At 42.1% G+C, this 998,750-nt stretch overlaps 9 protein-coding genes and 1 long non-coding RNA gene across 25 annotated transcripts; 4 read left to right on the plus strand and 6 right to left on the minus strand.

Annotated features, from left to right (window-relative positions):
• Positions 1-142,056: 142,056 nt before the first annotated feature.
• Positions 142,057-143,155, minus strand: SMIM38 (small integral membrane protein 38). Its single transcript, XM_033173258.1, has one exon. It carries the CDS (start codon positions 142,804-142,806, stop codon positions 142,675-142,677), a length of 132 nt encoding a protein of 43 aa, XP_033029149.1. The 5' UTR covers positions 142,807-143,155; the 3' UTR covers positions 142,057-142,674.
• Positions 143,156-182,629: 39,474 nt separating this feature from the next.
• On the minus strand, positions 182,630-213,249 carry TPCN2 (two pore segment channel 2). The gene is made up of 25 exons (XM_033157117.1): positions 213,081-213,249; positions 206,165-206,226; positions 205,659-205,735; positions 201,660-201,837; positions 201,226-201,342; positions 198,396-198,502; positions 197,178-197,247; positions 195,654-195,753; positions 194,885-194,950; positions 194,111-194,175; positions 193,350-193,447; positions 193,173-193,254; positions 192,994-193,080; positions 191,075-191,194; positions 190,302-190,361; positions 190,085-190,213; positions 189,559-189,608; positions 188,713-188,812; positions 188,521-188,592; positions 186,642-186,715; positions 186,412-186,496; positions 186,175-186,257; positions 185,072-185,153; positions 183,846-183,931; positions 182,630-183,140 (listed from the first exon to the last, which is right to left on the minus strand). The coding sequence occupies exons 1-25, from the start codon at positions 213,247-213,249 to the stop codon at positions 183,062-183,064; spliced, it is 2,298 nt and encodes a 765-aa protein (XP_033013008.1). The 3' UTR covers positions 182,630-183,061.
• Positions 213,250-223,553: 10,304 nt separating this feature from the next.
• Positions 223,554-251,577, minus strand: NADSYN1 (NAD synthetase 1). Of its 2 annotated transcripts, XM_033150617.1 has the most exons (21): positions 251,390-251,577; positions 249,045-249,105; positions 248,007-248,123; positions 245,541-245,594; positions 245,164-245,253; positions 244,736-244,787; positions 243,405-243,493; positions 241,552-241,669; positions 239,819-239,950; positions 239,317-239,391; positions 239,000-239,124; positions 238,026-238,074; positions 236,162-236,264; positions 233,850-234,018; positions 232,419-232,554; positions 231,645-231,751; positions 230,726-230,857; positions 229,953-230,022; positions 228,735-228,863; positions 227,460-227,636; positions 223,554-223,788 (listed from the first exon to the last, which is right to left on the minus strand). In XM_033150617.1, exons 1-21 carry the CDS (start codon positions 251,472-251,474, stop codon positions 223,735-223,737), a joined length of 2,124 nt encoding a protein of 707 aa, XP_033006508.1. In that variant the 5' UTR covers positions 251,475-251,577; the 3' UTR covers positions 223,554-223,734. The 2 variants fall into 2 exon arrangements, with proteins under 2 accessions (XP_033006508.1, XP_033006518.1); XM_033150627.1 differs by lacking the exon at positions 248,007-248,123.
• Positions 251,578-261,648: 10,071 nt separating this feature from the next.
• DHCR7 (7-dehydrocholesterol reductase) lies at positions 261,649-280,967 on the plus strand. The gene is made up of 8 exons (XM_033150641.1): positions 261,649-261,729; positions 274,534-274,637; positions 275,921-276,143; positions 276,920-277,007; positions 278,366-278,579; positions 278,880-279,084; positions 279,675-279,806; positions 280,345-280,967. Exons 2-8 carry the CDS (start codon positions 274,540-274,542, stop codon positions 280,807-280,809), a joined length of 1,425 nt encoding a protein of 474 aa, XP_033006532.1. The 5' UTR covers positions 261,649-261,729; positions 274,534-274,539; the 3' UTR covers positions 280,810-280,967.
• Positions 280,968-284,290: 3,323 nt separating this feature from the next.
• On the plus strand, positions 284,291-307,660 carry ZDHHC13 (zinc finger DHHC-type palmitoyltransferase 13). Its single transcript, XM_033150651.1, has 17 exons — positions 284,291-284,442; positions 286,981-287,120; positions 287,487-287,609; positions 289,825-289,902; positions 291,610-291,754; positions 292,983-293,047; positions 293,845-294,007; positions 296,312-296,437; positions 297,479-297,612; positions 298,577-298,677; positions 300,496-300,620; positions 301,228-301,290; positions 302,268-302,361; positions 302,893-302,976; positions 303,491-303,648; positions 305,823-305,920; positions 307,019-307,660. Exons 1-17 carry the CDS (start codon positions 284,407-284,409, stop codon positions 307,155-307,157), a joined length of 1,872 nt encoding a protein of 623 aa, XP_033006542.1. The 5' UTR covers positions 284,291-284,406; the 3' UTR covers positions 307,158-307,660.
• A 1,768-nt stretch (positions 307,661-309,428) lies between these two features.
• On the minus strand, positions 309,429-326,219 carry CSRP3 (cysteine and glycine rich protein 3). The gene is made up of 6 exons (XM_033150664.1): positions 326,080-326,219; positions 318,610-318,753; positions 314,651-314,819; positions 313,057-313,189; positions 310,451-310,544; positions 309,429-309,830 (listed from the first exon to the last, which is right to left on the minus strand). The coding sequence occupies exons 2-6, from the start codon at positions 318,719-318,721 to the stop codon at positions 309,760-309,762; spliced, it is 579 nt and encodes a 192-aa protein (XP_033006555.1). The 5' UTR covers positions 318,722-318,753; positions 326,080-326,219; the 3' UTR covers positions 309,429-309,759.
• A 4,759-nt stretch (positions 326,220-330,978) lies between these two features.
• Positions 330,979-348,332, minus strand: E2F8 (E2F transcription factor 8). 4 transcript variants are annotated; one of them, XM_033150688.1, is made up of 14 exons: positions 348,182-348,332; positions 345,884-345,988; positions 344,448-344,708; positions 343,957-344,113; positions 342,411-342,716; positions 341,928-342,089; positions 340,478-340,615; positions 339,883-340,095; positions 339,209-339,287; positions 338,074-338,590; positions 335,267-335,485; positions 333,964-334,096; positions 332,876-333,108; positions 330,979-331,707 (listed from the first exon to the last, which is right to left on the minus strand). In XM_033150688.1, the coding sequence occupies exons 2-14, from the start codon at positions 345,929-345,931 to the stop codon at positions 331,531-331,533; spliced, it is 2,643 nt and encodes an 880-aa protein (XP_033006579.1). In that variant the 5' UTR covers positions 345,932-345,988; positions 348,182-348,332; the 3' UTR covers positions 330,979-331,530. The 4 variants fall into 4 exon arrangements, with proteins under 4 accessions (XP_033006579.1, XP_033006596.1, XP_033006588.1 ...); XM_033150705.1 differs by having other exon boundaries at positions 348,146-348,285; XM_033150697.1 differs by lacking the exon at positions 348,182-348,332 and adding an exon at positions 347,845-347,938 and having other exon boundaries at positions 341,928-342,005.
• Positions 348,333-388,186: 39,854 nt separating this feature from the next.
• NAV2 (neuron navigator 2) lies at positions 388,187-925,643 on the plus strand. Of its 12 annotated transcripts, XM_033150800.1 has the most exons (40): positions 388,187-388,284; positions 395,669-396,288; positions 752,495-752,612; positions 762,508-762,560; positions 777,872-777,944; positions 781,651-781,972; positions 784,298-784,366; positions 788,897-789,051; positions 805,542-806,655; positions 810,624-810,742; positions 813,269-813,377; positions 815,761-816,150; positions 835,380-835,502; positions 870,848-870,986; positions 874,843-875,134; positions 876,758-877,460; positions 878,399-878,866; positions 881,260-881,325; positions 882,753-882,797; positions 885,449-885,609; positions 890,964-891,152; positions 894,967-895,019; positions 895,267-895,290; positions 896,753-896,827; positions 898,087-898,170; positions 899,761-899,872; positions 900,820-900,965; positions 903,869-903,877; positions 904,318-904,490; positions 907,513-907,666; positions 909,606-909,765; positions 910,900-911,000; positions 912,969-913,064; positions 914,271-914,439; positions 916,563-916,798; positions 917,952-918,106; positions 919,075-919,343; positions 919,789-919,907; positions 923,720-923,923; positions 925,177-925,308. In XM_033150800.1, exons 4-40 carry the CDS (start codon positions 762,558-762,560, stop codon positions 925,300-925,302), a joined length of 7,005 nt encoding a protein of 2,334 aa, XP_033006691.1. In that variant the 5' UTR covers positions 388,187-388,284; positions 395,669-396,288; positions 752,495-752,612; positions 762,508-762,557; the 3' UTR covers positions 925,303-925,308. The 12 variants fall into 12 exon arrangements, with proteins under 12 accessions (XP_033006691.1, XP_033006626.1, XP_033006642.1 ...); XM_033150719.1 differs by lacking the exons at positions 388,187-388,284; positions 395,669-396,288 and adding an exon at positions 668,526-668,783 and having other exon boundaries at positions 925,177-925,643; XM_033150791.1 differs by lacking the exons at positions 388,187-388,284; positions 395,669-396,288 and adding an exon at positions 714,377-714,679.
• Positions 925,644-938,112: 12,469 nt separating this feature from the next.
• Positions 938,113-944,988, minus strand: DBX1 (developing brain homeobox 1). The gene is made up of 4 exons (XM_033150829.1): positions 944,143-944,988; positions 943,296-943,397; positions 940,596-940,795; positions 938,113-938,884 (listed from the first exon to the last, which is right to left on the minus strand). Exons 1-4 carry the CDS (start codon positions 944,534-944,536, stop codon positions 938,510-938,512), a joined length of 1,071 nt encoding a protein of 356 aa, XP_033006720.1. The 5' UTR covers positions 944,537-944,988; the 3' UTR covers positions 938,113-938,509.
• Positions 944,989-946,020: 1,032 nt separating this feature from the next.
• LOC117047560 lies at positions 946,021-955,040 on the plus strand. The gene is made up of 3 exons (XR_004426693.1): positions 946,021-946,094; positions 954,443-954,595; positions 954,776-955,040. It is a non-coding gene; the product is annotated as an uncharacterized LOC117047560 (long non-coding RNA).
• The last annotated feature ends 43,710 nt before the right edge of the window (positions 955,041-998,750 follow it).

Genomic DNA, 998,750 nt, shown 5'->3' on the forward strand with positions numbered 1-998,750 from the left:
GCAGACTTTGGCATGTGGACATGAGTTCATCTGATTGTTTGCCATACCCATAATTTCCATGCAACCATTCAAGCCACTTTTTGGCAGCCAGTGCTACCCTTAATACTGGTGGAGACACATCCCGCCAATTCATCAGGTACTGAACTCTAAACTTTGGGCCCACTCAAGCTGCGTTCCTAAAATTGTTGTGCCAGTTGTACATATATGATTCCCCACTGCATATCCACGAAACCAAGTTAAACTCCTCACTGTGATGTAGGTGTTAAGCAAAACAAAAAATATTGTGCAAACTGAGGTTCTTTGTGGGCTCATTCTTGTTTAACAGAGTCTGGGATATATGAGGGGTTTATAGGAGAACAGTAGCAACAGGTGCTTACTTGGACACTCAGAACGGTCTTCTTGAGCAACAAAAGAATCAGGACTAGCAAGTTACAGAACACTAATTATAGCCAAACACTTTTCTTGGAGCTTCTGGCAATAGCTTCCTTCATTTCACAGTCTAATCCCATTACTTACAGATGACAGCAGTCTCTCTCTCTCTCTCTCTCTCTCTCTCTCTCTCTCTCTCTCTCACACACACACACACAGCAGATGCCAAAACCCTTAACAGCACTTCTCCTCTACTTCCTATACCAAAATGTCTAGTAGTTTCCCCTAGGACCCCACACTAGGTATACTAAATTAATTCCAAGGCAGAGCAAACCAGTGCCTCCTCCTTATCAAGCCTCTTTAGGCTGTAGATCGATTCAGTCCACCACCACCATTCATAAGATGGAGTGCGTTTTCCCCCCTGGTGTTTTTAAAGAATCCACTGATGAAATGTCTCACATCATTGTAGGGGAAGCAAGTGATGTAATCGGGCGCAGAGCTTAAAAATAGATGTAGGGAAGCAGCAGCTTTGTTCCTCAAAGGGAAGGAAGATCATGTGTTATTGCTGAAATTCACATGACCTATTTGATAAAGCAGCAGTGTGTCCACATTCCTATAGCAGCAGCGCTCTCTCACACATGGACGGAGGGGGGAGAGAAAAGGCACCAGACAAAACTGTCAGCTCACACAAATTCCAGCTGTCGCTTGCACTCACTGCTTCCTCAAAAGGCTTTTGGTTCTTTCCCTCCTAACATAAACCTGTCAGTTTTCCTTCAAACAAGTTACATTTCCTAAAAGATCAATGAAAAATGTCTCTCTTTCTTGTTACAATTTATACTATAGAGGGACCTGATGGCTCCAGACGGGATTGGAATACTCTTTATGTGGGGTTTGCAGCAGGGTGGGTGTATTACTGAATAATAATAATAATAATACATGAGCATTTCAGCGCTGCTGCTTCCACCTCTTCATGCAGTAAAAGTAAAATAGACCTGTAGAAATAAGCTGTTCTTAAACAACTTTGTGCAGTGCACTTTATTCTTTATTCTCTGGCTGTTTAATCTTTCAAACCAACACAATAGCCCCTTGACTGAATCCAAGTATCTAAGTGTTCAAATGAAAATAGGTGAGGTGCCCATTGCCTTGCTTAGAAAAGCTTCTTACCCTTCAGCGTGTACTGCTCCCAATCTTTCTGAAACCTTCCCATATAGATTTGGGCAAAAAGAAGAAGCCAAGAATAATCTCTTCAGCCTGCACACACCCTCTACTTCAAGAGGGTTAGAATTCATAGACAATATGAATTTTCTCCACTAGTTTCTGCTGCCTATTACACAAGTCACTTTGGAGGTGTTCGGTCATACTTGTATTCCACTCTACAAATATTACATACCTGGTGGTGTGGAAGGTCCATTGCAAAAAAAAAATAAAAATTATGCAACAAAAGGCAATTACCGATCAGTGCTAGAAGGATCCCATCTGAAGGAACCCTTGGCATTCAAAATGGCACAGAAAAGTAATGACAGAGTTTATGGAAACAAGACCATGTGGGAGGAAGAGTAAGCTATGCAATCCAGACTTCTTCCTCCAACAAGAAAGAAACAACACCCCCGTTAAGCTCAAGCCCCAAACTAGATAGTGCAGCTCTGTGGCCATCTTCAGGTCTGACTGGGAGACCTATAAATGTTTGGGTTTCTTACTGGGCAAGGTAAAGATGAATATCGGATTCAGACAGGTCGCCCAAAAAGCAGGATGAAGTAGGGTGCCTCAGAGGGTTTTTCAGCTTGTTACTGGTTGATGAGGATGTGTGACTTGAAATAGGGACTTACAAAGCATTTTGTGGTGCACCCACAATCCAGACATCAAAAAAGAGTCAAGCATCTGCCAAAAGCAAAATAATATCTCTAAGATTACTGGAACACCATAAAACCAAGATGGGGTAATGTGCAAAGGGAGAGCAAACACAAGACTGGGGAGAGTACAGAGGGAGATCTCTATTATGATGACAGCTCAAGCTTGTCATAAGACAGAGTGGGTTTTACCTGGGAAAGTTAATCCACTTTAGCTCTTCCCAGCCCAAAATCATCTTTCAAGATCCTGGACCTACTTGTCTACAATTTGGCAGAGGTTTTTGTTTTTTGTTTTTACCCAGGGACACCTCTCTCGGGTCTGTAGTTTTCAGACAAATTGTGCACAAAATACTAGAGAAGATTGAGTGATCCCTCCCCCAAAAAAAACCCACCTGCAGGGATCAATCTTGCCAGAAAACCACTGCAGTTCTCATTCTGATTCATGCCCTTGAGAAGTTAAGTGATTCCCTTTTTATCCACCCCAAAACTGCAATGGTTGTCCTTGTGGGACAACCACTGCAGCTTTTCTTCTGAAATTTGGTGGATCTATGCCCACAGAAGGGGCATCATCACCAGCAAATTCAATCTTATTTTTGCCCTCTCCCAAATTAAAAGTTATACATAGCTCCTTTTGGGGAGAGTGGAGGGATTCACGTTCAATGAAAACAGTTGAAAATGATCCAAAGTTGGAGTTCCTATATCCCATTGTTTTTTTACTACAGGTGTGTCCTTTTCTGGAAATCAGATCAATACACCACATCAACCGGTATCAGCATAAGCCTGAGTGGACTTTCCAGCTGGACTCCCAAGTATCAGTTGAAGGTAACTTCCACACAGAGGGTCCGAGTTGTGTGTGAGCAAATGAGACCAAGAACATAAGTAACCAGAACTGTAATTTATTTCAGACTGTAATTACTTGCATTTCCTTTTGTAATCTCACAAACCTAAGAAGTGTGCAACCCTGTTATTGGAGCAATTGGATAATTATTATAGTACAAACTGTTAAAAGTAAAAATGCCCTCCATTTTTCTTTGATGTCTAAGGAAGAATAATTAATTCAAAGACATGCAAAAATTAGGGGAATTTAAAGTACAAAACAAATGTAGTCTAGTCTTGTCGAGATACAGCGTGCCTTTTATAGGCATTTCCTAGCTTGCCTGACCACAATGGGGCCCCTGCAGCTTTTCAGATTTACTCTATAGGAGAGTCAGTTTATCCTGAAGTACAGCAGCATAATTGAACTACCCCAATTAAAACAGGTCTGACTTTAAAAGGGTTCGTTTCTGCAGACCTGTGCTCTCTCTGTGAACTGTTTTGCTTCCAGAATATGGAGCTTGAATGCAGTTTATAAAACAGTTTTTACAGAACAGGCTACAGAACAACACCTTGGAGCAGACAATTGAATAGAGTCCACCATTTATTTATTTATTTATTGCATTTCTATCTAACCTTCTTCTCCAAAGAGCTCAAGGCGGCATACATGGTTCTTCTCCTTCCTCATTTAATTCCCACAACAACCCTGTGGGGTAGGATAGGCTGGACTAGGCTGAGCGTGAGTGACTGGACTAAGGTCACCCAGTGAGCTTCAGGGCTGAGTGGATTTGAACTCTTGTCTCCCAGATCTTAGTCCAACACTCTAACCACAACACTACACTGGCTTATATCATGTTAAGGCATCTTTCACATGATTTACACACTCATGCAGATATTGGATTATGCTTTGCTATGAGCTAAAGAATAGCTGCATTTTGGTTTGAGAAGGGCAAATTACACAGGTTCACATTAAAATGAGCTTCTCCGGCATCCTAACAGTCTTGACAGTAGAAGGAAGCTTCTTAGGTTCTTATGTTCCCGATACCAACTTAGTTATCCATTCCATGGATATATTCCAGAGAATTAGAAATGTAGTGTGAGCACCTGAAATTCCAACGTGCCCTCATTCCACAGCCATATTTCTACTCATAAAAAGTGGCTGTTGTTTTGTGGGCATGGAAATACTCTTGTCTAAAGCCCTTGGTAGCTGCTGCCATTGCAGGCAATACTGTGCTTGATGGGCCAATGGTCTGATTCAGCATAAGGCAGCTTCTTAAACTCCTATTGCAGTTGTTTGTAATGAAATGATTCTTGAAATGAATTAAGCCAAATGCTAACAGATTATATCTCTATTGTATGAGTTATGGTGTGCCGTTTGAATTCTGACTGTGATGTTTGGCAAGACCTTCCAGTTGTTTAGTCTAATGGTTGTTTCCTCTTGGCTCACGTTGGGTAAGAATCAATATACATATATCTCAAGTCTGGGCCCACATTTTGTCACACTCTATAATACACTCTATAACAATAGGTTATATGGCTTTTAGTAGGTTAATCTTGAAGTACTTTCTTATAAGGCTTACTAAGTCGATCCAAAGCAATTCTGCTATAGACTATGAATTTTCCTATGAATGTTTTCCTCGTGGTTTTAACTGCATGGATTCTTAGAAAAGTTTTCATTTTCACTTACTATGTGATAGGTAAAGGGACCCCTGACCATTAGGTCCAGTCGTGTCCAACTCTGGGGTTGCGGCGCTCATCTCGCGTTACTGGCCGAGGGAGCGGGCGTGCAGCTTCCGGGTCATGTGGCCAACACGACTAAGCCGCTTCTGGAGAACCAGAACAGCGCACAGAAACATAGTATATAAACACACACACACACGTGATCTAATTGGGGGTCTTTTCTTTTCTTTTCAAATTTCAAACTCAGCAGATTCACTTCAGCACACCATACATTTGGATGTTCTTAAAACCACTAAACAATAATAGATAATTATACAATTTATGACCCTTTTGTTCACATAATTTGTTCACACAATCAGAAAAAATAAAGTAAGAGTAGATCTCCCCCCACCCCTACACACGTTATTCTATAACATGAACTAGTTAAAGCATGCATGTCCATCACTTGATGGCTGCAACATTATGTGGCGACTCAGATATCTGAATGATCCACTACAGTTCAAATATCACAGAGTATTCAAATTGCCTTACATTGCCGTGTGTGTGTGATGCTTTTCATTAGTCATTTGCACCTTCAGTATTGCATCAGCATGGTGTATTATGTGTGTTTATAAAATCCTAAAATAAAATCCTGCTTTAAAATTCAAAATTTCAAAGCAGCTCACAAACATGACTATGGGTGGATGAAGTTTATGTTGTTGTTGTTGTTGTTTATTAAGAGCAGAATCCTACACACACATGGATGTGCAGACACACATACACACCAGTGGTGATTGGCAGTGTTGGATGACACATAGATTTCTCCACTGGTAGAGAGGAGTGTTTGTGGTGGTAGCGGGAATTTGTCATGATAGAGACTGAGCTATGGCCATGCAGATGATAAGCTGTTGCCAGTGGTACAGCAACTAGAGTCATATTAACGTCAGCTAGAATTCCCTGGATCTATCTGTTTTAAAAAACAAAACAAAAAAATTATAACCTTTTAATTTCTGTTTGAACGAACTAAAACATGGTTGATATCTGCTAAGAGTAGACAATTTTGCTAGGGCCATGGGAATTGTATTGCACTTTCTTTCCTACTGAATGATAATTGTGTTCTGTATCTGTTAAAAATGCCATGTTTGAAATCAAAATGCTGCACTAGTCTGTCAGCTTCACTATCCACTTCCCCCAGTCTGCAATATTTGGGTAAGAATGCTTGCTTGCTCTACAGCATGTGTAGGCAAACTAAGGCCCAGGGGCTGGATCCGGCACAATCACCTTCTAAATCCAGCCCGCGGATGGTCCGGGAATCAGCATGTTTTTACATGAGTAGAACATGTCCTTTTATTTAAAATGCATCTCTGGGTTATTTGTGGGGCCTGCCTGGTGTTTTTACATGAGTAGAATTTGTGCTTTTATTTAAAATGCATCTCTGGGTTATTTGTGGGGCATAGGAATTTTTTCATTTTTTCTTCCTCAAAATATATTCCAGCGCCCCACAAGGTCTGAGGGACAGTAGACTAGCCCCCTGCTGAAAATGTTTGTTGACCCCTGCTCTACAGGGTCCCTAGTATTATTGCAGTAGTGAGCACAATTCCATAGGCTTGAAGCACACAAGGACACTGGGCACAATGTTGCCACAATTGTCTTTTAATTTCAAATGCTTAGATTGTACCAAACGAAAAACAGATCTGGTAACATTAGCTGGAGGGTGGTGGGTGCTGAAGTAGGCAGAGAGGGAACCATGTTTAAAAAATACGTGTTGTCTGTGAATGTCAAGAGGTTTGCTGTTGCTGCCCACCATTGGTCAAGTTGGCTGCTGCTCCTGGAAGGATTCCTCTTCTTAATATGAGGAGAGAAATTGCCAGAAGGAGAAGGGCTGAATAACTCCAGTCATTTTCTAAGCCAACTAAAGGAATACATCCTATGTTTTCTCATAATATGTGATAACTTGACCATTTGAGTTCAGCTTTTTAGGATCATTCTTTGACATGAAAAGCCTTTTTAAGGCATTCAGCCCGACTGCACGCACACAGATAAAATCATGTGCAGAAAAGGGATAGGCAAATCTGTCAATTTCAGTTTCTCTCATTTCCCCAATCTTACATTCCGTTTTCTGCATTTCTGCATCAGTTCGCAATTTTTTTTTAAAGTCCTCATGAAAATTCACCATCAGATTTCTCACAAGAGGTACATTTTTATTATATGACTTTGCCCAATATACACATGTTTGCAAAGCAGAATGCATTTTCAGTAATATATGCATTTTATGCACACTTTATATGCAATTCTAGACATAACTTGGCTTTTAGAGTTGAGTTGCAAAATTCAGTGAAGTGTGAATTTCAAAGAATGGCTGTGTTTTGTTTTTTGCAATGTTTCAGAAAGTGTGAATTAGGTAGAATTGCTTTAAAATGTGAACTGAACCCAATTTCTTCCCCATTCCTAGTGGTAGGTGGGTGTGGGGCTGTCTGCTGGTCCTGCCCTATTATCTGCATCAGAACCAGATTTAGGATGGTGTGGGTGGTTCCACTGCACAGGTTCCCATGCCGAGAGGGTGCAGAATAACTACTCCTACTGGTTTCAGTGAGCCTATTGAGAAGATCCATTAAAGAGCAACTGTATCCAAAGGAATTATTGTGAAAAATAATAAATATTTAGTAGGGAAGTGCCACATTTTGTCCTCACTCAGGGTGCCATATTACCAAAGTCCCCTCCTGTCCACATGTTGGGTGAAATGTCTGTATGTTTCTGTGCATGCATAACCTCTACCCATGATTAGGAACTTTTGTGTGACTGACATTCCCAATCAAGGGTGGAATGTTCACCTGAGCACAAGGCTCCCCTTTACAGACGTTATGTCCCACATGTGAATATCAATGGATAAGCTAGTAGGAACATGCCTGCTCTCCCCATCAGTGTCATTCCTATTCATGTTGTTGGAACTTCCTGAGCCAGAGGGAAGCAGAGTGCTGGAGTAGGAGACTCAGATTCAAATACCCACTCAGCCAGGAAGCCCATTGGGTGACTTCAGGCCAGCTACTGTCTCTCAACCTAACCTGCCTCACAGGGTTGTTGTGAGGATAACATGAAGAGGTGGAGAAGTTTGTACTCCATCTTGTGCTCCTTAGAGAAAAGGAAGGAAGGAAGGAAGGAAGGAAGGATGGAAGGAAGGAAGGGCAAAACTTAGAAGGCAACTTTCTGTCTCAAAACTGATTATGTGAATCAGATCTGATTCATGCCCAAACTCCTTGCTTTTTGAGATGACCTCTTTAATTGCTGTTTTAGACTCAATGGGAGTGATGATTTGGCTAAAATAGGAAGGTGTCAGGTGATGAGGCCGCTAAATTTCCTTAAGCGACCCCTCCCTTCATTCAGGCACTGTTGCCCTTGTGTCCAACACCTGTGGTTCCAGAGAACAATTGTTCTCCACCTCTTCTTTCACAATAAAGCAAAGACAATAAACAGTCATTCATATAAATCCATGCATACAGAAACAGGTTAGGGATAATATGCAAAATGTAAAGTGACTGTTAAATGTCGATGTTCAGCTCCCTGAGTTCCACTGAAAGGAAATGAAGTGATGTCACTTAAAACAAAAAGGGAAATGGTATGTTGACATGGCTCTTCTCAAGCTGCTTACTCTGGGGTTAAATGCCCTACAAAAATAAATAAAGCATTCCTACTGATTTCAATGGGGCCAATCCCAATGCAAGTAATTTGAGGCTTGCAGCTTGAGTTCAACAAAATTTATTGCTGCGTCAAAGGGAACAGGAATGTGCTCCCCTTGGTTTTGTTGCTGCATTGATTTGCAATTAAGTTCTGTTGGCCTCCATAAATGAAACAGCATGTCTATAATGGGGGTACATATGATGTATATTACAAATACAAAGAGCGCAGCGAATTTTGCTTCATCTGATGGTGACAAGTTGAGCATTTCAGTCATTTCACACAGGAATTTGTAAGATTCTCTTTGCGTGGCTTTCTCATTTAAATTAAACATCAAATGACAATAAGTAAATTTCTGATGTTTATTGTTCTAGGGAAGCCTTACCCAACCCCTTTCCTCTCCAAATGTTGCTGGACTTCAACTCCCATCATCCCCAGCTAGCATGGCTAATAGTCAGAGATAATAAGAGCTGTTGTCCAAAACTTCTGGAGAGCACCAGGTTGGGTAAGGCTGGTCTACAAGATTGTTTATTGTCTTACTGGTTAGCACTAGAAGTATGCTGAAACCATCACTAGTAATTTTTACTACATAAAGTTCTGTCCAGGTAAGCAGGATAATTTGCAGGAAGCTACACAAACTATTTTGCAAACAAGATAAGGCTCAATGGGATAGGAATATTCTCACTTAGACCTTATAGGTAGCTTAGTCAGTATCCTTAGATCATCAATATGGTTCTGCAAAACCTTAGCTTCAGATTAATTTTGTATCTTATTAATAGAACGGAATGGTATGCGGGTTAGAAGGCTCTATGTTGCTTACTATTCATTCATTTATTTATGATACATGGAGAACTACTGGTCCAGGATACAGCATTTACATAGAAAACTATCACCACCTTGCCGGTCTAAATCATGAGCTGCATCCTAAAACAGTTTGTAATGTTCAGTGTTGTAATAGAACTCAATGGTGAACATTCCAGCACCACAAGCCCTACAACTTGCCACATTGAATGATCCCTCCCTTGCACACTGTTCTATCCCAACTCCCCCCCAAGCCAATTTTGAGGGTACCAGGGAGCACTGGGGTAGGAGGGGAGAAGCCCCATGTACAAGCTTAAGTTCTCATGAAAGGCTTGCATTGATCGGACTCATTAGGTGAATCCAGCCCAGTAAAGGTAAAGGGACCCCTGACCGTTAGGTCCAGTCGCGGACGACTCTGGGGTTGCGGAGATCATCTCGCTTTACTGGCAGAGGGAGCTGGCGTACAGCTTCTGGGTCATGTGGCCAGCATGACTAAGTTGCTTCTGGTGAACCAGAACAGCACACAGAAATGCCATTTACCTTCCCACTGGAGCGGTACCTATTTATCTACTTGCACTTTGACGTGCTTTCGAACTGCTAGGTTGGCAGGAGCAGGGACTGAACAACAGGAGCTCACCCCATCACGGGGATTCGAACCTCCGACCTTCTGATCAGCAAGCCCTAGGCTCTGTGGTTTAGACCACAGCGCCACCCATGTCCCATCCAGCCCAGTAGGTAATATTAAATAGGCTACAATAGTAAAGATAGGTAATGACTTAGTGTGCTAACTAATAAACTTCCTGTTGTCACATACCTCTGTGTTGTGATGTCCACAAAGATTGACATGGACAGCCATCCAGGGTGTCATCCTAGCAAAAGTCAACTCACGCAGAAGATGCACCTGATAAATTCCCTATTGCTCTTGCAGAAAAAAGTAGTTGTGAATTGGTTAGGAACCTCAATTAATGCCTCTTGGTAGCAGCATACCTTCACTACCATGGCTAGAAGACCCATTTGTATGCTACAATGTAACAGGAGAAGGCATAGGCATTCCCCCAAAGAGGAAGCAGAGGAAGTGCAGTTCCTATCAGCCCATCAAGGCATCAGCAACAACTGTTGGGATATCAGAGATGGAAAAACCTCTTGCCATCAACCAAACCTGTTCCTCCACAGTCTTCAGACTCACAATGACCTGTAATTTTTTTTAAAAAAAAATTGTCTTGCAATCCTATGACATCCCCCAACTTTGATCTGGTTTTTTAGCTCTTCTCTCAGGGACCACCTTACGTCCCCACAAATAATATGGCAGAGATTCCATTCAAGGAGTCTGTGTTCTATTGTGCTTACAGAGAACATCTGGTTCTGATTCAATCATTTTCATTGAGAAAAAAAAATGTAGTCTGCAAGCAGTGCTGCAGCAAGAAATTTGGAGGCCCCCTGTGAGAGAATTTATGGGGCCCTTTTCAAGACATCAAACCAATTGAGCAATTTATTTGCAGTGATGTCTATATTTATAATTTAACAATTGTTATATATGATATAATAAACACACATTTCCCAACAGTATTAACTTATTACTGTCGTACATTATGCGTAACAAAATAGGGGTGGTTTTTTTTGTTTTTTTTAAGGGGGCCAAGTGTCCTTAAAGTTGCATTCTCCTGTTGTATTGGTTACAGGAACAAACTCAGTTGGTCTCTAAGGTGCTACTAGAAAGAATTTTCGATCCTGTTGTATTGGTCTTCTTGGTTAATTAGCGATAGGCAAAGCCCATCCCTGTGAGACAGGACTCAGTAAATCTAAGAGAGCAGAAAATTAGTTATAAAGGTTTAAACCTCATTTTGGACTCCCACTGACATCCTCAGGAACACAATGCAATTTCTTCCCATCACCCTCTTCTCTCAACTGGCCTGGCCTGGTGGCAGCTACGGCCATGATAGTGACAATGGAGAAGGAGCTTTGGAAGCCTGAGAGCCCATCACGCTGGTGCCTGGGATACTATCGTTTGAAGGACATGTGGGGAGAAGGTCTCCTCCACCACAGGCAGATCAGAAACTTTCAATTCTTTGCATCCATCTCTTTCATTTATAGAGCTAATTTCAGCTAGTTTCATGTTTGCACTTGCAATTTGGCTAACTACAGTTAGGCTAACCCAAAGACAGCAGACACATTTATAACCATGGTTGCGAGCGGTGGTTTGGCAATAACTATGGGTAGCGAAAGCACAGATGCAGCCATAATGCTAACCATTAATTAGCTGGGAAGCTGAGAGGGAGGGAGGGGGTGCCTGCATGGCAGGGGAGAAATGTGCCATCTGAAAGCTTATTTTCAAGCACAATTATTCAAATGGGCAATTTGACCTGGATCCTTAATCTATCAGGAAAGTGGAGAGGAGCAGTTCCCCAACCCTTAGCTATAGAGAAGCTGGTTCAGTATTTATGTCAAGGAGATAGAACATACATGAATATCCTTTCTTCCAACTGACATTACACCCACAGAGCCACTTGAAAAAGTGCATAGGTGGCAAACACCAAGTATTCCATAATAGCAGTAATTGGCATCAGTCTAAACAATTGTTGAAGCCCCCTGCAGGCATAGTGCTTGCAGGGTGCAATTGTTGCTACAACCATATCTAAAATTGACAAAAACTGCAAAGAAGCATGATGGTGCAACCTCTTTATTCCTAAGGTCCAGTCCTTCCACCAACTTTCAGATTTGGTCCTTCTTGCTTTCTTAAGAAGAGCAAGGGCTGCTGCGCACTGTACTGAGGAAATATGCCTGATCAAAAGCACATTGATATGAGAGGGAGCCATTTAATCATGTTCACTGGGGTTTGGATCAAATTATCAGCAGCTCAGTGTAGACTTTTGAAGAGGCTTTTTGTCTGAACTAGTGAATGCTTGAAGAAACAAAAACTCCCAAATGCAGTATTGATGGAGCACAGTTTAAAATCAGCTATGACTCAAACAGGCAATCTAAGATTCGGTCCGACTTTAGCATGCTTGAATATTTGTGCTACAATGGCTGTACTCAGTCCTTTCACAGAAAGGCAGTTCATGCAGGGTATAGGGCAAAAAATGAAGGCTTGAGGCTCCAAATGGGGAAAGTTAGAGGGGGGGTAGAAAACCCCCAAATAAAAAATAAACCATATGGAATCCACACTCAGATGCCTTTAAAACAACCACAAACATTCTTGCTGCCTCAAGCTGCAAATGTCGTGAAACAATTACTGGGTTGGGGGACTTCAAAGGTTCACTGAGAGCAGCAGATTTATTTTTCAATCAAACACAGGAATGGCCTTTTTTCTCAATGAAACTGCAGCCAGGCTTCCTGATTTCAAAAAACCCTGTTCCGCTTCGCTTGACCACTCCATAACCTTAAGAGAAGCTCAGAAACTTCAAAACAAAAACTGTGAGTCATTTGAAGAGAAAAAGAGACATTCATACATTTCATGAAAGTTTAGAAACTGCCGCATTCTCTGTTTGCAGATTTATAGGAAAGGTCTGCAGCTGCTTACTGCATTAAGAGCATTTCTGGTGCAATTCTAAATTTACAATTTTTAATGAATTGATGTGGCAATTCATTGATGAATAGCAGCATAGCTAGCATACTGGAAGAAGTTCTGCTAACGATACCATTCATCGAAGCACTGTGATGCTCCTAGAGACATAAAATTGTGCTGTTTTATTTTTATTTTAAGGAAAATTGAACTTAGATTTATTTTGGTACAAACACAGGAAGGAGCTTTTGAGAATGAGGGGGCTAGCTTCAAGCCCAAGCAGAAGTCAGTCTCTCCATGGGGACAGAAATTTGCTTGACGAGGAACCTGTCCTCTTTTAGGGAATCAAGGCTTCTTTCCTACTGATGTTGATCATTCATCAGTCAGGAAAGCACAAGCTAGGAGGAAGGGATGGTCCACTCATTCCCAAGGGCCCCTTCTCTTCCTTATAATGAATGCCTAAAAAGGGCTGCTTATTGGAGATGCTGGTCACATTCCAGCTTTTGTTATGGACAACTTGGTCATGTGCAACAGCTCACAGTTCACTAAGGCTTGGGAAACATTGTGGATGGAGAAGGTTGCACAGAGAATCATCTGAAGCATTTTGAAGGTTCTAGGTCTCCTTTGCTGGATTGAGGCAACTCTGTTCAGCATTATGGCATTCAACTCTTTCTTTGCAGCAGGTTGCAGCAGGTTGCAAGGCAAACCCTTACAGGATTCTTTGGCTGTAAAATTTTTCTATTGATGTTGCTGTTATCGTTGTTTGTTATTACCGTATTTAAATTTTTTACAATATCCTGCCCTTGCTCCAAGGAAGCCAGGTTCATGGTTTGCTAGCTTCATGCCCATTTTATCTTGGCAGCGATGACAGGCGACACCACAAAGTAGTCACTGGCTGAAGGTCACACACCAAACTTCACGGAGGATTCCTAGCCTGAAACTCTAACCACTACACTGATCACTTTGCCTAAGGCAGGGATGTCCAAACTTTTTCCAAAGAGGGCCAGATTTGATGTGTTCAGCTTTTTTTTTTTTTTTTGGATTGAAGTTGTTGAGCTTTTTTAGGATTTTACCCCAGGAAATGGACTTTGGACATGCCTGGCCTAAGCAAGGGCTTCAAAGAGAAATTACAGCATATTACTTTATGTGGGGAATGAAATAGGGTATGCAATTCAGAGTTGAATACCACAGAGAAAATTAACAAATGAAATTGCCACTGTACAGTATAAGCAATTGTTAAAAATAAAATAACAAAGTAAGAGTTTGAAGAAATTTTGACTCCAGATTATGAGATCTAGAATGAGTTCTAGATTTCAAACTTCAGCAGGAGGGAACCACATTTTCAAATCCTAAATGCTAACCTTCCTATTTCAAATGCATGAACGCTCTCAAAATTCGGCGTTCCTGCTAATCGCACACACATACTCCCTGCAGATCAGACGGAACTCTTGAAAATGCAAGGCCATATTTGACATAGGCTTTGCAGATGCAGCTTTAAATTAAAAAAAATGCTGCCATTTCTAGGAGACAGGAACTCCACAGCTGGCCATAGCCTTTTCTCTGGATGGATCCCAAGGGGTTAACATTTGCTTTGACCCCTTTGTATAAAGTCAGGCATACAAGAATCATGTTGGAATAACATGCTTCCCCCTTCCCCTCCCCCCCTTGAAGAGAACTGAGTCAGATTGTTAAAAATGAAACTGACTCATTGTACAAGAAGTGGTCACTGGAAAGGCATCCCCACAACTGCTGTTGTAAGAGAGGAAGCAGTCCGACCGCAACTGCCTTTGTGCTTGTTCTAGCTGTTTAGGTTCTAAAAGCCACAAAACCCCATTTGAAATTCCACCATTTAGCTGCATTTGTGTAATGAGGTTACGATTCATAATAGGATCATTGAAAACTGAAAACAGGAGGCATCAGTATATGCGGGCTGCCTTTCCAAAAGGGATAGCAGCAGCAGCAGCAGCAGCTTGATGATGATGTCATTTTTAATTAAAAGTCCACCCCTGCCCCATGCGCATTAATAAATAGGATACAAATTAAGGGACATGCGCTGGTCACCCCTCCTCCGCAGCTGTAGGAAAAGCCTGCTGTCGAGCACTCGCCTATGTCCTCTGCACCTAACCCACAAGGCATATGGCATGGCTTTAGCGGAACAAATTCACAAGGATTCCACTTGTGTCATGCGTGTCAGAATTCTGTTCCCACGCTGAAAAGAAATTAGTCAGAAAAGAAGCTGAGGGATCATCCGGTGACATCTCCTTGATCATGCTTGGTGCAACAAAAAAATGCAGGAACGCAAGAGGAACGAGGGCAGTTGTGCTCTGCAGTTTTCTGGGAGATGCAGTCTGGCACAGTTCCAATAGCTTAAGAGCGATGACACCTACTGAGACCACACGCTGGTCTATGTTTGTTTATATGACTAATTAGACTAATTTGGTTGTCGTTAATTTAACATCTATCTATCTATCTATCTATCTATCTATCTATCTAGAGATTTGCCCTTCCCCCCAAAAAATGTTCACAGGTCGGTTTTAGCCCCTCTCTCCCCTCCCCCAAAAGATAATATACAAAGCACAATCTAGAATAAATGAAAACATTAAAACAATTATATGCATAAACAGCATAATTAACAACACCATAAAACGACAGATCTCAAAAACAACTCACCCCACACTCCGAAGCTGTTCTTCTGATCCCTATCAGGCTGTGCCGCTCAACTTGGCAGGAGTGTTGGGGAGAGATGTATCTCACTGCAGAGGTCATTCCACAGACATGGGGCCACTACAGAAAAACGGTTCTTCCTCTGGCCCCCGCGCTCATCACAGAGGCTTGTGGAAACCATTTTGTCAGAGAGAAAATGCAACAAAACAAGCAAAAAATAATAATATTTTACATTCTGAAACATAATTACATTGGGCACTTGGTTTTCCCCAATGTCTCTAATTAAAGATTGTCCATTTTCTGAGTTTCCCCTTGGCTCAAAATGTGTGTGTGTTATGAGCACCACGAGCTTAAAGATATTTCTCACTCCCACTACCCTAGAATTATAGTTTAGTTCCACCTTCCTCACTAGTGCTGGACTTGGGTCTCTCAAATTTCAGTGGTGCCCTATGCAACGGTAAAATTTGCCGTGCACACACACACGCCCTACCTATCACGCTCCATTCTACATCACTGGTGTGGCATCCCCTGTAATTTGGTGCCCAGTATGGCCCAACCAGTTGTGCTATTCTAAAACCACCTACCTGTATATCCTCACTGAGAGCTAGCTTGCAAAGAATCACCATCCAGAAATCATCCACTGCTCTTGGTTGTCGGGGAGGGGGGAGATGCTATGCCTCCTTCCCCCATGCCATTCCCACCCATATCCTTAAGTAGGGTTTTTTTTTACCCTAATTAAACTTTAGGCCTTCCTCCACCACCACCCCAAACTAATTCGGGACTGGATCTGAGGCAAGGCAGGTGGTTCCCAGCTTGGCCCCTGTTATTGCCAGGCAAAGTAGAAAGCAGTACCACCTGGATTGAGGCAGTTATTTAGGTCCATTGGGAACATGACCTCCAGTCTGGTTCAGATTTTGCATTCCTCTGTTTTTCTATTGGGGTGTTCAGTTCTCTCCAACTTCCCTGACCTTATAGATACTTGCTCTGCTACAGTGACCACTGTGCATACGGTGGCTTTAGTGGGACTGCTCTGGAACAGAGGCATTCGAGACTGCAATTTTCAGGTATTTGTTGCAGGGCTGGGGGCAATGCAAAGAAGGCTTACAGCCTTCAGTGCCATGGGAGAAGAAAAACGAGACAGCAGAAGTGTGTGGTAACACAAAAAGAATGTTATCTTGAAGGAGGGGGAAATATTTTCAAATGTATAATTGCAAACACATACCTTCAGCAGCTAGTCCAAAACCCTTTCAGATTGCAAAGTTAAGAGTCTGGAAAGCATCCAAAGTATCAGTTTTATATGACAGATCAAAGCATGAAAGAAAAGAGAACAAAATCAAATATGATTGATAAAAATGACTTCTCTGCTCAATTGGCTTCTCTTCTCCCTCTCCCCCCTGACCGCCAGTTCCTCCTTCCCAAGTCCCTAGAAGGAATGTCAGATCTGTGCTATGTCTACTAACACATACTTGGATCTTGAGATGTGCCTGTAGAAGAACACCTGTTTAGCGCACATACCTGCTGAAAGGCATCCTAGGTATACAGCTTGCACTCAGTGCAGGTTTCTTGTGATGCAGGTCTCTCAATCCTCTTTGCAACATACCTTTCAGTTACGTTGTGCAATTCATCTTGGCAACTGTCACCTGTACTCACAGGCGAAAATAAGAGCCAGGTGATTCAACACACAATGCAGGTTTTATCATTAGAACCCTAAGGCACACTTCCTGATCAGCATCTTATTATCGGGGATTCTAGAAATGGGCCAAGTGAGCCTTAGGTAAGCAGATCATAAATTGCAGAAGGCATTCCAGGGAGCTGCTGCCGTTGTCTCACCACAGCTTTGACTGCCTGAAGAAGCCACCTCACTATGCCTAATGGTGGGACCAGCTCTTTATAACAGCCTTCTCCAAATTAATGCCCTCCAGATGTTTGGGAGCTCCAGTCCTAGAGAAGCTGACTGAGGCTGATAGGAATGTAGTACAAAACATCTGCAGGGCACCCGGCTGGCAAAAGCTGTTTTGTAGGATGTTACCATGAGACGCGGGTGATGCTTTGGTCTAAACCACAGAGCCTAGGGCTTGCCGATCGGAAGGTTGGCGGTTTGAATCCCCACGATGGGGTGAGCTCCCGTTGCTTGGTCCCAGCTCCTGCCAACCTAGCAGTTCAAAAGCACGTCAAAGTGCAAGTAGATAAATAGGTACCGTTTCCATGCGCTGCTCTGGTTTCGCCAGAAGCAGCTTAGTCATGCTGGCAACATGACCCGGAAAAACTGTCTGCGGACAAACGTTGGCTCCCTCGGCCAGTAAAGTGAGATGAGCGCTGCAACCCCAGAGTCGTTCGCGACTGGACTTAACTGTCAGGGGTCCTTTTCCTTTACCTTACCACGAATGGCATTTAATGAATTCCCACTGAAATGAATAAACCTAAAGCCATCATGTCCATTAATTTGATAGACTTGCTTGGAGTAGGCCTAGCACTGAATACCACTCAAAGCGATTAACCACTTGGCTTTTAAGCCAATGAAATGCTTCCACCTCCAAGAATGCTTTAGACAGGCATACCTCTGATCTCCTGTTTTTTTGTTGTTTGTTGTTTAGTTGTTTAGTCGTGTCCGACTCTTCGTGACCCCATGGACCAGAGCACGCCAGGCACTCCTGTCTTCCACTGCCTCCCGCAGTTTGGTCAGACTCATGTTGGTAGCTTCGAGAACACTGTCCAACCATCTCGTCCTCTGTCGTCCCCTTCTCCTTGTGCTCTCAATCTTTCCCAACACCAGGGTCTTTTCCAGGGAGTCTTCTCTTCTCATGAGGTGGCCAAAGTATTAGAGCCTCAGCTTCAGGATCTGTCCTTCCAGTGAGCACTCAGGGCTGATTTCCTTAAGAATGGATAGGTTTGGTCTTCTTGCAACCCATGGGACTCTCAAGAGTCCCCTCAGCACCTTAATTCAAAAGCATCAATTCTTTGGCGATCAGCCTTCTTTATGTTCCAGCTCTCACTTCCATACATTGCTACTGGGAAAACCATAGCTTTAACTATACAGACCTTTGTCGGCAAGGTGATGTCTCTGCTTTTTAAGATGCTGTCTAGGTTTGTCATTGCTTTTCTCCTAAGAAGCAGGCGTCTTTTAATTTTGTGACTGCTGTCACCATCTGCAGTGATCATGGAGCCCAAGAAAGTAAAATCTCTCACTGCCTCCATTTCTCTCCTGATTTTAACCTCATGTTTAATTGCTCTTTTAACTGTTTTAATGGTTTTTTTAAAAAATATTAATTTTTTTAATTGTGGGCTTATTTCCAGGTTTTGATGAAATTGATTTATTGTGTATTTTAATTATGAATTATTTTTATATAATTGGTTTTACGCTTATAAGCTGCTTAAATTAAGTAGTTAATGATGAGGATGAGGATGTAAGCATTTAGTCGTGAACAATGGTTTGTGAATTATTATTACTACTACTACAACAACAACTACCTGTGTGGCTTTCATCAGTAGCTTCCAGGGCAGGTTATGACAATTAAAGATCCAGTATTAAAAACATAGAGCATGATGAGCGGCGCAACCCCAGAGTCATCCGCGACTGGACCAAACGGTCAGGGGTACCTTTACTTTTACCTTTGAAATAAATTACAGTCAAAGGGATAGGGTGGGTCCTCCAAACTCATATCACGGGTGTCAAAGGCCAGGGTAAAGGGGTGCATCTTCAACATTCGCCAAAATGGCACCTCTGCAGGGAGGGAATTCCGCAATGTAGAGGCTGCTAGAGATAGTATCCTCTGTTGTTCTTAGCACTTGAGAAAGTCTGTAGGGAAGGAGGCGGTCTTTCAGATATTTGGAACCTAAATCATTCAGGGCTTTAAACACTAGTGCGAGCATCTTAAACAGACCCACAAAAATGAACTGATGTCCAATTGAGCTGTGGGAATCATTTTCTCATTGGCATATGGAAGATGTTGGCAGTGGCGGAGGAAGGCTCTGCGCTACCCGGGGCGGCGAAAGGAAATGCCCCGGGGGCGGGGCGTCATGACATCACATTGTGACGTCACGGCAGAGTGTGCCTGCGTGAAATGTCGCGCAGGCGCACTCCATCGGTGGGCCGCCGCCGCTTCCGCAGCCCCCTTTTAAGCCGCAGAGCAAAAAAGCGGCTCGTGGGGCTGCCAAGCGCTAGCGACGCCCCTGGATTTGGAAAGTCTCCAGTGAAGCTTACAGTTTGGCCCACCATGTTGTGTGCAAATGCATACAAAGGCAGATGACCTCTCCTCTTGCTTTTCTTTGCTCCTGATTGATTGTCCCAAATGGAAGCGACTTTCCCTAATCCAAGGCCATCTTTTAATGTATAGTTGGGCCTTAGAAGCTTATCTACAAATAGCATGTAAAATGTGGCAGGGAAACTCAAACCTGCTGGGATTCAAAGGAATAGACCCTAGACTTGCTCATGTAAGGAAGCAATTATCCAGTGACCTAGCACAAAGGATATTCTGTGATGAAAACCCAACCTAGAGGCAAAAAGAATTAGGAAAAATACTGTCAGGAGCTTAAGCATACAGGAGGACACAAGGGCCCAAAGTCAGATGTATTGAAGTTCTGCACCTTGTTAGGTCTCCTGTAGTTGTTAACCGACTTATAGTGATGACACGCTTAAAAAAAAAAGGAATTACAGTACTAGTATATCACCAGAGAGATAAAACAGTAGCACCTGCAGTACAAATTAATGCCTATTTATAGATTTACAACATAGTTTAGTCAGAAAATAAATTGCACATTGTGGTAGCAAATCGGGTCCTCCCTCAAAAAGGGCACATGTTGCTGTGCGACCTGGCAACCAAACACTTGTGTTGTGCGTGGGAATATTTTAATAGTCACAACACCCTATTGGTAGGTCCCTCGATGCTGGGTGTAATCAGACCAATGGGACGCTAGCTAAACGGATCGAGGGACCTACATAAGCCCATGCCCATGTCCCTGAGCTTCCTCTTTGGGCCAGTGCATCGGAACACCCGCCCACCTCTCCCTATATTTAGGGCTTGCGCTTGACCTTGCTATGCCGTCGTGTGTCCCCTGTCATTGGGACAGGGGCACGGCAGGAATTCCCCCACTTGGCTGATTGGCTGTTGCCATTTGGGTTTTGCCTGCTGTGTAGCAAATCGTCACAACTTGTAAGGTTGCGGATAGGCTCTGGTTCAGGTGATAGGGGTGGCAGAACACTCTAGCCATCCCTATGTGAATGGTATTCCATTAAAGGAATCCAGGGACTCAATGGTTTGGTCAGCCCTGAGAGGGGTTGTGCCCGTGCCCGAGTCCAGGGGGACATCTGGGTGGTGGACTAGCCGGGCACCGGCTTTCCGCTGTTCCAGGTGTTTACCCTAGAGTGACCTATGCTGGTGCCCTGGATCAGCACTACCTGCAACGGTGCAGGGAGCTAGTCGAACCAGAGCCTATGCAACCACTCACTTGCTGTAATCAATAAAGTTGTGGCCTAAATTCTGCCAAAAACCAAACCAAAAATTTGAGTCTTGTCTGAAATTTATTTAAGGGGGAGGTTTAAAGGTCTAAACACGCAATTGGAATAAGACAGATCAGAACTGTACCTGTAGTCACTGAATAAGAGTTAACACCTTACTACAATTAGTACCGGTAATTAATTCCAGGCACATATTCTATCATGTTTCACACAGCAAACTGCTTAAGAAAGTGATCGTACAAAAAGATGGTGGCAACATTTTACTTCTTTTATTTATTTATTTATTTATTTATTTATTTATTTATTACTTTTACACCCCACCTTTTCCCTGAGGAACTCAAGCTGGCATGTAAACTGTTGGAATACGCTGAGTTGGCAAAAATAACAGAAAAACTGAGAGGTCACACTGATCAAACATTTATTAGGAAATGGGACATGTACAAAAAATATCTAAAGGATTACTGTAATAACATGGCGTCAATGGCAGGCCTTGGATGACTTCTGTAGTATGATAAGAGAATATAATACTGATGGAAATTAACAACAACAACAACAAAGGAAAAATACTGTGCTAGATAGACTAAGTGGCAGATGCATGGTGGGGTGGCGGGAAGTCATTAGAAATCCAAGAAGAACACAATGTGATGTGATGTAACAAATATTTTTCTTTCTTCTGGTTAATCTCTTTGTTTGTTATTTCGTTTTAATCTCAATAAAGCATTAAAAAAAACACATCCCACCTTTTCTCTGAGGAATTCAAGCTGGCATATATACTTTTTTCCTTCTCAATTTTATCCTCACTAGCCCAAGGTCACTCAGTGGGCTTTATGGCTGAACGGGGATTTGAACCCTGGTCCCCCAGGTCCTAGACAGACACTCTAACTACTACAGTATAACAGCTCTCTTTTAGAGTTGCACCACAATTCTGAGATGAGGGAAAAACCTCTTTTGATGTAGTTCTCTCCAATATGGGCGCAGATGCAAGCCAAGGAAAGGGTCAGGCTAGAACACAGAGAAGTAACTTAATGGACCTCAGCAACTTTTATGTACTGCCCTCAGATCTACGTTTGGAGGGCAGCATACAAATTACTAATAATAATAATAATAATAATAATAATAATAATAATAATAATAATATTTGTATAACAACAACAGCTTGCAGGCTGGTACACTGGAGAGAGAAGCAGAAACTGGATGAGTGTAGTGAAATGTATGGTGACTTCCCAGCCTACTCAATGGTCATTGGACTGCAACACATACATGCCAAAGACCAGCCAGAGAGGGGAAAGCATACATCTCCATTCAGCCACAAAAAAGATTCTTCTTCACAGATTTAGCGGTCAAACATGACAAAGGCATCTTGATTTTATTTTTATATCAGTTGTTCAGCTTCGAGGAGCTTCACTGACAGCAGATGCATTCCTAGTGGAACAAGCTAACCTGGGGAAGAGGAAGAACAAGCAAAAGTATATTGGGGTATTATTATTTAAAACTATTTATATGCCACTTTTTCACAATAATTTCAAAAAAAGTTCACAAGGACTTCCTGCAAAGACCAAATGGAATTTAGTGAACTCCCTACCATAGCTGGATTTCAAGCAGCGTTTCTCAGTGCCTACGGGCAAAAGAAGATCTTCTGAATTCATCTGAACCCTATTGAAGGCAACTTAATCTCCCTCATTTAATGTGCAAATGGGCTGTAATTCTGCTGCCCCTAAAGGCTGCAGGGCTTTCTCTGTGGGGATGGGGAGCAAACAGCATGATCCATCTCCCTCCCTCAAAGGAGACAGAAAATGATCCCCCCCCACAATGTAAAACCATGGCAGTGCATATGTTTTTTAAAATGTTAAAGCAGTGGCCACACTACAGACAATGAATAAGATGCAAGGAGAAAGAAAGAGAGGCTTCTAAAACATGTGCAAGCTAATATGCATGCTCTCTGTCGAAAAATCCTTAGAGCTTGATGGACACTCTTGTCAGAACAATATACGAATTTTGGGGGTATTGGAGAGGAGACAATATAGGGACACCACAATTTCCACTGACTTCCTACATTTACTTCTATGAATTTGATCTTGACAGGACTTGTAACCACTGCTACCAACTCACCACCAAGGGAAGGAGGCCATCCTCATGCATTGATCATAAAAGTCTACCAGTTCCTCACCAAGGAAAGCATCCTCAGATGTGCAAGAGAGATGCTGTATGGGTAGAAGTTGGACCGATTGCTTCCCCTTGCTATCACTTGCTTCCCTCTTTTCCTTATTGCTGTTTTAAAGCCCCCCTTAATCTTTAGCTATTATAGGAAGCTGCCTTATACTGAGTCACACCATTGGTCCATTGGTCCATCGGGCTCAGTATTGTCTTCACCAACTGGCAGAGGTTCTCCAGGGTTCCAGGCAGGAGACATTCCCAGCTCTCTACCTGGATATGCTGTGGATTGAACTTGGGACCTTCTGCATTCAGAGCAGATACTGTACCACGGCTGTTGTCCATTCACAAAGATCTGACCTTGACAATATTTCTAACAGGCTGTGCTACTAAAATCCAACACAATCTTATTTCTTCTGGGATGTGGAGGATGTTATGTGCTTTTCTATTCACATTGCCTCCACCTCTGGTAATGTTTATTATTTATTTATTTAATAAATGTTTATAAAAGTGAGCCTTATTGTGCCCAATAGGGCTTCTCTCCCTATTCCACTCCATCTTTCCACTATTTCCCCCCCCTGAGAACATTGCTTTGTCTACCTCTTTAATTTCCTGGAATGTTAATAGAGACAAGAGTTATCTAATTAGTGTCCTAATTCAAGAGACCCCTGTCCCCAAGACAGACAAAAGACTGAGTATGTGTAGACTGGGTAGGCAAGGTTTATGCCTGTGACCATCTAAAAAGCCAAAGGGATAGCTGTCCTAATTCCCCAAAATTATACTTTGCGAGGAAAGAAGAAAATTAAGGACCCTAAGGTTTTTTACATTATTTTTGTTGACTAAGAAGAGAGATCTAATATTAGCTATCATAAATACTTATGGCCCCAATATAGACTCCCCATTATAACGTATTTTCACGACTGTTTTGACACCTACAGAGCAGTTTCAGTGTTATGCTAGATCCAGTTTTGGGTCATAACAACTATCCTCCTATATCAACATCACAGGCTAAGGAATGCAGATCCTCCACACTTTAAAAACCCCTGTAGTGAAACAATAAGTATCTCTCTTCCGTACACTAAAATTACTTTTAGCTAGATTACATTTTCATATTCAAGTTACTTGCAACATCTGCACTATCGCCCTTTCAGACCATGTACCAGTTTCACTGAACATGCAGTTTGGTATGTCTGTTCCTCCTATGCCAAGATGGTGGCTCAGTTCATCACATTTGAACAGTTAGGGCTTCAGTACTCAAATGTATCCAAAACTGATAAGACTCCCCCCCCCAAAAAAAAAACTAATCGAAGTTGATTAATGAAACCATGATACAGGGTGCTCTTGAGACATATGTGAAGGGAAAGATGCTGCAAATAAAACGAATGGATGCAAGAGTGCCAAATGACTGTATACCCATTATTTAGCTAATAAAAATATTAGTTAAAAGTGTACCATACAACAGCAGCAAGATTGGCATTAACCTGCATGAAGCAAAGTTACTGGGAGTCTAGTGGAGCAGGGAGTCTAGTAAATTGTTCACCTTCTGCCTTCAACACAGAAAATATACAAAATTAATCCAAGCAATTAAAACCACATGCAATAAGCTTCGTATACCCCTAGAAGCAATTGATGAACTTAAAAACATTACCGTATTCCAAATAATATTTAAATGTCAGAGATCAAGCCGTTTCTTCATTCCTGGCACAAACAACTTTCTCACTATTAGATCAATCTCAGGCAGACTTGGTTAGCAGCACCCTTGTAGCTGAAAAAAGCAGAACTAGCAATAAAAGATATGAGTAGATGGCAAATCCCCAGGACCAGATGGTTTTCAAGCTGGTACAAGCAACACCTTGACCCACTTGCCTCTAAGCTACTTGAGCTATCTAATGAGGCCCTGGAGACAGGCGCCTTTCCACTGTCACTCAAGGAAACTTACCGTATATTTCAGTGCTTCACAAAACTAAGAAGGAACCATTTTCATCTGTTAATTATTGGCCTATTTCTTTAATAAATGTAAAATTTCAAAATATTGACAGTTAAGCTAGCCGAACAGCTTTATACACAAGTACTAAGGTGCTAAGGAGGATGGCGACCAAGATGATCAAGGGTCTGGAAACCAAGCCTTATGAGGAACAGTTGAAGGAGCAGGGTATGTTTAGGATAGAAAAGAGAGTGAGAGGAGATATGATAGACATCTGCAAATATCTGAAGGGCTGTCACATGGAAATGGAACAGAGACCCTTTGAAGGTTGTGGACTCTCTTTCGTTGGAGGATTTTAAGCGGAAGTTGGATGTCCACCTGTCCTTGATTATTTAGTTGAGATTCATGCACTGTAGGGGGTTGGACTAGATGACCCTTGGGATTCCCTTCCATCCCTACAATTCTGTGTTTTTAAGTATGGAAATATGCATTCTGATGGGCATTGAATCACAGTGAGTTATTTCCCTTGGGCACAGTGATTTGAGAGAGGGTTTAAAAATGTGGGTTGTACCCAATGATAGTCAAACTCTGTCTAAAGTTGCTGGCATCCATCTTGTCTCTGGAGAAAATGGAAGAGTGCACCTTTGGGGGTAAAGTCAAACTTTTGAAGAATCACAACACCTGCTGTAGCTGTAGAGACAGATACAGGAGAGACATGCTTTATTGCAGGTAGGGCAGATGAAGGCATTCCGTTTTACTACTTCAGCTGTTTACTCTCTCTGTGCTCCTTCCTGTTCTGGTCACAGCTGTGGATATGCAACCTGTCTGTCTTGAGGCAAAGCGATCACCTGCAGGGTTAATGTTGCCAGCCTTCGTATCATGTTTGCAGACATCTTTGTGATGCAGAGTTGACCCACTGAATTTAATGGAAATAACTATATTAACTATATTAGGCCCGTTAATTTCAGTGGGTTGACTCTGTTGGCTACATCAGTGTTTTTCAACCACTGTTCCGCGGCACACTAGTGTGCCGCGAGATGTTGCCTGGTGTGCCGTGGGAAAAATTGAAAAATTCAAGAGAATTACTTTACATATAGTCAATATAGGCACAGAGTTAAATTTTTTAACATTTTCTAATGGTGGTGTGCCTCGTGATTTTTTTCATGAAACAAGTGTGCCTTTGCCCAAAAAAGGTTGAAAAACACTGGGCTACATCTCTGTTTTTGTTTTTCATGGGGACCTATGCCTTTCCCTATGCAAGCAATGAAGAAATATTCATTGTGCTCCCAAAAATTCAGAAGGAAGATAAAACCGCCCCCTCCACCCAACATCAATCATCCTTAGAGTAACAGGATTGAATGCAGCAGCTAGACTGGTGACTGGAAGCGGCCGCCAAGACCACATAACACCGGTCTTGAAAGACCTACTCTGGCTCCCAGTATGTTTCCGAGCACAATTCAAAGTGTTGGTGCTGACCTTTAAAGCCCTAAACGGCCTCGGTCCAGTATACCTGAAGTAGCGTCTCCACCCCCATTGTTCTGCCCGGACACTGAGGTCCAGTGACGAGGGCCTTCTGGTGGTTCCCTCGCTGCGAGAAGCCAAGTTACAGGGAACCAGGCAGAGGGCCTTCTCGGTAGTGGCACCTGCCCTGTGGAACACCTTCCCACCAGATGTCAACGAGAAAAACAACTACCAGACTTTTAGAAGACATCTGAAGGCAGCCCTGTTTAGGGAAGCTTTTAATGTTTAATAGATTGTCGTATTTTAACATTCTGTTGGAAGCCACCCAGAGTAGCTGGTGAAACCCAGCCAGATGGGCGGGGTATGTATAAATAAATAAATAAATAAATAAATAAATTATTATTATTATTATTATTATTATTATTATTATTATTATCTTTCCCAGGAAGTGAAATTTTCCCTACTCATCTTTCCTAGGGACGTATGCTATTTTTCCACCATCCCCTTTCCCTGTTGGATCTCTCTCTCCCAGAAAGAAAAGGCTGCATCTCCAAAAATTTACCAATGGGTCATGTGGGCACTCTGAACAAATGGTGATTCAGCACTGGAAGGAGAAGTCTATTGCCTTCCATACAACAATGGATTACCAGTGTGCACTTCCTGTCCTTATTTGAACTGGCAATGTATTGACATGAGTACAAATAGAAGAAATTTAAGAACATTGGCAACGCAGTTATCAAGACATAATAACCCATGTTCCTCTTTCTTTTTCCTGTATGATGCTTTCATTGTATTCTTTTTAAAAAAATGAAAAATCAGCAAAGAACAGCACAGCAATAATATTCATATAATGGACACAAAAGAAAGCAGCTAATTTTCAAAGGCTACCTGAATTTTTTAAATTGCTCTTTTTCAGATAATTAGCAATGAAGATGTTTTATGAAGCCATAGAATACCATAACACTGGATTTACTCCAAAGAAGGTATAGCTTCTAGTACTGGCTAACCCAGCCCTCTCATTGGATAAAATCCGGAGTAACTCCGTTGAGTTTAGAACTACAAGGACTTAAAAGCATACATAAATTCTGAATCTGCATGCTGAAGTTATAATTCAGATGTTCAAATTTCAGATTAGCACTGGATGTCTAAAGATATTTCTCTATCAAACTCAGTGCTCGTGTTCATTTTGGGGGTGAAATTTTAGCTTTTTTGTGAACATCAGTTCTCAAATTAAGATTTCACAGCAGTTCCATCTGAAAATAAATATATCCCAAAAGGCATGCCTTTCTTATTCACTCTTGGCCAACAGAACAATTTTCTGCTACTGTGCATTTTATTGGTAATATTATTTGCTTGCCAGATTTCGAGGGGAGGACATGAGATGTATGAAATCATCAGGTACATACTGCTTTTTCATTCATGTATTAAGGAAAAGTGTAGAAGATATCTGACCAATGTTAACATTAATAATCTGACCCACAGTATGCTTGTTCTGTAATGGACAGATTAGCCATTTCTTCAATGGCAACTAGGAATTAATTGGTGGACCATAGAGATATCCATTTTTAGTGGACAAAGATAGTATAATGGGAGTGTATTGTACTCTTGTAGAGAGTAGATTGTGATCTGCACACCATTCAAAGTTATTGGAATTTAGCCAGATGGATTGGAGGCACACAATGAATTAAATGGATTGTGGATCATGGCAACTTCTTTACACGTTTGGAGACAGTAATTTCAAAACAGTGTAATGAGTTACATAAATCTAATTGCTGAGGTTTTCAGAGGTTATTGGCAGCACAATTTAAGAAAAATGTATTCACGCTATTTGCTGCTGTTAATAAAAGTTCCAGTTTATCAAAAGACTGATCCAAGTTTGCGGATCAAATTATTCAGGCTTAGCTGGTTTGTTGACTAGGGTACTAATAACTTCCAACAGTTTTTCTTCAATGTTTTGTGTCTTAAGTTTAAGTTATTCTTGCCTACACAATTGCAAATGCTAAATAATAAAGATACTTGTTTTTAAAGTGTTTTTGGTAATAATGCTGTAATATCTTCCCTGTTAATCAGCATTTCTATGCTGAAGTTTAAGTCATGTCATTTTTTTCAAAGAAAAATCTTGCTGAATGCAATTTACCTTGTCTCTCTTTCACTTTTGCTTTCTCAAATCTTTTTGTTTCTTGTTTGTTTACCTGTCGATGCCGTCTGTGAAACTACACCGCACTATATCCTGTACACTGATACCTTTATACCCTCTGATATTTCCGAGTCCCTAAGGATAAAAAGATCCACTGAATCTTTCTTCCTCCTTAATAATTATTTCTCTGGCTGGACTGTTCAAGCTTGCTGTAAAAGACACAATGGCACCACCTAAAGGAAGTACTTTGTACAATTAATGGTGCTTTTGTATCTTGGATCAGTCTTTTGATAAACTGGAACTTTTATTAACAGATTTATGTAACTCATTACACTAGTAATTATTGTTTTACTTTTCATAATTGATATCATATCTGTTATTTCATCATACAACAATATTCATTTTTTCCTACAAAGCTTCTTGTAATCCTACTAACGTATTTACTTGTGTATATTTTCTCAAATAATTAGCAATTTTTTTCCAATCCTCAATAAATTTCTGATCCCGCTGTTCTCTGACTCTCCATGCATTCTATACAACAACAAACAACAGGAATATGGAGAAAAATATATAGCAGAAGGAGAAGGGGATCATATTGGATCACTTCCCTGTAAGTTGTTTATTTTAATTTTTTGTGACTTTTTTGTATTGGGTCAGATTGTTATCATTAATGTTTGATATGTTTTTATATGTGTTGGAAACTGCCCAGAGTGGCTGGGGCAAACCAGCCAGATGGGTGGGGCACAAATAATAAAATTATCATCAAGATCATCATCCATCTCTGAAGACCCATTAGTTATGGTGGAAGTTCAATGTGCGATGCATTGCAACCTTAAGCTGTGCAAAGGTTCCAATGAATTGTTTGGAACTTATACAGGAGTAACTGCCATGGGATTGCAAGCTAAATATATACTTGGAAGGAAGAACACACTGCAGAGCTTCCCAGAAATATCAGCACTAATAGCTTATCCATTTAGTTAAAAATAATGTTGGCATCGGCACAGCCATGGTAAATGTATATTCGTTTGATTTGACCAAATGGTCGACTATCGTGGCAAGCACACTATTTATGCTATAACTAATGGTAGATAACATGGAAGTTGCTATGAGTGTTCCACATCTATTAAAATCAATGGGCAGGGATGCCAGTGGTGTGGATGAAAGAGGGATTCCATCCTGTGTTTTAGTGTTAGAGCATTCATTGGCCTTGGCCCTGTGAATCACTGAACTGGTGAATAGACACATTTCATCTGATACTCTGAAGAAGCAAGTGTACCAACTTAAGTGCATCAGAAACAAAACAGATATATCTGTTTTAATTTAAGCTTTTTGACACAGCTTGCTCTGGATAAAAAACACATCTAGTGCAGTATAAAGAACTGAGGCTCACCACACTATGGAATATCAATGGATTACATTTCACACAAAAGGAAACTGAGCTGTAAGACGGAGCAACTTGTCCAAATTATTAGCCTGTATTAGAGATGCAATAGAAGCCAGGCTTCTTGATGTCTGTCTCTGTGGTTTAACCACAAGAGTGCTAGCAATAGAAGACAATCAAAGAGACAATAATCTTTTTTCATATCAGTCTGAAGTTTTATAATCAAAGCCAGAATGAGAAATTAGCATCCTATCTCTTCCTGCCCTGTGACTGAATAACCCTTGGGAATATTTTACAATACTGTTGACTGTTGTTTCCCAAATGCTGGGCTGAGGACAATTAAGAAATGGTTGGACACTGATGTGCCAGAAGTTGAAACCAAGTGATTAAGGGTGAAAGTCATTTGGTAGAGATTGGGAGTACATAGGGCCATGCATGAAAAACAGCTTGTCCTCCTTCTCAGAGTATACTAATACTTTATTAGTATAAAGACTGGAGAAGAAGACAAGTGTATTCCATGGAAGCATTTTCAACTGGGAACAAAAAGCACTCAGATATCTAGTACTTTATTCATCAGAAACAAAGCAAGATATATTTGTTGATTTGACTCGAAATGTTCCTTTTCATTATTCAAGAGGAAACAACTGAAGAAATAAAGCAGGAACTTTCTGTAAAGAATGACCGTCATTTCAATTAACAATCTCTATGCATATATTGTGATCCTATCAGATCTTTGCACAACGTGTCATCGGTCAATAGCAAACACGGTCCAAAGAAAAACTAAAATGATATTTGACTGGACGTGAGAGAAACTCAAGTGCCAGTAGGGCTAGAAAGGTTTATATGTATAGTCCACTTCTGATAGAACTCAGTGGTGGTGCATTCATGGGTTGCATCTAAAGGTGTCTTTGTTCTAATTGAAGATGCTTCCACTTTCCTAAGGGAGGGTGCCAGTTTTCACTGTCCCCACACCTGAACAAGCCACATTACATGATGCCATGGCACTAGTGGGTGGGGAAGCGTTGACGGAAATTGGTGTATTTCCTTGAACAAGCAGAAGTGCTTGTTGTGAGTGCAAAACCACTATTAGACATTGGCCATTCTAACTGGAGCTGATATTTGGAGTCCAATAAAATCTGGAGGATTCCCTACCCCTGGTTTGTAGTCTAGTCTAGTCTAGTCTAGTCTAGTCTAGTCTAGTCTAGTGTTTTGGATGGGGTAGCACTCTGTCAAATGAGCAGTATGCAGTTTAGAGTATTCCTTGATTCATAGTTGTCATTGGATTCCAAGAGGGCATTGATGGCAAGGAGTCCCTATTTCCAGCTACGTCTGGTTTGCCAGCTATGGCCCACGATTGATACCCCTAGACCAGGATAGCCTGCTTTTGGTAACCCATGAACTAGTGACCTTGCATATGTATTATTGCAACATGATCTACATGGGGCTGCCCTTTGAGAGCAGTCCAAAGCTGAAGCTAGTTGAGAATATAGCTGCCAGTTTATTAACTGGGGCAATGAGATGGGATCAAATAACACCTATCCTAAAAGCTCTGCACTGGCTTCCTGTGTGCTACTGGGCTCCATTCAAGATTAGTGATGGTTTAAAAACCCCTCTATACATACCAAATATCTGCAAAAACAACTCTTTCAATGCCTAACAACTTGATCCTTAAGATCAACCTACTCATATTCCCTGCCAGGATTCAAGATGAGGACATAAGTAGAGCGGCTTTCTTCATGGGAGCCAGTGTGGTGTAGTGGTTAAGAGTGGTAGACTCGTTATCTGGGGAACCGGGTTCGTGTCTCCACTCCTCCACATGCAGCTGCTGGGTGACCTTGGGCTAGTCACACTTCTTTGAAGTCTCTCAGCCCCACTCACCTCACAGAGTGTTTGTTGTGGGGGAGGAAGGGAAAGGAGAATGTTAGCCGCTTTGAGACTCCTTCGGGTAGTGAAAAGCGGGATATCAAATCCAAACTCTTCTTCTTCTTCTTCTTCTTCTTCTTCTTCTTCTTCTTCTTCTTCTTCTTCATAGCAGGGTCGTAATTCTGGAGGTGTATCTGTCTACCATACTGTTAGTTTTCAGATAACAATTTCAGACATCTTTCATTTGCCCAGCCCCTGTATAGTTTGATAAATAAGAGATCAGCAATGTCTGTATTTCTGTTTTAATTGATTTGATGTGTGTGTGTGTGTGTGTGTGTGTGTGTGTGTGTGTTTTAAAATAATGTCATTTTATTGTATTGTGTATATATGCTTGATGCACAACACCCTGAGGAATGGCAATTGGAAAGGAAAGGAAAGGAAAGGAAAGGAAAGGAAAGGAAAGGAAAAAGTCCTAACAATAAAAAAATCTTCAGTAATCTACCAATAACATTTCAGTACAATGTCTAAGGGAGAAAATGCACTGAGTTGGTAAACATAAAATTGACATATTCCTAATCATTATCTATATACACCTTCCCAGCAAGGAATGATTGATAGGATGGGAGATTTCAGAACTAATAGATTCCATGTGAATGTAAAACAAAATGGAATGACAGAGAGGCATGAGAATCACATATGAAGAAAAGAGAAATATGGATAGAGTATAAACTTATTCTAGTGCTGGAAGGGGTCTTTAAAGCTTTATCTTCCCCCCCTAAAATAAAAGCCCAACAACCTCAAAACACCAAGCAGTAAGCTTAGGATCAACTCTAATAAATGCATGGATTTCTTTTACGGGTGTTATGAATCCATTCACCATCAATTTCTGACACCCAAGATAAGATAAATCAACAGTTCTGTCCCAGCTTTTTCACCTGCCATGTGCATTTTGAAGACCAGTGGTGCAATATGTTCTTAATCCATTTGCTTGTTTGCCTGTACCAGCCTACAATAAGAATCTCAGACATAAATAATTACCTAGCACAGTGATCAACACAATGATCACGAAAGAAAATAGTGGTTTAGAATTACATTTCAGAGACGGATAAGGTTTCCTCTTTTGGTTCATTGGGCAAATCACTGTCGGGAAGCTGCTGGCTTCTGTTTCTTTCCTGAAAAGTGTCAATTGGGTCTTGTCCATTTCAAAAACAGTTCCTGCACAGCATCACAATATCAGGGCTAAGTGTTAGCTTGAGAAAACCAATGACACATAAACTACATCTCTGAACAATATCAACAGTCTCTGCTTATCTGCCCTTGTTCTTTCTTCTACCACTGAACAAACCATTAAAGCACTCAAAGCACTTGGAAGGATAATAATGGAAAAGTACATGTGTACAACAGGGTATCTGATGCACTCTGTCAGCTGATGGTCAGAAGCCATTGATTAGAGAGGAGTTAACTCTAAGCAATGAGTTGGTTCCAATCCAATTATCAAATGCACTATGTATTTTATGGGTATGCACTATTTATGTCTGCAGATCATATGTAATCACCGAGATAGTTTTATGCAACCTGTAGCATATGCCTCTAGCCCTCATGGTTTCATCTGTAAGATTTATTTATTCATATTTGTCTCTTAGCTAAGGGACCACCTCGCCCTAGCAGCTGCAGTTCTCAGGTGAAGCACTGCTGAGAGTACCAGGTGCCCCAGAGATGTGCATAGTGTGTACTAGAAAATGAGCTTTTAATGTAGCAGCTCCAGTTCTCTGAAATTAATTGCCAGCTGAAACTAGACAAATGCCTAGCATCCTGATGTTTAGGCACCTACTGAAGATGTTTTTGTTCAAGAAGTCTTTCCCTTCTTAACCAGTAATTTATGGATTATTAATTGTACATCTATAGAAATAGTTCTATTGATTTAGTGTTTTCAGAATTTGTACATTTTGTATTTTATCCCCTTTCTATCTTGTTGTACACCACTTTGATGGACATTTAACATATCATAGTCACTGTTCTGCCTTGTATTATGCAGATATATACTCTTTTTGCAATGATGCATATTTCACGGATAGGGTGACCTAAATCTTACTGCCAAGTCCAACATTTTAGGATCGCACCTTGCAGGTGTGGCACTCTGTTTTTCAGTATCCATGTAGACTAAAGTTTCTGCAGGTTTAAAAGAAAAGAGGAAGGAAAGGAGTAATAAACAAAGAGAGGGATTTCCTTCATTTGCACCAGGGGGATCAGAAAAAAGGAAGGAAAAATAAGAGCCTTGTACATGGTATATTCTTGTGCCACCATGAGGCTGCTGAGATGGTCAGAATATGGTCCCTCCCATTGTCTGGCTTTGGAAAGACTATTGATTCCAAGCAAGGCTGCCTGGCCCATTGAGCTGTACTGTCGGGTAAGGGAAAGTTGAATTAATGGTTCCCACTGGCCCCAGTGAGGCATGGAACTGGAGCTGGAGCTCATGAAAACTCATTACCACATGATATCAGAGAGCACACTTTGTCGCCCCAGGAGCAAATGACTTCAGTCCAGAAGAATACTGCATGGAAAGTCCATAGTTCAATGGCAGAATATATATTTTGCATGCCAGTTCTTGAGAAAGATTCTTAAGTGACTGCTCAGTATACTGTCCAGGTGTTAACTATTGATGGGCAGCTTGAAGGCACCTGCTCTATCTTAAGGTTCTTTATCTCTGAATTGGATATCCCTTTGAATGGAAGATTCCTTCAAATAGAGGACTTTCCTATGACAGCTCTGTCTCCTGAAAAATAAGACACATGACCACCCTAGCCCCGTTCTTGGACCCCTCTTACCAGTTGCCTGTTTCCTCTTCCCTGCCTCGCTACTCCCCTCCCAATCCTCTCAGGATTCATACTATAGAGAACAAAAGGGTATTTTATTACAAAGAGGGAGGGGAGAAGAGAGATTAGGGCAAGTTATCAAATGCTTGATTTAACATATACAAAGTCAAAATTCCCACCTCATAATAGACCTGACTGCAGCTTAGGTAGCAAATGGAGATAATCTTTATCCCTTGCCTGAGCAGGATGCGGCTGGCAACTTATATCTGGATGCTGTGGGGCACTTGCTTCCAAATCTTGAAAAGCCGAACGAGTCCACTCCTTTGAAGCTGCTGACCTGTCCAGACTTCTCCTCTGAGCATCGAGGTCAGGTCTAAAATGGGGTTTCTTCCTAATGGGCTCTTTTCCCTCAGCAGTGTTCCCAACTGTTCCCAGGAGTGTTTCTCCCGGATGACCCAACAGATGTCAGCCTTCCTTGGTTTACTATTCCCAAAGGGTCATTCCCAGAGAGTCTCATTGCCTCCCTTTTCCCCAGGAACTTGTGAGACTTTAACCCTATTTGCCCTGTATATGCCGCTCTATCATCATCATCATCATCATCATCATCAATTGATTAAACAGCTTCTATACAATTGCCTTGAGATAGATTCAGTTATGAGGGAAGTTCTGTCACAAATAAAATGCCCCTGTGAGAGTAATATTGGGATAATCAGGTTTCCTGCTGACATTGAGGGAGTTCTACATGCATACACCTGCACATCTGAGGGGCCGCTTCAGATTAACACTGACTGCACATTGACCAGTTTCAGAATCCCCTTCAGTACTAGAATGCGTGGTTTTTATACTGGTTATTATGATTATGAGCCAATGTGGTGTGGTGGTTAGAGTGTCGACTAGGATCTGGGAGGCCGGGGTTCAAATCCCCACTCAGCTATGAAACCTACTGGGTAACCTTAGGTTAGTCACTCACCCTCAGCCGAACCTACTTCACAGGGTTGCTATGAGGATAAAATGGGGAGAAGGAGAACTGTGCATTTCACCTTGAAGTCCTTGGAGGAGAGGCAAGATGTAATGATAAATCAACAACGATTGGTTAATACCAGTCCCTCATAGACCATTGCTTAGTGGCAGTGCACAGGCTGTGCACACAGAAGTTCACAGAAGTTCTATCTCATGGTGTCTCCAGGCAGGTCTGGAAATGATTCATGTGTGAAACCCTGGAGAGCCACTGCAAGTCAAGACAGTACGGCAAGACAATATTGAACTAGGTGGGCCAGGGGTAAAAAGAGTTTCCTCTGCTCCTCTTTTGTATAGCTTGAAGGCTTTCATTGTGCTGACACTGACATCTTGTTTCACATGACAGCATAAATCACAAGTTTGTAATGTCAATTAAAACATATACCACATTCTTTTCACACACACACCCCATAACGTTTAATCCAGGTATCACAGGTTCGTTTCCTTTGAGGTCGGGGGTATCATCCATTCTCCACTTGCCAAGATCTAGAATGTCTGCATGCAACAATTGTGTTTTATGAGTTTAGCATTATAATTACTGAAGTATCTGTGAGGGTGACAATCAGTTTCTTTGTTTACAGATAGGGATGTCTTTTTTAATGATATAATACAGACATTTCAAAAGGATTTTAATAATCTGCTGGGTCTGGTGCTATATAATTTAACAAAACTGCCAATGGCATTATGTCAGCAAACTTACTCACAGTGAATCTATCTTTTTACTCTGACTCAAGCGATAATTGTGACTTGTATTTTGCAACCCCTGGCTAAAAGAATCTCAATTACTATTTTTTTAATTACAACGTATGGGGAAAACAGTATGTATATACATACAACACAGCCTATGGTACCAAACTGGACACATGGCATAAATTTCCTTAGAGCCCATTTGGTGTGTTTTCTTGGTGGATGGAATCTGCTGCAGCATTTCTCAATCCTTCGCTGCCTGATCCATGTAGGAAGAGGCCATGATGAGACTCCTTCTCCATATGATACAATACTGCCACAACTGTAGTATCAGAATATAGCCTTGCTTACTTACCAGTAGGAATTAACAGATCTGTCGATTTCAGTTCTCTCCATTTCTCATTTCCACCCCCCAATCTTAAATTCCATTTTTCTGCAGCAATTTCTGATATATATATTTTAATCTTCATGAAAATTCATTAGCATTTTGGTGCAAATGTTTTCTAATGAACACAGTTTTGCCTACTGTGCACATTTTTTTGCAAAGCTATTTCCCCTTATATTGCAGTTTTATGCTATTTTTCACTAATAATATGCATTTGCATGCATGTATTTTTTCCTATTAATGTATTTTTGTAGACATTCCTTGGTTGGAGAACTTCATTACAAAATTCACGGAAGTCCAAATTGGAAAGAGTGGTTGTGTTTTGATTTATTTAAAGGCAAGTTTGCATTTAAATATTAACTGAATCAGATTCCCCCCACACACACCTATCCCTACTTAGCAGCTATGCAGATTGCCCTCCATGCTGTTCTTGCACATTTGGAGCAGTGGGGTGGGGGCTATGCCAGATTGCTTTTTGTAGATTTCAGCTCGGCATTTAATACCATTCTACCACGGCGTCTGATGTCTAAATTGGAAGATCTGGGGCTCCCACTATCATTTTGTGGGTGGATATTGGACTTTCTGTCAGATCGTCCCTAGAGGGTTCGGCTGGGCCCTTATACCTCTAATATGCTTAGGACTAACACAGGAACACCACAGGGATGCATGCTTAGTCCGCTCCTTTATACTTTCTACACGTATGATTGTGTCACTGCTCACCCTAGTAATAGGATGTCAAATTTGCAGATAACACAACCGTGATTGGGCTCATCTCTGATAAGGAAGGTGAAACAGACTATAGAGATGAGGTGGAGCAGCTGACAGAGTGGTGCAGAGTTAATAACTTGCTCATAAATACAAAGAAAACAAAGGAGCATGTGGTGGACTTCAGGAGACAGAAGTAACGATGTCCAGCCACTTTTGTTTAACGGAATCTGCGTGGAGAGGGTAACAACGTTCATATTTCTGGGCATTGAGTTACAGGAGGATCTGTCCTGGAGTGTCAACAAAAGGGGCCTGTGAAGAAGGCACAACACATACTGTATTTTTTGAGAATTCTAAGGAAAAACCATCTTCTGCAAAAGCTGCTGCTTGCCTTCTATCACTGTGCCATTGAGAGTGTGCTCACTTATTGTTTATGTGTGTGGTACGGAAGCTATACTTCTCAGCGATAGGACAGGGTTGCACAGAATTATTAAAACAGCAAAGAGCATTATTGGCTGTTCACTCTCCACCTTAGAACAAACCTATACCACCAGGTGCCACAGAAAAGCACTAGACATATCAAGAGATCCATCACATCCTGGTCACCGTTTCTTCGAGCTCCTGCCATCGGGACGGAGATACAGAACAATGAAGGCGAGAACGAGCCGTCTCAAGAACAGTTTCTTCTGTAGAGCAATTTCGGCCTTAAATGGAAAGTCTAGACTTTGAAGTCATCTTATTTTACTTGTTATATTGTATCGTATTGTACTGTTTTAATTAGTGTTTTGTAGTTATTTTAAATTTATGTGGAGTGCCTTATCTGAGTGGATGTAGCAACCGAGCAATTTCGTTGTTCCCGCGGGGGGGGGGGGGGGTACAGGACACAATGACAATAAATATTATCTTATCTTATCTTAAAAGAGATTGTTTGTTTGTTTGTTTGTTTGAGTTCTATCCCACCCTTCCTCCCAATGGAGCCCAGGGCAACAGCAAATCCCTCTCACCGTTAGGAAGAAGAGCATGTTTTCTCCAATCTCGATAACTCTCCAACAAGCTGCGAAGACAACAGGAACGGGAACTCACTAAGTGGGAGTCTTACGAAGCAAAAAGGTACTAGACAGATTTTGACACAACCCTTCCTTTCATGATAAAATGTTACAACATGGTTTGGTAATGTGGAGTCCTTGCATCCACTGTGAATTAGATTGGATCACAGAATACAAGCATGTGAAGTCACCTTGTACTGGGACCTTCTACGTAGTTCAGTATCACCTACTATGATTGGCAGTGTAGTCTTTGAGCTCTGGCAGACACCATTCTCATCCCCATTACCTGTGGTGCTTGGGGAGATAGAGCCTGTGGCTTTCTTCATGCACATCATATGTTCCAGGGACATAAGAAGCTGTCTTCTACTATGCCTGTACTCAGATGGGCTCATCATGTGGTTGTTGTTGTTCAGTCGTTCAGTCGTGTCCGACTCTTCGTGACCCCATGGACCAGAGCACGCCAGGCACGCCTATCCTTCACTGCCTCCCGCAGTTTGGCTCATCACGTTAGTTTTACTGATTTTACTGATTTTAACGCTACTGCTTCTGTCTCCATTTCTGCCATTGCTTTTACACTGGTGTACCTTGTTGTGGTATGGACCTGTGGGGATTTTTTTCACCAATATGCTGCCATGTTGTGTTAAATTTTAAAAGGTAGGAAAGAACTGTCAGCACTAAATTCCCACAATTTTTCGAGTTGTCATGGGCACAAACAGATTTCTTCTGGAAACATTCAATGCAGAAAGGAGCAGTAAAAAGTTAAAATGAACAAGTATGTAAACATCATGAGGATGAAATAAAATGATATCTAAATGCAGCCTACTAACCTATGTTTTTCAGTGATTCCCCAGGGTTTTAAACAGGGGAAATTTCGAGCCCCACCTAGTGATGCTTGAGATTGGACTTTCTACATATGAGGCTAATGCCTTTCTTCTGAGATACTGCTCTTTCTCTGTACATCAGAGGAAAAACCAAAGTGAGATCAATCTTAATTATATGGTTGCCACCAAATTCTACCTACTGCAAAATTTGGGTAATTGATTATTGGCATTTAACATTCTTGCTGACAGTTTGCTTCCAGAAACCGTCCAAAGTGAACAAAGAAATAGGTCAAAGCACTCAACACTCCTTCAGCCTCATCCTTTGATATGTGAACTGAGACTGAAGCTGCAAGCAATCTGTGTCCATCAAATAGGAAAGTGTCTTTTGGTTGTGCAAAGGTACCTATTAAGCTCCTCTTACCTACCTGTTTGCTTTGCACGTCTTATCCTATCCACCCTTATGCAGAGGGAACATTGGGACCCAAGTTCCAACTGTAATAAAGTAGACGAGGTGGGCAGGGAGAATGCCAGGGCCTCCAAAATAGTGTGTGATACCATCAGCCCCACATCTTCAAAAAAAAAAGAGATGTGTGGCAGGGGAAACTTGGGTGCAACAATAGAACAGCAGAAGAACAAGAACAAGGCTATATCCGACAGTGAGGAAGAACAAGCGGAGGAACCAAAAGGAATATCGCAGATGAATATAGAATTTTAGATACGCCTCTAAGCACCAAAGTAGGAGGAGGTGGAGTCCAATAAAGTAGTTTTCCACTGGAGAGCACTTAAGAGTCTCTCAGACCTGTCTCTGGCTGCGCAGTCTGGGCGTGGAATGCAGCTGTAGGCGTCAGTCTCAGTCATTCTTTGGCTACAGAACTGCTGCTGGAGGAACACTGTGTGAGGGCAGAAGGCGGTGGCTACTCTCTGTCTCTTCTACTTGCTTCTCCGGGTGGCTCTTTATACCCACCCCCTCCCTCTCATGTAGCTTCCTTGGTTTCTCTTTCCTCCTTCAACTCTTCCCTTCCAAATGTCTGGGAGTGGGGACCCTCTGAACCTCCTCAGAACTCTTTCCCAGTCTCCTTAGGCAGAACGTTTCCAGGATCTCCTCAAAGAAACATTTCCATCCCAAAAGTGCCCCAAAGGGCTGTGGTCCAGACATTCCCCAGAGGCTACTCTGCAGGGGACTGAACTGCATAGAGTTACACCTATCCTAGAGGGTCACAACCTGATCCAAGGTGAGTTGCAGCAGCAGCACTACCACCAAACAAATATTTGAAACACCCCCCAAGAAACTAGCCTCCTGACTCCACTCACATGCAATAAAGTCGGTGCCATGCAGTGGCCAACTAGTGGCTAAACCAGGGGTCAGCAACCTTTTTCAGCCATGTGGTGGACCGGACTATATTTTGAAAAAGAAAAAATGAATGAATTCCTATGCCCCACGAATAACCCAGAGATGCATTTTAAATAAAAGGGCACATTCTACTCATGTAAAAATACACTGATTCCCGGACCGTCTGTGGGCCGGATTGAGAAGGCGATTGAGCTGCATCCAGCACCCGGGCCTTAGGTTGCCTACATGCAGCATGTATTTATTTCATAAAATTTATACACTGCTTGATTTTTTATTTATTTATTTTAATTTTAATTTTTTTTTTTTAAAAAAAAACCCTCATAGTATAGGGCAGCAGAGCCATGAAGGGGAAGGTGGGGGAGCTGGGTTCCTATTTGTCCCTAGCAGGGATGGACAGACTGTGGCTCGACTGGGCCCTCTTGCACCACTTGAAACACCTGGAAAAATTTAGCCTTCCCCTCCAGCTGGCAGTGTCCTCTCACTGTGTGTGTGTGTGTGTGTGTGTGTGTGTGAAGTAAAGTAAAGTAAAGTAAAAAGAAGAGAGACTCATTCACCATTCCAGTGCCAGATTTACAAATAAACTAAACAAGCTTAGGGCGCCACTTTCTTGGGGGTGCCAAAAAAAAATTAAAGGGGAAAAAACCTGGATGTACATTTCGAAAATTGTACAGTTGTACCTCATGTTGCGTTTGCTGCGGGTTGCGAACGGCGCGGGTTATGAATATGGCAAACCCAGAAGTGTTTACTTCCGGGTTTTGCCACATGCGCACGCGCAGAAGTGCTCTACGCGGTCTGTGCATGCGCAGAAGTGTTATGCATAGGTCGTGCATGCGCGGCCGCAGAAGCGCGATATCACGCTTCCACGCATGCGCGATATTGCCACCTGGGTTGCAGACTTTTTGGGTTGCAAACGGCACCCCGGAACGGATCGTGTCTGCAACCCGAGGTACCACTGTATTTCAGTTCAGCAATTACTTTGATAAAATACATATTTTGTTACGTGCAAATGGCTTTAGATACCTATTAGGTCCATAAATTACCATATAGCATATATTCAACATAAAAAAACAGCGGCAATTTGTTGTTGACAAAGGACAGCTGGATATATAAAGGGCCCCATTACCTTCAGTAGCTTAGGGCCTCATCAAACCTAAATCTGACCCTGCATCATTCAGCCCATCTGTGGACAGCCTCCCTAAATAAATAATTAAGTAAATATAGGGAGCTGCCTTAAAATGAGTTAGATCACCTAGCTAGCTGGCTCATCTACACTGACTGGCAACAGCTCTCAAGGGTTTTAAGGCAGGCACAAGGGACGGAGGGGATGGGGGACGGACCGATACAGGTCCTTGCCAAGGGCGCAAGGGAGCCTCTGCCCCCCCCCCCGCAGTTCTCATTTGTTTGCTTATTTGTGAGATTGACACCCAGTGGGACAACTATCATGTAACTTTTCCATGTACAAATAGATTTCAATATGGGGTACTTTAAAACAAGTATTCTTTCTGATGTCATTGTGAAATGGTTTGATTTCTTGGGACAGTGTACCACAAGTAAGAATTTGTTTTGCACTCAGGATAATTAGGGGGTACTAATTTTGAGCCTGGAATCTCCATCTCAGGGAGATTGTGACAGCGAACTAGTTCATATTTGCAAAACCCTTTGATGTTGCCACCTCTGAGGGAGATTGCTTTCACTCTCATCAAATTTCACCAGAAGGTTTTGCAACAATGAGGAATTAGTGTCAGTACCTGGCAGGTACACACACTTCCCATACGACTTCTGAAGGCATTCACAAAAAACATCCATCCCACTACTGACATTCAGAACAATTATTCAAAGCTAACGTACACGAATTGGAAAAATGGCTTTTTACTGCTTATAAAATCAAGTTAGGTTGCAATCCTAGACACATGATGCTTTGCAGTAAGTTTCACTGAGTTCAATGGGACTTACTCCAGAGTAGACATGTATTGGATTATTCAGTGAGATAGTCCTTGACCAAATATTAAGTTTTTCCCCTCATGTCCTCTTGTTCTTCAGATCCTACTTCCTTCAGTGGCGAGACAATGGTGATCCAAGAAAGGACCTTTTCAATTATGATGCTACGTGTCTGAATACTCCCTGGAGTGACTTGCCTCAGCATCTTTCTCTATGCCTAGGTCTTCTAAGTATTCATGTTTTAGGCTCCTGATTATTTTCTTGGTGTGTCTCTGACATTTTCTTAACTTTCTTTTAACATGTTTTATGCTGCTCTGCTATCAATACAACATTTTAGTATGTTTTAATTTGTTGTTCTCAGTGCTATTTTTCTAGAAAAAGAGGTGCCAGAACTCACCACGAACACCTCCCTCACCCAACTGAGAGGTTCCGGCACTGAGTTCCAGCAAGCTCTGGCAAAAAAAGCCCTGGTTATTCTTATTATTGATAGCTATTTTAGGAATTCCTAGGAATTCCAAAGAGCAGGGCAGGAAGTTTTCTAAATGGATGGATGGATGTGCTCCTGAAAGAATATAACAGGATCAGGCCAATAGTCCCTCTAGTCCAACATCCTGTTCTCACAGTGGCCAACCAGTTGCCCACAGCAAGCCCAAAAGCAGGGCCTGAACACAACAACACACTTCCCACTTGTGTTTCCCAGAAACTGTTGTTCAGAGGGATGCTGCAGGCAGAGCCATAGCTATCATGGCTAGTTGAGTTTGTCTAAGGAGGTAGGAGTGTTGAAAAATAATTTTAAATCAATTCATCTTGAACAAAAGTAATGTATTTGCTTGGTATTCTTAACCTATAAAACACATTTGCTTATCCACTTGAGTGGAATCCTTGAAGAAACATGGTTATGTGCTTTGAAATTCAAATGTATCCCCAAAATGCATGTTTACCTATATTAATAGATAGTAGCAGCCACAAAGGAGCCTCTCTAATCTACATAGTAATATAGATTCTAGGTATGCATGCCAGCAGGCATCCTGAGTTGCATAAATGCTGTACGCTTTCCAGGTGCCAAAGTACATATTCAGACAATTCAACACAAAGTATTACGTGGGCTTCAAATCATGTACAGACTGAATGGCTTTGGCTTGGTGAAACAGGAGTACATTGGGGTGGGGTGAATATTTGGTTTATGCCATCAGCTCCACTGTGAATTAAGCTGGCATTTCAAAAAGCAGATGCAGAATGGCATAGCTACTTATCAAGTACAGTATATACTATAGTTTTTATTGTATTCATAACAGAGGTTAGCTTAACATGTTTTTAACTGAAGCAATAAAAGGCAACAGGGCAAAAGACATCAAGCTGTCCCATTATGTCACACACACACTGTCTTTCCAGCTTTGACCCAACTCAAACACGTAGAAACTCATCAAGAAAACTCTGCAATAACATATTCACATCTCTTAAGCTATTTGTGGCAAGGTGAATTTCCTTTAAGTTGCAGAGTATTCCGAGAACAGAAGGTAAACTAAGCTTTTATGGCAGCTTTTCTGCTCCTTGCAGTGTTTATGTTTCATATGGGAACTATTCCTAAGTAGGGTGTGGTCCTTCCTTTAATAAAATATTTGGTTAATCCCCCCATTGTGCCTCTTGGGCTGCCATGAATCTGTCATTTAAACAACTCATTCTGCTGCAAGAAACTGGTGAGATTTCTATTTATGATGTAAATTTGGTCAGTATAATGACCCATGTATAGATGCTCTCTATAGAAATATATGTCTGTTGGCATGTAGACTCCTCTTCCAAACCAGTGTGAGTGAGAAAGGTAACAAAGCTGAGAAGATAGATATTGGGCTGTGGCTTGGGGAAACTCACACCCTTTCACCTTGGAGACAAAACCAAATATCCCTGCCTCCAATACCTTCCTCAGCAAGCTTGAGTGCCTTAGGAACATCAGTTGCCAATGTACCAAATCACCTCCTTCATCAGTCTCTCCATCAACTGCCATGCAATATTACTGAACTAATTTAAACTGTGCACGACAACCACAGGCAGTATCCCCAGGTGCTCAAGAACAGGCAATATCTACTCTATGTAACAGCTCTGAATGGCCAATGGTTGCTGTTTGTAACAGGAATGGAAAGTCATAATATGGACAGTTGATGACTAACAAAACCAAGCCAAATCTGCCTATAAGCAGATTTGACAGGGAGGTGTGATGTTGACTTCGTAAAGTTCTTATTTGCAGAGCTTTCATTTTCCTCTTTTTGTATTCTAACAGATAAGTCCTCTAACATATGCAAATATGCCAACAAGGAAACCACATAAAGGGGAAAAACACAACAAAATAGGACGAACTGAATACAATAAGCAACCTGTTATAACAATAAGCAAAAGTTATAATATGCTGTCGAACATTCCAATAAAGTGTATCACATTTTCACTCAGTTTCAAACCTATTTGAAGTGCCTGCCCTTCGGTGAAGCCAAATCGATCATTGTAATTTGTCTCTGAACACTAGAACATGTGGGCATTGGTCTCAGGAAAGTGAAAGAAAGCGCTCCTTCACATAGATAAACTGGAATTTGCCATGGTGGCCACCAACTTGAATGGTTTTAAAAGAGGATTGGTCAAATTCATGGAGCACAAGGCTGTCAGTGGCTACTAGCCATAATGGCTACTAGCTCTGCCTCCATGGTTGGGAGCAGTATGTTTCTGAATGCCAGCTGCTTTAAACCTCAGGAGGGGAGAGTTGTGATCAGGTTCTGCTTAAGGGCTTCCCATGGGCCTATGGGTTTGCTACTGCGAGAACAAGATCGTGAATTAGATGGGTCCCTGGCCTGATCCAGCAGGGGTCTTCTTATATTCCTATGTATGATATAGAATCAGGTCTTTAGTGTAGTGGCACCTGCCCTTTGGAATTCCTGCCCAAAACATAGCAGACAGGCACTGTCTCCGTTGCCCTTTTTACGCCTACTGAAGACTTTCTTTCAACAAGTTTTTAAAGTGGAGATCTTTATCCCAGTCTGCATCTGCATCTATACTATATTTAACTGTTTGGGTGGGTGGGTGGGTGGGTGTGGGTGTGTTTTAAGTATTGTTTTTATATATGGAATTGTTCTTAAGAGGTTTATATATGAACTGTTTTTTTAATTGCTTTTGCACTTTTCTTGCTTTGTGGTTGTAAATGTTTTATTTGTTTTATACTTGTATAATTTGTTGTAGTAACCTGCCCTGGGACCTTATGGTAAAGGTTCTAAAGTTTTCATCTAATCCAAAGCTTTCATTTCCCATCTACTTCAAGGCTCAAGCTACCCTTTACATGCCATAGCTATAATGGTAAGAAGACAACACCTTTAAATGAGGAACAGTCCCTTCCAGCGGGAGTGATCAGAAGAGGAGAGGGAGCTGGCAAAGATTATTAATCTTTTCTCCATCTGCAGTTACCTCATCTGGGAAGGTGGTAGCCGATTGGGAGCAATTGGGAGCAGGGAAAAAGCAGGTGTAGAAAGGGTTAAACACCCACTCCTCTGCCCCCTCCCTGATGGCCCCCCTACAGATTGGCTTCTTTTTGTCTGATCTTACCATTATATCTATGTGTGCGTAGTCTGGACCCAAGTCAATGTAACAAAAGACGATAGTGTTATAATGGGGAGGACTCCTTGGAATCCCTTTGAATATGTGTCCAAGTGAAATGACTAATAATAGAGCTAACATCTAATTCCTGAGGGTCAGCAAAGATCAGCGTGAATAAACTTTAGCTACTGCAGTATAGGTGGAGCAATGAACGTGAATGTAAGGCTCCTTGATGACTGGAAACTATTATGTCTAGGTTTCATTTAAACAGCTCCCTGATGGCAAGCAAGAGGCGGTTTCCATATGTGTAGCCTTCATTGGATACAAGGCGGCTGAACTGACCATTTAATGTTCTCTGCCACTTATGACAAAGTACTTCCTCCTGGATACTGGGGAGAGAGGATGTTTGCCAGCTTGCTGCTGGCCCATAGCAGAATTACAAGCTTGCAGGAGACTCCGCTCCTTCCCAACACTACCATGCAACCAGGAATTCTCAGGCAGACTTAACATAAAACTTCTCATGCTTTCTTGGAAAGAAAATAAACAGGGCTGTGATGTCCACCTTGGGACATGATTGCCTGCATTTATGAGTTCTTTTGTTCAGCTCCCATATGTCGGAATTTGGTGGGAGGTAAGAAATGTAATCGCCTGGTACAGCATTAGTTGTAAGGTTTGATTGACCTGCTTAGTTGTATCATGATATGGTATTTTTGTTAGGGTGGTTTTAAATTAGGTCTGAAAACCACTTATATGGTTATAAGTCAAAATATATTCAGATGGATGGGTTGACAAGACAGTCAGTTGGCCCTTACGCTATTTTATTTCACATTTATTTATTATTACATTTACATCTCATCAGTCCTCCAAGGTGGTGTACATAGTTCTCCCCTCTCCATTTTATTCTCAAAGCCCTGTGAGGTAGCTTTGGCTGAAAGACAATGTCTAGCCCAAGGTCACCTGTGAGCTTCACAGTTAAGTGGGAAGTGGAACCCTGGTCTCCCAAGTCCTTGCTCAGCACTCTAACCATCTGAACCTATGTGATTTAATTTGCAATCAGATTGTGCTGGCCCCACTTTTCACCATTATCTGCTGGATCCAGCCCCTTCAAGTCCTTTAACCTCAACCCTGGCCCTACCTAGCAACTTCTAGGTAGAGCTTCCTGTTTTTCACCTCTGCCATGTGGGAGGGTATGCTTTGGGCAACATTTGGCAACATTAAATGAGAGCATGCACAAATGAAAGTGACCTTCAGACAAACATGAAAAGTCACCTTGTGGTGAGCTTTCGATAGTTCCATTGAAATTATTTGACCTCGCTAACAAGAAAATGTGTTTCAGAGCATCACACAAGCTTTCCTTCATGTAAGGTTGCACATTCCCACCACACCTCTCCATGGAAATGATCTGTTCTTCCTGAAATCATTAATACAGAGACTTTGTGTTTTATGTACCAACACCACACCTTTATTGTATTTGCTGCTAGGACATATTTCTCCCCAGACCAACATTCCTGGTGATAAGGAAGTGCAGCAAGAGTGGCTTTATTATTAGCATGCAGCCTACACCCCATAATAATGCCCATGACATCCAGAAGGGTTAACACTTGTCTATCCAGTGCTGCTTTGTATCGTTTTCCAGAAACTCACAAGGGATTATCAACAGTGGTTTCAAATGCACAATAACATCAACAACAATTTCAAAGGCGTAATAAGCAGAGTAATGTTCTAACAAGATACGGTAATATCTATTGCACATATATACACACACAAGCATGCATTATGCGTAACAGTATCATCTCCTGAGCAGATGCTCCTGTGCTTTAAAAAATATGCTAATGCAGATAAAAATCTAGAAAAATATATATGACCAACTGTTCCTTTACACCAGTGTATACCCACCACTTTATTCAGCTGGGAGTAAGCGCCAATGAATTCAGTGGAACTTACTTTAGATTAGACATGTATGGGATTTTGATGTCCGTTAGCTAGGTGCTATTCCTGTTCTGCTCAAAATTCTCTCCTTCCCCAGATTTGTTTTATTATCATTATTATTATTTAAGAAAATACAGTAGCAGCCAGTGTGGTGGGGCCTTCCCAACACCAGCATAAATACAGGTTACTTGAAGAGGGGTGGAGCAGGGCAATAGCAAGGCAAGGGTGCACAACCTGGTGGGACGCCCAGATTGGCTCTGCCAGTCCATCCATGTGTCCCCAACCTTGCGACCACCCTGCCCCATCTGGGTAAGCTGTAGTGATGCAACTGTTGGGAGAGCATTTCCACCCATTCTTGAGAAAATACCAGTCAGGGCTTTGTTATACTCAAAGAGCTTGACTTGAAATTCCTCAGTATGAGTAATGGCTATGAATATCTAGGCTGCCATTTTTCAAGGAGGTAGTGGTCTACTTTGCAAATATTTTTCCAAATCTTTCTTTGTTAGATTTTTACTCAATAGGAAACTTATGGATCCTTGGAATATAATCATAGTTTGTGGTTAGGGATGGGGGAGAAATTTGTTTCAGTTCACATTTAAAGGCAAACTTATGGAATTCTCACTTTCCAAAACAATATCCAGCTACACCTTGAAATTTGCACTTCTCTGAATTCTCCAATTTACTTCTCTGGACAAGTAACTTGTACAAAAATGCACATGCTGCAGAATGTGCCCATAATAATGCATATATTGGTGAAAATAACATACAGAATAGTGTTATATTAGGGGAAATTGATTTGCAAAACTGTATTTTAAGAGAATTTCACCCTAAAGTGCTGGTGCATTTTGAGTTCTTTTTTTAAAAAAGCAAACTGGAAAAATGAGAAACAGAGAAACTGAAATTGTTTGATTTGCCTATCCCTGTTTGTAGTATATTAATGACGTGGATTTTTAGCACATTATGGCTCACATTCCTCAGTGTTTACACTTAAGGAAATAGAAGAACATGGGAGGCTATCCTTAAAGCTACTTTAGAAACTGCAGCTAGCACCAATTTTGGCAACTCATTTTCCACACAGGAGAAAGGTGAAGGAACTATATAAGACCAATTCTCCATCAAACAGCTGGCCAGTTCTTAGCCACAATTTAAGATGAGAAGAAGTCCATTCTTTTATTAACTCCTTTTCCTTTTAAGACAAAGCCCTGTTCTTGAGTCAATTTCTCCAGGAAGTCTGGTCTGTGAAGACATGGAAAAGGGCCTTCTCAGCCATTTCAGCTCAGCACTGGACCTCCCTTATAAAGAAAGCTCACATTCTCCTCCAGCCAAATTGTGGTGTCTGGTTTTGGAGCTGTTCCCCTGAGAACTACATGCTTGACAGCTCTCAGATTTGGCCTGGTTTTACATTGTTAGGCAAAGTATGATCTATAGAATTTGTAGGGAATTTCCTTTTTCAGGTAGGCAGTGTACCTTTTTTGTTTGTTTTGTTTTTTTTAATTCCTGTGTGCTGTGTTTTATATTTCTCCTGGCAAAGATACTAATGGCAAATTTCTTGCTCAGCCTCCAAGCCATTCAACAGCTGGCAGTTTTCCTAACCTGTCATGCCCCAACCATCATTGCTCTGAAGGTGCAAGCATTAACATTTACAAAAGGGAACAAGGAACTATTTCCTTAACCTTTGAAAAGCCACGGATATATATCTGCTTCAATGGGAACATGGCTTTGGCCTTCAGCTTAATTATATTGTCAAAAGCCACTGTCTTCAAACAGTGAATAGGCAAGTCCCATTGATTATTGGCTTACAGCAAGGTTGTCACAGTATATTAGAAACCAAGAAATGTTACTGAACCCATGGTATACTCTCTGTTATCTGTGCTAATCTTACCAATGGCTCACATAATCTAGGTGACCCCAGGGTCGCAGCTGTACCCCAACACTTTTCTCCATAGCAAGCAGGAAGAGGGATGTTTCCAACTTGGCAGGTTCCTCTCTGCCCGCCCCCCAAACATACAAAATAAGAAACCCACAGCATTTTTGTGGCACAAGTGTCATGATACCTTAGCTTAGAAATGGCTCAGAACATGCATAGTGTTTATTTCCATGCAGCACCCCAAAGCATCTCCTTTCTGCCCCCACCCCAAATTGACGTCTAGGGTGAAAGTTGTCCTGAACGGGCTTCACATTTCAGAATGGGAAAGACTCTTGTTACCACTATCGCGATCTCATTATTGAGGATGGAACAGTGGCATGGATGAGGGGCATCAAAATAAATCCAGTGGCATGGATGAGAGGCATCAAAAGTAATAGCGGAACGTGCTTTAACAGAATAGAGGCAAACAGAACCAGGGCCTCATGCTTCAAACCCAAAAGGGAAATGTTAGTCAGAGACAGCTGAAGGCAGGATACTTGGTGGAGTATCCCACATTCTGCATCGGCTCTTCATGCCATTTTCAGTGATTGGTCATGGGGAGATGAACTGGTGCAGATGTACACACTGGAAGAGAACATCATCTGAAAGAAGCAGCATTAATGGGTGAAGTCCAGCTACCATGAAGTGCATGTTCATGTCATTAGCTTCCGAGGGGATAAAGCTGAGCACATGCTTAATGACACTGAGAAGTGCTGAGGTCTGGCTAAATGCACACCAGCCATCAGTTGCAATAAACTTTATGTTCCAGCAGCTGAATCAAATGCACAGTAACTTTAAAAAACATTTGACTTCAACAGAAATGGCTTTCAAGGTTGTGTGGTTAGGACATTGTTTCTTCACAGCCGTGCAACATTCCAATTCCTCTTCTTCCTCTTGTTTCCATTTCATTTCCATTCACTTGATCACAAACCTTCATTCCATTTTTATTTTTATTTTTATTTTAGTGCCTTTAAACTATTAAGAGCTTCAAACAGAATGTCTCCATTGTGAACTGTCACATTGCATAGTGGCATTTTCCCCAGCAGTGCGTGACTGTGCAAGTGTAGTCATGCTTCTTATTCCTCAGCCTGGGCAGACATTTTATAATGCATTAACTAAGGTGTGTCCCTGATATCCCATTTAAGGCCCTGCTTGAATCCACGGGGAAATAAAGAACACTGATATAGCAAATAAGGGAGCCGAACAATCGCCTGGATTGTCAAGAAATCAAGTCTCAGTCCACAGAAGAATGCATTAAAATCTCTGGGCTTTTGTATTAAAGAGATAAAGTGACTGCTAACTATTCTTCATAAACAAAGGTTTTGGCAAATGCTAGTCATGTCTTTACACTATGCTTTACATACCTTGCATTTATTGACTGGCTTCCAAAAACGAAGCTTTCCCATGGGAAGACAAAGAAACAATGGCAATTTCTTCTGAATGAAACACTCTTTACAGGTGAAGGGTAAACACACAGTGTACAGCCTGAGAATTTGCTTTTGGTTGCTGAAGTGGCCAATTACATAACTATTCAAAATAGCTTTGAAGTGAATTCCACGTGGGAAAGTGGGGGAGGAGAATACATCAAAAAGGGAAAGTGCCAGGTAGGCACATTGGCCCCTGTATAAAGAACCACCTTTCAAAACTGAAAGTATAAGGCTTTGGAATCTATATGGATCGGCACACGATTGCCAGAGGTGCACATGTGCTTGACATGCAACTTTCCAGCACAAGACGATGATAATGAAGATGATTTATTTATACCCTGCCCATCTGGCTGGGTTTCCCTAGCCACTCTGGGCAGCTTCCAACAAAATATTAAAAATACAATAATGACCTCTCTCCCCATCAACCGCAGGGCGCCCTTTGCATGGTCATGCGCAGCGCCCCCGATCCTCCAAGACTCCCAGCAGAATCCTCCTAGTCCACCTGCCCACGTCACAGCCCTTGAGGTTCCCACCAAACCTCACTTCAGAATGAACCAATCGTGACCGGCTGGGGACTGGGAGGGATAAACGCCCAATGCCTAAGCCAAGGTCTTCCTACATCTGAAAGATTAAATTGTGGCCAATTTTAGTTCCATTACACGTTGTCATGCATCATTCATTTCACTCGGGTGACTCCTGGGGTCAGGGGGGTCTCCACCTGGCCACACAAAACATCAGACATTAAACACGTCCCTAAACAGGGCTGCCTTCAGATGTCTTCTAAAAGTCAGGTAGTTGTTTATTTCCTTGACATCTGATGGGAAGGCGTTCCATAGGGCGGGTGCCACTACTGAAAAGGCCCTCTGCCTGGTTCCCTGTAACTTCGCTTCTCGCAATGAGGGAACTGCCAGAAGGTCCTCGGTGCTGGACCTCAGTGTCCTGGCTGAATGATGGGGGTGGAGACGCTCCTTCAGGTATACTGGGCCGAGGCCATTCAGGGCTTTAAAGGTCAGCAACAACACTTTGAATTATGCTCGAAACATACTGGGAGCCAATGTAGGTCTTTCAAGACCAGTATTATGTGGTCTCAGCTGTTTGAAGATACTTTCAATAGAGTCTTCTCTCAATCTGATCAATTGGGAACTCTTGCAGTGTTTTGGTAGAGCCCTTAAGAACAAAGGGTTAGAAGAAAAATCCAGGAAATATTTCAGGGCAGAACTTGGGCAAATGCTAGAGCATAGAAATGGGGCAAAAGAAGATGAACAAGAAGCTAACAGTACACTAAAGCACAGCTAATATGTTCCTATTATGTTTCACTGTGCACTTTAAAATAAAGTTTTGAAATTGTACAGGGATTTAAAAGAAACTAATATCCAAGATTTAATATCAATTGGGATTGAGTTCCATTACCTGTTTTCAAGGACAAGGTTCAGCCTTGGCATACCGGTTAAATTAAATACTTGTAAAAGAAATTATTTTAAAATTAACCATTGTTCCTCTGTTGAATATGGCAGAGTACTCTGTGCCTTTGGCTGAGAACAAGGTACAGTGCCTACTCTAAAGGAGAATCAAATCTCTGTTTAGCATGGAACATGATTGCAACATGACCAAGACATCCTGGATCTCACTCAGTATAGTCTCCTGGCTCCAAAAGTACCCCCCCCACCAGCCAACAGTGGGAAGCTCACCAACAAGGCCTACTGAAGACAGATATCTTCTGCTGTTCTCCACCCCAGCCCATTGCTTAATTATGTAGCAAAAGTAAAGGTAAAGGTAAAGGACCCCTAACAGTTAAGTCCAGTCGTGAGCGGTGTTTGTCCGCAGACAGTGTTTCTGGGTCATGTGGCCAGCACCCGGAAACACCGTTTACCTTCCCACCAGAGCGGTACCTATTTATCTACTTGCACTTTGACGTGCTTTCGAACTGCTAGGTTGGTAGGAGCTGGGGCCGAGGAATGGGAGCTCGCCCCATTGCAGGGATTCAAACCACCGACCTTCCTTCGGCAAGCCCTAGACTCAGTGGTTTAGACCCGTGTCCCATGTAGCAAAAGTAAACTCCACTCAGTACTGACAGTCATAGCTAAGATCCTGCTTAATGCCTGACAAAAATCCAGCCTTAACAAAAAAATAATATTTGGCTCTATATCCAGAACATGATTGGGTTCAGGTTTTGGTCAGTTTGGGGTAAAGAAAGTTAATTTAGGCCCCACATAGGCACCCTCTCTATGTGTTTCCATGGTGCAAGGTTGGTACACAAATGGTCCATCAAGAAAATGTTCTTGATCTCAAATGCTGCAATGAGAGATGAGCAGGAGGCAGGGAACAGAAGGTCCAAGAGTTTAGGATTTCCCCTCATACATTTGCCTGGAGTGCTTTGTTAGTTTTTCTCCAGGTTTAATAGAACAAAATCAGTGCTTGAAGAATTGTGCCCACAAAGTGCTGGAATACATCCAAGTTGCTAGAACATGGATGTAACATGCTAGGTAGGTCATGGCATTATGCACCAGCTAACGTTTCCATATGCTTGGTAGCCTGCACTCATATTCAGTCACAGTGGCGTGATTAACGTTATCTTGCAAATGTATATTGACTTACAATCTAGCTATCAGGAGTGGTGCATTCGAATGGGGCAAATGGCAGTGGTGTCTTCCTGGCACTGGTGGTATCATCACCAGGACAATTATGGGATGGGATGAGGAGAAGTGAACCAGCAGGAAGGTCAGGAGAGCTCTGGGTTAGTGGTGGTGTCTCACAGGTGCTCCACCAATGAACTCTTCCACCAACGTTGGCTTTAAAAAAGCAATGTGATGAAAATTACACTATCCCTTTCTAGGCATCAGCAGATATCATTCTGACAAAAATAATGGGAGATATTTAAATTAAGCCAGTGTGTTTTCAACCTTGGTTCCACAGCTATTGTTGGACTACAACTCCCATCATCCCCAGCCAGTTTAGCCAATGGTTGTCGATGATGGGAGATGTAGTCCAACAACACTGGGGGTCTAAGGTTGAAGAACACTGGAGTAAGCCTTCAGGTCACAGAATGTAGTTTGAAGAAAGGCTTGTTCCACACTCGCTCTCTTTTTGGAAATTAAATAATGATAGATAGACAGACAGACAGACAGACAGACAGACAGACAACAATTATGAATGGAAACTTTCTAAGGCCTTTTCCATCTTCTCAATGGATAACTTTCATTTCCTTCTGACTTTTTGCGAGATCCCCAGAAGTGTTAAAGTATTTCTCAAGGTCTTCCCAATAAAATCAGCTATGACAAGGTCTTTATTATTTCTCCCACATGCCATATATGCAAATCTCTGAACTGTAGGTTAACTACCAGACATTACATATATTAAGATATGCTAATTTCAGGCCCTGGTGGGTTTATTTTTAAAAAATCTTTTGAGAGAAAGATACAGTTGTCAGGCAACTTATAGCTCCAAATATGCAGAAGATCAGAGCTTTTGATGGATATTTGCCCTTTTTAGTAATGAAAGGACTTACTTATAGCATCTTGAAATGACTGTCCTTGAAGATATCAAATTGAAGGAGGGGAGTGAAGGAAGGAGGAATGGATTAAAAAGCTGCTACACAGAATAGACATATTACACCCAAGAACAACTTATAACACCAGATAATTAGGAACAATGATAACAAAATTAGCTTAATGCAGGGTTGTTTTGCATACATTACAGGATTAATAAAATTAATACGCTTCAAATGCTCTGTTCAGACCAACAGAGAAAGGTCATATATCTGTGAAGCTAAAGAAGTTCTTTGTGTTTTGTTTCTCTAAACCACAATGGCAAAGATTCAATAAAAAAAATCATTAAAATAAAATAAAACTTCTCCAAATATTAACTGTTTGGGAAGATTAAGTCACTATCAACTATTCTTAGGTTTTTGTTTTCCAAAAGCACTCTGTTCATATTTATAGACTGGTTGGTTCTTAAGTGACCTGAAAACACTTTTCAAGAAAAAGGTGTGATACTCTTAGACACTGGCCAGAGTTTAAGAAATGGATTTATCCATACAATTACAGAGTGTCTTTACTTTACATTAGTTGAAGTAAAGGGCTTCATACTGATTGTCCTTTATACACTACCCTCTCCCTTCTTCTTCTAGCTTCAAAGGACATCGCCCTGACTAGTCCACTGCCCCAGACACATGAGATGTCCACATGAGACACCCATTGAGGCACTTTTCATGTCTGGGGCTGTTCTCATGGTCCTGCCTATCCTCCTTGCGTAGGGAACCTCCAACCAGGGCACTTGAGGTGAAATGTAATGTGCTGCCTCTTGGTGCTGTGGCTGCCCCAACACCACCAAAGTGAGCTATGGCTGCTCTCTGCAGCAGCTCCAGGCTGTGAAGTGCAAAATCTCTTCCTTCCTCTTTGCCTTTGTTCCTGGCTTGTTCTGCTTAAGATTTCAGGCGGGGTATCTCATGGCTCTTTGGGGAAAAGATAATTGAGTCTACAAGGAAAATTAATATATCACTAAAAAGGTAGACTATAATATTGTCAATGATACCTAGCTTTCTGTGTGCAAAGGAATATATACCCTTAGAATCATAGAGTTGGAAGAGACCACAAGGGCCATCCAGTCCAACCCCCTGCCAAGCAGGAAACAATCCTTAAATGTTTGCCACCTCACCTGTTTGTGAAAATGAGATGCTTTCAATCCATCTAACTGTTAAATTGGGACCTATAATGATCACAGGACTATTATCAGTGTTTTTTTTATTTAAGAGAAAGATTTCAGTACTTACCATAAAGTTGCTACAGTAAGTGACACACTTTTAACATGGGGGGGAGGGAAGGTACCAGTACTGTGTACCCTTGAGTACCCCCAGAAAAGAAGCACTGACTATTATTTATATGACTATTGCCATATGTCAATAATAATAATAATAATAATAATAATAATAATAATAATAATAATAATTTATACCCCGCCCATCTGACTAGGTTTCCCCAGCCACTCTGGGTGGCTTCCAACAAAATATTAAAATACAGTAGTCCATCAAACATTAAAAGCTTCCCTAAACAGGGCTGCCTTCAGATGTCTTCTAAAAGTTGGTAGTTGTTGTTCTCTTTGACATCTGGTGGGAGGGCATTCCTCGGGGCGGGTGCCACTACCGAGAAGGCCCTCTGACTGGTTCCCTGTGACTTGGCTTCTCGCAATGAGGGAACCAGCAGAAGGCTCTCGGCGCTGGACCTCAGTGTCTGGGTAGAACGATAGGGGTGGAGGCGCTCCTTCAGGTATACTGGACCAAGGCCGTTTAGGGCTTTAAAGGTCAGCACCAACAATTTGAATTGTGCTCGGAAATGTACTGGGAGCCAGTGTAGGTCTTTCAAGACTGGTGTTATGTGGTCTCGGCGGCCGCTCCCAATCACCAGTCTAGCTGCCGCATTCTGGATTAATTGTAGTTTCCAGGTCACCTTCAAATGTAGCCCCACATAGAGTGCATTGTAGTAGTCCAAGTGAGAGATAACCAAAGCATGCACCACTCTGGCGACACAGTCCGCGGGCAGGTAGGTTCTCAGCCTGCGTACCAGATGGAGCTGGTAAACAGCTGCCCTGGACACAGAATTGACCTGCGCCTCCATGGACAGCTGCGAGTCCAAAATGATTCCCAGGCTGTGCACCTGGTCCTTCAGGGGCACAGTTACTCCATTCAGGACCAGGGAGTCCTCCACACCTGCCCGCCTCCTGTTCCCCAAAAACAGTACTTTTGTCTTGTCAGGATTTAACCTCAATCTGTTAGCCACCATCCATCCTCCAACCGCCTCCAGACAGGACCTTCACCGCCTTCACTGGTTCTGATTTGAAAGAGAGGTACAGCTTGGTATCATCCGCATATTGATGATCACTCATTCCAACCCCCCTGATGATCTCTCCCAGCAGCTGCATGTAGATGTTAAAAAGCATGGGGGAGAGGACAGAACCCTGAGGCACCCCACAAGTGAGAGCCCAGGGGTCTGAACACTCATCCCCCACCACCACTTTCTGAACACAGCCCAGGAGGAAGGAGTGGAACCACTGAAAACAGTGACTCCAGCTCCCAGCCCCTCCAGCCGGTCCAGAAGGATTTATGGTTGATGGTATCAAAAGCCGCTGAGAGATCCAGAAGAAGTAGGAAACAGCTCTCACCTTTGTCCCTAACCCACCAGAGATCATGACCAATGTGACCAAGGCAGTTTCAGTCCCATGATGAGGCCTGAATCCCGACTGGAAGGGATCCAAATGGTCCACTTCTTCCAGGCATGCCTGGAGTTGTTCAGCAATCACTCACTCAATCACCTTGCCCAAGAATGGAAGATTTGAGACTGGGTGATAGTTGGCCATATTGGCTGTGTCTTAAGATGGTTTTTAAAGAAGCGGTTTGATAACCGCCTCTTTCAGCGGGTCTGGGAAGGCTCCTTCACAGAGAGAAGCATTCACCACCCCGTGAAGCCCATCGCCCAGCCCTTCCCAGGTAGCTTTTATAAGCCAGGATGGGCAAGGATCAAGGAGACAAGTGGCTGGTTTCACTCGTCCAAGCAGCCTGTCCACATCCTCGAAGGTAGCAGATTGGAATTGACCCCACACAACTTAACTAGACAGGACTCTAGCACGCTCCCACCCCAGCCCTGTTCCCATGGCAGAGTCTACCTCTGCCTGAATCTGAGTGACTTTATCTGCAAAAAAAACTTTGCAAAATCATTGCAGGAGATCATGTTGCCCATACTGAGCCCCAATGGAGTAGGTGGTTCCGCTAAATTACGAATCACCTGAAAGAGTCTCCTGCTGTTGTTTTCTGAAGATGCAATAGAGATGGTGAAGAAGTTCTTCTTCGCCGTCGCTATTGCCACTTGGTAGGCTCGACATTGAGCTCTAACCCGTGTCCGGTCAGATTCAGAATGAGTTGTCCGCCACCGGATATTGACATTTGTGAGGCATTACTCAGGATTGGACAACAAAACAGGTGGTCAATGGGAATGCTGCATCTTGTACAAATGCAATTAAGGGCTAGGGGGGAAGCTAGGGAGACACAATGTGAACAACTACTAAAAGGCAAAAGGATGGAACAAGGGCAGGGATGGTTAGGCAAAGAAGACAAAGAGAAATACTAGGAAATTTTCCCTGTGTTGGTTATTGTCCCAGTATGCATTTGTTTGTTGCCACCTGAATAAACAGCTTTATCCCTCAATTCTTTTTGGTTTAGCCTAAAGCAGCCTCTACAGCTATTAAGTACAGTTCCTTTATTTGGCTGAGAAGTTCAGTCATGCCTATCTGTACTGTGTGTCTCCAAAGATTGTTCTGAGACAGGGTGTTGGGGCACTTTAGTTCTTTACCCATCGCCGGCCCTGGACATTTTACCACTATAAGCAAAATGGAAAATGCCACTCCTGCTAGCCTCCTCTGTTGCACACCTATGCACCCACTGCCAGGGTCACCAAGAGAGGGTTCAGGTCCTGATGAAAGTATTTTTTTTCCCAACCCCCTCTTGTCAGTCCTGGAATTCGATGGTGCGTCCACTTAGCTATGACAGAAAGGCCATGCTTTGGGCAGGTACATGGGACCTCAAGCCCCACTTGCCTGGGTTTTAACAATACTCACTTAGCAGGAAGTGAAGCTCACTGATGAGTAAACATGTATGGGCACTTCCATTTCGGAAGGAGGGGTGGATTTCCCCCTATGGATTCAGAATTTCTGTCATTTTGCAAATCTACTGAAAAACAGAAATGAACTATATGCCAAGCAGCAGAGCGCAGCATATTATAATAATCATAATAAACTCTACCTTTACTAACTCTGTGGTTCAAGAGACCCTAACAGACTTTGCCTTCATTATTATACCCTAATAATATCATTACCTAAAACCTGTTTTAACCAGCATGATATGTAAGTTAATTGTTAACTGATTCTATGTTATGCTTTCAGAAAAGACGGTTGAGAGGGGTTTTATTCCTTTCTGTCATGAACACAAGAACCTTGCTGGATCTGGCCAAAGGTCCATCTAGCCCAGCAACCTGCAATTTCCAACAGGGGCTACTCATGTGCCTATAAGAAGTTGGACATGAAGTGAAGATGCTTCCCCATCGTTGCTACTCAACAACTGGTACTCCAAACCTGGAGGTTCCATATAGCTGCTATCATAACTAGTCATCAATGGTGTCTATTTTTTGGTAATCCTCCTCCAAAGCTATCTAATATTGTGGCAGCAAATGCTCCAATGTCCTCTGGACACACCTGACCTTTCTAGCTGGTTAAAGCTAGCTGAGGTGGGGTGGATTCCAAGGCCTTGTGATGGCTTGATGCAGAGGTGCCACCTGCCCTTAAAGAGGTGGTGGGGCATAACCACTCCTTACAAAGCCCACCCTGGGCCAACAGTGTATAACAGCTACCAGCTAGTTGCCAGTACCCTTTTCTTGGGGAAGACCCTGGAGAAAGTGGAGGCGAAGCAACAGCAGATGTTTTTGGATAGCACAGGTTATCTGGATCATCATCAATATGGGTTTGGGCCTGGTTTGGGCAGTGAAACCTGAAGGCAACTTTCTTGGTAATCTCAAGGTTAGATTACTGCAATGCATTATACGTAGGGCTGCTTCTGAAGATGGTTTGGAAACTTCAGTTAGTGCAGAATTCAGCGGCCAGGTTGCTCACCGGAGCAAGACGGTTTGAACATATTACACTGATCCTGGTCCGACTGCAGTTTCCAGGCCCAATTCAAAGTGCTGGTTTTTGACCTGTAAAGCCTTAAACGGCTCAAGACCACAATACCTCAAGGACCTCCTCTTTCCATATGAATTTACCCAGACCCTGAGACCATATTCTGAGGCCTTTCTTTGTTTGCCTCCTCCTCGTGATGTCCAGAGGGTGGCAACACAAGAACGGGCCTTCTCTGCAGTGGCTCCCCGTCTGTGCAATGCTCTCCCCAGGGAAGTTTGTCTGGCACCTTCATTATACACCTTTAGGCACCAGGCAAAAACATTCCTTTTTAACCAGGCCCAGGTTGATCTAATTGACTTCCTATGTCCTTTTAAAATATGGCTCTTTTGGGTGGGGTTATTGGGTTGTTGTTTGTATTGTGGTTTTTATGTTGATCTTTTCTGGGAACCGCCCTGAGACCTCCAGGTATAGGGCGGTATATAAATTCAATAAATAATAATAATTATAGACCTTTATCTTTAAATCCAGACTTAGATCGCTTTAAGGTAGGAAACATGGCAATTACAATCTAGTTATCTATATGCTTATTCCTATAATTTTCTTATCTAATTACTCCACACATTGGTATTGCCACTTGAATAATGCTTGTAATGAAATTCAGTTCCCTTTCTTTTCCACAAAGCATTGTTCACCTTCCAGGTAGACTTACGCACCATAATAGATACCCTCCAGGCCTTAATCCATCCTAACCGAAGTGATATTGAATTAACAAAACAAGCTGATGAACCTACATGGGCAAATGGAATCTAGAAATTACCCATGCAAATTACTGAAGCAAGATATTAAACATGTCCTCAAGAACGCTGTAATTAATTTTCCCAGTGTGTGCTGCAATCTCATGCAGAATTGGGATGCTTAAATTCCACTGCATGTAGTTGGACTTCAGAAGCCTATACAATGTTTTTATCTTTGAGAATGTTTTCTTCCTTCATTCCATACTTTTTATCCCTTTGCCCTTTAGATTTTTTTGAGCACTGGAGATGCTTGAATAAAGAATACTTTCTTTGCTAAAAGGAAATGTCCAGATGCATAATGCTAATGTTGTCCTTTTGTCGTAGATAATACATTCCAAGCATTTCTTTTTCTTTTAAGAAATGTCAAAATATCCTACCATGACAGAATGACCAATTCTGTACAATGGTTTCCTATGATGGTAATGGACACAGCAGAAAGCAGTAAAACGATAAAAAGAAAAAGAAAAATGAGAACCACAGTATATTCTTTTTTCCAGCAGTGCAGCTTAGCATCCTCATAACTGCTTTAAAAAGAAGTTCACATTCTTTGGGTCCAGCATGTTTTCAGATATTGGTACAACTTTGAATGCACCTTAGGCAACCTTAATCTTTGCTAGGTTCTGAACCAATAGAAGAAAGATACAGCAAAATAAGACCTTACCACCTCACTCAACTGGAAATTAAAGAGTATGAGGAAGGGAAAGTTTTACTATGTGAAAGTTCTCAAATATTGTTATTGCTATGACTGCATGCAGAATCCAAATGCTTTGACTTAAAAAAAGAAAAAGAAAAAGCAAGAAGACGACATTTCTGGGTCTTGTGGCCATAACATCACACTGGAAAGTGAATAGCCAAAGACTGGTAAAATATAAACATCAGTGAAACCAGTGCTTTTTTTTTAAGGGTACGCAGGGGTACGCATACCCCTAAACATTTTGTGAATCTAAGTTTGACCTCTCTGAGGGGCAGTATTTCAATATGAGTAGGAAAATGAGAGAACCCCTAAGCATTTTTTTAAGAAAAAAAGCACTGGGTGAAATTACCAAACAGGTTTCTTACACAGGATCTACCAAGCAGAAGTCTTACACAGGATCTACAAAAAAAAAAAAAAAACACCAAAACATAAGAGGAACCTTGCTGGATCAGACCAAAGCATCCTGTTCTCAAAGAGATGCCTATGGGGAACCTAAAAGCAAGACCAGAGTGTAACCACACTTTCTCCAGTTGTGCTCCCCAGCAACTGGTATTCAGAGACATACCACCTTTGATACTGGAGGCATAACACAGTCATCATGGGTAGTAGCCACTGAAAGCCATATCTTCTAGGAAAGGGTGTGCAATCACATTTGTATTGAAAGAAACATTTGTTTCACTTCCTGCTATTAAAAACAACAACAGCATTTTAAGTTATCATTTGTTACTGTAGGGGGCAGAGTGTAAGTCATATAATTGCTCAGAACGGATGCTGAGCCATTTCAGCTGCCATCTGCTACTAGCCGTCAGAATAGGTCAAATGGACATAAAAAAAAAGGTAAAGGACCCCTTGACGGTTAAGTCCAGTCAAAGGCGACTATGGGGTGCGGCGCTCATCTTGCTTTCATGCCGAGGGAGCTGGAGTTTGTCCACAGACAGCTTTCCAGGTCATGTGGCCAGCATGACTTAACCGCTTCTGGCACAATGGGACACCGTGATGGAAGCCAGAGTGCACGGAAATGCCATTTACCTTCCCCGCCACAGCGGTACCTACAGGTATTTATCTACCGGAACTTGCACTAGTGTGCTTTCGAACTGCTGGGTTGGCAGGAGCTGGGACAGAGCAACAGGAGCTCACCCCGTCGAGGGGATTTGAACTGCCGACCTTCTGATCAGCAAGCCCAAGAGGCTCAGTGGTTTAGACCACAGTGCCACCTTGTTTATTTAAGCCAAGTGGTTTAGACCACGGGACACCTTGCTTATTTAAGACAAGCATGCGCAAACTCCAGGTGGTGGGCCAAATTATTTCATTTCCCCCAAGCCATACCCCTATGAAATCTTGTGATGTCATATGTGTAAAGCAGATGCAGAAACAGCTGCAAAAGGAACAAACCTTAAAGTGCACTGCTGGTGCTTTCTTAACATCCAGCGCCTTTTAAATTTGGCTATGAAATCTATGATAGCTTCCTAGATTAGAATTTAGCTTCAAATCCTGATTTATGCTGTGAAGTTCTTCCAGCAACACTGCCTGTGAAGTGCTGCTTGGGCTACCAGAATACAGATGCAAAATCATTTATTGAATGTCATAGCAGGATTTTTCATGTGCAGTCAGAATGCAGAAAATCTAGGAAGTCAGTCGGAGAAACCACATATGGATTACACATTGAATCCAGAGATCCATGCCATTTTCCAAATGAAGGCAACACTCATGACCTCATGGTGTTGGTTCTACAAAACATTTTATATACAGTGGAACCTCAGTTCCCAAACGCCTCCTTTGTTGTATGTTTCAGTTCTCGAACACTGAAAACCCGGAAGTAAATGCTTCCATTTCAAACATTTTTTGGAACCCGAATGTGTGACACATCTTCTGCTGAGTGCAAGAAGCTCTTGCTACCAATGGGAAGCGACGCCTCAGTTTTCGAACGTTTTGGAAGCCGAATGGGCGTCCAGAACAGATTTCGTTCGAGAACCAAGGTACCGTGTTATATATTTGATATTAACCTATTATCTACGTAAAGAAAAATGGCAGGCTTGAACTGGTATGAGAAAGTGTCTTTTCATGGGTGGCAAGAGGTAGATCATCTGCTATTTGGACTCTGCATACAGGCATATTTGCATAAGGAGTTACTTAGGAGGATTTCAGTAGCACTGATGCAACCAATGAACACACCCCACCTAGCTTTACTGTCCCTACATCTTCCTCCCTCTGTGTGCCATTGTTGGTTTTGTTCCTTGTTTTCTCTGTGTAACTTTGTCAAATGGGGGGGGATGCTTAAAACCAAATTAAAAGTATTACTGTTTTTTAAAGAAATCTATGAAAAGCTGCAAAGCAATTTTGCTAGAATTGACTTGCTTTTTTAACTGGCGATTTTTTGTTTTATGGTGACTGCTTAAGGACGCAGAAAAAATCTACCAATGAGAAAGGGGCTCAAATATCACGAGGCATTAAAACAAACAGAACAAAAAAATGCCAGGGAAAAAAACCTTACAAACAAATAGATGTGCACAAGAGCATAGCCATGTTGCAAGGAGATTCTTATACACTTTTATCCAAGGATAGCCTAGAAATTCTTTTATATGGCATTAAAAACCCTGGCACAGTCCTTTGTTTGCTTAAAGGCACCAGGTGTATGCATAAGCTGCTAAGAAGCAACATTAAATATTTGTATGTATCTACTGCTTCCTTTTGCTATCTTAATCTGCACACTGGTGACTCATCCATTCATAAACTTTTCTTCTTTGAAAAAGTAGGAGGTAATTGGTGCGTGTACTACCGCAGAAAACAATGTTAACAGCAGTTTTATGAATTAAATGCCACATCATTTGATAGAGCCACCCAGGTGTTCAGGGTGTTAACTACAACAAACTCATTCACTGGGCCATAAAAGAAGGCAGACTAGTATGCACATAATGGAGGAATATAACTGAAGTCCACTGCTGAATAACCTGCACACACACCAAAAAAAAAAAAATTAAATATGGATGACTAAACACATTTTTCCAAGCAACTTTTAAAGACCTATTTAAATTCAAACAAAACACGGCAGATACTTTGAACTAAAGGAAGCAGATGCCTTTACTGCTGTGACATGCATTTCCACCCAGCAGTTATATGGGCTGAAATCCGGTTATATCGGGTCATTAATGAGACCAAGAGAAGCCAGCAATAATAAGACTTTCACATACAGTTTGCCTGATAGAAGGAAGTCACATGTTTCAGCTATTTCATCTTTTATTTCTCTTAAGATGTGCTGCTGAACATTACATGGATGGACCAATGGACTGATTTGGCTTCATATGAAACTACAGTGGTACCTCGACTTACGAATTTAATCCGTTCCGAATGCACATTCGTAGGTCGAAAAATTCGTAAGTTGGAAAAAGCGGTTTTCCCATAGGAATGCATTGGAAACGAAAAATTCAGAAAAATTTGTAAGTCGAGTAAACAGCATCTAAAATTCATAAGTCGAGTAAACCCCATCTAAAACCGCCAACGGATGTCCTTTGGATGTCGAAAAATTCGTAGGCATGCGGGCACTTTTTTCATTCATAAGTCGAAAAATTCGTATGTCAAGTAATTCGTTAATTCGTAAGTCGAGGTACCACTGTAATGTTGAACCCATAGGGATCCTAATGGAAGTTAAAGACATACATTTTTGGATTATGGCTTAGGGTCGTAATCATAACTATAAATATACATATCTCTGTTCAAAGACCAAGGCTGCAATCCTATACACATTTTCCTGAGCTCTGTTAAACTCAGAGGCAACTACTTCTGTGCAGGCAGGCACAGGATTGCACTATAAACATGTACATTTTGTCAGGAAAAGATGGCCAGTATACTGAGGAACAGTTTTCATCCTAGGCAAGGGACCTGGGCAAAAGTGACTTACTAGGCAGGAAAGAACAGCAGCCCCAATCCTAGTAGAGACAGGATGCAGGGTCTAGCTGACATTTAAATGTTCACAGTGTAATATCATTCATGCCATTGTCACAAATTAAAATGACAATACCTAGTGGTCAGTGGTGGTGCGTGCCAGCATGCTATGATCTAGGCAGCTGCTCAAAGATGCTACATTTTGAGTAGCCCCGCTACCGCCATTGGTTTGCCAATGTTCACCCACTATTTTATCCACTGCTGTCTAAGGTAGTCGTTCACAATGTGAAACAGGACACGCTACTCATAAAGATGCTTAATTAAGATATGGAATTCACTTCCATGCAATGTGGTGGTGCCCATCAGTTTAGATTAGGCAAATTCCTGGAGGATAGGTCAACCAGCAGCTACAGGTAAAAGGAATTCCTTGAAAAGATGCGGCACCATCCTTAACTTTGTATTACAGGAGGTAAGAGACCTGTGGCCCAGCATGTGTTACTGAACGACAACTCCCATCATCCTTGACCACTGGCTGTCCTGGCTGAGATTACTGGGCCAGCTGTAAGTCCACCCACCCATGATTCAGGGATAGCCAACATGGCACCTTCCAGACATCATTGGACTACTGGCCATCATCTCTGACTACTGGCTGTGCTGATAGAGGTTGATGAGATTTGTAGTCCAACAACATCTGGAACGCACCATCGGCTATGCCTATACTGGATACTGGGGACAAGCAAAAGAGGGTTGCCATCTTAATCTCGTGGCATGTGAGATCCTCAAGACACCTGACTTGCTACAATTAGAGACACAATGCTGGACTTGGTGTGATCCGGCAAGGCAATTCTTCCTTACTTCTGTTTTTAATTGCAATGGCAAATACATTCCCCTGTTCCTTAATCTTGTAATAATCATATCTCTATGTTCTGAGCATTTACATTAGGACTGCATACTGCAAAGTAAGGTTGGCTTTTGCTCTGTGGTGATATTCAGCAAACAGTAGTCCTTTATTAAGGAAACTTTAAGGGGGAAATGAAAGGCACATTCAATGAAATTTAATGTGATATAGAGAGAAGGGAGATTAAGAACACCACACATTGGAATCCCTTGTTACTTAATTTGCATGTAAGCTCTGGTTTCATAACCAAGGTCTAAAGGAAGGAAAAGCCCACTACATATTTTTATTTTTCTTAAGAACTGGATAGGTCAAGATAGTGGGCCAGGATTAATTAATATTTGCAAAGAGGCCTTAAACCAAAAGCCACAATAAATCAATCTCTCTGGATTTATAAATCTCTCAAATTATTCTGCCTCTATCCAAACATCTTCAGCAAATGGGTCCTTTAAAAGGACCTTTTCATCATTTTCTTGACTTTTACAATATACTCAGTGTTGCTGCAATCAATTAGGGCTTAATTTATGAGCAAGAAGCCACATTTGTTGCTCCTGTGGATCTATCAAACCGGAAAGATTAAAGTTTATTAATGCAAACGCAGACACACAACAATGTCACAGGGGTTCATGGTCAGGGTTAAGATAACTGTGGGGTTGCCACTAATGCTGAGGCACAGAGCTAGCTGGAGCTAATGCACAAGGGCCTCTAGCCAAAAGGGAACAGAGCACATTAAGACTGAATTTCCATAAGCAGGCCTACAGTCTCCTTCCTGAATCAAAATAAAGGAGGCCAACTCCAAGATGGAAAATACGTGGGATGGAGTGCCAAAAGGAGAAACATTTTAAAAATGTAAAACCCACCAGAATTTTGCAGGAGGTATCCATAAGCAGGGATGTAAGAATACATCAATTTCCACCCCATCCCATCTTCTTGTACACTGCATTGTTTCCCTTCCACTGCAGCTTAGTTTCTGACAAAAACATTATTTGCCTCATTGTCCACTATGTTGAAATTTTACCTTACTAATTATGTTATTCCACATCACTCATCACAAAGCAAAGGAAACTCAACGCAAATTGGGAGAAGTCATCAATTATGTATTCTTACATATTTGCAGACTGAAAACAACAAGCTGCCCACCTCTAGCAAGGTGGAGTTGGATTGGTCTGCCATTTGAGTAAACTTGTTTAGGGTTGCACAATTATATACATTATAAAACTTATCCAGTGTATCAGTTGCAAAGACTACAGTGTAGAGTTGGTAACAGGCAACTTTATACTGAGAGATTTTTTTAAAGTTTAGAAGCCATCAAAGCAAGGACACTTCCACTTAACAATTCATTGAATGCTACTGCCTTACTATATTTGCATTTTGGTTAGAGTGAAGATTTTGAAAATCAAGAATAACAATCCTACCACCATTCACAAAAATTGAATGTCTGAATTCCCATCTCACCAATCAGTTTTTAAAACTGCTCCTCCTCGCTTCCCTGCCCCCAAAAAGTCACCCTGGCAACATATAAGTTGACCAATAAACATTAACAGCATCTCATTTCCTATAACTATACTGTATTTGCACTCACATTTTAAACACGGAAGGGTGTGTGCCTTTTTCCAGTCTTATCAGTTAACTATACTGAAGTGAGAACCAGTTGGTAGGTGTATAAAAGTAAGGACAAAGTAGTGCATAATTAGAAATAGCTCTGCTTTGTAACCTAAAATGACCCCCCCTAAAAAAATTGAAAAATGATAAAGAAAACTAAGCATCAATTGAAGATTGTTTTCTACTAATACGAAACAGATTCCATGAATGTGATTTTTACCAATTCAGTGGAGTCTATGCTTACATAATGTGCTGAGGATCAAGACTTCACTTCCGTAACACTGAGTGCAATGCAATCTAAGTAAAATGCATTGAATGGGAAACATGCAGGACTTTCGCTTGGCATTTGAAACACAGGCAGTGATCTTGCCCAAGTTCTTGAAGTTCTGTTCATTTCAATGAGAAAGATTTGAGCACATTTTAATTCTTCCATTGAAATTAAGGGCAGCAAACTCCTTGGAGGCAGAAGAAACATATAGAGAGAGCAAAGCACTAATGAGGAGGAACAGGCGCAGGTAAAAAGAGAAATCTTGTCTATCCTTGTACTTAAGGATAACTATGGTTGAGTTCAGAGAAGAGCCAGAGTACATACTTAGGAGCCACACTTCTCTTTAAAAACATTACCAGCATCCAGATGATGAAGGGCGCAGAAAATGCCAGTTATAATCACTAATAGCAGGCTGTTGTTTCTCCTTTGCCAGGCTGGCTCCCATTCCCAACCTCACAATGCAATTGGTGGTGGGGCTTTGCCATTTCTTTTGAATTACCCAATGAAGGGGGTTCAGTCTCTGCAGGACTATATAAGCCAAATCTGCTTCCTCTCCTACTTCCTGGCTATGGACCCACCATCCTTCCCTTGTAGTCCGGAAGGCTATTGCTGGCCACTGTTAGGGGACTAAGTAGGATTCCAATACACACATATATTTTGGATATTAGAGGGAGGGCTACTGTACACCGCATAATAATATTAATCGGCTGAAGTTAATTGCAAATGCCTTGGGGCCAGTTGCCCTACCCAAACCTTAATATCATGTTCAGAGTCCCTCTCCAGTGGTGCAGTGGTGGCTACTAGGAAGGGAGCTTCCTGGCTTTGGAATATTCTCCCCAGTGAGGCTCACCTACCCTGAACTTTGGTCTTTTCAGTACCATTCAAATACTCCCCCCCCCCCACTAAGGTTTCTTAGCCCTTTCCGTGTTAACATATTTTATAACAAATTCTGGAAGTTTTTAGATCCACAAGAACTGCAGTGGGGCTGTCAATTTTCATTACAATGACTTGGCTTCCCCTAAAGAATCATGGAAACCCTAATTTGTTTAAGGGTGTTGAGAGCTGTTGAGAGACCCCTCGCAGAGCTACAATCCCCAGCATCCTTAACAAATTACAGTTCCCAGGATTCTTTGGGGGAGGCCATGACAGTTAAATTGGTATAAGGATTCTATGAATGGATAGTGCGGATGTAACCACAGGCTGCAAAACCTCCCCACCCCGAATTCAGCCAGAAAAGTTGTGGCCCTCTGATTCCCCAAGATCTGAGTTTCCTCTCCAAATTGTCCACGCACAATGACCAACATAATATTTGAATGAAGAGAAACAGTTCCAGTTCACTAGGTGTTTGCTTTACTCTGCATGCATTCCCTTGTTCTCTGAAACCAATCGTCTTAGTCTGGTATAAAAAGAGAGGAGCACATTGCATACTGGGAGTTGCCCACGAGTAAAGACGTCTTGAGGAAAAACTTGTATATTATATAACCTCCAGCAATGGAAAAATCCTTGCAGGAGTTTCGTCATGTTGAATGCCAGATATAAAAGAAAAGATATACTCATTAAACAATAGATAAAGTCAGCTCCTTACATCATCACAATTGAGCGGATGCCTTTGAAGCAGCCCTGCTTTGATCCAAACAGGTGATAAATGTATCCCGATTTAAATGGGTCATATACATCATGTTAAACTCCCTGACAGGTTTGAGCCAGTGAGGTCCCAGGGTGACAAACAGCAGTCAAGTGGAAGGTTCAGATTTATTCCATCCTGTGCAAAGGAGAACAAGACTGTCTGGAGATTTCTGTGTTAATGGCTGGAGAGAGAGAGAATGTGCCTAGCAAAACTGACAGATTAGGCTTCTGAAAAAGCACTGTGAGCCTTCAGTCTTGTTGGGAATGAAATATGCAGTTCTAAAGTAAATATACTGAAGTAAAATCACTGAAAATATGACCCAAATGTCAAGTTGTAGAAGAAAGTCTGGTATGTGGCAGACTCTAAATAGTCCCTGGAAGAAGGCAAGGGGAGATTTCCTGCGTAGTGGATGATTAGGGATGAATGAATCTGTCAATGTTGGTTTCTCCCAAGTTCCTCAATTTTCCAATCTTAAATTCAGTTTACCCCATTTTTGCAACAGTTTGCAAGAGAGGAAGAAAACGCACAAGCATTTTTATGACCATTTCTCCTGTTCACCATTTTTGTATGCAATTTCCCCTAATATATGCATTTTACAAGCTATTTTACTTAATATCATGCATTTTTGTATGCTGTTTTCACTCATATACATCCTAACATACTTTCCCCCCTAATATACTCTTTTCTTGTCTTTTCTTTTTGGTATGCATCTTTGTTTGGAAAACTATATCACAAAAGGATAGCAGCATTTCAGTTCGTTTATTGGTTCAGAATGTTGAAATTAAGATGGGGGTGAAATAAAATGTGAACCAAACTAATTTCACAAGCCAGCCCTAGTGGAGGAAGCATCTGTTTTCTGTTTTTGTGCTGTTATCTGCACTGGTCCTATAACAACATAGGAACATAAAAAGCCTGTTGCATCAAGTAATGGTCCATCTAGTACAGAATTCTATTCTCACAGTGGCCAATCAGATGCTTGTGAGAAGCTAGAGTGCAAGATCCCCCAGCAACTGGTATTCAGAAGCACACGGCTTCCAACCATCTGTGGACCTATCTGTCCTATATATTAAAAGTGGGATCTTACCACTTTAACAGTCATACCTTCCTAAGCCTGATCAGAGGAGTTTGCCCCATCACTACTAGCCCCCTGTCTGACTCCCAATAGTGGAGATGCCAACAGCAGGACCTCAGCTGAAGATCTCTAGTTCTGAGTGAAAACTGAACCTGAGCCCCAAACTGTTCCCACAACAATGCAGGACTATCCACAAACCACTTCCCACCACCAACCCCGCCAGCCCTTTGAATTCCAGACAACAGTGTGCTATAGTAAGAGAGCTTGGGCCTTGGAGAAAGGTGCCAGCAAGACAAAGGACCCAAGCGAGTTAGCTATGCATTGCAGGGGTGAAAAGGTCGCTAGAAAGGCGATTCATATACATCTTCAGGAAAATGGCATTGTAGGGGCATGACTGTGAGATTACAGTGTAAGTGAGTGAGTCAATGTTTTTATCAACCTTTGCAGACCATTGAAGAGTCCAGCTGCTTAATGGGCATGGTATTCTGATTTTGCTTCTCTTTGCAGGGAGAGAGAGTTTTCAGGCATGAAAAAGCGAATGCAAAATGCTCTGTCTTTTTACTGTCTTCTTCACCGCAAAATGGTACGTTGCTGAGACACTGCAATCTAACAGACAATCACAACCTAATGTACTTTCAGTTTTGCGTTACTGCTTTTATATGGCACATTCTGGTAGCTTATGCCCCAGTAAATATAACTCTCCCCCCCCCTGTTTTTTTTTTATCTCCTACACCTACCAATCAAAGGGCCGACTCTGTGAACTGTTTCATAGTGCAAGTACAATCTCAGTAACATTCTCCACACCTTACAAAGGGCAAGTAGGCTGTAAAGGAGTGAGAATGGACATTCCTGAATATGAAAAAGCTTCTTGCAGTTACAGTCTGAAGTCACATGAGTGTTCCCAAGTTAACGATGCTATTCAAGAGCCATCCAAGAACAAAAGACAGGACATTGATTATTGATAAGCTAAGGAACAAAGTCATGTGCAGAGAACTATGGGAATGTGAACTTCGGTAACCTGATGCTGAAGTGCATGCCTAGATACTAAGGGTGTGTTCATACAAATGTAAGAAAACAGTTACAGGTAGGTAGCTGTGTTGGTCTGCCATAATCAAAACAAAATAAAAAATAAAAAAAATTCCTTGCAGTAGCACCTTAGAGACCAACTAAGTTTGTTCTTGGTATGGAAAGCTCATACCAAGAACAAACTTAGTTGGTCTCTATGGGTGCGATTGGAAGGAATTTTTATTATTTTTTATTTTGTAAGAAAACAATATTAAGGAAGCAAAGGGAAGATAAAGTACAGAAGATTAAAGAAATTTGTTATTTAATGGTAACTTGCCAATGCCAGGATGCCTATACTATCAGCAACTGTTTTCTGTGAATGACCACTATTGATATAATTAATTATATTATATTAATATAATTAATTGCATTATATTAATATATTAATATATTAATATAATTAATTAAAATATAAAATATTAATTAGACAATTGATTTTAATATAATAAAATACAGCACTAATTATATCAATATAATTATATATCGATATTAAAATTAATTATATAAAATAATATAGTAGTATTATAATTAATATTAATTCTCCTTGCCTTCATTGTTTCTGCATGTCATTTTCCACTGACCTCGCTGTTTATAATTCCCTTCCCATCCACATGTATATATGCCTGCATTTCAGGATAACACTTCACATACCTGATGAAGTGAACACCTGGTGAGGTGAGGTGAGCATGCATCTCATGTAGTCCAAAAATGTTTGTGCCATATTTTGTCCAGCTTTAACACACTACAAGACTCTTTTGTGGTTTTTGCTGCAACATACTAAGATGTCTACATAAGAAGAGCCTGCTGGATAAGGCCACTGGCCCATATAGTCCCAGCATCTTGTGTTCGCAGTGCCCAACCAGATGCCTGTACGAAACCTGCAAGCAGGATTCGAGCACAAGAGCTCTCTTCCCTCCTGCGGTTTCCAGCTATGTTTATTCAGAAGCATTCCTGCATCTGATCATCGAGGCAGAGAACAGCCATCATGGTGATTAAACCATTGATAGCCTTACCCTCCATAAAGCTGTCTGATCCTCTTTGAAAGCCTTCCAAGTTCATGGTTCCTGTGGGAGTGAGTTCCACAGTTTAACTATGTACAGTGTGAAGTACTTTCTTTTGTTTGTCCCGAGTCTTCCAACATTCAGTTTCATTGTTTTTCCAAGAGTTCCGGTGTTATAAAAGAGGGAGAAAAACTTTGCTCTATCCGTTTTCTCCGGAAATTGTTACCTGGGTACTGTTCACCACACTTTTTAAGAACAGGGAAACATGTTGTTTTCCTCTTAGGAAAAGCACATTCCCATCATACGAGGGCATCCTGGAATTATTCTTGGCCTTGATTCTTTTAGGGCAAGCAGCCATGCTGTCTTTGGGGTACAGAACTACCCCGAGAAGGCAGAGTGGGTCTTACACCGCAATCATATACATGCATCCTCAGACATAAACCACAATAAGTTCAGTGGGACTTACTCTGGGGACTGCATGTACAGGATTGCATCTATAAGAGGTCCATGAACACATGCTTCAGGAATTAGGATCTTCTTTGAAAAAGGAACCCAGACACCATGAAAGTTTAATTTTCTCTAATGTTGCTTTTCTCACTGTCTGGGAGTAAAATGTCTTTACAAGTGGAACCTGTTGGAAACTGAAAACCAAATTCAGCTGAAATGACTTGTCTTTTCTTTTCCCACAGCAGATAGGCTTGGTAGACTGTGCCTAAACGGATCTATAAATATTACTTCTTATGGCATTGTATTACTGGATTGATTTCTTTCCAAGCTCTGCAGAGCTAGTAAGAAAGGATAAAATAGAGTTCAATCATATTACAGCCACAGCTGTTCAAGCAAAGATGGTGAATCAAGTGCATCTCTGGGAAATGAGGAGGAAGCTGGAAAAGATTATACATTATATTAATATGTAGCTATTTGTTGTTACAAACCATGGTCAGCTCTTTGATCTTTGGCAGCAAGAGGAACACAGTAATCACTGCGTGGTTCACGGCTTTAAGCCAATTAATGAAATATTCTCTTCTTGTGTATCCAGAATAGTATGTAAGAGATGAAACACAATGTGATCTTCTTCCACTGTCATAAGGCATCTGTGCTTTGCTTGCAAGAGCTTTATTCCAAGCCTAAGGCAGCTCATATGGTTTCCTGATCGTATAATGCAATTATGACTACACTTGTAGCACTTCTTTGTCCCCCTGCCCTGCACTGTAGTAAAGATGCTCTCCCTGGTCATCACCCACCTAGCCTCAGAAGGCAGGGACACCTGGGCAAGGGCACCCAAAGATGATCGTAATTGAGGTTCAGGGTTATATATAACCAGTGTTCCTCAATGGGCCACAGGAGCAGTGCAAACTGGGGCTGTTACTGGTTGCCACTTAAAATAGACCCTTGCCTCCCTGTTCGCTTCTACATTGAGAATGCTCAATCCACAGCTACTTACAGTAAAAAGTCATGCAGCTCACTGTGGTCAGATGAGTTCACCTCCAGGCAAGTGCGCATAGGATTGCAGCAGCAGCCCCTAATCATTTCTACCCTGCTGCAGTGAAAAAGACAAATGGAATGCTAGGAATGATTAAGGAAAGGATCTAAAATAAAACAGCAAGTGCCATTAGATTGGTCTTTGATGTGTCCACATCGTTGGCATAATGAGCGTAGTTCTAGGCAGGCCACTTCAAAACACTGGGGAAGGTAAAAATAGAGGCAATTAAAGTGGTCTGGGGAGTATATCGCTTCAATTAAAACACTGGACTTTGGTAGGTAGGTGGCATTTTTTTAATACCAGGAGTTGAAGAGATGGTTTTGAGTAGAATTGCACTGCCCTAAAGGAACAGGCTAATTGTTTCTTTAGGCCTGTAGAAATCACTGATGATCTAATTTGCTGCTAGATTCTTTCTGAATTCTGTTTTTTTTCCTGTTTCATACATTTTGTCAGTTTCGTGATATTTGTGTTGCAGATATTTTACTATTTTTATGCACTGACCTTGGAGCCTTTGGCTCAAAGGGCAGGATACAAATTAATAATAAATAAATAAATGGTTAAAGAACTAAGGCTGCAATCCTTGACACAATCTGGGAGCAAATAGTGAATTCAACAGGACTTACTTCTGAGCAGACATATGCAGGACTGCATTGTAAATTACATTTCAAAATACATCTTCTGAACTAGAATTTAAGAGATTAATGACCTTGCTGAGGTCACAAGAGGAACACTCCTTTCTTAACCCTTTGTATTCAAAGGATACAATAGGTTTTTAAAAAAAATTACAGTCAACAAGGTGTGTGACTGGACACATGAGAAGCTGCTTTGTGAATGTGCTCTTTCAACTAAAATAATAATAATGCCAAAATGAAGAGAGAGAAATCTTGCACCAACATAGGCTCCTATTTTGGGGTAGAAGTGCCTATGGGCATCCTCAGACAGAGGAGTGTTGACAAATTGCAAAGGGGAAGGTATAGAGTGCAGAACAGAGCTAGCCCCCTGCCCAACACTCATTCATTGAATTTGTGCAATCCATCCAGAATGCCTGAAATGGGCTCTAGTTGTAAAAACAAAGTGGTCAGGGCTGTTAAGGTGCTCCAAACAAGCTCAAAAGAAAGAGGCGTTTGGGAACTCTTGAGAAACATGTTACCCCCCCTCCCTTTCCCCTCCCAGCCCCTTTTTGTGATAATAATAATAAAAAGTTTGGCTGAACATGCAGTACAAGCCGCTAAACACGTCCATTATTTAACATATAGACAATATAGGCAACAAAGTTTAAATTTTCCGGCTAGGGAAGGTGACAGGTTATACTAACAATTCCTTATTGAAAATAAGCAGAGAGCTTTGCAGAATCTCCTTGAAGACTCTAACCCACGGCGGACATTCTTAAATCTTCCTTTCTTGGAAAGGTATTCACTAAAGTAGTTGTAGCGCTATAATATACGCACTGTGGAGATAAATGAATTGGTTCCTGGGAACTTTGGTTCACATTGTCTCTGAATAGCTTATAGGGAGAAAATGCATCTGAGGCCTCTATACAACTATTTTAGATGACCCTCTGCTTATGCCAGGAACTGGGGACCAGATTCAGCTCAGCTGTTGTGCCAGTAGAAGCTAGTAGAATGAGTCCCCCTAGTGGAATGGGACTTTCCCCCCACTCCCCCAGTGTTCTCCCCAGACCTGCTTGGAAGGGTCAGGAAAGCCTCCAGAACAGCAGGCAAGGGGAGTAGAGGTGAGATGGTTCTGTCTGTCAAGCAAAGATACTTGTGCTGATGAAACGATCCCCGGAGTAATGGTGGCTCATGGGTAGAACCCAAAATACAACACACCTTCAAAACTATCATAGGAACATAGGAAGCTGAATCAGACCCTTGGTCCATGTCACTCAACACTCAACACCAGTGTTTTCCAAACTTGGGTCTCCAGCTGTTTTTGGACTACAACTCCCATCATCCCTAGTTAGCAAGACCAGTGGTTAAGGATGATGGGAATTGTAGTCCAAAAACACCTGGAGACCCAAGTTTGGGAAACACTGGTCTATATGGTGTAGCAGTGCCTGGTTTTCCAGGGTTTCAGGCAGACACTCTACATAGAGATACCAGGGATTAAATGTAGGATCTTCTGCACACAAGGCATATGCTCTCCTGCTGAACAGTGCTTATACAAGGCCTCTGCACATCATTATATATTGAATGGCTTGCAGTGGCTCATCACTATCATCACAAGAGAGGACTTCAACAACTTGGGACAGGATTTCTGTGAATATCTGTGACCTAAATCTGGACTCATTCAGGTTTCTGATGAATTTCTCCAAAGGGTTTTCCCTCTGCTTACTTAGAAAGGAATTTAATAAAAACAGCTTTTAAAGTCACACTTGCAAGCAGTGCTGGAAATGGAGAGCTCTCTAGCATCCATAACCAGCTTCACACTGTGCAAAACCTTGAGCACCTTTAGAGCAGATGCCTGGCAGGGGGAAAAGAGAGCACCTAAGCAAAGTTCACTATCCTCCAACAAAAGACATAAAGGGTTTAGTGAATGCAGTAGCAGGTATGCTGACACTGCTGCATTTACTGACCTCAACCAGGACCAGAATAACTACACAGAATTGTGGCTGCTACAGGCAGAGATTCTTCAACCAATCCAGTTGGTGTGTTTTGTTGATATTCCTGATGGCTAGAGATATGGGCAGTGGGCAAACTAATGACACATGGGATCAGATGTAATGATGTAATGATTTCAGTCTGATAAAGCATGCTTTATTGGACTAAGAACAAGCATTGCACCTATACACTCCTTCTTTCCCTTCTCTCCTGCCTTCCCTCTGTGCCTGAATTAAATTCTTCAGAGGTTTCCAAAACCATAGACTGCAACCCATCGTCCATCAGACGAAGGTCACTATGGCCTAGTTCGTACATACAGTAACATTAAGCCAAGTTATGGTTCAGCACGTTGTCTGAACCCAGGCTCATGGTTTGTATTGCTCCAGGGAAACCATGAACAGTCGCCAAGGTTTGTTCCATGGTACTCATGGTTTGTCTGGAGGAGACAAACCTCAAGCCTGCATTCAGATGACACGCTAAGAGATACTCTCAGACTTAGCTAACAGTGGCACAGTAGCAACACAAACCAAAGCAGAGCCCAAACAGTCATACATTCACATCAAGCCATGGTTTGCATGTTTAGACCTCTTAACCATCCCCCGAAACAAATTCACACATGACTCAGATATTTGGTTTGGTTTTTGGCAGAATTTAGGCCACAACTTTATTGATTACAATCAAGTGAGTGGTTACATAGGCTCTGGTTTGACTAGCTCCCTGCACCCTTGCAGGCAGCGCTGACCCAGAGCTCTATCGTAGGTCAGCCAAGGGTGAACACCAGGGACAGCGGAAAGCGGGAACCCCGCTAGTCAGCCCCCCTGATGTCCCCCGGACTCGGGCACAGGCACAACCCCTCTCAGGGTTGACCAAACCATTGAGTACTGGAATACCCTTTACTGGAATACCCTTTGCATAGGGATGGCAAGACCCTTCTGCCACCCCTATCACTTGAACCAGAGCCTATCCGCAACCTTACAAGTTGTGACAATTTGCTACACAGCAGGCAAAACCCAAGTGGCAACAGCCAATCAGCCAAGTGGGGAAAATTCCTGCTGTGCCCCTGTCCCAACGACAGGTGACACATGACGGCACAGCAAGGTCAAGCACAAGCCCCAAAGAGGAAGCTCAGGTGCACGTCCATGGGCTTAAATAGGTTCCTTGATGCCCTTTACTTGCATCCCATTGGCCTGATTGCTCCCAGCATCGATGGACCTACCAATTGGGTGTTGTGGCTATCCAAACGGTCCCACCCACAACAAAGGGTCTGGTTGCCAGGTCGCACCGCAACACGTGCCCTCTTTGAGGGAGGACCCGATTTAGCATATTGTTACAAGTGAACTGGGCCAATGTCTGAACCATGCTATTGATTTCATTTTGCAAGTAGCAAGTTTTACCACTGTGGAATTTAGTACCTTGTGCCTTTTGTAATGCATTTTTGTCAGACTCACTTCAGAGGAGTGGAGCAAATAGGTCCAAAAATATTAGAAGAGGGGTGATGAACAGACAGTAACCCACAGAAAATGATGTCAGAATGGGTAAAGATTGAACAGCGTCATTAATGATGCCTATCTCAGGAAAGAAGCGGGGAGGGAAAGGTTGTGCCCTCCTGCCTTCTAGCTGTGCTTGTATAATTCCACTATGTTCATTCAGCATGAGCAAAGTAGCACTAACCTAGGCAGTTTTTTAAAAAGTTTCTTTTTTAAAGGAGAGGGAAATCCTGCTGGGCTTTTGAGTTGTGATTAATAGTAGATCTCTAGACACAGGCCAACTCGGCTGTTTGACAGCTTCCCCTTCGAAAACACTGAAAAGTAATTGTCCATCTCACTTTGTGAAATTTGGGTTTAAACTCTGCAATAATCTCTCTTGCACACATGCTCACTCCCCTTACGTCCTGCCCCCTGCTCCCCCCTCCCATCTCCTCTGGATGCCCTCCTAGTTCAAAACCAGCAAGGAGGTTTTGTATGAAGATGCCATTATATAACCTACATTCTCTTACTGTCTCTAGCAAATATTTGGACCGCAATTATATAATTTGGACTAGTAAATCCCCTAGGTTTTGTACCGTGCAAACACAGTACACATTTTTCCCCACTACAGTAGCTGCTTGGTATAAATAAGGCAGACATTTACTTGTTGTTTTCCCTTTGGATTCCCCCTTTGCACGATGCTCACTAAATGGATTTACAACCAACATTTATGTATGCTTACGCAAAAACACTATTCAGTTATTTTCATCCAAGAAAGTGTACATCAAATTAGACCCGTAATGTGTTTAGGTTTTCAGATCTGGCCTTGGAAGATTTGGCACAAATACATGATTCATTTCCGATCTTGAAGATTTTGAAAAGATTAACACTTTCCCTATGACTCACACAGCACACAAAACAATAAAACAGAGCCCTTTTCTGAAGACGTTGTTTGACACAGATGAAGAGCCTATTAATAATATATATAGATCTATATTAATGTTGCTCTTTAACAATGTTATTCCTATTATTAGCTACAAAGAGTTGGTGTTTCCATCCTTTCAAAAGGAAATAAATGACTAATTCTAAGGTTGCTGTTCCAATGAAGCAAACACCAAAAATAACGAGAACACTGTAGACTATATATAGGATGAGGAGCTGGCTCGGAACTATGAGAACATATGTGAATTCTATGGCTAAATTGGAGCAGGGGAACAACTGACCCGTCTTTTCGGCACGAAGCAAGAACAGGCCTGTGGCGACAATGATCTGCCAAGTCAAATGCAACAGACCATCCCTGTATAGAAGACAAGGTTAGGCTGCCTAGTTCAGGGCAAAGATGGGAGAAGCACAGAGTCTCCAAAGATTGTAAGCTAACCCAGGCTAGCCTAAAGGCTCACCATTCTTGAGAAAGGTGCCTAGAAAGCTGAAAGCTGCATAGGGCATGGATTTCTGCATTTTGCTGCTAACATCAAACTCAGAAGTGGAGTAGCCAGAACCATGAGTGGTGCCAAATGTCAGGTGCCATTAAAACAACAACAGATTTTTATTCTGGATATAAATTGAAAAAATAAATAAAAACAAAGATAGCTGGATGTTCATTTATTATTTACTCTTCTTCCTTTGAAGGTGTTTGTTGAGGCCTTGTCTAGGACTCATAAATTGGCCAGCAGTGGCGGCAGTGGTGCTCAGTGGAAAGCTGAAAAAAAACCTCCCCTCTCGAATGCATGCAGGGCACTGAACAGCCCGCCACCACATGGCATCAGCCGTGGCTGCCTCATACAGTAATGAAAAGATCCACGCCCCATTTATTCGTCCTCTCCAAATAGCCCAGCCTCTCCAAGCTGTTGCTTGTTTTCCAGCTTTTGTCCAGTGTTCAATGAATTTTGCAAGCAGTACATAATAGTGTTTCTCGTGACAGATGAGGGATTCTTAAATGACTTTACCCAATTTCTGTGAATTGTTTCATAAGCCATCTGTTTTTAAATTGTGCCTATTTTTTTTTCTTTCTCCCAAGGAGAAAAGAGACTATGAGGCTTTGTCCTTATGCAAATAACGAGCTCAGCAGCCTGTTGGTATTTGCATCGCGGAGCTCGCTTTTCACTTTTATCGGTGTTCCTTAAAACTCAGCACGGAAAATTGAGCTGGTGCTGTCCGGCCAAGTTTTAGCACCCTTCTGTCAGAAAGAGTTGGAAAAGCCGGAAACGCTTCTCAGGGTGGAAATGTGAAGTTTGTTCTTTCTATTTAACATTGAACTTTGGTGCTCATAAAAAAGCACACGGCTGATAAGCAGCAGCTGAAGTCGGCCAGGTGTCCTGGCAGCAGGTGCCGTTACCCAGGCTTTCCCCAGGCAGCTTTTGCAAGGTGGAAAAGGCAAGGCTTTTGGCATGACTTTGGGTTATCAGGTACAGGGAAGGAAAGCAATGTAAGTGCACTACAATGGCTATGGACACACCTAGGATGAACTGTGGCAACTCCATTCCCATTCATAAAAGAGCTAAATGCTAATGCAGTGATGCTATTCTCCCTGCTTCCCATTCCATTTGGTCTATACGCCTCTCCTACTAAGCCCCTTCCCCAGCCAGTCCCTATCATGTACAGTACACATATGGACACCTTATGTCTTCAGCACCATATCTGTGCAAGAAAGGCAGCCTATATCCTCACTCCCCTCTCCCCCCCTTTGCTGACTGTTCATGTCACTAGCAAGAAGCTCAGAAGGGACTCAAATGTTGAGTTGAGATTCCTGCATTGCAGGGGGTTGGACCAGATGACCCTTAGGCTCTAAAATTCCAGCTCTAAAATTCTATGATTCTATTATGGGTTTGGTTTTATTGTTGTTTTATTTTTCTGGCGGATGCAGGGGTACGCATACCCCTAAATATTTTGTGAATCTAAGTTTGGCCTCATTGAGGGGCAGGATTTCAATATAAGTAGGATAATGAGAGTACCCCTAAACATTTTTTTAGGAAAAGAAAAGCACTGATTGTACCCCACCATAGGCTTGTTGTCAAGGAAGGATGAACTAAAAAGTATTCTCAAATAAATAATTAATATTTGTATGAAGTTCTGTGATGTCATCACTTTATTTAACGTCTTCCAAATATCTCAACTCTTTATCCAACCATCACTGAGCAATTGTATGTTTACTACTATAGTGGCTATATTAAGAAATGCAGAGTTTAAGAGAACAATGCACATTGGGGAATCTGTCCATTTCTGTTTCTCTCGGCTTCTCGTTTCCTCAAATTTAAGATTGTTTCTTCACATCGGTTTGTGATTTAAGTCCCTATGAAAATTCCCCTACATTTCAGTGCAAATTTCTCCTTAAAAACACATTTATGTATGCATTTTTCATACTATACACATTTTTGCAAGCAAATTTCCCTATTATAACACATTTTTGTATGTTATCAATACATGCATTTCTAATGCTCATTTTAACCTAGGAACTACAGTTATGTACACATACTTGGCATGATAACTGCACTGCAAAATTCAGGAAACAATGAATTTTGAAAGATGACTGTGTTTCAGTTCACATCTTGTTCCAGGAAGGGCATATGACCTATGCTCACCTTTAAACCCCAAATGAACCAGATTTCTCCCCCAGTCCTACATCTATGGAATCAATGGTTTCACTATTTCCAAAATGAGTTTCTTCTAGATAAATTTACACAAAGGGTTTAATTTCACATCCCTGTGCAATCCTAAACTTTTGCATTTCTGTTTGCCTATCTAACCAGCTCTAGGTCTCCCCTACCATCAGCATGGCCCTTGTGTTTTGTTTTTCTCCTGCGGGTTACCTGACAAACCTGGATGCTGCCGTCACTGGCAACATGCCTCTCTCTGACTTGTTAAATGCGCACACCCTTTCTGGATACTTGAGTAACTAGACCCACATTCTCAATTCTTGCAGCTGGACCTCTTGCCCTCCCTTCCCTTTCTCTGCTCACTTTCTTCCTCATCCATCTTAGAAATCCACGGTTACACCTCTCCACCCACACAGCTGCCAGGCCTTTGTCCATTTCTTCTGAGAAGCTAATGACTTTCATATGCCATGCTTTTGTTTTCTATCTGCAGACACTTTCCTCCTGGGCTCTTTATAGCTAGATTTACTGGACAGATTGCCGGGATAGCCTACTGGACGTCGGTGGGTCCAATGTGGCAATTTTAGTTGGGGTGCAGTAAAGATCTTGGAAACGATCCAGTCAAAAAGTTTACATCTAAGGGTTGCATACAACTAAATTTTACTCGGGGTAGATGCACTGAAACTAATGGTCACGATTAATTTAGGTTCATTAATTTCAGTGTGTCTGCTCTGAGTAAGCTAGTGGAATGCAACCCTAAGTTCCCACTGATTTCACTTGCGGAGATTTGAGCATGGCCTTATCTCTACGTGGCATTATTTCTTTTAAAGCAGTAGTCTAGCATCCTGTCCAAACAGGGGCCAACCAGATGCATGTGGGAAGCCCACAAGCAGAATCTGAATGCAACAGCACTTTCCCCTACTGGTGCTTCCTGCAACCGGCATTCGGACGCATACTACTTGTGACAGCAGAGTTAGGGCACAGCCATCAGGGTTAGAAGCCATTGCTAATCTTTTTTTTAAAGCCATCCAAGTTAGCGGCCATCACTGCCCCTTGAGGGAGCAAATTCCGAAGTTTAATCATCTTCCAACAGGTTTTTAACTGCTCTTGATAGCTAATGGAACACATATGCGTGTTTTAACTACCGTTGTGACTTTTACTGTACTTCATTGGACGAGTGCTTTATCCTTTCCATGCCTGTCTCCTTGTGAGGACTTTGCTCTAAATGGCAACCTAGAAGCAATAAATTAAACTGCTCACCATCACAGAACCAAAGTGGCGAGAGAACTTGCACATTGACGTTTTCCTTTAAAAAGCAAGAATAAAAAACAACGGGATCATTAACACACAGTGGCTGACTCCAGGCATGGTCATCCTTAGAGAACATTCATTGACATCAGTAGGAATTAAGGCGGTCATAATACCAAGATCTATTGATGTGAATGGGTCTATTCTAAGCATGATGGAAGTCTGGATCCACTTTCAACATCTGAGTTCCCTGGGCATCTTTGGCCTGCTCATATTTCTTCCCATCCAGAGATACTTTGCAAACAAGGAAAGGTGGAAACCATTCTGAAATGAGTTCCTAATTTGATTGTGTTGTCCAAGTGCGTTTGTTAATGTTCCGCAGTCTCTGCTTCTTGTCAGAGAAAGGGGAGGGGTGAAAAAAAGGAAAGGCAAGTTTCCCTTGATTCCTGGATGTCTGTTGTACTTGAAGCAAGAAACAGGATAGCTGTAGCAGTGGAATGCAGGAAATGTTGTGATGTATTTTCACTGCAGCCACTTGAAAGCTGACTCAGTTGATCTAGTGGGGAGGGGGAGATGAGAAGCCAGAAATTCTCGGCCAACAGGGATATTAAACTGCATCTGCTCTCAGCACTGATGTAATGTAGAGTTGAGCCACAGATTACTCTGAATTTAAAGCACAAAAGTTCAATATAAGATAACCCCCTTTTGCTGAAATTTTGGATTGACTCAGTAAAGAGGGGGAGCAGCACCACCACTAGACAGAAGCTGATAGATGAACTACACATTGTTCTGCATGTTCTCAGGCGTGCATCACATTGGCTCAGGGCCTAAGTTCCTGTGGGCAGAAGTCTGCTCATGGGATACTCTCACTGGTGGAAGTGGGAGGAAGTGAACCCCCTGCAGCCCAGCCTTCTGAGAAAATTTTCTCTGGAGAGTTATGAAGCCCTCCAGAACAGCATTAAGTGACATTGGGGTCTGCAGAGTGAATGAAAAACTCTGTTTTCCTTCCCTTTTGACTGACGGAAGCTCCACTGAATCGGAGGAGTCCTCGTCCCTCACATTCACCAAAGAGGGCTACTCAGGATCCAAGACAATTAGTTCAGTTGTACTTACTCCCAGGTAACCGTGTATACAGCCCAAGGGCTGGGACCATGGAACCATGTAAATCCACAGGGTTTAGGTGACAAGGAATCAGTTTTGAGTTCTCTCCATTCCACATTTTTCCAATCTTAAATTCAGATTTGCACAATTCCTCATCAGATTTCCCCTTCCCTTAAAAGTCTCAATGAATATTCAACATCATTTTTGTGTGAATGTATCCTAATATATACTGTTTTGCAAAGCAATTTTTCATAATATAGTGCATTGCTGTGTGTTATTTCCATACATTGCAGGCACACTTTACCCTAGTACTTCCTTTTTGTACAGATTACTTGGCTAGAGAACTGCACTGAAAATTTCAGATCTTGAAGAATGGGTTGTGTTTCTGTTTGTGAATTGTTTGGATAAGGGTAAGTGACATAGGTTTGCCTTTAAATGTGAACTGAATTAAAATTCTCCTTCATGCCTAGTGACAGAGAATACATCACTTCCCTTACCTCTGGAAAGTTGGTAGCAGGGACCATCTTGTTAGTGCAGGGTAAATATAATCCCTTAGTCCAGCAGTCTGCTTCCAGCTTTGGAAACAGCTCAGTTTACCTGGCCTCCATTTCTTTCCCCTTCCTCTGTCCCCCCCATATCACATTTTAGATTGTGATCTCCACAAGGCAGAGATCTGTTCTCTTGTACTTTGTGAAACACCATGCATGCTAATGGTGCAACATAAATAAAAATGGTTACAGCTGTGCCCTGTTGTTTATCCACAGTGTCCAATACTCAGGGGTACACTGTAGTTGAACATGGAGGTTCTGTTTAGATACTGTGGCAAAAAGCATAGAACAGGCCTGTCTTCCATGTACAGGCTGCTAACGGAGGAGTCACCAATTTGCTGCAAAGATGAAAGGGGAGGACAGTAAAGCAGATTTCTAAAACCCAAAAAATGTGAATGTGATGGTTCCTTAACTTGAATCAGATTCCCATTTTCAAAATGGAAGATATAGCAGAGTGGTCATCTCTGGACCCCGTTTTAACAATTTCCTGGCTTGCTGAGAATGGAAAGAAAATGGTGACAAAGGCAAAGGAACAAAGACCTGTGATTAAATGCAGACTAGCCACACATATAAGAGTGAGGGAGCAGAAGAGTGAGAAACAAGTGAAGAAAGGGAAAAGTGTCTCAAGGCCAGATGGAATCAGTGTGACTTATTGGTATTTCTCCATCTGTAATTTCCATGATTCGATGGAAAACAGAAAAAACATGAGTATATAGGGGCAAGCATTAACAGATGTAACTTTAAAATTAGGGAAATTGGGAACACAAAGTGAGTTTAGACAGAGCAGCTTGACACAGAGGATATCCAACATGTGGAGTAAGTTACTAAGAGGAAATACTGCAATAAAGAGTATCCGTGAGCTCAAGAGAAGAGAATATTGTGCATTTCTAATCTAAGAGAGGATCGGGGAGACACCCCCCCCAAAAAAAAATTAATGAAAACCAAATACCAAGAAGCGAAGGATAATGCTTCCAAGCTCTTACATTTTTCCTAGAGATTCCTGGTGATTCATGTGCTGCATCTGAAAAAGAAAGAAAGAAGGTGGGAGGCTCTTTTCGTGGTTGTAAATCTCTCTTCGTTCCTTCGTCCTGCTGCTACCATTATCTCATATACAGTACTTACCCTCCGGTACAGAATAAGGTATCCAAGACTGCAATCCTTCACCATAAGCCTACAGAAGTCTCACTGAAATCAATAGGATTTATGTAAACACAACAAATGTGCTGGAATTGCAACCCTGATAATAAGACCTATGAAAAGAGCACGGGGCGCTCTGGGGTTCTGCTTCTTCTCCGCTAAATAAATCTCATAACTTGCATTCTTTGTTTGCACAACTGGCTAGCTAATCAAAATCTCAAAATGGATGGAAGAAAAGAAATGAGTCCCTGAATAAATAGGGACTGTTTACACCTGCGCTTTTTTCTGGGGGGATTCAGGGGGACGCATACCCCTAAACATTTTGTGAATCTAAGTTTGGCCTCATTAAGGTGCAGTATTTCAATATGAGTAGGAAAATGAGAGTACCCTTAAACATATATTTTTTTAGAAAAAAGCACTGGTTTACACCAATTCTAATTAAATATATCAGTCATCGATTTGTTGCCAACCACAGTTTAAAGTGCAGATATGAAGTCCAAAGTGACCCAGGACAAGGTCACCTAGGACCTCTGCCCACATGAACTTGCCTGAGCCTTAAGATCATATCAGTGGCACTGGTTTTCTGCTCGTTGTAATAAAACATTCATAGGGAAGGGAGGGCAGTCCAGGAACAAGGCCTTTTCAGTGGTGGCACAATAGCTGCAAAAAAAGCTGAAAACTTTCTTATTTTTAAGATAGGCATGGGGTAAAAAATTATTATGGAATCATTTTCTGCTTGTTCCTTGAATAATTTGCTTCCGGGGTGGAGTTGGAATAGATGACCCATTGGGTCGCTTCCAGCTCTACAATCCTATGACTTGATGTTGCTATGTTTTATATTATATATCTGTTAGCAATTTGAAAAGCAGGAACATTAACCTCCTTTTTGCCTTTCTCTTGCATTGCTTCTGAAGAGGAAAAGGAGGTCTGGATTATATGGGGGATATGCAAGGCGGCCCCAGCTTAGTTTGGGCCCCAATTTGGAGATCCTGATTGGGCCTCCATTCAGGCCAGATCACTCTGGACCTCCAACTGAATTGGGGGACTTGCACAGCCCTAGGGTCAGGCAGTAAAGAGAGGGGAAGAAGGAGATGATGCAAGGAGAGAGTCTTGCCTGCATCGTCTCCTTTTCTCTCCTCGCCCATCTCCTCGCCACCTGCATGTTTTAATATCTTCCTTCTTCCATTGACAGCCCCAGATCACTCTGGGTGGTCCTGACTTGAACCAGGGCAGCTTTTCCCAACCTGGCTTCCTCCAGATGTTGCTGGACTCCCGTGTCCCACCAACTTTAGATAGCACGGCCAATGGTCAGGATGATGGGAATTGTAGTCCCAAATACCTGGAGGGCACCAAGTCGAGAAAGGTTGCCAGTCTCTTTCTTCTCTAAGCAACTTTCCTTTAGCAGGAGAATCCCTGTTCATATAAGCAACTAGGATGAGAAGAGAAGACTCCCTAGAAAAGACCCTGATATTGGGAAAGATGGAGGGCACAAGGAGAAGGGGACAACAGAGGATGAGATGGTTGGACAGTGTTCTCGAAGCGACTGGCATGAGTTTGGCCAAACTGCGGGAGGCAGTGAAAGATATGTGTGCCTGGCGTGCTCTGGTCCATGGGGTCACGAAGAGTTGGACACGACTGAACGACTGAACAACAACAACAGGATGGGGGGAAAGTATGTAGGTTTTCAAGGCATTGAAACAAGAAGTCATTCAGGTGAGTATGGCTGATGCTCTTAATAGCATGTGTCCTGTCCCTTTTATAGAGCTTACCTTTGCTAAACCTTCTATAATTTCTATTTCCCATTTCAGCAATGTGAAAAAACAATGGGGAAGATTTCAGTGTTTGACCAAAATGTGCTCCACTTTGTCTAGAGCAAACATTGACTCCAAACTTCACTCTGGGCACTGAAAACGGGACATAATTCTTCAGCTGTCAGGCACAATTAATTCTGGCAATGCTTACACATAATGCCCATACCTGTAACCTTTCCCCAGCTCCTATGTGAATTAAAACCCACCTGATATTGTTCTTCACCTGTAGTATTACTCATGGTTCAGGAACCATATTGGATAAGGGGGCAGGAAACCCTACAAGAGCAGACCTACGCATTTACACTTTATGTTTCTATAAATGAATACATGTATACTATATGGCCAGTTCCAGATTGAAATGACAAAAATGGAAAGTTGTATACTGTTTGCTAGTTGTTTGACAATGGCAACATTTTATTTGCACACATGCACAGTCAGTTAATTTCTGTTTTCTGTTAGCAGTTCTCCTGCCTTTGGACTAGGCAGAGAATTTTCATTACTTTCACACGATCATTCTTGAACCTTAAAGATGTAGCAGATTGCAGAGAAATAAACTAAATTCTGTCCAATGACATCTATCTCCAAATACCATTTTTAATCCAATCGTTTGTAAAGTAAAAATAAACACAAACTCACACTTTCTATATCCTAAAGACCTTATTTTTCTATTGCCTGCCCATTCCCGGAATCCCATTTTAGTAACTGTAGAAGCAATGTGCTTGCAAGAATCAAGTTTATTGGGGATATCCTTTGAAGCATTTTACAATGCCACCCTGCATATCCTTGAGTTGATTTCTTATCTGTGCGATAAACAGCTTACTGGGACCAAGTTCCGTAGCTTCAAAGAAAAGCATGGCAAAAGTTTATGGAAAATCATTTTTTATAACAGTAGTTATACATTTAATGACCGAGATTTCAGAGCAAGGTTCTTCAGTATCTGCTATGGGTGGTTCATAAAAGAACAATCACTTATATACATGGCTAGTTTCAGACTCAAAAGTGGGCCGACTAAATATTGTGTGGGGTCAGGTTCTTCTTTGTTCCTCAAATGGGGTGCAAATTGTACACTCTGCTTTTCACATACCCTAAAATATTATAAGCATAATTACAGAAGTGTTGTGAAGAAGCCTGGAGTTTATTCTCCTGTGTTTCCAGAGTCTGTAACTGAGGTTAAAACCAAGATGGTGTAGCCTGTTTGTGAGGGTCCAGAGCACAAATATAGTCTAGTCAAGAAGCCCCAAAGCTTACCCTGAGATATGTCAGATGCTGTATATCTGCTCAACTTGAGGTATGATGTCCAGGTGTTTTGTGGATCTTCTTTAGACTTCTATTTTGAATTGCATTTAGCAGGATATGCCCTGATGAATAGACCTTGGGTGTTGTGGCTTGTCCCATGGATGATGCGTGTCAATCTGTTTTCCAGAATGGTTCAAACTATGTCCAGCTCACAAGAAGAAGTCCTCAGAATGTTGGACTATCCACAACATTGGACTATCCACAATAGGAACAAATGCACAGCAAAAAAGTCACCTTCCTATTGACCAATACATAACATATGACTGTGTGAATCCAACTTCAAAATAAATTGAACAGGTAGAATTTTCTAGACTCATACGACTATTAAATCAAATATGGCTTCTATCTGGAAATTGTATGCATATCTGACACGCCATTTAATGAGGTGATCTACCAAGAATAAATCAAGTCTGAATTTGTCTATATTCTATGTACCGTACTTTCTCCCTGTGTATAGCACACTTGCAGGGATCTGAGGCCACAAACAGTGAAGTAACTGAGCAAAAAGGATACATGAGGGGCAAAGTGCAGTAAGGCCACAATCCCCAACTCACTTATGCTGAAGATGTTATTTGTATTATGTACGAAGAAAGAAGTGTGACTTGTCCATTGGTTATTACAGAATTAGAACAAATGATCTCTGCTATGTTGGCACCCAAAGCCCAGAAAAAAGAGGCTAGATATGTGTGATGGATAAACTAAGGTCCACCCCTTAAGAGCCTTTTCTGTGATGGCTCCTCCATTTTGTAATGCCCGTCCCCCAGGAGGCCTGCCTAGAGGCATCATTACTATCATTTAGGTGACAGGCAAAAACACTGCTGTTTCCCCAGACTTTTAAGAACTGTTTGATGACCATCTATATACATTGGTTTTCACTGTTTTAGTATGCTGTTTTAATGGGTGCACGATTTGTACTCCTTGTTGCTTACTACTCTATCTGCCACTCTGGCAACATAAATCTATGTCGAAGTTGCAGGACAGAAACTGCAAATAAATACATTTATGTGCAGGCTACTGTGAACACAGGAGTAGCCTTGCTACTCTCTCCATACCTGTGTCTTAAAGGTAAGCTTAACCCTGCACTGAGCTCAAGCAGGATATGGTCCTGGCCTGCCACCTTTTGGCTGAGGGAAACCCCCCTGACATGCAATTTCCTTAAGCCCCAACACCTTAGGTACATGCTCTGGGTGAGTCCAATTCCCCATCCCTGAGCCCCACATCCCTTAGCATAAAATACTAGGAATCCCTCTATCACCATAAAGGTGCCTCCTTTTTTTCTTTCCCCCAAATCAAATCACCGCCATGTGATCCACCTATTTAACCTGGCTCCGTCTCAATCAAGCTCAATCAGGCTAACTGAGGGAGACAGGAATTCTACTCAGCCCCAGAGAGCCAAGTAACACCTACAATGCCTCTTCCAGAATGGGAGCCACAAAGACCTGGCAGAAGTCTGACATGAAGATCTGCCCTAAGACCAGCTGATGTACACACACAACTTCACTTCACTCTGGGAGTGACCCAATGATTCTTCCCCCACCCTATTACTTCAGTCAGACTTGGGGAATGGGAGCTCTCATAGTACTAAGCCTATACCAGAGATATATTGGTGGACATCCCTTATCACCCATAAACATGAGTGGTCTTGGGTAAGTCATTGCGTGCTGGCCTCACCTCACTGACTAAAAGATGAGACTATTAGGGGTGTAACTACAGCTGAATCTGATGGTGTGTTTGCTTTGTGTACAGAAGATCCCAGGTTCAAACCCTGACATCCTCAGATAGGGCTGGGAAGGATCCCGGTCTGACACCATAGAGACCCACTATCGCTCAGTGCAGACAATACTGAGGCTCATCCACACTTCCACGTGTCTTGCTGCTTTCCCTCAGGGGGAAAGTGCTCTTTAGTGCTCAATCAGAGCAATCAGCAATTTGGGTTTTCTCCAGACTGCCATTTGCTTCGTTTTAGCACTTAAGGAGTGGGTTTTCTCTGGTAAGGAATGGGGCAGGAGAAAAATCACTCAGACCTGTGCCAACGAAGTGTGGGTCAAAAAGGGAACTGCTCAGACCCATGCTTTCTAGGTGCAGGACAAGCTCTGAACTTGATGATCTGACTCACCATAAGACACCATAAGAACAATTCTGCTGGATCAGGCCAGTGGCCCATCTAGTCTGGCATCCTGTTCTCACCGTGGACAACCAGATGTCCATTGGAAACAGGACTTGAGCACAATAACATTCCTGTCCTGCAATTAGTATTCAGAAGCACATTGCCTCCATCCATGGAAGCAGAGCAGAGCCATTGTGGCCAGAAGCTTCCTAATATGAAAACCTTGGTGTGGTTCTGGACAACTTGTTCCCTGCCTGCAGTCCTGTCCCATATCCAGCCCCATTCACAAAGACCTTCTGACTCCCATGAGTAAATTTGGAGGGGACATAAAAGGATGAAGGGGAAGAGAAGGGAAGCCCTATTCCATGAAAATGGAAGGAAAGCTGGGGTCCATACCACATCTCAGGGTTTGTTTGTTTGTTTAATAATAATAATAATAATAATAATAATAATAATATACCACACAAAATTCATAATCAAAATAAAAACTCAATAACACCCCCCCCCAATAATCAGAGAGCGAAAATATAATTTAAAACACACAATATTAGTAATAAAACATATGAAAATAAGCTCCCATCAGGTATCGTCAAGGAGTAGATTAAAAGATCAATTTAACTGTCTTTCAAATCAAAACATGTTAGCCATTGGGTCCTTCCCCCCCCCCCCCAATTGCAAACATTCATAGAAGCTCTTTGATCCAGTGGAGGTTTCCATGAAGGGACACTGGGAGGCATTTTTCTATTTATTCCCCCTTCCTTCTGCAGCCCTTGCCCCCATCCCCAAATCTGGGACAGCATCTGTTGGGAGCAGGGGAGGTAGCATTGAGGGCTGCACCTTGTGCCCTGCTCTTTCCAAGCAGAGGTCTGTGGTTTAATGCTCAGTCTCTGAGCGCTGTTGCTTTTGCCCCGAGCTTTCCTTGTGGAAACCCGTTCTTTAAATCTGAATCAGACCAAACATCCATTTGGGTTTTCCATGGATTGGTGTCTCCTCTGATTGAGTTTTAAAAGTGGGTTTTCACAGGGAAAGCTGTGGAGCAAAAAAAAAGAAGGGGGCACTCAGACATGGAGCTATAAATCATGGACCATGCCTGGATAAGCCCTTGGAGGGATTTTTTTTTTTTTTTTTTTTTTTTTTTGGAGAACTACTGACTGTGATAAAGTTACTGTGTTATTATTGCTATAATACTTGTTAATGTGCAACATGTGTTGTAATGTACACGTTGTATATTAACAAGTATTATAGCAATTATAAGGCTTAATTGCTTTTATACACTGCTTGTTATCTTAAAGAGGGTGCAGGGCAATGGACCCTCTTGAGGAAGCCTGAATATAACTTCTGCATGGATTCTCAAGCCCAAATCTCTATGCAGTTTATGTAGTCCATACTTTTTTTCACTTCCATAAAGCTATTTTACATTAACAATAACAACAACAAAATATAAAAATGCCATTGAAAAAAGTGCTGAAAGGATCTGTCTGATATGTAATTGAAGGGAGCGTCAAAGGGTAGGTGTCACCAAACTAAAAAGTTGTTTCCTATATCCAAAGAGCAGAGCTCCTGATGTGATAGTATCTGCAGGAGACCCTCTCTTTCAAAGTGCACTGACTGATTGGGTGTATAACAAGCGAGACAATTCTACGTTAATGGCTGTCAGTGGCTACTAGCCATGGGGGCTGTGTTCTGCCTCGACAGTTGGATGCAGCAATGCTTCTGAATACCAGTTGCTGGAAACCACAGGAGCAGATAATGCTCTGGTGCTCAAATCCTACTTAAGGGTTTCCCGCAGGTTGGCCACTGTTAGAACAGAGTGCTGGACTTGATGGGCCATTGGCCAAATCCAGCAGGCTTTCCTTGTGCTCTTAAGTTTTGTTGCACCTTCATTGTCAGAGGCGGCTATACGCCTTTGGACACCAGTTGCTAGAGATGGCAGGTGAGAAGAATGCTTCTGCACTTCGGTTCTGCTTAGAAGCTTCCCATGGGCATCTGCTTGACCACTGTGAGAACAGAATGCTGGACTAGATGGGTCCTTGCAGAGCTTTTCTTATATTCTTAGGTATGCTGACAACAAGCTGTGTGAGGCTTCATACACCTGTACCAGGCCCTTAAACACAGTCTGGTGGTTTATATCCCAGTTACCTCCAAGGAGCTCAAGGCAACGTACTTGCTTCTCCAACCCTGGTGTCCTCACAGCATCCCTGTTGGGCTAAACCAAGGTTAGATGGAGAGTATGTGTGACTGCCCATGGTCACCCAGTGATCTTCAACGGTGGGAAAGGATTTCAGCTAGTCTTTCTAGGCCTACTCTGCCATTCTAGCTGGCTCTGCACTGGTTCTTTCTAAAACCTTCTCTCCTTTCTGGGGGTGTTTTGGGGCTTCCTTAATGAATGTGCTTTAAGTGTGCTGTGAGATCATCTAGTGATCTACAGAAATCCAAAGTCTGATTATTTTCCCAAAAGGAGTATTCTTAATTAGATGGGTGTGTGTGTGTGTGTGGTTCTTTGAATTGAATAACGGGCTGAAGTTTTCTGTGGAACAGATTATCTGTTCCTTGGCTATGAACAATGTGAAGTTAGGCCCCTTTCTTCCCACATTTCAAGTCATTGAATTTTCTTGAAAAGGGGTGGTGGAAATCCCTACAATCGTAGGAACTCCCCATTTTGAAGGACCCACAGGCTAGAGAGGAATTTGCATTAAAACTTACTCCAGATGAAAACATACTGCACGAATTCATCAAACAAGAAATCTCCCCCTGAGAATAATGCCATGATTAGAGAATGAATAATGGGAGAGGCAGGCCTATAAGCCTTTCAAGACAATGTACGTGACCCTGGAAGCAACTCTCAAACCATCCGCCCAGGGGCTGAAGTGATTATACAGTCATCCATATCTTTCATGAGCTTCACATGTATGGCATGCTCTGCATTTTTCTGAGGAGGCTATAGGATGGGAGGGGGGGAGGCAGGCAAAGACCCACAAATGGTTTCTTCATTCAAAATTAAAAGCATTTCCTCGCCTACTTTAACAAGAGAGGAACCTCACAGCCCTTGGAAGTTCCATTTGGATAAGACTCTATGAACATCACATCTTCTAAGCAAAGACCACCTGGCTCTGGAGAATTAGGATGGAAATCTCATGACAACGGGGAGTTGAGGGAAGGAGAGCATATCCAAGGATTTTCTATTCTAAAACCAGAATAATAAGCTTTTTCAGACTTAAAAGTGTTAAATTAATGCTATAGAAACATATGAAAGAAATCAAGTATGTATTCACTTCTGTATTAAAGGAAATTATCAAACCCCAAAGCAGACTGCGACTCCCCCCCCCCCAATTTCTTAGGGCTTTTCATATTTGTGTGATTATTGCTTGATTTCTCTATATTTGATTGCTCAGCACTTTAGCCTGTGAAGGAAGTAGAAGGGGATTATACTTCCAACGCCATCAAACTGTAAAGGTCTGGAGAATCTTTATATACCGGTACCCCACACAGCTCCCCAAATGAGTAAAGTCTGACTTGCCAATTTTCCTGCAAAATATACATAAATTCTGCAGCAAGAAAAGCTGAAGTTGCATACATTGGAGGATATGTTCTTCTTATAGGCAGAATGTAGCGCTGTAACGAGAAATGTAATATACTTGGCTTGCAATTGCCAACTCATGACTTGAAATTCTTCTCTCTCTCACACACACAGAGACACATAGCGGGATGGAAATTTGTACACTTTTTAAAATGAAAGCTGAGCTTCTCCAGATACTGGATACATGAAATCCAGGAACACCTTTGGACAATTTAAAAGGGCAAGATCAGCCCAGAGACTTGTGAGCAGTATGAGGTCCATCCAACAGTAAACAAATATAATGTCACTCAAAATTTAGGGCATGGCCCATTGTGACCTGCTGTGACTCCCTCCTGGGCCCCATCAGCCTTAGAAAACCCTACATATAACTGGGGTCAAGATGCCGTATGACCCACAGGCCATGCAGCAGCACCTGACACCACTGTGACCAATGGCAGAGGTCACCATATTGAATTGCCAAATGCCTAAAGCTCCAGGTTGCTCCATACCTGGCACAGAGCATTTGCTAATGCTCCAGCCAATCACATCAGTTCCGCCACTTGTTGCAGAGAGATGGGGCAAACAGAGGGATGGATCAACTGCTTTTGTGGGTAGCATCAGTGCAGTGGCACTATTTAAGGATCCTACCCTTTGACGTCAGGATCACACCCACCCAGCCACCCACCCCAAGTATTTCAGAGTACTGACAAAAATGTTTTGTGTGTGTGAAGAACGAAAATAAAAAATATGTACGTATAACTGAGCGCTTCTGTATAATCTTTCCAAAGGGCAAGAAGAGGGGTGTGAAGACTGCAATTGTACTCTGAACACCTGTCCCTAAGGATTTCAAAGATCTTTTAGCATATCATCCATTGGGATTGAACCATAGCCCTCCAGATGGGGCCCAACCAATACCACATTGAGTAATAATATATCTTTCTTTTGGCTGTTATTCTATCCCTCTGCTTATGCCGTTTAAGTTGCTTCTTTGGGGCTTAGCCATTCACTAGACAGAAGGTTTGCAAAGATAAAAGACCCGCGAAATGCCTTATACACATAAATATAGATTTACTTCATCACACATCTTTTCCAGTTGTGATGTTGTTTAAAGAAAGCTGAGCAAAACTATCTAGGAACAGGGAGAAATACAAAACAAATTGAAGTTCAACAAGTGTGATTTTTTTATATCCCTTTAAAAAAAACCTTCCTACTTAAAAATTATGGCCTCAGATTTCAGCACAGCAGCAGAAAATAAGAGGTTTCAGGCTTTCAGCCTATGATATTAAATACCAAGCAATGCAGACGGCTGACAAAGCCTGTAAATGCATCTGTGAATCAGAGCCCTAATGGAAATGCACTAATGAATGATCTGTAACACAAGTAATTTGTAGGAAAGGTTGTGTAGGCTTCTGTTTTTTTCAAAGCAGAATATGATATGCAAAATGAAATAAAAAGTTTACCACTGTTATATGTTGTGTCTGATACATCAAGCTATTTCAATGGGCGAGAGTTGAACAGACACTTCATTTTCCCATTGGAAATCAATGGGACATCAGTTTGGCAGGATCTTGTCAGTCATTGGCACTGTATTAAATACACATTTCCAACTTATTTCATTGGGGGGGGGGAGTGTGGTATTTTATTTACTTACAGCACATGAACAACAATACCAGCGGAGCAACAAAAAGGATATACATATTATGTTATGTATTGTGGAAAATCTGTTTTGTGTGCATTTCATCAAAACAAATTATCATAGCTATCCTATCCATGATTATTACTACAGCTACTATTGCTGTTTTCAGTGATCCAAAATTAATACACAGAAACAAAATTGGCAAAAATAAATTGAGGGGCCACAGAGCCTAGGACTTGCCGATCAGAAGGTCGGCGGTTCAAATCCCCCCATCGGGGTGAGCTCCCATTGCTTGGTCCCTGCTCCTGCTCACCTAGCAGTTCGAAAGCATGTCAAAGTGCAAGTAGATAAATAGGTACCACTCTGGTGGGAAGGTAAGCGGCATTTCTGTGCACTGCTCTGGTTCGCCAGAAGCAGCATACTCATGCTGGCCACATGACCCGGAAGCTGTCTGGGGACAAACGTCAGCTCCCTCGGCCAGTAAAGTGAGATGAGCGGCGCAACCCCAGAGTCGTCCGCAACTGGACCTAACGGTCAGGGGTCCCTTTACCTTTAAATCAAACGTAACAGAACAAAGAAAAACATGGCTTCTCTCTGTGTCTTTCTTCCTCGGAGAGAAAACTACAAAAGCAATAGCTATGCAGAGCGGAAACACCGTATCTCCCTTTCCGCTCACAAGACTCCAACAATCAGTGCTGGAATGTAAACAGACATGTGGCATGTAACAATCCCACACATCTGCAGCACGGGAGGAATGGCATTCAGCAACATCAGGAGAGCTAAAGGTTTCCCACACCTGATGTAAAATAACCCAACACACACCCCTGGTTTGGCCATTAATCAGTCATTTGGGGCAACTTCTAATCATTAGTGCACATAATAAAAATTCCTTTTATTCTAATAATAACTTGTTAATAATGTTTATATTAATTTGCAAACCTCAAAAGGATAACTATATTAACAGATTATTTGAATGATATTAAGAGGCAAACGTTTAATCAGCTGGGGGGGGGGGGGAATTATCAGTTAACAAATGTAAGTGGTTACATTTTTACCTAAGTTTAGGTGATACTATGGCCAAGATTGCCCAGGTTTTAAAGCAAGCTTTTACTCCCGAGACTGAAGAATTTTACCTATAGTTTGTCATGATACTAAATGTCACCTTGAAATTGTTTCAAAGAAAAGTGAAACCAGCATCACAGGATATGAAGGAGATTAGGATCATATTGTGATGAGTAGAGCACCTTGAAATTCCACCTATAATTAAGCATTATAAATTGATCACTGCCAGCATATCTCAGAGGGTTTGGGGATAGCTTTCTTCTTGGCTGATATATTCCTTCAAGCTAGGCTTTATCCAAGTGATAATGAATGAATGGATATGAAAGTAAAAGTCAGTGCTAAAATGCAGCCATATATATATATATATATATATATATATATATATATAGAAATGAAGCAAAATGTTTCTATTAGGATCTATTCTGAAATTTGTAGAAATAATCATGATGTTTTGAATCTTGTTAACTACAGATTAATTTAGCTCCCAAACTCAACGGCCACAATTCAACACACATTCCAGCAATCTTAAGCCTACTGATTTCAATGGCAGCCAAAAATGTTCCCCTCATGCACTATACACAGAAATCGTCCATGATGAATCTTTATTAATAGAATCATTTGGTCTTTTTAGATTGCCCGCACCTGCCCGATCCATTATCTTAACCACCTCACAGCTCTGCTCCCCCTTTAGTGAAACTGACAAGATGTCTGTGGCTGGGGCATTGCCAATTTCACCATCTTTTTTTAAAAAAATTAATCATTACTGTGTGCTCCAAAATTGATGTGCATGTATATTCTTGTGCACGAGAGAGAAAAGAACCTCATGGAGCAGCAGCAGCAGTGGGCAAGGGAATGGTGCAGACAGCTGCTGGGGCAGGAGGAAGGTAGTGGCAGAAAGTGGACCAACATATAAGAATGGTCAGAGCACATGAGCATGACCATTCACACTTTGATATATGGTGGAGAGAATGACTTAATTCAGGTAGGTAGCTGTGTTGGTCTGACACAGTTGTAATATATATTACAAAATAAAATAAAAAATAAAAAAATTGTCCAATAGCACCTTAGAGACCAACTAAGTTTGTTCTTGGTATGAGCTTTCGTGTGCATGCACACTTCTTCAGATACACTGAAACAGAAGTTACCCAACCCTTATGTATAGTGGGAGGGTGGGGTGGGGTTTTTTTCAGGAGGGTAGTTGGAGATGGGTGATTGACTCAATGGGTATGGTAAACCTGTTGATGACTGTTAACAGCTCCAATTAGTCCTACAGGAAAAAGCAATGGCTTGAAGGTTTCTCTCCTGCCCTTCCATGAACCTATAACCAAATGAGAAGGAAGGAAGGAAGGAAGGAAGGAAGGAAGGAAGGAAGGAAGGAAGGAAGGAAGGAAGGAACTGCCATTAGTATAGCACTAATACAAAGTTAGGGACATGGATGGCGCTGTGGTCTAAACCACTGAGCCTAGGGCTTGCTGATTGGAAGGTCGGCGGTTCGAATCCCCGTGACAGGGTGAGCTCCTATTGCTCAGTCCCAGCTCCTGCCAACCTAGCAGATTGAAAGCATGTCAAAGTGCAAGTAGATAAATAGGTACCGCTCCGGCGGGAACGTAAACGGCGTTTCCGTGCACTGCTCTGGTTTCGCCAGAAACGGCTTAGTCATGCTGGCCACATGACCTGGAAAAACTGTCTGCAAACAAACGTCAGCTCAGAGTCGTTCGCGACTGGACTTAACTGTCAGGGGTCCTTTACCTTTTTAATACAAAGTTAACCAAAATAATTATTCTTGTTGTTACTGGCTGGAGCACCCCCCCTCTCTCTCATACACACACACACACACAGAGAGAGAGAGAGAGAGAGAGAGAGAGAGAGAGAGAGAGAGAGAGAGAGAGTTTTCTAAATACCTCCTATTGAAAGAAGGGTGTTCTAGGAACTACACAAATTAATAAATAAATATGCATGATTTTTACTAGTTCGGTTATGTTTGTTTGTTCTCTTGGGATTTGCATTTCCGATCCCACTATTCCTCCCCGCTGTTTGTTGAAGGGGAACACATTGTAATGTTTTGTCTAAGTAAATAAATCTACATGAACTTTTAGTCCTCTGAATTGTCTTTTTAAAGGGGGGAGGTGGCTGGCCGGGTGCAGCATGCAAAGCTTATGCAAAGTTCTATATCCTTCGAATTCCTCTGTGGAGCATGAGTCATCACAAGGTTGATTGCAGAGAGCCTTTAATGACTAGTTCATACTGCCATCTAGTTTCCAGTTCTTTGTTTCTAACCACCTAGATGGTGCCGTTTCCCCAACTCCAGGAAGATATATTGCTATAGCTAGGAGAAGCTAATTTTAGCCACATACCATATACATTCTGTAACATGTATAAACAGAACAAGCATGTGCCATCATAAGCCCTTTTAAAGGATAATGCTTGACATAATAAAGCAGCTATAGGACATAGCTAACTTGGGAGCCAACTGGGGGAAGCACAACTGAGTGCAGCTTTTACACAAAAGGGAGGCAAAATGAACATCGGAGATGTGGAAATTCTAACTATTTGGGACAATCCAGATCCAGCTTGTAAGCTGGCAGATGTTCAGAACCTTTGCATTCTCATGTTTTGTTTCCACAGGCATGGCTGGTGGTCTGGGAGGCAAGCAGGTACTTCCCAGTAGGTAGCAATGTTAGGAAACTGCATAGCTTTAAGCTGATCAGCAGAAAGACTGTGAGCATCTCAGGTCAAGGAGCTGCTCAGAGTCAAGAGCCATGGAGGACCAAGTGAAATATCATTAGCCTGTTCTATGGCTGGACCCCTGCGAAATAGTGGCAATACCATCCTCTGCTGGGCCCCAGTGGTGGTATTTAAACTGAAAACATGCCAGCAGCTCCTTTGTCTGGTGAAGCCTACAGTGGCTATGTCATCATCCAAACTGGCTTCCATTACTGCATCTATTGAATTCCCTGTGCATGCTTTTGTAAGACTTCACCTCTGTCTTTCTTACTTGCTACTAACCTCCAAATGCTTCTCTACTGTTTGGGGGCATGAAGGAGCATGTTTTCATGGTGGCAGGAGTCCAAACCTCTTTCAGGGTAACTGTGAGAAGGTGCCTTGGATCCCATCCCATCTGCAGGATATGCAGGCACAAGCATGGAAATGATGATGTGCCTAACCACGTGGAGTATTGCTGTCAAGACTCAAACGCCACTGCTTGGCGTTGTATTGTGTATTTTTAAATGCCCGATTGCATGGTTTCTTTCTGAACCGTGAGACGCCACGGGAGCATGTAGCATGCTTAAAATGAATTAAACCAGTTAATTAAATAAAAATGAACAATAAAGAAAACATTGCAGAACCATTAACATCTTCAAAAACAAGTGGGCTGGGTGTTTTTTGTTTTGTTTTGTTTTGTTTTCTAAGAGCTCATACTGTCTTGCAACTGTGATTTCCTAGTCAAGAGAAAGGTTTCCATGCTATACACAAATAAAAAGTCAAAGAGTACAATAAATACCATTTTGCATATAATTTCAGTCTCCAAAGGAAAGGCTCTGAGAAGAATGGCATCAGAAACTCTTGCTGCACTTCGCTCTCTGAAACTGCACAGGTTCGGTCCTCCACAATTCCTCACTTCAGTGACTGTTACCAATACTGTGCTTAAATCCGCCCTCCAATTTGTCAAAAGGCTACTTGGTAAAGGTAAAGGTACCCCTGACCGTTAGGTCCAGTCACAGACGGCTCTGGGGTTGTGGTGCTCATCTCACTCTATAGGCCAAGGGAGCAGGCGTTTGTCCACAGGCAGCTTCTGGGTCATGTGGCCAGCATGACAAAACCGTTTCTGGTGAACCACAGCAGCACACGGAAACTCCATTTACCTTCCCGCTGGAGCAGTACCTATTTATCTACAGTACTTGCACCTTGATGTGCTTTTGAACTGCTAGGTGGGCAGGAGCTGGGACCGAACAACAGGAGCTCACCCCGTCCCGGGGATTCAAACCGCCAACCTTCTGATCAGCAAGCCCAAGACTCAGTGGTTTAGACAGAGGCATAGGAAGGTCAGGTGGTAACCGGTGCAGAAAATTTCTTGTCACCCCCTCCCCATTGATTCCCCCCTTGCAAAAATGGTTTTACGTTATTTCATATTTTCTTACAAAGGAATAATAACAATTAATAATAATAAAAAAAACTTTTATTTATATCCCACCCTCCCCAGCCGAAGTCGGGCTCAGGGTGGCTAACATCAGATACATAACATTGGCATAAAATCAAACAATAATTAAATTACCTCCTAAAAACATCTCAAAATCAAATTAAAGTCTAATTAGATGGCTTTCCACAGGGTTAGGGTTGGGAACAGTAAGTGCTCCACTGAACTGAAATTTCAGCCTTCACGACATAGGAAAACAGCCAAGTAAACAGCTATTTTGGTGGAGGAGGGTCAAGATATTAACCGATATGCATGAAATTTCATATATAGCTATATAAACCCTAGTATAGTAAGATAAGACCTCTGGAGCAGGCATTTTTTTAAAAAAAGTTTTTTATGATCCGCCCTAGTAGAGCAGTAATTGTTCCTTGATAATTTGTCACCCCCTCCATTATGGAACCTGGGGCGATCCGCCCCTGGGTTTAGACCACAACGCCACCCGCTACTTACTCCACCAAAATAGGTTTCCATTTTTCTGCCTCATTGTGAGGGCACTTTTGAATTTCAGTCAGTATGGGATTCTGAGCTTAACTTATTGTGAAGCAGCCTAGGGTGGTAATGTGTCTTGCTTGTGATTATTTCTCTGCAGCCTGATCTTGGGGACGGGGGTCATGGGTGAAGTTAGTTACCACATGATATCTTCCTTTGGGTTTTAGTTGAAGCATGGGCACCTGGGAAGGCTGCAGAGTGCAAGCCACTGAGCAGATGGTTTACCGAATGGAAGAAACAACACTTGCAAATATTCCTCATTCACTTCAGAAGCAAGGTCAAAGCAACAAAGGAATTGCACCCCAGTGCAATTTTGGTGAAAATTTCTCTCTACTTTGATCATTTTCAGATGCAATTTCTTTTCTCATCTATTGCTGGAGAATAATAATAATAATAATAATAATAATAATAATAATAATAATTTATTTATACTCTGCCCATCTTGCTGCGTTTCCCCAGCCACTCTGGGCAGCTCCCAACAGAATAAAAAAGCAATAAAATATCAAATATTAAAAACTTCCCTAAACTTCAGATGTCTTCTAAATGTCAGATAGTTGTTTATTTTGTTGACATCTGATGGGAGGGCGTTCCTGGACTTCTGGTGTAAGCGCCATTCCCAGCAGTTGGGAACTGTCTTGGCTCCAAGACATCTCCGGTTTCCTCGGGGGTAGGAGCACCGCAACCGCGCTGCGGACTCCGGTAAACCACGGGAAGAGAGTCCCGTGGTGCAGGGTTTCTAGCGGGCTCCATGGTGCTGACCCGTTCTCAGGCTTCCCTTGTAAAAGGGAGGCTTGAGTGAACGGGCTCCAGCACGGGGCTGTAGAAGCCATCTCCAACCGGGGAAACGAAGCGGCGGCCGGCTGCTGGATTATGAGCGCTCCGCTTTTCCTCAATCTGGACTTTAAAAAAGAAACCTGTAAGTACAGAACTTAATTTGGACTTAAAGTATCGCAATTAGGCTTACGGAGAGAGATTTAAAATGAGGAAGTCCGTCTCTCTCTGACAGCGGCAAGATTAAAGTAACACTAAATTTAGCTGTAGCTATTTAAGACTGGCTTGAAAGTTTCATGCTGATTCTGGATACTTAAGAAACCCCGGTTTGGGGCAAGACTGAGAATTTTGATTTATTTCTTCCTATGGATTGTGAATTAAAGAGAGAGAAAGTTAACCCTCTGACTAAGGGGGAAATGGAGGCTGGGATCTGGTCAGTGAAGATGGAAAAGTACTGAAACTTTGTTATTTCCTGCCTACTCCTGCCTGTTTGGTTCCCACGGTCTCTCCAGACCCAACAATGATTCCAGTGCAGGGGAAAATATTGTTGGAATTACAACTTTTGCAACAGAATGTCATTGATAAGTTTACTCAGATTCAAAGTACTTGGAAGAATTGTACTGATGACCTACTCCAAGAAATAGTTGGAGCAAATTATATTCCAGAGATTTTATCTGAAGAAGAAGAGGCACAAGTACAAGAAGAAGAGAAGTTTCCAGGACGTGAGAGGTCGGAAGCTGGCAACCGGGACAGTATAGCGGGTTTCTGGGGTGGCAGCTCAGAGACTTTGGAACAACAATTCTGGGAAATACAATTTGAATTGGAGAGTGGAGAAAAGATACTTTTTTACAATGTTTTGGCTTGCATGTACCAAGGAAAATGTGACATTCAGGAAGAAGAAGGAAATTGTATCATTCTGGGAGAAGAAGAACCTGGACTGGGAAAATGTTGGGGGGGAGCCTGGTGGGAGGTGGAAATGGGAGGGGGAGGATGGTGAGGAGGAGGTGGGGTAAATGGACTTAAGAGATCTATTATGAATGCTGATCATGGTACTCCGACTTCAGAGGGGGAAAAGGATTTTGAGAATGGAAGAAATACCTAGGTTTTTGTTAAAATGTGTTGATTTATATATATATATATTTGAAGTTGGAATCAGAAGTAACAAAGCAACAGCTTTACTAAGTAAAGAGAAGAAAGGATATAAGAAGCTAAGATTTGAAATTTGATGTTTTATTTGATAAGAATAAGTTGTATGATTTAAGATATGTTGATTATAATTGTAAGATTAAGATTTGATGTAAGAAACTAGATTTTACAATGTTACAAAGTTACTGAAGAAGATTAGAAATGAACGCATAAGAGAGGTCGTGAGGAAGTCCCAAGTTTAGGATTTTAAAGAAGTGAAGGATTTTTAATTAATTGTGTTGTTTTGTGTATATTGGGTGTATTGTGTTGTTTTGTATGCATGGTGTGTATTTGTAATTTGTTTAATCTGGAAAATCCAATAAATTCCTATTTTTAAAAAAAGACATCTGATGGGAGGGCGTTCCACAGGGTGGGTGCCACTACCGAGAAGGCCCTCTGCCTGGTTCCCTGTAAACTCACTTCTCACAGTGAGGGAACTGCCAAAGGTCCTCAGCGCTGGACCTCAGTGTCTGGGCTGAACGATGGGGGTGGAGACGCTCCTTCAGGTATACTGGGTAGAATGGTTAACACACACAGAGAAAAAAAAATTCTGGCACAGCAAGCTTTGTGTGCAAAGCTCAGAGTTCCTCAAAGGATGGGTGGGAGACAAGTGTTCTGCCTGCCAAAATGAATTGGTGGAGAGGCTACAGGACCAAGCACTTGTTTTCAAAACTCCTTTAGTAACAAACATCAAAATGCTGACCAGTTATAATTAATACACACACACACACGCACACACACACACACACACACACACATATATATATATATATATGCAAAATGATGGTGTGAGCTGGTCTTATGACTAGAAACATGAGAAATGGAAATCAACAGAATTGCCCATCCCTGTTCTGAGCTGCTCAGGTACTTCATGCAAAAAGTGAGAGCCGACCGCGCTGGTGGGGAATTGGGGACAGTACGGCATGAAGGCAACCCTGGCTGAACTGGGGCTGATGGGCTTCAACCGCCATTGACATCTTCACCAGCAGAGTCAGTCTACTGAGCAGGATTGCTGTAACCATCCCTGCAGATGTGTGTGTGTGTGTGTGTGTGTGTGAGAGAGAGAGAGAGAGAGAGAGAGAGAGAGAGAGAGAGAGAGAGAGCTTTTGAAAAAGTGGGGAGGGAACGGGGAAGCTCATGAGCTAAAAAGGTCAATTGGGGCACAATCCAGAAATAAGTGGATAAATTAAACCCAAAATGAAACAGCCCGCATTGTGGCAGGTTGATGGGTCACAGATGGTCTGCAACATCCCCCCCCCCCGCCACTGCTTCCCCCTTGCTTTTGTTTTAATTGTTACTGAAAGACGAGATTCCATTTGAGCTCCAGTGCTAGGCCCCTGAGCTTAAGAAACATATTGTGCGCCCCCCACAGTGCCCAGGTTAAGTTCATTCAAACTGTGCTATGTTGCGACTGTAAGGATCAAACTTTGCTTCTCGCCCCCCCATCCTCCCCAACAGGTTTGTTTCTGGTCATAAATTCTTAATCAGTGAGCAATCTAGGTTGTACAAGTTAGTAAATGGTGTACTTAAAACATGTTTGAAGCCAGAAGAAAAAAAGGGCCTTACAATGGAGCGTTGTCGTTGGTTGTTGTTTTTTTCCAGCTCTGAAGTGCACCTTCTTTGATTCCCTAACCTTGCTGCACTTTCGTATGAAATTGCCCCTTTTCTGTACATCGGGCCTGCATTTAAAGTGCTTCATTAGCATCTCTTGCAGTATCGGCAGCGATTCGGCAAACCCCAACATTCATTTTAGTCAAGGCACCGTGCTTTTCTCTCTCTGTTTAACATCTAAACCTTCTTGACAAAGTCCTTTCTCAAAATTTACTTCTTTTGTTTCGCCTCGGTTTCTCTAAAAAGCTCTTTAAACTTCGATGTACTCCAGGATGACTCCTGAACAAAAATCATGTCTGGCTCAGCTAGTAAATCTAGTCCCCATTCAATGGGATTAAATAAGTGCTTCACGTCTATTGTAAAAGGCTCTTAAAAGATCCTGCATCTTTAAGAGTTTCCTACAATAAATTAAATGCATCTCACCCATTGTGAAACAAAACAAAAATCTAGCATAGGAGAGCTGGTGTAGGTCTATAGAAGAAGCACTGTGCTTCTAATTCCATGAAGGACTCAATGATAAGGGAGCCTATGTTAATCACAATCAAAGGGCACAGGAATTTAATTCCGTGTGCATTTAATTCATGTCAAGAAAACAGCATTCCGTTCACTAGACCATCCACAAGGATTTGCATATGCTTTGACTGGCACTGATTGCAAGTCAACAGTTGGGTGTAGGTCAGCATTTCCTAATCTGCAATTTTTCCATCTTGAGATTTTAAAAAAAATTATGTTTGCTTCTTTGTTTAACTGCTGGATTGATATCCCATACCTACAGATCCTAGATCACTCAGGATAGAAAACTATATACACATGGTATTTTAACAGCAAAACATACTAAAAAAAAAAACACCTAATCAAGGGAGCATGTCATCTCAGAAGTAAGTTCTATTAAGTTCAATGGGGCTTACTCCTAATGGGATTGCAGCAGGGGAGCCACAGTGCAACTGCAATGGCTCACATGCTTTTTCCAAAAATAAAATAAAATCGGAGGTTACTAAAAGATTCATCGACACCTCAACTAGACCTAAAAGTAGTGTTGAAGAGGGGTGCTTGTATCTCAAAATACAAAGAAAAAGAATAATACCTGAATAGTACCTCCTCTGCACACATTCCAGCTTGTCAATATCCTCCTTAAACTGTGCCACCCTGAACTGGATACAGGCATTGTCTGACCAAGGCAGAACAGAGCAGTAAGCCTACTATTACTTCCCTTGTAAGCTCCTTATGCAGCCACACTGGTTTCTATATATGTCTCCCACGTTTTCTTCCTGTTGGAATTGTCTGCATTTGTCACCTTGAAGAATCTCCCTTCCATCTTGGACTCTCTTCTTTTTAAGAATTTCTGATCATGGGATCTCACCCAGTAGCTCCTTTAGCTTTTTGAAATCAGCCTTCTTTAAGTCAAGAGTGCATGTCCGACTACACTCAGCTTTCCCTTGCCTCTGTGTGTTGAAACCCAAGAGGACATGATCACTTCCTCCCAGGGTCCCCAGTAGCCCACTTCCTGTTCATCAATCGGTTCTACTCTCTTGGTGAGGGCCAGGTCTCAGATAGATCATCCCCTAGCTGAACGAATGGGCCTTTTAGCTATGAAATCATTTCAGATGGTTTAAGCCCTCCTCACGCATTGCTTGAGCGTGAAGGGGAAGTGTGTTGAAGGGGGCTTTGGAGCTGGGATTTAGTCCCACCTGCAAAGTCACATTTGGTCCTCCTAACTTTACTGCTGTGGAATAATTTCTGTAGTGGGGAACCTTCTTTATACATGAAGGCTCTCTCTATGATTAAAGCACAGGTTGCCCATGATTCTAAATGGCTCGTTTTGCGCTTCCCTGCATAAAAAGGCTTCCCACTGAATGTGTTATTCTCAGCCCAACAACCACAGTGGGGTCAAGAGGAGCAGCATGACTTTGGGGATAGGGCTAACTTGATTTACCTCTACAGATCAGTAACATACAAAAAGGGATTTGATGAGGTGTACAAGTACTTTTACTCTAGGCTATGACAATTGCAGCGGCAAGATTTTCTATTTCTGTAAATTTAGTAGTTGCTTCCAAGCAAAAAACAGCCTTTCCAAATTTCCAAATACGTAAGAACTCTAAAACTACAGGAAATAACTAGCCAAACGAGGAAGAATTGTGGAATTCTAAAAACTAAGAAGTGTTTCCCCCCAACACACTTATTCTTGTTTTTAATCTACAGTGCATCTATGGATTTGAAACACAGCCGAGCACTTCACTTATAGCCTAATATTCTTCAGTGGTGTTTCCACCCTAGTGACTGCTTCTTGAGAGTGCCAAATGTAAATATAAACTCAGTCCCCCAGATACCTTTCGGATTTTCCATGGTGTCATTGTTTTGTTCTGCACTGTTAAATGGAAAGCCCAAAATTAGCAATTTATCATGCTGACCAGGGCCGGGGGGGGGGGGAGGTTAATGTGACTATACAATGAGAGGGTTCCACTGCTCTTGCCAAATTGTTTATATCTGAAATAATGTTTTCGGTCTATGTATAGGTGTGTGTGTAGAGCTTTGCAGAATCTGAAAGCTACGAGAGAATATCAAAAGCTGATATCCAAATGCTTCTGTTTATTGCTATAATTTTCATGGCTATTCAAGGCTTGCTTGCTTTATTAAAACTATTTCTATACCGCTAATTCATAAAGAAAATATCAATGCAGTTCACAACAACCGTACATAAGATTATACAATTAAAATTTGATAACAATTATGAAAAAATAGGTTCTTAATTGCCTGCATGGGCCTGGTGAAATAGAAAAGTTTTAAGTCGACATTTGAAAGTTGAAATAGAAGGAGCCTGCTGGATTAGTAGAGTATTCCACAGGATGAGGCCAATGAAATGAAATACTTGGGACTCAACTACATTAGTAAAGAAAAAGTGCTTTACAGTGGACCCTCAGGTTACGTTACCTTCGGGTAACGGAACTTTTGGGTTGCGAATGTGGCAAAGTGTACACTTCCAGGCTTTGCCGTGTGCAGAAGCGCTCTATCACGCTGCACATGTCCGGAGAAGCGGCACCTCATGTTGTGGACTTTTCGGGGTACGTACAGACCCCCAGAACGAATTAAGTTCGTATCCGGAGGGTCCATAGAATCATAGAGTTGGAAGAGACCACAAGGGCCATCCAGTCCAACCCCCTGCCAAGCAGGAAACACCATCAAAGCATTCCTGACAGATGGCTGTCAAGCCTCTGCTTAAAGACTTCCAAAGAAGGAGACTCCACCACACTCCTTGGCAGCAAATTCCACTGCAAATTCCACTGTCCACTGTATATGCGTTAAACACTGTGGCACCTGATGGCGCTGTGGAGTCCCGTCTTTCGCCAACATGTTTTCCCCTTTATGAAGTTTACAGTGCGTATTCCTGAAACACATTTTTGATGTGTCTAGAGCCAGCCTTGGTTTTTTTGTTGTTGTCAAATGAGCCCTGCCGACCCGGGGAATGACCAACGACACTCCTGTAGGTGATCTCAGTGATCGAGTTGTAATATATGGGTTCAGACAGTACCCCGGACCTAATTTGTTCGGAGCTTTGTAAATTAATACAAGGACTTTGAACCTGGCTCAGTAGTAGATGGGCAGCTGGTGCAGCTGCTTTAACAATGGTGTCACATGCTGTGAGCCAGATTCCCCCATCAGCAATCTGGCCACTGCATCACTTGCTGGAGCATCTGAACCAGACCCAAGGGCAGCCCCACATAGAGCACATTACAGTAATCCAGCCTTCAGGTTACCAGTGCACAAACTACAGTGGCTTCCTGTTATACTGTGTGGACCTCTCCAAGCTGCGTACTGTTAGTTCGGATTTCTATCTGTCTTGTTAGGTGGGGTACACACCAAGCTGAAGGACGCCCTTAATATATGCTTCTGCCCAAACATACACAGCCTACTGGAAACTAAAGGGCATTCCTATATCACCTAGAATTAATTTGTGCCACTGCTGAAGCATCTGGTGAGCTGTGATGGGGAACAAAACTCTGGATTGGAGAAACTTTGGTCTGGTCCCACAAAACAATTCTTCTGGGCTGGACCTCAAGTTGCTCCTCCATTCAAATAAGGAGGAAGCAATTTCCTTCCATCTGTAGCCTCCCCACACATTGTATCCCACAATACTCACAAAGATCCCCCAGCCCCCAGGAGCAGCACATTTGCCGGGTGCAAGGTGTTGCAGAGGAAACGGGGAGGCAGGAAAGATGTCCATAAATGCAAAGTCCGTTTTTCTGTTCCTCTGCACATTTCCCTAGTGGCTGGGGAGACCCGGCCAGATGGGCGGGGTATAAATAATAAATTATTATTATTATTATTATTATTATTATTATTATTATTATTATTATTATTATTATTATAGTTGCCCACCAGCAGCAGCCCAGTCGAACATTTATTTTAAACCTTAAGGATAAAAAGGCTGAAATGAAGGCTATTAGTCAGTTGAGCAAATGTGGATCAAGTTTGGTCCTTGCCTATTGTGACTGCAACAAGATTTATTAAAGCCCAGCATGTGTTCACTTCTTCACATCCAAAAATAGACAGAAAAACAGGTTACATATGTCCCAGCAAGAGAAAGAAAAGTTTGCTTATTTGGCAAACGCCTTTTAAAATCTGTTTCTTCCAAAAGTTTGTTTGCCACTGCCATTTGTTTGCTGTTTTGTTTGTTTGTCCCCAATTCTCCCATCTGTTGATTTCGCTTTATCACCTGATTCTCCATTTACTTTGCCAAAAATAAATAAATGTATACAGCTGGGGGGGGGGTCCTGCTCCAATTCGTCTGTGACTTACAAAGTTCTCTTGTAATCCAGAAGGTGCTTCTGTTCCATTTGTTCATTGGTATAGACTTTAAAGCAACTACTCTATTCCAAACTTTAAAATGGAAAACGTAATGCTGGTGGTCAACAAAAGAGGCTTAAAGACTCTCTCAAGGCAAATCTTTAAAATGTAGTATAAACACCGACAACTGGGAAACACCGGCCTGCGAGTGCTCCAATTGGAGAACAGCCTTTACCAAAAGGTGTCATGGATTTTGAAAATGCTCCAACTCAGAATGAAAGGGAGAAATGTGCTAAGAGGAAGGCACGCTTGGCAAACCCTCACCATGATCAACTCCTACCAAGAAACCTATGTCCCCACTGTGGAATGACATGTGGATCCAGAATTGGTCTCCACAATCACTCACGGACTCACTGTTAAAACCAGTTTATGGAAGACAATCTTACTTGGCTACGAGTGATCGCAGAAGAAGAAGAAGAAGAAGAAGAAGAAGAAGAAGAAGAAGAAGAAGAAGAAGAAGAAGAAGAAGAAGAAGAAGAAGACACTACAGAGTACCAAATTTGTGTGGAAACAATGAATGGGTTTTATTTAAGAAGTTTATTGAGAGCCAGTGTGGTGTAGTGGCTAAAGTGTTGGGCTAGGACATGGGAGAGCAAGGTTCAAACTCCCCACTCAGCCATAAAGCTCACTGCCAGTCACTATCTCACAGCCTAACCTATCTCACAAGCTTGTTGTGTGGATTAAATGAGGAGGGGGAGAAACATGTACACCACCAGCAGCTCCTTGGAGAAGAAGGTGGAATATAAATGCAATTCACAAATAAATGATACGTGAAAAGCCAGAAAGAAACTAGAAGTCCAGATACCTTTTGCAAAACAGCATCCTATTAACTATATGATAGAGTAACGTTCTCCCTCTCATCTCAAAGGAAGACACAAGACCCCACAGCTGGCCCCACTGCACTGAGACGCATTTACCAGGACTCCAATGAATGTACTGCAACCACTGCTGCAATTCCCACAATGCCCTATAGTGATGCTACACTGATCGAGACCACTTGGGCAATTACAATGACATTTGCCTTCCCCTTCCCCTCCTCCATTTGGCCCTGCCCACACACCCTTCATGTCTAGTAACAATAAATTTAAGTGGGCAGTAGCAGCCAGCATGGCGGGGCAGCAATGCTCGCCTGACCTCAAGCCAGTCGGTTGCACTGCTGCAGCTTACCAGGAGGTGGGGAATGAGGCACGGTGCAAACATGAGCAGAGCCAATCCAGTGTTCCCTGTGATGTGTTTACACTACGCTGACCTGGGCACCTCCTTGCCCCATCCATTCTATCTCCCATAAAGGTAAGGTAAAGGTAAATAACCCCTGGGCAGATTAAGTTCAGTCAAAGGTGTCTATGAGGTGCGGCACTCATCTTGCTTCGGGCCAAGGGAGCCAGCATTTGTCCTCAGACAGCTTTCTGGGTCATGTGGCCAGCATGACTAAACAGCTTCTGGCACAACAGAACACCGCGACAGAAACCAGAGCACACAGAAATGCCATTGACTTTCCTGCCACAGCAGTACCTATTTATCTACTTGCAATGGTGTGCTTTTGAATTGCTAGGTTGGCAGGAGCCCAAGAGGCTCAGTGGTTTAGACCACAGCACCACCTGCTTCCCAACCTCCCATAAAGCAGCAGCATAACCCACAAAAGGTCAAGTGAGTGTCGCTGCCGCCCTGTCATGTTATCTATGCTCTTAGGTAGACAAAACACACACACACAAAAGAAAAGTGTCTGCAGGCTTGAGGTAACACCAACGATTTTCAGAAGTACAAAACAAAACTTTAGAGGGTGGGAATCCAAAGGAGAAAGAAAACCAGAACAGCTCAAGGAGGACTGAGAATACTCACTGGTCACAGAATGCTGATAGACTGAGGGCCAGGCAAGAAAAGATGGGGTGGACAACAGAAGGTTGCAACTGGAAACCTGAATGAGAGCACTCCATGCTGCAACATTTTGTTGCAGATCTCATGTGTTAAACAATGATCGGCTATATCATTTGCCCTTGTAAAAGTAGCAACACTGTTTTCAGTATATTAACATTAAATATGCTGGACAGTTACAAGCCCTTCTCCTACCACTGGACGATAACATCCCTAGACTGTTTATAACCTGTTCTAGAAGTTAAGGATTAGGTTGTGCCAGCCTGATGAATAAATGATAATAAAATAATGGGCTGCCATGAATATAATGAGGTCACTGACGCAATCACCCAGGGTGAACCACCCCACAGGGAAGTTAAGACGCTTCACATTAGTGGCACCCAGAGAGTCGTTAAGGCAGTTGAGTGGATTGATGACCTTTTGTTATTCACTTATAGCTCTGAAACGCTTTTGTGTTGCAAAGATGGAGGAGGTGAACAGGTGGCCGCAGAGGAGTAGTCTTGGACTAGAGAAAAGGCATAAGGACACACACACAAAAAGCTGGCGAAAAGCTGCTCTGTGTTTAGCTGAGCATTTGTTTTTGCATCAGGTATGATGGTTACAGGGAAGGAGAAAGTGAGGATTATCCAACCGCATTCTAGCCTTTTGGTCATAGCTCCACAACCCCCAAATAGCATCATAGATACAGTTCACATGCAATGGATGGGGAGATTGGTTTCTTAGAGGTGTGTCAGCTATACAGGTTTTTGTCTCATTTGCAGGGAGGGAGCCGGTGTAGATGGGCTCTCCAGCACTACTGAGGGGAAGGGATTAGCTTTCAAAGAAATAAATTAAATACAAACAAAGGCAACGTTCATGAGAATGTGATGCACTATGAAAGGTAAGAAAGTTTGTCACTATATGAGCATTCTCTCTCTCTCTCTCTTTCTCTCTCTCTATGTTCATTTTGTAACTCAGTTAATCATTTCATTATTTTTAAAGACTTGTTCATTTCATCGCTCTTGCTTCAATTGCCATCTGTTTAATTCCTCATGTTCCTTTTTTCTTCTTTTTTCTTTTGTAATGGGGAAATAGGAAAAAGAAAAGTGGGGGGGATTAATGGCTTTTCCTCCCCTTGGAATGCCCCCAAACAATGCAATATTCAAGGCACTATGGAAGAGGGGAAGAAATGAAAGCCACCATATCAGCTTACAAAGATGAATACTAAGAAGACATCCCCTGCCCTCAGGCTCTGAAAGACACGACACAAAAGGAAAAGGGGTTGGGAGGGAGGAGGAAAAGACCAGCACAGGGAATAGTTCTTAGCTACAAAGTGTGGAAGCTAAGCAATTAATATAAATGTTGCCTTTGTTCATTCGGTTAGTTTTCTACACACACACCTCTCTACTCTTCATCCAGGCAAGCAAGAGTCATTATCAGAGTTCAAGGGCCCATTCCAGCCAGGCAAGGACACTCAAGCAGGATGTGAAACAAGGCAACAAGAGATATGCCCCGGGCAAAGAGCATCTGACTGGAGATGGGGTGTGGCTTAGGGAGAGTCCCAAGCATCAGGCAGAAAGGTGTACAGGGCAACATTTGGCCCCTAAGACTGAGGTTCCCATCCTCTTGTTTTACTAGAAGGAAGGACAGGAGGAAAAATTGTATGCAGTTCTAAGAGGATTTGTCTGGTATTTGTTACAATGCTAGCTCCAGGTTTGGGAGAGCCCTTAAGAATATAAGGTCCACAAAGCCCAGCACAAAATTCACAAAAAGAACATGAGCGCAACAGCACTTTCTCTTCCTATGTTTCCCAGCTACTGCTTCTGATAGCGGAGGCAGAACCTATTTGTTGTTGCAAGCAGCCACGGATAGCCTTATTCTCCATGATTTTGTCTGACCCTCTTTCAAAGCCACCCCCCCAAGTGGGGGGCCATCACTGACTCTTGAGGGAGCCAGTTCCCTAGATCAGCTATGCACTGTGTGAAGAAGAAGTGCTTTGTTTTGTCTCTCCTGAAACTTCCAGCATTCAGCTTCATTGGATGTTCCAGAGTTTGTTTGTCATGAGCACCTATTGTTGATCTGAAAAAAAGTAATTGTTCCCAGCTATTTCAAAAAGACATCAAACATGCTCAAAGCAACATCTGTGTTTTCTGATTTTTATTAAAGCGTTTTATCGTCGCTGCACAGAAATCACAAAGGTGCCCGTCCCTTCCCATCAGCATTCATGAGCCTCCCTTCTTATTCAAAACCCTCTGAAAGAAAAATTCCCTTGGGGGAGAAAAAAAAAATACTTTCTTCATAGATATTTAGATATATATATATATATATATATATAAACAGATTGTGAGACAGATGATTGCATTGTTTCATCCAATTTCCATCTGAAAACTCTCCCCTTCGCTGTAGATTTGGCTCAACCCCTGAGACACGAGCTCAGAAAGGCACGTGGAAGCCGAGAGCAGAAACTCCTCCATGTTATTATCTCCCCTGAGCTTTTCAATTGGCACATGAAAAAGAAACTGGGGGACAAAAGTACTGGACATAAATTAAGCCCCTGCTTTTTTAAAAAGTTCAAACTGAATTTTCTTTATTTTTCTACAGCTGTCAGATCAGCAGAGGGGAGCCACCAATGCATGTTTAATGTGCAAAAACTCATAATGTTCAGTAGTACGACCTCCTTTGGAGATATTAGTTCAGGCCAGTGAACTCGGAGCAAGCCAAGTGTGGAAATGTGGAACTGGGCCAGTGACCCCCACCAGTGCCTGTCATATCTGCTGAAAGCAAACTTGTCAAATATAGATGGGGCAGAAGGAGGACAAGAGTATCCTTAAACTGGGGAGCAGCAACAAAGCAACGATGCCCACCATTTATTCACTTTTGTCTGTTGTTCAGTAATGGTCCCGGTCGTTTCAGGAACAAAAAGTCTGGTTATGGGCAACCTTTTCACCCTGTCCAGTCTGTGGCTCTTCTCATTTATGAAATCCCTCTCCAATCCCCAAAATTAGCAAGCATCTAGTGTTTCTAAACACATTTTGAAACTTTGCTTTCTGCATTGCAGATGATAACCTTTTCATATGCTCTTCTCTGTTTTCAGTTCATGCCTCTGCCGTGCAGGCTTATTTGCACTGTCTAGAATATATATTTGTTGTTTAGTCGTTTAGTTGTGTCTGACTCTTCGTGACCCCATGGACCAGAGCACGCCAGGCACTCCTGTCTTCCACTGCCTCCCGCAGTTTGGTCAGACTCGTGTCGGTACCTTCAAGAACACTGTCCAACCATCTCATCCTCTGTTGTCCCCTTCTCCTTGTGCCCTCCATCTTTCCCAACATCAGGGTCTTTTCCATGGGGTCTTTTCTTCTCATGAGGTAGCCAAAGTATTGGAGCCAAGGCTTCAGGATCTGTCCTTCCAGTGAGCACTCAGGGCTGATTTCCTTCAGAATGGATAGGCTCGATCTTCTTGAGTCCCAGCCAATACTTAATATTCATAGGTTTCACTCTACTGGTGAAATGAATTGGCAGCATGATCAATCCAGCCAAACCACTTATCAAGCTAGATTTTAGTGTCATTGGCTTCCCAGGCCAACTTCATGCATGCAGCTGCAAGCCACATGGGTGGGCACTCAGCATGGGTTCACATATGCATCCCTTGATTTCTGCCCAGAGGGAATTTGTAGAAACCCAAAGATAATGTGATTTTTAAATGGGATGTGTGATTTGTTTGTTTCACATTTCGGTCTGCCATCTTGATTCAGAATAGTACCTCAGGAAACTTCTAGTGGTGGAACCTGTGAGAGGTACTGTACTGGTGCCCATGCCAAAATATGGATGAAGTCGTGCCAAAGTCCCATTTAGATCTGCCATATTGAATTAAAATGGTGGCCAATGTCCAAACATCAGCAATGACCCCAGCTCAGAAAACCGTATGCCAAGTTTGGTGATGATATCTCGAGAGGAGGCTAAACCTATGGAGAGCAGAAAGACAAAATAGACAAACAAACCACTTTCCAACATATATAGTTGGTTTTTATTGTACACAAACAGACATTTCAACAGTTTTTAAGCTGCACCAGAAGCCATGAATGCAGTGGGGATTTGAAAATGTTATTGGCTAGACTTACAGAAATTGCTAAGATGGCTCCTCCGTGCTCCAAATTTCTAAGAATCATCTAGTTTCCAGCATTTGAATAATCCTAAAGTGGAGAACAGTAATTCTTGAGATGAGATCCTACTGAAATATAACAATATGCCGAGAAGATTTAGCATATCTTTGGGAAATCCCAGTAGTTCAGATGTAGAACATCTGCACTGCATGTAGAAGATCTTCAGTCCTAGCTTTAGCTAGGCAAGATCTCTCTGAAACCTTGAAGAGTCACTGCCATTCAGTGTAGACAGTATTGAACTAGATGAATTGATTGGCTGGTTCAATATAAGGCAGCTGTACCTATATTCCTTCGTATGAAAACTATCACAGGATGATTGTACAGAATAAAAGCTACATCACCATCATCATTCAAACTTACTGGTCACATTAAAAAAAGGTGACTCAAAGTGACTTCAAACAAACAAACAAACAAACACATACAATAAAACCAGCATAAAGCAAAACAGATAAAAATGTAAAAGAAAATAATGTTTTTTTAAACACAAAATTAAAACATCCCACCCACAAAAAATTAAAAGTCAATGGCCTGGCAGAAAATAAATGTTTCGACTGGTGCCTAAAGATATAGAATGACTTTACAGCCAACATATACAATTGTGATGTTGCTAATAAGCTAATATATATAGGCCAGGTTGGTCAACTGTCCTCATCATGAACACGTCCAGGAAAGAACTGGCATGGACTATCTAGCCACAGCACTCCCAGAAAGCAGTTACCCTCAACTTTCAGTCCCTCAGCTTTCCATCCCAACTTTATTCCTCCTGTTCCTCTTACCTCTTGATGTTCATCCACACTGGCTTTCAGCGTAGTAGGTAATGGGTCGATACAGCTTGCCTCCTCCCTTCCTTTCCTCTACCTAAAACATTTGGTTACAATCCTTGAAAAGTAGTATATCAGATTCGCAGTGGACCCCATTAACCTGCTGAGAACTGGAACAACTGGATTAGCAGCATTTCATTCCCATCTATAAAAAGAAGGTTATGGCTGGAAGTCTGCTCTTTGGATAAGGCCAGATGCCCATGATCACAGATGTTCAGATCCTGTAGCTCACAAAGCACCACCATGGCCTTTGCCTTTGTGGTCCATTTTGAACACTCTGGATGGGTCAGAGCCCTACCAGGTGCTCATAGACTTATTTCTCAAATGAGCAATCCAAGCATATTTCCATGTGTATGGGATTAAAACAACCCTTAACCATGTACCTTAATTGTCCACTTATTGGGTGAGGGCGATTGCCATTGAATTTCTCTTTATTTTTTGATGTGACAGGTACTAATTACCCAAGTATATATTATAATTAAATGCATTGGAAACATGGAGTTTAAAAAAAAATATCCCCCCAAACTCTCTTTACAGTTCATTGGCTATGGCTAATACTTCTGTATCTCCAATTACAGATGATACCGTTTTTCGGCACTGATGTAAGAGCATTCTCCTATGCAATTATTGTAATTTTGGAGGAAAGGAAGAAGAAGAAGAAGAAAAACCTCCTCGGTTGCATTTGTCAAATCCAGCTGCATTTGGAAGACTTTAATAGTCATTAAACTATAATACCCCTTAATCAGTTTTCAGTCTCTCCTCTTCTTTAATCTTCTTATATGTTTCAGATATTTGGGGATTTTCCTCCCTTTTCTAAAGCCCAGTTCCCTCGATCCCCATAGCTGCAGCAATAGAAAAGTTGGCTTGCGCTATCACAGCTAAGCTACAGTGGCAATTTATGTCTGCCAAGCAAGACAAAGCCAACTGACTGAACCTCCTGCCAATGCAAATACACACAACCTCCAAAACATTCTATCGGAAAAGCTGGGCACCAAATCACAACTGTTTAACCTGCCTTCGCTGTGCCTGACATGTCCTTCTATGAATGCTGCACAAAGAGACATAGTTGATGCTTGAAGATGTAGTGATGGCCACCGACTTGGATGGCTTTGAAAGAGGATTAGGCAAATTCACGGAGGAGAGAGCTACCAGCCACAACGCTATGTTCTGCCTCCTCCTCTGTCAGATGCGTACGTTTCTGAATAGCAATTGCTGGAAATCACAAGTGGAGGCAATGCTGTTATGTCCAATTCTGACTTCCAGGCTTCCCGTGGTTGACCACTTGCAGAAAGCATCAGTGAAAGCAGCCGTGCATCTGATCCAGCACACAGCTTTGATGCTTCCAGGACTCCAAAGACTGGGCCACAAGGCTGCAGTTCTGAGCACACTGCATGGATCAGGGACTCCAACACACAAGCAGTTTCCCTATTCACTTCTGCCAGGAAGGTTACATTGGCAGGAACTGTGATGTACACATGGGAGTATGGCTTGAGCTGTGTCCCTGTTATTAAGTTATTATAATCATCACATTGCTGCTGCCATGATAATGAGCTGCATTTTGTCCCTGTGGTGCAACGGGTGAGTGTATCTGGCTATTAACCAGAAGGTTGGTGGTTCATGCCGACCAAGGAATGGCTGTGGGCAGGATTCCTGCATTGCAGGGGGTTAGACCAGATGACCCTTAAGGTCTCTTCCAACTCTACAATTCTATGATTCTATGATTCTGCACTACCAATTTAATCTACTTTGATTAATCCTGCAAACTGTAATACTATGATGGGGCTAGGGAACCCTGGTGTGTGTGTGTGTGTGTGTGTGTGTGTGTGTACTTCTTCCAACTAGTAATATAGATGTGCTCTAAGACACAACTTTCCTTGAAGAAGTACAGTTTAAATAGTAATTATCTTTCAATGCTTTTCATTTTCATTGGATTACGTTCACTTTCCTGCTGAAAATGGCCAGTGTCCATATGAAAGCGCAGTTTAAATTCCTCATGATGTATTAACTACACAAAACAAAATGATTGTTTACAAAAAAGGATTCTTGGTTTTGTTCAGAGGAAGGCAAGTGTCTACAGAATGAAAAGTGGAACAAAACAATGAGTAAAACAGAAGCAGATGTATTGTGGCATGACCTTATGCGCTCCCATAACAGAAGCAGCACTGGGCAAAGCCAGTACATTAACAAATAGTGTTCACTGGGCTTGAATTGTTTTTTCAAACAAAATCTTTCATGTTATTTTGACAATACTGATTTTTATTTTTTATTTTTTTTACAATAAAGGACTGTAGCAAAACTTGTTAGACTTGCTGCATTCAGAAAGAGCTCTCTGTTCAAAAGCAGTAATCCCTAGTGTTGTTGTTGTTTTTAATAAAAAACAGTAGTGTAATTAATTAATAAGCATTATATCAATAAACTCAAGTAGGTTTTTGAATGGCATTTTAAAGGCGTAATGTCAGGATCACTGGCGGCTGTCAAGCCCATATTAGCAGAGTAAACATTAACTTATTATGTTCCCTTCAGAAAGTATAAAAGTTACTTTAGCTTGGAGCCATATGGCTTAGCAGAACATTGACATATCTTAGTAATAGAGGCAGGGAGGGTTATGTTACAGAAGAGGCTATGCTGCGGATATCGGAAAGGCTAAGTTGGACACTTGACCAGTGTCACATCACAGAACTTCCATGCAGAAAGAATCTGAATGAAATGACATCAGCTCATCTGTGACCACTGTCTATGAGCGGGGGGGGGGGGGGGTTTAACAATGGGAGCACCTGCCAGAGCGCCGTCCTGTTCCTCAGTAAGGGCCACCAGCAGCCCTCCCTGTCCTGTCATGTGTCTGGCACAAGGCCCCTATTGTTACAACCCACTCTCACTGCAATAATTTCTCCTCGAAATGACACTGCAACATCACAGGTCAATTCAAGGGGACTGGAAAAGAATTTTATTTATTTTTTTGCATCTTTTTTTTTGTAGGCACCAAAGAGGAGAAGAAGGGAGGGAAGGGGTGGGGTGGGGGCGGGGTGGGCAAAACCCTTGGGTAGCTGGCAAATGGTAACCACAAAACGTCTCTATTGTTTGCGCCTGAACAAACAAGCACCCTGCATGAGAGTTCGTATTGTCTTCAAGGCAATCTGCCACCGATGCTCCTCTTCGCTCATATGCTACAAAGCAGGTGGAGTGGGGGGTGGCCAGGCAACTTACCACAATGATGATAGTTAGGAAACATTAGTGGGAGTTTAATGACCTGCTACTCACTAATGGATGGCAAGCAGCATATGGCACCGCATGTGCCCTTCACATATTGATTAAAATCACCCGCAATGTAAAGGTAAGTTTGTTTAAAAAAAGGTCGCTTTCAAAAAGTCTCTTTCTGGACTTGCGGGGGAGAGCCTTTAATTTAACACACACACACACACACACACACACACACACGGAAAAAGGGATTCCAAAATCATTCTCATGTTATATTTGTTAGCCTGTGGCATCATTTCAAAATTAATGTATACCAATTATGAAGCTTCTTTCATAACTTGAGAAGTGTATCTGCTACATGTAATTTTGGGGTGCTTCCATATTTTATTTTATTTTATTTTATTTTTATTTTGACAAAGTAATAATAATAAACAAATAAAAACGTGCACCCCACCACTGAGACCATTCCATTGTAACCATCCAACCTCCCAAAATTTCAACACCTCTTGCGATGGTTTGACATTATTATTATTATTATTATTATTATTATTATTATTAACAACATAATAATAAACAAATAAGAAGGAAAATGGCTTCCGTATTTTAGATTATAACTACTGTAAATAATATTGGTGGCTCAACATCAATGAAACGTACAACAGAATAAGGATTTGCAGGATCATACTTGTATGTTCCCAGAGAAAGTTGTCCTTGGATCCATTGCCTTGAAAGAAATTCAGACCAGTTTCCACTCTTTCTGATTTAGGTAAGTTGACGTGGATCACATTGTCACAAAAAAGGGGTTCTTGGATTATAATTATTTAGAGAGTTTTCAGTCTGGCTTTATATCTGGTTTGTGGGTTGAAAATGCCTTAGCTGTTCTGGTAGACGACCTGATTCTGTCCTGAGCTGTCAACCAGGGCAACCTTCTAGAATCTAGACCACCTTGAAATTATTGGGTGTTGTTTTGTAGTGGTTTAAATTCACCATAGAGGGCAAATTCTGAAAGGCACTGTTATGATGAGACTCCTGCTCTGTTCTGCAGCTTTTGGTCCAGATGAGTCCACAAGGTCCTATCCTGTCTCCTCTGCTGCTGAACATCTTCATGAAACCTCTGGGTGAGGTCTCCCAGAGACTTGAGCTACACTGTCGTAAGGTAAGAAACAATGTAACAATGTTTACAGTAAATGCTAGTAAGGGAAGAGAGCAATGGTGGCCTGGATGAAGGCAAACAAACTAGAACTCACTCCAGATAAGTAGTACTGGTGTTTGGATTAGTGTCAGAGTGCAAGGAGAGCCTCTGTCAGGTTGGGGTGAACTCCCACTTGAAGCTTGGGCGTTATGAAATTAATTGCATGAATGCAACCAACATGCATATATTTAGTCAGTAAATAGCAGCAAGAAATCCTGATTCAGAATGCAGCTGATGGTAGGGATATAAAACAGCAGAGAACTGCAGGCCCCGTGTCTGGGAAGAATTACGTAGGCAGTGACACAAGCAAACATGCTAACAGACACAAACCAATCATCAATTTCTCCCCCCCCCCTCCCCCCGGTTCTTCTTCTTCTGAATGCAAAACTGAAGGGAGTCAAGACCACAATCTGAAAGTCTGGATCGAAAGTGAGATTTGGAACACAAAATGAGATGTGTGCCCTGGAAAGTCAGGAAGCTGGTGAGAGTATGCTGTGGCCTTTGTGGGCAAGACACTTTCCCTCAGAAGTCTCTCTTCTTCTCTAGTTTAGATGGCAAAGTATTTGGCTGTCCCCCAAGAACAGCCTTTCGTACACCAGAAACCAAAAAGAGACAAGGAATCCTGTACACTCAGGCATTGCAGTGAAGAGACACAGCAAGATGGGGCTAATTGACAATGATGAACACAGGGTGTTTTCAGATAGCCCCTTTAGGCTGCAATTCTATGCCCATTTATCAGCAATTAGGGGCTCGTCCACACATTCGCTTGACCCTGTGGAGTGGTCAGGAGAAGCCCTAAAGCAGTGCATGGGGTAGGAGAGGAGGATCATTCTTCTGGAAAGATGCAATGCTTGTACTGATGGGACATTCACTGTAGTGTGACCATGTGTCAGCCCTTTTCTCAGCTCCACGTCAGGCTGCAATCCCATTCAAACTCACCCAGGAGCAAAAGACCAACTGAGTTCATTTCCAGATAAGCATTTAGGTTGCACATCTGTCAAGCTGCCCATCAGAAGAATCTAGATGTGGTGAAAAAGTTACCCACTTTTGTGCAGGTACTTTTATCCAAAGTTACTTAGACTCATTGAAATTAATGGGTGTGGCTAATTTAGGACTATTAATTCCAATGGTTCTACTCTGAGTAGAACCATTCTATTTAATTTTTTATTATTTGTTAAATTTCTTCATCCGAGGATCACAGGGTGGTTTAAGTATAAAAACACAAAAATACATAACATTTTAACAAACAGATGCATACACCCCAACATTTACCCGATGAAAATAGGAATGTCCTAGTCAATTATTATTATTATTATTATTATTATTATTATTATTAATACATAGCACATAGTTAAAAACATAATAAAACTATACAGGGCTGCCTTCAGATGTCTTCTAAAGGTTGTATAGTTGCTTATGTCCTTGGCTTTGGGGTCGCATAACTCCATACCTCCAACATTCTCTGATAATTGCTTTTTCACATGCATAGAACAATCAGTTCAGGGATATCACACATCAAAATGATGGGTGCTCATGCTTGAGCGACATCTGTGTCTATAGGCTAGTGTCAAACTGAAGCTTCTCTGCAGCATCCTCTGTGATCCTTGCAACCTCCATTGAAGGCATCTGGGCACCACTCTGGGCCCAGATGGGCCACTTTGCAGAAACTGCATAAGTCAGGAAAGAGTTACTTTCATCTTTCATCTCCCAAAAAATAAATAAATGTATGTGGACTGAAATCCCATGAATCAAACCTCACATTTGGCCCTTGGCCCTTCTCTACAACTCTCCTGGGTCAGCCTCATCCCAGGAGAGGCCCAACACAGCAGTATTCATGGACATAAGGAAGGAAGAAAAAATGAGCAGAGGACAGGCAGTACAATTGAAATGGGCTCTTAGCAAAGCACTGTGTACCAAAAACGACACAAACCAGCCCAGGGATTTCCTGTAATGCAAATATGCCCTTGCTATAACCTCATTGCATCAGTGCATTTTATCTGAGAAAGAATTTCCACAAGAGAAACATTCCTGCAAAAGGCACAATCGCTTGGGAATACTTTGCTGCATTTGACTTCCATCTATCTTTTTCTCGATGCTCCCCTACTTTATTAGGCCTAGTCAGACAAATTAGCCTGGGAACAGAATATGCTTTTCAGAAATTTCCCACAGATGACAAGCAGGTGGCTCTTGCTCTCTCTCGGTCTCTCTCAGTCATTCCCTCGCTGTGGAAAGCTGATTTGTCGAGCTTGCCATCATAGCAACCGTGCCAAGCACCATGGGAAATGCAGGCCTAGGCGAATAAATTGCAGCGGCGAATGACACTGTATCATTGAAGCCTGGCATTCTCCCATTATGACAGGGGCTTTCTCACACAATATGTCATGGAATGTTTCGTTCTTCATGAGATGTGAGGAAAAGAGATACCATATATGAAGCTGTAGACTCCAGAGTAGGGAGACATAACCTCCAAGGGTCCTGATTTTCCAGTGACAGTCTCAGAATTGCAAAAGCCATTCTGGATTCTGGTTTAATCCCAGAATCCCCTGTTCCCCTGCCAGTGCTGCCGCCTCTGAGCTCAGATAAGAGGATGAGCCGTCATTTGTCCCTAGCAGTGGTGGCAACAATGGAGCATCCTGTTGCCTCTCCGGGGCTGCTGCAGCTGCTGCTGCTGCTGCTGCTGCTGCAGCCAGCCTCCTCCCTGTCAGGATGTCCTACACATGAGTAGGACCTTGGCAGAGACACATGCCCGACTGGCATGTTCTCTCCCTCCAGGCCGATCGTTCGGGAGCTTCAAAAGCATTCCTTAGCCCAAACATCACAGCGACTGATGCCAGAAGACATTAGCACACTTAGGGATCCGCAGAGGTTTGTGCAGTTGCCTAACAGAACTCAGCAACTCAGCATCTTGGCTAATCTACTTTATTTACATATAAATACACACGGAGCACTGTAACATGGCTCCCTTTCTCTCTGGCATCAGTCAGCAAAGAGAAAGAACAAAGGACATTAGTCCCACTTCAGGGAAACACAGTAATACAAACATCCTGTATTCGTCACATCCCATTCCTGCGGAATCAAAACACACACCCAGTCATGTGATACTGCACATGGGGAATGAATCTGCAACACTCCCTTGAGCAGCTCCTAGCAGCTGCTGGAGAGTGGACAAGGAGGAAGAGAAGCTGATGTCACTGAAGTCCAGCCCCACATAATGCACCAGCTCTGAGGGGCAGGCAGAGGGCAAGGCCACCCTGGATGGGAAGAACGGGGGAGCAGAGCAGAGTGCAAGGAGTCTTGGTTTTAAAAATAATAATACTTTGTGCATCCACATCTAATCTTGCCCCTTTCTAAAATTTACTTACTGGTGTGTGTTTTTCTTTTTATAAATCTACCAAAGAATAAAATAAGATAACATTGGTATTTGCTCAGGGTGGTGGAAGCAGGGAGGGTGTGCTGTGTCCCTTTGGTGATGTGGTGGTGGCACTGGTCTTTCTTCTGATAGGTGGGGGACAAAAAATGGGGGGGTCAAGGAAGGTAAATTGGGGGAGTGAGAATTGTCCCTATTTTCATCTGAGATATGTTGGAGGGTATGGGGAGGGTATGGGGAGGGTATGGGGAGGGGACCCTCCCACCTGCCACCACTAAATGGTACTGCTTTTTGTACTGTACCAGCCAAATGGCCATGAATTCAGACCAGCTTTCTCCCACCCCAGGGGCCAAAATGTGAATGAGGGGCTTTCAGTGTCTTGCAGGACAGCCCTCGCTTGGCCCAGGGAGAGCTGATCATCTCACACCGCCCTCTGCCATATCTAGAACTTCTTCTTTCAGGGATCCCTTACGGTCATGAAAGGCCTTTTTCATCCTCCGCTTTTATGGGATGTCAAGTGGTGGGCTGTTGACCTGAACTTTGCTATCTCTCCTGGTGATCTGATTAACATATGGACACACTCTGCCTCGCTCAAAACAGGAAATCAATTTGAAAGGCAAGACAAATATTATTTGCTCTCTTCCCATCTGCTGTGATATGGGAACATGCCTGCTTTCAGCAGCGATAGAGCCTTATTGATTGAGGGTATTTATAGAGCAGTCACCACTATCAGCAGAGCTATCAGAGGACCAAAGGAAGCAGCGTTTGACCCTACGGGCTGTTTAAATGTGTCGCTGCTTCCAAAAATGTTGGCTTTTCTCATTCAAGGTGACAGCCGTACTATTTCATGTTGCGCCTAAAGATACATTTCCTGTTTGTCATCTACTTAGGGGCTGATTGCTGCTAAATTAAGTGTAATTCTAAGAGGTCTCTCCTGCCTGCGCAGTGACCCTGGTCTACTTCCGAGCTACTGCTTTGACCTTCCGTGTCCACAGGCAGCTTTTATCAATAACAGGGCCAGATCACAAGAGGGGATATTGCCTCTCTCAAGGCTTCTGCTCATTACGGGATTGTACCGCCTGGCCTTACTTTCTAAAAGCAAAAGGTGCAGGGGCTCAGCCCTTCCTTGAGTGTCATGCCCTCTGCCCTGAAAGACTGCCCTCTAAGCAAAGATGTGGAGGGGGTGTGAGTGTCACACAGGGAGGGTGGGGGAGCAGCCTTCCCTCAGGAGAGGCATCTCCTTAGCTAGTATGAGTCATTGAAAGTGAGAAACCATACCTAACAATGCCTACTCAGAAGTAAGTCCTATTGAATTCAGTGGTGGTTGCTCCTAAGTATGTGGGTTTAGGATTGCAGCCTGGCCCCAACAAATGATTCCCCCCCCCCCACTCCCCGCAAAAAAAAACATTGCTTCGTTCACCCAATTTAATATATCTCGGGGCAGGACTTTTCAGACTTACTGTGAATCTCCCCGTTTCTTCCAATGACGCAAAGGGAAAAACTCTGTGTGTTCTTATCCACTCGTTTTCATGATAAGCCTCCCCATCTTCTCAGTAAATAAAATAAACAAGGTTCTCCCACCATTCAACCCTGAAATGGTGCTGCTGTTATCTTAAGGGCAAGATGTTAGGGTAAGTCTAGGCAAGAGAGCTTGGAGATGCTCTGTGATAAGGACATAAGGAGAGCCTGCCAACTCCCATCTAGCCCAGCATCCTGTTCTCACAGTGGCCAACCAGATGCCTGTGGAAACCAGCAAGCAGGATCGCCATTGATAGCCTTTACCTCCATGGATTTATGTAAGCTCCTTTTAGGACCCTCCAAGTTGGTGGCCATCACTGCCTCTTGTGGGAGAAAATTCCATAGTTCAACTATGCACTGCATGCAGAAGTGTTTTCTTTTATCTGTCCTGACGATCAGGTCTCTGTCGCTATTTTAAAAGGGTGATTTCAAACTGCAGGGAACTTTGTTTGAGATGAAGGTACCTGGGGCACCAGGTGAATAAAGTTGGTTCTCCCCCCCAAAAAAATAATAATTCTCCTGTACCTTTTAGAAAATGCTTTCTAGATCTGCTGCATTGCTGTTTCCTCTGCCACTGGATCGTATTCTGTTTTAGATTGTGCTATTTTGCTGTTTCAGAGTTCATGTGCATTTATTATCTTATAATCTTGGTTTGTTTGTTTTTATCGCAACTTCAGTTATCGGGCCACATAGAAATGAAAGAAAAAGTGGTAAATCGTTTCCCCTCATGCCAACTCTCCAATTCAAATTTCACACACACACACACACACACACACACACAAATAACCCACCTATATGTGTCCCATAGAAAAACATGAATGGAATCTGGGCCAGTCACTGTCTTTCAGCCTAACCTACCTCCCAGTGGTGTTGTGATGATAAAATGGGGAGGGGAGAACCATGTAGCCTGACTGAAGGAAAAGGTGACATGTGTGTGCGTGTTTAAATAAATAATTAATGTTGGGCACACAGACAATTTGAAACAGCGGGGCTAAGAGGGATGTGGCAGACTCAAGCAGACAACAGTGCTTGCTGTTGAATCCTTATGGGATGCAGGGGTTAGAGCAGGGGTCAGCAAACTTACTAAGCCTTGGGCTGGTGTCTCCAGTGCCAATCGTGCGGCAGGCCGGAGGGCGGGGAGCGCGCGCCCGTATGTGTGCACACACACTATTTCCAGAGCACTTCTGGGTCAGAGGAGCACCGGAAATAGCTTGTGCGCATGTGCATGGGCCTCCTCCAACCCGGATGTGCACTGGAAATAATGCTTGCTCGTGCGCACAAGCTATTTCCAGTGCTCCTCCGACCTGGAAGTGGGCAGCCGCGCAGCACCGGTAAGAGCGGGCGGCAGCCGTGGGCGGAGGGGGTCGCCGCGGGCGGAATAAACAAGTCCCTCGGGTCTTATTTGGCCCACGGGCCTTAGTTTGGAGACCCCGGGTTAGAGTGTTGGACCAGGACTGATGAGACCTGGGTTTAGATCCTCAGTCAGACCAGTCACCAATTCTCTGCATAACTTACCTCAGAGGAGGAAGAGAAGAAGAAGAAGAAGAAGAAGAAGAAGAAGAAGAAGAAGAAGAAGAAGAAGAATAGTAGTAGTAGTAGTAGTTTGGATTTGATATCCCGCTTTTCACTACCCGAAGGAGTCTCAAAGCAGCTAACATTCTCCTTTCCCTTCCTCCCCCACAACAAACACTCTGTGAGGTGAGTGCGGCTGAGAGAATTCAAAGAAGTATGACTAGCCCAAGGTCACTGCATGTGGAGCTACATGTGGAGGAGCGGAGACACGAACCCGGTTCCCCAGATTACGAGTCTACCACTCTTAACCACTACACCACACTGGCTATTGAGTTATTGTGAAAATAAAATGAGGGAAGGACACTGTTAGCCACCGTGATCTCCTTAAAAGAAAGGCAGGATATAAAGGTAACATAATAAATAAATAAATTGGCAGGCAGAGTAAGACACTGACCTCTCCCTTGTCCATAATTTCCTTCCTATAAACTTTTGAGGAAGAGGGGTGAGAGGTGCATAATGGTACCCAAAGGCCAAAAATCACCCTTGCCAAGAGACAAACTGGTTTTTAAGGCAGCTCAAGGTGGGAAAACACAGACCTGTGAGTGTGGGAAGTATTATACCCCTCTGCCCTGTCTTGCTTTGCTTTAACCTCCACCCTTGCCCACTCACTTTATAGGCAATTGGCTGGTCCTGCTGCTGTCCTGTCTAGTTGCACCCTCGTAAGACTTTGGACGGGTGCAGTGCAAAAGATCTGGGTGTTTCTTGGCTTCATTTTTAAAAGCATCCAGGGCTATGGGAAGCCTCTCTTTCCTTCCTCCTTCCCCCACATATACACAGAACAGGAATTAGGCCGTAATTGGAAATCCTAACATCTGGAAGAGTGAGCATCTGGAAATCATCACTCTGCCTGAAATGCTTGCAAGTTGACTAAAGGTCCTTATCAGACTTCCGTTCTCCAGATTCCTTTCAACTGCCTCGTTTTATGACCCCCCATCTTTACAAGGTGTGTCCACCTCTACTCTATTTTATACTCCGTAGCAACAGGCATTACAAGTCACTTTTGCCCAGTGAAATTTTACAGTCGTCTTTGGAAACAGTGTTGAAGCGAGCATGACTGACTGGGTTGTTGGTACACAACAGGGCCCTGTATCAGCAATAAACTTTGGGAAGCTAAACCTGAAATCATAAATATATAAAGCTGCCTTATGCAGAGTCATATCATTGGCCTTTCATCCTGGTAATTGTCTACTTGGTTCCAGGTTACAATCTGGACGCACATGAGGGCACCAACTTGCTGAAGCTAAGCAGGTCTGGCTCTGCCTGGGATATGTAGCTGCTTCTTCCTAAAACTACTTTCAAGTTGTTCATAAAGTGATCAGCACTCTGTCACAAAATAGCAAGCAGCAATAAACGAAAACCAAGTAAGTCTTCTGCAGGACCATTATTGAACATCTCCAGAGTTGATGAGGCTCATCTGTTACCACCAAAAAGCTGAGCCTTTGGTGTCATTGGCCCGAGCACCTTCTGTTTTAACCCTTACATGTCCGCTGTAAACTTTTTGATACTGCCAAGTTTATGCAGGCAATTAAGAAAATATCTGTAATAGTGGATGACTTCAAAACTTATGTGGTTTTTATTGTATAGATGTATGGCTGTAAACCAGTTTGATTTATTTATTTTTAGTAGAGGTATCAAAAAATTAATAAACAAATAAGAGTAACTTTTAAAGTCTTTCTCTTTTGGAACATCTCTCCCAGCGAGCAAGGAATTCCTTTCCTTCACTCCATCAAAGTATTTTCCATAGAGATGAGAAACGGCCATGGCTCAGTGATAGAGCATTTGCATTGCATTTGAGAGGTCCCTGGTTCAATCCCCAGCATCTTCAGTTAGGGTTGGGAATGTCCCCAGTCTAAAATTCTGGATTGCTGCTGCCAGTCAGTGTAGAGAATACTAAGCTAGATAGACCAATGGCCTGGCTTGGTATGAGTCAGCTTCCTATAGTCTTCTTCACTCTCATACTCTGATGATTGTAAGCTGAGCAAGTTCAGAGAAAAGAAGGCATGGAATACAGAGGTGAACTGTACGGGTTTCTTTTAAGCTTTTTGACCCACTGCTGCCAAAAGGATTGTAATAATGATCTCAGTATAATTATACAACATTGATTGGTGCAATCAGCCCTGGACTTGTGACTCTGTAATCCCATGTAATTCTCTCCACAAATTACCTTTTGAGCATCAGAGCCTTGAAGTTCCAAGAAATGCCAGGCATGCTTTCCTTAGCTCAATGTGTGTTCCTTGTTCAGACAGAGAGCATTTCACAGGAGTCAGTGGAACAGAAATATAAACAAACCTCTGTGCCCTGAGTAGGCCTCTGGAATGCCAAATACCTCCCCCTGCTCCCTGTCACTGATACCTGCAGCCCCATGGGCCACCACTGGTGGCTACAGTTTTGAAAAATTGCACGCTGGGTTTCTCTCCGGTGATTTATCACCCTTTAATAGTTTTTCTGTTGAGGATTCCCAGTTAGCTGCTTAACCTTCCTAGTGAAATGCAGCCCTGGGAGAAAAGCAAAAGGGAAAATTTCAGCCATGTGGAAAGCAAAAAGAGGAATTAATGCTGTCTGAAGAAAAATATCTGTCATTGACAAGAGTTTTTCAGCAAATAATTAGTGGGACCATAAATGTCTGAAGGGATTATTAAAGGGTTGGAAAGTTCAAATATTTGAAGACCGGTCTAATATTCTAAACAGTGAACCCTTTTAGCTATCATTTTCTGCACTGGGCATTAAAAAAAAAACAACACAGAGTGACTCAGTACATTCTATCTTAGAGTGCGTCCCACTAAGGTGCCATTTTGAGGGAAGAGTCAAGTTACTTCTGGGCAATGCAATGGGTTTTCTTTCCAGTTAGTAGAGAGGAGCTCTTTTTCCAAGGGCAAGTTTGGTCTCCTTAAAACAACATGAAAGAACCCTTTGACAGTGATTTCAGTGGGGCCAGGATTTTACACATGATAAAGCAAACTTACTGAAGACACACACTTTCCTTCACCTTAACATTCTTCAGTAGTAAAAATTGTTATCCCTAATGTTTCAACAGGGAAATGTGGGGACTTATTTGCTTATTGCCACACTATTAAGTATCAACTGTTGTTTCACACTATTAAGTATCAACTGTTGTTCAACTTATTTGCTTATTGCCACACTATTAAGTATCAACTGTTGTACTGCAATTGCACCTAAAGCGAAAATCAGATTGCTACAAAATGTGCACATTTTTGGACACTTGTTTCCCAAGCTGGACGAAAATATGCACAGAATTAGCTGGGGCTGGAGAATAATTTTTGCACTCACTGAATCCTGTTGTTATAAGTGCCTGGTGGTCAACGATACAGGACCTTCCATAGGTGAAATGCTATGAAGGCAGCTCCTGTCCAAAGTGATTCTTGATACTAGGCTTATATACATTCTGCCATGATGAACCATTTGAACAAAAACCCAACCTGGCTCTGAGCATTTCATTGAATTTTGTTTCCAGTCAGTGAAAAGGAGCTTTCACTTATCTTGTTCCCCACCGCTGTCCGCACAACAGAATAGTGTTTTTACCCAACCAGCTGTCTGCAGTTCATCACCCAACCAGAAAGCTATAATGGTGCCAGGTTTAGAATCAAGAGGCCTTGGCCCACATTTTTATGTTCAGAGCCATTTCTTTACATATATAATGCTTCTGTTTACAGACAACAAAGAGGAGATACATGTTCTGGTGGATGAGGGGTGCTTTTCTTGGCTGCTTTGTATCCTCACCCCACCGCTATCTATCTGCTCAGTTTCTCTTGGCTAAAGAGGGAGCAGAGCTATCAGAATAACAACTAGTACACAGTTCAAACTGATGCAGAAGACCATTTGTCTAAGTTTGCTTTTGCCTTCTCCATCAATTACTATAAAATCAGAGGTGGCCTTTAGAACAGCTTGCAGACCACACCAGTTCAAAATGTCAGTGGTAGAGATGACTGCATACAGGAAAACCAGGTGAACTATTGCTAGCTTGTGATGTGTGATAGGTGTCTATTACACATTTCTTCCATCTTTGTTAATGCTGAACAACAGCTAGCAGGCTTAGCAGCAATTCTCAGTGAAGCTACTCTTTTCCTATAGATTTTTTTAACTAGAAGTACAGACATGTAAGGCATGACAGATAATAATAATAATAATGATGACAACAACAATAATAATAATGGAATAAATATAATACTATCTACCCCTTCCTTCCAAATGAACCCAGGAAGTTGAACCCATCAGTGATAAAACAATAGAAAAAAATGAAAACATCTTAAAACATGCAGTCCTATGCATATTGCTGCTGCTGCTGCTGAATTTCAGCCAAAAAGAGTTGCAAGACCCAGAATGTATTTGGGAATAATTCCTATAGAACTGAATAAGACTTCGATGTGGGGTTTATTGCCTTAATGTTACTGTGTATAATGCTAATGCTTCTGTCCTGGTTTCTAATCTTCCTTTTAGCCTGCAGTCCTGCTGCATCATGGAACGGTGCCTTTTTTATCGATATACCCGCCATGTCACACTAAATTCTCAACAGCGGCAAAGAACTGCACACCAGGACATTACACCAGGACATTGTGTCAAGTGAGTGGCGGCGGCATGATCATGAAAACCGTGTGGAAATCGCAACACAAAACTCCTGCGGTTTTCTGAGTTAATGGTGTTGCAAGTGGATTTTTTTTTCCTGGGGAAATTTAGCATGGAAATGAGAGCTAAACTTTTTCTAGATTTCCAGAAGCAGCTTTTACATCATATGAAAGATTGAATAAATTGTGGAAATTATCAGGTAAGGAAAAATTGGAAAGATGGAATAAAGTCTGAATGGAGCCTAACTAAAAGTCAATGGGCTATTGGTTTATTGTTTGTTGTTTGTTGTTTTTTTAAAAGCCAACGCAAATAAGTGGAAATCTTCAACCAAAAGGATTTGGGCCAATACCGGTATATGATGCAATCTGTGGGCAAGGGACCCGGAGGGAAGAGGAATGAAGACCAAGTTGCCCATGGAACAGCATGCTTCAGCTATACCCAAAGATGCATGGGAAACCTTTTCAATATGGTATTTAGTCAAAGCTATAAAGCTTTAACCAAGCCACAATTAGAATGCAGGAATTCTTGGTTCACAGCCTTATGTTCAGTGTTACTATTTCACACATGTAATCAATCAGCAAGTCTCCAAACGTAATAATCATGGCTTAGATGTGCATATATTACCAGCGATATTTCAGGGTTAAGGCCTCACGCAGTAACAGGTGCTGAATGAATGCAGCCTATGCATAAGGGTGCAGCCTGAGCCTGACAAAGCGAATGGGCATATTCTTTGCAGATTTACTGCTCTCCCTAGGATGAGATGGAAGTGCTAAAAGCTTAAGCTGATACACAGGAGGCTTGTTTATTGCATTGTACAGACCAGAGAGGAATTTCCTGCACATAGTGCCAAAGACAGAGCGCACAAAAATGCCTCTGAAGTCTGTGGATAGCATTGAACAGGCTCCCTTCTGTATTAGCTTTACTCCTCATATATCTGGGTTTCAAATTTTAACACAGCTGTATAGGAGGGGCAACCCTAATGCCAGTCTAGAGCCCGGCCAATTGTGAGCCGGAGTTTGAGAAAGAAGGGAATCGATTGGACAGCAAAATGGCTGGAGGGGGGGGGAGCTCGTCTACTGCGGGTCTGTAATGACATCATTCCCTGCGCTGTCTCCATCACAATTTTCTAGAACAGGATTAAAGTGCTGACAGATTCCATTCCAAAACTCCCAGGCAGCTCTTTACATAGCTGTTAGCAGAACAAAAGCATTACACGAGATTTCCTCTCTCCCTCCAACAGCATTTGATGCTCTCTAATCCTCACCTTGGGAAAAAGCACGGGAGAGCCAAATGCACTTGCTGACATCACACAGGATGTCTTGTCTCTCCGCTGGAATAAATGGATTGGGGGAGCCATGGGGGGTGCAGAAAAGGGAGGCTGTGTCTTCCAATCAATCGTTTTGGGTCCGAGCGGGAAGGTCATGTCCACAATCCAAGAGCTAACGTCTGTAGTTAGAAGATTCTGTTTGACAGACCACACGTGCAACTTTTACAGGAGCTCTGCACAGAGCGAATAAAAACAATGGCCACATCATGTGTTTTCCCACCAACAGCTGGACAAAGTGAAAGGAGCATGCTCATTAAAACAGCACCACTGCAATTAACACCAAATTGGACATGATATACTGGTAATCCTCTTTCTTTCCATACTTCCCCACTGCTGTTTCTTCTGCAGGCCGCAAGCCTGACTGTTGACGTTTTGAGTAAGCACCACTGGATGCAACAGGATATCCTTCCAAGTCATCATGTATTGGATGTGTCATTAGTCTATCCGTGACACACCAGGGCATCTGTGACATGCTGGTGGCATATCTGGACTTGCTAAAAAGGAATCCCTGCGTGTAGAAAAATTGGCTTGAAAATGAACAGAAGTACACTGGTGCTCTTCTCATTATTGAACAATTCAAAGTGTTGGTGCTGACCTTTAAAGCCCTAAACAGCTTCAGCCCTGTATACCTGAAGGAGCATCTCCACCCCCATCGTTCAGCCTGGACACTGAGGTCCAGCTCCGAGGGTCTTCTGGCGGTTCCCTCACTGCAGAAAGTGAGGTTACAGGGAACCAGGCAGAGGGCCTTCTCGGTAGTGGCGCCCGCCCTGTGGAACACCCTCCCATGAGATGTCAAAGAAATAAACAACTATCTGATGTTTAGAAGACACCTGAAGGCAGCCCTGTTTAAGGAAGTTTTTAATGACTGATGTTTTAATGTTTTAATCTTTTGTTGGAACACACCCAGAGTGGCTGGGGAAACTCAGCCAGATGGGCGGGGTATAAATAATAAATAAATAAATAAATAAATAAATTATTATTATTATTATTATTATTAATGCAACACTGTGGCATTAAAATTTAGCTATTTTTTAAATGGCTTGAAAAAATAAATTTCAAGCTATCTGCCATGAATGATCGCATTCAAAATAAAGCTTTTGTGGACTCTTCTCTTGATGGACCATGATGAACATTATGGCAACAAATGAACTTGTGGTTTCATTTCAGGCACCAAGGGAATAATGGACTGGAAGCCGCAAAGAAGCAGAGGGAAGAATGGAGAGATCTAATGAATGTTTTCCCCTCTTTGAAAACTGATCTCTGTAGCTGAGATTTAGACTTGCCACACAGCTAATGGATGTTACAAATGGTTATAGATAAGACAGATAGCATCAAGATTGATGGTTTGCTGTTGTTGGGCCTAGCGCTTTAAGCTGTGCTCTTGCTGGAATGCAGAGTTCCCAGCAACAACCCAATTATAAGAGGATATAAAGAAGAGCAAGAGAGAGAACACTGTGGTATTTGCCTATTTTTCAGACATCCCAGGAAGGGAGGACTTGCAGTCACATGGCATCTTACCCCATTTATTTATCGTTTAGATGCACAGTGTCTTGGAAGTAACATGTTTCCTCACCCTGAAGAGGATTCTCCAATACATTGTTTTACTCTCTCATTGATCCTGTAAAGTTGGGGACTTCATTATTTTCAAGGACTCTGCTCCCACTAGATAGGAGAGAGAAATTCAACACAGTTCGCATTCAAAGGCAAACCTACCTAATTCACATTTTCTGAAACCATACAGGAACTATAACACACCCATCCTTTGAAAATTGCGTGTCTCTGAGTTTTACAATGCAGTTCTCCAGCCAAATGAGGTGTACAACATGCATGTGCTAGCATAAAGTGTGCATTAAAATTCATATATTTGTCAAAGTAATGAACCAAATAGCATTAATTGAAGGGAAACGGCTCTCCAAATATGTGTATATGAGACAAAATGGCATACAAAAGTGTGTACATTAGGAGAAAGTCACAGTAAAATGCTGGTGAATTTTCATGAGGGCTTATTTATTTATTTATTTAAAAATGCAAACTATGTGGAAATGTGGAGAACGGAACTTAAAATTGGAAAAAATTGTAAACGAGGGAGAAACCAAAACTGACAATCCCTTGTACCACTCAAACACACAACAGTTGAATGTACAGGAGAGTTTATCTTCCCCACATAAGATAAACAGGAAATCCAGCTGGTCTACAGAGGCCCAGCAGAACAATGTATCTGCTTCATTACTTAGCTATATATAGAAATTGATATTCTTTAGCCTATTGCATCCTATTAAAACACAGCAAGAGCTGGGAAGGGGTTATTGGTTTGTTTTGCTTTTGTTTTATTATGTATTTTGTGTTTTCATTTTGTATTTTTATGTTGTGAACCGTCCTGTGAACTTTGGATGAAGGACAGTATACAAATTTAATTAACAACAACAACAACAACAACAACAACAACAACAACAACAACACCCAAACTTGTTTGGGCTGTTACTAAGGTGATGACACTCGTACTTTAGGATTCTGTGGTTATTGTGTATCCCTGTTTAATAACTTCACCCCTCTGTTGGTACTCCGGTTTCAGAAACTGGGTCTCTTGCATCACTGGAGAAAAACCCTTCTTTATTAAACGTTTCTTTCATGTCTTTATAAATGAAATTGGGGATCATCCCGACATCCTTACATAAGGAAAACCCATTAGCAAATATAGAAGCAGTACTGAGAACTCTTCACGGTCCGTTGGATTTTACCACATTCCTCTGTAACCCCCTTCATCCATAGCTAGCCAGATGATAAACAAAGAGCTCTCTAAGAAGCTTTTGAGAAAAATAAGGTTCAGAATGTTACACTAGTCCTAGCGATTCCACAGGTGATTGTTAAAGAATACAGAGTTCGTGCTTTAAAAATAAAAATAAAAAACAGTCCATAGAAGAAGAAGAAAAGAATATGTGAATGTAGGGCAGGTTAGTAATTTTCAATTATTCAGACATTTTAATGATTATTTTGTGTCATTTTTGTAGTATTTTATGTTTTCTTGTACCTGCATATGTGAGGAAGAACCTAATCACTTTGGCTAGTTGCCAGTGATACCCTTATCCTAGCAGTTTGTCTAATCCATGGGTAGGCAAACTAAGGCCTGGGGGCCGGATCTGGCCCAATCACCTTCTAAATCCAGCCCGCGGATGGTCCGGGAATCAGCGTGCTTTTACATGAGTAGAATGTGCCCTCTTATTTAAAATGCATCTCTGGGTTATTTGTGGGGCCTGCCTGGTGCTTTTGCATGAGTAGAATGTGTGCTTTTATTTAAAATGCATCTCTGAGTTACTTGTGGGGCATAGGAATTCATTCATATTTTTTTTTCTAAAATATGGTCCGGCCCCCCACAAGGTCTGATGGACAGTGGACCAGCCCCCTGCTGAAAAGGTTTGCTGACCCCTGGTCTAATCCTCTTTTAATGCTATTGAAACTGGTGGCCACTACTGCCTCTTGCAGAAGCAAATTTCATAGTTTATGCACTGTGTGAAGAAGTGCTTCATTTTGTCTGTCCTGAATCTTCCAACAGTCAGTTTCACTTGATAACCCTGAGTTCTAGGTTTGCAGGAGAATAAAATATTTTCTCTATTGACTTTTTCCATGTGCAACCTTATGCACCTCTATGGTGTCCCTCCTTAGTAAGTCCTTGCTGACCTTTTCCTTCTAAACTAACAATCTCCTGATGTTGTAACCTTTGCTTGGGGGAGTTGCTCAAGCCCCGTGATCATTTTAGTTACCATATTCTGAAACCTTTTCACCTCTACCGTATCATTTTCGAAGTGAGGCAGCCAGAACTGGACACAGTGTTCCAAGTGCAGTCGCTCCATTGAGTTGTGTAATAGACTTATGGTATTTGAGATTTTATATTCAATCCTTTCCCTAATGATTCCTTATCTTGAATTCACCCTTTTGACTGCTTCTGCATGTCTTCTGGAGAGTGAATTCATTCATTTACGTGCTTCCAAAGTTCACAATACGTTTGGTTATAATCCACAGTAATTTTTGTTGTCGTTACTTGCATTATAAATTGAGATTTTACTGGAAATGTGGCTACTGTGAACCAGAAAGCAATTGCCTCAATCAAAAGCAAATTTGCACATTATGTGTAAGCATTGAAAGGATTGAATTGTTGCATTTATGTTTTTCACACGTTACCATGCATTAAACCTGGGATACCTGATTTGTAGTACCTCACCCGATACTGCTGGACTACATATCCCATCATCCTTGCCAAATTGCCATGCTGACTGGGGCTAATGGGAGATGTAGTCCATCAACATCTGGAGGGTACAGTCAGTGTGAGAGAGCCAGTGTGGTGTAGTGGTTAAGATCGGTAGACTCGTAATCTGGTGAACCGGGTTCGATTCCCCGCTCCTCCACATGCAGCTGCTGGGTGACCTTGGGCTAGTCACACTTCTCTGAAGTCTCTCCGCCCCACTCACCTCACAGAGTGTTTGTTGTGGGGGAGGAAGGGAACGGAGAATGTTGGCCGCTTTGAGACTCCTTCAGGTAGTGATAAAGCGGGATATCAAATCCAAACTCTTCTTCTTATTCTTCTTCTTCTTCTTGGCTACATCTGCCTACGTAAGCCTATTGAAATCAATGCACTTAAGATGGAAAATAGCACTTTTAAATATTTCAAAAAAGAACAAATTGTATTCCCCACTAAGTGCACGTTACTAGATATTTTATCCCATAAGGGAGTAATAGCAAAGCCGCTTCAGAGAATGTGGATCTAGACTGGACTTAGAGACACCATACATCCATAAAGATCCCAATGCCTTCACAACTGCTTCAGAATTGGAATAAAATAAGAACACATTCCTTAAAATATAAAGTGTGTGTGTGTGTGTGAGAGAGAGAGAGAGAGAGAACAATTATGTCTCTATATTTAAAAAAATAGATATAAAAAAAATTAAAAAGAAGAAACATTGCAGACAATAGTCTTTCTTTGGTTGGGTAACAGCATCTACTTCTCTGCTCCAAGTTTCTGAGACAATATCCAAATGAACAGCACTTCTCATATATGTTAGCAGCTCTTGTCAGTTACAGCATTTTCCCTTAAGCTCTCATTTGTGATGGGGAGTTTATTGTGTGCAGTTGGCAGACAAGACACTAGGCCCCCAGCTGTTCAGATTCCTTCTATGAGTCAACATAATTGCACCCCCCACTCTAATATCTTCAGCCTCTCTTTGCTGTTGGTTGGTTGTAATGGACATACCTAAAGTAATTGAGCCACCTGTTGCATCGCCAGTTCTGTTTATGGAAGCCCCGCTGAACACTCAGTAACTTGGTTTGACACTAATTGTTTAAGAGCATGCCATTGTAATGGCATTGTAAATAAAGTTGTAGATTTCTTTTAATCAATAATAACAACTTGCTCACTAGAGTATAAGTTTATGGCTTTGTTACCCTTTACCTTAGGCGCTGATACAAATTTTAAGCCCGTTATACAATCTGTACATTTGAAAATAAGTTTATTTTTACAATAATGTACTCTTCCAGCTCGCATTTTTCAGAGTCTTAGAGCAAATGTCAAAACAGAAATATCTACAATGAGATTCATATTTCTACATGGTTTGAGCTAATTGTTTGCTGTTCATTAGGGGATATATGGCAAGTTAAATGATATCAGCACAATCCTTAGTAGAGAAGAATAAATGGTGAAGGGGTGGGAGGAAACAAAGATTGTGTCTTGGTTCACCATCGCTGCCATTGGGTCACCATCCAGAGGTTGGGCAGATGGGAATGCTACCAGTTGATGGAAACAACAAGAGGGGAAAGTGCTCTTGTGCTCGAATCCTGCTAGCTGGTTTCTTATAGGCAACTGTTCAGCCATTATGAGAACAGGATGCTGGACGAGATGGTCCATTGGCCTGATCCAGCAGGCTCTTGTTATGCTCTTAAATAGTTAGTTAGATTATGGTACGTCTGTACTAATGGCACAGGTAAATGACCTTACACCAACCATAACATACCATAGAGACAATGGTCTGCTCACAATGAACTCTCACTGGATTCAAGGCATTCCTCCTAAATCAAAGACACCAATGGATGGGGCTGGTGTCAGCTCCCGATGGTAAACTTTTGGAAGTTTTCACAGGACCTTTATTAGGCATTTAAAGTATTTGGGAAATGGATATGCAGATGGATGTAACTGAAAAGAGGTGGCATAAACTATGGTTATCTAGACTGTATTGGTCAGTTTCAGCATACAGAAGGGAGTGTACATTCAAAGTCACCCATAGGGGACACTGCACAGTGGTGCAACTTTCCCAAATGACATCAGGGACTCTCACCAAATTGCTGATGCTGATGTGGAGGTAAAGGTACCTTCCACCATTTATGGTGGGAATGCCCAAATGCTGGTCGGATGTCTATAAAGAAATATCTAATGTCTGTAAAACTGATTGCTGTGTTGTATTTATGGGATGGGCTTGCAGGGACTCCATTCACGAAGGATTTAGTAACACAGATGCTGACTGAAACTTGTATTTCAATTGCGTGAAAATGGAAAGACATAAAGGATTAGCAAATCACGCTCTGGTATAAGAATGTGTGGACAACAATAAATAAATACACACACACACACACACACACATCATTCAAAAGTTTCCACTGGCACAGAAAACCTAGAACACTTTTAAGCTATCTGGTGGGACATCATGCACAAACTGGGCCCAGTGCACAAACTCACCTGTCTGCATCAATGGGAGAAATTTGGGTGTCTTAATCAATCTATGTATCAATACCTTTGGCCTATCAAAGGTTGTTATCTGCACTGCTCCTGTAATTGTCTGACACTGGATAACAGTTTCTGATTATGATCTTGGGGTATGGTTAGGCACCATTTGGTACTGAGATAGGACTTTATAGGTCAAGACCAGTACCATGAATTGAACCCAGAAATGAATTGCAAGCCAGTTCGGGTTGAGAAACTTATAATGTCACATATTTTGGTTTCAAAAATCATCCATGAATGGTTCGATATCCAAACCTTGCTTAGAATCCCTTTCCCAATGTCTGGCACAGAAGATATTCTGTCTGATTTGTAGCTGTTGTCTCTGACCTTGATTTTCTGGCAGAGAAGCATATGTACTTGCATTAAAAAATACCATTCAGATAAGAAAATGAACAATAGAGCTCCATGAAATTTCCTAATCGCAGACTATGGTGTTACATAACAGAGTAGCAAGGCATGCAGGACTCATCCTGAGCCATGGCAGCAAATTCCCACATTGGCAAAACAAATATTTGATATGCCATAAATCTCATGGAATGCGGTTTGTGTGACAAATGGCCCTAGGGTTTAGTTATCTACTGTTTTTTATTTTAAAAAAATAAAAAAACTAAGTCCCGTTGAGCTCAATAGATTGTATCTAATGCTAGCTCCACCCAGAGTAAACCCATTAAAATAGATATGACTAACTTGGATCCATTAATTTCAATGGAGCCGCTCTGAGCAGAACTGAGTTGGGCACATTAGCACTAATAAGAAACTAACACTGTATATACAAAGCTGACAAATACTTCTTCTTTTTGTGCCTTTCAATATTTTAAAAATCATTTTAACATCTTTTTTTGTCCCAGACTTTAGCACCGGCGTATCAAAGGATCACCCTAGCACAATCCTAACCATGTCTACTCAGAAAGAAGCCTTTTTGAATTCAATGCATCTGATTTCCAGAGATTGATATTTTAGTTTTAGTTAGTAGAACTGGGCAAGACCTTTGCCCTGAAGACTTAGGGAGCCATTGCCGGTCAGAATAAACAGTCCTGGGCTGGTCTAACTCAGACCAAGATTGGTATTGTACCACTTAGTCAACTTCTGAATCCCTGCAAATGAGGAAGGAAAAGAAGTATATACAGCAAGCCATGCCATTTATTCAGTCACTACTGAGGTTCATTCTAATTAAACCATTTTCGAGTGCCATGTCTTCAAAGCCCAGATCCATTTAGAATGTTGAGATCTAAACAATCACTTCCAAACATGTCCATCTTGGGGTTTGTTTTTTTAAGAAACAACTATATACAGGTACATCAGTGCTTCAGAGGGATGCTGATCTTCCTGGCTCAAGTTGATATGGGTGAGTCTTTGCATATAGGCAGCTGTTGTAGACTCAGGCAGCAGGTCAGCAACTTGTGCAACAGGAAGGAAGGAAGTCATCTCACTTTGTCAAGACAGTGGAATTGTCCAATTGGCTGCCTGGACTCAATAAGATTGCATTCAGCCTATCCAAATACTTAGGTAGCAAATGGCTACAGGTCTGTTCCAGCAACAACTTCATGAACACCAGTTGACTGGACTACTTTGCAATTCGCTGCTTATTATAATCTAGGCCTATTTAAACAAATGGACCCTAAACTCAGTTGACCCTATGAAGAAAAGAATCATTAACTAGCCCCTTTGAAAAGTTAAAAAAAGAGTGTCCTGTTCTATGACATTGTCCAGTAAGGCACCATTTGTTCATTGAAAATGCTTATGAGCTCTTTCAAGAGTCCTTCCTCTTTTCAGGAAACCTACGGGACAGTTTGTAATCTAAATAAGCGCTGAAACAGGACCATAAAATGAATCGCGTTAATATAATTACAACCACTAAAATCATCAAAGGGCCTGATCCCATATTTAAGCTACAATAATGAGGTAACGGGTAGGGGGGGCGATACTAATCCCACTACTATCACTACTCTGGGAGATCTAATTATATAATGTCGTATTCAGGGCTGTGTGGCGGATGGAGCCATTCCTGTAACATTCCAATCAAAGTGATCTCACTAGCATGTGAAGGAAGAGTCCAGCTGACAGATTTGGGACATGCACTATTTAGTCAAGAGGCCCCATGTACTATTCATAAAGAATTAACAACTCTTATATTGACAATGACATTATTGTCAGAAGATCTTTGGAAGGGGAAGAAGGGGGGCGAACCTCCATAAACTCTCTCTCACACACCCTGTGAAGTTAGACTCTCACTCTCTCTCTCTCTCTCTCTCTCTCTCTCTCTCTCTCTCTCTCTCTCTTTCTCTCTCTCTCTCCAGCCTCTTTTCCCCCAATGCTGATGTAATCTCCAAACATCTCCAACAGCAGCTGCTTAGCGAAACTGGGCACCTTCTCCCTAGTCCTTTTCAGAAGCACACGCGGCACTTTCCAGCCCCCTCAAGACAATTGGGGCCTTTCTTTTGCCAATTAGCTATCACTTCAAGAGCCCCCGCGCTGTCCAACGGGCTCTTAAGAACAGTCTTTGCAGGAAACAACACTGGAGGGGCTTTTTCTTTTCCTTTCCTAGACAAATTAAAAAGGAAAAAGAAGGGAGGGAGAAGAAGGGGGAAAGCAAATCAGAGCACAGAAACTTCCCAAAATGCATTGCTCATCAATTAGTCCAGGGCCGCATGCAAAAGCACCCATGAGAGTCAATCTCATAGCTAGGAAGAAGGCGGTCGGTGGTGGTGGTGGGGGAAATGCTCACTTTCTCTTTGGGAGACTGTTTCGGTCAGTATGTTAAGCAGATGTGACAGAAAAGACTGTTTGTTATAGCAAAGCTCAGAGTTACAAAAACTGTACAAGAAAAGGAGTTCTTGGAAGGCTGATCTTTGTTTCTCTGTGTTAGGTGCATTGTTATTTGTAGCAAAGTGAAATAGGAAAACGAAGCTTTGTTGGGCTTGATTTTGCTAACTATTGGTGGAGATAAATAGGAGGGGGACTTTGCTAAAAGCCCTACTGTAGACCAGTGCAAATGAGACTCAGCTACTGTGCTTTCAAGAAAATAAAACAGGTTAGGTTCATGGGAAACTACCGTAGTTATTGCCTCAGTTGGTCTGCCATGGTAGGGTATGATACAGCTACTTGGCCCAATTGAAGTTTCAATTCCTTGAAAGCAATAGAGCTGAGGGATACAACTTTGGTTTATTGTAGTACTTTCCTCCAAACAAGGTGCCTTTTGGTCCCTGTCAGGACCAAAGGTCACTAGTTATTGTTAAAGCTAGTACTTTTATAAAACAAACTAGTTAGGTTCAAGTTCATCCAAATGAACTTTTTAGTTCATGAAAGATTAATTCTCTGGAGGTGGGGAATCAGCATTCAGAATATGATAAGCTGAAGTATAGGGTCCAAAAGTAAATCAGGGGCTACACACAAGTAAAAATATTTCTAAAAGACAGAACTGTCTTTCCCCATAATTCTATTTCTATCTTGGAAAAGGCTTACCTGTTTAATTTCTGCCTGCTACACAGCAGGCACAAGACGGCATTCACTTTGTTATTTTACCTGTACCTCACACTGCAAGCTCCACCTGTTGGAAGAAAATGAATCTCTTCAGCAGAGAAGATACTGGAAATGCCTCATATTCCTTCTTTCTTTGCTCAGCAACAGTGATTTTGGTGACCATAGCAACAGCAATAGCTCCATATCTGCCTAATAAGACACATCATAATGTTGCCTCCATGTTTTGTTTTCTAACTTTCTGTATAGATGTCCAACTGACACTTCTTAAAAAATAATAATGAAAGCTTCCAGGCCTCCTCCTAAAGGCAAGAGGTGGAAAAGGGGAATGAACATGAAGATTAACTAGAAACCATTCAAAGTTCTACCCCAAAATAACTTTAATTCACCTTTAACTCATCCAGCAATAATGGGAACTATTTTCAGGTGTAGTTCAGAGATTTTTGAACTAGTTCAGTGAACTTCATTAAACCAAACAGGTTTATTCCAACCACTGCACTTTAGTCTATATCTAGAATGAGGGTACTTAAGCCAACAGAGTTATGCAAATTTAATTCTGGATTGGATTTAAGCCTCTGTTTTGTGTGGCTAGTGGCCCAGTTGAGGGGAAGGGGATCCCTAGATGCAATAAACACAACAAACACATTGTGCTTAATGGGGATCAGATGAGAATTGTATTAGTTCTCTATTTCTGTGTCAGGATAAATTCTTCTTATAACATATCAGTGTTGATCTCATTATTCATAATTATCCTGGGGGGGATTATAAAAGACATCATTTTATAGTAATGGATCAAGTTACTTTTCAGGGGATAGTCTATGGCTTTTGCACCACAATCCCATGCATGTCTACTCAGAAGAAAATCTCATTAAGTACAATGGATTTCCTCCCAAGTGTATAGGGTTGCAACCTTAATGTCCAGCATTGACTTTTGCCTCACACCTCCCTCTTCTGGAATTGAAAATCCTTCCTCTGCTTCACCCTAAGAAAGAAATATTCCCAATACACTATGGTAATTTTAGCTCCATGTATGAGATGGGAAATGCACACACTGAGAGATTCATGGGGTGGGAAGCCCCATGCTGTACATCTTTGTCCAGCTCCAGTAAGGCAGATCCATGTGCACAGCTGATTTGAATGTGTATCTTCATCTGGATAGACTGTGAACATTATTATGCTTATCCTATTGAACTGGCTGAGTGCATCTTTTGATGCAAATGGGGCTGCATGTCACTCCCATTCCAGACCACCAGTTGTTATGTATAACTAGATCTCCTTGACTACAATGGGACTGTGGTCAATGTATGTCATATACACCTCTGTGAAAAACGGTGATATACTCATAACTAGTATCTCGATTATATGCCTTTTAAAAAAAACCCCACCATATTCTGTATTTTGGATCTTCATGTGAATTAAAAACCTCGCAATCAGGAGGAAGATACTTGAACAACTAATCAGAAAAATAATAATTACATTTTAGGTGACCTCCAATTTGCAAACAAAAATTACTGATATTCAATATCAACAGTAAAGGATTATGTTCGGTATCAACTGCAATGGGTTCTAGTCCATAAAATTGTGTGTGTGTGTGTGTGTGTGTGTGTGTGTGTTACAAATTTATTTTATTTCTTTGTATTTAAATATTTACGTTCTGCCTTTCCACCTCATTTAAATTACCTTCAAGGTGCTTATAGCTTATAAGAAAATGACAATTAAAACATCCTAACCATCACCACAAGCTAACCACTATAGGAAATAAATAATGTATGAAGCTGGTGAAAATTATATCTTAACACAATATTAAAAGAATAAGGAAATAGGATACTTAACTTACTCTTATTAGTCATATATTCAGAGAAGATGGAAAAGGCAGCAACACAAACCTAGCAAGGGTCTTTTGACTAATACAGAGGTCTCGGAGTTTTCTTATAAAGATTTTTTAAATTTAAAAAAAACCTAGAGATCGCCAATGCTTATCCCTTAGCATCACAGGTTTTCTACATTTATCAGACTGAAAAGGTAAAGGCATCTCTTTTCAATGTATTTACCTAAGGTCCCACAATTCCCTGTACAATGAAGTGAAAACAATGCAGCCTTTTAGAGGAGCCCTGTTAAAAGCCAAATCAAGGAGTTTTATCTTTAAAGGGCAAAATCTGAAATGTTGACAAAGTCAACAACTGTTTCAAGACCTTGTGATTATATGCATGCTCCAAGTTCTTTCAATGTTACATTGTGCCTAGAAGGACACAAACCACATGCCTCTTACTTACTCTTCGGCAACGAAAAATGTCACAAAAGTACTGAGAGAACAGGCAAGCATTGATAGAAGGAGAAACTATGCAAGAGTAGCTTCCCCCTCAACCCCAGTTTAAAAAAAGAGTTCATTTTAATATCGTCCTGCATTTTTAATCAAATTTGCATCATATTGTGTGGGAGCGCTGATCAAACCTATGACATCAATTCTGAGCTGGTGTGGTGGCAAGGACTGTTCAATTGCTTCAGGAGTGCATCAGCCTTCATCCCATTTATTTCTGTGAGGGAAGGGAATGCTGTCAAGATGGCTGGGATTAAAGTCCCCCAGTGACGGAGGCTGAGGACTGAGAGGTGGTCCCAGGATGAAGAAAAGCTAAGGGACAGGAAACCTAGAATTAAGGAGGTCGAAGGGAGATTACAGAGCAGGCAAAGGACTTAGAGGGACATGAAGGAATAGTAGCTTGCTTGAGAGAAAAGACAGCAGGAACCGGAAATGAAAAATGGGACTAATCAGAGAGGGAGTCACAGCATTCAGTTTCAAAGCATTTAAGGTTGAGGGAGCTATATGCTGTGATGGGAAAAGAAAGGCATACTAGGAAGGTTGGTCAAGATATAGAGTGACTAATTGCTACATCCAGACTATGCCAAGGGATTCTTCTAATTGTGGGTTGGCCAGTATAACTGTCAAAAAGCAGGGGGGGGAGGCAAATATTATTTGAACTAATCAGCCAATTCTCTCACGGTAGACTTCTAGCACTTATTTGACTGTGGAATAAAACATTTTAATAGAATGCCCAGGTGCCATGTACTAGAATTCCAAAAACTAATGGAACCAGTTCTGAGTTTGAAGAGGTATTACTAGGCCTCAGACCCACAGTTGGTTTTCAACATGACAGGCACCAGAAGGTAGTCCACCTGGCTGTTGGCCCACAGAGGTAGGAGTGGCGACAGGGGAGAAGAGACCTCAGATGCAGCTCTTTGCCCTCATACCTACAGGGTGAAAAGGGGAGCATTGTAAGGGGGAGGAGGAAGGGGAAACCATTTTGGGAAGGGAACAATCTGAGAGTCAAAATGGGAAAGGGCTGCATTCTTCAGTAGCTGCAACTTCTGAAACCAATGTAAGGGGTGCCCTGCATAGAACACATTGCAATGATCCACATTACAAGGTGACCAAGGCATGGGGCACTGTAGCAAAGTTATCTCTATCCAGCAACAGTCAGAGCTGGCACAGCAGCCAAAGCCAATAAAAACCAATCCAGTGGCAATGATAGATGAAGGCGTACTCCCAGCCTATATACCTGTTTCTTCAGAGGAGTGCAACCCCATCCAGTGTGGGAGATTATTGTGAAATCCAACAGTGCATTTTCTTGCTTTTTAAATATGTTTAGGTGCTAATCACCACAGAGCTATATTGCAGTTGGCAGAGACTCAGACCATAGAAATGTAATTGATAGAGAGGGTTCTATGTGATATCATTTCCCCTAGTCTCTTGAGCGGGAAGAATCAAAGAAGTATTTCCTGTCGTCGTCGTCCCCCGACCAGAAATGGGGGCCGACATGCCCTCCGCTTGCTCCATCTCAGGCTCATGCCTAAGACTGTTTTGACTTGTAAAGTAGACTTCAATTGATCCAAAATGCTGCAACCAAATTACTGGCTGGAGTTCCATTTATTTCACATCTAACCCCCATTTTAAAACAGCTGCACTGGTTGACAGCTCATTTCCAAGCCCAGTTCAAGGCATTTAAAGCCCTAAGCAACACAGGCCCTAAATACATGAAAGACAACCTCCGTCCCTACATGTCCTCTTGGGAGTTGAAGTCAGTCATGTTGGTAGTTCCACCACCCTCAGAAGTTTGGGGGGTGGGGTGGGAGATGCTGTTCTCTGTGACAATCCCTAAGTTGTGAAACACCTCCCCTGTATACTTTCAGGACCATCCTTGTAATTGCTTTTTTCTCTAATTGTAAGTTTTTAAAACTGCTTTTAATGTTGTGGTTTAAATTGTTGTAACCTACCCTGGGACCTTAGTGTGAAGGTTGGGGGTAACAATAATAATAATAATATCCTTTAAGGAATTAATGCAGCACCCATTTCTGTATTAATGGTCTATCTAGGTTATGTTTACGATCTCTTTGAACATGGAAAGGAGGGCAGAGAGGAAGGAAAGAAAGTCCATTTCAGCAAGCTCCACTGAAAACTGATATGTAACTTTGTTCTGGCTGATCAAGCTGTTAACCAGGAATGCTGTCAGGAAGCAGGAAGCATGTTCTGTTGCATTTTTTGGAAAAACAGTATACCTGAATGATTTTTCCTCATTCCCTTTGAGAACATACAAAATCAGTCAAGTAGGTGAAAAGTAACTGTATCGCCTTACAGACAAAAGCAACTTTCTGATTGCAGCTATTTCAGATACTTGGCAGTCGAAAGAAAGAAAGAAAGAAAGAAAGAAAGAAAGAAAGAAAGAAAGAAAGAAAGAAAGAAAGAAAGAAAGAAAGAAACTCAGACTGCATTCACAGGTTTACATGGTGACAAACACACTTTTGTAAAAATTAAGAAGGCAAGGTTTGTACTAGCCATAGCCTATGAATAAGACTACCTTAAACTGATTAGAAGTCTGAAGAGAAGCGTTTACAGCAGGATGATGTATTTGGATTGTAAAGAGGCCAAAATAAGCATTTTGAAAATAATCTCTGACTATGGGAGATTTTATTTTTCATAAGAAGGAAAGAGCTGTTGCTGCAAGAGGAAGAAAAGAATTACTCTTTTATTTAAGCATTTTCTTTTTTTCTTTTTAAAGACAATTTTGTAAAGGAAGGAAGTGATCATCAGGCCATAATCTTAACAAAAAATGCCCGCATGCTGAAACACCATACAAAACAAGGATTCTACAGAGAAAATGAGGAGATGACCTAATGATTCAGAGAGACAGAGAAAACACTGATCAAAGATATAGCCAGCTCTCTGCAGTTCCTCCTCCCTCTGTTTTAAGTGAGAGTAGTGAAGCAAGATTCAAGAGATGGTATTATGGGAGGAGGAAAGGATGTGATCACACAGATCCAGTTACAAATACCCCACTCCTCCCTTAATTCAGTCTTTAGTATTGACAAGTTTAATATTATTGTGACAAGCCAATAAATAAATAAATGAAAGAAGACAATGCTGAAATTCCAAATGTGTGCGTGTGTGCGTACACAAGCACACTTACACACACACACACACACACACACAGAGAGAGAGAGAGAGAGAGACAAAGGATACCTGAAGGATATCCATTCTAGAGAAGCACAAAAATCCATCCACTTAACATTCCTCTCTCTAGGGTTAAATATATTATGCATGTTGCATGAATTTCACACTGCAAAAGAACAAGAGTCTCCTTATATTGCTTTCTATTACATGTCTCATTTTGAAACCAAACAGCCACATTCAACATTTTCTTTCACTTAATTATCAGAGCATTGCCCATAGCCGATTAGGTATTTAGGTCCAACTCTTCTGAAGATTCATTAGGGAAGACTTGCCTGTGGGGGAGAATGAAATCATTTCCTTCCCCTTCCTCTGTTATCTCCCTTGTGCATATGTCTAGATTGTAAGCCCCTTGGGGCAGGGAGCAGTCTTTCATTCATGGAAAAGTGCCATGTCATGTACATGGGGCTATATACATAATAAATAATGACAACATGAAGGAAGTGAGGCTCGGCTACAACAGCAGTCAGGACTGTCAATGACCAAACCTCTGGATGGCCCAGGAAGTATCCAGCCTGACGTTTTAAGAAGCTGGTAACAGTGCTAGCCAAGAATAACAAAGTTACTGCAGCATATTTACACAGCTAAGGTAAAGGTAAGCCTTTTTACCACTTACCTTGGAGTAAGAGCCACTGAAATCAATGGGACTTGTTTCTGAGTTGGTGTGCATAGGGTTGTGTTGTAATATGTCTCCTCGGGAGCAAACCCCACTGTGTTAAACAGGACTTGCAGGTAGGCGTGAACAGAATTGCAGCCTAATGGCAAAAACAGGATAGAGCTTTGAGGACTGTAGATGTATCCTGATGGCCCAGCAGCCCACAACCATGGTGTCTTAGGTAAGTTTGTAGCATCACAACTCACTGCTTTCCAGAAACACCTAGTTCTACTCTGAGGGCACTTGCAGAGAAAAAGCAGCACAATCCTAACCTTGTCATAAGTAGATCCTATTGAATTCCGTAGGGCTAATTCATAGAATTGTAGAGTTGGAAGGGACACCAAGGATCATCTAGTCCAACCCCCTGCAATGCAGGAATCTCAGCTACAGCATGCAGGACAGATGACCAAATTCCAGGTAATTGGGGTTGGGATTGCCACCTAATTCTCACTGAGTTCAGTACAGAATGCTCACAACAAATTTTGGTCGAACTAGAAAGAAGGGGGCAGTAATACGGTAATGAAAACTGCTTACAGCCTTAAGCATGCATAATGTTGTAATACCACACGTCTAAACAGTCAGACAAATGCTCGTGAAAGTGACAAACACTTTGAAAAAAGCACTCTTCATGTCTGAAGCACTATAACACAGTGTGATTCCTGAGAGTCTCCCTCTACCGTGAAGGAAATAGCAAACAGAATGACTGATCCTCTAGTATCCTATAAAAAAACATAAGCCACAAATGCAATCAGCACTATCTTGAGAAATAGGTCCTCTGCATGTTTTGAGTTTTGCTCTGCATCACGGATAGAAGCAATGAAATAGGCAAGGCTTATTGCAGAATTTCCAATGAATTTTTTAAACAGACTTAAGAAATGGATACTGTATAATTTACCTCATTTCTGTTACTAAATGTGGAGTGCTTTCTTTGCAATTGGTCATTTTACAGATTTTACCCAGAATGTATTCAATGGGTTGGGTTTAGTCTAAGTTAGTCACAAGTTAATTCCATGTGGATCACTGGATCCAGTTAGTAATGTCGAACCGCAATCCCATTGCTTTTAATGGAACCCCAATGTGAGTAGTCTGGACCCAACTCTAATTAATGCAATTAGGATTGTTTATGTTTTGCAAATCTATTATTAGAACCAGAGAAGCAGTGTGATATAGTGGTTAGAGTGTTGGACTAGGACCTGGGAGACCAGGGTTCAAATCCCTACTTGGCCATGAAGCTTACCCTGGGCCAGTCATGGCCTTTCAGCCCAACCTACCTCATGAGGTTGTTGTGGGGATTAAATAAGGAGGCGGAGAACCACATACATCTCCTTTTATTCCTCCAGAAGAACCTGCTGGATCAGGCAAATGGCCCATTTAGTCCAGCATTCTGTTATCACAGTGGCCAAGCAGGTGCCTGTGGGAAACCAGGGAGCAGAATTCAAGCACAATAGCACTCTCCTCTCTTGTTGTTTCCAGCAACTGCTATTCAGAAGCTTGACTGACTTTGACTGTGAAGGTAGATAGAGCACAGCCATTGTGGCTAACAGTCATTGGTAGCCCTCTAAATCCATTCAACTGCCTCCTGTAGGTGCAAGTTCCATAGTTTAACTACGTGCTACATGGAGAAGCACTGTCTTTTATCTGTCCTGAATCTTCAAACGTTCAGCTTCATTGGATGTCCATGAGTTCTGTGTTATGTGAGAGAGAAACGTTTATGCATCCTAGTAGCCCGCCCTGTGGAACACCCTCCCACCAGATGTCAAAGGAAAAAACAACTACCAAACTTTTAGGAGACATCTGAAGGCAGCCCTGTTTAGGGAAGCTTTTCATATCTGAAGGACTATTGTATTTTAATATTTTGTTGGAAGCTGCCCCAGAGTGGCTGGGGAAAATAATAATAATAATAATAATAATAATAATAATAATAATAATAATAATAATTAGAGAGATGCATATAACTGTGATGAAGATATAAGGTTACCTTAATTGTTAAGCCTATTCTGAAAGGGGGAGGGGTTGTTCCAGGTTTCAAGCTTTTAAAGTGAGGTTTTATCAGCCTTTTTGAGACATAGGCTGCATCTCTAGGCACATGAAAGAAGTATTTCAGTTAAACGCGTTTTAAACTTTGTATGAGAAATTGCATTGGCAAAAATGGAACTCCACAGCACCATCTGGTGTCACGGTGTTATAATGCATATACAACTCATATAAAACGCTTTTTCTTTACCAATCTAGCTGAGTCCCTAGTAGTACAACCCGGACAAACCAGAGCTTAAATATGGGGAATCAGGTTCGGCTTCAAATAATTATGCACCTATAAGTTTACTGATCTCAGGCAGCCAAGCCTACCTCATAGGGTTGTTGTGACAGGAAACTGCCTCTGTCAGCAAAAATGGAAGGAGAAAGGGATGCAGATGGGTGTTTTTGATGCTATGATGTCTATACATATCAACAATCCCCTTCCATCTTCATGTGAGGATGTGGCCATCATGTGAAAAGGACCGCCACATTTTAAAGAGTCAAAAGTGACTGTTGCTGAGTAAAACTTCCTTTAAAATTAACACGCTGACTTTCCTACATCAGATGAAAAGAAATGTGTGAATCAGATACAAGTCACTTAAATTACAAATGATGCAGCCTGTTAATCAACTCGGACATGTGGTCCGATTAATGTTTGTGCCAGTTTCCTGTAGGGATGTCTTGCTGTTAGTTATTGCATCTGTCAGTACAGCTTATCTTCATCCTTGGCCCAAAAACTCCATAAAGTCCAGAGAACAGCAGCCTTCCTTGAGGGAAATGAAAAGACAATCGCATAATTAACTTATATGGGTAAAATATGAAATAGGCAGAGGGAATCCTTTAGGAATGTTTATTTCCTTCCCTTGGAAGAGCGAGAAATTTGCTTCTACTACGTGCAAGCTGTGAGGAAGGGGCAGGGAGGTGGGGGGGAGAGAGAGGGGGGTAAAAAAGAGAGAGAAGAATTTGGACTTCTCCAAGTTGTGGATCACAGCCCTGAGTTAGCAGCGAGTCTAAACAAGGCCGACGTTAGCATTCAGAGCACACGTTGCCGCAGAGTATGGGAAAAGGACAGAACAGCCCAAAGAGCTGGCGCCACTAACTGACGAGCAGAGCGCAAGTGATCAAGATTTACTGCAAGAGAGGAGGAAACAGTCCGCTGGCCCGATTAGAGCTGTGAATACCGAGTTGTTCAGGGAGGATTTTGCAGCTGACTGATCACAGGCTGGCGGAGCAGGCCTCGGACAACAGCTGCAAGGCTTGCTGGGCTGTGAAAACAAAGAGCGCCTAGCACAGCGCAAAGAAAGAGCTGACAGGTTGTTGTTAGCAGTGGCAAATGTGTGAGGTATGGCGCTGTGTGTGAGACACGGTGGGTTGCTGTAAAGGAAGGAAGGAAGGAAGGAAGGAAGGAAGGAAGGAAGGAAGGAAGGGGAAAATAGAGAGGAGGCAGACCTCGGGGAACAGGGACAGGAAGCAGAAGAAGGCAGGGAAAGGGAGAGAAGGTCAAACATGCTCCTAAAACTAGGTCCATTTGCTGCTGCTGCTGCTGCTGCTGCTGCTGCGATGAATTAGCCCATCATCGTCTCATTGATAAGAAAAAAAATCCAGTGGCACCCACTGCACAAGTATCTACTTAGTCATTTAAAGTGACCAATTACAACCCATTTGAATTCAGGCACAGTTTTTCTCCTTTGGCAAGCAGAACCGTAGGGGCCTGGTTGCAGGCAGCTTTCCCTCTTCGTTGCTGAGGGCAGAAGAATGAACTAACCTGTGCAAGTACAGTACTGCTCTTGCTGGCTGATACAATGATTGCTTTAGGAGTTTGTTCTCCAACCTAAGCCTGGTCCCACTTCTCCAGCATTAAAAGTGAGCTCCCTCCCTCTCTTTTAGGTGTGTACACACAGAGAGAGTTTTTCCTGCAGACGAACACATAACATGCTGGGAAAAGCTTCATCTGCTTAATTGCTTCATGTAAACTGCCATTGTGGGACACGGGTGGCACTGTGGTCTAAACCACTGAGCCTAGGGCTTGCTGACCAGAAGGTCGGCGGTTCGAATCCCCACAACGGGGTGAGCTCCTGTTGCTCAGTCACAGCTCCTGCCTACCTAGCAGTTTGAAAGCCTACCTAGCAGTTTGTGGAGCGGGGGGGGCGGGGCACAAGGAGAGGGAGGGGGTTCCATTGCATCCTGGCACATTCCATGGAAAAGGCCTGCTCTCTCTCTTGACCTCCTCAGAGGTGACATGCAGAGAAGAGTTTCAAATGATGACACTGAGGTCCATGTTTAGCCAAAACACAAGCACAGTGTTCTTGAAATGATAGAAATGACATGTTTAAATGGAGGTTGTGGCCCTCGTGCATATTACACCTAAGTAGGAATCATTTTAGCTAAAGTGTGTTGCCCATCTCTTCTGCCTCCAGCGTCACATCCAGAGAGGGTCCCTGAACATTTTACACCATGCTGAGAAAACCATGAGCTACCTAAACCTTTGAAACTGATGCAGAACACTGTGAGAGAGCTATCCTAGGCATGTGAAAAGCTGAAGTGTGGAAGTGCACCTCAGTGTTCAGTGTCATGTTGCAATATAGCCAAGCTGAAAGGATATTCTCATGTCTTTCTGACTTCTTTCAACATGTTGTGGTGAGGAGCACAGATGGAAAAGGATCAAAGAAGCCTGTGTTAAGATTGCAGAGCAGAGATTTGGGAGGTTAGCAAGGGCTAGGATATGGGGAAGGAGGATGAAGCTAGAGTTCTTCATCGCGTGACCATTCCATCTATCTATCTATCCATCCATCTATCTATCTATCTATCTATCTATCTATCTATCTATCTATCTATCTACAGTGGTGCCCCGCTAGACGAAAATAATTTGTTCTACGAGTGTCTTCGTAGAGCAAATTTTTCGTCTAGCGAAGCAGCAATGCAGCGCGGAGGTTTTCGCGCCGAAATTTTTTTTTTTCCGTCTTGTGGGGCAGCCTTCCGCTAGCGAATGCCATTCATCTAGCGAGTTTTTCGTCTAGCGAGGCATTCGTCTAGCGGGGCACCACTGTATCTGAATGAATAAGGGCTAGATTGTCTGGACTGCAATATGAAGTTTCCTATTTACTTTTCTATCTGATGACAAAGAAAACAGCTTCTAAAAAGTGACAGCCTCCTGTTGGAATGTAAATAAGAGATATTATGATGCAGTCGGATAACAAAATCCAGCTCTCCTCCATGAAGGATTGTTTTAATTCAGAAATATCAGCATTATGCCACGTAAGCAATAAACAGCAATCATTTCAAGGAGTATGTCGCTTACCAAATAATGGAACTAGATTGATCAACCAGTTCATCTCAGATCAAAGCTATGCTTTCTTTTTTCCAAGTTGCTGAAGTGTGTTTAAAAAAAAAAAAAGAATAATTCTAAAATAAGGGAGTTTCAGACAAGAAACATCACGAGGCTTCTAAACACATCACTGTCTATGTTCTCCCAAAATGTCAAAAATTCCAATGTGCAGATTACTCCATCTAGGGGCAGAAATTTCATCTTCTTCCCCCTTCCCACCCCAAGCCTTGCTTTGAGTTGTGGCACAGTTTCAGGAAGCCAGGCGAGACCTCTCTAGGCTCACAATTTTCCTTGAAAGTCAGCTAAGTTAAGTCAATATACAGTGTTACATTCCACCTCCAGCACTATGCTTTCTGTGTATAAACTTGCTCTTCTTGGGTTCGCGCGAACACCTAACCATGGATATGTTTCATTCATGTTAATTTTTCCAGAAGTGAATATCCATCCTGGTGCCTAAGCTGCATCCTTCTCAGAAATTCACCCAGCTGTTTTTCTTAAAGGATTTTTTCCCTCTCAGTTTTTATTTCTCCTTTTTTGTCATCTTTACGTACAGTATATATTTTTATTCTGTATTGCAATGTTTTTTTTTCATTCCATTTGTAAAATGCCCTGGCAGCTGTTGTTGAAGAGCAATATAGAACTAAATAAATCTGAAAACTTTTTTTTAAAATGATGTACTACTTTGTGGGGGGGACGGGGACGCAAGGGTTTGGAATCCATGTTGTCATGTGCTAAAAGAAACCAACAATTGCACTTGACTGTGATCCCAAGCCGCTTTACCAGAGACAACTGAGGGTTGGAGGAAGGGAAAGAGAAATGCAGGAAGACATCAGAAGAAATGATGTCTCTTTCATGCCAACTTCAGGTGGCACAGTTCAGGCTGGGAGACATTTGCAACCCCCTGTCTTTCGAGCCAAGCACAACTTCAGCACCTTGGGCATAATTCCATGACATATTCATCTGCGTATAATATTGGCATCTCATACCTATTTGCATTTTCTCCCTTTTGAGGAGGCGAATAGGCCAATGGCATTAAAACCTCTCTCTCTCTCTCTCGTTATTTTTTCCCCTTCTTTTTTTAAAAAAGCTTGCCATGTTTGCATTGCTGGACCATGGCAGTGTGGAAGCCAGTTAATTCCTCATGCAAGCAGTAAGATCACAGCTTTCCGGCATACTGTATTTTGGTCCTTTGTCTCTCGCATCTGCCAGCATAGTCAAGTGGATTCAGAAGCGGCATTATAATATTCTGGAAGGCAACCAAATGACTTCTTTTAAAAATGCCCCTCTTCTCCATCCTCCTCCGAGGAGTCGGGCGTCGTGCACAGCTTATTTTCTGCCTACTCTGCCATTTCAACTGCAAAAACTTTTTTTTTTACACAAAACGCAAAAGGCTCCAGAGACCGTGTTAATTTTTCAAATAGCAATCCAATTACTGAGCAAATTGGCACAGGTGCCTAGTTACATAGTGACTTGGCACTGGCTCCGTTCTCTCTCTCTTCTCTCTCACTCCTGGCAGTGATGAATGAGCTCGCCTTCGCCCTCCTCCTCTGTCTGCTCTTGCCTCGGAGCCAACACCAGTGACCACATAAGGAGAGTGCCTGGCAGCTGCAAGTCCTGGGTGCCAAGAGGCAGATTGTATTCGGTGGCAGCAGGATCAGGCACTGCGACTGGCTTCCTGGCTAGCCTTTTGTCAAGGCCCTCTCCCCCCCTGAGCCTCTTTGCTGGCTCCAAAGTATAAAATGCCTGAGCGGGGCCAGTGCGGAAGCAGAGGATTTGCTTTCCAAAAATGAGAGGGGTTTTAAGTTGTGTCACACACACACACACCCACACACACACCCTTCAACAACAACTACTGGGCTCAGGGTGCATGACAGCAATGCACCAAATGCATCACTGTCCTTTGAGGCTAGAGTTGGGCGATCATTTTTGAGAGACCTGTGTGCTGCCCACAGTGTCCGCACGTGTTTCTTTTGTCCTAGGGGCGCCTCTGATCCAACAGATTATGTAGGCTTTTGAAACACTACAAAACCCTGCAAAACCTAATTAACCCGTGGTGAAATTGGGCTAAGTGTGCTCACCAAAAGCAGCCAGCATTCATTCAAACGGCTTTCAGCTCTCTGAGAAACTGATTACCTGCCTCCAGCCTTTGCATCAGTCACTCTCCACACACTTGGGGGTACACTTTTGGTTCCTGAAGGGTACAGTAGAACTGAGGTGACAGAAAGAGCAGCTGCCCTTCAATAAGGAATGTGTTAGAGTGAAATTACCTGCATTTCTTTGAGTTGCCTGCACATACAGCATTGCAAGTTTGAAGCTGCTCAAGTTGTGCTGAGTACTGGCCTTAGGCATACAGCTCCCATAGAAGCACAGGAGAAGAGAGCAGGGAAATGGGATTTTAGGATTGTCAAGAAGGGGGGGAGGGACTTTCCAAGAATAAAACTGTCCGGACTATCATGCACATAACAAGGATCACACAGGTGGCTTCATTTGCTTCGTCATTCATTGATTTATTCATTTAAAGCATTTACACACCATATTCTTTAGCCAGAAAAATCCCAGAGTGACTTGCAAATCAATAAAAAATATCACTCTTTCTGCTTCTGGGCTTACATTCTAAACAGACATGATACCAAAGGATAAGGGGATGGGGGAAGAGGAATACAAGCAAAATCAGGCACCAAATGCTTAACACTATGAAGTTGTTGTTTTTAAATAACCACCTTGGATGGAAATGATCCACTCACATTTCACAAAGCAGGACTTGGTAGCTCCTTTAAAAAATAACCTAACAGACATATCTACACAGATATGCACTCTATGACATCAAAATATATAAGATGTAATGTTAATTTTTAAGTCACTCTCATTTTTGGCTTAGAGATGTCTTTTGAGCCCGACATATAAAAAAAAGAGGGGTGGACTGGGTCAGACCTTTTTCAGAAACACAGCTCCTGGCATACCTAGAAGCCAATGAAGAGAATCCTAGTCATCTGACTGGCTGCTCTCAGCTGTGGACGTCAATCTTGAAAACATCTGACTGGACTCTGAACTGCACATGCTAGGATATTAATGCACAAGTCACTTGCTTGGACTTTACCTGCAAATCCAGCTGTTACCAGCGGAATTTTGCATAAAGTTGTTGACCGATAAGGAGGTAGCTCACAAACAGGTGGGGGCGGGGAAAATTCTGATTGGAGCCATGGCAGCTGTAAAGGGTTAAAGCATCCCTCCCCACCACAACATCGTCTGAAACAGGCTCGATTCCTCCTTTTGCCAGCTATCTTTTCTTTTTTTAATGAACAGTTCACAGTACTTCCTATCAGAATTTTTAGATAGGGTGCAATAGGACCTGTTGAAATCAATGAAAAAAAAATCTGGCAGCAGTATTCGTCTTTATCATTACATCTTCTTGGGCTTAGTACCTTCACGTGTTTTCTCTGGGTTTTACATGTTCATGCTTAATGATATCTGTCAGAAAACAATTTAATCAATTTAATCTCCTTTGGGATTGAATTGTTGCTAACAAGTATAATTAACATACAAGTAACAAACATGAGAGCCTCGCTTTGGAAGTTCTTGGTAGTCTTTTTCAATCTTGTGACAAACAGAAGTAACTAAATTAAAATTGTCTCAAATGGTAACGATCATTACAAAACCATATCACTGACTATGAAATGGGTTATTCTAAATTAACTTTTTCATTGTTGGTGGTCAAATGGTGAAATAATTCTTTTTAGAATAGGTATGCTGAACCTCCAGCCCACAGGTCAGATTTGGCCTACCTGAGGGTTCAAAATGGCCCATGAGTAGGGGGCCAGGGTTCAATTTGCTCTCCAATAATCTTTGCAATCAGAGGCTCATTCCACTGCAGCTTCTCCTGCTCTCCCATCACACATCAGCATATGAATGCAGAATAAACTACAGGGCCTTTCAATATTGCAAACAGCTTTCCTAGAGGGGAGAAGCCACTGGAAGATTCTGTTTTGTTTTGTTTTGTTTTGTTTTGTTTGTTTTGTTTTGTTTGTTTGTTTTGTTTTGTTTGTTTGTTTTGTTTAAACTTTCTGTGATTCTATGCATTTGCTGAGACAACATCTTCCAAAGGTAGATAGTAGGACCCACTGGGAGCTGCCCAGGGTCCTGATTTGTCTGGTCAACACCCTGGTTTTCATCACAGCCTCTGCTGCAGGTCTCTGCAGAACAGAATTGAGGCTAGGGAAGAGCTGAGGGAGCAGGAGGCAGGCAGGCAGGCTGGTTCTTGCCTGCTCAGTTTCTAGCTCACAAACAAATACGGCAATGCCAAAAACCCATGAGTTGCAATCCAGTTGTCATGGAAAATTTAGAGGCCACACCAGTCAGGAAGTGAGATAAGAAATTATTGTCTCTCTCCAAAAAGAACAGAACAGAAAACTCCTGACTACGCACAGATTCAACTAGGTCTAGTGATCTCGTTACATCATGAATCACTTGGAACCTCCCAGCCATACAGATACAACTATCCTAGCACTGGCTTAATTTGAACCAGAGAGGACAGCTTTGGAATATCTTCTGAGTGCCCCACTCATTAAAGGTTGCATCTGAAAGACCAACTCAGGTGTTAAGATGGCAAAAGGGGTCCTCTTGGTAGTTCAACCAACCTCAGAAGTTTGGGGCAGTGGCCCAGAAGAGGGTAGTCTCTGTGGCAGCCTATAAACCGTGGAATTCCCGTCCCACAGAGGTGTGTCTGGCAACTTCATTATGTAGATTTAAAACATAAGAACAGCCCTCCTGGGTCACACAAAGGGCCCATCTAATCCAGCATCCCCTTTTCACAGTGACCAACCAGCTGCCTCTGATTACTAGCAACTGGTATTCAGAGATATACTGCTGTAGGGGTAGAACATAGCCACCATCAGAGGCTAGTAGTGATTGATAGCCTTATTCTCCATGAATTTGTATAACAACAACAACACAACAACAACAACAACAACAACAACAACAGTAATAGTAATAGAATTCCCCGAGTCCCTGAGAAGAGGGATTTACCATTAAACCATACTTGCAATAGAAGCTCTGGGAGGGGATAGTAAGGTAAAGGTAAAGGGACCCCTGACTGTTAGGTCCAGTCACGAACAACTCTGGGGTTGCGGTGCTCATCTCGCTTTACTGACCGAGGGAGCGGCGTACAGCTTCTGGGTCATGTGGCCAGCATGACTAGGCCGCTTCTGGTGAACCAGAGCAGCGCATGGAGGGGAATAGGGGTCTCCTAATAACTCTCAGTGCTCTTAAAAAACTACAGCTCCCAGAATTCTTTGGAGGAAGCCACAACTTGTTTAAAGTGGTATCATGCTTTAAAGGTATGGTGTGGTAGTGGTGGTATGGTGGACTACAGTGGTACCTCTGGTTACGTACTTAACTCATTCCGGAGGTCCGTTCTTAACCTGAAACTGTTCTTAACCTGAAGCACCACTTTAGCTAATGGGGCCTCCCGCTGCCTCTGCGCTGCCAGAGCACGATTTCTGTTCTTATCCTGAAGCAAAGTTCTTAACCTGAAGCGTTATTTCTGGGTTAGTGGAGTATGTAACCTGAAGCATATGTAACCCGAGGTACCACTGTATATGCCTTCCTCCAAACAGCGGCAGCTAACAGGGCTCAAATAATGAAGGGAATGTTAGGGGCCTAGTCCTCTAGTCCCCTCCCCAGCTCCCCTGTAGTTCCCAATGCTGGCTGTAAGCTGTGGAGGGGAGAGATTGTCTGTATTGTTCCCTTTCAACAGCTTTGGTACAGTGGCATAGATTAGGGAACATTGGAAGCTGCCTTTGTCCATCTAGCTCAGAATTGTCTACACTGACAGGAAGCAGCTGTCCTGGTTTTCAGGAAGGGGTCTCTCTCAGCCCTAACCTGCTGATGCCAAGAACTGAACCCAGGATCTTCTGAGCTACAAACCCCCCCCCCTCTAGAAAAATAACAAGCGGGTGCGGTTTAAAGCCCGCTCCTTCAGCCATGCTGCTCTGATCACATTCAGTGCTCCCTACAGCCAGGAGAAGAATTAAAGACCCCAGGAGACCCAGTCACTGATCGCCTCTGGAAAATGCAGATTGGTCCTCAGGTTTCACAGTGCAGTCATAGGTTTAACACCTCATCTGCTGTTTGTGAAGCCTAGGCCAGAGGCACATGAGCAGTTTGCTGCAGTGGGGTGTCTCTCCAGCCCACAGCACAGCCACTGCAAGTCCATTGCAAATGCCAACTTGCAAAATGCCTAACTTGGCGTTTTAAATTCCCCATGTAAATCATCATCTTGCTTGAGGAGACGCATTAAGGCAGCACGCTTGTTTTTCCATTCCTGCTAGCGTGTAAAAGCAGCCCTCTGCCAGGCAGCAGTCACATGGCTTCGAGGGTGCTAAGCTGGCAGAGAGGTTCACCTGGTATTTGGCATCTCACCTTCTTGGCAACCAGCTCAGCAGTTTGCTGACAGCCTGTGGATCTGTCAGGCAGTCAGATTCCCCTGATAGCCTATCAGATGCTGTGTCCTTGGGATACTGTTTTCACTGGAATTATCTTCCAAGCAAGAAAGGAGGAAAGGAGGCAAGGAAGAAGGTGATTGTTGCAAGAGCAAAGTGTCCCACAAAAGTCAAAATATGTGTTCCATTCATTAACATTGCATTAGAAAATGGCTTTGGAGAGCAAAATCCATACAGAAAGAAAGAAAGAAAAGAAAGAAAGAAAGAAAGAAAGACGAAGAAGAAAACGAAGAAAAGAAACTTCCACTGAATTCATCCATAAATTCAGTGATTTATCCTGATCTACGGAAAAGCCAAGGAGTGGCAATAATCAGGTGGATTATCAGCTCTAGTCTAAGACATCTTGTATTCTTGAAGAACTTCTCAAGCAATGTGACTCCCAAAGCTATAGCCAGCATGTTATTAAAGAAGGCAAGCAGTCCTGTCTTTTGCTTGCACAAAGGAGCATTCTTTCATTTAGATGTTTGGGGAAATTTGCTAAAATTATATTTCCATGAGATCTTTCAAGTGGGCAAAACTGATAAGCATCAGTGCCTTTTTGATGTTACGGCATCTCTAGGAGAAATTCAGTGAAATGGTCCTTCCAATTCCTCTCTCTGCAAATAGAGTGGGAACATTTGACGAAGCCATTTGCACAGAGCCCTAATGTGAGTGATACTGAGCTAGATGGACCAATGGTATCACTCAGCATAAGACAGCTTCCCATTTTACATCTGTGCCAAATATAAAATCATGGAAAAGGAAAGAGAGTTAGACTACCAGAGCTTAATTAAAAAATGGGAGAAAATGCATTTAAGAACATGAATATTTTTTTAAAGCAAACTATTTATGCTTTTGAATAGGAGTACTCTCAACAGATTTAAAAGCCAGAAACTGACTTTTTTCAACCCTGTGACATCACACTGCTTAACACACTGTGTTGTGTTTGTAGTGAGCTTAAGACTTAGAAGTTAATAGAGTCCCCAGCATTTTACATGCCTATTTCAATATTCACACAGAGCAATGACAGGATAAAAGGATGGGAAAGCTAATAAACTCCCCCATTAATTAGAAATACAAATAAATAAAAAACAGCAATGTGCCATAATGCAGAACTTAAAACGATGTTTTGGAATGGCAGCTACCTCTGGCCCATTATATGCTGATTTTTGAACTGCTTCTTCCTACATCAGGTAAAGAGCTGAGGAATGTTCCAAAGGTCTGGATCCAACTCATTATTAACAGATTGGTTAGATCTGCATTAGTACTAGCTACTGGTTTTAACACCATGTGACCTTTACTCCCTGCACCACAATAAATTGATTTTACTTCTGTGTTTCTAGCTCACTGAGAATATGTAGATGGTTCTGGTTTATGAGACCTGCTCCTGACATTCTTTTATATTTTAGTAAAATTAAATTATATACTTAGGGAATCTATCACTGAGGACATTTCAAGGCAGGCAATTCTGGCTAATTTGAAGAAGAAACAGCAAAGGTCATAATATATGTTAAGTTATGAAATTTTCCCATTTCGGTGAAGGGGTCAAGCTGCATCAGCTTGAGTAACCCCTCAGTGCGCTGTGCGTGACTTGGTGCATATGGCCTCCACACATTTTTTCACACTGCATGTGCCAGAAACTGAAATCTTGGGCTTTCAAGAGTGTAAACACTTGGCCTTTGATATCTGTGACATTGTCTACTCCTTGATTTGAACCCTCAGAATGTTCACATTGCCTTAGATAATCTGAGGTTGTGTCCGTTCCGAGTACATATACATTCTTGGATGAACCAGATTATCTATCTGGGACCATTTCAAGCCATCTTCAATCAGATTTTCAGGATTGAGACAGCTTTGGCTTCCTTGGGAAATGATCTCCACAAGGAACTAGACAAAGTCCCCTGTTGGTTCTGCTGAACCTCTCAGCAATATTTATTCCCATCAATGTCTGGACATTATGACAGGAATGGTCTTGAGGGTTGGTTCCAGGACGGTGGCGTTGGAAGATTCCTGCTCAGAACATTGACCATTGGTTTGCAGCACTCCAGCACATTCAGTGTTGTCCCCCATGGAACTGCTGGGAGAGATCATCTGAGGATTGGGCACACTTTGCACCAATGTGTGGATGACACATATTTATCCTTTTCCATCTAATACCAAGGAAGCTTGGTGTTTTGAATTGGTTTCTGCAGAAACACAATGGGTTTGTTGTGGGCTAGCAAATGGAGGCTTAATCCTAAAGAGCTCCTGGATGGAAAGGAGAGGGTCTTTGGAGTGGAGATTTGTGGATGAGTTGGTGCTTCCCTGAAGTATCAGGTTTGCAGGTCATTTTCAATGGGGCCAAGCAATTGCCATTGCCACTTGCCATTGCCACTTTCTAGAGCTTTCCATGGAGACTGCAGTGAAGTGGTGTCTCCAACATCCAGTCCTCAAAAGCACTCCTGGGGACACCATGGTCAATGCTATCGAATGCTGCTGAGAGGTCAAAGAGAATTAACAGGGTTGCATTCCTCCTATCTCTTTCCCAACAGAAGTCTTTAATCAGGGAGATCAAGGCAGTTTGCATTTCCCAAACCAATACGCAGAGGAAAATGCAGTTAGTCTTCAGCTTTCACACTTCTCTGAATTTTGTAGTACAGTTTGCAGCTAAACAAAAAAGTACTAAAATGTGTATATAAATGCACATTCTTTGGGCTAGAGGCAAATTCATAAATAATGGAAATTTTCATGACGTATAAGAAAGAGAGAGAGAGAGAGAGAGAGAGAGAGAGAGAGAGAGAGATATCACACATTGATGTGGGAACAGGACATAACAGACATCACAACAGACTTGTGGACTCAAGCAAAACTGACACAGACCAGAAATCATCCATCCATCCATCCCTATGTTGTTCAGTCATGTCCGACTCTTCGTGACCCCATGGACCAGAGCACGCCAGGCACGCCTATCCTTCACTGCCTCTCGCAGTTTGGCCAAACTCATGTTAGTAGCTTCGAGAACACTGTCCAACCATCTCATCCTCTGTCGTCCCCTTCTCCTTGTGCCCTCCATCTTTCCCAACATCAGGGTCTTTTCTAGGGAGTCTTCTCTTCTCATGAGGTGGCCAAAGTACTGGAGCCTCAACTTCAGGATCTGTCCTTCTAGTGAGCACTCAGGGCTGATTTCTTTGAGAATGGATAGGTTTGATCTTCTTGCAGTCCATCCCTATACACTGGGATATTTATCAATACTCAACTGGGCCCAAAATATTAAGTTTGGGAAATTTAAGAAGGTTTACAACATCATTTACATGAACACATGCATCTGGAGAAAATACGAACTAATGAAGGCTTACCAGGAAGGATGAGCCTGGCTAATGCTGAAGCAAAATATGAGCTTTTGGCCTACATATGGTTTATGGAGAAATGTATCAGAATCCATATAGCCCCAAATCTAGTTGAATTAATGTAATACTGTTACTAGCTTTTCTCTGCAGGTACCTTTGTCACATGGGGTGTTTCCTGTGGGGAGTACATAATGAAAAGCAGAGGCAAGCATCTCCAAAGCTGTGACAGGCGCATGCTAGGGAACCCCAACCTTTGCTGCTTCCTGGGTGCATGTCTACTGTCTGTTCCCAAATGTTTAGAGGTACACAAGTGCCCTTTATGAGAAACACTGGTGTAAAGAGAGAGGTAACAGCGGGTTGTATCTAATGTTAGTCACATTCAGTGTAGACCCATTGAAATTAATGGACATGGCCAGTTTAGGTCAATTAATTTAATTGGTCTACTCTTGAGTAAACCTGGGTTGGCTGCAACTCAATGTGCATTACCTTATATTGTGTTGGACAAAGCAGCATTTGGCAGTAAAATCTGGGCAACAGCTAAAATCACAAGCGAGTCAAACACGCCTTCGTATGCATTAGATACTTCAGTCAAATGAATCCTGATAATGATCTATGATGGTAAGTTGGCAGCCAGATGATGGAAAACCTCCAAACATTACCTCCACACTGCAGAAATGAAGAGGATATGTGCAAATGCAATGTTTGGCAAGGAAAGGCATATTGTTTTGAGTGCTGTGGGAAAAAATACTTAATGCTCAAACATTTCCTTAAAATGAGATTATAATGAAACATTAGAGGCAACGTTATTAAAGTTAATCAACTCTGCTGGCTAGATGAAGAAGAAAAAAAGAAATCATTCTAAGCCTATGTCCTGTCCTCAGCCTACAAAATAAATCCAGTGTTTCCTACCATCATGTTTATCTGAATGCTAGACAGGAGACATTTACCTAGAGAATGAGCTCTTGTGTGCCTTGACTCTTGAAATTCAAGCATGTTCCTGAATTACCTGAGGTTTCCAAATGAATGAAGAAGTGATTAGCTAAACCGTGAAAGGGTCTGGCTATGTAACACCAGTAATCTAACCTTACTTTGGCTGAGCAGATCCTGTTTATAGAAATTTCTCCAGAAAATTTGCAGTTATAAACAGAAGAGCCCTGTCATCTCAGCTCCCTCACATGCACATGTGTGCACCCATACACCCCTGGGTTGAGGGCACCCTGTAGCTCAGTACCAGTGGAATATCATTTCACAGTCCATATTTACTGGTGGCTTTTCAGCATCAATTACTGCAGGCATGAAGTGAGTATTGAGTCAAGTAAATAGCATGTTGGCCAAATTCTAGGAGCTACCCATCCTTTTGAGGTCCATTATTCAGTTATATTCTGACCTGAAGGAGTGTCTCCACCTACATCATTCAGCCTGGACACCAAGGTCCAGCTCCGAGGGCCTTCCGGTGGTTCCCTCACTGCAAGAAGTGAGGTTACAAGGAACCAGGCAGAGGGCCTTCTCGGTAGTGGCGCCCGCCCTGTGGAACGCCCTCCCATCAGATGTCAAGGAAATAAACAACTTAGAAGACATCTGAAGGCAACCCTGTTTAGGGAAGTCTTTAATGTTTGATGTTTTATTGTGTTTTTAATATTCTGTTGGGAGCCGCCCAGAGTGACTGGGGAAACCCAGCCAGATGGGTGGGGTATAAATAAATAAATTATCATCATCATCATCATCATCATCATCACTATTATGTCCAACATCAGAAAATACCAATGTACTTGGAAACTTTGGGTTATTTCGTGACTGAAAAAGAGAAATCCATTAAAAAGACCACTGATCAGTAAACAGTCTGGGCGTATGATATTTTGCTACTTGGGAGTCTGGCCAATTGGAATATGGGGAGAGAAAGATCCACAATTTTATGCCATTTTATGCATGGAATAATCTTTCCCCCCACACACTGCCAGGCTGTGCCTGAGTTAATACAACCCCTTCAATCAAAGAGCTGCCTGGAAAGAAGAACCTTCACAGATGAAGCTGTGGAAATTTCCGCCAGCTTCCTTTTGCCAAAGCCCAAACCAGGGGCATTCAGTGCCAAATTGCAATAACCAATTTGTTTTTCATAGCTTTCTCTGAGCAAGCAGGTAGGATTTTTAAGTTGCTACATGGGTTGACACCCTCCTATGGGGCAGAATCAAGCTCTTATTGTTCATAGCATTTTGAATACCTTTTAATTGCAATAGTTGTCAGGGAATAGGCACATACTTGTTTGGGATTACGGCTTAAACATATACAGAAATGAAATAATACTCATATCCTTCCTTATCTAAACTGTTCCATGTTTAATCTTGCTCTTTTTCATTTGTAAGCTCCTCAGGGCAGGGTTTGCCTGTGTCTCTGCTTGCAAGTAAATGCACAGCATTATATAATGTTGAGAAATGTGCCTGTTAATATGCCGTGCTATGTTTTAGTCACCCATAAAATCTTTTTCCTCTGAGAACTCTTCTTGTCCCATCTTTTTATGCCATTGGCTAACCTGCTCTGATGTCACAGCAAGTCAGGGCAAACAAAGGATTCACTTCCTGCCTCTGACTCCTGTTGGATTAGAGGCTTTTAATATCTTATAATTTAAATGCTACAGGGTCATGGAAAATTTTGGTAAATTAAAATTGCCCTTTTGCAGCATTTGCAATTGGGAACACTTTGTAGATTTCAATCATCTGAATAGTTTAAACCCTCTTGAAAAGCCCAATCAATGCTTGACATTTACAGGTATACAAGTGATGCCTCATTTGTACACAGAATTGCAGGTGTGGTTTTGGGTTTCTCTGGCTATTCCTTTTATCTGTTGCCTGGTATGCCTGACTGGGAGCATTACCAACCACATTGTTCCTTACTAATCTACTCCATAGATTTCAATTTATCCAGCGGCCAATTTATCTGGCGGGAGTCTTGTATGTGACACACAGAAATTCAACAGCCTGGGCAGCCCTGACAGCTACTGGAGATACAGTAACCTTCTTTGGTGACGGAGGTGGTGACTTTCAGAGATAGAGGACCCTAAACAGTTGGCTAACAGAGGCTTGTTATGACAATGTTTTGAGAATGGCTCATTCAAAACTCTTTCTGTTGTATGTCAGAGTTTTGAGCCAGCTTAGGAGTTTGGGTCCACAGTCTCCAGCTCGCTGACTGACAGTCGCTGGAACGTCACCATGTGGTACTTGGATGTGCCAGGTGTTTAAGTGCCAAATGCTTTGCTGCCATCCAATGACGTTTCTTGGTATTGCCCCATCTCTGAAGCCTCCCACACACTGGTCAGGTGGAAATCTATCCAGTTTAATTAAAAGATAACACTCACAGCTGGAAGGACTTTGCATACCTGGCAGTGGCTTGGACTACAGCCTTGCCTCACCTGTATGCAAATACTCTGTTTTCATCCGCTTGCCAAGAGAAGCAGAGCTTTATCTGAATTCCTAAGTCACAAAAACAGCATTGTGCTCTGGCAGTTAATTTTTACCGGTTTACAATGTACTTTCCTTTGCAAAAGAGATAATGCCAGGTAACCACACAAACCTTCTCAACACAGCTGTTATTCTTTATAGCTGATCAAAGCATTGATTATTTATTTTTTTTACCCCTTTTCTTTTTTGCAGGTTGTGTCTATGCCAGACACAGATATTCCCTCATTGCTTTCATTTAAGAATGGTTCTGTTTTCTCACAAAGGCCAACCTGTTTGTGGTGAAGCTGGCAATGGTATATTTAAGTACAAGCAACATCTTGTAGGCTGAAATGACAAAAGGGCATTCCGAAAAGAAAGTGACAACAGTGGAAACAATTCCAGCTCTGAACCCACCAACCACAACAATAAAGTGGACGAGATGTTGCTGCTGGGTCTGGTGTCTTGAGAGTCAGGATCTCAGACCCACTGGGGGCCAAAACTACCCATGACTTCAGAGATGTGGGCATGCATCCCCCCCTTGGTAGCTGGTGTTTGCATGTGTGTTTACACACATGCACACAATTTGCATCATACTGTGGCACATGAAATGGAGTGGGCTATCCCTTCCCCACCACATCACCAAACTGCCAACCAAAGTTTGGAAACATACAGGCAGAATAATGTCAGCTCCATGGGATAAGTGACCTGGGTCACAGATGCAGCATGGAAGAAAGGATCGACCTTCCATCATGCCACACCCTCAAATTGGAGGGAAGGTTAAAGAATTTGAAAGATAGGAAGCTGCCCTACACCAAATCAGTGCACAGGTCCAAGTGCTAAGTATTATCCACACTGGTTAGCATCAGCTGTCCAGAGTTTCAGATAGGAGACTTTCTTAACCCTACCTGGAAATGCTGGAGATTGAACTTGTGACCTTATGTATATAAAGTATGTCCTCTACTCCTGCAGCCCTTCCACCAATGGGAAGCTGTATTTCTACCACCACCACCACCTGGACTGGTGTTTTATCACAGGGGTGTTCTGCAACACATTCTTGACATAATAATAGCATCAGTGCTGTAGTTCATAGAATCATAGAACTGTAGAGTTGGAAGGGATCCCGAGGATCATCTAGTCCAAACCTGTACAATGCAGAAATCTCAGCTACAGCATCCATGACAGATGGCTCTGCTTAAAAGCCTCCAAGGATGGAAAGTCCCCAACCTCCTGAAGGAGGCCATTCCACTGTCAAACAGCTCTTTCCATCAGAAAGTTACTCTTGATTTTTAGTCAGAACCTCTTTTATTGAATCCATTGGTTTTGAGTCCTACACTCCAGAGCAGGAAAAACAAGCCTGCTCCATTTTCCAATGTGACAGCCATTAGATATTTGAATATGTCTATCAGATCTCCTTGCAGTCTCCTCTCATCCAGGCTAAACATGCCCACCTCCCTCAACTGTTCCTCATAAGGCTTGGTTTCCAGATCTTTGATCATCATGTCAACACACCTTTGAGCTTGTCAATATCCTTCTTAAATTGTGATGCCCAGAACTGTTGACTCCTGTTAAGCTTGTGGTCCACTAAGACTCCTAGATCCTTTTTGCATGTATTACTGGCAAGCCATCTTATATTTATGCAGCCGGTTATTCCTGCCTAACTGTAGAACCTGGCATTTCTTCCTACTGAAATCCATTCTGTTTATTTGGGCCCACTTCTCCAATCCGTTAAGGCCATCCTGAATCCCAATTCTGTCTTCTGCAGCATTAGCTACCCCTCCCAGTTTGGTGTAATCTGCAAATTTGATGAGCATCCCCTCAATTCCTTCGTCCAAGTCATATATAAAGATGTTGAACAACAATGGGCCCAGGACAGAACCCCATGGCTGAACCCACTTGTCACTTTTTTCCAGGCTGATGAGGAACCATTACTGATCACTCTTTGGGTTCAGTCAGTCAACCAGCTACAAATCCACCTAACAGTTACCTTGTCCAGCCCACATTCCACAAGAATATCATAGGAGACTTTGTGAAAAGCCTTACTGAAATCAAGATAGACTACATCCGCAGCATCCCCCTGCTGTTCTGTGATGCTTGCCCAATGCTACCAGATTACTGCTGTCCAGAGAGTCTATAGTGCAACGGACTAAAATAAAGCAGAACTTTACTGGTTTTCAGCAAGAAGTTTCGGGATGTCCACTGATTGGAAATGAAGCCTTTTCTGACATTTAGATATCTGGGAACAACTGTGGCATATCAGTACAATCCATAAGTCCAAAAGAATGTCCAGGCAATTAGCTTTTCCAGGGGCAGTTCTCATGTCTGTAGCTGCATGCTATAGTTTCCAACCAGAAGCACAGGTAAGTAACCAAACTGATTTTGCTTTCAGAAAGAAGTAGAACATGCACAGAATCAACCAAGTGAGTGCACAATTGCATGATAGAATTTAAACTGCCATGCTTCCAAATTGATGTGCCAGCTCCGTGAAAATGTCCTAGATAAGAGGCCCAAAGGATTGCACCATGGAAAGCTCCAAGAAACCAATATGTCCCAACAATTTCTAAGGTTGCATCCATTCAAAACACATTTAAAGTACATGACAACAAGCCCTGGGAACTGTAGTTTGTTAAGGACATGGGAATTGCAAACTATGATTCCCAGGATTCTGTGGGGGGGGGGAGTTGTTTTTGCTGCCCCACTGGAGTACATTTCTCTGGGAGTGCAGGCTTGGAAGGTATGGACTCTGAAGGTTCCTATTCAGGGTTCTCTGCATCCAGGTCTCCCCTCCCCGATCTGCTGATCAGCTTCAGATCTGGAACTCATGGTGGTGAGTTCTGAGTCAAAGCCCAAACTGCTGCTCAGGCTGGGGGACCCAACAGACACAGGCAATATCTACAGATCTTTGGTTATGTGGCCAGCCAACCCCCAAAATTGGTTTGGCACAAATACAACTCCACCCTCTTTACTACTCAGTGAGCACTCATGATAAGTGAAAATGCTTTGATGTAAAGAACAGCACAAGCCCTTCATGGCGGCAATGCAGAATGCCAATTACATGAATCAAACCCACATTTCTCAATATTCTTTCTGGTAAATGCCCCGTGGGCAGAAATACTTGAGTTGCAAAGGCGTTTTTATTTTGTTGCATGGAAGCACTGCAATTACTTTTTGATTTGCACAGCACTTTAAATGTATTTAAAAGAGATAGTAATTAGGGATCTGTCTGTGCCAACAACATATTGGCATTCCGCAGGATCTTGGCTAAACACAGAACCAACTTTACTTGGTATCCTAAGGTGACATCTCCCAAACTGCATGTGACCCTTTCACTTCAGTGGCACTTTTGGGCTACAGGAAGGCACCACCTGCTGTGTCATATTGTGATATAATATGAACTAGGTTACCCTAAGGAAATATGCAGGGTATCTTCTATAACACGGAGCGCTTTCTGATAATTGTATTTGCACAGTAACATTATGGCAACCATTCAAAACAGAGGGGAAAATAATAACCCCATGCGGCAAAGTACAAAGCAAGTGGCAGGGAGAACTCTGGCTTCCAGAAACCTATCTCAGCAGAGCCTCAGGTCTACAAATCTAGACATATGATGTTCTTCCCTGGATATGAGGTACCTGACCTTAAAACCAGAATAAAGGTGGTAGTTAAGAGAGTGACCATAAAGAGAGCTGGACCATAAAGAAGGCTGATCGCCGTAGAATTGATGCTTTTGAATTATGGTGCTGGAGGAGACTCTTGAGAGTCCCGTGGACTGCAAGAAGATCAAACCTATCCATTCTCAAAGAAATCAGCCCTGAGTACTCACTAGAAGGACAGATCCTGAAGTTGAGGCTCCAGTACTTTGGCCACCTCATGAGAAGAGAAGAATCCCTAGAAAAGACCCTGATGTTGGGAAAGATGGAGGGCACAAGGAGAAGGGGACGACAGAGGATGAGATGGTTGGACAGTGTTCTTGAAGCTACTAACATGAGTTTGGCCAAACTGCGAGAGGCAGTGAAGGATAGGTGTGCCTGGCGTGCTCTGGTCCATGGGGTCACGAAGAGTCGGACACGACTGAACGACTGAACAACAACAACAAGAGAGTGAGGTCTGAGCCAAGATATTCCCTGGTTCAACTGAGTTGAACCAATGGGTGGAGTTAAACCACAGTATTTCCACCTTACCCTGTTCCCTGCAGTGGCACCACAAGGGCCAGACTGCAAGACCCTGGTCTGGGGCCTTGCAGTCCAGAGGACCCCCAAAGGCAGCAGTCGCCTCAACATCTTTCCTTTATTTTCTTTGTTTTGCTTTTTACATAGCAAGTACCTTGCTCCAGGCTGGGGGTCTAGAGACGTCTGTGCCTCTGGGAAAATGACAGTGGCAACCACAACTGTCTAAAATGTCAGCCTGGGCCAGCTCATCCACTTCTGTAAAAAGTGGAAGAAAGAGAAGAAGGTGTTCTGCAGATTTCTGCCACTGCCCTGGTGGAGTGAGAAGGGATGGGCCAAGGGGCAGGAAGGTGGCAAGAGGGTCCCTTTCTCTTTCTTCAAAACTTTTTACAGAGGATGTCAGGCACATTAGAGTCAGCACACTCACTGGACATCCTCAGTAAAAAGATTTGAAAAAGGGGACCAGATCCTTCCCTTCTTGCCTGGTATGCAAGAGACGGGAGAGGAAAGGAGCCCCTCTTCTATCTTTTTGAAAAAGGGAACCCTTTGTGTCCATCCCCTTATCAGGCAGTGGGGTGAAACAAATGGGTTATTTTCCTGTTGCCTGATAAGTGGGGTGTCACATAAGCGGTGCCCTCCATGCATGCCAGATTCCAGGGTATGATCTCAAGGCCCATGAGGCCACCACTTTGCGAATGCTAAGCAATTCTGGGTCTGGTCAGTTCCTCCACATTCATGCTAATTTGGGTGTGAAATGAATGTCGGAAAGATAAAATAAATTGCATCCAATGTGTGGAGAGGTGAGCGAGTTTCGTGGTGAGTCCCACTTCAAAATGTTTGAAAAACACAGGCCTAGGGCCTTCCTTCCTCCAACACCAATGTAAGCCTGAAGACTTGGATGCCAGCATTCAGGAGCCTTCTTCATGTAATCCTTATGGCATGCAAGATCCACAAACTGCCCCAGCATCAAAACAGAACAAGGAGAAAAAGGCAGCTACCATGAGCATGAGCCATCAAGTTGTCCCATTCGTGCAGAAACATGTGCTTGCACAATCAAATTTCTCCTCCTTCTCCTCCCCCAGAATAGATTGGGGGAGTGCATGGGAGGAGAGGAAGTTCAACTGCACAAGCAGAAGTCCCTGCTCAAACAGGATGACTCTGCAGGATATAAGCATAAAGATTTATTTTTGTGCCGAGAGTTTCAGCAGATTAAAAGCCTTTGCAGATTTATTGTCACATAAGCTTCCATGGACTGAACTCCACTTCATCAGATGCAGGAAGTATTATCTTTGCTTGGCTATATATACATCGTGGCTACAGCAGAGTGTGAGAGAGAGAGGCTGCAGGGGGGGGGTACTAAATGGCAATGAAGGGGTGGATAAGTATGTGAGTCTGGTGACTTCTGTTTCAGTGTATCTGAAGAAGTGTGCATGCACACGAAAGCTCATACCAAGAACTAACTTAGTTGGTCTCTAAGGTGCTACTGGAAGGAATTTTTTATTTTATTTTGTTTTGACCAACATGGCTACCTACCTGTAACTGGACCTATGTTGGGTTAGGGAATAAACGAGTAAGTCTCTTTCCAGTCTGTGTTATCTTTGGATGTATTCAGTCATTATCTGTTCCATCCCTTTTTCTAAAATTGCAGAAAATTCGCATTTTTATTATACTCACTTCCCCTAAACTTGACCACTAATATGCATTCTTGTATAACTTCCTCCTCAACCATGCATTTCCCTTAAACGTTTCTTTGAGCTGAGAACTACATGACACAATCTGAAGAACAACTGTATTCCAGTCCGCATAATAGATCAGGATGTTTGAATTAGTTGGTTCGCTCTGAATGGCAGATTCAACCTTCCATATTTAGCAATGAGGTAGGAATTGTATTCAGTAACTATTGATACAGAAATGAGTCTGATAAAATATTCAGGCTTTCTCCAGCCAAGCTACTGGTAAGTACATTTGCCTGGCATCGAATTGCCCAAACCTCAGTAGTTGTAGTTGAGAATGTCTCGTAGATAAAGCTGTGCCCTACAGAGCAGCCATCGTGCTTGAAATACACTGAATAGGGACAGTGACAATTGCATAAATAAAAACAAAATCGAAAATTCTTTCTAGTAGCACCTTAGAGACCAACTGAGTTTGTTCCTGGTATGAGCTTTCGTGTGCATGCACACTTCTTCAGATGATTGCATAAATTGCATAAATGACAGACAAACAGAAGCATTTATGGAAACAAAAAGGATTTCCACCAGTAGTCTTTGTATTAGAGGTGAGCCTATCAATGAAGTAATAATAATGTGGGGGGGCATTGTGTGTGCATTTTAAATATCTGTTCTGTTTTCTTGCAGGCAGTCCTCAAATATCATTTTGCTGACCCTGGTCAAATGCATAACAGGATCTGAACTAATAAGGGTAGTATTCAATTGTCGGCTGGGATGGCTCAGTCGGTAGAGCATGAGATTCTTAATCGCAAGGTCATGGGTTCGGAGCCCCACATTGGGCAAAAGATTCCTGCATTGCAGGGGGTTGGACTAGATGACCATTGTGGTCCCTTCCAACAGTTCTACGATTCTACGAGTTAGGTCCATTAATTTCAGTGGGTCTACTAGGAGTAGGAGGAGGCAGAATCTGGGAACCAGGCCCAAAATAAAACGAGACTTGTACTGGAGAATATCCTCTATATGATACATCATGCCCAGAATAATTCCAGTTCTATCCCCCCCCCCCCATTTGAGCAAGTTTATGGCCATACCAAAAAAAAAAAAAAAAAATTATCAACATTTATGGTATTGTTCTATTCAACTCTGCTGTAACCGACACAGCTGGAAGGATGAACGTCCTTCACAGCAAAGTTACAGAATCCAAAACCTGCCTGATATGAACTGGGTTAACAGCACACTTGGGCAACAGGTGTTGTTGCTGCCCCCGCAAGCTGGGGTAGTGGATTAGCCAACCCCCATCAGGCCAGGAGGGTCTGTAGCCCAAAATCTAAAGAACAAAGCAGGTGCTCTCCTTGTCGATCCAGCCAGCGGCCCGATTGAATTACGTTTCGAAAGAATGGCTTTGCCTCTTTCATGAAATTCAATTACGAAAAGAGAGAGGTGGCACCTTCTGTGATGTGATGGAGTCGAAAGGACAATCTGCTCTTCTTGTGGCCTCCTTCTGTTGGCTACTTTGATCTGAGTTTTATTGTTTGGGTTTAACACCTTCACCTTTAATTCCAAACAGAGAAGGTCTTTAGAGCCGTTTTTCTATAGCAAGGATTGTTCGGGCCTTTTTAATAGGAACCCTCAATTATCCAGGAAGCCAGAAACTAAATACACATAGGTTTGGTGAAATATAAGATTATTCTCACCAGTATTAAAACAGGTAGGAGAGGCCACATTAAAGACTCGGGTTTTACTTTCTAAGACCATTGCTTAATAAAAAGCGCACTGGCAACAGCTCAGCGGCACATTAGGGCTGGAACCGGTTCAACCCAAAATGCAGAAAGGAGATGTAACTGAGTACAATAATACAGGTTAGACAGGCTCTCCTGCTCACCTCAATGAGATCTTTATTGTAAAGAGCTACCACCATATTGACATGACCCAAGGCCGTGGCAGTTCAACACTATAGTGTTACAGATTTGCATCACAAATCTCCGTGGAACAAAACCACACTCCTCTGCTGGATAGAAATGCAACCCAAGCTGCCAGGACCCAATCCTGCACTACAGTTCTCACGTACATTTCGGGACCAGAAAGGGAACGGCCATCGAGCCAAGCTTCCACGCTGACAAAGGGAAAAAAAGAGGGGGCAATTCCACTTGTTCATTCTTTCACTAGGCAAAATATGTCTCTTTTAGGAATTCAACTTGTCTGTCTTCTAGAGTGTAACAATTTAACACATTTTCTTTCTTATTCCAACTTTCAGCTGACGCTAGCCTCTTGAGGTTTCACAAGTAAGATTGTTGCCATCCCCATATGTTTTCTAGCCATTTCTGTTTTAGCTGTAAGCCGCCATGAGTCCCTGTCAGGGGAAAAGGCAGGATATACAGTATGTTCTGGCGTATAAGACTACTTTTTAACCCAGGAAAATCTTCTCAAAAGTCGGGGGTCATCTTATACGCCGGGTGGAAAAATCTGCGGTCGAGTATATCTCAAACTCTATATTTTAAGTGGAAAAGTTGGGGGTCGTCTTATACGCCCAGTCGTCTTATACGCCGGAATATACGGTAAATAATATTTAAATAAATAAGTAACATTCCTAGGTTCCTTACTTTGGCCATACCTGATTGCTGGTTCACTAGTTTCCTATTTTCTAGTAGTTGGGAGTCCAAGATGATGAAAGAGAAAATTGAAATTGAATTGTGATTAACAGGTCTACTTTTGCAGAATTATAGATATCTGTCTTGCAGTCAATTTCAGATGTGGCGTCATCTTGGGAAATGCATGGATGCCTGTATGACTGCTATGAATTGGGATCTTTGGTATAGTAAGAAAAACAGAAAATGCAGAAACACTACTCACGACTGGCATGTCAGCCTGCCATACACACAGGTTGGAGATGTCATCTTTTGCACTAGATTCTATTCCCATGGTTGAACTTGTTCTTTTCTACCAGATGACAATGGGTTAGACAGTGAAAAGAGCAATGTTGGTACAAGATGATACCTATGCGCATTTACTTTGGAGCCAGCATAACTGAGCTTAATCGCCCTTGTTTCTGAGTAGATGAGAAGCCAAATAAAATAAAATAAAATCTTTATTACGGTCATAGACCAGCATAAGTAGATGGGGAGATTATAGTAAAAACTGAGAATGATTTTCAAGGCTTTTTCTACAGGGCATGAGGATGGATCATGTTGAATAAACAAGGTGAGAAGTGTCTACACTGGAGGGGCTCACAACATTAACACCCCAGAAGGCCTTGTTTCTCCCATAGCCACAGCCTTGGATTCAAACAGAAATCAAACATCTCTTTTTTTCTCTCTCCAGATTGTTGCTCTTCTTCATTCTTTTCAATGTGTCTACTTTGTGACTACGACTTATAACACCTGCATGCAGATTGCATACAAAACTATAAAACCATCTTGTTTCCTTCGGTAGCAATATTGTGCCCATTACAACGAAGGAGACATACTTTCAAGTATACATAGCTGACAAAGGCAGGGGGTTCTCTCTGAAAACGACATTTTGTTTTGTTATCTGCAAATCTAACATTAACATGAATCTTTTCAAGGCCTTGAACTGTCATTTCTTGTACCGTTCATCAGTTCCTTCCCAGTAAAAGTAACACAACACTCATCCTCGTTGGACTCTGTTGTGTTGAGTAGTTTTCTGTGCATTAGATATACAGTAAATAATTGCACTGGTCTGACATTATCAAAGTCAATCCTCCATGAGAGCCCATGTGATGTAGTGGATAGAGTCTCAGACTAGGACACAGGAAGCTGCCTTATACCAAGTCAGCGTATTGGTCCATCTAGCTCAGTACTGTCTGTACTGATTGGCTATGGCTCTCCAGGGTTTCAGGTAGCATGCATTTTCAGCTCTGACTAGAGGCATTGAACCTGGGATCTTTCAGATGCAAAGCAGGAGCTCAACCAGTGAGCTATGCCCTTCACCAAACTGGGAAGGCCTTGCTTCCATTCCCTGATCAGCGATAAAACTCACTGAGTGACTCTCTCTCAGCCTGATTTACCTCAAAGGATGTTTTAAGGATATAGTTGATTTGGCAAGCAGGAGCAGAGATGGCACCCTGAATTCCATGGAGGAGGCATGGGATAAAAACTGGATGAACAAATATTACTGTCAGTTGCTCGCTTGTGTAATCTGACTCATAAGGCAGGAAGTTAAGCAAAAATATGGCAACACCAACTGAGCTAAACAACGCACAAATAAGAGGTTGGCAGTAACACCTCAGATAAAACAGCCCCACAAAATCTAGGTGCTCAAAATGTTCAGAAAACCAGAGGACAGCTTAAGATTTCGGACACCCCAATTTCAAACAAGCAGACACACAAAACAAATGGGAGGATTCCAGTTGTTTCAAAAATATTTTACTATATTAACAAGTAATTACATTCAAATTCTTGTGCTATCAGTAATGGACTTGCATTGATACACTTAATTTTATTGCATTTTTTAAAATCACAAAATACACAATTCTAGTGGTTTTTCTATAAAAGATCCCAGAGAATGAGTAAAAGTTATGTTGCACTGATATATTGGGCACAATGTACTGGTCAAATGGCACTATTTTTAATTTTTTAAAAAAATGAAAGTTGCATAAGAGGAACTTTTTGGGAGCCCCAACTGGTGTTAAGAGTATAGAAAAATGCTCATTTTACTTGTAATTTGAAAAGGCGAAAAATTACAGAGACATACTGTTCACAGCTAATAAAATTGAAAGTTAAGACATGCCCTAGCCATTATTAGATGGAGGAACATAAAAAAAACAGTCCCAAAGTTCCCATGAGTTTATTATAAATGAAGAACCAGGTACATAAATCTGGCATGTCACAAAGAAAGCTATGGTATGTTCATTATTCCCTATGTGCTAGCCTTGTACACACAGGCATATTTTTATTTATTTTTGTATGAGGGGAGCATTCAGACCTGCAATCCTTTATGTGCCGTCTGAAGAGGTGCAGTGCTGGAAGCAGTGCCAGATTTACATATAAGCTAAACAAGCTATAGCTTAGGGCCCCACTCTCTTGGGGGCGCCCCAAAAATGTAAAGGGAAAATAAACTGGATGTACTGGATCAAAAACTTTGATAAAATACATTTGTTATGTGCAAATTGCTTTAGATACCGTACCTATTAGGTCCATAAATTACCAAATAGCTTATATTCAAAACAAAAAACAGTGACAATTTATTGTTGAGAAAGGACAGCTGGACATATAAGGGCCCCATTATCTTCAGTAGCTTAGGGCCTCATCAAACCTAAATCCAGCCCTGGCTGGAAGTATTCTACCATGTGACTGTACTGAACATGTATGTTGCCCTGAAAGAGCTGGAATAATGGAGGGCTGGAATAATGGAGCATACATGTGAAATTGCTACAAAGTGATCACTACTCATTGCTTCTTTTTACAATTCAATTTATCTTTGCTCGTCAACTGCAAAGATTGGAACTGTTTTCCTGAGGAATGAACGTGGCGTGCCAGTTTCCCTAATTTGTGCGGCAGGTTACTCAATACATTCTGATGTCCTTGTTTGATTTTCTGTACAATTTCTCCCGCTCCCCCCCCCCCAGGTTGTCCTTTGGGGGACAAATGGCACCTCTCAGGAGTCTGGCACGGGACCTCCAAGTTACTAAACCCTCAAAACTATGCACAGCATGTCTAAAGAGGAAAAGGGATCCCAGCAGACAGTTTAAAGAAATTAAAAATTCAGGGTTGCAATGGCCAAGAGGTTACTTGGTTTAAAACTGCTTACGGACCTAGAATCTACTGTACTTGCTAAGACTGTAGATGAAGTTCACAAGGAGACTGGGGGAAAAGGGGGGAAGAGGATGCCTTATGATGAAAATAACAGAAAGGGGCTATTTAATAGCTCTTGCTGACTAAATGAATCACAGGAATGGATATCAGAAGCGATGTGTCACAACACAGATCTCCTAACCAAGGCAGGGATAGTCTCCATAACATCTGCTGTCTGTGTAATGAGCTACTTTTACTTCCAAAACTGTATTTTTAGGACTCTTTCAAGGACTCGCATCCCAAGGTATTGCACACATGCTGTGATGGAACCACAGCTCGTTCCTGCACAAGAGAATTTTGTCTAAATGCCCAAGACAAATATTTAGACTACTACTACTACTACAATGAAAAGCACTGAGATTTTCCTACTGTAATTCTATTTTTTGTTTTTAAAAATTTGATGGCACAACAGCCTCGAATTCTCATTTTACTAATATAAAATGGATGTTGGTTTCACCTTTGTCTAATGGGATTCAACAGCAACGCAATAGTCCAAATACCAAAGGCTATCTAGAAGTTTTATTTCACACTGCCAATAACTTCAGAGTCTAAACGTGAAACATGGTTTTAAGCACCGGTCTTCATAAGCATGGCAATGTATGGAAGCATGGCAACCTCAAGATCCCATATGCAACTTTCGAGCAAAAAACAAACCCCTGAGAGACAAAAGATGATAATGGTAATAGCCAGAACTCTGGCAGCGTAGTACAATCAGGAATGAAACATGCGCTCAGCAGTGTAACAATTTTATGAATGTGTAGAAGCAAAACTCCTTAGAGCAAAGGAGTGCTCCCTCTCATCTTCTACTTCCCATGTAAAAACCATAGTGCAGTGTTTTTCAACCTTTTTTGGGCAAAGGCACACTTGTTTCATGAAAAAAATCACAAGGCACACCACCATTAGAAAATGTTAAAAAAATTAACTCTGTGCCTATATTGACTAATATAAAGTAATTCTCTTGAATTTTTCAATTTTTCCCACGGCACACCAGGCAACATCTCGCGGCACACTAGTGTGCCACGGAACAGTGGTTGAAAAACACTGCCATAGTGGTCCTAATCCAGATGCAGTCATGTTCCACAAGGCATTTTGCATGATCAGATAGTGGCCTAAGATAGCGAATGAGGCTGTGCGTTCTCCTCCACGCTGCAAGAAAGAGGTGGCTCCTCACAGAAATCTGATGAGCGTCAAATCTGCCCACAGGTTTCCCAAACCAAGACATGGCATATGTGCACAGAAGTCTGCTTCAATATCCCTTATTGCAACAAGGCATATAAATACATATATATCTGCATATCGACAACATCAAGGAGGCACAATCCATCAAGCTCAGCTATTGTGAAACTGCCAATCCATTTAATAAGGCATGTGTGGGAATTTAAAACAGGGAGAGCAGGCCTGCGGTTCTCAAACCCCTTCAGTGTAAACCCAGAAACAGGCACAAATGAGTGCAATTGCTATGAAGATGCTGTACTGGCACTGCATTATTCTTCATTCTAAGCTAGGCTGCATATACACTTTACCATTAAAGCGCATTCAAAGTATTTTTCTCTCAAAGAATTCTGGGCGCTATAGTTCATTAATCGATTATAGGAATTGCAGTTCTCGAAGGGGTAAACTACAGCACCTAGAATTTTGGAGAAGACTGTTTTTTGATGTGCATATACACAGCCATAGATTTGCCACTTTGGAGCAGTTGAGATCGGAAAAGAATTCCCAGGATAATGGCATCTTGTTTCAATCCTCACGCTTTTGCATTAAATATTTTACTTTTTAAAAAGAAAAAAAAAAGATGCTATTTTCCAAGAACTTTCCCCGTTATCAAGGCATTGTCTGTGGCACATCACACACAAAAATAACAGAAAAAGGTAAGTCCACCTACAGAGTTTATGTTTTCAAATGCTAGCAACAAGCCAACGTAGTAGTTCTATACATCTTCCACAGTTTCCATTCTAAAGTGCAGTGTCATTAATGCATTTCCCTTCTTTAAAAGACTTAATTGCTCTGTCACATTATTTCCCAGATTTTTAAAGTCCCGTATTTTTAATGTGACAGTGCCATGAGCTTATAAAAGTCAACTTAAAATAAAGTCAAATTAGGATTTTTTAAAAAAAATGTTTTAAATGAACCATTTAAAACGAACCTTTAAAGACCATGTACTACAGGCACCATTCAAAAATAAAATCAAAAGATATGGAGTACTTCTTTCAGAAAGATTCCCGATATCTTTCCTTCTGCTTATAAAACCTGCATGCAGGCATGACTAGGACAAACTGCTGCTTCCACCTGTGTCATCTACATAGATGCATATGTGGGTGCTGGTGAAGTTTTTCAATCAGCTCTTCCTCTGTAGGTTCTTCCAAAACATCCCTAGAAGGACAAAACAGGAGCCATCAGAAGTCAACAGAGCTAATGTCTCAGCGCAGATTTGCACACCTTTATGTACTCTAGATGCAACTTGAAAATTAATAACATGTGTGGTGGCACACACTTTCTAAGTTGGTCTTCAAGGTACAGTTCACCCACAAAATGTTTTACGGTTATCCCATATGACCTTGCAGAGAATATAAAAGAATCCAACATCAAAAGGGGATTCGCTCTCTTTCAATCAGGGAAAATAATACATCTTTCTAAAATCTGGTACCACACTGTGTCTATAAGGCACATATTCTGATCTTCCAACAGAGTTAAAGAAACAATCACTCGTGCAACACAAATTTTGCAGCCCTTGGGGGGCAATTCTAGTGTAAACAGCCATTCAACTAGCAGGGGTCAGCAAACTTATTCAGCAGGGGGCCGGTGCACTGTCCCTCAGACCTTGTAGGGGGCCGGACTATTTTTTGGGCAGGGAAATGAACAAATTCCTATGCCCCACAATAACCCAGAGATGCATTTAAATAAAAGCACACATTCTACTCATGTAAAAACACGCTGATTCCCGGACCATCTGCGGGCCGGATTTAGAAGGCAATTGGGCCAGATCCAGCCCCCAGGCCTTAGTTTGCCTACCCATGAATTAATCCCTAAAATGTGTTGTTTTAAATCAGGAAATAAGATTAAGAAATCCATACTCACCGGAACATGAGTTCCATTGTCATCTGGTATTCAACTTCTGAGAGAGATGGCCGATGGCAGAGACGGTCCCATTTATGGATAAAATTCTGCCAGTCAAGAGAAAGAATGGGAAGAGGGCTATTTCAGGTGGTCTTTCTGAGAGGTGCTCACCTCCACACCCACCAGGCAAGCATGAGTCTACTCATGGAAGCAACCATTCACAGAGGCCTCAGCTGCAGGCCCATAAAAGTGAGGTGCACCAGGAGCAGTGGAAATTTGCTCTCCCGGATTTCATGGAAGTTGGTGGTGAAACTTCCATGACTTGCCTGCCCCTAATCACCACAGCAGCCTTTCTGTGCTTAGTAAAAGACAGGCAATTTGAACCAGCTCTAAGTCCCAGGATGTAAGGTGGCCCAGGCAAGGACAAGGCTTCTGAAATCAGTCTAAATATTGTTTGGGAGAGATACTGTAGGGCTAGACAGATGTGTCTAAATGGCTATCAGCAAAACAAAACAAAAAAAGACTTTTTCATTGTGTGTGGGTGTCAAGTCATTTAAGGCTTTGTACACTGGTTCTGACACTTCAGGCTGATAGTTCATGTGCAGGCAATGCAGTTCCCTGAGGAAAGGGGTGGTATATCTCTTGCCACATTGTACAGCAAGTGGGCAGCAGTGTTCTGCACTAATTGCAGCTCTGGGCCATCTTCAATAGTAGTCCCATGTAGAAGGAATGGCAGTAATCCATCCAGGAACATGGGTCACTGAGGCCCACTGTGAGGCCTCTTGGTCTAGGAATAACCACAGCCAGTGAAACAGCTGTATCTGGGTATATGTGACATTCCTTGCCTCCAACAACTGCTTAGAATTGAGGAGTAGCCCCAAGCAACATATCTGCTTTCTCAGGTGATTTGCCACCCTGTCCAGAACAAGCTGACAGCCCTGTGCCTGAACCTGGGCCCTAAGGACCAACAGGGCCTCCTTCTTGTCAGACTCCAGTTTCAGTTTACTGACCCTCACCCAGCCCGTTGCTGCCTTTGGACACCGGTTCAGCAACTGAACAGCCCTTTCTGATTCAGGTGGAATGGAGAGAAAGAGCTGGGCGTCATCCGCATACTGACAACATTATGTTCCAAATACTGCCTGTACGACAGCATAGCTTGCCTATTCCATTTATCCATCAGAGGGTTTGCTACTTCAAGAAGAACAAAAAATGAATTCTCTTGTGATAATTAAGCCCGTCGACATTACCTCCAGAAGCAAAGCAATGAACAGATTGACCCAGATGACAGAGGAAATCAGCCACCAGGAGACAAAGTATAATTTTGACCATCTAGGGAGGGAAACAGATATTTAAAGATAATCAAATAGCACCTATTATTCCAAATGAATGGGTTGGATCCAGACTTAATCATGCTTAGGCTAAGGCCATTGAAATAAATGGGATTTAAGTTAGTCAGGCATGATCCACTCTAGATTCAACCCAATGTGTACTGCTCATGCAGGTGGACAGGCGGCCCACACATACTGGCAGACCTTCAGAGGTCATTCAAAAAACACCGCATTGCAAATTCCACAATCAGGACATACTCCAATCCCAGCTCTCCACAGTCATGAAAGATGAAACACAGCATTCCAAGAATTCTTCCTTCCAGTATGTATGCCTGTGTGAATAGACATGAGCTTCAAAACATAAAAACCAGCCCTGGTAAGTGACATGAAGCAGATTCGAGCTCTTTTTTGTCTAGCAGAAAGGTCACCTTTAAGGCTATCCCATTTCTCTTTATTTATGCTCTGGACTTCACAAGGGATCCGTGTGTTCTACTGGGAATACAGGTAGGTCTCCTAGCTTACACGTTTTCAAAAAAATTAAATAATAACCATGGTCCCCATAACCCTGGATGCAGCCTGGTCTCCATTAGGGGATTATCCTACACTGTTTCTTAAGACTGCAGATTTTAGAGCTTTCTTATCATGCCCTGATATGTGCCTCTTTCTCCCCCCCTCTCGCCCGCCCACCAAGCAGTACAATTTGTATCATTCTGCTGTTCTTATTTGTTTCATTTATCATCCATAAAAGTTTTTTTTAAAAAAAAAGAACAAAATGTTCTAGAGAACTTTAAGAAATCTCACTCACTTGGTTGGTCCTGATGAAGGTACTATCTACCGGTTGCTTTGGGGCTATTTCTAAAGGGCCTACAAAATGCATCTCTCAGTGCTGAGTTTCTGAAGCAGCAGCACATGGCACTCTCCATACTGCAGCAGCAGACCAAACCTCTCCCCCCCCCCCCATGCAAACATCTTTTTGACTTTGGAGAAATCTGCCAAATGTACAGCTTCCGCCCATTACTTACGGAGATGAGTATCTGGAATATGCATCCAAGAAAACCTGCCAGTTGTTTACAACCATCACATCCCACAAAGTCACCAGGGATGCCTGATGGACAAGAACGGAAAAAAAATGAGCCGTAATGGAGATTATTCTAATTTGAGATTTAGCAGCAACAGCAAAGAGAGGAAACTGGTAGGCCTCAAACAAGCCAACGGGTAAATGTTGAAAATGACAAGCAATCCCTAACGAAAACACTCACCGCAAAGTCATCAAAGTTGTTTGGCCAATACTGCAGCTGCTCAAAGGTGCCACACTGCAAAGTGGCATTTGTTGCATTGACACCGCTATAAATGAAAAATAAGTGTAAAGTTGTTTCATTATCGCATACAATGCATCACAGGACCTAGATGCTGCTCCGCAGCTGGCTATGTTTGCATATGGAAATTACCACAACTTCTGCCTCAAACCCACATTTTAAGTGAGACTTACCTGATGTTGCCCGGGGGAGTAATGGCACCCCTAAACAGCTCCATCCCTGCTATAGCAAATGCATAGAAAACCACCTGGAGGAGAACAAGTTGGGCATCAGTTATTTTCTATTGCTAAGCTAACAGTGCAAAGACACTGGCAAGATGGGATTCATTTTATAGGTAAGCTCAACGTTTTCCAGAGCACGCTAATCTTTGCTCACTTTTGAATTTTAATATAAGCAGTTTGGAACAGAAGCAAAGACAGCAAAAACTCAAAGCACCTGCTCTATAGTAATCTCACTGAAGCAAAATACAAGCCCTAGGAGCAGATTCAGATGCGGAGGGATGGCTTGCGCCAGGATCTTGATGCATGTGCCTTCAGGGCTTATTCAGAGGACAGCATCATGTGCCCTTTCGGAATGCCTGCATTGCTTTTCTGGCTTTGAGGATTGTGGCCAAACTTTGTAAAAGCCCTAATTGCACCCACTGGCGCATACAGACACATAAAGAGGAAGGTTGTGCTTCTCTGCAGCACATAGCTTATGGTTCGCGGAACAATCATTTGCCACATTAAGATTCTCAGTGTCCTGACGCCCACTATTGCTTTGCTCAATTTTAAATAAATAAATCATAGGAACATTTCCAACAGCTATCTGTGTTCAGATCAGATATGACAGGCCACTTTCCTAAGGGATTTGGCATCTAAAATAGGCACATTGAAACACGAGAGGAAGACAGGAAACAGAGGCACAGGTAGTTGGAGAAAAGTGGCTATTTAAAACAAAAACAACAAACTTTTGCTTCTGGCCTTACTGGGATATTTATCTGTTCCTATGCTTCCATGATAGAAAACTCCCACAAATTGTCTGACAAGCTATTTGAGAGATTTATCTTCACCTTGCAATTCCTAAATCTGTCAACAGATGGCACTTCACCCTTTAGGACAGAGCTTTCCAAACTGTGTGTCGCAACACATTCCCTTGTTGGATGCAGCAGTGTGTAAGTGCATCTCCCAGGGCTGGAAAAGGGTTAGTTTAACCTCCGGTTTGCTAGTAAAACTGAATTGCAGTGTCGTGAAATGATGCATGTCTAAAAAGTGTGCCACCAACGTGAAAAGTTTGGAAAGCTCTGCTTTAGGACAACTCTTAAAAGGTTAAGGGACCCCTGACCATTAGGTCCAGTCGCAGACGAATCTGGGGTTGCGATGCTCATCTCGCTTTATTGGCCGAGGGAGCTGGCGTACAGCTTCTGGGTCATGGGGCCAGCATGACTAAGCCGCTTCTGGCAAACCAGAGCAGCGCACGGAAATGCCATTTGGAGCAGTACCTATTTATCTACTTGCACTTTGACGTGCTTTCGAACTGCTAGGTTGGCAGGAGAGGACAACTCTTATTTGTAGTCAATTAAGTTTTACTCTGATTACCCAATGGGTTTGATCATTTCAGTGGATTTACTATGAGTAAAATTTAGATGACTACCACCCTTTACTTTTATATAAGCATCTTATATACAGTGGAACCTTGGGTTACAAACACCTCGGGTTACAAACACTTCGGGTTACAGAGTCCGCTAACCCAGAAATAGTACCTCAGGTTAAGAACTTTGCTTCAGGATGAGAACAGAAATCGTGCAGCAGCGGCAGAGCAGCAACAGGAGGCCCCATTAGCTAAAGTGGTACCTCAGGTTAAGAACAGTTTCAGGTTAAGAACGGACCTCCAAAACAAATTCAGTTCGTAACCAGAGGTACCACTGTTTTTTTTTAAAAAAAAACCAAAATGATGCCATACAGTATATAGATAATGCTGTGTAACAGTGACCATACTGATCCCACCCGGGTGACCAAAGTTTGCTTGCATATATTCCATTGCCAAATATTGTTTTATAAATCTTTCACTTACCACCAAGATCCCTGCAAAAGATCTTATGTTTTTCACAAGGTCCAACAGTGTACTGGCAACTAAGGACATGAACTGGAAAGAGATAGAATCATTAGGATTTTTTATTTTATTTTAAAAAATTGTTATTAATACTTATGAGAACAGAGACTATAACCAAATTCAGATAAAAGCAACACAATGAAGCAGAAGTACCTTTATGTTAGGGATGATCCGCAGAAATCGGAACACAATCAACATGTTTGCCAGGCGAACCATGTCCCACAGAGAGAGCAAGCCCAACATTTCAGGTCTCCTAGAATTAAGATACAAACAAACAAACCTGGGAGAACGAACCAACACTATAAACAACACCTGCTTTTCTAAGCCAACTAAAAGTGTGGTCTTACTCAAGCAAGATGTTCATGCCAGCATTGGAAAAAGGAACTCAATGCCACACAGTCTTAAATTAACACCTTTGCCTTAAGAGTTATAAGCTGATAATGGCACGGTCATTTCCCCATCCTCAGATCACACTGAGGTGACTATTTCAAGTGTTATTATGGCAGTGGGGAGGGTGCAGCAAGGAAAATCATGCCTATTTGCTATCCTTTCCAAGCTGCAATGTTCCAACTGGCCTGCAACCCTCTTATCACACTCCATTTTAAAGGGGCTTGAGACTGAAGAGAAATACAACATTTTGGCTATGATCATACAAAGCCCCATGGCTGTAAGCCTGCTCTTTCCTCTAAATCTGTCCATTGCAGATACTTTCAGATCCTCATATAATACAGATTATAAACCACTATGTCCCTCCTTACAGTGCCACAACATCATCATCATCATTATATTCCTACAAATAAAGAGATACCAGAATCAACCACTATCAGGAAAAAAAACCAGCTGATTTTTAGAGCTGAATGTGAGGCAGCTGCTGGCCAGGAGTTTCTAGGCCCACTTTTCCCCAGCAAGAATTCTAGCAAGAAGCAAAGTGGGTGTTGGTTAAAGCATCAAAAGTCGCTGGTTTCTGGAAAGCTGAGATTGCTTACAAAGAGCACATACCAGCCTCGATGAGGAAATCCATAGACAGCAAATGTCGACACCTCCAAAACCTTTGAGAAGAAGGAGCAGAGCAAAGCTATAGCAATTTCAAACGCTATTCAATAACTGAAATTTAAGTACCGGTAGTAGAAAATATCTATTAGAAACAAATGTCCTATTAACATGCTGGGGAGGGATCTTTATTACAAGCAAGGTCCTAGATGGTTTTCTTTCTTTCTTTCTTTCTTTCTTTCTTCTTTCTTTCTTTCTTTCTTTTTCTTTCTTTCTTTCTTTCTCTGCATCCAACAAAGTAGTTTTCACCCATGAAGGAAATATAACCAGCACAGTCATATTTTTAAACTCTTACAAACAGGAAGTTATTTTCTGATTTGGCTGTGCAAAACACACACACACACAAAAGGGCTGGGTGAAGTCACATGTACATTCTCTTTTCCTATCCTATCCTCCAGCCAACAATTTGTGGTCAGTGGTCATCTTTACAGTAAAAAACAAAAAAACAGAATGGAAGTTGCGTAGCAATACTCACCATCAGAACTACAGTCAGAAGGCCATCAAATATGTTGCTTGGATAAGATATGTATCTTTTTAATCCCAGTGCTAGAATTTTCAATGACATTTCCAGGAGGTAGTAGAAAATGAAGACACAGTTTATGACCTTGAAAATTTAGAATTGAGATGCACATTAAGAATTGAGCATTTGGAGGAGCAACTCCTACAAAGAAAGCCAGAGAAAGCGGCCTTACCCCTAAAAAAAAGTCATCCCGTGCAGCAGGCTGCTTATCTGCATCAAGTACCATGACCACCTTAAGGGGAAGAGAAACGGATACTGATCAGTTGGCACCAAACTTTTAAACTACAACATAATGAAGTGTCCAGAGCAAAGTTGTTCTGAACTGACGCCTAGCACATAAAGCAAGATAGAAAAAGGACCAGACCGTAACCATGTTATAAAGGCTGCATTCTTGCCCACTGACCATTACAGCAGTCAAATATTTCTAGAATCATCAACAGTTAGGACATACCTAACAGCATACCCATGCATCTCTCATTCCCTCCCTGCAATGGATTCAGGCATCCCCAATAGGAAGACAAGAAATCTCTAAAAGTAAAAGCCACAGCAAGAACAGCAGCTATCTGATTTGCTTTGTTTTGTTTTGTTGTAATTGGCATGGAGATACTGTTGGACTCCCACCAACCTCAGCCAGCATGGCCAATGGTCAAGGCTGCTGGAAGTTGCAGTGTGGCAACATCTGGAGGGCCAATGGTTCCCCACCACGACATTATCAGTTACCGGGGAGAAACAACAGGAAAGGGCTATCGCTGTGCTTCCTAAGAATATCTGCCTGGCTGCATGTGGAATCTGGGTGCTTCCTGGAGTCTTGGTCTGATCCAGCAGGGCTTTTCTTATGAGAACAATTGCCTTGCAGAAAATGACAAGAGAACTGGGCTACTAAACTGCCCTGCTGAAACTTGCCTTAATGTAAAATCACTACTATCTGACACATGTTATACTTACGCACACAGAGAAAACGTTTGCTACAGCAACAGCGTTCCCTAAATACCCAAAGTAACGGTGACCAAAGACGATTTGGATTCTCTGTAGAAAAGGTGACTGATAATCTGGCCTGGGAGGACGCTGAAAGGAAGAAGAAGAAGAAGAAGAAGAAGAAAGAAGAAGAAGAAGAAGAAGAAGAAAAGAAGAAGAAGAGTTTGGATTTGATATCCTGCTTTATCACTACCCGAAGGAATCTCAAAGCGGCTAACGTTCTCCTTTCCCTCCCCCCCCCCAACAAACACTCTGTGAGGTGAGTGGGGCTGAGAGACTTCAAAGAAGTGTGACTAGCCCAAGGTCACCCAGCAGCTGCATGTGGAGGAGCAGAGACGCGAACCTGGTTCACCAGATTATGAGTCTACCGCTCTTAACCACTACACCGCACTGGCTCTCAGGAAAGGATATGAGAGTCTTGTCAACATGACCTGTTGTTTCTTCAATAATGCATGGCCTTGAGGAGGCATCTCTTTTGACTTAGGATATGTATCGCTGAGGCCTGCTGTGACAGCTCCACATGCATGCAGCCCCTCTTTAGAGACCAATAAGAAAGGGTGACAGGGAAGCAATCCCCACCCACAAGTCTCTGAGTGGAACAAGATTAATTCCCTGGCACAACACAATACTCGCTAGCCCAGTTAATCATTTATTTGCTTAAAACTTAAAAAAACACCAAAAAATGCAACAAAAGGTCCAGTTATCAGCACTTATCATCAATCAAAGGGGTACAGTTAGTAGAAGATAGTCTCGCTCAAATGACAGACTGTACAAATCTCTTGCATCAGTTATGGCATATTTGTGCCAATCAGTCAACAAAAAACCATTCTTACCACATTAAGCCAGCTCAACATTACTACTAATCAGAATCTTTATAAGTCGTTCCCTGGGAACCTTATATAACTGGCGGAAAGGTGTATTCTGAACAGTTTTCATATGCATAGGGCAGCGTTTCCCAAACTTGGGTCTCCAGCTGTTTTTGGACTACAAATCCCATCACCCCTGACCACTGATTCTGCTGGTTAGGGATGATGGGAGCTGTAGTCCAAAAACAGCAGGAGAAACAGCTTGGCAGGGGGTTGGACTGGATGGCCCTTGTGGTCTCTTCCAACTCTATGATTCTATGACCCAAGTCTTGGAACCTCTGGCATAGGGCATCTTTGTCTTATATCTTAATTTTTAATTTTCTGCACACTTTTTGGAGCAGTCAGACCCTATTCAGAAAGCAGGGATTCATATCTCACTGACCAGCTATAATATATTCTGTTCAGCTTTGCTTTCTTTTATTGATAGGGGAGCAGCGATTTTCCAAATATGCTTTGAGATTTAGGAAACACAGGAGCCCTATGCATCCATGAGCCATATGTAGAACACTCCTGGGTAGCAGCAGGAGTGGGGCCACACATCTATTCCCATCGCTGATGTTATGCCCTTGCCGTTAAAATGCCCCCACCCTTCACATGTTGAGCACAGAGGTCTGAAAAGGGACCCCTCTGCAGAAGAGCAGCCCACGAACAGAGGCTCTACACAAGCAGGACACCCATGCCATTTGGTGTCCCAGTTGTATGGAGCTTAGATGTGTTTAGAGCTGCTTGCCCGAAGGGCCCGTTGAAGCAGACACAGTGATGCCCCATTAAAGGAGGGGCTTGAAATGCAGCCCCACTCCTACTGAGGTATGGGAATGCCCTACACTCAAGTAGACACATCGTTAGAGCTAAGAGGAAACAGAAATTGAAAGAACAAAATAAAAAATAAAAATAATCCTTCCAGTAGCACCTTAGAGACCAACTAAGTTTGTTCTTGCTATGAGCTTTCGTGTGCATGCACACTTCTTCAGATACACTGAAGGGAACCTGGAAAGCTGGCATAAATGAAAGCCAGGTCCATACCTCTTTAACTTTGTGTTTGTCCAGTTCATCAAAGAGTAACTGAAACTGAGCAGCGGTCAGACCTCCTGGGGGACACAACTCAAGGTTCTGCATATACAAGAGAAACTGGAAGTTAACACACCAAGGACATTTTTTGAATGAAATCCAACTTCTCATTAAATAAAAAAGGTGATTCCTACCCTAATGATTGCTTCCTTGCAGTCAGGATCCATTTTTACTCTATGAAGAACTTGAGCTAGAGTCTCCGACTGGACGCGCAAGCTGCATAAACAAAGTTACAAAGTGTGAGAAGGAATCATTAACCTTCTGTTCCTCGTCTCTACCCACCCTATGTGTGCAAGATGCCTTTCACTCACATGTTCTTATTGAGAGAAGTCTCCTTCAGAGAACAAAGAACTTCAAACGCAGCCCGGATTCCTAAGCGCCTTCGGAAAAGTGAGGATTGAACCGATTTCTGAAACGGAAAGAAACAATATATCCGCCAACACATAGGAGAAAGTTACAGGCACGAAGAACACAAAGAACTAGAGAAGATTCGCTCTGTTTTGAAAGTGTCACATGGAGCAGAACACAAATTAAAGGCACAGGTGCAAGACAAAAAGTCACTGCAAAAAACTCCATCATGAGCTCCTGGCCTTCAGAACATCTTCATTGGCTGAACTGATTTTCTCACTCCTGCAGGTGAGGTGGCCAGGTAAGCATCTCCTTGGGAAATGTTTGCTCACAATTTTGGTTTCTGAAATGTTAAAGAATACGATTCTATCTCCATCACAGAAGACAGCTGCAATGTGTACATAAAAATCACAACCATGTATATGTGGAAGGGAGTGAATCGTGTGGATTTTACCCACTCTGCAATCTCCCTCCTACAGTGGCAATCACATGCGAAAGACCCTAACCACCCACTCATGTGGTTGCAGCAGCAGCCACACATACAACACAAGCACATGAGATCCGATTGTATTCGTCCATACCATAGCCAAAATCTTCTACCAAAGACTCCCTAAAACCCAGATTCCTGAAGGCTGCTGAAATACCCCAACAGCAGGAACTTCCTGTGCAGTAGCACGTGCTAGGTTTCATCATTTCAACAATATGTCATTTAGGCTTTACTCACCAGAAGATAGCCACGAAACTGATTGTATATTATTGCTGTCAGCAAGTTCATCAGAAATAAGTTTCCTTAAGAAAAGAAAAGAAAAATATTTACTTTAAAAAAAGGAAGAAGCTGTGCTGTGTTTGTTCAACTGTAAACTGAACAGAGAACCATCTGAATGCCCTAGGAATTTGCATCAAAACTGCAACAATAAGCAGAATTCCCAAGGTTAGCTGGTAAAATGGGAATTTGGTAAAATTATTTTACCACAAGTATGAACGCCACATTTTAAAACCTGTTCGTTCTAGTACACTCTTTCCAAAGAAAAGAAGGAAGAAGGTACCTTGTTTTTTAAAGACTGGCTTAGATAACTTTACAATGTATGAAAGTATAATGAATTTTAATCAGGTGTATTTTAAGTGTCAATAGTGTATGGGAGGTAATTTCTTCTGTCCCTAAATGTTATTTTATTTTCCCAGAGAAAGCCACAATACAGGGGAGGATGGGGAGTATAGTTAGGGTGCTTCCAAACAGAGGCTTAATTTGCAAAATGTGTGTGTGTGTGTGTGTGTCAGATTCCACCCCCACCGGTCAAAAAATGTAAATCTGAGTTAAAAAGGGGAGGGATTTTTAATGCCAATGATGTCCTATGGATGCTGGGGGGGGGGGGAATGCATGAATAAGGAGTACCAATCCCACAGAAGTCTGGAAACACCCTTATATAGAGACAAATAAAACAAAGGTCACACTGAATGACTTGCATAGAGATCTTATTCAAATGAAGTGGCAGCTTACCTATTACAGTGAAGAATATGAAGAAGACGGAATATGCTCGATTCTTAGAGTAGGCAGGAATCATCACTGTACAACAATTTTTAAGAAGGTTAGAAAGTAATAATGAATATATAAAATGCTGAAAAAGAGAAGAACACACATTGCTTCTGATGGGCCAATGAAGAAGTGCGCTCATTAAAACATATGTATATAATTATTTTTCAGATAATGCTCAGGGTGAACCTCTACTTCTGAGGGGGGTTTTTTTGCTAGAAGCCAGATTTGCACTATACTAAATGGCCAGCCCTAATGCCAGTCACAAAGCCAGCTTCTTCTTCTCTCCAAATGAGGTTTAAAAAATCAAGGCAAACACCAAGGAACACCTGACAAATCAGAGAAACATGCTGGGTGTCTGAAGACACAAAAGAAGCAGTTAGTCGGAATGAAACATGGGGAAGAGAGGCAAACTGGAAAAGGCAATCAGAATTCAATTCATACTGGGGTAGATAAGAGCTTACTCTACAGGTCAAAACCCACTATGCACTCCAATCCGTAAGTAAACAAGTTTAAAGATAAACTGGAGTGAGGGGGGGGGGTCTTCTGTATTTCTATGGTAGTCAAATCAGGCCTGAGACACAGTGAAACTGAAGTAATTTGCGCTCACATTCCTAGCCATATGTCTCAAAGTTTGCACCACCATGAAAAACATGAATTTTCTCAAGTCTTAATTCTCTTAACATTAGAAAGTAAGAGAGGGAGAGAGAGAATACATTTAGAAAGTTATGCTTACCATCTGGATTATTTGCAGTTGTCAGCAGTACCAGCAGGGAAGTTAATGAATCTGGCAAGTTGTGAAAATATCCTTGCCATTCCTTGTCCTGCTGAGCATCCTAGTCACAGAGAGCCAAGCCATTAGCAAAGCAATGCCAAGAGTCTGCCACAGCCATTTAAGAAGCATGCACAAGCCCTGGGATCACACTGTCTGACCCAAGTGCATGATGTCACACACACACACACACACACACACACACACACACAACTAGCTTATCAGGCAGAATAGGACTGTGGAAGATCGGGGCCACACAACACAATGTTACAATCAATCCAGTTACTTCTGGCTTCAGACAGACAGGTGAGTACTTCAGAAAAATACAATGTAAAACATGATATTCATTAAATCTCCACAAGACATACAACTAGTCTCTACTTGCACATAACAACATCATATATGAGCATCTTCCCAAAGTGGTCTTGTCTGAGCTAGTGTATGAATACTAAAATGACTAGAATTAAGCTAGAATCTCAAAAAAAAGAATATTCTTGATATAATATTGCATTTTAATATCTATATAATTCTTTAACATTTTATCATTTTTGTATCGTTATCATAAACTGGCAGGTTTGCAAACTATAACCCAAGTTAACCAATGGACTTTTGTTTTTTTCCCAGTTTTGTATTTAGAAAGCAAACACATTTTTAAAAACCTGAGGGAAGGAAAGCAACTGGGGGGGGCACCTAGAATAGAAAATATTCAAGCAGCAAAAGGGTTAAGTATCCACTTCTGCTTGAGAACTGGAGCTGTGTTTCAGAGATTTGTTCCTTACACGCAGATGCAGTCAGCTTCTAAGTGAATATGCTGGAAGAGAATTGGTACTAAATATATATTGCTACACATGGGACTGTGTGTGTTCGCACATACACACACATATACCCACGAGGGGAAAGCACAGCAAAGTTCAGAGTGCAAAGATTCAAGAAAGACATAGTGAAATGAAGACATCCGTCTTCTACACAGGCATTTATTTTGGAGTTTGTGGTGGTTTGCACGTGGTAACTATCACCTCAGTTTTTCTTAGAGGGAACAGTTTGTGGGGAAAGCTATCATGGCTGAAGCGTTTCATATGTGTAATTTCTCTTATATGATTGGTCACGATATAGCATGGGGGGTTACCCTTGGAAAGTGCAAAGAGCTGAGGGAGGGAACTGAAAAGAGGAAACTGGAGGAGTGATACCCTTTCCCACTTTTTTCAGCTCTATCTGCTTTTCAGGCTAATTCTGCTCGATCCACCTTTAAAAAGATCCTCTGGGAAAGCAAAGTGTGTACACACAAGCTTTATTTCCTTCTGATAAAGGGGGGGGGGAAATAATCCAGACCTATCATAACACTATGTCTGAAACACAGAAAAGATAGTAGACATTTCAGAAAGGAGCAATATTTCCCCCCAAAAAAGACTTGCTACATTTGCCAACATTTCTGGCAATGCTCTCAAGACAACCAACCCCTACATGAAATGAATCGTTCACATTAGTTACCTTCGTTCGAGCAAACAGCAGCATGCCAAACATGGTAAGAGAACAGGTGAACACTAATAGCAGCATAACACTATTAGGAGAAGCACAAATGCCAAATTAGTTCTTTCATTAAAAATATAAGGGGGATGCAAATGGAGAGATGTTCAGACCACAACATTCAAATAACCAGAATACAGCATTAGAAGACGAAGAAGATAAAGAAAAGAAGAAGAAAACGAAGAAGAAGAAGAAGAAGAGAAGAAAAGAAGAGTTGCCCTCTAGTCAGGAAATAATTTCTTTGGCTGAGGCATTTAAGTTCTAGTAAATTTTGACAAAACCTGGGAAGAATAGCACTGACGTATATCTTCCTATCGTAATGTAGAACTTTTCCTTGACAGATCCCTCTCAACAAGTTTCCACTATACTCCAAAGACCCCAAAATTCACCCTCAACTTGCAAATGTTGTGCCAGAAGATTATCATCAAGATGGTTTTCCTGGCTCCTCTCCACTTTCAACTGATTCCCAATCAGTCATTCCTTCGGGCAGTGTGATGACCCAAGTCATACTTCATGGTAAATCATAGTTTACTGCCTTCCAGATACAGGTGGGTAGCCGTGTTGGGTCTGCCATAGTCGAAACAAAATAGAAAGAATTCTTTCCAATAGCACCTTAGAGACCAACTGAGTTTGTTCTTGGTATGAGCTTTCGTGTGCATGGTATCTGAAGAAGTGTGCATACACAAGAAAGCTCATACCAAGAACAAACTCAGTTGGTCTCTAAGGTGCTACTGGAAAGAATTTCCTATTTTGTTTTGCCTTCCAGATGTTGCATGGCTTATGGCCAAGGATGATGAGAGATGTAGTCAAACAACATCTGGAGGGCCACAGGCTCCCCACCCCAGGTTTACCATGAACACAACGATCTGGGTTGTTTTCTCACTTCCCACTAGTTCATAGAAGACACAAACATGGTCCCTGGCTTAGTGTTATGTCTGAAGTGGGGACCATGGTTTGTTTTGCACATACAAACCATAATCATCATTCCAAAAACAAATTGGACATAAAACGTGGGTTGTTTTATCCACACGCTACAGGCAGGAGTAAAACATCCGAGATTGACATGTCACGGTAAACAACTGTGGTGCGCAAACTGGGCCACTATGGGGAAGTAAAGCCTACAGTATTTCTTGATTTCTTATCTGCAGGCTGGAAGATAGTTGCTCTATTACTCCTTATTACCTTGTAATTTCTGGCAATGTCCTCTTGATGCTTTTTAGTGTCTTTTTCATCATTGAAGAGTTCTGAAGGAGGAAGAAAGGACGGAGGATTCGCCTTATTCTCAGACTCTAAGATTGAAGGGGATAAATTTTGCACTTGTTAATGACAAAACAAGAAGCCAGCATCCAAATCAGAGAACGAGTTTGCTTTTTAATGCAATGTCCACATAGGCTAGTCAAGCTGAACAGTAAAGTTCAGTTTTGCAAAATATAATGCAAGCACAAAAGGGAATAATTTCTTTCTTTCTTTTTTAACTGGAAGTCTGGTAATGAGACAAACAGGCAACATTTGATCACCCACATGATGTAATGACTACCAGTGTATAAATGGATGACAAGAAAGAAAACAAGGTTTGAACAAATTAACTGGGGGGGGGAGCATTAACGATTAACCAAGGTGAAGGCTCATTTTGGGGCCATCTCAGTGATGGTGTTCCTTGTGGAATTCCCCCATCAGACATATCTAACAGGCAGCAGTTCGAAAGCACGTCAAAGTGCAAGTAGATAAATAGGTACCACTCCGGCGGGAAGGTAAACGGTGTTTCTGTGCGCTGCAACGATGCTATCATTTAAGGGCCATGCAAAAACATTTGTGTTATTTCAGGTGTTTAATGTATTTTTCTTTTTAACAGATTGCTGCGGAAGTAGAAACACCACTGAAATGAACATACTCTCCAAAGAAAGCAAACTTCAAACACTCGTACCTGGCTCAGCTGTTATAGATAAATTGAACTGGCTGTCAACCGCATATTAGTGATGCCTTGTTCCAACCTTGAATCTTCTGCATGCAAAGAAGAAATTCTGAGCTATGGCCTCTCCTTGTGGGGTTTAAAAGATAAAAGTAAAGGGACCCCTGACCATTAGGTCCAGTTGCGGACAACTCTGGGGTTGCGGCATTCATCTCACTTTATTGGCTGAGGGAGCTGGCGTACAGCTTCCAGGTCATGTGACCAGCATGACTCAGCTGCTTCTGGCGAACCAGAGCAGCACACGGAAACACCGTTTACCTTCCCGCCGGAGTGGTACCTATTTATCAACTTGCACTTTGATGTGCTTTCGAACTGCTAGGTTGGCAGGAGCAGGGACCGAGCAACAGGGACCGTTGCGGGGATTTGAACCGCTGACCTTCTGATCGGCAAGCCCTAGGCTCTGTGGTTTAACCCACAGTGCCACTCACATGGGATTTACTGGCTTGTACCATAATTCACAGCTTGGTTATAATGTATTATTGTTTACAGCGGTTTGAATGTCATTGTGTTGTAATTATGTGCATTTTGTTGTACTGTGTTTATATATTGTGAACTGCTCCAGCATCATGTCAATGAAAAGCAGTATAGAGATATTTAAAATATAATAAAATTATAAAGTTAAACATTATAAAGTTACCCAGTGGGCTTCAGGGCTGAATGGAGATTTGAACTTTCAGTTGAGACGCCAGTATGGTATGAAGGCTAGAGTGTCGGAATACACTTCGTGGATCCGTTAAAAATCCGCGGTTATTTGTTTATTTTAATGGTTATTAAGAACTACTTTTCGTATCCTTACACTTAAAAGTGAAAGTGAAAGTAAGAATGAAGTCACTTTGCTATTAGGATTATTCCGCCTTTAACTTGTAGTCCCGGTAATGTTTCAAAGTTATCAATGAACGTTTATCCTGCTTCCCGCCTTTTTGGAGGGCAGCAACAGTGGTTTTATTGCTTGAATTATTTGTTGTGATGTCATACCTGTTCCTAAATAAAAGGCTGAGGCTCCCCGCTTAGGCACGTTCTTCTTTAGTTCTTTCAGTTCAGTCAAGTTTAGTTTAAGGGGTTTTTGGGAGCGGGCTGGACGGGCTGGATGGGTTTCTTTTAGTTAGGTTTAGTTTGCGGAAGATCTTTCGGTGAGGTTTTAGTTAGGCTTTTAGGTTTAGCCTAGGGCTAGATTTGCGGAAGATATTTCGGTTTAGTTTTATTTAGTTAGCATCGTGGAAGAATTGGCGCGCAGGGACTGAGAGCTCAGGGAAACTTAGCTTAGGGCCAGAAGACGAGCCTATGCGGGTTTTGCCAAAGCCACTAAAGATATATTCGGTGTCTGTCGTCAATTTGGGGAAAAGGGAAAAGGTTTTAGGATTTTTTAATTTCTGCCAGAGAAATCTCATGCTTAAATAACATCCTTGGTTTGGTTTTCCGTCTTCTTCAAACGATAGTGCAGGAGGTTACAAGTAGTTCCAATTCAGATTCGAGGCATCCATTAGTTTTCGAGGCATCTATTTTATTTTGAGGCATTCATTCACTCACGCACCTTCGGAGTCATTTTCCGTCTTACTCAGCTACCTTCGGATTGTGAGACTTGGCCGGCGCCCGTGCTCATAAGCACGCGGAACGCTGGCCGCTTTTCCCCCGCAACTGGTACCTCGTGCGTGGGCAGCTTAAGCTCACGCACGGGGAGCTCCAGCACCGAACCCCGGCACTAGAGTGTTAAAATGAAATGAGGGAGACCTAGATTCAAGTCACTGGGTGATTCTGGGCCTAACCTGCCACACAGGGTTGTCATGAGGATAACATGGAGGAGGAGAAGGTTGAGAGGAGGACAGGATAAGAAGGCAATGACAGCAACTTCACAGCAAGAGTGGGGCTTTGAACTGTGCTTGCTCCAATTTGTAAGTATATAAGCAGAGGATGCTCTCCAATTACAAGTTTTGCAAAAGTGAAAATGGTTTTGTTGCCTGCTCAACTGCGAAGTGCTACTTGCTCCATCTGACCCTCCTTCCCTGTAGCCCCTGCCTCAGTGACATACACACATATAATCCTTACCTCACCACAGGAAGAACTCAGTGAAACAGTCCAGTCTGCAAGGGAGACTACTAGCACCAGGATATATGCCATCAACCACTTGGTTTTCCGAAACTCTTCCCATCCTATTAAGTAACTCTGATGAAGCAATACAATACATGTTTAAACAGTCGTTAGATCATTGTAACATTTTCTTTCGCAGAAAGGTTTACACATCTAAAGTGCGACTAATTTTGATATACCCTTTCTAAAAATGGCTGGGCCAGTCATCGTGAAAATGAAGCCTTCACCGACGGGGAAGCTTTTCAAAAGAACCATTTCCTAATTTTCCCATTTCTGAAGCAAAGAGCCCAGAATCATGTTGGAATCCATTCCATATATTCCACATAGGGAAGTGTGGGCAATTCAAATGCACCTCATGAACCTGGAGTGGCATTAAATGTGTCATCGCTCACCTTTACAGAGACATCTGCTATAAAGACAAGGAAGCAAAGCAGTTCGATGCTCTCCGTCAAGCCACAAGGAGGCTCCCAGGGTTCCAAGCGGTATCGTATGTCCGACGTGACAGTAAGTGAAGAAGGCGTTTCGATGAAAGCAAGGGCCAGGATTAGTGTAATGGTGGCAATCAAAATCCTTTAAGAGCAAAGAAAGATCAATGTGGTTACTGAATGAAAAACATACCGTCCTAAAAGCTACTTGGCCAAAAAGAACTGCAATATACAGCCATACAATCGCTTAATATCAGGAGCAGTCAAAATGTATGGTATCTGGGACTGAGCCTAACTGGACAACTGAAAGCATTTTTATAGCACGATGGTGTGTGATAGTTACCTCCCTGCAAAGTGATAGTACAGCAAAAAGAGAACAAGTCCTTCATTTCAATCTCTTTGGATGGAAAGCTGGCCAAGCCATTCAGGCATCACCTAGTGTGGTGTAGTGGTTAAGAGTGGTAGACTCGAAATCTGGGGAACTGGGTTCGTGTCTCCGCTCCTCCACATGCAGCTGCTGGGTGACCTTGGGCTAGTCACACTTCTCTGAAGTCTCTCAGCCCCACTCACCTCACAGAGTGTTTGTTGTGGGGGAGGAAGGGAAAGGAGAATGTGAGCTGCTTTGAGACTCTTTTGGGTAGTGAAAAGCGGGATATCAAATCCAAACCCTTCTTCTTCTCTTCTAGTACATTCAATGACATGCTTTTAGTTCAGAAATCCAAAAACAAATAAAAATGGCTTCAACTCACAGGATCAGCTCAAACAAGCTTTTGCTCCACATCCAAAATAGTGCTAACTGTTCTCTAAACACGTGCACATGAGGACCAGAGGGGCATATGAATGAGGAGAGCAGAAAATTCAGCCAGCTGCAGCACCATTTCTTTTCCAGCTATTGCTGGCTGTTATATCTGCAATACCTTGGTTCACATATTAACACTATTAAGTGAATGCATATCTTAGGTTGGTAAGGATAGCTTGCCCTTGGAAGAGGGTGCATGTTTTGTGTGGACTGATACATAATGAAGCCACTGTATCTACAACAGAGTGAATAGCTGATACGATGACTATTAATAGTAAAAACCATTTTTTAAAAATTAGTTTTTATTTGAGGTTTTTTCTGTTACAAAACAAACGAACAGAGGAAAGTACATATAGCGTCTCTACTTTAGAATATTTTTCACAGTTCATTTACATTCAGTATGAGACACTATTGTCAGAGACACTGTGCTGTTGGGGGAGAGAGAGGAGGGAGGAGAGGGGGGATAATGAACTTTTATTCTATTGCATAGCATTTGTGCAGGGTTTTTGGGTCAGCATCACCTGAGTAGGTGTTTTATTTATATATGGGTTCATTTTTATTGGCATTGCGAGAGATTGGGAGGGGGATGTTCCAGAGCTTGGTTGGTTGTGTTTGGTTGGTTGCAGCATCATTTGTTTACATGTGTTAGAGGGGAGAGTGTTGGGTCTTATTAGCCATATTGATTTGTATGCTGTGGGGTTTTTTTGGGGGGGGGAGGAGGAGGGGATAGGCAACCACCCTACTAGAAAAGTTAACCAACAAACTTAAACTAGCATGGGCACAAACAAAGGAGGACACCTTCACCCCAGTGTGGCTCCCCTTTATCAAATATTCAACACAACAAGACAATGACCTAATGGTAGTACCATTGTCACTGCTGCAGTGGTCACAGAGAGGCCTTTAATTATTATTATTATTATTATTATTATTAATACCCCGCCCATCTGGCTGAGTTTCCCCAGCCACTCTGGGTGGCTCCCAATAGAGTGTTAAAAACAATACAGCATTAAATATTAAAAACTTCCCTAAACATGTGGTTGATAAAACCAAGCCCTTTTTTGCAATAGCAAACACTACGCATCAGGCATGGGGAATCTCTGGCCCTCTAAATGTTGCTCATCCACAATTCCCATCAACACCAGCAAGTGCTGCCAATGGCAACGGCTGGTGGAAGTTGTAGTTCAGCAACATCTGGAGGGACAAAGATTTCCCACACTTGCTATAGATAATGCACATATTTCAGTGATATTCCTCATTTTCAAGCCTTAAGGATTTAAATGATCACTGACACATTTTGGCATTCCTGCCATTTGCAACTAAGCTTGTGATAGTAAGAATCTGGAAATGTAACATTTTCCTAGCTTAGGAGATGAAGCTTGGCAAAGTCAGGAACTGGTGCTGAACTATGACAGGTTCTTTTCAGTAGGAACCCATGACCTTTGGGGCGCGGGGGGCGGGATTGGCCTACGTTATTAATGTTTAGGTAGGATTTTAAAACATTCCTGTTCGCTCACGCATTTGGTGGCTGAAAAATATATTTCTGGAAGCTTTCAAATGATTAGTTGTCAGGGTATTTGGCTTGTTTCTAAACATGTAAATTGTTTTGTTGTTTGCCACTCTGGGGTACTTTGGGAAGAAGGGCAGAATAAAGGATGATTAATAACATGGAATGTATCGCAACTTAAAACAGAGTGGAGGGTAAATCCACATTTATTTATTTTTGTAATCCTGGGAATTTTTCATAAGGATTTCTTTTTAAAAATGAATTGACGATAAACACTCGCAACCTGTGAACGGAATGCTTAGTGGCAGACTTTGCTTGGATAAATATGATAATGTTTGGAAGGACTACAAGAAAGAAGATTCCACCTAAACATTACGAAGAACTTCCTGACAGTAAGAGCTGTTCGACAGTGGAATTTGCTGCCAAGGAGTGTGGTGGAGTCTCCTTCTTTGGAGGTCTTTAAGCGGAGGCTTGACAGCCATCTGTCATGAATGCTTTGATGGTGTTTCCTGCTTGGCAGGGGGTTGGACTGGATGGCCCTTGTGGTCTCTTCCAACTCTATGATTCTATGACTTTATACAAAATGTAGTACGCTATTAACATTTACGTAAGTATTAAGGATAATAACACTATACCAATTTATGTAAGAACGTATGAAAATATAATATATTGCATTTTTGCATATCTATCTATTTATCTAGCTATCCTTTTCATATGTGTCTTTGTTGTTCTTTCCCCCTTACTTTCCCTTCTTTTTTCTGTATCACTTTGTTTCTTTTAATTGAAATAACTTCAAAAAAATACAAATAACCAAAAAAATAAAAAGGAAGAAATAAGAATGGTAGGTGGTATTCACTTAAAACAGGATAAACACCAGCATAATGGGATTGCCCCCTCCTCCCCCACACTATCCCCAAATCTACTCTGGAGGGTTGGGGGATCCCCCAGAAGAGATGTAGGGGGGCACAGGGGAGGAGAGGGGGGTTATTGTGCCAACAAAACATTCTGCCTAACATTATGCTGAATTCAACCCGTGGGTTGCAATCCTATATATACTTTCCCAGGAGTAAGTCCTCTTAAACTCAGTGGGTTGTATTTCTGAGTAGACATGCATAGGATTGTGCTGTTGGTCTTAACTATTCAACCATTTCTGGTTTCCCATAACTCTGCTTTTATCCAGTGGGGTGTTATGCTATCACAAGAGCAGACAAAAGTGCAAATTCCGTTTCATCTTATAAACATCATTTTAAATAAAGAAACACTCTAATAAAGCCTCTGACTAAAGGTTGGTGGGGAACAGCAGCTGCTGCACTCACATTCTGTTTGTGAGTTTTCCACAGGCATCTGGTTGTACAGGGGCGGTTTTATATCTGTGATGACCAACAATATTTGTAGCAATGTCACATTGTTTAGCAAAAGGTCTCTTTCTCCAGCCTACCAACTTGGGAGTGATAGAGAGGGGCATCATGGTTATTGCTGCAAAATGAAAGTGCCCAACATAGCTGCTGACTTGCAGAAGCCAGATAGGAAATCCCAAGAGGGATAGTTAGGAAAATACAAAAATGCCTTGGATTGACAGAGGAACCAATGATTTGTGGAGTCAGAGAGTGACAGAGGCTCTAAGCATCAGAGATAAGCAAGAGAAAAGAGGCCAGTTTCTCACCATTGGCAAACTTCTGAGTAATACCGCCGATAAAGCCACAAGGAGTAAGAATCCACACGGTGATTTATGGAACGATACTAGAGAGGTGAAAGGCAAGAGAGATCACTCAAGCATCACAATTGCTCTGTTATTCAAAGTCAAGCCATATCAATTTATACAGGCAAGCACTATTCAAGGCAACATCCACTAACCTTTAAACAAACTGATTTCCCAACATGGAATGGCTCTTACAAGTGTCATGAGCAATAATTATGCAATCCTGGTTGTCCAAAGAGATGAAAACACAAATATGCAGAAATCAAGCTTCCCTAAAATTATTTAGGGCAGTCACTTACTGCACAGCTGGTAAGACTGGACTGCAGAGTCTAACATTAATTTAACTGTGTGCCATAAACTGGCAGCTCATCAGGAAAACAGAATATTCAAGTCCTATGCAATAGTTTTTTTCGCTGGGCACTAATCAGTTATCTCCACTTTGGCCATAGCCTGGAAGATGAGACATTTACCTGAATTGCATCTTCAATGAACACTACTGCTTGGTTCAAGTAGGGATTTTGGTCATCGGCAACTGCAAAGACACAACAGTCATTTCTGTGATCGCAACAAAGCTAATAGCTAGTTTCATAAATCATGAAGATCCCACACAAAGTGTTGGTATTGCTTAATTTAGCCTTTTTGCTGCTGAGGATGTCAGACTATGTGTCATCACATCTCAAGCATCTTTTCGGTGAATACAATAGGAGAAGGAAGGAGGAAAGGAAGCTGAGAGATCTTCTACTGACCTACCATCAGGATTAAGACAAGGCTCTGTGAATCCAAGCACTGGATTTTAGGTTATCTAAACCAATATAACAGCAGTAATGCCATGAACATTCATGTCTTAACCTTGTACCTATCTCTGCTGTGCTGAGCTTGTATATATTAGGAAGGAAGACTGAAGATGCCACCAGTGCCAAGTTTGTGCTAAAACAAACAAACAAAAATCAGTTGAGGAGAAATCTGTAATGTTCCCCTTAAAGCAGAGGTGGAGAACCTTCAGCCTTTGGGCAAATCATGGTCCGGCAGGGGTTCCAATATGGCACACAAGACCATTTTTCTTAAACCATGGCCACCTGACAATTGGGTAACATCATCCTAATGGGTGGGTGACATTGCCTTAATGGCAGGACACCATATTGCTTGGTTAGTTTCCTTTAGAAATGGTCCAGAGTTTATTGCTAATGTGCCCCAAAAGTCCTCTTTTTCTAAAGAGCCAGAATCCTATATCGTCATATTTCAGGAACTTTGGCAGCAAGAAAAAAAGTATTTTTGAATTACTTCAGCTATTTTTGTATGGTTGAACCTTCAAAAATTAATGTTAATTGAGTGGTCCGGAAGGAATATGAAGGGCCATTCACAATTACTCCTTTGATCATGATTTCAGTCATTTTGGACAGTTTCCTGGTTAACAGGATGCGACAAGAATGTTCTGGCTCCCACCTATTTCCTTTCTGATTTCCAGCTGCGGTCACATCTACATGCTAAAGCATGTCCAATGAGAAATTTCACGTGCAGTGCAATGCTCTGCATATTTGCTCTGAAGTACCGGTAATTCTCACTGTGCTCCTCAGAGCTTCCTCCCTGATATGTCTTCTTAGACTTGCAACCTAAGACACTCTTGATTTACTTCAAAACTGCCTCACACATGAGGTAATTTTCACATTGTTTACCACTTCCCTCTTGTTTAAGATGAAAGGGTTTAACTCAAGGAAACAGCAGCAATTGTAAATAGAGAATTGCAGCAGATTACCCCTCAATTAGTGCTGTCCTTACATTCACTCATCTCCAGCAAGGGCATACAGGCAAGTAAATTAGCAGAGGGAGTACTGACAAATCAGCATGGTGAAAGCAATTACAGGAAAGCAGCAAGAAGCCATTCCTGTAACAAGCAAGTCTGAGACTGTCCACCTTTTGAATACAAAGTTGCACCCAAAATAGGCAGTGAGCCAACAAGCAAGATCACATATCAGGCTCTATGGGATAAGAAGCTCTAGAAGCAAACATGCATGTTAAGAGAACAGCTATGCTCTTGCATCACTCCCATCCATTGTAATGAGGCTTTTGAAGAAGTTCTTGGTGGACTGGGGTCCAAATCCTAAAAGTGGACACCAGGGAATGCAACAGAAACACTCGAGAGACAAGTGTATATTTATGCATTACCCTTCTAAAGCCGGAATAGCTCCGGAGAAGGAACCTCCATCCCAGACAAAGCCAACTTGGTACCCTTCAGATGTTTTGGACTGCAACTTGCATCATCAATGGTCAATGGTTAGGGATAATGGAAGTTGTGATCCACACCTGCAGGGCACATTGACTTCCCATGTTCTAGCTCAGTGATGGCGAACCCGTGGCACGCGTGCCACAGCTGGCACGCAGAGCTCTCTCTGCTGGCACGCCAGGGGCGGGGAAATGGCGCCGCTGCGCTGCTCTGCTCATGCGTCCTGCCAGCGCAGGCGCAGCAGCAGACAGCAGCAATTTCCCTCCTTGGCGCCTGTCCCAGTGGTGTTTGGCTGCTGCTGCTGCTGCTGGCTGCTGCGGAGGATTCGCCGCGAGGCTACGACGACGACGAGGTAACAGCAGCGGGGGCTGGGCCAGGGGCGGCGGGCGGCGGGTGAGGGGGAAGCCCTCCTTTTGAGCGCTGCGGGGGGGGGGAGCCGCGTGGCTTCGCTCTTCCCTCTCGCGCCTCCCTGCCTCCCTCCATCCATGCGCACCCGGCCGTCTCTCTCGCTCGGGCACCTTCGCCCCTTCTCGCCCTTTTTCTCTCCCCTCACTACTCATATTCCCTTCCTTTTGCGCTGCTGGTCTCCTTCAGCCTCCTCCTGATTCTCGTTCGCTTTCTGTCCCTTTCCTTTCCTCCTTTCCTGCTCCTCTTTGCGTCCTTTCCATTTCTTCCACCCCAGCCCCAGATATATTTCCTTCAGCCTTCTCCACTCCACTTTTCTTTTCTTTTCTCCCCTCCGCATTGCATATTCTCCTGATGGGATGTGGGTTTGCATTGTAAAAACATCTCTTCTTGCTGGGGGCAAAAAGGATATTTATGAAGGACACAGCAGGCATGGAGAGGCAATTTAACCATTTCCTCCCATGCTGCAGCCCTAAGGACTGTTGCTCTTCTGAGGTCAATTCCTAATTTGCTTTGGAGAGAGCCTCCCGTGTTAACATTTGCATTTCCTACCAATGCAAATAGCAATTTCAAAGGGGTGGTTTTCATAAGGACCACAACAGGTGTGGAAAGGGTTGAACTCTCCATCTGCTGTGGCCCTGATTATTATCAACTGCCCCAATTGATGCTATTTGCATTTAAAACAATAACAGCAAGCCAGCACACTGGATGCAAAGACACATTTAACATCACATCTTGCTTGCCCTTAGAAATGCTTGTAAGGAAAAAGAAAAAGAAAACCTTTTGGAGCAGCACTATAATCTCTATCTGTTACTGCTATTCAGAGACTGTGCATAAGATGAGTTATTTCCACTATGCTAACACATATATCTGCCTGACCAGCAGCTTAATTTTAGCACATATTCTGTTAAAGTGATCCATTTATTTATTCGATATAAAAATTCTGTCAATGTTCTACTTCTGCCTGTGTCTCCATCTGTTCACGAAGATCCACAAATACCATTTGGACACAATTTCAGATGCAGTGTTCAGAACTGGGCTCTATCAGTACTTGACATCCTGATCATATGCATATTGTTTCAGTCTGAATCAAAGTTGAAATAGTAACAAACTATCTAAATATCACCTCCTGGCAAATAGAAGGGGAAGAAATGGAGGCAATGAGAGATTTTACTTTCTTGGGCTCCATGATCACTGCAGATGGTGACAGCAGTCACGAAATTAAAAGACGCCTGCTTCTTGGGAGAAAAGCAATGACAAACCTAGATAGCATCTTAAAAAGCAGAGACATCACCTTGCCGACAAAGGTCCGTATACTTAAAGCTATAGTTTTCCCAGTAGTGATGTATGGAAGGGGGAGCTGGACCATAAAGAAGGCTGATCGCCAAAGAATTGATGCTTTTGAATTATGGTGCTGGAGGAGACTCTTGAGAGTCCCATGGACTGCAAGAAGATCAAACCTATCCATTCTCAAAGAAATCAGCCCTGAGTGCTCACTAGAAGGACAGATCCTGATGTTGAGGCTCCAGTACTTTGGCCACCTCATGAGAAGAGAAGACTCCCTAGAAAAGACCCTGATGTTGGGAAAGATGGAGGGCACAAGGAGAAGGGGACGACAGAGGATGAGATGGTTGGACAGTGTTCTCGAAGCTACTAACATGAGTTTGGCCAAACTGCGGGAGGCAGTGAAGGATAGGCGTGCCTGGCGTGCTCTGGTCCATGGGGTCACGAAGAGTCGGACACAACTGAACGACTGAACAACAACAACAAGGCTTGTTCCATACAATGTCAGTCTGGCATATAATCATTATTACAAGTTGAGTATCCCTTTGTCTAAAATACATGCACATGTAGAGTTTATGGGGTTTTTTCAATAAAAAACTGTAACATTGAAAACTTTGTTATTGTGTTTTACTTTTACTTTTAAGACTGCAAATGTTTGGACAACTGTAGGAGTTTTTTTCTAACTAAAAACCTCGATATTCAGGTTTAATTGCAGTGTTGGCACTTTGAAATAAAAAGGTTGGTTTTCCGCTGCAGTTTGGGCACTCGGGCTCAAAAAGGTTCGCCATCACTGTTCTAGCTCCTTGTCTGCAGGAGACAAAAATTTGGATACCCAGTGAGCTTCCCTCCCTTCCAGTTTTGCAACTTAAGTGACAGCTATATATACCAGGAAACAAATACTAATGCTGCCATGATGGGTCTTGTCCCTATGCTGCTTTGCACAGGCTGCCCAACATTTTAAAAGGCGCCATTTGCATGTTAACCTATTCATTCATTGCCCAATTAATATTTTTTAAAGGAAACGTTTTTAAGTGCAAAATTGCCCTGAAGATGGAGAAGGGGAAATTGGGGGCTAGACTATGGCCATCAGTCAATCAGTCTCATGCAAACAAACTTCTGCTGCAAACTTGCAGAACTACTCCCACCACCACACAAAGTTCCACATTACAAGGAATGGTGCATCTGAACTGAACACAGTGGTGTACCTTCAGTGTCGAAGGTGGTATGCCTCCAGTGTTAGAAACTGGGATAGAAAAGCTAGGAGCCAAATGACTCCTGGGACCTGAGTTGCGGGTGCCAAAACAGAATGTCTAGTCGCCATGGGGGGGTTGGCAACACTTTTTATTTATTACTTTGATAATATGCCATTCACGTAAGTGACACATTGTTAATACTACATTTTTAACAGAAATTGTTAATATGTGTTTAATTTGGTGTTTACAATAAAAAAAAATTGGTACCATACTTCAGTTTTCAAAACTCTACTCTTTATTGTTAAACTCCTTAACATATTGTCTATCCTTAACATATACTTTGAAGCTTCAAAGCATGTATATTTCAGTAAACCTTGAGTGTCAGTCAAGTGCAAAAAATGGCACCCAGGTGCAAATAAAAGGCACCCAGGCTTTTTTAGGTGCTCACAAATGGAGAATCTTTAGGTGCAAAATGTACCTGGCACCCTGCTAATTTCAAACCCTGTATGCCTCTGAATACCAGTCACTGGGGATGCATATAGGGAGAGTGCTGCTGCACTCATGCCCTTCTAGTGAATTTCCCGTAGGCATTTGGTTGGCCACTGATGCTAGACTTTTGGAACGATCCAGCAAGGGCTCTCTATATGTTCTTAGATGCTTCAAACGCAGCCACCCTGTTCTAAAAATGTTGTGCCCTTCTTTTAAGCCAAGTATTCACATTGTCCAGGAAAGTATGAACAAATGATTTCCAAATGTTATGGTGGGTGGAACTTGGGTGTGCCCTAGAGATTATAGGGAGAGCGACTTCTCAAGATGTGGAACTGAATGACTAATCACCAACACAGATGAATCGTCTCAGTTAAAAGCTTGGATGTAACTGGTGCCAGTCACTACGCTGACATTTATCATAGCACTGTGCATCTATGGCACTTTATAGAGTTCAAATAATTCAGGAGAAAGGCACGAAAGTCTGAGCTAGACTTAGCTATTGCAACTGCAAATGACCGGTGGGAGTGCATGGAATCCTTGCTGAAACAATATGTAAACATGTGCTATGAAAATTGATTGCTTTCCTACTGTTACTGTTCTGCATTTATTGGGAGGGTATCACTTCACAGCCCAGCATCCCTGGCGATGTGGCACTGGACCTGCAACATTCTAGGCCATGGCCCATGGAATCGTTTGTATGATTTAATATGGATGGATTAGTAATTGGCTCTGTAATCTAGAAGTGCAGACAGTCGATTAGCAGATCTGCTGTACCACTTCCATCACAGAAGTTGACACAAGAAGTATGCATCCAATGTTGACGTTTCATTGTACCATCTAAAGTACAATTGTCCTTTACATTTTTACATTTACATTTACAGCATGTAGGTAATTGTCCTACATGCTGTAAATGTAATTCTCTCTCTCTCCCTGCTCTTTCTCGTAACTCCAGCCTACCCAACAATATTTAAGCAGGCAAGTAAAACAGAAGGAACACTGCCACACCTACCCAGGAGAGACCGTCATAAACAGGAGGCTAAGGTTATGGCACACCAAACGGTGGGGCAAAAACCTGTAACAGCGATTAATTTCTAATCCTGAGAAAGTTGCATTTGCTGCTCTGAAAATGCCTCACAAGATCTCTGAGGTGCTGGTAGGGGACCTTGAGTCCTCCTGTCTGCACATGTTCAGGGGCATTTTAGAACTGCTTCCCTCAACCCATGCAGGCCTTACTGACCAAGGGCGCCCATTTTTAGCTCAAGGGCTCCATGAGCAGGAACAAACTATTCCGTTGTGAAAGCTGCACAATCCCACACCTACTTACCTGGGAGAGGAAACCCTATTGAGAGAAAGCATGCAGGGATGGATGTGATAATGGAATATGGAATGCTTTAGTTTTTGTAAAATATGCAGGAATTTATGATATGAAGAATGAGCCATGGAAAGAGAAGAAGGAAAGTCACTGGTATTCTAAGGATGTTTAAATGAGTAAAAGAGAAAACTGAATAAAAATTAGAGAGAGGGGGGAGCATGCGGAGGCTTGTGCTGCAGGCGCCTCACCCCCACCCCGTCCAATCAGTCCCGTGCAGGTGAGGATGAAGGCAAGGCTCTTGGGCATCACAGGATAGAACCCCGAGGCTTGGCTCAAGCCCGGGCACCTCCAGGGTCAGAACTCGAGCCCTGCAGTGGACTCGCTTTTGCCCCACCAGCCCAGCCCGGCCCGTGTCCCTGGCTTCAGGATCCAGCAGTCGACGGGCCGCCCCGTTTCCCCACCGACGCCCCCCATGGGCTCACCGTTCCCGCCCGGGGAAGACCAGGAGGCCTCGCCGTATCCTCCGTCGCCCGGGGCGGCGCTGTCCCCGCCCGAGTAGAGGCGACCACGCAGCCCTCGGGGCCCTCCGGGAGCCGCCGTCGGCGGCGTCGCCAGCAGAGGCTCTCTTTCGGGGTTGGCTGCCTCCTCCATGGCGAGCGGAAGCGGCTCCCGAAGCTGGAGGAGGAGGAGGAGGAGGAGGAGGCAGCCGGGCGAGCCCAGGGGGCGGGACTCTCGCGCTGAGCCCGGGGCGCTCCGTCCGCGCCGCGCGGTGGGAGGGGCCGCTTTCCCCACAGGGCAGGCGGTCGCAGCTGCTCCGCTCCGACTGTGGCGCCCAATAGTCAGAGGCGGGGCGGGGCTTCCTGGGGGGGGCGGAGTTCGCGCGGATCTCAGCGCTGCTCAGCCGCGGGCGCTCTTCTTCTGCACGGCCGTCCAGCTGCCGTACGATTCTGGTCCTGCTGAGAGGGGTACTAAAGGGCCAGACCCACGAGAGCTTCCCTGATCCGAAGAAAGAATAGGGTCTTCGGTCGATAGAGCATGTGACTTAATCTCAGGGTTGTTGTGGGTTCAAGCCCCACTTTGGGCAAAAAAAGATCACTACATTGCAGGGGGTTGGACTAGATGACCCTCGGGGTCCCTTCCAACTCTACCGTTCAATTCTGTGATTCAAAGAGAGGAGTGGGTGTAACTTCCCAGATCATGCTTCCAGGCGGGCTGTGCTGGGAGGTGCTTTCTGTTCATGCTCAGAGGAACTCGTGTGACCAAAGGCAGAAAGCAGATTCGCTTTGAAGTCCCGCACAGCTGTGTACCCCCACCCTGTCAGTGGTGAATTCAACGGGGTGTGTTAACCTCCGTATAGGTATCTGCTCCATCCTATGCAGGTACCCACCCACTCATCCGCCGCCCGACTTAATTCAATAGGATAGATATCATTGCCCCAGTGATGTGCTGCCGAAGCCACGCATTAACAGCAGCGCCCGCCATCCCAAACATGTCTGCAGTAGTAAATTCCACTGTGTTCAATGGGACTTACCCCTTTGTGCAAGTGTCTGGGATTGCAGCAGTTCTAGGAGTGCTTTCTTAGGAGTAAGTAAACCCCATTGAACACTCTAGGACTTACTACTCTAAGCAAGCATGCATCGGATCCTGCTGCTAGAGGAGCAACTGTATACTAAATGGGAATGAATAGAGACGAGTTATGTGCTCATTAAAGATAGTTGTGTCTCTGAGCAGGTCTACACCATTCATTTCAAGCACATGACTTCCCCCAAAGACCCCTGATAACTGGTTGGTTTAGGGGTGCTGGAAATGGTAGCTCTGGGAGGGTTCTTCAGGGGAAGATGTGTTCTAAACATGCACTGGATGTCATTTATGTGTGTGTAACTGAAGAAGTTTGCTGCTGACTTATTACCAAAGGCGGTGAATACAATACTAGATGTCAGTAACTTTTCCATTAATTGAATTTTAGCAATAATGTATTTCATTTTCACACATCATCCTTAGTGGGCATAAAATTGTGGTGGTTTCCCAGGACACTTTACCAAACTCTTTAAGGCTAGGGCAGAATAAATTACTCTAAATTTCACACATTATCCCTTTTACTGCTGTTTTCTTGAGAACGCTCTCAATTTCTGCTGAAATTTCCTGTCAAAGGTATGGGATCCCTGGCAATCATTTCTCACTGGTCACATTTGTCCTTGCATGCAAAATGGTTTTGTTCAACATTATTATATAGGATTTTAATTAATTCGAAAGCTTCCTTCTTTCAAAATGGATCATTTTTGGTTGCCAGTGAATCAGTGAGTAGTTTTTCCATGTTCAGCTTTTCAGGTTTGTTCAGCTGCCAGCATTTTCGTTGCCTAAGCATTTAGGATGATAAAAGCATTCCATGCACGAAGGTGAAGTCATCCAAATAAAGATGATCTCATTCAGATTTTTATCCTATGTCCACAGATAAAATTCTAAATGCCAGCCTTTTGTTGTTGTTGTTGTTGCTTATGCTGGGCAGCATTGTAAAGCATTACTATGCAGTTACCTCCTACAAGCCAGCATAAGTAGAAGAAATTCTCCAAGCCATAGAAGTCAGCAACAAAAGGATAAAAACTCGGTTTAATGCATAGATCAGGCAAAAAGTGTAAAAACACAAATGCAAGGAAATACAACAACTGCAAAATGTTATATGGCCACAGTAGAAACAAAATAGAACAAATTATTACCTCCATAACCAGCATCATGGTGCCCACAAACAAATGAGCATTAAACCACACAATCTGTCACATATTTCCATGTTTTTAGCATGCTAATAAAGGTGATCAAGCTAACTCAGGCAAGAGAGTCCATCCTGGAGTATTTTGATGATCTGTGTATGTTCCCACTATTTAAACTATATTTTTGAAGTGTCAGGAACCAATTATAATTTGCAAGCTAATATTTCTGAATGATCTATGTTCATACTTTATTTTCAGCTGGTTCAAACTCTAGTATCCCATTTTTCATTTCACCATACTTAACCATTTCCCACTGCCTATCGATAAATTATCATGACAGGAAATCTGGCACACCTCTTTGACGCATAACTCAAAGTGAAAATGCTACTATGTCTCTATCCATCACCCTTGCATAGAAAATGTTGACTCTGGGTTGTATCCAAATAAGCCCTACTCAGTGTAAACACACTGAAAATGAAATTAAGGGGCCTAATTTAGTCATATCAATTAATTTAATGAGTCGACTCAGAGTAGGGCTATTTGGATACAACCCATTGTCTTAAACCGTTTATCCCTCATCTAAGTACAGTGGTACCTCGGGTTAAGAACTTAATTCGTTCCGGAGGTCTGTTCTTAACCTGAAACTGTTCTTAACCTGAAGCACCACTTTAGCTAATGGGGCCTCCCGCTGCCACTGCACCGCCAGAGCACGATTTCTGTTCTTATCCTGAAGCAAAGTTCTTAACCTGAAGTGTTATTTCTGGACAAAATAAAATAAAATAATTCCTTCCAGTAGCACCTTAGATACCAACTAAGTTTGTTCTTGTTATGAGCTTTCGTGTAGCCTGAAGCATATGTAACCTGAAGCGTATGTAACCCGAGGTACCACTGTAGAATGCTGATTCCATAAGAAATGCAACTTTGAAAAGAATGGAACTGTAATATTAAATAATATAAAAGGAATTGGAAAAAGAAAAACAACTTTTGCAATAAGAAAAATGAATAGCTTCATTTTAAAATTGGTATTAAGCACCTGGTTGGAGCAGAGTGATGAGTTCTTTGCCTCTTATCCATCTAGAAAACTGGAAATATGATCCATTTTGTAGGGATCTTTTGAAAATTAGTGGAACAAAAATGGTAAAGCATGTGTTACCACAAATTTTAAACAATAATGCTCTCAAGATGGAGGATTTAAAAAAATAATTGTGAGTGGCTAAACAATCTGGTAATATATCTTAATGCCTATATTGCAAAGGAAAAAAAACCTTTACCTTTCAGAACTTTCACTGAGATCTTGTGTGACCTTTAGCTAACAATATGTTTATATCAAACTAGTAAAGCCTCATTTTGCTTTCTAAACATCTGTTATCATTGATGTCCGAATTAGTTTAAGTAACTATAAATGATTTTTCTTATTTAAATCTGATCCAACAAAAAGCAAAATGGACCCATTCAGTGAAACAAATAAGGACCATTAATTTCAAATGTTTCAGGTTAGTATTTCTTACCACTGTAATAAAATTTGAGTAAGTTTAAGACATGGTGAGAAACTCTTAGGGTTTCCTTTCTGGCATTTTAAATTCATTTTTTTTCTTATATAATAGCCAAAATCCCATTAGTAATTGGGCCTATAGTGATTTTATTCCATGCAATAATCATAGTTTGGCTATTGGTTTATAAATGATGACATCATTGTTCCCATGATAACTTGCACAATAATTAGGAGGAGTTAAAAAAAAAATACTGCTGGCCATAGGTTATATTGTAGGAGTTAGTTGAGGAGTTTTCTTCTGTTCATTATGAAATAAGTTATAAGGAGAAGTTACTGAGGAAGAGTTCAGCTACGGGTCAGATTAGGTAATGATTTTTATTTTTTTTAACCCACACAAGAGTAAAAATACTCTTACACTGGTGGCCTGATAACCAGTCAATATTTCATCAATGAGAAGTGGTTCTCTTGATAGTTGGGGATCTCTGTCCAGTATTTAGAATGTAATCTGACTTTGAAAGGTAACAATGTTCAGTTACTGAGAGGGGACAGAGTACTGTTTTGAAGCAATCACAAGAGGTAAAGAGAGCTTGGGAGTTTGGTGAAGTCAGAATCTGATGCAAGATTTAGTGGCTGTGCTGTCAGCTGCTGGAGTACCGGTACCTGTTTGCTTCAAATATGCGCATGTTGTACATTTAAAAATAAATATTACAAAGACACTGAAAGGAGGGGGAATAAAAGAAATGGGATGAGGCATTGTTACATATGCATTTTTATGTCAACATGGGCTTAAAGAGACCAACATTATATTTGATGATTTGGCATGTGTAAGGTGACATTAATTTTCAGTAAAGGAAGAAACAGTGGGATTTCTAACACTGTTTGGGAGTGGTTGGCAGAAGCAGGTGTTGGGAGGTTTGTGAAAAATCATGTCCTTTAACAGTGATTATACGTATCTCCCAGTAGGGCAGTCAGGTTAATCTGCTGCAGCAAAGCCAACAAAGGTTTGTGGTATTTTAAAGACTTAACAGCTTTACATGTATCTTTATTGGGCCACCCTCATAAAATACATTTGTTGACTGAAAAAAATAGCCTTTGTTAAACAATTATTGCCTCATCTGAGACCAGGAGAACAGACCAGCTATCACCTTAGCTGATAGGAAGGATAAACTGCTCTCTAGTACAAAAGCAGTAGCAAGCAACTAATTGGACTGCCCAAAAATAGATTATCAGGAGAACTTTAAGTCCCTTCTTTATCTTGAAGACACACAGTGAGGACATTAACAAAACACTAAACTTCTGTCTCTGAATTCTTCTGATAGTGTATGTCTATAGAAGCCTTTGCCAGAGAACAAAAAAGGGAGACAGACAGAGAGAGACTATCTAAGTCAGGTGGGGAACCTGTGGCCCTGTGTTGTTGAACTCCAATTCCCATCTCCTCCAGCCAGCTTGGCCAGGGGTCAGGGATGATGGGAGTTGTAGTTTAGCAACTTCTGGAGGGCCACAGGTTTGCCAGCCGCAAGGCTGGCACAAGACTTCAGGTGGTCCTTGGTATGGCACTTCCCATGAAATGAGTGGGCCATACTTCAGGGAAAGCCTTCTTTAGTAGCAGGTAAAGTTAAGCCCCATGCTTTTTCACTTTTGCAAACCTCTAGTTACACGAAGCAGCTCTCAAGCTGCAGGATCATTAAAAAGAAAAAAAGAAAAAGATCAGGTTCAGAGGCTGGTTCTTAATTGCTGACCCTTCAAAGGGGATAAGTAAAATCTTATTTACTCATTCCTAATCCTTTGTGTCTGAAAACAATTAGAATTAAAGTAAGAGCCAAGTGCACATAAGGATATTGTTGCCCTCCCGCAGCTCCACACAGCAAGCCATTCAGGGAACGGATTAGGCAGAAGATTTTGCCTACACCACCAGAATAAACTCTCTTTCACTTATGGTCTGGGACAGAATCCTTCCATCTACATTGCAAACTGCTGCGTGCAAATAGGTTGCTGCTGCTGCAGCTGCTGCTGGTGCAAAGAACTAGGCACTAGTGGGAGCGATTTACAATGTCTTCTGTGGCCTATACTGTACACACTTACCCGAGTCAAGTCTATGGCACTTTTGAGGAGAAACGCACAGGATTTCATTGATAGTGGTCATTTTGTGTGACCGCTAGATCTATGGGTAACAGTATCACAGCTATGGGTACCTGCAAGATATAAATTCCGGTATGCATTGCTCTGGCCCTCATCAGACAATTCCTCACACAGCGCATAGTTAAACTATGGAATTCCCTCCCACAGGAGGCACTGGATGGCTTTAAAAGAGGATTATACAAATTCATGGAGGTCAGGGCTATAAATGGCTACTACCCATGATGGCTATGCTCTGCCTCCACAGTTGGAGGCAGCAATGCTTCTGAATATCAGTTGCTGGAAACCACAGTCAGGTTTCCCACAGACATCTGGTCAACCACTGTGAGAACAGAATGACATACCTTCCAACATTTCTCTGATGAAAATAGGGACGTCCCATTCCAAAATGATAATTTTACTATATATACCCCACACGTCTTACTGGGTTGCCCCATCCACTCTAGGCAGCTTTCAACACATATAAAAACATAGCAAAACATTAAACATTTAAAAAAAAATACCTTCCCGGTACAGGATTGCCTTCAGACGGCTCGGGGGTCGGATAACTCCATACCCTCCAACATTTCTCCAATGAAAATAGGGACATCCTAAGGAAAAGTGGGATATTCCAGGTTCGAATCAGAAACCAGGACGGCTTCTCTACATTAGGGGCATCCTTGGAAAATAGGGACACTTGGAGGGTCTGGAATGCTAAATTAGATGAGTCGTTGGCCTGACCCAGCAAGCTCTCCTTATGTTCTAATCCTTTTCTTCTAGAAGACATAAGATTATTCTTAAGATGTTTATCATATATTACATTTTTTAAGCCTCTCAGGATCTCTCACTATTTCTGTTCAGCAACCATATCTCTCAAACACATTGCTCCCACCCCCAAAATTGTGGTTTGCCATTTCATGAGGGCATTGAACTCTTATAATCTAGCACTGCAGCATACATCACCCTAATCTAAAATACACAAACACTTGCAGTGAGACTGTCTCAGCTATTACATGAGGATGGAACAGTGCGGTGTTCACACCACATCACGGCTAGCACAGGTGCCACATTAATGGGAAATGTGTTTGTTTCAGTGTTCACTAGCTGATATATTAAGGCCTAGATCCAGCCCCTCTCTAAATTCTCTCTCTCACCCTCTGCATAGCTCCTACCTAAGCCCATGCCCCCATTATGTACACCAGCCACTTCCTCCTGAGCAGAGACAAAGGCAGAATGCGCTTAAATCCTTTCTCCTACCACTGCAGGAACAGATAAAGTCATCTCTTTACCCAAAAGGCTATTTTTCCAGTCAACAAACTTGTGAGATGAGCAAACCAAAACAGCCTTTCAAGTTGCCACAAGGCTTATTGTTTTTAGTTCAGCCAAAAACTCTTTTGCTCATGCCAAGACATAAGAAAATGGCAGTGAGGCACTGAAGTAAACGAAGTCAGTGCCTCTGTTTCTGTTCACAATGGGGGGAAAGTGGGTTAATGAGCTTTTTGCCTATGTCTCAGCTCATACATATGGGCCAACATTGCTGGCTATTCTACCCTTATTCAACTAAAAAATATAGCCCTCGTTAAAAATTATTTGGCCTCCAGGCCCCTAAAAAAAAAAATCAAGAGAGACTATTTCATTCCCCTTTTCCTATAATTTTGGCCACACACTTGGAAGACACAGATGACACTGTGAACCTTAGTGCAAGTAAGCTAAAAACAGCGAGGGAGAGCCAAGAGGAGAGACTTATGGAACTTTTAAAAGAATCTAGCTTTATATGAATCATAAGTGTCTCAGAATCAACGTATTTTTTAAAAAATGTAATGAGGTCAATTCCAGGAAGACAGCATAGCCAAACAATGGTGTCATGTGACCGCCTTATGACTTACAGTCTGTGTAAGTGACCGTGGAAATTTTGGTGGGAATACTTGGTCACATTCTCCTGAAGCAAACATTTCACACATCTGGGCTATTCTTAAGCATAAAAGACCCATTTCATATATTTTTTTTCTTCATAGTTCTGGCACATCACCTCTTAAACATTTTTGACAAGTTTTTTATTTGATGAAGACCAAAAAGCAAATGAATATGAATGACTGCTTCCATATCCCAGCTCTCTAGGCATTAAATATGGAAGAAGCAGAGACAAAAGCCCTTGCCAGGTATGTGTGCCACATACAAGGGTGCCTGGCTGACTGCAGAGGTTTCAGTTTAAACGCAATCAACATGGGGATGTAGACATGTGGAGTAGGTGTGCAGGTGAGAAGCAAGGACCAATTTGAGCATTACAGGCTCTGCACAGTGGTTGCTAAAATCTGCTTCCCTGTGGCAGGTCTGGCATTTAAAGCCCTGTTACACCTCTGTAACATCAGTCCCCAAGAATTTGAAAATGCCCTTCTCATGTGTTGGCCTAATACACGCATGGACCAATGTCACTCACTACATTAAGTGTAGCCCTGGGGAGAAGCTTTTTGGAAACCATCCCAATAAGGCCTGCAGCATTTTAATGGGCCAACTTATAAGAGTTGATATATGGAGTTACTTAAAGCACGGGAGGGAAGGTATTATGGGATACAGGAACCACAAAGCTTTTCAGACATTCCAAACCTGTTTCCTCCTGTCAAAGTAACTCCAGTGTCTTAAAAAAAAAAAGTGTGGCAAATAGGCAAGTATGGAGCGTGATGGTTTGGAAGCCACAGATTAGTTTCTACACAGTTCTACAAGGGACAAGTGGACCATTCAGGCCAAGAATGGGCAACCTTGAAAAGCCGGAGTTTAGTTTAAATGGGAGCATTGTTATTCATCATCTCTTTCCTGTTTATGAACATATTATGAACAAACAGACAAACTATACCATGATCTCTCAGTGGGTTTTGAAATGCTTTTCGAGTCTCCAAGCTCCCCACTCCTACTGTGAGAACTTGGCTCTTTTCTAAATCTTCAGTTGTTCCACACTCTTGCCCTGTTTCCTGTGTGTGGGGAGACTTGCACAACCATATTCTGCCGACACAGAAGTTTACTTAAGCACAAAGACTCTTACCGGATCTCCCCCCGCCCCCCAAAGCCTATTGGTAAGCAAAACCTTCTACATAAATTCTCTGGAAAACTCCAGTAACAAATTGTTTTTCTTCAGAATCTGGTTGTCCAGTCTACAGTCCCTGGTGTTCATTCATAAATAAGGGCATAAACCGAATCCATACCCACTGTGGAGAGACTTTCCTTTTGTCTCCAAAGCATATGATGCTTTCTTGCACGCTATATGGTGTTCTAAAGCCTAGTTCTTACAGAGGTGAGTCTGGGCTGAACCAATTTTTAGTGGAAATGGAAAGCTAAGGGACAGAATAGGGTAGGCAGATGGTTGGAGTAGGTGGGGAAGAGAGATGTGGCTGTGCTGGCAGCCAGAGATGAAGCATCTGGGACCCAATCAAGCCACCAGACCTGACACTAAAAGGCAGTAACTTCTATGGTAGCCTCTAAGTACTACTTAAAATTCATCAGAGATAAGCACTATAACATAAAAATGGAGGCAGATGGGAACTACCCTAGGTAGCAATGCAAAAATGAAATGCAAGGGCAAGCTCTCAAGAGTTTTAATGTTTAACTAAATTATTAAATATCAAAAGTGCCAAGCAAAGAACCCAGAAGTCCCTGTTTAGGCCATTCTGACGTCAGCAGGATTATACCCGTGTTTAAAGTTAATCACATACTCCACTACCAGGCTTAATCAGGGCCTCTATTTGCTGTCCTAGCCACCAGACCAGAGCAGTTAAACCTATGTAAATAACAAAAAAATATGAAAAATAAAAACAGAGCCAATTAGATTCATTAAAATGTGAATTTATTGCACAGTAAAATGAAAAAAAAATCATTTTTCACGTCCACATGTGCCAGTGACTGTAAAATTTTATGATTTCAGTTCAACAAGTTAAAAGAGAAAAATCATATGCAGACTGTTCATTAGAGGAGCAAATATTTTCCCAAACTAAAGATTGAGTTGCTATGACTGGTGTTGCTCATATTAATTATTTCCATATATTCCAATGGTTTCCAAGTATTGAAGATTTTATGTTTCATCCAAAACCTCAGACACAGCTACTACTCGTGTTCTAAAAGTTGCCACCCCAGCCAGAACACTGCAATAAATCCAGGCAACTTAAATGGCCAAATCATATTATATGACCCATAAGTAACCAAAGTTTTGGAACAGTCATCCAAGATGTTGTTTATCCATCTTAAATCTTTAATGTATACAAAAAGTGCAACTGAATTATTACTCTGTTGGTCTTAATTCTGCACATGTTACTGATTATAGTGAAGAGTCTGACCAACTTTAGAATTCGTAAGCTTGGCGCTTCTATAATCTCACAGGTTCATGACAGTAAGAGCAATTTCTTTAAAAAAAATCAACTGATTCAATTCAATTGTGCAATTTAATTCTACATCAGTGCTTTTTCTTTTTTTCTGTTTAAACATTTAGTTTAATTTATTTTTGGTGATTGTTGATTTTTCTAAAAATAAATAAATAAAAGCTATTGATTTAAAAACAGCTGAGACTGTCTCATGTCAAACTGTGGAGAGGGATAATTCAAAACAAGGACTAAAATGTCCTTCATAAAGAGACAATCAGAAACCAAGAAAACATACTAAACTGTGCACTTGGAACAATTTTATAATCATAATCATACTTTATGTGTTCAGTTTGAATTGTTTACTACTGTTGATATTACAGTAACATAAATCAGTAACATAATCAAATATACTAATGATAATAATTCAGGGAACCTGCAGAACTTCTAACCTTCATAATATCAACAAGAGTGAGAGGAATCAAGCCACATCTTCAAGCTTGGAGTTCACTTCCTTAGATTCTACTTTTGAAACCTGTAAATCAGAAGTTCAAGCAACCATTTAATCTTTCATCAAGATCCAGGCAGGACAAAACTCCAATTAAGAGCTGAACTATATGTTATGCACAAATAACTGCATCAACTCCCCAACCCTTGTGGCATTTTCTTCCAAGAAAAAGCGGAACAGAATCAGCAGGTGGGGTTCTTAGCCCTTCCAGCCCATGATTTCTCTACATTGTCTCCTGAAAGCTTGTCACCTAACACACTTTGCTTGGAAGACAAACATATCTCAACCTTCGGTTTAAAGCAGGGAACCTGGAATATCTCCCAACAAACAGATCTGCTTGTGGGTAAAATATCACAACCAGTATTCCAAGCAGCAGGGCAACAAATTGAGAAGCACAGAAATGACTTTGTGAGTCAATGGACCCAGTATGTCGTTTCAAATGGCAAACTGGGGTGCTTCCTTGTGAGCAGAACTACTGGTAGAGAATCAATTAGAAAGGTTGCAAGGAGTCAGGCCAGGACGGCAATAAACAATGGTTTCCTCTATTTTTGTTGTTTAAAGTATGAAACAAATTCCAGTTGCAATGATTTTTAACTCCAGGACAAGGCCCTGTTTCGTTTATTCTTCATCAGCTGTCGTTTCTTAGTTTTATGGTCAAAGTGTACCGAGTGTACTGACCTTTAAAGCCCTAAACAGCCTCAACCCTGTATACCTGAAGGAGTGTCTCCACCTCCATGGTTCAGCCCGGAGACTGAGGTCAAGCTCCGAGGGCCTTCTGGTGGTTCCCTCCCTGCAAGAAGTGAGGTTACAGGGAACCAGGCAGAGGGCCTTCTCGGTAGTGGCACCCAACCTGTGGAACGCCCTCCCAGCAGATGTCAAGGCAATAAGCAACTATCTTACTTTTAGAAGACATCTGAAGGCAGCCCTGTTTAGGTAAGTTTTTAATGTTTGATGTTTTATGGTGTTTTTAATATTCTATTGGGAGCTGCCCATGTCTTCCAGATGTTAAACTCTTTAGATTTCCTTTAAATAAATTCCTGAAGATATCAAGTAAGTTCACTGTGGTTTCCAAAAGCGTGAGGTGTTGATGATATTACAAACCGGCGTTTATAAAGATGTACATAAAGATTAAGAGACAGGGTGCCGGCGTTTTTCACCTGTTTTGCCCAGGCATTCCTGTAGTTTAGGAGGCCATTATTCGCCCCCAATTGAGCCCTTTGATTGGGGCTTGCAGATAGCACACTCCCATGAAAGATTACGGGTTTCTTCAGTGGTTCTCAAGACTTGGATACATATACAAATTCATGAAGAAAACTTTTTCTTGGCTTAAGCTGAAGAACTAGGTTTGCTTAAAACACATTGTAATTAGATATCAACAGTCTGTTTTCAGATTTGTCAGGTTATAAGTCCTTGTGGCTTTTGTTTAAGACTTTATATATTCTTCTCAGAACTTTGATGACTAATATATGATAAAGAATGTATAATTGACTTGGAGATTATTGTGCGCCGCCAACGTGTTGCATATATTATACTGGATTACTACGTGTATCAGCAGCACAGGTACATTTTTTCAGTTAAAAGGGACACTGGCAGGGAAGTAGCCGGGAGTCAAAAGGGAAATACCAAGAGTTGCAGGGGTCTGCAAACGCATGAAATGTGGCTTTAGCTTTAGCCCCAGAAACTAGCTGAGTGAGTGAGTGGGGCAGGGAATGGGAAGAGGTTTCTGGGCCTGCAACACAAATCATTCTGGTGTTCTGTCATGGGTGCTTTAGCTGAGATTTTTGCATTGCAGGGGGCCGGACTAGATGACCCTTGGGATCCCTTCCTACTCTACAATTCTAGCGTCCTGAATACAGTACATGAGATATTAGGAATGTCATCCTTCCTGACAATTCAAACTGCTTAAGTTAAGCAGTCCGGCTGCCAGCATAACACTTGTGCAGAGTCCAAGCTCCACATAAGGCTGCAAGACCTGGCAATATTGCCTAGGCATCTGGCAAAGGCTAATGACTACAGCAATATACCGGGTAATTAGATACTTAAGCCCCGATTAATCATGCCCATAAATTATTACAGGCACAGAAAGATTTTAAAAATATGACCCCGCAATAACATCCAAACGAGCTCTCGCTGAAGCTAGTAAGGTTCCCCCCCCCCCTTTTGACTTCAATGAGACTGGGTCAGGTCTACGTTGTGGAAAAAATGATGGAAAAACAATACAATGCTTAAAAAGAAAAGAAAAGAAGCAGGGACCACATGGCATCTTTTATCTTGCGTTTCCAGGAAGTCAGATACTATTACAGCATGTCTGGCATTTCAGGGAGGTGGGAATTAGCATTTTATTGCATGCATAAACATACTATTAAAGGCAACCAAGGTGTAAAAATCTTTGGCAGGGAGAATGTGAAGGTGTTAACATTCCTCTGTCCAGCAAAAGAAAATACATTAAAATAATGTTACGGCTGTGACTGAAGACCACAAGCAAGTCATAATTATGATGCCTGCTTGATCTTTTCCATACCTTCCAGTACCTTGTCTTGGAACAGAACCATATCCAGGTCTAAAACTCCACTGATCAGGCTGAATGCTGCTGCAAAGCAGGACTTCAGCTACGAACCTAATGAACCTTGCTTTGGGCAAGAAAGCCAGTTCAAGCCCCACAAAAGCTTATTATTATTATTATTATTATTATTATTATTATTATTATTTAAATAACTGCCTTGGCTGGGGTAAGCTCACATTTATCCAGGTGTGAGAAATAGTATTACAAAAGACAGAGGCAAAAAGGGAGCATGGCCATGAATGCCCACCACATTCATTACAGGTAAATTCAGGAGGGAGCCTAAGCTTTGCAAGACACATGTCTTCTCCCCACTCCTGTAACCAAAATTGAAGGCTACATAAAGCTATCCATTCCGCCTGTACTGGAGGGGATGGACAATGGCTCAGAAGCTTCCTCACCCAATGGTCCCCACAAAAGAAAAGCAAGTTAGGAAATGGGTTTGAGACCCCTTGAAAGAGGTAGTTTTGACATCCACAGACATCAACCTTTGCTCTGAAAGCTAGATGGTTGTAAACAAATCCCATTACTAGTGTAGGCTTGAACAGGACTGAGGAATCTGGACTACAACCCCCCCCCCCCTTTATCCCTGGCCACGCTGTCTGGGGCTGATGGGAGCTGGAGGGCCAAATGTTTTCCACCTCTGAGTTAAACTGTTGTGCTTGGACCCAATAAACCCAGATTCCAATCCCTGCTTGGCTATGAAGTTTGATGACAACCTCTGCCATGCTGACCAACCTCAAGAGAAAGGGTGCCTATAGATGTACAAAAGAATAGCTCATACATTAAATGAACTTCTGCATGCTTATAAGGGTCTCCATAACACTTAACTACTTCAATATTTTGACACCTATTTCTTTAAAGTATTTTAGCTCCTTGTAATGGCCATTGTTTTCTCTCTACTGGATATGTACATTACTAACCACACTTCCATTATACATATACTGAGTATATTATGCATCATCATGATGTCAACAACTATGGAAAGCCTTTTGCCCTCCAGATGTTGTTGAGCTACAACTCCCATCATCCTTAGCTATGGACTAGGCCTAGGGGGCGATGAAAGTTGCAGTTCAGCAACATCTGGAGGGTCAAATGTTCCCCGCACTTGGGCTGTGACATTAAATAAAGAACTTACCTGTTCATCTATGCACCTGAATTGCCAGGACCAGGTGGTATTATAAAGAAAGGGCCTCAGATCAAATCGGTTGTCATCAGTGCTATAGTCTGCAGCATGGTAGGATGGGGTGAGAATTGTCATTTTGTGCCGATTGATAGAATACATTCGGAAGAAATGCTTAACCTTGGACGCCACCTGGTGTACAACACACAGAATTTCAGAATAAAACAACCTGAAGGTGCTTCACAACCACAATCAGAATCCCAGATGAGAAAAGGGCTCTTAAAAGACGGATCTTTTTAGTATAACATGCCATACTAGATGCAGCAAGAAAATGAGAATACACATCAGAATATGTATCAGAACGTACTGATACCAAGCTTCCTCAATCCTGACTTAGCAAGATGTCTGGATTAAGCCACTGCATCTATCAGGGTTGAATTGATATTTCACCTTATATATTCTTGGTCAATTTTTAACAATCTATTAAGTTCTTAAGCCTCAGTATCAGTGTTGAAGGACCTGCCAATGACATGTGCATAAAAAATGGACTCTGGCCAAAATGGTGGCAAAATTCTGTCTGGCACACACAGAAAAAGAGAAAGTCTCCAACTCACTCCCAAATTCCCACAATGCATCAGTCTTGGGCCAATTAATTGATAAAATTGTCTTCCTCCAAATACTCATCAACCTCCTTTCTTCTGAATATATATAGCACTCAAATAGCGATGGACACACCAGTCTATTTCCAGCCTGTGTCAATTTCACATATATATTTATAAATCAGTTCTATTCTGTTTCCATAATTGTTATTTTTTTTTAAAAAAAATTTTTTACAAAGAATGTATTTAAATATGCAATAAAATGCAACTTTAACATACACATTTTAAAATACAATTCATCATAAAATATGCATTTTTAAATGCATTGTGGTATGTTTGAGCTTAGAACAGTATCATAAAATTTGGAGAAATACAACATGTGAAGGATAATTATATTCTAATCAATGTATTAGTCTGGGAGGTGAGAATTACCGGTAGTTCCTGCATTTGCTTAAAAATGCAGACCAAATGCTCTACACTCAAAAGAAAAGAAAACGACAACCTTAAGTCCTTCTGCCATTAAGCTTTTCCTGCAGCTGACAATTTCATTGCTGCAGCCTTTGAACAGCATGCCCAACATTAGCACCCTGCCTGCAAAATATCATGCCACTCATCTCTGCAGCACCCCAACTCCCAAATCTCACCTCCCAACATGTCTGTGTTTGCACCATGGGGCAAGGGTTCTCATTACCTCTCTTGGAGTGCAAATCTCTTTCCACATTGTGATTAGCTTGCAAAACATGGTGTACGGTCCAGACTTGGCTATTTTCCTTAGTTTGCCATATACAGAGAGTTCAGCATATGTCATCCCCATGTCTTCCTGAAATCACATAGATTAAGATAAAAACCGTGAATTCCTAAGGAGCCACCATCAACCAAATCAGACCCATGGTACAGGTAGCAAAGTTATCATCTGTTCTGAGGCTCGGAAAAGAGACTTTTCTTTATACACAGCAGAATAAAAAGCAAACTGAATGCTCCTTCACGTATAGAAGCAACTCTTTTCAACTTTTAAAAAAACTAGCAAAGGAGAAAGAATTATTCTCATCCAGCCAACATTTGGCTTCACTGGATGTCAACGAGTTTCTGAGGGAGAAAACCACTTTCTCCATAGCATGCCTAATATTCTTATCACATCACCTCTTGCTCAACTTTTCTCTAAACTAAAAATTCCCCAATTCTGCAACTTTCCCTCATAGGGGAGTCGCTCCATCCCTTTGATCATTTTGGTTGCCTTCTTCCGAACCTTTTCCAACCCTACAATATCCTTTTTGAGGTGAGGCGAGCAGATTTGTATGTGGTATTCCTGAAGGAGCTGTGCTGTAAATTTGTATGATGGCACTGTGATATTGGCAGTTTTCTTTTCAACTCCTTTTCTATTGATCCAGAGCATGGAATTTCCCTTTTTCACAGCTGCCACAAACTAACTCAGGGTGGTCCGAGCTGTCAGACCAAGCCTTCTCGGCTGCGCAGAAGCTTCCCTCACTGACATTATGTCCAATACAAGATATTATAATTGAGATGCCTTATTGGTTTGCTGGAGAAATCATTGCAGGAAAAGATGTGATGTTTACACATTTGCATTGATTTGTTTGTGCTGCATAAGTCACAAAACCAACACAGAGTATCAGGAACATTAAACAAACAAACAAACAAACAGCAACACATCAGGCTTCCAAGGGGTTTTTGTAGTCGCTGTCCTTTACAATCAGAGGTCAAGGGAATAAACAACTACCTGACATTCAGAAAATACCTGAAGGCAGCCCTGTTTAGGAAAGTTTTAAATCTGTGATATTTTAAATGTATTTTAATATTTGATGGAAGCCGCCCAGAGTGGCTGGGGAGACCCAGTCAGACAGGCAGGGTACAAATAATAAATTATTGTTGTTGTTGTTGTTGTTGTTGTTACCTCATCTAATTGAGTGATCTCTCCTTTTTTCAGGGGCTCCAACTCTGCTGTTGGTGGTGCACACACAACACTGAAAAAGAAGAAGAATCCAGCCGGATTAGTTTTTTGGTCTCCTTTAAAGAGTTAGCTCTTCTTGCAAGGGGGAAGATCTGTGTTCCCCTTTCCCCAGAACAATTATCAAGGGGGAAACATGACTTTCCAAGGATAGGTTTAAGTGTGAAGTTAATGAAGATCTTAAATCTTCTGTAAGGACTGTTGGTTTGAAACAAAGTGCCGTGCCTTTCAAAAGTAACCACTAAGCTATAACCCCCTTCAAGTGTAAACAAATAAAGTTCTAGTTTTGTTGTAAAAGTGCCTCAATCTTACTTAGGTCCTCTGAGTTACATGAAAATGTCTGCTGTGGGAATACACAAAGGGATTTATCCAATAAAACATGTTACCCAGTGTGGGTGTCTGTCACATGCAGTTCCCACTATTATCTCCTTTGCAGTGTTGTTTCTACTGAATGGCAATCAATGTCAAGATGGTGGAATACAGTTGACCTCAGGAAACTGTTTCCCATTGGTCAAGTAAGTTGTCGAATACAATCGTACTTTAGGGTAAGCAATGCTGTTTCTTGCTGGCATTCAAAAACGGATTGAAATTTAGTCAAAAGTCCTAATTGGGGTCAGACTTCAATCATACTAACATGCAACTATCATAGGAGAGGATGTGGTGTCAAGAGTGTAGTCCAGTTTAAAGGAAAGCCTAAGCTTCATCACTGCACGTCTTACCTTCTGAGCGACGTTAGGTGAAAGTTATCAATGCAATACTGGATAAAGCTGATCAAGTCTGTCTTCCTAATTCCACCAATAGGGTTGATATCACCACTGGAACAGTCATACTTTGTGAAATATCCACGAAGGCTGACAGACAGAACACAAGTATTTTTACTTTGCATTTAATCCAGAAAGGAAGAGAGAGAGAAAGGTCCAGATTCTTACACACAGTCATGCAACAGTATAAACATTTTAATGGTTGTGTTCAACTAATGTTTATCCAGAGTAGACCACTGAAATTCATGAACATGACTGTGTGAACAACTCCTTTCTTTGAAATTTCCCCAGAAGGAGAATCTACTACAGTATTAGTTGCTTCAGACAAAACATGAGAAACCTCAGTATTCCTGGAATGACCCACTTCCCACTTCTGGTCAGCCCTGAACAGCTGGATGTTGTGCCATCATGGTGAGTAATAGTTGACAAATATTACATAACTGAATTAATGGACTCTACTTGTTCAGTATAGTTTGCCACCCATTTTTAATCACATACATTAAGCAAACTGAGAAAGTAAAAGGTGTGTACTACACACACAACTTTCTCAATCCACTTCCTATATCCAATTAAACGGTTATGTATATTTTTTCAGTAACTGTTTAACCGATGTTAACGAAAGTGGAACAAAAGATAATGAGAAAGCAGAAACAAAACCTACAAGCTAATTGTAGAAAACCAAAATACTGAACAGGTAAACTAAATGATTGCTGAGGCACCAAACTGGAATACAGAAGAAAACTGGACAGGTTTTTTGTGATTAGCATTCTGTTTTGTAACAAAACCCAAACCCATCATTGATATTTTTGTCTCTACCAGCATTTTAGTTATCTACTGTTATTTAGGGAGCTTCATTCCTAACCCCTAAGATGCACACCTTTCATCCACATTAGATGTTCCAAGCACTAGCAGTCCACCAGGCATTCCGCGACTCCATAGGCACAGCTGTGCAAACAGGTAGGCAAGTACCATTCTTATCCTGGCCTAGAAGTCAAATATAGAAAACCAGGTTTTAAGGAAGAAGGAATTCTCAAGTGGCAGGTCATGGCAGGTCGATCAGTCTCAGCAAGAGGATATTAAGAACCGTATGAATTACATAGAGCCTGCGGGCCACATTTCCTTCTGGGGAACCTTCTGGGGGCCACATGCCTGTGGTGGGCAGAGGCCAAAGTGGGTGGAGCAATGAATATCAGTAGGCTGCAGCTTACGCAGAAATTCATGCACCCATTTTTATCCTCTATCCAGGCAAGCAAGAGGTACTATCAGAGTTCAAGGACACATTCCAGCCAGGCAAAAACTCACAAGGACATGCCTAGGGAGGATGTGTGGCCTGGGGAGAGTATCAAGGGTCAGACAGAGAGGCCTGAAAGGCCATATTCAGCTCCCAGGCCTGAGGTTCCTGACCTAACAAAACAAGTGGGAGCAAGGTCAATTATTGGAATGTTTAGTAAATTATTCTGTATTGTAAGAAGTGCAAAAGAGCCAACTCCTCTTCCTAAGGATGGTGGGCAATAGATATTGCTAGCGAAGAAAGGGAACTAAAACTGCAAGAAAGAGAAATTATCTGAATTCAGCAGCTAACTTACCATAGTCAGAAGAATCACCAAATCCCCAGTAAATCAGTAGAAAAAATATATATAGATAAAATTACCTGCACATTTTGTAGGGCCATATTTTCCCTGGCACTTCCTCCATGTACTTTATACTGGGGCAATCGTCCTGTTACTGCATTGAAAATGCTCCAAACAGCCTTTACAGCTCCATCTATGTTAATGTTTATATGATAACTGAGAGAAGAAACAAATACTTACCACCAAAGAAAAGCATTCTCTACCTCATCAAGACAAAATTCATAAGTTTGCTTTAACAAGGATTAAAGGCCTGGAGCCAAATATAAGTTAACCTAAGGAAGTTCACAGAAGGAAAGCTTCTTGTCTCCTCATCTAACCTGCAGAGGCCCCTAAGAATCACGAAATGTGGGACGGGGCACCAGAGGCTTCTGGGCATAGCTGTCAACTTTTCCCTTTTCTTGCGAGGAATCCTATTCGGAATAAGGGAATTTCCCTTTAAAAAGGGGGAAAGTTGACAGCTATGCTTCGGGGGAGGGGGAGAGATTCCTGTGCAAAACTAGGTTTGGTCCCAAGATGGCTTATTGAAATTCACAGAAGGAACACTTTCCATCCCCATCTCCCATAACAATACCCTCCCTCCTTCTACAATCTTCAAGACAACCCCCCCCAAACCTCCAGAGAGATTTTGGGGGGCTCAGGCAACAGCTATAGGGGGGAAGGCAACAATAAACTTTCATTTCGTGAACTTCCTTAAATTAACTTAGCTCAGGAAACAAGCCAAAGTTTGTCAAGTGTTTAACTCACTGAAGATGGACAAGTTAGAACTGAATGTCACAGAAGACACTTTAGATTTCTGATTAAACTACCAAGTTCTCTAGCCTTGCCGACCTTTACAAAAGTTAATGTGCTTTTCCCCCTGCCCAGTTCTTACTATTTACACTTACTAAGTATTTGAGGCATAGCTGTCAACTTTCCCTTTTTTTGCGGGAAATTCCCTTATTCCAGCGCCGTTTCCTACTGCAAAAAAGGGAAGGTTGACAGCTATGATTCGAGGCAGTCTAGTAACCAACCCCAAAGTGACTTGGATTTCTAAAATACACAAAGACAAAATAAAATAAAATATTGAAAAACCAACAATACATAAAAAATACAAGCCAGAAGATGAAAATAAAAGCCAGAAATAATCTAGCAACAACTTTGACTTTACATCAATGATTTGTGGACAAATGCATCTTGACTGATGCCTGAAGACAGCTAATGTTGGGGCAACTATCTCCACGTGGAGAAAATCCCATACCCACACAAGGATTGGCTCTTCCCTCCTGTGATTTCCAGCAACTGGTATTCAGCATTGCTGTCTCCAACTGTGGAGACAGAGCATACTCATCATGGCTAGTAGCTAATGCAGATGCGTATCTGAATGTAATGCCCCTGTCCAATAGTACTGCTAGATCTGTATGAAGGTTTTTAATCACAACCTACAGTTTATCAAACATTTATCATTCATATACCTGCCTATCTCTTCAGCCAAACATTTGGCTCTATTGCATGTTTCCTGAGAGGAGTTTTCACTAGCCATGTAACAAGTTGTTAAGACACGTCCACAAAGTTCCCGAGGCTCCTTTGGTGTGTAGGCCTCATCGTTTACTATTTTGCGCACATCGTCCAGCACACTCTGATCTGAAAACGGTAAGAAAGGAGGGAGGCAGGAAATGAGAGATGAACTGAGTGTATCAGAACTAATAGCAGCTGCATCATTTCATAAAGTAACATAATTCTGTGTTGGTAAGTATTCTGGATACAGTTTACTGTTGCTGGTAAGCTTACTTTAAACTGAAGAGCAAATATTTAATTTAAAGATGAAAATGCATACTTTGGTGACAGTTATTTGAAGTAAGCATTTCTCCCTTTTTGGGGAAATGTTTGGACAATTTACCACTCCTTGGTAGCAGAACGGAACTTCTTAAGTGTGATTACATTTGTTTCAAACAATGTAAATGATATGAAATTAAACCTGACGGTGACAAGGCTGAAAATCAGGTGGAGGTATTAATGTATATGCAGCTAATTAAGATGTACAAAGAACTGTCATGGGATGCTGGGTGGGGAGTCCAAAAGAATTATTGAACAAGAATGTAAAATGATAAGAGCATATAACTGAAAATCTATAAATAAAAGAAAGAAATTAATCCTGAGAGAAATAAAATAAACAGTCTTTGTTCCATAAAATAGGAGCTCAATTTGCTTTCGGTTCTAACATACCAACAACACAGTCCTATCCATGTTTAGTTGGACATAAATCCCACTGTGTTCAATGAGACCTACTTCCTTAGTTGAGTATGTTTTAAGATTTCAGTCTTAAGCAATTTGGGAGTATGATCTAGCTAAAGTTAAGCAATTCTAAGCTGTGCTGAATACAGAGTAACACACTATGTGACTCAAAAGGTCAAAAAGAATTGTTTCCATTATTTTGAACACTACAAAGGGGCTAGGCCAAATTAAATGTATTGACTCACTCTTGTTCCAGAGTCTTGGAATCTAGTTCCCTCTCTGTAAAACAGATCCCTTTATCTATAGCATAGACTCTAAGTGCAGGACATACTTTGAAAGACATTTTCTAAACTGTTTTGCTTAGAACGCAGAGGTTTCTTGAAAGCTCCTCAGGAGCATCTCCGTAAGAAGACCACTAACACGGGACTACTTTCTCTGAAAGACAACATGCTCAGATTACTGAACTTCCTCTGCAACATACAACTTCAGGGGAATATTAAGAGTACACCCTCAGTGCTTGCCATATGCTCTAAATGAGCTGTATGTACGACCTAAGATAAGCCACATGATCCTCTGTAACATGCACAGGTTCTGGGCCAGCTGCTCAGAAAGGTTGCAGCTCAATAGTAAAGCACATGATTCGCATGCAGAGGATTCTTAGCATCCTCTGAGAAAGTCCCCTCTTTGCCCAAGACTCTGAAGATTGGCTGTCTGTCAATGTTGACAATACTACTGACCTAGACAGATCAGTGGTCTGACTCAATCTAAGTCAGCTTCATACATTCAGCAGACTGATTGGAACTGGAAAGAGTTCCTGGAAAGTTTGAAAACCAATTCTTTGTAAAAACATCCCCAGCATCTACAGCAGGGATGGGGAAGCTGTGGCCCTCCAGATGTTGGTGGACTACAACTCCCATCATCCCTCACTAGCTATGCTGGCTAGGGCTCATGGATGCTGGAGTCTAACAACAACCAGAGGATCACATCCCTGATCTATAGCTAAGGAGGAGGAGGAGAGTTTGGACTTGATATCCCGCCTTTCACTACCCTTAAGGAGTCTCAAAGCAGCTCACAATCTCCTTTCCCTTCCTCCCTACTACAAACACTCTGTGAGGTGAGTGAAGCTGAGAGACTTCAGAGAAGTGTGACTAGCCCAAGGTCACCCAGCAGCTGCATGTGGAGGAACGGAGACGCGAACCCGGTTTACCAGGTCCAGAGAAGTGGACACGGAGCAATGGATTCAAACTACAAGAAAGATTCCACCTAAACATTAAGAAGAAATTCTTGACAGTAAGAACTGTTCGACAGTGAAATTTGCTGCCAAGGAGTATGGTGGAGTCTCCTTCTTTGGAGGTCTTTAAGCAGAGGCTTGACAGCCATCTGTCAGGAATGCTTTGATGGTGTTTCCTGCTTGGCAGGGGGTTGGACTGGATGGCCCTTGTGGTCTCTTCCAACTCTATGATTCTATGATTTACCAGATTACGAGTCCACCACTCTTAACCACTACACCACGCTGGCCCTCCAGTCATCACAGCTATTCAAGTGCACTTACTTCCATTCTGTACTGCATAACAAACCTGAAGACACATGGAGTACACAATGCAGGCTGCAGAAGAACTGTCCACGCCACCACTAAGTGGCAAAAGAAATCCTCCCTTAACGAATTGCAACAGAAAGGGGAAAGAAAGAAAACAGAACATTGTTGGCAACTGTGTATCTGACTGTTTAGCCCACTGCTGCACAAACTATACAGCCATCCTAATCTTATTCACTTCTGGCCAGCTGTGGTCCCAAGCCTCCCTTCTCAGATCAGAATTAAAATGCATACCTTTTCTCATATCATTTTGGAAAGTGCAAGGGAAGAGGTGACAAAACAAGGCCCCTTCCGTCAACTTGCCTGAGACCAATTCCTATTTGACTCTACCCTTCTCAGAATTTATTTCTGCTGTGGTCCTTCCAGATAATAATATTGTTACATAATGACTATCATAATCAATTTATCATTCATCTTCTAAGCAACCACCTCAAGGTGATGTACACGCAAGATAATTAAAAGCACAAAAATATCCAATACAATTATGAACAGTATGAAATAGTTGGTATCAGAATGCACTTATCTGCCTTCCCTATTCCTTTTCCCCTATGTATCATGTCTCTTATACTGTAAGGCTGTAATCCTAACCCTAATAAAACTTACTTCTAAGTAGATATGGGTAGAATTGCACTGTAGGCCCTTTTTAAAATTTGTTTCCGGCTGATTTACTTGGAAGGAGCCATATTACCAGAAATATAGTGAACATGGAGTGTAGTGAACATGTGGTTCTGAAGCAGGGGTGGGAAACTGGCACAATGACTTAGTTGAATACCACCCATAGACTCCATATTCATTATCAAGCAATTCAAGGTGCTGGTGCTTTCCTTTAAAAACCAATACCAACTCAGGTCCCAAGTATCAGAAGAGGCACCTCCACCCACACCAAGTTCCCAGTTGCCTATTCACTACGATAGTCCAAGTTGGTCCTTCTCTGTGTTCCATCTTTAGGAAAAGTACACCATGTATATGCAAGAGAGATGGCTTTGTCCATGGTGGCAACACAACCATGTAACGCCCTCCTGGGGCAGATGTGCATGGCACCAACAATGTATTCTTTGTGGCGCCAGATTAAAATCTTTTTACTTTTCCAGGCATTTTTAATTTTATTTTTGTCTGGTTAAGTGTTTTTATTCCTCTTCAGTTTTGTTGTTGGTTTGTATTTTTGTAATTGGGTGCTTTAAAAAAAAAAAAGTGTGCACTGCCCTGAAATCCATTTTTCGACAAAGGGCAATTCATTGATTTTTAAGATAGAGTAATTATATAATAAAGCTGCCTGCATATGAATATAATTAAAAAAATAAAAGAAGTGTGTCAGCACAGCAAATCCCTATTCATGACAAGCAAAACTGTGTCCTGCTTCCAAGGCAATTCACTAAGCTTATCTTTACTGATTTTCCCCAGCTGTCTCCTTAACTTTAAGACATATGGGGCTGTGGAATACTATGGATGTGGGGTGGGGGTGGGGAATCAGGCAGATCAAATTAAGTCAAAACATCTTTAAACAGTAAAAAAAAAAAACACTCCATAAATACCAGTTTTGCTACCTATTTCAGAAAGAAACAAGAATGGGCAACTTGCAATTCTAAGTTAGAAGTATCTTCATCTCAAAATCCATGCAGACTCTCCATTAACATTTTTTTAAATTTTAAAAGAACCAGCCTTCCCCAACCCGGTGCCCCCGATATACTTTGAACTATGAACTCTGATCAGTTCAAGTCAGCACAGCTAATAGTCATGGATGATGAGTTGTAGTCCACATTTTTTGAAGGGTATCAGATTGGGGAAGGCTAATTTAGGTGCATGAGGGAGTAGAAGTATTTACCTGTTTACTGCGCCGTAAATAGTCCCAAAGCCAACATGCAGGGCCGAGGCTGAAAGCAAAAGAGCACATGTTTCCAGATGACTAGGAAACAAAGGCATATTCTCACAAAATCATTGGAGCTTCTCCTGGGATTGTACCTTGGCAGCACCTATATTTTATTATGAATTTCATGGTCTCTATTTACATTGTGCACACACACACAACTGACAGCACAATCCTATGCATATTTACTCAGAAATAAGCTCCAATGAAATCAAAGTGACTTATTTCCAGGTGTCACAGGGTTACAGAGCAAGTTACTTAAACCGGTCAATGGTATTGAGAAGAATGAAGAGGACTAGGAGAATGAGCGAGGTCACACTCCATCAACAAATATCTTCAACCTGGGTGACCAAGGCAGTTTCAGTGTCGTGACAGGGATATGAATTCAGAATGAAATGGATCCAGGCATTTCATATCAGTTATGAAGGGCACATTTAGATATAAACCACAGCTTTGCTCTTTCAAAAAGATATACCAGCAGAAAGTGAGATGGGCTGGGGAAACTGTTCCTTTTTCAGAACTGAGCAATGACTGCATCCTATCTGTACCTTAGTGCTAAAATCATGGAAAAAGAGTCCTGCACATGCTTATTTTATTTTTTCTTTTATTTGTATCCCACCCGTACAGCCGCCGCATGCGAGTGGCAGCCCATATGGATGGCGCATGTGCGGCGTCCCGTACAGACTGCGCAAGCGCGGGATGCCGCACATGCACAGTCCATATGGGCTGCGCCGCCCCGGGTGCCAGAGGGTTCCTCCGCCACTGCATGGCTGATCTAGTAAAGGGGGTTGGGGAGTCCAGGGGTACAAACTAAGGCTTTTGGGAATGATCATAGAGGGGGAAAGTGGAGTGGTGCGGTCCAACTCTGCTCTGTTTGCATCAGACAGGGAGATGCTATACAAGGAGACAGGCTTCTTCCTGATTTTGCCTACCTGATCTCTTCCTCAGGACTATGGTACCTCCATTGGATAGGCTCACTCACAGGTGTACATACGTCATCGAAACATGAGAGGGCAAAATTTACTTTTATTCTATGGTAAGGAGTCACTCTGCTTCCCTGCTCAAGTAAAAAGGAAAAAGAGAAGGTTCAGAAAACGAGAGGCATTTTACCTGAGGAAAAGCAGGCTGTTTTCTTATGTTCTGAAATACAGTATCTGTCTGGATGCTTCAGTTTTAGCTCGCATTGGCTGTAGTTTCTTACCTAACAAACACCTTGTGGGGAGGGGAATCACATATAAGGAATTCTTACTGCTAGGTTTCGAGAAGATATTTCCGCCCTGTAACTTCTGACATCTTCTAAGTCCAGTGTGGCAGTCAATACTTCCTAAAAAATGACAGCGATATCAACCTGTAATAAGGTACTGAGTTTACAAAACCATTTTTGATGTGTTTTCTCACACATGCTAAAGGCATAAGAATTTCTAACATACTTGTACTTTGAATGTAGTAAATAAAGCTCCCATTTTGCACTCACACTAACACACAGGAGTGTCCTTGTAAGAATATTTTGCAACACTCTCAAGCACAATTCCTACAAGTGGGCACCTTCTGTGCCAGCATTTAAACACCCACTGAAAACTTTTGTAGTCCACCAGGCCTATGCAGGCAATTAAGAGTACATCTTCCACAACTGTTTGTTATTAACTTGTTTCTTTATGATTTGTTTTGTTTTATACTGCTGTAAACCACTGAGAGATATTTCTATGATACATTAGTATATTAATATTTTTATGAATAAATGAATGCATTACCACATCATCCAGAGAAAACTGAAGTCCTTGAGCAACAGTGTCTCCATTCATAGAGATCATAGCACAGCCATCATAATACAGACGATCGCCATCACAGCCTTTCTGGTTAGCCATGACATATATCCCGCCATTCTAAAAAAGCATGCACAAACATATTATTTAAAATTCAATTCAGCCCCTACGTCACTAACTGCAATTATAACATTTACCTTTTAAATAACATATCATTCTACCTTTAGAGAGCTGCTGTGAGCAACTTATGGGAAGCCACATTTTTGTCCATCAACAGAACCAAGTTTTACCCAAGTGCATGGTGTGGAAAACACAAGTCATGTGTTCATTTTATATAGTGCATTTATATACCACGCCTCATCAACAGGTGCCTTCAAAGCCATTTCCATAACAGCAAACAAAGCCATATTATTAAAAATTCGCAGAACACAATTAAAACATCAACATTAAAGCATCAATAGCAAAACCACACACACACATCCATCAGTGGTATAATACCAGGCATACTCAAGGCTTGCTCAAAACAATCTAACCACAGCTCCAGAAGCTAGAGAAAACAAGCAAGTCTTCACCAAGTAGTGCGATCCTAACAATGTTGTGGCTACCTATGCCTCTAAGGGCAGGGAGCTACACTACAGAGAAGGACCTACTCTAAGGTCCCTGCACAGCAAGCTAAATGTACTGGTGAGATCGCCCCATATCTCGGAGTTTGGGCTGGCTGATATGGGGAGAAGTGCTCTGTCAAATACCGAGGCCCGGAGTCATTCAGAGCTCTATGCATTAAGAGTTAACACCCTGAACTGGGCCTGGTAACACAGAGGCAGCCAGCACATATTGCACGAAGTAGATGTTCTATGAAATTGCACAGAAGTGCCTGTCAGTACTCTGGTGGCTGCATTCTATACTAGCATCTTCAGACTGTCTTTAAGGGTAGTTCTGCCTAGTCTAGTAGTTTAGCTCCAATATGTTTAATAGGAGCATCAGCGTAAAGACAAGGCAGTTCTCAACAAGTCCTTACAAACAAGTGGGACCACCCATGTCACAGCAAGTTAACAAGCAGTGGGAAGTTCTTTCACAATACCAGCTCTGCAAATATAAAAGTAAAAAGGCCTAGTATTTTGCTTTCACCCACACAACTCAGCCACATACAGTACTTCTCCCCACACAATCTGCTCTTGGTTACAGAATTATGTAAAGAATTTGGGGAGGTTGTGGGAGCCAGACATCATATGCAGATACTTTTCAGAGAACCATAGCTCATTTCCATGATCAAGAGGGAAACTTTGCCAAATTGCTGCGATCAGAAAAATAACTTCTGGCCACTGCAGAGTATATCAGTTTACAAGATAATCCATACCAGAGGAAGATATTAAGTAATCAGTTTTCTTGTGAAAATTTATCCTGTGTTTCCTTATCAGGGCTCCAAAAACTGATCATCTTCTTAAAGGTAACTACCATGGCCAGGGATTTCTTTCTTTTCACAAGCGCTAAAATCAAGTCCCATGTTATAAAAAATAATACAACATGACTACGCTATTACAGACTATGATCTGAAGATAAATGACGAAGCAGCCTTGCTGACCCTAAGGAAGCCTAATTCTGGGAACAGAGACTTTCGGGCAACACTGCATTTGCCACCTTGAATTGTATTGACGAGATATCAATGTCACACACACCATTTAATAAAAAAATCAAGTAAAATGTGGGGATATTAGACCTACCTTTGCTGTTGCAAAATTTACCAATTCCACTCGGGTATTAGCTTTTCGCAATACATGGTGACTCGCTGAAGAATTTGTGAAGATCTCCACTCCATCAATTCCCATTTCAATGTGAGGACTATGAAATTGAGGAACCACAAATTAAGTGAAAAGCTTGCAGCTGTGTGCTATCCAAAATTTGCATTGTGCTACTGGATCAAAATTTAGCGCAGCAACAGCTTGCTGTTTGACTGCCTGGAAAATGCAGTTTCACTGCCACCAAAGTGCTATTCTAGGGAACAGCTGTTCGGATAAAACTGATATACCCATACAGAAAACACCACTTACACCATTACTGCATGAGTAGAGTATGCAGCAAGGCGGATGAAGTCTTCATTTGGAAACCCTCATCTATGTGAGTGTTGCCAACTCTTTGGTAAGAGTGCCTCTTGTCAAGTCCAATGTATGAGATAGTGCCACCAATCTAGAGCGCTACAGCCAGTGTGCAACATCCACATGCCTTGTAGCTTTACACTGAATCAAATGTTTATGGATGACTGAGCTCCATATACTGACATTAGAAAAGTCAATTTGCGAATGCCAAGCCCATGCTTATGTTATAAAGTAATTAAGAAAAACTATTGTGCAAATATGAAATGTAAACTGCAGCTCTGGTAAAAACATGGGTATAGTCTATGAGCACCTTAAGCTGCATGAATCATAGATACCCTCTGATTTAATGATTTACTGATGCTTGTCATCAGATTTCTTTTTATGCATACAGAGTTATTGTTACTACCATCATTCTTTCTATTATTATTGTCAGGGAACTGTCCCTGGCGCAGCGCAAGGTGGTGGAAGGGCTCTCGGGATGCTACAGAGAGCCCCGGTCCCACCTGACCAGCAGCACCTCCTTCGGCAGCAGAGGGAGCAGCGAGGCTTCCAGCGGGGAGGGGCATGCGTCTCAGGGGATGGAGGGTCGAGGCTCTGAGGATGCTGGAGAGACCCTGCATTCCCTTAGCCTTAGGGGAGATGAAGGAGGCATGCAATTTCCGTCGTCCCAAAGGCGTCGAGGGGTGAAACGAAAGGATGGGAGGCAGGGTTTCCGTATACGGAAGCTCTTTTGTTGGGGTCAGAACCGGAAGGGGCCATTCCCGGATTCTGACGATGCTTGATACAGACCTGAACTTATTAGCTCTGCATAGTTTGCACAATAAAACTCTTAAAGGAAACTCAAGAGTTTTGCCTGCTTACTCATGAGCAACGAACAGAGGACCTTACAATTATGGTTTAAGTTTGGTATTTATGATCAGTGACATTGGATTTGATCATTTATTTCCTCAAATTAGAAAAGCTCAACCGCCCCCACCCCCGCATGCAATTACTAAATACAGTGGTACCTCGGTTTAAGAACAGCTCTGTTTACGAACTATTTGGTTTACGAACTCCGCAAAACCAGAGGTAGTGTCCCAGTTTGTGAACTTTATCTCAGTCTAAGAATGGAATCCAAATGGTGGAAGGGAACCAGCAGCGGGAAGCCTCATTAGGGAAAGCACGCCTTGGTTTAAGAACGGTTTTGGTTTCAGAATGGACTTCCGGAACGGATTAAGTTTGAAAACCGAGGTACCACTGTATTCAGTGTATAAAACAAGCAATAAACAATTTAAGGACATCTGTGGATACAGAAATATCTACAATGAAAGCTTAAGTTCTCCCTATTGTCATCTTATTGATTAACCTGACTTGTTCTCTAGAATGTTCCACATATATAGAGGGGGGGAGGGGTCTTCAATGTTAACTGCAAAATTGATTTGGATTTGATTTATTTTAGCAGTTTTGGGAATCCTCTCCAAACCTTAATTCACCTCTCTTACCTGACTGATGTCCACAGTTCTTCACAGATTTCACTTCCTATGCAGGTATCTAAAGTTGCCAGAACTGCATCACCAAATGGGACACTTTCCTAAGATAAGCAAGGAGTGAGGATGGGCCATTGGAATTGGAAAAAAATAATCCACGACCCAGTGATTGGCCAACATACAAAATTATCTGTCTAAAGCTGTGATAAAGGCATTTATCATATGCAATTTGATTCACAATACCCTAATAAAAACACCTCTCAGAAAGGTTATGAAACTAGAGTTTACATCATTTATATTTTTTAATTTGAACATACTGTACCATAGCACAGGGATTGCCAATTATAATCCAAGTCACAAGATGTAATATTGGACACAGTAGCTCTCAGCTACAAAACATATCAGGAAATTAAGCTGTGGAAACTGCACTTCTGAAAGGCATGTTTCTGATTCCTTAACCAAGATAAAAGGAATCACAGGTGGGCTATGGGTTTCACAATTCCTCCTCACAGGGTCTCCTGCCCTTCTCCCTAATCAGTCCAGCATTAACTTTTAATGTTAAGCAAGGTTTTAGTTTAAATCAGATAATTTAAACTTGCTTCAAACCCTGGTTTGAAAGTGAATCCAGATGAGCAACAGCTATGGTTAAGGGTTATGCTAACACAACCGTAGTTTTAATGGAATTAAATGAGAGTTGCCAACATGACAACCACAGAGGCCTTCGCTGTTACCCTCAGGGTTCCCTCTTCCTGCAGAATCTAGCCAGAAGAATACGATATGGTGTGGCACCCACAACATTTCACCTGATTTGCAAATGTGCCCATGGTCCCCAAAAGGTCCTATGGCTTGTTTTAGATTATCTTTAATTTTAAATTTGTACATTGCAGAAACTGCCTTTTTGGCAAGAGAATACAGTGTATAAATACTGAGGTAACATTTAATCAGGAAAATCTGAAGTGCAAGGCTATGCATGTCCCATTAACAATACTAATACGTGATTTTTCAATCAACTTCCCTCTTAGTTTTAAAATTTATTTATATTTCAAATATAAGAACATAGAAAGGAGAACCAACATCACCAGTTAGCACCTGTAACACCAAATCGCTAGTATCTAAACCATGGGACTCAGCAACATTTGTAAAGGTAAACCACTTTATATGTGTTATAAACCCAAATGGCGCTATGGAGTCCCATGCCAACAGAACTTCCCTGTATGAAGTTTACAGTACGTTGTAAACTGAATCGCTTTTTTGATGTGACTAGATCCAGCCATGGTCAACAGTCAAAGGTGATGGATTTTTTTATTATTATACTGCTTTCCCCCATATGTATCAAAGCATTGTACCTGAACTGTTATCTCTTGTATCATCCTGGGAGGAAAATACTCTTCCACATGCCTAAAGGAGGGGAAAGGGGGGAAATTATGCTACAAATAAGCACTTAAACACGCTTTCCAATATACTAAATTTTAACACACTGCCAAACCTCTTCAGCTAAAACTCTGAAGCCAGTTTCATCATAAACCAGGCCTGCACAACTTGCAACCTACCAAGTCTGAGATCGATGGGTAGCATGGCTAGCATGCCACATGGTCTCATGACAAAGTATTATACCATGATGCAATGTCAGCATGGGTGCGATTCTGGCAAAGATTTCTTTAAAATGTTGAAGACAAGCCACACAACAAAGCCTCCTGAAGGATCTTCTAATAGAGGTTTGGCATGATATACGTCAAGGAGCAACCCAATTCTCTAGTATAGTATAGGAACTTGCCGCGATCTACTCCAAGGAGTGAACCATCGCATCTCCCGGTAATTTCCTGTATTTGCCAACGCCATCTTTGGTCGTATCAGAAGTATTTTCCTTGAATAAAACAAATAAAGCTACCATGAGGACATGCAGTGCAACAAAATGAAAATAAGGCCCTTGAGAAATGTTACTTTTACTGCAATCCTGCCAAAGTTAAGTATTTTGAAATATGCTTATTTCAACAGAGAACAGTCAAACATATGCTTAGGCCTAAGCATTAGTTTTTACGCTTAGAAAATGGGGCTTAAATGTACACCTAAACACAAGCACACACAGTATTCCAGAGAGGCACATTCTAAAAAAGAAAGGAAGAGTACATTGATTAGAAAGTAGTCACGTACTTGTTTAAGAAGATCACTCTGCAATTGTAGCGAACGTTCCGGTGCATAACAGGCCTGCAGAAATAATAAAAATCAGTATACTCAAGAGATTCTTTACTACACATGACATTCACATATATATGTATATGAGAGGACCTAAACAAAATAATGGAATCTTGAGTATCTTTCACACACCTAGACTCTGATGCACTCAAAACGTCTCAGTTCTAGCATGCACCAGAAATATTTCTCACTGTTGTCACTCTTCCTATTATAACCCCACCTTGCCAGAAACAGCCTATTCAATGCTGCAGACGTCTCCATTGCATGCCCATCCTCTAGGGAAGGAAAAACTAGACTCTAGCCTTCTGCAGATCCCACTTCATTTATATATGACTGAGTTTGTACAAATGTGCTCAATACTGGAAAAGTGGAATCTCTGTTAATCATTTTACCTTTTTTAAAACAAAAAAAAACTTTAAAAAAACCCAAATGGCTTCACCTTTCCTCATAGGAGAGTTTGCTCCAGCCGCTTCATCATTTTGGCTATCCTGTTCTGTACCTTTTCCAGCTCTACAACATCTCTGCTGAGGTGTAGTGACCAGAAGTGTACACAATGGGCATATCTAGCTAACTGCACTAGGGGAAGCCAGCCCAAGGATTCCTACTAACATGATGGGAATTCCCTGATTCCCATCCATAAATCCACTCTGGAGGATTGGGGGAACCCCCGGAACAGATTTTTAGGGTGTGCAGCAGGAGGATAGGGGAAGTTCGGCCACAGAAGGACAATCCTTACATTGACAGAACCATACCCTCAGCACTACATTGAATGCAACCCAGTATTTCAAATGAGGGTCATGTTGTTATGAAACAAACGTATGAAATAATGGAATGAAATATGGCACAGATGGGTGAACATGTATTTTTTCCCTTTAACAAGGCTAATGGGGTGAGTAGTACTACCAAAAACTGCTGGAGTTGTCAGAAAACCAGCCGGAACAGGAAGACCAGGAGATAAGAACAGTGTGTACTTTGAAGGAAACAGCTGCAAAAAGAGAATGGAATGTAGAAACAAGGTCATGAAAAATAAAAAAAGTCTAAAGAGCTATGAGAAGCCTGCATCCAGTGAAGAACAGAACCAGTTTAAATAAGTTGCAGTACACTGCCAAGACTCCCCCCTTTTAATCAAGACTAGTTGGTGCAGGAGGAGACTCTTGAGAGTCCCACGGACTGCAAGAAGATCAAACCTATCTGTTCTTAAGGAAATCAGCCCTGAGTGCTCACTGGAAGGACAGATCCTGAAGCTGAGGCTCCAATACTTTGGCTACCCCATGAGAAGAGAAGACTCCATGGAAAAGACCCTGATGTTGGGAAAGATTGAGGGCACAAGGAGAAGGGATGACAGAGATGGTTGGACAGTGTTCTCAAAGCTACCAACATGAGTCTGACCAAACTGCGGGAGGCAGTGGAAGACAGGAGTGCCTGACATGCTCTGGTCCATGGGGTCACCAAGAGTTGGACACGACTAAACCACTACAACAAGTTGTGCAAGTGCTGCCCCCTCCATGTGCTTGCAAGAGTATGAATGAAATGAAAATAACATCATGTACTACTAGGTTGTTAAGAGTTAATAATAACAAGTCAAAATTGTCCTGAGTTTTCTTCTCTACAAGACCCACGTGCTTTCAAGGCAGTGGTTTCATCACCCACTGAGATAAAATTGGCCACAATATCATGCTTTCATATAAAAGCATAATCGAGTTGCTAGTTTCATTCCCAATCCCTTTGCTAGTGATGCCTAGCACATAATTTGTTTGTTCCCCCCCCTCCAGGGGCAGCAAAGCAGGTCAACATTTTCACTGAGCTATCTACTGTTAGCAGGAGCGTCCTACTCTCGTGTAGGACCCTGGCAGAGACACATGCCCGGCTGGCTTTCTTCTGCCCGAACATCACAGCAACTGATACCAAAAAGCATCAGCACACTCAGGGATCCAGAGTCTTCGCAGCATGCGTAACAGACCCCAGCAACTCAGCGTTTTGGCTAATCTACTTTATTTACGTATAAACACACACAGAGCACTGCAACATGGCTCCCTCTCTCTCTAGCATCAGACAGCAAAGAGAAAGAACAAAGGACAATAGTCCCACTTCACGGAACACAGTAACACAAACATCCAGTCTCCGTCACTTCCCACTCTGTGGAATGAAAACATACACCATCATGTGATAGATAACAATCCCATGACTGCAGACACGGGGAATGAATCTCCAACAGCCAGATGGTTGGGGTGTAAATAAAATAATAATAATAATAATAATAATAATAATAATAATAATATATTTTCCTGTTTTAGAATCCTTTTTTAAAAACAAAATGTGGATGTGTTTGCAACCCTGGACTACTTCAGGAGGAAGGATAGGGTATAAAGTCAATAAATAAATAAACCATGGATGATATACGTACATTATTACAAGGTAACTTACATGCCAACATCACAGATTATGTCTTGAGTAACAGGAGATTCCAAAAGTTTGGCCAGAACTTGAAATGAATGTAGGAGTGTATCAGACTCATAGTAGTGATCAGAGCAGCCATATCCACTGCATGGAAACAAGAATCATGTCGACAAACACATATTTTTATACCAAGAAGGAAATTCTGAGCTTTCACAAGAGAAATTACCTAAAACAGAACCACTATATCATAGGCAATTGTACATACCTCACATAACTAATTAATGTGAAGCAACCACTTGCACCAAGAGTATATTATTAACTACATTTATATTACTCCAGTGGTGACTGGCATTAAAGAAATAAGCATTCAGGATACAGAATTATTTCCTTTTTGTACTAAAATCTCTATCCCATCCTTCTGCTGCCCACAATCAAATTTGCTACTGGTTATGCTACTGGCATGAATGAGATGGCTCTCTTTCCCTTCCAACTACAATCCCCCCTTTGCACCACAAATGGCCAGAAACAAGTTTGCACATTATTTCAGAAGGTAGAAGCAAAGTGTTGAGGACAATTAATCTCTTAAGGATAAATATTTCAAACATTACTTACCCCAACTCAAAAACCAGTAAGCATGGCAGTGTGTGTTAACACTGTCACCTTTAAAAGTGCTGATCACCTGTTTGAAGAGGTGAGCAGACAACAACTGGCTTTCCCTTATCCCATATAAAGACAGCAACAAGAGGGTGGGATGTGATTCTGGTGACTAGTCGACTGCTCTGGATGCCACCCCTGCTAAGTTTGCACAGCATTGTATCTGAACAATTTTCAGAAGCAATACAAAATAATATTTTACTTAAGCATGATTACAATAGTGATAGCTATGTACAGAAACATTACAGTTACATTTACTTTGACTTATATTTCTAACATACTTAATATCCTTACTTCCCAAGGTTATGGAGGATTAGGAAGATCATATTTCCCTTTTTCCCTCCAAAAGGACTACATGTTTTTTCAGCATGGAGGGTAATAAAATATATGAAACTGTTAAGAAATTCTCACCAAATTTCAAGTTCTGGCCCAAGCCGGTATTTTGCTCCCTTCTGTTTAGCAATTTCAATACCTAGAATATCAAATTAGAATTATTAATGTTTGACAATCTCCTGGAGGGGAAGAATCCTACATCTTCAAGTATAGCAACATGAATGCTACAACTCAGTTTTTAAAAGCAAATTCCCAGCCCTTATGATTGTACAAAAAGTGCTTGAAAATATGTGAGCACTCCATTTTGAAATCTCAAAAACCAGAGACCATCAAGGCATTCAATAACTGAGACGACATGCTACATGCAAATTGTCATCAGCGTCAGTTTTTCTTGGTACAAAATATTTTCTTTTTCCATTAGGGTACTTAGTGCCCTATGTACAACTCAGATTCACAGAACTGTTTTAACTGCAATCAGCGGAGAACAGAGGTGCATGAAATGGCTATCACAGAGCAATAACTATGCACAGAGCTCTCTTATAGCTTACACAGAACATACAAGCTTTACAAATTATAAGAAATGCCCTGCTGGATCAGACCAAAGGATTAGCTAGTCCAGCATCCTGTTCCCCAGTCACCAACCAAATGCCTGCAAGAAGCCTACAAACAGAACTTGACCACAACAGCCTTTTCCTGCTGTTGTTTCCCAGCAACATTATCACTTAAAACCAGGGCTTTTTTCAGCTGGAACTCACTGGAACTCAGTTCCAGCACCTCTCAGGTGGGTGCCATTGCTATTATAAGAAAACAAGGGAGGTGTCCATGGTGAGTTCCAGCATCTCTTTTTCTAGAAAAATAGCACTGCTTAGAACCGCCACTTGAACCAGTCAGTGCTGGGCTGGCCAGCTGGAGATCAAAGTAGTCCTGCCTCTGTGGCCCGCCTGATGTCAGTCACCCTCCACCTTGTGGGGGAACAAACATTAACCAATTCTGCCATAACTGGAATTTGCAAACAAAAAACAGCAGTGTTTCAATTAAAAAAAAAATCCAGCTGAGCCAATCAAATATGCAGGGCCCAATTAGACAACATGATGAAGAATCATCACTAGGTATCCCATCTCTTTGACATTTAAAGAGGCAGGAAATTGAATCGCAGGTCTCAATCTCAGCTATTGAAGACTCATACCAGCTTCACGCCTTACAGAGCCACTGTAAGCCGTGTAACAAAGCAAGCTTGGTAAGTCCTGAGCAGGATTTGAGCTATGAGCAACAGAAGTAATTCATTATAATATTGTGATTTTGATTTAATGGATAGAAGATAGGGTGCAGCAGATGGGGAGAAACAACAGCTCCATGGAAAACTGGGTGGGAGAAAAGATGAAAATGTGTTTTGATTGTATATACTAAAAATCTTGAAACTTAATAAAATATAATTGAAAAAGAGAAAAGAAACAGAATCCTGGAAAGGTGCAAATCTGCATGGCACCCTGAACAAGAGCACCCGTGTCTGAAACATCTCATTGCATAATTTATTATTTCATTGCATTTGTTATTTCATCTTGTTGCATAATTTATTATAATTTATTACCACTTGCATAATTTATTATTCTGCTGCTGGGGGGTGCAGCTAACTCCACCACGACCACGAATGCCAGCCTTTCATAGAGTTAGGTATTCATTGCAGAGTTGGAAGGCACCCGAAGGGTCATCTGGTCTCTAAACCCCTTTGGAGCATCTTTCTCCTCCTCCTCTTTTTCAGCATATATAATATAATATTATATATGCTAAAAGAGGAAGATAAAGATATAAAATTAATAAATTATATTGTACTACAGTATAATCTCTCTCTTCTCTTCTTCTTTGGCAACCACTCATAGCTGAGTAAGATTGTCTTTCATAAACACAGTTTTAACAATGAGTCCGTAAGTGACTGTGGAGGCCAATTCTGGATCCACACGTCCTTCCACAGTGGGGACATTGGTTTCCAGGCGGGAGTTGATCACTGAGTGGATTTGCCAAGCGTGCCTTCCTCTTAGCACGTTTCTCCCTTGCGTCCTGAATTCGAGTGTGTTCAAAGCCCAGGACACCTTTGGTAAAGGCTGTTCTCCAACTGGAGCGCTCACAGGCCAGTTTTTCCCAATTGTTGGTGTTTATACTACGTTTTTTTAAAAAAAATTGCCTTGAGACAGTCTTTGAACCTCTTTTGTTGATCACCAGCATTTCGCTTTCCATTTTTAAGTTTGGAATAGAGTAGTTGCTTTGGAAGACGATAATCAGGCATCCGCACAACATGACCAGTCCAATGAAGTTGATGTTGAAGAATCATTGCTATATATAGATATACACATACATACACAACACACTCCCCCAAATACGCCCCCCCTCGCCCACAAGAAACACCAGCGCTCTTTGCTTCGCCTTACTTCTCAATATCCTTTCTAGGTTGCCATCAAAATCCAGCGCCCATTGATTCAAGGCGCAGGTGGCCACAGTCACCTTCCTGCCCATGGTGCTTCCGTGCCTGAAGCTTCGCTTCTCCCGGGAGCCCTTCGGCGACACTAGGTCGGCTGTAAACAAACACACAGCGGCAGCCCCAGCCCAAAGCAAAAGCGGACCCTTTCGCTTCCGGGGTGGGGGTGAGGGCGAGAGAATCCACACATAAGCCCCGCAGGACACTTCCGGGATAAATCATAGAGGTAGGAAGGGATGTGAAAATGGAACTAAACCTCCCACTCTCGTTAGCCCAGCGCCAAGCATAGAGCTTTCACCACAGAGATGAGAGAGGGTAGAGCGACGCGACGCCCTTAGTAACGCGTTCGCGCGCCCCCTGGCTTCCTTTGGTATTTCTCCCTGCACGTCCAGAAATGGTTGAGAACGGTACTTGTAATGTGGTTTCCGTGTAAATAAATGAACGGAGTCGGAGATGTTCAGCTGGACTCACGTCTGTATCCTGTAGAGCGCTAGGTTGGTGGGTCGGGGTGGAGAGAAGGTTTACGGGGTTGATGGAGGGGGTCATTTAAACCAGATTGGCTTTTTTGCTGCGATTTCAGGTCTAGCTGGGTTTGTTTTGGCTCCCCCCCCCGGGTCTCTTTTGGCATCTGTACTGTTTTAAGCGTGATTGTGTTTGTGCGAGATTTCGATTCATTTAAATGCACTTAGAAAAATGAGTGTGCTTGAAATATCTGCATATCCTATGTACTGACTGTAGTTGTTTTGTTGCATCATGGTTGTTTGGCGCTCGTCTGGCTTGATCTTGGAAAACAATTTCACCAATCAAGATTGAGCAAGTCACAGTTATAAAGCCATCATTAGAAAGTTGTAAGGCGTTTAACAACCACAGCATGTATCTGAAATATGGGAAATATAATATAACATAGCTGCATTCCCCTGGAGGGCTGTTATTATTCTTAATTACTGCTCTTCAACCTAAGGTCCCAAAGCAGGTTTATAGCACTAAAACACAATATTAAAACAGTGCAATCCTACTTTTACATGGAAGTAATGGACCTGTGTCCATTGAGGCTTGCTCCCTAAACATAGTGGGGAAGATCGGTTTCTGGAACCCGAAGCGAAATGGGATATTAGAGTGAATCGAGGTCTCGGTAGTGAAGCAAGCAGAAAATAAAGAGTTTTGCATGCTATTAATAAAGCAGCGCCCGCCTTGGGTAGTTTTCTGGCTTTAATTCCATTTTATTTTCTTACCGTTGCATCCTACCAATGTAGTGTTGTTGTTTGGGGGGGAATTGTATAGTTGAAGCATTTGTGCTGTCTGCTCTTTAAAAAAAAAGAAAGACCTTGTTTGTTTGCCAAGCCAGAGTACATAACAGCTTGGTATAACTAAACAGAGCCTCCCCTTCCCACTGCCCCATCATCTTTTGAACGGAGTTCGAAGTGTTCAGCATCTGACTGGTTGATGACCTGTGCCGAGATAACCGTGCTGACTGTGCATATCGTGCAGATTGCTTAACGTCCTTGTAGATGAAACAGACCTCAAATATGTTCACCGTTGTAGTCCTGGGAAGGGAGGCAGGGCAACATTCTGCTTGAGGGGCAGCTTCTGAGGCAGGCGAAAAAGCTATTGTTATACTTGCATCTACATAGCTTTCACCCCCATGCAGTTTAAAATTATGAACTGCTGCTGTAGGGGTGAGGCTTACTCTCAAGCAAGTTTTGGACCATGGCCCTGGTTCAAGAATCCACCCTGTACTTAAATTTCACCTGGCATCCTTGGGCTCGTCATGCTCACAGGGTTGTTGTATAGATAAAGCTGAATAAACGTACTAAACTCTTTGGAAGAAGTGTGGGAACGAAATCCTCCTATTATGCAACAGTAATTTCCTCAAGGTGTATTGAAAGAAAACTAGCTAAACATATGTTTTGGATTGCAGCCTCTGTCCATCTGACCCCTGTGCAACTTTTTCTCCTGCATGGATGTTCCTTTGTAGTTCTTAGAATCATAGAATCATAGAGTTGGAAGAGACCACAAGGGCCATCCAGTCCAACCCCCTGCCAAGCAGGAAACACCATCAAAGCATTCCTGACAGATGGCTGTCAAGCCTCTGCTTAAAGACCTCCAAAGAAGGAGACTCCACCACACTCCTTGGTAGCAAATTCCACTGCCGAACAGCTCTCACTGTCAGGAAGTTCTTCCTAATGTTTAGGTGGAATCTTCTTTCTTGTAGTTTGAATCCATTGCTCCGTGTCCGCTTCTCTGGAGCAGCAGAAAATAACCTTTCACCCTCCTCTATATGACATCCTTTTATATATTTGAACATGGCTATCATATCACCCCTTAACCTTCTCTTCTCCAGGCTAAACATACCCAGCTCCCTAAGCCGTTCCTCATAAGGCATTGTTTCCAGGCCTTTGACCATTTTGGTTGCCCTCTTCTGGACACGTCCCACCTTGTCAGTATCCTTCTTGAACTGTGGTGCCCAGAACTGGACACAGTATTTCAGGTGAGGTCTGACCAGAGCAGAATATAGTGGTACTATTACTTCCCTTGATCTACACGCTATACTCCTATTGATGCAGCCCAGAATTGCATTGGCTTTTTTAGCTGCTGCATCACACTGTTGACTCATGTCAAGTTTGTGGTCTACCAAGACTCCTAGATCCTTTTCACATGTGCTGCTCTCAAGCCTGGTGTCACCCATCCTGTATTTGTGCCTTTCATTTTTTTGCCCAAGTGTAGTACTTTACATTTCTCCTTGTTAAAATTCATCTTGGTTGCTTTGGCCCAGTTGTCTAATCTGTTAAGGTCATTTTGAAGTGTGATCCTGTCCTCTGGGGTATTAGCCACCCCTCCCAATTTGGTGTCATCTGCAAACTTGATCAGGATGCCCTCAAGCCCATCATCCAAGTCATTGATGAAGATGTTGAATAAGACTGGGCACAAGACAGAACCCTGTGGCACCCCACTAGTCACTTCTCTCCAGGATGAAGAGGAGCCATTGATGAGCACCCTTTGGGTTCAGTCAGTCAGCCCAGTTACAAATCCACAGAATGGTAGCATTGTCTAGCCCACATTTTACCAGCTTCTTTACAAGAATATCATGGGGCACCTTGTCAAAGGCCTTGCTGAAATCAAGATAGGCTATATCCACAGCATTCCCTTCATCTACAGTGGTGCCCCGCTAGACAAATGCCTCGCTAGACGAAAAACTCGCTAGACGAAGACCTTGTGTGTTTGCCAAGCCAGAGTACATAACAGCTTGGTATAACTAAACGGAACCTCCCCTTCCACCCTCCATCCCATTTTGAACGGAGTTCGAAGTGTTCAACATCTGACTGGTTGATGACCTGTGCCGAGATAACCGTGTTGACTGTGCATATCGTGCAGATTGCTTAACGTCCTTGTAGATGAAACAGACCTCAAATATGTTCACCATTGTAGTCCTGGGAAGGGAGGCAGGGCGACATTCTGCTTGAGGGGCAGCTTCTGAGGCAGGTGAAAAAGCTATTGTTATACTTGCATCTACATAGCTTTCACCATGTCCAATTGTCATAACCAGTGTCCATGTCCAATTGTCATAACCATAATAAAATACAATTTTATTTTAAATTCAAATATTTTACCCTATACCCTCCCTTTCAAAAAACCCGCCCCATGAGTCAAAAATGGCAGAGTCCTGTAACTGTCCATCTAGCCGCAGACCTGTAGTCTTTTCACAATCTAATGGCAGCTGGATCCAGTCTTTAACATTGTCACGATGTTCTTGTATAAGAACTCCATTTGGTGCATCCTGTTCCAATTCCTCTTTTTCATCATTGTCAGTACTCCCTTCTTCCTTTTCCTTCTGTTCTGGTATAAAATTCTCCAAATTATTCTCAGTCTCAATCTCCAATTCTTTATGTGAAGTTGACTTCAGTCCTTCTGCCAATTGCCCAATGCTGTTGATTCCCACGGCTACTTGCTGCAAAAGTTCCAAAGCTTGTTTTACAAACTGCGAGGACCGTTTTCCCTTTGTCATCTCAAGGTCGAGTTTCAACTTGCTAGTCACAACAATTTATTTCTTGCTGCGTAGATCCTTACTGCGTTAGTACGCCATTTAAAAAATAATAATTTATAGTATCCACTCCATCTGGACCTCCGGGAAGCAGGAAAATACATCCAATCCACTTTTAAAACTAAAAACACCCATACAGAAAGTTTCTTTGTTTCAATCACATTGAGAATAGCTTCAGCTACAAAGTCGCACTGTCTCTTAACCTTCAGCGGAGAGGGATTGAGTTCCGTTTTTAGAATCCCCTCCGAAGCCAAATCAAGTCAAATTACTCACAGTTTTATATTCAGATTTGTCCATTTGTCCATTTTTTCCTTTACTTGGAAGAATTGAAATGCTGTAGCCCCTCAGTACCGCAGCTTCGCGCAGGCAGGGAAAGTGGTATGTCCGATGCACCGGGGCTCCACTCCCTCGCTCTCGGGGGCTCAAAACAGAGCCTTACCGGGGAGGGAGGAGCACCCTTCTGGCACCCGCCGGACGACCAAGCCCCCCAAACTCTCGATTTGGGGTTCTTTGGGGGTCTTCTGCACTGTAGAAGACACCCCGTCCCTGCCGCGCTCAGGTTTGCTCAGCCGAGCAAAACCTGCGACTGATGGCGGCTCCGCGCTCAACCGGAAGTCAATCTCCCCCATATTTTCTTCTATAGATGTAGAACAGCTGCTTCCAGAGCTGGCGTTATGCCGTCTCACACTGAAGGACAATGAAAAAGCAAAAATTAACCTGTTGAATTTATGTTTGTGATGTAGAAGGGGAAAAGACCCAGTTAACATGCAAGTCAAGACATGAGCTCAGCAGCCCAACTTGTGAATCACAGCAATTATACTGCTTCTCATGGGTGTAGCCAAGATTTTTGTTAGTGGGGGTAGGCCTTTTGTAAGGGGGGGGGGCAGAACCTTAGCTAGCTATGTATTTTTATTGACATTTATTGATTTGGGGAGGCAACTGCCCCTCCCTGCCCCCCCCATGGCTACCCCCATGCTGCCTCTCATCTTGGAAGTAACATGCAGCCATTGTTATCCACATGCATTTGTCTAACTTACTTAGAAAGCCATTCGAGCTGGTTGCCACCACAGACTGTGGGAGAGATTTCTGAGGTTTAGCTGTGCACTGCATGAAGATGTGCTTTGTCTGGGAAGGAGGTTATTAGCTTGTTGGTGGGAGTGGTAATGTATGTACTGTACAGTAATTTGTGTCCTCATGTTGATCATTTATGTTGTGAACTGCCCTGTGATCTTAGGATGAATGCCAGTATATATATAAATTTAATAAACAAACAAATAATACTTTATTTGGTCGGCCCGGTATCATCCAACATTCAGCTTCATCAGACGTTCTCGTGTCCTAACATTTAGAAAGAAGCCTGTTCACCTTTACTGTCCTGTCTTACTTGTTTCCTGCGCCCTGCTTTTCTAAGCGCCAGATATTGCAACCTTTTTTTCCTCCTATGGGAATTTCTCCTGTCCCTTGACCATTTCAGCTGTCCCTTTCCTGAAACTTTTCGGGATTGCAAGCCTTTTTAACATTCCTAGAAAATGCCACACCAAGAAGCATGTTTTTCTTAGTGATTTGCAACACGTGCAAGGAGGCTTCCGTTGGATTTCCCACACTCGTTTTTTTTGCACACCACGGCCAAGCCGCTCGCTCTCTCGCTCGCGCTCTTTATCAACAAAGCGTTTCTTCCTCCGCTTCGCAATATTCATCAGGCGGCTGCTGCCATGGTGACTGGCATCGGCTCAGCTGATGGCTTGAGGCAGATGCACCAATCCAGCAGTGAAGCACGGGATGATGCTGAACAAACCCAGCAGGTGATTGGGCGGTGGGCGGTGGGTGCTATTTTTAGGGGGCGTGGCAAAGATAGGAGGGTGAAGGAGGTGGGAGGCGAAGAGTGAACCTCGAAAGACCTTGTGCGTTTGCCAAGCCAGAGTACATAATAGCTTGGTATAACTAAACAGAGCCTCCCCTTCCCCCCCATCTTTTTTTGAACGGAGTTCGAAGTGTTCAACATCTGACTGGTTGATGACCTGTGCCGAGATAACCGTGCTGACTGTGCATATCGTGGCTATCATATCACCCCTTAACCTTCTCTTCTCCAGGCTAAACATACCCAGCTCCCTAAGCCGTTCCTCATAAGGCATTGTTTCCAGGCCTTTGACCATTTTGGTTGCCCTCTTCTGGACACGTTCCAGCTTGTCAGTATCCTTCTTGAATTGTGGTGCCCAGAACTGGACACAGTATTCCAGGTGAGGTCTGACCAGAGCAGAATATAGTGGTACTACCAAACCCTACTCATATCAAGTAAAAAAGAAACACAGTCACCCCACCCCACCTACCTCCCCATCCCACCCACTTCTTCCCCCCTTCCCCCCTTTCTTTTCTAATGTCTCACCAACACTGACTTATAAAAATGTTATATGGAAAAATTCGAGAGAGACATTGTACTACCTTTGAAAATCTTTAATAAAAATATTTTTTAAAAAAAGAATATAGTGGTACTATTACTTCCCTTGATCTAGACGCTATACTCATATTGATGCAGCCCAGAATTGCATTGGCTTTTTTAGCTGCTGCATCACACTGTTGACTCATGTCAAGTTTGTGGTCTACCAAGACTCCTAGATCCTTTTCACATGTGCTGTTCTCAAGCCTGGTGTCACCCATCCTGTATTAGTGCCTTTCAATTTTTTTGCCCAAGTGTAGTACTTTACATTTCTCCTTGTTAAAATTCGTTGTGGGAATAGCCAGCGCCTCCCGTGTATTGCCTCACACAGGGCACCAGTTGTGGGAAGCCTGCGGACGGGATGGCCGGTAATTCCGGAGCCTGCTCCCACCGCGCCGTGAAATGAAAGTCCGCTGGCTTGAGTTTGAAGGTTGGATCTGTGACTTAGAATGCCTCAATAATCCTCTGCAAGCGTCTGTCCATAAGAAGATGTTCCACAAAATAAAGACTAATAGGTGGCCAAAACTGGTAGCCAAATAAAATACTAAGAAGTAAAACGAACGAAAATGAAATAAAAGACAAGAGAGATCGCGATCTGGTGGAAGAGCGTACTGCTGCCCTGAGTGGGTAGTTTTGGTTTCGCTTCTGGGCTTTCTCCACCAACTAACCTAACTAACTCCAAGCAGGGAGCGGCAGCCTTTTATTGAGAAGAGTACGCAACGTCATCATCAATACATCAACCAATAACAACTCTGTTGCTGCCCTAAAAAGAGCGGGAAGCAGATTAACTGAAATTCAAAGTTGGAGCCTTTTTGCCCCGCGGATTGATCCAGACAGTAAATTGCCTGCTGGACCTTACTTTCACTTTCCCTTCCAGAGTGGAAGGATACAGTAAACACAAGCATAAATAATCCTAAATAAAACATATTCCCAAACATATTCCCACAATTCATCTTGTTTGCTTTGGCCCAGTTGTCCAATCTGTTAAGGTCATTTTGAAGTGTGATCCTGTCCTCTGGGGTATTAGCCACCCCTCCCAATTTGGTGTCATCTGCAAACTTGATCAGGATGCCCTCAAGCCCATCATCCAAGTCATTGATGAAGATGTTGAATAAGACTGGGCACAAGACAGAACCCTGTGGCACCCCACTAGTCACTTCTCTCCAGGATGAAGAGGAGCCATTGATGAGCACCCTTTGGGTTCGGTCAGTCAGCCAGTTACAAATCCACTGAATGGTAGCATTGTCTAGCCCACATTTTACCAGCTTCTTTACAAGAATATCATGGGGCACCTTGTAAAAGGCCTTGCTAAAATCAAGATAGGCTATATCCACAGCATTCCCTTCATCTACAGTGGTGCCCCGCTAGACGAATTCCTCGCTAGACGAAAAACTCGCTAGACGAAGACCTTGTGTGTTTGCCAAGCCAGAGTACATAACAGCTTGGTATAACTAAACAGAGCCTCCCCTTCCCCCCCATCTTCTTTTGAACGGAGTTGGAGGTGTTCAACATCTGACTGTTGATGACCTGTGCCGAGATAACCGTGCTGACTGTGCATATCGTGCAGATTGCTTAACGTCCTTGTATGAAACAGACCTTAAATATGTTCACCGTTGTAGTCCTGGGAAGGGAGGCAGGGCGACATTCTGCTTGAGGGGCAGCTTCTGAGGCAGGCGAAAAAGCTATTGTTATACTTGCATCTACATAGCTTTCACCCCCATGCAGTTTAAAATTATGAACTGCTGCTGTGGGGGTGAGGCTTACTCTCAAGCAAGACGAATGCCTCGCTAGACGAAAAACTCACCAGACGAAGGCATTCGTCTAGCGGAAGGCTGCCCCGTAAGACGAATTTGTCTATGGGGCTGCCTCACAAGACGCTTTTTTTTTCGTCTAGCGAAAACCGCGGTTTGCATTGGTGCTTCGCTAGACGAAAAAATCGCTAGACGAAAATACTCACAGAACGAATTATTTTCGTCTAGCGAGGCACCACTGTACCAGGCTTGTAATTCTGTCAAAAAATGAGATCAGGTTAGTCTGACGTGACTTATTTTTCAGAAACCCATGCTGACTTTTAGTTATCACAGCGTTCCTTTCTAGGTGCTCGCAGACCGTTTGCTTAATGATCTGCTCTAGAATCTTTCCTGGTATTGATGTCAGGCTGACTGGGCGGTAATTGTTTGGGTCCTCTCTTTCCCCCTTTTTGAAAATAGGGACAACATTTGCCCTCCTCCAGTCTGCTGGCACTTCGCCTGTTCTCCAGGAATTCTCATAGATTACTGCCAGTGGTTCTGAAAGCAATTTTCTATAATTTATATGTTCTGGGGCTGCTTTGATGGTGCAAAAATAGTAAGATATGTTCTCCTTTACTAAAAATCCTCCATTTTATGTGGCCTTTTTTCTTGTGACTGACAGCAGTTTTGGGATGACCATGACCCAAGTTAACCCTAGCCCAAATCCCCCAGACTGCTATGATCATCTCCCCCATGTTTTCTTCTATAGATGTAGAACAGCTGCTTCCAGAGCTGGCGTTATGCCGTCTCACACTGAAGGACAACGAAAGAGCAAAAATTAACCTGTTGAATTTATGTTTGTGATGTAGAAGGGGAAAAGACCCAGTTAACATGCAAGTCAAGACATGAGCTCAGCAGCCCAACTTGTGAATCACACCAATTATACTGCTTCTCATGGGTTTAGCCAAGATTTTTGTTAGTGGGGGTAGGCCTTTTGTAAGGGGGGGGGCAGAACCTTAGCTAGCTATGTATTTTTATTGACATTTATTGATTTGGGGAGGCAACTGCCCCTCCCTGCCCCCCCCCATGGCTACCCCCATGCTGCCTCTCATCTTGGAAGTAACATGCAGCCATTGTTATCCACATGCATTTGTCTAACTTACTTAGAAAGCCATTCGAGCTGGTTGCCACCACAGACTGTGGGAGAGATTTCTGAGGTTTAGCTGTGCACTGCATGAAGATGTGCTTTGTCTGGGAAGGAGGTTATTAGCTTGTTGGTGGGAGTGGTACTCTATGTACTGTACAGTAATTTGTGTCCTCATGTTGATCATTTATGTTGTGAACTGCCCTGTGATCTTAGGATGAATGCCAGTACATATATAAATTTAATAAACAAACAAATAATACTTTATTTGGTCGGCCCGGTATCATCCAACATTCAGCTTCATCAGACGTTCTCGTGTCCTAATATTTACCAGTAGAAAGAAGCCTGTTCACCTTTCCTGTCCTGTCTTACTTGTTTCCTGCGCCCTGCTTTTCTAAGCGCCAGATATTGCAACCTTTTTTTCCTCCTATGGGAATTTCTCCTGTCCCTTGACCATTTCAGCTGCCCCTTTCCTGAAACTTTTCGGGATTGCAAGCCTTTTTAACATTCCTAGAAAATGCCACACCAAGAAGCATGTTTTTCTTAGTGATTTGCAACACGTGCAAGGAGGCTTCCGTTGGAATTCCCACACTCGGGTTTTTTGCACACCACGGCCAAGTCGCTCGCTCTCTCGCTCGCGCTCTTTATCAACAAAGCATTTCTTCCTCCGCTTCGCAATATTCATCAGGCGGCTGCTGCCATGGTGACTGGCATCGGCTCAGCTGATGGCTTGAGGCAGATGCACCAATCCAGCGGTGAAGCACGGGATGATGCTGAACAAACCCGGCAGGTGATTGGGCGGTGGGCGCTGGGTGCTATTTTAAGGGGGCGTGGCAAAGATAGGAGGGTGAAGGAGGCGGGAGGGGAAGAGTGAAACTGGAGCCCTCGGCGCTGGAGCGAACAAAAGCGTCCCTTGTTCGCGGGCGGCGGCACAGCATTGGCGCAGGTAAGTGGGGAAGATCGGTTTCTGGAACCCGAAGCGAAATGGGATATTAGAGTGAATCGAGGTCTCGGTAATGAAGCAAGCAGAAAATAAAGAGTTTTGCATGCTATTAATAAAGCGGCGCCCGCCTTGGGTAGATTTCTGGCGATGAGAAGGTATACGTCGCGGTCGTTGCGAGTTAAAAAGAGTGGACAACAGGTTTCATAAACTCTAGTTATAAAACAAAGCGGAAATTGAATATGTTTCCTATAACGTCCCCCCGTTTTAACACTGGCACTAGCTATGAAGGGGGTCGTTTTCGGTTCCTGTTAACGGTGGACAGTTCTATCTCTAGGCTGCAATGGCTTTAATTCCATTTTATTTTCTTAACTTTGCATCCTACCAATATAGTGTTGTTGTTTGGGGGGGAATTGTATAGTTGAAGCATTTATGCCGTCTGCTCTTTATAAAAAAGAAAGACCTTGTGTGTTTGCCAAGCCTGAGTACATACTGTAACAGCTTGGTATAACTAAACAGAGCCTCCCTCCCCCCCCCCCCAATATCTTCTTTTGAACGGAGTTCGAAGTGTTCAGCATCTGACTGTTGATGACCTGTGCCGAGATAACCGTGCTGACTGTGCATATCGTGCAGATTGCTTAACGTCCTTGTAGATGAAACAGACCTCAAATATGTTCACCATTGTAGTCCTGGGAAGGGAGGCAGGGCGACATTCTGCTTGAGGGGCAGCTTCTGAGGCAGGCGAAAAAGCTATTGTTATACTTGCATTTACATAGCTTTCACCCCCATGCAGTTTAAAATTATGAACTGCTGCTGTGGGGGTGAGGCTTACTCTCAAGCAAGTTTTGGACCATGGCCCTGGTTCAAGAATCCACCCTGTACTTAAATTTCACCTGGCATCCTTGGGCTCGTCATGCTCCCAGGGTTGTATAGCTAAAGGTGAATAAACGTACTAAACTCTTTGGAAGAAGTGTGTGAACAAAATCCTCCTATTATGCAACAGTAATTCCCTGAAGGTGTATTGAAAGAAAACTAGCTAAATGGAAACTTACTCTCCTTTCCCCTCCCAATAAGTGAACAAGATTTCCTTGAGATAGGTAGAGTGTTTGGGAATATATATATATATATATATATTTAGTGCGACTTTTCTCTGCATGTCCCTGGTCTGCAACTTACTGGATTTGGGGCACGTTTTGAAGTAGAATGTCAGCAGCATTGACTCTACCTGTTCATTTACATCAGTACCAGTAAAGGTTCCCAAGGAGGAAGGTGTCTTTTGAATAGTGGCTCTTTCTTAATCTCAGATGCTCCTTGTGGAGGAGAAGGGAAGAGAATGGGTAATTTTAGGGAACATTTTTGTCTTGAGAGTGACTTAGGAGCCTAACAGTAGGAAAGGTCACACTAGTGCTGCTCACACTAAGAAGAAGGGACTGTAAAAGCCAGTAAAAGTCTTGAGTGTGTAATAAATGTGTGTCCTTGAGAACATATCTATGCTGGAAGCCCCGAGGCTCAGATAAAACTCCAAGGTTGCTAGTTGGCATTCTCCACTGTATGTTAAAGATTAGACAAAAAGAAAGATGAGATGTTCCTAACAATTGTACATTGGAGGTAGGCAATCTCATAATTTGTTTTTCAATGATGGCAGATCACTGGCCACTATTCTTATATCTATATATATATAATCGTAAAAGGTGGGTGTTTGTGCTGTACCATCTTTCTCCATAACCGCTTGACCGATTTACTTCAAATTTGGACACAACGTTCCATGGGCATATGGGAAGGATCTTGCATAGTTAGATTGCAAAAATAATATACCTAACCCAGGTAATAATTGGATTTTGTGCAAAAAGCCCACAGCGCCCTCCAGTGGATGGAACGCAGCATAACTCATTAAAAACGTCTCAAACCCCTCCTCCTCCTGTTACTACGTCACTACCCCCAGCCAATAGAGGAGCACGCCGCTCACAAACGCCGCTGCTGTCTCCGGTGGCAGCTGTAGACCCATGCAGGCAGGAACAACCGTTTGTGCGGTTGGCGGCCATGGCTCCATCGGGTGGGGAGGAAAAGCAAGACGAAACGTCGCTTCCGTCATCTGCGGTGCTACCTCAGGCACCTACAGAGCCAGGACGGGCAGAAACGGCACTCTCAAACCTTTCAATTTTCCGACGCCGCCTCCACTTACAAAACAGCCAGGGCTGACGGAAACGAAACTTACCGTCATTGGCGGCGGCGGCAGTAGCGGCTGTAGAGCCAGCTGGATAAGAAGCAGTTTCCGACAATGCCTCTACTAACAAGACGGTCGTTGCGCCTGCGGAGTCTGCCGCAAAAAAAAACTTTGCTCATTTCCGGGACTCCGTCTCCACTGAGAGGAGAGTCTGGACGCCCGGAAACAAAATGACCGCCATTTATGGCGGCGCCTAAAGCATCTGCAGAGCCGGTAAGGAAACCACACATCCTCAACTTCAGCAAGAAAAAGTTTCGGTAAGCATACACTTCCACTTTTGCACTGCACCTCCCTTTCCCATTTCACCAAATCAGTCACAGCAACGTGTGGCCAGGCCAGCTAGTTCTTCTATATAATAATAGGCCTACTACCTAGAGCTTAGCAATAAATTACTTTTTTACACTACTTTAAAATATTTTTTGCCATATGCATTAATACTTGCTCAATTTATATGGTTAAGTAACAATACATTGGTTTATGCAGTAGGGTGTTTCCTTTTCTTTACTCTCAGGGCTTGTCTGAGCTCACCTTTTGAACTGTTCAAACCACACAAGTAAAAGAACATAATCTACATCTGTAAAAACAACCTACTTTTGATATAGCTATACTAAGTTGCCAGTTTCTTTCTTCTATGGTTCCTGAGCCTTTAGGAATTAAGCAGTAATAATGACAACAACAACAACAATTTTTTTATTTATACCCTGCCCTTCCAGGTTTAAAAACCGGGCTCAGGGCGGCTAACAGCAAATTTAAAGCATTGATTAAAATGCGACTTAAAAACAGCATAAAATACAACATAAAATGCAGCATCAATATCAATAAAATACAAAAATTCAGGTGTCATTTTTTTTGGGGGGGGGGGAGAAAAGAAAAGAAAAACCCAGTCAGTAGACATCAAATGATCACCAAGGCTAACTGGCCAAGTTGGTCCTACTAGGGCCAGCAAGGAGACCAGGGAAGAATTTAAATGTAGGGTCCCAAAAAGGGTTTATTCATAAAGGGGGAAAGGAAAATAGAGGATCAGGCTAATTCAAATTGAAGGCCAGGCAGAATAGCTCTGTCTTACAGGCCCTGCGGAAGGAGATAAAGTCCTGCAGGGCCCTAGTCTTGTGGGACAGAGCATTCCACCAGGTTGGAGCCATCTCTGAAAAAGCTCTGGCTCTGGTGGAGGATAGTCTGGCTTCCTTAGGGCCCAGGACCTTTAAGCTATTATTATTCATGGACCTTAGGATCCTCTGCGGGACATACCAGGAGAGGCAGTCCCGTAAATAGGAGGGTCCTAGGCCACATAGGGCTAGGCAAGCATTCAGCAGATACTCAGATCTAGAGAAGAAAATATTGTGCCTATGGATTTTCTGCCTATCATAGGCTCAAGATTTTATTGGTTTAATTCTGGTGCAAGTGAATTAGGTAAGTTAGCAATATAAAAACCTAGTCTAATACATGGTGTGTGTGCAGGGGCCCAGATGCTTGCTGATACAGCAGATGGAATTGGTTGTTGGAGAGAAGTAGAGATGGGTTATCAGTTTTCTTTTTTGCTGTCTATATGAGGATAAAGATGATTTGGGAGAGGAGCAGCAGGTAATCTGCTTTATCCAGGGAGATTGCTTGTGTGTTTGATTGTACACTACAAATCAGGAGCATTAGTAGCTACCACTTTTGCCTCCTCCTGAGAGGGCATCACATTGGCTTAAGAGAGAGTACAGAAGGATGTCGAAATGGAAGTAGTTAGGCACTTCTTGTTGGGATTGGAAAAGCAGGAGGCTATTGATTGCTGCAGTATTGGTGACTCTGGCAATTTGGAGTTGTATCCATCTATTTGGAATAGAACAATTGAGATTAATGGTCTTAATTTAAGTCCACCATGGTATGACTAACACCTTCAAATGCCAAGTCCTCAGGGTAGATGAATTGCTAAGTGCTCCAAGCTCAATCCTCTGTATGCTAGTACTGTTGGAGATTCATTCCCCGTATTTGCAGTCATGGGATTGTTATCTGTCACATTACGGTATATGTTTTCATTCCACAGAGTGGGAAGTGGGAAGACAGGATGTTTGTGTTACTGTGTTCCTTGAAGTGGGACTATTGTCCTTTGTTCTTTCTCTCTGCTGTTTGATGCTAGAGAAGCGAGGGAGCCATGTTGCAGTGCTCCATGTGTGTTTATATGTAAATAAAGTAGATTAGCCAAAATCCTGAGTTGCTGAGGTCTGTTTACGTATGCTGCGAAGACTCTGTGGATCCCTAAGTGTGCTGATGCTTCTTGGTATCATTCGCTGTGATGTTCAGGCAGAAGAAAGCTTTTGAAGCTCCTGAATGACTGACCAGGAGGGAGAGAACATGCCAGCTAGGCATGTGTCTCTGCCAGGGTCCTACACGAGAGTAGGACGCTCCTGCTAACAAGTAATTCCTTGGAGTTACTTGCAAGTAAGGGTACTTATTTGCAAGCAAGGCAACAACAATTCAATGCTATGTGCTCTAATGTCTGGCCAATGGAGTTTTTCTTGGGATTAATATCTTATTCTTATTGCTGATCAATAAATTTTCAGAATCACTATTATTACAGATATGGAAAGCTTTAAAAGAGAATTAGGCAAGAATGGAGTTACTTATTTAAAGTGTTATAATAATTCAATATGGGTGCAGAATCCACCAGTTGGATTCAACTTTTGTACCAATACTCTGAAGCTCAAGTAATGGCAAATTGGAGTATTGCCAGAAACATTCAGTTTATGTAGAAGAACCAGACAGGGATATTCTTTATCCCCTCTGCTCCTTGCCATTGTTATTGAACCTTTGGCTATAGATAATGTGCACATCCATGAGATCCAGTATAGCTATTTGGATACTAAGATAATGCTTTATGCAGATGATGTGTTTCTTAAGATTTAGTGTCAGGAATAACGTAGTCCTGGACACAGCAGAGTTAACCGCAGGTTTTCTGGAAGCTTCTGGCTGTTGAGCATTAACTGGACAGCACAACGCAGGAACTCAGCAACTCACTTGGATAACTATATACATTATTTATTGAAGCAACTAGTATCCATAGGTTACTATGTACAGACTTTACAAATAAAAGAAACAAAACATAAAATCTCTCCTCTCTGTCTCTCTCTCAACCTTTAGTACACCACTAACAACCAACCCCACAGCTCTCACACAGAGCTCATTCTTTAGGAACTCATTGACCAATCACAGGTCGTTGCTAAGGGTCTGGAGAGAGACCAGATCTTGGCTTTCTGCCAACTGGTAATTGCTACAGAGGTGATAAGCTGACTTTCTGTACGTAGGCACTTTGAAATCTCTAACAGTGTTGCTCTCTTTGACCCACCCCAATAATTTTTTTTTAATAAAGAAGTCTTAAGGTTTTTATTTAGTTACAGTGAAATATCAGGTTCTAAAATAAATTATGACAAATCAGAGTGGCTGGTACAAGCATTTCAAATGAAACTTTAAAAGATCTTGAACAAATAACCAAAATACCATGAAGAAATGAACATATAATTAGATATATGGCAGTAATGCTTCTGAATAGCTAGAAAGAGCAGGAGAGTAAGAGTGCTCTTGTGCTCAGGGTCTGCTTGCTGGTTTCCCACATGCATCTACTTGGCCACTGTGAAAACAGGATGCTGGACTAGATGGGTTACTGCCCTGGTTCAGCCGGCTCTTCTGATGTTTTTATATGTAAACAGCAGGATTATGACTGTAAACTGTAATGTGCATATAGAGGAGGTTCCCCCCTCACCCCGTTGGACTTCCATGTCATTCTTCAGTATCCTTTCACCCAGCCTCAGATGTTCTTCTGTCACAGAAAATAGTTTCTGCATGGGACATAATAATCATTCTGAGAGTCAAGTTTCACAATGCTATCCTGTCAAAGATCACAAAGCAGAACTACTATAAAAGTGTCAATTTACTGATCAGTTGCTCCATCCTTAGTTATTTTGAAGAAGAGTTTGGATTTGATATCCCGCTTTTCACTACCCGAAGGAGCCTCAAAGCGGCTAACATTCTCCTTTCCCTTCCTCCCCCACAACAAACACTCTGTGAGGTGAGTGGGGCTGAGAGACTTCAGAGAAGTGTGACTAGCCCAAGGTCACCCAGCAGCTGCATGTGGAGGAGTGGAGACACGAACCCGGTTCCCCAGATAACGAGTCTACCGCTCTTAACCACTACACCACATTTTGATGCACTTTAGGCACCAGGATCAGCTTCATGGGCCCAATTTGGCAGCTGAGTGGGGCCACTCATCTGTCAATCACATGATGGCACCGTGAGGCACTCTGGTCCAAGATGCTGCAAACTGAGCAGGATTTAACCCCAATTTAACCTGATTAGCTGGGAGTTACACTCAAGTCAATTTTTATTGTATACAGCCAAAGGCATTTACAGTGGACGACAGAAAATAAACGGAAAACTTTCCTCTAAGATCATACAGTATAGCCTGTAGCAGTTTACAACATAAAATTAAATTTACAACATCACTGTACATTTTAAAATTGGAGTGCATTCACATAGTTGGAGGGGAGCTTCTTGGCTGCCGGCACAAATTTGGCTACCTAGTGTGTAATATATAGATGTTTATCTGCTAGGAGTTCAACAGTCACTTCCTGTGCAGATCAACCTAGAAGCCAATTAAGAATTGGCAATATAATTTTTCCACTGGGCGTTGTATACAGGGGGCGAATCAGCAGATTGCATCCGTATATACATTTGCAATCCATATGGGAAATTCTGTGATATCTCACCTCTAAATATGCTGAGGGTATCTGTTGGAATCTTAGTTCTACAAAGGTCCTGCGTGGTTGTGGGAAGGTCAGAGTCTCAAGGTAATGGGGCCTTGAGTGACTGGTCTTAATTTGGGGGTACCAAGTAGAGTAACGGGTGACAATGATGGATGTTCTGTCTTGGTTGGCATCCTGATCAAAAATCCAATTTCTAAGGTCACTAAGGACTAAGTAGTTCTCAATTTGAAGATTATAAGCTCTAAATTTATCTTGGCACTTTTGTGGCCAACCCCCTATCCTTAGTTGTTGTAACCAGCAGAATTTAGTAGGAGTATGATCCCCGAAAGAAGAGAGCGCAAAATATGGTCTGAAGCTCAACATCAAAAAAACTAAGATCATGGCCACTGGTCCCATCACCCCCTGGCAAATAGAAGGGGAAGAAATGGAGGCAGTGAGAGATTTCACTTTCTTGGGTTCCATGATCACTGCAGATGGTGACAGCAGTCACGAAATTAGAAGACGCCTGCTTCTTGGGAGAAAAGCAATGACAAACCTAGACAGCATCTTAAAAAGCAAAGACATCACCTTGCCGTCAAAGGTCCGTATAGTTAAAGCTATGGTTTTCCCAGTAGTAATGTATGGAAGTGAGAGCTGGACCATAAAGAAGGCTGATCGCCGTAGAATTGATGCTTTTGAATTATGGTGCTGGAGGAGACTCTTGAGAGTCCCATGGACTGCAAGAAGATCAAACCTATCCATTCTCAAAGAAATCAGCCCTGAGTACTCACTAGAAGGACAGATCCTGAAGTTGAGGCTCCAGTACTTTGGCCACCTCATGAGAAGAGAAGACTCCCTAGAAAAGTCCCTGATGTTGGGAAAGATGGAGGGCACAAGGAGAAGGGGACGACAGAGGATGAGATGGTTGGACAGTGTTCTCGAAGCTACTAACATGAGTTTGGCCAAACTGCGAGAGGCAGTGAAGGATAGGCGTGCCTGGCGTGCTCTCGTCCATGAGGTCACAAAGAGTCAGACACGACTGAACGACTGAACAACAACAACAACATGATCCCCGAAGGCATTTAGCCTGTGCCAGCATCTCAGATTGGCTGCTAGTGAGGGAAGGCCCAACTCAGCTCTGTGGTGGGCTGCCGGTGTGCCGCCGGGAAGCCCTAAAAATCAGCCTCATAAATTTATTTTGTAGGACCTCTATTTCGGATCTAACACCAATTCCCAAAATCTCAGCCCGGTAGAGCATTTGGGCAATGATTTAGAGACAGTGATCTTAATAGCTGGGTTGATTAACTGCCCACCCTTTGAATGGAAGAACCTATATAGCTGCCCAGTAGAACAACCAGATATTAGCTGAATTGCTTCCAGATGGTGTTTCCATTATGATTTTCCATCAATAAGTAGAATGAACCCCCTCTGCTTTAGGGCATGGACAAGTAACCTGTATCTGAAGTGATATAGAATTCAACCAGAATTCTAATACTTTATTCTGCAAAATGTGTAGAAGGACTCCAGAGCAAGTCTAGAGGAAGCTGAGATTGTTGAAGCAGACTTCGAACTAGTAGCAGTCAGCTGTGAGCCAGAAAGTCACTGTATTTGCTATAGCAATGAATTATTTGGGGTAGTTTCATGCAAGCCACTCTCTCTTGACATCAAACACTGCTAAACACTATGTAGAGGCTAAATATTTATTAGTCATAAGGTTTTAATATTTCACAACTTCTTTGCTGACTAATAATTAGTTTGGCAGTTTACAAAACATAACTATCTATCGGGGTTGTTTCTACTCTGTAATAATGTACCATGCGGAAACATGCATTTCCATGTTTGATCTTATATCATTTGTTTTGTAACCTAAAAAAATGGACAAAGAAAGAGGAAGTGAAGAGCAGGCACTGTTGCTTATATTTTTAGACTTGTTTAAATGGGTCACACGAGATAGTTAAGCTGGTTAGGGTGTGGTGCTGCTAAACACCAAGGTTGCAGGTTCAATCCAACTGCATATTCCTGCAGTGCAGGCAGTTGGACTAGATGATCCTCAGGGTCCCGTCTCAGAGGCATAGGAAGGTCAGGTGGTACCCAGTGAGGAAAATTTCTTGTCACACACACACATTGATTTATTTTATTTTATTTTATTTTATTTTGCCTACAAAAGTGGTTTTACGTTATTTCATATTTTCTTACAAAGGAATATGGATTCTGGGCCTCTGATAACAAGTAGGCGACTATGGACAGATACTTACTGGTAAATCTACAGGATGGATTGTGTTTTGGCTTGTGTTATTTTATTTATATTTGTTGTTTATTTATTTAATAAACGGACCTTCGTGGGAAGGGCGTTCTGAATGCCTTGCTGTTCAAAACATGCAACATAGATATTAAGAAAACACTCAGTTAACGATGGTGCTGGATGTTCCAGAATAAAGGGTGTGGTTTTAAAGGTGTGTTGATTCATAATTATGAAGAGCTTTGTAGATTTAAATCCAATGCCTTAATCTTCCCTGTAAACAATTGGGAGCCAGTGCAGATTTTGGAGCCCTGGTTTAATACACTGTGTACCATCCCAGCAAGGCAATGTTGTGCCTGTGCTAACTGAAGCTTTGGAACCTGGGAAGACCCTCTAGCACCACATCACCTATCCTGTATTCTTTTAAAAATGACCTCAGCTTGGGTTTATTTTGCTTGGAGACCACCTGATCTCAAAACAGTAGTTTATTAACTGTATTCAGTTTTGGCATTAAGACTTCTTTTTGTAAGGATGTTTTTGGTCAGTTGGGTCAACTCTTAATTCATAAGCTGTTGTCTTGCTTTGCCTTAATAAATACGTAAAGAAAAGAAGAAGTAAGGACATAAAGTGTCTACAAACCCGCATGCACCATTATTTTCTTTGAAAATTTCCTTCTTTAACTGCTATCAGCTGTAGCCAACAACCCACAGATAGAGGAAGATTGATCTGAAGATGGAAGACGGATCTGAAGATGTGTGCATAATCCATTTTGGGTTGTAGCAATTGGCCTAGTGGGAAACTGTAGGTAAAGGTAAAGGGACCCCTGACCATTCGGTCCAGTCACGGACGTCTCTGGGGTTGTGGTGCTCATCTCGCTTTATTGGCCGAGGGAGCTGGCGTACAGCTTCTGGGTCATGTGGCCAGCACAACTAAGCCGCTTCTGGTGAACCAAAGCAGCCCACATAAATGCCGTTTACCTTTCCACCGGAGAGGTACCTATTTATCTACTTGCACTTCGTGCTTTTGAACTGCTAGATTGGCAGGAGCAGGGACCAAGCAACGGGAGCTCACTCTGTCGCGGGGATTTGAACCGCCAACCTTCTGATCTGCCAGCCCTAGGCTCTGGTTTAACCCACAGCGCCACCCGCGTCTCTGTGGGAAACTGTAGGGTACTTTTATTTCCTTGGGCAAATTTATTGTGATTTATTTGCATTCATATCCCATCTTTTTCTTCAAGGTACTCAAGGTGGTGTACATGGTTCTCCCCCCCCCTTTATTCACCACAAACTTGTGAGGCTGAGAGGCGGTGACTTGCTCAAGGTCACCCAATGAGTGTCTTGGCTGAGTGGAGATTCAAACCCTGGCATAATCTGACACTCCAATCACTACACCACACTGGTGGAAACCTGGCATTTTCACTTTCATATGTTGAAGTCTTTTTTAAGAGCAAAGACTGCAGAATTGTTCATGGTGAGTTCCAGCATCTCTATTTTTAGAAAAATAGCACTGCTTGGAACTATATTGTGTCGGGCAGGTTATGGTTTGTTTAGCAATGACAGCCTCAATAAACCATTAAATGTCAGACTTGGAAATATGTTGTATACAATGGTACAATGTAGTACAAGCTTGGGCTTGTTTATCTGTACTTTAGAGCTTTGTTTTCTGCATTTCTGTGCGAGGACCTTTCTGTTAAAAGGTCACTGGTTTTGTTAAAGGCAAAGGGAGCCTTGCATTTTGTAGCTGTCAAAACTGTATGATGCAGCAGTGAGCCAGAACAATGCAAACATAGTGGCCTAATCCTGAGTATTGTAAAAGCTGTTTGGAATGACAGCAGTGGATTTAGTAGGCCTCTGCAAGACAGCTGTGGGCTAGGCCCAGGGCTTCCAAAACAATTAGTGGCAGAAGAACTGCAGGGACTCTCCAGGCTGCTGTTTGGGTCTGATTTTTGGTTCCACGTTTATGATCTCTGGCACACATACAAATGCAGGAAGCTGTGACCTCTTGGTAATGCTGTTCCACAGTACCTTGTCTAGGACAGTGTTTTTCAACCACTGTTCCGTGGCACACTAGTGTGCCGCGAGATGTTGCCTGGTGTGCCGTGGGAAAATTACTTTATATATAGTCAATATAGGCACAGAGTTAATTTTTTTTAACATTTTCTAATGGTGGTGTGCCTTGTGATTTTTTTCATGAAACAAGTGTGCCTTTGCCCAAAAAAGGTTGAAAAACACTGGTCTAGGAGATCCCCTGCAACTTGGTGCTGTGTTCTTCTGGTCTCTTTCATGTTGACCAAATTTTGCCTATTCCTCTCCCCCACCCTCCACAGCTCTCCACATCCCCTCCTTCGCAATGTTTGAGATTTTCAGGGAGTTCTGAGGGCTTCAGTGGGGAACAGTATGTGGGCAGTGACGTAGCAAGATGGGGGGGGCGCCCCAGGTTCCAGGGGAGGGGGGGTGACACTTGGTGTGCCCGCCCCGCCCAAGCTGAGCCCTACCGGCAGGCCCCGAGCAAGCCGCGGAGTGAGGCAGCCTTACCCGCAGTCTGCTCACAAACCTGCTTGGCGGCCTGCAAGCAAGCCGTGGAGCAAGGCCGCCCTGCCCCGCAGCCTGCCCGGGGCCTGCCCGCCGGCGCCGCTATGGACCTGCGCAGCATGCATGCTCTGCACATCGTACGCAGTGATGCATGTCACACGCACGACGCATGCGTGCCACGCCGCTCCATAGCAGCGCCAGCAGGCGGGGCGGAGTGGCCTCACTCCGCGGCTTCCTCGCAGGCCGCCAAGCAGGTTTGCGAGCAGGCTGCAGGGCAAGGCTGCCTCGCTCCACGGCTTGCTTGGGGCCCGCCTGCCGGCACCGCTATGCGTTGTGTGCTATACACAGTGGCACACCGTGCGTGGTACGCATGACGCAGTGACACTGCGCATGTGCCTCGCAGAGCGGCGCGCCCCACCACCGAGCCCCCAGGTTTGCCACCCCAGGTGACCGAGCGGCTTCCTCCGCCACTGTATGTGAGGAAGGCCTGTCGTGCAAGCAGAACTCTACTCAGGCTTCTCTGAATCCTAAACATGGCAGTGTGTAGGATATTCTCATAGACGTGTCTTTTAAGAAATTCCATATGGGCATGAGGAGAGCCTAGCCCAGGGGTGCAGAACTTTGTAGGCTCCATGGAACAGATCCTGATCAGGGGGCCACCCACCTGTCAAAATCCCTTTCACTCTGGAGTGAGATCGGGCTGAAGGGGGAGAGAAGTCTTAAGCCCGGACTTGCTGTGATTTTAAAGAAGGAGCAGGAGACTTGCAAAGGACTTTGCTAGCCTTTTGGAGACCCACCCCACCCCATATTTAAGATTACCAGCACCTAATGTTGTGGGAAGTGCCAGGAAAAGGCCTGCAAAAAATGCTAGTGCTTGGGAACTCGGCTGCCTTATTTATGTTGTATTGATATAACACAAAATTCATGCTTTGTAGACAAATGCAAACTATTATTTCCCCTGCAAATAAGATAGCAAACTCTGATTTGCCACAGCCAAGCGTAAGAAGTTAGTGCAAGTCACAGAATTTCAGGCAGGGGTGTGTTATTTGTTTCGCACTCAACAGTTTATGAATTTCCTATCTTCTCCCCTTGTAGGTTCCAATGACTGCCTGTCGGCAAACACAGTTTTCTGAGGGAGGAAAAAGTAAATCCGTAATGAATGGAGCTGAAACCTCTCAAGGACAATGGGGGAGGGCCTGGTAAGAGAATCCTGCCCTAACATAGTTTTAGGTGCTGTATAAAAATTGCTTCCAGTACTGCAACATGAAGAAGTGTCAGATTATAAGGCTGGAAGGCTGTGTTTTAGAGGTGATGTAGGTCCAACCCATTCTCCAGAGCAAATTACGGCTCCACTTCAGATTGTCTTCATTTCCTTTTAGATTCATTATTTTATGCGTATCAAAGTTATCTGTGTACCAAAGAAAGTAAAAAAAGACTCAAAAGACTCTTTTGGAAACCTGCCGGGAGACATCCTCTCTAACTGGTATAGTTTGAGACAGTCTGGAAGCTGAGAATACAATTAAAATTTTCTGAAGTTGCCACAGTTGAGGCAATGTTGCATGTATCAATGCAATCCTCATGATTAAGGCATCCAACAGAATATTGATCTTCCTGTCCTGGAAGTTTTTAGAACATGGATGGGCAACCTTTTTGTATGCGGGGGACACATTCCCTCAGGGATAATTGTGTGTGGGGGGGGGTGTCAATATGCCAGCAGTGACCAGGGCCAGAATGGGAGGGCAGAGCCCAAATTGGACACAGCAGGGACACCCCCATCTCTCTTTTCCTCCTCATGCAGAAGGATTGTGGGGAGAGAAGCAGATTCCTCTTTCCAGATGCCTGAACTCATTGCTTGCAGAGGGCTTTTGGACCTTATGCTGAGGGCTGCATGTGACCTTAGGTTACCTAGGCCTGTGTTAGAGGGGTTATCTATTGTATGAGTTGGATCCAGAGCAGGAAGGTGAAGGAGGTGTCTTGTGCTAAGTTAGGTTCATTGATTTCAGCAGGTCTACTCTTGGTTGGGCTACTGTGAATTGTAATTAACCCACATGTGGTAATATGCAGATGTTTATGAACAAGAAACAGAAAGGTACCCCTAGTAGGGTCATTTGGAGTCGCAGATCTGGGATCAATGCTAAAATAAATATGGTGGCAGCAGGCCCATTTCTAGAAGTAAAGAGAAGATAGATGCGGGATGCTGAACCTTTCCCCAAATATGTCGCTTACCTCCTTGAACTTTGTCCCTTGCTATGGCTTTTCAGGGGGTGCAAATGCTGGAAGTGAGCCTAGGTGAAATAAGTTGATATGGCAGGAAGAAGGGTGTATGTTGGTTGGTTGGTTGCTTTTGCAAATTCTACTGTCATCCTTGAGACCCCGAACACTGCACAATAAACAAATTATTTATCTCTGTGTCTAAAACAGGCCATAACCAAAGCAGCAGCATCTTGCAACTATTCGGTTTCTTGTGTCTCTTACATTTCAGGAAAGTCGACTGGTATTCCTTGGCGTGCGTCACCTTTCTCCTCCTATTTGCACCCTTCATTGTTTATTATTTCATAATGTCATGCGACCAGTACAGTTGTTCTCTAACTAAGCCAGCCATTGACTTGGTCACAGGGAAAGCCAGTCTCTTGGATATCTGGCACAAGACACCACCATTGACTTGGAAAGCTGCAACCCTCTATGCTTCTTGGGTAATCTTCCAGGTATGTGCCTTGAGGCTTCTCTGTTGGAATCCAATAGGGCATAAGTAAGGCAGTCTCAGGTATGTGATCAAAACTGAGCTTTTCTGATTACGAAACAGTATTTTATTGGTAGAATCAAAGCTCGCACATGAAACTAGAGAATATAGGCTGTCCATTATTATCCAAGTGCACTTTCACTATGAATGCTATTGGCAACAACCCAAGACTCTGGGATTCAACATTCTGTCACCACCCGATTTGCATCAGCTGTTAAGACCCCTGGCTATCTGGACCCGTGTGTGGTCATTCTACTGCTGACCCTTTTTCATTTGTATTGCTGTTTCCAGTACTCTGTCCTCCCACTAATGTTCTACATACATACACACACCTAATACAGTGACTGAGTCATTAGAAAGACTGTAGGTACATAAGAATACAGGAAAAGTTGCAGCAGGGGCTGCCTGTGAATTACACTTTACTCTGCAGTCAGACACTTATTTTTACACAGGCAGAAGAAATGTAGATAACATAGAATAATGCCTAAAACTGCAGGGAGTAGAAATGATCAAGGTGGGATTTGGAAGGGGGAAAAAACAACTTTGAGAAATAAGAGCATTGAGAACATGAGCCAAAATTACCCATCCTTCATAACTACCTGGCAGTTCAGAAATCATTTAACATTTTTATAACAAAGATTCCTGCATTGTAGGGGGTTGACTGGATGACCCTCATGGTCCCTTCTGACTCTACAATTCTATGATTCTAAGATGCTTCTCACAAATTAATTTTTATTACAGGCATTTTTGTACATGCTTCCTGATTTTTGTCACAAATTTCTTCCTTATTTTCGAGGAGGAGTGCAAGAAGGGGCTTTGACACCCGCTGGTAAGCTCATTTTTGCCAATACTTTTTCTTCACAAGGCTTTTTAGCATCGCCAAGAAATAAGGGTTGGGGAACAATGATGGCATGGGCTACTTTTGTCGTTCCATGTGCAGAGACCTAAAAAGGCAAACTCAAGCCTATAAGTGTGTTGCTTTTGTGATGCAGGAGAAAAGGCATTGCTTACAACTGCACCCCAAAGGAATTCTTATAATGTGGGATCTGTGTCTTTCAGCTGCTTAGATTTTGTGCCACAGAGGGTTGTATGAAGTCAGTATGGAGTAGTGGTTAGAGTTGTTGTGAGGATAAAAGGCCTGGGGGGGGGGGCAAGGACCATGTCTGTCACCTTGAGCTCCTTGCAGGAAAGTTGGGATATAAATGCAATAAATAAAATTATACAATGAAGAGTATACATGCTTAGGCAAGCTGCATTGTACTGTAGAAACCCTTTTGACTCTGCAAAAATGATTCACATGCAACATGCCTCCAGCCCAATGCCAATTGATCCCAGGAAGCTTGACAGCAGAAAATCTACAAAGTGCTAAAGAAGAGGCAGGGAGCCTGAGGTCTACATTGCCTTGAGGGCAACATTCAAGAGGCCACATGCCAGTGATGGGTAGGGCCAGAAGCAAAACGTGGGTGGGGTCATAGGCAAAATGTGGTCGGAGCAATAGGTGTCGCTTACCTTTGTGCAGAAGGCTACATTCCAACCACACAAAAATGTGATGTTGCTACACAAACACACCCTCTGTTCACATACATCCTATATCCAGGCAAGCAAGAGGCAGTATCATAGTTCAAAGGCATGCTCCAGACAGGAAGGATTGTGGTCTAGGGTGACCCATGGGCCAGATGCAGAGACCAGAGGACCACGTTTGACCCCTGGGTTTGAGGTCTGTGTCAAAAGCTCAATTACAAGGTCCCCAGTAAAAATGCAGGTAGCATTCCACAAAGCTAACAAGACATCCATCACTCGGGAAACGTTTTCTCTTCATCAAGGACCAAGATCATCCTAATATTTGCTGAATTTCTGAGAGCATCCTAATGTCAAATTAAGGATTGAGAACTAAACCAATACATATCACAGGCAAGGAATCTCTGCTGGATACATCCAATCCAGCATCCTGTTTGCAAAAACAGCCAGGCACAAGTTTCCAGGAAGTTCACAAACGGGACATGAGAACCACACATGAGCTGGTTCCTCCCTGCTCCAAAACTCTACGCTATGAAGAATTGCATCACACTTTATGAAAACAGGGTACAGAACTGCAAAGTTCACAACCACTTGATATCACACTGACTTCCCTACCTCTTTGTCAAGTGCCATCACTAAACTGGACCATGCAACTCTCTTCCCTTTCAGGCACAGTACTCAAATATGAGATCAATGGACTTCAAGCCTGGCTTATCACGCACATACTCTGGTTTGCAAATGTTTACCACTTCCACTGGTTCTCACCCACCATCATTTTTGACAACTGGATTCCTTTCTTGTGGTGTGCAAATATCATGGGCTATTCCGTTTCCATATTTGTAATGATAAAAGCCTACTATTTCCCCTCGAATGCAGAAGATCGGTATGTTGACATTGCATATATTACTACATCTATGATGTTTGCATTTTTGATGAGCATTTTTCATTCTGATGAATAAAACAAATCAATCCAGTAGAGCCCTACTTTTGCTTCCCCACTTGAGATCCTAGATGCAGGAATCTTAATATTTGTCCATTATAGCATACAACCATGTAAACTCATTAGACTAGTCAGTAAGTCATTACGTGCCTTTTAAAAGATTTTTCTCAATATCATGTTTTGAAATTGATTCTATATTAATTTTTTCAATTTTTTTTTTGTTTTTGTTTTAAACAATTTTAGCAAATTCACTGGTAACTTCTTCTACGACTTCATGATGGGGATTGAATTTAATCCTCGTTTAGGAAAGTGGTTTGATTTCAAACTGTTCTTCAATGGCCGCCCAGGCATTGTAGCATGGACTCTGATCAACCTCTCTTATGCAGCGAAACAACAAGAATTATATGGACAAGTAACTAACTCGATGATACTTGTCAACGTCCTTCAGGTAAACCAAGACCTTATTAAATGCCAAGTGCATCTAAATGCTCTGAATATATAAGTTGATGGAGTTTAGGATCTAATAGATGCTGCATTTATCTCGCTTCATCCCCTTGCCCCTGCTTAGATTTATATCCCAACTTTCTTCCATCATGGAACTCAAGTTGGCGTACATGTGATTCCCAGACAGTCACTCATCCAGGTGCTGAACAGAACAAGATCTGCTTTGCTTCAGCAAAGTGGTAGCCTCATGTGCCTTCAGACTAAAACATGCAGCCCATAATCGGGATAAGTTAGTGAGTTCTGATCTTAGTGTGGTAAAGGATTATGGCTCACATAAGTGCATGTGTGTGCCCATCAAGTTTAGGGGCTAGCTATACTTTCAAATATTGGAAGTTTGATTCTCTGAAGTGTAGAGTGCCTAGAACTGCTGCTTAATTTTTGTCAGAAACTTTTATCCCATCTCAAATGAGAGAAATTTTGTGAGACGAGGCTCAGCAGAAGCAATCAAAAGAAGCCTGATGTGACTATACTGCCAAAATCTAGTGATTTAAGCCTAGGACTAGCCCTAGTGATCTCCGTTGTGTTCTTTTTCAGGGTATATATGTTGTGGATTTTTTCTGGAATGAAGCTTGGTATTTGAAAACGATGGACATTTGTCACGATCATTTTGGATGGTACCTGGGCTGGGGAGACGCTGTTTGGCTTCCTTATCTCTATACACTTCAGGTATTTTCATATATTCATGATGTGAAATTCATTAATCCCTAGAAACAGTAGTAACAACAGTGGCATTATTTAGCTGCTACAGTAAAGGTCCTGTTCAATTTTATTGACTGCTTTGGACACATACAAATACATTTATATCCTGCTTTTTCCCCCTAAGAAGCAGGATACAAGTAGTCTCCTTCCACCCCATTTTATCCTTGCAGCAGCCTGAGGAGGATTTTGCTGAGAGGTAGTGATTGATCCAAACTCACCCAGGAAGTTGATGACTGAGTGGAGATTTGAACCCAGATCTCCCCAGTCCTCATCCAGCAGTCTGAGCACTACACCATATTGGCTCTCATTATGGCAAAGTGAGTGACTCTGCAGGGTCACCTGTGGCTTATCTCTCTGTGTTATAGGGTATTTATCATAAGAGCAGTTTCCCCCCTCTCTGGGAGGCAACAGCTTCAGTCTCTAGTATGGGCTCCTCTAACAAAAGCAGACAGGCACCAATTCTGTATAAACGTTTGCTTATGGGGTATGCTTCTCTCTCCTTTAGGGATTATACTTGGTCTACCACCCTGTTCATCTGGCTACAAGCAGTGCAGTTGGGATTCTACTATTAGGTTTAGTGAGCTACTTTATCTTTAGAATGAGCAATCATCAGAAAGATCTCTTTCGTCGTACAAATGGCAACTGTAAAATCTGGGGCAGGAAGCCCAAGTACATCGAATGCTCCTATATATCAACGGATGGGATCAAACACCACAGCAAGTTGTTGACATCTGGCTTCTGGGGAGTGGCACGCCATTTTAACTATACAGTCGACTTGATGGGCTCCCTGGCATACTGTCTATGTTGTGGTTTTGAACACATTCTGCCTTACTTCTACATAATTTATATGACCATTCTTCTGGTTCACCGTTGCATCCGGGATGAAGATCGATGCTCCAGCAAGTATGGCAACAATTGGAAGAAGTATACCGACGAAGTACCTTACCGGCTAATTCCTGGGCTCTTTTAAATGCTCGACTTCTCGACTTCAAAAGGTTTATGAACAGTATCTTTTTAGTGCAGCAAGTTTTGAGGATCTAAAAAGCAGCACCTTTTTGGTGCACCTGATGAGACACGATTCTAATATCTGTTAAGGTCATTGTGCCATTAAAAACGGTCTTAACTTTTTTAAAGGGGTGGATTTTGTTTTATTTTTTAAAAGTTGCCTGCCCTTGACCAACTCAGCTTCGGATTAAAAAGTTGAATCTTGAGGTGCGTTCAGATTTACACCTTGGACACACAGACATTCCAAAGTGTGTACAGGGATAGGAATACACACAAGCCATGCCCCCAGTGTCCTCACGGATCTTCCCCCTGCCTGTCCTACCTGTCCTCATGTTGTCTGAGGAAGGTCTTGCATCTGCTTGACAGTGCCTAATTGCACATGATGGAAGATGTTTCTTCTCAACTTCACAGAAGTAGAAGCCGCCTGCAGACTTCCATTGGGCAACACAAGGGAGGTCCGGAATTGGGGTGGTGGGCAAGATGCTTGTGAGAACTTTGGGGACAAGGTTTGCTTGTGTGCTGGCCACAAGGATGATAGGGGGAGGGATTGAATGCACACCCCTGCTTCCATCTACACTTGGAACATTCGTTTGTGAACATGCCTTTGGTTGTAATTGAATCTACAATGTTACAGTACTTCACTCTGGGGCACAACCCACAGGCAAATGACTGGCCCTTTAAAACTTCTATTCTTTCCCCTGTGGTTTGAACAGTGGTGATTCTTGATAGCTTCAGTCTGAGTTTGATTGTTCAGGTCAGCTATAAATGAACAGAGCTCCAGTTACAGTATCATCTGATGATCTGGTCGTCAGATAGGTTTGTTGTAACTACACCAGAGATTCTGGAGCAGTAGTTAAGCTCTAAATACACACTGGATAACGAAGGGACACGGTTCTAAAACATGACAGCTGGGTTGGTAGAAGGTCTCTTATCAGTTCTGTTAATTGTGATAAAAATCGCATTCTAGAAATGTGTCAGAATACTGCCCTCACTAATTATCATAGATGTTTTCTGCACCCTCTTTTATGGGAATGCATATATTTTAAGTGGGAATAGCAACACTTCTTCTGTCTACCTTTTTCAAAATTGCATACTAGATGCAGATAGTTTACCACTTTGAGAACTAAGTTCCTGTTTGACAAGGAACCACCTAGCCTAAACTTCTTATGCAGTCTTTCCAGTGACACCTCTTGTGTATACAGCTTAATGTTAGGGTGAGGGAGACTAGCTGGTGATGGACATCAAGGCTTTACCCTATAGTTAAATGCAAAACTCCCTTGCCTGGCCCTAGATGGCTTTGATGCTTTCTATTTACTGTGAAAACAGTGTTGGAATAGTGTCTTCACAAAATCAAATTCAAAGGTGAAGAAAGAAGGCAGAGTATTCTTCCCATTCATGCATTGTTAAGTGACATAATGTAAAAATAAAGTACAGTGTTTTCTTCTGTCCTGTCTTCTTAAATCTGTTCCCACCCAGATATAGTGCCATGGAATTAAAGTTGCTTTATTTGCTTGCTTATCACATTTTTCACATGCAAGAATATATTTTTCATATATAATTTCATATATAATTTACATGTACATACACATTATAACAACAGTGGCTCACCAAGCCCACTGACTTGTTCTTGGACAGATGGGAAACCATCGGTCTGTTATGTAGAAATCAAGCATGTTTTTAATAAAACGATCACCATCTTCCAAAATGTTATCTTTTCCAGAACAGAGTATCTTTGTTGTTATAAATACAATACACTTCCCTGTGATAGATGAATAGTCTAAGCCCCAAGCGCATTCAACTGATTTGTGTTGGGATATTGGGTTGGATTCAGAATGCCCTTCCACAAGCATAAGGCCTCCTTTTCCCTATATGCATAGACTTCTCTGAATTTAGTGCCAGTAAGTTTATGTAAGCACAGAAAATGGAAATCCAGCAGTTTGCTTATATAGGTAGAAGCAAGGCATTGTGCAGTATCTTACACAAGGTCTTACATAAATTATCATGATGAATGCTGATATCATTTATCCCCAGACGTTTATGAGTGTTTTTTATGAAATGAAAGAAGGAATGATGTGGAAACCAGATTTTTCATGCCACATGCTTTGAAGCACACAAAAGTACCATGCGTTATTCACAGTATTGTAGGTGCAGCCAGTGGCGCTCACAAGATGTTGTCATACTACAACACCCATCATCCATAACTGGTAGCTGGGGCTGATGAGAGTTGTAGTCCAATAATTGGGGGGCACCAGGTTGGCTATTCCTAGTATTGGTGGTGGTGCTAAGAAAATATCGCCTTAAGAAATTGTAATGGAAAAATTATGGATCACCATAATTACTGGTTTTACTTTTGTTTATTATGTATTTTATGTTTCCATTTGTATTTTTATGTTGTGACCTGCCCTGTCATCTTTGGATGGTGGGTAGCATACAAATTTAATGAATAATAAATAATAATAATGTGATCAACTGAATTTTCTAAAACTACGTTACAAGGTGCATCTTCCCCACCTTTTGAATACTTGCTCCGTTTTATCTTGATCTGAACATCTGCAAACATCTTTATAGCTCAGTTCCATACATAAAGAAGCCAGAGGGGCTTCAGCCATTAAGACTGTTGAATTTTGATCTGGAAGACCTGGGTTCTAATTCTCAGTCAGTTTCTTTCTCGACTCATCAACCTCACAGGATTGTTGTGTAGAGAAAATAATGTATGCTGATCTGACCTCCTTATATACATGATTACTAAGAAGGTAGGGTATTCCCATTGCGCCCTGCGCAGGATTGCAGCCTTAGCAGCTGAGTTTTAAGATTTCCCTTTCAGCTCTACAGCCGAAATGAAAAGGAACAAATTAGTCAAAACGGAAGCCCCCCCCCATTGGTTTCAGTGGAACTTTCACACCAACTAGTTGCCTTGTTTTACTCGGGGAGTAAGAGCTGCCCCACGATAAGCGTTTGCTTCTCAGCTAACAGACAGACTCAGACTGGGGAAACACAGCCGGATAGGCGGGGTGTAAGTAATATACTGTATTGTTATTTTCAGGCTGCGACGCTGCTCCATGGGGCTTCCTCCTCCCAAAGACAGCGTGCAGCGTTGCAGCTTTCGAGCTGCATTGGCCAGGAGCAAATGAGAACAGTACTGTAATAAGAGGACATGTCACTGCACGAGCCCTGTCCTCCGTGTCTATATGTGCATACAACCACGCACCCACCCCGGCCTCCTTACCCACACAACACAACCGTATGCACAGGTGAAGACCCATGCACAACGGGGACTCCTCCCAGGTAAGCGCGAGTGTAGGAGGGCAAAGTGGCGGCTTTAACTCGCGTGCGATACAACTGGGGAGCGGAGGCAGAGGCGCTTTGCCCCCTCGGGAGCGTTGCAGGCTGCCTCCCCGCCGCCAGGGGCCAGGGAGGCCCGCCGCTCTTCTGCCTCCATCAGCAGCAGCTCCTCCTCCTGGGCCAGAGCGGCGGGGAAGGTGCGCGTCGGTAACCAGGAAGCGGCGCCAAGAAGCGACTCTAGTCAGGCGAGCGGGGCTGGGCCTGGTCTTGGCGGCCTGGCATGGAGGGCGGCGGCGGAGGCTGCGGAGGGCGTGAGGTGAGCACCGGGGTCGTGGAAGGGGAGGGCCGGAAAGAAGTGGAGGCCTGTAGCGGGGGGGGGGGGTTTGCTAATCGAGGGCCGGGGAGGGAGAGGCCTAGAAGCGGAGCGGTAAGGCCGAGAGAAAGCGAGGAGGAGGAGATGGCGTCCCTTAGCCCTCCTTCCCACAGCCGCCTTGTGTCCTTCCAAAGAAGAAGAAGAAGAAAGGAAAGCGGGGGGGGGAGTTGTTTCCCGAGGGGGCGGATCCTGCTCCTTCCCACCGCCCAACGATCAGAAGCAAAACCCCAAGGGGAAGGCATGGAGGATACTCCATCTGATCCCATGGCGAGGTTGATTGGGGGCCGAGGCAGCAGCCGGTATAGGAGAGCCCGCGGCTGCTATCCTTTCACAGTGTGTGAAACTGCAGGTATCATCTAGAGGTAATTAATTAATATTGGGCCCGGGGGGGGGGGGTTGCAGGTAAGCCCCGCCCCACACGATCGATCACAATATGTGGCGCCAATTGAATGGCAATGCCTGTCAACTTTGGAAGGGCAGCCCCTCAAGTGTTTTATGGTGGGGCGGGCAGGCTGAAGGAATCTTGGCCCCTAGGAGTTGGCTCGTATGGCAGTATTGGGCTGGTTGATGGGAGCAGGATCCCAGTTTCCTCACTCTCCTCCGCTGAACTGTGGGCGGACCTGACTCAAGCCTCCTTTTGGTAACAAGAGCTAAAATCACCCTGCTCCACGAAAGGTGTTGCATTTACAGACGTTTCCCCCCATCCCCAAATAAAGATTGTTCGGCATAACTGACCTGTGTGTGGACAATCCAAAGCTGGCAGCAGGGCTTATGTGGATGCAAGATTCAGACAACAGAGAATGATGGAGAGAACTTGGAAGAGGCATATAACCAGAAATGAATGTGAGATGCTGTATAAAGGAAGATTATGATCTGTTGTTAAATGATCCTGATCAAAGATTCTTGCTGATAATGGGGAGAGGTGCTGTTCTGAGACACACCAGCCCTACTCAGTAGAAAAGCTCATAAGTGGAAAAGGTGTATTAGTGGAGCTGCACCGATTAGCAGCTACCCTGACATCCTACACCAGGGGTCAGCAAACTTTTTCAGCAGGGGGCCGGTCCACTGTCCCTCAGACCTTGTGGGGGCTGGACTATATTTTGGAGGGGGGGGGGGGAGAACGAATTCCTATGCCCCTCAAATAACCCAGAGATGCATTTTAAATAAAAGGACACATTCTACTCATGTAAAAACACCAGGCAGGCCCCACAAATAACCCAGAGATGCAATTTAAATAAAAGGACACATTCTACTCATGTAAAAACACGCTGATTCCCGGACCATCCGTGGGCCGGATTGAGAAGGCAGTTGGCCGGATATGGCCCCCGGGCCTTAGTTTGCCTACCCATATCCTACACCCTTTGCAGTGTGCTCTCTTAGCAACTGCAGGGAGGAAGCTTTTGCAAATACCGCTATTCTCCCAGAAGTATCCATGTTGTTCTAGGAACTTGTATGGCAATGCTCTAGATTGCTTGGGTGTCCTTATGTGTAGACTAATTTTGGGAAAGTTCCCTCCAGCAAGCATCTTACACTGATGTCAATGTACATTCCCTGGGAAACAGCTCCATCTGAATTCTGATTGGTCAGAGACTCTTGGTCACCTGCAGGTTTCTGAAGGGAAATTGTATTGTAATCCTTGCTATTAGTTCCTGTCATTAAATGGCTCATCCATCCATCTCTGTCGTCAATGATATCCTATTTTAGAGCCAACGCCTTCCAGGGACTTCCTATTACTTTAAAATTTCCTATTACTTTTAAAAGAAGACTACTCCCTTTTAAATCGCTGTCAGAAACTGTTCTCAGCTGTGACTGTACACTTGTGACTGAACTTGTTTCTCTGTTGTCTTCTTTCCTTGGGACACTTAATAGTGTTTCATTCATCCAAGACAGAACGGATGCCAATCAACCAATTCCTACCCTTCATTTCCTTAGTCCAGTTGTCTCTCTCACTCCTTGTGTTAGTTCAAACCTCAGTCATTTGCGCTCAAGCTTCCCCGCCCCCCGCATTTTAAGCCTGTACTGCATTCTGCCTGATTCCCTAGTGGCAACCTTCATTCCATATAAGACAAGCTCTACTTAGCTCTGTGTAATAGGAAGAGACACAGGATAATAGGATAAGACACAGGTTCATGTGTACTTTTGCATAGATGCATAAGTTGATATGTTTGACCATGAACTAGGATGTGGGATTATGTGCTCCCTCATTGCTGTTTATTTATTTTTGCCCTAATTCCCATCATGTTCACACTAACATGGGTAGGAAAAATGACTGTCTATCCTTAACTATGGTCAATGCAAATTACTCAGAGGCTTGGATTAAACACTCCCATTACTGTTTTTAGTTTTTTTGTACAGTATATGGCAGATGGTTTATAACAGGAATACATATTGTAAATTGTAAGTAAGCAACAGCCTCTCTTAAGAATACAATGTTTTTGGGTAAAATATTTCTTATGAAATATGTTAATTGTTCATTAACAGTGTAAAAGTCATAGCCACGGTCCCCTTGGCCATCATGGGCATAGCTGGTCTAACATGTATGAAGGAAAAGATCTACCAAAAGAAGATGTGCTTCCTTTTGCAGAAGACTACAGTAATTTTGATATTGTCAAAGCAACTCAGTAAGTTTCTTGAATAATCCACTTGTTATAAAGTAATGCAATGAATTTCAACTACAGTATGTTGTATATGTGAGTGAGGTACTAGTAACTAGCATTTAAATATGTAGTGTGTGTGTGTTAGCCTAGCTATTTCTCTCCCTGTTGCTCAAAAATGACTTGTTTCTCATAGGAAAGTCTTCCCCTCCCCTGCTAGATTGTGTTTCTTATGCTTTCTTGGAATAAACGTTGCATTCCAGAGACTCTGTGTTGGTGCATGTAATATATTGTATTGTCCACTCTTACTGTCAGATTTAGAAATAATGATGACTTAGAGTAAAGCTATACAGTAACTCTTTGCCATTCAAACTTATCTTACTCTGATTTCAGATATGGCCTGTTGGATCGGTGTCAGGAATTGGTAGAAGCAGGGTATGATGTAAGACAGCCAGACAAAGAAAATGTTACTCTTCTTCACTGGGCAGCAATCAATAATAGGCTTGATCTTGTAAAGTAAGTGTTGTCAGTGATTGCATGTGTAAGGACTTTGGACTGTATATAAATGAAATAGATAAAAAATTGTTTGGCTTTTTGTGGTGTGTTAAATTATCTACTTGAATATTATATTAGAATCCTAATAAATTCTAATGATTAAGTGACCTACAAACACCTTAAATAAATAAAATATGTTGCTTAGTTTTAGAAATACCTGTCCATATTGTGCATTAGTTACACCTGTGACACTTCATTTTATTACTATTCACATTTGTTAGTGTGACCTTTGTGAGGCTTCCGAGTCTTAAGATCAAATATAATTGAAATAATGGTTACAGATAATATCAAAAATGTTAGTTTTCAGTAACTGCATTTTTATTATATGCCTTATATCAGGGTACTGCCCTCGCCTCAGCGCAGAGTGGTGTCGGGGCTTTCTGGGTATCGCGAGCCCCCGCCCCACCTAAGCAATTCTTCTTCTAGTGGGGAAGGCAGCGGTCCCTCTAGTGGGGAGGGAGAGCCTGACCAGGGAAGTGCGGACCAGGGCTCTGCCAGGGTAGGAGAGCCATTGCACCGAGCAGGCACAGGGGGAGACGCACCTCTTCCGTCTCCCCACTTGCGCAGAGGGGCTAGGCGCAGGGATGGTAGGTGGGGGTTCCGCATCCCGCGGCTTTTATGCTTGGCAAAGAACCAGAAGGAGTCATTCCCGGACTCTGGCTAAGGAGGAGACAGACATGAACCTTTATGCTCTGCACTGTAAATATCTGCACAATAAAGAATTGAGAAAAGAAGCAACGGAGTCCGCTCGGTTACTCATGAGCAACAACCTTACATCTTACTTTGAATTGTGAGCGGAATCCAAATAGCCATTTGCATGAGTCAGATATTTAAGTTGATATTCTGCACAAGGCAAGAATCTGACTGTTTCATAATCAAGACACTGTTTCTTATACTGTAACACAACCCCTGAAATATTGTGACACTGCACTGCAGAAAGCTGCCTGTAAACTCTTGTGTAAGGGCTAGTGCATTGTTCAGTTATTTTTCTTCCACTGATTATTCTTGGATCAAGCCTATGTGTTCTGCCTTCCACTAAACTACTTCATAGAAAATATGGCTCATTAAAATTTTCAAAACTTTTTGCAAAATGCTTTGTGATGGAGATGATCAGTTAGCATCATTTTGAACGTTCAGAGCAGTCCAGGTTCAGTCAGGGCAAAGACAACATACTATTATATTTTAAGATCAGCTGACCAGTAAAAGCAGTGCTAAATCTTTTAGCCTGCCTGGCTGGTGCTTCTTCTTCCAGATGCCGCCTTTGAGTATCCACAGATGCCAAACAATACCATGATATTTGTAAATTAGTCACGTGTCTTTTTACAAGCGTATGTATTTATTTTTATATGTTTGTACTCTGCTGTGTCATATAATAATGGAAAACTAGGCATAAACTAACTCTAATACAAACCAACCAAAACAGATTAAGAACCAAACGCTCAAAATACATTGACAAAAGGACCCAAAGGCCTATTGTAATAAAAATGCCTGTCTAAAGATGAGCCTATACTGACCTTTCTTGGGAGGATATTCCTGACTCTCACTGTCATTACAGGAAATGTCCTGACTCTTTTCCCTGTCTGCTGCATCTTTGAGGGTGAAAGTACATGGAACACAGGGACTCTGATATCAACTTAGTGTTTGTGCTGGTTCATTTGGGAGAACAACCTTGCAATTACCGCCAGGAAAGGGTTTTGTCACTTCTTCCAAGTTTAAGGAGACCAGTGGCTTATCTAGTCAGGCCTCCTGTTTCCCAGAATGTCCAGCCAGGTTCCTATGGGAAGCCCACAAACAGGACTTAAGGACAATAGCACTCTCTGCTGTTGTTCCCCAACAACTGGTATTCAGAGCCATTTATGTTAGTATCTCAGACATATATTAAAATATTTGCCAGAACTTGTTCCTTCTCAGACCTGAAGTGGTATACTTCTAGCTATTAAAACTGCCATGATAACCACTGAATGGTTATTTTTCAAAATGCATTTTGGGTGACTGAAGAAAAAGTCATCATTTTGACAGTGTTTAAATTTCTGTTTTTTATAAGACTGTATTGCTAATTCTTGAATGATTTTATTTCTAAAATCTACTGTGGGCAAATGTTCAGTGAACAATCCACTTTTAGAACAAGCATTCTGATTTATTTATGCATTGACGTTTTGTTTGTTTGTTACCACAGGTTCTTCATTTCCAAAGGTGCAGTGGTGGATCAACTAGGAGGTGATTTAAATTCCACTCCACTTCACTGGGCTGTTAGGTATGGAATTAATGAAGAGCGAATCATGCTTTAGACTTCTTGAGTGTATGCATGTTACATGTGATGCAAGAGGGAAACATAGTTTTGCTTTTGTGAAAATTAGGTTGCTAAAAAGGTGTAGTTTTCACTCTCGTTATCTCCCCTGACCCATGTATAACTACTAATTTTATATAACTACTAATTTGTTTCTCTCTCATCTCGTTTGTTTCTCTATTCTTTCCTTTCACCTCAGTTGTTGGCAAAAAATCAGCTGACCATAAAAATAAGAAACATGAACAAAAGGCAAAGTTGTCGCCCAGGTTTAATGGTTCATTCAGTTTCAGGATTTTAATGCAATTTTCCAAATAAGCACATTATTTATTTATTTAGAATGCCAGTCTTCATCTGAAGATCACAGGGTGGTTCACAACATAAAAATACATAATGAGAACACAAAATCTCTTAGAAGAAAAAAACTAATAGCCCCCCCCCCAAAAAAAAACCATTTAAAAGGCCATAGAAAGTTAATCACCAAAGGTCTGATTGAAGAGAAACATTTTCACCTGACACCTAAAGATGTGTAATGAAGGTGCCAGGGAAGCCTTCCTGGGAAGAGTATCCCACAAACAAGGAGCCACCCCAGAAAAGGTCCATTCTCATGTTGGCACCCTCCAAATCTCCAGGTTGGTTCATATGGGGAGAGGCAGTCCTTGAGCTATTGTGGTCCTGAGCCATTTAAGGTTTTATAAGTCAAAAACAGCACTTTGAATAGGGCCCGGAAACTAATTGACAGCCAGTGCAATTGGGCCCTATTAGGTTAGGCTGAGAGTTGGTGACTGGCCCAAGGTAAGCTACATGAATAAATGTGAATTTGCACCTGGTTTACTATGTACTAGTCACACACTTCTACTGCTACACCTCTCTGGCTCCTCAATATAAAGGTAAAGGGACCCCTGACCATCAGGTCCAGTCGTGTCCGACTCTGGGGTTGCGGCGCTCATCTCGCTCTATAGAAAAAAAGGAAGCTAGCCAAGCTCACAGAATTAACATTCTCATTTGAAACCAAATTATTGCTAATATGTCCTTTCAGAAATTCCATAAATAAATGGAAGTCTGTGGGTAGAATTCAACATAGCACAATCATTCCATCTGGGAATAATAATAATAATAATAATAATAATTGTACCCCGCCCATCTGCCTGGGTCTCCCCAGCCACTCTGGGTGGCTTCCAACAAATATTAAAATACATTAGAACTGCAGTGCTTGCCAGATGAAACCATTCCTGCTCTCCTACCCCAGGGGCATGTTCAGGGGGCTCTCCTGATGCCTCCAAGCCAATTTCGGGGGGGCGGGGCGGCACGGGACAGGGTGAAAAAGTCACATTGTACAAGTGGAAATCCTTTTGCAGGGCTCCTGCTGATGGGGCTGGTTAGGCGAATCCAGCCCAATTTTCCATCTTCGTTTCTTATTCTAATCTGATTAGTGCTTCATCAGTTACTGTACCTCACACAGTCACTTAGCAATAGGAATATCTCTCTTCTTCCATTTGCTAGTGACTAATAGTGTGGCTGCTATCAGTAATTTTTGTGCTAATAATGTAATTCCAAATTACAGTTTTAAAGCCAACAGTTGGCAGTATCAGCGTTTCTCTTTTCCATAAGAAATGATGCATTATATTTTCTATATCAGGTAGTGTTCTAAAACTAAACACTTCTGTCTCTTTCCAGACAAGGGCATTTGTCTATGGTCATACTGTTGTTAAAATGTGGAGCAGACCCAACTCTAATTGATGGTGAAGGATATAGCAGCTTGCATTTAGCTGTGCTTTTTCAGCACATGCCTGTCATAGCTTACCTCATATCAAAGGGTCAGGTATGTTCTTAGTATGATAAACTTAATATTACACCGGGCACTTGCTTTGTGTGGGTGCTATTATGAGATGAAACCTTACATATGACTTGGATCCTAATAGTGATGCTGTTATGAAATCCCATTTCATAGCTGCACAGATAAAAGTAAATCACTACATCCTGCCACAGATGTTTACTTCCTTTTGCAACAGCCTTTTGGATGAGTCTATTTAATTTTCCAGTTTCGTTTAGAGCAGTGTTTTTCAACCTTTTTTGGGCAAAGGCACACTTGTTTCATGAAAAAAATCACGAGGCACACCACCATTAGAAAATGTTAAAAAAAATTAACTCTGTGCCTATATTGACTATATATAAAGTAATTTTTCAATTTTTCCCACGGCACACCAGGCAACATCTTGCGGCACACTAGTGTGCCGCGGAACAGTGGTTGAAAAACACTGGTTTAGAGATCCAACTGCACAAACTGCTGTTATTCTAGCTTGATAACCAGAGGAGTCTGGTACTGCTTCTCAACCTCTTAGCCTTTGTTTCAGTCCTTAACATGTCGATTTGAAGATTTCTTTATCTGTCAGCCCAATTCATACTTAGTCGGTTTAAAAGTGAATTAAAATGCATGTTTTTTCTCAGATCCCATACATATAAATTTCTTCCCATTTTCATCACAGATAATATTGCAAAATGCAGCTGCTGAAGTAGGATCTTGAACCACTGATTGAATTTGTTTTAAAGAATTGCCAGCTTGGGGCAGGCCTGAAAAATGTTCCTAGTAATATTAGTGGTTTTTTAGATGCACCAAACTGCTTCTGGCTAGCACATCTTATTTTCATTTAATATAATTTATTATTTTAATACTTCATGCTGTAATACTTAAGAGTCTAACAAAAAATGACCGTTGAAAGTAAGCCATTTAGATATATCCTTTTTCTATTAATGTCTCTGATTTGGTGTGTATATTTATAGAAAGTAATGTTGCCAGAGTGTGCTGTGCTGCTTTTTAGTGGTACCAGTTCAAGAACTCCCAGTTGGTGAGAACAATTGATACATACCATATATACCAGAGTAAGAAAGGCAGTGCCTGTGGGCCATAGGAAAATGTTATTCAGCTGTAAATGTTCAATGAAATAAGTAGCTTAATTTAATTTGATGCACGATTGTCAATTTATGGCTCTGTTTGTACATCTAGCTTAGGCTTTCATTTCCTGAAATGGTAATTATCTTTTCATTTTTAGAGTGTAGATACAACAGATCACAATGGACAAACACCTCTTATGCTGTCAGCGCACAAAGTAATTGGGTAAGTAATGATTATAATTAAGGTGCTGTACAATCGTAAAATGTTTATTTTGAAGTGAGTTGCACTGATTTCACTGAGACCTCCTCCTGAATAAGTATGCATAGGATTGCAGCATTTAACCTATATTATTTCAAAACAGCTCAACAAATATTTCAGGAAGAAATACCGAGTGACATATTCATTACCAAAGCAATTGTTCAGAGTTTATTTTATAATGGAAAATATGATGAGTTCCCATAAGTGTAACTGTCATGAAATCAATACATCCATGTTGAACACTTATTTCTCTCCTGCAGGCAAAACCTTTTTGACAGATAATATCATAATCCTAAGTATTTCTGTCTCTTCTGCTTTCTGTAATTTTGCTATTTCTCGTAAGCTGCTTATAATTTTTTCTACCATGTACAAATTCTTCTTTAAATAGGCAAGCATCCTGCCCAGCTCAACGATGCCCCTTCTCTGCTCCTGAAATGCTTTCCTCTGTCTGTCAAAAACACAGAAAAATGATTGCAGTCATAAATCTTCTATATCCTGCCCTGAATATTTTACTTCAGATGTTTAGATGTCCTTATTTCAAAGTGACTCAAAAAAAGAGTCATGTGGTACTTTAAAGATTAACAGATTGATTATGCCAAATTTATTAAGACTTTTTAAATTTTAAATGAGTACATCTCTAGAATTTATTCCTAGGTAACAGCATACCAGAGTTACTATTAATAAAATAAATTATTAAAATATATACATTTTAAAGGTGATGTGTGTTTTCTCTTCGCTGACTTGTATATATTTTCATCTAGGACGGAACCTACTCGTTTTCTGTTAAAGTTTAATCCTTCCCTCAAAGCTGTAGACAACATAGAGAAAAACACTGCATTGCACTGGGCTGTTGAATCAGGAAACGTTAGTGCTGTAGACGTATTGCTAGAAGCTGGGTCGAGTCTGGACATCAAAAATATCAAGGTATGAGTTTGTTTTCATCAATAAAGAGCCTCCTGGCTATTAAAATCACAATACAGTTTTCAAAGCACAGCTTCGGGGCTACAGCCTCTTTCCATCAAAAGCAAAAATATATTTATTTCTGTTTCAAAGCAAAGAGCAATGCGAGCCACAAGAGTTATATTGTTCTGTTCTGTTCTGCTCTGCTCTGTTTCCTGAAATCACAGATAATATTACTCCCCATGGTGGTCAGAAGTTCTATATATGTGCATCTAGATGCCTCACCTGTACATAAGCATAGTTAGCACTGTTGTTGCTATCTGTATTTATATAAGCCATCCAACAACATCGGTTACCTGGGCAGCTCACAAGAAATAAAAGAAAAGAATAATATTGAACTATTAATTTATTTGCTTGCTTGCTTGCTAGCTATAGTATAGTGGCTTGGAGTGTGAGTCAGGAAGTCCCTGGTTCATCTTAAACTCACAAAATGGCTTTATCTCCCTGCTTCAGTGTCCATCTACAGTATGGGGATAATGAAAACTTTACATTACAGGGTTGTAAAGATTACTGCAATCGTGTATTGTAAAGTACTTTGTAGTGTTTGGAATGCAGAAGAAATGTTAGGTGAGATCCAAAGGACTCCGTGACTGTGCACCCAAGAGGGCTTGGGGCTTGTGTTTCTTGGAACAGCGGCCACACTCTCCATGCCATGTGGATAACCACTTTTGAATCTCTTGGTGCCTTCAAAAGTAGGTTGTGATATGGCAGGGTAGTCTGCTCTTCAGAGGAAAAAGTCAATTCCATGGATCATGCGCAAGCCCTTGCGCACATCTCTACACTACACCAGCAGGATTCCATGGGCACAGTGGGACTTCCATTTCCTCTCCTCCCATGCCCCTCCCCCCGCTCCAGAGCGTCCCCCAACCCTTAGGAGCTTATTTTGAGGGCATGTGGGAAACGAGTGGAAAGGAGAGGCCGAGGCAGTTCAGTGGCATGCAGGGAAGTTGCGTGAGTGGAGCTGCTGTGTTGGATATGGTCCTTTGGATACCAGCTGTTAATATTACTATTATTACTTTAAGAAATACTTGTAGAGGAAGACACCACATTCACCTGTATGTATCTGAAGAAGTGTGCATGCACACGAAAGCTCATACCAAGAACAAACTTAGTTGGTCTCCCAAGGTGCTACTGGAAGGATTTTTTTATTTTTTATTTTGTTTTGACCTTTATGGCTGTTCTGCTTGAAAAAAATGGAGCAGCGTAGCTTCATACTTATTTGTGAGGGAAATAAATTTGAGTAAATTTTTCTAAAGAGAATAAGTGGTCATCTTTTGTGGAGTGCGGGGAGAGGGATAGCTTATTATTAGAACAGGTAGAACACCTGGTCTCTGAAAACACCTTTTCTCTTTATGGCATTCTTTGACAACCTGGTGCCCTCCAGATGTTTTTGCACTACAACTCCCATTGCCCTAACCAGCAGAGTTGTATGTGAATTGTGGTTTTAAATGGGGAAGCTGAATAAATACGAGATTTTGACAGTAATTCAACCATACACATAAACCAAAGTATAATATGGTAGATCTCAAGGCAATTGAGTGTAGCATTACAATACATGATAAGGCATTAAATCTGTGCTTTTGTTGCTCCTATTTTGCAGAATACTTAAAAGCATTCTCCTGTTTTGAGTATCCTGGTATATCTCTTGGGATTTTAGCACTACTTAATTCTAACTTTGTTTGGAGCTAGGACTGCATGACGTATAGAGAGGATTGCTATTAAAAAAACCATCTATTTGTAGTGCTGATGTTACAATAGTTCACTTATTTCTCATAATTGGGTTCATTTGCACAAAGCTAATATATCCATTAATCTCCTCACACCCTTTTAAGTTTTAAACATTTCCATCAGTTTCTCTTCTTACAAGGTAAACTTAAGAGTTTGTTTTGTCAAGCTTCTTTAGAGCTAAGGTTGCCAACATGGTGCCCACAAGCTCACATGTAGCCACAGAGGCATTCCCTGACACCTGCAGGGTTGTTGACATTAGGCCTGAAATAAGCATTCTATTGTAACCAATAGAAGATGATGTGCTATGTGCTTGCTTGCAGTGTGTCTGTGTGTGCTGCCCACAACAGTTTCTTCAGTTTGCAAATGGACCATGAGCCCAAAAAGTTTGGCAAGCCCTTCTCTAGAATAACCCCAGTCTAAATAGAACACTTAGGACTGTCAGATAGTTGGAATGTTAAACTGAAGTAGCTGCATAACCATTTTGATTTTTTTCTTCCTCTTACATGGTTTTTAAAGAACTTTAAAACTTTTTATTTTAAGGGAGAGAGGCCGCTTGACCTTGCACATAAAACTAAAAATCGCTTACTTGTTCATCTGCTTTGTGAAGAAGAAAGACTGAGAGCCAGAAAAAATTCCAGGTTTCTGAGGATTCTGGGAAAGTATGAGGTATTGTACAGTGATACACATCTTGGCATGCAGCAGTGCACTTTTAAAGAAAACCTATTTGAGTTAGGAATGCTTGCAGATTCCCACTTACTGCTTAGGCTGGAATTGAACCAGGACTTGATAGAATTTGCTGGTTGGTCAACATCAAAGAATGAATGGTGGAGGCAAAAAGTTGATGAAAGCAAGGAGAAAGTGTAGCTGGGAGAGAAACCTCGTGATAGGTTTAGGAAAAGTAAGATCTTGTGTATTGTTGGTAGAAAGAAAGTGGACAACTAGCTGGCGCAAGGAATGCAGGGTTGTTGGTTCAGGCCATTGGATGCTTCCTTTAAATTTAAAAGAAGGGAAAATTGCTCCCGATACGCTTTCTCTAACACAGTTGCTCTGTCATGGGGAAAGTCAAATAAGGCAAAGTCTCCCATTCTTTGACAGTCACAAGAGTCTTCTTAGGGTCTGAACCTTGCAACTGTAGGTGAGTATTAAGGTCAAAGAGACAAACAAGGTAGTGGGTGTACAATCACATACTTATTTAAACACACCCGCAAAATACTCAGCTATGGTTCTCTAATTGTAAAGTTGTTGGGGTTTTTTTTTTAAAAAAAATGCATCTCTTGAGCTTCAATATTTTGCACGATTTAAAAAAAAACTTTAAATGATTATTATCTGGCTGAGGAAGAGGGAAATTGTACTTCTGGGATCTTGCTCCCCATTGAGAGAGGCAGAACTCAAGTGAAGAGATGTACACAGTGCTTTTTTCCTTAGAAAAATAGATGCCGGTACTCACCATGAAGTTGTTACAGCAAGTGCCACACTTGCAACAACAACGTGGTGCCGGTACTTGAGTACTGGAAGCACTGGATGTACCTGAAAGATGCCAGATAGGCTCTACTTTCTAGCTGATAAGCAACGCAACTTCAAGCATTTCTGAGTTGTGAGATACAATTTTTCTCTCCCCTTCCTATTCTTCAGCTGTTTTCAAACTTTCACATGTTGTTCTCTCCATAACATGTTGTTAGAAACTGATACTATTTTATTTTATTGTAGTTCTTACTCTTGCTAGTGTCATCATTGACGTTGATATGGGCTATAGGATATGTAGCGGACTTAAATTCAGATTCGTGGCTGTTGAAAGGAAGCTTGCTAGTCTTCATATTTGTTATCACGTCCCTGATTGCAAGGTAGGTGCCCCTAGTTCCCTTGTGGTTATTTCTACCCTGCAAAGAGTTTTGCTTTGTGTTCCTGGAAGATCAACAAGGAACTTGTTTTAAGTTAAAGGGAAAACACATGCTTATACATGGCCTGGTTAAGATGATCACCTCCTAAACTATGAGCCACAACAAGCATTGCCCTCTTTCATGAATAAGATTGTAGTCTTTCAGTAATATTAATTGTGGCACTTGGAGTATTGACTGGAGAGATGACACTGAATAGAATAGAAAAAAGTTCTGCTTGACACATTATGGCTTTCTTACACAGAAATTACTTTCATAGTGAAAAATGTGTCAGATTGCTACATGCAGCAGTAATTGACTGCAACTTCCCACAATATGTGGGTGTGCAAGGCATGTCATATCTGCAGGACTGCTTACAAGTGATTACATATATTTTGAAAACTTCTATTGTGTACAAAAAAAATTGTAATGTGTGAAGCAGCCTTGAAACATTACTCAAATCTACATCAGCATAAACAGTGTATTTTAAGTCTCTCTCTCTCTCTCTCTCTCTCTCTCTCTCTCTCTCTCTCTGTGTGTGTGTGTGTGTGTGTGTGTGTGTTTCTGTTTCTCTTTCTTTCTTTCTTTGTTTTGGGATGGGGGATTTAGGAAGGCTCAGTTGAGACATCACAGGAAACTGGTTTCCCGCCTTGTAGATAAGCTGCATGAGCTTTGGGACTCTCCATTCCCTGCCTTCATGGAAGAGGGAAATAATGAAAGCTTCTAATTCATTTTACATATAAACTCAGAACTGTGGTTTGTTGTAACCCTTTCAAACAAACCAAAAATATTTTTTATATTTTTATATTTTTTAAAAATAAATTCGCTGAAGTTTTTAAAATATTATTTTGAATGCTTGTATGTCAGGTGTTATTTTGAATGTTTAAATGTTGTATACTTCATGGAAATATTTTTCAAATTTCCTTTTCAGGCAGTTTGTAGGAATCAACAAACTACAATATTTCCCATTAGCATTCTTGCTTGGTTCTGTCTTCTGGATATCTTGGACCTGTTTCATCTTGTTCCTGCCTGATATCCTTTGTGTTTTATTGCATAGAAGAAACACTGGTCTTGTTCTTGCAGATATTAAAATGCTTTCATTCTCTAGAAATCTTAAGGAATTCTGATTTTTAACATTTTATAGGAAGCTGCTATAAGACATTTGTTGAGATGGAAACATAAAATACAGTTTGCAATGTACTGACAGCTTGGGGCAATAGGTCAGCTTTTTCTTATCAAGGAAGAGTCATGTTCCTGCAACATGTACCACCACCCATCTGTCAGGACTGTTGGCCTCTGACATCACTGATGTCTGGCTATGCAGTCAAAGGAAAGGAAAGCAGATACCGGCAATGAATCCAGTAGTTTTCCCTTGTCTTTAACTGGAATACAGTCCGCACCGCCTCCTCCTCAATGGCATCCTTTCCCCCATATGTTGAGTAGATATAATACAGGTAATTTATTCCTACTGGGTTTGGGTGAATACCAGCAAAGCATTCCCAAAACTCAATGAGGGAATGGTGCAAGCAGCCAGATATGTTGATAAACTATGCTAACGGTGCAAAAGATTAGCCATGTTTGGGTAAAGAACAGCTAGGTTGCAGCATAGCAAACATCTCTGTCTCCACATTGCCTTTAAGTTTGTCCTAGTACAACAGTATGTTATCGCTTGCAGCTGCTGTATTTCACATAGCATTGCTAATTAACACAGCTGCATTGTGCGAGTGACATGATTCTGATATTCAAATATTGTCTTTTCAGTCCTCTGTTTTGCTTAGCTTCTTCACATGGGGCTTTATTTTTTAATGAAAAGGGATAACAGAGATTCGGCAGCAAAAATAATTACTGTTTTAAGCCATCTTTAATCTGTTCTAGTACTAGATAGCGTTTCAGTGTTAATTACTTCATCTGTGAAGTGGTATTTTCTTTTTGCATGGTTTCTAATGAGATTTCATTAATACAATTATCTGGATTAATTCCTGTGAACTGCTTGGGCATGTTCTAGCTAAAATGCATGCATATATTTGCTTGGCTTCCAAGAGAGATACTTTATAGCAGTGGGGCTACTGCTACTTCAGTGTTACGATGTTGCGGCTTTATTTACATTTTTTTTTCTAAATGATGTTATTGTACCATGCTTTGCAGACATTAAAGCATCCATTCAACTTTGAAGTGTAGCTTGGGCTGGATCTAGACACATCAAAGAAGCGTTTCAGTTTAAAGCGGCGTAAATTTAAACGGAAAACAGGTAGAGAAAAATGGGTCTTCACTTTGCCATCTTGTGGTACAATGTTATATTGCTTATAAAGGTAAAGGGACCCCTGACCGTTGGGTTCAGTCGCGAACGACTCTGGGGTTGCAGCACTCATCTCGCTTTACTGGCCGAGGGAGCCGGCATACAGCTTCCGGGCCATGTGGCCAGCATGACAAAGCCACTTCTGGTGAACCAGAGCACGGAAACGCCGTTTACCTTCCCGCTGGAACAGTACCTATTTATCTGCTTGCACTTTGACGTGCTTTTGAACTGCTAGGTTGGCAGGAGCTGGGACTGAGCAACGGGAGCTCATCCCGTCGCAGGGATTCGAACCGCCGACCTTCTGATCAGCAAGCCCTAGGCTCTGTGGTTTAGACCACAGCACCACCCGCGTCCCTGAGATATTGTATATTGCTTATACAACGCATATAAATCACTTTTTCTTTACCAGTCTAGCTTAGTCCTTGGAGAGGGATGCTTAATATGCAGCAATACGTAAATTTGGGAAGTACAGTATAAAAAGAGCCTTCCTGGATCAGAACAAACGCTCATCTAATCCAGCACCTTCTTCGACATATTCCTTAACTGGAGCTTACATTTTTCAGGCACGATTTCTCAGCTTCCCTTCTTTCTTGGTATGGTGGGTCTTTTCTATTATTTATACAAAACTATCAGAACTGATCCTGGATACATTAAGACTACAGAAGAAGAGAATAAAAAGGTATTTTTTGCTTACATCAAATGTATGCCATGGTTTCCGATAATACATTGTATTTTTTATACATTTGTCACCTTAGAACAATGCATTTTGGAGATACTTTACTTAGCACATTCCTCGTAATGTAAATAATCACCACTAGTGATAGCAACTTGGGGGAAATTGTGAGAGTATAGCAAGGAAACCTGTCAGCACTTCAACAAAATAGGAACTTGTGTCAGATATACAAGTAAGTAAAAGGACTCTCCGGGGCCATAATAATGTTGGGGATACCTCCTAATTTCAGAAACACTGCTCCAGCAACATACTTCTTTGCCAGCAACATCCTTCCACTCTTTTGTTACACACACAGAGCACTAAGATACTGTAAACTTTTAAGGCTCTGGTCATTTAAAGCTGAAAGGATCCAGGAAGAGGTGGGAGAAGTTTCTGATACTAATCAGGCAGTGATAAACTACTTTAGATAGGGATGTCAGGCTGCCTTGAAAGGGATGAAAATCCCACTCCCAGCACCCATATAAAGGTGAACGTAGGATCTCTCAATGTTGGTGCCATTATGAGGATTCACAAAAACAATAGATAAAATGATTGCAAAATATCTGTCTTTCAGAATATTATTAATCTTGGAGAATCTGGCTCCTTGGATTTCAGAACCTTTTGCACATCATGTCTTGTAAGTCATGCTTTGTTCTAGCCATATTGATTATTATTATTTTATTCCACAGGTATATCTTTAATTTGGTATATAAGAAATTACACAAACAGCTTTTTATGTACTGGGATTAGAAAAGCGTTTCTACACAGGTGTGCATTCATAGCTATTCTAGAATGACCCCAGAAGCATGGGTGCTCCTCCCTCTATTCTTCAGCTGGTCAGCAAGCATCTAAGCACAAGTGCCAAGTGTTAGCTGAGGCCTTCTTGCCCAGTTCCTTCCTGCTTGCTCTTGAGACTAGAACCAAAGAGCCCAGTCCTATGGCAGGAGTTCTAAGTGTTCTAAGAGCCCAGATGGATCAGATCAAAGGCCTATCCAGTCCAGCATCCTGTTTCTCACAGTAGCCAGCCAGGCGCCCACCAGAAGTTTGCAAGCAACAGCACTTGCAGATCAGCAGTTTTGTTTTTGTAGCGTCTGATTTCAGGTTGACCACATCCCAGAGGATGTGTGAAATGTGCATACATACCCCATTCAATATATATAATAAGTGATACTTTTTTTGCAGCCCAGTCCTGCAAGCTGCTGTGCTGTCTTAACAGCTCGTGAAATATGGGTTACAAGACCTAGTAGGATTGCCAACAAAAGTGGCCCATCAGTGGCAACAAACAGCTGTTGCAGCTTGCTTGTTGGCCTTGGCCTGCATTCAGATTTAAAACTCTTTCCTCAAAGGTAGTGGGCGCTTTCAGAATGGTATCCTTTATGTTAGATGAATGGAAACTTCCCTCTTTCCTGCTCCCACTCATACTTTGCATGTGCACACAGGCTTCTCTGAATCCAACCAAGCCACAATCTTGGCCACCCAAAGTGGTGGCTCATATTGTTGGGTTTTGTGTGGTTTTTTAAGTAAGCAAGGACGAAGATTTAAAGCTAAGCAGGACATCTGTGAATATATTTTCTGAATCTCGAGTTAATTACTTTCCCCTGCATTCTTCGCCAGGTGAAAAAACCATTGAGATCCATGCACTGCCACACTTGCAACTCATGCGTAGCTAGATATGACCAACATTGCATCTGGATTGGACGATGCATAGGTGAGCTTATTTTAGCAGAACTTTAAGTCCATTGTTAGTGCCAGGAATGTTTCTGGAGACTTCAAAGCAGAGCCCTTAATAGATCATGTAGAGAAACTCTAGTAGTTGAGTGCTATGGGATGGGATGTTGACAAGCTGCACAGGGAACCACAACCAGTTAGAATGTAAGAGTAGTTTCATATGCGCATTGCACAGTTTGGGTATTGTTAAGAAGCTTGGCTTGAAGTACTTAAGATACCTTTTATGTTTCGTTATGAAATTAACTGTAGTTTTAGGCTGAAATCCTATACGTATAAAAGTAAGCCTTACTGAGCTTTTCAGAGTAAACATGCACATTTCTGTTCTGTTAACACTGCCGTGATTTGGGTGGGATCTCATGGCCAACTCCTGAATTCTTATAGTGGAAAACATGTAGAACTTTAGTTATTAATTTAGTTATTAGTTATTAATTTTTGATGATTGGGGATATGGTGTGGAAGAATTGCCTTGTGACTGTGATATAAACAAATCCTACCAACTTTTCTAATCTAGGTGTTGGCAACCATTCTTATTTTGTCCTGTTTCTCGTTTTCCTGACAATGGTGAATATCTGGGCACTATATGGGACAATTCTGCGTATGTATTCCCCACACTTATTTCACTAATTAGATTGCCACAAACTGCTATATATTGATACCTAGCCTTGTATTGAGTAGCACTTCAGAAAATTCTGTTTCGTGTTCTAGCTAAAATGATTTTTTTTAAAAACCCGGAGTCCTAATCTGGAATATGAAAGGTTGAGATCAGGAGAAATTACCATGTGAGCAGTTCTACTTGCAAAATGCACAGCTTCTGGCACACACAATATTTTTTTTTATGTAAACGGCAATGGAACAAATGGAGATTACCTTTTGTTAGTGAAGCTTGTGCACATTGAGCAATATCTCTCCGTAAAGCTTTTGTTTTCAATTCATAGAGTTCTGCTACAAATAGATATTTGACCCTGGCTGCACTGAGAGAATGGCACTCCCTATTTATCTTTACATTCAGCTAGTCCTGTGGGTTGTTAAATATGTGAACAATACTTTTGTAGTAAATGTACAGATTTGATCTTCTGGGTAGAACTGAAAATAAAAATTCCTTGTCCTAGATTGGTCAGAACACTGCACAACAACATACTGGGAAGATGGAGCATGGACTTCCTTCACGCAGATTGTGTCTTGTTCACCATGGGTGTTGTACATTTTCACACTAATATCTTTTCACACGTCATGGGCTATGTTGTTGCTAATCCTTCAGCTCTATCAGGTACTGTTTGACTTTATCTAAGGTGTATTCCTAAAGGTTTTTCAGTTGTAATACTACTTCAGCAACCTACACTTGCATCCCTATAATTAATATCTCAATACTGAACCTCAGTTTTGTGTGTAGCTCTAACCCAGGGGTCCCCAAACTAAGGCCTGGGGGCCAGATGCGGCTCAATCGCCTTCTAAATCCAGCCCAGGGACAGTCCAGGAATCAGCGTGTTTTTACATGAGTAGAATATGTCCTTTTATTTAAAATGCATCTCTGGGTTATTTGTGGGGCCTGCCCGGTGTTTTTACATGAGTAGAATGTGTGCTTTTATTTAAAATGCATCTCTGGGTTATTTGTGGGGCATAGGAATTCGTTCATTTTTTCCCCTTCAAAATATATTCCGCCGCCCCCCCACAAGGTCTGAGGGACAGCGGACCGGCCCCCTGCTGAAAAAGTTTGCTGACCCCTGATCTAACCACATCTCAAGCCAGTAGGTGCCAATCAAGAGTGTTTCTGTGAATCGGTACACCTGCAGCAAAATGTTAGTGCGGAGTGCTTCTGTTCTGTTAGTCAACCATACCTTCCTTCGTGATATTTCACTCTGGTTTCCCTCCCAAAACAATTCTGTGGCTACTGAAATTGGGCTGTTTTGGAGGGCTCCGTTCCTTGTCCATTTCTCCCCCCAAAAAGACTTTTTGTACTTCTCCAGGCCTTGGAGTTCCTCCAGGCCTCCAGATACCCTTCTTCTTATGTGTTTTGGCTACATAAAGATCCACACTCGCCTCTGAAGTTTGGATATAGATGGAATGATGATCCAGTAATGTAAGTTACTATGGAAATGCAGCAGCTCAGAGGATTGGATAGTAACTTCAGCACAGGCATAAGGGACAAACTGGTGTCCCAGTGCCAGAGATGGGAATGGTTCCAACTCTAATGCCAGCACACCAGCAGCCAATACTGCACAAGTCCTCCACTTAATGTGACTGTACAACAGAGTTGCTCTCATTTTCAGGCTCTCTGGGCAGCCTATGAAAGGGTTAAAGCCTCACATCCTCTGCCCTGGTGTGTAGCATGCCCGGTTTGCTCTTAATTGCCCTACTTCCAGATTTGGGATCTTGCTTTAGCTGCAGGATCACAAACTGCAGCAAGTAAACTAGACCTTTAAAGTTGGGGTGTTAGTTTAAGGTTCATGTGTAGCAAATGCTTGTTGAGAATGTTGTGTTCAGATGGAAGGACATGAGAGAAAAATTGTCCTGTTGCCAGTTTCTAAAAATATGGTATGAATAATTGATCCTGCCCAGTGGAGTGGCTAGTGCTGAACTGAAAACTGCCGGGCAGTTCAGCTGTGCATCATTATTCCATGCTAAACCCTTTATGACCTTTGAAGATAGCTGCCTGGGAGCGTTAAGTCACCTTTTCCTCTTCTTTATTTTTGTGTCATTACAAATCAAGGATGCCAGCTTGGCTGCATATGTAGCCACTTGTGAGCTCATTTTCAGCCAAGGGACGAGCATTGAAAAGTGTATTAGTAACAATTACATAAGTTGGTCATCTTAGCTCATTTTCTTTAAGCTGTGATCAAACAGAATGTGCTGAACATCATGAGCACATTCAACCTAAGGAGGAGGGAATTCTGTAGCCCCCCCCCCCTCCCACTGGCAGTTATTTCTGGCATGAGTCTGAGATCTACCCTTCTCTTCTCCTGATTTTGACTCTTTTGAACTGTGCATATGGGGCGGTTATTGGAGATGTGTTGAGCTATTAAAACTGCACAGGGGGAAAAATATATGATCTTAAGTAAGAATGCCTGCTTACAGAATTTAGTTAAGATTGATACTGTTCTGGACTTCGTATCTTGTGCCCAATAATAAGTTGCTGAATAATTAATAGCATTACACAGAAAGTGATTCAAGCACACAGTTCTAACAGCTTGATATTGAGACCTCTGTCAATAGTTTAGGATGGTGAACCCAGCATTAATTGTTAGTGTTACCTCTCCCACAGTTTTTCCACTGTTAGTGTGCTTTTAACTGAAAGGGGCCCTGTTTTTTATGGCTTCATTAAAATGCAAGAAAATACTATCTTTTGGGTACCTGTGACATTTCATGTAGAGCTTCATTTCTTTCCATATTCTTCCTGAATTGCATGTAATAGGCAATTTCCATTTCTTGTTTGTTTCTTTCAAGATTACCTTTCTTGGATTGACCTCACATGAGAGGAGTGCCCTCTGGAAGCAGAGTAAGCGTTCAAAGCATCCCGTTTCACTCAGGAAGACTCCATATAAGTAAGTAACTTTTGGCCCCATCATCCCAAGCCAATATGCCTTCAATTTCTAGAGACCACAAGATTAGGGAAGACTTGCCTGGAGAGTTTCTGTTTCATGTCTGCATCACTCGCATGATGTAGAGGGGACTTCCACCTAACCTTGCTGCATAAGAACCATGTTGCTTTGCAGCAAATGCAGTGACCTTGAGAAACAAAACTGTTATTCATTCCCTCCACCACCACCCCTCAAACTGGGATGTTAAAGGATGTACAGCCTTTACCAAAGGTGTCATGGACTTTGAAGACACTCAGGCTCAGGACCAAAGGGAGAAACATGCTAAGAGGAAGGCACGTTTGGCAAACCCTCACCATGATCAACTCCTGCCTGGAAACCTATGTCTCTACTGTGGAAGGACGTGTGGATCCAGAATTGGTCTCCACAGTCACTTATGGGCTCACTGTTAAGACCGTGTTCATGGAAGACAATCTTACTCGGCTATCAGTGATCACAGAAGAAGAAGAATGCAGAAGAAGAAGAAGAAAGAAGAAGACAACATTCTTGAGCTGGATCCCTTCATCTATGGCAAGGACTTGCAGACAGAAAAAGACCACAAGCTTGCATTCCTTTCCTGGATACAGTTGATAGTTTGTCTATGTTTTCATAGATTTCCACAAGAGTCCAATGCCTTTATTAGAACCAACCAATATGTCCCAAAACTTGTCAGAAACCTTTTACAGATGGGGGGACATTGTTTAGTTTTAATGTTGTTTGTGTGTTGTAAAAGTTTGTCACATATAGCTAAATCTGACCAATTTCTTTTAGCATATAAATGCATTACTTATGTCCATTTTCAATACCTTGGAAGTATGTAAAGGCCTGTGTGGAAGTGCCGTATATACAAACCAGTATCTCTCTATGGGGCATATATGACTAGAGCCATATGTTGAGAAACTAGTTCTCACAAACAGCCCCTTCACAGGAGTGCTGCTCAGCAGTCCCCTTCTCCTCCCAGGGCATTTCCCTGGGGCCATCATAAATGTTTCAAACACTTTGTTTATTAGCAAAACAAGGGAAAATATTTCCACTCTCATTGTGTTGTTCTCTTCCCCTTCCTAGCTATGGCTGCCTTCAGAACCTAGCAGACTTCTTCCAGTGTAAATGCTTTGGAATGTTCAAGCCCAACATCATTGACTGGACTAAGCAGTACACGCTAACGTTTCGTTCACTGAAGGATAGAAATGTTCACGCCGTGTGAAAATAACCTACATCAGGTCCTTGGGATTCAGCTGGAAGCTGAAATAAATACGGATATTTGGTATACATTTTACAGTTTGCAACTTATTTCAGAATTTCCTTTGCTATATTTGTATCGCTGTTATTTTGGGAAAGGTTGTTTTACGTGAACAAAATGAAGCAAAGTGGATAATGCAATGGGACAACTGTAGTTCATATATAAAATCTTCCAATAGGTTGGAAGTAAGTACAACTGTGAAATGTCACTTTTCAAATTGCTAAAGAAAGGCCTTTTTTATATATAAAGCAGCCTGGAAATCCTAGCCATTGTTGTTCTTATGTGTCCATTAAAATTTGCACTTGATAATAAAGGGTAGGGAGAGATGCTTTGAATTTCAAAATATTTTAGTATATGAAAACTGATTTGTAACTTGAACTGTCTCTTTGATCTGTAAATCTGTATATAAGGGCTGTTTAGATTTAATATATTCATGCTCACATTTATTAAAATAGGACTTTTTTGTATTTACAAGTGTAATTACTGGCTGTTCAACTAATCAAGGGAAAACATTTATAAATGAAAAATAACCGTGGCTAAGGCCCTAATACACTGAATAATGAGGAATAATGGCTGAAATACTTCTCTCAGTTGTGCTAATGCATTTAGAAGCAGGTAGCAGCTTCAATACAAGTTCGCAAAATTCTCATGACATTTGAAGGGCTTGTTTCAGTCTACAGGTTTGTGGTTCACCTTTCTTAAAGTTTAAGAGGGGTGTGCAGCTCTTAAATACCACAAATCATACGTCTCAGTGGACTTGACACACAGCAAGAGTCCTGTGTATCCTGAGATTCATACTAGAGTAAAAAAAAAGTCAAACTGAAGAAAGCAGATCAAAATTAATAATCATTAATCTTAAGCATATATTGTTTAAGATTATAGTATAGTCCAAGCTTGTTGGTCTTGAGGTACGATTCTTGCTTTGGATATGAGGCTTAGTTCCCATACTGGCACAACGTTTGAGGGCTGGGTGAAAAATGAGATCTTGTATAGAGTAGCAGTTAAAATGTCAGAACTGATGTGACCTGGATTTACCTCTGACACTCAGTCACAATGGGTGACTTTTGGCCGTCCACTGTCTCTTAGTCTTACCTACCTCCAGGGTTGTTGTTGTTTTAAAAAAAAAGATTTATTTTTTTCTGAAAGTTTTCAACATAGAATACAGCAAAAACCAATCTAATATACCTCCAGTGGTTGTTGAAGTTGAAATAGGGTAGGAAGAACCAGCTACACTTCCCTGAGCTTGGAGGAGATGCAGAATATAAATGTAATAGTAGAAATAATGAAATTACGGTGAGAGACTTGCTTGTAGCTGAGTTCTACATAGTAATGGACTTATTTGTGCTAGTACACAATGTGCCATTTTAGAAGACACCATGGCATTAAAAGCAGCATGTGGTGTATTACAACTTAAGGAAGCAGCACCATGATTTGATTTTAATACTGTTTTCACTCTTATTCCTGTCAAGTTTTTTTCTTGATGAAAGATGGTGGTATCAAACTGGGCTTCTGTTGCTAAAATTACAAGTGCTGTCCATTTTTAGGAGGGTTATAGAGTTCAGAGTCAGGATTGTGAAATTACGTTACAGGCTCTGTTGGACACTCAGAAGAAGTTGACGAATGATCACTTGTAATCCAACGGGTAAATATAACATACTTTTTTTCAGCACCCTCACTTGTAAAGCATATTTTTATTTTAAATCAGGCTGCCAATAAGCAAGCGGTTCTACATTCAGTGCTGTCCTTGTAATATCTGTTTGGAGATGAGATAATACCATCCCAAGTTTTTTCCAAGGAGAGATGGCATGGTTTTGAGAGGTTCAAAGTGAAAAAAAAAAATGAGATAATACTCATAAATGAACTTGGTAGGAACTGGAACAGTGCTTTTTTAAAAAAAACATTATTATTGTGGCTGCTTACAGTCAAATATCTTTATTTCATGACATACCAACAACACATCTTCAAAAGTGCTATTTTGGCACTTAAAAGCAACAGAATGTAAAATAGGAAGAAGAAGAAGAAGAAGAAGAAGGAGTTTGGATTTGATATCCCGCTTCATCACTACCTGAAGGAGTCTCAAAGCGGCTAACATTCTCCTTCCCCTTCCTCTCCCACAACAAACACTCTGTGAGGTGAATGGGGCTGAGAGACTTCAGAGAAGTGTGACTAGCCCAAGGTCACCCAGCAGCTGCATGTGGAGGAGCAGAGACACGAACCCGGTTCCCCAGATTACGAGTCTACCGCTCTTAACCACTACACCATGCTGGCTCTGTTTATTTAACATTGATGTAAAAACAATAGTCTTTATAGTGGTATCCTATACACAGTTATCCAGTGCTGCTATTATTTAAAATAGGTAGTAATTCTGAAATTATTTGTGAACAGTCCATAAATTAAGATACTCAACAGTAGTTGTTAAGAAAGTAAATGTTTTTTCTACACTACCTCTCACATCAAGCTTTCCTGCACCATTCTACAAAACTTGTGGAAGAAAGGAGAGTACTTCTTCAGATGAAAAAAAGTGTTCTTAATATGTTCTTGATCATGTGTTACTATTCGGACAAGCCTAAGCCTGTTCAACTTGAGTGAGGCCACCAAATCCAATTCCTTTAGGACCAAAATTCTTTGCATAGCAAACTGGAAAAGAAAGACATTATGTTTGAGCTGTTTTCATATGGCACTCAACACAAAACATATACCATACTTCCTTCAAAGCCGTCCATGAAACTCAGCTTCTCCAAAGGAAGCCTTTGGAACAACCAATAACATATTGTAACTAAGCCAAAGTATGTGTAACTTAAATGAGATTGGGAGGAATTCAGTATAGCACTACAACAGGAAAGATGCCAGGGGAAGAGGGTATCCTGCATTTCCTTGCCTTAGCATCACTGGCAGGTTGGGGTGGGAATATTCAGAATAGTGTGGTGTCAAGATATGGGGGTATCTCATACTTGAGGGAGGAGCTCGATATATTTTCTCACATGTTTAGTTTAGCCCAGCCCTGAGAAGACAATTTGATCCTGTGAAAATTTGCACCTAGAATTCATAAAAGCTAGCATTCCCATCCTGACCCCCTCCCCTTTCGTTTAATAATATTTCCAGTTTCTGGTAGGAACCCAGTGCTATTGCAGCCCAAATGTGAGCAGTAGAGGCAGCCTCTTTAAGGACCTTTCAGAAAACCAAGTAGCAGGGGAGTTTCACCACAAGAGGCACCTTAATTTATCTAAATTAGGTTTGAGGCATACAACTACACTTGCCTTTACAGTAAATCTCTCCATCTTTATCTGTGACATTTGTAGACTCTAGACTCTTCCCACAGAAAGCACATCGGAAGCATGTCTTGTGCCATGGCTGAAATGGAAAGCCAAAGAGTATTAAGGAAATCATAGACATTGCAGGTTTACCTTTTCAAGATTTATGCATTGGTAAATAAAAAGAGATTAACTCCCTTTACACAGACACCCACACACCTCTCCCCAGATTTAACATTTTCTACAGCTCAGGTGGAAATCTATTACCAGGCTGACTGGAAGAGATGGAATCTATTATTCTCCTGTAGGGAGGGAATGTGATCCTTGATATGGGTTGTCTCTGTCTATCTCACAACTGACAGTAAGTTAAACTTTTGAGGAAGACATCAGGGGCAGGACCACCCCCTAACTCCAGATCTACTCCCTGCCTTTGCCACATGAGGAAGGCTTCCGGCCCTGCTCTAGGCACAGCAAAAGAAAAAGGCGGGAACGCCATCTAGGAAAGGATTTCAAGAATATAGTGAATTGCTTTGCTATATTATTGGATGTTAGCTTTATTTACAAATGGGGCTGGTGGACACCCAAAAGAAATGATGCCTCATTCTCTGAAAGGGACTGTTACCTCAGTGCTCTATTGGGTTGCTTTCCTCTTTTGTACATTTGTCATGCAGCCACTTGGCAATCCCAACACACATTCCAAGATTGACTCATCTTCCTCAGGTGATCTATCCTTTGGAAGGAAGGTTCTCCAGACAGTAGCCTAGCTGTTTGTCAGACAAAGTCTTCCTGGGTTTATGGATACTGCTATATTATATTCTACTCAAATAATGGCCTCCAACCCCATCTGGTAAAAATGGAAAGTGAATTTCAATTTACAGATAAGGAATTCTGCCCACCTCTCCTTCCTCTGAGACCACCTCTGGTGTGGGCTGGGTTTTAGGGCTTCTGCATGCATCATACATACCATGTTTAGTGCTTGTGTTTGTTTTGTTCCATCCAATTGTTGATCTACTTTCTAAGTTTCTATGTTTTATATGGTTCCTGTGCATTTTTGTTTTTTTGGGGGGGGGGGCTGAGGAATAATAGGACTGGGGAGTTGTAAGGATCCCAAGAGACCAACCCCCTGCAATGCGGGAATCTCAACACATGAGTTGTTCCTCCTTTGACAGCTTGGACTGGAGGGCAAGACAATTCTCCCTGGAAGAGGAGGCAAAAGACTTGGAAGGGCCTACCTGTCATGATTACAGGGAGACATCTTTTGACCCAAAGAATGTCCTCCAGTTCCATCTGTAATGACCATTCCCCACATCAAATGGGGGGCGACGTTTGCATGGTCACGCACAGCTCCCTGGACTCCAGTACGACTCCTGATAGTTCGGGCTGGCATTGCCTTCCCCCAGGCAGGGATACCTGGGGTCTCCGCCTACCTCAGTTAACCGCCCAATCCTACCTGGGGAGGCGTTGCCAGGGGATTGGCCAGGTAAAGGGGAGGGACCGCCCAGCCCACACAATAGAAGGTTTAGCCTACCTGGGAGTCCACGCAAATAGAAATTCACACCAAGTACCAATTTCCATTTCCTGATATTGGAGAACACTATAACGAACATGGGAGGAATTTGACATCACGCTTTTACAAACACGCTGTTAGCGCAGGCAGTTCTGCTTGCCTGACAGAATGATCTCCCCTCTCCTCCCCCCCACTCACCATTCTGGGGGTTCTCAAAGAACCCCTCCCCATAGCAAATGGGAGGCATGTGGCAGGAGCAGGGAGATGGGAAAGCCCCATTGCACTGGCGTCCTTCTGTGGGGCAGCAGAAATATTGGGGAGAGGAATAAACATTAAGCTTTCTATTACAAGAAACTAATCAGTATTTGACTGGGAAGGCAGCCTCTTCTGCAATTAAAGCCCTCCAGCCTCAGGAAAATACATTTAGAATCCATTTCAGACAACTAAGGTAGAAATCTTGAGTTTTAAGGATATAAACTCAATTACCAGCTGAAATTAGACAAGAGCATTCGTGTCATGATGCTTGCATGCCTACTGAAGACATTTTTGTTCAATAAGTTTTTCCCTGGGGTTTGACCCAGTCATTTGTGGAATATTAATTGCATTTTTTTAAAAAAAGAATTTTTGAAGATGGCTGTAGAGTTTGTTGTTTTTAGAGCTGTGTTTTATTCTATTTTTATCTTGTACCCCCACCTTCAATGGCTTCAGCTTAGAATGGTTTTTACATTTGTTAAATAATAATTTTTAGTTGCCTTAATAAAAGCAAAGCTGTTTCAGTAAAATTAGTAAAATTCTGTTGTATGTGTTTTTATGTGAAGTCTTAAAACATTTTATTTCAATATGGAATTTAAATGCAGCTTATTTTGTTTTCTTTTAATCTGGTCTATTGACTTACCTATTCCAACAGGGAAGTTGATTGTTGGAATTAAACGTAGAACAGAAACATGCCTTTACAAGTCAACCCTGAGTGTGTCTTTTCAGAAGCAACACCAAGCAGTTAGCACTCTCATGCGCTTTCCATTCTCTTTGATTAAAATTTCAATTTTGGCAGCTGCCCCTCTGCTATAATACAATGGCACTTCACCTGCTTAAGCTTGTTTCTTACCTTTCCTCCTCCAATTATCTTCTCTGCAGCATACACTGACTTCCCACAACGAGGGCATTTATCAACATCGCCAATTTTTTTGGCAAACTTTGAAGGGTTGGTAGGAGTGGAAGGACGAGCTGGCTTTGGTGAGCTGATGACAAGAATGTTCAGTGCACATTAAGCTTTTTATCTTGGAGCAGCTAAATTAAGCACTACAAGCAGAAGACGTGTGTCGTGGCATCCACAACGAAACAATCACATTGGTTGAAGAATACAAATACTTTATACAAAAAGAGGGGGCATTCTGTGGAGGCAGAAAGTAGCCACCATGCCTACTACCCTTCAATAACCCTCTCCTCCATGAGATGTAACGTGCAGTGGTACCCCTTTTTTCGAACGTAATCCATTCCAGAAGACTGTTCGAAAACCAAAAACTCAATAGCCAACAGCTAGGCCTCAGGATCTTGCACTCAGCGGAAGCTTCCAAGGTGTGTCCGAAAACCAAAGCATTTACTTCCAGGTTAACGGCATTCGAAAACCAAAATGTTCATCAATGGAGACATTAAAAAACTGAGGTACCACTGTACTTGGAAGTAAATCCTATCAATTTTCAAATAAGTTTGCTTAAAGTTACAGCTTTGGGAAATAATATTCTGATTCTACAAGTGATGAAAATCTTTATGGAATTAACATATTCATGCCACCACACATCTTGTAATGCTCCCTTTCTTATTCTTAAAAGGGCAAAGGTAAAGGGAACGCTGACCATTAGGTCCAGTCATGTCCGACTCTGGGGTTGCGGCGCTCATCTTGCGTTACTGGCCGAGGGAGCCGGCGTACAGCTTCCGGGTCATGTGGCCAGCATGACTAAGCCGCTTCTGGCGAACCAGAGCAGTGCACAGAAACGCCGTTTACCTTCCCGCTGGAGCGGTACCTATTTATCTACTTGCACTTTTGATGTGCTTTCGAACTGCTAGGTGGGCAGGAGCTTGGACCGAGCAACGGGAGCTCACTCCATTGCAGGGATTCGAACCGCCGACCTTCTGATCAGCAAGCCCTAGACTCTGTGGTTTAACCCACCGCGCCACCCAAGTCCGAGTCTTATTCTTACTGTGTTGCAATTGTAACCTTTCATTCCATGTCTTTATGAACATAGAATTCTGCAAATGAAACAGGCCCCCCTCCAATATAAAATACCCACAGTCATTTTTCTGCCCGCCTTCCTTAGACAATACAGATTGCATTGTGGCTATTCCAAGTATTAATAACATCTCAGTACAACGCAAAAAAATAATTACACCATTGTACTGAGAACCCATCCCTTTGATTGTACTGCACTTAATGAGTCACAATTGCGGTGAATAGTAAAGACTGTGACAATATGTAAAGCAAGGGCTCTTTCTGTAGCGTAATTGCCCACTGGCATGGGAAATCTTTTTCAACTAATATTCTGCAGGGACAGAACATCATTAAAATGGATAAAAATTATAGATCTATTGAAGAAAAGTCTGTGCTACAGCTTCCCCTGCGTGTTGTTATGGAAACTAATGGAGTGACTTGATGCAACAGAGGCTATAATAATTATTATTTTAAAACCAAGGATTCCACTCACTGCTGTAGATCCAGCCCAAGATGCTCTCCGGTGTCTGTGCTGAGGCAGCCTGCACCTTGTCCAAAGCCAATCCCTTTCGGCCCATATTTTCTCCCATAACAAGTTTTGCAGTAGATTTCAGATTCGTGGGCTGCTACTGTCGTACTGTCCAGAGCTTTTCGGCAGGCCACTGGAAAGGAAGCAAATGCACTGAAACATCCACCTGCAGTTTGCTATAGGTTTGGGGGAGTTGGACAGAAGAAGGTTCCTGGAGCCTAAAGGTCTACTAAAAGCTACTTAATAATCAGTGGCAAAGTATGCTACTCACCATAGCTGTCAACTTTCCCTTTTGGGGGGGGGGGGAACTTCCCTTATTCCAGCGCAATTTCCCATTGCAAAAAAGGGAAAGTTGACAGCTATGGCTGTTTCCCAATGCAAAAAAAGGGAAGGCTGACAGCTCTGCTACTCACATCTGGGGTGTTAGTAAAATTACAGGTACAGGTAAATGGCCTGGAAAAGTTAGGAGAGCAAATACTAAATGGTAGAGGTCTTTGTTTCAAATCTCTACTCAACCACAAACTCTTTAAGTTGTTTCAGGCAAACCACGAACAGTCCTGCCCTCTCCACAACAGGACTAACAGGACTGGCGTACCTTACAGGGCTGTTGTAAAGATTACTAAGAAGATCTATGTGAAGTGCTTTGGATATTCAAAAATGCTGCATATATTTTTAAAAGTCTGGTCTTATTAAGACTTGCTTGTGTCTCATAAATGTGCATTACATCTAAGCCACCACTTAGGAAAGTAATTGCTTTCTTATTCTAAAAGTGATTACGGTATTACCTCTACACATGTTAACAGAACTTAGTAAAGCCATCACCAGAATTGTAACCTGCTCCAATTCTTATTCATACTTTGCTTCAGTTGTGGAAAATGCCATATTCTCTTCAGACATAAAACATCCTGATCTAATGAGTGGTATAAACTGGAAGAAATGCCACTGTAGATATTTAATTTTCTAACACTGGATTTTGGATCCAGTCCAAAATAGTGAAGAAATAGGAGAGTTGGGGAAAGAGCGAAACCAAAATTGCAATTGTATATGTGCCTATTCAAAAGTAAACCTATAGAGTTCAATGGGATTTACTCTTAGATGAGTGATGTATAAGATTACATTGTTGTCCCAAAATTAAGACCAGTAAAGCAAGACGTTTCTGGCACTGTGTGAAGCTGATCTGTCCCTTTTCTGCATTCTTCTCTGTGAAAAAATGATTTTGTGTGTCTGTGTGTGTAAGGGGAGTGATGCAGATAAAGTGCTTCTATTTCTGGCCCCTTTGGGACAGAGTATCTGTTTGCTGGAACAGATTGAGTCAAAGCCCTTGAAGTGCTATTGTTGAAACAGCTCCGAGATATTCGTCAATCTGCTGGCAGAGGCAGCACAACCGCCATGAATTAGTTTTAGGCTTACAAATTGTGATCATGCCACATGTCCACCACAGATGTGCTTTAAGTAAAAGTCAGCTGGGAAGCAAAGTAAGTAAATAGCAAGCCACACATGAAAGAGTATCTTTCAAGTCAGTCACAGGGCTGCAGATAATAGATGGGCATTTAATTTTAAAAAAAGAAATGGAGGAAGGGTGCTTTTCTGGCTGCATTATACTCTAGAAATAGGAAGATTTTGTGCATTTGGTGGCACATTATGAGCTGCTTTTACATCTCTAGTTTTTGATGGATTTTTTATTTAATCTCTGATTGAATCTTTGCTGTAGCTGATTTTGTTGCTTTTATGGACAGGTGTGGTTTTAGTGTTTTACCAGGGGAATCAAGATTCTTGTTGCTTTGCTTTAAGTTATTATTATTGCTATCATAATCAATATATTAATTTATTAACTATGTCCCCAGCGTATTGTACAGCATGAGCGTAAGATCATACACTATATACAGATACAGTGGAATCTCGGTTTTCGAATGTAATGCATTCCAGAAGACCGAGAAAACCGAAAAGCAATGGGTGGTCGGTAAGTTCAATGGAGAAAATGGAAAAACATGCCACTGAACCATTCGACTTCTAAGGCGTGTTCAAAAATGGAAGCAATTACTTCTGGGTTTTTGGCATTCGGGTTCTGAATCGTTCAGCTTCCGAGACGCTCAAAAACCGAGGTTCCACAGTATATAAAACTAACAAAGTTTCAAAAAGCAATACAAAAGAATGTATAACCTAAACCATACCAACAGCAGCACAGCTAGAAGATATTACACATTCACAATACAAAGTAAAGGCATGTTCACTCAGAAATAATTCCTGCTTAGTTCAATGGGACTAATTTCTAAGTAAGCATGTATGGGACTGCAGCCCAAAACTGACAGCAATAAACCTAGATTTACATCTTTACACCCTTCAAACAAAGGGTGTCTGCAATTTCTGGCAATACTCACCTGCTGACTGTGCCAACAGGGCATGAAGCTCAAGATGGACAGTATTGGTGCACTTTATAACAGAAAATGTATATCCAATAACATAAAAAGTGTGTTGACATCTTCAACCTGTTAGAATGTATTTAATGACAGTAGCATGTGCTTCACAAATGCTCCTGTTCATTCCAATAAAACAGGATTTTGATATCAGTTTATGTGGTTTACTGTTGGTAGAGGACATCTTTGGGCTTTCCCCCCTTTTTATACTTTCAGGAAGAGAAATGCCATCACCTGCTGAGGCAGAGTACTGCCTGCCTCCCTAGGAGAGGCAGAAACTATGTAGAGAGAAACTGAATTGTGAATAGCCCACTTAAAGTGTGGGTAGACCTGCCCTGAACCATTCACTGTCAGTCTGTCATTCAGAGAGCCAGGAAGAAAAATAATTAACTGATCAGGGTTGTAGAGGCAGGAAGTCCTTTCTAAAGTTTAACCATAACTCAGCTTTCCTGTATTTTAAAACCATCACTCTTTATCTTATCTTCAATGGATGTCAGTTTAAATTACAGGAAAGTAAATGAGGGTTGGACATTAGAGGAGAATGTCTTACCAATCAGGGACATTCAGTAAGGAAAGCAAGCTGCTGTCTGCCAGCCATCAATCCTTCTCTGTCCATGCCTTGCTAAGCAATTTCTTTTTTAAACCTTGTCCTCTCCCGCTTAACTTTATCTGATGCTCGTATTGTTTGATTTGAAACACCTGGTTTTATTGTTTTTAAATATTTTGTTGGGAGTCACCCAGAGTAGCTGGGGCAGCCCTGTCAGATGGGTGGCATATAAATAATAAAGTTTTTGTTGTTGTTGTTGTTGTTGAGTTAAACTGAGTGTAATTTCTTCCCTATTCTTCACTGAATACAGTGAAGAGACAGTGGTGTGTGCCTCCAGTCAAACCACTCCGTTAGCAGCACCAAAGTGACCTCCCCAGGGCACAAGCCTGGGCAGTGTGTATGGAGGTCCTGGGCTGCCCAGGCAACAAGACCCCACTCTTGACCTAGCTGATGTGGTCCCAAGGAAAGCAGAGTAATATGTTGGGCACCAGGTTGGCTGCAGGTATTGCTGGAAGGAAGCAAGCATGCAAGATGCCATCCAACCATCTTTGGGGCTCCACTCTGAATTTGTGCAGGGGTTACTGCTTTGCTTTCCATTCCACAAGGCAGCAGGGGTTTAGGACAGGCATAGGCAAACTCGGCCCTCAAGATGTTTTGGGACTACAACTCCCATCATCCCTAGCTAACAGGAACAGTGGTCAGGAATGATGGGAGTTGTAGTCCCAAAACGTCTGGAGGGCCAAGTTTGCCTATGCCTGGTTTAGGATTAGAGTTTTCCTTCTCCTAGATGGGCTACCTTCCCAGGTTGACAACCCCATCTACCCCTGAGATAATAACTATTCCACCATAAACCTTCATTTTGCACATGTTCCTTTCTGTTTAGGTGAGTTGGGTTAGTGCCACAATCAATTGTAGTACATTGTGGATTCTCTGGTGAAATAAAATAGCATAGATCCACTTACTGCAATGGAAGCACGTCTTATGAAAACTACGGCCATTACACTGGATTTCTTCAGCATGGTAGACAGTCTTGTCACACGCACCACATTTGGCTCCACCTCCCCAGTTTGGCATCCTTGAAACTTTCAGCTGGTTTGCAATGACACCTTTAAACCAAAAGACAAATGAGCCAGGATGAGAACTAATTAGTAACCTAGTTTGCTCTCTCCCACCTCTCTCTTTAGTGGTCACCCTTCTGGCAGCCCCTCAGAATGCCTCCTAGAATGAAGCTACATCATGATGTGGCATCATTCTAGAGCATTCGGGAGAAGAAATGGTGGGCTCCTGGAGGGTGACCACTCAGAGGAGCTCCACCACCTCTGGTGGCAGTGGCAGAAAAGAAAGGGAAGCAGAGGTTGCTACCGCTACTGTGAAACTGATATGCCTTCCTGAGACTTTGGGGACTTCCAGATGGGTGTTTATTAAGTGCTCCTCTTGCATCAAATCTCCTTTTGGCATCAAAAGGCCAGACCATATCCCCCACCCCCACCCCAATCTGAATTTTACCTCTGTGGGAAAATCTAACAAAACAATCTTCTTCTTTGGCGATCACTCGTAGCCAAGTAAGATTGTCTTCCATAAACATGGTTTTAACAATGAGTCCTTAGGTGACTGTGGAGGCCAATTCTGGATCTACACGTCCTTCCACAGTGGGGACATAGGTTTCCGGGTGGGAGTTGATGGTGAGGGTTTGCCAAGCATGCCTTCCTCTTAGCGCATTTCTCCCTTTCGTCCTGAGTTTGAGCGTCTTCAAAGCCCATGTCACCTTTGGTAAAGGCTGTTCTCCAATTAGAGCACTCACAGGCCAGCGTTCCCCAATTGTTGGTGTTTATACTACATGTTTTAAAGATTTGCCTAGAGAGAGTCTTTAAGCCTCTTTTGTTGACCACCAGCATTATGCTTTCCATTTTTAAGTTTGGAATAGAGTAGTTGCTTTGGAAGACAATAATCAGGCATCTGCACAACATGACCAGTCTAATGAAGTTGATGTTGAAGAATCATTGCTTCGACACTGGTGATCTTTCCAGTACACTGGCATTAGTTTGCCTGTATTCCCAAGTGATGTGTAAAATTTTTTGAAGATACCATTGATTGAATCTTTCAAGGAGTTGGAGATGGCATTTATAAATGGTCCATGTTTCACAAGCATACAATAAGGTTGGTAGTATAATAGCTTTGTAAACAAGCATTTTGGTTTCCCTGCGAATGTCCCAGTCCTCAAACACACTGCACTTCAACCGGGAGAAAACTGCACTCACAGAGCTCAGGCAATGCTGGATTTTGGCAACAATGTTGGCCCTTGTGGAAAATCTAACAACTAGAATACCCCACTCCCAATAATCTCAGTGACCTGTTGTAAACTTCATATAGGATAGGGACTTAATTTGCAAAGCTCCCCAAATTTTCCTGCCAATTTTGCACAGACATTTAAAGCTGAATTTAATTTTCAGCTCTGCCTTTTTAAAAAAGATGCACTCCAAGAAATGTTGCCTTCTGTGCAGCTTTTAATGGTACAGAAATCCCCTCCAGTTCTGAACCAGGTACACAGCTGACAACTCTTGCTGCTCCAATTACCGTTTCATCAAAGCCTGTGATGTGTTCACACCTGCCTTCTCAAACTGCAGTTTGTTCTTTCCAAGTATTTCACTTTTACTCTACTTGCATGCAATTGCCTCAGAGATTAAGGCGCTACTGAACTTTTTGGACTCATCTCCACATTGAGAATAAAGTAAAGGCTCTGCCACATTATAGTGGGAATATGCTGTGCCTATTAAGGGGATGAGAAGGATTCTGCCTTTGAAAAGGAAATGTTGCCTAACTACTCAGCCCCAGGAGGAGGAGGGAGAGGAGATAGAGATGCACTCCTAAAGCATTTGTACTGACTCTTGCAATGATACATTGGGGGTACTCCTGACCATGTATATTCATCAGGAATAAGGGTATACCTGGCAGTCCAGTCCCTAGTAAACTGCTAGGGAAAATATGTCATTGTAATGGTATAGGATAACTCTATTGACTTAAAACAGGGGTGGGAAAACTTTCAGCCTCTTCTGGACCACCTGGCAGTGGTGGGTGGAGTCAGAGGCAAAAGTGATTGTAATAACAAATACATTTTTTACCCTTTCTATCATCCATCTAGGCAAGCAAGAGTTCGAAGACAAAGTCCAGCCAGGCAAACACACTTGGGAAGCAAAACCAGTAATTGGTGTGGCCTGGGCCTGACAAAGAGGTCTGGAGAGCTACATTTGGACCCTAGGGTGGCTGTGCGTCATATTTTAAAGAGGACAGACTTCTGTTTGAGGAGCCATTGGAAGAAAGCCCTCTGTCTGAAATCTGTCCAGTCCAAATCTGGTTTAAAGATTAAAAATAAGAATGTGAAGGGAGCTTGAATCTGCCCATCAACAGCACTTGGACAGCACATTGAGCAGCCACACAGCTCAGCTGGTCAGAGTCTTTCCCACCATGGTGCGATGAATCACATTTCTATTCCATTTTTTGCCTCCTAAATTTTCAACTACACATCAAAACCACCCTATGCACATCAGTATCCTCTTTTGCCTATCCTATCCCGTAGGCAGCATTGGGCTATATTCTCTGCCACCTCATGTTTCCAGCTGAGCTCCTTTTCTTTCTTTAGCTCAGTCTTCTCACTTATTCCCCCCTGAGCAGATGCTATTTTATCACAGCTTGCTATGTGGTGTTGCTCAGCGACGGAAGTTAAAAGGAATTCTTTCCCGCGGGCAGCGTGTCTCTGATATGATATGGTTGGTTATGAAGGCAGACTGCAGAATGAATTCCCACATGCTGGATTTTACAGCACAGTGATGCACACGTCTGTGCAGAGCATTTGAAAGGGTATCGGCTCAAAAAGGATATTGTAGGATTGGAAAAGGAGCGGAAAAGGAAAAACCCAGAATTATCAAGCAGCTGGAGCAAATCTCCTATGAGGAAAGGTTAAAACATTTACCGGTAGGTGTTTCTAGTTTAGAAAAAAATGGGGAGGGAAGACACATTACAGAGGTTTATTGGATTATGCATGGTGTGGAGAAAACAAATAGAGAAGAGTTGTCCTCTCCTTTGCATAATCCTAGAGCCCAGGGCCAGTCTCACTGCCTGTTCAGTTGTCCTCTCTGAGCAGGTAAGCAGTGAAAAGAGTGAAATAATGGAGCAGTTTCTTTCTGTTGTGTCTCTTTGAGGTTTGTCCAGCAATGAAATCTCTTTAAATAGTGAGTTGTTAGGAATGACAGCCCATATTGGCAGTGCTGATTTTTTGGCAAGTCCCCCACCACCACCACAAAAGGCAAAAACTTCATGGGGGGGTGATTTTTCAAAAAATGACCAAACAACTTCCCCCACAAATGCTCAACAATTTTTGTGCTCAGATTTTCACTTTTTGAAATACGCCAACCCTATTTTAACCTCTTATTCCTGTGCCACAGGAGTGGCTGTGGCCCTCCAAATCTCATTTGACTCCACCTGCCATCGGCTCCAGCCAGCATGGCTGATGGTGAAGGGAGAACCACAGGGTAGCCACCCCTGTTGTAATAGCCCTTAAATTGTCAGCTCCTTCTTAACCCCCTGGGTAGCTATCTACTTCTTGGCTTCCTTTTTCTTTTTCTATCTCTTACAGAAAAGTTCCAGTTTCTCTCCTGGAAACTACAGTCCTGCAGGAGTACAGTGGTACCTTGGGTTAAGTACTTAATTCTTTCTGGAGGTCCGTTCTTAACCTGAAACTGTTCTTAACCTGAAGCACCACTTTAGCTAATGGGGCCTCCCGCTGCTGCTGCGCCGCCAGAGCACAATTTCTGTTCTTATCCTGAAGCAAAGTTCTTAACCTGAAGCGTTATTTCTGGGTTAGCAGAGTTTGTAACCAGAAGCGTATGTAACCTGAGGTACCACTGTATTCATAAATAAACAACAACTATACTACCTTTCCCCTTTCCCTCTTTTTTTAAAGATTAAAATGAACAATAATAGATTTGAGTGACACTTCTAACATTAAAAAGCTTACCACAGATTTACACACATTTTCTAAAATGTGTACTTATATAAATGCCTCAAAATCCTACATAAACATGTCTTTAAATCTGGATGGTCTCTGGATAACTTGATCACTCCTAGTAGTCTTGTTTTGAGTAGGTTCAACAGCCACTATCTCTACCATGGGAGTAACAAAGTGGGGGCAGGGGGGCACCTGCTCCCCCAAGTCAATACAAATCAATACAGTACAAATCTGAGGTTCTGCCCCCCCCAACAAAAGCCTGCCTCCCCCTAACAAAAATCCTGGCTACGCCCATTATTACTACTGTTCCATTGCTGCTGTTATTACCAGATTCTTCAACATGTTGCAGTCATGAGAGGTCTCTGCATCATTGCACGCAAGCTGTGGCAGGACCTTTTACAGATGTTTGACATTCTTAATTACAGTTATCTAATTATCAGTGCTAACAAGCTCAAAATAAGTAGCTGATCTGCTCCAAAGAGTTACATAGCATGCATGTCTATATACTGGTTGATGCTTATCACCTGTGCTATTGCTAGCAACGCAGGCCAAGTCTCCAACTCTGAAGTGTTGTTTCGCAGCACCAGCACATTCAGAACCTAATAAGGAGGCCTTGCTGGGCCAGGCAAAAGGCCCATCTACTCCAGCATCCTGTTCTCACAGTAGCCAACCAGATGCCTATGAGAAGCTCACAAGCAGGGCATGAGCCCTGCAGTCTCCCCACTTGTGATGCCCAGGAGTTGGTATTCAAAGGCATGTTGCCTCCCACACTATTGTTTCACCTTCTCCTGAAATGGTTGGTGAATGTCTTTGAGGCTGTATCTGCAGTATACATTTAAAGCAGTATGATACCTCTTTAAACAGTCATGACTTCCCGCAAATAACTATGGGAGCTGCAGTTTGTTCAAGTGTGCTGAGAGTCGTTTGAAGACCTCAATTCCCCTCACAGAGCTGCAGTTCTCAGTGTGGCTTAACGATCAATCCCTGTTTCCAGAGAACTCTGGAAATTGTAGCTCTGTGAGGGAAATACAGGCCTCCTAATAACTCCCAGCTCTTACTAACTATAGTTCCCAGGATTCTTTGGGGGAAGCCGAATGTTTAAGCTGATGTGATGCTGCTTTAATTGTATGGTGCAAGCAAGGCCTAATAGAAAGATCATTTGCCTCACCTTGATTGTAGGGCCCAGGTGCAAATGTCACATAGCAAAAGCAATCTAGCAGGTGTCTCTGTTAAAGTCCTGAGCAGAGGAACTTTGCTCATTAGGAGATTGATGAAAGTATCTTGTATAGAGAGGCTCCTTGAAACCTGGACTTGGCAGTGTGTTTAGTTATGCTAACCTTTGTATTTAATAGGTCAAAATGAAATTAACCCGGAACCACACATCATGCTGCAAGCTTTTACAGTACCAATCACCTCTTAGGTTTGGTAATGGCTGGAAGAGAGAAAAGGGGTCTAGAGCAGGGGTTGTCAACCTGGTCCCTACTGCCCACTAGTGACAAGAGTTTGGATTTGATATCCCACTTTTCACTACCCGAAGGAGTCTCAAAGCGGCTAACATTCTCCTTTCCCTTCCTCCCCCACAACAAACACTCTGTGAGGTGAGTGGGGCTGAGAGACTTCAGAGAAGTGTGACTAGCCCAAGGTTACCCAGCAGCTGCATGTGGAGAAGCGGAGACACGAACCCGGTTCCCCAGATTACGAGTCCACCGCTCTTAACCACTACACCACACTGGCTCTTAACCAGTGGGCATTTCAGGATTCTAGGTGGGCAGTAGGGGGTTCTACGGCACAAGCTGAATCCTCCTTCCATTGAACACTGGTGGCTGGTAAGGAAATTTTACCATCAAGAAAGATGCATTAGTGGGTGGTTTGACTACTCCTGGTCTAGACACTTCCTTCATCTTAGGTGACTGGCATTGTCATTAAGCTCAGAGAGAAAAGGGGAAATGAATACTTTGGCCATATTCTATGAACATGGAGAAGTGATATGATCACAGGTGCTTGGCTAGTGGCAAAAACGTCAGCACAATGTCCTCTTCATTGACTCATGTTTCAGATGTACCACAGAATTAGTAGGTGGTGAGTTGCTTTGCTCATGGCGCTTTCTTGGTGTCTCTGAGTCATATTTTCTCGGATGATCAAATGCTAGCTTGACATTAGAACATCACATCAACAAGTTGTACTTGGCCCAGTCCTTGCCAGGAGAGTTGTTTTCTTATTATAGCAACCTCACCCCCCAAAATAAAAGTCGTGCTGAGTTTCTCTCAGCGGTGCAAGACAAAACCACAACTGAGGTATTCGTAACTGAGTCAAAGGATTTCGAATAGTGAAAGATTAATCAAGTTCTATCCTTCCTTCATAAAAATGATCCTCTAAATGTCAAAAATATGGGGCAGATTTTGTGTTGATATATTACAAAAAAAGGAGTTGCTTTGATTATTTCTCAGCTTAAAGCATAAAAAACCCACCCCAAAATAATCTGAGCTGATATGAGTTATAAAGAAAACATAATACTGGGAAACCTATAGAAGAACTGCTGTGGACTATCAATACTGCCATTTCTAAGATTGTACTGCCATTACACTAAACCTGTTCTCTCACATAAATGTTGAATGCATTTGATGATACTGGATACTGTACTGAATATTTCAAGTTTAAGGAAATACTGACTTAGGGACACTACTGTCACAGAGTCTTTTAAAAAACAAATAGACTTCAATAAGCTTATATTATCTTTATGTCTTTATGAAGAAAAACACATAAATATAACTTCACTCTTAAACAATTTCGGCTAGAGTGAAACAACTGAGTTACTATTTCTTGTGACATAAGATGGCTAAGATAATTAGATGCCTAGTGCACCCACAATTCTCTATCAGGAAACTTAAGGCCTGATTCCAGTTTAAAACAACACCATCTAATAATAAAAACTGAAGATCTGGCTGTCGTAAGTTATAACTGTTTCCAAATTACTACTAGTGCTAGTATCAGGAGCAGCAAATGTTTCATTCAGTATTGGAGGTTTGACACTGCACAGCACATAATGTTCATCTTTCTAAGGATATTTTTAAAACCTATCATTCAGGGTTTTTGGATAACAAGATGCCAACCGCCACCTCTTAACATAATTTTTGCCAGCATTGCATTTTTAGTTGTGCTGTACATAAATAGACTTTCATTTATTGGAAGGAAAATTCAGAGAACCACAACACATTTGGAAGCAGCCAGAAAAAGATGTCAATAATCAACATGTCGGGAATATTCACATAAAGCATCATGCCCCCCGCAAACTTAAAATACAGAACACTACCTTGGCTTGTAAATTAAATGAGTTATAGGAAAAACATTCTCTCAATGAAAAGGAAAATGCTCAACGTGCACCTCATTAAACATAAATGGAGCCTTTTGACACTTTATCATCATGACTTACCAGGATGAGTTGTATCCCCTTGCCTCCTGTGTCTTTTTGAATAGCTTAAGCTAGGATCTGGAAGTCTTTAAATACTTCCAAGTAGTTACAAGCTTTGGCTAGGAAAGGGTGAGGGGAGAAGAAGTGTGTGTGTGTGTATACGATGGGGCACAGGAGAAAGAGTACGTGAGCAATGCTACTGCTATCAGGTGGCTTAAAATAACTTGTGACAAAGCCTTGGATTGAGCTCCAATTATGAGCAAGTTGCAGAACAATGCAGGGCCCTCCGATTAAAGCCAGATGCCCTTTCCAAGTGCAGCTGCCTAGATATAAAGAAATTAAATAAATCAATGTGTCACACAGGGCATGTGCTAGGTGAGGGGTCAATTATGTTTGACTCTCTAAAAATAAAATTAAAGGCAGAAACACTGCTCAACAATGTAGGCAGCAATAGGACGGTGCCCACAGCCACAATGAATGGCCATTATGGAAAAACCATACATGAATACTAAGCATAGCTGTCAACTTTTCCCTTTTCTTGCGAGGAATCCTATTCGGAATAAGGGAATTTCCCTTAAAAAAGGTAAAAGTTGACAGCTATGATACTAAGTCGCATAAAGAAAATAATATGATAATTGAGTTGCTACAACCTAAAGACAATAACAGTCGAGCCAGTTGGTCAGGTATCAACCATGAAATTGGCACTCACCACTACTTTGTCAAGCTGCAGCTCTTCTGACAAAGCCTTACAGAGTGCTCTGTTCACTTTTTGTGAAGAAACAGGGCTTTCAGACATTTTGTTCTGGGTTTCAATGGTTGCTTTTTTGCTTCAAGGGCACCTCCTGCTTAGGAGAGTCCAAAGTTCAGAGGAAGGTGTTCACAGAAGAGTAAGAAATCTAAGAGGTAGTGTTTTGCTTACAACATTTTGCACAGGGAGGGTCAAAGTTTCATTCTAGGCACCTGGAAATTAAGGGAAAATAGAAAATTAACCCAGACTTTCCTTTCCTCCTGATTGGGTAAAAGGGAGGTGGGTTAGTAAAAACAGCAACTGTATATAGGTCGTGTTTAACAACAGATCAATTAGTTAGATGGTTGTGAAGTCTTGAAACTGCAAGAGAGTTAGATGGTTGTGAAGGCTGCAAGAGAGTTAGATGGTTGTGAAGGCTTGAAACTGCAAGAGAGAAAAAGGGAATGAAACAGTTTAAAAGACCTGGAACCCTGGAAGATGTTGGTGGGCACAGTTAGGCATTGCAAGAGTAAGGAGAGGACTGTGAAGAAGCTTAGAAGTGGAATGAAACCTTCACAATCCTTTAAATCTAGTTCAACATTACAAGAAGAATAAAGTATTAAAGTGGCTTGTGCTTACAAGAGTCCAGACTAATTCAAAGAAAATAACAATCATGGCTGAGAGACAAGAAGATACTGTAGTTGCTGTTCAGTCATTCAGTTGTGTCCGACTTTTCATGACCCCATGTACCAGAGCACGCCAGGCACGCCTATCTTTCGCTGCCTCCCGCAGTTTGGCCAAACTCATGCTAGTTGCTTCGAGAACACAGTCCAACCATCTCATCCTCTGTCATCCCCTTCTCCTTGTGCCCTCCATCTTTCCCAACATCAGGGTCTTTTCAAGGGAGTCTTCTCTTCTCATGAGGTGGCCAAAGTACTGAGCCTCAACTTCAGGATCTGTCCTTCCAGTGAGCACTCAGGGCTAATTTATTTAAGGATGGATAAGTTTGATCTTTTTGCAGTCCATGGGACTCTCAAGAGTCTCCTCCAGCACCATAATTCAAAAGCATCAATTCTTCAGCGATCAGTCTTCTTTATGGTCCAGCTCTCACTTCCATACATTACTACTGGGAAAACCATAGCTTTAACTATACGGACCTTTGTTGGCAAGGTGATGTCTCTGCTTTTTAAGATGCTGTCTAGGTTTGTCATTGCTTTCCTCCCGAGAAGCAGGCGCCTTCTAATTTCATGACTGCTGTCACCATCTGCAGTGATCATGGAGCCCAAGAAAGTAAAGTCTCTCACTGCCTCCATTTCTTCCCCTTCTATTTGCCAGGAGGTGATGGGACCAGTGGCCATGATCTTAGTTTTTTTTTTTTTTTTTGATGTTGAGCTTCAGACCATATTTTGCACTCTCCTCTTTCACCCTTGTTAAAAGGTTCTTTAATAGTAGAGGCAAACATAAAGGGATTGAGCTAGAATGAAGACATTTTGCTCCTGCAGGCATCCAGTGGTTGGAGAAGGCTTGAAGAGAGATGTAGAGTGACCAAGTGAGTGTTAAACCTGTAAGGCTAAACTATTTAGGAATCTGAACTACTTAGTATTGTAATAGGAAAGACATTTCCTGAAGGGTTTTAGCTCTAGTTCAGAGGTAGATTAATGATAGCGCTAGAGAGAACGGGACATTATTTGCTAGTTAATGCATTTATGGAGTGGTTATGAGGGATATCCTTGTAGGTTTCCTGCCACAAAGAAGCAAGGAGGTCATAAGGGACATTTGACCAATTAGTATTCAGAGTCAGGTGACCAAAGTGCCCCTTGTGGAGAAATGTGATGTTTCTCCGAAAATGCAAATTTAGATTTAGTTCAATTACCAATGGAGGATTCTTTTACTGACGTCAGGGTCAGTAAGAGTATATACTTGCTTTAGATATAGCAAAATTGCCAGGGGCTGACTCAGCTTGTAATTGTTTACAATTTTGCCACTCTAGCACATGTGTGTATACAGCAATAACTCAGGACACGAGCACATGGAAGCTATAATAATTTTGTTAGTCTTCAAAGGAACCACAAGTGTCTCTTTTTGTCCATAGATTCTATTTATTTCAATCTAAGTGGAAATGCAGGTTTGTTATTCATCAAATGAATCACAGCAGCTGCTTCAATTTTTATTTCAATCACTAGAAGTGCAAGATGCAGTTATTTGGGCTGACGGAATATGTGCAGCGTCTACGAACGCCGTTCAAATGTTTGAGAGCTGCACATCAAGAACACCAAGATCAAAGAGTTTCCCAAGGCAGGCAAGTGAATGAGGTAATCAGGTCATATTTTAAGTCAGGCTGGCGGAAAAGCACAGCAAGTCTGATAAGCAGATCACTGATGGTATTAAGAGATACAAATAGGAAAGAAATAACAGAAAGGTTGTCATGTTGTAAACGTGAACCAGAGAACCTCCAAGAAATTAAATAGAAGAAACAAAAGAACAAGTTTTAGAGAAGTTATTATTATTTCAGAAGCAGAGCCAGGATGCCTTGATACAGAAGAGTATTGAATTCTTTTCCCTAAACAAAACATAAATTTGTGTAGTTCATTCTTCTAAGCCATTCCTTCATACAAAAAAATGACTCAAAAGAGAACCTGCAGGAGTTAAGAAGTGAGTAGAGGGCAAGATAAAAATGCAGTCTTCAAATGAATAAAACAATGGAGACTCTGTAGACAAAATATTTGACAGACTAATGATCTGTAGGGTGGAAGGCAATAAGGTTAGATGGCTAATTTGGTTGGCATAATTATTGCCTCATCATCATTATTAATTCAATTTCTTACCTGCCCTTAAGGTCCCAGGACCTTAGAACTAAGTACTAATCAGAGTAGGCTTGAGATGGCTTTTAGCCGGAGATCATTCTTTAATTCTGAAAGAATGGTGAGGTTTTTCAACAATCAGCTGCAAAAATACAAACTGATAAGCCAATCTTTTATTGAACACTGAGTGTACGTGGTGATAAAGTACAGGAAGATTATGATTTTGTCCCAGGCCTTTGTCACCTCGACTCACCATTGATTTTGTTCAGATATTAATTATTCTTTTCAAAATCTAGCTTTTTTCTGGTTTAATGTTATAAATACTGGAAAATGATAATAAATGTGATTTGATACAAGGCCCGTTGTAGTACTTCCATTCATATTTTTGTAGTGCTTTATATCAAGTCTGATACAATGACCTTAAACAAACGTGTTTACAAATAGCAATACAGCTTCTTTTTTCTAGATGACTAACTTTAGGATTGGGGTGTAAGATGCTCACACTAATAGTATGCATAAAAATTATAGTAAAAAGTACTTAGGTCAAAGTGATTTCAAACACGATAGCTTTCTATATTGAAAAATCTCAGCTGCTGGGGTGAAGAGATTTCAGTATCTCGCATCTGTGCCATAGATTCCATTTGCTTTTATTAGATGCAATCTATTACTCAATTTATATATTAAGACAACATTCAATAGATGGGGGGAAAGGGCATGAGCTATGTGCTCGAGAAGCTAGTAAAAACCAAGTTGTTCTGGCTACAACCCAAACAGACAGGTGGCAGCAGGTCTTTGCAGCCATTTCCAAATGACATCCACATATCAGGTTGCATGGTTTGAACCTTGGCAAAGGTTTAGTCAGATTTAGGGGCACAATCTTAACCTTTTACACACACACACACACACACACACACAGGCTTTGCTGCATCTACAGCCATGACATAAAGTAGGGGATGAACAATCGGGCTTCATCACTGTGACAACTCCAGGGGAGGACAGTAATTGGACCCAATGCCATCATATGAAAACTGTGGGCAGTTTGAAGTCCAGTGGGTCCTGGCCTGGCTCAGTCCTACCCTCTGAACACCATTTTGAGGTTTTCTGCTGACCCCTGTAAGCATGGATACAACCATGTTTAGCAGGAGAAAGGATTGGTTGGTGACTCTTTAGACACTCCATTGACAGCACCTGGTGGGAGACCAACTCAGCTGGAGAGCCTGGAGAAAAGGACCCTTTGGTCTAATCCTCACACACTCCAGTCCATTTTAAGGCATTATGCAACATTTTATCCTTATCCATACTTTTTCTGATATACATATGACACGTTCTTGTGCACGCTCTTTCTGTGCATGTTCATTTTGTTTCAATGCCAAGAAATAACCCACAAGTATAAAAGTTAGAAAACTGACACAAAATTTAATTTGAAGAAATTGATTAATCCCTTAAATAAACATTAAAATTTACACAGACGTGATTAAGATTTTAAAACTTTGCAACAGTATTAAAGAACACACAAAATTAAAATGTTATGTAAACTTAAAGTAACAAGTGCCCCCTTATAGTTTTGTTTCGTTTTAAAAAAAATACAATATATTACATGCTTGGTACTTGCAATGTGCCGGTACATATTTAGTATGTTTCTATACAAATAATGAACAAGAGCTTTCTTATTCCACACAACTATGAAGTCAGACATTTAATGGAATTGTTCCAAATTGCTTCTTTAAGTGGTGTTTTTACAGACAATGGTGTGTGTCCTTACTTTTTTATTATAAAAAAGATATAAAGTTGATCAAGTAGAACTGTAACTAAAAAGATATTCAAGCATGAAGAATTCATTATTATGATCAAATATTATTTCCAGAGTACACATTTATAATACCAGAAATAAGTGTTTCAATCATATCTGTTTGGGGGAAGAGTCCAACAATATTTTACACCAACTCAAAATTTATCTTCTGTTGAAACATCATGTTCTCTTTGTGGAACTGCCAATGTTGCTTGAGATATTCTATCTGATTCATGAAAGGATGAACAAAACTCAGGAACTACAGCTGACTCACATGATGCTTGGAAGGCATGGTCATTATCCAGAATGCTGGATGTAACAGGAACAGTGGCCTGAATGGAAGAGAAAACTTAAATTATTTGCAAGTGATGAGACTGAAACAACTAAAATGCTTTGACATCAATGGCCAGAAGGATGCACATATGACTAAATTCAAGAAGTATTTTGGAACCCTGTTTAGGGATTTCTAATACTGTAACTAAGCAGAAGAAACAGGAACAACGGAGATGGAAATAAGAAGCAGGTGAAAAGGACACTGTTGGTAAAGGTAAAGGACCCCTGACAGTTAAGTCCAGTTGCGAACAACTCTGGGGTTGCGGTGCTCATCTCGCTTTACTGGCCGAGGGAGCCAACATTTGTCCCCAGAGTTTTTTCCGGGTCATGTGGCCAGCATGACTAAGCCGCTTCTGGCTAACCAGAACAGCGCACGGAAACACCGTTTACCTTCCCACCGGAGTGGTACCTATTTATCTACTTGCACTTTGACGTGCTTTTGAACTGCTAGGTGGGCAGGAGCAGGGACTGAGCAACAGGAGCTCACCCCATCGCGGGGATTCGAACTGCCGACCTTCTGATCAGCAAGCCCTAGGCTCTGTGTTAACTCCGTGTCCCTGTTGGCAAGTCTTACTAATTATCCTCTCTCAGCATGCTCTATTAATGGTTTTGGTCCACAGCCAATTTCACAATGTTGTATTAGGTATCCTTCTGTAATTTTCTAGCCCTTTCCTACAAGTGTACTGCTCTTTTAGCAGTCTGCATTTTTAACAGTTTTAACCAAGTAAATTTCTACAAGCACTGGTATGCAAAGATAAAACATCATATTATACTGAAAATTTTATTGCTACTGAAAACCCACTTTTCCAACATCTGTATCCAAAGCTGTTCATGTCTTGCAGATCCTGTTGTTGCTAATAGTTAACTCCAAATTGCTGGGTGTGGTTTCCTGCTGGATTGCTCCTGTTACCAAATCATGTAAAATGCCCCATTACTTATCAGCGACTGTACACTCTGGCAAGTATATGTGTTAATAACCCACCAGTCTTATTTGAAACAGACTATTATTTAAAAGCTCTCTTATCGGCTGAAACTGATTTACCATTTAACTCATCACTGTACAGTGGCAAAACATTCTGTAGTGCTTTCTCCTGTTTGAAACCTACATTTTTTTGAAATCAAACTAGCAGGTCCTGCTCCTTGACAAACTGGGGCAGATCTAAGTACCTGATTTGCAGACATTTGTAGAGTGCCTGGAATCAGTCCCAAGTGTTGTAGTGTAAAGTTCATAACTGAAGTGCTTGGGGCTTGGATCGAGTCAGCCTGGTATGAAGCCATAGCAGTGCCATTCACCACAGGGATAGTAGCTAGAGAAGATGCAGGTAGCTTTAGGTTCACAGGTGCTATATGAAGCGCAGGGAAATTAACGGTAGCAAATTCAGAGGTCACTGGAATACCACCTATGAGAAGAAGAAAGAAAAAAAAACTGTCACAAATGACAATCCCTGTACTTCTGCGTCAAGGAGCAGAGGTCAATGTTTGGCAGGCATGAACACAAAGTCCAACCAAACACCAGAAGCTTGGTCACAGGAGGGTTCAGATGAATGCAATTAAGCCTTGGCATAGAATATTAATACACAAACTATCGCATTATAAGAAACTCTGAAAAGGTCCTGCAACAACAAAATGACTCACCTAGAACATTGGTTTAAATACATTCAATAACTGAAAAAACAACCACCCCTTAAGATCAGAACATGGAACATGTGTAGAATGTGGATGTTTGTTTTAATTTGTTTCTTCCTTTATTGTTGATTTTATGTTTCGAATGATTTACTGCGTTGTTTTTATGGATCGTTACTGGTGATTTTATTTTTTTATTCGCTTTGTGAACCGCTTTGAGGTTTTTTTTCAAAACCACAATCCAGCAGCATATCAATTTTATGAAACAAACAAAAAGAAGTGCTTGAAGGAAATGAGAATTATAGGAGGCAATAAGAACATTTATTTAATGAATTGTTAAATGGATAACAAAAATGTTAGCTTTTATTTGTAGTTTGGTAAGCCCTCTGTAAATGAGTTCCAAACTGTTAATACATACTTTATTGAACTGATTAAATCCATCTTCTTCAGATCACAGAAAGTGGAACCATGTGGGACAAGCCACCATTGCAAAAGCTGAATGAGGAGGGCACAGGCTTTAGGCATACAATAGCTGTAATATCCCACCTAAAGTCCTTTATCATTAGCTGACAGCAGTCATCAGATATAAACAAGTCTGGAATGTTTTAGAGGCACAGTTAATGAATACACACCAGCAACAGGAGAACTATAAGACTTCTGTTCTGCTGCACACATCTCAGCTTTCTCCTTGTTAGAAAAAATGGTCTCATTACCAAGCTTGGTACAGTGAGGAAGAGGTATAAGGTATCCTGAAGGAAACAAAGTCTAAAGAACAAGGGGAAATGTGCTGTTTATATTCACAACAATAATCAACACAAATTTCATAGATTTAGCCCAGGTACTGCACTGTTCCTAAACAAGAAAGGGCCAAAATAGATATGACATGGCAGAAGAATGACTGGATCTCTTGCTGTCTTATTTAACAATTAAAGAAACCACTGGGACTGAAGGAAAACATTAAGAGAACTTAACCATGCCATTTCCAAGATGGAAAATTACCCCTCTCCGCAAAGCAACTGTTACCCATGGGTGGGTGGGGGGTTCCTATATTGTAATGTTCTTCAACACTGGATCCCCAAATGATGAGGTTGGACTACAATTCCCATCGTCCCGGATCATTTGCTGGCTAAGATGGGAGTTGTAGCCCAATATTTGGAACCCAAGTTTGATATTGCATTTGTCCAATATTGCAGTGGATAATAACTTTGTAGGAGGGAGATGATCGCAACCACCCCTGATGCAATTTTGGACCATCTCACGCTCAGTTCATGCCACACTTCTCTGTTTTCCTTCTTCCTCTTTTTCCACGCCACATTAAAAATGAAGACCTCATGTATATGAAGCAAAAGGCATCCATAAATAATGACGATAATTAAACCTATTTGGGGTGGGTGGAGATAAATACAACAATCTACTTTTAAGAAAAATGCAACTATGTGTTTGTGCTCTACAAGCATGCAGAATGCATGATTCTTTTTCATTCTGATCTCTTAAAATATATATTTTTTAATGATAAAATATTTTAAAAGACCATTACTTTTCATCCTGGAGTCTTATAGATAAAGGATAATTTTAATATGGGCACCTTATTGATATATTATCAGTGTTGCTAGACAGTACCACATGTCCATTATTGCATTCTACAATTCTGCCCACGGATCACACAAAACATGTGTTTTGTCCAAATAGCGAGGGTCTGTATGAAATGCAATACAGTAAATTCCAGCAGCAGTCCTCAATTAAAATATAAAAGGAAAGGGGGGGAAATGTCCATGGGCTAAAGCTACCTATCAGATACTACATTGGTCCTGAATGTGTTCTAATTTTCTTTCTTTTTTTTGTAAAGATGGAGCATAAAATGCCTACTTTAAGACATTCAGTGCTCCTTTCAGAAGAGCAAAGATATAGGACGAATGTGCTTAAGGGGAAGTATACCTTGTGTGTAGCGATTGCAAATGTTGCGGGCATCTCCTGCATTGTGGTGATGGTGTCGGGTTCCAAAAATTCCCCATGCCTCTGCTGCTTAGGTTGACCCTCCAAGTGTTGATCTGTTTTTTCATATTTACTTTGTTTCACAGCTGATGAAGTTAAGGTTTCCTGGTCAAGACGCGAAGCTATGGGACATCGGGATTTTTTGCTCTCAACAGATACTCCCTGGGATGGGGTGGGGTGGGGTGAAATGCAAAATAACCAAAGGCTAATTTAGAGGAGATACACACACATATGGATATTATTTATTTATTTCAATAATTTATATACTGCTTAATTACAATAGTCTCTAAGCAGTTTACAAGTAACTCAGTACAAAAACAACAAACCAGTTAAAAGTATAATATCAGAATTCAGTTAAAATGCCTTTTGGAATAAACAAAATTTTCAGTAGGTGATGAAAGTTCAACCAAAGGGCAGACAATGTTTGACCTCAACTGGAAGAGAGTCCCATAAAATTGGGCCCACAATGCTGTGTGTGCAACTCCTGGTGGAAACAAACCATGGGAGACCACTAACAACTTCAGACCTCAGTGATTGGTTCTTGAGATTCAAGTTGTTAAGGGCCTTGCAAGTTAAAACAAGAATCTGGAGCTTGGCCTCGGAGCATGCAGGCAGCCAGTCTACTGGAGTTATGTGATAGTGATAGTCTCTCCCCAATGGCACTACAGTCAGAGTGTTCTGTAATGGGTGAAGCCTCCAGACTAGGCCCAAGTGCAGCCCTACATAAAACACATTGCAACAACTGAATCTTGAGGCTAAAGGTAAAGGTAAATGGACCCGACCATTAGGTTCAGTTGTGTCCGACTCTGGGGTTGCGGCGCTCATCTCGCGTTAATGGCCGAGGGAGCCAGCGTACAGCTTCCGGGTCATGTGGCCAGCATGACTAAGCCACTTCTGGTGAACCAGAGCAGCGCACGGAAACGCCGTTTACCTTCCTGTGGGAGCGGTACCTATTCATCTACTTGCACTTTGATGTGCTTTCGAACTGCTAGGTGGGCAGGAGCTGGGACCAAGCAACAGGAGCTCACCCCGTCGCGGGGATTCGAACCACCAACCTACTGATCAGCAAGCCCTAGGCCACCACCCGCATCCTACTAATCTTGAGGCACTATGGCAAAACTATTCCTGTCCAAGAATCATTGTCATTGGCATATTGGCTGTACATGGTAATAGGTACCCCTCCCCAATGAGGCTACCTAAGCTTTCAGTGACAAAGTTGGATTGGGGAGCAGCCTCAAATCTATTCTTTCAGAGTGAGTGAAACCCCATCCAGAATAGGCAGGCGCACACACATGGACACACAGAAAGCATATATCTGAATGAGTAATATTAAAGGTGCCTTCTCCCTTCTTGTTCTCCTTCTATATTCTGCATGTCAACTCCATCCTCCAACACAATTCCTATTTTTCCCTTCTCCTAAGTTGAGGCTGGACTTTCCCTACCCTCTATTGCACTCCTGGAAAAGCAGCTCAAAGCACAACGGAGAGATATCCAGTTCCCAGAATTCTGTATCTATATAAAACCAAATTCTTTGAAACAAGCAACTGGCTGTCATCACCCAGAAAAACGGGAATACAGCACAGAGTAAAAAATAAATAAAAGGGGAAACAAGGTGCCTTGAAAACATAGCTATAAAAAGCAACTGATTGGGGCTATTGAAATTCCCAGATCTCTACACACATGAGACACTAGTCAGATTCAAAATATTCTTCACTTTAGCAAAGCTGGTGAAATGTGCCTCCCCCAGCAGAAGATGCAACATCATATTAGTGTGTGCGGCAGTTCTGGATATACCTGCCAGTTGGAAGGAGGCAGGGCCACAGGCAGTGCTCTTTTTCTATAAAAAGAGGTGCTCACCACAAACGTCTCCCTTGTTCTCTTTGAATGGCAATGGCACCCACCTGAGAGGTACCAGAACTGAGTTCTGGTGAGTTCCTGCTGAAAGAAGCCCAGCCCAGAGCTGTAACTCATCCAAAAACACAAGACACCTTCTTCTGAGGCTGAGTAACTGCTGTCCTTCTATATGGGGAGTAACTGAATGCTCCAATACCACACAAAAGCAAAGCTGCCTGGAAGTTAAAAGGGAATCTGAGCAGATAGCCTCCTCCATAAAGTTAGGATTGCCATATTTCAAAAAGTGAAAATCTGGACACAAAAGTTGTTGGGCCAAGATTGTTGAGTTTTTCCTTAGATTTGCCAAAGGTTGTTAAGCTTTTTTGGCGAAAGTGCAAAAAAGGAGTTTTTGAGCTATTTTCAAGGGAAATCGCCAAAAACAACGCTGCCAACATGGGTTGCCAAATGTCCGGACACTGCTTCTGACTGCAGTATTCCAGGTATGTCCAGATGTATGGCAACCCTACATTAGGTGGGCTTGCAATAGGGATGAATGGGTAGGAGGAAATGAATTTGGCACCTTGGGTGTTGGGTGGAACTTTTTCAGCTGTTGTTATTTTAAAAAATAAAACTCTTTCCTTTCTCTGCTAAGGCTTTGTGTAGAAAGAGAGTAGAGCTCATGCAGCCAGAAGGGGAGCTCTACTGATAGTGTGGGTACCTGTGGCACAGCTGAGATTTGAAAAAGCTGCTGCTGCCACTGCTAAATATAGGCCCTGTGTGTGAACCTGACTCACAGGAACTCTTAACTATTGAATTGATTTTCCACAGCGACCAATCAGAGAGCCCTATCCCATGCATTTCGTGCCTCAGCCACCCATTTAGTATTTGGAAAGAGTGTGCACTTTAATACAGCTTACCAGTAGCACATCATGCAGCGCCACTTCTTCACTCGCACATTTTTTCATTGGACTACCCTCCATTCTACGTCTCTTAAAACGTCTCTCAGGCACCATGTCATCTTTTGTACCGTCTTGCTCCTTCGCCAGCCAGAGGTCCTGGCCTTTAGCACAGGAAGCACTTCCTTCTCCATTGCTGCCATTGTCTTCAATAAATATTTTACAGGGGGCTACTTGGGAACTGGACTCCGTGGGAGACTTACTTCCAACCACATTAGCACAGTGGACAGGCCGCACCGTGAAACTTGGATTGTATGCCGTCACTAGCTGTGTTTGGGAAGGGTGCAGATATAATGCATAGGGCACATTGGGATGGAGAGGTAGCATTGCTGGAGGTACCGAGTTTTGGATCAGAGGTAGGATCTCAGCCTGAGAAGGTAACAAGAAGGGTTTAGGCTTCAAACGGGTTTTAGGTGGTGGACCTAGAGGGGATGGCAAAGTAGAATGTTCCAATTTCATTTTTCTCTTCTTGAATTCCCTAAGAAAAAAAATCCACAGCATTAAAATCCTTGCATCCAAAATGGCTCCGCCAAAGCAATACAGTAGAATTGGCTCCGCTTATTTAGAAAAGAAGGGACGCGGGTGGCACTGTGGTCTAAGCCACAGAGCCTAGGGCTTGCCGATCAGAAGGTCGGCGGTTCGAATCCCCACAATGGGGTGAGCTCCCATTGTTCGGTCCCAGCTCCTGCCAACTTAGGTTACCTAGCAGTTCAAAAGCACGTCAAAGTGCAAGTAGATAAAAGTTACTGCTCCAGCGGAAAGTTAAACAGCGTTTCCGTGCGCTGCTCTGGTTAGCCAGATGACCCAGAAACTGTACACCGGCTCCCTTGGCCAGTAAAGCGAGATGAGTGCCGCAACCCCAGAGTCGTCTGCGACTGGACCTAATGGTCAGGGGTCCCTTTACCTTTACCTTTATTTGGAAAAGAAAGCATTGCCAAACATTAAGTCATGCTCTTCTTGCACCAAATAGGTTAATTTAAGTCCTGTTGTTGAGGAGTAGTGTTAGTAAGTGTGATATGCTACTGGAGGATGCACCTAGCTGGGAAATTTTGCTTTCAATAGGCAGGCTTTGTATGCATCTCTTTTATGAACATACCTTGACTGTTCATCCAGCTGCTGTTTGCATATTGTTGCAAGTTGAGCCATCTTGCTTGGAAAACTTGGTGGAATTTGACCTTTGGGAGAAGAGATAAATAAAGAGATTTCACTAAAACAGTACTGTTTGCATAGCTTGAGGATGAGCAGTTCATGGCCTTCCAGAGTCCGTCACTGGAAGGACAACACCTTATGGTACTGCTCATAAGGTGTTGTATACGGTTAGTCTTGTGGTCTGGATTTGGCCACCCACACAGCCATTGCCACAGTGGGACAAGACCATAGGATTACATGAAGCTGTCATATTAAGAGCATTTTGATCCGACACAGCATCTCCAAAGGCTCAAGGTTTTTCACTGCCTTGCTACTCAAAGTCATCAGCTGGAAATGCCATGGATGGAGCCTACTACACTTCAAAGCTTCAAAATGAAACCTGTGACTGCACCTAACACCATTACCCATTAGTATTTTCAACCTGAGTATAGCGCATACCTTCCACTTTTTATAAGTCTAGCCAAACTTAGTAAGGCTGCTCAGGAGCAGACAACTCAAGAGATTGCAAGATATACTGGGGTTTGTTTGTTTTTCTGCGCTAAGGCATTAAGCAGAACCATTCAACATTTCAATAGCATCTCCGGAATGACACTGAATAGAATTAATATTTCAACTACATACTTGCATTTTTCTTGACGGGGCTGCTTGGAGCAGATCTAATTTTCCTCTGACTGCTTTGCACACCCTTTGCCAATTTCATTAAAGATGGGTGCCGTATGAAGCCTTGCTTGCTTCTCGTAGGGAAGAGGTTCTTGGAACAATGCTCTTTGGAAGACTTCCCTTCCGCAGGATGAGATGAAGCAATCGAAGTGGGTGTAGATACAGGCTGCACAGCTATAAATCAATCGCACAAAATTGTTATTAAGCCTTTGTTTTGGCAGAACTATTGGGAAATGATCACATCTACATATAAGTGAAGAATGCCTTTCACAAAAAGCCTTCTTTGGTTGGTAGCAGCAAGGAGCAGTGGATAAGGAAGCTTCACCATTACAATGACAGGCGGCAACCATTTTAGGCGAGTCCAATTGACATGCAACCACTGACATGTAACCACCAATATGCGGGTCCTTTCGGACCCTGGAAGAGGGAGGAATAGTGGCATAATGGGGCACACTTATGCACATCCTGCCAATGCATGCTTTGACCTGGAACGAAACCCCTGCGGAGACGGGGAATTGCCTGCAATTCTAGAGTACAGAAGTAATAGTCCACCTACCCAGAATCTCTGAAAAAACATCTGGTCCTGTCCATTTAAATGCTGGTTTGCGACCCTTCTCTTCTGTAACGTGAACCTTCCTAATGAGTTCAAGGCTACTGAGAACATTAGCAATATCATACAGCCTTCGAATTTTAGCTGAAATAAGTTAAAAAGACGAATGAAAATGCAGTACTACTACATCACCATTAAGCAGAGGTTCAGTACTATGAAAACATCACCCTCCTTCTCCTATTCGTCCAAATGGTGCTTTAAACATACGAAACAAAAGCAACAGGGTCATTTATGTTCCAAGGATCCACAGAGTACACAAATAGGTTAGTTAAATTTTGGTCCCTTGGTCAAGTCATATGCTCAATATTTTTAAATAAGCTTCTGTGTGGATGACAAAAGGGTGGGGTTTAGGAAACTGTGGAAAATTTAATTTGGTAGGAGCCCAAAGAACTGTGTCCCCACTGAAGAACATGCTCAACAGACACCTTGCTTTGTTCGATGGAAACTGGATGAGAAAAGAGTAATCTTTCCCACATTCACAAGCTTTACCTTAGCTGCAGCTTGCTATCTCATTTGAACACAGAACTGTAGCTACAGTTAAACTGCTGCAGGCCATTGGCTTGTTTCAAACAAGAGATGAGGAACCTGTGGCCCTCCAATGTTGGACAACTCTTTATCCCTGACCATTTGCCATTGTTACACATTCCTGTTTCAAACTAACTATAGTTGATATAAGTCACCGCTTGATCAGTTTGTATAACACAACAAACTGCAGTAAACTGAGCGGAAGTGAAGGCTCCCAAATTCTTCCTGGCTGTGCAGGAGGATAGGAGCAGGTAGAGGAGGCTGGGCTCATTCATGACTTGCTTAGCCAGTTAAGCAATGACATCTGAAACAGCCACTGGGAAGGCCTGTCCACGAATTATGAGGAGGCCAACATCATATACTGGTCTGGTTCAGGAGTCACTATCTAGGTCCAATCAGCCAGTTTACCGGACCGAAAGAAGTTGTGTGCTTGTGCATTCAATCCTGCTTTTGTGTGCCTGGCTTGTTAGATACCCTGGTTCTTAAACCACAGCCTCCCAGTTTAGACACCATAGGAAACTGTGATTTAAGAAATCATAATATCTTCAAAGATGAGCAAAAGGGAGGAGTGAGGAGGGAACATGGGGGCATGTTATTTGAGTTTATTCTAATATATCAGTTTCATGGGACAACACTGGGCCAAACATGGCCATTAAGAGCTAACGTCTAAACCCACCTGGGAACATTTGTACTAAGGGCATACCGTACTAAGTTGCAAAACACCTACATTCTCAGTATGCTATCTTAATTTTTTCCTGTTTTTAGTCTTGTATTGATGGGTTACAGGAAAAAAGTGTTTAAATAAAAATTAAGACACTTAGGCCAAGCACAGTATAGAGAACATATGCAAATAGCCATTTCTGCCACTTACTTTTAAACTTGCTTTTATCCAAATATTCAACATGGTCTTCGCCAATCAAAATTTTAGCAGCGACTTCAAGATTCACAACTTGGGGGGTTGAAACAAGAAACAGCATCACAAATTTCTGACTCATCACCCGTAGAGACTTGTCTTTACGACTGTTTACTGAAGCTGTACGGAGAGATAACCATGGCAGAATGTAATCCAAGTCATGAGAGCTTTGAAATCATTGTTCCTAACTCGCCTAGGCTTCAGGTCCACCCCCTCCCCCCAATAAATGCTTCCATGCAGATTCCATTTATTTATTTAAAGGATTTATATGCTGTCTTTCTAAAGAAAAAATGGTACTATACAAGCCAATCATAAGGAGAGTTAAAAACAAATTAATCCAACTAATTAATTAAACGTTGCCCCAGATGCAAGCATTTGGAACCAACCAAATTCAAATTGTAGAAGATACTGGCATACCAAAACTAGAAAGCAAAGATGTACCTGCTCGAAACTCCATCCCAGGAAGTTCCACAAAGCAGATGTCTGTATGGTCATTTGGCCTAACATGCTTTGCTGCCGACTGAATCTTCTGGTCATCCCCTTCAGGCTCTTCTTCATATTGTCTTCTTTTAATCAGCTCAATTTGCTGACTATAGTTGTTCTCCTCAGCCACTTTTTTCAAAATCTGTAGTGTTTTCTTAAGATTATGACGCCCATGCCAAGAATACCTGTTTTTGGCAAGTCGGCTCACCATGTGAAGACTTTCTAGTACGTTCATTATGTCGTAGATGCGCCTGCGTTCAACATCTGTAAGAAGGGTGATTTTTAAAAAGTTATTTTCCACCTGCTTTTTAATCCTGTCACTTTCTGGAAGATGGGTAGACCCTCATGATGATATCTTCATTCTACGTGAAACCTGGAAGACTGGAAAACTGAAGACTATACTCTTTCCACATAGTCTGCCTCGTTATAACATGCCCCTGTTCCAAATTCCTGGTTGCTGTAAGGAGCTGATTAGTTACCTGTATGATGACCTTCAGCTGGCAGCCCAGCTGCCTCCATATCTGGACAGGGAGAGCCTAATTTCTGTTGTCTATGCCCTTGTAACCTCTAGGTTAGATTACTGCAATATATGGGGCTGCCTCTGAAGACTGTTTGGAAACTTCAGTCAGTGCAGCATTCAACAGCCAGGTTGCTCACTGGGGCAAGATGGTTTGAGCATGTAACACCAGCCCGGTAAAGGTAAAGGGACCCCTGACCATTAGATCCAGCTGTGTCCGACTCTGGGGTTGCGGCGCTCATCTCACTTTACTGGCCAAGGGAGCCGGCGTTTGTCCACAGACAGCTTCCGGGTCATGTGGCCAGCATGACTAAGCCGCTTCTGGTGAACCAGAGCAGTGCACGGAAACGCCGTAACCCCAGCCCTGTACTGACTGCCAATTACTTTCCAGGCCCAATTCAAAGTGTTGGTTTTGACCTATAAAGCCTTGAATGGCTCAGGACCGCAATACCTCAAGGACTGCCTTTGTCCATATGAACCAACACAGACCCTGCAATCATCATCCGAGGCCCTTCTCCGTATGCCCCCTCCATGAGAGGTCCAGAGGGAAGCAACACAAGAATGGGCCTTTTCTGTAGTGGCTCCCCAGTTGTGGAATGCTTTCCAATGGGAGGCTTGCCTGGCACCTTCATTGCGTATCTTTAGGCGCCAGACAAATACATTTTCCTTCTCCCAGGCCTTGGGCTGCTTAAAAAATCTGTGGCTTTAAAAATGTGTATGTGTTTTGTCAAAATACAGTATAAAATCTGCTCTTTGATCTTTGGATGAAGGACAGTATATAAATTTAGTAAAAAAATAAAAATAGCAGTTATTAATGTAATAACCTATTAGTATCAGCTACAGTGAGGGTATAAGGATACTGAACCACATTATAAAGTTGTTTATAAGAATTACCAAGACTCTAATCTATCGCTTATCATTTTGAACAGCGTGAACTGAGTTTTGCTTTTTCCAGTAATAAACACTGGATCTTAGCCCCAGACTTACTAAGCTCTTCTGCTACTTCATCAAGGCAAATTTCATTGTTCTTAGAGATGTCGGGATAACTAGGATAGCGAGCTAAAAATTTGTGACACAGCAATCCTAGACTTTTCTCTTTACGGCTGGGTTGAGATTTTTCATATTCGTCTCCTGACAAATGGTCCTGCGGAAAGAAAACAATGCAGAAACACCAATTGGTAATGCCTTACACGAAAAAATATTAAGATTTGACAGATTTAGTAACAGCATTTCTGGCCAATGTGCAATGCCAAGTGCCTTCTTGGTGACAGCTGGTGAGCCTCAAAATAATAGAGTTACCCTGAAGCGTCTGCTATGCACACACTATGATCTCTAAAAATAACTAACACGCCAGATTTGAGGTCTAGCACAAAATACTGAAACAAACCAAAGCTAAGCTACTTTTCAAGTGCATACTTAAGCTTTGAGTACAGTGCTCAATAATATTTATAGCGATAAGAAGAAGAAAAATGTTTTACCTCAGGGATTTCATTTCTGCTGTCTGACAATCTTTTTTCCTGTTCTCGATTTCTAATCTCAGGACTAGCTGCGCTGATTAGCATTTTCAAGTTAGCCGTCGGTGTCCATGGGTCTCCAGGAGAGATTTCATTAGGCTTGGGTGGCGTTGTCAGATGGCCAGAAGCAGGAGGCAGCATCTCTGCCAAAAGCCAATTGGAGGTCGCTGCCTGTTTCAGAGGAGTTTTCAATGTGTTTTCATGTGGTTCAAAAGACCTATTTTCCTGAGCCAAAAAGAAATGAAACTGTGTGACTCGAGATCAGCAATGCTAGGCATAAAAGCAATATAAAAACAAAGCTGTTTTTAATCAATAAACCAAGCAATGTCATGTTGAAATCAATCAAGTGCCTGTTGTCAAAACAGTAGTCTGCAATGTTTTCAGACTTGGGGCCCACCTTTAGCCCAAACATGTAAGGAATACATTCCTTTACATTTTGCCATGTATTTTTTATGGTGGTAGCTGTGACCCATTTTACATCAGGCTGCAGTATATCACCAGTTGAAAACCAATGTGTCAGAACTTTCACCTGTTCTGACAGGTGAAATCCTAGGGGATTTTATCAGACTCCCTATGCATTTCAGTCAGTCTTGATCATTTTGCTTTAGGGCAGAAATACATGCTGCAGTAAAAGAAGGCTGCAGCCAAACCCTTACCCCGCATAATGTGTACAATTTACTTGTGTTTTGATATACAACATCATGCATTTCTACATGACTGAATGTTGAAGACAAAAAAATGGATGGCATCAAAACACAAATAGGTTTTGTTGTCTATTTTATATTTGCTAACAAAGCAAAAAGTGTAAACAAGTTCCTGATAAAGGGAGAAAAAATAGCTGAAGAACCTAACAGCAGGCCTGTGGATAAAATCAAGCACCTATCTAAACCAGCATTCTCTTCTCACAGTGGCTTTTTTCCAGGAGACTCATTGAACTAATGAACATGAAAATTATATGAAGAAAACTTAAGTTAGGAATAACATTTTTGGTCACTAATTTCAAAGTCAAAGGAGTGGCCATTTTTAATGCTGATAAAATGCAATGAGTTAAATTGATGGGGTTTTGTTTCTACCCATTGCTGGGTCTGGAACTTCCTTTGACAATAGCTTCACAAGTGACTTGTCTCCATACAGATGCAGAGAACAAAATGACTGAATGTTAGTGAAGGTAACTATTCTTCTGGTCCAGTTCTTTATCAAGACTGAAGTAAAACCAGATTGTTAAACCAAACAACAAACAGAAGATGTCAAACATAGCAATGGCTGTTTATATGTAATTTGCAATTCTTTAACTGTTTGTTTTAGAGCTGTGTCAACTGCACCCCAATGAGCAGCAACCTCTAGCCAATACTTGCTATGCAGTAGATAAAGTGGGAGTTTGAACATCTCAGATAGGTTACCTTGTCTTCAGCACTCATTTTGCCACTGCAAGCTTTTCTCTTATTCATATTCGTTTGAATTAAATAGAATAAGGGCTTTGTTGGTTGGGCAACCTTTACAGCATTCTTTGAGAAGAAGAAAAAAGGAAAATTAGTTTATGTATATGCACTTAACAAACCAAAAAACAGAATAGATGGAAGTCTGTGATGGTACAGTGACCAGTGTTGGATTTAGGATTTAGAAAACAAGAGTTCAAGTCCACACTGAGCCAGTTAGCTTTCTAGGTGACCTCAGGACACTCTCTAAGCCTAGTCTACCCCACAGGGTTGTTGTGGTGATAAAATGGGGAGGGGGCGAGCCATGTATGTCACCTTAATCTCCATGGAGGAAAGGTGGGGTGATGATGACATCATTTTAGTAGAAATGCTGAAACAAATTTGATGTGGGAATACTGGTGCAAGACCTCTAGAATGAGAACTTTGGTCATTCATTCAGATGACAAATGTGCCACACAGCAGTAAGCACATGTATTCAGAAGGCCAACTGAGTTTAGGTGGACTTATTCCTTAGGCAGCATGTTTAGGATTGCAGGATTATGAAAAGATTTCCCAACTCCATTGTTAAGAATGTGCCTATGAGTCTTATTCTCACATATTGCTAAGTTTGTCTTCCTACGGTCACATGTCTTTACACGAAGGGGACTGATGCAATTTTTTCAGGTTTCTAGCTTCAGTCAAGTTTGTGATTGTGAAGTTGCCAAATCAGCATTATAACATAAAAACAATAAAGAAAAATAATAAAGGCTGACGGATGGGACACTGATCAGAAACTGCAGCATGAGACTTCTGTCCAAACTGGTTGTAGGAAGGTCTGTACCAACCTTCACCAATCTGGTGCACCCTAGATGTTTTGGACTACAACTTCCACCAGCTCCCGCTGGCATGCAGACAGCAGATAGGCAGGCGTTGTAGCCCAAAACATCTGGATTGGCAAACGCTGGTCAATATCTGTTTAAGAAGGCGCTGCTGGCTGTTCCCACTATTTACTGGCAGAATGGATAACCACAGATTACACAACATGGTAGGCAGCACATCACCACCTTCTTGCAGCCACAGCAGATTGACTCCAAGGCTGCCAGTATGCACATATCTTTAGAGTTTTGATGACTGCAGTGTATGTCATCCAGAATACAACCCTCCTAGTAATCCCGTCCAAAGGTGAGCATTCCTTCTCTGGAAAATGCCACTTGTTTATCAAGCTGAGTGGCTTTCTTTTCCCTGTGCCAGCAGTTCCCAGACATTTTTTAAAGTACTGTGGAGCAAAGGTACATGTTTTGTGGGGCACCTGTGTTGTGAAATACATAATTATATATGATATTTTTAAAACTTGCAGGCCTATGATATTATGAAGCAACGCACCAGTACTTTAAAAGAAACAGCATTGGATAGTTGTGTCTGTTGAAAGGGAAAACGACACCATTTCACTTTCTCTGAAATATATATATATATATATACACACACACACACACACACACACACATAATCAGCATATTTATGCAGCAATGATATTCTCCCCAGTGGAACAGCAGCTATCATGGTTGTTGGAGGAACTGAATCTGGCCAGTGTGCCCTGTGCTACCTCCAAGGTCCAATTCATTGCTATTTGTTCCAAATCACAGAAGCAGAAGCCAGCTGTAGCAAAAACGAAGCAAAGAGCCCCAAGATACCATAAAAATGTACAAAGCTTATAACACACACTTTCACAGGATAGAGGCTCCTTAATCAGATACAACCAAAAGAATGGTGTATCTGTCAAAGTACAACTCAATCAGATTTGAGCTTAATATCGTTAAGGTTATTGATTTCAGCAAACACGGTTTAACCATTAAGCAGCACTTTTCAAAATAAATAAAAAGGATCCCGCTGCTGAAACCCAAACCTTATTGTCAACACCCCCCAAAACGCCCACCATTTAAAATCACCTTTTTGCGGGCTAGTTTCTCAAGCACGCCCCCCAAGTCTCCTCTGCCTTCTGCTACAGTTCCTTCTCTACCAGTCACTCACCCCCCTTCTTCCTCCTCCACTTCAACCTTCCCCTCCTTCCAGCCCCGGGATTCCACCCGCGCTCTTTCGTTCGGGATAAGCTCCTCCCACCCTTCGGGCGCATGGCGCCTCTGATTGGCTCTCGATGGGAGCGGGGCGGACACTTCCCCTGATCCAGTTTAAATCGTTTGGCGCCACCAACCCCGCGAGCTGAATAACCCCCGCCCCGCCCTCACCTACCTTTTTTGTGTGTGTGTGTGAGTTTCCCCCCCTCACCTTCCGTCCCCGCTTAGGAGGAATCTCGGGCGCGGCGCGGCGGTCGCCGTTCAGACGAAACGCGCGCCATCCCCTCCCTTCGCTAGGCTGAAAGCTGCTCGTCCGCCCGTGTCAGCGATTTGAATTTGGCCCGCGGAGGGCGGAGAAGGTGGGCGTGGAAAGGAGCGCGGAGGAGGCGAGCCCCCTCAGCCAATTGGAGCGCGGAGGCTCCTGCGCCCCAGCCAATCGGCGATGTTCCTTGGTTAGGGAAAGCGGGTGGGGGCTCACTCAGAGGAGTTTGGCGCGAGCGCCGGGCGCGAGAAGTGAGGGGAGCCGGAGGCTGGGGGTCTGCGCGGCGCCAAGCGCGGCTTTCTCTAACTTAGCCCTCAGGGTCCCCTGGAGACCCCTAAATTTAGGGAGGTGGGGGCTCAGTCCTGAGGCTCAGGCCTGTGAAATAATGTCATTGTCTCTCTGAGCATGTGCAGAGTACCACCTTTCCCCTCATCTTTAGGATGAAGGAGCTGGTCTTTCCGCAGCACGGCTCTCGGCATCTCCTTGGTAGGGTCCTCTGGGGCGGGCGGGAACGCCTCAGTTGCATTTCAGGCAGATGCTCAGCAGGTAAAGCTTTCCCTTTTGTCCTCGCTGTATTTCCAAAGCGGGTAAGCTGCATTTGTTTAATATAAGGTTGGTGTAATTATTCATGCAGCTTTGGAAGGAACTTTGCAAGTGGAGAGAAACAAGAGATGGCAACTACTGCAAAGAGATCTCTGAACAAAGTATGCAAACTAATCAGCCTTGTGCCCTTTCAGGCCTTTGTTTACACGGTGTAGTTGAACAGAATGTCTGGATCAGACAAGGGACGCTTACACTTTGTTTTGAATCCCTAACCTTGGGCTAATCATCACGTTCTATAAACCTATCTCAGCTTTCTTAGGGGGAGAAATTGAGTTAACCATCTTGCCCTCTGGCCTCATCTCTGGAGGATGACATACAGAGGTGGAGAGGAAAAGGGTGTATAGGTGGGTGGCTGCCTGCCTATTAACTCAAACTTTTTCTGGTCCCCCATCTTGCATGGTGGAGTCACTTTGATATAAAACAAAAACTGTCCATATTGTCTGGGAAATTTGTAATAAATGCACTGTGTTTATTGGGAAAAAATCAAAGCAGCGGCAAAACTTTGTGCAGATACTGTAGCAGAAAGAAAACACATTTTATAACATGAAACCACATAAATATTAATACAAAGTGATAAATCTGTATTGTGATGGCTTAATTTCTCTCTCCATATGTTTTCAGAAGAGGAAGCAAACAATGAGAAAGGTACTGGAATACAGTTCCTTTTTTCACAGATTTGAAAAACAAGTTGAGCCGCAGTCATAACTTTCAAATTGTTGTGACGCTGACCTCTATGAGAGTGAAACAGAGAACTACCCTACCCAAAAAGTTTTAGCAGCCAGGAATAAACTGCAAAGCTTTAGGAGATTACAGTGTACTTTCTGGTTCCAGATGTACAACTGAGTCACTCTAGATAGATCCTTGCATATTGCAGATTTCAATACATTCTTGAATTTTTAAACCACCACAGTCCAAAAATCTTAAATTTGTAGGCAGGACCAGCCCAATACATTTTGCTGTCTGAGACAGAGGACAAGATGGCACCCCCAGCCATTTTATGTATAGAAACCAGCTGGACTGGTAGCTGCATCTTAGTTCAACACTGCCGATGGGACATCACTGCTCCCTCAGCATTTACTGCCTGAGGCAGCTACCTCACACTGCCCAACAGTACAGCTGACCCAGCTATCAGGATTTCCTGCTATACATACTGTAATAGTATTAACTGGCCTCCATCATTTTGGAGAAAACGGTGTTGACTATAGACATGACATCATTTTAAGTTATATTTCTTGGAAATTAATGCTAGCTGTAAGACAAATTGGATTTATATGCAGAAGATTCTAGGTTCAACCTGTGATATTCCCACATATAGGACTGGACAAAATTCCTGTCTGGAACCATGAGAAAGACTGCCAGTAAATGTGCGTAGAGTTGCAGCCTAACTCCCCCATTGTGTTCAATAGAGCTTATTACCACACTGTATATACAATGACTATGAATAGCTGCAATCTTCAGTTTCTGAAGTATTCCTAGTTTTGTGCTGGTGGCGCTGTGGTCTAAACCACAGAGCCTAGGGCTTGCCGATCAGAAGGTTGGCGGTTCAAATCCCCGTGACAGGGTGAGCTCCCATTGTTCGGTCCCAGCTCCTGCCCACCTAGCAGTTCAAAAGCACGTCAAAGTGCAAGTAGATAAATAGGTACCGCTCTGGTGGGAAGGTAAACAGCATTTCCGTGCGCTGCTCTGGTTAGCCAGAGGTGGCTTAGTCATGCTGGCCACATGACCCAGAAGCTGTCTGCAGACAAATGCTCCATCAGCATATAGAGCGAGATGAGCACCGCAACCCCAGAGTCGTCCGTGACTGGACCTAATGGTCAGGGGTACCTTTACCTTTTATCCTGGGAATCACAACTGGTCAAACAAATCTTGCAAACACATTTATTATTTCCACAGAGTTTGCTGCCAAGCTTTGTATCAGTCTTGATATTTGTGTCCTATTCCTAAAGATACATGTAGGTAAAAAAAATCTTTCCGCTGAAAAGATTTCCTCCCTGAAACAGGTTGGCTTACCCACAGGCAAAACAGTTACTGGAAATCTTCACCAAGAAACCTGTTCATCTTGAATAAACTAACCTTTTTTTTAAGGTGGACTTTGCCAAGATAGACATTTTACCTCTCCCTTGGAGGCTCTCATTGTCCTTTGGAAAGTTTTTAGCATTTTACCAACTGGGTGCTTTTATTGTCAGGTGTGGCAATAATTCTTTACTTAAAATTTTGTGCTCTTTTTGGAGATAATTATTGTTTCGTGTAGAGATAGATTGATTATGCACAATTAAGAAACTGAACATTTCTGCGATACTTTAAACTTAATAAAACTTTTGTTGTAGTATAGAAATACAATAAACCATGCAATCTGCTGCCCTTGAGTTTAAATTGTGACAATCTGTGTGGTGTGTAGTGTGATCCTGTGAATTACAGCCTTAAAGACAGAGAGGTATGGTAGGAGCAGACTTTTAAATTGCCTGTTCTAGCTTTTAGAAATTTTTGTGTATTTCGTGCAAAAGACCAATATTAAAATTGCCATTACACCATTAAACAGTACTCAGATATATGAATTATGTACAGGAGTGGACATTTGACACATCTGTTTTGATTTGATCTACTGCCAAGGCAGTGGATCAGCATTGCTATGCAGGGTTCAGCTTGGATCGTGAGCTCGCTGTGTGAACAGGGCTCCCCTGTTGGTGTTACAGTATGTGTTATTGTGTGCATCTGTGTTTAATGTATTATGTGACCGGTGTGTGCGTGTGAAGCCTGGCTTCACCTGCTACTGAAATGCCGCCCCCAAGAATTTTCCAATCCAGGTAATCAGGCTCTCAGACTCATAAAAGTTCTCTGCTCCTGCATTATGGGAAGAGAAGGCATGACAGGTGCAGGCTTGGGGAGTGACTCACTATGTGTCAGTTTATAAGATGCTGAGATATCACTGAGTCAACTGGTTTGTTGCAAACCAACACACCTTATGTTTGGTATTAAACAGACTTGTTTGTACCTGGCATGTTGCATTACAGGACAGATCTCTCCTACTCACCTAGCTCAGGATATCTTTTCCCTTTTAGGGCATCTCCCCCTTTAAAAAATGGTCTCCCTTCCCCCTCTCCACAGGTTTTTGTAGAACGAGGTTCAGTGTGTGTCTTAGTGACATATTTTTTTTAATGCTGCTACAGGGCCATCTGAATAATTTTGTGTGGGTGACACCATTTTTACAAGGTTCTAAGGCAGGCATAGGCAAACTCAGCTCTCCAGATGTTTTGGGACTACAACTCCCATCATCCCTAGCTAACAGGACCAGTGGTCAGGGATGATGGGAATTGTAGTCTCAAAACATCTGGAGGGCCGGGATTGCCTATGCCTGGTCTAAGGCAAAGTTTTTTGTTGGACTACAGTTCCCATTATCCCTGGCCAATGGCCATATTGGCAGGAGTTGATGGGAGTTGGAGTTGAACAACATTTGGAGTGTCACAGGTTCCCCATCCCTGAACTGTTGTACTTTGTCACTTATTATTATTATTATTATTATTATTATTATTATTAAATACATTTCATATGAACTCCTTCTTCAGCTAGAAGTTTGACCTCAGTAACTACAGGAATTGTTGCTGCAACCTTCATTTATCTCTGAATGCTTCATACTTTCCCCAGCACTATATTATTGACACTCATTGTTTCATCTCAGCTCAGATTATAATGTTTGCAGTTAAGAGGGTCTTGTTTTAGCTCCTTGTCCTGGGAAAACAAGTTCTAACATGCTTCGAGGTACTTCAGTAATGATAAGTAAATAGTGATTAATGGCACTGAACATCTCAAAGGGTAGATAAGTACAAAAGCAAACATTGGAGAAATTACCAGCCAGCAGGCGGCGCTGTATGATGCACAAGGCAACTTATACTTCATTCAGTCAAAGGCTGGGGAAGAATCTCATGTTTTATTCACTAGCACAAAAAAAATTAAATCAGAAGTCGTATTGTCGTAAGGGCGGATTTCAATTTTCTTTTAATTTCATTTATTTGCTTTAATTGTTACATGATCCTGTAAGGGGGGAAAAGAAACCCCAGTCAAATCAATTTGTCTCAGAGCTTTGCTTATGCAAGAAGGGTGGAGGTATAGAGGAGGGAGAGATAGATCCTGGCAATCCTGATTCCTAAACAAATTAACACCTCCAGTGGTTAATAATAGGATTCTTGCTTTGTTTGAGGGAATGCTAATTAAAAGTTAATGCATACAGCTGGAAAGACGCTGAGAGAATGCTAAGAAGGCGGCACAAACAAAAGCGAGAAGATGTGTACTAACAGCCACTTCCGTGCTGCAGTCTGTACAATGGAAGTGACTGAACTGGTCTCACTGGGATCAGACAATAATAGCTAGAGTTATAGTGTATCTTTTGTCACCAGGGTGCCATGAGATTTAATATTTTCAGTACAGTATCTGAAGCTCTATAAGCCCTGAAGATAGAGAGATCACCTTTTCTTATAGTGATCTGAATTATTTCTTTTGTGTTGTTTTGTGCTGCTCATTCCTCGAATTAAAAGAGAAAGAATATTGGAGATTTTGGATTTTTGGATTTGTTTGTTTACAAATACACAGGCTCAGCTGAAAAGAAAAAGGACTTAAGTAGTGCTAGTCCTAAAGCTGCAGCATTCTTCAAAAGAAAAGAAAAGAAAAACACCCCAAAAAGCAATAGCAGCACTCCTGAACTCTGCATGCATCAGAAGGGAAGGTTATAAAGCATTTTCACAAATGTGAAACATTGTGTTTTGTGTGCTCAGAAAATGCAATATTTCTAAGAACTGAGAGAAAATATGAGCATTGGGCATAGAAAAAAATAGAATCAAGTGAACATTTATAGCACAACATACAGAACTCTGCAAAAAGGTTGTAAGAGTTGTGCTATGGAATTGCTCCCTTTGTTTCTTTAGGTATTTATACCCAGCTTTTCAAGGCAAAATGTCTTCACAAAGTGGATTCCGATAGAGCTGAGCTAGTTCAAATTTTAGCTGTCCCAAATATCTCACTTTTTCAGGACTAGTTGTTCCCCATAAAGGTCTGGAGGCATTTTTGTCACCCACATTTGGGTGTGGGGTGGCAAAAAACAAAAAAGGGGGTGCCTCCTCGCCGTTTTGAAAAGAGGTGCTAGAGCAGACATGGAGAACCTGCAGCCTGCAGGCCAGATGAAGCCCATCAAGGGTCCTAATGTGGTCCATGGAACCATTATTCCCAAGCAACGGCCACACCTTACCTGGAACATGCAATCCTTTCACAAGTGTGGTCTGCAGTCAGTGTCGATCGGACTGCAAGCTTCGCTTTCTGCATGAATCTTTTTTCTTTTTTTGCAGCCTGGCTTGAATCCAAGCTGGTTAAGAAAGGAAGGAAGAAAAGAATGGATAGTGAGCTTAATAGTGTGCTCCCAATTATTTCCTTGGAAGTTGGATTGCTTGATGTCATGGTGACATCAGGTGAGTGGCAGATGGGTAAAGCTGGTAGCCTTCAAAGTGGCCCGTGGGGGAACTGAGGATCCAGCCTGCTGGCAGGATCATCTTCTCCACCAGAGCATTCTGCCCATTTTTCATTTTTACTCCCAAAAAAGTTTTGCTGGCACTTCAAGTGGTTGCAGAGCTGCAAACGGGCAGTTTGCAAGCAGGATGATTTTATGTCATGATCAAGTGTCCACGTTCTTGGTTTGGTGCTTTTCTATCCAGGGGTGGCCAACTCCCAAGAGACTGCGATCTACTCACAGAGTTAAAAACTGGCAGTGATCTACCCCCCTTTTTGGGGGGTTCATGTCAAAATTGGTGAGCTTTTTTTAGGAAGGAAAGCCCTTTTTTGGGGGTTCATGTACAAGTTGTTGAGCTTCTTTAGGGAGGAGGAAAGCGACATTGAGCTTGTGTTAGGAAGGATAGCCCTGTTTTTGGTGGGTTGGGTCATTTTAGGGGTGGAGGGCAAAGATGTTGAGTTTTTTTAGGGGAGCCAAAGTTTTTTAGCTTCTTTGGGGGGAGCCACTGATCTACCAGTGATCTACCACAGACGTCCAGTGATCTACCAGTAGATCACGATCTACCTGTTGGACATGCCTGTATTATACTAAAAGTGCAAGAAGGATTCTGTCCTCTCTCTCTCTCCCCCTCCCCCCCGTTTTGGTACCATATTATGGCTCCCACACCTTTTCTGGACAATTCAGTTTCTGCTGGCCCGGTGCTTATCTCAGTTTCTGCTGGGGGTGTGGAGAAAGGTGGCTGCTAGTCCTTGTAGGTTCATGGATTTGTACATTCATCTTCAAATTTGCTATGAGGATTACACCCAAAGTAGCAGAATCAGAAAAAAGAACAATGTCTTTAAGTGGAATCTAATCTGGAAGCTTTTGTGCAGGCTGTCAGGCTGGCCAATAAAGCCTTAAGAATGTGCAATCCTCTTCTTTGCATCTGTAACAGACTCATCCATATTTTAATAACCACTTCTAACACAAGCTACCCTCGACCAATAATTGTGAAAAAGTCACTGCTGGCATTAGAAGCATGATTACAAAACCTCAATTGTTATAAACGGATTAACAAAACAAGTGCCTAAGAACTGAGGTGAACACGACTGAGGATTTTAAAAAATATCATTATTCTCTGAACTTGGAATTTATTAGCAATATTAATGGCTGAGGTCCAGGTTGGATTCATCCTTCTCTTGATTTATAGTGAATAATGCTGCTTGCTGCCATGCAAATGACCATTTAATCCTTCATGTATCTCATCTGGTGTTTGAGGAATTGCAGAACCAAATTATGAACACAGGAAATGCATTTTTCTGGAAGGCATTTCTTATGGCACAAATCTATACACGTCTACTTTGATGTAAGTCCCAATGAGTTCAGTGAGAGTTACCCTACATGCATATAGGATTGCAGCCTCGGTGTGCAATTACAATAGTGTTAAAATACTATCAGATTATTTTCTTCTGGCTTTGCTCTCTCTTACCACTTGTTATTTTTGAGAAGCTGACTTTTTTTTTTGCTTTGTTCTTAGCATCTCATGCTTTATACATTTTGACCAGATTCTCCTTTTTATCTATTTAACTGTCCTTTCATCTTCTGTATCTGTTCTGTTTCCTCCTCCCCGAGTTCTTTTCTCTCTAATGTCTGACAATTCATTTGTTTCGCACACATTCTTTTAAATCCTGTTCTCAAAATAATACTCTCATGAGTGGCTTCTTTCTTTTTTAGAAGTGCATGTGTAGAATTAGAACAAGACCCTCAGTAATAGGTTCAGGCTTGCAGCCCACTTTGTAAGTAGGAGTAACTGGGGTTGCTGGGTTCATATTCAGGGTCTGTACAAATTGCGTTACTTAGTAAAGACCTGCCATTGCATAATGGAGGAAATTGTTATTTTTATTTTTTTTTAAAGAATTTATTAGATTTTCCAATTAAAATGTCAATTAAAGCCAATACAATACAATACATGGTTAAACATTCCAAACTCCCCCCTCTCCCACCGAGGGGAGCATCAGACACCAAACCCCCCTCTCACAGAGGTAGCCAAAAATAATTTAACATTTAACCACATATTTTCCAAATCGCAACAGGTAACTGACCCTCCTCCCAGGCCAGTCAATTAAATTCCAATCTTTACTTCTTACAATGACTTCCTCAATCCCCCCCTAACTGATTTCCAAATTATAACATAGTTCCAGATTTTTTTTGCTTTAACTCTAATTTAAAATCCAACTCATCATTTTTTCTATTTTACATTTCTCTACCTCCGCCTCAAAATACTTCTGTATTTTCTCATTATCTTAACCAAATTTTCTATATTACTCTTACACCTCCCTCCCTTATGGTCCCAGAGTCTAACTTTCAAAGCATTGTCCATTATCGCAGTGTCCATATCCGATTGTCATAACCATAATAAAATACCATTTCATTTTAAGTTCTAATCTTTTACCCAATACCTTTCCTTTCAAAAGACCCGACCCATGAATCATAAAAAACCAAGTCCAGTAACTGTCCATCTAGTCGCAGACCAGTAGTCTTCTCACCGTCCAGTGGCAACTGAAAGCAATCTTTAACATTCTCACGATCTTCTTGCATAAGAACTCCATTTGGTATATCCTGTTCCAATTCTTCTTTTTCGGCATTGTCCATACTCCCTTCTTCATATTCCTTCTGTTCCGATATAAAGTCCTCCAAATTATTCTCAATCTCAATCTCCAAATCTTTATGTGCCAATTGTGCAAGGCTGTTAATTCCCACGGCTACTTGCTGCAAGAGTTCCAAAGCTTGCTTTACAAACTGCGAGGACAGTTTTCCCTTTGCCATCTCAAGGTCAAATTTCAACTTGCTAGTCACAACAATTTATTTCTTACTGCGTAGATCCATTACTGCGTTAATCCGCCATCTTTGCACTTATTTTTGTCTATGTATTATAATATCCACTCCCTCTGGACCTCCGGGAGAGAGGAAAATAGATCCAGTCCACTTTTAAAACTAAGAACACTCATACAAAAAGTTTCTTTGTTTCAGTCACATTGAAACAGCTTCAGCTACAAAGTCACTCTGTCTCTTAATCTCAGAAGAGAGGGATTGACTTCCGTTTTTAGAATCCCCTCCGAAGCCAAATTAAATCAAATTACTTACAGTTTTCTCTCCAGATTTGTTCTTTTATCCATTTTTTCTTATTTACTTGGAAGAATTGAAACGCTGTAGCCCCTCAGTATCGCAGCTTCGTGCAGGCAGGGAAAGCGGTATGTCCGATGTGCCGGAGCTCCACTCCCTTGCTCTCGGGGGCTCAAAACAGAGCCTTACCGGGGAGGGAGGAGCACCCTTCTAGCACCCGCCGGACGACCATGCCCCCAAAACTCTCGATTTGGGGTTCCTTGGGGTTCTTCTGCGCTGTAGAAGACACCCCGTCCCTGCCGCACTCAGGTTTGCTCAGCCGAGCAAAACCTGCGACTGATGGCGGCTCCGCGCTCAACCGGAAGCCGGAAATTGTTATTTTTTAGGATCTTCCAATGTTAGAAACTGAGATATGAAAGCTAGGAGCTAAATGGCACTTTAAACCTAGGTTATGGGTGCAACAACAGAATGTCTAGGTGTGCTTTTTAAATAACAAGAATACAAAGCTGAAATTGCAGATGAATGAACTGCAGATAAAATATATTCATTTTTCACATGGTCTAGTCCTTTCCCTGCCCACCCTCCTAATATTCTTAAGAGGGTCTCTTCTCCAGTCTTCAGAGAGTAGCTAGAAGTGGGGAGGCAGAAAAAGGCCCTCCTTTCCTTCCACTCTGCAGTTTTAATCTGGAATCTTAGGCGCAGTACTGCACCCAGAGCTCAGAAACTGCTTGCGCTTTTGAAATTTCCTGTCGCAAAATGCGCCTAGAACAATGGGAGTTTCAAACACTGGACTCTTCCAAGAATTATTGGCAATTGCACTGTCTTCCTGCCAAGGGCAAGAAGAATGTTGTGTGCTGCAACATACTTCAATTTGGATCTAAATTCATGGCTGGATGCTCCATTCAGAAAGTTTTGGGTGAGAAATTCACTATTTGATCCTTTGATTAATTTTTACAGCGCCTAATATAAATACATTTCAAACACCTAAAAAAATGCAAGACTTCAGCATAATTACTACTGTTCATCACTGAGGCATATTGTGGAAAGGGGACAAAATGATAATGCTGCTTTGTAGCTCAAAGGGTGGGATTGTTGTGTGAATGGAACGAAGGCTGCTCATGCCACAGAACCTCCCCCTGCAACCCCTAAATCTGCTCTGGAGAGTTGGTGGAAACCCCAGAACCTGTTTGGGGGGCACATGGGTGGAAGGGGGGAAGCCATGTTGTGTGAACAGACCTCTTTCCCCACATGCATGCTTCACTTAGTGCTATGTTGAATTCTACCCTATGTTTCAGGAGCATAATCAATAGCTCCATCATACCCTGTGAACTTTGATGTACCACATTGCAGAGTGGCTAGTAAGCTTGCCACCTGGGAACCATGCCTTGAAGAAAGTAATATTAATAATAATACCAGGCAGAGGGCCTTCTTGGTAGTGGCGCCCGCCCTGTGGAACGCCCTCCCATCACAGGTCAAGGAAATAAACAACTACCTGACATTCAGAAAATACTTGAAGGCAGCCCTTTTTAGGGAAGTTTTTAATGTATTTGATTTAATGTATTTGATTTCTGTTGGAAGCCGCCCAGAGTGGCTGGGGAGATCCAGCCAGATGGGCGGGGTACAAATAATAATAATAATAATAATAATAATAATAATAATAATAATTATTATTATTATTATTATTATTATTATTATTATTATTATTATTTCTTTTATTTGTACACCACCCATCTGACTGGGTTGCCACACACATAAGAAATGTGTGGGAAATGTCTTGTTCTGGTCCTGCAGAATGGCAGCAAGGCAGGTAGGTTGTCACAGCACCATGGAGAGCTCCAAGTGAGCAACTTGCTCCTAAAAGGGTTGGAAGTGAACTGAGGGCTTTTGAGCCTCTGCCTCTAGTCTACCTCTTCAAGGCCCCTCAAGGGAGCTTTGGAGAATTAAAATCACTTAAGAGGCCAACTCTGAAGACTGGTACTTCTTCATCCCATGGCCTTTTGCCTAGAGCTTTCCTTGCACTGTTGGACTGGTTAGGTACTGTGGGAGGCATTTGGTGGCTCAAGAGAAGGTGTCCTTAAAGGTTCTATGGGGCCCAGTGCTTTGGGATGAATGAGTTCCCGATTGGCAGTATTAGGCTCAGATCAAGAAAACCATTTTGACATCTTATCCAAGGCTCTTGGGATGGTGTCCTGATCACTGCTTAACTTTGGGGTCATGACAGCAAGCCCAGGAGCTGGGGATTATTAAGGGATGCCTCTGACAGATGGGGGAACAAAACACCCATGCAGAAGGTATCCTTTCCAAACTGCAGGTTGTGGTATCAATATGTAGGTTAAAGTAGCTGGTCCTAGAGTGATGGTTCTGGTGGAACAATGTTCAAGTTTGAAGGGTACCACAGTCCCAAGGAAAAAAATCTGTACAGTCTTCATTTCAGTCATCTTCAGAGTACAGCTTGATCCGCTGGCAGATTTAATTCCATATAGAGATGACACATTTCACCACAGCCCCTCCCCCTTGAGATTGAGAAAGAACCAGAGCTTTTATTTTAAAAAAATTGAAGTGTTTTTTTATTAAAGATTTCTTGATTTACAAAAGTATGTGCAATGTCTCTCTCTCATATTTTTTACATTATCATTTTTACAAATCAGTTCCATTTGTTGAAACATTGGGAAGAAAAAGGGGGAAAGAGGTGGACAGGGGTGGGAGGATGGGTGGGGGTGGGATCGGGTGACGATGTTTCTATTTTACTTAATATATGTAGGGTTTGATGTCAGCGTTGCTTGTGCAGGTTCTCTTTTGTTCACTTGTGTTCCTTTGGTGGTGAGAGAGGTTGGGGTTGGCCTAGGGTGTGGCTGTTCATTTGTGATTGGCTGTGGTGGGCTTTGTTTTCATGTGTGAGTGGGGTGGGTGGGTGGGTGTTTTGGATCAGTTTAGTAGCCATATTGATTTGTATGCTGTTGGTAGATTTTTGTCATTGTCTTGTTTGGCTGCAGAGCTTTTATAATTAAGCTGCTGTAGTTCCCAGGGAAGAACAGTTTGCTTATACAAACCTGCAAGAAGGATGCTACACACTAGGTAGCATCAAAATCCAGGATGTAGCCTTTAACCTGCATAATAACTGGGAATATGTAACAAACTGCAGTCATGAACCATGTTACACATGCCATGAGGGCTTGATCTTCAAACTCAGTTTATTATTGCAAGCAACAGAGCTAACTTGCAGAGTTAAGAAAGAGCTCTTCTGTTCCCAAGACTGAGTAAACAAGTCTTGTAGAAGTCTTAAGCAAAGCCCAGTTATTAGTTCTGAAGTCCTGCTTTGTTTTCATCTATGTTCCTATGAGCAAGCTTGACAGTTTCAGTTTACAGTATCAAACACCTCCTGACCAAACTACATTCTTATCTCTGCCTCCAACCCATATGTCAGTGCTGCCACCTATTGCCATCTTCAGTCTGTAACTATAGGTTTTGCCAGTTCCACCTTACGTCAACCAATGAAAAGATCAAGCTTGAAATTATGCCTTGTAGCATATCTGCAGTGTAGAATGTGTTGGTTCCAGGAAAAATAATATATAGAAGGAGCATTCCCTGGATGCCAAGATCCAGGTTGGGAGTGAGTACTCTTTGGTGAGAGAACCCCAGCACAGATTTAAAATAAAAAATGCAGGAAAGCAAAGGGTGGAAATATAGGCTGTTAGACCTTTAAAATTTGCTCTTCCAAGTTCCTTCTAAAGTTTCCCTCTTCCCCCAGGACAGAAAAAAACCCACATGTTTGGCAAGTTAAAAATGGTTTACTTGCAAACTCTTCAAAAGTCAGATTCACGTGCTTCACAAAGTTGGACAGGCAGTGAAACCTAGCTTAGATACAAAGTGCTAAAAGTTCCTAGATTATTTGGGGCTTCTGATAGCCATGTGGCAACCCCAAGCTTTTTAGGGCTTTGTTGTTGTTTGGTCGTTCAGTCGTGTCCGACTCTTCGTGACCCCATGGACCAGAGCATGCCAGGCACCCTCCACTGCCTCGCACAGTTTGGCCAAACTCATGCCAGTCCCTTCGAGAACACTGCCCAACCATCTCATCCTCTGTTGTCCCCTTCTTGTGCCCTCCATCTTTCCCAACATCAGGGTCTTTTCTAGGGAGTCTTCTCTTCTCATGAGGTGGCCAAAGTACTGGAGCCTCAACTTCAGGACCTGTCCTTCCAGTGAGCACTTGGGGCTGATTTCTTTAAGGATGGATAAGTTTGATCTTTAGGGCTTTCTTTACAAGTAAGAAATAGCACCTTGATTTTGACCTGAAATTCATTGGGAGGCAGTGCAACTAATAAATATGCATATATGATCAGGCTGTTGTCAGCAGCCTTAATGCCACATTTTGTACATTTTTGGGCACTCTTCAAGGGTTGACCCACACAGAATGCTAGAGATAGTGTAGCTGTGAAACATTTATCCAGGAACCCATTCATGTGGTAGAGGTATGTCTTCCAGTAACGTCCTGCTTTTGAGAGGATGCTTGCATTCATCTCTGCACTGTAAGAGAACAATGATGCTGCTACTCACAGTGATTATATACGAGCCCATCAAGATGAACTGCTTTGTGTTTATAACTACAGTAGTTTTGCCCAAGAACAATAGATTTCTTGAGGATATTGTCATGCTGCAACACAATAAAAAAGGAGATTAATGTTTCTGTAGTATCTGTTTCCTTGCCATCCAAAATCACCTTTCCTTGTAAAGTCATATTTGCAGAGTAAAAATCTGCATCTACTGAAAATTATGGTTGTATGTCTTCCTTTCAGATATAAATTTATGCCTAGCTCCCAACCTCACGGATCCCTCCCTGTCAGTCAGGTGCACATCATTCCGAAAAGATTGCTGCAGTTCCCCCTAAAGGCACTGACATTTGTTTAGCCACAATAGAGAGTTGTCCATTAAAATGACAGGGGGTGGAGAGAGACTCGCCATACCAGGCTCACAATATGAGGTATAATAGATAGTGCTAACAATCATCCTGGCACCTTTTCAAGGGCCATTTGTTCTGAGAACAGCTCACTGTGTCCTTTCAAGTAAAAAGCAGCTTTTCATTGTGAAGCTAAAAAACCAGAATGTATCACCTCCATGTATTGCCATATCTAAAGGAAAGGGTTGGGGTGTAAATCTTCAATCACTGTCAGAACGGAGAGTGGTTGAATTTGATATTGGTGTGCCAATTTCAACTTGGATTGGGTAGTAATTCAATACATTTTCCACAATACACACAAGATTAGTTTTGTACTCTGTGGGCCGGTTCACACATGAAGGTCTATCACAGCAGTGACTTACTTATTATTTTCTGGAGTGAGGGCACTGTGTGTAGCCAAGGATGCAGTGCTTCCAAATCTCCATATTATTGCACTGATGGCTATGTGAGTGCTTTTAGACACGTGCCTATTGCTGGAATTGGTGCTCCTCATCCATACAAGTTTTTCTTTTCTTTTTTTGCAGTATCCACAAGATTTTGGCATCAACATAGCACCAGCCCATAGTCTGCACACACCCATTTAATCATTCCAAGTAAAAACACAACACCCTGTCCCTTGCAACCTGTCTGTAGTATCTCAATGACCCATTTGCAAAGTAAGCCTCCATGTGAAGAACATAACTATAAAGTGCGCTTTGTTTTTTAGTTTATATTTTTTGTCTCACTCGCCATCAAAAAAGGGGGAGGGAGAGCGAAAGGCCCTACTTACCAATTCAAAGACAAGGCACACAAGACAAGGGGGTGGAAGGCGATGAGTTTAGCAATGCCAGAACTAAGTGGTGAGATGTTAACTGGTATTTATATCCAGTTGTAACCAGGCTGATACTCCTTACCTGCTGGTGATCTTTCTGGGATAGAGCTGCTGCAAGTGACCCAGCAGCTCTTGTTCCCTGGGCCAATGGCAGAGGCAAAAGTGTCCAACTGAATGGGAAAGGAAAGGAAGGTGTCCTCTGCTGGAAACAGGGAGTATAGCTGGAGCTATACTCCCTGTTTCCAGCAGAGAACACCTTCCTTTCCTTTTATCTCTGCTACATGCTTTTCTCCTCTACTAAGGTCCTTGGTTTTTTCCTACTTCCCTTTAGCATGGAAATGCACATCAGAGGAAGTTCCATCAGGATAGAACACACTGTGCTACACATTACTGGGGGGTGGGGTGGGGTGGGGGAGGAAGAGAAATTGACACAGACCAGACATATTTAGCAGTAGCTCTGTTTTTTATGTGTAGTTTTGTCCTGAATTAGTTTTGGAGGCCTGTGCATAGCTATTGTGTTCATCATTAAATAAGGGAGGAGATAGGGTTTCCAAATACCAAATTTTAATCAAGAGTCCTACACTGCCACTGGTGCTGATCTTTGGGGATAAGTATTGTTAAGTTTAGCTACCTGGGAATATTCTTCCCCAGCCCAGTCCTGGTGTCAAGCCTTATACAAGAAAAAGTACTGTACAAGTTTAGATTTAAAGAGCAGGCCCCATTGGGGAAAAGAACTGAATGCCAGATGGAATTGTTAAGTTTTATTGCCCCAGGTATGGATAAAAGATGCTGAAAAAAACTGGATTAGATATGTTTGCATGTTCTGGCTAGCTCTTTTTCAAGAGATAGCCAGATATTAAACATTTCCCTGAAATCCAGATCTGGAATGTAGCAGCTTTTTCTAGCACATATAAAATCTGGCCTGGTCTTATCCTTATAAATAACTCATTTGTTTTACAAACCAGCCCAACAGATCTTGTATGAGCATGAAATGACTTCAAACAATATGTTAATCACTGAGCTTTTCACTGTCCCAACCACCCTTGGGAAATTTGAGAGCATGTCCCACTAATATGCTTAGTTGTCATGACTGTCAGTTGCCTACGTCTACTCAAATTATTGTCTTGAACTTGAGAGAAGCAAAACCAGGATGGGTGGTTTTTTATGTCTTGTTAATCAAAATCTAGGCTGATCTGAGAGCTTTTTTTCTTTTTGTCACTAGCTTGCTAAAATCAGGGAATGGAAAAGGGGAAAGCACAAATCCTTTATGTTTCAAGCTTAACCATTCTTAATAGATAACATTTTACCTTGCACTCATTTCTGTGGTAACCCAGGACACTATTTTAGCAACTCATTGCAGTCTGACTCCATGCCAGGGTCATCTGCACAGCTTTCAAAAGCTCTTTGAACAGCAGAACAAGCTACCAGATCCTGAATACAAGGGGGTCAGACCACATATCACCCAAAGGGGAAAAATAGAAGACAAAAAAAATGAAGCTATTTCACACTATGCCTTTATGTTCTCATCAAGTTTGCTGGCAAGTTTTATGATAGGGTACAATAACTCTGTTAAATGCTGGATTGTTGAATCAACATCTGCTTTTACCTGGTAGCTCTCCCCGGTCCTGAAACTGAGTCTGTCATTTCTTCCATTAGCCAGCTCCAGTTATTAGCCTTTATTTCTGAACTTGTTACCTGGAATAGGGAGAGCCCTCTTCCAAGTAACTTTGACATAGCATAGTCAAAGTTATCACCTATGCAACTCCCTTCCAGGTGAAGCCAGGTTGTTACCCACTCTAGCTATCCCTTTTGCAACTCATAGGAGCTAGAGGAGTGGGAGAATGATTTGGCTTGGGGCCGTGGTATAGAGTCAAAGGTTTAAAATTCACTTTCTTCTGACACTGTAGTTCCAAACCAAATAGCCCCTGCTGCACAGCTACAGTTTCAGAAAGAAAATGATGTGGGCAGCTTTAAAAATGCAGCCCCCACATTGCAATTAGTTTGACCCTAACATTCAGTAGCACATAAGCACTTGCAAGGGAGTACTTACCTTTACCTTTACTTACAATCTTAGATTAATTTTTTGGTAAATGTCTGACAACAGAGATACACTGGTCAATGCTGACAGTCACCTAATTGTGATTGTCAGTATTCACTGAATACTGAGAGGGAAATAAGTGTGTGTGTGTGTTTATCCACCCACCCACAGCTTCAGGCATTCACAAAATTAATTTGGAATTGTCACTATTCACATGTTAATGGTCATGGTTTCACCTAATTTCTGGCATCCACTACAATGTGTAAAAAATAGGCTTCTGCTTGCCACTAAATTGAAACTCAAGCAACAGGATCGTGCCCATCTTATTGGGAGGGAGGGAGTACTTATTTAAACAGGATACACCAAAGTGTTGCAATTTATGAATTAATATTAGAAAGTCAACATAGTTAAGAACGGGCAAAGATTTGTGAATATGTTTAAATGAGACAAAGGTGCTTTACAATGAGGGCCTACAGTTGTTGATTAATGAGTTACTGTTGGCACTTATTTCAATAAAAATGGATTGTGATTGGAAATGGTTTTCATGAAGATCAGATATGTTTGAAAGGACTTCTGTCCTTTTTTCTGCATTATTGAGGCTGCAGACAAAGCTGAGGGGAAGAAATGTGATGATAAATTAAAACTGGGCTGTTTTACTAGATGATTGGCAGCCTATCAGTTAGGAGATAATCACTGCTTGTGCAATGTTTACAGAGAGTCCTCATGCTCTTTCCAAATCATTTAGTCTAGTAATCAGTGAGCCATGGAGCAAGATAAACACTTGTACAGAGTCAATAATAACCCTAATTCTTACTTCTATAATTAAAGAGGAAGAACCACCTGATTTTCTACATGGCATCAGTAATATAATTCCAACAGCAAAAGAAGCAAAGTATAGGGCCACTTTTTCAATTAATTAGAATTTTGTTGCCAAGGAATTAATCTGTTTTCCTGTCTCTTCCAGAGAGAAAAAATTCTGCTTTCAAAATGAGTTTCTCAGCAGGATTAATTATAGAAAATGTAGAGTGAATTTCATTGGCCTGGAAAGACATTCAGCATTTTGCTTTCCTTTGGATTAAGGTGCATGTGTGTGCGTGAAAGAGAGAGAGAGAGAGAGAGAAGTGGGGGAGGAAATGACTGAATTCTTAGCACAAGCAAACGTAGGTATTGTAGACAAAGAATCTATAACCTTCTGGCCTGCAATTATGATCCATCCTGGGTGAAATGGAGAAAGCTGTTCCTCCAGATTGTAGGTAACCATGTTCGAGTCAGTAATGGGTGGCTTCAGCTCTGAATTTCTTTGCAATTTTCTGCTGCTGTAATACTGATGGGTTACTGCTGCCAGAGTACACAGGGCTGCATTTCCTTTTATTATTCCTTTGGCTTGCTCATATTATAAAAATTACTCTGGCTGAATTTACAGATTGAAGAGGTAAAATGGTTTGATAAAACACAACCCAGTGTCTTCTGTGCTGAACAGCTATATGTAGCTTACAAGTGAAGAACCACAAGATGTTGAAGAAATACTGGGGAGAGGGTGTCCCTGGCAAGAGCTAGAGAGCTTCTTCTTGGGGAGTCCAGTCATCCACCCTTGGTTGCATTCTCTTTCCTTCTGTCTCACAGTGTCACAGTTCTGTTTCAACTGCTTCTGCTAGGAAACAATGTGAGTTTGGGCAACGAGGTACAGCACAAATACCAGCCTCATCACTTTCAGGATGGTGGGTGTGCCACACAGATGGTTGGGTTTAAATATTACTGAAGTCACCCTGTCTGCTTTGAGAGCTGCTGAACATCAAGGGTGGTTCTTTGCTATTCATGGATCATTTCTATATTATAATTTAGGTAGATAAAGCTTAGATTAGGGATGGGGAACCTGTATTCCTCCAACTATTGTTGGAGGCTCACCTGGCACGGGACAGAACATTGAAATCCTGGAAAGCCTCTGCCAGTCAGTGTAGACAACACTGAGCTACAGGTAGATGAACCATTGATCTGAATCGGTATAAGGCAGTTTCTCATCTTCCTGTGCTCCTACATTGATGGGAATTGTATTCCAAAAACATCTGGAGGGCTACAGGTTTACGATCCTTGGCTTAAATGAAGTGTCTTGGGCACTTTATGTATGGCATATGGCTGCTGATGCTATGAAAGCCTTCTCCATATGATTGGGATCTAAGTGTCAGCATAACACGCAAGCACAGCTCTTAGCAGTTTCCCAATTAGTGGAGTTATTTCCCATGCCAGAATGTGTCTTCACTGGGAGATGAAGCTACAGTTGTGTTCAAGTGTCAATTGGTAATCAGCGCAGAACTAAATGTTGGAACCGGAGGAGTGGTACAGCTCATATCTGAAAGTCAACAAGGATTGTGAAAGCCAATGACTGTTATGGGCTTACATGACTGAGTAAAAGGATGGTCCACTTTTGTGATTATGACTATAGAACTAAAGGTGGTAGTTATTCCATGTTAATTAAGCTAGAGTGAAAATAATTAACAATTCCATATTAATTAAGCTAGAATGAAAATTCTATGTGGACTATTCCAAGTTAGCAAATAAGGGCAATAGTAGTCACATAGTTCTGTGATCAGAGCTCTCAGAAACTGAAGACAGTGGAGTAAGTACTGAGTAAAGGAATATGGATAGCTGCTCTAATATGAGTACTATGAATGGACTTTAAGAGACACACAATTAACTTGTACATAAAAGTCAGCAGTCTGATGAAAGGGGGAGGCAGAACCAACACTGTATGCAGCTTTTTGTATTTATGCAGAATTAGAAGTCATGAATTGGCAGGAGCTTTTCAGACAAATAAAACAATTCCTCCCAAGCAGTAATTAATTCCAAACCCATGGTTCTCTCACAATGGGCTGAATATCTCTTTACAATGCAAATCATTGTCCATAAAGGTACAAGTTCCTCCCTAGTTCCTCCCAGCACAATGTTTGTGCAGAAATAGGGAGCAGCATGCTAACCATCCCTCCAGTGAGAGCCAGTGTGGTGTAGTGGTTAAGAGCGGCAGACTCGTAATCTGGTGAACCGGGTTCGTGTCTCCGCTCCTCCACATGTAGCTGCTGGGTGACCTTGGGCTAGTCACACTTCTCTGAAGTCTCTCAGCCCCACTCACCTCACAGAGTGTTTGTTGTGGGGGAGGAAGGGAAAGGAGAATGTTAGCCGCTTTGAGACTCCTTCGGGTAGTGATAAAGCGGGATATCAAATCCAAACTCTCTTCTTCCATCTCTATTAGCCAACACAACATGCCTGATTATGTGAGTGGTTGTTGCCTTTGTGCTGATTGATGCTACTTTGGGCAAGTGGACTATATTTCTTTTTTCATTAGACTTCCACAAGAATCTTGAATCACACTACTGCCTTTTTCCTTAATTTGCCTTATGCCAGATAAGGATGGTTGGTTGACTAGATGAGCAATGGAAGCCATGTTGATTCTTGGCAGACTACTAGGCCAGGCCGGGCTCAATATTCTATCATTTAATAGGGCTTGCCCCATCTACTGGCAAAATAAGGTGGCTGTTTCAGGTGGCTGGTTTTTGGGTGTCATGAAAGAGCAGCTGATAGTTTATTAAATATATTCACCCTTTTTTTTTAATCAAGGGAGTGGGAGAGGTGCCAGTGGGATTTTCTGCTTTGGGTGGCAAAATAATTTCTCAGGCATTGGGTACTATGTTGTTTTGTGCATGTGGGTGCTCTGCTTCAGATAGCAACATGGCTTGGGCTGGCCTTGGGTCCAAGGAGCCAAAATGCTGAAGGCTAACTCTGGCGAGAATTACCAGCCACATTGTCTGTTCTGAGCAGACTCAAGTAACTGGGTGTCCTCAAATAGTAAACTTTCTATAACACAGTTTGAGGCAGCCAGATACTAAACTAAAGGAGCTGAAACACAAGCGACCAGTACTCTCTCAATAATTGTCATTGTAGGACCTCCATCTAACCTTCCTTTATGGCACTGAAACTGCCATTTCTGATGGGAAAAAGCACTCCTAGTCTATTAGCAAGAGTGTCAAAGTGAGATTTCATTTCACAGTCCATCTCCTTAAAAGGCTGTCAAAGCAGCAATAAATGGAGGATCAGTTGAAATCAGTGACAAAAACTTCCATTGTTTGTTACACTTCTACATATCATAAGATGAGCAATTTCCACTCCAGTGACGATTCTTGCATTACACCTTCCCACCTGACACTTAGCACTTCAATAATAGTCAGAACACAGGAAAAAAGAAGATTATAGCTTTATGTTAGTGACACTGGAGTTATGTATGAAGAGGCACTTCTGTTCAAATCATCTGTTTCATGCACTTACAGCTATCTGAATATATTAACCTTTGGGTTCATTTTTGTGTGTGTTTTTTGTGTGTTTTCCATGCACACACACTATTAAGCTACTGACATTTTCAAGTTATTTGACCATATAAAGATTGTTGGAAATGTCCAGATTTTTAACACATAGTTTGATTTGAATTCAAACATTCTTTAGAAAATGTACTATTTATTTGATTTGATTTGCTGTATATTTTTATAAACCGCCGACCATTTCACAATACCAGAGTGGTATACAAGGTTAAAGTCATAAAACAAAGATAAACCTTACTTGTAACAACCATTGTTAGCACTAACTCTACATTCTGTAGTACTGTGGGGAAGATAGCTTAAACATTGAATACTCAGTGTAGTCATGTATAAGAAGAGTTTATTCACCAGTGTGGTGTGGTGGTTAAGAGTGGTAGACTAGTGAACCGGGTTCACGTCTCCACTGCTCCACATGTAGCGGCTGGGTGACCTTGGGCTAGTCACACTTCTTTGAAGTCTCTCAGCCCCACTCACCTCACAGAGTATTTGTTGTGGGGGAGGAAAGGAAAGGAGAATGTTAGCTGCTTTGAGACTCCTTTGGGTAGTGATAAAGCAGGATATCAAATCCAAACTCCTCCTCCTTCTCCTCCTCTTCTTCCTGTAATTTCATGTTGCTCTTCTGCATGTATATGTACCAAAATGAACACTATGCCTTTCCTGAAGTTGGATTCAGCTGCACCTACCGTATATAGATAACTCTATAGGAATTCGCCATAGGTTTCCTACCCAACTGCCCCTTATTTTGGAACTTCCTCATATGTTAAATTTACACATGAGAAGAGAGAGCAGGAATGGGTGCACTGAGCATCATAACCCTATTGCCCTCCAATTCACAGAGGGTGAAGGTGGGAATCTGGGAGCCTGTTCTATCCACATACCTTCCTCATACAATATAGAACCCCAGTTATGCAGGGTCCTAAATCTTACAGGGAGCCTCCTTGCTTAGGGTCTTCGCCCTCCATGAATTCGAAGTCAGTGAGGATGGCAACAGAGCCCAGTACCCTGGCTATGCTTTGCTCCCTTGCATGTAAGTTTGATGCACAAGCAGAATGGGGTTGAAATACACCCTGGGGTCACATTTCACTGCAGAACTGACACTAAAGTAGCCCTTCTAGGATGCAGTCCCTGCACAATTGTTGAAAACAAAGTCCCCAAATTTCCATCCATTTCCAATTTGTGTTCTGTAAGCAAAAGACACCAGGGCAAAACACATCTCATGGTTGTTGTTACTGTATCTTGCTCCAGTCAATGTTCACATATTGGGGTAAAAGAAAGATCCCATGCAGTTTTTCAAGTGGAAGCTGATCCAGAAACGATTAGTGTTCTTGTGACATACCACACACAGCTTCATTTCTGGGATGTATGACCAATCTGACACACGTTTGGCTAGGAGTGGAGAAAAAAACCTCCTCAACCAGCTTATGCCCATTTCTGAGTTTCTGTTCAAGACTTTTTTTTAATTAATTTTTATTAAACAACAAAATCATACACACATACACAGAACTCAACAGAATACACAATAATTTGAAAGCACACATAAAGAAAAAGATACAACCCGCACAAGGTTTGACGGTATTTAAAAAAGAGGACTAATCCTAAAAGGGGGGTCAGAGGACAAACGGAAAAAGGATAGAAAGGAAATAGAAAAAGGGGGAGGGGAAGGAAAAATTGGGAAAAGGAAAAAAGAAAAAGAAAAAAGTAAAAAGTCTAGATTAAGGTTACAACTTACAACATTATTACAATACAATACGCAATTACATAAACTTGACTTCCGTTTACACTCTTTGTTTCTTTATCTTAACCCTTTTTCTCACACAGGTCTTGTTACATCCAATTTGGTCTTCTATTACTTTCTAATAATATGTTGATACATAGGTTTCACCTTCCTATTGCCAGGAAATTTTGATGTTATTGTACTGGTTTAAGTAGTCAATAAAACCTTCCCATTCCTTTTGTGTCTTTTGATTGAATTGACCTCTCATTCTTCCCGTCATTACCGCTAACTGCATATATTCTGTCATTAAAGCTTGCCAATCATATATTGTGGGGTTATTCTCGTTCTTCCAATTTCTTGCTAAGAGAATTCTGGCCGCTGTAAGGGCATACATTGTTAACATTCTTTTCTCTGATTTAATTTCTGGAGGTAGTATTCCCAGGAGGAAGGTTTCTGGCTTCTTCTTAATAGAGATTTTCAAAAGTTTTTTTAATTCATTATGAACCTTTCTCCAATATTCCTTGACTATGTCACATTCCCACCACATGTGGAAGTACGTTCCCAAACCACTTTTGCATTTCCAACACAAGGGTGACTGGTTTTTAAACATTTTAGATAGTTTAATTGGGCTATAGTGCCATCTATATGCCATTTTCAAGACTTAAAGTACTGGGGAGGGGGAATGTCCCATATGGTTTTCAAGCAAAAGCTGATTCCTAGAAGCAGATTAAAGTATTCTTCTCTTGCTTCAGCACGTGTGGCCTTGTCTGAGACATTCTACAACCTGAAGATAAATCGGAAGTCACCTTGAGGTAGAAAACTACTGCATAAAACTGTCTGTGTTCATTTTGGGAAGGGTTATACCTTGCCTACATAGCAGGAACAAGTGTTCTCGCTGTATCATGGTGAGCTAAAAAATGCTCTGCTCTTAGGTAGTTCATCTTATAGAGCCTGGGAAGGGTGTGCGTGCACGTGCAACGCTCACATTTATGAATGCCTTTTCCAGGATAACTGCAAAAAAAGGAAAGATCAGAGGAATTATTAATGTTAGCATTAAAGGAAAGCTCTGCTTTGTTTTTTCCTTACCTCCCCTCCACACCTTCCTTGAAACACACATACACACACACACACACACACACACAGTTTAGTCAATGTCGTTTTCTTGCTCTATTGATTTTAAAAAGGATTCTCTACTCCCTGCTGTTAGATTATTTCCAGGAGACTGTCTCAGGTCAATAGGCACAATAGTCTTCCTCAGCTAACTCACTCATCATACCCTTGCACATTCTCTCATACACGGCGCAGCAGGCAAAAGGGTGCAGCCTATCAATCTAAACTAAAGTGAAAGCAATGAATCTCATGCCTTTTGCTTTATTGTACACGTTATGCCATTTTAGGTATTAAGTGACTTCTGTGGGGATTTTCAGCCAGGACTCCCTAGGGCTATGTCCAGGAATCTGTTACAAATGCCAGGGCTCCATTGCAGTAGATGTAGAACAATAACAGGATGTCCCTGAAAATGTTTGGAGTGCATTTCCCTCACCAATGACTAAACATATCTGGGATTATAGACTAGAAAGATTTCAGAATAGAAATCGTGATTTCCAGAAAATTGTGGTTTCTGCTTTCATTACAGAGGTTAGCCATGGCTTTGTTATGCTTTGTTTTGGAATAAAATTCACAAGGGAGAGGGGAGGAAAAACAAAATTCAGATTTCAGTTATTTCGAAATCAGAATTTGTAACTCATGTGCTATGCTGCCTACTTAAGCATATGAGCACATGATTTACTGTTTTTGGAGAAAAAATACACAACAGCCAGATTTCCAATAAAATGATCAAAAGGTTGATTTTCCATCTTTATCAAGCTTTAATATCAGATCAGTGTTCTATGAAGAGGATTATAACCACACAGACCCCTCCTAATGTTTTAATATTTTGTAAAGTTAAAATCATTCACAAGATTTTGGGATATAACTGCTTGCTGACAGCTCCATGCAGATGTTTCAAAGTGATAAGACATTTCAAAATGAATATATACTTACCAGTATATAAAAATCAACTGCATAGATGATAACAGGATTATTTTAATTATAGGTCTTGTATTAGCAGAAACAAAAATCATACCGCAGTTCAGCTGATTCACTATATCCCAGTGCAAAATCCAGTGTAATTCAATAAACATTGTTTCCATGGACTTGGATAACAAATTTGCAGGATGTTGCCCTACAGTTGCAACAGCATTCGGGAATGGAAAAGGTCACAGAGGCTAATTTGAAAACAGCACGGATTGATGGAAGCTGTTAGGTGAATACAATGTTTGTCAGGTCATGGTGGCTTGAGTTTTGAGAATAAATATTTTATTGTGTTTTCCATTTTGATCTTGCAAACCCAGTCAAAACCTAGTCAAAACATTCTTATGCATGTTGACTTCAGGTCTCTGATGCCTTGGTTCCCAAATCACTTAGGAGGAAACATTTTCTGATGTACATGGGTGAAATTGAGAATCTGAGGGACTGGTCCATTTCAGAGGACCAGAAAACAGAGCTGTCAACCTTCCTTTTTTTTTTCCTTTTTTTTTTTTGCATTGGGAAACGGCCATAGCTGTCAACTTTCCCTTTTGTTGCAATGGGAAACAGCGCTGGAATAAGGGAATTTCCCGCAAAAAAAGGGAAAGTTGACAGCTATGCCAGAAAACCGGGAGATTTTCCATGCATGCTCTGTAAAGCTTTTGTTCTTAGACTATACTGTAGTACAAGTATGCAGTTGAGTCAATGGTACTGATGTGCTGGCACATGTGAGAAAATAAGAAGAGACTGTGGCCAACCAGATGCTTGTGGGAAACCCACAAACAGGATTTGTGGTTTCCAGAAACTGGTATTCAGAAGCATTGCTGCTTTCAACTGTGGATGCAGAGCACAGCCATCATGGCTAGTAGCTACTGATCCTCCCTGAAATTGTCTAATCCTCTTTTAAAGCCATCTATGGGTTCTATAGTTTAACTCTGTTCTGCATGAAGAAGTAGTTTCTTTTGTCTGTCTTGAGTCTTTCAACATTCATATGACCAAATATAATGAAACAAAATAGAAAATTCTTTTCAGTAGCACCTTAGAGACCAACTGTGTTTGTTCTTGGTATGAGCTTTCGTGTGCATGCACACTTCTTCAGATACACTGAAACAGAAGTCACCAGATCCTTAAATATAGTGAGGGAGTGGGGAGGGGTATTACTCAGAAGGGTGGTGGGAATGGGTGATCAGCTGATAGGTGTGGAACACGGCTACCCACCTGTAACTGCAAATATAATGACTTCAACTCGGTCAAAAGGAGGCAACTTGTGTCCTTGGCCCAATGTTTTGGGCCTCGCCATTTCTGCCATTATTAGTGCAGTGGCTGTCACAGTTACCCCAGCATTCCAAACCAGAAGCCTCTTTTTCATGGTGGAGAATAGAGCTGGATAGGAGTGGAAAGGGAGGCAGAACTGCCACCAAAATGCCACATCTCTTTGGATCAGCTGCATGGGTCCCATTATACCCCTGACTTTTGCTTCTGCAAAGACTGAACAGGGATTGTGCCGCTGTGATGACTATATGCCTATATTTCACAAGAAGAGCAACATATCTTGAGGAAACTTTTTTTTTAAAATGTCAGCTGTCGTGAGATAAAAATTCTAAAATGCAGAAAAATATATGCTTATGAAATCCATAAGAAATTATAGCGTTAAGGATTATTCATTCCATGGATGCATACAGTACACAACCTTTGTCCAATCACAGGGAGGACAATGGGGGAAGGAACAAAGCAGAAAGTGACTAATTGCATGGTGGGTTCAGATGTTTCTCATCTCTCTGTTTGAGGGCACATGCAGACTGTTGCTATTTTTGGGTGGGATTCAGTCACATCCTGGCAAATTCAGGTTGTGCAACAAAGCTAAAAGATCAGACTTTCTGCACTTTCAAGGAAAGTGATGAGCAAATGTACAGGTATCCGGTAAGTGTGGGGTAATTATTCATTTGATGCCACATCCTCTAACCCCCCTGCAAACAAATCAGAATAAATGCTAAATAAAGAGGCCTACAGGAAGCACCCTCAGTCTCAAGAGTTTGTACTTCAGTCAGGGTGGACAATAATGGATAAACCAAGAAAGAGATGAAATATATCCTAGCCTCCCTCTTAAAGGAACCTCAAGCAACGAGTCTTTAATGTTTCCCATTTCAATTTTATAGACCTGGGTCTTTGAAAAAACTGGATTTTCAGCTTAGCCCTTACTTTATTCTCCTAGTTCTAAATAACCAAAATAGCTCACTTGTTCCAGGCATGAAAGACTGCCATGCATTATCTGAAGTGTCAGAAAAACATCCATGAATACAAAGCCACAAAGGCCAAAAGCCCTAATAGCAAAAATATATGTCAGATACTGGAAGTGTTGACAACAATTTCCTACAGCAGGATACAATATTTGACAATCAATGCATCAGCTAAATGGCAGTATGGCGATAAAGGACCTTGACTATAATTGTGTGTTCAAAAGTAAGAGAGACAGCATCAAGCCCACAAGCTTAATTTATTTGAGCCTAATGTGATAAATTGTGCCAATTTAGGGAATTGCACTTTTGAACTTTAAATATCGGTGGAATAACTCACTCCAAGCCTTTTTCCAACATGCAAATAATTAATTAAATTATTTTCTGCTTTACCCGAATTCCTGGGCCACATTATCATGGGTTGATCAGTCCTACTCCCTTGCCACAGGTGACATTAGTGGGAGCTGTTGTCTGGCAACAACTTTCAAAGGAAGTCTACTTTATGATGGAATGGGGTGGCTAAATTAAACTTTAATTTATCCTTTAGGAAGTTGAAAGCAACTCCAGTTTCTGAGTTGAGTACTTTGTGGATTGTTTCATATTTCCAGACACTAACAAAGCAATCCACCCCCTGCTCATGCTAGGCTTGGGTAGAGGTGGATTTAGTGGAGATGTCCTTCCATCTAGCTTTCCTGGCTAAGCTGCCTTCCCTCTGGCTGCTGGATGTGTGTGGGGGTAATAGGCAGGATCTCCACTGGTGGCACAAGCAGAAAGCTCCAAAATGGGGCATTCCAAGAGTAGGGAGGAGCTGAGCCAGCTGGGGGTCAATGGGTTTCACTGCATTCATGCAACAGCATTGGGCCTGATCTGAACCTGATCTCTGAGCCAATCTGCTTGACCTTTGCCCCATCTGCCATGCAGTGGCCTGGTCACTACAATCAGCCCTTCTGTGTGAAAGAGAGAGGAAGAGGGTAGGGTTGAATTGTGCCCTAAATCTACTTCCAAGGCTGGATTTTGGTGTCATTTCCCCACAATATGTGAGGTTATTGCAACATCTAATGTAGTATTTTAGTTCTCTCTTCCACCACCACCCCGGTCTATTATGTTTTATCTACTATAAGAGGTTTATTCCAACTCAAAATGTATTCTCAAGAATGTTCAGGACTATATTTGTAATAAGAATTAATGTGTTGGTGCAGAAAATCCAGTTGGCAGTGAATGGTCTTACCACCTTAACTGTGCCTGCCAAGTTATTCTGCAGTGGACATTTATTTGAATAATAATAATCTCAAGATAACTTGTTATTATTACATTGTGTCTCAGAAGTGAGGCAAGTTGCCTTTTATCTGGGCTCAGAAAAACAGGTACTGTATGAGCCAAGCTCCTCTTTTTTCCTTGACGGTTAGCAGCATGAATATTTTCTTTGAATTTCCATTTGTCACAGATTCACTCTCTCCTCCATGCATGTTTGTACTTCCCTGTGAAATTCAGAACTGAGACAGAAGCTGCTCTTGTATCTCAGATGGGCCATGTACATTGTGCCCATGTAATGCCTCTCTTGAAGTGCAGTTTTTGTTCAATAGCAGAGTCCAAATGCATGTAAAGTGCATGTAATTCCTTTGCTCTGAGGCTTCTGCTGTTCCCCCTTTCCCAAACCAAACTGCAAAATTATATTTTAATCAATTATTCATAGCTTAAACTCAGAGCTAGTGAAACCAGGCCCAATGGAATTACAAGTACTAAGTTGTTTCTGAAGTTTTTTCAGGTTGCCCACCAAAGAGCTGCATAGCTATTCCCATCTAAGAATCCACAGATACTGTCACCAGGTTGCAAGTTAATTGTTATGCCCAGATCACAGAATAGGAGCACAATTGTTTTTGGGACAAATACAAAAGTCAACATCAGTGAAGGTGTCTTCCATAATGAAAGCTTGGTGGCACTGCTTTGGCATTGTGTTGAGAAAGGAGGAAATGATACTGGACAGTGGGCTTTTAGCTGCACTTCTTGAGTTCCATCTTGACCCCCATGCTATTTCACATATTGATGAAGCTTCTGCAAGAGGTCATCTCAGGATTTAGAGTTAGGTGTCACCAGCATCCTGGTGGCAGTCAGCTTTATTTCTCCATGGTGGATTTGTAGAAAATCAGGTGCAGTTGTAGAAAATCTGGAACATTGTCTGAGCTTGATAAAGGGCTGGATGAGGGTCAGTAAACTGAAACAGATGTACTATTGGTGAATGGCTCTCCAGTCTTGGAAGGGGGAAGGAATTCATCCTTTGTGGGATGGGATTGAACCCTGTCTGAAAGATCAGGTTTGCCACCTGGGAATACTTCTTGATCCAGTTTTGTTGATTGAGGTTTAGGTGTCCTCAGTAGCACAGGGTGCTTTCTACCAGTTTAGACTGGGATTCCAACTGGGACCTCTACTAGACAGGGGTAGTTTGGCAACAGCGATCCACACTCTGGTGACAGCCCTTTTAGACTACTGCAATGTGCTAGACATTGCGCTTCCCTTGAAGACAGTTCAGAAGCTTAAAATACTGCAATTTGCCTGAGACTGTTTGCTGGTGTCATGTGCCCTAGTTTTGACACACACCGAAGCACAAAGGAGGACTGCTCCAAGTTCCTCCAGGTCAGAGGAACTTGCTTCTTGAAGTCCCAGGGTAGCCCCGTCACTTCCATGAAGCAGGAGGCAACTGCTCTAGAGCAAGGCAGTGACCTTTTAAGGGCATAGACCTCAAGAGGGTAAGGCCAACAGTGGGAATACACTGGATAGCCTTCAGAAGGCTTCCAAGGGCCTGTGCACCTCACTGATGCAACAACTCTTCCATGTGTGAAAATACTCCAGCCAGCTTTCTTACAATGCTCTGTCCAAGGTCCTGACTACTGATGCCTTGCCCAAGAGAGACTCTGCCTTACCTTCCTTGACCTGACCTTACCAGATGTAACTCTGCTTGGCCTGACCCTATTGGAAATGAGTCTGTCTTACTTGCTATTATGCTGCCCCACCAGCAGATCATGTTGTTGCAGTCTACTTTGCCTGGAAGCTGAGAGTCTGGCCAGAATAGGACAGCTGGGAACACATCGTGACAGTTTTGAGACATTTACAATTATTGTTGGTTCATTTGGAGGATGGATGGTGGCTAACAGATTGAGGTTGAATCCTGACAAGACAGAAGTACTGTTTTGGGGGGACAGGGAGCGGGTGGGTGTGGGGGACTCCCTGGTCCTGAATGGGACAACTGTGCCCCTGAAGGAGCAGGTGTGCAGCCTGGGAGTCATTTCGGACTCACAGCTGTCCATGGAGGTGCAGGTTAATTCTGTGTCCAGGGCAGCTGTCTACCAGCTCCATCTGCTACGCAGGCTGAGACTCTACCTGCCTGCAGACTGTCTCGCCAGAGTGGTGCATGCTCTAGTTATCTCCCGCTTGGACTACTGCAACACGCTCTACATGGGGCTACCTTTAAAGGTGACCCAGTGTGCTGGTCCCAAGGGTAATCCAAGAAGCGAGGTCCAGGTCTGGTCTGGGGTCCAAAGAGTCAGCGAGGAGTCAGTCTGGCAAAGCCAAGGCAGGATACAGGGCAGGAAACCAGGCAAGATCAGGAACAGGATCACAGGCAGAATTTGGCAAACAGCAATGTTGCTCCCGCAACTTGGGGGCAGGGTCCGATAGCCTTTTATCTCTAATGAGGTAATGGCCAGTCCCGATCCCCCGATGACTCACCACCCTGTCTCACCCGAAGGTGAGCACTCCTCCTGCAAGTACTCAGGTCTCTCCTCCTCTCAGACCTGAGTCTCTGCAGCTCGGGAGACGCCGGTGGGTTACTAGACCCAGGGGCCGCCTCAGCCTCTCCTGACCCAGCCGGTAGTGAAACAGATGTCAGTGATGACCCAGCTGATGGCAACGAGGTATTCCCCACATCTGGAGCCAGGACAGGCTCAGGCCCCTGACTCGGCCCAGCTGGTGCTTGTTGCAGGGGAACCTGTGCAGACTGGGGCTCTTCAGGATCAGATGATGTCTGAGGCAGAGGATCTGGTGCAGACTGAGACTCCTCTGGTTCTGAGTCAGATCCCGAGTACCAGGCTATCACACCCAGAAACTGCAACTAATCCAGAATGTAGCAGCTAGACTGGTGACTGGGAGTGGCCGCCGAGACCATATAACACTGGTCCTGAAAGATCTACATTGGCTCCTAGTACGTTTCCGAGCACAATTCAAAGTGTTGGTGCTGACCTAAATGACCTCAGCCCAGTATACCTGAAGGAATGGGCCTTCAGGCAGTTGCGAGAAGTGAGGTTACAGGGAACCAGGTAGAGGGCCTTCTTGGTAGTGGCGCCCGCCCTGTGGAACGCCCTCCCATCAGACGTCAAGGAAATAAAAAACTATCCGATTTTTAGAAGACATCTGAAGGCAGCCCTGTTTAGGGAAGTTTTTAATGTTTGAAGTTTTATTCTGTTTTTAATGTTCTATTGAAAGCCATCCAGAGTGGCTGGGGAAACCCAGCCAGATGGGCGGGGTAGAAATAATAAAGTATTATTATTATTATATTGTAATTATATCCAAGGCCAATTCAAAGTGTTGGTAAATACATTTTATTATTTCGGGTATTTTTTTATCAATTTGGCTTTTAAAATAGCATAGAGAGGATGCTATATTATAAAACACTGGATTTTTTTTAAAATGTTGCTTTTTAACATTCAAATTCACAGGTGTGTATTGTGCTAGTGATTGTTTTATTACCTCCAACTTATAGATTGTAGGTGTTGCTGCTTTGTTTTAAACCACATTGTTAATAAGCCCGAGACATGAAGGTTAGCAACATCAACCCTGCTGTTGCAGACAACCACTGTGCCTGGAGACATACAGGTTGTGCATCCATAGTGGAGACCAGAGGAGGAATGACCATTGGGAGGAGAGCAGAGAGAAGAAACGCCATGGTGCACCTGCAGCAGCACAAGTGGACCCCTTCATCTTCTTCAGCTGCAACAAAACATGTCTCTCCTGTATCAGTTTCGACACCCACAGCAGACTCTGTAACTTTCCAACAAAGGCACACTCCTCCATTGTCTCCCGAGACAGACGGATGCCAACAACAAATAAGCCCAGGATCAATATTAGGAAGAGTTTTGTACTGTTCAGAGCAATCCTACTGGGCAGGGGAGAGAGGCGTAGTGGTGTATAAACGGCCAAATCCAAGGCCTTGCTAGGTATGGTTTTTTTAAATCGCCGTCATTGAGAGGGTGCCTCAGGGGCAATGGACTATCTCTCCTCCTCCAAGGGCATGCCAAATGAATTAGGATGGTGGCATTCGGGGTCCACCGTTACCCAGTTTGCCCTGGCCACAAACCCCAGGGCACTCCTCTTTGCCCCATGACAGTTCACCTTCACTGTAGAAGCAGCAAGCAGACTTTTCCTCTGCTGCTGCAAAGACGATTCCTTGATCAGACCTTCCTTCTCCATCAGAAAACGCCATCCTTTGACCCTTTTAAGGGTAGGATTGCAATTTTAATAAAAAATAAAAGAATTGCTGAACAAGATGCTAAGAGATGAAAGCTTTTTGGATACCCTCATTTCTTTTTCTTTCAGCAAGATGAGGCTGGCCAAGCAAAAACTTCCAAGCATTCTTCTAGTGTTGACTGTCTGGAGGGCGCCTTCAGTGCTCTCAAGAAACGGAGCCTGGCTACTTTACAACTTGTAGTCAGGTCTTTAATCAAAGGCCAAGCAATACAAAGAGTGCTAAAGTGCTTTCTAATACACATCTCATACTAGCTGAGCCTGGAAACCATAACCTTTTGATCTAACACAATTTTAGTAGGCATTATGGAAACTCTGCCAAAACGGTCAGAGTCTGGCTAATGCAATAATATATATGTGTCTGTATCCTTGTCACATTCTTTTAGTTCATAACGTTTGTACATTGCATGGCCTTAGTAAGAGATCATTTCCCCCAGACATATCTAGGAAACAATGAACCCTCAGATTGACCTGAAAGTCTCTGTAAACCCCTCAGGAAATGCTGGCTTGCAGGATCTGAAGATCAAAGCAGAAAATGTCCAATGTTAAATGATTAACATTCTTTGGATGATGGATTGCATGGGGTTCCTAAATGATTTTTGTTTTCTAATTAAGGCTTTTGTTTAATACCTGGTCTCCTATTAAATAACAATACCCTGAGCACTAGCCATGCAGTTGCTGCTAACACCACGTTAATTAGATTTTGATTTATATGCTAATTTTATCTATCTTCATATATAGGCTTTACATGCAAACGATCAGGTTCTGATTTAGTAATAATGATGGTATCTTCACCAAACTGTTTGCATGACAAAGAAATCCCTCAACTGTATGTACACAGCCTAGCTAAAACACAGTCTTTTAAGCACCCCCAACTTTCTCTAGTTGTTGTGTAGTGGCAGTTGGCAGGGGGGGGGGAGAAAATAAAACTTATCATGGTCTTGAGTCTTCAAAGTGCTTCATGTTATTGGCTTGCTTTGTTTTTATTCTTGTTTTTATTATGCATTTTGTGCTTTTATATTGTATTTTTCTGCTGTGTGCTGCCCTGAGATCTTTGGATGAAGGGTGGTATACAAATTCAATGAACAATAATAATTATAATAATAATTCTGATTGCAACATCTTTATAAGAGAGACATCATTAACCCCATTATGGCCAGTTGTGTGTGTGTGTGTGAGAGAGAGAGAGAGACTTGCCTAAGGCCATCCACTTAGCACACTGCAGAAGTAAGATTTGGAACAACGTATTTCCTGGTCCATATCTGTAATTTACAGCCAAGTGTGACTTACTCCAGCATAACAGGGCTATATTCCTAGGTATGCTCACCTGGCAGTAAGCCCCACTGAACACAGCAAGAGTCACTTCCAAGTAAGCATGCATTGGACAATTCTGTCTGGAACACTATATTAGCATATCTTTTTGGTGGAACACTAAATTTGTAGTTTCGTGTTCTACTTTTACAGGCTCTAAAGTTTATAGGAGCTAGGAAACTGGAAAAGATTAACAGTAAATCTTATTACTGTATGTGTATATCCTATTATGTATATCCTTTATCAGTCAGAACACCTACAAGACAACTCAATGTTGAAATAAAAGGGGAAATCTTCATTCAGACTGAGTGAACAAGTAGTATGGCACTTTCAAACATTATATTATCAAGCGTCGCAACTGGTTGAATTATTTAAATTTTCTCAAGGAGCCCAAACGAGCCGATATTCCACTACTATTTTAGTCAAGCAAGTTGATATCTCAATACCATTCTAAGCTCTTGTTTGATTAGGCGAGAGAGATTATACTTCATAAATTAAACCTAATTCAATAATTACTTCAATTCGAGATAATTAGGATTCATTAAAGAATTGATTAAATCCTCCGGGGTCACCATTAATTCCAATTTTCTATAATAAAATGTTCTATCAATGATGGAGTCTACAAGTATTGCACTTGCAGCCTGAAGATTCAAGGATTGTATTGTTCTTGGAGATTATGGTAAGAATTAATTTTATTTTTACACAAATGTTCTGTGAAAAATGGGTGGAAAGTGTGTTTGGATTTCTATTTTAAACCTTAGGGAGCTGCTGCAATAATGAGCTGGATAAACCAATGGTTTGATTTGCTATAAGGCACCTTCCTGTGTTGCTATGTAGATATATCACATCTGCATCTGCACTTGCACAGAAATGCAAGAAGACAGGAACATCTCCAGTCCTGCCTGGAGAGACCAGGTATTGGAAGCTTTAACATGCAAAATATCCTCTATTGCTGAGCTATGATCCTTCCCCAAAGGGCCCATTTAGTATGGCTGTGCATCAGCTTTGAACGTTGGCCTCCCAGGTCCTTGTCCAGCACTGTAAACACTACACCTATGCTCTGCTTCCTGTTCCTTAACTAGTTACTGATCCATAAAAGGACCTGATTTATCCTATGTCTGCTAAGCTAAATTTGATTGGGTTTTTTTCTCTCTGTGTCTTTCTTAAGGGACTGTGGGCAAAATAGAGAATCTGGGATGTTATTCTCAGTGCTGATTCATGTTCACTGGCTATAGGAAAACATTGCAAGAAAAGAGAAGGGTCTATCTAAACCCCCAAAATCTCAAATGCCCACTTTTGTTCCCTCCCATTTTGAATCCCCTCAATTTGTAGGTCACACACTGCTGAGCTGTATAACAGCAATCAAGAATCATCAAATTGATCTTCCATCTTCTGGGCTCAGTCTAGAGATTGTTTCTTATGCTCTCATTCATTTGAAATTACTAACACCTAACTCCCATTGTTTCAGATGTATTTTCATTGTATTTCTAACTTACGTCTGTTTCAAATTCTGCTTGTGTTTGCTGCTAGATACTGCCTTTATTAATTAACACTATGCATAGCTTTTGCACATTAAAACCACTAAAGGGATGATTCACAGATCACTTAGGACTGGAACAGTCCCACAGAAGACAATGGGACTACATCAATGTAAGTGGTCTGTAAATCGCACCGTAAGCATCATTATTGTTTTAACAGATGCTCATACAAATGCCCATGATTGTTCTCATGATTTACATTTACCAATAAAGCACTATAAAAGCCTCTTAGAACAGTGTACTTGAGAAAAACTAAGTACAGTTGCTCTGCTGGCAGTGGGATTGGCTGCTCAATCCTCAGTGTTGTTTTCTTTTATTTAAGACACTGAGAAATATCTATGAATCTTCAGACATTGCTGCGTGTGTGAGACATGTGCATGGATGCAGCTTGCTTTTGCGCACAGGCACCCTTTCTTTTCCCCACCTCCCACCTAGGGAGATCTTCCCTTCCCTGCCTCTCTCACAGGGTTGTGCACCTTTTTGAATGCCTCCTACTAACAAAGGCATTTTTTTAGCGTGCTCTTCCTCCAAGAGGCTCATTGTACCATATAAGGTGTTCCCACTTCTATTTTGTTCTTTTTAACTACCCTTGGAGGTAGGATAGGCTGCAAATTAGACAGTAGCTGATGGCATGGTGAAGTGGTTGTGCCCACTTGATCTCCTGACGGATGAGTTGTTGCTGCTAACTGGGAAGGGAAGGGGTAAGGCAGTGGGGAGATGGCTGCCCCTCCCCTTCCCAGTGAGAAGCAGTGACTCAGCTGTTGGGAGGTCAGGTGAGCACTGATATTGACATATGGCCAAATAGGGTCCCACTTCTAGTCCAGCACCCTATTCAAGCCACAAAATGGGAGCAGCCTATTTCATGGAGAACAAAATGTTCAACTCCCCAGTTCAGCACTGAACTAATTTTCAGCTGCTATCAATGCTGCTGCTGTGGCTATTACAGGATTTTAAATTGAATTTTGCAGGTTTTTTTAGAAGGTCATTTTAATAGATTTTGCATGAGCCACTTTGTACCTTCGAAATCAGATGGCAATATAGGGATGGCAGGCACAGAGTATAGAGCAGAAATGAAGATAAAGCAAGAAGCTTGACTGCTCTGACAGTGGGAGAAGGGGGGGAAGCAGATAAAAAAGTACATACATAGAAGACATTGAAGTGATGCACCTGTTGGAAATTATACAAATTAGGTATGCTAATATATTGCAAATGATATGTATAATTAGCAGTTTGATTGGCATCATATGCAAATTGTTACTTGGCTTTTGGAGCCTGGAATATGCCAATATTAGCTACTGGAGAATTCAGAGTAAAATTCTTCCAGACTGAGGACCCTGGAGGACTTCCCTCTTCCCTCGCAGTGGGATCTTTTAAGCACAGGCGTATACACTGTGGACCTGTTCCCTGGAGGTGGGAAATGACTGTATCTCCTTTTCTATGTGGGTAAAAGAAAATAATGTCATTTTTTGCTTGAGCCCCATTATCGCATTAACTGTGTTATCATCATCAATATTATTATTAAAGTATTACTTGCCCTTTGTCAGCAGGTCCCAGGGCAGATGACAACTTAAAATTCAGTATTAAAAACAGTTAAATTACAGTCACAGGAATAGGGTGGGTGCTGAAAGCACTCATCTCAGGTGACAATGACCAGGATAAAGAGGTGTGCCATCAGCTCGTCAAGATCTGTATAGTGTATAGGGCACTTCTGTGATATTTGGGGCCCAAGTTATTTAGAACTTTAAACACTAGTGCAGGCACCTTAGACTGGGCCCAGAAGCTAACTGACAACTACTTGGGGCTGTTTCAGTTCTAAAGGCAACCCAAGTCTGGATTCTGACAGCTGCACTTTGGTCCAGTTAAAGTTTCTGAGTCGTCTTCAAGGGCAGCCCCACACAAAGTGCATAGCAATAAGCCGATCTGGAGTACTGTTGCTGTCATCTCTGTCTAAATAGGGCTGTAGCTGGTGGGCCAGCCAGTGCTGGAAGCAGGTACTCCTAGTCCTAGCCACTGTGGTTACCTGGGCGTCGAGTAACAATACTGGATCCAGGAGTATCCACAAGCTACGAACCCACTTCATCCAAGAAAGTGCAACCCATTCAGAATGGGCAATCTTCTCATCTCCTAGACTCAATAACCTGGAAAACACAACAGCTCTGTCTTTCCAGGATTCAACTTCAATTTGTTGGACCATATCCATATCCAGCTCACCACTGCCTTCAAACTCCTGTCTAGCACCGCAGCCATATCTCCTGCTTCAGAAGCAACAGAGAGATAGACCTGTGTGTCATTTGCATATTGTGAACACTTCACTCCAAGACTCCTGGTGACAGCTCTGAAATACTTCATGGAGTTGTTTTACAGCATGCCCCTTACCCAGTGGCGGAGCTAGGCTCCGCGGCACCCGGGGCGGCAAAGGAAACGCCCCAGGGGCGGGGCGTCGTGATGTCACATTGTGACGTCACAATGCCCGGCCCCCGGGTGTTTCCGGGAGTGCCGCCGCCGCTTCTGCAGCCCGCTTTTAAGCCTAAGAGCCCGCTTTTAAGCTCTGCGGCTCAAAAGGAGGCTGTGGAAGCGGCGGTCTGACTCTGCTGCTCCCGGGGCAACTGAGCGAGCGGCAGCGCGTGGGGGTGACAAGCGCCGGCCCCTCCTGCCACTCCCCACGCTGCCGGTCACCCTGGGAGCAGCAGCGCTGCACGGACGGGGTGCTCCTCGGCCGTGCGCTGTTGCTCCTGGGGTGACGGAGGGAGCGGCAGCACTTGGGAATGGCGGGAGGGGCTGCCGCTTGTCACCCCCACCCGCCGCTTGTCACACCTGCCACTCGGGGCGTACCGCCCCCACCGCACCCCCCTAGCGACGCCCCTGCCCTTACCAAAAAGAACCTTGGAGGACACCATAGGAAAGTTTCCATAGCACTGAAGAGTATCCCCCCTTGCTCCATAACAACTTTCTGGAAATGACTGGAACCACTGAAGTACAGTGCCCCCAACCTCACCTCCTGAAGCCACTCCAGAAAAATACTGTGTTCAGTGGTATCTGGACAACTACTATCACCCCTGAGCTTTGGCTATGTTGGCTGGGCTGATGTGAACCGGAGTCCAACAAATTTGTGCACACCACCCCATCAACAGAATCCTTTCTGGTGTCTCTCTCTGTCCTTCCATATCAGACTTGTCAGCTCCAGTGATCAAACTATTTGGCTAGACCTCATACCTACTGAAGAAAACTTAACAACTCTCCCTCCTGGAAGCATTCATAGGTTCATTCAGTGGGACACAGCTGTATGTATTCAAGCGAAAAGCAGGCAAGCCCAGCCAAACAATTACTCCAAGGCCAGGGCAACAACCAGAAATTAGGAGAGGGAAGCTGTGGTTGCATTGCCCGCTTAAGCCCACAGAAGGGCGCTGTAGCCTCGCGTGGCTCGCCGTTGCCAGGAAATGATCTTTGATCTGGAGTTGCCCCCCAGGTTTCCCCTTAAATTAAAATCAGAATAAGCTTTCTGTCCCTCCCCAGTCTGTGCTGGTTCGAAAGAGTGACTCCTGCCAAGTAAGCGGCTGCGCCGTAGTTGATCGGGTGCGTAAAAACTCATTACTTCTTTTCCTTATACAGTACTGTACTGTACCTCGATCGGTACACCTTTCCGACGTCTACGCGCTGCCCAGTAGCTCCTCCTCAAACCCTAAGCAAAAATAAGCTACCAATAAAATTACAGTAAAAGAAAAACAAATCCTTCCTTAATTTGGTTGCCGCACCTGGGAGCCACACCCTCCTCGAGTTCCTTATTCCTGCAGCGCGATCCCCGCGCGTATTACTGAGGGAAGCAAGTTACGCAGAGTTCGGCGGGACTTACTCCTGAGGATACCGGCCTTTAGCTGAGAGTAACTTATTTCCTCCCTTGGAGAAAGCAACTTATTTCCCTACATGCGCCATCACCCATCCCAGCCACGCAGCAGCGCCCTCAACTCCCATCCTCCACCGGCGCGCGTGCTTCCCAAATCCTCCTCCTCCTCCGACTTGAAAGTGGCTCTTCAATTACTAGAGTGCGCCCCGTTCCCCCGCCATTGGCCGCCGTGCGCGCACGTGCGCACCCAGAGGGTTGGGCTGGTTGGCTAGCTGGTTGCTAAGGTAACCGGGAAGAGTAAGGAGCGACCCCCCCCCCCCGCCGCCGGCAGCCTCGGCTCTAAAAGAGCGCCCCCGCTCCCCGCGGAAGGATCCTCGTCACCCCGGGGGTTATGGAGGCTCCAGGGGCGCAGCGGCGGGGCAAAGAGAGGGTGGCCGAGGGAACATCTCTGGAGGAACGCGAGCCCGGAGACGCAGGTGAGGCTCGGCTTCTAATCCCCGTAGAGGCTCTCTTTGCCGGCTCTTGCGGAAGAATGCGAAAGTTTTAAGCCGAGGCTTGAGAGGGAAAGCGGTGGGTGGGTCACTTCCCAGCAGGGGCTGCGAGCGAGACGGGCAGCCTGCGCGCGCGGTTTGCTGGCGGTCTCTGGCAAAGCAACCTGCTGGCGGTCCCATCTGTAGCCTGCTGCCCCGCTTCCCAGTTAAGGGATACTACTACTACTAGTACTACTGTTAGTATTATTCCTATTATTAATAAAATAATAACTACCCGAACAGCCCAGGGAACTAGGCTCCGGCTGCGCTCGTGAGCTGTGGAAGTCGCGGGGCATCCTCCCCGAGTGCCCAGAAGCGCCGTCCTCGGCCGCTCCCCGTCAGGCGCGAAGAGGAGGTGGCGGGAAGAAGAGGAGGCGGGGCGCAGGGACAGGCGTAGCTCCTGGCTGCCGGCGCTTCCTCAGCTGGGGCTGCTGCTCCCTGCGTGAAAAGGGCAACAACAGCCGCCGCCTCGCCGGGGAGAAGGAGCTGAGCGGGGCTTCCGAAGGAGCCAGCCAGGCAGCCAAGCAGTCGTCAGCGGCGCCGGCGAGGTAGATGGTGCGTGCGGTAGCTCGGGAGGCGCCGGGTGCTTGGAGGCAGCGGCAGTAGCTGCTCGGCTTGTAACATCTCCATTCCTGCCCGCCGCGGAGCTGGTGGCGCTTCTTTCCCTCCCTCTGCCCTGTCTTCGCCTTGCAGGCAAAGGTGAGGGGAGAACTGGTACACTTTTGCCTTCCTCCTCCCTTGGCACAAGAAGGTAAGTGAGTGTTAACGGGAAGGCTGGTTCATCGATGTTTCTGAAGCTCTCTTAACCACGTCGGTAGCTCCTGTATGCCAGTCCTGGTTTCTTTTAGCCAGGTTGGTTATTAGTTTTGTGTATTTGTGAAAAGAGCATCCGGCCAATTAAGCATGATCTCTGAATCCTATAAGGCCTGCGTTGTTTATTTGCTTTTATGAGGTTAGTCAGAGAGAAGGCCTGGATAATTGTTTCCTAGATACCTTCCCAAAGTATTGTTTAGCAGGCAAGATTGCTATATCAAGGTTTGGCAGGAGGTGAATTGTGGTGGTTCTTTGGTACACTACTGGGCTATTTCTGCTGGACCAGCCAGTGCCTGCTGGTGGTTGGGATTCTTGTAAAGAATGCTGGACTAATGCAAGAGCGCATTCTCAAGTTCACCTAACACAGGTTAGTAAAAACATCCTGTCTGAACTCTTGCTTTGCACATAAAGGCATATTAATGAACGATGGGGATTAGTGGTTTGGGTGGGAGAAGGGAGGGAGTGAGAATGCACTGCCCATAGTTGGCTACTGTTTGAGGCATCTATGCTAAAAGAGGCTCATTTGTAACCTAAAGCAAGATGATTTATCTTGGTTATTGTTTCTTTGTTGTATTTAATGTTATACTGATTCTTGATTCTACAGCATTTTAAGAAGGTTTATGATAGAAGGGCATACTAGTACATTTCCTCTCTTTTCTAGTTGCTAATCATCCGAACATTATATTTCTAGACTGAAATCTTTGAAAGGTTATTCTAACTTGAAATAGACATGGTTACCGTATTTTAATTCTTTTTGCTTCAGGGGGTAGACTGTATTGTTTGACTGTTAGGATTCTAGGCCACAGAGAATATGAGAGAGAGAAAGAGGTCATGTGGTCCTCTGTGTACTTGGAAAGTTCATGGATGTACCAGGTAGCCTCTGCCAATGTGATTTCTGATTTCTGACCCTATAGCACTCTATTAGTGTATGGCACAAAAACTGTCTGTGTTCCTGGAGTGGTATGCTGTCAGCCCAAAATTTTTTGGGAGCCTTCTAAGGGAAAACGGCATATGCCTTTTATCCTTGGCAAGCTACAGCTTTCTACCAAATGTATGGAGTCTGCTGTGACCAGCTGCTATGTACTAGCAGGGTTTGAATGACCTGGTATTGATGGCTGGTGGGAATCAGAAGTGTGCTATGATTTGCACCCAGCCTCTGAAATGCAAATATATTCTAAGTATAGCATTTAATTGGGAACCAGAAAAGTTCCTACATGGACCAGTCTTGTTCAACTTGTAGAGCATCTGGTGCTTCACTTGTACACATTTGCAGGGTTTTATTATCTAGCCTCAATATTTTTCTGTGAGATAGCCAATGTTGCAGATTTGTATTTAGTGCTAATGTGACATAGTGGATAGATTTCTTGACTAGGGAAACCTTAGTTCAACTAGTTGTTCTTGGGCCAATCAGTTTCTCAGTTTAACATACCCCTCATAATTACGGCATAGGGATAAAATGGAGGAAAACTCCTTTGACCATCACAAATGAGAGCTCTAGTAAGTTGATGACATAAAAATTTAGCGGTGATGTGACATCAGATTGTTGCTTTAGATGGAGATATAAAGGTGGTTTACTTGAAATAGCCAAAATTTAGTTGAAGTGCCATTAATTTCTCTTTGACTTTCTTCTTCATCAATCTTCACCACACCAAACTAACCCCTTACAGCATTAACAAAACAAGCATTGTTTCCTGGGAAGATAAAACAAATCACTGGTTATATTGCAAATATTTGGGGTCTTTGAAAAACTATTTAGCTATGAATCTCTCTCTCTCCCAGTCCCAGTTGGTAGTAAAAGGTTTTTGTTTTTGTTTTTTTAAAAAGTTTTTCAACTCCATAGATTTATTTTTTGTACAAAGGGCTGTGAGCATCACCCTAAGGCTTCCCTGCAAACTCCCAATTTCTACTCATGTATGTCCTGAGATTAATCTGAAGGGTGTAGAAGTAATAAAAAAAAATTCTGGAAATTTTAATACAAAGGGACATTGAGGGAGAGACTGCACTTTTTCTGCTTCAGAGGATCATTCACACTGTCCTTACTTGCACTGGTTATGTCATGCTATTGCAGGATGGTATAACGTGATGTGACTGATGCAGTCTCGTGTGCCACATCATGGTGAAATCACTGAAGGGCGAAAAAAAGTTTCTTTCCATTGTTTTAGTAATTTTCCCACAAAGTAGCTTGTGCCTGTAACGATGCAGTTAAGATAAAGCAATACGCTGCCATCTTGCTACATGTATATATCGCTGCCAGAGAACCTTGTTATGGGAAATGTTGATTTTGCACCACCACTTTTTTTTTTTAAAGAAAGCATTTAGTGTGGAAATAAAATATGTGTGCATATGTGTGTAGACACATCTGGGGAAACGGGGGCAGCCACTCACACATTTATTTCCATGCGTGATGCATTGGCTGTAGTAGACACTGGTGTGGTGCCACTGGCGGAGGAGTGGGGGGAGCGCACCGCCCCCGGCACCATTGGGGAGGGGGGTACCATCGTTGCCACCCCCTGGACACATGCCGTGCACCCCCCCTACTGCGCCAGGTGCCGCGCCCCTGGGACACACACCACGCCCCCACCTGCTCTCCGCCCCCAGTGCCAGAGCATGCAGCTTTGCCACTGTGTGGTGCTGGTATTTCCCACAACGATCCTAACATATAGCTCCTTTCCCGATAGCGTGACAAATGGGTTGTGTCCAATGTTGGCTTTGTACTAGTGGAAAGTGCTTGCAATCTCAGAAGGCAAGATGCCTGATATTCACCAGTCCTCCCTACTCCAGTCTTCCATACCATATTGATACTGTCCCAGAGGGTCATCTAACTTTCAGGGGCAGCTTTCAGTAGCCATGGGGAGGCTGCCATGGTTAGGAAGTCATTGGCAAAAATTGGTTGCCCTGCTTTGCATGAGTGGAGGTTCAGAGTCACAATTGGATGAAGCCCACTGCTTCTATAAACATTTGCTAGTTGAGTAGAAGGGGTTTCAATTAGGTATGGTGAGTGGAGCAAATCCTATCACTCAATCTGATGTGCTGGGGGAGAGAGCCGAATCAGGATGAGAGGTTTACATCCACTCAGCTCCACCAGGATCTGACCGTGGGAGGTCTGCCACCATGCAGGTCACCACTATGCTCTCCAAAAGCACAGGTAGAAGCTACTACCATCAGTTTACTCGGCAGCAGTAACTGGCACAAACCTCTCAAGTGCTGTGTTTCGGGGCAGAGCTGGGCTGGCCACAGGTTCTACCAGTGATGGTTCCAATCCAGGCCTTTCCACTGTGCCAGCCTGAAGATAGTGCAGCCAAAGCTCAGCAGTTTCACTGAGCCCCTTCCAGTGTGGTTGATGGGCAGGGTGTGTGGCAGGGCTTCAGATTTATCGGTGCATCTGCTGGTTCATTCAGCCCTGCTGCTCCTGGTCAGCAATAAGCCAGCATGCAATAGTGCTTCTGGGAGCAAAAAGCTGCACATGCCATCATTTGCCCCCCCTTTTTATATACATTTGAGTTTTAGTGGGTCTTTGAAAAACATTTTTTAAATTTTTTTCCATGGAAACCTTCCCCCCCCCCCCCATGATAACATATGAATGAAATATGCAAAGTAGCATTGCACAAGCATGTCACTTATCCTTTATATCATGATAGAATAAATAGTTACAATATTTAAAATAAAGAGGAGGTGATATCAGCAGTGTGATATTTAATCATAAATAGAAATTTGTCTCACCAACAGTATGTTGGCACTAGAACTATCTCCATATTAAATACTGATTTATATAACATACTCTTACCATGCCAGTGTTTTACAAAAAGGCTCTGTAAGTATGTCCCATACTTTCAGACACCAATAATCTGAAGACGGTGGGTTATTTCTAACATAACTTCTAAAGCATGGAAACCTTTAAAACTTATGTTAGAAGTCAAAAGGGGTTCTAGTCCTGTTGCGCCTAACCATTGTTCACACATCACTCTGGGTAAGCTGATTTCACCCTATGGGAGGAGGGGGTGGTATGGGGGCAGCATTCTTGCATTGAGCTGGCTGTGTGAATAGCTCAATGTAAATACAAATGAATTATCTGCATTCAGGACCAAGGAACCTGAAAAGCAGGGTCCAGATACACATGGACAAGCCTACAAGCTTGCTGTTTTGGAAACACATTTGGTCTGTTTATATGAGCAACAATTTGCACGACTCTGGTCTTTCTGCCACAGTCTCTTTCCAGCTGAGTGTATTCAATCAGATGCATGAACAGTGCTGTAGTAACTAGTGCTACCTGTAACTAGTGCTGTAGTAGTCTACAGGTGAAACTCGAAAATTAGAATATCGTGGAAAGGTTAATTTCTTTCCGTAATTCAACTTAAAGGTAAAACTAATATATGAGATAGACTCATGACATGCAAAGCGAGATATGTCAAACCCAAAGTTGAGATTGTGAATTTGGGGTTCTCATCAGCTGTACGCCATAATCATCACAATATAACAAATAAAGGCTTGACATATCTCGCTTTGCATGTCATGAGTCTATCTCATATATGAAACTCCAGTAGCTAATGAAAACAATTGCTTACATAAATGACTTTTCCACGATATTCTAATTTTTCGAGTTTCACCTGTATATACAGTGGTACCTCGAGTTACAAACACATCAGGTTACAAACACTTCAGGTTACAACTCCGCTAACCTGGAAGAGTTACCCTCGAGTTGAGAACTTTGCCCCAGGTTGAAAACGGAAATCGTGTGCTGGTGGCGCAGCGGCAGCAAGAGGCCCCATTACCGAAAGCACACCTCTAGTTAAGAACAGTTTCAGGTTAAGAATGGACCTCCAGAACAAATTAAATTTGTAACTAGAGGTACCACTGTAGTTGCTTGCTAGAACTAGATACATTCAACAAATGACAGCCCTAAGGGAAGAGCTCATAATGCTTAGGCAAGGTTACCCATGTTGTTCTGTTGCCTTCATTATGTGTTTTCGCTAACCCTACCTGATTGCCAGTAGTGAGGATGGGGAAACAAGGTAAGTATGACCAGCGATATAGGGATAAGTTGTAGTCCTGTGCTATGTAGACTGAGAAGAGTGAATGAACCATACAGAATAAATCATCGACTCATAAAGAGCAGTTCCTTCAGAGTAAATACAGACAAACCTGTATGTGTATCCAAGAGCTGGGGAGAGTTTTACTTGATTACTGCTTCCTTGGAGATTTCTGAAGAGATGCAGAAGACTGGTAAAATTATGACAACCCCTTGGTAGAAAGGGGTGGGGAACTGAATCTGTCTGGTGGGCAGGCAGATTGCCCCTTATTTCCCCTGCAGACAAAGTTTTGACAGGTGGACAGTGACAGGTAGAGTTGAATTGTAATTGTATGGCAAAAAAGGAGACTGTTGTTCTAGTATCTGTGTTGCTCTTTACCTAGACTTCTTTGTAATAATTCCTTATGGCAGCCAGTTTTCATTTTTGTGTTTAGATAAAGACCAATTAGACAACAAGGCACCCCACCTAATAAATATTACAATTTGGCCTTTCAAATTTTCCTTTGAGGTGACACGTGATTATATACTGCAGGGTCTCAACTAATCACTTTTTTAAAAATTAGAGTAGGGAATGAGTTGTTTAAAATAGTTTTTAGATGATAGTAACTTTGTTTTTCTTTCACTGAGTAACAATAGTTCATTTGGTTTACGGACAATGTGTTTGTGTCTTACTTGGACTTCTTTGTTTCAGAGGTAGAGCCAGGAACTGTCCAGTCTTGAACATTAACTTACCTGGTGATTATTACACAAAATATGATATTGCTCTCCGTGTGCCTTTCACATATGGCTATATTTGGCTAAAACAGAGAAAGAACATTAGATGACAGTAAAAGTATATAGAAGGAATGTTGGAGCACATTAAACTACTCTTGTAAAGCAACATTAATTTCATTTCTGTTAAATTAATGCCAAAATACTGTATATTCTGGCGTATAAGACTACTTTTTAATCCTGGAAAATCTTCTCAAAAGTCGGGGGTCGTCTTATACGCCAGGTGGAGAATCTGCGGTCGAGTATATCTCAAACTCTATATTTTAACTGGAAAGTTGGGGGTCGTCTTATACGCCCAGTTGTCTTATACGCTGGAAAATACGGTAAGGAGGACCTACATATTGGGAGACATCCAGTGGTATATGTATGTGAGGAGAATTGACTTTTACTCATGCAGTGGGACTTCTCCTTACTCTCTTTCCCCCCTGCAGTCCCCTATGTACAACCCCCCCAAACTGCTTCTGAGAGTTGGGCATACTTTGGAGCAGATTTTACGGTGAATTTCAGAGGAGAGGAGAGGAAAGGGATGTCCTGTAGCACAAGTCAGCTCATGTGATACTACATTTTACCCATTATTTTAGCAACAGTGTATTCTTAACCATGTGCATAAGAAGTGTTATACGTGCAAAACTATGATTTTATCACACATTTTAGCTGCTAATGTAATAAAGATCCTTTCATGTGTCAAACAGATAAAATATGTGTTTCTCCCCCTTTTAGGCCTTTGCTTGTGTGGAAGAAGACGATGACGACGACACTGTTGCATGGATGATTTTATGTAATTTACACTTGCTAGATTTGCAAAAGGCAATTATCATTGTGAAGTGTTTACACTGATTATGGAGGAAGGTGGCCTAGGAGAGGGATGCCGATAATATCAACACAGTGGATTAAATGCACATTTACACCTTTATTGACACATATATTATCCATGCCAAGAATGCTGGTGGAGCAACAAGGAAGATGCTGGTGAAGCAATGATGTGGCACAGACTGTTAAATATGGATTCAGCTCTGCCAACTCCCTATAACGCACATCAATGGATTTCTACATCTGAGCTAAAATAGGGAATAAAGGGCTTACAGTGCTAGTCTGTTAAGATAATTAGCAGAGATGGCAAACCAGAGATCTGAAAGGATTATAAAAAACAAGGAAGAGATTTGAAGGTCCTCTCTATTTTTTGTTTCACATTAATGTTTTCTTATTCATACTGTGGATTTTGAGGGAAAAGCTTCAGGAGACACGCAGGATATTTGTTACTGGGAAATGGAATCTGGATCAGAGTCTAGCCAGCATCAGAAAAGAAAGCCTGTGACACATGGACTGGAAGATCAAAAAGAGTAAGTGACAAGGCTTCAACCACGGGCATTTTGTGCTTAAATTGCTGAGCATGATTCAGGGAGTTCAAATGCCACTTACAATTTTGTATTCAGTGCAGCTTTCAGTGTTGTAGCTGGTGGTGGTGAGCTTTCTTAGGCTGAACATTGAACATTGATCTAGTTTAATTGGCTGGCACTGAGTGGTAAGGGAGCAGCGAAGAACTGGGAAGCATTTAGTTGTTTTTGAAAGAGCATAGGAAAATAAGAAACAGGAAGAATTATTGGTTATTTTGAGTCTGCTGTCACGTGGTGACACTAGTGAGGGAGATAAAGCTAACTTACTATTTCATTTGTTGGTGGGTGCTGGGTTTTGTTTTGTTTTTAAATAAAAATCCATAAAGGACTGTTTTCTATGCAAGATCTTAAAAGAATAGTCATGCAGTGCAATCCTATGCATGTTACATAGAAGTAAGTTCTTCTGTCTTCAGTAGGATTTACTCCCAGGTAAGTGAGTGTTGGATTGCAACCTTAATGTAATATTTGGTACCCGTGGATTTGCCAGATGCTCTCGATATGTTTCCTGGTGTCTCATGTGTTTGACAAAAAGTGAGAGTATATTTAAATAATTGTATGCTTTTCAATGGCCAGCAAGAGTTTTATGAAAACTATGCCTTGGTTTTTCCATGGGTGTATATTGACATGTGACTCTATATCCAATGTAGTGTTGTCATTCATTAGTAGTAATTGAAAGTAGTGAGCAACTGAATTTTAAACTTATTTTACTGGTTCGAATTGTGATGTGTTATTGCTATATAAGTCCACAGGGATTAGTTGGTGGTACACTAATGTATTCTGGTTCCTCTGGAGATCCCCCTTTTTTCATTGTGACTTAAAATGCATCGCTTTGAGAAAATTGTTGAAATATGCCTGAGCTGTAAATTGAGCATCAAGCTTTACTTTTCCATTTCAATAATGCCAGCGATACAGTGAAACAAGGATTATATGTCTTGATTTTCTTTTGCTGAGTTTGTTGAAGAATAAAACTTACTTTTCTCTGGAAATAAAACCAGCTTGGATAGCTCTCTCCTCTCTCTCTCGTCTCTCTCTCTCTCCAAGATGAAAATGCAGTTGTTTGCTTAGGGAGCCTCTCTCCCTCTCTCCTGTTTGCTATATCAGCTGAAGGCGACAAGGACCCCCTCATTCGCCTATTTTCACAACCCTATTTGAGGTGGAAATAACAATCAATAGACACTGAAAGAAAATTCCTCTTATCGACTTAATTTCTAGAGGCCTTTCATATATTTTAAAGCCCTCCTGTATACAAGGCTTGTGCTCTATGAGACAAACATTTGGTGCGTAGCTGTCAACTCCCCCCCCCCTTTTAAGGGAAATTCCCTTATTCTGAATAGGATTCCTCGCAAGAAAAGGGAAAAGTTGATAGGTATGATTTGGTGTCCTTGACACTAAGATACTGTAGAGCTGGGTTTACTAATATTAATTTGCGGTTTTGACTGAAACTCTGATAAGTAGGGAGGCCTACATCTTCCATCTGCTCTTGGCTCTGGGTGTTTGGTGCACATGTAAAATGGGGGCTCTGAAAGTATAATATAACCCCAAGTGAGGCTCGTGGGCAGCTGGGATAACATCATGGTCATGCTTAGCTGACATTCATTTTAACTTGAACTCTACTAGCCGTCATGGAGATTATTAAATTTATAATGATATATGTAGATCTATTTTAATGACTCTTCATGCTTGGGTGATCTCTCTCTTACTTGTGTTTGCAAAGCAACACAGGGAATTGGGTATTATTACATTTCTTTCCTGGCTGAATTTCCCAGGGAAAAGGATGCAGGTTGAAAACTTCAGTGAAACACATTTAGGATTATAGAAAGAAGCACTTTGGACCACAATCCTTGGGCTGAATGTGTGCTACTTGCCTGCCTCTTTGCAAGATACTCATCCAGAGATGTGTATTTGGCGGCTGTCTAACATTAATAATTAATTATTGGAACAGATTTGTTCATTGGAATAAATTGGTCTCCTACATGAATAAATAAGAAAGAAATTGTGTTAAATTAGCACATGCGCCTGTTTTCTGCCTGTAAGAAACACTGTGCTAGGAGACTGTGAAGGTTTAGCCACCTTTATAAGAGGGAAAGAAAAGAATGTGCCCATGTTCTTTGTGGTTTCTTTTCTGTAACATACATTACCTGTGCAAATTGGAATGGAAAGAGGAACACTACCCCATGAATATGTTTGCGGCTCGGCCCTTAATAATGCTTTTTTCATAACCACATTTTGTGGGTGTTGAATTTAATTAGTATTCTTAGCCCTGATCTCCAGCTTGATCTCATCTAGCTTTGTTGTTATAGATTGGCCTTCAGAAAGCTGTAGAAAATTGGGGTCTGCTCCTGCCCCCACCCCTGAGTCGTAGTGGTAGAAAGGAAGCTTTTCACTGATTTATTAGTTTCCAGACAGAATTAAAATGGGATTGACACTAATCATGTTCACAGTTGAACTGGATTTAGCCATACAATTTTAATGGCTTTGGTGTGAATTACATGGCTAATCCTGGTTAACTTTTCATTTTGAAGTTAAAAATTATAACCTAAATACCATATGAATAGATCTGCTAGAATCAGTAGAATTATTTTATGGCAAAGAAATAAGTTTTTGCTTCTGATAACATTACATATTTTGGGGGCTTGTATGTTACTGATTTCAGGGAGGAGCCATAAATTAACTGTGCAATCCTATGCGTGGTTAATCAAAAGTAGTTCTACTATAATCAATAGGGGTTTTCTTCCAGTAAGCACGTGTTAGGGCTAGTGCATCATAGTTGTTGTTCTATTTAACTGAAAAAAAATTCCTGGAAGCCACAATGAACCACGTAAAAATTGCCAGAAGAACAGGCAGCATTGTTTGGTTCAGTAAGAATCTGTTTAACCAGTGTAGATGCGAGACGTCAATTTTCTGTGACACAATATTATTGATGTCTCTTGGATTGATTCCTTCCTTGTTAAGTTTCTTATTCAGAATTTCATAGACATGCATTGATTTGAAAACAGTGCCGGGGGGGGGGATATTGTCAAAATGTTTCTTTTTGCTATTAATAAATGTTACGTGGTTCACATTTTGAGGTGAACTATTGTTTGTTTTAAAATTTAAGCATAAATTTGCCCAATAGTGTTGATATGCCTGGTTATGCCATTAGGTTCATTGAGTTAGTACACACTCACTTAAGGCAGAACTGACTTAAGAGTGTATTCTTTTAAAGCAGCTTCAGGCTAGGGATTTCAGAGAAGTCTTGACTGAAATGGTAGCAGAGATTGCTGGTGTACACTTAATTCATCCCATGTCTGGAGAGGAAATCAATCCAGCGGCTGGTACATATGACTGGTCTTTGCTGTTGCTTTCAGTCTGCAAATGATAAATATTGATGTTCCCTTCCCCCAATTTGCATTGTTTCCTTCGCACTGAAATTAATGGTATTTATATTGAAATGAATGTATAATTACTTACATAAAATTCAGCAACAGTGAACAGCAAGCACAATAATGTAGCATTTGTTGGAAGCTGACTGCAGCAGAATGGAAACAACAGCATTGGTTGGAGCAGAAATTGATGCCTTCTTACTCCAGATTTTTTTTTTTTTTTTTGCAAAATTCCCTTGACCTCCCTCACCTTTTTCCTTTCTTCCGGATTTCTACTGAATTTGAACAGGAGTGAAAAAACAACAACATTTAATTAGTTTAAGTGCATTAAACGGCATTTTAAAGTTTTTTCATGATTTAATCTAATTGATGCATAGGGGCTTTTCTTTTTTCCTAGTAACACCATTGATTTATGTGATTTTTGGGTACCCCTTCTTTGAGTGGTTACTGGTACGTCTGTATCATCAAGTAGATTGGAGGTACCTTACCACTTTCTCACCATCAGTCAAAGCAAATTTCATAGATTAAGTGGTCCAAGAAGTACTAACTAGAATGTTTAGTTCTCATGATTCTTAAGGTAAGATTAGATTGGCTGAATTAATGTTGTAAGAGTAGACACTTAATAAATTATGGGGTTTTTGTCCTCATAATAAAAGCCCAGCTGGATGAGACCAAAGGCCTATGGAGTCTACCATTCCTTTTTCACAGTGGCCATCCAGGTGTCTATGAGAGGCCCACAAGCATGACGTGAGTGCAATAGCACATTGAGTTCTATCTATCTGTGCCTATTTTAACAGTGCAACAGAAATATTTTTCGATTATTTCTCCAAATAGCACGAGCTTTTGCATGTTCCACCAGGTTAAGAGTCTCAAAAGATAATCTGTGTAGTTTGTGTGGCCAGTGAGGTACTGTGGTCAGTTTGCCTCTTCAATTAATTTGAGATTAAGGACAGTGGCCAGGGAACATACTATGCTAGAACAGATGGAGCACAGTTCCATCTTACTGTCTCCTGCAGAGAGTGTGCCCATATTGACTGAGCCATCTCTGCAGCATAGAAATGCAACGCATGACTAGGCTGTGGGAATTAAACACTCTTCTAAATTCAAATCTGCCCCTAACATGCAAAGAATAAGCTAGCAATTATGAAGCATGTATGCTACAGGCCTGCTGTGAGCAGAAAACTCTTGTTGTGAGTCATTCTAATACTCAGCTATCAAACTCTTGTAAGTGCTAGAAGTGATTTAAATGTGTTGAAATAATGGGTCTTGCTTAAGGCTTGTGTAAATCAACATGACTTGATGAAGCCTTGCAGATTTACTCTTATTCAATATCTTGTCCTATTCAGTGTGTGTGTGTGGTGTGTGTGTGTGTGTGTGTGAGAGAGAGAGAGAGAGGAGAGAGAGAGGGAGGAGCTGATCATTGACTGGGTTAAATTCAAATGGAATTCTGACAGTTTAATAGTGCCCTTTTGTAGTAATTACCTATATCATTGGAAGAGCTCAGCTTTTATATTTGAGATTTCTCTTTTTCTTCTTTTAGGTTTCAGATTTACCATCTTGCTGTAAAGTTAATAAGCTGCTTGTACATATTTAAAGGTTGTTTAAATGTGTTAAGGTGAAAGCTTAATATTCAGGTTTTTATGAGCAAAAAGCTTGCGCCTCTCACTGTAAGGAACTCATTATCTTCACATTATTTCTTTTTCAAGAGCCAACAAACCGTACAATGGCTTGTGGATAATAATCTGCATTTTAGTTGCACAATGTGCTTGGAAACTCAAAAATGAATAGGTTTATTTATATTGCTGCTTGGAGTATTCTATCCTTCTGGTTTCTTGTCTCCCTTCCTTACTTCTTTTGTTACAAAATGTTAGACTTAATCTCCAAGTTCACTCCCATTGCTGCCACAGTGTTTCAAGCGTATACTACTCTTGCTGCAACACTGTGATGAAGAACTTCAGAACACTGGAATTAAGCCTCTGAAGAAGGCTTAATTTTGTTAGTTCCTGAACAGAGTTTATATTGCCAGTGTTCAGTTTCCAAGTTCAGACATACCTCAATGTTTGTTTCTCTGGACTTTTGCCAGTTTGCCTTTGGAGCTGCATGCAGAACTTGCTGTTACTTTGGGCTGATAATGGATGCCTCAGATGGATTGTAGTTATAAGAAACTCAAGAATCTGCTTGGAAAGCAGGGACAATGTTCGTCTGAAACCTGTCTTGGACTTTTTCATTTTTATTGCAATAACTTGCATTGTAGGCTGAAACCATTGCTTGCAGTTGCTAGAAGAGATGGTGAAAAGGGCATACCGTTTCTTAACATTGCAATAAGTTGATCTGTTTGAATGTGTATAAGTGGGGGTGGGGGAAAGAGTTAGATGTGATTTTGCTCATTCCGTTTATACACTCGCTACCTGCAGACCCTTAATTAAGATTCACATTGAGTCCTCTCTTGAGAGGCTCCATATGGGTAGGGAGGGAATGGAATGGAGACTAAACAATTTCCACTTATGCCACACTGAAAATATATATATTTTTAATGAAATCTACCAAATTTTGCTCAAGCTATAATGAAAACAAATTTTAGAACTGGAACAAACATTTTTGCATATGTGGCAACCAAAATATTTTTTTATGGGAACTAGCATTAAAAATAAAAGCATTTCTCCAAATGTAACCTTGGGTGTTAATGTGAATGGGCTGGGCAACCCAATGAAAAGGAGAAGGGTATGGAATGAGTTAAAAATGGAAATCCCTTATTGTCTTGCCTGTAACCCATTTGAAAAAGCAATTACAGTCAAACCCACCAATCAGCATGTCCAAAGGACTTGGCACTCAGCTGCTGGTAACTCCAAAGCTAGGGGGGGTCAGCATCTGGCATGGGTGTGGGTTCTCCTCAACTTTGGGAGTGCTCAATTGTGTGTGCACACATCATATTAAGTACTTGGGAATACAAAATCTTGGACACAACTTTATAATTTTTGTCACTAATAAAAATATCAGAACTTGGTCTAAGGCATTTTTGTCATGGATGGGTAGAGTTGCATCAGTTAAGATATGGTACTTCCAAAGTTTTTATTTCTGTTTCAGACTTTACCTATATGTATTTCAGTGGAAACCCTTAAGAAATGGCAAAAATTGCAAATGCAAAATTAGACTTGACAAATTTAGACCCCCAAATCGGCTCAATCTGTATCACCATTAATACCTTTGTATAGCACCCTTCCTTCTACGTGCCTGACAGAAATTGAGTTGGCAAGAAATAGAAAGAAAAAGGCTTATATATATATAGGCTAATTTTTATGAAAATGACAGCTCCCTCACAGCAGAACAAATTGTAGAAAAGATGAGAGGATGCAATGTGAATTGGCTACTTATTCATCAAATTGTACATTTTATTTCAAGCTTAGCAGTTAAGTCTCAAGCCCTTTGGTCATTGACGCCCTTTGAAAATTTAATTTTGAATACGATTGAACATTCTAAAAAGATCCTGTCAATTTTGTACAAAATATTTGTGACCTTCCTGTTGGACAATGTTCAGCAACCAAACAATTACAGGGAAATAGACCTAGATATCAAAACAGAAGAGACTGACTGGAACAACTTGGGGAAAAAAACCATTTAAGATCCATTTCAACCTGCATAAGATAATTCTTTTAAGTTAATTTATAGATGGCATTTAGCACCTTTCAGATACAGTTGCATAAACAAAGTATCTTAAGCAATGTATTGGAGAGGATGCAAGGCAGTTGGTACGACATTCCATATGTGACAGTCATATGAACTTGTGCAGCCATTCTTTGAAAGAGTTTTTGTGGAAATAAGCAATGTTACAAATCTTCATGCATAATGTAATCTAACTCTGTTTATTAACAATATTTAAAGAAGATCAGTTCAATTTAATTTATAAGGAACTCAACACTTTTTTTTCCTGGTGGCAGCATGGCACTATGACCATTTCTCTATGCTGAGCCTTGTCTAAAGGTGACATATGCTCCTCTCTGATATTCGGGTACTAAAAGTGGGGGAGGGCAGGGAAATACTATGAAAAAGTTCAGTCTGGGCTCCTCTGATCATGGAGCTGTGATCTCGTTCTTTTTCTTTCCTTTTGGAGATTAACACTATATTGATAAGATTTGACAGAGCAGATGAGACCAGTGGTCCATCTGGTTTGGTATTCCTCCTGCGGCAGAGATCAATATCTTATGCTTTAGAGAAAAAAGTGCACATTAACTCCTACATAAATATGCCAAGTCAGTCATGCAGTGCTGAATATGGGAAAGAAATAGCTTCCTTCCTTTCTTTACACCCTGGAGATGAGATGATTACAGTATTCTTATTTTAGTTTGCATAGTTCAGTATAATAATGGTCACAACATTATCTGTTCATCAGATTTCGCATTAATATATGCTTTTTGTAAAACTAAGCCCAAAAATTCCACACTTGCGCTGTGTTGTGTAGGGAGTTTTGCCTTTTCTTGGTTGTTCCCATTTGTTGCTCAAAAGTTAGCTTCAGCAATAATGCGAAAGGGCTTTGATTAGAATCTGAGGTGTGTTGCATTTGCTGCCTCTGGTTTCTCTTAATTCGTTTTTTATTAGGATGCTCACAGACGTAAGGCAAAGACACTGCACAAGAGCTTTGCAATTATAAAAATTATATCAGAATAATAACAAAAAGCAAACATTTAAGAACCAGCTCTGTTATTCCACCTGCCTCCATTGTGCACGTGCAGTTTTCAACCCTTCTTGCTAAATTCTGAGATACTTGTTCCTGTGTTTGCTGAAAGCTCAAGAATATGCTGCTTTGCATAAAAATAGCACCATGTACAGAACTGGCACCTGCATTCAGTAAACATCTCTTAAATGCTCTTTTTCTCCTTGCAGCTATTTAGGTTAATTTGGATTACTCAGTGTATTGTGTGAGGACACTATCAATTTAAGTGGGTTCTGCTTTAGTGAATCAGATGAGCCTCCGGGTAGGAAGATGATTCAGAAATAGAGAAGCTATGGCTTCCTTTAACAGAGACTCCTTGTTCTGTAAATAGTTAATAAAGTTTATCTTAAGTTTATGGACATCCTGGATTCTGCAAGTCATTAATATGAGAACAACACAAATTGCTCCCATATTCTTGTTCCAAACCTAAGCAGATTCCTTTATTGGGATCTATAGAGCTTTGTATGCACCTAAGACATTTCCTTGCATTCATAATTTCTCTTTCCAGATCAATGTTGTGCCACATTGAATACTGCTCCAGAGGCCTCAATCCTCAGGAATGGCTTAATGGAAGGTGGGTGTTGATTATAGGAACCAACACAGATATCTCTGGCATGGTTTCTTGGTTGCTGTTGATTTTATTTACATGTGAATAACAACAACAACAACAACAACAACAACAACAAGAAATTTTATTATTTATACCCTGCCCATCTGGTTGCTTATTTGATTTTTTAAAGTTTTTAACATTTTAGTGTTGTGATTTTATTCTGTAGACTGCTTTAGGGTCCTTGGATATAGAAAGCAGTCCATAAATTTTAATAATAGCAACAATAACACAAACAGTATCGCTGTGGTTATGGTGGAGCCTCATGTATGACTTGTTTTTATTCTGGTGTTAACTTCGGAGATACACTTACAGAAATAATTCCGCTGATTTTCTGCTGCTGCTCTTCAAGTTTGCCTGGAGCAGTTTAGAACAAGACAGTTCCCGGCCATTCACCTCCTATATTCTCCAACATTTGCCGTATTAGAGGATGGAAGATGTGAAGTTTTATGAGAGGCTGATAGGTGTAGCACAGGAATCCTAAGGGGAGAGAGCTCACATTTTAAAACCTGATTTGAAAATATTTTTTTCAAACTGGGCTTGAAATTTGGGGAAGCGTGACTGAATGAATTCTGTGAATAATTTTGGTGCAAATAAATAAATTATTAGGGGTGTGCGAATGAGTCTCTGCCATTAGAGGTGTAATGAGGTGCAGTAAGATAGGGCACTGGACCCAGACTCTGGCAGCTGTTCTCATTTAAAGTTGTCATTGCTGAGACTACTTTTATGACTAGAGATAGCACTATTGGAGCAAATACCGGTATGTATGCACTGGGTGTTTTTCTTTTAATTACTAGCATCTTTATTCGGTCCCCTAACTAGGCATCTGCTGTAAAGATTTCTTTCTTTGTGTAGCCTGGTTGTACTTCTTAGATGTCATACAGCAAAATTCACCAGTTTGTTGGCTTCCCGTAGCATTTTCAAGTGAATAAGTCAGTACCATGCAAAAAGGTGCTGCGATGCTCCAAGAAAACTTTACATGCTGTATGGTATAACATAACACACCACAATATTACATCCTAGGATGTGTATGGCTATAGAGCTCTATAGTAACTGTTCCCTGAAATCTGTGGGAAACTGAAGATGCCCTATACCTGTTTTGATAATCATACTGTGAGGTCAGGGAAAAGTCACTCAGCTGTTAAGACACCCTGTGTGGCTCATCTTCCTTCAGGGCTTTGTTGGAAGTAGGGGACAAAAGAGACTACCGGTAGTGTGTGGAGGTTATACATCTCTGCTTGATGCATACTTAATTTTTAAGGGTCTTGCTTCTTGGTGATTTCTGAGCTATTCTTATTGCTTAATTCAGGTTGCTGCATTTCTTCTTGTTTTTATTCTTAAGTTCCCTGCTCAAATATTTGGCAGTTTTAGCATGTGGTACATTTTACAGTAATGCATGGTGTCCATTGCTGCTGCTGAGTCAGAAGGCAGGAGAGTTAATAGTAGGCAGAGCCAGGGGGTAATGACTAGCAAATCCAGGACAGGTAGAAATGATTTAGTTCTTAAGGTATCATTTTTATTACCTTAGCTTGTTTTTACAGCCAGGTGCTTAGCTTAGAAAGAGGCATCTGGTATGAATAGTATGGAAGCGACTGGTTCAGCCACAGCACATGAGCAGAATGCAGATCCCACACAAACACATCTAGGGAATTTTCTCATGCCTGTATTTGTTGTGTCTAAAGGCTTGTGACTTAACACAATAAGGCTGCAATCCTATGCACCTGTATAATCACAACATTATATGAAAGGCATTCTTTCATAGTAAAATCCCTATAGAGCTTTCATCTGAAAGGATAGGGAATACAGCCTAAGGCCCTGCTCCTCAAATTCATTATCATTCACTACTACTAGTTTTAGATGGGAAGCTGTTTCTATGCTAATAACAAGAGACATAAGGCTGCAATCCTGTGTGGACTTATCTGGGAGGTACATTCCGCTCAATGCAGTTATGCACAGGATTTCACTGTGTGTCCTTTAGACATTAAATAAAGGAGATCTGGCAGATTTTTAGGATTTACCAGTCTAGAATTAGATTGTCACAAGGACAATCCTCACTCTCGTAATACAATAGCGCTTTATTCCCCAAGCTGCTTCCTATATATATGAATCTTGGAAAGCATAATCTGGCCCAGACAATAGCCTGAAATGATGACATTAAATGTCATTGTTCTGGAGCCTAGGGTTTTTGTTTTTTTTTTTTGAGTTGATACCTGAATGTTAACTACTCCTTTGTCGGCTGAGCTTAGGCTGATTGTGATAACTATGTATTATGATTTGTATGGCTTAGAATTTTTTCAGCATTTCCCCGTTTAAAGCAAGGACTGAATTCAGAAGGAGAAAGCCTCCTTCTGAAGTATCAGAGAATAATAGATTTCAGAGTGTTTGACATGCCTGAGAAATGTATTCATTTTACATTTTGCATGCAGAGGCACAGTGTGGAAAAACTGTTGCAAGCATTTACTTTGTTCTAGGTTCATCTGAATATACCGTACCCTGTGATGACAATGGGGGCAGTCAGAACTTTAATAAAGGGTGTGCCTGCCTTAGGGAAGCAATGCAGTTTCATGTTTCTCACTTAAGAATTTGAATAGAGTTGCTCCCTTTCTCTTCTATTATTATTATTATTATTAAAAAGCTGTAAAGCTAAAAGCATTTGTGACTTTCCTAGGTTTACACTTTGAGAGGAATACTCAAACTATCAGGGGAATAGTGATAAGTGTTTACTTTGCTTAGCTTTAGCTAAGTATCTGAGTTTTTTATTTTATATTTTATGATTTCAAGGGAAGGATCTAAATACTTACCAGTAACTCTCTAGGAGCAGTTTCTGATTCCCTAACACTAGTGACACTCCCCATTACTGGCATATCTTATGAAAACTTTTGGTGAAAAATGGGTTAGGTGATTAAAAGTTTTATTTAGGCTTTTGTCTTAGCCTTAGGATTTGCTGTTTTGAAAAGTAAAATATACAGCAGCAGTTCTAGTTAAAAACCAGAAAATTCTGAAAAGATTTAAGATTAAAAATGCTCAATATTGGCTTGATACCAGGGGCTGAAACTCAGCTCGGTGGGAAGGCCATATCACATGCTTCTCATCAGGCTTTCAGGGACACTGTCCCATGGAGCATATGAAAAGGAAGCTCCTTAATAAGGGACCAGCATGATCAATATCTGCATCTGTGTTCATATTTGGCACACAGTGGGAAGAGGAAGCTCTTGTCTGAATGTAGAGGTTGTAGTTTGTTAGGTGAGATGGGCACAAGTTTCCTAAGGGCTTCACAACGCAATAGTACCACTTGGAAATGTTCACAGACAAAGCACCAAAGCATGTGCTCCCAGTGGTGGATCTCAGCTAGGAAGCAGGCTACCTTCATCTATAGCAGCTGTGCAGAACTTTAAACTGTGCCTTTTCACTGTGTCTAACTGCATCTTTAGATGCAGCAGGTTAAGTGCTATTTGTTTCAGACCATTAGTTTTCTGAATTCCAAACAAAATGCAAGGCATCCAAACGCCTGTGGCCTCTGGTGTGATGCTCAGGTTCAATATACACCCATGACATGTGATGAGGGCTGTAGTGGAGAATAGATAGTTAGCCCCCATGCTAACCTATTTTGTTCTTTTTGTCCTTGAGTGATATTGGGGAAAGCTGCATAGCTGTAGAAAGCCTCGGAGACCCACCTGTGCAATTTCCCACCCCGTCTTTCTTTCCTGGAAGGCGGTAAGGAGGGATGTATCCATTTGCTTCTCTCTGTATCACTGTTGGTTCAATAAATGTTTTAATTCATCTCAATTTCCCAGAATAATTTATAATACTGTACTAGCAACTCAGAGATTGGTGCTGGCTTTCAGACAAAGCTTGGCTGTGATGGGCACTGAGACACAGAAGCAGGTCCCCGATGAAAGGACCACCACATGTGCTCATTGTGTACCCCCAAGGTTCCCAAGGAACTAAAAAAATAAATGAGTGTACAAGATAGACTGGGAAGAGGGAAGCTTGCTGCATTGCCCAGAACTCAGTCCTCACAGCTTATAAAGAAAGGGCCCAAAAGCCACCACATCATCCTGACTAGTGGAGCAGTGTATTTGTCTGTCTCTTGGTTCATTCAAATACTTAGTGTCGGATCTACAATTTTTGCTGTATGGGGCAAAGCCTGCACTTCTGCTCCCTCTCCTGCAGGTTTGTGCCATCAGAATCTGTGCCAGGATTCCTTCTCTTGGGCACAGCAACACCAGCAAGGGCAGGGGGCAAAAAGTCTTTCTGCCCTTTGTGTCCCATGCAGGCTTCCTTCTCTTGGTGGCAGTGGGACAGCGACAAAGGGAGAAAGTATTTCTCCCATTCGCCTCCCATGCTACTGCCACTGCCACCACCAAAAGAAGGAAGTCTGCAAACTCATGCCCTGTCTTGCAGCTTCATGCATTCCTCTTCCTGCGGGAGTGGGCAAGGAGCAGGCAGAACGTTCTATGGCCACCCATCTCTGCTTTTTAAAATAGTGGAAGCCAGCTGGAACATCTAGGAGGAAGAGTCAGGCTCTGATGACAACATGGCATGGGAAAGTTGGGAGAGGCACAGCACAGCTGCAGCATACTTTCAGTGGCTCCTTACATTCCAGCTGGGTTGAGCTTCCTACTAGAAGAGATGGGTGGACGATGACCCCCCCCACCTCTTCTAATATGTGGAACTTGGCCGGAACGTAAAGAGTCGCTGTGTGCTGCAGCAGTGCTCCTACCTCCTACGCTGCCATTTTGCCACTCCCTAACCTGCCTCCTGGGACATGTGCCCTCTTTAGCCCTCCTCAGTCTGGGCCTGTGCTTAGAGGCAGAATAATGAAAGAACGTTGAGGAATGTCATGTTATGCTTGAAGATCACGGGCTGCTTCTTGAACCTTGGGGGCCACTGCTACTTGATAAAGCTGCTTATGGGCCAGGCTCTTCTTATATTGTCAGGGAAAAGAGGTTCAGTTTTCTCAGCCATTGCTTCATATGAATCATCAATAGCAGGCACACAGTAATTCTTCTCTACAAACTTTGAAAAATAAGCTGTATCATAGTGCCATTAGCACTCATCTATAGAGTGCCAGGTGTGATAAATTTTTCTAAAGTCCTAGGCTATATGAGAAATCATCAGACAATCTGGCACCTTAATAAGATGAAGTTAAAATAATGCTGCAACAATACTTTTATACATTGGTATACATATGAGCCACACCAAATTTTTTGTTTATTACTTTGAAGTTGCTGTGTTGGGTTTGGAGAAATAGATTGTAGCCAGGTATTGGCTATTGTAGTCAATGAACATGGATATGCCTATTTAAAAGAGGCAACACAAAGGCTGCTGCTCAGCGTCCTTGGAGGTTACAACAGGATGCAATTAGATTTCTTTCAAAAAGCTTACATATGAACCCACCCCCTCCCACCGTTTGCAAATCTATCAGAGGCCTGAATGTTCAGGCTATATACTTCTGTGAGTCTGCAGTGTCTAATTTTCTTCTGTGAGATTATAGCCCATTTAAATTGCCCATCGCAAATCAATTCCTACAGTGCAATTTAATGAAACCTTTTGCTGGCAATTAAGATTACAAATCTAGAAATGCTTTCTACATAACTGTCACTGTTAAGCTGGGTTACCTTGTTATCTTTTAAGGGGGGGGAGTGCAATGCGTATTCTAATGGTGTGCTTAAAAAAACTTGAATCCAATTTTAATGTTTAATCTAGGAAAATGTTTGCTGTAAAATATTTATTTTGTTTAAAAAATTTAATTGAAATACATTTTCCAATATTAATATTAAAATTAACCAGCTTTGAAAACGTTTCCTGTAGAAATTCTGAAGGCAAAGGCTCAATTCCAGAGATCCTTTTTATACAAAAGTGAGATGGATGCTGTCCTCAGTGACTATGGGTCACATATTTGGGAGGTGAGAGTTAGAGTGTCTGAATTAATCCCATCTCCCAGTTAGCATTTAATGAGAGAGATCCTAGAGCACATCTCATTCCGGATGAGGACTTCTTGGTACCTGCCAAACCTACCCTCCCCTCAGCTTTGCCCCAACACCTTTTTGTACTTATATGACCTGATTCAGAAGGAAGATTCAGGTTTCTACCATGCAGATTGTCTTTGTTAGATACAGATAATTTGGGTATTTTCCATTTAAAGCTCATGAAAGCTTTAGCTCATTATTAGGGCTCCCTCCCCCCGCCCACACCTTCACCAGCAGTTATATGTGCAGTTGTTGGGGGGGGTATGTCTGTTTTTCCTCTGGATCGGTTCATACATACTCAGAGTAGCTTTTCATGGTGGGACAGTCCAGGGAATTAGAAATATTGGAAACTGCCTTTATTTATTTTTGTAGAATTACGTGCATTTAATTAGCACAGGCATTTTAAAAGGAAAATGATCAGAAGCAGTGACAGAAAACACAGACCTTTCCCTTTTGTCATCTCTGTCCTGTTCTTCCAGAAGTTTGATAACTGCTTGCATGCTGGCCTTGTGAGACTTAACAGGCATGAGAAGTCGGACTTATCTCTCCGCCCAGATTTGGTAATTTGTTCAGCCATGGCAATCTGACAACTCATATGCCTCGAAGCCAATGACAACTGTTGGGATGTTTTCCACATTGACAGAGTTTCTGAATCATTATTTTCCATTTGATACTTAAAAGCATCTCTCAGCCAGATATGTCCTGCGCATTAGGCTTTGACAAACTAAGTGACAGTTTAAACAAAAACAACAACAACAAAATCCTTCCAGTAGCACCTTTGAGACCAACTAAGTTTGTTCTTGGTATGAGCTTTTATTTTTTATTTTGTTTTGACTATGGCAGACCAACACGGCTACCTACCTGTAAGTGACAGTTTGCTTTTGAAGTGGTGGCTGTTTGTGAGCTTGGACTGAAGTGACCTCTGGTTCACATGCCTGGCTGTCCTCTTGGTGCTGGGCACACACTTTTTCCTGAGTGTTGGGTTCTTTGTTTTCAGTGGCACTTTACTGTTGTTGTCTTGCATGTTCCCCATCCCCCTTCTTTTTGGCTCCAGAGGATTGTTTGACCACAAGACATGAAGCTTCGGTCAAAGGTTGTGATCTCTTTACAGGAGACTCCTCGCACAATATGAAAGTCAAAGTAATAGTCTCTATTTGAGGCAGACCTTTTTCTTTATGCAGACCTGCACTATGCCCCTCATTAGCATTCATTACTACTATATTGGTTACAGACCTTTGACTAAATCAATAGATAGTTCCTTGAGAGAAGCATCCTAGATTCTGGCAGGTGAGCCAGCCCAAGATCTAATAATAATATGACAAGGAGAAGCATTTTCTACATTATGCGGATGGTCTGTTTTTGGTGCTGGAGATTTTGGGGAATCTGTTAAGAAGATGACTCAGCATCCTCTCCATTTGGCAACTTGCTGAGCATTCAGCCTTACAGGGTTCACCATCTTCCACATGGCTTGACCTCCATGCACAGAAATGCTGCACTTCATAGGAGCCAACTCCTAGGGGTCAAATTCCCTTTGGCCCATGGAATAAAACATTTGAGCCTCTCATTCCCAGTTAATGGGCATTGCCATTCAAGTGATGTGTATGCACTGCATCTTGTGATGCTACAGGGAACCAGGCAGAGGGCCTTCTCAGTAGTGGCGCCCTCCCTGTGGAACGCCCTCCCATCTCATGTCAAAGAGATAAACAACTACCTTACATTCAGAAGACATCTGAAGGCAGCCCTGTTCAGGGAAGTTTTTAATCTTTGATATTTTAATGTATCCTAATATCTGTTGGAAGCCACCCGGAGTGGCTGGGGAAACCCAGCCAGATTGGCGGGGTACAAATAAAAAATTATTATTATTACTATATTATTATTATTGTGATTGATTGGGCAGGGTGGGGCTTACCTGCCTCCTGAAATGTTTTATTCAAGTTGGCACCCTTGCTGCACTCCCCGCACACTTTCTCCAGTGTGAAATGGAAATTCAGAATGAAACAGTAGCCTAACCCAGAGGGAGGAAGTGAGCTCATGCATGTGACTTGCCAATCCTTCTCCTGATACCTCCTTTTCCACGCTCCTCCATATGGCATGCACAATGACATCTCAGAAAGCTGCCTTTTTGTTGAATCAGTTGATTGGCTCATCCAGTTCGGTATTATCTACCCTGGTTGGCAGATGCTCTCCCGGGTTTTATATAGAAATCTTTCTTAGCTCTTTCCGGGAATGCCAATGATCAATCCTGGTACTTCCCTGCTTAGAATGTGTCTTGCCACTGAGCGACATCCTTTCCTAGTGGAGCTTCTCTTGATGCCAGCCTCTGAGGAATTTAGTAGTGACCCTCAAGAAGGTGTGTTAGGTGCCATACTGGGCTGTCTTGGTTGATCCCTACTCTGAGCACGCCAGATTTCCCCCTCCTGGTTTAAGATCTCTGACTCCCAGAATCCATCTTCTCCAGTAGATCTCATGGGAAGTCAGAAGTTCTAACCATCAAAGCCACCCCCCCCCACTTTAAGTAAATGAAAGCTTTTATGAAGCAGAAGTAATAGTGTGTCAAATGTTTTCACTGTTGAACTTTGCTAGCCAAGAAACTATTCATAATGTCTGCTAATAATTTAATATCCATTGATCCTTTGTTTCTCTTTTGCTGGCTGGCTGCCCAGATTCTGTAATGATGAGTAGCTGTCTATGTGACCTTTTTCATTATTGAATGCATGGTAATGTGCCATGCACGTTCTTCCCATTGCATCAAACACCAATCTTTAGGTAATGGGGAAAAGAATATCTAATTAGGGAAGCACCTTAACTTATTCTACAGCACTGGAGATTTTAGCTCGGTTTCTTTTGTATGAGGTGTTGAAACTGTGCCTTGATTCTAAACTGTCTTCTTGCTGGGTTGGGGAAGCAATCATTTCTGTTAACGTGCAGATGATATCCCATGCATAAATTTTCACATTCAAGAATCACGCAAATGTTTTAAAAACAGAGCTTCATGATTGGAAAATTATAGGTGGGTATTATGTGGGTGTAATTTATGCAAAATGATCTGCAATGATAAGCTTCAGGCTCAGGTAGAACATGTTTATATCCCCCCCCCCCGGTTTATGTGAAAATAAAGAGACTTTTTGAAGCCATCAGAATTAAAAATTCAGCTGATCAGTTCCCATCAACTGATGAGTTCCCATGACCTAATTTCCGTGCAGGGGCAGGGCAATCTGATACACTTTACTACTTTTGAAGGGATGTCTGCAAATACAAACTGAGGTTGGGATCCAAAGGTCAGGCACATAGGTATGGGAGAGAAGTATACCTATAGCTGGAGCTTTGTTTGCTGCTATGATTGATTTATTGCCTTTCTGTGCCGCTTTCCATCCAGGTGAATCCCAACGTGGCTTGCAAACAATAAATAACAATAATATCACAAGCACAGGCTTTTGAAACAATTGCACTCTTGAAGAGACCTGCAGTTGTTGAGTTTGAAAAGCACCGTGTCACTCTGGCAATGAGAAATCCTGCATCAGACAATAGCAAACAAATGTTCTGTGCTATGTAGAGACATGTGGCACTGAAGTTGGTGCAGATTTGCTATTTTCATACCCCCCCTGCATTTCTATGTGCCTCCCCCCACCAAAAGAAAAAAAGGGTGACAGCTGCATTTACTTTTGCTTCAGTTGCCAAAATGTCCATGGCTACCCCTGGTACCCTATATTGGGCCAGCTGACAGCCTGTGAGGCACGGAGCAATACTTGAATGGAGCCCAGAATTGGAAGGTGTCATTCAGCAACTGCCTGCCAGTAGATATTTGATGATAGCTAATCTGTTTCCAGAGAAACAGATGGATGCGGGTGGCACTATGGTCTAAACCACTGTGCCTCTTGGGCTTGCTAATCAGATGGTTGGTGGTTCGAATCCCTACAACGGGGTGAGCTCCTGTTGCTTGGTCCCAGCTTCTGGGGTGAGCCAGTGTGGTGTAGTGGTTAAGAGCGGTAGACTCGTAATCTGGGGAACCGGGTTCGTGTCTCCACTCCTCCACATGCAGCTGCTGGGTGACCTTGGGCTAGTCACACTTCTCTGAAGTCTCTCAGCCCCACTCACCTCACAGAGTGTTTGTTGTGGGGGAGGAAGGGAAAGGAGAATGTTAGCCGCTTTGAGACTCCTTCGGGTAGTGAAAAGCAGGATATCAAATCCAAACTCTTCTTCTTCTTCTGCCAACCTAGCAGTTCGAAAGCACACCAAAAAGTGCAAGTAGATAAATAGGTACTGCTCCAGCGGGAAGGTAAACGGCATTTCCGTGCGCTGCTCTGGTTTCGCCAGAAGCTGCTTAGTCATGCTGGCCACATGACCCGGAAAAACTGTCTGCAGACAAACACTGGCTCCCTCGGCCTGTAAAGTAAGATGAGCGCTGCAACCCCAGAGTCATCTGCGCCTGGACTTAACTGTCAGGGGTCCTTTACCTTTACCTTTAATCTGTTTCCAGAGAACAAGGGAAGGTTGAGTTCTGTAGGACATGGAGAACTCTTGATTGACAACAGCATGGCAAGACTGGAGCTTGCTTTGTAGTCAATTGAGAGCATAAATCACACAGCATTTCTATTGACTGCCAAGCCCCACAGTATGCTACCTTGGCACTGGGAAATTAGGAGTTCCTCAGCTTTTCTTCTCTGCTGACAGCTTACAAGGGTGAATGAAGATTTTTTTACTGGTGGAACTGTGGGTTCCTGTTCCTCACTTAAGGAGGCTTATCCCCAAACCTTATGGCAGACTAAGGCATTAATGCTTTTTGCTGCGGGGGGCATGCAGATTGGTTTTGCCTTGAATTGGCCACCAGGGGGGTTGAAGGAACATGAACAAGCTGTTGCTTTGTAATCCATGTACGCTGGCTGTCTAGGGGATCACTAGTCTTTACTGTTCATGCAATCCCAGGGAGCTAGCAGAAAATGGAGGCAGCCAACATTGGACCACCGTAAATGGATAATGAGCTGGATTTGGCTTAGGGCACCATAGATTGAGCTTCCGGGGGGGCAGAGATCATGCACAAAGTACACAACAGCACATGGAGCCTTTCTTCTCTTGGATCTTTACCCAGAACAAGGATGAGTGTTGTGTGTTTTGCTACCTTTTGATAGATGGCCAAACAAACTAAGGGTGATTTTTCAGAGTCAAATAAGAGATTTTCATTGTTCTTTGTATAAAAAAATGAAAAAGCAGTATTTTTTGTTTTGTGTTCAGATTTTTTTAAATTGCAGTATTCTTCAAAAAATAATATGTCATTTCTATTCGTACTGCAGTTGAAACTACCATTTCAATTCCATTTATATACTGTGGACAGATAATAATCAGCACAGCATGCTTACAATTACACCCAAATGAATGGAAACTGTGGTCCTTGTTGTGACAGAAATGATATTCTTGCATAATATCTTACATGATATTCACAGAGGTGAATTGTTTGCAGGAATGCTCATAATTTCAGCATGGAAATAATACTATCGTACCCATTTTTTTGTGGAGGGGGCGGGCAGGGTGTGTATGGAGAATCAGTCCTTGATAAGTAATCTGTCCTCTGTTCTCCTGGGCACTCCTCCGGAATGAAAATAGGCCAGGGATTTTAGAGTTCTTACCACGTATCTTAAGTCTAGTTGAATTGTGACCCTCTCTTACTTATGCCTCTTTAGACCTCTGGCTACATTTACTCTTCCCCTGCTGCCTCCTATTAAATAAGTTAAAACAAATATTCATCAGATTGACTATCGTAGCCTTAAAATATTTTTGCTTCTATATAACCTTGCTTATTTGGACTCCCCATGATCTTAGATCACATATACTACTGTCAAAGCAGGTGTCACCCATCCTTTATTTGTGAATCTCTTTTCCCCAACCTAAAGGCAGAGCCCGGCACTAGTGAATGGTTGAGAAATTACATCTTGATCATGGATGCTTTTTTCTATCTCCAAAGGTATTTGCTGCTTCTTCCATTTCTTTGTTCAAGTCATGTATGCAGGTGTTAAACTGTAGTGGGCCCAGGACAGAGCCCCATAGCTAAGAAACTAGGTGACCCATGGCTGTGCAAGGAGGTTCAGAGCTAAGTAGGGATTTGGATCTGAGGTCCCTACACCCAGAGCCAACAGTGTATGTGTGTCGCTCCAGTGTGGAATAGTATGTGTGAGGCATGCACACATTGGGGCAAAACCTAGCTCCATATTTTAATTTTAACAGATAACTGTCCTAGATGAGTACTGTACTGTGAGATGCTTCGTTTCTTCACTGTTTCTTGATCTGTCTGCCATTTCTTTTGAATGCTGATCATACTTGAAAATGATACCCATTTTATATTACATTGTCATATCATAACCAGGATAGGCAATGCCAAGGCAGGTGAGAAGAATTAAGATGAGCTTCTTGCTACTGATGAGAGTGTGAAGAGGGGGAAAAACCAATCAGATTATGATCTGTGGAGAAGACAGGGCTTGCAGCATTTTAATAAGGCTGTAATTGCCCAGAATTCTTAGATTTCACCATGGACGTTTCACTTGCTGACCAACATTTATTTTATAGTTCATCTGTTCTGGGCAATTTGGTTTTCATTTTTAGAATTGCAAAAGTTAACATCTTTGTGTCCATGAATATGTGGGATGCAGCATCAGACTTCTAATGCCTATATCTTAAATTGAAATAAATGAGGCTTACCTTCAGATAATGAGTTTAGGATAAATATGCTGAAGTTGGTCTCAGTCCAGGGCCCATCTTCTCTTTCCTTAAAAACAACTCAATATGGCAGTATTCCATCATACTTTCTCTCTCTATCCTTGAAGGGATTTTTCTGCCTGCTTTGTCAGTTTTGGGGCTGCCTTTCATTTTCCCCATAGTCATTAGTCATGCCACTTTAGATGGCTTAGTAAGCAACTCTCTTAACATAAAATGTTTTAGACTTGTATCAGGATAATGCTACAGAAACTGCTAAATATTCTGTTCCTGTCCAAAAATGTTCCCATGAGTTATTGCCAGTGAAACATGCGGCTCCTACAAAGCAATTGTTTGGTTGTTTTCCTACTTTGTTGCTTGTCAAAATAGGGCTGTGTATATGTCTTATCAGTTCAGCCACAGACATATGACAACAACAAGGTGTGAAAGCCATGAATTTTTTGATACGCATTGCAAGCACGATGTGTTTGCTAAGGTAATAGAAAACCCAGCGTTTGTATTTGCTGTGATGCTGGCATAGTGATAAGAGAGCTTCATTAAGATTTGATTACTTGCAACTGCAGTGGTATAGCCATCCTCTGCCTTGCTAATCCTCCAAGTTCTACTTGAGGGATCCCTTCATTTGACATGGATTTTTTTTTTTGGGGGGGGGACAACCTATGAAATTGGTTTCTGATTTGGAGCCCCATTTATGCCCTTCTCATGATTTGATTCTGTGATAATCATTTCATTGACTTTGACTGTAAAAATCAAAAGGATAGTCGGAAACATACATATGTGTATCTCCTAAATTTTCATTGCATACTTCAAATACTGTTCTTTTGAGCACCAGTGGATTGCTGCTGATAGTTCCAAGTTACGTAAATGTTCATGGTCTTTTCCAATCACAAATATATATTGGTATATTTTGACAATACTGAATGATAGCAGTGAACCTTTTGTTATTTAATGACTTTTAAATTTCCCTGGACATTTGGCTTAATACATAGGCTTGAATCTTAACTAGCTATCCTTGAATGGAAAACCATGCCTCTGTTCATGGAGGAAACTGGGAATTGATGGGGCTTCTGCAGGAGTACAAGGGTGGGACAACTCTTTGTCCCAATCTCCCCTTCTCCCTGCAGCTGCTTGCTCTGTTTCTCATCCTTCTCTGGAGGATCCCCCAACCCTTTCTCACTTCCATTGTTGGGAATGTCATGTGTGAGGAACCCTACTGATGTTTCTAACCAGAAACTTAGTTAAGAGCTTAGCACCAGAGCTAAAGGTTTCCAATTGCCTCATGTCAAAAGCCCTCTGCATAGGAAGAAAGGAAACCTTCCCGTCTTTCAACTTGAATTTGTCATTAGTTGCTAAATGGACGAAGAACAGGGAGAGATATGAAGGACAACGAAACCCTTTATGCTGTGGACAGTGCTAAAAATTCACCAGCTGCCAGGCACATTTTGCACCTGGTTATTGGCCACTTGTGACCAAGTGAAGGTGCCAGGATGGCACCTGACATCTCCACCATCTGAAGGTGCATGCCTGGGGATCCTTGGGTCTTGCCTGTTTTCACACACTAACATATTTTCACACACTGACACAACCTGTTGAATTCTATCTGTGATATTTTATTTGCACACAATCAGAATGAATTTCAGGAACCAAAAATTTTGGGCTGTCTGGCCCAAAAATGGCAACCAGGCATTCCGTTTTGGCAACACTAGTTTAATAAGCTATTTGGCGTCTAGCTTGAATATCTGAATTTCTAGCACTGGCTGTGGAGAATACCTATTTTGTGAGAAATATTAAAATAAGCAAAACATGGAAACAACAAATACTTTCTCATATTGTCAACTCTATTGTTCTTTTGGTGTTCATGTTTAGGCAGCATTCATTTTTTTTTAAAAAAAATATTTATAGTTTTCATTTGTATAAATTTCAATAATTTTACAAAAATTATAACATTTCAAACAATTTGACTACCTGATCACTCTTTTAAGTTTAAAGGAAGAAAGAGTGAAATGTAACAAGCTTTGCCATATATAAGCTATATAAAATTGTGGCTGGTAAATGTCTATAGTGCTGCTATATAGTGGACATTTAGTCCTGGAGGCCATCTGGCTGAAGATATTTCTACCTCTCCAACCATTCTTAAACCCATGAAAAATCATTGTATTGTCATGTGCTAGATAAGCTGACATATGCTTCTGGTGCTATGCTGGTTTTTGAAGCACAGTGGTCATTCTAAAAGTAAGTGCCCAAAGGTTATATGTGTTGATAATAGACAGAACAGAATCTGAGAGGAGGAGCAGCAAATCTTAATTTTTCCTGATGAATGAAGCCTGAAAAAAACCCTGAGGATGTAGCTTAGTTCACAGTTCATGTCTTTCCCCCTTTACTAGAATCAACATTAAAAGAGAATTAGGGGAGGGTGGAGAGGCATGTAAGTCGAGATCAATATATAATTTCTCAACCATTCAGTAGTGGTGGGGTCTGGTGGTCTTGGTGCAACAACAGGAAGCGTGTATCCTAGAGTTCTGATATCAAGTGGTATGTAAAATTACTATGACTGTTTGTTTTGACCTGGCTCCTGTAAAGTCAGGGAACCAAAGCAGGAAACAGCAGCAAGCGAAGTCTTTTCGTTGCTTGGTGCAAAAGGGCAAATCTGACTCATTTAGACTTTATCATACTGCATGTTCTGCCTGGCCCATTGATGATCAATAGGTGATTTTGCTGTTCTGGTTGGTTATTGTTGGTGATGTTGCTGGAATTTATATGAATTTGTGCAGCTCATTCATGCTCAGTTGCCTCATGAATTTAGCATCATTTCCTTCAAGTTCTGCTTTAGCTCAGAATGTAAATAAGATTCTGATCAGGAGACGAGAAAAAGAAAGTCAGCTTATGCATATAAGCTGCATATACAGTATACATATACATATATGTATATGTATATTGTATATGTTGAAGTTATTTATTATTAACCCTTTATTCTCAAAGGAGAGTGATGTTGATTGTTGTTGATATTTTTGTATCTGATTATATTTTTGTATCTGATTTTTGTTGGAAGCCGCCCAGAGTGGCTGGGGAAATCCAGCCAGATGGGCGGGGTACAAATAATAAATATTATTATTATTATTATATTGTGAAAACACATGAACTACAAAGCCAGCTGCTTTTTAAAGGGCATACACAGACTTTTTTTTTTTAAAAAAGTTAAATCACTTACTCATAATGAAACGTTCATTAATTGCTGTGATCTATATGACTAATTTGGTGTTTTATCTGTTTGAAAGGTCATTTGTAGAGTTATTTTTCACTAGAGCTTGGTAGCGGTGTACAACTGAACCCAAATTCAGTTTCCCTGCAACCCTGTAGGCTTAAATCATGCCCATATGCAGAATACATGTAGAGATTTGATTAGAAACCACCCCCATTCTTAAGGCCATGTGTAAAAGTCAACACCACAGGTTTATACCATTGTATATTTTAAAAAGTCTGCTTGCCCCCCTTTTAGGGAGTGCGGCGGTGTTGGGGGGTGGCCAGCCCCCCCCCAATGCCAGAGAGCTGGGTGCTGGGGCTATTGCGACCAGAGCGTGAGTTTCCCTCGCATTTCCTACTTGGGACTAGCCTTTACGTCAACCTGCCCAATTGACCAGTGGCTAGCTGGCGCGAAGGGCATTCCGGGGGGTAGGCCTGGGTTGAACAATAAGGCTTCCCTCAGGTCCTCTCAGGGTGTGTGTGTTTTAAAGCCACCCTCACTGGCCCTGGCACCCACACACATTTGATCTACTTATTTATTTAAGGATTTTTTTCCACTACCTTTTGGAACAAAATAATCTCAAGGCAGCTTAAAATCAATATAGTGGAAAATAATAATCAATATAATAAAAATATTTTATCCCATCTGTAAAACAGACCCATAATCCAAATAAGACAGTTTAAATATTACAAATTGAAACAGAAAATAATGGCAGTTTTAAAATGAGTCTTTTATTTTAACTAAAGGCAGATTGAAAGTAGGAACATAGAAAGCTGCCTTATATCAAGTATGTTGGCCCATCTAGCTCAGTATTTATTCTACTGACTGGCTCTATGGGTGTGTGTGTGTGTGTGTGTGTGTGTGTGTGTGTGTCAAACAAAGAGTCTCTTCCAGCCTGGGCATGTGGTGGATTGAACCTGGGACCCTTTGCATGCAAATCGGATCCTCTGCCTCTGAGTCATGAACTTCCCCAAAGGAAGGAGCTAAAGCAGGGTGGTCCAACACGCAGCCTGAGGTGGGAGGGCTCTGACAAGGTCCTAGAGTCCTTGCACCTCCTTCCCAAAGCTTAGCACCTCATTTAGCTGGTTTTGGGAAGGCAGCACTGGGGTGTGTATAATTTTGAGTTTGCCCCCCACCCCAATGCGTCAAGCCAGTGTGCGGCCTGCAGGTTCCATGTCAAAGTACCGGTACTCTTGTGGCCCACTTGGTATGAAAATTTGACACACACACCCCCAAGCTAAGAGGATGGCGCCGTATCCATGCCTTCACACTGGCAGGGTATGGCAGCTAACCCTGATTTCTAGTCTTCCAGTTCTCCCTTATGAATCAGCATAAATTTTTTTTCTATATTATATTATCTAATTACTGGATCTGCATATATACTTTCAGGGAGAGAGTGAGCGGAGAATGATAAAAAGCTTTCTCTATATTTTTTTTAATGTTTGCCTAAGCTTACTGTTTTGACTTAAGGTTCTAATATACTATAGAAGATAAATTCTTAGCCCTTGGCAGAGCTTGCCAGGTTATTACTTTTGCCAGCTGTTCCCAATACTAGGGGAAACTGTGAAGCTTAAATGCAACAATTGCAGCTTGCTACTTCCCTTTCATGTGTCAGTAGAGAGTAACAATCTGAAGATCCCCCCCCCTAGTTAGCTGGCTAATTTTTTTTTTTAAAGGGATTTAATTGTAGAAATAATGAAATACATTTATCAGCTCATATCTGCTGAATTAAATGCAAACACTGCCTTTTGTTTTCTTGGGGAAAAATGCAAATAATGCCACTGATAATTTAAACTTTCCATATACCGGTATGCAGCAAGATTGAATTTTTAAAATAAAAACTTGGTGAAACACCCCCTTCTCAACAAAATGCATCTGTAGAAAATCAGTATCAACTGCTTGCCAAGAATACAACACTCTACAATTTTATTTATTTTTGTTTATTGAATTTATATACCACTCTATACCTGGAGATCTCAAGGCCGTTCAGAGGTACTGGGGTGCAGCTCTTTGTCGTAATTGTATATATGTTCAGTAACTGAGACTTCTAAACACACCAGCTGGACAGAGGAATAGAGGGCCTTATCTCTGGTTTAGTATCAGAGTTTTCCTTCTCCTAGATGGGCTACCTTCGCAGGTTGGTGAGCTCCCATCTTTCCCCTATTGCATGTTGACAGCTTCTAGGAGCCATAGTTGAGAGCTGAGTGCAGGGTGGGGAACCAAAGGTGCACAAACTGTCCCAGGAGGTGCATGACATGTCCCCCAGCAGAGGTACTACCCCTCCCTAACACCCCACACACCCCACTAATGATGTATTTTACATGGTTAAGATTTAAAACAAGATTAAAATCAATTTAAAATTGGCCATTACCCATGTACAATTGTGTAAAGGTTGCTTATGGATTTTAATTGCTTGGAATGCAAACTTTGTGACTGGTTCAGTTCCAGAAGAATGCCACTTACTGTACAGACCTTTGTGGGAGGTGGCAAAGGACAAACCAGCCTGGTTCTTTCATCTCAATACAAGTAGGATCATAGTGCCCAAAGCTGGGATGTGAGAGGAGAGGGGAGAAGAGGGGCAAGAAGAGGAGGGCTTGGCCCTGACACTCTTTCCTAGCTTCATAAACCATAATATTCTGAAGCAGGGCAGTCTGTCTCTGTATGTGGGAGATTCCGTTTAGTCTATAATTACCAAACTGCTCCCCTGAATAGATGATATTGTGTTAAATGATGCAAGATTTTGCTTGGGTAACAGACACTTTCTCACTTTTCTTTCTTTTTTTATTGGAATGAGGATACTTTTAGTCAGATTTTTTTAAAAATAAATAAATACTGAAACTTCTTGTCCCAAGTGGATTTCCAAATTGATGTGACAAGGAGTTCAAAACAATGGATCTTTTGTCTTTCATTATAATTGGTACATGAAAATTTTATGGGTGAAGCAATTCATATAAGAACAGTAGCAGTGATTTTACAAAACTATGTTGTCAACAGCATATTGTAATTTTCTTTTTTTAAAAAAAATATGTCAGAATATTATAATGAAATGTATTTATTATGAATTATGTAAACATTTCTTTTAGATTCCAGTATTTCTTTCATTTGTCAAAAGTGTCCCTCAGGAGAAGTGTACCTTGAAATGTTCAGATGCTGGATCGTTAAACTTTGACAAATTTATAATGTTGGGGTTTGTTTTTTTATAACCATTCACTGGTTCCCTGCCCCCTTTCTGCAATCTTTCTTAAAGCCATCTACCCACCTCACATTCTGAGCATGTTAGGATTCTGATTCTGGCACGCCACCTATTAACACAGTAAGTAAAATCTTTATTACGGTCAAGGACCAGAAAGCAATTTATAAAACCACATATTGGTGTAAGTTGTGTTATGCCACAAACAAAAACAGGAATGCGGGCCAATTCATAAAACCGACGCCCACACCCAAGCCAAATTTCAGCCTTTTAGTGTTTAAAATTTAAATTCATTAACACACATTCTGCTTGCTGGTAGATGGCCTCACTGCCAAATGTTGAAATCCCTGGGTGAGAGGGACCAGAATTTCACCCTGAAATAGCACATGGCACCCCAAAGGCACAGAAAGCATTCTTTGTTCATGATATACACCCCTTTGCAATAACGAAGGCAGTGTTGTATTCCAAGGTACCTAAAACACAAATTGAAGAGGCTCCTTTAGCTCCAGCGTCACAAACAAGCTTAATAGGGTCCCACCCTACAAAGCTGTCAAAAATCATATGCCAGGTGTTAAGTATTGAAGTTCTCACCCTTGGCCACTAGGGGTGTTGTGTATATAGTTTCACTCTGCCTACCGTGGCTCAGGTCCACACATGCAAATGAAGGATTGAGATTACAGCTCAAGGATTGAGATTACAGCTCACGGATTGGGTAGCTAGAGAGAGAGTTGCTACTGTTGCATGTTACTGAATACTATATAAGCAGGCTGGCTCAGCCCTTCAGTTCAGTTCTGTTCCAGCCTGAGAATAAAGAGAGCTGCTTGAAAATCACTGTATCGCCTGCTATGTCCACCCACTACTTAATACCAAACATGTAGGGACTTACCCTGTTGCTTAAGGACTGCTGTTCAAATGCATGTCTGGGAGCAGTGGTGCAGCAGTATCAATGGGTGCTTCTGTATCAGGGCCGGGACTAGAATGAAATGCATGCATCTTTCTGATGTTTCCTCAGTTGTGTCTTAATTGCTCTTAACACTCCAAACCATGTTTTAGTGTGGCAGGTGAGTACAGCACAAAGGATTTGCCAGCCATTTTATAAGCTCAACTTTCTCCAGTACTCCTATACCCCAGGGATGCTTGAGCAGTGGTTCTGGGAAGCTGCTGATCTAGAAGGAATCTTCCCTTGTCCTGGGCAAGTGGCTTAAGAAGTACTTGTGCTTGATTGTATGAGGTGGTCTGCCGCCGAAACTCTCAGTGGCTCAGCCCACAAAACTGAAATGTCTGTCTCTTTCTTCAGGGATCGGTGTATTAGGCTAACTGCTTGATCCTGCGTAATCTTTCTCAGAGTTATTCCTTGATAAATATTTCATGAACAAGTTTCTTCAACTTTTCCTCAGTTAACAGATAACACACAGTACTCTTTTCCAGAGGAATTTCATTTCAGTTGAGCTTATTTTAAAATGTTAATGCTCACAGCTGGAGAGTTTTCTGTGGCATATGGAAGTCTTAATATGCATATACCTAAAATATACATAACCTTTTTTTTTTTTTTTTTAGGTCAGCTTGTCCGTTATTTACTCCAGTTGATGCCAGACTATTTTGTACAGGTTTAATGCTTGCTGTGAGCTCTTCTGGCAGTTTTAGAATATTTGTCCAATGATATTTTTCTTTGATGTTTAGAGCTTTTAGCTAAGCATATAACGGAATAGGTAAAAGGGGATTATTCAGTTCTAGAAAGTAGGCTGTGTTTTATATGATGGGTTTTGCTGCCTGCAACTTGTTTTTAAAGTAAAAGTATTAGATTCAAAATTGCAGACTTGAGATTTCTAAATTGGAACAAGCTCTGGAAATTAGTATTTACAGGGTATCCTCTGAAACCGCCTGTGTATTTTGGGCATGTTTATTTATAAACATCATTTCACTAATGCAACATTTTTGCCAAGTAATTTTAGGATGCTTGAGAACCCTGTAGAATGCCTCAGAAACTTTTCGTACTTGTGAAACTTTGCATAATATGTGTGTATAGGCCCCATCCCAGCTGGAGAAAGAGGTGTATCAGTTATAGTTTCCCCTATTACAGCGTAAGGCATATATTTAGTTAAAGCCTGCTATAGTACAAGTTTATATCTTTTATATACTTTGTATAATTCTTACTGCAAGCTGGCCAGTACTGCTAAAAGGGGGGGTCTCTCCATCTATCTCTTTTCCCTCACAAAAGGGGCTTCTTGCATTCCATTCTAAATGCAGCTAAGAGAGAAGCCTGGCATTTTAAGGAGATGCCTTTCTGAAGAGGTTTTGCGTTCCACCTTCACCTAGAGGCCCCTGACCCTATTAGTGTTCTCTGAGTGTCTTGCTCTGCTCAGCACTTGAGATAATAAGGAAGGCCTAGAGAGTTGTCAAAACACAGGAAGGTAAAGCAGGATAGATAGCTAGCGAAGAAGGCAGACGACCCTGAAAGAGACCCCTTATCGCAGAGTGATGTATTAGGCAGCTAAAATCCAGCTAAAAGCATAGACAAAATATAGGGGTTGGAGAGGGGTTGGAGAGGCCCTCTCAAGGATTTTAAAACATCGTACCATGGTAGGAGATTACCCGTGTCAGCAAGGTATAGACAATACGTGTATGATGGGCTGCAGACCAAGGTCTCTAGACAGCGTGACTCTGATGAACACCAGACCAAGGGTCCCCCTCTATTCCTGTATACGATAACCCCTGACCCCACTTACGTGCACCCACTTTTGGGGTGGGATTCCAAAGGTGGGGAGATGAGTTGGAAAACTGTATAAGAACTGCTGGAAAACTGTCTAAGCTTTGTACTTGCTTGGGTGTCTGAACACCACAAGTGCCTTCTGCATGCAGAATAAATCTTTCTCCCTCTGAAGCCAGTAGCCTCGTGTCTCTTGACTACTTCCATCATTTCTCAACCGGGCGCAACTCAAGGTACCCTGGGGGAGCAAATAAGGCTCCATTTCGTGGGGGCTCGTCCGGGATCCCTTCATCGTTCCCCGGGACTGAGAAAAACAGGAAGTCGAGGCGTCGCCGCACAGCGAAAGAAGCTCTCCGGTCCAGGCGTCCGCTGGCCCCAAAGCGCGCTTCCTGCCTCTTCGTGGGAAGGGACTGGCTCACCCCGGCTGGGGAGCCGACCGCACCGCGGCGACGGGAGAAACAGACAGCGGCCGCAGGGGAAGGGAAGTGTGATCTGCAGAAGACAGGTGAGAATAGCTCCGCAGGGGGAGCAGCTTCCCAGGGAAAGGGGGAGCGCAGGATGCGATCGATCCTGCAGCGGCAGTGTGTCGTAGAGGACCGCCGCTAAAATCCGGTAGTGTGCAATAGAGTTGCCACCGGAGCCTGGCAGTGTGCAATAGAGTTGCCGCCAGAAGCCTGGCCGTGAGCCGTGGAGGGCCGCCAGGAAGGGGGAAAGGAAGGGGGGTGCCCTCTCTGAGGAGAGCGAAGGGGGTTAGGAATTTTTTTGTGATTTTTATTCTGTGTATGGGAATGCTGTATGTGGACACTCCAGTGAATGGTGTTGAGTGAATGAGACGCGGGGGTTCAGAACCCCTAAGCGAAGCGACGTGTGGCCCTTTTGATGCAGTTCTTAGCGAGGCGACTCCGTCTAAGTCATCAACTGGGTGCGAAGAAAGGTGTGTGAACGTGTAACCGTGAGGTGGAAGGAGTGTCCAGGGATAATGGGGGGGGAAGTCAGCAAGCCGACTCCATTGCAGTGCTTTTTGGACAATTGGAAAGAAGCCACGAAGGGGGAAGATTGGGGTTTCCAGTTGAAAAAGGAGAGACTCCGCACTTTGTGCGAAGATGAGTGGCCAAACCAGAAGACAGGGTGGCCCAGCAGGGGATCCCTAGAAGAGGAGCTAGTCAACCTTTTGTGGCGCAATATCGTCAATAATAGCACCCTCACAGATCAGCTACCATACATTTCTATCTGGAAGACTAACGTAGATAAAAATCCCCCATGGCTTAAAAGGCACAGAGAAATACCTTCTCAGGCTAAGCTGTGCACAGTACGTAAACAAGCGGCTAAGCCAGCCAAGCCTCCGGTTTTACAAGACCCAGAAGAAGAGGAGGGAATATTTTGGCCCCCTCCACCCTCCTATGTGCCAACCGCGCCGCCAATTCCGGGACCGAGGGGAGGAGCAGGGGGAGGCATACTCCCGTCCCAAGCCCAGCCTGCCCCAATACCAGGAAAGGGAGCGGGGGGAGGACGCCCGTCATCCCCAGCTAAGGAAGAGGAATCGGAGGAGGAGGATGATGTTGGTCTTGATAATAAAGAATTTAGAAACAAATTAGACAGGGAAGAGCAATGGACGGAGGAGCGTTTGCGAGCAGTGACCCGGTGTATAGAGCCATATAAGGACAAAGTAGACGTGTCTGCCTGGACTTTGAGGGTGGCGGAGTGTAAGGATGGGCAGTGGAAGAAAAAACAGAAGTATTTGAGGTCAGCATTTGACGCTGCAGCCAGGCATCGGGAGGTGGATCATTATCGGGAGCTGGAATTAGGAAAGGCAGCCCCTGCATCGCCTGGGTCTCAAGCCAACTTACTAGCCCCCCTCCGCCAGGTGTATGATCCACCGGGTCCGCCCAACCAGGATGGTGTTGTGGTGCGTACGTTTACTATGCAACACGTGCCGTTCACCAGCACTGATGTGTGTAATTGGAAAAATCAGAATCCTTCTTTTGAAGAAGACCCAGCTAAGATAATTAAGCTGTTTGAGGGGATATTTAAAACCTATCAGCCAACTTATGACGATGTGCGCCACCTTATGGATGCAATGCTGTCCACTGAGGAGATACGGAAAGTACATAAGGGAGCAAGAGAATTTTTAGGGAAAGTACGCCACCTAGATGAAGCAGCAACCGAAGCAGCCTACCCTAAGGAAACCCCCAATTGGAATTATAATAGTGAGACTGACCGGAAGAAGTTAAAAGAATATCAAGAGGCCGTATTAGAGGGTATGAAGAAAGCAGTTAAAAAGCAAATCAACTATTCCAAAATTGCAGAAGTAGTCCAGAAGGCTGATGAACCGCCTGGTGTATTTCTGGATAGACTGAAAGATGCATACCGCAGGCACACCACCGTAAATCCTGATGATGCTGCCCAGCAGATAGTTGTTAGATCGGCATTTGTTGCGCAGGCAGCCCCTGACATAAGGAGAAAGATTCAAAAAAGGGAAAGCTTTCTTGGACACACTCTGGAGTGGATGTTGAACCTTGCACAGACGGCCTATAATCAACGGGATGAAGAAGCCCAGAAACAGAAGGAAAAATATCAGACCAAGAAATTGATGGCGCTTAGGGCTAGCTACCAGCAAGAAGGAGTAAAACAGCAAGAAGAAAAGAGGGGAAACCCTGGGCCTAATGCAGGAGCCCATGGAAGAGGCAGGGGACGTGGTGGCCTAGGACGTAATCAGTGCGCGTTGTGCCTGAGGGAGGGCCACTGGAGACGGGATTGTCCGGAGGCCGTGCCTCATGCCCCAGCCCCGAATGATCAACGTGGCCCACCATGGGGACCGACGCTCCGGCCACAAGCTCAGCCATGGGTTCCAGGGAATCAAGGAAGAGGACGAGGACGTGGCCAGGGACCTGCCTGGACCCCACCCCAGCAGCCCGAGGCCTACGGAGCCATGGCCCTGAGAGGAGAAGAAGATAGTTATTAGGATGGACCGGGCCCATCAAAATTAGGTTCCCGTGAGCCCTTGGTCAGAGTAAAAACAGGGAACCAAGTAATTCCTTTTATGGTAGACACGGGAGCAGCTTTTTCAGTGGTGCCGGACCCCGTTGCCAAGCCAACCAATGAATCTGTCAGCATTGTTGGGGCTACTGGACAAACACAACGGGTGCCGGTTCTGAACCCCGTAATATGCAAATTAGGGGGAACCGTGGTGCAGCATAAATTTATTTATGTACCCGATTGCCCCATCCCATTAATGGGTAGAGACTTATTGGCTAAATTACAGGCGCAAATTACCTTCCAACCAACAGGAGAAGTCACTATGGCAACCAACGCGCAAACAGGAAAGCCATCTGGAGAACTGATAGTTGAAACCCCTTTAAGGGAACACTGGCGCCTCATGGTGGTGGAGGAGAAAACAGACCCTGTTCCTGAATATATCCTGGACAATGTAAATCCTGAAATATGGGCCGAAGACAACCCACCAGGAATGGCTAAAAACATCCCTCCAATTATTGTGAAGCCCAAGCCTTTTGCCAATCCGGTTTCTGCTAGACAGTACCCTATTCCTCGACAAGCTGCAGAGGGAGTATGGGTCCATCTTAAGAGGCTGATCCAATATGGGATCCTGAAACCCTGCCAATCGCAATGGAACAGCCCGTTACTCCCAGTTAAGAAGGAACAGGGAGGGTACCGTCCTGTACAAGACCTCAGACTTTTGAACCAGGCCATAGAGACTCTTTTCCCAAATGTGCCCAACCCTTATACCCTCCTAAGTTTAATCCCACCTGGAGCAACTTGTTTCACCGTGCTGGACTTGAAAGATGCCTTCTTTTGCTGCAGGTTAGCCCCTGAGAGCCAGCATCTATTTGCATTTCAGTGGACAGACCCTGATACAGGCACTAAAACACAGTACACATGGACAAGACTTCCACAGGGATTTAAAAATTCGCCAACACTTTTCGGGGTAGCCCTAGCCACTGACCTAGCCAGCTTTCCCACGTCACCAGAACGCGTGTTACTGTTGATTTAAGCCAGGATCTATCCAGGTCTTGTGCCCCACTTCGTGCCCCGACTGGGCCAGGCGATAAGACTGGAACACCTACAGCTCAATCATAAATATCTGGACTCAAGACTGTCTGTCATGAGCACCCTCACTTCCTCAGAGGTCGAATAAAGCGCTGGCTATTTTAACTTGAAACAGTTCTTCTTTATTTTTCTACAAGCTACAATATATACATAACTATACAGCCTGTGTGGCTAGGTTTTCTTCCACACATCTTATCCACAGAACGAACCCTGTCTAACACACACAGTGAAGGTCACATTCTGTCTGGCAGAGAGAAGTTAATTAAGAGATCAAAGACTCAGTTCCCTCCCCCTTCTCTCAGACCATAAGTCACTCGATTCTCACAAAGGGAGGGGGTGAAATACTAACATACTCCCCCATTTCATCCCAAGGTTTGGGAGAATCTAACATAACTGTAACTGTTTAACATATATACCAAGTTGTTCCTTGTTCACAGCCTTAGTCAACACATCAGCAGGAATTTCCTTCCCTGGTACATATGAAACCTTCACAACATTTTTCTGAATACATTCTCTGGCGCGTTGTAATTTTATCTGCAAATGCTTTGTTCTTTGCTTGCAACCTTCAGAATGTATCAGTGCTATGCAAGATTTACTGTCCTGGTATACATTAACTGGACAAGTAACTTTCAGTCTAATGTCTTGGCATAGCTGCAGTAACCACTCAATATCCATAAGTGAGTGAGTTAATGCATTGAGCTCTGCTTCGCATGAACTCAAACTTACAGTCGCTTGCTTTTTACATGCCCAATCAAAAACACATTGGTTGTACATATAACAGATACCTGAAGTGCTTTTTCCATCAACTGCGTCACTTCCAAAACTGGCATCCGTGTAAATTTCTAAACCACCTGACTTCTGGCTAGAAAGACGCAAGCGATAGTGCATAGTACCTTTAAGGTAGTTCACAATGCGTTTGAGCGCCTTAAAGTCTTGTACTGTGGGATTGTTTGAATATCTGCTGAGCAGATTTACACTAATGGCAATATCAGGCCTGGTACATCTAGCTATGAAACTTAGCTTGCCCAATATGCTCCGAAACAATGTGACATCAGGAAACATTGTAGCAGTTGTGTCATGTTGGTACCCTGTGACCATGGGAGTGTCCACTGCATTTGACTCAGTGAGTCTCAATTTCTGGACCAAATCATTAATTTTGCATGTCTGGTGTAACAGAACATCACCTTTGTCATTCCTTTCAACTTCTAATGACAAGTAATTAGTCACATCTCCCAGATCTTTCATATCAAAATGTTTCTGCAACTTCGTGAGTGTGTCTTTGTAAATATTTACATTTTTCCAGAAAAATAAGAGGTCGTCAACATAAAAGATGCAATACAACTTCTGTTGCTTGTGCTCTTTTACAAAAACACAGGAATCGGCCTTTCCTTGTTCAAAACCTAAGGAAAACAGTATTTCAGTAAGTTTTGTATACCAACAGCGAGAACTTTGTTTGAGGCCGTACAAAGACTTTTTTAACTTGCACACCATTCCTTGCTTTACTTGTACACCATCTGGTGGTTGCATATAAATGTTTTCATCTAGAACACCGTATAAAAATGCGGTATTCACATCGTGGTGTGAAATTGTCATGCCTTCCTCAGCAGCAAGTTTCATCAACAGTCTGACACTTTCAAACCTAACTGTTGGTGAATATGTCTCGTGGTAGTCTTGATCAGGAATTTGAGAAAAACCACGAGCTACTAGTCTAGCTTTGTGTCTGACCACTTTACCATGTTTGTCAGTTTTGGCTTTGAAAATCCACCTGCTATCTACCAATTTCATACCTGGTTCTTGTGGAACCAATTCCCACGTTTCATTTTGCTTGAGGGAATTCAATTCAGATTTCATGGCATTAAGCCAAGGTTCTGCGTCTTTGGCTGACATGTTTTGAACCTCTTTGTAACTGGTTGGTTCAAACACAGAATCTGAATTACTGGCAGTAACAGCAGTTTTGGCAAACTCAAGAGAAAAACGCTTTGGTGGTTTTCCCTTGGTGGTTCTTTCGGACCTTCTTACAGTCTCCTGATCATCTGGATCCACTTCCTCTTTAGGGGAATGAGGATCTATTGTGAACAAAGGTTGTTCATCTGCACCAGCCTCTGGCTCATCTTTAACTGAGGCTTGGGCACTGTGAAGGTCTGTATCTGGATCAGACTCTCCACCATCACTAGAATCAGCATCATCAGACTTAACCTTTTTCTTTTCTGGTTTTGGTTTTACATTTCCATCATCAGACAGTGGGTAACATTGGAAAATACCAACTGTGTCCCATTTGGGATTGCAGTCTATGCTCCTGGTCAACCTTATTGCTTTTGTGTCTGTCATCAGAACACGATAAGAACCTTTCTCATATCCTAGAAAGATACCATGTTGACCACACTTACTCAATTTGTCATTTTTCACAGTGTGTACCCAGACTTCTGAACCAAAAATTTTCAAATGTTTTACAAATGGTTTCTTCTGAAACAGCATCTCATACGGAGTACTCTTAATACTTGAGTGAAATCTCCTGTTATAGACATAAGTGAAGCAAGACAGAGCTTCCCCCCAAAAGGGGTTAGAGAGGCCTGAATCATGCAACAGAGTTCTTATCCCTTGTTGCAACGTTTGGTTCATTCTCTCACACAGGCCATTTTGCCATGGTGACCTGGGTGTGGCGGTCAAGTGTTCAATTCCCTGTTCAGAGAGGAAACTTTCAAATTCTTCTGAACAAAACTCACCACCTCGGTCAGTAAAAAAACAGCGTACATGTTCATTGTGCACATTCTTAAGCCATGCACAGAATTGCTTAAATCTCTGAAAAGCCTCTGATTTCTTTTGCAACACATAAACCCAGACATATCTGGAAAATGAATCAATCAGAACTAGAAAATACCGTGAATTTCCTCTAGAGGGCGCTAGAGGTCCCACCAAATCAGCATGAATTACTTCATAAGGTTTTGTAACCTCCCTTCCTGATTCTGCACCTTTGGAGGCCTGTTTGATTTTGTTCTCTGCACAAGAGATACATTTCATGTGGTAAGGACACTTCTTAACCTTCATACCATCAACCAAATCTTGCATTTTTGTTAAAGCCTGAAAATGAAGATGGCCAAACAAGCGATGATAATCATGAATACAATGGTTATGCAACTTCTCATTCTTATCAATTGATATGTTGCAGTGGGCCTGTTTAGTTTTCTTAGCTGTACCAGCTGTTGCACCTGTAACAAAAGGCAATACATATAAACCATTAACACATTTGGCATAAAGAATGAGTTTGTTGTCTCTAATAATGTCACATCGGGACTTTGTGAACACCAGCTTGAGACCTTGAGAAGTAAGTTGAGAAACACTCAACAAATTGTCCTGCAAATGAGGTGCATACATAACATTCTTAACTGTTGCATTAAGATTCTGCAGAGAAATCGTTCCCTGGCCAGGAGACTTTATCTCTGACCCATCGGCCTGTTGAATTCGGCCTTCTTGTTGCTGCAAATTAATGAAAATGCTTTTATCATTAGAAACATGGCGCGTGGCCCCAGAATCTACAACAAAAACAGAGTATGCGTCCTTATCAGTACAACGAGAGATCAAAGCCTTTTGTGCAGCTGGCCCTTGAGGTCTGCGTCGTCCTCCACCACCTTTGAAGTTGCCCTTCTTCTTTGAAGCTTTCTTGCAATTACTCCGATAATGACCTAGCTCTCCGCAGCCATGGCAACGTACTGACTTCAGTGCCTTTGCAGTAGTTTCACTTTCTCCTGCTGAAGGCTTAGAAACATTTTCAACAGCTTTGCCCCGGCTTTCTTTAACAGTCTGTCTGCGGTCAAACTCATTTAAGAGCACGCCAGATACATGATCCGGTGTTAAAAGATCATTAGGCAATGCTGATAACTGAGAAGCAATAGCATCATACGACTCATCCAGGCTATTAATCATTAGCATAGAAAAAACAGCATCAGAAAAAGTCAAGTCTCTTTGAATGAGGTCTTGTCTAAGACGTTGTAATTGGGACAGATGGCTGGGCAAATCGCCATCTTTCTGCAACTCCAGTCTACACAATTTCTTGAAAAAAAGAATACTGCTCCCTGCTCCCTGCCTAAGATGCAAATTACGAAGTTTGTCCCAAACAGCCCTTGCCGTTTCAGCATCTTCTAAACTAACCAACAGGGTATCACAAACGCCCAGAACAATAGTCCCTCTGGCTCTTTGATCAGCTTCATGCCAGGCAGGCCATTCATCATCATCTTCCTGTGGGGGATCATCCTCAATGGTATGAAAAAGCCTTTCCCTTTGTAAAAGCGCTTTCATTCTAACTTGCCAGGTAGGGTATGTCTCTGGCGTAAGAGGAGGAAAAGAGAGAGATATCTGGCCAAACTGTGCAGAAGACATGCTTGCGTTTTTAACTGTAGCAAACACCACTTCTTCATGCAATCAAATAAGCCTTAACTCCCTTTAACTTCACTCCCCCAAACTGAGCGCAATTAGCAAGAATCTGGAAAAGCGTCTCTGCTATCTGTTCTGGCAGCTAAACAGCATACCATTGTAAATCAATTCTGTAGCTTGAAAACAGCTCCGAAATGAAGCAGCCGAACTGTCTCACCAAATGCAGCAGCAGCACGTCTTAGCAGCCTTCATCTGCAGAGGAACGAAAACCAGCCGCTCTGCAACACAGGAGGAACGCCAACCAGCCGCTTGCCACCATAGGAGGAACGAAGCCATCCGCCTCTGCTACCATATGTTGATTTAAGCCAGGATCTATCCAGGTCTTGTGCCCCACTTCGTGCCCCGACTGGGCCAGGCGATAAGACTGGAACACCTACAGCTCAATCATAAATATCTGGACTCAAGACTGTCTGTCATGAGCACCCTCACTTCCTCAGAGGTCGAATAAAGCGCTGGCTATTTTAACTTGAAACAGTTCTTCTTTATTTTTCTACAAGCTACAATATATACATAACTATACAGCCTGTGTGGCTAGGTTTTCTTCCACACATCTTATCCACAGAACGAACCCTGTCTAACACACACAGTGAAGGTCACATTCTGTCTGGCAGAGAGAAGTTAATTAAGAGATCAAAGACTCAGTTCCCTCCCCCTTCTCTCAGACCATAAGTCACTCGATTCTCACAAAGGGAGGGGGTGAAATACTAACAGTTACTACAGTATGTGGATGACCTTCTCCTAGGATGTGTGGACGAAGACACGTGTCTACAAGCGACCATAGAGCTTCTAAATCATCTGGCAGCAGCAGGCTATAGGGTATCAAAGGCTAAAGCCCAAATTTGCCAGCCAGTTGTAAAGTACCTCGGATTCGACATATCACATCAACGGCGTTCCCTGCGGGATGAACGGAAGCAAGCTATTATTCAGATTCCGGAACCAAGGAATAGGAAGGAATTGCGTGGGTTTTTGGGCTCAGCCGGGTATTGCAGGGTGTGGATACCAAATTATAGCGCCATTGCCCAGCCATTGCACAACTCCACCCGTGGAACAGAGAAGGATCCTTTTGTGTGGGGACCTGAACAACAGCAAGCGTTCTTGAAGCTTAAAGAGGCTTTGCTACAAGCCCCAGCGTTAGGAATACCTAACCCAGAGAAACCATTTACCCTGTATGTGGATGAAGAACAAGGCACAGCTAAAGGAGTCCTATGTCAGAAGCTGGGTAGCTGGCAACAACCTATAGCCTACTTATCTGAAAGGCTGACTGCTTCAGAGCAAGGACTGCCCCCGTGCATGCGAGCTGTAGTAGCTGTGGCCACCATACTTACGAAGGCTGATAAGTTCACCTTTGGGCAGGAAACCACGTGTGTTACACCCCATGCTGTACCTGCCCTTTTGGACATGAAAGGGACTTACTTTTTGTCCCAAGCCAAGATGCGGAAGTGCCAAGCACTGCTGATGCACCCCCGATTGCAGTTCCGAGTCACGGAAGCACTTAACCCAGCCACCTTGCTGCCGGTGGGAGAAGGTACAACTCCATCACATGACTGTATACAAGTAATGGATGAAGTGTACTCCAGCAGACCTGACCTGAAGGATGAAGCGGACCCCAGGTGGCCATCCTGGTTTGTGGATGGTAGCAGCTTCGTGGAGGATGGACAACGGAAGGCAGGATATGCCATAGTGGCATTGGAAGAAGAAACCATTGAAGCTCTGCCACTCCCACCTGGTACATCAGCTCAATTAGCTGAAATAATAGCCCTGACTCGTGCTCTGCAGCTGGCTGAAGGCATGGACATCAATATCTATACGGATTCGAAGTATGCTTTTCTCGCTTTGCATGCTCACGGGATCCTCTGGAAAGAGCGAGGCATGCTTACGTCGAGAGGCAGTCAGGTGCAGCACCCCCAGGCCTTATTGGACCTATTGTATGCTGTGTGGGCACCCAGGCAGTTAGCTGTCATACACTGCTATGGGCATCGGACTGGCCCCGGTGATACAGCAAGGGGCAATCGCCTAGCAGACAAAATAGCCAAGCAAGCAGCGAGACAGCTAGCACCCGTGTTCTTCATGGAACCCCTAATACCAGAGAATATCGTGGATACCAGCCTCAAGCCACCTTATGCGATTCAGGAACCTTATGCGATTCAGGAGCCTTGAGTCCTGGGGTGCCTGGGGAAGGGAGATTTGAACACAAATCTGGTCTTTTCTCACTTAAGAATCTGCTGCCACCAGATAAAGTGGATCTTTTTTTTTTAAGCTGCCCTTTATCAATCCTCTTAAAATCTTTCCTAGCACCTCCCTGAAGCCTCTTAAAAAGGTAAAGGTAAAGGGACCCCTGACAGTTAAGTCTAGTAACAAATGACTCTGGGGTTGCAGTGCTCATCTCGCTTTACTGGCCAAGGGAGCTGACATTCGTCCGCAGACAGTTTTTCCAGGTCATGTGGCCAGTTTCTTATTAAAATAGAAATATTGGTCCTCTGTTGGTGATTACCACAAAGCCAATTACATTCTGGTTAGGGATCTTTATTTGTGCGTGTTCCAAGAGAGCTCTTAAACACACCCATGAGGGTTCCACCATGCCTTCCCTCTTCCACTACCTGAAGGGAATGGTTACAATCTAATAGATGAAGAGAAAGGCAGCGGCACCACTGGGTGTTCACAGCCTCCAGCAGAGAGTGCCTTTCCCACCAAAGATGGAGGCTGGACCTATAAAGAGGAAAGTGGAATTGTATGTGTTCCACCCAGTCTTCAGCTGGAAAAGACCATTTTTTCCTGTGACCTGAGAGCATCTTCACTATGGCATTTCACAACTTTATTTTCTAATGTTCACCTTCAAACAGTGGGAAGGTGGAAACTGGTTGCAGGACTGAGCACCAACCTTCCTTGTGAGTGTTTGAAGACAGGTCTTCAGCTTTATGAGCACCTGTCCTCAAATGCTTGTATTGTCTCTCGTTTTGCTATCTGCAGTCTGCTTGAAACATATAATGTTGGAAGAAGGGATAGAAAACTTGCATATAGGAAATGGCCATAGCAAATTGAGCGGGTGTCAGAGAATGTTGGAAGCTGCTCAGAGTGGCTGGGGCAACCCAGTCAGATGGGTGGGGGTACAAATAACAGAATTATTGTTATTGCTATGTCATAGGGAGGGTGTGTTGTTCCAGCAGCCAAGCACATCAAAACGAAAATGCCTTTCCAGTTCTATCAAGAAAAAACAACAGTGTGTGATTAAGATCCAATTATTTGTTCTATTGATATGTAAGTGTGACTAAGTAAGTCCAAAACATAAAGTAGGTTGCTAGTAACAGAAAACTCATAACTGTAATTAGTGAATGTGGGAGCATGCCAACAGTAACCTGGCTTTCACTCACTTAGTGGCAGAAATGAAATCTTGGTTGGCCACAACAAAACATCTTTAGCAGTTAATATGTATTGGATAGCAGCATGATTATACATGCATCAGGCAAAGGCTATAAAGCAAATTTCATATGTCTGTTGGATTCATGGAGCCAAGGGAATTGGGAGCACAGCTGTCATCATTTGACTTTTTTGCTGCTGATGGTGGTCGCTTCCAACTCGTATGCAATTAATACATATGGCAGCCAACTGGCTATACTGAAGCATCTTTCCAATTTCTTAGACAGCCCCGAGGCTCTATTATCTGTCTATTCCATGGAAGCAATTTTTTAAAAAAATAAAAAGAAATATTGCCTTAAGGATTTTTTTTTTGAGCTGCCATTCATTTGCCTCTACTCTAAGGATTATTCAGTGTCTCTCTCCTCTGGGTTTTTGCATTTCCCATTCAGAACCTTGGCATTCTCAGAAATCCATGTGTCCTGCATTGATGGAGAGAAACCCTGTGAGCAATTCTACCTACTCTAGAATTTGAGCAATCAATTCAAAAGATGGCAGCAGAAATGACTCATGGCATTTTTAATGAATTGTAATCCAGTGGGCATATTGAGCCAGATATCTGTCTGTCTGTCTGTCTGCCTGCCTGCCTGCCTGCCTGCCTGCCTCTATTCCCCAAATGTTTATAAATCCCTTGGATTTGCTGCTCTTTATACAGTCTAGCACCAGCTTCCAAAAACACTGCTGCTCTGAACAGAAGGCTGCCTCCCTACTTGCATTCAGCGCAGTGAAATTATTCACTAAACACCTCAAATTTACATCTGTTATTCAATAGAAATTCAAATAGCAAGACAGCCCGGCTGCACTGGAATCTTGCCTTCTCTTCCTCTTCTCCCCAGTATCATAAACATTCCCTTTGTCCACTTTACCTGGCACAGTGTCCTTTGGTTCAAGAGAAATGCATGAACCACCATTCCAGTTACATCAGCCACTTCTTCATACAAAAAATGTGGTTCTCTTTGTTCCCTTTCTTTTCATTTCTTTCCAGCTGATTAGTTTGCCCCACAGTTGCCGAGATCCGGCTTCTGATAACATCTATTAAATCTGTCTAAAGAGTTAGCTGCCTGAATTAATAGACCATTTAAGATTGTAATTTTATGGCTTTGTATTATAGCTCTACCTACATCTGATTGGAAAATGCCATGTATTGTGAATACTGCCCCCCTCCCGAACAGTTGCCCTTTCATCAGGTGCAGCAAAATGCCATGTCCTTTCCCGCCTCTGATTGCCTACAAGGAGATGAAATGAAAGACCCTGGTTTGAGCTTAGATGCTTCTGCAAATTGAACAGAATTTGAGGAGTTAATTCCTTTGACAGTTTAATACTACGGTGAGCACAGATGGGCCTGCTCCTTCTGCAAGACCTTCACCATCTTGCCTACAGGGCAGGGGCCAGGCCCTCACACTCCCAACTATAAAGACTCCTGCTGCAGTGAGGGCTGGACCATCAGCTGTGGTGAGGACTGAAGGGCCTGCTCCCTTTGCAAGGCCATCACCAGCTGGCCTGGGGGTGGGGGCAGACTCACTGGAACGAACTCTTGGGGCAGTGCTGGGGAGGGGGAATGTTCTGCTATTGTTTCACTACTCCAAGTTTCTAATGTGTTTTAAAATGTTTTTAAGCAGCCTTTAATCTGTAGGGTTTCAAATTTTACCTGTCTTGTTTTGTTTTAGTTAGGTTGGGGTTGTTTTCAATGCTTAGATGGGGGTGGCAGTTACAGTATATTCTGACGTATAAGACTACTTTTTAATCCAGGAAAATCTTCTCAAAAGTCGGGGGTCGTCTTATACACCGGGTGGAAAATCTGTGGTCAAGTATATCTCAAACTCTATATTTTAACTGGAAAAGTTGGGGGTCGTCTTATACGCCCAGTCGTCTTATACGCCGGAATATACGGTATTTTTATCATATCTGTAATTGAAAAATGTATTTTGAGTTTCTTTAAATTTTCAATTGGTTTACTGGTTTGTTTTGTTGTTGCCTTAAAAGAACTTGTTTTTAAGGGATAGGTTCAGGGCTGCCCTGGGGGTGGGCCCTAGCCAATAGGATGGCTGCAGCAGGTTCCACTGTGGGCAAGATGCATTGGGACACCCGATCTCAGTGATCATGGGTAGGAGGACTTACGCTAGGACCAGTCCATGTCATTACCGAGGATGCAGGTTTAGTCGTTGTTAGAAGACTATCCCTGCATCCTTGTCGGGTCCTGACCAGAAGGATACCAGAATCCACAAGGCTGCCCCCAGTGCTTTTTTCTTTAGGGGTACTCATTTTGACTCAAGAAAACCACCATTTTACAGTTCAAATTGGGAAAAATAAATACAGTAAATGGACAAAAGTACAAAGATTCACAAAATGCGTCCCCCCAGAAAAAGTACTGAGTGTCCCACATTACCTTAAAGGGCTACTGTGCAATGCTAGGTCAATGGTTCACAAGACCGCTGCCAACCATTAATTAATCAACCGTGGATGGAGGAATTCACATGGCATGTGTAATAGAGACTTGCTTGGATGAGGCAGATGGACCTGTTCTTGCCGCTGCTTGTCCACCAGATTTCTCTTACGCACAGCAACCCAGGTCATGTGGGCAGGGAGAGGTGGTTGCAGTGATCCTTAGGAAGGCAGAACCATACATTTGTCCCTATTGAAATTCATTTTATTAAGGTCTTCTGGAATTCTTACTCTGTTTTCAGCAGCATTGACTACCCCTTAGTATCTTCATCCAAGTTATTTATAAAGATGTTGAACAATAATGGGCCCAGGACAGAACCCTGCAGCACACAACTTGTCACTATTTTCCAAGATGAGATGACAAGGAACCATTAGTGAGCCCTGTTTGGGTTTGGTCTGTCAACCAGCTACAAATGCAGACATTCCCAGAGCATTCATTCCCTAGGCCCCTGCTTCCTGCAGTACTCTTCTGTTATGTATTGGTGCTTATATAACAACACTTGGAGATAAATATCAATGGTGCAATTGGAAAACCTGGTTCCAGATATTCAGTTGGTTTATAACTTTTGTAAAATGTCTCTTTTTTCTCATTTAACAACTAACATTCAAACTATCCTAAGCTTTTTAGTGTTACCTTCCAGCTCCGCCACCTAAAAAGTGGATTCCAAAACAGGGATTTTCTCTAAAGAAGGTAGGACCTTCAGGCTATTTTTACGTAGAATCTTTTGCAAATGTAGAATCTCCCGTGTCTGACCTTTCCCATACATTGCATATGGCCTCTTCCAACGTACTGTATTTTCTCTTTTAGTTTTAGAGTTTCAGTCTTCCTTCTGTTCTCATCTCAAACATTCTGATGACAGGCTGAATAACTCGGTAGGCTTCTCTGGAGACTAGAGGAAAAAAGAACCTCATTTCTTTGAGTTGAAAAGGTCACTTGCCAGTCCTAACCTGTGGAGGGTTCAGTGCAAGGAAAGTGTCCAGTAAGAACTGAATCTTCACATTTCTGCACAAAGAAGAAAAACATGATAATGGAAGAAAAAACAATTGACCCTGCAAAGCAAGGTTTTTTTGTGGGTTGGGTTGGGACAAATTTATAGTTTTAAAGTCACAGCATGCAAACTCCTTGAGTTGCTATAGGTGCTTGAAATATTAAGAGAGCCAGATTTAATACAGCCAAACAGGGGATTTGGGAATACATTTCCAACTTAACTTCTCTTAAGATACCTTATAATATGTTCTAATTATCTTACATGGGAAATGGGGAAAATAGCACTTCTAAGGTTACTTTTGTCCTTTTAAGTGTTGCACATGCAGTTCCTTCTTTTCCACTCTGTGTTCATCTTAATGACATCATAACCACCTCACAATCTGGACCACACACCCCTAGTGATTATGGCCCATGAATTTCATGGGTGGAGTTGCAGGAGCTCTTGTTGTTGTTTAGTCGTTTAGTCGTGTCCAACTCTTTGTGACCCCATGGACCAGAGCACGCCAGGCACTCCTGTCTTCTACTGGCTCCCGCAGTTTGGTCAGACTCATGTTGGTAGCTTCAAGAACACTGTCCAACTATCTCGTCCTCTGTCGCTCCCTTTTCCTTGTGCCCTCAATCTTTCCCAACATCACAGTCTTTTCCAGGGAGTCTTCTCTTCTCATGAGGTGGCCAAAGTATTAGAGCCTCAGCTTCAGGATCTGTCCTTCTAGTGAGCACTCAGGGCTGATTTTCTTAAGAATGGATAGGTTTGATCTTCTTGCAGTCCATGGGACTCTCGAGTCTCCTCCAGCACCATAATTCAAAAGCATCAATTCTTTGGTGACCAGCCTTCTTTATGTTCCAGCTCTCACTTCCATACATCACTACTGGGAAAACCATAGCTTTAACTATACGGACCTTTGTTGGCAAGGTGATGTCTCTGCTTTTTAAGATGCTGTCTAGGTTTGTCATTGCTTTTATTTGATCTACCTTTATCCTTTGCAGACCGATTCCTTTCCTAGAACTCTTCCTTTCCCCCTTTCCTTACACCTTGCAATTCTGCTTTCCCACCCCCCTCATGGCCTGTGAGTGCCTACCAATCCTTTCCTCCTGTGCCAAGTCTTTTTCCTTACAAAATTTAAGGCACTGCAAGAGGCAGTGTGCAGAGCCCCCCCCCTCTACAATGCAGTGGAATTTGAAGCAAGAGCAGCAGGGTATTTTTTTGCATCTGTTATGAATGTTTAGGTTGAACTATTCATAAAGGTCTTATGAATCGCTGTACTATGGATCACTTTTTTTGAAACTAGATTTATGAATAAAAGTATCTGTTTCAGTCCAGTTCATGGAAGTTGTTATAGTGATCCCCTGTTCTGCCCTCTCAAGCAATTCTGCGTACGTACTTTGCCGCCTACGATAAATAAATAATTTAGATTGAGCAGCCACCTTCAAATAATGAGACATTTGTGAAACAAACAAATGGATCACATCAGTGGGTTAGTATTTCATCATCAGCTATTAAGACATTGTTTTGATCTTGTTCAATGGTAAAAACAACACACTTCTGGCTTCTTCAGCACTCCAAACCTCAGTTGTACTAAATGAGCACAACAAATGCAATAGAATGAAAGCATTATTACTGTCTGCCTGGCAATTCTGATGTCAGCTTTTCAGATAGACTTCTTCGGCACATTTCTCTGTAGGCTGCATTTCTCCTCCCTTCTCTTTGCTAGTTTTGTTTCTGGAATGCAGTGCTCATTACAGTTTCCAGTATGACAGTTCTGAAATCCTCTAACAGGCTTCAGCGGTGAAGGCTTTATCATTCTGCTTCCTAAATATTGGCTGTTAAGCGCTCTGTGTGAATCAGAATGGCTGAACTCTCTTTCTCCAGGACAAGTGGGCTACTTAGATGTCAAAAATTTCATTGCCCTGTGCTGGTACCGGCTGAGGCAGGTGGGACTTGAGGTGAGGCCCAAGCAATGGTGTCAGAGCAGAAAGCGCACAGTACAAAGATAAGAATATTGATGGGCCCCATCCAGTGTGGCCAGTAGTTAGGGATGACAGGAGTTATAATGGACATGGATTCCAAATCCCTGACGTAGCAGGTAACAAAAGCCGGCAATAAGTACCAGGCTGATGTTGGGTCTGCAGGACCTAGGATAGCACCCAGGTTGTAAAGAGCCCATACTCCTCCTCTTGACTGCAAGCTAGGAGGTTCTTTAAGGGAACGAGTCCTTGCAATTTGGTTTTGGAGCAATACTTTTAAGCTAGTACATGCATCTGTAGAAAATAACAAAGATATCTCTCCCCACCCCTGCCGGTATTCTATCCTCAACTGAACTCTCTTTCCACAAAGTGATTTTTGTATTTTTGAGACCCTTGCAATGTGATAATTGCAGTTTCCAGTAGGCAAGCATCTTGTTGTTTTTGAGTGAAGAATGTTATGGCCGCAACTCCAAGTAAAATAAACAAAAGTATTCCATACCGTTGATTTAAATGGAAGATGTTTAACTGTTAAGTCTCCCATGGAAATCAATGAGACTTCAAAGTGCTGAATTTTGGTCGGACTGCACCCCATGTGTATTAAAACCTTTAATTACACTTTCAAAGTCACTTGTGAAATTTCATCTTTCAGACTAACAGATTGTGGTCTTGGACATAGGTTGGGTTCTTTTAGAAGATAAATTATGAGCAAAAGCAGCTATTTTCCCTTGTGCATATATAGATAATTTGTGATAATTCAGGAAAGCTGCACCCCTGCATGAGATCACATAATTTGCTTTGAAGTGCTGAGTTCACTTTTATTTATTTTTTAAAGAATGATTCAATGGGGTACTCTCTTTACAAGGTCTTCCTTTTGTGATATTTTTAAAGATCATTGTTAAATGTGTAGCCTCGTAGAATAATAACCAGGTGATCCTTTCCCTGATTTTAGGGTTTTGAAGTGTGTGTCATCAATCACTCTGCAAATGTGTTTGGAACATGTATTGTGTTATGATAAATGACGCTGTTCTAGGGGAACAGAAGATCAAGGAAGGCTTGTAACCTGGTTTCTATTTTGTGAAATTGCAAACAAAAATGATAGGGTGACTACCCTGTTTTCTAGGCTTGCAAGCACACCACTTGCTTTTATATTATATGTTTTTAGCAGAATCACAAAGTACTTAGTGTGGTGTAGTCCCAAAAATGTGAGTGAAAATACACCAGCGTAAGCAATCTGTGAATCATTTGAATTCCCTTAGTTGATTGGGGTGTAATAATTAAGCTGCTTTATTGATCTTCGCTTATAGTGCTTCACGGCCCATCCTATTTATATCTAGCCATAAATAGACCTAATATATACATACATTTTGCCCCATTCCTGCATTGCTTTTTCCACTCTGCCATAATAATACATTAAGTTAAAAGCAGCAACCCTAATCTTTATTTCTGAAAATGCATTTAAATAGCTCCCAAGAGAGAAATATCAATCTCTCTATCTTCAAAATTTCTAGGGAATTTACACCTAAACTTTAGAGCATGATTTTGAGGCTGACTATAACAAAGTTCTGAATGTGTTTACTAGGCACCTGAGATGGCTTATAAGACCAAATCTTCCATGATCATGATTTCACGCTACACTTTTCTTTTCCTGTTGGTAGTTTTTTTCTTTGTAGGGCAATTTTTGCTAATGTTAAGGGTCTGTTGCACTTATAACAAACCACCAGGAGTTCTTCCAGATATTTTTTAACAACAGTACTGTTACCGTCACATTACCTCAGAAAACATAGCAGGAAGTATCACAAGCAGAGGTTTAGAGCAGGAGTTGTGGGCTGGATCTTTGCTTCCCCCACTCTCCCTATAGGCTAATTTTGACAGGTGGGTGGGGCTGACACCTGTCAATCACTTGATGTCATTATGAGGTCAGATGATAACTAACCATTTGTATTTGCACAAACTTTTACATTCACAGATGAGGCTGAGTGATTCAACTGCTCAGGAGGACTGGGCAATATGCTCATACTCTTAATTGTTTTTCATTTCTGGGTTACTGTGAATGGTATGTTCACAATTATTTATAGAACCAGTCATGAAGATCAGGTTGGCTCTAATAGTATTACCATTAATGCTAATAATGCTATAGGATGATCAGTGAATTACATGTTAAATTAATGAATAATATTCATGTATTATTATTGTAGTTTCAGCCACGGTATGGAGTTTCCACCCCTGATGATGGTTTTTTTAATTTTTGCCTTGTATTTTCTCACAAACATGGGTACTTTTGATGTCTTTTGATGTCATTTGGAAGAGTAGGGGTGGTTCCTGTTTGATTGGTATTTGCCTTAGTGTTTTCTTGTTCTGCCTGCCCTAGGTTTTTTTCAATTTATATTTGGGCAGGGGAGCAACAAGTGATAAGCTAGGAAGGCTATTTTTGCTGCCTTGCTTTATTCTGTTGCCTGAAGTCTAGTAGTCTAAGTCTTGTACTAGTTTCCCCCTTGTCCCAGGAAAAGGCAACAGTATTAGCCTGTGTTGATAATACTACCCTCCTCTCCCTTGAGCAGGTGGTTTGTGAACCATAGAGTGGAGACTCCTGGGACATGGAAGGCCAAAAAGGGATGAGTATCTCTTCTGTGATTGACAGCATATGCCTCTTAATGAACTGGATCCCTTGGTTTGCTGTGGCTGGATGGGCGTTAAAGATGTAGAGCAAAGGAGAAGGAAGAATAAAAGATAAAACCAAGGCACTTATCTATTACATAACCAGTGTGTATAACCATTGGATTCTTTCTTATTATTTTTTACATGTGAGCTTCCGTCATGAAAATTGCGATAATTAGATTTTATTGTCTCAGAACCAACAGCATCCAAAATAACATCAAAATGCTCTTCCTGAGCCACCCTGCAGACTGTCTCCAGCTATTTTAGATCAACGTAACCTCTAATGGATATAGGAAGTAATCAATACTCTTTTAAAGACATTTAGATTAGAGCACATAAAATATTTATTCCTGCATTTGTCATTTTAAATATATATTTTATATTCTTTATGCATTATTGAAAAGTGCTTATCTTATTAAATTAGTTAAGATGTTGATTTTTATATTACTCTGAGATAAAACTTAAAATTAATTTGTCCAAATATTGTGTAATATTGTTGCTGTAATGTGAAAGAGGAAATCTGATCCATTAGGTTCCAGCAAGCTGATGACTTACTGAGTGCTTTATACAGTAACATATTTTATACAGAACTGCCAGCCAGTTTCAGGAGGGAAGTGCTGTTTATAAGCATGCTTACAAATTAGCCAAACGTTAGCAGATTCCATTGCTTGTCTCAAGGATTGAGGATGATCCACCAAAGCAGGTTTGTGGTAAGAGTGACGGTCTGGTGTTTTTTTTAAATTCTCCCAACCTTCTGCAGTAGATTTTGTGATGGCCTCTGGGGCTGAAGTTGGGGGTGGAGAGGAGGGAGAAGTCCCATAGTGTAAGCAAAAGTCTGTTCTGCTAGTGGATGGGCACAACTGGGTGGCACTATTCTTCAATGACACTGGAGGGGGAGCACTCCAAACAAACTGATGCTTTCTTAAAATCCCAATAGAAGGTACAGAAGTAGGTAAAGAGGTGTCCTCCAGATGTTGCCGAACTCCGACTTCAGTCAGCCCCAGCAGGCATGGTGCATAGCCAAGAATGATGGGAATTGAAGTCCCACAGCACCTGAAGGGCATCATGTTGCCAACCCCTAACACAGGGGATTTAGGTTTCAGTCTCGGGCAAAAATAATAATAATTAGATGTGAATCCCTATGAAATTTATTACCATCAGTCAGCATTTACCACAGTGGTTATGACAGATAAATTATTTTCTAACCTCTGTGCCTAGTGAAGATTCACTATACTAAATGTTACAAATACAGACATTTGCATGGAGGATGAATAATTTAAATAAAATAAAATAAATAAAGGCACACTTGTGCGGAAATTCATGAAGCTTTTTCATATTATTGTGTTATACTGCAGCTTGCATTGTTACACTGCAGCAAACATGAAGAGAAAGTGGACAGATTATCTGAATAGTTGATCCAGAATGCAGTCAGTTGAGTAAGCATTGCAATAACACAAAACTGACTTCTAAAACAATTACACATATTTCAAGAACTGTTTAAATTTTGCTTCTTACCTATTCCCTATTGTCATGAGAATAATGTTTCAGTGCAATTGTCTGCCCCCCATGCAGAATCTCAGCTATCTGCCTCCAGCTTCTGATACCATTATGCAAGCATTAATGCTACAGGCAAGATAGTGGCACTCATGGAGATTCAGAATCCCATTAAAGGGCTGCATACCATGAACCATGAAATATCAGGACAGAGGTTGAGAAAATCTGTTCACCTTAACTCTTTTTATTTATTTTTTAGCTAAAGATTACCCTTCTGGTTAAATAAAAGGAGGAAAGTGGCCTTTATGATGTTCAGGATGAAAATAACTCAAATTCAATAAAATTCCAGGTCTTTTCCAGTTAATGGCTCTTTTTCTGTAATTATGATTTTTTTCGGGGTGGGGGGTGGGGAGAGAGAATCAGAATCAGAATAGCTTTCTTTCTGTTTTAGTGTCATCTCACCCCAAGCTACAGAGATCTATGCATACGTAATTGGAGCTGGAACTGCAAATATAAATTAGAATGCTATTCCTGCATTGTTTTCAATGGGCTGTGCAATGAAGCACATGTATTAACTGTACATCCCCATCCACATTCTGGGGTAATTAATAATCATGCTTACATTACCTTTTAAAAGTTAAACTAGAGCTGGCTCAAGCATCTGCTTTTATTTTCTCTCTCCACATGTTTTCATTCTTAGTCAATTATTTCTGTCATTCCTAATTCAATTAGCAGATGCTGTTTGCCTTTAGCTGTGATAAGAAACTGCAACAACTTGTAATTGTTGGGAATACTATATCTCCATTCAGTGCTTTCTTGGGAGCTTCTGGGCTGCCAGTTCCTGCTAGGAACAGAATTTTGTCCGTTTCCTCTTAAAGTGTTGTGTGCTTTCAAGAGTCATTTTCCTTTGGTTACAACTGAATATATCTTTGCTAAGGAATATCGCAGTACTCCAAGGGTTTAGGTTAATTGACCTCTCTATCTTTTGTGAAATTTACTACCAGTTCTCTGCAGTTTGGTACATTTCAGATTCACTTCTCTTTCCTCACCACCTGCCCACCCCAGCTCCCCACCCCACTGTATACTTTTCCTGTGAACATACTCAGCCACTTGCTTGTCTGTCAGATTTCTCTCTCATCTGCATGAGAAACTGCAGGCAGAATCTTCCTCCAGGATCAATCTCTGCTTTCATGAATAAGCCTTGACGTAAATCTTGTCACAGAGAAAATAATGAAAAAGTGATAGAAGCCTTCAGACTGGTTGCCAGTAAGCCTTAGCATTTCTCCCCCTAGCCAAGGCAGTAATTTTTCCACATTAGTTTGAACGTAAGGAGAAAACCAGAGTTAAGGATGGATTTGAAAATAAAGAACACAAGTTGCCAAGTGCCTTAATGTCAGTATTTCAATAAGAACATAAGAGGAGCCTGCTGGATCTAGCCAGTGGTCCACCTAGTTCAGTATTCTGTTCTTACAGTGGCCAACCAGAAGCCTGTGGGAAGCCTGCAAGTGGGACCTGAGCATAAGAATTCTCTCCCTACCCCATGATTTATAGCAACTGGTATCCAGAAGCATTACTCTCAATTACCCTCCAATCGTAGAGGCAGAGCATGGCTGTCATGGCCAGAACCCATTGATTGTCTTGTCTTCTGTGAATTTATCCAATCCTCTTTTAAAGACATCCAAATTGGTGGCCACCACTGCCTCCTGTGGGAGCAAGTTCCATAGTTTAATCATGGTACGCAGCAGTACATGTTGCTGATAAGCCTTCTTATTAGAAAATGTATGTTAAATTACTAGTTGAATTACCATTTTATCTCAACTTTCAGAAGACCAGTGAACAACTAAATAATAATACTTTTTAAAAAATAATTTATTATTATTTATACCCCAAACATCTGGCTGGGTATCCATAGCCACTTTGGGCGGCTTACAGCATATATAGTAAAATATGCTGCAAAAACATGACCTGCCACCCAAAATGGTAGCATGCTTAGTGCTTTTGGTGCTAATGCATGGTCTGTGGGCTCCTTTACTGGGTTCTGACTCAATTAGTGATAACAGCAGGCAGCATGAACTCTGCCACCTCTTAAAATTTCTCACAGTGCTCCAGAGCAACACTGTTGGTGCATTGTGGGTAGTTTAAATTGCAGCTGGCTGACAACTTCCTGTGCCGAATCCACTGATGTCAAAAGGGTTCTACCTGATGACATTTTGTCAGGGCCCATTTCACTGTCCTTGTGTTTCTTGATACTCTGCTCCTTATCACTGGCTGCTGTGAGTGGGAATGCTGAAATGGACAACATAATGACATCTGAACACGGAGTATGTTGCATAGCATATATTGGAGAACTGTGGAACTTTAGCATAGGGTTGCTGTTTGTGGTGATAGCCCATGTTATTTATGTTTTATTCATTTGACAGTTTTATGTCTTGCCTTTCCTCAAACCACATAACTTCAATAAAGCCACAAAACTGCAATAAACAACTGTGATGAAAGTTTATAAAACCACAACACCAAACCAACAAAATCCATGTTCTGAATGCCTGGGCAGACCGGAATGTATCAAGCCTTTGCTTGGGGATGTCAGCTGTGGGGAAGACCAAATGTCACCTAGGTAGGAGTTCCATAGACCAGGGACTGAGAATGCCCCGTCTCGTGTCACAATTCTTCTTGCTTCTGATGCGAGTGAGATAATGAGTAGGGCATCTTCTGCCATTTGTAATGTCTGTAGAGAGGACTACTTGTTGAGCCCAAGTTGTTTAAGGCAGGGATGTGAAACCAGTGGCCCTCCAGATGATGTTGGACTCCAACTCCCATCAGTCCTATTCAGTATAGTCAGTGATGGCAGATAATGGGAGTCGCAATCCAGCAACTTCCGGTGGGCCACAGGTTCTCCATCCCTGGATTAGTACTTTATGTGCTAATAGCACCCTCAGTTTCTGTTTAGCCAGTGGGCCAAACTTTTCTTAAAATGCCAATATAGAGTTGGCAACAGAAGCTACTGCTGTTTGGCACTTATACAGATTTCTGATGTATAATGATGTACTTTCTAGCTTTCAGGAAGCATAATTTGAAGCCAACACGACAAAAATCTCTGGAGGTACAACTAACAGACCCCCTTGGAAACAAGACTTCTTGCTTCATTTCCTCTCTACTACAAATTGAACAGAACACAAGTGCAGCACGCCATTTTTGTCTGTCATGTTGGAGAACATTTCTTCCACTGTCTGATTTTGTTTTTATCCCTCCTGCCTAGAATTGTTTCATGGGAAGGGAAAACAGGTTTCTGCTCTTAAATGTCAAAAGCCACCCTGACAGAAAGGTTAAACTTAGGAATTAGAGAAAGGGAAAGAGATGTGATGTTTCTTTTTTATTCATTGATTTTGATTTGTAGACTCAGACATCCCAAAGGCTTAGGGTGCACAACAACATGCTAAAGCAATAAAAGTCATTGCAATTATTAAGCATTTCCCTCCATTTTCAGACTTCAAACACCATTTAAATTACAGCCTCTTAGCTTTTGGGGATTCTCAGGCACAGATGAAGAAGGCAATTGCTGAGAGCCTATTTTAGTCCTAACACTACACCGAGACTAGTCTTGAGAGTGTTCCCATTTGATCATAGAGGTCATGATGGAACTTCATGGTGGATGCAACTGCTTCTTCTGAGCCTGCTGCAACTGCCCACCTCCCCACCTTAATTTTTGGAAGTAGAGGAGGACTGTGTTTGTGTTTTTCCTCCACTTAGTCTGTTGCCTCTACTAGGGAGCTGTAGATTGCTCTATCTCAGGGAAGGGAACCTGCAGCCTTTCAGATGTTGCTGGACTCCAACTCCCATCAACCCCCAGCCAGTAGTAAGGTTAATGGAGCCATAGTTATAAATGGATGACTTTAGCTTCCTCATCTGTGCTCCATCTGCTCAATAGTCTGGATATAGTAGCATTAAAGTAGTATACTGCCCTCCTGAACATCACAGGGTGGTTCAAAACATAAAAATACAAAATGAGAACACAAAACAGTAAAACAAAAACAAACCAATACCACCCCCACTTTCCAAAAACACATTTGAAACCCATAGGGTCTGCTTATAGGCAAATGTTTTTGCCTGGCACCTAAAGATATGTAATGAATGTGTCAGACGAGCCTCTGATGACATGCAGCTCTTTTTCTCTGTAACATCTGAATCAGGAGATGTTGTGAAAGTTCTGGATCAAGATCTGAATGCAGTAGTAGACTGAACGCAGTCTGATTGAATTCTGGGAAGATGGAGATATTTGCTATGGAATGAAAGTAGTTGAATTGCTGAATGTGGGAGGAGGTGAGTCTTACATAGTAAATATTAATTGTTTAAAGGAAAGCACTGGATGTTTTAATACTTCAAACTCACAAATCTGATCTAAGAAAGTAAAATTTTGGGGGGGACAGGACAAAATATGTGGTCTAAGGTTTCCATTTTGCTACAGCTAGCGAGAAGCTGAAGGTTTTCCTGGTTTCTCTGCATTCTTTGTGTATTTTAAGGAGTCTATGATCTTGAACTAGAAGAAATATGGTTTTCTAGATTTAAGCGCTACAACATTCAAAAGAGGCGAGAACTTAAAAATTAACCCAGGTTCAGATGACACACTAAGCCAAACCTTGGTTTAGTTCAGTGCAGTATGGGAGTAAAACAGGCCAGGAAGGAGTAGAGTGACTGCCAGCGGCTCTCTGGAAAGACCCCACATTTTTATGGTCCTGGTAAGCAATTATTTGGTTTATCATTTTTTGTGAGCCCAGGGCCATTGTAAACTTTGATTAGTCCTTTAAAAAGTATTATTTCACTGACTTGTATGATTTTTATTTTTATCCAGACACTTTCTTCAGGCATAGAATGAAGTTGTCTTTGCAAAGGATATTTGCAGCCTGTCACTTCTTCATTTTACTTGGCACATACCGGTAAGCTGAAATGAACACTAGCTGACAGGCAACTGATCTGTGCTGCAAAGTGAAAATGACAAAGGCAGAAATCCTCTGCCCAGTTAGCACTTCCCTGTTCCTTTTGAAATCAGCAGGATAGAGTAAATAATGTTGGGTGAACCAAGATGCTATCCTATTTCAATATATATTATATATGGATTAATTTTTCTCACAGCAGATTTTACATTGGGAAGAATTCACAGGAATTATGTTTTAGGTATATTGATTTGCTCTTATTGTGTTGGGAAAGATCCATTTCCTATATCAGTGGTGGAATTAAAACATATAAGGATTTCAAAGATCATGGCAACATTTTCTAAGAGTCTTGGTGGATGTGGCTCAAGTCTTCTGGGACAGACATTTGGCAAACTGGTGGCTTTCACAAGTTAGTTAAATCTTCTCTGTCTTTCTCCATCAGACAGGCTCTGATGTCTACTTAATGCCATGTTTTATCATATTTAATTGAACCCTTATACTTTTTTTGCAGTAACAACAGCCATGTACATCTTTTATTGTGGGGGAGGAATTCAGAGGGGGTGGTTATGAGTATTACGCCATGGGCATTATCAGTGACACCATAATATTCCACAATAAACAGTGTACGTCACACTTTGGGGAGCTAATTTTGGCTTTCCACGCGTACTGTTTGAAGCATTGCAAGGACAGTTTGCCCTGAGACCATCACAACATAACAGGAAAAAGTGAAAATGTGTTCAATGACTGTGTCAAGGTCCCTGAGAAGTTAATGTGTGCACACCTCATCTGAAGTCCATTTTGAATTAGCCTTAATTTTGTTCCAGGTTATGCCCACAGTTTTTAATGCAAAGGCAATATTAATGTAACACTTTAAATTTAAAATAAAACCCTGAAAAACGTTGAGGCTGCAACTATGTGTCCAGTTCCTTTTTACTTAGGAACATATCACTGGCTGCAGAATTGCAACTTTGGGGTGCTGTTCAATAGGATTCCTTCTGCATTACAAAATAACGTTAAACCACCATAAGACCCATGAGCTCCAAGATGGAAATCTGGAAATGGTGGAGGTACTGGCAGTTTTGATAGAGACCCTTTTCTACTTTTGCTCTAGAATTGGGGAACCCTTCAGTGTACATTTCTGGGGTTGTGTGGTGGGGGCCTCAGAAGTGGAAGCTGAATTATGCATGTGGAACATTGTATGCAACCCTCCATCTCTGTCTATCTTCTCAGTCTGGATAAATTCTAAACTTACGCTTTGTGTTATCTCACCAAGTTAATCCCTGCCATTCCATTACGTTACAAATGTATGAATAATGCAATTGCTAAAAAGCTTTATGAATTCAGTTTTTTCCAATTCCCCAATGGTTTAGCCTCTATTATGCTATTGAAAGGCCTATCAACTTACCTGTAACAAATTCTTCATCTTGGAAAATACGTTATCCTATCCTTCCTAGTGCCTTTTGGACCTTGCTAACTTTTCATGTTTAGCATCATTTAAAATGCAAAATCCGGGCCCAATTCAAAGTGATGGTTTTGACCTATAAAGCCTTAAAGGGCTCAATACTGCAATACCTCAAGGATTGCCTCCTCCCATATCAGGCTTCCTCAACCTCGGCTCTCCAGATGCTTTGAGACTACAATTCCCATCATCCCTACTGGTCCTGGTAGCTAGGAATCATGGGAGTTGTAGGCCAAAAACATCTGGAGGGCCGAGGTTGAGGAAGCCTGACCCATATGAACCTACTTGGACCCTGAGATCACCTTCTGAGGCCCTTCTTTGTGTGCTTCCTCCACGAGAACAGCCCTTTTTTGCAGTGGCTCACCATTTGTGGAATGCTCTCCCCAAGGAGGTTCGCCTGGCACCTTCATTATATAACTTTAGGCGCCAGGCAAAAACGTTCCTCTTTAACCAGGCCTTTGGTTGACTGACATTCAATGCCCTTTTAAAATGTGTGGGGTTTTTTTTTGGGGGGGTTTAATTGGCTGTTCTTGTTTTGATTTTGATTATGTATTCTGTGTTTTTATATTGTGATTTTATCTTGTGAACTGCCCTGAGACCTGTGGGTATAGGGCAGTATACAAATAAAAATAAAAATAAAAAAAATAAAATCTTTGCTACTTACTGATCAAGTCTCCCATGCATGGTGAATTAGATTGTGCCCCTTCCCACCTCTGCTCCACTTCCCAGGAAAGCAGCAGTAGCAGGTCCATAATTTGGACAACACATATATGTCTATTATATCTATTATGCATAGTGTGGCCCCTAGGTGGCTTGGTCAGCATCTTGATGCTGCTGCCTTTCAGGGCTGCCACAGGGGGTTGTAAGGCTCCTGGCAGACCACAATTGTATAATGTGTTCAGCTTCATGGATCACAAGTGGCACAGGCCTGGTCTAGTATTTTCTTAATGATTTCTTTCAGTACTCTCTTAATAGCTTTGCCGTTGACCTCTGGAAAGCCTTATGTGTTGTACGTGGCTTTTTGGCTTAAGTTTTCCTGCCACCGTAAGAGGGGCAGTCATTTGTGGTTCTGCTGCATGCTAACTGATAGTTTTCGATGAAGAGTGGGCTGAGATCATCAGGGCTGTCTTGTTCCAGGCAGATGTGACTCTTCATATCCCCCAGGGGATAACAGGCTAATGGTTTGCCCATAAAGCCATGCAGCTTTTAATAGTCCTCTCTAAAAATGAACAGAGCAGCAGTAGAATCATATGCTGCATTGTGATAACATAATGCTCTTACAAAGCTATTCATTATACAAGCCGCTTTGGTGGACAAATTAGACATGCGGAATTTTCAGGTTTTGCCTTATTCAGAGTTTAATTAATTTAGTGTAATAAGCTGTAAGCGCATTAATATCAACAAAATACTTTGTACTGTTATCTGTAATACTCAGATGAAAAGCCATAGGCATTGTTGTTTCTTTTTAAAATAAGAAAGGCTTAGTAGTGTTTATAAATAACGTCTTCTAATTTATTGCAATTTATGCATGGAAGGGAGGAAAATATGTTCTTTTCTGTGGCTGGCAAACCAATGTGGCAATGCAAATCTTTACAAGGAAATCTTTATTAGTGTTTTTTAAAACACTCATTCATTTGCATGCATAGTTGATCTTGAGATTTGAGAAAGCAACGTTTCTGCTCATGTGCATTAATACATTGTAACTTTTCCAGTTACCACATTTGCAACTGCTTATATCTGACCATACAGAGAAGGATAGTAAAGTGATTCTAACTATGGATGTTGCAAAATGTGTATTTGCAATGAGAATTGTAGTGTTGGAACACAGACATCAAATGTACATTATTCAAATCATCTACTGCATGGGTAGGCAAACTAAGGCCTGTGGGCCGGATCAGGCCCAATTGCCTTCTGGACCTGCGGATGGTCCAGGAATCACCGTGTGGATTGCCAGTGCACATGTTCTTTCCCTCTCCCTCCCTCTTATGGCAGTGCCGGCGCCTCCTCCCTCCTGGCTTCTCCTTGCCCTGCCTAGAGGAGGAAGGGGGCTGGGCTTTGTTGGTGCCAGCAGCAGCAGCACTTGAGCAGCCGCCATTTTAAGCAGTCCCTCTCTGGAGCCCTTTCATGCACCGCTCACCGTCTCTCCGCCACTGCCACTGCCGCCACCGCCAGTCCCTGCTGCTCACAAGACACAGGTAAGCAGCCACTGGGGCGCGTGGTGCTCTTGCATCACCCCCCCAAAAAATAGTCCAGCCCCCCACAAGGTCTGAGAGACAGTGGACCGTCCCCCTGCTGAAAAAGTTTCATGACCCCTGTCTGAAGCAGGGACAGCTGCATGCCTGATCTCCATGGATAAATTTGTGTAGTCCAGACCATAGTGATCATAAGCAGAGAGCAGTCAGATTTCAGGCAGGTGTCTATTGCTATGGATAAAGTGTAGGTGGGTGTCAGAGGGAAGTCCGGCACTAGGAGCCAGGAGCCAGGTGGAGCTTCCCGGCAAAAAGAAAGCAAATAGCTTCATATAACTCATACAGCACAGTGTTGTTAATTTCTTAACACAAAGGTTGTGTCATCAGAAAACATGACAGCATGAAACAGTGAGGGTTTGGGGTCATCCTAATGGGTTCCCATGATTTGTAGATAGCCTCCAAGAACCACTTTATTATTTTAGCCATTTTCATGTTATGACCTAGTTTGCATGAAACACTAAAACAAACCATGACTTAGTGCTGATGAGCTAATATGCAGGTTTCTTGAACAAAGACTGTGGCTGCTGCACTTCTCCCCCAGCCCTGCTACAGTTGGGCTACTGGGGCTAAGCTATGGTTTAGCTTAGCATTATATCCAAACCTGGACTTGTGGGTTGCCTCACTCCAGACGAATCACTAGCAGTAACCAAGGTTTTGTTCTTGGTTCAGTCTTGTGGTTTGTCCAGGAGAAACAGCCCATGAACCTGGACATAAAGCTAAGCCCAAAGCATGACTTAGCCTTTGGCAACCCAGCAGCAGGAGGACCAGGGGAAGAGTAAAATGGCCACAGTCTTTATTGTGTGAAATATTGATTGTGCTAAGCCATGGTTTGGTTTAGTGTTATAGGCAAACTGGGGCAGTGAACATATGCATGAGTGGGTGGGGTGGGGTGGGGGGAGCAAGATTGCAGCAATAGGTCTGGTCTCTGAATCACACACATTCATTTGAAGGTCAGGACACGGCCTCTATCCCTACAATTGCACAGGTTCAGGGCTCTCTCCATGCTTTTTCTGTTTTCCATTGTATGGAGAGAGGCCTGTGTTCCAACCTTCAAATGAATTTACAACGAGAGGACAGCATACAATGTTCAACCCAATCCCATTACCCTCTCCTTCTTCAAGAGGCATTCATTTGTCATCTGAAAGGGGCTTTGGCCTTTCACCTTTTTCTATTCTTGTACAGAGAATCTCAGTACAGTTCCTTACGCTTTGCAGAAATTCTGCCTTTCAAGTTGGAATTATGATTCTCTTAATTCTGTCTTACACTTATTGTCCAGGCTGTGGAAAAGACCAATTAGTATGTCATCTCTGGAGAAATGTCTTCAGAATATATAATACCAGGAATGCACTTTCTTTCTAGTGGAGACTTAAATTGCATTGATCCATCAGAATATGTGTGGAATGCAAAGCGGTTTTTATTTATTTTAACTAATTAGCCAGCCGTAAAAGTTCACACTGTGCTCTGAGAGTCAAGCTGGGATCTTTCATCTCACAAAAACCATCCATTCTTACAGTGATTCTTTAGGAAAAACTTCGTAAATGCTCCCCATGCAATCAGATTATCTTCGAATTATATCCAGAGTGACGATATATGACTTGTGCAAAAGTCACTGTAAAGGAGTAATTCAAAAACCAAGCAACTTGTGCCCTGTATGCTTTTCTCTTTAGAAAATATCCAAGTGATGTAGCAACTCTTGGTGAATAGTGACTGGTTTTCAGTCTGTGTCAAAGGGACAGACACTCTGCTGAATCTATACCAGGCATAGGCAAACTCGGCCCTCCAGATGTTTTGGGACTACAACTCCCATGATCCCTAGCTAGCAGGACCAATGTTCAGGGATGATGGGAATTGTAGTCCCAAAACATCTGGAGGGCTGATCTATGCCTGATCTATACCAAGGTAGAAATTCTTCCAGTAGCACCTTAGAGACCAACTAAGTTTGTTCTTGGTATGAGCTTTCGTGTGCATGCACACTTCTTCAGATACACTGAAGAAATTAACTGCCTTTAGCATCCTTCCACTTAGAATCTTAGATCATATCACTGAAGCAGAGTAATTTGCTTAAGGGCAAACCTGGCTTGGTTAAAGAAACACTTTGTCCAGAATGTAAAATTTTGGTGTGTCCCTGTCCCTCCACCTCCGTGATGCTCAGTAATCATTGTTGCTTCACAAAATTTATAAACAGATAATTGGAGCACATTGTTCAGCTCTGCTGCCCTTCAACTGGGCATTTATGCAGTTAAACCAGGCATGCCACCAATATAATTTTTCATCTCTCCCATTGATCTTGTACAACATAATATATATCTTTGCAAGGTTGTTGCAGATCAGCTGTCAAAAACTTAAATAGTCTGGTGTCTAAAGTATATACAATTGAAAGTGAAAATAGTCCGGCTGCTGTCCTTTCTTTCCGTTGTTGATGATCCTTGCAGTTAATCTTATTGTGAGCAGGGTGCTGTTTGTATACATCCTGGGTTATCTTCCCAATCATTTCTGGATATCAGGAATGTTTCATAGGATTCTGCATGAATGAAGAGGGGTGTATATGTGTGTCCGAAAGTAACATATTTCAAACATGCTATCTACTTATCTGTTATCTAACATGTTATCTATTTATTTAATAATTCATGCAGTTTATGGAAGCAATTTACAATGCTTACTACACTAAAAGAAAAATGAAACAGATAACATGTTGTAATAGTTCTCTCAAAGAGTTCATGGGGAATTCGATTTCTGTGAATTCAGATGTGACCTTACCTGATTCTTAAAAACTAATATAAAGATCAGAATTGATTATTCTTGTTATTTTGCACATTTTCAAATTTTATGGTAAAGTTCTTGGCTGAAAAAAGAAAGATACAAAATGCATTAAAAAGGCACATTTTAAGATAGGATGTACTTACTAGCTTGTATGTTGAGATAAAATTTATATTTAAATACGTGTTTTGTGATAGAATATGTATTTAAATATGAACGTTAGTGTAGATTTTATAAAACCTTCAGATCAATGAAGAAATAGAATGGAACAGGTTAATAAATAAGCACATGTGAAATTGACTTGGGCCCAGTGTATTCGTGTATCTGAAGAAGTGTGCATGCACACGAAAGCTCATACCAAGAACAAACTTAGTTGGTCTCTGAGGTGCTATTGGAAGGAATTTTTTTATTTTTTATTTTGATTTGAACCTTTATTGTCCTGAATTGGAACTGAACCAGATTGCCATCAGTCACAACTGAACCCAAACACAAGCCACAAAAACCAGAACTTTTGGATTTTGATTATCTGGATCTAATAAAGGTGGCTTTGTGGGTGGGGAGGATTTATTTACCATGTTGAGTGAACTTAAGACATGCCCTTTCTAACAGCCATGAAGTCTTAACTGGTTATGCTAGAATGATCTAATAGTGAAAGAACACTTTGTAGCAAAAAGAGTACACATTTGTTCTCTTTGTAGAGTTTTTGAATCTTTCCCCTCACTTTGCTTGTAGTATGTCGTGCTACTTAAGTTTTGGTTCAGCTGCACCAGTTTTTATAAACACACAATTTGTTTTCTTGTATTGATGCCAGGCATTGTTTTTCAAGCTTCCAGACCATGACCAGAACTCTGAATACAAAGTACACATTTATTTTTTGCTTGGTTGAAGAGCACTTGCCTAGGAGCAGAAGGTGCTTTTGACAGCTATATTAATGAGACAAGATGAACATAAAATGTCTATTTGGTACAAACCCATTGTGTACAGAAAGCAGTTTTTATTAAGCCTTTAAAGTATTGTTGTGTATTTTAGAAAAGATATTTAAATAAGAATAAAAAACAAGCCAACTCTTTTAACAGCTGACCTATTGGTTGAATTGACATGATCTAGAGCAGTCACTAAAGGAATTTCTAGGGTGTGTGGGTGTGTGTGTGTGAAAAACTCAAGAAAATTCCTATAACTTTTCAAGGCACTTGTATATGCCTTCCTATTACCACAGTTCCTGGGCTTCTTTTATGCCAAATTATATTGAGCTACAATGCTGTTGTTGTTATTTATTATTATTATTAATGCTCCCAAACTTTTTTCTTATCTCATCTGTTACACTATTAATGAGTTCTTTTAAATTAATTGTTTTTCCAGTTCTGTGATATGCCAGCATGCTCTTTTGGTGGTAAAAGTCATGATAATCTTAATATGCTGCAAATCACTTAGTGGATGAAATGAAAATTCTTCATCTACATGGCGCTTGATTTTTTTTTCTATTTAAACGCTTTGAAATGCTAAATTGAGAATTACGTTGCTGTGCGCATGTACCTCCCTTATCTGAAATGAGATTAACAGGAACAGGACTGTTCCTTTGGCACTCACATTTCAGAATACCCATCTCTTGGCAAATCTCTCAATAAATATTTCCGTCTCCCCTTCTCATTTTGTTGCTTTCTACTGGTGTTGCTGCTTACTGAGCAATCATATTATATATTGTTTGCTTGTTCTTATTGTATTTTATGGGTCACCTTGAGAGATATCTTGGGATGTTTCCTGTTTTCACAAGAGGAAGACAAATCATCATGTTGCCAGTGTTCAAATCCAGTGTTCTATAGCCCAATCCATGCATGTCTCCCATGCATAGGGCTAATGTGGGGAGGCTGGAACATGGCCATGCCTGCAGGCCACTTACCCTCCATCTTCTTACATATGAGCAGCTGCTAGTGAATTGGTGCTCTGGGTACACATACCTTACTGTTGCTTCTGATCATCCCAAAGCTGATAAGGACTCCACTTCCCACACAGAGGTTAATCCTTGGATTAATAGAATTGCATTTCATATGAGCCCATTCACTAATTGGGGTCAAGACGGTGGGCACCCCTGTCTGTGCCATCTATTTGACACATTCAAACAGCTGCAGATAGAGGTCAAGCCTCTCCCCAATGGCTCCCCAAACTGTGGAACCTCCTTCCAGAACGAGTCTGGAAAGCTTTGTCAATGGTCTTTGGCAAGGTTTATAAAACTTGTGTATTCCATCAAGCTTTTTGAGTAAAACTGTTTTTGTTACGTGTCTTTAACAGTAGTTTAAATATTGTTCTATTTTTGTTTCAGCTGTACACCACTTCAGTGGTATCAACATATTGTAATAAACTTCATCAATGAAGAAATTGATTTATGGGATTGTTTTATTTATTTAAAGCATTTCTATTCTTCTCTTGTTGTTTTAAGGAATTGCAGAAACTGAGATATAAGGAAGGCCCAGTTAAATCTGCTTCCGACAGTTGTTTTAAAGGAAGGCTCAGAAATATGCCACATTCTGAATACAGCTGACTTTATGCAGAGTTGAACACCTTGTACATATTATTACATATTGTTCCTTATATGAAGTGCTCAGGGAGCAACACTTGGGATAAATTTTTGGAGAGATGTGCAGAGGTCTGACCATGGGGTTGTAATTTATCTACACGGCCAGCAAGTTAAGTATTCAACTTCCTAATATATCTTCATCAAACTATTGACTATGGATCCAATATGTCATTCCTGTCCAGTTATCACCAGTGAGAAGATCCCATGTGAAGTTAAGATTTTTTGCATGGACGTGCATAACTTCTTCATATTGAATTGCAATTGTCATTTTACTGCTTGTTCACTCAATTTGGAGATATCCTTTTGACACATAAGTTCTGAAAAACAAATTAAATGATGTACTTTCTTTTTTTATATATTAAAAAGTACATTTTCTATAGATGGCACACAGCTGAGCTTTTCCTGGTTCAAGTTACACTGGCGCACATTTTTTTGATATATATTTTTAAAGGCTAGAGTTCACAGTGCTAGGTGAAGATATGTAATACCCATTCAATAGTTGCCAGTCTGACGTGTAGGAAAATACCTTCCCAAACACAGCATTCACCTAAAACAGCCTTCTCCAAAATGGTGCCCTCCAGATGTTTTGGACTACAACTCCCATCATCCCCATCCAGCATTGTTAACAATTAGGGATGATGGGAGTTGCAGTCCAAAAAGTCTGGAGAGCAAAAGGTTGAGGAAGGCTGACCTCAGCTCATGATGGGCAGTCCTAAACTCGTGTGTACTATTGAGCTCAATAAGTTTTACTTCCTAGTAAGTATGTTTAGGATTACATACTGAGAGCCTACTTTAACTTAATTTAGATTGAATTCCTTTATGAATGAACTGGAAGAACTCCAATGAATGGATTCCTTTAGGCACATGAGAAAATACCGTATTTTTTGCTCCATAAGACGCACTTTTTTCCTCCTAAAAAGTAAGGGGAAATACCTGTGCGTCTTATGGAGCGAATGGTGGTCCCTGGAGCTGAATTGCCCAGGGGCCAAAAGCAGATTGTGCTTTTTATTTTACAAAGAGAAAAGGGAGTGTTGAAAGGACCCCGCTCAGCAGCTGATCAGCAGGAGATCGGGAGAGAGATAAGAGTCCCCGGCTCCCTTTCAGCCCCGCCCTCCTTTGTTGAATGTGCTGCAGAGGGAGGTTGTTTGTTTCCCTAGGACATGTGACTGGCTGATTAGATTATCTGTCTGAAAACAGTAGAAATGGCTCCCTTTCCTTAAGATTTTTCAGAAATGTGAGTTAAATCCCATAAAAATGGGGCTTTTCCTCTTTGCTTTTCCCCCTTTGCAAAAGGAGCTTTGCTTTTCCCCCTTTGCAAAAAAAGGCTGCAAAACCTTTAGCTGATCCTCAAAACAAAAACAAAAACAAAAAAAACCCTAGGGCTTTTCCCTTTGCAAAAAAAGCTGCAAAACTTTTAGCTGATTCTCAAAAAAGGCCTTTTGCCTTTGCAAAAACAGCAGCAAAACCTTTAGCTGATCCTCCAAAAAAAAAACCCCAAACCCCAGGGCTTTTCCCTTTGCAAAAAAAGCTGCAAAACTTTTAGCTGATCCTCAAAAACAAAACAAAAAACAAAACAAAACAGGGCTTTTAGAGGAGGAAAACCAGAAAAATATTTTTTTTTTCTTGTTTCCTCCTCTAAAAATGAGGTGCGCCCTATGGTCCGGAGCGTCCTATGGAGCGAAAAATACGGTAGTCTGCTTCAAGAAGGCATGGCAGGATTAGCATTTTTTTCAGCTATAGCTTGAGGGGATTAAATAATAGGGGGAAGTATTATTATATTTGTGAGGAAATCTAACTTGGTAGACATTAGCAACCAGTTGAAGCAGTGATGGTTTCATAATGTGCATTTATCTTGGAGCATGAGATGAATAACTACTAGACTCCCTGTTTTATAGAATCAAAAGGTATCTCTGTCTCTGAAGCAAGATGAAAATGATTTCAGAAAATTGTGGTTGTTTGTGGTTAGAAACATATGGCAGTAAGCTGGGGGGGGGGTGTTTCAAAAACCAAAACATGAAACAGGTGATCAGTTTTAAGCTAACATCTTGAATCTGTTCTGGGAATGCAAGGAAAACAATTATTTCGGTTCATTTGTATCTTTTGTGCTTGTCAGAAGTGGAAATGATTTTAGCTGTAATAACTTTGGAATAAGAAATAAAAGAGCATTGCCCCAAATATCTCTTATGAAGAAGATGACTCTGATCCCAAGGTAGCAGCAGATGTTATCCATGTGTGCTGGTGGGTTTTTTTTACTGCTGTTTCTCTGAACTAAAACAGTTAATAGGCTTGCTTATTCATTGATCCGAAACAGTTAACAAGCCCATACTATATAAGTCAGGAGAGGGCAGACTTCTGATTCCTTGGATTTACTTTGTATTTTTTCTAGAATCTCAAGGTCAGAGCTAAGTGCAAAAGATAGTTACAATCTGGGGCGGAACAAGGGGGCGGGGGCGGGCCGCCCCGGGTTCCAGGGGAGGGGGGTGACACTTTGGCCGCCCCCTTACCCCACCCCACTGGGCGGGCCCCGAATGGACACATGCCGCCTTTCCAGCGGCTTTTTTCTGTGCTAGGGACGGGCCAGCGAGGAGAGGGTGTCACGCTTGTCACTGGCATGACGCCCCCTCGTCGCTGGCCCGTCCCTCACGCAGAGAAAAGCCTGCTCTGCTTCCCTTTCCCCCCCTCCCAGCAGCTTTTTTCTGCGCGAGGGGTGGGCCAGCGAGGAGGGGGCGTCATGCCAGCAACAAGCGTGATGCTCCCTCCTCGCTGGCCTGCCCCTCGCCCCGAAGGAAGCGGCCGAAAGGGAAAAGGGAGGAAGCAAAGCGGGTGAGTTAAAGCGCCCGCTATGCTTCCAATTTTTTTTCCTGCGGAGGCACGAGCAGCTGCAGCACAAAGGGGGGCCAGGCGGCGGCTTCGGGAGTCTCTGCAGCCTGCAGAGACTCCCGAAGTCGCCATCCGGCATCCCCAGGGGCGGGGGCAGGGGGCGCACTGTGCACGTGCGTCATGACACACGCACACACCGCGATGCCCCGCCCCCAGGGGTGCCTCTTGGCTTTCCGCCCCGGACAGCCAAGGGGCTAGAAACGCCCCTGGTTACAATTCATATAAAATAACAGAGTGGCTCGAAGCACATGCCCTGAATCTTGGGATTTGTTTGCAGTACACATAACTGAACTGAAACCACAGTTGCTTTACATGAAACTTCAGTTTTGATTAGCTTTCTTAATTTCAACAGCGTGAATTAGGTAAAAAAAAATGTTACAATTGGGAATCAGAAATCCACACCACTGGGAATCAGAAACTGACACCAATTTCCTGCAGATCACCCATAGATTTACCAGTAGATCCCAATCTACCTCCTACTTACCTGTGCAATAAGCTGTATAGTAGACTTGCAAAGGCTGAGAAATGTCAGGTTATCCACAGACCCACTGCATGGCTTCTGGCACTTTACTAGTAGGATTAACTTCTCAGTACTATGTGTGAAATTGAATACGAACAAAAAGTACGTCCATCCCAAAATAGCATAATAATATTAGCTGGTGATGAGAGATGGAAAGAGAGTTAACTGGTTAAACTATTCTAAAAGCAATGCTTGATCGGAAGCTGTTCTGTGGTGCCAGAATAATATATTAGGTATTGCGCAGAAGATAAATGGCATAAATTACAGCACAAATGTTATGTAGGGACAATCAATATGGTGCTGATGTTCCTGTGGTTGTGTGCTGCTGTGATGTTTATCAGAAATCTTTATAGAAATGGCTTAGCAGAAAGGTATATATTTGTCCTGGCTCAGTGATGATTGTGAAAAAGAGACTGCATACAAGAAGTGTCATGGGTCTCTGATGAAATGATAGCGGTCTGCAAGATTAATAGTCTCTTGCAATTCACTTGCCTCCATATGCGGGTAGTGCTTAGGGCGTTTGCTGCCACAAGGTGTCCACTGGCTTAGATGACTTTGTCCATCAGTGCTTGTTTGAGCCCTGATAGTTCCATATTGGGATGCAGTATGTCTCTAGCAGGGGATGCGGGTGGGGCTGAGAGCCTAGGGCTTGCTGATCAGAAGGTTGGCGATACGAATCACCGTGATGGGGTGAGCTCCCATTGCTCAGTCCCAGCTCCTGCCAACCTAGCAGTTTGAAAGCACGTCAAAGTGCAAGTAGATAAATAGGTACTGCTCTGGTGGGAAGGTAAATGGCATTTCCGTGCGTTGCTCTGGTTCGCCAGAAGCGGCTTAGTCATGCTGGCCACATGACCCGGAAGCTGTATGCCGGCGCCCTTGGCCAGTAAAGCGAAATGAGCGCTGCAACCTCAGAGTTGTCCACGACTGGACCTAATAATGGTCAGGGGTCCCTTTACCTTTATGTCTCTAGTAATGGATGACTTTGTCAACTTTGGTTTCTCTTAGTTGCTCAATTTTTCTAATCTTAAATTCAGTTCACCCCTTGGCTTTTTCTTTTTAATGCATGTAATTTGTATGCATTTCTGGTGGATTTCTCCTAACATTCACATGTTTGCATGCAATTTTACTTAATACACACATTTTTACAAGCAATATAATGTGTTTTTCTCTATCCTTATTTTCAGTAATATGCTATGCATTTTTTTTGTTTGCAGTATTTGCTTGGAGAACTACATCACTAAATTCAGTGATATTCAAAGAACAGCTGTGTTTCGGTTTGTGTATTTGTCAGAAAGTGCAGCTTAGCTGGGCGTGAACCAAACAAATGTCTCACCCATCCCTATCTCTGTATATTCGAAATTGTAATCTTAAGGCTGTTATTATTATTATTATTATTATTTACTGTTGCGGTTAATTTGGTATTATTTACTCTGCTTGCTGACAGCAAGAAATTTCATGCAGCAATTTGTTTTGGGTTATTGTATTTTACATAATTGTATTTTAATCTTTTATATTTTATGAGCTGAAAAACATTGCATTTGGCTGGCTTATGTAAATAAAAGTAATTAATGATGCTATTAAGAAGCACAAGTGTATACTGCAAGAGTGGGTAAAAATCCAGATCCCATCTTAAACTCTATTTAGAAGTCCATCTTTGGGGTTTGGGGGCTAATGAGGGCACTGAAGCAGCAAGTGAGCAGGTCAGAAAGCAGGCTTGCCGAAGGGCCTCCTCAGAGTTGACAGTGCGTCTGTGAGGCTTTTGGAATTTATTTTTCTATCACCTCTGCAAACATTGAGAAGCAGGGGGAAAGGAGCATGGCATACAGTGGCAATGCAGCAATGGATTTGGAGGCTTGGTGTCATCTATATGCAGTTTCTGTTCTTGTCCCCATCTAATCCAGCACTCTGCTTTCAACACAGTGCCCAGTCAAAAATGCCTGTGTCTCCTATAGTTAGTACTCAGTGATGTACTACAACAGTACATAGTATGAGGCCTGGGTGCCCTATCCTGGCTAATAGGAGTGGTTTCCATGGATGGAACTGGAATGGGGGAGGTGGGAGGAAACTTTGGATGAATAGAGCTGTGAGAAGTGTCTTGCCCAAATGCCCAGTGCAGAGAGAAATTAAGCTCCTCACTGCAAGGGTTGTTTGTATCCAGTGCTATTCTGATAGCATAGCAGATTTTTGCTTGTGCAACAGAAATTTTGCCTCCTTCTCCTCACCTCCGTAGCAGCTTGTGCATTCTCAAAATATGCTGCAGAGGGTTGGAGGAGCATTCTGAGGACACACAAGGGAAGGGAAGGGAAGGGAAGGGAGATCCTGCTGCATGCATTGAAGTCTGTGTGCACAGTGTTGAATACAAGCTTAAACGTACAAGTTGGTCATGATGGCATGATTTTATGCAAGGTTTGGGGCAGAACTAGGTTACAAGCCAGTCTGCATTTTTTTCATAGATGACTAGTAGCCTTTGCGTCTTTATTTTAGAATCTATCAACTGATATCCATAGCATCTGGGGGGTGGTGGTGGGACTTGTTCAGCCTGCAATCTCTATTTTAGAACTGGGTCTAAAAGGTAGTTTTTGTTTTTTCTTCTTCACCCCATCACTTTCCATAGTATCTCGTCTGATGTAAAGTTCCAAGAACTCAAAAGTTTGTCACACTCTTCTAACATCTTGGTTGGTTCCCATAAATGTATTGCCCAACTGTGGATTATTGATTTCAGCAGGATCTGAGTTCAGCTAACTACTGAGTTCAACCCACAATCTGTAACAGTCACGTACAAAAAGCCTGTCATAGAGCACTAAGCTACATTGAACGATGTTGGGATCAAAGCCTTAGTTTTCATCCTGTTATATAATCCATGTGCTTGAATCCAAGCCAGTTTTCTGATTTCTTTTTTTGCTCTTCCACTTAGAAGGAAAGAAGAGATACCACTCTTCATTGAACCCAAACTTATTTATTGCATCAGTTGTGTTTCTATCATCACTGAATATTTTAATGATTAGATCAAAGCAGTGATGTTGGGCATATCTGTGTCTGGAGCATCAGTAATCACAGGCTTTATTCTGCGTAAGAAACAGAGTAACCTAGGGAGCTAGTTTGTCTTCTGACCACTTCTCTTATTCATCTGTCAAAGTTGACTGGATCACAGACCTTCTCTTGTCTGGGATTCATCTTGTATAGTCATTTGGAGCTTGGCTAATGGTTTGTTTTTGTTTTTTAATACTCTGCTTGGTTTAGCACTGTCAAATTATTGTACTCTGTATAAGCAACTTTGAAATTTCCCCATGCCTGTTAACTTGCTCAGGAAGCACTGAATGCCAGGCATCTCCTGGATCACGGCTGAACCTTTGATTGCTGCCTTACACGTTTTCAGACAAACAATGGTCATTGTTAAAGTGGTTGTTTTGAGATTTGTTCTTCTGGACGCACATTCTCTTATTCAGGAACATCTGTACAAATGTTGGCCCATCTAGATACAGTGTTGGACAACCCCCCTGCTTTTGCAAGCAGATGGTAAAGCGACAAGAGGTCCATTGAGCTGCTTGTGGGTTGCCATTCATGGCTGTCAGGCTATGTTCAGCTTGCTGTGTTATAAGTTGTTTAGCCCTTGTTGAAGTAAGTTTCTCTATCCTCTTTTGATGCAGCTTTTTTGTGGGGGTGTCTTCTTCCATACGTTTTAGACTTTTTTTTTTTTGTTGCTTGCCTAGCCTGAGTCTGCCATTCAACACAGACTGGGAATATTGCCATGGTTCTGACTTGCTCCATGCCCTTTGGGTTGTCTGGCTTTGCTGGCAGCTTTCACACCCATCTTGTGTTTACAAGCAGAAGCACACTCAGCTTGTTCTCACGCATATTTTCTTTCTGCTGTACCTTTGGAAATTTCCCAAAGTCTGTCCTGATTTGTCTATTTAGAACTAATCTGTATGAAACCTTATTATCTCTTCAAGAGCTGCTTCCTGTGGAGTGCAATTTCAGTTCAGATATATTTTTAATCTCCCCTTATTTCTCCTAATTAATAGTGGAAACAGAATCCCTCTATGTGGCATCAGGTGGGTAAGCACACTTCGTTTCCTTGTGGCTGCAATCCTGTATTCACTTACCTGAGAGTAAGCATCATGTAAACCAGTGGGATTTACCTAAAAGTAGACATGTGTTAGGTTTGCACTGTAGGTTTGCATCTATATTTACAGTGGAATCTTGTGCATGTATGCTTGAAAGGAAGTCCCACAGAATTCAACGAGGCTTTCTCTTTAGAAAGTGGAAATATCCCTGTGTGAATAATGTGCTTAGTTCTTTATCTGACATTTCAAAATAGCCTGGAGTTGGCAGGTTGTTGCTATGGGTCTTTGTACGGCCCTCGCTCTGTAATTACTTCAGCTGCTGTTTACAATCAAGATGATTTTGTCCCAGATTTAAGGAGTGTTTGATGTTGGAAACAAGTGAAATGAATCTTATGGGATTTTTTCTGTCAGAACAGTTGGCATCTAAAAAACCATGTCCAAAAAGCATATTTGTAATGAACTCTCTATGTAAAATTTAAAAGGTTAATGTGATTGCATAGGGTTTTTTTTAAGGGTAGTGCAGTGCTGGAGATTTATGAGGCAGTAGACATAGTGACCGGCTACACATGACTCTCTTAACCTTTCTGTTGCATCAGGAGCAGCATTGATACATTTCCTGTCTGGGCTGCTGCAGTTGTTCAGGAGCAGCCTGAATGGATTTCTATCACTATGCCTCAGTTAGGGATGCAAAGCCCTGAGTACAGTTGCTGGGAAACAGAAATCTTCATTCCAGAAAGTGTGACGATTATGCATGTTGGGGATGGCAGTTATGTTTGTATCACTAGTGCCTACTGAATGTGTCAGGACTTGGTAACCAACAGTTGTTTCTAGCAGCCAACAGGAATATAGTAAAAGCAGCCCTGAGCCACATACAGAGTGTCTTTCCATTTCCACTGAGCAAGTTCACAACCTGCTGCTCCTGCAGCTGTGCTATCCTATGAATAATTAGGCACACTCTGCATGGGGCTGGACTTTAAGCCATCACAACACACAGTCTTCTTGTCTTTTTACCAGGATGAAAAAAAAAATCCCTGTTGGTGAGTGGCAGCACCCTTGACATTACTGTAGGATCATCACAAGGCCTTCTCCTGCCTAACCGTGCAGTAGGCCCAGTTTCAAAACATTTTAAATAAATATTTTCTTTAAAGCCATCATTTTCCATGCAGTATACATCTACAGCTGTGCAAAAAAGGGGGGAAACTTATCTTCCTCCTTCTCATAAGGCTATTCCCCTGGAAGCAAGGGAATAACACATTCTGTTAAAGGAGGGATGAATTTTATGTGTCTGATTTTGTGATCTCTCCTATTTAGTCCTTTGCTTTTTATGTCTGCTGTTTATTATAGTTGGTTTTCTTTTTTTTAAAGCTGTGAGGATGACAAGAACAAAAATTGGCATCATCCAGGTCTTGTGGAACTTGGCCGTTAGAAACTACAGCTATCTATGCTGTTTATGCCACCTCTCACGCTGTTTCAAAGGGTAACTCAACACTCTGGAGCAGATTGGGGGGGGGCGTTATTCCTGTTTTGCTGATCCAATGAATCAAAGAGCCTTCCATCTGTGGAGGGATGCCATTTGGAAACAACCCATTATGTCCGTGAAATGTTTCAATGAGCAAAGTATGCTACAGTTCTCCAATGTTAGAAACTGAGATATGAAAGCTAGGAGCTAAATGGCACCTTAAACCCAGGTTATGGGTGCAACAATGGAATGTCTGGACATGCTGCTTTTATAATAAGAGCACAAAACTGAAAATGAATGAACTGCAGCTAAAATATTATGTTCATTTTTCAAATAATGGACTAGTCCTTTCCCTGCCCACCCCCCGAATATTCTTAAGCGGGACTCTTCTCCAGTCTTCAGAGAATAGCTGGAAGTGGGGAGGCAGCAAAAGGTCCTCCTTTCCTTCCACTCCACAGCTTTAATCTGAAATCTTAGGTGCAGTACTGTGCCCAGAGCTCAGAAACTGCTTGTGCTAATGATATTCCATGTTGCAAAATGCACCTAGAACAATAGAAGTTTTGAACATTGCAATTCTCATCTAATCATTCAATCAATCAATCAATCAATCAATCAACCAATCAATCTAAAAAAAACACCTGCTCAACTCCACTGTTTTAGACTCCTGGCTGGATGAGGATTTCAGCTGGAATCTCTCACTCCCAGTTCCTCACTCTAGCCATTGTTTTCCAATGTATTTTTATATTGCAGTTGCCTTAGCCTCATGATTTCAGCCATAAAACAGTGTCTCTAAGAGCTGTGAATTTTTCTCTTTGCCTTCCTCATGTTGCCTGACAGCATGATGCGGGAGATGAAATCCTTAATATTTTACAGCACAATATTTGCAATAGAAGTAATACACATCTCAGCATGGGAATGGTTTGGGAGGAAATCTCACTTTAGCAAAGCATTTAATGATACTAAATTGATCCAAGTTGTTATAATTTGTATCTTCCCTTTGGGAACTGTGCAGAGAAGTAGAAACTGTAAATGGATAGATGCACGAGATTAAATGAAATATCCTCTTTCCAGTAATGGACTTAGATCTACGGAGCCATGACCCATGGTTTCCAGATCCAGAAGGCAGTGGAAATGTTCACATAATGCCAGTGGACTCAGGCCCCATCACATACACATCAAGGGAGCTTGTCTTACTCAGTGATATCCCAGATGACTGCTGTGTGTGTGTGTGTGGGGGGGGGATACTGCAGAAATGCAAGTGGGTCTTTACTACATGCCTGACACTCTTCCAAAGAGTGGCAAAGACTAACATGATCAGCCCAACCAAAGTGGTTTTTGGCATTCACGTACACATCACTCTCTAGAAACACTCTCTCAGCATCTGGAAGTAGCTCCCATGCTGTTCAGTGCACACTTGAAGGAGGGCTTGGAACAAGCCAGAAAGAGGGTAAACCTGGCCAACATTAAATGAAGTGCAGGCATGAAATGTATTATGCACGACTACTTGGGATTCTTCAGCAGCTAATATTCCTCTATAGCGCCAGGGTGATTGGCTTGCTTATCAGAGAGTCCTTTGCAATCAGAACTCAAGAATGCCTCATAGTCAGCGGTTCAGCAGTACCTTCCATACTCTCAATCCTCCTAGCAGAAACCCATCCTTTTCTTTAGATTTTTCTCTTGTTATCTTCCTCTTGCAGGAGAAGTTATTTAATACGAAAGAGCTCTTTAGCTTAGTGGACAATTCTCTAGCGGCTGGAAGTTTGCACTTTGATGAGCTGAAACTGGCAGTAGAGCACATAACATTTCAACAGTGAGGAAAAGTCACCTATCAAGGTTCAATCAATGAAGTTGTCAAGTTTTCTCTGTTACTCAGAAGAATTAAATCAGAATTAGTTCCCGGCCTCTTGTTCCATATTAGAAGTTGTGGTTTGTGCTACGCACGAGATCTGACTTGATTCCCTTAAAGTTCCTTTTTTAATTTCAAATAGATTAATCATCAGTTTCCCCAAGCCAGTAGAGAAAAGCTTTTATTACAATAGCTTGCCTTGCATTTCCTTTTTAAAGTTTTTTTTTAAAATAAAAGTCTCTCTGCAGTTAGTGCTGTACTTACATGTTTTATTCCTCCTAACAATTGTATGCATAACATGTTGGTACCATACAGTGATTAGTAGGGATGGGTGACTCACTTTCGGTCTCAGTTTTTCCTTTTTCCACTTGTAAATTCACCTTTCCACATTTCCATATCAGTGGGATATCCGGTCACAATTTGTCTTGTTATTAATTACAAATGGAGCTAGAATTACACAGTGAAAGTTCCTGACTGTAAAAGCAAGTACTACATGGAGTGAAAAGTCACAATGCAAACCTGTAAATAACATCCACATCACCAATAACATATCAATTTGAGAATCTAGAAATAGGTTTTGAATTTCTTAATGAGTGGGCTATAACAACTTTAGCACTACAGCCTGAACTCAGAAGATCCGGTGTTTACGGATTTCATTTACTTTTGGAGTTGAGAAATGATCTATGCCGGGGGTTCCAAATTGTGGTCTGCGGACCACCAGTGGTTCATGAGCTTCATTCAGGTGGTCCACAGCACTTTCCTACAGACAAAATACAGCTATGTTAATTTGTTTAATTAGTTTTTGTAACAATTTCTGCTGGCTATTACTGCTTTTAAATAGTTGTTAATGCTGCTGCTTTCATTTTAGATCAGTGCTTCTAAGGCTTTCTGATTTGGTGTACTGGCAAATCCTGCCCCCACAACAGGCCAGGGACCTCTGTTAAATGGCCATTGTAGTAATTATGAAAAATGTGATCCATAGGGGGCAGATAATAATGCCCCCTGCAGATTACCTGGAAATTGTCATTATGCCCAAAGGAATAATGTAGTGTGTTTCCCCTCCCCCTTGTTTGAAGAAAGTGTTCTATTTACCAGAGATATTTATTTGACTCCTGAATCCTTCTAATATGCGTGTATGGTTATCTTTTGTCCCCCACCCCCCAGCCCGGGTTAACCTTTCCTGATGCAGAAACACCCCACCTCAATCTATTAGTTTATTCTTTATCCCCTCCCCACCTTCCTCAATCAGGTAACAACGCTGACATTTTCCTAGTATGCACAGCAGCTACCGTAAGCTTTCCCTCTGAATCTCATTATTCAAGTTCACGGAGCAGAAGAGCAACACAGATCATCCATCTTGCTGGCTCGTTGCCCAGGGCTGGTGTCCAAAGATGGGCTTCATTATTTGAGAACACATGGAACAAGAACGCTTTTTTCCCTTTAGCCTCACACAGGAGTGCCAGCAGTGTGAGTAACAGCCAGCGTCACTGGCAGAGACCAGAGTACCAGTTACAGGCACGGACTGGAATAGTGTCTTGAGATACTAGATCCAGAGTAGTTTATATCACTATCATCTACATACGCTGGTCTAATGATTTTCAAGTGGAAGAAATGGCAAGATGGCAAGAATGCCCCTAGGTGGGAGAGGCTATATTTGCCTTTATCCTTACAGGCATACGCGTCGGTTGTGAAAGAGAAAAGCAGAGCCAAGAAAGTGTGCCAAAAAATTTCATCTCAGCGGCACTACATGGCCATATATAGAAATCAGTGGGCTGATCTATAATGCAAAGAGCAGGAATTTCTTCATGTATTGACTGAGGCAGTTGTCTGCCTCATAATGCCCCTGGCAGTTCAAAAGATCTGGTTCTGGGCCTAGCAGGTTCTCTGTTTGAATGTGCAATCTCAGCCAAGTTACTTAGGGTCGGATTCTTCCTAGTCTTTTGTAGCACAGAAGTAACGGGGAGGCTGAGCTCAGTGCTTCGTGATAATGCTGACACAGCTGCTTCCAGCTGGCACTTAATGATAGGTTTCGAAAGAGGTGGTGGGGGTGAAATAGCATGTTTTTTCTTTCAGATCTCAAACTGTTCGATACAGTCCTTCCAATGTAGATGCTTTTAAAAAATATCTTCTCTGGGGAATTATTGTAAAAAAAAATACACATGTGAGGCAGATAGTGGTATTTACGTGAAAATTTTGACCAAGTTGATAGCATTATTCCCCATTGGAAATGTTCAGTGAAAGGAACACTTGGATCTGAACCACTTTACCCAGTCATTTGAAAAAGAACAAAACAGTGGGCATAATCCAGTCAAAGGCCTATTTATTAGCTTCAGGAGAAAGGAGTGAGGCTTATGTTTCATTCTTGAGCTGAAATTAATCATAGAATCATGGAACTGCAGAGTTGGAATTAGTCATCAGTTTGGCTGGCCCATGCCCAGTGTTCGTAGCTACCTCTGAAAATGTAAATTGATTATATAAACCGGTGTAATGATGCACACCAAAACCTGCATGTAGCTGATAGCAAAAACTGCCCCATTTATTTCTGTCTTCAACAGTGCTGTTTCTCTTTATCCTCATCCTTTTTTATGCCTGGACACACCCACAGTTGGGCAGTGCATAGTATATAGTGCAATGCTGTATTTCAACTTGAAATGACTGTATGGTTGTGGAATGGGCATTATAAATACGTTTCCCTAAGGGAACCATTAAGGGGATGCGGATGGCGCTGTGGGTTAAACTACAGAGCCTAGCGCTTGCTGATCAGAAGGTCGGCGGTTCAAATCCCCGCAACAGGGTGAGCTCCCGTTGCTTGGTCCCTGCTCCTGCCAACCAAGCAATTTGAAAACGCGTTAAAATGCAAGTAGATAAATAGGTACCACTCCGGCGGGAAGGTAAACAGCGTTTCCTTGCACTGCTCTGGTTCGCCAGAAGTGGCTTAGTCATGCTGGCCACATGACCCAGAAGCTGTACGCCATCTCCCTCGGCCAGTTAAGTGAGATGAGCGTCGCAACCCCAGAGTCGTCTGCGACTGGACCTAATGGTCAGGGGTCCCTTTACCTTTACCTTTTAAGGGAACCATTAAAAAGAGGGTCATACACTCCCCATGACATAATTGATCTCTCTCTCTCTCTCTCTCTCTCTCTCTCTCTGTGTGTGTGTGTGTGTGTGTGAAACTTTATGACAATTGTGAAAACACTTTATTTCATACCTTCCAACTGTCAGTATTTAACCATGGCATTTCCAAAAATAAAGAAGCCATTGTGGCTTCTGATTTGTTCCAGGAATGTCTTAGAAATGGAGCAGGCCCAGGCTGCCTGGGTAGAGGTAGGGTCGCAGGGAGGATCCAAGAGTCCTCCTGTGCCTCCTTCCCAAAGCCAGACCAGGGCTTACTGGGCTCTGGGAATGAGATGGAAGAGTCTGCTTTTCTCTATTTTCATCTGCCACAATTTTCTTCTGGCAAATGTTGGAGGGAATGCTAATTTTATTTCATTTATTGCTGTGATGAAAATTATCTAAATAAATATTATCTTATACTAAAGAATCAAAGCAAGTATAATATTTCCAAGATTAATTGCAGTGACTTACAACCCTACATAAGGCCTGCCCTCCTGGGTCTTTAGCCCAGTTGATAATCCAGTTACATTAAAAATTAATAATTTAGGATGGTTTAGATTTTTAGATTGCTTAATTTCACCTCCAAATTCACATCGAGGCCTTTAGGCAAAATTTGGTGACAGCTCTTGCCCTAGCTTTCACCAACTTTGCCAATAGTATGCAGTGGCCTGGACTCCCAGCAGGACATGCATTGCTGATGGACATCCACAGCATGGCTTGACCAACAGCCTGGCTTCACATCTTGTATGTGCAGGCTTAAAACTCATGGAAGGGCCATAGCTCAGTGGTAAAGCACATGTTCTGCATCCAGGTTCAGTCCTTGGTTGTTCCAGCTAAAAAGGTAACAAGTGATTTAAAATGCCTCTTGAGATTGGAGAGCTGCTGGCAGTCAACATACACAGTACTGAGCTAGAAAAACCAGCGGTCTGGCTCAGTATAAGGCAGCTTCCTACGTCCCCCTGAGCATTTCTCAGATATTTTATGCAGGCATGACCATCCAAAGCCTTCAGCACTCCCTTCAGTGTTTTATTTTAACATCAAGCCTCTTATACCTTTTAATACATGGAAGTTTGGCACATTTTAATCAGAGGCAGGACATGTTGCACAGCATATTATCTTGATTTTCAAAATATTATATGGAAGTAAAATGTCAGGACAAAGAAAGGCTGGCAAGTTAATTACTGCACTGTTGATCATCCCGGTCTTCCCAAATGATATTGGCTGTGTCAGTTGTCAACTCATGCAGAGAATTAAGAGGTGGTGTTATTAGCTTTTGTATTGTTCTATATGACAGTAATCTGGGTCCCTCAGGATAAACTGCAAGGGTGGATTATTGTCAAAGAAAAACAAACACCAGACGCTACTATTGCTAACTTTGTTTTTCTGCAGGTTATTGAAATTGCCAGTGAAATAATGCCTTGCGCTGGTTGGAGGTAAAGAAGAGCCGAGGGCAAGGATGTGTGCTTGCTCCAACCTTGCTTGCATTAGATAACAGTGACCTCCATAGTTATCCCTTACGTATTTAATGTGTTACTCTACCTGAGTAGAGCATTGGCATATGGGAGCAATGAAATGAATGAAAGCAATCAACTGTGCCAACTCCTGGAAATCTAAAAGCAAATGAAAATAAAAGGAGCAATGAAGTTAAGGGGAGTGAGGGAATATGCATTTGCCATATTAGTATTTTATCAAGTTCATCAATATTTCTTATTTTTGTTTAATGTAGATAGGTATTTTGTTTGAGTATGTACACTTAATTTGTTTTGTTTTTTTCTTGCATGCACTTCCCTTCCTTGTTAAATTGGTTTATTGTGCAGGATAGTTCATTATTTTGTTTGGGTGAAATGTGAAAGCTCACGTTAAATAGCAGAGCTTGTGGGGGGGGGGGCGATGAGAGGACTGTTCCAACACATTTTTTTCTAGAAAGAAAACTGCTGACTACCACCCTCGTGAGCTGCAGCCAGCATGGCCAATGAGACATTCCTTCCTGCTCTTGGTGACCCTCTCTGCCCAATGGCACTCCTGGCTGGAGTTGATGGGAATTGTAATCTGCAACATCTGGAGGGCATGAGGTAGGGGCAGGGCTAACCTTGTGATCGATTGGGAAGGTTACTAGAGCATAGAGCCAACCACTAACCTGTGATGAAGCCAAATTTTGAAGTGAGTTTTGAGGATTCTGCTCTGGTATATTTGGAATTTGGAGAGAGGTTGAAGAAGATTGATGGGGGAATTCCTGTAAAATAGTTTAGAAGATAATTCTATATGTGCTGTACATGACATCTTTAGCCTGAGGGCTGTATTCGGTGAGATACTTGTTATGCAGTTTGTCCTAGCATGTCTGATTTAAAAGTAAACAAATAATGAGCAAAAGGGGGGGGGGGTGTGCTGAGCTGGAATAAGATTATGGCACAGGAATTCACCCCCCTCAACTGCTATTTGCAATATGAGGAAAGCTCACACTGATCATTAGCGAACCGTTAGTCTCCAGTTCTGTGATTCTATGAATTTCCAGAGTTCATTACTGCAAAGTGAGTAAATGGAAATGTCTGCATACATTCTTGAGGAGCACATCCAATATACTGATATTTTCAGCATTCTTTGTATAGCTTTGTGTAAATGGGTGTTTCTAAATTGCTGTTGGTAGTTCTACTTCTTTTTAATATAATGTCACTGTTTTATATGGTGCTTTACTGAATAATTTAAGGGGGGAAACAGGTCCAGGAGGGGCTTTCCCCTTTTCAGCGGCTTTTTTCACTGCTGCGCTCCCTGAGCCAGCGGGGAAAGGAGAGGGGCGGGCCAGCGAGGGGGTGTCACCCCCCTCGCTGGCCCAACCCCTCTCCTTTCCCCGGGGCCAGCTCCGCTTGGGGAATGCAGCGGTAAATAGCCGCTGGGCTCCCTGAGCCTGTATCCCCAGGGGCGGGCATCGCGGCGTGTGCGTGCGTGATGACATCATGACGCACGCACACGCCGCAATGCCCCGCCCCCAGGGGTGCCTCTTGGCTGCCCGCCCTGGGCAACCAAGGGGCTAGAAACGCCCCTGCTCTGCGCGATTGCTTTTTGAAGAGTCAGATTACCTTTGTATTATAATAGCTTTACAGGACAACAAAAGTATCCCAAGAACTGTACTTTTAGTACTATGGATTGCTGATAACTGGATTTTATGTAGTCAATTGGATTAAGACCTCTTACAAAATATGTGAAAAAGTACAGTGTCAGATTCCGGTTACATGGTTCCTTTCCATGGTGATAAAATAGCAAAGGAGTCTGTTGGAACTTAATCTTAAAACAAAGCCCCTTTCCGTGTGTGTGTGTGTGTGTGTGTCTGTGTCTGTGTGTCTTTTAAACCAAATACACAGGTAACGGTTTATGCTGTGATCTCACTGCCAAAAATCCATTCTCTGCTGTGAGTAATCCCTTGTTTCCTCTGTGCCAAATGGCACTGTTGTGCGTGTCAGAAGGCAGCTAATGCCAGTTAAACACACTGAAACAGTGAAGTGCTTTATCACAGCTATCATTTCAAGCTTAGCAGCTTGCAATGTTATCTGTTTCAAGAGCACAGGGTTGCCATTCCCCCCCCCCCTTCCAAAAAGGGACTTTTGATAATACAGATATAAAGGTAAGGTTCTGTGGAGGTGCCGTGGCCAGTTTCATGCCAAGAGCAGATGGCCCCTTTCTTGGAGACGGTCCCATAAGATGGATTACTCCTCTGATGCAGAATGATACACCGGAAAATTGCAGATCCACCATGACCACACTTTTAACTTCCTTAATGCTTTTATTCTCCCCCTACTTTTCTTTTAGGCTTACACACACACACACACACACACACACACACACACACTGTGCTTTGTGCTGCTTGGAAAGCCTTTGATAGACAGAGTACAAGCTAGCACAGCAGGACAGATTTATCATTAAACATACAAACACACATACACACTGCAGTGTCTCTGAAATACTCAGGTAGCATTTGTTGGGTTAGTAGTACCACAACACATTTAGTTTTCCATTCAGGAGAAGCCAGTGAAATATTGATTTCTGAGTAAGGGCAAGGATTTCCAAATGTCTGCAATCAGGTGACAGAACGTAATGGTAGGTGGCTGTTTTTTGTTTTTTTAAATTCCTCTGTGGATGGAATTATTTCCTGGAGAGACAACCACAAAATTGGTTGTGTTTTGTCTTGAAAATTCACCCATGGCCATGAATTAAATGTTAAGCCTTGTGGGAATGAAACAAGGAAACGTAATTATGGGCTTGGAAGGGTAGTCCTGGTGGTTTATTTCCTCTTGCCCATCACTTTGACTCGCATCTTCTGTTATCTGTATCCCCCTCACCCCGGTGTCTCTCTGAGAAGAGTATGTATTCAGCAATTGGTTTCAAGCAGGCTCCTAGATATAAAGTTCCTCTTGCTAGCTGCTTGCAGGTATAAACTAGAGCAATCCAGAGTCATAGTTGGTCCATGGAAATATTGCATTCTGGATGATTTCAGCCTCCACTGCCTCAGGAGAGCAGGGATCCTGACATAAGCCGGGTGCTTTGTGCTGCTAATGAAGCTGTACGGCCAGAGGTGGAAAAGGTGCCTTTCCCCCTGGAACTCTAGACTTTACTGTTATTCTGATTACATCACTGAGGCCACAGACATCTGCTGTTTAAAGGCCCTCTGTGACATGGGTCTGTCATCCAGCCATAGCAAAGGGCAGCAGGGATGGCATGAAAGCAAGCCAGCATCACTGAACTGAAATGTTTGTTTTGTGACAGAGCTGAAATACCTGCAGGTTAGGCTTTAGACAGATGCAGAATTTGTATTATATGTGCAGAGGAGCAAGGGTACTGTTTAAGGCTGCTGGACCATTGACTAAAAGGCAGTAGAACAAAGAAAACAGTTGCCATCACTGATGTCAGCATTGTACTGCCATAGAACTGTAGTTTATCATTGTAGGTATAACTTTCACTTCAAAGGTCTTTCTGTGATTTCTGAGCTGACATGTGGCCACCATATGATCAGGGTAGATTAGAAGTAGGGTTTGTCATGCCTTTCGGGTCACATAAACAGTTCCCATGGAACTGTTGCTAATGCCACTCCTCCCCACCCTGGCTTTCGTTTTTGCCCCAGCTTCTTCTCTATCACATTTTCGAAGGCACATGAAAGATCCAGCTCAAGATGCCTTGTTTCATTGTTCATAAAGAGGATTCTAAACTTTGCTGCTCTTGCTTCACTTGACATAGCTGTTCTTTCATTTTATAAATTACCTGTATAGCATTTTACAGCATTTTATAAATTACCTGTATAGCATTTTATAAGACATGGGGTGTTTCAGCTAGCTTGCAGTGAAGGAAGAGAGGTCATGTAAGTATTGACACATTCATATATGTTGTATCTACACCTGCTTGCAGGTATAAAGCAGAGCAATCCAGAGTCACAGCTGGCCCATGGAACTTTTTCTTCTGGGTGATTTCTACCTCCACTGCCCCAGGAGAGCAGCTGTATCATCGACATCCCCCCAAGTTTTAATTTTGCTCTGTAATTTTATTACAGAGAAGCATTGACACTAATAAGGTTGCAATGACACTTTGTTTCCAACCGACACCCACAAGGTAAACAGGGTCTTTCCTCAAGGGTCACAAACTGCACGCAGGAGTGCTAGCGAAAACAGCAACTATCTTTGACTTATTCCCAATATTGTTTTCCTGTTTTTATGCCACAATAATTGCATTACGTAGGAAGTATTTGCCAAGTGCTTTGCGATTGTGACATGATTTGGCCCTTTCTGTGCTCAAATGTCCAGCATTTTCAATTCACAGGCTTGTGTTAAGCATTATCTTGAAAAATAAATATGCAAGTAACAGGGAAGCTTCGGTCAAGAAAATGTAAAACTCAACAGACCAGAAAGACTATTGAAAGTGTGAAATGTAAATACCAAGATGCCTCAGTCTATTTATAAACCAGGCTGCTGAATTAAATTATCATGTTCTGTAACTAAATATAAAGGCTCTGGATTTGCAAGCAAGAGGTTGAGAGATTTTGGGCACCAGGAATAATAACCACAGCAGTATATTTTTGGGATTATAGTCATCTCAAAAATCACATTAGCTCAAACCTTGCAATATTTATCAAGAAACTCCATTGTTTGTAGTACCGTTTGCAAAGGTTTATTTCCCTGGGGAACTATCGAGAGGAAATCAGTAAAGCAAAACCTTCTTTTCTCTCAGCTAGGCAATGCATTGACTGCTTGATATATAAACTGTTCAGTGCCTAGCTACATTGACACAAGCTTTGTGCATGTCCTTGGATTTCTTATCTCCCCTTGCTTAAACCCCAAAGATCCCCCCTTTCATGCTAGAGTGAAAGAGCTTGTGAGAGAGGAGCCACAGCACAGTTTGTAAAGAAAAATGTAATAGGACATAGAATCATAGAAGGGTAGAGTTGGATAACTCTCAGTCCTCCACATGAAGAATGATTGCCATTTTTCCTTACGCTCTGTTTGGTACAGATATAACGAGCAGTGGCTACCACCTCTTTGTGACTGCAGCTCCTTCACTTCACCATTCGATCTACTTTTGTCAGGTTGAGTGTAGTTTGCCTTGTGGGAGCATTACTGCCTTCTCTTGCTCAGGGAAGGTAGGGTTGCTGTACATCCAGAATTTCCCGGACATACCCAGAAGACTGCGGTCAGAAGCAGTGTCCGAGAAGAAATTGGGCAAATGTCCGGGAAAATCTGAGCGTATGGCAACCCATGTCAGCAGTGTTGTTTTTGCTGATTTTCCATAAAAATAGCTCAGAAACATCAAGTTTAGCGCTCAGGCCATCCTCCCCCCCCCGACTCCTCTTCCCCTACCACAGCCTCTGCTTCCTCATGGGACTTCTCCTGCCTGTAACACAGCTAGTGGCTCTGCTGCTGCCGCCGCTGCCACCAGTGGTGGTGGTTCACTCCCCACAGGGGAGTCAACAGCCTAGCCTTCATGCTCAGCAACTGAGAAGGCGTCACTGACAACCAAAAGAGACTGAGGTTTGGTCAGCCACGGAGGCAGATCCAGGTTTCAGCTTAACAACCACCTCCTCCGTTTGGGGGATGTGAAAGGCTGGATAAGAGGGAGGAAGAGAGAAAGGGAGGAAGGGAAAGAAGGCGCGTGGGGAAAGGGGTGCATGGAGCTCCTCACAATGGCTTCCTTCTGTACCTGAGGTGCTGCAAGGGAGGGTGGCAGCCTTAAATAGGCAGGAGGTAAAGTACTAGCATGGTAATTGTGCCACCAGGATATTATCTGAGTTAGCCCACAAGTTTGTTTCGAAGTGAATCAAGCGGTAGTGTATGGTAGGTGGAATTGCATATGAACAGGCATGTGGAAACTTGCTTTATTCTTATATGAAATTTATACGTCACCTTATTGTCCTGCAGGACAGCTTACAATGTGTAACAAAATACAATAAAATACATCAAAACCCCCATGAATTACGATACCTAAAAGATTCCTGCACAGCATTGGATATCTCTCCAAGAATAGCAGGAGTAGAATAAATGATCTAAAATAAGCAAACATATGCAGAGTGACTTAATTTGCACATGTAAAACAGGTAGTAGAATTTAGTTACCCTTGGTACAGATTTTAAGAAGCACCCCCCCCAAAAAAAACCCATTAAAGCACACAGCCCACGATTTGACATGGGTATGGGAAGGAAGTCATGTTCCAGAGTTCATGACCCTACTGCTACTTCTAATAGTTTATTTCTTATGCCCTGTCCATCTGACTGGGTTGCCCCAGCAACCATGGGTGGCTTCCAACACTAATACTGCATAAAACATTAAAAACTTCCTGAAACAAGGCTGCCTTCAGACATCTACAGGAGGTTGTATAATTGTTTATGTCTTTGACATATGACAGAGTGGGCACCACTGCTGAGAAGGTCCTCTGTCTGTTTCTGTGTAATTTCACTTCAGTTCAGTGAGGGAACTGCCAGAAGGATGTCAGAACTGGACCTCAGTGTCCGGGCTGAACAATGGGGTTCAGATGCTCTATCAGGTATACAGGGCCAAAGCCGTGTAGTCCTTATGCGCTTATTTGAAAGGAGGCTCCCAGGATCCATGCCACCACAAACACTTGTGTGGGTACAGAGAGTTGGTGGACGAAGACAAGAGACAGGCAGGCACACACTACAAATTCTTTGCACACCATCAACATAAGAGGAATGACGCCTAAAAGGTAAAGGTACCCCTGAGCGTTGGGTCCAGTCGTGGACGACTCTGGGGTTGTGGCACTCATCTCGCTTTACTGGCCCAGGGAGCCAGCATACAGCTTCCAGGTCATGTGGCCAGCATGACTATGCCGCTTCTGGCGAACCAGAGCAGTGCACAGAAACACCGTTTACCTTCCTGCAGGAGCGGTACCTATTTATCTACTTGCACTTTGACGTGCTTTCGAACTGCTAGGTTGGCAGGAGCAGGGACCGAGCAATGGGAGCTCACCCCGTTGCGGGGATTCGAACCGCCAACCTTCTGATCAGCAAGCCCTAGGCTCAGTGGTTTAGACCACAGTGCCACCCACATCCCAGGATAATTGTTTCATTTATTTAAAACACTTTTACTCCACTCTTCATTAAAAATCCCAAGATGGTCTGCAACATATAAATACCAATTAAAATCCAATATGTACAGTAAATACAACCACTACGGTAGCCAGACAATTCTCAGTGGCTTTGTTTCGACGACTGCATTCAGTAAAAGCAGTGAAGAGAGCAGTCAGCTTATCCAACACTGCAGTACCTATACTGCAACTGTAGCATGGTATTATATAACTATGAGTGCCATTTCAACAAGGAGAGAAGTCAATGTTAAAGGGCTCGTTCTCAGGACTGCTAGGAATCTTTAGCAAGTTCTGATGCCTAAAACTATTCCGATATGCTTATCTTCGCACCTAAGCATCATAGCAGGCACTTGCTCTCTTTCCAGGCACAGCTGCACACAAAATGATTCCCAACAGCTTCTTGGCCCCCAGTCCCTAGAGACAGCATTATCAGCACATTACCAGGCAGGAAGGTGAAAACAAGGGAATGGAACTAGTCTGAGGAGGGAAGGGGAAACTAAATGAAAAATACACAGCAGCTGGTCAGTGAGACTTGATTTTCAACTCTAATCTCAGCTTGCACAGTCAATGGGGGAGAAATACCACAATTTGCATGACAAGAGCCAAGTGAATTGAATGGTAGCAAATCAATTCTGCAGGAGGAGATAAAGCCAGAATATAGCTAATGTATTAGCAGAAAGGTAGAAATTCAATTCCCATAATGTCAGATGATATTGATTAAAACTGACACTTTTTTTTATTCTCCTGCCACTTGGGCTCCTGGAACAAGTTAGACTTATAAAGACACAGTTGTCCTACATGTATGTAAATACACTTTGGTGTTAAGGAGAATAATGTAAACTGCACCTTTTTAAAAAGACAGTGCTTGGGGCTTAGAAAGGTTGATCCAGCTAATCACTTATAAAAGAAGAAGGGGCAGGAGTTAGGGACAGGATACCACCTATCAGTAAGAGAGTGTAAAGACAAAAATACAACCTTGGAGGTATGACAGACTCTTATAGTTTCAACCTTACAAAATCTGCAACCATCCCAGGCAAGACAAAGTCCAAATTGTGTTCCTAATCATGCAACAGTCCACTGATTGCAGCCATAAGCCATTTCACTCCAATCATTAGCAATGCAAAGGGTCATCTATGGTTATATTTTACTGCCTCCTCATAACTACTTTTGACCTCCAGCCTCTGACTATTTAGTATTGTAATGGAATGATGTGCATTTAAAGAACAGCTCTATTCTGTTCTCCATCCATAGATATTCCCTTTAGTTTCTCTATGTTTCGGCTCTGCTTCAATGCTGCATCTCAATTTAATAAGCTCCACCATCAACACTGAATTTAATAAGCCATAAGATATTCTAAAAATGTGCACCTGTTTTCTGTAATTAAAAGCAATCCTTTTCATCTCACTATTCTACCTCCCCCAATTTAATTATCTCATTAAATGGCAAGTCGGGTTTTTCTTAATGGAAGATATTACATCCATATCAGATTTGCTGATTTGACAAAGTAGGCTTGTTCAGGGTTTTTAAAAAAGCTTCAGTTGATAGGGAAGCTTACAAAGAAGGAAGAGAGAAGAAAAAAGACAATCTGGTCATGCCTGCACAGTAATGGAAGATTTGCAAAGTTGAGACTTCCAATAACGATCCTGAATAAAATTTGTATCTGGAAAATAATCCATTTTGACATTTTGACTATGTAACTGATGGGCAGGATGTGCGCGTGAAATCCTGAACACTGTGGAGAGGTCTGGGGAAGATGCATGTTGGCTCCTTTCATGGGTTGCTAAACTTCCACTTGCTGTTGTGCTCTAGTCCTCCTTGTGGGTTTCTCACAGACGTGTGATTGGCCACTGTGAGAACAGGATGCTGGACAGGATCCAGCAGGGACCTTCTTATGCCCCCACCACAAATACATCACATTTTCCAAAAGTATATGACCACCAGCGGTTCACTTACATAGGAGAGACCTTGCTTTTATTTAGGTTTGAGGAGCCTTTGGCCCTCCAGATATTGCCAAACTACATCTCTCATCACCTCTGGCCATTGGCCTTTCTTGGTAGAGCTGATGGGAATTGTAGTCCTGCAACCTCTGGAGGACCAAAGGGTCTCCACACTTGTCTTAATTCCTTCTGTTCTTACCAAGAGGTGAGTATACAAACGTTTCTCCAGGGTCATCATTAGTCTGAAGTCTAAACATGCCTCTGTTGTTGTTGTTGTTCAGTTGTTCAGTCGTGTCTGACTCTTCGTGACCCCATGGACCACGCCAGGCACGCCTATCCCCCACTGCCTCCTGCAGTTTGGCCAAACTCATGCCAGTCGCTTCGAGAACACTGTCCAACCATCTCGTCCTCAGTCGCCCCCTTCTCCTTGTGCCCTCCATCTTCCCCAACACCAGGGTCTTTTCCAGGGAGTCTTTTCTTCTCATGAGGTGGCCAAAGTACTGGAGCCTCAGCTTCAGGATCTGCCCTTCCAGTGAGCACTCAGGGCTGATTTCTTTAAGGATGGATAAGTTTGATCTTTTTGCAGTCCATGGGACTCTCAAGAGTCTCCTCCAGCAACATGCCTCTATTGATCCGCAAATCTGGAGAAAGTGTCGTCGTCCCCCATCTATTATGTCCCATGTTGCAGGCTGTTGTGTCCCAGTGAGAGTCATTGAGAACTGGGCTGACCCTGTTCTCCATTGTGCTGGTGGCTTATCCAAAAGTTTATACCTATATTCAGCCTCACCTTCTTGCCAACCCATTCTTGCTTTTATCATCTAAACATTTTAGCATCTAAACATTTCTGACCTCTCTGGATGCACACCAGATTATCTGGACTTGGTTCATATTTTATAAATAAACAGAAAAAAATCAATTCAGCAGGAACATTTGGGAGGCTGGATTGCAGAATCTAGAACTCTGAACAGAATATGTTTGTGTGTGTGTATAGTTAGTTCATATATCTTCTTTTTAAGCACCCTGAAAAGTTATTCTCAGAGGTGTATTTTCTTCATCGGGATAGTTTCGATCTTGGTGCTACTAATATTTTCTTCAGTATTAATCTGCCAATATGACAGAGATATAAACTGGCTGGCTTGTCATTTTTTTGTGTCCTATAGTTTAACTGCTATAATGAAATTACAGGTGTATTATTTAGCCACATTTCCAAGCATTGTACAATAAGGATACAAGAGATGATTCAAAAGGGGATACAGCATAAACTCAGTTAAATTTAACCATAAAAATCAGGAAACCTTGCCTAAAATGCCTACTGAAATGGAAAGAAGTTTTCAACAAAGAGAGCCCGGTGCTAATAGTATTTTATTTATGTTAACATTGCACCTCAATTTTTACTTCTCTGGGTCTCAACGTGGTTTTATAGTTATATCTGTTACACCACTTGCATCATTCCTAGTTTTCTCCCCAAACTTTCTTAATTAGAGAAGTCTAATTTAGGAAAACAACAACTTTTAGCTGTTGCTATTGTTAGAAAACTGACAGTCAGAAACCCTTGCAGATCTACTGCAGATCACCCTGAGAGCTACCAGTAGATCCCTATCTACTATTTGTCCAGCCCTATGCTATAGCGGTTATATCCTTTGCCTTATTTTTGCTCCTCTCCACAGCTATACAGTGAGGACAGTTAGGATGGAGAGCAGTCTCTTCCAAAGGCTATCCACCATCTGAATTCTTATCACTATCCAACACTGGCAAGGAGAATGCCTCACTGTAGGCTCCTTGTATGGAAGTGAGGCCTTTGATTAGGCAAGATGTCTTCTTTTGCTATAGAAACAATTCATTCCTTGGTTTAACATTCTGTATTACGGGATCAGAAGGATTTGCATATTTGGCTTTAAATCGTGTTGTTGTTGTTTTTGGCCCAGTACCCCTGAGGATGAGCGAAGACCCTCCTGCAAGTGGCAGAAGGAGAGCAGCTGGCAACAAGCCCGTATCCTAGTTGTGGTTCGGGGTTACAGAATCAACAGGCCTGAAGTTCCATCTTGCGAGATGATAATCAGGTTTCTAGGCAACCAAGCCTATTTTCACTTCCCTCCCATTGAGAGAAATGCCTCTTTGCGCAGTAAGGCAAGAAAGAGTGACAGATTTCGGCAGCGTCTAATTTGAGCTGAAAATAAAACTTAGCCCCTGAAATCTGAGGGCAAGGCAGTGTAAAAATGCAGCACTGGGAGCAATAAGAAGTAAATTGTTCCCACTAATTAAACGAAGCTACATCGGAGTCGTGCTGATGGAAGCCTATCTCAGGTGTGCACAGAAACATGCTCTTCTCCATTGCATCCATCACCCCTGCTGCGTGCTCAGTCATGCCTTACTCCAATTATCAAGGCAACATTTCAAGTGTGGTGGGGGGCAGTTTGCAATTTTTAATGTCCAGAGTTAATTTAGTGCACAATCTATCAAGAGTGTTTCCTATGTAAGGAATAACGAATGTTCAAGAGCACTGTGGTGTAATGCACACCGCCATTCATTGGTGGGGCCTGTATGATGTAGAAGTTATGCTTCTGCTTAAATATACTGTTTTCCCTTTTATTCTTGTTAATTTTGTTTTCCCTTTGTTGCTTCAGGCCCAGCTCTATTCCTTGTGCTGCTCTTACTAGGCTAAGGTAGGCTAAGTTAGTTTAAGGCAGACTTCCTTAGCTCTGAAAATGTTCTGGCCCTGCTAAACTTTGCTGAGCCCTTCTCTGTTCCTCACACAACCACAGCTGTGACAGCTACAACATTTCAGGTGGAAAACAGCAGGGGAATGGGAATGGTGGTACAGTGGCACTACAAAGCGAAAGGCAAAGGGGGCAGCTCCAATGGTAGCAGGAGGGCATGGGCAGCAGTGTGGGGAGGTGGTATTGGCAAGACCATGCCAATGGTTCCCTGATGTCTGGCACTGTCCCTAAACATATAGTCCATAGACCACTGGCCACATTCATTTCATCAAAGTTTTTCCTGTGGAAAACTGATCTCCACATAAGCTTTTAGTGGTTCAGGAGACCTTCGCAATACAGGACAGCAATATAATTGAATGTATTTCGTTACATTCTGGGCAGAAACAACTTCAGCTTCCTCTCCTCTGCACTGCAGCCTTCCATGTGCTCCCCTCACCTGCTCCAGAAAGTCACTCAACTTTCTGAAACAGATTTTGAGGGTGTATGGTGGGTTTGGGAGGAAGGTTAAGTCCTGTTGTGCAAGTGGAAGTTCATTCCACTTGTGCGTGAACAGCGCTAGATACAACACACTGCCCTCTGGTCAAAATTCCACTGCGTTTACATTCTTAATAGTGTACATGCCTTACAAATCTACATCTTTCTTTCTAAAGCAGCTGGGAAATGTCTGGGAACAAATCATTTTAAAGGGGGAAAGTTGTGAATTTTTATTTGTGTACATCCTTCACTGATGCTGTGTACATGGATCTTCCACTTGGATATTGGTGTTTGAGTACAAAATATAACACAAAAAGCCACTTTAAGAGTTAATTCCAAGTTAACAGCAGCTTCCCAGCTTCCACTGGCCATGGTCTTTAACCAAAATATGAGGAGAAAAATCTATTAAGATTCTTGTTATGAAACTTTATTCATTTTTTCCTCCACCGGTACTTGTTCCACTTAAGTGTGATTGAGGGAGTTCGGTAGGAAGGAGACATACGGCATGTGAGAAAATTAAAAATTGGTACAGGCAGACTCTTGTAAATATTAAATAAATAAAGGGAGCTTTAAAAAAACCAGTAGCTGCAAATATTTAGTTAGCACTCTGCATATTTTGTAAATCCCTCTTAACAGGGAATTATATTGTTCATGCCAAGTGGTGTACAATACAGCTGCGGTTATGACAGATACTGGCTTGGTGCTAGCAGACCAATTTTTAAAGAGCTGTGACCTGCCGGGCCACTATATACAGGGAGCAGATGAGCAGGCTGCCGCAGGTGCTTGAGTGTTCTCACTGATTTAACTCTTTACAGGCCGATTTAGCCTGCAAAGGCAATAATTTTCATTCTTTAGAGTCCCCTTGTATGATCCAAGAAGCAAATCAGCACTATTACTAGGGGAAAGGTTTTGTCATTAAATTTGCCTTTGTGATTATCCTAGTTTATTGACTTATTGGCGTTCATTTAATGTCTTACAGGCTCTAAATTGAGGGCAGGAGGTTAAATGTTATCACAGATTGTTACTGTGTTCCAGAATTCATCACCTTAAAGGGATTCCCCACACCCCATCCTACTCAAGGGTTTTTGTGTTTTTCTTTACTGATAATTCTTTATCAGAATATTTGTGTCTTATTTTATATAGTCATACCTCTGGTTACGTTCGCTGCGGGGTGTGTTCATCACAGGATACGAACGCGCCGAACCTGGAAGTACCGGAACGGGTTACTTCCGGGTTTGGCGCTTCACACATGCGTAGAAGCGCTAAATCGCACTTTGCGCATGTGCAGAAGCACCGAATCGCTCCGCACACATGCGCAGACGCGGCGCTTCATATTGCGTTCTGCTCATGTTGTGAACAGGACTCCGGAACGGATCCCGTTCACAACCAGAGGTACAACTGTACTTGCTTTCTTTTATTTGTTATTTGAGCAGTTGCCAAATGTTAAGTATTAATTTTCTAAAGCAGGGAACAAAAATTGGCTGTGATTTGTAAAAAAAAATATGGGTTGTGATTTGTATTGCCACTATTTTATCTTTAATAAAAATGTATCTTAGTGAATCTAAGACTAAAAAGTTTCAGCTTCCATCCTCATATGTATCTACAGCTAAATGGCCCAATTCAATCATATATCAAACATTTCCACATTTTCTTATTGACTAGGGATTTTTTTTGGCTCAAATAAGCGAAGCCTTGAGATACCCAACATCTTTCACATCTTTTATGACTTTAATTGAGGGCTGGATGACACATTTCCCCTGACACAAGTAAGATAATTTGATGAAAGTCACCTCCTTTTTGGGAAACTGGCCAGTTGCCTGTTTCTGCTGATGCCTTGCTCATAAATATGAAGCATTAAGAATGCATTACAACAGAAATGCCTATAATACACATGCTTTTGCAAAAGAGGATAGCCAGCTAGCTAGACCTGTAGAAAACGCCAGTTGGATTCTCAAACAAGAAAGAAAGGAAAATGTCATAATGGGAAGCAGAGTCTATCTTTCAATAATTATCAATGAAGTATATATGTTATACATTCTGTAAAACCACAGATGATGTGGAGTAATTTGCATTTTGTGTGTGTTCTCTATATCCCCAAGTGGTAAGAGGTTCTAGGGACAGTACTTACCGTATTTTTCGCTCCATAGAACGCACCGGACCATAGGGCGCACCTCATTTTTAGAGGAGGAAACAAGGGGAAAAAAATATTTTTCTGATTTTCCTCCTCTAAAAGCCCATGTGTGTGTGTTTGAGGATCAGCTAAAAGTTTTGCAGCTTTTTTTGCAAAGGGAAAAGCCCTGGCTTTTTTGAGGATCAGCTAAAAGTTTTGCAGCTGTTTTTGCAAAGGCAAAAGGCTTTTTTTTAGGATCAGCTAAAGGTTTTGCAGCTTTTTTTGCAAAGGGAAAAGCCCTGGGTTTTTTTTTCGAGGATCAGCTAAAGGTTTTGCAGCTTTTTTTGCAAAGGGGGAAAAGCAAAGCTCCTTTTGCAAAGGGGGAAAAGCAAAGAGGAAAAGCCCCATTTTTATGAGGTTTAACTCACATTTCTGAAAAATCTTATGGAAAGGGAGCCATTTCTACAGTTTCCAGACAGATAATCTAATCAGCCAGTCACATGTCCTGGGGAAACAAACAACCTCCCTCTGCAGCACATTCAACAAAGGAGGGCGGGGCTGAAAGGGAGCCGGGACTCTTATCTCTCTCCCGATCTCTTGCTGATCAGCTGCTGAGCGGGGTCCTTTCAACACTCCCTTTTCCTTTGTAAAATAAAAAGCATGATCCTCTTTTGGCCCCTGGGCAATTCAGCTCCAGGGACCACCATTCGCTCCATAAGACGCACAGGCATTTCCCCTTACTTTTTAGGAGGAAAAAAGTGCGTCTTATGGAGCAAAAAATACGGTACATGGGATTGGTTACCTCTGGGAGGAGAGATAACCAGAGGAAACTTAAGGTGTTTCTCTAGAATTTGAGTTCAACTGCAAATATGTAAGTAGAGGACATGTGGGGCTGCCCCCATATCAGATCTCCAGAGACAACCCAGCATCCCAAGATGATACTTGTTTTCTTTCCCTCTGAGGTCAACCCTATCTTTTCTGTCTCCCTTGATTCAAAGTGCAGTTGCTCCAGTACCCATGTACACCATGTTTTGTCCAGGAGAAAAAAAATTGCAGGATGGCCAATGATTTTCCCTATTCAGAACACTCAAGGATGATCCTGCAGTTTACTGGTTATTGGCTCCCATTAAGAGACATTTAAAAAGGGACCCCTGAACCATTAAGTCCAGTCATGTCTGAATCTGGGGTTGTGGCGCTCATCTCACGTTACTGGCCGAGGGAGCCGGCGTACAGCTTCCGGGTCATGTGGCCAGCATGACTATGCCGCTTCTGGTGAACCAGAGCAGCATACAGAAACACCGTTTACCTTCCCGCCGGAGTGGTACCTATTTATCTACTTGCACTTGACATGCTTTCAAACTGCTAGGGTGGCAGGAGCAGGGACCAAGTAGCGGGAGCTCACCCCGTCACAAGGATTTGAACTGCCGACCTTCTGATCAGCAAGCCCTAGGCTCTGCGGTTTAACCCACAGTGCCACCCGGGTCCCTAAAGAGATTTAGCATTTAGCAGGTCACTAAATCATATCCCTAAACTAAAGAAGGCATGAGCTGACTTGACTGGTAGATTTGACCACCATTCATATCATCATATTGAAAGAGAATAACTTCTGTTATTCTGTTGTTTTTTCCAGTCTTCTACCATAACAACTCCAGGACAACATTTTGTAGTCACTGAGTGTACTGAGTGGGATGAGAAGGATACACCACATTCTGGGCAGGCAAGCTATCACTGCAAGCAAAACAGTCATGTGGATCATTCCATTCACCCCTGCAGTTTGTAGCACTAGGGAAATTCAGCTTTTGGGGTGGGTTACTTTGTTAAATGCACATTGGTAAAAACATAGCCTGTTCTACTGTGACCACATGTGCAAAGTCATCCTAAGACTTAACTATAGTTAAGTGTGTGCAAGCCTTCTGTGATGGAATATAGCAGTGTTTTTCAACCTTTTTTGGGCAAAGGCACACTTGTTTCATGAAAAAAATCACGAGGCACACCACCATTAGAAAATGTTAAAAAATTTAACTCTGTGCCTATATTGACTATATATAAAGTAATTCTCTTGAATAGGAATCAAATAATAAACACAAAGAAAGTATTTTATAATTACTTTATTATGAAATAGTAAGTAAACAGAAATATGAAAAATTATAACATACTTTATTCAGTGCGCAACCAGGGCCTGTTTGGCTGAACACAAAGCTGATATTAACTAGATAAGAGTCCCTTCTAAATAAAATACATAGGATTGCACTACGTAATATTAACTTATTAATGTACTGCTTTTCAGTCAGGATTGGCTCTCACACCAGGTTCCAGTTAAAACCCACAAAAAGGTACAATATAATTAAGGATATATTTGGCATATGTCAGGAAGTCTCTTCTGGTTCTTGGCAGCTAGCGATACAGTCCAGGCTCTTCCCTTTGAATCAAGACGGACAGAGCAGAAGGTGCTACCGGTATATAGAGAGACTGTGAATCCACTGACTGGCCAGCATATTGCCAGTGAGACAAAATTTAACCCGAATGAAATGTAACTTGGCATATGAGGCTTTAACTTATTAAAAAAAAAGAGCCAGAAGAGACGTGCTTACACTATGTACTCACCAACAACTTAATACATAGCCTACATAGGCATATCAGAAGGAGCTGCACAGCTCTTCCCTGAGCCTGGCTGCCTTTTCCCTTTTCGACTGTTCAGCTCCCCAAGAACAGCAACCGCGCTGCTGCTTCTCCCTCAGAATCCAGCGCAACCCAACTATTTTTAAACTAGCCCCGCCTCCGCTGCCTCAGTCCCTGACTGTTAAGCGCGTGCACCCTCCCCTAGGAGTGGGTGTGACTTTTCACTCGAGTTCCCTCCCACCTCCTCGTGGCAATGCGTGGGGGTGGGGGGAAGAGGACGAGGGCGAGCAACGGGTTGGCGCAGTGCGCCTGCGCACGCAGCGCGAGAAACTACCCGGCAGGTTGCAGTTGGTGGTTCCGCCGTAAGAACCCGCCTGGGCTCTGCCGGCTGCCGTTGTTTCCAAGCTGAGGGGGGAAAGGAAAGGCTCGGCGGTTGCTCGGTGGGTGGGGCTGCTGGCGCCGCAAGCTCCATTTCGGCTGTTGGCCGCGCGGCGAAAATTTGACTTTTTTTTTTTTTAAATCTTTTTAATTTTTTAATTTTTCCCACGGCACACCAGGCAACATCTCGCGGCACACTAGTGTGCCGCGGAACAGTGGTTGAAAAACACTGGAATATAGGACATGCTCTAGTTGCAGGGAAATGTATTGCCTGAACATAATTTATATGGCTCTTTTAAAAAGTATGCGCAAATGCCGTGGCAGTGTGTTCAGCCACTATTTATGAACTCTGGATTGTTTTGTTTTCAGTTGGCAGACTGTGTTTGTAATTTGCTTAAAAATTGGAAAATTAATGTGCTGGAACAGTTTCTGAAAGGCTCATAAATAAAGAATTGAGGACCAAAAGCTTGAAATGTATCTGAGGTTCTGTTAATTATGATTAATTGCTACTCCTAAAGGTTTTTTTTAATAGGAGCCTCTTAGCAACCATGAACCATAATTATTGCCCATCAATGAAGGCACGAGAGACTGGCTCCATTCAGCATTTCTTCCACAGGATGATGATGTTTTCCTTCATCCTTATGCCTTAAACGTACAGGTATTGGCAGTAATACAAATGAAACGTGAAGGTCCAATCTTAGGGAAAAGTGGAGATAATGTTTCCTTTAATACTACTGATGCCTTCTGGCTTGAAAGCTAGCGAAGTTGTTTTAATGTTTCTTCCTTGTCACCAGTTATATGAAGGTCAGTAAGGTGACTGGATTTACTTCATGATTGACTCCCTGCTTGTGGAACCATCCTCTTGGGATTCACATCTCAGGTAGCTTGTGGGGCACCAGCACAAAGTGCAGCATCTTGTTCCAAGATGTTTCATGTATTTCCCCCCTCATTATGCAGTTTTAGTCACCAGCCAAGTAAATTAGCCAGAGGCTGAGACTGATAGCATTTTAAAATTGTTCATAATTTAACACTATCAAAAGATTATAATTGTATCATTTTTGCAGACAAGCATACAGACATCGGTTCAGGATTGCTAATACATTTTGAGGTCACTTTATTTGATTTTGTCAGATTGCTGTAATTACAGCTTTTATACCACACAGAATGACTTGAAGGCCTTTTAAACATGACCAGGGATGTACAAAGGAAGCTTTATTGTAACTAAGAATCCAGCCCTAAGCTTTTGTATTTGGACAGACTAAGCTGCAATTCTGGGTTCTGTTACCTCAACATGTTTCATTTAGTAAAACAAAAGCTGATGCCAGTTATGGCAAACAAGAGATGCTTATTTTGCTGCAACAATTTAAAACCATTTGCACAGTTGAATGAGATTATGCATGAACAGATACTTTCACTTGAGTACTTCCCCCCCTCCCCATTCATGTAAAAATCACTTTTTGATAGCTGCAGAGAATTCCATTTCAAACCAGCAACAACAGATGAGCTCAGAGCATTATCTATGTACAGATCACTTACTCACCTCTCTTTGCTTTAAGCAGCGAAATACTCTAGGAAATATAGGTTTATATGATGGCTGAGAGAGGTAGGGGGAAAATTGCTTAATGCAAATGAAGACAGAAAATGTGACTTCATGAATAAGAAATAAGCAAAATCTGAAACTTCCCATAGGCAGTATTGTGTGCTTTGAAATTAATTGCACAATGCACTGCAGTACCCATGCCTCTTTCTTAGAAATGCCATGCATAAATATACAAATTTTTCCTAGCTCATTTAGGGTGGATGAGAATAAGAAAAGTCTCATTTTGGGGGGTAAATGCTACATTTTAAAAAGTAAAAATATGTGTATTTAAATATCAGCCTGACATGCAAATATTTTGTATTCTTCAGGATGCAAAAACATAGTATTAAGATTACCGAGTCTGCATACAAAGCTGGAGAAAAATGCAGAAAAATAAAAATAGATTAACAGTAGCATAGCAATATGGAAATTATAATAGAAAGACAATTCAGTTATCATATCTAATCTAAGCTATGGAACAGAAGATGACACCTTTATACTTCTTGGCATTATATGGTAACTTTAAGATGTGTGCAAGCAGAAGCCATTTACCATCTCCATTCCTCAAATTCTCACCTGGAAATAAATGTGTGAATAAATGAATGTATACAGATGACCAGTAGTCAATTGGCAATTTTACACAGTGGACATGCAACCACTTATCTATTGGTTGTTGCATTGCCTTACCAATTTTGCAGAGAATTTTACTGTTTTGCATTTGGTTACATGCACACTGTGGTGAGTTGCCAATGGGCAAATAGTCATGTATTTATCCCCTGTTAGCTTGAGCCTTTCTTTGTGCTTACCAGAGAATGCACTATTACTGAAGCTAGAATCCTAGCACCCTTACTGAAGAGCAGGCCCAACTGAACCCGAACTTACTTACGGTCATTAAACAAATGCTGTGAGTAGGTTAACTGCATTATCATTTTGCTACTGCTTTTTTCAATTTATTCTGCTTCCCATTCTGGTTCACAGAAGCCCAAGATTTTATTGAAAAATACTATATACTTTTCCAGGTGGTGGCAAATGTTTTTTGTCCACTTGCATTTTCCTTATGCATTGATAAGGTAAATCCAAAATTTTAGCTTGGTTTTTATTCATAATTACTCTTATGAAAATAATAATAATAAAAAATAAAAAATCCTGGAGGTGTTCCTAGCTTGTGGGGAATGTGTTGCAAGTGTGGTGTAGTGGTTAGAGTGATGAACTAGACCCTGGGAGACAGGAGTTTGAATCACCATTCTGTCATGCTAAATGGCTCAGGACCCCAATACCTCAAGGACTGCCTCTTTCTATATGATTCTACCCAGACCCTGAGATCATCTTCTGAGGCCCTTCCTCATGTGCCTCCATGCTCTCCCCAGGGAAGTTCACCTGAGAGCCAGTGTGGTGTAGTGGTTAAGAGTGGTAGACTCATAATCTGGGGAACCGGGTTCGCGTCTCCACTCCTCCACATGCAGCTGCTGGGTGACCTTGGGCTAGTCACACTTCTTTGAAGTCTCTCAGCCCCACTCGCCTCACAGAGTGTTTGTTGTGGGGGAGGAAGGGAAAGGAGAATGTAAGCCGCTTTGAGACTCCTTCGGGTAATGATAAAGCGGGATATCAAATCCAAACTCTTCTTCTTTTTCTTCTTCTTCTGGTGCCTTCATCATACACCTTTAGGCACCAGGCAAAAATGTTCCTTTTTAACCAGGCCTTTGGTTAATTTGATTGACACCCTATGCTCTTTTAAAATTGGGGGGGGGGGTTGGGGATTTTTTTGGGGTTATTGCTTTTATTTTGATTATGTAGTTTGTGATTTTATATTTTGAATTTATTATGTGAACTGCCCTGAGACCTCCGGGTATAGGGCGGTATATTATTATTATTATTATTATTATTATTATTATTATTAATAATAATAATTGCAAAGGATATAAAATGGCTCACTTGGTATTCTTGGCTCTTCGTGAATTAATAACTGCACTAGCAGTACTACTATGTGTTTGGCAGTTGTACTATTACCTGCCCCCAAATGCCTTGTGCTATATTGTCAGACTCTAAAGGGAAAGATAGTGGGAAGGCATATTTTGACAGATGATGGAGAGAGCGAGAGGAGAATTTCTGTGCTAACAGAATTTCCTTTGCTAACTTATAGCAGATTGCACTGTGCTTCAGTGTATAGAGATTATTTGATTTTTCCATAGCAACATCACTCACTGCACTTCTAGGCTTGAGGACGTTAGTTTGAACGGAAACAGGAAAGGAGTTGGAAAGATGGGGGGGAGGGGAGCAGACAGGAGATATGGTGGCCTGAATGAAAATCCCTTACACTGTGTTGCAAATCTACTATAAGCAGCTTGTGTGTGTATGTTTCCTTGCTGACCAAATCCAGTGTGGTTACAGAAGTGTTGCTATGGTGACTGTAAGTGACAGCTGTTATGTTGTGTTCCCCAGAGTAATGTATGGTAATGATGGTCATCCTTCTCATGGGAACAGCTGGCATTAAAACTTTAAAATAAATGAACAGGTAATGTGTTTTTTAAGAAAATCATTATCATGTGCAGTAATCAACGACATCTCCTGTATTCCAAAACGTGAGTTTATTGTAGAAGTACTGTTTACCCAAGTGGATGTATTAACATGGTGGAGAATATGCACTTTTATTCCATAGGTCTATGTGAGACATGAAAGTAAGTGTGTTGAGCTGCAACCCTTTGGCTTTATGTGATCAAGCTTTTCTCAGCTTTTAGTAAGATAGCTGAAGGATTTTGTTTGTTTATGTTTTAAATGTAGACGTTATGCTAAATACTTGTGAGTATGCTACTTACAGATTTGAGTGTATAACCTCAACTTTGCTGCTTATAGCACCCAAATATGAATCCGAAGCTTTTGGTAAACTTTAAAGTAACCAAATCCCCCTTCTCAGGGGGATCCACATGCTTAATCAGCTTTTAGAGAGGAGTGGGATTGGAACTACTAGCTGCACCCTTAAATTATGTGCAGCCACTGGCCCCATTGTCTAGCCTCCTTGCATTGGGCAAAACATAAGAACAGGCTCTAAAGGTTTGCATGTTCACATGTAAGGTATATGCACATGTTCAGAAAGCACAGCTGCACCAGAATTTGTGGCTGCAAATGCAGCCACTATGCATGGGGTATCTGCATGGGGTGAGCATTGTTACCGTATATACTCGAGTATAAGCCGAGATTTTCAGCACATTTTTTGTGCTGAAAAAGCCGCCCTCGGCTTGTACTTGAGTGAGGCAGGCGGCGGCGGGGGGGGGGGGAGGAGCAGCCCGTTTCGGGTCACTGATCCCACCACCGCCGCCTGCCTCTCTCGCAAGGGCAGGCATTGGAGCCACAGTTGGGAGGGGTGCTGCACATGGAGACGGAGCAGCGGAGGCAGAGAAGCAGCAGCAGAAGAACCGGGGGGGGGGGGAAGCTGTGGAGAGGAGCGAGCGTGGCTCCCGCTTCCCCTTTCCACCCTCCATGCCTTCCTTGCTGCTGCTGCTGCTGTGCAGCTGCTGTGCAGCTAGTAATAAGGCACCAGAGCCTCCTGAGCATGCTTTTTTTATAGAAAGAAGGAAGGGGGTTTGAAAGGAAGCCGCTCAGCAGCTGACTGCAAGAAATTGGAGGGAGATACGAGACGATAGCAATAAAGGAGGCTGCCTGGGAGGGGGGAGTTAAAAGCACATGGATCCTCAGGATTTTTGCATTGGTTCACCCTAAATTCACCATCACAACACATAGCATGTCCATGGCTACAGCCTGCACCAAAAAAATCACGCAGCCACTGTTTTGTGGGGCCGCAATGGCAGAGAAACGTTGTATATTAATTTGTCTAATCTCATTTCGGGCTGCTCCTTTCTCCTCCACCGCCTTTGCCGCTGTTGGCATTTCCCACCCTCGGCTTATACTCGAGTCAATAAGTTTTCCCAGTTTTTTGTGATAAAATTAGGTGCCTCGACTTATATTCGGGTTGGCTTATACTTGAGTATATACATGTTCCATTCAATCAGTGGAAGTCGGGGGCAGAGCTATCCATCATGATTTCACATTCCCTACATGAGTTGACTGAACTCTGATCTCTGAGGGGGGTCATGAGCAGTGGGGTTAGAGAAGCATATCTCATTATGAACTCTGAACCATGGAACAGGAGTCAATATAATTTTTTTCTGATAAGAAGCTTATGACAGACTAAGGACCAAACAAGACATGATGTCATTCATGTAATTAAGAATCGCATAAATGGCTTTAAAAAAAAAGTAAATTGCAGGCACAGGGAGGGTGGTGGGCTCCCTACCCCTCATGCTAGAGTCCTGATCTGGCTCTGGATCAAGTTCCCTTGCACTTAACCCTTAAAAAGCCATTCATGCTAACTGTCTGCATGGCAACTTTTCCAGGTTGGCCCTAACATATGTGTCCTTTTTATGAGGCTTTCCTTAGGGACAGGGAACTGGCTATAATGACTCTCATTAACCCCCCCCCCCAATCCTGTGGATTGCTCTCTGACTAAGGATGGACAAATGTGTCAATTTTGGTTTCTCTCTCTTTCTTTCTCTCTCTCTCTCCCTCTTCCCCCCCCCCCCATCTTGAATTATGTTCTCCACATTTCTGCATCAGTTAGCAGTTTTTAAAAGGCATCTTGGAAATTCAACAATGTTTTACTGCAGATCTCTTCCAATATACACATTTGCATATACCTTTTTGAAAAAACAATTTCCCCTAATACAATGCATTTTGTATGTTATTTTCACTTCTGTTTGCATTTGTATGCACACTTTGCCACAGTATATGCTTTTCTGTGTACACATTACTTTGCTGGAGAACTGCCTTGCAAAATTCGAGGGAAGGGTGAATTTTAAATGACAGCTGTGCTTCGGTTTAAGCAGTTTTGGATAGTGCCAATTAGATAGGTTCACCTTTAAATGTGCACTGACTTGAATTTATCAGACATCTGTAGTTCTTACTGAGATGCATGACAAGGTAAAGGTTCTGTAGAGGCTTTTGTTGTTGATCACACCTGAAAAGAAGGGGTTTAAGAGCCTTACTGAATGTGTTTTTAACCGAGTCCTTTAGAGAGTCCATAAACCTATTCACAGAAAGGCTGTTCCATCAAAGGACTTTGGTGCTTCCTCTTGGATTTTCTTTCCTGAAAAGGGCATGCCAGAGCTCAGTTCCATATGCTGTGACTCCATTGGGGTTCAAATGCTGTCCCTCCATCATTGAGACACAAGGTTGGCAATGATTTCAGGACATCTGCTTATAGACTCCTTACTGCTCTCTGGCATCTATTTTTCCTTCTGGCCCTTTTGTTCCACATCATGGATTGCCAGTTTCACTGGGTTTGTGATGTGGTGCCCTTTGTTTGGACAGTTATGGAAAATCTCTTAAACGCATTCCTTTTCTTCCAGAGGCAAAATTAAATGGAGTGCTATCTTTCTTTAGTTTTCATGGAGTCTGTTGACATAGTGTTCTTTATTGGGGTAGACCTTTTCTTCCATTTGTTTTTGCGAAAGGAGTGAGAAGAATGGATCATATCAACTGGAGTAGAGAACTTTCATAAATAGTTCCCACGTTTGTTCAAGGACCATTGCCTTTTTGTGAACCCTGGGTGTTGAAACATGGAATTTATAAGCCCTCTTCTCAAGCAGTTTATAGAGGGCACCTGCCTCTCCTACAAGCTCCATGTGTTCTGAGATGTCAATGTTTTAGGCATAAAATAAGTGCAGCCACCGTACCCCCTTGTGTGTACAAGAGAAGATCATAGCTGATTTGCTCCTCCTTGGACATAAGCTAAACCTTGGTTTGGCTTAGCATGTTATCTGAACCCAAGCTCTTGGCTTACTCTTTCAAAACAAACCATGAGCTGTAACCAAAATCTGTCCTATGGTTTACAACTTGTGGTTTGTCTGGGAGAGGTAAGCCATGACTCTGAGGTTAGATGACATGCTAAGACAAATATTGGCTTAACACAACACAACACAACACAACACAACACAACACAACACAACACAGCAATCAAAGGACTGGGGAGAAGCAAAGTGGCTGCAACCTCCTCTCTGAATTTGCTCTAAGCGATTATTGGGCTTAGCATGATGAGCAAACAAGGGCACTGCCTTCTACTTTACTCTGCAGGTTGCTCCATGTATTTCAAAATGTACCTAGCAAATTTATGTTCACTGACCTCTGACCTAGTGACATCACTCTGTATTTTTCTCATTTTTCCATTGTTGGCCACTTTCAGTCTCTCTCTCAACCATATGTACCTTCTTCTATTTTCCTGCCAAACAGTTATCATTTTTCATTAGTGGTTACTGAAGCCTGCATTGTGAATTTCCACGTTTTAAGAAACTGTTGGTGATGATTTAATTACCTGGAAAGCATGTTGCCAAGTGCTCTTGGGTATAATTCCAAGCCAAGTGGGAATTACATAAAGAGGTGCAAAGTGTACAGTAATCATCAGTGACAACAACTTCTAAAGGATATGATTACTGAGAATGGCTGATGACTAGATAATGGTTCAGCTTGACAACAATCAAACTACTACTGTAAACATAAAAAGACACCAAGAAGCCAGGATAGTAACCTAATGACCATTATTTCAAACCATTGTTTCACCTAGTTTCTGGGGAATTTTCAAGAGCGATTTTAGAGATTCAGATTAGCTGATAACCAAAGCCTTAGTAAGGTACTTACATATATGTGCTTAGGACAGTGGGCAGTGTGATGTAAAGACACTTACCTGACCTCCTGACAGGTGAATCACTGCTGATTACCAAGACTGACAGGCAGAGGGGAGAGACAGTAGAGAAAGCTGAGTGGTACCAATGCCCTGGCAGGAGCTCCAGACTGGGTTGGTATTTGCACCATGCCAGCCTTGTCATTGCCTTCTCCCTTCCCTTCTCAGTAACTAGAGACTCACCCCACCATGTTGTCCATTATTTTGTAGGATCTCAGACTTTCTAAATAGTTATTCGTCCTATTAAAGAGTGCTCAGACTGTAAGAACGTTAATACTGTGGCCCTGGTTATGCATTACATCTTTCTTAAATGAATTGGATTGAATACAAAGGTTCCATTTCTGAAAGAAGAAGAAGAGGAGGAGGAGGAGGAGGAGGAGGAGGAGTTTGGATTTGATATCCTGCTTTATCACTACCTGAAGGAGTCTCAAAGCAGCTAACATTCTCCTTTCCCTTCCTCCCCCACAACAAACACTCTGTGAGGTAAGTGGGGCTGAGATACTTCAGAAAAGTGTGACTAGCCCAAGGTCACCCAGCAGCTGCATGTGGAGGAGCGGAGACGCGAACTTGGTTCACCAGATTACGAGTCTACCGCTCTTAACCACTACACCACGCTGGCATTGGAAGAGTCTTCCATCAAAGGATACTGATTCTGTTGAAGGAAGACAACCTTTGGATACAACCTATTTACTCTCTGTTGTTGTACCAGAAATTCAGAACTGAAATCTATTAGAGATCAATAAAGCACTAAAAGAGATTGATGAACCAATGTGTAGTACACATTCTACTGGTATGTAACATATATATAAACAGCAAATGACCCCCCCCCCCATCCTGCAAACACCTATATGCCACACAGCAGTAGTCACAGGACTTCCAGGAACAGAACCACAGGACAAGGAACAACATTTTGCCATGTTATACTTTAATCAGCCACAGATATATTTAAAATTTAAAAGAAATTGACCGGTAGAACTCAGCAGAAGGCCCAGGGACTGGGGGCATGGAATAATTAATGATCCATATAACTCTAGCAGCCGGGGTGTTGACTGGCTTGAGAATCAAGGCTACTACAGTCTGTCACTACTGTTTCATCACTCATCTGCTAATTGTGGTAAATAGCACTTTTATGGATCCCATGGTGCTCGTTTCTGTGTAGTACCAGCACCACAAGGAAAAATTAAAGTCCCCCATCCTCCTTTTGTACCAGTGATTGGGTTAAAATGCAAAAGTGGGGGGGGGAATGAAAGAAAGAGGTATCTGTTGGGATTAATTGGAGGAAATGAGAGTAAGTAAAAATATATTTTTTTCTGTTTCATTAAATGAGAAAAAAACACCCCATGTCCATAAATAAATAACAAAACAAGCTTCTTGCTTTCTGATTGCAGATATTGCCCATGGGCAACACAACAATTTAATAACAGCACAATCCTTTGCATGTTTACTCTTAAGTTAGTCCCATTGTGTTAAAGGGGCTTGATCCCAGATAATTTCAGGATTGCATCTTATGCCAGGTTGCACTTCAAAGACCACAATCTATTCTTAATTTTGCTGCTCTAAATGCAAATAATAATTTTGGTAGCCTGGAGATTACTGGATTTTTTTAAAGGATCATTTTGATAGCACATTACATAAGTTCTGAAGGTGCAAGCACTGCTCTACATCATTCCTTTTCAACGAAAAGAAAACACTGAGAGTTGCTGTGTATCTAACAAAGCATGATGGGCAGAAAGAAAGTGCAACTTCTCTTGACATAGTGATGGGGAAGACTCCACCTGTTAAATTTCAATCCATCATGCAGCTGTGGGGTATACGGGGTGTTGCATTCAGCTCACACCTGTGGCTCCTATGGGCTGTCAACATGCAACGGCAGACACCCCCTGGGAAATTGCTTCCACTGGCCTGCTAAACCAGGTAAAAGGAGCCAATGGCGAATCAGGGACTTCCCCTCCATGTGAATGCAGGCTCTTGGTGAATCAGGGACTTCCCCTCCATGTGAATGCAGGCTCTGGCAGATTGAGTGGATGGGACCAATAGTGGGTCCAGTGGTCAAGAATCCAGTTTCTGCATGTGCTGTAGAGGGAAGTGAGGGGCAGATGGGGCTTGTCAACCTGGAAAAGTAACCCATCTATGAGAAGGAAAGCTTTAATCCTAAACCTCCACTGTCTTGTGGGATATCTTTGGAAGAAGGAAAGGGTAAAGAGTAAGTAAACCCTACATGAATCAGGAGTGGATTCCCTAAGACAGTTGGATGGCGCCTTGTATGCCTCTCTCCAGTAACTCCTGAAGCCAAACTGGTACCAAAAGTATTGTTCTCCTTTCCTTTGGACCACATCACCAAAACTGAGAGTGGGGTCTTGTCATCTGAGCAGCCCAGGAGACAGGACCTCCATACACACTGCCCATGATTGCATCCTGGTGATGTCATTTTGGTATTGCTGATGCAGTGGTTTGACTTCACCCCCGAGGGCACACTCCACTGTCTCTTGATACAGATGCCAACAACAACATGTAGCTGTTAAAGGCTACTAGGTTATAGTATTGTGTAACCAAGTATAAGGAGTGAAGGAGACAGTGGGTGGGATTCACCTAATGAACCCTGTCAGCAGAAGCGCTGCCCAAGGGGTTCCACAAACACAACTGGGCTTTCCCTCTGCACCTTACAAAATTGCCCTTGGGTAGTCAGGAGAAACCCCAGAACAGTGCTTGGGAGGAGAAGGGTGATCATTCTATCTGGCAATCTGATATTCTTGTGAAGCCGAAATGTTTGCCACAGCACAACCTTGAATTCCACCCAGTTTGACTCTCTTAGCCTGGGTATTCTAAGGCTGCAGTTCCATACCACTTGCCTGGGAGTAAGCCCCATTGAACTCAGTGGAACTTACTTCTACAATGCATATATAGGCTTTGTCTGATAAGTTTAAATTCCTTACTGGGTGGGCCTGCCAGCCTAACCTTCTTGACAGGCTTGGTGTAAGGCTACAGTGAGATTATCACTGTGTTCTGTTAGCAGATATCCTAGAATTATTAAATAAATAGGAATTATTAAAATAAATTATACAAAATAATATGAATTGAATTTTGTGTACCCAATACAGATGGCAGAAGCTAATATATGCTAATGATTGTCAGCTTCCAGAGAAAATATTTGCATTTGTTTCTTGAATGGATAACAGTATGTTTGCATTATATCTTTACTGGAACAATTATAACAAATAAAGACATATGTGAGTTATGCAAAAAATATTATTATTCATAAAATATTGCATTTATATTATTTGTTAAAAATACCCTGTCATGGCTAAAATGTTTTAAAATATAATTTTGTTGTTGTCATATAAACTGATCATTTTTCAGACACTTTACATCTTTGCAATTGTGATAATCTTAAAACCTGCCAAACACTGATCCATTGGTTACAGTCTAATTAATATCTCAATTTAATGTACCAGCAATGATTCGTTTTAGGGGATATTTTGGCTTCCATTCCATGATTAAATGGATGTATTTGCTTGGTACAGATTGGCTGACAGTTATAATACGAAACAGTTCTGGCAATTAACTGCACATAAAAAAACGCTGCTCACATAATGCTTGAAATTCAAATTCTGTTCATAATTGTTTGAGATTAATATGGTCATGATGGAAAAGACTATGAAGGGCCATTTTGTTTTCAAAGCACCTTGCACCAAGGAATGGGGGCAAAGAGGCTGATGAGGCATTGCATAGAAAAATAAAAAATAAAAGCACATACCGGTATGTCAAAATTTTGATTGGGGAAAAAACTGGGGAAGGAGGTACTTAACTCTCCCCCTCCACACTATGTCTCCATTCTGCCACTCCCAAACACCTTATGGAAAATACATGCAAATATATGAAGCTTTCCTAATATTGAACTAACTATTGGTCCATCTAGCTGAGTATTGTCTGTACTGAGTGGCAACAACATTCCCAGCTCTGGATATGCCACTGAGCCATGGCCCAAGCCACTGGCAAAAAGCTACTGGAGCAAATGCACAACAGGCAGGGGGGAAATTATGTTCCCCATCTCTACAGTAGTTTGCTGCTCAAAGTCTTGCCCCAACCATAGGGTTAGTGCTGGAGTGGGTGGTGCCCTTCCATTATAACAGGGACATACAGAGATGAGCATATAGAGTGGGAAGCATTGCTGAGTAATAGTACTAGACTGAGGGAGGCAGGGAATGTGGTCTCGAAGGACAGAAGAAAATGGGGGCCAAAGGAAAGAAAGTGTGAGCAAAGCATGCTGGGAAGGGAGGTTGAAGCTTGCAGCAAACTACTCATACAGCTACAGCCACCTTTATGGCCACATGTCCTTGCCCATTCCTACCATTTGATAGACATCTTACTAGTTATTTATATAGAACTTGGAAATATTCTGGGCACATCACAAAAACCTAACTAAAGTCAATAACTTTCGAGTACTAAAGATACAACAACAATATCTCCACATAAAATGACTTACAGGTGAAGCGGGCAGGGGGTGAGGGAATAGATCTTTGTCACTAAGACAGCAGAAGAGTACTCCGAAACAGTTAATAAATATGGAATATAGCAAAGAATATAGCAAATAGGTGACAAAACAAACTTGTCAAAATACTTAGAATTAATTTCCAGCGGCTTGGACCCAACAGTGCCCAGTGTGAGTTGAATGGCATTTCCAGTCATGCCATGATTGGGTCACTGGTTTCTGTCAGTTTTCCCCAGCTTCATGCCCCCCCCATCAAGTGCTGTTCTAGAATGCCCCTTGATGCTCACGACCAGGGCTTTGAAATGGATGATAGCAGGAAAGCCATGTTTTAAGATCATAAGTCTATTCATGATTTGTATTAGTATTATTTATTTGTTTATTTATTTATTTATCTGGTGAATTTATCTACCAGTTTATATTTAAACAGGACTCTAAGTAGTTTACAACAGTGTTTTTCAACCTTTTTTGGGCAAAGGCACACTTGTTTCATGAAAAAAATCACGAGGCACACCACCATTAGAAAATGTTAAAAAATTTAACTCTGTGCCTATATTGACTATATATAAAGTAATTCTCTTGAATTTTTCAATTTTTCCCACGGCACACCAGGCAACATCTCGCGGCACACTAGTGTGCCGCGGAACAGTGGTTGAAAAACACTGGTTTACAATAATTAATTAAAACATCTGAAATAAACAGCAAACACACACACACACCATGTACTGTAATTTCTGCATTCTATAAAGCACAATTAATAACTAAGTAAAACATCTTCTTTAGTATCAAAATACAAACACTGAACATGAAAGGCAGTCATTTTTTACTCTTCCAGGAATCTCTCTTAGAGGGAGCATTCTGGATAAAGCCGTCAGAAGCAGCTAGCAATTATTATGTATGGTATTTTCCTTGACAAATCCCTGATCCTCGTTCAGTGTGTCTCAACAATAAACAATATTTGTCAGAAAAGCAGGATAAAAAATATAGTAAAGAAATGTTTTAAGAAAAGGAACTCAACACTGCCAATAAAATGCTTTAAGAATAAGTTAGGGTAGTATTCAACTACTTTCCCCCCCTCAAAGCAGGCCCACTGAAATTAATGGACCTAACTTAGTGATGTTCTTTACTTTCAAAAGGTCTACTCTTGAGTAAAGCTTAATTAAAAATGGCCCACATAGATTTGTTCCCAATGTGAATTTTCTAATTGATTTAACTGCTAGCTATGTCTGCTTCACAATTTCTTGCAGTAAGTTGAATTTCCCAGCATGAAGATAAATAGTAAAACAAATTCCTTAAGGAAGCTGTAACAGATTCCAGATACAGAAATAGGAAAATGTGAATTTATGACATGTTGTATGCAATGTTTTCATTATGTTCACTGTTACATTAGCACTAAATCCTGATTTGTATTTATTTTTTGCTAAAGGTACGATATATTAAAATCTGCTCAGCTCGTATGTTGAATTCTATGTTTTAGATGTTACAAAATCACCTTCCATTCTCTCTAAAATAATGCAGAAAATGGAATCTATCTTTCTTAATGCAGTTATGCTAATTGAAGGTGAATCCTTCACTAAGCTGGGTCAAGGGTAAGAATTACAGCTCCTCTAGACGTAGGAGCTAGGATTCTTTGGCAAGAATGAAATATTATGAGGTTACAGTGTTGACAGGAAGAGCTGACATGATGCTACAGAGGTTGATTGGATTATAAAGGGATTAAGTAGTAATGGGATAGGAAGATACTCCTGGAGTGAAAAGACACCACAGATGATTGTGAAGGCTAAGTTTCTGGGGTCATTCCAGTTCAATGCTATGGTCGAAGGTTTTCGTTAAATATCAAAAGGCGGGACAAAGAGCTGGTGGTGCTCACTAGAGCACTTACAGTGCAAGTCTAGGCATGTCTACTCTGAAGCAAGTCTCACTGAGTTCAGTGGGGTTTACTCCCAGGTAAGTGTGTTTAGGATTGCACTCTCTGATTTTTTAAATTTATGATAGCCACTCATTAAAATCAACATCAAAATTGTGCCTAGCAGTTTTCCAAATGCTTTTAGTAATCACTCACAGATTATTTTTCCTTTTGATTAAGCAAGAAATGATCATTTGGAATCATATCAGCAGCACCTTATTTAGCCATTATTATAGTTATTGTGCTGTTGCCTAGGGCACCTTGACACCATACAGATGCCAAGCCAAGCCAAAGTGCGTGGCACAAGGTGCTTCTAGTTTAACAAACCATGGGTATATAAGGGTCTGGTGACTTCTATTTCAGTGTATCTGAAGAAGTGTGCATGCACACGAAAGCTCATACCAAGAACAAACTTGGTTGGTCTCTAAGGTGCTACTGGAAGGAATTTTTTTTATTTTTATTTTTACTATGGCAGACCAACACGGCTACCTACTTGTAACATGGATTTCCTGTTTGCACACTTTGGGTTAGCTGTCATGTTAGATTTCAATCCTAGAATTCTGTAATATAATTTAGGCTGCAATATTAAGAGACAAGGACTTGGAACCACTTTATCAGTATTGAGGCTGCCACATAGATGCTCGTCTGTGGAGACTGCCATTCTTTGGAGAGCAGCTGGAGTGCTCCAGATTCCTGTGTGGTTTTGCGGACTTTGTTTCTCTTCTCTTCTCTTTTTTTTAAAGAAGGTTTATAAGTATTCAGGCAATCCACATGGGAAGCCAATGCTCACAAATGGCTTAAAGAAACATTCCCTCCTGTGGCGGGCCATATTGTGTGCATGGACTGAAATATGGGTTGAGATTTGGACACTTCAGGAACAACACCAAGTCCTGCTTTGTCCACTTGAGACTGAATTTGATTACACCACCCTCAAAAGTGATGTGATGTTGTAGTTCAGTGTCAACTTAATCCAGGTGTGTATGAATTATTTCTCCAATAATTTTCTCAGTCCACATTTTGCAATTTCTCTCGTTGTGACCATGCTTGCAAAGAAATGTGTTTGGGGTTGGTTGTTGTTAGCGGGGTGGAGAAATTCATTTCAGTTTGTATTTTAATGCTAGCCTACCTATTTTCCTCTTTCATAAACAATATATGAACCCTGAAACACAATTCACAATTCTCTGAATTTTTGACAGAGTTCTCCAGTCAAATGATATAAACAAGAATGTGCATACTAGTGGAAAGTATGCACTAAAATGCATATATTAGCAAATTTATATTATTATTATATTATGTTATATTATATTTGCCATACCTGTGGCTGCATTCGCTTCATGTTGCGGATTTTCGGGTTGCGAACGCAGCAAACCTGGAAGTTTTCACAGAGCATTCACAGAGGCGATCTGCGCGCTTTGCGCATGCGCAGTGGCGATCTGCACGCTTCGCACATGCGCAGAAGCGGCACTTTACTTACGAACTTTTTGGGGGTGCGAAGGGCACCACGAAATGGATCGCGTTCGTAAATAGAGGTACCACTGTATTGTATTGTATTGTATTGTATTGTATTGTATTGTATTATTAGTACATTATATTCGGGGAAATTGCTTGCATAAATGTGCATATCATGTAAAACTGTGTACAGAATAAGGTATATTAGGAGAAATTTGGACTAAAGTACTGACAATTTTATAAGCATTTTTAAAAACACAAAGTTGCAAACTAATGCAGATTTTTAAAAGTGAAAAACAGGAAATGGTGGGAAGCCAAAAATGATAATTTGTCCATCCCTAGTTGTGCTGAGCACAACCAATGCAAGTGATTCATCTGTCACTTGGATTTCATGGATATTGATGAATGCGAACTCATACTTCCAGAACCACCACATCCCATAATTTCCTTCACTTTCTTTTTGTACACTTTCTGTAGCATCTGTTCTTTCTACTCTATCCTCCATCTATCAGGAACAAAAGAAGCTGGGAAAAATCTCTGGAAACTCTACTGTTTCCAATACTAATAAGATAATTTTACTTTACTTAGCACTGAATGGTGGGACTATAGCACTCTATGGGAAGACAGAACAGAGTGTCATGTCTCCAAAAATGACGTACCCTGCAGTGGAGGGCTATATATTTTATTTAGGTATATTTTAATCTATGAATGAATATTTGCTGCTGCTTCCTTTTTTCCCTTTTCTTTTTCAAGATTGATGCATGCTTAATGTAACCTTTAAGATGACAGCATGAATGTATAATAAGACTGGATTATTCAAAAACCGTTAAATATTGGTTTCATGGTAATGATAACATGCCCTCCTGTACTCATCTTCCAGAGCCTTTTTGCTGTTTTGAACTTTAAAAATGCAACATAAAACCGAGCATATAAAGCAATTTTACACAAAATGAATTATGCATATGTTGTTGCCATTGCTTTTTTGGTGCTTACTAATTTCTTCACAGGAATGTCCCCATCTTTAGAAACATGAGAGCATTGCAGGAATGTGCTTTCCTACCTCAAATAGTAGTACCACCTGAGACTGCATAGGTGAAAAATGGATGCTGTGAAGGTGACTTGCTCACTTTCTAAAATTTCTTGCCCTCCCCAAAGTTAGTTGCTCCTTTCTAAAAAGAAAGTCCTGAAGCTGTGCTCTCCTCTGCTACCACCTGGTTCCTGTTCCATTCTACTCCACACCACTCATTATGCATTTATTTACAGAATTTATTTACATATTCGCTAAGCAATGGAAGACATTTCAAAACATTTCAAAATTATTACATTTCAAGACTTATGAGAGATACAGTGGTACCTCGGTTTATGAACTTAATCCGTTCTGGAAGTCCGTTCTTAAACCGACACCATTCTTAATCCGAGGCGCACTTTCCCTAATGAGGCCTCCCGCAGCCGGTGCCCTTCCACCATTCGGATTCCGTTCTTAGACTGAGGTAAAGTTCTCAAACTATTTCCGATTTTGCGGAGTTTGTAAACCAAATCGTTCTTAAACCAGACTGTTCTTAAACCGAGGTACCACTGTACAGTCTTCCTTTAAGGTTGTAATTTCTGGTTTACCTCATTTGAAAATCAGCTGTTCAAAAGGGTGGAAATATGTAACGTAGCCAAAATCTTTGAATTCCCCCTCAAATTTGCAAAGGACACTAAAGTTAATAATAATAATTTATTATTTATACCCCACCCATTTGGCTGGGGTTCCCCAGCCACTCCTTTTGATATACAGTATAAAACAAGGGGGCGACAGAGGATGAGATGGTTGGACAGTGTTCTCGAAGCTACTAACATGAGTTTGGCCAAACTGCGAGAGGCAGTGAAGGATAGGTGTGCCTGGCGTGCTCTGGTCCATGGGGTCACGAAGAGTCGGACACGACTGAACGACTGAACAACAACAACACCATAAAACAATCATCATCCATGCAATAGTAAGGTATAATGAAAAGTACACTTGACCTAAGAAAAAGACCACTGTATTGCATGCAAAATAGTTTCCTGGGCAGAGCCTTCCTTAATCTGTCCCACAGGCATCCCAGTATGCTACATTGCCACTACATAATGACCAAACCATAGTGGTTGAGATCCCTTGGGGGAAAGTTATCTGATCTCTATGCTGAGTCACTGCACTCTGGAAAGGAAGGCCCAGGAAGGCTGTGGTAGTAAGCTCTGTAACTAGTGTGTCAAGGGGAATCCCTATGAGTCAAAAGATGGTGGCGGCGGCAGCAGCGGGTCAAAGTAAGTAGTGGCAGCAGGAAGAGAGGCAAGAATGGACTAAAAGTGATGCCACTCAGACTTAGAATAGTGGGTACAAAAGGGACAAAAGTGGTATTTTGTACATTGGTTGAAGAGAAGGCAAGCCCTTATTTGGAGTATCATTGGAGGTGACAGTCCTGACTTATGCTTCTGAGCCAGCAAGATGCCACACAAGATAAGTCTTGTTATAGGTACATAGCAGTGTTGGTCTGCCATAGTCGAAACAAAATAATAATAATAATAATCCTTCCAGTAGCACCTTAGAGACCAACTAAGTTTGTTATTGGTATGAGCTTTCGTGTGCATGCACACTTCTTCAGATACATCTTGTGAGTTAAGTCTTGTGAGACACGACACCTGCAGCCACATCCAGTATCTTAAATTCAAAAGGACTACACAAATACATGAAACAAAACAGACCCCTTTATGCAGTAATAACACAAAGGGGACAACACCTGATTACTAGTCTGCCTCCTGGCATTGGACATATTGCTGCCCCCTCTCCCAGGGAAGTTCTGATTGCTTGGAAGCCAGCCTATGCATGAGCAACTGCATTTGAGGAGGCTTTCCCTGTGTGGATAGCTCACACCAACATGTGGACATCTGGCAGACATGGCCTGGTTCCACTCCCTGTAATTGTGTGGTGCTTCCTTCATGCAATTCACACATGGCAGGGGAAATATAAATGGATATTAGGCAGGACACAGCCTCACATTCCTAAATGCTAATCTCCTCTACCCTGATACTGTCATGCTGTCTCCTAAAGCACCCAAAACTGAACCCTGTCAGGAAATACTGGGATAAACAGGTAATTGGAGCACCGTAATAGGATCATATTCTGAGTTTTCTGTTAACTCATCAGAAAATTAGGCACAATCATTTGAAATTAAATGCTTCAGACTAATGGTGATTAATTTTAAGTATGGAATTGTTCCTTTGGTTGGGGAAATTCTTCAGGACAGACTAAGACTTGCAGTTGTTGCAGCTGTTAATACTGATCAGCCATTACAGCTGCATACTTGACTTCATTTATAATGAAAACAAACCTGGCCAGATTTTATTCCATATGATGACGACGACGACAACAACAACAATAACAACAAACAACAACATTATAAATCATACCTACAGATATTGAACAGCTAGGAGGAGGTCTTTTAAAGCTTTTGTTTATGTTTCCCATTAACCACAGTTTAACATTTCATATGAACCCTAAACTGTCGCTTTTTAGTTATGTTTTGTCAACAAGCCAACTCATAACCAACGATTTGAAGTTGGCATATTTTAAACAAAGTTATGTTTAATCAGATTTTTGTTCAGACAGTGTGACGAACCACACTTAAGCAAAAATAGAAGTGAAAGATTTCAAATTTGTGGCCTGCTGGATGTTATTGGACTACAACTTCCATCATCTTTGATTGTTGACCATGCTGGCTGGGGTTGATGGGAACTGGAGTCCAACAGTATCTGAAGGGCTGTAGGATCCCAGTGTTTAACGTGAGATATAAACATAACAATGGCTTATATGGCATTAGTTTCAATAGTGATTGCACTGATATAACACTTATAGTGCTAGATTACTTCTATCTCCATAACAAATGGAAATATGGCCATTTGTCAAAATGTATCTATTTAATAGGTACATATCCATTTGTTAGTCATGTAGGTGTTTTCATTAGGGATTCACAAATCAGGCCTGTTGTGTCACTTTTGCATATGTTCACTGATATGTCCATTCCACCCAGTTTCCAAATGGATTAATGTTTTCCAACACCTGCATATTAGTGTAGTAGGTGTGAATCAGATCAGAGATTACCTACCAGTTTTGATGGCAAAATAATGTTTGCCCTGCAACTATGTTTTTAGTGTACACTTTATCTTGTATTTTATTATTTTTAGATTGATACGTTTCATATATAAATAGCCGAGAAATTTTTAGTTTGTAGTCTTTAACAAATTATTTGGCAAGACATAACACCAGTCTTCCATGAAGTGATTTATTTATTCATAACTGTTTCCAAATGGCTCTATGAATCTCAGGGTGGTGGGTTTGAGCCCCACATTAGGCAAAAGATTCCTGCACTGCAGGGGGTTGGACTAGATGACCCTGGTGGTCCTTTCCAACTCTACAATTCTATGATTCTGTTATTCTACTTTGTTCACATACATGTCAGCTAAGTATTCAATATGTTAATTAACTAAGGGGCAGATTATTTCAGGCACCAAATAAAATACAGTGGTACCTCGGGTTACAGACTCCGCTAACCCAGAAATAACGCTTCAGGTTAAGAACTTTGCTTCAGGATAAGAACAGAACTCGTGCTCTGGTGGCGCAGCAGCAGTGGGAGGTCCCATTAGCTAAAGTGGTACCTCAGGTTAAGAACAGTTTCAGGTTAAGAACTGACCTCCAGAACGAATTAAGTTCTTAACCCAAGGTACCACTGTAAATTTAAAATTGGGTCATATCTTTTCTGTATTTATTCCAGCGATAGATAATTCTTTGCCCGAGGGCCTATTTACAAAATCAGCCACCCCAAAAATACCCATAATGTATTAATTTAATTCAAAGTGCGATCTGTCTGCATGTACCAGGAATAAATAAAAACTGGTTGTTGTTTTTAAAGAAAATGTGGAACACATGCATAACAATACAACAAGATCACTAATTAAGAGAAAAAGGAAACTCACTGGATACAGTCCTTAGTATAACATGGATACGCTTATGGGACAAAAGGAGTAAAACTTCCGAAGGTGAATATTGACAGAATTTGGATGTATAAATTGCGTAGCCAAGTTATAGTCTGAAAAAAACTAGAATCATAGAACTGTAGAGTTGGAAGGGACCCTGAGGATCATCTAGTCCAACCACCTGCAATGCAGGAATGTATTGTTTTTCCATACAGGGATCCAATCTGCGACCTTGGCATTATCAGCACCACGCTCTAGTCTAACCAGCTGAGCTATTGGTACTATGTACCAATGTACCTATGTACTAGATTTGAATTTGGTCAGAAGCTTGTAAAATAGCCCCCACCACAGATATCTTCTGTCAGTCTCCCTGATTTGATTTGAAATGTGTTCTTTGAGCCCCTGCCTTGTGCTTCGGGTTCATCACTTTCTCCTCAGTGCTGCAAGGAACTTAAGCTGCCCTTGAGTCGGAGGGGTAGATGAATGTGTTGTAGCTGCTGGGTGCTTCCAGTGCCAGAAACTGTTATCCTTCGAAGGCGTGTGAAGGGAAGCAAAACTGAGCTTCAAACTCTGCCAAGAGATCCTGTCCATCCTTCTCCTTGCCTTGGGCTGAGCCATGTATTTCCTCTGCCCGTTCCCTCTGCCTCCTTTCATGGCCCAGCCAGGAGCAAATTTCACTGAGTTGCAGCTCCAAAGTACAGGGGCCCTTGTGCTATCCCTTCCCTCCCTTGCACATGCACTCTCTCTGTGTATGTATACTCTTCCTACTCTCCCCAAAGGGATGGAAGGAAAGAGTGATATGACTGTAGATCTTCTAGGGCTTCTCAGCCTGGCTTGCTTTAGCTCTTCCAAGTCAGACTCAAAGCACGGTCGTCTTCTTAAGCTCTGCACTGTGTTGTTGCCCCCTCTACTTCCTGCTCCTAGTGATAAAGACATAAACAATAATGAGCATTTTAAAGTGTGTTGAGATTCCGATGTCCTTCCTTTTTTGTTATATGCATATTTATTGATCACATGTGGAGATTCCAGCTTCCTGGGATCTGTTTGCTGGTCCTCTTAGTTCTTCCATTATCCAGTGAGATAAACAGAAGTTAATTATTGTTCCGAGCAGCACACCCAGCCCCAATGAAGACAAGCATTTGGAAGTTTAGTTCTTTATTGGCAAAGCATTTAATTATATCAGCTCCTTACATGCAAGGGATATATGCACCACTCTTGCAAATTCACTAGCTAGGCATCTCCTTCTTTTGACTTGTGCTCTGGCCCAGACAGCTGGAGTAAGAGCGCGACCATACTCCTTTCAGCACACTTAAACCCCCTCTTCTGATGTAGTGGGTTCAAGCAGCTGGCGACTTCTCCTGTGCAGCAACTCCAGCTGCTCCTGTTGCTTTAAGCCCCTCCTGGAGACAGTGGGCGAGGGGACAAAGGAGATTCTAAACACCCAACTCTCTGGGACTGTCACCTTTGTGCCTCCCCTGCCTCTTTCCCTGCCTCAGTTTCTCCCATCTGACTGCTCAGACTCTTCCTCTTCCCATAGCTGTCAACTTTTCCCTTTTTTAAAAGGGAAATTCCCTTATTCCGAATAGGATTCCTCGCAAGAAAAGAGAAAAGTTGACAGCTATGCCTCTTCCCCCTGCCTTACAGGTGGCACAGAACCCCACAAATCACTGGGCCTTTTCTCTTGCTTATCCTCTTTGTCCCCCTTCCTTCTCTGCCCATGCCTTGGATTCATGCCTGCCCCTGACAAACATGCTTCATATCTTACAGACTGCAGCCACCCCACATTGCAAATGCACAACAGTAGGAAAAATGAAATTCCTGCAACAAATTATTTTGCAAAAAAAGAAAAATGTTTGGAAGGAAGGAAGATATTTACAATAGATGAAAATGCTTTCTGATTAGCTGAGCCTCAATTAGTATTCCTTATGTGTGATCCTGAATTTAACCCCTGCCTTCAGAAATGTCTAATCTGCAATCTGAGCATTGTACTCTTAGCTCTAGCACTACCTGTCTCATAGGGGGCTAGTAAGTCAAGGATGTGGGCGGGTCAGGACTTAAAATGTTAACCATATTGAGGTTGGTTAACATGTATATGTGTTCTTAATTATAATTATAATCATCTGAACATCACTTAAAATTTTACTTTGGGAATTTCTCCAATGCAAATCCCTCTTTATAATTAGTTTATTTGCATTCTCTTTATCCCTTATTAATAAATCACATTTCAGCAGTTGCAGCCACCTCCTTTGATCACAGTGTCTTGTAATTTACAAACTTGGTTTCATTCCCTGTTGACATTTAAAATGCAGTGATGCAAGCGAGCAGAGCTTACCATGGTCTGAAGAATTTAGCTTCTTCTTCTTTTTACTTATTGCAAATCAGTAATGAATTCCTCTGTTTTGCTTACATTTGAGTCTCCATACCCACACACGAACCACATTAAGTGAGGTCACTGGTTCATCTGTCCCTTGTGACCTAACCTCAAGAAAGAGCTCTGAGAAAGTGTATATGTGCTCTATAGCTGCTGTCACCATTTATTTCAAACCAAATAAAAGAGACCTAAACCAAGAGCGATATAAACATTTCAGTGGTTTGCCGCTGGCAAGCGTAATGTTAAGCAAACACTTCTCTAATGAGGGTAAGAATAAAGAGAGAAACGGCAGATGATATTATAGAGGAAGTCTTTAAAGAATCTAATGCAAGGGCGGGGTGTGTGGTGGGCTTTGGCCACAACAAAAATGATACTCTCTTCTTTGTTGTTGCCCAGACATTCAAAACTTGAGGTGGACCTGGTGTTTAAACCCATACCGTGCTGGTCTAAGGGAGAAGGCAGACATAATATATTAAGCTTGCAGAGCCTTCACATAATTCTGATTCTGATCCTCTCAGATAAGTATATAAGCAAATGGAATGTGGATTAATTCCCATCAATCTTGCACATCTCCGTGCTTGCCCTTCCTGCGGCACTGCTGCTTCCTCTGCTGCTGCCTTCTCCTGCACCAGGTGCGGAAAAACCACAGCGTTTTGTTAGCTGCCTTCAGCTGGGGCAGTAGGAGGTGGCAACAAGGGAGGGAGAGGTTGGGAAGGGGCAAGATTTAAAGTTCCACTGTGCTTTTGATTTGCTGGTACGCTCACCTATCAGCTCTGATGTGAAGGCAGACAAAAAGTACAGCCAAGAATATGACTGGAGCCTTCCCTTTAAATGAGATACGTCTCCTCCTTTGATGTGACTGGCTTTGGGAACTCAGTTTGGCAGGTGGGCTGGATCCAAAAGTTGGCAGCCTTCCACAGGCCACTTTGACAGGTGTAGTGGGGTGGGGGGCACCCACCTGCCAATTATGTCTTCAATAGACTTAAACTTCAAACAAGGAGCCTGGAGCATACTTCCTTCAAACTTCCGAGGAAAAATTGGCAGCACCCCTCCCTGGGGCACTGGTTTCAAAAGTGATCAGGAGTTCCCAAGTGTATCTGATCACTACCAAAACCAGCATGACAGGGTAAGGAATCAAATTCAGAGGGCATGTAATTCAGCCTGTGGCTGCAAAGTAAAGTTCCTTTGCACCTGTGCTGTGAATTCAGTGCCATTTGAAGCCACAGCATTACCTATCCTGTTTGTGATTTCAGATGATAGGCAGATGGGCAGAGCTTGTCCTAATAGCCTGGTAGCCTAATGAAGGCATACTGCAGGTTTCCCTCTGCTGATCTAGACCTTGTTGACATTTAACATGCTACTAAATTTACCTTTGTCTGTTGTCTTTGTCCATGGAGTTTTCTTGGCAGGGATACTGGAGTGGCTTGCCAGTTCCTTCTCCAGGTGGATCACATGAGTTTGGCCAAACTGCGGGAGGCAGTGGAGGATAGGGGTGCCTGGCGTGCTCTGGTCCATGGGGTCACAAAGAGTCGGCCACGACTGAACGACTGAACAACAACAAAAATTACCTTACTCCTTTAGAGCCCAGTGACAATCCTAATTACATAATTGAAAATGTGGCTTTTACAGAGGTCATGTATATATAGTTGATGTAAAACTCCTATTGTTGCTCTGTCTGAAACTGCAGAAGCAAGGGTTGTCACAAGCACCCAACACCAGTGGCAAGCGGACTGTGCTGAGCTTGGTGAGTCAGAAGTTCTTCCAGGTCTAGAAGGACTCTGAGGGGGAGCATTTTAGCTGTTCATGGGATTCTAGCTCTTATGCTCAATACTTATTTCTGTATTTGGAGTCAGCTTCATATCATCTGCATCAGTCCTGGGTCTCACTGCTAGATGAAGAACTCAAAACTCCTAGCTCAGTTTCAGCCAAGGACTTCAATGCTTAAATCAGAGCAGAGAACATGGTTATGAGGTACAGCAGGTATGCAAGAGAATTAGATACATGGCTAGGTACAAGTGGCATGCCCTCTGCACTTTCATTTTGAAGGACGGGGTGGGCACAGCACTTAGTGTGACAATAAAGTGGAGTCCTGGGACTGGGTGAGCAAGCAGGCACCCCTTTGAGTGGGTTGGGCTTTTGAAGTCCATTAGTGCCACAGCTGGTGTCTTTGTGTTCTTGGAGAGGGAGAGGGAGTTGGTGCCAGCAGAGTGTCTGATTTGCTGTCCATAGCTTTCTTCTCCAGAGGAGGCTCTCCACTGGCATGAGATGCCAGGGTAGGCCCACACCAAGAGGGGTCTGCCTAGGAGTGTCTGGTGGCACAGGAGCAGAACGCTCCTCTGACAATCTGCTTGGTCCTTCCCCTTGATTCTGCTCTACATCCTGCTATTGGCCCCTTCCCTGGGCTCTGACACTTATTGGAGTCTCACAGACACTTCCCCCCCCCACCTGGTTAGGACCCTGCCCAAGGAAATCCAATTATCTGAGCTGCTTCGATACTTCCTCAGGATCTGACCTCTCCCTCCATGACACCTCTGTGGGACTCAGGGCAGCATCTAGTCTTTCATTACAGATAGATAATTCATGAGAAGAATTGGGTCATATAAGGAAAAAGACCAAGATGGAGTATTACTCGTCATCATATTAATGACAGCTCCTTGGAAATCTCCACATGATCTCATCCACCTGCTTTGAATAGAAGAAACAACAAGATAGAATCCAGACACGCCCAGCCTCCTAACCAGATGCATATACAGTATTTCAGAACTATCAATAATGTTATGGGGGGGGGGTAGTCAATGAACATTTTACAAAAACAACAACATGGAAAGTCATATTGAGAAGTTTTTTTTTTTTTTTTTTTTTTTTACCAACAGAGAATAGGACATGTGTTTGTGTGTGCAAATCTGTTTCAGCTGATTATTTTTTTATTCAGACTAGGAGTAAAGCTACCGGGTACTTTGTGCTCCTAGATATGTTATGCATGATAATCATTAATATTTAAGTGACATGAAACTCCAGGATGGAAGATGCCTGAGAAGTATAAATTATTATTATGATTTGGGCTCTTTGTTTCTTTCTCTTTTCTGTAAGTGCTTGAGTCAAGACCCAAGTGTAAAAAAAAAACCAACCAACCACGAGGTTGCATTAAATTTTATTTGGTAAATATTCAGTTCCTTATATCCTGAATCTAAGAGAAGAAAGCTAAATAGTGCTGCATATATTGACTAGTTTGCATTTTCTAGCAAGATTGTATATTTGATGCAATTCTTCAACAGCTCCAGGACAGCAGTGTGTGTGTGTGTGTGTGTGTGTGTGTGTGTGTGTGTGTGTAACACAATACCATTTATGCTGAGGTTATTCCTGCAATTACATGAGACAATCATATGCAATTGTGGGAATGAAAGTTAATGTAACATGCAACTACTGCATTTTTTTTGTATTCACATTTTATTTTAAGTTTCATATCATTTGCAAAGTGACAATAATGGGGAGGAGTTTTTGTCAGGCAAATGACATAGCACATAGTCTCAGATGCTTTCACATTCAGAGGCTTTCCAGATGATTGGAGGTTTATTGCACTATAAATGAGCAGTTGTAATACAGTTGTTGCAGAGAATCAAGGTACCTTCTCCCCCTCCCAAGTAAAACACATTTTCTCTGTAATCACAAAGCAATCTTTTGCTGCTGGTAAAATGCAGATCTTGCTCTCCGCCCAGCTAGTGCTCTGCTACAATAGTTTGGAGGTGTGTGGTGCAATCAATTATGTCATTTATAATTTCATGGTTTTGCATTTAATTTAATTTTTCTGGTGGTGAGGGATATGACAGTGAGTGCTCTTTACTGCCCACAAAAGAACAAGAAAAGGCACATTGACAATTTCTGCAGAGTTGCAGTACTACTCTTCTTGATATGAAGAGGAACAAAACCAGCCTATCTCTTCTACCTGTACTGCATTAGTGGGTAAGACAAACCTCAGAGGTAATAACATGGCAACAAGATGGAGACAGCCATAAAAGTAGAAGACATGGGACTGAAAGGTCAGATTGAAGATAAAACCAACCAATTCCTTCCACTCCCTCAAGACCTCTGGCTGGTATTACACCTACAGTAGATGCTTGAAGCCTTCCCTGAAACCTGTCAGTTTCCTAAGTATAGAGAGCTCTTGACATGTAAGACTTTTAAAAACAAGTGATTTCTATGGCCTGAGATGGCACCCACTGTCCTTACACATTTCTGATGGCTCTAAATTTGTTACTTTGAAACATGAAAATATAAACATGGCTTTTGCAAAATTGTGATCTGCGACTGACAACTTGAAAGACTCCACATGAATCTGAGCGTCCTTCAGTTTGCCCTCTTTTCTTTTCTTTTTAGTCCTTTGGTAATTTTATTATATTATCTTATTCTCTTGGTCACATCAATGCCTGCCACCCTACGGTATAGATATGTACCTCTTTGGAAACAGCATGCAGCCTACAAATGGTATTCTGCCCACCTTTCCCCATTTATTTCCAATAATTACAAAAGACCAGTAAAGTGTCATATGAAAATAACCTATGGAGCACATAATGTTGCTAGTCAGCTACCGCAAGGGAGTGAAGAGGCTCATCCTTCCCGTGTGTCATGCGCTTACACATGGGGTTCTGTAGGTGCTTACCTCAGGAAAAAAAATCATCCGTTTAATGCACGCCTGAGATGACAGGTCTGTGGCTCTGGAAACAATCAGAAGGGCTTAGAATGCAGAACATGCCAGAAGAAGAGAGATGTCTCTGGGATTTGTACTGCCCATGGGAGCCATTTCTTCCAGTGGGTCATTTTATTTTGTTACAATTGGACACCATTATTGATCTGAGCTGCATGCCACCTGGTGTCCTAGCTGCACGCACTGTAGTAGAGCCTGATCTGCACATAATGTTTTAGCTCACAAATGATCTCACAATAGCAAGCAAAATAACATTTGTCATCACTGTATGTATCCCCTGTGCTTAAATGCTGCTGTTTGTTTATAATGCTTCCCTGTTCTAATATGTGCATTTCTATAAAGGCATGATGCATTCTCACTCCTCAGATTAAAAAAATATATATTCATGTTTTAAAGAGAAAAATGAAACAGCATGTTCCTACTAACCCTACTAATATCAGAAGCCACCGTTCTCTCCTACATATGTGAATCCTTCCTTTGGATTATGCCCTCGCTTTCCTTGTTCTTGCAGTGAATCTCTCCACCTACATTTTCATAGTCTTTTACCCCTTTCCCTCCCATTCCTTCAGTGTGTCTGTATATATTTTAGAATGCTTGAAAAGTTATGCACTGGGCTATTTGAAACCCAGTAGAATCAGCTTGTTTCTGTAATTTCCTTTATTTACTTGTTTTTGAGAATGCAGAATGTGTGTGCTTTAGTGTTGATTTTGAAGTGCCTTTTGGACCATTACCAGGACCAATGAAATGTTAATGAAATCCAGATGGATATGAAAAGAAATGTAAGCATCAGCTTAATTTAACACATTATATTTAATCCTCAGACCAGAACCTATGCAGGTCATCTTGAAAGATTTCTTATGGTTGAGCTTACTACTTTTCATTCCTTTCATATCTTCCTTCCCTGTCTGAAACTACCAGGTTTCTGGCAATTTTTGAATTAATGGTTACGTATTAATATTCAAACCTACATATTATTTCTTATTTAATTGAAAATACGAAATGTAATTGAAATGCCAAATCCAGCACTGCTCCCTGGCTCTACATTCTATGCCAGTAATTTAAAATGACAATCCATTTGGAGAATCACAAATCAAGAAGAAGGCTCTCTATTCAAAAGCGACTTATCTTACAGTACAGTAAGTATAGGCAGCAGTCTAAGCAGTAGCCACAACCTTTATGCCAAGCCACTGGTAAAGAGAAGGTGAAATAGCCACTCCAAATCTGCAGAGAGTGACGTTCTGAAACTTGCATATTGCACCAGTGATTTGTATGTGTACAGGTGCAAGAGTGAAATTGCAGGTTTAGTATTATTTTTAACATCCCACAATCTGAAGAGGAAGATATAACATTTAGGAAAGTGCTGTTGATTATTGCAAGTGGATTCACCTGCGTGGCGGATGAAGGCCTCTTGTCTCAGCCCTGTTTTACAGAAGAAAACAAAACCAGCCAAGCACACTTTTGTGTAGTTAAATTTCATTCAATTACAGTTAGAACAGTTCATGACATTTCCTCAAGATTACTGTGCTGATTAAAAGCATCCTGGATGTAATTGCCATCCATTTAAAGACAAGATGGGGGAAATGAATGGCAAAGAGATGGTTTGTTTTTATTATTCAATGCCCCTTTTATTGTCTGCTTTTGTGATGGCTGCACTTGACAGTCATGCCTTTCCTTGGGGAGCCACTGACAAACTCTTGCCAGTGTTGAGTATTGACACTGGTCAATGTAAGGGTTAAGCCAGCCATGTATATGGGAACAGAAATCCAAAGAACAAAAGCAGGGCAGGTGGGAATACAACTGACACTAGAAATAACTATTAACTAAACATTTCAATAAATATAAATATTTAAATAATAAAAAGCAAATAGATAGCTTTCTGCACCAGACTCTACCTCCAGACTTTCCCCTAAGTGCCATGCTCTAGCTTTGTTTGGCCCCACCAAAACAGCTGGGCTCCAGACTTGCACACACCCCAGAAAACCCAGACTCTGCCTACGCTAGCCGTGCTCTGCGCAGTATCTCAAAAACCCTTCCCAGATAGCAGAAGTCAAGAGCTTATAACCCTATTTACTTTGCCATGTGGATAGCTCATTTGCAAATGCAATGAAAAGAAGACCTTCTCCACTGCCACCACTATGAGAACAGCCCTTTCCAAAAGACTTAATAGGGAAGTTAGCTATGGCACAAATTGAATGCCAATTTCCCTCTAGTCAATCCCCTGCCATTTCTTGGTCTTCTGCTTATTTGCACACTTTGAGTGCATTGGTTCACTATTGATTCATCAGGCAGAATACCCTTTAGATAATAAGAAGCAATGATGGCACAAGTTCTCACTAGATAAAGCAGTCACTTTCAAATTCAAACCCAAGCACCACATGTATGACCCGAGAGGACTACCAGTTCTGTTCTGCTGGCTATGTTCAAAAGTTTCACTTACCGGTAAACCTCTAGAGAAGAATGTGGGAGTGTTTTTTCCCCTCCCAGTTTTTGCTCTGTCATCTCTGAAAGCAAACTGCAAACTAATGTTCTCCAAGCTCATACATGCCTTTTAAAAAATTTAGAAACCAGTAAAAATAGTAATTAGAGAGCACTAATTGCTTTGAAACAGATGCCATGTCAAAACAGCATTGCAATGCAGAAGCCTGTGTGAACATCTTTTACATTTTAAATTCCAACCATTAAAGGCATTCAGAGCAGTAAATTATATTATAGCAATTTGCTTCACAAAATAGATATTGTAAATCTAGCTTTCACTGACAGCTGTGACAAGCTGTGCTCCTAAATATATGTCTGATCCAGGCTTGATTGCTAGGCTGGATTCCCTGATCTATAGTAGCAATTAAACATTTCTTATCTGTCACTAATTTTTTATTTATTTGATCATTCATTCTGTTTTGCTGGTCTGGATTCATAAATGCTGTATTCTGTCTGCTCTCGCAGCATTAGAAAAAATCTTTTTAGTGCCAAGGCAGTCATATTAAGAGACTTTTCTTTCTCTGCAAAAGAAGGAAGAGAGCATGAATGGCACTGGTTCCTGTGGGGTCTTGCCGGGGTGGGGGGTGGGGGAGAGGGATTTGTCTGTTGTATTCAGCTAGTAAATAATTAATGGAAGCTGCTAAATGGAAGCCACATGGTCAGCCAAGGCTGGAGGTGCTGCCTTTAGAAGACACCAAGGAGCCTTAGGCAGTGAGTTGATGCACAATGTTGGGTTGGGGGAGGCACTCAGATAAGCAGCTTGCAGATTTGCTGGAGTTATTTTTCCGTCTCAGATCCTTCCACCAGCAAGAACCTGGATTGCAGAGGAACACTATCCTGCTACTCGCCTTCATTTCCATGGCTTGGATGAAACAAATGCTGGGTTCTCGTGCCTGTTATTTGGGGCTATCTTTTTTGCTAGTACTTTTTTCCTAGTTCATAATCATCACCATCATCAAGGCAATATTTTGAATGCTAGTTTAGTTGAGTTACCATGTAGCAAAAAGAGCAGGGGAGAGAAATGGCTGCACATTTAATGTTCACACAATGCTCTGTCAGTTAGGCAATTTATGACGCTGGTGCTTAATGGTCTTTTTAGGATTCATGAGGCAAAGCAGAGATAGGGCTCTTTCTACACAAGATAGATACCAGGAACCTTTGGCAAAAGCCTCAATTTGCTCATTTGCTGCAAAACCCTTGAGGAAGTTTTTATATCCACTAAAAACAGCTGAAGCAAATTATGACATATTCTGTGTTTTCCTCACTCCCCCCTTTTTTTCTTAGAGAAAGAAGGGGGGAAGAGAGAAGAAAAATAAATGAATATGCTAACCAGATTATTCAGTGCTGAAGATCCTGCTTTTTAAAATTCATACAGGATAAATACCTCTTCAGGAAGAAACTAGAATTCACCAACACTTAGAGGATTTCAATTTCTTTCTTTTTAAGAAAGCTTAGTTCCAGCTATAAATTACCAGGATTGTAAAAATGAATATTTAAAACACTTCTTTCTCTTGCAGTTTTCTCTGTGGTAAAAAAGTAGTGCTAATTGTAGGCTTATTTGTATGTATAGTACAAAGCTGCCAGGAGGAAGTCTCAGTTGTGAAATGTTTTATAGTCCTTGATGCCACAGGATCAAATCCCAGGAGAACCGATGTGGTTCTTGGTCCTCCTGGAAACCAAGTACCATGCCTTTCTGCTGTGAAGAGTTGTTCTACATTTCATTTGTACCTCAATATTTTGCTGACTTATTTGATAAAAAAGAGCCTGCTGGATCAGGCCTAGAGCCCATTTAGTCCATCATCTTGTTCTCACAATGGTCAACCAGATAAAAGCAGGTGATTTTATGTTCGAGATATCTTACATCTACAGTCTGAGGAATAAAGGATACATACAAAAAATGCAAATACCGTTTTTGACATGCAGATTCATGTTCATCAAAGAGAAGATCATTGAAGCTGCTGACGGTCCCAGTCTCTCAACAGGGCCCACTACTGACTCAAAATGGCAGTTACAGCCACCTAGGCCCACCATTTCCTGCAGGGCCAGGTGGCCACCATTTCTCATTTAACCATTCTAGATTCCAGACAGCTGAAGCCACCATTTTAATCCCCGCACAATGCCTCATGGTCCTGACTTAGCATCAGTTCCAGTGGTGCTATGGGGAATAAATATTGTAGGCAGCAGCAAAAGCTAGTGCTTGCCATTTAAGCATTTTTTTATATATATAATAATTTTTATTAGTTTTCAATTACAGTCCAATAATAGCCTCACTATATCAATACCAGTTTATAAAAATTATTAATACCAATCGTTCAAATACTGAATTATATAATTTAGTTAAAGTGGTCCACTGCATGCTAGACTTGATGATTTGATGGTTTTCTTTATTTCTGTGTTCCAAAATCTTATTAGTTTCAATTACATTCCGGTCATAATAATAATCCCTTATACAACAACTGCAATATTAATAACTTCTATTCGTGTTGACACATTAAATGATTTTAATGATATAAAACTTCAAGTGAGGAACTCAAACTATATCCTTGTTCTTCCTGTGTGTGGCAATTATTCTGTCCATGTTGTTTCTTCCTGTCCTTGTAAGATGTTATGTCTTTCTTTCCGCCGATGGTTGCCTTGGGTGGAGATGATATCCCATTGCTGTTCCAGAAATTTCTCCATTGCTCTGTCCCATGCTTCCAAACCTCAAAGTCCTTGCAGCTGGTTTGTTCTGCAGTTTGTGATCTCATCTCTTCTAGCGTGCACCTATACTTTAGTCCAGGGGTGGACAACTCCCAAGAGACTGCGATGTACTCACACAGTTAAAAACTGTCAGTGATCTACTGGCAGTTGAGTTTTTTCAGAGAGGAGGTAAAATGTTGAGCTTTTTTTAGGGGAGCCACAGTTGTGCAGCTTCTTGGGGGGGAGCCAATGATCTACCACAGACGTTCAGTGATCTACCAGTAGATCACGATCTACCTGTTGGACATGCCTGCTTTAGTCAAATTAAGCTCTAGTTAACAGGAGAACCTCTGCTTCTTAAGATTGACATTGTAGAGTTTTCACCAGGTAAGATGCTTTTGCACTCTGTGCCCCCCTGACCCCCACATTCCATGCCAAGAGCCAGATGAACATGAACTGCGAGTGAAGCCTGTTCCCCCTGTCGGGGGGGGGGATTTTCAAGGATGATTTAGCCTTAATCACCCTTGTTTTTCCTTCGCCTACATTCTCCTGCTGTCATGGGGGCTGCCTCCATTAAGGCAGAGTGGAACTGGAAGCTGCCATTTAAGCATTTCTTAACACTTTGCCCTCATTTCCATAGTGGCAAAAATAATAAGGCTGGACTACACACCATCAGACACCATGACCACAGGAGGGGAAGACTATGCAGTGGTTTCTGCTGAGAGCCCTGCCAGACGTGCAGGTGGCTATGTTGAGGAGGTGAACCAAACCAAACTGAGAAAACACATTGTTCCACACACACAAAATGGAGGTTCCCTGACCTGAGGGAATGTATGCCTGTGTCTTTATTACAGTTTCCAAGCTGGGTTCCAGCCATGGAAGACCTGGGAACTATAGTTGTATTAGAAAAGGCAAGTGGCCTCTAATACAATTTCCAGATTCCCCACAGAATTGCACCACCCAGAGATTTTTTAACTTGTAATGTGTTGCAGATGTTTCACAGATATGGATAAATGTCATAAATTGGCCTACCTCCAGTGAATTTTGTGGCATATGCCAGATTTTGTGGCATATGCCAGATTAAATTGCCTTTGTTTGTGGATGCAGGTACATTGTTTTGGGTTGAGGTGCTACTATTCCCTAACTGAATGGCTTTGTAAAGGTATTTGCATACATCGGTGAAGTTGTTCTGGCAACCAGATCTGATCAAACACAGTTTTATTTATCTTCAGGTCATGAAGTTCTTGTCATAAGTCATTCCCCCACCCCACCCCGATATTTGGAATAGACCAAATTGTCAGACAGATTCTGCCTGATAAATTTTACACTGTTCCTGGCAATCCACAATGAACTGTATTAAGCTGTATATCAGCAGGACTTCACTTTACCTAAGATACTGGCTTCACTTTACCTAAGATAACAAAGGAATGAAATTGTCTAGCAAATATTTTTAAATAACATTTATTTTATTTAGAATATTGTTGTTTTTTGTTTAGCCATTTTATATACTGCCCTTTGCCAACAAAGCCCCAGAAGAATTTACATAAATAAAAACCTAAAAAATACAATACAGTGCATATCAATTACAATAAAAAACAGTTCCACAACTCCAACAAACATAAAAAGGCAGCATTTTACTTCCATTCCTAATGTATATTCAACAATATTTCTATCAGATATCAATGTTGCATGTGTTTCAAGTGCATAACTGAGACTCTTTTTTTACCAAAAAGGATTTGTAACCTTGTTATGAAGGTAAAGAACAGATGTTACCTATTATCTACAGAAATGCTCCCAAGATCTTGTTGGCAAGAATATCTTCATGTTGAATAACAGAACAGGTTATTGATAAAATAAGGGTAGATACATTTTGTTCATTCATTTCCTCATGTACTGCATATGAGATCATAAAGTGCCCTCTACTGGTTTCTTACATGAAATGCAAACTTTGGCCAATTGAAAAAAATTATAGTGATGAATAACTAGCAAACTGAAATATGATTTGCAAAACTTTTCTGACAATTGACTGAATCTAAAGGCAACACTCTTCTAAACTTTTATCTTGAGACTTCCCCCTGTCTAGTTATGAAAGTGAGTACTTGCAATGTACAAGTACAGAGAGTATCAGAAAAAAAACATTCAGGAGCACTACCAAAGCATTTCCCCAGGGGCACATAGTGTTGGCACATAGCTGCTGCTACATTCATTAAAGGCTGGCAGGAGAGAGATCTTGAATATTATTATTTAGTTATTTCAACAATTTGGCTACTGCTTAATTATAGTCATCTCGAGCAGTATACAGGAGACCCAAAACAATTACTCTTGCATCACAGCGAGTAACCCAAACATGGGGTAAGAAAATGAATAAATCTAAAGTATAGATTATAACACAATAGGACTTGCCAATAAACATACAATCTACCTTCATCGATCATTTCGTTTGTCCTGACTCTGTTATGGTCGTTCCCTTGATCTAACTATTGAGAAGAAAATGGACTGTTCTGATTCAACTTGGCCTCATTCTCACACCCAGAATTATTCCCACCTTTTTGCCAGGTGGATGGTGATATGGGTGCTTCCAGACAACCTGTTTGTTGAACTTTCATCCTGATTTACTTGCAGGAATATTAGATGGTGTTTGCTACTTAATGAGTACTGTATTCACATTGATTTGTTTGCAGGGAGGTTAGATGATGTTGCGTCAAAGCAAGTGTTATACTTAATTATACTCGCTTACTTAATTCATGGAGAGTAATGGCTCTAAGCCACCTTCTCTATACCCTGCCTCTGTGCTGGGAGGCAATATCCTTCTGAATACCAGTCACTGGAAACTGCAGGAGGGAAGAGTGTTCTTGTGCTCAGGTCCTGTTGCGGGTTTGCCACAGGCATTTGATTGTTCACTGTGAGAGCAGGATGCTGAACTAGATGGGTCTTTGACCTGATCCAACATGTTCCTGTTAGGTTCATACTTTCCAGTGCCGTTTCCCATCACTTTCATTGTCACAATATATTCTGATCTTGAAAGGAAAGCAGGTTTGTTGCGCAAGAGCTCCAAATCTGCTTTGTGCAGCCTGAATTTGCCAGTAGGTGATTGAATCTCACAATAAAGTAATGATAGTCTGGAAGCACCATATATTTCTTCCACACCTTCCTAAATGGCACATGAAACCTCAGCAACATTTTTCGCATCAAAGTACTAAACAATATTGGGAAATGGACTGTTATTCAAACCAACCTTGCAAACAGGTTCTTAAAGCTTACCAGTCAGTAACAAAAGTTTTGCTAGATCCCACACTAGCATTTGCAAATGTTACCTACTTTTGACAATACTGTATTCTTCCTAAAATATTTTTTTAGCATGTATTTCTGCAAATTTTAGGGCTCTCACAAGTCTGCTGATACCTCATGTATGTTGATAGTAGCATTTTACCTGAATAAGAACTGGCACTCAGAGAAATGAGTTTATCATCACTATTAGTATAGTATATGAACATCCATCTTTTGATTACATGAATGCTGTGTCAAGCCATTTAGTAAAAAATTTATACGTAAAGTGTCTGTGTCCCTGATTATGAAAGAATTGTAATTTAAATGCAGACAAATCTATTTTGTTTAGCTTTCGTTCTGCATCTCCTGTGGTTACAGTTGTAGCCAAAATCCATTTTCTTGCTCAGAAGATACCCTTGGCCTCCCCTCACTTACTTTAACATAATGAGCTTTTGGGGGAGGATTTAAGAAACAGAGACAAGATTTAGGAGAATGCCAAGCCTACAAGTATAGTTTAATTGTCCTGAGGCAAAAAGGAATGCTTTCCTGATGAATCATGCACATACTCATAATCCAATCTCTCTTTTTTATATTATTTCTTGTGTTACCAGATTTATGTATGATGTGGCCTGCAGGTGGCAGTAAATAACATCCTGCAACCTTAGAGAATGACCTGCGGGGACTCTTCTATGCTACATGTTCAGTATTGTCTACTGAGCTACAGATGTTTCCTTCATGTGAGCCCTTTGCTTTCCCCTAGGACTATTATTTCCGGAGACTCAGTGTTTATAATCGACATTAATTAGATGCCAGGTCTTCCCTAACCCCTCCATTAGCCAGGAGTAGAATAACTTTGACAGCACTATCAGGAGAAAGAAAGACCCACTTTTATTCACTTTGACCTCCCGGGATGAATCAGAGCATAGCAGAATTAACATGCTTGAGTTCTGCAGAATTCCGCTTGTGGTCAGGACCCCTTACATTATAATCAACAAGAGTTACATCTGCTCTGGTTGTCTCTCTTTTTCACAGTTGAATTAATCAAGCATATTTTATGAAAGCTTCTTGTTATTTGTCTCTTCTGCATATGCTCATGCAGTCAGTTTAAATGGCAGTTTAGCTGCCTGTTTTATCCGATTAGGGGGACAGGAGAGATATGAGTTTGTCAGAAAATAACAATGATTTCTCCTTTACTCACTGGTAGCTTGTTGCAATTTCTCTTGAAACTTTTTGATAGGCTTTAAAATAAAATAAAAAATATGGTTGGCTTATATATTCAGCATGGCAGATGGGGCTCATCATGCTGAGAAGGTAGCCCATCTAGGAAAAAGGAAAACTCTGATCCTAAACCTTCTTTGTGAGGTCCTTCTTTGTGCGCCACCTCAGAGGGAGGTCTGTAGGGTAGTGATAAAAGAGAATGTGCATTTTCCATGGTATCTCCCTGTCTAGGGAATGCTCTCCACAAGGACGACTGCCTGATGCCAACTTTGTCATCATTTCCATGCCAGTCAAAGAGCGACAACACTACCATATGTTTTTAGTCTTCTATTTCTAACATGATGTGTATTATTATTATTATATTAATATTATTATATTATATTCTTGCTGTAAATTGCTGTAGGACTTTTTTGTGGGGAGCAATTCATTCAGTAAACCTAAACCTAGGAGTTCTTAGTGGACTGTATGTGTCCTGCAGCACATCTGTGAAGATGCTGCAGACTGTGAATATTAATGTTCATACTTCACCAAGCTTAGTATTAGAGGTTAGAATATGGGGAATATATGATAGATTATTCTGGAATATAAGGAGATGGCTGCTTCCTCCTTCTTTTTTGCAAATCCAAATACCGGTATTAAATAGACAGCCAAGTATTGCAAGTTGCTGTTTCTTTCTACTCCTCCAACTTGGCTGCTCAGGGCAGCAACTTCTATTTATTCAAATGGTGCAACTAAATGAAAGAAGCACTGCCTGGCCTTTCACACTGGAGTGAAAACCTTAGAACAGAGACTGTTTTGTATTAGGACTTTGCATGCTTTATCCTTATGCGAGGGGAGATTTTTAAGGCAACAAATAGATGGACAATCTTCCAAGAAGATTCTGGCAAGACCTTAAGGCTGAATTGCTCTTTACAAAACCTTTTGCTTCCCCCCCCCCCCAGATGATCTCAGATGATCACTGAATTGGGAGCTGCTTAATGGCTTCATCTGGATGTGGTCCTCTGTATACCATTGCCCACTCTCCTAAGTGCAGTTAATTGATCGTGTCACTTTGAAATTTCACAGCCGTGGCAATCTTTTCACCTGTACTGTATCTTAAAACATGTCGGCCAATTGCCTTGTTGCAAATGAGCTTCTGCATTTCATTGTGCACTTTTACATTATTCTTAACCTTTTTCACTTCAAGAGAGGAAAAGCATTTTCTGCATTCGATGTCTCCTGCTGTGACTCGACATGAGCAAGACCCTTTGGGCTAAGATATAGCTGAAATAGCCTGTTGCATTCTGTTAAATTCTGTATGCCTTTAGAGGAGGTGAGTGGAAGGACCTTAGCTCATTAGAAGAGTACATGCCTGCATGCATAAAGTCCCAGTATTGATTCCTGGCGTCTCCAGGTGAAATGGTCAGTTCAAATAGCAGGTAATGTGAAAGATGCCTTCATGAGACCCAGGAGAGCCACAGCTAGAGTAGACAACCTTGAGGTAGATGGACAGATATACTGGCCTGGTATAAGGCAGCTTTTGATGCTGTACCCCAGATCTGTGGCCTCTCAGACGGTGACCTACCATAGAGCCCTGCAGCACCCAAATCACTTGAGACAAATTCCTGAGAACAAGCTTCTGAAGACTTCTCTATGAAGGACAGGTCATCAACTGATAAACCTGGGACTGATAGCTCTAACTTCATGCAAATGAAGGATTGTGATATGGCACTACAAATTCTCCTATGGGGGCTGCATGATGGCAGCCTTACATATAGGAAGGATTTGTTAAAATTCTTGTAATTGATTTGCAGCTTCCTAGTTATGGTTTATATCTATGTTTGGATACCCATCTGCCTGTCTATTGCCACCTTGTCAGTTTCTATATGACTGCATCCTGTGCTCACTTACCTGGGTGCAAACCACTTGCACAAAATGGGAATAATTTCTAAGTAATCACTTATAGGATTGAGCTGCATATTAAGCAAGTCTTGCTCATCCATAACTGCCCAGAGCGATTCTTTGACAAAAACAATGAATGCTCCTTCACTCTGCAGAGTATCATTGCTTTCAAAAAGCAAGACCTAGTTCTGTGGCTGGGACCACGGGGCTTGCTGTCATTTTCCAGTAGCTTCCTTCTTTCCCTGTGGGCATTTTTTTCTCATGACTCCATGGCTGAATTATTGGTGATAACTTCTTTCTGACATTTACATTTTGCTCCCTGCTGAACTTCCTACTTTTGATTTGCTTTTATAATTGCTTTCACATTTTCCCACCCTTGGCCTTTTCAAAACCTTACAGCTCTATGTTAGAGTTGTGTGTAATAAAAGAACACAGCGGGTGGGAGGGGAGAGTCTCTGCTTAATGCAGGTTCATGCAGATGGCACTCAGCATTGAAGCTGCTGGCTGCACACTGCAGTGTGCATCCATTTCAGTGGCATGAGTTTGTCTCTAAGTTATATTCCAAATAATGGACCTAATTTCCCCCCTCCAGTTGTTGCTGGACTACAGCTGCCATCATCCCTGACAAATGGTAATGCTGGCTGTGGCTCATGGGAGTTGAAGTCCTCCACATTGGGGAGAGGGCATAAATCAGTCACCCTTGAAATAGAGCAAACCACAAGAACATACATATAAAGTGTCGGTGAAGGTCTGAAATCAGGGCCTCCAACTGCTTTTCATTATTGCATTCTGTTATAGCTGGTGTAGATGGCAAATAACAGTAGTTTTGGGAATGAGTGGCAACACATTTTGCAGTGCTGTATTGGCTCTGTTTTGTATCCCAGGAGTGATGTTGGCACAAGGACTCTACGATGCTGTAGTGGGTGACTGCATCCCACTCTGGGTACTTATTTGCTCATGCACTGTTGCATGGATTCTGGGAAATTTGTAGTTGTGTAGAAATAAGGAGAAGACCGGAATAGAGGTTTTTAAAAAATGAAAAACAAATATCCAATATATGGATAGAATATGGACAAGCATGTTGTTACTGTCCAGCAATATTTTGCTTTATTTTTATTTCATTCTGCATTTTTTAAACTTCTGTGCTTTAGATTAACTTGCACCGTTCAGTTTAAGGTCCACATGTGTTAGAACTGATGATTTTATGTTATTCACATGCAATTTTTAGAATGGTGCACCACCTTGTGAGGACTCCCCTACTTTTTAGTAAACAAATACTTTCAATAAAGAGCAAATATTTTTGGAAGTGTTTTATTACAGAAAGTGTGAATTAGGGAGATTTGCCTATGAATGCATACTGAATTGAATTTCTCCCCATCCTTTACCGATGGCCCATGGTATCAAAACCCACTCAACCCAACCGCTTCCTGTTCACCCGCCATCATCTTGTCTCTTATAGTTCAATTCTAAGAGAGTTGAATTGACTAAAAAGCAATCTGTGAAGTGTTAACTAAAACAGTGGCAGTAGCAGAAACAAATTATACTTAGTGAACTCCTACCCCCACCCTGCATGCTTAATTTTCCTGGAAGGCTACACATAACTATCATTTCTAGTAGCATTTATTACTAGCATCTAAATAAATAATCCCAAAACTGATTTGAACAAAGGGATAGATGATAGATAGATAGATGACAGACAGACAGACAGACAGACAGACAGACAGATAGACAGACAGATGATAGATAGAAAACACGTTACAGCATTTTTGATCCTGGGAGATGTTCATCTTTAATGCTGATAGAGAATGAATTTCATGGACACCCATACACAACTGCTATTTACATCAGAGGCTAATGCAATCAGAGGGAGTTCTTGGTTAGGGACTGACCATGTTTTATAATGAAGGGATGATACATATATTGCATTCAGATGTGCATAATGAAGTAATCTCCTGATATGGGCCATCTTTTGTTTCAAAACACTTATTGGTATTGATGTCACCGGGTGCCTGATGTTTGCCCATTGCTGCAGGATATAATTTGTAAATTGCTGGCAACAGGGGGCAGGCTGGGTTTAGGTTTTAAAGGGAAACCCTCACTGCGGTAGAAGATGCATTGATCTGTTCACGCGCATTTCCCTTTCTTTTTCTGCATGCAAAATAGAGACCGCCTTTTAGCTTCACTCTTTCTTGTCTTAAGTGCAGAGTTGTAAGTGTGGAGGACTTCAATTGCTATGGCAGATCCCCTTTTCATAAAGCAGATAGATTGCAAGTTTGTATTCATCTTGGTTGACTTAAAATCTTTTTATTAACTGTTTATTTAATTTTAGCCACCCAGTATGGCTCTGGCATGCTCTCAGCATACTTTTGGCTGCCTTGCCTGTCTAAAGAGACTTTTGGCAGAGCCCTTGGTCTGGGATTTGCACGCTTTTTCCATCCTAACAAGCATGCTTCAGGCGCCTAACCATACTTAGAAAATAAAAAAGGAGCAAGCTTCACTTAACCATGAAAGGAGTAAAAAGGGATTCTGTTGCTTCGATTAATACCTTTTGTGAGCCTCGCTCTGATTTGAATTCTGATACCAAGCAAGAAAAAGAACTACTACTCCAAATATACACAACACAGTGCAAAGTATAAATCTGACTTTAAAGCCCAGAATACCTGCATTCTCATGATGCTGAGCTATGAAACAATATAGGCCAGGATTTTCAGAGCTATGGTAGACCCCCAAGCCCATGCATTGATAATGTTGAGTCTGGATTGCTGTAATGCACACTGTGTGGGGCTTCATTGAGATTGGTCAGGAAGCTGCAGCTGGTACAGAATGTGGCTGCTAGCTTGACAACTGAGGCAGCATATAGTGAGCACATTATGCATCTGGTTAGGGGGCTGCACTGCATGCCAAGGAGCTATCAGCACACCATGCTGTTATTGATGATAAAGCCTTTAAAACATTGGTGCCAAGTTACCTGAGAGAATGGCTTCCCCTCAAAATGCCTGCCTGTCTCTCCACTGAGATCTGCAGGTAAGGGCATTCTGGTTGTTCTGCTGCCTGCACAGGTACATCCAGTAGCAACCCAAGGGATGGCCTTGTTGCAGTTTGGTTTTTCTTGTTGTTTTGTCATGGTGCCTAGCCTGTGGAATCATAACCTCACCCACAAGGTAAGATACCGTATTTTTCGCTCCATAAGACACACCTTTTTCCTCCTAAAAAGTAAGGGGAAATATCTGTGCGTCTTATGGAGCAAATGGTGGTCCCTGGAGCTGAATTGCCCAGGGGCCAAAAGAGGATCGTGCTTTTTACAAAGAGAAAGGGGGGTGTTGAAAGGACCCCGCTCAGCAGCTCATCAGCAAGAGATTGGGAGAGAGATAAGAGTCCCTGGCTCCCTTTCGGCCCCGCCCCCTTGCCCAGGCCTCCATTGTTGAATGTGCTGCAGAGGGAGGTTGTTTGTTTCCCCAGCGACATGTGACTGGCTGATTAGATTATCTGTCTGGAAACTGTAGAAACGGCTCCCTTTCCTTAAGAAGCTGTAGAAATGTGAGTTGAACCCCATAAAAATGGGGCTTTTCCTCTTAGCTTTTCCCACTTTGCAAAAGAAGCTTTGCTTTTCCCCCTTTGCAAAAAAGCTGCACAAATCTGAGCTGATCCTCAAAAAACAGGGCTTTTTCCTTTGCAAAAAAGCTGCAAAACTTTGAGCTGATCCTCAAAAAAGGGCTTTTCCCTTTGCAAAAAAGCTGCAAAACTTTGAGCTGCTCCTCAAAAAAACAGGGCTTTTCCCTTTGCAAAAAAGCTGCACAAAAAAACCAGGGCTTTTAGAGGAGGAAAACCAGAAAAATATTTTTTTTTCTTGTTTCCTCCTCTAAAAACTAGGTGTGCCCTATGGTCCGGTGCGCCCTATGGAACGAAAAATACGGTAGGTGCCACTATTCTGGTGTTTGTTAAAGGGCCAACTGATTTTTACTGCCAAACTTTTGGTGATGGATTTTATTGTGGCGTATTGTTACTGTTATATGTATTTTTATTCTAATACATTTTGTACACCACCATGTGATTCTCTCTCTCTCTCTCTCTCTCTCTGTGTGTATGTGTGTGTGTTACATTAAGACTTTTAATTAATATGGGCATAATTAATAAGGCACACATACATGAGAAAGTCATTGTGTGGCAAGGCTCTTGCATCAATATAGCAGCAGCATTAACAAAAAATAACCAAGGAGAAAGTCTATAATATTTCTTCATTTACAGCTAGCAGTGTGTGTAATCCATTAATTCAGGCAATTCCTGCTCTGTTTCCAAGTCCTGCAAGTTAACTAGGGTTGCCAGCTTGTGGTGCTCAAAGCTGCACTGAAATGGGAGCCTTTTTGTAAACTCATCCTCTGTAGAGAGAGTCCTGTTTTTCAGGTGGGGACTAGAAAAGTGTCTGGTAGTGTTTGGCCATTGTGAATGGGCGGTCATTGCTCCTATGGGAATGGTTCTCAAGTGGGAGATGAAGTCACAGAACTGTGGCCCAGCAGGTGAGGAAATCACCTGTAAAATCTACCTTAACAAAGCTGTTGAAAAATGTATCAGTGATAAGTTGGAACCTGACGTATGCTCCAAAAGCCACAGGAAGTAGGCTCAGAAACACATTTTGTGTTACGTGTGATTCATTCTTCAAGCTGTCTTCAAGGGATAGTTTCCCCACAGGGTGCATTTTGGTAGTCACGTTTTGAAAAGTTGAAGGCATGAATGATGATTCCAAGACCTGAATCTGTAAGAAGAGGTTGCCTTTTAAGTAGTTGTTTAGGCTCTGCTTCCAAATATTTCTAATCACAGTTATGGTATATATCGTTGTTTCGTTTTACTTAAAAGCTAACAGCCTCCAGTATAGTGACATATTCTTTCTGGCTGTAAGGTGAAACTGTCTATAGAATGAGAATGAGAAAATATACACTTTATATGGAAATGTTTATTCATTCTAAACATTGGCTTACTGCTTCCACCGTTCTTCCTCACACCAGAAAATAGGCACAGGCTGAACTCCTGTGTTTGCTTATGCACACTTCATTCCTGCTTGGAAGCATTTCTGTGCATGGGGAGTATCTCTCCTTTCAATCTCTTTCATGTTTGACTGTTGCTGATGTGGAGTAGAAAGCAGAGGAGAGGTGTCTCCTATCTGAATGAGTGCTTTTGTCATAATAAGTTTTATGGTAAATAAGACAAAAAAGAAGAAAAATTATAAGTGTCACGTGCAAATTCTCCCTTAAGTGTATGCACTTGTAATTGGGGACAGAATTTTGGCCATATCTACTTAGAAGTAAACCCCAATGATTTCACTGGAATTTCTACATTAGTGTGCATATGACTGAAGTTAACTGCTACAAACTCATAAGGAACATAAGTAATTTTCTCCCACTTTTAGGGTCGTCTCTGTAGCAGACTCAGCATAAACTCTGATGCTTAGCTCCTATTTATTAAAGCATTGTCATGTCGTCCTTGCCAAATGGATAAGTGATCAGCAGTAAATCTATAATTTATAGGTTGGACCAGATCAGCTATTGCTTGGCCATTTACAATGAATAATTGTTGTTGCTGCTGCTAACACTCTAAGATTATCAGTTGCTAATAATGGCCTGGTTCACACATCAGATTAAACCATAGTTTTAAAAAATGTGGTTTATTGTGAACTAGAAGAGAGTACCTGGTACTGTTTTAGAAACAAAAAAATACTATGATTTTTAAATGGATGGTGTGATTTGTGAGTTTAGATCAGTCATATCAAAAATCAGCTGAGGTTATGCTGTCATGAACTGGCAGGACAACAGGGAGGAGGAAGGGGATCCCGGCGAGAGGTGTAGCTAGGGCTGGGACACACTGGGACAAGCAGGGGATGGGGGTCAGCACACAGAAATTAGAGCAGCAGGACCCATCACCAGAGCCTGAGGAGCCCCTGTCTCCATGAACATGGCAGGCTTTGAGGCATAGGCAGTAGAGGGATGGGTGCTCTAGGAGGCTGAGGCAAGCAAAGGCCCATAGCTCAGCTCCCTAGCTGGCCAGGTGGGGCTCACTAGCTCTGGGAGAATGTATGTGATTCTTCAGCTGGAGTAGGCCCAGAACAGATGAGGATCACATCAAGCCCAGATGCTGCAATCAGCATGCAAAACACAAAAGGGAAGCAGAGCTGAGGTGCTTTGTCTGCTCAACTGCCCATGTAGATGGCCCTTGACTTGGATGCACCTGGACCTCTAGGGGACTGTGTTTCGAGTTTGACTCACTTGTGTGGACTGAATTCTGGACTTTGGATTTGGCATACTGACTTGCTGCCAGTTGGTGTGCCAAAGTCACATTGTGGCCCACCCTCTTTATTCAAATTGGTGCCTGGCATCCAAATGTTAGCGAAATCCTGCACTTACACTCATGCTGAGTTTGGCAACAACATCTCAAGAGACGAATGAGTGTATTGGGGGGGGGGAAAGGGGGGGGCAAAGTCATGCCAAAGTCACACCTGATTCAAAATGTCCCCCAGCATCCAAACAGTAATGAAGACTGCTACCCCTACCTCAGGAATCCTTTTGCTGCGTTTGGCAACAACATCTCAAGACGCACCAAACCTTTGTTGAAAAAGTCACTTTTCAGTATGCCATATTGATTCAAAATGGTGCCCAGCATTCCAACAGTGAAAAAGTCCACTACCTCCCCACCCCACCCCGGGAACGCTCATCCCGAGCTTGGAGTCAATATCTAAATAGGTGGCTGAAAAGCTATGCCAAAAAAGGGCCAGGTCACATCAAAGTCACATTTTGATCCACCATCTTGATTCAAAATGGCAGCTGACATCCAACCATTGATGAAGAGTGCTGCTCACACCTTGGAAACCCTCGTGTGATGGGAACCCTTTGGTGATGATCTCTCAGGTAAGCCACTTTCTAAAATACATAATAGATGTGCAGCATGGAAGTGCATGCTCGCTCCACCCCCACCCTCTTGCCATGGCTGCACTGCCAGGAAACAAGCCAGAGTTTGACTTGTTGTTCCATCTCTCCAAACAAGCCATGAATGATAACCAAAGTTTATTTTCGGCATAGTGCCTGTGGTACATTTTGGATAACATTCCAAGCAGCCTGGGGAAGGAGTGAAGCAATATTTCCTCAACAGCTGGCAGCAGTTTGCCACACCTTACATCAAACCACTGTCTGTTTTTAAGTACGGTTTAATGTGATATGTGAACCAAGCCAGAGAATGACAGTCAGATACTTTTAGGGGGAAGAATCTTGCTAATGGACAGTTAGTATGCCAAGCTCACACTCTTGAATGTGTAAAATCAAGACACTAGTCTTTGAGGATGGGCAAAGCTATTTCAAGAATGATTCCCCAAGCGAGTTTGTAAACACTTCTAAAAACACCACTGGGATATGCAACATCTGTGGTAAAACATACGTATTTAGCAAGATGCAATGATAATGAAAGTCAGTCTTCATTGTTTTTTGAATGGGGTGTACCGTACTGGAACAAAACACCATTGGCCAAGATTTAAAGCAGCATGCAAATAGGGGCTTTGTATTATGCTTTACTGATCAGCAGCCACCCCATGCCCTGCACAGCAACCTGCTTTTAAAATTGGGCAAGGTTTAAAAGCAAGCTGTGCTGATACTGCAAACCAAATCCTACAGAGTGCACAAAAGTCCTTGGCTGTTCCTAAATTAGACACTGGTCCATGACTTTACACACTTTGCTGCCTTGAGTTCTCAGTTGTTGGCATCTGTCCGTCTCAAGAGACAATGGAATAGTGCACCATGGGGGAGAGGGAATAAAGTCAAACTGTTGGAGAGTTACTGTGCCTGCTGTGGCTGTGGAGACCAATATGGGGGGACACATGTTTCATTGCAGATGAAGGCGTCTATTTTCCTGTTACATATGCAGCATGGCATTTCTTCTCTCTGTGCTCCTCCCACCTGGCATTTCTCCTCTGGTCACTAGGAGTAACTTTAAATTATATTCATTACATTTTGGATCCAATGTTCAATTTTTCTCTGTTGGTAGTGCAACAGCCAAGATCATTCCATGTGTAATGTAAGTGTTAACCCTGTTATTGTTTAAAGTAAACTAGCCAATAGAAGCAGTGAGAGCTGTGGGAGGCAGTGGAAGACAAAAGTGCCTGGCGTGCTCTGGTCTATGGGGTCACAAAGAGTTGGACACAACTAAACGACTAAACAAGCCAGTAGAAGGGCAGGCGAAGGTGTTGCTTAGAAACCAAGCAAAGTGGCATGGTCTTCACTGAGGAAACGTGCCCTTAGTCATTGTAATATATGACTAGAGCTGGATAAGGAAAAATCCTTGCCATGCATTGCTGCTCCCAGGTTAAGACTGCACAGGATTGTGATCTTGCATAGCTGCAAGATAATGTGGCATCTTAAACTGGATTGCCCAGTTAACTCTTGACTAGAGGGGAAAACAGGGATGGGCCAGGGAGCAGATAGATCCTGGGACACAGTTTAAGCATCTCTTGGTGTGTATCCTGCTATATACACACTGCTCCTTATATTAGCAGGGGAAGATAACATTGGAAAGCACATTAAACATGGCGCCAACCCACCCAAATTTAAAGCAGTTCTTTTTGTTTAAATGCTTCACACATATGCTACCAATCCTATGTTTATTTTTATTTACTAAAATGATGAGCAGTAGTGCCACAAAATACTTGATACTTGATAAATACTTAGTTAAATGTATTTCTTGTAACTGCCTTGTCTTCTGAATATTTTCTTAGCTACTGGAATGCCACAATTTGCAATGTATTAATGCGTTAAATATACATGCCTTAATACTGTCCTGACATTTTCTATTACCGCACAGTGGAGGCTTTGATGGATCATGTTTTACAAAATATGTCTCTATTATAATTGGCACTTAGTGACAGATAACAGTAGCGGGATGAATACTGCTATTGAGGGGCCCCACTTCATAGTATAATGTGCTATTCAGAAAATCTCAGCAGGTGGGCGGGGGTCAAGTCTCTGTCTCTTTCTATTGATCCTTCCCTTATGTAAGCAAGCACTGCTCAAGCGAAACAAAGACTCTGCTGGGCTTGCATTAATAAAGTTGCTCCATTGTGTTTTTTTCTTTGTTTCATGTAACTGAGCACATTGCTTAAGAAGTTTAAAAAATATAGGGCCCACTCCACATTAGCATGCTCTGGTCTAGCAACCATTTGTTTTTATGGTGCCTTCCTGGTGAATAGACTATGGCTTCATGAGTAGTCCTGCTTTCTTTGCTAAGGGTGTGTTCTGCATACCTATTCAGATGGGAAAGGTACTATTAGGGACTCTACCACCAGGTCTAAGGACAGCCACTTAAATCAGATTATGAGAGTTTCATACTTAGAGTCCAAAGGTCAAGAGATGGCAGTTGCTATGGAGATTTTATCTCAAACCATTATACCGGTAGTTGGAAGTAGGACCATAGGCAATGTGCAGAAGACTCCCCTCAGGTATTTTATATAAATAGAAAACTGAAACCTGTCTGTGCTATTATCACTTGGAGTTTTCATTCTGAAATTTTCTACAATGATATAAAATGTATGGATAGAATTCAGATGCACACCTAGAAGTGGATGTCATGGGCCCATTCTGCATACCATTGCTTTCAGTGGAATATGCACAGGCATCCTCAATCATGTGTATTATTGGATAAGAGCCCGTGTATGTCTCAGCCATGGGGATGCATTCCGCTGACAAGCTGGAAATATTTCATGAAGGGATGCAAGAAATCACCAAAATCCCTGCTTTTCACAGGGAAGCACAAACATGTCTTTTTTTTTTTTACATTGTGTGTGTATGTGGCGGAGAGAGAGAGAGAGAGAGAGAGAGAGGAATAAACTGCATTAATGCTACTCCTCATTCAGAAAGTCAATAATGGTACATTGCCAGTTCAACACAGAATAAGAGAATGTGTCCACTGTTCTGAAGAAGCTGCTTTCTGGGGAACAATATTGCTCCCTGTAATATTGATTCAGGTGGTAAGTGCCAACAAGACTGAAGCCAAAATAGGGCCACTAAGAAGGAAGAGGAAGGCATTTGCCCTGGGGATAACCTGAGGGAGGTTTGCAGACATACAGATGAAAAGAAAACAACAACAACAAAGAGATCAGCTGCTTCCCCTAAAAGAAAAAAGCCCTGAAGTGGACTGAGCATGCTTAGTATCAATGGAATGTTAAGCATCAATTGAAAAATAAAAGTCAGAGGTGGTATTGGAATGGAGTGTCCTAGAGGAGGGTGTGGTGACTGTCTGGAAATATGAAAAGAACACTCCTGAGGATATGCAACAATGTTTGTCCTGGTTCTTTGTTTCTAGTACTGTACTGAAATTCTGGGATTCTACATCCCCTCTGAACCCAATTTAAATTAAAAAGCAGAAACCTTGCCAGCTCATTAACAAGTATTGATCAGGGAGGGGGGAGTCCTTTACCCTTGGGGCCCAAACTCAGAAAGAAATTACATACCTTTAAAAAAAGCAATCAGCATTCAGCTTTTGGATTTAAAGCCAACTGCATGAAATATGACTAGAAGACACACAATGAACATCTGGTCAGAAAAAGAAAACAACATAGCAAGTTTAAGAAGTGACTGGGTGCCCAGAAATTACATAAAAATGCAAAGTTAGAAAGTCGCCAGTGTAATAAATCTCCTTCTCTTCTACTAATAAAATCTAATTTTATGAAAATAATAATAAATAATAATCAGACACCCACCACCTGCTTTCGGGCAGGAAAAGTGTGTTAACCAATAATACACATTCTTTAAAATCAGCAGTTAATTGCTAAAGTGTAATTTATTGATCTAATATAAATATCAGGATTGAGGATCATTGTTATTTTACCGGTATATACCACTCTTGATAAACAGGACTAGGGACATCAAGAGGAGATTCTGAATAAACATTAGGAAGAATTTCCTGATGGTAAAAGCTGTTTGGCAGTGGAATGGTCTCCCTTCGGAGGTGGTGGGCTCTCCTTCCTTGGAGGCTTTTAAGCAGAGGTCGGATGGCCATCTGTCATGGATCCCTTAGTTGAGATTTCTGCATTGCAGGGGATTGGACTAGATGACCCTTGGGGTCCCTTCCAAATGTGATTGTGATTCAGTGCAAGCACATTTAGGGCTCATCCACACATCTATTTTCCCCACTGTTTCTCCCCCCCCCCCATCACCAGGAAAATGCTCTGCGGCGCTCCAACTGACGGATGGGCTCTTCCCCGGACTCAACTCTCAGGCCCCGGACTCTCGGCCTGGGGGCCCTGAGAGCCCCTAGTGCCTGTGGGTAAGACGGCCCTGCTTAGATGCACTTGCATACTGCATTTGGTCACACAGTAAGCACAATATGCACTTTCCAATATGCCAAGTAAACAGTATATTGTAATATATGAAACACAATTAAAGCATTGACAATGTAACTCATAGCAAGAATAAAATAATTGCTACTGCAGTATAAAACAACCCCAAAACTCGGAGCTGCCAAGGTAAAACATTCAAAAGCTCAGGAGAACAGATAAGCTTTCACCATGTGACGGAACCGCAGCAGTGTTGTGGCCATCAGTTCATCCAAGGGAGGGGATTCCACTTGGTGTTATTGACCCAATCAGAGTCAAAACAGCTTTGCATGTTTCTAGTTTGTTTCCAGGCACAATTCCATGTGCTGCTTTTGATCTGTAAAACCCTAAACAGCCTGGGATCTGGATATCTGAAGAACCAGCTCTCACAGCATAATCCTGCCCTGCATTAAGATCAGCCTAATAAAGTTGTCTCCTGGTTGCAACATTAGATGGGTGGCCACCAGGACAGAGCCTTTCAGTTGTGGCACCCCAGATATGGAATGCCCTCCCCACACATGCCTAGCACTTTCTTTAACCATTTACAAATATGCCCCAGGAAGACAGAGACCATTCCATCTAGTGTGCATTACTGTGTTTTATGGAGGGGGGTGGGAATCCATATCCAAGTAGCTGATCCTAGTGTAGGTCATTATGACTGAATATCTATCTATCTATCTATCTATCTATCTATTTATTTATTTATTCATCCATTCCACTTTCTTTAGTAGGTCAGTTCACAGTTGCTCTCCTATTCATGCCTTATGCCTCTGCCTTGGTTGCTGCCTCCCTCTTGCCTCTAGTACATAGGTTTGACAAATTAAAGTATTTGGATTTTTAATTGCATTGCCATCCATTTCCCCACCCAGGGCTTCCTTCCCCTTCCCCTTGTTTCACCACAAGCATTTGGGCAGGGTCCGTTCTCCTGATAAAATAATGATGAGAGACCCTTGAGAAAACAAAGCAAAAGCTCCTTTACAAAGGTCTTTGGGCACCCTGGGAAGAATGACTTTACATCTTGGGTTCTAAAATGCTACGTGTGTGTGTGTGTGTGTGTGTTGGAGTGGGAGGTGTGCAGAGTGCCCCCCCCCCACTGCTGAAGCTGTTCTCTTGAAGCAGCCACTGCTCTCCCTTCACACACATGCAAGGCACCTACTGTGCCACAATGTGTTTTCCCTGTTCTGAACATCAGTATGCTCCAGCAGCAATGCCAGGAAACTATTCACTGGAGGAAATAACTGTGATAAGAGGCTAAAAATAGCCGGGCTGGGGGTGGGGTGGGGAGAAGGATGGAACACATTTTGTTGAAAGGTGTGTTGAAAGGAAAGGAAATGAAGCTGTTAAATAGATAGCATGTGAAGCGACACACACATAAAACATACAGAGGAAACATGTTCCCTTGGTTAGAACAGGGCTAAGGATCCTGTGGTCCTCCAGATGGGACTGGACTTCAACTTCTATCTTTTTTTTTTTTATCAGAATTTATTGACATTTTCACAAAATAACACAAACCCAACCCCCACACCTACAAATATCAAAACAAATACAAATACACATAATGTCAGGATTCTTCTTCTTATCTATATACCTTATTAAAAAAAAAATTTCTAGTTCCAAATCTTGACGTTTGACTTCCCCCGCCTATACACCTTCGGTTTTAAAACAATACACTATTTCCTTAACAACTTTTCTCTATGAAAATTTAACTTTACTTAAAAAAAAACAAACACACCTTTGTCTTATTCTTTGCATTATAACCTAAAACTTAACCAAATATTCTTACAGCTAAACTTATTTCTTCTATCATTTATCATGCTGCTTTTAACTTAAACTCAATATCTCCTTACTTATTTAACATAGACTTGTAATTAACAAACTTCACACTCCGATTTCGGATACCATGGCAGACCATCTATATTATACATTAATTAGTTCAACCCACTCCCCTTCTGTCCATTATCTTCTCCTGTCCTTCACCAGAACCAGATCTCCAATGATATTCTTCTAAATGTCCACAGATCCAGGTTGCAACCACAACAAACCCTGCATCGAGCTCCCAGATGTTCGTCCTCTCCATTCTGAGTTTCTCCGTGCCTTTGTGCCATGCTTCTTCTTCTTGTAGAAATCTTAATTCTATGTCCCTCGACCCCGAGCTGCCACCTCGGAGTCTGGATATTAAAAATCTTTCCGTTCCAGGGCTACTGCCACCCCCTGAAATCGGTCCCTGTTCCATTCGGATTTGCTCAGCCATCTCCAACCATCCTTCCAACGCAGCTTCCAACTCTTTGCAGAAGTCTGTTTCCATTGAATAAAACTTTCGAAAAGCCTCCTCTGTGGAAAACAAATTCTTTCCATTTATAATCGCACTCAAGGCTCTTAGTTTTCGATCAAGCAGTTCCAGTTGAAAGACAGTAAGTTTTTCCTCCTCCTCCCAATCCTTCAATGCCAACATAAGCGCAAAGTCCAACATCTTCGGGGGGGGGGAGGTGGGTATCAAGTTACATTTCCTGTCTTTTCCTTCCTTTGTCTCAATTTTTTCCTACGCAAGTCCAAATCGCCGCCATTTCTTCCGATCCCGGAGTATAAAGACCAAAACTTCAAATGGAGATATTTTTTCCTCAGTTAACCCCCAAAAGGAGATCTCAACAGACTCAGTTCTCAAATTCCAAATGCTTTCTATTGATTGTTGTAGCAGCAGTCACTTAAAGAGTTAATTTCTTTCACCACCCGAAGGGAGAGAGGCGGGCTGCCTTTCTTCTTAATCCCAGAGCTTTCCCGGAATACAAAGAGTCAGTTAATTACTCACAGCTTCTGGTTTCTTAGCAACTCCTTAATGACAGGTAGAACAGAGACGCTCATCACGGACTTTGCCGCTGCATGTAAACATCCCGGTTGGGGCATTTCCCCTAAAGCCCGGCTCCGTGGTCCCTTCACCCCCACTCCCCCTTTACAGGGGGAGCGGGGGAAGGGTTCGGAGCACAACGGGCACAGCCGGGGAGCCCAGGGCACGGGACGCTCTTCCCGTGCCCCCACCGAAGCCCCGCTATGCGGCTGCAGGGCTCCTAACCCCCGGAATGAACTGGGTGCTTCGCAGCCGAAGCAACCCACGACCGTCCATAATGGCGCCAGCCGCCGGAAGCCTGGACTTCAACTTCTATCATCCCAGGCAATTGGCCACTGGAGTTGGAATCCAACAACGGTAGAGCCACAGGTTCTGTGGAAGTTGTGGTAAAATCAATGCAAGGTTTCCTGTTGAGATTTTGCCCCCCCCCCTACTTAGATGAACATTTGGGTTCAAAGCTGATAAAACCACTAAGCATGTTGGCTGAATGACAAAGAGAGGGAAGGTTACTTTTGGGGATTTTTCATTAGAAAATGATGACATTGACAACATGGTACAATTTGTGCCTCAAGGTCACTGCCGTCCTTCCTACTTTCCAGAGATTAGATGGGGAAATAACTTTTTACAGCTAAAAACATTAGATCTAGTGGACTCCTACAGATTGCTTACCTTGATTCAGTTGCTAGTTAAAATAGCCTGATCAGCAATTTATTTTAATTTAAGTCTAGATGCTTTTCTCTTAAAATTAACATTTATATTGATAAAAACAAATGATTATATTAATTACACTTACATCCTGCCCTTCCTCCAAGGATATCAGAACAGTGTACATGGTTTTTCCTTCCTGTCGTATTCTCACAACAACCCTGTGAAGTAGGTTAAGCTAAGAGATGGTGACCAGGGGTGCCATCTCACCCTCAGGATTGTGGGTGCCTGCCAACAAAATGCAGACGTGCAATGTCACATGCACACACGCCTGCAGCAGCGACTCCTCTTCCTCTCGGTCTCTGTTCTTCTGAGTCTGAGCCCCCACCCTCCCCGGAAAAGCATGCTTTGCTGGCTGGCTGTGAAGGATGGAGCTGAACTGCTTCTTTCTCAGAGGCAGCACCACTGCCGCCTGCTAGCTTTTCTCATTGACTTTGTGGGTTCCTGGTGCCCACAATTATACTATTGTGGGTGCCCAAGTACCCAGGGTCCCCTGGAGTTTGCTCCTATGATGATGACTGACTCAAGGTCATCCTTTATGACCGAGTGAGAATTTGAACCTGGGCCTCCAAAATAATAATCTGGCACTCTAACCAACAAGAATTTCCTAATAGGCTGAAACCATTGGCTATGGGAATTTCCTGAGGGACTTACCTTTTATTTCAAGAACAAGAGATTTAAGATTAAGAGTCTACAAGAATTAAAGAAATTCACCAGAAGATATCCGAAAGAATTGGGGCTGGAAGAGGACAAGAAGGGAAAGAAGGCGAGAGAAGCAGTAGAAGGTGTGACGGAGGAAGGTGCAATAGGAGGAGTAGAGGAAGAGGAGGAGGAAGAGGAGGAAGAAGGAGAAGGAAGTGATCAAGAAAGTGTAGAGGGAGAAGAGGAAGAAAAACAGGAGAAGGAAGACCCAGAAAATAACAACACTTAAGAAGTCTAGATAAAAAGATTTATAGGACAAGAGAACCAGAAAGGAGACATGATTTTAAAGCTTCAGTCATGGAATATAAATGGCTTAAACAATAAATGTAAAAGAAATAAAGTTGAACATGTTTTGTATAAACAAAAGTTGGATGTCATATGTTTACAAGAGACTCACATTTCCAAAAAACATAAAAGAATTCTGATAAATAAAAAATTGGGCTTGGATTTTGTAACAGCTGATAAAAAGAAGAAACGAGGGGTGGTTTTTTATGTAAAACAAAGGTTGGAACCCAAACTAATCTATAAAGATGAAGAAGGGAGAGTGATAATTGTGCAAATAATATGGCAGGGCGAAAAAATACAGCTAGTAGGAGTATACGCCCCAAATAATAGAAAAGCCAAATTCTACAAAAAACTGGAAGAAATAATGTTGGAATACGCTGATCAAAAACAAATCCTAATGGGAGATTTAAATGGGGTAGTGACCCCAATGATGGATAGAACATCAAGAAGTTCGGGTTCAGAGGGCAAATTACCAAAGACCTTTTTTACGTTAACAAATAATCTAAGCCTGATAGACATTTGGAGAGTAAAAAACCCAACAACAAAACAATATACATATTTCTCACAACCCAACCAAAGCTCAGGAAGAATAGATTACATCTGGGTCACGAAGGGAGTGATGCCAAAAGTCCAGAAAATAGAGATTCACCCGAGAACTGTATCAGATCATAATGCCATTTATATGGAGTTAAGGGGAGAAGGTGCCAAAGGTAGATGGAGAATGAACGAGAGTTTATTTAATGATGAAAAAGTAGTAGAGAAAGCAAAGAAGGTGATAAACGAGTATTTTGAAGTAAATGCAAACAAAGGTACTGATTCGAACATAGTTTGGGATGCCAGCAAGGCCGTGATAAGGGGCTTTATGATTGCACAAGATATTGGAAAAAGGAAGGACAGAGAAAAGAAGAAGGAAGAAATTCTGAAAGAGTTAGAAGTCAAAGAAAGGCAATTAATTGTGAAACCACAAGATAAGGAATTGAAACAGAGTATCAAAGACTTAAAAAATCAATTTGATATTTTGATTAACTATGAGATTGAATGGAAGTTAAAATGGCTGCGACAAAAAAATTTTGAATATGCAAACAAATCAGGAAAATTATTAGCATGGCAGCTAAAAAGAAGACAAGAACAAAATATAATAAATAAAATTAAAAAAGAAGAAGTTGTGATAGAGAATCCAAAAGAGATTAAAAATGTTTTTCAGGAGTTCTATAAGAATTTGTACCAGAGAGAACAGGAGAAGGAAGAAGAAATGGATTTGTATCTAGAGGAGAACAAACCAAGGAAAATCTCAGAAGAAGATCAAAAACAATTAAATGCTCCAATAACAGAGGAAGAATTGAACTGTGCAATACAAAAACTAAAAGGGGGGAAAGCACCAGGTCCCGACGGCCTTTCGGCTAAATACTATAAAGATCTGGCACCGCAATTAATACCGAGATTGTTGGAAGTAATGAATAAGATCTTAATCAGTGGAAGGATTCCGGACTCGTGGAAAGAGGCATTCGTAACGTTAATCCCAAAACAAGGCACAGATTTACTGAATGTGAAAAATTACCGGCCGATTTCCTTATTGAACTTAGATTATAAATTATTCACTGACATATTGGCAGGAAGGTTGAAAAAAGTTTTAAACACAATAATACATAAAGATCAAATGGGGTTCCTCCCCGGGCGTCAAATGAAAAACAATACAAGAATAATCGTTGATTTAATTGAATATTTGGATTTAAAAATAGATAAGAAAGCAGCCTTAATCTTTATCGATGCCGAAAAGGCATTTGACAATGTATCATGGCAATTTATGACAAAGATTTTAAGAAAGATGGAGGTGGGAAGGGAATTTATGAATGGGATATCGGCGATTTATAAAGAACAAACGGCAAAATTAGTGATTAACAGCTCATTGACAGATAAATTCGGAATAACAAAAGGTACAAGACAGGGGTGTCCGATATCCCCGCTTTTATTCATTATTGTCTTAGAAATTTTAATAAAAAAGATAAGAGATATGGAAAATATTAAAGGAATTAAGATTGGCAAAAGAGAATTTAAAGTGAAGGCATTTGCAGATGATATGGTTATGACGCTGGAGGAACCTATGCAAAGTTTGGGGAAAGCGCTGGAAGTGATAGAGGAGTTCGGAAAGTTGGCAGGGTTTAAGTTAAATAAAGGGAAAACAAAGATACTGGTTAAAAATTTAGAAAAGAAGGAAATGGAAGAATTACAAGAAAAATATGGCATTATGATTGTTAAAAAGGTAAAATATCTAGGAATATGGCTCACTCCAAAAAATATAAATTTATTTAGCGATAATTACGAGCCAATGTGGAAGGAGATTAAAAGGGATTTAGAAATCTGGAACAAATTAAGTCTATCGATGTGGGGTAGAATAGCGAGTGTCAAAATGATGGTCCTACCAAGACTCCTATTTCTTTTTCAAACGATACCGGTAATCAAGGGTACAAGTCAGCTGAAGGATTGGCAGAGAAATTTGTCAAAATTCATTTGGCAGGGCAAACGCCCAAGAATTAAACACAAATTACTGATAGATAAAAAAGAGAGAGGAGGATTTGGATTGCCGGATCTCAAAATTTATTATGAATCATCATGCATGATTTGGTTAAAAGAATGGATGATATTGAAAGATAAGGAGCTGTTAGACCTTGAGGGTTTTAACAACAGGTATGGATGGCATGCCTACCTCTGGCAGGACAAAGTAAGAGTACACAAAGAATTTTTGACACATGTATTTAGAAAACCACTTTATGAGGTGTGGCAGAGGTATAAGGACTTGGTAGAAAGAAGAACACCGAGATGGTTGTCACCCACAGAGATACTGACAATTAAAAAAATATATACAGAAGAGGAAAACTGGATAACGTACGAGAATTTATTGATTGAAACAGAAAAAGGATGGGGAATTAAACCATATGATCAGGTGGCGGATAATTTGACAGGATGGATCCAGTATCATCAGATATTTAATCTATTCAATGAAGATAAAAGAAAATGTAATTTCGATAATAAAAAATCAAAGTTCCAGATAGAAATATTAGAGGGAAAAGAGAAATTACTTTCAAAGATGTATAATTATCTTCTAGATTGGTATACAAAAGATGAAGAAGTGAAGGAGGTAATGGTGAAATGGGCTATGGATGTGGGTCATAATATACAATTTGAAATGTGGGAAAAACTTTGGAAGGAACATATGAAATTCACAGCCTGTATAATATTGAAAGAAAACATCATGAAAATGATGTATCGCTGGTACTTAACGCCAGTAAAACTAGCGAAAATGTTTAGAAAATATGACAAAAAATGCTGGAAATGTGAGATCAAAGACGGAGAGTTCTATCATATGTGGTGGACATGTGAAAAAGTGAAAAACTTCTGGGAAGCAGTCTATAATGAATTAAAGAAAATATTTAGATACACATTCGTCAAAAAACCAGAAGCCTTCCTGATTGGCCTAGTAGGGGAGGAGATTAAAAAAGAAGACCAAAAATTCTTTCTATATGCCACCACAGCGGCAAGAATATTGCTGGCGAAAAATTGGAAAGTAAAAGAAGTACCAACGATAGAGGATTGGAAAAAGAAATTATTAGAATATGCAGAATTGGCGAAATTAACAGGAAAAATTAGAGAACAAAGAGATCAAAGGTTTCAATTGGAGTGGAGTAAATTTATAAACTATATGAAAGAATAGAAAATCTGAAATCACTTACAGGTGTGATAGTAATCTTGTAACAGAACAAAACATGGAAAGAAAAATGTTTACAGATAGTAATTGAAATAAGTACAAAAGAAGGTAAAGCGAAGGAATGATGTAAATTTAGAAAACCAAAGTAAGGAAGGAAGGAAGTCCAAAAACTCGGCGGAGTTTATGTATTACTGTAATTGCTTGTATGAGGATTTGTGAGTGTTTCTTTTTTGTTTGCTTTTTTGGATGAAAATAAAAAGAAGTTTGCAAAAAAAAAAAAAAAAGAAACCATTGGCTATAGAGTCCCTGTGAATGTGTGGCTTCTTACCACTTGATGCTGTAGCCTACATATATGTTGCCTACGTGTATGTTAATAACAGATACCACAGGCAGAAAACAAATTGAGAGCCTTGAAGCATCTTCTCCCCCTTTAAACTCCTAGCAGCCAGTTTCAGCATTCATGTTTTCCATGCAATAGTGCATTCTCAAACTGTACCATGCACACAAGTTTTTTTGAAGACTGTGCTATGAATTTGAATTGCTGGGTAGATCTAGTTCGCAGGGTCATCTTTGAATGAAGTATTTTCAGATGTGTTGTGTAGCCACAGGGATTGTTCCCTAAAGCTTCCAGCAAGTAGATGCAAAACATTATGCTGGAACTAGACCTTATGCCGAAACAGTTCAGCATAAGTTAAATGGTCATTTGAACCAATACACTTTTGGTATCTGAGGCAGACCTCAAAATGGTGCCCCCTCCCACTTGGGGCCTCATAGGTGGGTTGGCCCTGATTTGAACAGTCAGTCATACAAACTCCTGTCCATGAGAGCCTTTCAGCACCTTCTACCACTGTACACTCCTCCTTCCCATGAATGTGGCTGAAGAAGAAGAAGAAGAAGAAGAAGAAGAAGAAGAAGAAGAGTTTGGATTTGATATCCTGCTTTTCACTACCTGAAGGAGTCTCAAAGCGGCTAACATTCTCCTTTCCCTTCCTCCCCCACAACAAACACTCTGTGAGGTGAGTGGGGCTGAGAGACTTCAAAGAAGTGTGACTAGCCCAAGGTCACCCAGCAGCTGCATGTGGAGGAGCGGAGATGCAAACCTGGTTCCCCAGGTTACGAGTCTACCACTCTTAACCACTACACCACAAAGAGCAGTGGCATGCTAGTTTGATATGAGTAATGCTTTCAAATGAGCAACCCTCCATTTGCCTCCAGAGCCTGATGCACTCCTATGCAGGACTGTCTCGTTGGCAGCTCTGAATGTTGCATCCATTCTCTACAGAAGTCCTCCATGTGCTCTTGAACCTGGGTTGGTTCTAATTGGATTGATCAACAAATGATCTGGGAAAGATATGTCGCACCAATTGCTGAGGCAGCACTATCTGGGACCCAAATGCACTCATATTTAGATAGCACTCTTTGACAATATCTGGCAACATCAGTGCCTTGAATACCTTCTATCATATGTATTTAGAAAAAAGCACTCCAAAGGCATAACTTATCAGAAATTGCTTTTAATCCTGTTAGCTTTTCAGTTTCAAAAGAGGTTTCTCCTGCATCATGAGGTTGTTAGCATCTGTCTGTCTCAGGAGACAATGGAGGAGAGCGCCTTTGGGAGTGAAGTCAAACCATTGGAGAATTACGGCGCCTGCTGTGGTTGTAGAGCTCATACGGGAGAGACATGTTAGGTTGCAGCTGGGGCAGATGAACGTGTCTGGTTGTGCTGATGCAGATGCACCATGGCATTTCTTCTCTCTCTGCTCCTCTCAGTGGTCATCATGAGGAAGTCTTCAAGAAATAACAAATCCGAACTACTTGTGTATCTCACTGGATCCAGGCCAATATCTGGCAATCCCCCCCCCCCAAAAAAAAACACAGTCACAGATCCTGTTGATCATAACACAGTCTTCTTTCCTCAGGAAAACAACAGATTCACCAATCTAAAGCAAACCATATGTATTTGAGTTAAATTGCATTTTTCTGATTTGGGGAAGAAGAAGAAGAAATGGAATTCGTTGTCCTTCTTCCTGATTTATAGAATCTAGAATATGGATGACAAAACTGCATAATCTATTATAACTTTCACTCTAGCTTTGTGTTCTGGTGTGCACTGAATCAGTGCCAAATTCAGTCTTCAGTAAACAATGCTGCGCTGCTAAAGCAGCATCTGCAAAGTAATTTTTTGTGTGTGTGTGTGTGGCACTGCTGCAAGAAATAACCCAGAGGCAATTAACCTCTGTTGCTTCCAGAAAATCAAATAGAAAACTGACATCACATCAACATGATGGATCCAGCAAATGTAAGGAAATACACACTAAAGGCTGCTACTCAGTCCATCGTTCAGACACTTATATTTAAAAGATGCATTCTAACCACAGAACTGTCCTGCATGTACGTGCACATCACTTGAAAAGGTTGCTCTCTTGACATTCTCTTAAACTGGGAATTTTGTGTCTGTTGTAGTTTTCTTATAGCAGAGTCCCAATTACAATAATCTAGGTCTTGCAAATGAACACATGGACAGGCTAGCACCAATACAGTAATGCCTTTCAGACACTCCATCCTGAATGGAGAGCACAAAGTAGAATCAAATCTGTTCCTTTGAAACTGCATAGAAAACAGATGCTTTTTTGGCACAGTGTATCAAAAGAGAATATCATAAACTGTAATTGATGTCATTCGTGATACTAGTCCAATATGGGAGGAAATTTAAAAGACCCTACTGGGGCATTTTTGATCAATGTAACTCTCATCTGTTCCTAGTGGGTTTCTTGCAGTCATGTGTCTTCCCCCCCCCCCCATGTGTTCTTTTCCAATATGGAAAAGTCGGTGCTAATCACATTACTTGGTGTTAAAAATGGAAATATATACTCCCCCCCATAAGATCCCTATATTTCTCTGTTATTCTGTAATCAATGAAACCTCCTCATTATTTCTCTTGCAACTGTGTTCCAAGTGCCCATTCATTCTACTTACAGTATGGTTAAAAATAGTTCAAATTTATTAATAAAGTTTAATCGGTACAAAATATATCATTCAGATGTGATCCTTCCTGGGGGACTTTGATGTCAAACCCTGAGAGAGGGGTAATAGTCTTTGATTCTCCGTCCTGTAGAATTCAAAGGCAACCCCGCGCCCCCTGTTTTGAATAACGACAGCTTATACCAAAATAATTAGGCATGGAAACATTAATAAACTGGAAGCAACTACTTCAATCATACAGATGAAATGATGCATCCACAGAATAACTTGCAAACACTTTCGTGTGCAACCACAGAACCTGAGCAAAAACAATTCAACAATCCAGGTTGACATTTGGAGTTTGTTTTAGTTCTCTGCTGCTTAATACCTGGAAACATCTTTTCATGAATGTGTTCTTTAGCAAGCAGGGAGAATTACAGTGGTAGAAGCTTGAAGGGCTTTCAGCATAACTGCTCTTACACGCTAGGAAGCAAGGTTGTGCTATTCAATATCCCAGCAAGGGGACAAAAATACACAACCCTCTGATGTCATGGCATTCAGCTACTTTTGCCTCTATGGGACACCTGCAAAGTGGAGATCCAGTGGGAAAATGGCAGATTTAAGCATTCAGTCATGTCACCATGAATTAGGCAGCAGCTCATCACTTCCCAAGTTAATGTGACAATACACATGTTTTAGCCCTACCTGCTGTATGCAAACACAGATGTAGCAGTGCATGCTCTTAGACCAGACAAATGTAATTAGCAGCAAGCAATCTCAAACCATGGGATAATCCATTTTCAGTGTTACTCTGGCTCCATTATGATTTTTTATTATTTCTTTTATTGGTTCATGTAAACAGCAATCTGGGTGGTTGCCTAATTCCATGATTCTAGCTCATAACAGTCACAGCTGAGCTGTTGAGAATTATTTTCTCTTAGCAGCAATTTCTGCCTATTAATTAAATGCGTTCTGCCAGTCCATTGGAACAGAGAATGCATAATGAAGAGCAATACATCTAAGAAAAAAGAAGGCAGCTAGCATCTTCCAGCAGTTTTTAATGTGCTCATTCTCAAAAAGGGAGCCTTTGGGAGGAAAGGGGAAATTCCCTGCTGTTCAACAAGACAAGCTCTTTACTTACCTAACATCCCTTTCCCCTTTCCCCTTTGCTGAGCAATTCATAAAGGGCAGACACTGAGCAAGAGCAATTCCACCCTGATAGATCATGACTGGGGGGGGGGGAGGCTCTGTTGGGTTGAGAGGAGGCAGGCATTGGCAGGAAAGTGGATCCATGGTTCAAAAGTTCTCTCAAGCAACCTATATCAAACTTCCCCTTTCTTATTTGTTAGTCAATGGGAACATTTGATGCAAATGTGCTCTCAATGGCCATAATGTTTTGGTATGGGAACTCTAAAGTAAGATTAGCCTTCTTTGGTCTTTCTCTTCAGAATGCTTAGAATTGTAGTGCCACATTGTTGCTGGGATCTCTTGGCAAGAAATTCCCAGGGAATTTTCCCTGTTTAGTGCACATATGCCCAAGGTACATCCAATCAAGCATGCATTTTTCAGGTGCTGGGGAGAAATCTCTATTTGCCTTGCCATTCTTATGTTTTCTTTTTCCTTTGTGGGAATCTTCAAGAGACAAGTGTGTCTGTGATCCATTCTTGCAGACAATGGAAATGTGTAATATCAGAGCTGGAGGCATCAGATAATATTTACAGTGCTACATTTTGAACCTTTATTTGAGTAATTCCCCAACACTTTCCTAATACAAACAGTCCGTTGTTATATTTTTAAAAGTGGCTCTGTTGCACTGGAGCAATAAGGTAAAGGTAAAGGGACCCCTGACGTTTGGGTCCAGTTGTGGACGACTCTGGGGTTGCGGCGCTCATCTCGCTTTACAGGCTGAGGGAGCTGGCGTACAGCTTCTGGGTCATGTGACCAGCATGACTAAGCCGCTTCTGGCAAACCAGAGCAGTGAACGGAAACGCCCTTTACCTTCCTGCCGGAGCGGTACCTATTTATCTACTTGAACTTTGACGTGCTTTCAAACTGCTAGGTGGGCAGGAGCAGGGACCGAACAACGGGAGCTCACCCCATCGTGGGGATTCGAACCACCGACCTTCTGATCGGCAAGCCCTAGGCTCTGTGGTTTAGAGTTGTTGTTATATATTAAAAAGTGGCTCTGTTGCACTGGAGCAATAGAATGCTTTAATGCGCTTTAATTGCACAAACTTAATTTCTCAGTATGTACTTGACCCACTCCTGCAAAATATTTTTTATTACAGTAATTTCCAATATAACAATAATAATATAAAGAGAGAGAAAATACCCTTCTACAAAATATGGATACTCTGGAGGCATTCAAAGTTTGGAGTCATTGTGAAGCTTTTGGTCTAATATGGATTCTGGTTTTGTTTGTGTGATTAAATCCAAGTTGACCAGATGCAACAGAAGGCAGGGCTCCTGCCACTTAGCTGTGTAGATATGGGGTTTTTGTCAAGTGTAGCATATCATGAAAGCTACACCTGCTAAAATTCCTTCTTCTATAGTACTATTTAAAGTGAAGGAGTTCCTGCTCTTTTTTTGTATCCGGCCACCATAATTAAGCAGAGTAAGAACATGATTCAACACTTTTAAGGAGCAGATCTTAATGGTGCTTTCCGAGGAGGGTGTCAAGACTGGATTCTCAACTTTCATCATGTTTAAAAACAACCTTCATCTCCATTGCAAATGAAATGCCTCTTGTCTAAATAAGGAAATGGAGATTCACTTTGAACACTTGTAAATCGAGATTGTTTGCCATGGAAGCCTTGGAGATGCATAAAAATAATGTGTGATATTTAGCATAGTGAGCTTTATAGTGCTTAATCTGCGATATTAACATTTTAAGTATTCCCCCCCCCTCGGTTTAATTAGCTATTACATCGTAATTAAAAGGCAAACTAGAATTAATTCTGTAAGCTAGCTGTAGAGAAAATAGTGAAGTTAATTAAAAACCAAACTGTATTTTAGAAGGATAAAACTGTTTACGGTGCCCTAAATGTGAGCTAATGGTCCTATATCTGACTCTAATGATCACTTTGCTGACTTTGGAAAACATCTCATATGAAATGTGATGCTAAGGGTATATCCAGGATAGCATTTCTGTTTGATATTATTCACTGATATTCGCTTGAGGAGCTGCTGCACTCCATACTTCATGCTCACATCTGTCCTTGAATGCCTGTTTACTAGGCTTCTTGATAGCGTGTGTGTTGTTTTTTTTACCACTTCCCAGGCATTCTCCCAACCATTTATTGGAGGTCCCCCCCCCAATGCTTTTAGGGCAAGCTATTCTCTCAATATTCACAACGGGTGGCCACAGAACCTAGAAGGTCGGCGGTTCGAATCCCCGTGACGGGGTGAGCTGCCGTTGCTCGGTCCCAGCTCCTGCCCACCTAGCAGTTCAAAAGCATGTCAAAAGTGCAAGTAGATAAATAGGTACTGCTCTGGCGGGAAGGTAAATGGCGTTTCCGTGCGCTGCTCTGGTTCACCCGGAAGCTGTACGCCGGCTCCCTCGGCCAGTAACGCGAGATGAGCATCGCAACCCCAGAGTCGGACATGACTGGACCTAATGGTCAGGGGTCCCTTTACCTTTATTCTCTCAATAATGACACCAATAGGGACTTTACACATTGTCACCAAGAACATAATAGGAGACCTACTGGGTGAGACCAAAAGGCCAGACTAGTCCAACATGCTATATCCTACAGTAACCAAGCGGAGACCTGCAGCAGAAGATACCTATGGGAAGTCCACAAGCATGGCATGACGGCAAGGGCTCTCTGCAGTAACTGGTCTTCAGGTGGATATTTCCTCTGATCCTGGAGGTATACAGCCATTACTTCCCCCCCTTTCCCCCATGGTTCTTACTTTGTACAATCTTATCTCATAAATGCTCTCTTGTGCAATAGTGGCACCCGCCCTGTGGAACACCCTCCCATCAGATGTCAAGGAAATAAGCAGTTATCCTATTTTTAAAAGACATCTGAAGGTAGCCCTGTTTAGGGAAGTTTTTAATATTTAATGCTGTATTGTTTTAACACTTGATTGGGAGCCGCCCAGAGTGGCTGGGGAAACTCAGCCAGATGGGCAGGGCATAAATAAATTATTACTATTATTATTATTATTATTATTATTAGGAAGCTCTTAATTTGGTTATTCTTCACATTTATATCCTACCTCTCCCTCCAAAACAATGCTCTTGAAGTGGCTTACAAGTTAAGGGTGTGTGTCTTATGCATCTTGAGAGGTGGGGGGGCAGACCATAGTTTAAATGCAGATTAGTTTACATTGGGTTTATGGACACACTGCAAAGCAGAGTGCCAGAGAGACCTCGAACACCTGCCTGCCCTCTTAACTTGGCCAGAGGCTGCTTTGTGTCATGGGCTTCTGTCCCAAGACTTCTAAGTACCTAGGGATGGTGCTAGGTTCAGTTCACTTGTCCAGCCCATTACAGGTACTCTGATTGGAAATGGACCAAATATGTCAAGAAAATTACTCCTAATTTTTGTGAATCCAGACCCTTTATGGTCAGTTCAGGTTACCTGCAGTGAAAAGGATCCTGCTTTACTGGCAGGCGTTCCTGCTTCCAGACTTGAAATGACAGTTCTTGTATGCTCTATATTGTATGCTCTATATTGTCATTTTCCTGCCAAATCAAGGGACTTGTAGTTTTCCCTGCCCATGAAAAGGTAAAAGGCTCCTTGTGCGCAGCAGGAAATGACAGTTCTGAGGATGCTCAGAACCATCGTTTCAAGTTCTGCATCTGCCCAGCAAGCTTGCTTGTCTGGTACTGAGTCAGGCTCTCTCCCGCTGTGGTTATCCTCTTTCACAATGGTAAGGATTTATTTTTTTCCCCTTTTGCAAAAGGGGTGGGAGGAGAGCCTAGCAATATGCCATCTCAGGTTTCATCAGCATTCTTTGCGAGTAGTCACAAAACCCCTTGAGGATTTTTGAGTGCCACAAAGGAGTACTCATAAAAGCCACAATGGTTTGTGATCTCCCCTCAGTCCCTGGGTGCAATAGTACAAATGAAGTCTAGAATTTCAGAAGAGAAAAGCTCATAAATACAATAAGTTTGTTATATTTAATACTGAGAGAACAAGGGGCAACAAAGGGGGGGGTTACACCCCGTGAGTGTCTGCCGCGCTGTCAATCTTCTTACATTTATTCCATTTATTCTTGCCTTCAGTCGTAAGATCAGAAAAAGAGGCTTTATCAATAGCTTGGGTCTCACAAATCAATATACAGTGCAGGAAGGAGGAGTTGTTCTATGTTTTTCTTTAAAGCATCCTGTTTTATGCATCAACAAAATCTCTAGATATCTCATTAGATTCCCCAGTATAGTTTCCTTCTCAGAGGCAAATGTAGTATGTAGTGAAATCTAGAAATTAAAACCCATGTTCCCCTTACGTTCACACAACACTTGTTGCTACTGATTTTACCAAGCATTTGGTGCAGAAGCATTGTCCCCAAGTTTAGCAATGGAGACAATACATAAGAGGAGCGCTCTGGGGGGTGATCCCCCCCTCGTTGTGTTCGACAAGTATAAACTTTATTTAACAGGGCAATACTAATTATATTCACTCAGAAGTAAGCCCCATTGAGCTAAATAGGACTTACCGGTACTCTCAGATAAATGGATATAGATTGCAGTCTGAGAGGGGTTCACGTCCCAACACCTATTTGCAAATGCTTTAACAGTGATTTCAGGTCTCCAGTGATGTGAAACTGATCAATGCCCATTTCCGCCCCAAAAGCCTTTACCATGAATAAAATGAGTGGCATTCAAGGTTGTGCTGTTACAAACATACCACCTGCACAAGCATATCGGCTCCCCCTCCCCCCATGTCTAGGGGCTTTCCTGACCCCCTCCCCATGAGCCAGTTTTGGGGATCACAGTGGGAGGAGTGGAGATGAGGAAAATGGAACTAGTGCACAGTCTCAAAGCAGGCCCCCGGAATTCATTCATTCATTCATTCATTCATTCATTCATAAGATCTCTTACCCACCCTTTACCATAAAGCTCCCTGGGCAGGTTACAACAATGGAATGAACCATTATAGAAGCCATTGCAATTATACAATAAGTAAACTGTTCCACATGGTACACAACAGTATAAATCCAGAGGTGAGGCCCACAAAACAAAACAAAAACCTTAATCATCAATAGGGCAGTGAAAAGCATAAAAGGACAAAATGACCAAAGAGTAGATAAAGATGCTTAAAAAGTAAAGAATAAAGCTTGGCTTCTTTTTATTATGTCTTATATGAAAATACTTTCTAATACATGTATATATTTCCCTATTAAAATAAACATTTTCATGTGCATTACAATTATGAATGTCATTATGCTAGTTTAGATTATTTTTAAATAATAGGTAATACAGGGAGAATTACCATTGTTGGACATAGGGGTCACCAATATGAAGAAAACAACTTTGTCAGGGTAGCGCTAGATGTTACCAGGAAAGTGTGACTCTCTTTTCCCTGCCTCCTAGAGCAAATGTAGCAGGACGGGGACATTTGCAGGTAAAATACAGATTGGTGGTAGCCATTGCTGAAACTTCCTCCCATGATTCTCCCCTGAAAACGTGCCCTTTGTCTTTTTAATAAGATATCCCTATCCCAACCCCAAGCTTGGCTCTGAAACCAGAATCTTAACTGGATAAAAACAAGGAACTGCAACCACAGAGCCTAGGGCTTGCTGATCAGAAGGTTGGCAGTTCGAATCCCTGTGGCGGGGTGAGCTCCTGTTGCTCAGTCCCAGCTCCTGCCAACCTAGCAGTTCGAAAGCACGTCAAAGTGCAAGTAGATAAATAGGTACCGCTCCGGCGGGAAGGTAAACGGCGTTTCCGTGCGCTGCTCTGCTTTGCCAGAAGTGGCTTAGTCATGCTGGCCACATGACCTGGAAGCTGTACTGCCGGCTCCCTCGGCCAGTAACACGAGATGAGCGCTGCAACCCCAGAGTTGGACACGACTGGACCTAATGGTCAGGGGTCCCTTTACCTTTATCGGTGGATGAGGGAAGGGTTAAGCATCAACTATCAATGGCAAGTATCCCTTGCCATAACATTCATACCATTTCACTCAATACTAACAAATTGGGACTTTTGATTCTGAATTGATCTGTTGTTCCACCATCCTTTGAGCCACTGTTTCTCAGCCACAAAGCAGGACCCTCATAGTACTAGATTCTCACATCTAAGCTTTGCACCAGGCCTATTGCAGTGGCATTGTAGAATGAATGAATGAATGAATTTATTTTTACGGTCACAGACTACTCTCAGGGGCTCTACACCAGCAGATCACCGAAATCCAGCCCTTGACACTCATGTAGTTCTTTCCATATGATTGCAACCTTTCCCAGATGATTTCAATACCAGAGTGGCATTGGGATGGAACCACAGACCACCACACTGCTCCTGTAATATAAGAATTGGACATGCATTCTATTTACATGTCAGATAGACTTTCGTGTAATTTACTACTATATAATTAACCTAATCCAGCTGCACACAGGACTCTCGTATGTTTCTTATGCATAATCCCATTGCATATGTGGGTGTTTTTTGATGCTGAAGACCAAGAATCCGGTGCAGATCTCCGTATGCTTATCTCCTGCCGCCAGTAGGTCGCAGACAGAGTGCTTAAAACTGGTATGAGATGAAAAGCAAATTAAGGCATCTTCAAATGCAAACAGCAGGAAAATGACTTGTGTGGTACATGAGAATACCGGTAAATGTGAGTGTATACAGTATAATGAAACGTGGCTTTCTAAATGCAGTTCTGAAAGCATTTACATCTTAAGGGGCCACAAGTACAAAGCAACCCACTGTACTGTACATGCAACAGTAAACAGTCTGGAGAAATTCACAGTTTATGTGTAAAAGTTTCATCCAATTATGATGGCTTGCACACACTATTGATTTCAGCTGGGCTGCTTCATAGCAAGAGGATTGCGGATTGTGCCTTGGAGCCTGAAGCAGAACTCCCATTGATTCCTTCGAGTGTGCCTGTAATTGTGATTTCATATAGCCAAGATTAATAAACTAAGAACCCCTAAGGAAATAAATGTGAAAAGCGGGCTTCTTCTAAGAGGTGCCCTTTTCATGGTCAATACATGCAGAAAAGTTTATTCTGCTCCAAAGCTCCAGGGAGAACTTTGGTGCATTTGAAAATAATCCCAGAACTGTCATTTGAGCTGGGCTCCTATCACTGAATAAACCAGTCTCATATGCTTAATTATTTGTGTGCTTATGAAGGATTCCTCAGAAGCAGACAAGTTTTAAAAAGAGTAAGTTTTCCAATAATGGCAGCTTTAGCCATTTGCTGTTGGAGTTACGATATCAAACCAACTTCATATAGATTTATTTATAGCCAAGAGCACATTTCAATTTATGAAGGATTTTTATGAAGGTATAAACTTAAGAGGAAGAGTTTTTTTTAATATTTAAGGCCTCAGAGACTTATATTTTTGATATTGGTTTAAAATTTAGTTTCATGTTCCAAGAAAGCAACTTCCATATGTACATGAGTGCCATTGTTCTGAATTTCTGAATAACTATAATATTTGGATGGTTACCTATTTACCCACACAGAAACAAATCCCAAATCCTTTGCAGCTGGAGAGCTTAGAGCAACTGTACGTTGGAAATTACTGCTTTCTATCAAATATAATAACACTTAGCATTTAGAGATCTCTTTTTCACAATGTTTGGCATGAAATATATTAAGTCAGTAAATCCTTACAGCTATGCTGTGACCTTACAGTGGTATAATCAAGTTCGTATTTGCAGTGCTTGGTCTGAGAATGTGAACACTGGAAGAGCTGGTGTGAATTTATAGTTGTTATTATTATGTGTACTTATTAGTCTTTTTTTTAAAGACAAGGAAACTCAAGGTAACTTACAATATAGTACTGATAATATCCTTCACAGAGATCTCATGGCTGCTGTCTAAAAACTCGACAGCACTCCAAAAATTGTCACAGGAAAATCCTTGGTAACAGAAAGCAACATGCACATGAAGTCACTAGGGCTTAAACAACCAGCTAGATTATTTTGGGTAGGTTTGGTGACCCCCTGTACTCCAGTCTTGAATCAGTTGTGGATTTAGGATGGATTCAATTGTATGCTTCCCATCCTCTAAACACAAGATAGCATTGGATGCATGAAGCTCTGTATCCTTAGATACAGAGGGATGTGCAGCTTTCCACAACCTTGTGATGTGGTGCCCTTCAGATGTTGCTGGACTACAACTCCCGTTAACCTCAACCAGCATGGCCAAGAAGTGATGATGAATGTTATAAGTTCTACAACTTGGACTACAACTCCTTTCATCCCTAGCTAGCAGGACCAGTGGTCAGGGATGATGGGAATTGTAGTCCAAAACAGATGGAGACCCAAAGTTTCATAAACCCTTTCACTATGACTTAATCTGGGTGATAGGAAACTAATTCTTCTCTAGTCAGCCACACACCCTTTGTGAGTTCATTTGGACACCATATTGAAGGTATGAGGAGAGAGGGTTGAAGCAACCCATTGATTTCATGGCTCAATCGATTTTCAACCAGAGTGGGTTTAGCTCAAAGCCCTTGCTTCTGATTACTTCTCTGCTCCAAACAGTGTCTGTGTCTTCCTTTCAATCATGCTTGCAAACATCCAGTGTTGATATGTAATATGCAGAACCTGGTTCCATTTGAACCATCTCCTAAGTCCAGTTCCAGATGTGGCATGATAGTGATATGGTTCCATGTGTGTATGGACTAGGAAAGAGAGGTTGATTGCATTAAGATTTTCTACTTTATGCATGACACTTCTACACCAGAATGTGCAGTTCAGAGGAAAGCATGTAGGATATATATCCCGTTATGTTTTCCTAGTAGCCAGAAATTGATCTGTGAATCACAGCTTGTTTTTAGTAGGTCCAGAACAGGGCAGGGGGGAATGTGTATAGTAACTCAAGATCTGCTACATTCAAATAGAAACTGTAATAGTGGAAAACACTTGTGTGTGGACTCAGCTCTGCAGTTCTATTACAAGAATGTCTTGAATAATGTATGAGTGACTTAAACAGAAATCTCAAACGTGACAAATATCTTCGGATAACTATAAAGAAGCCCTGTATAATCTCAGACGTTAGAGCCCTAGATGTAGAATTACAGGCAGTCACTTGCTTACAAGCTAAGGATGAGAATGTTGCCAACTACATTTTTCACCGCTGCCTGAAGAAAGGTTTCTTTCTGTTAACTGTAAGTCTCAATTTGTTTCATATTAGTTCAAAAATAATTGCAGATGCTGGTCTGTAGTATTTAGCTTTCAGTTCTGTATGTTGCAGAGATGCTTGTGGTCATACTTGACATTTTCTGCATTTCAAGTTAGCATGCGACTAAATGTTATTTTTATGGTATTTTGTGTAATATACAGTATTTGCCAGTACTGAATACGATGTCTTTCTTTCTTTCTTTCTTCTTTCTTTCTTTCTTTCTTTCTTTCTTCTTTCTTTTCTTTCTTTCTTTCTTTCTTTCTTTCTTTCTTCTTCCTTCCTTCCTTTCCTTTCCTTTCCTTTCCTTTCCTTTCCTTTCCTTTTTTTTTAAAATCCCCTTCTAAGATCTTCCAAACAAGCATATAATTCCACCAATTATTCCTGCATTTGGGTCCAGCCATCCAGCTAAAACTTGAGGTTAGAGATCTAACAACTTAACCCTGTAATTCATGGCAGGCAATGATGGCTGGCAGCACATGGAACTAATGGTCATCTATTAGAAGAGGTTTTCTACCTTGATACAGTTTGCGCTTCTCTGCTCCATTGGAAACCATTACTAATACTATCCCACCTGATGCTCTAAATTTATTTTGTCTTCTCTATATTCCTAGTTCTCTTCTGTTTTAAAAACATTTTTTTAAAAGGGGGGGCTGGTTTTCAAGTCTAAGAGTTTCTATCAGGGGTCAGCAATGCAGTATAAACACCAACAACTGGGAAACACTGGCCTGCAAGTGCTCCAATTGGAGAACAGCCTTTACCAAAGATATCATGGGCTTTGAAGACATTCAAACTTAGGACGAAAGGGAGAAACGAGTAAGAGGAAGGCACGTTTGGCAAACCCTCACCATGATCAACTCCCACCAAGAAACCTATGTCCCCACTGTGGAAGGACGTGTGTATCCAGAATTGGCCTCCACAGTCACTTATAGATTCACTACAAAATAAAAAATAAAAAATAAAAATCCTTCCAGTAGCACCTTAGAGACCAACTAAGTTTATTCTTGGTATGAGCTTTCGTGTGCATGCACACTTCCTCAGATACACTGAAACAGAAGTCACCAGACCCTTATATATAGTGAGAGAGTGGGGAGGGGTATTACTCAGAAGGGTGGTGGGAATGGGTGATTGGTTGATAGGTGTGGAAAACCTGTTGACGACTGTTAACAACTGCAGTTGGTCTTACCGGAAAAGGCAAGGGGTGAGGTGGCTAAAGATAGCTTTGTCATGTATAATGAGATAAGAATCCAATGTCTTTGTTCAGACCAGATCTCTCCATGGTTTTAAGTTTGGTAATTAGTTGCAATTCAGCAACTTCTCTTTCCAGTCTATTTTTGAAATTCCTTTGTATTAAGACAGCTACTTTGAGATCTTGTATAGAATGTCCTGGGAGATTGAAGTGTTCTCCTACTGGTTTCTCTGTCTTATGATTCCTGATATCAGATTTATGTCCATTTATCCTTTGGTGTAGGGTTTGGCCTGTTGGTCCAATATAGATTGCTGAAGGGCACTGTTGGCATTTGAGGGCATACACAATGTTAGAAGATGAGCAATTAAATAGTCCTGAGATTGTATGTTTGATGTTGTTGGGGCCAGTGATGGTGTTGTCCGGGTGTATGTGGCAGCAAAGTTGGCATCTGGGTTTATTGCAGGCTCTGGTACCAGTGTCCATGTTAAGTCTTGTTGTTGTATTATTGTGGGTGAGGAATTGTTTAAGATTGGGTGGCTGTCTGTAGGTGATGAAAGGTCTTCCTCCCAGAGCTTGAGAAAGAGAACTGTCATTGTCTAGGCGAGGTTGTAGATCTCTGATGATGCATTGTACTGTTTATCTTGGGAGCTGTATGTGATTATAGTAGTGTTCTGTTATTTTCTTTTTTGTGTCTGTCTTGTACCCATTGTTCAGCCTGGACACTGATATCCAGCACCGAGGGCCTTCTGGCTGTTCCCTCACTGCGAGAAGTGAAGCTACAGGGAACCGAGCAGAGGGCCTTCTCGGTAGTGGTGCCCACCCTGTGGAATGCCCTCCCACCAGATGTTAAGGAGATGAATAATTATATAACGTTTAGGAAACATATGAAGGTAGCCCTGTATAGGGAAGCTTTTTAAGGTTTAATTTTTTAAAGAAATGATTTTATACATGTTGCAAGCCGCCCAGAGTTGCTAGGGCAACCCAGTCAGATAGGCGGTGTACTACTACTAGTACTACTACTACTAATTTACTTTTAAAATTCTACTTAAATGTAATACCAAAGTAACTAAGATGCTAATTCATCTTTGGAAAGTTGGAACATGGGTAGCAGTGATTGTCAAGACTCTGAACCTGCTTAGCAGGGCTCATATTTCCCAGTAGCAGACACTTTCAACATGTTACGTATTTTTAAAGAGAATTCTGCCCATAGGAGCATTTCAACAAGCTCCAAACATGGGGTTGGCAAAGTTGACACTCAGTGGGTAGAGCCTAGATTGAAAACCCGTTACCATGGGAGAAGAATTAGAGCAATATTGAAGATCATGCTTGATTATATTTTATCAAGATGGGTGGGGTATAAATAATAAATAATATTATTAAATTATTATTTCTATGTATCTAAGTCATATAAGATTGTGTGCAAATTGTTGGAGCCAATCAGAAGTACTGTTGGAATAGATTGAACAAGCAACATCGCTGAGACAGAGATAATTATACAGGGAATTTTAGAACTTGTAGTTTGAGTGACAGTGTAGGATCCTATGTGATATGCTCTCTCAAGGACAATATGTCCCAGAGTTCCTTCATTTCCTCAAGCATTTTCTGTGCACAAACTGGGGAGGCCATCGGGGCATGCTAGGAGGGTTGGACAAGCACCATAATACCCAGACTATTTGGATGCTAATTAATTGCATCTGTGGAAGGGATGCAGGGCTTCCACCACTCCCTCTACCTGGAGTGTCCTGTGTTGAGGCATGCAGTTGGCTGAATGTAATCAGTACTCCTTCCTGCTACCAGGGTTCTTGATTGCTGGGGTGGGGGAACCTAATGTGCTTACAATCTCCCTTCAAACCTACCTCCCTGCTTAGTGCTGGAAGGTTGGAATGCAAGGGGCAGGGCTGGTGCCCAAAGCTCATCTATGGATACTATTGAGATTTACCAACCTAAGAATATATTTGAGCAAATGACCTCCAGTTTCTAGAATGCATAGAAGAGCTGATCCTGCATTTCAGGGACAGGGAACCCCATCTAATAGGCATTTCTTACCAAGGATAAGGTAAGAATTTCTTACCAAGGATTAAGGGCGCGGGTGGTGCTGTGGTCTAAACCACTGAGCCTCTTGAGCTTGCCGATCAGAAGGTCAGCGGTTCGAATCCCCGCGACGGGGCGAGCTCCCGTTGCTCGGTCCCTGCTCTTGCTCACCTAACAGTTCGAAAGGACGTCAGAGTGCAAGTACGGTAGATAAATAGGTACTGCTCCAGCGGGAAGGTAAACAGTGTTTCCGTGCACTGCTCTGGTTCGCCAGAAGCAGCTTAGTCATGCTGCCCACATGACCCAGAAGCTGTACGCTGGCTCCCTTGACCAATAAAGCGAGATGAGCACCGCAACCCCAGAGTCGGACACGACTGGACCTAACAGTCAGGGGTACCTTTACCTTTACCAAGGATAATTAATATACATACATGCCATTATCAAATATCTGGCTATAAATACAGATCAGGCAGCAAGGAATGTAAGGAGCTCAAACAAACAAGAAAAAATAGAAGACACTCTTTAATTGTTCAAAACACACAAAGCCTTTCATGGAGTGGCAAGGGGCCCATGTTACAAGTTTGTTAAAAAAAAAAATCCCAGATGGGCCCAGAGAAATGATGCTTGTATCCTACATTCCAATATCACATAGTTAATTGAAGGAAGCAGTTCCCACAATGGCTAGCATTGTTGAGATTCACATCGCACACTTGAGGCAATGCTTTAGACTGGATTCAAGCACCAATGTGGTTCCTGCCCTAAACCTGTCCCTGCATGGTTGGAGTTCTATGCTGAAGCATTATTAGCTCCGCCTCCAACCACATGGAAGTACGGTAAATTTTAGAGGAAAACTATGTTGCTTAGTAACACAGACACCAGACTAAAAAGACTGCTATATAAAGACCAATTAGTCTTAAATACATAAATGAAGAGGGTGGTTAAAGCATGTTAAGAATGGAACTGTCCACTCTTTTCGGTGTTAAATGTTCGCCTCACATTTTGTGACACCTGTATACAGTGGATGATGAGATCACACCATAGGAGTGACCCAGAAACAGATCTCAGCAGGCTAAATAATAAGGCAGGGATGTCATGCAGAAGATGTAGCTTTCTCATCAATCTGACGGAAGTATATGACAGTTAGTTACAAATATCAGCAAATTAAAGTAAATACGATTTCCAGGGTGTTGCAAGTGGATATGCTTTTTGCTGTAAAACCATGAAGGGATAAAGCCCTTGGGATTTCTCCTGAATGTTTTCAAGCACTTTCTTTGCTTTATCATTGCTACATGATAAGAAGTCATTACATGGCTTAGGATTTTTACAGAGAAAAAATTGAAGGCTGGTTTTTGTGAAGGGTTAACAGACTAATTTCATAGCTGACTTGCTCTATTTCCCCCTGCTATATTTGATAAGATGATTTCTTCTTTTAGAGAACACACACACACACACACACACAAAATCTTGTGCTGATGTCAGTGTTTCCAGCACAAGCAATTCAAAGGCCTATTTGAAAAATCAAATTAGGAGGAAACAGACCTGCAGGGAGGCAATGCTCCATTTATCATTATTACTGCCTTGATTTCTCCCCTCCCTCCAAACTATTAAAATGTTTGCATTTTCACTACAACTTGCAAATTAAAAAGAAATCATGAAACCAAACCATGGAAATGGTTTACTTAAGAGGGTTTATTTACTCCACTTTCCCAAGAAGAATTTCCAGCCTGTTGATATCTTGCATTGTAATACAGCATGCTTTAAAGTCATGCTGCCAGCTCACCCTAATGGAGAAGCTGCTTGACTAGTGGATTGAAACAGGAAGCATACGTAATGCTTGCACATGTCCCCTTGATTGGATTTCTTTGCAATAAATGGTTGGCAGCCATCATGAATGCTCTAAATCTATTAAAGCAGGCTGTGCTGATGTAGGCTTATGGTCAAATTAAATTTCACATGGAAACCAAGAAGTGGTCACTTAGTGGCGGGGGGGGGAGAGAGAGAGAGCGCAGGTGTTCAACTCTGTAGGTTTAAGCGCTTTGAGCAGGTGTAGAAATAAATGGATTATACATTATGGTTATTAGACTCATAAACTCTGACAAGAGTCACACTTCCCAAGCCACCAACCTGGCTGAGATGGCTGGGGCTAATGGGACTTGTTCCAAACAGCTGGAGGGCACCAGGTTGAGGAAGGCTGTGTTCAATCCCTTTCTCTCTGTATCGACTGGCCCAGAGGACAGTTTTAATTCTTCAGATGTGCTGGTATAATTCTTGAAAGATGGCCCATCTGCCAGACAAATGTTGTCAAGATTCAGTTTGTAACACCAAGGAAACAGCATCTCTATTCTTCAGGTTCAGCTTTTTTGCAATTAGTTTATTGAAGCTGAACACAACCCCTTATATTCCTGAATATATTTACAGCTTTCATCAAATTATAATATGCAGGAGTTATTATGATTCTCTTGGGCTCTCTGTACACTCCATTCATCAAATTTCAGGCTGAGTGCCACTAAGAGCAGCTTTCATACTGGTTGAGAGCAGAGAGCAGCTTAAAAAAATATATATGCAATAGCATCTGCCAGAAAGGAAGGTCACTTCTCTGGTAGCTGCTTAGTTATGTAAAACTCCATGAATGAGCATTTTAAGTGATATATTTCCTACTATAAAATGGTTAACACACCCCAATCTCTTGTGTGGGAGGAGATCCCAAGGGTCTAAGCAGATGTAATGGGATTGGTTTCCTTGGTCCAAAACACAACTAATCCCAGGTTTATTGTTCTCTTGTTCTTATTGATTAGTCATAGAACAATAAACCTCCAGCCAGGGAATTGAGGGAGGCCTGCTCATTTTAGGTCATCTTCTGGGAGCAGCTCAGGTGTTTAGTTTCTATGGCAATACACCTGCATGTGGCCAACTATTTAGTTATGCAAAGAGATGCTTAAAGTAGATCCCATAAGTCTGAAGTCTGCCCACTTCCAACATACAGGTGAAACTCGTAAAATTAGAATATTGTGGAAAGGTTCATTTCTTTCAGTAATTCAACTTAAAAGGTGAAACTAATATATGAGATAGACTCGTGACATGCAAAGTGAGATATGTCAAGCCTTTATTTGTTAGAATTGTGATGATTATGGCGTACAGCTGATGAGAACCCCAAATTAACAATTTCAACTTTTGGGTTTTCATCAGTTGTACGCCATAATCATCACAATTATAACAAATAAAGGCTTGACATATCTCACTTTGCATGTCATGAGTCTATCTCATATATTAAACTCCAGTAGCTAATGAAAACAATTGCGTACATAAATGGACTTTTTAACAATATTCTAATTTTTCAAGTTTCACCTGTAGGTTTCATGCCCAGTGGCTGTCTTGTCAGGGTAGAGTAGCTGGAGGCAGGCTGGTGCTCAGCAGACCTTCTGCCAGCTAAGGTGTGGGAAAGGGTGGACAGTGTAGCTTTTCTGGTGGGGAATTGACCACTCTGGACCCCTTGCACTACATGAATGTAATCAAGTATAACAACAAATAACTTGTGTTCATGATTGGGGCTGCAATCCTAAATAATTGTATTTGGGTAAATTCATTGAACAAGTAAACGTGTTTAGGATTGATCAGTAAGATGGCAATTTGCATTATATATAATTGTATGTAAAAATTTTTTTTAAAAAAAGCTGCTTCTTAGAATGCTTTCATCTTCTTTGAAGTCTTCAGAATTTTTACAGTCTGTTTCCCTTGTTAAGACAAATGCAACGGCAATGTGTTTCTTCAGAATTCCATCAGTGTTTTCCAATCAAAAGAATATTTTTATTAACTATTCATGTGTTTTTGTTTTGCCAATGGCTATCTTTCACAGCAGAAACCTATTCTAGGCAAAGACAAATATCTCAATTAAGCAATTTCTTATTGCAAGGCACAAGCTATAGGGAGCATTCACATTTGAACAATGGTTGTTTAATTAACTGTGTTAGCTGCTTGGAGTTTAATGGCACAGAATAAGGGGAGAAATGAAATATGGAATTACTAGATTGCACACTATAAGGAGATGCTACTCTGAGTTGACATGCCATGCCTGATAGTCATTCCCTTACAATCAACATGTAAGTGCTGCTAGTGACATAATTTTTCTTTTGCAATTGAGTAGAACCCAGACAAAGTGTTCTTCCCCTTAATGTATGCCATGCCACAAATAACAGATGAGCTGGTATGCTGGCTTGAATCTTCTGCTCTGGTAATTCTGTGAGGGGTTCGGTCCCACCTCTGTGAGGGGTTTGGTCCCAGCTCCTGCCAACCTAGCAGTTTGAAAGTGCATCAAAGTGCAAGTAGATAAATAGGTACAGCTCCACTCTGGCGGGAAGGTAAACAGTGTTTCCATGCGCTGCTCTGGTTTTACCAGCAGCGGCTTAGTCATGCTGGCCACATGACCCGGAAAAACTGTCTGCGGACAAACGTCGGCTCCCTTGGCCAGTAAAGCGAGATGAGCACCACAACCCCAGAGTCGTTCGCAACTGGACTTAACTGTCAGGGGTCCTTTACCTTTACCTTTTACAAACACTTTGAATTGTGCCTGGAAATGTACAGGGAGCCAATGTAGATCTCTCAGGACCGATGTTATGTGATCTCGGCAGCCACTCCCAGTCACCAGTCTAGCTGCTACATTCTGGATTAATTGCAGTTTCCGGATCACCTTTAAAGGTAGCCCCACGCAGAGCGCATTGCAGAAGTCCAAGAAGGAGATAATCAGAGCATGCACCACTCTGTCAAGACAGTCCATGGGCAGGTAGGGCCTCAGCCTATGTACCAGATGGAGCTGGTAGACTACCCTGGACACAGAATTGATCTGCACCTCCATGGACAGCTGTGAGTCCAAAATGATTCCCAGGCTGTGCACCTGCTCCTTCAGCGGCACAGTTGCCCCATTCAGGACCAGGAAGTCCCCCACCCCCACCCTGTCCCCTGAAAACAGTACTCCTGTCTTGTCAGGATTCAACCTCAATCTGTTAGCCACCATCCACCCCTAGCCCTGAGAACAGCATTTTCCACAGAAAAGGCCTGTTCTCATGTTGCTGCCCTCCAGACCTCTCACGGAGGAGGCACACAAAGAAGGGCCTCAGATGATGATTGCAGGGTTCAGGTTGGTTCATATGGCGAGAAGCGGTCCTTGACATATTGCGGTCCTGAGCATAGGCTTGCATTTGAGCTCTTTCCACACCTTCCATTCCTGCTAAATTCAAGATCACGAACTAACTTGAAGTTCAAGTACTACTAAGCAGGCATGTGTTTATTACTGATTATCTGCAACCAATATTGGTCTTTTATTTAACATTGTGTGAAGGCTGCAACATTGTAGCCTCTGATCAATTTGTTTGGAAAACGGATACAAACAGTGAAAACTCCTTCTTGATTATTTTGGCTTTTCTTACTTTCAAGATACAGTACTTCTTTACTTTTCATTGGTGGGGAGGTTACCATGTTTCCTTCCCTGGTTAGTTGTTTAGACCTATTTGTTTCATCGTGGCTTGTTCTAGGGACTGAGTCCTCTGTTAATTAAACAAGTACACTCTGCATAAAATGCCCATCCTCAGGCTAGCAAGTGTAAAAAGCAAACTAAAATAAAAAAACAAAGATTGCATCTAGAAGGGTTTGTATTACAGTGATCCACTGGACATGATTCATTAATGGGAGTGATAACCTTGTAGATGAATTCATTTTGCTGTCACAACCAAAACAGCACAATCACTACTGGAAAACACAACAGCACTGAATCTCATTGAGTGTAAGGGATGGAGGGAGAATTTGGTCCACTTTTTACAGCAGGCCTTCCCAATCAATGTTTCCAAACTTGCTTGTAGATTGGAATGCAACTATTAGTTGGATAATGCACTTCTCCATGTTTTGGCATGTGGTTTTAGTCCCATATGCAAAAATAATTTCACATACAAACTTCATATTTTAGGGGACCCATCATCTCTCTCTTGGCAAAGGACACCCCACAGATTGACCCAGGCAGCTTTTCCCCCCACATCAAAAAAGAAAAAAAGACGGTGAAAGGGAAGGGAAAAGCTTTTCATGCTTGATGAAAGCACCAGCAGATGCATCTTCTCCCTTTCAGCTTAGCCCTACAAATTGCTAAACTGAGCTGTATGCGGACAAGTTAAAAATAGCATGGTAAAGTGCATGCAGTACCGCTGGTATATTGATGGAGAGGTTCCCCCCCTTCCTATCACTATTGTTTTCCAAACGCCTTCCTCTTCTAACCCCTAATTATTACTTGGGATGGCTGAAACTTCAATAAGAACACAGTGCATGGCGAACAATAGGCTGAAACACACGTTGAAAAGCAACCAGATAGTGTAAAATGATTACAGCCTCCATAATCACAGGTTTTCAGACAAGAAAGGTTTAAATCCGTGCTACTTTTTTAAAGTCAGCAAACCATTTGACATTAAAAAAAGTTTTAGACTGCTACAAGAATATTATCCTCATACAGCAAAAGTATTTTCTTCAAATTTGAGTCTTGCCCTTCTGAACCCCACTCTAACTTAAATCTTTTTGTCGGGTGTCATCCAACACACTTCGGTGCATATGACAGGACTTCCCATTCTCTTCCTTCATCCTGCTGTCCACCCACCCACCCCCGGGCAGTATCAAGGGACAAATTTGAGCAAGCAAAAGTGGCTTGCCTAGAGCTGCAACATTGCTCTCCCAGTGACACCACTGCTGCTTACCAAGAGGGGTGAGATGGTGGAGAGGTTGGAGCTGTGCAGGTGCACCAGCAGAACCAGTCCAGTGCTCCTGCCAGTGCACCCACACAGCTCTGACCTCACTGCCAGCTGGCCCCACCCCCTTCCAGTAAGCGGCAGTGACACTGCTGCATGGAAACTAGCATTGTGTTGTTGTTCAGTCGTTCAGTCATGTCCGACTCTTCGTGACCCCATGGACCAGAGCACGCCAGGCACGCCTATCCTTCACTGCCTCTCGCAGTTTGGCCAAACTCATGTTAGTAGCTTCGAGAACACTGTCCAACCATCTCATCCTCTGTTGTCCCCTTCTCCTTGTGCCCTCCATCTTTCCCAACATCAGGGTCTTTTCTAGGGAGTCTTCTCTTCTCATGAGGTGGCCAAAGTACTGGAGCCTCAACTTCAGGATCTGTCCTTCTAGTGAGCACTCAGGGCTGATTTCTTTGAGAATGGATAGGTTTGATCTTCTTGCAGTCCATGGGACTCTCAAGAGTCTCCTCCAGCACCATAATTCAAAAGCATCAATTCTTCGGCGATCAGCCTTCTTGATGGTCCAGCTCTCACATAAAGAAGGCTGATCGCCGAAGAATTGATGCTTTTGAATTATGGTGCTGGAGGAGACTCTTGAGAGTCCCATGGACTGCAAGAAGATCAAACCTATCCATTCTCAAAGAAATCAGCCCTAGCATTGTGCTTCCACCCTATTAGGGGAGTTGCTTTTATGAGTAAGTGACAATTAATGAATTTGGGTTTTATTGCACTGGGAAGATTATGATTTAGCCTTTATTTCAGTTCAGCATTGGACTTTATTAAGAATGTACTAAACACGTCATCTTTCCAGTCCTAAATTCAGCTCACCCCATTTCTACACCAGTTTGCAAACTGCAACTGGACTTAACTGTCAGGGGTCCTTTACCTTTTTACCTTTTAGTTCTTAAAAAGGAAAAAAAAAGCTAGCATAAAAAATTCTACACATATTTGTATGTTGTTTTCCCTAATATGTGTGATTTTGTATACACTTTTCCATATTGATATGTGCTTTTAAAATACATTTTTGGGGGTGGAGAGATACATCACAAATTCGTAGAAGTGCGAATTTTGAAGGCTAGCTGTGTTTCATTCCATGCATTGGTCTGGGGAAAGTAAATTAGGTAGGTTCACATTCAAAGGCCAGTTGAACAGATTTCTTCCCCACCCCTAGAGGCAGTGCCATTTTTCTAGAAAAACAGGTACCGGTACTGTACTCACCATGAAGTTGTTACAGTAAGTGTCACGCTTTTTAACAAGAAGAAGAGGAGGAGGAGGTGGTGCTGGTACTGCATACCCTTGAGTACCCAGGGGGGACGCTGCCCAGAGGCAGGACAAGTGCAGATGCATTTGTGTAATGGTTGAGGAAGAGGGCTGGTTCACATGTAAAAGTTTGAGGCGGTTGAGTTAAAGCATATTTATGTCTGTCTACATATGTTGTGGCTGGGAAGAAAAATAAATAAATCATAAATTTGTTTGGATTTTTCATCTTCCTTTAATACGATTACTAGATAAACTTTGGGCCATCTATAGTGATGAACAAAGATACCACTGAGAGGTAACTTTGTGCCACACAGCAGCTGAGTCTTTCCTGGATTTCTAGGCCTTATACAGATTCTATCGAGTGGCTAACAACAGTCCTCTGCTTTGCCCAATATTGTTGTAGTTCCTGACCAGCATAAATCCCCCCACCCCCCAATCTCTTTCTCTCTCCATACCACATGCATATATGAAAAAGTTAAAATGAAAATGTTTTGTTAATCATGGTAATAAATGTATTATTTTAGTGATTAACTGCACCCTACCAGGATTCACAGCAAATTGTGTTGCATTAAGTTTTAAAAATCATCTATATGTATTCATGTAGACTCATTTCAATCTGGCTTCAAGACAGGAAACAGCCAGGATACAGAAATTGCCTTGGTCACCCTGGTTGATGACCTTTGCCAGAAGAGGGGCAGTGGGGGTGCAACTTGCCCTCTTTGTGGCTTTTGCCCATGATATCCTCCTGGATGGTTTTGAGGATTAGGGATTGATGGCACTATGTGCCAGTCCTCCTTCCAAGGCTGATTTCAGAAAGAAGAAATAGGGGACTATGGCTCTGCATCTTGGGAGCTAACTTGCAGGGTTTTCCAGGAGCTGCCCTTGTCCCCTGTGCTCACTTACATTTGTATTGGGGCAGGCAACCTTTTTGGCTACACAGGTCACATACATACCAGGATGTAGCCTGTGGGCCAAATTTGACAGGTGGGCAGAAAGAGATGCACGTGCTCCTTAAAGCCAGCAGTACAGTACAGTGCAGTGCATTGGGGAGAGCATAGAGAGAGGGGGGGTGCTACTGTATTGTGTCAGTGGAAGTGTGGGTAAAATAATCTTGAAGCAAAATGTCTTCTGGAAGCTTATAAAGATTTTTTTTTTATTCAAACTGACATGTGGTACCTAGGAATAGCCAAACTTTATGGGTGGGACAAACCAGGAGTCCAATACATACCTGAAAATGAGAGTCTAAACATAAATTGTGGGTAGATGCTACAATTGTATCTGGGATTTCAGTGACAGTAGCTTTAAGGCACAGTATCTGTATAGTTCAGGTGCTTTAAAAAAGTTTTTTCCCCCTTCACCTTTAGGTGTCCATATGCACTTGCCCCAATTGGGTATCACCTTTCATTGCTTCCTATAATTAAATCAAGCCATTTTGTAAATTGGTTTTTGTATATAATCATAAGCAGATGGTTCTGTGGTCCTTACATTAAATGAGTACTTAAAGAAAATAATGTGCAGCAGAGCTCTTGTATAATTTTTGGTTTCAGTGCATCCTTTCAGTCTGGTGCTGATTCCAAAATTGTCTTCCTGTAGCATCTTTTCAGTTCCATATTGGATGTCCTGTTCAACTTCCTCAAGGAAAGTGATTAATTTTTTTTAAGACATTGTGGAGAGAACATCATGGTTTCATAATCTATGGTTCTTTCCCCTCCACTAACATTGTCATCTTTAAGAAACAGATTTTAAACCTTGTGGGCCACCCACACCACCAGTACAGGAGACTTCAAGAAGGAGATGGGAATGTTTATTTTTCTGGCTTGGAAAATGTAATGCTCCACAAAATGCCTCACATATAAATTGACTGTGTTCATTTAAACTAGGCTCTGGTATTTACTAGCCTCCCCTCTCTTCTCAAATGAGAATTAGATTTGCCAGATGTTGCTGATCATAAAGAATATTCTTTTCTTCCCCCTGTAATGGAAATGTTCCTTGTTATTTCAGAACAGAGAAGCGGCATAGAACTCCACAGACCAAACCACAGCCCCATAATATAACTTTACCCTTATTTTTGAAATTCAGTGTTAACAGTGCCATGTGGACAACATTTTCTTTTAATGCTGTATTAGCATTCCTGCTTAGGTTCATTTTTCTTGATCAAAGGCTTCGTTTTTATTAAAATGCTGACATCTTCTTTTCCATACTCTCGAAAGGGAAGAAGATGTGATACAGCGGGTTTCCATGACTGGAAATTGCAGCTACAATCATGACACAAGCTTTACAAGTAGGCATCTTTGTGCAGCAAGAGGAAGCCTAAATGGGTGCATGAAATAGATCCTAATTGCATAACTCGCAATTACAGCCTTGACTGAACATTTAGAAGTGCTACTATTAATTGTGGTCCAAAACACTTGTTGCTTTCACAGGAATGGGAATGTTTCTTCATCACTGTTTTATCCCAGTCTCCCCTCCAAGGGTGGAATTTCTCTTCACAACAATCGTATGAGCTAGGATAGGCAAAGTGGCCATGATCTGCCCAGTGGCTGACTGGACATTTAAATCCAGGTCTTCCTGATCCAAGCCCAGCACACTGTCCATTATATCACATTCCATCTCACGTGGGATGTTAACAGGTTCTGCACTTGGGTTCACTTTACACTTTGCTCTACTACCAGAAGCCCTACCTGTTAGCTATATTCACATGCCACTGTGAGGGATCGTGGAGGACTAGCTCCAATTTATTTTATGTGCTAAGACATTCATAAACCACCTTTCATATGAAATAACAAGGTGATTTACAGGATAAAATCAATACAATAAAAGAGGAAATACCACCAATATCCAATAGAAGTGGTGCTAAAAACAGGGTTTGGGAATGCCATTGCAAGAAGATTAATCCATGTTTTAATCAATTGGTGGAATATCTTTAGTGGAGATGCCTGCTGTATCTGTAAGCAGTGAGTAGGCACTGCAGAGGAGTGCCCTTGAGTAGTAACCAGATGATCTCAGTGAACTGGCTGGATTGTACAAAACAAGACACTCACTTAACCTGATCCTAAGCAGTTTAGGACCTTAGAAGACCTTAAATTCACCTTGCTAGTGAACAGTTACTCAGTGCAATTCCTTTAGCACAGGTGTCATATGTGCACAGTAAGATGCACCATTGAGCATCTTAGCACATTTTGCATTAACCACAACTTCTGAAGGGCATCTTCACATAAAGCACATTCTCTCTGTTCCTTATCAACACTGCTCTGACTGTTTGTTGTCTGGCTCCTTGCTAAAAAAATTGGCCCGTTCCAATTCCCGGACAAGAAATCAGTATGCAGGCAAGTGGCACCTGTAACAAGATGTTGCAGTTTATCCTCACCTCCTAGCAGTAATGCTTTTGTTTCAGAGTTCCAGCCAACCAGCCAGTGCTGCCCTCCTTGGGATGTTATGTTATATAAGCTGTAGTGGGTTAACCAGAAGAATGTCTGAGATGAAAGAGTTTATTAATTTAGGCACATGGCACAGATAACAGTGGACGAGGGTTAGGGGTGTTATATGTTAAGACCTCACAAAGACCAAAGTTGGGCGGGGGGGGGGGTGGTAAGCTGAGGGCTCAGACCTTCAGGAGAGTCTCCTCGGCAATGTCATAGCCCTCTCTACAGCTGTTCAAGATTTCAAATATTGGTTTAGCTGAATGTCATTTTCCCCAGCAGCTGAATGTTATGGCCAGCATGATGTTGCGCTGGGGCTTTAAAACCCATTTAGTCAAAGAAACAAGACACCAGAGTAGCAGCCAAAACCACCAGAGCTGTCAAAGGCTAAATTCTCTCTCTGTTGTTTTACACCATGTAGCCAGCTCTGATGTGAATTGTGAAGACAGGTGTCATGTCACATTAATTATAGAGCAACTGGGTTGCCTTCTAAAAATACGATTGTAATGCTGAATAGATGTTTGCAGAGATTCAGGGGTGATTGTAGCAAGGGAGAGTGAGGTCTGGGGTCAGTTGCAAGTTCAGTCTTTAAGCAACCTGGGCAGTTTTGTACAGACCTTGGAGAACTGGCTGTGTGTTTTGTTTTGTTTGACATTTCTTTTGCTTATTCATTTAAAAATATTTCTGTGCCACCTTTCCTCCAAAATTTCACACCAGTATCCAGTAGTAGCAGCAGCACTAACAGTATGCAGAAGTGATGGGGCCTACCGATCCATCATATTTTTGTTCACCCTGAGGAGAATATAATAATTGATTCTCTTCCTGCTTGACCCTTTAGGCCTGCTTTCAGATAGCGATCTGGCCCTTAGATATTGATGTGCAATCTGCTTTTTATGGTTTCTAGCTGTACTGCTCTTTGTTACATCATGCCTTAATTTTCTGTGGCTGTTATTTTCAGCACCATTGAATGCCCAGAATCAATTATCTCACTTTGAAAGAGAGAAAATGAACATAAGTTTTCTATTCTTCTAGCTCTCAGGAACACAAATTAGATAAGAACTTTACAAAGAACAGGAGTCAAATATTTTATTTTATTTTTTCACCACAAGACTATGATGAGATTTTTCTGATACTGTTCAACTGATTCCTACAGATGCCCATGAATTTATTAGGAAACTTTCACTGGCCAGGCACATGCCTGAGGGAAGCCTAAAAGCAGGACATGATGAGCGCAATGTAATTCTTCTGTCTTTCCGCAGCAACTTATATTCCGAACCACTTTGCCTTTGATTCGGGAGTGAATCTACTGCCGTCATGACTAATAGCCATGGTTTGCCTTAGCCATCATGAATTTGGTTAAGCCCCTTTTAAGGCCACCTGAGTAAGTCGCCATCACCACATATCATGGGAAGCTACTCATTTGTCATTTCTTACGCATTGAGGAGAACACATCTACACCAGAGACAACAGAAGCGGTGAAATTTGTACCACATGGGATGATACTTCACACGTGGTTTGTGAGCTCCCTAAATTATATCTTTTTATTGCCAAAACATCTTGAGCATGTGTTGATTGTACATGATGTAGGCGTTTTGCTGAAGTAAAGCTCATTTGGGCCCAAATATGGTAAACCTATTTATGTCTGTGTCTTTTGGCCTTTTGACTAATTAAACAATCTATAGCCTCTTAAATTGAGATGGGGTAGGTATTGTTTTTGTTTGTTACTACATTTTTGTGTTTTGATATGTATTGTAAACTGCCTGTAAGCCTTAGATAAAGGGTGGTATAGAAATAATAATAATGATGATAATAATAATAATAATAATAGGCAGGAGGAAGGGCAGGATAGAAATGGTTTTTGTATTTTTTTCAAATTAAGACTAAAATTAGTTATTTCACAGAAGACGACAGGGTCATAATCTGAACAGCCTAAGTTTCTGTTCAGTGAAACAAAGCAGTAGTGTTTCCATTTCACAATACAGTAATATCGTTTTGGAAGTATACTGTTTTTGTTAAGCCATGCGCTCAGATCACAATAAATACAGGTCTCATGGATGTGAGAAATGTGAGTGAAAGGAAGGAGAGAAAAACTTTATTTAAACTGACACCGTGTCTTCAGTGGTGTCACATGGAATTTCAGGAGGCAACATGTTGTGTTTCCTTGGAGAGCTGTAACAACGAATTGGCAAGGGTAAAGATACCTCCACTGTGGAACAGAAACAGATTACGGTACTTTGAATCAAAGCGAAGAGAAATTGATGGATATTCCAGCCACCCAAAAGGTATATCTTACAGGCTCTTTCTATTTTTATACCATCTGGTAGGATCATTGCTGCTTGATATTAACAAAGCTTTCTCTCTGTGTTATGACGGTTCAAAGCATATACCGCCTTGTCAATATATATCTTGCATAGCCCTGCAGAGACAGATATCAAATTTATCTGCTTTAGGAATTTCCACTTCATAAGCAGAAAAGTTGTATGAATAGAAAGCAAACCCACTACTTTTTGAGAGTAAATTGGACTAATAGTGTTTCAGCATATAAATGAACAGTATTGTAATTTGCCTGTGTTCTGAGATAATATATTGGGATAATAATTGTTTAAATGCAGAAACAAGTGCTTTCTATTTATTTCTTTATTTTGATAGCATTTACCAAACTGCAAAGTCATATCAAGACACTTCAAAATAAAGTAAATCAGCCTCTAGACATGCTTAATAGAAGTAAAAAGGTAAAGGGACCCCTGACCATTAGGTCCAGTTGTGTCCGACTCTGGGGTTGCAGCACTCATCTCATGTTACTGGCCGAGGGGCCCGGTGTACAGTTTCCAGGTCATGTGGCCAGCATGACTAAGCTGCTTCTGGTGAACCAGAGCAGTGCACGGAAACGCCGTTTTGCTTCCCGCCGGGGCGGTACCTATTTATCTACTTGTACTTTGACGTGCTTTCAAACTGCTAGGTGGGCAGGAGCAGGGACCCAACTGCTAGGTGGGCAGGAGCTGGGAAGTAGAAACCTGCATATATTCATTGATACGGATGATGTGTATAACACCTTCTCTATCACACGTCTACTCACCCTGTTCACGACACTATACACATTTGTATACATTGCTTATATGTCACATTCACCCCAGTCTTCTATACATGCAACATTCATGCTTGGACCTATGCTTTCTAGGCATGGGGCAAGCAGAAACGTGGATGAGTCCTCAGTCAAAAGCTCAGAAGCATTAAAATATACAGTGGTACCTCAGTTTACAAACTTAATCCATTCCGGAAGGCTGTTCTTAAACCAAAACCCTTTTCTAAACCGAGACGCGCTTTCCCTATTGAGGCCTCCCACTGCCAGTGCCCTTCCACCGTTCGGATTCCATTCTAGACCGAGGTAAAGTTCTCAAACCAATACGCTATTTCTGGTTTTGCGGAGTTTGTAAACCAAATTGTTCTTAAACCGGACTGTTCTTAAACCGAGGTGCCACTGTAGTAGCCCGTGTTTACCTCAACATTTGTTTGTTTGTTTGTTTTTAAACAGTTTTCTTTTTTTAGGAGATGGGGGAATATCAGGTCAGCATAACTGCTACTTTCTGTGTTTTAGGTTGATATCTTTTTTGTCTCTCTACATACCTGGCAAGCACCCTGAAGGCTAGGTGATAGGCATTCCAGTGCATACTCAAGTTGCAAAGAAAGGACTTCCCATGTGAACTGAGACTGACTTGTTTCAAGATAATGTCTGGAGGTGCCTTTTGTCAGTTTCACTGCAATGGGATTGCAGCTTCCAAAGCCTCGAGGCAGTCTGAATTCCTTGGGATTTGTGTGTGTGCTGAAACTTACAAATGGCTTCTTCAGAATTTGTCTCAAGACTATACCATTCTTCATGTGCTACTATGAATGTACACAGAGGAGGCAGTGGGACTGTGTCCATTATCGTTGCTCCTGAATCATACATGTATATAACATAACTTCTGAAACAGCTATGCACATTCAAAGTAAAGGAACATAGACTATTTGCCTGCAGTTGGGAACCCTGCTATCTGTATGTTCCTAAGATCATTCAGAATTTACCAGTATATGTAGGATGTGAAAGTAAGGACAGCAGATGCAAAATCATGGTTCCCTCAGTACACATTTATTGTAATGTAGAAAGAAAGTGTATGTTCACCTGAATGGGCCTGCTCAATTTAAGGCTAAAGGCCCACCTGGCATTCACCAGCACAATCCTGAATGCCACAGGCAGATCACCATTCTATGGTACTTGTGGCAGGTCACCACCAGTGATAGACTTTTCTAGTGGTAGCTGCCATTTTGCCTCCCTCCTTGAATACCCAGATGTTGCCTCATTTCAGGGAATTATTGGGGCAGCCACTATTGGTGGAACCTCACCCCTCCCCCCATTCCCAGAATGATGCTATTTCTGGGAGAAATGGTGCCACTGTTAGATGCTCTGCTGCTGTCACACCAGTGAATCCCTTCCACTTCCTCAATTGCCAACTGTCCCTCACTTCTGTGGTTTGTTTCAGTCTGGTGTTTCAGTCTGTATGGTGATCTCCTTGTGTTCATCGTCTTCAGAGGCACTCATCTGGAGAGAGGAGGCGAGCGGTGAGAGGGGTGATGTCTTTCTTGTATGTGGTATCCCCCCCCCCAGAAGCTCAACTGCTGCCAACTATGATCTCTTTTCTGTGCCAGGCAATTCAGCAATGTGTTATATAGCATGTTGGTGGTGTTTGTTATGGCTTGGTGGATTTTATGGATTTGCTGGTTTTACTGGTACTTGGCTGTTGCTTTGTGATTAGTATTGATTTTATATGGTGTTTTACTGTATTGCTTTTATTGGACACTGCCCTGGGGGTCTTGGACTGAAGGCTGGCCTGTGCATTTATCAAATAAACGAATGTTTAAATGCAGAGTTTTTGCTTCTCTTTTAAAAAAAATATTTATGCATTTTACATATCTTAGTACCTCAATTACACAATTGTCATTGTTTATCTTATACTCTACCTTCCACACACATCTGTCTGTGGGGTCTTATTTAAGCAGCATCTCCTTAATTACCACCAATCTTCTGCTTATTTTAAACTGCTGCTCATATATCTAACCCCAAAGTATTCCCACTCTTCTTTTATATCCGACTCATCCTGATTTCTTACCTTTGCAGTCAACATTCCTAGCTCCACATATTCTGTTAGCTTCTTCTGCCAGTCTACTTTTGCAGGACCATTTTTGTCCTTCCACCTTTGGGCATAAATTATTACGGCCGCTGTTATTGCGTAAAGTACTTTCTTGGGTATTTTCCCCTTTAATATACTCATTAAGAACATCTCTTGTTTCTTTAAACCCAAATGGCTGACTAAGTTTTAGGGTGGTGGTGTTTTTTAACTGAATCATTGAGAACATCTTCTTTAGGTTCATTACCAGCTCATGCATCACACTGAAGAACAGGCTGAGTATTCAGCAAACACATGAGTCTGTTATTGCCCACTTTCCTTGGCTCGGTGTCAGTCATCGCTGTAAGAAAGTTTCACTGGTCCAAAGAATGTGTAAAATGGCTTGGAAAGTTGCCCGCTTATATCTTTCCCTCCCCCTTCCTCTCCCCTTCACCCACCCTTCCCCCTTTTGAGCTTGGCATTCAAAATTGCAAGCTTTGCTCTCTTTCTCTTAGCTCTGAAAAGCAAGGCCTTATTGCTGAGACCTTGTCTCTCACATTGTGTTCCCCTGTTAATGGTGATTTTATTAGCCCCTCTTCTTTCTTTCCATCTCTGGCAGCACACAAAATGACATAGCATCCAGGGCACCTTTCCAGGCTCTGAAGTTTTACAAGCAATACACAGTGGAAACATTTACAAATCTTTTCCAAAGCACATACACTACATGGGGGTGGGGGGCTCCGTTATTCAATACTGATAGCTGTTATTTGGATTAGCTTTTCAGTTTATTGAACTTCTAAGGTGCAGATGAAAATTTTGTGAGTCTTCATGGTTTTTTTGAAGAAACTGAAGTAACCCAGAGACTGCAACAATAGTGGAATCCGTGTATTTCAACCTGCTTAATATTAGCAATGTAAGGTCCTCGGTTAGTTGCTCATGAGTAAGCAGGCAAAACCCCGAGTTTTCCTTTAAGAGTTTTATTGTGCATACTATGTACAGTGCAGAGCTAACAAGTTCATGTCTGTATCAAGCGTCGGCAGAATCCGGGAATGGCCCCTTCCGGTTCTGACCCCAACAAAAGAGTTTCGGAATCCGAAAACCCCGCCTTCCATCCTTTCGTTTCACCCCTCGACACCTTTGGGGCAACGGAAATTGCGTACTTCCTTCACCGCCCTTTGGGCTAGGGGAGTGCAGGGTCTCTCCGGCATCCTCAGAGCCTCGACCCTCCATCCCCTGAGACCCATGCCCCTCCCTGCTGGAAGCCTTGCTGCTCCCTCCGCTGCCAGAGGAGGTGCTGCTGGTCAGGTGGGGCCGGGGCTCTCTGTAGCATCCTGAGAGCCCTTCCACCACCTTGCGCTGCACTGGGGACAGTTCCCTGACAAGCAAGGTAAGAGTTTTCAATGTGATCAGGTTCCTTCCATTGTTGGTTTGCCCTGTCTGGTGGCTGAATTGTTAAAATCACTGGATCCCTTGAGTTTATGATGCTGGCTGGGATCTCAACTTGTTTAATCTCTTAATCGTTTGCACTGGTAAATCACAGCTTTTTGGGGGAGAGCATACCCTTCATATATTCTGTGTTCAGCAAACACAGTATCATTTTCAGACTATACACACCTGAATGGTGCCTGTAAACAGAATTGCCAGTCTTTACTCATCTTGAAGGGCCAAGTATATGTTTCTGCTTTTTACATGTGGTTAATGTATATTAATAGCTCAAAAAGATGGTTTTATGACTTTTTTCAATATGGTTTTTAAAAACTGTATTTAAACTGTTGACCTGAACTTGGGCTGATCTGATTGTTTTTGTAATAGTTAAGAGTGTGGTCAGAACTATTTTAATGTTCATATATTTTATAGTGGTGTGTTTTATGACACTAATCATAGGGTTTCCATACCTTGGAAAAGAAAAAGAAAATAGAAAGGATTTTATTCCTTCTTCTAAATTATGGGTCAAAAAGTTTGCTGAGTCAAAAAGTTTGTACCTAGAAGTATCTAATCTCTGGTTAGGCAGATTTCTGGCTTGGATATATTTCTTATGTTAATTAATTAGTTCCTGTGTACAAAATCTCTTCTTACCAGAATACTCTTTAAAAATCTGGCGTTTTCGATATCTGCCCAAGTGCCAGCGACCACCATGTTATTTTTCATTCTGAGTACTATAATTAGAGACTCCTTAGAGTTCCATTTATTGAATGGCAATGCACACAGAAGAGCAACATTCCAAAATAGCAGTCTTTTAAACAACATTTGCCTAGAGCTAATATGTATCCACCATTAATAAAGCTTCCAATGCAACAGAATTTCAATCACTCTCTCTGTCTCATTGTCAGAATGTAGAAATTCAGATCAATTCAGTCTTTTGCAATAATTCATCCTCTGCTGCTCTGCTGCAAAAACTGGATTTTATGTCCTCAAGACAGGAGACTTAAATTATTGGCAATATGAAGAATCTTTGACATGTATGCCATGTTAGATGTATGAATCTGTGAGGCAAAAAGGTCATGTGTGGCTGTAGTTGAAAGAGGGGGGTTGCATTCATCCTTGCCCTTTTCCTACCAGAATCGCTAGCAATTGACTGTGGGAGATTGTGGCCGTCCTCTTTGGTCTCTCTACTTGATCTTCACTTTCCCCACTGTTCTCATCCACTGCCTATGACCTATAAAGCCCCATAAATAAAAATACATACATACATACATACATACATACATACATACATACAGTTTAGGCCCAGGCTATCTGAAAGGCTGTATTCTCCCATACAAACCTGCCCATGCTCTGAGATATTCAGAGATGGCAGTCCCACCACCTTCACCAGCATATTTGTTAGGGACAAGGGAGAGGGCCTTCCTGGTGGCTGCTCACAGACTTTGGAACCCCCTTTCTAGAGAAACTAAACTGGTTCCCACCTTGTTGTTCTTCAGCTATCAAGTAAAGAGTGTTTTATTGCAACAGGCATCAGGGAACTGACGGTTTTGTAAAGAAACTGCTTTGAATAGTGCTGTGCTATTTTTACTCTCTGCATTTTAACAAATTTGTTTAAATATTATTTTAATTCTGTTACAGTTTAAATGTTTAACTATCACATTTTATTTGTTTTTAGCTTTCTGTCTGTGTTTTTTTAATTTATGTAAGCTGTCTTGAGTTCTGATCTGGAGGAAAGGCAGTGTATAAATAATGATAATGATAATGATAATGAAGTAGTAGTAGTAGTAGTAGTAGTAATATAATTCATGGTACTTTGTTGACATTGCAGTTTGATTCAGGGTCAGGTAAAATAACCCCAAATTACCTCTATTGCCCTGTTATTTGGGACCCAGCACAGGAATCAAATAGGGGACACCAACCATCTGCTCATTCCCTAAGACAGTGACAATTCCATGCATTTTAACATGGAATCGCCCCAGTCTGTAGAAATAAAGAGTTAAGGTCCGATTTTAACAGCAAAAAGTGTGCACAAATGAGAGGAGGTGAGCCCTTTCCTTCCAGAAGCTTCTCTGTCCAAATGCTGGGAGAATATAGCTTTAGAAGAGGGGTTAGCTTTGGGAGGAGGGTAGAGGTGCCATCAAGCAGAGCTCAGGGCTAGAAGCCTAATGCCCAGAATCTAAAACTTTAGAACTGCACCACTGGAGGAGGGACTGTTCGATACTCTGCATTCACACAAGCAATTTACCTTTAAAATTGAAACCCCACCTCTTTGTTCATGATTGGGGCAGTTCCATGTCTAAGTACAGGGAACTAGTGGCATTGCTTCTGGTTTGACACATATAAGGACAGTGGTCAAATAGGTGGTACAAATCTACAGGATACAGAAAAAGGGCCAGCAGACATTGTATGGAATCCCCTACCCAAATATTGACTATTGATTTGCATATGCATTTGGAGGTGGGGGATATTATGGGTTAGTACAGCTCCAAGGGAGCTGAGCTATGGGAGATCATTTTAAATGCATATCTGGATCAGCCCACCAAACAACATAATCAAATAGAAGTTGTCTGGTCTCTATTGTTCACGCTAGCCTCTACATTCTGCAGGCAGTCCAAGTGGCATTCACCAAGAAAGCAATTACCCAGTTTGGCACCCGTCTGTACATTTTGCTGCAGCAAAACTGCTTTACATGCCAAATATTTAGATGGGAAGGAAAATAAAACATGTTTAATTAAAGCTGCTATTGTATTTTGTATTCTCTGTTGTGCCTGAATTTTGGAATACACCCTTCAGTACAATTACTCAAAAGACCGATTCCCATATGTGCTGAGAGACTTTTAATTAGACAGAGTATTCCAATATGCGGCAGTTTGGCAAAATGTTTCTTATTTCCACTACATCCATCTGCAAATAAGTGCCACAAAAATCACATCTCTTTGTCACTGTGATGTGCTTGGATTGGAGGGATGGCAGCACCCTCACTTTCTTTTGCAGTAAGTGCATGTACTTATTTACAAGGAAAGAGCACAAAGACAAGGAAATAATTGAAACTGATGCTGCTACACAGGAAATATTTAAGCAAGTGCTTTATGAAAGCAGGGAGAGAGAGAGAGTCACTGTTGTTTTGGAAACTCGGGAGTCAGATTACACAGAGAATGAGAGATTCCTAAAACACTCAGATATTAATCATGCTCATACTTCTTCCATTATTACATGGAGCTAGGGATCACACTTTATTCTCAACACAACCCAGTAGGGTAGACTAAGCTCAGAGACAGTGGTTTGCTCAAGGCTTCAGCTTCACAGCCAAGCAGGAATTTGAACTCTGATTTCTCCAGTGCATAACACCACACCTCATTATTGGATACCTCATTATTTAGAAACAGGTTCACATAAATTAGCTGGGCAAAAGTAGACCACACTTTGCTGTTGCGGATAAATATTGTTATGCCTTGGCTGAACACTGTGCCTTTTCAACAAAGCCACTAGGTTTTATCTGCCTAAGCTTTTTCATACAAAGTAATTTTGTTGTTTTATTACTGTTTGTTTTACTGGCCCTGGTTTTTATTGTTTTTACTGCATCTCCTATTGTTTTATTTGTTTTCTGTTGTTTATTGGCTATAATGTTGTTTTTATTGTTTATTTGAATATTATGGTACACCACATTATAAATTTTTAATTGAAAGGCAGGGTAAATGAGTTTAAAAATGAATAAATAAGTGTGTCTGCTTTGTGGATTAGCAAAGCAACAACAAAAGAATACTGTGAAATCTTAAAGACTGATTTAGTGGGCAAGATTTTATCATTTATCAGATGTAGATTAGGTAGTATTCGAGTGGAAAGCTCTGCAATACACACACACACACACACACACACACACACACTGTATCTGCTGATCACGTGCAAATGGAGAGTTGCCTGTACCACATAATATACTAATGTTTTCACATGCTAATCTGGAACTACAAAGGCTATATATATTTTTCCTAGTTGTAATGCACAGGATCCTTAGGCAGCATATCCTAGTATGTCCTTCCACAGTAGGGACATAGGTTTCCGGGTGGGAGTTGATCACAGTGAGGGTTTGCCAAATGTCGTCCTGAGTTTGAGTGTCTTCAAAGTCCATGGCATCTTTGGTAAAGGCTGTTCTCCAATTGGAACGCTCACAGGCCAGTGTTTCCCAATTGTTGGTGTTTATACTACATTTTTTTAGATTTGCCTTGAGAGCATCTTTAAACCTCTCTTGTTGAACACCAGCATTACACTTCTTATTTTTTAGTTCGAAATAGAGTACAGTAGTTGCTTTGAAAGACGATAATCAGGCATCTGAACAATATGACCAGTCCAACAAAGTGGATGTTGAAGAATCATTGCTTCGACACTGGTGATCTTTGCTTCTTCCAGTACACTGGCATTAGTTCGCCTGTCTTCCAAGTGATGTGTAAAAATTTTTTTTGAGACACCATTGATGGAATCTTTCATGGAGTTGCAGATGGCATTTATAAGTGGTCCATGTAGAGGTTTGGAGCTTTTAGAGTTAACAAGCTCAACCGGTTGTCCCACCCACAGGAGGAAGAGCGTCACCGGATGCTCTGTGTACTGTTGTACTTTGTAATGTGATACTTTCTTTTTCTTTGTCCGGAGAACGGAGAGAAGGGAGAAGCCACCAACATGGCTTGCGACTCTCCCGGAATGTAATGATTTATGCCTTGTAAAATAAAGCTTCTAGATTAGAAAGAAGCCGGACTCTGTTGTCTGTAATATGCTGGCATGCACACACCCCGTTGCGTGAGAGAAGATAAGAGAAGATAACTCTGCTGAATAGCACAGGAGACGGCATCAAGGAAAAGCGCTTCAGTCAGGTACTCGCAGGGGAAACGTGCCGGGCTCCAAGAAGTGCAGAAGTTGGTTTGAAGCGTTTCCAACAATCAAAAAACACTTCAGGTTATGGTTGTCCCATATTTGCGCTTGTTTATGATTCTGGACTGGTTTGGGAGCAGTTCTGAAGAGTTCCAGAACGTGTGTGCCAAGCTCAGAAGTGCCTCCCTGGTTTGGACTGTGATGGAGCATCCAGGGAAGTTTGCTTTGCCAGCAGGAGCATTCAGCAGTCTGCTGAATGGCTCAGGAGCCTAAAACCTGCTGCCAGAGGTTGGAAGGCAGCAGGGAAGCCCAGATTGAGGTGTGCCCAAGCAGTGTACCCTCTCTGGTGAAACCCCATCTGTGGAGCCGGGTGAGAAGCTACAGATTCGTAAGTACGCTACCCCTGGGCAAGATGGAGGGAGCCATAGCATTCCCAGCAAGGAGGAGGGAAGCTTTTGTTTGCAAGCACCTCCAGCCTCACAGCTTCAATGCAGAGGGCTGTTCCCTGAGAGCGTTGATGTTCTGGCCAACGCCTGTGAGGAGGAAGGTCTGGCCAGTGCTTGCGAAGCCTGAAAGAAGACCCTAGCCCAGTTTCCTGGGGCTGAGGGACTGGCTGAAGTGGCTTTGGAAAGCTCGCCCCCAGCTCGGCTTATGGCTGTTGTGCAGCAACAGTGCCATGGAAAGCAGGAGGGGGGCCAGATCGCCGTGGGCTTTGCTCCCAGAAAGGGAGGGGCTGTTTCCAAGTCTGAAGCCAGTGTAAAGGCATTGACTGTGGATCTGTGTTTTGGCACGTAGCCTGCACCTGGTCTTTTGTTGACGTGCATGGCTGAAGATAAGGGCAAGGCCGTTTCTCACAGCCATCAGGTCACGTGCCCAACTGAGTGAGAAGGACGGAGCCGAGATAAGCCCTACTGTTGTGATGCAGTCACCGAGGCAACGCTGAGAGAGGCCAACCCTGGTGGGCTGCGTGTGATGGTTGCCGTCGTCGTCGTCGTCATCGTTCCTCCTGGTGGACTTGTGAGGAACTGCGAGTCTCCTTCTACAGAGCAGTTCAACATACTGACTGCTGCAGTCGAGAGGCAGTTTGTGACTGTTGGAGGCAAGAAAAGGCTTGACTTTTTGCTAACAGTCAAGGGACAGATCCAAGGGACAGAACTGGCGTTTTCTTTGGTTGCTGACGTGGCTGTGTATCTGTTTATGTCAAACCTTCTGTCCAATGTTTTTGCTGTTTGCTTTGTGATTATCACCTGTTCTGCTTGCAGGGGCCAGAAGATGCTTCTACGCATGGAATGCAGCCAGGACGGGCTGTTTGCTGTCGAGGGGCCTCAAGCAAGAACAGCGGAAGGTGGTAGCGCTGCTGCAGTGCTTGCTCAGTGCACCAATGTGCCCGTGCACCACTTATGTTTGTGTCAGTGGTACCAAAGGCTGGCAAGTCGCCACTGGGACAGTGTGCTGAAGCAGCCTGAGTTCTCTGAAGGGTGCAAGTTAAGGGCATGTAACAGCTTTCTTGATTGCAGGGTTTGCAAGGTCGAGGAGTCGACATCCAGCTACCCCAAGTCTGAAAGGGAAACCACGCGTCCCTTTTCCCTGGTTCATGTGGCTGTTTCTGAAGGGATGCCAGAAGCTAACCGGGGGGGAGCGTGTTGTTCTGAGTGTTTGGCTGGTGCTTTCTCTCACCACATGTGGTCTGCGTTGCTCAAGGAGGCAACTGAGGCAGCACCACTGGTTGCAGTGGAACAGCAGGTTTCTACTGGAGTAGGCTGTTCCCAGGTCCTCAGTGAGAGGGGGAGTAAGCACAGTGTGACTAACCTGCTTTCTTCACAGGTATGTGGTCTTGCAGAGAGGCAGCAAAGGATGCTGCATGCTGCCACTGAAGACATGCTCTTGGATGCAGAGCTTCCACAAGGGTTCCAGGTGGAACTGGGTGATACCAAGGTTCTGAAAGTGTCTTTCTGTGGGTGCGAACCCAGCTTGCATAGCTGGAGGTTAGTTAACACAGATAGTGACCAGACCCAGGTTCTAGTCAGCAGGAGTGCTGAATTTTGTGAGCAGAATGGATTGGAACACATCCCTAGAAGCCCTGATGTTCTGGATGGTCCTGTCAGTGCTGGACAGGATGCGCCACCTGCTGGTGGCAGTGGTCCAGGTGGACCAGCCCCAAGAGGGGGTATTGCTGTGGTTTTAGCACCTGCTGGTGGCTCGGGCCGAGTTCCCGGCCATCACCAGGGTGCAGCGCAGCTAGGGGCAACTCCAAGGCAGCAGCCTGGGAGTGCACCCGCATCTCCTATGTCAAGGACTAGGAGGCAGGCCACGCATGGCGACTCTTTGTGTGGCAACTCTTCTCCAGGAGAGCCTGGCGCAGGTCTCATCCCGGAGCAAGAGCAGGGTTCTTTGGCAGTGAAGCAGGAGCCCAAAGGCGCGCCAACGTCATCCTTGGGTGGTTCAGTTAGGATGCACAGGCGCAGCAGGTCTGTAGGTGAGATGCCTGACGTCAAGGATGTGCAGGTGGAGTCCAGTGCAACTGGAGCAGAGGGAGAATCTGAAGTGGTATCACAGCAGTATGCACGATCCACTGAAGGGATTCTGCCCGAAAGGTTCACGGCCACTAGCGTGAGTGCTTGTTTGGTTCAGTGTGAACCGGAAAGCCTTGTGAAGGTTCAATGGGTATCTCAAGGTGAGGCCCAGAAATGGCAGGATGCCATGGTAGAGCAGGTAAGCTCAATGAGGTCTTTGGGTGTGTGCACAACCACGACGCTGTCAGAAGGTCGTTGGGTGTGCAGACTCAAGACGGCAGCAACTGGCGAGTTGCAGTGCAAGGCTAGGTCAGTAGCCAGAGGTTTCACTCAGGAGGAGGGGGTCCATTGTTCCGAGGTACTGGACGCGCCCTCTCTCAGAAGCGAAACCACGCGCATGCTGTTAGCGGTCGCAACTCAAAGCAGCTTTGAGGCAAGCCACTTTGGTTTGGATGCCTGTTTGGATTCCGACCTGGATGAGGAGAGGTACGAGGTACCTCCGCCAGGGTTCGAGGACAACGGACCAAATCAGGTGTGGAGTTTGCACGAGGCAATCACTGGCTTGAAGGAGTCAGCCAGAGATTGGTCCTCAGGCATGCAAGAAGCTTTGAGTAAGCTAGGTGTCAGCCAGAGTTGTGCTGATAGCTGCCTGTTTCTGGCAGGAGTAAGCCCAGAGCAGGGTCTAGTTCTGCAGTCCAGTGCGGACATGCTTTACCTGGTGGAGACCAGGGGACAGGTGCAACGGTTCGCAGAGGAGTTTGGTCAGTCTTTCCAGCTCAGGAACCTAAGCCCTGTTGGTGTTTACCTAGGTGTGCAGGTAGACAGAGCCGAAGACGGTAGTGTCTTGCTCAATCAGACTGGCAAGGTAGTGCAGTTGTTGAAGAAGTTCAGAGTGTCTGAATGTGCTAGTGTCAGAACACCCATGGAGACGTGTCTAGGTGAGGACAGTCAGACCGGGGAACGCTCTGAGTTCGAGAGCCCCGAGGTGTTTAGGTCAGCTCCTGGGAGGCTGTTGTTTCCTTCATGGTTGAGCAAAACTGACATAGCAGTTGCTGTGGATCTGTTCAGCGAGGTGGCTGCAAATCCCAGCATGCATGCCTGGAATGGCATGGAGAGAGTGCTCCAGAGTTTGCAGGAGACTAAGGAGTTTTGCCTGGAGTTGTCAGCTACCGGTGAGCCCCAGCTCACGCGCTGGTGCGACGGCGGTTGGGCAAATTCCGAGGACAGGAAATCTGTGTCTGAAATGGTTGTACAGTGTGGAGGAGCTCTAGGCGGGCTGAAGTCCCGGTGCCAGAGCCTCATTGCTCGTTCTCATGCAGAAGCCAGGTACAGTGCGTTGTCAGTGCTTTGCAGGGAACTGGAGTTCTATAGGTGTTTGGTCCAAGAGATCTGCGTTCAGAGTTGCCTGCCCGTGATGGTTTGGGAGGACAACCAACTCTGTTTGTTGGTGGCAGAGTCTGGACAAGTCAAGGCCAGACCCAAACACCTAGACGTTCTCTTTCGAGACGTGTGTGTTCAGACCGGCTTGGAGAAGCTGAAGTACTGTCCTGATCAGGTGAACCAGAGGGTTGGGTTCACGAAGCCCCTGAGCTTCCAACGTCATGGGGAGTTCTGTGAGGATTTGTGAGGTAAGCTGCAAGCTTACAACGCCCCTGTGTGCGGGACAAGAGGGGGTGTAGAGGTTTGGAGCTTTTAGAGTTAACAAGCTCAACCGGTTGTCCCACCCACAGGAGGAAGAGCGTCACCGGATGCTCTGTGTACTGTTGTACTTTGTAATGTGATACTTTCTTTTTCTTTGTCCGGAGAACGGAGAGAAGGGAGAAGCCACCAACATGGCTTGCGACTCTCCCGGAATGTAATGATTTATGCCTTGTAAAATAAAGCTTCTAGATTAGAAAGAAGCCGGACTCTGTTGTCTGTAATATGCTGGCATGCACACACCCCGTTGCGTGAGAGAAGATAAGAGAAGATAACTCTGCTGAATAGCACAGGAGACGGCATCAAGGAAAAGCGCTTCAGTCAGGTACTCGCAGGGGAAACGTGCCGGGCTCCAAGAAGTGCAGAAGTTGGTTTGAAGCGTTTCCAACAATCAAAAAACACTTCAGTCCATGTTTCACAAGCATACAGTAAGGTTGGTAGTACAATAGCTTTGTAAACAAGCATTTTGGCTTCCCTGGAAATGTCCTTGTCCTCAAACACTCTGCACTTCAATTGGGAGAAAGCTGCACTCACAAAGCTCAGGCGATGCTGGATTTTGGCATCAATGTTGGCCCTTGTGGAAAGATAACTGCCCAGGTAAGAGAAGTGATCAACACTTTCCAACATTATACCACTCAGTTGCATTCGTGGTGCTGCAGAGGGGTTGTTTTGTGCTTGTTGGTGAAGTACTTTGGTTTTTTGGATGTTGAGTGATATAGCTAGTATACACACTTATTTGGGAGCAAGCTGCCTTGAACTCAGTGGAGCTTGCTTCTGAGTAGACATGTATAGGATTGTGCTGGAAGGGTTGTATTTGACAAAGCCCTGCTCAGACTCATTGAAATCAATGGACCCTAATTAGTAATGACTAATTTAAGTCTATTGATTTCATTGGGTCTACTCTGAGCATAACTTAGTCAGATGCAGTCCTAATTGTTGTGATTACCACTTCTTTGTTGTCCATCTTGATGATTTGTAAGAACTGTGCCCCTAAAGGCAGCCTATAAGTAAGAATACAAATTGAATTAAAAATGTGTTATATTCTTGTTTTGTTAAATAGGTTTTTAGTATGCAAAAACTGACAATGTAAAAAGGCCTTTTTTGGTCTACAATCTCAACCAAGCCAAAATGTGTGTCCAGTTTAGATTTTGCCTATTAACTTGAAGTCTGCTCTTTACCCTAAACTGCATTTTTGTTGCTGAGGTGACTGGTGACCGGAATTGATGCTAGGGGCTAATTGTCTGGCTTGTTGGATAATTCCTTTCAGGGCAAAGAAAGTAGGTCACCAGTGTTCTGAATTTAGGATTTGGGCAATTCAAGCATTTGTGGAGACTTTCTAACACATTGTGCTGCCAAAAAGCATAAGGTTTCATAGCAAAAATCAACTAAATTTCCAAATTAGCTTGAAAACTTAGTGTTTTTCTTCTTCTTCACTGCCCCATGAAAGTGATGATAATGTATAATCAAACTGCAGTGAACCAAAAAGGAACTCTTTTAAAAACTAGCCATAGCTGTGATGTAACGACAATATAGTTTCCTGGCACATAATTTGCAGAAGTCCAGTCACTTAAAACCAAGAGAAATAGTACCTTAAGAACCTTAATCAATCTTACTCTGTCAGCATGACAGACTTGCACACTTTCCTTAACAAATAATGGGGAGAAAGCCCTGTAGTCGATGCATACCTTTCAAGGTTCACCTCATTAAGTGTTAAGTTCACATTAGTTGCTTGATTTTAATGTTGATGATGAATTGACTAGGACAGATTATTTTAAGAATGTAGTATAAGAAAAGCTCTGCTAGATAAGATCAAACCCCATTTCAATTGGGGTTTAGTCCCAGTTTTTGCACAGAAACTGCATTGGTCATCCTATATTATGACCTGTTGGGAGAGAGAGAGAGAGGAAATATGTTCCTATTAATTCTCCTTGACCTCAGCAACATTTGATACCATCAACACTGGTATCTTTCTGGAGCAGAGGAAGTGGCGGGAGGGGTGACACTGCTTTATAGTAGTTCTGGTCCTACTTGGATGGACATTTCCAGAGGGTAATCCTTGGGGAGTGTTTTTCAGCCCTGTGGGGCCTTCAGTTTGGGATTCTGTAGGTCCAGTTACAGGTGGGTAGCCGTGCTGGTCTGCCATAGTCGAAACAAAATAGAAAATTCTTTCCAGTAGCACCTTAGAGACCAACTGAGTTTGTTCTTGGTATGAGATATCTGAAGAAGTGTGCATGCACACGAAAGCTCATACCAAGAACAAACTCAGTTGGTCTCTAAGGTGCTACTGGAAAGAATTTTCTATTTGGATTCTGTAGGGTTCAGTTTTATCTTCTATGCTGTTTAACATCTACATGAAACCACTGAGTGGGGTTATCCAGAGGTTTGGAGTATGTTGTCAGCAATATGCTGATGACACACAGCTCTACTTCTTCTTTACATCTGCAGATGTGGCAGAGAATATGCTGGACCATTGTCTGTAATGGACTGGATGAGAGCCAACAAACTGAAGCTCAATCCAGATAAGACTGAGACACTGTTAGTGGATGGTTTCCTAGACTAGATGGATGGGAGGTGGTCTGCTTATGGTGGGGTTACACTCCCTACGAAGGAGCGGGTATGCAGCTGGATCCATTGCTGTTGCTTGAGGCTCAGGTGGTCTGCATGGTGCAGAGTTCCTTCCATCAGCTTTGGACCCTGACCCTGCAATAATCATCTAAGGTCCTTCTTCATGTGCCCCCTCCATGAGAGGTCTGGAGGGCGGCAACACGAGAATGGGCATTTTCTGCAGTGGCTCCCTGTTTGTGGAATGCTCACCTGGCACCTTCATTACATATCTGTGGCAATATCTGTGGCATATCATATTTTCCATGATCATATAGACATAGGTCACCTCATCACAATCTTCCCCATCAAGCGTGGAAAAAGCAGTATATTTCCATAGAAATGATCAACAATTGTGCATCTATCCCTACAAATTAACATATGCACATTCTGTGCAAATATGTAACTTCTTTTTGGTGATGCATCTCTTCAGGCACTAGGATTGCAACACTGGTTGCTTGCAAATGTAGCTGTGCAATGGGAATGAAATGGTTTCCTGGATCCACCACCACCTTTTGGCCATTCACACACAACAAATGTACATGCCACTCTTTCATTGTCCTAGAAAAAGAACCATATATGAATTTGTATTGTTAGGAGAAAGAAATTTCAAAAATGTAACCTTGAAAGAAACTTCCAAAAGTCCTCAGTCACTGTTTACTTGTGTGATTGGGAAAGTGATTTAATGCTAACATTTCTGCCCAAATCAATATTATCTGGAGTTCATCATATATATTTTCTTTAAATACTTCTTTCCTCCCTCTAACACAATATGATTCTGTAATGGACAAAAATATTATGGAAGAGAAGACTATGTAGACCACTTGGGAACATTTTCTTTCTAAATATTTTTATTTTAAGTTGAAACAATGCCATCATATAAACAAATCATAGCCACGAACTATCTTAAAATATGCAGCAGAGTGGAAGAATAGTTCACATAGCATGTCCCCTACACATCTCTGATGTAATGAACTGTTTTGTTTTGTTTGCAAAGCATTGATAATAAATGTTTACCACCCATTAACATACAAAATGATTAATGGGTAGAGCTTGAACTATGGTCACAAAAAAGTTCAAACAAAGTAGGAACAGAGACTTAAACTGGAAAAGAAGTGAAGTATAAAGGAGTACTGGAGAAAGCAATATTACTTTCAAGTAGTAAAGGCAGAGAGGCACAGGTATAATTTTATGGGGGGACGGATGGACACAGAGGTATTGGCATAGTCCTGTGAATGTTTACTTGGGAGTAAGTTCCACTGTGTTCAGTGGAACTTACTTCCTTGTAAATGCATTTAGGACTGCAGCCAAAATGTTGCTCTCACTGAACTACTCACAAGAGAAATAAATCTACCTGACATCGAAGGCAGCATGAGAGCAGTGCTTTTCCTGTAAGGACCAAAAGCTTAAACAGACAGCAAGCAAGATATATTAAACAACAAATGATTCAAAGGGATAAACTATTTATATTGAATTTCATTTTCTGAAAACCCGCATAACTCTGTGGAATTATAAATGGCATAAAATGCAGATTTGAGAGATCTGTAATCTTGGAAAAAGTGCTCGGTTCAAGCTTTTTCTTGTTGCAAGTTGTTGGTTTTTTTCTTCAATTTTTCATCTGCTGTTTGTGGACCATTGCAGGGCCATTTTAAGGATTACTAAAAATGTATTTGTGAATTGCTTTAGAAACCCTTAAGTGGCTCGATTTCTTTAACAACTTACCTTGCTAACATTGGAAACATTGGTAGAGGTATGAAATCTTTAGTTAGATTAGGGATGGGGAGCTCTCCCCCACATTGATGGAACAAAGCTCCCATCATCCTTAACCATTAGTCATGCTGGCTGTACAGTACAACTGGAGAATAACAGGTTCTCCATCCCTGACTTAGGTGCTTTGATACTCAAGAGGAGTTATTGGTCAGTAGAAAGAAGTTGACTTTGATAGATAGAAGCTGAACATCCACAGTTGCATCTTATGTATCTATGATCTCAGCTATAGCACATATACAACACAACCATTTTTTGTGTTGTATATGTGATATAACACTGTGCCACCAGATGGTGCTGTGGAGTCTCGTTTTTCCCTACCGGATTTCCCTGTTTAAATTTACAACACGTTTAACTGAAACACATTTTTGATGTGTCTAGATCCAGCCTGTGTTAGAGAAACTGGTAATCACCTGGTAAATTCAGAACAATTCATAAAAGACAGCAATCATCTTATTTTGGAAGCTAGTACTTTTTTCACTCACAAAACATACAAGCGTTGTGCTTTAGGAAAAACAACAACTTGTAAGCTTTATAGTCACAGATGTCTTATTGCTGCAGTGCTACTACCTCTGCTGCTAGGTTTTTTTTGGCAGGGAGGGGAGGGAGAAACTCCCCTTTCACAGCAAGCTGCTGCTGCTAAGTACAGAATTCAAAAGGCCTATCATCAATCTTGATACTCCCCATAAAAATGCCAGGATGATTTGCTTGTATGAGACCACATGAGATGAAACCTACAGCTTTCAGAATGCGTGTGCAAACAAATGATGAGGGATGACATGCCATCACCCCCCAGTGTAGATGTGTGCTGTCATTTGCTTCCTATAGTGGCAACAGCATGACTATGCAAACAAGCAATGGAGTAAAACCTATAGTGAGCTGTGTGCCTACACTGGAAATCACAGGTCTGCTGTGATTATGGTTATCATTGCTAAGAAGGGGGCAAGCCTGGGATGAAGGAAGGTGTGCAGTGTGAGACATATCTGCATCTATTAGAGATTATATGAAGCAAGGAGGTCTTACAAGAGACACTGATTCTAACCTGTAGAATCTAAGCTGGTCAGGGTGAGGTGGTGACATGTGATTTTCCAGGTGTCGCTGAACAACATTTCCTAACCTTTGGCCATTCTGGTTGGTGTTGATGGGAGTTAGAGTCCAACTACATCTGGAAGGCCACAGGTTTCCCACCACTGATCAAAACTATTGTCTCTTGCTATTTTTGCACTGCCAGATGTTTGTGCTGCAGCTGTCTCCAACCACGGCACGTTGTCCCATGGTGACTTCTCAAGATGAAACTTCAAAGTTTCACATTTTACTTCATGTTCTATCAAAATAGCTGGCAAAGAAACACACGTACACACAAGGACAGCAAAGAATGGCGACTTGACGGATGTGACCACGTGCTCCTATGACAAATTGCAGGACTGTTTCAGGCTACAAGTGGAGAGCTGAACGTTTAATAACTTCTCGTGTTAAAAAGACCTTGCACATTCAAAACTATGTATCAAGAAAACTCTTAGACTAGAACATTTTTACATTACATGTTCATGCAGGGATTTCTTTAAAAAAATGTGAGGGGCTATTTATTTATTTCATGAAATTAAATACCACTTGATTGTTTTTTTGAAAAAAGCCTCAGGCTGTCTTGTGTTTGATATATGGGATAAGAGTAAGCACATGGCTTTCTCATAAATCCCCTTGAAAGGGAATGTAAAACACATATTTAGTCTACGTTGACTTTCTCCTACCTCTCTTTTTGGCTTGAAGATAAGCATAAGCACTTTGAGAAAGGGTACAATTTTTTATTATCATTTGCAGTTTGGGTGGTTCAAACATATGAGAAAGCTTGGACACCTCTTTTTAATGAGTTTAATGTCTGATTGGTTTCAATCAGTAGCTCATGGATATATGTTCTGAAGACAGAACTGACTTCCACACAAGAATTTAAGAAATTTTTATTGGATTGTCTGTTCATGATATCGCTGAGGAATTTTGCTTCTACAAATTCCACTCTAGTAAAGCCACACATTCTAGCAAAGATAATCTTCTTGTTGCATGACGTAGTAGAAAGGAGAAACTAAGAGAGGGATTTATATTTATAGCACAAGTCTACACATGTCTACTTAGAAGTAAGTGCCATGGAGTTCACTGGGTCTACTTCACAACAATGGACATACACACACTTTATCCCCTCTGGTTATAGCTGGACGGTGTGGATAAACCTGCCACAGAAAAACATATGAACACGCCAGGCAACTGAGATCATAATCCAAGGTCATTCTCTGAATGCTTTGTCTTTGGATGGTTGGGAGGTGGCTAATGTGTAGAGGCACTGAGATTATGGAATCCTTTGCCCACTGAGGTTAGTCTGGCATCATCTGCAGTGTGGTTTACATGGCAGCTCAGAACTTGGTTGTTCCAGCAAGTCTTTTCTTGAAAGTGACCCATACTGTATTTCTGTGAAATTTTCATTCATTCATTCATTCATTCATTCATTCATTGTTTTATTCTTTTTGCAAACCATGTTGAGGTTTCATTAAGCAGTATATACATGTTGTGATTTTCTTTTTTCTTTTTTCTTTAGTTTACAAATGTATAAACCACTTCACAGCCTGAAGTTATCAAAGTGGTGTGTAATATTAAAATGAGATAAAATAGAAGATGATGAGGAGGAGGAGTTTGGATTTGATATCCCTCTTTATCTCTACCCTAAGGAGTCTCAAAGCCACTAACAATCTCCTTTCCCTTCCTTCCCCACAACAAACACTCTGTGAGGTGAGTGAGGCTGAGAGACTTCAGACAAGTGTGACTAGCCCAAGGTCACCCAGCAGCTGCATGTGGAGGAGCAGAGACCCGAGCACGGTTCACCAGATTACAAGTCTACCACTCTTAACCCACTACACCACATTGTCTCTCTAAGAACTCTTACAAGCTCTAAGAACAGTTTAAATCCTTTCTATAAACCCTAAAAACTGAAAAAAATTCTGTAGACATACTCTTAGTATTCCATAAATGACGAATACTCAGGAAAAGCCTTCTCAAGCAAATGTCTTCATCAGGCTCCTAAAATATAGGAGGCTCCTCACTAGAGATATTGCCCTCAATGTTGGTGACAGGGCTAAAGGGATGGTCCTACAGTATTTGCTAGTCTGTGTAGGTCTCAGTTGATGGCCTAAAGCACAAACACAGAGGAGAAAGATCTCGTAACATTAAAGTTTGATTAAACGTATTTTGAATTCTTTAGAGTCCTCAATGACATGAAATATGCCTGTATTTTACATAATTTTGTTTTGGTCTTTTATATACGTAACAAGAAGTACTTTTATTAATTGTGCATAAATAATTCTTTTTTAAAAAAACACAAGGCAGAGTTTCTAGACCAATTAAATTATTCTTTGTGAATATAATTCAGTAGAAATGAAAAGCTCCAGTCATAATCCCCCTTCTAAGGAATTTGGGTTCTGATGCATAAATTAATATTCACATATTGAAAACTGTTCAAGTGAACAAAAGCATTTTAGAAGAGCACAAGGCTGCAATCTGTGTTCCATTTGAAAAGGCAGAAGATCAATTATGGAAGGTTTTCCCCTGCAGTTTGACAATGCTCTGTAGTACAGAAAAGGCTAAGGATGACAGAACACCCACATGAGAGTATCAACATCAGCACAAAATAATGGTCTATAGTCCCAAACAACACTGAATTCAGCTCTGTTCTCTTGGCTAAGGGTTATGAAGCGAACCACAGGCAGCTCCAGGGTCTTGTGGATGAAACTGATTATATTCTTTAGCAAACTGACTTTGGGCCTGGAATTTGGAACAGATCCTCATCAGCCTGCTGCATGACTACACTGTGAGGCTATTTATTCTGACAGCCTTCATATCCTTCTGGGTTGCCAAGCTGTGAGGGAAGATGCAGGAAGGTAAAAGACACCTTATTTCACTGTAACTGTCGGATGGATCCTAGAGAAGGTTGATGCTAGAGGGCTGCTTCTCTGCCCCATTGAATACGTTCTATGAGATAAAGCACTGTTCCTTCTTGTACACAGTAGGCCTAAACCATAATTTTTAACATCTGCATGAAGCCATTGGAAGAGGTTGTCTGAAGTACAGTGACATATGTAGATGACACCCAGCTTTATTGTTCCTTTTTAAGGATTCTGGGAGATATGGTGGAAATGATCAGTGAGTGCTGGGTATGGGTCAGCAATGAACATGAAGACCCTCAGTACAGTCAAGTCTAACTTGTCAATGCTGGGGTGGCTAATTGCTCTGAGCAGTGACTCATGAGGAGAGGGAAGAAGCAGTGATGTCCTCCCAGCAATTGCACTGCACTTGTTGGAAGGACAAGGTGGCGGCGGCAGGGTCATAGTGGCCCTGCAGGGCTAGATGCACCTATGGGACAACCACCACCAAGCCAAAGCTCCCCAGTCTGGCCAGAACCACCTTTCCATGTTCCATCCCAATCCCAGTGAGCATGGTGCCACCAACAAGAGGATACCATTGCTTCCATCTTCTCTCATGAACCACCACTGCCTTCTCCAGCTGAGATCAGGTTGTCAAGGACAAGGAGTAGTACTGTTAACTGTCTCTTTAGTACTTCCTTCCCAGGGGAAGCACTAGACCCAACCCCTTTCCATCTGCCACATATTAGCACTAGACAATTCAATTTTGTGAGATATTTAGACACTGAAACAGCTCTTATTTTAATCTGACTTTTTCAGGTTGGAAGTTTATGTTTTTGCTGCTTGGTTGTGTTTTATAGCTCAGCTGAGATATTTTTGGTTGATTTTTTGTAATGGGTAAGTTATCTTACTGGAGAATTTAAATAGGGCTGAGATAGTTTATTAAACATTTTAGTTGCTATGGCTTTTATTTAGCTGCTTGAAGGAACTATTTTGAGCAGGTAGCATGGTAGCATGATAGAAAATAAGAGAGCTTTCAATTTCTCCGTAAAATGAAGTGTTTGGTTCTGATATTTATTTCTGCTAATATTTCTGTGCTGCCTTTGGTTCCAAAAGGAGCCCCAGAGTTTCAAAATTATAAAAGCATGCAACCATTTTAAAACAAAATAAAAAGTAGTATTAAATCTAACATCAGTTACTGCAAACAGCACAACTTTATGCTAAAAGGAAAGTGCATTTAGCTTGCTGGTCTATCTTTAACATTAGGTCAGAGGGGGGCAACCTGTCGACCTGCAAATATTGTTGGAATTGCAGCTCTCGTCATCCCTACCAATTGGCCATGCTGACTGAGGCTGATGGGAATTGGAAACATAGCAGCATAGAAGGCTGCCTTATACCAAGTTAGACTATTGGGGTGACTGTAAATAGGTCTTTGGGCTTCTTCTGTTCCTTGAATAACAGCCCTCCTCCTCCTCCTCTGTGGTGCATAACAAATGTGGTGTTGTTGTTTTTTAGTCCACTGTTTGTGGATCCGTCATTGCAACCAAGAGGGAATAAATTCCAGTGGTCTTAAAAGCCTTTGAACACACCTCAAAAGTCCTATTGGATCATGCTAAGTGTGAGTATTTTTTGAGAACAAAGGGCAATGAAGCAAGCATGCAAAACCACTGGCTTGCTTTCCCCACCCCTTTCATTTAACGTTATCGTGAGAAGAGAGACCTACCTTTACATTTCCCCCTGCTGTTATCTCACAATAGGCAGAAAACATTAATAACTAGTTTATGGGTACTGATAGCACTTTAATGATTTTGCACACTATCTCCTATCCCAGCATTTCCAATTCTGGCTGCACGCTGCTGTCTCTCCCCGTTAAATAACTAATGTAATATACTTGGCAATTCCTTCCGTCATGCCTTGGTTCAGAATATGTACACACCCAGAGAGAAATCCTGCGGGAATGTGAAAATAAAAAAGGAAACAAAGACAATGAAACAGCCATTAAAATTAGTCAGTTTTGTGCTTTTTTCTCTCCTGTTGCACAGAATTAAGTGGGTCAGAACACAGCTTAAATCCCAGCAGTATGTAAGGATTTCACAAATGATCTGCAGGTTTAAGTAATCACAACTCTCTGTGTAGTACTTTAGACAATTAAAAGAATGAGAAATTCTCTCAGGTACATTTACAGCAGCTTTTTATTTCACAGAATTCGGAGCTGCTGAATAATTATAGGCAGGTAGATTGTAAGAAATTCTCACAGTTCTCGGTTTCTAATGTTTTTAAAATTCATCTAGAGCTTTAACCAGGAGCAACTAGCATGGTGGGACAGGTTCAAGGAGCCACCCTCCCAACATGGGTGGTGCTGCCACTAACTGGGATGGTGGGGAGGATGGGGCTGTTGCAGATGCACTGGTGGGAACATTGGATTAGCTCCCACAGTGTGCCTATGTAGCCCCAACCTCACCACCCTGCCCTGCCTCCACACTATCCCAGTATGTAACTGAGATAACACAATTGGGAGGGTGGTTCCGTGGCACCAACCCACTACACCAGCCACTCCTGATCTTTACAGAATACAGCACTGAGATCGAAGCTGAACCTCAGCTTTGTTAGATTTGGTGTTTGGCTAAATCTCTTCCCCTTCTTTCCAGTAGGAAACAAGATGGAATTGCAGTTGCATTAAAAGATTAATATTTTAGGGTCAACATACATGTAATGGTTTCACTTAACTGTAGTGCCGTCCCCACCCCACCCCAACAAATAACAGGGCAGCCTGAACCACTACCTTCAAATCTGGATCTAGACAAAATAAAGCCCCCCCCTCCCCCGGTTTGGTTTAACTTGAACAAAATGCAAGAAAAACTAATATTTAACTGCCTGAATAAACACTTGTTGATCTGGAGAATCTACATTCAGGTTTTTGCATGCTTGCACCATATGTGTATAGTCCCGGGAGTGTTTTAATTATCTTATAAAGAATTTATGTGAAGTCATATGGCTGAAACATGCACACTTTGCTTCCTCGCAGTAGGTTGTTTGGCCCTGGAAAGTCCTGTGCCTACTGCAAATTTCACTTAAATCAAATCAGGTGTGGGCCCAAGGGAGATGTTTCAAGGATTGCAGCTTAAGGCTGTGATAGCAACCCTCTCTCACAGTAATTTGTATCAAGGGTGCAACAGCGGTTTTCCTTATATAGCTACATTAAACACCATATCCTGCTTAGCTAAGGGATTTTAGTACTATTCTTCTTACTATTCACAATACTTACCCAGAGGTGTAGCATTTTTATTGCTTTTAGAGTGTAACGTGTATCACCTGAATATCATTTGTATTTTGCTTGTGAAGACCAGATTTTTGAGGCAAACAGAACGCCTTTGGGATGCTGAAGGTAGTGTGTGTGTTTCAAATATATCAGAAAGAAAGAAAGAAAGAAAAAAAGAAAGAAGAAAGGAAATTATGCATACAGCTTCAATTAAGGGATTCAGTATAAGATTCCTTCAAGTGACGACTTCAGAGTGCTTCCCACCTGGCACCCTGTAAAAGGGACTTTATTCAGTTTCTGCACTGTTCCTAAATGTCATGCAATTAGCAAAAACCTTTCAGCTTAGCATATTGTGTTCAGGGCTTCTCATGTTCCCTTAAGCTGCAAAATGCCACAAAATTGCAACAATTAAAGATCACGCCATTAACAGATGCATTGTTTAGGAAATGTTTATATAGTAAGGTATCCTGTAGTTAGTTCCAGCCCCACTGCTGCCTTGGAGCTGGATAGCCGCCTGTGGCAGAGTAGTGGAGCTAAGTCCTAGATTTGACTGCTCAGGAGAGCAGGCGCATGGAATCTATGCAACTGAAGACACCAGTCCTCATTATAAGTGCCCAGCTGGCAACCAATACCACCCATTGCCTCCGACAGAGCAGGAAGTGGGGGCTTGACTTTATCCCTCTCACCCTCCCCCCCTTTAGTGCAGTGGGAAGGAATTAATTACATCAGCCCTATTTATGTGGGCATTACATGGAACCATAAGGGGCTTTGTACATGACATAGTAGCCATACCCACCACACCCCATTTCTCATTACTCCATTAACAGAACAGCATCAGAGGAATTTCTAAGCTGCTGGAGATTTCTGCTACCATGTGGATGCATTTCTGGCAGCCTAAGTCTTGGCCTACCAGTATATCTCCATCTCCGCCAGCAGAATATGACTTATGCCACTTCCTGTTTCCCTTCAACTTTCAGCTTTGCAATGGGACTTGGATTGCACCTGTTATCCTCTTTCCCCCTAAATTGGTCCTTTTGCTTTGACTTGGACTTTAACAATCCTGATTTCATGTGTCCTTATATCCCCAATCCAAGGCATCTCCTCAGCACAGTAGCAAATAAATGACCGTGATGGAGGCTGTGTCCCAGCACCACCACAGGAGGCAGTAATACTTCTGAATACCTCCTTGCTGGAAACTGCAGGAGGGAAATAGTTCTCTTGTGATCAAGTTCTGCTTATAGGTTTTCCACAGGCATCTGGTTGGCCACTTTGAGAACAGGTTGCTGGATTGGATGGGCAGCTGGCTTGATAAACTGTTCTTATGATGAGAAAGATCATTGACAAGAAAGAATAGGCAATACTGACCTAATGCTGGGACAAATGGTTTGGCCTGTTTTTGATGGACATTTGGACTGATAATATTATTTCACAAGCAACACTTGTTTATTGGGTAGCAACCCCTCTTATATCAGTGCAGCTACCCCTCCCCCCCAAGCAGATTTTGTTTCGATGTCACACAGTAGAGTATTGTCCTCAAGTCTGTTTCTTTGCCCTGGACTATACTGGCTCATTTATTTGAGTCTTCATCATACCATCCACACAGATTTATCCACACAGCCTCACTCCCTCAACAGTTTGCTGATTAAGTGTCAGTTTCATTGAGTATGTTGTTAAAGATATTAAGGGATAAAACCATGGTCAGTATTTTTCATTTTATTGAATAAGCATGAGATAGATTGCATTTATATCAGTGTGCTGACAGAAGATGGGTTTTCATCCAATAAATTACCTTTGGTCAGTAAAGACTTCAGGGCTTTTTTGATAGTGTCATTGTTAAATGACATAGTTACCCCATATATGTCCATCAAAAACAGGATGGAGGGGTGGTAATCGACAGCATTTCAGCTAATTGAAAATCACAGTATGTTAAATGGTTAATTCATATTGAGTGATAGCATCTTATAAAGTTAACATCTGACAAAGAATCTCCATAGCAACATAAGGAAATGAACCTATTTTGGTTTAATGTGTCCATAAGAAAAAGCTGACCAAGAAGCAAATAAAAGATGCATTTAGGTGCATTAACATTAACAGTTAACAGTTACCATTTGTAAGTGGAGTCACAGTCTCCTTTTTAGGGGGTCCTAATGACACAGACTTATGTCACTTGCTAATAACCACATGTGAAAATAAATCACTTTTTTCTCTCTGTGTGGGATAATTATTAATTATCACTTGGTTGCTCCTCAGCCTCATTGAGAGGGATGCATTTTGATGGAGTGAAGGTTCTGCCTCCCGCCTCCTTTCTGCTGCTTTAAGTGTGCGGCAAACACAGCTTGTCTCCTAGCAGCAGGATTTATGTCACCGCCGTCTCTGCAGGGTTGCTTATTCAAAGAGTCATTACAAATTCTCAAATTAAACTGCTTAGCTGTTTGCCGCTTTCCTTGTGTCTCGCTCCTCCTTGGAGTCTCGCTGCTTTTCCACACCAAGGAAATCAACGGCCATCTTACACAGGCTAACAGCTGAACAATAGTCATCAGTTCTGTCCCAGTTCTTAGCCATTTACACATGCAACATACAAAGAATAAAACCAGAAAAACATTATAGATGAAAACACCATTAAAACATCAATAAATACTGATAGGTTAAACATTGACAGATTGCAAAGGCCTGTCTAAACAATATCATTTTCTAAAGACATCTAGAAGAAGGGAGAGATGGTTCCTGTTGAACTTCTACTGAGCAGGGCCTCCCTCACTAAAGGATCTGTCTCTAGTGAAAACGAACCAAACCTCAGGGGTACAGTTCGACCTTGTTCCTTTGGTTTTGGTCAAAGGAAGCCATTCCAGAGCTTCCTCAGTAGATCTCCCCTCCCAAGGGAACATATGTTGTTCTGTACTAAGGGAGTTATAGGCATGACCTCTAATGCCAGTGCAAATCAGTTCATGAATGATATGAATGAACTTCATGTGCCTGCACACAGCTGCTTTGCTTCTCCCTTCACATGAGTAGGGAAACAAGCCAAGAAGCTGCAATGAACTGTGTATTTCCTTTACTTCTGAACCAAGAAACAATAGTCTGGGTAGTTTGGAAGCCAGTATTAAACCATGGCTTCATATTCCTAGGTTAGAAATAACAGGAATCTATGCAGCTTCCTGGCTTGTTTCCTCATTTATGCAAAGAAAGCAGCTAAGCACCTGTGTGTGAGTGCATGAAAAAGCTTATTAAAGTGAGATTTGATTGTCCTAACATGGCCATAGTTTGGCCTGGCCCCAGATATATTGCTGCCTGAGGCAAAGGAACAAGATGGTGCCTCACTGAAGACAAGCAGATTCACTGATAGGGGAAAATATCCTCTGATGCACCTGAGGGAAGCAGGCTGTCTTAGGGGGGACGGACATAAACCAGGCCATCCCGCATGCTTACAGCTGTGTCCTCTAGCACTCCTCCAGTATCCACCAGCACCTGAAGCAGCTGCCTCAGAACCAGCCTGGGCCATTGTGTATGAGCAAAGATGGCCAGGAGGCAGAAACCTTCACTTTGTCAAATGCAGCCTTCTCCAGGGGACTAGGGAATTACCATGTGATAATTGATAATTATACCATGCAAAGGAAACAGAAGTGATTTATTGTCCACATGCGGCTGTTATTAGCAAATGACACAATGCTGTGATTTTTTTGTTTGTCTGAGGTATCTTTAACTCAGTGTTTTTCAACCACTGTTCCGCGGCACACTAGTGTGCCGCGAGATGTTGCCTGGTGTGCCGTGGGAAAAATTGAAAAATTCAAGAGAATTACTTTATATATAGTCAATATAGGCACAGAGTTAAATTTTTTAACATTTTCTAATGGTGGTGTGCCTCGTGATTTTTTTCATGAAACAAGTGTGCCTTTGCCCAAAAAAGGTTGAAAAACACTGCTTTAACTGATCTCAGAAGTCTGTGAGTGGCACTATTACAAACCACACAGGGCAGACCTTGAAACAAAGAATGGCATGCGAAAGTCCTCTTTTCTCAAAGAGAATCAGAAGCCCTGTAGTTAAATTCCTGCTTCTATGGTAATATCAAATCGGAAGGCTCAGGCAGCTGAGTGCAGGAGGAGCCTGACTGACTGTCAGCTTTAGTTTATCATTCATAGGATATTTCTGCATTCGTGTCATAAAGGCCACAGTGTCTGGAACTCGGGGGGGGGGGCTTACTTTAAATCAGTCTGGGTGTTCATGACAGTTTGTTGAGGTGGGGAGAACCACGGTGGCATTTGTGAGAAGGCTTTTTCTTACCCTGTAATGTGTGCCAATCGACAAAACGAAATCACACCTAATATACCTCCAAGAGGGCTGCAGAGCCAAACGCTGTAGTGTCTCTTTGACAGAGCAGGCGGTCCTTGTTTGGCTTTTATTCAAAGATGTGTATTAGTAATATTTGTGAATAAAAGGTCACTGTGTAGCTCCTGAAATAATACATTCCATCCTTCCTTCTTCTAAGAGATGCAGATCCAGCTATCGATTTTTGGGGAGCCTAGGCTGCTTACCCACAGTGAGCATACCTTAGTGTCCCATCCAGCTCCTGTTGCCACTTTGGGGCCCTGGTGGTGCACCTGGCAGTCTCCTGCTCCCTATCACTAAGCACAAGCTAAGACATTCACACAAAAAGCAATGCCCACCCCCACCCCTGCACCTTCCTTTTGAAGTATGGGACAAGCACCACTACTTGTAGGGCAAGTGTCCCAAGTGCCTGCAGGCCTGTTTGCACAGGTGCTGATGCCAAACTCTTGGTGATGGGGGCCTGGGGGATGGAGACAGAGCCAGCTTGACACCAGACCTGATCTCGGCTGTCTCCCTAGAAGAGAGGTAGCTCCACAGCAGGAGGCATCAGGCTGAGAGTCTCCAGTGTCTTGAGGGCAAGATGCCCCTGCAACAGCCTGCTAGGCCCTTCACTGGGATCCAGATCTCCACCTCTCATGCTGCTCCTCAGAATTAGACACATCCAGCGGCCTTGATCTTCTCCTCCAGCCCACTTGGACCCTGTGCGGGGTCTTCTAACTCCTCAACCTCTCTTCATTGCTTTTCAGCATCCAGTCATCCTCTCCATTACATCTCCACAGGACTCAAGACAGCCCCCTCCCCAAATGGCAGTAGGCACTGGGGGGCTGTGGACCTCTCCCAAGTGTCCCAGCATGTTGGGTTCTGACCCAGGCTTGAGCTTCAGTTGGTAATACATGGTTCTCTCTCTCCCCCCCCCACCACCACCAGTGTTATCTTTGCAATAAGGCTGAGAGATAATTGACAAACTTTCATGACCTCGGAAGCATCACTTACAGTGTAATTATATACACATCTACTCAAAAGCAAGACAACTGGGGCTTCCTCCCAGGTAAGTTAGTTGCACTTTTAAGTGGTATCTATTTGTTACACTAGCTAATGCTGCATCTCTCACACACATACACCTACTTTGAAACATAAAAATTGCTTCTGAGCAATGTTTTACTTACAGCTGACTATGTTTTGCTACCCTAATCTTCCCGCATGAATACTTACAGCTCAGATACTCACAGCCGAAGAGATATGCATTTCACCATGCAAAATCTGGATCTGAACCATGTAAATTCATGGCTGTCATCTAATGCATTTCAGCTCTAGATATGTTCATCTGATTTCTTAGCTGTAATACAGCTTCCTGACAGAGGCTGAGCCAGAAGCTGGAAAACAATATGCAAAGAACACAACTTGGAGAAAGTTAGATTTGCTTTGCTTCGGTTGAAATAAATGAGATATAAGTTCTTAATGTGTGCTTAAACCCTTTGGATTGAAATGAGGCTTAAGCATGTCTGGCCTTCCCTGGAGTATACCCACAATTTCAAGTGACTATTTCACACCCCCTGGAAAAACTGCAACTTTTCCAACACTTGTTAGCTAAGATGAAAATGTGTGTGTGTGTGTGTGGAGGAGGAGGAGGAAGAAGAAGGAGGAGGAGGAGGAGGAAGGAGGAGGAGGAGGAGGAGAAGGACCAGTATTGGCTAATCTCTGTGTGGGTTTAGGCTGCTGGTGGAAGAGACACAGATATTACGCATTCACAATGTGCTGAATCCAAAGCTATAGCTTGCAGTGGGCAGGGTGGGGGTGGAAATCCATGAAAACCTGATGGGGAGCCAAGATTTGTTGGAGCGTTAGTGCTGTGAGCCCTTCCATCCTGTGCTTAGGTTGTATAAAGGTTTAAATAAAACTGTATGACCTAAAGACACCTTCATTCCAAGGAAAGCAACCCTTGTGTAAGCGCTGGAAACCTTGGAGTCTCTCGCTGCTTGGAGATTGGGTTGCACACAATAATATGAGGGCAAAACCCCAGGAATCCTGTAGCTCAGGGAACAGAAACTCTCAGGAAGTTGTCATGTTCTTTGACTACTTCAGTAGAGTGCTTTGCAGCCAATTTGGTTTTTGAAATGAACAGTTATTAGGGCTTGCATTTCTGGAAACAGATACAGATGTTGCTACATATCAGTCGTATGAGTTGTGTCTATTACAGTATATGATTACAGTATTAGAATCCCAGCGCAGCCATTGCTGTTAGTGATTACTATCCCTCTTGTCCTTGAGGCACATTAAGCACCTCTAGGTTAAGTACCAAGAACACCTAATTGTCTCTAACCCTTACACCCTCCTGAAATGATTTATTCTAAAGGCAATGTGCTTTTGGGCTCCCGTGACAATTTGAAGGATGAATTCTATTACCCAAGCTTTTCCTGAGTGCATAAGTCATATGGTATCTTTATTGGAGAATGCAACAGAGATCAAATATGTCAAATTTTGGACAGAATTGCTCTGTGCTCCACACACACACACACACCTTAAAGTAGTTTTGTTTGCTAAGGAAGCAAATGTAGAAGTTCTATATGGTAATGAAATAGAAAATATTTCAGGTAATATCAGGTATTCCCAGTGATAACCAGTGAACATATTTCAACAGATTAATCCATATTTATTTTCTTGACAGCTAAATGATCTGTTTATTTGCTACTAAGAAGTTCATGACAGGTTGCATTTAACAAATATTCTTTGTAACTTGCTGCTTGAACTGTAATTTAATTCAAACAGTAGTCAGACACATCAATCTGAATGAATCCTTTGGAAATAAAATGCTGTCAGTTTCCCTTACAAAACCAGTGTCTTCTACTATTGTCTATATTTCATATACTGAAAAAATAAAACAGTATATTAATAACCACTGATCATAATGTCAAGGGAGTCAGCTGACTTGTGGACCAGCTTTTCATTATACCCTTGAAAATGTCCCTCAGAACTAATCTCTAGCAACGTCAGATGTGTTAGCATGTTACAATGTCTAGATGTACTGAAAAGATTAAGGCACACTTGATTTCCTAGCCATGGTTAAAAGATTGAGAGTGCCCCCACATGCTCCTCCCTCTGCCTACTGCTTGTAGAGTCCCTTTCTCCTTCCCCTTCTCAAAGACAATCATGGTTCAGTGTCCCTATCTGATGCTATTGCTAATGAGATACTGGCAGAGTTTGCAGATAATGAGGTTGTGACACATTTTTCCACTGCTTGTAATATTTGTTTTTGTAATGAGCCTGACACCCTTCTCCTGAAACACTGTTCATAATGAAGACAAACGGATGTCCCATTTTTGCACCTTGGTGCTCAGCAGTGCTCAGGCCAGCCAGAAGGGTTGAGAGCTGCTGTTGGCATAGGCTAAGATCTGGATTAGCCTCTTAGTCTGGTTGACAGCTCATCCACACTTCTGCTTGCCCCATGCCTAAAAATCTTGGGCCTGAACGGCTTTCTGCTTTTCCCATGTTTTCTAGGCACAAGCCAGAGCAGTTTTGTGTTTGCTTTCCCATGGAATCTGCACAAACAGCAAACTGCAGAAAACCCAATTGCCTTTTGTTTCAATTAAGTTTTAGTATTTCCACTGCTGGGGGAAGGAAGAGTGGCTTCCCAATAGTGAAATGGGATATAAATGCAAGTATTAAAATGTGATGAGTTCCCCCCCCCCTTTAACCAGTTCCACTAAAAATACAAATAATTCTTGCAAATTATACACATCTACAATAAACAGATACATACAAGAATGTATATAACTCTCTCTCTCTGTGTACAAACACACATACTTAATGCTTATAAAATTATTCTTCAGACACATAGTACATAGCACATAATGTATTTTTTACATAATTCTGCATATAATTGGTTGACCTTTTTAAAATAATAATAATAATAATAATAATAATAATAATAAACCAAAACCAGCAACCCACAAGCAACTCGGACATAAGTAGGCACTTGATTCAAGAGGTGGTCCAATGTAGGCAAAGATTGATTAGGTTAGAACCAGAAATTTCCATGTATAAACCCATTTAAAATTGATTACTCTTCCATCCCCATCACAAACAACTTTTTCAGCTGATTTCAGCATGGTGCTTGTAACATACATCCTCACTCACCTGACAACTGACTGAAGATGAGCCTTGTAATACTGGCTTGCCCTGTGCCATGAGTAGTATGCTTCATGGTGGCCTTGGGGGGGGATTCTTTCTTTCTTTTAAAAATCATGTGTAGGTGGGCTTTTTTCTTTTTCTTTTAGTCTAACCTCTTCATCTTAGAAAGATGCTTTTAGAAGATTAGTTGTAAAATTAGACATTGATTTCTCAGAGTTAAGGATGGGGAAGGCAGCATCAATCCAGCTGCATTAACTATGAAAATGATTGTGCTGATAAACGCATGATTCTGGTTTCCTGCTTTGCTTCATTATTTGAAGAACTTCTTCTTCACTGATGCCATTAAGAAAATTATAGCCGTATCATGTACATCACAGGCAAAACTCCTATTGTTAGCACTCAGCAGGGAACAAACGCCCTGTAACTAGGATAATGCAGCATCCTTAGCAGAACAAGCAATATCCATTGTCTCTGCAATCTGCCAAAATTTGCAAGGGCTTTCGCCTTTCTGTCACCTGCTAAACTTGCATTCTATCTGGGAAGGGAAGTTGGACCAAACTTCATTTCTGACTTTGGTTCTCAAAAGCACAGATTAGAGATAGCCATTTTGAACAAAACAGGTATTTGAAAAGTGTTGGGTAATTAGCATCATCTGCATAATTAGCTCCATTGAAAAGCTATCTCCATGCATCAGTATTAGAGCTATGTCAAGCAAGTAGAACTAGCTGCAGATTATTTTGACAGCAATTAAAATTCAATTGCCTCTTATATATGTTATGAAGGTGGTATCTCAAGGTGGTATAGATAGAGAAGTACATGTCATAGTATGCCAGTGTTGTTGCATTGTTTTGCACCAGGTAATGCTTGACTAGGTCTGTGTTGATGCCAGTTTTGTGCTCTTCTATTTGTAATTAATTGTGCCTTATGGTCTGGTCTGGTCTGGTCTGGTATGGTATGCTATTTGTGTTTATTTTGGCTATGTGTGTATATATGTTTCTCTCTTTGGGTGTGTATACATGTTTGTTACCAGGTCTGGAATTGTGATCCGCAGTGAAAAGAGGGATAGACTGCATTATTACATCCTTAAATGCTTTAGATAAATAAAATAACCAGGTGTTGCTGGCACAGATCAATGGAATGACATGCTTTTCAAAGAGAAGTGCACATATAATTTACATTGCTGCAGGTGTCTGCTCTACAACATATGTAGCATGATGGTAGATTGCAATTTCTAACATTAATAAGAGTTAACTCCACGAGTCTGAGAAACAATCATAATTAAAACTTTGCTTGAGGGGGCAAGCCCACCTTGGAATTTATTTGAAATTATCTGAATTCAAATGAGCTGAAGTCCATGCAGCTCTTAACTCACACAGCACACACTTGCAGGGTGTCGTAACATACACACCAAATAAACATGCCTGAGGCATTGCCATGCAATGCTTCTTCCCCAGCTGAGCAGGACTGATTCAACCAATCAGGTAGAATAGATAGATGCCTTGAGCCATTTAATTAAAGGTATGTTCTTCATACCAGAAGCAGGGTCCCAGCTGAAGTACCATGCTGCATTTAGCATAGCTGGCTACCCTTGCAAAGTGAGTGCATTCCCAAATGTCAAATGTGATCCCAATTTTTGTGTGGAGGCCCTTGGGTGGTCTTAGAGATGGGCAGCCTTTATATCAAGCACTGTGCTGTTTGCATGGAAGTGCTCTAGGGAAGAATCACTTGCCCCTTTCCATCTTTGCCTGGGTAGCTGCCATGGATGCATGCCATACTGCCATCCTGTTAAAATTTAGTAGTATTGCCGTGGATTAAGCAGCAGTCTCATTTATTCAACATCCAAAGAGAAAGATCACTCCCTCCAATAGCAAACTTAAGTAGTGATTGCTAACAGGATTGCAACCAAAATGGGGCCATTTGAAAAACCTCAATGCTTGGGAAGAGCCCGAAGGTTGCAGACAAGCAACAGCAATAATATTTTCTAATAACTTTAAGATAGAGACTCCTGCGACAGCTTGATGCAGAGTGAGCATGTTCAGTAGTCATTGCATGTTGGAAAAAGGAAACTGAAAAAGGGGCAGTGGAATGCCCTGCTTGAGCCTCTGACAACATAACCTGGAGGAGGGCATGGTGGTTGGCTGGAACCCTGAATGGAAGCACTCCTGCTAGTGTTGGAAGCAGTGGGATGCAATTCAGCTTGTTCTGAAGACTGATGTGTCTATATGGGAAGGAGTAGATAGACAGAAGAAGCTCCAAGTTTCACAGACTGTCCTTTCTGACCTAACCTCAACTTCTGATGAGCAGCTTAATTCCAAATACCAGTAGCTAGGAGGTGAGGTTACATGGTAATATTTTGCTGCAGATCTCTCTTGTACTCATCAATCCATATCTTTATTGAAGAGTGATGAGCTGTTGTAATACTTGGAAATGTACAAGATAGGGGAAAGTAGAGGTGTGAGGTAGAAAAGGTGTGGACCTAAATTTTTCATCAGAATACCTGCTGAGTCTTCAGAATTCTAAGCCCCGTTTTAACTTTGGAACATCCTGGATTTAATTTGGAACAGGTCTAGATATGCAGCATCCACAAGTAAGTGAGAGAAGATGGATGCTGATAACTTTTCTCCAATACAGTAGACTTTGCTGGCTATGTGCAGCAGCCCTACTGTATCCATGAAGTCTCCAGAATGAGGGTGAAATTGCACCATATTCCAGTAGGTTCCCAGCCAGAAACATAGATTTGTTTCCAAATTCTGCATGTAGCATTTTTAATCAGAACTCATAGTAGAAGCAGAGCAGTTTGCTGCTCCTTATTGATACCAGATTATGCCTTTTCACTGACAACATTTAGAGTTGTTTATAACTATTCCTTAATAAGCAGTCTCATAAGGCATAACCTAGTTTTCAGTGAGCAATTGCCTTTATTATTTGACAGGTTAATTTTCTGCTGCTGCCTTAAAAGAGCATTCCTTCTATTGCACCACCTTTTGATCTCTGCTGCAGTGAACAGAAGAGGCACATACATAATTGAGCAACAGCAACCACCACTATTTGGGAGTTTCTGCTTCATCCCTGTGAACTGTATGAAGGGGGGAGCTATTAAACTAGAGTCGCCACTGGTGTTACCTCAGATCCCAGCACCAGGCAGTTGTCTTTGGTAGTGCTGCAAGAGCCCTCTCCCCCTGCTCCACCCCTTGTGCCAGAGTCTGTGGTGAGCTGTGAAAGCAGATCAGCAACATCCGCAACTGAAAGTACGTGAGTTGGGGTGCATGACCTGTGGCTTTGGGCTACATGTGGCATGCATCCTAATTTCATGTGGCTCTAGGGGAGTGAATATCACACACACTACCCCACACTATTTCTCCCTCTCCCTCTCTTGTATATGGGGTAGCTCTGTTCCCTCCCAACGCCAGCATGTGCTCCAGAGAGATTAGTTCCAAGGGACTGCAGCCCTCAATGTGACAGTGGGGGAAAAGTTGTCCAGCCCTGTGATACAGAGTTTCTGAGAAGCGTTCTGGCTAGTTTTGCTCTGCTTACCAGGAAGACTTTACTGAGATAACATGAGAAAGTCCCTCCTTGTATGTCTTTCTTTCTAGGTTTCATGTCATGCAGAGGAGAATAATAAGCAGAGCATCACTTCATTTATTTTCTTCCTTATTCCTTTGTATGTTGACATAGACCTAAGAAGACCCTTAACCGGTTCTGAGGATGCCTTCTGTCTGAGCATGTGTGGGATTCAGCAGAGTTTGTGGTTCCTGTCCATTGTATAAATGTCCCAAGATACCTCAGCCAAACATTACAGATGATCATTATTTCAAGCCGGCGGCCTATTTCCATACAGACCTACTTCTTTTATAAAACATGAAGTGCGCCGCTCTTGACCTGAGTCAAGAAGGATTCCCAGGGAACAGCTCAGTATACACAAAGCAGTGTTACAAGTTTAAAGTAGCAGTGTGCCAGTGAACACAATGAATGGAAGGTTTTCAATTTTTAATAGCCCAAGTTCAAATTATGCCTGCAGCCATAACAACAAGGGGCTTTGTTCTTGTCAGATCTAGCAAGCTGAAGAGAATCAAGTTGGCTTAGTGGGTGAATCAGAAATCTCAAAGAAACATTCAGGTTGCAGAAGAAGTGATATGCATCATTTGATGGGTGCCACTCTTCCCTTTTGAGCCCAGTCAGTGCCACCACACTTGTTCACAGCCAAGGGGTTCCTTGTTGCTAAAGCTGCTGAATGAATGAATGAATGAATAAAGGGTTTGCATTGTTGTTAAAGACATAGTATCATTCCAGAGAACAATTCAGAGCTGCATGCAATTAAAAGTGGGAGAGTGGCAGGGAAGTGTTAGTGCCTCACCTGTGTTTGCTTGTCCATATTGCTTCCTCCACTTTAAGCTTCAGACACATGTTTGCAAGTATAAACACAGATCTTCATGCTCATAGGGAAAGTGTGTATGTGTGTGTGTGTTTTCAACAAAAAAGCAGTGGAGGGAGGAATGGAAGCACCATTTCTCTTTACCACTGCTCTGCTTCTAACTGTGCTTCCAGAAATGGCTTTTCTCTTAAAAACAGCTGCTACAGTTTTGTTACATGCATTCATGGGTAATACGTAGCATCAATCTAATAATATCTTGGCTGGACTCCAAATGTAATAGATGCGCTCTAATATATATTTTTTATTCTGCCTAACTTCAAATCTCTTTCTGCTTTGATTATTCATGACCCATCCCTATAGGCTTTTGAACAGTTGCATACTCTTATATGCAAGGCTCCCCTTAAAAAAAAGTAGAGTGGTAAATCTGCATTTAAAGTAAAGAAACCTCTGTCATCCATCTCATTTATTTCTCCCACCTTTCCACCTACATAGGATCCTCAGGATAGAAAACCTTAAAGAATACCATTGCTGTGACACCAGGTACTTACTTAACCATCACAATACCAAAGGCTATTTCCTGGGCTATATTTGGATAAAAATAAATCTAAAAATTCATGTAAATATGGTAGAATTTAGATTATGAATTCAGCCAGTTTTTTTCTAGCACTTTTAAAGAAAGTGGTTCTTGAGCTGGATTTGCAAGAAGAGACCATTCAGCCACTGGGCAGAAAGCTTAAATAATACATAAACAAATCCAAGACCTGCATTTATTATACCCTTCCCCCAATCCCAACACACAGTAGATTTTTCTGAAGATGTATCTATTAAGATGAAGGGAAAGGAATCAATTTCTTCCTAAGGCTAAAAAAGCAGGTCAGCAGTAGGCTGACTTGCCATGGCGATCTGTCAAGGTCTTGCTGTTTCCTCACCTATAACCCAAGGCTACAGACAGTGAGTTGTAAGCTTTCTTCTGCTCCAAGACAGATGTCTCACTTGTCCATCAAGCAGATTTCCTGAAAATGTGAATAGAGACAGACTGTCATTAGGATACAGGTCAGTAAATCAGTGAGCAGTTTGCTGGAATAGACAACAGAGGCATGGCAGGAAAGGAGGACTGTCAGGCAAATTTTTGTTAGTCTGCAGTTTATTTGTTCCAAAGCAGGAAAGAGATTAGGACACATTCCCTAGATATTTATTTTCTTTTATTTACAGCTTTTGCCAAATACAGCCTAAGAATGAAACAGCAGAAGTAGACATAATTATATAAATGCTGCACAGTGTGCCCTGAACCTCTGTGGGTGTGTGGTTCATAAAGTCTATGTGCAATGGGGGATCAAGGGGTAAGTTTTTTGCTTAAATCATTGAGGCTGGGAGTAGGCTGGCCAGTAGTTAGATTGGAAAAGACCTCTCTACCTGAGACTCTGGGGAACAACCGCTAGGCAGACTTAGATAATAATACTGACCTATAAAGATCAGTGGTCTTATCTAGTACATGTCAACTTCACATGGAAGTCCCAGTTCCAGGGACTGTCCATCCTACTTTACAGAGGGGAGTCCATATTTGAAGGGCACTCAGGGGAAAGCCCTCTTATGAAGATGTTCTCTATTTGATTTACAGCATAGAAATCCACATGTTGCACATTTCTTACAGAACTTTGTCCTCAATTCTGGTGATGAGGTTCCTCCTTTTTTTTTTGGCAATGCATAACTGACCACTATACTCCTAGTTTCAGGACTGAAGTTTTTTTATCGCATTCAAATGCCAGGTGGCCTTTTGTCAGCATTTCAGTGTTTCTCATATTAGCATGAGCTTCCAGTGGGTGTAAATTTTGGTTACATGGTCTTAATCTGGGCAGGTGATCACAGACATGTGAGTCACATATGAGCCACTTTTGCCTACTAGGCAACAGCGACACATGTTTCAGTGTATCTGAAGAAGTGTGCATGCACACGAAAGCTCATACCAAGAACAAACTTAGTTGGTCTCTAAGGTGCTACTGGAAGGATTTTTTTATTATTATTTTTTTTTGACAGTAGCTTAAGTCAGTCTGCCATTTTTTGTGTGAGAAACTGCTGGTTTTTCCAGACTGGATTTCACATGTGGCTCAGACTACATTGAGCCATTAATAATCTACATAGTTAGAAGCAAACGACGCAGCAGCCTATATGTCTGAGAAGGATGACAGCAGAAAATCCACATGGCTGGAACAGTTATTGGAGTGTGCTATGGTTGTAAATATATACTCTACACCCTGCAGATCTACAGGAGACTAATTTGGGATAGCCACAACTGCCTCTTCCCAGAAGGGAAACACATTGTCATCTATCACTCTGCAAGTCTGTGATTCTGTATGCACACTAAGGTCCTTCTAAGTGGGTACTAGTAAATCCAGCTTTGTGTCTGGAGACCCAGATAGCCTCTGTGGCCTTACATTAGCTTAGGCTAGTATGCTATCTGCAGCCTGTCCTGTTTTTCCTCCACTTTCCTCAAAGGTGAATTGTTCCAACCCCTTAATTATTTGGGTTGCCCTTTTCTGATTCTACCACAGGGGATTGAGCCAATGCTATCTGCAGTACTTTGCTCAATGGACCATGTGCCTATATTACCTATAGAAGAGTGCTCTCCTCAACTCCTTTAGGAGTTGGTGGTTTATTAGAACTACATCAGCTGAAATGTTTCCTGATCTGGCAGCCATACAGTCCAGGCACTGCTGCAGAAAGGAGAAACAGGGATATATATCCCAGCCAGCCATCACAAGCCTCCATGTGCATTCTTATTGGGAAAGAATGTTAATATTTTTATTGTAACATTATTGTGTAAGTCTTTTTGAGGAATTGGCTCTGGGTTGTTTACTTCTCAGTGACTACAGTACTACTCACAGCTAATATCCCTTCCACTTTAAAAAGGGAGGGGGATTCTACAGATTAACTGGAGTTGTTTTCTGATTTGACAACAGAATTTTGGATATGGCTACCAAGACTTTACTGAGAATGTATATGTTTCTGGCTGCTAAATGCATTGAAAGCAATTGTGTTGAAGTATGAGCAAAGTCCATTATAAAATATATAGCAAAAAAATAAAAAGTGAACTTGTAGCAACAAGTTTCACACACATAATTTTACTGTGTTTTGTGTTGTTGGCCCTTTGAGAAATCTGCTGTCAACACTGGCCATTAATAGATGCAACATAAATGATGTGATCATAATTTAGGCGCATTTTATTGAGGACTCTATGTAAGTCAGTCATGGGGAACCAGATGCTGTTGGAGCACAGCTCCCATCTTTCTTAAATATTGGCCATGCTGGAAGTAGGGCTGACATCAATTGGTTATACAACAGTTCCTCTAGAGCCACAGGTTCCCTGTGGCTGACATACAACAAGCAAGAGATAACTTTGCCAGGATTATTCAGTAGTGATGTTTTCTTCCTCTGGTCATTTATGTATTTCATTTAGTTTCCCTCCAAATAGCAAGACTAATATGCAGAAGAAAGAAGTCTGGTGCATTCCCTCTAAAGGCCTACAGCTCCAGCAACATATTCCTATAGTGCTCTACTACAGAGGATACTCCACTAGCTGAGTTTACTTTCCTCAACTTTCCCATTCAGCTTCCCACCTCAACCCCTCCTCTGAGATCCAGTGTAATATAGCGGTTTGTTGGACATAGACCGGAGAGTCCCAGGTTGAAAACCTCTCAATCTAAGCCTTGAGGGGGGCGGGGGTTAAGGATTGCCGTTATTCCCCATGAATGAGGATTTGCCACTAATTGCTGGTTACATTTGTATCGCATGGTGCAGCACCTTCAATATTAGAAGAAATGCTGCAATTGACAGGTACTACATACCTACATACATACACAGTGGGTGGCGCTGTGGTCTAAACCACAGAGCCTAGGAGTCGCCGATCAGAAGGCAGACGGTTTGAATCCCTACAACTGGGTGAGCTCCCGTTGCTCGGTCCCTGCTCCTGCCAACATAGCTGTTCGAAAGCACGTCAAAGTGCAAGTAGATAAATAGGTACCGCTCCAGCGGGAAGGTAAGCAGCGTTTCCGTGCGCTGCTCTGGTTCACCAGAAGCAGCTTAGTCATGCTGGCCACATGACCTGGAAGCTGTCTGCGGACAAACACCGGCTCCCTCGGCCAGTAAAGCAAGATGAGCGCGCAACCCCAGAGTTGTCCGCGACTGGACTTTACTGTCAGGGGTCCCTTTACATAAATAAAGACCTCGTTAAAAATATTTATAAATGTATGGCTCACCTCCACAGTGTTCAAGAAGATAGCACAATACACCATACCTGAAATACTGAGCATAAACAATGACTGATCTGAGCCACCAAGGTCTGCTTGCTATAGTCCAAAGTTGCTATGTTTCTCTGCCTCTTTCTTTGGACATGCTTAGAGCAGAGCTGACCCCTTTTGTCTGACATGGTTAATCCTGAAAAATTGTGTTGATTTCAAGTATGTCTGCTGGCAAAATATGCTAAATCACTGCCCGGGCCAACTCTCTCTACTCAAGGGAGTTATAACATCTAACTTTAATAAGGGACATCTTAATAATAGAAAAGTGCACAGTCCTAGAGTCATGATTCACAAGCGAGAACTGGGCATTACCCAATTGTTTTCACATGAGGTGACAGAAGGTCTGGTCTCACTATTTCTGGATCCATTTATTAGCTGAGTCACCCACATCTCTCCATCGCCAAATGTACGTATAATTTATAGCAATGCAGTCTGGAGAAAACTTGTCTGGCTTGTAAAACATCATCACAGATCACTGCAGTGAACAGTAGCAGCTAATGCTGTAGATCAGGGCCTCGATGAGGTTTACATATCTGAGATTATTATTATTAATAATAATAATAATAATAATAATAATAATAATACCCCACCCATCTGGCTGGGTTTCCCCAGCCACTCTGGGTGGCTTCCAACAAAAGATTTAAAAGACATTAAAACACCAGTCATTAAAAACTTCCCTAAACAGGGCTGCCTTCAGATGACTTCTAAATGTGAAATAGTTGTTTATTTCTTTGACATCTGATGGGAGGGTGTTCCACAGGGTGGGCGCCACAACCAAGAAGGCCCTCTGTTTGGTTCCCTGTAACTTTGCTTCTTGCAGTGAGGGAACAGCCAGAAGGCCCTCGGTGGCGGCGCTGGACCTCGGTGTCTGGGTTGAACAATGGGGGTGGAAACGTTCCTTCAGGTATACTGGGCCGAGGCTGTTTAGCTATTAGGGCAGCAGAGAATCAACCTGCATCAGTTTGCCTTGAGGGAAGTTATGTTCTCTAGGGTGGCCATGGCTAATTTCTGGCCTTCCAGACAAAGACCTGTGTGCTCATCAACAATTAGCACAGGGAATGACTTAGGTTTTGAGCTTTGTTTGGTCACTGTTTTTACTTCTGGATGATACAACAGGTCATTTCCTTGATTATTGCTGCCTCACCTCTTTCCTGGATTCTGCCTAGACTCTTGCTTTCTTTCCTGATCTTGTGACTCCGGTTTTGCACTAACCAATCATTCCAGTCTTAATCTTTGCAGATCCACAACCTACCCTGAAGGACAGATTTCCCTGGTTTTGACACACTTAGAGCAGAATACATTCCATATTCTCCTCCCGCCCCCTTTTGCTTGGGCTTAACATATTCTGATTTTTTTCCCGGACTGTCACTTGGAATTAGTATGTGTACGTGTACATATTGGCTACCATGTATAGTTCCCATATCAGTTGCTGCAGGCTGACCACATCCTGATTCTTTACCATCAGTGGTTAAGAGTGTAAACAGCCATAGCACAATGGTACCACATGCTTTCTAGGCAGAAGGTTCCAGAGTCAGTCCCTGTCACATCTAGTTAAAGGGTCAGAAGCAGTAGGTCTAGTATAGACCTCATCCTCAGATCCTGAATAAAGGAATAGGGTCACCAAGTGTACTTGCTTTGTATAGAATTCAGTCTTCTGTATGAAGAGCTTTCTGTCCAAGGTCAATTTAAAGATAAGCAACAATAGGAAGGAAGATGAAAGATCTTGAAGTTGGTCATCAGTGGTTAGTACCTGGAAAGCAAACTGAGCTGGCAAACAGGTACCCTGGTCACAACCTTCCCTAGTATGGGAAGATATATTATTTCTGTTTAGAAAGGAGCAGCTTGGGGCAGAGTTGCAGCAATAGCTTCTCAGAAGGGGAGTCACTGTATCAGGAGGAGCAAGGCAGCAGTGAGGTCAGGGCTACATGGGCACACTTTTGGAGTCATTCTAGCACTCTCGGTGTTCCTGTGCAGCCCTAACTTTCCTACCACCTTGCCTTCTCCTCCTAGTATGCGACAGTGACACTGCTGCCAGGAAGCTGTTACTGCGGTTCTTATTCCTCACCGGGCAAGACACATTACGTATAAATTAGCATATGCAAATTGGATCATGCAAATCTGTGCCCTTAAAAAAAACCTCTTCTTACTCATTTTAAGCAATGACTGGCCAGGCTATAGAGCAGGGGTGGGGAACTGGATTCAGCTGGTGAGCTGAAACTTTATCTCCCACTCCCCTCTATGGTCCAAGCCCACACACTTGTTGGTCACCTGTCAATTATGCCAGGTAACTCATTTTTGCCTGCACAATTTGAAATTAAATTGCATGGGATTTGAAGCCCTGACAATCCATTCATTGTTGCTGCTTCTAAGTGCTGTGTAGGGTTCTGTGCAAATACCAAATGACCAGTCGGTCGGTCCTTGGTGCTTTAATAGAGCCCTGCAGGACATTTTAAAGCCCTGACGATCAGCTGATAGTGTAGCACAGAGCAATTAATGGTCTGACTCAATATAAGGCAATTTCATTGATACATTTATATGACCTCCCCTAGCTTCGATTGGTATGTTAACAAAGTTTTATCAGTCTGCAAATGAACATTTCTTCCTACAAATCCTCGCCGTTTATCCTTGCGAATAATTTAGCTCCCTGCGTAATGTTTCCATAACTCTTGTCCTCCCACCCACAGAGAAGCTCTGCCTAAGAGGAAGTAGCTAGATGGGCATATGCCACAACGGCTGCTTGGGAAAGCTGGAATCGCTTCAGCTGAGACAAGCGGAAAGACGACAAGGTGCTTACTGAAGTGCAGCCTTTCCGGAATCACCACAGCCTAATCTCTTGTGCACCGTCTGCTATCAGTTAATCCTTCCTTACCTTATGCTCTCACTTTATGTTTTCTCCATCTGACATGGGTTGTAAGTGTTCTCGTTAGAATAAACCATGATTTCAACATGTTGTAGAGCAGACTTCCCTCACCAGATGTTTGCAACTTACATCATCACTGACTATTGGCCATGCTGGCAGGAGCTGATGGGAGTCTTAGTCCAAAACATCTGGAGGTTGAGGAAAGCTATTGCAGAGCATACAACTGCATGCCGTTGAGTCTACATTAATGGTGTGTTGCTATGGCTATAGTAACAGCGGCAGATCGCTGTAGATCATTGATGTAGAATCTGTAGCATGCGTGCTAAAAGTGTCACAAATAGTAGGTGTTGGTGGCAGCATTGCATTAAGACTGTACACCTATCTGCTTCTCCTACACTGTGCAGCTGCTCAATGAACATACAGGCAAAACCAGACAAAGATACAGAGGGGGAAGTAGATGTACACTCAAGTGACTTTATCTCAGCTGTAAACTTGACTTGTTGCCCATTTTTCAGCACTCTGTGCTGAAAGTCAAAGTGGTGCCTTCCTGATGTTGGACTATAACTCTCATCAGCCCTGGTCAACTCAGCCATTGCTTAGGTGTAATGGGAGCTATAGACCAACCATACCTGGAGAATATCACCATCAGCTACCAGTGTCCTGGACCACTGGCAACCCTGGCTCGTTACAGAGTGTCTTGAATGATTTTTTTTAGTGAATTTGTCGGTGTCACGTTCACACTTCATTTTTTTTATATAAAAAAAAACAAGACAGAAATGTAATATGTGAATCATAGAATCAAAGAATTGCAGAGTTGGAAGGGACTCCAAGGGTCATATAGTGCAGTCCCCTGCTGTGCAGGAATCTCAGCTAAATCATAGAAGCCAGATGGCCATCCAACTTCTGCTTTAAAACATCCAAGGAAGGAGAGTCTAACCACCATCTCTTGTGGGAGTCTGTTCCACTGCTGAACAGCTCTTACTGTCAGAAAGTTCTTCCTGATGTTTAGTCGGAATCACCTTTCTTGTAACTTGAAGCCATTGGTTCATGTCCTACCCACTACAGCAGGAGAAAACAAGCTTGCTCCATCCTCCAAGTGACAGTCCTTTAGATATCTGAAGATGGCTATCATATCTCCTCTCAGTCTCCTCTTTACCAGGCTAAACATACCCAATTCCTTCAACTGTTCCTTATTAGGCTTGGTTTCCTTACTCTTTATCATCTTGGTCACCCTGCTCTGCATACCTTCTGGCCTGTCAGTATCCTTAAATTGTGGCTCCCAGAACTGGACACAGTACTGGACCACAGGTGTGGTCAGACCAAGGCAGAACAGAGCGGGACCCCCTACTTCTGCAGCCTAGAATAGGATTAGCTTGCTTTTTTTTTTTTGGCTGCTGCTGCTGTTGCTGCTGCAGCAGCAAATGTACCTGGTGAGCCAGGTGTCCCCCATTTTCTATCTGTGCACCTTGTTATTCTTGCCTAAGTGTAGAACCTTACATTTGTCCTGATTGAATTTCATTCTGTTTGTTTGGGCCCAGTTCTCCAATCTGTTAAGGTCTTCTTCTTCTTCTTCTTCTTCTTCTTCTTCTTCTTCTTCTTCGTTTAAATTTTTTTTTAAAGATTTTCTTGATTTACAAAGGTAGTGCAATGTCTTTCTCGTATTTTTCCGTATAACATTTTTACAAATCAGTTTTTGTTGTTGAGCCAAAGGAGCAGAAGCGAACAACAGCGAACCTGCACAAACAATGCTGACACCAAACCCTACTCATATTAAGTAAAATAGAAACATCGTCACCCCACCCCACCTATCTCCCCATCCCACCCACCTCTCTCCCCCTTTTCTTCCTAATGTTAAGGTCTTCTTGAATCCTGATTCTGTCTTCAGTGGCATGGCTACCCCTTCCACTTTGCTTTCATCTGCAAATCTGATGAGCATCTCTTCAATAACCTTCATCCGTCATTTATAAATATGCTGAACAACAACTGGCCCAGGAAAGAACCCTGCAGCACCCCCCTTGTCACTTTTTTCCTGGATGAGGAGGAAGGGGCCCTCAGCTGTCAACTTCCAGAAAGACTTCTGAATGTGTAGCAGGAAACCCTCCATCTGAATAGATACCCTTTCATCATTGGAGCCAGAATTAGATCCTTGTAGGGGTAAAGTCATCACTTTCGTGATGATTATTCCATTTCCCAGAATGGGAAGGGTTCTCATTAGCTCAGACTTGGGGACAACCCAGAATTACCCTTGAAGTGTTACTAAATATTACTGTTATTACTGTACTTGTCAGATCTGGCTGCTCGTCACATCAGCCTTAATTCCTTTGAACATCAAACATCGGATCATTTTCCCTAATGCAGTATTACCAAATTTTTGCATTTCATAAAAGATAAAAATTAAAGAATCCTTTGCCCAGCAGTACAGTGACTCATCTGAAAGTCAGAGGATTTACAGTTTAAACTGACTAATGTTAAGTGCCTGTTTTCTCAGATGTTTCTGGCATACTTTAGCTTAAGCAGCCTTCCTGGATATTTTGTTTTTATTCAAATTATAGAATTGTCAGAAAATATACTGTAGCCTCCCAAAAGTAATTGAGGGTAATAGAGTCATTGGGCACCAACCAAACATATGTAATATGATTACACTTTGAAGCCACTTCTGTGGTCTTATTTTTTCCATGTTATTTATGGCTGTGTAGCATTATTATTAATATTTAATTACTAAGATCAGTGCTTTAGAAATGTGCTGAACTTGACAGTTCCAGAGACTGAAGGAATAAGTGGAAACAAAATAGAAAATTCTTTCCAGTAGCACCTTAGAGACCAACTGAGTTTGTTCTTGGTATGAGCTTTCGTGTGCATGCACACTTCTTCAGATACTGGTATCTGAAGAAGTGTGCATGCACACGAAAGCTCATACCAAGAACAAACTCAGTTGGTCTCTAAGGTGCTACTGGAAAGAATTTTCTATTTTGTTTCGACTATGGCAGACCAGCACGGCTACCCACCTGTAACTGAAGGAATAAGTGTAGCTGTGGATACATGCAAACATGGTTGTGAAGGTGGAGCTATGTATTCCATGGCCAACATTGAGTTCCAAAACTCATGGGGGCTACATAACATAATGTGGGAAATTCTGAAAGATAATTACACGAGGGAAATGCTTAATTATTCTCCTACTCATTAATTCTCCCGCTAGAACCACCCCTGCTAGAACCTGAGGTGAGAACTGTATCTACAGGAAAGGGTTTCCATTCCCACTTGCCAATTCTACTCTGTAAAAAAATATTTTTATTTTTACAAAATGAGCAGCTTGGGAAATGTCTTCTCAGCGTACAGTTCTGTCCTGAGCATCCATCTGTCAAATTGTTGCTCTCAACATTCTTCAGACTTTCCAAGCCCAGAAAACACCTTTTAATCCCAACATGTAACAAGAGGTTGTTGTTATTGTTGTTGTTTTATTTATACCCCACCCATCTGGCTGGGTTTTCCCAGCCACTCTGGGTGGCTTACAGCACATAAAAAATTGTAAAACATTAGACATTAAAAACTTCCCAAAACAGGGCTGCCTTCAGATGACTTCTAAATGTCAGGTAGTTGTTTATTTCATTGACATCTGATGAGAGGGTGTTCCACAGGGTGGGCGCCACTACCGAGAAGGCCCTCTGCCTTCTTCCCTGTAACTTCACTTTTCGCAGTGAGGAAACCACCAAAAGGCCCTCGGAGCTGGACCTACGTAGTGATTACATAGTGGAGTAATCACACTTTTTAACCCCACTGCTATGTCACAGATGTTATGTGCGCTCCTAGGATTCAGTCCTTCCATCTCTCCATGAATTGAACAAAACTGGGCGGAGAACTGTTGAGCTGCTCAGGCTAGCCACCCCACTGCAACTGTGCCCAGGAGCACACTTCCTGCTCTCTGCATAATCAGGATGGACTCAACTGATGGACTTTGGTATGGAAAAGTTCTGTGTGCATGCATTGGTATTCACAGAGTGGCCCTTTTCAAATATGCTAAATGTGCAGACTGTGGGATTTATTGCCCCAGCTGTGTTGTTGTGAGCAGGGCAAGCCCCTACAGCACCACAGCCTGCATCATGCATTATTTCATGAAACCCGGAGTGGTGGTGGTGGGATTATGCCCCAGTGGACCACCCTCCATTGACTACGCAATGAGGTTCAGGACTTTATTGGGACAGAAGCATAGTTTTCACAAATAGCAAATAAGATGGTAAATCTGTGCCTGGGCTGTGCCACTTCATATAGCTCAATTCCCCTCATACAAAAATTGCTTCCACATAGGAAATCATAGATGTCAGGAAGATACCTCTTGCCTGGTCTTATCCCTGAGAGTTTTGCACTTTCACATAGATATTCTCCACTAAAATATCATGTTATAATTTCATAGTTGTTCCTAATCAAAACTGTTTCCTAATCTTTAACATGAGCTTGTTCGATGTTGGGGGGGGGGGGATTGCAGGCGCTGTGAACTCCAATTCTTAACAGATGTCTTTCTCTCAGTATAATGCCAGATTTCCAACCATCTGCAGCTCTCTATTGAAGGCAGGGTGGATTCCAGTTTTCTTGGCCTTTTCTTGTTTGTATCAAATACTAACAACGGGAATGTGGGGAATGCAAATATACTTCCCAACTGGAATAGAAATGTGTTGCTTCTTTTCTTTCCAGATACCAACATTCAGACACCAAATGTGTGCCTTTTTAAGATTCCGCATGTTACATCATACCTTTGGTTTCACATAGTGCATAATATTTAGAATATAGGTGTTTGGATATATGGCATAGAAAAGTATTGCTCTAAAGGTTTACTTTAAGTTTAACAATTCGGGGTGGGATTTCACTGTTCATTGAACTCAGGTTAATAACATTTGCAGAACTGCCAATTAAAGAGAAAGCTTGCTTTTAAACCACCTTTCAGTATAGGTGGCCTATAGAGGTTAGTGCGAAATATAAATTTATGGTGAATTGGCACAAGCTATTCTCCTTCGATCTGGGTTTATGGGATTTCTTTTGGCCTCTGTAGATTTTATTTTTTTGCGTATGTGCTTTCTCGGTTTTTTTTTTATCGTGGACTGAAAGTCCAGGACCATATTACTAAAGTAGCATTATTCATCAAATGATATTTGCCCATTTGCATACATAGGTAAAAAGGTAAAAGACCCCAGGATGGTTAAATCCAGTTGAATTCGACGATGGGGTGTGGAGCTCATCTCCACTTTCAGGCCAAGGGAGCCAGCGTTTGTCCGCAGACAGCTTTCCGGGTCATGTGGCCAGCATGACTAAACTGCTTCTGGTGCAATGGGAAATTGTGATGGAAGCCAGAGCACACACAAACGCCATCTACCTTCCCACCGCAGGGGTGCCTATTTATCTACTTGCACTGGTGTGCTTTTGAACTGTTAGGTTGGCAGCAGCTGGGACAGAGCAACAAGAGCTCACTCCATTGCATGGATTCGAACTGCCATCCTTGCGATTGGCAAGAGGCTCGGTGGTTTAGACCACAGTGCCACTTGTGTTCCACATGCATAACATATTTAGCAATAGAGGAGCAAATAAGTAACAACAAATGCTGTTTTCACAATCCAAGAGCAGTGGAGTAATGATAAATTCTGAAGTGCATGGTGGCCCTATAGCCACAGCCCCAATGAGTGTCCAAACATACAGGCAACTGTGTTTGTTGGACAATGCATACACACCCCACTCCTCAAACAGCAGCAGTACACCACATAATGCTCAATTTTAAAGGATTAGCTGGTAGTCATAGAATAATGAGCTGGCAAAGGGTGACAAAGTGCAACCCTATGGATAGTTATCTGACAATAAGCTTCATTGAATTCAGTGGTGCTTACCTTTTGGCTACATAAATTCAACTTTTAAAACACATGGAACTTTAACAAAAGGTCTTCAGCCAGCTGAAATGCAACCTTGAGCTTCTAATTAGATCAGCAAACAATCTTTCATGGAAGCATTTACTCTTTAAAATGCTAGTATGAACTGGGAACCCTCCCAAGACAAGCACCCAGCCTGTGTTTTATTACTTCCCACATTTTTTGACTTTCTGTGTGCTAATCTGTCACAGACAATGGTAAAACCTGAAAGCTTTGTTATCACCCCATTCACTTAGCAGAGTGGAGAGGACAGCATTATTCCTACTCTGCAAAAAGGTCCTGGAGCTGCCCTTCCCCGCATTCTTGCTCCTTACACATTGCAATGTTGGGATTGCACACATTAAGAAGAAATAAAATTGCACAACTGGTACAGTCCCCAAATGAGCCTGTAATGTTAAACAACAGCAACAGCAACAACACCACATAACATGTCTACATGCATTGCCATACAAGTGTCTCTGGAGCTGAAGTCCTCACCTGTAAAAGCTACTGCTTTAGTATCTCCAGATTCACCAGCACTGCCTTTTGCCATCTGATAGAAACTGGTAGAGGGAATCTCTGGACCCATTTTCCTTCTGAAGGGGACTGCCACCATTTCTGTCTTAGGGTTAAAAGTCAAGTCTTGGTAGGGTGATTTCTTTGGATACAACCATTTTACGATGTACAATAATCTTGTGGCCTTTCCTTTAAAATAGAATGTCCGAGGATGATTTTTCAGTTTTCTTTCTGAAATATTTTTCCTGTGCTTTTTAGGATTTACTGCTACTATCTTCAGGCTCATCCTCTCTTTCCATTATGTATGCAGTATTTTAGCAGTGGTGCTCAATTACGCAGCAGGGCGCGTATTTAATGGCACAGGCTATTTTAAAGAATTTACAGCTGGACTGGCTGCTGCTTGCAAAGCACTGAGGAAGAGTTTAGGCTAATACAAGCTTTAGAGGGAGCCATTTGTGGGCAAATTGCCTAGATAGTTGGAATATAAAGCTAAAAATATTTGTTATAGCCCATCCATATGTGATCGTATAAAGCAATTATACAGTTAATAAAAAATCTTTTGGAATTGGTATGGCTGTCTTGCCAAAATACTAACTGATAGCAGGTTTTATTTTAAGATAGCCTATTTCTTTTTTGCTAACTCATCTTCTAACAGGCAGACATATACACTTATCTTTAGCCTGTTTGTTCAGAATGTTGGACCAGGACTAGGAGACCAGGGTTCAAATCCCTCCTTGGCCATGAAGCTTACAGGGTGACCTTGGGCCAGTCACCCCCTTTCAGCCTAACCTACCTCATAATACTGCTTTGGGGATTAGATGAGGAAGGGGAAAACCAGGTAGCTTCTAGGAGGGAAGGTGGTATATAAATGTAATCTATCAATCAATTCAGCTAGAATTTATAGACTTCTAAAGAAAAGCAGGAATGTTCTGAGAAAGAGGTTGAAAAATGACAGTCTCTTTCACAGGGGAAGAAAACTTCTGAGCAATTTGAAGGGCAAATTTAATCACAGCACTGCTTAAAAGAGTTTTAACCCAATTACATCTGCTCCCTCTTCCTATGTACCATATTAAGATAAAGAGCAAAGCAGGCTTAACAGGTTGGATCCAAACTAATTCAGTAATGTTTTAGTTCCATTGATATCAACAAGTCATGTTAGTCATGACTAACAAGTCCCCCTTATTTAAGTGAGGTTAAAGTATGACTAACCCATCTGGGTCTAACTATGGCTTTTACACCAGCCTAACTACCTACCACTCTTTGCATATAGCCTGATAAAAAGTTCTGGAGAATTCAGAAACTTGTTCACCATTCTGTAACTTTTTGCTGAAGATATTGCCCTACTATGGATTTTGGTTCAAGGTGCAAAGGAGCCATATGAGAAAAGTTGTTGATGTCCCTTCAGGGACCTATGTCCAATAAATGATTCCAGTTATTGTAAGTTGCTTTGATGCTGTCAAGATAAAAACCATTTTGATAACAGAAAACTGGTATAATTTAGATGAAAGTGCTGATGCTGTTTAATATTGTCCTCACTGAAACCTGTCTTAACATCTACTTCTGATATCAGTTAAGTGGGAATTTTGGGGCAGTGTTAGGATTTTAGTGTTTAATAAAATCCTTCTATCCAGTGGATTGCAGTAAAATTTTGTTCTCGTGCTCAACTGTAAGTTTATGCTTTAATATTTGGACTTTGTTGTGATAGTCCATTTGAGGAAATATTACGAAAAGAGTTATCCATGAAAATGAAGCTCTACCCTTCAAATGAAGAATATATGTTAGTAAGAGCCGAGATTTAACTTTGTCTTTTTCATGCTTGGGTTGCTTTAATAAAGCTTGAGTGCTTCAAATCATTATTTCATTTTGAATATTAATCTGGGAAAATAAAGGTTATTTAAAAACCAAATACATATTGCCCTTGGCTTTTCATGTTTTCATGGTCCAATTATCACTGCCACTTATATGCTGCTTCCCTTAAATGTAAAAGTAAAGGGACCCCTGACCATTAGGTCCAGTCGCGGAAAATTCTGGGGTTGCGGCACTCATCTTGCTTTATTGGCCGAGGGAGCCGGCATACAGCTTCCGGGTCATGTGGCCAGCATGACTAAGCCACTTCCCTTAGGATAACACAATTCCCCCTTTTTCTTTTATGCATAACCTTGAAGATCAAGGATGCTGCAGGCCAGAACATTATTATCAGCTAGTATTAGTGGTTGTTGTTTTAAACAGAAAATATTAGTGGTCCCTGGTGTCCTCAATGAACAGAAGATAGGGGTGTGGTCCCTTTCTGTCCAGAGAAGGCATACAGGCAGCAAATGATGTAGGTGAACCATTGCATGTTGACCTGTCATAGAGAGATCAATGGCTATACATGGATACTCCTTATAATAACAAAACTGTAGGGCAGGAGGGAATAAGATTTCAAGGAGCCATCTTACAATCAATACTCTCAGGTCAGTGAAGTTGGGTTGCCTTGAGGCTTTTATACACCTTCCTATCCTTGTCTCTGATCTCCTGAACCACTGTCAAACCAAGACAAGAGACAAGGAAGCAAAATAAATAGGCCAATGTTATCATCCCAGCCTACAAATTCCTTTATTGATGCCTTGTCACCTGCTAGTGCAGCACATTTTTGTGATGCAGAAGATTCTCCTCTGATTACCTAAATTTAAAGGTAAAGGGACCCCTGAGTGTTAGGTCCAGTCGCAGCCGACTCTGGGGTAGCGGCGCTCATCTCACTTTATTGGCCGAAGGAGCCGGCATACAGCTTCCGGGTCATGTGGCCAGCATGACAAAGCCGCTTCTGGCGAACCAGAGCAGCACATGGAAACGCTGTTTGCCTTCCCACTGGAGCGGTACCTATTTATCTACTTGCACTTTGATGTGCTTTCGAACTGCTAGGTTGGCAGGAGCAGGGACTGAGCAGACTGAGCAACGGAGCGCACCGCATCACATGGATTCGAACCGCCGACCTTCCAATCGGCAAGCCCTAGGCTCAGTGGTTTAGACCACAGCACCACCCACATCCCTTTAGCTAAATTTGCTTGACAGCAAATCCAGGTGGAGAGAGCTTCAGTTTTAAATCTGATGTCATTACTTTCCTAGAGAAATTAACATGTGAGAGAGACTTGAATTCATTTTAAGGAGGCAATTAAATATACCTTTTGGCCTACAAACAAAACTACTTACAGTTCTTGATGCATTGCATGACTAGTCATTGTCAAAGAGCTGCTAAGGAGTGGGTTGCATCTTGCAGAAAGATTAGGATGTGTGATGTAACTAATGCATTTTCCACAGATTCTCCTCTGTTGGCGTAGATACATATAATCTGAGCAGATCTGCACTTAAATTGTTTTGGGAAACACTTTGAAATAATGAAGGGCTGTGGCAGAACATTTAAACCATGCTCTGTGCAAATGTGCATACATTATTGGTTGGCACTGCAGCCAAACTAATCAGGAACAGAAACATTCCTTTCAACAAAGAGAAATAGTTACTTATTTTATGTTAAGGCAGAGGTTGTCTACCCTTTTGGGCCAGTGGTCATATTTTGAATTTTGAGAAAGTGCTGTAAGGACCCGTCACAGAATGACGGCTTTAGGGGCATGGCACAACACAAAACTAGACGAAGTACAGTCATTGTCAGCTATGTCCTGCTGGTCCTGATTGTGAAGTTCACACAATATTGATTCTGCTAGACATACGCAAAACTTGATGCTGTTACAACCTAATGACAACAGGGAGCATTCTCCAATATCGGTTAAAATATAAAAGGTGGCTTTACTGCACACACACTCTCTTGCACTGACAGCACAAAAACACATTCGCCACACACATAGAGGCCACAGACATACATGCATCTCTCCCACTCCCAGATTCTCATGTGCATCATGTATACACAGCCACACACACATCTCTTCCTCCCTCTCACCCAGACCACACACACACACACACACACACACACAGAGAGACCACACATTCATTCATCCTTTGGCCCTCTGTCTCTCTCAAACACACCACACATAAATACATGTGTGCATTTTGTACATTAATATGCACTTTGAACACTTAAATCCTAAAATGTATAGATTTTCCAAAATGCTTGAAAAATTGTGAAGTCTAGTGAAGTCTGATCAGTAACATCCTGCCTGATGAACAGATGTGTATGTCTGGTAAGCTTCAATATAGTTGCACATCTGGTAGTCACTAGCAAACTGCATATCAAGCTGGGAAATACTGTGCTGTATACAGCTTTCAAGTTATTCAAGTGCAGCTGCTAGGAAGTGCAAGACAGAGACAGTTCATGAGCTTTCAGTGGTATGGTAGAAATCCTATTCTTACATTATGTGAGAGTTTCTTACATTCTATGTCTTTTGCTGCATTATCTTGAGTGGTTCTTGCATTATATATTAAAATATATTAAATATATTTTTTAAATTGTTTTGACCTTTAAAGCCTTATGCAGCTCAGGATCCTAATACCTCAAGGGCCACCTCTCCCCATATGAATGAACCCAGACCCTGCAGTTGTCAACTGGCACCCTCCTTTCTGTGCCCCCTCCTCAGGAAATCTGGTGGGTGGCAACACAACAATGGGCCTTTTCAGTGGTGGCTCCCTGCTTGTGGAATGCTCTCTCTGGGGAGGCTCACCTGGCACCATCATTACATAGCTTTTAGGTGTCAGGCAGAAACATTTCTTTTTCGCCAGGCCTTTGGCTTTTAACTATCTGTGGCATCCTTGAGTGGATGGGATGTTTTGATCCTGCCTTTTAAAAACAGGGTTGCTTTGTTTGGTTTTCTGCTGGTTTTAAAGTAAATGTGTGTGTGTTTGGTAAAAAAAACAAAAACCAGCCAATCAATCAATCAATCAATCAATGTATGTGCCTATGATATGGTTGTCATTATTATTTAATTACATTTCTATCTCACCTTTCCTCGCAAAGAAACACAGCGAATAGCAAAACAGCAAAAGGAACACACACACACACACACACACACACACACACACACACACACAATGTTACTCTTCATAAAAGATGGCCAAGGAAGGGTGGTGGTGCTGTCCTCCTACAGTGACATTGCTGCCACTTATCAGGATGGTACCCACACAGCATAGGGTCAGAGTAGCAGTGCAGTTGAAGCTGAGTGGGTGCACCAGTGGAACCAACCTGCCCCTCCCACCAGTGCACACATGCAGCCATGACGTAACCCTTTCCAGCACTGTCTTGATACCATGCAGTACCAACACCACTAGCAGAAAAGTGGTAACACAGAACCATCTTACTGAACCAGCTGCTCCTGCTCCCCACCCCCCATCATCATGAATGGGCAAGGATGCAGCACACAGAATTATTATTATATGCCCATCATGATCTCACATTTGAAGTATTTCTGTAGTGATGTGCAACACAACCATTCCAGAATAGCACCACCCTACTAAAACATTCTAAGATTGGGCCATTTTGGAGCTTGTTATGCGCAAGTGTGTGAAATAGTACCAAAACAGGAAATGCCACTTCATGAAATGTGACAAGGACAGAGAAATGAAAGAGGGAGAAGAGAAGGTCCTTACCCTTTCCAAAATATCTTCTTCTGAAGCAGTTTTCTTTATATTTTGAGTGTTGCTCTTGAGTTGCTATAAAATGTGTTGCATGGAGTTTGACCCTGATGATTATGGAGCTTCTTCCCTCTAAGACTAGGCTCAGGAAGAAATGTGTTTTTGTTAGTGTCTTATGTTTTAGTCAGTAGGTGGCACTGGACTTAGTTATAGCTGGGTAGAATTAGGAGTTTCCTCTTTGTGCTTTATTATTATGCAGAGACAATAAAATTCTTGCCTGGCTACTTGATTTGTATGTCCTTCTTATGGCTGAGTGAGCTGCATGAAGCTAGAACGACAGTATGAGAAACAGCCCTGTGGATTAGTGATGAATTCTATGGAGAGAGGGACTGTTGGGGAGAAGGTGGTGGAAATGATCTGCTGTTCTTGGTCATGTCAAGATTTTGTTATATTGCGCTTTTTCTTTTTCTTTTGCTCATGAGCATTATCCATACTTGCTTTCTTTTGGATACCTGTGCTATGCTTTTGATGTGGGAACTTTTATTATCCTTCTTCCAACATAATCTTTGGACGGTATTAAATGGTTGCTTAAGATCTCAAAGAAGATATTCAATTACCCTTGCTTTATTCTGGTGATTGATACTTATGCAGTATTAATTATCTAGTTAAAAGTTCAAGCCAAAGCTCATTAACTAGGAAATAAGTTCCACTGAATGCATTTGGACTTAGGAGTTGACACACATGTGATTCTGTTTCTCAGTTTAGCCATCAGTTCAATCTTGTGCGTGCAAACAAGAATCATCATTGTTAAGCCATTGTTAATCCTATTTAAAACCACAAGATATCACTAGTATCTGTGTAATTATCCAGATTCATTTCCATATTCTTTGCCACTTCAAAACAGCCCCTACTTGCTGCAGAGAGGAATTTGGAATAAGATACTGATGGTGTTGGTTGGAGGGAAGAATCTTCAGATTTAATATGTGTACATTTAACTTGCATAACTCTCCACATGTTTTACTGAGACCAATTAGTTCAACTTTATCCATTCTCAAATCCTTGTGATCCCTTTTAAGATACTTATATACACAAGAAGATCTCCCCTGTAGCGTCTTCATCTTCATACTGTATAGTCTTAAGATCATTATTGTGGTTCCCATTAACACAGCAAAGTCCTTCTACATGCCGGTTCAATCCTGAAGCTCTTCCCATTTCCTCCTCTTAAGCTTGTGCTGCGAAGGAAAGAGCCTCAAAGTGGACTCGAAATGCCAGTTAAGTCCTTCAAGTTGGCTTTTTACCATGACATAATCATTCCTTCCGTCTTGTTCTTAAAATGTAGCTTTGACTGCACTGCTGGAAGGCGGTCGGTTTCTCTTGGCATGGCAGCCATGTGCTCTGAACCCTTTACCTTTGGCACGAATTCTGGCAAATAAACTCCATCTGCATTGCAGTCAGATTGCAGGCATTTGAGACCCGTAAAAACTGGTTCAGCCCACTTGCAGTGTAAAATCCAGCAGCAATTGCAGCTAATTAGGCCAAGTAAGGAAAAGAGCTGTTTTAACAAAAAAAAAATGTAAGGCTCTGATTGATTGACTGATTTTTGAAAAAATTAGCAGGATTTCAGTAAAAACTCAATGGGAAGTGTAAGGTTGTGCAGTACTTGGAGCATTTTTATATAGTCATGACCTAGTGGCATCAATTGTACATGCCAAGCTCTACAGGTGAAACTCAAAAAATTAGAATATTGTGGAAAGGTTCATTTCTTTCAGTAATTCAACTTAAAAGGTGAAACTAACATATGCGATAGACTCATGACATGCAAAGCGGGATATGTCAAGCCTTTATTTGTTATAATTGTGATGATTATAGTGTACAGCTGATGAGAACCCCAAATTAACAATTTCAACTTTGGGGTTTTCATCAGCTGCACGCCATAATCATCACTATTATAACAAACAAAGGCTTGACATATCTCGCTTTGCATGTCATGAGTCTATCTCATATATTAAACTCCAGTAGCTAATGAAAATAATTGCTTACATAATGGACTTTTCCACGATATTCTAATTTTTCAAGTTTCACCTACATGTCTCAAGCTCAATGTCCCTTTCACATTGTGGGGCATAACTGTGATATTGTTATATTTAACGCAACAGAGAGGGGAGAGAGAACCCAGATGGGTATATTTTATATTAACTGTTATTCTTCAAAGGTTGGTGAAAGCCATTACTTTGTTGATGCCCCTCCCAGTTTCAGTCCATAGAACTATGCTTTAAAACTATTTTCAGATCATCAACAATAATCTAGTTTCAGCTGGCAACAGCTTCAAAGGTACTTCATGACACTGAAACTAAACCTTTGGCATCAATAATTCCAGTATGCATCGTCCTGGCTTTTACTACTTAGTCAGCTGTTCTACTTATGTCCTGCCTGGCAGCCAGAGTCAGGTCTTTATTTTAAGTTTCTTGCTCCTCTGATGCCCTTCAGTTATAATAGCTTAAAATTTGGCTCCTACTGAATCTCCACAGTGATGAGATTCATGATTTCCAGGTGACATCTGTTGAGAGCTATGAGGTCCATTTCAACACCTTACTTCAAAAGTGAGAGGCACTCATGCTTCTGGAAACTATACAAAGGAAGTAATGTATGAACCACCTATATGTAATTTTAAATGGACAAAGAAGTAAATGTTAACGCGGGATGGAAAAGGCCCTGAAATTCTTCAAAGAGCATCTTCAGATGTTACATTCCTGTGCAGGAACAGCATGGCAATTTTCCACACTTTCTGTTCCTCCACAACAATGTCACATCTGAAATAGAGTTTTGCATATCCCAAGGAAATCTGCAGGCACTCCTGCAGGTATGGGAGAAGCAAAGGCTCTGTTTGGATGGCACATTGTATTGGAAGAACAGGAAGCATGGGGAACTGTTCAAGCAGTTTCTATACAGCAGGGACGAGGAACCTATAGCCCTCCAGATGTTGCTGTACTCCAACTACTCCCACCAATCCCAGCCAGCTTAGTCAATAGTCAGGGATGATAGTAACTGTGGATCAAGAACATCTGGAGAACCACAGTTCCCAACCCCTACTTTACAGCAAAGTATCATTTGAAGCGGACCCAGGTGGCACTGTGGGTTAAACCACAGAGCCTAGGGCTTGCTGATCAGAAGGTCTGCGGTTCGAATCCCTGCCACGGGGTGAGCTCCCGTTGCTCAGTCCCAGCTCCTGCCAACCTAGCAGTTCGAAAGCATGTCAAAGTGCAAGTAGATAAATAGGGACCGCTCCAGCGGGAAGGTAAACGGTGTTTCCGTGCGCTGCCCTGGTTCGCCAGAAGCGGCTTAGTCATGCTGGCCACATGACCCGGAAGCTGTCTGCGGACAAACGCCGGCTCCCTCAGCCTATAGAGCGAGATGAGCGCCACAACCCCAGAGTCGGACACGACTGGACCTGATGGTCAGGGGTCCCTTTACCTTTACCCTTTATCATTTGAAGCTACTCTTAGCATTCAGTACTTTAAAAGGGAGTGAGCGAGAGACAGAGATTGTTTGGGGTCATATGTCTGGAAACAGCATACACCAGCCTAGAATACTTTCCCCTACTTGGTGAATCCTTAATTCACCGGTGTGGCAGATGCACTCTGAACATTTTTGGGGCACTTTTATCTAATCTTTATGTTCCTGGAATTAGATAACTGGAGTCCCAAGAGCCATGCTGATTTACATTGCTTACACCACACAGACTTTTGTTCCTGCATTCAAAGGAAATCATGCTTCCCTATGTGTTGAGTTATTGTGGCGACAAATGCATGTTCACTAGAATGGGTGTGCTTTTACCAAGCCGGGGTGGGGTAGGGTGGAATCAGCCCTTTCCATTCTTATCAACTCTCTTTTTCTTACCCAAATGGTCCCCAATGCTCTTTCTTTCTCACCTGTCTGCTGAGTTGGATGTTCATGGATAGGCTGGTGGTAGGGTAGAGTGATCCCATCCACGTTTATTTTCCCCGTGTTTTCTTGGGAAATGTTTGGCCAAAGCCCATGTTTGTTCTGGTGATATTCTGAGAAAGCTCTGGAGAACTGTATGCTTTGCTTGCCTAGCATTGACCCTTCCCATGCTAAAGGTTAGAATGATGAGAATCAAATACGGTGGGTCCTTGTCAAAGCACCTCTCTCTCCTCCCTCAAAACATGACCAGCTGGAAGAATCCGGATATATTTATTGGCATTACTTTGAAATAGCTGACTGCCCCAGAACAAAAATCATAGTGCATATAGAAATAATAATTATTAAATGCTATAGTGGCTGGAACCTTTTAAGGCTTAACTACTACTGCTGCTCAACACGAATATTTGAGGAGGAGTGTTAGGAGTCCTGGGTGGGGTTTCAAGGCACGCGTACTCTGAACCTCAACTCCAACGCTGATGTTTCAGTACATCTCTGACAAAACATATAAATCCTTTGAACTTTTCTCCCTTGTCCCTGTAAAACTGAGGGACTGCTTTGTTTCATACAGTGATGAGAGCTTGGGGTATTTTTTAAAATTATGCTTTGAAGTGAAAGGTCTTTACAATTACACATTCAATATATATAACACTACACACACCCAGCATTGTGATAATAAAATCCTCTCGTCAACTGAAAATATCCTGCCTGAAGTATAATAACAGTGATTAGGAAATGGCTGTGTTAGAGCCTTTGAATTTTCATTCTTAATTTATAGCACTTACTGCTGATGTGGTAACCTCATGCTTGGCACTCAGCTGTTTCTAGGAACTTACAGATATTATTCTTTCATTTCTATACTTGTTGTAGGATATTTAAGATCCAGCCGGAGATGTAAGCATTTAATGGAGACTTAACTTACTGAAGTTCCTTTGCCTCATAAGTCCATCGTCACTTCTTTTCCAGTTATACATTATCCTCGTATGAATTCTGTGCTGTCAGCTTTTCCGATGTTCTCAGGTTGGGGAACTCAATTGTTCATATGCTGGAGTTTGGTTAACTAATTAGAAGAACATTCTGTCAAGAGCTCCTAATTCAATCAGACAAAATTTGCTCAGAGTTGCTTGCCCTAGGCTATGAAGCAGTACAGTACTCTACATAGTTATACTTGCATATGTAACAATGATGCAGGATATGTGTGGGCCAGGTAGGGTGATGGGCAATCCATATACACATAGAAATGTCCCCAATAATTGAAATAGTTGTCAAATCAAATACTGTGTAGCATTGCATGTTATCTATTCAATGCTGACATACTATAGACCAGTGCATGTCACTGTGAAATAATGTTGCATAGAATACCTAGTATCAGACTTGGCCTGGGACACTTCAGTTCAACAATAAGCTTACCGGTAGTTGTGAAACTCACTAGTGACCTTCGGCAGTCACTTTCTCTCAGCCTTACCTACCTCAGAAAGTTGTTGTGAGCATATAATTAAAACACCTGATACTTTATTCATTCAGCCATATTGTTGTTGGTTGTAGCCAATAGCAGTTACAAAATACCCAGTATACCCTGAGCTCTTTGAAGTAACAACAGAAGACAAATGTGCCAGATAGAAATCAGACGAACACAATTGCATGTATTCCATTGAATTAAAACTATTCCATTGCATGATTCTGTGGTTTTGTGAAGTTTTAGGATGCATTCTGATACACACACCAGAAAGGTGTGATTACTAAATGATCCCTTTTATGTTTACTCAGAAGAAAGTCTCACTGTATTTAGTGGTGTTTGCTCCCAGGCACTCTCAGTGCATAGGACTGCAGCCTTAATGCTGTAAAAACTCTTTTGAGATCTATTGATGAAAGGTGTAGTGCAAGAACAAAGTATTATTCCTGCAGCGATCATATTCACTACTGGCTCTGAACTCTTGATGCCCATTTTATCTGTTCATGTATTGACAGGGGAAGCTGACTGGCGTCCTAATAATTGCCTCTAATCTTCTTTTTGTGTATTTATAGTATACAACACTTTCCCTCAAGTGGTCCCTCTTGCTAGTGTCTCTCTGCCCACAGTGGAATGACTGTTTTGCAGTGGCAACTTTATGAAGCCTGTACTCTTATCACACTTGCTTTGGGAGGTGTTGCCATCCCCAAACTAGGTTTGTATTAAGTTGCTCATCAGGTTGGGTCTCAGAGCTCTCTTGGTTACACTTTAATCAAACACTATGGAGTCTTGTTTGGACCCTTGAGAACATAAAGCATCACAAACTCTACATCAGGTTGGAAATCAAAGCAGAATGCCTCTCTGGGATACTGTGCAATGCTTAATATAGGCCTTCCTGGAGCTGGCTTTCCTGTGCTCATTGTTCTATTACTTAGCTTCTGCTAGCAGGAAAGATAGCTTTGACGCCTGGTGGAATCCTTGTTTCCCCGGGACTGGTTTTTCACTAATCAACCATTGCCCTTTGCTGCCACATTTGCCTTCTTGCTCATTATAGTCCCAGATTATTATTATTTTTGTTTCCTTCAGTTATCTGCTCCTGCACACAGGAGCTTCAGACATCATTTGAAAGGGCCGTCCTCAGTTTGACTGATACCTGTTGGTGTGTTGAGAGAGGAGGAGAGGGAGAGGGAGGGAGAGTGCATATATTCATTAAACCTTGTTTTGAAGCAGGCGACTGGGTGGATTGCCTGATGACATTTCAAACTTGACCTTTCCTGTTGCCCTGTTTTTTGAGGCAGGGACCGAAAATACAAAGGGGTTAAAGGAAAAACAAACAACAATTTCCATTTGTTTTTCCGTGGCTTCACAAGTGCTACTTTTATGATGTTTTCTCCGTTTTCATTTCCCCCACCCCCACCCCCTGTTTGCCTGTGACTCCTTTAAACATGAAGCACCCCATCAAGGCATATTTCCACATGAAAAGAGGCAGCTGTTAAAGCTGTTTTATATAGCTTTTATACATTTGTTTTTACTTTTTATTGGCTATAGCACCCTGTCAGAAGCTGGGCCATATTTTTTCTCCCTAATGACTTCGGTCTCTTTCCACTTGGCAGGCTTCAGTTCTCCACCCCTTTTTTCCTGCTCTGTGTTTGTGTGGATTAGATATATTAATAGGGTTGTTTGCATAACTGCCACCACCTCATTTTGCATAGCAGCCTTTGGGGGTATCCAGTTGCCTTTGTTTATACACCAGCTCTGAGGATTTATCAGGACCAATGCACAAGCCTCTCTGCTGATACACAGATTTGTGGTGATCATATACAAATATTACCTTATTTGGTTCCAGTATTATTGTTAATTTTTTTTTTACTCCAGAATGCTTTCAAGTGAGAGCACACCATGCAGAACATGATATGACACAAGCTGCATAGAATTTCCCTGGCTTCCCTTAGTATATAGGAAGGGACTGTAGTTTGGTGATAGAGCACATGCTTTTAAAGCAGAAGACCCCAAGTTCAATCTCTAGCACCTTGATGCCAATCTGTGTTGTAGACAACACTAAGTGAGATAGATGAGTGTTCTGACTTGGCATAAGGTGGCTGCATTTGAATAATCCGTTGGCAGACAAAAATATCGTGCAGTCTTTATGACCCATGTGCTATTTGAAAATCAACAGCAATACTTGGGACTCAATTCTGGAGCACAGTAGCTCATTAGGATAGGCTGGCCTTAGATTCTGTCCCCATTTGCATTGTACATTTAAAGGAATATCGAATCACTTTAAACAGTCATAGCTTCCCCCAAAGAATCCTGGGAACTGACGTTTGATAAAGTTTTGAGAGTTAAGAGCTCTCCCCACAGACCTACAGTTCCCATAGTGGTTTAACAAACAATTACTCTTCCCAGGGAATTCTGTGAATTGGGCCTCCTTTGTGTTTCTCACTCTGTAGGTAAATGGCCCTCTGAATAGCTGCACCCCTGGATAAATGCACCCCAATTCTTGAATTCCTTCCTCCTTGACGCATGGATGGCTACATATTTAATGGGCTTCTATCACCTTCTATCACCTGCTTAAAACATATATATTCTCCCAGGCTTTTGAGGGATCTGGCTAAGACTGCTCTGGAGGTCAGGAGTGTTTGTATTCTGCTGCTGCTGCTGTCTATTGATTTTACTTGGATTCTGGTTTTTAAAATTGTTGTGCTGGTTTTACGGTGTTGGAAACCACCTGGACACCACATTATGGAGAAAAGTAGCTTATAAATTGTGTAAAAGGCATACAATTAATAAGACAAACAAACAAACCTTTTCCCCAGACTATGCTATTTAAATGCTGCCCATGTTACAATATGTGTTCATGCTGAAAACTTGCTTGAGAGGAAGAAGTGTTTAGCCTAGCCTCAAACGTCCAAGGCCTGCTGTATATCCCAGCTTTTGTCTGATGAATAAAACAAAATCCGGGTTAAATCTAGAAAATGCTTAGAAATCATAGCTCTTCTTTGCAGAAACACACATAATTAATTTTTGAAATGCCACCATTCCTAAAGCTATAGTGAGGTTATTTTTAGGATGCTATACTGAGGATTAGCTACAGAGCCCTTGAAGCAGCTTGAACAACTTTGTTGTTTGTATCATCTTGAGCTCATGAAGATGAAAATTACTGCACAGGGCATGACCAGAGAAGTGTGACATCTCTCTGACCCTTCCTTGCCTGCCAGACATACTTAAGTAAGGGGATTCCCTCCTTACTGACCACGCAGGTCAGCATGGCATGGGGAGGATTAGTGTCAGTTTGAAGAAAATGAGCTCAAGCCTTTAACTATGTTGATATTTGTCCCTTAAAAAAAAGAAGGCTCCAGTGATCTGGAACTACATTCTAGGACGTTGATTTGACAGGTGTTAAAAGAAAGGCTTAGTGTTTTTGCTGCTTTGATAAACTGTATAGCTAGATGAATATCCTTTGTCAACCTGAGTTGTTTTTTTTAGGGGGAGCGGGGGTGGGGAGGAAACAGGACAGGCAGGTTCTTGTAGGAGGAACCACCAGTTACTGTAAAAGGTAGATGCAGGGCGAGGCGTATTTTTCTGTCTTTGTTTGGGGTAATAACAAACGCTAACCCCAGGAAGCGTTTATACTTACTTGCTTTAAGTGCATGATGCCATGCCCATTCACTGAAATGCTCTCATGCGGCTACTTTTTGTTCCATAAACTAGTATAACAACAATTCCCTGGTCGACTCCACTTTGCGTTTCCATACCTGTCTATCTACCTATCCCTGTTCCCATTTAAAATATACAGTATTGAGCATGCCCAGCACTTTTCTACAAGATATTAACTAAACAATAAATTAGTAAGACAGCTAAAACAGGTTCTTAGCTGTCTTTGATTTTTTAAAACTGAAAGGATTTATTGGGGGGGCAGGCTTTATGTTAGTTAAATATTTTGTATTGATTTACTTGATTTGGTGGGGGTAGCTGCCCCTCGCCCCTGGCTATGCCAGTGTGTGTGTGTGTGTGTTTGTGTGTGTGTGACTCCCAGCGTATGCTCAGATGTTTGTATCTCTTGTCACTGAACAGCCCCCTCCCTGGCCAATATTTAACAGTGAATGCAAGGGAGAAAGGGCTGTGACTTGAATGACATGGAAGGATCCTTGTCAGTAACCAGAACTCACATTACAGTACTTAGTACAAGATAAAACCTAGCTATACAATGTAAGGATTTCAAAAAAATGTTTTTGATGGGTTAGGCAAGGGCATATCAAAACAGCTGTTAATCTGGCTTTCCCAAAAACTTCACTTCTTAGTTGTACTTCCCAGGTAGTGGTTGTGCCACCAGGAATCATATGCTGTTGTGTGCTATCTTCCATGTACTGCTTCATACTCACTCTCCAATCCCCCAAAACATTCTGTGAAGATGATTAGATCTCTAAGCCCTCACAGATCAGTGAGGAACTTTGAGCTGCAAGGCTTGGCCTACTGTACACCCCGTTCCAGTTAATCCAGCTTTTCAAGAAAGATCACCTCTTCCTATTAAGTCCCAGGTTTCAATGTTCACCCCTGAGTCTGGCTCAGAACAAATGACAACAGAGCTGAGGTAGAGTTCCTTTTCCAGAGATGAAGTACCTTCTTGACCTAACAGGATCTGACCGTTGTTGCATCCATCAAGACGAGATGAGCTTTTACACATCAGATCAACCCAAAAGGGAACAAAGGAAGTCTGGGCTGGTAGATTTCCCTGAAGTATAAGTAGGCTTAGTTAGTATGGCTAGAAAGTACAGTGGTACCTCGGGTTACAGATGCTTCAGGTTACAGACTCCGCAAACCCAGAAATAGTACCTCGGGTTAAGAACTTTGCTTCGGGATGAGAACAGAAATCATGTGGCGGCAGCAGGAGGCCCCATTAGCTAAAGTGGTACCTCAGGTTAAGAACATTTTCAGGTTAAGAACGGACCTCCAGAAGGAATTAAGTTCTTAACCCGAGGTACCACTGTATTTTGCTGGTGCAAAAGTTCAGTTGTCAAGCTCCCACGTGTCCAATACCCTTTTGCCTTCAGGATGTGCTTTTCAGGACTCCACCAGAGTCTACAAAACATGCCACACAAAATTCGCTCCCTTAGTTCCCAATACAATAGAACAGCAAGTGGGCTTAAAGTCCTGTTTTCACAATGATCTTTACTAACACAAGGTTAAAGCTTTGGTATTTGCCAGCGCTCTAATTTTTCTACAGAATGTTAACTACTCTTTTGATTTGGAAACGCTTGCTCAGCACAGTGAAAGAGAAAGCTGAAGAGACATTGTGATGGCTGTGCCCTGTGCGTTGTCTCCAACTTTCCCCCCTTTATTGCTGTTCTCGTTTTTCTTAGCCATAACTCTGTTTTAAAGAGAACACAAATGCAACGAAGGCAAACGTACAACTCGACACATTTACCATTTCACTCTAACTGTATAAAACTATGAATAAGAAAACCTGTTTCTTCCTGCGTTGTGTTCGAGGTAGGCGGTTTGTCAGTCGGACTTTTCAGTACAGTGGTGCCCCGCTAGACGAAAATATTTCGTTCTGCGAAAATTTTCGTCTAGCGGGTTTTTCGTCTTGCGGAGCAGCAATGACAGCCGCGCTCCGCAAAACGGAAAAAAAGACGAAAATTTTTCGTCTTGCGAGGCAGCCCCATAGACTTTTTCGTCTAGCGGGGCAGCCTTCCGCTAGACGAATGCCTTCGTCTAGCGAGTTTTTCGTCTAGCGAGGCATTTGTCTAGCGGGGCACCACTGTATAAACTAAAGGTATAGTCAGATGAACTGCTTATCTGCTGATGAGCTTGTGGGGAGAATTAACACAAGGAGATTAAAATGGTCATGTGATAATGTTATAATTGACTACATAGTGAAAAATAACCATCCATTCTTATATGGATAGAAAGAAGCCAAAACTCCTTCATTATCTTCCAGAAATGCTTTATGTGCAGTCATCAATGCAGGAGGAGGTGGGGGGGGGGAACAAACATTACCATCTATGTTGCTCCTGTTCATGGTGCACTTCAACATTAATGGAGCTGAAATTTCTCAGAATGCAGTTTTCTGACAATTTCCTCACTTTTGTCCCCAGTTTATTGAGAATTCTGCCTTCCCCTCTAAGAATATTTGACAAAATACCCTTTCCAATTTCACTTCCTGCATCTAGGGTGGAGAGTTTTGGGAAGCTGTTTTCACTTACCCTAAATCCAGGATAGAGAGTCTCAGGCATGGGGACCAAATGGATCCCCCCAGGCCTATCTGGTCCATGGAAGGTGGGAGATGAAAGGTCTGAATCCTGCATTCACTCTAGTGAGCCCGAGCCCAACTCCCTCCCAAGTTGAGATTGGATAGGCACTCAAGCACTGCCTTGCTGAACTTCAGGGGCATGATCTTGACCATTGCTATCTCTGAAGCACCAAACTAAGAGAGAAGCTGAGAAAATCCCTAAAAATAATAACGGAGAATGATGATGAGTAGCATTAGGCAAAGCACTACACTCCAGCCTCAACCCCCCATCTCAGCGAGTAGAAGAAGCAGAAGCTACATTTTATCTAAGGGTTTCCAGGGCTCAAGCAATTGGCTCATTATCATCGTCACTTGGGGTCGCCGGTGTTTTCTAAATGTTTTCTAAATGTTCCCTGTTTAGGGAAGTTTTCAATGTTTGATGTCTCATCATGTTTTTAATATTATGTTGGTAGCCGCCCAGAGTGGGCGGGGTATGAATAAATGAATAAATAAATATTATTTGGTTTTCTAGAGAATTCAGCAATGGGCAAATTCATGTAAAATGCTAAATACAGTGTAAACTAAGCCTGCAAGTGTGGCATTTGGCAACACCATGGTCTATGATGCAGGTTATATTAATGGCTAAGTTTGCTCCCCTTTAGAAATGAAGGCTTGCTTTTTAGAAAAAAGAATAGTGAAATGCCACACTCTCCCCCCCCCCAATGCCACACTGCAGGATATACAGTATTCCGTATAGTGGGTAGTCTGGTTTACTGAAGGAACTTGGCAGGCCATTTGGAGTGTCAGTTACCTATTTCATCTCAGGAATACAGTGCTGGATAAGTGGCCAGGTGCTGAGCAATATTTTTGTCTCCTCAACCTTGGGAATGTCATTTCTTTATTTCTCTTTATCCAGGCCATGTGTAGTATAGGTATCACTGGTTTGGTACAGATGCAACAGGCAGCGGGGTAGAACCTTTTGCAGTCTGAGGGCTGAATTCTGCTCTGAGGGCCACATGCCAGTGGTGGGCAGGACCAGAGGAAAATGTGAGTAGAGCAAGGAATGTTAGTTGTACCTTTGTAGAGTAGGCTATTTTCTGTGAATACTCTCACACCCCTATCTGACCTCCATCCCTGCAAACAAGAAGTGTTATCAGACATACTCCAGCCCGGCACAAACACTTGGAGTGTAGCCTGGGAGTAGTTCATAAAACTGGATAGAAAGACCTGGAGGGCCACATTTGGCCCTCGGGCTGAGATTTCTCACCTCTGCTCTAAGAAAATGAAGCTTTAAGAAGTTTTGTGTGGTGTCCCCCCACAACCCACTCCTCTTATCATTTCCTGTTTCAAGATATTTAAGAATCCTTTCAAGATTCCCAATCACAGAGAAGACTGCAGCCACATTCAGACCTTCTCACTCAACCCATGAAGTTCAGTAATAGTACATCCCCTGCACAAGTAGAATTGAATAATACATGACCTGAACAGGCCCATAGCTTGCCATCACATCCAAACCAGCAAACTATACTTTGCACTTTCCCCACAAACTAAGCATAGAAAGCAGGATCAGACTGTTGTTTACAGTCCTGGTTTTCAGGACAAACACATACAAAGTGGCAAACTATAGTTTGCCTCTAATGAGGAAAGCTTGGAGGGAAGAGGAAATACTCAAGCCTCAGGTTCCCTGCAGGATGTTTCTCACAGTGCCAGTAAATAGTTGAGGGGACCTCTGCTGAAATAAAATCTTAGCCAGAGTTGCTGAGTGGCATTGTGCCAGGCCCTATCATTCAGCCTTGGTTTGCCATCTGCTGAAGAAATAGAAATCATTCTGAAATATCTCATTAGAAGCTGTGAGAATGAGAGGGCATAAAGAACCTGGTACACAGTCCTGGATAACTCATTGGCAGCATGATTACAAAAACCCCTCAAAACAAGAAATGAGTGAAATATCAGAAATTGCCCTCTAGGTTTACCTCATTTTACCCACTAGGAGACTAACGCCATATGCTAGTAAAAGGCCTGGAGGTCTGACAGAGATTCTGGACAAGTGCAGATGGGCACCACTCTCAAGCCAGCTGGCAGGACCATTTTGGGTTTGCTTCCAGGAAGACAAGGCAGTGGATCTTTTCCAGATGTACCAGAGTGTAGGTAAAAGGTCAGTCTACTCCTAATTGTAAAATGGGGGGTGGTTTTCTTTTATATATTAAAAAAACACCCTCACATGTCTCCGTACATTGTGTGCTTTTTATTAGTCAGACTTTGATTGTTTTCCCTTCCTTGTGTTTTGAATGGAGCTGAAATCAACACAGCTGTTTCTGTTTAATAACTTCCTATTAAAGAGCATCTTGTGCCTAAAACAAGCTGTCACCAGCCTCACTGATTGCTCTCCACACGGTTCTGGGAATGGCTCGTCTCAGATAACCAGCAGTGCACACAAAACAGAGGTACCAGCAATAACTTCATTATGGTTTCTGCAAATGTTCTGGCTCCATTGAGAAAAATGAATGCAGTTTGTGTACCGTTAGGGAAAGGGATAAACCTCCGTGCTTGGGCATCTTCCTTGCATGCAAAAGGTCCCAGGTTCAATGTCTCCAGGTTGGGCTGGAAAAGACCCCTGCCTGAGACCCTGGGGAGCTGCTTCTAGTCCATATTGACAATAACAAGCTGGATGGACCCAACTTGGCATAAGGCAGCTTCCTATTTTGAACATGCTTGGCTTGACCTTTGCAAATCCCACATCCTGTAGTAGTACTAAGTAAGTGGTTCTTCCACTGCTTGAAAACAGCAGTCATGAGATTGCTTCTGGAAAAAAGTTTGGATCGTTCCAACTATTGGCCCATTGCAATAGTTATACCCCTTTTTGGCAATCAGCCTAAGAAGCTGGTTGTTATATAGCCCCATGTACTCTTGGGTGATACTATTTAAATCAGGGATAGCCAATACAGTGCTCTGCAGGTGTTGCTGTACTCCATCCACCCCAGCCACCATCAGGGACTATGGGAGCTATAGTCCAGCAACATCAGGAGGACATAACATTGGTTTCCTCGATATAAATCCATTTCATTTTGTTTTTTGACTTGGTTTTGGCACAGGAACTGCTTTGCTTATAGTAGATGGATGGCATATGCCAGGAAAAGGACAGGAGGAATCGTAGAATCATAAAATCATAGAATTGTAGAGTTGGGAGGGACCACAAGGGTCATTTAGTCCAACCCCCTGCAATGCAGGAATCTCAGCTAAAGCATCCATGACAGATGGCCATCCAACCTCTGCTTAAAAATCTCCAAAGAAGGAGAGTCCCCAACCTCCTGAGGGAGACTGTTCCACTGTTGAACAGCTCTTACTGAGTGTCACCCTGCTAATTCTCTTGGAACTCACAGCAGTTTTCAGTGCCATCAGCCATGGTATCCTTTCAGAGTGGCTTTTCAAAGGGGGAACTGGGTGCACTTTGCTCCATTAGTTCTGCTCCTGCTTGGACAGCTGTTTCCAGAAAGTGGTGTTGGAACACAGCTGCCCATGGCAGTGCGATCCATGGCAATGCCAGTGGGCCCTACTCTGTTCTCCATGCTTCTCAGAACCTATGGCAAACTGCTGAGTGATGTCACTTAGGCTGTAGATTCCGATGACACCCAACTGTCTTTCTCCTTTTCATGTAATTCAGGCAAAGCAAGGGATGTGTTAAACCAGTGTCTGGGGTTGTTAATGGACTGGACTTAATGAGGACAAATGAAACTAAAACCTGCTAAGTTGAAGATGTGGTTGATAAATGGTCCATCTGTGCTGGGAGGTGTGTTTCGCTTGTCAGGAAAGGATTTTACTTCCCTCAAAGAATCCATTTTGGAGTCTGGGGACTACTAGATTCTGTTCTTTTGAGAACGAACCTAGTAACTTTAGCAGCATGAAGCAACTTTCACAGCCTGGCCACAGTCATTTATGCTCTGGTTACATCCCAATGGTCTTTCTGCAGTGTACTATGGCATATAGGCTTTCTTTGATGAACATTTCAAAAGTGGCATAGCTGTCAATTTTTCCCTTTTCTTGCAAGGAATCATAGAATCATAGAGCTGGAAGAGACCACAAGGGCCATCCAGTCCAACCCCCTGCCAAGCAGGAAACACCATCAAAGCATTCCTGACAGATGGCTGTCAAGCCTCCGCTTAAAGACCTCCAAAGAAGGAGAATCCTATTCAGAATAAGGGAATTTCCCTTAAAAAATGGGAAAAGTTGACAGCTATGAAGTGGAGGTAGCACAGAATGCAGCAGCTACATTACTGACAGAGACAGAAATAAGGATACATCTTCCTGGATGTAACAACATTTTTACTGGGTCCTGGTTTATTTCCAGGCTAAATCCAGGGTGCTTGTTTTAAAATTTACGCTATTTAAAATCCAGCCATTTCTGAAGATGAGCCAAAATGAGACTCAACATGAACAAGAGACTAGCATCTATTTGGATTTCTGCTCTAGTTTCAGAGTAAATTGGGAAGATCCCCACCCCCCACAATTATTCTGCTCTGACTAATTTCATCAAGGGAATCAGTCATAAGGAATCCAGGTTGAATAGTGTTGTGTGCTTTTTTAAAACAAAAGCAAAAAAAAAATCCTACAGAGAGGTGTGCGTATCATTCCTTTTTGATAAGTGCTACAGCTCAGATTACATATTGCATGCTTATAAGTACGCTACGACAGAGGTATCTGTTCATGCTCAGTAGACTCATTTTCATTATTACTTTGCATGCTACACAACTGAGTCCTAAAAGAAGTTTGTGTATTCACACCTGGTGAGCCCTGGTACAGATTAATAACTCAGTCCTAGGCATGTCTACCCAAGAGTAAGCCCAACTGAGTTCAATGGGACTAACATCCAGGTTACTACATGTGTCCAGTCAGGGCTATAGCTTTAAGCATCATTGAGGCAATCTAGTGGTGTGGGCAGTGTGAATTGCATGTGCTTTTGAAGGTTTTAGTAATGGCACTTCATTTAATCTTACAGTCCAGATCTAGAACTGCAATGCTTTTTAATTAGGTTTCTGCTTTGTGGTCGTAATAGGTGTCCTTTGCACTTATTGTTCCATGCATATGACTTGGAGACTTGTCATTGCAATGTGAACTAGACCAGTATACAGTTGTGCCATTGTGGCAATGACAAAGTGACTATTTTTAGGCAGCAAGAAATTGCTGAAAAATGGAGCAAGACAGATCAAATATTGATGGCAGCTTAGAAACCAGGGGCAGCCGGGGTGGTGGTTGAGGTGCGGGGGGGGGGGGGAGAGCAAAGTAAAGCTACTCTTATATTAACCAAAGTGTTGAAAGCAGATTTGCCATCACAGTGTCCTTTCTCCTTGACAAATAGCAGCAGCCACCGACTCTGGTAATAAAATAAAGTAAGCAAAACCACTTAACTTAAAGTAGTTATGTACCACGTCTGCTGTAAGAGGTGAAGCTAATTATTAAAGCTTAAACTACAAGTGAAATGCTATGCTGGATCCTTTTAAAAGGAATTTAATCTTCTCTCATCCTATAAAAAGGAAACACATGGGGAGACAAGGAGAGTGTGCAGACTACAAGTGTCTGGTGAAGCTAATTCCCTTTGGGAAGTCTGGGATACAGAGGCACTTGACCATGTTGTCTCTTTGGAAGTACGTAAGCAGAAGGGCAGGGGAGGTGCCTAAGGGTATATGGCAGTTTTCTCCAGTAACTGAATGGTCAGCAAGAATCATGGCTTATATTAGCTGCCATTTGGACTCCCAAGACATAGTTTGTCTCTCATTAAGTTCAGAAGAAAAGCAGCAGATGTTAATGGTCAGACTGCTGCATCTGGCTGCAAGGAGGTGTGTATCTGTTCTATTCCTGGGGGCTTTCTGGAATTCCTCCTGGGAAACTGATTCAAAGGATACTACTACTCTTGATTGCCTTCTTGATATATTCTGCTACAGCTAGGCTGAATTTTTCAGGAGGGCATATTGTCTATTTCAAGACTCCCCTGAAGTGTTGGAAAGTTTCAGCCCACCCATCCCTGGAGAATATTCAGCAATATTTCACCACCTACAAATAGGACATAGAATTTCAGACATAACTGTGGAGATATATTTGGAAATCATTACTGAAGGAAGCAATGAGTTCACCCTATACTCCTCTCAGTCTTCCTCTCTAAGTACACGGCTCCCTTCATCAGAGGCACCAGCTTGTGAGGGCAATTGGGGGAGCCACCAACATGTGCATGATCAATGTCCTGACATCGGGAGGAGCCGGGGGCAGAGCCAAACACAGCTTCAATGGCCAGAGGCTCCTCCTTTTCCTGGCACTGCCACCAGGGTGGGGGGAGGCTGCTTCAACCCCTTTGTGGCAGAGGAGGAGGAGCTGGCCACTGGAGCTGCACTGTGCTCAGCTCTGTGCTTCACCTCCATGCTCTTTGGACATTGGGGAGGCCCGCCGGCCCCCACCCCAAACATATTTGGGCAAGGAAAGGGCTCAGCCCCCAGGAGCTGGCACCCTTCACTAACCAGTATCAACAACAAAGTATCTGAAGTGTGCATGTACAGGAAGGCCCATACCAAGAACAAACTTAGTTGGTCTCTAAGGTGCTACTGAAAGGAATTTTTTAATTTTGTTTCAACAACAAAGTTGTTTCATTTCAGCTACATACATATTACTGCCTTAAAACAGAGCAAGGTCGTTTCCTCCCAGTGTGTTTCAAGTCATGTTTGCCTGTTGCTGTGCACACCAGAGAGGGGGCAAGGGATGCAGTCACCTGATGTGTACCACCTGATTTCCTTCCCTTTGCCTGCAACCCCTGGAGCCCCTATTCAATGAAGCTGTTGTCTGCACATGCAGTATCATCTGTGCATTGGCAAGAGCTGTCTCAAATGTACACACCTCATCTTAACCGTGGCTTAAGTTTTCAAATTAGCTGGTTTGAGGGAAAATGCATCAAGCAGATATGTGTATGTGGCTTCAAACACCAATGGTAGGGGCGCACTGGGAAATTTTCAGACAATTTTCTTCCCCCAGCAAGAATATTTGGTGAAATGATTCTCTTCCAAGTCTCCGCTCCTCCACATGCAGCTGCTGGGTGACCTTGGGCTAGTCACACTTCTTTGAAGTCTCTCAGCCCCACTTACCTCACAGAGTGTTTGTTGTGGGGGAGGAAGGGAAAGGAGAATGTTAGCCGCTTTGAGACTCCTTTGGATAGTGAAAAGCGGGGTATCAAATCCAAACTCTTCTTCTTCTTCTTCTTCTTCTTCTTCTTCTTCTTCTTCTTCTTCTTCTTCTTCTTCTTCTTCTTCCTGCGAATAGAGTTGAGTATTTTAGCATACTATTTTCACTCAGCCCTAAATTTTGGGCACAACAATGGATGGCAGAAAGTGGGCCGTTTTCTTGTGTTTTGCCCTCACCATTGTCTAACAATGCTTTCAAGAAATGAGCCTAGGAGGGGGATAATTTTAACTTTTCATGAAATATTGATACATATGGCTTATGAATCTTGCCCATGGGTTTCCCACAGGCATTTGGTTGGCCACTGTTAGAACAGGATGCTGGATGGGATGGGCCATTGGCATGATCCAGGAGGCTCTTCTTAAGTTCATTATAGGAATTAAATACTAAGTTGACCCAACCGAAAATGGTTGGTGCAATTTTAAGAATCTGATCGACAGTGAAGCAGAAAGACCGTGTGTCAGAAGTTTTTAGAAATGAAACTTTTAATGCTGTGTTACACTGAACACAGCCGGGCTTCAGTTAATCATGAATTATAATTATGACAATTTAAAATAGACCCCTTGGATGGGGTTTGTGTGCGGTGGTCTTCCTGTAACAAACAGACTTTCCCCTAGGGATGAGGGTTAGTAATCTGCCTAATCAGAAGAAAATGCCTACAATATCTCGCTTGTTTCTGAAAGAAGTTACACAGACAAGGTTGCAACATCAGTCTAGTGAAGCCTCTCTGCTAGTGTATATATACAGAAAGTTTGGAGCTGCATTTTGTATTTAATAGTGTGTATGTGTGTGCATGTGTTCCATGCACATAGAAAACTAGATATCAGGGTTACAGGTAGGTAGCCGTGTTGGTCTGCCGTAGTTGAAACAAAATAATTTCCTCCCCTTCCAGTAGCACCTTAGAGACCAACTAGGTTTGTTATTGGTATGAGCTTTCGTGTACATGCACACTTCTTCAGATACCAGGGAAAAGACTAAACGGGAGCCTTTTGTCCTTCTGACCTACCAGCTTTCTATGTGGAGAGATTTCATTTTACTGGAGGAGCTTATAGTAATCTAAGCCTAAGGTTCCAACATCCAGTGGTGTGGCAAGGTCAGGTGGTACCCGGTACAGAAAAATTCTTGTCAACCCCCCCCCCATTGAATATTTTTTTATTTTGCCTGCAAAAATGGTTTGACTTTATTTCATATTTTGGGGGGCAGCCAGAGTTGTTAAGCAGTCTGCCTGCCACCCTACAGCTGAGGGGGATCCGGCGGGTGGACCGTTTTGGCAGCGGGAAGCCTGCGTGCGCCAAAGCCACAGCGACTCTCACAGGCATTGAGTGCCACACAGCATTTTGTCACCCCCCTTGGAGGTGACACCTGGGTCGGACCGCACCCACCTTGCTCCGCCCCTGCCAACAGCAGTAGTACAACTTAGACACAGGTTTGCAACCCCAATGATAACTGTGTCAATGTCATTAGGTGTCCCCCACCCTTTGAGGTAAACTGTAGAGGCTCACTTGCATGTGGGAGAGAGCCTTCTCTGTAGTGGTGACAACACTGTGCCCCAAGATTTCCATCGGGTTCCTACTTCACTCTCTTTTTGCCACTTTATTAAGACCCATTCATCTAGGCAGGCTGATTTTTAAACTTGTTTTATCTGCTGCCTTCGTCTCATCCTTAATACTTATGCTTTGGTCATGTGACGCTGTCTTAGGTTGTTTGGACGGTTTTAATTTGTTTGGATGGCTTTAATTTGTTCCATATCCCGACCTATTTTCTGAGTGTGATCCTGCATTGATTTGGAGTTTTCAGGTTGTGCAAGAGGAAGAAAACAATCACTCAGGTTGTTCCATCCCTATGCTTTCACATTTAAGCGACAGAAACTTTGTATCAGCTGTCATGTGGCCAGAGCCGTCTCATTCATAGGGGCAGGTGGCGCGGTGCACCAGGGCGCCAGGCCCCCCAGGGGCGCCCCCGCGAGCCCGCCGGCATACCGGCCGCCCCCTCACCAACCTGCCCCCGCCCCTATGGGGCGGGGGATGAGGGGCCTGGCACTGCAAGCCAGCCACCCTCCGGAGCCCCAGCTGGAGCGCTGGGAAGGGCGCGCAAAGCCCCGCGCTGCTCCAGCGCCACGTCCATCATCCCCCGAGGGGCGGCCAGCGCGGGAGGGAGGTGGGCGAGTGGGGGATGAGGGGCGTGGCGCTGCAAGCCGGCCACCCTCCGGAGCCCCAGCTGGAGTGCTGGGAAGGGCGCGCAAAGCTCCGCGCCGCTCCAGCGCCACGCCCCTCATCCCCCGCTCGCCCGCCTCCCTCCCGCGCTGGCCGCCCCTCGGGGGATGATGGACGTGGCGTTGGAGCAGCGCGGGGCTTTGCGCGCCCTTTCCAGCGCTCCAGCTGGGGCTCCGGAGGGTGGCCGGCTTGCAGCGCCACGCCCCTCATCCCCCGCTCGCCCACCTCACTCCCGCGCTGGCCGCCCCTCGGGGGATGATGGACGTGGCGCTGGAGCAGCGCGGGGCTTTGCGCGCCCTTCCCAGCGCTCCAGCTGGGGCGCCGGAGGGTGGCCGGCTTGCAGCGCCACGCCCCCATCCCCCACTCGCCCACCCCCCCCTCCCGAGGGGCGGCCAGCGCGGGAGGGAGGTGGGCGGAGAGGCGGCCCACCGGGGGCGCCGAGGGATCGTCGCGCCAGGGCGCACGATCCCTTTGAGACGGCCCTGCATGTGGCCAATATGTACTTTAGCTTCAATTCTCACTCATTAGCAACAGTTTCCACTGTTTACATTATCATATCATGTCTCCTTTATGTGACGATCACCAAACCATCCTATAATTTCACACTAGAATTAGCACAAATGTCATCAGGCACTTATTCCTACAGATACGCAGTCCCTTGAATTCCTGCAAAATTATGTAAACCAAGTGTCAGTAAATTGACAGCTGTGGGATTAAAAACTAACCTTGCATTGGAATTGTGTTTTCTGTAGATCCCTATGGCGTTTTCTTTTTTAAAATCGATGTTTTTTAAAAAGTATCGGAACAAATGGAAATAGTGCAGTAACTCTTAACACATGTCTCGGTTCCCACCACAACCTCTCTTTTCATCTGGCAAAATCTGACACTGGCTTGTCAGGTTTATTAAAGCTTTGAAATCTTTGTTCACAATCATTTTCAGCTCAAAGCTGTGCTTCACGCTGTGGCAAGAGAGAAAACATTGGAAGGTTTGCCTGAATGAGATGGAAGAACAGAGATGAGCGCTTTGTAATCTGAGATTAGTGGATAAAGGAGACTAGAGGAAAAACACATTTCCTGTTTAAAAAAATTACCCACTTAGCGTTAATGCAAGGCAACCCACTGCGTGAGCATGGAAACTGGGATTAGAAACCAGGGGCATGTCAAATGAACAGAAAGTATATGTCTTGGCTCTCAAGAACCTTCAGGTGTTTTTTGCTGTTTCTCTCAAGATGGACAGTAGAAAGCTGAAAATGGTATGATAGAAGCACTGTTTTCCCTTGTAAACACATTTATTACTTTTGTCCTGCTAAAACAGGTTTTGTAGGCTTTTCAGATGAGTATAAAGACCACCAACAATGCTACAACAAACCCTTCATAAAAGATACCATAAAATAACACCTGCCATATAAAAAAGCAATGTCCGTATAAAGGGAAAACTATGTAAGTCATTCTGTAACTAAGGACTATTTTCAGAATTTCTACTGCTAGTTGAAGGTGTACTCTGTGTTGCAGGCCAGGCCTGTCAATCTACTATAGTTCCCTATGGAAATATATAAGATAAGCAGCAAGTTCCCTGATCACAGAGATAATTTATAACCCTCGAGAGATCATGTACAGGTGTTGGTTGAATATGTGAGGGCCCAATGCCTGAAGAGGTATAATATATCATTAAGTGTTATCAGTATGCTCATTAAACCCAGCTCCATTTCTCCATTACATGAGTCAGGAAAGGCCTGGACCAGTGCCTGGATGCAGTGTTGGGCTGGATGTGTGCCAGAAAATTGAGCTGGAATCCTAGAAAGATGGAAGCATATCCAGAAGATAGGTCAATTGCCTGTTCTGGATGGGATTGCACTCTCTCTGAAGGAGCAGGTTCATGGCTTGGGGGTACTATTTGATTCACCTTTGTCAGTAGAGGCCCCAGTGACATCTATTGCTAGAAATGCCTTCTACCATGTTCTGCTAGAATGCCAGCTGCAACCATTCCTGGACTAGGATAGTCTGACCACGGTGGTCCATGCATTGGTAACCTCTGGACTTTATGTGGGACATCCGTTGTATTTGGTCCAGAAGCTGCTGCCAGTACAGAATAGAGCGGCCAGCCTGCTCACAGAAGCAGGCTTCTGGCAACATGTTACTCTGCTGCTGAAAGAGCTGCACAGGTTCCCAATTTGCTAGGAGGCGTACAAGGTGCCATCCAACTGTCTTGGGGAGTTCACTCTGGATTTGTGTAGTGTTTACTCCTTAAATACTACTTCGGGATACCTCCTGAAGATAACCTGCAAAGCATCAGAGGTTTAGCACCAGAGTTTTCCTTCTCCTAGATGGGCTACCTTTTCAGGTTGACAAGCCCCATCTGCCCCTCACTTTACTCTACAGCATGTGCAAAAACTGCCTTCCTGACCGTTGGACCCACTGTTGGGCTCATCCATTCAATCCACCAGAGCCTGTCTTCACATTCAGGTGGAAGTCCTTAAATCATTGAGGGTTTGAGACCCATCAACTAACCTCACCTGGTTTAGCTGGCCAGTTGAAGACGTTTTGCAGGGTGTAGCCGCTGTAGCATGCTGACAGCTTTTGGGAGCCACAGGTGAGAACTGAGTGCAGGGTGGGGACCAAAGGTGGACGAACTACCCCAGAAGCAACATAATGTGTCCCCCCACCAGAGGTACTACCCCTCTCCTAACACCCCATACAGGTTGCATACCGTCTTGTGATATTTCATATGAAAGGGTGGGGTGTGTGTGTGTGTGTATGTGTGTATATATATATATATATATATATATATATATATAGATATATAGATATATATCAACACCTGCCTGGCAGGGAGAGTCAATGCAGCCTTGGTTTCTCCTGGCCTGCTTTGCCCTCAATCCCTTTATCCTCCCTACTCACTTGCTGAAGAAAGTAGAATGCCATTCCACAGCAAAGGAGAGAGGGAGCATGGGAAGACTGGTTGGGAGAAATCTTAGGCAGTAGTGCTTCTGAATACCAGTTGCTGGAAACCACAGGAGGGGTGAGTGTTTTTGTGCTTGAATTCTGCTTGTAGGTTTCCCATAGGCATTTGGGTGACCGCTGTGAGAAAAGGATGCTGGTTCTTGTGGGCCATTGGACTGATCCAGTGGGATCTGCTTGCATCCATTGCTTTTCCCACTCTTGCCTCTGTGCCCACCCACCACTGGCATGCAGCCCCTGGTAAGCAAGGGGACATGGTCTGCAGGCTGGAAAAGTATCCCCAACCCTCTTTTAAATAATGAAAAAGCCACAGCAATTCTGAAATGTGTATGTGGGGGTTTGGGGGAGAGGCTATACCATTCATTGGCATGCACGTTTATCTTGATTATTTTTAATGCTGCTTTATACTTTTATTACTGTTTGCTTAGTGCAGTGGTTCTCAAACTTTCTTCTCTGGGCCACACATTTGCTTGCACCACACCAATTTTTTATTGACAAGAAATACATTGAAAAACAAAAAGAAACAGCTCCTAGCAGTGCTTGATTTATAACATACAACACAACTACTTTATAATGTGATCATGGGACATCCAGAAAGTATAAAACAATGCAGCTACATAGGAACACAAATTACTCCCCAAATATAATTATATACGAGTCTTCTCCAACATGCTTTTTGAACAGCAATTCTGGATCACAACTAGGATTGTTCTAGATGATGCTCTTGCTCTCGTTTTGAAAAGATATCTATCCATATTCTGCAAATAAAAAGAAATCTTTTGACACAGTACTACACTACACTACACTACACTACACTACACTACACTACACTACACTACACTGAAATGTTTAGATGTTAATTTGATTGTCCTTGAATGTTCCCGCCGCATTTGCCATCCCCTCCTGCCACACCAGTGTGGCATGCCACACCCTTTAAGAACCACTGGCTTAGTGTACACACACACACACACACACACACAATTTCTTGTGTCCCATCCTAAGAAGTCTGTTATAGGATAGCCAGTAAATACTGTTAAGTAATAAGGAAAGAAACGAATGAATACTTTCCCCTGATCTCTATTTCACCCTGGGATAAGTAGGTCACAAAAATAACAGCAGGGTGACTATGCCTTATGGTGTTCCAAAAATTAACCCATGAGAGCCAACAGGGGAGTGTCGTGTGCTTTAAAAACAAACAAACATTGTTATCACAAAACTAGTCCAGAACATTATTTGGACATTGTCTTTAAGTGACCCCATTGGTTTTCACTCCTTTCTGCAGCTGCCAGGTGAACTTTGGCATTAAAGTCATTTAGGTCACATATTAAGAGGTCAAAAATACTTATTGGGTCAGACCAAAGTCCAGCTACGCAAATGTGATGTTTTCAGCAACAATGAGTTTGCATGAGGTTGGCAGCTATCTCCCTTCCCCAGCACCTGGCATCCTGCCTTTGTTGCTAGACAGCTATTCCTCATTAATTGGTCTAACCCTGAACACATTGCACAGCTGTGTACAGGTGAGCTGTGCCCAATCCTTGCCCCCATTAGATGTAGCTGTAAAGCACATGCAGTTTTGCTGATGTGTTTGTTACTTGTGTAATTATTATGCAGCTAAGCACATGTGTGTGGAATGGTTTAAAGGCACACATCAGAAGTGTAATGTGCAAATAAGCTTTTTGCTCACGAGGAACACTGGTTCCTCTGGGGAGAAGGGGGAGGGGAGAGAGAGATAGAACAGGTTAGATGGTCTGCAACCACCTGTGCAAAGCCCCTGCGCATTCCCAGCTCCGACTTGATTGGGTTAAATAACTCAGCCTTTATTCACCCACATTTTTGTTGGCATTTTCAGTGGGAGTTTCCCTGAATGAGTAGTCAGTAAAAACGGAATTGTGATTCACCCTCATGTGTTTTTCTTTGAAAGGGCCTTCCATTAAAAAACAAAAAAACAAAACACAAAACAGCAGCATAGATGGTTAGGAATTTTCGCCTCGCCTCCCCCCCCCCCCGCGCCTTCCCCGCTCCTCCTGTGCATCCTTTACATTTAGCCCAGAGACCCACCGTGTTGCCGCAGAGCTGCTACAGAATGTGCTTTGTACTAGAGTGGAGGGGAAAGAGTTTCCTGCCAGTCACTTGAGTTGAAGCCACTCCTCTTTTGCAGAGATATTTTGTTTCTGATTTGAGTTGGGAGGACCAATCAGGAGGCTCGCACTGTTTTTACTGTACTGTCAGATTGCAACCTTCTCCCGCTCTTGCTAATCTGGGTAGCCTTCTTTGGCGTAGTCCACAGCAGGCTGCCTTTACTCACACACATCCGCGCTCGCTCTCTCACTCTTTCACACCATCGCTCAGCCTCTTCTTAGCCATTCAGCTCTGAAACCTGTTTCACTGCGGAGGTTTAAAAATGAGGTGGAAGCTGCTTTTCTCGCAGCTTTGACAGGGGAAATTCTCCTTCTAGGCATGCAGCAGCAGCAGCGGCAGCACTGAGAAATCGCTTTGCCACCAGCCGTCTTATGATTTAAATGTCATCCATGGACGTTTCTCCCTCTGCTCCGGCATCGTTGGTCCTGTTCACAGATATTAAGATTAAAGAGCTTGGATTCTCTAAGGCTGGTATCCAAGGGCATCGGCTGTTAACATACTGAACTACATCTGCTTCTTGGCTAAGACTGAAGAAAGACATCTTAAGCCTGGAAATCCTTCCTGTGCTTGTTCTCTAGCGTGGTCACACACACACACACACACACACACACACACACGGCAGGCAGCCCAAGAAGCATATGCTGCAGCAGGTTTTTTTCTTCTTCTTTCTTTAATTCCAAAAGACTGCTTCACTTTCCCATCTCCAGTGAAAAGATAATGAAATAAAAGCCTCTCGTCTACAAGAAAGAAAATTACAGGAATCAGCTACCGAGGAGGAATCAGCAAGTTAAACAGCAACAGAAGAGGACAAGGCAGAAGGAGGACATTGGTTGAGAATAAAGATCAACAGCAAAAAGAAAAAGGGAAAAAGAGCAAACAGGTGGAAGACACCTGTCAGAGCTTGTTCGGGCTTTAAAGTGGGGAAACCCCCCCTTTATTACCCCCACTTTCTGCTCATTTTGTGTGCGTGTGTGTGTGTGTGATTCAGCATCACCAGCTTGCAAAATCTGCCTCTAACCTTGTTCCCTGGCTGCTGCTTGTTGCTGGTCCTGTTGCTGTTACTGACAGAAACGTGTTAACAAAGCCGAAAGAGGAAAAATGCCAGCCATCCTGGTAGCCTCCAAAATGAAATCCGGACTACCTAAACCTGTCCACAGTGCTACTCCTATTGTTCATGTTCCAGCAGCAAGGACCATCCCACAACCCTGCTACCTGAAGTTTGGGAGCAAGGTGGAGGTGAACAAGTCATCCTATTCCAGCCAGATCCCTCTCAAGTCACACAATGGTCATGAGAATGCAGGAGATGGCTTCCTACCCAAGAAGAGCAGCTCCATGGAAAATGGCTTTGACACACAGGTCAGCAAAAATGGTGTCAGTGTGGTAACAGCATGGGTGTGTGTGTGCTGTGTTTTATGGAAATCTGTTGAGCAGATTGTGTTGTGATGCTGATGGGATGTATGTGTATTATATTCCTGGTGGTTGCATATATTGGGGAGGAAATCATATTTTTGCAGATATATTATAGTGAAAAGGGGGTTTGGAAGTTCATAGATATTCTTATAATGTTTCTTAGTTGTGGTGGGTAGCTTCTTACTTGTGGTAGCCTGAATATTTCACTAAAGCAGGGCTGTCAGTAGTGGAGTGTGTGCTTTGTTTGCGATGCCAATCTATACGATTCTAGTTTGTTGTGGTACAGGTTGCAGTGGGTGTGTTTGTGCACCATACTGGTAACATTGCGGAGGTTTCCTGTTGTGATTGAACTGCTGTGTGTAGCTGAGCATCATTCTGCTTTATGTAGCTGAGCTTGTGGGAGTGGTGTGTGTGTGTGTGTGTGTGTGTAGCAGTCATGTGTAAAATGATGGTGAAGCATGATCTATATTATGGTATGCATGAAATATACTGATGTTTAAACATACCATGCATTTAGATTCAGTGAGTGTGTGTGAGATATAGTAACATTGTCCATGCCTTGGATGCTTGGGGGGAAAATAGGCTAATTGGAATTTCCTCTCCAGTATATATTCCTGTCATCCTGGATATAACCATCTTCAAATGTGGTTTGAATCCATTTTTGGATGCCTCTTTAAATGCTGCTGCTTTATATGGTGAGAGGCTGCAACTGTCTGTGTAATTATGACTTGCTTTATTTTTGTGAGTGTATTAGTATTTTCAGCATGGATCAGATTGCTTCTGCATCACCAGTGCCTTAATGTGCTCAATAACAGTGTAAGCAGATAGTAAACGCTCACACACTACTGAGTGAGCAAAGCAGATGGTCTGCTGCCACAAATGGGACTAATTAACATTAGCTAGATAGAGATTGCCGTGTGGCCAGATCATGAATTCTCAAAACGGCTTTGCATGCTACAAGCCTCTTCTGCAGACGTTTGTGCCTGGTAGCAAATGGTGCAGCCATGTTGGGGTGGGAAGTTAGATGCTTTAGAAAGAATGCTATTGGTTTGTTTCCCCACCACTGGGGAATACTAGGTCACCCCTGCAAATCTAGGTTTTGCAGTCTGTGGCCTCGTAACCTATTCTGCTAAGAAATAGCATGGCTGCTGACGGAGTTTGGCCTCCTGCCCTGCATTTTAAGGGATGCTGCACTCTCTTGTCCTGGCAGGCAGAGTGACATATCCGGCACGACTCATGCAACACTACCAGTTCCTGAGGGCTTGAGAACCAGAAGGGAGACATGATAGTACTGATGTCAGGGTAGTGGCAGCAGACAGACTGACCTTTGCATCACATCACACTCCAGAGAGAGCCACAAATGTTCTTTCGATTTTCTATATTTCATTTTCAAAGCATTGGCAAAACCTCAACTTTTGCAGACCAAAAAAAAGGGGGGGGGGATAATCTGGTGCTTGAAAGAGTGATTGATAAGAATATGATATGGTATGGGTGATGGAGTGGGTGAGTTGATTTTATAACTCTTAGGGCTTTAGAAGTCTAGCATGCACCTATCTGTGGCACATTAAATTCTGAGAACTGAATCACTGAATGGTGTATGTGTTAGGAACTCGAAATTGAATCAATTGGTGCTAATTGGGTTTTGCTTTGGGGGAGGAATGATAACTCGCACGCCCAATCTATAGCTCAAAGCCCGAGGAAGTGTTTCACATTTACAAATCTCAATAGTTGTAACAGAACATAAGGCTCAGTGAGAGTTCAGCATGTAGCCTTACTAGTCTGAACGTAGCCTCAATGATGGTAATAATGGTCATTTGGTTATAGCATTTATGCCTAGTATACTGCTCGGTTTCTGCTTTTTTTCAATCCTACCCACCTTCAGCAGATTGTTCTCAAGACAATCACAGCCTCACCTGTTTTAGATGCTTCCAGTTAATCTTTCCTTATGCTTTTCATCTCAAAATATATGCTCCTCCATTGTCTGTGTTAAATCAAGAGCAAGGCTTCTGGGAAGCTGCTGCATAACCTCTGTGTTCTGTTGGCACCAAATGAATGCTCAAGAGTTCTAGTATTGTCATGGGTCTGGTAATATCCATTGAAACTCAGGGAGGGGGAGATTTTGCCTGCCAAAACAGTCACACTGTGCATATAGTTGTGATTTTTCAACCAGTTACTTCATTTACTTTTTGCTGCTAGTGGAGGATCACATTGTGACAGACCAGAGTTCTCCATGGTTGTGTCCTCCAGATCCTTCAGCTGTAACCAGCATGGCCAGTGGTCAGGGATTATGGGAACTGTAGTCCAATAATATCTGGAGGGCACCAGGTTGGAGATGGCTGTGCTAGTTTGACCCTCAAACCATGTCAGTTCTGCATCTGGTATTCTTCTTCGGCCATCACTCATAGCCAAGTAAGATTGTCTTACATAAACACAGTTTTAACAATAAGTCCATAAGTGAGCAGAAACCCAAAACTATATGACAGCACTAGCCTGTCTGGGGCCCTGCAGATGTTGTTGGACTCCCATTTCTGACCATTGACCATGCTGGTTGGGGCTGATGAGAGTTGGAGTCCAATGACACCTGGAGGCTGTCCATGCTTAAAGCTCCCTCTTGTCCTCTGGAGTGTACTTTGAAGAATACAGATCCCCGAGTCAGAGTTCAGCTCTGGATTGTAAGAGCCTTGGGAGAGGAGTGTTAGCCAACAGGCTATGGGGCGATGTTAGGACTCTGCTTAGCCTAGGGAACAAATGTTTAGGCCAAATGACAAGTATGTTATTGGCAAGGATAATGTTCTGTTGGTGAGTCCCTTGGATACCATAAGAGGTCTTCTCCACAGCCACTTCTGTATGTTCCAATTTAGTTTGCATTGTAGCAACTGAAGTACTTGACCTTGATAAATGGGGTAGAAATTTCCATTCCCACCACACCATGCCGTTTCAAATAATGTATGGCTCTCTGGCTGCATAGTGTAATGGCTCTTGGGCGAGATGAATATGGTGGGAACCTACCTGCTCAGTTTACAGTCCACATCTAGGCTTTGCTTACCAGGAAATGCCCCAAGACTTGGGTACCTCCACAAAAGGCCTATTTATTGCTATCAAACATGAACATGTACTAACGTCTCGAAGCGACTAGCATGAGTTTGGCCAAACTGCGGGAGGCAGTGGAGGATAGGGGTGCCTGGCGTGCCCTGGTCCATGGGGTCACGAAGAGTCGGACGCGACTGAACAACTGAACAACTATTAGGGCCAACCCACCCATGGCACAAGGTGAGGCAACCGCCTCAGGAGGCAGGATCCACAGGGGCGGCAGATCCAGCCTCCAAGGAGTGCACGCCTGGGTAAAGCTGATTTAATTCCTCCCCATGTTCTTGATATAGATCTTCACTCACCCCTTCTTCCTTGGAGGGAAGCATGGCTTTTTGTGATTCACCTTAGGTGCCAAAATGTCTTGGGCCAGCCCCGATTGCAGTTGTGATGGTGGGGCTGCTTACTTAGCCAGCAGGTCTTTATGTTGTAGGTGTGTCTTACTAAGTTCTGGGATCTGTCAATTGCAAGGGGACATAGGAAGGTGTTTTTATACCAGGTCAGATTACTCATCCATCTAGCCCATTATTGTCTCCTCTAACTAAGTGGTTTCTGGAGTCACCAATGAGGATCCTTTCGATCACCTGCTACCTAACCTTTTGAACAAACCTTCCGTATCTGAAGAAGTGTGCATGCACACGAAAGCTCATACCAAGAACAAACTCAGTTGGTCTCTAAGGTGCTACTGGAAAGAATTTTCTATTTTGTTTTGACTTTTGAACAAAAGATGTCATGGATTGAACCTGGGATTTTTTGCATGTGTTAGGAATGGGGTAGAAATTTGTTCAGTTTGCATTTTAATGTGAACATATCTAAATTTTTCAGTTCTGAACAGATAAGAGAACCAAAACACAGTAGCCTTTGAAGGTTGCACTTCTCCAGATTTGCACAAAACATGCACGAAAATGTATATATTGGTAAAAATAATGTACAACACAACATTGCTTTGATTGAAAAACGCACTTACCAGTAGTTGGCAAAAATGTGTACAAAAATGTGTATATTAGGAGAAATACATGTGAAAATAAACACGATTTTTCATGTAGACTTTTAAAATAAGATAAACCACAAACAGAAATCATGTGAGCTTAACTCAAGGTTGGGAAAATAAGAAGCAGAGAAACTGAAATTGACATGTTCACCTGTCCCAACACTGAGCTTCAGTCCCCCTCATGATCAGTCAGCTCAGTGAGACCCTTAAAACATTATTGTACTGACTAAAAGCCCTCCACTAGACTTTCCATGTGTTTTCCCCTCCTTTATAACAGTAAGCTACAGGTATATGTTGAGTTCTACAGTGGCCATGTTTGGCCACTGCTTTCCTTGTTTTGACAAATCATTAAGGTAATTCTTGCATCATTAGCCATTCTATCTTATTTCATTGGATGTGGGGTTGCGACAGTGAGGAAATAAAGTAAGGATTTATGCCATGGAGGTCACATTGGTAGTGAGGCTTAGTTAGGATTGAGGATGGTCTGCTATTGCTAAAACTGTCAAGTTCTCATATTCAGCATGGACTTGTAGCCTAGACATTTGCATTAGCATCAAAACCAGAATTTCCTTTTCAGAATTTTGGCCTTTACTCCTCTCTTATTGTAGGCTATCTATAAATGGATGTGATAACTGCAGTGTAGTACAGTACTGACACTTTTTAAAGCATTAAATGATCAATGTTTGGAAGGGTTGAGACTGCAGGTTGCCGTCTAGTGTGAAAGTGGCATTAAAAAAATTGTAAACTGAGGAAGCATATGATGGCAGAGGGGAGGAGCCAGAACTAGATGTAACATACCTTTGTTTTAGAAAGTACCGGTATATGACTCATCATGCCAACAGTAGAGAGGCAATTTGCAGAACAATCCTAAACTTGTGTACTGAGAAGTAAGACTCATTGAGTTGAATGAACCTTACTCCCAAGTAAGTGAGTATGGGATTACAGCCTTAAAGAAGTAGATAAAAATACAGTGCTGAATTCCTGCTGTACCCATAAAGGTAAAGGTAAAGGAACCCCGACCATTAGGTCCAGTCGCGGACGACTCTGGGGTTGCAGCGCTCATCTCGTTTTACTGGCCAAGGGAGCCGGCGTACAGCTTCCGTGTCATGTGACCAGCATGACTAAGCCACTTCTGGTGAACCAGAGCAGCGCATGGAAACGCCGTTTACCTTCCCACCGGAGCGGTACCTATTTATCTACTTGCTTTCGAACTGCTAGGTTGGCAGGAGCAGGGACCGAGCAACAGGAGCTCACCCCATCACGAGGATTTGAACCGCTGACCTTTTGATCGGCAATCCCTAGGCTCTGTGGTTTAACCCACAGCTCCAAACTGTCCCCTGATCAACTGTCTCAGTAGATTTTACTTCCAGTCTTTTGTCCCAGCCATATGAAAAGCAGATAGGGGAACAGGTTTCAGAGAAAAGTGCAGGAGACGAAGGATCCTAGCTCTCCCCTCCTCTTGCCTGTACTTCTTCCACATGAAGTTGCCAACTTCTCCATTGTATTTGTTCAGTTGTAACCATTATAAAACACAGGCTATTAGCCTGTCCAGTTATAGTAACGTGTGCCTGCCTTTCATGACTCACAATAGCTTCCTCCTCGTTAACTGATTTGTTGATGTTTAAATGGTCAGTTTTACAAACATACAGAAATAAATTATACTGTGATGTGGACAGAATTGTTTTGGAAATATTTAACTCGTTTCCACAGAAACCTCCATTCAGTAGATTGCAAAGCAGGGATCTGAATACGCAGGTTGGGATTCACTAATTATTTTGTGTTAGTTCTTTCAGGAATCACTGTTGACTTTGTTCTCTAGGTGTTCCTGGAGCATGGTTTATAATCAGAAATTGGAAGCAAATACAGTGGTACCTCAGGTTAAGAACTTAATTCGTTTTGGAGGTCCGTTCTTAACCTGAAACCATTCTTAACCTGAGGTACCACTTTATCTAATGGGACCTCCCACTGCTGCCGCGCCGCCACCACACAATTTCTGTTCTCATCCTGAAGCAAAGTTCTTAACCTGAGGTACTATTTCTGGGTTAGCGGAGTCTGTAACCTGAAGCGTCTGTAACCTGAAGCGCCTGTAACCCGAGGTACCACTGTAACTCCAAGACTACAATTTGTCACAATGTTATGCTGCTGCGTTAAATAGCAAGATAATGCCTTGGAAGTGAGTTCAACATGAATGGAAGCTGTAGGGGGTTTCTGAGTATTGTAAACATCAGTGGCTACTAGATGGCTACATGCTGCCTCCTGTATCAGAGGCAACCTGTCACTGTGGAAGAGGGCCATTGCTCTTATGTATGATCTCCATATTGGCTTCTGGTTGGACTAGATGGGCATTGGTCTGGACTAAAACAGGCATAGGCAAACTCGGCCCTCCAGATGTTTTGGGACTGCAACTCCCATCATCCCTAACTAATAGGACCAGTGGTCAGGGATAATGGAAATTGTAGTCCCAAAACATCTGGAGGGCCAAGTTTGCCTATGCCTGGACTAGAAGGATGGATGAGATGGGCCTTGGGTTCCATCCAGCAGGGCTCCTCTCATGTTCTTAACTCTTGGAATACATAAATCTAGTATCTGGGCAGAGCCCCAAGGCAAGGACTGTTGATAAAAAAAGTAGAGCTCAGCATTAATCTTATGGCCCCATGTGGTATTGTTGGAGCTAGTGAACTATGGTGTCTAATGAAGTATTAAAGGACTTGCCGAGAGACAAAACTGAAAGGTCAGTTGAAAAATACTGAAGTTGCGGCAGGACTAGCAGTGGGAGGTAGACTTGAATCTTAGACCTTCCAGGACCAGAGCTAGAATCTGGTCTCATGTGGCTAAGTTCCATTGCTGGCCTTAATGAAATTCAGGGACCGGAAGATCCTGCTTTTCCATCAGGCCCGTGCCTTTCCCTATATCGGCTTCCTATTTGTGGGAATTCCTTGTCTGTGTGACAAGCCTTGGTATGCAGCTTGTAAAATGCTGTTTGTCCTTCCTGCACTTACCTGCTTTCACTTCTCTTCTTGTCCCTGCCACAGAAGGGCCATAGCTGAGTGGTAGAGCACATACTTCATAGGTCTTAGGTTCAGCCAAGACTCATGTTAATTATGGGCAACTTTTATACCATTTAGTTTGCAGTACACCTGTCTGCATGTTGCAGGGCCAGCCTTGCCCTGCAGCAGGATAAAGCAACATGCTACAGGAGAAGCAACATGGGGGGAGGGATTGGCATCTGATGGTGCAGTTTAACCTTTTAGGCCTATGAGGAGGCAGAACCATTTGGTCCCTGCTTCAGGCAGCAAAAGGTCTTGGACTGGTCCTGGCACTGCCTGGAAGTAGACTGGGAAAAGCCTGGAGGTTAAGCAATAAAATCATGTGTGCATGCGTGCACACACAGAGAGACAGTCTCAGTTCTTAGATTATACATGTTTGAAACTTTGAACCCTGTCAAGTAGTGCTGACCTGATTCTTTTTAATTTCTATTTCTGCAAGCTGAATGTGTTAAGCTACATTCTGCTTTGTGACCTTTGTCAACCCCGCACCAGTACTGAATAACATCTGTAATGCGGATTTCCCAGGGAAATGCCACTAATTCAGCTCATTCAATGACATTGATGGAGTTAGTGTCAGCAGCACTGGGCTGTAAGTAGCCAAGCATGTGGGAGCTGAAATGAAAGACCTGACAGTTTTAGGACCAAAGATGAATGGGAAGATGGGGCAGGTGCACAAGGAGGGTCAGTCCAGAGAAAGGAGAGGGAAGTAAGCAGGTAGGCACACCCAGAGCAAGCATAGGGAAACACACAAATGAGGCAACAAACCACACCTGACCCAAAGCATTAATGCAAAGGAACCAACATAATCTACGTATGCTAGGAACTGAGGCATCAATGTTGTCCCCTTTTTATCTTCTCCAGACTTTGCCAAATTGGTGCCCTCCTGATGTTTTGGACTACTACTCCCATCAATCCTAGACGACATGGCCATGCTGGCTGGGGCTGATGGGAGTTTTACTCCAAGGCATCTGATTGGTGGAGGCTGATCTACTCTGGAGTCTGAAGAGACCTACCACTAGAGGAAACACAGCATAGACCAGAAAATTCTCCAATTGAGTCCTGGCTGAATTTTCATTTCTGTATCTCTGTGCAAAACACCGCCTTTCAAATTCCATTCTGTGAGCTGAACCGTAGAAGAAACCAGTCTAACTCAGACTTATTTACCTTGCTAAAAATATACAGGTTTCAGTTTTAAAAATAAAAAAGAAACATTTATATATCAAGCTTATAAATTGCCAGTGTCAGTGTGTATTATTAGGCATGGGCTGTTGGTACATTTTGTAACAGGAAGCTGCTGGTTTTCCATTCACCAAGAACTGGAACATAGTCAAACACTTGTCACTTCACTGGCAAGCTTCTAATATTATCTGGAAATTCATTCCTTCAGAATAAGTTTGTGCACTTTAGATTATTTGGGACAGGAATATCAAACTGAACCTAGGCTCTGTTTTCCTGTATTGTGCAGTTCCCGTTGCCATATCATCACAGCAGCATTTATTAAGAGTAATTTATTATTGTGAACTATAAGGTCCATGACTTGTTTTTGAGAAACCAATGCTGGGGCTCAGTAATCACACCATCCTTTTCTAAGTGCTCACAGACCAACTGTTTAATTACCTATTCTAGGACCTTTCCTCGTATTGATGTCAAGCTGAAAGGTTGGTAGTTACTGGTGTCTTTCCCCTCCCCGCCTCCAGTCCACATTCTCTGAGATTACATCCACAAGCTCCTTTAGTACCCTTGGATGCAGCTCATCAGGCCCTGGAGATTTGAATTCATTTAAAGCTAGGTGTTCCCTTACCACCTCTTTTTGTTATCTTGGGCCAAAGCTCTCTCCTTGCACCATTTATTCTGTTATCACCAGGTTGGGCTTTTCTTTTCTTTTGGGTGAAGACAGAAGCAAAGTAAGTGCTAAGCAGTTCTGCCCCATGGTTAAAGTGATATCTGAACCACATTATTCCTGGATCGGCCAATATCCTACATCTCATTTTAAGACAAGTTACAGTTCTCTAGCAGTATAAATGTATTGCTATTGTCCTCTATTAGAACGTGCAAGGCTTAATTTCAACAATTTCCATTATGGCATTGTCAAGAAATATGTGATTTAGCACGCCTAAGAGAATTTGGTTTTTAGGAAATCAATCCACATTTAATTCAGTGGAGCATGTGTCCATATAACTGTGTGAGTACTGAATTTTAGCCTAGAAAAGCAACTTGAGAATTTTAAAACTGATTTAGTACAAACAGTTCTATTAAATTCAGTAATGATCATCTTGTATGCTATTCCTGTACTGAAAAACCAGGGGAGTAATTGTCTCAGAGACTCTGTCTTTCATCAGTATAAATTAGAAGTTACTCTTACATGTTTTATTGCCTCTTCTAATTCTCATTAATCATCGTAATGTCTCCAGTTAACCTGGTGTTGATTTAATATTAATCTACATTGTTTATCACCAGGACCCACTCCAGAGGGTGGTAAGGCCTGGGTATTTGCCAGGGCCCCAAGTCTAGTGAAGGGTCCAGTGTATTATTACCGGTAGTACTAGCATTTCCACATTCCTAGAAGAATGCTCAGTTTACCTGTCCTGTCCACTTCCAGGTTAGGGAGCTCTGCTGAAGGTGCCATACCATAGAAGTGAGCCACATTTCCTAATACTGTACCAGCTAAATTTGGGGTTCTTTTAAGACACTCAAGGGCCCATGAAGACTCTCCAGCAGACTCAGTGAACACAAGATGGAGAGAGAGAAAAAAATTATTAATAAACACATACAGTATAAAACAGCATTCCAGATAAATAGAGCACATGCATGGCTCAGTGAGTTAGATCTGGAGGAATCTGAAGATGGGCCCAGCTGGGTGGGGGGTAGTAGATTCGAAACTCCAGTTGTCTGATCCCAGTAGGCTATAGGGTGAATATCCATGTACTCCCCCCTCCTTGAAGGCTCAGACAAACTGTCAAAGGTGCCTCCTCTTACTGCCCATCCTTAACTTCTCTAGCTGAGGAGCCACCTCCAGCACTTCCCCTTGCTACACAGGAGCTTCTCCTTTCAGGGAAGGCGGCTGAGAGTAAATCTGGTACCTAGCTGGCATCCACTTCATCCCTGTTGCCTAGGAAACACAAACTTCCCCTATCCATCCCACTAGAAGGAGCCACTAGGACACTGAGAGAAGCTGGTGTTGTATCAGGTGCCCCTGCTTTGCTTCCTGATCGTCCTGGGAATGACCTGACTAACGTTGCACAATCCATGCGTTTCTTGGGAATAGAAGCCGCTTGTGTTTTCCTCACCTTATTGTCAGCAGCACTGCCAGAGGACCATGGCCATCCTAGGCTCTGTGGCACAGCCCTCTGGAGATCCCTTGCCAATCCTCACAGGTGAGGAGGAGAAACTCCCAACTCAATATGTGGCTTTTGGGGATGTGTTCTGCAAGAAGAAGGCAGGACAGTTAGCACCTCAATGTTCCTACAATGTGCCCTTGAGCTGATCCCAGGAGCCCCGATCACCTTTACTCCCTGTCAGAACTGAAGTTGGCTGTGCTGCAGGAATTCATTGACACAAACCTCAAAAGAAGTTTTATTATGTTTATAAAGAAGAAATCTGGCAAAAATGATCCTGCACAGCAGTCAGGGTCTTGTTCTTTAAAAAATCACGAAACTATACTAAGGGGCCCCCAAATCCTAGAGCTAGCACTGCATATCCCAGAAGCGAGAAACATTATAAAGTCATTTTATCTTTTGATATTTCAGCAGACTTCCTACATGCGCTTCGGAAAGCAAGCATAGTTCTAGTAACATTAAACATTAAAAATACTTACCTATGTTATCTGTATCTTTCCCTTTCCTGTGTCTGCCTGCATTAACATTAAAGATGTCAGTAGTAAGGAAATCATATTCAATCTAACTCTCTTTGAAAAAAAGATCCAGGCCAGAGAAGTCATAATAATTCTCATATCCCATCTGTCAAAATTGCACATTCCTGCAATGCGGATGATATGGACAAAAGTTACTTTTCCTACTGAAGCTTCATTATTTGTTTAGATTTAAAGATGCCTATCCAAAGTTAGGGATGCGGGTGGCGCTGTGGGTTAAATCACAGATCCTAGGACTTGCTGATCAGAAGGTTGGCGGATCGAATCCCCGCGACGGGGTGAGCTCCCGTTGCTCGGTCCCTGCTCCTGCCCACCTATCAGTTCGAAAGCACATCAAAGTGCACGTAGATAAATAGGTACCACTCCATCGGGAAGGTAAATGGCGTTTCTGTTCACTGCTGTGCTTCTCCAGAAGCGGCTTAGTCATGCTGGCCACATGACCCGTAAGCTGTACGCCGGCTCCCTCGGCCAGTAATGCGAGATGATCGCTGCAACCCCAGAGTCGGACACGACTGGACCTAAGGGTCAGGGGTCCCTTTACCTTTACCTATCCAATGTTAAGAAGGCTGGGGACAGGCTTATGAGATTTATTTGTAAATTTGGATGAGTTCCCAGTTCATTATTGAGTAAAAGTAAAATCTGATGATGCTGTAAACTACTTATTGATGTGATCTATGTAAACTGCAATTATGAGTTCTGAAATTAAAGGATTCCAAAGTTTGTTTTTTAAAAAACACCTTATTAGGCAACATAAAGAATACAGCATTAACAAACACAAAGATATCTTCATTTTATTCTGCATATCAAGCAATTATTTCTACATATGTTTACTTCTAAATCTGAATTTCAGTGTTGAGATGATGAGAAATAGACATGGAGGTTCCATTTTGGCCCATGTGGTATGTAGCTCTACCTTAACTTTGTCATCCCCATGACCACCACTGGCATGTCCCAACTTTCTTAACACTTGATAAGTCAATTTTTAAAAGTTGCTTCATCTCCAATATAATATATAGTTCTAACTTGATGCACAATGTGTTGGAAGTTCACATCCCCTTCTCCTTTTAGCACTTTTAGAGCAGCTTGCAATCCCAACAGAAAGAAGCACGTATTGACATGACACTCGCAAAGAGCAGAAAAGAGACAAAACATAGCAAAGCAAAACATGAAGAACTTCCGCAGAGGGACACTGGTGCAGACAAAACCAAAGCAACCAATGCGGCCATATGCTTCCACTTAGCGCGTCCAGAATTGACTACTATTAGAGGCAAGACACTAGATTGTTGACATGACCCTGTGAAGTTCTTTTTACTAACAATGAACAGGCCTATTTAGATTCAAAGCCAGGAGTCATTTCTTACAGGCTTTACTTTGTCTTGTTAGTTTGGTGCATTTTGACACCCATTCATAGGTCTGCTCCTTCCACCAGTATACCTCCCCACGGAGCATTGGGAATAGCTTACCAGTAGTTTGGAATATAATGGAAAAACCTGAAGGATACAGGAAACTCAGCATTTTGATTTCGGGTGGCCAGGTGCAATAAGGACAGTGCTCCTGTGCCCTTAGTAGCAGTTTACTGACAAGGGGATTTTGATGGGGAGAGCTTATCATTTCTAGGCTGCAGAAATACGCTGAAGTTTCCCTGCACCAACTATGAAAGCCAAAGGAAGACTCTCCTGCTGTGAATGGGACACATTCCCACAGAGACACTGCATAAATAACAAAGGAGTTTTGGTTAACAGGAGGAGTCCAGTTTGTTCCTGTGTAGATAGAAGATCAGGGCATGTTATTCAGATTTTGTCCTTACAGAATGAAGCACCCACTATCTGTAAACCTGGAAAGATTCTAAGGCTTGCTTGCCAAAGATAATGCTTCCACGGCAGCTTTGATTCTGGCTCATGACCAGGAACACTTGGCAAGCTGCAATGTGCTTAGTCATTTCTTTTTAGGGGAGCAGAGTGGGATGAGATGTGCAAGTAGTTTTTACTTTTTAGCACCCTCTGCTGGTCTGTGCATGTGCCTGCGGTACTGCAATTCCAAATCTCTCTTGAGAAAATGTGGTGGGGTTTTATATCTTTAAAACCACAAGGGGAAAGGTCAGTCTTATCAACAATTTACATTACAGAAAACCCAATTCGCCTGGTGAAGTAGTTCGTGTTCACCTCTTGCATCTTGTTGGTGTTACTGTAAATGCAGGCTTAGGGGGAAAATGCTTCCATTATCCTTGAAGACCTGTGTGTTCAGTGAGCAGTATTGTACCTTTGGCTCCACGAACATGCTAACATACCACAGGGCTGCCATATGTCTGGGATTCCAAAAGCAGAAGTGACATTCTGGGGGAAATTTCCAGAAGGTGTTTGGGGGTGTTTTGGGGTTTTTCCCCCCAAAAAAGAGGAAAAAAAGAAGCTCAACAATTTTGGGGGTGTCCAAACTCTTTAGTTTGACAAGAGCTTTTTGTGTGGGTGAGTGGACTACTAGCATAATGCTACTGCCACAGCCATCTGTTGATTAGCAGCTGGGAAGGTAACTTGCTACAACTTATTCCCTGCATCAAGGATGTCCCCCTCCCTGTTGAAATGTTGCAGGAATGAAGAGTTAACGGGTCAAAGAATTCGCTTTCTGCCCTGGATGATTAGCATAAACTCATCAGTGACAGGATAGTGGGAGTATAATCTTTTAATACCTGCCTTCTTATAAACTCACCATATTACAAGCAGGCAGTGCTTCTTGGGGGGGCAGCTGTGGCCAGCGTGTCATATGGGAAGCCCTGCAAAATGTATGTTGGTGCTCGTGGGTGCACCCCTGCTTGCCCTGCTCACCAACCCCTTTGCCATTCCTCCACCACATTAACCCACTAGAACTTCCCCTTCCCACCCCATACCTTTTCACCTACCCAGCCCCATTTCTGAAGCCACTTCTTACTTCTTTTCACCCCCCCATTTTCACTTTCACCCCATGTCCGTGCCTCCCCCTCCTTTTGTGCAACCCCCTTTGCACACAAAACATCCCCCATGGTAACCTCCTGCATCTTTCTTCTCCTATGCATTGCAACTACTAAGCACCCTTTTCAGCTTATGAGGCCACCACCCGCTCCTGTTCTTTAGACCCTTTCATGTCCCTGCTTTCATCTTCAAACCCATTCTGATGCCTTCCGCTACCTCCTTTTTTGCAACCCTCTTTGCACCCCCCCTCTCCTTCAATCTCTTTCTTCCTTCACCTACCCCTCTAGTGCTCCAATCTGCCTTTTTTAAAAAAAGACAGTAGGATATCTTAACATGGCCTTTTTCACTAATTTGCCCAATAGAGGGCAGTCTGAATCTAACCAGGACATCCAAACTATTGTCATTATTGTGGGAAGGAAGGAGTATGTGCAGATTTGTTCATACTTTCACCTTTGGTGGGAGTTCTGGAACATAGCTGCGGATTACTGCCAGGAATTCCTCCACATTAGACTGCAGGTGGCTACTGAATCAGCAGTGGGGAATCTTTGGTTTCCAGATGCTACTGAACTCCCGTTAGCCCTAGCAATTGTGGCCAGTGGCCAGGGATGATAGGATTTGTAGTTCAGCAACATCTAAGAGGTCTAAAGTTCCCTACATCTGTCCTAAATCTATGTTTCTTCATCATTTGGAGCCTCATGATGGCTTCACAAAGACTGTCTTAAGCAATTGGCAGAATTGGGTACAACACAATTAGAATAATAGAATCATAGATTTGTAGAGTTGGAAGGGACCGCAAAGTCATCTAGTCCAACCCCCTGCAATGCAGGAAACTTTCTCCCAACGTGGGGCTCAAATCCATGACCCTGAAAGATTAAGAGTCTCAGCAGTAGTCAGATACAATTTGGGAAACCCTGATTTTGTATACACTACCTTAGCAAGGGAACAATTCTCTTGTTTCTTATTCTTAAAAATGTTGTTATGGCCCCATGGTTTCTATTTATCTTCTATGTGAAATGCTTTCCTATCACAACATAAAGTGGTATAGAAATGAAATGAATAAAAATAGTAACATTCCAAACAAATAAAACCTGTCATTTCAACCACTTTTCTGGGACCCTCGGTGGTCATGATAAAATGATTATTTTTGTAGCATGTTTTTAATGTTGAAATTGCACTACCATGTTCCTACTCAATGTGAATTATTATTTTTGCAAAGCCTGGCAACTGGGTGCTGATCCTGAGAGTAAAACTTCTAAAGAGATTATGGAGGGGGATTCCCTTGTGAGTGGCACTAAGATAAATTGAACTTCATGGATGAGACAGACTGTCATTTAAATCTTACCTTGCCCATGCATGAATAAATTACCTCGTGGAGTTATTAGTGTTCATACCCATGGCAGGTCTGCAATTAATGAAACTAATGTCTATTGCCAAATGATTAAATTATTTAGAGTTAAGGGGAAACCAGGTGCAAAATAACTCAATTAAAGTTGTATAGATTTCCTGGTTTGTATCGTGTCCTTTCTTATTTGCTTCATTCCAAAGCTGAGTGCCGTATCATACATGGAAGATGAGGACATTGTTAGCTGTGTGGATGACACCTTTATCCTTCAGGCTGCTTCAGTCTGAGGTTGGTACATCTTCTGATGAGAGAGGAAAGGAGGGGCCTTCCGTTCCATTCCCATTTCACACTAACAGTCCACAAGAACAAAATTCATTGCAAAGTTTCCAATTCTTCTAAAAAGGAAATGGCAAAGACTTAAAAAAAAAATTTACTTAAAGTAATGTATGGATTCTAATCAACCCTACCTGATTCATTTCTGAGTCCAATTGTCAAGGACCGTGCTGAGGAGGGCTGCTCTGAGGAGAAATGGTGGGAGCCACCCCCCACCCCCCGCTCCTGATCCAGATCCAGATCCTGAATCTTCCCAGGAGCAGGAGGACAGTATAGATTTGGAACAGTGGTTTGCAGAGGGACATAGTTCAGAAGGCAGAAGCTGGGAAATACTGGATGGCGAACAGTTGGGGGGGGGGAACACTGGGAGAGAGAGAGGATTAACAGATTCACTGTCTCTGGAAAGCATTCCTCCGCTCTCCCCAAGATCAAGAAGAGCTCAGAAAGTGGCAGAACAGAAAGCACACAAAGCACAGAGGGTACAAGCTCAGATTACAAGACATAGAAGTGGCGTAGATATAGCGACGTAAGGGAGTGGGATTCTTAATTGCAGCTCTCCTGGTAATAGACGATGTCTGCAGTCATGACTACAACTGATGGACAGGTTCATATGGAGGAGGCGGTCCTTCAGTTACCCTGGTCTCACTCCTTATATAACCAGCTCCTTGAATTGGTGTCAGGCTTCAGGGAATCAGCTTCCTATCCCCATGGCAGTAGATATGCAGAACAAAGGAAAAAGGAGTCTTCTTATTAGTTAGAAACTTTAATAAATCACAGTGAGAGAACAAAGAACCCATCTCCTAGGAATGGTGGTGCTCCCAATTAAGAATCCCACTCCCTTACGTCGCTATATCTACGCCACTTCTATGTCTTGTAATCTGAGCTTGTACCCTCTGTGCTTTGTGTGCTTTCTGTTCTGCCACTTTCTGAGCTCTTCTTGATCTTGGGGAGAGCAGAAGAATGCTTTCCAGAGACAGTGAATCTGTTAATCCTCTCTCTCCCAGTGTTTCTTCTCCTAGCTGTTCCCCATCCAGTATTTCCCAGGAGAGCTGCAATTGAAGGGGGATACATGGGAACATGGGAAGATACTGAGTCAGACCATTGATCCACCTAGCTCAGTGTTGTCTATCCAGACTGGCAGGGGCTCTCAAGGGTTTCAGGTAGAGGCCTTTCCCAGCCCTACCTGGAGATGCCCAGACTTCCTGCATGCCAAGCAGATGCTTTACTACTGAGCTATGGCCCTTCCCAGGACAAGCAAGGCCTTTATCATACCAACAGCCCAATTGTGGAATTCCTTCCTAAGAAAAATTAGGTTTGCCCTTTCATTGGTATCATTGAGGTGGATGACGAAGACTTTTTATTCAACAAAGGTATATTAATCTTGCAGGTTATGAGTTTTTCTGGGTTGTTTTTTTTTAAAAATTCTGGCTTTAATATTATCCCGGGGAGGTGGGTTCTTTGCGTTGAAGGGTGGGGTTTTTTGTGTGTGTATGTAACTGCTATCAGGTTTATTTTCAGGGCTCAAAGGCAGTATATATATATATATATTTTGTAAAAACCTACCTACTTCAAGTCACTTAATCTGCTGAAAGGGAAGATTTTTGCAGGCGCTTAGAAATAACAAGGCATTGTTATTTTGGTCCCTCTTGCGGAAAAGCAGCACCGCATGCATCTTTTAATTCTAAAAATATTATAAAGCAAAAAGATAAGAATTAAAAAGGGCCTGTGCACAGAATCTGAAACAGTAACGAGAAGCTTGTGGGCTGCGGGTTACCATCTGTACTGCACTTTGATGCCATCTGCCCACAAGCAGAATATCACCATAGGGGAAAATAGCAGGACGTCCTGCAATTATCAAGTCACATAACCACCGGTTAGACATGGAGACTTTTCAGGATTTGTAGTGAAATCCAAATCTTTGATACTATCTCTCTGCAAAAAAGGGAGGGAGGTGGGAAGCAGCGGGGCATTGGAATGGGGGGGGGGCGATCTTTGAAATTATTCTGTGGTAGATGGAGGTTAGGTTCCAGAAACTGCCAGATGAATTCCTTGGTTGGCCACATGAAAGGAAGGGAAAGTGCATGTTGCCGGCCATTAATTCATACCATATCATGCTGTAAACCGAAAACTGTTAGTGAAGGCTGAAATTATGGTAATTTTATGCAGTTCCCACTGCTGCAAGTGTTTAAAAATAGCTTCCTTCCTGGCAAAGTGGCAGTGCTACCGCACATATCTGTACTCTGCAGGTTGTGTAGCTTTTGAAAATGCTAAACGTAAGTGAGCACTAAGTAAAGCCCCAATTATGTGAGCCTTTTTTTTACACACAGGGCCAACCAAGTAGTGTGGGGCTGCACAGGTTTTTCACTCAAGAGGCTGAAGGAATACGGGTGGCCAGGTAGCACACAGGCCTGCTCCTGGTTCCAGAGCCCAGTCATGCAGGTTCAAGGAGAACTATTGGCTAGGTTAAGAGAGAAGAAGGAGAATAGGCTTTTCCTAGGTTCAGATTCAGTTTAATAGCGTTAGAAGAAATCATAGAATTGTAGAGTAGGAAAGGGACCATGAGGATCATCTAGACCAACCCCCTTGCAATGGAATATGTAGCTGACCCATATGGGGATAGAACCTGCAACCTTGGTGTTATCAGCACCATGCTCTAACCAACTTAAGCTCTCTCATGCCCTTAATGGACATTAGACATATCTTTGGCCACATCGACACAATCATTCTTATAGCTCTGGTTGGAGGTATGTAGATGGGAAAGGAACATGTAATTGATCAAAATAAATTTTAGCTTTTTTCTGCTATTTCATTAGAATATTTATAAACTGCCAACTAGGGGTGTGTGTGTGTGTGTGTAGTGGTTGTATACTATAAAACCAGGGACATCACTCCTTCTTGTAATGAGACGTTCACTATAGTCTGAACCAACACAGTCAAACCTCTCTGACTAGTTTTGATCAGTCAAGATGGGCAAGGGTTGAGAGCGCATGTGCATAGATGCGTACTAGGAAGCACCTTGGCCACATCCTCTGGCTCCATCAACTGAAACTGATCCCCCAAAAAATCGATTAAATGGAATATTGGGGTCTCATAAGCCCATGCTATAGTAATAGCATCCAGGTCATTGTGAAGTTGAGCCATTTTACCCTCAAAATGTATTGCACGGAGGTCACAGTTTATAAGTATAAATTATCTAAGTAATAGTCAGTATAAGATGTGGGATCAGTATTTAAATTAAAATAATATTTTTCAACATTTTGGCAGGGGAAAGTAAGAATACTCTCTCTCTCTTCACACATAGCTCGTATAAATGTCTATGTACAGTAATAACTAATTCACGCTAGCATCATGGTGGATCAAACTGTGTCGCGTGAACACTCCCCATGCTTCTCCCGGGACTGGAAAGGGGTTAGTTGAACCTCCGGTTTGCTTCTAAAACTGAATTACTGTGTCACGAAAAGATGCATGTCTTAAAAGGGTGTCACCAACATGAAAAGTTTGGAAAGCTTGCGGTAGATTGCTGGGTGACCTTGGGCTAGTCACACTTCTTTGAAGTCTCTCAGCCGCACTCACCTCACAGAGTGTTTGTTGTGGAGGAGGAAGGGAAAGGAGAATGTGAGCCACTTTGAGACTCCTTTGGGTAGTGATAAAGCAGGATATCAAATCCAAACTCTTTTTCTACAGAAAGAATTAGGTGTAAGATCACTCCACGAGCCACATAAACACCTCAATCCACCTAGAATGATCTGCACACAGAAGTAAACTTCCATGTTTGAAATACCTCAAAACACAGCAACTCTGGGTGTCTTTTATTTAGCTGGACCAGGATGATGTGCCTAGAGCCCTGAGCAGTAGTGGTCAGCAGGGCAGGAGCAACTTACCTGATCTCCCACAACTGGTAGTGGGTAGTGCAGAGGCAGCTATGAGGTCAGTGTGGGGCAAATGTACTGGCAGAAGAGAAAATTGGCTCTGCCAGTGCATTTGCACCATGCCTGCATCACCACCTCCTTGCCGCTCTTCCCTCTCACTTAGCTGCAGCGACACTGGTGATCTCGGGTAAGTGCTGCCAACCCACCAACCACTACTAGTGCCAAGAAGACAGTTGCCAAATTTAACCCTGTTTGAGTGACAAACAAGCTAGGTTTCTTTTTTCCTGCTTCAACAGGTGATCAGCACTGTCAAAGCTGACACTGCTGGTTATTCAAGGAGTGTGTTCCTGCAGATCTCTGAATCTGGCCATCCCATGAACCTAGACATTGTATTTACGGCACAGGTACAGTTGGAAGTCATACTAAAAAAAAAAACAATGTGGCAAATGGTTGTCAATCCCATTGCCCCTTTGCCACAATCCAGTTACATTGGCACAGGACAGGATGTGGTTGCACATTCAGAAGTGGGCAAAATCAGGCTGGGATGTGCATCTCACTGGAGGTATAGCTATTCAGATGACTTAATAGCATCTGGATATACAGGATGTATGTCACAATGCATGTGTCACCCATCTGCAGTGCCTTACTTTCTCCTTTTTTGTCCTTTTGTTATAATGCATTCTCATCAGAACAGGAAAAGGAAAGTAATCTACTACAAAGAAGATGGCTAAAGATTGTCGTTATGTTTCCAATTCTAATCATGAACAAATGAAAACAGTTTTCCATACATCGGTTTGTTGTTGTCCTCTGATAGCTATGCATTATTTTCAATGGCATGCACATCTGAATGGTCATCCTCATTTACATTCTTTCCCAGTTGGTCATGATGTCCTGAAAATAGCTGCTGGGTCTGGGTAGCAGTCTTACATCTCTCCCACTCTTCCCTATTCCACTGACAGCAGACGGTGGGAGAACAAGAGTTACATGTGGGAAATGTGCAAAAGAGGGTATTTTTCATGTACAGTTTTGCATACACACACACGCATATCAGCACTTTAGATGAAAATTGAACCTCACAAAAATTGAGCATTGAACACAGAGGGCTGCTTCGTGCAAACTTTTGTTGTAGGATCTCTGCACTAAATCCTCTGGGGCTTTATTAGATGTAAAGGCAAATCTGCCCAGTGTGGCCTTCCTGCTTCCGACACTTAGCTGATCAGCAGCAAGACAGCAGCAGTCACTGTTTGTTTGTTTATTTATTTATTTATTTATTGCATTTATACTCCACATTTTTCTCCAATAAGCTCCAGGTGGTGTGCATAGTTCCCCCCTGCTGCCCCTTATTTAATCCTCACAACAACCCTGTGCAGTAGGTTAGGCTGAGAAGCAGTGACTGACCCAGGGTCACCCAGTGAGGGGCCAAGTGGGGATTTGAACCCTGGTCTTCCAAGTCCTAGTCCAACACACTAACCACTACGCCACGCTGAGTGGTGGGCATGCACCTCTCCCCTTCACTATGCACACAAAATAGCACGTGCCACAGGGGCTTCACACAGAAGCACTTACGTGTCAAAGCTTTTCCTCCTCCTCTTCAAGAGGGAAGAATTGCTTCTCCATCGTGTGAAGACTGTTGCCTCCATGTAAGTGTCCAAAACTTGTTAAAGTGCCCTGTCGTCCAGTTAACAGCTGAAATTGCATCCAGATGTTGCACAGTAGCGTGTTGCTGCAGCCAAATAATAGTCCTGTGGGGTATGTGGAAGTTTTTGTTACCAACAGAGTCGAGAAGACTGATTGGCTCTAGGCAGGATATGAAGACATGGATGGGCATTATAAAGCAAGTCCTAGAATCTGTCCAGATCTCTTGTGCCTAAATGCCTTCTAAGAGGATGTGCCTTCCTGAAGGTGGAGTACAGAACTCAAAGCATTTGGTCAAAATGATGTAGACTTTAGCTAATCTTCTCTCCAGACTTCCATTCATTCAGGTCTTATCAAGAACTATCATCCTTTGAATAGAGGATAAAATTAGTATAGTCTAGCTTTTTTATGCAGCATATAGGCTGGCATGCAAATTGCATTTTGCATACTTTTTATGAATGTTGTGCTTCATTGAATTTGTCAGCTGCTCTCAGATTACCTCTCTACTGAATCTCTATTTTTCTAGGTATGTAATAAAAAAGTGCCACCTACAGGCACAGAAATATAGGTGGCAGCACACTGTTTTCATATTATGCTCAATAATAACTCTATGTATTGCCGTGACAATTCCTGCGGGCAGTTCCTAAATTGCATTCTTATCAAATGTTGTGGTTTCTTTATAGTGCTGGAGAAGCATAATTTTGTTAAATTGGATCCTTTCCTACATTCTTGAGAACCTCAGCTGCCAGAGTAGCTTTATGTTTCTATCCTTCATTAGCAAATGTTCACAGACTGACGGGTATGGATATGCTTTAAAGTATAGAATTTAATTTTAGAAATCCAATTACTTGATGGGCATGGGAATTTGAAAAAAAATATGTTTATTTTTATTTTTGCATCTCGGAAATTGGCAGCGTCGCTGTTTGGCTGGATTTAGTGCCCCTGCAAATTAGAACCAAAGTCACACGTGAAAGAAGTCAAATATCATGTTAATGTGCATGTCAGAAAACAGCCAACACAATTGCCTTTTCTCCCCTTTTAAAAATCCAGGGCATTGAGAGGTGTTCTAGACCTGGACCTGGTCCAAGGTACATAATTATTTTTCGAACTGGGCACTGTATTTCAAAGATAATTGCATTCGGAGAGGATGTATTTGCTGTACCCTAACATCACTGGAACCCCAAGTGCTGAGAAAACCGCCATATGGTTTCCTTTTTTACACATGATTAGGCTGACAGGGAATTTAACTGCTAGAAAATTAAACTGAGCCTTATCCTGTGTATTTAGGAAGATAAAGGATAAGGACGGGAGTTCCCCGGTTAATTTGGTTGCTACCGCCACCTGGTGGGATTAGGGGGGAAATGAAGGCACTATTCTGCAACGTTTCCTTCCGAGTGGATTTGACACTTCTTGCAAAGATTGTAGAATAATGTTTTGTTCCTGAGCACACACCTGGTCATCATTATATATTCTAAAATAAAACCTGTCTCTGCATGAAGCCCTGGCCTCTGCTGACATTCCCAAGGCTGTCTGCGATCCATGTGCCTTGGTTGCCTTCTACGTTCTCCTTTAAGACAATAATTTTAATACTTAGCATGCACTTGCCCATTTGTTTTTCATAATGGTGGGTGTTTATTTGTTGTGCAATTTGTACTTATTTGCCATGGGTTTGTTTAGTGAAGGACAAGCAGGAGAAATACACTCTGGTTTTTTTTTGGGGGGGGGGGGACATAGAATGTCATAGTTGGAAGGGACTTTGGAGATTATCAAGGCCAACTTGCATTGCACCATTGCAGGATGCAACTGCAGCATCCCTCCGGGAAAAGAGCCCACTGACTTCTGTTGCACTGCCAAACCATTAGGATGCACGAGGAGCTACATCTCTGAAATGGAGAGAGAGAGAAAGAGAAATTACAGGACAGAGGTGGGGGGCTCTCCAGCCCACAGACCTAATCAGGCCCACCAGACCTCCTCATTTGGCTCATGAGGCCATTTTCACCAGGCCACACCCACCTCTGCCCTACACTTGACATGTATATGACACCATCTGATCACCAATGGCTGCAATGTGCTGTGCACAGAGCTTTGTATCTACGCCTAAATATATTTACAAAATTCCCAGGAAGGGGATTTGCAATACCCTGTGGTGAAAAAAGGTCACTCAATGACATTATGGTGTTAGGTGATTGACATGTGCATGGTCCTGCCTACCTGTCAAACCTGGCCCTTGCAGGGTGGGGGAGATAATGATCTGGCCTGCTTGTCAGATCAAATTCCTTACCCCTGTTATAGGTAAAGACGGGGAAAATAAGGAGTGAGACTCTAGAAAGGAGCAATATGGGATGGCTAAGGAAAGCCTGTGACCTCACTTACTGAAGCTTCCCACCTCAACATCCCCAAGGTTTTTAATAGAAAGCTCCCATATGTTTAACTTTTTATTATGTCTTTTTTTTTGAAGATGCAGCCCTTGTTCTTCAGGGGTAAAGAAAAATGCCCTGAAAGGAAGATTTTTTTAAAAAGATTCCTATAAAGCTTTCAGATGTTGTGCTGTATCAGACCACCCACATTTCTGTTTCCCCCATGTGTATTCAAGACTCACACCTGGAAAGCTTTCTGGGTGGGGAGGTTTAAAATCAGAGCAAAAGCGTTGTGGTAGAAAATGCTAGGGAGGGTATAAAAGTTGAATTTCAGTTAAGTGTTAACAACAACAACAACAACAACAAACACACACACACACACACACACACACACACACAGCAGCAGCAGCAGCATTTCAACAATTTTAGTAATGGGGGTGAATACTTGCCTGGACTGGAAATAAGCTCTTCTCCACCCCTCCATGAACTGGAACTGGCCTCAGTCAAGAGCCTTTATATAATATAATGTTGTGATCAAGTGCTGGATTTGGGCCAAGAAGATCGTGATTCATGTCCCCATTAGGACATGAAACTACTGTGTGGCCCTGGAGAAGTCAATGTCTCTCAGCTTAAGTTAGCCCTAGGCCTCTGGGAAGGTAAAAAAGAAGATCTGTTCTATCCAATCAACCAAATTCCAGGGTACAACCCACTTTTGCTTTGTTCCCAAAATGAACCCAAATTTTGATCCCTGCCCAAAGGTTCCCAGTACAGGTAACAGCTATTTTGTGCACAACCAAAACACTCACAACTGCCAAGGCACACGCCGCTTTTGGCCCTGGAAGGTGGCAGGATGGGGTGGAATGGGCTTACACACGGCCACTAATACCATAGCTGAAAAAGTGCTTTTTTGAGGGGGGGGCTGTGGCATGTTGACCCCTTGCCTTTCATTGACCAAAGGTATTTGGTGAGCAATTAAATATGTCCATACATCCTCGGGAGTTCTCCCCCCCCCTGCAATCTTTGTATTTGGGATCTAGAATAGCAATTATAATGAAAACCCCTCTCACTGCGCAAAATAGTTGAAATTCTCATTCGTCCACACAAGTCCTTGTGTTTGATTAGGTTCCATCTTGGGCTGCCAGTCATGATTCCCAAAGATAGATCCAGGAGCCTTCATCTCTGCCCCACTGACCTATAGATGGAAGAACTGTAGCTAATGAACCTCTGCCCTCTGGGGCCAGGGCAAGAAACACTGACTACTGAAAAACCATTCATTTCATTTCATTTACCGGTAATTGTTTGCTTACTGCTTTTGTACTTCTTCCACCTTCTTTGCATGGCTGCTCCCACCGCCCCCACTTCTTCCCTTTTGATAAACCGTAAGATGCCCCTGAAATATCTCCAAAAGGAGCAACTACTACTGGAATACCCGTTTCCGTGAATAATTTTTTTTTGCTACAAGCCTTCTCTCATTGCCAAAACTAGCAATTGTATTATGGGGTGTTTTGTTTTTTTTAACCCAAGAGACTATTTTGACCAGACAGTATATAGTCATTTCAGGCCTTGTGGTTACTAATAGCTTATCGGAACGAAGCGCATGGTCATACCAGCAGGAAAGAGAGCAGCCAGGTGTGTGCAAGTGCCACTTGAATTAGTAATATTTCCTGAAATGAAAGCCAGCACCATTTTCTCCTCTCTGACCCTCCTCCCTTACTTCCAGCTTCACTTTGTTTGTTCACTGCAGCACTCGAAAATTAATGGAACGGCAGTAGTACAAGCCAGTCTCACGTAACAGTGTACATTTTAGAGCGGACCAAAACAAACATGCTGGACTCAATACCCGTTTATCTCAGCAGAAGGCTGTGGTTTGGGATGAATGTTCCCTTCTCTTTTATGGGGCACAGCAAGTTCAGTGCAAGTGACAAGAGGAGTTGGCAAGGGGGCTGAAGGAACTGCAAAAGGTTACGTTTCTCAGAGCCTCGTTCTGTGTACCAATTGTGCAAACTTGCCACGGTCAGAGCAACTCTTCTTGGAGACAAATGGTTACTGTCATGATCAAAGGCTTCTTATGTGAATAAATGTTCACTGGGTAGCAGCCGAAGATGTGAAATGTTGTCACAGTAACAACTGCTCATCTTAAATCCAGCAACCCTAATGAGTGGCCTCATTTAACCCTAAGCCTTCTCTCTCTCTCTCTCTCTCTCACACACACACACACACACACACACACACACCTACCTCTCTTATTCAGTATATTGGACTATCTCCTCCTAGGATATAATAGTCAAAAGGTGGAGCTATAGCCATCATGCCATCCCCAGTGGGCAACGAAGCTGCTCCTTAGATGAACCAGATGCCAGCTTAGACCAGTGTATTGGAGACCACAAGCTATTCAGGAGGGAGAACTGCACAAGTGACATTCTCATCACAGAGGATGAAAGCCTGAGATGAAGTACTTAGCTGAGCTATGTGCATGTCACAGGTAAAAGTAGACTTTAATAAACTTAATATAAGCATATATTCTATTCTACCTGCTCCTTGGCTTTCAAGCTGCTTGATGTAATCATCTTAAGAGAACAATGTCTGACCTGAATGTTTCAGATGCAGACTGTGGTTAGCGTGTTGGCAAGCTTGCATCTTAACACTTGCGCAGCTTTTTCTGCATGTTACAAACTTTTAAACAAAGGGAGACAGAACTTTGTGCTGAAATTCTAAAGCAAGAATATCACTTATGCTAATCATACAAGCACTATTTTCAATCATTTTGTGTTGTACTTGTTCATTCATCCTCATGCCAAGCTGTTAACTTTTCTAAATTACTCTCTCTCGCTCTCTCTCTCTCTCTCTCGCTCTCTCTCTCTCTCTCTCTCTCTCTCTCACACACACACACACACACACGTCTGCAAAAATCTTTTCATGTGTTATGGTGCTGTTTGAAGGAATGTTTTTATGTAGCCGTGGCTTTGAGGGAATCATGTTATATCCTGTCAGAGATGTTCTCTGTGAATTGCTGAAGCAATAATAAGCCAGCAGAGATATATTTATCAAGGACTATACATCTTTAGGATAAATTAAGTTGGGCTGGGTGTTCATCCGTATGCAGATGATACCCAGCTCTACCTCTCTTTTAAATCAGAACCAGTGAAGGCAGTGAAGGTCCTGTGTGGGTGCCTGGAGGCAGTTGGAGGATGGATGGGGGCTAATAGATTGAGGTTGAATCCCAACAAGACAGAAGTACTGTTTTGGAGAGACAGGGGGTGGGCGGGGGCGGGGGACTCCCTGGTGATGAATGGGGCAACTGTGCCCCTGAAGGAGCAGGTGCGCAGCCTGGGAGTCATTTTGGACTTACAGCTGTCCATGGAGGCGCAGGTCAATTCTGTGTCCAGGGCAGCTGTCTACCAGCTCCATCTGGTACGCAGGCTGAGACCCTATCTGCCCGCAGACTGTCTCGCCAGAGTGGTGCATGCTCTGGTTATCTCCTGCTTGGACTACTCTAACGTGCTCTATGTGGGGCTACCTTTGAAGGTGACCCAGAAACTGCAACTAATCAAGAATGTGACAGCTAGACTGTTGGCTGGGAGTGGCCGCTGAGACCATATATGGTCCTGAAAGACCTACATTGGCTCTCAGTATGTTTCCAAGCACAATTCAAAGTGTTAGTGTTGACCTTTCAAGCCCTAAATGGCCTCAGTCTAGTATACCTGAAGGTGCGTCTCCATCCTCATCGTTCAGCTTGGAAACTGAGGTTTTTATCCTAATAGCTTTGGACTTCCATTTAAGCCTGAACATCTACTTTGAGTTAAAGTTAGCTAGTTAATTACCTAGTTAACATTCATGTATATGCCTCTTTTGGGGCATGAAGGTAAAGGGACCTCTGACCATTAGGTCCAGTTGCAGATGACTCTGGGGTTGCGGCGCTCATCTCGCTTTATTGGCCAAAGGAGCCGGCCTACAGCTTCCGGGTCATGTGGCCAGCATGACTAAGCCGCTTCTGGCGAACCAAAGCAGCACACAGAAACTCCATTTGCTTTCCTGCCGGAGCGGTACCTATTTACCGTATCTACTTGCACTTTGACGTGCTTTCAAACTGCTAGGTTGGCAGGAGCTGGGACTGAGCAATGGGAGCTCACCCTGTCATGGGGATTCGAACCGCTGACCTTCTGATCGGCAAGCTCCCGAGGCTCTGTGGTTTAACCCACAGCGCCACCCACGTCCCACCTTTTTGGGCATATGCATATATAAAACAGAAAGACAAATGATTGCAATCAAACTGCAATATGTGAATTGGTAACATAACAGCTGGTGGGACAAAACTGAGAGGCACAGCAACATTCTGAAATGAATAGAAAAAAAGGGACGCTCTCTGAATTAAAGGCTGGAATCCATAAGAAGTAAAACCCTGTGCCCTAAGTTATAGACACCATCGAGTTGCCAGTTCTGTCCAGTTCTGGGATTAATACAGGATTGGGGACCCTGTGGCCCTTCAGATGTAGTTGGACTCCAACTCTCATCAAACACTGGTAGTGTATCCAGTGGGCAAAGATAATGAGAGTTGTAGTCCAACAACAACTGGAAGGCCAAATGTTCCCCACCCCTTGCTTAAGACATACTTAGTGAATACTTAACATATGAATATGGAAAGCCACATTGCAGTTCTGCACAAAGTTAGGCTGCTCCAATCCCACTGAAATCATTAGGAAACTATGCAGTCTAACTATGCAAGGGATTGCAGCCTTAGTCCCTTAGAAGAAATTATCACTGCATTCAGGTAGCTAAAGCACATTGTTCCTTTTCCACCTCCCTCTGCATTAGGCCACCCAGGGTGCAGTGCCATTATGACCATTTCAAATAAGGCCCTCTTGCACACAAAGACATCATTACTTCTGCTATATAACACTTGAATTGGCAGAAGTCTTTCCACCACCACTGTTTTAGAAGCCTTTGTCTACAATAGAAACGAGTGGTTGAAATACAAGGAAATAACATCAGAACCTGCAAAATCCAGTTGGTATTGACTGAAAATTGAATAGAAACCATTATTTTCCCCCAGAGCTTTTCCTATTGGACCACAATTGTGCCTCATGAGACCATAATCTTACTTTTTGCTCAATAGAAATATATTCACTTGTATGGCACAACAAGAGGTGACAGCTGGGGAGTGTCATCACTGCATGTTGAGATGTTGAGATACCTTTTAGGTAGCATTTCATGCTGAAGGTACCGGTAACCCTTTTTGTATTAAAGGTGCTTCAATACATTCTGGTATTCATAGATAAGCTTCTGAATTATGTACAGTGGACCCTCTGGATACATAACTTTCAGGTTATGAACGCGGTATACTTCCGGGTTTTGCCACATGCGCAGAAGCGGCACCTCTGCCTACAGACTTTTTGGGTTGTGAACGGACCCCCGGAATGAATTTAATTTGTATCCGGAGGGTCCACTGTAATGGCAGTATATGGCATAATAACAGAATGCAGGGTTGAACCCAGTGCTGGCTGAGAAAAGTACAAACATCGTTAGAAAACAGAGAGATGGCACTACTGTATAATGCTAACACTATCAAATTAATACCTAAATAATAACTGACCTCTTGAATCCTGAGTAGGAATCCTTGTAGGAATGTTTGAATGACTAACTTAAGACTCAGCATAGCTGGGGCAGAAATGGAACTGCATCTACAAGAAGAGGAAGTGCTTACATCCAGAAAGAAAAATGTTTTCTCTCTCTTCAAGTTTGTAGAGCTAGACAACACACACCTGGTGGTGCTCTAGTGCTGTCGCCCCCCCCCCCAAAATCCTTCAGGTGAGTGCCATATTAGTCCCATATTCATGTTTGAAGTTGTGTTTTATTTATAAGTTTCCTCTTCTTGATAGATCCAGAAAATATTTATTAACACAATGTGTTTGCCTAAACAGCAGACGTTATACATAAATCCTTTCTTCAAACGTGATGGAACTCCCAAAATGAATCTAAAACCCTAGCTATGTGGGTTTTGTGCTGGATTCTACAAAACTGATTTCATTTAATGGATTTGTTTTCTACCAAGCAGATTTATCTATCTCATATACCTGCAATTCTGTCTTATACGTTCAAGATTAGCTGGACATGGGGCCTTCGCTTTTCCTCATTGCAATTTAAATTAGACGTTTATGCCTGCTTTGTAATGGAAAAAAAGACACTGATAATAGGGCAAATTAATCCTTTCCAGCTGGAAAGCTTAGGAAAGGGGGGGGGGAATCCAGTGTGTTGCTACAATACATCAGTCAGATACACATTTGTTTTGAAGCTCAGGGCACCAAAATTCATAGGCTTGCTTTAGCAACAAAACCACTGTGGCCTTTTGACTTTGATGCTTCGCCAGATTGTTAAACTGACTCCATAAGTTAACTAATTTTGAAAAAGATGGTTTTTCCAGTGTAAACCTTTGCAGACATGATTTTACACACAGGCCAAGCCTATAAGATGATAATTCTAGGGTTTTCATCTTTAAGGTCTTTATTAAAATCTTGAGTAAATGTTAAAAGTATGAAGACAAACTACAGCAAATGCCTAGGTTAATAAAAGCAAGGTCTGAGCCTCTTTACTGATAACTGATTGGCAAATGAGTGTTTTAAATAATTTACTGAGATACCAATAATTATGCATATACTATATCTGAGATTCCTGTATCTGTTAAAGTTTATCTTTTTAATGAAGTGTTGCTGTCCTTCTGAACTGCCATCCTAGGGATGGGCCTGTATGTTGACTGTTGTCCATTAAATGGCTGCATATGAATGTACTAATAGACTATGTTTTATCATTACATGAACAAGACTTGGGTATATCAGCTCCCAGCTCCTTTCTCCTCTAGCCCAGCCACGAGCCATTTGATGTTTTTGCTTGTAGGTTTAACTAATTGCAGTTTAGCATTATTATCCAGACCTAGAAAATATGTGGTTAGCCTTAAACCATGGTTTACTGAAACAAACAAGCTTCAAACCATGGTTTAGGAAATTGGCATGTTTCAATAAACCATACCACAGTTTAGTGCAGTGTTGGGAATATGTAGCCCTCAGAATGTTCTTGAATGCCAACTCCCACAAGATGACACTCCCATTAGCCAGCATGGCCAATGGCTAGAGAGATGATGTGAAGTGTTGCTCAGCCACACCCGGAGGGCCACAGACTCCCCTTTCCTGGTTTAGAGTTGGTATATAACAATGAACTTACTGCTTTTTAATTCAACAATTTAATTATATTTAAGGCATTTGTAGCTCAGTTCATTAAAAAATAATGAAAAGTGGGTTTGATATTCGTTCTGTTTCTCCACCACCAACAAACCGCTGGAGGATCTTTAGAGTGCCAATATATTTCAGAATTTACTGGGTGGGGGCCATTGCTATAAGAGTGCAGGATCCCTTTTTATCACAGGACTCCCCTGGCCTTGTCCTTTAGCCTGCTTTCAACCCCTGCTTTCCTTATATTATTCCCCCAATCTTTTTGCCCCAGACTCTGTCTCCAATATCTCAATTGCTTGTGGCCTTCTTATTTGTTGTGCCCTCCAAATCCCATTTCTCCTTACATCTTTCTTCAGGTGGTGCTTTAAAGGGCTCCACCTTCTCCTGTCAGCTCCCACAAACTGCTGGCTCTGCAAGTGGAATGGAAGAATCCTCTCTCCTTCTGCCCACTCCCCTGCTTCACTCTTTCTGATTCCTTATCCAGCTGGTCCCTCCCCTTCAGCATTTTTTGCTTTATCTCTGCACACTGAGAAGAGAGACCTGACCTTCAGCCTAACCCAATTTATTGCTGGAGGTGGGGGCTTCCCACAAATATTTATACAGGCACAGCAGCACTTCTGCTTCCTCCTCACAGCAAAATATAATCCAGAATAAACCAATATATTATATAAACCAATCATAACATTATAACTCAGCAGCAAATATAATGAATTGAGAAGTCCAATGAGGAGATGCTGTCCCCCTCCACAACCTATTTAACCCAAGGCCAATATGAAACCCATCAGAGTTGCTGCCCATCAAATTGGTGAGATGGAGGCATTCCACAGTCAGAGTGTCACAACTGAGAACACGCTCTGATCGCTTCCTTCTAGCTTCTGATCTCCTTGCAGCCACTTCGAAGGAGGAGATGGGAAGGGAAAGAGCCTGAGCCCGAGGCTCAGGAATAAGAAACCAATAGTTCATCATTGCATCCAAATGCAGTCAGTCAACAAGGTTGTGTAGGCATGTGCAATACAAGCCCATGCGTGTTGTTTACTCAGAAGTAAGTCCTGCTGCGTTCAGTGGGGCTTGTTCCCTATCCAAGTGTTCTGGATTGCACTCTCAAAAGCACTATTATGGATTTATTAAAAAGAACGTTTACTCATTTCTTTTTGCTGAGTTGCTTTTATCACGATCATCAAGGATAAAGTCATTTCCTCCCAATTTGTATTTTGGATGAAAAAAATGAGTGGTTGCAGGCTCTACTTTTTTGTGACTGAAGCAAAAAGAGCTGCATGTGCTTCCAGCCAAACCTTGTAAAAGCCATTTATCTCAATTTTGTATCTTTGTTGAATTTTCTTGTTTTATTACAAGGAATGCACCACCTTGCAATCTTTGCTCTACCAGGAGGTACCTCCTGGGGCTCTTAAACCATCTTTTGACCTTTTGTGTGCCTTTTCTTTTATATTCCAGGGCAGCCTGAAATAGCCCTTTCCCTTCCTAACAGATGTTTGCATCTAGTTTATATTTCAACCTCCCTTGAGCTTTAAGCATTGTGATCAATGGGTCTGGCCACAAGCAAAATCCAGAGTGCACCAGGTTAATGGAGGAGTGGGGAACTCACCAAGATTTTATTTGAGACAGAGAAATTTTAGAGATGGAAAAAGAAGGGGGGAAAGTTCTGTTCATGCATAATTGGAATTAGAACAGTTATTAAAATGTGTTAGGAGTACATTCGATATTATAAGAAACACATCTGTTGTAGCAATTGCAAAACAAACATTTGCAGTAGAGGCTGCTGACAGATGTTATAGTCAAAGAAATATGGGGATCAAATGTTGTAACATTTTAGTAGTAGTAGTAGTAGTAGAAGAAGTAGTAGTAGTTTCCCTAGCCACTTTGGGCAGCTTAAAGCATATATAAAGAATTGTAACACATCAGACATTAAATATTTCCCGATACAGGGCTGCCTTCAAGTCTCTTCTAAAAATAGTTTATTTCCTTTACATCTGATGGGAGGATGTTCCACAGGGGAGGCGCCACTTCCAAGAAGGCCCTCTGCCTGGTTCCCTCTAACCTCACTTCTCGCAGTGAGGGAACTGCCAGAAGGCCCTCGGCGCTGAACCTCAGTGTGTGGGCTGAATGATGGGGGTGGAGACCCCCACCAGGCATCTGAATTCATTGACATTCTCAAGTATCAGTGAATAGCCCCACCACCACCTACATTCAATTAAAGTCCCTAGATCATGATTGTAGTACATACCTTTAAGAACTGCAGGAAAATTCTGCCCATTCTGTCATTTCCTACCAGAGTGCTGCTTTGGAGATTTTTGCAAGGAATTTTCTTTTCGGTCCAGTCTTAGATCTACACTCTCCCATGCTGGAACTACCTTGTAGAAGCTTACCTTAACCAGTGGCAGGGATCCAAAGCATAGCTGTCAACCTTTCCCCTTTTTGTGGGAAATTCCCTTATTGGGAAACAGCAGGGAGGGTTGACAGCTATGATCCAAAGTGTTCTCTTTCTACACTTTGGCAGCTTTGTGTGCACAACAGAGATTACCCAACATCCTACTCAAAGTGGAGCTACTTCACATAAAGTCCCCTATAGGTTCCCAACTAACTCTTCATGCAGCAAGGGGATGTTGCAGTCAGAAGAGAACCCCCAAAGTTCTACTGTAATGTATTCCCAGAAAAAGGGCAGTGTTCTTAAAGATCAGTTAGGTGAGAAGATCTGCCTACCAAAATTCTCCACCCTATGCAAGCATTAAAGGCACATAGGAAATCCAGCCTGCATGTACCAGCTTTATATAATCCTTTCTGGGGCTACTTACTTTAGACTACTAAATATTAAAAGTTAAAATAAGTTCAAGACTCGATATACAGACAATGTGCAGTGTGCCCTTGCTATAAAACAGGCATGTCCAACAGGTAGATCATGTTCTACTGGTAGATCACTGGACGTCTACAGTAGATCACCGGTAGATCATTGTCTCCTTGTCTCCCCTCAAAGAAGCTGAACAACTGTGGCTCCCCTAAAAAAGCTCAACATCTTACCTCCCCCCTGAAAAAACTCAACAACTTTGACCCTAACCCCGAAAAAGGGGGTAGATCACTAGATCACTGCCATTTTTTAACTCGGTGAGTAGATCACAGTCTATTGGGAGTTGGCCACCCCTGGTCTAAAAGATAAGCTATTTCAGTTTTGCTTGCTGTTTTTGGATGGAAACTATGCCATGCTTAGTTCTTCGCTCTGCAACTTATGTCTCCAGTGCAATGATCTTTGAGCAGGTTTGTGTTGGCTGCCCTGCTTGACCACACCTCACTTTGCCTGTTGAAAACATTCCTATCATTTTTCCTGTTAGTTTCATTCTAAATCATTATTTCAGAGGTAGGCTTCTATGTGTAAAGTTTCTTCTAGGAAGGTCATGGGCAGCTTATACAGATTGAAACTGCTTTAACACTGTAACATAAAACCTCTCCAGTCTTGCCAGGACTTAATTGCTTCACCATGCCAGAATATAATCAAAGTAAAGGAAAATGCAGAGGAGGTGATAATCGGGTAATTGAACAAATTGTTTCAGAAAGGGGAAAGTGATATTGCTTTCAGGATGGTTGTTGGGTTTTTGGTTTTTTTAAATCAGGCTAATGAGGTTGCAACCAGTTTTCAGAATTAAATGATGGTCTAACCTGAGCAGAAATGGGAATAAGCAGAGTTCATTGCACTGTCTCTCTCTCTCCATAGAGGTCTGTCAGCAACACTTGGAGGAAGGCATCTCTAAAAGCTCTGTATCCAACAAACTAATATTTCATTTCATCAAATGTAAGCAGGAAGTTGCAATGCTGACTTCTGAAAGAATCCTGATCAAAGTTGTGTGTAAATAAAGCAAATCCCCCCAACAGGTAAATCATAATAATCCTTTCTAAAACTGTCTAGATCATAATAAGAAAAAGAGAGAGAGAGAGAGAGAGAGAGAGAGAGAGAGAGAGAGAGATTATTTTGCTTAATTACTTTGGCTCGAATTCATCGAGAAACAGGTGAATTTCTGGCCCTGCATCTTCATGTGCCCAAACTGAAAAGCAGCTCCTGTTATTCAGGACACTGTCCAAAATGGTGGGGGAAGTAGCACACAGAGAGGGACTCCCACTAGACAAGGAAAACAGTGGAATCAGTTACTCACCATTATACAAGCAGGAAGTGTCTTCCACTCATGCAGGAAACTCTTTGGATCATAGCCATAGAATACAAAACTTTTTTTTTCTTTTAAAGCATTTTTCACTTTGTTAATTATATCAAGGGCTTTATGCAATAAGGTCCAAATCCAGAGAAAGATAGTTGCACTTAAATCACATTGTAATAAATGAGGCTATAAATCATGAAATAATTGTCAAAAAGATATGAATGATATGGCCTCCACCCAACATATACAGCCAGAGACTTTTACTTCTAAATAAGAGAGAGATATTATTTCAGGCAAGTAACAGTACAGACTCAGCAGCAGGCACAGTGCACAGGAGTCACACTTCAGAAGTTCAGGAGTAGGGCAAGAAGTTAATAACTGGATAGAGGTAGTGAAGATGTCCCAATGAGTTTCTCCATCCCTCCAATCAAGCTTTTAAAGACAAGGCATGGCATACTCCTTCATAAGACCCTCTCATTTTGTGGGAACATGGGCATAGTCAGGATTTTTGTTAGGGGGGTAGCCAAAGGTTTCTGCTAGGGGGACAGAACCTCAGTTATTTGAGTACTTTCAATGCTTTTCAAAAAAAATTGTGGATTGGGGGGAGCTGCCCCCCCCCCCCGGCTACACTCATGTGTAGGAATTGAGATTGCACGCACATTCTTTGTTGGGTTGGGTGGATGCGGTTCTAGGTGACAGGACTGCACCCTCCTGCTCAGTCACTGCCATCTCCTGCTCAGCCTCCTCCTCAGCTGATCAAATCCCTCCCCAGCCTCCATTGAGGTTCTCTGCTCTGCAGGAAGGTCAAAGGGGATAGCTGGCATCCCTGTTTCCGCTTCCAAACGAAGTTGGGATGGAAAGTGGAGGCCCGCCCTTCTCCAATCCAGGTTCCCACAATTCAGCCCTCTTCTGCTTCTTCCACCTCCTCCTCCATCAGAGCTTGCTGACCCAAACCATATCCTGACAGTGCCGCAAAGCTGCAAGACAATTAGATGGTATGCCACCCTCCCCCCATTCTTCAGTTTGGCACTTAAACTTCTCATGTGCCAACTAAAATCTCAGTCCCATTTATATTCTCCGCACACCCAAGTATTTTGAGGCAGCTGCTTTATTAGAATGTGCGTAGATTTAATCTCTCCTAACCAGAACTTTTTGGGCTTCTCTTGGAGTCTTAGCCTCATTATGATTTGGGGCGGGAAAATATGAAGCTCCACGAAGAGCTGCTCCAAACTATAGAGAAAACTATGTGAATAATACACTGTAATTTATCAGATACTCTGAGTAATCTCTCTGAGCATGGGAGGTGGTGGGAGAAGAGCAAGGGAGAAAATCTTTGAAGTGTGTGGAACTGTCCAGCTTTGGGGATGCTGATGTCATCCCAGGGATCATTGAATGATAAGCCTCAGTAAATCTGGTGAGTCACTGCTGCATAATAAGAAGGGCAGGGGAACCCTGAATGCTTCCAAAGATAATGCTGTAATAAACAGCCAAAAATAAATGGATAGGGCTGTAAATCCATCAAAGCAACACAATCTGATGCAGTCATGATGGAACATAAAAGCAAATGTGGAATACTGTTGACTCATTAGAACTGGCCTTTGTTTTTCAAGGGCTGATGAAGCAGCCACAGATGCTTTGTCAATATACAAGGGCATCCATTTCCACAGCTGCTTTCTTGTCACTGCTTACGTTCACTACAAAATTTGCACTCAAACTTTCCAAGATTTCAGACAATCTCATATCTTACTTAGTTATACAAGGGATGTATGTTAGATTCTTGGCCTGTAAAAAAAAGAGTTGGACTTTCATTTCATTTTATCCACCCTACTTCTTGCTTCAAAACATCCTGCAAATTAATATTCATTGTTACAGTTTAAAATGTTGTTCAAAGACATTTCCTAATGCTTCTGCAAATGATAAATAATTTGATAAATAATTTATTTGCATTGATCTCAATTTTATTGCGTGTATAATCCATCCTCAGATGTGTTCCTGTGTGTGCCTCTAAAGCAGGTGGCAAGTCCTACTTACCCACACCTCAAAATCAACATGATCAATTATATCTTCTTCAGCCATTGCTTCTGGGCATATTGATCCAGGAAGCACTATTAGGGAAACCAAGAGAGATTTTTCAACTTCCTGAAAAGGATTAGCAAGCTCCACTTGTCCTCTTCTGCAAGAGAAACAAAGAATGCATGTCATCAGTTAAGCTTTCTTCTCTATCATACAAATTTTATTGGGGGTCATGTGCTGTGTTGTTTCATTTTATTTCAAGACTGCCTTTTCTGCCCTGGGTACTTAGGCTGGTATACAGCACAATCACACAAAATGCAAGCAGTTAATGAAAATCAAAACATGTAGAAACTAAATATCATAAATATATGTCCAAACCATTTCCATCATGCAATCTGAGGGTCTTTATCATTTTTATCACCCCAAAACCTGAGCAAACAGGTATGTCTTCAGTTGATGCCGGAAAGTCGTTGGAGGGACCAAATGTAGTTTCATAGGGAGGGAATTTCACGAATGAGGTGCTGCTGCAGAGAAGACCCTGTCTCATCTCATTGAATGACAGCACAGATAATAATATAAATATTTTTTAAAACAACAACAACAACTTGGTGGAATTGGGCTAAGTTTTTATTTTTATTTATTTACTCAATTGATATACTAAGTTGTTGCGTGCAGGGAAAGATGTCCACTTGCACAATGGGACTTCCCCCCTCCTCACCCTTCATCCCCTGCACTCCCTAAATCTGTTCTGGAGGGTTGGAATGAACTCCATAACAGAATTAGGGGGTGTACAGGGTGACGAGGAATGGCCAGTCACATGAGCACACCTTGTTCTATGTATGCATTTGGACTACATTGAATTCTGCCCATTGTTGTTATTGTTATTAACTTAAAGAAATACCAAGATGTTTCACAAACAACAAATAGCAACCAACAGAAAAAAAAAACAAGAATAAAAGTGGCCCATTGGCTTAATATGCATGTAGTGCATTAAAATACAAAAAAATAATATCTTAAGCACTGCATCTGTAAGAACTCAGTGGTTTAGTGTGATAGCACTGATACTTTGGAACTCCTTGCCTATTGATCTCAGGTGGGCACCTTCACTGTATTATTTTCGGTGGAGGCTGAAAACCTTATTTAGACAAGTCTACCCAGGTGTTTGTATGAAGTTTAATTTGTTTCAGCTAATTCTGTTGCAGTTTTAACTTTCCGTATGTTTTAAATTGTGGTTGTAAATTTCTTAGTGATACCTTTATTGTTTTATCTTTTTTTGTAAACGGCTTTGAAGTTTTCCCCTTATAGTCAAGTGACAAAATGAAATAAATAAATAGATTTGCATTTTCTCTCCAAGGGGTATGGATCCATGGGAGGTCCAGAGGGTGGCAACATGTAAAAGGGCCTTTTCTGCGGTGGCTCCCCATTTATGGAACGCTCTCTCTCCAGGGAGGCCTTCCTGTTGCCATTGTTAAATATCTTCAGCTGCCAGGCAAAAACTTCCCTCTAAAACTAGACCTTTGGCCTTTAACTATCTGTGGTGTTTTGGAAATAGGCAGGAAACTGTGGGAGGCAGTGGTAGATAGGAGTGCCTGGCGTGCTCTGGTCCATGAAGAGTCGGACACGACTAAACGACTAAACAACAACAACAACCCCCCCAGGTTCTAATGTTTTTTCTGTCTGTTTAATTGGTTGTAAGTTGCTTTAGGCTGCCCTGGGAAGGATAAAGCAACTAACAAGTTCTATGAATAGATAAAATAAAAATACAATTCAGCATATACAGTAAATCGGAAATCCTGATGGAAACATCTTTATTTTGAAAAGATTCGGCCATAGATTCTGCTGTAGCTAGGGAAGAGTTTTATATTTTCAATCGCACCAATAATTGTCACTCTGATCTTGTTCATTATTCTCCAGAAATCTTCATCAGAAAATCCCATGCAAAAACATTTTGCTTTATAGGCAGTAGCTTTCGTAACCAGGCATTTATCTGCATCTGATGACACAGGCTGTTGTCTACAAAGGCTCATACCACAATAAAATTGCAGTTACAAGACTCAGAAAACATGTGTGAAGTCACTCCAGAACAAAGTCCAGATGTGTAGCTGTTGCAGTAAAATCAACAAAAATCCTTATGGCACTTTAAACACTAACAAACTCGGAGAAAAAGATTACCAGGGCTTATTTCTGAGTTGGCTTGGTTAGGCCTGATGTTTTAACAGCATTAACTCAAGAAAACAGCAAGTGTGAATGGCAAAGTGTTCTATTAGTAGGCTTCATGCATTAATTAACGAATAGTTGTAACTGAGTTAGAGAACTCAGCAATAAAAAGCCAAGGTAATTGTAATGAATCTAATATGACAGAGGAGAAGCTTAAATGCTAGCTAGCCAGTTGTTGTGATGCATATTTTTTCATGGCAACACAATGGGTAAGTAGTTAATGGGTTTTTCTTTCCCTCTAGCAATGTATTGACAATGTTTATGTGTTCTGAATTCGTTCATAATTTCCCCAACATCTGTTTCCTCTTTGTTTTCCCAACAGTATCCTTTGTGTCCTGGGAGCTAGAATTATATTCATTAGGGGGCTGAATACAGGACTCATACCTGTTTTCTGTGTCATTGAAGAACCATCAATGAATAACAAGAACATTATTTTGCACATTAATTGGGATGCTTAAGTGCCCATTAACATCCCATTAGGGCTGCTAACAAGCTTTTTAGCCTGACATGCATTTCATGTACTGGTAAAAAGCTCCTTGGCCACCCCCACCTCCATCCTTCCTTGCTAAATGTCAGTAGTTTCAAGAAAAGGGTTTGTGAAATCCTGATAAATGTTATTTTTTAAAGGAATTGTATGGATGTGCCCTTGCCACCCTTCCCTTTTAAATTAAGGCAGAATGTGTGAGCAGCATGTCTCTGTGGAGTCAACAAACAGCACTGGAGGATGAGCTGTCTAAAGGTTGCTTGTGGGAGGAGGGAAAAGGTCATAGCAAGGATTTTGCCAACTCCACTTCCAATCTTATCTCTTCCATTTTGTTCAAGGAGCTCCTTATTAGGGAAGTTCTGCAAGAGGATGAAAGGAACTCCAAAGCCTTACTGCTTTTTTATTTTTTAAAAAGGAAAGAAGCAAGTGTCAATTACACCTGGCAATGCTATCAGGGTTTCTTCTGGAGGCAAAATACATCTTGAGTTCAAAAAAGCTCAATTAAATGAATGTGTCCAAAATGGGCTGTATTTTAGAAAATGATGGGAACAAAATAGGATTTCTGGTTTATTTATTTATTTCTAGCAACACTGCATTCTGTTGTGTTTCTAAGCTGATGAAAGTCCCTGTGTTTTCTATCATACTCAGGAAGTTCTGGCATACTTTGTATATCTTGTATACTTTGTATATTTTACAGCACAATAGTCACAATCTGTTACTGTAGGGGCATTCTTAGAGTTTGCCATGTAGAAGTTACGGAATGGCTCATCCATGCATGAACAGATTACCCAATATTTGGTGACTTGTAGCTGAATTTGTGAATTGAATCTCTGGAAAATCATTGTAGAAAAAGTACTACTTTGAAGGAATGGTGAAAATGATTGTAGAAGTGATAAAGCGGTTAATCTACCATGAGCCCCAAATAACTTTTTGGCCTTTCGCATATTCATTTAATTGTTTACTCCATTTATATCTCACATTTCTTTAAGGTGCTCAAAGCAGTGTACATAGTTATCCCTCACCCTCCATTTTATGGTCTCAACAACCCTGCAAGGTAGGTTAGACTGAGAGATAGTGTCTGGCCCAAGGTCACCCAGTGAAAGTAAAAAAAGAAAGAAAGAGTAAAGGACCCAGTGAACTTCATAGCTGAGTGGGGATTTTGAACAGGCTCCAAGAAATTCAAGTTGATATAGCAGACAAAATCACCAGAAGTAGAAAATGCTCCAAAGGTAGTTGGCAAAGATTTTATGTTAGGACTGTCTGAGATTGTGGGGCGGGTTGATATCAGGTGTTCATAACAGGCCTCCGTAATAATGTCAAGAAACTGTAATGCTAAGTAATAACACTGTTAAGGGAGGCAGGGGCAGCAGCACAATCATTGCAAAGGAAGGAGTGACATGGGTCAGAGAGGACAGAGCATGAATTTGTGGAAGATGAGGCTGTTGATGACTACAAGCCATGATGGTTATGATCTGCCTCCACAGTTGGGCACAGTAATCCCTCTGAATACCAGTTGATGGAAACCACAAGAAGGGAGAGAGTGCTCTTGTGGTCAGATCCTGCTTGCAGGCTTCCCATGAGCAGGCATGGCCAAACTTGGCCCTCTAGCTGTTTTGGGACTACAATTCCCATCATCCCTGACTACTGGTCCTGTTAGCTAGGGATGGTGGGAGTTATAGTCCCAAAACAGCCATGCCTGCTTTAGGGCATCTGGTGAGTCACTGTGATGACAGGATGCTGGACAAGATGGGCCATTGGCCTGGTCCAGCAATCTCTTACTATGCTCCTACGTTCTAAAGGCTGTGGAGGGGGAACAGCAGTCATTGCAGGGGTTTGGGGGAAAAGGGTATTGGGGCTATCAGAAGTAGGGGGCAGTAAGGAAAACAAAATACAACAGGAGGGAGGTGTGTAAGGAATCATGTGATTGAAAACAAGAGAGCAAGCAAGCTATATGAATGGATGGTGAAATAATTGAGGAAATAAGAACTGCTTATTGGTTTGTTGTCGATCAGCCAGCTGGGCCCTATTGCATCTTAATTGGCTTCTGTTTAGGAGGCCATTCTAATTCTTCCCCTCAGTCAGAGCAACCCTGGGTCACATCCACTTAGTTCAAGGAGCTGCTGAAAACCACAGGAAAGCACTGAAAATACAGATGTGGCCCAGAGCCTTCTTCCATAGCCTTCCCTGAGCTGCACGTTCTGGCCTGAACCTCCTTGAGGCACAGTTGGGAAGCTGGGTGACAACATCCTAAGTGGCAGGCTGTACCACTGGGTCAGCAGCAGCACGGAAGGGACAAATTAAATTCAGTTAAAAGGAAAGCTCTGATGGGCCTGGCAGTTTGCGTGAGCACTGTGCTTAAGAAGACTTATGTAATTCCCTTAGAAATCCCTTTGGCCTCACATCCAAGGTTCTCTCCCCCTTTCCTCATATTCATTTATCTTTTCATTTATCATTGGCTCGTTGTAGCTGCCTTTGACCCTCCTGCAAATCGTGCATCTAATTCCCAAAGCCCGCCAACAGGCTGCGACCCTCTCCCTCAGATTTCCAACCTCCTGGAGGTGACCTTTCAGCGGGGCTCTCACTCCGGCTAGTTCAGAAGGTTTTGCAGTGCAAGGTATTTTGCTGCCACAAAAGCAAATGAAGAAGAGTCCTTCATACCTTTGAGAAAGAAATAAAAGCTCGTTCTATAATGGCCAAGTGAACCTGATGAATTTAAATGTTGATATAACTGCTTTCAAACTGTAGCTCAGGGAAACCTTTTGACTTCTTTGTTGGTCTCTGAGGCTGGCAAAAGTTTTGCTTGCCAAGCAGATCAGCAAATCCTTTCAAGAGTACAATAGCATGTTATAGGATAAGAAAGAGAATGTGCTTTGCGTGCTCCTGGATTAGTGCTGGGCTAAAGCATAGAACGTTTTCTATGTGTTTGTGTGCACTGCTGTGGTTCGCCAGAAGCGGCTTAGTCATGCTGGCCACATGACCCAGAAGCTGTACGCCGGCTCTCTCAACCAATAAAGCGAGATGAGCGGCGCAACCCCAGAGTTGTCCGTGACTGGACCTAATGGTCAGGGGTCCCTTTACTTTTCAAACCATATAAACCTGCTAGCTGGAAATATCCTTAATTTCCTTAGACTCCATTGATTGGATATCTGATGTGGTGACCTTAGACTGCATACAGCACTACCATCAGCCTAGGAGAATCCATATTAAATATAAAAAAGAAACCCACCCCAAACTCCTCAAAACCAAGGGTGGCTGTGTTGGTCCATAGGGAGGGAAAACCCCTCTGAATTCCAAAGTTGGGCAATATCTTTATCTTTAGTAGATATAGCAGCTTCTGAACAGATTCTAGTTGTGAGCAGTGGATAGTGGCCCTGAATAGGCACGGATATCCAGACAATTCACCATCAAAATGTGTACCCAGTGAATTCAGTGGAGCCCGGTTCAGCGTTGCAACGACAATGCATATAGGTGTGTACCTACAATGGCTGCACATACACAGAAGCCAGTTGCAGATATTGGCAGATATTTCAACAAGTGAGTGTGGGTGGCTGTACAAGACTGGTTTCTGTCCTGAACCCAGCTGCCTAATCCACAAGGCAGATGTGCATGTGGAAGGTGGATTCCCTTCCAGCATCTGATGTGGATGTGCATCCTCATCTGCACAGACATGCTTGGTCACAGCTTATTGAACTGGCCAGAAGACTGTTTGACAAGAATTGGGATGTGTGCATCTTCCTGGGGCAGGAGTGACTGACCCATGGGCCATACATGGCCCGCTGCTTATTTTCAGTGCATATATGGGTGGGGAGGATAACAGAAGGGGAAAGGGGGGAGGAATGGGAAAAGCCCTAACTGTTGGAGCAGTGGAAGGAGGAAGAAGAAAAGCCCATTGCAAGCAATCAGTTCTGGCAAGAACAACTTGTCCATACAGCTGCAGCCTGTTGGGTGGGGTGGAAGAGAGAGGGAGATGCAAGTATCAGAAAGAGAGAGGAAAAGGTGGTGGAAGGAAGGTATAGAGAAAGCGGGTGTCCCACCCACTGCTGGGCTTGGTTCAACCCACCACTGGCATACAGCTGCTGGCATTTTCCCAAGGATATGTGGCCCTTAACAGATGAAAGCAGTGCATGCCGCTTGACCATTTGTTGTGGTGTAACTTTAACTGGCTCAGTGGCAGCATCCTTCAGGCTGTCTTACACTGTTTGATGATCTTGCAGTCCATGGGTCTCTCAAGAGTCTCCTCCAGCTTTTGAATTATGGTGCTGGAGCAGACTCTTGAGAGTTCCATGGACTGCAAGAAGATCAAACCTATCCATTCTGAAGGAAATCAGCCCTGAGTGCTCACTGGAAGGACAGATCCTGAAGCTGAGGCTCCAGTACTTTGGCCACCTCATAAGAAGAGAAGACTCCCTGGAAAAGACCCTGATGTTGGGAAAGATTGAGGACGCAAGGAGAAGGGGACAACAGAGGACGAGATGGTTGGACAGTGTTCTCAAAGCTACCAACATGAGTCTGACCAAACTGCGGGAGGCAGTGGAAGACAGGAGTACCTGGCATGCTCTGGTCCATGGGGTCACGAAGAGTCGGACACGACTAAATGACTAAACAACAACAACACTGTGTGAAGGCAGGTGGGAAGAAATATTGCCTGAAAGAATATACCGGTAAGCAAATTATCTCAGAACTTCTGTTATTACTACAAAGGCTGCTTGTGAGAAAAAAAAAGGCAGAGGGGGTTGTGCTATCACCGCCAGGAGAACCACCAGCAATAGCTCAGTCAGTAGAGCATGAGACTCTTAATTTCATGGTCATAGGTTCGAGCTCCATGTTCGGCAAAGGATTTCTGCATTACAGGGGTTGGACTAGATGACCCTCGTGGTCCCTTCCAACTCTACAATTCTATTCTTCCCACTGCAAGGACACTCTCCTTCCCCCAGCAGTTCCTGGCCAGGAGACACCCATCCTCAGGTCCGTGCAGAGCTTATCTGAGGCCCGGTGTGGGAGTCTTGTTAGAATAAAGAACAAAAAAAGCAGCTGGTCCCTGCTTAGCCCTCCAAGAGTTGGGGCAAGTGTACCTGGTTGCTGCCAACTCTGCCTGTGCTCCATCCTAGGAAAAGCCCAGCCATCCCTGTGGGTTGGGGTGCGCTGGCAGTCTGCTTCACAATGTGTAAGCCTGCTCTGCTGCATTTAAGGGTCCTTTTGCTTGTCCTGCTGAGCGGGCCCAAACTTCTGCCCCAAACTGATATCCCTGATGGCACTCCTAGAAAACCATTGCCAGAGAGAGCATGCTGCATAGATCAATGTCTGATAGCATCCAGTAGCTTTATACCATTCCAAGGATGCTGGAACTACTGATTCCCTGCGTAGGTAGAGGGCTGGACTTCGAGCTCCCTTTCCACCTCTGTGATTTGATTGAGAAAGGATTCCTCTTGCAGTTTTGTAAAAGAGAAAATGTCATCCAGTGCCGCTCCCCCTGGATGTATACCTGCCCAAATTTGAAAGGAAAATAAAAGTCCCATTGCACCAGGTCACCCTAGAGCACGTGCTACCTTTCCGGCTGATAGCTTGTGCCATCCTAGTTTCTTCTTCTTCTTTAATCAAACACAAAGCCTCAAGATTTGCTCTTGAAAAATCGCCACCTCCGTTTCCAAAATCGGCTGAAGCAGGAAACAAGCAATACTGGGCGTTTTAACTCCCTGCCTGCCCTGCCCTCGCTGCCTCCTCGCATGCGGGCCCGTTGTTCTGCGCGCTGCTCCCATTCTTCCCTGGTTCACGGATCAAACTCTCGCCCCGAAGGGGTTAAACGGGATTCTCTTCAGAAACGATGAACGGCCCATTGAACCAGGAATGCCCAATCTGCGAAGTGCTTGTGGTTGCCGGGGGGGGGGGGAGAGAGAGCGGGGAGGGAGACTTCCTTGTCCTTCTTTCACTCCTGCAGCCCCAGCTGCCTCCTCCAGCTCATTTGAGGAGTTGTTTGATTTGGCTTGAGAGAGAGAAAGAGAGGAGTTGATGCATCATGGTCTTAGCTCTGCTCCGTGCACCAGAGAGCTAAGTTTGCAGAGAACACCGTCAAGATGAGAGAGGCTTTCCTTAACCCAACAGAGGGGAATGAAGCTCTCTGTAGCGGCTGGATGTTAAGGTACTGGAAGCACGCGTGAGATGGACGCGTAGCCTGGCTGGGTACTGGCTCCTCTGGGCAGGTGCTTCTGGCTGGGTGCGCTGGCCAAGGAAAATGAGTGTGATGCTATGGCGCTGGGAACAGAACAACATGACCATGAAGTTGGTAAGGATTTCCGATTGCACGCTGGTGATAACTGGGAAGAGGAAGTCTGCTGGAGACCCTCTCGCCATGTGCCTTGGGCATTTCGTTTGGATGGCATTTTTGTGTGTGCTGTTTTCTGGGCATCATTGCTGGAGTTTGGCTCCAAGCGGCGTAGCGTTCAGAATAAAGCTGTTAAGCAAAGCAAGAGTGCAGAAGCAGAAGCCGATCTCCTAACGGATCCTCTCTCTCTCTCTCTCTCTCTCTCTCTTTCTCTCTCTCTCTCTCAACGCATGGCTGCGCCTGTAGTTTGATCTTTCCTAGCTTAAGCTTCTTTCAAAGCAGAAAAATAGAAATCGATGGTGCTTGTACTTTGTTCCTCAGCTTCCTCTTCCTCTTCCTCCTCCTCCTCCTTCTTCTTCTCTCTCTCTCTCTCTCTCTCTCTCTCCCTCCCTCCCTCCCTCCCTCCCTCCCTGCTCCTCTGGATTGCCTCAGTGCCCTTTGCTGTAATAAGGATTCCTCAAGCGCAGGCATTTGGGCGCTGAGTTTGCTGATCGCTTCGTGTTTTTTAAAAAAACCTCCCCGTTAATTTCCCCAAGAGAGTTAAAAAGAAACCGCAGCTCCTTGTTTGTAAAGAGAAAGTTTGTGGGTTTCCCATTTCCCCCAGCGCAAATGAGATCAGGAAACCCAAACGTCTGCCTGTCTTCTCCAATTACTCCCCGTGCCAAGATTGGAACTGTAGGTTAAAAAACTTAGGGAGTCTGCACATTAGCGGCTTTTGGAAATCTACTTCCAAACCTGTGCCAGCAACTGCTCTTTTTAAAGAGTGTTATTCTTTATCCATCTATTGGATTATATTAAACAATGGAAATTGCACTCCTGTGCACATTTCACTTTAAATATGTTTCCTATGAAGTTTAGAATTCAATACCAAGGGTTTGTTCCAAGTGTCAAGGGGCCCCAAACCAGTGTATGCCTGGGAAATTGGTACTGTAGTGGAGAAAGTGCCTTAAGAGCATCACTCGCATGGAGCATTTAATTGAAACCCATTTCTATATGGCTGTCATTCAGAATTACTTCTCATCTTTTTAAAAATTATTTACATTTGAAGGACTGTTTGGGCAGTCATAATCAGTTTATGGATGATCAATCTTGCTGGATACAAAAGCCATTCTTGCTTGGGAGATCAGGATGGTTTCCGATTTGGCATGCATGAGTGCCTCTTAGAAAAATTGAATTATTATTGTTTTTGAATTGGCAGGAAAGGGTGCATGTTAAGCACAGGGGTTGCCCAAGCATGGCTTGAGCTGCTGCCAGGCATGCTGAGATGAGAGGTGGCTCCTGTTCCAGCAGCCTGCCTTTTTATGCTCCGGAAATCAGGAAGCTAAGAGAATGGGCTACGCAGGTGTAGCAAAAGCCCTTTCCGCAAACATAAACATCTGAGCCACTTTGGAGTGGGCCTCTCAAACAAAGAGGAGGAACTAAATGCATGGGGAAACTGAGCCAGCTTTAAAAAGTAAAGAGGGGAAAGAAGCTTTAAAAATGCAAGGCGGGGTAAGTATGCCAGCAATTTTAGCACTTGGTATTTTGCCAAATAGCCGAGAACACTTGGTTCAACAAGCAGGTCGATGAGATCATATCTCATGGGGTCACAGAGGTAAAATTAAGATATAAAGTCTAGAATAACTGATACGTTTGTATTTATGATATAAATAGATCTAAAGCAAATTGAGACAAGCAAGAAAATTCCCTCTCTCCATTTTTGGCTCCTTTTCATTTACCAGATAGATAGACACAAACTACTTCAGGTGATTCAGTGATTATGTTTCTGACTTTAAAAAAAGGGTTCTGTCAGGACAGACAGCAAGGCGCAGTGCTGTGCTTACAAATTACCTATGAATGCTGAGGATATCTGACAAACACTGACTCTCTCTGGCCTTTATATGGGCTTTTGAGAATCCAGTAGGTACAATGGGCTCCTCTGTGGGTTTTAGTGATAATCAGATACAACTAATGCTGTTTAATATTTATTTAGCTCAATGATGTGCTAAGCTCTGGCAGTGAAAGCATACAGCTACACATAATAGGCTAAAGGCCCAATGCCCAGAAAGTGCAAAGGAGGTAACATGGACCTGGGCAGGGTTCCATATCCCACATCAGCTCATGGTTGTGACATCTGTGCCTTTCACAGGTCAGACCTTTATGCCCACCAGACTTGTCTCATGTCCACTAGAGGGAGCTTGCTGGACCTACCTTTCTCTTTCCATTGTTGGTTGGTTGGTTGTTTCTTCCCTGCCTGTTGGAATTCACTGCCTCTTAGCTTTGCATATCCATGTCTTGAAAGAGCTTCTATATGCACTGCATAGAAAATATAATTTTACATATTGTGGCTTTTTTTTTTAATTGTCATTTTGATAGAATGAAGGGAGAACCTGTATCTGCTAGGATTTCCCCTCAAAAAGTAGAGGAGCCCTTCATGGGATGGATCTAGTGGCTCTTGTCCACGAATCTCCCTGGCACTCCTACCAATCTGCTTTTCTTCCATGGGCTAAGAGGTACAGAGGGACTACATGGAAAGGATTAAGAGCGCTCTTCCCCATCACCATTCCTCTAGACTGATGGCAGTCTCTGAAATCTTATTTTCACATTAGGAAAAGGTGGAAGAAAGCTACATCCACACAGCTGTCAAGTTTCGGATTTGAAAATAAGGGATCAGCAGTCTCACCTATCCCGGGGACAGTCACATGTCAGTGGTGGGCGGAGCCAGAAGCAAAAGTGGGTGGACCAGCAATGTAAACTCCAAGTGGGCTCGGGGCGGAGCAAAGAGGAGGGCAGCCAGCAAAGAGGAAGGCAGCCATGTGCTCCGCGCGATGGAGCCCCATCGTCTTCTTGTCTGATCCCATCAAAACAGGACAGGAAGCAGCAGCTGCTCAAAGGCAGCCAGGCTCCGCCCGCCACTAACCCTATTGGCCAGCTGAGGGGCTTGGCGGCAACGGATAGGGGCTGATGCAGGGGGAGGAATACACCCCCCTGTAAGCACAGGAAACGGCTCCCACTTGCTTTGAGGGCTGAGGCTTTTCTCTCCAAGTAGGCGAGGTCTTCCCACCCAGTCCCTGGCCAGCAGGGGAGGAGCTGCTTCCATTAAAAACGGGAAATTTAAGGGAAATAAAAAATAAGGGAGAGCAGCAGGAAACTGCTTGAAATAAGGGAGAATCCCGGGGAAAACGGGATACTTGACAGCACTGTACATCCATCTGTGTGCAATGTCCAGTTTGACTCCAAAATGACAAAGTTTGTCGATGTAGCATGACATATCAGCCCAATAAGCATCGGTGACAATCCTAAAACCAGCTAGTGAGGACTGGCAGTTCACTTTAGAAAGCAGCAGCAGCATTGTAGTTCTGGTTCATGGATCAAATAGTGCTCAGAAGTTTCTTCTGAGTGGCTTTACAGCCACTCCTGCCTTGTGTAGACAAATCTGCCTGCTTGTCACGGTTTTATTGGACTCTGTGAAACCTAATTGCTTCCTTCTCTCCTCTTTCATGGTGGCAGTGCTCTATATATGTTGTAAACACTTTTCTCTTGCTTTATTACAGATAGCACAGAATGTAGAAGAGCACTGAAATGCTTTCTACACTTGGTTGCACCTGGTGTGCATGTCATGGTGTTCCTCTTGGGTGATTTACTATATGTCTTAAATATTTTAGTGGCTGTCCTTGGCTGTCCTCAGGGAATTTCTTCTCCCCGGTATCCATTTTTTGTAGTCATTTTGGCCAGGGAATAAGGCTAAAGCTATGTGGAATGTCTCTGTTTCTGCTGTAACAGATGAGCTGCCTGCTTTATTGAAAACAAGAAGTTTGGATGTTATGTCTCAAATGCGGATGACAAATCAATGGAGGCTGGTCCGTCAGGGGCAAGTGGGATGCTGCCTCACCAACCTTAGTCTTCCCTCGGCCAGCCCCCACCTGCCTGCCTGCTTATTTATAACCAACCCAAGAGGTAGCAGCTTTCTCCTCAATCTCATTATCACCACTGTGGAACTCTGCAGAGGAAGATGGGGGCAAAACTACCAAGGCATGGAACCAACAATAGGTGGAGCCAGAGTCAATGAGAGGCAGTCAAAGTAAACTATTTCTAGTTTTAACCTCATCCTCCATGCTTGGTTCTGCAAGGGCAAAACTGAGATTGAGGAAGCTGGCAGGGCAACCTCATGGGCTAGGCAGGCAAGAAGGGGCTGGCTGAAGACAGAATGAGATTGGTGAGGCAGCACTCAATTTGACCTAATGGATCCACCTCCATTGGAGATGGCCTAGTTCTCCTATAATGCTAGCTAAACTATGGTTTAGCATTGCATGTGCAAGCCATAGTATATGTGTGTTTTCCCCAACCCCTCTTATCCTCTAGCAGATGAGAAGCTTGTGCTTCTATAATAGGCTTGATTCTCTTTCATGGCCCATGCTGATCCACGCTGCTATAGAGAGAAAAGCAAAGGTTAACACTTTGTAGATATTCCATTCTGAGCCAAACAGATGCTGAAATTATTTATTGTGCTGATGGCTGTTTTTAATTGCAAGGTTCCAATTAGATGATATTTAGTTGTCGCTTCATTCTACTCTAAGGACTGTGAGGACAGGAGTTTTACAAGGTATATAAATATATGTGTAGATGATTATATCAGTCTTTCAACAGCTGGAGATTGCCCATTGCAAGAATGGTTTCCAGGTGCTAACAAGTACATCATCAACTATGACTTGATCTTTCTGAATGGCTACAGGGCTAAAAATGGAATGAGTTATTGAATCAAAATCAAGACTTGGTCAGGTTCATCACAACTTCCTCCCCACTAAGCACTGATGGGGAGATAAAAATCACTGTCTCTACTCTCTTAACAGCAATCTTTGAAGCAAAGAAAGAATAATTTCCCTCTCCCTCACATCTATTTTCAATCTTCCTCCTGTGTGTATGAATGTTCATCTTTATGCACCCATGTGGGTGGGTGTGCGTGCATGTGATGTGTACCTGAATGTATGTCTGTTTTTGTGTGGAGGAGAGAGTGAGTGTAAATGCAGAGTGTGTATGTGTGGTCTGCAAGTGTGACCTGTGTACTTCTGTGTGCACATTCATTTATTTACTTAAAACATTTATAAATGGCTTAACATTTCAAAAATAAACAATATCATTAAAAGAAAAAGATGACATAAAACCAGAAAAACAATAGTATAAAAGCATATATAAGTAGGAATTCATGGTGGGCAGAGGGGAGTTTTGTGGTCATGACTGTTTTGGCCATAAGTAGCACTGACTCACAGCCCTTGAAGGATTGGCCAACCCTGAATGACTCTCTTTGATCCAAAAGGCTAGCTGCCCTGCTCAAAGCAATAGTAAAGGGTTGGAGCATGAGCCCCTCTCACTGTCTTTGCATAGCATGGAAACCCAATAAAAGAAGTGGTGGTGGGTATTAAAACAAAACCCAAAGAGTCCCATGTGAGGCTCCATATGGCAAATGGCACTGTTTAGATTGTGTTGTTGACTCTGCTAGGGCACCAGTGCAATGTGCACTTATCCATGCATAGGAAACTGTAACTCAGTTTCTGAAGCATGAGGATGGCCATGTGGAACTCCCCCCCCCCCTAGTTTTTTACATGCACTGTTAGATTGGGCTCTAGCAGCTTCCAGAAAATAGACCACGCTTTTGCACGAGCTGTGATTGCTTACAACTGCATAGCCAGATCTCTCCCAGCATTGCTTCCCAAAAGCTAGTATTCAGGGGCATAATGCCTGTGAATGCAATGCTTGCATATATTGCCATCATGACTAATAGCCATTGATGGGCTTATCCTCTAAGATTTTGCCTGCCCCCTTTTCAAGCTTTGTTAGCCCCGCCCTCTCTCCACCTCCCACTTTCATAACTCTTACTTATTTTACATGCGTGCCATTTCTTTCTCATTCTCAGCTTGTTCTTGTGTATCATGCCCTCTTTTTTGACTCTGGCTACTATATAAGATTGGCGTGCTCTGGTCCATGGGGTCACGAAGAGTCAGACACGACGGAACGACTGAACAACAACAACTATATAAGCTGCTTCCTAGCAGCTTTAGTGATTTCTGCTTCTGAAATATATATTGTTACATATTAATATTGTAAATCTTTCTTCTCCTCCCCCCCTTTTTTTTTAAAAAAAGTGCAATTAAAGCAAATATCAGACCATTAAAATACAGAAGTGATTAATCCAATTCCTTTATAGAGAAACCATGCTTCCTTTGAAACATGATCAAGGTTTATGTTACCATCTGCTATCAGTTTACATGTAGGAAGATAAGCCCTGCATGGAAAAAAATGTTTATGTGAAATTCTAGACAAGGCAAACATAATGATCTTTTTATGCCTTTAAAAGGGGACCTGACCTTTAATCATACTGATAACCTGTTATTTTCCGAGAAAGTACCGCATTTATGTTTCCCTCTGAAACGCAATTACTGCTTGCATTTGCTTCCCAACTGCTAATAGCACCGCATGCTCCACAGAGTATGATGGGAATATGTGCAAACCGACCCACTATTTTGCCATTGAAACCTCGCTCTGGCAAAGATCAAGGCAGCGGCAGAAGTGAGAGACCCCCACTTTCTGTTTGTTCCCAAGACTCTGCTAGCTGTGAGCTGAAGAAAAAGCACTCTTCTTTTATTGACATGCAAATAAGCACGGCAAGCTTTCCTCTTCATGTCTAGAATCTCCTTATGTAACACTGGCATAAACCCTAGAATTCTATAGGGTTGCTGTTGGGAATTCGGAGGCAGGCAGGAACTGAACAGGTGGCTTACCTCTGAACTGCTTCTGTTGCAGAAGTACCACTTCAATGTTAACACACACACACCCTCCATCAGTTGTGTACTCTGTTGCACTTTCGCTGTAGAGTTTTGCTTGCTCCCTTCCCCCTACCCCCCCCCCCCTGCAACTGTGGGAATGTTTTGCTGTGTCTCAACAAGGGAATACTTGTTTCTAATTCCAGTCTACTACTAATTCCAGCCTAGTAAGGTGCACTTTTGTAGGGATGATCAATGGCTAACATGGCTGAATGCATCGAACATGGAATGAAACACCACAGCTGTTAATACAATAGCAATAATAGCTTTATTTATTAAGCGTATTTTTACCCCACCTTCATTTTACAATCTCAGAGCAGGTTACAATTGAACTGAAATATAAACAATCCAGCAAAGTAACAGAGCAGATGAAAACATTCCTGAAAACAACTGCAAGATCAGCCACAAAACATCCTGTGGAGGCAACACAGCACCTCATAACAACACAACTAATATTGATGTGCGTATCACATATTTGCAGGCTATTCCATGGAAATGTTTTCCGTTGGTTTCAGTGGGCTTTTGACTTCAGCTTTACTGTTGACAACCACATGGTACACAGGAGTAACAACCTGTAAGCAGTTGCATAGATTGAAACACACTCTTATGTTAGAAGATTGTTGAGTGGAATGTTTTTCACATTCTCAAAACCACATACCATGCTCATGGAAGGACCATGTAATAGTTCCCAGGTAGATCTCAAAGTGACAAATGCCTGGGATCTCTCAGCAAAAAGCCAAACTGGCAAAAGTGTGGTTTGAGAATTGGAAGGTTGGTGGCCATCTGCATCTTTCGCTAATTGAGCATTGTATCTGTGTGGCAAAAGTACCGGTACTTTCTTTTGTCTTGAACTTTCCAACATTCTACTTCCTTGGGTGCCTCTCAGTTCTAGAATTATGATAGAAGGAGGGTGCAGGGAGGAAGCTTTCTTAAAATCTCAACAGGAAAGTCTGTTTTCCAAAGAAGACTTATTGCTTGTTTTTGAAGCTAAAGTGTAACTGGAGAAATCCCTTTTATGGATTTGTGTGGACTCAGAATGGGTTGATTTGCATGCAGCATCACTTGCGTGTGGTGTCTGTGTCTGAGATCAATGTAACAGAAAGCATCTCTGTGACTCATTCAGTTTTCGGAAGCCAAGCAGTACCATGGAAAGAACAAAGATCAAAGGCAAGTGAGTGTGTTAACATTAATCAAAATTAGTGAGAAAACAAGTTTGATTTGTATTTATTTATTGCCTGTTTAAAGTTCTTCAGGCTACTGTTTGGAGTGTTAGCACATCTAATGTGATTTGCCCCCATCTCATTCACTTGCAGCTAGGAGAAGAATGAGGGAGGGCAGCACTGATCCAAAACTGTATGTCTGACCTTCCACTAAGAGGCCCAGGATATTGTGGGGGTTTTTAGCCACAGGAATGTTCTAAGAAAAAATGTTTGAAAGGAGAAAAAAGGGCAGAATGACTCTGAATATACTTGTGCTTGGATGCAGTTATTTTAAGTAGTTCTCTAAGCAACAAGAGAATAATAAGTCGAATAAATAGTATCTAAAGTTTGACATGACTTATGCAATATTCCTCTCCTACCAGCACTGCTGTGCAATCTATGCTAGCAATGAACAGGTTTGCTAGATGAAGGGAAGCTGCTATTTGGCTAGGCATGAGACAAAAAGTAACATGTGGGTTGACTGGCATGTGGAGTGGTAACTTCTTCTTATGGCAATAGATTTAGACATTGCATACATTTGCCACAAATATAGATTGTCACAAGCGCTGAGGGGAGACGGGGTCAACTGACCGTGCGGGGAGTGGCTATGATAATTCTTTCCTCATCCAGATACAGCAAGTTCTTAAAAGCAACGGTGCCTGTAGTACAGTGTTTTTCAACCTTTTTTGGGCAAAGGCACACTTGTTTCATGAAAAAAATCACGAGGCACACCACCATTAGAAAATGTTTAAAAAAATTAACTCTGTGCCTATATTAACTATATATAAAGTAATTTTTCAATTTTTCCCACGGCACACCAGGCAACATCTCGCGGCACACTAGTGTGCCGCGGAACAGTGGTTGAAAAACACTGCTGTAGTATTTCGATAAAGGCCGTGATATGGAAGCCAAAAGCGATACACACACACACATATACTTTTTATATATTGTTATGGGCTACCCCAATCTTTGCCAAGTGGTGCATGAGATTCCAGGGGGGTCTTGGCACCTAACCAGGGTTTGTGTTTCTCTCAGAAATGAGGCACAGTGGAGGCTGTAGTGTCTTTGTGAAATATGGTTTATTTACACATATTTATACCTGAGTCTACTGGAGTTCCCAGCATTCACATCTCAAGAGGGGCTTGCTTCCTGCAGGAGTGTAGCATTGGATTCAAAGGCACCCTGAGTGCCATCTCTGTGTCTCTCCCTCAACTTGCCAGCCTGCCCAAAGTTCTTCCCCTGCCCTCCATTTTCAAACCTTTTTTTTTTTAACGCCGCAATTTTTCCTCCAGCCTACATCCCCGCCTGCTGCCCACCTGGAACTTACCCTCCCAGCTTATATAATCAAACACTGAAATCTAAACCTGGCCTCTGATCACCATCCCCTCATGGGAGGAGGGGCTCACACTTCTCTACTGCTCAGCACAGGGTAACTGTTTGTGTCAATCGCCATGCAGTTCCTGGTCAGGAAGCTGATTCAGCCTGCATTTTTACACTGCTAAGCTGTCTCGCACCCAGGTGAAGACTTCAAGCATTTAGTAATCTCCTACATTTACTAAGTCTAGAAATTAGGGGGTTGGAATCTGGTACCCAGGACTTTCAGGATAATTTGCCACCCTTCCCCCCCCCACACCTCCACAAACTTGTAGTAATATTGTAAGTGCTTTGTGGATCTAGCACAAAGGCAGAATAGAAATTTATTCATTCAAGAAATGTTGCAATGCATCAGCACAAGTATCTGACATTGACATAAATGTGACCTGTGCAAACAACCTAAAAGGAAATAGAAGACGAGCGTCGCAACTATACTTAAAAGATGGTGCAATTTTTCCTGGACCTTTCCTGTTGGTAATGCTGTGCTTGCCACAATAGTCCTCTCTTCTGTGACCACCCTAAGGCTGACATTGTAATTTTTACACTCAACCACAATGCTGTTGCACAAACAGCCTGCATAATAGATTTCATTGAGATGTAATCTCTTGCTGGAGGATTGCCAGCCCAGGATTGCATTTTCATGCTCCCATTTCCCTCACAATAGCCTGTTTATGCAGGTGTCAGAACACAGACCTGACCCTACAATGTGTGCTTGGAAGGCTGTCTTAGCACCATGGTGTAAACTCCCCAGCTCCTTACGGCTATTGAAAGCAATGCCATCAACCTACATTTTTGACAACCCCAAATCTGACACTTCTCCCCCTCCATCAGAAACTCCATGTAGGCTGCATGTCTCTTAGCAACACCTTCTGTTTTTATCATAACCACAGCAAGGTTACTATGACCTCTTTGCTACTGCCTGCTTTGTATATTTGCAGAGAATGACGGGCTGTTCAGGTGTTGTTGTTTTTACGGCTCTGAATGCAAGATACTGCCGCAAATAACTTTTGATCTGAATTCTCTTGACACAAGGATTTTAACACTCCTTGCGGCCGGCTTAGTATGTGAATGAAACCCGAGATCCACCCTGCTCCTTTTTAGATTAACCTTTAGCCATTACATCAGTAAAAGAATAATGACTAATGTAACTGGATATAATAGGCATCAGATAACCCTTCCTGCTTTGTTTTTCTAATCTGTTTGAATCTGCAAAGGAAAGGCCAAGTGAAGAAACTGAGAACATTTCAAGAAGGAAGCAGGGCAATCCTAAACACATTTGCATAATTGTAAGCAGCATTTTCACTCAGCAACTTCTTTCAGACTCTGGACCTCCTTACCAAAGGACAAAGGTTTATCCCCATTTCTGATTACCTGCAGGCAGGCAAAAGACATTTTTTATTTAGAGAGTTTTATATAGGCTGACTTAGAGATATGTTGAAAGTATTTTTTTCAATTGGTTGTCTCTACTATGTTATTGCTTGATTTGTTCTTAAGTTTATTATTTCAGTTTCTTACTGACCCTTTGCCACAAGGTCTCAGGGCAGGTTACAGCAATTTAAAATACAACAGTTTACAATAAATGTAATAAGATTGGTCTATACGTGTGGGGGGGGGGGAGGGAGAGAATGAGAATGAATCCAACATAAATAAGGTCATGTGGCAGAAACTACATAATGAGGGCACCAGATGCACCTCTGTGAGGAGGGAGTTTCACAAGTTAGGGCCTGCCAGAGAGAATGCCCTCTCCAGGGTCATGACGAACCCAAGCTTTTGAGGGTGGAGAAACTACCCTCTGCTGATCTTCACACAGAGTTTGTAGGGAAGGAAGCAGTATTTCAGATACTTGGAGCTTGAGATGTTTAGGGCTTTAAACACTAGTGTGAGCCCCTTGAATGGGGCCCAGGAATGAACTAGAAACCAATTGCAATTTTCATTACATATTTTTATTGAGTTGATGAGCCCTGTTAGCTGAAGCCTTGCACAATGACTTCTGCTTACCCCACAGGACTTTCCTTTCCTCCTCCTGTGCCACCCAATATTGGCTTGGGGTCGGGGAAGCCCTGGAACAGCATGGGGGAGAGGGAAGGGATTGTCTTATCTGGCAAACCCAAATGTTTGCCCTGATGGAATGATTGCCTTAGTGCAATGTTGATTTCCTCCAATTATATTTGTGTTTTATTGTTATTTAACTTGAGCATCATTTGGTGGAAAGACAGTACAGTCATACCTCTTGTTATGAATGCTTCAGGATGCATACAACACGGGTTACGAACACGTCAAACCCAGAAATAACGGAACGTGTTACTTCCGGGTTCGGTGGTTCACTCATGTGCAGATGCGTCAAATGACGTCATGCGCAGAAGCGCCAAATCACGTCGCACACATGCACAGACATGGCGCTTCAGGTTACGCATGTCATGGGTTATGGACGGGGCTCTGGAACAGATCCCGTTTGTAACCAGAGGTACCACTGTATACAATAACATAAAGAAATAGAACTCTGGGGCCCACAACACCAACAACATGGAAGCAGCTCCTTATGAGTTTGTCTCCTAGAAAGGTCATGGGAAAGGGAGACTGAGACCAAAATGGGCCAAGGGAGAGGAAAGGACTCCCTCTGTCTGCTGATGTCCTCTTGCTTCTTGCTTCTCCGGGAAAGAGGAGAGTGATAGCTGTCTTTGCCAAGAATACATCAGGCTTCCTTGAGCCCCCACATTTTGGATGGTCCGCCAATAAAAATAGTTGCCAACCAACAAGGAAATAATGTGTTTGATGTTGATCTACAGTATATTCTTTTCAAGGAAAGGTTGAAACTTGTTTAGCTGTGAACATTCTTGGCACAAAATTGGATTCTTATCATTGCAGCAAGGATATCCTTGCAAACACGGACATATTTTTAAGAACAGTTGTGAGATGAAAACATATATGCCCTGGTCATATTTTTCTTTTTGGGATTTCTGTTTGTTTTTGTGGAAGGACTCACTCACTTCTGTCCTGTACAAACAGAATCTCTGAGGCTGTTGACTCACAGGCTGCTGAAATACTAGCAGTAGAGAATTGAACTTTGTCTATCTTTTATTCTTTACCCTACAACTACATGGCTGGGTGAGGCTGGTGGGAGTTGCAGTCTAGAACATATGGCTGGCCAAGGCTAATTTCGGAACATAAATGGTCACAAGCATGTGTCATTACCCCCCATTCTGTCCCTAGCATGCATTACATACCCTTGTTACGAGGGACTATGTGAAATGTACAGGTGATTGTTAGCAGCAGGTTCTACTCCCCACCATCACCAGTGGCGTAGGATGGGCGGGGCGTAGGGGGCGCTCTGCCCCCAGTTCCAGGGGAGGAAGTGACACTCCCAGCCCCTCCCCCGCCACCTGGCACCCCATCCGTGCTTCTTTACTGACGGGGCTGCCGAACCCGCCGCTGGCTCACCGGCTCACAGCAGCGCCGGCCGGATGCATCTAGCCGGTGCTGCTGCTCCTGCGGCGAGCGGATGAGCGAGCGGCGGGTTGTGGGGCTGCCCAACCCGCCACTCGCTCTCTGGCTCACAGCAGCACCGGCCGGATCCACTACACATGCCCGGAAATTCCAGGCATGTGCAGTGCATCCGACGCGTCGTGGCCTCCGCACCACTGCCCTGGGCGGCAAAGAGGCTTCCTCCGCCACTGCTTGCCACAATTGGGAACCCCGAGAAAGCAAAGCTGCAGATCCTGTAGTTCCCCACAGCTATGTATATGCACCAAAGCACACTGCAAATCTACATTGCAGTTCACATACAGCAGCAGGTGGAACCTGCCACTATCACCCCAACTCAGGTACTCAGAGATTAACCTTAATATCCGAGCAGGGCCCTTACAGTACCTGGCAGGCTGGGATGTATGTAGGTGTGAAGTAGAGTTTTGGATGTGAGTGATAACATTTTGTTGGGAGAAGCCAAGTGAGTATAACCTATTTCCCTCTCTCTCTTCCTCTGTGACAATTCTGTTCTTGTAACAGCATGGGCCATAAAATAAAAATGCTAGATCTGGACCTAGGAAAATTGGGTTCAAATCTCTACTCATCTACATTTTCACCATGTGGCCTTCTGCGCTTTACTGTCTCAGTCTTGTTTACATACAGGGGTGCCAACTTGAATAAAATATTGGGGACGCCAGGTAAGCCCTGCCCTGCATAATCAATCACTAGACGTGTGCATGCACACCATTTGAATGGCAATGCCCATCAACTTTGCCCCCCCCCACACCCCCTCAAATATTTTAATTGGGGGCCAAAGGAACCTCAGCCCCTAGGAGCTGGCTCCTATGTATACCTATCTGTAATGGGAATCCAGATAGATAACTATAGAATGAAACAGGTCATTACTTTTGAAGTGATAAAACGCCATTAGACATGACTGGCACATTGTAATGTAGTGATAGCCAATCATTGCTTGTGGAGTAACTTTGTGCACTGGAAAATTTATGGACATTGTGGTGTGACCCATAACCCACAGCAATCCCCCCCATGGTTCTTTCTCTCATCATAATAAATAAATAAATAAATAAATGCTGGCACATTAGTGCCTGTAAAAACTTTCCACATCTGTTGTGAACCTTCCAAACAAAGCTGCATACATGAGTACTGGCAACAGGACCCAGAAAATTCCCTGAAATATTTGGACAATGAGAATCACTCATATAGCATTGACTTCCTGGCTGCAAGGGGGAGACGTGTGACTCAGGCCAACAGTTTTAGTAGAAATGTAGATGGTGCAACAAGGGCACAGAGTTTCCTTTGACTGAAAAAAAAGAATAGGAAGCAGATAGTGCAGACTTTACCCTGCTACAGCCAACCTGATGTATTTCATTTGTAATTTCTACTTGTTCTAGTTGGTTCTGATTTATATTCTAGCATATACCGGTAGGTGATCATTGTGTCAATTTTCTGGCCTTGTGATTGGGTGTTTAGTAATGTGGTATTGAGAGGTGAGAGGAAGAACCGTTAAAAAAAAAACTGGGTTACACAGCTTTCTTTTGTGTTTGATTGCAGCGTTTATATGCCATCCGACAAGAGAAGTTCTCTTTGTGACTTAGAATTAAAGTTGAAGACAATCAAATTCTTGGATAAAACCATAACACATGAACTCCCCCCTTCAAATCTTGAAACTGGGAGGGAAATAGTAAGCACTAAAAGAATGAAAGGTCTGGGGAAATAATGGGTCATCTACCACAAACTGTGTGCAGAGAATGACTGGGAAATTAGCTTTGTAAATCCATTATGGGCTTGTTCAGACAGGCATATCCAGTACTCAGTCTGCATCATCAAGTGATGACTTCCTTGAATGAGTGGGCCATTGAGTATATTAACCAGCATTTCCCAACATCACCTTTAGTGGTTTTGGTGGAATCATGCCATATATTGCTCTGCCAGCCATCAAATGTAGAAAAATCAAGAAAGGTAAGGGCATACCATATATTAAATCAGTCCTGAATTGGTCACACAATTTTGTACTGAAAAGGATCAGCATTCTCATAGTGGGATGCAGGTACAGTACATCTTATTTAAGCCTCAGGGCACTTCAACCAAGGCATTTTTATATTCCCATAATACAAAGTACAGGTGTGATTATGGGTGTGATTCCCATAATACAAAGTACAGGCCTAAAATCTAATTTTGAGATGTGCTCGTGGGTATATTTATCTCCAGTCCAACAGCTATTTGGAAAGAATTAGACCCTTACAAATGTGTATTTCTCAAGAGGCAAGCAGCTGCAAGTGTGTGTGTGTAGTTCAGATTGAAGCATGCAATGTGTATCTTTTGTACCTAGAAATAACTACCCCCTCCAAAAAACTTTCATTTGAACTAACCCCGAATCTCTAGACTGCCTTTTAGCAGTGAATTTTGGCTTGTGTTTCAAAAAGTTTTAAGTTCTGCTCATGTAAATTTTGAACTAATTTAGAATGCTCCCTCTGAAGAGTGCAAGAAGGTTTATATCACTGAGGCTAGGATATCTGTTCTACATGATTTCACTTTCTGCTCAAAATACGTCTTTAATGCTCTTATCACTATGTGCCTTCTGGGTTCTTGAGGAGAATTTGCCAAAGACGGAATGCTTATTTAGGGATAGTAATTACATTTGGAAAGACTCTTGCATTGCTGAAGTTTAAAACTGCAAGGGAGGAACTGATTCAAGAGGATAAGAGATTATGGAGTTTGGAGAATTAGGATTTGATCAACCAATTTTTCTCCAGCAGAGTCCTCCGCCTGACATACATTTGTTAGCTATTTTAACACCTATTGTACTTCACTCACACACATATGTGCAAACTATAGCTGCAATTTTAAGAAATAATATTACGGTCTCAAAAGTTTTTTCTTTCTCTGTATGATAGAACAAAACTATTCAATAGAATCAGATTTCATTAAAACTGTTTCATTAGAATAAGAACGGCCATAGGCTCTGTGGTAGAGCATCCACTTTTCATTAAGGTGTCACGTTCAAGGCTTTTTTTTTCAGCCAGAACTCTCTGGAAGTCATTTCTGGCACCTCTCAGGTGGGGTTCATTTCCATTCTAAGTGAGTGAGTGAGGTGTTCATGGTGAGTTCTGGCACCTCTTTTTCTAGAAAAATAGCACTGGTCAGGTTCAATCCTTGGCACCTCTAGTTTGGGTTGGGAATGTCCCATCTGAAACCTTGGAGAGCAACTTCCAGTAAGTCAGATAAATGGCACAATGATCTCACTAGGTAGAGTATAGCTTCCCATGCATGTTATTAAACTTAATTACATTTATATTCTACCATTTCTATAAGGAGCTCAGTGTGGTAGGCTCATTTGTTCTCTTCCTCCGCTTTTTAAACTCTCAGCAACCCTGTGAAGTAGGTTAGGCTGAGGAGACAGTGGCTGGCTCAAGGTCATCCAGCTAGCTTCATGGTCCAACACTCTAACCACAACCCCAAACTGGTGTCAGTCAGTCACAATATGAATCATCAACCTGTTCGGATCCCCCATCCTATTGCAATGAGTTTGGGAGATGAAATCATCTGCAGGAAATATCAGAAATTTTTTTTCCAGTTGTAGTCTCAGGATTCTGGAATGACTGTTCTTAGTAGGGCACAATTTAGGCATTAAGATCCATTAAAGAGGTTAGGACTATATTTTATTTTATAGTCTCTTACGAGAGGCAGAGGGCATCATTACTGGTGTTGCAATAAGGCTTTTGGGTGGAATTAAAGGCAGTGCTGAAGCAAAAGTTTCATCAGCACAAGGACAATGGAATGTTCCTTGTACAATGGAATCCTTTCTCCCCTTCCGTGTCCCCCAGATTTGTTCTAGGGGTTCCTCCAATCCTCTGGAACAGATTTGGACACATCGCAGGGTACACACAGGGCAAAAGGGAAATCCCATTTCTCAAGTGGAAATCATTTGACTCGAGCAATTGCTTAGTTGAATACCGCCCTTCGTCTTTATTTTATTCTGGTTTTAATATAGTGCAATTGAACTTTAGGAAAGTTCTAGAAATGTTTTCAATCAATATTAGCTAGTGCTGTTACTAGTAGGGAGTTAAATAAATACACTTTGCTGAACTTAGAACAGTTTGCCGGAAAAAGATACATTGCTTGTGTCAAAGAGTTTTCCTCTGAAGATAAATATGCAAGTTTATGTCCTGTAATATGGTTTTGCCTTATTTGTCTGTCATGCTTCATGCTCTTAGTCTGATTTGCTCCTATTTTATGACAAATCACTCTTGGCCTGAATTGCAAGAAGATAATTTGCTGTCTTCCTTATTGTGCTACACTAATGTTGCTGCCAATGATAATAGCCATAATCACCTTTGTAAATAGCTTTTTTGAGTGATTACTTCAAAACCCAAAGAAAACTGAGCTGATTCTCCTTTACTGCCAAGACAAAATGGGTGCATGCCCTTGAAATATGCACAAGAGAACAGAAGTGTGGCCCAACAACTACAAGCTATTTTGAAAAACTTTGCTGCTGTGCCATATACTGGTACTCCTTCTGTTCATTTATTTAAAACATTTTTAGGTCACCTTTGAGAGTAAAACTCGAGATGTCCTCCATAACTGAACACAGTGAAATACAGTACAATATAATACAATACCATTAAAATTTCCAGACTTCAGTAAAACTGGCAATGATAAAACAACCAAGCAGCCCCAAACTTAAATAAATATTTGTCAGGATCTTCCCAAGTGTTGCTCATGAGTAACGACCAAGCCTTCAGTATCTAAGACTATTTATTGTGCATTACTATTTACAGTGTAGAGCTCGTTCAAAACATGACTGCTCAGTCACTTGCAGAATCCGGAAGTGCCCTTCTCCTGTTTGCTGCCCAACACAAAGTCTCGGCACCCTGAAACGATGTCTGCGGTGCCCCCTGACCCACCCCCCCCCCCGATGCTGTGCTGGCGCCTTGCCCAGAGTCTCCAAGCCTTCGCAGCTCCCCCTCCCTTGGAGAATGCTCAGGCGAAAGGCTAGAAGAGGAGGAGGAGTCTGTCGACAGAAGCGGCTGGGGTTCCCTGTAACATAGAGAGTCCCCCTCTCGTGAAGAGCTGCTCTCCCAGTCCTCCTCTCAAGCAGGACCTCCAACCAGCCCCTCCTCTCGAGTAGTCCTCCTGTCCCTTTCTTCCTCAAGAGGAGAACCTCTCTCCCCTTGCTCCTCCCAAGGAAAACCCTTGCCCCGGCTCTGCTCCCGAGTAGTGCCTCCTCTCTCCCTCTCCTCGTGAGGAGCCGGGCAATCCCTGACAATATTGTATAACTTTAACAAGTTATGTCTATATCTATAACTAGTTCCTGAGACTCACATGTGAAGAGAGCACTCTTGGGCTCAGGTTCTGCTTGTGTGTATCCAATAGGCATCTGGTTGGCCACTGTGAAACGTGTGTCTGGAGTAGATGGGCCTGTGCTCTGATCCAGCAGGGCTCTCCTGAAGTTCTTAAGAAAAATCGTGTCCTCCATCATGGAGAGCACGTGTTGCGGTGAGATCACCTAAACTGCCTTACTGTTGTGGGGTGGGACCATTTGGATAGCCACAACTCCCCATTGGTTGCCCCACAGTTGCTGGAGCAGAAATTTAGCCTGTTGGGTCGTCTATTGGCTACCGAGGGGCTATTTAAGCTGCTGCATGTCGTTGGGAGCTTTCTCTTTCCTGCGACATACATCGGATCACCTGCCCTCCCACCCTATATTTAGGGCTGTTCTTTGGTCTTGCTATGCCCGTCTAGGGGTCGTCTGTTTTGGAGCAGGTGCCTAGTAGGAATTTTGCCATTTGGCTGATTGGCTGTTGCCATTTGGTTTTTGCCTACCGTGTAGCAAATCGTCGCAACTTTGTAAGGTTGGCGGTTAGGCATTGGTTCAATGTTTTGCGGAGGGGAAGTGGTTGGCTGTGCCTGCCCCTCCATTGCTGCTGCTAGGGAATTCCATTAAAGGAATCCAGGGACTCTCCTTGCTTTTGTCCCCTTTCAGGGGTTAGGGCCACACCATAGTCCCTGGGAACATATGGGGTTAATTGGAGCCTGCACTCAACTCCGTGCTCCCCCAGTATGTTTTCCCTTACTGACCTCTGGTGGAGTACAGGGGTGGACTTTGGTAATCTTTCATAATATGGTGCCCTGTGCAAGGCCAAAATGTTGTGCCTCCAAATGGATCTTCTCAGTTATGGATCTTCTCAATGTTGCACCCCTGCACCACCCTAAGTGCAGCGCTGCTTGAAGTGTTGTGTCTTGGAGAAGGTCAGTTAGTTGCGTGTTTCAGAGCTGCAAGGCATTACATGCTGTTTTTCTTGTCTCTGCCAACTTAACTGTTCTTGGAAAAGGGCTTCCATTGCTGGTCTTTCAGGTAACTCAGACCCAATTCATTTAAGGCTTTGAAGGTCAAAACAGCACTTTAAATTGAGCTCAGTAATGCACCAGCAACTTCACCAACTCTTCAGAAGCCTCAGCTGGTTTGTCATGTGGTCCCGCAAGGTATTGGGGAGGCTGGGTCAAGTTCCTGTGCAACAGTGCTGGAGCCTGCAATCAGAATGGCTGGGGAGAAGACACACAGACAGTCACGCAGCTCCACTGTAGAACAATTCATGCCATAGCAAGCTGCCTTAGTTTAACACTGACCATTGTGCTTCCTGCTCTGTCCTGTGGCTTCAGCCCAAGACAGTTTTTTTAGAGGAAGATCATCCCCTAGAGTGGAAGAATTACCTGATCATAATAACTAATTCTGTGTCTCTGTATAGTTTCTTCAGCTTACTTGCAATGGTAACTATGTGAGGCAGGAGAGATGGGCCATGCCTGCTCGTCCTGCACTGCCAGCACCCCTGCCAGCCCCTCAAACACAGCCCTCACCTTTGGCTCCATATGAATAGGTTGCTTCTGTGAAGTGGAACCCTGAGCTCTCCAGGTTCCAACTCATGGGGACGGCCTACACATACACTCAGTGGACTGCGCTGCTGGAGATCTGTTTTCAAATGAATGGGCAATGCTGTGAATGGACCAACATGGGGCACTACAGTGGAGACAGTGCCTAAAGATACCCCAGATTTAACAGTCTTAATGCCTTTGTTGCTCGTGGCCATCTAGGAAAAGAGAAACATCAGCATTCATCAATGCACAGATTTATACCCTTTACAACAGATCCAAATCCAGCTCCCAATGTTGTGAAAAGTCAGCAATCTGGCCCCTGAGTGAACATCTCTTGGCCCACAAGTTACTAATCATGTAGGGGAAAAGGAGGGAATGGGAAAAGGAAAAGGTGTTGCTGGTTAGTGATTTGGTGTTGGGAGGGAAGAACGATTGACAGGGGCACCTCTTAATTCCCCAATCAAAGTGTTGTTCAAAGAACATGAGTGAGGATCAAGGTTTTTAAAACGAGGGCAGAGTGTCCTTCCTTGCTTTCAGTACAGATTTTTCTGAGAAAACAGAACTCTTTCCTCCCCCCCCCCCCGTGAAACTGAATTGGTTATTCAAAGTGGAAGTCACGGCTGCTCCCAGTGTCACTTACTTTCTTTCTGAAGGCATGAGCCCTGCCTGTTACATCTTTGTTAAATACACACATATAAAATATTTGCATTAATTCTGTAGATATGATACTTATATTAATAGCCTCTTAAATCCTCGTCACAGAATGCCGCCTTTGTAGCTTTAGACCATATAAATAGTTATAAATACTGGGCTGACTTTCACTTCTTCAGGATAATCTTATGATATCCTTAATACTGAATGGTGGCTGCAGATATTTCCGCTAAGCCCTTTTAAGACCTAAATTGGGGTCACTTTGAAGGGGGGCACTGTGGGGGCTTGTCTCCTTGCATTTAATAGCAGTGTGAGTGAGACCATGAATTTGTGCCCATTTCTTAAATTTGTTCTTGTTGTTAAATTTGGTTAATATAACATTCACTGGAGGATGTTATGAAAGTCTCTTTCATTGCTGACAAGACGTCTTGGGCAATGTGGCTGATTGGAAAATGAGGAATTCTCAAGACGAACCCCCAAACAATTAGTGTTTTGTTCACTAAGTGTTAGGAAGAAGAGGCTGGGCCGTTTGCCACTGTGAAATTGGTGGTTGTCAGACAGCTGTCTTACCCATTTAGAAACAACTAATGCTAATTGTGCATAATCCTCTCATAAGGAATCAGTTGGCCCAACTGCCAATAAGCACTGTTTATGAAGCCTGTAAGTCATAGTTGGATGCACAGCAGTAGCAGCTTCCATTAATCTGGTCATTTATTTTCTCTCTGGAGACTGCAGAACTCAATGAAGTAATTGGGTCTTTCCAAGTTCCCTATAACAGAAATGTTTAAAATATAGCCTAGAAAAGAATTATTGTAACATTTTTACCTAGCTCTTCACTTGAAAAGTTCCCAGAGTGGCTTTCTGATTAATAAAAACAAGAGAGTCCTGTCATCGGGGTCTCAGTCTACAAGACATAAAAGGAAAAAAAGGAAGGAAGGAAGGAAGGGGAGAAAGACAAATGTAGGTCTTAGTTCTTAAAGCTACAGTTCTTCAAATGATAATCCGGAATAGAAACAGTTCAGCTTTGCTCTCTGAGGGCTAGGAAAAAATCCTGAAAAATCTCTGTTTCAGACCATGGAGAGAAAAAGCCAAGGAGAGCAGACAGTACTGGGCCAGAAGGATCAATGATCTGATTAAAATATAAGGCAGATTTTAATCAGGCATAATGGATGGGGGGATGGGCAGACAGAAGTTGGGTGAAGGTGTTGTTTTTTTAAACAGCCTTGTTCAAAAACTCAGCTGTTGGGCAGAGGGACAACTGATGGTTTGATGGGGCCTCTAGTCAGGGCCGTCTCGTCATAGGGGCTGGGTGGCGCGGCACGGCAGGGTGCCGGGCCCTCCAGGGGCACCCCCGCGAGCATACCGGGTGCCCCCTCCCCAACCCGCCCCCGCCCCCATGGGCGGGCGGGCGCTCGCACGCCGGCGGGTGAGCTGCAAGCCGCCCGCCCTCCAGAGCCCCAGCTGGAGCGCTGGGAAGGGCGCGCAAAGCCCCACACCGCTCCAGCGCCATGCCCCTCATCCCCCGCTCGCCCACCTCCCTCCCGAGGGGCAGCCAGCGCGGGAGGGAGGTGGGCGGAGAGGCGGCACACTGGGGGCGCCGAGGGATCGTCGTGCCATGGCGGCCGATCCCTTTAAGATGGCCCTTCCTCTAGTGTTGTTTCTTTTACCCAGAGAGTCCCCAATTAACCCCAGTGGACTTAACTGGCTGTAAGTCAGGACAGACATACAAATTTCCTGCACCTTGAGAGCAATGCTATATTGGGAGGGGGGGACAGCTTCTCTTCTCAGTACTTTGGCCACCTCATGAGAAGAGAAGACTCCCTGGAAAAGACCCTGATGTTGGGAAAGATGGAGGGCACAAGGAGAAGGGGACGACAGAGGATGAGATGGTTGGACAGTGTTCTCAAAGCGACTAGCATGAGTTTGGCCAAACTGCAGGAGACAGTTTAGGATAGGGGTGCCTGCTGTGCTCTGGTCCATGGGGTCATGAAGAGTCGGACACGACTGAACAACTGAACAACAACAACAAGCTTTTGAACACTGTCAGAAATGTAAATAGCATCTCTAAGCTGCCCCACTGCTCAGCAGAGCACAGGAAAGGGGTGAGGTTGGTGATAGGCCCTACTGGTGCATTGGGATCCTGGCAACTGCCCAAGGGATGCTGAAGCCAGTTCTGGCTGGGTGGCAAAAGATGAAATGCCTCTTCCAATATGCATGGTGGGTTAGGTTGGAGGATCGTAAAGAGTACTGTAACTCTTGGTGCGGCTACCAGATCATTTGCCTTCTCCAGTTGGATCTTTTGTTATGCCTAAATATTTTTCAAATTTTTCCCCTGTCCAGACAAACTAGATTTTGTGCCCCTTTGAAACATAAATCAATTTATTTGTCTTGTCCCTGTATTTAATATTAAAGGCTAAATCTTCATTACCTGCCCTGATCCCTTGGGCATAGATAGGCCTGGAGTCCACATAAATAATAACATCCGAAGTAGGCTTCACAGAATATATAGAGAAATATATTTATAGAGCATACAAAGGGTGACTTTGCCAAAGGTTCTGCTTTTGATCCTACTGGTGTAGTCTTATCATATATAAGCTTCCATTGCACACAAGCAAAAAAAAACAAAAAAAAAACCACCCATATCTTTCTTTCTAATGGCTTCTGTTAGCTTTGAAACTGGTTTCAGTTAAATATGTTATCTCAATTTTATGTGAAAATTGACCATTTAATTATATTTCTGTTGAGATAATCATGGTTTTGCTGTCATCATCCCTAACAGATTTTATTTTGGAGAAACCATCTGATATCAATCTAAAAGTTGAAAGGAGAGGTGGTTCAAAAGATTTTCAGCTTTGATCACTGCTGTGTGCCATTCAAAAGGAACTTGCCATACCACAGGCAAGAAGACAAACATTTCAGCTCCTTATGCACAACCAACACAGGGTGTTCTACAGTAGGGGTTGTTGCAAACCTACTAATTCTCTATATCCTTTTTTCCAGTTATAAAAAAACTCCAGATATGTCACACATGACTTGATTTCATGTCTCTCTGTTTAATCTGACCAGGTTGCCAGATTATCTATGTCAACTAGGAGAAATTATGAACTATAGCAATTTGGACTTCAAGACAGTATTATCTTCCTTTACCCATTTCTTGTTATTCTGTCATGCTTCCATGAGGCATCTAATCACATAAAAAACCATTGCCTATCAATAACATTTGCTTGATTGACCCTTTTAAATAAAAAAACAACTGGACACTGTGCTGATAAAACTCTTTGAATCAAACTAAAGTGTTAATGCTGCAGGGAAAAGTCCTGGTGTATTGACTGGAATCATGCTCTGCTGTGTTGAAAGGTGAAGTTCAGCACTGAACCGTAGGTTAATGTGGCTAACTAGAAATTTTGCGGGGGGAGAGAACCTAGACTTTATCCAAATAAACTACCTTTTATTGTAAATTTAAACTGTGTGTGTGTGTGTGTGTGTGTGTGTTAAAAGAGAGAGAGAGAGAGAGAGAGAGAAGCTAAGTGATTATTAGTACGGTACACTGTTTTTATAAATGATAGAGTGTGCCATACAACAGCTAGGACTGCATACACACCCCACACACTAAAAAACATTCTCCCCGCCCTCAGATAATCCTTAGAACTGTCATTCATCCCTCACATAACTATAATTCCCAGTAGCCTTAACAAACTACAGCTCCCAGGAAACCAATATTTACATATGCTACACTTTTAATGAAATGAATGCAAGGCTTCATTTGAGTTCATGCACCTGTCATTTTATGAATTAAGCAGTGGAGACACGAAACACAAATAATGGAATAGGATGGGTTTCTTCATGCTTATGCCAACTGTATTACTCCATGTCTGGCTCCAAGCCATTGTTATATATGCAGTTTACTTATAACCATGTCAATCTCAAGCATCATTTAATGCACAAAGAGTCCTGTTCATTCAAAGCGAATTACACCTCAGTACAAAGTGCCAGCAAAAAGCCCTTAAGTGTTGAGATCAGTACAGGCTCTTAAATGCTTAATGGGCTGAGTGCTTGTTTTCTATACTTGTATGGATTTCACATTCAAATGGTTCCTTTTAGCTTCTTTTTTAAATCCTGCATAGCATTTTAGTTATGTGCATTTTAATTCTTGGTTCCTTATACTTTAGAACAATTATTCAACAGCAACATCAGTTTTAATTGCTGGAGCAATCCAAACATCATTTATTTGTCATCTTCTGCTTCCATCTGGTTAAAAACATTACTGGTTTGTCTGTGGCAATGGGAGTGTGAAACTAATACATAATACCTTTGGATGTACTTTTGGAAATCAAGAGACTTAAGTTGACTCAATCAATCATTGGCAGAGCAATTGGCTAACATGAAACCTGCTGGTCTTGCTGCCAAGGTGGATGTGTGTGTGTGTGTGTGTGTGTGTGTGTGTGTGGTGGGCAACCAGCTGGAATGAAATGGAGTATGCCATCTCAGGGGCATGTTAGGTGAATGGGAGGACTTTGGATCCAACCCCAATGTGGCCCCTCCTCTCTGCCCCTGGGGTACTGGTGACAGCCTCAGCTCAACCGTGAACTCATCAGGTAGCTTTAGTCAAGCCACTGTCACTTTCAGCTCCTTTCCCCATGCCTGCAATTTAGGGATAGTAATACTGTAAACAGCAACTTAAAAAGCAGAGAACCACCTTGCTGACAAAGGTCTGTATAGTTAAAGCTATGGTTTTCCCAGTAGTGATGTATGGAAGTGAGAGCTGGACCATAAAGAAGGCTGATCACTGAAGAATTGATGCTTTTGAACTATGGTGCTGGAGGAGATTTTTGAGAGTCCCATGGACTGCAAGAAGATCAAACCTATCCATTCTGAAGCAAATCAGCCCTGAGTGCTCACTGGAAGGACAGATCCTTAAGCTGAGGCTCCAATACTTTGGCCACCTCATGAGAAGAGAAGACTCCCTGGAAAACACCCTGATGCTGGGAAAGATTGAGGGCACAAGAAGAAGGGGACGACAGAGGATGAGGTGGTTGGACAGTGTTATAGAAGCTACCAACATGATTTTTATGAAACTCCAGGAGGCAGTGGAAGACAGGAGTGCCTGGCGTTCTCTGGTCCATGGGGTCACGAAGAATCGGACACGACTAAATGACTAAACAACAACAACACTGTGTGAAAGCAGGTGGGAAGAAATATTGCCTGAAAGAAAGAACATGGGGTCACAAAGAGTCAGTCATGACTGAATGACTAAACAACAACAACAATACTGTAAAATTAATTGTAGTGCTCTGAACACCTTTAATCACTAGGGAAGTTTGAAACCTTATTCTTTATCTTCTCCATTGTCAGTCTCTCTCTCTCTCTCTCTCTCTCTCTCTCTCTCTCTCTTTCTCTCTCTTTCAGTATGCCTTCTAAATAATACGTTGCCAGTATGGGCTAAGCCATTAATGAATGAAATTACTGAATGAAGACAGAAGTAATTACTCTTCGAAAGCTTTTTCCCATTTCCCACTGGGAAAATGTGGAAATCTGGCAAATTTAAAAACTTGATACCCTCCTCACCTTCCTCATGGCTCTAGTTTTGTTTTTCAGCAACGATCTAGACAGTTTAAAGAGTGTCAATTTGTAATGACAAAATGTATTTTGACCCAGAAACCTCTCAATAGAAGTTAGAGCAACCAAGCTGACAGCAGGTTCACAGCACACAATTTAGAAAGTTATCAGTCAGTAGAAAATTTGCTTTTGTTTACATCTGTGAAACAGATGGCCAATACAAGATTATTTGATTAGATCTTCTATGCCTGTTTGAAATTAATTCAGCACCATATTATTTGAAAAAACTTGTGTGATATACTTAACACAATCTAACTAAGGAGATTTATGGCAGCAACACTGTTCTTCGATGTGAAATTGGGAAACTCCCAGAACATATCAAATTATGCATCTGGTGACTGCCAAGTATATGAGGTGTGACGATACACCAATATAAATGCTGCCATCTATTGATGTATGGTAGCTACTGTTTTTTCAACCATTATCTTATTTTACTCTAATCTGTCATTACAAAGCACTTGCAACAATTACTTGCTCCTCATTGAAATACTCAAGACCAAACTCTCCAATATAACCTCTCTGTGTGTTTCTATTTTGAGTTGTTGACTCTTATTCTGCCAAGATCTACTAGTTACTTTTCTGCTGACCACATAGAACATTTGGCTCATCCTTAAAATGCAGTCCATAACTGAAAAGTTCTAACTGCACTGCAGTTCATGGGGTAGACCATGCACATTTTCTTATTCCAATTTATGTTATCCTTTAAACAATCAATTTAATGGTGAGGAGGGTATCTATGGGTGCATCAACAGAAAGTCTTGCACAAGCCCATTGGAACACATGAAACTTGCTCAGACACAGTTCCTGGCTCCATTTGAAACATGGAGAGAGGCTCGGTGGTTTAGACCACAGAGCCACCCACATCCCGTTATGGAGAGACACTACCTTCTTGTAACCCAAGCTTGCTTGAATTTCATACCTAAATGATACACACATGGCAACAGTCTCTCCTCTTTGCTTTCCAAAGTAAAGGATAGCAGCATGACAGTTTGGCTGTTTATTTTATGAAGGAACTCAGTAACGCTTTACAGCTGTTTTAACTGCTTCATGAAAAGTAAATAACTTGATCTGCCCACATGAGTCTGAATTAATTCCCTCTTTAGAAACGTTCTAGAGGCTTTCGCCCAACTTCCTAAATGGGTGAGGAATATGTTACAAAAATAATGCATTTTGCAGAGGACACAATGTACTCTGGCTATCAAGAACTGAAGTGGCTACTTTCTTTACTGTTAAGTAGCATCGTTTTGCTGTCACTGGGAAATATCTGATTCTAAGCAAGAAAGTTCTGCTGATAGTTACAAGTATTTGAGAGGTTAGAGTAGAATAAGGTGGTTTATATTTTGGAAAAGAGGACAAAAACAATCTGATTATGCAGCATTTACAAAATATATGAACTTCTAGAGCTAGAAGGCCCAACCAGTCCTGTCTTTTGCACTAAAGCAAAATGATTTCTCTACTATATATACTATTTATACCTTAAGGCTAGACCAGCTCAGTTGAAAGCACTGGCAGCAAATTTCACCAGGATCAGAACCAGATACCAGCTCAGGGGGTTATAAATACTCAACTCCTTTTTGAGGAACTCATTAAGGAGACCCTGAATTCTTCTTTGGATTGGATTCAAATCTGAGCTGGAAAAGAATTCCTGATTTACTATCCCATCTAACCTTCCAATCCCAAAATGGAGAATGAGAAGGAAGGAAGTGGGTTGCGGGGTACAACTTTCTGAAGTTGTATTGACTTGTCTATTTCCAACCTGGTACATTTTCTGAGACAATGGAACACAAATCCCAGGGGAATTTTCCCATTTTCCTTTGATACAGATCCCCCAGGACTTGAGTTGGCAAATCCTGATGCCACAGGTCAGTGAGTCTCATTGGGGGATGGAGTTGAACCAGACTTCAATCCTTCATGAGCCTCACTGCCTGCTAAGACCTCTGCTTTAACAGGATAACTTTGATTTTGAAATGCTTTTGTGCTCCCAATTCTTTGAAGCTACAGTCTAAACAGGTAAAGACAGATAGAAATAAATGTGGTGGATGGTTTTATTGGACTGTCTTGAAGTTGTTGTTGTTCAGTTGTTCAGTTGTGTCCGACTCTTCGTGACCCCATGGACCAGAGCACGCCAGGCACGCCTATCTTTCACTGCCTCCTGCAGTTTGGTCAGACTCATGTTGGTAGCCTCGAGAACACCGTCCAACCATCTCGTCCTCTGTTGTTCCCTTCTCCTTGTGCCCTCAATCTTTCCCAGCATCAGGGTCTTTTCCAGGGAGTCTTCTCTTCTCACAAGGTGGCCAAAGTCTTGAAGTACAGGGTACTAATTTCAGATTGAAACATTTCTTCAGGTATAACGTTGCCTCCCCATTTCTTTTCTTCTTCGAAACATGCATTCCTCAGGGAGCAAGGGGGCTGTGTGAGGGAGTTAGATTGTGCACCAGACTGTGATTGCTGAGGCAGAAGGGATCCATCCTGATTAAGAGGGAAATTCCTGTCTCTTTAAAGGACAGCTATAAAGGACTTTGCCACTGAGAAGGGGGAGTAATACAACTATAGAAGAGAAAAATGAGGATGAAGTATTATAGAAAGGGTGGGTGAAAACAGGTGGGAGGGTAGCCATATCAACTGACAGTCTGTTGCAATATCAAATACCTCTTATTTAGCAGCAGGCATTAAGCTGGAAATATTTGATAGCAGTATGAACTTGAGTTGGTGGGATTTCAAATGCAATTCCTGTCCTCACTGTATTGCAATGTAAGATTGATAAATGGAGGACTACATACCCAAAACAAAGGACACCTGCTTACAAATTGTGTAGTAGAGCAATGCAAAACTAATATATGTATGTTATTTAATGGAGCTCAAAGCCATACAATCACACTGTCTTGGGAGAAAATGAAAATTCCTATTATATTTTTAAACATTTACATTATTTAAACACTGTGAGCTGTAGTAGTTTGGTACCATTACAGGGGCCTATCTTTTGCTGCCTTGTTTCCAAGTACAGAGTAGCGTCTGTGAATGGGTATTGCAAACTTTTGAATTTCTTTTCATATCTCAACAGTACATTCTGTAGAATTCATCTCCAGTTTCCTCCAGTTCAGTCAAACTTGTGTTGCACAACATGATAAAATTTCCTCTGCTGTGCTCCTATTAGAATACAGTATCTGAGAGACTCTGCAATGAATTGAGCTTCATTAAGTTCAGCTACAAGGGACGCAGGTGGCGCTGTGGGTTAAACCACAGAGCCTAGGGCTTGCCGATCAGAAGGTTGGCGGTTCGAATCCCTGCGACTGGGTGAGCTCCCGTTGCTCAGTTCCTGCTCCTGCCAACCTAGCAGTTTGAAAGCACATCAAAGTGCAAGTAGATAAATAGCTACTGCTCCAGTGGGAAGGTAAACAGCATTTCCGTGCACTGCTCTGGTTTGCTAGACATGGCTTAGTCATGCTGGCCACATGACCCAGAACCTGTACACTGGCTCCCCCGGCCTATACAGCGAGATGAGCACTACAACCCCAGAGTCATCCACAACTGGACCTAATGATCAGGGAGAAGTTCACCACTGTGATGTTGAATATCACCCAAGATGTTAGAGAACGAGTTACGACTTGAAGATGGCAATATGCATTTTTGGTAATACAACATAGGCACATCCCCAGATCAAAGTTCTACAGATATATACATTTTTTTTGTCTGCTCACAGTTAGATGAACATTTCAGAAATAAGGGACTTTTGGTGTTTGGTTTTAATACTTTTGTTGTCATTTTCTGAAAAAATGGCCTACTCTGGTCCATCTTCACATAATTAGTAGGATTTGTAACTCCCACTTGGGTGGGGCTAGTGAGAAGAAGGGACAGTTGTCTTAAATTGTGCAAAAGCTGAATTATTGCCTTTAAGGACATAGGTACTTATGTTGTTTAAATGCAAAACAATTGCGAGCTGTGCTAGTTTAATATATCTAATCTGTGCATTCCACCACCCCATTAAAATCAAAGGCAAATAACTGATCATTGGCACACTATTGGATATAACAACTTCATGTACTTCTTAATGTAATATCTTGGGGGTGGCATGTGCTGTGCTGTTTCACAGCTATGAAATATTTACCGGCTTGGATATTTTCTTCTCAAAACAGTAGGTGTTTCGTGTATTGTTTTGGTGCCTGTTGAAGACATTCTTATGTACTGTGGATAAGCCTATCCAGGTGCTTAAATTGTTTGTACAAGCTATCATTTGTTTAGGTCTATTCTATTGCGGTTTTAACCTTTTGGATGTTTTAAATTATGGTTGTATTTTTTTAGTGAATGTTTTTATTGTTTTAGCTTTTTTGTAAATGGCTTTGAGGTTTTTCCCTACGATCAAGCAGTATATAAATGTTATGAAATGATAGAATAATGATATTTTAAAAGGTGCTCAGGATTATGCAGAAGAAGACTGAAAAGAAAAGGAGGCAGTGACAGGGTTATGGGGGCTGAGAGACATGCATGAACTGTGTCAGGGTGGGTGTGCTAATGCAGCAAACATTCCTGTGTAAGAATATCTGATCAGGGTGCATTCATGACCTCCACTAAAATTAACTACTGAGGCTTCACATGCCAGCATATATTTCACCCTCCACTGTACATCCCTTGACAAAGAAGAGCAGGCTGCATTGTAAATGGATATTCTACCTTCATTTTAAATATTATGCCAATAAGTATGAATTTCCGGGTCCCAGCTTGTGAGCGAAGTAAATTTTCCTATGATCACTATAAAAGAGTAAGCAGTTCATAACTTGGTTTTGTTCTCATTACTGTGGTGTTACCCTGAGGTTGATGTTGTCTGTTTGAGATGCTGAAATTCGGTTTCCATGTTTATTGTGACTTCCTGTCTGTGACCTTTTTCAGATAAGTCATTTGTTTGTTTGTTTTAAAGGAGTAATACCTGAGGACTCTAAAGCCAGCTTACTGCATGCAAGCTGTATTGAAAGGGAATTATGTGAGAAGAGGCTTCCAGGGCCAGCCCTACCATTAGGCAGAGTGGGGCAGCTGCTTCAGCCAGCTGATTTGGGGCATTGAGAAATGTAGTATATTGTTAGTTATTTAATTTGTGGTGGTTGTATCTTTACAGCGGGAGTGGCATTTGTGGGATTTTCTGCCTCAGATGTCAAAATAACTTGGCTGGCTTTGATTATTTCCATGCACCTTGATGTAAAGAGAAGCACTATTTATTTTGCCCCAGGCTGTTAAATGCCTTGGACTGGCCCTGAGGTCAGAAAAAAAATATATCATTTTCTGAAGGCAGAAAAACATTCTTCAGACAGTTAAAAGTATCGCTGCTACTTACCCAAGGCATGTGTTCCATCGATACAGACAAGTTTTTACTTCTGACACCCTTTAAAAATAAAAATTAAAGATGATTGCATGCACATACACCCAGAAGTGCTTATTCTGATAGTAAAGGTTGCTACATATGTTTGGGTTGCACTTTTTCTATAACAAGTACAACCAGCATATAGCAAGAATAAGTTCACTGTTAAATATCATAAAGTTTCAAAGGAACTCAAATTCCTAGGAGCAAAAAAAAAAAAAAGATATTAAAAAAATGAGTAAGATTTGAAAAGGGGTAGCTGCTGTTTCTTTATACTAACACTCCTGCTTCAGAAGCCTGTGCAAGGAAGGCAATTGCAGAGTCAAATGAATCAATGAGGTATATGGCAGGCATAAAGTACCTAGTTTGTGGGGAGAAGAGGATGCCCAGGCAGTAGTCTTGAGTATTAAGAATAATGGAAATACATATGAGAGTCCTATTTTGTTGAGGACATAAGTTAAGACCCAAGATGCATTGCAGTAAGGAAATTCACATTTCTGAACTGTGTTAAAGTCTTTGGAATAATTTTTTGTTTCATAAGCACACATCTGAACAGAAGTTTGAAATTAGATCAGAGGTGCATCTAATACCTTCAACATGTGTTGGGTTCCCCCCCCCCAAGTACCTAGAAATGTTATGCTGACCTCTGGGAGTGGCTTTGGGGGTAACACAACCAGTGCAATTCTATCATAAGTTTTTGCCAGTGTTTCTGTATGACAAAAACTGTTAGACTGTAAATTACGCAAGCCTATATCGTTTTTTGAAGCACGGCAATACTTTCCCCACCCCCAACAAGTTTAATTAAAAACGTGTATGTTAAGTAAGTTTAAATAAATGTTAAAAATTAAGAACTAATTCAAAAATTGTAGCACGGTTATTTGTCCTATTGTTATTCCATCCTTCCTCAACGGTTGTCTTGTTTGCTCAAGTGGGAGAGGACACTTAGCATGGGGAATTTCAGATGACTTGTCCTTTTTGTGAGAGAGGAACAAGCTCTGGCAGGGGGTTAAGAGGGATCCTGGATTGTGCTCCTAGCCCAGGAGAAGACAACTTTCCCTCACAGAAGGTGTCCTCTCAAGTAGAACAAACACACTCAAAAGGACAGAATTCCCACCTCTCCCCTTCCTGTTTTTCTTCACAGGAACACTGTGAAGCAGGTTAGGCTGCAAGGTAGTGACTGGCCCAAGATCACTCCATGAACTTCATCATGCCTGAGTGAGGATTTTATATACCATCCAACACTGGCATACCACATCCTAATCCAACACTTTAAGCACTACATTACTCAACTAAGAGGCCAGCTGAGAGAACATGGACATTAAAATATGATTCAGCAGCAAGGTATTCAAAAGCAAAAGTACCAGTTGACAATACTTTAAAATAGGAGTCAAGTAACTGGAAGTTCCTAAGCCATGTTCAGCCCCTTGAGGATTATTTAGCGCCAACTGAGAGTGGAAAGAGTTGAGACAAGCGTGGCATCTTGTAGCTTCAGAATTTGATGGCAACAGGGAGTGGGAGTTTAAGGCAGAGGCATCTTCTCTCGCTCCCAATTTAAAATTGCCCTTTAGGTAAATTAAGTTTTGACCAGGGCTGTGTTTTACACTTTATTTTGCACTTTGGATTGTGACAAGCAGGAAATGTGAATGTTCCTGTGAGGATCACTTCAGAGTGCTGATGCTAAGTTTAAGCATAGTGTGAATCTCAACAGTCCCTTGTGGTTTTAGATAGCACCATGAGAGGCACTGCATTTTAACACATGCTTTTTTTTGCGGGGCTTTTTTCTGTGACTAACCTTGTCAGCCATCAAGGAGCGGAGCACACTCTTTAGTCAGTTCTAATTATGGTATTTGCTATCAAAAATACAGTGCTCAGCTGTTACTGTGGTATCTCCTTGAGTCATACTCATGAGTGTCTGATTCACACACATCTCTTCAAAGGAAAATGTTCAGAGGGACAGCAGAGGAAAATGCATTTCGTTGTTAGTAACTGGCAATCAGAAGCAAAGTGAGGAACACAGGCATTTTGTTAGAGAAAGTAGTTGTGTGTGACAAATAAAAATTTCCAAGGGAGCTTCCAAATGCACATTTGCTCTGCACTTATGTGTGTATAAATCATTCTTATTTGTTCTTGATTTATTTTTTAATTAAAAATATTTACAACCCAGCCCTCATCTGTATGGACAAAGACAAAAGAATAGATTGCTGGATGAGACCAAAGGCCTGTCTAGTTCAACATCCTGTTCTCACAGTGGCCAACTAGATGCTTGTGACAAGTTTGCAAGCAGGACCTGAGAACTCTCCCCATCTGTGCTTTCCAGCAACAGCTATTCAGGTGCATAATAGCCTGAAAGTGGAGGCAGAGCATAGCCATCATGGCTTGTAGCTATTGATAGCTTTACCCTCCATCAGTTTGTCTAATCCTCTTTTAAAGCTACCCACACTGGTGGCCATCACTACCTCTCATAGAAGTAGAATCCATAGTTTAACCATGCACTCTGTGAAGAAATACTTTCTTGTGTCTGCTCTGAGTCTTCCAACATTTAGCTTCACTGAATGTCCACAAGTTCTAGAAAGACTGATAAAAGCTTCTATCTATCCCCTGCCTCCTTACCTGTATTGTTTTCATACATTTCTGTCATCCTGCCTCTTACTCACCTTTTCTCTAAAATGAAAAGTCCCAGTGACTAGGATCCCATTGGAGATTTACTCAAGTGAAACCATGGTTTGGTAGGTTTATTTCCCCACCCCACCCCTTCTCCCGTCAAGTAAAGCACATTTCTTGAGCGGGCCTCTTGCTCATTTATCATGTCACTCTTTTAAGCTTTTAAGAAAATGAAGTTTAGCTCAGTGCTTGATTAATGAGTTTGTCAGCTTGATGAAACTAAGGGTAAATAAATCTGCTTAGTTTTTAACAAAATTTCCATGGGAACTTTTGTGCACATGATAGAAGAGTCCTTTGTCTACCGAATAAATCCAGTTCACCTGTCATAACCAGTTCATTGTTCTGGGCGCTCCAAAAGTTGTGGGTGTGTGACAGTCAAAGCATTTGACAAGGCCACATGTTTGACAGCCACCCTTACATATTTTACCCAACTTGTGCCTTTGAGCTTACACATTTTAGAATATAGTTGTTTCCTTAGGTCTTACTCTTGTTTTCTTACAGGCAGTGTCCTGTTTATATTGACTTTATGAGGTCATCTGTCAGAACTTTGATCGCTCTGTCTTTAGTCTTTCAGCAGTGAACTGAAAAATGCTGGGTTATATTTGGAAAAACAATATTGACCTGGCACATCCCTAATTCAAACCCAGAGTATGAAAAGGGTGTGTGTGGAACTCTTTTTCACATATAGCTCTTTCATGTGTTAGAGGCAACTGTTGTGGTTTAAATAGCAGGTTTTTAAAATCCATGAATACATGTTTTTAGCATGATTTTAAAAAATATCCAGGGAACAGAAGGTCCATATTGGATGGCAGCAGTCATGCAGAATGTGAGGCACAGGGTTCAATTATTAACAGCCAGAATTGGAGCATAAGTAAGCTATTGTCCTTTCTGGCTGATTATAGCTCCTCTCCCCATGTGCTTCTCCATCCCTATCTGCGCCCTGGTCAGTGGCCATGCTTGCTGGGTGTGATAGAAGTTATAGTTCAGCAACATCTAGCTCTCCAGCATTTCAGACAGGAGTCTACCCTAGCCTTACCTAAATATTCCAGGGATTAAATCTGGAAAGCATGGAACAGCAAACACAGGTGCTCTATCAATAAGCTACAGCCCTACCTGAAAGCTTGACTGGGATGGAGGAAAGCACTTGAGGTGGCAGACAGAAATTATGGGAAGAATAAGCTAGAGGTGGAAACTGCCACTCTCAAATCTTGCTTGACCATTGCTGGCAAGGCACTTGCTTTGCCTGCAGAAAGCCACAATTTTAATTTCTTGCATATCCAGTTAAAAGAATCTCTGGTAGAAGAATTGGAGAAAGTCTGGGCTTGAGACTTTGGACTGCACTGCCAGTCATGAGTGACCAGTTCCAGGGTTGATGAACTCATTGTTTGATTCATTATAACACTCTTTCAGAACTCTGTGCAATGCTTCAGAGTTTTTGCCTAGATTCAGTTACTTAATGTCTTGTTAAAAATTGATACATAGATTGTTATTGTTATAAACAGTCATTTAAGCATAATCTTCCCAGTTCTCTCACTGTGTCTATCTATTTGTTGATCTTTTCAGCCACTTGAACTAGTCAATTGCAATGGAGATTTTGACTGGTTTATCAATGGGCAATGTGGAAATGCTGGGAATCACATTATGCTATCTTCTGCAGTAACTGAGCTAGGGCTAGATTGGTGAAATTCCTAGGGTCTTGCAAAACTGGAGGAAGCTGCAAACTCAAGCAATCTCTTGCCTGTATTCTGCAGTGCTTCCATAATTAGTTTAATGTGTGCAAGAAGACCTTGCGATTCATGTAAAGTCAGGTGTTGCTTAAAATGAGCAATGCCCTTTGTAATTTAGCATTCATAGAATTGTGCGGTAAAGCAAAAACACAGGCAACATCTCTTCCTTCCACTACAAATAATTCTATTAGATTCAAATATGCATATGGTCGAATAATTTTGTCTTCAGCAGATGGATGATATTAATAACAATTCTCATTTTCAAATGTGTCAAGATGTAGCTCCCCCCCTGTCCTTTTCTAGACTGTATCAGCTCATATCTAAACTATTTTCTTTTTGGCTAATATGAGCATTCTGTGTCTATTTGAGTTTGTAACTAAATAACAAAGTTGTTCATTGTAATTCTATCACCTGCTTTATTAATAGCAGTTTTTTTGGTATTGTGTTTACCGGTAGTTAATCTTTCCAGTGCATTAAAGAACTAGGTTTCCAAGAGTTATGTAAAAGTGATATGACAAGAGGATGGTTTGCATGAAGGGGGGGGGGCTTTGATTAAAATTATGAAAATCATAGCAGTGACAAAATGAAATGACCTGCTAAACATCATTCATCCTGTCTGCCTAGATCTGATGAATTACTGTTATTTGGACAGCATTTTCCAATGAATTCTTCAATGTCATTTTAAGTGTTCCAAAGCACATTTTACCATTACATGCCAGTGTATCCATGCAACACTGGATTTAGGGTGGTGCTGGTGGTTCCCCCCCCCCACAGGGTGCCAAGACAAGGGGGTGCAGAATGGAAGGCAAGAGGAAGGAGGGCATGAAAATAAGAAATATTGGGTGGCACCAAATTTTGCAACACTCAGGGTGCCATATAATCACAGTCTGCCCCCTGCCACATGGTTCTTTCTGGGTTGCGAAGATGGCTGACTTTTTCTTTGAAGAATTGTGTTTTAACACAATTTTCTTTCTTGACTAAAAGAGCCTGTTCCCTAAGAATGTTTTTGCAACATGCAATACAACTCTGCAACGATCAGATTATCTCGTCTCTGGTCTATATGTGCTTTTGCATTCTTAAAAATAATGCAAGCAAATGTCTTATATTTTATGTGCAGGATAGAATTACCATACAAAGGTCATTCAGGTTATGTCACCAATTAGCACAGTACTGTCAGCCATTTAAAAAATGGTTATATCTTTAATACATAGGATTTTTTTTTAAAAAAAATGGAATATAACTTGGATATGAATATTATCAAAGTAGGAACTTTTCCAATTTCTTTCTGAAGTCCTTACATAGAAAGATCGCAAAGTATATTCAGGACTAATATATAAATCCTTTAGAAACAATATTAGACATTACCAGTGAAGATATTCATAGACATATACGGATATTTTAGGATGAATGGGATATATGTTTCACAAATCTAATTTGGGATACCAGCTTTGGAACTGTGAGCTGGTAATGTGTAAGGAGAATGTTTCAGATGTAAAGTGAATAGCAATATCATTTAGGTTTCTTGCTGTCTGCATCCAAAAAGAATTTACCAATTTAAATAAACCTAATTGATTTAAAATTACTGTGGATCATTCACAGAATTTTTTTAAATGTAAAAATGTCTAACGTTTGCTGCAAAAAATATGCTCCAGCTTTTTCAGTACTAGGACATTGAATTCTTTAGCATAAATAGAGAAATTCAGCCCAGTCTCTCTTGCAGACTGTTTAGTTCCATGTCTGATAACCCATTCAGGCTTTAGCATGTTTAGAAGCTTTCTTTAGTTTCCTCCAGCTCTGATGTCAAATTTCTCTATACAAGAAAGACCTGCTATAATAAGCTGAATACTTGATTAGCACAATGCCTTGAATTTTAATGTTGCTAACTTTGTTTCAATCAGCTCAGGGAAAAAGAAGAGAAAACGTTATAGTCCAGGGATTGCAAACCTTGGTGGTTGGCTTTAGCTAGTTTGCTTGATAAAATTATGATTTAAAAAGCCAATTAGACGATGTGATTAATACGTATCTTTTAATCCCCTCTCTGCTTTTTACAGATTTATACAGACTGGGCCAATCACTATCTAGCAAAATCTGGTCATAAACGTTTGATAAAAGATCTGCAACAAGATGTGACTGACGGAGTTTTACTGGCTGAAATCATCCAGGTAGTAGGTAAGTAACTTTGCCTTTTGTTGTATCACAGCCACAATTGTCTCATCAGGAGCATTTTTTCTGTGAAAAAGAAAATATGTTTAATGAAATATTTTTATGCTGCTTTGCAGCCCTTTAAAGGCAATGTGCACATAAAATCATAGTACAATAGCTTAGAAAGTCAGATATAGTTCATAATAATAATTATCTGAAAAAAAATATTTCTAAACTCATATAGATATAGATAGTGCTATGGGCATGCATGCTGTAATTATTAGTTGGATTTTTAAAAAAAATCATGGGAATGGTTTGTGGTAATTATTTGTTGCTGAAAAGATCTGTCAAAGCAGTATATCATGCACACAACTAAAGCCAAAAAGAAGCTGATGATAAACTTTATAATAGTCACATTGGATTTTAAATAACTGCTACTGAGCAATCCATTTTTTATTATTTTCTTTTTGATTAATGTTGAAATAATTGATGAGTTAGCTAGCTGTCTGCTAGGTATTAGATGGTTGTTTTTATGTACAGAATTCTTAACATTTCTATTCTGGATTGTGAAATTGCTTTGAGATGCTTCATAAGAAGCAATTCATAAATGAAATTATTATTATTATTATTATTATTATTATTATTATTATTATTATTATTATTGTTGTTATTATTATTTCAGTTTTACAAAAAAGAAACTTAAATCTGAGAGGTTATATGAATCAAAGCAGAGATCTAAGTGCAAGAATTAGCAGGTCCTTGAAAATACTGTAAGTTTCTAATGCTACAATCCTATACAGTTGCCTGGGGATGTCCCATTGAATTCAGTGGCACAACTGAGCAGACATGGATAGGATTGCACTCTTAAGTTCTGGTTCACAAGTTCAAATTCATCACTTGGTAATTACACCTTCAATCACAGAATCAATATAAGATAGAAATTTCATATACAAAGTTTTTTTCCTCATAGAGTCAGGGCCAAAGTAGCTGTTATACTTGATGCTATGTTTCTTCTTTTTCTTAAATTAATTGCAACAATGGTGATTGTTTGTTTGGTTTTGAGATTGCAGCATGCAGGGAGTGGAGGTTTATCCTTTGTCTCCCTTGCTTTCCCTCCCAAAAATGAAATCCCCCCTTTCCAGCTATGAGTTTTAGTAAAAGATGAAGAAGTAGTTCTTATTAACAGTAATGGGAACTAATGGATCACCGCAGTGCTCTCTATGTTGGGCTTCCCTTGCATTTGACCCAAAAACTGGTGTTAGTGCAGAATGCTGCAGCACAGCTGTAGACAGGAGTGAGACCTTGTCAGCATATAATTCCTGTACTCAGAAATCTGCACTGTTTGCTGATTGGTCACTAGGTCAAGTTGAAGGTGTTAATACTAGTATTTAAACTCCTTAACAGTTTGGGACTAGTTTCCCTGCAAGATCACCTTACTCCATATTTTCAGACTCAAGCACTCTGATCTGCAGATCTGGAATGTTACAGGTACCACATAATACTCATTCTGTATTTGTAAGAAATCAGCCTTTTAGCATGGCAGCACCAAAACTTTGGAACTCTCTGCCTGTTGACACCAGGAAGACACATCAGCTCTTGTCAGTGCCTGTCAACAACATTTTTATTTAAGCAAGCCTATGCAGACTTGGGACACGGGTGGCGCTGTGGTGTAAACCACTGAGCCTTGGGCTTGCCGATCGGAAAGTCAGCAGTTTGAATCCCTGCGATGGGGTGAGCTCCCATTGTTTGGTCCCAGCTCCTGCCCACCTAGCAGTTCAAAAGCACGGCAAAAGTGCAAGTAGATAAATAGGTACCGCTCTGCCGGGAAGATAAACGGCATTTCCATGCGCTGCTCTGGTTCGCCAGAAGCGGCTTAGTCATGCTGGCCACATGACCCGAAAAAACTGTCTGCGGACAAACGTCTCCCTCGGCCATTAAAGTGGGATGAGCACCGCAACCCCAGAGTCATTCGCGACTGGACTTAACTGTCAGGGGTCCCTTTCCCTTTCCCTTTTAAATGCAGACATGCAGAATGTTGACATGATCAGGTTTTTTTGGCTCATTATTGATTGTCAATATTTCTGAAGGTTTAAAATTGTTAGTTTTAACTGTTTTTACTGATAATTTCGTTGTTTTATTCTTTTTCAAACCATTTTGAGGTTTTTTAAAACAATCAAGTAGTATATAATTTTAATGAAATAAATAAAACTTCTTTTTACTATAACTCATAGCTGCCCAGAGTAGAATTTCTTGGGGAACTGGGGGGAGATAAACCTCCTCTCTGTGGATGCTGTGATCTTGATAACAATCAGGGATTCTCTATGGCTGTAATTAATTTAAGAAAAACAAGACGCTTAACTGCTTGCTATGCACTCAGCATACTGTGATGTTTTTGAGCTTCAGTTCGTACATGCAGCTTCCAGTCGGCTTATATGAGGAGCACAGTGAGCAACTCTAGAGAAATCGAATGATGTACTTGGTTGCATATACCAGTCCTCAGTTGTTTGTTAAATAGCATGGGCCTCGTTAACCTTTAAGATTATTGCAACTGAATAAGCTGGGTATATTTATTTTCTCAGTACTGTAGTGATAAAAGCTCCATATGTTGCTGGCACCATCAGCTCAGGTTGCGATCTACAGAAACTAGGGATGCACTGCAGCTCACAGCACTGGAGTGTTTCCTGCTCTTCTTCCACTTTTGCCAGTTTGTCAAGTTAATTATTTCCTTTAGTGATCCATCCATATGGTCTTGTCGCCCACATGGATGAAATAGCAGTGAGCTGAACACTCAAGAAGTCCATTAGCACAAATTAGAATGAACAAGAGAAGAACTTTGACATTTGACATTTTCTGCCAAAAGCACTAAAAGAGACATAGTGGGTCTTCACTAGTGAGAGGCTTCAGGGGTGGTCCATCTTTGACCTCATTCACTTCTTTTCTCTCACATTGTCTGGACATGGGTGACATATATGCAATTTCATCAACATCCAACGTTCATTAGCTAGTCTGTTCCTTTCACCAACATCTTTTCAATCTATTAATATCTGATTAATTTACACATTCCTAACCCAATTTTAAAAGTTAACCCCAAAATTTAAGCACACACAAAAATACAGATACACTTTAAAATGAGAATCTCAGCAGTCTTCGTTTTCTGGTTTTTAACTTCCTCCTAAATGATCTAGAGTCAGGGATGATCAATGAAGCGGCCAGAACCCCAAAAATGGGGTTCTGACGAACAGCAAATGCTCTTGTCATACTAAATGAATGAGCATTAAAATGGCAACTGTAATTCAATGCAGGCAAGAGTAAAGTGATGCATATTGGAGAAGGGGGGAATCCTAACTTCACAAATAGGTTATTGGAGTCTAAACTGATGGTGACTAACCAGGAATGAGACATTGGGCTCATAGTGCATAGCTTGATGAAGATGACAACCCAGCTGTGGCAGCTGTGAAAAAGGTGAATCCCAGGTTAGTGATAATTAGGAAAGGAACTGAAAATAAAAATGCTAAGGTCGGCAGTTTGAATCCGTGCAGCAGAGTAAGCTCCCGTTGCTTTGTCCCAGCTCCCGCCAACCTAGCAGTTTGAAGGCATCCCAGCACAGTAGATAAATAGGGACTGCTGCGGTGGGAAGGTAAACTCTGGCACTCTTCACAGTGTTTGGTGCACTGGCCACATGAAAAGCTGTCTGCCTGAAAATGGACCTAATAGTCGAATTTGACTGGACTTAACCGTCCAGGAGTCCTTTACCATAACCTGCTGTTATACAAATCTATGGCATGACTAAACTTAGAACACGGTGTATAATTCTTGTTTCCTAACTTCAACAAGAATATTGCACTGCCTGCAGAGGACTCTGTTTCAGCTAATGCATCAGTTCCCAAACTCAACTAGCAGGGTCTACAGGGAGCTGCCCAGGGTCCTGATTTGCTTTGCCTTCCACCAAACCTGACCTGGAATGGAAGAGGCTCTGGTATTCATTACCATGTATCCCCAAGGGCCCCAGTCCCAGCAGAACAGGATAGAATGTAGAAGGAATTTACCACTTACTGTTAAATGAACATAAAGCAAAAGCACAACCTTGCATGGGTTTTCATTCATCATAATTCCATAACCCCTGCACCTATCTTTCTGAAATTTTGGAAGTTACTAACCTAGGGGCACCTGTGCTATGTATGCCATTTTCATAAAAAGTGCTACCAAAATCATAGATGGGTTAGGTATGAAAATCCACTTCCCCAAGACTTTTGCATAAAAACTCTTTTGCCTGAAATTTAGCAAGCTTCATCCCTTCAGAAGGGGTTGCTATGTATGCAAATTCCATCCAGTTCTTCCTATAGCTTTTCCGTTATAAGTTTCACTTTAAAAACAAACCCTCAAACTGTAAATTTTGACACCAAAAAACCTCCTGCACATATTTATATGCAATTTGGCAGCCTCATTAACTCAGAAAGTGTTCCTGTTCCTGAAAAGTTCATCTAGTTCTGAATTTTTTTAAAAAAGGTTCCCCTGTGTATTTCTTCATGTTAGTCAATGCGCATACATCTGAAACCTTTGATTTTCTAAAGCAAGGCTTCAGACCCAAGGCAGAGCAAGCGGTACTCAAAGCTGTCTGAGGTGTTTGTGAACTGGCCGATTTTCCAAAACAGGATGCAAACCAAAGCTTGCCTTCCGTGCAGACCAATAGTTTTTACCCATGAAAAATATAATAAAGACAGGAAAGAAAGTTGTATATTTTCAAGAGTAGGAACACTTGACTTGATTTTCTTTTTCCATTTCCTCTTCCCATTGCTTTAATACATTTGGGTTCAATTGTTTAAGAACACTGAATTGTTAAAACGTAAGATTCCACCCCCACCCATTTCCATTAAAAAGAAAACTCATCTTTAAGCACACCTGCTCCTATTTTAATCTCTCAATTTGACACTAAAAATTTGTAGTCATTTGCATCCCATATACTAGCTGTAGGCAAAGTGAATATCATTGTCACATCTGAGGTGATAATATGCACCTATAGTGATTGTGATCACAGTTTTAGTATAGCTCATGAAATGGAAGCTACAACATCACAACTGATCCAGAAAGGTAACCCCAGAGCTTCAACTCTAGATATTTTGGTCTGGATTGGAAAGATAGTGGGAGAGAGAGCTGGAGAGCAGGGTGAAATAGGGATTTAGAGGCTTTTTAGAGGCTGCTCTCCTCTTTATGCAATTTCACTTATGCATGTCGGGGCCCAGAACATAACCCCCACCTGTGTATATGAACATGACCTAAAATACCCTGGGTTACTTAGTGGTGGTGGTGTGTGTGTTTGTGTGTGTTGCCTTTTTTCTTGCTACAGACAAACATGGTTTGTCTTGAATTTGTTCAGGAGTCCTGGTGAAGGTACTTGGCAATACTTAACCCATTGTTTTTAAGGCAATCTGAAGAGGGAAAATATACTTGTTTGCTGCCAGTTTTGTTATGAATGGAAAGAAGAGTGAACAGCTTACTTCTTGTTCAAGTTTCTTGGTGAGGAGGGGGTATTACCCTGTCTCTAGTATTGTTATTCTTTTTAAAAAAGACAATCAGAACTGTTTTGTTTTTCTTGGACAATTCTACGATGACTAGAGACGTGCAAGGATTGAACTGGCAGGGGCAGCACGAACATAAACTTTCAGTATGTCTTCATATTTTCCAAGATTTTGAGAACGCTGCTATTGACTCACTACTGTATGCTCCATGTTCACCAGCATCCTTAGTACTGCTGCACTTCATACCAGTCAAAATCACTTCTTAACTTTTCCACACATGACCCTAAAGTCATATTTTAGCTCTTCTGTAAAAGAATGTTGTTAATAGGCAATGGAAAGACTCAGTCCACAATAAAACCTGGATTGGAACATCTCCAGATTCTGATATACTAGATTCTGATATACTTAAAATGTGAAGTGGATTTTTAATCAGTACAGAAAAGATCCACTTTCATACAGACTGCATATTGGGGGGAAATAAGAAAAAAAAACTATAAAGCAAATTTACTTTTAATGTAAATTGAACATATAATGCAGCTCTTTATGAATAAGTGCAATTTATAAAGAAGCAAAATGACCTCCAGAAGAATATAAGAGCTGTGTAGATGGATCAGAACAGCATGACTAACCTCTTGCTCAAGTTATATCTCCCAAGTCAGCAGGCAGTTTATGCAAGTGTGTGTTTGTGTGTGCGTGCGCGCGCGCGCGCACACACACACACACACACACACACACACTTCCAGGACTTGCCAGAGTCATAATAATTTTGGAATAAATTCACTGGAATGAGCGTTTTTTTTAAAAAAAGACCCTAACACACCCTATTAGTATGATTAGCATTTTGAATGGTGAACACCCAAAAGACAGCTTTCAGCTGCTACCACATCTCAAAGCCATCAGCATGTGTTATCATCAAGCTTTGCTGAGACCAGCAGGGGAGCATTAATCATGGCTCATATGCAACAGTACCTCTTGTGTGAGTTTCCAGGTCCTACATTGCACAGCTCATGTCCGCCCCCCCCCTTTATTTTTGTGAAAGGAGAGCTATGGTTTTCACTGGCTGGTCTTAGTGCTTTCACTACTTGTACTCCATCCTCTTACTCCTTTGGATTCCACCCCTGAATCCTACATGGGAAAGGAACAGATTGAACACGGCATGTTTGAAAGCCCCTCCTTTTCATGGCAGATGGTTGTATTTTATGATTTTAGGGAAGGGGAGAGCATAGCACTCTGATAGATCTTTCTGCTGACTATGGATAGACACCCTCCTACATGTACTTATCCTGAATATGGTATGATCCATGAATATGGTATGATCCATGCAAAAGCAGAACCAAGCAAGGTTCATCATACCTACAGACAGCCTGCAAAATGCTGCTGGCAGATGTAAGGGATTTTGTTTGCTGGTCACTTTTCATTTCTATATATAAGTTTGGAGAAACTAGCAGCTGCCCAGCAAAGCTATTTCAGGAATACTTCGCTGTCGCTTATAGCATAGAGGATATGTTGCCATATACATTAAATGTTCTGCATCTCCATGTAGAAGCTAGTAGTCTTGGAATGTGCCTGTCACCAAAGAGTTGAAGAAAAGCATTCCTTTAGGCTGCCTTCCAGTTTTTGATCCGCTCAGTGTACAAGAAGCGAAAGTTAGGCCAATCCATAGTCTGCTTTAATGTGGAGTTAAGCCATTTAATTTGCTCTTTTGACATGGAGAAGAAAGAAGCCATAATTCAACTCCTGAGAATGTATGGAATGAGTACTTAAAAAGACCATTATTTTTGTTAAGACATGTTTTCACCCAGTTGCCATATTTATGTATGTGTAGCATGTAGTATAGTGGGAGAAAACAGAAATAAAGAAAGGTAAAGGGACCCCTGGCCGTTAGGTCCAGTTGCAGACGACTCTGGGGTTGCGGCACTCATCTCACTTTATTGGCCGAGGGAGCCGGCATACAGCTTCTGGGTCATGTGGCCAGCATGACAAAGCCGCTTCTGGCGAACCAGGGCAGTGCACGGAAATGCCGTTTACCTTCCCGCTGGAGTGGTACCTATTTATCTACTTGCACTTTGACGTGCTTTCGAACTGCTAGGTTGGCAGGAGCAGGGACAGAAATAGTGTTTGCAAAAGTAGGTATTTCAGCCATGCAATTATTTTGTTCTTGTTATGCTAGAGAACTGATGCATAGAGGTCTGTTTAATATCTGTATAGTGTACTATGCTGCTTAAACTGGTAGTTTTTGCCCTAAAAGTAGGGGACTAGTGTGTTCTGCTGGATGATATGCTGTACTTGTGTCTGAAAGACTGCAGTTAAAATCCAAACCTATACCTATAATGTAAATCACTGGTCTTCAACTGGTGGATCATGTGCCCTGATGCAAGGTGGGTCACAGAAGGAGGACTACCTCCATACAGCTATGGTAAAAGATTGAGAAATGGGTCCCAAATGCATGTTTGGGTTAAATGTGGGTCCTGGGTCTGAAAAGGTTGAAGATACCTGGTTTAGATGAAGTTGTTTGAGCAAGATATATCTCTCGAGCCATCTTCTCCTTCTGGAATATTAAAAGAATTGTCTACCACTCTTGCTATTTCTTTCTCTGCTTTCTCTCCCTCTTTGAAGACAATGGCCAGGGGTCAGCAACCTTTTCCAGCTGCGGGCCAGTCCACCATCCCTCAGGCCATGTGGTGGGCTGGACTATATTTTGAAAAAAATGATCGAATTCCTATGCCCCACAAATAACCCAGAGATGCATTTTAAATAAAAGCACACATTCTACTCATGTAAAAACACGCTGATTCCTGGACCGTCTGCAGGCCAGGTTGAGAAGGCGATTGGGCCACATCCGGCCCCCGGGCCTTAGGTTGCCTACCCCTGCCATTGGCTAACCTACTGCCCCTCTTTCCTTGTAACAGTAAACCATGGCTAGAAATAACCTGTGGCTTACCACAAATTAGTGGAGTGCTGGTGCATGGTGCCGAATCATGCTTGCTTTGGTCTACTCTGACCGGAGCCAGAAAACAAATAATACAATGTTTGGCTTACCATTACATGTGCACCCACACAACACCAAGCCAAGAGCAAACTTTGACTTCAAGAGAAACAAGCCTCAAGTGCTGGTTCACACAGAACAGTAAGCCAGCCACTCCACAGTTTGTTTTTGAGCTGTGGCTGGAGAGGAGCAAAGTGGCCATGGTTGACCAGCGTGCACATCACATTGTGGTAAACCATAGTTTTTCTTAGACTGTGGCTTACTATGATGTGTGAATGAAGCCAATGTGTTGTCACTAATGGCCTGTGTGAAACTTGTGAGTTGAGTCACTGGATGTTCATGTGAGTGGGAGTGTGCCCACTGGCCACAACTCCTGATGCCAGTGTGTTCTCTGGGCTCTCAGTGGCTGCACATCTGGCAGTAATGGCAGAGGGCCCTTTTGCATGTACAACCCCGCATGCTAGGGGTTACAACTTTCTGGGAAACTAGATTGGATGTGCAGGCCAGAGTTATGGAGGAGCCATATGCCACACATATGGAAGGCCACTTTCTCACTAAAATCAGATATGTAGCCACCTGGAGCCATGTTCTGGTGGACATCAGCATCTGGGGTGTAGCCAGTAGGAGCAATCCTGATTTATTTTAACATGTTAACTTAACACCCCTTCAGTTACCAGCCCACAGCCTTTTTATTCCTTATGAGAATGCATAGGATCAACTGGGTAGGCCCCAGAATCTTGGCCTCCCAACTGCCTTTAATTCAGATGATATGCTGCCGCTGTCCCAGCAACTATGATGGCACAAAATACTTTGAAAGAATTAGGAGAGAAAGATGATTGAGTTGAGGAAGTGTGGAATCCTGTGAATCAGAATACTGAGTATCATCAACACCTCTGGACTAAATTGCACAGTACCGGAATATATTTGCACCATGTGTATTTACACTATGTAGGTTCAGGTTAGTTGCTAGATCTTGGGAATGTGTCATCAACAACAGACTTCACCCATTGCTTGTAAAGTAAATGAGAATTTTTTTAAAAAAAAGTATTTTATTTACATCTGACTTGTACATCTGCATGGCTTATTAAGCAAACCAGCCATGCACTCATGCATAAAGAGTGATGTGGCTTCCAGATTTGAAACAATCGGTCTGGCAAAGATTACCCATCACTTTAAGAATTGCTGTCAGCCCAGTTGTCTCTTTTTGAAATGGCGGTGACCTTCTCCAGCTGTCTCTAGAGGAATGGCTCAGGAGAAGAATTTCACCGGGTGGCTCTGGGTGTTTCACACATTTGTTTTGATTGGGCAACCATAGCTCTAGGCTGTTTGATTTAGTTGCAACAAGTGCTCTGGGAATAACTGCACCAGGTGTCTTTACAATAGGTTTTGTTTTGAAATAATTCTGTCTGTTCATTTTTAGCAAATGAGAAAATTGAAGACATCAATGGCTGTCCAAAGAATAGATCTCAAATGGTAAGTGGAAAATTAAATGTGTTTTGTCTTCACTGTGTTTTCCTCTAGGCGTACTTAAGAGGAAGTGAGTTTCTTTGAGCTTGGTGGGACTTACTTCTGAAGAAACCTGTTTGGGATTTAGCTGCAGACATGATGGCATATTTAACATTTAATCAATCAACCAATATTTCTTTATTGCACAGCCATACAATATATCAAATCAGACCACATGGAAATCATTAAATTAATTACAATAATTGTGTCTTTTGTTTATTAACTTGTTATTCACACATTGTAAGGGGCGTAGCAAGGGGGGCGTAGGGGGCGGGCTTCCCCAAATTCCATAATGGAGGGGGTGACAAATTATCAAGGAACAATTACTGCCCTACTAGGGTGGTTCATAAAAAACTTTTTTTAAAAAAATGCCTGCTCCAAAGGTCTTATCTTACTATACTAGGGATTATATAGCTTTATATGAAATTTCATGCATATCGGTTAATATCTTGACCCTCCTCCACCAAAATAGTTGTTTACTTGGCTGTTTTCCTATGTCGTGAAGGCTGAAATTTCAGTTCAGCGGAGCACTTACTGTTCCCAACCCTAACCCTGTGGAAAGCCATCTAACTAGACTTTTTGTAAGAAAATATGAAACAACGTAAAACCATTTTTGCGGGGGGGGGGGGAATCAGTGGGGCGGGGGTGACAAGAAATTTTCCTCACCGGGTACCACCTGACCTTCTTACGCCTCTGCACATTGTGATTGAATCTTATCTGCAACCCCTACTGTATAGGCTTGTTTAGCAGCACAATTTAGAATATTAGTGCAAGTGTATTGGACGTAGAGTTTTTAATTCATTTTATAGAGTATTTAAAAATAGTATGGGGAAAGTATGCAAACATTTAATATATATCAATGTAATGCATTTATTACATTGATTTTCGTTGTGTGAACCGTTCACTTAAAAGTTAAACATTTTTCCTATGCCATATGCTTGCACAATGGAGCTTCCCCCCTCTCCTTCCCCTGTGTGCACCCCCCCATTCCCTCTGAAGTAGACTTGGGGGGGGGGGATAACTCAAAATACAGCACATGGGGGGAGGGAAAGGGGAATCATTCCGCCTGGCAAGCTTATATCCTTATGCAAATGGAATGCTTGTAATACTGTGATGTTGAATTCCACCCAGGGCTGGGAAGGTTTCACTGATGAACTAAAGTCACATTACTATATGACATGGTACAGCTGGCAGAGCCATCAAAAACATAACATTAATAACCTCCTTTATCTTAAAGGCTGATTCAAAAAGTTTTTTTTTATTCTATCCCTTGTATGTTCAATGAAGGCCCTATCTTTAGTTAATGGCATTAAAGTTAACTTGTTCTGCACCCAAAGGACATCTGTTATTTGGCAACCAGAGACAAGGATTACTCTGCAATTGCACCCTGATTATGGAATGCCCCCCACAAAGGTATATGACTGGTGCCAACTCTGAGTAGTTTCATGTGTCAGTTGAACAGCATATTATTCCAGTGGGCTTTTATGGTGATAAAAAAAATATTGACCAGTTTTGTTGTTTTGTGTTAACTTTTCTGCTACTGCCAATCTGGTTATGATTTTATCTGGTCCCTTTATCTTTGTGCATGCTGATTGTATGTTTGATTTTTAAATGATTGCACCCCATCCTATTATTATGTACAGTGGTACCTCCGTTTATGAACAGGATCCGTTCCGGAGGCCCAGCCGTATCCCAAAGATTTCGTAACCGGAGGACTGCTTTTGCGCATATGCGTGGTGCTGCAAAGCACTTCTGCGCACACATGAGCAGCAAACCCATTTCCAGGTTTGCCACATTTGCAGCCCGAAGATTACGTTACCTGAAGGTAACGTAACCCGAGGGTCCACTGTATTGATAAAGGCTGGATTAAAACTATTTCAAATAAATGAACTATGTGTTCAATATTTGGAGCTAGGACTTTAGGGTTTGTGGTTTTTATGATGGTTTTGAGTTCTGCTAATAAAATGAAAGGTTGTTTTTTTTTATAAAAATAATAATATTAAGTTCTGAAAAAGATGCAGGTACCATTTCTAAAAGGCTAACACAGTCAGAAAGCATTGGGTGTAATGCTTAATCCTAGGAAAGTGAAGCTGGTTGAGGTGGTCGCAGGCATGATGCTGAAGAACCTCAGGACAGTTGTCTTGTGGAAATTCAACATTCACACTGAGACTGCCTTTAATGACCCAGCTCAAGACTTCATGGCCTTCACGACAACCATGGGACTTTCTCACCTGCCCTTAGTCTTTGACTCATCCGATATGAATGTGATGGTGTGGAGATAGGAAGAGTTGAGATAATCCCATGGTCCTAGTCAGACAATTTCCTGGTCAACAATGGCAGTTCCTCCACTAAGTTGTGGCTCCATTAAGATGGTCCACCTCTGGAGACATATGAAACCTGCTGGATTCCTAAATACTCTAGGAAATTTTTTGACAGATAGAAGTGGCATTTAAGTGGTAAATACGTGAACAAATAATCTGTTGAGGTTCTAATGTCACAGTGGAATGGTGAGATGTGATAGGCCATTGACACAATCGTTCCACAGTGCCCCCTCTTGTGCTTAGGACCTGTGTTGTTCCTTGGTACTCTGAGAAGTTGCAGGTGATAAAACAGGTTGAATGGCACCTAGAGTGAAAATGATGTAAAACTTGCTTATAAAGGTGACAGAACATTCATTAGAGCACATAGTTTAACACCACTTCTGTATCAGGCCAGTATGAAAGATGGAGAAAAGCAGAACAATTGAACCAAAAGATAGGAAAGATAGTTGTAGCTAGAGGAAAGTGAAAGAAGCTGTGGAACATCCAAGCAGTAATATCAGACAGGCAGAAAGAAATGCAGCCTTGACAAAGAAACCACAAATTTATCTTATAATAAGAACAGGAAATAACTGTGGTGACTGTGTGGTGCTTGTGGTAAAGTGGTGAATCTAAAGTGTGCAGAGCTGAGCCTAGATGTTCATAGAGAGGCTGCCTTTGGCTTCTCTGTGGCTGTACATTCTCACCAATTTTTGTTTCATTTAATCTTAATTTGGGATTACTGAAATATCACACCCTAAAGACTTCAAGAGACAGTTGGAATGAATGTAGCCAGCTGTACTAACTATTACAATGAAACCCTCCCAGGAGAATTTTAAGACTGAGAATAAAATTCATCTTCCTAACACCAAGGGTTTAGCTGGCTTTGAAAACTGTTACAGGGGAATCACAGAGGAGGCAACAAAAAGTTCAAAAGCATCAGAGACATTTTTTTTTGCCCTGCAAATTCCAGACAGGAATGTATTTAGAAGCATTAGAAATAGTATAGCTGTATTACCCTGGGCAATATATTTAAAACTTTGTCATTTACTTCATATATATTTGCAAATGTATATTTATATGCTGACTTTCACCCCAGCATGTCCTCTCAAAGCAGTTTGTAAATATAAGAAAACAATAACAGTAACTTCAGTTTTTAAAACAAGCAACACTGCAGCATCATAAATAAAACTCTGGTTCTCAAACAGCACAAAAAAGCATGACTGAACAAGACTGTTTTCCCGATCTTCTTGATGGCTGGGAGGGCAAGTGCTAAATGAGCCTTCTGAGGAGTGAGATCTAGAGTATAGCCACCACCACTGAGAAGACTCTGTCCCAATGAATGCACTAATCATATCTCAGATAGGAGAAAGATGAGAGCATAGTCTCCACATGTGGGAGAGTCATGTGGGAGAAGGTAGTCTTTCAAATATCCCAGACTGAAACTATATAGAATATTAAAAGTAACAGCCATCACTTTGAATTGAGCACACCAAAAGCAAATACAGATTAAATAGCAGTGGAGTCACATACTCCAAATAACTAGCCCCTGTCAAGAGACAGTCAGTAGTATTCTGAACCAAGCAGCTGTTGTAAAATTGCAACCTATACAAACTTACTTGGAAATAAGCCATATTTAACTCAGTGGGACTTGCTTTTGGGGCTCCAAGTTTTTAGTATGGCCGTAGCATCTTTAGCTACAGTAGGGACATTAAAATACTCTTCGAAAGTACATCTATATACTGTTTGAAAGGAGAAGCGGCACTCTGAATATTACAAGAATATACCTTATAAGCTACCTGAGTTACACCTAGACCTGCTTCAAACATAATTCAGATGACACAGTTGCTGCTAAGTGACTGAAGTCACATTTACACCATACTTTAAAGCACTATTACACCACTTTCACCTCATGGAGAATCAGGGAACTGTAGCTTGTTAAGGGTGCTGGGAACCGTAGGTCTGTGATTTAATCCCTGTTTTAAAAGGCCCCATCTGCACTATACATTTAAAGCAATATCATACCACTTTAAATATCATGGCTTCTCCCAAAGAACGCTGGGAAGTGTAGTTTATTATGGGTACTGTTCCCCTCACAGGCTTATAATATTCAGCATCAATCCCTCTTCCCAGGATCTTGGGAATTGTAGCTCTGCGAGAGAAATAGGGGTCTCCTAGCAACTCCTACAGCCTTAGAGGTGGGATTCCACTAAATTGTGGCATTCATGGAATGTGGTCCACTCACAGAATGAGACATTCCTCCTTCTGTTCTCTCTGCACCCCTTAAATCTTCTCTGGAGATTTGCGGAACAGCTATAAGGACATTTGGGGAGGGCAGCGAGGGAAGTCCCACCGTGTGAGCAGACCTTGCTCCTCATAAGTATTCCCTGTGGGAATTAGATTCTAGTTCCTATTTACAGAGCTATGTGAAAGGAAGAGACTGAGTTGTTTAACCCTTTAATTAGTTCCCCTTTCCCTCCCTAAAAAATACACAATAAACTCTCTTTTAAAATTCAAATAACAAATAACTTTTACTCAGTGTACTTGCACTTGTTGGATTAAAGATACAAGACAGGCAGGTGTTACTTATGTTACTAATACATATTACATAGAGTGGTATCTAAGACAAAAACTGTTGCAGACTGACTAACTCTGAAGCAGGCAGCAGCACAACAGAACAGACCTACTGTCCAGCTGCTCAAAAAGACCGTTAATAACTGCCATAACTGTACCAACTGCCATAACTGTCTCTGGCAGAAAGTGTATTGACATCACAGAGTATTGTATTGGAATGCTATAACCCTTAGCATTTGGGATGCTTTCATGCCACACACCCCACTTGGTGCTATGTTGAATTCCATCCATTGTTTGTGTGGAAAGGAAAGTGTTATCCCTGCACACAGCATTTCCCGAGTAAAAATGTGGAGGCTACAGTTCTTTGTAATGTAGACGGAGCTATAATGCTTATGCTTGCATAGTCCAAATTGCCTTTTTCTAATTCCAAATGTGTGATTCTGGATTATATTAATAGAACCCTATTATTTCTATAGTCTGTTAAACAATATACAGCAAGGCAGCCTGCAATTCTTCATGCCACATCAGAATGTGAGGGGGGGGGGGAATCTTGACAGGGATTTAATTTAATGGTAGAACTCTTTATACAACTGCTTCCACCTAGGCTGCTCTGACTATTTAAATGTGCCTCTATTTATAGAGTACCTACTACTGAGGTTTTCACACTTGCATATCAAAAGTGAGTCATACCTGAAATTGGCATTCTATCGAAGGCAGAAATAATATCCTTCCTCTCTCTCTCTCTCCAAACTTCTAAATCCTCTGAATGGAAGGAGTCTTCTTAACTACTACTTTGCAATTTACTTTTAACACTTTTGGCCACATTTTAGTAGCATTGTCCTGTTCTGTTGCTGTGCTGAGAAATAGAGATCTCCTCAGCTTTGCAGTAAGGGTCTTTGTAAAAAATTTAGAATGGTTCAGAATTTTGCATATATCCAAGGCTGCCATCCTATGCACACTAATGCTCCTTAGAAGACCAGTAATGTACACAAGTGTAGGATTCCTCTGCATGTCACAAACTTTCTGAGCTACATTCTAAATTTGAACTGCTTCACACTTTATTTGGTATTCAAGATACATCAAGCATTTGGACAAGTCTATCTTAGCTTGCAAAACCAAGATATGCATATACATAAGCAGTTTTCCTGCCCTTGTGGCCCCTTCACATGAGCTGTAGTAAAATCAGGAAGCTTCTAAATAACCTTAGTTCCCCTTTCATTCAAAACAGGAAACTATGGTTACCAGTTTCAGAACAAACCAGGATATTAAACCACAGTTTGAAGGTCTGTGCTGATATGAACTACGATAGTCTGAACTGGCTCCAAGTGTTACACTAGTGTGTGTTGCAGTAAATGCCTGTGGTCTGGCAGGGAAATGTGTTTGCAACTCCTTGGGAGGCATGTGGCTCTCTTGCATGATTGCACAAATGGTTCACATTTGTTATGACAACTCAGTGGGAGGGCACAAGCTTTGTGTACTCAGTGTCCTGGCTCAAACCGTTGAAAGGACCAGGCAGTGGGTGATGGAAAAGACCTGTGCTGAGATCTTGAAGAGCTTCTTCAACTCAGAGTAGATAATTATGGACTTGAGGGTCCATGGTCTAACACAGCATAAGGCAGTATATAGGTTCCTGTCTGTTTTAGCTTCTGACTTTGCTTTTACCTTTCAACTCCATAACTCTACATGCTATAGCTTATGAAGGGCTAAAGCAGGGGTCAGCAAACTTTTTCAGCAGGGGGCTGTTCCACTGTCCCTCAGACCTTGTGGGGATCCAGACTATATTTTGAAGGGGTGTGAACGAATTCCTATGCCCCACAAATAACCCAGAGATGCATTTTAAATAAAAGCACACATTCTAAAAACGCACTGATTCCTGGACCGTCCGCAGGCTGGATTTAGAAGGTGATTGGGTCAGATCCGGCCCCCAAGCCTTAGTTTGCCTACCCATGGGCTAAAGAGTCAAATTTCCCCCCTTTCTTGTATAAGCCTGAGTGTGTTTCCATTGTCTTTCTAACACAGCAGGTTTGTCAGTTGTGTGGCCAACAAAATCCTGTGGGGGTGGTTTTTGTACAAAATCTTAGAAGTGCATAGCAGGGAGTATAAAAATCAAAACCAAGACAGAAACTTCTTCCAAGTTGTAGTGGAATGGACACAGATGGGAATTGGAAGAAAATCATACATGGGATGCATGTATATAGCTGAAAGATCTGAACCCAGTGATTCCAGCACATTCAGCCAGACTTTTCCATGCTCTGTTTGGTATTTTTCATATTCATTTCTAGTGATGATTCTGGTATTGCATATAAATTCAGCTCACATTTGAAAAATGTAAGATGCTGGTATTCTCATTTTAAATATAATTTTAAATAGTTTCTCTACTTTTTTAAAGGATACTTTTTATTAGATTTTCCTTGTTTACAAAAGCACATGCACTGTCTCTATTTTCAGGTTGTGTTTTCTACAGATCAGTTACATTTGTTGTGAGACAATCATTTCTCAACTTTAAACAGATATGGGAAATGGATCCCGGTAGAGAGCAAAAGGGGGTTCACAAAAGGGAGTGAAGAAAGGTTGCTTCTTTTCCCCAGGGTGGAGTGTATAAACACAAAATGAACTGGAATAAATCTGGCTGGGATGGATCTCAGTAACTGGTCCGCCTTTCTGAGCTTTCTTCCTCTTTACTGGTTAGTAAAGAAAACGTTTTATAAAGAGGGTAAGGGCCTGTGCACAAACCCACTGGAACATGTAAGAGCATAACATTAGCCTGTTGGCCACCACTTAGTCCAGCATCCGGTTCTCACAGTGACCAACCAGATGCCTGTGGGAAGCCTTCAAGCTGGACATGGGCACAACAGCACATCTGGGGATAGCCATTCATTTGCTGTGCCTGCTCTGGTGTGCACAGAGATAGGGTTTTAGCTTTGTGTTGTAAGCTAGTCAGAATGCAGGTGATAAGTTCAACTTGCATATATCAGGTTCCTTCACTGTATAGACCAGAAGCCTCACTGTATGGACTAACAGCAACATGTAAAGGTAAAGGTACCCCTGACCATTAGGTCCAGTCGCAGACGACTCTGGGGTTGCGGCGCTCATCTTGCTCTACAGGCTGAGGGAGCCGGCATTTGTCCACAGAAAGCTTCCTGATCCCACACAGCAACATGTAGGCTAGGGCAATTCTGCTGGCTCACTGAGACTACATCAGGTCTGGGGAAACTGTGGTTTCCAGATGCTGCTGGCCTTCAACTTGCATCAGCTGCAGCCACCCTGACCAGTTTTCAGAAATAATGGGACTCAGAGGGTGAGATTCAATGTCACACTATGTTGAGCATTCCATTAGCACAGGCATAGGCAACCTTCGGCTCTCCAGATGTTTTGGCCTACAACTCCCATGATCCCTAGCTAACAGGACCAGTGGTCAGGGATGATGGGAATTGTAGTCCGAAACATCTGGAGAGCCGAAGGTTGCCTATGCCTGCATTAGCACAAGCTTTTCAGCTTGTCAGTTGAAATAATTTCAATTATTATTATTATTATTATTATTTATTTATACCCCGTCCATCTGGTTGGGTTTCCCTTGCATGCTGTTTTAGAGTTTCCTGACCCCCAACTATCCCCCTGCAGGAGGTGCATGGGGAGAAGACAGGGGGAAAGCTCAAGTGGAAGACCTTGCCCAAGGCTTCCACTAACAGGATTCATTAACAATATCTGGGGTGCTACAGGTTCACCATCTCAGTTCTTACCACATACCAGATTTGCCATGAAGTATTTCATTTTTGCTATTACAGCCATCATGCTTCTCCAGACAGACATGCTGGGTAAAAGGAAAACTGCACATTAACCGGCATCAGCATCATTTATATGCCACCCATCTGACTGGAAACCACCAGGTGCTGTGCAGAAATACCAGCAAAGATTAATCCACATTACAATGTGAATGTTAAAGATAATAAGAACTGTCTTTTTTGGCTGGCATTTGGTGGCTTACTTTGCAAGTTAGGAGTGATGTAGAGTAGAGCTCAGAGTAGACCAAGTGAAGTCAATGGACAAGCCGACAGGTCAAATCAGAATATGAGCTCATGCAAATAAATAGCAAAGCTCTTCAAGCAATGTTGCAGAATCTTAAGAAGAAATATAATAGCACCCAGACACCATGTTCTTGTGATTTATCTTGAGGTATTTTGAACTGTTTACAGATGTGCATCTTTACAGTTGTGCAGTATGCTGATTAATGCTGTGGTGGGGTTCAAAGCAACATGGTTCTGGATGTGCCATTTTTCAATCCCCCCCCCCAATTCTCTGATGCTGATTCTGTCCATGTGTTTAGAAAGAGAGATTTCCAGCACTCATCTTTACCTCTTTTTCTTTGTTGTACTATAAAGTGGCCCTCAAAATGAGGAGGAGGTACAGGACTGTTGAAAATCAGAACTGGCAGCCAGATTTGTTCAAAGAGTAAAAGAAAACACAGAATCTCATTTTGGCAAATCAACAGACTTTATTGTGTTTGTTTTGGATAGTGTGCTGCCTTGGCCTAGGGCAGAAAACTTAAGAAATGAAAGGTTTAAATATAGGCCAGGGGTAGGCAATCTAAGGCCCAGGGGCCAGATGCGGCCCAATCACCTTCTCAATCCGGCCTGCGGACAGTCCGGGAATCAGTGTGTTTTTACATGAGTAGAATGTGTCCTTTTATTTAAAATGCATCTCTGGGTTATTTGTGAGGCTTGCCTGGTGTTTTTACGTGAGTAGAATGTGTGCTTTTATTTAAAATGCGTCTCTGGGCTATTTGTGGGGCATAGGAATTCATTCATTCCCTCCCCCCCCCAAAAAAAAATATAGTACAGCCCACCACATGGTCTGAGAGATGGTGGACCAGCCCACGGCTGAAAAAGGTTGCCGTAATCCTCCCCACTCAGGTGATCTGCTTGCCTATGTGTGTGTGCATGCACAAGTATGAGGTGGCCACACCTGCAACTGGCATGCAGAATGTGGAGTGTTGTTGAAGGGTAAATAAGGCAAACCCTTGGGCCAAAAAGTTCACTCTATGAATGGTTCCCACACCTGCACAAGCTGCATCCCTGCAGGGACTTCTTTGCACAGCCAAGGAACTCTTTGAGGTTGCCTAGATGTACCGTACATACAATCTTGCATGGGTACAGTTTGTGTGGACATAGGGACCATACAGAATACCCATAGGTTGAAAGGTTTGGCTTTACAATCCTGCAAAGTTGTTAGGAACTTCAGTTCTGCTTGAAGTCCTTTCACTGTGGAGGCCTTTTTTTTTGAGTGTCGCTGCCATGAAGTTGTGGCAGAGAATTTGGCCTACTCCATAATGGTACCTTCTCTGTAGAATCCAGTCCAAAAGGAGCTTGCCAGACCAGCTTTTACCCAGGTGTAAAATTGCATATTTGTTTCAGCAAATCTGAGTTGTGTTCTTTGTTGTACCTTAAAGTGGCACTCAGGTTTTAAAAAAGTTGTATCAACAACGTTTTAAGAAGTGATTGGTAAAGAACTTGCTAATGGATGATCTGTTTAATGCTTTTTGTTGGTTTTATTGGTAAAAAGGAAAGGTGTCCAAAGAAAACTTAATATTCCAGGCACCTGCACTTTAGTGCTGCTGTTATGATTGCAGTCTTTTTTATATACTGTACTTTTCATTTCCATTGTTGTACCTGAAATGCTAGGTGTAGCTTGAGACAATGGTATGGCTCTCTCTCTCTCTCCAGGTCCCATCCCGCTAGCATGGATAATTTACATGAAGTTGTTGTGTTAAGTATTCCTAGGAAAATGATACCATGACAACTGCCACAACAGATGGTATTTTTCCTGTCTCTAAGATACGGAACAAACATTCAGTGATGTCCTGCCCTTTTGTGATTTGTAAAATATTTTGGGGCTCCACTCAAATGTTATGAATCAAAACAGATTTCCTGGAAGAAACATGCTGGTGGCAGTCAGGAACTAGCATTCAAGTTGTATTAATAAAGGGGCATCAAAATAGAATAATGTAGGAGGACAATGAGTCTTGTGGGCCTTATTTAAAGTCTAAAATTCCACTTAACATCAATAAACTTTTAACCTCAATACTTTTGTTTTTAACTGAAATATAAGAAATATCTGCACTGTCAAGATGCTTGCCTTAGTAAATAACCCACCTGAATTTTTAGTGCTTCATTTTGCCTTCCAATCAAGTTGAATGACGTTGTTTAAAGTTTAGGGTTTTGTATTTTTTAATGTTAAGATATTTCATATATATCATGGGGCAAACTCTTTCACCCACATTTTAAAAGTATGATTTCCCCAATTCATCAAAGGCTACATCTCTCTGGGTTCCTTTATCTCCAGTAGGATATACTGTATATTTGGGGTGTTCTTTGTTGTATTCCTGCCCAAATATCTACAACTGCAAGCATGTTCATCTTTTGGATTGGTGAAACATGCACAGTACTGTGTTCAGCAATGGTAGAACCAATCATATATTTGAAGAGGGTAAAAGGGATGGATTCTTTCCTTTCTTCTATGGGTGCTGGCTTATTTTCTGTCTGATCTGACATCAAGTCTTTAATAAATGGCTACTGGCAGGGTTTGTGAACTAGCTCTAATTGCTTTCTGAAATGAGTACAAAAAGTTCTTTTTTAAAAAAAAAAAACTTAGGGTCAGAGGACCAACTGCACATGATGGTGTCCTGTTGGGTTAGTATCTCTCTCTCTCTCTCTCTCTCTCTCTCTCTCTCTCTCTCACACACACACACACACACACACACACACCTTTTCTTTGTATGCAGCCTTTCCATAGTTCAAACCATGCTCAACATGAAAAATATATGATTGAAAATATAACAAAAATAGTCATAAACAATAAAAACAATGCATCAAAAGGTACACAACCAAATCAACAATTTCCACACTAAACCATAATAAGATCTAAAAATAAATATACCAAAAATTATTATCAATAACAGCAACAACCCTTCTTTCAATGGAAACTCCTTAAACAATACCCCAACCCAAGTATGTACCTGTTCAACAGCCACAGTTTTCGCAGCTGAAGTCAGTCAAGGTCCCCGCTCTCTCAGGCCGGGTGGAAAAGGCCTGAAAGGCAGGGAGCCAGGTCTTCCAGGACTCACACCCGAGATGGTCCACAGTGTCCTACATCATTTTTAAAGGGCAGGGGTCCCCAAACTAAGGCTTGGGAGCCAGATGCGGCCCAATTGCCTTCTCAATCCGGCCCGTGGACGTCCCGGGAATCAGCATGTTTTTACATGAGTACAATGTGTCCTTTTATTTAAAATGCATCTCTGGGTTATTTGTGGGGCCTGCCTGGTGTTTTTACATGAGTAGAATGTGTGCTTTTATTTAAAATGCATCTCTGGGTTATTTGTGGGGCCTGCCTAGTGTTTTTACATGAGTAGAATGTGTGCTTTTATTTAAAATGCATCTCTGGGTTATTTGTGGGGCATAGGAATTCGTTCATATTTTTTTTCACAAAAATACAGTCCGCCCCCCCCCACACGGTCTGAGGGACTGTGGACTGGCCCCCAGCTGAAAAAGTTTGCCCACCCCTGGTTAAGGGTATGCAACTTACTAGATTTCATGCTGGGCACTTGGAAGCTAGAGGATTGGACTTAGTGGATTTTGGGTCTTAACAACAATTGTGATGCCCTGAAATCAGCTGTGACTGTGCAAGGAAAAAGGGCGTGCCTATTTGCATTTCTTGACTCCCACGTGGATACTTTGTTTAATGCCCATTTCTTGAAACAAATGCAGCCTTCTGCACACTCTCTCTTCCTGGTTTCTTCACTTTTCATATTTGTCAGACTTAGACTATGGTAACTGAGGTGAAAGAATAGATTGAACAGTGTATCTTAACTCTAGATGTGCTAACTGATGACCAAGAAAAGGCTACACAAACCATTTTTTAAGTCTTCCCTCTGCTGCGATTAGTGACATTTACCAGACATGCTTACTAAGCTAGAAAGATTTTACTACTTATGCTTTTTCCAGCTCAGATCTTTATTGGCTGCTGTTTAAGCCTACATTATGTGTACTTTGCAGCATGGCAGGTTGGCTATTAAACGATATGTGACCAAATATAGTTTTAGTTGTAGCTAAAACACACACGCGCACACACACACACACACACACAGAGAGAGAGCTTTTTTCTAAAAAAAAAAAAAAAGTTTACTCTCATTTTCCTATTCATATTGAAATACTGTCCTTCAATGAGGCCAAACTTAGATTCACAAAATGTTTAGGGGTGTTTATACCCCTGTGTCACCCCCAGAGAAAAAGCACTGCGTACAGTAAAACATCAAGCCCTGTATAGTAAAATTGAAAGTGTGTGTTTTAGTATGAATGTGCAGAATAAATGATGGACTACAGATGTATGGTGTTTGTCATTGAAGATTTGTATGAAGACTGTCACATAGCAAGGCAAAGGCTGAGTCACATTACATGCTTAAAATGCAGATCAGACATTCCTTTTCTTAATTTGAATCAAAGCTGGTTTTGGGGGAAATTCGTCAATATGCAGTGTTTCACAGGTAAAAAACAAGATAGATATGGATTGTGGCTAATGTTGTGTGTACACTGCTTCCGAATCCAGAAGTAGTAGCATTCAGGATGCGGAGTAAACTGAAGTGTGTACATAGCCAATAACTCTTGTGTGTGTTAAACAAGAACATTTACATGAAACTTCACACTCCACCCAGATATAACTCCAGTACCACCTACTGATTAAACTATATGATACTATCCATATTGTGGTTATATACTAAAATGTTTTATAATGTTGGGGTAAACATTTTTTATTGTGTGTGCTATTTTACTATACGCAATGAGCTTTTTATATGGGGGATTAGTTTCAAAACCGGTTCCCCTACTTGCAGTTAGAAGTGGTAGAAGTTTCTCCTGCAAAATATAGGCCTGGTTTACACACGCAGCATAATGAGGTAAGAATAAGGTAGTAGAATTCTCACCTGGTAGAATGGATTATACCAACTGCAGGTAGGCAATCACATTTCTGAATGGTCCCGTGTGTTAAGAAAACAAAAACCTCATGCAAAAAGAAATCCAGCACATAGGAACAGGCTAGGTTAAAAACATTAATCATAGGGTCTTGGGATTTGCTCTGGGGGGTTGTTGGTTTCCATGCAGGAGCGTAAAAAATGGTGCTCCCCTTCTTCAGCCTGAAGTGGCATAGCTCACTTTATCACCTCAGGATTCTACTATTTCCTTCTTCTGCGTGTCTTGACCAGGCCATATAAATTAGAAAACCCAGAGATATTTGGGGGAGAAGAGAGGAGAGGGGGGGATAGCTCTTCTTTAGTCTCAAAAGCAATACTCTCAGTTTGTGTTTAGATACCTGGTGGTAATTTAACTTGAAGCTGGAGTGCCTTTAAATAAGAGGACATTGAGAAATCATTTTACATTAGGATTGCTGGGGAAGGGAATGTTACCCCCACAATGATTTTTCTGGCCAAATGAAGTATATAGCAATAATACTCCCATGTTCTAGTCACAGTGAAAAAAATTCTGAATCTCTGCATAGCCCATATTGTAGTTCTCTTCATTTTAAATGAAGAAGAGTCTCACCATGAGAAACAGCAGTCGCCTTCAGTAATCAGCTGCTATTCATACCATCTAGAGAATGATGTGAGTAAACATGCTCTGGATTCCAGTTGAGGTCTCTAGTTTCCTTTTTTTTTTTGAATTCTACTGCCTCCATGACTGGAAATTTCTGCCAGCTGTCCCACTTAAGAGTAAATGAGAAACTTTCCTCACATCCAACAAATATGGTGCCCCATGTTTATTTTCAGCAGACAGTGACAAGAAACATTGGAAAAGTTACTCTTGGGACCCATTTGTATATTGTGCTGGTAGCGTGGCACAGCTGGGAACAAACTGGCTCTGAATCAGTTGGCAGGCGTGTGTGTGTCTGAGAGAGAGATCCCTATTTGGTTGAGGCAGTCTTAACTGTGTCATAAAAACGTTCCCCCAAATAAAGATTTTGTTACCTGAACCACCCGAACCACATATGGAACTGTGTCACACAAACCACTTCCCATGGGGCTTATTCTCCCTGTGGTATCTAATACAAGGTAAGGGCAGGTGTGCGTTGTCTTTCTATTATATGAGTGATAAGAGCATAAGGTAATGTGGTCTGCACAAAGACGAGCAATTCACTATGGCCTGCTCAGAAGGTGTCATGTTGGTGTAGCTCCTTGGAGAAAAGGAGGGTTATAATTGTAATAAATAACAATGTAAAGTATTAAGCAGAAGATTTTGATGTGAACTTCTGCCTGACAAGTTCACTATTCACATGAATAGTAGAACGAAGTCAAAAAGGTGCAGCAATGCATTTTCATTTATCTCTCATTCCCTCTCTCTTTCTCCCTCTTTTTCTCCTTTTAAGATTGAAAATATAGATGCGTGCCTGAGTTTTTTGGCTGCCAAAGGAATAAACATACAGGGACTGTCTGCAGAAGGTGAGTCCGCATTTGTAGTATTTATATAGCAACAAGATTAGTGGAGCTGCAGGACAGTCTTATAGATTATGATGATGACAAAAAATAAATACGTAATAACCACAATATTTTATATCGCAACCTGTTTCAAGTCTATTGGAGTTCAAGATAGCAGTGTATCTGTTTCGCCTAATACTAGATGTAAAGTATAAATAGAAGTTAGCTTGTTTATCCTTGTAAGGGTGACACAATTTTGGCTTTGACTGATTTGTGTGCACGTGAGTTGGCCAAACCAGATTCAGGCAATGAATTGTGCTATGTGGTTAATTTATCCATAGAGGTCTTATGTCTAAAAGGTACTGATATAAAATAATCCAATTCTCAGACCGTAATTGTTTAAACTCCTTCATGGCATAATCATGAATTAGGTATGTTTCATACCTGCTTAATTAAAAAACAAGCTGTATGTTGTCTGGCTCTTATCCAAGCTCTGTGGGCACTCCTGATATTCACTTGGGATAGACACATTGAGCTGTTCCTGGTGCTGTGAGGTCAATAGGGAAACTCTTGTTTGCATCAGAGTCATTGTGCACACAAAAGGTGATCCTTGATTGGGCTGCGTGGAGAAGCTATTTGTATGTTCATCTCAGCTCTGAGTTGCTATTTTACTTTCACTTGCATGTTTGCAAGCGGAAGCAGGAGCTAGCCACTTCAACAAATGGCAGTTAAATCTGCCGCTGAACGCTTTCTCTTACCCCTCCTCACTATTCTCGAAATTAGCAGTTGGATTTGCAAATACAGGTGAGCCTGTTTTATTCTTGGTCATTTATGTGAAGGACAGATTGTGTGAGTTTTGTATGCATTTTTACTTGCGGATAAGGTTTACCTTGACAGCAAAAGCTGCCACAGTTTCCTTGCGTTCACACTGCTGCTTTGGGAGCACATTTATACATGTCAGCTGCCAGAATGCTTAAATGGAAGATCAACAGATCAACTCTCATCTGACACGGGAAAGATTCCCTCATTCCCTTGGTAGGAGAATCCCGGTTGCCAGCAAATGGAATCTCCTGGCTCTAAACAAGAACACTAAGCACGGAGGGAATCCCAGCTGCTTATGCCAATGGGATAATTATACCGTTTCTTTCTGTCTTCCACTCTCAGGCTGAATTATATTTATGTTTAAAGTGAGAGCATTAAGTGGCAGACAAGTACATACAAAATATCACTTTCAAATCCAGAACAAGGGGAGCACAGAAATTCAGCAAGTCATTTTTTTTGTTTTTCCCTGTACAAGGACATGATAGCTTTCCAGTTTTTCAGGAAAGGGTTTCTTTCTTCCAGCTAAGGGCTGGTTCACACATGCCTTTACATCATCAAAATTTGTTGAATTGCAGCTGAGTGACTCCATTGAAAAGCATTATGTTTGAAGTTGTTATGAAGTTATGTGAAAGTCCTGCCCGGAAAGTACATTTTCACATGCAGGTTTGTTCCTCCATGCTGCTGCTGCTACTTCTTCTCTTCCTCCTCCTCCTCCTCCTCCTCCTCCTCCCTTAGTACTGAGCCTCTTCAGCTAACTTTCTGCATGGCTTCTTTTGCTCCCAGTTGTGATTTGAGTGGTTTGTGTCACAAGATAAAAAGAAGAAGAGAAATAATATTAAAAACTGAAGTAAAGGAGATCAAGGCATCCAAGACAACAGAAACCTCACAGCATGGAAGCTTCCAAACACCAGACTGAAAAAAGAAACCCTCCCTGCCCGTAAAAAAAAAAACGGGGGAAAAACCCAGAACATCTGGCAGTATTTTGTTTTCAGTTTTTAAAAATACCCTTTTTTGTGGCCAAAATGGAAATGACTGGCCTACATACTCACACTGACAAAACCTATGTGTATATATTTAAACAGACACACAGGACAGAAGAGAGCAGCAAGAGGAAGTAATTCAGACTGTACTAGTCGGCAAAAAACAAAGAGGTTGATGTGCTCTCTATGTGCAAAGTCCAGTGGCATAGCGCCAGGTGAATTACCTCAGTCCATCTCCTGAGATAACTGAACAGGAAATGCATCTGTAGCGATTATTTGAAACCTAGTTTATGGCTTACTTTTAAACCAGCAGTCTACAAAGTCCAGTAATGTTTTGCTATGCCATTCGTTGGGCTTGGGCTTAATTTTTAGGGTGTGTTACCTGTATCGCTATCTGAATATGCATGTTACTGGGACATGAATTGTATTAGAACTTAATTGGCACTCATCTAGTTATTCTGGCCACAACGTCGTAGGGTGGGTTCACATGAACTTCCTCACTGAAAGCACATGAGAGGGTGTGTGGAATCCCACCAGCTAGCCCTGTGTATGCTAAACCAATAGGATGATCTTGCCTCTCTCACCAGCCAAGTGTTTGGTGGCTATGTGAATTATACAGTCTTCTCTCATGCAAATTAGGAATCCTGATTGACCCTGTGGCAAGGAAAGGCCACTTCACATGGCCAGACGCTATATGTACTGCTGCCATGGGCATTGATAGGTCATCTGCAAGGGATTCCCACAAGGCATGATTAATGTTGTCAGTCTTCATGGCATGTTTGCAGACATCTTTGTAACACAGAGTTGGTCTGCCAAAGGGCCTGGTGCCTGAAGCCAGCTCCCTGCAGAGCCCAGCCTTGGGGACCCTGACATCTTCCATTCTATGGGCATGATAAGCCTGCATAGACATTGCTGAGACTTAAGTACAAACATGCTGGGAATGTGGACTTGGGAGAGCACATCTTTGTGTGAGACTCCGTCCTGCCATAGGATGCCCAAATTATTCATGGCGCAGCACATAAGAAAGGTATTGAGGTATAACTCCTGGTAGGTGTAAATTGCCCACGTCTCACTTCCATAAAGCAGCGAGCTCAACATGCAAGCCTGGTAGACCTTCATCCTTGGTATTGGTTATTAGCATTGCATTCTCGACTCCACTCCATTTTCACTATTGTTCTGGAAGTGGCTTTTGCATCAGGTGAAAGCTCAATATAATGTGAAAATTAAGAGTTGGCAAAACGTTATGAAAATGGAGTAAACTGCCGTGTGAATGCAGCCTAACAGTATATTCTTCTTGGTTTTTCTGTAATTGAGAAGTGTTTGCCATGATCCTGAAGTGTGCTTGCATGGAGATTGACATGTCTTCAGAAGGAGCCAAGGAAAGTGAAATATATATCTTCCCCCCCCCTCCCCTGCAGTAGGTCATATTGTGCTTAGAGGCCTGGGAATCTTAGAAATAAGAACCTGGACTCAGACTATGCTTGCTAGATGAAGAGGTTTATTTCAGAGTTCTTTTCTTATGGTTACATGCAAACTACGATTCTTCCTTAGAAAAGTCTCTGGAAGTCCTGGAAGGAAGTAGACTATGCTTAGCCCAGAGCATTCTGGAATCCTGGTCTGGATTAAGGAATGGATCTGCCATAGGCATGACAGGTTCCATTGTGCACTTCAGTGCTGATGGATGCCTAGCTCACTAAATCTTCTCTGCCATAGTACCAAGCTCCCTGTCTGCATTTAGTTTCTGCAGGGGAGAAATAACTAATTTGCTCAGTGGATGATGCCCAGTTTTAATCAATCGTGACAGCAATTAGGTTTGCAGGGAGCTGTCAGTAGTACTATGAATAGTGTTAAGGCTTAAACAAGCAGCTCTGCTGAATGTATAAAGTGCATTGGATGCGGATATAAATGACTTGTGATTTGTCTTGCAGAAATCAGGAATGGGAATTTAAAGGCTATCTTAGGCCTTTTCTTCAGTCTGTCACGATATAAGCAGCAGCAACAGCAGCCCCCTAAACAATATTCACAGCCCCACCCATCCCAGCAACCTCCCACATCACCCCAGCAAGTAAGGCCTCCATCCCAGTGCCAATTTGGGCTGCAAGAACAGCAAATCCAACAAGAACAGCAGCAGCAGCAGCAGCAGCAACCACCACCACCACAATCTGTGCCAGCATCACCCCAGTCTCAGTGCCAACAACCCCAGCAAGCACCACATCCTCAGTTAAAAGCACAACCAGAAATGCAGTCCAGGTGGGTGTTCCTTTTCAAAATCTTCTTTTTGTTTTAAAATGTCACATGTTTCACGGATGCTAAAATAGCATCCTACTTTGAAATCTTTGCACCTGGAAATAACTATAGCTAACATGAAGTAGCTCTATTTCTTTTTCACCCGGTTTAATAGATTTGGAATGTCTGTCAATTTTTTAAAATGCATGTATCAGATAGAGGTGGAGCAAAAGAAAACATCCTAAAAATAGAAGTTAGAAAGGCCAGTGTACACTGCTGTTGAGTGCTTCGGTGTGGATGTGGGAACAGGCGTTGCTCAGTCAAGTCCCTGCACTCCTCCTCTTAAACAGCTGGCTGTGCAATTCCTGTTTTATTAAAGCCCTCTCCAGGCGTTCAGAGTGAACATGTGAGGACAGTGGGCTTGCTGTCTTCCAGTGTCACAACAGGAGACCTTCATGCATCAAATAGGAATGTATGTAGGAGCTTCTAAATATGCTCAGCTGACTATGGTTAGAAGCCTCCACACAACAGGCAGGCCTGAATAATCAGGGCTCCTGGCTACAGGGAGGCTGCTAAAAATGTTCAGCTGAGTATCCTTAGAAGTTCCCCTCAGACTTTCCCTCAGTGTAGCAGGGCAGGGCAGCACATGTTGGGTGGCCATGTTGGGGTGGGCCCACTGCACGTTCCCATCTCCTGCATGCCTTGATAGGTATTGACTGGGTTCCACATGTGGAGCCTGGCACCTGGATTGTACGGGAAGGAATTGTGTCTGCTGCAGCCCTGTCCACACAGCTTTCCTCATTCCTTGGGATACAGGTGGCGAATCCTGCTTCCAGAACCACATGATCCCCAGCTGGATTGGATTGGCTGTGTGTAAATTCTATGTGGTTGCAGGCTAATGATTGGTTGGAGAGTTCATATTATGATTCTTCAGTCTCCATTCAGCTACATGTGCTATACTCCCATTTGTGGTGCTTAAGGTGTACCAATGTACTTGCAGACCCAAAATACATTTGATGTGGGAAGTGGATCTCCTTTAAAGCATAAAAGCAGCACAGGGGCAAATTGGCTCAAGGGAGGAACGGTTTAATCTTTCCCCTACATGCCATCTCCTAGCTGAAATCCTCCCCCTGCCCTCCCCACTCCTGTTAGCTTTACTGTTTAGGAGACACAAGCACAATACAAGCACCTGTCTTTTAATAGCATCTCTGGCAAGGTGGATCTTTGGGGGGAAAAATGATACTGGTCAAATCCTTCCCTTGAGCCAATTCATGCGCACCCCCCCCCCCAAAAGCTGCTCTTAAATAGATGCCCTCTGCTGTCTCTCTTTTGTTTTTTCTTGTGATCCAGTACAGAGATTGTGGTTAAATCAGATCCAGACCTCAGTTCTTTTGATCAGCCCTAATGAATTGGGGGATATAATATTTTCTAGTTTATTTGAAATAGCCTCTCTGCAGAATAACCCTCCATAATACCTTCAAAGCATATGTTCATATAGAAATCTTAATATATCCATACATGACACATAGTTTGCATATTTTTCAATATAACAGTATATATGATCTCTGTCGAATTTTAAACTGAGCTATAAAACCCTTTTATAGCCCTTACAAATTATTTGCAGACTTAAATTCAACCCAATTATATAGCTGAATCAAAAATGAAAACTTTTTAAATAGTTACTTTTTCATTTTGTAACAAAATTGCCATCACTGAATCTTGGCTGGTTCGAATCTTGTTTTCCTCAGAATTAAAACCCAGATGATAAATATTTTATATACATTTTGAACGTGGAGATCATAAATGTTGAACTATAAATATACCATTTAAGCCTAAGTCTTGCATTACTTTTTGTATCTTTTTCATGGTGTTTGAAAATAAATAATTTCATTCCTTTTACAAGGTGAAAGCTTTCATTGGAACACACCCTCATGTGGTGAAATATGGTATTTATCACCACAACAAAAACTAAACTAAAGGAAAGTCTGCTTGAACAAAATGTGCTCTTCGACACGGTGAACATCAGATCATACCATAGATATTTTTCAACTTCAGAAATGTGCATATAGACAGCATTTGCTTAGGAAAGTTCATTCACATGACCCTGAAGTAAATTTGCTTGCATGCATACTGTTGCCTCTCTTACTATTGCTGCTTTGATAAATCCAAAGGTACTACACCTGGATGTTTTATTTGGCTGAGAGGGGTTGTTTTCCCCTTCTGAAACACTTGGATTAATCTCATTCCAAACAAAACACCCCACGCCTTTGTCAGCCCACTGGGTTCATGTGCGAATGTATCTTCTTTACTCACTCACATCTTCCACTTTTTTTCTTTCTTGTTGTGCAGTGCATCACCCAGGGACTCATCTCAAAGCAAAATCATCCGATTCACTCTCGGTCAGAAAAAGGCTTCTAGGTTAGCGTTTCTTCCTCTACTGCAAAGCATGGATAACCCTCCTTGCAAGAACCCCAGTTTGCATGTCTTAAGGCTCACCTTACCAATGCTTACCTTTTGGTTTCAAACCAAACATTTAAGAAAAAACCAAAGCAAAGAGAGCTATTTTATTCTGTATTATACCCCTCCCTGTCTTTGGGGCTGAGGATGGGTTTGTTTGTTTGTTTTTAACAACAATGTCATCAGTATATGTCCTGAAACGACTCGCAATTAAAACCTGTAATTCATATTACTAGTTTGGGGGATAGGTGGTAGAGGTGACCTGGAATAAGATTTGGAACCATTCGTTATAGTAGCATAATATTCCCCTTCATAGGTGAATCACATGATGAGCACATCAAGTGATCATCATTCTGAGCTGCACAGTGCTGCTCCTCTCCCTGGATGACTGAGCTGACAAAGCCTATGCACGAGCAACTATTTGTTTGGAGGCTTCCATGTGATCTGAGTGCTGAACACCAGGAAGTTAATGCATGAGCACTGGCAGTTCAGTTGTCCACGCGTACATTGACATCTTAGGTTGGGGCAACAATGTAGTGCGTTCCGTGGTTAACTGCATTATATTCCCTTCTGGCCATTCACGTGTGAAGGGGGCTCAATTCCTGTGAATTTTCCATCTTGGAAAAATAAATACATGAATGTGTTTGGACACTCTCCCCTTCCCCTTGCTCTAACTAACTTGTTAATTTCTGTTTACAGTGGTGCCCCGCAAGACGAATGTCTCGCTAGACGAAAAACTCGCTAGATGAAGGCATTCGTCTAGCGGAAGGCTGCCCCGCAAGACGAATTTGTCCATGGGGCTGCCTTGCAAGATGATTTTTTTTTTCCGTCTAGCGAAAACCATGGTTTGCATTGGTGTTTCGCTAGATGAAAAAACCGCTAGACGAAAATACTCGCAGAACGAATTATTTTCGTCTAGCGGGGCACCACTGTATAGATTATGCTTGTAAGGTCCAACTTATTTTCTCATGGGTGAAAAAGAGTAATGAGTATGACTACTGTCAGATGATATAACACAGCAGCGTAGATAGGTGTGTCATTTCTATTCTGGATTCCTCAGTGTCCTGTACTGGGGAACATCTAATCTCTCTGAGAATGAATAATAGGTGTTTCAGCCCATTTGTTTTCCTCTAAGCCACAGCTTGACATGCATTCTGACTCCTACGAGCATCTCACTGCAGCACTTCAAAAATGCAGCTCTAATCTTTATGAATACCTGTGATGTTCATCATAGGTTTTCTTGAGATGAATGCTACTTTTACCATGCTGTGCTGCATTAGAAATACCCCCTAACAGCTCTCTCTATATAAGGCACCACGGTTTATCCTGTTTTGTGCACAAACTATACTATATTATTTTTACTTTGTGATTTAGATTCCTTTATTCTAAATCAATCTTTGTTCCATCATTTTTCTTTGGTACTAGTATAGGAGCCCCTCTCCTTCATTGATTTTTAATCTTCTTTCATCTCAATTATTTACCAATTCATGCTTTTTCACCTATTTCAGCATTTCAATCAACAACTTCTTTCACAGTTTTAGAGAGAAAATGGACAAGACGTGAGTCCATGCAGGAGTAACCTGCTGACTTATTTTAAGACTGAGATAGAGAAGCAGAAGTGATGAGAGGCAAATTTTACTGATGCTCTGCACTTAACTCCTTGTGCAGTCTATTTTTTTCTGATCAAATGGACCTCTCCGAGCTTTTTTTCTCCTTGCAAAGGAGATATACAGGTTTCTTTTACTGATTATTTTATTTTATTGAGAATCCACAGGGATATATCTGCGACTTCCTATAGTCCCTCCACTTTGAAACATTGAATGATGGGTTACTTAGAGATGTCACAAAAAGCGAGATGTTCAAAAAGCAAAACAAAACTATCCTTACCAGGTGAATATTTGAGAATTGTCAACACTTCCACTCTACTTTGATTGACATCTCAGTTCTCCAGCATTGCTGAAGTCAAATGTTATCTCTTCTTTTGCTTGTAATTCCTACACATTTACCAAGTTTGGCCACATACTTAATTACTTAATACTTACTTAATACTCAATTGCCTATCTGCACATAGTCAGACAGCCATCAGAGACTGTCCATGTTTGGGTTCTCCTAGTGGGAGAACACTATACACACACACACATACACACACACACACACACACACATGTATGTATATGTGTGTGTGTGTGTGTGTGTGTGTGTGTGTGTGTGTGTGTGTATAGACAAACAAATATCCTAGAAGCCATGGGGGGAGATAAAGACTAGGGGGAAATGTCCTTTTTGTGTAAACAGATTATGCTTCAACACTTTTTCTCTATACCTTTCAACCAGTATGAGCTCTGCATGAATGTCATTGCTATGTCAATGTCAGATCTCACACAAAAGCATGGAAAGTGAAAAAGAACCTTACGTATTTTTCCCTAGCCTTTTACACTGGGTTCCTCTGTGCCTTCCTCTGTAGCCTTTCTGTGGGCTGCTTCTGTATCCGGGGTTGGTTGGTTGTGTCTTTGTGACGACTGCTATGTGAAACTTTCTAGCATTCCTCTTGCTTTGGTTTCCTAGGTTTATTTCACATGCACTTGAGAGCAGAAGAGTCTGCCTTTGGGAAAGCAAGGAAGCAAACTTTACACAGTTCTATGTTTTAGTGGTCTGTGGTGATGTGGAACTAAATTGGTTGTGTGCAAACTTGCCAACTTTAAGCTTTGAAAGCATGTGCATGCATCTGCTGAGACTTCTGTGCTTCTGTCCTTCTCCCCATCTATCCTCTTTCTGATCAATCTTATGAATTTGTTGGGAAGAAATCACTAATCCTCTTTTTTCCCAGCTCTAAAAGTGCCATTCAAGTACCAAAGGTTTGTAATGTTGCTAATCAGATGGGAATTCTGCCTTCAGGAAACTGTGTACGAATCAATGCTGCAATTGGTTTTAGCCTATTGGTTTTATGGTTTACTTCAAGCATTTTTTTTTAGTTCTGTATCGAGCAAGTAAAGGAAAAAAGTAAGCTATTGAATAATATTATAATTCATGAAAACACTGGGGTAAATAATTTGCTACTATAAATTAAAGCCATTGGCCACTGAGAACCTCTGCACAAGCCATTATGATTAAAAACCTGTATGATGGGCTGATGCAGGGTGGGGGGAAATCTAGGCAGATTGTACCAAAGTGAGCTATTTTTGTTTTTAAAGCCTTAGAATGAAAAGGACCACCACACAGTATTATGTTCAAAAAATTCTGCAACATTCCATCTAGTGCACTGTTCTTCATTTTGCGTTTTACTGCACTGTATAGATTTGATCCAATGACCACTTCAAAAATAAGGCAGAAATTCTAAGCATACTGATTTCTGAACTGAGAGGTTTCGGATTATGTTGCATGGCTACAAATCTGGGGCCCTGCATTGAAACTCTGTGCTCTGGACCTTTGGGATGGGATACATATTGCTAGCTAAAAGAACTTTGCTAGTTCGTGTTTCATGCACATACTTGTCAATGGGCTTATGCAAGGATTTGATTCTCTGAATTGTAGCCTAGGGCTGTAATCCGGCACATATAGTAGAAATCAATGGGTTATATCCAATGTTGTACAAGCTGGTTTCCCCTTCCTCTCCTTCCTCCTGCAGCCTCCACATTTCCCCAAATATGGCCCAGAGGATCTCCTAACCCTCTCAAACAGAATTGGTGGGTGCAGACTCTGAGAGACTTTTGGGGATAGGATAGGAAGGGACATGTCACTGCATGAGCAAAAGTCTGCTCAACTAGCAGTGGGCACAACTGGATATGACCCAATGTGATTTAAGGCAATGCAACCATGTGCAGTGTTACAGCCAGTGTATCCAGACCCACATAGGCTAACAGTTTATTTTGACATCTCAGAGTTTGTGAAATTCAGCTAAGAAAAAATGTTTCCCAACTAATGTATCAAGCATCTCCATAAGTAGATGATCTCTGCAACATTCAGTTAGGCACACTATCCAGGTTCCAATTGGGAAACACCAAGTCTAAGATGGTGACCTTTCGGGGGGCATTAAAATCAACTAGGCAGTGGGCGTGAAGATCAACTGGAAATTGACTGGCACCTGAATCCACTAAGATAACGGAATCCACTGAGGCAACCTTATAGCATAACTTTTCAAAAATTATTTGCAGTTAGTCAAGCTTCCAAAATGACATAGATTGGATACCTAGTCATTCTGGGCTACATTTTAGTGGAAGCTCCAATACTTAAGAGCTCAAGTTCCATTGACTCAATACTCAAGTTCCATGGACAGATTATTTGCATGCACAGAACTGCTCTCTCCACTAAAGTAACCAGGAAAGTCCTTTCATTGGAGCTCCATGTAAACAAAAGGGAACACACGGAGCTCTTCACTGGGCAAGTTGTCTTTTATGGGAGGTAAACATTCCTCCAATTTGACTGTGTTTAACTTGAATTCATTCATGTGCTTTAGGGAAACATTTGCTTCTTCTTCTTCTTTTTACCTCGAAAACAGACTTCCAGGTCCTACGAGAGTTTCAGCTGCAGGCAGCGAAGCAAAAACTCGTGGTTCAGTTAATGCCAACAACCGGCGCAGCCAGAGCTTTAACAACTACGACAAATCCAAACCCACAAGCCCACCATCCCTTCTATCAAATAGCAATGAGAAAGGTATGTGAATTGAAGTATATGTTATTCTGATCTGTATTGTACTCTCAAAAGTAGAATATCTATCTAGCTTTTAAAATGTTAGAAATACAGGGCATGATGTAATCAAAAGTAAGCATTTAAAACATGTGCATTTGTCTTATTGAAATCAATGCAACTTCAAACGTGCTTAACTTTGACTGGAGTGTTCTCACAGACTCTCCCATAATACAATTCTTAGTCTAATGAATCTCCACAGAAATTACATGGAATTTACTTTAACTTTGTATGTGTTTCTGGATCTAGCAGAGTTCAGATGGTCTTCTGGTCTCGTTTGTTTCCTGCTTAGAAAATTTTATAAATTTTCATATGTCAGCAAATGACACAAAATAACACTATGCATAACATTTAGGAAGTGAGCTTGGATTGAATATTTGACAGTGATATTTTTATATTTGTTGCCATGTGGTAGGAGGGAACAGCTATGGCTCCACAAATACTTGGAGGTCAGGAAATGTGTCTTCAATAAACAGGAAATCTTGACCCCAAAATCAGAGGAAGTTGATGGTTGGATTTGGCTATCTATTCAAGTTGTTTGCTGTATCAGAGACTGGGAAGGAATTTCAGCTTAGTTGTCCTCCCTTCCCCTCTTGAAGCTTGTCATCTATTTTGTGGGCACTTTGAAACAGTGCGCTATGCTTGTGTCTGCTTTCTGCTTGCGATCCATTATAGCACTTCTCCACTCCAAATAATTTCTTCCAAGAACCTCCCAGCACCACAGCAGATTTCCAAAGGAACATTTGCAGGGATAAATACATGTTCCAGCATGGATATGGAGCAGAAACATGCTGGTTGGGGAGAGGATTAAGCACACCCTCATCCACCCACTGCTGCTTTTCTGTTTCATATTGTCCCTCTGCTGTCAGAAAACAGCCGTGCTGCATGCTTAATCTCTAGTTCTTGTGCTGAAAGGAGGAGGAAGGTCACTCTTCAATTATTAGAATGATCTTTGTAGATGACATTCAAGCACCTGCAAATGAATCTCTCCTACTCTTACTCCTGCTGACTATCTGAACCCTGTTCTGTACCATAGTTCTCCTTAGCTGCTAGAGAAAAAGATAAATTGAATGGTATGTGTATAGCATTTACCATTTAAAACCAGCTGGCGGCTGCAGCCACAAAGTGTATATATTTGTGGTTCAGCATAATTGAAGTAAATCTCCTTATGGTTAAACAACCTTCCTCATCAGCATATATGTGCCTGCAAATCATGCCAATGAATCCTATTGCCCTGTGATTTTTGCTTTTTTTTAAAAAGTGGAGGCAAATGGGAAGTAAAAAAATAAATTACTATATATATAGATATATATGATTAACAGGAATAGAAAAATGACCTGTGGAGACATCCTCAGACTTTTTCTATGACAAATAAGCCTGTTGCCTCCCACCTTCTCCTCTCCTCCACTTTCTACAGCAAGGGTAAAGAGTACCAAATGTACATGATTTAAATTTAATTTCAAGGATCATTGGATACAGGCTAGATAGTTGAAGTTGTGCTATAGCTTTATAAATGTTACAGAGAAATGAGGCAGCTCATCATGAATGCCAAATACAGTGTTTTCCTAAGAGAATATGGTCACACACCCACAAATGGTTGTTTCACCAAAATTGAATAACTTGATAAGATATTCGGAACCTGACCTGGTGTCTTACAGTACAGCACTAGCCCTCAGTCTGGGGGTTTATGAACAGAAAAAGGTATTCCTTTGGCCCTGTGGAGGCTTCCTCTGCTCTTGGTGAAAGCCAGGCAGCCTGGAGCAAGTACAGCAATAAAGATAAAGTAACCTCCTCCTCCTACCACCACTACCATCTGCCTGGCTGTTACCCGGTTTCGAATGAATCTGATTCAGCAGTGAATCTGCCACCCCATTCCACCCAATGGCTCCTGGCTGGGGATTTGGATTGCTGTGCCTGGATCTGTAGTATAATAGTATTTTAAAAGTGCACCCAAAGTGTGTGGTTGTCTTAATTTGCAATATTCATAGGCCACCGAATAAAAAAATATATATCTCAGGTCCACTTACACAAAAAGGCAAACTGGTAAACAACAACAACAACAGTAAAAGAGTAGTATAATAATTACGGTTCTGCAATTATCTGGCTGTTTGTATTTGGCATGCTTTGTCTTGTAATCCTTGGAGGAGCTTCAAATCATCAGCAGCACATGAGTACCAATGAGATGTGGTGGGCAGAGTATCTGACATACATGGACGTAGCCAAGGGGGGAGGCAGCTGCCCGCCAGTGACGGAGCTTCATGCTCCTGCACGGGGGGGGGGGGGGTGGAGAACAGGCAGGGGTGGGGCTGGCACGCATCCCGGGGGTGTGGCGTGCCACCTGCGGGGGTGTGGTGCCCAGCGCAGGTGGGGGTGACAACCCGATGGCACCCCACCAGGATCGCGCTGTTGAAGGCGGTGCGCTCCTCCCGCACTCCTCTTCCTCTGCCAGTGCTGCCCTCCCCCATCAATAAACATCAATACAAATCAATACAGATCTGAGGTTCTGCCCACCCCTAGCAAAAGCCTCCCCCCCCCACAAAAATTCTGGCTACGCCCATGCTGACATCCTACTGAATTCAGTGGGGCCTACTCACATAGGGTTAAAGCATTAGGCTAATGCCTGCTCAGCCATGAAACTCCCTTGGTGACTTTGGCCTAATCAAGATCTGGAAGCTTAACTTACATTCTAGGCATGTTGTGAGGATAAAAATCCCCATGTGAACTGCCGTGAGCAACGTGGAATACTATGATGTGACTGGCCAGCAGGCAAATGTCTCTTTCATCTCCTCATGTACTTTTTAAAAAAGTGGTTAGATAAAGAGTTGTTGACTGCTCTTCTGTCACTGGATGCTTAGCAAGAATCAGCTACTGCCTCCATCTGGTGGCCATATGTAGAAAACATGGTGTAGAAGAAAGTGAAAAAACATACCTGTCTGAAATTTTGCTGCCCCCTAGTGAGAGAGACTGATATAACTTCTCCAGGGTCTAAAATATACATTTGATACTTTAGCTCAGGAATGTGGAAGCCGAGACCCTCCAAACATTTTTTGGACTGCAAGTCCCATCATCCTTGACCATTGGCCATGATGGCTAGCACTGATGGAAGTTGGAGTTGAACAACACTTGGAGGGCCACAGGTTCCCCACTCTTTCAGTATGCCAATACTGTGTATGTATCATGGTTGGTTTTATTTAAGACACAGCTGCAGTTTTCATGTAATTGCATATCATAAGTAACTTTTACCATATGGTGTGTTTTCTCTCTGTACATCATTATATTTTCAAAATGTTTACCAGACCTTGTATTTTCAAGCAACTTCACAGAATGAGGCTGCACATTCACATAGGATCAGCAAAAGCTTGTTAGTCATATTTGCCTGCCGAAAAAGCAGGTAAGGAGCGATATAGTCCATAGCAGGTTACCATTAACAGTAATTTATCTCATGAGCGAATCCATCCAAAAAATACACCTGAGAGGCTGGGGGCCATGGCACATTGCCACTGAAGTTAACATATGCAGTAAACGGAAACCATATTTCAGAAAGCGTGTCCTCTTCGCCTCTAGCCATCCTTCAGCTCCAAGTTAGGTTCTCTGCCAAAGCCACATGCCATATTCAGTAATGCCTCCTTCCTCTTGTTTTCTAGAAGTGGTCAGTTTCATATGAGCCCTTACAAACTACCGCACAACATTTTCAAGACGCTGATAAAAGTGTAACAATCACAAATATAGCTGTGTGAAGTAGCCAACCACAGTCTCCAAGTCTTTCCATTCCCCCCCCTCCCCACACACAGTAATACCATATTTCATAAGAAGTAATGATAAAATAAAAGTTATAAATACTAGGAAGTTGGAGAAGAAACAAAGCACAAAGTAAGAACTCCGCTACACTCTGAATACAGTATATATAAGGTGCATGTAATCAGTGGAAGTTTCTACACTTATACTATTGGGGCACAGCCCTCCGAAGGAGAATGGCAAGCATAGGTTGAATGCTCCATCAGCCCAAGCATTTTTTAAAGGTACAAATAACCTAAAATTGTGCAAGTAAATTGAAAAGACTATACTGTATCTCAAGCCCCTTTATGATACTTAAGGACATCTATTTAAACATGGTAATACCAGCAGCTTTGATAACACCGCATCGCTAACATTTATCAGAAATTGAAATCCACCTAGATAGAAGAAAAGCTGCACTGGTGTCCTGTGTGCTCCACATGTTATATCATAACTCTATGAATAGAAATTGAAAGTGAAAATTCCTTACACAGCATAATTATGCCATAACCTTTCTTAGTTTAACTTTTTCCGTTCATGTTCACTGCGCTCAATAGCATTTTAATTAGCAATCCACAGTTTAGACACTGCATTTTGATGTGAATTGTTGCACTACTTGGCCTGGTGAAGGGCTGGGTTTGTTTGTTTTTTAATGGTCAAGCAGCTGAGCAGAGCTGTAATTATAACTTAGGGTTACAAAGAAACTGATGAAGCATTCAAGGTTGTGATTTCTGATGTCACCCACTCACTTCTGTGTAATTAAAACCTTGTAATTCACATCTGAATTGTCACTGTCACTTACCCGTTGCTTATCCAAATGTACCCCCTGTCTGGTTTTTCTCTTTTACAAGACAGACTGTGAATAAACTACAGCATAAGAAACATATGCCCTCTGGACAAGGTCATTGTTGGATTCTTCTTAATTACTTGAGACATTTCTGTGCAGTCTAAACAAACATGCACTATCTATGCACAAACCTTTTCATTCATCAGTCTGCGCTTTGTCCCTTGAGGTCCATATATTTCTGAGTCACTTTGCATTTCATATCTCTATAGATATTTCTCATTATATATTGTCATTTAAATAACAGCACAGTTGTTCCAATCCATGTTCAGTATCCAGAGGTATAGTCCCATTAAAAATGGATGTTTCTTTTATAGTTTGAATTGCAAGAAACAGCTAAGAAAAACAGCAGTGCTCATATGTCTTGTTCAAACTTCAGTGCTTTGAGCTTGTTCTGACTGGTCGATGCACTTGCTTAACTGCATTGTTTGGTTGTCTTGGTTGTGCCCCAACCTTTACTTGACCACAAAGCTATGCTATGTAAATCTGTCTTAACAAGCCTGTGCAGTGCTCTATAACAAAGGGACACTATTTTTTTTTTAAAAAAAATGCTTCATTTTGTTAAAAAATACTGACTCGAAAATAATCCTGCAGGTGGCAGCAGAAATGCAGATGAAACCAAAAATCATTTTCATTTCAGTAAGAATTAAATGTTAATGTAGGATGTATGGTATATTTAATAAAAACAGAGGTGACCATTATTCTGTTACATACTAAAAATGTTCTCTCACTTATGAGTACAGTATTAATTAAATTTCAGTAAAAAAGAAGTAATTGTTTCTGTGAGGTTCTATTAAAAGTGCATTTGAATATCGGATAGAATACCTGGGTTTCCTGGCATTTGATGATGGCACCCGTGTACAGATAGAATTCATTAAAAATAATTTCAGTGACTTGTTCACAACAGTGAAACTTTACCATGCAGGCTAGCCAAAACTCTGTGGAACACCCTCCCATCAGATGTCAAGGAAATAATCTGACTTTTAGAAGACATCTGAAGGCAGCCCTGTTTAGGGAAGCTTTTAATGTTTGATGTTTTATTGTATTTTTAATATTTTGTTGGAAGCTGTCCAGAGTGGCTGGGGAAACCCAGCCAGATGGGGTGGAGTATATAATTATTATTATTATTATTATTATTATTATTATTATTATTATTTGACAATCTTCTGGATGTATTTATTTAAAGTTTCTTTAATCAATAATAACAGTAGACCACCATCAGTTCACACTGGAGATACAGTGTTATTATTAGTACTTTTGTATATTATTATATTGGGAGGGGCTTCTCATATGTCTCTTTCTTAATTTTAATTATTTTCTCCCCCCTTATTAAATTTGTGAATGAAAACTTTGATTTTATTTGCTTCATCATCAGTATTTGTTTCGTCAATATTTCTTAGCTAATCTGTATATTCATTGGAGAAAGTACTATTAACCAGCTTCATTATATCCAGAATTTTTGGTGTTCTTAACCACTATAAATAAATTTGCATCTGATATATGACAGAAAAGTTTAACTGTGGAAACAGATATCTCTGCTGGTCTCTCTTGTGAACTGTACGCATTATTGTCATTTGCCACTGAGAACTCTGAGGTACTTTAATTGATCTTGAAAAGCCAGTGACCCTTTCTGGACAACTGCCAGATCATCAGTGAAATTGATTTTGGGCTGTGCCAAATTCCCTGTAGCATTGAATCCAAGTGTGTTAGCTGGACAAGGGAGGAGGGGTGAGAGGGGAACGATGATAAATTTTCAGAAACTGAACAGGATTAACAGCAGTTTGCTCAGTTGTCAAAACTAAGTAGAGGTTTTTAGGTCAAGATCCTTTTAGTTGTTGGTGAATGCTGCATTGGTGCATGCAGAGGGAAACTAGCAGCAGCAAATATAGAGTGAAATAGTTTGACTCAAACACTCGAAAGCAGTAAGTTAAATATGTTTAGCTTCCTTCATGATAAAAGGATGAATGCTTTACTATTTCATACACTTGGAAAACGGTGGGCGATTTACTTTGATATTTCTCGGTGTTTACTTCCTAAAGTGCTGTGGTAAGTTTTTCATCTTATTATAAAAAATTCATCATGCTTTCTGTTTTTAATGGGATTCTGCTTCCTACATGCTTGCTTTTAGTATTAATATTTTTGCATTTTATTTATAAGGTTTTGCACCCACAGAAACACATGTTTAGTACCACAAAGCACTAAAAACTCAAGCTGATAAATAATGCCAGCTAAACGGAAACTGAAAACCTCTCCTGCATTTTCAGCCAAGAACATGGAGTTTGAAACTATGGCGCAGCTTGGTTTCTGTCTAGTAAAACTGTGCAGCAGCACCAGTGTGCATATCAGAGCTGCAGACTTGCTTTTATGTGTCCATGTGCTGAATAACTGTCTAAAGTGCTATATCTCAGTTGGGTGCTAAGCAAGCATTACATTATCATAGTTAGAAGTCGATATCAATGCAGCCCAATAACTGCTGAAGCTCTGGCTCTAAAAAAGTGAACAGTATAGTAAATACAGCATAGTGAATAGGTCATAGCAATTTATAGAAAAATGGTTCCAGACGCTTCAGGTTCCAGAAATAATGCTTCAGGTTAAGAACTTTGCTTCAGGATAAGAACAGAAATCGTGCTCTGGCGGCACAGCGGCAGCGGGAGGCCCCATTAGCTAAAGTGGTGCTTCAGGTTAAGAACAGTTTCAGGTTAAGAACGGACCTCCAGAACGAATTAAGTTCTTAACCAGAGTTACCACTGTATTTATAAACTAAGTGCATTCAGCTCCTCTCCTCATTATGAAGCACACATTGGGATTCTTTTTTGTAATCATTACATTCCCAGTTTCAGTCCCATTTAGCCCAACTGAGCATAAAACACAGGCTGCAGAACAACTGCAGTAAGATAAATTCTGTTTGGGAAACTGCAACAAGCCCCTCTTACGGAATTGTAGAATTGGAAGGGATCCCAGGGGTCATCTAGCCCAACCCCCCCCCTCCGCTGTGCAGGAATCTCAGCTAGATCAGTGTTTTTCAACCACTGTTCCGCGGCACACTAGTGTGCCACGAGATGTTGCCTGGTGTGCCGTGGGAAAAATTGTGTTTATTTGATTCCTATTCAAGAGAATTACTTTATATATAGTCAATATAGGCACAGGGTTAAATTTTTTAACATTTTCTAATGGTGGTGTGCCTCGTGATTTTTTTCATAAAACAAGTGTGCCCTTGCCCAAAAAAGGTTGAAAAACACTGAGCTAGATAATACATGACAGATGACCATCCAACCTCTTCTTAAAAACCTCCAAGGAAGGAAAATCCACCACCTTTGGAGGGAGCCTGTTCCACTGTTGAACAGCGCTTGCCATCAGAAAGTTCTTCCTGACGTTTAGTCGGAATCTTCTTTCTTGTAACTTGATGAAACTGGTTTGCGTCCTAGCCTGTTCCATCTTCCATGTCACAGACCTTTAGATATTTGAAGATGGCTGTCTTGTGACTGGTCTTTTGGATGCTGCCCTTTAAAAGCTTGTCTCAGTAAGGACACCCTAGTATTTAAGATGGTATTTAGATGGGAGGGTGGACAGTTTTTGAAAAACTGTGATGAAATTGATGTTCAGTGCTTTAGCTGAGATTCCTGCATTGCAGGGGGTTGGACTAGATGACCCTTTGGGTCCCTTCCAGCTTTACAATTCTATAAAATATTTATTAGATGGGAGAGGCTGGTTAATGTTCTCCTTCCTCCATTATAGTCACTAGAATCAAGCAGTTGAGACAGGAATGTGAATTTTGCCCTTTTTGTTCAATTGTTTCTATTGATACTTCAGTTTTCTTACAGGCGTTATACTGTTATTATTTGATGTGACTTATTAACGTTATCTTAAGAATACAACTGGCTTGTCTGAGTCAGTCTTGACAGCTTGTTTATATTGGAGATGTGCCATGGGGCACAGTAAATCCAAGGCCCGATGAAGTTAGAGGACAAGATACAAGCAGGCCGTAAATCATGCTGTTTAATCTTATGTCTCTTTTAACAGGCTAAGTTTGGCCCTTTTTTGGCATTTTGAAACATACCCAGTTCTTTTACTTAAACATAAAGAGGCTAAAGTTTCAATAGCAGCTGAAATAGTGAAAGCTTTGCCATACTTGGTATAAACTTGTTGAAATATTTGAATAAAATAAAACTATATTTAAATACACTTCAACAAACTGACAAGAGCCAAGGAATATAGTTGGTGCAGGTTTCTTAACTCCCACCCTTTTTAAAAGGCCACAAAGCAGATTTAAAACTAAACCTTCAGAATGGGACCCCACCTATGGGCTTTTTTAAAGGTCTAAGAGTAAGGAGAATTCTGCTGGATCAGGAGCCCATCTAGTCCATTATTCTGTTTTCACAGTGGCCAACCAGATGCCTGTGGAAACCTCACAAGCAGGACCTGAGAGCAACAGCCCTCTCACCATTTGTGATCCCTGACAGCTAGTATTCAGAAGCTGATTCTGACATGCTGCTTCAAACAGTCAAGGTAGCATATAGCCATTATGGCTTATTTATAGGCATTTGTAGCTTCCACGAATTTGTCAAATCTTTGTTTAAAGCTATCCAAGTTAGTGAAAAGCATGGTGGAATCCATGTAGGAAGCCTTGAAGAGTTCTTTATGGTGGCATCTTTACAGAGGGGCAGGAATTGGCCATCACTTTATTGTTCCCTGGAGTATTTCGTCTCTAGCAATCCAATCCTGAAGTGACCAACTGGTGTGGAATAGGGATCTGGTCAGTGTTCTCCAGGAAAGGGCAGCAGAAGGCAAGTCAGTCATACTGTCACTTCCAGATCAGTAGTGGTCAGGTGACCCAAGGAACTATGAAGCTGCTGACTCTATGACTCTATGAAGCAGAAATGGCACTCAAAACTTTATGTGCTACAGTGTGAGATACTTGAAAGAAGGTATGTTTGCGTCCATGAGGGCAGAGAGGGATGTTGTAGAAGGAAACAACGGGAAGAAGAAGCTAGCTGAAGAATACTAAAAATAGAGGCCAACACAGATGAATGTGGATGGAGAGATGTAATAAGGATATGTGTGGTTGAACACAGCAAAGAATGCAGGTGTAGGAACTGACAGAAAAGCAAAGTGTGGGTATCTGCTGGGTTGGTTGTATCTAGGAATAAAAGCTTTGTTAAACCCCTGCTGTTTTTAATATTTCAATGCCATTTGAAGCAAACATTTTGATTACTCTTTTCTCTTTTTTCATCTGGATTATTATAGCATGCTTTCGTTTCCTGGTTATTCTTCAGTGACAAAAATGTTGTCTAACTTGATGTCCATGACTGACAGGTTCCCATGATTGTTTCAAGTCTTTCTAGTGCCTTATAGATTGTGTGCCAGACCTCTCTCTGTGGAGTTTCATTAAAACATTCAGTCAGGGTCCAAGGAGAATCAGCCTTCCAAGGGCTCTTTGGAGGGCTCTGTCATCTCAAACCTGTCAGTGTTTGTTATTGCAAATGACTTAAATCCTGAAAGACTACATGGAGGGGCAAGTCTTGTTCAGTTTTTAAAAGCACCTCACATCTTCTGTTGTTGCATAATGGGATGATGGGAGTGCCTCTAGCATTTCAAGTACTTATACAGTGTTTAAACAAAGACAATAAGAAATTGTAGTCACTTAAGGCCAGACAAGGAAATAAATATGTCTGTATTGTAGCATTGTGGGGTTCCCTCCTCACCTTTCAAAGTTAATTCTCACAGCCAGAAGCCCCTTTCTTCTTTGTGTAATCACAGTTCCATTTTATTTATTGCATTTAGATTCCCCCACCACACCCATCCTCTTGGAAGCTCAGGGCTGCATACTCCCCTCATTTTATTCTGTCAACAGTATTGTGAGGAAGGTTCAGCTATCACTGTGAGGCACTGAGTGGCCCATGGTCCCTGCAGAGAAGGGAGTTGACATCTGCTCTCCATGGTTCAAATCCCATCTTCAGCACCACACTGTCTCTTAAGGGTATAGACAATATCGTAGGACTAAAAACCCATCGTAGGACTAAAAACTAAGATCATGGCCACTGTTCCCATCACCTCCTGGCAAATAGAAGGGGGAGAAATGGAGGCAGTGAGAGATTTTACTTTCTTGGGCTCCGTGATCACTACAGATGGTGACAGCAGTCACAAAATTAAAAGACGCCTGCTTCTTGGGAGGAAAGCAATGACAAACCTAGACAGCATCTTAAAAAGCAGAGACATCACCTTGCCGACAAAGGTCCATATAGTTAAAGCTATGGTTTTCCCAGTAGTAATGTATGGAAGTGAGAGCTGGACCATAAAGAAGACTGATCGCCAAAGAATTTATGCTTTTGAAATATGGTGCTGGAGGAGACTCTTGAGAGTCCCATGGACTGCAAAAAGATCAAATTTATCCACCCTTAAAGAAATCAGCCCTGAGTGCTCACTGGAAGGACAGATCCTAAAGTTGAGGCTCCAGTACTTTGGCCACCTCATGAGAAGAGAAGACTCCCTAGAAAAGATGGAGGGCACAAGGAGAAGGGGACGACAGAGGATGATATGGTTGGACAGTGTTCTCGAAGCAACTAGCATGAGTTTGGCCAAACTGAGGGAGGCAGTGAAAGATAGGCGTGCCTGGTGTGCTCTGGTCCATGGGGTTACGAAGAGCCGGACACTGAACAACAACAACAACAAAAACCCTGTTACTACTCAAGGTCTTAAGCAAGCAAGCTACAGTAAGAGAGCACAGGTTTAAGAGGGGATGGGAAATATATTCTGTACAGTGGCAGTTCACATTTTTTCAATTTGGCATATCTTTTGGAAGCACCATGGGGTGGACATATTTACTGATACACAATATGAGTTTCTGCCTGTGATAATATATAGAGGGCCAGAATTATGTGTAGAAACAAGATGCTTTTCAGTGGTGGAAACAGTCTGGTGGAACAATGAAACATTAATGAAATAATTTAGCAAAGCTTAGTTAAAGCTTGCTTATTTATTTGTCAATTTAAAGTGTTTTTACCCTGCTTTTCAGCCAAAAAGATTTCCAAAGTGAATAAAACGAATGAATAAAAACAAGGGAGTCTCTTTTTCTACAGGCTTGCAGTGGAAAAGAAATCGCAGAGAAGCAAAAAAAAGGGGGGGTGAGGAGGAAAGAGGGAAACAAGTAGGCCCAATGGCCAATTTTTAACATATTAGTTCTTGATTCTCAGCTGGAATGGAAACAGTTGAGGGACAAAAGAAGCCAAATTAAGCTGTTCTCACAGCAGAGGTGATGGAACAGCCTTGCTTCACATTGTTCCCTGATGGAATGGCGACTATCAAGTGTTAGTTAGTTTGGTGTAGTTTTGCTTTAGATCCAAGAGGGAAATGTGCTTCTTTATAGGGATTTTTGACTTTGGGTTTCATTTTCAGAACTGAACTATCAAAATAAATTAGATCATAGATCCTTGAATAAATGTGTCCATCATTTACTGCCTTTTAAAAGTCTGTTTTTGTCATTTAAACCTGTGATTCCGATTGTCATTTTTGCTGTATTTTTGTTTAATTATTGTGCATTGTTTTTGGTTCTTACTGTAAGCCAACCAACTGCCTTGAGCAATGGAACAAAAGTCAGGGTGAAAACGTTGGGTGGCTATCCTTCCATCTACCTATCCAAATGTCCTTCAGTAAGTTGGAACCTCATGATTGATCCAACTAACTCAATATTCCCTTCTGCAGTAGCATTCGAAGTATGACTTTGACATAGTGGCTACAGGGAGATCCTGAGGGAAGGTGGTCATGCATCTCATTATGGTTCATCTAGGATCTTCATATTAAACACTGCAGCCAAGTCCAGGGGGCTGTGGGTGCTTTGGCGCCCACAATACTATATATGTGTGGGCTGCCCACCCCCCCAAAAAAAAATCAATGGGCAAAGTTGAAGCCCTTCCCCGTTGTCCCCATCTCTTCAACATGAGAGAGGAGGGGCTGCTGTGTCTGGCTCTGCTGGTTCCTCCTCCTCTTCTTCCTCCTCCTCCTGGTCGGTGAGGGAGGAGGAAGAAGAGGAGCTGCCACTGCTGATTGGTCGGTGTGTGTGACATCACACGTACTACATGCAGGATGTGTGTGTGACATCATACATCTGCGTTATGTTGTGGGCACCCACAATCTTCAGTGCGAGATGGCACCTATGTTATTAAATGTTACTGCAGATGTCGCTAATCAGAAGCATGAATCAGTCATGCTTCTGTTTCCCCCTGGCTCATCCAGATCTCTGCTGAAATACACTGCTTTTTTCTCTGAATTAGTAACATGACTACTGTATTTCCATCTCTGGGTATATTTATTTTTGTAGACTAAAATGTAAAGTTGTTGCTGAATATTCCCTTTATGTGTTTTAACTAAAACCTGAACTATGTCATATGGTGTCTGGCTTCACACAATCTGCTGTGGTGTGTGAATGAAATTGGCTCAGGTTATTTTACTTGCACAACCCAGCATGCTCTGAGTGGTGTTTGGCAAATAGACCAGATAGTCATATGCATTAAAACATTGTTAAACTAATCTAATTTTATTTTCTGCTGTATTTTCTTTACTTTGTGCTTTCTTGTGTTGATAAATTCCAGCCACCATTTAACTATATTTGCTTTATGAAAATCTCTTATATTTATGTTTCTTTTTGGGTACTTACTGTGAGTCTGCCTAGAACTATGTTTGGTAATATTTGGAGGTATTTTTGGTTACTTCTAGCAAAGTTACACAGATAGTGACAGAGCAGCTTGTGTTTGACAAATGATGGGAAATTGCATATATTTTCTATGGCATTTATTATAGTGCAAGATCTCTAGCATTTCACAGAACAATTCAAACCATATGCATCTTCTCATTGCAAATGGTTAGGCTTGCGTTTGCAGTCAAGACATTACAGGAACAGATGAAATCCAACCTAGCTGTACTGCAGTGTATATTGGCATTCAAACAAGACCACCATCATCTGTGTAACAGAAACACTTGGAATTAAATAAACTCCAGGCACAGCACTTGTCTATGAAAGAGGCAAAGTGAATGGTTGTTTAGCCTAGCTGTATTTTGAATTTGAAGACATTTCATTTGTTGTCGATAAAATGGTTCTTGCAAAAAGAATACAGCTTCACAAAAGAAGACAAATGGGATTTTAACTCATCATAAAATCAGTTGAGTGTTCAGCAGGACAAAGCCAGAGCTAGTTGAAATGAAAATTTCTTTAGGAAGTGAAGTTTTTTTATGATGTACTGATCAAGAGATGGAGACAGGCATGTGTTAAAGTCCTCAGGCAAGTGCATCTTCTTCCAGAAACTCCATGTTGGGAGCTAAGGATGAACAAGACTGAGTTACTTCCAAAGTTACAGTGTCTGTCCATAACAAAGTTGCGGCTTAAAGTTTCCCATATTTAGCTCTCTAACCACTAGAAGTTTCTTCAGAGAATAAAATATAATGTATACATAAAAGTAATCCCCATTAGAAGGTTTTATGATGAGGTGATACAATCCTAGAGTTCAGATATTACATGATTAAGGATGAGGGCACTGTTTATTTTTAACTGGGAAGGCAATGTGTGATGGCTGCAGTTTATAGTTGTGAGGGAAAGGAAGAATAGAGAGATAAAATAAGGGTGGTAGATGGGAGAAGAGGATAAGAATTGAGAGTAAGTAGTGAGAGAGAAAATGAGGATCAGGAGACAATAAGTTGCAGGTGGGATGGATGAAGAATAGCTTTGCACAATTCAGGGCTGCTTAATAAATTACAAAAAAGTTTCCAAAAACCTCTCCTTTAAACACCACAGCAGCTTTTGCAAATGAATTTACAAATTTACAAGTGAACAGGAACTTCTCCTAGCCTGCTGCTCATTCATTGCTAGATGTTGAGAGGACCTAAAAGCATATACCTACCTAGATTTGATTCTTCCTTATCAGAGGCAACTAGACTAGTGGCTATACTCAGTCCTGCATTGCAGAAACACATGAAAAACATAGTAAGAATGCATCTTTTACTGAAACATATCAATAAATCCTTAGTGGCTTAAAGGCTTAACTGACACTTCGGCATTAAGACAGATCTGAGGTCTGTGCACATACTACATTGGTTTACAGTCAATGGTACCCTTGAGCTGTGCCTTTTAAGGTGCATTTAGCATAACTTGTGAAAGAGCCCATATGGGTTGACTATGCACCAATTTAATGTGTGTGCTAATTAATCCACGAAAAGCTCTTCTCCCTGCATCTGGGTCTGTTAATAAAATTTCTCCTTCACCATGCCTTTCTGTGGCTCCTGGCATAACACTTTCTGGGGAGGAAACTGCAGCAGAGACCATCCAGTTTTAACGGGTTGTGGTTAATAATCCAACACATTGGAAATCTTCCCACATCCTAGCAATGCCTTCTTTCTATAAAACAAGCATACACATCTGCTCTTCTAGTTAGGACGTAACAGTGTGAAATGACCATGGGCTTATTACGAGAGGGTTCTCCTGGAAATTCACATCCCTGCTACGTAAGGAAGATGGGTGTGCTTGGAAATGTGAGGTGGTCTGGTATGGATCATGCGAGGGAGGTTAACAGAGCTTTATCTTCAGTGAGCAGCCAAAAGTGAAGCAAAACAGCCTCTGTGTGGCTGCAGCAGCTAGTGATTCACAGAACAGCATTCACAGTTTCCCCTCCTCAAACTGCTGCAAACATTCGCTCTCAGCCGTTGTTTATTTTTAAGTTCAAATTTTTTCTTTTTTCTTTTTTCAAAAAAAAAAAAACCAGCTTGAGAAGCTCTATATGCCGTTTATTGCTAGAGGATCTGGGACGGCAGGTAAAAGCCGTTAATCCCCGGCAAGCTCCTGGGCAGACTAACAGTCAGAGATGACAAAAGTTAATTGGAAACATGAGCAGCATAACAGAAGACATATTTGCAGTAATTGGGATGTAATGTCTCCAGAAGAGAGCGTTTGCAAAGAGTAACTTTAGAAAAGAAGTGGCTCTCAAGAGGTGGGTAAGCAAGTGTGGTTCTTATGCTCTCTTATTCATTGAATGAGACGCTTTCAAACGGACAGAATCAATGAGAGATTTGGACTTGCCAAGGAAGCATTTTCAGCTAGCTCTTTTTACTCCAGCTGGTTTCAATTGTGAGATAAAGATGTATCGTTTATTGTTTCTGCGTGAATAAGGATATGATGAGTTTCAGTTTTGTGGATTTGGGTTTGATTCAGTGTTTTACTGGACTAGAAACTGAACTTGCAGTTATCAGAAGGATCTTCTGATAGAGTGTGCATGTGTGTGTTGTGCTGTTTGATTCGTGTTACAGTTGGATTTTTGCCAAGTAGCAAACTTCAGCAGAGCTAATTTTGCTCAGTATAAAGCAGACAGTTTGAGTTATAAAGTTTTTATTTATTTTTTTAATTTTCTAATAGTACGCTGTTAGTGTCTGAGTAGGATACTCACTGACCACATACATTTATTTGAATGTAGTTGCTGTTAGGTAACATCTAAAATGCATTATGCTCTATTATTTGGTAAGCAACTAAAAGTAGACTAGGTAATTCATAGCAATAAGAAACAGAAGGTTCCCTGCCAGCAGGCTTTTTAAAAACCTAACAATTTTAATCGTCGGTGATTTGATCGTGCTATTACTTTACTCCCCCCACCCCACCCCACCCCACACGCCACAACAAAAATAAAACAGATTTTGTTTTGAATGACATAGATAGTGTTGTGTTTAGGTCATATAAAACGTTATCTTAGTATTTCTTAGCTGCTGTTAGATGTCAGCATTTTGTGAAAGCAAGCTGTGTTCACCTGAAGACTTTCCAAAAACAAAGGCATCATGATTTTCTTTTCTTTTTGTTCTCTGTCTCCAGAGCCAGCAGACAATTTAGCCTCTCAGCACACAGGAATGAATGAAAATGCACCACCTTCAACCCAAAGCAGCAGTAGCAACAACATTGCCGGTTGCAATAACTCCTCAGCCATCCCCCAGCCCAACTCTGCCGTTAAGCCCTGGCGCAGCAAGTCACTCAGTGCCAAGCACACCGCTACGTCTTCCATATTATCAGTAAAACAGCAGGTCCAGGAACCTCCGAAATCCTCTCCAGAGATGGTCAAACCAACTCCCAACGGTCAGAAATCCATGCTGGAAAAGCTGAAGCTTTTTAATACAAAAGGAGGCTCCAAAGCAGGAGGGTCATCCCTTGAATGCCCGGGGTCTCGAGACACTAGTTGTGAAAGACTAGAGGCCCTCCCTAGCTTTGAGGAAAGTGAAGAGATTGAAGCTGCAAATCGGAACGCAAACAACCCCACATCAAACAGTCCCAAAATTGCACTCAAGGGAATTGCACAAAGAACGTTCAGTCGGGCACTGACCAATAAGAAGAGTTCCCCAAAGGGCAATGAGAAAGAAAAAGAGAAGCAAAAGGATAAAGAAAAGGAAAAGGGCAAAGACGTTGCCAAGAGAATATCTGTAACCGAGAAAGCAGACGTGAAAGAGGAGCCGAAAGAAGAACAGATCCCACCAGCTACAACCGAGATGCCAAAAAAATCCTCCAAGATCGCAAGCTTTATCCCTAAAGGAGGAAAGCTAAACAGTGCCAAGAAGGAGGCACCTGCCCCTTCGCACAGTGGAATACCAAAACCAGGGTTGAAAACTGCCACAGGGAAATCCTCAAGTGCCCCAAGCTGTTCGGCAAAGGATGGTGAGAGAAGCCGCGGAGGGAAGGCTGCCTCAGGCCTCTCTCATCAGAAGCCCCAGCTGGACGGCAGGAATTCCAGTTCCACATCAAGTTTGGCCTCCTCTGAAGGGAGAGGCATTGGAGGGGTGCCTGCTCTGAGTACTAGTAGCAGTACCCAGGCTGTCAATGGGCCCACAGGCAGTACCACACAGACCACAGGAAGCAATACTGTGAGTGTTCAGCTACCTCATCCACAACAGCAATACAGCCACCCGAATACTGCCACAGTAGCACCATTCATGTACAGGTAGGAGTAACTTTTTAAGCAGGGTGTGTCAAGTCTGACTCGCGTAGCGTAGTCTGCTTCTTCTGTTATATACTTTCTCTAGATGTAGGAAAAAACCTACAATAACAACTTGAGTTTGGTTTCCACCCCAAACGAGTGTTCCAGATCCTAATAAGCAGCAGACTCGTGGTGTGCATAGGGCAGAGCTTCTTTTTATTTGTGTCTCAAGTTAACTGTGAAAGCGACACAAAAGAAGAAATACAACTGTATGTTTCTAGGCTAATAATAATAATAATAATAATAATGGTAAGGTTACATTTTGTGCCAAACCTTAATAACATGGGGCTGCTCAAGGTACAAAATGAAAAATCCCTCGCCACAACTATATAGTGATTATGGAGATGTTTGGAAATTGGCAGAAGTGTTTAAAGCAGATTTCTGACTCCAGGTAAGACAGAGATGCTGTTAGTGGTAGGTTTCTCAGCCTAGATGAGTAGACTACATCCTGTTCTGGATGGAATGACACTCCCCTTGAAGGAGCAGCAGTGTAACTTTGGGACACTCTTGGATCTGGCATTGTCATTAGAGGCAACAGTGGTCTCAGTGGTATGAAGTGCCTTCTACCAGCTTTGGCTGGAAGCCCAACTGCAATCCTATCTGAACAAGGATAATAATAATAATAATAATAATAATAATAATAATAATAATAATAATACTTTATAATAATTTATTATTTGTACCCCGCCCATCTGGCTGAGCTTCCCCAGCCACTCTGGGCGGCTCCCAAACGAATGTTAAAACAATACAGCATTAAATATTAAAAACATCCCTAAAGAGGGCTGCCTTCAGGTGTCTCTTAAAAATAGGATAGCTGCTTATTTCCTTGACATCTGATGGAAGGGTGTTCCACAGGGTGGGCGCCACTACCAAAAAGGCACTCTGTCCCTCTCACAATGAGGGAACCGCCAGAAGGCCCTCAGTGCTGGATCTCAGTGTCCAGGCTGAACGATGGGGGTGGAGACGCTCCTTCAGGTATACAGGACTGAGGCCGTTTAGGGCTTTAAAGGTCAACACCAACACTTTGAATTGTGCTCGGAAACTTACTGGGAGCCAATGTAGATCTCTCAGGACCGGTGTTATGTGGTCCCAGCAGCCACTCCCAGTCACCAGTCTAGCTGCCGGATTCTGGATTAGTTGTAGTTTCCGGGTCACTTTCAAAAGTAGCCCCATGTAGAGCGCATTGCAGTAGTCCAAGCGGGAGATAACCAGAGCATGCACCACTCTGCTGAGACAGTCCGTGGGCAGGTAGGGTCTCAGCCTGCGTACCAGATGGAGCTGGTAAACAGCCGCCCTGGACACAGAATTAACCTGCACTTCCATGGACAGCTGTGAGTCCAAAATTACTCCCAGGCTGCACATCTGGTCCTTCAGGGGCACAGTTACCCCATTCAGGACCAGGGAGTCCCCCACATCCACTCACCCCCTGTCCCCCCAAAACAGTACTTCTGTCTTGTCAGGATTAACCTCAATCTGTTAGCCACCATCCATCCTCCAACCGCCTCCAGGCACTCACACGGGACCTTCACCGCCTTCACTGGTTCTGATTTAAACGAGAGGTAGAGCTGGGTGTCATCTGCATACTGATGGACACCCAGCCCAAACCCTCTGATGATCTCTCCCAGTGGCTTCATATAGATATTAAAAAGCACGGGGGAGAGGACGGAACCCTGAGGCACCCCACAGAACCTGAGATCCTCATGTGAGACCTTTCTCTGTGTGGCACCTTCAGGGGAGGTTTGGAGAGTGACAATGAAAGAGCAGACCTTTCCTGTAGGAGCTCCTCATCTATGGAATGCTCTCCCCAGGACAGCTTGGTGTCAACTTGTCATTGTTTTGGTACCAGGCAAAGACCCCCCCCCCCGGGCATTTTCTCTTATTATATTTTTAATAGGTTTATATATTTTCTACTGTATTGCTGTAGCAATTCATAAAGTTAATCAGCTGACTCTGGCTGAAATACTTTTTAAAATACATAAACATTTAATTCAAGGTTAACAGACTAATCAGTTAATGGCTACATTCCAATAAGATGATAAACTACACATATAGCATCCCCCAGGCTTGTACACTCCCCTGCCCCTCTTCACTGTTGGAGGCAGCAATGCTCCTGAATGCCAGTTGAGGGAAACCATAGGAGGAGTTTGTGCTCTTGGGTTTGGGTCACACTTGTGGGTTTCCCACAGGCATCTGGTTGGACACTGTGACAACAACAGTGTGCTGGACTAGATGGTCATTGGCCTGATCCAGCAGGTTCTTCCAATCCAACTATGATGAGGCTCTCAGAAGCTTTCACTGCATCTTATCAGGTTGTCTGAACCCACCAAACTGTGATTTGTTTAAAACATGCCAATTTCAAACTGTGTTTTATGAAGATAGCTTGCTTCAACAACCTATAGTTAAGGTTAACTACAATTTTGTGGTTAGCTGCAATCAGAAGTTAAAGCTTCCGAACTCCACCTTGTGGCTTCACTAGAGGAGGAGAGCAGACCAGGGAGTGCACAAACTTAAGGGAAATTAGCTGGTTGCTGTCATGAGAAAATTTAGTTTATTGTGATGTCTGGACGTTGCTGATGACTTTAAATTTCTTTTTGCAGTATTGGGAACATCTTTGATTTATTTATGAGGACTCTGACAAAGTGTGTAATGTACTTAGAGGGTCATGAATGAAGCAATATCTAGACTGGATTTTCTGATACTTTGCGTTCATTTGAGAACATAAGATATATATTAGGTCCAGTCGCAGAAAACTCTGGGGTTGCTCATCTCGCTCTATAGGCCAAGGGAGCTGGCGTTTGTCCACAGACAGCTTCTGGGTCATGTGGCTAGCATGACTAAGCTGCTTCTGGCAAACCAGAGCAGCATACGGAAACGCCGTTTACCTTCCCGCCGGAGCGGTACCTATTTATCTACTTGCACTTTGAGGTGCTTTCGAACTGCTAGGTGGGCAGGAGCAGGGACCGAACAATAAGAATAAATAGGAATGCTCATAATAAGAATACTCCTTCCCAGTATATGTCATTCTGTAGTTAATGAGCCCATGGAAATAAGCCATCTGCTTAACCTTGCATCAAAAGGATTCCTATCTGTTTTGGCATCTCTCACATGGCAGTGGGATATGTAAAGAAAGGCACCTTCTGTATAGTTCCAACATGAAAGTCAGCATAGATTGACATGTGCTGACTGTTAGTCAAGAGTAAACTATTCACACATTGTGGCTCATACCCAACCCAGCCGAGGAGTTGATTTCTTCTTCTATACCAACCTTGCACAGGCGTTAAGAAAATCATCCAAACCACATGCTGAGCCACTTCACACAAAGAGTGAACCATGTTATAGCAGCTGTCATGTGGTCACCATCAAAAGTAAACCAGCCCCTAAATTCTAGAATAAAAATTAACAGAGATTAAAAAAAACAACACTAGGAAGTCATATGCTGCTTTAATATGATGGATCTAAAACACTATGCCTCTTGGTGGAAAGGTTGTATACAAATGGAACAAATACTTTAAATAAAAAAAGAAACTGACACAAACAGCCTGCATCACATTGGCTAAAATAGTCTCTGTTGTCATCAGTGATGGCTGGATCATAAAACAGCAATATAGGTTGTTGACCAGGCTGAACGTTTAATTTAAAAATGTGAAGGTATTTGTATAGCCAGTCTGTGGGACTGCAAAGCCTGTATTTGACAGTGAATATTTGATTTATTTTTTACAGTTCAGTGCTTGTTTCCATTTCTAGGACATAGCTCAACATGGGACTAATGAATTATGTAAAGTCAGTCTGCTAGTATATCCTGGGGAGAGGACACAATGCGAGATGGCAAGTGTACTTGTATTGGTGCTGGAATTCTTCTTTTGCCATATGAATGACTACATCTCTCTCTCTCTCTCTCTCTCTCTCTCTCTCTCTCTCATTTTGAACTTAAGATCCCAGACAGACAATGAAGGGAATGTAACGGCTGAGCCCAGCACTGGAGGGATGGGCACGAGCATGGATTCTGCTCCTTACACTAAAACTGCACAGCCTATTTTAGAAGATCTTTCTGGTAAGACTTACGTGTGTTGACTTTATTAATACAGAGGTATAAAGGATTGGACTAAATTAAATCATTAGCTACCACTATCTCCCTTCTGTGATGGGAAGGAAATTAGTGTGCATTTTTATTCTCATTCTGGGTGAAAAGGCCCTGCCTAACCTTCCCAGTCCTGTTCTTTGGCTGCAAATGTGGGGACCACTTTTCCAGAATGGGCTGGATAAATCCTTAAAATTTAGGGGCTGGGAGATTCACATTGCATGACCAGTAGAGGACATTCTCTGTCTTCATTAAATTTATTATTTTATTACTTCTTTTTGCCACCATGGCCAGCAGTGGGAGTCCTGTTTATTCAATATATTTGTTTGTTGATGTAAAAATAAATCTCTATATGGTTTACATAAAATATAACCATGAAGGTATTATTATAAAAGTAGAATAACAATATGCAAATAAGACTTTTTGAAAGTGAAATATAAGCAGAGCAATACTATATACCATATATAAAACTTAGCAGTGCGTAGAGCCCTGGAAAGCTTGAGTAAACATACATAACAAGAGGTGATTAAGGCTGGTTAGTTAGCTCTGCTACTTGAACTAAGTGAAGGGCATGCCAAGGGGTGAAACTTATCACCAAGAAAGCCCACCTCTGTGCTGGAACCAAGTGATAGTATGTTGGTTGAGAAATTGCCAGCAGAACTTTAGTACAAGATTTCAAGGCTCATCTTGGTCTATGCTGGAAGAAGTAGTCTGCTGTTATTATTTATTATTTTATATACCGCTTACTTGCCAATATGGCTTCTAAGCAATTGTTCAGGGTCTTAAATATCAACAACAAAGCATTGAACCTGGCTCAGTAGCCAGGATCTTTCAACAACAGTGTAATTGTGCAAAGCTGGGTGTCCCACTTTGTACTAGATTACTCTGGTGAATTAGGCAGAAGGGTAGCCCCACTGCACATTACAGTAATCTAGAGAGGGTTGCAACTGCATGGCCAACTGTGGCGAGGCTGTTCTTGTCTGGGAGTGGTCATAGCTGTTGAACCAACTGAAATGACAATGGGCAAGCCAAGCCACTGTAGCCATCTGGGCCTCTAGTGAGAGTTAGGCTACCTAAGATATATAGAAACACATATCAGCACAACCAGTAAGGAAAGATATCCATTTCCCATGTAGTGGTGCCTCGGGAAATCTTCCAGACCTGAGTTACACATCTACAAAAAGCAAATAATAGCTAACTTGTATGGGTCCTTGTCATCAAAACTGGAAATGTTTTATTTTAGCACACTGTAACTTTTGATCGAACACCATGGGAAGTGGGATAACAGTTTCACAAAGACAGATGGTTAGTGGCATTCAGCAGATAGTCTTATAAATTGTAGGCTGCTAGCAAGATAAATTAGGGTGAGGAAGAAGCAGTATAGAGATGAAGAATGAATGAGCTTCTGAATCTGTATAGTTAATAAAAACCACATTAGGACAAGCTTTCTCATTTCTTCCTACGGTACCCTCATCAGATCAAATAAGTTATGTATTAAAAACTCGGGCTTCACATAGGTTAATGAACACATGAAAATGATTTTTCACTTTGAATCTGTGATTCATTCCATTAATTAACAGAGTTCTCCTTTCAGTTTTGCAAGACAAGCATTTGCTGTGCAAAATATCATTGTTAAACATTGCTCAAATATTATGCAACTTCCACATTTTCCTACAAAATTCAAAATGTGAGGAAAGTATGCCAAGAAGATGTCTACTTTAATTTCTTGCACAAGAAATCGTATTATAAAAAGAGAATAAGAGTTTTGCAAGACTGAGGAGTCCTTGTAGTGTCTTTAATACACACACACCCAAAAAACCTGGATCACTAAAACTTACATGATTGCAAAAGCTACTCTGTAGTTCATTTTTTAAATCAAGACTCATAAAAGTAGATTTTTGGAATATGATCCTTTGTTGCAGTCCTCATAATGATGAGGGTTTAGTTGTTTCCATCTCAGTCAGCCAGCATGATAACTGATACGATGCAAGGATGTGTTGAGCGAGAAAATTCATAATTTTTCAAGCTAAAGAACTGTTTGGTCAACTAAGTCTGTTCAGGCTCCTATGAGCAGCATTCAAAAAAGGAAGAAGGTAAGCATCTTATGTTCAAAAGGGACCGAAGTATTCCAGTTATCAGCGCTTTCAAACTACAACCTTTATCATGCCATATTATATTCTTCTGAAATGCACTGAGTATTTGCTTTAACAATTAAATGATCAATAATATGGCTTAGGAAAAAGACCTTGTCAGTAGCAAGAGTAATATTTTAGTATATTAAGCATTTGATACTGGTAGTTGTGGAAGGGATCCTCCTAATGTCATTAATGTGCTATTTTACATCAACAGTAGGTACCCATTCCATAAAAAACAGAAGCCAGTGTGCATTAACTGTAAAAGAAGGAAACTACATTTGGGTTGGAACCATAAAAAGATGGCAATTTCTGTTGGTAATAAAATCAAGTTGTTTTCCCCTCTAACAATTATATTTTTTCATAGGGGAAGATCCAGAAGCTCGACGATTGCGAACCGTCAAGAATATCGCTGATCTTCGACAAAACTTGGAGGAGACCATGTCAAGCTTACGAGGGACCCAGGTTTCTCACAGGTGGGAGGCATGAATTGCTTCTCTGTTCAAACAGAAGAACTGTGGGGGCCTCTTTTTCCTGTCCTTGACTCAGTTTTTGCCCCGTGAAACGATTTAAGACTGGTAATGACAAGCATTCACTGAACTAAGCATGTATTGTGCTTTATTCTTTTTTTAAAACTGAAAGCCCAGATTCTAAACTGTCTTAAGATGATGGAGTAAATTTTGGTAGTGGAGAAAACCAGACTGTATATGGAAGCCTAACCCTGAATAAATGCTTGTTACATACTTTAGGTTATGTTTGAATAAAAATGTGCAAAGGTTACTACTTAAAATGTTACTTGCGAGAGACTTCAATGCATTTTTACCAGATTTACAATATTGTGTTTAAACAAGCAGCTGAACTTTAAGTGACCTGTTTGATAAGGTGCATAGCTTGAATTCCTACCTGCTCTTTGGTCAAACAAAGCCTTAATTTTTTAAAAAAAGTGATGTACATGTATATGATTTTTAAGAGAAAAGCAACTTTTAGGACTCTCCGGTAACATTTCAGAGATAAAACAAAATGTCTGTTGTTAAGCCAATACTCAGTTAGATTGCCAACTTAAGTTTTTAACAAAAGGTTTTGGAAGGAACATGACGTGCAAAGACATTCAAGAGCTAGTTTAATTTGACTGTTAAGCGGTTGGATACCTCTTAGCATAAGATCTCAAATGAATTCACCATTTGAAAGTTTGCCTGGAAAATTCAATTAATTTAGTTCCTGCACTTAGGAACTTCCAGCACACCAGTTTTCCTTTTGAAGTTTAAATTAATACAGTGGCTCAGTGTGATTAATGACAATTACTATGGAGTCATTAGACTTGCTCAGAACCCTGTAGCATACTTATTGTTCTGACAGATAGTCTGAATGGAGGCATTTTGCATGTTTCAGTGCCTGTTCTTATAGTATACATTATGAAACTAGGAAATAAAATCAGCCACAAAAGAAATAATGAAGACCCATATAGTTCAGTAGTAGAGCAAATGCTTTTCATGCAAAATGCCCCTCAATATCTCTAGGTAGGGCTGGGAAAGACTCCTGCCTGAAATCCTGGACAGCTGGCACCATTAGATAACACGGAGTTTGATGGATCAGTGGTTTGACATGGTATAACTCAGATTCCCATGTTCCTCTTTTCAAGCAGTAACTGTAGAAAATGATAGAAGAATAAGTTAAATGACAGAAGAATAGTGTACAATGTTTCTTGTTAATCAAAGAAAGGCTGCTCCCAGTAGACATCCACAAACAAATATAAAATGTGGAAGAATACTTGGATCTTACTGCAAGAAACCTTAAAACACTGGCTTGGTACCAGAGTGGGCCTTCCATTTTTAAAAGGGCTAGCAATATAGTGAAGGCAATTTCCTCCCATTCTTTTTCTGCATCTTCTAGGATCACCTACCACACAGGTCTGGAGGGTCCTTCAATGTTCCAGCACAGATTTTCAGGGGACATAGGGCACTGCAGATGGAGAAATGAAATCAAACATAAAATTCACTCGCAATATCACTGAATCCAGGCCATTGTATACACTTAATCCAATTTTTTGATGATCAAATTAGCATTTCAGCTAACTGTTAAAGGAAGCTAATAAAACCACAAGAATGTGACATTCTGTGATTTGCAGCTGTTAAATCGCCCAGCACACAATATTATAACATTAGGAATCCAAGCTCTCTCTTTTTGACCTCCCAGGAAAAAATGCAATAGCCTAAATTGTATTTTAAAAGTATTTCTTGTCTTGAGAGGTGTAAAGCTTTCACTTAGTCACAGTGTTGAAGCATGTGTTGCTCAAATACATGTAGAGTTCCTTCAGCAAGGATGAAGATTTTTAATTAAGTGCCTACCTCCATATTCACAGTACATGCAAATATATTTCTGTTCTTTCAGTGTTGTAGGTTATAGAGGTCTTAACACAAAGCAAGGCTGCAGGTTAAAATTGGAATGAGGGAGACCAGAATAGAGAAAAGTTTTTTGTTTTTTAGAGTTAGGCTAGAGTTCAATGTATCTAAGCATAATTTCAGCAGAAGGGGTTTGAAATGAATCCAGTATTTTTAAAATACAATTTTGTTTCTATTAAATCCCTTTATAACAGGAGTGGGAAACCTCCTTCCCAAAGGCCTAATTAGGTCTTCCAAGCCTCCCCATTTGGCCAAAGGGGGGGGGTTTGCATGACATTTTGGAGTCCTGACCTGATAGGGTCTTCAAAGTGTAGCACAAGACTCATTGCAAGTACAAACAGTCAGCTGTATTTGTAACAATGGGGGGGACCCTTGTTATTCACTACAAATGTAATGTAATTTGATTAAAAGTTTCCCAGTTTTAATTTCTTTCCCAATTTTGATGTCTTATTCTTTCAAGCACCTTGGAGACCACCTTTGATACCAATGTCACCACTGAAATAAGCGGACGCAGTATTCTCAGTATGACGGGAAGGCCGACACCCTTATCATGGAGACTTGGGCAATCTAGTCCCCGCCTTCAGGCAGGTGATGCTCCATCAGTGGGCAATGGATATCCTCCAAGAGCCAATGCCAGCCGGTTCATCAATGCAGAATCAGGGCGTTATATGTATTCAGCTCCCTTAAGAAGACAGCTAGCATCGCGGGGCAGTAACGTTTGTCATGTGGATATCACCGACAAAGGAGGCGACGAAATAGATCTTGAAGGAATCAACATGGATGCCACAGGTTACATGAGTGACGGAGATGTTCTGGGGAAAAATATAAGGACTGATGATATTACAAGTGGGTGAGTACATTCAAGTTTGATATAATAATGATAATAATGATAATGATAATGATAATAATAATAATAATAATAATAATAAATGTATACTTTTCCTTTGAGCCAGAATTGGCTCCCAGAGCATTTTATAACCATTTATGAAAATACATAGTATTAAAGATACATGGATGTGTGTGTTTATGGTAGCTTCAACTGGTTCCCTGAAGTTGATGATCCAAGTCTAGATTTTAGGCTCTTCCCTACAGGAGAAGGGAGGAGCAAGAAGAGATGCAGGTGGCCATAAAGACCATGTGTCAGGACTAATAAATTATCAGATGTACTTCTGATTTAAGCAAACTCTTTGGTTGACACAGGATGCAGATGTTCAAGCACTTCCATAAAAATGTAGATTTTGTTCGTGTTAGCATGCCTGATGCAGACACTTTTATAGCGAAATGTCTCCTAAGAACACTACAATCTATTACAAGGATCTGTAAAGCAGTTGGTTGAGTTATTTAGTTTTTTCAGGGTAATGGGACACCCCACAGCTAACACCTCCCTCCTCCCTAGTATCTTGTGGCTTGGTAGGACACTGAAGCAGCATGTTGAATTATTGACTACTATAAAGTTTAAAATTCTTGGGGGGGGTATGTTTTCCTGCTACCATTCTTCAGAAAATTTGTACAAATAGTCTGTGTTTTATAAACATTTTACAATGCTCACAGCCTATAATGGTAGAATTAAATTTAACACCCCTGCCTTAACTATATAGTCAAACCTCGGTTGTCAAACGTAATCCATTCTGGAAGCCTGTTTGGCTTCCGAAATGTTTGGCAACTGAGGCGCGGTTCCGATTGGTTGCAAGAGCTTCCTGGACTCAAGCAGATTATAGTGAAGGGGTGTGTTGTGTTTTAGTAGGTGTCTAAAAGAGAATTGCTGCACCATTCCCTGTTACCACAAGGGGGTGCATATTTCTACTCTTAGTTCAAGAACTTTTTCAGAACTACTAAAAATCTAGATGGTGTCAAGTTAATACAGGAGATTATCATTACATGGAAAATTATGCTTGTTATGCAACATATACTGCTTGTAGGTGAAGATTTTGAGTAAATTTGATGGGCCTTCAGTGAAATGGTTTATCAGAAAACATTAATAATATGGAAGTATTCCTACAGAAAAGGAAGGAAGGAAGGAAACATTGATCAGAAAATGATCGCTTTTAGTATGGTATACATGGTATACAAATCAGTTTTCTGAACACCAAATAATGTTATTTATTTAAACACACACCTTTATAGGAAAATATATTACTTCAAGAAAACAGAATTTAAAATGCTGGTGCTTTTTTAAAAGGTATGTCCGACCAGGAGAACCTTTAAAAAACTTCAGTTACAAAATCTGGGCTCTCCACATGTTGAACATTATGGACCCCATCCTTATTTGTCTCTCCTTCCTTGCCCTCCCAAATACAGAAGAACCTGTCGCAATCTGATGTCATTAAGTAGAGAGCAGGTGCAAATGGAAATGTGTGTTTGATTCAAGAAATAGTTTATAACAGTTTTGATGGATCAAATTAATCGGCCAAGATAAAAAAAGAAGCAGAGATTCCTTAGGATCTCTTACCAGATTTAAGGGACATAAAATTCCCGCCAAGTACCACCTGTTTGCCAATTGGCTGGTCTCAGTATATGGTACAAACCACATACACTAGGATCACAATTTGGCTGGTGCCTACATGGAAGTGACTTTTGTGTTGAAATTACTGTCTTGTCCATGGGTTTTATGTGTGTTTTCCCATATAAATGTAAACTGTTGCAGGTACACCAAGGTAAACAGTGGAGGGGAATGGATTCAGTGCCCTTGTCCAGCATTGGCTCCCTGATCAAATCATCCCTCTGACTGTTTTGATATAAAATAAAAAACTTCAAGTACATAGGAAATGTAATCTTGGATCTCCTGGCATCTCGTCTAGTTTGGTCCTTATCTGAAACATCTTGAATTTGAGGCTGCTGATTTTTACTCTGACAGTTTCAAAAGCACATTGTAACAAACACACACACACACACACAAATTCTATTCTGCAAAAGGTTTAGGAAATTATTACGAAAAGAACCCTTTAGCAACCAGTGGTCTAGCAAACACACGGCTTGCCCATCCCATGTTTCTGCAAATAAAGTAGTGCAAGACTTTGCTTTTCAATGTTTCTTGTGCTAATATTTGCAAAGCAAATGACCTTCACCTGAAACTGCATTTGGAATGCATTTTATTTCCAAGAGGGTTTATTTTAAATGATTTTGAATCCTTTCATCAAAGGAATGTCTTCGGTCAATAAAATATATGCATATGCACGTTCAATTGAATTGGGGATGAATTGGGGAAAATTATAGGCTTCCTATAGATGGTTGTCTGATTTGTTAGGGTAGCTTTGCACATGCACTTGCAGAGACAGATGCCTGTGCTTTGTACAAGTGTTGCTTTTTTTTGTTTGTTTGTAGCTCCATCTAGTGGTGGATGATTTTGTTAATATATTTGCATTTGCCTGTGAAACTCAAGTGTTGACTGTCAGGTAGCATTGCAGTTTCCTATCCTTGAACCTGGAACCCTCAGGACTGTTTTCCTAACTTGTGGCTTGCCTGCAGAGCATAATTATAACTAGTAAATCCAACATAGCAAATTCTGACTGCAATTACTGAACTGTAGCTACTACCACTTAAAATGTTTGCATTTTTCTACTGTTTGTTTCATATATTGTAGTTCTTATTAGCTATTTTAATTGCTGTAAGCTGCTGTGAATGCAGTAAAAGGACAGAATATAAATCTCTGAGTAAATAAACAGAAGTATCTAGCGTGAACAATGTGTTATGCACTTTATTGGACAGAAATAAAACCAACATAGTGTGAAAAAATGGAAAAGAGGTCAGTTGATCTTGGTTTTTCCAAACAGCACCCATAAGTATCTGTTTGACACCCTAGCTAATAATACTACCGGTACTCTATATGTGCATCCTTATGTGACTGAAATAACACATATTATTGTATTTCATTTTGTGGGCTTTGTTTTTGTAAACAATTCCAGTGTTAAGTAGACGGTATATGTTTCAGCAATTATCTTGGTGCTCATGAAAGAGTTTCTGGGTTAAACATTAACAGATGCAGAGAAATAATTATACTCCACAATTGCATTGGTTTCCTGGATTGGGCCAAAGGTCTGTATAGTCCAATACTCCTTCTGTACCAGCAGCCAGCCAAGCTAGACTCCTTCTCTCTGGCTCTGTGCCTAATAAAATGACAGATTGATAGTTACTCATATCCATTGGCAAGCCCCCTTGGACTGTTAGATTAATGACTGAAAATGAGCTTGTTGTTGTTTGGGGGATAAGCAAATGTCATATTTGCTTAGAAGCAATTGAAATCAAGATATTGTAGCGGTGGGACAGGGAAACTCAATCCCAGCGGTGTTGATTTTGGATTTTTTAATTTGATCTATAAGCTCATATTCATGTTTGCCCCAGAGGAAAGCAGCATTCCAGTGCTGTGTTGCAATGACGCAATTGGATAACATCTCAAAAACTGTTATGGGACATAAACTCTTCCGCCTCTAGGGGAAGGGTGTTACCTTAGCGAACAATGCAGGCACCTAATACTGCTGGAGGAGGGTTGTCTGCAGTCCAAGCAGATGTTTCTGTAGCATCAGTTTCATGAGACATGGCTTTTGGACGTCTGCAACAGACGGCAAGAGAAAACGAGGAAGCCATATTTCTCACTGCGAGAGAAATAATATTGCTGTGCACATCTGCACAATTAGATGTGCCCCAGGAAACAAATCCTGGGTGTTTCACTCAGGTGTATTTTCAACATACCCATCATGTGGCTTGCAGGGGGAAAGCATGCAGTAGCAGCTATCGTGGTTGGGTAGCACTGCATAGCATCACTGCAGCTTGGACGGTCCTGGGTGGAACAGGATGGCAGCAAGGTCAGGGCTGTAGCTGTGCAGATGCACGTACAGGTGGGAGTGCCTCTAGGTTGGTTCTGCTGGCATATCCACCACCCTACTCCACCCCAGCACTGTCTGGGTAAGCTGCAAGAATACTGGTAAAGAGGACAGCTCTGCCCTATCACACAACCTTCTCCCCATGCCAGGTAGCTTTGGTTTTCATCTGTTGAAAACAGCATGTCTCAGAGTACTAGATGCTGGGGACAATTTGTTTCATGCCCTCTTTAAGAGTACCCAGAAGAGATGGCTGGCCGCTGAGGAAAACATAGTCCACATTCACACCCTACACTGAAAGCACCACTATACAAATTGAACAGTCATTGCTTCCTCCCAAGAATTCTGGGAGTTGTGGTTTGTTAAGGTTGCTGAGAGTTGTTAGGAGACCCCTATTCCCCTCATAGAACTACAGTTTACAGAGCGGTTTAACAATCAACCCTTCTCCACAAGGAACTCTGAGAATTCAGAGTTTTGAATTGCTTCCTTGCTCTGCAAGGAAGTGGTCTGCTAACAACTCTCAGCAACTTTAACGAACTACTGTTCCCAGAGTTCGGGGGTGTGTGTGTTATGATTGTTTAAAGTGGTATCATAGCACTTTAAATGTATGGAGTGAATATGTGGCGATAATAGTAAACTAGCTAGACTTTTGTTTATTGGGCCAGGTATTTTCAGTAGTGGTTCCTAAAGCATGTCAGTTGCACATCTCTCATTTGTTTCCAGGTATATTCTCCACTTCTGAGCATCGCTCATGGTGTCTATGCTGAAAGTGCCTCTACTCCACAAAATGTGGAGCAGCACTTCTTTGAAAAAAGAGCAATGATGAGGCTTGCCATTAATTCATTGATACAAATATTGCAACACCCTCATTCTACTCATGTAACCCCTTTAACTGTCATTTCTTGCTTGGCCGCTGCTCACTTTCTGAAATGGGAGAAAAAAATCGTGGTTGTCTTTTGCAAGAAATCTTGTGAAACGAGAGGATGAAGCAAAAATCACTGATAAATCAGGCAGACAGAAGGGGTTGCACACTAGCCTTGGTTAATTTGCAGAAGCATGTTGCCCTGATTTAAACTGAGGAGTAAAGAACAGTTGCTTCCAGGATTAATTAAGTAGGTTTCGAAAAAGGTTTCTTCCTCCCCACAAGGGCACCTAAAAGTGAGAGTGAGAAGAGGTGCTAGTATGAAAACAGCTTGAGAGAAGCAGAAGAACAAATGTGTACAAATTCTTTGCTGTGTCTTGGTGTACAGATAATAACAGGAGGCTTGGAAAAAAATTACAGTACGAATGCCCTTTTGTCAGCTGGTATGTGCTCCACTGTCATTCTCAGAATGGCAAGTATCTGTGTTTTTACTGGCAACTAGATAGGAAAGAGAGCCAAAATATTTGTTACAGCCAAAACAAACCCAGTGGCCAAGATAAACCATTGCAGCCACATGTTCTCAGATCCCTCGCTGATCTATCTTGGGTCATGGGAAATTTTGTGAGGCCTCACTTACAGGTCTGTCCAAGCAAAGTTCTGGCAGGCAGCAGTTTTGGTATCTTGAGGTTAGAACGAATTGAATTCTTGGTTTGTAAATATCTGAAGATATCTATGACCTTGTATGCCTCTGCAAACCTTAGGAGGCCACAGGTGCTTGTTGTGAAACTGATTGACCCACCCTGGGGAGTTGCCTTGCCATAGATACCAGAAATCAACACAGCCAAGCAATGTAGAGAGGGGATATAAACAAGATCCTTGTGTATCTCCATCTTCTCTTTAGAGTATGCCAAATCCAGTCCTACTCATGTGTAACACAAGCTGTAAACGTGCAACTAGTGATGCATTTTTAAAAAATGGATTGGGATGTACATTTGAATGCACATCAGAAAGCGCATCCCATTCGCACAGTGTCATTCAGACCACATCTTCCCTTGGATGTGCAATGTATGACTAGTTCCTAAGCCCGGCACATGATAACATGCATGTGAAACCTGCATACCTGCACAGGGTACATACGGGGCACCCGACTTTTCACAGCAGTGCTAATTTCTGTTTTATACAAATGTAATCACATCAATTTTACAGCCAGTTCAACTCTGTCTCCACCTAAGTATGTGTGTGAACATCTGATGATTCACAGGACATTGGAAAATATGTATGAAGTCCTTAATTATACCCTGGGCCAGAGGGTACAGGTTTCTGGATGTAAACAATAAGAGGTGCTTCCCAATTGCTTGCATCTGCAAGAGAACTTTAAAGGAGCAACAGTCACCCAGCTATCAGTTGATGTCCCTTCCCCCTTAAAAATTCAAGGATTTGTGAGCAAGGCCAAGCGTATAATGAGGTGTGCATCTTGGCAAATTGCGCTTTCCATCTGCTGTCTGCGAAGCTGCCTGTTGTTGTCACCAGCATGGTTGGCTGGCAGGCCACTTTTCTGCCTACCGTGATTAATGTTGCGGTGGCAGCAGTGGTGGCAGCAACTGCCACTCGCCCTCATTCACCCTAGAGTCTTTCTACTGTAAATGGAAAGCAGCTGGCAGTGCTGCTCTTCAGACCACCACAAGTGGGGGGCCCTCCTCAGAATAAGGCATTGCGGGTAAGCTGGCCCCAGAGAATGCCTCTGCCACTGCTGCATTGCATCAATGGTGGTAACTGCTATTCAGCAGTCTCTGTTAAATTTATAATATAAACTGTTAAGCATTAAGCAGCATTTGCCACTGTTGAAGCAGTGGCACAAGCAATCTCTGGGGCCACCACACCCACAGTGTACTCCCCATCCCTATTCCCTCCCACTCAAACCATGTGGTAGAGGTGATTCCACTTCCTCTTTTCTCCCCACCCATGCGATTTCTGTGACCACTCCTTCCCTCATCCGTACACCTGATCTCCAGTTTCAGACATCGTGATATATAGGACTATTGCAATGTTTAGCTGCTGAAATATCACAATGCTGAAAAATAGATTTTGCTCAGCCCTAGTCTGTTTTTTAGTATACCTAAAATCAATTGCTTATTAGGGGCTATTCCACATTTTGTTTTTTTTTAATAAATGCTTTGCAGAGGTAACTACCATAGAGTTATCAAAAATTTAAAAAGTAGGGAGTCTGTGACTTCACTTTTGAAAAATAGGGGGTCCTCAGTAATTAGCTAATTGGGAACCACTGATCTAGAGGATGAAAAGCCCATACTGAATATATGGTTGTTGAAGTAGGTCACAAGTTGAGTATGAATATGTTAGATTTGTTTGGGTGGAGATAAGAATGTAGCAGTGCTTGTGAAGCAAGATAGAGTGTGGATTTGCTTGAGTGTTGAGTAACATGAGCAAGATTCTGATGTGTGTCTGGTGCCCCTTGTGATGGATGTTTCATATCAGTCTCATTCTTCATGTCAATATTGTCTGGAAAGCATCAGTTGTACATTTCCTACCTGCCATTTTAGATTGAGAGTTTATTTAATCTTTCCTTAGGGTGAATGCCTTTTATATTCATCTCTATACATTGACTCATCATGCTCTTTTCCCCTTGTACATTGACTCATCATGCTGTAAATGTTGAGTAGCTGAAGCTTATGGGTTTTTAAAAGGGGAGGAATATAAATAATAATGATACCATACCACCTATCTGTCCATGAATGTATATGGCATTCTATAGAGTTTAGTAAGCCAAAAAAAAAATAAGTGCCTAACCCAATGGTATTTAACAACTACAATCTGATCACATATACCCCCCTTTCAGGCACGATACTCAAAAAGCCATGGCGATGCAGCCGCAGACATTCCTGAATGAAAATGATTATATAGGCCAATTTCACTCTGGGCTCAGGAGTGAATCTGACTTGCTTGCCCTGATGAATGAACTGTTATCAGAAGAGGTATGTGGGGAGTGTGATCCTGTTGCTCTTCCTAGACATCTCTTTGGTCTTTGTTACCGTCTACCATGGCTCCAGAAGGTAGCATTGGCTGAGTATTTCTCAGCCTCCTCCCTTGAGCTAACCTTCTAATATTGGCTTTAAAGGAAGATTAAACAGATTCATAGAGACAGCTATCAATGGCTACTAACCACGATGACTATGCTTTGCCCCCACATTTGGAGGCAGAAATGCTTCTGGATACAGTGCTGGAAACCACAGCAGGGGAGAGCGCTCCTGTGCTTGAATACTGCTTGCTGGTTTTCCACAGTGAGAACAGGATGCTGGACTAGATGGGCCATTGGCCTGAGCCAGCAAGCTCTCTTTATCTTCTTACAGGGTGTCACACAGCACTACTCTTTCAAGTGCTATTTAACATCTGCATGGAGCTGTTGTGGGTGGTCATCTGGAGCGAGGTATCATTGGTATGCCAATGATACCCAACTCTATTTCTCTGTAACATCTGAACTGGGAATGACAGAGATGGCTCAGGTCTGGATGCAGTGGTAGGCTGGATGAGGGCTAATAAGCTGAATCCTGGCAAGATGGAGCCTTTGTGGGTGAGTGGTGTCTGGGTTTAGGAAGTAGTTAACTTGCCTGCCCTGGATGGGGTCACACTCTCACTGAAGGTGTGAGTGTATTGTTTGGGGGTGCTCCTAGATTCAGATCTGTCATTGGAGGCACAGGTGCCTCAACATCAATTGGGAAGAAAGCTGCGACCAAGATAGTTTGACCACAATTGCTATGCATTGATAACCCCAAGATTGGATTACTGCAATGTGTTTTATATGTGGAGCTACCATTGAGGATGATGCAGAGACTGCAGCTGGTGTACAACAGATTATTTGTAGTGGCAAACTACCACTGGCATGGAACACCTTGCTTGTGGATCTGCTAAGGGCCAAGTTCAAGGTTTTGGCACCAATATATAAGGTCCTATGTCACTGAAGACCAGGTTACTTGAGAGACTGCCGTATCCCTTATATATCCAGTAGTTCACTGTGATCTGCAGGAGAGCTTCTCCTGCAAGTTCCAAAGATCTCTGCACTTTCTGTAATCAAGTGAAGATATATTTGTTCTGACGAGCTTTCTGAGCTGGATGAATAGGTCTCTGCCACGGGTGTCTACTAGGTATTTCTTTTACATTTTATCTGCTGTTTTCTGTGGGTTTGTTTTATTGCATTTTATCTGTTGCCTTGAGACGTGTGCGGAAGATTTTCATGGTCCAAAACTCTGAAGCAATTGGCTTAGATCCTAATGCTAACAAATCTCACTTGGTGAAGGCTGAACTGCAGTGTAATCAAACTCAAGTGCAATTTGAACTTTGTAACCTTTCCGGCATTTCATACCGGGGCCCCTCAACAGTGTTAAAAATAAATTAGCACGACTCGGTCAGTTCAAAAGGCACAGTAACATTACACAGCTTGGCTTAGAGGAACAGTACTTGATCTCGCTGACTAATGAAGAGAGCTGAAAACTCTACTTATATACCGTATATGGCTATATGATTTCAACGTGATTAATAATCATTACAATGTCATTTACGTTATCTTTTCTGAATGTGGTGTTTGTTTGAATTGCTTTCTGTTGGAGCAGGCTTCTTGCTGATTTTGTTAAATATTGAAGCATTGCAACTAAATACACAGTGGGACAGAAAGGCTGGCTTTGGGGGTTTCTGCTAACTCGTCTCCAGAATGTCAGTGCACATTCTTCCCTTCTCACCTCCATACACTCCATTACAGTATATTGCGTCAGCTCTGAGGGTTAGGGTTTGAGACAGCTCTTGAGATACTGGTGCTGTTGCAATATCAGAGCTAGATCTGCATTTGTGATAAGCAGGAGATTGTTCTCATTGCTCCGCATAAATAGTCTGGGGTGTGTGTGTGTCAGCTTGTGTAATGAAAAGTGAGATAAATATATAGGCAATAAATTATCTTTATGCTGCTGCCATTTCAGTGAAAAGCTTGTTGCATGCTACAATACTGTGCATTGGATCTGTCCACTAGAGGGAAATGTGATCAAGAACAGCAAGCCAGTGGAATTCAACGGACTGCATATTTTGTTTGAGATTTTCCATTGTTTGATTCCTCAAGGTAGTAAAACCAATATTGTCTCTTCAGTACTTGTTTTCTGGCTAAGCATGAAAAAGGATAACAGAAAAACAGGCCGGTTATTTCATTTTTAGCATACCTGAGCTTTCGATTTTAATTCAAATCTCTCCCTACCGCGAGGTCATTGGAAGTTTATTTGCCCCTGGCCATACAGAAAAATGGGTGGGTGCAGTTTCACCTCTGTTCATTTCAAACAAGCTGGGAGATACTAGGCCTGAAAACCGACTCTGGGCAAAAGTCACTTTGTTCTTAACCTTCCTCAGCTGCATATGTTTTTAAAGGGTGTGAGTGCAGGTGGGCAACACATTATAACCTCATTATTATGGAGATAAATTTTGAAGCTCTGTTTGACCTAAGATATGTCTCATTCAATCCCAATGGCATCTTATCGTTATGCAATCCAGTGAACATATATTTTAACAAGCACCAAGTTCTTAAAGTTTGTTATGTTTGGATATCCTCCGTATTGAAATTCCTACCTAGAAACCACCGGCCAACATAGCACTAATGGATAATAGGTATCATGTGGTTTTAGGACCCTGGGTTTTTTAAATTAGGTTTTTTAGGTATATACATACACAAACACACACATTGTAGTAGTATTATTTCTTATAACAATAACAGTAATAACTTTTGTATGGCATTCATTTATGGGGGGGGGCATGTATACCACCACCTTGACCTCCTTGGAGAAAAGGTGCAATAGAAATCTAATAAACAAATGAAATGAAAGTGGCATTATACTTTGTTATGTTTCATACTCACTATCCCATTTCCTATTCCAGCAATGTGAGAGACATGGGTTCTTTCAGGCCAGTTGTCACCATCCATCTTAACAGGATGCTGACTGGGTGGGATAAACCCCACCATCATGATTGTTAATATTCACACACTTTCTCCATCTGTGGGGGATCATGTCACAGTGAAACAGCTCCCACACAGCTGGGTGTGCTTGTGAAGCGGAGCTCAAAGAGCAATGGGACATGAATGTCTCAACGTTCCTCCAAAGGAGATATTCCTTCATTCAAGTACTAGGCATGTGATGGTGCCTCCTGAAGATTTGGGAGTCAGTGATCTTTTCTGTAGGGGCTCTGCCAGGACAAGGGACTGTTCAACATCCATGTCATAATATTCAGTGACCTCTGTTTGTCTCAGTTGTTTTCCTCATAGGTCTTCCCTCCCTATAAGCTTATTTTTCAGACTATGCCGCTTACAAAACAATTTCTTATGCAGTTAAAAGCTAATACTTGGAGTATGTTGAGTGGATATGTATTCAAAGAAGGTCTTTGGGGTTGACTAAACACTGTGGCCTTGTGACAACAAAGCCATGGACAAGTTCATGACCAAACTACACTCTGCCTGACTTCATCATCAGTTCAAGTTTTGTAGACTGAAACTTGAAGTGACCCTAGCCAGCTGGCTATATATTTCTTGGTTTTCACATTGACAAAGCTTGTGGGCAGACTTCACATACTACTCTTTGTCCAGAAAGATCAAGTTGAAAGGAGATGGTGGTCAGTTAAGACTGATGGGTTGACAGACTAAAGGAATAAAAATATGGTTTGGCACAGAAATTTAGCTAAGAAAAAAAGAAAGAAAAAGAAAACTATTCTGTACTGATGTGTCAGGTTTCCAGTAGTTCTAGGGAAATTATGGGGCTTTGCGCTCTCGTTTTTTGAGTGCTGCCGCCCATCTTCAACACAGCGATCCTTGTGGGCCAGCATAGGTTCTTACTTTAAAGTTACCACATGGACTTCCAAATCCAACTCCTGCTGCATTCCAGTTGGGAAGCCAATTGTGATTTAATGGATAACCCACGCAAAATCACAGCATATTAAATAAGCGTCCCTGCTTGCAAAGGAACAATTAGGAGCTCACTCTAAGCTCCCAGTTTTTTCCTTTCTAGCTGTGTTTGTACCTCACCTCACCTGACACCACATATGACAGCAGGTGGGCGCCATCAGGACTTTGGTCTTTCCAATTTCAGTGGCACCCTGTAGGAGGCCAAAAATCAAAGAAGGGCATAAGAGAAAGGGGAATCTTTTCTATTCTTTTGTGTGCACTCCCCTGTCCTCCTCCAAACTTTGGCTCAGAGTTTTCCTATTAGTATTTAAAGCCCATACCAGCTTGGGACCAGTTTGTCTGAAGGATTGCCTTGCTCCATACTTGCCTACTTGACCACTTCAAGCTGTGGAACTTGCACTTTTACAAGTTCCATATAATGTTCATTCCACAGCTGTTAGAAGTCGTATCTTTTCATGTGGTGGGCACCCTTGCTATACTGTGTTAGACGTCTGCTGAAGAAAAAAATATTATTTCAGCAATCCTACTCAGACATATAATTTAGTTACATATACTTGTTTTTAAAAATTTGCTGATTTTATCTGTGGTGTCATTATTTTATATATGCTGCTTAGCTTTTCTTTAAAAGAGAGAGAGAGCAGTATATAAATTTTGCTGAGTAAAAAATCCATGTAGATAAATGTCCTGGGCTTGGAGGACCCTCCACAACAGCATGAAAGGTAGCACTGCAGAGGGAAGGTGAATTCACAGAAAACCAACTCAATTTTTTTTTTGTTAACCAACGTCTGTGCTGGATCAAAAGCCATTCTTCAAGCAGCATGTTAGCACTGGATTTAACCCAGGCAGACTAGAACAAAGTAAACATGGGCTCAAACATTCAACTTTCTTTGTTCACCTTAATAGGAATTATATTTATAAATAGAAGAAAATAACTTAAAACACAAGTCAAACATAAAACCACCAGAGGAGGAGGGGACAGGAGAGAAGTGATGACAAAATGGTAATAAAAACTTAGGCTGTGTACACATTGCCAGTTATTCCAGCTCCAGCACACTCCCAATGCTGGTGTCTGAAGCTGTGTACACATGACCTTAGCCACAATCTGTATCTATCCTGCAGTTATTTGGAGAACTGCTGCTGTTTGATGCACTTTCCCTCAAACTATCTTCCATCCCATCTGAAAGCGTAAGCCATCATTTATACAACTCCCCCAAAAGCTCATCCCAGAATGTTGGCTCCATAACAGAGAAGGTCTAGTCAATTCCTCCAGCTGTTGTCATCTCTTTGTAAAATGTTTTCAACAGGTTTGATTCTGCATTAGATAATGTCGGGTGCTCCTGTAAATTGGCAACTGAAAAGCAGGCAAGAATTAGATTGCTAAAGTGAAACCCACTGTACCTGATCTCGTTCAGTGAATGCAAGTAGGAGTGAAAAGCATTACTTAGGGCATCTTTTTTTAAAACAAACAAACAAACAAACAATGACTTGGAATGACTTTGCTGTACCAAACAAAATGCTTGAGGTGCAAGCAGCTGGCAAAAGGAGAGAAAAGTTCAAGAGTTTAAGTTGCCAAGGGAACTCAGAAGCAGTTGGTTTATGCCAGTAAATTGGGAACAGAGGAGGGGGAAGGCATTCTCCCCCCCCCTTTTTTTGCCTAGAAAAGCATATATATATGTATGAGGTTGAATTTCCATTTGCGGTAAGTCCTTTTAATGCTCTATTAATAACAGTTGGATAAATAAAGGTTGTACACTGAATGTGACTGTAGAAAATGAATTTTATGACCCATTCCTAGTTGTAGAATAGCACTGGCATTGAGAAAAACCCTGAGATAATCAGGGAAATGAATCAGATATTTTTTTGATAGTTTACACTTAATTAATTAATTAATTTCTGTTTGGTTCTAGAAATGGCAGTCATCCCCATCTGCCATTTTTAGGCTATGCTAAACTACACTCTTTAGATGGTTTGAGAAAGTGGTGAAATTTAATAATTTGCGCAGAAATCACAAAAGTTTAAGGGCTTCTCTGAGTTAACTCCCCAAATGCAATAAAACAAAATGCCTCAGTGTGTCATTTGCACTTTCCATTATTCAAATGGGTTTAGGCAGTGTGTGTTGAGTTATTTTAAGAACCCAAAAGCCATCAGATCAAAGGTCCATCTAGCCCATCACCCTGTTCTTACAGTGGTCAATCAGATGCCTATGGAAACCCTGCAAGCAGGATCTTAGTACAGCAGCACTCTTCCTCACTTGCATCTGCAAGCTAATGGTATGCAGAGACATATTGCTTCTGACACTGGAAGTAGAATATAGCCATCATGCTTTATCTTCAGAGGAACCCTGTGAGGTAGGTTAGGTTGAGTGGCCTAAATTCACCCAGTGAGCTTGACAGCTGAGCAGGATTTTAATCCATACTTCTCCAGTCCAATCCTAAAGCTGTCAACATTTCAATCTACATTGGCCTAATTTGCACTTTATGCTAAGGAAAACCATGGCTTAGCCTAAATGAGCACATGGGCTCGGGAAGAGGAGATTGTAGCCACTTTGCACCTCTGCTGCTGTTGCTGCTATACTGTGCTGAGGTAAGCCATGGTTTGGCTTAATGTACTCTCTGAACTCTGGCTCATGGTTTAGTTCTCTCCAGAGTCTTACTAACCCAAGATTTGTGCTGTAGAGTTTACAAGTTTGGGCTTTGTCTGGAAGAGCTAAGCCATGACCCTGTGCTCAGTGTAGCAGCAAAATGACCGGGAAGGAACAAAGTGAATTGGCTTAGCATGACTGTGGGAACCCGGCCTCTGTAGACATTATTTTAACTGCAGCTTCCTATGTAACCATCTACAAGTGATAATCTTTTTCTACACTTTTTAAAAAGAAGGCACCTATTCTTGCATGCTGCTGCTGCTGTTAAAGACACAGTTACTGAGGCTGACTGAAAAACTGGCACATTTTGTTCATTATATTACACTGGTTCTCTAGGGTGGTTTTTGATTGATAGTGTTGTTGTTGTTGTTTAGTTGTGTCCAACTCTTCGTGACCCCATGGACCAGAGCACGCCAGGCACTCCTGTCTTCCACTGCCTCCCGCAGTTTGGTCAAACTCATGTTAGTAGCTTCGAGAACACTGTCCAACCATCTTGTCCTCTGTCGTCCCCTTCTCCTTGTGCTAGTGGAAGAAGTTCTAAAACAAAGGCATCTTAGCATCACAGACTACTTAATGACTACCTCTTTCTTGCAATGTTATGGTAATGTTATGTTTTTAATAATAATAATAATAATAATAATAATAATAATAATTTATTTATACCCCACCCATTTGGCTGGGTTTCCATATTAGTGTTTTTGCACTAGAAGAGTGAGATTTTTTTACCAGGTAGCAATCATTAAATATGTCCACAATCTATTTTCATCTACTTGTGGTTTGTATTCATGATATTATGAGGATTCCACAGATGAGTTCAATAAATATCCCAGTGCAATACATTTTGGACAACCAATCATTCGAATCTGTGTTGATATCTCCAATACATATTGCAACTTGCTGTTGTGCTAGAGGGTCACAGACTTTGTCGTAACGTGCCTGCCAAAGTTAAGTAAACTTCCCCCTGAAAAACTGTGCTTCTGTTGAGCAATTATTCAGCAGAGTAAATGGAGGAACTTCTTACTTACAATTCCTATGGCACACTGGCCCTAACCCCAAATCAATAGCTTCTTCATTTATGACAACCTTAAGGAGAGCTTTATTGCAGTGTTTTTCAACCACTGTTCCGCGGCACACTGGTGTGCCGCGAGATGTTGCCTGGTGTGCCGTGGGAAATTACTTTATATATAGTCAATATAGGCACAGAGTTAAATTTTTTAACATTTTCTAATGGTGGTGTGCCTCGTGATTTTTTTCATGAAACAAGTGTGCCTTTGCCCAAAAAAGGTTGAAAAACACTGCTTTATTGGGTATGAGAAGCCCATTTGCTCTTTTCCCAATAGTTTTGCTAATGGCAAAATCTAAGATACCTACACACAAATGCACACAATGTATCTTGGTGAGGGGGGTGTTATTGTTGAAGGAAGCAGAACAGCACATTATTTATAGCTATTCACATTGTTATTTTCAATCAAATATTTGGCTACAAAATATGTCCTGATAGTGAAGAATGGTGGCTGCTGCTGTTTTCAGACAAGCAGAAAGATTAGACCATAAACATGCATACATTTGGAAAGCCATTTTTCTTATTCATGTGCTCTGTCTGTGTAGGTCTGCCAAAAGAGGCACAAGTGTTTCATTTAAAATAATGAAAACTAAAAGGATGGTTTCTTTCTGCCCCCCCCCCCTTATGCAGATATTCCACTGATTTGAACCTCCTTAAGCTACGCTCATGAGGTTCTGTTTCCTTTCCTGTTCCAACATGTATGTCCAGAAAGGTTGTGATAATTAGGCACCAAATACCCAAAGGGGGGTGGGGGGTGGGGATGGAATGCCCTGTCATTGTGACATGTGGGAAAGTCAAAGTTCATTCAGTGTTTTGCTTTTTTCCCAATGCAATGTAGTGCCGTAGCAAACGTTGCTGTTGCAGGAAAAAGGGTTGTGGTTATATTAGTGTTTTAAAATGGTTGTAAGTGAATAGGAACTGGAAGGATAAGATGGAAATATCTACAAACAAGAAAGGATCTGCCTATTAGGCAGGAGAAGCTACTGGTAACTCTGTTGAGGGGAGGGGTAAGCAGCAGCTGGAATAACAGAAATTGAGTTCACTCATGCTTTTGTTTATTTCTAAAATGTTTATCAACTGATTGGACAAAGTCTAGCCTCATAGATTGTTGGCCAAAATCCGATTGATCTCAGTGGAGAGAGATTTAAGCTTGTGCTTGCCTGCCCCACTGAAATCAGCAGGGTTTCACCATTCTCAAATTTGGTTGACTTGTCTAGTACACATTTTGTATGTGCACCTGAGAGATTTTAAAACTGTATACATCTAAATACATTAAGTTTGAACGCAACAAAAAGGTGTTTTGATGTGCATGGAAAGAAGACATTGGTCAGACCATTAGGATGGCTGCAGTATTCTGTTAAATACTGCCTTGGCGGCAAACCTGCTAGTTACTGTGGAATATATGTGTGTATTTGTTTATATTTGTGTATATGTTCTCTGTGGCACTTACTCCATGTTGAATGAAATGTCCTTAAATACTAGCACTTTTAACTCTGTCTGTTACATAACTGCTGAGTTTTCTTCTTCCACTTTTAAGGTTGATTTTTGTAAGCTTCTGACAAATAAATGAATGGAGGACTAGTGGCAAGCTAACTTCTGTTAGTGCCATTGAAACTGGACTCCTTGTTTATGCAGTTGAGAAGAGAGTATTGTGTCTTGTCCCCACGGACAAAGCAGAGCTGAGAATAGCCCTGTCCCTAGTTTAACTAGCTTAGCAACCTCTTTGTGAAACCCCAGAGGGGCAATTGTCTATTGTTCTTGAACCCAGTAGAGACTCACAAAGCTAACTTACATCCATTGCACTTTTTTTCTTGCCTTCCTGTTGCATGAGAAGTTTAATAATTGAGTTAGGCAGCACAGTCAGGTTTTGTCTCTTAATGTTGACAGTATAACACTAGAGTTTCAAAAAATGGGTTAGTGCTTCTGTGGACTAAGGGTTGTTTTCTGTTAGTCATTGCAAGATTATCAACTTTAACAGCATTTGGACTGGCCGTGTGATGGGGAAAGGCTTCTTTTTCTCTTTCTCACGGGCAAGGATAAGTCTCTAGAAGAAAAATCAGTGAGTGGCAATGAAGTTTGCAAAACTAAAGGACGCCTTCAGCCTCTTCAGATAATTTGGTCACTGTTTCCAGAACTGCATTGGAAGGAAATAGCTCTTCAGGTTACAGTTTAGTCAAGTATGTTATTTTATTGACTTTATTGAAAGTTTACCAAAGCTTATCAGTTTGTTTGTATTCTTCTTGTTTATTTGATGTACATTTGGATTGGATTGTCAATTTGGAAACAATCTAGAAGAAGGGGAGAGGTGCACATATATCATGCATTTAGAGTTTTTTCTCCAGTGTTCATAAGCTTAGTCATTCATATTCCTGTTTGCAAAAAACAACAACAATACTGTATAAATGCTTCAGGGCATGCATCAATCTCTATCTTATAGCCAAGCATATTTTACATGTGTATTGTGTTTGGACGAATTATTTGCATTTATTTTACTTTTAATATATTCCGCTTAATAGATATATTTTAATTTCAGCTGGACTGGTTTGGTATAGATATTTATCCTTTAGGGGTAAAGGATGGTAATAACACTTACTTTATCATTTTAAAGCATTTTTTATGTTGTTTGTCAGAGATGCTCCTTTTATTTCAATGTCAGTGTTTTTTCCTAAGAGATAAACTACATTCATAACTTGTTTTAAGTTGTTAAGTGTGACAAATTTACACTCTGTTAAACTCCATGAAATGAACATAGTGATGCTATAGCCAGCCAATAGACTGAAGAGTTCATGTGTGAGTGTGGTTGCATACTGCAGACATAGAAGTGGGTGTTTTAATGACAGAAAATATATGCAGTAGTGGTTCCAACATTTTCAAGCAAGAGCCTCTCAATTCCAAAATGTTAAGCAAGCTGTATGACACTTACCCAGTGGGAATGAGAGGTCTGTTGCTGATATTGCCAGCCCCTGCTACCACTGGAAGAATTTCCTTTTTACCCTGTATCCTCAATTACATGAAGATACTGGAAGGATAATCCTGCCTGAAAAATAAGTTTTCTTACCCATTTACTTATGAACATAACCTCTCAATATTACCAGTCCATTCCTAGTTGGGAGACATTATTACTCAATCAATTAATAACATCGATATCCTACCCCTCCTTCCAAAGGAGCCCAGGGCAGCAAACAAGAAGTGTCAAAACAATAAAAACAACTTAAAAGCAATTCCCGTATACATGCAAACTGAGAACGATATGGGAAAGTCTACAGTAGGCACCAAAAAGACAGCAGAGATATTCAAAAGAAGGGAATTCTGAAGGGTAGATGTTAAAATACTAAATGGTTGGGTCCTATATTGTGCAGAATGAACCTCCTGCTAAGATGGTATTTGCAAGAGGCCCTCACCTGCAGAGCTCAGTACATGTGCCCTCGATTACACTCCACTCTCATATTCCATTGGTAAAATAATTAAGAAGCATTGGCATTTGATACAACAGTACATCAAGGTAGCAAGATCTTTGCCATGCTTCTAACATGCCACATTTCCCCTAAAACTGACTTTTAACAGAAATCATGGTAAATGTGATCCAACTTTACATCTCTTGGTGTTTAATTTAGTGATTATATGATGTGTTATGCATTTTTTTAATCATATTGCTATCCTTTGACTTTTTTGGTGAAGGATAATATAAAAATGAATAGCTAGCTAGATTGACTGATCTTGTAAACCTGCAACACAAATGTATTTCTGGTGTTTTCAAAGGTACATGACAGATGGTGGATTGGGCCTTTACACTCGAAGGCTAAACAGACTTCCGGATGGGATGGCTGCTGTACGGGAAACTCTGCAACGCAATACCTCGCTGGGCCTGGGCGATGCAGACAGGTAGGCCTGCACCTGCCATTCTTTATTTTTACATTCTGTATTTTTACACTCTTATGAACTGTGTTCCACCGCAAACACAAAAGAGAACTAGTGCCTTTTGAATAGCCTGTGAATATATTGCAAGGAAGTGGAATTTGGCCGTTGTGATTTTGAGTGGGATCTTCTGAGGATACTTGAGTTAAGATATTTAAGTGGAGTGGAAATTAGGCACATTTTCTATGACAGCACATCTGAACAGTTATTTCGATGGTCAATTGGTAATAGAATAAAACTGAAGCTCAAAATGTAATTTCTTGTGCCCCGGAAACGTTTGTGTGGATACTTATGGCACCATCTGCAGCAGCAACTCTGATGGAAATACTGGTACCATGCTGCCATTAGATTTACTTGTTAATATTTGGATTAGGGTTTAGAACAGATATGGCTGGTTTGAATCCTAACTGGGCATCTGCAAATGGAAGGACAACTTTCATTCATATTCCAACAGAGTATACTGTTGGCAGAAGTGTGGGAGACAGTCCCCCCTCCCAATTCCACCCATAGCTCCTTGTACCACCAACCATACTGGTTCAGGGAAACTTCCAACACTTGGGCGGGGGGCAGCAGCGGAACAAAGGGTTGAAGGAGGAGGGGAGAACTGGAGAACATTGCTCAAGAAACACTTGCCAGCAGAAGCCAAGCTAGTATTAAAATCATAATTATTATATTGCCATCAGTTTGTGGATCACTTCACAAGTTGATAGGTTCCTGACGGAAGGAATTTACTACCTGAAATTAGGGAAAATAACAGAGAAGGCTTGGCAACAGATTTACTAGCCATGGCATGGGACCTAGGGGTTGTGCTAAAGACTTTTTGGAAAACAGTGGTTTAGAAGAAGGATATGAAGGTGGCAAGACAGGCACACAGGTGTTCTGGGAGGTAGTTCCAATCATATAAGACAGCGGGGGGGGGGGGAGAGAGACTTGTTTGAGGATGTGGGACATCCATAGCTGTCAAGTTTCAGATTTGAAAATAAGGGATCAGCAGTCCCACCTATCCCGGGGACAGTCACATGTCAGTGGTGGGCGGAGCCAGAAGCAAAAGTGGGCAGAGCAGCAATGTAAACTCCAAGCGGGCTCGGGCTCAGAGCGGAGCAAAGAGGAGGGCAGCCATGTGCTCCACGCGATGGAGCTCCATCGTATTCTTGTCTGATCCCATCAAAACAGGACAGGAAGCAGCAGCTGCTCAAAGGCAGCCAGGCTCCGCCCGCCAGCTAACCCTATTGGCCGGCTGAGGGGCTCGGTGGCAATACACCCCCCTGTAAGCACGGGAAACGGCTACCACTTGCTTTGAGGGCTGAGACTTTTCTCTCCAAGTAGGCGAGATCTTCCCACCCAGTCCCTGGCCAGCAGGGGAGGAGCTGCTTCTATTAAAAACGGGAAATTTAAGGGAAATAAAAAATAAGGGAGAGCAGCGGGAAACTACTTGAAATAAGGGAGAATCCCGGGGAAAACGGGATACTTGACAGCACTGGGGACATCTTCACCTGGCAGTGGCTGCTGGATCCTGAGGAGCAATGGCCACAGGTAAAGATATATATTGTGGAGTGGAACTATGTGCACTCCACAATGCTGGGTAAAAATCGTGAATCAAGGTTACATTGGCTTTTTCTTCCTTATATAAAGGATATAAGAGTGTGAAAACTGGAGGAAGGGAGGAGAGCCATGGAAGTTATCCTACCCATTAATTTCCATCACCCAGATGACATTGCTAATAAATGTAATTTTTAAAGCATTCATATATAATACATTATAATGCTCAAGTGATTGTACACATATGGCCTTTGTACTTTCAACAATTCTGTAAGTAGGTAAGCATTATTATTCACTTAGTGCAGATGGAGACTGAGAGACAGTAGCTTGTTGAAGACCACCTGGTGAGTTTGTGGCAGAGGTGAGATTTTATCTACCCTGTTTCCCCTGCACCGTATGACCTCAGAATGCAATAAATAAATATAGTGGTACCTCGGGTTAAGAACTTAATTCGTTCTGGAAGTCCGTTCTTAACCTGAAACTGTTCTTAACCTGAAGCACCACTTTAGCTAATGGGGCCTCCCACTGCTGCTGCGCCGCCAAAGCACGATTTCTGTTCTTATCCTGAATCAAAGTTCTTAACCTGAAGCGTTATTTCTGGGTTAGCGGAGTGTGTAACCTGAAGCGTCTGTAACCTGAGGTACCACTGTAAATGGTGCAGTGTAGGGATGTTTGACTGAAAACAAAGCCATATGGCTGAACCAAGTGAAGAAGGCCATGCAGGTTCTCACCGTGCCCCAGAGTCTTCAGTCAAACTGTGGGAACGTATTTTTCTGAGCTCATGCCAGTCCATAAGACATGGAGACCAAAAATAAAACTATTTCCCCAAGCCACACCAAGAGATAACTTGCTTATTATTCAAAGTCAGCTCTATCCCTCCCAATACCCAAAGTCAACCTATGATAGGTTTGCCATACGTCTGGAATTTCCTGGACATAGCCGGGATTTGGCCATCGGAAAAAGTGCCTGGGTGGAAACAGCTTAAATGTCTGAGAAAATCAGGACATATGGCAACCCATGTCAGAAGTGTAGATTTTGGCTCAACAACTTTTGTGTCCGGATTGATTTTCACTTGTGATGTAAACAGATTTTTAAAGCGTAGAAAAAGCACACTTTACTCTGTCTGCCACCATATTCTCCCCATCTCAACCCCTCTAATGATGCTAGTGGTGTTATGCTGGCTTATTCAGTAAGGCATTTGAGAGAGAAATGGTGGCAACTGGCCACATCACAGTAGTGGCAAGTGGCACTTTTGCTAGACTTTCAAACGTAAAGGGTGGAGAGGGTGCGACGAACCTCCACTTCAGACTCTCCCCTTGTTACTAAGTGAATTTTTAATCAGGTGTTCTGGGTCAAATTCCAATGCACCCCACCTGTCCCTCTGAGGTCCGTCTGTTATTGCCCTTCCCTTTGATTAATAATCTGGGGATTTCTTAGTAACGGGAGTTTTCCTGTCCAGCGGCCGTGGCCGGTTATATCCTCTGCTCTGGGCTTCAGGGGTTAACCTCTCCTTTGCCTACAGTTCGGGGTCTCTCTTTATTAGATCCCCTCACTATATCAGTTGGCTAAGCCCTCTTAGCAACTCTGTGGCAATACCAGGGTTTCTGCCCGCTAGCCCCTCCTGAGGGAACTCCAAGACACAAACTATCGCCTTTCAGGTTAGTGTTGTCCTTTCCCTGAGTTCCCCTCCTCAAGAGCCTATATAACTCGCTGGACCAAAAGAACGATGATATTTTCTTAGCTCAACAACAAGAGATCTTTATTTCTTACAGAACATAACGGTTTCAGTAATGGTTCATAAGCTTAGTTTCTTAACAGTGTAAATTCTTCCTTTCAGCAACATATACACATCTTCAACAATCCTAACCTAACCTAAACCTAACCTGGCCCCACACCCTCCTTCTTCCAGTCACCACTCTCCTCACACTAATGGCTGCTCCCTCCTTTTTAAAGAGCGGAATGTCCCGCCTCCCAAGGGGTATCTGCCACTCAAACTGGGGAGCCCATTAACTCCTAAAACACCGTGGGTCTCTGAACAGCCCCTAACTTAGATCTGATTCATTACAGGGGGGTAACAGGAGACAGCATATTCAGCATTACTGTTAAATAGATGAGGGGAGGGGAAAGGAAGCAGCATCCCCTGAAAAATAATTTGTAATACTTAATCCCAACCCCGAAAACTACCAAAATTGCCATTCCAGTTCACATAATTTGTGAACAGGGGTGGCAAATTTGTTGGAGAGGCATTTCCACTCAGCCCTAACTATAATTAAAACATTATTAAGTTGCTCTTAAACATGATTCATGAAAGAATATTCTAGAGACTGGATTTATATCCCTTTGAAACTGTACAAAGCTGAATGTCCCAAGACTGAGCCAATCCAACACTGGACTTGAATGTCACAGTAAAATGGCTTGTTGTTAAGATATCCCCAGTGGAGCTCTTTCGTTTCCAGCTGCTCAGCTTGCTTGTGCTATCTCATTAGTTGTAGATAGAATGAAGATTTCTCCATATTAACTGTATTAGCATCAAACATGGCCCTTACAAGATACATATCCCCCTGCAGCAGACCAGCAGATCTGGATGTGGAAAATTAATTTAATGCCTGATTGCTAGGTTAATGGGGATTACCTTAATAACAGCTGAGCTTACCAGTTTATTTGTATTTTTGTGTGCACAGGCATACACGCCACTCACAATGAATAGCATCTGAAAGCCCCCTTTAATTTAGATTTGTTTTGTTTATTTTAAAAGGATGTAAAACAGACAAAAATAGTTTCAGCTTTTCTATATTTACTGTGTTGGGTTTACCCACCTGGTTGTGGGAATTATTACCGTAATTAATTTCAACATCTGTGCAAGCCAAAGACTTCTCTCCTTTTTTTGTCACAGAATGGTAAAAGAGACTAGAGATACCAGGTCTGGCCCTCCCAAGAGATAGAGAGAAGCCACTGCCTTAGGCGACAGCAACCCACCCCATCACTACTAGAGAAATAGCAGCAACAGCAGCACCAATATCCAGCAAAATCTCACTGGAAATTGGTGATATTTGGCCAGAAACCAGTGTTGGTCGCCAGAGGCTGTGGAGCAGGGCAGCACTTCCCCTTTTTGCCTCAAGTTGCAAAACGGGATACATCACCCCTGAGACATAGGTGTAGGTACAGAGTTCTAGGAATTAAAGTCTGTTTTCCAAATCTAGATGGTAAGGCCTGTGTTCATTACAAAAAGAGAATGCGCAAGACGGTTGGAAAAATACCAGCTGCCAGATAGATATGCACATCTCCCAGGTGCCACCCTTTAACAGGGAAAGGTTGTCAGGATAGGAAGAAATTCCGAATCTTCGCTGTTTTCTTCCTTATTCTTCTGTCTTCTTCTGATGGAATTTTCTGCCCACTGAGGATCTCCAGGCTTCATCTCTTTCTTCTTTTAGGAGGCTAGTAAAACATGCTTATTTTAAAAGGCCTTTTATCTTTTTGGGTTTTTTTTTATAGCTGCATTGTTGTTGATAAACCTTCTTCAATAAGAACCCAGCCCCACGCATATATATGGTCAAACACAAATTGATCGTGCATAAGTGGGGGGAAAGGCTGTCCAAAATTTTGATAAAATAAATACTCTTCTGAAATGTACAGTTGAAATAGGAAGGAGGAAAGGCCTGTAGCCAGTTAGAAAGAGGAAGGCATGCAGGACATCATGCACTAGAGCAGGGCAAATGAGTTCTGCACAGCAACAGCTTTAATTAGTATTTACATTGCAACAACATGAGGCCAGGCAGACAGACAATCCACAACCTGAATCCCTGTAGGTGACAACAGGATTCAGACAAAGGAATGGAACATACTGAGTTCAAACTAGTCAGACTAACTGCTTTGCTAGCATTGTTAACTTCTACAGTAGAGTTTCCACTTTTTTGTAAAATGGAAACTGGCCAGACCTGAGAAACCATGGCAATTATAGGCCTATATCATGACAGGGAGTGTTTATAATTCATTATGCTAACTGCTGGGCTATAATTTAATTTAACCTTTAAAGTTGTCCAGGCTTTTATAAGCTTAGAGGATACATGGGCAGCTGCTTTCAAAGTCAATGTGTGGGAAAATTTATTTTAGTAGTATATCTTTAACTCTAAATATATGTGTGGCATGTAGGGTCCACTTACACAACTCTCATTCATGCCCCCATATTTTAATCCACCATCTCTTAACACATGTTTCTGAATGTTCTTGTGAAAAGTAGTATTTCTTGTAGCTGACAAATGTGTGATATCTTGTAAGTGCACCTAAAGAAATCAAGCATTGTTTCCTGCAAAGTACAAACATGTCAAACAGTTGATGGGACTAGTGGATATATCTTGCAGAAAAACATGATATGTAACTAATAGGGCTATTATTTATTATTCCCTCTAGGGCATTATGCCCAATCTTTGATAAAAGAGAGGTATACTTTTGTTATATCCCAGACACCCTCATAAAAGACTTGTGGGTCCTTTAAAAGTAACACAAGTCTAGATCTGAGCTAGGGGGAAGGTGCAGAAGCAAGAGTGTTCCCTTCTTGTTTACAGCTTCTCCACTGCAAATAGCACTTTCCTGGCTTTCAATTCACAAAAGAAGCCACTGTGGTTTGAGTGCCAAATTAGGACCAAATAAGACACGAATTCAACTCTCCGCTCTGTATGAGCCAGCTATTCCATCGTTCTTTCAGCCTAACCTACTTCACAGGGATGTTGTGATGGTAAAATGAGACCAGAGGAGGACCATGTCCATTGACCTGAGCTGTTTTGGTGAAGGGCATTATCAAATGTAACAAAGAATATTTTCGTTCAGGTGCATGATCTTAGGGAAAGTGATGCAGTCTCTTGCTAAAGCTAAGTGGGTCATAGTGTGATCAGTGCCTGGATGGGAGACTGCCAGGGAACATTACTTATGCTGCCTTGAGTTTCATGATGAAGGAATACAGGATATAAATCAGAAATGGGGAACCTGTGGCCCTCCAGATAGTGTTGTACCAAAACACCCATCATCCCTGACCAGGATGGCTGGGGCTGATGGGAACTGAACTCCAACAATACCTGGAAGGACATAGGTGCCCCATCACTGATTCATTACTGAAACAAGTATACTGAACACATCAAATAAGCAGCCACAAAGTTAAGCCAGAACATGTTGGGATATATACTTTTAGTAGTGTGTTTATCTCACTGAATTCAACAAGACTGAAGGATATTGGATTACGTCTGAGCTCATAAGAACACAAAAGCCAGGCAGGTAAAACTAAAGTTGTTTTACCGTAGATCATAGCCTGTTTCAGCTGCTGCATTATGAGATGGCAAGGCAGAATAGCCTATGTATTTTTGCTACTACAGACTACAGAGCAGCAGCATTACTCTTCTCTGGCTTTCATCTCTGGGTATTTGTTGACACCCTGGCTCTTGGAAGTGATCACGTATCCCAGTTTAGCCACCTAAACTGTAATACTGTATATGAATATTTATAGCTGCTGTAACAGAGAAATCAAAGGACCACTTAAACCTTCAACCCAGAAAACCCCACTCCTCATGTAGCTGTCTGGTTTGGTTTTTATCAGCTGGCTCAAAACAACCCTGTTCTCAAAGTAAAGTTATACTTGAGTGCATGGAGAGATAATCACCCTCTGCCTTAGAAAGACAACTTTTATCTTGCAAATCAGATGCAAAAAAGAAGAACAAAGGGAATTCCCATCAAGAGTTCTTTTGAACTCTTGCATTCTAGAAAGTTGATTGTCTGGTTACAATAACTAGCAATAATAATAGAAAAGGCCTTCATTTTATAGGTGATATTTTTGGTATGCCTTAACTCAGTATGCCCACCCCAGAGTTACCCTTTGATGAGCATGATGAATCCCAGCATCCCTCCCAAACCCAGAACTACAGAAGGGGCCAGGGATCATCCTCATAACTGGACAGTGATTCCCTGACCCCCTTCAACTTCAAGATTTGGAGGAAGAGCTGTTTGGATGCAGGGGTGCTCCAAACTCCCCGCCAACCTTTTCTGGTTCTAAACTGGTGAAGGGCTAGGATCCTGACAACCACAATGTTTGGATTAGATGCCAAAATTTTGGACCCGTGTTCCCTCCTTTAGAGCCCAACAAGGTGGAATGGATAGCACTATTCTGTTGAGCATAAAGGTTTAATTAAGTGCAGCCTTGTCAAAAGCCTTAACCTTTGTGTCAAAAATTTGAGTTGAAATTTACGGTATGCACATTTGCAAAGGCACAATATTCCAATACTACCTTTTTTTGTAAGGAGCATTGAAATTAGGCTGTTACAAAGACATTTCTAGTACAGCTATATTTGCCTTCCATCCAACTACGGCCATCCTGTTCTATGTATCCTACTTGAAAACAGGAAAAAAGCACTATGATTCCATCTGACTGCCCCATTAAAAAATTCTGGGAGTCGCATTCTACACTAATTAAAGCCTATGAGTCATTTTCAAGGACAGCACTATGCATTACCAGATCACTGCAAATATTAACATATAGTGGCTTTTCTAACTCAGCAGAGCAAGTGGGCAAAGTAGGTTTGCTATCCAAAATTAAGTAGAGTAGGCAGGTCCTTTGTGCTTTGCAAGACAAGCTGAAGGATGCAAAATGTTTTGGTTTTTTTGACACAGAGCAGAAACTGTTATTTGGCTTTTCACATCTAATGGCAACAACATCAACAAAAGTCTCCAGACAGCTGCTTCAGTAACCTCTGATCTTGGGATTTCCCCGTTGTTGAGGTTATCTGTTCAGCTTCCAAAGTGCAAACACAGTTTTCATACATTTGGAGCCTTACTTGGGTATCTTGTGAGGCAATAAGGTCAAATGTAAAGGCAATCAAACAACAAGCCAGTGCACTTTTGAGCATTCAAGCAAATATATGATAAATCACTGGGGAAGGGTGTGCCTAATTTTCAACCCTTATGAACTCTTACTTTTGTGGATGAAGGCATGCAATATAATTAGTTGTCAGTGAATTGTGCTCTCTTGAGTAACAGTGAGAAGCTAAGGCTGCATAACTACAACTGGCTGGAAGTTAAGATGCAGTAGATATAGTGAGAATTATTATGTAGCACCAGTGGGACTTACAAATAAACATGTATTGGACTAATCTGTACAGTCTTACCCCAAGGACTGTCCCTACGTCAGTTTTTCATGTTGTTTTGACAATATGCATCATTGTTGACCTCGGCGGGTGATGTGCTGAGTTCTCGGATCCACTGATAGAAACTGCAAGAAAAGCAAGTATGGTGATGTTTTCGAAAGGGATATCACTTCTCATGTGACTGATGTACGTGCTTTGGGAACTAAGACCTACTGACCTTCTGGAAATTATCACATTGCTGAAGGTTGCACTGATGTATATCAGGATGTGGACAGTCAATGAATAGCTTGAAATGGTGACAAGTGAGCACTTGAGTATATCTGAGTAAAGATTTAAGCTTTAAATTATTTCGGTCAACACTTTAAAAATCTCTAATGGATCAGGTGGGGCGTTCAGCTCAATGTGTTGTCACTTCACACTGTTGCCTACCTTTTATTTTCTTAGTTTAACTGTTCATGCATACATCATTTTATGTCCATAGTTCACCAATGCTCAAGCCCACTTGCAACATGAAAAAAATACAAAATTACAACACAACAAAAGTAGTCATAAACAATAAATAAAACTTTAAAAAATGTACAACCAAATGAAACAATTTCCACATAAATCATAGCAAGATCTAAAATAAAGATTAGTATCAATAACAGCAGCAACAACCCCAAACAAAAAGTCCTAAACAATACTCCAGCCCAAGAGTCTGTTCAGCAGCCTCAGCTTTTGTAGCTATAGTCAGCCAGTCATCAGTCACGGGGTACCACTGTACCTCCCTTTAATCCTGTAGAGGGAGCAGTGTTGGAAACACAATTCATTACAGGAAATGGCAGGCCTAGGAGCACAGGAAAGGTAGGAACCTTTCTGGAATAATCCTGGGTCTATTACAGAGCAGAACCACAAATTTGAATGATACCAGAATTCCTCTAACATAGGTACAGTGTCATGTATGTATAATGTGATATTTCTAAAGATTCTAAAGATTTCTAAAGATTACACGAGACTGGCCTGCCTGTGATTTTCACTTAAGCAGATAGCTGCTAATATGGAGTCTGTAATAATCTCCTCTTTGCCCTGGTTATTTATCATAATACTGCCAATAGCAGGGTTGTTAGGCTTTTGTAGAAGCAGTGCAACTTCCTCACTTGTGTGAAGAATCATGGCCTGCTCATAGCAGGCAATCAAAAGAGTTGGCATAGCTGGACTTCCTGTTGTAGAGGCCTTATTACAACTACTTTATTCAGTACAAAGGAAGGTGCAGTCGTGCAGTAGAAACTGCCATTTTCACACTAAAAATATATAATCTCCCACTGAACCTCAGAGTTGCCTTACTGAATCATTACTATATCAAATAGCTATCTAGCATTTGAGATGTCTCCAGAATATAACACACAAAGTTATGTTCATGGTGGTTCTTCTACAGTATCTGGTATTCCAAGGTATACTACCTTAGAAGATGGAGCTAATAGTCATTTTTAGAACTTGATTTATTTCTATGTAACCTTGTCTGCTTAAATATTTACTGGAGTTTTCATTCCCAGATAGTATCTTGCTTCCAATGACTAAGTTGGTGACACTCATTAAAAGCTTGAGTGAACAATTTTAATGAGGGGTAAGAGGAAGAGTTTCTTACAGACGGACGTTTGTCTTACGGCGATCCAAAGTAAATATTTAACTCCGTTTATAAGGTACATAATGGAGACATTTACTTTATAGGCAGCTAAAAGAAAATAGTTTTGCAGATCATTGTCAGATGACATTACATGAATCATGTTAACAAATCTAGATCTCTGATCAGATGCTGGTGAAGTGATATTGTAAATAAAAAATAAAAAATGTGAATAAGCAGAAAGGTTAAATACATGAAGCCAAAGGTATTAGTTGGGCCAATACAAATAATTATAGTTCATGTTACCAACAAACTAGTAGCTTTTCTTCTTACAGTGTTTCTGCTACCTATAACCATGCACTCTTCAGTAAAGAAAAAATGACTACCTTAATAACTTTATTTGTTGAACCCTTTTCTCCATATCGAACTAGAGCTGTCAGTCTGATAATAGTGACAGAGATGCACTCTTTCTATTGCTAGGGAGCACTCATGGTAAAGTTTGTCATCTCCTGAAGCAACTCTATATCTGCATTACCACTCAGTGCATTACCACTCAGTAAATCGGCCTTGATTAAGTTACTTTGCACCTCAGAAGTCATCAATGTGCTTGAGTGCAATAAATTTTACATACAGAGCTTTGTTACATAGATGGTGTATTGCATTGAGACTGGAAGGCAACTGTCATTGCACATCCAGAATACACAGTTAGGTCCCTGACAAGCTTCTGAATCTATTCTATTAATTTTCTAATACCAGTGTACCAGCTAAAATCTTACTTAGCGGTAAGCCCTCTTCATTTCAGTAAATACACAAGAAGGCACCAGGGATGAGATCTCTAGCTCTGCTTGCCATATTTGTAAGAGGGCAGCCATCTGAGGTGGAGGGCTATATTCCTATACTCCTGGAGATTCCATGTACCAGTAAGTTTATAAACAGAGTTCTAAAATGTACAGGGAGCTGCCAGAAGTTCATGAGGCTCTCCACTTCAGTGAACCTATTACTATGAAAGATAGAGTTAGCACACTTGTCCCTGCTTTCCCCACCCCCTCATATATTTACTAAACACCTTAACATAATACCTGAAGAGTGCTGAAGTCACTTGCAGAAAGGCAAATACAGTAGCACAAAAATAGGAATAGAAAAATAGAACCAGTAGGAATTTGACGGTAGTGAGTCAAGTGATACCGTACTTTGCACACTTAAAAGTTCTAGAAGGCTGACAATCTCAGAAAATGTTTATGTGTTACATAGAATATGGGATAATTTGGAAAAATGAAAGCCTTATTGGTAGCTTTTGCATAATTTACCATTAGGTAGCATTCCCCCAGTTATATGTACAGCAAACATAGGCGCCAAAAGAGGGCTTCTCAAGAATTGAGAGGAGGCATTAATTCTCAGTGTAAAGCTATCAATAAAGAGCTTACTGACTGTGAAGTGAAAATTTGAGCCATTTGATCCTTGCATTTTTTTGTGGGATGTGGTTTCTTTCCAATAAAACTCATTGAAGCTGATACGCTTAGTCATACCTTGCCTTGTAAGACTGTTAATATTCTCAAATAACAGAAAGGGCTTGACCAGATATTTTATTACACAATAGTTCTCTGTAACAGTTCGTTAATGTGTAAGTGGTCGTGTAAGGCTGAATAGATTTCATTTAGGGCATATTTCAATTCAGCGGCTTGAATTCTTGTGGAATTTTCAAAGCTGTACTTAGCTTAGGAAGCTTAGGAATCTCTTAATGCTTCATTATAAGGATGTATGTCATCTAGATGGGGACAGGCATGGAATTGTTATACTGTATTCATTAATAAAAAAAATACAAATAGCGTACTGGATCAGTACTGGCCTGTCTAGTCCTGCTTCCTGTTCTCACAGTGGACAATGTATGGGAAGCGCATGAGCAGGACCTGCATGCAACAGCACTCTCCCCACTAGTGAGTCTTAGTAGCTGGCATCCAGGGGCATGCTGCCTCCAACAATGGAGGAATAAGAAAGCCTTCATGAATTTGTTTAATCCTCTTAAAGCCATCCAAGTTGGTGAGCATCACTACCTCTTGAGGAAGTGAATTCCATAGTTTTAACTATGCTCTGTGTGAAGAAGTACTTTCTTTTGTCTGTCCTGAATCTTCTAACGTTCAGATTCATTGGATGTCCCCGAGTTTTAGTGTTATGAGCTAAAGCTCCAACAATGACAGTCTGAAAAGGGGTTCCATTTTCAAATGTGTTCACTTGTGAGACAACTACCGTTGGGAAGAAATAATGCTTGTCAGGTTTCTGATAAGTTATTCTTTCACTGAGAATGAGAGGAAAACATCAAGCTCATGTATGGGCATGATGGAATTTTGCAAGACAGAGGAAATGAACTTATCCAAAGTCTTAAGTAACATATGTACAGTATTGAAGTTCCACTGCATAGAATCATAGAATTGCAGAGTTGGAAGGAACCCTGAGGGTCAACTAGTACATTGTAGGTATGAAACCTGTTGCATGGAAAGACTTAAAAGGGGAAGAATATACAAGCTCCCAAGATAGTTTGTAATCACCCACCTTGCGTGAACAAAAATTCCTGCCTGAGATTTATATGTGAATAGAAAACGATTCCATTGTTAAATATCATGCGTGACAAGAAAGTGTGAGGAGTTGCAGGATCATGCTCACATGATTTCGTGTCATCACAATATGCGCTGTCTAGAACTCCCATCAGGTGGTCATTTGGCAGCCATTTGAATGAACCCTACATGTATGCACATCACCCGTGGGGGCAATGGACTGCACAAACATTGGCAGCGGCGGGCAGGGCTATTATGCAGCCTAACTCCACAATCTCCTTGGTGCTGTGGTCTAAACCACTGAGCCTCTTGTGCTTGCTGATCAGAAGGTTGGCAGTTCGAACCCCTGTGACAGGGTGAGCTCCCGTTGCTGTGTCCCAGCTCCTGCCAACCTAGCAGTTCGAAAGCATGCCAGTGCTAGTCGATAAATAGGTGCCACTGTGGCAGGAAGGTAAACAGTGTTTCCATGCACTCTGGTTTCTGTCTCAGTGTTCCATTGAACCAGAAGCAGTTTAGTCATGCTGGCCACATGACATGGAAAGCTGTCTGTCGACAAACGTTGACTCCCTCGGCTTGAAAGCGAGATGAGCGCCGCAACCCCATAGTTGCCTTTGACTGGACTTAGCCATCCAGGGGTCCTTTATCTTTACCTTTTCATAATTTATTATTTGAGCCCATGAAGGGATATAAATCAGTAAAAAAACACCTTGGAGAGACAGAAAAGAAACCAGGAATCATGTCATGTCCAAGCAGGACCTTTGTCAGATTCAGTAATAAATGGTGCACTGATACTTCATGCATCATGACTTGAATATTTAAACCCCTATTAGATCTGCCATTATTTCCTTCTGTGATGCACATGTACACGTATAAGAAAAGAAAGCTGCCTTATACTGAGTCAGACCATTGGCCCATCTAGCTCAGTACTGTCTGCATTGACTGGCAGTTGGGTTTCAGACAAGAGTCTGTCTTAGCCTAATCTGGAGATATCAGGAATTGATCCTGTAATTGTAGCCACAAGGCCTTTTCCTATTGTGATTGGATGCACTGAGGACTGTCCAATTCTAAAAAAGAGGACTGTCCAATTCTAAAAGAAAGCCCTGGATAGAAGAACCCATTGGCTCCAACACATCTTGTTGAATAGTGTTAGGCTCAGAAATGCTTTAGGACTGTTCTCTAGCCAATTTCTTTTGTAATTCAGAGCTTTAATTAACCAGACTGAATCCCAAACACTAACAATCACAATTGATTACTCAGATTCAGGTGGATTGTTTATTTAAATACTATTCTATACCATATTAATCATAGTTCCTCATACTTTTCTACTATTGAAACTAGGGCAGTAGGGAGGGGGAGAGAATTGAGTTGTTTTGATAGCCCTTTTTGTAGTCCAGAGGACCTAGTCAAATATTAACAGCTGCAAAAGACAAGGGGTATTGTAGGATAAGAAAGCAAAGTAATATTCTGGTCTGTTGCATTAACCTAAAAGAATGGAATTTTCTTCCTTAACCAAGGAAATTAATCTGGAAGGTTATCCATCACAGTTTACATTGTGTAATGCTATAGAAACCGAATTTAGGTTAAAATCAAAGTTAGATGGAAAAATCCATTTTAGGTGGAACAAATTACAATAAAAGACATACCGGTAATTTGGAAAGAGAGGGCATAACTCTCTCTCAACCTAACCTTTATTTAGTTGTTCTGAGGATGAAATGGTGGAAGGCAAAGAACCTTGAGCTCTTTGGAGAAAAGGTGAGATATGAATGTAATAAATGAAAATAAATATTAGGGGTGCAATCTTCCGGATGATATTTATTTATTTAAAGTACTTGTGTCCTTCCCTTCAGTTTAAAGCCTCCCCGAGGTGGCTTACACATGGTAACTAAAACAATTATTTTAAAAACCAAATAAACAAATTTTAAAAGTTCACCCTATATGATTACCTATGTCAGGAGAGAGACAGAGGGTATGTGTCCTTGCTAATTCTCCTCCACCTCAGCAGCGTTTGATACCGTCAACATTGGTATCATTCTGGAGCAGCTGTCCAAATTAAGGGTTGGTGGCACTGCTTTGCAATTGTTTCAGACCTACTTGGATGTCATTTCCGAAGGGGTGATGCTCGTGGCATGCTCTTCAGCCCTGTGGAGCTATCAGTGTGGGGTTCTTCAGGGTTCAGTCTTATTCCACATGCTGTTTAACACATGAAACTGCTGAATGGGTCACCTGGAGTTTTGGAGTATGATGTCAGCAATATGCTGACACACAGCTCTACTCCTTTACATCTGCAGGTGAGGCAGTGGATGTGCTGGACCAGTGTCTTGCCTTGGTAATGGACTGGATGAGAGCCAAGAAACTGAGGCTCAATCCAGATAATACAGAGGCACTGTTAGTGGGTGGTTCCCTAGACTGGATGGGTGGGAAGTGGCCTGCTCTTGATGGGGTTACACTCTCTCTGAAGTAGTGGGTACACAGCTTGGGGGGGGGGGACTTCTGGATTCATTACTGTCACTTGAGGCTCAAGTGTCCGTGCCCGTGTCCGTGCCGAGTGTCTTCTATCAACTTTGGCTGGTGGTCCTGCTTGCACCCCTATCTGGACAGGGATAGCCTAACTTCAGTCATCAAACATTCCACTTCTCCCAAGCCTCTAGCTACAGTAATTAAACAATCTGTGGCCTTTTAAACTGGGAGTGGGGTTATTGTTTTTGTTAATAACTATTTTATGCATTTTTGTGTTAATGCATTAAACCTCCCTGTGATCCTTGGATGAAGGGTAGTATAGAAACTTAAATATTTTTTTAAAAAAATACACAGCTTTTTGAGGTGTTCCTTCACAAAGCCGCACATTTCAAACAGAATCACATGTAAGTAAAGGAACCACATGCAAGTAACCACAATAAAATAAAACGAGCCTGAGAACAGCAGCAACTTAATCATGTTCCAGTAAGCAGCCTTCACCTATTACATATTAATAAAAGCTTTAGAGAAGGGACAAGATTTTAAAGTCTTTTTCAGAAAGTGAGAGTTCCATAAGCTACACATAAAACAATCCAGTAACGAAAGCTAAAAACTGAACTCACTACACTTTAACAGAATCCAGGCCAAAGCAAATAAGTTATTGAGGTCTGCCCCCCAAAACAAGAAATATTAGGCCATACCATTGCTTGGGATATGGGGCCACAACTAAAATGTTTTTCTTTGGTGCCCATCTGTCTGATGCAGGCATAGGCAAACTCCGGCCCTCCAGATGTTTGGGGACTACAATTCCCATCGTCCCTGACCACTGATCCTGTTAGCTAGGGTTGATGGGAATTGTAGTCCCAAACATCTGTAGGGCCAGAGTTTGCCTATGCCTGGTCTGATGGATCTTGAAAGTGTGGCTGTGAGCAGAGAGTTGAACTTAAGGGTGCAGGCAGTCCTTGAAATAACGTGGTTCCAAAGGGTGATATTCAACTAATTTTTACTCAGAGTAGACCCATTGAAATAAATGGGCCTAAATTAGTCATGTGCAGCTGGTACTGACTGATATTACATGATCTGGATACTTATTGTTACAAGCATCCTGACAGCTGTATTCTTTACCACACAAAGTTTCTGAACCCAATTTAAAGGCAGCCCCATTTGGAGCTTGTTACAGTAGTTTATTTTGGATGTAGCCAGGGTGTAATAGGAGGCAAAACCTGTTTTTTCTAGAAAGGGTTGCAAGAGGTAAATGAGAGTGAGCTGGGAAAAGGCACACCAATCACCTATTTTAAGATGAATTAAGCTGTATATACAGTGTTATGTCTAATAACACCACATATACTTTTAACTGTTTTCTTAATTTTCTTTATGTGCTTTATAGAAAAAAACACCCAACAAATACATTTATAAATAAATTTAATGATATTTAGTATGGTCATATTCTGAATCAGTCCAAGGGAATGATAAAGTCAAGCTGGATAATTTAAAACAAGATATGGCAGGAAGTATATATAACAAATTTAAAATAAATGTGTGTTAAGTCTCTCTCTTGCTCTCTGAGGAAGGATTTCCAACTTCATGTGGGTTCAATATGGACACCAAACTTTTGCACTTCAAGACAGGAAATAAAAGTATTAAGTTGACTTTTTACATTACTGTGGTAATGTGGCGCTATCCCCTTTCAGTGCAGGCTGGATCCAGTTCCCATTAATTTATAAAGGAGCTGAACACATGCTTAGGCAGGAGGCTTAAACCCTAAACCAGTGATTCTTTGGCTTATTTGTCTGTGGTTTCATTACACTGGGCATGTATGACACAATGCAATGTGTTTTCTAACAGCTGCTCTTTAGGTAAATTAATACCTGGGGCCTCTTTACTTCTATCCACAATTTTAACTACTGGAACAGACCTTTAATGTAAAACTTATCTCACCAGATTGCTATTTGGATATTTTTTTTAATTATAATTTTCAAACACACTTGTTATAAACCAAATCCTTATAAACTGAATCACAACTAATCTCACACAGGTTATTAAGTAAAATAAATACATATTCATTCTCCATGCACTGAATAAATGCAGCAAATTTATCTGACTTCAGAGGAGCTCAAGAAAATTAAAACTCATTGAAGCTCACGGGCTATGCTTTTGTTTGGAGACTTCATGGACTAGGACAAATCAGGCAGTGCAGTTGTTTTTATTAAGCAAGATGCTGTTTTTCGTTTGCCTTGTCACTGGAAGGAGCCAATGAGTTTCCAGTTGTACAGACTGCACTATAGTTAGAACATGCTATTGTTGGTACTGTGATTCAGTGTATATGGAATATGAGTGGAGAGTTTTGACCAGTCTCAACTTTTTTTGAATAATAATAATAATATCAAGATTAAATTTTTTCTAGTTCTCACGGGTTTGAGACTTTTCAGGCATACTCCAGGATTTCAAAGTATAGTTGTACCTTGGAAGTCGAACAGAATCCGTTCCGGAAGTCCATTCGACTTCCAAAACGTTCGGAAATCAAAGTGCAGCTTCTGATTGGCTGTAGGAACCTCCTGCAGCCAATTGGAAGCTGTGGAAACCCCATAGGACGTTCGGGTTCCAAAGGACGTTCGCAAACTGGAACCAGGGCCGTCTCGTCCATTGGGGCTGGTGGAGCGCTGCGCCAGGGCGCAATGGCCTGGAGGGCGCCTCCGCCCTCCAGCCCCGCTGGCAGTGCCCACCGGCAGCGCCCGCCAGCTGCCCGGCGGAGCACCCAAACCGGGCTGGGAAGCGGAAAGTCCCCAGAGGACGACAAACTCTCAGCTCCATAAAATTAGCAGGTCGTTAAGAAGAGGAGACTTCGGGGGCGGAGGACTCAGGGGACCTGGCGAGGCTCCGCTTCCCGCTCTTGTGTGCGCGCCCGGGGCGCGGGCGGAGAGGGGAAGCGGGTCTTTCCTCGGCAGGGCAAGAGAGTCAGCTCCGCACTCTCCAACCCTCCCGTCTCTCGATTCTGCGAGAGCCCCACGCCGCTCCAGCGCCATGCCCCTCATCCCCCGCTCGCCAACCCCCCCCCCCTCCCGAGGGGCGGCAAGCGCGGGAGGGAGGGGGCGGAGAGGCGGCACGCCGGGGGCGCCGGAGGGATCGCCACGCCAGGGCGGCAGATCTCCTTAAGATGGCCCTGAGTGGAACACTCACTTCTAGGTTTGCGGCGTTCAGGAGCCAAAACGTCCAAGTACCAAGGCGTTCGGGATCCAAGGCTCGACTGTACCTCTGTACATAAACTGATTAATATTTTGGAATTTCCTTCATGAAGTTCAGTCTCAGTGACTGTGGGGTCAGCTTTGAAGATGAAGAATGGTAGTCCAAAGCTCCCCCTACCTCCAGCCAGCACTCCTCTTTTCACAGATTTCTCTTGCATCTAGTTTGATAGCTGGACAGAGAGGGAAGCAGATGTCATCCCTCAGCAAGCAGGAATTGACCCTGGACTTTCATTTGCTGGGATGTCACAGCCAAAACATGGTTGTTGTTGTTTTGTTTTACTTTGCTGCCGGAGGTATACTGATCAGGCAACCAACATAGGCAGTGGCTGCCCAGTTTGTATAATCTGGGGAGAAAAAAAATTCTAGTGTCACACTTCAGAGGTTACACCAAACATTACTTTTCTTGCACAGAGAGATCAATCTCGGTGGTAGAAGCTCCCTTGTATGAAGGAGCAGCTATTTCATTCAGTTCACAGTCTGCCTTTGATATCTACTCATCTAGCATCCACCCAGCTAAGACAGTCTCTAGCTCTGTCATTATACAAATATGTGGCGAGAGACTAGAGCGCTCCTGTCTTTTTATATTCATAGCTAATCTAGTTTAATACGATAATGGTCCAGCTGCAGGAAGGAATTTCATTAACACTCTTTCTTTTCATCCTAAAAACACAATCATATGGGTTTTTTAAATTAGGCTTTTCTGAACGGCTGTGATTTTTTTTTTTGTTTATTTTAAAATAGCAAATTGTCACATGCAACATCTAAATAAGCAGTCTTTCATGTTGCCATAGCGACACAATAGCCACTAAACCATAGACGGAGAAAAGAAGAAGCAAGTGCAGGCATATATATTAAATTAGTTTTGCAGTTCTTTGTTTCCTGAAGTTGGTATTTTTATAACTCTTTGGAGAGCATACAATTTTAACCCATTAAAACAGTGAAAGTCTCTAGGATTCATTAGGTTGTATGTTTTACATCATGGCAAACTACGTAGCCTGGAAACAATTAACCTTTTAGGTGTGATTTAAGTGCATTGCACACATTACACAGAGGTGAACTTGATAAGTGTATAATCAACTGGAAACGACAACTGCCACCGTTTTATTATTATTATTATTATTATTATTATAATATTGAGGGGGGTGCATGGGAGCAGCCAGTGCCCCTGGGAATTGCTTTACGTAATGATGCAGTGTCATTCCTGTTGACACAATCTGTTTTTTGAATTAGGAAGGCTACTATCAGCATTGCCAGTGGGAGCAAATTAAGTGTGTGTGTGTGTGTGTGTGTGTGTGTGTGTGAAACAAAATAAAAAATTGTCAGGCACCTCATCCACAGTGTCTCTCCAATTATAAGAATTCAAACGCAACCTCCCTCCTGAACTATTAGAATTCACCATTATTTGCCCCAACTGCCAAATTCCCCCTATCCTTTTTTGCAGGGGGATGGGGAATTCTTGCTCCTGTGCTAGCAAGTAAGCTAATGACTCTATCAAAACTTGTATTTGGCTTGGAAATATTAAGCTTGCAAGCTTGTACTGTATTCCTCAGATATTAGGTAATCATTATGACCCTCTGCATTATTGTACAGGTTTGATTTTAATTAAATTTCCCCCTTTCAACTTGAACCACTCCACCCCCCAAGGCCCTATTGTCTTCCTTACCCCACTTATTTTTGGACAGCAGAAGGAAAGGGAGGGAGATCTGTCCCCCTTTCACACTGGACAATATAGGTACCTGGGGGAAACTACATTTTCCAGAGGCTGTTTGTATCTGTGGTATTAAAAAACAGATGCCAGAGGGGGGGAGATGGCTTCCTTTCCTACTGCTTGTTGCTTCTTGCCACTGCAAAGTAAGTGGAGTCAAGGAAAGGTGACAGAAGTTTGGAGAACTGGTAGATGGAGGGGGTAGAAGTGACTGTGTCCCTGGCAAAGGTGGGCAAAAACACAATTCAGATCACTTGGGGAATAAACCAAGCTATTTCTCAGTCTTCAGAGAAATAGTTCTGAGACAAGCAAACCTAGGAAAAGAACCAGCCATCACTGCCTAAGTATGGAAATCAAACTGAGAATTGTGAAGTGCTTTTAATTACCTGTGTTCTCTATTTTTTGTTTTCTAAAGGTTACGGGTTTTGATTTATTCTCTACCAATTTTCACTTAGAAACCAAATGTTACAAAAAAAGGATGCAAAACACCCCAAAATCTGTGTATTAATAAGCTTCGCATACCTCAGGTGTATTCATCTCAGGTTCAACATGTTGACTAAGTCAGGCCTTGCAACCTGACAAGCCAAACAAAACTCACCAATTGCATATGGCAGCCACAGGGAGGTTTTCAAGCACATCAACACCATAATTACAAGTCTGGTCGGCTGCAGTCAGGCTGCTGTGTCACAAGTGGTTCATGCCTGCTTTTGGCTATTTGTAAAAAGGAATTAATGGTAATTCTGATGAACAGCACAGTGTTTAACAATCTGCACTTCAAATGCCTCAATTATGATTATGATAAAGAACTTTGTCATGAATGTGCTCACTTGACTTTCACCCCAGTGTCTCAGTTTTCAAGGAAAATTGTTAAATGTGTTGCAGTCAATAACAGAGGAGTTCAAATCAATACTCTCATGCAAGGGTCACACTTCTTCCACTTGTTGGGTGACCATGAAAGAGATATGTATTGAGTTTCTTCATGTAAGGAAGGATCCTCTACATCAGTCAGGACAATTCTAGAGAACATCAACAGATGTACACACACAGGGCCCATTCTTATTGTGGCCGAACCTGTGGCTAGCGGGGTCTGTGGCCCGCAAAAGAACTGGCAAGCAGAATGTCAAACTAGCAAATTAAACCAGGGACCTTGCTTGTGTGAGCTAATAATAATAATAATACGTATTCTGACTCAGATCAAGCCAATACTTCAACCTTGTGGTTTTTCCAGTACGGTTTATATCGCTTACTCAAATTATAGCAATCAAGTATGTATTCTGTGTGCGTTGTGTCCATAAAAGGCCAAATGTATGGTATTGTGCAAGGCAACTGGGCAACATATCAGTTATGTTCTAACAAATGAAAATATTAAAGGAATTTAGTGTATTCAAATGCAAGTGTTTGTACAGTGATTTCAGTGTTTGAGAGGGCCAGTTCTGATTGTATTGTTTGCCCTTCACAGAAGATCCATGCTGTAGAAGGCAAGAATCTCTGCTTTTGAGACCTTTTCTTCAAAACCCAAAATAATGTTTCTCTCCAGCTTTTTCTCTGCGGAGAAAAAACAAAAAAGAAACATTGGGCGCTGTCTGATAAAATCCACTGGAAATGTTGAGAAGTGTATCAGACCTGCTTTAAATCAGACTAGGTTAGGATTATGTGGTCTGGTTTGTTTGTTCTCTGCAGACTGAGGTCTGTTAGTTGTGATCAGATTGTGCTGCCCACATGAGGGTAACAGAGTTACTGTATCTGATCTGAAGGCTTTGCACAACCTTGTCTGCCTCTTGAAAGCCAGGCGTGTCGAAACTCTCCCGCAGCTGAGCTAGTACCGGGGAAATGGCTCGGTCTCATTCTCCCCCAGCATTTCAGAGGTTAATTTCACAGAGGGATCAGATTACTTTCTAGGGCCGTTTATAGTGTTCACCTTCTAGCTAGCTTGCTTCTTTCCCAGCCTCGTGCGGTGCCACTGTATGTGCTCTTGAGAGAAGCAGCCTTGTTTTCTCCTGTGTGTCACTGGGCATCCCAAGATCCTAAACTCTTTTTTTTACACCTTTCTGCTGGAGTGTTTTGATGGCAGCCAAATGAAGGTGTCAACCTGTAAAATAAATCTGGCCCCTTTCTCTAGAGTTCTTCATGGGCAGCAAAGTGGAGAAATGCTTTGGCCTAGGGACCTGGCAAGGTAGGAATATTCTTCTTCTTTTGCACTTCAAATAAGCATGGTCTTGATGTGGTGGGTAAAGGGAAAGTAGCAAAGGAGAAATGTTGAGATTTTTATTTGAGTAGGTGACTGAATCTTTGCAGCACTGGCGTATGAATTCTCCTTGCCAAAATGCCATAAGCTACGGCGCCGAACTGAAGTTGGAACAATGAATGAAATCTGACTTTTATTACTTAGATTTTCAATGTAATAACACATTTTAGGGCATGGATGTGTGCAGTTGACAGATGGCAGTACTGGTTGGCAAAACTGCCAGGTTTTCAGTTTATTGAGTGTTCTTACGGACTGCCTAGTATAGGTTGTTGTTGTTTTTGGTGGGGGAGTATTTCTGTACTGTGAATACACCTTTTATACTAAGTCACTGTCATCTTTTATTTTATGCCAATGAAAATTGCTCTCCATGTACATCTCATGAAATTGTCCCTGGCATTTTAACAGTTCTGTTATAATGCTGCTTTGTTACAGCGTTTTGGTGTAGTTATTTTTATCGATCAACTGTATTTTTCTATGTTGGAAACAACCTGGGGGGTCCTTAGGAAGAATGTCAGTATATAAATGAAATAATCTACATACACAATTAAAATTGCTGTCTACTGTGGCAATAGAGAGTAAGAGTGGTTTTTTTTAAATGTCTTTCCTTCTGCAACTTACTACAAGTATATTGATTTCTTAGTCAAAACATATAACAATAAGGATATTTTGAACATAGTAAGGTTTTTAAAACATCTCCCCCCCCCCCGCCCATATGTATGTGTGTGTAACAACAGAGTTATTGTTCAGTGACTGTAAATTGGGACTGGTTTCAAACCCACATTGCTGTGTGTTCTGCAGCAAGTATTGCGTACAAAAACGGAAACAGTAACTATCTCAGAGGGATTGTTGTGATGGCAAACACAGCAAATACTTTGCAAGTCAAAGAATAATGTTCCAGCAATTCCAGACTTCTTTTGCTTGATGTTCCAAGTGCTTTTCCTTCCCTATCCTGCAGGTGGAGACTTCCTTTGAAGTCTCTCTGCCCATGCTCCTGTTCCCTAGGATAAAAACCCTGCAGTCTCCTCTACAGTTTGCTCTGTCTACCTGGCTGAAATCTGCTCAGATTCTCCAGTTTCCCATAGCAAATACAATCACATTGTGTCCCAGTCCAGGTGCTTGCAACAGGACTTGTGATGATTTCAGGCTGCTAGGCAGATCAGTCTTGTATCCATACTGGTATCCCCTATGAGGTCAGGCCACCAGGAATGCCTGACATTGTAAAATTAGCGATGTACCTTATTCCTGTATGTAAATCTAGATGGAAATGTGCCCAAGTGGAGACTGGCTATTGTGGCATACTGAATAATATTGCACTACTGTTGATGCATTGATACCATAGTAAAGGGATTGGGAACATCATAACAACAACAACAACAACAACAACAACTTATTATTATTTATACCCTGCCCATCTGGCTGGGTTTCCTCAGCCACTCTGGGTGGCTTCCAACAAAAGAGTAAAAATACATTGAAGCATCAATCATTAAAAACTCCCCTAAACAGGGCTGCCTTCAGATGTCTTCTAAACGTCAGATAGTTGTTTATTTATTTGACATCTGGTGGGAGAGCCTTCCACAGGGCGGGCACCACTACCGAGAAGGCCCTCTGCCTGGTTCCCTGTAACTTCGCTTCTCGCAGTGAGGGAACCCCTGCGCTGGACCTCAATGTCTGGGCTGAACAATGGGGGTGGAGATGCTCCTTCAGGTAAACTGGGCCGAGAAAGAGTAGCAGTTGGGAGAGGTTTAAGGGTCCATCATTGTTTTATAGAAAGTTGTTGATGCTGTTGTATGTTTGTTTGTTACATTTCTATTCTCCCTTTCTCCCCAAAGATGCCAGGGAGGCAGACCACAAAACATTTTGAAAAGCTTTTAAAATCGTTATATACTTGGAATCCCCAAGTATGTGCCTTTTATTCTTGCTATTTTGCTGTTTGCTTTTATTTGCTTGTGAACCACCTTGGCATTCTCAAAATGAAAGGCAGTATCTAAATTCTTTTATTTAAAATGATGGTAATGGTGATAAGACATCTCACAAAATGGGTATCCTGTTGTTAGGCGGCTTTCTGCTGGACTCTGTGCCTGGCTTGTACCCAATCTACAGGTGAAGCACATTGCCTTTTGTTTTGCTTGTTGCTGTTTTGAGTGCAAGAGTCGAGTTACCTTTCAGTGGCAGCAGGTCTTGTAAATTTGATGCAAGAAAGACACCATCCCAACATATGATAGACCAGTTGAACTGCATTGTTTCATTCATAGTAGACTCTTGGCCATAAAAATGCAAACTTGTGCTAAACCAGACTCAGATGAATATATAAACTAGTATTAAGTTTTCAGGTGGTCAGAAAACAACCTACAGGTGCCACATTATACCCATTCCACATTTGTAAGAACTCAGTTGTTTACTGTGGCAACAGCTGCACACTGGAACTCCCTGCCTATTGAGATCAAGCAAGCACCTTCACTGTACTCCTTTTGACACCTGCTAAAATCATTCATGTTTAGACAAGTCTACCCAGATGTTTAGAAAGTCGAGGTAATTTTAATCCATTTTTGTATTTAAACTTTTGTACATCTTAAAGTATTATTGTGGTTTCCTCACCCCACCCCCTTGATTTTCTTCTTTTGCCGCGTTGAGGTTTTTTTTTTTTTTTTTTTTTTACAATCAAGTGCTGTAGAAATGTTATTAAATGAATAAATAACCTGGGTGGCCCTGCCAGTGGTGGACAACGTGAGCAGCCATGCTACAAAAATCTCGAGATCTGTCCCCTACCTCTTCGTTCCCTCTCTCATCTTGATGTAATTCTTACCTTCCTTGATGGACAGTCACAGAGTTTCTGCATACTGCTTCAGGGTATACTCAGATAGGCCTGACTGACTGAGACCAATTTGATCGCAATTCCAGAAACTGTCTGGATGTATGTATGGGCTTTGGATCCCAGCTGCTGCCTACTAGCAGCTTCATAATGACTCCTGGCTCACACTCTGTCACAGCTGCGACACTTCAATCTTCCATATAAATTATGAGTGCATTTGGTGTTGGTCTCTATGTGGCTGATAACAAACTGGCTGGGTGGTACTGTATAATGCAGGTTCAGTGCATTTTAAAAGAAAACTCTGCAATAAGTGCAGGAGGCAGTGGCAGGCATCTGCTATGTACTGGCTACACATCTAGGAACAGCTGGGTGGGGGAATTGTGCAGCAATAACTTTCCCAAACCAACCATTTGCTTCCAAGCAACCCCAGGATAATGATTTGAGCTGTGTGTTTGCATTGCTTTGGGTGTGCTTGTTATCATGTAGAGAAATGTGTGAGACAGTCACTACTTTGATATAGCCAGCAAATAGCTCTCAAATCATATGGCAGTTGTTTGTTCTTGTACAGTTGTTTGTTTGGATTTTTTAAAAAGAACAACAAGCAACATCAAGACAAAATAAGAAGTAAAGGTAAAGGGACCCCTGACCATTAGGTCCAGTTGCAGATGACTCTGGGGTTGGGGCGCTCATCTCGCTTTATTGGCCAAGGGAGCCTGCGTACAGCTTCCAGGTCATGTGGCCAGCATGACTAAGCCGCTTCTGGCGAACCAGAGCAGTGCACGGAAATGCCGTTTACCTTCCTGCTGGAGCGGTACCTATTTATCTACTTGCACTTTGACGTGCTTTCGAACTGCTAGGTGGGCAGGAGCAGGGACCGAGCAACGGGAGCTCACCCTGTCGCAGGGATTTGAACCGCCGACCTTCTGATCGACAAGCCCTAAGCTCTGTGGTTTAACCCACAGTGCCACCCGTAATGTAATTTTTAACAGATGATGATGATGACGTTTAACATTTCCCCCCTCTTCAGATGTAGGTAGCCTTAAACCTAAGATCAATTGGCAACTTGACAGTTTTCTATATACTTCATCATGATGTTGCTGTTTTATAGAATCTAGAATCATAGAATTGGAAGGGATCCCAAGGGGCATCTAGCCCAACCTCCTGCAATGCAGGAATCTCAGCTAGAGCATCCATGACAGATGGCCATCCAACCTCTGGTTAAAAACCTCCAAGAAAAGAGAGTCCACCACCTCTCATGGGAGTCTGTTCCACTGCTGAACAGCTCTAACTGTCAGAAACTTTTTCCGAATGTTTAGTCAGAATCTCCTTTCTTGCATCTTGAAGCCATTGGAGTCCTACCCTCAAGAGCAGGAGAAAACTAGCATGCTCCCTCCTCCATGTAAAAGTCCTTAAGATTTTTGAAGATAGCCATCATATCTTTTTTCAGTGTCCCTTTTTCCAGGCTAAATGTCAAACTCACCTGGGTTTGTACATCAGTGTCCCTTTTTTCCAGGTATCAATGTCAAACTCACCTGGGTCTTCCTCCCCCCCCCCTTTTTAAGATGGGGACAGCATTTGCCCATCTCCAGTCTGTAGGGACTTTACCTGTTCTCCAAGAATTCTCAAAGATATATCAGAGGCTCTGAAATAACATGCACAAGCTCCTTTAGTACCCTTGGATGCAGCTCACTAGGCCCTGAAGCTTTGAATGCATTTAAAGTAGCTAGGTGTTCCCTTACTACCTCTTTTCCTATCTTGGGCTGATGTAGCCCATTTTACATAATCTGAGGAAAGCCTCTGATAAATGTATATGAAACAAAACCATTCCACACTATAAATACATCAAATATTTGCTTTTAGATCATGTTGTGATCATGGAAATCACTGCTGGCTATGGTCATGCACCTTCCATTTCATCATTTCTACATCCATGTAAAAAAAAAAAGTCAATATGGTTCATGAGTGGAGTGTGTGTGTGTGTGTGATCCAACTTTTACTATTCTTTGTTTTATGAGTTATTGCAAACTACTTTGAAAAAATTTGAACTGAAGCATGGTGCAGAAATGACTTCCAATAATTAATAGCCTTATCTTTTGATTTATATTAAACCAGCAGAAATCCAGCCTAGCAAACATCTTGGCAGGGCTTTATTACAGCGAGGGAAGCTCAGGAATTCTTAAGTATTCTGGCATTTTTTTCACACTGTAATGTAATTGCTGATATAGTCCTGCAGTCTTTCTCTTTTCTTTATAAAATGCTCTTTTTGGTGATTTCTTCCATTCCTAACAACTCCCAACAGACCAGGCTCTTGTGTTTTTATCTCTGAAATATTTTCTCTCTGGGATGTTGCTTAGGTTATAGGTAGGCTGGAAGCTTACAGCTGCCTCCCCCACTATTGTTAAGAAGTAATTGTGCACTTGAGCCCAGAGTTATAAATGATGCCTTAAGGCAAATCTGGTACCCTTTCTCTGTGTGTTGGGGAAAACTGACTATGGAAATAACATATTCAAGGTCTGCTCTAAGGAGAAGCATCATGGGAGGCTTGGTGGAATGGAAATAGGACATTGCCTGATAAAACACTTCAATATGCCATTTATTTTAAGCAGACAATTGAGGATGTCATCCTTTGTCTCCTAGGAGGCTGAGGGTCAGTATATAAAAATTAATAAGTTTTGTGTGCTCTTTTACTTAGTTCTTATATTTTAATGTTGGAGTCTTCATTCATGACACATTAGAAGCATAGGGCTACTTCGAGATGGTCTGTTCCATGGATGGAAAGTCCTCTTCCATTTACGCAGAGATCCAGGAGAGGAAGCACATTTGAGAAAGGGAGCAGGAGGCAATCTTTGCCAAGTCCCCCTTCAGCCCATATGCACTGCCTCTCAGCAGCCACCCCAGGGTAGGGTGTGAACTGCATACATTATGGATATACATTATTTCTCTCTCTCTCTCTCTCTCTCTCTCTCTCTCTCTCTCTCTCTCTCTGTGTGTGTGTGTACACACACACCACTTAATTCTAAAAATATATGCATGTTGCATATCATATGATAAACTAGTCATTTAAAAATAGCAATAAAACCAGACCTTAAAAACAGTAGACATAATACATCTATCACAATAATTGACAGTACATATATTAACTAAAAAATAAGTGACTAAAAGCCACCACAGCAGTGATTTTGCATGGCAAAAATGAACATGAGAACTGGACCTCTCATAAAGGGGAGGGAGGTAATTTTGTGAAGAGAAAATCTAAAAAGGCCAGGCCACTGAAAAGAATTTGCAGTCCCCTGCTGTATATAGTATAAAATGGGAGCAGTCTTGGCAGTAATAAACTGAGCTATTTATGTCCCATACTTCTGTACAACTTTAAAATTGTTCAGTCTGTAGCGGCAAGACTTTCAGTTGTCTGTGATGCTCAGCACTTTCTGCCCTGAGATTTAGGAATGGACCAGATGTACATAGTCTTGAACCAACTGAATGGTAAGCACTTTTAAAGGCCAACAGTTTCAGTGAGACCCTTTCACGGTTTCAGTGAATCCTTGGTGTTCATTCCAGTCAAGAGACTCACACAAATATTTAGAATTAAAACATGAATTCAGCACAGCTACCCATGAGAGTAATATGTCTGAATGAAATCTTTGCATAGTACTCTGATCTCTTTTCTGTAGGTTAGTGTTCATCCTACCCTTGGGTTTGACACTTTACTACTTCCTGATTTATCTCCTGCCCCTTAAGGCATTTTGGAAAGCTTTGTGTTGAATGATTCCCAGAAAACAAGTTCCACTAGTTACGAATTATTCTCCAAGCATAAGTGCAAGCTGAAGAGAAAAAGCTTATCCTATTACACCGAGTTTTCATTTTCAACTTGACAAATATCCCTATCTCTCTAAAAAATGCACTTCTATTATTCTCTATTGTGATCTTTGGATAGTCGAGTTTATAACTTAAATCAGCTGATAGTAATGTTGGTGGCTAACAGCATAGTGAAGATTGAAAAGAGCAGAAGAGGGAGGAGGGGCAGTGTATTTAAGAACCAATAAATGAGCTGTGATAAGGGAGGCAGAGAGCCTGTTTCTGCCCAGCATTTTCAGTTCTTGAGCAATGCCTTCGCCTAAAAAAAAACTTATAATTTGCCAAATCTTCTTTTAACATGTATTTTAATTTCTTTGAAGTATTCTGTTATGCTGTTAGTTGCTTAGTGAATTCTTAATCAAATCTGTACACTGTTGGTCTTGGAATAATATCAGTATTAGGTTTTAGTAGCAAAAAAGGTTCCACAGTTCAGTACAGAAGCATCCTTAACCCAGCTGAAACTAACCTTAGGCTGATGCTGCATGTGAAAACTCATGCCACAATCAACTTGTTAAGTATCTTCTTCATCACATGCTGAGAAAGCAGTAGGTATGAAAGTATTTAGGCTGAAAACCATATGGGTGTTGCCAACTAGGAATGTTCCCCCCCCCCGCCCCTCCCAGTGTGTTCCTCTGCATACCTGATAGTGTATATAGGGGAGGAACTGGTGCAGACTCGCATGTCCGCAAGATGAGAATGGGCAGAGCTGTCTGAATGGGCCTGGGACAACTGAAACAGCAGATCCACTGTATCCAACCCCCCTCTGGCTACTGTCAACCAGGAGAGAAAAGGGTGCGTGAGCCCATTTTTGTTGCATCAAATCAAGGGTCGTTGCAGATTAGGAACCAAGGATCCCACTCCAACCCTGCCCCAAAATGACCCACTTTGGGGCTTCTTGCTGTACTCTGCCAGCGGGAAGGCTGCTTACGGCTAGCTTGGGGAGAGGTTGTACCTACACTGCAGGAAATCCTGACTGAGAGAAGCCCCTCACCCTTTTTCAAACGCCCTCCCTTGTGGAGCCTCCTCTCTTCTCCCCCCTCCATGGGAGTGCTCTGGCCAGCTACAGCTGCCTCCCCTGGTCTCTGAGCTGCCCCCCAAAGAGACCAGGTGCCCCCTCCCACTGCCCCACAGGGGCCTGGGAATCACCCCCTGGCCAGCACCAGATACACCATTCACCCGGGGAGCTTGTAGCCAGGGCTGCTGCAACAAACAGCTGTGCAAGCCTTTGGGAGGCAGAGACGCCAGAGGGCATCAGAGGAGGGAGGGAAGGAAAGAGGGAAAGAGACCACTGTTGCCCATTACACCCCTGACCATTAGCAGTGTATGGATAACAGAAAAAAAATCATGATTACTGGAGTGGTAAACCATGTACCTATTACATAGTCAAATTGGGATACAGCTTCCAACAACCATAATGTTTGTGTAACATGTCAGGGTTTATATCAGGGCTTTGGGCTCCCCTATTAAACCCTGACATGTTCACATTTTGCCTTCTATTTATGAACGTTTCCATTTGAGTTGGCTTTGATAATCATATTCACACACACACACACCCCAAGTTCTGCCATGCGTATGTGTTTGTGTATTCATTCTGTGCAACTGTTTTAGAGCTAAAATCATCCCAATCCTAACTTTTAGTTTCATCATGCAGTAACATGCCATCATTTATTCTGCAGACTGATGATACAACATTTTGATATAAACCCCATGCAGTCATTGTTATCGTTCCTAGAATTCCTCATGCCATGATGTCAGCATCTGATGCGTGTCCCAAAGGAAAACAATGGAAACAGCTATTCTCACTTTGTTTTATAGTACAGTTTAAGACGCTTTGTGGTTTTTCTTTTCTCAGAAGAATTTCTCTTTTAGGCCGTGATGTCTTGTATCTGTCATTGAACAAATGAATAGTTAATGTTTTAGGAAGAACGGGGTAATCACCAAGTTTCCAGTTGAAATGCCACATGCCCACGTAGTGTAAAATAGTCTTCTTTTGGTGCTAATGGGAGAATTCCATATTAAACTTGGACTATTCATATATGACTTGGTTGGTGATACACATGTAAATATGTCACACCTTTCTCCAGGTCAGTAAACATCCAAAAAGCACCTGTATATTACTCTTATTCCTCTTGCTTGAAATAGAAGAGACATGGATGATTTCTGTTTGTGGGAGAATAAATACACCTTCATGTTCCCAGTAGACAAGCCATGCAAACAAAAGAAAGGTAGTAATTACGCATCATGGTAAAATGATGATGGACTGTGCCATATTAAACTTACCTTTTTCAGTTGTGTGTACACATGTGGTTTTGGTATTTGCAGAGCTTTGAATAGTTTGTCTGTTGGGAATCAGGTTTGTTTCTTCCACAAACGGGTCTTTAAAAGGATCCGATTTGTTACATTCCTTTTCTGAAGAGGCTGGATTCCTGCGGTTGGCTGCAGTGAGCATGCAGAATCTAGCAAAGTTTGTAAACAGCCAGTTTGGCATGGGAGGAATATGATAGTATGAGCAGAATACAGCGGTGCACTTGCCAGCACTGCACAAGAACCTTTAACTGAGGTCAGATGTTCAGTTGAGCATTACTTCTGAGCATGTCACCAAAAATATGCAATTTGCATATGGTACTTCTTTATGGCAAATGCTATGGACTTTAACCATTGCGTATGCGACATTGCCCTATGTATGGCCAATGAAGAGCTACTCTTTGTTGTAAACTGAAACTTGGGGAAAGTAAAAGCTAATGGCTCAGAGCCTCAGAGAAGCTACCACCTCTACAGATTTAAGCTTTCTGGTTGTAATGTTTACAGTGTTGAGTTTGACTGTGGGATCCTAGGTTCAAAACCTCACTAACTGGATAGCTTTTGAAAATCACAGTTTTTCAGGTACACCTAATTTACAGTCAAAACAAAATAAAATAAAATAAAAATCCTTCCAGTAGCACCTTAGACACCAACTAAGTTTGTTCTTGGTAAGAGCTTTCGTGTGCATGCACACTTCTTCAGATACACAGTGTGCATGCACACGAAAGCTCATACCAAGAACAAACTTAGTTGGTCTCTAAGGTGCTACTGGAAGGAATTTTTTATTTTTTATTTTGTTTTGACTATGGCAGACCAACACTGCTACCTACCTATAACTGGACCTAAGTTACAGGATTTCAATGAGGATAAATGACTCAGCCTACTATTGAAAGAAGTATGGACTTGAGACTTGATTAATACACAAATGTAAAGAATCAATTATGATGTTGGAGTCCCAAATAATTTTAAGTGTCTTAGAGGCAAGGCAGGCAGAAGAGTCACTTGGCTAAAGGCTTCTGGTTAATGATGTACTAGCCAGTGATAGTGCTTTTAACTTTTGATTGCTATGTTAATCTGCATGTTTAACATGTCTTTTATCCTTCTGGTAATGTTCTTCTCATTTTTTGTGGCTGCGTGTTGTGTGCTAGGAATCTGGCAGTGAAATGTTTGTTAAGGACCAGCTGAGATTGTTTTTGGGGGGCTCCCAAAGTTCACAGGAAACTCTAGTACTGTATTTTGGCTGAAACAGAACAGATTATTGGTTAATATTTGAGGTCTTAAACAGTTTTGGTTTAGATTTGGATATTTAGACAAGTGTCCCCTCCCTTCTGGGATTGAGCCCATGCTATTTGTCAGAATCTTTCATTCTTCACTTGGCACCTGCAAATTTTATTTAATTGTAGGCTGGAGTAGGGAAGATTTGCGTTCTTAAACAAGTTTAGTCCTATAGGAGGACTTACCTCAGTCATCTTATGACGCTTCATTTCTTCTCTTTCAAATTGTAATGTCTTACCTGTAAGATTGAATTTCAGCTTTATTTTCAGTTTTAAAATGGCTTTCCACAACAGGAAGGAAAATGACTATGTCTCTCAGCACTCACATAATTTTCCATCATTGAAAGTAGATTTCATTTGATTGATCAAGTGGCTAAAAGGAAATAAGACAGGGTCTCAAGTTATGGCTGAGTGGACTTTTGTTGGCATCAGAAGTTATTGATTGCCCCAGCTAAATTACAAAGATCTTATCATTGTTCACCAAGCATAGAATGCTGTAATTAGGAGAGCTGTTACATTTCCCTTCTTTTCCATTCGCGTTTGAGAAACTGAGAAACTGAAGCATGGGACAAAATTTTAAAACAATATGTGTAACAAAGTGGTCTAAAATTGGTATAAAACTACATTCTGGAGTTGGTTTCTACTGAGGAAAAGAGTGCTTGTGTGCATTCTTAGATCTATCAAACATTTTGCTGTCCATAATTGTCATGAGCTTGCTCTTCTATTGGTTAGATTATATTCTGTTTGCAGTTCATTAGGAAGACTATGTTTGCTGAAAGGAAATGAATATTAATGGTGTAATAAGACAGAAATATTATGAAGCAACTACTGTGTACTACCGGGTATGTTTATACCTTTCTCCAGTTCTGCAGCAGCTAATATGTTCATTGGCTGCTAAGTAAAAAGTAAAGAACACTGTCAGTTCTTTCACCATGATTAAGGACGTGAACCATGGAAGAAGAGTCCTTTTCCTCCAGTCCTTTCCCCCCTTGCATGCAGAATTCACTGATGGTTTTAACTATGGTTAGTTGTTAATCCCTCTCCCTCTCCAAATTGTGTGTCTGTGTCTGTCCGTCTGTTCAGGAGATAGTGACCCTATTATTTATTGCTGACTGACACAGTTTAGCTCAATGCAAGGTTGATAACAAAAATAAACATGGTTGACGCTAATCAGGGGCCCAGTTTTTGCATTCACTGTGAACCAGAACTGAAATAACATGTTGGAAGAGTGGCTAAAGCAAACTGGAAGGTAGGGGGGCATTTTTGTGAGAGAAACGAGGAGCCTGCAAGACAGCAGCTCATACCCCATTTCCAAGCCATAATTTGGAGATACAGTAAAAGATACAGTATCAGAACCAGACCTTAGTCTGGCGCAATTTCCATTGAAATTGGTGAAACTTAACCCCAGGGGGATGAGTTTAGAGTGTGCCTATCCCAGCTGTCCTTTATGCGATATGTCCCAAAACATATTGCAAACAGCTGGGCCACTGCCTAATAATTCTCTAGGGACTTCTCTAAAGACTTTTTAAATATTATATTCCTGTTTACAAATCTCTCCACTAGTAGTTCATATTTAAATCAGTTCATGTTCTATTAGTTACAGCTTTTGCATATGTGCTTTTATTCTATGTTGCACTCCATGCTCGGAGGGTTTAAAAAAACACACCCTATTGTCTCTTGCTTGAAGAGGCAAGTCTTACATAGTAAGTCTTTGTTTTTGCGCATGGTGTAACTTTAGAAACTGAATCCAGCTGGCAGCTCCTGAATGAATTTCTGCTTCATCTCCGCCTCCCCCCCCCCCGTCAACCCCAACTGAGTTTAGAAGTGATACTGCATGTCTAGCTCTTGAGAGGTTGATGAAAGGGCATATCATCCTGTCAGGTACACTTAATAAGAGCACCCGGTGGCTTGCACAGAGAGGCCTTCTGTATGAGATCACATTTGTCTTTGAACTGGTAAAGATTTGCTTCATGTGTTACTCTTTCCAGAAGCTCTTCCTGAGGGCTATGTAGGACGTGGCCTCACACAGAGTCAGGCCATTGGTCCACCTCAGTTGTGTGGTCAGGAGCAAGCCCCTAGCTCTTTCCCGCTTCTGTAACTTGTAACTAGTAATTGCCTGCCTCACAGGATTTTGGTGATATCAAACATAATAAACCACTGTAAATCACTCCGAAAAATGATAAAAATAACTGGTAGGTAATAGAAGTAAGTCTATGCCAGAACATTGTAGAGAAATACCAAGCTCCAAGTGGTTCATTTCACTTAAGCAAAAATCCAGAATGAAGTTCATTGCCCACCTTCCTCCAAATTGCCGTCTTTTCTCTTACTTCCTGCGTAAATTTTCCATATTAAGCTAGCATGATTTTGTGTTGTGTAAAAGTAAGAAAGCTACAACAGCAATAATGTCAGCATTCTTTAAAAAAAAGCACTTAGGGAAGTTGCCTGAATTAACATTTGATTCTGTTTGAAACTGTTTCTAGTGGCCTAAATCAATAATTGTTGTGAGACCCTGAGATGTTTTAAAGCTCCCTTGTGTGTCACCTGGCCTCTTGGTGTAGCTGTGGCTATTGTTTATTTGAGTTATGAAGCTTTTGTGGCTTTTTTCTTCCCCTCAGCTGGGATGACAGCAGTTCTGTCAGCAGTGGGATCAGTGACACCATAGATAACCTCAGCACCGATGACATTAACACAAGCTCCTCCATCAGCTCCTATGCCAACACACCTGCGTCCTCTCGTAAGAATATAGATTCCCAGGTAAGGTTTCCTTTCTATATCAGACATGTTTTAATAGTGTTGGAGGTATTCATTACCTTCAGTGCCTCATGAGCCTGTGTATATTGTTGCTTTACCAAAAGAGAATTAAGGACTTATTTCATTTGAAGCTTCTGTATTTCAAGGCTGCCGTCCTAAAGAGTATACCCCATTCCATACAATGGGACCTGCTTCTAAGAAAACATAGATAGGTTTTCAGATTCTGCTCCTAGAGATCAGAGCAGAGACATGACCAGACTAGAATAATGAATTGTTGATGCCCCAATATGTTTTGGTGATTGTCATGTGCTTTTGAAAATTGATACAATATTTTATGTTTGCTTATTTTATATGTTGCCCATGTTGCTCTACATTAGGTGGCTTTCAGTAATATTTGATCGGCAGATTCTTCTATTCCTTTCCTTGGATGATCTTGCATTGGTCTGGATAAATGAAAGAATTGCCTTAAACTGTGTGGTTAAGAGAGCATTGACTGTTGACCAAACTGTTGACCAAACATATGCCTACCTCTGCCCCCAAACCCATGTGTTACGGTATCTACACATATACAACTGAACATGCCAAAGGTCCGTGTTAGAAACTTTTCTTTTCTTTTCATGGAGAATTCACTCACACATACCAAGTGTGAAATATACACAGACCTCCTTTTCTCACGTCACAAACAGAGGTTACATGCAGGGCCAACTATTTTAAAATAAAAACACACTTCACCTATAGCAGTCTGTCTCAAGGCAGCGTCCCAGCATTGAGAGTTGAAAGACACAGCAACCTTTGTCTGTGCTGAGCATCGGTGCTTTTCAGCTTCCATAGAAATGTAACAATTAGGTACTGAACTTAAAAAAAAGAGTAAGACCACACACATCTAACAAATAGTTCTTTTTCTTTCTTTGACACTGAAATGGTATAATCTACTATTAATTAAGGAATAGATTTTTAATTTAGTTCAAATAAAAGTGTAAAGATGATTACACTTTTTAGCGGAAATGTAAACGTGTCTACTTAATGAAATGCACTATTATTTTCTAAGGTTGCATGTTGTTACTAGCCATCCAGTCTCTTGGCAGCTTTTCACAAGAAATTTATATTTAATGTCTGTAGGTGGCATTCTAGGAGCTTCCAGTGTTCCTAGCCAACAGATCCAAAAACAGTAAAGAATTTTGCATCAGTATGCAATTTGGAAGTTTTCTGTAGCTTTCTGTCCCCAAGATGTGCTGTAAGAATTTGCACTCTCTTTTGCTTTCCTTTGCTTTCCAAAGTGGATACAACCTGATTACACCTAAAACTTCTTTGAAGAATGCAATAATTTAGGGGTTTTCACAAGTCAAAGGCCATTTGTCCATGCTTTCTAACTGTTGCTGTTTCGTAAATATTTCTGTGCAGCTATTATTTCACTTCCTTCTTTTCTTTTCTTTTAATTGAAACGGGAAAATATTTTAATAGCAGTTTTTAATGTAACAGTGCAGTTGCCATGAAGTGTTACTCTTTGTTCTCTTGCCATGAAGTGCATAGCTGTGGCTGCGTTAAAGAGTTTTGCCTCTAGTTGTGCATCAGAGTTTTCATGTGTGTTTTAAATTGGTGGTGCCTAGTTGCCCCCACACCCCAGAAGAACTGAGACACTGCAAGTTGAGGAAGTGTAACAGTAAGAAGAGGAGTCCCAGATCAGGGGCTCCCCGCAAAATTCCTATGCAGTTCCTCGAGAAAAGCAGCTAGCACAAGCCCAGGCTGTAAAAAAGAGGGGGGCAGGGCACTCACCATGAAGATAAAGGAGAGCTAGTGTGGTGTAATGGTTAGAACATTGGACTATGACCCGGAAGACCAGGGTTTGAATCCTCACTCAGCCGTGAAGCTCACTGGGTAACCTTGGACCAGCCACTGCCTCTCAGCTTAACATACCTCACAGGGATTTTTGTGAAGATGAAAAGGGAAGAAGGGGAACCATGTACAGCACCTTGAAATCCTTAAGTGGCATATAAAGGTTACTTAATTAATTAAGAAGGGAGAAGAATGACATCGAATCCAGTCAGTCTTCCCCTTCCTAACTGAGCATTCCAGCCTAGGTGAGCTAGCAACCCTTAACCCCAGGAGAGAACAAATCACGTCTCTTCCTAGGTGAGGGGTGGGGGGGGGCAAACCCATGCCTGCTAAAGGCAGAAGCACCATTGCCCCCACACCCCAAAACAAGCCACAGCATGGCAGGGCAAGGTCATGTTTATTAAAATACAACAGTTTGAAGATTTCCAGAATAAATACCAACCCAAAGGAGTAAGGGCTGCTGAAGTAAACTAAGTGTCTGGAGGAAAGCCTCTCACCTCACCTCAGGGCATGCATGTGCACCTTCACTCAGTTTGCCAAATTTGTATGATTACACTGTGAGGTTTAGCATCAGTGGGACTGTGGGTTGAATCTAGCATTTTCATTATATTTTCAAGAATTGCACTCTACTGAACGAGTCCTTCTGTGAGCGCAGCTTCTTTTCCTTGAATGGAAATGGCTGCTGTTCACTGGGCAAAAGAGGGTCACCTTGTATATTTCCCCTCACCAGTGCACTCAGAACAATTATACGCCACGATGTCCTGTTTTCAGGTGATACATTGCAGGGATGCACCTCAGAGGCTGTTTGGAGGAGTGTAGCTGCTGTGGCAGAATTATTTTACAAAATTGTTTTATTTAAAAAAAGGGAAATAAAGAAGCCTCTGTCATTGCACCCCTCTGAAAATGTGGCAGTTGCTCTCCTTCCATATCTGAAAATGGCAGAAAAGGCTCCCCCACCCATGAGTCCAGGTCACCTTTAGTTTGTAAGATCATGCCTCATGTCTGAAGAAAAATGTTGCCTATTTTGCACTTGGAAATGTTTTACTTATGTAAACAGGGCAGGAAATAAAAGGACCCACCCAGCAGGATAAGAAATAAATAGAGTGCCCAAAGACACAGATTCCCCCAGCGCCTGCAATTTTGGGTTCCCATATGTGTAGCAGGTTCACAGCTTTTTCAGCTATTTTGGCATTTGTGGATGTCAGTCTCCATGTGTGGGATTTGAATTGCAAATCATTTTGGATGGATGGTGAAGCCAGTGCAAGTGAAACAAAAGAGTGCAGATAAAGAATACACCCCAGAAAAGGGTCCCTTCCCTTGGTCACCATACGGAAGAAAAAATAATAATATTGTACTTAAGGGTCCTAACTTGTGGCGTACGTTTGGAGGAAAAGGGGAGGAATTTAATTGTGAGGAATAAATAAACCTGGCTTTTAGGAGATTCTAGGTAATCACAAATTTAAATTTAGTCATCAGATGTGAAGCATTGCCACTTCGGAAAATTTCTCACCTCAGTTGATGATAAAGTTAGAGTGAGGCTGTGGGTGGGGGGGAAGCACACATTTCAGTCTTGCAAAAAGCTGCCTCTTCATACTCCACAGATCACATTGCCAGTAAGGAGACAGGAAAGCAGAACAAAGGAAAAAGCTCACAACACAGATTTGAAGTGGGTTCATGTCTTGCAGTAAAAGATACTGTGTTGAATGTAATAATGAGGAAGCTCAGGATGAATCAGTTGATTTATCACCTTTATAAATCTTGTTCTTATGTCTTTTATTTAGTGACTTTTTTGCTTAAATGCATTAGAAATGAATTTACAGGAAATGTGATTCAGCTTAATTATTGTTTGTATTTAGAATTGATTGATTTTTTTTAAAAAAAAAAAATCTTGTAAAGGAGACAAAAATATCTAACTAAAAAGTCCTTAGTGAGGTCTTTAAATAATTAGTGAAGTTTTCAAGGATTAGATTTTTGATGCTGGGGAAAGAAAAAGTTTACAAGTTTATGATTTCCTTTTTCTCTTCAGACTGATGCTGAAAAGCATTCCCAAGTGGAGCGGAATTCCTTGTGGTCTGGCGACGAAATCAAGAAATCCGATGGTGGCTCAGACAGTGGTGTGAAGATGGAGCCTGGGTCTAAATGGAGAAGGAATCCCTCTGATGTGTCTGATGAATCTGATAAAAGCAATTCTGGGAGGAAGAACACAGTCATTTCGCAGACGGGTTCCTGGAGACGGGGCATGTCAGCTCAGGTTGGCATTACCACACCAAGGACAAAAGCGGCAGCCACCTCAGGAACTTTGAAGACACCTGGAACAGGTGAGGAATGCACAGCCAACAGACAAGCAATGCAGGCCAAGAATTTGTGCAGTTATAAGAAAATTTCCTCTGTCGGGATTTCAACTGCAATTTGATCTATGCTTGTCTTTGATGGAGAACTGTGCAATAAATCTCTGCCCTTGTGTACCAGTGCCAAACTGAAGAGGTCCTGCCAACAATGATGTCGACTCAATAGTGTCTTGTAACTGGGGTGAAATTTGCCTCTTGAATGGATGATGTATGTGCTATGCAGTAGAACGCATGTGTTTTCTTGAAAGTGTAAAATAAATCTGAAGGCACCTTTGAATGCTTAGTTAAGATCACCTTGTTCTTTTTTAAAATCACCATCTACTTAATTAGAAAATGTGTCTAAGTTGCATATGCAACCTATCGCCTTGTAAGCAGCATATCCAGCTGTGATAACTAATTGTCCCTGCAAGTTTCTTAACACTGTATCCTATTGCAAATGAAATAGAGCAGGAGAAACTGAGTGTGTAGGCACCTTTAGCCTAGTGTATAGGTACCCTTAATTTTAAAGTAACTTTGAGCTTCTAAACCAGCGGTTGGCAAACTTTTCCACCTGCGGGCCAGAGCGCGCACGCCTTCTGCTCTTTCCCCGCTGGCTTTTGGAGCCATGGCAAGAGAGGAGGTAGCATCTGTGGCTTCCTATTGGCTGCAGAAGCTTCCTGTGGCCGATAGGAAGCTGTGACTGTGTCCCGGAAGTCAGTCCCCTTGCGGAGCTAAACTGGCGCGCTGCACTGGTTTAGCTCCACGTAGCGACTGACCGAGCGGGCAGCAAGGGCTGGGGGCTGGTTTAACGTAGTTTGCCTACCCCTGTTCTAAACTAAGTGCATTTTTTTTTTCTAACTACCACTGTGAAACAGTAGCAGCACAGGCCCTCTGTGACCCACATCACCCAGAATGCCTTGCACTTAGGATGCACCCCCTCTTCAGAGCAAGGGAGAGTGAGAGCACCAGGGCTGCTGGCATGTTAGTATGGACAGAACAACTTTAAACTAGGGGATGGGGGTGAGGAGAGGAGGGGCATGGCTGGTGGGGACCTCTGTGGTTTATGCACTGCCTTGCCTCAGCCTTCACAACCACCTCCAGTTGCCCCAATTTTGTATACCCTAGGGCAGAGCTTTTTTTCACCTGGAACTCAGTGGTACTCAGTTCTGGCACCTCTCAGGTGGAGGTATTCATGGTTAGTTCCAGCACCTCATTTTCTAGAAAAATAGCACTGCCCTAGGGTAAGTGTGGGGAACCTTTGGACTACCATTCCTATCATCCCTGGCCATTGGTTGTACTTGCTGGGGCCAATGGGAGTTGTAGTTCAGCAACACCTGAGAGCCAAATTTTGCCATATCTGCCCTAACGATACCCTGCTCACTTGGTTTGAATCATCGTGCCCATGTGCTCAAATTTCACTTTTAAAAACAGCAGTTATATTATCCTGTCATTTCTGTGCAAAGTGCTATTGATTTCTAGAAATTAAGCAAAACTAGAATGCTTCCACATACTCTTGTGTTTCATGTGTTTTAAGCTTTTTCATCACTTCTTTGCACTAATGAGCATAGTGTTTGATGCCATGCAATATTTGAAGTTACTTTCTTTTTTTCCTAGGAAAAACTGATGATGCCAAGGTATCGGAAAAGGGTAGAATCTCTCCCAAATCCGGACACATTAAACGTTCCCCATCAGATGCTGGACGGAGCAGTGGTGATGAATCAAAGAAACCTTCTGCAAATAACTCTAGAACAGCTGCTGCTAACACAAATGCATTTGGATTTAAGAAACAGAGTGGGTCAGCTGTAGGCATGACCATAATAACAGCTAGTGGGGCAACTATCACTAGTAGATCAGCTACTCTGGGCAAAATCCCCAAGTCATCTGGTCTTATGGGAAGGTCTACTGGTCGGAAGACTAGTGTTGATGGCTCACAGAATCAGGACGATGGTTACTTAGCCATTAGTACTCGAAGCAATCTTCAGTACCGGAGTTTACCCAGGCCCAGCAAATCCAGCAGCAGAAGCGGAGCTGGCAATAGATCTAGCACCAGCAGCATAGATTCCAACATAAGTAGCAAGTCAGCAGGCTTGCCTGTTCCTAAAATGAGAGAGCCAGCCAAAGTTGCCCTTGGGAGCTCTCTGCCAGGTTTAGTCAACCAAACAGATAAAGAGAAAGGGATCTCATCAGACAACGAAAGTGTAATCTCTTGTAATTCTGTTAAAATGAACCCAGCATCTCAGCCGGCTTCAAGTGCATCCCAGAGTGCTCACCAGCAAGGAGTCAAGTACCCAGATGTAGCCTCTCCTACCTTGCGCAGGTATGTAGAGCTTATTCAATTGTGCAGTGCCTGAAAGGAGTTCAGAAGCTTTGGGGGGTTATATTCTGACTTTGACATTCTTGAAACAGAAATTGATGATGATGATGTTGTTGTTGTTGTTAAAATGTATAGACAGCTTCATGGCATAAAGCCATAAAAGCAGTGTACAAAGTAGAAGTAGAATGAAACACTGAATGAAATATTCTCTGGGAACGACTTTAGCCACAATAAATCCTCTATTACAGTGCCATTCTGGATGAAATCCAAAAGATCACCTCTTTTGAAAATGAAACTTTCCTTTCCTTTTCTAAGAAGAATGCACGTTTTGCATGCCAGATTTGCTAAAACACCGTCCGTCATTGCAGACCTGTTCATAACTAGAAACACTTATTCTGGTGATCCTAGCCAAGATTGCATATACTTCATAGATGTGCTTGGTGCCCATTTCCTTCACCCTTGCCCCCCCCCCCATATTAAGCTTGCCAAACATGAATCTAGGAGAAAGTACATGATACACATCCTGAAAAGTATGATAATATGAATACTTAGGTATTTACACAATGGCAAAATAATGAGAGGTATGCGTGGGCAGCGAAATCCTAGAATGACCTTATTTGATCCAGTATTTAGTGACAGATGAACATAGAGGAAAGAGGGAAGCTATCACACTTCATTTAGATCCAAGTCAGCATTATTATGTCTCACTCATTGGTGCACTGACACCAATTTGTCTCTTCTGAGTGCAGGCTATACTGGGTGGGTGTGCATCTATATACAGTATAGATCAGAACGAAATAATCTCTAATGTATCCCATTAATCTGACAAATAAGGATTTTCCCCAAATATGTTTAAGCCAAGCAAAACATGGAAAAAATGTTTAAACTCAAAGGTTCTTGGTATATTTCCTGATTTTCTTTCCTTTTCTTCCCTTCCTCAGACTTTTTGGTGGAAAGCCAAGTAAACAAGCTCCCATCACAACTGCAGAAAGCATGAAAAATTCAGTGGTCATCTCCAACCCACATGCAACCATGAACCAACAGGGGAACCTGGATTCTCCTTCTGGCAGTGGCATATTGAGCAGTGGTGGTAGTAGTCCCCTTTATAGCAAGAATGCAGACATGAACCAGTCTCCATTAGCTTCTAGTCCCAGTTCAGCTCATTCGGCTCCTTCCAACAGCTTAACCTGGGGCACAAATGCCAGTAGTTCTTCTGCTGTTAGCAAGGATGGGATTGGATACCACTCTGTTAGCAGCCTGCACACCAGTTGTGAATCCATTGATATTTCACTCAGCAGCGGAGGCGGCCTGAGCCACAACTCGTCCAGTGGCTTGATTGCAGCTTCTAAAGATGACTCGCTGACTCCCTTTGTTAGAACCAACAGTGTAAAGACAACATTGTCAGAGAGGTGAGATTCCCCCCCCCCCCCGAAGACCTTTGTGATACATCCTATGGGTATTCATATGTGGTTTATGTAATCAGTAGCTTGATCATGACATGTTTCACTGAATTATTCCCACTGAGTTCAAGTGTCATTCAGGATAACTCATTTTTGTTCAGTTTGACATTCCGGTGAGATAAATAAGGATTGATGGAGAAGTTGTTGTGCAAGCATGAATTAATCTAGATTGTGCCTGTCATCCTTTAGAAAATCTCTGTTAACTGTGGGCGTTTCCAAACATATATGGTGAAAAGTGCCTAGATTTTCAGACAGGTGAATAACAAACCACCTCATATATGAACTGGATTGTCACAAGTCTGATTTCACCAGTGAGAACTATAGCCATGAATGAGAGGCTTGGCATACACCTTGACATAATGTGGCAACTATGAAGAACATGCTTTATTTCCTGTCAAACCATACTTGAAAAGAGCAGCATGCCTTGTCGTGTCCATCCATTCGATGGGCATCCTCTTTCTGCCATTTAGATCTCAGCTAGGATCACATCAGTACATAACTTTTCAGTACTGTATTGGGCCAATTAGTGTAGGTTATAATTTCATAGATCAAGGCATAAGAACTCACCATAAAGCATAGTGCCTGAGACATAGGGAGAGGTGTGAGTTGGGAAGGATTTAGTTCAAAACTCACCTCAGCCACAAATTTGCTAGATAATCTTAGGCAAGCCATTATCAATCCGCTTCATTCTTCACTTTTTAACATGTGGACAGTAATACTGGCCTATTGGTAATTACTGAGATAATGAATGTTAAGTACTTTGAAATACTAGGGGCCAAACTACATATGACATTCAATGTGCCATTAAAATAAATGCAAATTGCATTATCTGGTTTAAGTAACAAATAATTAACTGGACCAGGACAGACAGACCAGAATATGGATTTTAAGGCTCTGCTGCAGTCCTGAGAAAAATCCTTCCTGTGATGCTGGTATTTGACATGGAGGAAACTATTCCACTAATGCCCATGGAGATTTTCCCCAAAGCAAATACCAACTTCAGAAGAGAGATTTTCTTTAGGATTGCAGAAGATGACTTAAATCCCCTCTACTCTGTTCCCATTAATTATCAATATGATGTAATTTGTATTTTTAGAAACCTGCACATTGGCTGCAAAGATGCATTTAATGATGTTCTTAACCTCACATGTAGTTTGGCCCTAAGGTTTAGTATCTGTTGTTCCTTTCTGGACATATCCATCACAGTTACGATGACTAAGTAACTCAATTAAATTTTGTCACCCTATATTTATTTTGATTGCAAAAGTGAACTATTTTCATTGATCATACTTCCTACCACAATTTTGATCTGATGAGTAAGGGCAAGTTAGATGGTAGGCACCAGGAGCTAAACAAAGACAAAATTTATATATCACTTTTTCTTGTATAATTAATGATAGTATGAGCTGTAGCTATATTACTACATTTACCTTTTCTTGCAAAAGAAATGTGATCAGCCTTCTACAGAACATAGGAATGATACGATTCCTACCCACTTTGGGCTATGGCAGCTGGGGAGGTCTGTTGTCCTAAATCAGGGTCAGCAACCTAAGACCCATAGGCTGGAAGCAGCCCACAGAGGTCATTTGACCAGCCCACAAGCCGCCCCTGAACTGAGCTGCCTGCTCGTGTGCTGTGCTGTGCTAAACCGGCGCAGCGCAGCACGGGGACTCACTTCCGCAGCGTCAGAAATTGCGTCTGCACAGACGCAGATGCCGGAAATGGTGGGCGCACACGCTCACACACACGCATGATCCAGCCCTGGCAAGATAAACCTTGCCTACCCCTGTCCTAAATAAAAGCATTTTCACCAGAATGCTCTCAGTTGTTCTCTCCCCTCCATATCCACCCCAGAAATATGCAGACCCATGTATTTAGATCTTTCCCAGATCCATTTCAATGGTTGGTTCACCACTCAAAGCAAAAGTTGGGTTCTAGTATCTGCAGTTCCTCAGATTGTTTTGGTTTGGGAATGGCACCTATCAACTTTGTTTTATGGTCATGGATCTGCAACGGCATGCCAACTTACCCATTCGTTCAAGATCCTTGTCAGTTTGCATTCCTATGGAAAATGGTGCTCATGCAACACTGTGTGGACAAGAAACCACAAAACAAAGAAGTTGGAACTGACATTAAATGTTTCTCCAGTGAAAACCACAGGAGTTGAAAGAAAATTTGAAGCTTGTCTAACCCCGTTGTAGAACTTTTTTTCCACTTAGAACATTCTAATTTGCTGTGGCATCGTAACATATAAAAGCTCTTTCCCTTTCTTCCTTTTGTGCTAATATTCCTCTCTCTTTTTGTTGTTTTTGTTTTTGTCTTGTTGGACTTTATTCTTCTAGCCCTCTCTCTTCCCCTGCTGCTAGTCCCAAATTCTGCAGAAATACTTTACCCAGGAGGCAGGACAGGTAATGCTGTCTCAGGGCAGTAGAATGCACAAACAGCCGAGAAGGTTCATTTTCACACTTGAGAAGCCAAAGTGTATTGTGCAAGACTGTGCTCAGTGAAGAGTGTGTGTGTTTCACTGGGATGTGTAAACCGTCACTCAAAAGACATGCCAGTGAGAGACCGCTTTACAGCGCTGTGTCCCAGTTTACTCTGGGGAGAGGCATGTGGAAAAGCTGGGGAGTGTAGCAGTTTTTCCAAGAACAAAACGAACGATCTCTTTAAAGTTCCATAATTTTATCTGCCAGCGTAAACTCTCACTAGCATTTCGGCATTCTGGTGGCATGCTGCTTTCCCTCACGTTTCAGGCCGTATCACCTTTTTTGTCTTGATCCCTCTATCCCCCACCCTCCCAGCGTGGCTGAAATATATTTCCTGTTACAAGTTGCTCACCCATTTTGGCTTGTGGGGGTGGGAGAGGGAGGATCGTAGGGGTGTGTGTGTCCTTGTAAGAATGAATGCAAGGAAGCAAAGTATGTCAGAAGTGCTGTTGCTGTCATCTGTGCTTTGTTCATCTGACACCAGTAACTGATAGAGGGTTAATTCTAACGCTTCTATATGTCCTGCACGGGTACCATTTCAGATTTCAGAAGGTGGGGGAACCTTTTCAGCTAGATTGAAAGTCTTGCCATTGGAGAACCCAAGATTATTATTATTAGTTTTTTTTAAAAAACAGTATATTTTAAGAGCATTTGTTGCAACTGCTTTTTAAATGTCTCATACAGTGGCATTATCAACACACACCTATCAGACCTTATTTAAAGCAAATGTATTTGTTGCTATTGGTGGCCCTTGTAAGAATTTATAACAGTGGCCATTCCTACTGTGTATAGGATGCCAGGAAGAATCACATGTGACCTGGACCACAGTAGCACCCTGGTCTCCTGAAAGTGGAAACCCAGATCCCTGTTGGTTGGTCATTTGCCTAGTCGCCATTTTCAGTGGTGTGCATTTGTTAGAGATAGCATTAAAACAAGATTGTGGCCATCTGTGTCCTAAATGCATTCATCTGAGGCATGCACACTTCATATTAAAAGCTAGCTTCTTCCAGCCACATTTGTGGAAGAGAAACAGGAAGGTCACTGTGTGATCCCTATCTTCAAATGACCATGAAAAGTCACATAAAAGTAAAGTGCTGCTTACATGGTTAAGAGGTTTGAGGGTCCAAAGTCTTCATTATGCATGGTCCCTTGTGCATGTTCTGTATATAACACAACCCACACATGGTAAGAAGGTTTTTTGCATGTCGGCTTGGCAGGGGCTCTTGTTATCTTTTCCAGTACCATGGTGCAGCTGTTTAATAGTATATTCTCCTCTCTATCAAGCTGATCTTTAATCCTCCTCTTTCATTCTTTTCCTCTGAAGTTCTTTTCTTTTAACTTTTCTACAGCGACCCTCATCTTGATAGGAACACTTTGCCTAAGAAAGGACTCAGGTATTGGTGTTTCCACATAGCATAAGCAGTTTTTCATGTGGTTTTTGGAGCTTTGCTTTGTGTGTCTCTTGTGGCCGTCAGTAGTGCTGCTGGTGGTGGTGGTGGTCTCAGCTTTTGCAGTGCCTGGCTGCAATCTCTTCCTCCTCCCTCCCTCAGCCTCTTCGAAGCAGGTCATTGCCCCCTTTCCTTTACCCTACATGCTTATTTCCATCTGATAAGGTTTCACCTTGAGCAGGGACTGCAACAGTAGCTGGCTGGCTCTTCAGCGCATCTCACGAACCATCACTGAGCTTGATTTGCAAGCAATAATTTGCAGCTTCTATGACCAAAGTAGTAACTAGTTGGTGTTATTCTCACAGTGTAACTTCTGAAATGCAGATCAAGAGGAATTTAGAGGTCATTAAAAATGCACATTTTACAATACAATAGTTGGAGCTGTACTAGTACTTTAAATATAAAAAAGTATCAAACCAATCAGGTGCTCCATAAATGTCTGCTTCCAAAACATATAATACATGTGATATGACATTAAGAGAAATTACACAGAAGAATATGTTTCTTTTGTAAAGAAAGTAGACTTTAAACATGTTTACTAGGTTTACTAGGTTCATTAACTTGAATACAACAAAATGAAAGTGCTGAACTAAGGCAGTGGAAAGTATCTGGCAAAACAGTTCAGTTTCAGACTGCATTATAAATACTTTTTTAGATAACGGAAATGATGGCTTTACATTAGAGCTGCAATTTATTCTGCACTACAAAGACATTGTTCTTTGCAGCAGCTTTGATTGTCACACTGAGCTAGGTGCTAAAACCATTTTGCTAATTTGTGGGATGAGGGTGGGGAGAGATTGGTCTGTCTGAATTGTTTTCTGTGCCTGTCAAATGTCTCCAGCTAATTAAAGCATTTGAATGTCAAAGAGGTAGGTATTTACGCTTTTGTTCTTTAGCATATTGTGCTAAACTTTGTGTGCCTGTTTATGGCTCCAATCCCTGAAAGATCTATACAAATGAATGACTTTTATCTTCAGTATCTGAAACCAAAACTTGAAATTCAAGGCTGATGGCAGGAAGACAGTGGTGTTGCCAGTAACCTCTTAAAAGTTGTGCATTCTCATTTACTTCAAAGACAAAAAAATAACTGAGGATGTGATGATAATCACTGTGATCCAGAACCTGCCATGCACATAAATGGGCTTTATCTGGGTTCCTCCACCACATTTTTTTTTTTTGTAAGGACCAGTAATCCCAGTCTTGCAAATACCAGTAGACCTCTATTGTGTGTTTTAAAATGTATTAGATCTATATCCTATTCTCCCTGAATGGGGAGATTGTTACCCTGCCACCCTCACTCAAGCCCCACATTGCCTATACAACTACCATGTGAGGTTAGCTAGGCTGAGCAGTAATGGCTGTGGCTCACCACTGACTCTCATGATTAAGTGGGAATTTTAATCTAGTCTTTCCATTCCTGGTCCTATACGAGGGTTGGCATATTTCAGAAAGTGAAATTCCAGACACAAAAAAGTCGTTGCGCTTTTTTCATTTTTTGCGAAATCTCAAAATCTTCGTCACCATCTAGACTTCCGACATGGGTTGCCATACATCCGGACATTTCAGTGATTTCTGCCTAGACACTGCTTCCGACTGCTGTATTCTAGCTATGTCTGAGAAATTATGGATTTATGACAACCCTATCCTATACTCTAACCAGCAGCCTGAAAAGTGGGGAAGAGCTAACATCTTTGCCCACTTGTCTGGAGACTGTACTTTTATGTGCACCTTATGTAAGTGCCTATTTACAAGCTTGGTGTAGCTTTCTTAGGGATAGATCTACACCCCTGATAGGGTTTATGGTTGGGTGAAGGTGTCCTTCTGACCAGCTCTGCCAGCTTTTGTAGGCAAGGAGGCTTCGCCACCACAGGAAATGCTGGCTGTTTGGGAGCTGCTGCCAGAAATCTTTCCATCAGCAGAAGCCAACACAAGGCCTTTCAACGAAGTCTTTCAAAGAGAAGCAGAGCAGGGCAGGCTAAAGATCTGCTGGGACCTGAGCCAGCCCATTGAGAGGGAACTCTGAGTGGTTTCCTCTGCCACACCAGCCTGAAGCTTTGGATGCAGTTGTGATTTCTCCACTCCGATTATCCCTGTGGCTGGGCGGCCCCAGGAAGCGATTGCTTTGTTAATCTCTAGCCATGTGAAAGCTTCCTCTCAGTTCACTGTATTTCTTTTCATGGATGCTTATATGCATCTCATTTTGCTTCACTGTGTCCTCTTTCTACAGATCCTTCACCCACCTTTCCAACAACATGTTTGTCCTGTGCTGAAAAGTAGCATTTCACATGAGATTGGATACTCAGCCAACATTTGTAAAATGAAATTAAAACATTTTGTCTCGGAAGTGAAATTCCGATAATTTACATGGCTTGAATACAAGAAAAGCCATGTATCAGTCTCTCAAAGTCTCCCCCACCCACCCCATTTAACTTCCTTCTACTGTCACAATCCAATGTAGAAAAGTAAAGAAAAGGCCTCTGGCAGGCAGGAGACTTCTTTCAGGCTTGCTGCCTTTTTTGCCCCTATACACATGCTTATGGATTTTCAGTAAATGAAACTTTTTTTAGCAAATGCTAAAGCTTGTTTTGTCTGCACAGGTATACTCCTTCATCGCAACTTCGCAGTCAAGAAGAAGCAAAAGAATGGCTGCGTTCACACTCTGCAGGAGGACTTCAGGATACAGTTGTCAGTTCTCCATTTTCCTCTGGTTCCAGCGTCACATCACCTTCTGGAACTAGATTTAACTTCTCCCAACTGGGTGAGTGAACTATTTGCTTTTCATAATTGGAACATGCTTAGCATGCTTACCTTTGCAAAGTAACAGATAGCACATTGATTTCTTTTCCTTACCACAAACTAAAGTGGGATCTCTGCCTGCACAGCTGTATGGTGATAGTACTCGGAATCAAATATTTTCTAAAAATAATTTTATTTAAATTCAGTCGTTCCCCTCCTCCATATAATTGTAATGCTTAATATATCATTTCATCGCCCAGAATGGAATGTTTAGTAATTATCTCAATATGGCAGGCTACATTATGAGGTATACCGTAATCTGAAATAAAAATTAAAAAATTAAAAAATCCTTCCAGTAGCACCTTAGAGACCAACTAAGTTTGTTCTCATACCAAGAATAAACTTAGTTGGTCTCTAAGGTGCTACTGGAAGGATTTTTTTAATTTTTAATTTTGTTTTGACTATGGCAGACCAACACGGCTACCTACCTGTATCTCAATATGGCAAGCTACATTATGAGGTATACCGTAATCAGAGGAAAAAGATCAAGCTAGGGAGTCTGTAGGCAAGTACAGAGAGATAGGCATGGGAGAAGCCAAACACAAAGATTTTAAGACCCAGGACAGATGTATCATCGCAAACATAGATACTATAATTTAACCAAACATGGCGGAAAGGGCATGAATAGCAATGGCCATTCCTGCTTCAGAGCTTGGGAAGGGAAGTAGCTGCCATCTCTTATGGGTGATATTCAGTTCATGCCCTTCTGCGAGCAGAGGATTCTGCTACACAACAGTCCTAATAACACTTAATTGCAACTTATCCATGGTCCATCTTCACACTGATGGTACTCCATATATCACATTAATTGCTCTTGCCTGATGATATGTAATGCTAGGAAAAGATACTACTGCCCTGTTTGCGTAGTCATGTTACAACAGTGTTATTTGGTCCAGGGACCAAATAACTGAGACGCTAAGAAAATTTGCTGCAAAGGTTGCCAAGTAAATCACTAAAAAAAGAGTGAAGTACAAAACCATTTGTCAGGAAATCCCAGGAGAAGAAAAGTAGGAAGGGTAGTTAAATTAGGCATTTTTTCTTATGGATGTGTATGGTATTGCTGCTGATATAAAAAATAGCTTGTTTAATGCATATACAGATATGTAATATTCAACAGTATTAAGATTTTTTTATTATCTGCCACAACAAGTAACAATAGAAGTGATGCGTTATAAAAAGAAGCATTATAGCAAATCTTAGAACAAAACTTTAAGGTTTCTTTCAAAAGAAATAATCTTGAATGGCCCTATATGCACTGGCTGGAGGAAAAAATCAGGAAAAAATCGCTCTAAGTTGTTTTGGAGATTTGGATGTTTAATCTGAAATCAGGCTAGATTCAAGGCTGTTGGTGTCCATGATCTTCCCTGTCTTTCATCTTGGAAGTTGGCTTATTTTGTGGATGTATGTTAGCATTGTTGTATTGGCACTATTTCCACAAGTTTGTCATGACATTTGGTTAGAACAATAAACTTATGAACTTTAATATAAAAAGTGTTATTTGACAAACCAGTATGGAACCTCAGCTATCAGTGTGTAGCTTAACAGCCATATCATTCGCAATCAGGATTCTCAAACCCCCTACTCTTCCTGTCCTTTAAAGCTCACTTGGACTGCCTGAGCTCCAGCTATATTAACACAGTGTTCATCCTGGGAACCCAGTCCTGTAAATGCCATACCTCAAGAAGGAAAATTCTATACATATATACCTGTCTTAATTCCAGATACTCATTATGAAATATTGTACATTTCCATTTTTGATATCTCCCTAAAAACAAACCCTGGAGTACTTTGCTCTTGTTTGACTGTTATGTTTAAATACATTCACCAGTTTACAAGAATGCCTATATATGAAAAAGTTACGTGTACACCCGTGGGGCATTGCTTTTTGACTTGCAGAAACCTGTGGCCTATCCTTGTAATTTTACTGATTTCTGCATTGAAGTAGTTCCATCTTCAGTGAGCTTTTTTTAAAGTGTATTTCAAGGAATCCTGTTAATAAAGTGTCAAAGTTCTTGATTAAGATTATATATTTACCATATAATTTATTTCTTTGTTAAATTTGTACCCCACCTTTCCATCAACCAGTGCCTAACACAGCTACCAACAGTAATGACATACAATAAAATGCCAAGACACTGCAATAAAATCTGAGTAAAACACATGTTGTCAGAGATGCAAACCTATATAGCCTGTTCCTGCAGCTTTTACTGCTTGCTTAGAACTTGTGCTTTCTTGAAAGGATGGAAGAACTAAACCAGACCACACCTGCAGTGAACAACTTGGGATTCGTGCCTTTTGCAGGGATTGCTTTTTGTTTCTCTCGTCCCATCAGCTGTGCTAGTATGATGGGAAAACTTGAGTCCATTTTATTCTAAGCAAATGCTAACTCTATATGAAATGGGAAGTGGAGCTTTGATTCTTGGAACTAGAATGAATAACAAGCAGCACTCATTCTCTGTACAAATCATCATTTTCGTTACTTTGGGTAATGGATTTTGTCTGATAGAAAATTATTCCATATCCACTGAGAATTACAGAATTGATGCATATGAGGAGACATTTGTTTGATGTATCTTACCAATGAAGACCAGTGTAGATATAATGCCATCCAGTCTTCTAACTGTACTTGAGTGCCCCATAGACTTGCACTCTTTTCTCTGCCCTGTTCTTGCATGTAAAATTCCCTTCTTTAAGTTTTTGGAGCTAACCATAATTAGTATTATGCTTTCACCATATTTTCACTTATCTGGATTAGCTCCAAGCCAACGCGTGCAGCTGTAGGTGGAATAGGGTTTCAGTGGGTGGTAGGAAACAGACATGGTGTTAGGAAGTCAAAGGGATGGCAACTGTTAATCAGTCAGATTAACAGTTTACATCCCAATCCCAAAGAAGGGCAGTGCCAAAGAATGCTCTAACTACCGCACAATTGCACTCATTTCACACGCTAGCAAGGTTATGCTTAAAATTCTACAAGGCAGGCTTAAGCAGTACGTGGACCGAGAACTCCCAGAAGTGCAAGCTGGATTTCGAAGGGGCAGAGGAACCAGAGACCAAATTGCAAACATGCGCTGGATTATGGAGAAAGCTAGAGAGTTCCAGAAAAACATCTACTTCTGCTTCATTGACTACGCAAAAGCATTTGACTGTGTCGACCACAGCAAACTATGGAAAGTTCTTAAAGAAATGGGAGTGCCGGATCACCTCATCTGTCTCCTGAGAAATCTCTATTTGGGACAAGAAGCTACAGTTAGAACTGGATATGGAATAACTGATTGGTTCAAAATTGGGAAAGGAGTACGACAAGGCTGTATATTGTCTCCCTGCTTATTTAACTTATATGCAGAATTCATCATGCGAAAGGCTGGGCTGGATGAATCCCAAACCGGAATTAAGATTGCCAGAAAAAATATCAACAACCTCAGATATGCTGATGATACAACCTTGATGGCAGAAAGTGAGGAGGAATTGAAGAACCTTTTAATGAGGGTGAAAGAGGAGAGCGCAAAATATGGTCTGAAGCTCAACATCAAAAAACTAAGATCATGGCCACTGGTCCCATCACCTCCTGGCAAATAGAAGGGGAAGAAATGGAGGCAGTGAGAGATTTCACTTTCTTGGGTTCCATGATCACTGCAGATGGTGACAGCAGTCACGAAATTAGAAGACGCCTGCTTCTTGGGAGAAAAGCAATGACAAACCTAGACAGCATCTTAAAAAGCAAAGACATCACCTTGCCGACAAAGGTCCGTATAGTTAAAGCTATGGTTTTCCCAGTAGTAATGTACGGAAGTGAGAGCTGGACCATCAAGAAGGCTGATCGCCGAAGAATTGATGCTTTTGAATTATGGTGCTGGAGGAGACTCTTGAGAGTCCCATGGACTGCAAGAAGATCAAACCTATCCATTCTCAAGGAAATCGGCCCTGAGTGCTCACTAGAAGGACAGATCCTGAAGTTGAGGCTCCAGTACTTTGGCCACCTCATGAGAAGAGAAGACTCCCTGGAAAAGACCCTGATGTTGGGAAAGATGGAGGGCACAAGGAGAAGGGGACGACAAAGGATGAGATGGTTGGACAGTATTCTCGAAGCTACTAACATGAGTTTGGCCAAACTGCGGGAGGCAGTGAAGGATAGGCGTGCCTGGCGTGCTCTGGTCCATGGGGTCACGAAGAGTCGGACACGACTGAACGACTGAACAACAACAACAATCAGTCAGAATGTGTAGGGACAGCAGTACCATGGACAGCTCCAAGCGAGACACCTTGCTCAAACAAGACCCACATATGCCATTAGTAAGGTAAAAGGTAAAGGGCCCCTGGATGGTTAAGTCCAGTCAGAGGCAACTGTGAGGTGCGGTGCTCATCTTGCTTTAGGCCAAGGGAGCTGACGTTTGTCCACAGACAGTGTTCTGGGTAATGTGGCTAGCATAACTAAACCACTTCTGGCACAATGGAACACCGTGACAGAAACCAGAGCACATAGAAACGCCGGTTACCTTCCCACCACAGTGGTGACCTATTTATCTACTTGCACTGGTATGCTTTTGAACTGCTAGGTTGGCAGGAACTTGGACAGAGAAATGGGAGCTCACCCCGTTGCACAGATTCGAACCGCCGACCTTCTGATCGGCAGACCCAAGAGGCTCAGTGGTTTAGACCACAGTGCCACCCACTCCCTGTATGCCATTGTATCTAAAAATGTTTAAAGCGGCAGTCCTTGCACTCTTTTGCTGCTCAGCTATATATGCCTAGGTGCATTATATTCTTTGCCAGGTGGCAGACTGAAGATAGAGAGGCCCTTAGTGATGACAGTAGTGGTTCTTTTAAAGGAGTTCTGACCCAGGAGTGTTGTTTTAGGGGTTTTGATTCAGGAGAACCCATCTCAGGTGAGGACTGGAGTTGTGTTGGGACCTGTGCCTAGGCATCTGCAATCCTTGTCTCTGGACCCCAGAGTTCTTGGAGACCTTTGCTTGCCTTCCCTATGCCTTAATCACTGATCAAAGCTAGTGCTATAGCATAGTTAGTCATGATGCTGATGCAGGTGTAACCCAAACCTAGCTAACTCCAAAATTCAAGGGGACATGGGAATGAGGGGAAGAGGAAACATGAAAGGCTGTGTGGAATATGAATGTCTGTGATTAGAAGATTGCTCAATGTAATGTGTTGAAATCAACTTTGTATCATTGTCGGCTTTGTATAGGTTTTCAGTTAATTAGATGTAGACAGAGACTGATACCTTTTTGTAGTGATAGTGTTGTTTCTTTTGGCAGTTGCATGTGCATAAATTTTTGAACTTTCTGTATCTGCCTTGCTTTCTAGCAAGCCCCACCACAGCAGCCCAGATGAGTTTGTCAAACCCAACCATGCTACGGACGCACAGTCTTTCTAATGCGGATGGCCCTTATGATCCTTACAGTGACACCCGGTTCCGGAACAGCTCAATGTCACTGGATGAAAAGAGCAGGACAATGAGCCGTTCGGGGTCTTTCCGGGATGGCTTTGAAGAGGGTGAGTGAGCTGAAGAACTTTCTGAAATTTGCTGGGGGATAAACTGAATCAAACATGATTAAAGTTTCTCAAGTGTTTAACCATAATGTTGATTAACATTGACTTGTTTATATTTAAGTAAAATTCCAAATATAAAATAAAAGTTTTTTAAAAAAATAATTGTTAAATGAGGTAAATGGAGATGATGGGAATGTTTTACTTGAGTCCTAATGTGATACTAATTTGCCTAAGACCACTAAAACATTTAACCATTGCTTTCAGATGTCAACACATTCTGTCAAATACCTCGTAAAATCCTAATGATTCTTACTGAAGAATATCCTTGCATAAATATTTGTGTTCTTGCATTTTAAGATGCACAGTATTTCGTAATCAACTGCTTATTGTTTCCCTCTGTATATAAATGTGAATGGTGCCATTTTATGTACCTTTTAAGAGCCTCTAAAATTCATTTCCTTTACCTTTCAGTTCAGGATGTTCCAAGTAGCAATTTCCCAACTTGAACAGAGTAGATCTTTGTCTTCCATAGTTCAGGCTTCTTTCTCATACTGTCTGTCAGATGTGGATTGTGAGTGCCTGTGGTTGTGGATAATGATTTCATCTTGGAAAGTTAAGTTATGGCACATGCAACATCATATTTTCAGGATTTTCCTTTGAAGTTGCAATGTTGCCTAGAAACCAGCTATTTTTCAAAAGCTGAAATGCTGATTTGGATTCATATCCTGTTCACCCAGTTTAAGCACTGTCTTGCTGAGAGAGATCAATCAGTTGGCTATTTCATGCTGCAGTTCTAGGCCCCAATAGGTGGCAGTCAGCTGGAGGTGGACCTTTCAAGGAACTGCTGGTTTCTGGCTCTCAAAGAGCTCTCTAATCTGGACGTCTTTGCTGTATCAGTCTGGAATTGGTGCAGTGAAAAATTTAAAAATAGTGCCCCCTCCTCCTTTACTTGGTCAGCATTAGCATCAGGGTTTCGAATATGGTGGTGGCTCTACCGCTCCATTTCACACTGCCAAATTTCCCAGCCAAAGTTAGAATTTGCTGTGTCCTTGTATATATTGCAATACATGTTATAAAATTATTATGAATGCCATGGAAGAAAACAAAACAAATAGTTGTTTTAATGACATGAGTTAAGGCAAAAAAATTCCTTTGCTTCTTGACTTTCATGTCAAACTATTAAATCATTAATAGCCCAATATGTTTTTCTGATTTGCCCTTTTCCACAAATTATGTGGACAATGCAACAGTGGCAATGAATGTATTTTTAGTTTAATTCATAATAGCATTTAAAACTCTTTTCATTCCTTTGGCTATGGCACGCTATGAGAATTATAACCTTTAATAAAGGAGAAATTGAGAGCATACAGAATGAAATATGCAAAATACTTGGCATGCCAAGATTAATACAAGTCCAAAAGTAGAGTAATTTAATATACAGTTCTGAAGCAAGAGAAAATCACAATCAGTATTCAGATTTTCATATATATTTATACACACACACACACAGGTCTACTAAGAGGTTACCAAAATATTAGTTGTATTTGATTAATGTAAAATTAAATTACTTAAGACAGAATCATTTTCTTACTTGGGGATTATGAGCACACCATAGAATTTATTTTCCTGGAAAGGTCCCCTTACAAATAGTTGGAAATGTCTAACAAAATCTTATTTCAAAGTTTACAAGAAAAAATTCCAAAGAAGCCAGGCATAGCAGAATGGAGCTGCTACTGAAAGTAGGAACTTAATGGTATATGGTTATTGGGCTTGTGAAATGTAATATTACTGTAGCCCGAATCAGGTACTCTCTACTGAGAACACATAGCCTACCTGTGCCCCTTTGACACTGAGACATATGCCAGCCACACTCCCAGATGATGTGTGGTCAGCATCATTCTGAAGGACAGCAGATGTATGGATGCACACAGGTGAGGCTCCTTCAGCAAGGATGGCAATTGGGATTTTGATTCCCATCCATGTAGAATGACCATACAACCAAGCCCACTTCAGTTTAAAGTTGATCATGTGTCTGCAGGTAGAGCTAGCCTACATGTTTTCAATAGTCCCATGGGGACTAAGCTCCTGAACAGGGCTAAATTTGGATCATGCACATAGAACCATTTCCAGTTTAAAGTACCATTGATTTTGGTTTGTGTACTCTAAACTTTATTCAACCCATGAAGTAAATTGCATATTAAGCAAACTTCTTTCTCTGTCATTGTGGAAATCGTTTTTAATAATACAGATCGGTTCTTGAGGGTTCCCCCAACCCCTTTTGTTTCTTGTTTGTTTATTGGCACTTCCAGATTTTTATTTATTTATTTTCTTTATTGCAATAAACATGCAGTTGTTAAGTCCTGCCTCAGGAAAGCTCTTTTTGGTTTGCTATTTTACTATTTTGCTTATTGAATTTCTATACCGTCCTTCATCTGAGGATCACAGGGCAGTTCACGATATAAAAAGCACAAAAAAATAACATAAATAAAAAACAGAAACAATATTTTATGGTTTAAAAGGCCATAAATTGTTTAATTAGCCCAAGGCCTGTGGGGTGTTGGAGGCTGTTTTAATGTTCTACTGCAGGGATGGGGAACTTGTGGCCCTCCAGATGGTGTTGGGCTACAACTTCCATTGTATTTGAACATTGGTTGTGCTCTTTGGACTGATGTGAGTTCAGCGGTCTCTGAGGTAGCACAGGTTATTAATGTGTTTTATAAGAAAAGCAACATGCTGGGACCTTGGTTTGAAATGTCTATTCTGGTACAGAGCCGGCATGGCAGGAGGGAGTGAGGTTAAGGGGATCCTGTGTAAAAGAAACAAGATCTACATGTTCTGTCATGTTGCAAGGGAGAGAAGTGGGATGGCCAATAATGAAGCCGCTTGTCTCGTTGCCTCTGTACTACTTATTGCTGGTGGCAGATTTTCAGCCACATGCTTAAGGCAGTTGCATTTTGCATAACACAGCTTTATTGCTTACTCATGGTATTAGAAGAAACTTACTTTTTACAGCAAAATCTGTTTCTAAGCCAGTTGAATTTGTTTATTTTGCAATAGCATATTTTTGTATTTTTCCCACTTTTATCCCCCTTGAACAGACTTCCCCAACCTGGTGCGCTCCAGAAGTTAATAGACTACTACTATTGTGTCCCTAGAATCATAGAGTTGGAGGCGACCCCAAGGGCCATCTAGTCCAACCCCCTGCAATGCAGGAATTTCCGCTAAAGCATCATCTGGAAGGCACCAGAATGGGGAATCCCGCACTAGAGAAAATGTCAAAATATATTCATTTTTTTCCTCTTTACTGTCTTAATATGAGTCTTTACCTATATTAACACCTAAATATTCAGCCTTCTTTATTTGTAAAACCTTTTAACTCCCTTTTGCTGTTTATGCTTCAGGCCAACCATATGGTGAAACTGGACTGGTCAGTTTAACCTTTACTTTGTCTGCTTCTCATCATCTTCTGTTTCATTTTTCATGCACTATCATAACTTCGTAATGTATGAAACATAAGAGGCAGGCAAATGTTTACATCCCAATAATGATTTTTTAAATTTTTAAAAAAGCTTTATTTTGAGACCATTTTTGGATCTGCTCTGTATAATGCTTCCATTTATTTCAGCTTACTTCTTGACACTTCTGCAAAGATTTTTTTGAGTAAATATGTTTATGACTGGTGATGCAATTTTTTAATAGGCTGCTGATGAAATGTTAAACCTGCTAGCAGCATCCACAGTGATTTTATCTGCTGTCATTTACTGTGTTGTACACAAGGAATCAGTTGAGCAATTTGCTTATTTTTTGTTTCCTTTAGTGCATGGATCTTCTCTCTCTTTGGTTTCAAGTACATCATCTATTTACTCAACGGTGAGTGTCATAAAACGGAAATGACTATCTTAATCCTCAGAATTGGGCACACAAAATGTTAAACATACTTAAATCGCACCAAAAGAATTTCTGTGCTTAGCAGTGCCCTTACATCCTCTTGCTTTCTATGATACTTAAGCATGCAAAATCATTTAATTTCTTCCCTTTGTTTTTGGACAATATTATTTGGTATCAAGTTAATAATCAACATGACTTTCACGCAAGCATTTTTAATTCTTTTTTCCAGCCTGAAGAGAAATGTCAATCAGAGGTAAGGAAGAGTTCCTTTACTTTCATATTAGTAACCTTTCCACCTTCAGTGATAGGCACACTTAAAAAAAAAAGGTCTGGCATTCATGGTGGCAATAGTCTCAGCTTTTATAAATTCAATGACCCTAAGACAGTGTCTTGCGGTATCCTGCCCTTCTGCACATGCTTTTCCCACATGAGTAAATCTCTTCCTGCCAACCATGTCAGGCTCCCTCCTATATGCAGAACTCTGCATGTAAGAGGGCTGTATGTACCCAGTGTCATAAATGGTGCGCAGACTGGCTCATTAAAAAAAAAAAAATGGTTCTTGCATATTTTTATTTCTTGGCCTTGAGAGTTACATTATGTTCTTAGGCTAAGAAAAGGCCCTTTGTGCATATTGATGTCTGCAGTCAATCGCTGGTCTTAGATGTGTTCACACTCAGTTTGGCACCCATTATTTTGTGTCTCCTTTTCCAAGTTGCAGGCTGTTCATTATCCAGACCAAAACTAGACTAGACACACTGGAATTGAAGGCACTGAACAGCCTGGCCAGGCTACTGTCCAGTAATATTACTCCCCATCTTCAAGTGTAAACTTTTGGTTCAGTGGCAAGAGCTGGGGGAAGACTAGAAAAATGATGGAGTTCAAACCATCACTTGGAGTTCAAGCAATCCTTCAGTCACGGTCAAACAACATACCTTAGGAATCTCTGGCCCTGCCTCAGCAAAGAACTGGGCATGGGATCTATACTCACCAGTTCCTGCTGGAGAAAGAAAACCCACCAGTGTGTATGCTCCACACTGTTAAGTGTGTGTTGTTTGAATTTCCTTGGTGGGTTTCTTTTTTCGTGCTTATCTCATTTTTCTACATACCTTATCATCTAATTTGCATCTTGTGGGTGTAGCTGCTTCCTTTGTGTTTTAAAAAACAGTGGGGAGGCCCAAGTGTTCTTTTGCAGCAGTGGTGTGCCATTTCAGTTTGGCACCAAATTCAAGCCACACTTCTGTCAGGTGGGATTGATTGTGATCAAGAGCTCCCAGTCACACTTCCCAAATGAATCTGATCCCTGCCAAAATCAGCACAGCTTCCATTTGGCACCAGATTTTAAAAGCACCGAATGCAAGGCATGGCTGCAAAGGAACAATCAGAAGCACACTCTTAAGCCACACAAGCCCAATTGTTCCTTTGCAACCTCATCTCACATTAATCACTGTTTAAATTTGGTGCCAAATGCAAATCCAGCTGCTTTCGTGGAGGGTTGGGCACTGTTTGATCCAGCCCTCTGCCCAAAAGTCATTCCCAACCTCTGCCTACTAGTTTATGAATATTGTCATTTCTAGTTTGGTCTGGATATTGATTCCTGTTTACATTTTCTCTCTCGTCTCTTTCAAAAGCAGGTAGATACATTTTCTCATTTTGTGTATCTTAATTTTCAAAATTGTTTCATCAATCAAAATATTCCTTTGAAATATAATACTTAGATTCGCAAGCTAAGGAGGGAGTTGGATGCATCCCAAGAGAAAGTCTCGGCTCTGACAACACAGTTGACTGCCAATGTGAGTACAATGTAGATAGATAGACAGAAACAATCTGGTGATAAACAGTGAGCTGGTTTATAAGAATTTCAGATATAGTTTGGTATCAGAAATAAATGAAAATGCACTAACTTTTAAACGTAATACATTTTAGACTAACTGTGGGTGGTATCCAAATAACGTGTCCCATTACTGTGAGTATTTACGCTTGTGCAGCAGAGTCTCTCCCCTCCTCTCCCTGTGTCCCCCTAAAACTGTTCTAGGGGCTCCCCAAACCCTCTGGAGTAGATCTGGGGAGGGCACAGGGTGGAGAGGTTCTGCTGATCAATTAATTAATACAGTACTAATTAACACCCACTAAGATATTACCCTTGGAACAATTGTCAAATAGCAACATGTTTTGATCCTTTCGGCTGGTTTCACATCAACTATCCAAATCTAACAGAGAGATCACCTTAATCAGAACTATGGAATGTACTAACTGTTCCCCCTTTAAATGCCTCTTTTCCTACTAATATTTGAATTGAGACTCTTCACTGGCTCTTTGAATAGTTGGCAGATCTTTTCAAGCGGGAATTACTCGCTCCAGTATTTTTTAAGTAAACATTTTAGCTTCATAACACATGTAGTCAATGCTAAGCTTGTTTTATTTTCTCCCATTTTTCTCACATGTTCAGCCAGGCTTGTTTTTATAGGGGCCAGAAGGAGCAAGAACCACATATCCCAGTGTTATCATACTTTCCATGGTTGTTTTCACGGTGAATAGGAGAACAGTTAGTTAGGTTAAGGCAACTATGTGCTGATGATGAACAATGCTAGAATGACTGCACAAGGCTTTACTGTACCACATCGATACAGGATAAATATTTGTCATGGTGTTTCCTTAGCTTGGAGGAAGTGGTTATAAAGTTGCCATCCTAAGCAGGTTCACCATGTATAAACATACCTGAGGCCAGAAGACTTCACTGGCCAGTTTATGACACTTTGCTATGACTGATTGGAGCAGTTATCACAGCTCCAAGCCAGGAACTGCAAGCTCATAGCAGGTGACACTTAGACCCAGATGCAGAAGCATCAGTGGTTATTGTGTGGCCACTTAGTTTGATGGTTTTGTCAACTCAGGAATGTTAGGTTCACCAGGGTTCAATTGTTTGTGCTGTTCTTTCTTGACTAGCTGATTGTGGATTACATTCTGCATGCCGTAATGTTATCTTCTGCATTATTCTGCAAACAGTCTGCAAAGGTACAATCTTGATTGTATAATGCAATTCAACTTACAGGCTCACCTCGTGGCAGCATTTGAACAGAGCTTAGGAAATATGACCATTAGACTACAAAGCCTTACCATGACAGCAGAACAGAAGGCAAGTCTGAAGCTCACTTGTACATTTTTCATGAATGTAGATTCCATAATAGAACTTTTAAAATTGGGTTCACAGTAAAGTGATGTCTTTGGGATCGTGCTGCAGAGTGAAACAAAACTTCTCAGACATCTATGTACTGCTGACATGCCAGTGACAATTGCGTATAAACTTTCTCTCCGGGGTTAGTGGTGGGGTGAAAATGAAGTGTTAGACCATTTAGCAACTAAATGTTAACGGTATATGGTGTCACTAGTTCCTATTCCCTGAACTTTCTTGAGTCTGTGTTTTAAATTCACCCTATCTCTCATCATTTCCACAAAATGAGCATGTCAGTGCCTGTACATTAGAGGGGTCGCAGAGACCAATTATGCAATGACTGGAAGCAGTAAATACTTATTTCAGTTGTATCCTGTTTTTCCTCCAAAGAGCCCTAAGCAGCTTCCCTCTGGTTCCCAGGTGGTCTTTCATTCTCAAGAGTTTACAGGACCAGACCTGCTTAGTTCCAGCAGTAGAACACCAACTGATGTCTTCAGGCCGTATTCTGGGCTAATATTACACTCCCTTAGTATTTTATTACTATTAATCCAGCTTTTTTGCATGTGTTTGTAATATATATGCAAACAATTAACTACAAATAATGCATTTTCTATGAATTTTATCTAGTAATGCATTTTAAATTGAAAACCGTATTTTCCACCCACTATAGAACTACAATATCTTAGAATAACTAAAATGTCTTTAAAATAAGATCCTACAGAGATGCAGACACAACACTCTTGCATCTTTGAGCTGTTGTAAAAATTTCAATTTACTGTACTACAGTTGGGGCAAGGATCTATAATCATAATCACTGTAGTGAGCACTTTTACTCTAAAATAGAATGATCTACAGGCTCAATCAGGTTGCTCTAGAACGTCTATCCAGTTTGCAGTTTAATAAATTTGTGCTGATTTGCACCAGCTTATTCCTTTCTGCTGTATACAGCTGATGAGCCAGAAGTGGGCAAACAAGGGTTCTACAGCATTACACTGGGAGTGTGGAAAACTGTCATTTTGTCATGTGTTCTAAACCCAAGTAGCTATCCTAGATTAGTCTGGACCATTGTGCAGCAAGCAAAGAATAGGAATGAGCAAGGTGTGTTGTGCTTGTAAGAGTTTGTGAAAGTAGCCCAAGTCTCCTAAAGAAGCGAGTCATGATGTGGAGAAGCCAGAGCACAGATAAGAGCATGTGGGATGCTGGTTTCCAGCCAGTTTGACTTGAGGGACCCTTAAATCCTCCTACTAAAGTAAGAAGTCCTTATACCCTTACATCATGTGTTCAGCACAGCCAATATTATTCTCTACTTGTAGCCATCTTTGATCAGTTAGACAAACATACAAACAGGTGAAATCCATAAAAATTTCCTAAGTCTCCATAGCTGACCACTGCTCAGGTACCAGATTCAGACTCACCTTAGAGTCCCTGTTAAACATCTATCCAGCTTTACTGCATGGTCTCAACTTTTAGTGCTGTACAGGCTGCTTAACCACTCTTTGGAGAAAATCCAGAGGCAACATTAATTTGTTTGTTTGTTTTTTGTGTGTGTTGCAGGATTCAGAACTGAATGAGTTAAGAAAAACTATTGAACTACTGAAAAAACAAAATGCTGCTGCTCAGGCTGCCATAAATGGTGTAATTAATACACCTGAGCTCGCCTGCAAAGGTAAAGGAATTATTTCAGCCTTCTCTTTCAATAACAGTGTAATGCTCTGAGGGCATTCATCCCCTTGGTAGTAGCTGATGCAAAGTTTTGCAGAGTTCTTTTTCCAGAGATAGACTACATGTTTAATCATCAAACTGAACTTTATTTCTTACAGCGGTAGGCCTATTGTTACTAATACTGTTCATAGACTTGTAGCTTCGAAATCCCCACAATATTACAGTAGGGTCCCTTGCTGAAACCCACATCTCACTAGAAGTTTCTTTTCAAGTGCCACAGTCTCCATACCCAGCAGTCAGCATTGCTCTGCCTCTTCCATCTAACATTACCACCACTGCTCTGTTGCTTCATCAGTCAAGATTCACTTCTTGCTCCATCACCCACATAGTGATGTTATCCTGCCATGCTAGGATACTCTTCTTTCTTCTTCTTTGGCAATCAATCAGTGGCCAAGTAAGATTGTCTTCCATGAACACAGTCTTAATGGTGTGTCCATAACTGACTGTGGAGGCCAATTCTGGATCCATGCTAGGATATAGTATGGCAGGAGGAACAGAAATTCAGTAATTAAACTCTCCAGATGTTTTGGCTACAACTACCGTATTTTTCTGTCTATAAGACGCCCCCTTGTATAAGACACCCCCTATTTTTGAGGACTCGGATTTAAGAAAATGGGGGGAGATGTATCCATGTATAAGACGCCCCCTAATTTTGACACTATTTTTAAGGGAAAAACCTAGTCTTATACACGGAAAAATATGGTACTCTGTGCCCCAGCCAGTACCAGCACAGAACTATTATAGTTCTCTGGGCTGGCTATGAAGAAGGTGGGGCAGGCAATTTTGATTGCGTGTGATAGCAAGGGGCAGCAAGGGAGAATGTCCATGTATAGAAAGAGAAAGGAAGATGTCATTCCTGAATGTATTTAACTAGGTTTAATTACCATCTAGGAAGTGGGACTGCGCAAACCACTGATTTGCGGATCCGGAGGCAGCACTCCTCAGACAGTGTCTCTAGCATTAACAGCGCAACCAGCCATTCCAGTGTGGGAAGCAACATAGAATGTGACTCCAAGAAAAAGAAAAGAAAGAACTGGGTATGTATGCTTCAGCAGAGCAGATCAAATGAACTGAAGGCAGCCTTTTTCAGGGAAGTTTTTAATCTGTGACATTTTAATGTATCCTAATATCTGTTGGAAGCCGCCCAGAGTGGCTGGGGAAACCCAGCCAGATGGGCGGGGTACAAATAAATTATTATTATTATTATTATTATTATTATTATGTGTGTCCTATCAGCATTCCAGAAAACACAGTGCGTGAGCCAAGTAGTCCATGTAAATGCACTGCCTTGAACTATAATGAGTATGATGGACATCCAATGAATAAATATTAACTTATGCCCATTTTTAGGACTTGACAAAGTTTCACCTGGAAGTGGTTGACACCCAAACAACATGTTGTGCCACAGCAGATCTGTGAATGGATCTCCCACTTTCTTTCTCCTCCCTGAAATGCATATACAAGGTTTCTAATTTCAGAGTAGATGAAGTAGTGGTTTAAGCCTTTCCATTGTGCTGGTTCAGTGAAGTGTGGACTCTGTCTCAGCTTATTGTAACCAAAATTGGTGTATTTTCAATATAATCGGGCCAACAGCAGCCTAGAAGGGGAAACAATTCTGAATGGAAAAATGGTATGCAAGGGAAGAATTAGTTGCGCGCGCACACACACACACACACACACACTGCTCCTCCAGATGAATTTTCCATGCCATAGGTGTGGAAATGTGTGTGTAAGCTATCTGCATAAGGAAAAGCTCCACTCTCTTGAGTAGTCTGGTTTCACCCTTAGGGAAAGTATTAATTATGTTCATTATAACTTGGGCTCTCTTTTGACTATTGTCATGGCAAAAAAACCCAACAACAACACAGATCCTGCAATCATAACATTTATCCAAAATCTCAGTTGTCCAGATGCAAAGAATTATACCCAAACCTTGCTATACAAATGGCTTATTCAGATATCCAAACAGCCAGAGTTGGTCCAACCCTTATTTGTTTTGTTTTGTTTTTTGTTTTTGCTGGTAAGTGCCAACCATTACAGGCAGAGGGAGAGAGTTTAATACAAATCAGGGAGCAGGAGTGATTGGACAAATCAGCTTTTCCCTTGTTTGGCTTTTGCTGATTGGTTGCTGCAGTTTCAGGCAGAAAGCATGGCAGGAGAAAGCATTGAATAGAAGTGTTCCCATAGGAAACAACTTGTTATGCAAACCTAATGAATGATTTCCTGGGAATGCATTGTGTTCGGAAAGTGAGACCTACGTGTATCAGTCTTTAAACTTAATTTGTGGTAGAAGCCTTCAAAATAACCATTTTCACTTCCCATTTCTTCATTGCTCACCGCTTATTGTATGCAAGGTCCCTTGTGCTGGAGGAAAGGTATCTGATATCGAATCCCGTTTTTTGTGATACTACCTCTGCCGTCGTGACGTTGCTTTTATTGTAGTTTGAACAGGTGCACTTAGTTCCTGTAGTCCCTTTGCGTCTTTGGATTTTGTGCGTTGTAAGCAAATAAATGGATGCTGCCTCCTGTCCCTATAAGAAGGGTTAGCTAACATAAGACTTGTAGATCCTATTCAACCCACTAAGGCTTTTTCCCTGGAAAAGGTTGACTTCCTCACCCCTGCAACAATGAAATTGCAGGTGAGTTGCCAACATTAACATTCTCCAGTATCTGGGCTTCTGCATTTCCTCCCCTTCTGGATCTTGACTTATGCTTGTTTGAACATGGGCCCTCCCTTACCCTCAATAAACTACTTTCTCTAGTAATTTCATTATCCTATCAGAGTTCCACAATGCAAATTCTGTCATGGGACAGAAATAACTTTCTGTCAACAATGGAAAAGAGCATGTGAGCCTGAGGCCTGCTCCTGTTTTGGCTGAATATTACGGGAGGCCAGTAATTTACAGAGTCTAAGCACTGTTCTCACCTCCTGCATTCTTTTAATCAGCACATGGAGAGGAATTGTCTCCCCTTGAGGCTTCCTGACCTCTGCACCTCAGACCAAGAGTGGAAAGGGTCTCTACGCATGTACAGTTTTATACATGCAGGGCATGTGTTCAGGATTGGGGACCTGGTTGTGTGTAGGAGGTTCTACAAATGTATAGTTGACAAAACATGTGATGGGAAAAAAATGAGAATAGGGTTATTATGGTCAGTAACTTTGGAGGATTGTGTACAGGGCTTTTGTGCACAGTGATTTTGAGAGATTATGGTCATGTGTACAGGCCCTACAAATGTATAGTTGCCAGAGTGTGTGGCAGAGAATGTGAGCATAGAGTTTTTGTGTACAGTAATTCTGAGGGATTATGTTTGGATCCGACAAATGTGCACTTGACCAAATATATGGTGGAGAAGTTTGGAATGGGGCTTTTGTGCAAAGTCATTTTGAAGGATTATGTGAGATCCTTTGTTGGGCTGATAGGAGATCATTTGGGTGACTTGCAAAACATAATGGGTGGAATTCATCATAATACTCTTCTAATCGTTCTGTCTGCACAAGCGTTGCAGCTTCCCAGATGGAACAATCCCCCCTCTTCTCCCCCACATGCTGTCCTGGGGGTTACCTTGACCCCAGTCAAGCCAATTTCAGGTGAGGCAGAGCCCAGTTGTGCAAGCAGAACTCCTTACATAGGGTTTCTGCTGACAGGACTGGCAAGGTGAATGTGAGTTTATATTGAACTCTGTACATCATCCTTCAGCTCTGTGAAATGCCCCGGCCCACCCATTCTGATCATAAGATGACATGCTTTACAATAATTATTTTCCCTGGTAAAATGATTTGGGGTGTGTGTGTGTGTGTGTGTGTGTGTGTGCTTTTGTGGATGGGTGGGGTTCATGTTTGTCTGAGAAATCCGGCGCTTTCCCTGTCACTGGCTTTATCTGTTAAAACTTGTCTTTTTTTCCTTCCCGCTTCCCTTTTTGCTTGTACTTCCTCTGGCAGGTCAACGAGGTAAGAAAGATGTATTTTAAATTTTAAAATACAAAGCTAACTAATCCATTTACATTATTAACTCTGTCAGCACCAATAACCTCATCTGAGCCATGTCATTTCATAACTGCAACCTGTGATAACACCGTAATAAAATTGTCCTTGAGCCGAAAAGAATTTGCATTGTCTCAGAGTGGAAAGGTGTGCTTCAGAATAGGGCTTGTCAACAGCCAGCACTTTTGCAGTGTCTCAGACAATGTCTTTCTTAAACACAGTGTGAAGATTTCCAGAACAGAAGGGTGGCAATCTGTACTTCCATTGTCAATTTGTACTGCCAAAAATGGACTTTTGTAACCATTTTTTAAAGTGTTGCATGCTAACTATTTTCTCCTGTTCCTTATCATAATAAAGCAGAGTTTGTTTTATGTATAATCTTTATTGTTCTGGTCTTTTTCTTTCAGTTGCGTAGTTCCTTCAAACAAGCATTTGGTAAAAAGAAGTCCCCCAAGTCAGCATCTTCTCATTCAGATATTGAGGAGATGACGGATTATTCCCTGCCCTCATCGCCAAAACTGCATCACAATGGCTCAGTTGTCTCTACGCCATTACTGAGAACGTCCCATTCCAATTCACTGTGAGTTGAGTTTGCATGTTAAAAAAGAGTTCCTGTTGACACGTTGCTGTTATTTTATACTGGAATAGGAGTCCGTTTTTCTGTGGACTCTATAAAAGAACAAGACAGCAAGGATTAAGTGGATTTTCTTCAGCTGAGGTTTATTTAGTCAGGTACCTGAAGCCAGTGACAACTATAATGTGGGTATTTGCTTTATCCTTTTTCTTGCTTGCTTTTGGCTGTTCATTTATGCAGTGATGCTTACTCATTCACAGTATACCTTAAATTGCTAGATCAGACCCAGAAGCCATCAAAGTGATGATGAGAGGACATTTTTGAAACATCCACTCTAGATTGTAGCTTTGAGGAAGATTCTAAGGCTCAGGAGAAGCTGTCAGAAGTTATTGAAGGGGTTCAGGAAATGGTGAATGTAAACAGTGTTGCAAAGCTTAAATACTCTTCTTCCATTTAACCTCCATGGTTAAGATGAGTTTCCACTGCTCCTTATAGCCAACTGTGTATGATGGTGAGATACAGAATTTAGTAGAGATTAGAAAACAGGGAATACTTGACTGAGAAAATCAGGCATCACTAAAATTTGCATTCCTGAGATTAAAAGCCCTGTAGATTAAGATATCATATAGAATCGTATATTTTTATTTTTAAAGTTCTCACTTATCTTCAACTATGTTATCTCATTTTCATCACTCTGAAACTAGCCTATCCTATCCCTGCATTACTGAATGGTGAGCAAAAGCTTAAAGCCATGTAATCCATCATGTCTTTTATGATGGTGCCTGTCATCAGTCAAAGTATGCACGTAACGAGTCTTGACATGTACCAAGTACCTGAGGAATAAACAGGCCTACAGAATTAAGGAGGAGAAAAGCAGAGCACCAGGCTGCCTAGGGTTTCAGCACTGATTTATTTGGCTTCTGATTGTAGCCTTTATTAGAAAGCAGAAGAGCACAATGAATGGATAGACGTAGTGTTATGTTTCCCAGATTTGGCCCACATAATATTTTCAGCCTGACAGTCATGTAAGCAAAGACTATATTTTATCAAGATGTATTGTATCAATACTTGAAATCCAAAGTTTCTTTATATGGTTGAATTTCTTGAGTTGGTTGCACTTTGCTGATCTCATTTAGTCCTTTGCACTTTATATTTCTGTCATCAGTTTTGTCAGTCTTAACAAAAGTTTACAACTTTGTCCAAAGGTTTGCAAGTACTCCATTGTGAACACAGAATTCCCAAGCTAAGGGATTTTTAAAAAATATTCATTGGACTGGAAAGTGGGTAGAAGCAATATTTCCCACAGTGCTCCATGGTCTTACACCTCACTGTTACCCAGAAATTCTGGGAGACTGAAAGAGAGGGGAGGGAATCGTCCTCCTCTTCCTCTCACCATGCACCATTGCTGCTGCTGCTGCTGCTACTGCTACTGCTACTGCAGCAGCTTCAAGGCAGGAAAGGGATGGGGGGATATGGTTTGAAGGATGGCAGCAGGCAAGGATGATATTTGGAGAAGGGCAAGGCTAGCAGAAACAGCCAAGGAGAAACTAGGAATTCTCCAGCTTGAACAACTTTGGAACAAAAGAACCTCAAGCTTTAAATAAAATCCTTGCATTTGAGGCAGGCCCTCAAAGTTAGTTTCTTAGCCTGAACTGGGAGAACTTTGGAAGCATCCCTAACATAGATGCAGCATCTGGGTCAGGGCGTGGGGCACAGAGCCCACTGTGGCTACAGCGCAGAGGCTCACTTGCACACCCCAGTCCAGGAGAGTGGGTGGCAGCATTGCCGCCCACTCTCCTCACTCTACCGGAGCTGGCGGCAAGGAAGTAGGAGCTTCCTTGCACGCCACAGCATCTCTCCGCCCCCAGGTCAGGCTTGATTCAGGGACAGAGGAGCTGTCACTGGGCTCTGCAGTCACTCTCCACCCCCAGGTCAGTCTAGAGTTGACTCGGGGAAGGAAGAGCCTCAGCTGGGCATGCCACAGCCACTCTCCAGAGTTGCGGCCAGGCATTGCAGCTGCTCTCCGCCCCTGGGTCAGGATTGACCCTGCGAAGGGGGAGCTGTGGGTGGGCATGCCAGGCGGGAGCAGGACACGCAGAGGGTGATCTTCACCCTCCATGCTCTCCAGCCCCTGGTGCTGGCAGGACGCAAGGGGGGTCTCTGCAGGGGGGCACCTGGTTCGCGCCCCCACAGATTGTGGCACCCGGAGCCATGGCCCCCATGGCCCCCTCATGCTATGCCAGTGCATGGATGGTAAAGCACAATTTTTCTTAATAGCTCTCCTCTTGCTTTGTTGTTTCTTGACTGCAGTACCATATAATTGGTTTTTGATACTGCTGAGGACGGGGGAAGCCAAGCTTTTGTGGGGGGGGGGGAGATTTATTCACAGGATACATGCGATATGAAAAATTGCCAGAAAATGGCAATGGTGCTGCTTGTCTTTTATGCGTTAGGGAGTAATTTAACTCTGTTCAATTTGAGTAGGTGGGAGGGTGGAGAAAGCTGGTGCCAGGAGAATAAAACTACTTCTTTCTTTCTTTCTTTCTTTTTAAAAAAGCCTGAACAGTGCAGAGTAAGCTGAAAAGGCATAGGATTCCAAAGCCCCCCAGAGTCATACAGGGGCGCCCAGCTGTGCACCACACCTGCTGAGTACTAAATCTTCCTTTGAGGCCATCCATCTCCAAATGACTGCTGCTACTATGCCTCCTTAATTTACCTTGGATTTTCAGGCTGAATAGATTTTCCAAGGAACGACTGTACGTTTAACAGTAGCTTAACAACTAAAACTCAGTATAGGTCACAACCAAAATGGTAGTTTCTCTGCCCTTATTCTACTGCCCTTCCCTTGGGCAGGCTGAGACCATTCCTAATGATAGGGTCCCCTTCATCTCACCATTTTTGCCAAGTCCCCTTGAACAAACAAAAATCTGGTTGAAAGCAGAGCAATGAAACACTTAATTTTTGCTAACGTTCAGAATTTCTGCTTCCCAAGCTCTTCAGTGAAAGGCTCGTTATTATCTTTTCCCAGGATTTCAGAATGTATCGATAGTGAAGCGGAAACAGTGATGCAGTTGCGAAATGAGCTGAGAGACAAAGAGATGAAGCTAACCGATATCCGTTTGGAGGCCCTCAGCTCCGCCCACCAACTTGACCAACTTCGGGAAGCTATGAACAGAATGCAGGTAGGAAGGAACTGCAGCAACACACATGCAAACTTTAGAAAAGCCCTGCTGGGCTTGCTTAGCCCAGCATTCTCACAAACAGGGTCAAACAGATGCCTGTAGGAACCCCCCAAGTAGGACCTGAGTGCAACATCACTCTCCCTGCTTGTGATTCCCAGCAGATGGCATTCAGAGGCATACTGACTCCCGAAGCATTATTTTGTCCCTCCTTAACTGTCCATCTTTCTCCTTCATTTTATGAGAGAGGAAGAAAAACGTTTCTATATCCACTTTCTCCAAACCTTGCATCATCTTATGAACCTCTATCAAGGCATCCTTTTTTAAGGTTTTATTTTCAGTCCCTTTCCTAATAATTCCCTAGCATGGCATTTGCCTTTTTCACAGCAGCTGCACACTGGGCCATCGCCGTTATCGAGCTGTGCACTACAACCCCAAGGTCTCTTCCTTGGTCAGTCACTGCCAGTTCAGACCCCATGAGCATATATGTGAAATTTAGTTTTGGGGTCCCCCCACCCCATGTGTATCACTCTACATTTGCTTACATTGAAATGCATTTGCCATTTTACTCTCCGCTTACCTAGTTAGAAGAGATCATTTCCAAGCATCTCACTACCCCCTTTTGTTTTAACCACCCTGAACAGTTGGGTATCACCAACAAAACTTGGTTACCTCACTGCTCTCTCCTAACTCCATATAATCTATGGAAAGTTAAAAAGCACAATTCCCAATACTGATCCTCGGGGAACTACGCTTCCTATATATATCTCCATTGGGGAAATTGTCCATTTATTTTTACTCCGTGATTCCTGTTTTTTATTCAGCTGTTACTGATCCACATCAACACACAAATCTACATGCTAAACCTAAAATTAGAGCTTCTCTGTAAAGATTTTATGTAACACTATATTTTTCATTCCAGAGCAAATGCCAAGGCAAGACCCTTGAGCCATGCTCATTAAAGTTGCCACTAATTGTCACCAATGTGTGTGGATGGGCCATAGGGCGAGGCAAGGTGGTCATTCTTTGGTTACATTCTGTCATGAAGATATAGATATTATACATCCCCACGTATGTGTCATTTCCACTTCATGAATCTGGCTCTTCGATCCCACCGTTTTAATTATAATTCATTTATTTTACTTGCAGAGTTTATGGCTTTGTTATTTATTCAACATGGGTGTTCAAAGTGACAGCCAAACATATATTAAAACCTATAACATGTTCTGAAAACGATAATACCAAAAAACGATATAAGTAGCAGAGTAGAACCACACCCATCGTCAGAAAGCCCATTTAAAGCAAGACTTGAAAAATGTGTTTCTCTGAAGCTAACTTCTCTTTCAGAGGTGGTGGGCTTTGGGTGCATCTCTGTTGTGCTTTTGGGCCTTCTTACATGGAAATGTGAGAGCCAGTGTGGTGTAGTGGTTAGAGTGTTGGACTAGGACCTGGGAGGCCAGAGTTCAAATCCCCATTCAGCCTTGAAGTTCAGTGGTTACTGGGGGGGGGGGAGTGTGTGCACAACAGCCACCACATCATTCAGAAAGGGGAAAAAAAACAGTACAGCTGCAAAAAGTGCAGAGATCCCTGCAGGTCTCATTACAACTCAAAGAAAATTGGCATGAAAACTTTATCAGCTCTCATGTGTAATTTTGCCTGATTGGGGGAAGATTGACTGTGGGAAGGCCAATGTGAGGGGATGGATAAAGTGGGGAAGCCTGGTCTACCAGCAAAGCTTGAAAAGGAAACGACTTTGATTGAAAGCTGTTGGGGATAGTGAGAGACAGTGGACCAGCTGGTAAGCTGTATCTCGTGTGTGTGTGTGTGTGTGTGTGTGTGTGTGTGTGTGTGTAAGATTTTTATCTCTCATTGTGTGTAAAAAAAGCTAAAAGGGCATGCACCTACCATTCCCTTTACTGGCTGTTTTCTTGTTCTAATCTAGAGTGAGATCGAGAAACTAAAAGCAGAAAATGACCGGCTGAAGTCGGAAAATCAAGGCAGCTGCAGCAGGGCCCAATCTCAGGTTTCCATTTCATCCTCTCCAAGGCAGTCCATGGGTCTTTCCCAGCACAGCCTGAACCTCACAGAGTCAGCGAGTCTTGGTGAGTACATGTAAAGGGCAACCAGCAGGTTTTATCCTGTAGCCGTAAATAAATAATAGCTGTAAATAATCGCTGGTGGCTAAGGTGTGAAGGTGGAAGGGCTGGGGCAAACCCTTCCATTACAATATCATTGGCAGCTCTATTGCACTTTGAAGCGTAGCATTCCAGCTATGACTTCAGCTGTGCAAAATCATGTTCGGAGTCAGTTTAATTGCACCCATTTGCCAAAGTAAAATTTCTTTCGAGAGAAAACGCTGTTAATTTTTCTGTGGTTTTCCCTCATTTCTTCCATGTCTGTTCCAAATTGCGAGAGGAATGTCTTTCCATTATTTCCGGTCTTACGTACATTCCAAGAAGTGTGTGCTTCACAATTTCGAAAGCACCAAACTTGGCAGCGTTCACAGAATCAAGCAATTAAAAATCTAATTATCCAAAGCAAGCAACTGTTTGAAAGTTTGTGTAACATAGACACATGCATCTGCACTTTTCTTGGTGCATAATTTTCATCTATAAGGGCTGGAGTAGACACAGCCTTGCATATATTCACAAAAGAGTAATACTGTAGGGTTTGAGTTTTTTTGTAGCAGGGTAAATCAAGACCATGTTCTCCCATATGAACCTGCCCTTTAAGTTTACAAATTAAGATCTGCTTCAGAGGCCCTTCTATTTGTCTCACCACTAGGAGAGGTTAGGTTCACTTCATCTTTCTTTAGTTGTGGGTGGGTCCTTAAAACTTACTTGCTCCACACAAAGCTTTTGAATGTCACTTGTTTTACTTTCTCTCTCTTCAAAGGTGATTCTTGCCCCCACATTTGTTCTCAATCTATTTGTCATTGTCTTGGGTTGTATCCAATGCTAGTTCTACTCAGAGAAGACCCACTGAAATTAATAGGCATAACGAACTCAGGTCTTATTAATTTCAGTGGGTCCACTCTTAGTAGAATTAGATAGGGTTAGGGTTGTATGTAATTAAAAAAAAGTTACAAATTTAAAACTTTTAAGCAGCTCAGCGACCCTTTTTGAGCTGAAAGGCAACTCGTAAATTATTTTATAAATGGAATAAATAACCATATGAGCATATTTTCCCAGCTCACCATTTGTAACTAAAAAATAATTTGTGTTTCCTGTCCACAGACATGCTGCTGGATGACCCCAGTGATGGTTCTTCTCGAAAAGAAGGTGGCAGGCATGTTAAAATAGTTGTCAGTTTTCAGGATGAAGTTAAATGGAGAGAAGTGAGTTATGTGTGGAGTTTGCTTTTCACCTTTTTTCCATTCCACGTTATCAGAGATTAGGTCTGTTGGCATGCTGCATAGACTGAAGTTTTTGGGAGGAAACCCCCCCATCGTTCACTAATTTAAATATTTTTGTTAAGTATTTTTGTCACTTGAAGTCCTATCTGTAGTCTGAAGCAATGCAGTCAAGACTCAGGTTTTGTCACTACATTGGTACCTCCAGTTACAAACGGGATCTGTTCTGGAGGCCTGGCCGCATCCCAAAAACTTTGTAACTGGAAGCGCCCTTCTGCGCACGCACACGGTGAAACCTGGAAGTATACACATTTACAGGGGTGCCGCGTTCACAACCTGAGGATTACGTTACCCGAAGGTAACGTAACCTGAGGGTCCACTGTAGTTTGCTTCTAGGAAATGACTGATGACCCAATGGCTGATCATAAGAATAATGTTACGCTTAAATGAATGGAAGGTTAAAGAAACTGCTTGCAGCATACAAAAATGGGTTTAGTGCAGGAACAGAGAAGAGGATCCAGTCAGTGGGCCAGATCCTGAACAACCCCTGGAGATCCTCCAACCCCTGGAGACCCATTTTGCCTGACCACCTGTCACTCACCTGATTTCAGGTGAAACAACTTCAAAGTCAATCCCTTCAGGGCTTACTGTAAGCCTTTGATCAGCTGCATGAACAAGTTCCCCTCGTGGGGAGAGCAGAACTACGGAATGCTCCGGAGAGTGGAAATTCTACAGAAATTAGTTGTATGCAATATTAGTCATACTCTGAGTAATCCCATTGAAATGAATGGACATGATTAAGTTAGGTCAATTCATTTCAGTGGGTCTGCTTTGTTGAAACTTTATTTTAGTGGGTTGTATCCAACTATTTCCTTAGTTTTCAAAGACTAAGAAAAAAGGTATCTAAAGAAGTGTGCATGCACACGAAAGCTCATACCAAGAACAAACTTAGTTGGTCTCTAAGGTGCTACTGGAAGGATTTTTTTTTAATTTTTAATTTTGTTTTGACTAAGAAAAAAAGAACTCTCCAACCCCGTCCCCAGAAGTACTTCCATTCTCAAAAGATCAGCTTTGGCCTGGTTCCCACTAGGACCTTTCCTTTATCACTGCTTCTAATGGGATGAATATTCTTGGAGTTCTAGTCTAGACACAGTGCCAGCAGCCATGGATGTTGTGAAGTCCAGACCTGCTAGTACCCTAGGAACTTGGCATGAATAAAAGAGAAATTGAACCAAACATGCTTAGCTTTGAGGAAATAAATTTTCAAGATCTGTCTTGTATAAGATGAAACATGCCCCATGGCCTTTCTCCTGTTCACTGGTTTTAAATTAACTTTTAAAATAAACATTACTAGTGACGAATGATCCAAGACCTCGATCAGGTGCAGGGGAATGAGAGAGGCACCTGTTTATCTGCAGAACCAGCCTGCTGGGTTTAGAAGGCTTGTAATGTCACATGGGAGCGCATTTTTTGACATCTAAAGGGATCTGTTGTAATCTTCATGGTAACAATGAACGGATTTGACACAAATGGTTCCTTCCCGATTAATCCTATCTGTGTTTTTAGATTGGATTCCTAAATTAGTGGATTATGGAAATGCTCTGGATATAATTTAATTCTGGTCATAATTCAATAAATCATTTGACAACCCGCTCCCCATATATTTCAGTTAGCAAAGTGGTTAAACAGACTGCACTAGTGTTTAGGAACTTGACACATAATTTGACGAGGTGCCAGTGAACATACTGAATTCTTTGTGTCTAGGTTCTGCCCTATTTGCATGGGAAATCCCCAGTGTACATGTTTTCCAAGTCACAGAGTAGATCAGGTCTGCAATGGCACACATGTAGGGGTTATGTACACCGAAATAGCTTGGATGATGGTGAAATAATTTATATAGTGCTGCAACAGCACCATATTTGCCTTTCTTTTAACATATTTGTATACCTTTAGGATTCCAGGCCTCGCCTCTTCCTTATTGGCTGCATAGGCGTCAGTGGAAAGACCAAATGGGATGTTCTCGATGGCGTTGTTAGAAGGCTGTTTAAGGTGAACGTTGTTATTTTTGTTACGTCTAACAACTTGGATAGCTTTGAAAGCTATTCCTTTTTATTTAAGCAGAAAACTATTCTGACGGGTTCCTTTGCTGCATAAGTTTAAATTGAGGCTTCCCCAAGACCTGATGTACTGCAGCCTGAAAAACATACTAACTTGAGCATCGTATTTCTCTTTATGTTGTATACATATTTTTTTTTACACCGTGTATTTTACACCACTTCTGAAAAGTCATTAAGTACTGGCTGTGGTGTGTGCTAAATAATCTTATTTTATTTCAACATTCCCATCTTTAAAACAAAAAAAGTCAAAAGAGAAGACCAAATACACAATGCATATCTGGTCATATGGTGGTACATCCTTCTTGACCACTGCACCCTCCCAGCTCCAAAGATTCAAATAAATGCCAACTGAGGATATGCGAGACCTGTGCTTCCACTGTAATATGCAGCATGGCAACTGACACTTTTCCTCTGGTACTTGTGATCTCACTGAAGGAAGAGTCTTCATGCCTTATGCCATAGCCTGAAAAGGAGTAATGTAAGAAATACCTTGCTGGGTGAGGTCAAAATTCCACCTAATCCATTCTTTCCCACCGGTGGGTCCACATATGTTGTTGATCCACTCCTCCCATCAGCTCTAATGCTTTTGCTGGCTGGAGCTGATAGTAACTGGGAGTCCGAGAACATTCAAGGACTCAACATCCGGGAAACACCTTGTCCAAAATTAGCCTGCAAAAGATGCCTCTGAAAGTTCACAACCAGGGTAGGGAGAGGACAACATCCCCTGTTGCTGTTGTTTTTGTCCAGCACCTGGCTTCTTTTCATAAAGTATACAGGACTTCATATGTGTCTGCACCTCTTATTTTAAATATACGTACAATCCATATACGATACATTTCACATAGAAAAGTCCTGTATTAACTCTCTTACATGGAAACTGGGTTTGATGATGCAACAAGTACTGAAATTTCTGGTGGGTCTGCTGATGCGCTGTGTGGTTTTTGCATACATCTGTTACCCTTTCCCTCTCTTTACTCTTTGGGTAAAATAGACTTTGGGTTTGCCTTTCTTCAGTGCACAAATTAGTTTGTTTTCAAAATGAAAAATGCAGTTAGTTGTGAAATTTCAATATTAGGGAACCAAGACACTTGAAGATAAGGTTGATGTATTGTTATTATTTTCTACTTCCCTTTCACAGGAATACATCATTCATGTTGATCCTGCGAGTCAGCTAGGGCTGAATTCAGACAGTGTCCTGGGATACAGCATTGGGGAAATCGTTCGCACAAATAGCATGGAGACACCTGAGCTGCTTCCCTGTGGCTATCTGGTTGGTGAAAACAATACCATATCGGTGACTATCAAAGGTAAATTATAGGTGATCCATTTGCTACTGTTCTTTGTAATTACAGGTCTTGCCAGGCGTTGGAGAAACCTCAGAGGAGCAAGAGACATTTTCATGAGTTTCTTTCTTCTTCCTATCCTTTTCATGTCTTTCTTTGAGTGAAAAGTTGCAAATGAAGAAGCATTCACGTTCACTGACATTAGGGTGGTTGCATAAAAAGAGGAACGGTAGATCTTACACCTTGCAGCTGCTGTATAGAAGATGGAATTTCAGCCAGTATTTTTGCTTGTTTGTAATTGTTGACTATCAGGCAAGCTTTGCCTGCTGAAGTTTATTTATGTATATTTCAGGTTATTTATTTAGGCATTTCAAGAACTATGCTAATGCTGGATTTTAAGAGTCAGGTTATAGTAGGTATATTTTTATATGATCAAAGTGCTTTTTAAGTCGTTTCATGGTAACATTTCTACCTTCCAGATATACAGCTGTTCATACAAATGTTTAAGCTTGATAATTTTTAGCAGGTGATAAACATTCCATCCCTATGTATTCTCCCAGCTGAAGTTACATCTGCGGGATTTTAAGAATTGCTGACCTTTTTCACAGTCAATTTTCCCTGCTGACTTTGCTTGTATTCTCTCCCCACCCCCACCCCCCGTGGAAGTTTTTCTGCCAGAAAACATAACACTCCCTCTAATATTAAACTTTGGCAGCGAGTGCCAACAGCTATGTAGTCAAAACACAGACACTAAGAAACAGAAGGGAAGTATCAATATGCTCAGAAGAACCCCTTGGTTTACAGAAATATGTATGTGGATACAATTTTAAACAAAAATATATGGAGGAAGAAAATATTTTTAAAGCTGAGAGAGAACCACCACTACCCCGGATAACCATGAAATATTGAATATCAGTTGAAGGGAGGGGGAACCCACAGAAAAGGGGCAGGGGCAATGGAACAGTTTGTCCTGGCTAGCTAGAATCCTGCCATGGCTAGCTGGCTAGTTGGAATTCTGAGCAGGAACAATCCACACTGCAATGTTTCATTGTAGTCTCCCTTTTTCATCCCATAACAAGATTCAACATATCACTTGTTTTTTCAGGGGAAACAGAAGTATTTTAAATTCAGAGGAAGTTTTATGGGGTGGAGGCGGAAATGCTGTTTTAAAGTGAGCAAAGTGGGGCATATGCATACACTTTGAGAACTGTACATGACAATCATAGTAAATGTGTAGAATCTGGAAGCATGAATCTACCCTCTTGAGCCTTGGCTTCATAGAGCTAGTCTAAGGAGAGTGACTACTGTGTGGGTCCAGGAAGTGATCAGTGCTTCGTTAGAAGTACCATCCACCTTGATGGAGGCACTGGTGTGTTCCCTCCTGTAAACCCAGAAGTACATAGCAATTATCTAAAAGCACAGAAATGTCGAGTTGGAAGAGACCCCAAGGGTCATCTGGTCCAACCCCCAATGCAGGAATCTCAGCTAAAGCACCCATGACAGATGGCCATCCAACCTCTGTGTAAAGACTTCCAAGGAAGGAGAGTCCCATCAGCTTCCAAGGGAGTTTGTTTCATTGTTCAACAGCTCTTACCATCAGAAAGTTCTTCCTGATGTCTAGTTGGAATCTCCTTTCTTGTAATTTGAAGCCATTGCTTCGGGTCCTAGCCTTTGGAGCAAGAGAAAACAAGCTTGCTCTATCTTCCATGTGACAGTCCTTTAGATCGGGCATAGGAAAACTTGGCCCTCCAGATGTTTTGGGACTACAAATCCCATCATCCCTAGCTAACAGGACCAGTGGTCAGGGGTGATGGGAATTGTAGTCTCAAAACATCTGGAGGGCCGGAGTTTGCCTATGCCTGCTTTAGATATTTGAAGATGGCTATCGGATCTCCTCTTAACCAGGCTAAACTCCCTCAACCATTCCTCATAAGCTTGATTTCCAGCCCATACACGTAGATGTTGAAGCGTTTCGATCTATTTTATGGTTGGTTTTAATTATATTTAAATGGTTTTTTTTCTTATAATTTAAATAGTTATTGTAAACCACTTAGAGATTGTGCTACAATAAAGTTTTGATAAATAAAATATTCTGGAGATAACTTTTAGTTCTTAAGTTTTGAATGCCATGCCTTCTGTTGTTACAGGGATTGCAGAGAATAGTTTGGACTGCCTGGTGTTTGAGTCCCTGATCCCCAAGCCTATTCTGCAGCGCTATGTGTCACTCCTGATGGAGCACAGGAGAATCATCTTATCTGGCCCAAGTGGCACAGGAAAGACCTACCTAGCCAATCGTCTGTCAGAGTATATGGTCCTTAGAGAGGGCAGGGAGCTGGCTGATGGTGCTATTGCAACATTTAACGTGGATCACAAGTCCAGTAAGGTGAGTATTCATATAATTGACTTGGCAAAAAAAATAAAAATGTATACTGTTTACAAATCAAAATAATTTGTTCCTGAGCAGCAGATTGGTGCGATAAAAACCCTGATACATTTACCTGTCTTGGCAGGCATGCAGGTGACACTCTTCTTGTAGGGTGAGCTGGTGTTTCTTCTAGGTGGGATCTGAAGGACTGTAATCTTAGGAGACACCCATGAAGTCCCCAGCATGAAATCAGTCAGTCAATCATTTTATTTGTATGCCGGCTTTCCAACATTAAAACCATGCTCAAGGCGGCTTACAACATATAAAAAATTACGTAACTACAGACATAACAAATAGAGCCAGATTTGCACATAAATAAAGATACAAAAAATAATAACAGCGGCAACAACCACACCCCAACAAAAAGCCCTCAACAATACCTCAGCCTAAGATTCTGTTCAGCATCCTTAGCTTTTGTAGCTGAGTCAGTCAAGGCCCTATGTGGAAAAAGGCCTGCAAGAGGACCACTTTTTCTGTCTAGTGAAGAATAGTATTCAGTTACTAATTAATGTCCTCCTAGGAGTCCTCCATTTTGTGATGCTGAGCTTGTGTCCTGCACATTGACATTCTTGGACCTGGTAGCTTTCTGTAGAAGGCTTTGTGCAGAAAACTACTTGATAGCTTGGTGGCTTTACCTGGCCAAACATGCCAGTCCCAATTTTGTTACCCTCATCCTGTCATCATGCAATGCATGCTTTTCATGTTCCTGTCCCCAGACACCACCTCTTGTTACATGATCACTTCAAGAGAGATCTGTTAATGCGTACAGAGGCAATCTCATGCTCTGGGAGTATCAGGGGACACCTGTGAACTGCCCCAGAATGAAAGAAGACCACCTTTTCCTATATCGTGTGAAATGGTGTTTGGTGGGATCATAGTCCGCTTTTCAATTAAGATTCCAAGCAAGATGTCAGATTTGTCTGAGCTATGATTGTTTATACACTCTGTTCAAAAGGTTATTTCTCTTGGGAGAATGTTGTCCCTGTGTAGTTTACTATCACACCCTTAACAGAAGACTGTTCTTCCACTGAATCCAGCCACTTTCGTTTCTTTCAAGATCTTCAAAAGAAATGTCTGAAAGCCAATTTTCTCTTTTGCATCTGCATCACAGGAACTCCGCCAATACCTCTCCAACCTTGCTGACCAATGCAATAGTGAAAACAATGCTGTGGAGATGCCTCTTGTGATCATCCTGGACAACTTGCACCATGTCAGCTCCCTGGGAGAGATCTTCAATGGGCTCTTGAACTGCAAGTACCACAAATGGTAACAGCATGTTCTGCCTCAAACTTTCATGAAAGGAAAGTGTGTTTGCTCCATCCAGGAGCATTCCTTGAGACTTGACCTGGCTGGATCCAACACATTAGTTGCACTTGATACTATTGAAATCAAACGTGAAAAATTAGCCATGGCTTAGTTCCCATTGAAATCAGTGGGATTTAACAGAAGTGACCTAATTTAGGGCGTAATCCAAACTCCCCAATACCACCAGCAGTGTGGCTTTGCAGAGCAGCAAGGCCACTGTCTCATCCTCAGTCCTGTCAGTCATGGCAGCAGAAGGTGAAGGGGCCAGGATAATTCGAGGCCATGCTGTTTTCAATGACATTAAGATTTGCTCAGGATCCAGTGGTTCCTGTGCTTGCTAAGCCTCACCCTTGGAACACCCAGGTCTGAGGCTTTTTGATGGCTCATGCCTGTGAAGACCCCAGTAATGGGGCCTCCTGACCACCAGCATGTTCAGCAGGAGGCTGGTTGAGCCAGGAAAGCTTGGTGGAGGGAGATCTCTGCCTAATCCAAACCACCACCCCAGCCTGACATGGGGGTTGAATTTTTCTGCCCATCTTGGTCCAACCCAGAAAAAATAAAATGTATAAGACCTGCAACCAAAGATTTAGTAGGCTGATGGGTTAGTTGGTATTAAAATGTGAAATTTATCCATCCTGTGTGATTGTGCAGTATTTTTTTTTCATTATTCATTCACAGATTCTGTAATATTTATCAACCATCTGTTTATTAAGCAGATGAAATGTTCTGTAAAATCACAGATACTCTCAGCCAATACTGTGGGAGGGATGGAGAGGTCTGATCAATGTTGTTTAGGCTCAGATAGTTTTCCTTCACATGCCAGTGGTAGTAGCAAAAAAGTAGATAATGCGATTACTTAAAGGTTTTCTGTTCTTTTTTTATATACTGTATTTTATAGACGTTAATACTGACTGATATTTTTCTCACAGTCCCTACATTATTGGAACTATGAACCAGGCAACTTCCTCTACACCAAACCTTCAGCTCCACCACAACTTCAGATGGGTGTTGTGTGCCAACCACACTGAGCCAGTCAAGGGCTTTCTTGGCCGTTTCTTGAGAAGAAAGCTCATTGAAACGGAGATTGGTGGCCGTATGAGAAATGCGGAACTAATTAAAATTATAGACTGGATTCCCAAAGTCTGGCAGCATCTCAACAAGTTCTTAGAGGCCCACAGCTCTTCAGATGTTACTATTGGTGAGAACTCAGAATTATCTGTTAGAGCTCTTGACGCATTTCTAAACACTTGGTTGAGTACATAGATTTCATCTACTCTACATAAGATAATAGTTTACGTTTTCCTTAGTGTCCTAATTACATTAAAAATGAGAGCTTTATGAGGCATGGAATCAGATACATTACACTTTTTTGTTATAATGTGAACCCTATAAAAATAGGCTGTGTCCAAACTATTGATTTTAAATGCCTGCTCACTAAAGCTGCAATAGCAAATGTTCAACTTGTAGATAAATCCTAGTCTATTATTATGGGTTAATTGGCTCCTTTGTTGATGCAGTGCTTTATCCTAAGTGTACATTCCTTTCTCCTCTCTTGTCATTTTTTACTTGATGTTGTGGCTGTAATTCAATCCACATTCACCAAAGATGCTTGGCATATGTAACCTTCTCCTTTTTTCTCACAGGTCCACGACTCTTCCTCTCCTGCCCTATAGATGTCGACGGTTCTAGGGTTTGGTTTACTGACCTGTGGAACTACTCTATTGTTCCCTACCTTCTTGAGGCTGTCAGAGAAGGGCTACAGGTAAGGAGCTTGCATATGAACTACACCTACTCAAAGCATGTGGGCATGGGGGAATGACAGATACAGCACAACCTAGGTCTTCACATCTCATTTATTTGTTTTGTTTTACTCTGTTTATACCCCACCTTTCCTTCAAGGAGCTCAAGGTGGTGTAGATGATTCTCTTCCTCCCTGTTTTATCCTCACAACCACCCTGGGAGGTAGCTTAAGCTAAGAGGCCAAGACCGGCCCAAGATCCCCCCTCTGGTGTGTTATATTTGCTGGGTACCCTGGTCACCCAGGTACCAGCCCAATCCTCTAACCACTACACCACACTGTCTCTCCTTCAAGCCGATCACAGCCCACCAACCATTTAATAGCCTGACAGGAGCTTGGCAAACCCAAGTATGCTTCAGAAGCTTGTGAGGGAACTCTCCCTGTGAGAGCATTAATGTTGGGCAAACTCTCTCAGCAACAAGTCGCCGACAGGCATTGAAAACAAGAGTATTTCCTTCCCCCACTTTTGACATTGTTTGGCATTTGGAGTCACGAGTTATGCAGACTTGCATTAATGCTTTCTTTAGTTTGGAAAGGAATTGCAGCAATACCCAGTGGGTTAGACCTAGACTTGCTGGGAACACAACTCTGTTAACCGGTCTCATCTACCGGAGGAAAGTGATTTTCACCAGTTCCTCCTGCAGCCCTCTCTATGCTCTGTTGGGCGACACACAGGGACAGTGCTGGAGCCTCTACTGGATCAGAGTCCCTTCTGCTAACTAAATTAGCCTTTCTTTTCATACAAGCACATGTCTGGAGCTATCTCACTACATTTATTACTGTCTTTTTTAAGAACACAGTACTCTTTGCATTGGAGTAAAATGTGGGGAAAGGGCAATTCTCCCCGCAATTCAAGTAGTTTTGTTTGCCTTATCATTCAGAAGAACAAAGCAAAAGCAATGTAATTAAACTAGTTGTAACATTTTTGTAGTTTTTTTTAAAAAAAAGAAATATATATTAAATTCCTTTATGGTGCTTTAGGAGTCATTAAAGTGATTTAGGAGTCTTTTAGGACTGATTGAACTGATAGTGCTTAGTATCTTATTACAAGTTCTAATTGTTCAGCAGTTTCAAGCAGCTCAGACAACACTGCTATTGTTATCTCAGCCAGCTTATCTGTGAAACAAACATGATAACTGCTGGTGACTCTGCATCTTAATCTATTTTGTGTTTCATGTTCCCATCCTCAACAAGTCGGTAACCATTTCAGTCTTGTAAGAAAGGACACCATTTGCTGCTGATTGTTTCCCATAAGAATGTATGGGGATGCCTGTGGTTTTTCAGTGTCGTAACTTGCTGGATGCACGTTGATCTGAAAGCATATTTCAGACGCTTAAATGGCCTTGAATAAAGAAGAAGTAAAAAGGGGAAATAGTGTGATAAGTTTATAACCTTAACTTTAAGAATTAAGATATTATTCCACATTTTTGGGAAAGGAGACCTGTAAGTGGAACTGGAATTTATAAGCATCCATTTGCCAGGTTGAATCTCTGTCTTTGGAGTAGAAATCCTCTTCTCTTCTGGTGTCCTGTGCTTCATGGTGGATTCTTCTGACATACCATTTGGTTGAGTGAGAGTCCCTGATTTTGGATTACATGGCACCACCTAGCGGGCAAATTTGCTCAGTAACCATTTGGTGTGCTCTCAGAATAAAGCGTGAATTCTGTTAAATACACACCCTGCTTTCTGAGAAATTTCTACAAAGCATATTTCACTGTATATAGAATTGTTTTGTTTCATACGTATTGTAATGTTGGTAAAACAATTCTGGATAGAGGAAAAATATGCTTTGTAGCAACACAATGATATATAGGTTCCTAAATGTTGTCAAATCAGATATGTACTACAGAAGCTTCAAACTGTCAGAATCCAAAGGTAGCAAAATACGTGGACAGAGATTCCATCTACCTCAAGTGTATGGTTCAATACTTTCCCTTCTTGTGTTTCTAAATACCCTAGTCAAGAGAATGTTCATCATAATATATATATATATATATATATATATATATATATATATATATATATATATATATATATATATAGACTGTAATGGCCAAATGAATAAATACCTGTATACCACCCGATTTTTGTTTTAACTAATTGATTGGTTTGAAGGAAGACTGTTGAGAACTCCCCAGTATTTTCTTTTAAAACTTAAGTTAAAATTTAACACTTAGTTTATAAAAGAGATGAATAGGAATAGGAGCATTTATGTTCGTCATGTAACCCACTGCAGTCATGGGTTGCTCTTGAAATCTTTATGCCTGGAACATTAATGACATTCTGATGTTCTCATAATGCACCTTTGCTCCCCGTGGGGTGGGCCTGCTTAATGTTCCATCGTGTTGGCTGTCAGAACAGAGAAGTATAGCAAGTGAAAAACAATCCCCAAAAGGGCAGCCACCTTAAGCTCTGTATTACAAGCATGAAAACATGAGCATTCATTTTCCTCTGGAAACCACTTTCTGTAACTTCAGCTTTCATCTTGCTCAAATGGTTTTGGCTCGCGCAAGACGCTGCGTGTAAATACATTCACAAAAATCCATGGCTCCACAGAGCAGGGTTTGTGGTGTCTTTTTGCAAGCTACAGTCAAATCAAACCGCCTCTTCAAAGTGGCGAGGGCATGCGTGTTTGAAGTCAAAGACTAAAATGTGTGGAATCACCTGTTCCTTGGGAGCTTTTTGGCACCAAAGCAGGGGAAGTTTGCCAAGCACTGAACTGTAGTTCTTTGATGACTTTGAAGCCAAACATTCAAGCAAACAGTTTGGCAAGGGCACTTCTGAAGCTTTAACCACATTTGGTCTAAAAGGACAGGAGATCAGAGAAGCTTCATACCTCTTTTGTTGTTTACAAATTCTCAGAGGAGACGGTTGTCTATCCCTGAGTGCTTCCAGACAACCTGTTTATTGAGCATTCAACCTGATTTGTTTGCATGGGCTATTTAAAGAGCATTCATTATGAATTGAGGGGTTGGGGGTGGGGCGCTGATGACATTATGTGAAACCAAGTGTTATCCCACACTTTCCTGTGCATTCTCCTTTTGCTTGCCTCGTTGCACATGCTCAGTTCTCATGAGCTGGTCAGCCCCATCAGTCCTTACTTTCAACTCAGGCATACTAAGAGTCCATCCTAGGTACCTGCAACACATAAAGATCCCATGGTTGTGTGTAATACATGATATCAGTGTGTGTGGTAGGGGCACTTTTTGGTCCCACCATTCTCATTGAGGAAACCCTCATAAACGTCTGAGGAATCTCAGGCTTTCTCAGAACACAGAAAACCATTGCTGTGATGGTTGTGACCTGTGAGAAATGCAGCTGCTCAGACACCTCCAAATGCTTGGGAATCACCATTCCACATCACTTGCATTGAACAGGCAACCCAGGAACAGTTAGAGCTTGGTGCTTAAAGGAGGAAGCACGCAGAGCTCTGGCTGTTCTTGGCCCAGACATTTTTTACACAATGGGAGATCCCTCTTGTGAAATGTCATGATCAACCAAGAGGCTATACCTTAAAGCCCTATATATCCCCACCCCACTCACCATCCTCCACCCCTCCCCCTCTTTTCTTCCCAACTTTGTACTATATGCAGCACTGATGTCTTGCAACAAATAAAACTGATCTGTAGAAAACACAACTTGAAAAAAGAGGCAATAAACATATTTTTGAAAACTAGGAAATCTTTAATAGAAATTTGTTTTTGTTTTTTAAAAAGGGCCTATATATTGAAAAATTAATTTTTTAATGAAGGACGACTTCTTATTCTTGCTTGCAGTTGTATGGAAGAAGAGCACCATGGGAAGACCCTGCCAAATGGGTAATGGACACTTACCCATGGGCAGCCACCCCACAACACCACGAATGGCCTCCTTTGCTGCAACTGCGGCCAGAAGATGTTGGATTTGATGGTTACTCCATGCCTCGGGAAGGTTCAACCAGCAAGCAAGTTCCACCTAGTGATGCTGAAGGAGATCCTCTGGTGAGATTTCTCAGCTGGGCATTATTTTTATTGTGTTGAATGTTGTGTCATTTGGAAGCATTGCAACTTGGTCCAGGAAGGCACAGGTGGTCTGTATAATGTACACACAGATAACCCCAGTCTATCCCCATGTGTGGTTTGTGGCTCATCCTAGAAGTTTAGAATTGCATTGCAGATGTGGTGGTGTCTGCTTGGCTTGCAATGTCTGTGTGATTGCTTTGTGTATGCTGTGCTGTCCTTAAGAAGCATCTCAAAGTTTTGGAGGGAGTAAAACAATGATTACAAACCACCTTGGAAACTTATCTCAAGGCCATGCCTTCTGCAAATTCTTTTACTGAGCACATTGTGGTAATGGTGCCCTTTTCATGTTACAACAGCACCACAGAAGCTACTTTTCCCATGGATTCATCGGATGGCACTGTTATGTAAGTGGTCTTTCCCATTACAAACAAATGGGTAGGACCAATCATGTGGGACCCAGAATCTGTTATACTCTCATGCCACCATACTTCATACGAACTGGCTGCAAAAAACAACACTTCAGCATCAATGACATTGCATGTGACTTGCAAAGGGGACTTTGATGGGGAGGGATCTAATCCCCTAAGACTGCATACATCCCTAACTTGATGCAAGTCTGAGGAGCCAAGAGAGAGGAGATAGGTGGGGGGGGGGGACCCAGGAGAATGTCAAAATGAACAGAGTGATGGAAGGAGGGTGTTCTTTGCAAACAGTCAGTTCACACTTCCAGCAAGAGCAACCATACCCTCCCCTGGCAGCCCACTGAAAAGGGAGAGAAAGGAGTGGGCCCTCGACAAGCACTGTTTTTAGCCCTGCCCAACATTGGCATGTGAGCCGCAACAGATCCACGTGTTCCCTGACCCTGCGTTGCATGATGCGATGGAGATGGGTAACTTACAACCTCCAGAGTAAGGTTAAAATGTTTGGCATGATCTGCTACTAGGACAGAAGGATTTTTCTAGCTTGTCCAGCAAGCTAGTTGCATTCCACCCAGCCTAACTCCAGTTCTGTTTCCACCACATAGCTACTGCCAGTAGTCCATAAACACCAAGGAAGAATTGGTTGCCAAGTCTACCCTGCTTGTGTAGGTGCTGGACTTCTTGTGGCATTGAATACTAATTGTGGGTCTTATGCAGCAAGCAGAGCAAGTGTTTAAACAGGCCAAGAAATAAATGTGGAAATAGAGCCAACATTCAAGTAACACCGCTTGTCCTCTTGTGATATTTCCTCAGATGAACATGCTGATGAGATTGCAGGAAGCGGCTAACTATTCAAGCCCGCAGAGTTACGACAGTGACTCCAACAGCAATAGCCATCATGACGACATCCTGGATTCATCTCTGGAATCAACATTATGATGCGAAAATAGCAGAAGTGGGTTATTTCCCATGGTCCATCTCCTGCCTTGCTTAGAAGACATAATCACCAAACCATGAAGATCACTGGTCTTTAGTCCAGCTGGACATCTCAGTATTAGAGCTGCAAGAACAATAGACACCTATTCCGCCCCTTCTGTTTCTCCCCCAACCACCCCCCTTTCAGTCGCAAATATGGGTGCAGGCAACCCAATTGATGTTTTTGTATTGTGTTTTTATTTTCCTTGATAATTAGAACTGCACTACTATGTTTTTGTTCTTTTTGACATTGCTGTGAGCTCACATGCCTAAGACACTGAATACATGTTTTTTTCCCATACCAATAATTACATTAGTCATAGTAATTTGTGGTGGGCGTGGGGGAAGAAGGAACAAAAAATGCTCACCTACAAACCTATGAAGCGAAAGAGCTTTGTGCCATGTACTGTCCAGAAAGGGAGGAAAGGGAGTGGATCTTGCCTATGCTGCTTCTGACCAAACTCATTCAGTATTCGCTGAACTTAAACATCATCTTTCAGTCTAACCTCATCTACAGATAGTTCTGGTGCTATAAAATGTTTGCTTGCCTTGATAATGTTCCACAAAAGGCAAAGAGCTGAGAAACAGGGAAAACACACACACACACACACACACACACACACACACACACACACACACAATTAATATGGGTGTTCTCTAGTTAAAGATCTGGCTTTTTATGTTTATGTATTTAGTTTTCTTTATATAGGTGCAGATGTGAGGCTTAATCCACCTCGAACACAGATGTGAACCTTTGAGCCACAGCAGCATTTTGTGGACTATGACCATTTTGGCCAGGATTCAAAGTAGTGCGTAGGAAAACAAACATACCCACAGCCTGTGTTTTACTTCCACTTTTTGCTTCAGCAGTTGTCACCGCTGAAAAGGCAAGTGTCTTTTAAAACTAGATTGCAGCTTGTCTCTTCAGGAATAGGATCTGCATCAGGGAAAATTGGAAGCAAAACTCCAGTGTGGATTTCATCATCCATGGATGCACATCCGTTCTTTGCATAGATGCCCATACCTGAAAGGTGAAAACACGCTTAATGAACACACTTCCAGTTTTAGTTACACTATTACTTAACCCAAACTTTTACCAAAATTTTGAGGCAGCAATTGTTTAGCCTTCACACGCCCTCATTTTCAAAAGCCGCTTGCCATGAGGAATGAGAATCCAATGTTTTTCAGAACAACTCTGAAGCCTGTTAGGACTCCTGGAATTTGTTGAATCATTTTTATTAAGCCAGGTCTTGAGTAAAGGAGAACTGTGTCTTTAAATATTTTGTTTGTTTGTTTGAAGGGTTGTGTTTTTGAATCTATCTGGTTCTCAGATTCTCTTTTTCCTCCTTGGCCAAACGCACAGAGTAAAGATTTGTATTTGTTTGTTTTTGTTGTTTTTTTTAAATCTTGGTGCTTCTGCTGGGGAACAAGAACACCTCACAAAGAATTGCACTCTGGTTTGTGTTTTTCTGTTTGAAATATATAACAACTAGTCAGCTGTCTCAGGCTGTACCACAGCTAGAGCCACAGTCAACACACACACACACACACACGCCTTTTCAGCTATCTTTGGGTGCTGATTTTTTTTAAAGTGATGCCTTACCTACTTTCTACTAATTGTGTTTGAATTCCATTAGTGCTGCATATGATGGGGTTTTTTTATTTAAACAAAACAGGGCTATAGGAGTCATCTCTTGGAGTACAATTATGTGAGTTGCTGTGAATACTGTTTGTAATAAGATAATAATTTTTTTTTTTTTAAAGTGACAATAACTAAAAGAGTGAAAAAAATAAGATAGGGCTTTTCACAATGTCCATATCAACTTGCGGCGAACAGTTCATTGGACAGATGTTTATCTAATGGAAGCAAAAACAAATATTCTAGGATGCTGTATGGCATCACTGCTAGAATCTTTTGTTTTGTTTTAGAACATGCAGGTTAGATGTTGGTCACCATTTTGAAAAGAAAGTGTTAAATCTTTGTAGGGTTAATATGATGCAACAGACACAAGAGCCCTCTTCAGACATTATAAATGTCAAAGCGTATAGGACAGTCTTCAGCAACCTGGTGCCCTCCAGAAGTTTTAGAGGGCACCAGGCTGGCAAACGGCAAAGTAAGAGCTCTCGCCCCACTTCCAACCTTGTTGTGTTGAGCAGCAAGGTATATAGGGGGCTTGTAAATGGGTACCCCTGAGCATATTTACAAGCCTCTCTGCAATCGGGAACCCCAGTTGTGCAGAGGTTTGTCAGCATGTTCAGGTGAGCAAACACACAATCCCACTTCAATCCTTACCATTCAACACAGCAAAGTCGGGTGAAGGGGAGCAGGACCAATACAGTGTTTCCTGCCTCCCAGACATCCAGAACCTGGTGGCGCAGCAATGAAACTACTAGCACATTTGCAAAGCTAAACAGGATCTGCTATGATTTCAAATTGGATGGGAGATTCCTGCAATGAAGAGGAATCTAGATCACATTCGGACTAGATGACATTCAGAGTCTCTTCCATCTCTACAATTCTATGATTAATTATCACCTGTGATTCTAACTTTGTAATGCCTGAAGAGGACTATGGTTATGCTACCGTGTCTCATGACAGAGTAAGGGTTTTTTTATTATACCTCATAACTTTCTGCTTTTGGTGACGTGTGAATTTAATCCGTTGTGTTTTGGAGTTTTTTGTGAACTTGCTCCCATTATGTTTTTCTAGAACTAATGGCCTGTTGAACTGTTGAACCAGAATTGCTTGAGTGTTTCATCATAACAAGATAGAAGGAGGAGGGTACTTAGCTAACCTTCTAAATTCTCACCTGGTTGCTGAAAATGGGCCACAGTGATTCACAACCCTAAGCAGATCCGTCTAACATGCTGGAGAGAACTAGTTTTTAAGCTCCCTGCTTCCTTGGACCTCTTGCGGGACAGATTTGAAAGGTTCTCCCAGGTCAAAAATTCCCTTCATATGGAAATCATCATCCTAGAAAATGATTCTTTCTTTGCCTTCTCCCTGAAGTGCTATCTTTCCACTTGCAGGGGTTAAAAAAAAAACCAAGAACCAGCATTAAAATAGGAGATCCATGTACATTTTGAATGGTATAGTCCCAGGAAATTTGTACTGCATGCCTTTTATAAATGTTTGAATAGATTCATCATACCCAACATTGAACACAGTCTGGACTTCTTTCAGCATAGCACTTTCCTTCATATATGTTGTGCTCTGTTGAAATAATTTTGAAGGAAAAAGAAGTTTAGAGGAAGACCACTTGCATTGGGAAAGACCCATCTGTGTCCCATTGGAGATTGGTTTCTACATTGCATGTTTTTAAGCTGTTTCTGTTTCGCACCCCATGGATGTTGTAGTTGGAGACCCATACATCTGGAGTCTTGCAGAGTTCCTAAATTCATACCCTGATTTGCATGATTCAGCAGCAACCACACACCCCAGCCTGGAACCCAGAGCTTGCCTAGAAGGAGGTGCACTTCATACGGGCAATATATTTTGTTGTATATGTGAGGCTTGTCCCCAAGTCTGGGATTTACAAACTTGGGGAAGATTCACCTAAGTTGCTGTGTGCAGTGAATGAGGTCTGCTTATGCAATGGGACCTTCCTCCCTCTGCACCGCATAAATCTGTTCTGGAGGGTTGAGGGAAACCATAGAACGGGTTTGGGGGGTACAGGGGAGAGAAGAAGAAAACTCGTTGTGCAAACAGACCTTGTTCCCTGTGTGCGTACCCCAATTAGTGCTATGTTGAAGTCCACCCCAAATGATGATATAGTGCAGGTTGGAGTGAGGTATTGTACCTGTATGGCAAGCTCTGCATGGAACTGTGTAGCATGAGTGATTCCCAACTGCCATGCCTTTAGCATGCAACATTTTAAAGTCTTGCTGAAAGCATCATTGCCACATAGTTAATTGTGCCAAGGAAAGTATGCACTAGAAGGGTTCCCATCATCTCCTGCCTTTTCTCTGCTAAAAACAGAGGGATCCTGTTTAAAGTAAACCAACCAATGAGGGGTTTTCCCCCAGCCAATGGGAGCTTTTTTCCTGTGGGAACTGTGGAATAGGGTTCTTCATGTGTGTATGCATAGGCTCATAAGAAACATGGATTCTGTTCACCCTACCCAATATGGAAACTGGCCTGAGGAATAAATGTATTGTGTATAAATCTTAGTTAAACAGTGTTTATTGCAGTTGTCCCCCAGTGGCTAAATAATACAATTTGCTTACCAACCACCCCTTGTATCTGTTTGGAATTGACATTTAGAGTTTGCTCATTTGTCATTTCCAGTCAAGTCACCGCCTCTGCAAAGTGGTTTCTGTGAAGGTACAATGTGTGAATGAAAACACATTAACAACTTTACCCTGTTGCACAAGTCCAGAAACTTTCTTATAAAAGTGCCACAAATTTATCCTGATGCAGTGACGCCTTGCATGTTTCTGGTGTCTGGTCCATTTCAAAGGAAAGAGCAACTCTTCATATGTAGAAAGGAAAAACCACGTATGGAGCTGATCTCTCCAGCAAAATGTGTGGCGAAATTTTATTTAGCCGAAGGCTTGGTTGTCCAGCTGGACTGAATTGGGAGCATTGAGATTTCACAAACATCAAGACACACAAGAATTATTTACAGGAATGATGTGGCTGGGGAAAGCAGTATGCGGGATCTCGACTGACATCAGATATATTTGACTCCCTTTACAAAATCTCAATGCTGGGTATTCAGGGTTTTTTCTCTCCTGCATATCCTGTTGCCATGAACATGAAAGGAATTCTATCTTTTTATTTGTTTGTGTCACTGAAAAATAATTTACACGAGCAACTTCATCCTTTTGGATGATCAGGCAACTTCAGTATCCTTTCTGAAACTTCGGGATTCAGGGTTACCTGTTGTGCACATTTCTTATCTAGTTCTTCTTTTCAACATTGATAAATAAAAATTCCTTCCCTTTTTAGAATGATGAAATACTTCATCTGAGTTGCTTTCAGTTTTGCCTTCCCTCAACCCGCCCCACAAATTGGAATTACTTCTTGTTTTTAGTGCAAGACTCTATGCAACAGTCGTGTTTTGTTATAAATTGGAAGCATGCAAAATATTTCTTTCCTTCATAACTGTCAAGAATTGTACAAGTCATATATTGGATTTTTTTTTTAGGGTGATGGTGCAGAAACAGGGAGGGGTTGGTTAGTTCTCCTCCTTTTTGGTATATTTTGGAGAGACAAATAAACCCCTTACAATATTGCATTGGTGATGCTGACATTTTTGATATTCTCTGTCTTGAAACTTGTCTAAATGTGACAATTCCCTTTTAAGGAAAAGGAGAGAGAGAGAAAAAAAAACCACATGGAAAAAAATTGTGGAGATTAAATGGAAGGTTGCTGTTTTGATCTAGTTGTTTCCAGTGGAACCATTTATGAGAAATGTTCTCTTTTAAGATGTACATTTTTTTTCATTGTAACATAGAACTGTAAATATTTGATTACAAGTGCTGCATTTTGATGAATTTTTTCTAGCCATTTTTAAAGAGAAAAACTAGGAATTGAGTATTTTGTGTACAGTATGATGTTTACTTCCACCCTACCATCCCTATTTAATTTTCTGTTACCATTTAGGATTGGAATCTGCCATTGGTCTGTTTTGGACCATGCCTCCCTCTGGCCTGCCCTTCTCACCCCTGTCCTGTGTCATGGAGAATAAAGCTAATGATTGTACCAGTCTTAAATTATTCATGATTCAATAAATTTGATGATTATTTATTCAGATTGGTTGGTCTTACTGCCGTTTTTACTGCTGTAAGGGTTGGAGCAAAATTCTGCATAGTTCATATGCCATATAAACTATAATAGCAGCAGTAGTAGGTGATGTGCCGCGTTCACCAGTCCAATTATCTGTATGTTTTAGATTCAGATCCTTTCGTCGTCTTTATTATTAAAGCCATGTTGCCGTACTCCCAGCAACAACAATCTGCATATGCTGCCGAAGAGAATGTTCAAGGCTCATTTCAAGCCCACAGAACTTTAAGAACAGATAGTTGATGAATCAGAGTGCAGATATTTGCAAGCCAAGGGATGCACACCCTAAACGAGGTTTGCATTGTCCACTCAGGTGGACAATGCATGGGTCTCCCAGTTGCCCACATAGGATCTGCAAGTATACAAATATTACTAGTGTTCCTGTAAGCCAGGCTTCCTCAACCTCGGCCCTCCAGATGTTTTTGGCCTACATCATCAGGGATGATGGGAATTGTAGTCTCAAAACATCTGGAGGGCCAAGGTTGAGGAAGCCTGCTGTAAGCTTTTTTAAAAAGTGCCAAGTAAAAAGGGTCAAAACAAATACAATACCTTGTTACGCAGATGCAATAGTTAACAACATATAGAGTGCAACAGGCTGAATGGTAATTAATGTTTGTAACAAATTTCTTTACTGGTTACTTCCTAACATACAAATCAAGTCCATTATGTACACCATATACAATCCTTAAGCAAGGTATATAATCTATTTAATTAAATCCAATGCAGATACAGTCGTACCTCTTGTTACGAATGCTTCAGGATGCGTACAACACGGGTTATGAACGCGCCGAACCCGGAAATAACAGAACACGTTACTTCTGGGTGCGACGGTTTGCACATGCGCAGACGCGTCAAATGACGTCATGCACAGAAGCACCGAATCGTGTCACGCACATGCACAGACACTGCGCTTCAGGTTATGCACGTCACGGGTTACGAACAGGGCTCCAGAACTGATCCCATTCGTAACCAGAGGTACAACTGTATATGTTAAGTTAGGAAGTAACCAGTAAAGAAATTTATTGCGAACATTACCATTTAGCCTATTGCTCTCTGTATGTTGTAACCAAGTAAAAGGGGGGGCATGCTATAGGAGTGCGTAAAGTTCTGCATGAGATTAAGAAAGTAGGTCATGAGAACTGTTTCTCCCTCATAAGAACTAGAACCCTGTGTCATCCAATAAAGCTGAATGGGAAAAAAGGTAAAGGACTCCTGGATGGTTAAGTCCAGTCAAAGGCGACTATGTGGTTGCGGTGCTCATCTTGCTTTCAGGTGCCAGGAGCCGGTGTTTGTCCACAGACAGCTTTCTGGGTCATGTGGCCAGCATGACTAAACCGCTTCTGGAGCAATGGAACACCGTGACAGAAACCAGAGCATACAGAAACGCCATTTACCTTCCCATAGCAGTGGTACCTATTTACTTGCACTATTGTGCTTTTGAACTGCTAGGTTGGCAGGACCTGGGACAGAGCAATGGGAGCTCACCCCATCGTGGAGATTCGAACCATCAACCTTCCGATCGGCAAGCCCAAGAGGCCCAGGGGTTTAGACCACAGCACCACCCTAGCTGAATGGTGGGAAACAGTGGATACAAAGAAAAAAGGAAGTATTTCTTCACATAGCACATAGAACAAGTTATGAATTTGCTGCCAAAAGAGAGTCAAATTCATGGAGAAATATGTCTACTAGTCATGGTGTCTACATTACCTCTAGTATCAGGCAGTATAGTATTGTGTACCAGTTACTGGAAAACACAGTGCTATTGCTGTCATGCCCTGTTTATGGGTTTCCCATAGGCATCTGGTTGACTCTGCAGATGCTGGACTAGATGAATCATATATCTGAATCAGCAAGGTTCTTATGTTCTTAAGGCACCCTCTTTGAGTTCAATGGGACTTTTCTTCCTGGTAACCGGGTACAAGATTGCACCCTAAATGATCAAACATGTTTTTCTGTCATCACTGTCCATGGGAGACAACTAGTGGAGAAAGGTGAGGTAGAGGCGTTCAAATGTTTGTAGGCAGCATTTTATCAGCAAACCTAGAGATAGCATAGAATCCAATCCAACTGTTTACAGTGTGAATGAGACATGTGATCCAGAAAATAAGCTGCCTTAAATCTCATTGATGTAATATATAGTGATTTAAGCATTAATGAATAGGATTATCAAATTGCTTAGCTTTGTCTGGTTTGATCCCAAAAATTATTTAGTATTGTTGTGTACACCGTCCCTGTCTCTGAGTGGTGAGAGAATCCAGGTGTTCCAGTGTTTGGCCAGGGTTTGGAGTCTTTGGAATGAAGGTTAGTAAGACTGGGATTCCTGGGATATATGGTTTATTTACACATATATACAACCTGCACATATGATAGAACGATTCACAGCATTAACATTCCCAACAATCTTGCTTCTCCATTAATCACAGCTTTGGATCCAGCACAGAGCAAGCATGTCCCTGTGTCTCCAACTTCCAGTCTGCTTCCAGCTCAACTCAGCCACTCTGGCTATGCTTTTCCTACCTGACAGCCAGTTTGGGGTGGGGATAAAGCCCACCCATTTGTTCCATGGCACAGAGGAACATCTCCGGTTATGCTAATTGTTGTGACTTTACCAGCTAGCCTAAATCATTACCTCAACAAAGGAACTGGTTTATTGCAGCATGGCAATAATTGAAATGGACTCAGGACAGCAGCCAGACTGACACCCTCTAAAACACACACATTACGATATGAAGATCTCAGGATTTCTCAGGAAAGTTTTTGTAATTATCTCAACCTGACCACCAGATGGCAGCAAACTCAAGCTAACTGAAATTGGGCTTTGCTTACAGGTAGGTAGCTCTGTTGGTCTGCCATAGTCAAAACAAAATGAACAATAAAAAATTTTTCCTTCCAGTAGCACCTTAGAGACCAACTAAGTTTGTTTTGGTATGAGCTTTCGTGTGCATGCACACTTCTTCTTCAGATACACTTCTTCAGAGCTTTGCTTGGTTGCTTAAGTGACCAAATCTTCATATAAACTCAAGCGCTCTCTCTCTCTCTCTCTCTCTCTCTCTCTCTCTCTCTCTCTCTCTCTCTCTCTCCCTCCCTCCCTCCCTCCATCCCTCCTTTCTCCCAGTGCAGGTCCCAAGGTGGCTCACAACAAGAATGGAAATAAATGCAACTAAAAATACACAAGCAGTGTTAAAAAAAAAGTAACCCTATTAAAAACTGCATTGAAAACACTAAAGCATTTAGAAGTGCACAAAAAAAGAAAATGTATACTCCCAGCACTTGCATTTAAAAGTTTCAAAATAAGAGGTATACCTTTAGAACATAGGAAGATGCCTTACACAGGCTGACCATAATTTATTTTTACATAGTAATATACTGCTTAATACTTAAGACAGTCTCTAAGTAATTTACAAAATAACAAGTACATCATAACAATGAAACTGAGATACTACAATAAAACTACAGTATGGGCTCCTCTGAGATTAAAGGAAGGATAATAATAATAATAATAATAATAATAATAAATGCAATGCACTACTAAAACGCTGCTCAAGATTGCTTTGGCTACACCTCCATTGCTTGTCTGGAATGAGCTCTAGAAATCACTTAGGCCCTGCCTGCACTACACATTTAAAATAATATCGCAGCATTTAAACAGCCATGGCTTCGGCCCCAAAATTATGGGAAGTGTACTTTGTTAAGGGTGTTAAGGAACCCCCATTCCCCTCACAGAGCTACAGCTCCCAGGGAACTTGGTAGCTATGTGGGGGGATTGGGGGGAGAGCACATTGATAAATAATTAAATATATTTAGGGTGAGATTTAACTAATGAGCCCCACCCATCAGAAGCTTATGCAAGTCTTCTGCTAGCACAAAGGGGCTTTCATCCCCTCTCCACTAGCCCACTGTGTGCCCCCCCTCCCCAAACTGGCTCTGAGTTAGTAGGGGAAACCTCCAGAACAGCACATAAGCAGAAATGCTTGTACTAAGAGAGAAATCTGCTTAGTGCTTTATTGAGTTTTCCTTTTTGAACCTGCTATTAAGTGCAATGTCTGGGGTTTTCCCCCTTAATGACACATCCTGTTTGATGGTTGTATGGAACATAGTGGCAGGAGTGAAGTGCTGTAGATGGCATATGCAACATCGTTACCCCACTGCAAACAACATAGCTTATCATCTCAGTCCTTTAATATTTTTGTGGAGAAGCATTCATGTCATTTGGTGGTTGTTAGCTCCCCCACAGCACAACCCCACTTCTTACTACCCTGCTTTTTCATCAGTCTCTGGATTTACACACCCACAAACCCACACACAATGTATCCATGACTCCATCCCACCCCTTTTAGGTCATCAGCTTCTTGGCACTTTCTCACTCACAGGTTGAGTGACAGAAGCAATGAAGAGTGAAATGTAAGGCCTCACTTTTAACTGCACATACCGGTAATTGTTCTCTCTGATTTATATGCATTATAAAATGAAATTTATTTATTTATTGCAGATGAGAAGTGTGTGTGTTATGGCACAATTATACATTTTTAATTGTGCTTATTTTATGTACTCTTTTCTGATTCATTCTCTTTTCAGACCAAATTCATAATTTATCCAGGGACCATCCCCCCCCCCCCCCCACAGTGGTTGTTAATTCAGTATTACGACATAGTTGGGTAGCAAGGGCTTGTCTGAAGATTTGTTTCTTGCATTGCTTTTTCCATCACAGGATAAATGATAACTAATGTGAGAATTGGTTATGAGTCACACCTGACATTTACCTTTTGCACTTTTGCAGACGTACACACACACACACACACACACACACAAAGTTTACACTAGTGCAAGCTATAATGAGACAAAGTGGCTTAGAAGAAAACCCTCCTGAATTTCATTTCATTTTTAATACACATTGGAATTTTATATCTTATATTTGCCATGTGGTTATTTAATTGCTTCCTTTGTTGGCAAGTAATACTGTAGATCTCACACTTTCCTCCTGAAGATACCTGAAGATTGCAGGCTGCAAGAGCAATCTGCATCTGAATTCGTAACCCTGCATTCAGGAACTGGGATGGCTTCCCTTTCAGACTGTGCATTATTATTATTATTATTATTATTATTATTATTATTATTATTATTATTATTATTATTTTGTATGGAGCAGGGGTCCCCAAACCAAGGCCCAGGGGCTGGATGCAGCCCAATCGCCTTCTAAATGCAGCCCACGGACAGCTTGGGAATCAACGTGTTCTTACATGAGTAGAATGTGTGCTTTTATTTAAAATGCATCTCTGGGTTATTTGTGGGGCATAGGAATTCGTTCATAGGCCTATTTCCCCCCCCCTCAAGTGTAGTCCGGCCCCCCACAAGGTCTGAGGGACAGTGGACCGGCCCCCTGCTGAAAAAGTTTGCTGACCCCTGGTATGGAGCATCATCCCTGGTGGAAATAGAGGGCCAGGAGATTAGCAGGATCAATGCAGGTGAGGCATTAGTTAAAACTACGAACAACCTTTAAAGGCGATGAAGCTCCCAAGTCAGTGGGAAGCAGCTGTCAGCAAGCTCTGTTAACTTGTCACCCTTCCACTCCAAATTCTTCTTGCTGGCACAGACTCCCCCATAGGAAAAAGAACTATTTTCAGTGATGCTGTCAGGGCCTTTGAAACAGAAGCCCAGGGCCCCAAACAGAGTAAGGCTTTTTTTTGGGGGGGGGGGAATCAAGTGATATATAAATGTTCTGAATAAATAAATGTTGAAGTAAGTGAAATAATATATATGACCATCCAAAGCAGTGACTTTCAAGACCATAAAGTTCAGAGTCTAAAATTCCCTACCTGCACTCCTGATCATTTAACATCTTTATCTGCTGTGGAAAGACATTTGTGCATGTGTGCAAAATGCAGCTGCATCCTAGGAATTGCTACAGCCAAGAGGAACATGCATGTACAGCCGTCTTCTTCTGGGACATTATAATTGCTCATCTTCATTTTTCGCTGCCTCCAAAGGGTCCATGTCCTATGATCCTATACTGTTTCCAGATGGCTTAGCACCACTAATCCAGCTATTTGCACTTGCATAGGAAACCCACTGGGGCAGCATCAACATGCAGGAGTTTCACTGACATGAGGCTTTTAAGCACAGCTGATATCAACAGAAGTTACTTCTACATAAAGTGTGTTCCGAATCACGACCCACTTCAGCTTAGAATATGCACCACTCTAGCCAGGCTATGGTTGTTAGTGCATGACTAGGGATGCATGAAATGTAATCCCCAAGCTTCAGAAATGATAGGCCTTGCACACCTTTTTTTTTAATTTGGCATTTGCTTCATTTGTTATATATACATATTTAAAATATGTACAAAGTAAAAATACAAAATAGACAATGTTTTTTTTTTTATAAGTTACACAGTTAGAAGCTAAGCTTCTCTTTGAGTTAACCCCCCTTCCCCCCCAAAAAAAAAATCACACCAAAAAATAAAATAAAAAGACAACCCGGACAAAATATAGTATTCTTCCATCTGCATACTTGCGATTGCCTTGGTATAAAATATCCATACAGTGTAAGAGTACAAAATAGTGTACAGATCATAGAAGCTGTGCAAAGACAGCAAAGTTCAGTCAACAATCAAAGAGATAGGTCCAGTTCCCGGCATCCACACATTGCACCTTCACAAAACAAGGAGATGGCCAAAGAGCTGGGGACAAATGTGGAAATGGTATGAAGCAGATAGATGCATAAATTAACACAGAAATGTTCAACACTGGAACCAAGCCAGGGGCCGTGGTTCTTGTGGGTGCACGTGAATGATTTCGGGGGGCAGCTCCAGTTCACATGCCCACACTCAGTAAGTGTGCTCTCTGAAATAGCAACCACCACCACCACCATGATTGACACTTGGCTGCATTTTAGAGCTCAGCATGTGAGGCTGGTCTCAAATCATTAACAACCACTTGGATTTTGCAGCATCTCATCAGCACCGCAACAGATTAGGGCTTATGGGGGAAAGATTGCTGATATTTTCAGATAAATTAATACATCCTGGAATTAGCTAAGCGGATCACAACTGAATTAGGCTAATTATTCTGCTTCTAAATCAACATGATCTTAATACCAAAGGGGTGTGTATGTTTTTAACGGCTTTCTAGTCTATAGTTTTCAATTAAAAAGTGCAAGACTGGCTGATTAGTCAGTGATCACAACAGGAGGATATTGAGGCAAGGGGTTCCTAATCAGGGTAGTTCTGGAATATGTCATACAGAAATCCCAAGGATGCATGATGATCAGTACATTGTCTATTTGAACCGTGTGGGTGTGGAAGGACGCCACCTCTTCAATTAGATAGCCCTTGGTTTATTTACATCTTTGCAATGTCCCCTTTCATGATAGCAAGAAGAAGGGTCTCTATGAGACCGTGATCTCTTCTTCATCCTCCTCCCCCTCTTCATCCTCTTCCTCAGAGTCTGAGAAGTCTGACGGTTTGCTGGGGCTGCTGGAATGTGTGGGGGAAGGGAGCATGTGGGAGTCCAACCTGTCTCTCAGGTGTGGGTCATCTGTGGACTGGTGATATGTTAAGGAATGCCTGGGGCTGGCTGGGCACCGGGGTGAGGCTACTTCTTCCTCCTCCTCTCCAGAACCTTTCTTGCCTACGTCACTGAGATCTGGGTGAGGGTTGAACTTTGTGGGTAATGTCTGCTCCCTGCAGCCACCAGATGACAGGAGCTCTCTCTCTTTGGAGTTTCTCCACTTCATCCTCCTGTTTTGAAACCAGATCTTCACCTAGAGTTTTCAAGGGTACACAAATAAAAGTTTTGCAGCATCAAGGCAACTGCTACATGACTAACACCAACCATTAAGTACACATCCGAAGACACATTTGAAGTGCAGAATCCTTACCTCTCCCCACCCCACACAAGATCCTCATGGGCCACTCCCTAAGTGAGCTACACTAAGCATCAAAGATGACTCCACAAAGAAACAGTCGTACAATTCTGTGAAAATTACTTGGGTTGTCCAAAAATGGGTTATATCCTGTTCTAATGTGATGCCAGTAGAAGAAGAAGCCCCTTGTGCACCCTCAAAATCTGCTCTAAAGGTTGGGGGCCCCCAAAGCAGATTTGGGGGGCATAGTGGAGGGATGCAAGGGGGAGGGGAGAAGGGAAAGTCAAGTTTCATGAGCTAAACTACACTTACCCAATGTTGAATACAACCCCATGCCTTGCTGTTGCAAGAAGGTAGGAGTTTTTGCATCTCTTTTTTAAGTATGCATAATGGAGACAACCATTCTAAGGTGCTCCAGGTCAACATTCATGGCAGCAACTCACAGGAAAGCTCATATATCTGATGGCAGCCAGCACTTCCAAATTTTACCAATTTTCAGGTTTTCTCCTTGGCGAAGACCTCATCCCCCACCCTTGTGCCAGAAATGCAAATTAATGTGTTGGACTAGTCCGAGGAGACCTCTTGAAATTCTCAAAGGGGGCTGTGAAAATAAACCTGAGGGTCATGCACATTGGGCTGCAATAAGCATTTCTATTCTGTCAAGCTGCTTTGAGACAATTTTCTGGTGGGAAGCAACCAAGAAATGCAATAAAGAATAATATAGTGTTTTTTGTTTGTTTGTTTTCAGCGACTAATTGTGTGACACCTAACAGTGACCATCTACTTGCAGAATGACCTTTCATTCACACAATGAGACTTCCCCTTCCTCCCCTCCCCAAGCCCAAGCCAGGGATCAGCTTGAGAAATTAGTTGCATTGATTTGAATGAGACTAACACATTCATGCAAAACTGTGCATGGCCCCATTTAAGAAATAATAATACTTAGAGGTAGCCATGCATGCATACTCAAAACTAAGTCCCATTTATTTCAGTGGGGCTTACTTGCAGGTAAACAGTATAGTGCTATGCCAGGCATAGGCAAACTTTGCCCTCCATATATTTTGGGACTACAACTCCCATCATCCCTAGCTAACAGAACCAGTGGTCAAGGATGATGGGAGTTGTAGTCCTAAAACATCTGGAGGGCCGAGTTTGGAGCTGCCTGATATAACCATAATAAATTTGTTCATTTTCAAAAGTGCCAGTAATCAAAAGACTGTCATGTGGTAGTATAATACCACATTGAGCAACTTTCAGATTGTCAGGTTCAAAGTTCCTCCTACCACAGAGCCAGGGGGTCATGTCTATTGGTCTTAACTGCCGCCAACATTATCTGGATGGAGATTTTGACTCCAGTTCAGAAAGTTTCCTTATACTTCTCTTTGAGGAGGAGAGGTCTTGTTTTTGAGAAGTGAAAGTTAAATGTCTACCGCCACTGCCGCCAACAACCTCTTTCCAACCTGTGGTTTCACATTCTCTGTGATTGTCCCATCATCCCTGACCACTGGTCCTGTTAGCTAGGGATCATGGGAGTTGTAGGCCAAAACATCTGGAGAGCCGAAGGTTGCCTATGCCTGGGACTCTAGGGGGAGAGAGAAGATGAGTTTACCTGGGAGTCCTTCAAGCCCAGCTTGGCTGCCAGTTTCTTCCTGTCTGGTTTGCTGATGTATTTCTGCTTCTGGAACATTTTCTCCAGGGCTTTGCGCTGCACATCTGAGAAGACAGCCCTGCGGAGCATACCTCTGCGTGGTTTCCCCCTGGCAGCCAGAGGCCAAGAGAAAGTGCCAGGAATAGGCACCACAGATGAAGCTGTGAGAAAAGGGGAAAAAAATAAAGCACTGAAACAGGCTGGGTCAGCCCCCCCCTTTTTTTAAAGAAAGACAAGCTTGGTTCCAAAAGTCCTGCTCCAAAAGATGGAGTCCCCATCCTACTGAAGTCAAGGAGCAGATCTCCCTTTCATTTGCATGCCCATAGATTTCTCTCTTCTCCTTTCTCTTTCTTGCCACCTCTTTTTCCCTTTCTGTACTCTCAGCTGAATTAAGCAGATCAGCACCCATGAACCTGGTTTTGTGAAAGGGAGTTTACGCTTAACTTAACTGTCCTTTTCAGCCAATGGTAACCAGATTTTATTAGATACACCAAGTGAATGTATCTATAGTTGGCCTGTTTTGTTACCAGATTCAAAGATCTTAACTTTCAAAAGAAAAGGCCAGGAAGATAGAGGTATACTTTTAAAAGGGGGGAAAGGAAGGGGGTAAGAACTCTCTCTCTCTCTCTCTCTCTCTCTCTCTCTCTCTCTCTCTCTCGTCTGAGTATTTAAATGTTCAGAAGTCCCATCCCCCCTTCCATTGCAGGAATTTTATTTTACCCCAGATTAAAATAAGGGACTTTTCTTACAGGAACAAAAAAGTCCTTTTAAGTGGCAAGTTTTGGTCAATCAGTATTCATCTTTTTAATATATGAATCTTTCCTCCCCTGCCCCCACCTCTTCCTTACAAAACTTGCAGAATTCACTCTGGAGACATGAAAAGTAACAGCTAATTAGCACATTGACTGGTTCCCAATGGAATTGGTATGATAAAAAGGGCAGAGTTTCGCCTTTAAGCGGAAAGAAAAACTCCCAAAGAGAAACAGAGATTCTAATGAAGCGTGAATGGTAATTGTGTAGTAATGAACTAACAGAAAAAGACTGAGGACAAGCAGCTAAAGCCATATATTATTGGAACAAAAGAGATTTACACTTTCAAACTAAACACAACTGCATGCCAAGCTCCTTGGAGAGAATACTGATGACACAGCCTTCTCTTTCCCCAAATCATTTTCATTAAATGGACATGAAAAGCTATATATAAGGCTCAAGTTGTTTTTGTTGGGCCATTCAAATGCTGGAGAAAGGAAGCAAATTCCATTATCAGGAGAATGAATGAAGGAGCTCTTGGCTTTTGGTACAAAGTATATTAGCAGCTTGTTGGTAGTGATATTTTTGAGAGTCATTCTTCTTAACTCTCACTTTTCTCAGCTTCAAAATTAAGATATGAAGTTAGCTTGCCTGGGCATTCCCAACTGGAAAATGTTTAAAAGAATATGCCCCCAATAATTAGTTGAACACCAACAGCGGATTAGAGTAGATGATGTGGTCTCTGTGTTATAATTTGGGGCATATTCTTCTAAACATATTTAATTTCAGTTTGACACCAGTAGAGGATTATAGATGTGTAACGTGAGAGGTATCCTCTGTGTATGATTTTACACACCCCATAGAAAAAGTTGAAAACCCAAGTGGCAGTGGAACATAACTTCAGTATGGAAAAGTGGTATCTATAGGTGCATCTTTTGTGCCTCTCTTTCTTTTGAAAACTTGGGGGAGCTTGCCTGGGGAAAGGTCCTATTGATCTCCTTTCCAAACACCTGATCAGGTCTATCACCTGTCTAACTGTAAGAATGCTGTAGCACCAGGTGATCCCAGGCTCACGCCAGGCACTATATGTTGAGTTTTAATACTTTGGATGGCAGAGGTTGCAATGGTCAAGTAACATCAAGTAGCAGGAAAGTAGGGTGTGAACTGGTCCTGGCCTCCCAGCCTGATTCTGCAGAGCCTGAGACCCACCTGCTTCTAAGGTCCCTTTGAGATGGAGGTAGGTAACAACTTTCTCAGAGCAAAAGATTTGGAGGTGGGGATTTGGCTTCGGCCACACCGAATTCCCAAACAAGGGAGCTCTCCATGTGGCCTTGTGAAAACGTTGGCAAAGCGAATGACCTTTAAAGGGAAATTAGCCCATGGCTGGTAAATGTCTATCAGCAGCACGGCCGAGTCAGCGCTTGGTCTGTGTGTGGCTGCCCGGAGGGAGCTGACCAGATTGGTCATGGTGCTGAAACTTTTGTTGCCGATCAGCGGCTCTGTGGGAAAACCGCCGCCCTGAAGAGGAGGCCGGACAGCATCTCTGTGTCAGAATTGAACCGCCTCGCATTCGGACCGTGACAATCCCGGCTAATTTGTCGAGCAGGGGAGGGGCGTGGGGGGGGGAAGAGAGAGAGAAATTGGGAACGAAAATGTCAAGCAGCCACCGCGCTTGTGCTAAATAGGGCATCAAATTGGCGCGACGGATTCTTGAATGTTGTACCCCGTCCAACCTCTGAACTGGAGGACGAGCAATGGCCTCCCCCTCCCCCAACCACCACCCATCCACCGCCACTTCCCGCACCCTCCGAAAGATATAATTCGCTTTTGATGCCTGCAACAATGAGGGAGCAGTGGGTGGTTGGGGGGGGGAGGGGAGAGCGCCGAGGAGGAGGAGGACCCCAGACCTACCTGGAAAATAAGAAGACCTGATGAAAGGTTGGAAGGATCCTTCGAAATACGGGAAAGTGAAAGTCTTGGGAGGGACGTTCTGCATCAGCGCGTGTGAGGTTTCTGGGGAAAGCGGAGAAAATGCACATTAGAAAGGACGGGTTGAAGGCAAGGAGGGACTGCGGCTTAGTGGTTAGAGCGCAGGCACTAAAAATGCTAAGGGTTCCCGAGGGTTCAATCATTGTCATCTCCAGGTAAGAGGATCGGAAGAGACGCCTCTTCCCTCCCCAGCCTGGAATCCCGGAGAGACAATGTCGACGATGCTGGGACAGTGATCCTCCTCCACCTAGCTTCCTGTGCAACCAATGAATCACGCTGACAAACCATTACTAGAACTGACATCCCTCTATTTTTTGTCACGTCGGTGGTGCTAAAGAAGCAACCACAGTCTCTCTCCCATCACCCCGGGTATCGCGTCTACTGATTTACCTACCACAACTGGGAAGAATATCCAATTACTCCCTCTTTTTAACTCTCCCCACACCTGGTTTGTGACGCGATCCTCCCTACTGCTAGGAGGAGCCCCCCCCCCAGCTCCTTCTCTCCTGAATGGGTGCGCAAAGGAGGAAGCTCCTGCCCACCTCGTCAACTCTCTCTCTCTCTCTCTCTCTCTCTCTCTCTCTCTCTCTCTCTCTCTCTCTCTCTCTCTCTCTCTCACACACACACACACACACACACACACACGTGCACACCTGGCACCTCCCCGCTCCTCTCATTGGCAATGTCTCCTTTCCTGAGCCAACCCGAGCGGAGGCTCCCTCCCTCAGCTTCCCCCCGACGGCGCAGCCGCCCTGCGCGGAGTGCTCACCTGTCCGGGGCGCCGACGACAGTATGGCGTGCACGCCGAACTTGAGGAAGGGCGCGTCGCTGGCGGGCGAGGCGGGCGCGGGCGCCGAGCAGCCCCGTCGAGCAGCGCCGTCGGAGTTGGCCGGCTCGGCCGACGAGGGTCCCGGCGGGCCCGTCCGGGCGGGGCTGGCGCCAGACAGAGGCGGTGGCGGTGGGGACAGGCTGGCCCGCGGCGGGGCGCCGCCGCTACGAGGCAGGTAAGCGGCGGGCCGGCTGATGCGGATGAGGTCTTCCACCAGGAAGCTAGAGTGGCCGGAGAAGGCGGACTGCAGCGACTGAGGCAGCGTGAGGGTCGGTGTCGGCCTCAGGAGACTCGGATAGACGGCGGGAGGCGCGATCAGGCTGGGGAACATCATGGTAGGAGACGGGGAGGGAGGCAGAGGAAGCGCCCGCCTGGCCAAGGGTCCAAGCTTCAACTTGGAATGGCTGGCTGTTGCTTTTCCAAAGTAGTCTTCGCCCCGCTTCCTTTTTCCTCCCCCCTCCCTTTTTTATTTTTTAAACAAATGGTCTTGCTCTGTCTCCTTTTCTCTCGAGATCCACCTAAGCGAGACTGGCAGGCTTCTTCTCCTCGGCCTTTCTCTGGCGCAATGGGGTTTTATAGGGGTCCGGGCCGCTCAGGCGCTTCCCGAAGTGACAGCTCCCACAATGGGGTTCTCCCCTTGAGTTTCATTCATCGGGCACTCGGGGCTCCCTGATTGGTCCGGGGGCGCAATTTAGGATTGGATTAGGCTTCATCAGCAAGCACCGCACAATGGGCCCGCCACAAAGAAGGGGCAGGCATCAATTTTGCATATTGACCGCCTCTTGGGGGAAAGGCGTCGCTCCAAGGGCGACCAGCGGGGTTTTGTTCCGATGCAAGGCGCGCGCACACGGGACGGATAATTAAATGCGTATTTCTTATTTATTTATATATATATTTACAAAAAGTTTCCAGGGACATTTTCTCCCCCACCCTCCTAAGGGAAAGGGGGGGGGAATTATTTCAAGAAAAGCATTAAATTTATTTGCGCTCCCTCCCTCTCTGTTCGTCTCTCACCCCCACTCCCGCTGGCTCTCAGGAAATAAAGCAATAAATATTCATATAAACTTATCTCGGAGCTTTCTGCAGAATAGAAAATACAAAGGAGGCAACGTGAAGTGAAATCTTTGCCGCAGATGAAAAGGTTATATATATATATATATGATCCGATGGATGGGCTGGCTGTGCCTTTGGGGGGGGGGCTTTGTTTGGGGGGGGGGTTTGTTGCTAAACTTAAATTGGGCTGCTCCCCAGAGTGTCTGCGTCTCGAACAAGTTTCCAGTTGCTAAGGTTTAAACGGGCTCCCGCGATTGCTGCGGTTAAAGACTGAGTCATAAATCAGCGTTCTGGGATGGAGTGTTTTGGTTTGTATGGGGCGTGTTATCCAAAGCAAAACTATATATAGGTCTGTATATAATGGAAATTAGAACTACATCTTCGTCGCAACCACTTTATGTCTGGCTTTGAGACATCCTGGAAAGCATAAACATAGCTTCTTTATTAAAAACCATTTGCTGAAGACAAAATCTTACCCATTTTGGGAAACAGCCTTACATCCCATACGATTACAAATTCATATTATGTACCGATTTTTAAATTTTTGTGTTTCGTTTTGGGCAATAAAATAAAGCATCGCTTAAAAAAAAAAAGACTTTAGCCGATTTGCGCTGCTATCCTAAATATGTTCCTTGGAAACAAAACCATTTATTTGCTGTTATGGAAGGTAAGTTCCTATTTCAACTCACGTCGAAGTTCCATTGCTTGATTTCAAGCGGATTCGCCTCCACATGGAGGCGACCAAATCGGCGTCAGCCGCAAAGGCTGCCATCATACTGGGTTGTGCATCTCAACGGCGATTTCTTTTCAAACAGACCCACGCTGCAAGGCACACCAAGGTAAGCCCCAGGCGTATGCCCAATATGTAATGCGTTGGGACTTGGCTTCCGAGGAACAGTGGACAACATTGCACTGCCACTGTCGCTCCCTGTACTACAGGCTGATCGCACAACTATTTGCTTGATGTTTCAGCCCTCTGGCCTCTAAGCGGCTTTTTAGCAGACTTTCTGAAAACACCTCTCTGGAGGGGCAGCAGGGCTAGGCTCGGAACGAGACCGAAGAGTCGTGAAGACGGGCACATTTATTATGGCAGAAATTCCGCGTGCTGCCGCGCACTTCCTCAAGATGCATCGTTATGCTGAATTGCGAGCGTCTGGGAGAGAGGCAAGACTGCGAACAGGGAAGTCTGCCTTCGCTATCGAATGGGAAATTTAGCACAAAGCCCCCACCCCAACTCCAACCTCGCTTTTAAAAAAAGCGATATCCTGGTATTCAAGAAAAATGGTTGGTGGATGAATGTATTTTTTTAAAAAAACCAATCCAAACGTGCTGGGCAGTCGAAAATTGAGGGCAGTTAACACTGCAAAGAGGTCGTTGCAAAGGCTTTCTTTCCCTTTTCTTTTCTTTTCTCTTTTTGAACCTCTCCGTTGCAGAATCTCTAACAGATGTGTTAAATCGTCGTATGTTTTAAAAGCACCCTATTCAGCCTTTTGGTGCTGAACTTTTAGCCGGCAGAAGCGTGCAGCCCGAGGCAGGCAGCCCTGATCCTATTAAGCATGAACTAACTGTCACCTTCAGCTGTTTCAACACCCCTCTTTTTTAACTTGGGGACACAAAGCTTTCTCCCTTCCAAAAAAATCTTATTAACCAGCTTTACTTTCTTTCGGTGGTTTTCCTTTGGGGTCCGGGCCTTCGTCTTTTCCTTTCTTTCTCGGGGGTGTGCGTGCGTGCGCTCATGATCTCCATGTCTCCATGCTTTAACCATTCGGAGGGGGTGTGTGGAGAAAGTGCATCTGTGATTTATATCACATTAGCGAAGAAAGAACGTCTGTTCAACCTCTCCCTCGATTCAAATCAAAAAGTTATTTGAGGGAAGGCGAAGGGGATTAGCCTACGAAATAATATGGTGGCGTTAGAAGCCCCTCCTGCTCCCACCGAGGTCTCCCCACCCACAAATACCCCTACCCAACTGGGAGTAAGCAAGCACTGGCCCGGGTTGACAGCAAATAGAGTGGCTTGATGTTTAAGGCGCGATTTCCACGCATTACTATGTATTTGGTGAAAATAAAGAAAAAAAACCCTAAGACATGGCACAAAGGGACAACTGATGGCACAAAGGGACAAAAAGGGACAAAAAGAGCAGAGTTTGGGCTATAAATAATCGTCACTTTCCAATGCCCGCAGTGGGCTGGCTCTCGCTGAGGCTCCGCAGCTCTTTTGTGCTCCTGCGGCAGGAAGTTCCACTGCTCCATCTACTATTCTAACTAGTAGCTTGACCGTAAAATGCAAAGGGGGGAGGAAAGAAAAGGGAGCAAATGCTCTCCGAAGCTTCAAGCGCTGTGACTTCGAATTAAGTCCCATAGCGCGGATGCCAAGAGGACGTATTTGGAAAGCTGCACTCTGATGGGCGGGGGAAAGTCCCCTTTCGGTGGTGTCCAACATTGGCCATACTCAGTAAAGACCCACTAAATCAATGGACCTAAGTTAGAGAGTAGACCCATTGAAATTAATGGACAGGACTGAGTGTGGCTAATTGACGGGGTGGGGATGGGATGGTGTACAAGTTCATCCCATTGAATCCAGTGGCGCATATTTCCAAGTAGTAACGGGCCGGGCTAGCTCCTGGCACCCACTGACTCCGGAGCAGTTCCAAATGAGAAGTCAAAAGCTGCTGCAGAGTTCTTAAACAGCATTCGGATTTGATTCTAGTGTGGTTCCTTTTTCTGCAACCATTTTGCAGAGACCGATTCAATGTAAGTAAATGAGAGGACACCGAAGACCACTAGAGCCATTCACCCCTTGACTTTTAAAAATAAATAAATCTTGAAGTCTTTGGAGGTTAACATTTGGAAGCTGGAGAAGGTTTATTCGATCTTTTGCATCCTGTCGCGCTTCTGGAGACCGGAAAGTTATTCGTGTTTGTGCTGAGGACATTGCCGATCAGGTCGGTGGTTCGAATCCCCAAGACGGGGTGAACTCCCATTGCTAGTCCCTGCTCCTGCCAACCTAGCAGTTGGAAAGCACGTCAAAGTGCAAGTAGATAAATAGGTACCGCTCTGGCGGGAAGGTAAAGGTCATTTCTGTGCGCTGCTCTGGTTCGCCAGAAGCGCCTTAGTCATGCTGGCCGCGCATGACCCGGAAACTGTATGCAGGCTCCCTCCGCCAATAAAGGGAGATGAGCGCAGCAACCCCAGAGTCGTCTGCGACTGGTGGACCCAACCGTCAGGGGTACCTTTACCTTTACTTTTACCTTTAGGTTGTATTAAGTAATGGAAAAGCACAAGCTGCATATAGCGGCTGTTATTCATGTGTAATTAAGACGGATCTAAAGGATACGATATTATCTTTGTTGAAAGAGAAAGGGCTGCTCAGAATTAGGCTGAACCCTAAGTAAATGATCCTTCCTCAAGTTCAGACATGAAGCAACTGATCAAATACTCCGGCTTTGTACTTCCTGATACGAATGAGAAATCACAACAAGGGAGAGGAGATCCTTACCATCTTTTACCCACGGGTAATGAATAAGACAAAGCTGGTGAAATGTGCTTGAGGAGTCACTAGTGCGCATGGGCGGAGCCATTATTTTCGTTGGGGGAAACAGGACTTTTGTTAGGGGGGGCAGATGTGATTGGTCAGTTACTTAAGTATTCGTATTGTTTTACTTGATGGGGAGCAGCTGCCCCCCTTGGCTACGCCCATGCTGTAGTGCGTAACTACTAGCCTTTGTAAAAGACGCCCTTTTCAGGGCATGTTCACTTTCAGGTTGTGCTTATTTTATTTCTAGCACTGGAAAGAAGGAAGAGCATTTGTGGTTCCTCACTTTGGGCTACTAAAGTTTTGCCATTATTTAATTCCATACCTCGAGGAAATGGAGAAGGGGGGGGGCATACGGTTTCGATATTTCTGTTATTTCAACTCATGTCGAGAAATCAAGCCAGTGAGAACAGACGTTCCTGGTATAAAGCTGAATGGGTAGCGACCGCATTTTGAAGCAAATACTCTCTGGGAATTTGCTCGCCAAGAAATGGGTTCGGATTTGGGGCGCCAACCCAATAGGCTTCAGTCCGACTTACGCCCCCGACCTTCTTGAAGCGAGCAGACTTCTAAGCGCAAGAGTTTCAGAAACCCCATACCCCTTGGCCATTCATGTTTTGCATACCCTCCAACATTTTTCCGATGAAAAGAGGGACGTCCCATTCCATAATGATTCTTTTAGTGTTTATACCCCACACATCTTACTTGGTTGCCCCAGCCAATCTGGGCAACTTCCAACATACTGTATATAAAAACATAATAAAGCATTTTTAAAAACCTCCTATACTGGTTTGCCTTCAGACGACTGGGGGGTCGGATAACTCGGGTGTGGAGGTGATTAAAATGGAAAAGTATTTACGCGCTGTTATCCTTAGAAACCTTCGCTTTGGTCATAACGCATGTAAACGCAGAGAGCGAGCAAGCGCCACATCCCAAGAATCGGAGCGCAATCCACAGTCCCACCGACGCTGGGGTACCCGGAGGCAACAGGTGACGGCCATAACTTTCTGAGACAGGTGTGTCTGCCAGCCCCACACAAACCCCGAAAATACGTGACGTTCAAGGCTGCAGTACGACGGAAAGACCCGCGGAGCCCCAGGGGAGGAGGACGGGCTTCCAAGTCAGCGCGGATCCGGTGACGCGCCACGGCAGCTCCAGCGACTTGCCCTGGCTTCAGGGGAGCGGAGGCGAAAGGCGGAATTGCGGCCCAGGCAGGCAGACAGGCGCATGCCCTTTCGTGGCAGCTGCCGTGGCTTCGACGGGTTGCCGGGAGGGAGGCGAACCTTTGCATTGCCTCTCATCTGGGTGCGCCGCCCGTGGAGGCGCCCACGTGGCCCCGGGTCCCGGGCTGTTTCGGGGGGGCGCAGGAGACTTCCCTTAAGCAGCGCGGCGAAAGGGGCCCGAGGAGCTATTGAGAAGGGAAGGCCGCCGCCCAAGAAGCCCAGAAATCGGAGGCAAGGGATCTTCTTTTTCAGCGATTCCTTTGGAAGTGTCTTTTCAAAGGCTCTGGGGGTGGAAGGGAAGGGACTTCTCCCTCTAAAACCTGTGACGAATGCCGCTTGACCTGGGATCGGCGGCGCGGGGAGAGGGCGGGGTGGTGCATCCTACCATTCATTTCCATGTCCTGGTCTCCCAACTTTCTTCCTTAACTGTCACTCGGCGGCTTTGTTGCTGTTGTCCGCCTCTCCTTCCCCTTTATGGCTTAAAAAAATCAAATTGGGGGGTGTTGGCTGGTGGAACTTGGAGGGATGGAGGGATCCAGGCAGTGCCCAGCCCCAAAGACATCTTGTTGCCTGGGGCTAAGCATCCTTCACCCCTGCCATTAAGGTACAGACCCCCCAAACCCACAATCACCTCTTCCCCTTCCAGGCAGTGAACAGCCAGTCACAACAAATTGGTGCCACCAACCAATGCTACAGTAGTAACATCCCTGCCACTTACCAGGGCAGTCTGGTGAGACGCCAGATGGGCTCTGTCAGTGCTCTGCTGCTACCCCAACCTCACTGAGGCTCTGATTCTGCCTGTACCCTCCAGGCAGTAAAGCTGCTGCTTGGAGGCCAGCTGAGAGTTCCTGGACCTAATGTCAGTTATACACAGCATAGACCTGTGGAAATAATGGACCAAAGCAATTTCAAGTTTTTCAATTTCAATGGATCAACTTGATGTTGGTATGGCCAGCTATTATGCAAGGTTGATGGAAGCTACTAACCAACGGGGCACTGTAGGTAGTAGCTGTTCCTGACGCAAAATGCCAAGTTAGTTGTCCTAGTCAAAATGCCAAGTTAGTTGTCCTAGCTAATGCTGCAGAGGACAGAATCAGGATTCAAGATGAGCTTAACAGATTGACCAACTGGGTCAAAACTAAAAAAAATGAATTTCAATAGGGATGAATGTAAGGTTTTACACTTAGGTAGGAAGAACTCAGTAGTGATGTATGGAAATGAGAGCTGGACCATAAAGAAGGCTGATCACCAAAGAATTGATGCTTTTGAATTATGGTGCTGGAGGAGACTCTTGAGAGTCCCATGGACTGCAAGAAATTCAAACCTATCCATTTTTAAGGAAATCGGCTATGAGTGCTCACTGGAAGGACAGTTCCTGAAGCTGAGGCTCCAATACTTTGGCCACCTCGTGAGAAGAGAATACTCCCTGGAAAAGACCCTGATGTTGGGCAAGATGGAGGGCACAAGAAGAAGGGGACGACAGAGGACGAGATGGTTGGACAGAGTTCTCGAAGCTACCAACATGAGTCTGACCAAACTGTGGGAGGCAGTGGAAGACAGGAGTACCTGGTGTGCTCTGGTCCATGGGGTCACGAAGAGTTGGACATGACTAAACGACTAAAACAACAGCAAGGAAGAACCAGCTGCACAAATATAAGATGGGAGACACCTGGATTGCCAGCAGTACATGTGAAAAGGATCTTGGGGTCTTGGTGGACCACAAGCTTAGCATGAGTCAGTAGTGTGATGCTGCAGCAAAAAAGCAGATGCTATTCTAGGCTGCATTGACAGATGTATAGTGTCCTGATCAAGGGAAGTAATAGTACTACTGTATTCTGCCTTTGTCAAACCTCCCCTGGAATACTGTGTCCAGTTCTGGGCACCACAATTTTAGGGGGATATTGACAAGCTGAAACGTGTACAGAGGATGTGACTAAGATGGTCAAGGCTCCGGAAACCAAACCTCATGAGGAATAGTTGAAGGAGTTGGGTATGTTTAGCCTGGATGAGAGGAGACCGAGAGGAGATATAATAGCCATCTCCAAATATCTCAAGGGCTGTCACATGGAAAATGGAGCAGGCTTGTTTTCTCCTGCTCTAGAGGGTAGGACCCGAACCAACAGATTCAAGTTACAAGAAAGGAGATTCTGACTAAACATTAGGAAGAGCTTTCTGATGGTAAGATATGTTTGTCAGTAGAACAGCCTCCCTCAGAGGGTGGTGGACTCTCCTTCCTTGGAGGTCTTCAAGCAGAGGTTGGATGCCCATCTATCATGGATGCTTTAGTTGGGTTGGACTTTATGACCTTCAGTGTCCCTTCCAACTCTACAGTTATATGATTCTATTTCCTATTGGAAGAGACTGAGAGAAAGCTTAGTTTGGGCTTTGTAAGCATTTTAGGGTGCTGGTCCTGTTAGCTAGGGATGATGGGAGTTGTAGTCCTAAAACATCTGGAGGGCCAAGTTTGGCCATGCCTGTCCTAGAGATCTGATATGCTGAGCAGTGATTCTGGCCATCTAGTAAGTGTTCAGTCTGTGTGTCTCCAGGGGGTTGGAGTAGATGATCCTCAGGGTTCCTTCCAATTCTACAGTTCTATTTCTATAATTCTGTGATTTATGGTGGGGCAGAAAACTGGAGGCTGGGTAAACAAAATGGAATGGAATATGTGCAGGAGGGCATGGCTGGTTGGCTGAAACATTGAAAAGGCTCACTTGTAAACTAATAATAATTCATCAATGAAAATAGATATGATACATTTACTTCTATAGAACTAAGTTTTGGATTGTAGTCTATCATCCTATTGTAAACTGGCATGGAAAGATTTATGCATAATTTTAATGGAAGTACATTCCATTATTTATCTTTCCTTTGCTTACATTATAGAGAGTTCAAACTGAGCCTTACTACATGGACATACAGGCATATGAAGGCTGATGGACGTTCCCTTGCAATTGCTGCACATAACTTTTCCTAGAGAGCCAGTGGTGTACATACACCCCCATCAAAACTGGGTACCTAGAAGCCCTACTGCTAACAATTTGTTTTAAAAGGCGCTAAGCAATTATGGGTTGACAGTGGTGTGACACAAGCCCAATCCTTTGAATGGTTACACTTGTGCAGGGTCAATCCAAACAATGCCTGGTCCCTCAGCATACGAGAGCAGTAAAAACATCAACAATTACCCGTCTGCTGCATGACATTCACTATATGCAGAAATAACTGTGAATGGGTTCACCTTGGCAGCTTAGCACAGGCCACTATGGGAACTCATTTATGCAGTGATTCCAGTAGGCTGATGTGTGTCATTTAATTTATGTTTAGGGTGGGCAGGTAAGGGAGCTTAGAACCCAAGTCCAGTTCAGGAAGCACCATCCATTTAAATAGGACTGCTCTTGATGACAACCCTTTTGCAATGTATATAGTTTAGGGGCAGGGGAAGAAATGACTGCTCGGCACATTTTGCTTGTTTTGCCTTCCTTTGATAACTCATATTCCAAACATGTTAGAATCTGATGGAACAAGAGAGGCTAGGAAATCATTTGGGCCTGAATGCATTTCCTGCTGGTGGCCAGGCTTCTCCACCCGGGCGCCTTTGGCTAATGCCCCTCTCGCTCAAATCCAGACTATCTATCTAAAACACACAGAGAGATTTCTCTATTTTTGTTTCTTTCTAGAGGGGAGGGTGAGGATGAAGGTTCTCTGCATGGAGTTTTAATACCTTTCTAGGTGCCCTTATTGATGCTCATCGACCTTGCTGAATGCCTGAATGGGACATGCTGTATTAAGACACCTAAGACGTTCACCTTTAGAATTCAGCACAAGGAACAGTAACTGTTGGGTCCTTCAAAGCTTTGCTGGTCTTTTCCCCCACCTCCTCCTCCCCCCTCCTCCCTCCCTCCCTGTTTTTTTTTCTTGAAAATCCCTCTATTGTGCCAATCAAGCAGATGGTTTGCAGGAAATATAGCTTGGCCCCAATGACCGAAACTAATTTTAACTAGCTTTCCAAACCTGGCACGTTTGTTTTGCTCTTTCAAACCAGCTCCAAAAACAGCTGGCAAGGGTGAATTAAACCCATTAAAGACACATTTATAAGAAATTATATTCACATAGGTTGTCTGAATCTAACCCCCTCCTCCCTCTTTTCCCCCAAAGAGGGGGGGAGAGATGAGTGCATTGAAATGAAAATGGCTTGCATACACTACCCTCCTTAACATCGCCTGAAAGTCTCAAAACATTTTACTAAATAGATTAACTTGACTATTGTTTTGCATCACATTTATCAGCTTCATTAAGTGAATAGCTGAACAAATATATTACGCATGCATGAAAAGCTCTTTTGGGGGCTGTCTTATTGTGTCCTCAGCCCTGACAGGTGGTTAACTGTGTGGTGTGTCCCCCCCCTTCCTTCTTTTTCTCTCCCTGCCCCAAAGAAAGAAGGGATCTCGGATAAAACAGCAGAGACGAGACTTGGCAAAGGAACCTGGAGGCGAGAGTTACATGCTTCCACCCCTTCCATTCAGACTGGCCAACCCTGAACGACCATGTTCTCAAATACACAGACGAAGGATGTGATCAGGTCAAAAGTAATTCACTGGAGTTTTGTCCCTGTTTCTTTGCCAGGCCAACTGTGAGGCTAGTTAATTTGTCCCTTCTCTTCTTAATGTGTTTCTCTTGTCTACTTTGAATTTTATTTTCCCATTTGTCATGTGTCTGGTTATTGTTGGTATTAATTCGTTCTCTATCTCTACATATATTTTCTTCAGCTTTTAAGCCACGCAAAGCAATCAAGCAGAGATTAAGCATCGTCCAAGCCTTCCCCCTCCAAATAGCTGAGCAGTCATGACTGTGGTCCACAAGTAGATGGAGCATAGGGTTTCAAGCTCATCAACTTCATTGGGAATCTGTCACCTAGTCCTGCTCTTCCAGCTTCAATTTCTAATGTGTCAGATGAGCACATCAACAGCCTATGCCAGCCTTCCCCAACCTGATGCTCTCTAGATGTTTAGGACTACAGCTCCATCAACACTGGTGAACACTGAAGAACTTGATCACACAGTAAGTTACACAGAAGTAAAAAGCAAGATTTAATTCTTCTGTACGATACATACTAACACAAGAACAAGCATAGTCCTGAATGCTAAGTTTTAGGAAGCTCTTGCAATCCTTGCTGTGATTTCCTGCACCACATTTACAAGGTCAATCAATGATTACAGAGACTGAAGTCTGGACTATAAGAACATAATAAATGCTTGCCAAAGGGTCATCTAGTCCAGCACTCAATATGACCTTTACCTTTGTTGCGCAGCATTGACACAATTCACTCTAATACCAGTTGAGACCCAGTATATGTCAGGTATATCTATCATCTCTGGATACTGGTTAAATCCTAATGAGAGTGAAACTGTTCTAGGGTGGACAATCTACACACGGAATTCTGTTTTTGCTGAGACTGTAAACAATGTTATTGAAACATTCATAAGCTACTTTGTGCTATCTAAGCCATGTTGAGAACATACTGTTGAAAAGTGGTATACAAATATTCTATAGATAAATATATAAATACATAATTTCTTAAGATTTTCTTCGTAATAATGGTGCTTCAACCCAGCTGATCACTAATTACCATTTTCAGTTTCCCTTAATTCGACAATATCCTAGACAACCAAATCAGAATACAGCTATCTAACAATAGCCGTGCTGTAAATAGATATTAGGTAAGCTTTATGCAAGTGAGCAATATTAAAACACTTGGTTTTTAAAATTTTAAATTCCTCCATTTCGCTGAGTTTTCAGCTCTGGTTTATTTCTGGTAGGTTGAAGTCAACTTATACCTCCTTAACATATATGACTGAAAAATGTCGGCAGCATTAAATATAGTGTGGAGAAATCCTTTTGGAATGATTCACAGTCTGCTTGAAATTTCACAGTCCTGAGTATTTTGGTGCTCACTGCAACCTCACCTACCTCTCTGCAAAGTACCAAGCACAAAGATGACCTCTCTTCACCACAAATGGTAGCATAGGGCCAACTTTAAGAGGGTTTTGAATGGCTGTGTTTAGCCTTCCCTATGTAATGTGCACCCTAAAGGCTGAACTACAAATCATATGATATGTTTAGAACATGCCTTGTAAAATAAACCCTAGCAACCCATGCTTTTTTCAAGTAAATGGAAGTCTTGTTTTCTTTTTCTTCTCCATACTTCCTTCAACTTATTTAAAAAACAGGTTTTTAACTGGAGCTTTGAGAAGCTTAGTTATCAACTATGCACAATGGACAGTACAACAGAGAAAATGTTTTTGATAAGAGTTTCAAAGCTTGCCTGATAATCTAATTAGAGAATGTAAGTTCTCTGCCAGAGAGCTGCCTACAGAGGGGGGCGGGGAGGCTTTTCTCACACCTGGTCGATTGTTTGGTCAATCTTTTTAAATGCCTGTGGCTTTACAGGGGAAAAACTTTTTTCTTTAAACATACCACCCCCATACAAGTTCCTGTGCATTGCAATTGAAAGAATGTGGTGGTTGTCAACATGAGTTTGGTATAAGGGTGCTGTATAAAATGTGGGTTCACTTTACATTGACCTTTACTCACAGTTATCAAAAAATGGCTTATAAAGGAAGGTGTGGGAAGACTTTAAAAGACCACAATAAATTTGGATAACTGTTAAAATTAAGAGCCGAGCACCCATGTGTGTTTTTGTTGTTAGGTCTCTAAATAGTTAGCAGCTGGGAGTGAGAAGTTCTGAATTGTAGCCACACCAACAGAACTTTTTTTTAAAATAAAAAAGCACAAAAACACCCTGTTTAGTCCTTGATTCCTACAAACAAAATAAAGTACCTTGTCGAATAGGGCCCATTGAGCAGGAATTATGGGTTAAGAGAGGGGGTACGAGATGGCAGCGTGGGTGCTTGTTTATCAGGCAGGAGTTGTCAGTTGTTAGCAAAGCCAATGAAAGGAAGGACGCCAGAGTCTGATGGCTGGGATAGCATTGATGTGAGGTAACGGAGTAATCGGATTGAAAGTTAGCCATAGTATTTATGTCAGTTCACGTTTCGTCAAATGAATAATATGGGGTTGCTACCTAGCCCAGGCCTTGGCCTAAGGGTTCAATTATAAAGCGTCTAGGGCTCATTTGATTCAAATATAAATTAATTCTCACTGAAGCATTGGCTGATTAATCTATTTGCATAATAGTACGAGGGGAACTGCACCATGGTTATTTTGCAGGGATTCTGAAAAGCTTTAAATTCATTTAAAAGAATATTGTGTGAGAAGTCAGAGAAGCTGAAATACCTCTATAGGGCTTCTGAAGCCATTTTTAGAAAGAGGCTGATGGGCTACATTCTAAGGGCGTCTGAATTTGGTTGCACCAAAAAAAAAAAAGCTGCATTTTCGTCTTCTTTATGTCTGTTGTGCGTCCTTTGCTTTCAAAAGTGTGCTCCATTCCCACCATTTTTCTTTCTTTCATGGACCATATACTAAGATAGGCTGAAGGCATATTGGGCCATTTACCACAGCAGTGCTTTTGATGCAATAATGCACGTCCAGATAGGTCACCCCTCTTCAGGATGATTGGTGTTATAAGCACATTGATTAATGGATAAATAAGAATTAGGAATTCTCACTACTGGTACTAGTGCAAGTATACATTAAATCAGTTGTGTCTGCACTTTTTCAAAGAGGGCCAGATTTGATGAAGTGAAGGGCCAACCATTTTTTAGGAGTCGTTTTTTTGTTGCTATAGCTTTTTTGTCAGACGGTTTAAATGGGCCATTGTTCTACTCCATACCCACAGATGCTTACATGGCAAGCATCTGATGTAATAGCTCGTTCCAAAATACAGGAATTATAGAGCAATCCTTTGGGGTGGGAAAAGGAGGAATCAAAGGCAGAGGAAGCTTCATATCCAAACCCAAGGTTGCCATAGGCTTCTCTTCTGGGAAATAAATGATGCTGTCCCCCAATTCCATTAGTATTTGGGGGAAACAGGAGAGCTGTGTATCCACAGCTTCTCCCAGAATGCCTTATTTTTGCCCTTTCTGGAGTCCAAGATCTGATGTTGGTAGAGCACCAACTATCTCCAGGGACCTCTTTCTCCATTCTTGGAGAGGGAGATGCAAAATAGTCTTAACGGCCTCTGGGGTGCCCTCTGAGGTACCAGAGGACTGCAACCTCAGACTGTGCACACACTATACCTCTGAAGGACATTTGAAGCACATTTTGACCCCTCAAATAATTCTGAGCACAGTACTTTGTTAAGGCTTGCTGGGAATTGTAATTCTGTGAGAGGTAAAGTACAATGCCCAGAATTCTTTGAGGGAAAGAATATGGTTTGAATGTGCTTTAAAGGTATGGTATGTAAGCAGTCTTAGTTTTTTAGGTGACACTGGTGTTATATTTTATAGACTGGAGACTCATGCTTCCACAGAAGCAGATGTTGCCTCCTGCTACATATGCATGCATTATATTTTACTTTCCCTATAGTCTATGATTAGAATATAGGGATTTGCTTTTATCTTCTGGAATCAACTAGTCTGCATAACATTTGTTGATTTCTGTTTCTGTCATGTGTAAAGACTGGAATGTTCTAGTATCCTTTGCAGTGACATTATTCTGGAGAGAGAATGCATGAAGGAAGGAAGGAAGGAAGGAAGGAAGGAGGAAGGGAAAGACAGAATTGCAACTCCAGAGCAATTTAGTATGATTTATCAAACCTGATTGCCTCAGAATAATGTACAGTATAATCTCATTAAGCTAAATGGGCTTGAAGTTAAATAGTTGTGGGTCATCAGAAGATTAGCTAAATGGGGTGCTATTTACATTGGATTATACTGTGTACCAGAAAATGAATACGTGCCTAATTTCTTCTCTGAATATTTATTCATTCTTGACTTTTACATGGCTGCTACCAATTTTCATGTGTTGGTTAGACAAGGAAAGGTACTGGTCACTGACAGAAAGGCTATACTACACACAAGGACCAATAAGGTGAAAAGTTTCTTCTCACAGCTGGAGAGCTACTATCCCTTAACTCTTACCCTCTGCCCTTGACTCTCACTCACATAGTATTTACCTTACAAACAGGACAATAGGCTGGTTCCTTTAAATTTCCCAAAACAAAACGAAAGCAGGCAGTTTCTTCTTCCTGCTCTTCCCCTTAGCAGCTGTAGTATCTGCCTCCATTTATTCCTTTGCTCTGTGGCACAAGGAATCTTTGTGTCTGGTGGGAGGGATGGCAGACAGGGAAGGGAGTAGGCGCAAGGAGCAAGAGCTGCCTTCTCTCCAGATGCAAAAGTCAAGTGGTGGAGTGGTTAGTCGTTAGTGTGTCAGGCTGGGAGTCCAGGTTTTAAATCCCCACTCAGGCATGAAACTCACTGGGTGAACATGAGCGAGTTGCTGCCTCTCGGCCTAATCCTACCCCACAGGAATGTTGTGGTGATTAAATGAGGAGGGGGAGGACCATATATGCCACCTTGAGCTCCTTGGAGAAAAAGGTGGGATATGAATGCAGTAGGTAGGTAGGTAGATTCAGAAGTTTTAAGGAAATTTGTTTAAGTGGGAATCTCATATTACCTTCATTATTCTTAAAAAAAAAAAATCAACCCAGAGGGAAAAAGCAACTCATCCCTCAAGGACTGGGACAGAACTCTAAAGGTGGGGAAATTACTGTGAGCACACCAGACAAATGACTTTGCTCAAAGAATCTTGGAAACTATACTTTACAAACCCATAGTTCCCAGCACTCTTGACAAACTACAGTTCCCAGGATACTTTAAATGTATGGTGTGTACAGCCATGATATAACCAATGCTTTTGTCTCTGACAAACCAGTTGCCCAAAATGTGTCAGGCACCACCAGTGTATTTCATTGTTTGTTAAGCATTTTGGGATTCCCTTCTTTTTTTGGGGGGGGGGGGTTATTAGTGAAGTAACTGAGGGACTTTTGAAGTGAATCTGACATGAGTATGGTGCTTGAATTAGCCTTGAGGGAGCTGGTGGTGAGCTCAGATTTTCCTCACAAATTGAAGTTTCTGGTGCATGTGGGGGTGGGGTGGGGAGATCTCTTCAGGGCAGGACTTAATGACACTTAAGGCTTTGGCTACCAGGTGTGGTCCCTCCAATTCACTGCCTTATAACAGTGCTTATAGAACAGCTGCCTTTTGACTGTATACTTAAAAGTTAGAAGGGCATGCCTAATTAATAGAACATTGTCACAGGATAATGGTGGCCCTGCTGATTTGCTGTGGTGTTTGTCATCAGCAAACAATACTGAGGCAAACACTAAGACATCTGCTTCCCAAACAGAAGCCCATCTTCTTCCTGTGACAACTTTCTAGCCCAATTAGTCGGTTACTCTTATACCAAAAAATGATTGATTTTGGCTCGCTTGGTTTTGCCTGGAATTCAAGCAATCCAGCAAATCACTGATTGGGGTTAACTGATTTAGGAAGGTGACCCAACCATTAGTATTAACCACCAATAAGTATCCTGTAGAAGAAAGATTTATTGTTGCATAAACTTTTGTAGTCCATATTATCATATGTACTATGACTCAGCACCCAGGGCAGCTATAAAAGGATCTCAGGAAAGTTGAGACATAGTCTGATACCTTAGAGAACTGCTACCTGCCAAACTAGAAAGTGCTTGACTAGAATGCTCAATGGACCATTAGTAGTAGTAATAGTAGTAGTAGTAGTAGTAGTAGTAGTAGTTATTATTAGGCTTCCATCTTACTCCTATCATCCCCCCCCATCTAGTTTCAGGTCCTGTTCCACTTCTTCCTTCAATGTTCCACTGATTGACAGATAAATCTATTTTCGTAAGTGCTGCTCATTGGGGAAGAGAAATAAAAACAGCAAAAAGAACAATAGCACATTTATTTCTTTTAGGTGAATCATTGAGAGAAATGCTCTTTTACTCAGAGTTGCAGCAAGCTGAATGGCTGGCATAACTAACTAGCCATTCTACAATGGGATATGTTCAGCAATATTTATGTGAGCTTTGTAGGTTAAGATACACTTGGGTGGCAATGAATTGTCAGTTCCTATATCAATCTGCCAAGGATGAATAGGCCTTAGTGAGCCTAAACATTAAGTTCAGGAATCCGTAAAGCTGATAGAGATCATGCATGATATCGATATGACCTTAATCTTGGAGGATATAAATTAATCTGTTTTAAGCAAGCAAGCCACCTGATTCTGCAAAGTTGCATCTCAGATTTTGCACAGGACATTTTATAAAGAAGCAAATAGCCAATTAATGTGATAATTGAAGCGGCAGCTATTGTGATACGTTTACCACTGTGCTGGCTTCCATTGGTATCCCCTGAATTAGTACTATAAAGAAACCTTGTCTGTGATAACTAAATCTTTGTTAAGATATTTAGGATCAACATTTGAGCTCCGTCCACTATTCCTCCAGCCACTGTAACATAAATTTTCCTCCCAACTTGTCATCAAGGCCCAGAAGTATTGTTGTTTGATTGCAGGGCTATATATCTACCACCCATGACTTAATCATGAGTAAGGGAACTGACATACTGTGTATTACTGAGATGTGGGTGTGTAAGCGGGGAGAAATTGATTTCTCAGCAGCGGTGTTTGCCTAGGGTCAGGCTGAGTTTCCTTATAACACTAATATATGCATGAGAATTGGTGTAGCCTATAGCAGCCTTCCTTAAACTAGTGTACTCCAAATATTTTGGACAACAATTCCCATCCACTCCAGCAGGCATGGCCAATAGTCATGGATGGTGGGAGTTGCAGGAGAATACCTGGTTGCAGAAGGATTTGTATTTCTTCTCTCTCTTCTCACTGCCCTCAGAATGCCCGTTGAAGTCTCTGGAATATCAGTGGTAGTCACCATCGATCTCAAGTGCCTCTCCCATATTGCAGATCTCAGTCTTCTCCTTGGCCTTCTGAGGAGCTCCAAGCAGTGAAGCTTTCTAAGAGATGAGTACAGTATTAATGGTGAAAGTTTCAAAGTGAATTTGACTGAAGCCAGAAAAGAGTTCATTACTGAGCCTACTGAGTGACAGTGATGGTGACAAAGCCATTTTAAGTCCTTTGCTGCTTGAGGCAATGGAAAATATAGTGTCTTGCCCAGTCCATGTATGATGGCTAATAAAACTAGCAGCTTAATCTTCCTTCAACACTGGTAACCTAATATCACTTTCCACAGTATCTGAGAGCAGCAGGCTAGCTTAAGGGGCAGAAGACAGACTACGGGGCAGAAATGCCACCTGAGGCAGCTGGCCCTGGATTGCAGTGAAAAAGCATGACTTTTCAAGCCACCATTGCATCCTCAGGGTGCCACCCAGTGGAGCTTTTCCAAGTTGTTCAGGGCCTACTTCAACTTGGGCAAATTGGTGGCATTAGAGAAGCTTTGGAGAGTCTCTACGATAAGTTTGCTAAGTACTTTGAAAATAAAGGCTTTTGCATTTACCTAGACCTGGACTCTACTTGTTCAGTAGTTCAGACAGTGGGTTTATCTATGGCACCATTAAGTTATGGGGTTATGGGATACATTTTTGTTTTTGCAGCTTTGGGCTGTGAAGAAGGGGCTTGAATGAGTGTGGCCTGCTATATGTCTTCTTGACCATTGTCCTTCTTGACTAGCAAAAGTGGGTTGACCAGCTGAGTCGAGAAGATAGCAAACATCTCTTTATGAAAGGCAAAAAATTCAATTGCCATTAATAATTTGGTGGTGAGGCTGCTCATGAAGAACCCCTTCTTCATGTCCAGAAACATTATGCCAAACTGGGCAACATTATCCTCAGAGGTGTCCAAATCACTGCGGTTTGGAACAGTTCACTCTGCCACCTTGATTCGAAAAGGCATCCAATGGTATCTAAACAATAAACCAAAGCCTGTACCTTAATCTCAGGAACCATCACATCCAATTGGACTGATGATGTCCTCAGAGCACTCCAAACTGGCAGAGTTTGGAACCATCATGCCAAATTGGGTGATGTGATGCCAAATTGGGCCATGATGTTTTCAGAAGCGTCCAAATTGGCATAGTTCAGAACAGTCATCCCTTTGGAATGGTTCAGTCCACCACCTGGAGTCAACAGTATTCAAGTGTAGACCAAAACCCACTCCTCATTCTTTGGAACTGTCACTCCAAATTGGGTGATCATATCTTCAGAGGCATCCAGGCTGGTGTGATTTGGAACCATCACATCAAACTGGGCCATGATATCTACTACCTGCAACCAGAGGTTTCAGTAGAAGACAGAATTAGTTAGGGTGCATACATTAACCTGGGGGAGTATCACACAGTTTGTTCTCATGTGAACTGAACCACCTCAACTATTTCATGGAGGCCTGTTTGGTGTGATTTTCCATTTTCCTCCAGTGTCACATGTCATATGGCCCTGGAAAACTGGTCACAGTTCCAATTGGCCACAATCCCCCCTTATTTTCCTATATAGCAATGCCATTTTTCAGAATATGGAAAAAAATAACATTATGTATTATATGTCTATCAAATAATTTACCCTTATAGAAACAAAATAAGATACCTTATACCAAATCCAACCTTATAACTCAGTATTGCTTATACCAATTGGGTATCCCCCAACACCGAAAAACAAATAATGTTGAAGACTGCAGCTCCCCATTATTTATGACCACTGGCCATGCTGGCTGGAGCAGATGGGATTTGCAGTCTAAGATATCTAGAGGTCACCGTGTTGGCTAATCCTGGTCTACACTGACTGACGGTGGTTCTCCAGGGTTTCAGACAAGAGTATTTCCCATTCCTACTTGAAGAAGCCAGGGATTGAACCTGGGACCTTCTGCCTGCAAATCATGTGATCAAGCACTGAGCCATGGCCCTTTCCCATAGTGACATTTGAGGCAGAGGTTAGAATGTACACCTGTTGTTTAATTGTGTTTTGCTGCATCCGGAAGTCCATTTCTCTTCAGCGTGCAACATAGTTGTTATTATTATTTTAGTAAAAGCAGAACTGATAGTTCAGACACACAGTTCCGCTATATAGAAATGGCAGAAATATATTCTATGGCATGTGGAAAACTCATTACTACTACTACTACTACTACTACAACTACTACTATTTCCTTATTGATAGAATTATACTGAAAGATTAAGAGTTCATAAAACTAAGAACTGGTGGTGACCCGACAATCGAACATGCGGAAGAAGCCAAAACAAATCCCATGCTGACAGATGAAAGAGAAGCCAGAGTGCAAACTAGCTTACAAAAATGGTCAAATATTGTCAAGTGATCTGATGGTAGGTTGTCTTATATACCGACTGCATTGTGAAAAGTAAAAAAAAAACAAGCAATATGTCTTGCCAGGAATAACTAGCTTGAAAATGAAAGCGGGGAGACAGGGAGATGAGCAGGAGGAGAGAAAGGATGGTTGTCTTTTTAATGGACTTTTAAGAAGTGAACAGCAACAGTGTTTCTAGGAAATGTGATCCTGGTCAGTAACACACAGACCTCGGGGCAGAGAGGTCCTTAACATTCCGTTAGGACCTTTTGAACTCTGTTCATGCTACAAAAACTTCCTTTGAAAGGAACTGATTCACTGGCCTGTCAGAATTAAGGGGCGGAGTGATGCTAAATTAATGCCCCCCCCCCGCATCTTGTTTGACTAAGAATCTGGCTAGGGAAGTATTAATTCCAATTGCTGCTGGATTAACAGTAGGCCCTATATTCAAACCCTTATTAGCCCTTTAATATGAAAGAAAAGCCACACATGGCTATTAATTACGTAAACAGCATTAGTTTTTCATCGTGCATTAAAAAAAGAAAGAAAGGAAAAGACCAGCCATTTCCCCATAATGGTGGGGGGACTTCAGGAGTATAATTTAATTACAAACCCAAATGATCGAGGCAGACCAAACACTACAACATTTTTCTCCCCCCCCCCCTCTTTTTTATTTTAATACAATCATTCTCTCATTAATTGCTCGGATCTGTGAAGGGAAGGCCTCCAAGCCCGGGCTTTGCACAAAACTCATCCAAGAGTGAAGAGGGCAAGCTGAACACTTTAGTCCGTCCAGCTGCCTTTAAGTGAATGGTTTTCTGAAGGGTATGAATGCTTTCTGTCTCCCCTCATACAATGTAGGTGTTACTGCTCTGAGGGAAAGAAACAAAACAATAATCACTTGAAGGGAGCTCAGTCCTGTGGAGGGGAGGGCAGCGTTCTCACTCACTCATAAAATCATGCCTCCTTCATATCAGTAAGAGGGACATGGTACAAAAGGTGACTTCGAATGGTACTTTCAGGGGGTCGGGAGAGCTCTTTGAAAGCACCGAGCTATTCTAAATGAGATTGGAATAGCATCTGCCTTGGTTTTGTGAGTCAATCGGTGGGCATTTTACAGTGAAATAACCCTCAAAAAGACCAAGTAGCACTTCTAAAGATGCACAGAGGAGATGCATTTTAATACAAAGCCTCCTTCCACTGCGCCTGCCTGCCTGCATGGATATCCACCATTAACATCTCTACAAATGCCTTTTAAAATAACAAATGTGGGCTATGGGATCTCTCTCTCTCTCTCTCTCTCTCCCTCTCTCTCTCTCTCTCTCTCTCTCTCTCACACACACACACACACTCTTCTCTGCCATAATAATGCAAACTGGGGTCTTACGATATATATTGGGTGCATCTTTTATAACAGGGCATGTTGGCACGGATAAATTTTGCTAGCCATAAATGTGGGCAAAGTGGTTCTTGTAAAATATATATAGCTTCACGTGACATATATAAGCAGCTTTTTTAAAATATATATATATATGTTAAAATGAGAGTGTGCTACATGTAGAATGAGGCACATTTCTGCCCTATCCCCCCCCCCCAATAATAATGTTATTTATGTGAATCTGAAACTATTCAAGATCTTTCACATTATTTGTTAATATTCCGTTCCATAGATTAGGCAGAAGAGGTTGTTCTGAATAAGGATCAATAAGTGAAGTTGGGTGTTTTGGTTAACCCGTAATTTTTTAATTATGCTATTTTCTGTATCTAGATGCTGAACTTAAGGGAAAATTTGTTTAAAATAAAAGTCACTTAGTGTCAAAAGGAGGCGATGCAAGCTATGGGCATTTTTGTAAACTGGCTTTTCTTTTTCTTCTCTCTTATATAATGTAAACATTATATAACTAAGATAACTCGCAATATGTAAAGAAAAGCAAAAATGAAATAAAATGACTTCTCTTGACATGGAAAGGTGAAATTAACCATTAGTAGATTTGATATCGGAATGGCTTTGGTGATGCTCTGTGTAGCTCTGATAATAATTAAATTAGGTTTAGTATTTACAGGTTTGCCTCTTCCACAGAGGGGCTGCAGGCTTCAGACTTTCCTTCGGTAGAGAGGTACCGGTATATTGCTGTCCATTTCCCCCCATCATGGTCTCTCTCTCTCTACACAGGAATTCCTATAAGTTGGCTGCTTATAGATGGATGGGAGAAAGGTGGAAAGGCACAAATAGAATAGGTAAGTTTACTGAAATCAGGTGCCTCTTTCTTGGGGTGTGTGTGTGTGTGTTTAAAAAAAAAAACCCACTCTGACCATGTTCAATCTGAATTTAAACCCTTTTGCGTTAGTTACTTTTGGTCTGAGGAGACCTTTACTCTGATTCCAGCATGAAAGGGTGAGGTGCAGTGCTTTCTATAGCAAAAGCCCTTGCTGGGTCAGAGTAAAAACCCTCTCCCCCCACGCACCAAAGCGGACCAACACAAAAGGTTTAAGGAGGAAAATTGTTAAAAGGGAAACCCTTTTCTCTTTGGGATGAATGCATTGGGGAGATTAAAACTTTCATTTGAGATTTTGCTGTATTCATAGTAGTGAGGCTATGAATAGAGCTAAGTCAGAGCCCGCAGTGGTGGTGGTGTGCCCTTTTATACTCTGGCACATCTTCAGACACAGGTTGTTTTGCACTTGAAAGAAGGGGAATGTGGGATTTTGACAGCTGATATTGGCCTCTGAGCTCTTGATGGGGATTTTCTAATTAACCCCAAGAGCCCATCAGGTGGTCAAACTGGAATGATTTCTGTCAGAGAGGGCAAAAAGTTGGGTTTCCCTATTCCTCCTTTCTATCGAGTTCACTGGGGAAGTCTTTTAACATCACCTATTAAATGAAACCAATTTTGCCTCTCTTTAAAGGGGTTTGGAAACTGAAAGGCCAATGTAACCCAGGCAAGCTGGAGGTTTCACAAAGGACTTTTGAACAGGTTAAAAAACTGTCTCCAGTGCCAATAGCCGAAATGACAATGCCATTAAAATCTCTTAACGGTTACATTGTCAGTTTTTCAGCCCCAGAGATCGATCAATAGATCGATCGGTAGATATTCTGTTTAATTTTGAAAATGTCAAGTTGAATTCTTTTTCAGAGGAACTAGATGAGCATTTACATTCTTGCATATATCCTGAACGTGAATGATAACGAAGCGCTCTGAATCTGAAATAACTTTTCCTGACTGCATGGATCATTTTCTTACTATGTGGCACCTATCAAGAGCTCACCTTTTGTGAATGAGCTCACTACATATTTCGTTTCCACAGTCCTGGAAAGATTTGTGGCTACCAGGTCTCCTCCGGTGAGCATACAACACACAGTGCAGAATTGTCCCAGCAAAATATGGATGTTTGTTTTTTTCAGTTTCCTTGCCATAATTAGTGCAACAGGATATATGTGGATTGGACTCCTTATACTGACTCAGGTTCGTTGGGAGAGGACCAGCATGATCTGAAGCACACTGCACATCTGGAAAGCATGCATTTGAATCTGAAGTGATGCAGCAGCACTCTCAATCTATGAGGTCAGAGTGATCAGATTTACTAGCTGGGAAGCATACATTTACATCATGTTTAGAAATGTGCACCAAAGCCGAGCTCCATGTGGAACAGCCCTGAAGGCAAAGTCTAAATCTAATTCTACGAAAACTGCAACTGCAGAGAAGGAACATTTGTGCTCAACACAAGAGATGAAATCCACCTGTCTATTTCTTGACTGGGTCTTGTAGGTTTAAGCTGCAAGGAGCCACAGATGAAGTTTCAGCATAAGTGATGCTGTCTATATCATGCTTTCTCCACATAAATCAAACCCATGCATTCACTCCCTGACAAATGGAAGCGGACACCGTAAGGAAGAGGGTGTGAAGCATGTAGGTTTAGAACAGCTAGTAGAAAGACATTATTATTTGTATTATTGCAGCACTGAGAGGCAACAAGCGAGATCATGGGGGCCATTGTGTTAGACATGGCATATATTTATAGAAAAGGACAGCTTTGGTTCCAAAGAGCTTACAACTTACACCGAAAAGAAAGAAAGGGTTGAAAAGGAAATAGAGGCAAAGAAGAAAAGTGACTTGTTCACAATTTCAGCTTTCCCTTCCGTCAGCGTGTGGGAGTGATCTACAGGCTTTGAAGAACAGAAGCAAAAAAGGAGGAGGGATGGAATAAGAATTCCAGTGAGCTTGCATATTGTAAGACTGTTTGCTACATTATAATTGGTTTTGTCTATTTAAAGTTGGCTAAAATATTTGCTTTTCCCCCTCCACGCATCACCAAGAGTGTATTCTGAAGCCTCATAAAATGATTCTGCTGTGTTGAAGATTAGAGATATAAAAGTATTTTTTATGATCTCTATTTTGCCATGTGCATTTACAGTGAACTGCAACCTCCTACCCCCTAGCGGCATAATTAGTTCAATCAATCCACAGTCAAGGTTGGGTCCTATACTGAAGAGTACACAGAGAAGCTTTGACTTGAGTGTTATTCCTTGTTACATGGGGAGAGAGAGCAGGAAGGTAAGAATGTTCCATTTCCTGGTCATTCCATGGTGGGAAGAACTAGGGAAGAACTGTACCAATCCTTAAGTGCTACTCATCCAGGCCTGAAAAGCCAGGGGCTACTTGTTGTGCATAGGCTGTTGGGTGCCCTTCTCCTGGCCTCTCATATTGAGGTAGTCAGCTTCTATGGAATGTTGGAATAACTCAAGCTGGAAGTGTTATTATGCAGAGAATATAATGCTACCTTGTAAAATAATATAATGCAATCACAGTATTTTATACAATGCTGTCAATGTGCATAGAGCATACAGTAAGAGCATATAGAATACGACAGGCCCCTGCCACAAGGAGCCTTAACATAAAATTCAGCACAGGAAGAACAGCAGATAAGGGAGGTAAGTGGAGGTAGGGATCAGTAGGATGTTGTCCATGGTCCTCTTGTGCTATATAACATTTTGTCATGGATGTTGTCCATGGTCCTTTTGTGCTATATAACATTTTGTCATTTTCTTTCTGTGTAGCAGTAATTGCATCAATTGCTGGAAAGAAGGAGATTTTCTATGCCCATAAAAGCAAGAGTAAACCTAGTTATGCCATTTAAGCCCAACTATTTTCAGAACATGAACCTCCTTTCCACACAGCAAATCCTAGAGGTTCTGCATAGCTTTGAGTAGCTCCACAGAAATACATGCGCACTCTTCACATTGAAGCAGCTGCTGCCCCACCATGCCATTCACCGCTAGGTGCTATGCCGTATTTTAATCGGTTTTACAAAATAAGCCACCTACCCAGGGACCATTGGTGAATGGTGGCTTGACTGGGAAAGTTTACTCTTAACTTCAGAAGGACTGCATGGGCTAAATTTGTAACTAAATCAGATCATAAAATTACATTCATTCATTTATCACAACGTATATAATACTTTATTGTAAACAGAACAATTTACAAAAAACAAACAAACGCAGAAAACATTAAAATTGTCAGCGAAAAATTCCAAAAGTAATAATAATGAAAATATACAAAAAGCTAAAAACAGATTCAAACACATGTTGACTTCTGCATGTCTGGATAGGCTTGCCTGAACAAAAATGCTTTTAGGCACCTCCTGCCTGGTGTGAATAAGGAAGGGAGTTCTAGAGAGTAGGTGTTGCCATGCTAAATGATTGATTTCTTACAAATGCAGAACGTAAGTATTTATGATGACCTCAGCTTGCATTTATTTTTCTTTTTTTTACAATCAGTCGCAGCTGATCAACTTCCAAATATGAATGGCCCATGGGCATTGTATGATGTATATCTGGACCAAACGATAAAAATGAACAGGATGAGATTAGCCGCAATCAAGGAGAGAGGTGGCTTGAGAAATATTTTGGCAAACTGCACATTGTCTTAATAATCATTGGCAAGATGATAATAAACAATTTTAAATAAATGTATTCATCCAGTTCTGCCATATATTATATCAAATAGCATTAACCTTCCTGTCACAATTTGTCTGAGCTGTTGCTGTTACAGATTGTCTCATTGTAGAAGTGCAGCTGAAGCAGGGCTTGATTATCCAATATGTTAAGTATTCCTAAGAGTCAGGCCACAGCCAAGGGGGTGCCCCAGACACCATCTAATTGTTTAGATTCTGCTCTCTGTTCTGAATTTCAGACAGTTGAGTGGAAGGGGGGGGGGATCCAGATCAGAACCATGGACTGGGGGGGAAAGGAAATTAACCCTTGCCTTCAGCATGGCCCCAGTATTGCCCCCCCCCAATGCTATTTGCATAGAAGGGAAAGACTTGTTGGTGCCAATAGGAACTTTCCTCCCAATGCAAGTAACAGCCATAGGAGTATACAATAGTCATAGAAAGGATTTGGGCTCCCACCCACCCCCAGCTGAAGCTCATTGGAGCTCAGCTCTGGCACCTCTCAGGTGGACACCATTGTCATTCAAAAAAAGGGGGGAGAAGTTCATGTTAAGCTCTGGCACCTCTTTTTCTAGAAAAATAGCACTGGAAAGGATTCCAATGCAAAATGCTCCATTTCCATCTTCCCCCTTTTGTTCTTATATGGTGCACTAATTTAGCCACAATTGTCAAATACCACATCTTACTACACTAAACTTTCATCAAGGATAATTTTTTAGATCTCGGGATAAAAATAAAAGAACCAACAAAAACTCACCTTATTTTCTGGTTGTTTATATACTTGTAGCATGGACGTGCCACCAATTTACATTTTTCACTTTTTAAATATATATTACTGATAACGGTGGTGTGATTCAAGTTACTGCCATAGCCAAACTATAAAGCTGTTACCACTCTTTCCCACATGATCATTTCCCCACAACCAGGGGAAGTAGCCAGCAACTAAGATGTATAAGGAAGAGCAGGAGGGTAGGACTTGAACCAATGGCTTCAAGTTACAAGAAAGAAGACTCCATAAACATACGACAGAAGAACTTTCTGACAGTAAGAGCTGATCAACAGTGGAACAGTCTCCCTTGGGAGGTGGTGGGCTCTCCTTCCTTGGAGGTTTTTGAGCAGAGGTTGGATGGCCATCTGTCATGGATGCTTTAGCTGAGATTCCTGCATTGCAGGGGGTTGGACTAGATGACTCTTGGGTCCCTTCCAACTCTATGATTCTAAGTAAGATAACCATGGGGGGAGGGTATAACCATACATGACAAATTTTCTAGACCCTGGTGTCCCTGAGATACTATACCTCCATCACTTCAGCTATGTGCTTTTCTATTTCTGTGTCCATTAGCTTTCCATTTGATGACAGGCATATGCTAGGGGTTCTTGGTTCTTGGTTCCAAAGGACATCTTTAAAAGGATGTTGTGGAGTTGCAATAGTTTTTTATCAATGGGCTGGAACAACTACCCAATGATAAAAGATTGCAGCATGTGGGGGTATTTCATTTAGAGAAAAAGACAAGGGGGGACACATGATCTATATAGCATTCCTATGTAATGTTTTCTTTTAGGATGGTAGTGGCTTACTTGATGCACCTGAAATAGACTGAGCTTCATCAAATGTTTAGTCTGGTACAGCTCAGTGTGACTGGCAGGGTCAGCCTACAGCAGAATGGATACCATGTCCTACAATTTCACTCACACCACAGATAGGTCCATCACAGTTTCGTGCACTCGCATACCACTGAACAACTATTTTATCACAGAATATTTAGCACAAAATAGGAGGTGGTCATTTTTCAAGCAATAAAATATTGCAGCTTGAAGGAAGGGGAACTCTGGAACCTTTATAGCAGAGACTTAGCCCTCAGGAAAAATGACTGAATCACCTGCAATAAATAATAGCTGTGAATTTGTTTTGGAATAAAGTGATACTGCTGAAACCCCCAGGTATAGTTCAGAGCTATCAATCAAAGAAATACTACACTCAGAACTACCCACATGCAGCCTTCAGCAACTTAATTATTTGTGTGTCTTTCACTTTGACCTTTGTTCAGCACATTCATAAACCTGTTTAAAGAGTTGCCTCCAGGATACTGGCACAAATGGAGAGTTCTTTCTGATTGCTGCTTCATTTCCCTGAGAAGACAGAAGTTTCATAGATTTTTTTCCCATGCTTATGGGTATGAATGCTTGACATTACCATGTCTAGGCTAGCAGGAAACAAAAAAAAAAATAGTGACTTCATTTTTCACTAGAAGAATAAGGAGGAGCACAAAAATCTACCCCAAAGTATGGAGCAGATTTCATATTTCCCTTCTTAATTAGCAAGGGTAAGGTAAAGGTAAAGGGACCCCTGACCATTAGGTCCAGTCGTGTCCGACTCTGGGGTTGCGGCGCTCATCTTGCGTTACTGGCTGAGGGAGCCGGCATACAGCTTCTGGGTCATGTGGCCAAGCATGACAAAGCTGCTTCTGGCAAACTAGAGCAGCGCACGGAAACGCCGTTTACCTTCCTGCTGGAGCGGTACCTATTTATCTACTTGTTTCTTTTTGACGTGCTTTCGAACTGCTAGGTGGGCAGGAGTTGGGACTGAGCAATGGGAGCTCACCCCATCGCGGGGATTCGAACCGCTGACCTTCTGATCAGCAAGCCCTAGGCTCTGTGGTTTAACCCACAGCACCACCCGCTTCCCTTAGAAAGGGTACCAGATGCAAATCCATAGCCTTTTTCTTATGCAGATTTTGGCAGCCTGTAGAACCCTCGTATAATTTTTGTGCCATTAAAAAAATCAAATTCTATTTATGCTTTACACCTACAGTAAATAATTGCAACCACTGTATGATGAAACTTTGGCATTTGAAAAGAAACCATTATTGCTGGTTTAAACTGTTTTGATATCCCCTTGATTTAATTTGCCATCGGTTAAAGACTTGATCATACACATTCCTTGGTGTCAGTATGCTTTAATGCAGAATGTGAATTGCTTTCAAAAATTATGCTGTCGTGCATAAAATATTACATACTTGGGAACTGTTGTATAGTTCATTACTAAGAAATTAGACCTCTGCTTTGGATGCCCAGAATCTCCAGTGCAAAGGAATTCCTGGCTATCTTCAGGGTAGAGTCCTGTAGGTAGTACATAGCCATCATGAGTGGTAACCATTGATAGCCACATTGGCTCTGTCAAGGCAAATCTTAAAAAAATTAGTATAAACACTGACAATTGGGAAACACTGGCCTGCAAGCACTCCAATTGGAGAACAGCCTTTACCAAAGGTGTAATGGGCTTTGAATATGCTTGAACTCAGGATAAAAGGGAGAAATGTGGTAAGAGGAAGGCACGTTTGGCAAACCCTCACCATGATCAACTCCTGCCCGGAAACCCATGTTCCCACTGTGGAAGGGCAGGTGACTCCAGAATTGGCCTCTACAGTCACTTATGGACTAAGATTGTTCTTGGAAGACAATCTTACTTGGCTTCAAGTGATCGCCAAAGAAGAAGAAGAAAGAGAAGACAGTCGCATCCAACATGAATTTGACAGCATTAGTGGCCATCACCATATTTTGTGAAAGTGAGTTCAGTAGTTCACGAGATGGATTCCTTTTGTCTAACTTGAATTTCCTTACCTTCAGCTTCATTGGTTGACCTGGTTTCTAGTATTATGAGAAACACTTTCTCCACATCATGCATGTCTATCGTGGCCCCCTTACTTGCCTTTCTTTTCTAAACTAAATAGCCCCAAATATCATTGCCTTTCCTAGTAGGAGACCTGCTCTAGCCTCCTGAGATTGAAGGTACTTTGTTGGCATTCGTCTGTCTCAAGTGACATTGCAAGTCAAACTGTTGGAGCGTCTCAGCGCCTGCTGTGGCTGTGCTGTGACCAATACGGGAGAGGCATGCTTTGTTGCAGCTGGGGCAGCTGAAGGTGTCCGGTTGTGCTGGTGTGGATGCACCATGGTGTGTCTTCTCTCTGCGCTCCTCCCAGCACTCATTTCTCCTCTGGTCACTAATGAGGATACACAACCTGACTGTCTCTAGACTTTACAGTGCAAGTATATAAATATCCACTCAGAAGTAAATGAGTTCAGTTAGACATATAGTGAATCCTATGTATATCTCCTCAGAAGCAAATCCAAGTTAGTGCTATAGGGCTTTCTTTCAGAAAAAATGGTATAGGGTGGCATACTTACTCCGGTGTGTGTATATGATTTAGCCTAAAAACACATAAATTAATTACATTAAAAATATTTTTAAATGAAAGCAGGTACAGTGGTACCTCAGGTTACAAACGCTTTGGGTTACAAACTCCGCTAACCCGGAAGTAGTACCTCGAGTTGAGAACTTTGCCCCAGGATGAGAATGGAAATCACGCGGCAGTGGGAGGCCCCATTAGCAAAAGCACGCCTCAGGTTAATAATGGTTTCGGGTTAAGAACGGACCTCTGGAACGAATTAAGTTCATAATCCGAGGTGCCACTGTATATGGATTTATGTGTTCTGCACATCTAAACTATTCAGCTGACATATGAGTCCATGAGTTCATGGCTAACAGCTATGAAGAGCTGTGGCTCAATGGTTGGGCAGCTGCCTATCATGCAGATGGCCATAGGTTCAATCCCCAGCACAGGGCTGGGAAAGATTTCCGGCCTGAAATCCTGGAGAGCCACTGCCAGTCAGTGCAGACAATACTGAGCTGGATGGACCAATGGGCTGACTCAGTATTAGGCAGCTTCCTGTGTTCCTGTGTCTGGCTCCCTTTGTATTTGGAGCCATCTGCAGGGCAAAGAAGTGAGCACTGATTATGCTTGCTGCATTTACATGCATCTGCTCCCACCAGACTCTTTTAAGATCTGTTTATTATATTCCTGGAGCAAGAATGTGTGTGATTCAAAGGTTAATCATTCTGAATCAATGGTCTTACTTCTTTAGACAAAAAGTGAATCACACTCGACCCCTGCTTGGTGTCTTGGTTGATGTGCTCTTTCCATGACATTTAAAGGAGCCTACCTGAGGAAAGGACATTGTTAATTATTCTTGAGACGAAAACAAAGGCAAGGAAAGAGCAAATGATGGTGCCGAGAGAGCATCCCCTTTTGTTATCTGTTTGTTTGGTAAGAGGTTATCAGGATATACAATCAAGTCAACAAGATCTTGGTACTGCCATCTGGTGACAGAGGCAAGGAGGTTATAGGTATTGTATTGCTAAATCAGACTAAGGCTGCAATCTTATTTCCACTTACTTGGAAGTAAGCACCACTGAAACCTGTAGGACTTAACCTGTTTTAAATAGCAGCCAATGAAGGCCCCAGTATGGTCACAAAAAGGGATCAATTTCCTGTTATAACTCCTGAACTCACTGGCATTCAGCTTCACATTCAATACACAGGGGCAAGAGTACACAAAAGAAAAATTCCCCATGTGTATCAGTTCCTTTGAGCAGGGATTCAAGCTGAACTTGATCCTCAGACAAAATAAAAAATGGAACAGATCCTGAATCTGAACTGGAACAAAATACAAAAAGATGCACAAATGCACACACACATGATCAACTAGTGCAATGGAAGAAACAGTTATCAACTCCAAGTAGAATAAATTATGAACATTTAAGACTAATGGAGAGTGGGATCAAAATAATTAAATGTTTAAGCTTCAGTCCTCTTGACAAACTGAAAAGCAGCAGGAATGGCAAGGCTTAAAAAATTAAGGTTGAAATCTGCTGTAACTAAATATTACACCTGAACAAAACTTGCTATACAATTGCTTTTATATATTCACACTTGCTTCTTCTTTCTTATGAATTATGGTTGTCATTTAGTTGTTTATGAATTAGGCCCATTTATTTACTCTTGCCGTACTTTGCAAACCTGTAATGATATTGTCATGCTCATCCCACTGAGGTGAGAAGTTCCAGGATTGCAGCAATAACTCGGGTTTGGTTCTGTTTGGAAGGAAGTTGTTGGAGGCTTATTGCCATTTTGCAATATTTATGTTTCTTTTTAGATATACAGGTTGAGCAAAAGTGGAGACACGCAGCTTGAACACTTCATAGATGGCCAGAATCACTGCTCAAACATATCGGATCTCTAGGGAAAGTCAGCACCCTAAGATGCTTACAAAGCCCAAACTAAGCTCCCTCTCAATCTCTCCCTCCAACAGCACATACAATCATAGAATTGTAGAGTTGGAAGAGACCCTGAAGGTCATCTAGTCCCTAGTTGAACCCCCTGTGATGCAGGATTCTCAACTAAAGCATCTGTGACAGATGACCATCCAACCTCTGCTTAAAGACCTCCAAGGAAGGAGAGTCCATCAGCTTCCAAGAGAGTCTGTTCCACTGTCAAACAGATCTTACTGTCAGAAAATTATTCCTGATGTTTAGTCGGAATCTCCTTTCTTTTAACTTGAATCCACCTAAAAGTAATTAATTAAATATAGTAATGGTGTTAACATTGGTATTAACATTCTTGGTGATCAGAGAGAATTAATAACTCTTCAATAAATTGGATTGAACTGCTTATCAGCACTAATATTTTTACCTAACTACTAAATTCTCTCTGTTTCAGAACTCCAAGGAAGCAGTTAACTCCCTTCTATGTATATAATTCAATGCGTTAAAAAGGAATGGTTTAGAAAGGCTGTGATCCTTCTGAAAGCCCTACCTACACGCTGAAATTAGCCAACCATTTTTAACATTAGGTGAGCTCCCTTCTATTACACAATTTATATTGCTGTTAATATCCCTCCTTATGAAAAAAATTAAGCTGGTCACTTCTGAATACTGGTTACCACAAATGCATTTTTCATAGCTGAATGGTGCTTATTGTTATACTCTCAGGGCTGTTGCACTTGCTGGCCCTGATCCAACAGGAGGAAAAGTACGCAGAAACAGCTATTTCCCAGGGATTGAACATTTGATTGAGGAGTCAGGGTTGCACATGCAGAGCTAGCTCTGGTCAGGTTGTGTGTGAAAATCACCAATCATCTGCTAGGGAGAAAGAATGGGAATTAGAAGGCAAAATTCAGAGAGCTGGGGAGTTAGGTACAGGGTGCCAATTACATTGAAATATTTTATTATTGCCTACTTCTATTTCCCCCCCTTATTTGTTTTGCTCTGGACTATTTTTCATGGTTTGATCCTATAACCCAAATAAAGTCAATGCACATATTCATGGCTCTCAAAACTCCTGTTAACAGTTTGGATTGTACCAAAAATAGATAGAAATGTCTGAAGAACTTTAAATAAAAGCCAGGATGTGCAAAGATTCTATCAGTCTATGCGACAGGCATATCTTTTGTAATTATATTTTATGTCACCAGTGTGACACATTAATGAAATGTGTCACTACACCTAGTGTTAGGATACATTTCATTAATGCAAAGCACTTTTGTTCTATGCTTTACATTTGGAAACAGATTTAAGTATTAAGTGGCTAATGTCTGCAGCCAGGGAATCCTTTCCGAATTTGTAACACTGACCAGAACAGACCGCATTACACTCTCCAAATGGTGCATTTTTGCATTTGAATGTCTGAATTATCCTGGTTTCTTAGAGACGACCACAACACCAACATCTTAAATCCCCAAAATATTGTCCGCTTCATTGAATGCTCGTGATCTAAGCATATGTGTAATTATTCTGTAATTCTCCCCAAAATGTGATTCCTTGGAAATGCATACTAGATTTCCCCTATTGTAACTGCAATGACTATTTCTTTGTGTCCGTTTCTTTAAATACGGTCACAAGGAAGTTTGTATGCCTTGGTGCACCGCATGGATAATGATGATTCCCCCCCTCCCAGTGTCCATCAGGGGAAAAAAAATCCTGCTCATTTGTTGGAGGGTACAGACCAGGGTCACAAAAAGACCATTTAAGATAGTATACATACAACAGTGGCCTTTATTACAAGAAACAAGCCTAATGTCAGAGCCAATGGAATCGTAACTAAGCATGTATACAAATTAAGAATTTGCAATCTATGCATACGTATACTCCAGCAGGGAAGGAAGAAAGTTATGTGAGCTCATATACAAAATAATGTTCCAGTGTATTTTTGTGGCAGTTGCTCTGGCTCTCTATAAAAGATAAAATTTAACCCAAGGTTAATAATTATGGTCTGTTTAATATAAATTCTCTGGTTTCAATTTTGTGTACATAAAACAGTCTGTGAAAATAGCGCCTTTCAGGTTTGTTTTATTTTATTTTTTTCAAATTTAAAATCAAGGTTATTGTATTTGCATGAAGCAAGCATTTTATTTTAGTTGCAAGGTTTGTATCCAAGCATTGTATTTAAGTTAACATGTTGAAACATTTGAAAACAAACCCCTTCAGAAGTTCTCCGTTTTAGCATGGAACATTGTTTGTCTTTAATATTCTAAATTTATTAATAATTTTATACTGTACCACTGCTGAAAACCCATCCAGTTTTCACTCATTCAAAATATGTCATATACTTCCAGCTCATTTATGAACAAAATGGGGTTGGAGAGTATAATAGACTTTGAATGAGCAATAATCCAATTGCTCTTAAAAGCAGGAGAATTAGTTATTTTGTTTTAAAGGAGAAGCTGATTGAAATAGTGCCAAATAATACTAAATTCTAAAATCAATTATAAAAAAGATATTCTGGTTAAATTTAAAAGGGCTATTCAAGGCACAAGTATTTCATGGGTATTAAAAAAAACCACCACACAGAAATAACTTATAAAGTCTGTGTTAACGCTAAGGGAAACCATTTTCTTTTAAAAAACATTTCATTTATGGATGGAAATTAGCCTTTCGTTAAATATATGAAGTAACAGGTTTTACAAATCAAAAGAAAATCCAATTTGTCCTAAACAGGGTTTGAAAAGCATGAATTAATAGGAAAGGATGAAATGAAACAAGAAAACAAGTCTCTAGATTTCCCAGGAATGGATCTACCATCTGAGCTGAATAAACTTTGGGCTTTACATGAATATAAAAATAAAAAGAAGATAAAAATTGTAAAATAAACATTATTGGGCTTTAGAATACTTAATACACATGGTGGGATATTCCTTCTCTACACCTATAACTTGTAAATTGCTTGACACACATGAAGAAGGCAATTCATAAATTAAAACAATAAAAAATAAATGATTCTAAATAAAATAAATGAGTGTATGTTTTCTATTCTATTCATTTCTATTCAGAAGTCACATTAAGTTTTTAAAATTAAATATTTATTGCTAATTTCTAGGTACAAAAGAAACTAAACTCATTGGGAGCTGAATTATTATTTTTATATAAGCTTCTTGTGCACATTTACTTGAGAATAAGCCCCAGTGAACACAGTGGCACTTACTTCTGAGTAAGCATGCATTAGATTGCAGAGTAAGATATCTCCCTATTTTCTGCACGTAGCTTTTGTGGCAAGTTACACACAGAAATTAAGAACAATAATACAAATACACACCCTCCAGGTGTCCTTATTTTCCAGGAACGTCCCTGATTTAGAGATGCTGTCCCGGTTTCTGATTTGTTCCCAGAATGTCCCACTTTTCCTTAGGACATCCTAAGGGTATGCAAATAGAATAAAATAAAAAATAACTATTTAAAATCACTTAACAGCTAAAAATCAAAATTACAGCACCATGGCAATAAAACCCAAGAGATCACAATTAAATACAGCACTGCAAAGGTTGGAAGAATAGCAAGACAGTATTTTATATGTCTACTCTTAAGTAAGTATGCAGACAGAATAACAGCCCAAAACAGTTTCCACCAGATGCCTAAATGTTAATAAAGTAAGCCCACTCCCCATACTACTCACATGAAGAAGCAATATGGATACAAAGCAGGCCAATTAAGTCCTGCCCCCAAGGTCACATGGCTCTGCCCAGGCCTTCATATGTTTAGAGCTAACTTCTGAAATAAAGTTGTCTTTCACTCTAACATACAGTATGTGTGTATTAAGAGTGCTTAGGTCACAAGCAACGATTCTGGGGGAAATTCAGTGACTGGGTGCCATGACAGATTCTGTCCTCAATTAACCTCTGAGGGTAGGTGTACCAGAGTGAGTCCTCCATGGACAATCTCAAGCACAGATAGTTTATATTATACCACTAAGGGCTTTGAAACACCTCGTGTAACTGAAAAGAGGCCCTCAAACTTCCTCTGTGAATCCTAGTACTGATTATCTTGAAAATTTAAGACATGCAAAGTATTAATTAGTATTAGCCAGCTAAATCTCTATGACTTGATCCAATTGATATGATTCGTGCTTTTGGGGAAGCACTGTAGCTCAGTGATGGAGAACATGCTGAGCACCCAGAAGGACCCAGGTTCAATCTCTGGTAGAGTCTCTAGGTGCGGCTGGTAAAGACTCCAGCCTTAAACCCTGGAGAGCCATTGTCAGTCAGAAGTGATGATGCTGAGCCCCATGGACCAATGGTATAAGGCAGCTTCCTATAGTCCCATGATCCATAGGAGTACAGATATCACTTGCTGGATGAGGAACCAGGCACACAAATGGCTGCTATATGCTGCTTGTCTCTCCAATTCAGCTACCTGTGCTGTGGGTGCTGAAGTGCATTAGAAAATCAATGATCATGCTGATCAGCTGTTTGGGATGGGGAAAGAGGTCTACCCAATTTAATTCTTCTTGCACCAGTCTATTTGGCAAGGCTGGAAAGCAATTGCTGCATTTCTAACAGGACTCTGCAAATGCACCCCAGCTGCTGCATACCCAGTTGGACCAGATTCAGGTCCTCTTGGAGGAAACTGATTTTCAAGATCCATTTGAATTGGGGTTTACCGGTAGACCCCATTCTGGCTTTCAGGGTATCCTGGTTTTTATTTTTTGAAATATGATAACCCTATTTTTAAGATAATAAAGGTAAAGATAACCCTGACCATTAGGTCCAGTCGCGGACGACTCTGGGGTTGTGGCGCTCATCTCGCTTTACTGGCCGAGGGAGCCGGTGTTTGTCCGCAAACAGCTTCCAGATCATGTGGCCAGCATGACTAAGCCGCTTCTGGCGAACCAGAGCAGTGCACGGAAGCACTGTTTACCTTCCCGCCGGAGCGGTACCTATTTATCTACTTGCACTTGACGTGCTTTCAAACTGCTAGGTGGGCAGGAGCTGGGACCAAACAATGGGAGCTCACCCCGTCACAGGGATTCGAACCGACGACCTTCTGATTGGTATGCCCTAGGCTCTGTGGTTTACAGCACAGCGCCACCCACACCCCTACTTTAAGATAATACAGTATAGCAAAACGGAAAGAAGCTCTACTATTCCATCACTAAGCAAACTGTTTTCTGGTAAACGGTTTATGATTATTTCTTATATCAACAATAATTCTTCAACAGAGCATTTCTTAAGTCTGTGGTTATCTTTTCTGAAGGCTTCAGTCCTACACGTCTTCTCAGAAGAAATAGGTCCCATTGAGTTCACTGGGGTTTCCTTCTAGGTAAGTGTGTATATACTGTATATACTTGAGTATAAGCCTAGTTTTTCAGCACATTTTTTGTGCTGAAAAAGCTGCCCTCGGCTTATACTCGAGTGAGGCGGGCGGCGGGGGGCGGCGAGAAAGAAGCCCTTTCTCTCCGCTCATGCCGCCACCCGCTCTCCCCAGTCAACCATTCCTTAAGAAGCGTACAAGAACGGCGGTTCTTTACTCTCCCCAGGCAGCTTGTTCCATTCCTGAACTGCTCGCATAAATGCAAACTTGGCAAAGGAGGAAGAGGAAGGAGCAGCCCAAAGGGCTGCTTTTGGGCTGCTCGTTCCTCCCCCTCCTCCACAGCGGCAAAGGTGAACCGGCTTATACTTGAGTCAATAAGCTTTCCCAGGTTTTTGTAGGAAATTTAGGTGCCTCGGTTTATATTCGGGTCGGCTTATACTCGGGTATATACGGTAGGTGCTGCATCCTTCATTTCTGTATTTTTGTATGTTTGTTAATCCTGTTAAGATCTGTCTTAACTGGAGACAATGTTCAGCTATGATTTTGATTTTTGGTCTAGTGTTTCTTTGAAGAAAATATACAATACATTTTTTAATTTAAAAAACACACAGAAAATGGAAGATCAAATAGAAAACATTTTCCTACAGTATATTTACATTTCAGTTAAATGTTTTTATTGATGCCAGCCAGCAGCTTTCTTTTCTCCCTCCTTCCCTCCCTCCTTAGAATAAGTTGATTGTTATACCAGCAAAATGGGTTGCGCTTTGTATGCTCCAACTTGGCAACAGCTTGTTGAGAGTAAATCCTGTCATGGAAGGCTTTTGCTAATCTGAATAAATTCAATTTCAAAATCCTTCCTTGATCTAAGCTTGCTTAAGCTCTCACTGAGGCCTAATGGTCCTGAGGGTCAATTCCAATAACAAAAGATAAGAAAAACCTGCCCTTTCTCATATCTCTTTGCAAGACACTATAAGCTGTTACCGCACTGCAAAAAAATAAATAAATCGTTAAGTTTAATAAAGTTGCCTTTTGATGCTTCTTAATGGATGAAGTTCCATGTTTCCCACCCTAATGCTTATCTGCTTGGCATGTCACCCAGACGTGATGTCATAAGGACCACATAGACATATTTCCTGGGACCAGGGCTGGAAAATTAGAGACTTTCAAAGATTATATAAGGCACTGAAGAGTCTTTGCAGCACAGTAAGATGTTTTACAGAGTAGGCAGCTGATATTGGTTTAGTGTTGTTGCAGTCATGTTCTCAAATAATGAAGAAAGGCAAAATAGACAAAGCTTTTCATAGAATCCATTTCCACTGGTGAGAGCGAGTGTAAATGCTCCCAGACCAGACCTGACAAAAAATACTGACTCCCTCACTATATTTAAGGGTCTGGTGACTTCCGTTTCAGTGTATCTGAAGAAGTGTGCATGCACACAAAAGCTCATACGAAGAACAAACTTAGTTGGTCTCTAAGGTGCTACTGGAAGGAATTTTTTATTTTATTTTGTTTTTAAAAATACTGAGTTAGGGAGGCAGCAAAGCAACAGCTGAAGGAGTGTGAAAAGACTGAATAGCCATTTCTAGTCTTCTGCAAAACAGAAAAATCATCTCAAAATGAAGTTTCAATCATACTTTTAAAAACAACAGCATAGGCCCTGCTAATGTAATGAAAGGGGGGGGGGGTGGACACACATGTTTTCATTTCAATAGCTCAGCTGACTTGTCTTATACAGGTATATGGCTGTGGTACCTTTTACATTGGTTTTCACATTACAACAGTAGTTGCTGAAAAAGCTGTTAACGGAATTACGCATAATGATTTTGAAATAATGATGTACATTTCTGGTTGCTGTAGAAACGTAAATACCCTTTTGACATTGTTATTAGCACTAAATCCTTTCACCTCCACTGAGCATCTTTGCTAATAATATGCAGTTCTTATTATGAAAATTCATTACCCCCTTTCATAAATAATATGATTGTAAGAAGAAAAAGACTAGGAGGGCACATGAGCTGCTTTTAGACATGGTTATGAATGCATAGAGGTTGGATCTGCAGCCACTGTTTCCTATTCCACGATTTATATCATGTGGGAAAGGGGCTATTAAGTGGGTGGTCATCTCCATTGTTCTGTGAGAAACCTAATGCTATATAAATGTTCATTTTCATCTAAATTTAAATATCCAAATGCAATAGAAGAAGAAGAGAAGAGTTTGGATTTGATATCCCGCTTTTCATGGAACACCGTGACAGAAGCCAGAGCGCAGTATCTAGTAATATATATGTGAATTAGTTACAGTAAGCATACTTATGAGCTATTTTAGGATTAAATCCGACTTAATTTTGGCTTCAAAATCAAGACAAACTTTCAGTCTCAGTAAATTATAATGATACATTCTATATCATTTGTTTTAAAATATCTCTTACTTATCCCATGATTTTAGACCAGGTTATACTAATGACCTTGGCAGTGGAAGTTAAACAAAAGGGAATAACTCCTTTCTCCCCTTTAAAATTGGGGTGATTCAGTGTCTATATTTCCAACTGGGATGCCTTCTGCTTCAGAATTCTATTCTTGACACATAGTCTAATCAATTGACATTTAGGATAATGTGAATCAGCAATCCAACCTAAATTACTGCTGGTGTGGATTGCAACTAAATGCACCACTCTATGCAATGGCATGAAAATGACAAATGCTGTTGTTTTGTAAACCTAATTTAAAGCTTTTATACTGAACCTTTCCAATGGGCAGGCCAATTATTTCTGTATTCCATTGAGCATGCACTTTTAATGTCTTCATTTTCATGCCATGAAGCTATTTTATGTCGTACACAGACACAAATAAACTGCAGTTATTAGTGTGAAGCTATCAGATTCTAAACCGTGACATTGGTACAGTGATACTTGCTTTCCAGTTCTGGCTTGCAAGGGGACTAATTGGATAGAATATTTCTTTGAGTCTTGCTGTTCAGCACCTCACCAAATCAAGATGCTGAATTTCCTTTAACACAAGATATTCCCCATATAAAATTGGTTAAATTATTCAGTGTGTGGATGAATTATCAGGTTAATCAATCCTTTTTCAGTTTTCAAATGATTCATTAGTTGATCTGATTTCTGCCCAGAGCAAAGCAATAATCAGTTAATTGGTTTGATTAACTGATTACGACTTGATCACAGATTAAGAAGAGGCAGCCATCTGGGCTACCTCCCGGTTGCTGCCAACTCCTCTTGACATACTCTTGGCATGCCTCTGATTCCATCAGGGACTCAGTGGTTCATGGCCCTCCTAGTGACAAAGTCAAGCAGAGAAGCCAACAAGGAGGCAAACAGTGACAAAGACCAAGGATAAACTGCAATATCAAATCTAACATTTAAGGAGCTGGCCAACAGTCATTAGGCAAAAAGAATTCATTGAAAGTACCTCTTCATAGTGTGTGTGAATACACATGAGTGGTGCCCATGCATGTGGGTTCAGACATATACTTTGTAAACAATAGTTGCATAAGTACATGTCTGTTTCAGAGAACCAGTCATCGGTACTGTATTCAAGTTTGAAAGCATTTCTTTACATTTATTGTAAATGTTTGTTGAAATGTTTGAAAGCATTTGTTGAAATGTTTGAAAGCATTTGTTTTCATTAAGGCATATTAATAATAATAACAATAATGATATTAATGGGTGAATAAACCATCTGTGGCCTTTTAAATGTGTTTGTGGGAGGGTGGTTATTTGTAGTTGCTGTTGTTGTGATAGGATTTCTGTTTTTCATTTTGTATTTTATGCTGTAAACTGTCCTCCCACAATAGGAATAATAATAATAACAACAACAGGCATAAATCACAAATATACAAATGCATCAAAATAATGTTGCCTTAGCAGCTAGAGTGTTTTTTAATGTCCTAATTTTTTACTTGTGGCTTGCAGTACATTCAGCTATGATGTTGCTCATTTGGGTGTGAAGTGGGTTAAAGAAGAACTCGTGACCTAGATGAAGATGTTTTTTCATAGCAAATGCAAATCTTCAAAGCTCTCATCTGCTTTGGTAGTTATCAGCGGATCTGAATGGGTGGTCAAAAATGGATTTTTTTTTTTGCTAGTATGTAGACTTGAATGCTTGCATTTTAAAACATATTTTCATTATCTAAGAAGGTCACTGGAACAGATCATTGGGCGAGAATAGAAGAGCTGGAATGAAATGGGATTGTGGAAAGCAGGTTGATGCTCCCATCTCGTGCCTTCCTGCGCCCCCTCTCCCCATAGACCATATAAACATGATAACTCCATTAGCAGTCCCAGAACAAGGATGCCCAGGAAAAATCATTTCTAAAACTGGAAAAACATCAATCCAGAACAGTTTGCAGACACTATAAAACCGCAGACCTTGACACTACATGGTTGTTTTTTGTGTTTGTTTTTAATTGCATTAGAAAAGAGGATTGTAGCTCTGTGAAAGGAATAGGAGTCCCCGAACAAATTTCAGTAGTGCCCTCTTAACAAACTGCAGTTCCCAGTAGCACCTTAGAGACCAACTAAGTTTGTTATTGGTATGAGCTTTCGTGTGCATGGACACTTCTTCAGATACACTGAAACAGACTTCTGAAACAGGCTTCAGATACACTGAAACAGACTTCAGATACACTGAAACAGACTTGTGAAACAGACTTCAGATACACTGAAACAGACTTCTGAAACAGGCTTCAGATACACTGAAACTGTTTCAGTGTACCTGAAGAAGTGTTCATGCAGGGTGTGCTGGCCCCAAGGGTTTGTCCATGAAGCGAGGTCCAAGTCCAGTCCTGGGTCTAGGGGTCCAAAGGAGGTCAATCCGGCGGGGAGCAAGGCAGGGAGCAGGTCAAGGTCCAAGGCGGGTTCAGGCACAAGGTTGCAGGTTGAGCACACGCTTGCAACTAAGTTGCTCACGCAACTTGGGCTGGGTCTGGCTGGCTTTTATCTGGCCCTATGCTTAGGGCGGTCCCGATCCTCCGGAGACTCGCCTCTCCTCCGGGCCTGGAGGCGAGCACTCCTCCTGCAGACACTTAACTCCCTTCGCCTCTCTGCCCTGAGCCTCTGTAGCTCAGGAGAGGCTGGTGGGTTACTAGACCCAGGGGATGCCTCCGCTTCTTCTGAAGAGGCTGGGAGTGGAGCACCTGCAGGCAATGAGTCCTCCCTCCCATCAGGAGCCAGAGCAGACTCTGCTGATGCCTGCACCTGGGGATCCAGCACAGGTGGGGATCCTTCAGGCTCAAGCCCTGGCCCCGGCTCAGCTGGTTCTGGAGGCGGGGAATCCTGTGCAGGCTGGGATCCCTCAGGTTCAGCATCAGAGTCTGACTCCCAGGCCATCACACCATCCCCCCTCCCAGGCCTCCCCCTCAACCGAGGGGCCGGACCAGGCTTGCTGGGGTAAGCTGCATGGAAATCACGGAGGCAGGCAGGTGCGTGAACGTTTCCCGCTGGTTCCCATGAACGATCCTCAGGCCCATACCCCTTCCAGTCGATGAGGTATTGGAGCTTCCCCCTGCGGTATCGTGAGTCGAGAATGCGCTCCACCTCGTACTCAGGCTCCCCCTCAACCAAAACTGGCTGCGGTCGTGGATTGTCCGGGTGGAACTCGTCGGGCGGGGCGACTGGACTAAGTAGGGACCGGTGGAATACTGGGTGAACCTTGAGCGATGGAGGTAACTGGAGGCGAAACGCCACCGGCGACACCTGCGCAGTGATGGTGAATGGGCCGGCAAATCGTGCATCCAGCTTTCGTGAGGGCCGAGAAGGATGCAGGTGACGGGTGGAGAGCCACACCCGATCGCCAACACGGAGTTCTGGCCCCTCCTGACGATGTCGGTCAGCCTGGGCCTTGTATGCGTCCTTGGCTTGGCGCAGTTGCTCCATCAATAATTGTTGCTGGGACTGAAGCTCCTGAAGCCAGTCTGTCACTGCGGGGACCGCGGAAGCTGGCAGCACGTCCGGGAACAAACGTGGATGGTAGCCGTAGGAGGCCTGGAACGGGGTCTGCTGGGTGGAGGCGTTCACTGCATTGTTGTAGGCGAACTCCGCCAATGGCAAGTGATCGACCCAGTCATCCTGCTGAAAGCTGCAGTAGCACCGGAGGTACTGCTCCAACACCGCATTTGCCCGTTCCGTCTGGCCATCGGTCTGCGGGTGGTGGGCCGAAGATAGACAGACCTCCGTCCCAAGGGTCTGGTGCAGGGCTCGCCAGAAGTGGGATGTGAACTGGACGCCGCGGTCAGAAACCACACGCTCGGGCAGGCCATGCAGGCGGAAGATGTGCTGCAAGTACAGCTGCGCCGTTTCCTTAGCTGTGGGTATGGACGGGCAGGGGGCACAGTGCACCATCTTAGTGAAATGGTCCGTGAAAACCAGGAGGCAGGTACAGTGACGAGATGGGGGCAAGTCCACCACAAAGTCCAGCGAGACCGTGTGCCAGGGACGCGGTGGGACTGGTAATGGCTGGAGCAGACCGGGGGGTCGCCCGGTAGGACCCTTGGCCCGCCGGCAGACGTCGCAACCAGCAACATAGCGTGCCACATCAGCCTTCAGGCGGGGCCACCAGAACTCCCGGCTTACCAGATGGGTGGTCCGGTACCGCCCAAAGTGCCCTGCTGCTGGGGCATCGTGGGACATCTGGAGAACCTCAGCCCGCAATGGTCCTGGTGGGATGTATAGACGACCCTGGTGCAGCAGTAGGCCCTGGTGCAGGGCCAGCCCCGGATATCGAGGGCATGACCCGTCAGACAGTTCCCGGAGCCGTTCCTGTGCCCAAGCGTCGACCCGTTGATGTTCTCGCACCCGAGCCTGCAGCGGCTTGGCCTCCTGAGTGGCCAGGAATGCGGCTGGTGGTAAGATAGTCGTCGGTACTGCCTGCTGTACAGTGTCTGCGACATCCTCAGGTTTCCGGGACAGGGCATCCGCTTTCCGGTTTTGGGAGCTAGGGATGTAGCGGATCCGGAACTGGAACCGGGAGAAAAACAGCGCCCACCGGATCTGCCTTTGGTTCAACTTGCGGGTGGTCTGGAGGTACTCCAGATTCCGGTGGTCCGTTCTCACTTCCACCGGGTGTCGTGCCCCCTCAAGATGATGGCGCCAGACCTCAAAGGCCACCTTGATGGCCAGTAGTTCCCGCTCCCACACGGTGTAGTTACGCTCCGCCGGAAGGAGCTGCCGGGAGTAGTAAGCGCAGGGTAACAGTGGCGCATCGGGTCCGTGTTGCTGAGACAGGATGGCACCGAGAGCCGTACTGGAGGCATCAGTCTCCACCACGAAGGGACGAGAGGGATCAGGATGCTGTAAAATCGGCGCCCTCTGGAAACAGGCTTTCAACCCCTGAAATGCCACTTCAGCCTCCTCATCCCAGGAGAAGGGCGTCTTGGGGCGCAGCAGTCGGGTTAATGGGGTGGTGCGACGAGCATAATCTGCAATGAAGGTTCGGTAATAGTTGGCGAACCCTAGGAACCGCTGTAAGTCCTTGCGGTTCCGGGGCGCTGCCCACTCTCGAACCGCAGCCACCTTCCCAGGGTCCATCTGCACCCCGTCAGGGGAGAGTCGGTGTCCAAGGAAGTCCACTGACCGCTGGTGGAACTCGCACTTGCTGAGCTTGGCGTACAGGCGGTGCTCCCGCAAGCGCTGCAACACGGACCGAACATGACTCTCGTGATGGGCTGGGTCACGGGAATAAATCAGAATATCATCTAGGTACACCACCACGTATTTGTCTAGCAAGTCCTGGAACACGTGGTTGATGTACCGTTGAAACACGGCGGGCGCGTTGCATAATCCGAACGGCATAACCAGGTATTCAAACTGCCCATACCGGGTCCCGAATGCAGTCTTCCACTCGTCCCCGGCACGGATCCGAATCAAGTTGTAGGCCCCTCGGAGGTCCAGTTTGGTGAACATCTGCGCCCCCTGCACCCGCTCCAGCAATTCTGCAATAAGGGGCAAGGGGTACCGGTCTGGGATGGTGATCTTATTCAGGGCCCGGTAGTCATGGCAGAGGCGAAGCTCCCCACACTTCTTCTTAACGAAGAGTACAGGAGCGGCAGTGGGTGAGGTAGAGGGTCTAATGAACCCACGTTCCAGGTTCTTGCGAAGGAAGTCCTGCAAAGCTTCACGCTCTGGCTCCGAAAGAGAATATAGGCGGCTCACAGGCAGGGGCGCCCCAGGCTGTAGGTCTATGCCGCAGTCGAAGGACCGATGAGGCGGCAGCTTGTCTGCTCCCTGTTCCTCGAACACGTCTAAATAGTCCTGGTACACGGCAGGGAGCGTTGACACAGCCTGCCCCATGGGGGCAGCTGCTACTAACTCGGACTGAGCACGGGAACCCGGGTCTGGGAAGCGTACAGTCCGATTGACCCAGTCGATCTGAACATTGTGTGACTCCAGCCAGTCCATCCCAAGCACCAGGGGAAACCGGGGCATGGTGGCAATGTCCAGGGTTCGCACCTCCCGGTGCTGCTGGTAGCACAGGACCAAGGGCTGGGTCTCCCGAGTAACAGCGCCCGAGCGTAGGAGCCGTCCGTCAATTGCCTCCACCTGTACTGGTTCCGGCTTGTTCTGAAGCGGCACCTGATGCTGAGTGGCGAAGGCAGAGTCCATATAGGAGCGGGTTGCCCCCGAATCCACCAGAGCATGGGTGAGAATCCAGGGCCCACCGGGGGGGTATAGACGCACCGGTATCATGAGGTGTTGCAATTCCACTGGTGAGGGCCCATCATGTGATGCTTGGGTCCCCAGGTAGCCTGGGCCATCGGCTACTGGGGTTGGCAGTTTTCCCTGCGGCTGGCGTTTCTCAGGGCAGGTTCGGACGTAGTGTCCACTCCCACCGCAGTAGAGACACAGGTTCCCCTCCCGACGCCGAGTCTTTTCCGAGGGGGAGAGGCGAGGCCGCGCTGCCCCGAGCTGCATCGGCTCCTCCAATGACTCAGCTCTGGCCACGGAACTGCAGGGAAGCACCGGCGCCGGGAGCCCGGAGTGCCGGCGGCCCCGGGCCTGGCGACGGTCCTCCAACCGATCGTCTATCTGCAGACTCCGTTGGATGAGGGCATCCAGTGTGGCAGGGCGATCCAATGTGGCCAGCTGATCCAGTATCTCGTCTGAAAGTCCCTCGAGATACTGGTCCCGCAGGGCAGTGTCGTTCCAGGTCAAGTCCTGCGCCAGCAGCCGAAATTCCGTGGCGTAGGTGGCCACTGTGGACTTGCCCTGTTTCAACCGCCGAATTGCCCGATTGGCTTGACTCCCCTTCTGAGGGTTGGCGAACGTGGTTTCCAGATGATTGCAAAACCCCGTATAGTCTGTCAGCAAGGGGGAGTCTTGCCGGAGCAGCGGCAACGCCCACTTGGCCGCCTGGTCCTTCAGCAAGCTGATCAGGAAGTGCACCTTGGTGCGGTCGTCAGGGAAATCCCGAGCTCGCCCCTGAATATACAGCTTGGCCTGGGCGAGAAACATGGGAAAGCTGGCTGGGCACCCATCAAATTTCTCTGGCAGGGCCACTGGGTACTTGCCAGGAGCTGGGGCGGCGGCCCCAGGAGCCGGTAGGGCATCCAAACGCTGCTGAAGCGCTGTAACCGCATTGCTTAGCTGCTGCACGGTGTGGGTCAAGGCCTGGTTCTCCTGGGCCAATGCCACTAGCGCAGCCGCCTGGTCTGCCATGGCTACTAGTTCCTCCCGAACGCACCCCAGCGAAGGGGGAGTGCGGGTGTGGCGTGAGCAAACTGTGCTGGCCCCAAGGGTTTGTCCATGAAGCGAGGTCCAAGTCCAGTCCTGGGTCTAGGGGTCCAAAGGAGGTCAATCCGGCGGGGAGCAAGGCAGGGAGCAGGTCAAGGTCCAAGGCGGGTTCAGGCACAAGGTTGCAGGTTGAGCACACGCTTGCAACTAAGTTGCTCACGCAACTTGGGCTGGGTCTGGCTGGCTTTTATCTGGCCCTATGCTTAGGGCGGTCCCGATCCTCCGGAGACTCGCCTCTCCTCCGGGCCTGGAGGCGAGCACTCCTCCTGCAGACACTTAACTCCCTTCGCCTCTCTGCCCTGAGCCTCTGTAGCTCAGGAGAGGCTGGTGGGTTACTAGACCCAGGGGATGCCTCCGCTTCTTCTGAAGAGGCTGGGAGTGGAGCACCTGCAGGCAATGAGTCCTCCCTCCCATCAGGAGCCAGAGCAGACTCTGCTGATGCCTGCACCTGGGGATCCAGCACAGGTGGGGATCCTTCAGGCTCAAGCCCTGGCCCCGGCTCAGCTGGTTCTGGAGGCGGGGAATCCTGTGCAGGCTGGGATCCCTCAGGTTCAGCATCAGAGTCTGACTCACAGGCCATCACACAGGGTCTCTAAGGTGCTACTGGAATGATTCTTTATTTATTTATTTTGTTTCGACAACAGACCAACACGGCTTCCTACCTGTAACTGCAATTCCCAGGATTCTTTGGGGAAAACCATGGCTGTTTAAAATGGTAAAACAGTGTTTTAAATGTATATAGAGCAGATGGGCCCTCGGTATGCTCAGGCATACTCACTCGTAATTCAGCTATTTTCCCAGTCCCTATGAAACTTTAGTGGGGGGTTTTTTGGGGTAAATATTGTTTTGGGTGTTTTTTGGTCCTTCAGAAACCCTTGGTTTCCCCAAACATGTCGTCACCTTCTTCTTGTGCATGGATGGTGCCATTTTGGCTACATAAGAAATGAAACTCATAGCCTGAATACAGGAAGAGAGTAAATAATTTATTTTAACAGTACAGATGCTTTTTTCCTGGTCCAATGATTTGTTGGTTTCCTGATGCACAGATGAGGACTGTGCAGATGTTATTTAGGAATACTTATTTACAAAATACCTAGACCACCCTTAATCAGAAATAGTGACCAAGGGTGGTTTCCAACATATTGTAAAACAATATCATATCCCATAAAAACAACAGTAAAATACAGTCATTAAAACTAATCTACAATAAAAACATAGCAACGCAGATTAAAACATGAGACCTTATACAGCTAATGGACCCATTTTCCACCAAAGGTCCAGGAGAACAGATAAGCTTGAACTTGACAGAAGCATTGCAACAAAAGTTGACACAAAATACCTTAAATTGGCAGCCAGTGCAGTTCTCACAGAATGGGGAACTGAATGTTGTAAAACTAAGTGCCAATGCATTCGTCAATACAACAGATCTCTGGATCATATCTGAAGGAGGCCAAATGGAGAGCCCATTGCAGTAGTCTAGATGTGAGGTTAGAAAAACATGCACCACAATGGCCAGGTTATCCTAATCTAGGAATGGTTGTAGCTTGGGCACCAGACAGGACAGGTAGGCACTTCTCACCCATGAAATCACCTGGGCCTCAAGTTCCAGCACTGATCCAGGGGCACCACCGACCCCACCCCAAGACTACAGACATGCTCCTTTAGGGAAAGGGCAGCCCCTTCAAGAACAGGCCACACACCTAATTCCTGAACATGGGACCCTCTCACCAGCAGGGCCCTCAATTCACCAGAATTCGGCCTCATTTTGTCAGCCCTCATTCAACTCACTACTGCCTCCAGGCACTAGTTCATCATCAACACAGCCTCATCTGCATATTGGTGACGCAGAACTCCAAACCAACCAGAGTGACCCAAGCTATCTTAGTGCTGAAACAATATTGAAACGTATCAAGAAATTCTGCTTCATCTGCACATGCTGGAGGTTGCCTAGCCAACAACCCTCTCAAGAACTTTGACCATAAAGGGAATATTTGTTATTGGATGGTAAGTGCTACAAAAACCTCAGTGTCCAGAGAGGGAATCACCATCTCTTTTAAGGTGGAAGGAACAACACATGCACACTGGAGTGCATGTATACTGGACACTCATAGCAGAAGGGTGGAGCCAGATTATTGTGTTATAAATTGAATCTATGCATAAGCAACACATGCACAGTTCTAGTAAGTTCCAACTTGAGATCACTTTCCTACCTGCTTTGGTGGTGAAGAAACTCGATCCATGCAAGGGTTCCTGCACAATTCTGTCCTCACCCCCATCACTGCAATAAACACAGAAGCCCTTTCATAACTAAGCACTTCATATGTACCTTACAAAAACTGTACTAAAAGAGAGATTGAATCAAGCTAAGTATTTTCTGTTCTTGCATGTTGTTGTTTTAAGTTCAGGATATTTCCCCTTCCTGAAAGGGAAGACTTTTTTCTTTAGGATGATAATGATATTGCTGGCTTGCCCAGACAAAATCAGGAGAGTTGGCTTCCCAACAAATGCCATGACTGGAGAGTAGCTCTTAGTGGCCTCTAAGGATTGCAATAAGACATAAGGGAGAAGGCAGTTTCTGAGGTCTGCAACACCCAAGCTGTTTACTGCTTTTATGAAAGCAATGCTTAGACATGTAAATTAGCACTGAGACAAAGCTTCATTGTAAACGCTGAATTAAACAATTTGTTTGTATTCACATAATGCAAATTCAAATGTTCATCAAATGAAATGAATATTCAACCTCAAGCCTGTGAATTTGAAACCTGCTCTTCAAAATCGTATGATCAGCTTCAGTAAGTTGAAGCAGAAAACTACCTATTGATCTATGATGTAAACTTCTATAATATAAGCGATTAAGTACTGTAACTATTAAAAACCAGAGCAACACACATTTAAAACAGCAGAAATTTATATCTGTTTACATTTTTAAAAGTTAAAGGCTTGCATATGTATCTCAAAATATCACCTGAACAGTTTTAAGGACTGATAACTAGGAAACTGGTTGAGTCATGAATACAAATAAATAAAAATTGACCTGATATGAAGTGGATTCAAGTGAACAGCTTTTTTTCATGAATTCGTAAACTGAATGTTTACATAGATACCATAAATGAGACTTTTATGGAGGGGGAAAAAAATCTCTCGCATTGCTGACAGCCCAACTTTGCATATGTGTGTTAACAGGAGAATGCGCTATGTTTAGGATGAATGGTAAAGCGGGTCTAAATGACTTTCAGATTAGCTGGAACAGATGGAAGGGTCACAGTTGAACAACTTTACACAGCAACATAAAGGCAATGTTCAAGTGGAGTTCATTGCCTCTGACAGATACTGTCAATCAAGCAGGGGACTTCTCAGTTAACCAGCAGCCTGTCCTTTTAAAGATTAATAATAATAAAAAGGAATTGTGAGGTGATGACTAGAGTTTATCTAGTCTCTGTTTGGCATAAGCGCCACCCCAAATGACTAGGTTTTTCACAAGAAGCACAATAGCTTGCTGAAATTTTCGAGGCAACTGAGATATAGCCCTTGCACCAAATAAAGAGACACTGCTTGTGTGTCATTACCACATATATTCACTATGCCTGTGTATCCATAGCACAGAAGCGATTATAAGATTTTATTTGTTATGCTTTAATGCTACTACATAGCCTGGAAACACTGCAAATTTAAACAGAGCAGCATGTAGACCAACTTAAAAAAACTATGATTTCATTTCAAAGGTACAAAAACCAGTGCAAAAAATTATATGTATGGACATTGTATTCAAGAAATGCCATTTGGTTAGACTGCTAAACTACATTTCAGGATATTAGCGTTTCTGTTTCTGATTGACCATAATCTTTGTGTTATAATGTTCATACATAATACAGAGTTTTTTCTGAGTGTATATGTGAAGATTAACTACATTAGTGTTCAGGCATAATGCTAAGCCAAACCATGGCTTAGTTTGGAATAGTGTGGCAGCAGCAAGACTAGGAAAGAAGCAAAGCAGCTAAGATTTTTGTTCTGAGTACCTGCATGCTGGCTCATTCATCTTAGACATAGTTTGGCTTAATGGTCTGTGTGCAAACAAGGTCTACAAGAGCAGTGCCACTTTTTTGCCTCCATCACTGTGTGACTTTCATAAAAACAATTTGTGGTCCACAGTAAGGTGTCTGGGTAGGGAACGGTAGCCTCTTTGAGAGTTGGGCTAGCCTAGGATACAGAGGATCCTTGGCTGGGCCAGCTGTACCCCTGAAATGTCTTACATTATTTGCACTGTGCTTCCCTTGAGTGCAGTGAATACATCTGTGGCAATGAATCGCCTACACCAGTGGAGGCCAAAGGAGGGAGGCCGGTAGACGACATCCACTGGATCATACCCCCCCCCCAGGAGTGAAGATTGTGGGGAATTAGTACTCCTTCCTTAAGTGCCATTTAAAAATTATAGTGTGGTAGGTATATTCTTCTCTGGGTTCAATGAAGGGCATTCTGGCAATGTTTAAAAACCTGCAATTCTGGTGAAGTGCTGATTCCAAGGGAAAGGTCTACATGACTAGTCCAACCAAGTGGTTGTAGGCCTTTCTGTAGATGAAGCCCATAGAAAAGTGCCTAGTAACAACAACAATAATATCATCATTAACATTTCTATCCGGCCTTTCCTCCAAGTCCCTCAAGTGCTGTATATTCCAGCATTCCAGCAACCCTGTGTGTTTAGCCTGAGAGAGAGTGACTGGCTCAGTGTGCATCATGGCTGAGTGAGATTTGAACCAGGCCTAGTCAAATCTCTGGCCACTATGCCCCATTGGCTGTCTCCAATTAACAGTACAACATTTAAAGCACATCTTATAGCCACCAGCTGCATAGGGGAGAATAAATGCACAGTCTAATTGGAAGCAGAGAAGGCACATGGAGTGCTAATACTTCTCCATGTCATTTTCTTCTCTGTGGAGTCTGGTAACTGCAAGGTTAGGGGGTAACAGCTTCAGTTGTCTGAGGAAGAGCAAACTGTTTTTGCAAGTCACTGCCTCATAGTACCTGCCTCTTGCAGTCCTGTGTACAGTACAAACATGGATAATTGGTTGTTGAAAGCAAGCAAGCAAGCAAACAAACAAACAAACAAGCAAATAAGCAAGCAAGCAAACAAACAAACAAACAAACTTGATGCTTGTCACAGTTTAGCACACTAAACAGATGCCAAAAACCCACAACAACCCTGAATATAGAAACAGTATTATCAGAGAATGGATCATTATAAAGTATGTGTTTCAGAGTTAGCAGGAAAGGACTATGATATTCTACATGCAATGTAGTAAGGAAGACAGTATTTTCTAAATTCACAGAGTTGTCAAATAATATTAAAAAATTAAAATGTTTTAAAAACAAAACAACTCCTGATTTCTTTCTGTTGACAGTACAAACAAACCTTTCCCTGCTCTATTCTTCCCATTAGCTAAACGTTCAGGTTTCCAGTAGGCAGGCCAAATTAGAAGTTCTTGACAGGAGATAAGATTTTGGATGGGGGCTATGTGTATATGGAGAGCATGTTGCCCTTCAGAGGAATGAACTTCCTTGTCCCACCACTCAGCCGCTGCACAAGGCAAGCTACTGCCTAGCCAGCATACTGGCTAAAGATAAATAATGCAGCACACAACTTTTGTTCACGAAGAACACAACCCTGTGAAAACAGCTCCAAAAAAAATTAATCAGAAAAGCTTTACAAGCAAGCCACAATACATATCACCTATTCACTTCACTGGGTGGGGTCTGCAAAGGAGCGAACACGTGGAAGGCTCTTTCCACTAAAGTGAAAAGGGAATCCTATTTACATGAAGGCTTTGCAGGAGTATCCGGAAGGGAGAAGCCTGGAGTTCCAAACATAGTATATTCTGATCTTATTCTTTAAAAAATAAAAGAAAAGTTGTCTGTATATACAGGTACAACCCAAGGCTAAAATCCTGTTCATGCTTATTTGAGTTCAGTAGGAATTATTTCGAAATAAGTATGCATGGGGTCAGACTCCATACCTTCAGGCTCCTCTCACATCTCTTCAGGATAAAATAAGGCAGAATGAAGAAGCTAGCTCTGCAAGATGAGAGCAATTATGTAACTGTCCTGAAAATCCTTAGCTTCTATAAATCGAAACGCACCTTTAAAAATCTCCCAATATCAAATATTCAGAAAACAAGCAGCATGAGTAGCATATATTTACTATACATTTATTCTTAGGCTGGTACAATCACTGATATGCCATTAGATCCAAAATATTTCTATATCACTAGTTTCTGTTATTGACTCAAAACCATCTTTTGCGTATTATCCAACAGTTCAGTCAATGCGATACTTTTTGTAAACTGCTTTGAAGGGTTTTTGTTGTTGTTCTTGTTGCAGTCAAGCAGTGTATACATTTAATGAAATCAATCAATCAGTCAGTCAGTCAGTCAGTCACAGACACTATGCCAGCTATGAACATGCTTTTATTTTTGTACATATGCTTGAATAGTAGCAGTAGTTGTATTGTGGCACGCAACATCTTTTGTACTTTGTATGTTACTTGTAAAACAAGCACCAAATCCACTGTTTTAAAGCAATGTATGTTTTAAAACAGGGGTCCCCAAACTAAGGCCCAATCGCCTTCTAAATCCGGCCCACAGATGGTCCAGGAATCAGGGTGTTTTTACATGAGTAGAATGTGTGCTTTTGTTTAAAATGCATATCTGGGTTATTTGTGGGGCATAGGAATTCGTTCATTTTTTTTTTTCAAAATATAGTCTGGCCCGCCACAAGGTCTGAGGGACAGTGGACCGGCCCCCTGCTGAAAAAGTTTGCTGACCCCTGTTTTAAAACATGCATGCTGGTGCTGCCATGTACCAAGTCAGACCTTTGGTACTTCCAGCTCAGTATTGTCTATACTGACCAGCAATGTCTCTTCAGGGTTTCAGGCAGGAGTATTTCCCCAGCCCTACCTGCAGATGCCCAGGGATTAAACCCTGGGCTGGTCTGCATGCAAAGCATGAACGCTGCCATTGAGCTGCATTCCCTCCTCAAACCTGTGCCGTAACACTGATTCTTTTCACAAATTTCCAAAAGGCCCACTTAAAAGGTTCTGCGGCCTCAAACATCTGCTACCAGGCATCAGATGTGGCACGGATTCTATCAGTCACACCCATGCTACAGCAGCAAAAGTGAACAAGCGAAAGAGACAGACATTTGTTCCAATGAACACCCACATGCTAGTATTGTTCATTGCGGTTGATCACCCAAAACACTAGAATTGCAAAGCATCTTTCCATCCAGACACTTCTGGAAGGATACGCTGCAGAAAGTAAATTTGCAAATATTCAAGTGCCGAGCAGAAGAGTGCAAAAACAAAAGTTACAGAGGCTCTTCCTTCACCTGCAGAAGA

The sequence above is a fragment of the Lacerta agilis genome, chromosome 1 (assembly GCF_009819535.1).
Source record: "Lacerta agilis isolate rLacAgi1 chromosome 1, rLacAgi1.pri, whole genome shotgun sequence".
NCBI classification, from domain to species: Eukaryota; Metazoa; Chordata; class Lepidosauria; order Squamata; family Lacertidae; genus Lacerta; species Lacerta agilis.

Coding starts and splice junctions, on each gene's coding strand:
- SMIM38 (XM_033173258.1), bottom strand. CDS start 142,806: ATGGGATCAGGCCCTTTGATGATTTTAGTGGTTGTAATTATATTAACG.
- TPCN2 (XM_033157117.1), bottom strand. CDS start 213,249: ATGGAGGAGGCAGCCAACCCCGAAAGAGAGCCTCTGCTGGCGACGCCG. Junction 193,448..194,110: donor AGTTTCGTGGCTATCTTCTG/GTGAGTAAAGCC, acceptor TTTCCGTTTCAG/AAATCGGTTCAATCCTCACT. Junction 189,609..190,084: donor TTCTGACTGTAGTTCTGATG/GTGAGTATTGCT, acceptor TTCTTCTCAAAG/GTTTTGGAGGTGTCGACATT.
- NADSYN1 (XM_033150617.1), bottom strand. CDS start 251,474: ATGGGCAGGAAGGTGACTGTGGCCACCTGCGCCTTGAATCAATGGGCG. Junction 245,595..248,006: donor ATAATCTGTGATGTTGGCAT/GTAAGTTACCTT, acceptor TTATTTCTGCAG/GCCTGTTATGCACCGGAACG. Junction 239,392..239,818: donor AGTTTTCTCTGGATGATGTG/GTAATGCATTCA, acceptor GTCATTTTTTAG/GAAGTATTGACTGCCACACT.
- DHCR7 (XM_033150641.1), top strand. CDS start 274,540: ATGACTGCCTGTCGGCAAACACAGTTTTCTGAGGGAGGAAAAAGTAAA. Junction 279,085..279,674: donor TACTTGTCAACGTCCTTCAG/GTAAACCAAGAC, acceptor GTTCTTTTTCAG/GGTATATATGTTGTGGATTT. Junction 279,807..280,344: donor CTTATCTCTATACACTTCAG/GTATTTTCATAT, acceptor TCTCTCCTTTAG/GGATTATACTTGGTCTACCA.
- ZDHHC13 (XM_033150651.1), top strand. CDS start 284,407: ATGGAGGGCGGCGGCGGAGGCTGCGGAGGGCGTGAG. Junction 287,121..287,486: donor GATATTGTCAAAGCAACTCA/GTAAGTTTCTTG, acceptor CTCTGATTTCAG/ATATGGCCTGTTGGATCGGT. Junction 293,048..293,844: donor TCAGCGCACAAAGTAATTGG/GTAAGTAATGAT, acceptor ATTTTCATCTAG/GACGGAACCTACTCGTTTTC.
- CSRP3 (XM_033150664.1), bottom strand. CDS start 318,721: ATGCCAAACTGGGGAGGTGGAGCCAAATGTGGTGCGTGTGACAAGACT. Junction 313,190..314,650: donor CTTGGGCTGGATCTACAGCA/GTGAGTGGAATC, acceptor TCTTGTCATCAG/CTCACCAAAGCCAGCTCGTC. Junction 310,545..313,056: donor AGATAATTGGAGGAGGAAAG/GTAAGAAACAAG, acceptor TTTCCATTTCAG/CCATGGCACAAGACATGCTT.
- E2F8 (XM_033150688.1), bottom strand. CDS start 345,931: ATGAATAAGAGAAAAGCTTGCAGTGGCAAAATGAGTGCTGAAGACAAG. Junction 344,114..344,447: donor GCAGAAATGAAATCCCTGAG/GTAAAACATTTT, acceptor TTCTTTCCGCAG/GACCATTTGTCAGGAGACGA. Junction 339,288..339,882: donor CCCCGTCAAGAAAAATGCAA/GTATGTAGTTGA, acceptor CTTCTCCCAAAG/GTCAAATTCCACCAAGTTTT.
- NAV2 (XM_033150719.1), top strand. CDS start 668,526: ATGCCAGCCATCCTGGTAGCCTCCAAAATGAAATCCGGACTACCTAAA. Junction 898,171..899,760: donor CCATGACAGCAGAACAGAAG/GCAAGTCTGAAG, acceptor TGTGTGTTGCAG/GATTCAGAACTGAATGAGTT. Junction 907,667..909,605: donor AAGCTATGAACAGAATGCAG/GTAGGAAGGAAC, acceptor GTTCTAATCTAG/AGTGAGATCGAGAAACTAAA.
- DBX1 (XM_033150829.1), bottom strand. CDS start 944,536: ATGATGTTCCCCAGCCTGATCGCGCCTCCCGCCGTCTATCCGAGTCTC. Junction 940,796..943,295: donor CAGGTCTTCTTATTTTCCAG/GTAGGTCTGGGG, acceptor CTTTTCTCACAG/CTTCATCTGTGGTGCCTATT. Junction 938,885..940,595: donor TGGGCTTGAAGGACTCCCAG/GTAAACTCATCT, acceptor TGAAAACTCTAG/GTGAAGATCTGGTTTCAAAA.